The sequence below is a fragment of the Malaclemys terrapin genome, chromosome 6, assembly GCF_027887155.1.
Source record: "Malaclemys terrapin pileata isolate rMalTer1 chromosome 6, rMalTer1.hap1, whole genome shotgun sequence".
Taxonomy (NCBI): Eukaryota; Metazoa; Chordata; order Testudines; family Emydidae; genus Malaclemys; species Malaclemys terrapin.
The window spans coordinates 18,652,098-19,805,530 of NC_071510.1; the positions used below are offsets into that span (position 1 = coordinate 18,652,098).

The 1,153,433-nt window shown below is 41.7% G+C and overlaps 2 protein-coding genes across 6 annotated transcripts in view; both read left to right on the plus strand.

Annotated features, from left to right (window-relative positions):
- The first annotated feature begins 216,205 nt into the window (after positions 1-216,205).
- LINGO2 (leucine rich repeat and Ig domain containing 2) lies at positions 216,206-957,050 on the plus strand. 2 transcript variants are annotated; one of them, XM_054032379.1, is made up of 6 exons: positions 216,206-216,689; positions 384,598-384,704; positions 503,202-503,280; positions 631,038-631,121; positions 728,581-728,740; positions 954,244-957,050. In XM_054032379.1, exon 6 carries the CDS (start codon positions 954,280-954,282, stop codon positions 956,098-956,100), a length of 1,821 nt encoding a protein of 606 aa, XP_053888354.1. In that variant the 5' UTR covers positions 216,206-216,689; positions 384,598-384,704; positions 503,202-503,280; positions 631,038-631,121; positions 728,581-728,740; positions 954,244-954,279; the 3' UTR covers positions 956,101-957,050. The 2 variants fall into 2 exon arrangements, with proteins under 2 accessions (XP_053888354.1, XP_053888355.1); XM_054032380.1 differs by lacking the exon at positions 216,206-216,689 and adding an exon at positions 318,213-318,282.
- Positions 957,051-1,147,412: 190,362 nt separating this feature from the next.
- C9orf72 (C9orf72-SMCR8 complex subunit) overlaps positions 1,147,413-1,153,433 on the plus strand; it is a 25,628-nt gene continuing 19,607 nt past the window's right edge. For 2 of the 4 annotated variants that reach the window (XM_054032252.1, XM_054032256.1), the window contains exons 1-2: positions 1,147,934-1,148,108; positions 1,153,074-1,153,433. The exon at positions 1,153,074-1,153,433 is cut by the window's right edge and continues 127 nt beyond it. In XM_054032252.1, the coding sequence (XP_053888227.1) occupies positions 1,153,117-1,153,433 (317 nt within the window). In that variant the 5' untranslated portion in view covers positions 1,147,934-1,148,108; positions 1,153,074-1,153,116. Of the gene's footprint in view, positions 1,147,477-1,147,933; positions 1,148,109-1,148,369; positions 1,148,803-1,153,073 lie in introns of those variants that run through there. The other 2 variants (XM_054032255.1, XM_054032254.1) reach the window with 2 other exon arrangements.

The window sequence follows — 1,153,433 nt, forward strand, 5'->3', positions numbered from 1 at the left end:
TGGGAAGCTGAGGAGGGTATCTAGGGTGGAGCAGTGCTGGGGAAGGGCTGGGGAACTCCACCCTAGCAAAGCCCAGGCTGCAGGCCAAGTTAAGGGCCCACAAGAGGGTACTGGGGCTGCAGAGGGGCAGCCCAGGAATAGGCAGAGGCAGCAGGTCCTAACCCCCTTGCCGATGACGAGTCGTTTACAGACTGTAGTCGGCCCCAGGGAGCGGGGGCTAGATGATGACTGGCAGTAGCCACTGAGGCAAGGTTGGTTTAGGCGGTTTGGGGTTCCCCAGGGAGGGGGGAGGCCCAGATTGGGGGTTACTGCTGGGGCAGACTTCAGGGCAAAGGGCACGGGTCCGGGAGGGACACGGGGGCCCGCGGCAGGCAAGACACTGGCCTGCAGAGGATGCTCTGGGCTGGAAGAGCTAATTCCCAGGATGACCAGCAGGAGGCACTGTGCTGGTGAGTCGTCGCCCTGTCACAATGACCTTGTGGTCAATACAGCTTGTGCATATTGCTATATATCAGTATGGTACAATAGAAATTACAGGACACTTAAAGCCTCCAAGAGAGGAAGTATGTTGCCAGGAGGAAATATGTTGTCAGGAAGATTGTTGCAGTGAAATCCTGGCACCTCGGACATCAGTGGGAGTTTTGCCATTGACTTCAGTGAGGCCAGGATTTCACCACTGGCTCCCATCCCTGACTCAAACTCTGAATCACTGTTTGACTTCAGCTAAGTAACTTAACCTTTTGTTTCTTATCTGTGAAATAGTAATTCACCTACCTCTCAAGGCCATTATGAGGCTTAATATACTAAAAGTGAAGTGTTGTGATAATTAAGGAAAAGTCTTCAGTCCTTTCAGCTACGAGAAGTACTTGAACTCTTAATCAATTCTGGAAAAAATCATTCCTTGGTTGCCTGATGTTTTTCTCCCTCCCGTTCTTCATCTTTGATAGGTGGAAATGTCTTTGCAACATTTTTAAGCCAGTGGGGATAAACAGAATTTACAGTAGAACTTAGCCAGTTACATTAAATTCTTCTGTTCCTTTTTCAAGTAGTCATTCTTTCACAAATCACAACTATTCAATGCTTTCAGTGCCTCAAGAAATAAGGAAGAACTAAATCTAAGTGAAGTAGCTAGAATTATGTTTGTTAGATAATGCTTATATTTTAAAGAAGACTGAGTCATTTAGTGTAACTGAGTAGGTTACTATAAATCTAGGAACAAAGAATGTAGGCTATCTTTACATGATGGAGGACTCTATCCTGTGAAAAAGATTTGGGGGTCATGGTGAAGAATTTGAGCTGAATATGAGCTCCCAATGTGTTGCTGTGGCCAAAAAAGCTAATCCAGTCTTGGGATGTATAAATGAGAATTTCACACAGGAGTAGAGGTAATTTTACGGCTGTATTTGGCAGTGGTATGAATGCTGCTGGAATAGTGTCCAGTTCTTGAATTGTGGAGAGCCACAACAATGATTAGAGGATTGGAACACGTCTTAGAGCTCAACGTCTATCCCTATATCTATTTAGCTTAATAAAGAAAAGGTTAAGGGGTGACTTGATTATAATCTAGAAATAGCTACGGGGTAACAAATATTTAAAAATGGCTCTTCGGTCTAGCAGAGAAAGGTATAACGCAAGCCAATGGCTGGAAGTTGAAACTAAACGAATTCAGACTGGAAATAAGGCATACATTTTTGACAGTGAGAATAATTAACCACTGGAACAATTTACCAAGCATCGTGGTGGATTCTCAAGCACTGATAATTTCTAAATCAAGAGTGGATGTTTTTCTGAAAGTTATGCTCTAGGAATTATTTTGGGGAAGTTCCATAAGGCCTGTGTTTATATGGGAGGTCAGACTAGATAATCAAACTGGTCCCCTCTGGCATTGGAATCTATGAATTATTGTATAGAGTGTAAACTCAAACAAATTGTTTTGTTAATAACCTGTTCTGGGAAATTATACTGAACCTGCTATATTGATATTGGTAATATGCTACAGCTGTAGTTAAGGCGTTTTATGCTATTAGAATTCAGTGAGAAGAATAAAGGCATTGTGATCTGGTTTCTTTATCAAGTTAAAAGGATACTACTAAATGTGTTTACCTTTTGTGAAGTTGGAAATACAGGAGAATGAAGGCCCCCAGTTTAAAGTGCAGTAGCTATATCTCCAATCTCTCTCATGCCTTCTGTGTTTGCAGGAAAAATCCTGCTGCTGAGGCTGAAAGGGTTTGTCCTCGGGAATAAATGGCAAAGTGCAGCCCTGAACCTGTAAATACTTACACACATTTTTGAGATTTCTTTAAAAAAAAAAAAATCTCTGAAGGATAAGACTGGCAGGAAAAGGAGAACTGCACGTGTATTGCAATTTTTCTAGACACTTCATCTATGTACTTAGTTGTACACAGTAACAGAACTGTGTAATGTAGTTATCGATTGGGTAGTTTAGCCATCTATTTGTTTTGCAGTCCAAAATTGAAATCGGAAGGGAAGAGAGTAAATAGTCTTCAAATAGCTATGTCTCTATATACAACAAACAAGCCTTCTACCATGTATATGTGACTCCATATGCACAAGCTTCATGGTCAATAGTGGAAATGGAACCAGTACTATCAACACCAAATACTCATACCATCTGAGCTAATGTAGTAATTTATTACTAAGCCGCAGCATCTCTTCTTTAGTTCAGGCCAACCACTATGGGATTGTCTAAAGAAATTATTGTGTGTTAAAATTCACCGTGGTGGATTGTCTACAAAAGTAGTAATATGTCTTCTCCAAAGTACTGTTCTCTTCAGTTCTGTCACTGAAGGGGAACATTATGCCTTTGACACTAGACTGATTTGCCATCTTACTGAGGTCATAAGGCTATATTGAGGAGAGCTGATCAAAAATTTTCCATGACTTTTTGTCAAAATGTGGCCTCTTCTTAAATTGAATTTTGAGGAAAAATTGGCAATTATGAATTTTTTCACTTCATGAAATGTCCATACTTTTCACCAAAACGTTCTCCTAAATAGTTCTCAAAATATCAGACTTTCAGTAAAAGATTTCTGTAATATCCTGTTTAAAAAAATTCTCTAAATATTGTTTTTAGAGTTGGTTTCAAAGATTGTTTAATGAAACCGAAGAGCATTACAAAGAATATGACTGACAAAATGGATGACAAAAACAGAAGTTTCCTCTGCAGTAGCAGTGCAGTATGTCTTATGTGGAAGTTTCTGCTTTTGAAATGGCTTCTTCATAAGAAGCTGATTGTCTTAAAGAAACAAACACTCACTGGCATAGGCAACCAAGAGATACTCTGACTTTTTTATGCAAGAAGTTCAATAGGGCATTTTTGTCGGGTTTCTTTGCTAGCAGATAGAATAATCTACCATGAGCAGATGGGAGTGCATCTGCAAGCTATTCATATTAGTGCAGATGTTTTATATTGTGTTCATATATGTGAGAAATATTAATGTAAGGAGCTCTGCTTAATCGAGTTATCACTTCAAGCTAATGTCTATAACTGTCAAGCTTGTTTTATTTGCAGAAAGTCTGGCTTCTACCCCCCCCCCCCCCCCCAAAAAAAAAAAAAAAACCCTGATCATTGACTTTATTTTTTTAACCTCGCAGGAGGGAACTGAGGGCAAATGAGTGTAAGGTGAATACACATACAGAACCAAGTTATGCAGAGTAACATAATAAAGAAGACGAGAAACTTAAGTGCAAAATTCAGGGTTAAACTCAACTCTTACAAACTATGGAAAAAATAGACTTTAAGGTCAGAAGGGACCATTATGATCATCTAGTCTGACCTCCCGCATGATGCAGGCCACAAAGCCGTCCCAACCCCTTTCCCTTGACTCTGCTGTTGAAGTCCCCAAATCCTGTGGTTTAGAGACTTCAAGTAGCAGAGAATCCTCCAGCTAGCGTATAACTATAAGGCCTATAGTTGTTAGAAATGAATTTGTTTAAATGATGACTAGGCAACTTTATACCACCATTCACTGTTTAGTATTAACTATTATCCTTAAGTGGCTTACAAAGATCTGGTGTTTCTTACTGTCTAACCAAGCCGTATTCTCTTCAGATTGAGCCAGAGTGGGGTATCGTAAATTCTTTCATAGGTTGGACCACATCTTAGTAGAGACAGGTTTTAGGAACTTCTTATTTACAATGACATAGACCATCTGCCCTTCCACTCACAATTACATGACACCAGTTACTTTTCTATATGCCAACTGCTGTGATTGTAACACTAGGGAAGTGGGCATGTATTTTTGTGATAAGTGTTTCTTGTTCCTTTTGGAGGGGGTGCTGATCTCACTAGGTAACATCGTCTAAAGCACCTAAGTCCCATTTCAAAGTCAATGGAAAGGCACTTTAGGCACTTTTGGAAAATTTTATCCGCTGCCTAGCTTTGCTCAGCGCGCTCTCGCTCTCTCTCTCTCTCTCTCCTCCATCTGTTCTGTTCCTCTGCCTTTCATGTGTATCACTGTGTCTTGGTCCTCTTCCTCTGTACGTTTCCATGCTCTGTATTTCCCGTCTCCTCTGGATATGCTGTCCAGCTACCTAGTCCTCATCTCCACCCGTTCCCATGCACGTACTTCCTGGTGGCCTTATGCTCTGGGGATTCCTGTTACTGGCAGCTCCAGTCTCTTCAGCAGGTCCGGCTCCAGGCACCAGCCCAGCAAGCAGGTGCTTGGGGCAGCCAAGGGGAAGGGGCAGCACATCAGGCTGTTCAGTGGCAATTCGGCGGCGGGGCCCTCTCGGAGGGAAGCACCTTCCGCCGAATTCCCACCGAAGAAGAAAGCGGTGCGGTGGAGCTGCCGCTGGAGTGCCACCGATTACGGCTTTTCCCGCCCACCCCCGCTGCTTGGGGTGACAAAAACCCTGGAGCCGGTCCTGCTTTTCAGGAGCTTGGGTCTCCAAGGATGGCTTCTGCTCTGTATCCTCGTCTGCTATAGAATTTACGAGGTGCTCCCCTCTACAGCTTGCCCAGCTGCGTTTAGCAGTCTCCTGGCTTTTTCTCCGCAATAAAGAGACTGGATGCTTATAGCAGCTGCTGGAAGCAAGGAGGAGCCAGCACCACATGGCCAGCCAATTCGCCTCAGTCCACACACAAAATGTTTTGCAGACCGCAGTTTAGCAACTCCAGCAATGGAGTGTTTTCTGTCTCAACTCGGGCTCTTTGCTCAGCCTGTGTTGGTTGTTGCCAAAGATCTGGAGGAAGGTTAGAATATCCTGATACTCTCTTCACAGCACTAAGGGCTCTGTAAGCCCCTCTCATTTTTATTCTAGGAAGATGACAAGAACAATGTTAAAATGGAGTTAAAGTTGAGAGCTATGTGTTGATAGCTGAAGAGTAAAAGAAACATGGCATGGATGTGTTAAGCAACAGAGGGTCCTGTGGCACCTTTAAGACTAACAGAAGTATTGGGAGCATACGCTTTCGTGGGTAAGAACCTCACTTCTTCAGGCTTAAGAAGTGAGGTTCTTACCCATGAAAGCTTATGCTCCCAATACTTCTGTTAGTCTTAAAGGTGCCACAGGACCCTCTGTTGCTTTTTACAGATTTAGACTAACACGGCTACCCCTCTGGTACTTGATGGATGTTTTAATGATCCTAAACCCTAGTGTTACAAATCCAGGACATTCAAAGTTAAAGTTACACTTAAAAGAAATCCAAACATGCTATAGCAAGAAATGCACACTGTAGGCATCCAAACAAACTTAAATCTGCCCTGTAATGACCATGAAATAAGCATATTGCATATCATATGATTGTTTCAGGCATCTTAATATTTGCAGGGCTAGATTAGAATAAACTGATATTTAAACACCTTTTTTTTTCTTTCTTTCCCCTCTCCCTTATGGCTTCAATACAGGTTAAAAAGGGGGGAACATGCCTATTCCTAGTTTTAAAATTCTAAATGTTTTTACCAGCTCTACTATGCACAGAGCAACAGAACACATTGGAGCATGATGGATATTTTAATCACCTACCTCCAAACACGCTTGAGTTAGCTTTAAAACATGTTATATTCTTCCTGTACTTCCTTATACACATTTAATATTGCTAAGAGATAGCAATTATAGCTGTCACCTACTAATTGATATTATGTGATGGGAAATAGTATCCCTTAAAAGGAAACATTAGATATCCCTGAAAAGAGAACACGAATGAAATATTAAAAAACCCAATAACCGATAGGTCAAACTGTTTTGTGACATACACATTTCTTTATACTTGACAAGAAAAATGGGACATATTGTGCCACCTGTTTTTAAGCAGATCTCTACACTGATTTCAATTTCCTAAAAACAGATGGCCCGATGTGGCCACGTATGTGTTACTTAACAGAGTAAGACTTGATGTCCTTAACTATTCATTTTTCTTGTTTTTAAATGCTTGTGTTGTGTAAATGATGTGTGCTAAGTAATGATTTTGTTTAGCAACCTGAGCTGTATTTTTGGAATGAAGTTTTTTTTTGTTTGTTTGGAATAAGATACTAACTGGAATTTCTTCTATAACATTGCATACTTCAGGCTTAATGCATTTTAAGGGAAGTGTAATATTTAATGTATCAATATTGTTTTGCAATTATGGACCTAATCCAAAGCCCACTGAAGTAAATTGAAATGTTTCTATTGAGCTCAGTTGGCTTTGGATTTGTCACTGGAATAACATTAGTCAGTATTTTCCACAGGTTAACTACTGCACTACAGCGATACCTGAGATATCTCCTTTCCCCTGCCCTTATAATCGGAGACAAGTCTCTCAACTTCCCTGAGTTCAATTTTCCTCAGCAATCCTATGCCAAAAATTATATTTTGGACTTGTTGTCAAAGCCATGAAATTAGGAGGGATAAAGGAGCTGGTCAGTCATTCATGCAACTGGAGGTGTGTAGTGTGACAGGCTGGTGTCTGCTGTTTCAATAGAGAACCTCAGTTCTACCCACCCAGTTTCCTCCCAAATGCTGAACCAGCAGGTGCGCTCAAACATAAGGCCCCAATTTCTAAACTCAGCTGTGCAAAATAACATGTGCAGAGAGGCCTAATACACACAAGGAACTAACCGTTGTGCATATAAACCAGCAAATGTGTAAATGGTCCGTTAAATACGCAACTGGTCATTTGTGTGTTCAATAATGTCTTGGTGGCAGGGGGCGGCTCAGTGAGTACAAACACCTAGAATGATGAAGTTGTGATTCTGAGAGGAGCCTCTGGGTGCTCTTTTAATACAAATAAAACAATAGTTGGCTCACCAATTTGTACATTTATAAATCTGTGAATGTGATTTTTAAATTTTTTTAAAAATCAGGTTCATATTGTCATCAATCAGAAAATTGGTGCATGTGACTGACATGAATTCTCATACCTATATAGCTCCCCAAATAAACAAACATCATGAAACAGTGTGTCAGCTTTGTTTTTAAGCAAGGGGGACATGGAGCAGTACATCTATGAGGAAGGTGGTGTGACAATAGGGAAATTTCCTGTAATAACCTTGAAAGACCTTCTTGAATTAGGATAATGTATTATTGTGGGATGGGATTACATGGAACCTTTTGGGGGGTAAGGAGGAAGGGAGATTTCACAGAGGTGAGACCTGGGAGTTCTAATGACCATATTAAAAAAAAAATCTGCCAGACACATGGATTTTTTCGGGGGACCACAAGTGTTAAGTGGTTTTCCTGGGGGATCTTTAGGGAGAGATTAATGCAAATCCCCCAACTCTCATTATGCAAAAACGCAGCATTTTGAAGCTACGTCCTTAGAGGGTGATTTGTCATCTGATTACCAGTATAGAAGGCCAAGATAACTATCCTGAGCAGTAGAACAAAATAATTGATCTGCTCCGCCTTAATTCTAGTTCTGGATCTAAGATGGGTGAACTTATACTCACAAGCAAAAACCAAGTTGTGGGTTTTGAAAGACTATCCGAGCAATAGGCTGGAGTTGGGGGTGACCTCTGGCAAGCTTTTAGGGTTGCATGTATGTTCTTTCATTGTTGTAATATGTTCTCAGTACTAATTTTATCTTATATCAATATGCTTGCTTAGAATGAGCTGTGTGGTAACTTATAACTGCAGGCAATACGCTAGTCATAGATATCGGCATGAAGACAAAACAGAAACTGGCCTTTTAGGCAGTCTTGCTTGGTGGAATATCACAGTGGATCAGGAAGCTGTGCAGCCTTAAAACCCAGAGTTAGGAAAGAGTGAGATGTGGGTCAGTGCCCAAAAAAAGGTGATGGCTGGGAGCTGGAATCCTTTGAGAAGGTGCCCTTGAGGGACCATGGATGGGGAATACAAGTGCAGTTATCCTGAAACTCTGACAGATTGCATTATCCTTCTATTATTGAAGGGGAAACCAAGGTGCTTCAATTGAGTTACTGTAGGGATAAACCTAATCCAGTGAGACTAAGGGCTTGTCTACACTGCAAAGTTGTCAACAAAACTTTTTTTGTTTTTCATGGGTACTTAAAAAAAGCTCCTCCCGCAAAAGACACAAGTTTTGCCGACACAAGTGGCAGTGTGAACGCAACTTTGTCATTGGCAGCAGCGCGCTCCTGCTCACAAAGCTAACAGCACTCGCGGGGCTGGAAGTTTTTTTTGTCGGCCTTGTCATTAAAAGCTGAGTGGTGTAGACAAGCCCTAAATCATTTGCCAGAGGACACGGTAATTGAATGGTTTAGGTATGGGACTGGGAGTCACGTTTCTGACAAGAATATACTTTTGCATAGCAAGAGCTCAAAAATCTTCCTTTGCCTGAGGTCAGGTAATGCAAAATTCAAGAACTGACGTAATCCAAAAGAGCTAGTTTGTCAAAACCACAAGCAACTGAAAAAGGGGATTGCTATTTATTTTGCAGGGCTTAAAAGTGTTCTATGTGCTCAAGGGCCATATAATTAGACAGTTCCCTGCCTCAGTGTTTATCTAAGGCCTTCAATCTGGAGTACAATGTGAGGGTAGCTGCCTTTGCTTGCACACACTCCTATTGACTTCAGAGGGGCTCTATACGGGCAGATCACCCACACATTGTAAACCATATGATCCAGGCCTAGGCAGACAAAAGAGATAAGGGATGGAGGAAGGGAACTAAACACACAGACAAGGGATTGAACTAGTGTCTGCCAGGCCTTATTTGTTGTCTGTGCTCCAGTGACAGAATTTGCATGTGTAAAACTAACTCCCTCACATGCAGCTTTTAGTGCATGCAAAGTGTGGAGGGGGGTTGGGAAGGGGTGGGGAGGGCTTGCTTGGATGCAAACTTGCATTCATACAAGTGAATGCCACCTGATGAAGACGGCCCTTTCCATGATATGTAGCTTGAATTATTATTTTCTTGTGTAAATTTTCATATGAATAGAAGTAACATACTCTTTTTAATGGAAAAACATTTCTTACAGCAGTCTGAGTCATTTTCTAGCAAAAAGCCAATAGGTTTAACCATTCTGCCTTAATGTTCTTTTGCATGACATTTGTGGTGGGTTTTTTTCCCTTTATTAAAGGTTCCAAAATAATTTCAAACATAAAAATCTTTAAAGAGTCCTCCATCTGCGGTGGTGCAGGAAATGGGGTGGTTTTGTTTTTAAAAAAGGCTCTTATCTCCTGTATTTCAGCAGCAGTTAAAGTAGATTAATTGTTAGTTCACAGTGTACTTTACAGGGGATTTTCTAAAATGTCTTCTATATTTTCCTCCAGTTCCATTATGTTAATTTCTACACTTCAAAGTGAGAAGCTCAGTCTTTTGCTGGCGTTTGTGATGCCAGTGAGACAGGCCAAAAGTCACACCATGTAGTATCAGACAGAATCATGAAGGCTACCCTAAAATAGCACTTGGTCAGAAATCTTGTCATCAATTTTGAATGACATTTCTGCCAGAGAGACTGAGGATCACATTGACTCCCTTGTTGAAGGTTCTATTGACTTGGTTTGTCACAGGCTGCTCAACTTATTATGCAGTGGAGCATATTTGAAAGGCTCTTCATCTAAGCTACGATATATTATTAAAAAATGTCAAACCTGTTTTGCTGTTGCTGGATTCTAAATGATTCAGGTTGAACTCCTAACATGTACACAGAATCATCTCTCACTAATTTCCTTAAATGATGTATTTCCTCACCATCTGCGAGAGAATTCAGTAGGCAACTTTATTTTTTTCCCGGTCCAGCATTTTTCTATTTCCCCTCACTTGTTAACTGCACAGTCAGTTTGGAAACATTTTTCCACAGGCCAGCATTTGGTAAGTATAATCTTGGCTCAGCAGGCAATGATGCTGAAAATATTGCTAGGTATCTGACTGTGCCTCACTGATTTAACAAAGCAATATGTGAAAGCATGTGGACAGTTCATTCTTGTAGTTTAGTTTAAAAAAAAAAATCAGCATCTATCAATAGTTACTCCAGTATTTCAAATACCACGGTGTAGTACGTTGCTGCAATTGGAATGCTAAGTAAACCTGTTGTATCAAGCACCCCTGGGATAGAATCAAGCCTGTAGACTCAGCACTGTGTATAGTCTGTAGGAGCCCAGAAAGGAATTGGGACTTAGTATGACAAGTCTTTCCCTGGTTACCCTTTGCTTATGTGGGAATGTAATTTACTGCAGCTTATTTTGCCCCTTGGGTAAGTCAGTTCCATTGACTGGCAACGTGAGGGGAAGATCTATAGCTCCCCTCTACTCCCCATCCTTCTGTGCCCAAGTGCATTTAAGAGTCCAGGAGAGAGACAGGTGGTACATGAGCATCTTTGTTCTCACACCTTGAAACCCTGTGCTGTGCACAGTTGGGCTGCTGATCAGAATCTGGCGCTGTGTTCCGCAGCACAGCATCCTGTGCACTCCTTTATCCCAAACAATTATACACCGTAAGATATCCCTCTTCCCTTTTGGGGTAGGAAATTCTCATGGATTACACTTTAGATTAACATGAATGTTTGAATCTCCCATAACTCCACAGTTCTTTACTTAGGAATAACCTACAGTGAATTGAAACACTACTAATTCTCATAACCATCCTGTCCCATAATGAAACAAAGCCCATTATGATTTTACCTCACTGATTAAATATGGCTGGTATCAACCATCATAATGGCAAATCCCAAAGGGATATGGCCTCTTTGAAGCTCGAGTGCCCCCCGGCTCACTCTCTGGCTAGGCCTTTGAGATAGACAAAAGGAATATAAGGTCAGACTATCACTGACAATCTTATTATGCCACCAAAGCTTTGGGCACCTGCTCAATTGCCAGTTGTGTAGCAGCATTTTTTTGGTACACATGCTTCAGAATTCATTGGTCTCCATTCTGATAATATGTCCATACCAAGAAAGCTGCTAAAACTGAACTAGTGCTGATGGAGGCAATTGTTGGGTTCAGCTTTGAATATTCTTCTTTCTGATCTTTTCCTCCCTGTTGATATGAAGTAGCTGATGAACATGATGAGAACTGAAAATGTCAATCCAATGTTCTTCAACCTTCCTCAGCACCCACACTTCACTTCTGTACAATAGTGTTCGTATAACCGCCACGGCAGGTCCGTTATGTTCCCGATGTGAAGGTGTTGACACTGAAGTCAACTACCTGTTACAGTCTGGTCAGTTGTCCTTGTAGCTGAAACAGCAGAGTTTTTCTGCTGTGAGGTGAAAATGACCAATGAAACTGTGATGGGGGTTAATTAGATGAGGGTTAACTGGACGGGAACAGGAGGAGCCTGTATAAAGCTCAGAACAGCTGGGGCTGCAGGGAAGCAGTCTGCAGTCCTTCCCTGGGAGAAGGGAGATGTTGGGGGGAGCTATAGAGGCAAGTAGCCTACAGTTACTCCCTGGGAGGAGGGAGTTGTGCAACCAGCAAACCTGGGGCGGGGCAGGGTCAAAAAGGTAGGAGAAAGGTCAGGGGAAAATCAACAAGGCATAGGATAGCACAGACCTTGGCTGCTGATCAGAGGGCCAAGTCGCAAAGAGGAAACTGCAGCTCCTGGAGCGAGAGAGGACAATGGGTGGAGAGACAGCCAGAAGAGAGTGTAGCAGCTGGAAGGAGCCAAAGAGGCCAGGAGGAGGTGAGTGGACCCAGTGACAGAAATCTTGCAAAAGGACCATTCCAGTAACCTGTGTGATGGTGCCAAACTTAATATTAGTGCCTGGAGTTTTCTAAAATTGTCCAAAATAGCTAAAGCCCCACCCCTCCTCATCAAGCAATTGGAAATCCTGAATGTTGGTAGCTGTGCTTTATTTGCAGTTAGCTGGCCAGGAAGCAGTCTCCGCAATTATACCTAATATCAATTAGGCTTTGCACTTCTATAGTATCTTATAGCTTTGGGATGCAAAATGTCTTGGAAATATGAACAACTTAAGCACCTGAATACCACTGTGAACAAATTTTTAGTGTGAGAGACTGAGGCACAAAGAAGTTAACTGACTTGCTCAAGGCCCTACAGCAAGTCAGTAGAACCACAGCTAGAGAACACATGACTTGACACCTCGAAACCACTCTCCAGCAACCAAATGTTGTTGCCATCTAAGGGCTCAAAAACAATTCATGTAAAATTGTTTCAATGTGGCAGTTTCATCTGGAAATAATTATTGCTATTGTTACTTCTAGAGTGGTAGCAGCTAACAAACTCACACAGGAACTAGAACCCGAGTGAAGAAAAACACAAGATTGGTAGACATTTAAGGCCAGAAGGCACCAGACTATAATGATCAGGTAATCTGACTTTGTGCATATACCACTTATTCCCACCTGAAACCCATAACCTCTGGATGAGGTAAAGAATTCCCTGCTATAGAGAGCATGCCACCTGGGATTTAAACAATATGCAACAGTGAACAGATGTATAAACTGGATAAGGGAGGCTAGGGTGACTGTAGAGAAAGCTATAGTTGCATTAGTAATAACATTCTAGTTTTTAACTTATGCCAGATGGTGGTTGTGTGTGTGGTTTTTTTTTAAGTCCATTAAGAAACTGACTCTAAAGCAAATTTCAGTTGACAGCTTTGCAATTTCTATTGATTCCATCTTGCAAATTCCACCCAAGGAACGTATACTGTAGTAATCACTTACTGTATTTCAGCAGTGGGGGGGGGGAAATCCAAAGGAATAATAGTTTCATCAGATTTACTCAAACACGAAGAGTTTGACTCTCTCACAGCTATTTGTGCTGAGCAGAACCATTCTCTAAACAATCTCCCTGAAGTAAATACTCTTGTTCATGGAGTAAGAGGCTACTCTGAGTTAATAAGAGTGGCAGAATCTGGCCCTAAGCCCATTATCTCCACTAATGCACAAAGGCAGCTAGAATGAAAAACAAGGATGAAAATTAAACATTTAAGCTGTTACATGAAAATGAGCTTGGACTATAGGAAGCAGGGAGCAGCTTCTTAACTCAAATAAATAGATGCTAGCCATTAGGTCATAAAATAAGAATACTATCAAGGTATGAGCATAGCCACTTGTGAATTTATACATCTTGACAAGGTCTCCGATAGGAAAATTCTATGCAAATTTGCTCAGTCTCTCTCAATTAAAAGTCACATCAAGTCCCACAAATATAAAGCATTCACACCCTCCTAAGCTGTATAGAGGAAAAACAAAACTGCAAAAATAAAGATATTGTTCCTTGGAAAATAACCTTGTCAGATTTCTGTTCTGATCTTTCTAAAAGAAACAGAAATGGCTTGTGGAGGTGGCATTCAGAGATCCTGAAACCTCCAAAATTAGAGAATTTGGAGAGTTCAGCATCTTATCTAAATCCCTTACAGCAATTCACATGACTGCTACACCAAACTGACTCTCCCCTTCATAGTACTTTTCCTTGTTCCTGACCCCATTCCCTAGTCAGATCTTCCTGGAGGGGGCTCTCAGGGATTATTAGCTGAATATTGTGCGCCCTACCCCCCCCCCCCCCCACACACACACACACACTCTAATACCACTACCCTAATTCTATGGGATACCAGAGTCTAAACTCCACCCTCTGACGATCAGGATCTACACACCCCAACAGGAGGCCAGAAGATTTAAACACCAAAAATGAGCAGTTGAACTCACTGATTATATACTGTTGTACTAGAAAAGTATATTGGGTAAAGTCCTACATGAAAGTTTGTAATGTCCTGAACTTGATGGTCATTATGAGATATCGATGCAGACTGGAGTTACGAATCTACCTGAACTACAATTTCAGCTAGGTCTCCCAAGCCAGGTGTTTAATGAAACCAGCTCCAAATACCAACCTATTATCCAACCAGGAAGAGACAATGGTGGACTATTAGAGTTAATGGAAAAGCATTGAGACAACCCATCTCACAAGTTAAGAGGGGCTTTCCACACTCTGACTAAACATGAGTCACCACAGACCAAGGAGGAAAAAATGGAAAAGCCTTTAAAAAGAGAAGCTTGTGTCTCAAATTTGGTGTCTAGAAGCTGAGGAACACTCACTTAGCAGGTGCTATCCAAGAAACACTTGATTTGCCCAGTGGCCAGAGCGGACTTTGGGGAACTGTTCAAAGGCAATGGGTAATTTTGTATTTGCACAGGGATTATAAGTGTTACTCCTGAGCGCATACTGTGCCAAAAAAAAAAAAAAATTCTCCACCCATTTAAAAAGTATGCACATTTTATTTGTCAAATAAAAGTGGGGGCTCAGGGGTAAAGGATAATGGGACTTTGCAGGGGGTCCAGGTGAAGGTGTTTGGGGGTCTGAATGTGGGGGGATAGAGCTCAGCAGCAGGGGCTGGATGTGGAGGGCTCAGTGGGGTTGGAATCCAGATGCAGCTGGTTGGGGCTCGGTAGGATAGGAATCTAGGTGCAGGTGGCTCATCATGGTGGTCCAGGTGCAGGGGGAGTGGGGCTTGTCAGGGGAATTGTGGGTGCAGGGGAGGGGTGAGGCTCTGCAGAAGGGTCTGGGTGTGAGGGAGTCTGGATGCACAGGGGTTGGACAGATGGGGGAGCAGCTCCCTGTCAGTGATGCCTTCCCCTGCAGCTGAGGAGCAATGGGTGAAGGAAGTGTGGGTAAGAGGTTGCAGAGTTTCCTACAGACAGGGGAGACATCTGGGGGTGGGTCTGACCTGTACCCGGATGCTTTGCAGGGGAAGAGTAAGTCCCGTCCTTCTGCACCCAGCCAGGACTAGCAGCTAATCCCAGTGCAAGGTAGGAGTCACCAGCTGTGTCTTCCCCAGTCCTGCCCCCACCCCATGGTGATTTACTTCTCTGCCAGCTGCCCTGGGCACCTGAAACATACTCCTGGGGAAGGTCGCATGGCTGCATTTGTGGCTTCCCTTTGCTTCCCCATCAGAGAGTCATTTTTCTGCGGGGAAACGAAATCTGTGGGGGACATAAATTCTGCACATGAGCAGTGGCACAGAATTCCCCCAGGAGTAAGGTGTAACGCCTGGAGGTTGTGTCTTTACGTTTATATTCTGTATGTATATATGTGTGTGTGTGTGTGTGTATATGTATGTGTATATATGTGTGTGTGTGTATGTGTGTGTGTATATATATATATATAACTTAGATGTTTGCTTTCCCTTACTATTTCTATTGAATCCGTGTGGTGGGTTTTTTTTTCTGTTAAATAAGTCTTTTTGCTATTTTTTTACCCCAAGCAGATCTCTGTGGTACAAACTGTGTGGGGTGCACGTATGTATAAATAAGCTGGTATCTACGGGACTGGTTTCATGCCTTTGGGGGGTGATGAACCGGGGGAGGGGGAGAAGTCTCAGTGGCTGGTAGTTAAGAACTCTGTGTCGATGGACTTGAGGAAACTCGGGACTTGAAGGGCTGTTGGGGTCACCATAAAAGAAGTAAGTAAGCTGCTGGAAGCCAGAGTGAGACCTTGCACTTGTAGACAGGCTACTGGTGTCAGGGGTCTGTACTGAAGCTGCACAGCATAAAGGCACCAAAGGTTACAAGGCAGGCATTGACAGAACCCCTTACTTGTCTGGGTGATCCCCAAAATGTCACTCCCACATGCAGCAGCAAGCACGAGGCTAGCTATGTCTCAACATTTCCACCTATCTGCTTGGGAATGGGACAATGGTAGCCCCACCATCCATGTCTCTCCCCACAGATGCTGGTGGAGTGAAGCAGTCAGATGCCCCAACATCAGAAAGTGGTGAAAGGGAGTAAAAAGAATAATGATGATCTCTAATGGTGAGTGAATGAGGTGTGTCTTGAGGGGGAGGGAAGAGAGCCTAGGTGGGGTGGGATGTTGGTTGGACCCAAGGGCAGGATAGCTTCTAGAATAGCAATATCTACCCCATCCTCAAACCTTAGCTATTGTATTAAGGTTGGATCCAACACGGAGTTGTTGTTCAGATCTGTATCCTCGCCTCTTACCCTGATTTCAGAAAAGAGCATATCCAGATTCAGTTCCCCTTCTAGACAGAAAGAATGATCAGGTTAGATATCTGCATGAAGGGCAAAAATGTCTGCTATGCAAATTAACCCATGGGTGGTACTCTCATTATATTGGGGCTCACTATGGTCTCTTGATCAAAAGGTGGTGGAGCATATATGATTTGAAGTCACATCTGATGCTAACACTAAAGCTCATCACTGAAGGGGCATTTCATTCTTAGTTTATTTTATGGATGAAATGAACAGAGGTCCCATCTGCTTTCTTCAGGTGGATGCTGAGGTGAAAGTTAAATTCTTCAAGTTTGGGTTATGAGGTGGGTCTAGAGCTGGGCAGGAAACTCCTTTCCCATCCTATGAAAGTTATACCCATTCTGCATCAGGATGAAACAGACTACTTGAAGTTTGGAGGAAGAGACTTCTTCCCAACCTAGAATACCCAATATGTTGGGCATTCACCTACAAATGGGGAGGCTAATTGATTGAGAACAGGGACTTGAACCTGGATATCCCCTGTCCAAGGTGAGTGTCCTAACCACTGGACTAGTTTGAGGACTCTCAAACTGTTCTATCCTAGACCTGTGAAACCTTTCTCCACTAAACTTTCATTGAAACAGAATGTTCCCTCAAGAAGCTGATTGCTGAGCTAGAAGATAGTATGAGTGCCTTTTTCAGTGTGGTAATGAAATTTCACTTTCCTTGTCTTGAGAAGGCATTAAGAAATCTATTTGAGATTCCTCTAGTGGCTCTGCCTTCCCTAGTTTAATTATTACTTTTCTCCGCCCTCTTTTTAAGCTGCTTCATTAAGTCAAAATCAGACACAGGGTTTGAGATACAATGGGTAATATAGAAAATACTCATGAGTGGCTGCAGCTGGAAAACTTCCTCTTTTTTTGTGTCCTCCAGTACACTCCCAGCTTTTCCTTGCAAAGCACTTGACCAGGACTCCTAGAATTCTTGGATCCCACATGATGGGCACCAATATAGGAGCCTACAATGATAATTAATGAGGTATGTGAGGTCTGTTGCATATGAACAATAATATGAGGGATAACAGTTGCTGACTTTTGCTTTGTAGCTTACAGCTAAAGCTGTGAATTTTCTAGATAGAATGTAAAAGCTGGAAAGCACATAATGATTTATTACTTTCATTACTAGGAATAAAGATGGCACTAAAGTTGTGCATGTATTTGGAATAGGTATTTTTGGTTAATAGGCATACATTCAAAAGAGAGGACTATATATACAAAACAAACGGGGCACAAAAAATCAAATGTACTCTTAATATTGGCTTTTCATGACCTTTACTGATTCAAGTGCATGGCTCTTTAGTCTCTATCTTCAATAGAGTAAAACATGAAACACAATAGCTTGTGTGAATGGTGCTTAATGGTTTAGATTAGATATTGCGAGAAGTTGTATGGTTTATATAAAGCGATAGCAGATGGTTAGGTGTGAACAGAATTGCTTGATATAAAAATAAACTGTTTTTCACATACTTTAGAGAATATACAAACTATATTGCTTTGAATAAGCAATGGCTTCCATGAAAACAGATGTTTTGTAATTTACAAAGATTACACACATGGAATGGTAAAATAAGTGTATACTTGCCAAACTATTGTGAAATATATATACTTGTGCATGAATTCAGTTTTATTACTCATTCATATAGGACAACCATGCACAAAGTATATCTAGTTTATATATTTTTAATCACCATGTAGTGGCCATTAGTAAGGAATTTTGGAATTACTTTTATTTTTTTCAAAGAAAATTTAAGAGGGATAGGGCATAAATTTTTCTTTAATGGTTACTTTAGTATATTACAGAACATGGGATTTAAGCAGATTTAATGCTTTATTATGTATATTCTAGTAAGATATGTAGGTCCCAGCCAAGATGAGGACGCCATTTTGCTAGTATTGAACATGCACACAGTAAAATACAGTTGTGCTTTAACATTATACACTGTGAGTATTCCCACTGAATGCAATGGGACTACTCACATACTTGCATTTAAAGTATTTGGTTAAGTACCTTGCTGAATCAGGGCCTTAATTTGTAAGCTCCTCAAGGCAGGGACTGTCTTTTGTTGTGTGTTTACACAGCACATAAAACAATGCAGCCTGGATCCCTAATTGGAGCTTCTAGATACTATTTCAATACAAATAATTAATAATATCTGCACATCTCCCATACGCTCTCTATTTTTTATTTATTTATAGAAGTGCTGTATTGAAAAGACCGGTATTGCTCTTGAAAAATAGTTCGAGAGAGTTGGCAGCTTCTCAGAGACATTATTAAGGGCACTGCCTAGGAAAGATAAGAAGTATGGCAAGAGACAACCCTGGCTTAACCAGGAAATTTTCAATGATCTGAAACTCAAGTGTCCTACAAAAGGTGGAAACTAGGTCATATTACAAAGGATGAATATAAACAACAACACACTCCTGTAGGGACAAAATTAGAAAGGACAAGGCACAAAATGAGATTAAATTAGAGACAAAGGGCAACAAGAAAACATTCTAGAAATACATTGGAAGCAAGAGGATGACCAAGGACAGGGTAGGCCCATTACTCAATTGGGGAGGGGAGAGAAACAATATAACAGAAAATGTAGAAAGGGCAGCAGTGCTAAATGACTTCCCCCCCCCCCCCCCCAACAAGTTTAGTAGCAATTCAATGTCTAACATAGTGAACACTAGTGAAAATGAGAGAGGATCTGAGGCTAAAATAGGAAAAGAAGAAGTTAAAAATTATTTAAACAAATTAGATGTCTTCAATTTGCCAGGGCCTGATTAAATGCATCCTAAAATATTCAAGGAGCTAATTGAGGGGATATCTGAGCCATTAGCAATTCTTTTGAAAAGTCATGGAAGACAGGAGATATTCCAGAGAACTGAAAAATGGCACTATACTTGCCCATCTATAAAAAGGGAATAAGGACAACCTAAGGGTTTATAGACCAGTCAGCTTAACTTCAGTACCCAGAAAGATAATGGAGCAAATAATTAAGCAATCAATTTGCAAACACCTAGAAGATAATAAGGTGATAAGTAACAGTCAGTATGGATTTGCCAAGAGCCTAACAGCTTGCGTTTTTTGTTTGTTTGGTTGGTTGGGGTTTTTTTTGGACAGGCTAACAAGCCTTGTGGATAGGAGGAAAACATTAGATGTGGTATATCTTGACTTTAGTAAGGCTTTTGATACTGTCTCGCATGACCTTCTCATAAACAAACTACAGAAATGCAACCTAGATGGAGCTAGTGTAAGGTGGGTCAATAACTAATTGGAAAACCATTTCCAAAGAGTAGCTATCAGTGGTTCACAGTCAAGCTGGAAGGGTATAACGAGTGGGGTCCCACAGGGATTGGTCCTGGGTCAAATATTATTAAATATCTTCATCAATGATTTAGATAATGGCATAGAAAGTACACTTATAAAGTTCATGGATGATACCAATCTGGGAGGGGTTACAACTGCTTTGAGGATAGGCTTTAAAATTAAAAATGATCTGGACAAACTGGAGAAATGGTCTGAAATAAACAGGATGAAATTCAATAAGGACAAATGCCAACAACTCCACTTAGGAATGAACAATCAATTGCACACATACAAAATGGGAAATTGCTGCCTCGTAAGGAGTACTGCAGAAAGGGATCTGGGAATCACAGTGGATCACAAGCTAGCTATGAGTCAACAGGATAACACTATATTGCAAAAAAAGCAAACATCATTCTGGGATGTATTAGCAGGAGTGTGGTAAGCAAGAGAAGAGAAGTACCATAATTCTTCCACTCTACTCTGCGCTGATAAGACCTCACCTGGAGTGTTGTGTCCAGTTCAGGATGCCGGGCCACATTTCAGGAAAGATGTGGACAAATGGTAGGAAGTCTAGAGGAGAGTAACAAAAATGATGAAAGGTCTAGAAAACATGACCTATGAGGCAAGATTGAAGAAAAAAACCCCAAAACCGTGAGTTTGTTTAATCTGAAGAAGAAAAGACTCAGAGGGGACATAACAATTTAAGAACATAAAAGGTTGTTACAAAGAGGAGGGAAGAAAATTGTTCTCTTTAACCTCTGAAGATAGGACAAGAAGCAACAGGCTTAAATTGCAGCAAACAAGGTTTAGGTTGGATATTAGGAAAATCTTCCTAACTGTCAGGGTAGTTAAGCACTGGAATAAATTGCCTAGGGACATTGTGGAATTTCTGTCATTGGAGGTTTTTAAGAGCAGATTAGGCAAACACCTGTCAGGGATGGTCTTGATAATATTTAGTCCTGCCTTGGGTTCAGGGGACTGGACTAGAAGACTTCTCGAGGTCCCTTTCAGTCCTACACTTCTGATTTCATCAGATGGACTAAATGACAATCTAGACGGATTTATTATTGATGGTCCTGATTGTTATGAATATCTGCCAATTTTTAAAAAGGGAATTTCAAATAAATTTCGGTATTGGCTGGTTTAAAGTTCTAGAAATCATTTGTGTACATCCACATACAGTATTAACACTGTCACATATTTTGTTTTTAGAATTTAGAGTATTGAGTCTGACAAACTGTACTGTGCAGGAAACCAAGAACTTAATTAAATTAAAGAAACTAATTGAGCATAGCAAATGTAAAAACAAAAGCCTATGGGGGAGTGAAGCTGCAATTTGACAAACAAACTGTAATGTATGTATGTCCTTTCATAGCAGTATGTCCTGCAGGTTGGTGAGCAATATAAGAATGGCCATACTGGGTCAGAGCAATGATCTATTGAGCCCAGGGGTAGGCAACCTATGGCACGCGTGCCATAGGCGGCACGCGCGCTGACTTTTAGTGGCACTCACACTGCTCGGGTCCTGGCCATCGGTCCGGGGGGCTCTGCATTTTAATTTAATTTTAAATGAAGCTTCTTAAATGTTTTAAAAACCTTATTTACTTTACATACAACAATAGTTTAGTTATGTATTATAGACTTATAATAGGTATTCTAAAAAAGTTAAAATGTATTACTGGCATGCGAAACCTTAAATTAGAGTGAATAAATGAAGACTCGGCACACCACTTCTGAAAGGTTGTCGACCCCTGATCTAGCCCAATATACTGTCATCTAACAGTAGCCACTGCCAGATGCTTCAGAAGGATGAACAGAGTACTTATAGAGTGATCCACCCCTGTTGTCCAGTCCCGGTTTCTGGCAGTCAGATTTAGGAACACCGAGTATGGGGTTGCATCCCTGACCGTCGTTGCTAACACCCATTGATGGACCTACCCTCCATGAACTTATCTAATTCTTTTTGAACACCATTACACTATTGCCCTTTACAACATCCCCTGGCAATGCGTTTTGCAGGTTAACTGTGCATTGTGTGAAGTAGTACATTGTACACTTGTTTTAAACCTGCTGCTTATCAGATCTTCATGTGTGGAATGGTGTAACAAGAACAATAGGACCATCAATAATAAATCTGTCCAGATGTAGCAGTTTAGATTTATTATTGCTGAAAACACTGCTCAGACTATACTGCGCATGCACAAAATGTGATTCTGCCCTGTCCCCTAACCCCGATGCACCATAATATGCATAGGCGGCAGGTATAATAGTCCATGGGAGGCTCTGCCTCCCCCAGTGCTGCCGCGGCCACCGAACCCCAGGTTGCGGGGTTTGGCGGTGAAGTTTTTGCTTTTATTATGGCCATATTGGGGGGAAATGAGGCAGAGGAGAAAGAATGTTCTCTGCTCCCTTGGGGCATTCAGAAAATAATTCTTGGTGGCAGAAGCAAAGAGTAGCTCTGTACTTCTGAGAAGAAAATATGGCAGGTACTGAAGTGAGGTCATAGCACTGGATCAACCTCACTAGGTGTATGTCATGCACTTGAGGAAAGAAAATCAACCAGAATAATTCAAAATCTACTTAATCTGAGCTATGCAAATCAATGTAAAGCTCATGGAAAGGTACACTACTTATGCAAACATTATGTTAAACATGCAAACCAATGGCATCTTCCAAGTAAGTGAATTTAATGTCACAGACCATTGCAACAAATTGTTGCGACAAATCTGTAGACTCCTTACATAAATTGACATTTTCCATTACAGGGCACACAACCACTTATGCAGTGGCAGCTCCTCAGGATGGGTTTGGTAAGCATTCCCCCTACTGTCTGGGAACTGCAAAGATCAGAGACCCCCACTGATATAAACTGGCTTTCATAATATTTTTGTCTCTTTGCCCACTATCAGGTGTCACCAGATCCCCCTCTGAGCACATGAATCCCTGTTCTTCATATGGCAGTGGATAACATTAATATTTGAATTTTGGCCTTTGCCCCTAATAATGAAACATTCCATTTCATGCATCACTGTCTGTTTTGATGATGCCCTTCATATCTGTCCCATCTTCTGTTTTTCACATGCTGTGCTGTCACTCTTAAAACCTCAGCCACATTAGCCTTCTGCTCATGCCGTTATCAATTTAAAGTAGAGGTCAAATAGCCTAATGGTTATTTCTTCAGCTAATGTTAGGCAAGACCTATTTTCTATTATTTTTGTGTCTAGTACAGTAAAATTCTGCAGTTCACCCTTCTATTGTGAGACTACCTATTTCTAATTTTTGGCTCCATTTAAAAAAAATGTATATATTTTTCATATTTAACATCAGTACAATAAGTCCATATTAACTGACAAAATTAAAAGAAGTAAAGTCCATACGCATGATAGCCAACTTGAGTAAACAGTCCTCCAAACACATTATGAATTAAAAAAAAAAAAATAAGATTCATTTTATTAGATGTCCTCCCTCCTTATTTAGCTGATTTTTTTTTTTTTGAGAGGTCACTGTAGATACTTTGGAAGGTCTTTCGTGAGGAGATAAAAGTTCCTATGATAAGCAAATTTATTAATCATAATTATATGACCAGATCATGTTTAATTCTTGGAAGCCAGAAGTTAGCTAAAAATGCTTCTGAGGAAAACTTCATCCTTAAAAAGATTTTTTTTTTAAATATCAAAACAGTCTTTGTTTGCCTCCCCACCCCAAAGAGAAATTTCATTAGGTGACAGATCAAAGAAATTGTATTTATTGTTCTCTGAAATCACACATAGAAAGCGTAAATGTGTCTTATGTCATTCCTTTTTGCCTCTAGTGGCCAATTCTATAATTTATTGTGACTGCATCACCCCTTCCCACAGAAATACCTATAAGAAGAAATCTGTAGAGCCGAAGAGACCTCAGGAACAGGAATGTGCTGGGGGGAGGCAGGGAACACGCTCTAGAGAGCCCCTGGATAAAATTCTGCCACAAAACTGCAGGGAGAGTTAAGTTTATTTCCCTGCCTCAAGGGCAATCATTTCCTTTCCGGATATACTGATCAACCACTTTGGCAGAGATTATTTATCCCTATAATGGGGGAGAGAAAGTAAGCATGTAGTGCATATACGCTGTGGTGAGAAATACCCTCTAAATACCAATAGATAGATAACTGTGCAAATTGCATAGCTGGTATCTAAATACTGTTAGAAAGGGACACCTCCTATAGCTATTTAAAAATAAAAAAGTCACCTCCATGCTGGAGGGTCACTCTTCAAAGTTATATGGGAATTCCACATGCAACTTCCATTAGCTATTCTCACTCCATCTGCACAAGACACCGGCATGCCATTTGGAAGAAGAAACCTCTCTGTCCTTAGGCATTCCTCACACCTTTTGGAAAATGGCTGACTTTTAGTGGTAATTTTAGGGCAGGGGGAATGTATGGTTATCACACTGCTTTTTTTTTAAACAGGTGCCAAGAACCTGCCACTCCCACAGTCTTCAATTAGAGCTGGGGGTGCAGAGCACCTCGGAACATAGCTAGACAGTATTTGGCAGTAAGAGTTAAGACAGTAAGTGAGTGAGCCCAGCAGTGGTTGAACATTACAATATTCTCATTAAAGGGGGGATGAATAGGATGAAGCTGTAACTACTGAGTCCCTAAAATACAGTGTCTTTTTGTGGTGTGGAATAAAATTCCAGAACGGCTACGTGCGTTAAGAGAGAGGAAGTGACTTTGGGAACTTTGTTTTTCTCACCCTGTAGTTTATCTCTAAAGTATTATGAAGGAATTGCATAAACAAGCTGGTTCAATTGAACTCTTTAATACATTTTAATTTGCTGTCAGTCAGCCACGTAGTTGGCATGTTTGTCAAATTTTAGGTGTTAAGTGGCAAGAAGCTATTATGGTTTTACAAGGAAATGTTCAGAGGCCAGTATTTCAGGGTGGGAGGTGTTGTTTGAATGGAAAAGAGGGGAAATAATCAAATGAGTACTCTGTTACTTATGATTTATGCCTGAGAGGGGGGAAAAGAATAAGGAGCATATAAAAGTATTGTTGCCAAAAGGCTTACAGAGAATAAAAAGACTTTTCAAAAATGAAGTGAGCAAAAGAAGCACTAGAGATAAAACCATTAATAAACATAGGGAGATGAAACTGTTGTCAAAAATGGCTGAGGTAGTGAACCTCTTTCTAAAATTTGCCTTTACCGGGAAGATAAAGAAATGTAGGGACCAAGGGAGTGTGGGGGGGGGGAGGGAAATGGATGAAGAAATATATGAAAAAATAATCCAAACTGGAAGAAGCTTTGAAGGTGGCAATATATGTTGTGGCAAAATTCTTGCCATCCCTTGTTTTGTAACCTGCTTCACTTCTGACTTTTTCTGATTACACCCAGAGTTGACCAGACACAAACATTTTAAGAAAAAGACTCTCTCCCAACATAAACTTCTAGACTTCTAAGGAAAAACAAATTGGTCACTTGCAGTAATGTTGGAGATATATATATATTTTTAAAAGAGTTTCTGTCATTCTCTGCACTGTCCCCCTCTTCAATGTAAGCACAGCAGGCAAAAAAATAAAAATAAAAATAAAAATAAAACACGTCAGACCTTGAAAACTTGGCACGGCAAAGGGAATTTAGCCTCTGCCCTTCAAACCCCTTCTGGGCTATGATGTACATTTCTTTTTTCCTCTTCCCCCTTTCTACTCCTCCATCCACACAGTCCATGAGCCAAGTGGTGTGGTAAGTGGAAGAAGTGGTTGTTTGTTTGTGGCGGTTTCTGGTAATAAATGAAGAGGTAGGTTTCTTTATTTATTTTTCTTAGAACGGATGAAAGTGTTTTTGTCTTTCAGGGAAATTTTTTTGCACATCTCCATCTGTTTAATTAAGAATGAGTATCAAATTAAGATGATGCTCGAGACAGAATATAAAATAGAGATGATTTAATTGGTAAGATTGTGCTGTGGGGCCTTATCCTGTTCCCACTGAAAACCACAGAAATTTTGCCACGGAGTTGAATGGAGTAGGATCAGACCTGTGAAATTTTTTTAACACTTTCTTTTAACCATCTCCAGTAAGGGTAGAGACACACTGTGGGTAGAAGATACCAAAACCCAACACCCAATTTGTCTTGTGGCCTTAAATGTGTTAATACATTTGTTAAATACCCAGTCTTTTTACTGAAAAGAAAAGGGGGAAATATTTATAACTGACCAGCCATTATTGATTAATTTGGTCACAACAGCCACACATGTGGCTCTCAACCAACCATAAGCAGAGCACCGCATTAGAGTTAGAATTCTCGAGTATAGTAGTTCCTACATCACTCTCACAGCTAACTTTGGGGATCTTTCTTTTAAACTGCTTGAAACAACACCCTGGATGCAAATACTCCTGAACTTTGCAAGGGCTTGGAACTGGAATCTGGCTCCAAATTTTTCAGGTAGGAAATGTTGTTAATTAGCCCAAACAAAAACTGGGTCCAAACGCCTCCTAACTTTGAAGGATTTCATTTGAAGTCCAGATCAAGGAGGCCATCTAGTTTAAATGACCAGAAAAACCATGTTAGGCTATTCAAGAACAAAAGTTTTATAAGAGTTGTACTTTGACTAGTATATTATGACTGTTATTTTGTTGCAGGGGCCTGGAATGCTATAATAATTAGCCTGTCAACTTAATTGTTGTTCTTCATTAAAAATTAATATGAGGGAAGGAGTAATTAATCTCACATGTTTAGCATCATTAGGATATTCTGTTTTTGCAGTTGTATGCAGTTCAGTGTCTCAATTAATCTTCAGAAGAGTACCACTTTCTAATAGTAGGCTTCTCCTTCCTTATCTTCATTATGTACTTGAAGAGCAAAATATCAGATAATATAATTCCCAGGTGCATGCACACACACTCATTCCTCCACCCACAAAAAAAACCCTTAAAATGGAAATGAAATAAAATGGGAATACAAATTATTTGAGGATTTAAAAAAAAATGTTGCCCTGACATTGTAATTAACTTCAGAAGAAGAATTACAAACCCAGAACACTTAAAAAGAAAACCCCAAACAGGGGCTTGAGGCCAGATTTTTAAAGGTGTTTAGGTATCTAGGTGCCCACTGGGATTTTCCAAAGGACACACCTAAAGACCTTTGAAAATCTGTGCCTCATTGTCCACCTGGACACTTTAACCCCTTGCTTTACTTGTGACCTTGAGGGATATTTTTCTTTACTATCTCAGCACCTATACCATAGCCTTATGGCATCTGCTTTTGTCCTTGCTTTCCCAGTTTTATGCAACAAGACAATGTTATGCTCTCACTTGGAATATTGAGTTTAGTTCTAGTTAATCCCTCTCAAAAAGGGTATAGCCAAATTAAGGGGAGGAGGGATTCAGAGACCGCATACGACTACAATTAAGCATATGGAAAAATCTTCAAATGAAAGCAGATTGCAAAGATTGGGACTGTTTATTGTAGAGGGGAGATGAATAAACGAGGACATTTTGAAAAGATACAAAATAATAGATGGTATAGAGAAGGAAAATGAGGAACTTCTATCGACTCTGTCTCGATTGAATGAAATTGATAGATGACATGTTAAAATCTATGTTAAAAACTAAAAATAGAAAATACTTTTTCACACAATTAGCCTGTGGAATTAATTTACACAATAGGCTCTTGAGGCCAAGAGCTAAGAAAATTTTAAAAGGGATTTGACATTTTTATATTGATAACAGGTGTTAAAATAGTTAATATTAAAAATAAACCATGTCAGAAAGGAGATAAATCCTCATGCTTCAGAGCACAAGCCAACTTCTAACTATTGGACATTAAGCAGAACCTTTTTTCCAGAGGCAGGATATCCCATAATTAGCTACAGCAAGGTTTCTTGTGTATTCTTTGAAGTATCTGGTACTGGCCATTGTTGATAACAAGACACGGGACAAGATGGACCACTGAGTCAGTATGGCAATTCCTAATATAATTCTTCCCAGAGATGAAGATATAAATTAGTTTCTTCCATCTTCCTGCACAAATACGGCCAGCTCCTCAGCTGGGGTAAATTGGCATAACTCTATTGAACTATGCTGACTTATACCAGCTAAATATTCTGCCTTATGGTCTGTAAAGAAAACCAGAAAAAGGGACACTTTTGCCTCTCCCATTACTTGGTCATTGAAGTGATAATTAAACATGTCAGTCTGTGTCCAGTGGAGATGGCATCAAGGCCTAACTTATGTTGTATCTCAAAAGTATGGCTTTGGGGAATTGCTTGTACAACTCCCCTGACCCCCAAACACTGATGACATTCCACCTGTGCAAAATTATTTCCTTCCTCTTGTCCATTCTGTGTGGGCTTGTTTTACTTTTCCATTAGCTAAGAATTTCTTTCACCTTCCCTGTCAACTAGTCTAGACATGTATATGAAGAAACTAATTGAAATTGTTTCCCATGTTTAACAGATGTTACTTTCCATGTGAGTAATGTTTGCATTATCAAATGATCTGCTGAAGAATAGAGAGGGTTCTGTCATGACTGCATACGTTAGTTTTTGCTTCTGATAGCCGCTTTGGAAATGAGCTGATTAAAACAACAACCACACAAACCGTTTATTTGCAGACTTGGAGAATACTTTAAGTTCACTGTACTCCAGATGACACATAAGGCAGGATTTACACCATTAAATGCTACAGCTGTCTCAGGAGCTATTTTCCCTCCACAATATATAGCAAAATACTCGGCAGAACAAATAGAGATTTGCTAGTTTCACATATGTGGGTATGCTCTTTTCTAACCGAAAGAGAGAGAGAGAACCTTGAGCAAGTCACTTAATCTTTCCCTGCTCCCTACCTGCATAATAGGTATAATCATACCCATAACTTATCTTCCTTTATAAGGTACATGTAGCACATCCTTATCAGTTATGACTGCAGGTACTCTGGGTTAGATTTAAAGAATAAGGGAATTGATGCTGGAAATAAGGGAAAGAACAAAAATACCGTTGCCTCTTTAAGAGATGGTAGAATTCAGTGAAATGAACAGCAACAATACAAGTTCTTTGTAAAATGATTGTTTGGGGTTGTTAAAGAGGAAGCTAATAATATGTCTTGCCAATTTTCACTCTAAGTGGGGCTTTGGGAAGATCACCAAGGAAAGAGACATCCTCGGGTCTTTGAGCTGGAGCCGTTCCCACCCAGATTCTCAGGTTGGGGAGATAGATGTACCCAGCAATTTCAAAGCTGTGGGTGCCTTTATTGGTGTCCCATGTCCCCTTGTCACAATGGTTCAATATCTAAGGCTCTCTAACTGCTCCCATTTCTGAATACAGTCTTGGGACTGAATGAAGTGAGGAGTAGGACAAGCATACTGGACTGCAAGAGCAAACATGGATTGAAGCACCCTTGTCAATGCCCAAACTCTTCACATGAGGAATGGAATTTGGCCTCAGTTTTATCCCCAATGATGAGCTGCAAGGTAGGAAGGCTTCCCTTTCCAGGAATTAGGAGTTTTCATGGCCAGATGTCCAGTGTGGAATACGGCATTGGGAAGGCTTGCCGGTAGTAACATCACTGGGGATGCTAATACTAACTTTTAATAAAGTTTGGTTGTTTCAGTTGTGGCCATAATCATTGGTGCGTTTTCTTGTTTTTTCAATCTGTATTAATGTTGATGGTGGAAAAAATTGCCCATATGATTTTTTTCATCTTCAGCTGGAGTTTTAGATGAAGATTTCAGGAGTAAAAGTATGAAACTTGGAGGGTGGTGTTACTTGTGACACACACAGTGAAATCCTCATTCCACTGATATCACTGGCAAAGCTCCCATTTACTTCAGTGGCACCATGACTTCACCCCTTCTGATCAACCTCTATATCAGCAAGATGACTAGCATACAGTGTTACCTAGTGTGTAAGAAGAAGGAAAGAGGAAAGGGTGCAATTTAAGTACTGTGTTTATAATAGGATGGCAGATGTCAGGAAAGTGTTGCTGTCGTGACATGTTCTCCTCTAGATCTGTGCAAATAACTGAGTTTTTTGGTTTAGTGGCCAAACTGGAAAAAAAATTAGAACATTAAAAACGGCCATACTGGGTCAGACCAAAGGTCCATCTAGCCCAGTATCCTGTCTTCCGACAGTGGCCAATACCAGGTTGACCCAAAACACTTTTTTTTTTTTTTTTTTAAATTTTTCGCAGAGTAAAATGGTCAAATTTTGGTTTGGGTAAAATAAAATGTTTTATTGAACCTGACATTAAATATTGTGTGTTGAGGGTTTTTTAACTTTTCTATTAAAATTACAGTAAATTTTGGAACAAAATAGCATTTTAAATCAAAACTGAAACATTGATTGGGGGGGAGGGGTGGCGGATCTGGAGGGAGTTTTTTTTTTTTCCTTGACCAAAACAATTTGGAAAATTCAATCCAAATTCATAAAATGTTTTCGTTGACCTGAATCTGCATTTTTTAAATTTAATTTATTTGTGCCCAGCTGTATTCATCTCTCTATATAGACAGTAATCTCATTGAGGTAAGGACTGTTTCTTATATACAGCACCTAGAACAACGGATTCTTAGCTTAGTTGGAGTGCATTAACTTTAGGTAATGCCAATAATAAAAAATAATTGTGGATCATCCCAAAATATAGTTATGATTTTCTGCTTTTTTCTGACTCATGCATTAGGAGCTTGCAATGTGATGTATGCTTCATGGAAAATTGTGATTCTTGATGATTAGGTCGTGCTTGGTGGCTGGAGCAATAACTGGTGAAGAGAACTCATGCAGTTAGTGTGATTGCCAACGATAGCAAGAAAATTAATGGAGAGAGAAGGAATAATGAATTGAGAATCATCTGCCTTTTCTATGATGAGTGCAGTCTACAACTCCATGCTGTTGGGGTTTGAAATGGTTTTGTAGCCAAGTGAAAACCCAGTACCGTAGTTTTAGAAGGATGGTTTTTTAAAACAAAGTGAAGTAATCAAAATGTGAAGAGAGATGAATGATTTTGCTTGCATAAAAATAGAAATGTAAATTACTAGTCTCTACCCCATAGTTGACGACTATGCGGGATTATAAATGTTATTGTCTTATTTAGTATCCAAGTAGTGGGAGGCTGGTGTTTTTTTTGTTTTGTTTCTTTTCTGAAAGGAATCACAGATTATTCTCTTTCACAGTGTTTTAGACTGAAACATGTAGTTATTGAATGTGAACAGTGTGTTTGACTCAGTGCTGGATTTTAATAAAGATTTCAGAAATAAATGATTTTGAACTCATTGTTTAATAGTAAGCAGACAGTTACTAAGGAACTATGAAGGAATGTCAAGTAAAGATTGTCGTCACTTACATTTGCTTCAAAGCACTGAACTGAGGTATGGTATTCTTGCCATTGTCACAAGGCAATGCACCTCTTGAAATCAGACAAAAAGACAAATGCCATAAACTTACTTCAAGATGATCCTGCATGGGTTTATACTGTGTGTTAATGCAGGCTATATGCAAATTCTGTATAAGTGGGTGGAATGGTGATTGAAATCTGAGTGATTGGTCAAATAGATGACATCCACATTGTTGGTGAGAGGAGATTATGTGGTGGTTGTGTTTGTGAGAGAACTGGATTTGACATAACTCACAGCCATCTTGTGCACTTACCGCCCCACCCCCATGAGCTGGAAGCTAGGACGCTACATACGAGAGAGTATCGGAGGCGTAGCCGTGTTAGTCTGAATCTTTTTTTACATACAAGAGAGAATCTTGCCTTGCTTAAGCTAACTGCTGCAGCCGCAGTATTACTGACAAGGATAGCTAACCTTGAGTCTGTGTGATTTTGAAGTTTTTTTTTTTTTTTTTCCTGAGAAGTTGCTTTGCTGAGAAGTAGAGATTATGAATTCTTTTCTGCTGCTAGGGAAATGGTTAGCCCACTACAAGGGGTTATGAGTTGTTATTTTGTTTTAATGTATCTATAAAAGAGTTTAGTTAGAGACTTTACTTTGGAGAAGTTTGAGAGATTTTCTATGAGTCACAAGATGGACACCTAACTCCCCAGTGGGTAGGAGAAAAGCTGGCCACCGAAACCCTGCTGCTGTCCCTCAATACCCCCTCAGACTTTGGGTATTTTTGGTACTCTGAGACTGTTGCTGTTTCAGATGTGTGCTTTGTACTCAAGAAAAACAGAGATTTTTGAGTTGAATCACTCACGTGTACCAATCATCAGATGGAGGTGCTGTCGTTCTCCCCCCTCTCTCTTCTCCCCCCCCCCCCCCCCGATTTACTTCCTGACACTGCCTGGAAAACAGAGAATAGTTACCATAGCTTTGGTTCAGATAACCCCAGGTAACAGTTGTGGTGCTGTCATCCTGATTTCAGTATTCCCTTCTCCATGCCCTATAGAAATATAGAGGGAACCTAAAGGAGCAACCTATGGAAGGCCCTAGTTCTCTCCAGGAGCAGGAGACACAGTAACACTAATATCATCAACGTTTGATTCTCGAGGCTTTTTGGTTTTATGGTAGGGTTTATAGGTAAGCGTAATTCCTCTTTACGCAAAGATTCCCCGCTGCATAACTGTCCTGCTTGCAACATGCTCCCCTTGTCCTGGCAGGAGCACTGCAGGGCTTAACTGGTTTCTGCAGATGGTTTCTGGTGGCCCCTCCACTTCATGGAATGTCAGATGTAAAGCGTAAACAGCCTGTGGCATTCACTGTTGAAGGAAGTTAAGAGAGAGGGGGAAGTCAGAATTGACAATAGGCAAAAAACATTTCACTACCAGGCTCCTCCTGACTGGAGCACTACCTATAGATGACAATAGCCATAAAACTATCGTGATTCAGAAGAGCTGCCATTTAAAAGTCAACATTTACCAACAGAGGGTCCTGTGGCACCTTTGAGACCAACAGAAGTATTGGGAGCATAAGCTTTCGTGGGTAAGAACCTCACTTCTTCAGATACAGAATCTGAAGAAGTGAGGTTCTTACCCACGAAAGCTTATGCTCCCAATACTTCTGTTGGTCTCAAAGGTGCCACAGGACCCTCTGTTGCTTTTTACAGATTCAGACTAACACGGCTACCCCTCTGATACCATTTACCAACAGATGCCATACTGCTATCACATTTATTCCGTATTTTCAGTATAGGAAAAAAACGTGATATCAAGATTAGTTCTCTACTTGATCTCTACTTTTGTCTACATACTTGTTGTCTGACTTCTGAGATATACAGGGAAATAAAAATTTATTCTATGTACTTACCTGGCTAGCAAAACTGAAACCAAAATGAATAAATGATGGGTTCTGTGTACTGATAAATATTGCAATTGCATTTGGTGCCTGTCACACAAGATTATAGCTTATGCTCTATTAGAATAGAACTATTCAAAATTTAAAATGTATGGTTATAGGATTAGTCAGTGTAATACCACATGCACAGTATGAGTCAACAGTGTTTGCAATAGAAATTTTAAAATAAGGCAGGGATGAAGAACGCATAGTTACCCATTCTATGCATATGTCTTCATAATCACATGTGGTGCTCTATGTAATAAAGGCAGCAGATGTGAGTTGGCTTCTGAGGTTTTCTCTCAATTTAGCAATTTGCACATAGGCTTATACAGATTCTGAAAGTATATCTATCTACAACAGGGAAACAGAGTTGCCATCAGCCAAGTTTAACCCTCTTATATGATAAAAAACCCCATAAAAATTCCAAGGAAATACCTAAACCTTTCCATACTATTCCCCGTATGCCTAAATAATTATTAATAACATATTGGCACCAGTCTGCCTTTAGGACCAAGAAAATTCAGACCTGACTGAGTGCACGTTTCTATGCACTTCTGGCAACAGTTTTCCTTACTTCTGATCCTGGGTTGGAGGTTCCCTGTTGTTTGACAATTTCATTCTCTCTCTAGCTCCCATTAAACCCCAGAACCCTCTCCCCAGATCCCTGTGACAGCTCTGACAGACCCTTCCCCAAAGTCCTACTTTCTGTGGGATCAATGTAGCTATTCAATTTTTTCCCCTGTTACTTTGAAATATGATCTTTGGGTTTTGTATTGATTAGAGTGCCTCGTCACGTCAGACTTCTAGGTAGCCACAGAACCTGAACAGCTTGTACAGTGGCAGTCAAGGTTTTGTCAAAACAAGGCTTCTCCAAGATTACTCGGTCGTAGCCTGGATGGATCATCTCTAGGGCTGAGATGGTAGCTCAGTCTCCATAGCTATACAGTCAGTTGCCTTTCTGTGTCTAACAAAGAAGCCATTTATAACAGTAGAATATCTGACATAAAATCCTGACTAGAACTGGGTGAATAATGAATTTTTCTGTTCACTGGCAACTCTGAAATATCAAAAAAGGCTGGTTTCCGGTTTAAAAAAAGAAAAAGCTCATTTATGTATTTATTTATGGCTAATGAAAAAGTGGGAACAAAATTTGAGTTGGGTCAAAGCAACATGTTTGATTTTGACCCAGTGCAAAAGTCTTCTTTTAGGTTTTGCTCACTTTTAATAAGAGCAAAGGAGGACTAGATTGACAAGATGGTCAGCTGAGGCACAGAGTCACCTTATAACTTTTAACCCAGTGCACATTCACCTGGGATGTGGGAGACTTGGGATCAGTTTCCTTCCTTTGCCTGATGTGGAGAAGATATTTGAGTCTCCTGCAGCATGGGGGGTGGGACGGAGGGCGGTCATCATAGCCACTGGGCTATTCGGGTGTGGGACCTTTGTCAATCTCTCTTCTTTAAGCTATTCCACTTTTTACAAAGAATTAAATAGTTATTGGGGCAGGAACTGGAACATGGGGTCACCCACAGCATAGCTAAGGCTGCAGAGTCTTTCTTGTGATTTTGGGTGTTTTTTTTCATGGCCCACTCTGTTCATTCATGGTGAAACTGCATATCCTTCATAATGACATCGGATAGTCATTAGGCCAGGAAGGCGAGTGAGAACAGCACTGTAGGTGTTAGGAGCACTCACCTAGGATGTGGGAGATTCAAATCTCTACTCCAACTGCTCATTAACTATTTATAAAAAGTGGAAGAGCTTCAAATTCCTTCTCTTGAGATGAAGGGGGAGGGGAGGAGACACTATTTGATTGAAAAAAAAAAAAAAAAAAAAAAAGTCCTCCCACCCCGCCCCTAACAACGTGGCATTAGACTGAGAACCAATTCATTTCACATAAACCAGCAAACAGCCCCCAGTTGTAAGAATTTTTATTTACTGCTATTGCAGGGCAGATTTGCACCAGTGACCTAGACCACCGCTGTCTCTCCACGGCAAGCTCCTTATTTACCTCATGGCCTTTGGAACATTCTGTAAGTGCTGCCTGCAGGAAGAACAAACACACTCCTGCACCTGCTCTGTCTCGCCCTTGTTGAAGCTGCTCAGCAGTGCTCCACAGGCTGCTAGCTGACTCCCTGTGGCAGGGGGGAGAATGGCTTGGGGTGCTCCTTTTGCTGGGCAAGGAGAACCCCAAGGACCTAGCAAGGGAAACAGGATAGGTGAACTATTGACTCTGTGTAGGCCCAGGCAGAGAAATGTTTATTATAGGATTGCTTTCCTCTCAACACCTAAGCACTCATCCCTGCTCTGGGAAATTGCTCCCAGCTGTTGAGTTTGAGAGCCTCCTGTTTGGATGGACAGAAAAAAATCCCATGCTGGTATTAAGAACTGCATGTAAAGAGCATTCCTGTAACAGTAGGTGAGAACAGAATTGATTTTAGTAGCAGGGGAATGGGAGGACAGGAGACTTGATTGCAGACAGAGGACGGCTGGGAAGCTGAGGATAGACGTGGGGCAAAAGCTGGATGGATGAAGGGATTGCGGAGACTGTAAGAGTATGAAAAAGAAATGGGGAAAGAGGGTGAGAGAGAGAGAGAGGTTCCAGTAAGGGCTGAGGGCAAGAGGGGAAAAAAAGTAAAGAAAACATGGGAAAGAGGGTCTTGTGGAGAAGTGGTAGATGCTGGAAGCCAGAGGGAAAGGGTTCTGGAATGAGGATGGGAGAATAAACAGGGAACAGAGGAGATGGGGCACTGGGAGAAATAGATAATGTTATGGGTAAGGGTTAAGGAAAGATGTGGAGGAGAAGGAATTAGTGAAGAGGTAGAGGAATCAAAAATGGTAAGAGATTAAGAGGAACAAGGGGAAAAAATAAAACTGTCACCAGGAAAGGAGCTGAAGCAATGTCTGTACAATGAGTTAGTGTGTGTAACAAACCTTAGCTTGCTTGCAGACACCAAATGGCCATGTAGATGAGCTGCTTGTGTAAAATACTATTTGAGTAGGACTGGTAAATCAAAAGAAAACAACAAAAAACTAATTTTGCCAGGTTGTTTTCATTTCATTTCAAAGTGTGGGACACAGACTATTTTTTTTAAATCGTTTTAAAAAAGCTTTTAAAACTTTTTATCAAAATTGCTATATATTGTTTTTTTTCCTGAAAACCTCTTTTTGCTAAACAAAAATTCAGTACAGACTTTTTGGATTAACAAATGAACATAAAGGTATGGGAAAAAAACAAAGACTGAATTTTATGTTTTTTTGGAGGGGTTGAGGAGCCAGTTTTTGATGATAAAAGTCTTTGGAAAAACTGCAGCCAGCTCTGTATGTGAGCATATTTGCAAACCAAAGTCTGGAAAACATCCTTGTGATAAGTTTACTTTGCCTAAGTTTCTGAACTTTATTTTAAAAAGGCAGACTTTCCTGGTCATTCTGCCATGTGAATGCTGTTCTCTTTAGCATAACACTGTAGCATGTTGAGTAAAATTATCAAAGATTGAGAGTTCTTCCATTTTTCCATTTTGATGATAAATCTTTGAAAACTTTTAAAAATATTTCTGAAATCTTTTTCCAGTGTGTGTGGGCTGATTTGTAATGTTTGTTTTTGTTTAAGAGAAAAGATCTCTCTGTGTGTGGAAGAAAAATCTAGTATGGATGCCTTTTCTGCTGTGTTTTAAAGACTCTTTTTTTGTGGTGGTTACTTTAAAAACATTTCTAGTTTATGGTTTTTTTGCCCTTTCCTGGCAAGGCTTCTTGCACCCTTTCTCTGGAACCTTTTTCTATCTTTGTCCTGTTACATCAACCAGTTCTTCACTGGCATCCAAGAGGTTTTCAACTTTTACTTTTCTTATTACAACTGTTCATTCCCAGTCCCTTTCTTTGATGTACCATTTGCCTGTGTGCTCAGTTGTTCTGAGATAGGAGGTTCTGCTGACATGGTGTTTTTTGGATTCACACTTAAAACAACTGGAACATCATTGCCCTTAATTTTTTTTTTGTATATTTAAAAATTGAAACTTAAACACCAAGACAGACTGGTGGGGCAAGGAGAAGTGGGAAATAAGCAGGAATTCCTGAGGAGGATAGCATACAAGAGTGAGCCAAATTCTGCCCTTGCAAATACATGCACAACACCCATTGGCCAGCTGTGATGACAACTGAAGATTTAATCAATAAAATGCATGCCATATATTTTGCCCACTTAGATTGTAAATTCCTCAGGGGTAGGGACCATCTTGTCCTTATTTACCATGCCTTGCACAGTACGTCCATGAGACCTGATTGTAAAAAATTTGGGTTGTAGGGAATACCCATTTCCTTTTTCAGCAAGTGTATAATGATCTATTCTTTACATGAGATGATGTGAGGTGGAAGCTGGGGAGGTCACTCCTGTGGTCTGTAGGGACTTTTGATAATTGAAAAAAGTGCCATCATCAAAAAGGCCCAACCAATCAAACTGCAGTTTTGAAAATCAAGCTGCAATAAGAGGCAACTATGTGTGAAAATGCTCACTATTGTATATTGATAACACATCCTCTTGCTCACTAACATACATGAACTTTCCTACTGTTTGCATCAGCTTCATCCTTCTCTTCCTTTGAGACTGATTAAAATTAATAGCAAGTGCAGGCTCGTGTGAAAACACTTCAAGTTTTGGCTCACTGAGTGGATACAACTCAATCCCAGGTGTTTGGTTTGTAGGCATTTGGGAGCTATCGATCCCATTCAGGTGTGCATGGAGTTTGGCAAGCTCAGACTTCTAAGACAACATTGTGTCTCAGCCAGCCTGCCTGCCTCTCCCTCTGAGATATGTTCTTTTTTTCTTCTTTCTTTGTCCTAGATTGCTCAAAGAAACACCTTGGGGCTTCTAGTGGGAGGCAAGTTTAGGAAGAGACACCCTCTGGTTTCCCACGCAAGACAACCCCAAAATAGGAATATTAATGAGAATGTTAAGGAGTTGACTGAGTCTTAAAGCTAATACTACAGTTAGAATAATGTTTAAAGGGTTTCTGAAAGAATTATACCTCTGAGTTGACAAATAACAATGGACATTATGAGCAATACAAAAAATGTTAAAACTGCAATTTAAACTCCTATTTTGCAGATGGAGTAATTCTAGTGGCACAACCTTTGAGAAGAGTCGTTACTGGAACAGTTCTGCGAGTGGATGCCAGAGCTGCCTGCTATTTTGAAATCCAGATAAACAAGCAAGCAACTGGTAAGAAAAGCCTGATGATAACTTCACCTCTTCCAAACAAACTGGAAGACAGATGGCTTTGGGTCCTGGAACATGTGTTAAAAATAAAGGAATGGGAGTTTGTAGGCAAAAACAAGTTCCTGCTATTTCAAAGGAAAAGCTAAGCACTCTTGGTTGAACTCTGGAATAGGGAACAACTTTTCATGAACAGAAAAGAACATGTGGGTCAGCAACACAGAAAAACCTTGGTGATAAAAGGGACTCCTCACAAATGACCAGAGTTATGGATGTGAGGGTGTGAAAAGATCGTGGAGTTCTACATAACATGCAAATGTTCTCCCATCATCAGTGGGGCAACCCTACATTTCAAAGATCACGTCTCAGGAGGCGAAATCGAGAACTTGCACCCTAAAACAGGGTAAGAAGCTTTAAATACAAGCAAGCCCTTCTTAGTAATTAGGAGTATAGTCTATACATCTTTTTGAATCTAGTCTAGTCTGTGACCTAAACCTGTGTCTTTAGCAGGCAGCATTCTCCTGTGTTGGAGAAATCCTCTAGGTATAATTCTTTCATCTATCATGAACTGTGAAATCCTAGTCCTATTGAAGCCAGTGGCAATAATCCCATTGACTTCAGTGGGACCTGGATTTGGCCTGATAAATACATCTGGCTCTATACACTGTTGTTGGAAGGATGTTATTCTGAATGAATACAGGATAATACAATTCATTTCATGCTATACAACCAATGTGATCACCTTAGTCTTCATAAAACATTGTGCCCTCTCTCCATATACTGCTTTATGCTAAATTCTTGGGTTTCCCCCTGTCTATTTAACAATGGGTGTTCTCCACTGCCAGCGAATATTTTGATCTAACAGTGATATTTGTGATCGAAGAGTGAGTAGAATGATGTCTTGGAATCTGTGCATAGATGCTTATTAGAGTATTGATTTCTTCATTACCAGGCAAAGGAAAATGGCTTTTTTCATGTACTGCAAACCAGCAGAACAACTTATGTTCCAATGCATACGGTAATTATTTATAAACTGAAGTGTTCAAATCATTGGTAATACTTATACAACAGGTAAAATTTGTATCAGACAAGCTACACTTATTTTGTCACAATATTGTAAGATGAGAATGTATAAGATCAGTGGGATGTATTTAGAAAGATTTGGCAGCCTTTTTCATGAGTTGCACTCTGAGATATAAATTGAATTGGGGATCGCTTTCCAATAAGTATTAAATTATTTGACGGAATATTATATGTGTAAGTAAATGAAATGTGGAGATTAGTGTTTTTATCCCAACTGTTTACTAGACATGATTTTCATTGTTGATTTGTACTTAACTTTGTTTCATGTATTTTTCAATGGTTAGTTGTGGGTGGGGGAAGTGTTGTGCTAGACACTTGCACATTTATAGCTGTCCCCATGCTGGTGCTCTTAAGGAGGTGGAGGAAGAGCCCTCCCCTACCTTCTCAGCAAACCTGCTCTGGAGGCAGCCATCATGGGTTAGGTGCAGTAACTAATGGTAAGGATAATCTAGTGTTGGCCAATGTAATAATTGGCACTTGAAGGCAAATATCTGAGCTGAGGAAGGATGGGCTTTCCAAGCCTCTGCTCACAGCCAAGTGCTAGCAGCTATGCACAGTGGGACAGATGAGCTAGAGCAGGTTACAGCTTTCCTATATCTTGAGCAAGACGTCCGGCTCCTGTTTATGGTCAAGAGGCACCCCTAGAGGCATTGACTTCCACAAGCTTTGTGCCTCCCCGCACTGCTGTCGAGGTGCACATGATGTTCCCTTCCTACACTGCTCTCAGACATAATTTATCCATACATTGGAAGCATGAATAAACTAAACCAGTTAGCCCTGAGTACTGTGTGTGTATGTGACATTTTAAACTGTAAGAAATATAACAGACTCTGAGTTCTCTCTAGCCAATATAAATCTGAGGGAAGAGTACTTGATTCCACTCCTATTTTACTTTTCTCATTTGTATTTATTTATTTTTATCACTTTCTGCTTTGGTTTGAAAACAAGGCCACTTGAATTCAGGTTGATCCATCTTCTCTGACAGCTTGCTAGTTATGGCTATGTCCAGTTCTATGGAGATCTTGATCTATGCAGTTTTGTTTTCTTGTGAAGAGTACACATTCATGATTTGAATACAGAATACAGCATTAGCAAGAAAACACTGGGTTGAGCAACCTGGAAGAGTCTGAAGCAGTGACTTACGCTTCTGTACTGTATTAACAATAACAGTGACTTTACCCAGCATGAGGATTTTGAAAACTGGAAAATGTGCTTTAAGTGGAAATTACCTAATGACATTATAAAGACTCTGGGGGGGAAAAAGTTAACTTATCAAATTTTTAATTATTTTATTAATCTGATTTGGTAGCTTTTTACAATTATAAGCTATTGATGATTTGAGATACAGCACAGATCTGCAAATTGGCTAGTCCTCCATATTTTCAGTTTGTACTATTTATAATTTTAATACCTTATACATAGCAATGGTAGGCACATTGGACTGACAAATACATGCTCTGAAAATGTATCAGAGCACCATGTGAAGGGAAGATGCGTGCCAAAATATCTCTTGGGGAAACCCGAATTAATTAAATGTGCATCTTCACCCTGGAATAAAACATCAGTGCAAATTTCTGAAAGATTGCAAGCAAACTCACTGTGCACTGAGTATTATAATATGGACCTAATAACCAGAATCCAAGGCAATTAAAGTTTCATTGCAGTTCCTTGGAGTTGTTCAGAATGAGTATAGCTGACATCCACTGTTCACCTTTTTTTAGTTAAAGTCCAGATTCCCCAAAGTTGGCAAAGACTGCTAACTGGCAGCTGTGGAACATCTAGAGGAAAGCTGCCCTCCAGATATGGGGGAGCTGGACTACCAGTAATGACCCCCTCTGGGATGGTTGTGAAGTTAGCTTGCATCCACCAGTTAGCTTGAACCAAGACCAGTTCTTCTTATAGTGGCCATTTTGTTGTTTGACTGCTCCTTGTTGTGTTTTTCTCTTCCAGAGGGAAAACCTACCTGTTAAATTTTCCCTTTCTTATTGCTAAGGAGATGTTACAGGGGTGGGGGGTGAGATTGATCCATCTTGTTTTGGGCAAAGCTGGTCAGCAACAGAGAATATTTTTCCTCTCTCATATGAGGGAGCTGGTCATCAAGCTTTGAATTCTGCAGTTTTAAGATGCAGAGATCCAAAGATACTGCGACAACTGGGTTTCACTCTGCTAGTACTTTCTTGAAATCCGCAGTTTAATGGTTTCAATGTAACTAGGCTCTTCTAACATCCCTCTCCATCATGCACAAATGACACGTGTCCAAAACATGCTGAGATTGCCTTTGGCAGAATTTTCTAATACTTCATTCAACTGCTCATAACCAATCTTACTCCTGTGCACCCCAAAACCCTATGTGCCTCTACATACAGGAGGGTTGGTGGGGAATTGGTGCGATAGTTTGTATGGTGTTTGAGAAGGATTGGTTCCAAGTGGCTGATCAAACTCACTTCAGCCAAACACGTGAATGCTAGGGGAAATAAACAAGTTCATGACCTCTTTAGATGACAGATGGTAACTGTCCTGGCTACATGAAAACACGTATTTTTTAAATTCAGTGTATTTCTTCATATTTGCCACCTTTGAAAAATATTACTAATCTTGTTTGTTGGGTGCCATGCCCTTTTTATGTGGGGAAGGTTCAGGAACCGATATAGTATATAAATTGTTTGCTTCTATTTTAACTTTAACTTTGCTAATTTGTCTCATTCCTATGGATATAAATCTGAATGGTGGCTTTTTTTACACTCCTTTTGCCCAAGGGTAAATGACTGCAAGTCAATGGAATTTCAGGCCCAATGACTTCTTAAAGGAATTGTATGTTCAATAAGATAAACATATAATGTCTATCTTCTAAAAGATTCCACTACACTTTTACATTTATTTCTAGTCTAGGTGCAACAAGGGGAGGGTGGTGATCACCAGCAGACTCCCTTTTCTAATCTTTGAATTATTAGGGCAAAATGGTTATCTACACGTTACCTCATAAGTTTCTGACTTGCTATCTGATTGGAGTGCTTTGTCAAAGATGCAGTCTTCCTTAGCTCAGTCATCTACAATCTCAAGAACAATCTGGCGGTCAAATATTGACCTCAAAAGTGGCCTTGTCCCACATGTTCTTTGTGGCAGGAAGTATTGCACTGTGTCTACGATCTTCTGATGTGCAAAAATGATACTTAGCTCATGTTGCTTGCAAAGGATACTGGAAATACTCCTTTGTTGCATCAACAAAAGCAAAATATTGGTATTTCATAACTGTATGCATGTTTTAAATTAAAATTTACCCAACTGCTTAATATAGTACAATACAAATCACTAGTGATGGCATTTGATTTTTGTTCTGCCCATTCACTACTAAAGTCAGCTGGTGAAATTCTGTTCTATAATAATGGTGTAAATCCAGAGTCGCTCTAGATTCTGACTAGTGTAAGTGGAATTGACCCAACATGACTGCTTAAGTGAGTAATAGGGCCAAATCCTGTGCATATCATTTACTGCTGGTAGATTAGGCTCTCCTTTGAACTGTGAACAATCTAGCTAATCATACACATTTATTTCTTATTTGTGCCACCACATCTGTCTGTTGCCATATTATCCATATATATATATATATAATATTTTATTTCCCTCTTCTTCAGAGATCACCACTTCTTGATATGAACAAAACACCCTGGGCTGAATTCTTCCATAATTTACACCCCAGGGGATCTCACTGAAGCCAGTGGGGTTTGTATGGGATGTAATTCAGGGCAAAATTTGGCCTCCGACTTTAATGTATCACTCAACTAGCAACAAACTGTTCACTGCTCTGGCCATGGTTACAGTAACTGTATATAAGCAGAGAGCCGCAAATCCGTGTTTTGTCTATTGCCTTTAAAGACCATTTTTCACCCATTGGTAACAATAATTGAAATCCGTGGTCACGCATGCTGATGCAGTTTAGCACTATTGGCTACTGTTGATGTTAATGTGCTAAGATCTTGTATTTACACAGCACCTTTTATCCAAGGATCTTTTGGTGTTTTACAATCTTGGCTAAATAGTACTAAGTCCATGTTATACATGGAGAGCCTCCTTCTCCTCACACATAACATAGATTAAGAATGATGCCACTGAAGCAAAGGGGGGTACCCTGTTGTGAGAAGTGTTGCTTTAATGGAGCATGGACTCCTCAGAGAATAGTGTGGAAGGGAATGTCATGCCCGGGATGACTGAAGATCCACTTGCTTGTGCTTTGCTTTCCCTGTTGAATTTGTGTGTGTTGGTGTTTGTGTTGTAAACAAACAGCAAAATTCTAAACCTCCCATAGGAGTCAGGGCAGTTGCATATGTTCAGCAGGGTTCTTTTCTTTAGATGCTTGGAAAATGTTAGCCCAAGCCCTCTTCCCTTTGAGGAGAGCATGAAGTTCCAACTCCATGAAAAGAGTTCTGTATTAGTTTTCTTCTGAAGAAGGGAAGCATCTGGTCCTATTTTAATCAAAAAGCAGTTGGTTCAACAGCAGGATATGGCTACCCTAACATAACCACAGCTATCGGATTTTCTGAGTGTTACACAGAAGTGAGTGCTCTGCCTTTTTATCCTCCCAACTGTCATTAAATCATGCTCACTTCCAGCTTCAACCCAAGTTTGCTTGCTGTTATGGTACATGATTCTCTGTGATTCTCCCCCCCCCCCCCAAAAAAAAAAAGGTGTCATCAATAAATGTATTTGTAAGTATGGTAAATAAGCCTCAGGATTTCTTTATAGCACCACAAAGACGGTTGGAAAAGATCAAATCTTCTAGCGGATAATACAAACATGATTTACCATAAGCTTTTTTGTCAGATGGCTTTAACTACTTGGCACATGGCTACACCCTGAAATATACTTCTTGGAGAAGTTTACATCTAGCTTTCTTCTGTTTCACTAAATGAAAGGAAAACCGATATATTTTCTACAAAGACCAGTTATCCTAGAAATGGGTCATACTCTGTCAAAAGAGGACTTTTCATAGATTCATAGATTCTAGGACTGGAAGGGACCTCGAGAGGTCATCAAGTCCAGTCCCCTGCCCACATGGCAGGACCAAAATACTGTCTAAACCATCCTGGATAGACATTTATCTAACCTACTCTTAAATATCTCCAGAGATGGAGATTCCACAACCTCCCTAGGCAATTTATTCCAGTGTTTAACAACCCTGACGGTTAGGACCTTTTTCCTAATGTCCAACCTAGACCTCCCTAGACTTAACCATTTAAGGTTTAATGGAGAAGAACTGCACGACATATATGATTTTATGGTGTAGATGGCGGTTTACTATGAGGTTTTAAAGCCTTTTTAAGCCATAAGAAATCTAAGATTCAAGATAAGACTAAGTCATAGAGTTCAAAGCTTGGGACAGTGATGTGAGAAGCAATTGTTTGGCTTCTTCATGGTGGAAATCTTTCATTTAAAAAAAATGGCTAAGCAATATAGGCTGATCAAAAGAATGAGGTGTAATTCCAGTTATTGGAAAGGAAATGTTCTATTGTTTTACAACGATGTAGCTAACATGTCTTAGAGTACATAGAGGCTGATTTGCAGAGGATAGTTTGTGATTCTGATTGTTTTGTTCAGGTTATTGTTGTTATACTTTCGTCATATTAGGTGCACGTCTGTGGTCTTGTCTCATTTGTTACTGTATGATGAAAAGGTCATTCATTACCTAACTGACTTCTGGCACAATGAAAGGCCAGGCAAAAATCAACAAATGGGCTTCTCTTGGTATAAGGAGGAACAGAGGTTTAGAACACTGAAGAGCAGTGCATGTTGCATTGCTGCTTGCACCATAGCAAGCAGAGGTGCCCATGTGGTTGTCAGAATGTAGACAGTTTGGTTGTAAAGAAGCTTGTAGGTCTAGCAAGCTTAGAATAAAGTCGCACCAAAGAAAACATGCTTCATCATTATTGTAAGCTCTCTGCAAGAACAGCATATCCTTTGTGACCCTCCACTACAGAGCCTTGGCTTCATGCTAAACTAATGCTAGAATAACCCTGGATATCCCTTCAGAGTCCTTCATTTAGAACATTTAACTTCTCTAGCTCCCAGGGAAGGGCACTTAACCAGAAACTGCGGTGACAGATGTGTTAGAAATACCTGTACAGTTTTTGTTCTAAAGGATACCGTGCAATTTTGCATTTTAGCCAACAATAAACCTTAACAAAAATGATATCAATTCTCTGAATGTTCTTCAGTGGCCCATAAAACTAAATTGAAATTCAATTTTTGCAGCTTCAGATTTTTAACTTTCAGAAAAATAGGAAATGCCAGGCCAAAACCACACCAGCTTGATATAATATTTGTAGAATTAAAATATTACTAATGTAAACTAATGTCTTTTTGCAAGATTTCCATTGCCTTATCGGTAGAGATACAAAGTAATAAGGCTTCATCTGATAATTGTGTCCCAAATATGAAAAAGACAGCTGAAGCATGCTTAATAATGTGCAATCTATTGACTTTATAAGAAGCTGACTGGTTTGTATCACAGGAAGCATTTATTATGTAATTACGCTCAATGAGAACCTGTGCTACTTCACTGCATAATCTATAAAACAATGACAGCTTTCTGAATTACTAAACAATCTTTCCAGACAAAATGAATTGATTATTTTGACTTTATGCTAATGGTGGTTACTCTGATAAATTACACAATTTTTTTAAATGATTTCTTGTATAACCATTTTTTTTTCTTGCAAGTTTGTGATGCCCATTTTTGGCCAACTGGTGCTCTGATATGTAAATGACCTATAAACAGTTCAGCTTTGCTTTCAAAATTATATGGGGCACGATTTGTGGAGTTCTGAAAAATAAAGACGTAAATCTACTTTTAATTGAACCAGTTCAGTAACTATAGGTCAGATTCTAATGCACATGCTGAATAATACCTAATACAAGTAGCTCTACTGAAACAAATAGAGCTATTTACAAAATAAGATACTGCTCAATAGGAGTAAGGGTGGCACAGTCTGTCCATATCCAGGAAACTTCTAAACTAAACTTTATTTCAGATAAATCCTGAGAAGTGCCAGAATTTTTAAAATTTGAGAACCCCTTCACATACCAATCTTTGTGTGCGTGTGTGTATATATATGTGTGTTTGTGTATTAGTTTTAATTCAATGCCACTCACATTTAATAGACGTTCTCCAACAAACTGAGATCAGCATTTTCAAGGGTCTATTCATTTTGGCTGCCATTGTTTGTGGATGCCACCCTTGAGACATCTACAGTCTAATTTTTCACAGATGCTGTCATAACTATAAAGGGAAGGGTAACAGCTGTCCTGTGTACAGTACTATAAAACCCCTCCTGGCCAGAGACTCCAAAATCCTTTTCCCTGTAAAGGGTTAAGAAGCTCAGGTAACCTGGCTGGCATCTGACCTAAAGGACCAATAAGGGGACAAGATACTTTCAAATCTTGGGGGGGGAGGGAAGGTTTTTGTTTGTGTTCTTTGTTGGGGAGTGTGTTCGTTCTCGGGACTGAGAGGGACCAGACATCAATCCAGGTTCTCCACATCTTTCTAAACAAGTCTCTCCTATTTCAAACTTGTAAGTAAATAGCCAGGCAAGGCGTGTTAGTTTTCCTTTGTTTTTTCTCAACTTGTAAATGTACCTTTTACCAGAGTGTTTATCTTTGTTTGCTGTACTTTGAATCTGAGACTAGAGGGGAGTCCTCTGAGCTCTTTAAGTTTGATTACCCTGTAAGGTTAATTTCCATACTGATTTTACAGAGATGATTTTTACTTTTTTTCTTTAATTAAAAGCCTTCTTTATAAGAACCTGATTGATTTTTCCTTGTTTTAAGATCCAAGGGGTTTGGATCTTGATTCACCAGGAGTTGGTGGGAGGAAGGAGGGGGAATGGTTAATTTCTCCTTGTTTTAAGATCCAAGGGGTTTGGATTTGTATTCACCAGGGATTTGGTGAAGGTTTTTCAAGGTTTCCCAGGAATGGAATCCATTGAAATGGTGGCAGCCGAACCAGAGCTAAGCTGGTAGTTAAGCTTAGAAGTTTTCATGCAGGCCCCTACATTTGTACCCTAAAGTTCAAAGTGGGGATCCAGCCTTGACAGATGCAAAGTACCCACAACTCCAGCTGAAGTTCACGTAGGTAGTTAGCACCTCTGATAATCTGGCCCCAAGTATAAGCAACATGGGTTTAAAAGCAAAGTTCCTCTCTCTTCTCTGCATTGTGATGAGCTCAACTGCATGGTCTTCAAGCTAAACTGGGAGTTGATTTATCTATAATAGAGTTTGTGGTCCTGTTTTCACTGATTTTAATTGATTTTATTGCCAGTTACCACAAGTTGACTAACAATAGTAAGGACTAGTCTAGATAGTCATCAAATGTTTGAGCCAGGACACAAACATTTGTGGAGTGTCTAAACTAGTATTTACCATCACTACTGTGTCAGCTCAAGTTAAATGACAACTTGAATAAAAACTGGGCACAAACTCTGGGCTAGTTTACCTCACTTAGTGTGTCTCATGAAACCCATTGACATGAAGGAGTTTATTATTTCACAGTTATTAGAGTGCTGTAAATATTGCTGCAGCCTACAAAATAGCTTGTGTATATAATACACAGTACATCTCCTCTGGGGCTATGAGACCTGCAGCAAAGATCCAAAACCCCATATTTCCTTCAAAATTTAGTTTGCAAACTTGAGTTCAGCTTTTTGGGGGTTCAATATCAATGACCAATTTAATCATAGTATACATTTAAGGTGATATATTTTCTGATGGGAGTAGAGGCGGCATCACCTACAATTTACACTATTTAATATATAAGAATGCTTTTAGTTGTTCAGGGTTGTCTTAACACTTAACTTTCCCCTTTCTGAATGGTTCTGTGCCCTGAACTACACAAAATTTGTGAGTGCATATGCAAATGTGTGGCTTAAAAGTATGTGATCAGTGATGCATAATTACACAGTGGATTTAAAAACAAAACAAACAGACTAAAAAAAAAAAAAGCCTTAACATTTACCGCATGTTGATTTTCATTCTGAACATGATCTGTGTAGGTGGGTGAAATAGTTACACAAACTCTACAAGTCAATAAGAGAGACAGAAGGGAAAGAATGGGACTGTGAACTAGCTTCCATAATAGCATTTTAAATTTTATTTAAAGAATTGAGCAATAGAGGAAAGAATGTGGAATGTCAGACTAGTAATTTAAGCAGAACAATTTAAAACGTGGAAAATTAGGTGCTGAATATTTGTTTAGTTGACAACTTACCAATATACATAAATGTCTTTTTAAGTTTTTAAAGCATTAACTTAACATTTATGCTACTAAAAAAAAAATCTTAACTATCAAGGGCTACCCTAGAGTGGAATGCAAGGTTCCACTAATTATCCAGTGGCTTCAAAGATTATAAGGTGTGGGGTCATCTTGACATGTCAACAGCTCTAATGTTCATGGGGGTTAAGTGCAAATGCATTTTAAAGATTGTTTGTAGGTAGGGAGTCCCTACCATAGTAACTAATACACAATAATGGGCCAAAGTGCTTCTGACGTGGTTTGGCACTATAATTAGGAAGGGCTATGTCTGAGTACATGAAAAAACAATCTGAACACTTGCTGCAAACTCAAATCAATATTAAGTTTCAAAGGCTGAAGTTAACTTTTTCTCCTTCTCATATTTTAAAACTTCTGTTTCCATGTACCTTGCTACTTTATGATTATAGCCAGAAATGGAGGTACTGAAATACAACTGAAAAATCTCTGTTGGGGATATTTCCAACCTGGGCAGACTAAAGAAGTGTCAGATCTTGTATAAGAGAACATATTCTTGTTATCTTTCGTTCCGTCTCTCATTGAGATGGAACTAAGTTCAAACAAGTTCAGGTAAAGTGACCAGTCTGGTAACTCTTACTCATTGGAAATTCAAGTTGATTGTTCATATTGTGTGAGTAAGGTCTGCTGGATTGAACCCAAACTTAATTTCTCTGCACCAAATCCAGCTGGCTGTTGAACTAAATTTAATTGAGAGATCCAATGTTAGATATTGGATATCATAACGGACAGCTGAGGAACAACTTACAGACCAAAAATTATTCGAGAAATAACTTCAAAATGTGAGGACAATGTAAATTGTTCAGACAATTTACAAATCAGAACAAGGCTAAATTTGTCAAATACCCCAAAACATTGTAGAAAGCAATGCCTACCCAGCAAAGAAAAACCTGGGGCTGGCCCGTGCCAGCCAACTTGGGCTTGCAGGGCTCAGGGTGTGGGACTCTCATTGTTTTGTAGACTTCCAGGCTTGGGCTGCAGCCTGAGCTCTGGGACCTTCTCACCTTGCAGGGGTCTTACAGCCCAAACCCCAGCCTGAGCCTAGAAGTTTATACAGCAATGAAACAACCATGCAGCCCAAACCTCAGAAGCCGGAGTCAGCTGGCATGGGCCAGCAGCAGGATTTTCTTTGCTGTGACGACATACCCTCAGGTTATCTCTAGTTGCAGCCATCTAACTAATGTTGACCCCTATTGTGTTACATACTGTAGAACACACAGTAAAACGCAGTCCCTGCCGCAAAGAGCTTACGACTTCAATGGACAAGTCAGATGAAGGATAAGAAGGGCAACAGAGGTGAAGACTGGCCAAAGATTGTGCAGCACTGGAACAGCCTAAACTAGAATCTAGGTCTGAGTCCCAGTCTAGTGCCCTATCCCTTCAACTACACTCTGCATGTATGTCTTCCACTCCCTTCAATGGGAATTGTGTATACAGTCAACCAATGTCCGAACTCTGCCCACAGTATTCACATAACTAGGAATGTACATGAGGAATGTAGCTTTGAATGTGCCCTATTACAACTCACTGTTATTCTCAGAAGCATTTTTCTTCGCTCCTCACAGCTACTTTCAACAAGACATTGCATTTAACAGCTCAGGGCTTAATAATGATCGCATAGCAGCAAAACTTCAAGAACAAATGAGTGTCTGGATTGCCTCCTAAGGTCTTTCCTCTGGTCTTATTACAAATGACAATGAAGATAACATTAGACAAGCAGTACAAAGGAAGAAATACACATCTGTGTTTTGGGTTTCTTAAACCCTCAACTACCAGCCACATCATTTATGTCAATGTTACTGCCTATCTTCTGGTTGGCACATGTAAAAATGCTCCCATTTGTCACTCATCAGAGAAACCCATAAAATTCACAGCATTTTCCAACAGGACAACTGGCTATAAAGTAAAAGCCAAGTATGATCCAGAAGGAAACTCACCCAAATATTGCAATTTGGTTCATATTCTTTCCCCTGCTAACAGGAGGGGAGAGAATTTAAACTTGGAACAACCCACCATGGACTGAGAGGTCCATAGCATACTGCTCAAAATCCAAATCTGTGGAGGGTCCTCTGGAATGTTGGCAGTGGGAGGGGGATTAGGTGGGAGGATAATGCTGGCGGGAAACTCTTTTTCTTCAATATTCTCCATTGGAGACTACAGGAATGCACAAATGTGAGTTAATGCAGTACTAATAACCAATATTGTATAATGTGGAGGCTGGTTACTGATCAGGGTTAGTTAAAAAGGGAACTTAGGTATTCTAGTGTTTGGATTCACCTCTACACTTTTGACCCCCCTACTTCTTCCCCTGGAAGAGTTTATTTACAAAGATGTGACTGCAGAAGTTTGGAATGCAGAAAAAAATGAGTGTCAGGAACATATAGTGGATTCCCTCTACCCCCCAAAAAATAAAAAGCAGTGGAAAGAAAGGGAGTGGTGGAAATATGATGGGCACTCAGTAACCCAACTTTCCCATCCTTTGCCCCTGAATCTCTCTGCCCTGGTTTGTTAGAGTCAGAGGGGGAGAGAGAGAGATTACTGGCAGCCTGATGCCCTTAGAAACCACTGGATACCAGAGCAGAGATTTGCAATGAAAAAGATATTAATTTCACCTCTGAGCATACACCTACCTCACAGCGGGCTTAGAGAGTAGGTGCTGGGTGAGGAGCACAAAGGGCAACAAGGTCCTTACAGTGTCAAAGGCTGAGAGTCATTCATTTCCCATTAATTTCATTTAGGCATTTCACAGCCCAGAATGCCTAAAGCCTTGGGGTACAAAAAGAGGCACAAAGGTCTGGGGACAAGGTAGTATGGGTCTGGATATCACTGCCATTCCTCTGTGTGATGTGTCATCCACCACACAGTGGTAGAGAAAGGGTTAAAAGGAACATAGAGCGACTGCTCAGGGAACAGCCAATCCAAGAGAGGCTGCAAGAAGCAGCCAATCAGGGCCCAGCAGGCCCATATAAAAAGAGCTGCTGAGGCAAAGGTGGCCAGTTGCTTCTGGGAACTCAAGGGGTGAGCACTGTGTCTCTAGCAGGCTGATACCTGTGGTACCTTGGACAGAGCATCTGCTGGCAGGGACCAGAGGAACAAGAGGAACACCTGACTGGCTGCTGAGACTGGATAGTTGCATGTCCTGAGGAAGGGTGAAGACGGTGCTGGGGTCATAGGGAAGTGGCCCAGGGAGACACAGCAATGGAGAGAGAGGCAGCAGAAGGCTGCTAGCTAGTGGGTTCCTGGGATGGGACCTGGAGTAGTGGGTGGGCCCAGTCCCCCCACTCCATTCTCCACTGGGGAAGTGGCTGGACTCTAGAACTGAGAGACCTCCCCCCAGAAGTGGGAAAACAGAGTGACCCCACCAAAGGGCCAAGTCAAGAAGAGGATGCTGCAGTACTTGGACTGAGGCAGGTCTGCAGGTGGTGACGATGACAAGTGAGGCACCACCAGGAGAATGCTCACTGGCTAGCAAAGCTAATCCCTGTGATGGCCAACAGGAAGCGCTGCAGTAGTGAGTAAGCCCTGTGACACTCAGTCTCTGCAGGATTCCTGAGCCATAAAGCCTTAAATCCCTGATCCTTGAGGGAAGTATGTAGCTAGAATTCCCACTGTAAACACACTACATCCTCATGAATTTTTCCATCCTCCCACCAGTTTCTCCACAGGAGAGGAGAACTCAGGGCCTAATATGCTTGCTGTATATGCTATTCCAAATTGCTTCTTGTGGTGACTTTCTGTTTTACATCAAGGTTTACACTTGGAGAAAGCTAGAAATGTTTTTACTCTGATTTATTTACATGAATGAACTAATTACTTTATTTTGTTGTTCTTTGCTTTCCCAGGGTTCTTTGATTGCATAGCCCATGTGAGGGCTTTGTATACCACAGTATTCTCAAAAACCAACATTCTTAATAAAGAGCCACTTACTGAGAGTTTGTAAATTACATTTTACGGAGGTTTTAATCATCTTCAGAAACCTTTATTGAAAATTATAATATTGTATTCTATTTTTAAAAAATACTGAAAATGTGGGGGAGGGTGGCATTTCTAGTTATTATCCCCATTTTTAAACACCTTTCAAATATTGTAGAGCCAAAAATTGTTCTCAAACAGCTCCCCTTTTCTTGGATAGGAATTGTAGGTACCTGAGGACAGTAAGAGCATTTCAGTTTGTGTATCCATATCACTCCATAACACTATAAATTCATGTTCCTTACCAATATATAAATCCAAACTCTGCTCCCGCATCATCTTATCTATGTAAGCATCAGTAATACTTTGTTTTTGAAGATCTTGACAGCAAACTTCATTATCTGTTGAGGTCAGTGAGAGAGACACAATAATCATAATTCAACATCTTAGCACTGTTGCGACACTTATTTTGTGAAGTTGTCATTGCAACCCAATATCACTGTGTGCAGAGATTGGCTATTGTGACAAAAACATTGCAGCAATATCTAGATATTACACGGCAGTTATTTTATGACCCTCTGCATTTCCGTTTGTCACACTATCCAGTCTCTTTCCCTTTCCCGTTCTTGAATTAGGAATAAGAAGGGGATGAATCTTGGTGATTGTGGTCCATTTGTTCAACATTTCTCAGATTGTGTTCTTTATTTGAAGAATTATAGGTCCTACTCAATTGACAGATCTCTGTCCAGGTCTCTGTGTTACTGATGTGAGTCTTGTCCTCTGCCAGTACCTGGTTACATGGACTCAGGTTCTCTCCTGTTCTTTTCAACAATTTATATTACATTCTCCAGATCTTCTTGTCCGTCAAGAAATTTCTAGACAGAGCTAAAACTCCTGACTTCATGTGATGACAGACACCAGTGTTTAAGGGTGGGGTTACTTCCCTGAAATTTGATGCAAGCCAGGTGATCCAGTAGAGGAATGACGTAGCATCTCAGTATACTGGAATTCTGAGCTGTACCCTAGTCTTTCTTCTGGAACACCATGGTCACAAAATCATCTTCATGGACAAATATCACAGAAGTAGCACACCTAAACCGAGGGGAAGCTGAGTCAGACTTGTGAGGGGAGCATCATTTTTTTTCCAGATATGCCAGGAAACATTTAGACTCTGTGGCCCCAATGCTGTTTTGCCATGCATCTGCTGGATGCAATAGAGTGCGGGGAGGGATATCAAGTGGTCCAGCTCCAGTGCAGATTAGCACAGCACTCCAGGCACTACTAGCTTTTACTCAGGATTTTTGTATGTGACTAATGAGGGTCATCTGTGCAGGTGGCAAAAACATCAGAGATTAAACAAAATGTTCTTATTTGCTATGTGGCTTCTGTGCATTACAATTCCACTACAAATACCCCACATGTCCTATCTGCAAATGTCCCTTAAGTGATATACTGCAGGCTAATTAAAATTTTATTTTCGCCTCAGGATGTTTATGGAAACCAGGAGCCTGCATAAAGGAGGAGCTAGAGCCAAAATATTTCTACTGTTTGGACACCATCTGGCAGACTGACAGGAATACCCCCATTATCTGAATCTGTGGTGTCCTGCAATGGAAATCAAGTAGCAGGTGGGGAATACTTGGTTGCTATTATTAGCTCTATAGCCCTGCTAAGCCAGTAGGTTCCCATGCCTGTACCACTTCCAGCAATTACACCTTCAAAATGATAATCAGAGCCAAGATGTATGAAATTGCTGCTGTCACTACCTTGAGCCTTTTTTCAGCAGAAAAGGTCAAATAACATGACACTTATGTCCTACTAAAATTAGAACAAAACACTATTATTTATAAGGGGACACCTTACTTATACCTGCTAACTCACAAAATTAAAAGTTATGGCCTGCCTAGTGACTGCATCTAGTGTCAGGTATTTAAGTTCTCCTCCCTCAAGCATTTATTCCAAACAAAGTTTCACTGAAGTTGATGTTGTTATGCTCCAAGTCAATCTGAATTATGTTGAACAGACATACTTTAGATATAAAAATGGAGGGTCATATCCTAAGCTGATGTAAATTAATGCAACTCCATTAACTTCAACAGAGCTATGCATGTTTACTTCAGCTGATGACCTGGTCCTGTTTTCATACTGAAAATAAGAATGTGACCATAAAAACGTCTCCATGCCAACTGTAAAGGATTCTCTGTTCTGTAGCAGTAGCCCCTGACAAGACTGATACTATGAAAGCAATGTGTTGAGTGTAGTATTTATCCAAACAGGGTCAAGTAACTTATTTAATAAAAGCCTGTGTCCTACTGATCTTCATAATCTTTGTGAGATGTGTGTACAGATGATATTTAAGGAGTTGAGTATGTATACGGGGAAATGTTTTAAAGCCTGCATCAAAGCAGGATTGTCAAGCAGGTTTTGACCAGACAAAGGATATATGTTCACATGTAACATAAGCATTGTAAGCCAGCATAATGGAAACCCGTTTGTATGTGAAGGGAATAAACCAGGGAGTTATCCTGACTCTGAGGGGGGAAAAACAATAAAATTTGGGTTATAAGAAGGCAAAATGATGCATATTTATCCTTCACTGAGGAAGCCAAAAGGACAGAACTTTTTGCATTCACGAAAGGGGAATCCTAGCTATGCTGGTTGATGATGCTGAAAGACTGCTTTAGGTGACAAACTATCCTATACAAGGATTTTCAAAGACTCGCAGAAATATAGGACTGGATGGGACTTGATAAGTCATCTAATCCAGTTCCCTGCATTGAGGCAGCACTAAATATTATTATTTTAGCCTGTTAAAGTTAGACTCTAAGAAGCATATTATACTTCTTGTTTTATAGATAAGCATTTCTGTTCCCACTTGGTATCCTTACTCACTATCTCTTAAATTTTAGTCTGATAATAAACTTACAGTTATTTTCATGATAAATATTTGTCAGTGCCGTGTTATTAAATTGGAGTTGAGATACTCAGTTGAATCAAACAGACTAGTGTGTGCATTGTTCCTTTGGGGATAGTTTATCTTGTAATTTCTGAGAGTGTCCCATAACAGAGATTGGGTTCTACATGGGAACACTTCACAGTGGATTGGGGTGCACCTATTGTTAATCTGCAAAGTAAGAGCTGACGAGTCGAGAGGAGATTATAACAGGCTGGCGGTGTCAAGGAGCTGACACCCAGTTAAGCACAAGCAAGTCTCTCTCTCTCTCTCTCTCTCTCTCTCGCTGAAGGCAGGCGGGTTACAAGGTGACTCACAAGCCTGGGCACCCTGAGAAAGTGTCGGTGATTGGTAATAGGAACAGCAGATAATACAGTTTGTGATACTTCATTAATACTACTACTACTGGTCCTTCAAGCCTGTCTTGCCTCTGCCTGTGGCTAATAGTAGGAGGGTGAAAACAATGTAAGTAGCAATGCTGTACATAAATGGTGTGCCTAAACTGCCGCTGAAAGTTAGTTCTAGCCCTCTAGTTAGCTCTAGCACAAGTTTGCCTATCCAGCCTGGAAGGCTAACATGCTTTTTCCCCCCAACCCCCACTCCTCGCAAAAAAGCAGTGTGGATAATGTCTCTCAGGGTGCAGGTCAGGCTCTCAAGCCCACCTGACCCCTTAAGCTTAAAAGCCCAAGAAGCGTCCACACTGCTGTTTTTAGCATGCTAGCTAGAGAGCCTTGCTGGCATGGACAGACAGACAGACTCATACTGGGAGGGTCACTCACAGCTACAGTGTAGACCAGTGGTACCCCAACTGGGGTTCGCGAACCCCTGGGGGTTTGCAGAACGTTACAGGGGGGTCACCAGAAAAATTTCTCTAATGGCGACCAGAGAACCCTGGGCACTGGAGGCAGCAGGTGGGATCCGGTTGCAGGGCAGACAGCCTGAGCCCCAGGGAGAGCGGGGCAGGGCAGTTGGGGCTGGCAGTCCGAGCCCCGGCGGTCAGCAGGACCTGCAGCACGAGCTCAGTGGAGCTCAGTTGACTGGGGCGGTCAACAGGGTCCAGCAGCAGGAGCCCCACAGAGTGTGGATCTGGCAGCCCAGACCCCGTTGCGGGGCCAGTAGCCTGAGCCCTGTGGTGGGCAGGGTGGCAGCTGAGACCCCAGGCACGCATGTGGCAGCTCGGACCCCTGTCCTTGTCAGACAGGGGAAGTTGTTAGGGAGAGCAGAGTGAGTAGGGGCCACGCTGTACATGGGAGGCGGTCCAAGCTAATTTGTCCCTTGCAGGACACCCTCCTAGGGACAGACCTCATGGTGGAAGAAAAGCTGTTTGCGAGCCAAACCAGCCGGAAGCATGTTGTAGCCCGTGTAACAGTGTTAAGGTGCCTCAGTAATTGTCATTCTTTCTGGAGTGCTGTTTTGCTTCAGTGAGACTTGAGTGAATCTTCTCATTTTCTAGTTTGTTGGTTGTTAGCAGTCTCTGTGTTGTTTTTATTAGAACTTTTGTACACAAGTTCAATGGATAAGTGGCTGAAAAAGGAAACTGTAAAGACGCAAGAATCGGCCAGTGTTTCCTCAAGTCCACACTGTGGAAAATCTATGTCTAATGATCATGATGGTCCTGGAAAGTCACTTACAAAGAAAAGAAAATATGACGACGATTATATAAAATACGGCTTTACATGCATTGGTGATCAAGAACATCCAAAACCACGGTGTGTGATTTGTGGTGATGTTCTAGCAAACAGCAGCCTCAAACCTTCTCTACTTCGGCGCCATTTAGAAACTAGGCATCCTGCACACATCAACAAGCCTGTTGATTTTTTTCAAGTGAAAATTAGCTGAGAGGAAAAATGATGTTACCAGTTTTATATCCAAAGCAAGTACTGATAATGAAAATGCACTTGAAGCGTCATACCGCGTGAGCTACCGAGTAGCAAAAGCATCAGAAGCCCATACCATAGCGGAGAGCTTGATTGGTCCATGTATAAAAGAAGCAGGGCCGGCTCCAGGCACCAGCCAAGCAAAGCTCGTGCTTGGCGGCAGATTCTACCGGGCGGCATTCCGCCCAATCCTAGGGCGGCACAGCCCCTTTGTTTTGTTTTGTTCACTGATCTGGCCGCCCTGTAGGGCAGCGACCCGGAGGAGGGGAGCGCCCTGCTGGGAGTGGGCTGCACGCTCCGTCTGCCCCAGCCGGTGCCAGGTCTGTAGCAAGCCCAGCAGGGCAGCCTGCGTCCTTCCCTCCCCGCTGACCAGAGCGGCGCGGAGCCCTCCCGGCAGGCGGCGCAGCGGTCGGGGCCGCGGGGCGAGCGCCCCGCTGAAGCCCTGGCTGTCCCCTTTCTCTCTCTCCTCCCGCTCCCTCCCCCTACCCCCGCTAGCCGGGGCACGTCTGCAGCGCAGGGAGTCCCCCTGCACCCTGACTCCAGCTGCCCTGCAGTGTGGGTTTTTTTTGTTTTGTTTTGTTTCCTCCTGCTTTGCCGCTCTGGCCGCGCTGCAGATTTTTTTTTTTTTTTTTTTGCTTGGGGTGGCAAAAAAGCCAGAGTCGGCCCGGAAAAGAAATACTTCATTGCATGCTTGGAGAAAAGGCTGCAAAAAGAATTGACATGGTACCTTTGTCCAATAATACATTGTCACGAAGAATTAATGACATGTCAAATAATGTAGAGACCACGATTGTACAGAGAGTGAAAAAATAGTCCATATTATGCTATACAGTTGGATGAATCAACTGATGTAGCTAATTAGCTATTTTGCTACTGTTTGTACGTTATGTGAATGAAGGTCTGGTTGAAGAAGACTTGTTGTTTTGCCGACCATTGGAAGAACGTACAACTGGAGAAGATATCTTCAATCTGACTAATGCATGTTTTTGAGAAAAGGAAATAGATTGGTCTCATTGCCTAGGCATTTGCACTGATGGGGCTGCATCAATGACAGGGAAGTATACTGGATTTGTAGCTCGAACAAAAAAGGTTGCATCAAAAGTCTCTTGGACTCATTGCAGCATCCATAAACAAGCCCTTACAACAAAATGCATGCCTGAGGGACTGAAGGAAGTGCTGGACAATGCAGTGAAAATGGTGAATTTCATAAAATCACGGCCAACAAATTCCAGAATATTTCATGTACTTTGTGAAGAAATGGGTAGTAGACACAATTGTCTCCATCATACTGAAGTTAGATGGCTGTCACGGGGCAAAATCCTTGTACGCTTGTTTGAGCTTAAAACGGAAATCCTAAGTTTTTTTTTTTTTTTTTTTCCCAACAGCCACTCTTTCCACCTTGCCAGCTGTATGGAAAATAATGTCTGGCTCCAGAGCCTCACTTATTTAGCAGATATTTTCTCAAGAATTAATGACCTAAATTTATCTCTTCAAGGTCTCAATATAACAGTTTTCAATGTGTGAGAGCGAGTTGAATCCATGATAAAGAAGTTGCAGTTCTGGGAAAGTTGTTTGGAAAACAATCAAACTGAGTGTTTCAATAATCTTCATGACTTCCTGGCAGAACATAAACTTCAGTTGGATCAGTGCACTAAAACCAATGTAATTGCACACCTAAAAGGACTTTGTACAACTTTCAGGGAATACTTTCCAGCTATGTCAGGCAATAATGACTGGATTCACAACCCTTTTGATGATACCATTTTCTCAACTCAGATATTGAACACCAAGGCAAAAGAGAAATTGATTGAGATCGCCTGTGATTACGAACTGAAAAGGAGTTTCAGAAATCTGACATTGATCAACTTTTGGGTGAGTTTAAGAAACGAGTACCCCCTTCTGGCAGAAAAAGCTGCTGCACTTTTGTTACCATTTTCAACAACATACTTATGCGAGAAAGCGTTTTCCTCGTATGCACATCTGAAAACCAAATACAGAAAGAGACTTGATGCTGAACCAGACCTGAGAATTTATCTTTCTCCAGTGGTTCTGGACTTCCAAGAGCTGTGTAGAGCAAAGCAAACGCATCCATCACACTGAGGAAATTTAAACTTAAATCCCTGGAAATATTCATTTTTAGGAGGGGGTTCACGAGATTTCATAATTTTAGTGAAAGGGGTTCACGGACTGTGAAAGTTTGGGAACCACTGGTGTAAACATATCCGAAGATGTGGGGGAAATCCTTCCTGATCCTTGTGGTGATCAGTGTGCCCTGAGCCATGACATTTGATTAACCTTTGTATAATAAAAGTAATGCACAATATTTTTAAATACACAGACTAAGGTATTACTTTTATTGAGCTAAAGTAGTCTGTCTTAATGAGAGAGAGACCTGTATGAATCAGTCCCGTAACACCAGACCTGCATGCACTGAAGATCTTCTCCCTCCCCTCTGTCTCCCTCCTCCCCCACCCCCCGCCCAAAAAAAGGGAGAAAAACATTCCTTCCTTGGAGATGAATGACTTGAAGGCCAGCTATGGCATTTTATTAGCAATTGGATAAAAACAAATTGTTCAACCTTTTCCTTTTTTACTGTCCAAAGGTGGCCCCTAACCACTCTTACATATTTGTTCTTCTTGAGACAATGATGACTATGGTGGAAATAAGAAAAAAAAATTGGAGTTTGATTAGCATCTAAATATTAAATTCTCCCCCAACTTAATTCAACTGAGTAACAGCAGGGAGAAATTTGGTTGGTTATATTAATCCAGGGTACGGGGATATAAAATGAACTTTGAAATCTGGTGGAAACAAGCTTTTTCGTGAGCTTTTTAGTACTTGCTGCTTCTAGTAGCACAAAACTGAGAAGTGCAGATAATTGAGGGTTGATCTTTTTTTTTTTTTTTTTTTTTTTAATATTGAAAAGAAGGTTCAATTTAGCACAGAGGGTGGGCAAACTACGGGCCACATCCGGCCCACGGGACCGTCCTGCCCGGCCTCTGAGCTCCTGGCCGGGGATGCTAGTCCCCGGCCCCTCCCCTGCTCTCCCCTCCTCCGCTGCCTCAGCGCGCCGTGCTGCCAGTGCTCTGGCCAGCCGCTCCTGCCGGGCAGCACAGCGGCATGGCTGGCTCCAGCATGGTAAGGGGGTGGGGAGCGGGGGGTCCCAGGGGTAAGTCAGGGGACAGAGAGCAGGGGGTGGTTGGATGGGGCGGAGGTTCGGGAGGAGGGGACGGTCAGGGGACAGGGGAACAGGGGCGGAGGTTGGATAGGCGTGGGAGTCCCAGGGGACCTGTTGGGGCGGCAGTGTGGATAGGGGTCAGGGCAGTCAGGGAGGAGGAGGGGTTGGCTAGGGGATGGGGTCCCTGGGGGGTGGTTACAGGCGGGGGGTCCAGGGAGAGGATGGTCAGGGGACAAGGAACGGGGAGGGTTGGATGGGTCGGGAGTTCTGAGGGGGACAGTCAAGGGGCAGGACATGGGAGGGGGCGGATGGGGGCGGCGGCCAGGCTGTTTGAGGAAACACAGACTTCCCTACCCAGCCCTCCATACTGTTTTGCAACCCCAATGTGGCCCTCGGGCCAAAAAAGTTTGCCCACCCCTGATTTAGCATAAACTTCAGTTTCTGGTTTTATCCAAACTTCATTGTGCACCCTTAAACAGAGCACTATTGCTTTCACAGAGGGAGATTTCTATCACTAATACCAAACAACCACAAAATGAAATGCAAACATACCTAACATCTATACTTTTCCAAGGGATGATCCCTTGGATCCCCTACTTCCTTGGTTTTCAAAAATAATGTTTTTCAGGAGTTCAGCCGTGTGATTTAAGTAACGTGATTCTCATTTTAAAGATGAGGAAAGTGAAGCAGTTAAATGACTTGCCTAAGCCACAAAGACAATCAGTAGCAAAGCTGACATTGGAATACTGATGTTCTTGGTTCCCACTCCTGTATATGTGTAGATAATGCCTCCTTTAATTAATAATGTCATTGTATGACTTTTGGTTTCCTTGATTGATCCCATCCTTGATTTATCCCTTTGTTGGAAGTGCCTGATCCAAAGACCACTAAAGTCAATGGGAATCTTTCCATTAACTTCAGTGGGTGTTGGATCTCACCTCAAAGTCATTCTGGGTTATCCTTGAACAGTTTTACAAATCTAAACACGTTATATTATTTTTCTTGCTGCCGTCATTGTTTTTTGGTTTTCTTTTGGTGTTTCAAATTCTGCATTGACTTTTTAATCACACCTTGGTGTCAGGAGAAGCCTGGCTTTTGTGTGGATTTCCTCAGTTCCTTACAGTTATGTACTAACAGCAGTAATTCAGCATATAATTCTGGAATTATTGTACTGCCCAAAATTTTCCATGCCATTTACCTCCTTGTACCTTTGAGGCCTGACAGAAATCTGTCCCAACCTACCTTTCTGATTTCTTCTCAACATTCTTCTCAACTTGGTCCTCTCCAACTTCGAGCGGAGGTGACACATTAGTAAGTAAGTGTCAGTAAGCACACACAATCCCACCAGTTGGTAGTGCATTGCAACGCTGAAGAGAGGTTTTTTAGTAGTAGTAGATGAAGATGACCCTCTGTACTTGCAAGATGAGGAGCAGTAACCCAGTTGTAATGGATCATGGAAAATTGATTGAGAAAAGTTCTTCACTTATAGATATGACAATTTAAAAGAAAAAATTGACAAGAATGTATCATTTTAAAGAAACAAAATGAACCCAAAATGAATTGTTTTGTTAAAGTCAAAATGTTCAGTTCAGACCATATTGGAATATGATGTTTCAATAGGACTTTTCATTAATTGTTTCTTTGTTATTATCCCAACTAGAATATCAATGGCCAAAATACTTACCAATTACAATACCAGTCACATAGTTTAATTACTAACCTTTACTTTTAAGATAAAAATATAAAATTAAATATTAAAAAGTCAAAATTGAGACCATGTATTGAGCAAAGTGATTTCTTTTTTAGATTTAATTTTGTATTAATTTTTGCTTTTGTTATTTTAATTAAAGAAATAAAATTAATTTCATGGAACAGAATTTCTAAATTTCAACTAGCTCTGTTTTCATCATAGGAATCACATCCGTTATAATACATACCCTGAATCATAGCACTGACATTAGTTTAAAACTCCATTGACTTCAGAGAGAGTTTATAAAGATTGGCACATATATACCAACACGATTACTATACAATTCTCTTCAAAGCAAATTCCCAAGGAAGAAAAGTCTTATAAAAGATAGAATTAAGGCTGCATGTATAACTCCTTTTAAAATATTATAAAAAAAATTCCACCTCAACATAATGATATAGCACCAAATTTTATGCCTCAGTCAGGCACAAAATTTTCCATCAACACTTGATGCGCTTGCCTAAAATTGCTACAGAAACAAAAATTTAAGTTGCAGAATCAAACCTGTCCAAATTCTTCTTCAAAGCCAGATATAACTATGGTACATTTTACATCTTATTCTCCATGACCATTTCACAACCACCACCCCTCCCTGGCCTTTTATATCTTTCTACAAATACAGGAATGCAGCTCCTAATTAGCACCCTTTCCCTAACAGACTAGATAATAGGCTTGGAAGGATTTGTTTTTTTAAGTGGGTAAATGTTCATTTCATTGAACACACACACACACACACACAAAATATTCCCATCAATAATAATCAAAATATACAAATGAGCAAAGAAAGAAAAATGCTCCCTGAGACTTAGTCAAAATCCAGCAATTTAGGCTTTTGAATTAGGCTTGTTACAAATGGATTAGAGAATGAGTAATGTAAACAGGTACGATTTAAGGATATTTATTTTGTATATTTTGACATGTGAGATTGACAATTTGTGGTAATGATTTTGTAGCGGGGGCCACTCACCTCAAGTGTTGAGTGGCTCCTATTGGGTGTGTGTATGCCTGCTCTCTCTCAGCTTTTGTGTTGATCTCTGCCTGCCATTTCTCTTTTTCAGGTGGTTTTCATGACTACAGTGTAACCAGTTTACCTATAAGATCTTACAAGACACTGTTTGGCAAAATAGTCTGACAACAGTGTGTTGGGTGCTCCCTTTGCTAGGTGACATAAAGATTGGCTTTTAAACTCACATTTCTCTCACACTGGGATCATGCTTTGCTGTATGCCTTCATTTCTGTTTTGTATAATAAAATAGTATCCTGCTTGGAGATGGCTAATCTTCTTTATTCATCAGAATTTCTATTTTACCTTCTCAGCTGGGGCAGTTGGCTGGGGAGTTAGAGAGGTAACGACTCCACTTTCTGGTACTAGATTGGGAAGCTACAGAGAGAGAGGTTATTAAAATAATAGAGGAGTTTCTGTGCTTGGAATATAAGGTGGAATAACCTGGTTGGGCCCACTTCAGTGAAGAGAAAAAATATGGGTAGGGAAGTAGATTTTAACTGTTCCCTGTCAAGCCCTGTATGACTTAATAGTCATGAGCCCAGCTGGTAAACTTCCAATCCTTGTGGATATTAAAAGCACCATTGGGAAGCTCATGGAGTTTCCCCAAAGTTAGAACTATTGTACTGATCTCAGAGCAGATACTAGCTTGAAGGGCAGCAGTGAATGTTACCCTGTTGCAGTTTGTTGTAACCCAATAATTCTGGGTTTATGACTTTATTATTCATTACTTTCAGAGTCTATGAAGGTTGTAAGCTCCACTAACAACCATCTTTCATGACACACTTCATGGTTTGTGGCTGTCACAATGAACAGCCCCAAAGTGGTAGACCTTGTAACTCTTGAGTAATATATGTCAGGGTTCACAGCATTTAGCTACCACACTGGGAGATCACTGGTGCTTGTAACCTCTGAGTGAGTAGCATTCTTAAGAGTCTACAGCAGCTGCCAATAATGCTGGAAAGCCTGCAGAGCTGTTAATGGTGCACAACACCTACAAACACCCCCAGCATATAGATAGCAGCCAAAACTATTGAGGGTCCTTCTGTCAGTGATTTGACTCAGACCAGTTAGGGAACATTATCAGTACTTCCAAGAGTTCTTTTGTCCAGGATAACTAGAGTTGCAAGTACTGACAAGGCTATAATCATTGGATGCTTCTGCTTAAAGGTGCTGCTAGTATACCATTGGCAATGATAGTCACCAGCAATTCTCCTCTATGTCAAAGGGCAGTGAGTGGTATAATGAAGGGCTCAAATCATTTAGGGCTTGTTTTCGCTGCAGTATTAGCTTGACGTATATAATTCAAGTGTTGCCCGTAACCTGACTCCTGGGCTCCCACACAAAACTGTAGCTCAAGTTAAGTTGTGCTTTGAACTTTTGCTAGCTGACTTGTCAGGTGGTGTGAGCTGAAACTCCAGTGCTGCTGCTGATTGAGCAAGCAATGAAGTGGGGACTCGGGTACTCAGTGTTTCTAATACAGTCACCCAGTGCCTCTCATTGTGTTTTGCAGTGTGATCACTCTCCCAATGGGAGGTTAACTTAAGAGGAGTTAACTTGAAAGGAGTCACACACTGCAGTGAAGACAATCCCTTTAAATTAATATTCCTTTATCAGTACCATTTATAACCATAAAGAGTTCTTTTGTCTATGGTAATAGTGCTAAGAAACATAGCTGATACGCCACTGACATTTATAATGTTCTCTATGTGCCTGAGGATAATGTCTGTCATTTCTTATGAACACCACTGACGTGTTGGTGACATTTACAAAGTTCAACACACATATCTTACATCAATTTATAATATTCAGCAGGATGCCAGCAAAGTTTGTAAAGTTTGTCATGTCTCTGGTGACACTCAGAGGGACCGACTTCTGTAATACTATAACACTGAGCACAATAGGTCCAATGTGTTCACCTTTGTGAAATATCTGTAGGGGGGGGAAATTGTAAATATTTTTCATGATTTTTTTTAACCAAGGGTCAACTTTCTTTTTAAAGAATCTAGCTTTTGATGAAAAACTTTCTAAAGAAAATCACCATTTTTTTCTTCTCCTGACATTTTTTAATCAGCTCTCCCACTGTGGTATTCCTGATTTACATAAGTGAATAAATGCGATTAGAATCAAAACCATTATATCTGGAATGGGGCTGACAACACTTATGTTTTAGGGCTGGTCTACACTGAAGATACATTGACCCAGCTAAGTCTCTTATGGGTGTGAAATCCACACCTGTGAGACACATAAAGAAGCTGACCTAATTCCCTGTGTAGACAGCTATCCATCCACTGAAGAATTCTTTCATAGAGCTAGCTATTGTCTCTTGGAAAGGTGGATAACCTACAACAATGGGAGAACCCCTCCCATTTCTGTAATAAGCGCTACAGCGGCAGCACTGCCCTGTGCCTCTGTAGCATTTTAAATGTAGATGTGGCCATAAGTTGAGTTAAACCTTGTTGTGAGTTGGGTGTAATTACATTCAGGGTAAAGGCAAAGGATTACACCCATTGTAATGCGGTGGCTGAAACAGTTATGCAACCTCCACCCCAAATGCAGGCCCCTATCTCCAGCCAAAACATAGGCGCATCAAAGGCCACTTTGGAATTTGAACTATGTGGGCAGAGGTTGACAGCATATTGTTTTGGGTGGGAGGGGTGCCTGTGAGTGACAAGCAGGACAGGGAGACAGAAGCAGTGAGAAAGCTAAGTAGACAGGAACAGAAACACTAGTAATGTGGCCCAGAAAGAGAGATAAGAGTGAAATCTTTGGGGTACAGAGTGCTGGCTGGAAAGGCAGGTTTGGAACAGCGAGTGAAGGTACTGTCTCCCGTTGCTTGATCTCTACTGTGTTCAGGGAAACAGGACTTTCTCTATAATCTCTGCAAGTAAGATTATATCAAAGAAAATACTTGATTCCATCATCAATTTCTCCTCCAAACTCAAACAATCCATAGCACTCTGAATTTGACTAATTGATCAGGTCAGAGGGGGTAACAATGTTCATTAGATGCCTGATCATACTTGCAACATCCAGTAAGAGCCTTCAGGGTTCTCTCCACATTAAAAATTGGTCTTTTGATAGCTTTAAAAATTGGAGTTCAGGATTCATAAAAGTGGCTGAGTTTTCATTGACATATTATGAATAAGACAATTTTGAAATTCATAGACCAATTTATTTCTGAGCTAGGAGTGAGCAAGCAATGGCGACATTAGGTTTTGAAAAGGAACACTGACTAACTTTGCAAGACCTGAAACTCATAAACAGAACACAATATATAATTTAGACTTTCAAACAATTCTCCTCTGTCCTCAGACTAACTAGGAAATGTTGCAGGCTAGAAGGAACTAACTTAGAAGACTGGCAGGTGCGATAGTTAAGATTGAAAATCATGTTCATTGTTTAACTATGGAGTCGCTATCATGACTCCCAATAATACTGTCAGATGTATTTTAGACTATTGTTAGCTAGTTGATAGTATTTATATATTATAGTATCTTTTTTTGTAAAACTCAAGAGCCTGAATCTCCACTCTCTCATATCAGTATAACTATTGAAATCAGTGTGGTTTCACCAGCATAAAGCTACCTTTCTGAGTCATTAATATGTCCCTTACTATGATAGTATCTAAGCCCCTCACAATCTTTAATGTATCCTCACAACAGTCCTAGGCAATAGGTGTACTTTTATCCCCATTTTACAGCTAAAGAACTGAGGCACAGGGAGATTTGCTCAAGGTCACAAAGGATATCTATGGAAGAACAGGGAATTGAACCCAAGGAGGTGGGCAGAATAATAATAATCAGAAGTCATTTCATATATCCAAATCTTAATGAACAATGAGCTGAAGACAAAGATGTCATCCTGGACCCAACAAATATGATAAAGAAACAATGCAGATTAGCATTGACATGTAAAGAGAATATGAGCCATTAGACTTGGTAGAGAAAGGACAATGGGATGAGTAGATCTTAAAATGCAAGTGTCTGGACTGAAAGCAGGGCCGTAGCAACAAAGAACGTGGCCCCCTCCGAATGGTGGCCCCCTCCGAACATATGTCCGGGCGGGGCCCCTTACAATGCAGAAACTGGAATGCAGTATTTATTTTGCCATTTTTAGGGTCCCCCTTCCTTGCGGGGCCCCCTCCGGTTGGAGGGTACAGAGGGCGCTCGCTACGCAGAAAGAACAGAGTGTATTTAACGTGGCACAGCAAGGAAAGGGTCTACAGACACGCTTTTTCCTCATGGTTCAGAAAACATCACCCAAAGCACTCATTCCCTACTGCAGTGTCATCAAGGCAGCAGATGGCAAAGTGCTAACTGCACAGGAAGACATTAAGAAATACTGGGAAGAAGGAAAAAAGTTTTAAGCATTTGGAGAGAATCCAAGAATGAGGATAAGGTATGCTGCTGGCAGAAGAGGGTCCTTTACCTTTTGTGGTGCAGGGATTAAAACTACAATGGAAAAAGAAACAATATTCAAGCTAGGAGTTGCCTGAGATAGAGATAATAGTATATCTGAGTTCATGAAGCAGACTGTCAACTCCGCAGTTAGCATGTTTCCAGAAAATTCATCTAGGCATATGGGAAACAGAGGAATGGCCCTGTAGACTGGAACAAATCAACCCAAATCAAAAGGAGACCTCAAGAAGCAATGTGAGCCCTGCAGAACAATCTCATTAGTCTCACCTGTGATTCTGGACCTGCTGCTGCTGCATGTCACTCCAAATTTTGCCTCCAGCAAGATGAAGTCGGGGTCGGTTATATGTGAACAGGCAGCATTGCGGAAGGTCCTGCAATAGGAAATCAGGATCATTTCCTCCCCCGCTGGAGGATTTCTGATGAAAAAAGCCTAAGAAATTTAATCAGCCACTCTATCTATGCTTCACTGATTACCAGGAGCATTTTTCACTGTCTTATGGAAAGGTGTCAGGCGACGGAGTGCTGATGCTTGTAGTTTTCTTCCTTCCCTCCCTCCTACCCCTAGCTCTTCAGCTTGGATGCCATAATCACAACCTGTAGCATAATCAGTCATCTGCAGCACTGAGCCATAAACCAAAATGGCAACAATTTCACCTTCTGTGAAGGTGCATATTCAGATAAAAAACATTGGAGTTAATGTATTTACAAGCATGATGTCCATTTGGACACTTTCACTGTTCATGGATATCCATTATTAGGAAACTTTTTCCCCTCACCTCTATCTCTCTCCTTCACTCCTCCCCCCCCCCCCCCCCAAAAAAAATAAATACTAAAATTCCTCTACAATAAAATATTTTAAGGTATTTGAGTTCTGTGATATTTATCATGCACATGAAGCAATGCAGGCTAATTACCAGCTAAACTTTGCTTCTAATTGCATGATATGGTGTCTTGGTATGCAAATAGTTTAATTGCACTGGAAGTTGGGTGATCACTGAAGGTTATTTGTGAGGCTTGCAGTTGTATTTATCTAGTCGAAATATTCTGTACTCATCACCACAGTAGCTATAAAAGCTGCCTGTAGTGGGGTGTACCAACTCTTTAAGGTTTTAGGAAGGTATAATGGGGCATGATCCATCCCCATCCTCTGATGCCTCAGAAACCTCTCAGATTCAGTCCAGTAAGTGGCAGCTTCATGTGATTTATTTACATTCCCATGGCCAACATCAATACAGTCTTGTGCAGCAAATTATTTACAGTGCTTCTCTGCCTTTAGCCCCTTTTTTTGCGCACAGGTGCTGAGAAGAACAGGGTCTCCATTTCTTGAAATCTCTGAACACGCTGGGCTCAGCTAACCCAGTCCAGATCCTCTCTTCCTTCCTCCCCCCCACCCCCGACTTCCTTCCTGTGTCTTTCTTGTACCTCTCTGCTGGTGGACTAATTGGCTCATCCAACTTCCCAGTCTGATCAGCCAATTAGGTAGCACATCCCCAGTCAGCTTTGTCAGAGGGAACTGATTGGTGGGTAAGTGATCCGAGTGCTGGCTCACTTGCTATCTTTCAGCACTCTGTCACAGAAGGGAATTATTCGGGACCAGTATTATCCCATTCCAGGTACGAGATCTATGTGGCAGGGGACATGGTCAGTGAGGAAGAGGAAGTGGTCTCAGGGAGGTGATGTAGGAAAATCCCTATTGATCTTAGCGGCAGAGGGCACCCTTATCCAGAATAGGGAGATTCAGAGAGAGCTGGAGAAAACCCTTCTTTTCTCCCCCAAAAAAACAGGGGGGGGAGGAATAACCCAGTACTTTGGAATGTTGGGGGCTTGTTTGTGTTCTTCCATACACCAGCAAAAAGTGTTTTTAATAGGTGTGATTGGATTCACCCACAGAGCGGTGCCTCCTGCTGGCTGTCTCAGGGATTAGCTTTCTCAGTGGGCATGCCATCTCATGGTGGTGCCTCTCCCACCACCTTCTCTTCCTGCAGACCCATCTCAGCCCAGGAACTGCAGTATTCTTTTCCTGACTCAGCCCTCTGGCCGCGCCACCATCCATGTTTTCATCCTTCTAGGGGGAAGTATCTCCCAGTTCTATCTTCCAGCCACTTCCCCAGTGGTGGGGTGGGGGAAACCTGGGCCCAGCCACTACTCTGGTTCATGGCCCAGGGAGCCTGTAGCTAGCAGCCTCCAGCTGCCTCTCCTTAACTGCTGCACCAGTGCTGCTTCAATTCCCTGGGCCACGTCCCTGTGGCCCCAGCACCTTCTTCACCCTCTTCCCAGGGCCTCCAGCCCACAAGTCCCAGCAGCCAACTAGGAGCTCCTTCTCATTCCCCTGGTCCCTGCCAGAAACTGCTCTGTCTAAGGTGCTACCTTCCTGCAGCCTGCTAGGAACGCAGTCCTCTCTCCCTTGGCTCCATGCAGCAACTGACCCTGCTTTGCCCTGCAGCCCCCTTTTATGTAAGTCTGATTGGTTGCTTTATGCAGCTTCTCTCTGATTGGGGGCTGTGCAGAGGGCAACCAAGGCTGCTTTTAACCCGTTCCTTGCCGGTGTGGGGTGAACACCCCCTCACAGTAGGCAATCCATCTCGGAAGGGGCCAGGCAGATTAATAACCTGGGAAGGGGGGGGGGAAAACTGTGCATTTTTGTTATAATTATTCAATTGGTGTGACTTGCCTCTGGCTGGTTGTTTTATTTTTAATGGCTTTTTTACATGCTGAAAACTGATTTGCATGTCATGAACAGGGCAAATAATTCTCAACCAATAATTTAGCTGACTAACTCCTCCCTATGCAACCAGTTGACAAAATCTTGGAGTCATTCACTGAACAACAAATACACTTTGGTGTGACAGAAGAGATAGGACAGAAGCATTTTCCTTTCTCCTGTGATAATCAGGGTCCAGATTCATCAAGGGGAGAACATGGAGGTTGAACCTCAAAGGATAACTGGCTAAATTAACTAATTGTATACAATGTCATTGGACTATAAAAGTATATAGAGTAAGGTATTTTGTGTAAGCTTGCAATGTTCTAAACTTTGTAATTACAAGATATGCCTACAGACACTGGTTATGAATTTATTAAAATGTGCTCATAATTTGTGCCGCAACATTCAGCTCCATCTCTCAGCGGGCCGGTGGGAAGTTAGGGAGGGCCTACCTCCCTAACCAAACAAGACTAGCTCCAACCTCCTGGAGGTTTCTTGTACAAACCAGAAAAAGATAAATGATGGCCCATTAGAGTTAATGGGAAGACACTGGGGAAATTCTAGTCAGAAAGTATCAATCTGCATAACCATGAGTCACCATAGTCAGAGAGAGAGAAAAGGAACCCTTTTTGAAAAGGAAGGGTTTCAACTGAAGCCCATCCAGAAACTGAGAGGGAGTCTCTTGGTGGGTGCTGTTCAGGAAAAGTGGCATCCCCTTTATGGAATAGAGGATGCTGGGAAACAGTTCAGAGACAATAGGTAGCTTGTATGAGAAAAGGGATTTTATCTAATTTTGGAAGTGTAAAGCCTGAAATGGCATCTTTGTTTGTTTTCTGTGTAACTTGTATATGTTTTGTTTTTCCTTATTATTTCATCTTTGAATCTGTGGGTTTTCTATTGATTTTTTTGTTTGGTTGTTTGTTTTTGCTCCAAGCAGGTGCAAATGGTGTGGAGCATGTGTGCCAAAGTATGCTGGGGGCTGGGTTCATGCCTTCAGGGGGGAAGAACTAGAGAGGAAAAGTCTAAGCGTCTGATAGTTAAGAATTTGGAGTGGATGGATTGGGAGAGATTCAGAACTGGAAGGGTTGTTGGAGTCACCTTGCAAGGCGTAACTAAGCTCATGAGAGTCACAGTGAGACCTTGTCCTAGTGGGCAGGTTACTGTTATCAGGGATCTGAATGAAACCTGCATAGCATAAAGTTACCCAGAGTTGGAGACCTTCTGGATTATGACCAGGGAGACTGGTTGGATCCCCTGACGCTCGCTTGGCGCATGGGGGTTTCCAGGCCTTGTACTCCCGTGCACGTACTTCAGGAGGTGAGGGCCGCTTTGCCGCCCGCTGCTCAGGCCTACCTCGACCGGGTCCTGCACGAGGGGACGCCCTGCCCACCGTCCACCCCAGGCCCTCCGGACCTTTTCATCAGGCCCCTGCCCCATGCACCCAACTGGCCCCCCCGCCCGTTCTCCGTGAGCTGGCTGCATGATCTGCAGCCGGTCCGCTTCCAGACCGCGCCAAGGAAACACCTATACACGCTCATGCTCCACACCCTTCACTTCCTCATCCTCGTGTCCCACCCCAACACAAAGTGGCGGGACCTCCTACCACCTGTAGAGGGTGAGAAGCCCCGGTGGGCCAGCCTATACGCCACCCTGATCCCAAGGCCCACCGGGGATATCAGCTGGCGGCTCCTTCACGGGGCCATGAGCACGGGCGTGTATTTGACGTGGTTTACCCCTGTCCCAGACACCTGCCCCTTCTGCGGCGTGAGGGAGACCCTGGCGCACGTTTACTTGGAGTGCACCAGGTTGCAGCCCCTATACCGGCTCCTCACAAATATTCTGTTACATTTCTGGCTGCACTTTTCCCCTCACCTCCTTCTCTACGCACTCCCCATCCGTGGCCCCACAAAGTCACGGGACCTCCTCGTCTACCTCCTCCTGGCCCTGGCTAAAAAGGCCATCTATAAAACCAGGGAGAGGAGGTTGGCTGATGGAGTCTCCTGTGACTGTGGGGCCTGTTTCCGATCCTCTGTCCGTTCATGTATCCGGGCAGAGTTCCTCTGGGCGGCATTCACTGGCTCCCTTGATGCCTTCGAGGAGAGTGGGCGCTGTCCGGGGTTCTCTGCTCGATGTCCCCGTCAGGCTCCCTTCTTTTGAGCCTCTGACTGCACTCCTGTCCCTGTTATTTCATTAGTTGTCCCCCCGAAATCAGTTGGTTTTCAGGTCCTGTAAATCCTCCCCTTAGGCTGGCGGGGATCCTTTAGCAGTGGGCGGGCTTCCGCCCTGCCCCCTCCCCATCCAAAAAAAGTTACCCAAGGGTACAAGACAGGCAATGAGAGAACTCCTTACTGTGGTCCCCAGAACATCACACCTTCACACCCCACCCTCCAATCATGAAGATTTCACCAGCAGGGTTGCAGAGTACTGAAAAAGGCATGAACCTTTACATGTTTCCCCCCACATTTCAGAGTAGCAGCCGTGTTAGTCTGTATCCGCAAAAAGAAGAAGTCTCTAAGGTGCCACAAGTACTCCTGTTCCCCCACATTGTCTCTTCCTTCCTTTCTTTTTCTCTATTTTGTAACATACCAAACCTACATAGTGGCAGTTACGCCATGCCGGCAAGACATCTACTGAACACTAGAACTCCACTGCAGCAGTCTTTACATGTGCCAGTATAAGTGGCTTGGAGTCTCTGAAACCTCAACTAATAAGTATCTGGAGATCCTCAAATCCTGGTGCTTGCACTGAAGCACAGGTCTGATATTAAGACCTAATTGCAAGCTTCCAAAGAGAAGAATCAAACCACCGTGACGTGCTCCTTGGGCCAATGTTCCCCTGGTAAACAAAGCACAGTACAATGGACAAAGATAGGACTGTCTGCCACAAAGGCAGATGTTAGTGAATTATTTTCTTTAATAAAATCAATGATGTCTGAGAAGCTAGCCTCCTTCCCAGAACTAATAAAAGATGTAGATAAACTTGCCAATTGAGTAACAGAAGTTGGAGGGTGGCTTAAACCAATGTTCTGATGTGTAATAGAGTATTCACTCTGAAATCTGTGCTAAAACTTATGCAACTCTTATATAATTTATTACATAAGATACAGATATGAACTACTGCATTCATTTGTAAACATATCAACAGCTGTGATTCATACTGTGGTGGTTTTATAAGTAACAGTGTAAACTGTGGATTTTACTATCAAATACCCAATTCAAGATTTGGTTTTGGAAAATAGGTGCGCGTTTGAGTGGAAAAACCCCTCTCAAATATATGTGTTAGAGCAGCTTGAGCATTGTAGAAAGCAAACATGAAAATGTTGTAAACATAGCTGGACTTTGGGGCTATGTCTACATGAGCCACCCTTGCCCATAATTAACATTGTTTCTCCTTTAACCGTTTTTTAAATGTTAATCCTTTCTTGTGGTTTCCATTATTACATTATAATTTGTTACTCCAGTAGTTGGAGCCAGTCACAAACACAAAAACAACCTTAAGCAGGCTGCAAAGACAGGTCATAAAAAGGTCATGCATTTTCACTATATGAGCAGTCTAACTTCTGTCTGAAAGTAATTCTGTATTATATTGCTTAGCATTACTTTTTTGCAAAGCTTTATGGGAATTTTGCTAACAATCTCTCAATGCTAGCCAGGAGGGGATCCTGGGAATTTTAAGCTTACATGGTAACACCTCTGCTGATCTTGTGCCCCCAGTGAGGTATATGGTCGCTAGATTTTCCCCTCCTCCTTGCATCTTGAAAATGTCAGATCTGTTAATATTAGTTATCAAATACCCTGAAAGATTGGCCCTGTTGCAATAGGGATGTTCAGTGCTCATTAGTCATTGTACTGTAAGAGTAAACACACACACCCCTCCAAATAAATTTGCCATTGCTGATGCTATAGTACTTCCAACTTATTTTATGACTTCTAATTTCCCTGATAGTTTTCCTCCTTTGCTTGCCTGCTAAGAAGTTGGGTGGGAGCCTAGAAATATCAGTAACATGCAAAGAGGAAATGAAAGAGAACAGAATACTGCTTTTTAATTTCCTTTTGTGTCAATTTGTTTACAGTATCCAGGTTAAACTTGGTTGAGTTCAAGGGTCTGTATGCCAAGGTATTTTGCGTCCCCATTGCACGGGACTATCTTTGGACCTGATGCAATGTTTTTGGAAGTCAAAGGAAAGACTCTCATTGACTTCCAGAGGCGCTGACTCAGACTATTAATGCAAGACTTGTGACTTTGTTCATTGATATGAATTAATTAGGATGTACAAGTAATATATGAAGATAATGGCATGTTATTTAATTGTTAAATTTCAGTGATCTTCTACATTAACATTGCATTAGTTCATCATAATTAACATTATTACAGGGAATACCTAGTGAATTAATAATGACCACAAGTTAGCAGTAAGGACACCGTATGGATAGATTCTAAGGAAGATTTATCATCTTTTATATCCTCCTGGTGAATATATTTATGTAGACTTTCCTTTATCTTTGTGTTTGCTTGTATTTCTTTACCCTATAGTAGATGAAGCAATGCCAGAACAGAAAATGATTAGAAGCAATGATATTGACTAACTTATATTCACTGGATATACAGTAAGATGTGCTCATCTGTACTTGCTGTGATACTGGTGCTAGTGTCATAGTTAACTCTCATCATTATAGTCACTGCCAAAGATATTGGTGATAAACAGTGTACCATTACTTTCAAATTTTCCTTTTGCAGTCTGCCATTTTGTATTGGTGAATAGTGTAACAAGTTTTGCATTGTTGTAATTCTGTTAAATCAATGGGCACAGTGGCATATTAACAAGGATTCCAGTATCTGCAAATATGGTTGTAATAGGTGATCCATGGCTAGTGAAGTTGTGTTGTTACTTTCACTACTATTTATGTTGGTAAGCATTTTATAATACAGATCATTTCCTTGTAGTCAGCAACAACAGCTAGGGAGAAGAAAGCCACTTAGGCTAAAATATGAATGAATGGATCAGAACTGTTGGCTAAATCTTGAATCAAACGCTTAAGGTATGAAAATATTTGAACATGTATTTTAAATGTATTTTTCATTTTCAAACAATTCTGCATTTCTTGGTTCTGGCCTAGGATACAAGTTTATTAGCAAGAAAATGTTTGCCTCAGTCAGAAACAAGAAATACCATACATCTTATGAGTGAGCATGTTCTTATGAGCTTTCCAGGCCAATTCTCACTGCAGATGCCTGCTGGAAAATGTAAGTGTCTTTTAAATCTGCATTGCTACTTGTGACTTGTTTTTTTCCTTTTTAAGGTTTCCAATTTGAAGATTTTAAGCATAAGTCTTGCAGGCAGGAAATGCAGCCATTGCTCTTACTCTAAAATTATATGATCAAAGAGAGGAGCTCTTGTAACTCAATGTTTTGCTGCCACAAAAGAACTATTTGTTGTGGAGGTGGAGGGGGAATCTTCCCCTGAAGCTACAGTAGCTGCAAATAGAACAATAAATCTGACATAGTCGTTCGCTGTGAGTATGGGTAGCAGTGCTTGCAATATGTGTATACATCGTGTTTGTGGGAAGTGCACGTCCTCTAAGAATGTGTGGTTAAGATTAAGAAACAAATAATGGTGGGAGGGTTCACTGAATTTGCTCTCAACCTTTTGGGGCAGTATTTTTGTGGTGCATTTAAAACCCCAGGACACCATGTAATTACTTGAATGCTTCATTTAAGAAACAGAACCTAACTTCTTGTCTCCCATTAACTCCAGTGGGATTTCGGGGCACGTTATCTTACAGCTATGTTTCTTAACTGATGGGCAGGACCCCAAGAGGTGGAAGTCATGAGGCATTGAAAATCAAGGAAAGTTAAACTTTTTGTGGCAGCTAAAAACATCAACATTTGTGTGATTCGATATATTTGCTGTATTATATGGGCTGATCATTCTCATCATCAACTCATTTTTTACTCTTTTAGTAAACATAAAGGGGAATTGTGACTTTCTTTTTACTTTAAATAAAGGGTTGCAAACTGTTAATATAATCATTTGTATTGCAGTAGTGCCCTGAAGTCCCAGCCCCATTGTGCTAGGAGCTGTGCAAACATGTAACAGGACAAATTGTCTCTGCCCCAAATAGCTTACAGTCTAAGAATAAGATGAGATACAAAAGGTGGTTACAACAGACAGGCAAGATAACAGGATGACTAACCATTGTCAACGCTCACATAATTCCTTTCACTATCCTCTTTCTTTTATCTTTATTTTATATGCCTTTTCACTAGTTCTCCACAGCCTGAGATCTTGCTTCTTGCTCTTTCTTTACCAAATCAAAGAGCGCTTCTGCATTCATCAACCTGTTTTTTTTTTTTTTTTTTTTTTTTTTTAAGATCTAAGGATATGTCTGTACTGCAGTGTAAGCCCAAGGTTTGAACTCAGACTCAAACCTAACCCACCTGCTATCTACATACATGCATTGCGCTAACCCAGGCTCAGACTCAGGGTCCCAGGACCCAGGGTTGAAGCCCTGTTGCTTTGCAATGTAGACACAGACCCATGGGACTTGTGCTCTGGGAGTCCACCAAAAGTATCGCACAGTCTGACTTTGTCCTCTGGACAGTCAAGTTTGGTGGACTGCCAAGTTTTCCCACACTGCACCGTGAACAAAGGGCTGGAGCAGCTCTATTTTGGGAGGGCACTAGGATGTCTGGGATATGGGTGGTCAGTCTCGGGTCTTCATAATGCAGAATAGACACTAGAGCCCCAGGTTGGGACCCAGACTTCAACGATTCCTAACCTGGGGTTACAATGAGTGTAGATGCTCAGATCCTAGGTTAACAAATCCAGGATCTGCTAATTTGAGCTCTACTAATTCTTGGCTTCTATTTCAATGTAGACATACCCCAAGTCTTCTACCTACTAACAAAACAAGACATATACAAAATCCTATACAAGGCAAACCGTAAAAAATGTTCTTGGAGACAAACTGGGCCAATTAATTCCTCCTGCAAGTGCAAAGGGCCTGCTTTCCCCATTAGCTGGCATAAGAAACATATCATCAAGTCACTCTTAACTGTAAGCCAGTTATATTTATAAGTGACATTAATAAAGATGTTCAAAAGCAAGTCTTACTCAGAAGAAATTACTTCTCTCACTTAGGGACCTGATCCTGCACTCAGTGAAGCCAAAGGGAATATTGATAGGATGAGGGCCTTAGAACATGGAACCAGAGAGGGTATATATTTCTCTATTTTTGGAATTAATTATCTGAGAATCTGTTCAGAATTTCAGTTAGAGGGCCAGGTTCAGTAAAAAATACATTTAGAAAAAAATCAATGTTTTGGAACCTGCTCTCAAGGCTATAGGGTTTTGCTGCCAGAAATGCATTACATTATTTCTTGCTCTATTTTAATGGAACTATCATTCCAGCAGCACCAGATTAGTGTGATCACCATTAGCACTGTGTGAAATGTTGAAGGGCTTTTGTATTTATTTATTTATTTTGTTTAAAGAAAATGGGCATACAAAACTGAAAATAACTGACAACATTTTTGGTACAGTGTACAGTTTAACCTGAATGTGCCAGGATTTCAACTTTTTTACTAATTCTAGGGTTTGATGCTGCTGCCCTGGACATGCCTGGTATGCTGGGAGAGGCACAGTGTGGGACAGTAAATGCAGAGACATAGGGCCAAGTTGTGGTGCAAATGCTCAGCAGGAAGTTTCCCTAGGCCAAGGGAATTCTCTGCTGAGCATCTGCAGCTAGATAATGGCTCCGTAGCGAGGCAGTGAGACCCCCACAGCCCCGCTGACGGCTGAACCTCCCCTAATACCAACGTGGGCGAAGCCACCGGGTCCGGTGCCCGCCCCTCCGAGGTCACGGCCCCGACCCGGAAGTATAAAAGCCCGCCTGCAGAGCTCAGTGGAGGCCAGGCCGGCGGAGAGAGCAGACATCCGTGGCCGAGCTCCCGCTTGGGAAACAGCCGCAGGCCGCGACCGGCCTGCTGACTCACCGGGCTGGTCGAGCCTACCTCTCGCCCAGTACCCCGAGGAGGACGGGCCAAGCCTGCCCCGTGCCAGGTACCCCGAGGAGGACTGGCCGAGCCTGCCCCGTGCCAGGTACCCCGAGGAGGAGCCGAGCCTGCACTTCGCTACCTACCCAGAGGAGCCAATGCTGGTGGAGAGCACTGACGACACTAAGATGGCCCAGGTACCATACGAGGGCGAGTGTGGAGGTAGCCCGGGGGCAGCCGACCCAAGTCTGGCTGCTGCACTGCCAGAGCCAATGTCAGTGTGTTGCGGCCAGGATCCCCACTGACAGCAGTGAGTTTCCGCCGCTGCTAGGGCCCCGGGCTGGGACGCAGTGGAGTGGGAGGGCCTGCGTCCCCCCCTGCCACCCACACCCACTCCTTGGGTGGCAGACTCCCCCCGTTTCCCCTGGCCTAGAGAGGCTGGGTACCTGAGCGACTATTTGCTACTGACCCAACCCCTGCTTCAGAGCCTTGGCCGCTGTTTGACTATTTGTTTGCTGCCCTGCCCTGACCTAGGGCCTGGGCCGCCCCAAACTGACCCAGCCCCTATTAGAAGGCCTGGGCCACTGATTGACTATTTTTTTGCTCCCCGCCCTGACCTAGGGCCTGGGCTGCCCCAAACTGACCCAACCCCGGCTTAGAGGCCTGGGTTTTGGACCGTGTCATAACTATAAAGGGAGGGGTAACAGCTGTCCTGTGTACAGTACTATAAAATCCCTCCTGGCCAGAGACTCCAAAATCCTTTTCCCTGTAAAGGGTTAAGAAGCTCAGGTAACCTGGCTGGCATCTGACCTAAAGGACCAATAAGGGGACAAGATATTTTCAAATCTTGGGGGGGGGGGGAGGCTTTTTGTTTGTGTTCTTTGTTTGGGAGTGCGTTCGCTCTCGGGACTGAGAGGGACCAGACATCAATCCAGGTTCTCCACATCTTTCTAAACAAGTCTCTCCTATTTCAAACTTGTAAGTAAATAGCCAGGCAAGGCGTGTTAGTTTTCCTTTGTTTTTCTCAACTTGTAAATGTACCTTTTACTAGAGTGTTTATCTTTGTTTGCTGTACTTTGAACCCAAGACTAGAGGGGAATCCTCTGAGCTCTTTAAGTTTGATTACCCTGTAAGGTTAATTTCCATACTGATTTTACAGAGATGATTTTTACCTTTTTCTTTAATTAAAAGCCTTCTTTTTAAGAACCTGATTGATTTTTTCCTTGTTTTAGATCCAAGGGGGTTGGATCGGTATTCACCAGGAGTTGGTGGGAGGAAGGAGGGGGAATGGTTAATTTCTCCTTGTTTTAGATCCCAGGGGGGTTGGATCTGTATTCACCAGGAGTTGGTGGGAGGAAGGAGGGGGAATGGTTAATTTCTCCTTGTTTTAGATCCCAGGGGGGTTGGAACTGTATTCACCAGGAGTTGGTGGGAGGAAGGAGGGGAATGGTTAATTTCTCCTTGTTTTAAGATCCAAGGGGTTTGGATCTGTATTCACCAGGGAATTGGTGAAAGGTTTCTCAAGGCTTCCCAGGGAGGGAATGGTGACAGCGGGACCAGAGCTAAGCTGGTAGTTAAGCTTAGAAGTTTTCATGCAGGCCCCTACATTTGTACCCTAAAGTTCAAAGTGGGGATACAGCCTTGACAGACTGACTATTTGCTTGCTGCCCCGCCCTGACCTAGGGCCTGGGCTGTTATAGACTTTGCCTCAGCCCTGGCTTAAGGGCCTGGGTTCTGACGTCTTGGCTGAGCCCCTGCTATGGGCCAGAGACCCTAACGATGTGCCTGTGGCGGTGGGACACCCCACAGCCCCACTGACGGCCGAACCTCGGCCGAACACTACTACAGGCTCCTTTGCACCACTGCTGTCATTGGAGAATCTGTTTTATTGTTTTTCTGCCGCACTGAGTGGTTTGTTTGGTTCTGATGGTTTTGGATTATATTTCCTGTCATGTGTTGTCAATTGCCATAAGTACTTTGGGCATCAGTACACTATAAATAAAAATGTAATTAAGATGATGATGATGAATTGTATAAGAGAGCAGGGTGTACAAGCTCTTTAAAGCAGGTGAGAAATCCAGCATGGCCCTGCTCTTGGTCCCTGCTCAACACCAAAGTACTCTGGAAGGGGACAACTGGGTGCTGAGGACGACTGCAGTAAGGCATGCTGGGAGGGAAAGATCAAATCACTTTCCTTATAATAGGGTGGGGGGACTGGAAAGGAGTTGGAGTTGTTGATCTCCAGCAGGGCCGGCTCTAGGTTTTTTGTTGCCCGAAGCAAAAAAAATTTTGTCTGCCCCCCGTCCCAACTCTGGGCTCCTCACCGCACCCCACCTGCCGCCCCAGCCCTGGGCTCTCACCCACCCCCACTAACCCCCCTGCCGCCCCAGCCCTGGGCTCTCCCCCCACACACACACACACCCTGCCACCCCAGCTTTGGGTTCCCCCTACCCCCCCCCCCACCTGCACCCTCCTTCTGCCGCAGCCCTGGGTCACTGGTAACTCACTCCCACGGTAGGTCATTCAGCAGGAATTTTAGATGTGCACAGAACACAGACAGGATTGGTTCCCATATGGTTACAGAACTGCAGTAAAGTGGAACAATTTTCAGCTTGTGTGACTGGAGGATATCTGGATGCATATTATAAGACTGTCCTACATAAATGAGGAAAAGTTGAGGTGCCTTTATTATTCTTTTGTTCCACTCTTTCTTTCTATGGGGAATTTGCCAATGCAATATCACTGTCTTCCTTTTAAACAAACAAACAAACAAACAAACAAACAAACAAAAAGGCAATGGCTGTTGAAAATAGCAATTCCAGTCCTAATAACCACTGGGAAGCATTTCTTGCTCAATTTTATCCTACTTTTTCTACAGCAAGTTACAGTGGATCAGTATATTTGATTTGGGAGAAACGAAGTAATAGCTGCCCAAACTGAGCTTGAGCACTCCTGAATTTTGAGGTGTTCAAATCTGGAAGGCAGGTGCTGGGGAGTGGGGGGGGGGCTGTGGCTCCACAGGGGAGCACGGCAGCATGTATGCAGCAGCGTGTCTGGCACTGCGTGAAGCCAGACACGCTGGTCTGAGTGGTACGGTAAGGGGGCTGGGGGGTTGAAGAAGGGATCAAGGGTTTCGGGGGGGGGGCAGTCAAGGGACAGGCAGCAGTTGGATATGCATGGGAGTCTCCGGGGTTTGTCAGGGGACAGATAGGGGGTGGGGTCCTGGGAGGCAGTTGGGGGGGTCTCAGGAGGGGGCAGTTGGGGACAAGGACCAGTGGGACTTAGATAGGGGGTGGGGTCCTGGGGGGCAGTAGGGGCAGGGGTCCCGGGAGGTGGTGATCAGGGGACAGGGAGCAGGGGGGATTGGATGGGTTGGGATTTCTGGGGGGGGGGCAGTCGGAGGGAGTGGATGGTGGCAGGGTGGGGCTACCCTCCCTCCCCGTGCAGTGTCCTATTTTTTGAATGTTAAAATATGGAATCCCTACTCACAGTGCAGCTCTCCATTCACAGCAGGCTGCAGCATGAGGTCTCAGCTTCCTCACTCCCTCCCCCTTTCCTGTTGGTAGTGGCCAAGGGAATGCTGGGAAATGTAGTTCTTTCCCTGCTCCAGGGCTGGCTCTATAGGCAGGGAACTAACCAAGGAACTACAGCTCCCAGGGCCCCCTGTTGGGTCTCAGCTCCCATGCTGGATCCCTGCCACCCCTGCAAATGGGCTGCCCCAAGCACGTGCTTGCTTTGCTGGTGCCTAGAGCCGCCCCTGATTTCCAGTAAAGGACCTGGGAGGCATCCTTTTGCTGTACAAAGAAAGCAGAGAGAGGAAGTGATGCAAATGCTGTTATAATTATTTATTAAATTATAAAACCTTTCCAGATATTTTTAAACTGTGTGAGCAAGTCTTGGAAGATATGCTGTGCGGTGGTGATTTTTTTCTTTAGGGGGGCTGTGGTAAGCAGCTGAGTGAGTTTGCTCTCATCCTTACTTTCTAACTGAAGTCAGTTCTTGACACAGGGTTGCTCCCTGGAACTAGTCACTGACATTTAGGCTGAGATTGCCTGTGTGGTCTTTATGACCACCTTTGTTCCAGTGCTGCTGTAGGTGTGTAAATAAAACAAGTTGCCACAGTATACCCAGACTCTACACTGCTGATTTCTCCTCCAATAAAAAGTTGACCTGCAAGGCACTAACTTCTATCATAGCTCAGCAGTGCAGCAACAGTAGTTCTATAGGTGGTTTAAAAACAAAAATAAAAAAATAGAAGGGACATTGCTCTGAAAAGACAGATAATTTAATAGGGAATAATTTCTATAAAACTCTATAGAACCCTATTTGCTTCATAACAATTACATGTTATAGGACCTTTTCACCATGGTAAAAATTAATTACCTGTAAGACTCCTACTGTCCTTCCTGAAAAGAAGTTGGCTATTCTTTGCAATTTAGTTTATCAGCATTGGCTGCTTTCTTTCTTGAGGACTATTAAATTGCATGATTTCATGCTTATTTTTCCCAGTCTTTCTTTAAGACTATGTAGACACTGATCCTGCAAACAGTTACACATGTGCTTAATGTTGTGCACACATGTAGTCTCGTTGATTGCACATGTGTGCAAAGTTAAATGTTTTACATTATCAAGGCCTTATTGTATTCTGTACTGGCCAAAAACTAATAATTTGACCTGTACCTCAGCATTCTGACCAAAGCTTCATCCCTAAAACATCCATGTTTGTTAGTGGAAAAATGTATCTCTTTCATCTTCTGGAATAATACACTGGTCAAACATGGGTTTCTTTGTCAACATCTAAATTATTAAATCTCCTTTCTCAGTCCCTCCTGCCAACTCCCCTGGTAACAAAAGCATTTACTTAAATGTGTTGACTTCCTCCCAGTGCATGCAGAAAAGAAAGGGGGGTCGTTTAAGCTTTTAAGTGCGAAAACAAAATGTACTGTACCTCTTATAATGGGTAACAATCAAATGTCCATATGCTTAAGTATGGCACAGTGTTAAAGAGACATTGATATATTATCACCCAGAGTAGGAAGCAATCTGAAGATGTAACGAAGCTTAACCATTAGCAGCTCTGTACACGTAGCAGCAAATATCTTGCTCGGCGAGTCTTTTGTTAGCACAGTATCAAGATTAAAGGAGTTTTTTGCATCCTGCCACTTCCTTTAAAAAGCAAAACAAACAATTGCTTAACAGATAGGATATTCTTTCATTGATCACGTGTATGATTTATTATGCTAATAAATCCAATTTCATTGAAACACATATTGTTCCAAACAAAGTGAGACAAAGGCTGAATTTAGGTCATTATATGTCTGGAACCCATCATAGAAATAAAATAATTAGAGAATGATTAATCTTCTCAGTTATTATGAAAAAAGTGTAAAATCTAAACTATACCCCCCCCCAAATTAAATAACAGGCAAATTGCAGCATACGCTTATTTTTTAATATCAAATATTCCAGTGGTATGATGATAAATGTTCTTCCTTAATAATACAATGAATGTAGAAATTGCTAACGCCACCTAAAATGTTGACCTGAAAATGAATCTGAACCATTTCTCTTATTTCAAATAATAGCACAATAAGGAAAAATAAATAGTTCCATTGGTTTGTTTTAATCATTTTAAGTTATTTGTAAACACGATTTTGTTTGTTCTCATCTGTGTTGTGTTTTGTAGAAAATTTTCTACTTTTAAATTAATAATTGTAAGCAGGGTCTGAATGAGTTCTCTCCTGACTTCTAGCTGAGAAGGGGAGAGACTTAAGGAGCAAACTGTATTTACATAAACACATCTACTCTGCCTAGATATCCAGCAGATAGAGTGGTGTTGTTCAAAGTGATCAATTTTGGCAGGTGTTGAGTTACAAATTACTTTTTAGTATTGAATGCAGGGGTAGTGAAATGTTAATAATGTTGTCTTTATTGTATGAATAAAGGGGAGCAGAACTGTGCTTAACCTATCCCAAATGAGGCGATCACCCTCTGCTGAAAGGACCTTGTTAAACCAGGGGCTTGAATGTCAGACCTTGTGAAAGTAAGAGGACTGGGTACAGGTGTCCCAGCCAGAAGAAGTGGACCCTCCCTAAGGATCCTTGGTCTGGTTTAACCTGTTCCTCCCCACTGTTCAAAGATAGAGCTAAATAGGCTCGACTAGAAGCCTTTTGTTATTTTAAATGCTCAAAAGAGCTGACAATCACTTGTGGTGGGACAGCATTTCTGTCCAGCCTAAGAGCGGAAAATCACTGAGAGCTGGGTGAAACCTCAAGAGACTAAATGCAGAGGTCACAGCAGAGAGGCAGGTGGCAGAAGGTGACTGGCGAGTGGAATGGTGGCTGGTGAGGCGGCAAGAGGAGCAGAATGAGGAACTGTGGCTGGCGGGACAGCCAGCCAGAGCAAGTGCTTAGATGGCAGAACAAGCAAGGTGTCTTCTTCCCTAGGTGGGAGGTGAACTGACTCAGCTGTACCTCTGAACGCTGCATCCTCACTGACCAAGGACACCCACTGTGAGTGGGATATGGTGAGGGAGCAGAGAGAGGCACAGAAAATGAACTTTTGGTTGTGGAACTCAAGAACATGAGGCAGAAGGCATTTCCCCACCCACTCTGAAGACGTCCATGCAGTGTGCAGCAGCAGTCAAAAAAGCAAACAGGATGTTAGGCATCATTAAAAAGGGGATAGAGAATAAGACTGAGAATATATTATTGCCCTTATATAAATCAATGGTACGCCCTCATCTCGAATACTGCATACGGATGTGGTCTCCTCATCTCAAAAAAGATATACTGGCATTAGAAAAGGTTCAGAGAAGGGCAACTAAAATGATTAGGGGTTTGGAATGGGTCCCATATGAGGAGAGATTAAAGAGGCTAGGACTTTTCAGCTTGGAAAAGAGGAGACTAAGGGGGGATCTGATAGAAAATTTATTTACTTGTTCCCATAATATAAGAATTAGTGGCCACCAAATTAAAGTAATGGGCAGCAAGTTTAAAACAAATAAAAGGAAGTTCTTCTTCACATAGCGCACAGTCAACCTGTGGAACTCCTTGCCTGAGGAGGTTGTGAAGGCTAGGACTATAACAGGGTTTAAAAGAGAACTAGATAAATTCATGGAGGTTAAGTCCATTAATGGCTATTAGCCAGGATGGGTAAAGAATGGTGTCCCTAGCCTCTGTTTGTCAGAGGATGGAGATGGATAGCAGGAGAGAGATCACTTGATCATTACCTGTTAAGTTCACTTCCTCTGGGGCACCTGGCATTGGTCACTGTCGGCAGACAGGATACTGGCAAGGATGGACCTTTGGTCTGACCCAGCACAGCCATTCTTATGTTCTTAAAGTATTGCCCCTCAAAAGTGTCCGGGGTGGTGTGAAATTTTCCCAGGTTACTGGGTGGGGGCTCGAGCCAGTTCTGTGTTCTACTGTTGTAAAGGAACCGCTATTACTGAATCCAGCCCTGGTTGCTGCGGCTCCACCTGGCAGAAGGGTTATATAATACTAATAATTTAAATGTACATAAGCCTACAGCTGTTTGGGGAAAAAAGCAGATAAAATTCATGAACATTTTGATGATTTTTTTTTTGCTTAAATTTGAAATTTCTATGAAACATTGGGGAAAAATCATTTTGATATTGAAAATTTTGATCAGCCTCACGGAACACTTTAAAAAATCATGCATTTCAAAGCACTATTAATATTAATTCCATTTTACATATGGGGAAACTGAGGTACAGCTATATAGAGTAACTTGCCCCATGTCATGGGGTGAGTTAATGGCAGAGCCAAGAGGCATCTAACATACAATGTATACATGTGGTTGCAATTCTAATGCTACTGTTGTGCTATGGTGAACACGTGATACTTCGCCTAAAAACTTTGTTTGCACTTTACAATACAGTGGAAGTGTAATTACACTATGTGATTATGCATTTTGAATATGCATTTTTAATAACTAAATACCATTTCTTCATATAACCAGAAAGTTCACTACTTTAAGGAACTATTTTATTATGATTATCCCTTGGGTTCATATATTATGTGTGTATTTTTAGCAATTACTTGCATTAATTCTATTGTGTTTACATTGTAATCCCTCAAATCACTTAGATGAATTAAGTAGTAATTCCACAAACAAAAACTTCTTTAAAAGGGATTATGGTGGGTTAAGTGAGCCATCCCCACCCCCAACCCATGTAAACACTAAAATGTAAGGACATGCCAAGTTATGAGCCACATTTAAACCTTAACTAAAAGCCCACACATCAAATTTCCACTGACAGTGACAGGGTCCACATGTTCACAGGGAAATCCCACCTGCTTGCCGCAGGAAACATACCACACATCAGTTAGCTGCCTCACAATATAATGCAAAACCCTAATTAATTATTTTTTGTTGTTGAAGTTGTAATGTTCACATATGTGCACCAGCAAAGCATTCAGCATGTTGTGTGTTTGGGTGGGAAGCAAGAGATTGTTAAATTCCTGAGTAGGGCTGCTAGAAAATTTCCCATCAAAACTGTTTTTTGCTAGATACCTGGGGTTTTGACTAAATTAACTATTTTGCAAAAAGTGTTTCATGATTTTTCTGGAAAGCGCCATTATCTAAAGTTTTATATGGTTCCTAAAAGATGGTAGATTTTCTTTACGGGGGTATTTTAGTGGGTTTACAGATGCTTGGCTGCATTTTACAGGCTTATTAGAACAGCTCATCTCTCATTCCTCGGTGGTTACAAAACATTAGCTAACTGTGAGTTATATGATTTTTTTTAAAGTACTTCCCATATTTTTTGTGAAATTATTACAAAATTCTTGCCAGAAATTAGGTAATTTAGACATCGTGTATATTTTAAACATCTGTTTTAGTGGGCACAAACTCATTTCTCCCCTTATCTTTCCAGATTAATAAAGTAAATATTTGTTTGCCTTGAATGACTTCCCTAAATCCTTCCTTTTCTAAATCAAATATATCAAATAGGTATGAGTATTACTTTTTGGCACAGTTGTGATTCTGTTTAATTTGGTTCACATGTAAGAATGCAATTCTGAATGTAAACAGATTTTCTAAGCAGTCTAGGGGATTTAGACAAATAACTTCCATTAAAGTGAATGGAAAATATTGGTCTAAATCCTCTAGAATGCTTTCAAAATCTCAGCCCTAGGCTTTTTTATTAGGCCACTGTTCATTTGAAAGCCACAGTCATAGCCAGTTGATAAGCGATGGGCAGTCTTGTTCCCATAAGGGGCACAAAAACTGTTTTCTGTTCTTAAGATGGAATTCTTTAAGAGCTCAGCTTCAAATAACATATGCAAAGGACAGGTGGATGACGTGTTATTGTTGCTTCCATATTTATTGTTGCAGCATGAGCAGCTCTTGTTTGTGAACTTGCAGCTTTGAGTTGGATAAAAGCGGCTAGAGAACGCCCCTGCCAATCTGGACATTGTTAGTAGTTCTTTGAAGCAAGAGTAATACTAGGGCTTGTTACTGAATTAGGACTCTTGCTATTTTGTTTTTAGTTTGCTTGCCAGAGAAAAAAGGGCAACAGTTTTACTCTTCTCTGAAGGCACTGTAAGCTTTTTACAGGAATACAGAGAGGCAGAGTAGGTTCAGAGGTTTGGGCGGAAAGCTAGACATTTGCTATCCAATTAATAGTTGAGAGTTCTTTCTAAACCTCATTATCCACAAAACTTTGAGTAGCACCAGCTTGGTGGCTGGGTAATGGCTAGAGACATGTACAAAGGGTGACCCTGACATGCAGATTTTTTAAAGTTTCAAACGAGAGATTATTAAAGAAATAAAAACCTAAAAACTAAATTCTACTCCCAGCTATTCCATAAAACTCATTGGGAACTGGGTTCTCATACCTGAGGGCAGGATATGTTGCTAAAACAACACCATAGGCTTTGGCTTTTTTAAAATCCTTCTTATTATAATAGGAAGCAGGAAATATGTGTGAGTGACACTACATATTATTCATAGAGATATGCTTATGATATGAATATGACATAACTAAGATATGTTTTATGGAAGATGGATCATGTGAGGTATCATTGTAAAGATTATGATTATCCTATTTGTATGCATGTATCATTTCTGTATCTGAAGTTAGAAATATTGACTATGTAACAATTGCACCTGTGTTTATACTTGGGGAACGCCCAGCAGACAGTAGGCAATCAGCCTGGATGGGCCATTTGGGAAAACAATAGAACTCTGAAGATGCTATTCTCCCACCTTCCTGAGAAACTTCCTGGGATGCTGCTTTGACATTTCAGGGTCACGTGATGATGTCACCTGGCACTGGATTCCATCTTCGACTTCCAGTATTTTTCCACTGGGGAGAGGGGGGAATCACACTGAGAGACAAAGGCTTCCCGCCATATAGAAATCCTATTTAAGGCAGGAAAGTGAGGCAATCAAGGTTCTTCTCCACTGTCTCCCTGCTCAAGAAGGAAGACTGCTTGAAACAAAGGAACTACGCTTGGGGTGGTGGGAAGCAAGCAGGGGCTGAGCCCAGACGAGAAAGGTCTAGCCTGTGAAAGGAATACCTGGAGATTTTAACTGCAAGCAATGCAGTTTACCATCAAGAAACTCTGTAACCTGCTTGAAACAACATTTAGGGTGAGAATTTGCTATTATTAACCAGTTAATTTAGTGTATTAAGCTTAGTTTGTGTGTTTTGTTTTATTTGCTCAATAATCTGCTTTGATCTGTTTGCTGTCCCTTATAATCACTTAAAATGTAGCCTTTGTAGTCAATAAGCTTGTTTTGTTTCCTAAAACCCAGTTTATGCAATTCATAACTGGGGGTGCAGAAAGCTGTGCATATCTTCCCCCACATTGAGGGAGGGAGCGAATTTAATGAGCTTACACTGTACAGATTTCTGTGTAGCACAAGACAATACAATTTTAGGTTTACTCGCCAGAAGGGGTGTGCACTTGAGTGCTGGTCAGTTTCCTAGTTGAGTCTTCCCATGCATACTCTGTGTGATTCTACAGCTGGGTGTGTACCTACTGGTGTGTGTGCTGGAGGAGGCCAGAGAGCCTAGCTCTGTAAAAAAACTGTAAGAGAGCCCAGACTGGTGGAGAAGGCAGGCTCAGTGAAACCCCAATACATTAGGTGGCACCCTGGAAGGGGGGGTCCAACCCATTACAATATGCATAGGCTGCCTGCATATATTTCATTGGCTGGTGCATTTTACTTGCCAGAGCAGTGCTTTCTTCAGGTGAGCCTTCAGGCTGGGAACTGAAATGAAAACAAACTTTTGCAAAGTTTTAGTTAATAATGTATAAGGACTCTACTGTTTTTCTCTTTTCTGGTATTATAAAAAGGTTTTGTGCCCTGTTTTGGTTATGCCAAGTTCTGTATGCCGAAGGTGAGCTTTTTAGAATGAGACAATCCATGGAGCCTTTTTAAAATATATTACTGAGCACTGAAACTGAGAAAAATATGGAATTTGAAAGTAAATGTCTCAGTATACACAATTAAGAAGGATTTTAAATATTTCAAACCTTTATTCCTTTGCAGCTTCTTTTGCGATGGTACGTCCAAAATATTATTTCTTTCAGTGATGGTACCTGTTCCCTTATGGCTGTTTCACTCTGTGCACCCTCGGGTTTCCCAGAAACATCTCACAGGAGCAGAGCTTCCAGTCTACTTCCTAACCCACAATGAGTAGACAAGATGTCACTCAAACCACATTTTACCTGCTTCACACTAGAGGACAGGCCTAATAATGCTCTCTTCACACATGTTGTTTGCAGTGCTCTTGGTAGCCATGTTGGTCCCAAGGTATTAGAGAGGCTGAATTCTCCTGGTGAAAGAGACAAACTTTTGAGCTAGACAGTTCAAAATGTCAGAAACAAGTAAATTAACCATAAAAATTGATCCTGGAAGGCACTTTGAATTTTCACACACATGCACACAAAAGACTTCTAATGCAGTTAAGCAATGACAAATAAATCATACAGAAAATAAAAGATGTTAGCCATGATCTCCTTCCCTTGGAATTGTTAGAAGATCTTGCAAAACTGTTATCTACATTTGGTTACATGGGAGACAGAATTGTAGCAATAATACTGTTTTACAGCTTTCATAATGTAGTCCTTTGAAGGCAAAGGAAACACTCCCTTAACTATAGATAGTGCCATTACATTAAACCCCAAGTAGGAGCTGCAGTGTCTGAGGGAGAAGTTAAGGAAAGATTGTCCATTCAGGAGGCTCAATTCCTCACTGAACTTCCTAGTGCCATAGTTCTGCTCCACCCATCCCTCTACCCTCCCCCCCCCCCCATGGAGTAATCTTGGACCTTGTGGCAAATAGTCATAAGGATGGCAAATATCTCTGGGGTTGTGCAGCATGCACCACAGAGGGAAAGATTTCTTGTGCCCCTTCCTGCACACACTCTCGGGAGCCAGAAACAATCAGGCCATTAGACTCAGTTGCTAACTTAACCTGTCAGTCATCAGAGTTGATACACTTTTCTTAAATCAAATTTCTCTCCTTTTTAGCCCATTTCCCCTAAATATAGATCATGGATAATTCCCATTTGTTCTGTTGTTACTGCAATACACTAGACTTTTATATTCCTACATAATTCACTGCCTTAAATGAACAGAATGTTATCTCAGTTTACAGAGATCCTAGGCCTGATTCTCCTTTGTCTTGCACTTTGGGCCAGATTAGGACTGGTGAAGGGACAAAGAAGAGGTAGATTGTGCCTCCCCTATGCAGGAGCTGGCTAGGGCAAGCCTGAGAAAGTACTGCTTATTTGGTATATCAATTGCTGTAATGTACAGTATTGTTAACAGGTATTGATGAGAACTACTGAAGTTACTATGCATCTTATTCTTAGATGGATGAGTGATACATTACGTTGGTGAAGGTGTTGTGGGGTGTGGTGGAGAGGTTGGGTGATAGGTTTATATGTCCATTTCACATTTTATAGGTGATCTGTAAAGGAGAATGCCTTTCAATACATGAAAATTCTCCCCTTACACTGTACCTTCTTAGCAGAAAAGCAGAGTGCCAGAAAGAGAGAGCTGGTAGAGGGTAAACATGTTAACTTTTTTGGTTGCACCCCTCACTTACATGGTCCACCCCTTCCCCACAGGAGGCGGGGGGCACAGGCAGAGCCAGCGCTGTGGCTCATTGGCTATTGGGAACTGCAGGCTCGGTGCCTGCGGAAGTGGGGCAGCATGCGGAGCCCCTGGGCCACCCCTCCACCTAGGAGCTAGAGGGACATGTTGCCACTTCCTGGGAGCCGCCTGAGGTCAGCACCGCCCGGGGCCCACACCAGGAACCCCTTCCCACACACCAACTCCCTGCCCTGGCCTGGAGCCCCCTCCTGCACCTCAAAGCCCCCCATCCCACCCCAGAGCCCTCATCCCCTCCCACACCCCAAGCCCATGCCTGAGCCCAGTGAAAATGAGTGAGTGAGCGAGGGTGGAGGAGAGTGAGCTATGGAGGGAGGGGCCTCAGAGAAGGGGCAGGGCAAGGGTGTTCAGTTTTCTGCAATTAGAAAGTTGGCAACCCTAGGTGTGACCCACAGTCTGGGGACCACTGAGCTAGCGCATCTTAATAACTGCCACAAACTAAATAATAAATAACAGTAGTACTACTACTAGCACTGAATACACTGTTGTTTCATGCCATAAGTACCCCTAGTGCTTTAAAGACTGTAACAAGAGCAGGGGTTAAATTTAGTGCCTGTTACCCTGGAATAAATCCACAGTAGCCCCTCTCAGGATTTATTCCATTTAGTATACATGAGAGAAGAGAATGGCCTCAGATCTCTGCCCTGAGAGGAATATATTGTAAGGCCCTGATACAGGAAATGACTTACGTATGTGCTTCAATACATTCCTATTCAGAATACAATTTAAGCACATTCTTAACTTTAGGCATGTATATAAGTGAAGTCCTCAAGAGGGATACTTTTCTGAACTGAGGCCTAATTTGGACAAAAGCAGCACGAGGAATATCGTTGATACTGATTATATGCACTGTATGGATTTCCCTTTGCTACTATTTGAAATTTATTTTGCTATTTATCTCTTAATCAGTGCAATACCAGATTTTTGAAAAAAAAAAAAAATCAAATCATTCCCTTTTCACTCTTATTTTAATCTCAGTCAAATGTGAACAATAGCAGTAATTGCCTGTTTTTGGTGTGTCTCCCCCCCCGCCCCGGGGCGCAAAAAAACAGGGTTTTAAGTTGCATTACATTTGAAAGACAAGACACTTCATGGGAGGGTTGCCAGTCAGTCTCTTGTGAGCCATGCAGCTCTTAAGTAATTACCACTCCAAATGTGCAGCTGAAACAAAGTTGAAGGAAATCACAAATGTAGACTAATTGTACAATTATCTAAGAATCTTTTGGCCTGACTGGTCCTGATTCTCCACAGCTTTGCACCTTCATTTACAGCTATGCAAAGTGCATAATAAACGCCCCCATGCTGAGTTGTGAGTGTTTTACACTCACTTTGCTCTCAGTGTACAGAACTGTAAATGATTTGCACAATGTGCAAGGCTGTGGAGAATCAAGCCCAGGGCCATCCCTAGGCATACACAGCATATGCGGCTGCGTGGGGCACTGAAAAATTTGGGGCACCATTCCCCTCACTGACCGTGGCTGGAACCCTCTTTTCTCTGGTCCCTCCCCCGTGCTGGGCCCGCGGGCTTCTCCCCACCCACAACCCCGCCCCCTCCCTCAGGCTCCAGCCTCCGGCTCTGCCACTCCAGCCCCGGGGAGCCCAGAGCGGAGTCCCTCGCTGGACCCTGCCTGGCTGAGCCACTCGGTCTCTGGCAAGGGCCAGGACAGGAGGAGTGAAACTTTGACGTGAGTCAGCGTGGGGGAGTGAAGGAGAGGGGACTTAAAGTGCGCTCACTGTCTCTCACACTTCCCTAACACACACACAGTCTCTCTCACACAGAGACTGGCTCTCACACCCACCCACATACACTCTGCCTCTCACGAGTCACAGTCCACCAATTCAGATTGTCTCTGTCTCTCACACACATGCACACACATTCACACTTGTATTATTGTTGTTGTTATTACTGCTTGGTACTTCCTGTCAAAATGCTGATGGTGAGCCAGGAGTGGCCAGGAGCCGCAGGAGGGCTGTGTGCTCTGGCAAGATGCAGCCCCCATGTGACAGCATGAAGCCTGCCTTGAGGCACTGCCACAACATCTGCTGCTTTCGAAGCTCGGTGTGTGTCAGCAATGGGGGGGAGGGAACTCTGGGGGTCCGTGGATGGGGATGGGGGGGTCAGTGGTGCTGGCTGGTGACCACCTTCAGTGGAGCATAGGGACACCAGTTTAATAATACTGGGTAGGGCCCCATAAATCCTAAGGACGGCCCTGATCAAGCCTATTGTTTTCTTTTATTAAAGTCTTTTTTATCAATATATATTGGTATACTGGAATGGGCTTTATTCCCACCAGTCACATCATTACTACATACCAAGATGTGAAGATGCTGGTTAAGGTTTAATAGCAATATACTTAGGCTAGGTCTACACTTGGGGGAGGGGGGGACGATTTAAGATACGCAAATTCAATCCTATTCGACTTATCCCGCTGTGAGGACAGCGGCAAATCGACTGCTGTGGCTCCCCCGTCGACGGTGCTTACGCCTCCTGACGAGGTGGGAGTACGCACGTCGATTCGGGGATCGATTTATCCGTCTAGATGAGAGGCGATAAATCGATCCCTGAGAGATCGATTTCTACCCGCTGATCCGGGCGGATAGTGTAGACTAGCCCTGTATGTCACAACAACAAACATTGGTACTCTGTTGCAGAATATATAGCTGACCACAAATATTCACAATGGAAGCCCCAACATTCCCCTCCACAGTGTTATCCAACTTAGTACTTTATACTACAATACTGTTTACTAAACTCAATACAGTTAGGGATTGATGAGTTCTGGAGTGAGATTGTTTTGCAAACTGTTTTTAGGGTCACAACAGCTTTACTTTCTTGCCATTTAAAACTCCTATTATTTTCTCTAGTGTTTCAACTATGATTCACTTTTAAACATAGGTATTCCTAGCTAAAGGGAAGCCTGAGGTATGCATTAGGTATTCAATAACCCTTCCTCATGTCCAAAGAAACAACATAGGCTGGAGTAAGTGGGTGATTGTATGCAAACTATGGCTAAGTTGTGCAAACACACACACACACACACACATACACCTTCTTTTAGAACTCTACCAAGAAGACTTTAAAAATTGTGAAAATTAATGCTTGTCCTCTGGCTTGAAAGAGACTATGTTTAAGAATAATGTATGTTTGAATAGTGATTCTACCTCCTATTTTATAAGGGAAAACCTAAATATGGCTTCAACTAGGATGCCTCCTTAATGCATGACCCTGAAATTGTTTTTAGCTTGATGCCTTACTGTCTGCAAGTAATTAATATTTATACATTGCAGTAAGCGCACATGGTTCTTTTTACAAGACAAAAATACATATGTTAACCTTACAGACACTTTATAGATGAGCATTTCACACCTCTCTGAATGCATCTTATCTGCTGTTGCTCTATCTTGTAGGGAGTTCTATTTAGAGCCAGTAATAACATTGACCAGATAGTTCTGCAATGGCATTAAAATGGATAGTAGAACTCAGGCTGTCCCTGCATGACAGAAGTTCTCTCTCTATGCATGATTTAAGAATTTCAGTGCTCTGTAGATATGGATGCAGTGGTCACTTAGATTGGGGTTGCCAAAATTGATCCTTCTTATAAAAGAATTCCACTGTAGCCCTAACTGTGGGCAGCCTTTCAAGTCTGTCAGTTTTAAGTAATTGAGAATGTTTTCTGTTCACCTCATTTTCCAGTGTGTGTGGTAGTTTACTGCTGAATGCTTTCTCGAGAGAGGTAATAGTTAAGTCCACAAGAGGAAGGAAGTGATGTAATAGACGGCTTTTTGTTGCTGCAGTGGCCCAGAACAAAACTGGAAATGTTTAATGGACTGAATGAAATATCCTAAGGGAGGATGAAATGTGAGCTACTATCTAGCACCAAACACTGCATTTCTCTCTTTTCCTGTGAACAACAGACTTGCTGCAGAAATAGAGTCCTGAGGGTACGGCCAAATTAAGTTTTGACATTTCCCTTCCACGTTTTTTTTCTGTGGAAAGGAAATGTCAAGAGAAGAACTGCTGCCACACAGAACCTGCTGCATTGCCCCCTTGGCCTTTGGGTGTGTGGTGATATGGAGGAGGATGAGATATGGCTAGCTGATCATGAATCACCTAAAGATTTGTGAGGAAATCCACTTCTCACTCTGTCAGTCTCCAGGAAATGGCAAGAAGAGGCAGCTTGTCTGCAATGCTTTCTGACCTCATTTTTCCTTTCTGGAAAAATGTGTCCTCTATTCATGTAGGGGGGCAAAGTGGTCCTTGAACTCTATGCTGATGCTGAGTCTAAGAACAAATGGGGGAGCCATGTTCCCACTGATTCTCTTGCTCTCCCTGCCCTCTCTGATCCCACCTAGCAGCTCCACTTTGGTGCAAAATCCTCTGGGTTCAAAAGTAGAGCATGGAACATTGAGTAATCCCAGAATGCTCTCCCTCTGGCTGGCTCTAATCCCTAAAATCCTGCATAGACTAAACCACCCAGTGCTGTATAAACGGACTTCTTTAGTCTTTAGGGGACATATGAGGTATCAAGGATCCTCTTACTCCTTCCATGAATTAAGGCCACATTGGCCAGACCTTGGCTCACCTCTACCACAGTGAGGAAGAAGGGACGTATGTGGCCCACCCCTGTTATAAAGGCAGTGGGAGAAACTAGGGAAAGAAAAGGTGAACTTATTGTTGCCTAATTACAAGTTCACTCACACATCAGAGGTTCAAAGATTTGGACTCAAATGTTAATGGCTTTGCTTTAAATATAGGTAAGACTTGGGTTGAGAGGGAGAGCAGTTGAAAAATTAGGGTGAAGAGAGGGCCCAGAGCAAACAGAGTGGAAAACAAATGTAGAGGGACAAAATGAGAGGAAAGGGAAAATAGAATATATACATATGTACACAAAAAGAAATGTTATATATCTGTTTCTGATTTCTGTGTGTCTAGATGGATCCACACATATACACATGTCAACACCAAACATTTAAACATGTATAACCTTACCCACTCACCCATTGAATAGTTCTACTGATCTTGACTTAAATTGGAATATTCTTGTGAGTAGAGTTATGCACATGCTTAAGTGTTTGCAGAATTTGGAAAATATGTTCTTAAAGCCTTGACATTAAGGGCAGGTCACCCAGAGTTAACATGCCTTAAGATAGGTTCCTCCAGACACAAGGTGGGAGACACTTATTTCCCTGGCTGACTACTGTGTATTGTGGGTGAGGTAATACCTTTTATTGGATCAACTTCTATTGGTGAGAGAGAAACAAGCTTCTGAGCTACACAGAGCTGTTGGTCAGGTCTGGGAAATGTATTCAGTGTCACAGCTAAATACGAGGTGCAACAGATTGTTTAGCATAAGAAGTTAACACATATTTCAAGGGACCAGTCAAGGTGAAGTGGTCACAACACTGCATATATTGTGTGTCTAACAATGGAAATATATTTGCATACAGAGTCAAACACTACTGAAGAGATTGTGCAGATTTAAGGAGAAGAAATTAACAGGAAGAGGTGAACAGTGATGAGGGGGAAGCTGTTTACCAGTGAAGAACAAACGACTGGTCTAATGTAGCTAGAGATACAGAGAGATGCCCTGGCATCCTCCATCTGGGGACACAAACTGACAGTGGGTTTGGTCTTACGACAGGAGGGCCTCAGACATCCTGGTTGAAAAACACGGTGAGAAGGCCTTTGGGTAAGCAATGCCTTATTAGAGAAGAGGGGATCTCGTTAATTATGCTTAGGTTCTAGAATCTGTGTTATGATTTTGTTTTACATGTGATCCTTTGTTTCCAATATTTGTTTGCTATCATGTGAATCCCTGTTCTTTGTTAAATGAATTTATGCTTGTTTTCTCTATAAACAAATATAAGGGCTGTTTTTTTAAGTGGAGCTGTGATCCAGCACATAACTCGTAAGCTTTGGTGTACTCTTCATTTAGGAACAGAGGATCTGGTAATTCTGGAAGTATGATTGGGGCTGGACACCACAGAGATGCTCGGAGGACTAGGGTGTTGGAGTGCATCTATAGCTAGCCTATAAAGGGATGGTGGAGTCTGCATAGGCTGAGAGGTGGGTGTTTGTGTTGCATATGGCTGGTGGAGTCAGGGAGCTGACCCCTGCCAGGCACAGACAAAGCTTCCGCAAGCTATGGACAGGTGGTAGCAATGTGCCTCAGGGTACCCCTGGGAGCATCACAATATGCACCAGTGTGAATTCTAAATGCTCTCCAGACAAGGAAAGCCACAATTTGGATCAGCTGAGTTTATCCCCAAACCTGGGTAAACTCCACTGGAGCAAATAGTAACTTCCCTGGTCCACACTTGGGATATGCACCTGTGCAGCTATATCAGAAGGGAGGCCATAGATTGCTGGAATCAGGGCTAATTTCCAGTGTCAGCCAGGTTGCAAGCAAGCTACTTTTCCTTAATTAATTACTTGGCATTCCATTATCCATTGGGCAATGAATAACCCAGTAGCTCCCCCAAATGGATCATTACACTGTATCACCAACAAGCTGGACTAGGTTCACTTGGTATTTCTCATTTCCTCTGTGCTTGGATGCAATGCACTGCTTGGTCCTTTTATTGACTCTGTTACTTTTCATTTTATTTCATTTATTTATTTATTTTTAGGTGTAGAAAAATAAACAAGCTATCACTAAAAAAAAAAAAAAAAAAAAAAAAAAAAAAGCCACCCTCTCTTATGGGGGAGTGTAATTTTCATTTCAGCAAATTACAGGATCAAAATTAAACTGTGTGGCAGTGGGGGGGAGGGTATTTTTTGGCTGAAACAACATTTCTTCATTGAATTACTTATTTTTTAATGAGATTAAAATACAAGAAGAGTAATAAACTACTCCTAATGGCTACTCTTACTTCAGCACTTCATAGTTATGGCAAATAGTTGATGCTGGAGATCACCTCTGGAGATAGGGCTATGTTAATAAAAAGCTTCCCAGAGTAAACTGCATGTGACTTGTACACTGTTCATCTGCCATTTTTTGGCACCCAGCAGAGTGCTATGCCAAAGGCCTGCCTCTGCAACAGGGCCGGTGCAAGGATGTTTCGCGCCCTAGGCGAAACTTCCACCTTGCACGCCCCCCCCCCCCCGCCCTGCGGCAGCTCCCCACCCCCACCCCCGCCCTGAGGCACCCCCTCCCAGGGAGCCGTGCACCAGCTCCCCACCCCAGCTCACCTCTGCTCCGCCTCCTCCCTGAGCACGCCGCCCCTGCTCTAATTCTCCTCCCCTCCCAGGCTTGTGGAGCCAAACAGCTGATTGGCACCGCAAGCCTGGGAGTTGGGAGAAGTGGAGCAGCGATGGTGAGCTGGGGCAGGGAGCCCTGAGGCTCCCCCGCAGCAGCTCCCCACCCCCCCAGCCCGGGGAGCCGTGCGGCACCTCCCCACCCCAGCTCACCACTGCTGTGCCTCTTCCCCGAGCACGCCGCCCCCGCTCTAATTCTCCTCCCAGGCTTGTGGTGCCAAACAGCTGATTGGCGCTGCAAGCCTGGGAGGTGGGAGAAGTGGAGCAGCGACCGCGCACTCGGGGAGGAACGCTGTAAAAAAATTGGGGCCACTGCTTTTTGGCACCCCCAAATCTTGGCGCCTTAGGCAACCACCTAGTTCTCCTTAATGGTAGCACTGGTCCTGCTCTGCAAACAGTATCTGCAGAGCAACAGCACTTCCTTCTCAGACCTCCCCACGGTGCTCCCCCAAACCAGTGTTTTTTTTTTTGATTTGGCTAGTGCCATTTGGAGTTCTAATATTTATCTGCCCCTCCTGATTTAGTTGGGGATTGGTCCTGCTTTGAGCAGGGAATTGGACTAGATGACCTCCTGAGGTCCCTTTCACCCCTGATATTCTATGATTCTCCCCTTGCTACATTTGTAGCAAGTACAATGTCATCCTATGGCTGAAGCAGTTACAACAGGTAATTGGTACATGAATTTGCCTTATTATAGCTGTAGTGTCTGCCTTTCCACTAGACATCAGTCCAGGAACACTGGGACGTGGGGAGGGAACAAGACAGGTAGGGGATCCATGGAGCCATCAATAAATCAGCAGAGCTCCCACTGTGACTAACTGGCAGAAGGATGTAATTTAGGGACGAGGGGGGTTGGGCATGGTTAATAAAATATACATTACAGGCATGCAGCTTACAACTGCATGTATTATGGGGAAAGGAAGATACTGCCACAATTAAGTATTCTCTGACGTGCTTTTCAAGAGCTAAGGCAAACGTGTGTGTTATGTAAATTAAAGCTTTATTTTAAAATGCATCATCCACCCCATCATCAAAAATCTTGGTGCGGGAATGGTTTGAGATGTAATGGGAGAGTTTGCCTTTCAAACGTAATGGCTGGGGAAAGTCAACCAGAGAAACCTTATTTTCAATTTATTATTTTAACTATTATTATTATTATTATTTATTATATTTTATTTATTTTCTTGGAAAATGTGGGGGAAGTTGGAGGTGGGGAGGGACTTTTTGCCAGTAGTGTAAAGATCAAGGGGAGGTGGATCTGAATGATTTAGGAGTGTAGTGGGTGGCTGTAGAATATTTCACTTCCAGATGAATGGGCTGGATATGGTGAAGACCAGCAGTGATCAAAACTAGTTACCATCTGATGGCTGTGCCATAACCGGTGCCCAACAAGATGTAGTTAGCAGTTCCTACACCCTGTTCCAAAACCTATTTAAGTCAGTGGAAAGACTCTCATTGATTTCAATGGGCTTTGGATCAGGCCTCTAGCGAACAACCTATTTCCACATCATGGCACTTTGAGCAGAAAGACTGAGGACTGGAGGGATATAGAAAATTAAATATCCCCCTATACCTACAAGTGACCCCTAAAAAGTTGAGTGTAAATCTCTAACCAAGCTGTAATTCCAAATTAGAAGTCTAGTGCCCTGGAAGCTTTAGGTTTCACTCCTGTTTAATCTTCCTTTTGAGAGATTAAGTGAAGGTCTTTTCCCCTTTTCCTTTCTGATTGTAAGAAGGGGAGATCTTTGACCCAGTAGGGCCCCATTGTCTTTCCCAGCTAACATGTGTGTTCTGGAGATGTCCTACAGGAATGCCCTGGGGCAGGTGCTTTCTTTAAGGTTGTCACTGACTGGAAACAGGTTTCAGAGTGGTAGCCGTGTTAGTCTGTATCAGCAAAAACAGTGAGGAGTCCTTGTGTCACCTTAGGGCATAAGCTTTCGTGCTCCATGTATCTGATGAAGTGGGTTTTAGTCCACGAAAGCTTATCCCAAATAAATTTTAGTCTTTAAGGTGCCACAAGGACTCCTCGTTATTTTTACTGATTGGAAATTTTACCCCACCTTCCATTGCCTATACACAGAGCCTCAACTTCCTTGTCCAGAGCCCAAGGTAGCCAAGATTCCATGCCTGGAGTAGGGGTAGGAGTTGGTGGAACCACATAGTACTTACATGAAAAGGGTTCTGGTTTCAAGCTACCGATGGTGTTTATGCATCATGAAACCCAGCCAAGTCTCACATCTCTGACTGCATTTTGCACTGAGGAATTGGCAGATCAAGATCTGGGCCTATACAAAAAAAAAGAGTGGTTTAGTCCCTTCAGCGTATTTCAGGTGCCTAATAATATTGTTTGAGCACAGTGCTGAGAGCTGCTGCCAATTCAAGGATAGCAGATGTATTAGAGTCTGGACGAAAGTGGTAGCATATCGCAGGTCCCTCCAATTATTACCGGTTGATACTTTCTTTTTTTAAATTTAAAGTTACACCAAACTGGCATTTGGTTTTAAAGAGGAAGGATTGTCTTGAGGTTAAGGCAGTGGTTTGGGAGTCAGGAGATTGACATTCTCGTCCCTATGTGCCTTTGAGTAAATCATTTAATCTCTTTCTCTCTCTCTTCATTTCCCTATTTTTAAATTGGAGATTCTTTCCTCACAGAGGTGTCTTGAGGCTTAATTCTTTAATGTTTGCCAACTATATTGAGATTTCTAAAGATATTATATGACTTCAAGGTGGTGGTAATGGTAGTATTAATAAATTAGCTTATTTTGCAAGACCACTGTCCTTAAAACTTTGGACATTGCTCTTACATTTATACTAGTCTACCATTTGTAGATAGCTACCCAGCAGTGTTTTATGCCTCAACTCGGATCTGTGGGAGTTGTACAATGCATACTTCTTTTCAGACAAGCCCTGGAACCACCTATACTTGCATTTTTTTCATATATACTATGTAGAGTTGGTCAGAAGATATTTTTTCCCTGGGAAAATTTTAACATTTTAGTAAAATATATATTAAAAATATTTTATCCAAAAGCAGATATTTTGATTCAAAATGGTTCTGCAATGCCTCATGGGAGTTGTAGTTCTTGTGCCTTATGTTCTCATTCTCTTCTACAGACCTGGCTCGCTAGCCATCTCCCATGATGCTCCTTTTCCTCCTGTCTTGGTGAGGTGAAGGGCTGTAACATAGGAATTCCTAGGCTTCATGAAAAATGTAGTCCAGACAGAAAGCCCAACAAATAGAGGAGAATGGAAGCATAGAGCTTCCAAACTACAGTTCCCATGAGACACTGCGGTACAGTTTTGAATCAAAATGTTTGTTTTGTGGTTAAAAATGTTTTTTGAGCTTTTGTGTGTGTTTTTTTTTTTTTTTTGGAAGGGGGTGAAATATCAAAATTTTCTGCAAAAAAAGCAGACATTTAGTGAAAAATTTAGTTCAGTTGAAAGCACAATTTTCTCCTGAAAAACAGTTTTGACAGAATATTTTCAACCAGCTCTAATATTAGGAAATGTCCAATTGCAATTTTCTCATTTTGAAAAAATCTCAGTGATTTGCTTACTAAAATTAGTGACTGAAATTGAAAAAGTGATGCTGAGTTTTTTTTTCTTACTTTCAGTATTTTCAGTAGAGAATATAGACAGCCATTTCCCAATATTCTTTTATGGGGAGAAGGAATAACTTAACAAGAACGAATAAAATAAAAACATTTCTTTTTAGAGTTAGAGTTTCCACAAATGATGGAAAAATAAAAATCATATTAATGGTTTGTTTTTTAACACATGGTGCCACACTGTCTGTTAGACATACAGAAAAAAGATTAATATTCATAGCATTGATGCTTGTATCTTAAAGGGCAGGTGATTGCTTCAGTGGTGAGAAAAGTAACTAACAATGACATTTCTGTATTGAACAGCTCTTCTCTGTGTGGCAGATCCTCTTCCGGGGTAAATCCATGTAGCTATGGTGACTTCAATGGAATTACGCCGATTTATATCAGATGAGGATTTGGCTTTCTGTATGTTCAAGTTATATCAGCTTACCTTTCTAAAAAAAAAATGAAGATTTCTACTGTGTGCACTGCAGAACTAAATCAGCCATGAAGGAACAACACAAACAGAAGTCCCCAAACAGTGGAACTGATCAAAAATTTTCCTACAAAGAATTTTTCTGTTGCAAAATGCTGATTCATCAAACTGGAGCATTCCATCGGAACATATTGATTTTGATGAAATTTCAATATAAAGAAATATCAAATCTAAGCATTTTAATTTTATTGGAATGAAATGTTCTGACTTTAAATTTAGAAATTTATTTTATTTTATAGTATGTTATAAATTATAATCACAGTGTCACAGCTAAATACAAGGTGAAACAGATTGTTAAGCATTAACACACATTGCAGGAGACCATTCAAGATGAAGTGGGCCCATTTCATCTTCAATGATCTCTTGCAACGTGCGTTAACTCCTTAGGGTATGTCTACACTAGCTGCTGGATCGGCGGGCAGCGATCGATCCAGTGGGGATCAATTTATCTCATCTAGTCTAGATGCAATAAATCAACCCCCGAGCCCTCTCCCATCAACTCCTGTACTCCAGTGCCATGAGAGGAACAGGCAGTTGACGGGGGAGCGGCAGCAGTCGACTCACCGAGGCGAAGACACCATGGTAAGTCAATCTAAGTACCTTGACTTCAGCTACATTATTCATGTAGCTGAAGTTGCGTAACTTAGATCGACCCCCCCACCAGGGTAGACCAGGGCTTAGTCTTAACAATCTGTTCTGCCTTGTATTTAGCTCTGACACACAGATTACCTTTCCTAGACCTGAAAAAGAAGTCTGTGTAGCTTGAAAGCTTGTCTCCCTCACCAACAGAAGTTGGTCCAATAAAAGATATTACCTCACATATCTTTTCACTCTCATATCCAACACAGCTACAACAACACTGCAAATATAAATTGTAATGTAATATAAAATAAAACAATCAAAACAAAATGTTTTAATTGACCTGAAATTATTAGTTTTTCCAGGCGCCTTAGAAAAACTTTGTTTTTTCTTCTGATTTGTGACAAAAACGAATATCAGAATCACAGAATTTCCTACAAAACAGAACTTGTGTTTCCTGCACAGCTCCTCTACTGACTACCCAATCCAGCTCTCATTGACCGTCACAGAAAGTTTTGCAGTGACTTTGATGGGAGATCTATTGGGTTCTAATTCCATATTTCAACAAGACTGATTTGCAGATACAATTACGTGGACTCTGTCTTTAGATCTCTAATCTGCTCCTTTACAGATAAAGCTGAAGAATCCTTTTTCTTTCAACTGGTAGAACATATGCCTTCACTAATGGTGGTGATGAGGGTGGGCAAGCTTCCTTCAGTAAAAAACAGTGGGACTGATTTTCCTGTAAGAGCAGTGAAGTCAGGGACAATGCCCTTGAAGAGAGTGGAGTTATGCCAATGTAATAAAAATGGTGGCCCACAGCTTGTTTTGCAGCTACTTCCTAGGGAATCCATGAGGGCTAATGTGCAAAGAATTTTTGCCAGGAACATGTCTCCAAATCACCTGGGGTCTGCTAAATGCCTAGCATTTAGAGGGTCCTGTATGCATGCGGGAAATTGTAGGTTACTTTATTCTAAGAAAATTGAGAGGAAAAAGCAGCAACAAATAATCTAAAATTCACCAGAGTGTATATGCAGCTTTTCAGCAGCCTCAAGACACCAGGCTTATTTGAAAATTTTCCCTAGGAAAACGTGCTGCTCCCCATCTTCCTGAAATGGCTTTCCCTGTTTTCTTCCCACCAGATGGTTCCTGCTATGCCTCCTCCATTGTTCCTGGTACACTCCTCATGTTTGGCATGGCTCCTGCTATACTCTCCACCCTCTCCAGGAATCTTTGTATGCTCCCTATGTCCACATCCTTCTGTGCCCCCCTTGGCTTTTTCCTCCTCACTTTTCCACCCCTGGTCCCATGACTTCTTCTGTTCTCCCCCTATCCTATAACTTGTTCCTCCTTCTGGTCTCTCCATTGCCCTTTCTCCAATACAGAACTAACCACTCTCTTCTCCAGGTATAGGCTGCTTTTCTCTCAACTGCCTAGCATACCGCTGCTCTGCTACCTGTTTTCTGCTTATCGAGCTCTGCTCGTCTTGGCAAAGGGATGTAGCTGGCTGCTGAGAGAGAAGCAGCTGGCAGGGAGCAGGGTGGCCAATGTAGTACCAGCACATCAGGAAGTATAGGACTGAATCAGGGGGGATCTCTTCAAGTGGGTTGGTTTGTTTTTATACCATACATAGCTCTTTTAGAACTATAAATATTTTTTGTGATTGACTAATTTGGGGAAAGGTCTAAAAATCTGGAGTATGTGATTTAAGCAAATCAGCAGAAACATTTTAAGCTGTTAATCAGAGGCTTTCCAGCAGACTGGATAATTCATTATGCTCACTCTGTACAGCTAGAGAACAGCTGAGAGAAACTCTACCAGCTAGAAAAAGATGCTACGTGAGCCCTGGTATTTATATAGATGTGTGAAAAGTTTGGTTCATAACTCCCTGGAGAAAAGAGGGGAGAGGGAAAGGAAGAGGAAGAACAACTATCTAGGCTGAGCATGACATGGTTAGAAAGAATTACTAATGTGTCTAACCCTCTGAGCTCTGTACAGGCAAGAAGACATGTACACTTGACGCTTATTATTTCTTGCATACTATAAGATATAAACAATTCAGGTTAGGAAGGGAAACTGGCTTTAATGTATTTTTAAGAGATTTTTCTTGGAAAAGGATTTGATCTGTGAAATTCCTTTGAATTGTTCTGAAGTTTGCTTTGTTCTCTTCAGGCTCGTATTCAGCATTATCATCACCGAGCTCAGACTGATGGTTCACCTGGTCTGTCATCAGAATTCTGCGCCCGAGGATCTGTTCAGGTGAAAAAAAAAATGCCACCTACATATGTAGCATTGTGATGTTTTTCTCCTCCCACCACCTGCATTGTGCTCTGCTACCACAGAAAGTGCTGCTGCAAGGTAAGAGAGAAGGGGTGGGATTGTGGTTAAGGCACAGGACTGGACTCAGGATATTCTGGTTCAGTTCTCTGCTCTGTTGCAGACTTCCTGCATACCTTTGGGCAAGTCACTTAATCTCTCTGTGCCTTAGTTCCCCATCTGTGAAATGGACACAATAGAACTCCCTTTCTTCCTGCCTTTGTCTTGTCCATTTAGAATGTAAGCTCCTTGAACTGGAGACTGTCTCTCACTGTGTATGAACAGTGTCTAGCACAAATGGACCCACAGGTGCTATTGGAATGCAACAAATGATTAATGATCTAGTGGCCGTCAACAGCATGGCAACCTGAAATGGTGCCTTTCTCATTAATAGAGTACGGTGCAGGTAGAGTACTGCAGTAGTTCTGTAGCAAGAACAAAAGCAGTGTGGGAAGGGAGTAACAGAAGTAGGAAGGGCACAAGCTTTTCCATTCCTTCTCTTCCCTTACTCCTTCTGGATCCTAGCACCCATTTCATTTGTTTGTTTCCACATTCATGGGGTGTAATCCAGCAGGCAACATCTCATAGCCCATTTTTTGGTTCATGACCCGCATGTTAAGAAATACTCCCTTATAAATGCTTCTAATCATAATAATCACAATGCTATAGCAGTAATAATACAGTGCAGAGATAACAGCCACATCACACACTGTTATCTCTCTATCTGGTTCCCATATCAACCAGTGTTGGGATGATGCCAAGATTTGACTGTGCTTGTTCATCTCTTATTGAGCTGGGATGTCAGACTAAAGTGGATCTTGAAGTTCTGGCAGTCTAAATCCAACTATCAAACACCTGTTTGATCCAAAATACAGTAACTCCTTGCTTAACATTGTAGTTATGTTCCTGAAAAATGTGACTTTAAGCAAAATGATGTTAAGCGAATCCAATTTCCACATAAGAATTCATGTAAATGGGGAGTTAGGTTCCAGGGAAATTTTTTTTCATCAGACAAAAAACTATATATTATATAGATATACACACAGTATACATTTTAAACAAACAATTTAATACTGTTCACAGCTATGATGATTGTGAAGCTTGGTTGAGGTGGTGAAGTTAGAGAGTGGAAGAGGGAGGGATATTTCCCAGGGAATGCCTTGCTGCTAAATGATGAACTAGCACTTGGCTAAGCCCTCAAGGGTTAACACGCTGTTAATGTAGCTTCTCACACAAGGCAGCATGAACACGAGGGAGGGGAGACAGCATAGCAGCCAGAGACAGACACACACGTTGTGTGTGGGGGAGAGAGAGAGAGATGCACACTGCCCCTTTAAGTAAGCTGACCCACTCTTAAGTGCATTGTCTTTTTAAGTGGATCAGGAAGTTGAAACAGTAGCTGCTGCTGCCCCAGGCTCTCTCTGTCTCTCTCCATCCATGTCCCCTCCCTGCTCTATATGGAGAAGGGGTAAGCGGGGTGCAGGAGCAGGGGGGAAGGGGACACCCTGACATTAGCCCCTCCCTTCCCTCTGCACTGGGAGCAGCTCCAAGGCAGAGGGTAGGAGCAGCACATGGCAGTGTGGGGAGGGACAGCTGAACTGCTGGCAATTGATAGCCTGCAATTGATAGCCTGCTGGGCGGCTGCAGCACAGGGAATTTAAGGAAGTGGGGAGCTGATAGGGGGAGCTGATAGCGGGTCTGCCGGTCCACCCTGGTTCCAAGCCCCCACCAACTAGCTGCAACAGGCTGCTCTTCCCGCAAGCAATGGACAAAGCAGGCAGCTGCCAAATGACTTTAGAAGGGAGCATTGCACAACTTTAAACGAGCATGTTTCCTAATTGATCAGCAATTTAACAATGAAACAACGTTAACCGGGACGACTTTAAGTGACGAGTCACTGTAATTCCCTACCTCTTTTTTTGTCTTTTCTAACATGGAATAGGTGATAGTTAATGCAAATATTCAAATATATCTAGTTTATTTAGTCTATATTTGGCTTTCATTTATGTATTATTTCTACCACAAGCATTACTGAGTGCATAGGAATGCTGCTTCAAAGCATAAAATCCATTCTGAACAGAAGTTTCATTGTTACTTTGACTACGCTACTTGGTGGAGTTTTATTACTCTTTCCAATTAGTTGTACCTATACAGAATTACTTGGGGTGGGGGAGAAACATAAAGGAGCAAACAATCTAGCAAACATCTGGGTTAATGGGAGAGTGGAACCAATAATTTATTAAATTACTGAGCTTTGACAGCTAAAGACAGTATTGCCTGGAAATGAATTGCAGAGTATGTTTCTTTAAGAAAGTACTAGGCATGGTGTGGCAGCTGCAGTGGAAAATATGTTTTTTATTGGCTATCAGAGTTAATACACTTGGTATATAAAATACACATAAAATGTCTATATCTAGGTTTACAATGGTGCCCAGGGGCTGCAGTAACACTGCATTCCCTCTGTTTTCCAATGTGTTTCCAGGTAACTTCTTTTGCCTTTTTTTTTTTGTTTTTTTTTGTTTTTTTTTTGTTTTTTTGTTAATTTAAAGGCAAAAACATCTACAGGCCCATTTGTATTAAAAAAATTTTTTGTTGGTGTTTTCAAGAACTGGAACACTTTTGAAACACAATGTGTCCATGAACAAAAGTGCTCCTAATCTTTCATAAGCATTCTCGATATCATTACAGTTGTATTAGCTCGGAGTAAATCTTGTGGGTGTCTTTGCCCTTATTAGTTGGATTTTAACCATTTTAGTATTAATGTAGCTAGGGAGGGCAGCCATCATAGTTGCATCAGTTCAACTGGTCCTTGAGGTGGCACTCTGCACTTTGTACCGCCTCTCCAGGCATCAGATGGGGGCAATTACAGTTAAGAGGTGATATAAAGAGCAGCTAAGAGGAAGCCATTTTACTGGTCCTACAAAACGTGGGAACTAAACCACATGTTCTTGAGCATCATCTACTGGCACTTTGTCTGTGTGTGTATATATAATAGACAAAGGAAGGAAGTCCTTTACTATAACAACTACCAAGAGGTCCTTTATCTCTCTATTAGACCCTGAACCCTGGGTGATTATGGCTTTATCTAGATTAAGATAAAAAGTGTCTGTGTGTTTTGTTTTTGCTTTTTTTTTCAGCATTAGAACATGTTTTAACTAACCTGTTTTACAAGCCTAGTGTGGCTAGACAAAATGTTTTATATTGTGTGATAGCTGGTTGAGGTAAACTCTATGGGTTTTTAAAAGGCACTTAATATATTGGGATCGGCTTCCTACATGATCTTCACATGCTCTATAGGGAAGATGTCTCTGGATATACCCAGCTTCTGACTATGCCCTTGTCTTGACTAGAAAAAGTGGTTACGTTTCATTTGTCTTCACTCTCTCACATTACTGAAGCCCTATCTATGCTCGACCTTTTTCCTAGTCAAGAGAAGACCTATGGGTATTTCTAGACTAGAGTTTGTGCTGCTGTTTCAACCTCAGTTAAATGTTTACCAATTAACATGAATGAACTAAAAGTGGCATTCTAGGCTCTCTCTGGATTAGGATTTTAATGTGTGGTTTTAGATCACATTAGCCAGCTCAGTCTAACAAATTCCATCTAAAACTGTGGTCAAAAGAAGGCAAATTGTATCGCAGAAGTTCAGACCTTCAGTCAAGAAATAGTGGGACTGGAACATCTTCTGCAGTAGGGTTCCAGTTATAGGACTGATTGCCAAAGGAGATCAATCTGAATTTAGGCTCTTACAAACATTAATCTAGCATTATTTTGTTCCATCTGCTTGCATTGTGGAAAAAGAACACGCTGAATGTTTTGACAGAATGAATATATAGAGTTAATTCTCCTTGTGTTCTTACAAACATATCCTTTATATAATGTCACAGAGTTTCTTGTTTAAAGTAGAGGGCACAGAGTTTTTACTGTCTGAAAGTACATTAACAAAGGATCAAATATCCCAAATTGATGCAATATAAAAAGACTTTACAGATGGTTGGAAGAAAGCGTAGAAATTTCACTTCCTGGGTCCTTCTCTTGACTTTGAAACATAGGTAGAAAAATGCCTGGAGAATGCTCCTGCATTGACAGAAACTGGGAGGTAAGAATTTAAAGCAATTTTTAAGGAATTTCAGTCATTGTTTGCTAGGGGCAGTGCAAAGATATGGTGTGATGGGATTCTCAACCCAGTCAGGAAGGGATTAACAAGCTCCTCTGGGTGCAATCGGCTCAAACCCCAGGCACCTGTGAGGCCTGTTTCACCTACATCTGCTTCAAGGAGGTGCTACACACAGCTTATGACCACATGGGTACATATCAACCAGTTGAAAGAGTCCATCCTTCATGACGGGCACAAACAGGAAAATAAAAGACAATAAGGTTAAGTAAGGAAAGTTACTGTGAAGTGAATGGAAGTCACCAACATAGCAGTGTAAAGAGACAGAGAGAGATCTGTGAGGCTGGATAGATTCCCAGAACTGATACTAAACTAGGCATAACATTCACAGTCAAATGAGAAAAAATTATAATGAATTTTGTTTATTTTTAGACCTATTTGACGACCTCGCTTTTTGGAAAGCTATTTGCACTAGCAACTACTAAACAGTTCTTGAAATGTTGTCGTGTTTTGTAGTGACAGGACCTTTGCTAAGGATAATTTGGAAAGGATCGTTTGTCACTGAACCCCAGTATGCTTGTAAGAAAGAGGTTAGATAAAATTAGTGCCACACTCAGTTTAGACACAGCTGTGAACAATGGGCGTGTATGAGCTGCAACAGTGTCAGGAATAGACCCAGATGTCATTGTACCTCAGACACCACTCTGAGGCACAATTCCCTAGCAGCAAATTATGATACCAGTTGCACCAGCTCAGTTGCACTGGCCAGTGTGTGGGTTGAGGGAGTAGAGCCTTCTAACTCCCCCCTGCTTCACTGCCCAAGTACGGTGTGCCCCCTTAACCATACATGACTGGACTCAGGGTCCATGTAGCCTGTGCAGGGATGTCAGAGGGATGCACCCCAGGACACAAGTCTTAGTGTTAAGATTGGTACCCCAAGCCAAAAGAGAATGTACTGGAGTACTGCCCTAACACGGGAAAGTTGTAGATAAAGGAGAGAGATGCTATGAATAATTCCTCTGCAGCTCAGTCACCTGAGAAGCCATACACTCATTTAATGATATGCTAGCACTTGTCTTATTTTGAAAACCGGTAGAGACAGGGAAGTAGTAAAATACGACTAATGAAGTATTATAGCTGGCTGAGTACCATTGTATCTAAAGAGAAATGAATATATACATGATGTTTTTGATCCTCTGTTGTTGATTCCGTAGAATTCAAATGTACCTGGCTTGTAGCCTGGAAAGATGCGTTCCAAATTTTAAATGCTACTTAGTGGGAAATTGACTTACTTTTTAAATTGTACCTTGTAAAGGTAGGGAATTTTTTAAGCGTAAGTCATTTTTAAACATAGGCAGTAGAGAATATTAAAATAAAAATGATGATCCCTTCCATACTGTAAGTTAATAAGCACCTCCTAATGAGTACTTGGTATCTAATTCAGAGATAAGCAAAGAAGTCAGAGCTCTGTCTTGAGGCTGTCCACAAAGATCTTTTGTGAAGGGGAAAATATACCTATGTACTATGTGGAATTAATATTAATGAATTAAACTTTCAACAGTAGGTAAAGATTATGCCAGTTTTACAGATGGGGAAACTGAGGAACAGCAAGGTTGAGTGATTGGTCCATGTACCAAGTCAGTTGTAGAATCAGAAATAGCACCTATGACTACTGGTTCCTATTCTCCTGCTCTAACAAGAAGCAACATGCCTTTTTTATGAAAGTGGGGGACACTGTTATCACCTTTATTTGCCCAATATATTTTGAAAATTATACCAGTTATCATTTCAACCTCTTAAAGGAATCTTGTCATATTCCACACATTCCCTGCTACTCTCCAGGGCTTTTAACACAACACCACGGTGACCTTCAGATGAGTGGGTAAAGATCTTTCTCCTACGTTCCTGTTTGAGCATGTAGGGGAGGGCAGAGTAGTCAACCAAATGCACAGCAGAATACTGAAAAGGTCAAAGCAACAACACTTGCATTATAAAGACCACAGTAGAAAAAGAGATCATGAAACAAATACAAAAATAATCCTTTACAAAAACTTTGTTAAACTGGAGTTAATTATGAATGTACATATTAGTGACTTGAAAAAAATATGGGCAAATTAAAGTGAGTATCACAAAAAGGCCTGTTTTTAAAAAACAAAACAAACATTTTAAAAGGACATAAGCTTTTATATTTATAATATTAATATTAATAAAAAAAGCACACAAGACCCTAAACATTTGAAGCCAAGATCAAAGTTAAGGCATTCAAACAACCTTAAGTCTCCCCCACAACCCACAGTGACAGTAGCTTCCTGTTTTCCTCTTTGTGCTTTTTGATACCTTCTCTGTATGATGTGTGATTTTTTGGAACAACTACTAATCTTGGTTCTTCTTCGAGTGCTGTCCCTGTGGGTGCTGCACTCCAGGTGACGGTGTGTCCCAGCACCATTGATCGGAGATCTTCAGTAACAGTGCCTGGTCAGGATGCACACGCCCAGCTGCTGTCTTGCGGCGGCATTAGGGTTTGCCTGAGCACATGCATACCTCACCCCCTTAAGTTCCTTCTCAACTGTCCTCTGCTGAAGATGAGACTTGGGGCAGTGCTCATCTCTTCCCTGGTTACTGTAGAAAATAAGTAGAGAAACATAGAAATAGTTAGCTAGCCATTTCCCAGTTCACCCTTTCCTTTAGCATAGTTTATTAGTTAAAAAAAAAAAATTCCTCAAGTTCGTCTCTCGCTGAGACTTCCCTGGATGCTCTTACTTTCATTATGCCGGGGTCACCAAGCTTTAAGAAATGTGGCTCCCGCAAGTCTGACGGGCACTTACTCTGCATTAAATGCCTTGGCGAGACACACGTCCCTGCGAAGTGTCTCCACTTTACCAACTTAAAAACTAGAGCTTGCCGTGACAGAGACTTGCAGCTAAAAATGTTTCTCATGGAGACAGCTCTGCAGCCACCTACGGAGAAGGGCAGTAAAACCTCTCCCTCATGCTCCCCTGCCAAGTCAGAACCGACCAGGAGCATGGCTTCACCCTCTCACGTGAAGAGGCAGGAAGCCCTAATGTCGCCTCTCAGAGACACTCAAAAGGGTAAAGGATCTCCTGCAAGAGAAGGCAACTCTGATCACCTCAGCAGCAACTCACGTGGGGCGCAAAAGCAGGGACCCAACTTCCCGCAGCGGGAAGCTCTCCTCGGCAACAGTCCTGCCGGCACCAACAATGGACCCCATGCCAGCAACGCGTTCCACCCTGGTGCTGACAAGAACATCGGCACCGAGCCTGCCTGCCACCCCCGGAGCAGATTCAGACCGCCTGCGGAGCTCTCACAAATGTCTCGCGGCTCCTACAAAAGTGAAACACAAATCACTCCAGACTGCCGATCACACTTCACGCTCCACAGAACAGCAGCCTAGGAAGCAGCAACAATTCCTGCATCAGCAGGATATCTCTGTGGCCCCTGAAATGGACTTTCTGCTCCTAGACACGGAGCACTCACTGTTTGAACAGCAGCTCTCGCCACTTGACCTGGCTACTTTCACAGATAGTGAGAATGACACACAGCAGCAGGCAGAGTTCTCCCCACCTGAATCTCCCCCTCCACCAGAGCCATACACACCCCAAGACATGGTGCATCATAAGAATCAGGCTCAGTTTCCCTATTTTGTCCACCAGTGGCCAGGACCCAACTTTACCTACCTGGTGCCCTGGCCTCAGTGGTATCTGTGGTCAGCTCCTGCCACCGCTCCTCATTGCGCCCCTTCTTTCAGACCACAAGCTTGTCCTATGCCTATATCCCCAGCTCCATCAACATCTAGAGCTCCTGAACCCTCTGTTGAAGAGGTGGGCTATGAACCCTTCCCAGATTTACTGGCTCCTGCCTCGCCATCAGCCACAGAGGATGCCCTCATTCCTCCACTTCCACAAAATGTGGACGACATTAAGCAATTCCAGGAACTTTTCAAGAGGTTGGCACTCAGGCAGGACATCCCTTTGGAGGAAGTCCAGGAGACACAACATAGACTCCTCAAAATCCTCCAGCCCTCTGCACCCTCAAAGATCACACTACCCATAAATGAAGCCCTCCTAGAACCAGCTGATACTCTCTTGCAGACCCTTGCCTCCATCCCACCGATATGCAAGAAAACTGGATGTAAATACTACATGCCCGCGAAGGAAGTCGATTTCTTAAATTCCCACCCACAACCCAATTCTCTTGTGGTGGATGCAGCGACACAGAGAACAAAGCAGCCACACTACCAGCCCACTCCACAGGACAAGGACCTCAAACACCTTGACCTCCTAGGCCGCAATGTTTATATCTCTTCTACTCTACAATTTAGAATTGCCAACTATTCCGCCCTCCTCGCAAGCTATGACTATGACAACTACAATAAGCTCTTTGATTTTGCCTCCCATATACCGGAGGACAGGAGAGCGGACTTCAAGTCAGTCCTCATCAAAGGTCTGTTGGTGTCTAAGATGGCACTACAAGTGTCCATGGACATGGCAGATACAGCAGCCTGCACCACTGCCACTGGGCCAGTCTTCCTGACTGTCTGCATCCGGTATCCCCAAGGATTTGCAGACCAAAGTGGAGGATCTTCCCTTTGACAAAGCTAAATTCTTTTCCAAAAAAAATGATGAAGTCCTTCATACTATGAAAGATTCTAGAGCTACTTTGCACACATTGGGCATATACCCATCCAACAGTATCAATCTTATCAGAGGCCTCGCGCACAACAATATCACCGACCCCAGTCCAGACCGTATGACACTGGGAGAAACCGCAACAGACAACCTAGGCACAGGCAAAACCAGGTGCAACCAACTACTTCCCACCCACCAGGTAACAAACAACAATTTTAAAGTGCTGGTCGGGGGTCTGCATGACCACCCCTTGACTCCGCTGCCTATTTGTCCATTTGGCTACCACCTCTAGGCTTTCCACCATGTCTGGCAACACGTCACACAGGACCGCTGGGTCCTGGAAATAGTTCAGTCAGGTTACTCCATCCCTTTTTTATCTTCCCTGCCCACCCTTTCCCCTTCCCCATCCCTCTTCAGGGACCCCTCTCATGAGCACCTTCTCCACGTGGAGGTGGCTCATCTTCTCCACCTAGGTGCAGTGGAACAAGTACTGACGCAACATTGGAGAAAAGGGTTCTACTCCCACTACTTTCTGATCCAAAGGAAAGGCAGAGGATGGAGTCCTATATTAGACCTACACCGACTGAACAAGTTTGTATGTGTACAAAAATTCAAGATGGTCACAATAATATCCACGCTGGAACAAGGGGACTGGTTCACAGCCTTTGACCTACAAGATGCCTATTTCCATATATCCATTCATCCAGCACACAGACGCTTCCTGAGATTCACACTTGGACACGACCACTTTCAATACAGGGTACTTCCATTTGGTCTCTCCACAGCACCACGGGTATTCTCCAAGACCCTAGCTGTAGTTGTAGCCCACATCCGCAAACACGGGATTATACTTTTCCCCTACTTAGACGACTGCCTTATCAAAGCCAGCTCCTATGATGAGACGTTAAAAGCGACAAACTTTACCATCTCCTTCTTCCACAGTCTAGGCTTGCAAATAAATTTCCAAAAATCCACCCTGATACCTACAAAAAGAACAGGAGTACTTGTGGCACCTTAGAGACTAACAAATTTATTTGAGCATAAGCTTTCGTGGGCTACAGCCCACTTCTTCGGATGCATAGAATGGAACATATAATACCTACAAGCAGATAGAGTTCTTATGAGCTCAGCTGGACTTGATTCAAACCAGAGCCTTGCTTCCACACAACAGATTCCTCACTATTACGCATTTCATACGCACGATCTCTGTTTGCCCCAGAATACAGGCATGGACCTGCCTACAGCTTCTTGGTCACATGGCAGCCACCACCCTCATGGTCAAATACGCCAGGCTGCACATGAGATGCCTTCAGGGTTGGCTCAACTCCAACTACAAACCCAGCAGACACAGTTTCTGCATAACACTGACTCCGACACCGAATGTATTCGCCTCCCTACATTGGTGGACAAAACCAGAGAACTTATGCACAGGTGTTCCCTTCTACCCCACCCCCCAGTACTTATGCTCACCACGGACGCTTCCCTGATAGGTTGGGGAGTGCACCTAGGTGACCACAAGGTACAGGGCCATTGGTCCCTCTCAGAGACGCGTCTGCACATCAATCTTCTAGAACTCAGAGTCATCAAGTATGCTTGCCTTCAAATTCTTCCCACCATAAAGAACAAGTCCATTCGAGTTCTGACGGACAATATAGCATGTATGTTTTACATCAACAGGCAGGGAGGTGCACAATCTCACTCCTTATGCACAAAAGCCATCCAACTATGGAATTGGTGCATACAACATCACATAGAAATCACCGCTTCCTACCTGCCTAGGTGTCATAACATTACCGCTGACACACTCAGCAGACACTTCTCCAAGGACCACAAATGGGAATTACATCCCACAATACTTGGACAGCTCTTTTCCCACTGGGGCACTCCGTCAATAGACCTGTTTGCTACTCCTCAAAACCACAAATGCCATCTCTTTTGCTCCAGAGTGGGACTCAGGAATGCATCTCTAGGGGATGTGTTCCTCATTCCTTGCAACAACTCCCTCATAGGTCAAAATAGGTTCCAGAGCGCATTTGGCATATTTTCATTACATTTTAAAGAAAAAATGCCTTCACAATTTTCTAAAATCAAGTATGTAGGCTATATCTTGTAAGGGAGTTGTAACTTTTGGAATACAATTTACCTATTACTTCAGTTCAATCTTATTCCAAACATAACTATTCGTTCTCTTGATCTATTTTATTTTAGCTAAGTATCAAGAATGAGTTTCATACCTACAGTTTAGACATGCATGCAAATGTAAACTATGTCTTATCGAACAGTTCTGGCTCCAGGAGATCATAATGGTGAAACTAAACTTTTTTTAACATCACAGCCTTATTTTGGATATGTAGTGATTTAGGCTAGATTCTGATACCCGTGGGTACAATGATTCTGCAAGGAATCCTGTTGAAATCAACTCCTCAGTATAAATTCTTGTGGAGTTAGATACTATTCTTTGTGAGTTAGGGTATCAGAATCTGGCCTTATTTGCATTATCTGAATGTAAACGCTACATATGTTTGAAAGAGAAGTACTGTATTACAGTGCACTGGGTTTGTTAGTGCATTTCAGTATCATCTTGTCTAAATTTATTGTTAAAATACGTGTTGTGTTGTAACCATGCAATTTGCAAATTGTTTCCCAGGAAGGTGGGAAAGATGAGTGTTCGTGGGATTTTTATGGCCCGTCACGGAGTACACATAACTCTCTGATGGGTCATGGAGTACACGTAACCTTCAAGTTAATAACCTGCAAAAGGAACATGGGAAAGGATCTGTCCAGCCCTGCACAATATGCTCAACATACCCATTTAATTCAGTCCATATGAGATTAGAGCAGAGAGACAGAGTGAAGTAGCAGGCGGTTGCAGTGAGGGCCCAGAATGGGTAAGTCCTCCTCGTGCCTCTTCTCTCTCCCCAGGGAGGAAATGGGTTTAGGAAAATAGGTTCAGGCTAGAGCCCATGGAACACCTAGGGAAACGATCGTATTACTTGCCCAGAGCAGATAAGCAATTAGAGCAAGACAGGGAGAAGGGATCATAAAAGGAAGAGGAGGCTATTTGGGAGTGGGGGGAAATGTGGAAAAGGTTGAGAACCCCTTGCTCAGAAAATGGCTATGTCTGTGGAATTCAGTTATTCAGAACTCATCTAGAGAAGTCAGGCTGGATTGTCTGATTTCCTGTCACTCATCTTGTACCCGGCTAGCCTGCAGTATCTATCAGGTGTTAATCTAGACAACACTATGTTGCATTGCAGGAATTGATTGCTTGGGCTGGTTTTGAAACCATATATGAAAGCTTTTCCCCAAAGGCTAAGGTATGCAGTTTGAAGTCTGGAAGAAGGGAACTGCTGCTGTGAGACAATGAGAGGACCGACTGAAAAAGACACTCTGGAAAGACACTTCTTCAAAGAACTGCTCATTCCTGCCTAGCAAGCAGATTTTCCAGCCTACATATGTCTTGAACATCCAGAATTAATATACTGTCATGTCTTGAACTACTGGGGAGCTGTGAGGCCTAGAATTGAGGAAATAGAAGTGTTGCAAAGTTCAGGACTAAATTTTCCAAAATGGAGGTCTGAACTTCAAAAGGTGCATTAAAATGTGTACCTATCATTATGTGCTGTCTTATCACAGCTGTGCACACAGCTTGGGTGGGACATGCACACAAATGTCCCTTTAATAATTTGACCCTTAATGTTAAAATTCCTGTTCCGTTGTTTCACTCGTTTTCAAAAGGTCAAGTACTCTTGTGATCAAATTGCTTCTATAGCCAAATGCTTATTTTGATTCATGCACTTATCCTGTCAAAATACTGTTTTCTTACAACCTTGGTGCTGCCCAAGCAACTTTCCAAACAGTTTTCAGAGTAGCAGCCGTGTTAGTCTGTATCCGCAAAAAGAACAGGAGTACTTGTGGCAGCTTAGAGACTAACTAATACATTTGTTAGTCTCTAAGGTGCCACAAGTACTCCTGTTCTTTTTCCAAACAGTATAACCCTGTGGCGAAGTGGCTGAAGCAAAGTACTCTTGTTAGGTCTATTTCTCAATCCACATGAAATTCTAATGATTTCTACTCGATTACATTTCTCTGGGCCAGAAATAACACTAGTAGTTGCAAAAAAAAAAAAAAAAAATTCTTTAAAATGGTATTCATGCCTAATCTATTCAAGTCTGATAAGGTGCTGTCATATGTAAGTACAGTAGGTTGCCATTCTCCCTTAAAACAACATCTGATATCAGTTTCTTCTCTGCAGTCATGCTGTCCAAATGTTGAACGACTTAGACTGTAAGCGCTTTTTATGTGGTTGTAAGACAGCCAGCATAGTGGGGCCAGTGGGTGCCACTGCAATACAAATACTACAAATTAATAACTGCACAACTTAAGGGATCATGTTCTGAGTAACTGAAAATGACATTTTGGGGCATAGGAAGAAATTTAATCTACCTACTGTAAGGCACTTGGCATCCACTCTCCACATATCCACCAGCTATCAATTGGGGACCCTATACAGAAGAGAGGAGACATAAAATAGTAAAATTTTCAAAACTGTAGGAGCCTAAGTTCCATTTTCAAAAGTGACTTGGGTACTGAGACGCTTATAGAAGCTTATAGATACTTTTAAAAGTACCTAAATGACTTAGAAGCCTCAACCCAATTGAAAGTCTGCAGAACGTAAGCTACTAAGTTATTTAGGAGCTTTTGAAAATTGTACTTGTAATCACCATCCTTAATATCTCTTAAAATATTTGTCCTAATGGTCATTCCTATTTAAGTGCCTCTGACAAAAATCATGGTTTTCTTTTTAGTATTTTTAGAAATGGTCAGATGAGGATTGAGCCAATCACCAGTTACTTTAAGGGCAGTTATTATGGAGTTTAGTGACAGTTGGAATGAAGCAGGGATATGCATTACAGTGTGTGATCAATAGTCCATATATCTGTGTGGAATACAAAGCAACCTTATCTACTTCCCTGTGTGCCTGCCTGCATAATATTTAGAGCTGGTAAATTTTTTCCCCACCTTCTTGAAAATTTCAACTTTTCTGTGAAAAATTGGAAGTGGGGGAAAAAAATATTTGGCAATGCTGCAGTGGTGCTTTATGGGAGCTGTAGTTCCAGGTGTTTTAAGCTCCCATTCTCCTCTATGGGCCAGGGTCCTTGGTTGTACTACATCTCCCATGATACATCATGATCTCCCCTCTGGCTGGCTGAGCCAGCACAGTGCACCATGGGAGGTGTAATGTAGCTAAGGAACCCAATCCATAGAGGAAACATTTTAAAAGATGCACTTTTTCCATAGAAAGTGGACACTTTTCACAATTATTTTTTTTAGTTGAAATCTCAATTTTCCATAGAAAAACAGTTACATGGAAAATTATTGATGAGCCATGAAAATATTCCTAAGGCTGTATTATAAATAAAAGATCATATTATTTAGATAATTTTTTGAAATCACTTTTCTGAGGGGACACTATAAATGTAACACGGTGGTTCACTGTCTCCCTCTAGTGGTGATTAGACCAGAGTTAGAAGTTAATAAGCCGGCTTTACAGTCTTGGGTCTTTTAGTTTGGGATGTAGAGGTTCATGTTTTAGGATCTGAAGTTCCATAACTGCTGAAGACTCACTTAGGGGCACGGTGAAACATACACGTTCTACATTTAGGCCCAAATCCCGTGGTCCTTGCTGACTTCATCTTTGCCTGAATAAGAACTGCAGGGTTTGGCCTGTAATAACTGGCAGAAAAGAGGAGGATTGCAGCTGGTGTTAGAGCTATGCAAACCCTATTGATTATGAGTCATAATCATGGTCTGGGAACTTAACCCTGCAGCTCAGTTTGCAAATGATTAGCATCAAATCAGTCATTTCATATTCACGTGGAGGCTTAAAATTGTGAACTCAAGGGGATGTCTCTCCCCTCCTTCACAACTGCACCCAGGTTGCCTCGTGCAGCCTTCTCCAGCAAACCCTAGGAACCACCCTCCTTACTTGTGGTGTTTCCAGGGGACCCAGTTGATCTCTTTTCCTAACAGGATCCTGAATCCAGTGACTGATACCCTTAAGGTCAAATGTGTGCTGGTGTAAATTTCAACAGCGCCATTGACTTTGAGCTACACTAATCTACACCAGCAGATAATTTGCCTCTAGTTGTCCAAGGGCCAGTTGACAGCTACTCCCCCATCTTTAACTCTTAGGGAATGGTGGGCAGTTACTGGTGCTCCAGTCCTAGAGATCTTTGGGGTGGGGAGGAGAGACATGAAGTGGCCTGGCCTACTCCTAAATAGCACATGGGGAATGAAAAACCCTTTCTGTCCTGTTAAAGCATCTTTGTCTTAATCTGCAAGTACAGATAGCACCCCGTCAGGCCTAACACAATAGCTAGGGAACCCTCTGGCTTTCTTTAGCTACCATGCACTAGGAAAAATGGGGCTTCATTTCTTTAGCCGTCACTTCACATTCATTAATAGCAGTCAGTTCTGCTGTGCTTTGGTGCCCCGCTGCCACTTATTTCCAGCAATCTATTCCCCACTCTAACTTCAATTTCAAATGTGTGACACTTCTGCTGCGGTTTCCTTTTCATTCTGACCAAGGTGGACAAAGGCACTAGTAATTAACATTGCCATGAAACACACCAGAAAGTAAAAGCACATGCCAGTGCCTCTTGGCAATACAGTGGGGGATGATGGCTCTTAGACTCCAATTATGGATGCAAACTGTAGTCCAACATCCTCCCCCGTTCTTATTTCACAGCCACATCAAGTTAACTTTTTTATTTTGATGCATGTGCAATGCTGAACTTAGAAAGAAAAATGTCCTATTTACAAAAATTTAGAATTGGAATGAAATAAGTCTGTCATCACTGTATCATCCATCATCTATGTGCCCTTGGCAATTTTGTTTAGTCATATGTCAGAACTAAGCAAACCAGAAGTAAACTGAGTTGAATGGAAAAACAGGCTGGAAGGGAAAAGAGCATAGCAAGTTAAGAGGGGCCTCCTTCCTTTCCAAAATAAACTGTCATTGTGTTACTATACTGTTCTAATTTGATTTTTGTTTTGCTCTTCAGAAATTTGTTTCTGGAACTTATTTTTAATTTGCTATTGAAATGCATTAAGAATAGCCTAGAGTTGATAACTCTCACAACCTTCAGGTCAGTCTTTCACCTGTGTGCTTATTAATACTACGCAAGACTGAGGATGCACTAAATACATATTCTGTCCACACCAAATCACACAGACCTTGAGTTGAGTTGATTGTACATGAACATGTGACTAAAGACTGTATCATAATGTATATGCTGCTTTCTTCTCTTCCATGCCACTTGGGTGCCGGAAGTGAGATCACTGACAACACAAGGAGGACAGTTTCCCTGTGCTCAGTCCAGTTAACCAGCAGCACAGCAGTTCCTAGTTGCTCAGTGAAGCAATTGCAGGAAAAATCCGGCTCGGTCCTGCCTTGATCATGCTTAGTAAACTCTGTGGGATTGGCGCTTGTTCTGGGAGTGAGCTTCCACTAATTCCACTTTCACCTTCTTATAAACGACTATGGCAAATGTGCAAATGACAATATTCAGTAGGCATATAACTCGACCAAATCTAGGTTGATTTTTGTAGATGTGGCTAAAGCCATTTCCTTGGCACTGCGGGATTGCACCCCCTCCAAATTTCACGTCCCAGTTCCAAAGCATATAGGTGCTAGATTTTTTCTCTAAAAAGAGTAGTAGCATTTTTAACATAGGGAAACCAACGTATTTGTCTCTGACCTTGCTGTTGGAAATAGTTGAACTGTTTTAGCTAAAACATTAAAAATAAAATAAATGTAATGTTATGCAAATGCCTGTTATGGAAAATATCACCCAAACTATTTAAAGTTCGGCAAAGTTATTAATAACTGAAAAACAGGGTCTGATAATGGACAATTTTAGACAACCTTAACCTTAGGCATGGTTACAAGTTCCAGCCAAATAATAATTAGGGCTTATGTCAGGGGTTCCATTGGGTGAATTATGTAACAAAAAGGATGCCTGTCCTCAGTTGTCATCTTATATGCTAAAGGTCTGGGCTTTCCCAACAATCTTCTCATTTTTCTTTTGTGCTCTACTGAGGGTGGGGGTAGGGAGGTAACAGAGCTCCCATTACCATGATTTAACTTCTTCCCCCTATGTAATAGTTCATACAGTGAATGGTTTGTTAATGTTTCAGGACATGACCATAGGTTTTGCAGCTCACTGGTGAAATCAAGAAATAGCAGATGTCACAATGTTTTGTTGTATTGAAAAAGGTTTGCTTTGTAGTCAAGACACTGGACAAGGATTCAAGAGCTATGGCATCAATTCCTGCTTCTGCTTTAGACTTCCTGTGTGATCTTTGGCAAGTCACTTAATTTCTCTCTGCCTCCATTTTCCATCTGAAAAATGGGGGTATTTGTGCATCCTTCATTTTCCCATAATTGAGGTGAGGGCTCTTATAAGTGCAAAATTTAGCCAGGCACTTTCCCACACTATGTATGTCAGGACAATGTCCGTAGATGTGGTGCATTTCCCCAAAGTGACTTCTTGGAGTGTATTGTTCTGGTGTAAAATTCTTCTTCCCTAAAGCTACTCTCTCTGAGCAAGTATCTACCAAACCTGCAGCCATACAGGGCTCAGAACATCCTCAATGCTTATAACCTCCTCTCAACTGCTTCATTGCCAGGGCCTCCTTGGCTCCCTCTGTAGTTTTGAAAGATGACCTGGTGACTCAAATTGCCACAGCCCTCTAGTGACAAGCAGTTCGATTCCCTCCTTGCTCAGATGAAAAACTGCTCTTCAGACACTCCCAATGCTCCAGGAATGCTAAACACACCCTGACCTTCCTCACCTCCAGCTGCCCAACTATCCCAGATAACTTGATGACAGTACTTGCAGGAATCTGCCTTGGCTACACTCAGGACTTCACAGCACTGCTGCGGCAGCGCTGTGAAGCACGAGTGTAGTCGCACCGCCAGCGCTGCGAGAGAGCTCTCGCAGTGCTGTATGTACTCCACCTCTCCGAGGAAAATAGCTTGCAGCGCTGCGAACGCGTGTGCAGCGCTGCAGGCTCTGATTACACTGGCGCTTTACAGCGCTGCACTCGCTGCGCTCAGGGGGGGGTGTTTTTTCACACCCCCGAGCGCAGCAAGTTGCAGCGCTTTACACCGCCAGTGTAGCTAAGGCCTCAGCAGCTCATCTTACAATCCTAGTGCCAGCCTTCACTCACACGTGGACTTTGCCAAAACTACAAGTTTACCTCACAGACTGCAATTTTTCAGACCCTCTTACTAGTCTGTAAGGAAAACCACTCTTCTGGGGGAAATCCCCATCTGATTGGCCACCCTTCCTCATTCCCCTGCCTCCCAGGGAAAGGCATCCAATCAGAGATGCTGTATTTGCTGAGGGACTGTCTGGTCCCTCAGCAGGTGGAGCAACTAGTGCTCCCTGCCCTGCTTCCTCTCCCTCAGCTCTGTGATGACTGGCAGCTTGGGAGCAATTGCTCCTATCAGCAGTGCAGCTCCAACTCTAGCTCCCAGTATGGCCCTGCTTTGGGAAGCAAGGTGTGTGAGGATACCCCTGTGCTGCCCTCTCTTTCCAAGCTTCTAAAGGGAAAGGGGGAGGAGGAATTGTTTTTTGCAGTGAAGACTGTTTTGGGATTAAATTTGTTTTGGGAACTTTAGGGGTGCTTGCAATGAAGTTGATTGGGTTGGTTGACCAGTTGGCTTTTTGTCCCGCCCCCCCATGAATTCAGTTGGGGATTGTTTTTGTGATGAAGCTGGATTTCAGGTGCAGAGGTTGGAACAAATTATTGATGCTGAGGGGAAGAAAGGAAGCAGAAATGCTGCAATTGCTCCCCATTCCTTTCTCTGAATCTCTTGGCCTAGCTATACCAATTTGTGCAAACACATCTGAATGTATGTAAATGTATACAGATGTATGTGAATCAGAAACGATTTGTTGTTGTTGTTGTTCTGAGGATGTTGGCAGGTATGCCATGTGATTAATTAGAGCTCTTTCTCTGTGAATCTTGAACTAGTACATCTTCTGCAGAAGCAGCTGATGTTTCATGTAAGATTTTGTTAGTGAACTAAATTATTAGGAATTGCATGAATGTTCCTTTATATCATGGATTCATAATATATTTTCTTTTAAGATTATCTGAGAGGTTCAGATATTTGGGTTGAAAGTGCTAGAAGAGTCAGATTTATAAAAGTAATTACGTGTTGCTGCACTCAGCATTGCAATGCCTACATCTTATTTTCAAAAGGGATATAGGAACCTAAATCCCATCAACTGTCAGTGGGATTTTGGCTTCTATGTACCTAAATCCCTTTTGAAAATAAGATTTAGGCTCCTAAAGCAAATGGATATTAAAACACTGAGCACAGCAATGCATAAATATCTTTCAATATGTGGGCCTAAGCATCTGAGGAAGGATAGTCTTTGTGGTTAAGACACGACTGAGTGAGGAGATCTATCTTCAATCCCTGCTTGTGTGATTTTAGGTGAGTCCCTTAATCTCTGTGCCTACATTTGCTTCCTTCCACATTTTGTCTAATTTCTTTAAATATTAAGATCCTAACACAATGGGACCCTAATCTTGGGCCTGTGGATGTTACCATAATAAAAATAATTAAGGGAGGTTGCTTTGTTCCCCCTTTCTCTTTCCTATGTGGCTCACTCTTATTCCACTTATGTTTGACTTTTCTCCACAGCATATTCAAAGCTGCAAATAATTAGCTAAAAATAGTGTCCTTTTTAGCATTTGTTTTTTATAAGTTTTTTATTTCAGTGGGAATATGCTGTTATGTAAAAGTCAAACAAATGTCTCACAGTCAGTGGCCGTTAGCAAGAGATACTTTCCTATGTAATGTGGGACAGATGAGAAAAATATATCTGTTAAATGTTGCTTAGTGACTTTTGTGCTTGTACCAGAAGAAAACTAGCACTCCAGAGTCTGAGAGTAAACAGATTTACATATTGCAGTGTCAGAATACTGTTTCAGCTGTTTCCTGATTGCAGACAGTGCTAGTTATTAACTACGAAGTAGTTATTTTTACAATGAACCTCACTACTGGAGTTGCTAGGACTTTTTTCCATGGTAATGATTTTCTGACAAAAAAAATGCCCTTTTAACAAAACAGTTTTGAAGGGAAATTTTTTTTTTCCCCCTCAGGAAAATCAAAACGACAGCTTGCCTGATACACAGTAAATAAATTTAACAAGAGCCTTCCAGGTGAGCAGACAAAAAAATTCTGTTACATTTCTCCCAAAACTGAATTTCCCTTGAAATCCCATCCAATGGAAAATGTTCTTTTTAAAAACAAAACAAAAATCGTGTCAGTAAATTCGGATTAAATTCTGGTCTGGGTAGAGCTTAACCATGGCTAGCTGATGTGATTCTGAATCTGACCCTTCTCTACACTGGCCAGTAAATCAAGGTCAGTATCATGTCCCTAATTCAATACCTAAAAGTCAAGTTTAAATTTTCTCATGTGGACAAGTTGTCAGAGGCTTGCGTACCTCAGAGAATATATCCAGTACTAAAATTTCATCTAACCATTGTGCTAAGGGAATAGGTTTATGGTTGAGGAAAAGGTCTGTGGATCTTCTTCATGCATGAAAATATAAGTTGGCTTATATTGTGGCATAGAGTTTTGTGTCATGAGTCAACTTGAGGAGAAGAAAGACTGGGATATTTACAGACTCTAATTGATTTAAAAAAATAGACATAATGCAGCCTTTAGGGAAAACATTTGTCTTTCATCATAGAACATTAAGTAAAATGTTGTTTCTTGTTAACCTTTCTCAAAGATAGTATATAACTTTTTACTTTTCTATACCAGTAGGTATTGCATAGTGTTGATTTTGTGCCATTAAACATCTGTTGCCCTGCAGTTACTGGTGAAATGATGCCTATATATAGTTTGTACACTATATTGGCTTGCTAAATTTGGATAAAAGGTGCTGTGTAAAATGTAGGATGTTAATTAGAACTAGTACAGGAAGCAGGTGGCAATTATTTCCCACTCTGCTTGTCTATAATTGTTGGCTATTTGGAAGGATCAAATAAACCAAACTCCTTAGTACTAACGAAGAGACAAAATATCCTGCTTTCATGACACCCATAAAATTACTACTTTATCAGCCTTTGTTTTTTCTGGTCCCTAATCATTACCGGACTTACAGTCACAAGGCTGATACATTTGAAACAAAGTTAAATTTGTAGAACAGTAACTTTTAGTCCATGTAAGAGAAATAAAACATGCAGCTATAACCAGTTGTATGCTTTTAAATTAATACTACTTATACTTGAGCAAACTTCATCAGTCAGTAAATGGAAGATTGCTAGCAGAAGACTACTTCTTGGTTTCTAGTTTTCTAAGCTTAAAGTTGCTCTAAATTACGTGTAATATTCTAAAACTGACCATCAGGAAGGCTTTTGTCATATAAAAATGAGATAGAGAAGAAATCATTCAGTTTGGAAACATGTACCATATTAGAAATGTCCATGGTGACTCATTCCTATCTTTACTGAATAAAGAGCTAGCATGGTAGGTAACCTACCACAGTCATTACTTGCAAGTATTTAAATGCATGTGCATTATAGAGCTCAGGAATGACTATGTGCGAACACACACTTACTTGCTTTCTCCATTGCTGATAGATACTGGGTTTGGCTAGTCCTGTCTACCTACCACCAAGTCAAGAATCGGCAATACAACAATACTAACTCTCTAGCATATGAATATTCTACATGTAACTAACAAAGTGACCACTTCTGTAGACTAATAAGAAGAACAAAGCTTAACATTAAAATAACCTCTTTGGACCTATTTATCATTGGAATCAAATGCTGTTGCTTATCAACTTTTTGACTTATTTAAACAAAACTCTTTTTCTCCCACTCCTCTCCCCATTGCCTTAAAAAAAAGTGTAGGTTTGTTTGATTAGTGCATTGCAATATTTGGCAAATAATTAGTCCTTAATGTAAAACCACAGTCAATGTGCACCTATATGATCAGTTTAGAGAAATCCCAAGCATCTGTGACATTCTTAAACTCATGATTGCATATTGTGCCATGTGTGTGCTCATGTATGAGAGAGATTTTGGAACATCCATAGTTAGATTACATAGGATTTTTATAAAAATGAGGAAAACCTTATGCTTTCAGTCATAAGCCAATCAGTACCTGACACGGGTTAGGAAGACACTTGACCTGTGGATAGTGTGTTCCATATCTTCCCACTACAAAGCTTCTTGTACTTTTCTCTAAAGAATCTGGTGTTGGTCACTCACTGTCAGAGGCAGAAAACTGCAGTGCTACTGCTCAGATCCAGTATGACAATGTCTGTGAGTGTATATTTTATATATACAATATATATTAAAATCTGACCACATGAATATCTACAATGATGTATTTCAGTGTGTGAATTAATTGGTGGCAACTTTTTAATGTTGTTCTATTGCCGTTTTAGTTCTCTTTCCTTTTAATTCTATAATGTTCTCCAAGTGCCCTACTGTGATCTTTTTCTTCTCAGTCAGGGCCGGCTCCAGGTACCAGCTTGGCAAGTGCTTGGGGTGGCCATTCCGGAGAGGGGCGGCAGGTCCAGTGATTCGGCAGCAATTCGGCGGACGGTCCCTCACTCCCGCTCGGAGCGAAGGACCTTCCGCCGAATTGCCGCCGCAGATTGCGATCGCGTTTTTTTTTTTTGTTTGTTTTTGTTTTTTGGCTGCTTGGGGTGGCCAAAACCCTGGAGCCGGCCCTGTTCTCAGTTCCCTTTCTGTAGTTTGACAAGTAACAACATAAACTCCCAACAGGAAGATAGTGTACTTAACTGCAAAGAGTTGGAGCCTAGGAAAAATGTATTATAGGTCTTATTAAATATTTGTATTACAATAGTATCCAGAACCCTTTATCATTTTGCTAGGTACTGATGAGCATTCCATCCCTCCAATCTCTTCTTATATGGCACAAGACTGGGAGACAAGAGATGTAGTTTCTTATCCCAGGTTTGCCCCCAGATTCTGTGACCTTAGGCAACTCACTTAGGGCTTGATCTAACCACTGAAGTCAGTGGAATGACTCACGTTGACTTCAGTGAGCTTTGGATCCAGTCCTCAACTTTTTTCCGTTTCCCAGTACTTCTCTCCCTCAAAGGGGTATTAAAACCTAACTCACTGATATTTCTGGTCCTTAAATGAAAGGCTCTATATAAGTATTACCATTGTTTCTGTTAAGTGGTGGGAACATGGATCACCAAGATTTACGTACCTTTTAGGTCAGCAGATATGTTCCCAATTTTAGTGGTAACTGAGAGAGGATTCTTGATCAGGCAGAAAAATATTACCTACCAGAAAATAATGTTAAGCAAACAAAGAATGACTTCTAGCCCCTGATGTATTCACAAGGGTGCGTAATGAGTTTGCCATTTCAATTTATTTAGTACAGAGGGTAGAAGCAGTGCAGACGTGAAAAAACACTAGCAATTATTCTCAGGTGCTCCATGGCAGGAGTAATCCAACTTTCTGGTGTTGCCTAAATAATAGTTCTAATTAGGTACTGTATCTGCATGTTTAAAAGTAATGATTTCCTTCTTATTTATATTTCATGCAATCTAAAGTTGAGTAGCTATATCTCCAGTAAAATGAAATACTAAGAACACTTTAATAAGCCAAGGTGGCGTCCACTATTTACGTGCTACTCATTGGCATAAATCCACAAAAGTGGATTTTTTTTATGCCACCATTAAAAGCCCCAGACAAAAATAAGCCTTTTTTACATGTATGGATGAATATTTTATTCCAAAGAGAAATATAGTCATGTAGTTTAATACAACAGAAGCTTTATTGTTAAATATAAACATACACTAAAGAAGAAAATAAAATATGCTACTTCACAGATTTTTCAGTTTTCTCTTCTCATGTTAAGTTGAAGGATTATGAATTCTGACCTACTATTGAAAACAAATATTTTGTTTTACTCATTCAATAAAATATAGCACCAAGATGAGGGGAGAGCAGTTTTATGTGTTGTAAAATCACTGGCAAGGTAATTCATATACTGTAGGTATGACTTAGTCAGGAATCAGGAGCTGCACTATATTCCAGCAAAGAATTCGAGTACCAACAAGAATTCTTTTACTGATATTTTTATTGAAATTATTGTTAACACTGAGTCATGGTATGCATTTTTATAGTACTTATACCTGAGAGCAATGCAAAGGCCATTCATGGAGTTCTGCTTGGAACTGGTGCTATCAATAGCATAATGGGTATTTTTTTCCCCCCCGTCCCTCCCACTTCTTTCTGTTAAGGTCTATGGGCCTGATTTTCAAAAGTGCTAATACACAACTCCAGTTGTTAATGGGAGCCGCAGCAGCTCAGCACCCCGGAACATCAGAGCCCATAGTTTGTACACAAACAGAAATAAAGGTCATGTAGGTGAAGCCCTCTCACATCTTGAATTACCAAACATGTTTGGCTGAAGCAGGAGCATGTACAAATAATTTTGTATGAATCCCTGCCAAGCTTGTGTGTGTATGAGAGCGTATATTTGTTTTTTTCCTCTGAATGTCAGTTGCTTGGACTGGACGATGGGATCGATTGATATTGATTAATAATTGCCCTGTTCTGTTCATTCCTTTTGAAGCATCTGGCATTAGCCATTCTTGGAAGACAGGATAGTGCATCATCGATCTGACCCAATATGGCCATTCTTATGCTCTTATGTTCAAATGATCAGTTATTGGCGGAGACAGGTTCACATGATCTTGTGACCTATAATAGAAAAGCTGGAGTATAATTTAAAACTGGAATTGCAGCATAATAGGAATGCAAAGACTCTTTTGATCTGCCAATTTTTTATCTTAAATTGCATTTCTCCTCTGAAAAGTGACTATGCAAAAGTGAAACCTTGTCCATTTACATATGTTCTTTTTGTGTCTGATCAGGACTGGATTTACACTTTGGACGCCCCTAGGCATGGGCTCAGAGCCTCCCCTCCCGCTCATGGCAGCAGGAAACTGCAGGGTGCCCCTGCTGCCCACGCCAGTTCAGAGCACCCCCCTGCTACCCATGGCAGCTTGGAGCTTCAGGGTCCCCCCACCGCCCAGTGGCAGACAGGATCTCCAGGTTGCTTCCGTCACGGGGTACTCCCACCACCCACAGTGGCTTGGAACTCCTAACTGCCACGGGTGGTGGGAGTACCCCACCACTTTTAACTTTTAGGCACCATTCAGCCCACAGTCCCCCCCCACTGCCCAGTGCCCCCGCACAGCCCCACCACAATTTTTCCATTGTCCCACAGACCCCTCACTGCCCAGTGCCCCCCACCCCAGAGATCCACTCTCCCAAGCCTTCCTCCCCCCACCCCGGCCACACTGGGTGGTGATGCTGTCTGACAGGCTGAGCGAGGAGCGCTTCAGCAGGGCTGTGTGGGGCCGTCTGCCCCTCAACTGGCTCTTCCACCTAGTAGGGCCCGGAGCAGCAAAATTTGAACTTTTAGGCACACCTAGAATGCCAGTGCCGTAAGCACATGCCTACTGTGCCTAGTGGGAAATCTGGCCCTGTGTCTGATCTTAACATATCGGTTTCATTTAGTGACAAATAATTATTTTTTATTGTTAAAACGTAGAGTTCATACAGCTAAGAAAGTGAGCTGCATTCTGGTTCATCCTGCCTAAATGTTACATTGGTTCTAGTTGCAAGCCCCAAATTCTGCCTTCATGTACAGCTGTGCAAGAATAGATGGTCCAAGATGCTTGGGATGCCGACAACATCTTCACCTCTCCTGTTCAGATTTAAAGATGTCATCTTCTGCAGAAGAGCAAGACACAGGCATCTGTTTCCTTCTGACACACTCCTTCCTCCGCTGCTTATGGAAATGTATATACATTTTTGGTATGCTGATTCCGTAACAAAGCAGGTAAGATATAGCCACTGCCTATTGCCTTTACAATTGCACTTCTGTGTAAATTAGTAGGAAATGTGAAACTAAAAGAAAGATAGGGTTACCATGCGTCCGTTTTTTCCCGGACATGTCCGGCTTTTCGGCAATCAAACCCCCGTCCGGGGGGAATTGCCAAAAAGCCGAACATGTCCGGGAAAAATACCGGCCGGGCACTTCCTCTCCCGCGGCTGCTCTGCTCCTCCCCGGACTCAGACTTCGGCTCTGTTTAAGAGCCAAGCTGCCCGAGCCAGCGCTACCGGCTTCGGGCAGCCCCCGTGCCTCCGGACCCTGCGCCGCCAGAGCAGAGCAGCTGGAGCCGGGGAGGAGAAGTGCCCAGCCGGCGGTTGGGGTCCGGAGTCAAGGGGGCTCCAGCTGCGCTGGGGAAGCGACGGCCGGGGGCTCAGGGTCTGGAGGCTGCCCAGCAAACTGTAAAGCTGGTAGTGCTCGGGCAGCCCTTTTCGCGTGGCTGGGAGGGAGGAGAGGGAGTTAGGGCAGGGACTTTGGGGAAGGGGCGGGGAAAGGGCGGACTTGGGGCGGGGCCGGGTGTGGGAAATGGGCAGGGCTAGGGCCCGTGGAGTGTCCTGTCCTCTTTTTTTATTTTTTAAATATGGTAACCCTAAAAATAGGACCCTTATAAAAGACAACCATATGGAAATTCAAATTACTATAAGTCTAGTGAAAAATGAATGTAGTATCAATATAGCACATGTGAGTATGTCTAGGAATTTTTTTTTTTAGTTTAAGCCAAATTTATACATTTGTGCAGTTAACAATTATTGGAAAATTAAATATATTGCAGTACCTGTCTCACAGTGTGTTTTATGGCCAAAATTTTCAAAACTGGATGCCTGAAGGTAAGCTCCTAAATCCATATTTAGCCATCTAAGCATAACCAGACTGATTTGCAGAATTATTGAGCACACTCAAATTCTTCAGAAGTCGTCAGGAGCTGCAGGTACTCACCATCTTTGAAAATCAGGACAGGTTTATTTTTTTTAATTTAGGTGCCTACATCTGAAAATAGGACTCTAACTTTACACATCCAGACAAGATGTTGAAAAAGGTACTTAGAATTAGATTCCTAAATCAGTATTTAGGCCCTTTCCTAATTTTCAAAGACTTGAAACACCCAACAGTGCCTATTTACACATACCAAGTAAAGAATGCATATTAAATTTGCAATTAGGCAATATAAAAATGGCATTTTAAAATTATTTGATTGCAACTATGTGCACTCTAAAATAAATGACAGTACTATTCAGTGAGAAAAAGGTGCTTCAGATCATCAGACTTAATTTTACGGGATGAGCAAGGAGTAATCTATTTAGTATCTTGCATCATCTAGATTTTATACACTCCTGGACCTAGAGTTATAAAGTTTCACTATTTTCAAGGAGGTTTACAGGTTGGCACCATGAAAGGATTTGTAGCATCTAAATGTGATTCAGAGTTCAAGTGGCGAGTAGGTGCTCTGTTGACTAGAATTATCTACAGAAAATAACAAAAGAGATTTTTTTTGCCCACCTAAAATTATAATCTGAAAATTGGAGATTGGGATTATTGATATAAACCAAAATGTGGTGTCTTTCAGCAAGGTTTTTGACTGGTAAATATAAAGGTTTTAGTTTTTAAGTTATTGAACTGTTTTATTGGTATAGAGTGTTGACAGAAACTTTGTTCTAATGTGTTGGTTATATCTGCTTTAAGAAGACTGGGAGAAGCATGCCTGATTGGTGAGGGAGAGAGGCTGACTGACTAACTGGAACTGTTCTGTACATGTGCCACAATATTGTTTGGTGAATAAAATAAAATATGAGTTAACTATATGCTGCAAAGCTTTGCAAAACTGTCTGATAACATGACAGCATTACACGTAATTTAACAATGTAGCCATGCTAAACAAAACTCAACATTGGAATTTACAGTAGACCACTTTGCCTTAGGAACTAGCAGCCAGAGTGTGGGACTGATGAGTTCTCTTCCTCTGATATTGTCAGTGTCACCTTTGGCAAGTTATTTATTTTCTCTGACCCCACTGAATTCAATGGCAGTTTTGCCATTGACTTTAATGGGGGCTGGATTTCATCCTCTGTTCATCTGTTTTTCCCATGTGCAAAATAAAGAGAATTAACTACGCTGTAGCAGAGTTATAAGATTGATTTTTTTTTCCTTCAAAGCCTTATTAGATTTTTGAATGAAAGGCTAGGATTTTCAAAGGAGCCTAAGGGAGTTGTGTCCTACTCCCATGGCATCTCAATGGAATCTGAGCACTTAAATCCCTTTTGAAAATCTCAGCCTAAATAACAGCAAAGACTAAAATAAACTACACTACAAACCATTCCCAAACTCAACCAGGTCACAAAATTCTTGGAAGCAACTCAGGGCCATGATTATTCTTATTGAATAATCAAACATATGCCCCTGATTCATCAAGAAATTTAAGCAGGTTCCTAATTTAAAGCAGTCAGTAGTCTAATTGAGGGGCTTTTACGATGCATAATGTCTGCACCCACATACACTATCTAATTCAATAAGGCGATTGTTAGACCTTGTGCGCTTGGAAGGCATATTTCCATGTGCTGGAAATAAAGGTCAATTTTAGTCTAGTCTAATCTGAAGTGATTATATTTGAGAAATGAGCAACCCAGCCACTGACTGAGCTAATTGTTTATGTGTTGACAATAAAGTATCTGCTAGATGTGTGGCCAAGGTCTCACCGGAAAGTCACAAGCATCTGTTCAGCAGCTTGATCTAAAAATGGTTCACTGCAACAGCTGGTTCCATACTCATTTTCATCAAAGAATTTGATCCCCTTCAAAAGTGAGCAAGACCTATAGACTGAGCCTTGAAACAAGGGTAGCAACAAGTTTAGTGGGGCCATCAATAGTAAAGTTGTTGCAAATAGCTTTAAGCCTCAAGTTACAATGACAAGTTGAGGCTCAGCTGAATCCAGCAAAAAGAGCAAGAGACATAATTATCTAAATGAAGCGAGTGCTTAGGATACAAGTGAACTATTAATAATGGTCACACTAAAGAAAAATAGTATCCAGAATGAAATAGCAAATCATAACAAAGAGCTTTAGATTAGTCTGGAAGATATTCTTTCACTGGCACGCTCATTCATCACCCTCCATTATTCAGATAGTATTAATCCAGTTAGGTTTCATATAGTCATTACCAGAAACATTCCTAATTCTACTGTATTATCTCTTTATTAAATAGGATGAACTCCAGAGAAGCCGCCAGCATTCTCTGGGATGGATGCACAATCCCACAACCATAAATGATAAAACAAGAAGAGTGGATAGAAAGAAAATATACTAAATGTGATATAAACTTACTTACCCGTGAATCCTTTTCCTCAAACAACATGAATTAAGTGACTGGCATGCTGTGCTTGGGCCCTGCAGGTGAATGATTAGATGTATGCTCCATAGTAAAGCCGGTGCAAATACAAATGCAATCTAAAGAGCTGTATCTAGGTTTGTAAAGCCCAATATACTCCATGGCAAACTGGCCTAAATTCTGCAGCAAAGGCCTGGATCCTGTGGTATTTGAAGTGCCAGACTTGGAATTATGTGTTTTCCACGTAAATAAAATACCTCTAGCTTCTGTTGCATGAGGTATGTCTGATGTCCCCACATCGTCCATTTTTGATTGGCTGCAGATTTTTGTATTTTCAGTGCATCACCAAAGTTGTTAGTGTTGGGGAGCTGGAAGGTTTGAAAGTTCAGATTTTGAAATCTGGGCAGGTATTGAATGCTATTTATAAGGGTAAGCACATTAAGTAGATATTAGTGATAAAATGAACAGCAGAGAAAAAAATCAACAATGACATTTTTAATTGTTAGCATTAGGTTTCAGAGTTGTTAAATCAATGAAATGAATAGGCCACAACTGTCCTAGATCTCTTGCCTCAGGCTATTTGAAAACTCCGAAAATCGACTTGCATTGGTTTACATTTGTATCACATTTTTAAGGGTTTTATTCACAACTCTGAAGGCTAGAAAGATTTTTGTTTTCCTTTTCCACGAAAGCTTCAGTTTTACAACACAATTCTGCAACAAGAAGTAGATATTAGAGAATGCATGGGAGTCTGCTTCCATCAGCTCTGATGGTACATGACCATCCAGTCAATTAGTACCACACTTGCAAGCTGGATATTAAAGAACTCTCAAAGAAAAATATGATTCTTTGATTATTTAATTATTTACGTAGACCAGATTTTGCCACCATTACTCATCCTGAGTAGTACTTTACTCCATAAGTAGACCTGTTGACTTCAGTCTTGCTTCTACTGACTTTAGTGGGTCAACTCGATGTGAGTAAGGCTAAAAAATAAAACCAGAGAGCAAACATTAGCCCATCATACACAATAGCTGACCCTAAACACTACAGTACTTTGAGAAACAACACAAGTCCCTCTCATTAACTTGGTAAAGCCTACTGACGAGTGAAAATCCCAGCAGTAAGTTGTGGGTGACACATGAAATGAAAAATTCCTGCCTACATATTGCACAGAGATCATGCTGACCATGTTTTGCAATCACTGCTGTCCTGTACCATTTGCTGTGCTATGAGACTGAGATGCAGCCAGAAAAGCCCAACTCCCAAACGTCTCAGTCAAAAGACCAAGCAAATAAACTAGCTATTAAAGGGAGATCGCTCTACCTGTTTGAAGACTTTCCTCACCCCAGCTAGCAAATAGGCTGCAGCTTTGGGCAAGAGGGCCCTATTTTGTGCAGGCTTGATAACTTTTTTAAAGCCTATATTACAAAGCAATAAAATATATTAATACATGTGAGGAAAGCCTGCATAGATAGATAGCTATGGCCTCTTTTCCCCTTTCAACAGATTTTTATAAGCTATGTTATATTGAAGTGTTTGTCTCTGACATGATATACCAGATGTTACCAGTCTAAAGCTGCAAAAAATAATAATTACACAGATAGCCTGATAAGATGGGAACCCAGAGAGAGATCCCAAGACATATGGTAGGTTGGGAAGTTCATATCCCAGAAGAGGCCTTTACCATCTAGTTGTAGGCAACATTGTGTATTTGTAAATTTCCCTTGTAGCAGCTCAGTTAGGTAGTTCAGAATTGTTACCCCCATCAACATTCAATTTGTCTGGCCTGCTGGTAGCTCATAAGTTTTGTGTGTGTGTGTCTGTGTAATTAAAGTGTTGCCCTAGCTTCAGTCATTGGACAATCTGGTTGTCTGCAAACATCCAGCTCCCTCTCTACAGAGTGGCTCTGTCTTAAATGTTAAGTTGCATAGCTGCTGACATGTGAAACATTATGTCAGGCTGTTATTGAATGGCTTTTCTGATGAGGATCATTCCCATTGTGTCTAGACAGGACATACCTCTGGTGCTTCTGACTATACCAGGCAATATTCTACCTCACCTCCGATGTCAGGCAAAAGCTGATACAGTGAGGCTAGTAAAGCCTGGGAGTAAATGACTTAACAATGGTTAACATCAAGAGCGGGTCTAGCTTTTTTGCCTCCCCAAGCATGGCAGGCAGGCTGCTTTCGGCGGCGTGCCTGCGGGAGGTCCGCCGGTATCGCGCCATCGGCGTCCCCGCCACCGAATTACCACCAAAGACGCAGGACCGGCTGACCTCCAGCAGGCATGCCGCCGAAAACCACCTGCCTGCCACCCTCACAGCGACCGGCAGGCCGTTCCAGGCACGCGCTTGCTGCGCTGGTGCCTGGAGCCGCCCCTGGTTAACATACCTGTCCCCCACACTTAAACCCAAATCGCCCTTATGACTGAGGCAGTTTAAGTTCTGGGCTATTCTACTATCAGAACTCTATAATTTCCCACTGCTAAATAAGAGAGAAAAGTAAATCCAAGATTGTAGTTTTACACCTCAAATCACTACCATTCACCTGTCCCTCAAAATTAATTGTCAATATTTCTACTCCATTGATTTTTTAGGATTTTGCTTACTTAGGAACTTACTATCATTTGCATGGAATATGAAAAAATATGTAAGTACAAACATGGATTGATAAATTCTGAAGGGTATTTGGTGCAAGTAAACAATGGGCAAAAGTCAAATATACAAATAGTGTAAGGGTGCAATGCCAATAGCAATAGAATTTTGCTCAGGGTAGACCTTTTGCTTGAGATTACCCAAAGCCAGAGGCATTACGCTCAACCGATTGAATGATTTATACGGGCATTTTAAAAAATACTATTGCCCCTGGAGACAGCCGCGCTTGATTTTATTCTCCTGTTCGATCACTTACTGCACTGATGCCTTTGGACCAGGTTACAGCTGATTTGGGTGCACAACAAAGGGAGAATTTGCAAAGAGTTTCACCTCCTATTTGCTCCCTTGAAAGAGGTTACACACAATATTTGTTCTTATGTGCATTCAGAGAGCAAGGATCTGGGGTTTCTAGCATTGATGGTGGTACAAGCTACACTACAGGCGAAGAGCCCTAGATCCCACCTCTCCAGCACTGACCAGCGGAGCTGACTTGGTATTATAGGAAGCAGCAAATGTTATATTTTCAAATGATGCTGCAGTGGCCATACTCATTACTCCTGGAGGCTCAGCTCCCAAGTTATGCACAAAGCCTAGGGGAACTCCTGCTGGCTCATTGCACCTCCATGCACTGTTTTACATGGGCTGCCTTTTAAAGCCATATTTCAGACACTTATTGGCATAAGAACTTCAGCCTACAAAGATGACTTTTTTGCAGAGGTCTCCATAGGATGGCAGTGAAGACAGTGGGTATGGATCACTATCTTCCATTGTGTACTGTCAACCTCTCACAATAGCACAAATCTAATTTTGGTCATGTGACCAATTAACCTAACAGATATTGATTTAAAAAATCAGAGAGAGATTATAAATAGAACTACTTAGAAAAGGGAAAATAGTTCAATTCCTTGCTGCAAACATGCTCTAAAACAGGGGTCGGCAACCTTTCAGAAGTGGTGTGCAGAGTCTTCATTTATTCACTCTGATTTAAGGTTTTGCGTGCCAGTAATAAATTTTAACATTTTAGAAGGTCTCTTTCTATAAGTCTATAATATATAACTAAACTATTGTTGTATGGAAAGTAAATAAGGGTTTTAAAATGTTTAAGAAGCTTCATTTAAAATTAAATTAAAATGCAGAGCTCCCCGGACCGGTGGCCAGGACCCGGGCAGTGTGAGTGCCACTGAAAATCAGCTCGCGTGCTGCCTTTGGCACACGTGCCATAGGTTGCCTACCCCGTTCTAAAATGTAGTTTGTGTCCCAGAAAGGTTGTATTTATCCTGTCCCAGAGATACTAAGCAGGCAGGCAAGTATCATGATTTAATAAACGTTCTCTCAACTAGAACATCAGATAGAAGATGTTGGAAGTGAGTGTGCCATCTTATCAAGCAGTACAACCAATCTTCAATCAATCTGCCAGAAATTAAGGCCATGAAAAGCCACAGGAAAATAATTCCATTTTGATTCCTTAGGCTGATAAAACTGATTCAAAATTATTTTCAATATGCTCACTTATAAAGATTTTATAAAGATCAAATAAAGGATTTTTTCTTTAAGCAGGGCACCTATTCTATTGTTGAAAATGTCAAGAAGAGGTTATGTAGCTACTACCCTGTTTCCCCGAAAATAAGACAGTGTCTTATATTAATTTTTGCTCCCAAAGATGCGCTAGGTCTTATTTTCAGGGGATGTCTTATTTTTCAGAAATGAAAAATGCCTTATTATCGGTGGATGCCTTATTATCGGGGAGGTCTTATTATCGGGGGGATGCCTTATATTACAACGAGAGGCAAAACTGTAAGTAGGCCTTATTTTCGGAGGATGTCTTATTTTCGGGGAAACAGGGTAATATCTCTTGGTATAGAGCAGCCAGCCATAGTACAATCCACTTTTATGAATAAGACACTTGGCTAGCAAAATGCATAACTATTTCAATTTGTGCAAGAATTTACAAATCAGATTTATTAAATACGTATTAGACTGTTTGCTACTTTGTTCCAAAATCCATTCAAACATTTGTTAAAATGGCACTTATTGCTGACAAGACTTTTGCACAACAGATTTAAGATCTGTTTTAACAGAGAAAACATAAGTGATATCATTTGAATTCTTAGATGAATATGCATTTAAGTTAATCTTGACCAAACTAATTTTTTCTACTGAGCAAGTCATTATTCTCTTTTATAACTAAAATGTCCATAAAATTAGCATTTTTTTAATACTAAACAAGATTTTAGAAGTACTTCCATGAATAGGGTAAACAGTTTGCTTTTTTCCAAAACCAGTTTCCTATAAAGCCATCATAAAACCTGCTAAGCCATAAGGTTGCAGAGTTAATAGTACAATATTTCTAACAGATTGTTTGAGCCTTATCAACTCACAAGACAGCAGCTACTGCCAGTGTCAAGATGGGAACTGGCAATTGATGAAAGCAGTTTCACCTCCTTGGGCCTCTGATTGCAAATTTACAAAATGGTTTCAAATTCCAATTAAGGGTCTAATTCAAAGCCCATGGATGTCAATGGAGTCTTTCTATTGTCTCCCATGGGTTTGGACAAGACCCCAAGCTACCAAGAGGATTCACCCTTGTGTAAAACACTGACTTTTTCTGTGGCAGATGAGGGTAATGAAACATTGCAAAACCAAAATGGTACAGAAGGATTTTTCCTGTGAATTTATCCCCACAGCCATAGTCAGTCTTTCTAGAAATAAGTGGCTGTGAGTGAGTTTCCTGGAAATTCTTCAGCACACAAGGATCATTTACCTGTATGTGTTTTGCTGGAGGAAATAAAAAGAAATAAAGGCCCAGCTTCCATTTGCCAGTTCAGGTAATCATTTTAATTGGTTCTTATTCAGTGTTCATGCAGCTGAAATTGGTATGGCTTTGACTCAGGTGTCCTTTAAAGAGCTTGCCACAGCATATGGGGTAAACTAGGCTGATCTTGCTTGTCTTCCTGAGATACAGTCTAGATTGGGCTGGAAGACTGGCCTTCCCAGAGTATTGATGCTATGAATTCAGTCCATGAGGCTGTCAGTCCTAATCCCTTTAACTGTTTTCGGAACACATATCTCTTGTTTGGCTCATTTTATCCAAGATTTTCCTTGTCTCCTTCTAAACTTCTGCACAGAGGTAGGATTTAAGGAGGGAAGTGCTAGTGCTAAGAAATCTGTAGTTTTTCATTGGGATAAATTGTATGATTAAAAATTAAAGACATTATTTTAGCAAACTAAGTTTTACCTATAGTGAATACTACAGGCTGCTTGGATTTCCAGTAGACCAAGGAGTGGAACTTTGAGCCTTTTTGTTGAGGTAGCTACCTGGACTTGTTTCCTTGTAGAAAAAAGATAAACCTATAGTTAGACTTGGAAGGGTTAGATTTTTATTGGTAATTGTCTGAAAAAAACACTGATTTTACTGAACCCACACAGATCAAAAAACCCCCAAATATTTCCATTGCTAATAATCAAAATGTACAGATAAGCAGAGAAAGACAAGCTGCTGGAGAACTTATTAGCGTCTGATTTAAGGATATGTACTTAGTATATTTGGCATGTGATATTGACAATTTGTGTTTTGACGGTTGTAAAGCTTTAACTTTTTGAACCTCAACATCGACTGTAATTCACTAATTATTGTCTAAGCCCCCTATTCCCTGACAATTTCCTGCAACGCTGACAATTTAAATCTATTAAAATGAAAAAGATGTGTAAAATAAACATTGATAATATCTGTTGAAATTGTTTTTTTTAATTAATTCTGCCAAACATATCAATTGTTAAGGGAAATTATCTACTGAATACTTGTCCAAATAAACAAAAAGGTTAAAGGCCAACATAATACTGTTCCAGGTTTCTGATGTCTGTCCTGCAGAGAGAATTCTTTCAGTAAGCGGGTAAACAAATCCTCCATAAAGGCAAAAATATTCAATGTCCCGAACGGTTCCTTCTTTACACAGACTAAACATAGAGATTGAGTCCCTGTGAAAAGAAATCATTTAGCCAAAGGATTAGTAAAGCAAAGGTACTTTATCTGGCAAACCTTAGATTTTATCAGAATTTTTATTAGAATGTTTGCCTTTTTAAAATTAACACTTTAGCGCATATATTGTATGGATTCCAAGACCATTATGGAACAATGTGATTATCTTGTCTGACTTCCCATATAACACAAAATTTCCCCCAAAATAATTTCAGGAGCAGCTAATTATCCACCACAACCCCTAATCTTTTTCAGAGTAACTGGTTCCCAGGATACAGTCCCTTATCCTGTAAAGATGGCCTACATTCTTTGCTCCTAGATGTAGACATGTACATTTAGCAGTACTGAAATGCATATTGTTTGCTTGCGCTCAGTTTACCAAGTGATCCAGATCACTCTGAATCGTGATTGTTTACCAGTCCCCAAATGTTGGGTCATCTACAAACTTTATCAGTTTTCTTCCAGGTCATTGATAAAAATGTTAACTAGCCTACAGCCAAGAACTGACCCCTGCAGGTTCTCACTGGAAACAGACCCACTCGATGACAATTCCCCATTTACAGTTACATTTTGAGACCTACCAGTTAACCAGTTTTTAATCCATGTAATGTGTGCAATGTTAATTTTATGTATTTTTAAATCAAAATGTCATGCAATGCCAAGTCAAACTCCTTACAGAAGTCTATTATGTCAACACTATTACCTTTATCTACTAAATTTGTAATCTCATTTAAAAAAAACAAGAAGTAAATTTGACAGGAACTATCTTACATAATCCCATGCTGATTTTTATTAATTACATTGCCCTTCTTTATTAATTGAGTCCCATATCAGCTTCTCTGTTTTCTTGCCCAGGCCTATACTTATCTGGATTATTTTGTTGTTTAAAAATTGACACAATGATAACTTTCTTCCAGTCTTCTGGAACTTTCCCAGTTCTCCAAGACTTATTGAAAATCAACATTAATGGTCCAGCAAGCTCCTTAGCCTACTCCTTTAAAAATCTTGGATGCAAGTTATCTGGACCTGCTGATTTTAAAATGTCTAACTTGAGTAGCTCCTGTTTAACATGCTCCAGAGATACTAGTGGGATGGAAAGAGTGTTATGTACATCGTGTGATGAAACTACATCATCTGTTTTTCCCCACATACAGAACAGAAATATGTATTGAATATTTCTGCCTTTTCTGCATTATTAATGATACTTCTACCATTTCCATCTAGTAATGGACCAATACTATTGTCAGGATTCTTTATGTTCCTAACATATTTTAAAAAGTCCTTAATGTCCCGAGCTCTGTTGCCCAGTGATTTTTCCTTGTTTCTCTTTGCTTCCCCTGCCAAAATTTTTATTTATATTCATTACTATCAGCTTTCCCTGTGTTTCATTTGTTATATATATATATTTTATAGCTGCCTTCACATCCCACTAAACCAGATTGTTGTGTTGTGTTTTTTTAAATCAGCACAGCCTTCCATCTTCCTCATTTGTAGGACTGTGACTTTCTGAATATCTAGAAAGGTATTATTACATGAATCCTAAATATCATTTACATTTTTCTGACTAAATATTTCTTCCTAGTTTATTTGGCTCATAATTGTTTTCAACTTAGTGAAATTGGCCCCATTAAACAGGTTTTTTTTAATTAAAGTATTTCATATATTTTTAAAAGCCTGAGATATCTGCACCCTAAAAACACAGGGACTATTTTGACTCTTTGGTTCAATGGCACTACTGCTGATTCACACTTGTGTAAATGAAAGATGAATTGGAAGCCCTCAGCATCTAACTGTTCTGTTGCTATATTTAACAACTATGGTATAGTGCACAGCTTCTCCTGAAGGACTCTGTTAGGAACCACACATTTTGAATATTCCTGCAAGGTGAAAGTTCTAAAAGTATGTGTTAGTGGAGTGATGCAAAGTAATCAGAAGTCATGTGAAAGACAGCCAAAGAAGATTTTCTTTAAAAATGATTTAAAGTTCTAAATGATTAATCAAATGCACATAGATTTAAATATTACAAATACATTTCATTTTTCTTTTACATATAATGCATTAATTTCATTTGTCCTTTGCCTGCCAAAACTAAAGTATAGGCCTAGATTGTAAGCTCTTTGGGGAAGAGACTGTCTTTTTCTTCTGTAGCTGTGCAGTGCCTCGCACAATGGGGTTCTGGTCAATAACTGGGGCTCATAGACTCTACCACAATACAGATGATCAATGATATTTATATTGCAATAGTGTCTAGCAGCCTCAGTCCCATTGTGCTAGGCATTGCACAAACATATAATGTTTCCCCTGATACCTGAAATAGGAGTGATGCCATCAGCTGCTATAAGGTCCGAAAAACAGCACAGAGCAAGTTCTAGCCGTGGGCATGAGAGGTGTCCTGTGAGTATTTAGCCGTGAGTTAACAAGAGCACTCTCAAGTCCTACATCTTGTTCTCCTGTACCAGGGGTTAGATTTCAGTCTGCAATTATGCTCTCACAAAAACTTTTTCTCCATTGCTACATGAAATGGAAAATAACAGTATATAATTATTTTCCAATTCCGTTACACATCAACTGCTTACTTGAAAGCAACTGTGTAGTATTTGGCTGTCACTGCAAAATACCTGATGGCGATAACAGTAGCGGGTTTGTGCTCATTGAGCTTTTGCCTAAAAAAAACCCTTATAAAAGTTAAGTTGAGTATCTTCTAAAGTTCTAATTTAATTACACTTTGTGTAAAGAAATTCTGCCTGAATTGCTTATAGGCTAATCCCTTCCTCAATGTCAATAGAACTCAGTTATTTTTTTAATTAGCTACTGTATGTTAAATAGCTCATTTGCATGTCTATTACTTTTGCTTTCAGATTCTTGTGTATCTCAAAGTGGATCATTTTTTTTAAACATATAAAATGCATTCTTACACTGTAATTTTTCACCATATAATGCTTAATTAACAAAGCACAGGAAGTGTGTGCATATTTTGTTTTGTGTTTGCCTAAATCTACACTATTACTGAAACTATAAATACTTTTAAACAAATCAATGTAAAAGATATAGTTTGTTACAAATGGATTGCATCCCTTTTAATTGTCTGCTTGCAGACTGGCATGGTAATTCTTCCCTTAACATTCCCAACCTGCTCGTCTCTGGCTGTCTTTTGTGAGGGTATTCTGCTACTCTGTCACCTATTGGTAGCCTGCATCTGGCCCTCCTGCAATGGGATCTGACAGGTATCCGTTCTTAGGCATCCCTAAGGTATGAGTCCCCCTCTACCAAGATAGATGAAGGGAAATGTCTAGTTAGAAAATTCCACTTTGGGGCCCCTGGGGCTTCAGCTTCAGCTAGGACTTCAAGTAACTTGTTAGCTACGGGTTAGGGTCAGTGCTTCAGTGGCTTTGCAAATACTTTTGGATGGAAATTTAGGCACCTTTGGGATTCAGCAACCTCTAAGTATTGGTTTTGAGAATGTCAGTGGTGGACTTGGGCACCAAAATTCCTTTGAGAATTTGGGCCATACCTCCCCAGTGATATTGCTAAGGGTTACTTCCAGCGGCGGCTCCAGGCACCAGCGCTCCAAGTGCGTGCCTGGGGCGGCAAGCCGTGGGGGGGTGCCCTGCCGGTCGCTCCAAGGGCGGCAGACAGGTGGCTTTTGGCAGCATGCCTGTGGGAGGTCCGCCGGTCCCGCGGATTCGGCAGCAATTCGGCAGAGGGTACGCCAAAGCTGCGGGACCGGCGGACCGCCCGCAGGCATGCCGCTGAATCCGCTGGACCAGGGACGTCCTGCAGGCACGCTGCCAAAGGCAGCCTGCCTGCCATGCTTGGGGCGGCAAAAAAGCTAGAGCCGCCCCTGGTTAATTCATTATTGATTGTGCTTCTGTTTGGTGAGCTCAGTGAACCATACATGATGTGTTATAAAATTTCAATTACTTCCTATAAAATAAAATCTCCATGTCTCTTGTTGGGCGCCACTTTTTGCAGAGACGTGGTCATGTGTGTGACTGCTCATTTGAATAGTTTCCTTGATGTTACATATCTGTGTAAGCTGTTTCAAGCTCTCTGGGGCAGATTCTTGTCATGCATGCCTGTGAAAGCCCCAGAACATTTTTGAGAGCTGTATAATAATAAAGGGAGAGAAAAATATTCACTACTTTCTAAATGAAATCCATTAAACTTCAGCACAGTCACTAGAGAGAGCTATATTTAAAGACTTTCTTTCTATATATTTTTTCCCTAAAGAATCTATTGCAATTCTAGTTCTTGAAGCTACAGTTAAAGAATGGCAGTCACCTGTGTTTTGGAAGCATTTTGTGCTGATATCTTTTGAGCCAAAGGTCATATAAAAAACGCACCAGAGATTTAATATTGGAATCTTAAGATGACTTGCAACTTGTCTCTGAGACCTCTGATTGTACTTGTTCGATGGCTGAGGCAAAACTAGTTATCTGGTGTGACAGAATGCGTTTGGCAGTGTTCCAAAACTACATCATTGCTAAAGCAAGAGAGAAAATAATTAGCATATTTATCTGAACATGGGAGCCTTTACAAAACCATGTTTCAGAAAGTGAAGGGTAATTTTTAAAGGATCATTAGAAGGGAACCTGATCCCCAAGCAGTTAGAATGAAATACCACTGCCACATCTGTGGATTATAATGGCTATAGAGTTAATAGATATTGAATCCCAACTGCAGTCCCATTTATCCAAATAGTGACTTTCATAATAGTTTGGTATAGTTTTATACTGCTCCCACTTGAATTTTGCTATTTAAGTGGGAGCATGATTGGACCTTTAGATTGTAAGGAACTTACTCCCTAAAGATACTACTGTGATCTGGGTGAACCCCCAAAACATCAGTATAGGGTTCTGTCACCACCTGCCTTGTGCCCATGGGTTTCCCTCTGCTTGGCAGATTTGGTTCAGAGTGCGGACACCAGCTCACAGCACAATGGTCTCATCCTGGCTTCCACCGCTCCAGTTACGCCTTGCAGATGACCCCAGCAACACGCTGGGTACCGAGCCTCCTCAAAATCATCTCCCCTGAATTTTCCAGCCCCTCATACTGGACACTCACAGAGGTAACACCAAGTTCACTGCTTTCAAAGAGTCAGTGCACACAACCACTTGTTAGCTCAGCAAGGGTTATATATTTCACCTTAATATGCAGCACTGAAATGCTTTGTAGTAACACTAAGAATAAGTTTATTAACAAAGAAAATAGATTCACATGATTTCAAGCAAAAGGGAGAGAGATATGAAAGGGTTACCAACAAAACAAAAATAGCATGCTTGCTAGTGTCTAGAACTTAATTCTAGAAAGATGTAGCTTTTCCTAGCATAGTTTTTTATTCATATCAAGTTGTCAGCATGTTCCAGCCTGTTTTGACAGAAGGACCAATCTTTCATAGATACAAAGCACTGTTCTTGGTTCTCTCAGGTGATGGGTGACTTGAATGTCTCTTTGCTCCCATTATGTTGCCCCAGAGTTCATTGTCTCTGTTTCAAGAGCCAGGAAGACTTCCTGGTTATGCAGACCCCATTCCCCCATCATGACTGTTAAGCAGTCATCACTTGCTAACTTGATGGTTTTGTATGACCTTATGTGAAAATGTACTTTTCATGGTCTTCTGTGATCAATCTGGTCAGACAAGTAAATACGCATTCCTTTCTCTAAGGCAGGGTGGACTTTGTGCTGCCTACCACACACGTTTTAATTACATATTTCCAGCATACCTTTATAACTCTTTGTACGTACATCATGCAATAATTTTCAGGACGAGCATGATACCAGTTTGTATATGATACTTTACATGACACTTTTGAGATATAGATGATGACAATAGTGTGTTGGGACAATGAGTGTATCAGGCCTGACCTGAGTCATGGTTTGGTTTGCCCACTGCCAGTATACTACCCACACAGGATTCTCTAACCTGAGAACTCCAGAACTCCCTAGTATGGCTGGTCAAATATTTTCCATCTAAACTGTTTTTGATGGAAAATTTAGTTTTGGACTAAGAAATTTTCCATGAAAAGTGTTTGCTGTCCACATAACCTTTCAACTTTTTCTCTAACTGAACACACAAAAACTGTTTGTTTGTTTTTTAATTTGGAAATGGCAGCATAGTGCCTCATGAGAGTTGTAGTTTGTTTCCTCATGCCCACCATTGCCCAGGTTACTCAGCAGGACTACATCTCCGACAAAAGGGGAATCCATGGTGCATCTCATGAGGTGTAGTCTGGCCTGGGAACCCAGCCCACAGAGGACAATGGGGACATACAAACTACAACTCCTGTGAGACCCAACTGTAACATTTTAAAATCCAAATGTTCAATTTTGAGTTAAGAATTTTCAGTGAACTTTTTTCAACTTTTGATTGTTTTTTCTGAAAAATCAGAAATGTCCATAGGGAAAAATATCCCATTTTCTGACAAGCTCTGAAGGTTATTTGATTGTTGTAGGGGGATGGCAACTGTGGATATATGTTATGCAATGTAGCTAGATTGTACCTGGTCTTCTGAGGTGGCCATGAAGTTCTCATTGTTGGCTTGGATTCATACCCCTTGTCCTTGGTGAAACCATTGACACAGTTGGAATACTTTTTACCCTTCAGCTGATTCTTGAACCCACAAGGTCAACACTCAATACCATCAGTATTGCTAGTGCCAGAGGCTCTGGTATAGCCAATATCTACATTTTCTGAAGCCCTTTCAGGGCTGTAAGCGCCCCCCCATCAACTAGGTACAAGAAGTCTCTCTCGCTTGTTAGGTATTATTTTATTTTAAGGAAATAAGGAGCTACTACTTAAGGACATTAAGGAAAGTTTAATTTAATTGTTATTTCCTGAATTTTTTTCCTTTCCTGTAAATGATACCATATTCTAGATCTCAACTGCAAACCAGAGAAGCAGATTGTGAACATAAATTGGCTAAAGTTTTAACACCTATGTAAATCACAAGTGCTGTGAGAAAACACTAAGCAGGATGATTTTTCTGACACTTTTTTTTAAAAATAAAAGATTGCTAGGAAAATGATCAAAGAAACTTTCTGAATAAGGTGCTTTTTCTCTTATCCTCTGTCTCTCTATGTGGAAACTTGTGATAGCGCAATCTCATACATTCCAGAAACAAAAATACTGCTCTTCATGTGTCTTGTCACAAAGAACAAAGTGTGGTTCATAGCCCTGTGTGCATATTTGGCTTCAGTGTTTTGACATTCAACTTTAAAAGTAGTTGATCTGTTTTATTTAAACATAATTCATAGGTCTCTGTTGTTTTTGTTCTCTTTTTTTTCCATTCACTCCACATTTTCTATCTTTCTATGGTACCTATTTGTCTCTTTCAGAGATTTTTTGCTCCCATGACCCCTTCATTTCCTTTTGTCTTTCTTTTCCTGTTCTGCATTCTCTCCTATCTTTGCTCACTCTCTTGTATCGTGTCATTGCCAACTGCTCTCCTTCCATCTTATACTCTTGCATCCCTTCAATCTCAGTATTTCTCTCTGTATCTTCCTCTTTTATCTCTGCTTTCTATTCAATAAAACCCTATTTCCCCATCCATCACTCACCCCCCATACATGTCCACTCATTTTCAGACCATATCTGTCCTCTCTCCCCACATACACACTCATCACTCATTCATTCTTTTCCACACACTCATACTCATTCATTTCCCTCAAATCCACACTGTATTGGTGTCTGTATCTCTTTCACACGTCCAGCAACTCTTATGCATCCATTCATCATTTACTTTCCCTCCACTGTCCAATCTACTCTGTCATACCAACCACGTGCGATTGCTATTGAGCATGGAAGATGAGGGAAAGCACTCTTGCAGATGGGTATGTTAGCTTGGAATCTTTTTCTCAGCTGTTTACTCAAGCCGTTTGCTGAGATTAGGATGTGCCTAAGATTAAATAGATTTTCTCACATATTCAATAAATTAAGAGTATAATAAAAATCTAGAGTTGTCTGAAGCATTTACAACATTATTTTAAAATAATCCAAACAGTCCTGCAAATCGTTATGCATAAGTTTTATTTTAATTCCATCTGAAATTAACAGGATTACTAATGTGCTTAACGTTCAGCTCATGTCCAGATTTTTTTTTTAATTAAAGAAATGGGGCAATTCAGAGCAATTAAATCCTTATTTTAAAAGGGGAGAAAAAACTAGTCTCAGCTAATGATTAGTAGAGCTTGTGGTAGTATATACATGTAGTGAAAATTGTAGTGATGCAATAAAGTACACAGGTTGTGAAAAATGCTTTGTCCATATAAATTAATTAAACAGATTACCCATTTAAATCAAAATCTATAGAGGTGGCAGTCATGTATTTTCTCCAGGTTAGGAGTCAAGTTATAGACATTAAATGGGGCGTGTCTGCTTTCTAGATCTGTATGTGAGGCCCTGATCCTGCAAAGAGAACCACATGAGCAGTCCCCGTGCCTAGACAGAGTCCCAGTGAAGTTAGAATGATGGCTTTAGTGTGGGGGTTTCCTTCATATATTATAAACATTCAGAAAATCTTATTGTATTTCCTTCTGTTATTGTATTTGTTTATTCAGCTACTGATGTCATTTTTAGAGCTGTGAAAGCTTAATATAATTATTGGTGTTTGTTTGTCATTTAAGCAGATGGATCAACCAGCTGTGAAATCAGACAGGATCAAGAGTTGCAAACCTGAAAGTGTGATATCCTGTAAAGTGCCACTGAAGCCTACGTACACCGGATGGTCTGCGAGCGGTAGAGAAATGGTTTTCTAAATAAAGTTTCCAACATATGACTGCTGATATGTTGCTATCAGTTTTCCCCTCAATCAGTTTTTTATTCACAAATCAGTTTACATGGCCAAAATAATATAGAGAGGACTGATGGTCTTGTGATTAAAGCACTAGACTTAGACTCAGGAGAACTAGATTCTGTTCTTGATTCTACCACACTTCTCTGTGACCTTGGACAAGTCACTTAATTTCTTGGTGCCTCAGTTCCCCATTTGTAATGTGAGGATCAAAATAATGATTTTCTCGGCTTCATGGGAGTGCTAGGATTAATCTATTAATGTAAGTGAATCTCAGCTAGTAGTGTTGTGGGCACCCTAGAAACACACACTAAATAAAACAAATGAATAAAATATTCATTGAATTTCTACAAAGGCTTGGAAATGGCACTCTTTCCAATTTAACATGCGTGTGTGATGCTACCATCATGGCTATACAAAAACAGTTTGCAAAAATGTTACCTCAAAATCAAATTTCCATGAGTTCCCCCCTCCAAAAAAATGTTCTTACTGAAATATGTAAAGTTTCAATTTTTTTCAAGATTCAATGTAATATTGATTTTTATCACAATTCTATTTCAAAATGTTGAAAGGGGTTTCCTTGAAAACTCAACTGTGTTTGTATTAGGGCTTTCAAGCGATTAAAATTTTTTATTGCGATTAATCACATGATTTAAAAAATTAATCGCAATTTATCCTGCTGTTAAACAATATTGCACAGTGCTCACTTTATATTTATTTTTGATTACAAATATTTGCACTATAAAAAACAAAACTTACAAATGTAGAATTATGTACAAAACATAACTGCATTCAAAAATAAAACCATGTACAACATTAGAGCCTACAAGTCCACTCAGTCCTACTTCAGCCAATATACAATTTGTAGGAGATAATGCTGCCCGCTTCTTGTTTACAATGTTACCTGAAAGTGAGAACAGGCATTTGCATGGCACTGTTGTAGCCGGCGTCACAAGATATTTACATGCCAGATGTGCTAAAGATTCATATGTCCCTTCATGATTCAACCACCATTCCAGGGGACATGAGTCCATGCTGATGATGAGTTCTGCCTGATAACAATCCAAAGCAGAGCGGATCAACGCATGTTCATTTTCATTATCTGAGTCAGATGCCACCAGCAAAAGACTGATTTTCTTTTTTGGTGGTTCGGTTCTGTAGTTTCCGCATCAGAATGTTGCTCTTTTAAGACGTCTGAAAGCATGCTCCACACCTCGTCCCTCTCAGATTTTGGAAGGTACTTCAGATTCTTAAACCTTGGGTCGAGTGCTGCAGCTATTTTTAGAAATCTCACATTGGAACCTTCTGTGCATTTTGTCAAATCTGCTGTGAAAGTGTTCTTAAAACAACATGTGCTGAATCATCATCCGAGACTGTTATAACATGAAATATATGGCAGAATGCAGGTAAAAAAGAACAGGAGACATACAATTCTCCCCCAAGGAGTTCAGTCAGAAATTTGATTAACACATTATTTTCTTAATGAGCATCATCAGCTTGGAAGCATGTCCTCCAGAATGGTGGCCAAAGCATGTAGGGACATATGAATGTTCAACATATCTGATGTGTAAATACCTTGCAACACCGACTAGAAAAGTGCCATATGAACGCCTGTACTCACTTTCAGGTGACGCTGTAAATAAGAAGCAGTCAGCAGTATCTCTCATAAATCAAAACAAACTTGTTTGTCTTAGTGATTGGCTGAACAAGAAGTAGGACTGAGTGAACGTGCAGGCTCTAAAGTTTTACATTGTTTTGTTGTTGAGAGCAGTTATGTAACAAAATAATGTACATTTGTAAATTACACTTTCACGATAAAGAGATTGCACTAAAGTACTTGTATGAGGTGGATTGAAAAATACTATTTCTTTTGTTTATCATTTTTACAGTGCAAATATTTGTAATCAAAAATAATAAGTGAGCAGTGTGCACTTTATATTCTGAGTTGTATGTACTTTATCTGCATATATATATATATATATATATATATATATATATACATATATATATATATATATATATATATATATATATATATATATATATATATATATATATATATGCAAATAAAGTACAAGAAGGATATTCCTACCGCAATATATTATGTGGCATATAAACTTATTTTCTGAAAAAATGAGTAAGGCAAGAAATGCTGATTTTACAGGGGGTAAACTCTGCCTTCTGCACCGTAAGGGAGTGGAGAAGGGCTATACAGCAGTTGGAAAATACAGGAGGAATAGGAATTCCTGCTCACAGCCAGAATGTCCCCCAGGATCTCACCATACACCAGCGTGCTTGCTGCATGCTTGCTTGCAGTCTTGAAGAATGTGAAACATGCTAAGTATCTGTTGTGGGTAGAGAACCAGTGGAGCCATGACTGGAAAAAGGCTAAAGGCTCCATTCTTATTCAGATACCTAGACCCCCCAACAGGGGAAAGCAAGGATTAAGCTCCCAACAGGATTCCTGTTGAGAGGCATGGCTGTATTTTAAAGAATCCTTATTGCGGTTGCAGGAACAAACCAGCCCGATGTGTAGAAAGAGTAGTAAATATGGCAGGCGACCAGCTTGGCTTAACAGTGAAATCCTTGCTGACCTTAAACGCAAAAAAGAAGCTTACAAGAAGTGGAAGATTGGACAAATGACCAGGGAGGAGTATAAAAATATTGCTCAGGCATGCAGGAGTGAAATCAGGAAGGCCAAATCGCACTTGGAGTTGCAGCTAGCAAGAGATGTTAAGAGTAACAAGAAGGGTTTCTTCAGGTATGTTAGCAACAAGAAGACAGTCAAGGAAAGCGTGGGCCCCTTACTGAATGAGGGAGGCAACCTAGTGACAGAGGATGTGGAAAAAGCTAATGTACTGAATGCTTTTTTTGCCTCTGTCTTCACAAATCTGGTCAGCTCCCAGACTGCTGGACTGGGCAGCACAGTATGGGGAGGAGGTGACCAGCCCTCTGTGGAGAAAGAAGTGGTTTGGGACTATTTAGAAAAACTGGATGAGCACAAATCCATGGGGCCAGACGCGCTGCATCCGAGGGTGCTAAAGGAGTTGGCGGATGTGATTGCAGAGCCATTGGCCATCATCTTTGAAAACTCATGGTGATTGGGGGAGGTCCCAGATGACTGGAAAAAAGCTAATGTAGTGCCCATCTTTAAAAAAGGGAAGGAGGAGGATCCGGGGAACTACAGGCCAATCAGCCTCACCTCAGTCCCTGGAAAAATCATGGAGCAGGTCCTCAAGGAATCAATTACGAAACACTTAGAGGAGAGGAAAGTGATCAGGAACAGTCAGCATGGATTCACCAAGGGAAAGTCATGCCTGACTAACCTAATTGCCTTCTATGATGAGATAACTGGCTCTGTGGATGAGGGGAAAACAGTGGATGTGTTATTCCTTGACTTTAGCAAAACTTTTGATACGGTCTCCCACAGTATTCTTGCTGCCAACTTAAAGAAGTATGGGCTGGATGAAGGGACTGTAAGGTGGATAGAAAGCTAGCTAGATCGTCGGGCTCAATGGGTAGTGATCAATGGTTCCATGTCTAGTTGGCAGCCGGTTTCAAGCGGAGTGCCCCAAGGGTCAGTCCTGGGGCTGGTTTTGTTTAATATCTTTATTAATGATCTGGAGGATTGTGTGGACTGCACTCTCAGCAAGTTTGCAGATGACACTAAACTGGGAGGCATGGTAGATACACTGGAGGGTAGGGATCGGATACAGAGGGACCTAGACAAATTAGAGGATTGGGCCAAAAAAAACCTGATGAGGTTCAACAAGGACAAGTGCAGAGTCCTGCACTTAGGACAGAAGAATCCTATGCACTGCTACAGACTAGGGACCGAATGGCTAGGTAGCAGTTCTGCAGAAAAGGACCTAGGGGTCACAGTGGACGAGAAGCTGGATATGAGTCAGTGTACTCTTGTTGCCAAAAAGGCTAATGGCATTTTGGGCTGTATAAGTAGGGGCATTGCCAGCAGATTGAGGAACATGATCGTTCCCCTTTATTTGACATTGGTGAGGCCTCATCTGGAGTACTGTGTCCAGTTTTGGGCCCCACACTACAAGAAGGATGTGGAAAAATTGGAAAGAGTCCAGAGGAGGGCAACAAAAATGATTAGGGGTCTGGAGCACATGACATATGAGGAGAGGCTGCAGGTCATTCAGGGAGGAGCTTGCATGATGGTTGATGTTTCGACATTTTCTGTCAAAATCAATCAAGGCACTTGGAGCCTTGGATTGGCATATTTAACTATTATTTATATCTAAATTAATGAAATAAATAAGAATGGCCATACTGAGTCAGACCAATGGTCCATCTAGACCAGTATCCTGTCTTCTGACAGTGGCCATTGCCAGAGGTTCAGGGGGAGGGTACACAAAGGGCAGTTGGAGTGCTCCATCCCTCTCTTTCCCTCCAGACATTTAGGGTCACCACAAGCATGGAGTTACATCCCTGACCACAGCCATTGATGGACCTATTCTCCATGAATTTATCTAGTTCTATTACGATATACATTTGTTCATCACAACATCCTATGGCAATGAGTTCCATTGGTTAACTGTGTGAAAAAGTACTTCCTATTGTTTGTATTATACCTGCCACCTATTAATTTCTTCAGGTGACTCCAGGTTTTTGTACTGTGGAAAAGGGTAAATAAAACTTACTTTTCCACACCATTCAGGATTTTATAGACCTCTATTCTTACCCTCTCCCTCCCCACCCCAATCATTGCTACTCTAAGGTGACCAGCCCTAATCTTTTTAGTTTCTCCATATAGAAGCCATTCCATACCCTAGATCATCTTTGTTGCCCTTTACGGAAACTTTTCGAGTTCCACTATATGTTTTTTGAGATGGGGCAATTAGAAATGGCCACAGCATTCAAGGTGTGGGTGCACTATGAATTCATATAGTGTCATTATGATTGGTGATGACTGACTTCGCTTTACAAAAGCTGTGTTGACTCTTCCCCAACATATTGTGTTTATCTCAGAATCTGATAATTCTGTTCTCTACTGTAGTTTCTACCAATTTGCCCAATACTGAAGTTAAGCTTACTTGCCAGGATCACCTCTGGAGCCCTTTAAAAAAAAATCTGTGTTACATTAGCTACTTTCCTGTCATTAAGTAGAGAGGCTTGTTTCAGCAATAGGTTATATACAACAGTTAGCAGTTCAGCAATTTCATATTTGAGTTCCTTCAGAACTCTTGGGTGAATTCCATCTGGTCCTGGTGACCGTTTAATTTATCAGTTTAGTCTAAAACCGCATCTCTTGACACATCAGTGTGGGACAGTACCCACAACAGAACTATCCTTTTTGGGTTACAAATCTGAAGTATCTTCCCCACAGCCTCTACAGTGAAGACTGATGCAAATAATTCATTTGGTTTCTCTTCTATGGCCTTGTCTTCTTTGAGTGCTCCTTTAACACTTTGGTCATCTAGTGACCTCACTGCCTGTTTGCAGGCTTCATGCTGCTGATATACATTAAAAAAAATCGTATTGTTGTTTCATCTGTAGCAATTTGCTTTTCAAATTCTTTCTTGGCTTGCCTTATCCTTCCCTAATTAACCTGCCAGAGTTTGTGCACCTTCATGTTACCTCACTTGGATTTCAGAGTGGAGCTGTGTTAGTCTGTATTAGCAAAAACAATGAAGAGTCCTTGTGGCACCCGTTCATCTGATAAAGTGGGTTCTAGCCCACGAAAGTTTATGCCCAAATAAATTTGTTAATCTCTAAGGTGCCACAGTTTACAAGGACTCCTTGTTGTTTTCACTTGGATTTGATTTTCAAATGTTAAAGGATGCCTTTCTGCCTCTGAGGACCTTCATTGGTCTGCTCTTTAACGTTGGTGACATTCTTTTGGATCTCTTTATTGTCTTTTCTGATTTGGGGTATACATTTAGGCTGAAGCTTCTATTATGGTATTTTTAAATAGACCCCATGCTCCTTGCAGGCATTTAACCCTTGGGACAGCTTCTTTTAATTTCTAACAAGCACCCTAATTTTTGTGTAGTTCCGCTGCTTAAACTTGAATGTTACTATGATGGGTTGGGGGGGGGGGTTGTTTTTTTGAATTATTTCCCCTTACAAGCATGTTAAATTTAATTACATTATGGTCACTATTACTGAGCAGTTGAACTATAATTACCTCTTGGACCAGATCCTGTGCTCCACTCAGGACTACATCAAGAATTGCCTCTCCCTTTCTGAGTTCCAGGACTAGCTGCTCCAAGAAGCAGTCACTTATGGTGTCTAGCAATTTTATCTCTGTATCATGCCCTGAGGTGATATTTACCTAGTCAATACGAGGATAGTTGAAACCATCCATTATTGTTGTGCTTTCTGCTTTTGTAGCCTCCCTAACCTCCCTTAGCATTTAGCAGTCATTGCAACCATCCTGGTCAGGTGGTCAGTAGTGGATTCCTGCTGCTATACGCTTTTTATTCACATATGGAATTTCTTTCTAGAGAGATTCTATGGTACAATTTGTTTCATGTAAGATTTTTACCTTCTTTGATTCTATGCATTCTTTCACATATAATGCCACTCCCCCACCAATGCAACCTACTCTATCATTCCTGTATATTTTATACCTGTTATTATCATGTCACATTGATTATCCTCATTCCACCAAGTTTCTGTGATACCTATTATATCAATATTCTCATTTAAATCAGGCACTCTAAAGTTCACTCATCTTGGTGTTTAGATTTCTAGGAAGTATATATAAGCATTTTGTACATTTTTTCAATATTCAATTGTTTGCCTTCATGTGTTGTACAAAATACGTCCGAGGCTGGCAAGAAGAAAGTCATCTAATGCAAAATATAATGGTGGTTTTATGACACAAACCCCTGTCTACTAAGAAATACACATCTCTCAAAGGCTATAAAAGGGTCATAAAAAAAGAGACACTTACTCCACCTTTTCCACTGCCTTACATCTTCATTGCTCACTTACACCTTTGAAAACACTGAAAATTGGGTATAAAATGCATCCATTCTGCTCGGATACTGTTCCACCTAATCTGCACTACCTTGGTGCAGGTGTAAGTGACTGCACAAAGTGCAAGGTAGTGGAAAATCAAGACCTCTAATCTTGAACCAGGGCCTTTAAACTTGAATAGTCTCCTCAACACTGACTCAGTAAGAGATTCTGACAAGTAACAGCTAGGTAAGAAGACTATTTTAATTAGTTGGTACCACTGACACCTCTGAATGCAACATGTCACATTATTAGAGTTAGTGCTAAGTTAAACATTGTTTTTAGCATTTTGTTCAGTAGAGAAGGCAGGGACAATCGCTACTTGGTAGTGCAAAATGTATGACGTATCTGATAGGTGACTCAGTAAAGGTGACATCCTGGGGTTCCATGTTTGTGTCTTAACATCTATAGTCCATCTCAGTATTGTTCAGCTTACAAGTAAAACTGTGATGTTCTTCTTTCTGACTCAAACATTATCAGTTACAAAGATATTTATACTTGTAAGTTAGGTGACAATTCCGATGATGATGCGTAGCCAGATGGGAATCCAGCACAGTGTCCCAGATAGTTGTGTTCTAACAGAAATAGTAAAAATACCAATGCAAAGTGTTACAGTGTGTACCACACTTTTTAACCTGCCAATGCTCAAATGTGAAATGTGCAATGTAATGTGTGACAGACCCAAAATGAGGGACATGAAAAAATTATCCATGATGAAAACTTAACATGCTCCGTTTAATATAAATAACTCCTCTTATAGTCTGTTTCATGATTCTTTACTTTTGATATAAATCATTTTCAACAATAAAGGAGAGGATCCACCAACTTTGTTTGGAAGGTAACTGTTAAAGTAAAAGGAGCGGTGTACCTCTTTTCAAGGGATATTGGAGAGCAGCTGCAGGTATTGCACCCACTCTTGTTAAGATTTCATAATGGTTTCCTATTTGAGTCACTTAACATTCCATGGTTTCACCTTCCTGGCATGCAAATAGCCGTCCAAAAATGTTACACTGCATATAAGCTTCTTTAATGTAGCTGCGCAGTGAAAAATTTAGTGAGGATGCACGGCAGCAGGGACAGGGCTCCCGGACTGCACAATATATTTATACCACAAAAGCTGCACAGCCCCTAGGGTTCTCACGGTGAAAAGAAGTGATTATTCTAGAGGGAACGCCCAAGAGCCTCTTGTTGAAATCCCACAACTAAATTGAAAGGCTTATCTGGGTGATTTCTCGGTCTCTGAAAATATCACTCCCTCTGTGGATAGTGCTAAATCACACCTGTCAGAGATGACTTAGCCCCAGAACTCATCCAAAATAAGTTTGAGAAGCACAGTGTTGTTGTTGTTTTTCTTTCAAATTTTGGAATGGATAATATTGCACCAAGTGTCTCTCTGGGGTGGAAGCTCTGTAACCAGTCCATATCTGGTACATGATACCCCCTCTCTCCAATTTGATAGAGAAGCATAGCCTTGGACTGTTAACAAAATATCCCCCACTCCACCCTACATACACCAACATTTCAAATGATGCAGATTGAAAACTGTGCTAATATATCAACTTACTCAGTATGTTTTTTCAGGACCCAAGTATAAGCATTTCCAGCTAGTGTACTTAAAATACTTTGCTTACCAAGTGGTGTTGCTTCCTTGATGCTGGATATGAGGAAGTGTGTTTTAAATGGGAAAGCAAAGGAAAAGATTGATAGTCCTTCATTTCTTTTCTCTGCAAATATTTGTACTCCTGAGACTCAGGAGTTTATCACAGACTAAAAGAATATTAAACTATGGATGGAATGTCAGTGTTCCTCTGATTGGGTGGGTGGGTGGAGAGGGTATATAGTCCTCCCTCTCACAAAGTTAATAGGAGCTAGAGAGATCAATTTAAAACACCTGCTTGCACTGGGAGGCTGGGTCAGGCTCAAATGAGGATGAAACACAACTGGGAGGTGATCATAAAAAGAGGAAGCCCAAAGGCAAAAGAGATTGCAGGGAGAGAAAGGAACTCTCCAGTTGTTTTGTGGTTGTTATGGAGTAGAGCAAAGGTCTAGAGAGAAGCAGCTGTACAGTAAGCCCAGAGAGGGGCTGTAGGAAAGGGTTTGAACAGAGACCAAATGAGGAAGAAATCTAGGAAGGAGCCTGAGGCAGCAGACCTTAGCTGCTCACCACAAGGTTCCTGGATGGGTACTCGAAGGAGAAGGAAAGCCTGTATTCCTCTACAAGTCACTGAGAAAGGTGATGTGGAAACACCCTTTGTACAAGGAAAAAAAGTATTAGTTGAGTTTGGAGATCTCTCTCTCTCTCTCTCTCCAGTGAGAAAGCCCTAGGAGGTGTGGCTCTATGCAACAGGGGGAGGACAGCCCTTCTGAGCCCAGGAATGACCCTGGGTAGGGTGAAGAGTTATGTTTGTTGTATTTTTAGTTTATTGGACTCCTTGTTTACCTTAGAAGTGGAGAGACTTTCAAATGACCTGGCTGCAGCATGACAGACCATGCCAGGGCCAGAGCAGCTATCAGCAGGAGGTGCTATGTGAGGAAAGAGCTGATCTGCTATGTCCAGCCATGAGGGGTGAGTCATTAACAGTGAGTCAAACTTTCTACTATTCTTAAGTGCAAAAGATAGGTGCCGCCTCTAGCAGATCTCATAAGGTGTATGGGACAGGGCACACTAGTCATGCTAGCCAAATAGTTCCCAGTGTAGGATTTCCTTTCCCTGTTAACAAAAATCCAAGGGAGTTCTATCAAAAAACAAGGTGGAAAAAATTAACATTGTGTGGGTGAGCATTCAAAACTCAGAATAAGCCCAAAGCTAAGGTTGTGCACTTACCTCTTCACTTTTGCTTGTGTACCTTACAGTACAGTTTTCAATTATTAGATTGTACCCTTCTACAACACACCATACAATTATTTCTACAATCTAAGCTATTTGTATGTAATATACCTTGGTGTTTTTCTTTTTGGACTATATCTACACTAACTTCATTGACAAGCCTTAAAAGGATCTCCTTCAGGGGTCCAGCATGCAGAGCAAACTAAAGGATCAGTACTTAAATCAAGAAGCATGTCCATGGGTTCTCTTTTCAACCAGCAGCACAGGTGTAGCTGAAGGGCTTAACTACAAAACTAACAGATACAAAATTTGGTCTATACATGACAGCCAATTATCACTATTATCTATTTCATTTTTAAACATGGAGTATGTTGTATAACATGATTTACTGTGTACTTGCCATGTGAATTACTTTGGCTCTAGATGACTGAACTTGAATATACAGAGGGAGCAGAATCACTGACTCAGAAAGTGCCATTTTTATATAAGGTAAGCACTTTTCTGACAGTGGTCACAGTTTCAATAATAGCATGGAGCCTGGGTGAGTGAGCAATGGCTGTGGCCAATTTCCTCTTTAGTAATTTCCCCTGTTCTGTATGTAGGAGACAAAGCTTTGTTACAGTTTATTAGTCTCTGGCAACAGAATGAGAAAATAAGGTGACTGCGCTGAGACAAAGCATGACAATTTATAGCTGAATATGATGTGCTCAAATGAAATTGCTGCCCAATGCCTGGACTAACAAGACTGGGCACAATCTTTGCAATGAAAATAGAAAACTTGGAAATCTGAGCATTTCCCATTTTGAGCAATCTCTGGGATAGGGAGGGGAGGAAACGAAAACAGGCAAGTTTGAGGGTTTATGTTTTTGGGGGGGCTTTTTTTTTCTTTTTCTTTTTTTTTTAAGTCCATTGAGAGGGAAAATTAGAATAATTGTAATTACAATCTTTTTTTTCAAAATTTTGATTTTTGACTAAGCTTTGTTTTTAATATTGAAACATGCAATATTGGAATGGGGAGAAGGGGAGATTTTCTATATGGAAACTGCTATAGTATCACAGTTTGCCAAAAAGCAACATTATTTGATTGGGGAAATAACTCAGAATTATATACCATTTCCCTCCCCACAAGACTTTATGAAAAAATATTGCTGTCATCCTGGGCAATACATACAGGGTTCTAAAACACCAAAGGCTCCATAGTACTCTGTATCAATGTACTCAAGTTACTATTTGGTACCTTGGTGATATAATGCCACTTAGATGATATCTTTTGGATAACGTTATCACTGGAGTGTAGTTCAAATCTACTATGCACCCAGCCTGCCTCAGTAACTTGTCTGGGAGTTCCACAAAGAAATCCTGCTTCCAGAAAATGGATTAGGAATGGAAACAGTCCATGGAGAATGGTCCAACTCTGACCCCATTCTTGCAGTTCAATCTATGCAGGCAGACCCTTGTCTGTGTAGATAGCCATTGATTTCCTTAGGCTGGCACCTGAGCATACAGGTCTGATGGCCTGAATCCGATTATAGATTCGGGACCTAAAGGCTGGAGTGACTTTCTTGCTCTTAGTGACCTTCCTCATGGGAGAGGTGGGGAGGAACCAGAGGGTCTGTGAAGCTTTAGTTTTTTGGCCTCAACCTTAATTGCATGCCAACTTTGTGCATCTGCAATGAGCCACCAGCAGGGCTGGCTCCAGGCACCAGCTGACCAAGCACGTGCTTGGGGCAGCCAATGTTGGAGTGGCGGGGGGCTCTCGTGGTGGGTTTTTTTTGGTTTGCCGGGGCAGCGCTTGAGGGTTGTTTTTTGTTTGTTTGTTTCGGCCGAGCAGAGCGGGGAGTGTTTCGGCGACCCGGCCCAGCGCAGCGCTCGGGGGTGGGGGTGGGGGGTTTGCGGGCCGGCGCGGCGCTGGGAGGGGGGGGGATTATGGCGGGGTGACGCTCTTCCTTTTTGCCTGGGGCGGCAAAAAAGTTAGAGCTGGCCCTGGCCACCAGACAGCTGGTTTGCAGCCAGTCATCTGGAGCATGTACCGCTTGATTCAAAACTCACTAAAGTCAATGGGGGTTGTTTCTACTTTTCTTTAATGGCCTTTGGATCAGGCTTATAAAAAGCAAACCCACACACATTTCTACTTTTCCCCTCCTCCTCCCCTCCCCCTTTTTAAACACTTGACCTTATAGAAAACATTTTAAATGGGAACTGCCACAATTTTATTAAAATATTAACAACTAAATACTACTTTAATTCCCAGGTCACAAATAGTGTTCTATGTTCAATAGTCCTTAAGCCTTCTCAGTTTGGGCAAGCTGTGTAACCATCCCAATGATCATTAATGCCTAATATGAATGACTCTCACATTATTGCATGGTATATTAAGATTGCCGATGAAATCCTTGCCCCACTGAAGTCAATTGCAAAACTTCCATTGGCTTCTGTGGAGCCAAGATTTTTCTCTTGCATATCTTTCCTTAATCTGTCAGTGGGCTGAAGCAGATTCTGTGATCTGTAAGAACCTTCCACTAAAAAGGATAGCAGGATCAACATAGGAGTAGATTGACTGCCTACACCTCCAACTCTTCCCAGCCTACTGCTGGTGTTCAGCTGTGGAGGGAGTTGTCACAGAGTAGTGCTTAATGTCTTGCAGGTGACATCTATACTCTGATATTACAGACCCCCCTCTCTGAGCAGCACAACTGCACCAGTTCCACTGCCAATAGGGCTTTGCATACAAAATGGGGATACACCTACCTTGGGGCTCTTGCCAACAGAATAACAGGCTCAGCAGCTGAATGGATGGCAAAACTTCATGTGAACAAGATAGAAAAACAGATCATTTTCTGTTACCTAAAGGTTTATTTCCATTAAATTATGTGCTGCTAGAAAGAAACACTGCCATTTGTTCAATAAAGGGTGCTTATTATTCATATGAAAATGTGGCAATTAGCAGGACTCAGCCTTGTCCACTTTTCCATGGGCTTGGGACTTACTAAGTAGCTTTACTAGTATCTTATAAATGTTTATGCCAAAGGATTTGCAAGTAATAGAATGTTCATACAATCTGCACAAGTTCTTGTTTTTTCTTCTAGTTGTTCTGATTGAAAGAGTCTAATAAAAATCCCAATATGCAGAACTCTGACCCAAACTTATTTACAGAAAAGACGGGAGATGTAAAACTGACATTCAGGTCCTACAAGAAAAAAGGATGTTAATAACAAGTGCCACTCAAACACATGTTTTTGTAGTGGTCAAACTAATTAAGACAGCAATTTAATTTGTTTGTTTGCTCTGATGGACACGCAGAATATTAAGGAAAGGGGTAATTCTGTAACACCTTAAATTGTTTCATCTTGGAAAAGTTAAAAATAAGTCTCTGGTCATTTGCCTTCCTACTAGTATTTTCACGTTACTTTGAATTGAGTTAGAAAAGTTTAAAAACTATCTTTGAAGTATATGGCTGGCTTACCTAGTGTTTACCATTTATTCTTCCAGTAACCTCTTTTCTGATGCCCATAAGTAGACCTGGGTGATTCTCTCTCCTCCCCACCCCCTATGAACAGTAAATTTGGCAAAAAATGCTTTTTGGGGGCACCAACAATATTTGTGAATTTGGTTAATAATTTCTTCAAAAATAAAAATGAAGGAAACCATTGGAGATGTTAAAATGCTTTCTTTGGGCTTTTCTGAAACCAACCGTTTCAACATATTTTGTTCTGAAACACTTTTAGAAACAGTGATTCAAAATGCTCTGCTCAACCTGAATGAAACTCTTTCAGGGTCTATTTTTTCTGGCAAGTGAGTGAGTAGGGCAGATATTTGTTTTGGTTCAAAACAAACTGAGTTCTTCTAGTGGCTTTTTTTTTTTCATTCCCAGTCATTGAACCAAACAATCAATTATTGACTCAGCTATACTCAAACCTGGTGAAAACTTTCCAGCTTTGGACTCTGCCCAAAGATTTTTTTTTTTTAATATTAGTAGAAACCATTTAGCCATTTCTGAAAATCTGTAGAGAGGAGGAAAATCTTGTAACTGTCACCCACACTGCACCCCAACACACACACACACACACACACACACACACTGCCTCTTTAAAAAAAAAAATCTCTAGAATTCAAGAGACTGGAATAGAAAGCTGAAAACTATTTTAGAAATATGGAAGGGCCTTTGGTCAAAACCAAATTTCATTGTAATGTCAAAACAACCGTAAGGTGGCACATGCAAGCTTACTATGCTCCTGTCCTGATTTCTGAGTCTTTTAACCATGCAGCCTTAGGTCAAGAGTTGATCACCCTTACCTGCATTGTGTGATGTCAGTGGATGTCTTGCCTTTGACTTCTGTGGAGCCAGGGTTCCACCTGTTGTGTAGTACTTCACTCTACCTTTAGTCTTACGTATTTCAATGGGTCTATTCATGCAGCAAAGTGCTATTCACTACAAAGGTGGCAGAACTTAGACCTTACTATCTTCTTCACATGGGACCACTAATGTTACAAAGGGGTAAACCACTTGCCAATGATATTTTTGTATGTAATTCAGAGACAATGTCATGGGCACACTCATGCACATTCTCTGCTTTTCTGTCCCCTCCTTTCCAAGAGCTTTGCGGGCCCACCCCCCTCCACCCCCCGTAGATTAAAGAGCCTCTACTGTCCAAAATCTCTTCCCCTTACTTGTAGACCGTTATCAAGTCACCAGTCCAAGACAGGAGTTCCGGGCACTTTCTCTAACAGATAATGCTTCCTATCTAACCAGAAGCTTTTAAGCATCAGCTTTTTTTCTTATTACTCCTACCTGTTTTTCCCACATTACCCCTTTTACAGTCAAGGAGATTGATCTCTTCATTATGATGATTTTGTGATTGCTCATAATGAGAATAGCAGAAGCTAAAAGCACTTGACAAATTGTTAGTGTTTTAGTAGTATATCAGTCTACCTTCCCCTTTCAATAAATAACAAATCAAAGCCAGTTAGTTGATATTGAGATGTTGGAATTTGGTCAGCTTCATGTGCAATGCTGTCCTATAGATGGTACTGCAGGAAGTTAATCACTCCAATAGCTTGGGGACTATTGATTCTAAGGAATGATTTCCTTTCTCTTCACTGGTATCTACTGGCAGATGTAGGACTGGAATATCTAGGTACAGTGATTCATTACTAAATGCATTTGAAGACATAGCAGGAAGATCAGCTAGGGAAAAAATTCAAGTAGCCATCTCTTCATTTGTATGAGATCCTAAATCTACTTGAATTGTGTGTCTAATGTATACAGTTCTAGTGAGTTTAGGGAATAAGCTCTCTAGGCCAGGGAACCTTGGGGGGTGTGTGTGTGTGTGTGTGTGTATGTGTATATATAAATCTCTTATGCTACAATAAATCTTTGTACATCTGTGATGCAGTATCAATAACAAAATCATCATATTGCTTGTATAGGTTCTTGTGACCTTTTGATCACACTTGTTCTCAATGGAGCAGTTGAATGCAAATGTTTGTAAGAACACAAACAAGAAAACTCCTATCGATGGAAGGGCTGTGTCATTTTTATTTGTCTGCAAAGCATTATGGAAAACCTGTGTAAATAATGATAGTTAAGACATGAAACCGTTTTAACCATTCTATTTTTCCTCCCAGAGGCAAATCTGCTCTTTAAAATTGAAAATGACAAATAGACTGGAAATGGCCTAAATAAATGCCATGGGTTTGAGGGGGCTTTTTTTAGAAACCCAGATCCAGCTTGCTAATCTAAAACATTGTAAGCCAACAGAATACACACATGATTTGGTGGACTCTAAATCTTACCAGAGAATAGAAAAATTATGGACCAGATTCTCCGCTGTTGCACACTAGCTTCATTGATACCAATGATTAGGCACACCAGTCTTCAGTAATTGACGATCTTGTCCTCTACATTTAGGTCAGAATAGTATTTCCTAAAATACTTCCTTTAAGAGCAAGATATGCTCTTTTACTGCTTTGGGATGAATTTTTTGTACAGAATTTTCCACTTCTTTCTAAAACCCAGTGACATTCTCTCCCTAATGCCTACCAGTCTCACAATAAGATTATGTACATTTTGCCACATACAGTAGCTTGTGGTCACTGTACCCAATGTAGCATATTTGCATTTTAACGTCAAATGCAATATCCATAGAATTTCCTTTCCAAAGAAGTTGGTTGGAACATTCTTTTCCTCTGATCTGATAGTCTCCTTTCCTAGTAAATGTTACAATCATAAAATAGATTCAGATCATTTTTTTTCTTAATCCCCAATGAGGTTTGGATGATTTATATAGAGGGTTTTTCCCTTCAAAAGTTGAAAACTCAACTGCAGGTTAACTTGCCATGCCAGGGAGACAGCTCCCCAAATAGTTTAAATTAACTTTTAGTGGTTACATACTCAATCCAAACATTTAGCTTTTCCATTATTCCTTTGTAAGTATATTTGTTCTGTTTTATCCTCCGGATCTTCCTAGGTGTCAGCAACTTTCTGAACTATTTCCATTTCAGACTCTCTTCATCCTTTTTTTATTATTGAACTTAGACATCATAAGAATTCATTTTGAGTAGCCAGATCCTTATTTCCAATGAAAGAAAAAATACAACTACCAGAACTGCCTACTATCAGTCATATGCAAAAATAAACACCTCTGGGCCAGGTTCTGCTACCCTTGCTCACCATGAGTAGTCCAAATGAAATAAATGAAACTCCTTGGAGTAATGTACTTCCCAACATGAATAAGAATGGTAGTGTGTGCGCACCCCCCCTTTTTTTTTTTTGGCACTTGCTTGCCTTGTCCTGTAAAAACACTGGTAAATGACTTTTAATGTGATGTAGGTGTGAAATTTTTGAATGCTTTGTTCTGTATATTTGACTTTTGTAAAGGATATTTACTGTATGAATGTTGGTTTAGTTTAATAACTGGAACAGTTGCTGGGGAAACAAAAAGGAAGGCAACACACAAACCTGAGAGAAGACCTCCTTCAACAAACACTCAAGGGCAAGGAGGTTGTTGCAAAAACACTTGAAAGAGCAGGTCCAAGCATATGAGCTGAAAGAAGGAAAGTTTTGGTGGATTCAGATGGAGTCACACAGGACATAGGTGAGATTTAAGGGGAAGAAACTGAGACCCAGGCATGAGAGACAGGACTCTAGGTAAGCTATGCATGTAGACCTCCTGTTGTCTTTTATCACCAGAGCAAAGGAGTTTTAAGATGAAACAATTCTTTAGTTTAAGAAGGCCAGTTTTGGTCACTGTAATTCACTGGTCATAAGCACCCAATGGGAAGAACTGCAGCTTTCAAACCCTAGCAGATCTGCTGGGTAAGCATGATTGAGCCACAGGGTACTGTAGTCCAAGACCGAATCTAAGAGTGCAAGAATCATGGCATTCCTCTTTAAGGAAGGTAAAGGAATGGGGTGTGAAATCTGGGGGTGGGGAGAGATGGTCACAAAAGAAGGGGTCAGAGGTGCAGGTAACCCTGTAACCATAACAGTAGGTTTCAGAGTTGCCACGTTCATTTGACTTTTTCACCATACATAAATTGACAGAACAAGAGGCACTTAGCAACAATGTATTCTTAAAGGCCAAGAAAACAGTCTGAGGAAAAACTATATATCTGGCTAATACAATGACGAAGACTGGAGCTGAACCGGATGGCCCCATTAGTCAGTTGACAAAAAAGCATAGGTCTCACCTTTTAGTGAGTTTATAAGACAACACTGTGCTGTTTGCTGCAGGTTAATTGAGTTTATATCTAGTGCGTGAGCTTCATAACTCACGTGGATAGAACTGAGTGGGAGACATGCAAAAGCTGTGAATTTGCAAAGCAAGTTCTACTATTCTTTTCATTTTTATGTTGTATCTTGCCCCAAGCTCCTTTGGTAAGGTTGTGCGGAGCACTTAAAAATACATAATAGTATCTTTAGTGGTTAGAAATAATTTGCAGTGATACATTTCAATATTACAACTTTTAAACTAAACAAGCTAAAGGATGTTTTATTTATTTGTGCCACCACAAAGTAGCAAACCATATGAAAGTTTCTGTCTCATTCCTTAGAGAAGCACTCGTATTCCTCTGGAACGTTGTATCTGAGGGTATGTCTACACTACGAAATTAGGTCGAATCTATAGAAGCCGGTTTTATAGAAATCGGCTGTATACAACCAATTTCTATATGTCCCCACATAAAATGCTCTAAGTGCATTAAGTCGGCGGACCGTGTCCACAGTACCGAGGTTAGCGTCGACTTCTGGAGCGTTGCACTATGGGTAGCTATCCCACAGTTCCCGCAGTCTCTGCCGCCCATTGGAATTCTGGGTTGAGATCCCAATGCCTGAATGATGCAAAACAGCATCGCAGGGGGTTCTGGGTACATGTCGTCAGGCACCTCCCCCTCCGTCAGAGCAATGGCAGACAATCGAGTCGCGCCTTTTTACCTGGGTTACCTGTACAGACAACATACCACGCCAAGCATGGAGCCCGCTCAGCTCAGCTCACCGTCAGCATATGTCATCTGGATGCCGGCAGACGTGGTACTGCATTGCTACACAGCAGCAGCCCCTTGCCTTTTGGTAGAAGATGGTGTATTATGACTGGTATCCATCGTCGTCATACTGCAGTGGCTGAAACTCTGTTTGTCCCGCAGTCGCTGCCTTCCCAATAACGATGATGACTATCAGTTGTAGTATGCTATTTTCTGCCAAGCACCCAGTATTTTCTGCCAAGCACCCAGAAGATGCCGAGGGCTATCAGTCATGCTGCACCATCGTCTGCTTAAGATGTAAAAAATAGATTTGTTCTGTATTCATTTGCTTCCCCCTCCCTCGGTGAAATCAACAGCCTGCTAAACCCAGGGTTTTGAGTTCAATCTTTGGGGGGGGGGCATTCTGTGTGACAGTTGTTTGTGTTTCTCCCTGCTGCACAGCCACCTTTATTGATTTTAATTCCCTGTACCTGTACGCCATGTCATCACTCACCCCTCCCTCTGTCCGTCAGATACTAGTTTCGCGCCTTTTTTCAGACCAGACGCCATAGCACTGGGATCATGGAGCCTGCTCAGATCACCGCGGCAATTATGAGCACTATGAACACCATGCGCATTGTCCTGGAGTATATGCAGAGCCAGGACATGCCAAAGCAAACCCAGGACCAGCTGAGGAGGCGATTGCAGCGCGGTGACAAGAGTGATGAGGAAATTGACGTGGACATAGACTCTCACAAGGCACAGGCCCCAGCAATGTGCAAATCATGGTGTTACTGGGGCAGGTTCATGCCATGGAACGCCGATTCTGGGCCCGGGAAACAAGCACAGACTGGTGGGACCGCATCGTATTGCAGGTGTGGGACAATTCCCAGTGGCTGCAAAACTTTCACATGCGTAAGGGCACTTTCATGGAACTTTGACTTGCTTTCCCCTGCCCTGAAGCACCAGAATACCAGGATGAGAGCAGCCCTCACAGTTGAGAAGCGAGTGGCGATAGCCCTGTGGAAGCTTGCAACACCAGACAGCTACCAGTCAGTCGGAAATCAATTTGGAGTGGACAAATGTACTGTGGGGGCTGCTGTGATCCAAGTTGCCAGGGCAATCAAAGACCTGCTGATATCAAGGGTAGTGACTCTGGGAAACGTGCAGGCCATAGTGGATGGCTTTGCTGCAATGGGATTCCCAAACTGTGGTGGGGCAATAGAGAGAACCCATATCCCTATCTTGTCACCAGAGCACCAAGCCACCGAGTACATAAACCTCAAGGGGTACTTTTCAATGCTGCTGCAAGCCCTGGTGGATGACAAGGGACGTTTCACCAACATCAACGTGGGATGGCTGGGAAATGTACATGATGCTTGTGTCTTCAGGCACTCTGCTGTTCTGAAAGCTGGAGGAAGGGACTTTCTTCCCGGACCAGAAAATAACCGTTGGGGATGTTGAAATGCCTATCGTGATCCTTGGGGACCCAGCCTACCCCTTAATGCCATGGCTCATGAAGCTGTACACAGGCCGCCTGGACAGTAGTCAGGACCTGTTCAACTACAGGCTGAGCAAGTGCCGAATGGCGGTGGAATGTGCATTTGGACATTTAGAAGCGCGCTGGCGCAGCTTACTGACTCGCTCAGACCTCAGCGAAAAGAATATCCCCATTGTTATTGCTGCTTGCTGTGCGCTCCACATTATCTGTGAGAGTAAGGAGGAGACATTTATGGCAGAGTGGGAGGCTGAGGCACATCGCCTGGCCGCTGATTACGCGAAGCCAGACACCAGGGTGGTTAGAAGAGCACAGCAGGGCACGGTGCACATCAGAGAAGCTTTGAAAATGAGTTTTGTGACTGGCCAGGCTACGGTGTGAAACTTCTGTTTGTTTCTCTTTGATGAACCCTCCGCCCCCCCACCCGGTTCACTCTACTTCCCTGTAAACCAACCACCCCACCTACCCCTCCCCACTTCGAGCACCGCTTGCAGAAGCAATAAAGTCATTGTTACTTCACATTCATGCATTCTTTATTAATTCATCACACAACTAGGGGGATAATTGCCAAAGTAGCCCGGGATGGGTGGGGGAGGAGGGAAGGAAAAGGACACACTGCAGTTTAAAACTTTTAACTCTTATTGAAGGCCAGCCTTCTGATGCTCGGGCAATCATCTGGGGTGGAGTGACTGGGTGGCCGGAGGCCCCCCCACCATGTTCTTGGGTGTCTGGGTGAGGAGGCTATGGAACTTGGGGAGGAGGGCTGTTGGTTACACAGGGGCTGTAGCGGCGGTCTCTACTCCTGCTGCCTTTCCTGCAGCTCAACCATATGCTGGAGCATATCAGTTTGATGCTCCAGCAGCCGGAGCATTGACTCTTGCCTTCTGTCTGCAAGCTGACGCCACCTATCATCTTCAGACCGCCACTTGCTCTGTTCATCCCGCGATTCAGCCTGCCACCTCTCCTCTCGTTCATATTGGGCTTTTCTGTAGTCTGACATTGACTGCCTCCATGCATTCTGCTGTGATCTTTCAGCATGGGAGGACATCTGGAGCTCCGAGAACATATCATACCGAGTCCGCCATTTTCTCCTTCTAATCTTCACTAGCCTCTGTGAAGGAGAAACATTTTCAGCTGGTGGAGGAGAAGGGAGAGGTGGTTAAAAAAGACACATTTTAGAGAACAATGGGTACACTTTCACATTAAATTTTGCTGTTCACATTACACAGCACATGTGCTTTCGTTACAAGGTCGCATTTTTCCTCTTACATTGAGGGCCTGCCGGTTTGCTGTGAGAGATCACTCACGCAGTGCCAGGCAACAGATTTCGGCTTGCAGGCAGCCATGGTAAGCCACAGTCTTTTGGCTTTTTTAACCTTCATAACGTGAGAATGGTTTCAAACATTAGCGCTGTCATTTCCCATACCAAGCACCCGTTGGGTTGGCCATTTAAAATGGGTTTGCAATGTAAAAGGAGGGGCTGCGGTTTCCGGGTTAACACGCAGCACAAACCCAACTAACCCCCCTCCCCTCCCACACCCAATTCTCGGGGATGATCACTTCACCCCTCCCCCCCCACTGTGTGGCTAACAGCGGGGAACATTTCTGTTCAGCAGAGCAGGACCGGGCACCTCTGAATGTCCCCTTAATAAAATCGCCCCATTTCAACCAGGTGACCGTGAATATCACTCTCCTGAGGATAACAAGGAGCGATAAGGAATGGATGTTGTCTGCATGCCAGCAAATACTGGGATCATACGCTGCCATGCTTTGTTATGCAATGATTCCAGACTACATGCTACTGGCCTGGCGTGGTAAAGTGTCCTACCATGGCGGACGGGATAAGGCAGCCCTCCCCGGAAACCTTTTGCAAAGGCTTTGGGAGTACATGAAGGAGAGCTTTCTGGAGATTTCCCTGGAGGATTTCCACTCCATCCCCATACACGTTAACAGACTCTTCCAGTAGCTGTACTGGCCGCGATTGCCAGGGCAAATTAATCATTAAACACGCTTGCTTTTAAACCATGTGTAATATTTACAAAGGTACACTCACCAGAGGTCCCCTGTGTGCCCTCAGGGTCTGGGAGCACACCTTGGGTGAGTTCAGGGGTTACTGGTTCCAGGTCCAGGGTGATAAACATATCCTGGCTGTTGGGGAAACTGGTTTCTCTGCTTCCTTGCTGCGTAGAAGCGGCATGTTTGCGGCTCTGCCCCAGACCTTCCGTTTGCCTCTCTGGCTTTGTGGTAGGCTTGCCTTAGCTCCTTAATTTTCACGCGGCACTGCTGTGCGTCCCTGTCTCTGTCCTTCATGGCCTTGGAGACCTTTTCTAATATTTTGCCATTTCGTTTACTGCTACAGAGTTCAGCTAGCACTGATTCATCTCCCCATATGGCGAGCAGATCCCGTACCTCCCGTTCAGTCCATGCTGGAGCTCTTTTGCGATCCTGGGACTCCATCACGGTTACCTGTGCTGATGAGCTCTGTGTGGTCACCTGTGCTCTCCACGCTGGGCAAACAGGAAATGAAATTCAAACATTTGCGGAGCTTTTCCTATCTACCTGGTCAGTGCATCTGAGTTGAGAGTGCTGTCCAGAGCGGTCACAATGAAGCACTGTGGGATAGCTCCTGGAGGCCAATAATGTCAAATTCCGTTCACACTACCCCAATTCCGACCCGTTAAGGCCGATTTTCTCTCTAATCCCCTCATCGGAGGTGGAGTAAAGAAACTGGTTTAAAGGGCCCTTTAAGTCGAAAAGAGGGACTTAGCCGTGTGAACGTGTCCAGGCTTAATTCGATTTAACGCTGCTAAATTCGACCTAAACTTGTAGTGTAGACCAGGCCTGAGTGAAAATCTTTCACATATGAAAATAGTCAACATTAGGAAAAAAAACAGTTCAGCTTTCTTTTGGCTTTATCATTTTAATGTGTCCTCTGAAGGATGTTGACCTGGGAGGACAATGGATATAGGTCTTTATATTTGGAGGCTAAAAAAAAAAAAAGAATATGCATATTAAACTGTTAGAAAAGGCTGAGCTGTTTAAAGGTCAGGCTAAGTAAGACTCAATTTGAGCATAAGAGATCCTGGTGACAGGACATTAGATGCTAGGGCTATGCACGGAGATGCAGAATTAAGAGTTGTTTTTGCTGACTCATTCTGACAGCTGCACCAGATGGTTCCTTTGAACACCCTCCAAAACAATGTAAAAGCTTGAAATACTCCTATCTAAGACAGAAGGAATGGGGTAGGGGGCTAGAAAGACCACTGGGAGAATGCAGTGCCAAATGCAGGAGGAAGCTCTTCACGTGTGTTTGAAGCATTCGGTTTTTGTAATTTTAAACTATGGGCAGGGTGTTCAGTGTTTGCGTACTTTTAGTGTTTTTAGATTTAGTCTAAATATAAAAGCAAACCTCAGGAAAGGGAAAGTTGGGACAATATCCTGTCTGGTTGACCTTTGATAAAAATAGACTGGAATGCCCCTACTTAGTCCCCTTGCTAAAGGTTAATGAACAGGAGTTCTGAACTGACACAGACAAAGGGCTGGTCTACATGGGGGGTGGGGGGTTGATGTAAGATATGCAACTTCAGCTATGGGAATAGCATAGCTGAAGTCGACGTATCTTATTTTGACTTACCTCGGGTCCTAGCGGTGCGGGATTCATGGCCGCAGCTCCCCCGTCGACTCCACTACTGCCACTCGCCCTGGTGGAGTTTGGGAGTCGACCGGAGCGCGTTCGGGGATCGATATATCATGTCTAGACGAGATGCGATATATCAATCCCTGATAGATCGATTATTACCCGCTGATTCGGTGGGTAGTCTGGACGTACCCAAAGTTTTTCTCTTTCTCTCTCTCTCTCTCTCTGTCTTTTAGTTTCACTATTCACGATTTCACAACTAGAGGTTGATACACTTCTAAAATACCTCTATTTATCCCTTCTTTTTAAATATCAGTCTGGTTCTTCAGCTAACTCAATTTTTTTAAGTAAAGTGGTGTTTAGTATCAGTTCTTTATTTTCCTTTTCTTTGCATTGATAATGTTGGTAACATTTTAGACATTTTGGTAAATGTGCAGCTGTAATACGTATTGAACATAGTGAGCCAAGTTCTGCTTTTTATTTTAACTCCTCCAACTCTATTGAAGTGAATTGGGTGGCACATGTATCCTAATGCAGGATTTGGCCATAACCTGTGTAATGTGAAACAGATACTGTCCATTAGGCTATTTATGTTCTTATGTATCTGGAGAATCAAAACGTGCTGCTGTAAAAGGTATAGAGCATATGCAGGGTTGCCAATTTTGGTTGGACTTATTCCTGGAGGTTTCATCATGATACTCTTCAAAGATTAATTCCCGAAGACTGCAGGGCAATCCTGGAGGGTTGGCAACCCTATAGCTTCAATACAGGATGAGTCATAGCTTCAGCTACTTAGTGACAGTATTTTTGCCTTCCTACTCATATCACCTCTGTTAGCTGAGTTTGAGCCAGCTACTTTTTATCTAGGTGACTTCCTTTTTCTCCCTAAGATTGTGGATTTAGCTCCTATGCTTTGTTTGTTTTTTTTTCCCCTTAATAGGGAGCTCTGTCTCCAAAGAGTGATTTCAGCACAACACAGTTCTCTGAGAATGTAGCATTAATAGTGGCCATGGTGCTGAAGTGATTAAGATCAAAGAATTTGAAAGATGGTAAGATGTGCAGATTTCAGCATGTGAATTTGGACTACATCTATTCTGCTCAAGCTTGAGGGAACCCATTTAGGACCAGTTTTTAAAGTGCTTAGCACCCACAATTAGAACTAGATTCCCCGCCCTCAGAAACTTTTTTTTTTTTTAAGCTCCCATTTAGGCACCTAAATAAAGGCCAGATTTCCAACATCCAGCAGTCCCCATTGAAGACAGCCAGATTTTTCAAAAAATATCAGACCCCACCACGATAAATCTTTTTTTAAAAAAAATCTGGCCACTTCTCAATGGGAGCTGAATTTTAAAATTCTGGCTCCAATTGTAGGTGGTAAGTTCTTGTAAAATTCTGCCCCTTGCACCCAGATTCTCAAAGGTCTTTAGGCTTTGGGAGTTAGACACCTAAAGATCTTTCAGGATCTGAGTGCACACGGTTTAAAGAAAGATAACATGTGCATGCTTAAAATATTCAATGATAAAAAAATTAAAAATATGAGCTAAGGCAGAGAGCAGTCAGAGTAAGATGTTGTTGACATACAACATCAGGGGTCGGCAACCTACAGCACGCGTGCCAAACACGGCACGTGAGCCGATTTTTGAGTGGCACGCTGCCTGCCCGGTGAGAGGAGGAGGTGGAGGGGCCAGAAAGCGCCACGCTGGGGGAAGAAGCGGGGGAGGGGGGAAGCTTGGCTGCTGCAGGACCAAGCTTCTGCCTCCTGCCCCGGCAGGGGAGAACAGTGCGGGGGGCGGTCCCAGCTGGTGATGGCCCTTGCGAGGGGGAGGGGGAAGAGTGGCAGCGTGCGCACCTCTCCGTAGAGCAGGCAGAGAGAGGTAGGGACGGGCCTGGGGGAAGGGGGTGGAACAGGGCATATCCCTCCCAGCCCCCTGCCCTGAGCCGCTCAGGGCAGGGTCCTGGGAGCACCCCCACGAGCCGAGCACCCCAGCCTTCTGCCCTGCACCCCCCAGCCCTCTGCCGTGACTTCGAGTTGCCCCCAACACCCAGCCCTCTGCCCTGACCTCCCCCCAACACCCAACCTTCTGCCCTGCACCTCCCCAGACACCCTAGCCCTCTGCCCTGAATCCCCCCACCCCCAGCCTTTTGCCCTGCACCTCCACACACTTCCCAGCCTTCTGCCCTGACCTCCCCCCCAACACCCAGCCCTCTGCCCTGACCTTGAGTTGCCCCACCCCCAACCTTCTGCCCTGCACCTCCACACACTTCCCAGCCCTCTGCCCTGCACCTCCCCCCATCACCCAGCCTTCTGCCCTGACCTCCCCCCCAACACCCAGCCCTCTGCCCTGACCTTGAGTTGCCCCACCCCCAGCCTTCTGCCCTGCACCTCCACACACACCCAGCCCTCTGCCCTGCACCTCCCCCCATCACCCAGCCTTCTGCCTTGACCTCCCCCCCAACACCCAGCCCTCTGCCCTGACCTTGAGTTGCCCCACCCCCAGCCTTCTGCCCTGCACCTCCACACACACCCAGCCCTCTGCCCTGCACCTCCCCACCCCAACACCCAGCCCTCTGCCCTGACCTCGAGTCCCCCAACACCCAGCCTTCTGCCCTGCACCTCCCCACCCCAACACCCAGCCTTCTGCCTTGCACCTCCACATTCCCCAGAGCCCTCTGCCCTGAACCCCCACAACAGCCAGTCTTCTGCCCTGCACCTCCACACACACCCCAGTCCTCTGCCCTGACCTTGAGTCGCCCTACTCAGCCCGCTGCAGGCCTAGGTGAACAGAACCGCAGGCTGGTGGCGTAAGATCAGCTTTTTAATTTAATTTTAAATGAAGCTTCTTAAACATTTTGAAAACCTTGTTTACTTTACATACAACAATAGTTTAGTTATATAATATAGACTTAGAGAGAGAGACCTTCTAAAAAACGTTAACATTTATTACCGGCATGCGAAATCTTAAATTAAAGTGAATAAATGAAGACTCGGCACACCGCTTCTGAAAGGTTGCCTACCCCTGTACTACATGTTTAGGAACAGGTTAACATTCAAAGAACCTGGTTAAAGGTTCTGGTTTGCCAGCTGAGGGACCTCATCTCCACTGAGTAGGCTAGAAGGGGAGATGACATTTCTAATTACATATCCTCTTTTTGGTGATTCTCTTGTGTATGTACTTGATATGAAAGCCTTTGCATTTCAAGAACCAGCCATACTTTACTTAACCACAATTCTATGGGAAGAGCAGTCCCATTTTTCTGATGGTGTGCAATATTGAATCTAGTTGCTAACAAAAGAAAAAGCAATTTGTGGTTCTGTTTTAAAATGCCAATCCTCCACTAGAGCATTAAGATAACAGGTCCATGGGATCTCCCTGAAGCTGACATTTTGTCATAAGATTAATCTCTTTAATAATTTCCTCCCACAACTGCCTAATTCCTGGATACAACCACCACATTTTTAACACATTATTTTTTTTTACAAAAAATACTTCAAAAATCCTAGCAAGCTAGATGGTTCTCAGATGCTGTTTTTTAATAAAATGCTGGTGGGCAGAGGGAGAGGAGATGCACAAATTAAGTCATCACTTAAACAGGAAAAGCTGAAGTCCAGTGCATCCACTAAAGCTTGGACTGCTTCAGGCATGACTGTATACTATTGCTGGATCAACTAACTGGATTAATCAAGGGAAAGTAGTTGGGTAAAATATATATGCAGCTGCAATAAGGAAACCAGTCACAGGAGGTGGTATATGCAAGTAGGCTCAGATGTAAAATAGACTTTATGGGGAAGGATGTAAGGAGGCTCTTTCCGGTTTCCATGTGGGTGGAGAGTCATGGGAGGGCAACACAAAGACTGCCAGAAGCATAGTTCCTTCCTCACAAATGCACAATTCTTTTCCAAAATGCTGCATATGCCTCCCCTCCCTGCCCCCCCACACACCACCAAGAAATAACAGCTCCCCTACTCTGAGACAAGGTGGTATGAGAGAATCAGCTCTTCTCAAAACAAGAGGTCCTCAGCCAAACAGAATCCCCCTTTGTAAAATACTAAGACGTCTCCCACTAAATAAGCTTCCTCACAATTTCATAGGCTATTGCCCGCAAAGAGCAGCTTTCTCTTCCATCAGCCATCTACCTGTCCCCATCAGACTCTACTCCTCATCTGCATCTCAGTAAATAGCTATCGCCTTCTGAATTGCAGTAGTGGTTGCCCCAAGCTTCCAGAGGTTAATCTTCATAAGAATAGGACTTAATCTTTGCTTTTTGTTTCCTCTTTTTATGACAGTTAAGGTATAAATATGGAGAAAGAATAAGGATGAACGCTTTACAGATCATTAACAAGTTCATCTTCCCATCACCACTGTGAGGTACTGTGGGTAAGTTACTATTCTCTTACAGATGAGTAATGAGTTGCATACAATGAGGTTAATGCATTCATTTTTAAAAGTGGCTATGAATCTTCAGTGACTCAATCTTTGGGTGCTCGGGTTGAAAGACCTCTAGAGCTTGCTTTTTTCCTTTCTTTCTTTTTACAAGTGCTGATCACAACTCTAGCTGTCAAAAGTGGATGCTCAGCATCTCTGTAAATCAGGCCCTAGGTGGTTCAAATTCAGAATCTGAAGCATCCAAGCTTAGTGGGCACTCTTGACCATTTAGGCCTCAGTGATTTGACACTGACCTGCTGTGTGGTCTTGGGTAAAAGTCTGGTTTAGAATTCAGGAGTGCCAGGTTTTCATTCCCTTGACCTTACTGGTAGATCAGAGCCATGCTGTTTTGTGTGTGTGTTTTTTGAGAGACTATTTTTCTTGGATAAGTGGAAGAACACCTAGATAGAATGACATGCTTTATGTCACAGTGTATAAATAGTTGAGGTGGAGAGCCTAACAGTAGCTCTTCAGCTGTTGCAGAGCTAACGAAGTAATACCACTGGCCTTTGGTGATTTGTGACATTCATTGCATTTCAATTACCCCATAACCCACATTTCCCACTGGAATGCTCCATCTGTATGTGAAAAGGTATTTGTCAACTGTGCCCAGATCATCCCTGAGATAACTTCAGAGCTGCAGCTGCCTAGATGAATAGTAGATATTAGAACATCACTGCAAAGACACTTTATGGGGCAACTTTTCAGCTCTGTGTGTGTGGGGGCGGGAGGGGAGAGAATAATGTATTTAATTCCCATGCACCATGCTTTGTGTTCACTCCTATGGAATAACTTTTTACACTTGGACACTCAATTTCCAAAATATGGATGGCACCAACACCTCCTCAGTCTTGCATATTGCAACTGCTGTTGGAAACTGGGAAAGGAAGTGCTATTATTTCAGTTTAAACAGAGGTAGAGGGCCAGGACCTCTTCTCCACCCTGACTGCTTTGTGCCCACTCTGGTGGTAGAAAGCAGCCACAAAGCCAACTTCATAGGTCCTCGGATAGGAGAATCCCCTAGTGATGTAGAGCTCCTGTAACTGGTAGCATGGCTAAGGGGCAGAGTGGGGTCTGGGTTCCCCTTGTGTCTTGATTGCCTCCTCCCAGGTCCTCTCAAGCTGCTGGGGAGGCAGGGGTGTTAACCGCTCAGATAAATTAGGGCAGCCATGAGTGTCTTCTAATTTATGCTGGGGAATGTCCCAGGATGAAGAAAGCATGTTCTCAGATGAACCAGATGTCCAGGATCTGGGCTAAAGTGCACAAAATCATCTTGGACCGTAATAGTTTAAAGTGTGTGTGTGTGGGGGGGGGGGGAGGAGGATACTTTTAAATTCGTTACTAAGTGCTGAATTTCATAGGCCTGTTTCTCAGTTGGTGTAAATCAGTGTAGCTTCACTGTAGCTTATGAACACCATCTGAGCCTGTGTTTTTTAAGGTAGATTTAAGGTAAAAAAAAAATCTTGTTCCTTTAAGGATTTTTATATACTTTTACCATTTAAAAAAAAAAAGGATTTAGGACTATTGCGGAAATATCAGTTCATAACACGAATTTACATCAGAGGTAGAGGCAAGTGTTAATCTGCAAACTCAAGACTTATTCTTGCACAGAGAGAAAGTGTTTTGCCAATAAAAGAACTGGTAACATTTACAGCAGTAATTTTGTGAAGAGAATTTACTATGCGTCAAACAGTTCAAATACACCCTGAAGGGTATACTTTACTGTTTGAGTATAACTATACATTATGTTTACAGGAAGTGTTGCAAATTAATTCTGGGTAATTCTACTTATCTACTATGGAAAGCTACACAATATAGATGCCTTCTATAGGCCTGATCCAATTCCCATTAAATTCAGTGAGAGCTTTTCCATTCAATCTAATGGGAGTTGCATTGACTCCTAATATGGCAGTGTAACAGGGCTCAACATCGGTCAGTGCTCCTGGTGCATGTTCTCTGCCCCTTTAAGGTCAGGCACTCTGGGGATGCTATGTCCTATTGGAAGCTTGTGACTGAGAGCAAAGCCTCCTAGGAGAGCAAGCAGGATGAGAAGACTCGATTGTTTTCTCAGTAAAGAGGGCGGGCTGTGAATAAGTAGCACCTGGGTAGCGCACATCTGTTGCAATGCCCTCACAGGCAAGGGGGGTGGGTAGGGTTTGCTTGAGCCAAATGGACAGCTCTCAGGGAGGGTGGCAAGAAGTTGGTGAGACGAGTCAGGGATCTGCTGGAACAGTTCTGACCTGTAAATCCAGCGTGCAAAGACTGCTGCAAGCCCTGGTACAAGGGAAGAAACAAGACATGATGTATCTCTACCTCTAGCTTAACCAGAAGTTATGGGCTTGATGCAGGAATCACTGAGTGAAATTCTTTGGCCGTTGTTATGGAAGAACCCAGACTAGATGATCATACCTGTTCTTTCTGCCCTTCAAATTTATGAATGGCACATGATAAAAGTGATGTCATGCAGCCTGAGATGAAGGAAGACGGTTCATTCTCAGATCTTACTTGTAGTGCTTTGGAAGCCATAGGGCAGGGTTGGCCAGCCTGAGAAGGAGCCAGAATTTACCAATGTACATTGCCAAAGAGCCACAGTAATACGTCAGCAGCCCCCCACCAGCTCCTGCCCTCCTACCCCCCAGCAGCTCCCGCCCACTGGCAGTCCTGCCAATCAGCACTTCCCACAATCAGCTGTTTGGCATGCACAGGAGGTTCTGGGGGGGAAGAGTGAGGGTAATGGCAGGCTTGGGGAAAGGGGCAGGGGCCTTGGGGGAAGGGATGGAGTGGGGGAAGAGCTTGGGGCAGAGCAGTGAGCACCACCCGGCACATTGGAAAGTTAGCATCTGTAGCTCCAGCCCCGGAGTTAGGCCTATGCAAGGAGCTGCATATCAACCTCTGAAGAGCTGCGTGCGATCCCAGAGTGACAGGTTGGCCACCCCTGCCATCGGGCAAGGTGAAATGAAGAGTGCATTTCTCTGCCAGTACAAGGCTGTATTTTGTAATAATCCAGACCGCAGGAGTGGAGGCTCCATTTTGGAATGCTAGTTGTGTGATGGGCATAGCAGGAGTTAGGGAAACTGAGATTCAGCTGTATTCCTGAGGCTGGAGGGGTAAATATCCCATCTCCAGACAGTGATATTGCTCAGTTGACACTAGATCAGGTATTGTTCACTGAATCAAACAATGTAAGGAATTAATAATATTGTAAGGGTTATAGATATCAAAAAGCTGCACTAAAAGGCATATCCATTCAAAGATTTAAATGTATTGAAGGAAATTTTATATGCACGAGTATAAATTCACCAGAATTTCCTGGTCATGACCTTCTTGAGAAGGGTAGGTCTAATTATAGCAAGTAATTGGAGAAAAAACCCTTACAATTTTGCTTAAAACAGGCAAACACCTTAACTGGTTAATTTATAATAGATTATGAACCATAGGGCATTTAGACTATTAATTAAGATCCTACACTAATTATATCTTTAGTCTACAAATTTTCTTTTTTCATGACATTTGGGAGTTTTAAATCAAGTAAAACCTGGAGTAACCTTATTGAGCCACATGCTACATAACATGAAACAATTTCTCTTGTGACATTTAACAGTTTTTTGATCTATTTGCTCCCTGTAGGTTTTCCTGACTCTTTATTCCATTGAATTGTTGATCACAAACTACTTATGTACTGCATTACTGACTTCTGATCCAACTGAACCATAAGGATAGCAAATTCAAATACAGTGATTTTTCTTGTCCTACAAAAATAATATTTTGGCAATTTTGTCAAGTACCATACCTTGTTTTATATAACCTTTTCTTGGCAATAATACCTTGGTTTAGTCAGAAAGAGCAAGATGTAGTCCTTTATCTAGGATGGTCTCTGCAGTCCTTACTGCAAGTTTATTCCTTAATACTTGGATCTTCCTCAATTCATATTCCGCCAGTCCATACTAGGTCAAAACACTTAAGACTCCTTGTTACTCCTTGAAGAGCAGAAGGTTTTTTCAGAGTACCTTTTAAGAGTGTGAATTTAAGTTAAAAATCACCTTTGCAAAGAAGGTGGGTATAAGATCTGCGTGTCACTGAAGTGTTGGGTGGATCTTGTACTCTTCCTATGCACATGATTGAATTTCAGCCTTAGAGAGAGAGAGCACAATATGGCACATGCTTGGATTTCTCTTCTGAAAGTAATTTCAAGTTTCTGCATCTAGTGAAAATGAGATGTTTTGTACATACACATTTAGGTGTGCAAAACTGTAATTATGCACTTTTTAGAAACCATCCATTGCTGTTTGGCATTTGATAATCTATCACAGAATGATTTCATCATTGCTTATATGCAGAAATATGCCAACTAAATTTAGGAGTTTGCAACCAGCATTATTATATGCTAAAAAGATAATTGTGTACTCAAATAGGCTGGAATATAATGATGTAGAGGTGCATGCCCCTGAATGGTGGATGGGGGTTGCCTGTTCTCAGGAAACCCAGAAGGGTTGCACCAAATATAACAGAATAAGAAGCCCTGACATAACTGTATGTGGGCAAAGAGAAACTGATTTCAAACGGGGACAAACCAGGCTAACTTAGCCTTATCAGGCAAGTTTGCTTAGGAAAAGGAAATCGGAGTTATCCAAGCTAATTAGCCTGGGCAGGCAAGTGGACTCGGATGAGACCACTGATACCTATTCTTAGAAGGCCAGCAGGCTATGGCATGGCATTCCCATAAGAAATCTATACTACAAGCTAGGTGTGATTCCCAGCTCTCATACACATTTTCATGCTAACTCTCATCGACTTCATGCAAGTAGAAACAGCAGGGTAGCTGCAGTAATACAGGAATGGTGGCAAAGCTTAGATGGCCTGAGCATATATAGGGAAACCACCAGTGGGCGTCTGTAAAGATGCTTTGGCATGAGAAGACACCTAAATAGGTTGTCATGCTCTTGTCATCCACATAATAGGTGTACAATAGATCTCTTGCCTAATTTTTTTCATAGGTGATGAGCACCCACAGTTCCTATTGGCTCCAGCTGGAGTTTTGGGTGCTCAGGACCCCTAAAAATCCAGCCCTCTTTCATGTATGGAGGAGTTCTGACACAGCAGCACCACTATGGTGTCCCCCACCCAAAGTGATGGCAGGACCCATGCAAGTATCCTTACTGGCTCTTGAGGGGCTCTTGGTATGGTCATCCATAATGGCTCTTTGTTGGCTGGGCTGGCAGATCCACCACTGCCAGTCATCGTTGCTTACACAATAGAGAAAAGGGGCATTAGAGCGTCATATCCTTCTCTGTCCTTTGGGCTGATGTTACAGCAGCAGATCATCTGCATTCCCCTTCCAGTGGGGAAGGATCTCTCTCCCTGCATGTTTGTCCATTGCCCACTTGAACTCCTCAGAGTGAGGTTGCAGCTTTTAGGCCTATGTGCATAATTGTTAGGCAATTTTTCATCACAATAATATCCACAACTTTCTGAAAACATTACTAGTGTGTTTAACAGAATGTATTTAAAAAAAAATCTCTCCTTACTCTGGTGTTGAAGAATATTCTTGCTATCAGATGGCTCAAAGTATGGTAGTGAGACACTTCACATATGAGGAGATGATGTGCTTGCACTTGCACAGCTCAGGTGCTAACGTATCCTCCCAATTCTCCAGAAAATGATCACTTCCCTAACTGTGGTTATGCTGTACTTCAAACTTGCATGTCACATTGCGGGGAACAAAGGTCAGACATGCCACCATTCTGACTAACCAAAAGCATGGTAACTATCAGGGGTATGTCCCCTCATCAGAGGGGGCACAGAATTGTGCCCCATTTGATTGACACTGGTATGAAGGCTGCTGAAATAGTGTGTCCAGTTCTGGTGCCAACAATTCAAAAAGGATGTTGGTAAATTGGAGAGGTTTCAGAAAAGAGTCACAAGCATGATTAAAAGATTAGAACACATGCCTGATAGTGATGGACTCATTGAGCTCAATCTAGTTACCTTAATAAAAGGTTAAAGGGTAACTCTATTATAGACAAACGAATATTTAATAATAGGCCTTCAATCTAGCAGAGAGAGGTCTAGACCAATCCAATGTCCGGAAGTTTTAGCTAGACAAAATCAGATGGGAAATAAGGTGTACCATTGGAACAGTTTGCTAAGTGTCATGGTGGATTCTACATCACTAGCAATTTTAAAGCAAGATGTGCTCTACAAATTATTTTGAGGAAGTCTTATGGCCTGTTATATAGGAAGTCAGACTACATGATCACAATGGTTGGTCCCTTCTGGCCTTGGATTCTATGAAATTGTTTTGTGTAGTAGCGACCTAAAAAAGGAACCTGATATTAATGAATGATCGATTAATAGTATGCAATGGGCTTTAGTTGTTATAGGATGTTTTTATTTAAAGAGGTGATAGCTTACCTTTTATTTTATTTAAACACTGCACAAGTATATAGCTCTAATGCATACTTCATAATAACTTTCATACTCTCTTCTATTAAAGCATACAAACTTCCTGCATTTTCCACAAAACACAGTTGTATAACTTTGTTTACAATGGCATTTATGCTTCAGTTTGAGATAGAAAATGGAAATCCATACTTTCCTTTTTGGTCACTTCCAGTCAACTGTCTGCCTTCAGTGACAAGTAACAAAGATAAAAATTGTAAAACAGAAATAACTTGTTTTTAAAAAGCTTTGAACAAGGGCTTTTGCTGTTTTAGATGTGTGTAATTGTCTGGAGTTGATTGCTGAAGTTGTTCAGGTACAGCTCTGTAGTAGGTGAGAATTCATCAGCAGGGAACATAAAAGAGAATAATCTTAATTGAAAACAAACAAAATACAACAAAACTCTGAACCATTTCAGGAGTTTGTACTTTTGGGAATGACAGCAGTAGCTGGCAGGTTACAGCCCAATGGGGTTTGAAATAGCCCAGTTACAAACCACTGAATACTGGGGATTTTAGTGGAAAAATCTGACAGGCTTTGAACTACATTTTGGGACACCACCACAATGAGTGGATTAGGCATACCTGAAGACTGAGCAATGCAAAGACAACCTTCCTGTGATGGAGTGCAGGGAATTAACAAATGAACCTGCACTCTGATCACTCTGCAACCAGAGATGGGTAACTGACATTAATTAACTAGGGTAGCAGGCTAGGTGAGCTAAAGGGTGAATTACCCCATCAGCTGAGGACTAATTGAAAGGCACAGGAAACAAGTACAAGGGAGAAGAGCAGGGCTAGCTCAGCCCAGAGTCAAAGCTTCTCTAAAATACTACAGCAGCACTTCAGTGTAGCCCCTACGGAAGCTGATGTGATGGGTCCTCCCATTGGCATAGGCAATTCACCTCTCTAGGAGGTGGTAGCTATGCTGATTGGAAAAATTCTTCCTCCAATCTCGTGCTGTTTATACAGAGGCTTAGATTGGCTTGACTACGCTGCTTAGTGTGAATTTTCCATCCCCCCTGGGTGACTTAGTTATGCCAACCTAATTTTCTAGTGTGGACCAGGCCTCTGAGCTCTCCAGGACAGGAGAACTCTTCTCCTCTTGGGCCCTGGAAGAAAGGCTGAGGATGCTGCTCAGAGCTCTTTTGTAATACTGTAAAGGTGTTGATGGAGAGAACACAGATAAACAGCATGGTGTGGATATCCACCTAATGGAGTCTGAGCAGGATTGAGTGGTGCAAGAAAGGTCCAATTTTTTTAACCATGAGGGCAATTAACCATTGAAACAATTTGCCAAGTATTCCGGTTGATTCTCTCTCTGGTTATCTTTAAATCAAGATTGGATTTTTAAGAGATGTAGTTCAAAAGGAATAATTGTGGGGAAGTTCCATGGCCTGTCTCACAGGAGGTGAGACAAGGTGAACACAGTAATCCCTTCTGGCTTTGGAATCTGAATCTATATCTAGTTGAACTATTTAGAATGCTAGGCTCCTATACCGTCTCCAGGCATCTTTCATACAGACAGAAGGCTGTAGAAAAATTTAGGTTCCTTTTCCTAAGAGCTGCCTGGTGATCACTGAACTCTGGAATTTGTGCTTAATCTTTACTGTCTCTGTATTTGTCCCTTTTGGAACCTTGAAACAAGAACCAGCTTCAGTGCTAAATCCCCCACTTTGCTTCTGACTGCTGCAGGTTGCAACTCCCTCCTTGTCAGCCAGTAAGCGTCTAGTTCCTTTTCTGTTGCTTTTTTTCTCATATCTGTGGCACTGGCACACCATCCCACTTTTCTCCACCCAGAAACAGTTCTCTAATTAAAAAAAAAATCAACAGGACACTAAGCTTTGAAGGCAAACACTCAAGTTCTCATTTTCTGAAACAGGTCAAATATTTTTTTTGTGAAACTCTTCAACTGATCAGCCTGAAGCAGACACCCAGCATGGAAATTTTCAGCCCAAGCTATTAGTCTGAAGTTACAGGGACTTAAGGCTGCTCAATGCTAGATGGTGCCACTATCTCTGCTATAACATTTTTCGGTCCTCTGCCAGGAGGTAATTAATGATTGTTGGTCTACCAAGAGTGGGGATCTGCCCAGACATTTAATAGTGAAAGAACAGTTAACTGTAACTGGCGATGACCTTGTGTATCTGCAGAGGTAGTATATACTTAAACTCCTCTCTTCTCCATGTCCTCAGAACCTGAAAAGGATGCTTCGAATAGCAAGAAGGCGCTAAGGGCAGTTTTAATTTCAGCCCCTCATAGAAACCTCTTACTGAACTTCTGGATCTGCAAGACGGATTGGGAACAGTACCAATGGCAACCGTTTTCTAGGTGCTTCCTGTGCTCGTAGCATGTGCTGAGTGAATGATCCCAAAACGTTGTTCTGCAAAGACCATATATGTCCGGTTACGGAAGTATAACCTTCCTTTTATTTGAACAAAAGGTATGGTGAGTACTGTAACAGGAAAGCTGCAGTTCGTCAGAAAGAAATTCAGCAGTTGGATTCAAGGAATTGGTCCTTTGATCTGACCTTCACGCTAGGCTTACTGTGGTTTTTCATGTCTCAGTTACTGTTCTGTAATAATGGCTTACCTAAAGGCTATTTAAAGGGGAAGCTAGAGCTAGCCACTAAAGTAGTCATTTGAGAGAGGAGGGGGGGAATCTGCATCAAGATTTGCTGTACAGAAGCAATCTCTCACAATATAAGTTTCGGTATTTGCTGTGTATATAGTTAACTGAATCTGGACTTCAGTTGTACTCCTGTTTGGTAACAGCAGGGTGCACTAATCAATTTCTAGCTCTTCTGACTATGGAGAAAACCTTTCAAATGTGATCTGAAATAGGGATGTCTTTAGGGGTCTGCCTGTCTGTGCCTTCATACCAATGCAAAGTAGTCACTGAGACTACTTGCCAGGTAGATCATTTTGTAGGACTGAGGTCTTAATGAGTTTTCTTGAAAACTTGTGAGGTTTTATGAGGGCCAGATCCTGCAAACTTTACTCAGGCAGAACTCTCATTAGAGTTCAGTGGGAAGTTAGTGTAAAGACTAAGGACAGTAGGATTCTGTACCATTATACTGTAAAATGGTCAGGCTTTGTAAGAGTAAGTCAGCAAGCTGAATTGAAGCTATAAGGCGGGGGGCGGGGGGGACGACTTAGTTCTTAAGCCTACGGATAGTGATTCAAAACTGTTTTAATTGGCTAAATTAACTGCATTCTCAGATAGTTCCTGTTGAATATTGAACTGCTTGTGAATTTTTTACACATGATTTTCCATCTCTCATAAAGTGAGACTGCAGGTGACACAATTACACTTGAGTTAATTTCCTTTTTTATAAAATGTGATTGCACAGTGGGCCTGTATGGAAGAGGGCTGAATCTCCTTTGCCATGATCTAATTAACCTCCCTTTCTCCTACTGATGCTCTTTAGTGAACAATTAAGCAGTGGTTTTGCTGTCTCTTTCCTCCCACCTTTTTTATTGTTGCATAAGAGAAACAGCCTAAATGATACCTAGTATTCATGATTGTACTAGTGTTGTCTCCATGGGTGGCTGGTGACCCGGCCATTGGGAGAGGCTAGCCGTCCCCCCCGCTCCTCCCCTTCTGCACCATCCTCTGCAGGAGTGCAGAGCACCCCCACTGTGGGCCCCAGCCATGGTGCACTGGGTGGCATGGCCACAGCACCCCATAGCACCAGGCAGCTGGGAGGTGCAGTCCAAGCGCCAACCCCGCACTCTGTCCCCAGTGCCAGATGCCCTGAGTCCCTGCGGCAGGTAGGCCATCCCCAGTCAGCCTGGGCTAGGGCAAAGCATGGGGAACTGCAGGAGGGGGCTTGGGGACAGAGTGTGGGTGGAGCCACACCAGGCTGTTTAAAGAGGCACAGCCTCCCCCAGCCTATGATTGCCTCCATCCAATAGATCTACAGCATGGAATAACTAGGGCTGCCTTCTACCATTCAGTGTGTCCTTCCTGAGAAATCTGCAAGCCAGAATCATCAGATTATTTCAGTGTGCCCCATGAGAAAATCCATGTACCAGAAACCCATTCTTACCCAGCAGACTTCAATATTTCCATGCACTGCACCACAGCAAAGAACCGTATTTTCACCTTTTGATTTTGTTACCAGGAACAGGCCTCAACTATTGGAGGTGAGAGGGGACTGTAACACTGTCCACACCACCCCAGAAATACAGTGTCCATATATTGCTGATCTAGTGGCAATTTATAGTAAATGAGGTTTTTTTTAAAAAATAGAATAAACATTGACATGCAATCTGATTTGATTAAAACGTGAATATTGTCATGCAGAAATGTTTTTTAAAAAAGATATTCACTGATCCTTAATTTTTTGTCTCCATTGCTGTAAGTAGTTAGCTTATTATTCTCAGTGAAGGTTATAGTCATGCCGACATTTGTCTTAAAACCATAGAAGATTAGGGTTGGAAGAGACCTCAGGAGGTCATCTAGTCCAACTCCCTGCTCAAAGCAGGACCACAGTTTGATCACAACAGGTTGTTCTGGTGGGTTTTTTTTGTTTTGTTTTTGTTTTTTTTCCAGTGTGGTAGAACCAATTGGTGGGTCCCTTGTGATTAGTGCTTCTGTCCTGCCCCTCATCATTTAGAACAAGTAGATAAGTAAAGGTTAATTTCAGCTTCCTTTTTTTTAAGTATTGTTCTAATCATTCTTCCTTGTAAAACTGGTTTAACAGGTAGAGAGATACAAGAAATAGTCTAGATGGAATTCTTTAAAAATTCCCCAGTAGTTTATTTTTCCGGTAACATACATGACATCTATAGAATGCCTAATGATGTGGTGTGAAATTGAGACTTCAGCATTGTGTGCTTGGGATGATTTGTGTAACTCACAATGCTGACACCTGTGGGTAGTGTGACTATTGAGATGATAAAACTTGTGTGCCATGCCATGTATTTCCTGTGACACAATTCCCACCACATATAACATGTGTGGTCAACATTTGAAAATTGGCTATGATCTTGGGTGACTTGTCTCAAGTTGGGTGCCCAAAAGACAACTTTCAACAGGACATATTGTTTCCAGAGGGCTGGTGTTCAGTTAGTGTAAATATGGCCTCCAAAGTGTCTCAGGCCATCCTCCAAGATTGAGGAGCCTCAAATCACTAGTTCCTTTTTGAAAATTTAATCCATATATGTAAAAGACAATACCTGGTGGAGTGGTACATTGTTCTGTTTAACTTTATGCTTTTTGAGTTTCAAAAGGCTGCAGTACTCATGAGTGGTGAAGTAACTTCACTGCTCATGTGGTGGTGATTTTTTTGTGTTTTTTTTTTTTTTTCCAGGCCACTCTTTGATTTTCTCAATAAATGTGAAAGTGATGAATGAGTTGTCAACACGAACGATAGATGTAGCTTTTCACTGAAGCATTTCTGAACTTAACGTTGGCTTACAAAGTGGTGAACATAGCTGCAAGGTCCAGCAGAAATTGCTTCAACAATTGTTTTAAGAATCCACTGTACAGTGCCCTATGAAATGATCCTCTGTTGTTGTTGCTCGTTGCATCCATCATGGGTGTAAAATATCGTCAATTCCTCTGAGTTTTTTCAGCACACATCAAGAACTGGTGTAGATTTAGCAGAGATCAATTGTAAATCGACTACAATTTTATCCATACAAGTAATTTGACTACAATTGCTTTCAATATTAATTCGTCAACTGCTAACTTTGATTTAGAAAGTACAAATTACGTTTGGGTACATCTATAGACATTGAACAATACCTGTTTTTGTTCAGCCAAGCGTAATGGAGCATAACATTAGCTATATTATTCATGAATAGGACATGATTTTCCTTCATATATGGGTCATGAAATCAATAACGCTGGAGTACTCAAGTAATTGTTGAAGTATTGAATTACTTCTCTCTCAACTTTAATTTAGATCTAAAAATGTATACAGTAGCAGGCTTCTTTCTGTTTATCATTTCAACCAGTCTCGTTATCAAAACAGCTCTCATTCTTTACCTTAAATATGACTCATCAATTAGTAGAATCCGTTCACCATTGTTCTCTTCAATGTGTTAATAGATTTTTTTTTTTCCCTGCTGTGTATCATTAACAATGCTGTGTTCAATGATTTCTCAGTAACAGATCTTGAATGAAGTCCGCTCCCAAGTTCAATACCATTTGTATTTTGCGGTTCTAATAAGACAGTATCCGAAAATAGTTTGGGCTCAAATACTAGACCATTTAAAAATGTCATCCATGTAAAAACTATTAAATGTGCGGAAATGATCACATTTTTCTCCATAACTTGTTCTTTTTGCCTCAGCAGCAATATTAGTGTTTCTCAACCTTTATACTTGTACTTTAGTCTTTTTACTGACACTGAGTTTCCTGCTTAATGTAAATATTATGACCAAAAATGCCTTTTTCCACATGCCTGTTCTTTTAGAAATATCAATAACTTGAATACTATAGCTTATGTCGCATCTTCATTTACCATTATTCTATCCAACCTATGACTTGGTGTCAGATATTGAAATTCAAACATCTGACCATGATGAACTTTTAGATCTGTCACAAATATCACTTGACCACATTATGCTGGAAATGAGATCAAAGGCACAAAATGTACTGATCTATGAGATGCATTTCATTTTTTTTCCCCAAGGGTGCTCTGAAAAAAACTTTGGTTTCATGCAGGTGAGATTCTTTGTAAACAACCACAATGTACGTGTCCTGCCCCCCCGAACCCCCCCCCCCCCAAAAAAAGTTGTGGCTTGCTTTCTGCTGACATCATTCATAAGGACTTGCAACCATATCCTATTGAAAGGAGATTGGGAAGTCTGAGTAATTGAAAATGAGTACTAATACACTCATTAGATTGCATTAGTCAGTGTCACTGAGTGGTAACTCACCTGGGGAAAATGAGTCTTCCTTTGCCCTAACCATGGACTTGTCAATATGAATGCATGTGTGTCATTTCTGTCTAATGATCGCATTACTGGTGCTGATGCAGCCTTGCACTATTTCATTCCTGTGAAACAAAGTGCTTGGTGAGTGGGTGGGTTGCAGTCTATTAGATGACATGTCTTTCAGGGCCTGTGTGCTTTGTAGGAAATAGTGTAATTGTCAGACTTGATGCAAACCTTGTATCTGAGGATCAGTTCAAAACCTCTGTGGATATGTCAAGAGTGGTGATTCCACAATGTCCTGAGTCACCGGAACATCCTGGCCTCCAATAGCAGTACAACACTGGCGTGACCTGGGGGAAAAAGGTTTCTTTCTCTAGAGCACTGGACATAGATGAAGTACTGAGCCCACATTATGAGCACAGAGGGCCAGATCCGCAAAGGTATTTAGGGGCCTATCATGGAGTTCAATGGCATTTATGTATCTAAATATCTTTGAAGATCTGGATCATAGTTCTCTCCACAGTGTTAAAAATTCAATTATCTCAGTACCGTACCCTTCAATCCTTTACATGGGTACCTGGATTCCCACTGGACTGTCCCTCTTTCTACAGGTCTGGCAAAGGACAAACAGATCATTACCTGCACCCACCTTTCAGATATGTTTTTCTCAAGTCCACATGGCCAGTCTCCAGTACCTAGCTAAAACTGAAAATTGTGTAAATCCAGGAAAAGTGAGCATAACCAATGTGGGAATGGTGACTGGTTCCCTGGGGTGAAACTTGGAACTGGGGTACTGCTGAGACAGACCTCTGTCTTAACAACCTGGGCTCCCTCTCATACTGTCATGCTGTGGCAAGCTGCAAACCTCTCTAGGTACTGCACTTGTACAGACATCCACAGGCAGGGGGACACCCAACTGAATTACATGAATGCTTTTGCCAGCCACTCATGAACCAACAATAGAGAGGCTCCAGCCAGTTCCCCACCATTTCCCTGCCTAGGACCCCAGAGTTGTTTTCCCTGGTCAGAAGCCTGACAACTGTTATTACCTAGTCCACTCCTCCCTCAATGTGAAGAGGACATGCACTAGCTCTTGTTCCTGAGCAAATTCCCCAAGCACTTCAAGCAAGACACACTGTTTTTAAGTAAAATCTGTTTCAGATTTATCGGCTACAGAAAGGTAGATTTTAAGTGATTATAAGTAGTAAGTGTACAGATCAAAGTTGATGATCTAAGAAATAAAAGTAAAACTGCAATCTGAGTTCAATAAACTAGACAGGATTTGAATCAAGCAGTGCCTTACCCTGATGGTTTAGTTCCTTCATACACAGGCTGGATTCCTCTTTTCAGCCTGGAATACCTCCCCTGTATCAAGTCTTTGTTCTCCGGACATGTTTCCAGGTGTTAAGTTGTGAGGGGAGTGTGGACAAATGATGTCACTTCACCTGCTTCATAGGTTCTTCCAGCTTGCTGAAAGGTCTCTTGCTATGATGTGAGTCGAGCAGTCTCCATTGTCTATGTGCACTCCCTGAGAAGTCTCCATTGTATACAGTTCCTGTGTGGGGTGGGGGTGTCTATTCCTTTGAATAGACCATTGTCATGCTTGAAAGGCTGGTTGGGTGTTCCAACTTCACAACATATTTCAGTAACACACATAGCAAACTTCATAACTTCCCATACAATGACAACATATACAATCCAACAGGATATTAATGTTCAGCAGATCAAGACTTTTAGAATGATACCTCACAAGGCATATTTTGTACAAAACATATCCTAATCATATAACCATGGTAAATATTGGGGTGTCAGGGTGTTTTGGGGTATTGTGTGTCACAGTAATCTACTACTGAAGACAGAAAAAGACTGGCTTGCTGTTTTAATATCCTACTGTAAGTGAAATCAACTCCTGTATAGTAGTTCAGGCTGCATGGTCCTCTGATCATGATAATGCTTGGTCCTCTGATAACGCTTAGCCCTATGGACTTGCTATCACTGTAGTGCTAAGATCTCCTCGGGTCTCTCAGTACTAGTATTTGATTAAATTGTAATTGAAAGTTAGTCCTAACTAATGGACATCTAATCAAACTTAGTCCTCTTCTGATCTTATGGTTCTCCCCATGTTGGCCTTTTCCAGTCTGTCTGAAGCATATCTCCTGGGGGATGAACTTGCATTTTCCTTGGCTGTAAACTGGTGGCCCAAGCTGTTACTCCACTTCTGACTGTGCTTTTGAGTTGAGAATTAGGTTCCTTCTTTGCAAGTCTCTCAACTCTATTTAACCCTGTTTTAAAGTTTCCATATCTAGTTCCAAGTATCTTAAATAACAGCACATACTACTGACAGAATATAATGTGTATAATGGTTACAAAATGAAAGAATTGTGAACAGAGAGACACTACTACAGAACTATATCTGTCTCCCTCCCTCATTCTTTTTCTGTTTATTCCTGGATTGTCTATTACCTTTAATTGTTGACAGACCAAATACACATACATTCTCTCTCTCCCTGTTATACAGCCAAATTTGTTAACTTAAACTTGTATTTAATTTAGATGTCCTTGTGCTATCTTATACCGGCTTCTCATTTTCTCTCTCCCCCGCACCCCGCCATATTTCAACATTTACCTAATGACACATGTACAAAGAAATTTTCCTTTCCTTCCATCTTCAGCCTGGAGGGAGGATGGTCCAGTGACTAGTGTGCTTCCATGAGACTCAGGAGATCCAGGTTCTGTCTAAAAGTTCCTGTAGAGTGCTGGGCAATGTTTTCAAAAGCACTTAAAATCTATTTTCAAATGTAACTTAAAAATGTAGACCTAAAAACTGATCTTGTGTAGTCCACATACAAGTTTTATTGATTGCCTTTCATAACTTTTGAGAGTGCTTCATTACCTTATGAAACATGAAATTGACCCTCTCCACCGCAGGTTAACTGTTACGTCTTATTGAACACTAACTATTTCAAGTCCCAACTTGTATAGTAAATATAAGTCTTATGACCTACTGATAAATCATCTATTAATCTATACAGAACAAGAGATAACAGAGAAATGAGAGGGTGTGTATGGTGTACAGTATCTATAGAACTGGTGTGCTTCTCCTGGGGGAAGTTCAAGATAGACCGCAATTACGTGTGAGGATAATTTTTACTTCCTTGTGCAGTCAGCTCCCAAAGGTAAATTTTCTTAGAAAGTTGGACACGAAGTCTTGGTAATATGTGATCTAACCACAAAATGGTGGCTTTCATCTGTGATTTTATATATTTAGAAATCAATTTAATTTCAAAATAATGCTTGTACCAGCTAAGAGATCTTTCAGATCTTTTCTTTGCACTGAGATCATTCAGAAATGTGTGTTCTGTTTTTGTTGAAATTGAAGATCAAATCAATGTTGTATGAGGCATCTTGGAAGACATTTGGGTTAGAAATAAGTCATCACTGCACTCTATAGTACTGTAATGTATTACATTTATCTGAAGGCATGATGGTGTGCTCATTCCCAAAATTGCTCTAGCAGTTTTGTTTTTCATCAACCAGAGCTCAGACAGGTTACTTCTGAATAATAATAGGACTTCAAAAGTTCTTTAATGTTGGTAAGATCTGCAAAGTGAGATAAAGCTCATGGGTTTTAAATGTAATTAGTTAATTAATAAGATTGGGTGTGCACACGCTCTGTGGGGCTAGGGCTATGAGCGAAGGCCAATGGGGACCTAGTGGAGAAAGAAAAATATTCTCCAAATGGTGGCGGATGAGCTACAACCTCTGAACCATTTGCTTTATGCCGAAGTGATTCTGGGAAAAGGGCTGATGTTCCCAAAACAAAATGAACATGCTACATCTCCCCTGTCCCAATGAGAGAGCATGAATCAAGGGGCATCCAATAAAACAGGGTACACTTTTTAGGCTGAATGCCACAATCCCAATGGCATCCATGACTGATTTGTGAGAATCCACCAGTTTTGCCTTCTGGAATGTACTAACCCTAAATAAGGTCATAGCTCCTCAAATACTGGTAAAAGTATCGATCCAACTTTTCACCAACCTGGATTATGTGGATGATTTCAACCTCTTCAGCTGGGATGCAAATGACTTCATAGACTCACCAAGGAGATTCCAGCATATGACAGCTGCCCTTGGGCTACAGTTTCTTGGGCAAAAACAAATACAAAGTGTTTGGTGCAAAAAATCATGGTACAAGACATCTGTGCTGCTGGACAAACCAAGGCTGTAGTAGATGACTTCATCTATCTAGATGGTTTGTCTGGCTAGCTGCACCTATTGGATGACAATTACTAAAGAGAATTGGTTTAGCAGCCTCAGCCATGAAGAACTGCATAGTTTGGAGCCAAAAGAAGGTGAAATTATATACCAAAGTACAGATGTATCAGACCTAATCTGTCTGAAATCTTCTAATACAGGTCTGAAATATAGACTTCATGAGGAGGCTAGAGGCATACTTTTTTTTTTTTTTAAATCGGTGATCAGGATTAGGGCTCAAGTGATAAAAAGAATATTGATTAATTATGGTGCTAAACAATAATAGAATACTATTTTTGGATGTTTTCTACATTTGAAAATATATTGATTTAAATTACACAGAATAGCAAGTGTTCACTTTATTTTTTTTTATTCTAAATAGTTGCACTGTAAAAAAAAGTTTCAGTTCACCTAATAAAAGTACTGTAGTGCAATCTGTCATGAAAGTTGAACTTACAAATGTAGAATTATGTACAAAAATAACTGCACTCAAAAACAAAACAATATAAAACGTTATCACCTCCAAGTCCACTCAGTCCTACTTCTTGTTTGAGTGATTGGCTGAACAAGTTTGTTTACATTTGCAGCAGATAATGCTGCCCGCTTCTTGTTCATAACGTAACCTGACAGTGAGGAACAGGTGTTCACATGGCATTGTTGTAGCCAGCGTTGCAAGATATTTACGTGCCAGAAGTGCTAAAGATTCATATGTCCCTTCATGCATCAACCTTCATTCCAGAGGACATGCGTCCATGCTGCTGCTGCTGCTGCTGATGATGATGATTTCGGTTTGACAACAATCCAAAGTAGAGCGGACGGATGCATGTTCATTTTCATCATCTGAGTCAGATGCTGCCAGCAGAAGGTTGATTTTCTTTTTTGACAGTTCAGGTTCTGTAGTTTCCGCATCAGAGAGTTGCTCTTTTAAGACTTCTGAAAGCATGCTCCACACCTTGTCCCTCTCAGAATTTTGGAAGGCACTTCAGCTTCTTAAATCATGGATTGAGTGCTGTAGCTATCTTTAGAAATCTCACATTGGTACCTTCTTTGCATTTTGTGAAATCTGCAGTGAAAGTGTTCTTAAAATGAGCATGTGCTGTGTCATCATCCGAGATTGCTATAACATGAAATATATGGCAGAATGTGGGTAAAACAGCAGGGGACATACAATTCTTCCCCAAGGAATTCAGTCACAGTTCATTAACACATTATTTTTTTTTAACGAGCATCAGCATAGAAGCATGTCCTCTGGAATGGTGGCCAAAGCATAAAGGGACATATGAATGTTTAGCGTATCTGGCACGTAAATATCTTGCAGTGCCAGCTACAACAGTGCCATGCAAATGCCTGTTCTCACTTTCTTGTGACATTGTAAATAAGAAGCGGGCAGCATTCTTTCCATAAATGTAAACAAACTTGTTTCTCTTAGCAATTGGCTGAATGAGAAGTAGGACTGAGTGGACTGGTAGGTGCTAACATTTTACAGTATGGTGTTTTTAAGTGCAGTTATTTTTTTACATAATTTTACAATTTGTAAGGTCAACTTTCATGACAGATTGCACTACAGTGCTTGTGTTCGGTGAATTGAAAAATACTATTTTTACAGTGCAAATATTTGTAATAAAAATAATATAAAGTGAGTACTGTACACATTGTATTCTGTGTAATTGAAATCAATATATTTTAAAATCTAGAAAAACATCCACAGTACATAATATTAAATTTCAATTGATATTCTACTGTTTAGCAGTGTGATTAACTCAAAAAAATAATTGCCTTTAAACTGCCATTACTCGACAGCCCTAATAAGGATGTATTATTGAGAACTGGCCTAGAGGAGTGAAGTTATCAGGGTCACTGACTGGCTTTCTGGTCATATAGCCTACATTGGAGATAAAGTCCCTGCATATCTGTCCGAGACCAATACAGGTTCGAATGAGTATTCGAGTGGAAGAGGAAAATTGAAATGAAGACAGATTGCAATTCAAAACAGGTGGTTGTTTATTAATGGGGAATGAATTACAACTTGGGCTGGGGAGGAATACCTTTACCACTAGCAATACTATCAGAGCAAAAATATTTACACAACTCTAATTAACATAGGAACAAGTCATTAACCAAAACTATCACCAGAACAACAACATATATGTAACTTGAAACAGTCTATTTATATCCAAGAGTGAAGAACCGTATGATTTATAATTGTTCACTAAAAACCAGAACAGACATACAAAACTGATTGAACTGTACATGCATTAATTGAACCCTATAAAATACACCAACTGACCACAACAGCAAATTAATGCAACAATTCGTCCCCTATACACGAGATTTGGTACCAAATAAACAGAATATTTACAAAAATTAAAATGCACATACCACACTCCAGGCACAGCTGACCAGCAGTACAGACACCAGGGACATGACAAGATATAATCCGACATGACACGAGCCGGCTAAATCCGGAGGAGAGACCCTGGCTGAAAGGGTGATCAGGCCTTTCATTTAACACGCGGACACTCCTACTGATTTTGGCACGGGACATAGTTTTTATTCGAAGACCCTTACTTGTGCCAGCATTCGATTGGTCCCCCGCTCCTACACCAACCAGGTTCCCAGCTGGTGCCCTCTACGTAAACAGATATTGCACCCGGCACACTAAGCTTATGCACACGACACGCCGGTATTCTAGCACACGGTACCAATGTGACCTATAATTGACCAAGCGGAAAGTTCGAGAATAGTCACCAATGTGTTGCACGACACCAATGTGACCTCTTGACTGACAATTGGCCATCCAGACGCCATGACTGAGCATAGGGTTGCGACAATATCAAGCCCTGAAGATTGGACTTGGTGTCAGGAGGGGACACTACCTCATCATGGACTGCTGGTGGCTACATGGTCATCCACAATTAACCTGGCTGCAGCAGATCAGTAATAACCACGTGGAGCTTTTTGTATAGCTTTATTCTAGGTGTTCAATGTGGCCATTGACATTCGGTGCTACAGACCCTCATTGTCTAAGTGTATTGTTGTGTTTATCACAGTTGGCAGATGCACGTTTGATACAATTTTCAGGGGCTGTTTTTCATCAAACTTGTGTCCATAGAACTGTACTGTATATGGTGGGTAGTATGTGAACAGATGGGTTTACACTTCCAGAGCAATAGCTAGAAATATGGAAGCAGCATAGGGGCAGGGATATGTTGTCATTCAACTTTTATCTGCCTTAGTAACACCATCTGGCTTCTACTTAAGGAACTGCAAAAACAAAACTCTTTTCTCTTATCTCCTGGTAGAACCACAGAGTGACTTGTCAAATTTGGTTAATGATTCTATCACATCAAGGGGATTCACAGGATGGGGATTCTGTAACTCAAATAGTTTTGTAGTTGTGAGATGTTGCCACCCAGAAATATTAGGTGAAATCCACGTACTGTCTTCCATTGCCATGTGATGCGTAATTTTGGCCTTCAGCATACTTCACAACCCTTTTGTGTCTCTGTGGAAGACCTTGATGCAGATGCTTTCATATGAATAGTTCAGCACAAAGCCTATGCCATGAATTTCAATAGAGTACATTCTAAGATGGAAAGAGTATATTGTATAGATCGTGTCTTAGTTTACAGTTCTATGGAATATCTTAAATAATTTAATATAATTTCAGGTAATAAGCCATCAGTGAATATCAGTTAATTGGGTTTTTTGTCATAGCGTTTTCTAATTATTGAAATGATTTCTTCTGACTATAAGTCAGTGTTCATAAGAAAGCTGCAAGTGTATAATTAAGCTTCATGTCTCCCTTACTTGTGAGATAGTTGGGATTCTTACCATTTTACAGGTTGGTAAACCATTATTTATTTTTTTCCAAGGTCATGTAGCAAGTTAGCAGAGAATGGGAAGACAAGTATTCAGTCCCAATGGAAACACTCCAAGTTTTGACTCCCAGTGCCCATCTCAAACCTCCATCCTATTTTCCCTCTGATATCAGTCATGGTGTTTCTTAGCCATTATTTTGAAGAGTGGTTATATTACTTGTGGGGCATCTACTTGCTGTTCCCTTAATCTATAAAAATAATTGTTCTAGGTGCACTACAAGAAGCTTAACATTTTGTTCCAAAATTTGCTGTAAACTATATCAACTTTTTGAATCACTGTAGTGATTTACATACTGTGATTTAGGATAGTGCAAACAACCCCTAATTATAGGGGAGAAAACAGCAATTGGAAAAACTTAAGGTGTGACTTGCAATTTATTCCATTTTTACACTGGAGTGACTCTATTGATTTCAGTGGAGTTATTCTGCATACATTTGGAGAAATGCAGTGGTGAGTCAAGCCCTGAAAATGCTAATTTTAAAATATTAGGTTCACTTTCTTACAGCTAAATTTCATGACTGTATCTGTCACTTAGAGTAACTGAGTGCTCTCTAGAGGACCATATTCTACAATCTATGTTTGCACCTCCAGTGGAATGAATGTAGATAATGACCCTCAGCCACAAATTTGTTTGTCCTCTGGAGATATTTTTCACCTATGTCTAGATTTTTATTGGGTCTTACCCATGTGGCCTGTGGGAATGAAATAATAAACTCTGGTCAGTATTTTGAATATTCTAGACAAAGCCATAAGAGTTATGTAGGGATATTTAATTTTTGAATCTTTGGGTGTCAGTCAAAAAGAGGCTAGAAATAAACACCTAAGTAATTAAACAAGCAGAGAAGATGACTTGTTCAAACAGCTGGTGAACCCACTGCATGTAAAAGATAAGTAGACCTTTGTCTTTTTAAAAGGGAAAAAGATGCACATCAAGAGATGCTTTGAAAACCTGGGTAATTGGATTAATCCTTCTATATAATAAATTCAAATTGATTAATACATGAACAGAAGTTCTTTCATTAGCTCTTCTTTCTAGGTGATTGTTTAAAATTCTAGGAAAGAATCATTTCATTTGTTTCCAGTTAAAATCAAACATAACCAAAACAAGCAGACAAACAAAACTTTATTTTTGCACTAAATAAAATGACTGATATACTTCACTTGGATCACCTCAGAGTTAAAACAAGTGTGTTGTAAGGTAAACATGTTAGATCATATAAACAAATCCCTTTTCTTGAGTTCAGTAATAGAGAGTTGGATGGCTTTTTTTTGTTGTTGTTCATGACATCTACCTTTCCGTTCCCTTTATAATGGCAGTTTTCATTGTTTAACTGTTCCACTTAAATATATGACTCTAATAGACTTCCACCTATTTCTGATTGGTGATTTTCAGAATCTGTGTAACCATACATAGTGCAGTATGATGACTTCCTTGCTGAGCATCATGATCTAGTGTAGTGGTCTGAGGTAAATAACGTTTATCTCACATCAATAAATCTTGCTGCCATTCAGATGAGCATCTGTTTGTGTGTGCGTGCATGCATGCTTTCACCCATCTTGTTTCTACAGCAAATATGCCAGCAGCCACACTGTTTACTGTTTGTGCCCCTTTGCCTTCTATTGATTAGAGCATCAGCTGGTGCAGGGCTTCATCTCTGGTAGGGAGGACAAGCTCTTATTAATAATGGCTATTCCAGTCTGTGATGCATCATGGCCCTGGGTTTGAGGAGTCTATTTGCATAATACTGGGGATCTATGTGGGTGGAGTGGATTTTCACCCAAATTGAATAGACTTCTGTAGTAGGTCCTAGCCGGGGCTCGACCCTTCCGGGCAGGAGGGGAGCCACACCGACTCACTACTGTGGGAACAAGCAGTCAGTTAGTCCCGAAACTCCGGCTCTTTGGTGCCGAGTCGGAACAACCACAGTTAAAGCTCAGGCCCTCGACTGCAGGGGCTGAGCGAGCAAGCAGTTCAGAACCCAGGCCCTGGATCAGGGCGGGGCAACCACAGTTAGCCCAGGCCCTTGGTTGCAGGGGCTGAGCGAGCAGACAGTTCAGAGCCCAGGCCCTGGATCAGGGCGGGGCAAACACAGTTAGGCTCAGGCCCTTGTTTGCAGGGGGCTGAGCGAGCAACTAGTTCAAAGCCCAGGCCCTGGATCAGGGCGGGGCAAACACAGTTAAGCTCAGGCCCTTGTTTGCAGGGGGCTGAGCGAGCAACTAGTTCAAAGCCCAGGCCCTGGATCAGGGCGGGGCAAACACAGTTAAGCTCAGGCCCTTGTTTGCAGGGGCTGAGCGAGCAACTAGTTCAAAGCCCAGGCCCTGGATCAGGGCGGGGCAAACACAGTTAAGCTCAGGCCCTTGTTTGCAGGGGCTGAGCGAGCAACTAGTTCAGAGCCCAGGCAAGGCACGCCTAGGCTTTCTGTAGCCGAGCGTTGGGTGAGGGGGATGCCTGCCACCCGTGAGCGGGGGTGGCAGGGGGGAACGCAGGCCCACCCACTCCACTGCGTTCCAGCCCGGGGCCCTAACAGCGGTTGCTGCCGCTGCTGGTCAGTGGGGTATCCAGACCGCAACACACTGACATAGGCTCACACTCAGGTGCAGCCGGACCGGGGTCGGCTACCCCCGGGCTACTTCCGTGATCCCCCTCAAAGCCTACCTCCTTCGTTGCGCCGGGATCGGGCCAGTCCATCTGCATGGGCTCCTCTCTGCCCGGGCTCGGCGGCAAGTCCGGTAGCTATGCCGGGAAGTCCGGCCAATGGTCCTCAGGCGGCTCCTCTGGATAGCAGCAGGGGCGAAGGGGTTCGGGTCCAGTCTCACCCTCAGGGTTAGTGGGGTGCGGTTCCCAGGGATTCTCCCAGTGGCGGGCGTGAACGGGCTCCGGCAGCTCCTCCTCGTAGCGGGCCCGGGGTAGCTCAGGCCAGCTAGGGTCCAGGCCTCGGTCTTCGACGGTCTCCTGGCCGGGAGCTCCCGGCCGCACATCTGCTCCCTGTGGTGGCTGGCCGCCGACTGAGCTCTGGCGGCCGGCCTTTATACTTCCTGTCCCGCACCTTGACTTCCGGGGGGCGGGGACAGGCGGTGGTGGTCCCACCCACTCTGGTGCCTGCACGTGGGCTCCCTCTTCTGGGCAGGAGGGGAGCCACACCGACTCACTACACACACCCCCCCTTAAGACTGGCTCCCGCATGTCGGGGCCAGGTCCTTCCATCTCCCCCATGCGGGATAGGAAGTCCGCATTCGTATGGTCCTTACCAGCTCGATGCTGGACCGTAAATGCGTAGGGTTGTAAAGCGAGGTACCACCGCATAATGCGGGCGTTATTATCTTTCATCCGCATTAGCCACCGGAGGGGGGCGTGGTCTGTGACGAGGGTGAACGGGGCCCCGAGGAGGTAGAAGCGCAGGGCATCGCAGGCCCACTTCACCGCGAGGGCCTCTTTTTCCACCACTGCGTAATTCCTCTCACGGGGGAACAGCTTCCAGCTGAGATATAATACGGGGTGGTCCTTTCCCTCCACTTCTTGGGACAAGACTGCCCCTAACCCTACGCCGGAGGCGTCGGTCTGCAGGATGAATGGGCGTTTAAAGTCCGGGCTATAGAGAACCGGCTCCTGGCAGAGGCACTTCTGCAGTGTCCGGAAGGCCGCCTCACATTCGGGGGACCATCGTACCTGCCGGGGGCTGTCCTTCGTCAGAAGCCCAGTTAGGGGTGCTGCGATGGTCGCGAACTGGGGGATGAACCGTCTGTAATACCCAACGAGGCCCAGGAACTGCCGAACGTGCCGTTTGGTCGACGGGGTGGGACAGTCCAGGAGGGCCTGGACTTTCCCGACGAGGGGCTTGACCCGCCCGCCCCCGACAGTATAGCCGAGGTAGTTGGTCTCTTGCCAGGCAATACGGCACTTTTTGGGGTTGGCGGTCAGGCCCGCCTGTCGTAGGGACCTTAGGACCGCCGCAATCCGGGGCAGATGGTCCTCCCAGCCGCGGCTATAGATGACCACGTCGTCTAGGTACGCTGCCGCATAGTCCTGATGGGGCTGCAGAAGTTGGTCCATCAGCCGCTGGAAGGTGGCTGGGGCTCCATGGAGACCGAATGGCATCCGCGTGAATTGGTACAGCCCCGTTGGAGTGGCAAAGGCGGTTTTCTCTTTTGAGGTCTCCTCGAGGGGGATCTGCCAGTAGCCTTTGCTGAGATCCAAGGTGGTGATATACTGGGCCTCCCCCAGGCGGCCCAGTAACTCGTCCACACGGGGCATCGGGTAGGCATCGAAGTGCGAGATGGCGTTTACCCTCCGAAAGTCGATGCAAAAGCGGCGGGTACCGTCCGGCTTGGGCACCAGGACTACCGGACTACGCCACTCGCTCTGGGACGGCTCAATGACGCCCAGAGCCAGCATGGCTCTTACTTCCTCCTCGACCGCATCCCGCATCCGATAGGGCAGGGGCCGGGTCGTCTCTCAAACCACTTTCCCCGGCTCGGTCTGGATGGAGTGTTTGACCAGGGACGTGTAGCCCGGTATGGCCGTGAAGGTTCGCTTGAAGGCCTGCAGCAGGCAGTTAGTCTGTTTACATTGCTCTTCCGTGAGCGATTGTCCTAATTGGGGTGCCGGGGGGTCATCCGTCGAGGGTACGTGGGGTCCCAATTCCGGCTCGGGCGGGCATGGGTTAATTAAGAGGCCCTCCCGGTCCTGCCACCGTTTCAGCAGGTTTACGTGATACCGCTGGGTTCCCTTCCGCTTGTCCGGTTGCCGCACCTCGTAGGTGACGGGACCGACCTTACGCACGACGTCGTAAGGTCCCTGCCACCGGGCTAACAATTTTGACTCACTGGACGGGAGGAGGAGTAGGACACGGTCTCCTGGTTGGAATTCCCGGACTTGGGCTCCCTGATCGTAGGTTCGTTTCTGCCGCTCCTGCGCCGTCTTCAAATTTTCGCGGGCCAGGGCTCCGGCCTGGGCAAGGTACTCCTGTAACTGGATGACATATTTCAGGAGGCCCTGGGCTGGGGACGCTGACTGTTCCCAGGTCTCTCTCATCAGGTCTAAGAGGCCCCGTGGTCTGCGTCCATACAGCAGCTCGAAAGGGGAAAATTTCGTTGAGGTCTGCGGGACTTCTCGGATGGCTAGCAGCAAGGGTGGAAGGAATTGGTCCCAGTGGCGGAGGTCCTCGGCGGGGAATTTCCGCAACATGCTTTTCAAAGTGCGGTTAAACCGCTCCACCAACCCGTCCGTCTGCGGGTGGTACACGGACGTCCGGAGTTGTTTGATGCCTAAGAGGGCACAGACCTGTCGCAACAATTGGGACGTGAAGTTCGTTCCCTGGTCGGTCAGGATCTCTCTAGGCAGTCCTACTCGGGCGAAGATTTTCAGCAATTCCCCCGCGATAGTCCGGGCGGTAATACTTCGCAGGGGGATGGCTTCGGGGAACCGAGAGGCATAGTCCACCAAAACCAGGATGTATTGAAACCCCGCGGCACTTTTCGGGAGGGGGCCCACGAGGTCCATGGCGACCCGTTCAAAGGGCGTCTCCATCACTGGCATGGGGACCAGGGGTGCCTTGGGGATCCCGGGCGGGGCGACCTTCTGACACTCTGGGCAGGAGGCGCAATATTCTTTCACCTCCTGAGAGATTCCTGGCCAAAAGAAGCGCGCCAGGATTCGAGCGAGGGTCTTCTCTCGCCCCAGGTGCCCGGCGGCTGGCACATCGTGGGCCAACTTCATTACCGCCCGCCGGTGACACAGGGGCACTAACAGTTGGGTTTGTGGTTCCTGGGTGCGGGGGTCACGGTCCAGGCGGTAGAGCCGGTCCCGGCGCAGCTCAAAATGGGGCCACAGGGTGGCCCGCTGGGGGTCCACAACACTCCCATCTACTGCCGCGAGCTGCTCGTAGAAGCGGCTAAGGGTGGGATCCTCTCGCTGGTCCCGACAGAAATCGGTATCGAAGCGGGGCTGAGGGGCCGGCTCCGGCGGCGGTCCCGCTGCGTCCATGTCGTCTATCTCGGTCGCCGGACCCTGCTCGGGGGTCTCGGAGGAGGACCCCAACCGATCAGCCTCCAGGGCCGGCGTGGACCGTAGGACTTCCTCAAAGGCCGGCCAGTCCCGACCGAGGATCACAGGGTATGCAAGATGGGGAGCTACCCCAACCACCAGGTGTCGGGTGATCCCCGCGATGGTTAGGGGGACCCGGGCGCTGGGGTATGGTCGGACATCCCCATGGATGCATTGTAGATGAATGCATCCGAGGCGGGTATCACCCGGCGGTACCAGGTCCTTACGGACCAACGTCTGGCCACAACCCGAGTCAATCAAGGCCCGCGTAATCCGTCCTCCGACGGCCGCCGGGACGGTCAGCTTGGGGTTCATGGCTGGCCTGGCTCGAGTGTGGCCCGCCCACACTTGCCCATAGCTGCAATCCATCTCCGGACAGTCTCGCCGGAGGTGCCCCATCTTCCCACAACTGAAGCAGGGTCCGAGTTCAGGTAGTCTGCTCCGGGGGCCTTCTTGGCTTGGGCTCCGGGGGGGGGGTTTCGCCGAGCCCTTGGGGGCCCCTGGCCTGGGGCCACTGGTCCGGTCCGAGGAGCCGGGTCCGCGTGCCGGGTCCGGGTCTCGCGGCGGGGGTCGGGCCTCGGTGCGGGGTGTCGTGGTCCGCTCGGGGGTTCCCCTTTCTTTTCGCCGCGGGCTGGTTCGGGCCCGGGGCGGCGGAAGGTGGGCCCTACTGCATCTTCGGCGGCTAGGAAGTCCTCCATTAGCGACACTGCCTGGGCCAGTGTCGTCGGCCGGTGGCGAAGCACCCAGGCGCGCCCTCGGGAGGGTAGGGTGTGCACGAACTGTTCCAACACCACCTGCTCGGTTACCTCCTCCGCCGTCCGGGTGCCGGGCTGTAGCCACCGTCGGCAAGCCTCTTTTAAGCTTTGGGCCACTACCCGCGGTCGGGCCCCGGTGGGGTAATTCTGGCCCCGAAACCTTTGTCGGAAAGTCTCGGGACTGACGTCGAGGGCGTCCAATATCGCGGCCTTCACCAGGTCGTAGTCCCGTGCTTCCTCAGCCGCCAATCCACAATAGGCCACCTGGGCCGCCCCCGTCAGGTAGGGGGCTAAGAGGGTAGCCCACTGGTCCCTGGGCCACCCGGCGACGAGGGCTACCCGCTCGAACGTGACCAGGAATGCCTCCGGGTCGTCGTCTGGGCTCATCTTAGTCAAGCGAAGGGGGGCAGCTAACCGCGGCATCTCCGCAGCCTCCCCTGCCGGCCCCGGTGCGGGGCGAGGGAGCGTGACCAGCAGCAGGACTCCCAACTGCCGCACCAGCTGTTGCTGTTGCTCGAGCTGGGCTGTGTGCTGCTCCTGCTGCAACTGGAGTTGGGCGGCATCTCGCTGCTGTTGCTGCGCGAGCTGAGCGGCCTGCTGTTGCTGTTGCTGCTGCAGCTGGGCCGTCTGCTGCCGCTCCTGGCTCTCCGTGAGCAGCTGAAACAGCCGCTCCATATCCATTCCTTAGAACGGGGGGGGGGGGGGGGCAACGGCCACTCCCCCTCTAGCCCCTTCTCACAGGGGCAGGGGCTCGTGCCCCACGTTGGGCGCCAAATGTAGTAGGTCCTAGCCGGGGCTCGACCCTTCCGGGCAGGAGGGGAGCCACACCGACTCACTACTGTGGGAACAAGCAGTCAGTTAGTCCTGAAACTCCGGCTCTTTGGTGCCGAGTCGGAGCAACCACAGTTAAAGCTCAGGCCCTCGACTGCAGGGGCTGAGCGAGCAAGCAGTTCAGAACCCAGGCCCTGGATCAGGGCGGGGCAACCACAGTTAGCCCAGGCCCTTGGTTGCAGGGGCTGAGCGAGCAGACAGTTCAGAGCCCAGGCCCTGGATCAGGGCGGGGCAAACACAGTTAGCTCAGGCCCTTGGTTGCAGGGGCTGAGTGAGCAGGCAGTCAGAGCCCAGGCCCTGGATCAGGGCGGGGCAAACACAGTTAGCTCAGGCCCTTGGTTGCAGGGGCTGAGCGAGCAGACAGTTCAGAGCCCAGGCCCTGGATCAGGACGGGGCAAACACAGTTAGCTCAGGCCCTTGGTTGCAGGGGCTGAGCGAGCAGACAGTTCAGAGCCCAGGCCCTGGATCAGGGCGGGGCAAACATAGTTAGGCTCAGGCCCTTGTTTGCAGGGAGCTGAGCGAGTGAATAGTTCAAAGCCCAGGCCCTGGATCAGGGCGGGGCAAACACAGTTAGGCTCAGGCCCTTGGTTGCAGGGAGCTGAGCGAGCGAATAGTTCAAAGCCCAGGCCCTGGATCAGGGCGGGGCAAACACAGTTAGGCTCAGGCCCTTGTTTGCAGGGGCTGAGCGAGCAACTAGTTCAAAGCCCAGGCCCTGGATCAGGGCGGGGCAAACACAGTTAAGCTCAGGCCCTTGTTTGCAGGGGCTGAGCGAGCAACTAGTTCAAAGCCCAGGTCCTGGATCAGGGCGGGGCAAACACAGTTAAGCTCAGGCCCTTGTTTGCAGGGGCTGAGCGAGCAACTAGTTCAGAGCCCAGGCAAGGCACGCCTAGGCTTTCTGTAGCCGAGTGTTGGGTGAGGGGGATGCCTGCCACCCGTGAGCGGGGGTGGCAGGGGGGAACGCAGGCCCACCCACTCCACTGCGTTCCAGCCCGGGGCCCTAACAGCGGTTGCTGCCGCTGCTGGTCAGTGGGGTATCCAAACCGCAACACACTGACATAGGCTCACACTCAGGTGCAGCCGGACCGGGGTCGGCTACCCCCGGGCTACTTCCGTGATCCCCCTCAAAGCCTACCTCCTTCGTTGCGCCGGGATCGGGCCAGTCCATCTGCATGGGCTCCTCTCTGCCCGGGCTCGGCGGCAAGTCCGGTAGCTATGCCGGGAAGTCCGGCCAATGGTCCTCAGGCGGCTCCTCTGGATAGCAGCAGGGGCTGAGGGGTTCGGGTCCAGTCTCACCCTCAGGGTTAGTGGGGTGCGGTTCCCAGGGATTCTCCCAGTGGCGGGCGTGAACGGGCTCCGGCAGCTCCTCCTCGTAGCGGGCCCGGGGTAGCTCAGGCCAGCTAGGGTCCAGGCCTCGGTCTTCGACGGTCTCCTGGCCGGGAGCTCCCGGCCGCACATCTGCTCCCTGTGGTGGCTGGCCGCCGACTGAGCTCTGGCGGCCGGCCTTTATACTTCCTGTCCCGCCCCTTGACTTCCGGGGGGCGGGGACAGGCGGTGGTGGTCCCACCCACTCTGGTGCCTGCACGTGGGCTCCCTCTTCTGGGCAGGAGGGGAGCCACACCGACTCACTACAACTTCATTTGAGAGAAAGTACTATTTTAACTCAAACACAACAGTCGCAAGTGCTGCCCTTTGCTTGCTTCCCAATCCCTTTCCAATTAATTTGGTTGGTTTAGTGCATGACTCAAATAGTGACCCAAGAGTAAAGAGAAGATTGGCCTCCTAATCTAAATTATTAGTAGTATCAAAAAATACTATCTGGACAAATGAGCCCTGATCTCTAACTTCTATTTCAGTTAATATATCTGGCAAGAAATAGTTTTATAGTTTAGAATTGATGCACATTTTTTAAATTCTTGGCATATTTTTCATAAATTTTAAGAGGGGTTTGTTAAGTTAACATTTTTTTCAATCAACTTGTATAGCTGGCCAAAATTTATTGACCAGTTGAAATGTTTTTTCCAAAAACCCAAACTTTTTAAATCCCCTCTATTGTGTATATACTACATACATTTTTTAACTTCTGGTCATTTCGTGGCTTGCTTATTTAACTTTTAAACCACTACATGCAAAATGAATGCTAAAATTGTAAGTTTTCAGATTGTGGTTCGGTTTAATGTTGATACTTCCTAGCTGCCAAAAAAAAGTTTTATATTGTCCTCCAGAGAGTTTGGTGGAAAGCAAACAAAGGAACTGTGTGTGCAGCCTGTGCCTTAAAGGGCACATAAAACTATGTAGAAATTCAAAGGATTTGTATTGAAGCGGGGGGGGGGGGGGGGAGGAGAAGTGAAAATTCTGAGTACCTGTATGGATAGCCTCACTCTTCTGGAATGGAGAGTGAAGGGGAAGGCACCCGTAAGAGACAGATGGGGAAATAAGTATATCAAATGTAGATGTGCTTCGAATGCACTAAATGAAAGTTTCTTTGTAATTGAATGGCGTTTTAAGGATCACTTCCTAATTTCCAGTGTTTGACTCAGATTTAAAGGCCAGAAGGGACCATCATGATCATCTAGTCTGATATCCTGCACATTGCAGGCCACAGAACCTCACCCACTCCTGTAATAGAACCATAACTTCTGACTGAGTTACTGAAGTCCTCAAATCATGATGTAAAGACCTCAAGTTACAGAGAATCCACCATTCACATTACTTAAAACCTGCAAGTGACCCATACTGCAGGGGACGGCAAAAATCCCCAGGGTCTCTGCCAGTCTGATCCCAGGGGAAAATTGGTTTGTATGTTTTTAATGATAATACAAGATAAATGCAAAATAGGACCTCTTATATTTCTATAAGGAGATACACTTCCATAGTTTCAATTGAAACTCCGTATAGAGGAGTTTCCTCATAATGGACTTTACTTTCAATGTGTGTATTGGTGCAATGAAGCTGACTTAAGGGACTCCTCCACTAATAGGCCTGATGGGCCCTTTCAGAATAGTGTCAGAAGGGCTGCTCCAAAGCCCCATGAAGTGAATGGAAAGACTCCCATTGACTTTAATGGGTTTTACATCAAGACCCACATGAATAAATTCAGCAGTGATCATACACCAGCTGTTATTCAAATGCCCCACCTCCTTTGAAAGCCAAACATCTACTGATAAAGAAATCCAAACATTTCAACTTTTGACATGTAGTACTGCACTGCAAAAGCTTCTCTCGTGATCTGTGGAATATATATAATGAATCAATCCGATTTATCATCTATAGGTGTTGGCTAATCAGATGTAATACAGTTGAAAAGCAAGCTTCAGCTTTTCTACTCCTTTATAAGACAAATTATTCAGTTTTCTTTGGTTAACCCTTCAACTTCTGGTTTGGTTTTGTTTGAAATCTCTACGTTAACACGAAGTTTAAAGATTTATTTTTAAAATCTCAATTGTACCACTTATCAGAGGGTAGCCGTGTTAGTCTGAATCTGTAAAAAAGCAACAGAGGGTCCTGTGGCACCTTTAAGAATAACAGAAGTATTGGGAGCATAAGCTTTCGTGGGTAAGAACCTCACTTCTTCAGATGCAAGTACCTGAATTGTACCACTTGTTTCCTTTAGAGAATAAACCCTGTTGGGCAAAATGATAGCCTTAGTTATAACTCTGCTATTTCTGTTTTAGCACTGGGTAACTCAGACTATCTGTTGTTATGTTGCTTTATCTCCCGCTTAGAGGAACATTCATGAGGTGGCAGCCTCTAGAAGAGGCTTCCATTTATCTTCTTGTCAGTATACTTCTTGGAGTAGGAGGAGTACTTTGTCTTGCTGTTTGTAAAGCTTCAGAAAAATTATTTTACTGGCAACTTGTACACACCTCCATATCCAGTACTCAATTTCCACCCCGTCTGAAAACATCAGTGCAATCCTTTAGAACAGTAATCTCTCCGTTATCAGGACTGGACTAAAATTGCAGCAACTTTTTTTTTAGGCATTTCCTTTAACTAGAAATTATAAACTTAGGAACTATGCCCATAATTTTCAAAATTGCCTAATGATTTTAGGTACCCAATTTGATATACCTTGAAAGGGTATACCTTAATTTTGGAAGCTGCGTGCTTAGCACTCTTTGAACATCAGGACCCATTAAAGCATCTCAAATGGGGTAGCCAAAAATTGTGGTACCTAAATTTACAAGTCACTCTTGTAAATGTAGGCTCACAAGATGTAGGAGGCCAAGTAAAACCTTCCTTTTTGCAAGTAATATTCTACCAACCACCATTAAATGTTGGTAGAATTCATGGCTTTTTTTCTTTTGCAGAGTTTGCAACATGCGTCTTCAGGGTTTTTATTATAAATGTGTAGTCCCATTGTGTTCTCTAATTCCAAGCCATTTAAAAGCTTTGTTCTTCTATGTGAACAAATTGTATAGACATTTGCTTTTGGGATGAGTTGTGCTTTCTTTTATAGATGACAGCTGGAGCCAGTCAAAGCCAGGCCTCTGACTACTTGTTTATCACATGCCAACGATTGTCGGTTGTGTTTGGAAACCTTAGTCTGTGGCCTCACTGTGACAGGATCACCAGGCTGCAGCCTGGGACTACGGGAACGCTGTGCCCCTTGAACTCTCCCCAGCCTGGGCTGTCTCTCACAATGCCTTGCTCATGACCAACAGCAAACCCCTCCAGATGCTGTTATCACTCAGCACAACAGCATGTGGCTCCCCATACCCAGCTAGATTGCATGAATGCTCTCAGAGCCACTCATGAATCACACAGAGGAAGGCACCAGCCCAATCCCCCCAGCTCCCAGCCTTGAACCTCAGGAATATGTCATCTTGCACTGCTCAAGAGAAGCAATCAGATTTATTAATTGGTTTACCACTTCACCAATGGGCAATGGATATACACCAGCCTTTGCAAAACCTGAGTAGATTTGCCACACACTTCATTCAAACTCACTGGAAAAGATAAACCATAACATGCATTTATTGACTACACAAGCTAAATATATTTTTTAAGTGACTAAGTGATATGGGGAAAAAGTCAGTTAGTTACCCAAGGAGATAAAATATAAGCATGCAGTCTAAACTCTCAACCCTATTCGACTGGGCAACAATTCGACTAAGCAGTTTTTCTCATGACTGTATATTGCAGTTCATAGTACAAAGATTTCACTGTGGAAATCGGGGTAGTCTCATCTGCTTTAAGTCTTCTCAGTGTCCTTGTTGCTTGCAGCATGGGTGGGGCAGGAGAAAGGCAAAGCATCAGCCTGCTCTGTTCTGTTTTATACCTTCAGTCCCCTGTGCTTGGGGAACACAAGTCCAGGCATATCTGGGGGGCATTGCTGAGTCTCCAGGCAGGCTTGAGCAATTCCCCTGGTGTGGCCTCATGCAGGTGAGTTATTGACTTGTAGCTCCCTTGCTGGCCAATGGGTGTTGATGGGTTGTTTGACACCTTACCTGGGCATTGGTTAATTTCATTCCAGTTGCTTCTGGTAAGCTAATATCTGGCTGATTCCTCAACTTAGCATGTTTGTGTTGTATGGTTGTCACTATCTCATAACTTCATATGCACTAAAGATATAGATTTAGATAGAGCAGTGATTTTTTCAGCTGATCATAATCTTTTTCTGATACCTCACATAGCATGCTTTATATACAATATCACAATTATATACAGATGAGAAATATGGGGGTTACAAGACACCCCCCTCCCCAAGGTATAGTATGTGTCACTCACACCCAAAGGGTGAGAGACAGGAGACATCAGATATAGTACTGTCATTGGTGTTGACTATAGCAGGTGAAGGAGGAGCTTCTGTTGCAAGGAAAGGAAAGGAAATGTGGTTCCTTGTCACTGAAGTTGCCCTTATTAGTAATTGACAATTACTACTTGCAAAAACTTTTCACTACAAGAAGGAAGAACTACTATTTACCTCTGCTAGCGAAGGAAACTATAGCTCTCAATTGTATTGTAGCTTTTTTTCCCCTACTAAAACAACCATTTGGCTTCTGAAGAGCCATATACATTTTTCTCCTGAAATCTTTCTTTTTATCTTGTATAATTGGCGTGTTAAGCTAAGTAGATATAAACCATTGTAAACTTACTTAACTGTCATACATCACTTTCACTGGTTTAACTAAACTAATTTATATAATGTATAAAAAATGCATAAGTGTTGCTTTTCAGAGAAGCCTATTGTACTGGTGTGTTGAGTGTTGAAAGACACAGATGCACTCGCCATCCAACTTTCAGAGCCGTAGGCAGCCATGAACCACTATTATATTAAAGGGCCCATGATGTGTCGTGAATGGTTTTAAAGGGGGGGGGGAGGGTGCTGATTCTTTTTTTAAAGACTGCAGAGTAAAGGAGAGAGCAATTGACATTTATTACTCAACTACTGGATATGTGTGTAAAGGATATACAGTACAATCAGTCTTCCTGTTACTGAGTAGAAAACTCCTGAAATGTGCCTCTTTTTCCTAAAGATATAGTCTGCCAATGTCTCTGGTCCTTTCACTTTGCGTGTAAAATACTCCTGGTTTCAAAGGGAAACCTGTCAATTTCACTAATGGTTGAAAAATCTTTCCTAGCAATAGCTGTAAAAGTGCTAGATATGCAGCCCTAATCATTCAGCATATAATTAAGTGTGCACTTCCAAGAACAGCAGTTGCTTAGTTATTCTCATGAAGAATAACATTATTGCTCTAGTTTAGAGAAATGTAAATGTAGATTGCAAGTATTACGTTAGAATCTGCACCAGAGGAAGTGGCAGAAACACATGATTTTAGTCTTGCAAATCAAACGAGAAGTTAAACAGTTTTGCAAATGAGAATTCCAGTGGGAGTGCCTTTTACTTTGTCACAAGTGTCCGAGGAGGAAGTGGTCCTTGCTGGATCTTGATGATATAAGTGATGTCCTAGTTCACTCCACAGGGAAGAATAATCGGTGTGGTAACCATTCCGAGGGCTCACAATGGTCCTCTGGGTGTTGACAGCAGTAGAAAATCTTAAACTATAATCTTATCTACAGTTTTCTAGGTTGATTTGCATACAACTTATTAATATTAAACATTTTTTGTAAGTATTTCCCTATTCAAAATAGAAATGGGTCCGGGCTGTTTCAAATGACCCGACTCAGGTTAAGGACACTCCTATGAACCGTCTGTTGGTAGAAGGATCCGAGTCCAGTTCTGAACCTTGGAAAAGGTCAACTTCCGAATGTTTCCGCTGGAGTTCTTCGCGAGCAGCTATCCAGGATTTTAAGAAGCCGCAAAGAAACTTGCTGCTTGCTTTCTCAGCGCTGCTTGAGACAGGTTCAGATTTTCCCTCGCTTGTTGGAGGCTGTATCTGACAGCATTCACTCATCAAGGGCTGGTGCCTATCTATGTCTTTGTCCAAATTTTTCTGGATGATGTTGGAAAGAGACAGACGCTGGCGTCATACCTTGCGCACACAATTCCCTGCCCTGCGATGCTAAGAGGAACTCAGATCGGGAACCAACGCAATCAGCATCGGTTACGCTTCCTGCTAGCACCGCTTGTTTGTCTTGCCCACCCACCTTGCCCCCCTTGCGGGCTTGACTTCATGCCCGTGGCAGCATCCTCCCCACCACATGCGAGCCCAGCACCTTGGAGAGTAGCTTTCCTCCCTCTCCCCCGCCTGCAGCTCCTCTCCCTGTCGTACCCTGGCTGGTGGCTTCCTTTGGCACGTTCATTACCACCTGAGGAAGGACGAGGTTCTTTATCCTTCTCTTGCTTCCAAAGCGGCCCCAGCCCCCGCTCCTCTGACTTCTTGGCGGAGATGGACACAGGGCTAGAGAGCAGCGATCAGCCGCTCCTATCCCTCTGGCCAGCGGCGCTGTCAACTACCTGAAGGGCACATGAAGGCGATGGGAGTAGGAAAGCAGTCCCGGCTCCCAGGGAAGGAAGGGGGGCAGAGGGGAGCCTGGCGGGGGGGGGGAGCCTGGTGGGGGGGGGGCTCCTAGCTAAAGCTCTTCACTCGATTCAGCTTCCAGCGCTAGGGCTATCGCAGGGCAAGGACACGCACTGTCCACACACACACACGCCCCTCTCTCCCTGTGCAATAGTCACCAGAAGTTTTACCCTAATCGCTGCACGCCGAATCTTACAGCCTTTACTGGAGGGGGGGACCCCCATTCCCTGAGACTCTCTACACCGGGGCAACTGCCCCCCGTGGCCCGGGAATGGAAAGGAGCTCTTGGCTGTATTACTTAGCAATCGCTCCTCTGCCTCCTCCGGCCACTGGCTGGCTCAACCGGCCCCCTCCTGCGAGCAGCAGCGCCCGAGCCGGGGTGGCAGGGAGGAGAGGATAAACCTAGGCAGGTGCAAGTCACGAGCTCCCCGGCACCCGGCGGCTCTGCCCCGTGCCCCGCTTGGAAATGGCTGCTAAGGTGGTCGGGTCTTTCCCTCGCCTCACCCCTCCTCTCTACCAGCTGAGCGATCCACCTGCTACCGTCTAACCCGCTATAGAACCGCAGACAAAAAGTTAGAAACACGCAGGCGGCTTGCCGCACACCAATGCCAACCGACTTTACACGGCACGGCGGGCGAAGGCAGAGGCAGACGTTTCTTAGCTGCCTTCAAAGGGGGAGAACCTGCGGGGGGCAAAGCTGGGGATGCTTGGGCGCCGCTATTCTAAGGGATGCGGGGTTGCCTTGGACTTCAATGCAAACTGCACCCGCCGCGGGAGGAGAAGTAGCGGCCGCAGCCGGCGCCGCGGTTCCTTCCCGTAGAAGTGGGTAGGGTGGGGCGGAAGGGGTTAAGAGCTGCCTGCCTTCCTCCAGTGTAGCGGGTGGTAATTGCCAGACCAGGCAGCAGCCTGAGAGAAGCCGGTGGGGCTCGCGGGGGAAGGACTTCGGCTGCCTTGTTGCAGAGTCTGCTAATTCCCGAGGAGTCCTTGGTGGCTTGCTTGCTGGCTGTTTTTGTGGCGCGTTTATTTTATTTTTCATTTATCTCCCCCCCCCCCCGCCCCGCTTCTTGCTGCTGCGGGACTTGCCGGTGTGCGCGTTGCAGCCCTGGAAGGAGCAGCTCTCCCTCTCGCCCCCTCCCAGCCTCACCTAGGGCTGGCGCTGCCTCTGCCATTGCTTCTCCTGCTTCAGCAGCCCCTGAAAGTTTCCTCCCTGTAAGGACTCCCCCGAAAAGGCAGAGGGAGAGCCCCTCGCCTGGGGACCGCCGGGCCCCCTCTCCACGCCGGGGCTGAGCGGAGGGGCAGGAAGAGAGAATTTCTCAATTAAAGAAGAGGAGAAGGCAAGGCTGGGGGTGGTCCCCTTCCTCCCCCAGTTCGGTCCTGTCTGATCTAGGCAGTTGGTCTTGATTTTCTGCGAAGGGAAAGAAGAGAATTTTAAATGCAAGCCAAGTTGTAAAGGAGGCGAGAGGGACCCGTCGGTGCTGGGGCTTGTCGCAGCCCTGGGAGCACTCGGACCGGCCAAGATTTCTCAGCTGGTTTGGGTCCTGTCTCCTTTCACCGAAGGGGGGGAACTGTGGACTCAGAAGCAAGTCTGCGGTCTCACTGCGTCCCACCTCGTCTGTTTTAAGGACATTAAGGATAATTAGGACCGCCTCAAGGTAAGTGAAGGAAGGGGGGGGCACACAGTTGGGGTCCTTTTCTGATATTTAGAGAAGAAATAACTTGCGGGGGGGGAAATAAATGCAATCAAAAATGAAATCACCCCTCCCCGCTCTCATCCACTCTCTGGCTGTTGGCAGATTCCTCTCTGCTCCTGCAATCAAAGTTATTGGCATTCTAATTAGAAAGGATGTTGCAGGTGGCGACGAGGGATGGCGATGGGGAAGTGTCTTGTCGCTGCACTTTTGGGTGCTTAATGGCAACAGTGAGATCTTAACACCAGGATTTCCCCTTCCCCACTCCTCCCACTTCTATTTATTTGGCTTTCCGCATTTGTGGCTGGCATCGAAGCCCCATGTCCTTATTGCTCTTAGGCAGCAATGCGCGTCGAGCAGACCGGCAGAGGGGTGGGGAAGGGGAGAACCCAAAGAGCACAGGGGTTGCACCTACACCCATCTGCCCGCCAGCCAGCGCCGCGAGAGCTGTCCGGAGGGATTCAACTCCGGAGACTTGCCGGCTTGCTCTGCTCCTTTCTGCCGCTAGAGGCTCTTGGGGAGCGCTGCCACCGTGGGGAGAATGAACAGACCGAGACGCTGCGGAGCGCACCAGGGTCGGCAGCCACCGGCACCTGCTGGGGCGGGGAAGGCGCGGCCGGGTTCCCATCTCCCACCGTGCGCTCAGACATAGCTGTGCCGCGGGGTCCGCGCTCCCGGGCTCCGCTCGCTGGGACCTTGGAGACGCGGCTTCCCAAACCCGCACTTGGGAACCTGGCGCTGCCCGGGAGAGCGTCTCAAATCTCTGCTCTGCCTCCTGGGCAGCATAGGCAGGGCGGAGGCTCATTCCCTGCCCCCCCCCCCCCCCGCTCTATTCTCCTTCCTATCCTATTCCCCCTCGCCCCCTTCATGTGTTTGCCTAGTCTTAGCTTCTGTGTGGCCCATAGGAGGGATTGTCCTGTGCTGTAATCAGGAGGAGGGAGCCCTGCCCTTTGCCTGACAGGATGCAGGTGACTGGAGGTGAGAAAGGGGAGGTGGGTTGTAACCTGGGCCTGGGGAAACCTCCATTGCCAGGGATTATTGCCAAAAACACCTAGGCAGGCCCTCCATCCTGGAGGCTAGTGGGTGGTGCAGGTTGAAAGGAATGTGCACGGGTAACCCCCACCCCTTGTGGTGCTGGTGGTGGAGGGGTGTGTGGAAAGGAATTTAAAGGAGAAGGACAAAATACTGTAGAAATAACTAAGGCAAATGGAGCTGGATCCAGTTCCTATTTCAATGAGAGCAGGAGCCAGCCCCCTGCTTGGACTTTGATCTGATACAGGTGTGTTTTGTTTTTTTTTTAATTTCTTTAGTAACTGGCATACAGGGGCTGCCACACCTGTGCCAAGTACGATGGGAAATGTGCCTCTCAGAGCCTGCATGTTTAATTACTTCTGAGAGCCTGTGGTGATCTGACACAACACTGCAGATTTTGCATGTGCGGTGTTTTAAGGAGGACCTCTCCAAATAGAAGTGCTGGAGCCTAGATCTTGCATGAAACAGGATGCTAATAAGACAAGCAAATAACCAACCCAGGAGCCATTATACCATCGATGAGTCTTGCTGAGTGCAAAGTTTAAATGTCAACATTTGGGAAATACTGTCTGGAATAATAATACACATCAAATGATCTTAAACATTTCTTTCCCTAGCTTTCTATAGGACAGGACAGAGGAATCAGTGTGCTCTCACCATTATCATATGTGACTGTCCTATTTGCCATACTATTCCAAATCATTGCCATGTCAAAAACAAGATGACCCTTTTTATTTTATTTTTTTTAAGTAAAAGGTCAAATATTTCCAAAATACATACAATTGTAAATTGGGAGGAGGGAGGTACAGTAGAGGTTTGTGGCTTTGACATGAAAACTAAAAAGCTGTGCATGGTTCATTAGGTTGAAACTACAATACCAAGCTACAAACATGAAAATCACTTAGTCATTGAGAAAAGTAAACCAGGACTTGTAAAACACATATATACTGTAGTTCTTAAGCCTCACCCTGGTTTGTACAACTGTGTTCCACAGATGGAGAGAACCACAGTGTGAAATATTTCTAACCGGGTAACCGTTCTGTGGTAACTGTATGTTATGTGCACTATATGTACACTAGATGTGGTGGCACTCAATGGTCATGCACAGACAAAAAAACACCATAGTAAAGTTGGAGCAGAAGGAAGTAAATATTTTGCAAAGCTATCATATGCCAATAAATGTAGACAATGTAAAAGGAATTGGCTGCTCCCCAAAATCAAAACACAGGATTCTATTAGAGACAACACCCATTCCAGGAATGGGCAGCCCTGTCAATGAATGGCTGCTGCAAAGTCTATTCTGATAGAGAGTATGTGTAGAGATACGTCTATGAATGTCCTGACTCTTACTGGTCGTTAAATATTAATTCAGAAATGATTCTCACCCTTCTCAATTACTTACTTATTTAAAATCTAAACATTCTGAAATTGGCTAAACTGTGCAGGTCTGTTATGTCTCTAATATAAGATGAACAGAGGAAATTGAACACTATATTAACTTCTTTGAGATCTGGTCACTCATTAAGACTAACAAACACGAAGACATAGCAATGTGTGATAGGGCCACATGTGAGCTGTGTGTTTTGATATGATAGCAGATATTGTGCTGCATTTTTTTTTTTCTTAGACATTCTATAAAAGGGCTCTAGGTGGAAATGTTTTCCTGTGCAGTAGGAAGGGGAGGTGATGCAATACAAAGTATCGGAGAAGCTTGTCAGTGCCAGATAGCTATCTGTAATCTCTACATTCCTAATGGTAACATGTAGTTATGAATAATACTGTACATTTTGAGGTGATACAGTGAACATTTAGGAGCAGATTAATTTTTGATTTTCATAGTTTGTGAAATTATTCTCCTCTTCTAAAATCAAAAGATGGGAGGGGGGCGGGAGAGGGAATGGGCTCAGAGACCTGATGATATATTTTAGAAATTCAGCTCTGTGCATGTTGGTACTTTGGTTATTTAAAAAAAAAATCAGAATAATAGAAAGATGGCATCTGGTTATAATGTGTGGACCTAAAAATCTAGTGAATGTTGCTATTCATTGACAATGTGTGCTAGTAGGATATTTTGTTTTTGACAGTTGTCTCTTGATTTTTATTCCTTGAGGCTGTCTAGAAGACTGAGCCAAAGCCCATTGACTTCAGTAGGCTTGGTATCAGGCCATATGTTGTGTGATCAACTAGTCCTCAGTGAGCAGGTGCAATATCTTGTAACTTTGTTGCCAACATTTAAAAAAAAAATCCAGATTTGGGCAAATGAAGTGGATCTATTTCAGTACAATGACACAAATTGTTAATACTCCACTGATAACAGTCCTCTTCCCAACAGGCCATTTGTGTTATGACACTAATTGTAATTTAGTGGGTTTTTAACAGACAGATCACATTAAATTAAGTAGATCTCTCAACACACTTATCAATTCAGATACAGTATGTATATTCAGGACATTTAAAAAATTGGTGCACAATTGCTAGCTAATCTTGGATTGACATGCCTATGCCATTAGTAGACTGATTTTTATCTAAGCCTGTCTAATTATGAATTCTTATGGATTGTTTTTCTATTCTAAACAGTATGGTAACTGTTTTCCAATACATTTTTCAGGTCAGATATTTGGAATCAATCTTTGGAATTTTATTATTTTCTAATTCAGAAGAAACAAGTACACACTTTTTCTGGAAGAACCACTTAGACAAATGACTATTTAAAATCTATTAAAATAAATGTGGTGAACTCCAGAACAAATGAAGCCGAAATAGTTAATGCTATAGACACTTTTTAAGATTTGTTTCATGCAACATACAAGTCAGATGATGATTTTATTCATAAGAATACATTCTTTCTGGATGTTAAAGTTCTTTTTAAAAAGCTATGCTTTGTAGTTTTCAAATAAAAAACCCCCCTAATTTAGGTTGCATACAACTTCATATGCATTCTGATCCCTGAGGATATGCCTATTTTCTTAGCTATTCAGTCAATATGAAAAAAAGACATAGAAGACCAAACTGTAAGCAGTGCTGTGTAGTGGCATTTCAGTGACCCAATTTCTGTTGGTAGAATGCAAGTGTCTGTGTGTTTTCTTTCAGGAAACAGCATTTGAAATAATCTCGCGTGACTATTTGATGAAAGGGCTAATCTGTAATTCCCTTTGATGCTTAAAATAGAGGTCACTATCTGTATATTGCAGAGGGTTTCATTCACGTATGGATGTGCTGTTAGTTATTTCGTTGTAGTAATTCTTATAACAGTTGTTTGTGTCAAAACAATTTTTTGATTAATAGGCCTTACACTGGGAAGGGATTTACTGAGTGACTTTTTTTTAAGACAACTATTTTACAAAAATGTAAATAGCACATTGAAATAAAATAATTTACCTTTTATAATAAAATATCTTTGTTTCTTCTGATTGTGAATAAAATTTCAGTTGCTCTTTCTTGTAAATACTTGTTCCTTAATATATAGGAAAAATAGCCTTTTACGGTAGGATGTAAGAGACATTAAGTGGCATATATTCCCTAGACTTCAGGTGACTTTATATTAATAAAGTGAAATTATATTTTCCCTAGCAAAATGAATGACTGAATAAGATGAGTATCTAGTTTTTCCGTATCACTTATTTATTGCTTGGTTCCTAGGAAAGAAAGTAAATTACTTTTCAGTTATAGAATTGATATAACATAATATTCATTTGTCTGAAGGGAGACTCTTTTGCCCTCAAACTGAAAACCAAATGCATGGTGTAACAAATATATGTAAAAACACTAGCTTAATTTTCTCCTCTGTAGCCACACTAGTGAATTTGAAATAGTCTGAATTAGACTGAACAAAAGGATTTGTGGTCGTCACCATCTCATTTTAATATAATGTTACTATGATTAACTACAAGATGGATGTCTTACAGCCAGGATGAAGAGGAATAATTAGTATACAAACTGTATTGCTTCTATGTAGCAAGGGAGTAAATAAGTTATTTATGATGTTTTTTAAACAAACAAGCCAACTCTTTATATACATTGTTTTTTAAGCCTTAAAACTTTTGAGCTTTGGGGTTTTTTAACCCATCTTCTAGCTGAAGATATCTGGGTTTGAAATATTTCAAAGGGGTCATAGCAGAATCATAAGCGTCCTACAAAACAATCTAATTTCTCTTAGCCTCACTTGTGATGATTATGTTTAACATATTGAGGAGGCTAGATAGTCCACACAATGCTGCAATGGTATGCTTTAAGCACATAAAGCAGCTCCTGTTAGGGTGACCAGACAGCAAGTGTGAAAAACTGGGATGGGGGTGAGGGCTTATAGGAGCCTATATAAGAGAGACCCAAAAATCACGACTGTCCCTATAAAATCAGGACATCTGGTCACCCTAGCTGGTGTCCAAGAAATGGCTCAGTTTTGGTTATAGAAATAAAATAGCAACAGAAAACAAAGACACAATTATTTCAAACACACCAGGCTACAGCTTTGAAAAGCTTGGAATACATCACAGGCAAGAGTCCAATCTAATACCCATTGAAGTCCATGCAAAGGCTCACATTGAGTACAATGGTTGTCAGTTCAGGTCCCAAATCCCTGCCTCTCAGAAGAAAGTGGAAATTCACTTCAGCCCTTTCCCTAGCAGCTGCCTTCTCTGGCTGCCCTGTCATGACTGAATATTCATTGTGGGACCACACTCATAGAAATGTCCCCCAATGTTCTTGTGCTCATTGATGTCCCCTTTGTTTTGGTGGGATGACCTTCATCTGCCATTATGCGTCTGTTAGCTGCATCTTTCTCCATTCTACCTGCTAATTACTTTGTTCCTATTATATCATTCCCCTACTGTACATTTCCCTGTCTCTTATTCCGGAGGAAATGATATAGCATCACAGTGAATGGTGTTTAGAGTTGCAGTTGTTCTGACACATTTTGAATTGGACACTTGATGAAGTCCTGGCAGGATAGAAATACATGGTGGCCATGCATTAACCATGGTGGCCAATTCTGGGAGCTAGACCTTGCTTTCTTTAGGCGGTTCCAAGAGTGAATCCCAGTCAGGAAAAACTTAGCACTGCTACTGCTGTCCTCCCCTTTCCAAAATTTCCACCGCCTGCAAAACAGATAGGCTTTGGTTCTTCCTCGACTCCGCTTGGACAAAACATCTGCAAGAACCACAGTTACGCTAATGTAAATAACTGTTGTTGGCGCAGTGATGAGACTATGCCACAGAAAGCAGAGACAAGCAATGGAGAAGTTGACTAGGCTTTCTTTCTTTGGGAAAGTCTAGCTCAGGGATCGGCAACCTTTCAGAAGTGGTGTGCCGAGTCTTCATTTATTCACTCTAATTTAAGGCTTTGTGGGCCAGTAATACATTTTAACATTTTTAGAAGGTCTCTTTCTATAAGTCTATAATATATAACTAAATTATTGTTGCATGTAAAGTAAATAAGAAGCTTCATTTAAAATGCAGAGCCCCCCGGACTGGTGGCCAGGACCCAGGCAGTTAGATTCAAAACCCATCCTAATATGTGGTTATGGCAATGAAGGATGACTTTCCCACCCCTAAATATGAATATGCTTTTGAATTTACCTATTGCCTTCAACCCTCACTGGACCTCCCTTTTCAAAGCCTTCGTCAAGAGGTGGACAGTGGGGTGTTCTAAGGGCCTCATGCTGAATCCAATCGGAAAAGGAGAATGAGTGACTCCTGTCCCCAGGCTTCCCCCTCTTTTTCAAGGATATCCTTGCCTCATCCTCTGACCTGAGGATGGTAGTGAAGCATAGCAACTCCCCAGCCCTACTGCTGCTGATTTGTTTGGAGTAAAACAGACTCTTTGGTTTCAACAGGGAAGCGTGTGTGTGTGTGTGAGAGAGATAGTCTATTGCTCCCACTGAACCCCCGTCTCTCTCATCAGGCTTTGGGGAACTCTGTCTTCTTTGGAGCCCAGTGACCTGCTCTCTATTCCTTGTCATTTTCTGATACATGCTGTGTTAAAACAACTATCTAATGCATGTATACTTTATTATAGATTTAGGAAGCATGATCATGAAGGAGGATTGAGAATTTAGCCCCAATGTGTTTTGAACATGACTTTTGAAATGTTGAGGCTGGTGGCATTTTTAAAAGAAGCTTTTTGCAGTGGCTGTATTTAGCTTTTGTATATTCATACTTGCTTTTGTGATGGGAAATGCATGGGCACATTGGTCTTCTGACTTCAGTGGTTGCAGGCAGTTGTTCACGCCATTAGATTTGGGGAACCATTTGTCTATAAACATGTCATAACTAACTTAGAGGCTGTTGTGTTCTTGTAAGAGAAAACATACAGTATAACTGTCAAGAGAACCTTACAGATTGATATGAATTTTTGAAAGGCATAGTGACTGTTTTTGAAAATTCAGCCTTTTTTTTTTTTTTTTTTTTTTTTTTTTTTTACATTATCGGGGGTGGGGGGGATGGGAGTTTCAGGGTTTTAGACTATCGATCATGGCTTTCGGTTCGTTATTTCCCAATCATCCATATTGTAGGGATTTGTAATTCAAGTATTTATATCCACTTAACATTTTTGATGGGGAATGACAGTAATCAGACTTTTTGGTAATTGTTCTAACTGAAGCTGCTTACAGTCATTCTTTCAGAGTCCTCACTTTCTGTAAGGGATATAACCTTGTAGAGAAAACTCTATGAAGGCACAGGCTTTGGCTTACGGTTAAGAATTATTTCTAAATTATAGACCTAATTTTGCTCCCAGAAAGGAGTAAATTTGGAATATTACCGACACTACTAGAGTCACTCCAGATTTATATGGGTCCAAGACTAGAGTTGTCATAATTGATCATAACAAATTTGGAAGGACATTAAACTTCCATACTTCAAGTTTTAAGCCAATCTCGTTATTGGAGACAATGATACCGGTGTGTGTATGGGAAGGGGGCTGGGGGCGAAGATTACTCTTCTGCCTATTGCAGTGTTCGTACACCTTCCTTTGAAGCATCTGGTACTGGCCACTGTTGGACAGGATACTTCACTAGATGGATCTTGGGTCTGATTCAGTATGGCAATGCTTATGTACTAGAATGTGGCCCTAAGAAATGAATATGCTTTTAACAGATTTTTTTTAAACCACTTTTAGCTTAATGAAAAAAAAAAAATCCTTATTTCTTTTCTAGGTCAGTTATGTTTTTTCCTAATTTTTGACTTTCTGCTTAAATCAATTCCAGTTGAACTCTTACTGGCATCTGAGTAAGAGCTGAGCATGTAAACAAAGTTGAAAATTAATGAGCTTGGTGTGTTGAATAAGGTGATGCAAGAAACCAGTCCACAGGGTGGAGCTAAGGGAGGTCAGTGGAAGCAGATGGACAGGAGATGGTGGCTGCAGCAGTGAAGTCAGCGAGCGTATCCAGCTTGTACCCAGTTTATTGCAAAGAGTGGAGAATATAAAACTGCTTCCCATGTGTCTTAGAGATATATTCCTCCCCAACACACATACAGATATATCTGTGCAAGGAACTTGAGACTTTTAAAGCCCAGATTTAAAAAAAAAACAAACACTTGTGTCCAAGGTTAATAAACTTCTACAAATGATGTTCACCAGAATACTTCATAAATAGATGCCCTAAGGAAGCTAGTGTCATGATGCAAGGAGACCAATGAGGAAAAGAGGGACATTTTCACATGTGGTACTGGTCTTCCAATATATGTAGAAAAGGATATGTTTTTCCTCATGTACTGTACAAGCAGTTTCGATAGAGGGGGAGCCACTTGTGATGTACTACATAGGCTGTATAGGTAGGGATTATAGTATTAGTTATGTGGCGGATATGGGTATCTCAAGATAATTTGCCTAAAAGGATGGGGATGTCAAATCTCATGAGATATGGAGGAAAATTTATTCTGAGAGCTGGAACTGATTCTGTGGTTATAGTACTCATCTGCCAATGACACAAGGAACTGCGGGAAGATTGAGAACAGCAATCTTTAGGAACAAGATTTAATTCAAAGTTCTCTGTTAGCAATTCTTTGGAAATACTTAACTCCACACACAGCCAGCCAGACTAGGGCAATTAACCATCCTCAGTCTGTAGATGAAAAGATGGTATGGGTTGGAGGGTTGTAATTTTTTTTTCAGAATAGAAGTGATAGCTTTCAACTTTTTAATAAACAAAAAAAATTGATTTGTTGCAAATGTTAAGACTAGGAGAAGGGGGAAATTAGCAAGTAATGAGGAGTGCTTAGATCAGATAGATAAATACACTAGAGACAAAAGGAAAAAGTAAAACTCTCTATATAGTAATAGTGGAAGGTGATGATAACTTTGATATATGATTGCCTTTATTATAGAGCCATGGTTCTGACTGATTAAGGTTGTACCACAGTATATAAGACAGATTTTGACCTTTCCTTCCCCATCCCCTTTCCTCTACATTCAGAAAAATTCTTTTCAGCCTCAAATTTTGCATTCTTAGTCCTATTCAGCTGTGGCAGGGAACCTGTGAAAATGGTATTAGGCAAGTTTATGAGGGAATCTGAATGTGTAAAGTGAGCAAAACGTTCACTAAGGACAGAAGTAGTCAGACTACAGAGAGTCAATGGGCCTGACTTTCATTTGCATTAAGGTCCAATACCAGAGTAATGTAAAGGGGCCTTCGTGTAAATGAGAATGAAGTTCAGTGTATCTGCTAAACAGCCAGGCTAGAAAGAAGATAAGTACATTGCAGAGAAGCTAAAATATCTTCGAGTTTTCCCCATGCAGGATGATGGGGAAATAATTATCCTAGAATTACACTGTACAGGTAGCGAAGAGATAGAGATGCAACAACTGTAGAAATTAAATTGCAATAAATCATACAGACTGAATGGCTTTCATCCAAAAATTCCAAAGGAAGTGAAGAACAAAGTAGCTGAGCTACTAATAAAAATCTGTAATTCATCATTAAAAATGATGACGACTACTCCTGAGGGTGGCCAGCAGAGTATCCATCTGTTAAAAAGCTGCTAAGGTTGAGGCTAGGAACTACCAATGAGTATATTTTATTTCAGCACCTTGTAAATAACTGAATAAAAAATCATTAAGGAAAAATTACAGTGCATCAGAGGAGCATATGATAGGAGCATCTAGACAAGGCTGAGGGGTGGCAAATTTGAAAAGCTTCTGAACATGGGCAGTGGCTACCATAGGCTGGGGGAGGCTGTGCCTCCCCAAACAGCCTGGCATGGCCCCCCCCACGCTCCACTCCCAAGACCCTCTCCAGCAGTTCCCTGCACTCTGCCCTGGCCCAGGCTGGCTGTCCTGGCCAACCTGCCACGGGACCTCAGGGCTGCTGGCACTGGGGCTGTGCTGCCGGGCCGGTGTGCGGACCGTGCTTCCCGGCTGCCTGGCACTATGGGGCTGAGGGTGCTGCGACTGTGCCAGCTGGGGGCCATGGTGGGGGTGCACTGGGCTCCTGAGGGGGTTGGGGGGGGGAAAGAAGAAGGGGCCTCAGGCAAAATGGGACCGGGGGGGGGGGACTAGCCTCTCCCAACAGCCAGGTCACTGGCCACACATGCTTCTGAATGTGGTAAATCCTGCTTCTAGCCTTTTGGGGATTTCTTTGAAATATATCACAATAGTATTCATAAAAGTGAGCCAGTTGCCATAAGCTGAACTTTCAAATCTCTAATGCTATAGCATCCCCCCCTTCCCTACTGAAAGCACTTAAGCACTGCTTAAATCCCATTGCCTTAAATGGGAGCTGAGTGTTGATTTAAATTTAAGCACATGCTTAAGTGCTTTATTAACTGACCTCATAGGCTCTCATGAGGTTATTAGGAAACTTGGTAAGCTTTGGGGTCATGCTGCCAAGGATTAATAAATGCTTAAGGCCTAGGAAGCAAAGTAGGGGAAAATGTTGGTTATTTTCCCCCTATAATTGGAGAGGCGGGGAGGGGGCATGGGGAAGCTTAATAGTGGAGAATCCCAAGGGATTAGTCCTCTAAGTGATGATACTCCATAATAATGGATTCCAGTGCTGATTTGCCAGCAACCTTCTTCTCTTCATTGTGTTCCATGGCTGCGATTCTGGAATACTGGTTTAAGAGAGCCAATGGCCTTATTGTCTGCTTTGGTTATAAAGTGCTTCAAGTCATTTTCACTTTGTAGGTTGTAAGAAAGTCCTCACACTGCATTTCTTTCAAGGGGGAATACAATGGGAAGATATGTTACAACAGTTTTAGAGCTGAAAACTAGAGTAAATCATTTGAGCCCTTTTTATTGGGAATGTTTAAGTGACCATTTCAACTGCACTTCTGTTCCTTGAATAGCTTATCAGTTTTCTGTCCTCTCTCCTCAAAACATACAAAGGTTAAAAAAGAGAGGGTCATTACAAATTAGTAGATAATTAAGGGAAGGAGTTCCATATAGAGGGAGATTGCTATGGAGTGTATAAATCCAACATTGGCCAACAAGGGGTTAAGTAGGGCCTGATAGTTCGTCACCGTGTTACACCTGGAGGGTGCTTCAGATTTGGCGGAATTAAAAGTTCAGTATAGCTGGGAGAGGGACACCAGGAGAGAGGTAGTTTGGAGTTTCTGCTCTGTAGGAAGACCCTGACAGGAACCAGGCAGAGTGAGAACTGTGAGAGAAGCCACAGAAGCAAAGTTGGCTCCTGTGGTGGGCCTTGAAAGAATGGTAGGATTCCTGGGATGAAGCCCTTTGCTAGGGGTTCCATAGTAGACAAGAGAATTGGTGAGAACCTAAGATTGACTAAAAGCTCAAGTCTGGGAGGGGTAGATGGTGCTTACTCTGTTTTTGATGAGGGACTCCCAGGGGAAGTTCTGTGGGCCATGGAAAGAGAGGTGGAAGATGTTTGTTGCCATAATTTTGTTAGACATTATTTGTGTGGCACACTAATACACCGGAAGGGGTGGAAATACAGTGTGACGCAGCCAGCGGCCCAAGTCACCATTGTCCCATACCACAAGTACTGAGAGAAGGAGGCGAGGCAGAATGGCTGAAATGCCGGAAGGGGACAGTCCAGGGCAGAAACCACTAATATGTTTGTACACCACTGCAAGGCACCTGGGTAACAAAATGGGGGAACTAGAACTACTGATGCAGGAAGTGAAACCAGATAGTATAGGGATAACAGAAACATTATGGAATAGTAGTCATGACTGGAGTACAGGTATTGAAATGTATGTGCTATTCAGGAAAGAGGAAAATAAAGACCAGATAAAGGTGGTGGAGTAGCATCGTATATTAATGATGAAGTAGACAGTAAAGAAACTAGAAATGATGGAATGGATAAAACAGAGTTTTGGGCCAAAATCACTTCAGGGAAGACTGCTACCACGGGTTCCGCTGGGATAGTTCTTGGGATATGCTACAGGATCTGATTTGGATATGGATAGAGACCTCTAATGCTTTTAATGAAATAAATACTATTCTGAATTGTGTGATTATGGGAAACTTTAACTTTCCAGATATAGATTGGAGGAAAAGTGCTAGTAATAGTCCAACTTAAACCGCTTAATGGGATGACATAAGGGGGTCTGGGTAATCACCATCCAAGAATATTAAAGGAATTGGCATGTGAAATGGCAAATCCAATAGCACAGATTTTTAATGAAATTGTAAACTTGGGGATCATGCCCTATAACTGGAGAAATGCTAACATAGTACCTGTTTGTAAGAAAGGGGGGAGTGATCTGTGAAACCACAGGCCTGTTAGTTTGACCTCCAATTGTAAACAAGCTCTTGGAACAAATTTTGAAAAAGTAAGTGGTTAAGGACATGGAGGTAAACAGTAATTGGGATGAAATACAACATGGTTTTACAAAAGATAGATTGTGTCAGACCAACCTGATCTCTTTCTTTGAGAAGATAACTGATTTTTCAGGCAAAGGAAATACAGTAGATTTAATCTACCTGGATCCAAGTAAGGCGTCCGATACAGTTCCACCTGGGAAATTATTAAATTGGAGAAGATGGGGATTAATATGAAAATTGAAAAGTGGATAAGGAACTGATTAAAGAGGAGACTACAATGGGTCATACTGAAAGGTGAACTGTCAGGCTGGAGGGAGGTTACTAATGGAGTTCCTCAGGGATCGGTTTGGGGACCAATCTTATTTAACATTTTCATTAATGACCTTGGCACAAAAAGTGGGAGTGTACTAATAAAATTTTGTGGATGACACAAAGTTGGGAGATGTTGCCAATATGGAGGAGGACCAAACTATCATACAAGATCTGGATGACCTTGAAAACTGGAGTAATAGAAAAGGGATGAAATTTAATTTAATAGTGCAAAGTGCAAGGTCATGCACTTAAGGAGTCACAACAAGAATTTTTGCTATAAGCTTGGGATGTATCTGTTGGAAGCGACAGAGGAGGAAAAAGCCCTGGATATATTAGTTTATCACAGGATGACTCAGCTGCCAATGTGATGCAGCTGTGAAAAAGATGGATACAATCCTAGGATGCATCAGGTGAGGTATTTCCAGTAGAGATGGGAAGCATTAGTACCATTATACAAGGCACTGGTGAGACCTCATCTGGAATACTGTGTACAGTACATTTAAGTAAGATGAATTGAAACTTGAACAGATGCAGAGAAGGACTATGAGGATGGAAAATCTACTTTATGAGAGGAGACTCAGAGTTTGGCTAGTTTAGCTTAACCAAAAGAGGCAGTGGGGAAGATACGATTGCTCTCTGTAAATGTATTAGCGGGATAAATACTAGGCAGGGAGAGCATTTATTTATGTTACGCTCCAATGTGGACACAAGAAACGTGGCTATAAACTGGCCATCACAAGTTTTAGGCTTGAAATTAGTAAAGATTTCTAACCATCAGAAGAGTGATATTCTGGAACAGCCTTTGAAGGGGAGCAGTGGGGGCAGAAAACCTAACTGGCTTCACAACTGAGCTTGATACGTTTATGGAGGGGATGGTGTGATGAGACTGACTCCAGTGACATGTGGCCGATCTATGACTGCTAGCAGCAAATATCCCCCCAAAGGCCAGTGATGAGGAACTAGATGAAGAGGGCTCTGAGTTACTACAGAAGAGTCTTTCCCAGGTGTGTGGCTAGTAAGTCTTGCCAAGGTGCTCAGCATCCAACTGACTGCCACATTTGGGATCAGGAAGGAATTTCCCCTGGGTCAGATTAGCAGAGAACCTGGGGGGTTTTCACCTTCCTCTGTAGCATGAGGCACTGGTCACTTGCAGGTTTAAAGTGCTGGATTCGCTGTAACTTGACGTCCTTTAAATCATGATTTGAGGACTTCTAAAATTTTAAATGCACAAGTGAGTTATGGAATGGTTTCATCAGAAAACATTTTAGCTGTTGAATTTCTAAACTAATTTTTTGAGATGAAGACTTCAAAAGATTTCAGAAGGGCTTTTAATATTGTGAATTGTCTCATGTTTCTTTCCACACCACCAACACACTAGCATGCTTTAGAGCAATCTCAGCCAGACAGTTGCAGTACTCCCCCATACTCCTGTTGCCCCTAGTCCTTCTCCAATATGCTCCCTCCACTGGTTCTGAACTTCCCAAGGATTCTCCCCTACAGTGGGGAGATTGCTATGCAGACAGCTTTAAGGCAGCTTTGCCCAAAGGAGCCTGATGGAGGGTTAGGATGTGTCCCTGTCTCTCTAGCTAACTTGATTATCTTGTTTGAGTGCTTTTAGCTGTTACTTGCACCAGTCACAATCAGATAAGGTTCTGTTTTTCTATTGCTGTATAGAGAATGTTGTAACCATAACTGGAACATGTCTAGTAGTTCACGCAGCTATGTCAGTTCTTGGGATGAAAGAATTATTTGAAAATAGAGCCTAGCACAATGATGGCTGTTGAATTACGCATACTGCTAAGTATTTGAAGTTACGTAGGCAAATTCTATCAGAATTAATCCTTTACAGCCCTATTCTGAGGTCTTTCTTCATTTAAAATTCACAATAAAGTCATTTGATTTATTTGCTTCTGTTGAGCTATTCATCCATAGTGAATTCAACTTTTCTTACTCGCTATGAGTAAATAGGCTGCATACAGGGAATTTAACAGGAGTTGAAGGATTACACATCACACCTCCAACTCACAGGCAGATCCCAGGAATGCAACACAGTCTCATCCATGGCTGCTATTCTTGCCTATAAACATTGCCCTCCCACAACCCTTAGGCCACTGGATCCACTTAACCTTGATTGTTAATCCAGGATGCAGACAATTTACATATAGGTGAGTGAGATCTCTTGATTTGGTGCATAGACTCGAAGCCCTTAGAGAGCATCACAGATCGGCATTGTGATTCTGATTCCTGGATTTTACAGTGACATGTGACACCTCACTGAAAAATGTGCCAGTCACATGATAACAAACAGCACCCTCTTAACTATGAGTGAAATTAAACTAACGTGTGCAGTTTATTTCAGCTAGCATTTGGGATATCCTGAGATTATGCATTATTATTATTTTTATTTTATGTATTTACATAGCACCCAAAGGGTAGTCGACACTCCATAGATGAATAAGAACACAAGGTCCTTGCCTTGGAAAGCTTAGCATCTTAATGGCAAATGGGGCATGGGAAGTAACAAAAATATTTTATTAGCATAGGACTGGGAAGCGATATACAACAGGGATCTTATTAATGCCAAGTTTGTTTGTTTTTTTGGTTGGTTGGTTAGCACATATTGGTGTGGGATGCTACATTTCACAGACAACTTGAAAAAGTGGAAATCTATTGTGTTTCAGTTCATTAGATGTAGATAAGGGTAGGCAAATAATTGCTATGTGTCTGAGTCACGGTCCATTTTCATTATTGTCAAGCTCAGGCATGTAACACATGTTTGACCAAAGGGGCAGGAGGAAAGTAGAAAGCAACATATAAATTAAGTTATGGCACAGCTAGTGAGGTATGTTGCGTAGTATGTACAGAGGCAGGTCTTTTGTCTTATTTCTATTTTTAAGTGGATCAGGAAGCTTTGGGATTCAACTGATACGGACTTTTTTTTTTTTTTTTAAATCAGTTATTTATAATCTCTCTTTCAGCGAATCCCAAATATGGGGCAAATGTTTGGCTATTGATTGAGAAAGGCTCTGATCAAAGTTTCATGAAAGAAACATTGCATTTTTGCAAATACCTGCCAAGAAACACCTATCTGGAGTTATGTAAGAGGGTTATTAGATGCTGTGGTCCTGGGTGCTGCAGAGATACCTAAGGCATACATAACTAGATTTGTATGCACCTCATTGGAAGCACTTATTTATGTTCAACCGGTTTGCCTTATAAATAGGAACACATCAGAGATTGCCATCACCTAGCAGACTCCAACCTGCATTCCATAATGCATGTGACCACCTCACAGATAAAGCCAGACACCAAAAGTCAGTTTTGAAGAGCTTTCTCATCTATATTCCTTTTCCCAGAGCCCTCAAAGTATGTTTTATTTTGCTGTGTGTTTTTTAAAGTGCTGGATATAGTGCATGTAAAAGCCTTTCAAAACACAAACAAATACTGTTTACATTTTATGAAATTTACATATGCAAATTAGACATTGCCATCTGACTCCTGGAAAGTTAGTACATCTCATGGTTTTGCACAGGTTGTTTATGATTGAGAAAGCACAGTAGTTTACCAGTTATTTAGTATGTTGTAAAACATATTAAGGACCTCAGATGAAGTTGACAATTCAAAATGAACACAACTGTGTGGCTTCATTGTGCTTTAAAGTAGGGCTGTCAATTAATCAGTTAACTCATGCGATTAACTCAAAAATTAATTGTGATTTTAAAAAAATTAATCATGATTAATCGCATTATTAAACAATAGAATATAAACTGAAATGTATTAAATCTTTTGGGGGTATTTTTCTAAATTTTCAAAGATGTTGATTTCAATCGCAACACAGAATACGAAGTGTACAGTGTTCACTTTATATTTTTGATTACAAATATTTGCACTGTAAAAATGATACACAAAAGAAATAGTATTTTTCAATTCACCTCATAAAAATACTGTAATGCAATCTCTTTATCATGAAAGTGCAACTTAAAATTTAGATTTTTGGTTACATAACTGCACTCAAAACAAAACAATGTAAAACTTTAGATCCTATAAGTCCACTCAGTTCTGCTTTTTGTTAATTCAATCACTAAGAGAATCAAGTTTGTTTCTATTTACGGGAGATAATGTTGCCCACTTCTTAATAACAATGTTACCTGAAAGTGAGAACAGGTGTTCACATGGCACCGTTGTAAATATCTTGCAACGCCAGTTACATGTCAGATGCACTAAAAATTCATATGCCTCTTTGTGCTTCGGCCATCCTTCTAGAGGACATGCTTCCATGCCGATGATGCTCGGTTAAAAAATAATGCATTAATTAAATATGTGACTGAATTCATTAGGGGAGAATTGTATACCTCCTGCTCTGTTTTACCTGCCTTCTGCCATATATTTCATGTTATTGCAGTCTCGGATGATGACCCAGCACATTATTCATTTGAAGAACACTTTCACTGCAAATTTGACAAAATGCAAAGAAGATACTAATGTGAAATTTCTAAAGATAGCTACATCACTCGACCCAAGGTTTAAGAATCTGAAGTGCCTTCCAGAATCTGAGACGGATGAGGTGTGGAACATGCTTTTAGAAGTCTTAAAAGAGCAACACTCTGATTCGGAAACTACAGAACCCAAACCACCAAAATAGAAAATCCACTTTCTGCTGGTGGCATCTGACTCAGATGATGAAAATGAACATGCGTCAGTCCACGCTGCTTTGGATCATTATCGAGCAGAACTCATCATCAGCATGGATGCATGTCCTCTGGAATGGTGGCTGAAGCATCAAGGGACATGTCAATCTTCAAGGCATCTGGCATGTAAATATCTTACCATGCCAGCTACAACAGTGCCATGCAAATGCCTGTTCTCACTTTCAGGGGACATTGTAAACAAGAAGCGGGCAGCATTATCTTCTATCCACGTAAACAAACTTTCCTGTCTGAGTGACTGGCTGAACAAGAAGTAGGACTGATTGGACTTGTAGGCTCTAAAGTTTGACATTGTTTTGTTTTTCAACGCAGGTTGTTTTTATATATAATTCTACATTTGTAAATTCAACTTTGATGCTAGAGATTGCACTACAGTACTTAAGTGAATTGAAATGTACTATTGATTTTTTTCAGTGCAAGTATTTGTAATAAAAATTGAGCACTGTACACTGTGTCCTGTGCTGTGATTGAAATTGATATATTTGAAAATGTCGAAAAATATCCACAAATATTTAAATAAATGGTATTCTATTGTTTAACAGCACGATTAATCACAATTAATTTTTTTAATCACTTAAACTGTACTTTAACGTAGGGCTTTTTTTTTTTATAATTAAAAAGGCCTAACCGACTTGAGAACCGAAGATCCATTGAAAGATCAGAGATTCTTAAATAGCTTAGGGCCTTTTTGAAGTTTTTTGCCCTATAGCTGAGTATTTGCACACACACAAATGACCAGTTACCCAGCTAGGAAATTGACTTATGTCTATTGATATAATTTTCATGCACAATTGCCAAACCAGTGCAGGCAAATTAGGTGCACAATTGTATCTGTGTGTTGTTTTGTTTTGTTTTTTACACACATGCATATACACACACACACACACACACACACACACACACTTTTTTGAAACTCAGACCTCTGCGTAATTTACAGTTCTAGGGTAGAAATCTTGGAATTACTTCAAGTGGACTATTATTTTCACTTATTACTTTACTTTTCTTCCATAGTCCTATGCCTTTTTTTTTTTTTTTTAAATAATTTCACAACAGGTGCAAACAAACTACCACATCTACTTGATCATAAGCCGATTTGTTTATAAGAAGACCGCCTCCCCCCCAAGATGGATGAGTAAAAATGGAATTTTTTTATAACCTGTTCATAAGCCGACCCTATAATTCAGGGGTCAGCAAACTTTGGCTCCCGGGCCATCAGGATAAGCCACTGGTGGGCCGAGATGGTTTGTTTACCTCGAGCGTCCGCAGGCACGGAGGTAAACCTAAGTAAACAAAGTGTCCTGGTGCGCCAGCTGCTTACCCTGATGGGCCGGGACAGCAACTGGTGGGGAAATATTTTGGGGGAGAAGCTGGGAGTCAGGAGAGTAACCCCTGTGACTACCACCCATGTGACCCCACCCCTAGCTAGGGACCCCCACACTCTCCCCTTTCCATCCCTTCCCACCTTATCTGGGGAGGGCCAGGGGAGGATGTCTCTGACCTGGCTGGAGCTGCTCTGGCAGGCTGGGCGGCACGGCCGCAGCGTGCTCCAGTGGGCCGGACCGGGTGGCACGGCCGCAGCGTGCGTCAGCGGGCCGGGTGGCGCAGCCACAGCCTGCTCTGGGGGGTGGGGCCGAGAGGCACGGCTGCAGCCTGCCAGCCCCGGAGCTGCAGCTGCTTCGGAGGCTGGGGGGAGAGCAGAGTGGCCAGAAGCAGAGAGACTCTGGCCCCGCATCTTCCCTTCTCTCTCTACTGGCTGTGCTGCCTCTCCTTGCTCCCTCTGTTGTGGGGAGGGGCTGTGTTCCACCTTTCCCTCTCTATACCCGATCATAAGCCGACCCCCTTCTCTGGTGCTTCCCTTTTTTACTAAAAAAAAAAAAATCAGCTTATGATCAAGTATATATGGTATTTGTACACACAAGAAATTTTGTGGACTAGTCATTTTCTGCATTTTTCTCATGTTTGCACTTGTGCTTGGGTAAGTACACAATTCCCTTGTCTAATATGTCTACACTATGAAATTATGTCAATTTAAATGTTGATTTTTTTTAGAAATTGATTTGATACAGTCAATTGTGTGTCACCACTTAAGATCATTAAGTCGGCGCTGTGCGGCCACAGTACCGAGGCTAGCGTTGACCTTTGGAGCGTTGCACTGTGGGTAGCTATCCCACAGTCTCCGCCGCCCATTGGAATTCTGGGTTGAGCTTGCAATGCCTGATGGGGCAAAAACATTGTTGCGGGTGGTTCTGTTTACATGTCGTCAACCCCCCCATCCGTGAAAGCAACGGCAAAAAATTGTTTCTCGCCTTTTTTCCTGGATTACCTGTGCAGACGACGTACCACGGCAAGCATGGAACCTGCTCAGCTCACTATCACCCTATGTCTCCTGGCTTCTGCTGGCAGATGCGGTACTGCAGTGCTACACAGCAGCAGCTCCTTGCCTTTGCAAGTTAGCAAAGATGGTTAGCAGCCGCATTGTATCATCTGCTGCTGTCTCCTGGTTCCTCCTGGCCGGCCTCAGTGAGGTCGGTCGGGGGCTCCTGGGCAGACATGGGGACTCCTGGCCAGCCTCGGTGAGGTCGGTCGGGGGCTCCTGGACATAAATGGGAGTGAGTCCAGGTCATTCCTTTCTTTAAGTTTCGTCTAATGGAGATTCAGTCCTGCCTGGAATATCAGGCAAGCCTACCAGAGAGGCAAATGGCCACTCCAGGTCAGAGCCCCAGACATCCTGCTTCTATGATGAGCTGCATGCCATTCTAGGGGGTGCCTCTACTACCCCACCCCTGTGTTTCCCTCCTCCCCCACCTCTCCTGGGCTACCTTGGCAGTTATCACCCAATTTGTGTGATGAATTAATAAAGAATGCATGAATTTGAAACAATGACTTTATTGCCTCTGCAAGCGGAGATCAAAGGTGGGAGGGGAGGGCGGTTGGCTTATAGGGAAGTAGAATGAACCAAAGGGGCGGGTTTTCATCAAGGAGAAACAAACAGAACTTTCACACTATACCCTGGCCAGTCATGAAACTGGCTTTCAAAGTTTCTCTGATGCGCAGCGCGCCCTCCTGTACTCTAACTGCCCTGGTGTCAGGCTGCGCTTAGTCATTTTGCCTTTTAGAATACAGCGATCAGATCTAGGATCTCCTGTTCGGTCCATGCTGGAGCTCTTTTGCGATTCTGGGACTCCATGGTCACTTTTGCTGATGAGCTCACCAGGGTGGCCAAACAGGAAAAGAAATTCAAAAGTTCGTGAGGCTTTTCCTGTCCATCTGGCCAGTGCATCTGAGTTGAGAGCGCTGTCCAGAGCGGTCACAATGGAGCACTCTGGGATAGCTCCTGGAGGCCAATACCATCGAATTGCATCCACACTACCCCAGATTTGACCCAGGGTCGATTTCAGCGCTAATCCCCTCGTCGGGGAGGAGTACAGAAATCGATTTTAAGAGCCCTTTAAGTGGACAAAAATGGCTTCATCATGCGGATGGGTGCAGGGTGAAATCAATCTAACGCTGCTAAATTCGACCTAAACTCATAGTATAGACCAGGGCTAAGTTCCTAACAAAACACTGGTCTTTGTGTTAGGATACTAGTGGGGATGCTTTCTTGTAGCTGCCACTAACAGAGGAGAGTAATCCATGTTAGCTCCATTGTTTCCTTTCTGCTTTCTCCTGCAATATTACAATGCTATATTTAACATTAGACTTTCTGATGTCACAAATGCAGTACTATGGACTAGAAGCCTTCTTTTTCTACTTAATTTTCCCATTTCTTGCAGAATCAACTCCCAAAGCTCTTTAGTAATTACCATGTAGCTTAATAATGCAGGGTAAGTATGATGTATTCCATTAAACTTGCTACCTTTGAAAGCTTCTCCCCTAATGTGAACACCCAACTATCCTTAAACACTGTATGCATGAACTATAAACACTATTACAATGATTCTGCTCACAACTTGTTACTAAACGTAAATGTTTTTTTTTTTCCAAATGTAATATGGGCATGAAGATCAAAATGTGCTATGAAACTTTTGTATTTTTATGGTGGGAGTCACTAGATGGCATTTTTTTTATATATTATAGTTTACAAGTTGCTTTTCTTAGCACGTGAGCCCTCTTTGAAGAAATGCTGCTCTGTTGTAAGTTTTGTGATTAAGAACCTTTGTGGGAGCTGTGGCAAACAGCAAGGGAGTTTGCTTTATGTATGCATCCGAAGAAGTGAGGTTTTTACTCACGAAAGCTCATGCCCAAATAAATCTGTTAGTCTTTAAGGTGCCACCAGACTCCTTGTTGTTTTTGCTTTACCTCAAACTCTCTGTAGAGTGAGGGTGGTTCCCTGGGAATCAAGCATTTGTATCTGGGCTCAGAATCCTGAAGGGGAGAATGTGTTTGGACTGTATCTCACAGCCTCTGTTTCAGGACTGGTTCATACAGTGTAAAATAAACAAGTTGTACAAAGAACACACTCTGTTGGTCACTGACTTCTCCTTAAATAGGAAGCTGACCTGCAAGACCCAAGCATCTCCTAGGGCTTGGCAGAGGGGCAACAATATCATGAGTTTACCAGCTTGCAATTCTAGCCTGCATGAGTCTTAAGCCTAGGTAAGTGAATCATGCAAAAGAACTGCACAAGATTGTGCCCAGTATGTAGCGGGTGAGCAGAAGAATATGAGAAGTCTTCCTTCATCCCTCTGCCTTTAAGAGAGGGGCCAAGCAGACTCCGAGCACAAGGACTATGCAGGACTAGGGCTGTCCATGGCAATGACTTTCCAAAATGAGGAAAAGGGGGATTGCTATTGTTTCCATACCGCATAATTTCAAAGTCTGATGTTCCCTCCTTGAGAGACAATGCCTGTCTGGAACTGCTGCTGCACAGTGCTCTCTACAGAGGGCAGGGACTTACAGCTCTTAATATGATTGATTTTCTTTTCCCCAGTTGACTTTATTTTTTTGTTTTTAATATAGTGGCACTTGGCATATTGGGGCTCCAACCCTGGCTGGTGCCTGGTTTATGTGAAGAACATTAGAACAGTTGTCTAATAGCTGCACATAAATGGAATTGGTTTGTGTTTTCCAGTAAAAGCAAAGTCGCTGGAGTGTCTCTTCACCCTGTAGACTGGAAATTTTCTAAGGCTTCCTTCTACCAGGAATTGGCAGAGGTTCTGTTACATCAACTCACTGTGTGATATTGACATTGTGATACACTTTGGGTTAATCTCTAGGGCAGGTGGCAGTAATTGGCAGCAATAAAGATTATACTGCTGTGGCATCTCGAATCATTAAGGAGAAAGGTAATACTTTTTTTTAAAAAAGAAAAAAAAAAGATTTCATTTTAAAATGGTATTTTTGAAAAAATATCTGTGGCTACATTCCATCAGATTTAGATGGCATATCCTTTAAATTCTACCCTTTGGAATTACAGTACTGGATGAAATGATGCATGATATTTTGGCCCTTATTTGAAGGACAAGGAATTTTTCAATCTGGTTTAGAGTGCAAATTAAAGTTACACAATCTGAATATATGGGAGGTAATATAAAGATCAGTCTGATTTATAAAAGGAAAACCTTTTGCTGGCAGTTGAGATATTAACTAATTGTTATAAGAGAGCATTTAGCTACTAGTCTCTATTAATTCTCCAAAGTGCCTCTTTATCTATGTTCCCACCACCACTGGTGGCAGGTACAAAAAGACAATGATGTTTTTAGCCATAACTTTACAGGGCATTTTTTTTTTTAGAAGGCAAAACTATAAATTCTTTGAAAGAAAATATTTTACTGATATTCTTGATGAATTAATTTGCCAACATAAGCTTTATGCTTTCCTTTTTTAAAGATAAATTGAAATGGAATGTAATAGTTGTATTTATATTACTTACTAAGCATGAAGCTCCATGTTTCATTATACAATTATTTTATCTGGTTACTGCTGTAAAATTACCTTTTTGAAATAATCTGCAAACCTATCACTGATCATGATTTGCTTTAGTGTGGGCTGAAAGAAAATATTTTTTTCAGAGAGCACTGATGGGCAATTTCTGGTCCTTCCCAAGGGATGTCCTGTATTGGGTTCTGCAGATTTCCATTTCATTCCTCATGTTCAATTTAACATGAGGCTGCTGAAAACGTGGTGGAATATTTCTGGTTGTATTCTCATTAGCATGCTGCTGATGCTTTGCTTTCTGTCCTCTTCATCATCAGATCCAGATTAAACCTGAGTGAAAGATGATGTAGACTGAAGTGAAGCTAAGGGAGGAGGCTGAGGAATTCTCTGCAAGAGTTGTTGAGATTGTACGTCCCCTTTTTGCTAAAGTAGTGCACAATTTAGTTAGGAGTTTGCCATTGCTGCACTCTGAGGAACAGTAGTCTTGCACCCCTCTTAAGAGCACACAATAGTGTGCTTTTGTTCAGGGCTGCCATTGAAAACCATACAGAAGATCTGGCTCGGGCAGAATGTTAATGCTCACTCTTGAGCTGAGTGGGCCTCTATGAGCATGTCGTGCCAGTCCTCAGAAAATCTTTAAAGCAAGTGAATGGACTGTGACCCAGATATCCAAGAGACCATCTCTATTACGTGTCAATGGTAAGGAATCACAGAAAGAGTTACTTTCGAACACTCAACAAAGAACTTTACTAGCTTAGGGAAAACATGGTTTTCCCTAAAAGCTTCTCTGTTTGACTGTAGAGATTCTGCCAAAAATCTTTCCCCAATTCTCCCTCTGGCCTCCTTTTCTGCTACAAATTTAAAAACTCTCTCTTATGCACTCCATACTCCATAGTGACAGCTGAGTGTAGTTGTGATGCTCTTGCACTCAGCTCCTGGGGTAAAACACTCTGAAGCTGCTGACAGGACTTTCTCCTTTGAGGGCCTTCTCATCACCAGGATCGGTGACTTCTAAAGCTAGAGGCCAAGATGTTGAGGATATAAGGCTTGCCTCCCTTCCTGAGAACTTGGTTCACTGATTTTCATTTATTTAGTATTTATTTAACTTTGTTTTTTAAATTGGTTTTAGATACTGATCTAGGTTGTGTCTTAAGGTGTTTGTTTGGGAAATGGTGAATATCTTTCACAACAGATTTTTGAATGTTTTTGTCAAACAAATTCCATCAAAATTAGGGGGAAGGGGAGGTGACCTGCTGTACTAGTTTGGTACTAAAGCATTTGTTCCTGTGGCCACTGGGGCAAACTGACAGTTTTACAGTCATCATTTGTTGGAGGCAGAGTGTATGTAATTAATTACATTTTAAAATGTTAGTCTATGACATGCTTAGAAGGTCTATATGTGGTAAGTGCTATAAAATTATTGTGTGTGCAGTAGTTGCTGTTTGCAAGTAAGGTTTTTGTGATGATATAGGGAATGTAAGATACATTTCCTGAGTACAGAAAAATCCTACAATCATGTTAATTTGCCTAAAAGTAAATATTTCAATGGTGACCACTGTAACAGGGCAAATAGGTTGGTGCAAACTATAGGCAGATTGGGCAATTGCCTGCAGATGCTTGATTCCTCTTGAGTATGAGTTGCACCATATCTTAAAGCTCATCCCTGATGAGTTTGTTTACTATATAGCATAAATCCACATGTCATATGAATGTGCTTTACTCAACTTTCATGCATTAAAAACAGGTAAAATTCTCCAACCCACTACCTGCAGAGTTCAGTGTATTCAATCATTTCTTCGTGAATTCCTGGAAAGAGAGGGAGGCACACTTAGGACTGGAAACTGTAATATAACTAGCAAATGATCATATAGCCTCCAAACCCAAGGGGCAAATTCTTCTCAGCAAGGATTTGAGAATCAAGGCCCCAATTCAGCAGTTGACTTAAACATGTGCTTAATTGCTTTGCTGAATTGGAGCTGGAGGCCTGATACAAAGGCCATTGAGGCAGATCCTCTGTTGATTAAAATAGTCATTAAATCAATCAGAGTCTCTCCATTGACTTCAATGGGCTTTGGGTCACACCACTGATGCAAAAGAAAAGGGGACATTTAGCGTTTGAGAATAGTTAGTTACAGAAAAGTGTAGTTTTTCTAGCTGTTCACCCTCTTCCCCAATCTTCAAATCTCTGATTTCTCTCTTATCATGCAGCTCCCGTTTCTAGATCTGGTTAGACTCCACTCCCTGATCTCTACAGACTTCTCTGGCTGCAGGTTATTCCTTTCTCTGCTTAGACTATCTAATTGTTGCAAACCTCTTGAGTGCTTTTTGACCTACTTATGGCATTATTTTCAAGGGAAGTATACACTATTATATAATAATCTTCACTAACACAAAATAAAACTTAACTGATCAGTATTGTAGGATTCCTAATGTTCTGCCGTGAACATTATGAAAATACACACATTCCGCCTCTTGTTTTAGACATCTGTTTTTTTCATGTGCTTCCATTTGTGTTTTTCAATACTCTCATCAAATAGAAAGGTCAAATGTAGTGCTTACTCCAAAATGTTGATCTTGGAAAACTCTTCTGACTATGCCACAGATCTCTGCAAAAGGTGTTGGTTTGGAAAACTGTTGTGCCAGTAGCATTTTACTCTTTTGTTCAACAGAGTTTTTGATTCAGTATGAAGCATGCCAGCTGGCAAAGGTGTCTGTCATTTGTGCCCAAAGGAGACAAAAAATAAATGGTCTAGATCCATCATTTGTTCTGAAATGATATAGCTCCAGTTACCTCCAATGATGTCAGTGGAGAAATGCTAATTTACACCAGCTAGGAATCTGACCTGTAGTACTCCGAACTGGCGCGTCCAGGTTACCTTCAAATATGAGCAAACAAAAGTCAAAACTGAAGGGAATTCCCTGCGTAAACACTTCTTAGTTTTACAGAGAAATAAGACTGTAGATCCCTTTTTGTCAGTGTTGCTTTAAGACCTCCTTAGACGTATGAAATAGAAGTGTATTTTTTTGACTACTGTTCTTATTTTTCTGCCCATAAAGTATGTTATCTGTACTGGTTTTATTTTCATAGGAGCTGGGCGCCTACAGATTTCATTGACCTTCAGCACTTCTAAAAACCAAATAATTTAATTGAAAATATAATTTATAGGTGGGACTGCTAGTACCACCTACTCTTACTGACACGTAACATTATAAAACTGTCTTCAGTTGCTCATAACTGTGCCAAACTGTAAGCATTTGGGTCAAAATTTTCCATGCTGAGTATCTGCCTCTGACTGAATGTTTGTGGAAAAATTTAGCCAAAATGGTTCAGCTGTTTTTCATGAATGAGGCTAGGGGAAAATAGAGCTTTTCTTCCCTGTGTTTAAAACTCCCCCAGAAGATCTATGCTTTAGCGCAGGGACTTGAAATTTGTGTGTGTATGTGTGTGGGGAGCGGGTGGCCTCTGCGTCAGGCTTTTTGCTGTACCTGTGAAAATCCACCCAAATTTGGCCAAGTTCTAAGTCTTTGAAAAATCACCATTCCCATGGGCTCAGTTAGAGACTCTAGTTTTTAGCAGCTAAATTCCCTGATTGCTCTGCCCCCGATAGAATCAGTATTTCCCTGGAATTGCAATTGCTGCTGCTGGCTGTCCTGGGGCCAGGGCTGGGCACTGGAACTGGGAACAGGGAGTCTTTCTTGTGTTCACAGGCAGTGGGAGGGAGGAGGAAGCTATCTGATTCAAATGCAGAATGGACAACAGCTGGACCTGGAGGGGAGGGGCTGAGGGAGTATACTGGGACTAGAAGCCTGGGGACAAAGACTGAAACTGGGAACTGGTGAAGTCAAGAGGGAGTTGGGGTAGGAATGGAGACTGTTGCTGTTACAAAGTTCCTATGTGATGCTGGGCAAATCACCAGACATTTCATTGGTGGTTGCTAATTGTGTGTTCCTCGTCTTCTGGTTGCTTGACCTTGAGATCCTGTGATCTAATCTGCAGAAGTCTTGAGCACTAACAGTTGCAGCTGAAGTCAATGGGAGCTGTGCTTTGAACATATAAAGTTCTACATAATGTTCAATACTTTGAAATATCCGGTTCTGGGTGTGTCAAATTGGGCACCTAAAACTAGTGGATATTAGTTTTGATCTTAATCTCTCTGTCTCCGTTCACCATGTGTAAAATGGGGGTAGTAATACCCCTCACCTCACAGGGGTGTTGTGAAAATAAATTCACTAGTGTTTGTGGAGCACTATAGTGATGAGCACCATGAGGAAATTACTCATTTTCTGAGCATGGTTTGAATAGTATGCATTTCCTGACGATTCTTAACTCTTCAGTGTTTGACTTCTGCACAATCTTAAGTTCTTTTAACATAGTAATGTGTGTGTAATAAGTACCTCAGATATTTAGCCAATAACCTCTTGTGTGTGTGTGTTGGGGAGGTGTCCTTTTTTTTTTTTTTTTTTAAACCAAGTTGTGATTATCGCCAATTCTCTGCATGTCCAACCTATTACTCAACTCAGCAATGGGCTCTAGCCCTATAATTTAAATCATAAAATCTGCAGTTGCAGAAATGAAATTCCTTATTCCAGAACATTGTAAAAGAAACTGGTATCAGACATTTTATTAAATCTCTCTAACAAGGAGCTGGTACCTGTGCAACAAGGGAATTAGCACCAATGACATACTTATCCCACAGCATTTCAAGGACCTTCCCCTGCTGTCAAACAAGACACTAATTATTAAGCAGACATGTCCCTAGAGATTCTATACTTCTACACTGCCTTCTGAAACTGAAAGAAGACAGTTTTATTGCACTTCAGAACAGAAAAATTTAGAACTGGGTGTGAAGCAGTGAATGAAACTATCAGAACCAGGATATACATTTGTCAATATTGTTCAGTAGTTCAAGATATGTATGACAAGAGGCACCTGGAATAATTCATTCAGGTGGGATTTCTAGTAATGTAAAGTAAATGAATTCTCATTTACTGCTACCATCAACAGCTGAAGAATGGCCTTGAAAGGCCCCGGACTGGGATTTGGAATTCCATTCTCTGCTCTTCTGGTACCTTGAGCTACTCACTGAATCCAATCTGTGCCTTATTTCTCCACGTGTAAAACTGGGATAATACTTCCTTCTTCTCCTTTTGTATGTCTTGGCTATTCAGATAGTAAAAGTCTCAACCCAAAGGTACTTAGGAAGTTTTTATGCAGAGATGTACAATATACAGTATACTTTTTCAGCAACGTAGTGCAATGAGAGACAGATCTTGGGTGGAGCCTCTAGGCGCTATAAAGACATTACTGAACTGTCCCACCTTCCTTTGCCCACTTACTGTTGAAGGGTTGGGCTTTTTTGGGGGGGGGGGGGGGGCGGGGTTGCCTGACTATTAACTGTTTGAACTAGGAATGAGCTCTCGCGTATCAGGTGCAGGGGAACACATAGTTACACATTAAACAGATTCCAGTACTGGTTCCTAATAAGGGCACTCTTCAGTAGTACTGTCTTAATGTACAGGGTATGACCTAAATACAAGAAATAGACTAGAAGGTCAAGTTATTTTATTCTGATATGTATATATGTAGCAGCTTGATTCCAAATCTATTTAAAACACACACAGGTCTTTGCTAGGTTAGTTTGCTTAAACGGTCGGGGGAGGGGAATTTGTTGTTGGTAACCTAGAGTATCTTAAAAAAAAAAATAGCAACAATTTAGAGCTTCAACGGCTATCTGCTGGACACCACTATGCAAGAAGATCCACAACAAGGTTGTAATAAATTGGCTATCAGTCATAGACTCCCTTGGAAGCCTGTCTCCTGGTCTGTATCAAATATACCTTTTTAAGAACATACACAAAAATGGCTGTACACCTCTACCTCCATATAAATCTGTCCTTGGGAGCCAATTAATCCAAACAAAAAATTGGGAGCCAATTAATTCACCACGTTATAGGTGAAACCGCGTTATATTGAACTTGCTATGATCCACTGGAGTGTGCAGCCCTGCCCCCCCCCCGGAGCACTGCTTTACTGCGTTATATCCGAATTCGTGTTATATCGAGGTACAGGTGTACTTGATCTATCTAGCCCAGTATCCTGTCTGACAGTGGCCAATGCCAGATTCTTCAGAGGGAATGAACAGAATGGGGAAATTATTCCCTGTTGTCCAGTTCTAGCTTCTGACAGTTGGAGGTTTAGGGACATCTGGAATATGGGGTTGTGTCCTTGACCATCTTGGATAATAGCCATTAATGGACCTATCCTCCATGAACTTACCTAATTCTTTTTTGAGCCCTGTTATAATTTTGGCCTTCACAACATCCTCTGGCAAAAAATTCCACAGGTTTTAATTCAGTAGATAGCCAAAGCAAAGCCTGAAGCTTTTAATTTTTTAGTTCTCTCAATGTAAAATTAAAAAGAGAATTGACTATATGTATTTGACCATTTGTATAATCACTTTGGTTTTCCTGTTTGTTTCATCCCAAGCATTTTAACTGGAAGATTTAAATGGCAAAACCCAAATACATTACAAAAGTAAAGCTTAACCACATCCTCTCCTCTCCCCCCCAGGGATAGAAAATACTGAACAGTTAAGGTCTGTAGAAAGGCTTTATTTTTTAAAAGAATATAAAATGTGGCAAGTTGAAACGGCCTGGATGTAGGGGTAAAGGCTCATCCCTGCCAGTGCTGAGTCTCAAACTATACACATGTGAACTGAAAACATAATTATAGGCACTGGGCCAGATTCTCAGCAGGAGTAAACTGGTGCAACTCCCTACAAGTCAGTGGCGTTGTTCCAATTTATATTATCTGGAGATAAGGCCTACAATCATTTGTACCTACAATTTAGGCTAGTTGGATATCCAAGTAGCTGATTTGCGGGTGATTAAAATGGAGGCCAATTTCTAACATGATTTCCAGTAAGATAGTTGCTGGGGCGGGGCGGGGGGGGGAGCATCTCTGGTATTTTTATGGCCACCTATGATAGAAACAGCTCTCCAATCACCATGTGGCTGATTTGGCAAATGAATGGGGATCAAAGCCTGTTCCAAAGGGGAAATGCACATGCAACTGCTCTTGCTTGGGCTGAGTGTGGAGTTTGAAATTGAGACCTTCAATGTTAAAAGCATGAGCCTCTTTTAGCTTGAATTAAATGACTGTAGTTGTAGCAGACTTGTCAACGTCCCCTTTGGATCAGCCACCAAAGGGGGTCAAAGACACCCCATAATGGGAGAATGTGGAGAATAAGAAGTTCCATTGTGCAAAGGATTTTGAAATTTTGGCTTTGTTGTGAATTGGAACAAAACCCAAACATTTCAAAATTCTACACAATAAAATTCTGAAGAAATTGTTGCAGGTGAATTGAAATGTTTCATTTCAATTTTGACTTAATTTGTGATGTTATATAACTCAAAATAAATAAATTGAAACAGTCATTTCAAAACGAAAAATCAGAACTTTTTGTTCCAGGAATGTTCACTTTTCAGACAGTCTGGTTTCCTTCCAAAACAAAATTGCAGTCAAATCAACCCAATTTTGCAAAGCGTTTTTGATTTAGTCAGAAGTGTATATTCTGACCGAATATGGTTCCATTGAAATTCCAATGACTAGTGCTTGTGTGGAACATACTTGGACATTATGTCCACCTCCCTCAGAACTACCGCAATATAAGCAACAGATTACATCTATAAAGTCAGACCAAACCTACGCTAATGAAAGAAAAAAGGACAAAAGTGGACACTTAGTTTTTGCTTTTGAAAATTTCCTAATACAAGATGGACAGAATGAAAACTAATAATTACACAAAAAATTCACCACGTTACAAAAATGCATTACTGTTTGGATATCAAACACTGTTTTCTGTTGCGTAGAGGCTAAAATGGACTGTTCACTTATAATCTGTGTTTGCTTTAAGTAGTATTATGCTGTGTGCAAGTAGATGTTGAGATTGACTTGGAAATGTATTGCAGAAATTAGACTGCTCAGAAATTCTGTCTTTATGCAGTATTTATTTAAATGCACTTGGCAGTATTTATTTAAATTCAGTTGGCACTTTATTGTGTGTGTGGGGGTAAGAGGTGGTTATTCCCTCTTAAAGAAGATTAGTGTCGACAGTATGAGGGTAGTATAAAGTTTAAAGCATAATTTTGCTGGCTGTTTGTTTCTCTTGGACTGTCAAATGCAGACAGTCATAAAGTTCTTTTTATGGATGGGAAGTAACAATACTGATTTGGAACAACTATTTTAGCAGCTTGTGAGTTGCTTACAAAACTAGGGTCAGTGGGTGTAAATTAGCATAGTTCCTGTGGCCTATATGGAGCCATGCTGATTTCATGCTGGCCTGAAACATTCTCCCTATTTAAAATAATGAACTGGTTAAAATTTCTATCCCCATCAGTTGCCCCATCAGCTGATTCCTCCCATTCAGAGTGGTAGCGGTATCCAGAACCTATCAGTTCTTGCTGATGTTTGGTTTAATATATGCTATTTGCCTCCTATAACTGACAAGCTGTACTAACCATGCTGACAAGTCCTAGCACTTGCATATATAGAGTTCAGTTAGCACCTGGGCTGCTGCCCAGGAAGAATTTGTAGCAAAAGCCATGTTTCTGTTCTTCAAGATAGAAAAGAGACAGGAATCAGTTGTAATAAACACACAGGATTATTTATTTAGGATGCTGGACACTCACAGACTCTATAGCTCCGTGGCTCTTTAGGTTGAAGACTGAGGAATACAGTTTGTGATACCCAAAAGTTTAACACACTTTGTAAGTCCCTCTAGGAGCGAAGGACCTGCCGCCGCCGATCGTGACTTTTTTTTTTTTTTGCTTGGGGTGGCACAAATGCTGGAGCCGGCCCTGCACATGTCCCACCGTCTTTAATTAGGACGTGGGCTCTTAAGACTCTTTAGGCACTCTGAAAATCTCCCCCATAATATTTACAAAGTGTGGAAAAGATGTATTAAAACAGTGAGAACATCTTTAGAGATGAGGTTTTTTTATATTCAAAAATCATAAGTGGCCAACACTCCACTGCATTTAACCACATGAACATTTGCCATGTGTGTGTTCTCTCATTCCTTCCCCAGAGGAGAAGTGTATGCAGTGGAATGTTTTTTGTCTTGATGGGTTTTTTTAATATCTTTATTTTACATACATACCCCCAATCAATATTTGACAACAGCAGTGTATATTACTGTGTGTTCATGTTAGAAGACAAGGCCAAAGATGTGTGCCTAGCACTTCGAGTGGAACGTGGTGAGATTTGTGATGGTCCTTGGTTTCTGTGGCAGGTTCATTCCATAGTCTCAGACCAGGCTTTAAGAAAGCTCTCTCCTGCACACATTAGCTTTACCCTTATAGTAGAAAATTCCATCGTGTCTGAGGAGAGAAGCTTCACACAATCTTTAGGACTTGGCTTCCTGATTCCTTACGCCATGGATTAAATCCCTATACCACATCTCAGTGACAGAGGGGCAAAACTGCCACTTACTGAATCTCCAACACCACTTTCCGCATCCCCCTAATTTTGACTTGGAGTTCTTTGATCTAAGTACCGACTGTGATCACACTGACCTTGCTAATCTTGGGAAATCTAACCAGATCCACTGCTAAGTTGTGTGCATCTGTCAAGACAGGGCACTATCATAATATGATTAACATTGAGCTATCACCAGTAGATGGTTTTTAAATAGTCACTCATCCCAAATATCTGACGACAGATAAGAGCTAAGGGTTCTTACCAATATTCTTGAGCTGTTTCGTCCATGACCACTGAAGGCCCTCTCCATCCTCAGTCTTCAAGGAGAGGAAGAGGAAAAAATTCCCCACCGCTCTCGTCCCTGCACCTGCTCTCCTTCAGTTGGTGTTGACTCCTACTTGCAACTTCACTGCTGTAGAAACACAGACATGGCTCATGGTCTTATCAGCCACTCTGAGATCAGGCAAACGTAACGCATTGGGCTGCTTAGAGCACTATTTTTGCTGCCTCTCTGCTCACAACAGTGTTGCAAAATATATAGTCTTGGTTGGCTAAGCCTCATCTTCTTTTTAAACAGAAGGAAAAAAGGAGAAAGTTAGGAAAGAGAGAGAGAAAGTGAAAAAGGAGACTAACAGAGCAGGGAGGGAAACCAAGTTTTACATCCCAGATGGTGGTCAATATTTAGCCTAAGCCAGTGGAGGTGGCAATCTCATCTGGGTCCTTGTTTGGCCTGATGTGATCAAGACACCTCTCAGGCTCAGGACGATGTAGGCCTAACATGGTGGATCCCCGGGTCACAGGAGATGGTGAGTGTGGCAGCCATGGTGGTGAACCTTATTCCTTCCAGTCCACAGTCTTCCAGACAACAGTTGTTGTCAGACAGCCAATGTCTTTTTTTTTTTTTTTTTTTTTAAATTCCTTACTTACTAAGGTGCCTGTCAAGGCTGTATCCCCACTTTGAACTTTAGGGTACAAATGTAGGGGCCTGCATGAAAACTTCTAAGCTTAACTACCAGCTTAGCTCTGGTTTACTCCATGGTTTAAATGGAGTAAACCAGCCACCATCCCAAGGCTAATTTCCTCCCCTGGGTAACCTTGAGAGACCTTCACCAATTCCCTGGTGAATACAGATCCAAACCCCTTGGATCTTAAAACAAGGAGAAATTAACCATTCCCCTCCTTCCTCCCACCAACTCCTGGTGAATCAAGATCCAACCCCCTTGGATCTTAAACAAGGAGAAATCAATCAGGTTCTTAAAAAGAAGGTTTTTAATTAAAGAAAAAGGTAAAAATCATCTCTGTAAAATCAGTATGGAAATAACCTTACAGGGTAATCAAACTTAAAGAGCTCAGAGGACTCCCCTCTAGTCTTAGGTTCAAGTACAGCAAACAAAGATAAACACTCTAGTAAAAGGTACATTTACAAGTTGAGAAAACAAAGGAAAACTAACACGCCTTGCCTGGCTATTTACTTACAAGTTTGAAATAGGAGAGACTTGTTTAGAAAGATGTGGAGAACCTGGATTGATGTCTGGTCCCTCTCAGTCCCGAGAGCGAACGCACTCCCAAACAAAGAACACAAACAAAAGCCTTCCCCCCTCTCAAGATTTGAAAGTATCTTGTCCCCTTATTGGTCCTTTGGGTCAGATGCCAGCCAGGTTACCTGAGCTTCTTAACCCTTTACAGGGAAAAGGATTTTGGAGTCTCTGGCCAGGAGGGATTTTATTGTACTGTACACAGGACAGCTGTTACCCTTCCCTTTATAGTTATGACAGTGCCCAAATGGGATTGCTGGGCAGAACTGTTCATCCCCCTTGTTGTATTGTTGACCAATTAGGCCTAATTTCTGATACGCCAATTTTGGTTCATTGATTTCTGGTCCCACACTTTTCTTGTTTGCCAGGCATGATTTTAACACCATTCTTGAGTTATATCATTTAAGCCTTTTTTTGTTTGGATTAATTCAGTGTGTCTGTCTCTCTTGCTTTTTCAGCTTTTCCCATCAACTTTTGTGGTTATAGATTATTTGTGACATTTCATGGATTTTCACTCACTTCTTATATCTGAGCTCCCAATAGGGGTACATTTGTAGACCATCCCTGGCAGATGTGCTTCTAACCTGTACTTAAAAATCTCCAGGGATGGGGATTCTATAACCTCCTTTGATAACAGCTCCACTACTTAACTACCCTTTATCATTAGAACTGCCCTAACATCTAACCTGGATCTCCCTTGCTGCTGATCAAGCTCATTACTTTTTGTCTTGCCCTCAGTGAACCTAGAGAATTACTGATCACTGTCCTCTTTTTATAAGATTCTACTACATTTCCTGTCTCTAAAATTGTTCTGCATTAGAGCTGATCAAAACATGTAGAGAAATATTCATGACATTTGAGTTTTTTTTCATGGGGAAAATAAATAATTGAAATTCCAAATTTTTGAAAAACTTCAACCAAACCTATACATCAGTTTTAAAAACATTTTTCACAAAAAATTATACACACATTTTTGAGTTTCTGCAAAGTCAAGGGTGGTGACCATCCTCGTTGTCCTTATTATACCCACTGCAATATACCCTGTAGCTTTCCTATGGCTGTATTGACAGGTGAAATCAATGACAGATGACGTGATGTGCAGTATAGTTTTGTAAAGCAATTTTGAATTGGAAAAAGCATTACAATATAACAATATTGTACAGCTATTTTCATTCCAAAATGCACACATGCACACCTCTCCAAATGTAGGTATGCACTTTTTTGTTTCTGTTCTCTTTTCTCTTGCACATAAATACATTTCACCAGACATGAGGACAGTGTACAGCTGTAGCAACAGAGAAAAGACAGCTTGAAATGAGCATTTGTAGCTACTTAGCATTATTTCCCAGAACTAAGAGTATGAAGTACTATTATTATTACATACAATATATTGCTCCTGTTGCCATAAAAGCTTCTGTGGTGGATGTAGAAGGTTTTAAAAAAAGCTTCTTTCCTGTTTTCCCCCCCCCCCCCTAAACATTGTGTGTGTGTTGAGGGGGAATTAGGTGTTTACTTGCAGTCCTTCAATTAAACCAACTTACAACCTGAAGCACTTATTCAAGCATGTTTTGGAGTAGCTCCTATACTCTTTAATGCTTTTGAATTATGAATGAAATTAAGCTTTGTAAGTGGGTACATCTGAGCAGAACTGGGCCTATTGATTTTACTAGTCATCCATGTTGACTTGACATTGTAAGAATCTTGGAACTGCAAGCTTTGAGAGTGTCACTAGATCATATTTCACTTCTAGTTCTTTAGTTTGGTTCCTCAACCTCCTTTGTGCACAGAAGTCTTAGTATGTAAACTGTTCTTATTCAGCTGTTTCAGAATAACTTCTCTTTTTACCTTGCTTCATATGTTGGCGCTTCTTGCTGTGCCATTTGTATTACATTATTCTGCCTCTGTCTTATTTAGTTTTAAATCAGGAGCATCACTTGCTATCAGGGAAGAGGTCAGTTGCCCACTAGGCTTTTCATAGGTCTGTATGCTCCATTATGTCTTACACTCCCTTCCCCCGCAACACTACCTTTGACATGACCTTATCTTTTAGGAGGCATCAATGTGTTCCTGTTATCCTTGAGAAAAGTTTTTGTACCATCCTTAATATTGGATATGTGTTTGCATAAGTACTCTGTGACTCGCATTTCTTAAAAACGTGTATTTCTGCAATATCAGCCCTGTTCTTGCCAAGTTCTGTAAGCAGGTCCTGCCTCACAACAGGCCTCTGATACAAGGGCTTATGTCTCAGGCTCTCTTCCTAATATATTATTAAAGGGGCGTTTTCAGGATATAAACCAAAACAATTTTGAATAGCTGTGGTATTTGTGTCTGAGTAAGAGCTAATTAATGATGGTAGACTTGGCTTTTTGCTTTTTAAGGCACTATCCCACTGGAACCTCCCCAGTAGCAGGCTGCCAAACTTAGTGGGAAAGAAAGAAAGGGTCTTGTTCACTTACTTTGGAGTTCTAGCTAGTCTCTTACTTCTATAAGCACCAACACTTCAAATAATCTTTAAAAAAATTAATTTGGAATACTTGGAATGAAGTCCTTGCATTCAAAGGGATTACTGACGAGCCATCCATCTGGATGGCAGCATGTTAACGTGGAGATTCTCAAAGAGACAACAAATTACCTGAGAAGACTGGAGGAATCATACCTAGACATGTTTGTTTTTAATTAATGGTGTATTTTAGAAACAGAGGAAATTCTTTACTTTCGAGTAAGCTGATCATAAATGGCAATAATCAAACACCTGTTACCAATACATCCAGCTATGTGATATTACATAAGAGGTTCTTTTGGGGAGCGATTAAAAATCTGAATGTCTTTTGAACTGTTCTCCTCCTCATCTCATTCTCCACCTGCTCCAAGAAAGAGACGGACAGCTGTCAATCAACACTTCCCCTCAAACCAATATCTAAATTAGAAGATAAATTTGTTAGAGATTTCACTATTATCTAGAAGGAAACTAGATAAAATTAATTATGGACTAACATGAGTGAGACTTGTATTGAGCACAGAAATCAGTGGTCAAAAATGGTGAAAAGTTTTCATCAAAATATTGGTTGAAATTTTGAAAACTAGATCTAATTTTTTGACCAGATATAATTTTAATAAATTAGACAATTTGTTTCTCTCTACAAAATATCATACCAATGTAATGGAAAGTATAATTTTCAAAGGTTTATTACCCATATGCTGCTGGGAATTATTACAAAGCATGTGCCAATGTACAAAAGCTGGCAAGGTATCGAACAAATAAGAAATAAAAGGGTGCGAGTCTGTATGTATAAAACCTACATCCCTGGACCCCAAATGTGTTTGGTACAGATACTGGAACTTCTGGAACTAACTATACACCTAGCTAGTTTTACAGATTGTGCCTTCTTGCAAGCCAAATATAGGACTGCATCACAATAAAATACTGTAAATTGACCTCCCTAAATACAAGGAACCATGATACTAATCCGGCCTCTTTGTGCTAGTCCTATAGCACAAAGGGACCAGAAAACTTCCTTTTACAGGTTATAGGGAATGGGCGGGGGTATGGCAGAAGAGCAATGTGGTCTGACAATCTCATACAGTGTATTGGCCCCTTGGGGTCCCTTAGATGGCCAAGTTGAAATGGTTCTGAAGCTGTTTTAACTTGCACCAGCAGCCAAACTGTAGCCAGATATCCCAGAGAGGTGATTCTCTAATGTGTCTCCCAACCCCCGCTGCACTGAGCTGTATTTGCTTTGCAGTGCTAATAGGGGTAAACAAAAATGTTTGAAAAATAATTAAATATTAATTTTGTCAGTAAAGTAAGGAGACTTGGTATGGAATGCAAACTGGGAATGGATCTGTTGAATAAGAAGGTGGTGGTCTTACATAGCCATTTTTATTACCATGAGCAAACTTTAAAAGAGTCTCATGCATTATTCATAAGACCGCATTTTCATTCTGAGAAAATAGGATTGTAATTTCTTGACTCATGGTGATGAGAGAATTTCAAACTGGCTATTTAGACTGTAAGCTCTTGGGGGGCAGAGACCATCTTTTTGTTTTCTTTGTGTACAGGGCCTGGCACAATGGAGTCATGGTCCATGGCTGAGGCTTCTAATGCTACTGCAATACAAATACTTAATAGTAATGATTAACCAGGCCATTTTCCTGTGAGATTTCCTTGTGAGGCTGGTTTATTGAGAGAGCAGACACATAACTCCATGAGCATTCAACAGATTTGAAGTGTCAAAATACACTAGTTTCATGATATATAGCCTTGCAACTTGAACATATGAGTGATAAGAGGCAGAAGGGTTCTATTTCACCTAGGCTGAAATTCAATTCTCTGCAGAGAGCGCATAGACCCAGATCCTTAAAGGTATTTAGGTGTTTCCTACTTGTTTAAATGGCAGTTACACACCTAAATATCTCTGAGGATCTGGGTCATAAGACTTAAGTGGGCCTTAGACTATACCCGGGCCTTGTGCTAGCTAGAGCTGGTTGAGAAATTTTCACTAAGCATTTTTGACCCTCCCCCCTCCAAAAGTCAAAATGGGAATGTTTGCATTTTACCCCCCTCCAAATAATATTTGGGGAGCACATGGGGGTTGTTGACAAATGAGCTGAGAGAATAAAAAATGTTCATTTTTTTGTCTAAATTTTTTGTGGGTTTTTTTTTTTTAATTGAAAAACCAAAAACCTGCAACTGAAAAATGTCAGGGTTTGGAGCTTTTCAGTGAGAACCCCAAAAGTTCTGCAAAAATTCCTATCAAATTTTAAGGCGTGGTGGTTTTTTTTTTTTTTTTTGTTTGCTTTTTTTTTCTCTTCCCCATTCAAGATTTTCTCCCAGGAAACAAAATACATTTCCCAATCAGAGCTAGTGCTGGCCCTCTGCGCACAGGTGAATTTCACCCTTACACTCCACAGATGTGCTCCCATTGAAGGCAATGGCAAAGCTTCCATGCACTTGAGTATACCTTCTCCTAGTTGGGTATAGTCTTCATTTTATGTAGGCAGTTGCCATTGAGGACAGTGATGATTTTGCAGACATATGTGAATTGAATATATCTTCTCTCTGCATTCTTGGAATGGCTCTTGTAATTTTCTTTGAGGGGGTGGGAATACTGGCAGGCGCTAAAACAAAATGGGACTGGAAAGATTAATATTTACTCTTAACATAACTACAATCATCTAAAATGTTTGAGCAAATCAAACTACAATATCATCTTATCTCAGAATGAAGATTCTTTTTCCTTTAGCTAGGTTTTAAGTTGCAGTACTTAGGAGTGTGCTTTTCAAAAAGGGCTTAGCGTGATTTTTATCTAAGTTATCCTTTGATATTTTTATTCCTGCCAAAGATTATATTTTGCTATGAGACAGGTATTATTTAATGTTAAAACAAGATTTTGATACTCCTGACCTAAAGATATCTTAGAACTTTTAAAACTAGAATTGAAAAGGTTTTTGATTTATGCAGTCACCCACTGTGTTTCAGGTCATTAGTCAACATCTTTGCATTTTTTGCTGAATTGGAAATGAGAGCTAGATTAAAACTACCAACTAAACTCTAGTTTCTGGCAGTGTTGCTGTGAAAATATATTGCTGCTTCCCTCTTTTTTTTAACTTTATCCTTCCCTCCTTGCCGGAAGGAAAAAAACATTAATGCGGGGAGGGGAAATAATCCCCATGTCCTTAAATGGGAGTGGAGCCTAATGTTGGGACTAAGGAGCTGACCGGGCACGCTGTGGTCTGTTCCCAGCTATCCCCACTGACTTGCTTTATGATTACCTTGGTCAAGTAACTTTAATGGTCTGATTTTCTTTTCAGAGGGGACAAGCACCTGTTGCTCTCACTCCACACCTCTGAAAACCAGGCTGTTAACTCCCTCTGTGCCTTAGCCCCATTTTGCTGATGGGGAAACTATATCCTCATCTCATAGTAATGTGGCACTTAACTTTAGTTAAGCCCTTGAGATCCTCAGCTGGTTTGGTATTTTGTTATATTTTTATTCCCAATGTCCGTGTTTCGGGTTTTTGTGTCACCAGATTGCAGATAATACAAGGTTTACAAATAACCAAGTGGGGAAAATAAAACTAATTCTATCAAGATAATGGCAGTGTCATTAAAATCAGCAACAAGTACTCATTATTATTATTATTATTTATTATTAATAAATATTTGTATTGCAGTAACATCCAGCGGTCCCACTCGTGATCAGGGCCCCACTGAACTAGGTGGCTGCACGGGTTTATAAGTAAATGCAGCGCCTGCCCCAAAGATCTTAGTCACTGTCCTCTGTCCTGCAATCAGATCCACAAAGATCTCTGCACCCACACAGAGCCCCACTGACTTGAAGAATATTAGCATTAGTATTTACATGCTATACTGGATTTCCAGCATCATACCAAACCTGTTTCAGTAATGTAGCCGAAGACTGAAATATATTTACTTCATACTCTAAAATCTGAACAGGCTGTCTGATGATTAATTGCGTTGCTCTTAAACCTGCTTGATATTAATTATTCTCTTTCATGTAAGTACTATAGCACTCCTGTTCAAGATAGTCTAATTTAAGGGCCTGTCAGTGTTTTAATTTATAAATAGTGTTTTAGTGAGTTTGTATCTTGGCATTAATTAATGTTTGGAGTGGCGGATGGTGGAAATTGATCTACATCCTGTCTCAGCTCAACAGTGGTGCAAACCACAGAATTACGCAACATCTGTTTATAGGTTAAATGGAAAACCTATTGCATACATTTGTTTAATAATTATTACAACTATTCTGGGGATGCTGGAACAATTTGTATAATGGGGGTGCTGAGAGCAATTAAACCAAACTATAAGCCCTTCAAGCCGGGGGGGGGGGGATGTGCAGCAGCCCCCCTAGTTCCAGCACCTATTAACTTTCCTGTAATTATATTGAAATATTTCTACTCCAAAGAGCATTAGACAGGAAATTTTAAATTTCATTAGTACCTTGTACTTACCTGCTTCCGCATCTATGTATGTGGTGACATCAAAGCACCATCAATGAGAAGAGGAAGTTTTGCTTCTAGTTTTGTAGTAAATGTGTAGTTTTGTGTATAATAACAGAGCATGCTCTGTCTTAATTGTAAATCTAATGCGATATCTCCTCTCTGCGCTATCAATATGCCCGCGGGGGGGGGGGGGGGGGGGCGGGGGGGAGAGGAGAATTGGGACATACCATTGCTTTTATAGGAGGGTGGGTGAAGGAGCATGTTGGCATTTTAATCCAGTTGGATCATTTTCATAGCCCAAAATTGGCACTTTATTAATTTACCAATGATTTTAAGAGATTTGTATGTCACCTTTCATGTAAAAAGGTCTCAAAATGCCAATTGTTTGGAAAAAAAAAATCTTTCTTTGAACCCGTAGTACTACTACTTCTTCTGCCCCCTGCCAATCAAACACATGGTCCTGAACCACTGAAATCAGTGGGATCTCTTGCAGGATCAAGCCCTAGAACAAGCATATACTGATCTACTATGCAGACCAAAGTTCTATACTATCAATAACTGAATTTCAATACGATCATGAGCATGTATTCCACTATCAAGATCAGGTGTGCTGAATATATGAATTTGACTATCTGAATCTCATTTTCTCAGCATTGGTTCTTTGAGTGAGATTTTCTATTGCACCTTTGAGTGCTACAGCACAGAATTCACAGCGCAGAAGAACTGGGCTACAATGGTTTTAATCATCTTTGAGTTCTCCTCATCTTGGTCTGCTCTGAAGGCTGGAGAGGCCCTCAGCATAATTTAGCCCTCTCTAACGGCAGCCTCTCCAGTTATGTTCCTCCTGCTCCCAGCCCCACCACCAGCATGGCCTCTACTCTAGAACTTGTGAGGAGATCCTTAGCAGGCAGCCTTCAGCTTTTGCTGAGGGAATCCTTCCCCATATGGTGGTAGGGCTTTTAGGGATACATTAAGCTACTGCTATTTTACTTGGCAAATAGGGGCTGGAGTAGGGATGGTAATTTCACCCATAATCTTTGTTTAAACACCATAGTATGTGGCTGTTTTCTGGCTCTCAACACTATTTTAAGTCCATCAATGACATTTCTTTGAGTAAACTCTTCAATTTTTTTTTCAGATTCATATAACTTTTTAAAGGTTAATTTTTGCTGAAGAAGCTTTAGTTTATTGGATTTGGTGGGGCTGCTGCCAGCAGAGTAGTTTACAATGAGACACTTATTACCAATCTAAGCCATCTCCTTTCCCCCCTCCCCCCTCCAACATCTCCCAGACAAAATGTTTTGGGAGTTATGGAGCAAATAATGTCTGAGACAAGTAATAATATTTCCTTGCTGAAATAGTGGCTCATTTTATTAAAGACCGGTCCACCTTCACTTAGTTGGACAACTGTACTTACCAAGTTTCATGTAAGGGATCTATGGTTCAGCAACCAAAAGCATTCAGTACAGAAATTCACAAAAATAATTGAATAAAGAAAATAACCAATTAAGGCTAGATTGTTCAACACTAGTTCATGGGCGAGTATTTACCCATAATAATAACCTCATTGGAGCCAATGAGTCTTAGTGCTTACTATGACAGGAGTGTCACAATCTGGCCCATGATAAGCCCTATAACATTCTCCAGGAATCAGGATATACATGATCATGAAAATTAGTGCTTAACTTTACTCAGGTAGGTTGGTTGATTTTTGGTTATAGTCACCTGAGTAAAATTAAGCATGCGCATAAAAGTTTGTAAGGACCTGTGCTTTTTGCCAAATGCATACAACCCTGTTGTGTGCCTGTGTTGACTGAAAAACTGACAGCCTAGCATGTGGTGCTTTATAAATTGACTTTTTTGTTTCTTTGATGCATACTAATTTGATAACTGTAATGTTTATTGCCTCTATTATAATTGTTAGGAAAAAATGCCCAAAATGGTGAAGGCCAAGCATTTTTTTTAAATGAACTGTTATTTTACTTTAGAAATGTTATTTACCAAGGATACAAATGACTCTCTGAAATGCTTCAGCCTTTGATGTTACCAAAGAGAGATTTAATAGAATGCAACAATACATCAGAACTTGCTATTTTATTTAGCGATTCCAAGTCAACATGCAAAAATAAAATGTAATCTTAGAGAAAACTACCTTTTACCTGCTGTTTCAGATTGAGAAAGCTGTGAGAGACCGCAAGCTTAAATGAAAACCATTTATTTTATCTCCCCTTTTTTTGCCTAAAGCTTTCTTTAGATTGATGGCTGTATTATGAATAGAAAGGTAACATAACAAAAACAAATATCGTTGAATGTACAGTGCATTCAACGGAACACTGCCTGTTATTAACCATGAACATAAAATTGAAACACTGTTTTTTAATTAGTATATTCTGAGGTGCAGAGAACTTATTTTCTGCTGCCAATCCACCAAGGACAATTGGCTAATTCCTAAGTCTCTTTGAGTGCTTTCATAATTAACCTGTCATGGTGAGGACGAGCATTGTGCAGTCCTGTTTTGAGATAGCTCTGTGGCATAATATGTCATTACAGTGTGTGTTTACAGAAACAATTTACAAAGCTATTAAAATGGTGAAACCACACTTAAATGGTGGGACTGTTTAAAAAATTGTAGTTTCTAAATTGTGACACTCAATCCCATTCTGGAAAGAGGGCTATGAGACAGGAACTAGACAAATTAATTCTTAATATTAAAATGTATACCTCAGTATCCATTTAGTAGTAGTTTTAATTGCACATCAGGCAAGTGTAATAGTGAGAATCACTGAAGCAATGCATAATTTTGTTATGCTCTTTGCCATCCTTGAGATGGCAGTGACAGCTATTTCCTGCAAAAAAGGAGCATATTTTCACTTACATATAGTTCTTTCCTTTCTACTGGGGGGAGGGGACAAATCTTTCAAATGATCTTTAACCAGGAAAATTCCAAAGCAGATAATTATATGGAGAATCCTCTTTCCATTAAGAGAAGGCTTTTAAGATAATTCCTGAGATCCTTTTTCCTCGCAATTACCGTTCGCTCGCTAATGGTAAGTTTTTCAGCTGTAGGATCAATCAGTATATTTATTGGCAAATACAGCAAGGCATCAAAACTCTCTCTAGTTTTGTGCTTCCCCAGTGGGCAGCATGGGTGAATTTCACCCATGGGCAGAAGGCCTCCACAAAGTCCTTTCAGAACTTAAAGCGTATGCTGAGGGCTTCATGCAGCCGTGAAGTGGTAGGTAGGTTTTCAGCCCTTTGCTCAGGTGAATTTCAATCTTTAACTTTTCTTTCCACTTCCTTTTTCATCACATTAGAACAGTAACTTGTTTCAGGACTTTTAAAAAATAAACATTTCCTAGGATTTCTGTTATGTAATGTCAAGTGTTCTGATTGTTTTGCTTTTGTTGCCAATATGTTTTCTTTTATTCTTAGGCCTTAGTATTTGTATATGCAGTAGAGGGGGATATCACAGTCCTAGAAACCAAGAATTATCCTCCAAAAAAAGGCAACGTGTTCAAACAATCTCAAACAGAAAAAGAAACAAGATTCATCAAATGATTTATTTACTGAGGCCTGGTCTACACTGTGTGTGGGGGTGGGGGATCGATCTAAATTACACAACTTCAGCTCCGTGAATAACGGAGCTGAAGTAGACGTACTTAGATCTACTTACTGCGGTGTCTTCACTGCAGTAAGTTGACGGCTGATGCTCCCCCGTCAACTCCACCTGCGCCTCTCACCCGGGTGGAGTACTGGAGTCAACGGGAGAGCACTCGGAGGTTGATTTATTGTGTCTAGACGAGACATTATAAATCGACCCCTGCTGGATTGATCGCTGCCTATCGATCCAGTGGGTAATGTAGACAAGCCCTGCGTGTAATTCATCCAGCTGTGCTAGGTGATGGAATTAGGGTTAGTGCTGGGAAATTGGCTACTTCAAGTAACGCTGTATAAAAGAAGACTTTTACTTTGTGTCAGAAGTAGTGCTGTGTGATTAGGTTATTTAAAGTAAAGTTCTCCCCCACACCCCGCCCTGACCTACTAGAAGTCAAGAGAGATTATATTCTGGTCAAATCCACAAACATTGACCAATGTCTACAAAAGTTCAGAAGACCCATGTCAATGCACTTGTTTAGTCATGACTCTGTTTGCAAGGAAATAATATTTCTACTTCCATACCCAGCCCTTGCTGCCTTTCCACACATTTTTAGCTATGGTTTTTTTGTTTGTTTGTTTGTTTATTTGCCATCTTGATTGCCATACTTGCAGTCTAAGTTATATTACTTTATCTCATTTATTTTTGTCCCACAAAGATGCATTGCTGATTAAAAACAGCTTTGTTTAGGGAAGGAAAAAAAACTCTGAAGGAAAAATGAAACAAGTCTTCTCATTTATATTGTAGAATTATAGAGCTATTAAAGTTGTGTGGATCTGTTTCAAGATATTTCTCACTCAAATTTAGATATGGGGGAAAATGAGAGTATCTGATAATGGGGAAGATAATTGGTCAGATAGACTTCTAACTCTACACCTGGATCACAACAATGTGTGACTGTGACAATCAGAATGCATGACCGAGAGATGGATGACATTGGAACAATATGAAGTTATAATTACACATAAGGGCTTCTTAGAATGATTTATTGCTCTGAGCAACAGCTGCTAGAACGTCTTCTTTACTTCATGTAAATTATGTGGAAGCATAATTGAAATTATAGAACATTAAGAAATGAACCAGTCTGACAAGAAGAAAACAAGACATATGAGTAGCACATGATTATTTTTCTATCTTGTTCCCTTTTGTTCTAAGCATATTACAAATGATCCAGATGGTGAAATATAACATGCCAAAAATGCACTGAGTGATGACTTCTTCCTACTGATTTATACTTGACTGTGAAGACTTTTCCAGAATTAAACCCATGCTTGTGGAGGTTTTACAATGGCATTATTTGTATGAGTTTATTAATATTTACAAGGTTAGATTGTTTTCCCCCTGTTGATCATCTTTTAAAGAGTTCTAGGAAATGACAGAACTGAGACGGCATGAATGAGTCCTAAATACTTCATCTATTTGACAAGTATGGGGGGCAGGGCATGGAAGATTGAAGGCATATGTTTTTAAATTAGCACCAGACTGGGCATTTCCTGATGGAATCTTAAGCACGAGAACTATCCGACAAGCGCACATGGATTACAATAAAAGACTAGCATAAAAACTTGACTGAGACAATGAAGATATAGGGCCTGATTCTCCTCATCTTCACACTGGTATAAAAAAGTAACACCACTGAAGCCAGTGGAGTTATGCTGGTATGAGCAAAAGCTGAATTGCCAGTACAGTACTGAAGAGTAGAAATGTAGATTATTTCAAAATAATGTTGTTGTACCTCTAGCATCAATTCCAGGCCTCACTCATAGATTAAATATTTTAGAATAAAATTCTGTTTCCCTCTGGACTTCCCATTGTGTCTCATCTTCTATTTTTCTGTGTATTGTGAAGGATTTGGGTTTTCTTTTTTTCTATGTACAGCACCAAGCATGTTGTCTGGTTTTACAGTAATAAAGAACAGAGGGGCCTGAAAGAAGCAATCTTTGCCACATTGAATGAATTCTCCACAATAATGTTTAGAGGAGATAAGCTATAATTATCAGGCCATCAGCAATATTTTTATTGGTAAATCTGAAACATTCTCTTCCCCAAATTGCCAGGTGGAATACCTTTAAAAAAAAAAAATTAGGGGATTTCAAATGTGGTAAGACGTACATTGAAATTAAAAACATAAAATAAAATATATTGAGGGTCAGATTTTCATTTACACTAGGCCCTTCAGGTATAAATTATATTTACATCCACTTTTATATAGCAGAAGTGGTTCAAATGAGAAATAGGTCCTGAGAGTGCGATACATACCAACATTTTCATTAAAGATTGCAACATGGAAGAAGATCAGGCAGTGGGAAAATCAAGCAGGACAATGCGCTATAAGAATTCTCTTGGTGCCTGCTTGCTAGCAATGTATTATCTGTTCCAGTTAATTTTGTAGAACGCTTTTGGAAAACGTTCCCTAAAGTGAGTATTCATAGGGAAGTGTTTCAGAATTCTCATACTAGAATGAATGTGGAAAGAATATCGAAGATAGAACTTTAATCACAATATTTTCAGACTCCTGACTGGGCACACATTTTGAAAGAGATGACATCTGTAAATGATTAGCTGTATGAAGGGATGGAGATGGGGCAGGAGTACATACTGGATCTGATGCTATTGACAAATCAGGCCAGGCTGAGAGATTTCTTTAACCGAAAAAATTATTTCAGGAATTAAAGTATAGGGGTTATGGTATTTTTTTCCTTGCGGCACTGCTAGCAATTTTATCAACACTGCAGTAGAGGATTAGGGCTCCAGATGCTTCAGTTATGATTGGGGCCCTATAGTACTGGGCACTGTACATATGCACAGTAGAAGACGGTCTTTGTCCCAAAGAACTTGCAATCTAACTGGTAGAAAGTGTAATAGGTGGGTGTAACACTTCACAGGATCTGTATTCTATTTATGGTATACAGTACTCATTCAGTTTTACAAAATGATTGGCTATGGATTTTGCAGAGTCTCATACTCTGTCGCTTGTGTTCCATATTCTTAAAGACCACTTCCCTTGACACTTCGGGTCACTAAAGAATGGAGGTCAGATTTTGACTTGGAATGCTGCTACTCTAGCAGTGGTAATTCTATATTGTATTTTTCAGAATGAACACGTTTACATTGTTCACTGCGTAGTGCTAAAGAAAAAAAGCAGTCCTTATTAAAAGCTGTCTTTTATTTTTACACTTGTATACCTGAGTCATACATAAAGAAAGGGGGGGGGGGAGAAATTGAGAGCCCTTAAATATTTGAAAGCATGCTTCTGAAAGCAGTAAGGCAATGCAGAAAATCTAAAGCATTCATGAAACAGTGCAAACCCATTAACCTCTCATAACCCTTCCACTTACCAAAAATGTAACGCTGAAGGTATTGATCTAGATGGTTATCAGAGGAACATCACACTTTTATGCTTATTTCAAATAAATACCAGGATGAAAATTTTACCACTTTAGGGAAACACAACTAACTGGTAAACGATTTAGACACAAGAGCTTTGTTTCCTTTCTCTTCCTATATTGTTTTTAAATCCTATCCTATCAAACAATAATGCTTAGAATTATTAGGTTGAGGAAATCCTGTCATTGTATGTGCAACACTTAACTGTAACTTTGAAGACTCAGATAATAGACCCAAGCCTGCAAATATTTATGCACATGCTTAACTTTGTTAATGTGATTAGTCCAATTGACTTCAATGTGTCTACTCACCTGAGTAAAGTAACTCTTGTGCGTCGTGTGCATAACTGTTTTCCAAATCAGGGCTAAGATAGACCATGTACATATACTGAAAAATGTGCTCTGCCAATGTGGCAAAGAAGCCATGCCTACTTAGGCCAAAAGTGGATGGCTTATTGGACATAATACATCAGTTTATGCTGCCATCAAAAGAGATTTCTCATGTCTGTAAAGAAAACTAGGTTGCTGTGAAAAGTAGGGGTAATAGCCATGCATATCTGGACACTGTTATGTGATAAGACTTGGTTTGGTATATAAAGCTACATATTTCCCGGTGAAGGTCCTCAAAATACAGTGAAAAAGTACTGCCAACCTCAAGTTTGGAAAAAAATGTAGGCAAGGCTCCAAAAACAATGATTTTTTTTTGTTTTAAAAAATTGAGTTCTGGTTTCTGAGCCTTTAGGGTGGACTTGCTTTGTTTTCAAGTTTTTCTCCACAAATTTGAGGGCTAAAAACTTAAAGGGGGAGAGAGAGATTTTCATGTAATCACCTAACTCTGGGAGCTGGGGACTTTAAGAGAAAAACACCAAATATCATGAGATTCACAATAGAATTGCAGTAGTGGGCAGCACTGAGACAGTGTGTGCATGAACGTACATCCTGGGCATCAGTAGCTGATGAGCCAAAGATTGTTTAATTTGAAATAAAGCTGTAATGTGCAGTTGCATAAGGGTTTTGACTTAGCACATTGTAACTGTCAATATACAACTTATTTTAAAGTGTACCAGCCATTGCGGTGCCTGAAACATCGTTTGATGATGTAGTCATAATTTCTCTTTTGGTATCCCCTTCATAAAGCATGATACACGTGTGAGAGAATGTGTCCCCTTCTAGTGGCTAATCCCAGTGAGGATTATAATGACCTGCTAGTTTTCCTTTAGCTAAGGGATAGAGGCCTGCCTTTTGGGGGTTGAAAGTCCCATGTTTGATGATGATTGGGTGTTTGGACATACATGGCCACACTGTAAATATTACATAAACATATAGAATGGAATATTCAAAAATGCTCAGTGTTGGCTTAACTCCTCTCTTGTTGATGCCAATGTTTCTCTGAATTGGAACAGAGTTAAGCCACACTTTTGAAAGCTGTACTCATGCAGTATATTAAACATTGATATACATTGGAACGGGAAAAATTCCTAATTAACTAATAGAATATAATAGACCCAAAGGACAATCCTGTCTGCTCCAAACTACCAACAAAACATCAAAGTATTGCCAATTGTACAACAATTAACTTTAAACATTTCAGAATATAAAGTACTTGCTTACTTTAATCATGTTTTCAAAAGACTGTTAATACATTTCTCTAATTTTGATATGGGATCTTAATGCTGTTGCCGGCATTGGAATACGATTTTCCTTTTAAACACAGTTCATTTGGAGTTTTGACGTATGTGAAGGCCTCCGTAGTTTTCCCAGACATTAGTATTTTTGTACAATCTGAAGACACACATTATGCTATGTATAATTACATTTTGTAAGGAAACTTGGCAATTACTTTTGATATTGTAGGTTTGAGTGGAATCTGTACTTTAATTATCTTAATCTTCTGAACGTGTGCATTTTATCTGATTTATGATTTTATCATACTTTATAAATGAGGAAAATCAATTTTTGTAGTTTTGATAGTTTGTTTTCCCCCCTATTTCTGGTGATAACTTTATATGGACTTACCATACAGAGATGATAGATATCACAGCTAATTTTTTTTTAAATTAATGGAAAACCGTACATGTAAATATGTAATAACTAGAGATTGCAGATAATATAACATTGGCACAGAAACTTAAAGTGGGGGCTTGAACTGAAGCAGTTATGTCCCTATTTAGGTACTTTTTTGGCACTATTTTGCAGATGTTGAACACTAATTACAGAGAGAGTTACATGGGGCTGTCTGGTACTTGTGAAATCGTCCCGCTCCTAAGCAGGGACTTAAGTGCCTAAAGTTAGACCCTGAAGTTTAACATTAGTGACTGTATTGTTTTCCTTCCACCCCTCATTTTAAAAAACATACTGTTTTGGGAGTATAAAATGTTGTCTGTTTAAGTTGTATTGCTACTCTAAAATTGTAATCATGATTGGGAGACACAGGAAAACTTCTTTCTATCATGCCATGTCTGGTGCGCGATAACTTTTACTCATGGAACTTCTTCAAAAGGCTTGTTAACTCACCGGGAGGAAAAGCTCCTACATGAACAAAGAAATGGCCATATTGGAACAGACCAGTAGTCCATCTACTCTAGTATCCTCTGTCGGACAATGGCCAGTATCAGACCAGTAGAAGTAGTAAATAAAGATTTATATCCTGGTAGCACGCATAAACCCCAGTCATAGTTAGGCCCCCATTGTGCTGGATGCTGTAAAAGAGACAATCCCTGCTGTGAAGGGCTTACAATCTAGACACAAACCGACAAAGTGTGTGTGTATGTGGGGGGGGGGAGGGAGGGATTCAACATTCAAGCACATGAAGATGATGGTGACAACATTTTCAAGCTTTGCTAGTTTCAGATGTTTCATAGGATGGGACAAGAAACCCCAAAATATGTAATAACTTGCTAGCGGTGGAGCGGTAGCATATTCCTGCCCGCCCCCCCTTGGTTAGCGTTGGGCGTATGGCATAAACTGAGTGCCTAAGTAATACAGGTTGATTGTGGTTGAATTTGCAAAAAATGAATGACCATTCAGGCAAGGCAGCATATAGCAACTACTGTATGTTGTATGTTGAGAAACAGGCAACTTCTGTTATACTTGATTTGTGCCTTGCGAACTGAGCTTAGTTTGGTGTCTGAAGAAGGCCACTTACTTTTTCCAAGCAAGAGAATACTGATTTTTATTTTGGAAAGTGAACACTTTTTTTTTCTTTTAAGTTATATGTAGAGACATGCAGAGTGGAGGTGAACAACTCCTCCAAAGGGTAATGCCATTTTAGTTCACGAATAACAGCTGAAGACTTGAATTTCCCTTTTTCAGATTTTAATATATTTTCCTTATTTTAAAAATGTATTCGGTCTTCAGGATGGTAACGCGGCAGTTTTGAGATAGGTGGAGGAGGATTTTCACAATTGTCCAGCATATGTTCTTCTGTGCCTTATCACTCGCTCAGGAATATGAATCATTAAAATCAAGTGAGGCAAAGGAGTAAAAGTATGTTGTATCATATTCTGTGCCCAAAATACAAGAATGTGGCCTGATCCTGTAACAAGATTGAGGCAAGTTCAAACCTCTTAGGTCTCCATGTAATCGCCCTGAATGGGGTTCCATATGAGGAGTAAGGATATGGGTTTTTTGGGTTCCTTTGCAGAATTGGGTCCATGGATGAGATTAATACAGCAGGTACAACATGGTTGTTGCTGCTTTCTACTTTTCAGCACTGAGACTAAACTGTGGTAGTCTTCAAAAAGAGAATGATGGGCTCATTGCTCATGTTTTATGACCTGTGTGGAGAACTGCAAAGATTAAAGCTATTAGATGGACAGTCTTACGTTATTAATTTTAATGGCAATGAATCTTCCACCTCCAGGTTAATGCACTCTACTGCCAGTGAGAGAAAAGAGACCTCTCTTCAAACCTCACTCATTTGAATGAGATATAAAATGGATGTTCTAGTGGGTGAAGATGTAATGGGGGCTGTGTATGTAGTAATGAGCTGAAGCTCCAGGAAATGGGTTTTAATACTTTTTTTTTTTTTTTTTTTCTTCTTCAGAAAAGCTACCCATGCCATACTGTCAGGCAGGTTGGCAATGATGGCTTAGGAATTTTTTAGATAATAAAATAAGTAAATCTGCAGTTAATGGTAAATATTCTTAGGCACATCTTCATCTAAAGAAATGACTATGGACTGCATATAAATCAGTTAGATATGATGTGACATGATATAGGTCAGAGTTTTAGCTGTGTGAATACCATTGATTTTAATAGCAGGCAAGAGGCTAAAATGCTTGCAACCAGACTGAAAATGGATCTAGCCATTAACTTATCCAAAAGGGAATGCAGCAGGAAAATAAACCTGATTATCTCAGATATTACCAGACAGGTCCTGCATTCACGCAGAGATTGAGAAGGACAAGAAACATTTTTTAATTTTTATTTATTTATTTTACCTTGATTGCTGTTCAGGTAAATAAATAGAACAACACAATGAAGAAAACATGGAAGTGACACTGTAAACCATAGAATGCAATAGGCTAGATTCTCTGGGCCTGATTCTCCAGTGTCCTGCATCTTGTGTAGTTTTCCCTATCCACTGCAAAGTGAGAGTAAAATGCTACTAAATCTGAAGGGCAGTGTGACATGTCCACTTCTCTCTTACTTTTCCCAGCGAAGGAAAGAGGTGGGGAGAAGGGCACATCTTGCTGCCTCCAAGAGATGAGAAATGAGATGAGTTTTAGTGGTAGTTCCCTTTCACAGGAACATCCTGAAATATCACCAAGGGTAGTCCTAGATGGATGTGTTTATCTTTGACTGTGATCCAATCTTTGGGTACTCCCATCAAAGGTGGGAAAATGTGCCTCCCCCACAACCTCCAGAAAGCAGAGCTTGCTCTCCTAGGGAGCACTGAAATCTGTTTGAACAGGATGGGGTCGGACTGCAAGAACCAGCCCGAGGGCTAGTCTACATGGCGTGGCAAAGTGCACCAGGCGGGTGTGATTTTTTTTGTAAAACACACTAATGTGCTGTGCTCTACACAGTGTGCCCAACGTACACCCTCTTGGCATACTCTAAAAGGGAGAGGGGAGGAAAAGACACTTACTTGATTCCCGCTTCCCCATCAGCATCCTTTATCTGCTGCCCACATGTGATACTTCCCAGCCCCAGTGTCTCAGGTTTTCACTTTGAAAGTATGACCCACCTTCAGGATGAGAAGAGGGAAAGGGTGCACCTTGCTACCTGAAGTCCGGTACTTATTTTGTGAACCAGCCACTACTGTGTACACTTACGTAATGTATACAATTTGCGTTTTCCTTTCCAGAATAATTTCTTTGTCAGCATATTTTTTTTCTTTACTGTTTTTCATAATTCACCAAACTAAACTCCTTAGTTTGAATACATATATTTATTTTCAATTAGGCCCTATTTGAGACACTAGTTATTCTTCTGACTGTCTAGATATATCTAAAAAGGATATTACTGGTTTGTGAAAATATAGCAAAATGATCCAGGAAATCAAGGTTTAAAAATAGCAGTTAATTTTAGGCAATAGATTTGAAGACTGGTCAAGGAGACTGGGCAGCATTTGTTATCTTCCAGAAAGGCTGGAAGCTTGGTTCTGCCCTATGAAATTTGGTTCTCTGTCATTTGCAATCAGGGGCCACAATAGCAGTGGTGCAGTGGGATACAGGGGAACAGGCAATTCTTACAACTGTGCATTGGCATTTGGAAACATACATTATGGTGTGCAATCGCCATTAATGTGTTGTGATTCCATTACAGCTGTTGGCAGACTGGCCTTGGAGGCAATAGTGTGGATCTGTAGAGACAGGATTGTTTTTCTTATGCACATAGGTGGACTTGTTAGTGGCCTTACGGGTTGGAAACTGGGATCCAGTGATGGGGCAAGGCAGCGTTGGCATGGAAGGAGAAGCATATTATTGGACCAGCTCATGCCACTGCTGTGCACCGAGGGGCCTGTTAGTAGCCGCCGGCATGATGTGGCACACCTTGGAGAGCACTATTTGGGAATGTGTAAAGGAGTTAAATTACTGCCTAGAATGAGAAGGGCCTTGATGCATAACCGTGTTGTCAGACATTCATTCACACAGGGTCTGGCTGAAAGCCGTGGAGAGCCACCTGGGTGGACAAGGCTTGACAGATTTTAGCCGGGGGAAGGAGGGGAATCACTTGGGGTCATAAAAGGCTCAGGAATTTCAGCATCCTGGGGTACTGAATTATTCTGGGAGGATGGGGTTTCCATGTAAAGCTTTGGAGCCCATTTGTTTTGGCCAATATAAAGGGAGGGGGGAGGGCTATATATGTATCATAGACCGATTATTTAAAACTTTTTTTTTTTCTGAATACTTATTTTGGTTTTCTTGTCTATAACTATAGGGTACTTTGACATGCCTAAAGATGACCTGATTTATCCAACATTCTAAGGGATTTTTGTGAGAATTAGAGGCACACTTCAATAGATTAGACTTATGTCTGGATTTGGGTAAAGCTGGATGCTTGGAACCAGCCATCTGTAAATGAAGATTATAAAAAGGGAAAAGGTGCAGCCATCCTTGGATAACTGACTCTCACTCGGAAATTCTGATTGCAGCCCAGGAATTAAGTAATTTTAAATGTAAAGTAGCACGCAAATAGCCTGTGTCTATCTTTATCCTAAAAGCTTGATTTGTTTTATGGAGGGAAAAACCTCATTTCAAGCCTTTTACAGTGACTATGAAAAGCTTAAATTTGATAACCTGCATTTGCCTCTGGAGGAAATGTATGGATGAGACCTTCTCAAGGACTATAGTCCAGGGCGACTTGATAACCTTGATTGGAACTCAAAGGAAATGGCTTATTAAGATGTTTTTAGAGATAGTTGAAATTTGCTGTACAGAATGAGAAAAAAGTGTATTCTATTTGTGTACTAGCCAAACACACAAAAAAAGACATAACAAGTATAATGGAATACAGATAATTGCCAATTGTCTAGTAGTACAGTATGTCTTTCATGGCCTTGGAGCTTATAATATAGTTCCCCTGTGGACTATAAATAGATAACGCAACTTCTTTGCCACAAAAGCTGTAAGTGTAAGCTTTGAATTCCAGCTGTCCCTGTACAGTGCAGTCAGAGGCATATTCTCTCATTGGGATCCTAGTAAAAAAAAAAATAGCACACCAGAAATGGGGAGGGGAAGTCCCTTTTTGTTTCTCATGTTGACTTAACATTATCACTGCTGCAGGAGGGTAAAATATAACTTGTTGTAATCTGGAAAAGACCGCCAGTATAATAAGAAACAGTTTATGGTTCGTAAATTATTCTCATTCTGACGCTTTCTGGGAGAAGGAAACTTTGCTTTCTGCATGAGTGAATTTCTGCCATCTACAAAGGCACACCCCCCACCTTTTTCTAAGGGCATCTCTTGTTAGTGAAAAGTGCTGTCTTCATAATATTGAAGACTGAAGTCCATTACTAGTCAGAGAACAGGCTTAGCACAGCTGGTGGCTCTCCCCTGTACTGCTCCTCTCTGTCCTTCAGCTGGGACCTTAGAACAGCACTCTAGGGAAGAAATGACAGTTCTGTCCTTATCCATGCTAATTCAGCCTTTGACCTCTTCTTCTTTTCTTCTTCTTTGTACCTTGATCCAAGTTGCTCATGTTCTTTGTTGTTCCTGTCAAGATTTCCCACTTTTTCAGAGAGGCTTTTTTAGCCCCACTACACGTGCATATTTCAGTCTTGTGTTACTCTCCATTTTAACTTTATTTTTTGGTCAGAGGTATACAAACCACCTGGACCTCTTAATACCTTCCATTTTTAGTCTCAAGGCCTGTGTGTGTGTGTGTGTGTGTGTGTGTTTTATTTTGCCCTTCAGTCTGCTCTTCCGCATTTTTCTCATTATTCTGAAATCTGCCCTTTTGCAAGATCATCCTAACTGTATAAATCCTAGAGGAATATCCCTCTGTATGGGTATCGAATCCAATTTTGCAGTGATCACAATTGCTCAGTGATGCTTCTACACTCAGCTATTCTAGCAGATCTTGTATACGGTCAGCTTTTGTTTGTATTTTTTTGTTTTCCCCCAGACCTCCCCCTTATCACAGAGATTTCTGGGGGGGTGGGACTGAACAGTCAACGTCTCCTCTAGCTGGCATCTCACCCTAGGTGAAAGCTTTTGTTGTTATAATGTCCTCCAATTGTGGGTAGGGGAGCCCAGGCCCGCCCTCTCCACCTGGCTGAATGGTGGGTAGCACCACTCAGCACCTTGCGGGTGCTAAGCGGCTGCCCTCCTTCCAGATCATTTCCAACCCTGGTCTCCTTTAGCTTCATGGACCAACTTACTTCAATCTAGTCTCTGGCCTGCATGCTTAGTCTCTGGTCTCTTCTGTATGGGTTTGAACAGGTCTGTGCTGTGAGGCCTGAGGAAGTACTTTTTTCCCTTAAAGCAGCTGTCTTTCACTACCACCCTCTGAGATGCTCTGTTATCTTTTCTAGAACCTTGCCTCCAGCTTTTTCAGGCTTTGCAGATGTGTCTGGGCATGGCTGCCTGAGCCCAGAGCTGCTCCTTAACCCCTTGCACTTCAGTGTGCGGTTTATATACTCCATCACATGTATCGATAAATTAACTCCCCAAACCAGGTCAGACTATGCCATTGACCCAGTTAATAATGGGTTATGACAAATCCTCTGATTTTTATTAAACTGATCTGATATAATATTATCCTTTTAACTTCTTTTAATAGTTCCTTATCATTCTTCGGGTCTACATGCCTTTCTATCAAATATTCACACAGTTGAGTTTGTATTCCTCACACAGTGAATTTTGTAATACAGTAGATTTCACCCTATGGCGATAGCAAAAACTTCTCACATCTTGAGAAACTTTGGTTGTCTCTATGCAATACAAAACACAACTTTTCCCTGGTACCCATATTACTCTTTCTTTTCAGTGCACTAGAATATAGTGTATAGACTATGAAAGTTAGTCAGAGACTAATTTGGCATCATGTTCTTCAATGAAATGTAATGTTACACTATATCATGAGAAGTCATGAATTGTATCATTATATATTGTAACATCATATTGTAAAGTACATGAATGTAAGACTCCTGAAATATTTAAGGCTGTACTGGAGACACTTTACATTACGGTGGAGTATCTCAAAGGGCTTTGAGAACAGTGTTTTATATTTGGGACAAATTAAGTTTTAATTTATTCATTTGAAAACACACAAAGCCCTGGGGCATGGATAACAGGAATATTTTCCACAGGCCTAAAATTTTTATTTACCGCAGCACATCAATTCCCTCAGTAATCTATAATCAACACAAAGCACATTATCTGTATAATAGACTATTGATGCCCAGATTAAAAGAAGAGAGAGACTGACAAAGTCAATATGAAATGAGCATTCTCTATTGCTGTGTGTGCTCTCAAGAGATGGTTGTGTTGTGACATAGCCTCTACCAGCCTGGAGTTGTCTTTGCAGCCCGAGAACCTTTCTTTAGTGGAAGCATAGTAGTGCATTAACTGCTGCCTCCCCCAGCCCAGCCCTGATGTATCCTGGAGCTGGGTTCCATGACACACTGGAGCTATATGCTAGGGTTACCATATTTTGTGCCTCCAAATGGAGGACACTCCACGGGCCTCCGCCCCCAGCCCCGCCCACACCCCCGCCCCAACCCCGCCCCCTCCCCAAAGTCTCCGCCCCCTCCCCTGCTTCCCGCGAATCAAATATTCGCGGGAAGTCTGAAGCAGGTAAGGGGGGTGTGGGGGGAGGAGGCGCGGCCCAGGCTGGCCCCCCGGCGTTTCCAGCCTGGGTCGGCTCGGGCCCTGGGGTGCCGGCCCCGGCCGACCACCCCCGGCCCGCCCAGCACTGCCGGCTCCGCGGGCCCGGCTCCCGGCTCCCCGCCCCGCGGGCCTGGCTCCCCGGCTCCCTGCCCCGCGGGCTCGGCTCTCCGGCCCCGGTTGACCGGCTCCCCGGGCCCGGCTCCCGGCCTGGACCCCAGCCCGGCACCGCGCCCCCGGCTCCCCGCCCTGCCCGGCACTGTGACCCTGGCCCAGCACCATGCCCCCGGCCCCGCACCGGCGCCAGCCCCGGCCGAGCACCACCGAGCCCTCCAGATTTTCCCGGACATGCCCGGCTTTTGGGGATTTCCCCCCGGACGGGGATTTGAGCCCCCAAAAGCCGGACATGTCCGGGAAAATCCGGACGTATGGTAACCCTACTATATGCAACCTCTGTTGCCAGTCCCAATTTTTGCTCCTCACTTCATACAGCAGAACGACATCAGTTTTTTGGAGTTGCTAGCTCTATTGTGTGGTCATTTTGTATCAGTGCAAAGTGAGTTTAAAATGTTAGCATTCTGATCTGGTAGTGTTACATTTGCATTGAATAGGTATAAATAATCACACAAGTGAGGGGCTATAGTGAATCCGTATATTTTACTCCATAAATATACCACACCTTTTTCTCGCTAGCATGTTTTGCTTTAGAAAAAAACAAACAAAAACTAACATCTCTCCCTCCCCCCACCACATTATTATATAAAACTTCCTTAGTAGAAATCTTCAGTAATTTTTATGTTTCTCTTTCACTTCCATAAAGAAACAGACATATGTTTAAAATTTATTAGTGCAAGAGATTTTGATTCTGTGTATAACATATTTTTAGACAGTGGATAATAAACTTAGCAGCCTCCTTGGGGTCTCATAGTCAAATTTTGACAGATGATGAAACATCTGAACAGGAAAGATCCAGGACTTTCTAATAAGTGTCAGATCTTGCTATTCAGTTTCAGAAACTGACATGCCCAGGAACTGGTGGGGGTTGAGTCACATTTCTAAAGGGAAAACATGTCAGGTGCCCTGTTAATAGGATTCGAAGATGTGGGAGGAAACCTGAATGAAATATGAAATCTTTTTAATCTTTAGAAGAATGTTTAACCCAATGTGCTTTGTTCCTTTTTGAAGTCCTGATGCTAAAATAACTTGACAGAAGTTTCAAAACTCAGCAACCCTTTTGAATTTTCAGAGGTCCAGAACACAGCTTAATAATTCATCTGTGGCCTCCAAAAAACTAGGTTATAATTTTTTAGAATATAATTTAACAATAGCTTCTTCATGAACTTTATGCACACCGGGAGAGATTCTTATGTCCAGAATGCGCAACCAATTTGCACACTGGAGAGCATTTTCTCTTGAGAATATTATTTATTCTTCTTCAAATGATGGGCGCTATATGCATTCCAAATGCAGGTGAGCATGCGTGCCATGTGCAAGAGCCAGACTGCCTAAGGACCAACCAAGAATGGCGCTCCATTCTGCTAGGCATTGCAAACATAGAGCAGACAGTCCCAGCCCCCAAGTTTACAATCCAAGTCCCACTTAAGTCAGTGCACCTACTTGCATGAGTAAGGTTTCCATTACGAGGACGTATATTGATTCCCATTACTACAGTACTCAAAGAAATACAGAGGCAACACTGTTCCAGAGATACAAGATCTTATTTATCTCATAAGACACTTTCATTGTATACATTTTAAATCATTACCTGACAATAAAAATATAGAAAAAAATGCTGCCAATATGTGAATATAACTTGTTACCTAATTAAATACACTCTAATTAGAAATCTGACTTAAAAATAAATCAATATGCCATTGTATCAAGACTATAATCATTCAAAATTGGATAAAAATGAATCTTTAATTTCCTCATCTAAGGGGAAGGAATCTTGAATTTCTTCTAAAGCAATGGTTCTCAAACTTTTGTTTTTTCCGAGGACCACTTGAAAATTGTTGAGGGTCTTGGCGGACCACTTAATGATCTTTCCAAATGTTGTTTGTCCTATTAGATAACTATTGTGAAGTGCTTTGGATAAAAGCTCTATATAAAAAAATCTTAATAATTTCATGTTTTTTTGTTCTACAAATAAAAGCACACAACTCATATTTTAATATCGGTAGTCTTACCTTTCTAATGCGATGGATGTGCGCACTCTCCCCTGCCACTGCAGCCCCCAAGCTGGGTCTGGGAAAAAGGGGGTCTCTCCCTCTCTCCCCTGCTGTGGCAGCTCCCAAGTTGGGGCTGGGAAGGAGGAGGGGTCTCTTTCTCTCTCCCCCACCGCAGCAGCCCCGGAGCTGGGGCATCTCCCCCATCATAGCAGCCACAGAGCTGGGGCTGGGAAGGAGGGTCATCTCTCCCCTGCAGCCACAGCCCTGGAGCTGCAGAAAGTTGCCTCTTCCTCTGGCTGCTGCAGCCCTGCACGTCCCAAATTCCTCCCACCTCCTCTGCCTCAGCCACGGCTGCATGGCTCCAGTAATTAGGTGGGTGGCCCTTCATTTTCTTGTGTGCAGCACCCAGGCGCACACCTTAGAGGGAACTATCCGCGGACTACCTGAATGAAGCTCGCAGACCACTGGTGGTCCACGGACCACAGTTTGAGAACCTCTGTTCTATAGCTTCTGTATTTGAAACTAAGGCCCAAATCCTGCAGTGAGCACTGCATGGTCTGACAACTGTACTTTCCTGCAGTCCCGATGACATCAGTGGAGGCTGCTTGTAGATTCAAGGTCTATATGGTCTTTGCAGATCAGGGCCTAAGTTGCAATTCGGGGAATTGGATTTCATTTCTTTTTATTTATTTTTACTTGACCATAATCAATTATGTAAATTCCATAATATTTTTAAATGACCCTTCATTTCTTTGGGTGTAAAAAAAAAAAAAAAAATGACTTAGGCACCAGTTTTGGCAAATCTGGGTTTAAAATATTTTAATTTTAAAATAAACTGATTTTGGAAAGTAAAGTCCCAGGTTCAGGAAAGTATTTGAGTGCTTGTTTCAATCCACGTGTATTCAGAGAATGAGATGAATTACCTCTCAGTATGACCCTGCTTAAGCCTGATGAGTTGTCTCTGAGCCAGTGTGAGTAATTAGTCATCAGAGGCAATTGCCTGTAGGTCTTGTGATCACCCTCAGGCCATTCAACCAGGGTTCAGCCAATCCTCTGGTGAGGACCCACCCGGGTAATCCCAAGGCAAATATATAATTTCCTGAGGGCAGCAGTCTCTCCAGTCTGCTCAAGGTCACTGTCTGGCTGGGAGTACTCCTGTTGCCAGTAATATCAACAGACAGCTCTTGTTCTAGCTCCCGACCATACCTGTTTCCATGCCAGCCAGCCCCTGCTCCAGCCTGCATCTGTTCCTGCCTCAGCCAGTTGCCAGGTGATTCTGACAGAAACACTTAAGCATGTGCTTAAAAAGGTGGTTTAAGTGCTTGCCCAGATAGGCATGCTTTCCTGACATAAATGGCCCATGTTTAAAATGTGGGGTGTTTGCAGCAACATGAAGAAATGAGGCAAAAGCTAAAATGACTTTAAAGAACTTTGATGTTCCAGTTGGACTTTAAATTAAAACTCTATAGATCTAAACTTCTCAGTAGTTAAATCTTCTGGTTCTGCTATAGCTGCTGCCTAATATCAAAGGGAGCAGTAATAAAGAGATTGTGCTGTACTTTAGTTAACACGTTTTGGTCAGCCAGCCATGAGCTTGAGGATTTTTATATTCCTTGTTTTGTTAACTTTTGGTTGCCATGCAACTATGGTATTTTAAAGAGCATGTTACCTCTCACGTTGGGGGGTAGGGGCAAGGGAAGAGGTGAAAAAGGTTATTTTGTATGGACACCTTGATATACAGTATAGGGTTTTTTCGTTTGTTTTTGCTATAAAAAGTTTAATTTTTCCACCATGCATTTTTCCCATGCACATATATAACATCTACCCTTTATCCATTAATGCATATCCATTAATCTGCAATGTCTGGATTGTATCCTCTGCAGAGACCAGAGGTGATTCCTTGAGCTGTCTGACTAGTTAGCTAAAGGGAAATCCCACTGGTGTTCTCAGGAGAACTTTGTGTCTGGCTTTTTGACTTTTAGGTTATCCAGCATCCTGTTTGAGAAACTCTTGGCATTAATTGATGTAGGGGTGTGTGCAGAATGCATGTCTGTGTTTTTAGCAATTGTTAGCAAATAAATCCTTTCTGCTGCTTATTTGCTTTATCATCTTGTTAAGTGGGAAAGGGAGAAGATCCACTGTAGTCATTGGAATAGGAGTTGGGAGCACTACAGACCCAGAGCAAATATTAAGGTTTGGAAGCTGGACTCCTGGATCTGTGAGGTTTGGGAGCTGGACTTGCACCTATCCTGCCAAACTCCTCCCAGCCAACAGAAAACGCCTGGGAGGGTTATGCAACAGGGAGAACTCAAAGACTTCCTCGGTGTTAGCCCAGTCCAGTGGAAGCGGGTGATCTGACCATTATGGGAGGGACCGTGATTGTTGAACAGTCTAAAAATCCTTGTATTTCACTTCTAGCCAAAGCTGGTTGTTTGCACTGCTACAAAGCACTTTCTTGCCATGACAAAGCCAGGACTGTCAGTTTAATTCAACAACAACAAAAACCCAGCAGATTCCTGGCACACAACATTTGCATTGATGTGAAAAATTTTCATTAAAAGAATTTTATATAAACCACCATTATTAGTTTAAGAGCATATAAACACAGAAAATATACATACACATTTGGCTACTTTGTGATGGCTTGATAAAGCCTGTTATACGTTCCTAAATTGCGTGTTTTACTTGCTTTCCTGTAATCATTAAACACATCTTCTTACAAAGGACTTGTGCACACAATGCCTTAGTCATCACTAGTCGGGGAATGAATTCTAACACACTCTAGAATGTTGCATGCTAACTGGCCTGTGTGGCTCCGGCAGGCACTCACTAAAAAGTTCCCTAGTGCACATTAATGTAGTATCAGGCTAGGAATGTATTATTTTTTAAATAAAATCTGACATACTTGTGAAATCACTTCATTGTAGCAGCTGGAGCTTATAAGAGCAACACAAAATATTTCAAGATTTGTGAAATTGTGAGAGATGGCAACACTTCTGAACCACGCAAACAACAAGGAGTCTGGTGGCACCGTAAAGACTAACAGCTTTATTTGGGCATAAGCTTTCCTGGGGGAAAAAGCCCACTTCTTCAGATGCGAGAACCAATACAAGTTGGGTTTTTTTACCCATAAAAGCTTATGCCCAAATAAAGCTGTTAGTCTTTAAGGTGCCCCCGGACTCCTTCACTATTTATATTAAGCATTTGAAACCATTATCAGAAAGCATTTTTTAAATTATAAATTGCAGGATATTTCATGGTTGTATAATTTTTAATCCTTACAACCTCTGTGCGGTCTTAAAATATCTAACGTTAACCAACACAGATGTAATAAATCAGACTTGGATAGAAATGATATGTGTGGGTACAGTGTCTCCTTCACAGAACTACAGTGTTGCTAACTGAGTGTATATCTTGTTTTCTAGTAGACATCTACCCTGGAAACCATAGAAATAGTTCCAATATTAGAATTATTTCTGTTTTTGTTCTAGAAAAACAAATAAAGGGTCAAAAAGGAAGTGTTGTTGTTTTTGCATGCATCTGTCATTCAAATCACAATATTATTTGTGGATAGTATTCCTGACGTCCAAGATGTGCTTACAAGCACATTGGCAATCTCGAAGTATGATCGATTTTAAAATGGAGCAAATCAGGGCTGAAAAGCCTGTAGAAATTGCCTGGGCTGCACCATCCAAAACGGTCAGCCAAATAACTTCATTTCCTTTCTTTGTACCATGTTTTACAGTAATATTTCAGATCTCTTTGGAATGATTTGCAAACGAAAACAATTGAATGGTTACCTGTATTTCCACAAATAGATTATTTCCCAATCAGTGTAAAGAACTTGAATCAACATTGAAAACCTGACTTCTGGAGACAGAGTGGAATTAAATACTGAATGACATCATTCTGTTTCCTCACTGTAATAGAGTTTGCTATTGGGAACATTCAGTGGTAGGTTAGCAGGCCATGCTATTTAGCAGAAAGGAATTAGAGCCATTCACTAAACTTGAACTAAAAAAAGTTGTCACCAAGTAGTGAATATTCAAGAAATAAAGGGTGAAATGTATCCCTGTACGGAGGCACAGCACAAAATCTATTAATCACTTAATCTCTCATAAGACCTTACATACATAGACCTCATGTTGTCCTTCCGCAGAGCGAGTGGGATTTCACCCATATTCTGTCCAGTTTGTGTGGCTAGATAGGGGGAGTAAAGAGAGCACAGGGAGATACTTGCCCCCTCTCCTCACACATCTGCTCAACAACAGAACAGGAATTCTGCCTGACATTCACCAGAGGGGGCCTGGTTTTCAAGGCTGTATTTGTTGTCTTCGATTCAGCAAAGCACTTACATGCATGCTTACCTTAAGTTTGTGAGTAGATCCATTGGAATAAATGGAGCTATGCACATGCACAAGTTAAGAATATGCTTAAATGTTTTAATAGATCAGAGCCAGAGTGTTCTGTGCTGCATAATCGATCCCCATGGCCCCAAGAAAGCATGATGTGCCCAGATCCCACACCCAGTTAATACATGAGCATCAGAGCAACAGTTAGGCATGCTTAGCATCACCCTGAGCTAGTATACCCTGCTCTGGCTGGATTTCGCTTGGACTATGCTGTATTCCACACTGCACAGCTTCAATCAGTAAAGGCAGGATTTTTACCATATATTTGTGCAGAATATAGACTGTAATGTGTTCTTATTATATCCAGAGCAAAATACTAATTAGGCACAAAGACGTCCTTGATGTTTCACAGACAATGAATTTACTCTGATCATTGGAGTTACTTACTGAATTATAAGAGACTTTCAGACCATAGAAACGACTGCTAACGAGCAGGAGAAATTAAGATCTTCTGGATTTTAATTTGGTCATAATACTCAGACAATACTACTAATTCTATTGTAATGTACTCACTTCAAAGATATTTATCTTGATTTACACCTGTGTATAAGCAATTACAATCTATAAAAATAATTTACTGAAGATGAAAATGATCGCAATATCACTCTGAAGGACACTTCAATGCTGATAAATAAGTGTGAATGAAGAGTAGTACAAAAATGACAAGTTTTGCAGTCAGCTAATTGGAATAGAAATGTTTAATTAACAAAGAGATGAACCATAGAACACAGACTGGATGTGGAATATGTATCTCCATCTTGTGCAATTCTGCAATTTTGAGAGGTTTATATCACCACATTATCGCTTACTAAAAGTAGAGCTAAAGGCAGAATGGGAAACATCTACATCTTAAGTTATTGCATATTGTAGTAAGCACTTGGGTCTGATATAACCCCTCCTGCTATTGAGCATATGCCAACCAGTAAGGATATGTCTACACTTGGAGCGGAGTATACGATTCCCAGTCTCAGAAGACATATTAGCACTGATCGAGCTAGAGAGCTAAAAAATAGTGTAGTTGCAACAGCACAGGCAGCAGAACAGCCTACCTGCCCTGAGTAGAGCCCTGCCTGCTGCTTGCAGCTACCTTCTGTTTTTAGCACGCTAGCTCAATGAGAGCCAATGTGAGTGTGTTTCCTCGAGCTGGGAATCCTCCCTCCAGCTCCAAGTGTAGATGCAACAAAAGGAATAGGGGCTAGGAAGATAACATGCCCAGTGGGAAACTATATTCCATAACTGTCTACTGCAGGGTTTCTTGCACCTTCCTGGGAAGCTGGGAATGGGCAAAGGGGTGGATCGCTTGATGACTACCTGTTCTGCACATTCCCTCTGAAGCACCTGGCATGGGCCACTGTTGGAAGACGGGATACTGGGCTAGATGGATCTTTTGGTCTGACCCAGTATGGCCGTTCTTATGTTCTTACAAACAACTACACTGGTCACTGTTGGAAATGGGATACTGGACTGGATGGACTCCTGGTGTGATTCAGTCTGCCAGTCACTACTATAGTATATAATAAGGATGCAGTAGCTGCCTGTCTGGGATCCCCTCTTTGCTCAGTTAACGCCCTGTCTGTGATGTAATAGGCCTTGGGGAAGGGAGGGTGGAGTGAGACTGCAGCTGCCACACTAGGAGGGAAGGAAGGGGTGACTGCTGTGCCTGCTCCAGAGCTTGCAGGGGCTATGAGGTGCTGCCAGCAGCAGCTGGCTCTGTGAATGCCCATGGTCGGTGACTCTCATAAATTTCTTGAGTAGAACAAGTTGGAAAAATAGACATTTGGTATGAATTTGTATGCAAAAAATGTCCCTTTTCCGCCAAAATTCAAGTTTTTTTTCAACCAGTATTTTTATTCCTGAGCTGCCTGTGGCTGTTCATAAAATAGTGAGCAGCCACCGAAGTTAGCCCCCAAATCACAACATTTGTGATGTTTTCACAAGTATTGGCACCTCTTCTTGTCCAATTTAACATTCCTTTGAGAAATCCCAGCTTTGAGAACTTGGCCAACTTTGGCATGGTTACTTTGACCAGCAAGGAAACACATCAATGGCTTTTCTTTCTTTTCCTTTTCCTGCTCTCTAACTAGAGTCTTATGTTTTAATGGATGTAACTGGATTGTGCTGATTTGACTGTATGGTCTAGTTTCCAGAAAACACCCAATTTATCACTACAGCTGTGTGGAAAATAGTATATGTGTGTGTGGGGGGGGGGGAGCGGGGAGTGTGTTGGTGTTTTGGTTTTTGTTTGTTTTCCCTCCTTCAGAACATTTCAGCCATGTAGCAACAATTTGAAAACCGAAACCTTTTGTCCAAACCCAAAAACGTTCAGCCAAAAACTTGTCTGAAAACCAAACATATTGATTTTAGAAATGTCACTGGGATGCTTCGTGGGAGTTTTCATTCTGATCCCTCATGCCCCCATTCTCCTCTGTGGCCCAGACTCCCTGACTGGATTACATCTCCCATGATACTCCCCAGTCTCCCCTGTGGCAGAGGTGCCACAGTGCTGCATGAAAGATGTAGTCTGGCTAGGGAATCAGGGTCATGGAAGGTAACGGGTGTAGGAGGCATATGAACTACTGCTCCCTAGAGATATCATGATGGCATTTCTGAATTCGTTTTTGTTTTCAGCAGAACTTTTTTTTTTTTTTTTTTTTTTCTTCAGATAAAACTTTGTTTTCTCTTGGTGTTCAGTTTGTCAATTAAGTCAAATATTTTGGTGGATATGAGATGCTTTTTGCAGTAAGATTCATTTAGTTAACCTATTTTTTTCATCAAAAAGCAGTTTCAGTGGAAGGTTTTCAAGGAGTCCTAGTTAATGTGGTATATTTAAATATATGTAATATTTTTGATGGCATGGCTATAACTTGTTTAGTAGCGCATATATGTGGAATATTTTTTTTTCTTCTGGGAAGGCAGGCCAATTAGCAGCTATAAGAGAGAGGGCTGACAGAGTGAAAACCAACAGAAAAACCTCTATCCAAGTCATCCGCTAATATGTAGGAGTGTCTTAGCAATGATTCAAAATGTTTACAGTATACATTATTGAGGCAATTCTGGTAGCTTAATCTCCTCCGAAAGCTAAAATAAAGGCCATAATATAAAATTTTGCATATACTCGGAGGACATTACATGTTACTATGAGAGACTTGTTTGCCAAGAACTTTACCTGATTCTATTCCCAGGCTGTGGGCCAAATCATCTCCCGTTGTGCTTTCAGGTGAGGAGGGGGTGCAGAGCAGGCATATACAGACCAAAATGAGTCAGAAAGCATATATGGTAGGAGAGGTGCTTTAGTATCATTGCAAGCCCCTTTGTCTGAGCTGAACAAGTTTCAGGCACAACCAGACGGGGAGGTTTGGAGCTGAATGATGACCAGTCTACATGGCTGTGATATTCCCCAAGGTACAATCTGGACTGTTGAACATCTGTCTCCCCTCAATTCTCCAGTCTAGGGTGCCTTTTACTCTGCTTTGCTGTGAGAATGACCACTCCTGTCCAGTTCTTACACAGCCTCTAGCAGGAAAATTTATTCCTAGCTGAATTACATGGATGCTCTGACCAGCCACTGATGAATTATATACAGGGCAACACGAGCAAACTCCCAGTCCCAGACCTTCCCTTGGAAATGTGCATCTTGTACTGCCCAGCTCTCTACTGGTCAATGCAAGCTCATATAAAGTCTGTCCTGTCATCAGTGGAAAATAATATGCACTAACCTTATCTCAAGTGCAGGTTCCCAAACACTTCAATCCAAACACACTGATTGAGATAAAACAAACAAGTTTATTATTAACTACAGAAAGATAGATAGATTTTAATTGATTACAAGTAATGAGGCATAGAAATCAGAATTGGTCACAAAGAAAATAAAAAGATAAAACACAAACTAATACCTAATTTAGCAAGCTAACTGGATTCAAAGCAAAGGTTTTTCTCATCACCTGCTCTTTGCAGTCTTTACTGGCTGAGAGCCTCTGGGTCAGAATCCCTCCCTCAGTTCAGTGTTTTTTTCCAGGTGCTGCTGATGCCATGAGCAGAGAGAGAGGCAGGGGAGAGAGGTAATTTTGTGTGTGAACACTCTCTCTCTCTCTCTCCTCCCTTCCTTGAGGAATATAACCAGCTGGGGTTCAGGTGACAGCCAGTCTGTTTACATGGGAACCCCCAGTTTTTCTATTGTCAATATGTAACGTTCTTGCTTACACCTTTCTTTCTGCTGAAGAATGGTTGTTTAACTAGGCGGTAGTTCACTTGACTTTGTTGACATCTGGCTAAGTGTTTGGTTTGATTTTTGTTTCTGAGGAACTGGTTTGTGCCTGCTTTTCTAAACTTGGAGCGTGTTATAGCAGTGTTACACAGTAGAAGCTTATAACTTTGTATACAATGTTGATACACATATCTTACCAGGACAATAATGTTCAGTAGATGAGTTTTCAAATGATACCTCACAAGGCATACTTTGTACAAAATTTATCATGTAAATGGTCTTGTAAAAAGGATGAATATGGGGTGCAAACTATAACATGGCATTATTCCCCTGCTAATCTGCAGCAATAGTGTGGAATTTTGCTTGAAAATTGATGTTGATCATATCGGCATATCCCCTTCAGAGAGGTGTACAGGGTACTGGGTAGGGGGCACTGGGAACATAGCTCCTGAGAAAGCTGAATTGCCAAGGGGGACTGAAAGCAGAGTGCTGGGAAGTGCAGAGGAGAGGACTTATCCCCAGATGTAAGGACAGCTAAGAGGTTTGAGGGCCATGTCCCAAAACTGCATAATGACTCAGAAAAATCTATGGGCGTGGTTCTGCTCCTACTTATGCTGGTGTAGATCCAGTGTGTTGAGTGGTATTACTGTGGATTTACACCCTCAATGTAAGCACAGAAACTAGGCCCATGAGTTTTTCTTCAGAAGACAGTAATCTCTTATCCTTTTGTTTCAGAGCACCATTAGACAATAATAGGAATGATTATTAAAATATGCTATTCCAAGATGCATAGGAATTGTTAGGGAGTGGGGTGGGGAAGCACTCAGTGCTAAGTACCAGTACATGATTCCTTCAAAAAACAAAAGCCACTTTTAATACATTTCTTAATGTTATGTAAACTGTAAGTACGTTATTAGCCCAGATGCAGATTTTTTTTGGCATAGCACCCCTCATCCTTCTTCATACCTAGTCATTTTCAGAAAGCTGTCAAAAATAAAGGAAAGCAAGATAGATTGAGTTCCTAAAAGTGTTGAATTTATAAAAGAAAACAATTATTCTGTTCTTTCATGTTACTTACACAGGGAAAAGAAATAGTTGTCATGTAATTGCTGTGGTTGTCAGCCAAGAACAATTAAGCTGAATCCTGTAGTCAAGTTTACTGAAACAATGGATGCTGTTTTGCTGATAATTTTGCCACTAGTTACCATTGCCAAACTCTGAGCCAGATTCTGACCTCTGCTTCCCTTTTTAACTAGTCTCTGGGGCTTTTTTTTCTCTCCACCCCAGCACATGCATGCAAACCCACAGGGATCCTGTCAGCATTAGCGTATACCAGCTGTCCCACTGAACAGTGAAACTTCTCTGGGTCAGCGACCAGGTCTAACGGAGTCTTTTAAACGCTTGTGATGCAAACTGTAGTGCTTTGCTTCAACACTTTCATTGCTTCCTAAGCTAGCTGTGTGAGAAGGAAACATTTTCTCCCAAGAGGAAATACAATTCTCCTAAGAAGGGTCTAGCTGTCGTAAATATTTTAATGGTGGCCCCTGGATGTCTTGGTAGAGGCCATCAATATTTCAAGTACTAATAGGTTTATTTAAAGGGTATTCATACAAGTAGGGCAGGAGGCATTACTAAAAGTGTTCTGCAGCTCAAGGTTCTGTAGCTTTACAGGCCTATCTTGAGGCGTTTATCCCAGGAATTCCCCTGCTACACGTTCTCGCTTTCTCTGCCCCAGAGTGCTGTATCCTTGGTTTTTCTTTTCTCTTTTCTGCTTTGAAACTGCATTTAATTTTCATGAAAGGTGCTGGGGTTTGATAGCCTGAGACACAAATGGTTTCTGTTTTTTCCAGGCAATGGGAACAGCACAGGATGTGCCAGTGAAAAACCTTACCATAGCATTCTCCTGCCAGTGTGCTAGTGTAGAGGGACTTTCTCTAGAAGGCAAAGGATTATTGTTTGGCCTCCATGTCCAAGCAATCCTTGGCAATGTGACAAGTGATGCCAGCTATGTTACTATTTGTGATGGTGTTTGTTATTAGGCATCCATAAAGATTTTGCCTGAGACTGCTAACCCCTTGCACATAGGGTATCGGCTATCTAGATAAATAATATTGAACTTTTTATACTACACAATGCCTTTAACAAACATCAAAACTCTTTATGAACTACATTATGTAATAAAAACTGTGTATATACATTTATATAAAAAGATGCACTAAACAGTCAAAAATGAGGAAATAACAATTAAGGGACCAGCATTAACTCAGTCCCTTTCTGTGTATGCATTATGATAGTCTAGGTACATGTCAATTATCAAATTTGTCAGTGCCAATTCTCATAATTTCCGCACAACATTAGACACACTTTGAGAATGATAAAATAAAACTTTCCTTATCTGTATGAAGTAATGACTAGTATTGCCAACAGCAATGTACCGATCAATTCTTTTCAGGTATCCGAGGAGAAGGAGGAAACAATAAAGCCATATCACCTGCCCATATGCAGTCGTTCAAATAGATCAAAATAGGCAAGGGAGTTCCAAGACCTGAATGTATCCTAAAGATTCAGAAACCAGAAGGCAAATTAAAAGAACCCAACAGTTTTAGAATCCCATGATTTGAGGGCCAACTCATTTTTATTTATTTTTTATTTTTTATTTTTTTGAGTGCTTGGAATTGGTTAAACATTTATCAGCTTGTTGGTTTCATACATAAGTCAGTATATGTAAATAAAACGGAACTGTTGGAGACCATGAATTAAGGGCAGGAATGTGACTTGCAATTATATCATCTCCTGTACTCCCCTATGCAGGCTACCCATGTTGTGGGTCCCAGTATATGCCCACTCATGCAAGTGGAGGAGAAATGACTGGGTACGGATGAGGAAATGGTAATGGCCTTAGTTCCTTCTCTTTTTCCTCCCAATGCACTGGACTGGCAAAGCTGAGTCTGTGTAAAAGGGGAAGTAATCAGTGGTGCAAGTAGATTTTAACTCTTATCGGTACGGTACTGCCCAGCCAACCCCACCCCCACACACACAAAAAAATCTTCCATGACTAGAGCCCGGCGTGGATACAAATGTGTACCTGCGGATGCCAATATTCGCGGATCGAAATCTGTATCCGCTGAACCGCAGGACTCTCCCGGGAACCGCAGTGGTGAAAGAAGTAGAACGTGGGGTGGCCCCATGCCAGAGCTGCTCCAGCGCAGCAGTACTGCGTGGAAGGGCAGGGGGAGATACAGCCATGCTGGGGGAGCTGCTGGTGTGGGGGCCATCCAGCAGGCCCCACCCCACGTTCTGATCCTTTTGTCACTGCGGTTGCCGGGATTGCTCTGCGGTGGTCAGCAGATACCAAATGTGTCTTTACGGTATAGCATACAGGCAATAAATATGTTAATGGTACAGCATACCGGATCATACTGGCTTCATCTTTCTCCCTATGACACACTGCCACATCTGGGATCAGCAGAGGTACCTGAGCTGGGGCCCCACTCATGTAAAAGAGAGAGCAGTGGCACGATGTTTTCTATGGGGGTCCACCAATTTTTGAACTTTGTTTGCTCTGGACCAAAACAATTGAAATTTGGTGATCTTCCGGGCACTCTGCAAAGCTCATTTTTTTTTCTCCCTCATAGTGAGGGCTTGGGAGGATTCTGGTGGGAAGTTGTACAGAACTTAAGTATGTCAGCAGCAGCTACATTAGGTATGTTTGCTATAGAATGAAAGGGGGTTACGTACATGTGTGAGAGAGAGAGAGAGAAAAAAATCTTATGGAATGAGTATATAAGGGAAAATAAATATATATCTGCAGGTATAAACCAGTAGCAAATCACTTCCCCTTTGGTGCAAGATAGGGTTGGACCAGGGTTTGAAATAGTCAAAATTCCCTGCCTTGTGTGTTCCAGGGGTGTCACACCTATTCACTGGTCCTCATTCAGGGCAGATGATATTGTTAAAATCTAACTCTAAGGGATCCACTCTACCTGCATATCTGTGGCACTTCTGAATTTTCAAATCTGAAATTCAAATCTAAAAACTCAATAAGTAATTTTTAAAAAAAAAATGTCATCTGTATTGTACTGTAGGAATAAAATAGTATGTTAAGCTCTCTTTCATTCTGATCTGATCAGATATATCTCATTACTTAACTTAAGGCTTGTTTGATTGTCCCCATCAAACTGATTTTATACCAACTTATGGAGTTAGGGTCACATTTCTGTATCTGCAGGATAACAGTGCTTTGACATTTTTCACATTTGCTTAAGTGAAAATGCTTAGAATAACATTATAGGCCCCAATCTTTCAAACATATACACACACTTAACTTTAAGCACATTGAAGTCAATTTCCTGGATCAGGCTCTTGATTTTTTCCAATATGCTTAATTTCCAATACTCCTCCATCATAGTTAAACTGTCTTTTCTTAATGCATTTGTAGTCAATTGCTTGACCACACTTTGGTTCTTTATTAAATATACTCAGAGACCAAGTAACTAATGTCCGTCAGGTTTATTAATATGGTACAAGGAAAAAGGTTCTATAGGTTACCAGTCTCTGAAGAACAGTTCCCTGGAGCAATGTTGCAGAAGGTGTGCTCCCCAAAGTTATACCTCTAAATCTACCCTTTTATACCCTACTTGTTTACCAGTAAAAGGTACCATATACATCATTTTAAACTACATTTAACTAGTTAGCTTTTTATCTTGTTTTTCTGGTACCATGATGTACCCCTTGTCTTTGTTCTGAACCCACCATGCACCCCTACTCTCAATGCACCCTTATTTTTTGTTCTGGGTACCTACATTCCAGGTACTAAGGGGTGTGAACATACCTCCTGGGCTGTACCAGGCTAAATAGGTTTGTGAGGGTAACTCCCTTTCTGTTGCTGGGAGGAAACAATTATATATCCTAATACTGATGGTTTTCCTATGTACTTCAGTCAAAACTTACTTCAGTATATGCTAGGAGTTGTGGAAATAAAGCTGGGTCAGTTGTGGGGGGATTACCTTCATCTGTATTAAAATTACTGAGAATCTGCCACTCTGGGCAGAACTGCAGTAGGTTCCTTCCCCTCCGCCTCCCTCCCCCCCCCCCCCCCCCGAATGAAAACCAGCTGTGAGCCTGCAAGTGCTCTAAAGAAGCCGTTCTGACTATATACAGAACTTTGGCTTTAAGGCGCCCTATTTGATTTAACTTGCTGAAATCTGGATGTAGTAAATCTATAGGTTGTTGGTCTTTTAGCCAGCCTCAGCATTTCTGACCTGTCAAAGTCTGTCATAGGTTTGACTGTACTGTGAGATGGGCTGTTTTCAATATAGTTTGTCCAGAGTTGATCCGTCATGCAATAATATATCACTTTTCTATTGGAACCTGGGTCTTTCTGTAGAAACACAATTGTGCTTTGGATAACATTGTGTCCAGTTGCTGAGCTGTAAGCACCTGGTGCTGGAACCAGACAAGAAAGTCAATACAATAGGTCAATACAAGATGAGATGTGATATATCCGGTTTAGACCATGCATAAAGGTAGGCAGGAGCACTTGACTATATTGGAATTGGTCAGGCTACAGGGTGCAGGGAAACTACTGACTTATAGTCACAGCAACAGAAATAAATATTTGTATGCAGTAGAAATTGTGTTAGTAAAACCTAGTGATGCTCCCCAGATTTTTCAATTGTATATCTTCTCATTAGAAGGTCAAGATTTGGTATTCATTCCCTGAGTCTGTTCATGGCTACACACACACTGAGTTCAAAGAAGGCTAAACCATTTGGACACTTCATTAACTATTGGCATATTAAACCTTTTAGGCAAGTTTTTAGCAGTGCCTGCAGTAGTCAGCGTAAATGTGTTATGTACTCTGGTGCAATTTGTCTTGCTACATAGAATTGGATTGTTTATCTGAGAGGTGTATTTATTTGTGAACTGAGTACAAAATCTTTAAGAAGAGTACAAATATTGTGTATATAGATGTGATCCCTACTGAAAAGCCTGTACCCCGTCTGTTTTCAAGTAGTTCTGGGTTTTTTGGTGTGCACTCTTAAAGCATAAACAAGTATACAAAAATGTATGTTGTTTATAAGGGGAATTAAAATGCCATTCCCTTTTTGTTTTTAAATTTCATAAGAATGGCCATACTTGGTCAGACCAAAGGTCCATCTAGCCCAGTATCCTGTCTTCTGACAGTGGCACGTGCCAGGTGCCCCAGAGGGAATGAACCGAGCACATAACCATTAAGTGATCCATCCCCTGTCAAAATAAGCTATTGGGGTGAGCCATCTAACATAAATGACACTCCTATTTCCGTATCCCAAACATGATATACAACATATTCAACAAACATATTTTCAAAAGCTGAACAGGTACTTACAATTTTCTTTCCATAGAGCAGAATTACATTGGGCATTTCAATAGCTGCATTGTTTTTTCCACTGTCAAGAACAGACAGTGCATCAATGAAAAACCTAAGGAAATCCCCTGCTTGCAACAATGTACCTGATAGTTGGGGGATCCAGCTATTTACCTCTCTCCGTTGTGAAAACGGACTGTTTATTTGTACCCTTTGATTCCTGTCTTTTAACTGATTACTGATCCTTGAGAAGACTGTCCATCTTATCCCATGACTACTTTAGTTTTCTTAAGAGCCTTTGGTAAGGTGCCTTGTCAAAGGCTTTTTAAAAATCCAAGTACACTGAGTCAACTGGATCACCCTTTTCCATATGGTAGTTGACACCAAAGAAATCTAATAGATTGGTTAGGCATGACTTTCCTTTACAAATGCTGTGTTGACTCTTCCCCAACATATCGGCTTAATATATCGTCTGATAATTTCTGTTCTTCACTATAGTTTCAGACAGTTTGCCTGATACTGAAGTCAGGTTTATTGGCCTGCAATTGCTTGGAGTGCCTCTAGAGCCTTTCTTAGAAATCAGCATAACCTTATCTCTCAGCCAGTCATCTGGTACAAGAACCGATTTAAGTGATCGGTTACATACCACAGTCAATAGATCTACAGTTTCACATTTGAGTTCTTTCAGAACTCTTGGATGAATACCATCTTGTCCTGGTGATTTATTAACATTGAACTTATCAGTTTGTTCCAAAAAAATCTCTACTGATACCTCAATCTGGAATAGTTCCTCAGATTTGTGACCTACAAAGAATGGTCAGGTGTGAGAATCTCTCTGACGCCCTCTGCAGTGTAGACCAATGCAAAGAATTCATTTAACTTTTCCACAATGGCCTTGTCTTCTTTGCATGCTCTCTTTGTACCTTGATTGTCTAGTGGCCCCATTGATGTTTGTTTGGCAGACTTTGCTGTTAGTTTTGTGTCTTCTGCTAGTTGAGCTTCAATTTTTTTTTGCCCTGCTTAATTATACAGTACTTCATTTGCTAGTGTATATGCTCCTTTCCATTTTCCTCAGCAGGATTTGACATCCAGTTTTTAAAGGATGTCCTTTCGGAGCTAACTCCCTCTTTTACTTTGTTCAGTCATGGTGGTATTTTTTCGGTCGTCTTACTGTTTCGTTTGCTTATTTGGGGTATACTTTTGTTTAGTTTGAGCCTCTATTATAGTGTTTTTTTAAAAGTTTCCATGTAGCTTTGAGACATTTCACTCTTGTGACTATTCTTTTTAATTTCTGATTGACTAGCCACCTCATTTTTGTGTGGTTCCCCTTTTTGAAGTTCAATACTCCCGTGGTGAGGTTTTTTGGTATTTTCCCCTTTTATAAGCATGTTAAATTTAACTACATTACGGTCACTCTTACTGAACAGTTCAGCTATATTCTCGTCGTGGACCAGATCCTGTGTGCCATTTAGGACTAAATCAAGAATTGTCTTTTCCATTGTGAATTTCAGGACTAGCTGCTCCAAGAATCAGGTATTAATGGTGTCTAGAAATTTTACATCTGCATCCCATCCTGAGGTGACATGTTACTAGCCAATAAGGAGATAGTTGAAATCCCCCATTATTATTGGGTTTTCCATTTTTGTAGCCTCTTTAATCTCCCCAAGCATTTCAGAATCACTGTCACCATCCTGGTCAGATGGTTGACAATATATTCCTACTGATATACTCATATTATTCAGGCATGGAATTTCTATCCATAGAGGTGTTTTGGTACTGTGTGATTCATGTAAGATCTTAACTATATTTGTTTCTATGCTTTCTTTCACATGTAATGCCACGTCCTCACCCAGCATGACCTAATCTGTCATGCCTATATATTCTGTACCCTGGTATTACAATGTCCCATTGGTCATCATGCCATCTAGTTTTTGTGATGCCTATTGTATCAATATCGTCATTTAATACCCAGGCACTCAAATTCATCCATCTTAATAGTCAGACTTCTTGCATGTGTATATAAGCACTTATAAACAGGGCTTTAGAATGGAGCAGCTCCAGAGCAGTGGAGCTGCAGGTTTTTGCCTGGAGCTGGAGCGGAGACGGAGCCAGGGCCAGCTCTAACTTTTTTGCTGCCCCAGGCAAATAAGAGGGCCGCCAAAAACCCCGCCCCCCCCCAAGCACCACGCTGCCCGAAGCCCCGCCCCCCACTCCAAGCACCGCACTGCCCGAAGCCTCAACCCTCCTCTGATCGCCGGGCCGCCGAATCCAAAAATAAAAATAAAAAAATCGAGCGCCGCCCTGCCCCAAGGTGCCGCCCCAAGCACATGCTTGGTCAGCTGATGCCTGGAGCCGGCCTTGGCCAGAGCACAGCTCCAAAGCCCTGCTAAAATTTGAAATATTTAGTTTAGTTTATGTGATGTGACTGAATGGACCTGTTTTTATTTGATGCTGTCTCTTCAGCTCTTCCCTGTACTTCATTAACTTCTGTCCTCTCCTCTTTTATAGAATATCACCTTGAATAAATCCTCCCCTCAGAGATATGTGTTCCTCTGCACCTGTTTGCTTTTCCCCAACCCTTAGTTTAAAAATGATCATGCAGATCAGCTTTGAGATCTATTTGCCTAATGCCACCTGATGGAGGCTGTTGTGACTCAGTGGAATTGAACCCTGTTTCTATGTTGCCTCAGCTGTGTAAGAAGGAAATAGTTCTTCACATTATGGTTACTGAGAGTTGGGTTTTGATAAAGCAGTAGTAGATTTACTAATGCCATTTCAGCAGACAATCCATGGCCTGTCTCCAGTGGATTTTACTGAAACAGTTCATCCTTCCTATTCTCATTCTGTCAGTTTACATGGAAGATTTGGGTGCCAAAAATCAGCCACCTAAATCCATATTAACTACAGGTGTTCCATACTTCTGAAATTGAGGCAACTTTTGTTTAAATGCTCAACTATGGATCTTAGAGAGACATGTTGGGTGAGGTAATATATTTTATTGGACCAACTTCTGTTGATGAGAGACCATCTTTTGAGCTATAGAGAGGTCACGTTCAGGTATAGGAAAAGTACTCAGAGTCACAGCTAAATACAAGGTTGAACAAGTAGTCAGCACAGGCCTGCACAAAATGCGTCCCGGGGGCCACATGCGGCCTGCGTGGGCTCACTGTGCGGCCCACAGGGGTTGAGTAGATGGGCTCACTGTGTGGCCTGCGGGGGGGTGAGTAGGCAAGCGGCGGGTGAGGGAGGGGGGCTGAGTAGGCGAGCGGGTGGGCAGTGGCGGGGAATGAGTAGGCGAGCTGGGCAGATGGAGGGCTGAGGCGGCGAGTGGGCGGGCAGTGGCAGGGGGGCAGGTGAGCCGGTGTCGGGGGAGAGGGGGGCTGAGGAGGTGACTGGGCGGGCAGTGGCGGGGGTGAGTAGGCGAGCCGGGGGAGGGGGGCTGAGGAGGCGAGTGGTGAGTCAGTGGCTGACCTGTTCTACTGATCTGGTCTGGCTCCCATCCCCCCTCCCAGGGCCAGCTCCAGGCACCAGCAAAACAAGCAGGTGCTTGGGGCGGCATTCTGGTGCCGGCCATCATAGGTGCCGACTCCGGGTATGGGGAAAAAGTGCCCTCGCCGCCCCAACTTGCCTCCGTTCCGGTTCCGCCTACTCCCCTGAATGCGCCACCGCTCCGCTTCTCCCCCCTCCCTCCCTCCCAGGCTTGCCACGTGCGAAACCGCTATTTCGCGCAGCAAGGCTGGGAGGGAGGAGAAGCCGAGCGGTGGGCGCTCGGGGGAGACGGTGGTGGTGGAGCGGAGGTCAGCTGGAGCGGGGAGCGGTTCCTCTACCCCCCCCCCGTTACTTCCTATGCCCCCCCACTCTAGCTCACCTCCGCTCTGCCTGCTCCCCTGAATGCGCCGCTGCTCCACTTCTCTGCCCTCCCTCGCCTGAGAGGGAGTGGGGAGAAGTGGAGCGGTGGCACGCCTGAGGGAGCAGGCAGAACAGAGGTGAGCTAGGGCGGGAGGTCACGGGGGACCCGCAGGAAGCAATGGTCGGGGGGGGGGGGAGAAATGCGGCATGCCGGGGGAGGAGGCGGTGCTGGGGATTTGGGGAAGGGGTTCGGAAGGGGTGGAGTTGGGGTGGGGCCCGGGGGCAGAGAGGCACGAAAAAGAAAGGGGACGTGGCCAACAATTTTTTTTGCTTGGGGCGGCAAAAATTCTAGCGCCGGCCCTGCCCTCTCCAAGGGTTGCACCTGTCTGGAGGTGCCTGCCTTCCATGCCTTCCTCATTCACACCTCATTCATTCAACAGGGCAATTGATTACAAAGTGGGGGGAAGATCTTATTCTACTTCTAGCTTGGGGCGGCAAAAATTCTAGCGCCGGCCCTGCCCTCTCCAAGGGTTGCACCTGTCTGGAGGTGCCTGCCTTCCATGCCTTCCTCATTCACACCTCATTCATTCAACAGGGCAATTGATTACAAAGTGGGGGGAAGATCTTATTCTACTTCTAGCAAAAAGACATTTTTCTTTTACCTTAATTATACTACCTTAGGGGCCCGCTATAACATATTACTGAGGTTCAATACTGCTGTTTCGGTGAGGTGGCGCTGGGGAAGGAGGGTTTTTTCCCTGCGTGACAGGTGGCGCGGGGGGAGGGGGGGTGTTTCGGCGGCACTGGGGGGGGGTGTTTCCGTGGGGTGGGCGACGCTGGGCGGGGGTGTTGTGTTTCGGGGGGGCTAGGTGGCGCTGGGAGGGGGTTGTCGGCACTCGGAGGGTTTCGGCCCTCAGCTGTTTGCTTTGGAGTAATATGGCCCTTGCCGCTTTACGAGTTGTGCAGGCCTGAGTTAGCACATATTTGAAGAGACCATTCAAGGTGTAATGGCCCATTCCCACCCCTGTATTCATAGGACAAAAACAGGGGATAGATTGGTTACAGATTTTTGTAATAAGCCATAAATACAGTGTCTATATTAAGTCCATGATTTTTAGAGTCTAGCAAAGTTATGAATTCACGCTCATCTTTTGAAAGCAGTGTGCAGGATTTCTTTGAGAAATTGGTCCAATAAAAGATATTCCCTCACCCACCTTGTTTTTCTAATATCCTGGGACTGGCATGATTAGAAGTATATTGCATACAACTGTGGATCTGTGTAAAAAACATTGGCACTAACTTTCCAAAATGTAGACCTAAGTAATTTGTCCAAGGTCATACTGCCAGATAATGCTCAGATCTGGAATAGAACTTCATACTCAATTCAGTAAATCATTGATCACATATAGTTAGATGTGAGGAACCTATATTTAGGAGGTGTAAGATAAGAGAAGGTGAATGTGACAGCATCAGTTCCTTCTTGTGTGGAAGTTTGTGGACTTAAGTAGAAGTGAACAATTTAATGGTTGCAGAAGAAAATGAAGCTTTCAATCAACCTAAGACTGCTGTTGCGACTACTGTACTCTAATATCTAAATGAGTCAGTCTTAATTTGAATCTCAGTCCCCTGGCATACAGAAAGGGACTCTAGCCACCAAAGTAGCTTTCAGGTATCTGTCCCACCCTCCCTCTAATGTAACCTAAGTGTGTGTCTTAACAAGAGTCCAAGTAGCATCAGCCTGAAGTCAAACTCCATATCGAAGCATGTTTTCATCAAGGCTAGTCTAATACTACTACTGTATTATAATGGTGCAGTAGTGTCAATATAGCGAAGATTGTGCCAGGATATCCTTTTTAACCAGGATGGAAATGGCCTATAGAAAGTCTGTGTTTTCAATTGGAAGATGAATAGCACATGCTTATTATACTTTATGAATTGCTTGAATTTTTATGGCAGTTGGATGGGAAAAAATATGATTAGTTAAACCTGTTTTTAGTGGGGTCAGGTGACTAAAATGTCTTTGTCTTTTTTTTTATAAAATACGGTAGGGTTTGAAATATGAAAGTAAATGTGGTTGATTCCTTGCTATTAGTAGACTGGAAAAACTTTTAAAATTGTAAGAACTGCCATATTGGATCAGAACAATGGTCCATCTAACGCAGTATCCTGTCTTTTTGACAGTGGCTGATGCAGATTCTTCAGAGGGAATGAACAGAACAGGGCAATTATGAGTGATCCATCTGTTGCTTAGTTCCAGCATCTGGAAGACAGAGGTTTAGGGACACGCTCAGCATGGGGTTATGTCTCTGACCATCTTGGCTAATAGGTAAGGCTACATTTTAGTCATGAGTATTTTTAGTAAAAGTCATGGACAGTGAATAAAAATTCACATCCCTTGACCTGCCTATGGCTTTACTATATACCCATGACTAAATCGGGTGGTGGTGGTGGAGGGGGCGGTTGGCAGGGCTGGCAGGCTCCCTACCTGGCTCCGCACCTCGACGGAAGTGGCGATATCCCCCTCCTTCTCTCCTAGGGGGAGGCATGGCCAGACAGCTCTGCATGCTGGCCAGGCAGTTCTGCATACTGTCCCTACCCCGAGCGCCGGCTCCGCAGCTCCCATTGGCTAGGAACCACAGCCAATAGGAGCTGTGGGGGTTGTGCCTGCGGGAGGAGGCCACATGCAGCCTCCATCTAGGATCTGAGGGATGTCGTCGCTTCTGGGGAGCCCCCCACAAGGTAAGCGCCACCCAGAGCCCTCACCCCCTCTTGTGCCCCAACCCCTAGCTCTGTGCCCCCTCCCACACCCAAACACCTGCTGCTGCTGGGTGGGGGAGACTGGTGGCCCAAGACAGCCCCAGCAGTGACTGGTGCGCCTGGCCCAGTGGCTGCCTGAGCTACTCAGGCAGCTCTGGGGTCATCTGCAGCGGTCACTACAGAAGTCCTGGAGGTCCCGGAAAGTCACGGAATCCGTGACCAACTCACAGCTTTACTAATAGCCATTGATGGACATATGCTTCATAATTTTACCTCATTCTTTTTTTGAACGAATTATATTTTTGGCCTTCACAAGATCTCATGGCAATGAGTTTCACAGGTTAATTAGCTGTAGTGTGAAGAAGTACTTCCTCTTGTTTGTGTTAAACCCGCTGCCTATTAATTTCATCAGGTGACCCTGGCTTTTTGTGTGTGTTAAAAGCCTTTTTGACTGTTGCTCCCGCACATTGAATAGCAGTTTTTCAGAGAAATATCCATGGTGACTCCAAGTTCTCGTTTTGTTGAGTAATAACAGCTAACTTTTATAAGTGTAGTCGGGATTATTTTTTCCAGTGTGCATTACTTTGCATTTACGAGGTTTCAATTTCATTTGCCATTTTGTCATCCCATCATGCCATTTATTGAGATTCCTCCAGTAACAATTAAATCCAGTTCTGACTGACATCTTGGATAACTTTATCATCAACAAAGTTTGCTACTTCATTGTTCTTTCCCTTTTCCAGATCGTTAATGAATATGTTTAAAGCACAGGTCCCAGTACAGATCCTTGGGGAGAATCCTGCTCTTCATCTTTCTCCATTGTGAAAAATGACAATTGATTCTTACCCTTTGTTTCCTTTTGTTTTAAAACAGTTACTGATTCTTGAGAGGACCTTCTCTGTCATCCCATGACTACTTACTTTCCTTTAGAGCTTTTGGTCTGGGACCCTGTCAAAGGCTTTCTGAAAATCCAAGTACACTGTATCAACTGGGTCACCCTTTTTTTTTTTTTTTTGCGCATGCTTGTTGACACCCTCAAAGAATTCTAATAGATTGGGGAAGCATGATTTCCCTTTACAAAAGACACTTCCCCAACAAATCATGTTTGTGTCTGATAATTCTGTTCTTTAATATTGTTTTCTATCAATTTGCCTGGTACTGAAGTTAGGCTTACCTCCTTGTAATTACCAGGATCACCTCTGGAGCCCTCTTTTAAATAATGTAGCTGATGTAATGCCAATTTTTAAATTGCAACATGTTTTATGCAAATAGCTGTTTAGGTTAAAGTTACTGTTTTCAATGTGAACCTTCATTCACTGATACTGATGAAGGTCAATGTTGTTAGCGGTGAGCATAGGATGATGATAGTTTAGGAGGTATGCTGGAACAAAGATAGAGGACTTTGTCTGATGGGTTGTGTCGTTCTTTCTGCTTCCTACCAAACTGAAGGGCATCAGACGATGCAATTGTAACCCACCGGGGCTCCTGAAACCCATGCACTGGCTAAACCACAGCTAGTCCTGTAGCTCAGACAATAGAGGCTCATGCTTTGTTCTCGCTCCAGAGGTCCTCAGTTCCCCAGATACATATAACAATTTAAATTTCTGTGGACCTCTGGAGCATCAAATAAGCTTCCCTGCCTGAAGCAAGCGTGGCCCTTTGTGCTCTTCTTGTGGCTAGATGAAGATGTGTAATGAAACACCTAATTGCCCCAAGCCTCCAAAGCAAAATATGAATAAATACTCAAGATACAAATGCTAAATATTACACACGCACACACACACACACACACACACACACACACACACACACACACACGCTAGTTTTTTAAATGTCTCTGGTATTTGTGAAGTATCAGATTTTTAGACACCTGACACATCAAATACAGAATAGTTTAACTCCAGTTAAAATTGGCCAGAATATAATCCTAGATCTCTCTATTATTTAAAACCACCATAAATAATTTGTCATACCACATGCTTAAGGAAAAATACATACTTTAAAGTAGAATAAATGTGTAATCTTTCTGAAATCATGGCAAGGAGCATTCCACAGTACCACTCTGACACACAATCCACAAAGCCTTTTTCTATTTGACCTCAAAGGGTGAAATGGGTAGAGGGTGTTGGAAGCTCAGAAAGATAATTAGAGACATAATCTCTAGTAAGCTCACTCAGGGAGCGGAGGGCATTTTGTATCAGATTTACATCTCCCCTGACCCTGAATTTATGGTTCAGGTTTTCCTTTTTTATTAGCTGAAATGCTACCACCTGTATTAACCAGCATAAATTCAGGTGAGTTCCTTCCCCCCCCCCGCGTCTTGCCTACCTGGGGCCGGATTCTGTATTCCCTATGCACAAAAACCCAAGGAACACACGATCAGCTCTCAATGTTATCACTGAGCAAAAATTCAGCTGTAAGGGCTGAATCCTGAGAGTTGCCAAGTGTCCTTCACTCTCACGGATATCAACAGAAGTTGAGGATATTCAGCATCTTTTGAGGATCAGACACTAAGGGTGCAGCAAAAGATGTTTAGTCCTTTCATTTGCCCAGCCTGAGTGAATCGTTTAGAGCCAGATTCTCAGCTGCTGTAAATCAGTTGAGCTCCACTGCAGCCAACAGAGTTAGTCAGTGTACAACAGCACAGGATCTGTCACTAGAAGAGTACATAGCTCACTTAGACACTCCTAAGATTTTTGGATGATTGGGTTTTCTTTTGTTTCATAAGGGAATGTTTCAAATTCTTCTGAGGCTACAAATCCAACTTGTCCAATGAGCATTAAAAGGAGAGGTACATTGACCCCGGTGTAATTTCAGTGACTTCAGTGGAGTGACAGCAGGGATGAATTAGGCATTTATGTAATATAAGCACAATCCATTTACTACCATGGCTTGACCTTCTGTGTTGAGACTAAAATACCATTGTGTATTCCTCCAGGATTCATTTAACTTTTAAAGACCGTTAATGAGGCTGAGTCAAGTCAGCCCCTTGATACTTGGACAGAACATAGTTCTTTATGCACAGCACAAATGGGCTCTCATGTTTATTTTCTGATGCAGTGTTCTTTTCCTCATTTCTGGTTTTGATCGAACTAAAGGGGGGGTTTGCTGGGCTGGCAGACTCCTGGCAGGGCCTCTGGCCAGATCATGGGGTGTTCTGTGTGTCTGCTATGTCTACTGAAGAACTCTCATTAAAGTAGGTGAGCACTGACAATACTCAGAACTTCTTATAATCAGGCCCTAAAAGTACAATTGTGAAAACTGTTTCTCACTGCTTTTTTTCCTCCATGAAAAATGAATAGATAGTTCATGCAATTTGTTTAAAAAAATGAGAGTAATTTTCTAGGGTGTTTGTCATATTAACATACCTAAAAGGTCATTATTGCTTTTGTGTTGTTAGGAGGCCATTTTTGTTTGTGTTAATAAAAAGAATGGCATGTAACATCTCTTAGGGTGCAGAGATCAAATTAGCAAATCAATGTTTCGGATCAGAAAAGTAGGCCACTGGTATCCTTTTGCTTCTTCACTCTGCTCCAAAGTCTACACCGGGGTAGGTAACCTATGGTACCTTTGGCACGTGAGCTGATTTTCAGTGGCACTCTCCTCTCACTGCCTAGGTCCTGGCCACCGGCCAGGGGTGGGGGTGGGGGGTGGGGCTCTGCATTTTAATTTAATTTTAAATGAAGCTTCTTAAACATTTTAAAAACCTTATTTAGTTTACATACAACAATAGTTTAGTTATATATTATAGACTTCTAGAAAGAGACCTTCTAAAAACGTTAAAATGTATTACTGGCATGCGAAACCTTAAATCAGAGTGAATAAATGAAGACTCGGCACACCACTTCTGAAAGGTTGCCGACCCCTGCTCTACACATATGGCAGTGGATCAGAATATGCCATGTTCCTGGAGGTTCGCTTGACGGACAAAAAAAAAATTAAATGATACACAGAATCCAGCCCAAGCTTTTCCCTAGGCATGGCAGTTCCACGGGTTCCTCTCACAACTGCTCAACCCACACCCTATGTCCTCTCTATTTAAAGAGCCATCCCTATTTATCTTCTATATAAGAGAGGTAATGGTCTATCTGTTTCAGTGAGTCAATAAAACACATTTAACACTTCCCAGCAGAACCATCACCTGCTAGCAGGGTTGGCATTTCAGGCAATCTCTGATACTTGGCAGTTTCAGACCTGTTCCATTATGCTTATTTTCTTTTATCTTTCAATTGCTATCATGTTAAAATGTATATATTAACAGAACATTTTGTGGTTTCACTCTTCTTTAGATGCAGAAACAAAGCACTTATTTAGGTTAAATAAATCAAGAGGAGTATAACCACATTTGTGAGACCATATTTTTCCTAATATATCTTTATTTTTTTAGTTCTTTTAGATTAGATATGCTGGTTTACTATTAAAGACTTTTTGTTCCCTTATGAATTTAAGGACACGTTTGCTTCTGATTGCTCTGGATTCAGCAGAAAGAACACTTTTTCTAAGCTTGATGCAAAGAGATAGGAGTTCTTTGTCATACCAATCCTCATTCTTTTCAGAATGACTTTTTTTTTTACATCATTTACTAGCAGTCAATCAAACTCTGATATATGACATGAGACATTTTTCCATCTGCACCAAATGCAGGGATTGCTCTGCTGAATGTTTAAGGCGGAAAGTCATAATTAACAACTTTTTCCCCAGGAAAAAAATGACTACAAAGCATGCCTTCTACAGATTAAAGTATCCATTACATTTTGGAGATATTATATTACTGTCAATGCTTTCTTTATTCCTCTTCCACCAAAGAGAGAGAAAATAAGTGTTTCTATTATAACTGCAGTTGAAAACATCCGTGTATTCTTGAAGCAAAAGAGAGACAGTGACTATAACCTTAGCTGGTATAAATTGACGTCATTCCGTTGGAGTCAACGTAGTTCCATTTGAGCAAATTTCTCTAATGTGGAGGAGTCTGTGGTTTTTCTTCAACCAGTTATTTTATTAGGAATCTCTCCTGACAATGTGATGAGTTTGGCAAATTTATTTTTGGGAGAGATGACCAGACCAAAGCTAAAGAAGTCCAGATTTTTTTAAGGTATTTAGGCATTGCTCCACTCAGCATTGCAAGGCTAATACCCAGATTTTAAAAACTATTAGGCATTGTTTAGTCAGTTTCCCAATGCACCTGATATATGGGAGACTATATATAATTTCAAAAGGGATTTAAGCACTTAGGAGCCTAAATCACATTGACTGTCTATGGGATTTTGGCTCTTAAATACTTATATGCCTTTTTAAAATGAGTCAATGGGATTTAGTCCCCTATATCACTTTTAAAATGGGCCTCGGCTATCTAAGTAATTTGGGTAGAGTAACACATAGCTACCTTTTAAAAATCAGGGCCCAAATTCGGAGGTCATATTTAAGGTGGTGTGAGACTAACAACCTGATCCAGTGCTTACTGAAGTCAGTTACACTACTCACATGCATGTGTGCAAACGCTTTACTGAATAGAATGCATTCTAGGGCAGAGACTTAATCATGAGTATTATAATTACATGGAAATGAGTCACACTGTTGTAAAACTGGTTTAAGTGAAAGAGGAATGAAGCCTTTGGATCTAATCACATCTTTGTTCTTTAATTTTGTTTGGTCGTTTACAATCTCTTGTATCTTAAAGTTACATGAGAGAATTCATGAGAATTATTTTTAAAACGATGCTGTAATTTGCTATATAATTACTAGATTATAAAACCTTTAATTATGAATCTGTACTTCACATCTCAGAAAATAATCCTAAATTCTATTGCAAGAAAAGAGCTAACTCTTAAGTGTGAAGCTCTGGATTATATTTAGTCTTTTTTCCCTATGATGATGATTTTTTTCAATTAAACAGTTATTACAGCCATTAATCACCCTGGGGTAATTTTTATATGCAATCATAAACTAGACGGACAAGCTCAATTGTATTGCATTTACAGACTGATATATATATATCACAGCATGTCAATCTTATAGCACACGATTATTCACCTCATAGTCTTGGGTGCATAAAAGAGCACTGTGTATCTCTCAGGAGGCTGTGAGCATGTTGCAGCATCTTGAGCCTGAGTGTGGCCCAATGTCCTACAATGGTGAACCTGATTTCGATTGTAGCAGCCTTACTCCCATCTTGGCTTGATCCCAGGAAGTGCCTGCTTTGGGGGCATGTGGTTATAGAATTTCAGCTTCTTGGGAAGAGTGGGTTAACGCTTTCTCTGCCAATTACTGCATAGGCTGTGTGCACTCTGCCCTGCACACCATCAATTAGATGATGTATTTGCTTTTGTAGTCCACAGTTAGTAAAATTGTCTAGTGACACTTATTAATTGGTGTCACCAACAGCTCTTTGTTTGATCAATTAAGACTATGATAGTTTTTCTCTTGTAGCTGCCATCAGCACATTGAAGTCAGGCACCAAAAGAATCATTAGATATAAAATCCCATGAGCACAGATGGGCTTAGGCCACAGAATTCATATTCTGTCAGCAGTTAGATGTTCAGTGTGTTTGGATCTGATCCACTGACTTTCAAAATAAATGTTTCACATACAATTACATGTGACAAAAATCTTTTGAGCTTAATGTGAAGAAGTTGTAAAAAAGGCAAATGCGGTCCTAGGATGTATCAGGTAAGGCATTTTCAGCAGAAATAGCAAAATATTAATGCTGTTGTGCAAGATACTGGTAAGACCTCATTTGGAATATTGTGTACAATTCTCATTACCCATGTTCAAGAAAGATGAATCCAAGCTGGAACATGTGCAGAGATGAGCTACTAGGATGATCAGGGGCATGGAGGGCCTATCTTATGAGACCAGACTGGAAAAGCTTGACTTGTTTAGTCATGCAAAAATTAGAGTGAGGAAGGGATGTGATTATTCTTTATAAATACACCAGGGTATAAATACCAGGGAAGAAGAGTTAAGAATGTAAGAGTTATTACGCTAAAGGACAAAGCACAAGAACAAATGGGTATAAACTGATCAATAACAAATTCAAGCTGGAAATAAGAAAAAGGGGTGAATTTAAAGAATAACCTCTCAATTAATTCCAGTTCTGCAGTTTCACGTCGGAGTCTGTTTTTGAAGGTTTTTGTTGTTGAAGAATTGCGACTTTTAGGTCTGTTATTGAGTGACCAGAGAGATTGAAGTGTTCTCCTACTGGTTTTTGAATGTTACGATTCCTGACATCAGATTTGTGTCCTTTTATTCTTTTGCATAGAGACTGTCTGGTTTGGCCAATGTACATGGGAGAGGGGCATTGCTGGCACATATCACATTGGTAGATATGCAAGTGAACAAGCCCCGGACTGTGTGGTTAGGTCCTATGATGATGTCCCTTGAATAGATATATGGACAGAATTGGCACCAGGGTTTGGTTCCTAGGTTGGTGGTTTTGTTGTGTGGTATGTAGTTGCTGGTGAGTATTTGTTTCAGGTTGGGGGGCTGTCTGTAGGTGAGGACTGGCCTGTCTCCCAAGGTCTGTGAGAGTGAGGTGTCATCCTTCAGGATAGGTGGTGGATGGTGGAGGCAGGGCCGGCTCCAGGCACCAGCGCAGCAAGCTGGTGCTTGGGGCGACCAATGGAGAGGGGTGGCACGTCCGGCTCTTCGGCAATTCGGTGGCAGGTACCTCAGTCCCTCTTGGAGGGAAAGACCTGCCACTGAATTGCTGCTGAAAAATGAAGTGGCGGCGGTAGAGCTGCTGCCGAAGTGCTGCCAATTGTGGCTTTCCCCTTCCCCCGTCCCCAGCTGCTTGGGGCCACAAAAACGCTGGAGCCGGCCCAGGGTGGAGGGACTGGGTTCGGCAGCCCTGGGGGTCCCTTTGCTTTATGTCTTATATGGATAGAATAGTTCTTGTATTTTAGTATATTTTAAATATGCAATTTTAATATCGGACTTTATATACTGTAAATATCTATTTCTATTTTATAGCAATGGTAAACATTTTTTTATTATAATAACTACCTGGTATTTGTATGCTCATGACATTTTCAAATATTCTCCTTCTGGTCTGAAATGTTCCCTTCTTGGACTCAACTTATGGGTTTAGCATGTTGGTGTTTTTTGTTTGGTTTTATTCTTGACCTGGAATAAAATCCTGTCCACCATGTTAACGGTGAAGTGGGGTAGGAAAATACACTTTTTTAAAAGTTGAGAATATTTTTTTTTCCTCATAAGTACTTGGAAAAATGGTTGGGGCCAACATTTAAAAAAAAAAAAAAAAAAAAAAAAGAGGCTAAAGTTAGGGAACCAAATCCATATCTAGGCACTTAAAAAAATAAGTGCCCTGACTTTCAAAAGTCAGTGAGGAGTTCTTGGATGCTCAGCAGCACTCTTAAAATCAAGCCACTTATTTACAAAGCTAACTTCAGAGTCCCATTTTTCAAAAATCTTGGCCTGAGGCATCTGCATATGGCTAAACTACCAGGAGGAAGGACTTGTGTGCAGAGTGGTTTTGGTGGTGCATTAAAAATATAAAAGTAAAATTTTAACGTATGACCATACATACATAATAGACTTCTCAAGATTTTAGTAAAACCTAATGAACGTCTTCCATGCACCTGCTTTATGAGTTCACTTGGAGTCTGGGAGAAGTGCATATTTATCCAGCTTTTGGTGGGGGAGAAAGACAGAATTAATTAAGGAGGACAGCTGGGATCTTTGCCTGACAGAGATTGCAAATGTCTTGTTGCATGCAGCAGAATCCTCCAAAAATGAAATTTAACATTAGAAATGTTAGGGAAGCATAATTCCCTTTGCCACAAGAATTACGGGTTGACTTTCTGTGGCCTATGTTCTACAGGCATTCAGACTAGGGGATCATGTAATCTATGAAATCATGATCATGTGTGAGGAAAAAATTGACTTCCTCGGTATTGGCATCTTGCTGCCATTTCTGCACATTTTTCAGCAAATTCTAAGATGCCATTCTCTTCCCCTCCCCCCCCCCACCACTTTGTTTTTATCAACATGAAGATAGTGCCATCACTAGGTAAATCGGTGTGCTGGTGTCCTGTTAACCAAGTCTTGCAGCAATAAAGGTAGGGATTTACCCTTCCCTCAAGCCATTTACCACTATGAGGTGCAAACATTGAGGTCTAATTGGGACCATTTAAATGCTAACATATTTAAACATGCTATTAAGCACAGTGAGTTTCTTTCTTCCTCTTTTAAACAAACAAACAAACAAGACATTATATTAACCTAGTTCCCTGAAGTTAACATTAAGATTATACATGTAAATGAACAAAACTCTGCAGATGGAAAAACGTTAGACATTTCAATGCAAACACACCACCAGCAAATTACTGGGAAACCACAATGCTAAAATCTGTCACTAGACAGGACTGATTCAGTTCCATTAAGCAATATGAACATTTATATTAAAAAAAGAGTAATTGCTACAGAGTTCAAACAAAATGTTTAATGTATGTAGGATGTGAACACAAGGAACCCTTGCTAATAAGTTTCTAGACATGCATTTGCAAAATATTATGAAAAGTCTTCTGAATGCTGCTGAGAATGAATATCCGAAGCCATATGTAGAGCACAGGCATTTATATATCTGGGTATGTCTACACTGAATTAAGTGCACGCAGCTGGCCAGCATCAGCTGACTTGGGCTCAAGCTGCAGGGCAGTTTAATTGCAATGTCAAGGTAAGGACTCCCGCTAGAGCATGGGCTCCTCCTTCCTGGGGTCCAAGAGCCTGGGCTCCAGCTCTCTCTCCACCCCAGTTAAACAGCCTCATAGCCTGAGCCCTTCAGGACCCAGTCAGCTGACGTGTGCCAGCTGTGACTGTTTGTTTGCAGTGTGGACATACCCTTTGTGGCTTACAACACACAAGGAAGTTGGCTGTAAACAAGGGAATGTGATCTAACACAGAGGTGCAGTTGTGCCTTTCTAGCTGATCATACTTGTAGGCCTTGATCCACAGGGGCGGAGCCCGGTCCTCATGAGGAGCTCTGCTGAGTTCACGGCAATTGTGCACAGGAATAGGGGTCCAGCCACATCATCAGTTTACTGCACTGTAACCAGGGCCGGCTCTAGGTTTTTTGCCGCCCCGAGCAAAAAAATTTTTGGCTGCCCCCCGTCCCAGCCCTGGGCTCCTCGCCGGACCCCCCTGTTGCCCCAGCCCTGGGCTCTTCCCCTTCTCCCCCCACCCACACCCCCTGCCGCCCCAGCTCTGGGCTCCCTCATTTCCCCCCCCACCATTGCTCCCCACACACATCTCCTGCCGCCCCAGCCCTGGGCGCTCTTCCCCCCCCTTCCCCCACCTGCACCCTCCTTCCGCCGCAGCCCTGGGTCACTGGTAACTCGCTCCCAGGGCAGGTCATTCAGCAGGAATTTTAGATGTGCACACAACACAGACAGGATTGGTTCCCATACGGTTACAGAACTGCAGTAAAGTGGAACAATTTTCAGCTTGTGTGACTGGAGGATATCTGGATGCATATTATAAGACTGTCCTACATAAATGAAGAAAAGTTGAGGTGCCTTTATTATTCTTTTGTTCCTCTCTTTCTTTCTATGGGGAATTTGCCAATGCAATATCACTGTCTTCCTTTTACACAAACAAAAAGGCAATGGCTGTTGAAAATAGCAATTCCAGTCCTAATAACCACTGGGAAGCATTTCTTGCTCAATTTTATCCGACTTTTTCTACAGCAAGTTACAGTGGATCAGTATATTTGATTTGGGAGAAATGAAGTAACAGCTGCCCAAACTGAGCTTGAGCACTCCTGAATTTTGAGGTGTTCAAATCTGGAAGGCAGGTGCTGGGGGGGAGGGGCAGGGGGCCTGTGGCTCCACAGGGGAGCACGGCAGCATGTATGCAGCAGTGTGTCTGGCGCTGCATGGAGCCAAACACACTGGTCTGAGTGGCACAGTAAGGGGGTTGGGAGTTGAATGGGGCGGTGGTTCGGGGGGGCAGTCAGGGGCAGGGAGAAGGGGGGTTAGATGGGTCGGGAGGGGGCAGTCAGGGGACAGGCAGCGGTTGGATAGGCATGGGAGTCCCGGGAGTTTGTCAGGGGCCAGGTAAGGGGTGGGGAAGTTGCGGGGGGTCTCAGGAGAGGGGGACAAGGAGAAGGGAGGCTTAGATAAGGAGTGGGATCCTAGGGAGCAGTTAGGGGCGGGGTCCCGGGAGGGGGTGATCAGGGGACAGAGAGCAGGGGGGGTTGGATAGGTTGGAGTTTCTGTGGGGGGCAGTCGGAGGGAGTGGATGGTGGCAGGGTGGGGCTACCCTCCCTCCCCGTGGAGTGTCCTATTTTTTAATATTAAAATATGGAATCTCTACTCACAGTGCAGCTCTCCATTCATAGCAGGCTGCAGCATGAGGTCTCAGCTTCCTCACGCCCTCCCCATCTTTCCTGTTGGTAGTGGCCAAGGGAATGCTGGGAAATGTAGTTCTTTCCCTGCTTCAGGGCTGGCTCTATAGGCAGGGAGCTAACCAAGGAACTACAGCTCCCAGGGCCCCCTGTTGGTTCTCAGCTCCCATGCTGGATCCCTGCCGCCCCTGCAAATGGGCTGCCCCAAGCACGTGTTTGCTTTGCTGGTGCCTAGAGCCGCCCCTGACTGTAACCTTAGTTGATCAAAATGTAGACTTTGGCTAATAGTGACATACATTTGTGACCTAAAATAGATAATTTTCAGCACAAGGAAATATTAATGCTGAAGCTCACTTAACTATAGGAAAGATCCTGTAGGAGACACTTACCCTAAGTAGATTGTTGTACCCATGAAACGAAGAGACTCCATGAAGAACATTGGTCTTGCATGGAAGGTTCTCAGATACTACAGTGATGGGTGACAGTATAAAGCCTTAAATGAATGACAGAGATTATACTTAGTCTACACTCTTGCCTCAAACATTGCACATTTCCTAGTTTTTGATGAACACTGTGGCCTTTATCCTGCAAACGTGCATGAATAAAGTCACGCAAACACGATTAAGTGTTTGCAGGATTAGGACCTCCAGTTGCTAACCATATTGCAGGAATCAAATAATGGGGCGGTGAGGGGAGTCAAATTTTAAATGTTTCTAGGACCACAGGAAGGTGTGCCTGACAGTGATGTTTGAAGTAATGAAATTTTAAAGCCTACATCGTATAAGGGAAAGAAGCTGTAAAAACGTAGAAAAAATTTCATTTATCATTTTCCAGATATTACCACTGTAGCTTTGCTAAGGGCTGCTTGATCCTATGAGCGAAAGAAAGTAGCCTCCATATAGGCTGGCTGACAGATCCAGAGGATTTCAAACAGTGGTATTTTAAAATGACATCATACAGCAGACACTTGTATTGTTGTGGAATGTCATTATCAGCATGAAAACAGCAACATTTTCCTGACCATGTCAAAGTCCCACTTGGATCACATTCACAAAAATTAAGAGTACACCATGATCTTGACATCTAGCCAGTTTTAAAATATGAGTTAAAAGTAATTTCAGGACTACAGCTGCTCTTCGGTCCCTCTGCAGGTATTTGTAATTTTTGGAACCTCATTTTCTTATCTTCCTCTTCTCTTTTGCTATGTGAATGATCCACAGAAACAATGGGGGAAGTCAGCAATAATGAAACTGAATAGACCTAACATCTTATCTAATGCACAAAATAAACTTCATGGGAAAAATATGAGAAAAATAAATATTTTTTTTCCTAATCTCTTCCTTTACATCTACAAATACAGCCTAAGATTACGGTATCTACTTATATCTATTTCTATATCTGTATTAGGAGGGAAGGAGAGAACTTTACTATCCTATCAGTAAGCAAATTGAAAAGAACCATTTTCACGATGTGAAAACTGGTGGCTTTGCATGCCTGGACTGTCAACTCAGTGGAGATCTGTCTTGCTTTCTAGAACCCATAGGTTCTGGAGCAGGGACTTGATATTTGGTAGTGGGTGGCCTTTGTGCCAGGTATGGGCCTTTTGCTGACCCCATTAAAAAATCTGTCCAAATGTAACCAAGTTATAAGCCTTTGGAAAATTGCAGGTCACACATGCTCACAGACTTGTTAGTTTTAGCAGCTACATTTCCCCAAAGATTCCATCCACACCAGCATGGTCTATCCTAGAGATGAATTCCCCTGCAATTGCAGCTCTGGGCTGCTGTACCTTGTACATAGACCAGGTCCAGGCACATGAACTGAGAGCAGCATGGAAGAAGCAGCTTCCTGATTAGAATGCAGAGGTGACAAAAACTGGACCTGCAGGCAGTGCGGGGAGTAGATTGGGAGACGGAGCTTGGGGCAGGTGGGTAAGAGGAAAACTGGGTCAGGAAGCTGGTGGTGGGGACATCGGGACTGATTGGCAAGGAGACTGGGAAAAAGAGCTGGGTTGGGAAGGGGAAAATGCTGAAACTGGACAAGGAGTCTTGGGAGTGAGATTGGGACTAGAAGCTAGTGAGGAGGAGAGATTGAATGAGGAGTCTGGGGAACTGGCACTGGCTTGGCAAGGAGACTGGGGACAAGGAGATTGGGGGTGTCACTGTTAATCAGTTAACTGTAACTCTCACATCTCCTGGCCTTTTGTGCGTATACCATCTAGATCTTGGGCTTTGGCCCATCACCTCTTTTCGGGGGCAGGAGAGGAAGGGGAATACACATTTCTCCCACCCTCATACCAGGTGATGGATGGAAGTTCCCTGTGTATCAACTGTAATAGCCCTAGCAGGTCTGATTTGGACTCAGACTCTATGCTTCTACTCCACCCAGGGCAATGACTGAATAGTGCCAAACAGCCTCCTTAAAGCAAAGTATCACTCGCTTACATCAAAAGCATTTCAGAGAAAACATACCTTAAAAACTATGAAGCACACTACACGTGTATCTAGGTCTTCCCTATGGCTTACCATTCCTTGCATCTGGAAAGTCCAGTTCCTTCAGTTTTTTCCACAAACCCTACCCGGGCAATCTCTCTGTTCTCCGTTTTAGAGAGGTTTTTTGACTCTCTTGACCTCTAGTTCCTAGCATACTGGAGACAACTATCCCCAATACAAGTTAAATCAATACATTGACACAGGAAGGTCTTACAACACTATAGAGAATAACTTGCCCTCAGTGACTTGATACAGTGCAGGATACATCCAGTTATTACAAATCCATATTTATTGATTTATACAAAGCAATTCCTGCAGTATTCATAATCTTGTTGTCATGTCAGCTCCATTTCTGACATTGGGGGAAACTGGGAATGGCTGGGCATGGAGACTGGGGTTGGAATGAGAAACCAGGGGTGGGGAATAGAGAGGACTGGGACAAGGACAACTTGGAGAGGACAGGTAGAAGGCATCATTTTGGGGGGAAATGGACAGAAGTTTTCCTGTCCACTACAGTCCGTTCCCCCAGAGCCTGGAATAGAACCAGTGATTCCTGAAGCTCACCGTTCATTTTCTGTCAACAAATACCTGTGAAACCCACTGATAAAGTATCCCTCTCTGTCCACACAGAGAATGACAGCCTAGTAGTGCTACCAATTACTCCATTAGCTCAAATGGCAGAGAACTGAGTGGTGGGTCCAGCCCCGCTGATGACCCATGTGAGTATCAGTAGGATGCCACATGGTGGATTTTTTTTTTCCAATTTGCTTTTAAAAACCTAATAAAAATCTTATGCACACACACACACAACTGTATTAAAAGGACATTATTCAGTGCACAGGATGGACTTGTTATGGGAATGAACTAGTTTAATAAAGGAAGCTGTTGTCTGTGGGACCTCTGCATCATGTGTAGCCAGATATTGGAAAAGTGTATAGTGGGTAAGGCAGGGGACTGCACGAAGAGAAAAGACGGTCTCAAGGCTAAGGCTGTTGAATGCTGCCAGAGAGAATTGGGTTCTGTCTGCCTTTCACTGAATTTCTATGTGTTGCTTGTAAGTTGCTTAAACCAAACTTTTCATGGTTAGTCACGAACTGTGTGCTCATTTTCTGGGTGCTTAACCTGAGACATTGATATATGATTTGCAGAAGTGCTGAGCACTCTCTGCTGCAGCTGAAGTCAATGGGAACTGTGCTTGAATATATAAAAAGACTCTATAATGCAAAAATATAATGAAAAATCAGGTCCTAGGAATCTCAGATGCAGCACCCAAAATTAGTGGGTACTTTTGAACTTCACTCCCCATGTATATAATGGGGGTAATACCACCTGTTCACTTCAGAACAGTTTTGTGAAGATTAATTGTTTGCAAAGCACTCAGATACTATGGTGATGAGGGCTGTAGAAAAGTCCAGGAGAAAGTTAATCATCCTGTCATTATGGCAGGATTTGAACAGTGTGCATGAAAACTAGGCCTGGGGCTACACATTGAAAAATAAGGAGAACAAAATATTGATGAGCTGCTCATTAATTGAGCACCAACCCATGCACTGAATGAATCAGGAGTCCTTGTGGAAAAATAGTTTGTGATCATGTAATAAGACCATATTATAATGTATGCGCACAAGGGGGTTGAATTAAGGTTGCATAGACAACCTTCATTCTGGCATTTCCCAACGTTTTACTGCTTGGCTTTGCACTGTTAATAATGTTCATTTAATGTAGGATTTTTGTGCATAAGCTAAAGTGAATATATATGTATAAGCAAACAAAATATTTATTTCTAAGAATATGCCAGTAGTGGCAAGAGATTTTTGGCATAGCAAATCAAAATTGCCCCTGTACTAAGTGCTGACTACACTACGGTATAATATATAAATGTATCCTACGCTCTGTTCGGAGGATATTATGTCTTGTTGACATAGCGTGTCTCTCATAGTAACATATTGAATAAAACTTTGAGACGAAACAACTAAGTATCTGCAGTTTCTTCATATTCTTATCTGATATATTCCGGCACATTGATATAAAACCATGTATCTAATTTGTATAATAATGTAAAGTAAAGACACATTTTTAATGTGATTCCAATATTTCCCTCCTCCCTCTAACTTCCTGTCCTCTGCCGCCTTCTCTTGTTGTTGTTTTTTCAAAAAACTAAACTTTGTCTTCCTGCTCTGAATGATTCCCTGTTTAAAGCCAGCGCTTGCAACAGTTCAAGAAGTGTACCGACAACAGTAATGTTTAGATATGAAGCTCTTAATTGTGTTTCTCAGCAGTGACATATGGGTCTTCTGACAGACCTCTTCTCGGGCCTCTGTGTGTAGCTGCACGCTTGGCTGGTCTGGTAGCTGTAAAACTGCTTTGGAGGCTGGCGGAGGTTCAGCTTGCTCATAGCCATCCTAGCAGCCTTGGATGGTGTTTTATTTTTTTGCTCTCCTGTGATGGAGAATGGTTGTTCCAAATGGCAGTGCCCAGTTCAATGATAGAGAAGCATTTCAACTACAAATTTAGAGCTGAACGAAAGAATATTAACTCCATAATATTGTGGCTTCATTGCTTGGTAATGAATGTCATACCTGATTCCTAGCATGACAGCACGAAAGCTATTCAGCACAGAAGCTTTCAAAATGACAGACTGAAAAATTCACAATAGAACATTGGAGAGGCAAAGTGGTTGGAAAGTATTAAGCAGCACCAGTGGGAAACCCTGGAACTTATTAGACTAGGAGGAGTAGCATCTGGGGCCATTAACCCAAACTAGTCGTCATTCTCCTTTAAAGGCCTTGCACCAAATTAGCTCTGGTTATGCTCTAATGAAAATGGGGATATTTTTTAAAGCTGATTGTTTCAATGGTTTTATACAAGGCCTTTCTAGAGAATTTATCTACTGTATTTTAGTTAATCAGATGGCTTGAATCATCTATCAGCCTTCCATTTCTCTTATAATATAGTGTACACTTGGTGTATTATAGCTTTCTAGTAATAAAATGAGCTGTCATTTGCACACATTCTGTCAAGAAACAATTCATTTTTATGGGAACATAAAAGTATTACCTTTTATACTTCTCTCAGGTAAAAGCAATTTGGATATAAATAAATCTTTGCAAACATATTTTTCATTTTCTTCTGCTGGTAGCTTCCCACACATCAAGTGAAATTCACTCTCCCTGTATGTGAATTTAATAAAATCAACAAAATATGCCTTCTTATACTACAACATTTTCATTGGAGATACTAGAAATAGAATTGCAACAGATTATTCACCAGTTATCTTCAATGTACCCATAGTATACCATAGTGAAATAGGCTGGCAGTGTGTCCCAGCAAAAGCCACCCAGTTTCCTGCAGGGAAATATTGGCTGTCTTTACTGAATTCATGTTTCAGGTAGCTGCTTATCCCACTCAGACATAATGGAGAAGGAAGTAGCTCTCTAGAGTGGATCTAGGGTTTCGGCCGAACAGTCATGTTGAAGGAACCCTATGAGAGAGGTTGTGTGACTGAAGGAAGTGCATTTGTGTTGCATTTTCTCTTCTGAATAAAACCAACCTTTTATAAAAAGAGCCTTGTGTTGATTCATGCATCCTGTGTGGAAGCATGTGGTAACTAAATACGTGCAGACAGGTGACTGATCAGGTAGACTGGTAGCTGAAAAATGGGTGATGTGACACAAAGAACACATCTGCATTTAGCAGCACTCTTCCCTGAGATCCATTAACTGCATTCTATCCATTCTCTAATGGATTCCTCTGAACCCAAGTAACTAGTGCTCTTAGTACTGGCAGACGAATCTCGCACGGCATGCACACGGCTTTTCATATCTGAAACCGAAGCATTCCATCTTGGTTCGTTAATCTGCCTTTTTGAGGGGCAAATCGTGATGATGGGATAGGAGATTTATTAGAATAGATGTGCAAGTATAGGGAAGGTGATCGAGGAGTAGTAATCTTCCTCTGTGGCAGATTGATTGGGCCAAATTCTTATTTCAGCAACATGGTGAAAAGCCAGAATAATTCTACTGAAATAATGCCTTTGGCTTTACACCAGTGTTAACAGATGCAGGATCTGATTCTCCTTTCACATTGATTTTACTCTGCTTTAACTTTCTGGAGTTCAATGAAATTACTCCAATTTACACTGATGTGAGAACAGAAATAGCTATTGATGTCACTAGTGGTAGAAGAGAGGAGAATCAGAACTGCAGAAACTGGCCCAGTGCACTTACGAGAGCACTTGCACTTCTTACATGTCAGTTATGGTCTGTTTCTGCACCCTTCTCCATAAAGGGGATGTAGATGAGCAAGAGACAGGTAGCAAAAGTAATACCACCTGTTATTTGTTCTGTCTGGCATTAAAACCGTTCTGTTCGGAGAGGAGCTGGAAGAAATATGCGCTCTGGGGAGAGTGGCATTCAAAGCATGCTGGCTGATGGGGATTTAAAATTGTTTTGGCAAACATGGTTAAACAGTCAGGATGGGGAAAGTGGGCCTTGATTGTTTTTCTCATATTCCAACATTAGTTCATTGTTGTGGATGCTTCCACGTTGCCTGGGCACCATTGCCAAATGCTTTTTGTGAGATGGTGGGATAAGCAAGTTCCCCTCACCCACTTGCTAGCGCTGAACCTGAGTTCCCTCTTCTCTTAGAAGCCCCCACTTATAATGGAACTGCGTGGATTCTCTGGGTCCCTATTTCACCTATCCAAAGAGAAAGCTTGTTTCTTACTAATACAGTGTAGGGACAAAGCAAATAAAAAGGTATATATGTGTCGGGGTAAAACAAACAAAACTTGACACTATCTTTGGAAGACATTATTTTACATGCAAGTACTACAGCATTCTCCTGTCATTCCAAAAACCACTACAGCATCACTATTGTCCACTGTTGAGTTTTAGATCATTATGCTAAAATGAAATACTATGATACTTTTTGTTTTGTAAGGGGTGTTTGACATAAATAAAAGTGAAAGTTGCTTTTGAGATTCAGGATGATCATCAGATCAGGACACTTTAGAGCCGAGGGATGCAGTTGTAGGTCTTTCTTTCTGTCTTTCTTCCTTCCTTCCATTTCTGGAACCCCAACAGCATATTTCATTTCTTGTCCAGGACAATCACTGATTTATTCCATCTCTGACTCATTGCCTTGGATATATTCTGGGGATTCAGAGTGCAGCAATGAATTATCGCCAGATTGCTGCTATCACACCTAACATGTGCTGAGAGTTATTTAGCTCTTATCTCTATGGCACCTCTTCCCTAGTCTGTTCAGTGGACAGCTTGTACAGTCATTCAGCTTGAATGCTAACATTTTATTTTGTTCAAAAGGCTGATGTGTTTTCTCGGTTTGGTAGTTAGCCCTGACACTAAGCTGTGTTCCAGGATGGGTTGTTAAGAGGGGGCAGTATCCCAGAGATACAGCAGCACTGGCAGTTCACCCCAGTTGAGGATTTGGTCCTATAAACACACCCCTCCAGCCAAAGTGGGACCGTGGCTGTGCTGCATGAAACTGAGAACAGTATGTAATGGGAGAGGGGAAATGACTGAACGGTTTGGGACTAGGGGTATTGGGGGTGGGGGGGAAGAGAGAATCTCTCATGGTGGTGGGAGTTGTGCTGAACGGGACCAGAGAGAATCAGGTGTCCTTGGAACAACTGCCCTGCCCTCCCCTACCCAAAGGCATGTTTTTCTGTCTTCTCAAAATCTGTAGGACTCTCTCTGATCTTAAGAACAATTACTTGCAGCACTATTGCTCTTTAGTGTCCGCTTGTTTTTTTTTTCTTCACTCAAGCTGCTTCTGCTCTTATCCCCCCCATTTTTGGACTACATGAGTTCAATACCATATTTCAACACCAAATTCTGTAAAGCCGTCTACTCTAACCTATTCTGCCTCTCTCTCTGTGAGGCATTCTGTGATGCTTTGTAGTGTAGGATCCATCTTCTATAAACCACAATTGCATGCCTGTGATGCTGGGGACCGCTTTTCCTTGGGAAGAGAAATAGCAAACCTTTGTCACAGTAGCCGAAGGAGCATTTGCATAGCTTGTTTTCTACAGCACTCTCTGTGCTGAGGATGTTCAGTGGAAGTTGGTTCATATTTATGGATGTTTAATTGTCAGTGGTAATGTGTGGACGATATGGCCTTGATTTCATTATTATTCTACTTGGAACTCTAAAGCCACACTGATGATCTGCTGTGGCAGGAGCTGATAATGAAACAGAAAATTATAAATATTTAATTCCAAGTTGGGTTGCTATTTTCTGTGGATGGATTATGCTTCCTGTTTGCCTGGGCACCATTGCCAAATGCTTTTTGTGAGATGGTGGAATAAGCAAGTTCCCCTCACCCACTTGCTAGCGCTGAACCTGAGTTCCCTCTTCTCTTAGAAGCCCCCACTTATAATGGAACTACGTGGATTCTCTGGGTTCCTATTTCATCTATCCAAAGAGAAAGCTTGTTTCTTTCTGTACTGCCCAGCTACAGGGGGAAGGTTTGACTCCTGTGACTATACAACTGCCGTTCAAAAAGCACGGTATATTAACCTTGAAAATCTGGGCACATGTTGCATGTCCAGAGTTAACTAAACCTCAAGTTTAAAACTATTTCAGTCTGTAGTTCACTTATCAGCATCTCTTCCCTTTCTTCATTATTCCGTTACCAATTAAAATGAAGGAAACGGTGTAAAAAGCAATGCAAGGTGGAAAGTTCACATAGGTGCTATTTTTTGCACGTTATCTGAACCTGCTGGAGTGTGGCTGATGTATCAAACCAGTTCTGGTAAAAGGCTTTTAAAATAGATGATGGCTGTGATGACACCGTCATAGGTGGGTTTTTGTTTTTTTAAGAAGAAACCTGAGAACAAAATTCAAAACATATCCACAGAATAAATGAAAACTGGGAATGCTAGGAGGATTTAATGTGCCACTAGGCTTGCAAACTTTCCATACTTGGCTGGGTTAAGATAAAGTGTGACATCAATTAAATAATACACAGTCTGTTGGGAGAATATATTCTCCCTTCACAGTGAGATGGACTCAGTAGTACAATAAATCTTCTTATCTCTCTAACGATATACAATCCAATAAATAGAGCTTCCTGTTAGTGATGCTTATGTTATTCCTGTTTGTTTTCAGGCCAATTTAATGGATTACTTTTAAGAGTAAACAATGCGTTTTATGTGAATTATGTAGAAAATTGGTTTCCTTTGTGCTAGCATCATTTCCTGTGATGTGCTCCCAATATGCATGTGACATCTCGAGGACCTACTGGTTCCCAACAGTTCAACTGTGCAAAAACTTGGAACTTGCCAAAACACCAAATTTCAGGTACATATATGTTAGAGCTAGTAGAAAAGTTCCCATCAACACTGAGAGTACTTTGCCCTCACATTATGTGTGGGGAAAATCATGGGAAAAAGATAAATGTAAGACTACTGGAATACTTGGAGCAAAATATAATTGAGGTACCAAGTGGTTTCAGAAAAGGAAGATGGATTGCTCACCATATAGGGAGACTAGAAATGAAGATACAAAAAAGCATAAAGATTAAAAACTTTATAAGAAGTCGTCCTGGACATTGAAAAAACATATGACATGCTATGGAGGGACGGCCTCTTATATAAACTAGCCACAATTGAAATAAAAGGGAAAATGTTTTGGTGAATAAGGATTTTTTCTGCGGGAACTTGACAAGACAGCTAACAGCCAATGTAAGGGACACAGTGTCTACACAGACACTGCGTCACTCTAACTAAACAGACATAAGCCTTTCAACTCTCGTGGAGGTGGAGTTATTATGTTGGTGTAGTAGGGTATTTACATCAGCAGGAGGAAAGCTGTAGTGTAGACATTGAGATAATTGAGTTGACAAAAGCTGCCTTCTGTTGACCTAACTCTGTAGTGTAGACCATCCTGTAGAAACTTAAAAGTGCTTCAGGGTCATGCTCTGCAATTGAAAAGTGGCAAACTGATAACACCAAGGTGTGTGCTGCAAATAGCCCCTGGAAAAGCACCTATAAATCTAAGGATGAAACTATTAGATCTAACCTTTTGGACAAAGGTAAAAGGGATTCTTGAAAACAGAAATACACAACAGATTTATGAGGATTGCTGGGAGCTTAGTAGACAAAATGGTATGGATTGCCTCCGACTATCAGTGTCGAAAAAGGGGTAAAGGAGAAAGGTAACAAAGAAAATATGAGAGAACAAAAATAATTTAGCCATGGGAAATCAAATTACAGCTGGACAGTTATTTTCCCCCCATTGGTGAATTTGGAATAGTATGGGGACCAAAACAAGGGAAGGAAAAAAACACACAATGACCATTGAAATATCTGAATTTATTTATGAATATTGGAGCCAGCTTTGCCAAGTCTATACAGATGGATCAAAAGATGACAGCACTGGTAGAGTGGAGCAGCCTTCTGAGTTCCTAGTGTTGGAATCCAGAAGTCTAAAAGACTATTGAATTATGTGACCATTCTGACAGCTAAACTAATGGGGATAATGTTGGCAGTTACCTGGGTAAGAGATGTGCGACCAGCTGCAGCTGTAATTTTATCTGATTCCTTGTCAGGCAATATGATCAGAACAGGGACTGTAAAGTAGATATGACATTTTTCTAACTACAGAAATAGTGCAAGGAGGTATCTGTTTAACAATGGCATGGATTCTAGTACATAGTGGAATACCTGGAAATGAGATGGCTGACAAAGGAGGCGGGGAAATGCTCTAAAACATGAGACTGGATATTATGATACCTTAAGCAGAGAAGAATTTGAGTGTGATCATGAAGGAACTTCCAAAGGAATGGCAAAAACTATTCTATGGAAAGAAAAATTGAATGGGCTTGGAATCAAAGATTGTTCCCTGTTGAGAATCGTGAGAATGTCAGAAAAATGTAAGTGTCTGTGTGTACATGCATGCATGCGCGTGCACACACACACACACACACCCCTCTTGCTGCATTTCCTTAAGGATGCTTGCCTGAGTGAAAGGATTTGCACGGGTGGGGGGGGGGAGAATTTGGCTGAAAATGAATGAAGAAAGTGGGGGTCATAGCTTGTATGATGAGGCTACTGTGCCAAAACACACGCGCGCACACACACACACACACACAGATGGATGCAACCCTGGGCAGAGAACGGAGTGTTGAGCCCCCCAGCTCTCAGATAAATGTCTGATAGCCAAGGTAGCCTCTGCGCTTGCAGAAGGGGTACACAGATCCCCTGGGTTAAGAAGGGAAAAGAGACTGATACTTGTACCGGAGATACAGTGAACTCTGTTGGACTTGGACACTTCCAAGGCCCTCAGAAGTAGGAGAGACCAATATCCTAACTGCAGGTGCCTACAAGGTTGTTGTTTTTTCCTCTCCGTGCTTTTATTTAATCTCATTTGCTGACTGTGGACTGTTCATTTGGCTCACCTGGGATCCCGAAGGGGAAGAAACAGCCAGAAGGCCTCAGCCTGAAAGCTAATTGCCAGCCCCACTAGACTGACCTGTCCCACAACGCCTGCTCGGGTGGGTGCTTGTACTCCCCACATAGCTCCTTAAGGAGGTGCCCTGCCAAGGACAGATTTGTGACATGGGTGTTTCGTTACCAAAAGATGAGAATGAGAATTGTAAAGCAACTTACCCAGTCTGAAACCTTTCATCCAGAATATGCCGCTGTCATAGCTGCTGCTATACTGTAGCTTCTGACTAGAGCTGGGTTGAAAATGGGCTGGGGGAACAGTATTCTGTCAAAAAAATCTGATTCAATGAAAATGAAGCATTCTGTGGGAGCATGTCGATTCTATCAAAAGTTTTGAAGGAAACCAGGCAGGAAGGCAGGTGGGCTGGCAAAATGGCCCGACGCTTCCCAAGATAACTGGCTCCCCAGCTCCCAGTCTGGTGGGCTGCCATGGAAATGAGGCTTCCATATTCCTGGGTTGGCCAGATCCCCAGGCTGCTCAGTTCCCCAGCTGCCCACTTGACAGGCACCCCAGGAGCCAGGCAACCTACTGAGAAGGCAGGCAGGGAGCTATATAGCCTACCTGCCAGGTGGGCAGATAGCAAGCTAAAATTTTTTGTTTCGGTTCTCCTGAAATGGAATTTTCTAGCCTTTTCTTCCTTAAAAAATATTGAGACGTAGCCTTTTTTTGTTCTAATTTTGACCTATTTTTTTCCAAAATCTTGAAATTATTCCAGAAAAGAAAATCCCATTTCTGCCCAAACCCTACTTCTGACACTTGTAATTACTCAGTTCTATCTAAATACCAAATTCTGCAACCTATATTTTCGCTGTGTAATACTTACTCGCACAAGCAGTACCACAGGCTTCACTGGGGCTTCGTGTAACTGCTACTCAGCGTAATGGTGGAAAAATTGAGTCAGTAAATTAACTCAAAACAAGAAGCTACAACACACTGGAAATTCATCCTTTGTATTCATGAATCCTGGAGCTCCCTATCAGCTTATAGCAGCTCTAACTGTTAGAGCTTGGATGAAAGTTATTTAAAAGGCATGGAATAAATTATAGTGAAACTGGCAAACTGAACTGGGAATCCAAAACATTACAGGAAGGTACCATAGCATTCAGTGGAGGTGGTAGGTCTGAAAATGATGTGGAGTGATCCATGTATGAAATACCTATGATTATTATCATTGCTGTTCAAAGAATATTTAGATCCAATTATTTTTTTCTCACCTATCTTTTCTGATTTTAGTTTCCATGAGTGTGGAATAACCCACATTTATATTTTGTTAGGATCAAGTCCTGCAGGTGCTAGTCACTTCCTGAGTGGTGATGAATACCCTCAACTCCCATTTACTTAAATTGGAACTGCTGGACGCTCAGTACTTTTTATAATGACACCTCTTATTTAGGCACCTGAACAAGAATCTAGGAAGCTGACATTAGACACGACACTCATTTTCTGAATATCACACGGGATTGTGGATTTATTAGGAATATAAATATTTTTAATTAATGCTAAATTCCAAGACATGGGGGGAGAAGGGGAGAAGGTCAAAGCATTATTGAGTCTGGAGATTAATGAATACCTGCAACAGAGAGAACCAAAAATAAAAAAAAAAACATTAGAAGAATTTTTTAAAAATTTCAGTCGCTAAAAACTTTGTATGCAGTATCTTTAAGTAAAATTGTTTTTAAAGCCCCTTAATCCAATTGCCAAAAGTGGGCACTTGGCACCATAAATCTCACTGGGAGTTAGAGATATCCCTAAGGGGTGCTGGGCCCGGGATAAATCAGGCTATATGGGCCCCCCAGGCACCCCTAACCACCCCCCCACACACACACAGAGGCTGGCCTAGTGTCCCTCCGCACCCTAACCCCACACCCTCTGGGCTAGCCTATAGGCTCAGACTCCATGGGTGAGCTGCAGCTGGAACATCCACGGGGGGAGAGGGGGAAATGGTGGGTGCTGAGCACCCACTGGCAGACCCCCAATCAGCTCCTGCCCACCCCCACCCACGGCGCCTGCCAGTGGCCCCACAGATCAGCACCTCCCCGCTCCCTCCCTACGCCTCCTGCCTGCTGCAAACAGCTGTTCTGTGGCGTTCAGGGAGGCTGGGAGGGATGGGGGAGGATCAAGGATGCAGCGCACTCGGGGGAGGGGGTGGAACTGGACGGGGAAGGGACGGTGTGGGTGGTAAAAGGGGGATGGGGTGGGGCCTTGGGGGAAGGGGTGGAGTTGGGGTGGGGCCTGGGGCAGAGCCAGGGGTCTAACACCCCCTGGCAGTTTGAAAAGTCGGTGCCTGGCACCACACGACAGACTCACACTGAAGTACAGGGCCCCCCAAAGCATGGGGCCAGGAGTGTTCGCCCTGATTCACCATACCCCAGGGACAGCTCTGCTGGGAGTCAAAGGTTCTTGGACTCCTAAGTCAATTAGGAACTTTTGAAAATGGGACCCTTTACCCCAAAGTTTGGTGGGGAGCAAGAAGAATCTCCCTGCTGTGGTAGGATGTGGCACACTAAATTGAACACGGCTTCAAATGGGGGTGAAAGTTAGAAGCTGGTTTCAATCATAACCACAGAAGATTATTCTTTCTATAATTATTGTATTTCGCACTTATGCTGTAACTTTTATACACCTTCTACATGAATTCGTGTAGACTGATACAACAGTTCAGTAAAAAATGAAAATGTATCATTTTAATAATATAGGCTTTAAAGTTGACTATAAAACTGTGGTATATCTTCATTACACTGAAGGATATATCTCTTTAAGCTGTAGTAAAATATAAATTATTGTGGTAAGTATTTAGCAACCCAATTTAACTCTCATACTGATGCAGTGCCAGTTCTTACAAGATAGTACCTCACCCACCTTGTTTCTCTAATACCACTTATTCGCATAATTCCCATTGGCTTCAGGGGGACTGCTCATGTGAGCAAATGCTATTCAGAATGAGGGTAATGGTAGTTGTTTGCATCAGGAGCAAGACCTGTTTTCTTGTTGTACATGAATCATGACTGACAGGTAATAGGAAAAACTCCCATTGACTTCAGTGAAGCCCAGATTTCACCCGTGATACTTACATAATGATACATGTCCCAGAAAAACACAAACATCATGCATGCTTTTGTAATTCCTTGTGTAGCCCTGAAGAGTATCAAAAGCTATTGTTGCTCGTACATTTTATCTCAGGTTGTTATATTTTTTTAATAGTTGTAGTGATTAAAACCCTGACCCTGCAAACTTTCACACATGCTTAACTTTTTAAGTATGTTAGTAGTCCCATTTGAAGTCAATTGGTGTACTTTCTTAGTTAAAGTTAAGCATGTGTGTAAAACTTGGTAGGATTAGGGGCCTTCGATATGAAAAGCAGAACTGTATGGGTAAAATACATAGGGAATCTTTTTTCCTGTCATTAGGGGAGTTTGGTAGATCTATGCTGGTTCATCCCTAAGAATATATAAGCTGTGTTTTTAATTACTTACCTCATGCATATTGGAACAAGTACAAGGCTCATTTCCATCATAATTGTTTGAAGAGGGGTCTTTGGGGATCTCCAGACTATATTAACTAGAAAAGAACATGAGTTCTGAAATGAACATTGGGACAAAATACATTCAATATTGATATTTGAAAAGAAAACGTTCCTTTTATAGAACTACTATGCTCACAAAATGTCTTCTTATAGTCTTTGCTGTGCAAATTTCTTAAACTTTTTATATTCTATATATATTTTGAATAATTACATCTACTTGGTGTAATTATATGTAGTCCTCTAATATTTTATTTTTATTTAATGCCTTCTATCTAAAAGGATCCCAAAACACTTTTCAAAATTCATACATTCATAGTGCTACTAGCCTGGGAACTGGTTCAGTGCTGACTCTCTGGGAATAGTGCCACCTACAAAATCACCAACGCCTCTTCTTGCCCCAGTGGACAGAAGTTGAGAATCCCTGCTCTCAAGCCTACCATCCACACTGTCAGTATTATTCTATTCCCCCTGGAGACTTCATGTACTTATTCCCTCCCAGTTTTTCTTTGCCCCTTCTAAAGTTTATCATCTTTTTAAAAAGCTCAATCAGGAGTTGTAAACAGTATAACAATTAAAATACAGCAAAGATTTCTAAATTAATTAAAATTGAAAGACACACACAGACAACCTGTTGGTGCAACTGATTGGGAGCAGAGGATTCGGTTTTCTCATTCAGGAAAGTACCCCTTGATTTGGGGAAGCACTTAAGCACTTGCTACCTTTTGAAAGTAATAAGTCAACCAGAGTCAAGCACTTGAGTTAGTGCTTACCTCAATTGGGGTCTCACTCCACTCTGGAGACTCTGCCTGATGAATATGCAAAAAAGACAGCATCCAGCAGCTCTTTTTCCCTCCCCCATGTTGTCAATTTTTCTTGGGATGGTCATTTTGCTTTCTAACTGCAAACACTGAAAAGGTATCAATTCTCTTCACACTTTACACTAATCAAAGCTAGAAAAATCAGGCCCAATATGAGGTATATCTGCAACTGGTTAAAACATCAGCGGAAATTAAAGGTTCTCAACTGTTTGTTTGTTTGTTTTGTTTTTAATCTTTTGGCTAAAATGAAATGTTGTATCAACTAAGTATCAGATGCCTCCTCTACCAGGGGACTACGTAGCACATCTGATGTTCCAAGACATCTTTTCTATTTCTAACTTCTACAATTTTATTTGAATTCTACTTACTTTGCACTCAAGTAGATCATGGAATGAACAAAAAAAAATGTCAATCCTGGAGGAAGTGGCATATGCTGGTGTATATGATTCGTTGTTTCATGATTGGCAGTTTAATTGCTTATCTCAATTCATTCCTGATGACTGCCGAGGGCTGGTACCCTGTTTCCCCGAAAATAAGACATCCTCCGAAAATAAGGCCTACTTACAGTTTTGCCTCTCGTTGTAATATAAGGCATCCCCCCGATAATAAGACCTCCCCGATAATAAGGCATCCACCGATAATAAGGCATTTTTCATTTCTGAAAAATAAGACATCCCCTGAAAATAAGACCTAGCGCATCTTTGGGAGCAAAAATTAATATAAGACACTGTCTTATTTTCGGGGAAACAGGGTATTAGGCGGCTAAGAAAGGTGTGCTGCTGAAAACAAATCTGTTTTGAAAATTCCCGCAACAAATATCAACCAAATTTAAGGCCCTCACTCTCAGTAGTCACGAGAGAAGATTTAAATCTCAAACTTTCTACAGACTGCAACATAAATGCAATGTACCCGATGGACATGAATATTTGTTAGCAACAGTGGACCAGATGCTCAGCTCAGCCCTGGGGTCAGGCAGTGCAAAGGGGGGAGGGATAGCTCAGTGGTTTGAGCATTGGCCTGCTAAACCCAGGGTTGTGAGTTCAATCCTTGAGTGGGCCACTTAGGGATCTGGGGCAAAATCAGTACTTGGTCCTACTAGTGAAGGCGGGGGGCTGGACTGGATGACTTTTCAAGGTCCCTTCCAGTTCTAGGAGGTAGGATATCTCCATTTATTTATTTATTGCTAAGAAGATGGATGTGACCACCTGAGAAATCCCCCAGCATGGAGAGCTAGCAGAAAATATATCATTAACCACTGCACCACTCATCCTACTAGGCTGTGGCATGTGGGTGTTTTGAGGGGGCCATGTCAGGGCAGGCAGATGGTGTGGCTGAAGTATGCTTTGCTCAACTGTATATTGTCCCAACTGGTAAAAGATAGTACAGCCCTAAGCTTAGCGTGACCAGATGTCCCATTTTTAAAGGGACAGTCCCGTTTTTTGGGACTTTTTCTTATATAGGCGCCTATTACCCGCCACCCCCTGTCCCATTTTTCCACAGTTGTTATCTGGTCACCCTACCCAAGTTTCTCTAATCAATGCCAGGGCTCAGGATGCCATAAGAATCAGGAAGCCTGGAGCTGTAACAAGTTGTCTCACAGTCCCCCTCTCTGCAGCTGTGAAGCAGATTAACTATACCACTGTGTTTTACAAGGAAAAGCAGAACCGTTAAGCTATAGGAAGATCAATTACTTTATATTTTATGTAATTACAAGATCCAATGGCTACAAGTTGAAGCTAGACTGGAAATAAGGTGCAAATCTTAATGGTGAGAGTAGTTAACCATTGGAACAATTTACCAAGGGTCATGGTGGAATCTCCATCACTGACAATTTTTTCAGCCAAGATTAGATGGATTGTCTAAAACATATGGTCTAGGAATTATTCTGAGGAAGTTCTGTGTTTTGTGTTATAGAAGAAGTCAAACTAGATGATCACAATGGTCCCTTCTGGCCTTGAAGTCTATGAATATTTTAAGTTTTTGTATTAGGATTGGTACCTTTCAACTAGAGTGTATAATCCTGAGTTGGGATGCTTTGCTATTGTATCAGTAAGGCTAGGTCCACACTACCCGCCCGATTCGGCGGGTAGAGATCGATCTTCTGGGATCGATTTTATCGCGTCTCATCTGGACGCGATAAATCGATCCCAGAAGCGCTCCCCCGTCGACTGCGGAACTCCTGCTTGCTGAGAGGAGGAAGCGCTGTCGACGGGGGAGCTTGCCTGCGCCGCGTGGACCCGCAGTAAGTAAACTTAGTTCGATCTAGGAAACGTAGACTTCAGCTACACTATTCTCGTAGCTGAAGTTGCGTTTCCTAGATCGATCCCCCGCCCCAGTGTGGACCAGCCCTAAGACAGGCATGCATGCAAGGTCTTAGGTTTCACTAACCTAGTTCTGAAGTCTAGTCATGAAAAATGTCACTATTTTTAAAGACTGGAGCCAACATGTCCCAAGTATTACCTCTCAACAATAGCATTAATTCTGAATAGTCTTCCAAAATGTTGTCTGGGAACGCCCCTCTTCCTCCATACTAGATCTATTAAACTGCATTGGTTCTGTTCAGGCTCCTAGAGACACATCTGTATCTTTTTCCTCCTTCCTGTTTTAGGTTGCCATGGTATTATTTTTATATGTGCAATCGAATCATGGCTGCAGATACAGTATGATGAATTTGTAAATAAAGGACAATGTTTTTAAACTGAAGGGAGGATTGGGGGAACAGAAGTCTTTTTCTGGTGGAATTAGTGCCCTGTTTAGATTACACCTGTGTGTGTGTGTGTGTGTGTGTGTGTAATATTTGTGTTTGTACAGTGCATAGAGCAATGGGGTCTTGATACATGACTGAGGTTCCTCGGTGCTACTGCAATAGAAATAATACCAGTCAGTATTCAACTCTATCCCTTTCTCCTGATTACTGAGTTTGAGCAGTGGTTTTGAAAGATGCTTTCTTCTATAAATGAAATTATTTGGTTAAATCAAATGAAGAATTACCCTTTTTGACCTAACATGAGTAGACGCTCCTAAATTCTATAACATTTGTTCAATTTAACAAACAATCATGTTTTCATACATCTGTCCGCTCTGTCAACTTGTTGTACCTGATAAAAATTAAGTTGTCTTCTGTCTGCTTTGTATACAAATAACATCAACAGGCAGGTAATCACAAATTATTTGGATTCAGGAGTTCAAATTAACTTGAATAACTTTAAACCAGATAGGAGACAACTTAATTTCATAAATTGCAGCGAAACTGTAGTGCCAAAGGCAACTTGAAACATTGCCATCTTGTAAATTCAGCAAACCTTTGTCTTATCTAATTAGATTATAAACCCTTCATGGCAGGAACTGTCTTTCAGCACTTACCATGATGGGAGGCACAATCTGAATTGTGCAAACAATTGATTTTTTTGTTTCTCTGGCCAAACCAGGGGGAAAAATTGTTTACTTTAACCCAAAATACAATGTTTAATTTTGTTTTAGAATTTTTTAAGCATTTAAAAAATAAAACTGAAGAAAAATTCTACATGAAAGGGCATTTTTAATTAAAAAATAATAATCATGAAAACCTGGGCTCTTTTTGGTTGAAACAGTTCAGCAAATTTGACACACATTTGTGATGTATGTGGGTCAACTCAATCTACATTTTTATGTGTGTGTGTGTGTGTGTGTGGAGGAGGGGGGCGTTGTCTGAAAATTTCCCCCAGCTTTAGTGACCATCTGAGTTCGGGCCTCTCAGAGCTACTGTAATACAAAGAATGATATCTACATCTCTCTAAACTCACTGGTTGCAATAGTCTGTCTATTCTGATTCAAGATAATGTGTAAGGCATCTTCTAATGCAACTGGAAAGTTTAAGGGTAATCATTGGAAACTGGACAAAACAATGTAGTTCTGCTCCATGCCACAGCAAAGTAAGTGCCATGGAGCAGAACCACGTGCAGTAGTTTCAGAGGGGTAGCTGTTAGTCTGTATCAACAAAAACAATGAGGAGTGCTTGTGGTACCTTAGAGACTAACAAATTTATTTGGGCATAAGCTTTCATGGGCTAAAACCCACTTCATCAGATGCATGAAGTGAAAAATACAATAGGCAGGTGTATATATTACAGAACATAAAAAGATGGGAGTTGCCTTACCAAGTTGGGGGTCAGTGCTGATGGTGCCAATTCAATCAAGGTGGAAGTGGCCTGTTCCCAGCAGTTGACAAGAAGGGATGAATATCAACAGAGGGAAAATTACCTTTTGTAGTGTCCCAGCCACTCCCAGTCTTTATTCAGGACTAATTTGATGGTGTCAAGTTTGCAAATTAATTCCAGTTCTGCAGTTTCTTGTTGAAGTCTGTTTTTGAAGAATGGCCACTTTTATGTCTGTTATCGAGTGTCCAGGGAGATTGAAGTGCTCTCATACTGGTTTTTGACTGTTATAATTCTTGATGTGTGAATTGTGTTCATTTATTTTTTTGCATATAGACTGTCCGGTTTGGCCAAAGTACCTGGCAGAGGGGCATTGCTGGCACGTGATGGCATATATCACGTTGATAGATGTGTAGGTGAACAAGCCACTGATGGTGTGGCTGATGTGGTTAGGTCCTAAGATGGTGTTCCTTGAATAGATATGCGGACAGAGTTGGCAACGGGGTTTGTTGCAGGGATTGGTTCCTGGGTTAGTATTTTTGTTGTGTGGTATGTAGTTGCTGGTGAGTATTTGCTTCAGGTTGGGGGGCTATCTGTAAGCGAGGATTGGCCTGTCTCCCGAGGTCTGTGAGAGTGAGGGATCGTCCTCCAGGATAGGTTGTAGATCCTTGATGATGTGCTGGAGAAATTTTAGTTGGGGGCTCTAGGTGACGTCTAATGGCGTTCTGTTACTTTCTTTGTTGGGCCTGTCCTGTAGCAGGTGACTTTTGGATGCCCTTCTGGCTCTGTCAGTCTGTTTCACTTTCCCAGGTTGGTATTGTAGTTTTAAGAATGCTTGATAGAGATCCTGTAGGTGTTTGTCTCTGTCTGAGGGATTGGAGCAAATGCAGTTGTATCTTAGGGCTTGGCTGTGGACAATGGATCCTGTGATGTGGTCTGGATGAAAGCTGGAGGCATGTAGGTAAGTATATTGGTTAGTAGGTTTCTGGTATAGGGTGGTGGTTATGTGACTATTGCTTATTTGCACTCTAGTGTCCAGGAAGTGGATCTCTTGTGTGGACGGTGGCAGCATTAGCACGTCCCTGTGTGTCATGAATATTTAAATCCTCATGATTTACTATAAATCTGTACATCTGTAATAATCATAGCAGCTGCTGGCTCTGTGTAGGTGCAAGGTAGAGGTGTGAAGTCTTAAGTGCTTTTGGACAGTGAGTAGCAGTAAACAGTCTGTGTGAAGGAATGACAAGGTTCCAGGTCAGAGAGGGACAAAGCCAATAATTCTTACATAGAGGTAAGATTCATGTCTTGAAAGCTTTCTGTGGAAAACGTAGGAGCGGTAGGACTTTGGCTATGTCTGTGTACCTCACGTTGGGCCCAATCTTGGAAGATGCTGAATGCCCTCATTTCCTGCTGGCTTGAATGGGAGTTGAGAACACCAAGCACCTTTTGGAATCAAGGCCATTGCTAGAAAACTGCAGTGTCATTTTAAAGGCCCAATCTCCAGCCGTGGCAAAAAAGAAACCAAAAATCTCTTGAATAAAAAGAAGGCAGTAGCAGGAACAGAGGGAAAAGAACTAAAATGTGAATCATATTATAGAGCAAGTGAATTGTGTTTTTAAGTTTATCTCTTTTTAACAAGCAACTGAAGTAGATAAGAGAGGAGTAGATGGCATATAAATGAACAGTGGAAAACAAAGCAGAAGATGAACTAGATGTGTAGCAAGTGTATGATGCAATATTTGGCTAGTTAAGAGCTAAATTATGCTATTTAGGCACAGCTTCAAGTTTAAGACAGCCCCCGTGAAATTTAGGGAAGGATTTGCCTCAAGAAGACAGCATGCTCCCCTCAGCTCCACAGAATACAAGACGAGGCAGCCTTCTCCACCCCATAAGTGGCTATCTCCTGCCCACTCGGCTTTGGGGAGGATGTGTGCTCTCGGGGACATGTGGAGGGAAGAGTATTCCCAGTGTGCCCTTCCGCACAGATTTTGCAGTTTTCCCTGACCCTTGTGTGCAATGTGGCTAGAGGCAAGGTTCCTCTTCATCTGGCTCCCAAGTTTACACAGAAATGTTTGTGGGGCTTATGAGCTGTGCTGGCAAAGGCTGTGAGCCCTCCAAGTCCACTAGTTTCAGAGCAAAGAAACAACAAGTTGCAATGGTGAACTCCCTACAAAATGTCTGTGCTGATGTCACATCACAAGGAAACCATCCAGCCTTAGTACACAAGAGTCTTTGGTTAATTGGAGTTGGGATAGATAAGTTACATGAATACTGACACATGGCAAAGTTGTGTTTGTTTTTTTTTTTTTTTTTTTAAAGGGGGAGAAGCCAAAACTTTGCTGTGGATACATGTGTTTGAGCCTATTTGTGGAACAGCAAGAGGGGCAAACATATCCCTGGTGTAACTCCATTAACTTTAGTGGGTTTACATCAGGAGTCAATTTGGCACAAAGCCACATTAATGTTGCATAGTATGAGTTTAAAAGTCAGGGCACTTTCATAGTAATGAAAGTTAATGTATCAAAAGTATGCTCTTCAGGAATGATACTCTCCTACTTAGATATGGAGTGAGCTCTGGCCTGGTGCTCCGAAAAGGAAACTGACACCCAATCTGAGACACAAGGCCTCTCTCCTTCTTGGTCTTTTCCCCAGTTTCTCCTTTTCTCAGTTTATGCTCCCCTGCTCCAGTGTTTCTCTGTTGGCTAGAGTCTTTATAGCTTGTCTGTCTCTGCTTGAAAGACAAAATAGCCCCCCCCCCCCCCCCAAAAAAAAAAAAAAAAAACTTCTCTGCCCTGGGGTTCCTTCCTCCGGGTCCTTCTCAGAAGTCTTGGCAGCTACACTGCTCAAATTTCCCCTTGCCAGGGTTTCTTCTTTGTAGGCATCAAGGCTCTCTCCAAGGCCCTTTAATAAAGAATCCTGATCTGTACAGTTCTTTGCCTATGAATGAACGATCCATAAGTATACCCATGAAAAATGTAGTCTATATAGTCTGCCCCCTTCCCAGCATACCTTCTGGTGACAGCCTTTAATTCCAGAGGGACAGATAGGAATAGAAGTCCCACCATCCCCTGGTGCTGACAAGACCATAAATTATCAGTGTCTTTAATCCGTATTTAGATAAGTGAATTGCACACAGTACTGGCTTAGTTTACTAAGTAAATCACTTGTGCTTTTGAATCTAGTTATTGAAGTAAGCCTTGAAATAAACATGGTTACTTTGCAAATTTGACAAATAGCACCATAATCCGCATACCTCTCAGTGACTATTACATCACAATTATTGTTTATCATTTCACTATGATCGCACCCTGAGGTTGTGGCCCTATTGTGCTCAGTCATCCTCTTAATATATATTTAATTTAAATAGACAAGACAGGTAAAGGATGGGGGTTAGGGGGATATATATTATACCTAGTTTACAGAAGGGGAAGGACCATCCTTCCTCTGTAATATTATAATTTCTAAATATTGTAAGCATTGCATGGTCATGCTGTTACATTATGTTGTAAATGGCATGTGAAACGTGCCCTTCATATGAGCCTTTCAAAGCGCTTTGCAAACATTTAATTGAACTTCACACCACTCTGTAGAATAGACAAAAAGTATTTCATCCAACAGGGAGGTTGAGTGACTTTCCCAATATTATATGGCAAGTCGATGACATGGCTGGGAAGAGTTACCAGGGGCTAAATTTAGCCCTGGTGTGAGAGCAACTCAAATCAAGTTAATGAAGTTGGACCCTGCTGCTTCCAAGTTCTCTGCTCTGACCACTAAACCATCTGTAATAAAAGCTGGTGTTTAAAATATCAGCTTTTATAGTCATGTCTCAAAAATTCATATACTTAGAGTAGCCTTTATATAAAAATGTGTATATTAATGAAAATTACTAATGCGGTAGGGTCATGTTTATATAATTTTATTATCATTGTGAGCACTTTTAAACAGTTCATTGATCATTTGTATGACTTCATAATGGCGTGCAGTTGGAAGCTAATCCAAATATGAATTTACAGAAATGAAACGGGGTAGACCATAGGTGTGATCAGATTTTCAGACTGTTTGCAGTGTTTGTGGGACTTCCACTCTCATGTTGTTAAATTGCTCTAGTTCGTTTTTCATGGTTTGTTTATTTCAAGGCCACGTCTTATCCCAAAGTCTAAGAGATTGGATGCCCACTAGAAACATACCCTCTTGATGATGAATCCCTGTTTAAAATTACATTTTGAAACCCATCTGTTAGTTGGCTTGGAATCCATTTATTGTGTGCCATGCTAATTTTATATTGTAGTTTTTTAATCAAAATGTCATGCTGTACCATGTCAAACACCTTAAGAAGTTCAAGTATATTACACGGATACTATTCCCTTTATCAACCAAATTTGTAATCTCATCAAAAACAAGATTATCAAGTTAGTTGGACAAGATCTATTTTCCATAAACCCATGTTATTGGCATTACTTACATTATGCTCCTTTAATTCTTTATTAATCGAGTCCTGTATCAGCCACTCCATTATCTTGTCCAGGATTGATGTCAGACTGATAGGCCTATAATTACCCAGGTCATCCCATTTACCCTTTTTAAATATGGCACAACATTAGCTTTCTTCCAGTCTTCTCAAACTTCCCCAGTATTCAAAGACGTATTGTAAATTTACGAGAATGGTCCAGCAAACTCCTTATTCAGCTCTTTAAAAACTCTTGGATGCAAGTTATCTGGATCTGCTGATTTAAAATGTGTAACTTTAATAGCTACTGTTTTTCGGCCTCCTGAGATACTAGTGGAACAGAATGTTCTCATTAACGTATGATGAGAATATATCATCTCTTTTCCCCTAAATACAGAACAGAAATACTTATTGAACCCTTTTGTCTTTTCTCTATTACGATTAATGATGATACCATTTCTATCTAATAATGGATCAGTATCAAGGTCAGTATTCTTTTTGTTCATAATATACTTTAAAATACTTCTTACTATTGTTCTCAACTCTGCTGGACGTAGATTTCTCCATGTGTTCCTTTGCTTCTTTTTTCAGTGTTCTATAGTTCTTAGTAATGAATATAAATAAGAAGCTATCAACTTTCCCTTTCTTCCAGTTGTATATATACATATTTTTTTATACCTGCCTTCACTTCTCCTCTACACCAGGTTGGCTTTAACTAGTACAGCCTTCTTCCTCGATAGTGGGATTGTGGCTTTTGAGGCGTCTAGTAAAAAGTTCTTAGTTCCCAATTATCATTCACATTTTTCTTCCTCACAGCTGATTTGGCTCATAACTGTTTTCAGCTCTCTGAAACTGGCCCTTTTAAAGTAGCAAGCCTGCATATTACTTATTTGGAATTGATTCTGTTTGCACATTATAAATGTCATTAAGCCATGATTGCGTGTACCTAAGGTACTAGTAACTTTTAGTTTTGTTATCCGTTCCTCTTTAGCTGTCAAGAAGAGGCCTAATATGGAATTCCCCTGTGCTGTATATATCACTTTTGGGTTAAGAAATTGTCATGTGTAATGCTTTGAAATTCTAATAGTATTTTTGCGCTGGCTGCATGAACCCTCCAGCATCTATCGTTCACACTGAAGTCCTCTATAATCATGCAGCCTTCTTTCCCTACACATTCTAGATAGGTTCATAAGGAGTCAGTCATCCTGTTCCCTAGTGTGATTTGGTGGTCTGTGGCAGACATCAATTAATACCTTGTCTTGTGTTTTAACTGTTAGGACATTGATCCGTAAGCATTCAAGATCATCTTCTTTTGAGTTATCAGTGACTCAGAAACAAATAATGCCATTTTTGACAGAGTGCCCCTCCTTCCACCTTTTTGTCTACTCAATACTTCTTAAGTAGGTTAATATTCCAATCATGCGGCTCCTCCCACCGGCTTTCAGTAATACCAACTAGATCAAATTTATGCTCATAAATGAGCAACTCCAGTTCCTCTTGTTTGTTGTCCAGAATCCTAGCATTGGTGTATAGGCTATTACAGAATTGCTTCTCTTCATGTCCTTTGGTTCCTAGGTTAATTTTATTCTTAACATCTCAATTTTGTGCTAAATGAGTGCTCATATCTTCACTGGTTTTACACTCCCCTTCTGTTGTTAGTTTAATGCCCTTCTGAGTATGCTAGCCAGCCTGTTCCTGAGCAAATTGGCTCCCCTTCTACTGAGGTGGAGGCCATCTAAATTATACGGCCCTCTCTGCCCATAGAAGGTAGACCAATGTTTCACAAAACCAAAACCCTGCACCACTTACCTAGCCAGCAGTTTACTTCCAGAAAATCCTCAGGTCTGGAGTAGGGGAAGGTCTCTCACAGTAAAATTAGAGTTTGATCCTGAAAGATGCTGAGCACTGTGAAACACATAACTGAGCTTAGCTTTAAACACGTGAGTAGTCTTACGGAGTTTCAAGATGACCGTTACAATGGGTTCTGTGGCTGAAGACTGTGGGCCATGGGAAAATCATAATCCAGCTACTGTCTTTATTACCATGACTTAAGAGACACTGCTGACTTGCCTGCCTGTCAATTGCTTTTCAGCTCTGAAAACACTAATGTGGGGTGATGCAGGGCTCCACCTTCTCACCCCTCTTATTCACAGGCTATAGAGAAATTCAATCCAATTGCTCTGTTACCTATGTATTATTTACCTTTATTTTCATTTTGTCACTCCTCTAGTGATGATTATTGAATTTAAGTATTTCTCAACCAGCAGCCCTGGGGCATATTGTAATGTGTCGTTATCTCCATATGCACCAGATACAATATTGAAATTTGATCATTAAATCTATTCACTGCAGGGCAAAAAGAGATTAATAAGAAATAGAAATGTAATTCTGCTCTCTCCTCTTTCACTCTTATTACTTCTTATTCTAAGCTCCCTGTAGGTACTTGATTCTTCTGTTTCTTGTCATTGTTGATTTCTGGAGACCCTAGTCTGTGGAACACACCATATTTGCAGCCACTAGTTAACATTTGTGTGGCATACAGGGTCACACATGGTATTGCAGAGCCTCGCGTTTACACTTGTATTTGACTGTTGGGATTACAACTGATAAAACACTCAATAGTTGCCCTTGACTCCGAAAGAGCGGTCCAAGAAAAACCAATGCAAAGGCACTACTATAATGTTATATTCCACATATGTATAATTTCCTTAACACTCTCAGATTTGCATTCTACAGGTACCCAAGGCAGATAGCTTATGTGATTCCTTTTTCTACCAGTTCGCTTGGTATCATGTCTTTCTTGTTTTGTAATGCTAGGCTCCCACCAGTCACTTTTACATATCAGTGTTTGGTATTTGGGCTAATATTTTCAAAAGTGACCAATGAGTTTTGCTTGCCTCAAATTTTGGGTGCCCAAAATTAGGCACTTTTAGGCTACGTATACTCCCTGGTATCACTCATTGAGCTAGTGCACTAAATAGTAATGTAGCCATGGTAGCACAGTAAGTGGCGGCACAGGCTAGCTACCCTGGGTACAAACCTGACTAGACCCTGTGACTATATTCTTAGAGCAGCTAGCTCAGGGATCGGCAACCTTTGGCCCATGGCCCGCCAGGTAAGCAGCCTGGCAGGCCGGGCCAGTTTGTTTACCTGCCGCGACTGTAGGTTCGGCCAATCGCGGCTCCCACTGGCCGCGCTTCGCCACTCCAGGCCAATAGGGGCAACGGGAAGCGGTGCAGGCCGAGGGATGTGCTGGCCGCCGCTTCCCATCACCCCCATTGGCCTAGAGCGTCGAATCGTGGCCAGTGGGAGCCGCGATCGGCCGAACCTGCAGACGCGGCAGGTAAACAAACCGGCCTGGCCTGCCAGGGTGCTTACCCTGGTGGGCCGCGTGCCAAAGGTTGCCAATCCCTGGGCTAGCTCATGCTGCAGCTTGTCGCTCCCCACACTATGCTACTATTTTTAACACACTAGCTTTCATCAAGCTAACATCAGTATGTGTGCTCAAGCTGGGAATCACACCCCTGGGTCCAAATGTAGATGTAGCCTTAAAGGTACTGAAGCTCAGAAAATCCCTCTGAAAAATCAAGCTCCTTTAGTGTCTCAAGTTGAACACCCAACAATCAAGGCACCTGAAATCTTAAGTCACTTTTGAAAATCTTGGCCTTCAGCTTCCCCTTCAGCAGGAAAACCCTTCGCTTCCATTCCCATGTGGCCATAGCTGAGAGACATCTGATCCATGGAATGAAAAGGGACTGCCGAGGGGAGGGAAGGTGCTGTGGTATTTGGAGGAACACCACAGCATATAGCCACACAAGCGACATTGTTTTGCTAGAGTCACAATGGAGCAGTCATTTGCCACCACAGGAAATGCACCCTAGGTGGCAACCTAATACCAGGGCTGCCCCTCTCTTCTGGTCATAAAACTGTACTACCTCCAAGAACTTAGTGGGCTACTGTAGGGAAGAAAGCAGAACACTACAAATCCATTTCTCCACAGACCTGGTTAAAAAATGCTAAATATATTTCATCATAGGACTGGAAGGGACCTCAAGAGATCATCTAGTCAAGTCCCCTGCACTCATGGCAGGACTAAGTATTATCTAGATCATGCCTAACAGGTTTTTGTCTAACCTACTTTTAAAAATCTCGAATGATGGCGATTCTGCAACCTCCCTAGGCATTTTATTCTGGAGCTTAACCACCCTGACAGGAAGTTTTTCCTAATGTCCAATTTAAACCTCCTTTGCTGCTTTTTAAGCCCATTGCTTCTTGTCCTAGCCTCAGAGGTTAAGAAGAACAATTCTTCTCCCTCTTCCTTGTAACAACCATTTATGTACTTGAAAACGGTTTTCATGTTCCTCTCTGTCTTCCAATTTTTTCCACTGGAAAAGAGGTTTGTTTAATATCTTCGTTCAAAGGTCATGTTTTCTAGACCTTTAATCATTTTTGTTGCTCTTCTTTAGACTCTTTCCAATTTGTCCTCATCTTTCCTGAAATGTGGTGCCCAGAACTGGACACAATATTCCAGCTGAGGCCTAATCAGCCCAGAGTAGAGTGGAAGAATTACTTCTTGTGTCTTGCTTACAGCACTCATCCTATTACATCGCAGAATGATGTTTGCTTTTTTTGCAACAGCATTACATTGTTGACTCATATTTAGCTTGTGATCTACTATGCCCCCCTGATCCCTTTCCACAGTACTCCTTCCTAGGCAGTCATTTCCCATTTTGTATGTGTGCAACTGATTGTTCCTTCCTAAATGGAGTACTTTGCACTTGTCCTTATTGAATTTCATCCTATTTACTTCAGACCATTTCTCCAGTTTGTCCAGATCATTTTGAATGATAATCCTATCCTCCAAAGCACTTGCAACCCGTCCCAGCTTGGTATCATCCACAAACTTTATAAGTGTACTCTCTATACCATTATCTAAATCTTTGATGAAGATATTGAACAGAACCGGACCCAGAACCGATCCCTGCGGGACCCCACTCGTTATGTCCTTCCAACATGACTGTGAACCATTGATAACTACTCTCTGGGAATGGTTTTCCAACCAGTTTTGCACCTACCTTATAGAAGCTCCATCTAGGTTGTATTTCCCTAGTTTGTTTACGAGACGGCCATACGAGACAGTATCAAAAGCCCTACTAAAGTTAAGATATACTGCATCTACCGCTTCTCCCATCCACAAGGCTTGTTACCCTGTCAAAGAAAGCTATCAGGTTGGTTTGACATGATTTGTTCTTGACAAATCCAAGCTGACTGTTACTTATCACCTTATTATCTTCTAGATGTTTGCAAATTGATTGCTTAATTATTTGCTCCATTATCTTTCCGGGTAAAGAAGATAAGCTGACTGGTCTGTAATTCTCCAGGTTGTCCTTATTTCCTCTATATAGATTGTCACTATATTTGCCCTTTTCTAGTCTTCTGGAATCTCTCCCGTCTTCCATGACTATTCAAAGGTAATCGCTAATGGCTCAGATATCGCCTCAGACAGCTCCTTGAGTATTCTAGGATGCATTTCATCAGGCCATGGTGATTTGAAGACATCTAACTTGTCTACATAATTTTTAACTTGATATTTTCCTTTTTAGCCTCTGATCCTACATCATTTTCACTGGCATTCACTATGTTAGACGTCCAATCACCACCAACCTTCTTGGTGAAAACCAAAACAAAGACGTCATTAAGAATTTCTGCCATTTCCACATTTTGTTATCCCCCCTTCCCCCCCTCCCAAGTATCAAGCCTACTCTGTCCTTGGTCTTCCTCTTGCTTTTAATGTATTTGTAGGAAATTTTCTTGTTACCCTTTATGTCTCTAGCTAGTTTGATTTTTGTGCCTTGGGCCTTTCTAATTTTGTCCCTACATACTTGTGTTATTTGTTAATATTCATTTTTTGTAATTTGACCTAGTTTCTACTTTTTGTAGGACTCTGTTGATTTTTAGATCATTGAAGATCTTTTTTGAATTTTTTTCCATTTATTAAGTAAAATTTTGTTGACAATTTCTGATTTTCAACAACAAAATTAAAAAAATATATATTTTGTTTTAGTTTTGCAAACCAAAAGTTTTCAGTCCCCCCCCCACCCCTTTTCAGTAGCTAACGTGAAAAGGGAAGAAACAAGAAAAGGGAGAGAAATGAGGGGGAGAAAAAACCCAAAGAATGCGCACACATTTTTTTCATTTTTAATTTATAAGAAAAGCTGTGCTATAGAAACAAATATTTCAAATACAAATTTTAACCAGTTGTACTTTTTGATGTATATAAGCAGCTTGTTGTGTAACAATAGGAGGTGGAATTGTATGCAACTAAAGATTTAAAGGTTGTTTTAGTAATGTTACTTTTGATTACATGTACCAGTCTTGAACTGTTATGTTGAAATGTTTGGGCAAACTCACCCTTCTATTTGTTTTATCCAGAGAACTAAAGGATGTGGAGTTTGAGTGTTTTTTTATTAAGGTGAGCCTGTCACTAATATTTAAGGAACAATTTCAGTTAGCAAAACAAAGCTCTTCACACCTTTCAATGGTGATAATACAGATGGGCCATCAGGGCACAGTAGCTGGTGTTCTTTTACTAAAAATTACACACTTTTTTGGTTCACTATATGAGTCATTTTGTGATTTCAATAAGGAGGGACGTCTTCCATTTTACCAGCAGACAGGTTCAATACAGCTAAAGGCAGCAGCAAAGTGGTAGAAATGAGATTTACAACAAAGTTAGAATCACAATTTGCTGGAAAGAAACAAGCTTTTCATCAAAGTGGATTTACTGTTGCTCCAGCGCATATGTCTTTGCAAATCCGCATAACAGGAGCAGGCAAATTGACAAGCTTTATACCGTACTGTGGTAGGGTTTATAGGGATGTGCTAGGGCATGGTTTTAATAAGCTAAAAGGAGATTTGTGTGTGTGTATACACTTTTTCCTTATTGTAAGCCACCAGAAATTGATAAAATGTGACCTAAGCAAAACATTTGAGGCTGCAGTTTGAGCCATTACTCATATGAAGGTAGTGAGACTGCTAACGTGAAAAAGGGCTGAATAATTGGTCCCAATGATAAAATTCAATAGCATTTTCCTTTACCTCGACTATTCTCTTTACCAATGTATTGTGATAAGTAATTAATTTCAGAGAGACAGAAAATGTAGCATAAAGCTAAACATTCAATAAACAGATTGCTGAAATAATTATAGTCAATTAAACATCGTTAAATGATAATTTGTTTGAATGTCTTTTATTTCTATTCAAGATGCAGTCAAGCAAAATAGAAATTAAGATACTGGTGTTTGCGTATATCAAAATTCCTAATAAATTCTGTACTTAAACTCTCTATATAATTAAATAAAAATATTCTGAGGTTGTTATTGCTGCTAAGCACTCAAAAGTCAGGCAATGCCAGTGTTAGCATTGTATATGCATCCTTTAACCCTTAACACTACCCATTGTATTCTTTCATTATAATACAATAATCAACTGTATGAACAAATACATCTACTAAAATAATACATGAAATATCAAAAGAGCTTTGCCTCCACCTCTTCTTTCCTTGGTCATAGTTTTACCTCCGGAACCATTAGCAGGATATTTTCAGAAGAGGGTTCTCTCTTTCCTGTAGCACTTTTGTCCTCTGGGTTGTTCTGCAGAATTCAGTGATCATCAGGGTGCTACTGCAAAATGCATTGGTGCAGGCAGATCTTAAAATAAGGCTTTCAGTTGAATCTCATTAGAGGACAGTAAGTCTACTCGGTGGTGGTTGTGTGGTGTCGTGTTTTGCAGAAAAAAAACAGTAGGGATTAGAGAAAATCTTATACCAATAATAAGATACCAAAGAACCAGTGATGTTACCTTTTCAAAAAACATGAGGGACCTATATGCTGTTTGGTTGTTTTGATTTATATGTAAGCAGAGACTGAATGAGCTCTCCGCTGACATCTAGTGATGAGCTGTGGAAGAGGATTTCAGGAGCTGATCTCGTTTGCATGGGCACACCCACCCTGCCTGCATGCTCAGCATAATGGGATTGCTTGCCCAAATGATTGCTTTTGGCTGGTGTTGGATCCCAAGTCTCCTTGCTATTGTGGCAGGAGTAATAAAGCGTTGTTATCCTTGTTGTGTGAATAGAGGGCAGCAGAACTGCACTTGGCATACCCCAATGGAGGGACTCACCCTCAACTGAAGGGCACTCGCTCAGCAAGGGACATGGGTTCCAAAGCCCAGTGAGTTGAGAGAGGATGGGACATGTACTTGTATCTGGTGGTGTGGGCCCTGTGTAAGGACCCCAGACACCATTTTACCCTTCCTCTCTACACTGTGTAATAACAGAGCTAATTTAGACTCAATTGAGTGTCTTGTTACATGCTGCAGAGCTAAAGTTACTGATATCTAAATCTGGGTATTAGACCCGCTTAGGGACAGTGTATCTGAGGATCCCCCACTAACAGCTGGAATCACTGAGAGCAGTGTTAAGTGTTGGGCACTGAAAACATCTCGGCAAGCGGCCAGCAGGGCAGCTGGTGGAGTGGGCCAGAGGAGGGTCCCACAGAGAGGGAAGGCAAGAGAGTACCTAAGCAGTGGAGTGACTGAGGTGCCTCCTTACACCCCCTCCACCCAGGGTGGGAGATGAACTCTGCAGATGCACCTCTGAACTCTGGGTCTGTACTGACCCAGGACAGCAACTGGGAGTGGGGGCGCAGAGAAGGGACGGGCACATTAAAGGGACTTTTGGGTTGCTGGACTTAAGAACCTGAGGGGAAAAGGATGCTGCCCAACTTACTTGGGGGTGGGACTTTTGCTCATGGTTTATGTTTGAGAGCTGTTCGTGGTGTTTTCCCAAATTAATACTGAGTTACGGCCCTCCTTTTATTAAAAGTGTTTTTGCTACACTCAGGGCTTGTCTCCACTTACTGGGGGATCAGCGCTCTGCGATCGATCCACCGGGGTCAATTTAACGGGTCTAGTGAAGACCCACTAAATCGACCGCCGATTGCTCTCCGATCAACTCCGGTATTCCCTTGGAAAAAGAAGCATAAGGTAAGTTGGGAGTTTCTCCCAGCGACCCAGCACGGTATAGACACCGCAATAAGTTGACCTGAGGTACGTCAACTCCAGCTACATTATTCAGCTGGAGTTGAGTAACTTAGGTTGACTTAGCCCCGAAGTGTAGACCTGCCCTCAGTCTTCGTGCTTGCGAGAGGGGAAGTCTTGCCTCTTACAGGTGCCCAGGAGGTGATGTGTAATTGTCCCAGGTCACTGGCTGGGGACTCGAGCCAGTTTTGTGTTGTATTTTTGAAAAAGAACCCCTAGATACTGAACCTGGCTGTTGTTGCTGCCGACTCTGACTGCTAGAAGGGTTACATTTATAATGCTGGTGGGGGGGGGGGAAGCATCTTTCCTTGGCCCAAGATGCATCTTGCATAGGTTTGAAAATACAATGGCATGTAAAAATGCAGCTGCTGCAAGAACTAGATATAAAAGTTAGCCATCCAGAGATATCACATCAGACTATCCCCATTATCCAAACCATACCTTGCTATGCTGTATCAAAAGCCTGGGTAAAAATGGGCACCATATGTAAATTCATACATAGAGAAAAGATATATATATATATATTTTATTATACTGTGATGGTGGTGTTTTCCCTCAGGAATGTTGCAGAATGGGTTAGAGAGGTCATGGAGAGTGAACAGAAAAGTATTCTTGGTGCCCGGAGATAGCCCCAGGGTAGACAGACACTTTTGTGTGAGGACTCTGGCTATATTAAAGGGTTGCCTGATTTCAAGAAAACGGGCCTGCATTACCCAGTACACTGAATATGTAGCTGTCAGATCAGTGATTTATCCCCACTTGACACAGATGTAAACTGCGTTGCCCATTCTCACTATTTGTTCACAATATCCCATCTTTACTTAAAGTCCTAGCACCTGGAATCATGTGATTTTAAAAGTTTCTACCCCTCATATTTGCAAAACAAAACTTGAAAATGTCACCCGAGTGTACTCTAATGACTCAAAAGGCAAATGAAAAGACCCTCAAATTGTTGTAAATCTCATAATTTTTAAACCAATCATGTTTTTTGAAGGGCTGACTAATTTTTTGTTTTGTTTTTTGTTTGTTTTGTTTAATATTTGGAATTGGCAGCACTGTGTGAATGGCAGCACAAGCTGCAGGGCAGTGAGAAATATCCGTCCCAATGTGGTGTCACCTCATTCTGTCAGGTAACCCTAATGTTATGGTATGTTAACTGGTGCTGCTGATACTAAACTTTACACTACTGATTATCTCAGTTTAGTGTCACTGAAGTTTTTTTAGTACAGTAGGTAAAAACATAAAGTTTTACATATTTCATACAGTGAAAATCAACAGTGCCAATGTCAGAATTTTGAAACGTCCGCAGCTGACAGAAATCCTGTGTTATTTTGGAAGAGTCTAATTATTTTGAAAAATGAACAGATGGATTCAAAGAAGAGGAAGGAGATTATATTTGGAACAAAATAAACAGCAATTTTGTTGGTTTCATCCCTTGGTGCCATCAAATCTGATGCTATGTTAATCCTGTTGTTTCTTGTAGCTTTTTCCTCCCTTCCCTGCACATCTTGTGCAATATACCATGTAGTTTCTGCTGCTGCTTCTTCTGCACCCTTTGACACTCTACCTAAAACGCCTGAGACTTGTCTATACCAGCACTTGCACAGTTGCTATCATTGGTATTGGACAACAAATATAACATTTTGGAGTGCTGATGCACCATGAGATACATTTTCAGACTTGTTGAGAGAGAGTATTGTATCTCTATGTGCGTACACAGTTATGGTGTCAGTGCATGGCACTCAAGAATATGTTGCATAGGTCCTGTGTTTTGTAGATTGTGTAAGACTTGTATACTGCAAATGACTTTGTGCCACTCTTTATATCAGCTTTTTTGACAGTATTAGACGCAAAACCTTTTTTAATGGTTTAAAATCATTACAAGTGGATATAAAGTTATATTAAATTCCTCTTCAACACTGGGAAAGAACTGTTAGATGGACCTCTAATATTCCTCCCGTCCATTAGAAGTGACTGAAATGTTAGGATATACTTTTTCTAATAGACTAGGTTAGAGTCACCAAAAAGATCACAAGTATAGCTGGCATGACCATGGAACCCTTGCTAATGTGAAATGGCCTTCTTCATAAAAAGTAGTCCTACAGGAGTTGTTAGTCAAGAATTGATTCACGTGAGTAAAGATTGGGATTTAATTTGAATCATTGAGTAGATTCTTTTCCTACTATCTCAAGGCAGTATTTCTCACTGAAATAATAAATAATAATAATGTTATTGGCTCAAGCCAATAGAGTTATGTTTTACCCTTAAAAGTATTATTTGTAATTGATTTTGGAATAGCTTGAGCTGCTTGATTTCTATGATTAGCCAAGCATTTCAACTCGTGCCATCCAAACGTCTCAACCAGAAAAAAATCTCAGAACCTTTTTTAGTGCTTCTGTTCATCATTGCGGTCATGAACAGACTTACTTCGCATGTAGAACAGAATATTTTGTTGGTGTTACATGTGGAATTCCAGGATGGATTTTACTGTGGAACGACCCAGGCTAGCTGTAATCTGAATGTGGAAATGTGGAACAATTACAATGATAGACTGTACTATGGTCTTGATTAAGTTTTTCATTACAGGAAAAAGTGACTACTTGTGAAATGTTTGGTGTAAGTGACTTGCCCAGCATCACATAGGAACTTGGTGGCAAAGACAGGGTAAATCCAAGTCTCCAGGGTGGCATTCAACTGCTGTAACCATGAGACCGTCTTTTCCTCTTCCTGCAGTCTCCTGCTTCATTCACTATACACCTCCCAACTTCTGCAACAAAGGAAGTAGAGGTCCTAGAGATAACAGCCTTTCACTGTACAACCCTGATTCATCTCCAGAGCAGATCCCTCTGGTGCACTGAATGGGGCAGGAGTCCTGTGTGGTTGGTTTGTTTGTTCTAAATCTTGTAATAAAAAACTGTTTTCCAACGCATATGCTCATAATGCAGGGAGCTGAATTAAAGTTGCATGGACCACATTCACTCTGGCATTTCCTAACTTGAGAGTACTTTAATCCTTAACTTTTGTATTTCTTAATGTTTCATGGTTTAATATATTGATGAGAGCAACCTCAACTCATGTGAAGTGAAGCTTTGTGTTTGTGAATATAGACAATATGTAGACTAGTGGTGGGCAGCCTCTGGGCTGCCCACAGTCCATCAGGTAATCGGCTGGCGGACTGCAAGACAGTGTTTACACCAACTGTCCATAGGCACGGCCTCCTGCAGCTCCCAGTGGCCGCGGTTTGCCATTCACGGCCAATGGGAGCCGCGGAAAGCGGCGGCCAGCACATCCTTGCAGCCTGCACTGCTTCCCGCAGCTCCCATTGGCTGGGAATGGTGAACCGCTGCCACTGGGAGCTGCGGGCGGCCGTGCCTGCAGACGGTCAATGTAAACACTGTCTCGCAGCCCACCACGGATTACCCTGATGGGCCACATGCGGCCCACCACTGATGTAGACTATGATTATCCAGTTAACAGTACCCAAGTGCTAGATATTCAAAGGCATATGCTTGCACCACTGGGACACTGATTTTAGCACTCAGATAATTGGAAGGAACCAGGAGAGTTTCTGAGTTTGCCAAGGCCAGACTATGCTAATAAATAAATTTTCTATCCTGTTTGTTTCAGTGCTTTGCTGCTTTTGTTCAAGCAATCTGAGGCCCCTTCACAGCTCCACATGTTCTCCTCTTCAGTATCCATTCAAGTTGATTCTGTCCATTAGAAAAAAGTCTTAAGTGGCTGCTGTGTGACCTGTTTAAAATTTATGCTCTGTTGTCATCCTCTGTTTCTTCTAGAACCTAAACATTTCAGGAAGATGAATAGAGCTTTGATGACACAGTCCTATAATCTAGGTTTGCCATTCACATTAGTGGGATTAGGAACAGGATCTATATATGTCTTTGTAGAACTGCAGTATATATATATTTGAGACCATGTATCTTTCACTGTAACAAAACATGTATACAGAATTATATAAATATGTTGTCTAAGATTTATTTAAAACCTTATTGCTTTTATTTTTATATGATATCTGTACTTATACCTCTCAGGAATTTTGAACAATAAATACCTCTACAAAATTAAGTACAGAACAGACAAATAATTTTAGTCAGAGTTGTAACTTCCAAGGGGCAAAATAGAAATATATTCAGTTGGGTGGTTTTACAGCTAATATACGATCAAATTGCAAATGCAAGTCTCTGCAATGCTTATCCCTCTGTGATTGTGAAGTTTTTTTTTTTTATTTTTTTATTTTATTTTTTGTAAATTAGTTGATTATAGTAGTTATAATTAGGAGCTATTGGATGGAAATGCACATCATCATATGCTTGGTAGTTGGGCAATGATTTTTAGCAGGGTATGCATTTTAATTGCCTGTCTTTTATTCTGTTTATGTATTTCAATTTCCACCATACACCATAACTGACTTCCATCATTCTTCTTCCCTGATGGCCTTTTGATAGTTTTTCTAGTATGTCCACATAGGATTCACTTGTGTAATATGTGGTCATGTGTTCTTCTAACAGCTAGTCCACAAGGTAGGCAGCAGCCTACTATAGCTACCAGAGTTACTTCTCCAATGTGGTGCGGAAATCTGTGCTATGGATCTGATGGTCCTTGGTTTGAACTTAGTTAATTACCCATGCCATGGTCATTGCACCTGGTCGTTGGTATCAAAACATAGAATTGTCTTCTTTGTGCATCGGAGACTGTTATGAAGTAAAGAAATGCAGATTAAAATAGTCTCAGATATAACATTTTTATTTCCTTATGTTGGTAGCTAGTGATTGAATCCTGGAGTGACAACTATGTAGATTTAGGCTGGGAAACTTCTGTATCCACATCTTCTGCAGTAGAGATTGGAGACCACGGAAATGTGATTACATCACACCAGTATAAGCAGGAATCTCAATTCAGTCTCCATTAAATTGGAAACAGTTGCACTATGGCCCACATAGTTTAAAATAGCTCCCTTAGTTCTCATATTTTAGTTTTTCCTGTAGTTCATAGTCACATAGTGGGATTTGCAATTACCTCCTCTACCTCCCAGTGCTATCTATATCCTTCCAGCCAATCCTTTGAAGTTATCCCTTTCTAATACGGTAAATTATGTGATTAATTGTAGTTTAGCACACCTGGAAATAGCCAAGTTTATGATTTTTCTTATGAAGAAATAGTAGAATCTTTGTAACTGCATCTGGCAATAAGGGATTCCAGTATGATGTGCTACCTAAATGGATCAGCTTCTAACACCCATAACACAATCATGGTGCACTAGGATGTAGGGCATTGGATTTTAGGAACTAGACATTTCCAATGATGGCAGTGTTGCTGTTTGGACTTTTGTATCTATGTCTCCAGGTTAATGTAAAGAGCTAATGACTACAGTACTATCTGAAGTTAAGCCAATCCAGGGATATGGCTTACTGGGATTTTAATTGATGGGATGTTAATTGATGGCAGAAGGTGGCTGTCAACACTGAACATATAGGCAGGGAGATCAGGACAAAAGTGTGAACCCAAAGTGTAGATAAGATTAACTTTATATCTCTGCACTGGTATGCAAAATGCCTTGCCTCTAGACCATATAAGGATCATTGTCTTAGTCTGTTTTAACCGGTTGTACAAAACATTTTTCATTTGAAGCATATTTTGATGTGACTTACTGTTTTTTCCCCATCAGATCTGATTTTACCTTTTTAATAATAATTTTAATGAAGTTTATTTTTTCCTAACATAAGTCATTTAGAATGCTGAGAAAGGCAGGAATTATGTGGATTAATTATATTAAATGCAACACCCCCCTTCTCTTTAAACCCTTTGTTTTCTATGCATTGTATGCATTCAAATCAAATGCATAGTTTGGAATAAAAAATCCAGGAATGTCTACGCTGCAAGATCCCACAGCAACATTAATTTGTTCCCAAGGCACATCACATGTATCTGCTGGTCCATATTTAAGAGGAAAAACAGTAGAGAAAATGTTATATATGGGCAATATGGCCAAGTCAGTGCTGTTGAAAGATCAATAACCTTTGCATTTCTCATCTTTTCTGTAATATTACTCTCCCTGCAGGGTCTACAGATTTTTCTTCCCTCTCCTCCAATGCCACAGACAGGAACACAAGTGTGGAAATCAGCAGAGAATGCTGAGTGAGGCTGTGTATCATTTCCATGCATCTGTAGAGAAGATAAATTAATGTAGGTCCAGGAAGGATGTGGTCCAGCTGGGCTCAGTTACAAGCTCCAATAGGAATAGGTTTGGCTTCCAGAGGGTAGGGTAGTAAGGTTCTTCCTGAGAGCCTTGAGGAAAAGGCTGTCAAGATAAGAGGCTTGGGAGCACGAGGTACTTAATGTGGCTAGATTGATTTGCTGGTGATCTATTTCTTTTGGAGGGGAATGGCTGGAGCAAATTTTGCTTTCCCTCTTGAATTCCTCTGGATTAGGCTACAAAAAACCCCAAGCGACTCTTGAAAAATTAAGGCTCCTTAGACATCAGGTCGACAGCTGTGTCTGAGTGTACCACTCATAAGCACAGAGAATGGAGAATAAAGGTTCTATACCTGATCTCAGAATAAAAGTTAACAACTTTATTAAAAAAAACGGAGGCCCTTTGCCAGAGAGAGACCTCCAACAGGCTCTTTTATTCCTACTTATGCAGACTGCGGGGAAATGTTCATTCCTTTCCCCTCCCCACAGTGGAAAGGAATCCTGGAGGATCAGTTAGTTGCAAAGGCTACTACGTATGCAGCATTGGACTCAAGATCTTGGCATGTTGGCTATGGTACATATGAAAACTCCTACCCTCATGTAAGCTGGGTGGAGTGAGTCAGCTGAAAGCAGTAATCATAATTTTTCAGCAAGAGCAAACCTATATCCATGAACCTAAGCACGTTGCTAGGAGCAAAGCCAAGCATTAAATAGCCTTATTCTTGTCTGAGGCACCTGGGAGGTTGAGCCCTTCTTGCTTTCCCACACCCATTTTGTCTCCTTCTTTTTTAAAGCTCCTTCGCTGAGCAACTATGTAAGGGGAGAGGGAAAGGAAGCTAAAGTTAACCCCTAGCTTACTGGGTACCATGTATTATTGCTGCACCCAGTCATAAGTTAAGGATGTTGAATTGCTGTTTACATAGCATTGTTAGTGTGGGTGGTGCTTAACAGACACATACGAAAACAAGTTCACACTCCCTAAAGTGAAGTGTATCACAGACTACAAGTACATAGTATGATATATGTTTAACATAATTTGAATGAGTTTTGCTGTATTCAGCGATAGTGATCCAAATTTACTTGGGATTATGAAACCCTAACCATCAATGAGAGAGGTGGAACGGTACATTCTAGGAATCATCTGTTCTGTACTTGCAGAACATATATTAATATACCAGGGTGCCTCGTTATTCTTCATATATTTTATTGTACATCAGTGGGATTGTGTTGTATCCAGCAATGCGATGCTAATTGCTCACAGTACGCTTGCAGCTTGAATGGAAATGCCTACCTTATAATATGGTTGGTAGTTCTACAAAAAAATTATTTGGACAGCACTTGTTAGCAGTTCATGCATTTCAATGCTACTTATATATACAAAATATTTAGTAGCGTGACTAAAAATACTGAATTTTAGGCAAAATATTTTGTAAATACTCTACATGCATTTGTTTATATAAACCAGAGCCCAGTGTGTAACTAATGGTTATATAAATAGTATAGCTTATACCATGAAAAAGTCTGTTAACTTTCTTCAGGATGTTTCATTTCAGTTTGAAATCAGAATTATACAATTCCAAAGCCCAAGGATTTGCTAAATATTGTTATCCAAAATGGGGTTATAGACAGTCAGTCTGTCTGTCTGTCTTGTGGCATTCTCTGTGGATCCCAACATCTATGTTAAATTAATAGGTGCTGTAGAACTACTTCAGTGAAGATTGTATTACCGTCTTTAAAATAACCCTCTTTGAGAATTTCAAAATCAATACATATATAAAAATTTGTTCCATGTTTACAATGTCTCCGCCCTGGGACATTTACTGTTAGATGTTTAAAAAATATATTTCAGCTACTTTAAACTGTGTGGATATTCTTCCAAAATGAGATATTAAATCACAAGATCATGGCTGTCTATAGTACAGGTATAGAAGGAGAAGCTATTTTCAGTCAAGTGGGGGATTGTGGTGTTATCCTCTACCATTTTCCACCATTTCACTGTTTAGTACATGGTATACTTTCCCCTGCTGTGTCCAAGCCATGGAAGATGAAGGTCTGTCATATCGCCAACCTGTAAAGACTCCTGGTTTTTGCTCTGGAGGTGCCTGGTTCCATCCCCAGTCAAAACCAGCATGGTGGCCGTCACACAGTATGGTGCATGCTAGCTGTCGCTCACTCTGACACCCAGAAGTATCTTCATTTCCATGCCTTCAGTGTAAAGTTTTCTGAAGCACTGTAGGAACATTCATGATAAGATTGTGGATGGTATCCTGCTTCACTGAAGTCAATAGCAAAATTCCTCTTTACTTCAATGAGGATGAGATTTCGCTGTGTGCATAAGTATATATTGTCCTCTCTCAAACTAAATTAGGGATCAGAAATATGATGAAAGGTTTAAACACTAAGAGAAATGGATGGGGATAATGTACAAAGCCTGACATATGTCCTCAAACTCCGATGTAGTGGGCTAAAATAGTCTAAATATTATCGAAGTCTTGCTTCTGTGTTTCAATAAGCAGTTCTCCCTAGTACAGCCACATTGCTCAAACCCTTTTGTAATTCTTCTGTTCTCAGAGGTGATAGGGTTTTCCAGTTCTGAAAGATACACTGATTGCAAAGAATGCATTTATCAGTAGTCTGCAGCATCCAATTGCTTTGTTAGATTAAATGAACTACTGTATCTATTTGTTCCACCCATAATAAATATAATGACTTTAAGGGACTATTGTCCTGATCCAGAGCCCATCAATTTCAGTGGAAAGACTTCCATAGAAAGGAGTTGGCTTTGAATCAACACCTTGTCATGAGTGACTCAGAGCTGTGAGTGTCAACCTCAGGACAGACTCTGAAGAATCAAGACAACAACCCCAAACTGATTGTATGTTCTATAATTAGATTTCACCAACCCAGTAATAAGTGTGAACTCCTAAAGCACTAGAACAGTCTTACCCATGGAGTTACAGACAGTCCCCTTGGGCATTCCAGTCTATCTTGCCACCCAGGCAAGTTTGACTGTGACATAGATGTTGTGATTTTTGGTGTAAAGCAACCAATATTCAGGTTACCTCCAGGCTCAAAGGACCAATCACTTACTCCCAGGTTAACTGTACTCCGATCTCAAACAAAAGACAACATCTGCAGCCAATTCTGTAACAAACTAATTAAAGGTTTATTAACTAAGAAATAGAAATAAGTTATTTACAAGATTAAAGCTGGTAAGCATACATGCACAAATGAGTTTAGGTTTCAAAAGGTAATAGAAATTTCTATAGTAAGCAGACCCTAAATAGCCTTTAGGGCTAACACAGGTGAAACATCTGGGGACTCCTTGCTTATGCTTAGAAATCCTCACCTCTCAGAGTTCAAACAGCGCAGGAATAATAAATTCTCCTTAACAGGCATTTTTATTCCCTTCCCCAGCATTCAAGCTGAGGTGGGATGAGGGCTTGGGCACATACCTTCCTCAGGGTTGTGGGAAAAGAAATCAACAGTCTTTTGTCCACAATGGCTTGTCTGATTTCTGAAGACCTTCTTTTGTTGGGCACGAGATAACATCTCTTGTAGTGAACAAGTATTTCATACTTGGTAGTGTTTCTCCCATGACTTTGGGGGATATGCAGTCTTAGCAAACATTTTTATAGTTACAGCAAACATTTAAACATTGCCTTATAACATGGGATGCAGATATTATAAATGGGATTAATACATGCAGAATCCTACAAGCATTCCATAAAATCTAAACACATTCTTATAACTCTAATATCTATTTTAATAAAACTAACACACAGGGGAGCCAGACAGGCTTCCAGCTATGCATTTGTCAGTGTTCAGTGAGGCCGATGGGGCTTGGAATGAACTGGCATCAGGTCTGCAAGTGTCATACCCTTACATGCTATACCCCAACAATATTTAATTCTGGCAAAAAAAAAAAAAGTGAACGTTTAAAATGAGCAACTTCTCAAAACCCATGGTGAGAATTTCCTTGATGGTAATGATAATGCAAACCTGCCCTTTTGCTTGAGGAATCAGAGTACATAGCAAATGAAGCACGTGTGTGTGAATATTTTTATATTTGTAGATTATATATAATGAACAGAGCTGTATGAGTAGTAAATTTTTTTTGGTTCTCTGTCAATTCTGAAAAAAAATCATGAAGCGTTTCATTTGACGCAAAACAAAATGTTTTCTTTCAATTTTTTGTGCCAATATTTAAAAAGCATAAATGGGATGACTTGGGTCTATCTGTCTGACATTTGATCGATCCTGGGCAAGATAATGGAGTGGCTGATATGAAACTTGATAATACAGAATTAAAGAAAGGTAATATATTTAATTATGCCACTCAACATGAGTTTATGGAAAATAGATCCTATCAAACTCCATCATATCATCTTCTTCTTTTTTTTTTTAATGTGATTACAAGTTGGGTTGATAAAGGTGTAATTGTTTGGATATACTATACTTTAGACTTCTGTAAGGCATTTGACTTAGTACAGCATGAAATTTAATTAAATAACTACAATGATATAAAACTAACATGGCGCGCACATTAAATAGATTAAAAACTGGCTAACTGATAAGTCTCAAAGTGTAATTGTAAATGAGGAATCCTCATTCAATGGATGTGTTTCTAGTGGGGTCTTGCAGGGATTGGTTATTGATTCTATTTAATATTTTTATTAATGACCTGGGGAAAAAAATCATCACTGATAAATTTTGCAAATGACTCAGAAATTGGGGGACTGGTAAATAATGAAGAGGACAGGTCATTAATTCAGAGGTATCACTTGGTAAGCTGGGTACAAACAATACGAGTTTTAATATGGCTAACTATAAATATACAACTAGGAACAAAGAATGTAGGCCATACTTACAGGATCAGGAACTCTATCCTGGGAAGCAGTGACTCTGAAAAAGATTTGGGGGTCGTACATGGTGGATAATCAGCTGAACATGAGCTCTCAGTGTGACACTGTGGCAAAAAGGGCTTAATACAAACTTTGGAAGCCTAAGAAGAAGAATCTTGAGTAGGAGAAGAGAGGTTATTTTCCCTCTATATTGGCACTGGTGTGATGACTGCTGGAATCCTTTGTTCAGCTCTGATGCCTGCAACTCAGGAAGGATGTTGATAAATTGTTGAAGGTTCAGAGAAGAGCCACAAGAACAATTAAAGTATTAGAAAACTTGCCTCAGAGTGATATGATCCAAAAGCTCAATCTATTTATCTAAAGAAAGAGAAGTTTAGGGGGTAACATGATTACAGTCTAGAAGTACATTTATGGGAACAAATATTCAATAGTGGGCTCTTCGATCTAGCAGAGAAAGGTAAAACACAACTGTATGACTGCAAGTTGAAGTTAGACAAATTCAGACTGGAAATAGGGTCTGAATGGCCTGTGTTCAACAGCAGGTCAGACTAGATGATCATAAGAATGGCCATACTGGGTCAGACCAAAGGTCCATCTAGCCCAGTGTCCTGTCTTCCGCCAGCGGCCAATGCCAGGTGACCCAAAGGGAATGAACAGAACAGGTAATCATCAAGTGATCCATCCACTGTCGCCCATTCCCAGCTTCTGGCAAACAGAGGCTAGGGACACCATCCCTGCCCATTGATGAACCTATCCTCCATGAACTTATCTATTCTTTTTGAACGCTGCTATAGTCTTGGCCTTTCACAATGTCCTCTCACAAAGAGTTCCACAGACTGACTGCATTGTATGGGGGAGGGGGGAGAACTTCCTTTTGTTTGTTTTAAACCTGCTGCCTATCAATTTAATTTGGTGACCCCTAGTTCTTGTGTTATGAGAAGGAGTAAATAACACTTCCTTATTTACTTTCTTCACACCAGTCATGATTTTATAGACCTCTATCAAATCCCCCCTTAGTTGTCTCTTTTCCAAGCTGAAAAGTCCCAGTCATATTAATCTCTCCTCATACGGAAGCCATTCCTTACCCCAAATCATTTTTGTTGCCCTTTTTTGAACCTTTTCCAATTCCAATTCTTTTTTGAGATGGGGCAACCACATCTGTACACAGATACTCCCTTCTGGCTTTGGAATCTATGAACTTCGACCATTGTTCATGATTTGGGAGGGATCATAAAATTGAGCGAAATTTCATAATGAAAAGCTGTGTTGAACAAAAAAAAATCAAAACGTTTCATTTTGAAAATACGTGAACAAAACCATTTGTCTGGCTTGAATTTTCATTGTTCCAGTTGGTTTTCGTCTTTTGTATCACAAACAATTCTGCAAAACTGATACAAATTCATGAAACATTTTGGTGTTGCCAAATATGCATTTTTTTGGCTGAAAAAGTTTTAAGCCAAAAAATGTCACCCAGCTCCACCAATGAATGAAGGCTTTGGGTTAGCATGTAAAATAGTGACTGAACTATTCCTTTGTTTTCTGTCTTTCAAATGCTTTGTTCAGGGAAGTATATTAGCATCTGGAATGAGGCCTTCTGGTCTACCATAAATTAGCTTCCCTATTTGCTGGTTGTGCCGCTAAATTAGCTGATGCGTTTCCCTTATGTCTGTCAGATTGGACATTCAAATAATATTGATGTAGTTGAGGGTTTTGTTTTTTTTTAATGCTGTATTTCTCAGAACTCCCAACAGTGCTGAATTTTGCTATACTGTCGTGCTTTGATGCTTTCAAAAAACCCTGTCCCGGTTGAAGCGACTCCAATCCTACAGGCCTGGCTGCATTTAACTTCCCTACTTTGGGTTTTGTGACATGGCTCGTGGTGCACAGGGTTGCAGTACCATTCACTTAAATTTGGCCTGGCTGCCCCCTGTGAGGAACAGGAGCTGCAGCTGCAGGATGAGTATGGGGAAGGTTTGCTCAGCAACCTCCCTGTCGCAACCTCCAGGACAAGACCCATCAAGTTTTAGCCACTTAAAATGCTGGGAGGTCGGTTGTTGCATTTGTTCTGTTAGCATACCATGATCAGCTACAATCTCATCACGTATGTTACCTTACCTGAAATCCTACCTTTATCTGACCCAAACATTTACACACCTATATTTTTAGTAATGTGAAGCATTATGAATGAGCTCAGAGTTATCTCTGAAGTGTGCTTAGAGATGGGTGTGTGTGTGTGTGTGTGTGTGTATATATATATACATATATATATACATATATATAAGGAATGCTGCTTGAATAAAACATAACCCTTGAAAAGCAGTGATGGTAGCAATTTAGTGATGTCTGCAGTTTGATTTGGAAAAAGCCAATGTGACTTTTGCTTTATGTGCAAGATAAGGTATGATAGACCCAAAGTGCAAAAAATCTTTAAAAATGTACCAGTGAGGCTGCAAAATTAATGCATTCCTCCTCATTTTTGATATCTTCTTGCACCTTTCCATACATCATTCACTTCTATTCTTTCTTCCTCTCTTACTCTTCTCCTCAACCTCTCTGTCCTCAAGTTTCTTTCCTTCACAGAGAAACATGCTTTTGTTTCCCTTCATCTTCCACCCCTGCTGCTACCTGCTTCTCCAAATATTGTCCAGTTCTCTCCACTTCAAAACTCATTGAATACCATCTAATACCATCTGCCTTGAGTTCCTGTTCTCTGCCTCCATCCTGGAAGCTCTCTAGTTCATGTTTCACACTCTCCATTTCAGTGAAGCTGCCCTCACCAAAATCTTAAATGACCTTTTTCATGGCCATATCCCAAGACATCTACTCCTCCTTACTCATCCTCCTCGACTGCTTGGCTCGCATGGACATCATCCATCATATACTTCTCAAAATTTTGTTCTCCCTTGGCCCTCAGGACTCTGACCTCTTTTGGGTCTCCGATCTCTCACGGTGCCTTCAGTATCACATTTGGTGGGTCCCTATCCTTTTTTCACCGACTCTTGGGGGTGTCAAGTCAAGATGCGAAACCATAAACTGGAATTGAGCCAAAGCTATAACTTAAAATCTGAAACCTTAAGAATTAACATCTGTTCAGATTCAGATCACTGAAATGGAGTCCCCCCTCCCCCGACCCCTTTTTTGGTTTTGATCATGTTCTGGTCTCTGCTACTGTTTTACTTTGGCCAAAGCGCTCAACTATGTGTTCAGCTTCTGTTTCTGCAATAGAGGATAAATAGTACTTCTCCACTTTTTGTTAAGTGCTTTGAGATCCTCTGGTAGAAGGCACTGTATAAATGCAGAGTATTGCCATTCCTCTGTGGCAGTTCCTTCTGAATTGAAAAGTAATTACTATTAATGTTTAATAACTTGTCATTGAGCTATATAAGCCATCTGCCAATGAGTCCAGCAGGTGTTTCTTCTATTCTATGCAAATGAGGATGTATGGAACATTACATCCTCTTTATTCACAAGAGTAAATACTGGCTAGCTAGAGAATTCATTTTGCTTCTAACAGTTGTTCTCAACCAGGGGTGGGGGCTGCGAGCAGGTTGCAGAGGGGGGGTCCATCAAGCGGTGTTAGACTTGCTGGGGCCCAGGGCAGAAAGCCGGAGTCCCACTGCATGGGGGCTGAAGTGTGAGGCCCTGAGCCCTGCCACCTGGGGCCGAAGCAGAAACCTGAGCAACTTAGCTTCACGGTGCCCCCTGTGGCGTAGGGGCCTGGGCAGTTGCCCTGCTTGCTACCCCCTAACGCCGGCCCTGGCTTTTATATGCAGAAAACCAGTTACTGTGGCACAGGTGGGCCAGGGAGGTTTTCATAGCCAGTTTGGGGGGAGAGTCTCAGAAAGAAAAATGTTGAGAACCTCTGGCTTATAAATAGCTTCAGTGCTCCAGGTTAAAGCACAACAGTAGCTTTAAATACTTTTATCAAAGCTCAGCACTTCTGAAACTTTACTCAAATGTCTTATTTTAATGTAAAAATGTTTACATTAGTCAGTCATTAAATTGTTGCCTTATGAACTGCATAGCATGGTAGGGATGCAGTAATACATCTTGTTTGCAATATCCTTTGTGCCAGTCTTTAGTTGCTAGGATGTAGTGCCAGAAAACCATGATAACCAAGTTAGAGCAAGGGATTCTTTGCATTGATGTATCTATGTCCACCTGTGTGTGTCAGTAATAGATAATCTTTGTCCCTAAAACTCAGCTGAAACTTGCTCTTTCTTAACTGTGTCTACTGCCATGAATCTACCACAGTAACCTTTTAGGGTTTCATTTTCTTATCTCAGAATAAAACTGAAAGAAAGCCTTAGTGCCTCTGTTATGGCTAGGGATTATGTATAAATAATAAAATTTAAAAAAAAGCATGGTGGTGTATTGTCAAGATGTGTTAAATTGTTACTTTATATCTGAAAAAAAGAGTTAGCTCAAATAATAGTAAAGGTTGCAGGCCACGGGTCATTTGCCCCGGGGATGATGAATTGGCAGGATTTTGACCTTTTAAAATGACTAAATCTTGGTCTTATTAAGGCAGTGCCTTTTTATTCTCCTTTATGTCCACTTTTGTCATGCCAGTCCATTGAAAATTATACATATCAGGTTATAAAAAACACACAGATGAAATTATTCTGTGGTTTGGTAAGAGTGTTCTAAAGATATAGAAGGGGAAACCAATTTAACAACCAAGTTAACTTTCAGCTAATTCCAATAAAAATCAATCAATCCAGTTGTTTTCTTGAGATAGGGTCAAATCCTGAGTCCTTGTGGAGACTTGATTAATGCACAACTCCTGTGTTTGTGAGTGTGTGTTTTTTCAAGGACTTTCAAAATTAATTAAAATTTGTCTTTGGAAAAATGTCATTTTCCTTTATAGAGACAAGGTGAGTGAGGCAATATCTTTTATTGGACCAATTTCTGTTGATGGAAGATATTACCTCACCTACATAGTCTCTCTAATATCCTGGGACCAACACGGCTACAACAACACTGTAAATCATGTTATCCCTATAGCTTATATTTCATGTGTAGCTACAATAGTGCTATGTGGCACCTGATACAGAATTTATCTCAGTATTACTAAAAATACTGTACACTTTTTTCCTCCAAATTGGGGGCGGGGGGAGTACATGCAGAGAACATAAATATTTGTCTAGAAATTTTTTTAATAGTAACATTTTCTTTTGAATACAGTGATTGGTCAGGAATTTCCCCTTCTTATTTAACTAGTAAACACTGAGGTTGATTCAGTAATATAACCAAGTTTGTAGTCCATAATGGTCAGGTCTGTTTGAGATCTATCAGACCCTGAACTGCAATTAGCTGCACTCACGGAGATCCAGGATTGTATTGGAATCCCCAGGAATTAACTTTAATTAAAAGATTAATCTTTGTCATGTGATGAAGTCTCCAGGAATACATTCAACCAGAGTTGGCAATCCTATGTAGCTCTGTGAAGCCCCATTGACCACAGGGGTCTTACCACACAACCAGTTGCAGGATCAGGGCTTGACATTGTATATAGATATTATAAGTAATGGTTCCTGATACAGGGATCAATCATTCACTGGCTTAAATGTGAGTTAAATCACCCCTCCTCCTGGAGGATTGGCCTCAAAAGCTTCTCTTTTTCACCAAAAGGAATTGATCCACTAAAAGTTATTACCTTGCCTACATTGTCTTTCTAATATCAAGCAAACTTGATTTTTTAATGGTTGGTGAAGATGGAAAACCCTTGTTAGCCCAACCAATGTATCCCCTTGCCAATGTAGATTGTTCCATACAGTGCACTTTGTTTTTTGCCTAATCTAGGTTTCAGTGTCCCAAGCAACTGGGTTTTTTCTTCTTTTGGAAAACCATTTCACAGGCTAGTACATCTCACTGTCAGAAAGCTTTTCCTGATAGTCATCTTAAGTTTTCCCTGTATTAACTTCATATAATTACTCCTAGTGATATTGCTATATATCCAGCTAAACAACTCCTCTCCTTTGAATTTACACTTTACCAATATTTGTATATTGTTCTGTCCCCTTAAGTTGTATTTTGGCCTAACTGTATAAACTATATTCTAAAAAAATTAGTCCAACTATTCTGAAGGCATCCCTTTAATAAGTTGTTTCTAGGCTGAGTGCAGTGATTAAAGCAGGAAAATGGGAGTCAGGATCTTCTATGTTCAAATCCCTCTTCTGCCACTGACTATGTGGCCTTGGGCAAGTTATTTGACCTCTTAGTCTTAGTTCCTCCAACTGTAAATTAGAGATAATTTACCAGTCTTAACAGCATATTGAGTTTTAACTAGCTGTTTCCCTAGTGCTTTGGAGTGTACTGCATAAGTATTGTAACTGTAAAACTGTTAGATAAAGCAAAAGTTGTAAGTTTCAGAGTAACAGCCGTGTTAGTCTGTATCCGCAAAAAGAAGAACAGGAGTACTTGTGGCACCTTAGAGACTAACAAATTTATTAGAGCATAAGCTTTTGTGGACTACAGCCCACTTCTTCGGATGCATATAGAATGGAACATATAATGAGGAGTTGTAAGTTGATCTTCAGATTCAAGTGTGCAGCCATTACTCATGTTAGGGAGAACTCACTTTTGCAAGTAGTTCCACTGACTTCAGTGTCACTACTTGTATATAAGTGACCCCAAGCAAGCATTGTACAGTGAAACTGTGCAAGTGACAGTAACTCGAAGTATGTTGCTATATCAGAAAAAGAGAATTTAATGTACTAGCATTATCAAAGTGTTACCACAGAACTTCAGTGCTCTGTAAATTTCAGGTCAGTCAGTACTTGAAATTATAAATAACCTAAAAACAGATGACCTTCCATGTTTCTATTAAAAATCTTCACCTCTCTCTTTGTGAAAGAAAAAGAAAGTGAGATTTAAGTTTGGAATGCTTTCTGTTTAATAGGTTATAAAGTCCCAAATTATTCTGCACCTACCGTTAGTCTCTCATGGGTGTCTTTGGTGTGAAATACTCTGAGGCAATGGTAAATGGAATTATTGATTTACTTCTACACAAGTACACATGAGAGGGATTTAATGTATTGCTTTGAGATGGCAGACCAACCTACAGAAGACAGTTTAAAAAGGGAAAGGATGTCAGCTAAATAACAGTAAATACTGTTAAACTAACTGACATATAGTTAGGACATCTCAATTCTGTAATAAGAAATCCAGATTACTTTGCACATATATTTCCATAAATCATTTCTTTATCTCATAACAGCCTACACCACTTTTTAAATTGAAATAGTCTCTTATTAATTTAACTACATCCTCAATAATTTCAGTATTTATATGTACAATGTCTGTTTTTGAACATTTGAATAACCACAGTTTTGGGTGGGAAAGTCAGGAACAGATTTGATAATCTACTCCAATATAAATGTTTCTGAAAAGTCATATATTGACAGTGTGCATTTTTGTGTTTAGATATACTTGGATGTTGATTACTTAATAGAACTGGTTTGGCATAGTTGGATGAAATGGTTTTGTGAGAAAATGCTGATTCATTGAAACAACAACTTTTTGCTAAAACATATCTATTTGGATGAAACTTTCTTTGAGAAGGTTTCTCAGGTCCCGAAAAACTGACCTGCCCAGTAGTTACCTGGATGTGGGCAACCCAGATTTCAGAGCAGGAACTTGAACATGGGCCTCCCACATCCCAGTGAATGTCCTAATCTTTGGAATATTGGCTATTGTGGAGAGAGTGTCTTTGTCTGTTTCATTCACAAAATAATTCCCAATGTTTGTCCAGATGCATAATGGGAAACATTTTGGAAATCGCAAATTTCCAAAGGATGGTAAAACAGTTTTCTGGCCAGATCTAATTAATTTTAGGCATTAGGGTCAAAACGCAGTTCTTGAATGCTGCTCCTGTCCATGTAACTTCAGTATAAGTCAGTGTAAGTTCCATGTACAATAGATAATATACAGCTTATGGAGAAAATATGCTTAACTCGGAGATGCTGTGGCTGAGTAAGTGAAGAGAAAAGCAGACTAAAGTAAAGAATTTTGCTTTGGAGACATTAAAATTTGTGTGTGTGTGTGTGTGTGTGTGTGTGTGTGTGTGTGTGTGAAATTGATGTCGTTAGGGCAGTCCTGATCATTCTTGCATCTTACCTTGGCTTAAAAAGATATCTTGTATTCTGTATGATTTTGTGTTGACTGATTTTTAAACACTGGGAGTGAAGTTCAGCCGTTGGAGACTCTCATGTAACCCCATCAATGGTAATGTAAAGGTGCAACTGAGGACCGAATAGGCCCGTGGGGGTGGGGGAGTGTGCATCAAACAGATCTACAAATAAATTTTGGCCCATGGCCCAATTTTGGGGTTCTTATGAGTTATACAATATTTTTTCAGGGTCCCAAGGACAACTCAGACTAATTTGACAACACTATTGCTGAGGGGAATAAAACACAGTAAAGCAAAACTGAATGATATAGGTGGGCAGAACTCAGAAATTTAAGAGTAATAACATATTCTGTCAGTGTTGCTTGCTTCTCTGTGTGAAAGAAAAGCTGAACGAAATATAAAAGAACATTGTCAGGTTACATTCGGTTTCATTGTTTTCACATCTAATTCAGGCAATGAAACAAGGATTCACTCTTTTCTACAATCTTCTTGCTCTCTTTACTCATGTGGACTGATTCCTAGTCTGATAGAATAACAAATAGCTAGGTTGCCCTCATTCATGAATCTGCCTCCACAAAGCTACCTTCATGGTTACAGATCAGCATGTGACTCCAGGAAGAAGCAGCTGATTTAGCATCTTCATTTAGTCTGCAATTTCTGTTCCAGGGGGCAGTCATACAGGAAGTATGGTACATACATTGAACATGAACCCGTGATTTAGGCTCTCTGCTCCCGTATGATTCTTGTGGTTTGCTGTGCTAATCAAAGAAAGTGGATGTCTGGAAGTGGATTTGGAAAATGGCTGTTACCTAGTTTTGTTAAGCATAGGTAAGGTCAACTTTCAGTGGGACTTGTGCTCCTACTTCCCCTTAGTGCTTTTGATAGTTTCTTGCTCTCTAGATGTTTGAACCTGTCTTGCTGATTCCTCCTTTCAGACTGCGATGCATGTGAACCAATGTCAACTAAAGAGCATTCTTAAAAGTCTTATTCCTATTGTGCCAATTTGCATTGGCCACCCTGGAAATTATTGTAAAAATGGCATGATGGGGTTCCATCGTGGATCCCAGTGTTTTATATATTAAATGTGTTTAGTTTATAGTAAAATGTTTCTTTTATTAGCAGCTTAACCTTAAATTCTGAGAATCACGTTGGATTCTTTCCTCCTTTCACTATCATCAGTAATAAAGGTTCTGCAGACCTAAGTACATCCTCAGTTACACCTGTGCACACTTATTGCCTTCAGTGGGGTTGCACAGGTGTCACTAACTTAAAAGTGATGAGCAGGGCTGTTGGTGAAACTACTGCCATGGATTATTCTTACAATAGATGACCAAGCCTCTAAACTGTGTGTACAATAGTCTAAGGAAAAACATGCTCCTTCTACCGCTATACCATCCTCCCCTCTGTTTCTCATGCACCTATTCTATTTTGTCTTAAACTAAGTTTACATGCTCTTTGGGGGCAGGAAGACACTGAAGTCTTTGGGGCTCTATGATAGCACAGGGGTTTGCCCATGTGCAGTCATTTGTGGAATCAGGCCCTAAAGTTGGGCTAATTGGATGGCTCCGCCTAGGAGAAAGTGAAGGTTGGTATTAAATGCTCCGTGGAGTACCCTTGATCTGTTCTATGAATCAGAAGGAACATCTAATTTTTACAGAATCATAGAGTTGTTGAATTGGCAGGGACTTCAAGAAGTCGCCATGTCCAGCCCCCTGTGGTGTAGCAGGCCCAAGTTCACCTTAGACCATCCCTGACAGCAGGGCCAGCTCTAGGCACCAGCAAAACAAGCTGGTGCTTGGGGCGGCACATTTTTAGGGGCGGCATGGCCGGCGCCAGAATGCCGCCCCTAAAAATGTGCCCCGGCTGCCCTAGCTCACCTCCGCTGCTGCTGCCACGGTGCGCGAAACAGCTGATTAGCATGCCGCTACTCGCCCTCCCTCCCAGGCTCTCAAGCCTGGGAGGGAGGGGGAGCAGCTGCGCCGAATCAGCTGTTTCACGCTTGCGGCGGCTCGGGGTCTCCCCCTCCCTCCCAGGCTCTCAAACCTGGGGGAGGGGGAGACTCCGAGTGGCCGCAGCGTGGGCGTCGCTTCTCCCCCTCCCTTCTTCCCTCCCAGGCTTGAGAGCCTGGGGGAGGAGGCAGGGCTGGGGATTTGGGGAAGGGGCGGAGTTGAGGCGGGGCCGGGGGTGGGGTAATTAAAGAACGGGGGGCGGCCAAAATTGTTTTTGCTTTGGGCAGCAAAAATCCTAGAGCCGGCCCTGCCTGACAGGTGTTTGTCCAACCTATTTTTGAAAACTTCCACTAGTGGAAATTCCACAACTTCTTTTGGAAACCTAATCCAGAGTTTACCTACCCTTATAGATACGAAGGGTTTTTTCCATATGTCTAATCTACATCTCCCTTGCTGCGGATTAAGCTATTCCTTTTTGTCCTACCTTCAGTGGACGTAGAGAACAGTTAATCACAGTCCTCTTTATAACAATCATTAGCATATTTGAAGACTGTTATCAGGTCCCACCTCAGTCTTCTTTTCTCAAGACTGTGCCCATTTTTTAACCTTTCCTCCTAGATCAGGTTTTCTAAACCTTATAACATTTTTGTTGCTCTTCTCTGGACTCACTCCAATTTTTCCACATCTTTCCTGAAGTGTGATACCAAGAATCGGACCACCTGTGCTGAGTTGAATGGCACAAGTGCCTCCCATGTCTTACATATGACACCCCTGTTGATACACCCAGGAATATCAGCCTTTTTTGCAGATGCATCACATTGTTGACTCATATTCAGTTTGATCCACTATAACCCCCAGATCCTTTTCAGCAGTACTTCCACCTAGCCAATTATTTCCCATTTTGTAGTTGTGCATTTGATATTTTTCCTTCCTAAGTGAAGTAATTTGCACTTGTCTTTATTTAATTTAGAAGTTAGATCATTTATAAAAGAGTTGTGTATATCAAAAAGAAAAGATGTCTAATGTGTATGACTTCTCAGTTGGTGTTGAACTGAAGTATTAATCTGTAGAAACTTGTTGGAGTTCCAGTGTAGTTCTTCACAACTTCAGAATCATTGACACCTCATTTCAGAAAAGACTTTATATCCTATACTTGCCACAAATGGAAAAAAACTCAGCTGGTGGTGGGGAGCATGTGATGGTGTAGACATGTCCTAAATTGAACTTAGAGCTGGTTGCGAAATCCCACAGGAAATTTTGATGTTTCAACATTTTTGTTTTCTTCCTGAATCAGGATGAAACGTCAAAATAGCAATATTTTTCACAGAAAACCAAAAAATAAATCCAAAGTTTGTTTCCAGAAAAGTTTGGAATTTGTCAGCAAATCAGATGAGCCTTTTTCAGATCCTATGAAATGTTCCCTTTTTTTTTTTTTTTTTTTTTTTTTTTTTTTTTTTAAAAAAAGGACCAGTTTCAGAAAATTCTCTGTGTATTTGTCCCTTATAACCTTTAACCCTGTGATCAGGGCAGTCACTGGGATGTGGAAGATCCAGGTTTGAATCCCCACTGTGAGGCAAGGACTTGAACTCAGATTCTCTCCCCTCCCCCATCCCACAACTCCTTCCAGGTGAACATAATTATATTATTGTGGGATGGGTTGCTCTCAGTTTCTCCTGTTGAAACTGTTCCTTTTTGTATAAAAATGTAAGTATTCATTGGGTCAAAGAGAGAGAGAGTGAAAATGACTCTATCTAATAATTAAGGCACTCACTTGGGAGGTAAATGTTGATTCAGATCTCCTCTCTGCCTGATCCACTGGAGTATGACCTAAGAACTTACTTGAATACCTGTACTTCTGGAAAGGAGCTGTGCTTAGGTTTGCTTTAATGTCATAGACAAGCTATTCATAAATGGAGGAGAGGAAAAGAGTCCTCTGAAGGTCTGTCTACACTGCAATTAGCCCTTGCCAGCTGAGGGATTGCAATCCAATCTCTGGGACCCTCCCACTTTGCAGGGTCCTTGAGTCTGAGCTCCAGCCTCAACCCAAACACCTACACCACAATTAGACAGTTCCTTAGCCTGAGTCTGCCGGCACAGGCCAGCTGGGAGTTTTTAATTTAAATACTCTGAGAAAAATGCCTTGGGATAAATCTGAGTCCTGGATTTCATGTCTCATTGATTAATTGCATTCATGCAGACCTGTTCCAATATCTAGCCAACAGAAGTGTCCATCCAGGGCTCTAGTGCTATCACAGAAATTAAACTCTTAATTTGTAAAATATAATCAACAGTTAAAATATAATAAAATGAACTACCCATGTAGAGCTAATAATTGCCTGCCAATTAATAATAGTTAACATATCCCTCACTTTGACCCTGTTGGACGTAAGTTACAGATAAAGGGCTGTTTGCTGGAGGTGTTGAGCGCTCCCTAAATTGAATTTAGCCACCGGTCTAGAGATTTATAGGCTAGTGTAGGAAACCGGTTAATAAATTCTTAGATTTTGGTATGGCATTTTTGAACATAATCTATATGGCCTTAAATGTAAGTATTTTAAATTTTTGATAAGTCTTTTATATTCTAATCTGAACAAAGGCCCTTTACGTTTGTTTTAGCCCAATGTCTAGTTTCAGCTTATACAAACATTCTGTCTGTGAAAGTCAAGAATGCTAATGGACCTTCCCTGTCAAATTTAGTTTATGATCTGTGCCTGGCTTATCGTCTGAACTTATGACTTAAAAGAAGGTACTCTGCTTAAAATGTCAACTCTATTGTTGCACTGAAATGTCAGTACAGCAGCTGATATTAATATGCATATGACTCTATTTTTAAAGCTCATAACCTGGTTTCTCAGAATATAGTGAATATTTTATGTTTTACAGACAGCTGCACCTGATTAGAATCTTACACTTAGGACTCTGTTTATTCATTTATAAATCCACCAACACCATCATATCTGAGCATCTTGGAATCATGATGTTATTTATTCTTTATGTAATAGCAAAATATGCACTGACACTTTACAGATTTGAAAGAACAGAAGTTCCTTGAAGCAAATATCTTATCACCTACCATATATAGATGAAAAGATGAAAAATAAAAAGTACAAAAGATGGGGATGAGCAAAGGACATGGCACAAAGAACAGTGAATGAGAGGTACTGTTTGACATGTATCATGCTAGTCCTGTGGCTTTTCATTTTTGTTGACAATTCACTGTAGCACCGTTTATCCCAGTGGGATACCTCTCTGAGGAAATCCAAAGCTGCTACATGGCTAGTACATCATGATGTTGCTTCAGAGTCAGAGAGAGCTTACATCTGTATCCCGAGACAAATTTTATCCTCTTTGTAGTTCACCATTCAGAAAAATGTGTTCCTGAAATCCGAGTCTCTGCATGATAGCAACTAAAGATGTTACTCTTACTTCGCTCAGCCAAACATATTCAACTTTTCCACAATAGTGTTCCTCCTCTATATTTCTAAATTCTGTACAGATTATCATGTTTCCCATATGACCTTCATTATTCTGTTTGCACAGAGATGTAAGTGAAAAATGGTACTACACTCACAACATATGTGGCAGCCTGCAGAAAGCCATTGAACCCAAAGGAATTACCTACATGAGAAAAGGGTTTGCAGAATCCCACCTAGAGGGACAACAAATGGACTGTAAGACAGACTTTCCGAGTGTCACTCACCTCTCAGGATTCTTACACATTTGGCAGCCCTGTCATACCAGTTCACAGAATACCCTTTGGCTACGGGGAAAGTGCCCTAGGTTGGGATTAAGGAAACCATTGTTTCTGTCATTGCCTCTTCTACAAACAGGTGTTTTTTATATTTCTGTACAGTCCACAACCTTTATTACTGACCAAAGCATCTCATCTCTACCCCAGGAAGCAGACAACTATCTTCTTCCATGCTTTACAAATACGGTGAGTAATAGGTTGCACAAGGTCTATTCCCAGCTCTTCTTGAAGAGAACACTTGTGTGAAATCCTAGCCCCACTAAGGTCACTGGCAAAATTCCCATTGACTTCAGTGGGGTTGAGATTTTGGCCCTTGGATTTCACTTACCCTTGCCTTTTGCTTCTTTCCACCTTGTAAAAGGGCCAGTGTGATGTAAAGGGGCCCTAAAAGCCCTAGTTCCCCACCAGGGGAGAATCGCCTTGGTGCAGGCATGGTGGAAAGCAGCAATAAGCCTGCTTCCTGAGGACCCCCTTAGGAGCCCTGATATAGTGGATAGGGCAGGGGGCAGGAGAGGCATGTTGGAGGTTGTGATGCTGGAAGATGAGATGCCAGCTCATGTCAAACCACCTCGGCCTCACTGAACACTGACAGATGCCTAGCTGGAACCCAGTCTGGCTCACCTGTGTGCAGGGCCGACCTACAACATTTTGGCACCTGAGGCGGGGAGTTCAAATGACGCCCCCATGCTCCCCTCACTTCGGCCAAAACTTTGGAAAGTCTCAGTTCTGCCTTCTTCCTGTTCTACTCCTCTCATGGTACTGCTCTGCTACCTACCCCAAAGGAGAACTAACAACTTACAATGCCTTGTTCAAAAATGTTAAGTAACATTTAACTTTCAAACATCTGAACAGCAAATTTAATTTTTCTTGTCTGCATAGTAAACACTGGCATTATTAGCTGTTTGAATAATCAAAGTGGTTCTTTCCGTGCCTTCTTGGTTGCAAAGATTTGAACTGCTTCCTGAAGGTCCACAATCTGGGCCAGCTCATGCTCTAGTGAGATGGTTGCAAGGCCGACCAGCCTCTCCTCTGTCATTGTGGAGCATAGATGTGTTTTTATTAACTTCAGCTTGGAGAAGCTGCGATCTCCACTGGCAACTGTTGCAGGAAGTGTTACAAGTATGTGCAGAGCAACAAAAGCATTTGGAGAGAAGGTGGTCATCTTATTTATGCACATATATTCCAGAACAGCCTTTGGAGTTGATCCTGCTGAAATGTATCTTGAAAGGGCTTTCAGTTAATCACCTAAATCACTTGCATCAATATTGTGCATGTCATCATGTGTCAACACTGTCTCTAGTGCCCCGCATTGCTGGTGTAGGTCTTTTTCAGGTATAGTGAGGAGTTTGGGAATATCATACAACATCCCAAATATACTGTTGTGTTCCTTGAACTGCATGAAACATTCTTCAGCCGACTGTATTGCACAATCTAGCACTTGGTTAAATAATTCAACTTTGAATTGTTGTTTGGAGTCTCTTATGGGATTATCCCGTGCCTCGTAATCAAAATGTCATCTTTGGTGACTCTTGTATTCGTGAATGGGTGGGAAAGTAGCTTCAGTGTGAAGTTCCTCTGCCAACATCTGTGCACTCTTCAGAACATTTTGAAATCCCTCATCTGACTGTAGGTATGACTTTGCTTTGTCCAGTTGTTCCATTGCTCCAGATATATCAAAGTCAACACCTTGGAGTCTCTTGCTTACAACATTTATTTCAAACAGTCTGTCATGCCACAACACTAAGACACACACAGAAATTTGAAGTCATGTATGTTTCTGGTGATTCCATTTCCCTCTGCCACTGTTCTCCCACAAACAGTTCCTGTCATAGCATTATCCTCCATAATGGCAACTATGGCATCATCTATCTTCCCAATTTGGTGTTTGATAGGCTTTATTGCCTCCACTCGACTTTCCCATCGTGTGGCACTCAGTGGTCTCAGTATCAGAGAGGATGTTCCCAGATGTTGCTTAAAAATTTGCCATCGATGAGTTGATGCAGAGAAAAATACATAGATGCTCTGAATCACATTAAAAAAATTCAGCAGCCTCACTAGGAGCTGATGCTGCATCACTGACCACCAAGTTTAATGAATGAGAACTGCATGGGACAAAAAAAGCTCAAGGGTTTAACTCTCGGATCTGTGTCTGCACTCCTCTGGTCTTTCCTCTCATGTTGGCACCATTATCGTAGCCCTGACCTTTCATGTCAGCTGTCGCAATTCCCATATCTTCCAGGTTTTTAAGAAGCACATTTGTCATACCAGCTCCTGTATTATCATCAATGTCAATATATTCTAGAAAATGCTCTCTGATAGTCACCATTGCAGGAACATTTTCACTAGGTTTTGTTGTTGTTACAAAATGCACCGTTAAAGTCATTTGTTCTGTATGGCTGATGTCAAGTGTGCAGTCCAGAATAACAGAGTAATATCTTGCTGACTGAAGATCTGCCACAATCTTCTGTTTGACTTTTGTTGCCAGTGACTTTTGTTGTTGTATGATCTCATTTTGAATTGTTTTTCCAAGGTAGTGGTGTGTGTACATTTCTTGCATGGTGAGTTTTCTTAGATGCTCCTGGAGTACAGCATCAAACTCCGCCATCAGCACCACAATTTTAAGGAAGTTTCCATTGTTTGGCACATACAGCTGATCTGAAGTGCCGCACAGTGCTAGGTTTTGGGTAGTAAGCATTCTCACAATGGCAATGAGCCTTTTCAGAACATTTTGCCAATAAAAAGACTCTGATGCAATCTTCTCTTGATGCTGATCATCTATGGTGGCCTTTAACCTTAGTCTCATCTCAAGCTCTTTCCACCTATGGAATGCTCTCTCATGGCATGCCAGATTTCTAGCCAGATTTTTCCAGTCCTTTGTTCCTATAGAACCCAATGTGGCTGGAACATTGGACTGGAAGAGTTTGCAACAAAAACAGCATGCAGCATTCTGGGTTTTTGAGTACATAAGCCATGGCCTATCCACTTTGTCATCATTGAGGATTCCTCGCCAGTAATGTGTTGGATGGAAACTTCTATTTTCATTGTCTTTGGGGAACATGAAGGTTTTCACTTGCAGGAAGTCCCTCAGGCTACTGCTCAAGTGGGTCCACAGTCCTGGATACTCGACTTAAGGAACTAAACTCAGCAGCAGCTGTTTATTGCGCCTCCACGCCACTCTTCTCTGATCTACACTTTTCTTCAGGAATGTGCATAGTTACATCCATTTGAGATGGAGATATGGATGCTGCAGTAGCTGCCAGGTCACCTGCGCTCTGACTAACTGGAAGATCAGGCATCTCCTCACCACTCCCATCCTCACTGGGGCCGGAAGGCTCACCGTGAACATTTGTGTCTATGTATCTCAGGAGAGCTCCTTCCTGCTTAGATAGAAAAGCTTCCTTTGCTTGCTTTCTTTTTCTGAATGCTGCCCCAGAGGAGCGTTTTCTTCTTTGACTCGTGACTGCTGTTCTGTGCCAGCTATAATGTCTCTCAACACTTAATTGAAAGGGATAAAGGCTCCTACTACTTCAGTTGACTGCCTGTTCTCCTCAAATGGGTTCAGGGAAGCAGCAGGAAACAGGAAGCTCCCTGAGAAGCTGGTGTTAATCAGTCCAGGCTCCTGGGGGTGCTAGAGAGGTACATAAGAGGCTCCTCCTCTTCTATCTCCCTGCAGCTCCTGCTGCTTTCTGTTATTCCCTCTCACCTTTTCTCCTGCCTGCCTGTTATGTCTCTTGTGCCCTCCAGCATAGCACTCCTCCATCTCTGTGCATCTAGAGCAGAGAGAATACATATGCACCAGCAGCAGACACAATTTTCTACACTCTAGGTCCTAGTGGCGCACCTCCCCCCCCCCACAGTCTGGTACCTGAGGCGGCTGCCTCAGTTCGTCTCATGGTAAGGCCAGCCCTGCCTGTGTGTTAGCATTATTAAAGTAGATGTTAAGTTGATGATAATGTGTTCAGTGTTTAGCTTTGATGAGACGCTGCATGTATTGATCTGACTTACAACATCTGTATCCCATAGTATACAGCCATATTGGGTGTTTGTATTGTAAATCTCTATAACACAGCAAACATGAAAGAAGCATCAATTAAAGTAACATGCTGGTCCTACACACACACAGGCCCCTTCAAACCAAATGAGCCACTGTGAATCATTAAAGGGCAAAGACTTTGTTGATTGCCCTTCTCCCTTCCCCTCCATGAAGAAGAGATGTGCACAAACATGAGTCCCATCAGTTTGAACTCTCATGGAAGGGAATAAAAATCCCTGAGCAGAAGGAACTTGTATCATTTATGCTGCTTGGAATTTGGCGAGGGCAATATTTCTAAGCAGAAGCAAGGGATCCCTTTGCTGCTTGTCTTGGGTTAGCTCTGGAGGACATAGAAAGCTTATGTATCACAGCAGTTTCTTTTACCTTCTGGGAACCTAAGACTGTAACGTGTGTGTGTGTGTGTGTGTGTGTGTATTTTTACCTGCTTTAACCTTGTAAATTACTCTGTGTTTTCTTAGTTAATAAATCTTTAGTTGGTTTATTATCAGATTGCATACAAGCATTGTCTTTGGTGTGAGATCTGAGGTACAACTGACCTGGGGTAAGAAACTGGTCCTTTGAGACTGGGAGTAATCTGAATATTGTTGTGATTGTTGGTGTAAGGGACCATCTATCACAAAGGCAAGTTTGCTAGGATGGCAAGATAGACCCGAGTACCTGTCGGTGACTCCATTCTAAGGCTGTTATAGCACTTGAGGAGTTCACACTTGATGCTTGGTTGGTGAAATCGAAGTACAGAACTCACAATCCGGTTGGGGTTTGTGCCCTGGTTTGTAACAGTCTGTAACAGTTGGCACTCACATTTGTGAGCCACTGCAGACAGCTTGACAGAGGCATTGCATTGCACCCCTGCATTGAGTTGTGTATCCCAATTGACTATTTAAGCAATATCAGAAAAGGAGAAAGGCATACGCCTGGCCCCTGCCCTATTACTACCACCCCACTAGGCAATTGCTGCATCTGAACCCATGTAGGTAGACCTGACACAAAGGTGCTTCTCAGCTTGAGAGAAGGAATATCATTGTCTGTATGAACTCTGCCGGTACTGCGGGGAAAGATACTGCTTTGCCATCAGCTGTCTCCTCAAACCTTGGTCTACAGCTAGTCCAGGAAGATGGGTGTGTTCAGCCTCATTATAGAGGACACAGCTGGACAGAATAACTGAATTGAGTTCCCTGAGTAAACCTCCTCTCCTACCTACATGCATCATAACTGCCACCAGCAATGGCCAATTCTATCTCCATATCAAACTCCAGTTTCAGACCCTCTTTACACCTGAAGTGAGCTTCACTCAGCTTGTGCTGACACTCCAGAGCCGCTAGTAATTTTATGGACACTGGATTTGCTAAACTGCTGGTACAAAGGAAGCTCACCCTTGACCTGGTGGAGGCAATCTGTGGCAGTCTGCTGTCCTTAGGTCCAGTCATCTGAGACTTCATCCCTCCAGGTTGTAAGCCAAGACCATCAAGAAACCTTGCAGTTTAACCTCATTTTGCCATCGATCAATGAACTACTGGAGAGGGTCAGCTAGGCTAAAATTTTCATTAAGCTCTACCTACATGGTGACTAGACCAGTCCATGTCCAAGAGGGCAATTCATGGAAAACAGCCTTTCATACTCCGTATGGATATTTTGAGTACCTTGTTATGCCTTTTGGTCTCTGAAATGTCCCCGCCACATTCCAGCATTTGGTTAATGATATCATCAGGGATGTTCTGGACCAGTTTATAATCTACCTAGATAACTTTCTTATTTTTCCAGAGACCCAAACCCTGCATGAGTAGCATGTCCAGTTAATACTTGAATGTCTTCGAGCAAACAGTCTGTATGGGAAACCTGAGAAATGTAAATGTAACCACACCTCTGTGGACTTTTTGGGTTATATCTTCGCTCCCAGTAACCTTCAAGCTCCAATTACCCTGTACCAATGAAATACATCCAGTATTCAATGTTTTCTTGTTGAAGGCATAACGTGGATAACTCCACCCCACATCATGGTTCAGGAGCAGAATTCTAAGCTCCTCTGTGGATGACTCATGTACCTGGTAAACTGTGAAGGATGTGGCCTAACTGACCATTCATTGGGACCATCCAGTAACATTTGTGCATCCGACCTCATTTGTAAATTGCATTAATTGTACCCAGAAAAGCTTAGTCTGCCCAACATCACTTCATGGCTTGGAACTCTCCCTGGCCTGATATTGGTGACAGACTCCACAGGCCTTAGACTGCTCCAGCCTTGTTCCCAGCCTTGATCCAGCCGTACTCTTGCTTTGTTCCAAACCAGTTCTCGACTCCATCTCTGACCTTTTGGCTCTAGTTCCTGGTAAGGCTGCCACTGTATCACTACTAGGCATGACTGACTCTGCTCCAACCACGAGGACTGCCCCCTCATGTTTCGTTTTCTGACAGTGTTTAGCAAGGACTTCATGCAGGGCCTTGTCCCAAACCAGGGATAAGGGGGAGGGGGAGTGGGAGTTTGCTATTGACTCAATGGGATCTGGATTGCGCTGTTACATAGAAAGATGAGGTGGGTTTATTGGCCCAACTTCTGGTGGTGAAAGAGAGAAGCTTTCAAGCTACAAAGAGCTCTTGCTCAAGTTGGTGTAGCTTGAAAGCTTGTCTTTTTCATCATCAGAAATTGGTCCAATAAAAGAGATTACCTCACCCACCTTGTCTTTCCAATAATCTGGAACCAACATGGTTACAATAACACTGTGATATGGAAACATTTATGACAGCTCAGATAAACTGGTATGGCATAAGGCCCCAATCTGCAAAGAGTTTTGCATGTACGTAACTTCACTCAGTTGAGTAGTCCCATTTTGAAGTCTATGGGACTACTCACAAAAATCATGTTTACTTATCCACATACGTCTTTACTGGGTCAGAACCCTTTTGTGCATGAAAGTAAAAATAAATACATGAGCACTTATGTTTTAAAAGGATTAAAAACCCACATTGTTTGAGTAGCTGTCAATTGCATATGCACACAATAAGGAGAAAATCTAGCCTTTGCCTTTTGATTTGAGGTTTCTTGCAGGCACTTGTAGGGCTAACACAACATAAAACAGTCCCACCCTCGCCAATGATTGCTTGATGTATTTGTAATGGAACAGCAACACAATTACCCTAAAAATGTTAAATGTAATTTGATTTAATTTAAAGAAATGTCACCACCCAATTATACAACTGAAGGTCAGATGTCATCAGAAAAAATGGAAAATTCATTTACCTAAACAGAAATCAATTTGAACAAGCACGAATCTTCAATATTTTACTCTTGATTAGATTGCTGTGTTTGAGATTACTACATACTCAAATGTAGTTAGCAAAATAAAAAGGCAAACAACCCCTTTTCATCTCTCTAATCCTGACCAATTTAATTTAGTAAACATAATTTACTAAGAATTATGAATGTCTTTAGGGTTTTTAAAAAGAAAAGTGTGGTGTGTGTGGGGGGGGGGGGGGGGGGAGGGGCAGCAGGGTCAGGGGAAGGAAAGGCCTGGTTCTGGTCTGATGCAATTTCACAAAATTCAGTGGAGTTGTATATAGGTGTAACTGCGTGGAGAATTTGGCACCATTAACAAAATTTAATAGTCAAAACAGATTATCATTATTCCTAACATTTTTTTTTACCCATGAGATTAGCATTTTTACAAAGGCGAGCTATATTTCATTATCCTCATTTTACAGCTGAGGAAGTGAGGTAAAAGATTTTGAAATGTGAAGAGAGCAGGATGTTCTTGTGGTAAAGTCACTGAACTGTTCTTCCACTGAACTTGCAGTCTATTCACAGCTCTTCCACGGGCTTGCGTTTTGACCTTGGACAAGTTTCTTAATCTCTCTGTGCTGCAAAATGAGGTTGATGATGATACTTCCTTTCTCTGTCTTGTCTATTTAGATTGTAGTCTCTTCATATGTGTTACTGTCCCTGACAGATTAGAATTCTGATCTTGTTTGGGGCCTCTGGGTGCTACCAGCAATCAAGTTGCTTCGGCTTATGCTGTGAGTGTGGGTCAGGAATTGCTATAGAGCCCAGGTCTCCTATCAACAGTCCTATAGCCTGTCCCATGCACCACATTGCCTCTTATGAGTTCTTCTAGTGTCTGAATAGCACTTAGCCAGCACTTTATTTTTGGCACTTTACGGTTGTTACTAAATGGCAGTTACTGTACTCACTCATTGCCTGATGAGAGCATGAATTAGTTCAGACGATGCATTTATCACTGGCATATTGAGGAGAAGCAAAGATCCTAATGTATTCATCAACACACGTTTTTGTTGTGAGTCTGGAATTGGCTAAATACCATTTACAGTGAATAAGCAGTCAACAAGTGCCCACAGATACCACACACAGTAATCACAGTTATTTTTCCTACTCTGTATAAAGAGGGAAACTTGGCCATTGGCACATGCTGAATGGAGACTAGCGCATGATGATGTGTGTTTCTGGAAAGTTATCAGGAGAGATGAACAAAATGTACAAATGTTTACTTAAGTGCAAAATCAGATTCCAGCAGTATGGAGTGTGGTATGATTTCAGAAGGCTTTGAATCAGGCTCTACGTGAATGTCTTTTACTGGTCTGGAATCTGTGATCCATACTCCAAGATTTAGCTTTTTTTATTTCTATCAATCCCATGAAGACAAAAGACTGAGAAAAACCTACTTTGATCATAGTGTCTGGTTTAAAACTGTTTTGCAGGTATCTAGGAAAGCACATGGGAAAGCATCTTTGAAGAAGTGGATAGAATAATGTTGAGTAGAACTGACTGTTACCTAGAAATAGGGTGACTAGACAGCAAATGTGAAAAATCAGGACGGGGGTGGGGGTAATAGGAGCATATAAGAGAGAGACCCCAAAATAGGGACTGTCCCTATAAAATCGGACATCTGGTCACCCTACCTAGAAACTTTATGACAAAGTGGCAGGTAACCTGAGGAAAAGTTAGGTAGGGTGATATGTATTCTGCAGCTGAAAATAATCACTGTAAATGTGTAAGTGAGAGCTGGAGGTTTGCTATATTCTTAAATTTTAAAATAAAAAGAAGCATACAGGAAATATTTCCAATTATTGCTCTGTTTTTGCTGTGAAGCCAGTTAACAGCAGCATGCTCATTCTTGTTCTGCATTTTGGCACTGCACTTCTCAATCTCGCACCCCTCATTTGAGCAGCAGCGTGTTGGATTTTGTGCTGCCTGCTGTTTTGGCCGATGAGAGTGTGTCTGGTGTTGTGTTGATACTCGCACTGCTCAACCATGACCGTAGCAGTGCTCCTCATTCCACAAAAACCTGGCTAGCAGAGTAAAATTTTTAAAGGTTGACTGTAGCTAGCCTGTAGTGTGCATGTGTCAATACAAACAAGGGTTGAGAGTCTCTCTTTTCATGCAATCATACAGGTACAGATAGGGGCAGAAGGATCTACAAAATAGAACTACAGTACTATTCTCCTATCAAAACCAGGAGAGCTTGAACTATAGGCAGTAGGCAGCGAATGTGATGTCATGGATTGTAAATAAGAGGCAATGTTCAGCCAAATTCTATCAATTCTACCTTATTTACAACACTAGTAGATACAGCATAGTACTGGAGGTAAGTGGACAACTGCTTTCCTGTTCAATTAGTGAGATTTTGAACAGATATTCCAAAACACTTTTTTGGATTATTGGGTCAATTGAAATATTTTTCCCTGTGGTTTCAACCTTAAATGTCCAGTCAGTGGCGCAGTGGGGCTAAGGCCTACTAGCTGTGGCTCCGTGTGGCTCCCAGAAGCAGCTGCATGTCTGCCCTCCGGCTCCTACACATAGGGGCAGCCATGTGGCTCCGCACAGTGCTGCAGCTCCCATTGGCTGAGAACCATGGCCAATGGGATCTGTGGAGGTGGTGCCTGCAGATGGGCAGCGTGCAGAGCCGCCTGGCCATGCCGCTGTGTAGGAGCCAGAGGGGGGACATGCCGCTGCTTCTGGGAGCTGCCTGAGGTAAGCGCTGCCTGGAGTCTGCACCCCTGACCCTCTCCCACACCCCAACCCCCTGCTCCAGCCCTGATCCCCCCCTCCTGCCCTCCGAATCCCTTAGTCCCAGCCCAGAGCACCCTCCTACACCCCAAACCTCTCATCCCCAGCCCCATCCCAGAGCCCTCACCCCTGTGCCCCAACCCTCTGACCCAGCTCTGATCCCCCTCATCCCCACCCCAGAGCCTGCATCCCAAGCCAAAGCCCTGATTTCCCCCCAGCCTCACCCCAGAGCCTGCATCCCCAGCCGGAGCCCTCATCCCCCCTCACCCCCCCGCATGCCCTAACCCCCTACCCTAGCCCATATTCCCCTCCCGCCCACCGAACCCCTGGGCCCCAGCCTGGAGCACCCCCCCTACAGACCAAACCCCTCATACCCAGTCCCATCCCAGAGTCTGCACCCCCAGCCAGAGCCCTCACACTCCTCCCCACACTCTAACCTCCTCCCAGCCCGGAGCCTCCTGCTGCATGAAAAATCCCTCATCCCCAGCCCCCACAAGCCTACACCCCCAGCCGGAGCCCTCACCCCCTACCAACCTCCTGCCCGGTGAAAATGAGCAAGTGAATGAGGGTGGGGAGAGTAAGCGACTGCGGGGGGGGGGGGGGAAGAGGGGCGGAATGCAGTGAGCAGGAGGCAGGGCCTTGGAGGAGGGGTGGGGCAAGGGTATTCAGTTTTGTGCGAGTAGAAAGTTGGCAACCCTACCTCCAGTTCCCCATGTAGATCTCAATATACTCTTAATCCATGTGCAATCCAATCTTAGATACTGTGGTGATAAGTATCTTGTAAATGCTTATGATGCAGAATGAGACAGGAAAGCCGTGAAGGGACTCAAGAACTGTGTGAGCATGTGCTTGGGGGAGATGATCGCAGATAAGAGAGATGATCAGAACACAGGGCAAAGTGCATTGTGTATGTGAGAAAATGAATTCACGCTGAGAATTTCAGCAGTAGGTTTAGGGGGCAAAGGGTATGTTTTTTGATGTGTTGAAGAGAGAGAATTGACCAGATTTGGTGAGAACCTGGATGGGAAGGGAAAAGTAAAGTGGATTGTCAAAAATGACACTGTCTGCTCGCTGCTAAGGTTCTGAGGCTGGGTAAATGGAAGGATAGAGCTATTGTCACTGGAGAAATTGGATGGGGATGTAAAGGAAGACAGTTTTAATAGGGGAAAATGAGAACTTCATATTCAAACATTAAGGAAATGGAGAGGGGTTTTAGAAAGGGACTGTGAAGGAGGGAAAGATTTTGGGTGCTATAGATTAGTAGGGCTGGCTGGCAAACAATTCCATTTTGTTAAAAACTTTGAGGTTTTGAAATTTCTTCTAGGTCCAGTGTGGAATGAAAACAAGAACTTTCAAAATATTGAGGTGGAAAAATGAGAGAACCCCCCCCCCCATGCCGGAATAGCCAGTAGCCTGTTGATTAGAGCAAGAACTTGAACATACATTTTCCCAGATCCCAGTTGAGCACCCTAACTCCTTTCCTGTATCCTGGACCTGAGAAACCCATTATATTATAAATCAAACCCATTATATTTTCATAAACCATTTATGTTTGGACAAAATGGCATTTTTGTATTGGAAAATATTTCGTCCAAAAAAAAATTCCACCAGCTTTATATGTTAGGCTCATAAGCACAAAGGCAACAAGTGAAATCCGGGGGAGTGAATGGAGTCACTCAGAGGGTGAGTATAAAGGAGGAAAGAGCCAAGGACAGAACCCCAATGAACATAATGTAGTAAATCCTACCTTAACTTACAACTCTTCAACTTGACTGTCTTCATTGGGTTTGTAGGCAGGTGGGTGGTGGCAGAATTCTGTGCTGTATGCAATACAGTATTGTGCTTTGTCTTATCAGCCACTTAGGCATGTGGATACTGTATTACATTAATTTTCTCAGTGAAGGGCTGATATTGTACCTTATATGATATGAATTCAAAACAGAAATAAGATGTTCATTTTCATCTACAAGGGGAATAAACTATCCCTGAATCTAGTTAACTGATATTGTACTTGTCCAATCACACAGAAGCATTTCTTCATAGGTTATTTAATAAATTATTTACTTTTAAAAAATCCTTGCACAATTATTCACTTTACAGCCATTTCCACTAAGTTTTTCTTCTTAGTCATGCACCAAAAAGTAAAAGCCGATTGAGATGCACCCCAGCACATTTAGATTGTCAAGAGAGAATGATGCATTTTTAATGTTATGATTTTTTTTAAAAGAAATCTTAATCAGACTTCATATTGGCCAAATATATTTGCAGTAATTGCTTTTGCACTAATCAAATGCATCAACTTTGCTTTTGTGCTTTTGAATGCTGCATGTGAGTGATATGATAGAAATGCTGAGAGCAAAGAGTGCTGTGCATTAGAAACAAAAGCTTGTGTTCTCTTCGTGAGTGGCCATGTTGCTGAAGAGAGAGGAGTGACATGAAAGTGTTCATGTGTGAAAAGCCATGAGTGAAACATTGAGCCAGCATATATAAAAAGTGCTTTCTTGGTGTGTTATATTCATGGTCTTCTGAAGGACTGATTTGTAGAAGAACTCTTTCCAATATGCATGACTATTTATCGCAGATCTACATTCTGGACCATCCATCTACATTCTATACTTTTTGGTTTGGAATGCTCTTACAGATACAGTAAGATGGCTCCAGTAATGGCAACATTGAACCTTTGGCAGAGTGGAATGGAACTGGCCAAAGTGTATGAATCCAAAAAAAAAAAAAGAGTAGGCATACACTGCTCACGGGCACACACACTTCAAGATGGACAAATATTAAGTATGTGGATCCATGTGGGATCACATCATAGATTTTTATTCACTGTATACATTTATTGGCCAACTAGATGGGCAGAGTTTTATAGTTTCTGTATATACTAAAGAACTAGACAGACTTAATGAGGAGGAACTATGCTGTCAGTTACCAAAACCTTTAAGTATCAGAGGGGTAGCTGTGTTAGTCTGAATCTGTAAAAAGCAACAAAGGGTCCTGTGGCACCTTTAAGACTAACAGAAGTATTGGGAGCATAAGCTTTCGTGGGTTAGAACCTCACTTCTTGCATCTGAAGAAGTGAGGTTCTTACTCACGAAAGCTTATGCTCCCAATACTTCTGTTAGTCTTAAAGGTGCCACAGGACCCTCTGTTGCTTTTTACAAAACCTTTAAATCACTGAAGTACCAGAGCTAATGGATTGCTAATGTAGCTTAGTGCTGAGTTCTGTGTGTGGTTTTTAAAGGAATAACTAGGGTGAATGAATCTTCAAAAAGAGAATGAGTGTTCATTGGAAAGCAACACGTCAATCCAAAAGAAAGTTAAGGTGTATCTATACAGAAAAAGATTCCTGGGTCCATGTGTAGTTGGGGGCTTGAAGAGGGAAATTGCATGACTGAGAATCAGCATTGGAATGTGGAGCTTTTAATCTGACATTTGATTTGTATCTTGGTCTGTGGACACATAGAATATGGTATATAGTAGGTGAAAATATTTAATCATTTTGCAAGAAAGGTGTTTCCAATTTTATTAAAATAAATCTTATTATGTTGGGTTTTCCTAGACCATTATGTTGGCTGTTCTTAGGAGTGTCGGAGAGAGCTGGGTGACTTTTTTCCCCAAAAAAAGTTAGATGAAATTTTGAAACTAAAAAAGAAAAAAAAAGGAGAAAAGAGGAGAAAAATAATATTAAAAAAAAATCAGCTCAAGTGTTGATAGTGATGAGACCACTATCCAAAATGATAGTGCAAGATTTTTCTATTGCTGCACAATGGCATAATCATTGTATTTCTTCTAGAAGCATATGATTAATTAAAGTACTGGTTATCCTCACAAATAGAGAAATTTACCATATTGTTCTACATAATAAAAGTCAATGCTTATCTTCTTACCTGGCCACCAATTCATTGTTTACACTGAGTCTTAATGTACATTGAAACACACAAAAACCCCTGCTCTGTTTAACAAGAGCTAAGGTCATTGACGGAGAATATCCGCTAATACAAACTCTAAAATAACAAAGAAATGGCCAGTGAAAGCAAAATCTGTTTTCTGTAATCCACCTACAATAACTACCTCCTCAACATTCCTACTGCTCCATCCAGCAGCGACAACACACCAGACCCACAGCCTCACACTCCACAAACACGCAATCTTAACCACAACCGTGTATTTGCGTAGTGTGCAAGGGTGCTGGAACAATTTCTATAGTGGGGGTGCTGAGAGCCATTGAATCAAACTGTAAATCCTGTATTTAATGGAATCCTCTTCAAGCCAGGGGGTGCAGTAGCATCCCAAGTACCCTTAGTTACGGTACCTATGTTAGTGTGATGCCATAGGTGTGATATGTTGTATATGGGGGGTGGAATAACAGGAATGTACAATAGGTGGATTACATAAAATTGATTTTGCTTTTACTCAGTATTTCCTTGTCGTTTCAATTTGTATTAATAGATATTCCCCTTCTGTAACCTGAAGTCATAGTTTAAAAAGAGTGGGTTGTTTGATCTGACATACACACGTGTAGCAGTATATAATGTTTTGCCTCTAATATGTTAGAAAAATGTGTATTATAGGGTGAATAATATGTAATTAGAGAGTATCCTAATGGATTTGCACAAGGGCAGGAAAGTTTGAGATTTGGATGTACTCTCTTATATATGTGAGAACTGGTTTTGCTCAAATGCTCCAAAAATAATTCACTTTAAGGCCTAGATCAAGCAAGTTTAGCACAGCCTGGTAGGTGAAAGGTATAAGCAAATGATAACTGGGTATTAGAATGGAAATGCTTGTGTAACTTCAAGTGTGTTAAGCATGTCTGCTACCATACACTGTGTGTGTGTGTGTGTGTGTGTGTGTGTGTTTCTACGTTAACATCACTGGAATACTAAGAACTAATGGAACAGCTGGGAGTATCAATGAATGGAACTGCATATCGTACACCTAAGTAGTGGGACAAAGAAGGAAAAGGATAGGGACATGGTAAGCAGGGCCGGCTCGACTGTTTTTGCAGCCCCAAGCAGCGCGCCGAATTGCCGCTGCGGACAGCAGGGGCAGTCCGTGCGCCGTTAGGGCGGCACGCGCATTTCTGCGGCGGGGCAATTCGGCGGCAGAATTGCTGCCGCCGTGGAAACGTGTGTGCCGCTCTAACGGCGCACAGACTGCCCCCGCCGTCCGCAGCGGCAATTCGGCGCGCTCCTTGGGGGCAAAAATGCAGGGACTGACGCCCCTTGCAGATTGCCACCCCAAGCACTTGCTTGGAAGGCTGGTGCCTGGAGCCGGCCCTGATGGTAAGGAACTAGAAGTGAGGGAAATGCTAAAGGGCTTAGTCTCCGTTCTCAAGATTTCTTTGTTTCCTAATAGGTAATCCTTTGGAGATTGTGTCAAGATGTAGAACTCTGCTCCCTGGACTATAAGCACATCTCCTGATTGAAGCAGTGTAATGAAAACAAAATTCACTTTGCTTTATGGTAAGATCAAAAAGACTTTGGACTCTCTTGAATTGCTTGGATCAGTGTTAAAAGCAAAAAGGTGTAAAATATGTTAGATGTGTATATAACATTGTAGTGACACAAGGCTGCATTCATCACGTAGCAGTAAAATTTAAAAAAAAAACAATTTTACCCAAAGACATTTGCTCCTACAAACATTAATTTACATGTATCTGAATGATGTAAATAATTAAGAACAATGTAGGCTCAGATGCAAGTTTTTAGAAATGCGTCTTTTTTATTTTCATATTGATCTTTCTGCCTTTTTAACACTGTGGCTGTATGTTGCTACTCTGTTTGAAACATGCTGCATCTCGATGTCAACCTGCATGATAAAGGTCTTGTCTAATGAGCTGTTTAGAAGTGAAAATGAAGCACTTTTTATCTGAGAGATGTCTTTGCTCAAGGGCCCCATTTTTACAAGGCAGTTTAGAGGCAGATTCTGTGGCAGAATTCCACAGCTATATGTGGGCTTTGTAACTTACTAAAAGGACAAAAAAATGCATTCCCAACAGTTGTTCCAAAAATCCCTGTGTATGTGGTACTTGTTCTAATGCACACCAGGAATGTTTAAACCTTGTCTGTGTTGCCGGCCCAGAGGGCCCGAGGGGGGCAACAGGGTTCATTGCCCGGTGTGCGTTGCACCAATAGACACACCAGGGTGGAGAAGCAAACCAAATTTATTCAAGAGCTCTGAATAGGCACTAGGAGACCAGCATGTCTCAAATCAAGCGCAGCAAATACAAGCAAGTGTCCCATTTTATATTCCAAGCTGTTTGTGTGTAAGCCATTGTTCTGTCCTCCCTTACCCCTCCCTTCCCAACAGCAGGCATTGCATTGTGGCGTATTAGAAAAGTTCTCGTCCGCATGCTTATCTTCGACCTCGCAAGCTCTACGTAGTAAGCCTTTTCCTCCTCCTTTTTCCCCGTTATCACTACTGCTTCTGCTAGTGTGAGCAAAACTGCAGCTGTCTGCTAAAAAGCTGGCCATTACATATTCTGCTTCTAGGCTGTTAGCATGTAGGTAGGTTAAGGTTCACAAGATGGAGTTACTGTGGCTCACTTACCCCCAGAGCAGGGGGGTTTCATCGGCATTTATGGCCTTCTACTCCCCCGAGTTACCTGGTAGCTATGCCTAGTGACGCCAACATCTGCATGGAAGCAGGCCGTTTAAGGAAGCTATATCCATGTTCTAAACATCTATCAACAGGGCTGGCTCCAGGGTCTTTGCCGCCCCAAGCAGCCAAAAAAAAAAAGCGCCGCAATCGCAATCTGCTCTACCGCCGCCGCTTCAGTCTGCAGCGGTAATTTGGCGGCTGGTCCCTCACTCCTAGAGGGAGTGAGGGACTTGCCGCTGAAGAGCCGGACGTGCCGCCCCTCTCCCTTGGCCGCCCGAAGCACCTGCTTGCTGGGCTGGTGCCTGGCGCTGGCCCTGCTTATCAAGCACAATTATACTAACTAGAATGGTGATGTGCCCCGTTGCAGAACGCACTTGGCTAAAGCGATCTGCTAAACTTTGGCTCCAGTCTTCCCTAGTACTGTCTCTTAATGTGATTATAACACAGGTCGTAACACTTTTGAACATGGACACAATTGTGTTACAACTTAAGTAACCTTGTTTGAAAGCTGTTTCCAACAAGTTTTTTTTTCTCTTTTTGGGTGGCAAGGGGTGTAGTGGGGGCAGAACCACTTAAAAATAAATACATTGTTCTCCTTATCTGGTCCCCATAGCCATAGTATCTGAATCCAAAGGTCAGTAAAGCTGTGAACATGTTGTTCCATTTTTTTCTGGTTAACAATGAATACATTGGGAACACATAGGGTGACTGGACAGCAAGTGTGAAAAATTGGGACGGGGGTGGAGGATAATAGGCGCCTATATAAGAAAAACCCTGAACATCGGGACTGTCCCTATAAAATTGGGAGATCTGGTTACCCTAGGAGCACGGGACCAAATTTGGAGGTAATATAATGAGGTTACAGGTAAAGAGTAACTTGCTATAAGTGAATGTAAGTTGTAATAATTTCTTGTGTTTGGGGGGGGCAGAAAGGTGTGGTGTATTGAAAATGGTGTTAAAATTGTAGGCTGTCACTTTAAATTTCTGGGGTGGGATTCCTGATCCGGCTTGCAGGCTATGGGACTCTGTAGGGAAGCGAGTGATTTGGGCCTAGCAACAGCTATCAGCCTTCAGAGAGTCAGAATGGAGTGAGTTGGGCCTCTCTGTTTTTGGGATCAGCCTGCTTTTGTCTCTATCTTGTGGTTCTTGTTTATCGCTCTGAATTCTAAGATACAATATAAAGAAGCATTATGCTTCAACCTTCCTGCAGGAATATATGTTTTTAATCTAACTTCTCTTGTATGTGCCATGAACATAGCAAATTGCAGTGCTGTAGCAGGAGGGTATAATACAAGTATAGTTAAGCAGCCTCCCATTTTATCTTACAAGCTCTTGTTGGTTGTTTTTCCCTGATACAATCTTTCTGGCTGTGCCACCAGCAAGTGTGCATCTGTGATGGGTTGGATCCCAGAGAACCCCTTGGGAACTGCCAACTGATGTGCTGGGACTACCTCTGAGCCCGTTTTCCCTGCCAGCTTAGCACTTCAGTGCACTGCCTGGTTTGAGCCAGACACGCTTGTCTGCTGCAAACCCAGACCCAGGTCTGAATCATGTCCCTCAAAAGCTGCAGGCTTAACTGAAAACAGCTTAAGAAGTGTTCCTGTCTCCAACACACAGATGCCCAGTTTCCAATGGGGTCCAAACCCATCTTATACAGGATATACTTATATAAAGCTTATACAGGATAAACTCAAATTGTTTACCCCCTATAACACTGATAGAGAAAGATGTACAGCTGTTTGCCTCCCCAGGTATTAATACATACTCTGGGTTAATTAATAAGTAAAAAGTGATTTTATTAAATACAGAAAGTAGGATTTAAGTGGTTCCAAGTAATAGCAGACAGAACAAAGTGAATTACCAAACAAAATAAAATAAAACATGCATGTCTAAACCTAATACAGTAAGAAACCCGAATACAGATACAACCTCAACCTCAGATGTTTAAATAAGCTTCTATCACAGACTGGATGCTTTCCTAGTCTGGGCACAATCCTTTCCCCTGGCTCAGCCCTTGTTCCAGCTCAGGTGGTAGCTAGGGGATTTCTCATGATGGCAGCCCCCTTTGTTCTGTTTCACCCCCTTATATAGCTTTGCAGAAGGCAGGAATCCTTTGTCCCTCTCTAGGTTCCTACTCCTCCTTCTAAATGGAAAAGCACCATGTTAAAGATGGATAGCAATTCAGGTGACATGATCACATGTCATTGTAAGTGCTGTTCTACACTGGGGGGGGATCGATCCAAGATACGCAATTTCAGCTACGCGAATAGCGTAGCTGAAGTCGAAGTATCTTGGATCGAATTACCTGGGGTCCAGACGGCGCGGGATCGATGGCTGCGGCTCCCCCGTCGACTGCGCTACCGCCGCTCGCTCTGGTGGAGTTCCAGAGTCGATGGTGAGCGCATTCGGGGATCGATATATCGCGTTTTAACGAGACGCGATATATCGATCCCGGATAAATCAATTGCTACCCGCCGATACGGCGGGTAATGAAGACATACCCTAAGACTCCAAGCCTCCATTCCTCCCAGCCTGACTCACAGGAAGGCCTGCAAGCAAACAGAGTCATCCACAGTCAATGGTCCTGGTTGATGGGAGCCATCAAGATTCCAAACCACCATTATTGGCCCACACTTGGCATAATTACAATAGGCCCCCAGAGTTATATTTCATATTTCTAGTTTCAGATACAAGAATGATACATACATACATACAAATAGGATGACCACACTCAGTAGATCATAAGCTTTGTAATGATACCTTACAAGAGACCTTTTGCATGAAGCAAATTCCAGTTACATTGTATTTACACTAATTAGCATATTTTCATAAAAGCATATAGAGTGCAACGTCACAGCACCAACTCAAGCTCTTATGATGACTTCATGACATGTAATTTTCACCATTGTTTACATTATTTCTGAAACTGGACCATATTTTGTTTTGATGCTATGGACTTACAGAAAAGGAGCTAAATAAAAACAGACTGAGTTACTGAAGTCAGTGGGAGCAGGAAATGCTCAGCATCCTGGAAAATCAGGTTGATTGTTTAGGTGCCCCAGTGATATTGGTGCTTGACGTCAGGCACTCAGGTTTGGAATGTTAGCCAAAATAAATACATTTCCCCCCATTAAATTGCTCATAGGAGTCCCTCACACCTAAGGAGAGAGCACCAGGTATAATGATGAAAGTGAATGGTCTCTATACAGTTTTGTTTCAAAAGAAAAGAGGTCCACAAAACATTAAAAATAACATAAAATAGCAAATTATTTGACATCAACTTAATTCTATGGCAGTCTATGAAAAATAGAAGCAATGTATCTCAATGGTAGGGGTGATGGTGGAGTTAGATTTTCCTACCACTTAATGATAAAAATATTTCTGGGTATATGTGAAAAATTCTTGAAGAATTAAATGTCAGTGCTCAAATACACACCTGCTATAACATTTTTAAAGGAGTATTCACAAAATGTATTATATGTTAAGGGTGGGAGGGAGAGTTAAGAAGAATAAAATATAATCTTAGATTAGATGGCTTCTTGGTATTGTATCTGATACAAGAAGAGAAGTTGGTCTATTGATAAGAATATTCAGAGGTACAATAGTAAATACTGAAGTAGTTTGTGTGTGTGTGGGGGGGGGGATATAAACCCTAATGCTTCAGAACGTTTGCAAACTTCAAACTATTGGGGATTAGGAGGAAACTCCAAGAGTAGGCTAGCTAATAATCACCTGCTGTTGATTTTCTTGAATCACTCTAAATCAGATGATGCTAGCCACTGTCAGAGATAGGATACGGGGCTAGATGAACTCTCATACAGTGTGGTCATTTCTGTGTTCTGTTAAATCATCCAGTTCTCCCTCTGTTATCAATATTCTTTTTTTCAGCCATTGCTGAGCAGCACCTAAGGGAAACCAGGAATAAATCGTGGGGGGGGAGGGGCAGGTTTACAAATATAACTAGCTCAGAAAGGAAATTATGATGCAGAAGTTTGAAATTCATTCACATTTGTGGGTGGGTGGGTGTCTTAAATAAAATTACTTACACAAACCCATTTTAAAAGGATGCCAGCTGACTGGTAACCTAATCTTTGTGGTAAAATGACAGGCTTTAAAAACCTTGCCTAAGACCACTGGGACATGAGAATGTGTCAGAAACCAGTGCAGTTTGCACTGTGATTTGAACTACAATGTTAATTAAATTTTTTTTTGCCTTGAAAAAGATACTTGAGATAGTTAAACACATTGTATTTGATAACTCTGAAGTGCTGCTACACATCTCTGTGCCCACATAAATGCGGAGAGGGGCTAGGTGGGTGGGTGTCCACATTAAGTTGGACTTAGACATATCTTATAATCAGTGAAAGAGAAATAAAAATGTAGCTTGTCCCTTTGCATGTTGGAGAGGTGGAAAATACTTGGCATAATTAAACCTGTAGCTCAGAATGCAAATGAAACCACTGGTCATTGCAGATTCCAAAGACAATGTCAAGGCAATCTGCCTACTCTAACACTGGTCACAAATCTCTAAGATCCTTGTAGCTCAAATGCTGCTAATAACTAGCTTGAGTACTTTCAGAAGTACTTTGCCGCTCCATTACCAAATTCGCTTTTTTCCTCCATAGCCTTTTTTCTCTTTTCTAGATACATTAGACAACTTTTCATAGTTTCAAGGGCATTTCAGGCAGAAAGTGCATAATAAAATTAATTGCAGAACCCTCTAGGTACCTGTCAAAGTCCTGAAGAGAGCAGCTTATGAAATTGGCATTGTGTAGTCAAACAAAGCTTTGCAAGCAGCAGGAGCCTTGGCTATACCACAGCTTCCAGTTAAAGAGGGCAATCTGCTATTAATGGAATGTCTGTCCACAGTTCTACATGAGCCACTGGTCACATAGGCATTACTATGTATGATGATGTCCGCTGCTAATCTTAGTTAAATGTCTTTCATAGGGCCAGATGAAATAAAAACTCATTTGGGCTTTGAAACCACAAGTCAGCAGGAGCCTTGAAGAAAACCATGGAGGGTTTTTTTTTTTGTTTTTTTTTTTGGCTTTTGTTTTCCCCCATAGATTCCAAAGCTGGAAGGGACCACTGTGATCATTTAGTCTGACTTCCTATATAACCCAGGCCATAGAACTTCCCCCAAATAACACATCTTTTAGAAAAAAATCGAATCTTGATTTTAAAAATTGTCAGTGACTGAGAATCCAGCATGACCCTTAGTAAATTGTTCCAGTGGTTAATTACTCTCACTGTTAAAATTTTACACTTATTTCCAGTTTGAATTTGTCTAGCTTCAACTCCAGCCATTGGATCATGTGATACTTTTCTCTACTAGACTGAAGAGCCCATTATTAAATATGTATTCCTTGTATAGGTATTTATAAACTGGATCAAGTCATCGCTTAACCTTTTCTTCGCTAATCTAAAGAAGCAATGTGTAAGTTTAGCTAGCTAAAACTTACATTTTAATTTTTATACATATATTTTTTGTATATAGAAAGAGGAAGAAGGTATAGTTATGAGATGTTAACTATCCTCCAGATCATATTTTTCTTTAGATGTAACCATCCAGTTAATTACTGCTATTTCTAGGGTTGGTTGCAGAGTCCATTTTGAGTGAATTGACCCAAACTGGCCTAACTCTGTGAGAGCCAAGTTAAACAGATGTTGAATGCTTTAGGAGATCCTACCATTAAAGTTCAATTTAACCAGCCACTCTTCAAATGTGACAATATTCATGATGCCCAAATCTGAAGAAACTGATGAAATAAACTTTCAGTGAGGGCTTGTAAATTGTTTTTAGAATAATTTCTATCACTTTCCAGTAGGGATTAACCTATAAAATCTGTAGGTTCCCCACAAAGGGCAGACACAACTAGTACCACTTAATGTAGTATTTAACTTCTGCTCAGTCCTGCACTATCTCTGGAGGGCTCATGCACTCTGGGAATTCAACAGGAGCATGACTTCTGTGGGAGCTGCCAGGGGAATCAGTCACCTCCATGTGATCAGTGGAATTTGACTGTGGACTCCTTGAGGCTCAGCAGGATTTAGTATGGTCTACCTCTTTCTGGACCAGAAGGCTTCAAAATCTTCTGTATATATGAGAAATAAATAGAAAATTAATCAAATGTGACCTTGCACATTTTTCTGAAACCATTCACCCTTTTCCATGCAGTTGCCCCATATTTTGAACACTATGTGAGATCATTAGAAACTATATTTCTAATAATATATCTGCATCTGTCTGGGAGAGTGGAACCAGTATAAGGAGGCCTCTCGCCTTAATTGTGCAAGAGATTTCTGAAATCTTCAGTGACATGCCTACCAAATAACTTTAGTGATGGCAAATCTATGAGTAGGGAATTGCATTTAGTTGGCACTAAACTTCTACTTTGTGTCAGGTAATTTATTTTGAAACACTGTATCTATTCATAGGTGTTTACTAGTGATCCGTTCTGTTGTTGGTGGAACAATTTACTCTGACCGCTTTCAAAATTTTGAGTTTGTGGACAACTCCTATTTATTCTAAGCTTATTTTAGTTGTTAATAGAGCCCCATATGCCAATACAATTGAGGCTACCAATTGAACCACGTACAATGTTTACACCCTACTTTTTAGTCAGAAACAAATCCTAAAACAAACATCTGTTGAAGTTTGTCAGAGGAATAGAAAACCGATTCATATCAGAGTATTTTTGTATTTTGAAGTGCCTCCGTGGAACTACAGATTTATTGTCAAGGAAGCCGATTTACAGGGTTTTCTCTTCAGAGTTTCAAATTGATTGCCTCAAACTTTTTCTTTTATAAAGTTGAAAACTATTCAATTTGGCCTTTAAAAACTAGATAATGTTACTATACTGTTTCCTATACTTAAGGAATTCTGCAAATGCTGCAGTACACTATTTAGCCTTTAAAGGCAATTTGAAAAGTTCTGAAGGGTACCTGCTATACAGGATTTATCTATGTAAATGAAAAGGATTTCAGCTAATGATACTAGCAAAAGTAAGCTTTCAGGACAGGTCTATGCTACAGCCTGGTCAATATAACTTGAGTCACAGGATGGGGGGCTTTTTCCCACCCCTGAGCGACGTAAGTTAGCGTTGTCTGCACCAGCGCTGTATTGGCAGGAGATGCTTTCCTGCCAACGTAGCTTTCACTTCTCACTGAGGTGGAGTAACTATGCCGATGGGAGAACGCTCTCCTGTTGGCATAGCACGTCTTCACCAGGCGCGTTACGGTGGCTCAGTTGCATAGGTGTAGCTGTGCCGATGTAGCACTGTAGTGTGGACTTCCCCTCAGTCCATTACAGTGACTCTAAAATCATTATTGGCGCCATCCAGTCACATCTCTTCGGTTCCACCCAAGCTACTTTCTTAAACAATTATTCTTAATATCATTAGGAAATACGTGACACAGTGCAAGACTTAAGATGACAATGCAAAACCCCAAGCTTTCCTAAGTGCATTAGCACTCTAGATTCAGAATTCTTCAAAGTTCCAGGGTGTCATGTTTTGGCATGTTGGTTTAGGCCTGTTTATAATTTCCATGTAACTTGGTTGTGAGATGTTGGAAGTGTTTGGGAGAGATGTTGTTTGAATGCAAGGAGAAGCTATTTTCATAGTACCAAGAATTCTTAAAAATTCTTGGAAACGTTGAAGATGAGTGAGGTTTTGTAGTTTTTAGCTAGGAAAGCTAATTTAAAAATCTGGAGCTGAAGGATTGCTTCAGCAATGCCACAGGAGAGAGAAACATGGAGATGGATGTTGGAAGAGTTGACCTAGGGCTGCAACCCCCCTATGGCCATTCCGGTCAGGGCCAGATTAACTCTCTTGTGGGCCTTGGGCTTTTAGATTTTGTGGGGTCCCTGTAAACAAGTCTTTTTCCTAATTTAAAACAAAATGATCACATTTATGGCACCGAGGCTATTAATGCTATACTAAACTTGCCTTTTAATTAACACAAAGCCATTATATGGTTACATTTCAGTCTTAAAACAGGTAGAATATTGTTAAGTTAATTCAATATAGCCTACTTCTTACCTTAGAACAGCTGTTATATTAGTTTCTTTCTGGGAGGGAGTTTAGGTGCAGGAGGGGATTCTGACTTGGAGCAGAGGGTTGGCGTGCAGGAGCGGGTATGAGGTGCGGGCTCCGTCCGGGAGCCACTTAGCACAGGCGGCTCCCGGCGGCAGCGCAGCAGGGCTTAGGCTGCCTGCCTGCCATAGTCCCACGCCGCTCCCGAAAGTGGCCGGCTGCTGACACGTCTCTGTGCACCCCTGGGGACAGCAGGTCTCCGTGCACTGCTGATGCCCACAAGCGCCACTCCCGCAGCTCCCATTGGTGAGGACCAGGAGCCACCTGTGGTAAGCACCTCCCAGCTGGAGCCTGCAAAAATATTCAAATAGAGGGGACAGATCAGAAAAAGAAAGTTTAGATAACTACTACTTTGGAAAATCAAAGTATATAATGTTATACTCTTCCATTTGTTCAACACATGGCATTTAAAATATATATTTACAGATTTGAAAATTTGCTTCCATTGGTAAGAGAATGAGTAATAAGTTATTCTTCTAGGCAAATATTTTCTTTGTTTTGTATAAGTAACCTTGCTATTTGGACCACTGATATAAATTATGGAGATTTCCTACTTGGAGAAATCACCATATCATGCTAAATAAACTTTGCAGTTGATGAGTCATGTCCTTTTTATCACAGAATTCAGTCATTGCCCCTAATTTAGAAGATGGAGCTAGCCTAATAATATTGCTGCACAAATTATTTCTTACATGACGTACATGGATTTTAATTAGTTTATTATTCTTTCAATTACAGTAGCACATAGAGGCCCCCAACAATATCAGCGATCCGTTGAGCCTTGCATTGTACAAATGCATAGTAAGAAACTGTCCCTCCCTGTTCCCAACACCAGCCTCTCTGGAAGTGGGAACAGGCACAGAGAAATGAATTGTCAAAACCATACAGCAGATCTAGGCGTTACAGCATTCTGGAAAACAAGAATTCCACTTCATAAATAAGTTCGAGGTTCGGGCATTTGGTTTTGTTCCTCACTGGGACAAAACTGAGGCCTTGAAATTTGAGAGAGATACTCACTCTGAAATTGCCAATAGTCCAGTAGTTAGGGCACTTGTCAGTGGTGCAAGTAGAAATCATTACTTGCAGGTACGCTGCACTCAGGTGAGGGACACAAAGGTGGGGCACGTGACCTTCCCTCGTGACATCTCCCCCCCCCCATGTGACTCCTCCCCATCCAGCCTGGGGCCCCGTCCCCTGTCCATGATCCACATCTATCCCATGTTACATGGGTGGGGGCTCTGTTCTCCTCCCGCTGCGCCAGATACTTCTGCTGTACAGACCCCAGACAGGAGGATTCAGGAAACGCAGCTGCGTGGAAGGGCTGGGGGCCGGTCTGAGAGCGGTACAGCTGTGCCGGAGGAGCTGCTGCCATGGGGCTGCCCGGCAGCCCCACATTCTGCTCCCTTCACCACTTTGGTTCCCAGGAGAGCCTAATCCACAAGGCTATCCCAGGAACCACAGCGGCGAAAGGAGAAGAACGTGCAGCTCCTCCAGCATGGTTTCTGTCCTGCCCCCAAACACACACCCCTGTCCCGCCCAGCACTGTCTTCTGGCGAGGCAACTGCATAGACCCCCCAGGCAGGAGAACTCCGGGGACAGCTGTGTGGAAGGGCTGGGAGCAAGACTGGGAATGGGCGCCTCCTGTGTCTTCATACCGGCTCTAAATATCTTATTGGTACAGCGTACCGTACCATACCACCATACTTTCACCACTGGCACTCGCCTACACTGTGGGAGACCCTGATTCAAGTCCATGTTCTGAATCCGAAATGTGAACCTAGGTCACTCGCATGCCAGGCGAGTGTCCTTACCACAAGCCTATTGCATATCCTGGGAGCAGATGACTCTTGCTCTGATCAGATATTTAAAAAAAAAAAAAAAATCCCACCCAGCTCTATGGGCATCAAGTTTGCACTTTATCACACTGTGTGTCTACTGCTTTTTTCCTCTCAACATACAAGTTTATAGCTTGTGAAATGGAGTTTTAAACAGATATCCTAATGTGTCTACAGAGACTTTAAATTTTTTTCTGTTTATGAAGGATAAAATTTAGAGCGCTGATACAATGCAGCGGCAAGATCAAATTCACCGTAACCTCCAGACCACCTAGAAAATTGAGAACATTCAATTTTAAATGAAAAGCCTAGTTATGGAGATGAATCTCTTCACTGTGCCATAGATATATTATTATTACTGCTTCAATTCATTTCCAGGTGAATCCTCCTTCACACAAACACTGATGGAATTGAAACGATTTTAGATTAGATGTACAAATAGTACTTTGTAAAATTTCAATCTTATTTTAAGTAAATTGAACATGTTTTTATTATTGGTTACTGATTCTATCTATTTACATTGTATAGAGTTTAGGGTGCCTGTAATCATCAACTGTGTATGTCTTCATCTAAGCCAAAAATATCTGAAAATTATGAAATACCATAATCAACTTGGGTTTTTTTCCCCCCAAGTTTCTTGCCTCACCATTGAAAAAGAGCTCTAAATTCTTAATAAAGAACATGTTATGATTTTTTCCCATCTCCTTAATGAAGTATAACACTCAGGAGAATTATGAAGGGTGTGCAAATCTATTTCTTAATCCCCTGAGAATAAAGCTTTTGTGGCTAGTAATTTATGAGACTAGACAAAAGAGACTGTAGCTTGCTGTGCAGAAGTATAAAACTGCTTGCACAAGCAACGAAACAAGTCGCTAAATAGAAGCAAGACAATGTGAGCTGTCTGCTGGAACACATACAAACTGCAAATTAACAGATGTCGACTTATTATTATATTAGTGTGTCTAATTTTTATAAATGCTGTTTTCAATTGTCTGTTGCTGTCATTTTCTTTGAAACTGTATGTTGCATGTGCAGCACTATTTTTTTCAAAATCATTGAAAAAAATGACATACAATGTGTGTCTGTAGGCGAAATGACAATATTCTTAAATCTGAACCAGTTGCAAACTAATTTAAGATTGGGAAAAAAAAAGAGAAATCATAGGTTCTGGGTAGTATTAAAACATCAATTTTTGCTCCCTGTGAGAGACCGATTTCTATTTTATTTAGTATTGCGTGCATGAAAAATATTCAGTACTGTACATATATTGCAAGGTATTGGAGAGGAGGGTAGGGTGCTGGATTGGGAACTGAGAGGACTGGGTTCAATTTCTGACTCTGCTACAGACTTCTGATCAATTAATCTCACTGTGCCTTGGTTTCCCATCCATAAGAGTCCTTTCTCCTGTCCTTCGCTTACCGAGTGTATTTGTGCAACTCTCTATTACGATGTTTATGTACAGTACCTAGCACAATGGGGCCCTTATGTCAAATTAGACCTTTAAATGCTGCTGTAATATAATAATAGTCTTTAGTCCAAAAGATAACAATAAAAAACTCAGCTCCATATTTTTTATCAGTGTTCATGAAGAGTAGACCTCTAGCCAATGGAGTTTAACCATTGTGAAATAGGTGTGATATAAGAATGGGGCCAATAATTTACCTATTATAATTGTCATTCATGCAATCACTGATACACATGGCCAAACCTTAAAATGATGGACCAACACCCCCATGGCATTTTTATCCTCAGTGCATTGTTTTCAATGTGTGTCTGTGTACCATTGTCTTCTGCTACGGTGTGACTGCTATTCTCGAATAGCTGCCCTGGAAAAAAAAATGGTAACCACTAGACTATAAGGATCAAGTGGTAGAGACCTGTGTCTTGTCAGTGGAAGGTCCAGGGTTCTAGAGCGATAAAGCTGAAGAAAACTTCTGTTGGCTCCATTGCAAATGTAGTGACACGTTTGGATGGCTTGCCTGTGGGGATTAGACTCTAGATCTGAAAGCACAATACTTGTGTGACTAAGCTAGATGACAAGGTCCATTAACTCCAAGGTGTATAGATCTAATCACAATGGAGGGGTGGAGGACCATAGAGTCACACTGTTAGCCTGAATTACCTAAACGCATCAGTTGTCAATCATACTACATAGGCTATTCTCTGTAGATACTGATCCTGTGACCATCGCTGTAATATCGGAGCACTGCTCTAATATGAATGCTCTCTGGCATTGGCAAAAAGTCCAGTTAGCTCTACGGCCCCCAGTTAGCTCTTTTGACTTTTCAGTCAGAATCCACTTAAGTATTTATACAATAAGATTCCAGGATTGTCACTGTGTCACTTTGGAGCCTGGAATGTTTGTTGTCAGTGTGAAGCAATGGAAACAGCTACAAGCTTGTCTGAGAGCTCTTTTAGTTCAGAATATCCCCAGATATAATCATCACTGGGATTCACAGTCTGTTACTGTCCAATATAAGTTCTCAACCATTTTGACTTTGAATTACAGTTGTGTGATATTATCCATATTAATGAATGGCAAGACATTGCAGCGGGCTAACATCTTTAAATGGTGATGAAAATGATGAAGCGCTTGACATGCCATACTTCATAAGTGCTAACACAGAGAGGGATCTCCAGGGTAAACTTCTGGACAATTCTTTATGTGTGAACAGGTCACTTAGTGTACTGCCTGTGTACATCCTTATGTTGATTTAAAAAAATCATATGTATAGGAGCTTTGATAATTAAGTTGACCTACAAAGAGAATTTGGTAAAATATAAGTGTTCTGCTTAAATACATTTATTACTGTTCTCATATAATTTTTAAAACGCTATAAAAAGACACATCCATTGTTCTTCTTACTTCACTAAATAATTTTGATCTGGAAGAAACTCATTAATTATTGACAAAGACAACCAAATCTTCAAAAAAATTACATTTAGAGTTGCAGGCAGTCTTGATGAGGAGCATGGTAAATAAATAAAAACTGGTAAATACACGTACAAATGACTATCTGTTGTTTGTATTATCATAATGCCAAAGAACTCTAATCATAGACCAGACCCCCAATATGTTCCCACTAAACATTTTGATTTAATCAAATCAGCATTTTCTGATAGAAAACGGTTTCATCTGAGTATTTTCAGTGAGCTCTAATAACTGGCACATTGGGATAGAGAGGCTAAACTAATGTTAGATGGGCTCTCAGACAATGTAAAATTGTGCATCCATTTTAAATATTACCCTATTTAGGAAGAACTATGTACCAGCTACATAATAATGCTGCATTTGGAAGCAATTTTCCCTACGTAGTAACTTGGGCTAAATCTTTGATCTTGTGACTATTCAATAAATAACATTTAGTATCCAGTTCTCTCTCTTTCAATACAGAAATATCCATCCATTTGAACTTCTTGTTAAAAGAAAGAGGGCAGAAAGTGGCACTGACTTATTGCATGCATCAGACTTGCAGAGTGTATTGATACAGAAGGTGGCAGCACTCGATTATTGCTTAGAGTATGGTCAGTGATGTTAGAACACAAGGTGATGAGGAGAACCATCTGTATTATCCTCTATCCTCTTGAGGCAGACCCCCAAGAGACAATATATGCTTTGCACTGACACTCTTAGCTAGGTCATTTCTCACCTCAGACTTGTTTAGTATGTGAGTAATCATTTTGAAAAGCAATGAAGATTAGATGCTGCATCCTTTGGTGGAAACTATTAAAATTCAGAAGATGAGAACTTTTAAGTGTAATGCTGTAATCTGAATATTGCATGACCTATGACCTATCCTCTTGGATCCCTGATGAAAGCTTTACAATTGCCACTAGACCTCATGAAAATCAGCTGCAATTATAACAGTATTTATTTCTATTCCAGAAAAATTGTTTTTTCACACTGTGATATTTCCACAAAACTGGGCAGTCTCCCCTCACCCTTGAAAACTCAGTGTTGTTGAAAGGTCTGTCCCTAGAAATCAGTGAAGGCTTGATTTCACTGTTTCCATCTAATATTAGATGCATCTCAAAACCCAGCCACAAAAGTATTGTGGGCTCTCACTTCTTGCATCTGGTGTGGTAGTTATTGGGGTGCATTTTTCTTTGTTTTTTTGGTTTCTTTTTGTTTTGTCTTATTTTTAGAAAGGCAGGATGACTGGAAGGTCATGTAGTTAAAGCAATGGATTGGGATTCCTCATATCTGAGTTCAGTTCCCATCTCTGCCACATCCTTTCAATGTGACACGAGACAAGTCACTTCATCTCTCCTTACCGCATTTCCTTATCTTTTACAAATTGTGAGAACTTCCGGCAGCCCCCTAATTGGCACATGCTGGTATATAAACGGGGAGCTATCACGGTTTGCTTCTGCTTCAGACCTTGCCTTGCTGTGGACCCTGGACACCAGCTTTGGAACCTGGTTGGTCCCCAAATCTGCTAGTTGCCCATTGTCTGTAACTTGGTGCCTGACCCTGACTACCTGGTATCCTGACCAGGTTCGACTGTGACTCTGCTACTGATCTCCAGACCATAACTTGGTAACTGACTGGTGCAGAAAGGCTGCCCACAGCCAGGTCCTTACAACAATGGTAACAACTCCCAAAAGGGGCAATGTAAAAAGGCACCTGTATCAACAAATAAGTTTGTGGGTTTACTGAAAGTATTGTATTTGATAATATGTGATGGCTGGGGGGTAATGTTGTACACAACACTTCACTCCTGATAGCACGGCAGGGCTCATATAGCTAAAAGAATTAATTGGATTCTGTTCCTGTTTGTCCACTGTGAATGCAAATGTTAAGTAAGTTTCAGCTGCAGGCAAAGCTCTGCCCTTATTTAGGGCTTTGCAATCCCTCTGGATGCAATGGGGACTATACAGGCAAACCTGAAGTATAACACATAGGAAGGTAGAATCTGTCTGTTCTGAAAAGCCTGCAATCTAAAAAGACAAGTGATGTTCAAAAGTTGAGGGATATGGATCTAGTCACAATGCATACTTGTCTTGGCCAAATGTGTGTCTGAAATTCTGAATTCCTAAGTTGCTATATCCAGGGCATAGAAAACTTGTATACCAATGTTTTCCATTTTCTAGATTTCCTTCTTCCCTCTAGTCTTTTCTGTATTTATTTTCCATTCACTATAAGTGTCACTTAATTTTATTTCCCTGCAATATGGGCAAACTTTTATTACTGTAGATCTAGTTCAATCTTGTGGCAATCCTTCAGCTTTGAAGTTTTTTTTTCTGCACCCCTTTTTATTTGTGATACAATGCCTGCGATATTCCATACTCACCTGCTCAATCATCTTTGGTGCTGCTGCTGATGTGTCTGCTTCATGTATCTTGGCATGCACTAGACAAGCATGAACAAACCTTCCTTTCCTTTAAGGAAGGATCCCTCGCACTTCATATATTTTGGTTTTCGAAAGAAACTTGATCATTCGTTCAATATTTTCATTGCATCATCTTCCAGGTCTGGAATAATTGTTTACTTGGCACTTGCAGAAATACTGCTTAGCAGCTTCTGCTTTATTTCCTTCCCTTGTCATCTTTTGAGATAGTGCAGTTACTCAAAAAGAAAAGACTAAATTGTCAGAAAATGTGGAACAACCCAACTGCATCAAAATGCATCTCTGGAGATTTTAGTACCTTTGAAGACAAGAAGATGAAAGGCAAAATGCTAACTCTCTTCTAACTTTCAGGTTCCTCTTATTTAGGTCTGTTATCAAGAGCCTACACAGCATCTTAGTTTATACACTCCATTTGTTCTCATTGAATATGCAGACTGAAAGCGTATCATATCTTAAGCATTCAGCAACAGTGAAATCACTGCATCTTACACAAAATCACTGTGTCTTACAAGAAGATGTCTATTAACAATGTGTTAAACAGAAATCCGGGAGAAGAAAGACATCTGAATTATGAAAATCTATTACTCTTTCCGTGTTATTAGATCAGTAACACTCAAAAGCAAAGAGTCCTCTTTAACACTAGACCAAGTACTAGTACACAATCAATTCATCATCTGGCCTGCTAGCTATAATTAATTGTGTTGTCTTCATTAAAATGAATGTGCCATTTGCATCTGATGCTCTTAGATTGACAGTGTAGCCATCCAGATTAGTAATGGGGCATGAGCAGCTCCTGTCAATAAAAACCCTCCTGGAAATAACATCAAAGAGACAAAACTATCAAATAAGACCAATCTAATTATGATAAATGGAACTGTTGGCTAACTGCATGTTTTATGCACCATTGTGGCCTGACCTTTTTTGGAGTATAGAAAGAGTGAAAATAGTATGATTTGAGATGGGCTAGGATAAAATCCTTGGGACTCTGAGGGAGCTCACACCCTTGCTCCAAATTCTGTGGCTAGCCTCGCCATTTTCTTTAAAATGGTCCTCAACCAAAACATTATGGACATACAGAGCTAAACATCCTAGAAGTCAATGGCAAAAATCTTCTATTTAAAATCTATGGAGACAGGATTGGCCCACCGATATATAACGTGTATGCTTTTTTGAAGGAGGCCTTTGCTGTGTAGACAGGCACACAACATGGTCATTCAAGGTATTGACATTTCTGGCTTGTTCTCTCTTTCTCTACTGTCTTGATCTTCTCTTTAGGAGATTGATTTGGGGAGGGGGAGAGAGAAGGAAACCTAGCTGTCCATATCTTTTATTAGAAAGGAGAAACAATTCTGTATTCTATACAGCAGAGAACATATTGGATCAATGGCTCTCAAAAGACTGCCCATGGAGCATTGGTCTACATTTAAAAACAAAAACAGCAGCAGCTGGGGAAACATTGCACTGAATAGCTCCTGTAGCTTCAGCCTCCAACCACTAGGGAGCCTGAGAGGGCCCTCACAAGCCTATGGGTGTATTTTCTCCCCCTATACATCAACACCAGGTTTTGCTTTACTCTCCTTCCCTACTATAGCTGAAAACAAATTGGAAATATGAATAATTTCCTTTTAGTTCACATGTTAGTTTGCCCAGTTTTGAAATATGGAAAATTAATATTCTTCTCACTTAAGCTGTTCTTATTTTAACATGAAATTCTGAGTTTTCAGAAGTGCAGGCCTCTTACCCAATTTACTCGGCCTTATAATAATTTCCCCTCTGAATTATCTGTATTTGCATAAAATGTTGGAATATTTTATAATTTATTTTTGTTCACATTTAAACCTTTATTCAAGGAAATGGCAATACTTTTTTGAAGCCTTTGTGTCGGTTATATGAAGACATTTGAGATCACGTTAGACTGTCCCAGCTTTTCAATGACCTAAATGAGGTAGAATCTTCCATTCTCCATTTACTGTATGGTGCAAATTGCATCAATGATCGAGATACATTGGGAGCATGCCTTTACAATTGGGACTCTGGGGACTGAAATTACTGCAGCTAAAGTAATTGGGCAAGGTGTTTTACTTTATCTTCACCAGTATGAAAAGTTCTTAAAATGATGAAAACCTGTATTGTATTATGTGCCGCAAAGACAGATTAGACCAAAGATTAGAAATGTCTGACACCTCTGAGTGTGGGAGGAGTAGTTGCTTTTGCTCATCTGTAATACCCGCAGGAAAAGAATGCAGAGAATACACTTCAGGATGAATGTCTTTTAGTAGAACTATCAATATTACTCTTGGGCAGACTAAGACATGGTTAATACAGCCAATAGCTATGGTTAGTTTTCTTCAAAATGGCATGACTAAATTAATGATATTAAAATATATACAGTTTGTGTATTCATGACATATACATATATATGCCTTCCAAAACTCAATTCAAGTGGCATGTAACATACATCATTTCATAGTGTCTTCATTATAATGTAGTATTAGAACTGGTTCAAAATGTTGTTTTCCTCTACAGAAATTTTCAATGAAAAGAAAAAAAGAAAAAAAATTCTTGTTTTCTTCAACATTTTCAACAGAAAATGTTGATTCTTCACTGAAAGATCAAGAGCTTTCAGCTGTAAAAGGGGGGGAGGGAGAGAACAAAACCTTTTTCTGGTATTTTGTTTTCCAGCCAAAAGTAAAAAAACAAACAAAAAACCCACCTTTCCATAGCTGCTTTTTTTGTTTGTTCGTTTGTTTTTTGCTTTAAACCCATTTTCCATCCGGAAGGAGTTTTGATAGAAAATTGTTCTGTCCAGCTTGTCTGAAAGGGCTGTATTTTCAAAATTCACTAGTGATTTCTGGGTGTTCCTTTTTACTGTGCCCCTTTTGAAACACCACTTAGCAAGATGATTTTCAGAAGGCTGGTGCTCTGCACTTTCTGAAATGAAAATCAGCCCCCTTCAAAGTGTCTCAAGTTGGGCATTCAAAATCACTAGTCACTTTTGAAAATGTGTCAAAGTACTTTTGCCTAAGAAGAAACTTTCTGCTTTGTGATTAGGTTGCGTCCTCCTGCCTGATTGTTCAGAGTGAGGTTGTCATCGAGTGTTTCTTGCATCACTGGTGGAATCTACTTTTCTCCTTATGACTTTTAAGGAGAAAGTTCTACTTAGACACATGTTGCCTATTAACTGGCAATGGTGGAAAAGAATGTGAAGAGAACAGCAATATGAGGATTTGGCATGAGATTATAAACTTTCCAGGTTTTCCCACACTTTGCCTTCTCTTAGAGTCAGAGATGTTAAGGCCAGAAGGAACTGTTGTGATATCTACCCTGACTTCCTGCATAGCAAAGGCCTTACTACATGCATCTAATTCAAACTCTGCTTCCGCCATGCATCCCTGTTCTAACTTCCCTTCTTTCCCTTCCATTCTCTCTACTCCTAATACTATCTATTCCTAGTGATGCTTTTGTCCTTTCATTCCTTCACATCTTCAGTTATTTCCCCTTTCACCTACCATAGTTTCCCCATTCTCACCTACCAAACAATAGCTCCTTTTTCAGATCCATCCTTTCTAAAACCTACTTCTTCTGGAAATCCCTCCTATCTTCAGGGGCTGGACCGGGGAAGTGGTTGTGGTGGTCTGTCATATTGCACACACAACCCAGAGTTCACCCATTCATGATACCTGATTGTCGCTCTTTTGTGCTGAGATCAACTGTGAAATAATTTAAAATGGTCACACTTAAATGATTGTTGTTAGATTTCAGAGTTAATATGCACTGTGATAAATAGCACTAGTTTAATCTTCCCTGGACTTATTGCTTAAATCTGTTATCAGACATCATTGCTTTGGTTATTCTCAGATGTTATTTTTAAGGCTATTTCCGTAAATCCTTAGGCCCTTGTGTGTGTGGCCTGGTTTATAGTTGCACAGAGCACCCTGTTGCAGTTAACAAGGCCTAGAAATCACAACTTTTAATGCGTTTACAATAAAATATTAGATTCTAAAGCAAAAGATATCCAGATATACCACCCCCCGTCACCCCAAAAATCATATCAGCTGATTGGTAATCCTCAACTGATATCATTCAACCCCTGTGTGACTTCTACTCATCAGTAAACCCCACATCCCTCTTCTCTCTGTTATTCAGCTTCTTGTCTTGTGTGTCTTTCCATTGTCTAATTTTGATTGAAGCTCTTCAAGGCAGGAAATGTCTTAATCTGTTCATTTAAACTTGAGGAAAATGCACAAGCTATATACATTATTTAGTATTAAGGTGGCAATAGTTGTTTGAAAGGAAATATTAGCTGCCCCTTTGGAAGTATCAGCTCTGCCTTTTGTCTGCCAAAGGTGTCCTTCAAAGTTTTTACAGTCCTGTAAAAAGCCTTCATAAAAGGTCATTATTTTTTCAAGTGGAAAACATAATACTTTGATCCAGAAACCCGGCATGTAATGTGTATAACTAACTGCAAAATATATTTGTTTAAAATAAAAAACTCCGCATGAGCAAATGGAGATATAGGGTTGAAATGAGAATAAGGATGGTGATGCGGCTAAGGTGATGGACTGGGACGTTGGGGGACCAGAATTCAGTTCCCAGCTCTGCCACAGACTTCCTGTGAGACCTTGGGAAAGTCACTTAATTTATTTGTACCTCAGTTGCTCATGTGTGAAATGACAATAATGCTGCCTTTCTCCTACCTGTTATCATGTCCATTCAGTTTCTAAGTTCTCCAGGACAAGAGCCATCTTAAGTGTATGGGTCTATACTGCCTAACACAATCTCTATAGGGGCCTCTCAGACTACAGTAAGAAAGATATGCAAATCTATATATAATATGTATCTTGAACTGAAGGAGAGTTGCATGTGAAATTCCTGTACTATTAGATATGGACTCAAACAAGCATGCATGCATTATGTTGCTAATTACTACATGTGTGTATGGATAGCTCTTATAAGCATTCTAAAAAGTACCGGTAGATTGGAATGAATTGGGCAAGCAAATGTCATGGATCTTTTATAATTTCAGCAAAAAATAATCTGTTTAATTAGAAATGAACATACATAAATTAATAAAGTTGTCCCAATTAGGCATTTCATTAAGAGGCTTAGACAGAAGAGGTTTTATTAGATATTGGTGGGCATAGATTTGGGAAAACATATTTACCTTCTTACCTAGGAAGTATATTGTGGAATGTTAAATGGCAACATTTGACATTCAACTTCACAAGAAGATCAAGGACCGGTCCTCCACAACTAAAGTCAGTGTGACTTTTGCCATTGACTTCAATATTTCCAATCTCAAACCCAAAGTGCATTAGTGGTATAAGTTAAAATTAGATCAAGAAGATAGGCTTTGTTCAATTGATTTCTGCCTTTTCTAGACTGAATTTCTTTTGCATATTGCATTGAAGGACTGAATCAATTTCCAGTTTCATTTGCTGTGTTGTCTCCTGTGCTGGTTTCCTTTGGTAACTCAGCAAAAATACATAAAGTGATGTCAGAATTTATAATATGTAAATAACTAATTACTGTCATCAGATTACTTAGCATTATACAAAACCTAAACAAGACTCTGTGCCCTGGAGCCTAAAATTTAAGCACCCAATCTTGCTAATTGGAGTTCTGCCATTCACTTAACTTCAAACGCAGCAGGATTAGACCTTAAAAATGTGAGCACTTGGATATCAACAAGGTGGATAACCAGGTATTTAGAAAATCCATTTTCAGAGTGGCACAGATACTTTTTCACTTGTGAAATTTGTTGAGCCTCCAGTGAAGAGTAATTTCAAATGGGATTTGCATGAAGAAATGAATTCTGTGAAGATTTCCAGCTTTCAGTCTGCTGTAGTCCTTAAAAATTGCAGGCACACTCGTGTCTTAGTGCATGGTTGCTGTAGTAACCCAAAGTTCAGAGGTTCTAAAACACTCCAATATTAGTTTGTGTCTCAAGAATGATGTCACACAGGATTACCAATGCAGTACAGTCACAAAGTTCCCAGTATCCTGTTTTGATCTCTTTACAAACTCAGAACAGCATAACAATTTATTTTGAAATAAACCTGCATGAAAAATAGTTAACTACTTTTAAATGACAGCCATTAACAGCTACTGTGCTTGTACCACTTCTGACAGCATAAGTAGATGCAATTTCTCTGTGGAACTGACTTGATCAAGCCATGGTAGGTATTTTATTGGTAGGCCACCATTACTACAGTATCTCAGCACCTCACAAACATTAATATATTTATCCTCACTACATACCTGTGAGGTGGGGCAATGATAATATCCCCCATTTTACAGATGGGGGAAATGAGGCACAGAGAGGCTAGTGGCTTGCCAAGGTCACAGAGCAGGGGATTGAACACATCTCTAGGGTTCAAGGCTAACGCTCTTACCACTGGACCATTGTTTCTCTCTCTCTGGATTTTGACACTGTTTGCATGGAGCTCAGCTCAGGTCTATGGAGATATCCTGTGTAGTAGTATATGGGAGGTATGGGTGAGCAGATGAAGACCATGCAAGGAGTAAAAGGGGGATAATGCTAGACTTCACTGTGCTTGCCTAGAGCTTCCTTGGTTGCCTGTGCAGAACAACTTTTAGATGGGTGGTTTAAGCTGATATGTGAGGCATTTTTATGCTGGCCTTTCTCCTCCCTTTTAAGTTAAAGCCCTCCCAGCAAGCTGTCTGGGCATAAGCATGGGACGATACCCTGATGATGCATGTGAAAGCATGTAAGGGCCTAAACTAATGGCAGTAATGAGTCTCCCCTTTCCAGACATACACATTACAAATGCCCTATATGTACACCTCTACCTCAATATAACACTGTCCTCGGGAGCCAAAAAATCTTACCGCATTATAGGTGAAACCGCGTTATATCGAACTTGCTTTGATCCACCGGAGTGCGCAGCCCCCTACCCCCCCCCCGAGCACTGCTTTACCGCGTTATATCCGAATTCATGTTATATCGGGTCGCGTTATATTGAGGTAGTGGTGTATAAGGGAACATGCCACCCACTCCTCCCTATTGCACACTCTGTTGATATCTCCATTGACATCCACTAACTTTCCCCCCTTGAGTTGTTATCCCATACATCAAATGTCTTTGAAATAGATAGGTGTTGAATTCCCCGCCCCCCCTCCCCCCATTTTATAGAGCATGCAAGTGTACAGGGAGCCATTATAAATAATGAGAAAAAAATGTGTGACCCATAAACCCATCAGTGCAAGAATATCCTGATCCTGGTTCACCAAAAAATGCTTTGTAATGTATCAAAGGAAAGCCAGTATGAATATCATCATAAAATGTATGAACTACTAACTATTATTTGAGGAGGGGTGTGTGTGTGTGTGTGTGTGTATGTATGTATATGTGTGTGTGTGTGTGTGTGTGTGTGTATATATATATATATATATATATTCCTACAGTTTTTGTATCAAGGTGTTAATCCCCAGGAGAGGTGAAAAACTGGTTTCCTGCCAGACTAGAGATGTCTCTCCATCTGTCTGTTGAAGTGAAAACAGAGTATAGTCTCTTTCAGAATCACCAATCTGAGCTAAATGCAGATGAAGGATTTTGAGCTTTAATAAAAATAGAAGCACAGCTGGGGGGAAAGAACTTTATCTGGGGATGCACTTCAAAGGTTTGCTGAACTATAACTTGTGGATAAGGAAAACACCCTGTTACTCATGTACCTAGGAAGTAAACCGGCCACATGCTGCAGGTTTACATTTATGGAAACAGGATCTCAGCCAGACTTGGTTGAAAACGCTGCTGAAGACATTTGGGTGAGATAAACTCACTGAGACTGGAGGTTAACCTGTTTAGTTAAATTTAGTCTCTAGGAAGCATATCATAATTTTGTTTTATATGTAACCTGTAGTTTCCATTATCTTTGCTCACTAGCTCTTGAATCTTGAGCCTTTGATAATAAGCTTAATGTTGTTTTCACTATAAATCAGCACTGTGGTAATATTCACAGAGCTGATCCTGAGCTGAATCATTCAAACTGGGGTGTACAGTGTTTCCTTGGGGACAGCAGACCTGGTGTTTGTTGTGAGTGTTCAGTGGATATGTGCTGGACACTACAGGCGAACGTTTCCAAGGGTCTCGGGGACTGGAGTACACCTATTGTTAACCTGCAAAGCAAGGTAAGGGTTGGTACAGCTCATAGGAGATTGTTTTGGTAGCTAACAGACTGGAAATAAGAGTCAGTCTCTCTCTCTCTCTCTCTCTCTCTCTCAGGGTTTGTCTGCACTTACCGGGGGATTGACACACGGTGATCAATGCGTCGGTGGTCGATTTAGCGGGTCTTCACTAGACCTGCTAAATCGACCACAAATTGCTTTCCCGTCAACTCCTATATTCAACTAGATAGAGAAGAGTAAGGGGAGTTGATGGGAGAGCATATCCCATCAACATCCCATAGCGTGGACCCTGCAGTAAGTAGATCTAAGCTATGTCAATTTGTTACGCTATTTATGTAACCCAAATTGCATAGCTTAGATCAACTTTTCCCTTTAGTGTAGACAAGGCCTCAGTGGAAGCAAGGGGAGGGGTAACAGGGTGAATCACAGTGTTGGGTACCTTGTCACAATGCATTATCCAAAACACAAGCCTGAGTTGTTAAACTGATGAAAGAAAATGAAAATTTTCACATCTGTACAGTTCATGTTGTTTGTCTTCATTATGCTAGAGGTCTGGGACATTCAAATCCCATGTGTCCTGCTGCTTATTTCCTGCCCTGCAGAGTGAATTCCATTGGCTGACAAAGAGTTCTTGTGACACACTCCTTTTCCCATAGAGTGCATGGAATTTGAGGGCTCCATACTTCCTGTGTCTTCTTATCCGACTCAAACCCTGGAGTGAAGAGTAGTCTGTCCAGGATAGGCTTGAGGCATTTTGGTGGGAGATTTTGAGGGAAGCTTGAACTGCTGCTCTCCTCCCCATACCAATGCAATAGATAAATGGGGAACTTCAGTTTCCAAAGTTTGGGCACTTAGGAAAAAATTCTAATTTTCTTTAAATATGCATTATTCCATCAGGGATGGAAGGCCTGAATGATATGCTAGTCATAGCTTGATTCTGCAATTCTTTATCTTGTGAATGTAAAAGTGTGTCTTACTGAAAAGTACAATTTCCACCAGCTTGTACTAACAGGTTGTTAATTCCTTATTCATACAGTTTTTATATTTTATAACAATAACTACTGAATGCTAGCTACATAATATTTCTGCCACTTCAGCATTTATAATATGACATCTTCCAGTGAACTAAAAAACAAAATAGAGGTGAGCGTTACATGTGCATGTAAAGTGTGGAACAGTAGAACTTTACTTACTGTTGCAGTTAATGTACCTGTAAATCAAAATGGTTCCTTAAGGCAACCTTGAGGGCCCTAATTATAGTCTTTGATACTTGAGTGTTTTTTCTACTTTTTAAGCTAGGGCTGTTCCTTGTAGAAGAGATTGTAGTCTCACTTTCTGTGAAATCTTTGAAATCTGTGCCTCACTTTCAGACATTGCATCTTAGTCGGATCTTTAATCAGGAATCAATCTATTCTCACTTAAAGTACCAGACAAACTGTGATGTGGTACACTTTTGAACTGGGGGGCCAAGGCAAACCTCAGCAGAAGTTGGAGGAAATTTGATAGGTTCCTTACTGAGAGGTCTGATCTAGCCTCGATGAATGCCTGTGGACCCTTTTTTTCCTATTGTAAAAAAAAAGATAAACTGCACATGTTACAAACAACATAGAGTATCAAGGTCTTTTTAAAAATATATACAAATAAAAAATTATTTCTCTTTATTAAACTTTGCAAGGAAATTAATCCAGGACCTGGCAAATTCTTTTATATAACCAAACTGCTTTTGGAACAGTTGAAATATAGAAAAACTTTTCTCTTAAGCCCATACACACTGTGTGTGTGCGTGGTGCGTGTTGGGGTTTTTTTTTGTTTTGTTTTGTTTTTCCTTGTTTTCCAATGACTCTGTCTAGAAAAGGCTTTTTTAAAGAAACATAACCATCACATCTTAGGCTCAGACTAGATAAACCATATTTCATCTTGGAAGTTTTGCAGAGCAATATTCCCAACCAACATAAGAAGGTTATAATTAAACTTCTTGCAGAAACTTGGGTTTAGTTAAGTTGTGCAATTGTGCCCTTCTTCTGCAAGTAATCCTACTGAAATTAACATGACTGCTCTTGAAGTAAAGTACTTACCTAATGACAGTAAGGGTGGCAGAATGTAGCTGTAAAGAGATAAATTAGAATGGGACACCTGTATGGTTAATCACAAACATTGGTTTTTAAATGCTTATAATAAGCAGCTGTGCATGAAAGGTCACGAGAGGTCATGCTAGGAAGGGTTTTTTGATGTAGAACAAAAGGCTAAGTCAGGAGTTCTATATTTAGTGCATTTTACATATTCTATGGTGTGAATGGATGAGCAGGTTTTTGTTTTTTTTGACAGTTACTTCATTTGGTGGATGAGAAAATATGTATTCATGTAGAATAATAGTCAAGAGATCTTGAAATACATTGTGCTTATTAACAGAGGAATATGGCAGTACACATGCATGTTATGGAGACTCCACAGATATGTTGATGCAATATGCAAGCAGATGGGTTATAACTAGATGGACCTGAATCAAAACCCTCGAGCCCTTCACTGCTTGGGCTTCTCTCTTGAGGTATCTAAGAGGTTGTGATTTTCCTGGTCATGCATATGTTGGCATTCTTTCCTGGCTTAAAAACACCCATTCCTGAAAGTTATTCTGTGACCGCCACTCCCATTTGGCACTTCAGAACATCTGGCCCACGGAGCATTACCGACTAAAGATAGTAACTAATGGAGGTTTGGTTTAGCTCAAGTGATAGGTGTGACACTGCACCCCGTATTCTTCATAGTTGCATGGTTCTAATATGATTATGACATAATTATGATGCAATTTGTACGAGATGAGTCATGTGAGGTGTCATTGGAAAAGCTATGATTTGCTGAATATGACCATCCCATTTGTGTGCATGTATCATTTTTGTATCTGAAGTTATTAATATTAATTATCTGTCTGTATTTCAAATGGGCTTACTCTGAGTAACACCCACAGCTAGCCTTTCAGGCACAACTATGAAGAAACTAGACAGTGTTGATGGCCCATCAGCAAAGACAATGGGCTATGGAAGAGTTTAGTCTTCCTGTAAACTTTTCAGCCAGTCTGTAATGGCTGCTGACTCAGCAAGGACATGTGACCAGACCACATGATACCAAACTCCATTTTGTATACCTGTATTTTTCCATAAACTGGGCTAGGAACTGTTTTTGGAACAAAGGGTTCCCACTATATGTTAAAGCTATAAAAGGTGGGGTGTGACATCATCTTGTGGCCCCACTCCTCACAAAAGAGAATTCCTGGAAACACCTGAGGAACAAAGATTGAATTGGGGGAAGTGCTGGTCCTAGGCCACAAGATTTCTAGCTTGCGTAAGGAAGCTTGGTGGACTGCTTGTATCATCACTCAGGGTGAGAGATTGGATATCAATTAGTAATTTATCTAGTATGTTAAGCTTAGTTTGTGTTTTGTTTATTAACTAGGTAATCTGCTTGATCTGTTTGCTATCACTTATAATCACTTAAATCTATCTTTTGTAGTTAATAAACTTGTTTTTTTGCTTTATCACTTTGCCTTTGAGTGAAGTGTCTGGGAAAAAATCTCAGCTTGGTTAACACAGGCTTGTTGCATATTCCTCTCTACATCAAGGGTGAATGCTGGTGAGAGTGCAGGACTGGGACGTTGTGTCACAGCAACACAGCGTGAGAGGAAACCCAGCATTCACACAGGCAGGAACACACCCAACTGCAGTACAGCTCTGGGTTCTTAGGCTGGGGAGCTGAGCGTTATTTTGCTGTAGCCTCTATATTGTTGGTTCATGCAGTGGCTAGCCAGAACCTGCATGCAACTTCCAAGAAGTGTGAATGAATTCAGACTTTATTTTTCTAGATCATAAGAAAAGATGGAGCAAAAGCTCATGGGAGGAGGGGGAGGTTTGGGGCACAAAAGAGTGTGGATGACCAAAATGTGTAAGGGCTTCAGAATCTGGCCCAGAGTCATGTCTCGTCCCCTCTTCCCTGCCGTCCAGCAACAGATTTTTTGTCTTGCTAGACAAGTCCAGATGGTTTGTCATGGGTTGTAAAATGTGACTGTGATTGACATTTAAGTCAGGTACCTGGAGTGGTGACTGAGTGTCCTGGCATATACTCTTGAGAGGATTTTAAATGTGCTTGGGGAGAAGGAGTTGAGACAAAGAATGTCTTGCAGGAGCTGGACAACCTCTTGTGAGGGAAACTGTTTTGAACACTGCTGTTTTCAGGAGATCTGAGAGAGATAAATGTTGTTGCTTTTAGAATCATATGGTTGGAAGGGGCCACAAGAGTCATCTAGTCTAACCCCCTGCCAAGATGCAGGGTTTGTTGTGTCTAAACCATCCAAGACAGATGACTGTCCAGACTCCTTTTGAAAACTCCCAGTGTAGGAGTTTCCATGACCTCCTTAGGCAGTTTGTTCCATTGTCATACTATTTTTACAGTTAGGATATTTTCCCTCAGATTTAATCTAAATCTTCTATAATGTAGTTTGAACCCATTGCCTCTTGTCTGGTCCTCTGTGGCAAGAGAGAACATCTTTTCTCCATCGTTTTTATGACAGCCTTTAAAGTATTTGAGGACTGCTATCATGTACCCCTCTTAATCTCCTTTTTTTCCAAATTAAACATACCCATCTCCTTCACCCTTTGTTCATCTGGTTTGCATTCCATCCCTTTGATCATCTTTGTTGCTTGCCTCTGGATCCTTTCCAGTTTCTCTACATCCTTTCTATACATTGGTGATCAAAATTGGATGCAAGGCTTAACCAGTGTTGAGTAGAGCAGTACTATCACCTCCCATGACTTGCATGCTATGCTTCTGTTAATGCAACCTAAAATTGCATTTGCTTTTTTTGCTACAGCATCTCATTGTTCACTCATATTGAGGTTGTGATCCACCACAACTCCCAGATTTTTTTTCTGCAGTGCTGCTGCCGAGCCAGTTATCCCCCATTCTGTATTTGTGCACTTGGTTTTTCTTCCCCAAGTATAGCACCTTATACTCATTGTTTTTGTTGAATTTCATTATGTAATCTCTAGCCCAGTTTCCAATTTATCAAGATCATTTTTAATTTAGCTCTATCCTCCAAAGTGTTTGCAAGCCCCCTTAGTTTTGTGTCATCTGCAAATTTGATCAGTATGCTCTCTATTCCTACATCCAGGTCTTTAATAAAGATGTTTTGCTATTTAATATCCATCCCTCCTCAAAGCAGTAACAGGAACTAAACATCCCATGAATAGCTATAGACCAGGAAAGAAAACATTGAACATTTCTCCACTCAGTTTCTCCTAACAGTCACATAACCACCTCATGTCATAAAAGCCAGAGTTTGTGAAAGAACTCTGCTCACATTTAGACACCTGAATGAAATTTAAATAGCTAAATGAGAGCTTTTCAATGTTGAGCTTTCTTGAGAGTCTGACCCCGAATGCCTGCTATCTTTTGTGAAACCTTGATCCTACAATTATCTGGTTCCCGACTATAGAAAGTCAGTGCAAGTTAGTGACCTTGGCTTTTCTTCTCTCATGGTATACTGCACTGCTAGCAGCAGTCTCAGTTTGGAGCTGAATACTTTGGTATAAAAATCACCTGAAGCTTGTAAAAAGTTAAAATTATCCATTACATCATCACTGCTTTTCAATGTAAATTAGCTGTCAACTATGTGTGTGTCTCGCAATTACGTGGATATGTTTCAGATTTTGTGTGAGCAAGGACTGTTATCAGATAACTGAAGATGACTGAAATCCATAAATAAGCAAACATATGTTTACCAAAAATTAATAAATGTAGCATGAATGGCTTTGATTCACTCCCGTTTCTTTCTAAGATGCCTGTAATGGAACAGATTAGTAGAAACAAATCTCTTTCAAGACTCATTGGGTAAGACCCAAAGGGATGCTATTAATGAATAACATTCATTACTCAAATTATGATCTTGCAAAGGTAGAAATCTAGCACAGTATAATACAAACTTTCCATTCTGATGCTAGTAAGCAGGCTAGAGGTTTCAAACACAAAACTCATAATTAGCCCTCTGTGGGGGGCAGGGAGGGGCTTTAAATAAAAAAAAAAAGACCCACATCTTTCCTATCCTTTCAAGACACTGGGTTTTGACAGTAAAGCAACCTATATTTCGCATTCCAAAGCATCACCGTATTTGAATGTGCATTCAAAGTCACTTGATGTGATGCTATTCTAGGGAGCTATAGGCTGACCCCCATATACATATATATAACAGCTGCACAATGATTAACATGGCAGGCCATGACAATTGTTTCATTTCTCAGGAATGAAACAAAACTATAATTTCAGATGTAGCAGTTTGGGAATATGATTAGCAGTCCTATTATCAATCGTCCATAATAAATGGTATTATGTTGTGTAATATGACTTCTGTAAAATGTGAGCTGTTTGAGGGTAGATAAGCTTAAAAGATAGTGTTTATAACCAAGAAACATATGTTGAGTAGGGTTGCCAACTTTTTAATCACACAGAACCGAAAACCCTTGCCCCACCCCCTGCCTTGCCCCTTCTCCAAGGCCCCGCCCCCAATCACTCCATTCCCTCCTCCCTCCATCACCCACTCTCCCCCCACCCTCACTCACTCATTTTCACTGGGCTGGGGCAGGGGGTTGGGGAGCGGGAGGAGATGAGGGCTCCGGCTGGGGGTGCGGGCTCTAGGGTGGGGCCAGAAATGAGGGATTTGGGGTGCAGGAGGATGCTCTGGGCTGGGGGGTGGAGTCGAGGGGTTCGGAGTGTGGGAGGTGGCTTTGGGCTTAGGCAGGGGCTTGGGGTACGGGAGGAGGTACAGGCTGTGGGTGCAAGCTCCAGGGTGGGGCCAGAAATGAGGGGATCAGAGTGTGGGAGGGGGCTCTGGGCTGCACAGGGGTTTGGGGAGTGGGAAGGGGTGAAGGGTGCGGGCTCGGGGCGGTGCTTATATTGGGGGGGGTGCTCCCAGGAAGTGGCAACATGTCCCTCTGCTCCTAGGTGGAGGCGTGGTCAGGAGGCTTTGCCCACAACCGCCATCCCTGCAGCTCCCATTGGCTGCAGTTCCCGGCCAATGGGAGATGTGGAGCCGGGGCAGCGTTCAGAGCCTCCCTGGCTGCACCTCAGCCTAGGAGCCGAAGGATACGTCGCTGCTTCTAGGAAGCCTTGCAGAGCCAGGTACAGAGCCTGCCAGCCCTGCCAACCAGACACCTGGCAATCCTAATTTTGAGGCTTCTCTTAAACAAAAACTCTTCTCAACATACATGCATATGTTTTATATGGTCTCAGTTTAACAATATTATGAGATTGTGATTTTATATATATCTATATAACCATACAGAATACTCAGAAGACAATGTAAACAAACAGATTTCTTAGAAATGCAAATGGCTTGCATGTAAAGAACTGAGAGGCATGTGTGAGTAACTAAATACCTTCATCTAAACATTAAAGGCGTAGGATATAACTGGTTAAGCAAAATTGTATGACCAGAGAGGCAGACTTTCACTACTCCATGTCTGCTCGGTCCTTTGAAATATGGTGTGGTGTTGGACAGGTTTTTTTTTTCATTTTCCAAGAATCTGAAATTCCAGTTGAATTAGATAATATTATTTGCCTACCATCCTTAGACTGTGTATCCCAATAGATATAGTACCAGCTCTCTTTTCCTGCCCTAGGCAAATATTGAAATGTATGTTTCACCTAATACTAGAATTGGCTGGACTGAGATGGTCCCAAAATTTCAAATTTCTGATATTTCACTGAGCCCTGAGAGTGGTAAAGATTCAAATCCAGATTCTGCATCCAAAGCAAACTGTCAGAGAGATGGTTTTCATGAACACCGCTTCCAACCACCAAACGTCTCCATGGGTCTGTTGCTCAGACAGCTTCCTCTTCTTGTTAGGGCCTTTATATAGTCCATGTACCCAGTGAGAGTTCTGACTGCCCATCCAGCCAGGGGCATTGGCTGTGGCTTCTGTAGTCTATAAGCATCAGCACTAAGACTGTTGGTCTTGTAGCCTTTTATTTTATTTTAAAGTGAATTTTATAATGTGGTATTACACTACTATGGGTTCAGATCTGGCAGCTATAGTTTCAAGCTTAACAGAGTGAAAGTCACCTCTGCTACTTGCTTCAAATTTAGAGTCTCTAGGAACACATAAGGACCAAGGGTAGTGACCACTCATACATTCACAAGTACAAGGTCTAGTCTGTTTTACAAGTTTTATTAAAATTACAAGTAGTTGTGATTACCCAAGCATATAGAAATTCTATGCAGACCTATGCACAAGTTACAAATATAGTTATACTCACATCCTTAACAATAGTGTTCGGGTCTGATGAGCCTCTGATGACTTGATCATCAGTAGAGGGATAGTTCCTGCTGGAGTCTCCCATAGGAAGCTCAATTTTCCCATTCCTGGCATCCCCTATTTATAATGTGATTCTGTCTATACCTACATTCTGCACATGTCCATTAAATGTCCACCTTCTTTTTTCTTATTGGTCTGTGTTCCCTGGAAGCTTAAGGGACCCCAGTTTTCTATAGGCTGTGTAATTTCTCATTCAAAATGGGAAATGACTGCCTAGAAAGGAGTACTGTGGAAAGGGATCTGGGGGTCATAGTGGACCACAAACTAAATATGAGTCAACGGTGTATCACTGTTGCAAAAAAAGTGAACATCATTCTGGAATGTATTAGCAGGAGTGTTGTAAGCAAGACACAAGAAGTAATTCTGCTTTACTCCATGCTGATTAGGTTTCAACTGGATTATTGTGTCCAGTTCTGGGCACCACATTTCAGGAAGGATTTGGACAAATTGGCGAGAATCCAGAGAAGAGCAACAAAAATGATTAAAGGTCTAGAAAACATGACCTGTGAGGGAAGATTGGAAAAATGGGTTTGTTTAGTCTGGAAAGGAGAAGACTGAGGGGGAACATAAACGTTTCCAAGTATGTAAAATATTGTTACAATGAGGAGGGAGAGAAATTGTTTTTCTTAACTCCTGAGGATAGGACAATGAGCTTAAATTGCAACGAGGGAGGTTTAGGATGGGCATTAGGAAAAACTTCCTAACTGTCAGGGTGGTTAAGCACTGGAATAAATTATCTGGGGAGGTTGTGGAATCTCCATCATCGGAGATTTTAAAGATCAGGTTAGATAAATACTTAGTCCTGCCATGAGTGCAGGGGACTGAACTAGATGACCTCTGAGGTCCCTTCCTGTCCTATGATTCTATGATTTATTCTCATTAACATTGACACATAACCTGTATCCTGTGGTTAACACACATGTCGGAGACAGATGCACCTTTACAGTATTTTTATGATCTAATGTTAATCTGGGTAATTTTTTGCAATCTTATCAGTTGGTACCTCTTTCTCCATAATCTTAGTGCATCGGGTTATTTTCCGGTAATTTATGTCATAATTTCTTGTCTCCAAGGCCTAAAATAGCTAAGCTAAAGTTCTCCAGGCCTTAATCTACAGCTTTTTGCGTTTCAGCTTGTCTTACTCATCTCTAATACTTGGTTCCTCTAAATTCTGATCCATCTTAAACTTTTATAATCCTACAAATGAACTCTATAATTAACATACAATAAATAATACACTCTTGCTTGCATATTTATACCTGCCTCTGGAAATTTCCACTACATGCATCTGACGAAGTGGGTATTCACCCACGAAAGCTCATGCTCCAATGCATCTGTTAGTCTATAAGGTGCCACAGGACTCTTTGCTGCTTTTACAGATCCAGACTAACACGGCTACCCCTCTGATATATGTAATATAATATATTGATTAATCATAACATCAGACAATAAATGGATAATAACTAAAAGTATTGGCTACAGTCTGGGCAATGGTTCAGTGCATTGCTGTGGAGTAGTGGCTAAGGATGTCGCCTAAGGATCTGGTGGGCCTGGCTTTAATAGGGGGGTCCTAACACTATTTCTGTCTTAATTCTTCTCTTCCCCCTCTTCACGCCATTTTGGATTGTTTGGACGTTGTGCACTCTGAATTTGTCCAGATATTCAGCCTTGACTTGGGAAAACCGAGGATTAAAATTTCAAGATACTAGATGTTTGTGGTATGTGTAAAACTATTGATTTGCACAGATGAATGCATGAATATGTTGCTAAGCATAAAACTGATGATGCGCAGGCATTTTTAACAAATGAACTTGAGAGTGGATGCAGAGCATTGTTTGCGCTATAGAAAATATTCAGAGATTCACTGAGAAGTAGAGGGTGAGTGGACTGCTAATTATAGTTGCACAAGTATGACTTGTCAAGAAAAAAATGGTGCACAGGCTGGTTCCATTCAATCTGGACTTCAGACAAATGCAAAAACATAGATTTAGAGGCAGATTGTGAACCTCCTCATATGATCTGTGCGAATAACTGATTTTTTGGTTCTATCATTTTTTCAGTTCATTTTTGAGATTTTAATTTTTTTAATAAATGGAAGCAAATTTTGAAACCAAGTAATCGAGAATACAAAAAGTGAAAACATTATCAAAATATAGAAACGAAACATTTCATATATTTTTTTCTGAATTTTCCTATCACAATAATTCAGCAAATTCGGCATGAATTTGTGAAATGTTTCAGTCAGCCTGAGTCTGCATTCTTCAGTGGAAAAACATTTTAGATGAAAAAAACTTCACCCTGCTGTACCCATGATTCCAAGGGTGAGAATTTATCCACATGTTATCTCCGTGGAAACATGGGGACACAATCTAGCCCTAAGAAAAGACCATTTGGAATCTCTTACAACAGGCTTCTCTCTGATTCTTAGGTCTTTGCCATCTGTAACATTAGACATGATCTAGCTAGATATTTAGTAAGGCTTTTGCTACAATCCCATATAACATTCTTATAAGCAAACTAAGGAAATATGATCTAGATGAAATTACTATTAATTGGTGCATAACTGGTTGAAAGACCATACTCAGAGTAGTTATCAATGGTTCGCCATCAGACTGTGAGTGTGTGCCTACTGGGGTCCTGCAGGGGTCAGTCCTGGGTCTGGTAGTATTCAATATTTTCTTTAATGACTTGGATAATGAAGTAAAGAGTATGCTTCTAGAATCTGCAGATGACACCAAGATAAGAGGAGTTACATACACTTTGGAGGACAGGATTAGAATTCAAAATGACCTTGACAAATTGGGGGATTGGTCTGAAATCAACAAGATGAAATTCAATAAAGATAAGTAGAAAGTTTTCCAGTTAGGAAGCAAAAATTAATTGCACAGCCACAAATGGGGAATAACTGGGTGGTAGTACTGCTGAAAAGGATCTTGGAGCTACAGTGGATCACAAATTGAATGAGAGTCAACAACGTGACGCTGCTGCAAAAAATCTAATATTTTGGAGTTGTATTAAGATTTAGTTGGGGTTGGACTAGATGACCTCCTGAGGTCTTTTCCAACCCTAATCTTCTATGATTCTGTGAACGGGAGTATCGTATGTAAAACCTGGGAGGTAATTGCCCCACACTACTTAGCACTAGTGAGGGCTCAGCTGGAGTACTGTATCCAATTCTGGACACCACACTTTAGAAAAGACGTGGACAAACTGGAGAGAATCCAGAGAAGATTTTAAAAATGATAAAATCTTTAGAAAACCTGACCTATGAGGTCAGGTTAAAAAAACTGGGCATGTTAAGTCTTGAGAAAAGAAGACCCAGACGGGACCTGATAACAGTCTTCAACTCCATTAAGGGCTGTTATAAAGGGGATGAGGATCAATTGTTCTCCATGTTCACTGAAGTTAAGACCAGAAGTATTAACTTCTTAATCTCCAGCAAGGAAGACTTGATGACCTCTCAAGGTCCCTTCCAGCCCTACATTTCTAACAGGCTTTTTGAAGAAAATGTTTGTGTAGAGATGCTAGCTTAAATATAACTTAAATGAACTACTCACAATGTTTATTTCACTTTTGAGATATAGCTGTAATAGCCATCTAAGAATTATTTTAACAAGGAGTGATAATATCCTATCATTTTTAAGAGTATTAAATTGCCCCATATAGATATCTGTCTCAACCTTTAAATGATAAATCATGCCAAGATATGAAACTCATTTCACTTCATAAAATGAAAAGATGATGTCGTTTAAAATGTCATTCTTGGATATATGAGCAGAATCCATAAAATCTATCATCCAAAATAAACCTGAGTTTAGGAATACACTAAAGTTGGACAAATTGAAAACTTTTTTTTGCTAAAGGTTTAAAGATTTAATTTTAGCTCATAAACCTCTATCTGAAGGTAGATGTGGCTTCTCTGATACCATGATGTGCTGATTTAGTAAATGTTTAATTTTTAGTTGTAAGCATTGTTTTGTTTGTTTTGGTTTGGTTTTGTTCAACATGCTGATTGTTTCATGTATAGGTTTACTCCTCCCATACAGTAGTTATGCACGACAAAACATGATGGCAAATGGGTTTTCATATTCTCTTGATTTCCATTAGCCATGTTCAAAGCTGCTAGCTAAGGGCCAGATTCATTCACACTGTACATTAATTTACTCCATAAGTAGTCCCACTTGAAACGGAGGGACTATTTGTGGAATACAGTGTGTGCAAGAGGGTATCAAAATCTGGTCCTTTGTGAATGTGCAACTAATTATCTGTGAAAGTCACAAGAAAATTGCATGCACAGTGTACAGGATATATGCCTTTGCTAATACACTCAAACACAGTCATACCAACATTCACATCTAAAACAAGATGTCCAGAACTCTCAGGAAAAATAAGTAAAAGCCCAAGAGATTTTGAAAAATCTAGTCTGTAATAGCAATTGAACAAACATGAAAATGTAGCAGACGTCAACAGTGGCATAGATTTGTCTAAACAACAAAAGTAGTAAACTTTGTGAGTTTATCTATGTTTTATTAAATAGGTGATTCGTGCCCTATTTTTCAATTGTCCTTTAAGTTATTTTACTGTCCTGAAATTGTCTGAGTATTTGAAAGAGAATTTCTTTGAAGGCAAGTTAGTCTCTCTACCCAGGGCTATTGCACCTTCCTTTGAAGCGTTGAGCACCAGCTGTATTACAGAAAGAATACTGTACTAGATGGACCACTAATCTGATTCTGTTTGGCAGATCCTATGATTAGGGTTGCCAACCCTCCAGGATTGGCCTGGAGCCTCCCGGAATGAGCGTCGATCTCCTGGTGACTGTTGAAAGCAATCTGGGAGATTTTAATAGGATATTTTAAGAAAATAACATTACATCATGTTGGGCAAAAAAATCTCCCGGAATAGCTTCAGTCAGAGTTAGCAACGCTACCTATGCTGGTGGTCTTTCCAAGGTATGTGTTGCTTAATTTAATTTGACAAAGGAACCATCTTCCAATGCAGCCTCATGATTTCCATTGTTGTACACTGGTTAAGTGTATACGACCATGTTTTCTTCCAATGGCTGATGCAGGTGAACGGTAAGAGCTGTATACTCAGGTAACGGACTTACTCTTTAAGCTCAAGGGGTGGGTCTTGTGCCGAAACTCCCTTGTTCTATTCCTGCTGACAACCCATGGTGTCTGTTAGATATATGGTCACAGATTCTTACATTCTACAAATCGGAGCCAATTCAGGTAAAATCACTCAGTAGAAAGGAGGAGGGGAGGAAATAACTCCAGTAGAAAAATCTGAGGCCTGATCTGGCTCTCATTGCACAGTGTCAAAACTCTTAGTGCTGTGAGGGCAGGATTGATATCTTAGTGGGTTGGTGGGGAGTATATGTATGTGTGACTCACCTTAAATTGCAAAAACAACAAGGAATCCAGTGGCACCTTAAAAACTAGCAGATTTATTTGAGGATAAGCTTTCGTGGGTAAAAAACCCACTTCTTCAGATGCATGTTTAAGTTGCAAGTTTGTTTTACAATTTTGTAGTCTTGCCCTGTATAATACCAGTTACATTCTCATTTCAAAAAGAAGATATTGGCAGCATTGTGATTTAAAACCTAACCCAATCCTCCCCCTTAATAAAAATGCAAATTCTTTAAATGAAGAATTCTGAAAAAAATTACCCTTGAAATCCACAAAATCTTGATAATTTCTGCATTGCTTGAATAAACTGTGGTTTCATAGCCATTTTTAATAGGCTTAATTAGGCTCAAAGAATGGGACAGTGAATCTTTAAATGTTGCAGTTAACTAGCAAATGGTATCATTTCCCCTTCACTCCCCTACATTTCCTTTAATTATCGCCTTTTGAATTAAAACTAGGAGTATTTTTTTTCCAAAGGTGCATCTGCAGGAAACAGGAAAAAATAGATAACTATAATACATCGTCAGTTCAAGAGATAATTAAATTTTAAAAGATATAATAAGACTGAATTTAATAAAAACCATTGCTTATTATAGAGCTGATTTAACCCTGAAGGCTTGTCTTCGCTACTGGGGAGATGGACACTTCTATGAAGACCCGCTAAATCGACAGTAGATCGCTCTCCGGTCGAAACCCGGTACTCCACCTCTCCGAGAAGAGTAAGGGAAGTCGACTGGAGAGAGTCTCACATCAATGCAGCACAGTGAAGATACCGGGATAAGTCTACCTAAGCTACATTGACTCCAGCTACGTTATTCACGTAGGTGGTGTAGCGTAACGTAGGTTGACTTACCCCGGTAGTGAAGACAAGCCCTAAGAGGAAGCAGAGACCTGTACAACTTGCTGGCAATTTCATTTTAAAAGCTAATTACAAATTTATTTGGCAAAATAAAATCCATCTCATTTCTCACGGTTCAGCTAGTAACTAAATAGTGTAACTATGGCAGAGTGGGTGTGGCCTTCTAGGTTGTCTGTACAAATAGCATCAGAATATATCCCTTTATTTGATATCTATTGGGTGAAATATTCTTCATCAACTCTATGCATTACTCATGAGATTTCAACTTTTTACACACCATGCATGGGTGAATATTGCACCCGAAGAGACCATAAAATTATGCTTGTTAAGTAAAATCTATAATTTAATATTCCCCTGTGGAGAAACGAGAGCATTTGCTTTAATATAATCAAAAAATGTTTTTGTTTTAACTTGAGCAACCCTGTTAGTTAGCCAAGTTAATTGTAAATAGTTTTGTTGACAGTAGTTAGCTAGTACTGTAGTTAGTAAGTTATGGTACCAGTGGGGACTTTGCCCCAGGCAGGGCATGCCCCTACCTCTGGGTTTTAAGCCCTGTGCTGACTGTTATGCCTGTTAGGGACCCCCATAGCAGCTGCCTGTCTGCTTGTGGGAAGTGCTATTGTTCAGTTCAAGACAGCTGAAAGTTATACATATTATGTGTCTCTTGTTTGTTTCTCTTTCTTATATTCTGCACATGCATATTGGACGGGGTGGGGGGCAGTTTAAACACCATAGGTTTTTAAATTTGGTCATAAGCCTACCCTGGCTAATTCAAGACTCTTTTACCTTGCAAACCTATATAAAAATTAAGCATGTGAACTTCTTTAAGAAAAATGATTAAATGACTTAATGACTCCTGAGCAGAGATTAGATCATTTTTGCAGCACACAAAGCAATACGAGATTTAGAGAATACGTAGAACCACCAAATCATAAACTGAATTATGTCCTGCTGCAAAAAGATTTCATCCTGGGCCCAACATGGACCCCTTCTGACCAGATTCTGCTCACCTTACTCATTTTTATGATCCTACTGGAGTTAATAGGACTAGTTTAATTGTGTGAGTAAGATGAGCAGGGTTTGGACTAAATTTTGGACTGAGCAAAGCCTTTAACTTCAATTTTTTTGACTCTTGCAATATTCTATTTGTTCAGTTATCACTTCAGGGAACTGTATTTGCTCTCTCCTACTCCTCCAACTGATTTAAATCCTCATCCCAAAAGGATCAAGGAGGAACACAGGTAGGGGTTCCAAGAATGAACTGGAAAGACAGAGAAGAGAGAATGTGCAAATGACTGCTTGAGAAGAGGATTAATAGCTTGTGTGTCTTAAATATGAGCATGCCAAGCAATCCACATATGGGACAGCCCTTTGCTTCTTGCAGTACTCCAGCAATCCGGTAGTGAAGGTAGCAGTTGTCAGAATAAAGTGGAACCCTTGGTTTCAGCAGCAGTAAAGTGTGGTTGGACACTTCATCCCTGTTGGGAACGTAAGTACAAGAAAAGATAATAGATAAGCAGACAAAAAAGGAACAGAATGCAAAGATAAAAACAAGGATAAGAGGAATCTGTTGTGCAGAATAATTTTTTTGGTCTCATTAAAATGGTCCCATGGTGTTCAGCATCCCTTTCAAACTGTAATGCTCAGTGCTAACCATTTCTTCCCATTTATAGGACTTAAAATATTCTGATGATAAAAAAAAAATCCATACATTGGATTTGGCTTAACATTTTTACTGGAATCGGTAATGAAACCTCTAACTAGAATTTCTAGCTGAATTTATTATTTACTTTAATTGAATCAGTAATAATAGCCCCTTAGTAACTATTTTTACATTACATTCTGTTGTATTATGTTGCGGTCAGGGACATGAAATACTGCCCAGAATTGTCTAAATTCTTCTAACGGGTTTTTTTTTGCACTCTAGTCTATCCTTGTTTCCGTTTTCTCCCTTCCCCAGGCAGCAGAGGGGAATTAATTACTGACTCAAGACAAACTATATATATAAACAGGCTACATTATCATGAAAGGCAAGTCATGTCAGATGAAAGTCCTAACTAGATAGATACCAATAAAAACATGAGACATTCAAAAGCAACATATTATAAAGATGCCAAAAATATAACACTGCTGAAGTTGCATGGTATTGTCTCCCCATCACAAGGAACTCAAGGAAATTGAACTTTCCAAAAGTTCTCAGTATTGGATTACCTCTGCTTTGTTTGAGGTTAATGGGAGCTTGGCCAATAGTGAACACCTTAGACAATCCCACTCAGAAATCCCTTTCAAATCAAATTTGAAATCAAGATTTCAGAGGGAGACAAATACTTACACTTCTGGGGAATGGTTTTATCATTAACGCATTCTTGTCTTCAGTGCTGTCCCATAAGGCTGTAACTCTAATCAGAGAGATCTCAATCTTCCCCATTAAGTCCACTAAAAGACATATCAGTATTTTCTCAAGTAACAAATAACCTCACCCTATTTCATTAATGAACAGCAAATGTGCATGCAATATTAAAATACAAACCTAACACCACTAACAAGGTGACATCTTAACTTTGCCATTCATCAACAAGCTTTTAATTTATTACTATTCTTCCTTCTTCCCTCCCGCTCCTCTTTTGTTCTTAAGGCCTGATCCTATGCCAGGCTCCTCTAGCATGGACCTTCTCACTAGTTTGAGTGGAATGCTCTTGAGAACCCTCCCCCCCCTCGCCCCATAAAACTAGGCAATCCAGTCATCCTCCCTCTTACTCCTGCACTGAAGGCCATATCTTGTCTCACAGAATTTAAATGGATGCTGTCAACTTATAAATCACACTTGCAAGAATATTTTCTTGTTCTTGTTACGAGTAACACTTACAATTATTGTAACTGGAAAAGATTAGAAGTGGGAAAACGTTCTTCATTTTTATATAGTGTATTCTGTTTTTAGTCAGTTTCATGTTCCTCTATATTGTTTTAGTCAGCTTCCCCAGTCTGGATCTTTCATGCAAGAGGGGAGAAAAGAACATTTTTAAAAAAACAAAGAAAATGCGACCACAGAAATTATCATGGGGGCTCAGGCTAGTATAAACTTATTTTATTAAGTTGACTTGATTTCTCTCTCTTTCTTTTCTCAGTGTCTAGAGATCACAAGAGGATTGCATTTGCCAGATAGTAGAGACAGACATAGGAAAGGGAGTTCATATCTGAATTAAGTTGAGAGTACACAGTTCTAGATGGAATCTTATTTATGGCAGTGTTTGGATTCGATAACTGATCTCAAGTTTATCATTTCATACTCAAATGGTGCACATCCTGTAAAATCAGCTAATCTCATGAGAACTGGAAAGTTGGTTTCCTTTTAGTTTTGGATCTAACTCGTAATGAAAATTCTCTACATCTGGATTTGGATCAAAAGAATCAAATCTGTCCCTTTTCTCCCTGAAATTCAGAGAGATTTAGATTCTAGCTTTCAATTTTGGACCACCTAAAGCAGATTGTCTTTATTTATGCATTCAAATTGGTGGAAATGTAAAATTAGACTAACAATCCCCAAATAATGTCTATTGTAAATTGGGGCAGAGACCAGGTCTTTTTATATGTTAAAATGGCCAGCACAGTGATTTCCAAGCTTGATAAAGGCCTCTGGATGCTCTATAATACAAACAAAAAGGAGGAGGAGGAATGGAATAAAATTGTATCTTGAAATCAAGCAATATAGTAAATACTTTACTAAAACAGAATAGGTAACAAAATATCTGGATAAATTATGAAAGAGAGAAATACAACACATAATCACACACTGAAGGAACACAGATATTTGAACATGCAGAGAAGAACATGTTCTTAATCAGTACTGCAGACAACAGAAGTCTTGCTTGTGACATTAGTTTTAAGGTCTTAGTTATCATAATGAATATTTCCCCCCTTGAACATTATTTAAATTGGCCATCTAATTCATCTTCTGATTTGTCCTAAATTTACTTGCAGTATTTAAAAATAAATACATTTAATATATAAATTAATAAATAAAAACAAATAAGTTTCTCATTATGTAACTAAAAAAGTTGCAAGAGCTATTATCAACACATGTTTTGCCACAAACGTGTGTGTGGGGGGGAGTAAACTGTGAATTGCAAGTGGTTTGATTTATATAACTACATAAAATATCTGAAGAAGCTTTCCCAGTCTGTTGCATAAATAACATGCCTTTTTCTTATAAATATAAATAACTGAATTTAACTGACAGACTTAAAGGACTCTTGCATGAGCTGTTTTGGTCTGTCATTTGCCATTGTACTTCGAAGCAAAAAGGTAATGTCTGTACGGATTTGTGATAAGTTGGTATGGCAGCTTTAGCACTCTAAAAAGTACATATTGTAATATATGCTTTCACAAATTCCCTAATTATGCATTTATACAAGAGACTCTATGGGTATGTCTACCCTACGAAATTAGGTCAAATTTATAGAAGCCAGTTTTATAGATATCGGTTTTATACAGTCGATTGTGTGTGTCCCCACATAAAATGCTCTAAGTGCATGAAGCCGGCGGACCGCGTCCACAGTACCGAGGCTAGCGTCGACTTCCGGAGCATTGCACTGTGGGTAGCTATCCCACAGTTCCCGCAGTCTCCGCCGCCCATTGGAATTCTGGGTTGAGATCCCAATGCCTGATGATGCAAAACAGTGTCACGGGGGTTATGGGTACATGCCGTCAGGCCCCTCCCCCTCTGTCAGAGCAACGGCAGACAATCGATTCGCACCTTTTTACCTGGGTTACCTGTGCAGATAATATACCATGGCAAGCATGGAGCCAGCTCAGCTCACTGTCACCATATGTCATCTGGGTGCCGGCAGACGTGGTACTGCATTGCTACACAGCAGCAGCTAATTGCCTTTTGGCAGTAGACGGTGCAGTATGACTGGTAGCCTTCATCGGCTATCTGGGTGCTGGCAGACCTGGGGCTGCATTGCTACACAGCAGCAGCCCCTTGCCTTTTGGCAGTAGATGGCGTATTACAACTGGTATCCGTCGTCGTCGTACTCCAGTTCAATCATAGGCACCTGGGCAGACATGTTTTGTCTCCTGGAGACTCAGTCCTGCCAGCAGTCCTATTGAACCGTCTTGACGATGATGGCTAGCAGTCATAGTACAGTATCTTCTGCCAAGCACCCAGAAGATGCTGAGGGCTATCAGTCATGCTGCACCGTCTGCTCCCAGCTTAAGATCTAAAAGATAGATGGACCAGATTTGTTCTATATTCATTTGCTTCCCCCTCCCTCCGTGAAATCAACAGCCTGCTAAACCCAGGGTTTTGAGTTCAATCTTTGGGGGGGCCATTCTGTGTGACAGTTGTTTGTGTTTCTCCCTGATGCACAGCCACCTTTGTTGATTTTAATTCCCTGTACCTGTACGCCATGTCGTCAGTCGCCCCTCCCTCTCCCCATCAGTTTTGCGCCTTTTTTCAGACCAGACGACATAGCACTGGAATCATGGAGCCCGCTCAGATCACCACGGCAATTATGAGCACTATGAACACCACGCGCATTGTCCTGGAGTATATGCAGAGCCAGGACATGCCAAAGCAAAACCACGACCAGCCAAGGAGGCGATTGCAGCGCGGCGACGAGAGTGATGAGGAAATTGACATGGACACAGCCCTCACACAAGGTACGGGCCCCAGCAATGTGCAAATCATGGTGTTCCTGGGGCAGGTTCATACCGTGGAATGCCAATTCTGGGCCCGGGAAACAAGCACAGACTGGTGGGACTGCATCGTGTTGCAGGTGTGGGACAATTCCCAGTGGCTGCGAAACTTTCGCATGCGTAAGGGCACTTTCATGGAACTTTGTGACTTGCTTTCCCCTGCCCTGAAGCGCCAGAATACCAGGATGAGAGCAGCCCTCACAGTTGAGAAGCAAGTGGTGATAGCCCTGTGGAAGCTTGCAACGCCAGACAGCTACCAGTCAGTCGGGAATCAATTTGGAGTGGGCAAATCTACTGTGGGGACTGCTGTGATCCAAGTTGCCAGGGCAATCAAAGACCTGCTGATATCAAGGGTAGTGACTTTGGGAAACGTGCAGGCCATAGTGGATGGCTTTGCTGCAATGGGATTTCCGAACTGTGGTGGGGCAATAGACGGAACCCATATCCCTATCTTGTCACCGGAGCACCAAGCCACCAAGTACACAAACCGCAAGGGGTACTTTACAGTGCTGCTGCAAGCCCTGGTGGATGACAAGGGACGTTTCAACAACATCAACGTGGGATGGCCGGGAAAGGTACATGATGCTTGCGTCTTCAGGCACTCTGGTCTGTTTCGAAAGCTGGAGGAAGGGACTTTCTTCCCGGACCAGAAAATAATGGTTGGGGATGTTGAAATGCCTATAGTTATCCTTGGGGACCCAGCCTACCCCTTAATGCCATGGCTCTTGAAGCCGTACACAGGCAGCCTGGACAGTAGTCAGGACCTGTTCAACTATAGGCTGAGCAAGTGCCGAATGGTGGTGGAATGTGCATTTGGACGTTTAAAAGCGCGCTGGCGCAGCTTACTGACTCGCTCAGACCTCAGTGAAAAGAATATCCCCGTTGTTATTGCTGCTTGCTGTGCGCTCCACAATATCTGTGAGAGTAAGGGGGAGACATTTATGGTGGAGTGGGAGGTTGAGGCAAATCGCCTGGCTGCTGATTACGCGCAGCCAGACACCAGGGCAGTTAGAAGAGTACAGCAGGGCGTGGTGCGCATCAGAGAAGCTTTGAAAACTAGTTTTGTGACTGGCCAGGCTACGCTGTGAAACTTCTGTTTGTTTCTTCTTGATGAACCCTCCGCCCCCCTCCCCCAGTTCACTCTACTTCCCTGTAAACCACCCACCCCACCCTCCCCTCCCCCCTTCGAGCACCACTTGCAGAGGCAATAAAGTCATTGTTACTTCACATTCATGCATTCTTTATTAATTCATCACACAACTAGGGGGATAACTGCCAAGATAGCCCGAGAGGGGTGGGGGAGGAGGGAAGGAAAAGGACACACTGCAGTTTAAAACTTTAACTCTTATTGAAGGCCAGCCTTCCGATGCTCAGGCAATCATCTGGGTTGGAGTGACTTTGTGGCCGGAGGCCTCCCCACCGTGTTCTTGGGCATCTGGGTGAGGAGGCAATGGGACTTGGGGAGGAGGGCTGTTGGTTACACAGGGGCTGTAGCGGCGGTCTGTGCTCCTGCTGCCTTTCCTGCAGCTCACCCATATGCTGGAGCATATCAGTTTGATGCTCCAGCAGCCAGAGCATCGACTCTTGCCTTCTGTCTGCAAGCTGACACCACCTATCATCTTCAGCCCGCCACTTGCTCTGTTCAGCCCGCCACCTCTCCTCTCGTTCATATTGTGCTTTTCTGTAGTCTAACATTGACTGCCTCAATGCATTCTGCTGTGATCTTTCAGCGTGGGAGGACATCTGGAGCTCCGTGAACATATCATCCCGAGTCCGCCGTTTTCTCCTTCTAATCTTTGCTAGCCTCTGCGAAGGAGAAACATTTGCAGCTGGTGGAGGAGAAGGGAGAGGTGGTTAAAAAAGACACATTTTAGAGAACAATGGGTACACTCTTTCACGTTAAATTTTGCTGTTCACATTACACAGCACATGTGCTTTCGTTACAAGGTTGCATTTTTCCTCTTATATTGAGGGCCTGCCGGTTTGCTGTGAGAGATCACTCACGCAGTGCCAGGCAACAGAATTCGGCTTGCAGGCAGCCATGGTAAGCCACAGTCTTTTGGCTTTTTTAATCCTCATAACATGTGGGAATGGTTTCAAACAGTAGCGCCCTCATTTCCCATACCAAGGACCCATTGGGTTGGCCATTTAAAATGGCTTTGCAATGTAAAAGGAGGGGCTGGGGTTTCCGGATTAATATGCAGCACAAACCCAACTACCCCCCCCACACACACACACACAATTCTCTGGGATGATCCCTTCACTTCCCCCCCTCCCCCCCCACTGCATGGCTAACAGCGGCGAACATTTCTGTTCAGCCGAGCTGGAATGGGCACCTCTGAATGCCACCTTAATAAAATCACCCCATTTCAACCAGGTATTTGTGAATGATATAACTCTCCTGAGGATAACAAAGAGAGATAAGGAATGGATGTTGTCTGCATGCCAGCAAACACTGGGACCATACACTGCCATGCTTTGTTATGCAATGATTCCAGACTACGTGCTACTGGACTGGCGTGGTAAAGTGTCCTACCATGGCGGACGGGATAAGGCAGCCCTCCCCAGAAACCTTTTGCAAAGGCTTTGGGAGTACATGAAGGAGAGCTTTCTGGAGATGTCCCTGGAGGATTTCCGCTCCATCTCCATACACGTTAACAGACTTTTCCAGTAGCTGTACTGGCCGCGATTGCCAGGGCAAATTAATCATTAAACATGCTTGCTTTTAAACCATGTGTAATATTTACAAAGGTACACTCACCTTGAGCTCCCAGACCCTGAGGGCATATGCCTTGGGTGAGTTCGGGGGTTCCAGGTTCCAGGTCCAGGGTGATAAACATATCCTGGCTGTTGGGAAAACCGGTTTCTCCGCTTCCTTGGTGTGAGCTATCTTCATTGTCTTCATCATCATCTTCCGCGTACCCCGAACCCACTTCCCTGTTACGTGTTTCTCCATTGACGGAGTCAAAGCACACGGTTGGGTTAGTGGTGGCTGCAGCCCCTAGAATGGCGTGCAGCTCTGCGTAGAAGCGGCATGTTTACGGCTCTGCCCAAGACCTTCTGTTTGCCTCTCTGGCTTTGTGGTAGGCTTGCCTTAGCTCCTTAATTTTGATGCAGCACTGCTGTGCGTCCCTGTTATGGCCTTTGTCCTTCATGGTCTTTGAGACCTTTTCTAATATTTTGCCATTTCGTTTACTGCTACGGAGTTCAGCTAGCACTGATTCATCTCCCCATATGGTGAGCAGATCCCGTACCTCCCGTTCTGTCCATGCTGGAGCTCTTTTGCGATCCTGGGACTCCATCATGGTTACCTGTGCTGATGAGCTCTGTGTGATCACCTGTGCTCTCCATGCTGGGCAAACAGGAAATGAAATTCTAAAGTTCGCGGGGCTTTTCCTGTCTACCTGGTCAGTGCATCTGAGTTGAGAGTGCTGTCCAGAGCCGTCACAATGAAGCACTGTGGGATAGCTCCCGGAGGCCAATAACGTCAAATTCTGTCCACACTACCCCAAATCCGACCCGCAAAGGCCGATTTTAGCGCTTATCCCCTCATCGGAGGTGGAGTAAAGAAACCGGTTTAAAGGGCCCTTTAAGTCGAAAGAAAGGGCTTCATCGTGTGGACGTGTCCAGGCTTAATTCAATTTAACCCTGCTAAAGTGAACCTAAACTCGTAGTGTAGACCAGGCCTATGTAGTTCAGTTTTCATGCTTTTAAAGAATTTCTAAATTCAGTATTACTCCAAGGGACTGAAATTGGTTCTGGAATTGATTCCAACACTAAATGGTACATTTTTCAGACTCTTTCATGCTATATTTACTCTTTTAACAAAAAGTCATGACTGTTTAATAATCCCATAGTTTTCTGTGTTTTTCCCCCACCCCCCCTTTTTTTAAAAAGGCTACACCATGAGAAATGTGTATTGTATATAGACTGCTTGAAATTTTCCTAGTGTTTTTCTTGACACAAACTATCGGTGGAACTTTGGCTTCATTATTCTGTCCCTTCCCCAGACTTTTGCAACTTAAGCCAGAACCAAATTGTATTACTTTTGTGGTTTATATTAAGTAGTTGGTGGGCTTAGTTCTATTCCTAAATGGACTGGGGAAATATAGAAGCAAAATCACAGCTGGGACTCATTGGCACCTTACTTTTCTACCAAGGTCACCTAAAGGATTTTACATTGAGACTCACCCCTGGACTTGATCCCTGTTTGGCAGGATACAGGATGCACATGCATAAACTTGTTCTACTGCTGTACCCTTTTGGTGGCTACACTGGGGCTTTTATTCTCCAACTTGGCATTTTTCATCTACATTAGATGTACTCAATGCAAACTCTTCAAAAATTGTTTTTTGTGTATATTACTTGGTATCACTCATTTGGATTTGCCTTTAAGAAAAATAAAATCTTGTCTTTGATTTTGACAGGCAAAAAATGAAAATATGCTTAGCAAAACCTATTCAGGACTTAGCAGACCTCATCTACATTTATCTGAATTGTACTAATAACACTCTACATACATCTACATAAATCATTGCAAGTTATTAAACAAATGACAAGTATTCGTAAATAAATGGGAGAAATTGCTTCCTCTTTCAGACAGCCTTATACAATTTCTAAATAATTAGAGAGCTCATGGTTGAGGGGCTTTATGACAACTAAATAATTTTAGTGTTCTAATGGTTTTCTGACTGAATAAAATTGTTGCTTTTCGTTAAAGTAAAGCTTCCTGACAGACTAGGTTGTCATACAGGTTGATAGGTTCAAATAAGTCACTTTCACTTGTATGCTTAAGAGCATGACTAATTATTGAGGGGTTTGTATCTAGTTGCTGTTGATTGTTTAAAGGTTAAATTAATCTGTATCTGTAAATGACTCCCTGAGGCAAAAGATAAAAATAAATGGCAGTGAGAGAGACAAGTACCAATATATGTGTGTTTGGGTTTGATGGGGAACTGAAATGTTTATCCTATAATAAGCAGAAGAAATTAATTCTAAGCTTGGGAGAAGACATCTTTGTCAGTAATAAGGTCTTAAGTGCACAGAAATATAACTAGGTAGACCAGAACTCATGATCTCATGGCTGTCACCTAGGCCAAAGGGTATTTCATAAGGGCAGTTCTCTATTTCATTTCTGTGAGACGTCCCCTGACGTGATATTGCAGTGAAACAAGCCAATTGATTCAGCTTGAGAAATCTGATTCTGAGACTGAAGCTCGAGTGGCTTGAGCAAATCAGCTGAATCTTGAGATAAAATGACAGCCCCTTACCTCAATGTGCCACCTTAAACAGAATGTTGTTCTGTAACTCATGGATGGGACTCCTGGTTCCATGCTCTACATGGGCTTTTGTGTTCCCTTTCTGCCTCCATCCCCCAAATGCTTGTATGGGCTCTTTTCTGCCTCTGCTTCTTCTCTTTCCAAAACTCTTGGTGATCCTTTCTCTCGCTGCAATCAGAGCATGCTTCTTGACTGCTGCTAGAACGGCTTCCCAGCTCATTCCATTAATCCCAATTCCCTTTCACAAGAGCAAGTCCTTAGTCACTATCTCTTCTAAGGCATCTATCGCTACAGAATTTAAGGCTCCAATCCCATACATTGATCTACACAGTTGGACCATTATGCCCATACTGAGAAAACAGGGCTTTGTTTGTGCTGAGTAGCATACAGGGTCAGGTAGTACTGTGGGGGAGAAGACGAATACAATCTACTCGTGGATTTGGTCACACCTATGGAATATGCATTTTATTGGCTTGCAGTGTTAGGTGTGTAATCAAGTGCAGTTGTCAATCTAAATATGGAATAAATTTAAAACTTAAACATCCAGAGAGGATGACAGTAATTCCCTATTGGGCTATTGGTAGAGCAAGAAGAAATGTCTTGAGTTTTCATTTTGGGCAATACATTGTTGGTAACTTTTAATTTCTGTGGGGAATTTTTTTAAGCAGTTATAAGCTGGTCAACACTTGGAAAGTAAAGTTTAAAAAATATTTTAAATGGATATGAAAGCTTGGCCAGCTCTAAATGGTAATTATATGGATATTTAATATAAATTAAAATACTTTTTTAGACATGAAATAAGACCCATCTTTCATTTGTGTAAATAAATAAATAAATAAATGCATTGACTATCTTTCCTGGGGGGGGGAATCCATATGCTGCTGGCTTTCAGCTTCCCCTGTACTACGCCTTACTTAGCAGTGTAACTGCAGTAGCATGGGCAGCAGTGGCTTGCCTTAGCCATGCCAAGAACATACCTGCTGGTTTAAGGTGCGTTTGTATTGCTGGTGCTGCCGCCCGTACTACCATGGGTACGCTACTATTTATACTCTATCTAGCTCAATGAAAGCTAGCGTATGGGTACAGGAACTGGGAATGACACCCCTCGCTCATTGCTTAGACATATCCTTATAAAAGGATCGATAAGGACCTAGATACAGTACTTGCTTTCACACTTACTTCAAGGTAGAGTTTTAATAGTGAGACCTCTTAGCCCTGAATAGCAAGGAGAACACAGCTCAACTTCTTTGTTTTAAAGTGGCCTCTTGTGAATTCAGGAGTTTTCATAACTATGGGCTAAAAATGTTTTAAAGTGGCCCAGGCTGGCAATTATTTTGAACCTTTTAATTACTTGTGTGTTCCCTCTTACCTTGACTGAGCTCTCTAAACTATAGCATTATCACATTGTGCTAGATAAAGCATGATTTCCTTATTTTGCCTAAATGCTTCTAAAGACAAATTACTGGAGAATGTTGCCTATGAGTATAATAAATTCATGAGCACTGTGAGAGGTTAATAGCTTTACAAATCACGTTGAGAAAACCCAGAACTTACTTCAACACCTCATTGGTTATCCTTGCTAAGCCAGCCGTTCCCATATTCTTTTTTTTTAGCTGCTGAATTTCAAACAAAACTATTTGTCTTCTCTGTATATTAAAAACATGATTATTTTTGAACAGTATTATTTATTTTCCAGAGTAAAATTAATACCTATTTGGTTTGTACATGCTTTCGATTGTATGTTCGTTACTTTTATATTAAATCACCCTTGCTGCTATGTGATGTTGCTAGGTATCTCTCACAGAACCTTGGGAAAGCATATTCATCAAGTTAAATATATTATAAACAAGGACCTGACATAATTTCCTTTAGAGATGTTCAGATTAAATTTTCATTGCGCTGGCTGATATTTAGTCTTGGTGAGGGGATGTATGTATGTGGGGAAGAAGAGTGACATTGGGATCAGACCTCCCACTATATCCTGTGGGTAAGTACCAGGTTCCAGATTCTCAGCTGGTATAAGTCAGTGTAGCTTGACTGACTTTTCAGTGGGGTAATGCTGATGTACCCCAGATTTGGCTCCTTGACTCCATTTTCTCCTCCACAAAGCTTTTCTGAAAATGCAGTTGTAACAAAATATGTGTAACTTTATTGTCACCTCTCTGGTGGGACTTAATCAATGACTAATTCTCAAAATAATACATGTAATGTCAAAAATAGCCCATGGAACTCAACAAGATGGCTGCTTGTCCTCACTGTCTAGCCATGTCATTATTGTTGCTTTCCAATCCCCATCCCTCATTTGTATGTTGTCTAGTTAAATTGTAAAGTGTGACTGGCATGGGCCTCTGTTTTTTAGCTTTCTGTGAAGTCCCTAGAATGCTGTTTGACAATTCAATTAACATTAATCAAGATCCTGTTTAAGTTCTGGTGGAAGTTTGGGTTATTTCCAAGCTCTCTCTGAATTGTTGTGCCCATCACTAATCTGAGTAGAAATGGTATCTGCACAGTTTGGTGTATCAGCGGTTTAAATTAAAACGCTCCATAATTATTTAAAATATAAAAGAATACGTACAGACACTTGAGGTATGACTCTGTTCAAATGGCACTCCGTATGTCTTTGATCTTCTAGTGTCCTTAGTCTACTGTCATAAATGGAGCATGAGCTGCTACCATTTAGCACTTCTTATATCCATATACATTGGTTTAACCTGGGGAGCGAGATGCCCTTTCTGGGAGTGCGAGACATGCTAGATTTTTTTTACACGGTAAATCATTGAAAACACAAATTAAGCACAAGCACGTAAGTACAACTACTTTGTTTCATCAAACCTATGTATTTATTAACATTATACAAACAAAAATATATATAGGTTTAAGGGATGTGAGAACATATTTTGGTTTTTCATAAGGGGGGCGAGAACATATTTTGAGAACCAAAGGGGGTGCAGGCTGCAGTAAAGGTTAAGAGCCACTGAGTTTAGTGATAGACGCTTGATTCTTAGTAATGCAGGTTGCACATAGAAGGTGCAATATAAAAAGTCTGACCGATGGCAGAAGGGAGCCTGATCCTGCATTAATGAATACTCCGGCTTAGTAGCAAGAGTAAGGTCAAGGATGCGAGCACGTTGCTAGGCCTCTAGTTAACCTGCTGAATATCGTATGTATGTTCATGTGCCATCTACCATATCTCATCAGAAATTCTGTATCACCGTCTAACTTCTTTATTACCCTGTGCTCTTTAGGAGAATGGAGTGGTTACATAACACACTTGAGTCTTAATATCTCTCAGTGCCAAGAACTATACCTAGGCCAGACTTCTTAAAAACTGGGTGGCTGTAGTTGTGGTGTTGAGGAATTATTTAGCCAAGGAGTCTGACAGAGGTCTGAATCATTCAATGTCTGATTTCTAGTCTATCATCTTTGCATGACATGAGCCTCTGCTTAACAACCTGTTCTAACTAGCTCTTGCCAGATTCTCTTAAAAGTTTAGTTCCCCACAAGAGTTAAGATCCTAAATCATTGAGGACCCTAAGTAAGGCTCTGACTTTACAGACTGTCCCGCCATGGCAGCGTGTTGTTGTTCTTAGGGCACAGAGAGCTTCTGTTGCCCAGCTAGATTACTTTATGAAACACAGCAATGAGAGCCTGCTGTATGCTTTAAACAGTCAGTTTTCTCCACCTCCCTGCCCCACCACTTTGCAAAATGGAAGACGGCCTTTGATCTCTGCAGCCACAGTCTACATCACAATAATAGTTACTCCATGCAGGCCCCTAACGAGCAGCTACCATTGACTTCAGTCAGAGGTGCTGGGTGTTGAACGCTTCTTTTTGAAAATCAGAACGTTTATTGTGATGTCTAAATATGCTGGTAAGGTTGAGATTTTTAAAGCAAACTAGGGAATTTAGATGCCACTCGCATTACCATTAAAGGGAGTCATCTCTAAATTCCCTAATTAGCTATAAATTCTCAACCCTGAAACCTAATTTAAGGCACTCATTTTTAAAAACAACACCCAAGTTTTTAATCTTAAATACACTGTCAAGGCTAAATCCCCACTCTGGCACTTCGAATACAGTAGATGGGGGACCACAAGGATTTTAAAAATTAATACTGGCCACTCCAGGCTTGTAACATCCCAAGGTTACAGCTTTTCTCTGACCTTGGATTGTCCACCACCCAAGTGGAGAACCCCTTTGAGAACCCAGGAAGGTGCACTTGGGAATTCCTTCCTGTGGGGCACCCTCAAGCCCTTTACCCCCCCCCCCTTCCAGGGAAGAGCTGGGGTGGGGGTGGGGGAAATCCGCTGTTGCCACCAGCTAATTAAAAAACATGTGCACAAACCTCTTAAGACAGAAAAATCCAATTCTATTCTTACAAAAGGAAAATTTTATTAATAAAAAAGAAAGAAAATGCATCTGGGAACTTAGGCATTTGCTAGATTTAAAAACAAAACCGACAAGGATTAAGCATCAAGAATAGCTTCTTGAGGACCAGCTTAAAGGTTACAAGCAAAACAAAAGTACCTGGAGTTAGCACAGAGGAATCCACAAGCCATAAAGAAATAAAAGGAATAAACCTAATCGCATCTTCCTAGGCACTTCCTGATCTACATACATATCTGGGGTTTTAAATGAGTAGTTTCTAGGTATGATACTGATTATTTTTTCATACCTAGCTCAAGCTTCTCACAGCATAACTGCATTGCCCGCCTCTCCCCGGGAGAACAACAACAGACAGACAAAAGGGAGTCTTGTTTCAATTTTAAAAAGTTCTAGCCTTCCCATTGGCTCTTTTGGCCAGGTGCCCACTCACTTCCTTTTACCTATGTATAGCAGTGAGACTTTTTAACCCTTTACAGATAGAGCAATTAGAGAACAGCTACTAAGAGGAATTTTATAGCTACTGGCTGGCTGGGTGTCCATAAAAGGGAGCTATCTCCCCTCCCCCCCTTTCATTTATCACATACACATATATGTACTGGAGCAAAGCACCTTATGCTCCCAATTGTGCGTCACACAGACATTTTGTGGAATCAAGGCCTGTGATAACTGGGCCTACAAATTACCCAAATTGCGAGCTCAAGTGTGGGAAAGTGGATAAAAGTTTATAAGTTCTCACCATAACTTATAACAATGTCGATGGGAAAAGATGTAAAAGAGAAACACACTAAATTAATCTAAATGAAAATGCCTACTTATATCATTCATGAACGGTGTTAAGATCATGCTGGGTAAATAAGAAAAGTGTGTGACTGGAAATCAATGGACCAAAATTGGAGTGTCTGAAATTAAACCAAATTCTTGAACAAAATAATGAGGGCATGGGCTATTCCACCCATCGGTCTTTCTTGCCATCCTTTTTTTTTTAAAAAGGACTGGGGTAGGAGTAGATATGAACAGACACATGCACATGTTGGCTCCCTAAAAGACAGTAGAATAGGAAGAAGTGAGTTTCATCATCCTGGATGCCTCCCCCACCATCTTCTGGGACCCCGGATCTACCATAACACTGGTGGGCCTTCATCATCCTGAGCCAGAGAGGTATCTGTGACCGTATCTGGGGTACAATCTGAACCTTTGAACAGCTGTGTCCCCTTAACTCTCTAGCCTGGGGTGCCTCTTACACTTCTTTGCTGTCAGAACATCCATTCCTGGCTTGCTCACACAGCCTTCAGCATGCAAAATCACTCCCAACTAAATACATGAGTACTTTGACCAGTCATGAATTACATGCAGGGTGACATCTGCACATTTCTAGTCACAATCTTGTCCCACCAGAAATTTGTGTCTTGTACTCCTCAGTACCTTCTGAATAGTACAAGCTCTAGAAAGTCTGTCATTTAATCAAAGGAAAATGATAATACAGAAGCCTTGTTATTCCAAATGGAGTTTCCCACACACTTTAATCCAAACACACTGGTTAGAATAAAACAATAAGATAAGTTTAACTATCGAAAGATAGATTTTAAGTGATTACAAGTAGTGATGCATAAAAGTCAGGATTGGTTACAAAAGAAACTAAGAGTAAAATGCAAGCTAATACCTAATTTAACAAGCTAAGTGAACTTAAAAGCTGCAGTGAGTAGAGATGCGGGGGAGAGAGAGGTGAGGTGGAGGCCACTGTCTCTCCTTCTTATACCCGTCTACCTTGTTCGAGGATTGCCCCCATCTGGGATGCAAGCAACAAGCAGTCTCATATCTATGTGAGCTTTGAATTGTCCCTGTGATGAAATGTAAATTTCTTGTTTACCTCTTCCCACTGCTGGAGAATGGCTGCTTCAGCAGATGATAGCTCTTTAACATTTGGCTGTGGCCAGTGTGTCTTTGTCTCTGGAAAAACTGGTTTGTGGGTGTTACCCAGAATTACAACATATTTCAGTAACAGTCATGCAGTAGAATCTTATAACTTCATGTGTAGTGTTGCTACACATATTTCAATTGAATAATAATGTTCAACAGGTTATGACTTTTCAAATGATACCTCACAAGGCATACTTTGTACAAAATGTACCATAGTCTTGTAAAAGTGGTGAATATAATAGCATAGAGTGTCACAGTATCCTGACCAGACCATGCCAACCAAAGGGAGCCAGGTGACATTGCCCGCTCCAGCTAATTCCCAAATATCACCTCGGATGTGAGATTCTGTCGCACCCCTCCCCCTCCACACACACACACACACACACACACACTCCCCTTTGTACCCTTTTCTTCCCCATCTTATTTCTTCTCTTTCCTATCTCTCTCCTTTTGCCATTTGTTAATAAGAGTCTGGCTTAGCTGGCCAAGACTGTGTATTTTGCAACACTGCTATGAGCCTGTGACCAGAAAGGCAGCTAATGGCAATGCCCTGAACAGCCCGATGCTGGTACCAGTTTGCCAGGTGTCAGAATGGCTAATAAGACTGTGCTTATGTTTTTCCAGCTGTGAGGTTGCAAGTGAGAGTCAATACCAGCGACTGAGGCATCTTCTACCATTGCTCTTCTTGTACCTCTCCTCCTGTGTGTGTTTGTCTTGTTTTGTCTGCTAGGAAATGGGATTAGACATTAGCAACAGTGAGAACAGCTACTGCCCATTTCAGCTAACTTCTTCCCTTTTCCCTATAAAGGATAGTAGTTATCTTTAATACTATGTAAGAAATTGTCAGACAAGGATGTTCTCCCCCCCTCCCCCCGCCTTCTAAAGACACACTATGGCTAAAAGGAATACGGGATGTTGTTAAAATGAAAATCTTTCTTAATACTTTACATTACAAATGCTTTACTTGATTTTTCTTGTTTTCTGTATCTTTAATAAAAGTTATTAACACTGTGTGCACCATGGTACTAAGCAGCCTGAGGTCTCTGTATACCAAACCCCAGAACTTGTTTAAAACTGTTCACTGTTGTTAACACGTTTGACTCTTGGGGCCTATATATTCCAGCTACATTAATACAACAGGCCCTATGCTCTTTACTTTTTCTTTATTTATGCATAACTGCATTTATATCCTTATTAGGAAATATTGTTATGGAATTGTAGTGAGTTAACAGAATTTATTCACTTAATACGGAAATAGCATCAATGTCAAATGTTCTGTTAATTCGCCAGCAAATCCATTAGGTAATCAGTGAACGGGAAATGAGGCTGCAACATTTTAGAACAATAATTAAGACTCAAGCATTGAATTGCCCATTGTAGCAAGGGACATATGGTGAGCAGAATTTATTTCATTGGAAATATTTGAAAAATAGTGCTGCTGAGTTATTATCTTTATGATACCCATTTCAGTGATGTGGGTTTTGTGGCCTGTTCCGCTCCCATCTGGTCCTCTTGGCCAGATGCATTGTTGCATGCAGGGATGAAAAGTAATGAAAATTTCAAATCCCTTTAAAACAAGCAGGTAAAAGTGTAATTCTATCACTGTTACAGTTTATGGAAGTGGAGATAAATTCCATCCATTTTATTGGGAAACAGCTCTTGGTCCTCATTCATGCCAAAGATGATGCAGAATTGTGTGCAGCCAGCACTGCTTTACTAGCTGAGGATGGCAAATGCCTTCTCCCCCAACCTCAAGCTCAATTTCATCCTTATCCATGCATAGTTTAGCATATATTATACCTTTCACAGACCTCAAGAAACATTAGGCTATACAATTTGATGGAAAACAATAATTTATAGTAAATTAAAGCATTTAGGGGAAAGGAAAGAGACCAGATCTGTGCTGTGTTCTTTTAAACTATGTGCTGTGCAGGTATCTGATTATGAATCCATGGGGGAAAAATAATAGATCCCTAGACCATTACACACAATTTTCAGCCAAAACTTTGTTGTTTTGAACATGTATCCAGGATGTTATGAAGGAGGAGATGCACAGATATTTTACCTATTGTGTCTTTTAGGTTTTTGATCTGTCATGTACCATACACTAACTGGGAGTGTAGGAGGGTGTGTGCGTTAAGACCTATTAATTTTTAATATTTTATATTCAAGATTGACTTCTTTAATTTCTTCTAACACATGAACATTCATTTAGGTCCGTTCATCTTTTATCTTCAGGATCAACATTAGAGACACTGGGCAAGAATGTACATTATTAAAAATATCAGACAGGGAAGGAAAAGTAGGAGAGATTGATACAAAGGGGCAATTTTCTTCTTAAGAAATTAGGGGTTAGCCTAAGGTTCAATATCTATCTCTCCAGCTGACTCTGCGGAAGGTCATTTTGCATCTGGGTATGAGTGAGGAAAAAGAGCTGGGAGATAACAATTCTCTATTGAATTCCTGCAAATAAATGAGGAGGAATTTTCCAGTACAAGAAAATGCTGATCCTGTTTCTTTCTCTTTCACACACACCACACCGTGCTCTGAAAGAGATTTCTGGGGCAGCCACTGGCAGAGAGGCAGTGGCAGCACGCCTCTTCTGGTAGCCATCTTATATGTGAGTGGGAGTCCCAACAGTGGTTGAAAACAATTGGATGCTCTGTGTTCTGAGGAGTTTCCTGGCAGCTCTTGAGACATCTGTGGCTTTTGAGGGACCGTGAGTCCTTGGCTACTTCCTGGAGGTGGCTAAATCTGTTCACATTTTTCTGCCCTTCTGCTGGATTTCCCTGTGGAATGCATGATTTAGACCCACTGTGATGACCTGAGATCTTGCAAATCTATCATTCTAAATGTCTGATAAATCAATGGGCCACGATCAGATAAGCCTTTCTTAAACTTTTGATTTTAATTCTGATTCTTTCAGGAGAAATAAAGCAGATCAAGTTGGGCAATAGAATTAAATTCTTTCTTTCATATAAGTGCTGAATCAGGTCTTGTATCAACAAAGTATTTAAACATAAGCTTAGACATGTGGTTAATGTTAGTGCAATTGACTTCAATGATATTTAAGCATATGCTTTAAGCTAATTATGTGCTTCAATGCTTTGCTGAATTGGGACCATAATAATGAAAGGAAATATGATCCACTACATACTGCAATTATACTTTAAAATGTTTTGTTTTGTGTGTTAAAGCACAATTTATTACTTCAGCATATTGTAGTAAGTAAGAAGGTGTGGGCATTGAGTGTGCTAGATAGAGTATATTGGTAAATCTAGAAAATAGCTACTGTCAATTAAATACAAATCAGTTGTTCAGGAATATGGTGACTGTTTCTAAAACTACATGATTGACTCATTGCTTATCATCCTTATCACTGGGGGGAAAACATTTTGCAAGCTAGGACCTAACACAGGTACAGCAAATGTAGCTAACACACTGTATATTTATACATGATATAAACACTGTATATCTTCTTTCAGCAGCAACTTGTATTTATTAGCTGCACCGCTATTAGGCAAACTATAGGGAAAAGTAAATATAATAAGACACTGTTTGTAAATATAGTGTTCTCTTAGTTTCTGGGTCTATGAATTGTCTGTTCAGAAGAATAAAATTATTGGGGAGAATTTGGGTGTAGCAGAAAAAATAAACTAATTCTCAGGATACCCTCTTAACATAAGATTTTGTCTATAATAGAAAAAGTGCACTGGCTTAATTTAAGGCATATCTGCACACACAATTTGCACTAGTGCAATTTATATCAGTTAAAATAATTTAGTTAACAAGAGCAAACCCTTATGTGGAAACACTTGTATGGGTTTAAAACTGGTTGCGTCAGTTCAGCTTGCACAAATTTACTGGTGCAAACTAATCCAATATAAACCAGGTTCAAATTGATTTGTGTGTTTACACACAGTCAGGCCAGTTTAATTAAATCAGTTTAAAAGCAAAACCTTTAGTTACACTATGCAACTTTGTGTTTAGATCAGGGCTAGATAAATACTTAAATTTATGAGTTAACTACTTTTTAGTAAATACTGTCTAAGAAACTTCTCCCATCAGACATATGTATGGCTTCCATTGAATTTAGTGGAAGTTTTACCTGCAAAAAGAAAGTGATAATTTAGTATTTAATAGATGGCTTGGCAGCATATGGAGTTTTTTTCATAGAAACTTAAACCAGGTATATACCACTGTGTGTTGTAAAAAGCAATAGCAACAATTTTGAAGGAGTCACCTTCACCCTTTGTTTTTCCTAGCAGCACCCTGTACATCTTTTTCTTTTCTGTATAATAAAAGCTTTCATTCTGCAAATCCATCTTGTCTATTATGCATCTGAATTCTGCAGGCAAAGGTGTTTTTAGTGCATCTCTTAATAACGTGTCAGAATCCTGGATGATACAATAGGTCATGCTGGTCAAAAAGTCAGATTAGCCCATTTGATATTTGTCAATTTGCTGTTGCTTTTAGTGTTCGTTCACTGCAGTATGATGGCAATGGTTCTATTTCTGAATGGATACAATCTTCTCAGGCATTCCACTGAATACATTGTTGTGACAAATGGCATGAAGATGTACTCTATCTAGTTTCCAGTAGTAAGGGACATGCCAAGGTTGTTAGGTCCTGAAAATGTCCTGCTTGGAAAGTTGTCCAACACCCTAAATTTGGATACCTTATCCCCAGCTTACTACAGGTCCCACTGTGCGCCAATCTCTGCAATTCTAGTGATGATGATCACTGCTACATATTTGCTTATTTGGTTTGTCTTGGCAACTATATTACCCAACTGGGGTTTGAGAAGGGCAAGGGGGGAGGACTTTGGTTTGAAAATCCTGGAGTTCTACCATTTTCTGACCCAGCTCCAGGATTCTCCAGTCACCCACCTCCTCATCTCAGGATCCAGACATGTAGTTTATCCTGTCACAGCAACCTTAAATTTAAATCTGATCATCCAGAGGGACACACTCACACCTGGCTAAACAACAATATGCCAGTAGACTTATTCTCTCTTCTCTCAAGTTGTCTTCTTGTGTGGTTCTCCTCAATTCTTTTGTTTATCTATCACTTAATGTACTTGAAAGTATTGCTCTGTTGCTTATGCTAGTTCTTACACCATCTTCTTGTGGTGTCCGTGGTTTTGTGTGTGTGGAGGGGGTCAATCATCAGAGACCATAGAGTTTCACAAATGGATGGTGCAGCAGCCTCAAGAGGGATCTGTTGTAGACAGGCCAGACTTTTGGGAATGTGGGTAAACCTGAACTACTACTATTCCTCTACTCAGTTGTCATTGAGGAATCCAGCTTCCAACAGTGAAGCACTTGAGCAGAGGATGAGCTCAAGTCAGATGCTTGAGAGCACATGTGTTAAGTGCATAGAAGCAGGAGACAGGGAGCAGAATCCTGAAGATTTGCAAGAGGCTGTGGCCACAGCAGCTCTAAGAAATCTTAACAGAGATGAGTATAGATCACAGTGGAGTTTGGAGTTGGTTTTCTGGGGGACACTGTGAGAGTTCCTGAAGTATAGGAACAGGAATTCAGGGAGAGGGGGTCCTAAATGATTGAGGAGGAGGGTCCTGGAGAAAGGGGTACGGGAGCATTGTGGGGAGAAGGGTGGTGTTTTATGGTGCGTATGCTGGGAAATGGGGAGAATGAGATGTAGAAAGCAGGTACACAAAGGGGGCAAAAGAGACACAGACCATGCATTCTTGCCAGATAAAGGGGAATGTATGGCTGTGCAATAGAAGGATTGTAGAACCTTCCACAAGGAGGGTGCTGTGACGGGTTGGATCACAGAAAACCCCTTGTGATTTGCCACCTGATGTGCTGAGACTACCTCTGAGTCTGTTTTCCCTGCCAGCTTAGGACTTCAGTGCCTTGCCTGGATTGAGCCAGACACACTTTCCTGCTACAAACCCAGACCCAGGTCTGAACCACATCCCCCAACAGCTGCAGGCTTAACTGAAACAACTTAAGAAGTGCTCCTGTCTCCAACACTCAGATGCCCAGCTCCCAATGGGGTCCAAACCTCAAATACGTTTTACCCTGTATAAAGCTTATACAGGGTAAACTCATAAATTGTTCGCTCTCTATAACACTGATAGAGAAATATGCACAGCTGTGTGCCCCCCAGGTATTAATACATACTCTGGGTTAATTAATAAGTAAAAAGTGATTTTATTAAATACAAAAAGTAGGATTTAAGTGGTTCCAAGTAATAGACAGAACAAAGTGAATTACCAAGCAAAATAAAATAAAACACGCAAGTCTAAGCTAATACCGTAAGAAAGTGATTACAGATGAAATCTCACCCTCAGAGAGGTTCCAGTAAGCTTCTTTTACAGACAAGCCTCCTTCTAGTCTGGTACAGCAATCACTCACACCCCTGTGGTTACTGTCCTTTGTTCCAGTTTCTTTCAGGTATCTTTTGGGGGAGGAGAGACTATCTCTTGATCCATCAGAAAACCAAATGGAGGGGTCTCCTAGGACTGTATATAGACTTCCTCTTGCGGGTGGAGATCCCTCCCTCCCTTCGTGTAGAATCCCAGCTACAAGATGCAGTTTTGGAGTCATATGGGCAAATCACATGTCCATGCATGACTCAGAACTTTTACAGGTGGCAGCCATTGCTCACATGCTACCCTGGAAATCCCCAACTAGACTTCTTATGTGGATTGGAGTTTTCCAAGGTCCCATTGTCTGTTAAGTGTTTCTTGATTGGGCACTTAACTTGCACATTCCTTTCTTAAGAAGCTGACCAAATGCCTTACTAAGGCTACTTAAAATCAAACAAGTACACAGCCAATATTCATAACTTCGAATACAAAAATGACACATGCATACAAATAGGATGAATATATTCAGTAGATCATAACCTTTGCAGGGATATGTTACATGGCATATGTAGCATAAAACATATTCCAGTTATGTCATATATACATTCATAAGCATATTTCCATAGAGCATTATGGGGTGCAACATCACAGTGGTATATGTGCCCCTAAAATATAGGACATCTTTGATAACTCTCGAGCTAGCAGCATAACTTTGTGGATCATGCAAAGATTTATTTTTAAGATTTGTCTAAACTTGTTTCTATGCTGGATGCTTCCACAGTGGAACATTCAACTTTTAGTTCCTTGCTCTTTGATTTTCTTTTCCTTTCCCAAGAAACCTGTTTTTGACATGGTAGAAAGAGTACAGCAAGAGAAGAGGGTTAAAAAAGTGCTGAAAAAGACCAGGATGTGGGAGAGGAATACCAGAAAAAGGAAAGAAAAAGTAGAGTGAATGAAGTAGGGCCTCTTTACCCTGAGGCTGGGATTCTTTCCACTGACTTCAGTGGATCAGACCCACTGTCATAATGTTTTAATCTTTTAGGTTCTGGGTTAGTACCTTTTGATTGCTATAGTACATTATTGAGGGAACTGTGTGTGGCTGTCAGCAGGATAAACAGGAGAGATGTCTACAGCTTTTGTTCCAGAGAACAGGAGGGGTGTGTGTATATGTGCAGTTCCAAGGGCACTGAGGACAATCCTGTACACATTTAATAATACCGTTAGCATATTCTGCCTGAACCTGTCAGCAACTATATTCCTTATGCACTTCAAAAAGGGATCAGGAGGAAAAAAGCTTTTGCAGCAGCTTGCGTTGCTCAATTCCTCATATTTTAATTGATGGGACACAACTGCAAGATTTCATGAAGAATTTATAAATTGTGCACCCACATTGGTGGAACGTGAGTATTGCACCTTGAACCTCACTGAAATGCAAAAGGAATTCCTCATTTTGCAACATATGTAAGGTTTTCAAATTACAGTGCAGACAGGCTTTGGTTTCAAATACAAACACTCCTGAGACTCAAAACCTGTGTATAAAGCTTTGAACGCTTAAAATAATTCCTTTAAAATCTTAAACTTTTCCAAGACTACTTTTGCACACATGATGTCATGGTGGGAATCTGCTATAGACCACAGATCAGTGGAATGAGGTGGACGAGGCTTTCTTCCAGCAACTAACAGAAGTTATTAGATCACAGGTCCTGGTTCTCATGCGGGACTTCAATCGCCCCGATATCTCCTGAGAGAACAATACAGTGGTGCACAGACAATCCAGGAAATTTTTGAAAATTGTAGGGCACAATTTCCTGGTGCTAGTGCTGGAGGAACCAACTAAGGGCAGAGCTCTTCTTGACCTGCTGCTCACAAACAGGGAAGAATTAGTAGGGGAAGCAAAAGTGGATGGGAACCTGGGAGGCAGTGACCATGAGATGGTCGAGTTCAAGATCCTGACACAAGGAAGAAAGGAGAGCAGTAAAAAACGGACCCTGGATTTCAGAAAAGCAGACTTTGACTCCCTCAGGGAACTGATGGGCAGGATCCCCTGGGAGAATAACATGAGGGGGAAAGGAATCCAGGAGAGCGGGCTGTATTTTAAAGAATCCCTTATTGAGGTTGCAGGAACAAACTATCACGATGTGTAGAAAGAATAGTAAATATGGCAGGTGACCAGCTTGGCTTAACAGTGAAATCCTTGCTGATCTTAAACAAAATAAAACAAAAACCAACAAAAAAAGAAGCTCACTGGACAGATGACCAGGGAGGCATATAAAAATATTGCTAAGGCATGCAGGAGTGAAATCAGGAAGGCCAAATCACACTTAGAGTTGCAGCTAGCAAGAGATGTTAAGAGAAACAAGAAGGGTTTCTTCAGGTATGTTAGGAACAAGAAGAAAGTCAAGGAAAGTGTGGGCCCCTTACTGAATGAGGGAGGCAACCTAGTGAAAGAGGATGTAGAAAAAGCTAATGTACACAATGCTTTTTTTGCCTCTGTCGTCAAGAACAAGGTCAGCCGTCAGACTACTGCACTGGGCGGCACAGTATGGGGAGGAGGTGACCAGCCCTCTGTGGAGAAAGAAGTGGTTCAGGACTATTTAGAAAAGCTGGACGAGCACAAGTCCATGGGGCCGGATGCGCTGCATCCGAGAGTGCTAAAGGAGTTGGCGGATGTGATTGCAGAACCATTGACCATTATCTTTGAAAACTCATGGCAATCGAGGGAGGTCCCAGATAACTGGAAAAAGGCTAATTTAGTGCCCATCTTTAAAAAAGGGAAGAAGGAGGATCCAGGGAACTACAGGCCAGTCAGCCTCACCTCAGTCCCTGGAAAAATCAGGACTTCAAGGAATTAATTCTGAAGCACTTAGAGAAGAGGAAAGTGATTGGGAACAGTCAGCATGGATTCACCAAGGGCAAGTCATGCCGGACTAACCTAATTGCCTTCTATGATGAGATAACTGGCTCTGTGGATGAGGGGAAAGCAGTGGACGTGTTATTCCTTGAGTTTAACAAAGCTTTTGATATCATCTCCCATGGTATTCTTGCCAGCAAGTTAAAGTAGTATGGGCTGGATGAATGGACTATAAGGTGGATAGAAAGCTGGCTAGATCATTGGGCTCAACGGGTAGTGATCAATGGCTCCATGTCTAGTTGGCAGCTGGTATCAAGCAGAGTTCCCCAAGAGTCGGTCCTGAGGCCAGTTTTGTTCAATATCTTCATTAATGATCTGGAGGATGGCGTGGATTGCACCCTCGGCAAGTTTGCAGATGAGACTAAACTGGGAGGAATGGTAGATATGCTGGAGGGTAGGGACAGGATACAGAGGGACCCAGACAAATTAGAGGATTGGGCCAAAAGAAATCTGGTGAGGTTCAACAAGGACAAGTGCAGAGTCCTGCACTTAGGACGGAAGAATCCCATGCACTGCTACAGACTAGGGACTGAGGGGCTAGGCAGCAGTTCTGCAGAAAAGGACCTAGGGCTTACAGTGGACGAGAAGCTGGATATGAGTCAACAGTGTGCCCTTGTTGCCAAGAAGGCTAACGGCATTTTGGGCTGTATAAGTAGGGGCATTGCCGGCAGATTGAGGGACGTGATCATTCCTCTCTATTCGGCATTGGTGAGGCCTCATCTGGAGTACAGTGTCCAGTTTTGAGCCCCACACTACAAGCAGGATGTGGAAAAATTGGAGAGTCCAGTGGAGGGTAACAAAAATGATTAGGGGTCTGGAGCACATTACTTATTAGGAGAGGCTGAGGGAACTGGGATTGTTTAGTCTGCAGAAGAGAAGAATGAAAGGGGATTTGATAGCTGCTTTCAACTACCTGAAAGGGGGTTCCAAAGAGGATGGATCTATACTGTTCTCAGTACCAGATGACCGAATAAGGAGTAATGGTCTCAAGTTGCAGTGGGGGAAGTTTAGGTTGGATATTAGGAAAAACTTTTTCACTAGGAGGGTGGTGAAGTACTGGAATGGGTTACGTAGGGAGGTGGTGGAATCTCCTTACTTAGAGGTTTTTAAGGTCAGGCTTGATGAAGCCCTGGCTGGGATGATTTAGTTGGGGATTGGTGCTGCTTTGAGCAGGGGGTTGGACTAGATGACCTCCTGAGTTCCCTTCCAAGCCTGAGATTCTATGATAGCAATGTTTATCTTCATTTTAACTTTAAAATAATACAATCCTGGAGCGTAGAGGGAATAATATGATATATAAAATCAACCTGGATGGGGAACACGAAATAATCTAGAAATAGCTATTACAATGGGTCTTATGAAAAGAGATTTCTGGATGGTGAAGTTTCTAACTGTCCACTACAACATATGCACAGGAAGTTTTGTTTGTTTGTTTGTTTGTTTTTACACCAAATTCTTGTTCCTATGAACAAGAGAAAAGGTAGCAGAAGAAACTATCTAAACTTGAATAACTCTCTGTGGGTTGTAATTTTGTTGTTGTTCTTTGGTCTGTGTGTCCAGCATTCAGCTTGACGAAACAGAGGATACTTACCTTATATACAACGTGTTGTTATCTTAGTCTTTTCTTGACAATTAGTTCTTGTTCAGCTCTCCTCCATATGGTACGCCAGACAAAAAAAGAGAGAGAGAGACATATTTGCTTTCAGTTTCCTGCTTATGGTAGTGGAAACCAGGAATGCCCAAAATGAAGAAATTCCTATTATACTATTGGTGACCCATGCGAACATCAACCCATTGGGAACTAGGGTCTGAAAGTTGTTGTCCTCCTATTAACAAATTGTTCATAGATGGCATCATAAAAGGTAGCAAAGTGTTTTGAGTGAAGTTAATTATAAAACTCCATTTTTTTAATAGGGGTAATCAAAAAGTGAATCAATGTAAGAATTTTCAATTCAGAAGTGGACTTTTGGGGGGGGATTCTCCCTCCAAAAAAGGGAAAATAGGAGCTGGGGCAGGGGGAGAACAAAACAAAAAAGTGAAATATTTTTGTTTTGATTCAGATTAAATCAATATGAAAAACCAATTCTTTTCAACGGCTTTAGCTTTGCTCACTGTACTAATCTGGAAGATACCACTTCATTTTAAAACTGAACCCCAGATGAATCCACTTCCTGGAACTATATCTATTGTCACGTATTCATCAGTTTCTGTAAAAACTGCAATCACTACAATGATAATGCAAAAGACTGAAAGGCCTGCATCTCTATTTTGAACACCTTCTTTCTGTCCATCTCCTTAACTTACATGTTGTCCGTGGGTTTCTTTTATCCCCCTAGAAATTATTTCACTCCTTTTTACTTTCAGCAACCAGTTTTAGGCTTCCTTTCAGTAAAGCACTTAACTCCAATTTAACTTTGCCTATGTGTTTAGGTGGCTCTCCATTCAGTAATGCATTTAGGCAAGCATTAATGGGACTATATCACATGTTAAGTGCTTTGCTGACTTAGGGTGTTTAAAGCAGCCACTTAGGTCTATGTTTTGAGAGAGAATTAATAAGTACCTTCTTATTGAAGAATAGAAAAAGAAAGATGAGACTTTCTTTACTTCTGTTTCATTGTTCAAACAGAGCTACTGTCACAAGGTTGCCTAATCACATTGTCATGTGAATATATTATTAGTATATTGTATGTGATACAGGGTTACCCCCAGAGAGAAGTAATCTGGCTACAAGACCCGTTTAGCATTCAGTGCTTGTTCATTATAGTACTGTGCTATGTTACGCCTTTAGACTGTCAGATCTCCAAGGCAAGGGCTTCTTATTTGTTTTGACATCTTCTTCCTGGTGCACAGTGCTTTGTACGCTGATGTTCCTCTAACAGTATTAACAGCAGTGGATTTGTTGTATGTGGGATAGAAACATTACCTTCATATACTCGTTACACAACAGATTTCCAAGATACAGAAAGCTAAAAATTCTATTACCACATTGACAATATGATAATGGACAATATTATTTATTTACATGTTATGGTGGTTAAATAATTCCTCATTCAGTAAGGAAACTTCAGACTTGGAGCAATCTAAAAGCAGAGTGTCATAGAATACAGCACGTTGGAAAGGAGCAAGAAGAAAGTCCAAAATGCAGGTACAGACCTTCTCTCTACCCAAAGGGGATATGTTGTCAGCTCTCCAGAGACAGAATATTTCCTATCTACTAACTGTTTTTAATGAGCCCTTACGAAGCCCATCAGAGAACTGCCTCCTTGCAGATTGTTTGTTGTGCCAGCACGTTACTTGTCCCTTCACATCAAGTTAGCATTACAATAGTGCTGCTCTTGCACTGTACACCTTACTACTTGAGACAAATTTTGGTCCTTCAGTTCCTTCAAACAGTGGTACACTGATCCTGAAAATGGTAAACTCAAACTCTGTTCCTGGACTGAACAGAAGTGTCCCTTATCTGAAGATAAGCAACGACTTCAAAAACTTACTTGCTTGTTAGCTGAGAACCAAGAAAATGGTTCCAGGAAATGCACCTCCCTCCCCCTTTTCACCTTTGATGGTCAACGGAGATGCAGCTCACATTCAGACCAAAGTTCTCACCTGGTAGATCAGCCTCACAAATTTCAGCTTGCGCAATGTGAATGGTTTTGGCAGGCAAATAAACTACTTAGTTGTTGTTGTTTGTTCTCTGTTTTTGTGGCAAAGGGCACAGTAATTGAATTTTATTCCCGGGCTGTTAAATTTTGATAACAATTTAACAAGGCTGTGGTAGATGAAGAGATGTCTGTGATAGCCGTTAGAAATAAGACAATGCATTGGCAAACTATTGCATACGCGCTGGTGAGTCATCAAAATAAGATTATATAGCAATTATTTGTTCATATATCCATGTTTAATATAGCGCTATTAAATACAAATGTATGCTTCCTATATGCCCACTTCTGGCCAGAGATGAAATCTGCAAAAACAAACAAACAAATAAATAAACCACATTTTCATGGATATCTTGTAGGCTATGCACCTAAGGAATAACTCCCCTGGGGAAACTCAGGAAGAAAACATTTTATTGGTGTATGCCATAATTTCTGAAAGAAAAGTTCCATCTCTGTAGCAATCATACATAATTTCCACAAGATCTAATTATTAGTAATGTACTTTGTTGATTTTGATTGTCTTACATTTATAAATAAAATCATCAGCATTGCCCATTAAAGGGAAGACCTGGCTCTAGTCTAAAGTTAATGGCTCTGGTTGCAGCTCCACAGTTAAGGCTGCATTTTGCACTTCAGGCTGGGATTACAGCCCTTACTGTCCCAAGCACAGAATTAATGATTTTTTTTTGAGAAGTTACAAATAAATTTGCTTAACGTCAAATAAATGGCAAATTCCTCCTGTACGAAACATAAACAATCGTGGAGTCGGAAGAATGACGAAGAGCTGAGTGCAAGCTAAATAAGTCATGTATATTAAGGGGGCTCAGTCACTCTCACTCACACGCACCACTCTCCTTCACCATTTACCACAACAGAGTGAAGGAGTCATTACATTTCACTGCTTGTTAGACGACAGGCTGCTACAAGGGAAAAGGACAGACATCACCAGCAGGAGGATATTTGGAAAGTGAGGGGGGAAGGAGAGGGAAATTGCTGAATGGTGAACAGCAGGAGACACATGGCAGCTTGCAGGCTCAGGAGGGAGGATATTCAAAGGGCACTATGCAAAGTCCACAGAGCATAAGCGGTGATGAGTACAGCACTCTTTGCCGTTCAGAGATGACAGCTGGCAGATCTGCTTTCCGTTCCCTTGTTAACCAATAGTAAGCAGCTGGGCCCACTACACTTCTGCTGCCACTCAATTCCTTAACATGGTTCAGATGCTGATTAAACCCCTTTCAAATAGCTGTGCCTTGAGCTGCTTCACACTGGAGAATTCCTGTCCACCTTTACACCTTGCTGACTGCCCCCTTTAGACTCTTTTTGAAATTTGCCCTCCTCGGTGTTAGACTGGCATCTCACCCTAGGAAAATTAGCCAAACAGAGGAAATTCCATACATCATGTTTTTGATGGTAATGTCTGTCAGGCTCTGACACTACTATTGGGGTCTATATATAAGAATAAAAATCACTGGAGTATCTGTGGTGTTGAGTTGCATTAAAAATTTAAGCAAAATTAAAAAAAAAAAAAAAAAAACCCTAATTCTCCTTCAGTGGGCAAACTGAATCACGTTTAGTAATAGTTGCCAATAACCTTTGCAGGGAAAATATCTTTATCAGAGAATCATGATCGTACAATAGCTATCTTTTCTTTCCAGTTCTACTGGGAAATACTACATTAAACGGAGCAGAAGTAACATTAGACCTGGGTGAGAATACAGTGAGGTCTGAAACAAGAATAGTTCAGTCTTTTCATTGATGTCTTCAGTAGAGCCACCAAACATAAATACATGATAATATAGTTAAAAGAACAACACTACAAAATAATTCATTCAAACCAGGAGTTTTCCCCTTTTCTCCTTTTGCTTTTATAAGGACTTCAGTGCATTCCCTGGTCAGGAGCAGAATCAGAGTTGTGATGCTATTTTAGTTTGGGATTTTGCTATAGTAACATAGCCCTGCCAGGGAATCTTCTGATCTTACAACACATTTTAGCTCAATAGTGGAATATAATCTCCTCCCTCTGGCTCTGCCTTCTCAGAAGAGTTAAATTCTACTACAGCTGATGCAGCAAGATCTGAAATGTGTTACTAATTGATATTCTAGACATCCTCAGCTTGGCATGGTCTGTTAAAGGGCCTCTTAGCTTGATGAACCGCCACACAAATCTTCTCTTAGATTTTTCTAGTCATGGATATTATATTACAGCTTTTACTAGCAGGTTGCACTGTTAAAGCAAAATCACTCCTCAGGAAATAGAATTTTTTTAAAGTTTCAACAGAAGTTAATTTAGCCACCTTGCACATCCTGTTTATTTTGTTATGCATTTCACAACCAAAAACCTTAGTATATTAAAATACATAACAAGACCCCAGTCCTATAAAAATGTAGGAACATGCATAACTTTTCTCATGTGGTTGTGTGCAAATGGCCAACTTAATGTTGCTGAAGGAACCTTACTTCTGTTTCTTGACTTTTTATTGTATTTTAACAGTACAACTTAATGCTGCATTACTATAACTTTTTAAGAAATGTTGGTATTTTAAAACTATAATAGTTATGAGGGAATGTTCCCTTTGACAGACAAAAGCAATGGTCATAATGGGCATTACTTGGGTAGCATTACTCTGATTGTTTGTACGATTTTGTGCATACAAGATTTCTATGAAAAAGCCATTTAAATTGTACTCTGAGAACGTATCACAGTTAGAAATGTCTTGCCTAATCCTTTAAGGAGGTCTTATCTTCTTGCTTGAGTCAGTGCTGTGTGTGAACCAAAGTATTCTTAAGAACTCTTCTAAAAATATAACTTCTACACAAGACTCAGGTTAAAAAAAACTGCATCTTGATTATATAGTTATTTAAAAATCACTAAATAATTGGCATTTTATATATAGCATTTAAGCTGTTTAAAAGAGTTGGTTTGTTGAAACAAATGATTTGAAATCTGCATGGTGTTTGTCTTGCTACAGCACTAGCAATTGATTGAGCAGTCTTGTCATACTGGGTTTTTAGTGCAACTACACTGGTGTAGATGCTATTTATGCAGGTGTACCATTGGCACTCCTACTCAGTTTTGAAACCGGAATAATACATATTGTGCTGCAGTGATATAAATTATGTGCAACCATGGGATTTGCTCCAGTGCTGGTGGATGGCTTAAAAACCCAGTGTAGCCAAGGACTGCTAGCGACTAGTATGTTTCAAGGTACTCTGCATCTCCTACAAGGTGCTGAGAGCAGAGGGTGCTCAACATTTTGTGGGATACTCTCTGATCTCATAGAACTGGGCTCAGAATAATAGATGTGTATGCATAAATATAATAGAGATATCTGTATTTTAAGGAAAGAGTTTTGCTGCTGCCCTGTGCCACAGAATAACTACATTTCCTCTGCTGATGTATTTTTTTCTTCATTTTAACATAGATGTAGGCAATGCCCTAGCAGGCTAGGGAGTAATAGAACTGGCTATTGCCATTGGTACTGTGGAGGGTTAGCATTACCTCAGCCAATGCATCTGTCTCGACCTGCAGTGCTCCTACTGTTACTTGCTATGGTGTTTGGCTCCTCTTTTTATCTTTCCCTCTGATAACTAAGCCATAAAAACAGAGGAATTTCAATACAGCAAATATTGTCTCAACCTCTCATGTTCCAATACCTGCTAAAGCTCTGTTTCAGCTGGCTGGGTGTGACAACTTTTTTTTCCTCATGACTGTGTGTTGATTATCCTAAAGTTTGACATGATGTTGTTATGTAGACAGTGGAGAAAGGGTAAGTATTATGACCAAAATACTTGCTCTCCTTTTTCTAGTTAGTGTAGAATTTGCATGAATTTTATATTTATTATAAGCCTTGATTGACTCCTGTGTTACTCCAATTTTACTCATCAGTAACGTCATTGAAATCAACAGTGTTATGCTGGCATAAAACTGAAGTCTATTTACATTAGTGGTATTATTCTAACGTGACTGGAGTAATGCAGTCATGAATCAGATATTATATGGCAAGGTCCAGTTTCTCTTAATCATCAATTAAAGTTGCTATCCTCTTGTATTTAAAGCAATAGCTTATGCATAACTTCATCTGTGGATCTAGTTAGGAAGTCACAAGAGCAACTTAATAGAGTCCTGAATACCCTTTTATAGCAAAGCTCTGCCAGTGGTAATAGCTATTATTGTTATGGCCCAAACTAGGTGCTGAGCTTATATTCCAACAGTTGTTACTGCCACCTTCTGACTGAGGTACTCCTTTATCTTGCACGGAGATCAGGAAGGAAGCTGGCTAACGTGATAATGGATTCAAATTTACTGCCTCTTCTTATGCGTGTTGAAAGATCACTATTAGCATTAGGTTCTTGAGCAGTTATGTCAACCTTACAGCCAGGTTTATCAGCTGTTTATTCATCTGTTTATTCATGTAACTACCTATTTATCCAGACATTTTAAGCATAATCAGTATTTTGAAATGATAGCTGGGATATAATTACTGTCAATAGCAACAACCTCCTTTGTTGTTTACAATTAATTAGAGAAGACTAGTCAGAATACTTATCCTGAATATAGGAGGAAGAGTTCATTTTACTGTTGTCATATTTCTTTCCTTCATTTGATAAATGTTTACTGTCATGGCTTGATGAGATGTGAGCTACAGTCTGCTAGTTCTGGCATTTTGTGCTTAGTGACGATGTTTAGTTTGTCCTCCTGAATTACAGCTTCATTTATTTTATTCAGTTTCATTAATCTTTTTTTGTGTTTCCTTGGCCAATGATATAGCCACTGCTGATGCTGATCAGAGAAATAATTGCAAGCAAGACTAGTGCAATAACTTGGAGAGGAGATGAGTCTATGAGGATTGAGGTATCATTTTAATTAGCTCAGCTGATGTTAGTTGCATTAGACTAGTAAATTTGCAGGAAATAATCTCTGACATACACATAGTCTCATACACCTCTGCACAGAGGTGTGATAAGTAACATCTATCTCAGACTGGTGGAAGACTAATTTGTATTTTAGTTGGTGTAAGCCCTGTGGCCTGAAGCTTGAGAGAAGAGAGCTTAGTGCTGTCACCTCTAGGTGAAGTGGAACAAGAGCAGCCCAGAGCTGCAGAACTGAAGATGGGCAGTGGCTCCTGTGGGAGAGCAAGGCGAATTGACTGAATGTGCCCAGCATCATTGCCATTTTGGGTACATGGCAGTTTGGGTCATGTTGGTTAAAGCAGAGTAAAATGTTGAGTTTGGAGGCTATAAAATGCAATTGACCTTGTTGGGAGATTTAAAGACAAGGCATCAATCTTCTATGTGCCTAAGTGAGACTGCAGCCAGGCACACTTGGGTAAAAAAGCTGGGACAAAGCTAGTCCTCCTTGTTGATGGTGAGGACTCTGTCAAGGGTCCTACATACCACTGATCCCTGCTTAGAAGCTGTGCTGAGACTTCTTAACAGTGCGGAGTGATGGCAGCTTCAGCGCAGCAGCAGCTCTGAGAGACAGACGGCTCAGAAGTGGCAGCACTTTAGGGGACAGATGGAACGGAATAGTGGCAGACCTAGGCAGCTTGGATTGAAGTCACACAGAGAGAGATAGAAACAGCAGCCCATCTAAGAGAGACCGGTGCAGGCCTTCCTATCCAATTAAAGCCGAAATCACTCCAGCTGGGTTAGATAGTGTAGCCCCTAGAGCAGCCTAGTAACACTGACCTGCTAGACTCCTTGGATTTCTCCAGCCAGGGACACCTAGCTATGAGTGGGGAGCTGGGAAGGAGAAAAGTGACTGGTACTGTTGTATGTAAAATTCCCTAGTCTACATAGGAAGATCAATTATTTTTATAGAAAGAGTAAATAATGTATCTTACCAGAAACAAAGCCATTTTAATTTGAGGTGTCACATAGCTAAGTATGACACAGGGATTTCTTAGTGACTGTAGACTCAAAGAATGGCTACAAATGTCAGATATATTTATTAACACGTACAAGGTAGGAAAAATAAAAAAATATTTAGGTTTTTATGTCCATTAAAGATCTCATTCAAAAGCCAGAGTATGCAGAAATGCAGCCTATAATGTTTGAGAAAATTAAGACAAATAAGAAATTTATCAGCTTTATCCATGAGGATACACTGGCAGTACAGTTTTATTTGGAGTATTTGGTTCCATCTCCATTCCAGCAACATTGTCTTAAATTCTCTCTGGGACAGCTGGTTGTAAAGGAGGGTGTGTAACTCATCCTTTCTGTGCTCCAGTAAGGTCGCTGTACAAGAAGAGGCTCAAATATCTGTCCTGAATTCAGAAGTCTCTCCATCCTCCCCATTCTTTCCCTCGCTTTTGACAATTTCTCTTTTTTCTGAAGTCTTCGAAGTTGTGTGTCTGTGTCTGTGTCTGTGTGTGTGTGTGTGTGTGTGTGTGTGTGTATGTATAAAATATAATGAGGGCTTTTAATAACCCTATTATCCCTAAGAAAGAGTTGCATAGGAAATTGTTTCGCCCCTGCCTATTTTTCACTACCAGACAGTGATCCGGCATTGCCCCTTCCCCTCCACTTCACCACTGCAGGAGTATTTAATCCAACTAATTAGGTGGGCCAAATCTGTCTGCCACCCAGCCTCTAGTTAGCCCCAGGACTCTTCTGTAAGTTCCAGGACCAGCCTGGTTCCTGACTACCTCCTTCCTACAACAGCTTCCTTGAAGCTTGGCAGTAGCATTACTTCATCTAGCAATTTTTCCCCATTCATATTTGGTAACGTTTGATCTCTCTAGTTATGTAACTAACTGACTTTCGGGATTTTTGTGTTTTGAGCCTTTCTAAGGACTCTGCTTTCCTCAATGACAGACAGCCATTTTATGTTACTCTCTGACAGTGCAGCCTGTCCGAGGACAGACATGCACCATGTGTTCTCCCATGGAAAACTTATTTTTCTTAGTTCTGTTTTTCTCTCCATTTAAAATGTCACTCTGACTGAAAGTGTCTGGTCTTCATATATGAAGAAAATAAAACATTTGTCCCCCTGAGTTACTTGTTTATATAGTGCAAGTCAGCCAGGCTATATCTCATATTATTTATATCTCCTGGTGATGCCAACATATGCTTAAACATAGACAGTCTGATCCAAATCCCATTGAAGGCAATGGAAAGACTCGCAGTGACTCTAATGTGCTTTGGATCAAGCTCAGAAGTTGGTGGTAGTGGTTGTTTATAATGGGTAGCAACTAGCAACACCAACCATATCAAACTAGGCACTCTGCGGCACCAAAACACAAAATGTACTACATACGTTCTTCATAAACCATGGCAATTGCTTTGATTTTAAAAATATTAAATCATGAATCAGAAAGTTAGCCATTTGGAAAAGCAAATGCTTATTCAGAAATAAACTTATATTTTATACATGCAGGGGTATTAATTGTGTGCCTGAATGAAGGTGTGTATGTGTTCAAAGTCCTCAAGCTTCTTTATTCTCTTCTAAAATTAAATCTGGCCCATAAAGACAAATCGTGGGGGAAACACTGAAAGCCAGAGTTTCTACAGACTGAGTGCTGAACTCTTGAAAATCTGGCCCTTATCTGGGTTCTTGAATGGGGAAAGATTTCTTCTTCTTCTTCTTCCTTTTTTTTTTTTTTTTTTTTTTTTTTTTTTTAAATATGTATGTGCTGATCACTTGAAAATCTGGCCCTGAGCAATTTTGGAAACATGACCATTAAAATAGCAATTATTGGTGAGATGATTAAAGGTAGGGAGGATTAAGGATTTTATCCATACTATGCATATTTGTTACCCATTGTGTGAAGTAGTTCTGCTTGAGTTTCTTGTTTTTTAGATGTACGGTCCCTGTTTGTTATACCAACTTCCACTGCAAAAGGTACCTCTCTCAGCTTTTCTTAGTAGTCATTTCAGACTTCTCTTTTCAGTAGAGATTAATCTCAACACTCTTCACCTCACCCCTAACTTAAATTCTTTGGATCTGGCATAATTTCTCTTGTTTTATTTTGCACCCTCTTCTAGCTAACAGTGTCTTTCCTGTGAGGTGGTCAAATAAATGCCCTTTATTGTCACAGTATCACCTTTCATCTTTTGTTTTCAGTCAGCTAATACAACTCCATATCTTGTCTGTCTTTTCATGGCTGCTGTGCACTGAGCCAATGCTTTCAATGATCTTTGCACAATAACCACCAAATATTTGTTCCTGATCCCTGTGCTGGATAATTGCACTTATTTCCCTAGCTTGACTCTTTGCTCGTAGATTGTGTGAGAAAGTCTGAACAAAACATGGATGATAAATCTGGGGGGGGGGGTTTGAGAGAGAGATGAATGTATTAGTAAAAATATTTTTGTTGAGCATTTTGATTTCTTTTCTAAGTTGTCATGAAGTGCTGCTGTGAATAGTTAATCCATGCAGTATTTCACCGAAGAGGTGTCCATATTTCAGTAGGGAGGGAACTAGTTTAAGGCTCAATTTTTCAGTCTTCATTCAGGCAAAACTCTCACTTCCTTCAAAGAGGTCCAAAAGGAATGTGGGATCAGAGCCATACTAGGTACTAGGCTTCCTCTGAAAGCCTGTCTCTCTGTGGCTCCCTCTGCATCTTGCTCCCTGCACCTAGCATTGGACATTGAGCACATGGGCTGGCAGGGTGATGCCATCCAGGGACTCCTGACCTAAGCCTCCACCTCTTCCTTGGTCCTTTTGAATGAGAGATGATAAAGTATATACATTGAAATGATTCTTACCTCTTTCAAGTAAATCATTCCTGTAATAAAATGGCTATGGAAAGTGATGAGTCATTCGATATATTACAGCTGAGCATTTACCAGAAAACTGGATCCAAACTAACTAGAGGAGAACTTTTCAATCAGTAGGAGAGATCAAAATTGGAGACGTTTTCTATTCCAAAAGGCCAAACTCCAGGGAAGACAAAGAAGCTATTCTTTCAAACTTTTAGAGCTAATAAGATGCTTTCCATCAAAAACCTAGAAAGAAAAATGTATCACCCCTGAAGAAAAACACAACAGCAGAAAGAGAACCCTCTCTCTTCCTGCATAGTAGGGTAAATTGAAGCTATCCACAGCAAGCATATTTTGTTGAGGTAGATTGATCGCTATCCCGCGTGGTTGTATCAGACTCCCAACGGCTGTATCTGAAAGGCTGCTGCAGTACTCCTGGGCTGTTAATCCATATGGATTCTGCTGGAGGACGAGGATTAACAGGAACAGCTTGCAATCCTGGGGCTCTGTGCTTTTGTCAAAAGGATATTGTTGCTGTAACCGTGCATTATTCTCAGTGGTCCAAGACAGAGACGAGTGCAAAATTTCTCTTTGTGACAACAAAAATAAACATCCATCCTCTGAAACAATCCTTTTCTTTCTCCCTCCATCAGCAAAATGAAATGAAATCTAAAGGCTTGATCCTGCATGCAGTAATGCCATTGGAAGTAGGGTTAAAATGAATTGATCTAGCTGTATTTGGTAAATTTTTGGTTGAATTTTGCAGACTTGATGTCGTTTTCTACCAATGTACTTTCAACCAGGAGAGTCCGGACTCAGCGGGAGGGCTTGCGGGTGGGTGCGCAAGAGCTGTTGGCTGAACATGGGCCAGATTCTGATGCCCTTATTCACAGTGAACAGTGTGACATCCTCGAAGAGGAGCACCAATGAAATCAATAGGCTAGTCAGAGTAAGGAACTACTCCAGGCAATCAAACTTGCAGAATTTGTTACCTCAGGGGCTAAGCAGCACACGACAATGCTTCTCAGCAAGCTGGAAATCCACTTTTTAACCTTTTGGGTTTCACCCTCTCAGTCACTGTAATGTGCAAGCTTAGTTCCCATTTAATGGAGAAATGCTGGAAACTGCCCAGGTGAAATGGCAGAAGTCAATGGTTTCACTTTAAAGGCATAATATTTCCCACAACTGTAATGTAGAATAGAATAGTTGGGTTATCAAGTCTTAAGAAAATATGTGATGCATATATGTAAATAAATTAAATCAGACTAGGGCCCTTACTACTAATAAAATGGAAGCATGAGTGCGTGTGTGCATCATGCATGCCTGTTTGGATTGAACACTCATGCAGGACAGGAGGAGGAGTTGTTGCCTGTAGAATCTAAAGAAATAGCAGCAGCACAGTAGAAATAGATGCAAGATAATCACTCTGAAACAAAATTGATAGCAGTAAGAAAAGAGTCTTCCCTTGATTTGCTTTAGTACTCATCTTTTTTTCTCTTGCAACACACAGAGAATATTGTTCTGCGGGGCAGAAATTAAATAATATATTTAGGATAATATTGTAGCGGGTTGGGAGGTTTCAGTAGGATTCTTTATTATGTTTCTGCATACTTAGTGCTATTTATGTTCTGTTTGTTTTTTCCCAAAATCCTGTACAGATTGCGTTTTTTTTAGTAATCTATTTTTTTCCAGTTTTATGCAGTATGCCTCCCTACAAATGAAGGCAACTGGACATCCACCTTTCTCTCTCACCGCACCATTTTTATTGGTTTCACAAATTTAGTGAAGCCATTCTGAAGCCAGTAGGTTTTTCTTTCCTTATCAATGGCTATAGTACTCGGCTCTTCTATAGTGCCTTCCACTGAAGAAAGCCTTGTACAAATACTACGGCCTGGTCTACCCTTAAAAAATAGATCCATCTAGTTATATTGCTCAGAGTGCTAACCCACGTCTGTCAGCCCTGTCTAGGAGGCTACTGCTCCATGCTATGTAGACACACCCTCCAACTCCATGCAGGAATCTGAACTGGTGGATCCCAATGCAGGGTTGGGACCCAGGAAAACAATATGCCTTGGAAATGGGCATACACGTCAATATTTTCCTGGCAATATTTCTCAATACTTCCTTCCAGCAAAAACTACTTTTGTCTCTATGCAAAACTGTTGCTGCTACTATTATTAGGGGCTGACCTTTTTAAATGAGAACAGAAGCTTTTCGGCACTGCCAGAAGCTTTCTTAATTTTCAATTTATTTCATATCAACGGGAACTGATTAATTGTAATAGCAAAAACAATGCCCTCCAAAATCCTAAGTAGCCAAAACTACGTTATCTTACTGATGACCGGAATAGTTAGGACTACTGAAGTGGTGAGATACCTTTGAAGCACATGGATATCCACAGACTAGGAGGTATCAGAAAATTTCTGTTCTAAGTTGGCCAATTTTTAGGTAATAGTAACACTGCAATGTACTCAAATGCGTAATGTTTCACCTCTGCTTCCCATTCATGTCCCCATCTGAGGTCCATCCATTACCTGCATGCTAATTATATGTGTGTGTGTGTGTGTGTGTGTGTGTGTGTGTGTGTGTGTGTGTGTGTGTGTGTATAAATAATAAATAAAACACATGCACACATATGCATACAGGAAAAAAAGAACACCATTTAGCTCAGGTGCTGCATACTTATACACATATATTAGAAGTCAAATGGAGCAGTCACATTCAATGCTCCTAAAACAGGCAGGAGCTGAAGCAATTAATCTTTGCGTGGAGAAAGCCTCTATGCCACAGTCAGTCATATCACAGCCCATGTGGACTGCACACTACAGAAAAAAAGGCCCTCATGATGCCCATCAAAATTGACATTCATGACAGCTCTAATGTGTAGCAAGATGCCAGTAACTATTTAGGGACATGCTATCAAATGAGAGAAATCTGACCAAAAAAAAAAAAATCATCCAGGACTTGAATAAATGCACTTCATTTACAGAGTAAGGCCCCTTATCTGTAGCAACTCATCAGAGCAAGTAAGGTTGCAGGGAAATAAACAACTTTAAAAGTTGTTCCTATGTTTGTTTTTTATGTTCCCCATATGTCCTCTTTAATACAATACAGCAAACCACTTCACTTTAGGAATGTGCTTAGATGCTTTGCTTAATAGAGGTGGACTTAAACAAGCACATGCTGAAAGTTAAATATGTTCTTTAATGCTTGCCTATTAGGGCTTAAGTACCACTAGTCGCTAACTTTCTTTATGTATACAATAATACTCATGTTTAACATGCGTAATAGAAATAGCTAAAAATCCCTCTTTCCAAGCTACCACTTCAAAATGAAACAATTTTCCAAAGTTCACAGAGACAAGTCCTAGACCCTTTGAAGCCAGTGGGAGTTTTGCTACTTAAGAGGTTGAATTGGGCCGGGGGTGGAGGGAAGAGTGCCTGTAAACATAACTACTTGTGCTGTGATCACATCAGATCTCCTTCTAAACAGAGTTGGTTGTCGGTGACATTTCTGTCAAAATTGTAGGTGGACACTGTAATTCTCCTTATTCCACATGCACTCATAAATGAAGGGCACTTCTGACAGAACTCTTCTGTCCTCTGCTTTCACAGTTGGTTTGTTCAGTAAAGTACAGATTCAGTCTCTGAAAGCTTGTTCATATTTCTGTTGAAGCCATAATGGTTGCTACCAGCAACCTCAAAAATGTGCTGTAATTTGTATGCCAAGTTTGTTTTGTAATGTGCTTTGACATTGTATTGGATGAAAGGTACTATATAAATATTATAATGATTAATTTGTGCCTTGTTTCTGCCACCTTTCTTAGAGCGAGTACTGCTTTACTATGCAAATACTGTCGTTTAAGTAAATAAGCTTTTCACATAAATACTACTCAATGTAAGGTTGGCAGACTTGACTTCTTATTTATTTATTAATAATTTTACAAATGCTCCCAAGAATAGTTCACTGCTGCATGATCTAGCTATGGCTAGTTCTGTATGGTTCAGGATCATTCTCCAAGATATGTGGTACTTGAACCAGAAGGTATTGAACTTAATGCAGGAATTACTGGTGGAAATTCTGTGGCCTGTGTGAAGTAGATCGGACTACAATGGTCCCTTCTGGTCTTAAAAAACTATTAACCTATTTTGAGGTTCATGAGTGTCCATCGTGTTAATAGAGCTTGATGTTTCAGACATGGACTGTAACACTGATCTCCAATTTATTGCTGTTAAATAGACTCCTTGTTTCAATAGCAGAGTAAATATGTGGCAGGATGTACAAAATAATTAGTGTCTATAATGTTTCCCCCCATCCCATGCACCATCTGTCCCTATAAACATCATACTTTTCTTTTTGTATAGGGTTTCTTGGAAGTGGACACAAATATGCTACATCCTGAAACCTGCCTCAGGATTTCCAATTTATTTATGTATTTCTGTAAATGTTCACCATATTTATATCTTCCTTGCCACTAAATATGGGTCTTATTTGATTATCCTCGATCCAAAATTTGGTGGTGATTGACTCTAAGATTTGCAGTTGGAACCCAACATTCATGGTCAACTTTACTGTTATTCCAAAATTCCCTTTATCACATTGCGTCTCCTTCCTGCCTCATACTGTTTTATCAGACCTTGTCCACAGACAAAAGTTGTTCTGCTTTAACTATACCAGTATGTTTGAAGAGTACAATTTCCCCCTCACGTGGATGCAGTTTTATTGGTATAAATTTCTTATACCAGTATAGCTTAATCCATTCCAGCAGAGCCTGCCAGTATGACGCAGTTTATGCTGAAGAAGGGGTTCATCTGTCAGCATAGTAACAACACTTCCTGGACTGGCATAGTTAGGCTGACAAAACTCTGAACTGTAGACTCTGATATGGGAAGATGAATAAGATATACTAGTACAAGGCACCTTTTATACCAGTATAACTGTGTACACATTAGTGCTTTGTACAGTATAGCTATTTCAGTAAAAACAAACCAAAAAACCCCAATCAACCAACATAGTTATAAAATCTGAATGTAGATCAGTCCTAATTTGTCTTGCTCTTCTCTATGAAACTTACTGCCTTGACTGAATTACAGCAGGAATGAATTTGTCCTCATGGTTTCCTTCTCTTTAAATAAGAAACACTGTTTTTCTGCCCTCGGCTCCCGTGTGCAGGACAAGTAATACCCACAGCTGGCCCTCATTTTCAAATATGCCAATTTCCCTTCTGCCACATATCTCATCTTCCACTGAAACACAGTCGTGGAGTCTTAAAGTTCCAAATCTCATGAAGGAAGGGCACATTTTTCTGCTTCTCTTCAGGAACTCCAAGTAATTGGTCTGACCTAGTATGGCCATTCTTATGTTCTTATGTTGTTCTTATTCACTGGGCAGGAAATCTCCTATAGGTTCAGAAGAAGTTTAAGGCTCTGGGACTCTTGAGACAGACTGATTTTTGCAGGGTAGTTGAAAGGGTTGCTCCACAATGTGTTGGTGATGATATATTAAAACCCAAGCTGTCCATGAGACAACTGTTGTGTTGCATATGATTCTTCTGCTGTGGGTTGCTGAGTGTAACTATTTCCTTGGCTGTCTTCTGTGCTCTGAGAATTTTCCAGAATATATATGTAAAGCTGACAGACCCCGGTCGTTGATGGGCGGGATTCAACCTGAGACCTCTGGAGCTTAATGCATGAGCCTCTACTGCAGGAGCTAAAAGCCAAATGGCTCTTAGCTAAGGCTGTTAGAGCAAACTCATTAATCTCTCTCTAAGTGGTCTTGGTGCCACTGGATGGGACAGAACACCACACCCAGAAGAGGGGTGTGTGTGTGTGTGTATGTGTATATGTATATGTATATTTATTTATTTAATGACATTTACAATACTTGATCTGCATGTAAGAGTGATGAGAAGGAGCAAGATAACATGACGCAGAGCATCTCATTAATGAGAACAGCATTTCAGTGATCCATGTCTCTATCAAGTGTAAGTGTAGTTTCAAATTCTGCCCTTAAAACATTGGTGTAGCTTACTGATAATTCTTGTTTTGTAATGGAGGCTTATAAGGTTAGAACTGTTGGACTAGAAGTGTCCAGTGTTATGACAGATATTTAACTTGCCCTTTGACCCCGGCTTACCTACAGCATGCGCGGTGCTATCTATGGTAAACATCATCCTTTACCTCCCTCTTTTCCTCTGCCAAGATCTATAGACAGTTTGAAGGTTTTTGTCCTGATCTTACACTCTCTTTATGCTGTAGAGCTAGTGGAAATTTTTCTTGTTCAAAAATAATTTTAAAAGGAAAGACAGCATTTTTTTTCCAAATGAAAGTTTTTTTTCAAAATTTTCCAAGGGTGTTTTTGTATTTTTCAAAACCCAATTTTTTTTCTGTGGAAAAAAATTCTAAACACTTTTTTTCTCTTTCTTTCAAAATGCACCATTGAAAAATACTAATCATTTTCAGGCCAGCTTTATTATTCAGTTTAAACTTGCCAGATGGATTGGAATCTGCTGGGAATCATCCAGATGTGCATTCAAAGTTCTCTCTTTCTAGAGAGAATGGTTTCCCTTCCATTAATCATCACAAATACACTCTAGGATTATTTTCCTTTCACAAAGAATTGTTTTATTTGAAGTGTTGCTGCATTTAAAAAATGAACTTTTCGGCTGAAATAGATTAATTTTGTATTATATAGTATTCTATTTGAAATCTCACTACCCCCCCCCCCGCTCCGCTCCGCTCGTCTCGCAAGCTTGGTAACAGTTGTCACAGTTCAGGGCTTCTGCACATGTATTTCCTCTCAGTGATCCAGCAAGGGAACCAGGGCCAGCTCTAACTTTTTTCTGCCCCAGGCAGCAAAAAAAAGTGCCACCCCCCCCGAGCCCCCGCCGAGCGCCACGCCACCCCCCCTAGCGCTGCCCCCCCGCCGAGCGCCACGCCGCCAGAGCCCGCCCACCTAGCTGATCGCCGCCGGAACACCCCCCCCAGCGCCGCGCCCCGTGACGCTGGAGCGCCCCCCCCCCCCACGGAATGCCGCACTGCGCTTTCCCCGCCGCCCCTTACCAGGTGCCGCCCCAAGCATGTGCTTGGTTGCCTGGTTCCTGGAGCTGGCCCTGAAGGGAACCCACTCTCAGGCGTCCAGCTCCCCAGCCATTGCCCTATTGGATGAAGACCTGCATCTCACTCCCTTCTGACTGAGGTAGTCCCAGGCTGACCAGTTCCCTATCTTCACTGTCTACTTCCCAGCACAAACAATCTGCCTTACAAGACCTGATTGCTTTCTCACCAGAAACTGATAACTTATATCTGTAGCAATCCCTCTGTTGTCATACCACTCTTTCTAAGCATCCTACTTCTTGGGACTCTCCGAAGAGCCCAGTATGAGGTTTGGTGTAGAGAGATGTGAGGCAGTCTTCCATCCTGCTTCCAATCCAAAAATCCAGATCCAGCATTTCAGCTTGGGTTACCTGCTCCTGTTTATTGATTTGCAATACAGTTTACCAGTAGCTGGACCTCTTTCAACACTGAGTTCCTTTTAAGGCTTCAGAATCATAGAACATCAATTGATCATTTTAGCTTGGAAACTGAAAGTTGAGTTCCAGACACTGTAAAAAGTATCTGTATGGGTAGAGAGGCTAAAAGAAAACACAGAGCAATATCTGCATAGCTTATAAACAAAAATCAGAATCTTTACCTTCTGCAGTACATTTTGCTGAAGCCTCTAAGGCCTGCAATGGAAACTTAAGTGGAAAAATCATTAAAACATGTTTGTATCATTATCCTCAGCTATGTAACCACTGTATTTCAGATCTTTGGTCTTGTTTTCGGATCAGTTGCAAATAAAAGACAAGCTACAGTAACAGGTGAAAATGCTCCCAGGCAGAAAAATTGCCTAAATCATTTGTCTGCCTCCTGTGAGAAAGTGAGTGCATTCTAGCAGTCAGTGTTTAAATAGAGTGGGGCCATGAGAACAGTATTTCATAGGTTATTAATTTCTTTCAGCAGAGAATCTTGAAACCCTTTACAAATCCTAGTTAAGCCTGACACACTACTATGAGATAGTTAAGTAAAGTATTATCCCATTTTACAGATGGCTAAAGTGCAGCACAAATGTTCTGGGCTGCTATAAGTGCCCACCTTTTGTTCATGGAGTCAATGGCAGGGTCAGGAGAGGAACTTAGGGGTCCTGGCTCCCAAACTACACTAGATACCTTTTATGGCATGTTTTAAATTGTTGTTTTTGGCATAAAATAGAACTGAACATAAAAATGGGGGAAAGACTATGTAAAGAAATGAGAGTTCGATGCTGGAAAATAGCTTTGAGTGCAATTAGCTGTTAACTATTAGTTAAGTGCTGTGCTAGCTCCAACAGTCTGATCTTACTTTACACTCCATTGGACTGACCACTAAGGTTTTGTAAAGGAACTGCTGTTTTTGTCCTTTCACGTCTGTTTGGACACATCTTGAAGAGTATTTAAACTGCTGACTTATATGTCACCCTGTTAGCTGTTATTACAGGATGGATAAATAAATGCAGACAAAGCTGCTTCTTTACTTTTATTTATTTATTCACCTATGCTCTTCCAACTCATTTGTTCACAGGATTTGAGACTCCCCATCTGTTAATGCATTTTCCATAGCATGTCAGAGAGTCCATAGATCTTATTTGTATTGGACATAAATAGAACAAAGCCAGCTGGAAGAAGGGGAAATAAATAGGCATGACTGTATGTGGTCTCTGTACTGTAATCGACAATGCTTTGATGCTATAATATTTCTATAGGTTTTTGAAGTGTGTTTGCAGTTCTTGTACTTTCAGGTTTTCTAGCTCTCTATTACTTATTTTCCCTGACCATACAGTTTCTCTTCCCATTTGTTCTCTAATTATTAGACAAGGAGCCTGATTCAGATCTCAGCTACAGTGATGAAAATCCCAAATATCACTACTGACTTCAATGGGTATGTCAAGATTAAACACCAGTCTGACAGAAACTGTCATTTCTTTCCTTAATCTTCAGAAACATTCTTTCTTTCACTTTCTCACATTGCTCCATCTGCTCCCCAGCCACACTCTACACCAAAGATGCTAAACCTTTGCATGTCAGAAGCTCCCAGACTTTTCTTTTATGTCTATTCAGTCTTTCTGCTTCTCTCCTTCAAAGGCACACATTGCTCTCTGCTCCTTGTCACTGTACCTCTGTTTGTTGATCTCTAAAATGGGTCTGTGTAATATTCAATCACCTCACACAGTATTCTGGGGGTTTAATTCATTCATATTTATGAAGCAATTTGAAATCCTAAGCTGAAAGTGGCAATGAAACCGCAAAGTACTTGTATTCAATTTTGCTCCTATATTCTTCATCCTACTCACAGGTCTGCATCGCTCTGTACAGGAAGTAGTAATATATGAAAAGAAAATATTTCCTTCTACTATTCTCATCAAGTGTTTCTTGGTTTCTTTGAAATATATTTAGGCATTTCTGTGTTCAGTGTTGCAGCATTTAACTGACTTAGGAACCTAAGGCCTGGTCTATATTAGAAAATTAAGTTGGTTTAACTACATCACTCAAGGGTATGAAAACTCCACAGCCTTGAGAGCATAGTTAAGATGACCTAACCCCCATTTTAGACAGTGCTAGGATGACAGAAGGATTCTTCCGTCGACAATTTCTGGGGAGTTGGATTACCTACGCTAATGGGAGAAATGAAGCATTATAGCATTTTAGAGTAGACAAGCCCTAAATCTATTTTCAAAAGGGAATTAAGCAATTAGGAGCCTAAATCCCATCAAATGTCAATGGAATTTTGTCTGCAAAGTGCCTAAATAGCACAGCGACACCTAGATATCTTTAAACATCTGGACCTTTAGCACATGCTTAACTTCCAGCATGTGAATAGTTTCACTGAAGTCAATAGGACTGTTTGCATGCTCAGTTGCTTTGCTGGATTACGGCCTAACTGAAGATGGAGAATTATTGTTTTGGGTTTATTTAATGTGGCTTTCATACGCGATACTGAATGATCCAGAGCTGTTTGAAATAATCTTAATAATTTTAGTTTGGTATTCTCTAAAGCATGACGGGCAAAAATCTGAAGAAGTAAATAGTTTTCCTGAATTGCATTTTTGATGGGAAATGGAACTGGCATGCTACATATTTCAAGTAGCTGCACAGTAGTGGTCTGGTGGAAGACCCTTGTTCAAGAAACTTGAGCTAATTATTTTCTCTAATGTTTTTGTTGTCAATAAGTGCAAAATTACTTCCTTTAGGATATGTACTGATTATAGATTATTCTGAAGATTTTAGAACAGTAAATCTAATGCAAGTCATATGTATAGTTATATTGTCATTCTTTCCTAATTGAGAATAAGTGTAAAATTGTGTATGAAACAAAACCAAAGTTTTCAGAGTGCTGGACAAAAGCACCTGAATCCATATTTAGGCTCCCACATAATTTATTTGATTAATTTATTCTCTCCCCTGATACTCTCCCCGCCCAAGAGATGCACAGAAACCTCAGTGCTGATTGACAGCATTGTGACAAAAATGATTGCACCATTTCAGAAAAGTCCAGTTTCTGCAAAGCATGCTCGACTCCCATTATACCTTGCAAGTGGCCCTTGACACCTTGCATCCGAAGAAGTGGGCTGTAGTCCACGAAAGCTTATGCTCTAATAAATTTGTTAGTCTCTAAGGTGCCACAAGTACTCCTGTTCTTCTTGTAAGAGTAGGCTCTTAAATGTTCTGTGGTTGTGTATAGCAGTTGTACTCTCCTCCTCATTATGTGTCTCCATTATAGTCAAAGTGGCATGTTCTTTTAATTGCAACAATTGCGTAGACTAGAAGGTAATTGATGTTGCATATTTTCTAGCTGAAGTATGCTACCCCGGCCATATTCTTGGTAGCGGTAGCATTACCTCTGGGGTCTAGCACACAGTCTGTTGATGAGTTCGTGATTCTAAAGGAAACAAGAACTCTTTTTGATGAGTAATTTTGCCTACAGTTTTATGCATCTATAAATAAAATCATATTTAAATCTCCACCCACCAACAAAAACGCAGGTCTTTTTTAATGAAGAAAAATTAACGATGTTCTATGCCTATTTGTTTTGTAAGTGATTGTTACATATTATATGAAGCTTGGGCTTGGAGTAGGAAGTAAAATATGCAAGCTCTTTGTCATGGTATTAAAAGCAAACATTTTAATGTGCACAGACCATTCTTTTTTGTCATTTTTATGAATATTGCACTTTCCCCATCTCTCTAACTTTCCTTTTAAAAAAAAATTGACCGCCAAGCTTATAATTTGTTGTTTCACTGAAACACCTCTCTGAGAATAAGTTGACAATACTTAAAGTAGGCATTAATAATTCAGATCATTGGTTCTAGGGCAGCAGCATAAAAAGGAGCCATTGCAAAGAGCTGAAAATGCAGCTGCTGAAAATTAGCAATCTTTTGTAATTTCATACAGAGAAACATTCCATGCAAAATAAAACAAGACAAATTTAAAAATAACACACACTTTATTGCATAAAGTAGAGGTTTCACTTCCTTTGAAGAAAAAAATGTATAATCTTGGAGTCTAAAATCAATGAATGTTCTTGTTTCTGACTTGGTTAGAAGAGTTAGGCAAAGTGAGAACAGCTCAAAAGAGCATTGGAAAAATCTGGCTGATTACTTTAAAGACAAGTGGCATTACTAATATTTTTATTTCTGTAGTACTTTACATGTCCATTTAGGTATGGTGTATTGTAAGCGCTTTCAGTCAGGGATAGTTTATTATTTTATTAATATTTCATATGAGTCTACAGTGCCTAGGGCAAGGAGGTCAAGACCTCTAGGAGAAAACAAAATATTTTCCTTCCTCCAAGAAAATAACAGTGCAAGGGACAGATTGTTGCTGACTGTGTGCAGGCACACACTGTGATGAGGCATCCTGGGGGATGTAGTCCAGCCGGGAAGCCCAGCCCATAGAAGAAAATGAGGCACCTAAACGATATGAGGCAAAGCAGTGTCTCACATTTGGAGATTAATGGAGAAACTGACCCAAAAAGAAACATTTTTTGTTGCCATTTTTTCTGTGGAAAATTTTATTTTTGTGGAAACCACATTTTCTGTCAAAAACATTTTGACAGAAGAATCCTGGCCAGCTTTAGTGGCAACTAGGTTCATAGTTCTCATGCTCTGAGTGACATTCACTCTGCAGAGGGCCAGCACCCTGAAGTTCTACTTAAGACACGTTTTGAGGGCTTAGCTGGGACTTCAGTAGTGTATAAGTCTAGAGCTGGCCCACTCCATTGGAGTATAATCACCCAATGGCTGCTGACAGAAGAGAATTCTAGCGCTGCCCAGAGTGCAAAACTCCCAAATGGGGTAGGAGCAGGGGGGCAGAACTCCCTCTCTGTGCCTGCTGGCAGACTGAAGCCAGCATGGGTGAGCACCTAAAAGGAGGTGTACAAGCATCCTCAGAGCATGGTTCCCTGCATACCATTGGAACAGCTGGCTAGGCTGGGAGCCCTCAACTTATAATATTACTGTAGCTTGTAAAGCCTGGTAGTGGTCCCGACTTTAGAAAATAGATTGTGCACAGGAGGATGGATTAGTAAATATTAGAGAATTTCTATTCTTACTAGAGAATGATGGATGGTGTGTAGCTATTTACAATTGATAACGCTTCACAATTGTTGAATTATAATCCTCTGATTTTGTCAAATTTGTGTGAGAATAATCTTGTAGGTCTCAACTTCTGGAACCTGTCTCACAATTGCTAATAGTCTATTGAGTTGCTGTATTTTAAATATCCTCTCTAGCAGTCTGTTTTGGAAGTTTGGGGCAACAAAAATTATTAGGGGTATGGAGCGTCTGCCATATGAGGAAAGATGAATACAACTGGGACTTTTCAGTTTGGAAAAAAGACGACAAAGGGGGATTTTATATGACAGAGGTCTATAAAATCAAGACTAGTGTGGAGAAAGTAAATAGGAAGTGTTATTTACTCCTTCTCATAATACAAAAACTAGGGGGCACCAAATGAAATTAATAGGTAGCAAGTTTAAAACAAACAAAAGGAAGTATTTTTTTTCACACAATGCACAGTCAGTCTATGGAACTCCTTGCCAGAGGATGTTGCAGAGGCCAAGACTATAACAGGGTTCAAAAGAGCTAGATAAATTCATGGAGGATAGGTCATCAATGGCTATTAGCCAGGATGGGCAGGGATGGTGTCCCTAGCCTCTGTTTGCCAGAAGCTAGGAATGGGCAACGGCATGATCGCTTGATGATTACCTGTTCTGTTCATTTCCTCTAGGGCACTTGGCATTGGCCACTGTCACAAAACAGGATACTGGGCTAGATGGACCTTTGGTCTGACCCTGTATAGCCGTTCTTAAGTTAAAATTGTTTCGGGTGTTTTGGGCTGTTTGAATGGAATATTTATATAAAAAGATGTTCATGTGAAGGAATTACAACTAGATAGGCATTCTTTTAGGGCTTTTATAATTCAACTAAAGGATCTTCATTCTTGCAATATCCTAAAATTAACATACACAGAGCATCCTTGAATAAACCTCCTCAAGAATAGATTCTCAATTTATAACCACGCTGGAGACTCAAGTGTTATGACTAAATTACAATTACAAAAAGTTGTGACAAATATGATTCTGACACTTAGGAGTATCAGGGTTGTCACTAGCTGACAATAGGCTTGTAGAGTTCATGACTTATCTTGAGAACCATTGCAAAAAATTGTGATTGTTTTCTAATATCAACAAAAATTGTTTGTTTTTTTTTCTAAAATGAGCCATTTTATAACAACAATAAAAAACCTCAGAGATTCTTCGTGGGTGCTAATATCTCACAACATGGACTTTAGTTGCGTAGGTGTGAGATGGGGATTTTACACAGCTGGTTGGTATAACAGGCATTGTTATGTAGCAACTTACTAAACAAGTCTGTGTAGGTTTGATCGTGACAGGCACTGAATGACTCTAGAGAACTGCTGAGCACCTTCCATTTTCCATGGATGGTGGTGTTTCTCGGTATTTCTCAGGAGACACTTATGTCCTGCATCAGCAGGTGGCATAAGAATGTTCCTTTACACTATAGGATTTACAGTGCTGAGTAGTGGTTAGAGCAGAGACCTGAGAGGCAGAATTTCTAGGTTCCATTCTAGACTCTCCTTAACTTGTTCGGTGAATTTAGGCAAATTGCTTTGATCTTGACTGTGGAAAATTGTTGCTCAACATCGTCCACTCCCATGCAATATAATTGGGACAGCTGTTTAAGCACAATGATAGGCCATTTTCCAAGGTGCTCCAGTAAGGAGATTGACACGAGCCCCACTACTATATAAGTAGGAGTAATTGCAGGGCTGTATTAAGATTATGAGGGGCCTAAGGCTAATGGAAGGGAAGAGCCGAAGTATGAATGACATTGCAAAAAAAAATGAAGTCATCAAACTTTTATCTACATACATATTTACATATTTATTTATGTAAAATTAATGAGTTTATTCTACTCTCACTATATTCAATTCTTCAAAAAAACAAATATTTTTTCCTAGTTTTAGCTGTGGCAAAGTCATGAATCATGTCATCGTAATTCAAAGATCTGATTTAATTCTCAAAGCTCAAGAGGAACAAAGCACCAAGATGCTCTTGAGTCATGATGGATCGAGGACATTTTTGACCCTTATGAGAAGACAGAAGGAACATTCTCCACTACAGTTAGTGATCATTAGTGACAAATACAGCCGTAATGCAGTTTCAACATTTGGGAAACTTTCTATCACATTGGATTCAGTGATAACCAGGTACATCCAAATAGATTTGCTTTCGTCATCTTTTCTCTCTATATCTGAGAGTGATGTGAATTCAACAGTTGCATCATCACATATCTTCTGTCTTTTGTGGCGTTTGGCTGAATTATACTCCTAGTTAGCAGTCCTTGCAACCCCCTGAATTTTGTATTCCTCAAAACGATTCTGCATTTGTCTGAACAGTTCCATGACTCATCATTAGGTTTACAACAGTGGAAGGTCAATTTGAGCACTTTGCAAGCTTAGACTGCACCTGCTGAATGGTTGAAGTATATCATTCCAGACCTCTCACAAACTACCAGTTTCCAAAGTCCACATTGCTTCACTCAGGATCTTCACATCTTTTCTTGTTGCTGAGTTTTGAGATTCATCATCCTTGATGCTCTCTAGTGCTTCAAGGATGTTGGGGTATCCCAGAACAACTGCATTCACAGCTTCAGCATTGGCACTCCACTGGGTCCATGAGAGTGATTTGGGCACTGGGCATCCCTTTGGTAGTGAATCTCTAAGAATCATCCAATGGCTGGTTGATGAAGAGAAAAAGTGGTACAATTCTTGGACAGATCCAAAAAAAGAAAGTGCTTCAACACAACAATCCACGGCAGTCTGGCCAACAAAGTTGAGTGAGTGTGCAGCACATGGTATTTAGTCAACAAAGCATTGTGCTCTTTTATCTTTGCCGGCATCCCTGCATATTTGCCATTCATATTACTTGTATTGTTATAGCTTTGGGCACGACAAAGGTTGATGTCAGTCCCATTTTCGGTGAGGAAATCTAGTAGGTACGAGGCAAGTTTCTCCCCTGAGTGGCTGGTGATGTTTATGAAGGTCATGAAATGCTCAACTGGTCTGCTGGATAGCATATAACACAAGATGACAGTCAGCTGAGCTACATGTGACACATCCACCGTTGAGTTCACGGACACTGAAAAATATCCCACATCTTTGATCTCATCTACAATGGCTGATAGCATCGTCTTTGCCAGCAGTGCAATGAATTCTTCACAAATAATCTTTGATTGATAAGATGTATGGCCTTTTCCATCATTTGCGTGTTCACTGATGTGCTGAGCTAAGAAAGGGTCAAACTTAGCAATTAACTCTAGAATGCCAACATAGAATTGCCATTGTGTTTCAATCCAACAGTCCCATTCAAGCCACGGAATAGCAGACACTGCTCAGCAAGAAAAACTGTGGTTTCAACTACGTGTCTGAGAATGTTCTTCCAATAAGCATGAGCTTCCAAAAACTGGTTTTCCATTTGGGTATCAGTTCTGTCAATAACTTTCTTTTGGGCATGGTAGCTGCTAACTGACAATGTATGCTACTCACTCATTGCATGTTTGGTAATGTATGCCGTATTCTTCCAATCACTGAAGCCTTTGCAGAACATTCCCCACTTTTTGGTATCAGAAAACAAACGGCAATAAAAACAATACACTTTCTTCTTAAAAGGCGAATAGATGAGCCATTCTCGCTTGCCAATCTGTTTGTTAGGCTTCACGTATTCAAGCATTGATTTGGTCAGATAACTATTCTGATTGGTGTACTCTCACTTTGTCAATGAAAAGTCAGCATCTAGATTCTGGCATTTCTGTGAGCCCTTCTCAGTCCAATATGCAATGAGAGCTTGAGAAGTCATGTCCTACTCGCCTGGACCATTGGAGAAGAATATTTTTGTATTACTGTCACTGGGAAAGTCTTCAGAGGAGTGGGGTGAAACTGCAGCTAGAGAAGTCGCAACAGGCAGCTCCTTTTCTGCAGGTGCAGCAGGTTCACTTGGGCTGACATTCACCTGGACTTCCTCACCACCAGACTTAATAAGAGGAAAAAATGTTAGGAGAGAAGGAGTACCTTTCAGTCTACATCTTGTCTTTGCCGTCTTTCTTTGGCCTCCTTCAATTTCTGCTATCCTTTTTTTTGAGACATGGTTTCTATTGTCCAGTGTAGGGCTACTGTGTACAAAGTTCAATATTGGTTAGGCCCACAAACATTTATTTAGCCCACAAAGACAAAATCACAACCACCATAAATTGAATTCATGATTTTGATGGATTAATTTGTACCATGCAATATCTAATGAGACAAAAAATGGCCAATGGCCCTGCTACTGTCATTCAGCTGTTACTTCAATATGGAATGGAGGGCCTACAGTAGGGCCTAAAAATAGGAGGGCCTAAGGCGATAGCTTTATTAGCCCATGGATTAAGCCGGCCCTGAGTACTAGACATACTCTGTAGCGATGCAGGATCCTGCTGAATTTAACTGGGAAGAATGGTTTCCCAAGCAATACACTTGAAGCCATAACTGTAGAACAATGACCATATTTGTGAAAACTGTAATCTATTAATAGACAATTCACGATCAGCAAATAGGAGATAAGTTGAACACGTGCATTGTTAGCGCCGCGTGTAATCTTGGCAATGCAAAAAGGAGAAGGCCTGATCCTATGAAATGGCAAGAATACTTAACTCTGAATAACCGTGAAGTCAGTGGGAGTTCAGGGTGTTCAGCTCCTGACACAGTTGGGCCTTTTCTTTTGCCTTAGAGCTGTGTGAACTATGTAAAGCAAACAATGTTAGTATTGCTCTTTTTATCAGTTTGAAAGTTGTGTGTGAACAGATCGGTATTTCCACAGCTGTGCTTCATCATCATAATCATCATCATTTCAAATCCCAAAGGGATGTAGCCTCCTTGCAGATCAAGCATCACTCAGATCGATCTCTAGCTAGGTCCTTAAGAGGAACTGTCTGGATGTTTAGTTATCGTGCCACTGAAGCTTTTGGTGATTGTTGAATGAATAGTGACATTCCTTGGTAAACGCAACTCTTCTGTGCTTGTTGTCTGCTGTTATTTTGTGAATGTCTTAGGTGAGCATATTTCATACAATAGGTGGCTCTCAAACCCTTTGTTGCAAGGATTCCTTCAAGTGTCCAATATTCACAGTCTAAGTGTTTTGAAGAATCCCATAGGATATATATTTCTGTTACCTGATTGGTTGAAAGTAGCTCTTAGAATCATGTTTCCCATGTGAATATTTGAGATTATGAAGTCAAAATGAAGGCTTGTTTACAGTTAAAATGCTGCATCTGTGCCACTGTAGCCACTGGAGTGATTCTTCCATCTGCTTAGGTAATTCACCTCCTTGAGAGGCGGTAGCTAGGTCAACGGAAGAATTCTTCTGTCGACCTAGTGTTATCTACACAGGGACTTAGGTTGGCTTAACTACGCCACTCGGGTGTGAACTTTCTACACCCTGACTGACTTAGTTAAACCAACATCATGGCCTTAGAATCTATAAATTAGAAAAACAAAATCTACTGATGAACTAAAGAAATGTTTATCTGGAGTCACTCAGAAACAATAAACATGTAAACATAGCATACCATCTGTGTTAGAACTGTGCCTTGAGTCTATCTTAATTCCCTCTGTTGTGCTGATTTTACTTCTATGCAACTTTTCTCTCTTCTCAAGAGCTTTTTTAATTTAGAAGAGTGAAGGCACACCACAACTCTGCACTGTGTTCCTAGTAGAATTTACAAGGACACTATATTCTTATTTGAACTTGGTTCTGTCTGCAACCACTTTCATTAGTAAAAATAAACCCTTTTTTATTGTCAGTATTTATAGACCATGGTGAATGCACACAACACTTCACAAAACACATAATAAGACAGTCTCTGCATTCCAAAGAGATTACCTTCCAACTCTCAAAAAAAGATGAAAGAAAGCATAGCTATATTTTAAAACTACTCTATGATAAAATAATCTTAAAGGCCCTGATCCTGCACTACTGATGTCAACGTGAGCTTTGTCATGGACTTAAATGCACACTATATCAGATACTAAAATATTTGAAGGTAAAACTCAGAGGGAGAAATACATTTTATTTTAGTTATTTATTTTTTTGTTTTGTTTTTCTGCACCCTAAGCATTGTGGTGGCTGAGGATGATTTATAGCTAAAATAAAAATCCAGTAATACAGGTGATCTTATGGTTTAAGAATTGGCCTGAGACACAGATCTTGTTTCTGTTCCTGTCTTTATCATAGACTCCCTGTTTGACTTTGGACTAGTCACATGGGGCTAGATTTTCAATATAGCTCAGTAGCCTATAGTTCCAATTGTGACACTAATGCTCAGCTTTTGTGAAAATATGGCCTTAGTTTCCCCATGCCTTAATTATGCATCTGTAAAATGAGAATAACTATACGTATAGCTCTCAAAATCCTTGTGAGGATAGATGGCGGTTTGTGTATACTCAAGTACTACCATGAATAGGAGGGCAAGAAGTAGATGTTAACACATGGCCACCTATTCACATGAAAAGCCCAGAAAAATAAATATCTAGGGCTTGATCCTCCACTCTGTGACACTACTTTTACACCAATGTAACTCTATTGAAGTCAACTGAGTTACACGAGTGTAAAGCTGATGTAACAGACGAGAACTGGTCTCTTAGTCAACAAGTACAAGTAAGAATTGCTTTTCGCGACAATGGCAAAGGACCATTGTGAATTAACCTCATATAAGACAAAGCAGAAAACTCATGTGACACCCCCTAGTGGACACAGTAATCATGAAAAGATTTCCACAGCAATATATTGATAGATTTCTATGAGGGGAGATGACTTCAGAAATTGTGTAATGTCAGCACAAAATCTCTAACAAAACTACAATACCTGAAAGAAATAAAATAACTTCTCTCCTTGTCCACCCCCAACATCAACAAAAAAGCACTGCTGCAATTAAATGGGTACACAGAAGAAGTTACATAAGGTGAAATATGAGTCACTGAAACAATGATGTTCTTTATAAAGTTTCAAGCAGGGCTCATTAGAAGCAAATTTATAAAAGTTAGGGAAAAAAATAGAAGAAGAAAAAACCGAACATAATCTTTCCACAGCAAACTGCTAACATGAATATTGTACTAAAATAGGCCAGGCAATGCCAGAAGTTTAGTGTAATTAAAATTCACCAGTTCGGTAATCTGGAGAGTATATTGTTTCTATCCAGCAATGGGACTCCTGAAGGAATAACTTGTACAAATCTGGATTTAATCTGAGAGTGAGAGAAGCTAAAAGTGCCACCAAGATATCACCCATGTTCTTGGAATGCAAATGTGATGATATTCCTAGTAACTCTGGATCACAAAGCTATTTATGGGGTTACCGGGGGTGGAGGAGTGGAGCGGAATCCTCCACTAGAGATGGGATGTGTACTATTCTAAAACTCTTGCAACAAAACACACCAAGCCTAAAATGGAGAGAACTGGGAAATATTTGTAGTGTTTTTTAATACTATATCACACTTAGTGTATCTGTGTGATGTTACCCTGTCAGAGTACTTAAAGTTAGACCAAAAGGGATTGTTAAAAGAAAGCAGCTGGGAAAGATAAAACAATGTCCTACATTAGGAGCATTCCCTCAAACAATAGTCAGGTTCATGGTCATGAAGAGGGACTCTGCCGGTCCAGGTCTGGCCCTGGGGCTGTTTGCTAAGGCTAAGAATCTGGAGATCAAAATGCACTGATCTGGTAAAAAGGTCTGTCCTACAGAGGCTGGGAGAGTGGTCAGCATATTCTGAGGCTGACTGTGGGTCAGGAACTGCAGCAAGCAGGCTATAACTTGTCCCCAGGGAGAATGTAGGGGCATCATGTCTAAGTCAGATCTACCCAGTAGTTTGAGGGGAATGCTGTGCATGGATAAAACAGCATGCATGTACATCACTTTGTTATTTTATCTAAATAAACCATTTTGGAGAAGCTGCTTCTCTGTCACTGCATACTACCACAGCCCATAGGCTCCTGGAGGGAAACTCCTTTGGGACTGCTAAATAACATGATTGGCAATCAGTGGGGTTAACCCAGAGGCCTGGTAGGAGAGAGAGTAAGCCCAAAGAGAAGTGGAGCCATGGGTGTGCCACCTGAAAGGGCTACAGGGGGACTGAGAAAAAGTCTTAGTGGGGGCAGCTTATCCAGGGACTGTGAAGGAAAAAGTTATGTTTAAATGAGTGTTTGGTTTAGTTCAGTTCATACTTGCAGTTACTTTGCCACAAACCCCACTGAAGTAAACGGGAGTCTTTCTTGCAGGACCCAATACTCACATTCCATAATATCTTGCAAGAGGCAGTTTTGGTGGTGGTAACAGCCTGATTTGAAGCCACAGAAATTTCTCACACGAGGCCCTTTTCTTATGAGACTTTTGAGCCCTGTTCTGCAGAGACACAGAATTTGGGAAAGATTTTTTTTTAAATCTATTTTTACTTCACATGAAAATGTTTTCAGCCAGCTGCTTTATTCTGGCATATTGTGGCTTTCAGTCATCACTGGACTTCTTCACCACATGAAGGTTCTGATTTGCATGTCCTGTTAGAGACACCATTCAGCTGCAAATTAATTATGGAAAATAACAGAGCAGTAAAATTAAAGGTTCACAGAAATCAGCAGGCCTATCAATTATATTTTGACCTCTGTACATATTAAATGAACATATTCAAATGGTTGCTATGTTTTCTCCTGCCTTGAAATGGGAGTTGTGTATATGTTGATAAATATATTGGTAGGCTATCTAGTCACACTGTAGTTTCTGAAACTACATTTATACCCTGGGCTGAGAAATGTAGTCATTCTTATATTAGTATCCCATGGCATTGCAACTGATATGTGAGCTCCTATCAGCAGTAGAAAGATACTGTTGTCACAAATCTGTGTTTGTGATCCTGCCAGGTGCTGAAGTCAATGGCAGGAGACAGTGCTCAGCATCTTGTAAGAGATACTAAGGCCATGTCTACACTGGAGAGCTTACAGCGGCACAGCTGTACCAATACAGGTGCGCCATTGTAAGATGTCCCATGCAGCTGCTGTATGCCGACAGGAGAGAGCTCTCCCATCAACATAAACTACCCCCAAAGAGCGGCAGTAGCTATGTCGGCATAAATTATTTAACTCGGGGGTGTTTATTCACACCCCAGAGCAACATAAGTTATACCGACAAAAGTACTAGTGTAGATGTAGCCTAAGCAACTCACTAGTTTACCCTGATCCTGCAACTAATATCTGAGTGAATCTGAGTGGGGTGTGCTCAGTAATTGCTTAGTCTGACAGAGGCTGCTCCATTCAGTTTCTGAATTCTAAATGATCAGCCTTGTATAAATGGGCTTCTGCAAAACATAACCACCGGTCGCAACTAGCTCTTTCCAGAGCCCCTTAAAAGAACAGTTCTTCTTCAAGTGCTTGCACATGTCCTTTCCACTGTAGGTGCATGCTTGCCCCATGCAATTATTAGAGAACTTTTTCCCTAAGTGGTACCCGTCAGGACAGCATGAGCTCTATCTGTCACCTCATGCCACTGCATGCTGATATAAGAACCCCCTCAGTTTCTTCTTATTGCCAGTGATGGTCTAAGATCACTCTGACAACCAGTTATCATAAGTGCTTCCATCATTCGTCTGTATGTATACCCTCCTGTTGTTAGGCATTGGTTAGTTTTAGCTAGTTTTACAGATCCATTAGAATTGGAAAAGGTACAGAGAAGGGAAATAAAAATGATTGGGGATATGAAACAGCTTCCATATGAGGAGAAATTAAAAAGACTTGAACTAAGTGTGTTCAGATTTTTAAAAAAAGATGATTAATGGAGGATATGATAGAAGTCTATAAAAATCATGAATGGTGTGAAGAAAGTGACTAGGGAAATGTTATTTTACTCCTTCACATAACATAAGAGCCAGGGGTCACCCAATGAAATTAATAGGCAGCAGATTTAAGACAAAAAATAAGGAAGTACTTCTTCACCCAATCCAGTCAACCCGTAGAACTCATTGCCAGGGGATGTTGTGAAGGCCAAAAGTATAACTCGGTTGAAAAAATAATTTGATAAGTTCATGGAGGATCGATCCCTCAATGATTATTACCCAAGATAGTCAGGGATGTAATCCCATGCTCCCGGTGTCCCTAAACCTCTGACTGCCAGAAGCTGGGACTGGACAACAGGGGATGGAGCCAGTCAATAATTGTCCTGTTCTTTTCATTCCCTCTGAAGCGTCTGGCACTGGCCACTGTCAGAAGACAGGATACTGGGTTAGCTGGAGCATTGGTCTTACCTAGTGTGGCGATTCACATGTTCTTAGAGTAAAAACACACCTTCTACCCTAGTGAAGTAAAGGCATTAATTTGGCAAAGTTAAAACTCTGCATTTATTAAAAAAAATTTGTAGAAGATAACTTTCTACAAACTACAACATAGTTTTAATTCCACCACATACACCTGTTTATTTTAGTTTACACAGCCATTAAGCAGGGGGCTTAACACCTTCTTTAGAGCAGGTTTTTGTTGTGTGTCTTGGCTGTAGTGCTATAATGAAGAGGAGTACCTACAGTGTTTAGTAGGAATTGCATGGTTTTTTTTGCACTGCGTGTAACCTTGTGAAGGGTAAATAAATGTAAACTATTGAGAGCTTGATACTGACATAACACAGTCCCTAAATATACATTAGTCTGTAGCTTCCCAAGTAAATATGCACTATAAAAAGTCTCCAGCACTTTCAGTTTCAGCTTGTAAACAAACACAAATATTTGTTGTTAAAAAAGTAGTAAAATAGGGTTTAATTATACTACAAAACAAAAAAAAACCATAAAAACCCTGCTGAGCTACATTTTTCTATTTAAAATGTTTGATACCATATTAGCTACAAATATTTCAATATGGTGGGTTTTTTCCATATGATCTCTATGCACATTCAACATCTGTGCTAAGGGTTCAATTCTGTAATCCTCTGAGAAGAGCTGAGCAAATAATTAATTTTTCCGTTCAGGCAACAAAACCAAAAAATTAGAAGACACATAAACTAGAACAGGGACGTGAACTTAATTTTCCCTTCCAGGTGATCATCTTAACCATCAGGCTATAAGCTCTTCTGATGTGGGTTACGTCCTGTTGAAGTTCTTCCATTTTGGCCCAGGAAACATTTAAGTATTTATACAAAAAGAGAGGGAGTGAGGATGATCTATACTCTGGTAATTAAGGCACTCACCTGGGAGGTGGGAAATGTCTATTCAATTCTTCTCTATGCCTGATTCAGAGGAGGAATTTGAATCGACATTTTTTTATCTCCCAGGTGAGTGCCTTAATTACTGGAGTATAGATCATTCCCCCTCTCTCTCTCTCTTTGGCCCAATGAATATTTATATATTTATAGAGAGCAGAATACCCTATAGCCTGGTGCTTGGGGTACTCACTTGGTAGAGGGGAGACCCACATACAGGTCCCTGCTCCAATGAATATTCAAATGTTGATACAAAGAAGAACACTTCAAAAGAAGAGACTGAGAATAACCCATCCCACAAAAATAGTCTGTAGCCTGATGGCTAGAATGCTCACCTGCGTGGGGAGATCTGAGTTTAACTCCCTGCTCCAGAGTGCTGATTCAAATCTATCTCCCCCATAGCCAAGGCAAGTAACCTAACCACTGGGGTCAAGGTCATAAACCCACATATGCATTGCATTTTTCAACAAATAAGCTATTAATAAAAAAAATTGCACAGCTCTTATTCTGATCGACCCACAGCATTTTAAGCACCTTGGGTAAATCCCATTGACTTTGTGTGGGTGACAAAGCAAGATAATTTGGTCACTTGCAGCATTTGCTGGGAATGTGGATGGATGTTTGTATTGAGTTGCACCAACCCATTGCAGCTGTGTTACACCAGCTGTTAGGCAGTGCAGCTAACACAGACAATGCAATTCATGTTAGCATGCAGCTAAAATGAATTGCTGCATCTCCGACCCACCTCTGACAACACCCGCAAAAACCATTTCTTTCACACATTGCCCACTTTTTTCTCTTCCCCCCCGGTCCTTATGCCACCCCCATATCTAACTGCAAAAATACTTAATTACACTCTCTCTGAATCTCATGGAGCGAGACATTGTATAGCCCACCTACCTCAGTAACTTCCTTCCTCTTGTGGGTGGAGGGCAAATGGCCAAATTCAGAGCTAACCTAACTAGGAGCACAGTGTGAAACCACCTTATAACAGCTTCTTCTGGCACTAGTTACAAAGCGCTGACTTTGGCCCCACTGACTTCAATCCACAAAAGGAAGGAAATTTATTGAGGTTCAGACTATAAGTGCAAGTCTCAAAATGACCTCAATCAACCTACATGGCACAATGAGGCTGACGTGGACAATCAAGCAAATAATATCACTTAGAAAAAAAACAGCTCTTAATAATTTTTAGTTACACAATGGCCCCAAAGGAGTAGTTATAGACTATTATGAAGCAGTGAATGCGTATTTTGGAGGTCTGCAATTATGGACTATCATGTAATTGTATAATGACACCAAATAATTAATACAACTTTTCTGTCCATAATTAGGGATTTACTCAGTGGACTAGAATGGACTTTTTCTTCCACTACATAAACATTTTATTTTAATATTGCCTTTTAATGTTATAGTAATTAAATATATTCTCAGACATATCTTAATCTCTTGTCTTAAAATCACATACTTTAAAATAATTCAGATTTATAATCTGAGCGAGGCTCACACTCATCTCTCAACATACATCTTTGCAAATGGGAAGAGGCAAAAAGTTCTTTATGGATGGAATTTAACTATTGTACTGCCCAATATAATGAGGAAAAAATGTTCTGCTCTGCTTGTATAGAAGACAGAAGTCAGTTAGAATTTACACCTGTGCTATTTTCTCTACTGCAGAAACAGATATGAGGCAAAACTAAGGAATTCTTCAGCTGTTTGAGTCTCAACGAGTCTCAATAGCTCCATGTCTAGTTGGCAGCCGGTTTCAAGCGGAGTTCCCCAAGGGTCGGTCCTGGGGCCTGTTTTGTTCAATATCTTCATTAATGATCTGGAGGATGGCGTGAATTGCACTCTCAGCAAGTTTGCAGATGACACTAAACTGAGAGGAGTGGTAGATACGCTGCAGGGTAGGCATAGGATACAGAGGGACCTAGACAAATTAGAGGATTGGGCCAAAAGAAATCTGATGAGGTTCAACAAGGACAAGTGCAGAGTCCTGTACTTAGGACAGAAGAATCCCATGCACTGCTACAGACTAGGGACTGAGTGGCTAGGAAGCAGTTCTGCAGAAAAGGACCTAGGGCTTACAGTGGACCAGAAGCTGGATATGAGTCAACAGTGTGCCCTTGTTGCCAGGAAGGCTAACAGCATTTTGGGCTGTATAAGTAGGAGCGTAGTTAGCAGATCAAGGAAAGTGATCATTCCCCTCTATTCGACATTGGTGAGGCCTCATCTGGAGTACTGTGTCCAGTTTTGGGCCCCACACTACAAGCAGGATGTGGAAAAATTGGAAAGAGTCCAGCGGAGGGCAACAACAATGATTAGGGGTCTGGAGCACATGATTTATGAGGAGAAGCTGAGGGAACTGGGATTGTTCAGTCTGCAGAAGAGAAGAATGAGGGGAGATTTGATAACTGCTTTCAAGTACCTGAAAGTGGGTTCCAAAGAGGATGGATCTAGACTGTTCTCAGTACCAGATGACCGAATAAGGAGTAATGGTCTCAAGTTGCAGTGGGGGAGGTTTAGGTTGGATATTAGGAAAAACTTTTTCACTAGGAGGGTGGTGAAGCACTGGAATGGGTTCCCTAGGGAGGTGGTGGAATCTCCTTCCTTAGAGGTTTTTAAGGTCAGGCTTGAGAAAGCCCTGGCTGGGATGATTTAGTTGGGAACTGGTCCTGCTTTGAGCAGGGGATTGTACTAGATGACCTCCTGAGATCCCTTCCAACCCTGGTATTCTATGATTCTGTGATAGTAGTGGGCAATTGCAGTTGTGCTGCACTCATTCTTGACATCTTTTTCTTCCTCCTTCCCTTCCAGTTTGAAGCTTTCTTTTTAAGTTAACAATTCTACATTAAATACATTCTCTTGGTGAGGAGTAAGAGGGTTCTACGCTGTAAAATGAAAGTACATCAAAAGCAAATATTTCAGCATTTGCTCATTGTGACCACCAAGCTTTAAGTTCACAGTTACTGACTTCTGGTCTCAAAGGACCTTATTAGCTCTCAGCTCCCAATAGATATGGATCTTTACAAGCTCTCCCTTCAGGAGATACTGTTGTTTTTGTTGTCTCTCTTAAATGATAACAACACTAACAAAAACAGAACTGTCACCATTTATAAACAGTCTACTGTAAAATATTGGCACTTTGTGCCTGAAATGGGAGAATGAAAAATGAATCAACATTTTTCTCCGTATGTTTATAAATGTGTCCTCTTTAGTTATTTTGCTGAGGATTTTCTCTCCCTCTCACTAAATTAAATTTGTGGAAGACATGGGCACTTTGTAGATACAAAATGATAGTTTAAAAAAATGCAGAATGCAGAATAACCACTATTTTGGGGTTAGTCTGCTTTATTTCTCAGTGGTCTGTCTTGAATATTGCATTCTCAGCTGTGACCCACTGAGGCATTGTGACACCGGAGTATTTCAGTGTGTTGAAATTACTCAAAACACTTCATTTTGAGTCATTTCGGTATTAAATGGCATTACCCTATTGTATACACATAGCCTTATGGGAGTTGTAGCTCCAGCCCCCATTTTTTCTTAGGAGACAGGCTCCATGAAAGACTACATTCCCCAAATGTAATACAAGGACTTGCCTCTAACCTAGCTGTAATGTGTATCCATGACTCTGAGTGCATTACAGGAGATCTAGTTGGGTCAGGGAGCCTGGCTTATAAGGAAGAATGGGTTTATCAAACTCCTGAATTACAGCTCTCATGAGTCAATGAACCACAATATGGACATGCAATTTAATGTTGAAATGACTCAGAGTTTTGGGTTATTTCAACAACCCGAAATTACCATTATTAAAACATTACCATTTTGGGAATGTCAATCTTCCATCTTAGTTCAATATATTGAAACATTTCAGTATTTCCAAATCAAAATGCCTTTATGTTCTACAGAATTTTTTTTTTTTTCATCCTGATTTGGGTTGAAAATGGGATGCAAATTTCACTCAGCTCCACCAAGGAACTATAGCCTTAACCTATCCCTCAGTTCCTTCTAGCTACCATAACGTTTATTCAGAACTCCTCTATCTTCCTCCGGTTTCTTTTCCATCAGCCATGCTTTTCTTCTAGTTAAACTGTTTACCTGGTCTCTCCTTATAGTTGGAAAAATGTAGATAGTGTGGCTCACTACACAGCAACATTCAATCAGATTCAAATCCAGACTCCGCATAGACGACCATGAGGACCTCACTTTCCTGCTGATTAACATAAAATCTCTGGTCAATAAACCTGTCACCATTGGCAATCATTGTCAGTGACTCACCAACCTATTCTGCATCATACGCGTCTGGCTCACTGTTGCCACAGGCCTGTTGTTAATTCAACCTTCTACCCCAGAATATGCTTTCTTCATCCTAGAACCAGGGAAGACATCAGTGACATTAGAGTAGTCAGTCTATTCCCTACTGGACATGAATGCAGGAAAACTGTAGTCGAATCAAAATCAGTCCAGTGTATCCACTTAGTCTTGTCTCTGAACTCTCATATTAACATTCAATAAAGGAAACGTCTCCTATTACAAAGATCTGGTTGGACAAAGAGCAGCGGAAACAAACACCTTAAATGAGTGATACTCAGACTGAAGCTCGAGAGCCGCAAGTGGCTCTTTAATGTGTCTCTTTGCAGACTGTGATATGAAAACACTGCAATTTAATTATTAACCAATCAGGATGCTTTAACTATGTTATTAACCAATTGTAGTTGATAAAATGATGATAATGCTGTAAGAATATATATGAAATCTATATATGAATACATAGTACGATGGTAAATTGAACAATGAATTAACACTACTGTGGCTCTTTTGGGTAATATGGATTGCTAATTTGGCTCCTGAGCCACTGAGGTCTGAGTATCACTGCCTAAAATGAATAACACAATTCATGGGAATTGCCCCATGAAAATTAATGGGACTGTTCATGTGAATAGGGATTGCTTATTTAAATGAAGGTTCCAGGATCAAGACCTACAAGACCTGAGTCTATTTTTGACACCATAAACTGTAGTGTCCTATAGCCCCGAGTCAGCAAAGTGCTTTAAATACATTCTGAACCTTGAGCATGTGTAGTCCTATTGATTTTAAGGGAACTATTCACATACCTAAAGTTATGCACATGTTTAAGTACCTTACTGAATCAGGACCCTACATTTGGTATGTGAAGAAACTCATGACTTTAAAAAAAATCCAATGTTAGCTTTCAAGTCGCAAGAACTAATGAAGGATTGATTTGATTATTTTATATTTTGTCAACATCTGGTAAATTCTTATGTGATAGAGCTCTTTATATTTAGAGTTATTATGGATGTTTATATTTAGATGCAAATATTCCTGACTCTAAATGTGCTATGGAATACATTTCATCATGTTCCGTGATATACAAGTCTGACTATGGTAGGTTCATTAAAATAATCATAGTAATTTTGTTATGTTCATTAGATGTGCTTTTTTACCTTGCTTTTATTCTCTCCCCTTTGCAGTTATATCCATGTGTTTAATCTATAATCAAACATCAAGTAATGTCTTGACTTAGATGGTCATTTTTGCTGTTTCCAAAATGACCTGCATTGTAGCCATGTGATAGATTATGCATTGTGTTCCCTAAAAGTTCCTCAGACAATTCTCTGATGGTGTAATTTGATGGAGATTGATTAGCTTCAGTGTTGCCAGGCCAATTTACACCAGCAGAAAAAAATTGGTTCTGTGGTAGAGGTTTGAATTGTGTATGTTTTTGGTAGAGAATGTCAGGTAAAACATTTTTGGTCAAGATATTAAAAAATAGGTGTTTGATGCTAGTCTCCTAAATCTATGTGATTTGGGCACCTAAATAGGAGGCCTGGTTTGAAAAAAGTTAAGTATTCAGCAGTGCCAATTGGTTTCGCGGAGGAGGGGTTGGTTTTTGTTTGTTTGTTTGTTTTTAATAAAATTTTCCCATTGTAAATTGATAGCTTTTGTCTTACTGGCAGCTGTCTCCTGTTTCCCCTTCATTCTGTCAGAGGTACCAATATTAATGTTATCCCTTCTCCCCTATTTTTCCCACCATTTCACCCTGCACCTTGAATCCCCTCACTGTCTCCATAGCACATATAAACTCTTAAGTGTCTCCTACATGGTCCTGTAAATCTTGTTCCTCTCTAAATCTCTCTTCTCTCACTTGTTCTTGCTCCCTGTCTCACTACCAGTCTCCACTCAGGCTTCTCATCCCAGTCCAAATATCCTTGCCAGTCCTAGCTCACCAGAGTCCCTATCCCAGTCCCAGTTTACCCACTCAGTCTTCTGACATTCAGCCATTCCCAGTCCCCTCTGACTCCCCATCTGATCTTAGTCTTCCTCCCTGCAATTCTTTCCTGGCTCCTTGCCCAGCCAGTCCCTCTCTTTCCCCACTTCTGGTTCCCAGTAGTAGTATCCTCTTTGCCCGTCCCCAGGCACCTTGGCCCTACTTCTTCCCCCTCTGCCCAGTCTGGTTCTGGTTTCCTCTACATTTGAATGAGGCAGATTCCTTCTCCTCACTGCCTGGGTTCCAGGAGCAGTGTCCCTGCTCTTAGCTCCAGTGCCCAGATCCAGAACAGTTCACAGCCACAGTTGCAGGTTAAGTATAGCTCTGCTTCCTGCAACCCCAGGGCTGGAGCATGTTCTGTGTGGACAGAATCCGGGTTTGTAGCTGACAAGCTCTAATAAGTCTCTACTGAGCATGTGCAAACAGCATTTTTTCAAAGGCTTATAAATTGGCCAAATTTGGGCAGATGTTCATGGGTGATGATAAAAGAAATGCCTCTTACAGAAAGACCACCACCACCCTGCCACATTTCAAATTCCTGCTCCAATACCTGGGGCACTAGAGTTTTGCAAAGTAAAGGCCATCAGGATTTGTTAACTTTGGCACATTACCCTATTTTTCCCTCACTCATTCTTGAAGATGGCTGATTTTACTTGAAATTTTACCAAAAAATGAGCCCAAGGCAGACATTCAGAATGTACAATTGTCACCCAAATGGTTAAAATTTGGCAAAGTTATGAGCAGCTGAAAATGGGAAATGCTGGGCAACCGTAACGGGTGGGTATACCAGCCCTGCCTAAAATATACACTGCATATTCACCGTAGGTTCCATTAAAATTAGTACATATGAGGAACAGATGAAACCACATTGTGGTTATCCAAATAAATGTGGGTTTCTAGTTGACAAACTTTTTTCCTTTGTTAAACAAATTTCTTCCCCAGTGCTGATGTAGTTCTAAGTGGTTCTTTAACTAATGAGAACTTGTTCTATTTCTTAATGACAGAACCACACCCCACAAGCTAGGCGGGCACAAGTGGTCAGCCTACATGCAGCTTATATACTGTCTGTATATCTCCCCTTCTTTCTTTCACAATCTCCACAGTAGGTAAAGAATCCAATACTAGTTGATACTGAGCTGAATTTTGCAACTCATGGACCAGTTTCTGATACTCTTACTTGCCCCAAGTAGCATCTTACTCCACAAGTAGTCCCAATCAGTGGAACTATTAGTGGAGTGAGGTGCTACTCGAAATAAGAAAGAATATCCAAATTCATTTTTTTAATCTCCTGACAGCCCTTTGTTTGTTATATCTCATCAGACTGAGAAAATCTTACACCAAATTATATAATTTGAAATGAATGTTCTATGTTCTGTGTATTGAGCTTATATGTAATAGACACACATGACAAAGAAGACTAAGATAAGAGGTGAAATCCTGGCCTCACTGAAATCAAGGGGAGTTTTGCCATTGGTTTCAGTGGGCCCAGGATTCCACCCTGTGTGTCCAGAATCTCCGCTATTGATATTGGTGGCATTAACATGCATCAATTATAGGGGAAGAGATGGTTATGGTCCGCTTTGTATAAATTATTATGTGGACTTTTAATCCTTTAATGAAGATAAGAAAACAGTATTGTGAAAGTCACCCAAGGAAATGAGTTCAATGTCTTTGGGCTGTTTTTGTTCATTTTGTGGAATAATATGCTTTAAATAGCCTCAGTGTTTTCTCTGGACATCTACAATTGAGACTACTAATTGGAAGAAGTAAATCACTAGTTCAGCAGTGCTGGATCAAAGTTTGTTGACATCAATGAAGTATTTATCAGTCAAACGAAAGCATACTGGAATTCAATCAAACCAGCCCCAAATATCTAGTTTACTGTTCAAGTCTGCTCTTAAAATAATGTCAATGCAATTCATTTATTGACAGGCTATTTGTACTCCATCACAAAGCCAATTTTGATTTAAACCAGAAATTGCATACAACAGTGCATGGATGTCATAGACCATTGATCCTTAAAAACAAAAACAAAACAAAAACCTGCTTAGAATGGTTCTCCACTGCATACTAGACAATATCAAACACAGATTAGTTTAAGTTTATCTTATCTTTCTGTCACATATGCTCAGATGGTAGTCTTTGTGCTTTGGGGTGAATATATTATTAAATGAAGCATCTGGAGTTTAAGGAGTGTTTTGATTTGCTTCACTAGCTGCTCCAACTCCAAATTATGAACGAAAAAATATTTCCATCTAGAGCTCTTAACCTGAAAGTGACATTGCCAAAAGGCATGAAAAAATAAATGTATTGATACTCACCTCAAGACTATATTCCTATCAAGATTATCAAACTTCTATGATAGGAGCTCAATTTCCCAATCTGGAGACAAAGATCACAGGTTCTATAAATACAGCCAGTTAAACTACAGTACAGACCCGTTTACACACGGATGGCGGGAGTCACGCCATCACGACCATGTGTTAACGGACTGTGGGTTAAGAGGGCCATGCTGAAATATTTTAAGATATCTATATATACATGTATAATTATCTAGGATTACATACATATTCACAGCATCCCAAATACTGCAGGCTTATCTATGGCGCTTAGCAAGAATATAAATTCAGATGTGTAATCTAATAAAAAGATTATTACTACACAGGGGTGAAAGTAACTCAGGACACTTACCGGTACAGGGCGGGGGCAGCTCTGGCCCCCGGAAGGGCAGGGCTAGGGGACAGCATCCCCCAGCCAGCCCTTCCAGGCTGCCTGGTCCGCACAGCCCGGGGTTCCCGTGGCGATTTAAAGGGCCTAGGGCTCTGGACGCCGCTGCTGTGGTAGCGGCATCTGGAGCCCTGGGCCCTTTTAAATAGCCAGCCCCAGGGCAGTTGCTCCCTTTGCTCTCCCCCACCCCCCACAATCAGTGGCCGAGGGGGGGCAAAAGGGGCAGGGACCTTGAAGCGCTGCAGGGACGTACAACACGTTTCTGCTCCGCGCTTCCTGTCAATTTCTATGTCAGTGAGTTAGTGAGCAAATCTGTAGCGCTACATAGCAAGTTCCTGTACTGCGTGTTAACGACTCTCGTGTGTTAAATAGGTAGCAGTGGGAGGCATGGCACTACTGCGCGTTAAGTGGATTCGCGCGTAAATGGGTCTGTACTGTAATTAGCTCTGCATTATATGCCTTCCATCACTTGTAACAAGTGCAAAACTAAATAGCTTTTCCTTTAGGATGAGAAAAACAACTATTAAGATAATCTTGCTACAGTGATAGTTCTAGATTTATATTGATAGAAGACAACCGTTGCATTACTAGTAGACTTCTATTGTGTAAACAATTAAATTTTGTGTAAAAAATGGTGAGTTACCTTTCTCCTTAGACACATCTTTCTTTTGCGTTAGAATCTGGATCTCTTTATCTGGTTAAAGAGGAGGGGGGAATCTGTAAAGCGAACTTCATGAATTGAATGCAGAATGACCGAGAGAAAATGTCCAAAGAAACTCAAATTTGATTGGCTCAGAATAGACCAGCACAACTTTTGTAAAGCTGTGAGTGTTGTAAATTCTTACCGGTAACTCCTGTGGATGTAAATAGTGCATTGTGGTGATGTAATTAAGCAATGTTGCTGGCACTGAAAATTATTAAATATCTAGTTGCCACTATCTCAGGAGTGTAGCATAGGTGAGTGGTGATTTCAACCTCCCAAGGCCCAATGGGGAACAAAAATGCCACTTGAGAGACACAAGAAAAGTAATATTATAAAGAGCTTAAAATGATGCAAGATCTGTTATTTTGCTTAAATATTATAGTATAAGCTTAAAAATTATAGTATAAGCTTCCTGGGTCTATATTTCTTGTTTAAATAATTTACAGTAATAGAAGGGATATCTCAGCAGGTTTGTGCAAGACAGGTAAATTTGGGACTGTAATGAGGGAGAGGTGAGAAGTATGAAACACAGTAAGCAGCCAAGTACAACTAATACTCATGAATATTATTACAGAGCAGATACAATGTTAGTGTAATTGTATTGGCATCCTAATGACTCCTGTATGTGTCGTTAAATTGTCAGTAAAGGTTTATGAGATGGACAATAATGCCATTAACGTGTAAGGGTTCCTTCAGAATTGGAATATCAATGCAAATATTGCTGCTCTGTGTCAACGTTCCCTGGAAATTGAAGTATTACACTTACAAAATATGATAAAACCAAATTGCCTTACTTTGTGAAAAAGTAGCACATGTTCTAGCTGCCTTTCAAAGCTGCTATACAGTAAATAAATAGGTCATTTTAAAAACAAAAGATTACACCTGGTAGTAAGTGCCAGGAGAGAGAAATCCACTACTTAAAATTGCTTATTGGCCAAATGTATAAGGCCTTATTCTCATCTTGAGAGCATTTCTGTCTATATGTAGCACAGTACTTTTTGAATGCTGCATCTGATCAGTTCCACAATTTTAGGGACTATTCTAGGCATCAGTGGCCAGAACCTTAATGATTTTGTGTGACAACTGGAAGATCAAAAGAGAAAATTAAGGACACCTGGAGCCACTGACATCTGTTGATGGCACCTATTAACACTGAGAGAGAAAGAGGGCAATATCCTGAAAGATCTTACTGTATTAAGTGTATTATTGTGAGCTGGGATTGTACGTAACCTCTCTAGAGGGGAGATGTGACAGATTTGAGATCTGGGAGTTCAAAAGACTATGCTGAAAATGTGCCAGACAAATATGGACTTTGGGGACAATAATTACGTGGATTTTCTAGGGAGAGGTTAATGCAAATTCCCTAAATTCTATTGATGCAAAAACCCAGCCTTTTGAAGCTACCCTCTGAGAAGAAGGTGATTGTCTGTTGATTACCTATTACAGAAGACCAGGATCAAAAGTCTGAGCTGTATAAAGAAATGTCTGACCTGCTCAGACTTCGTTCAGTTTTTGGATCTAAGACATGTGAACTTGTAACCACAGGGAAAGCCCAATTGTGGGTTTTGAAGGACTAAAATCTACCAGAGTCCTAAGTTGGAATTTGAGGTGATTGCTGGCAAGCTTTTTTGTATGTGAATAGGTTCTTTTATTGTTTTAATATGTTTTCTCTATAATACTTTTACCTGAAGAATAAATGTGCTTGCTTAGAAGGAACTGTGTAGTCACTTATAACTAAGAGCAATACATTGGTCATAGTCTTTGGAGAGAAAGCAAAGTGCAGGCACTGGCCTGTTTAGGCAGTTGGGCTTTCTGGGGATATCCCAGTGTAAATCAGGGAGCTGTGTAGCCTTAAAATCCCCATTCAAAGAGGGGTGAGATGCAGGTCTCTGCCTAGGGTAGGTGATGGCTGGGAGCTGGGAGCCGGTTAGGGTGACCAGACAGCAAATGTGAAAAATCGGGACGGGGGTGGGGGGTAATAGGAGCCTATATAAGGAAAAACACCCAAAAATCGGGACTGTCCCTATAAAATCGGGACATCTGGTCACCCTAGAGCTGGTAGCCTAAAGTGGATGTCTTTGGTTGATCATGGAGGGGGAATACAGATGCAGTTTCCCTGAAACTATGACAAACATCTTGCAGCATAACAATACCCCTGTTCCTCTTCCCAATAAGGTTTAACATGTTTACACCCTGAATGACAAAAGGGAAATAATTGCTTTCTCTACTGGAAGCAATGGGGTAGATACTCAGCCAGCACAGGCAGCCAGAGGGAGAAGCGAGAAAAGTCTTCTTTCCTTCCTCCTTCCTAACATCCTGCTTCTCAAAGTCTGCTCCGGGTGGGGAAAAGAGAACACCAGTCATCCACATCTGACCTCTCCCTTACAGTCTGGGGGAAAGAAAGGTACTTTATGAAGGGGTTGGGGAAGGAGAGATGCACAGAGCTTCTGGCATGGTGTGGAAAATGGGGGACCCTGGGGCGTGGAGGGGCACACAGAATCCTTGGTGGTAGGGAATTGAGATGCATTGGCATGGGGTGAAGGGAGTCACACACAGCTTCTGGCATTGGAAGGAATAGGGGGAAATGGGAATGAAGCTGCACACAAAGCTCCTTGCATGGTATGGGAGATGGGACAAATGAGGACACCTGCAACTCTTAGTAGGAAGGAGGTTGGGGGGAGTTACAAGGAGTCCCTAAAAAAGAGGGGGTGGAAGCGTGGCCAGCCAGGGAGCTTGTTGGTAGGACTGGAAGGATTCAAGGAGTCCTGGTGTGTGCAATCAGGTGCGCTGAAAGAAGCAACAGCCCATTAGTTCCTAGTGAGCACTAACCCCAAACAGTCCTCCAAAATATATAGTTGATGCTCTTGAACCGAACAGATCCTGTCTTCTCTAGCTGTCTTGGTATTTAGAATGCATCCATGATAATGGTATCTAGGTGTAACCAAAATTATAAGAAACATTTCTATTCATATATATATCAGGACCATATTCTCCTTTTTTGCCTAGTGAAGCAGTGACTAAGGTGTGTATTGTAAAGATGTTTTTTAATTTTTATTTACGGTAATATAACTTGCAATCTTTAGGGAGATTATTGTTCAAAGGCTAATAAAAGGGTTTTTTTGTTTGATTTTTTTTTTTAACTTGCCATTGGATTCATTAGTTTGTCTCCAGGCATGACATATAACATAGGATTTGGATATAGCAGTTGTGCATATTTGTAGGGTTCTGGTTGTGTGCATTTGCTAATTGTTTTTGGTTGCATGTCTCTGCCTTTATGACATGTGTGATAACAATTAATGGTTTATCTGTTGGATTTACTCATGCTTACATGACATTTTTATATCTTGCTTGCTTTCAGGTTTTGTTGAAATTAATTAGCTTATTAATTTTCATTATTTTGAATTAGCTTATTTTTAAATTGGGGAAATGAGTTATGCAAAGATTTTGAATGATGGGCACACCTGTATCCTTCTGCATGAGACTAGCATAAACCGAAATAACGTTACCTGAAGCAATAGCACTTCTTCTTTAAGAATGTGCATTTACAGATAACACAGACACACAGATTTCAGGACCAAAAAGAGCCTGAGGTACAAAGATTATGCTCGGGTACAAAAAATACAAGAGTATTATTAGACTTAGGATCAAGCAGACTAATTTCTTCTCAAGTCGTCATCGTCTTTTTTTTTATTATTATTATTTTTTTGATAACTTCTTGGCTCTGGTTGGCTCAGTGCATATCTCACTGAGACGGGAGACCTTCCTGAATGAGAATTTTTTTTCCCTTCACTTTTTTGTCATAACTAATCTTATTTGTGCAGCTAATGCATAGAGATTATAAAAAGGAATATTTCAAGAGTATAGTAGGTTGTTAAATAATTTAAGCAGTAACTGGTATTTGTCAAGCAATGTTTACTTTGGATTAATACCCCTGCAGCAAAATAACACTGGATGTCAGGTTCAGCATTAATTAAAAGATAATTAGTAGTGATGAGTGCATTTCAAAAGATTCCGATAAGCATCAGAAAGTCTAGATGTTCGTGCAAAGTTTATCCAAATTGCCCTGAAATTGAGGCTTACCTGAGCTATCTCCCTGACCAATGCTTTCCTTAGGGTAATACCCTCTAGGAAGAAGCTGGATTCCCATTTCTGGCCAATATTTGGTACCTTTTCTTTATAGAAGGCCACCTTGACTTCCTTGTCTGCTACTAGAAGCAGTTGGATTGGCAGGAGTCAACTGTTCTGGTATCCTGCTTCCTGAATCCTTCTGAAATTGAACTAAAATCTCCAGAATTCTTAGGCAATATAGACCAGAATGCCATGCTTTTTAGGCAATATAGACCAGATTTTTTTTTTTTCATTTTCTGCCTCTTATGCACAGGTAGAAATGCCAAAATATTATTTTTATATTATGTGCCAGCAATGCCCCTCTGCCATGTACATTGGCCAAACTGGACAGTCTCTACACAAAAGAATAAATGGACACAAATTTGACATCAGGAATTATAACATTCAAAAACCAGTAGGAGAACACTTCAATCTGCCTGGTCACTTAAAAGGGGCAATTCTTCAACAAAAAAACTTGAAAAGCAGACTCCAATGAGAAACTGCAGAACTGGAATTAATTTGCAAACTGGACACTATCAAATTAGGCTTGAATAAAGACTCGGAGTGGATGGATCATTACAAAAACTAATTTCCCCATACTAATTTCCCCCTAGTGTTACTCACACCTTCTTGTCAACTGTTTGAAATGGGCCACCCTCATTACCACTACAAAAGTGATTTTTCCTCCCTTGGTATCCTGCTGTTAATTGAATTGTCTCGTTAGCACTGACCCCCCACCTTGGTAAGGCAACTCCCATCCTTTCATGTACTGTGTATATATACCTGCTACTGTATTTTCCACTCCATGCATCTGACGAAGTGGGTTTTAGCCCACGAAATCTTATGCCCAAATAAATTTGTTAGTCTCTAAGGTGCCACAAGGACTCCTCGCTGTTTTTGCTGATACAGACTAACACGGCTACCACTCTGAAAATACCATTAGAATCTATTCTCAGGACACTTATATAATCAGGAATAGAATGTATTGGAAACTGCACAAGGAGGACTGCTCTCATTAAATTTCTGTCCTACGTTTTTCAGTGTACCACTACATAGTTGCGTTTAGCTGGGGGAAGTGGGAACTGAAGTCACAACAAGCAGGATGAGTTTGAAACTGTCAGTGTTGTCCTCTCAAAATAATAGGCCATATGATACATTATACCTCCTAATCCCTGCCTGAATTAAATGATAAATTCATTAACAAAATGTCTTCATCCACTTTTCTAACATGGACCTCAAACCCTTAACCAAACTGTAAATTTAGTAAATATATTAAGAAGTGGAGCTCTTGAGAGATCTCCATCACCATTACCGAAGAGCCACCTCTTTTTTCAACAAAACCACTTATCTCTCCATATACAAAATCATCCAAAGAACTTCACAGCTGCCATTCCACTATTAGTGAATGAGCATAGTCTATGGCATCCATGCTCCAAAGTTCAATGTATGTTGATTAAGGTACCCCATATGTTTGTATCTTGCATAATGACTTGCATACTACACCACGAATTAGGTGAATGAGAATATGGAATCAGAATAATGACTGATTATGGAACTCCTAACAACTTCAAATTTCCAGGCTTTAAAGCAAATGTTATAACTGCTACCTCCTAACGTTGATTTAATTTAATTGTCATTTTTTGCAAACTTATTCATACCTTTGTGTGTGTGTATAAGAATATTATAATGGGTACTTGTGATTTCCTCTCTCTCTATTGCCTGCCTTACAGAAAGACAGTGTGTCATATGTCAGATACCTCTTCAGGGTCTTGGAACAACTTGTTCCGAGTGCTGAGCAGTGTAAAAGACTTGTGTTCTCCGGGCTCATTTGCTGAATATCTATTAGAGGCTGAAAGCCACAAAGGGCATATATTGGTCAAAACTGTAGAGTTAAAGGGACTGGGTGAGAGTTACTTTCATATTTTGTGTGTGAGACAAGACAGAAATAAGTCTTACAGGCAGATGAACATTAATAATAGCCAGATGTCAATTTAGAAGGGACCTGGGTTATTGCACAATCTATAACTGCTTCATTCTCTCGAAAGTCATTCGGGAAATAAAAAACACTCCAGTACAAAGTCACTTTTAGACTCCATGAGCATCTCTTTTCCTCTCTGCCATTAACTCAGTCTTTGACCTTGAGCAAATCACCTCTGTGTACTCGGTCATTCTCCCTTTGATGTCAATCGGAGGGCCCCAGTTTTACTTTGGCATGGGTGCGTGGGTCAGGCCCTTAAAATCTCCCGGCCTCATTTACCCCATCTGTAAAATGGGGGATAAACAATACTTTTCTGTCTTTTGAAAAGCACTTTGAGACAGATGAAGGAAAAGTGCTATACAAATACAGTGTATCATTACAGCTAGAGAACTTATAACAGCTGTAGTTAAGGTCACTGAAGTGTTTCTATTTTTCCAATCAGAAATTGAAAATTATTCTTGCTTACTGGTTCGTGTTGCTGGTTTCTCCAGTGCTGTAGCTGCTCCCCCCCCCCCCCCCCCCGGCTTCTTTGCTTGTGCATTAGCCTCTTAGATCATTTACCTCAGCAAGAATGTTCACAGGTCTAGCAAACTGCTTCATTTTTTTGTTTGTTTGTTTCTTCTTTGCATAGGGGCCTAATATGTTGTGAAGGTATATTTTCCAGCCTGGCTATCTTTCACTAAAAGCATCACCACTTTAAAAAAACTGACTGTGAGTGAGATTTCTAATGTGATCTCCCTGTTTTTCTTTGTAGTAAGTAAGACAGACCTGGGAGACTTGGCAATGAGCTGTTTTCTTTCCTGCTTTTATCAATGGAGTCTGAATCTTACAAGGTAAATGTTCCATTTTAACTGACTGAACTTTAAAATTCTGTCTCAGATTATATGATTATAGTATTTTCAAGGCATTGAAGTAGAAGGAAATCTTCATTGTGTTTAAATGCATCTATGGTTTCATCTTCCCTCTGTATATAGAGCCCTTCTTAATTCCTGTTAAGGTATATGATTATTTTCATGCACTGTATTAAATACACAGGATGTTTATGAAGAGTGTAGGTGAGATTTTTCAAAAGCACTGTATGGGCTTAATTCAATTCCCTTTAAAGTCCATGGGAGCTTAACCATTGACTTCAATGGGGGCAGAGTTAGACCAACAATTGGAGTTTTTGAAAATCGTGTCTTTTATGCACGTAGAGAAAACAAATTGATTTCAAATGCATTTAATTACATGTGGAATTACAGTTTACGTTTGTTGGGCCTTTTTATTCTTAGGCAGGCTGTTTGCTACTCTCTGTCTGTCTTATTCTGTTCAAACATCTCAAATTCCTTATTGTTGGGTAAGTTGTAAAACTAAGCTGCTGAGTTCCTGTCTTTAATTATAATTTTACATAGTGAAGTGAAAAATTATTCATGCCAAAAGCTAAATGTGTTTTTTAAAAAAATCCAAATCTAATTCTGGTGGTATTTGTGGTTAGTTTTTTGTTTTTGTTTCCCCTTATAATGAAAAACAATTTTGATGGCAGAAACAGCTCAGTATCTCCCAAACCTCCCTCCTCACCTTAAGGGAAAATCTGAGCAACAAGGTCTGAAGTAACATCTATTCTGTTTCTTTTCTTGGAGTCTTTGCACCACACAATGTCCTCCCTTGATATACTATTTTCAGGTTCCATTAGTTTTCTTTAGACAGTGACATTAATTCCCCAGCTTCCTGCCAGAGAATCTAGCTATTCTACTCATGGTGAGAAGAGGTTTTTAAAACCTTTTATTATGCATTTAAAAAGATGAATAGGAGGCTGTGCAAGGGTAGCTCTTGATTCACATTTTTAAACTCAATGTTGAGCTGGAGAATCTCTCCCTCCTGACTTGAAGGCTGCTGTGAGCAATATCCTAAAAGGTAAAATAGGCCTGTTTGAAAAACAGAATCAGCAGCCTCCCTTGGCTCCCAGGATGGGAGAGTGAGTATCCAGCTCCTCTGCATTTACTTAATAAACTGAATCCCAAGACTGTACAATTTAACATATTGCAGTTCTCTAATAGAAAGAGGAAAAGGTGACTCATCCTCCGCCTTGAGTGAAGTGCCACAAGGAGATGTGGGTGGTGATTCTAAATGGAAAAAAGGTGCAGCATTTCTCTTACAGTGGAGGCTGATGATTCCACTGTTTAATGTAAACACTGAAGTCAGAGCTTGACTCTTACTGCTGCTGTTCCACCTCGTAGAACCTGTAAATACTAGACAACGTTGGGAAAGTTCAGATGTGGAGGTTCTTCGTGTGTGGCTAGACACTTGTTATGGGAGCTGAAAAGGTGTGTGGTGTTCCTGTGCCATGCAGCCAGAAGGGGCTAGTGCCCTGCTTCCCAGGAAATATTTAAGTTGGATTGTGATGTTAAAACCTCCTCTGCCATCCTGTTGTTAGAAGGCTTGTGTTCAGGAGAATGAAGAAGGAGAGATGAGGTAGGAAAGTAATTGTCAGTTGATATTTGAAGTCCTGTTTCAGCAAAACAGATAAGCACTCAACTTTAAGCATGTCTTTAAGTCCCATTTGACTCAATGAGATTTCAACATGTGCTTAAATTTTTGCTCCATAAGGATACATGTCTTCACTGGGGCAAGAAGAATTACTGTGAAGATGATGGGTAAAGTTTTCCAAAGTGCCTAAGTGATTTTCTATCCACAACTCATGTTTGCTTAAATTTCTATGAATAAAGCATATTTCTGCCTACAGGAAACAGTTGCAAACCCCCACTCCCCGAAGAAAGGCTATTAAATGAATCAATACTATTTTAAATTGGGAATGATGAGGAGCAGGCCAGAAACGAGAAAATAAAGCATGCAAATATTTTTGTTTTTATTTAAAAAGATATACAGTATTAGACCATTAAATTGGCTAAAAAGTATAGACTATCCTTTGACTTGAAACACTTGAATTTGGAGCTTCCATTAGCTTCTGGGTGTCATATATGGGGCTGTGTATCCAAAGCCAGTATATGGCACTATGCAATTTTAATGAAAAAAATGTTGGTGGTCCATTTTGAGTGGTCAGTAGGGAATTATCAAGGGACATGCATTAACATGTCTTATGATAAAGATATTCTGATCTTCTGCCACGTCTCTGAATCTTTCATTCTGGTTGATAAAGTGTTGCAATTTGATAATCACACAGTTTTTAACCAGTAATTTGGGGCTATTAAGAGATTAAATTATCTCCTTTTCTTCTTTTCCTTGAAAGACGCCCTAACATCCTCTTGAACAGTTATTTTTTATTAACAGGTTTGGATTATCTTAAACTAAACATCTCTTCCTGCTGTGAAAGTGAGGTGCATAAGCTATCACATTTGTGGAGCTGTATAAAAATAATTACCTGATCTTCTAAAAGTTATCTCTAGGTTAAAATTAGATTCACAGAAGAAATACATAGGAGAGGTTTTTAATGTCTCTTTTGACAAGACCATGATATCAACTTTGTTAACAAAGAAAATGTCCCATTCTGATCTTGGGTATCAGAGCACATACCAATGTTTTTATCTTGAACTTCACTAAGGGCTCATCTCTTATGCTAAATAGAGCCTTACTCCATAAATAGTCCCACTGAAACCAATGAGACCTCTTGAGGAATAAGGTATTTATCAACCTGAGCATCAGTAACAGTCGGACCCAATATGTTTATACAGGATCACCAGTGAGGCTCATCAGCCAATCTGTGAGCAGATTCAAACCCCAAGCAATAAGCATTCAGTACTTTACAAAGTGAACAGCGCTTCTGTTATAGAACTCACTGAACACCAACACCAGAAAAGTATTCACTATCATGCACCTGTACTTCTACCGTTTGACACATTTTATGATGTCTAGCCCTGGATATACTATTATTTCTTGTTTGCCACTTTCGTTATTTGGGATTGGTGACTTTTATAGCCTTCCTCTGAAACTCATGTCATTCACCAGGCTCTGGTACAAATTGTTCTCGTTAAGCTCTCCTGGAAGGCTGAGGAGTGCAAACTACAACTCCCAGCACACCTTGCAGCACACTGCTTGGCTGTGGCCAGAGCTGGATTAAACCTTTGTGGGCCTCCGAATACTTACTATGGGCCCCTTTCAAGTGTGGGCCTGGTTCCACTGGTGCCATTGTAAACCTGGTACTGGCTGGAGCAGGAGAGAAGTTATTCTCCCCCCAAAAGTTGCATCCTGGAGTAATGCTTCTTGGATAAGCCAGCTTCACGTCATCTCCAATGTAGTATGTGTACCTATGAGGCCCAAGGTTAGGAAGGAAGGAGAAAGGAAGCCCAGCTCCACTTCGAGGGCTTGAATATTTCCTTTTCACTGATTCTGCTCATTTCTAGAGCTGCATGAAATTTTGGGGTTTCATTCTGCATGGATTTTGATAAACATTTAAAAGCAAAGAAAAAATAATTAGTGTGAACTCACATCTCCTTGACCCTGAAGTTTGTTTTGAACATCAAATAGTAGAACAAATTTCATTAAAAAAATAACTTGGTCATTTCCGGCTGCCCAGGATGCAAACCAGCATATCTAGATGAATCTTCTTCCAAGCCATTGATTAGCCCACTGTGTTGTTTGGAGGTGGGCCTAGGTTTACATGAAAAATTCATATCTCTAAGCAAATATCACTCTTAACGTTGTCCTGAGTTTTGAGTTAGAGGAGAAACTAGAATACAGGAGAGCTTTTTGTATAGTTCCTGTTTTGGTGCAAATACCTTGCTCAGTTCTACTCATTTTCCCCTATCCTCCTTCTGCTTTTCCTGGGGAATTGTTCTCTAGCGGGGTTTTTTCTGCCTGCCCCCTCATATTTCCTGCCAGAAGATTAACAAAGGAAATAAAGAATGGGGATGAATTTTGGAGATAAGTCACTGTTCTCACTGGCATAACAGCAGAACACATGGAATGAGGGAGGTCATTTTTCAGCTCTCTTTAGCAGGTTTCATGTAACGTTTTCTGTTAGTTTCTTGACAGTGCCAGTGTAAGCCCCTGACTCCATGAAGGCGTCTTTGTAGCAATGAGTGGTGGTAAATCATGTGAGGACCAGGGTAGCATTTATTCCTGCTAGTATTTCAGTGCTGTAAGGCAAAAAAATGAGTCTTTGCCCAAGTGTACTAGCAATATAAAGATCTAATCCTGCAAACCCTTGGTCACATGAATAGTCCTCACACACGCGAACAGATATTAAAGGAACTATTCACATGAGCAAAGGTTCGCAGGATTGGGTCCTTAAGGAGATAGCACAAAAGCATACTGGGAGAAGAGTTTTGAATGAGTACAGCTGATGTTGTCATATATTAGGTGGTCTGTACTATGGCACTAGCTGCCACTGTAGCCATGCTGTGGTAACTGCACCAAAGCAAATTCCTACTGTAGACGCACGGCACTACTGTAAAAAGTGACCTGCACCGGTGCAGCTTTATGCCCTTTGCAGCTCACCAGAGTAGTCTGCATTGACTGAACTAATGTTTTACACCCATGCAGTGTGTCGACAGAAGGGGTATGCATGAATGCAATGCTAGTGCAGCAACATTTAACTCTGATCTCTGCTGTCTCATACATCGTCTGATTTTTTTCTCACTTACAACACTGTAATCAGGAGTAGCTCCACTGACTTCAGTGGAGTTACAGCCACGTAACTCAGAGCAGAACCAAGCCCACTGTGCTGTTCCTAGGAGAGAAAATCAAATGTCCCCCATTGCCAGACACGTGTATCTGATACTTTTTAGCCATTATTAACAGCCCTGCTATGCAAACTGGCTTCTGATTTAAAAATCTCAGCCAGGGGATTTGTAGTCCTACTGATTAAGATTTCTCAATAAGAACGGAGAGCTTATCTCAGAATGGTAGCAGAGAAAGCCTAACCTAAAATGAGTAAAGGCTATCATTATAACTGCTGTACTTTGGAGACTGGAATCCATTGTGCTTCAAACCGAAATGGAAAATTGGACAATCAGGTTAAAATGACTATCTAGAAATATACAAAAAAGGGTTATGGACTTCAAAAAGAAAAAGTTTTGCAGGAATTGGAATATTACAGAAGCTCAAATCTCTCCAAAAGGCACAGTCCAAGATTTTCCAAAGTGACTAATGATTGTGGGAGCCAACCTAGAAATACCCCACAAAGGCTTGATTTTTCAGGAAGTGCTGAATACCCTTTCTGAAAATCAGGCCTCTTTAAGTTGTTTCAAGTTGAATGTCCAAAAAACGGAGACTCCCAAAAATCACTTTTTGAAATTTTTGCCTCAGTATTTGGACAACCACCCCCAAAAATCTAATCATACTTTATGACAAAAGGAAGAAAAAGATTCCAGTTACTGATCTGTCTGACCTTCCTAGTACATCCTATCTGCTTTGGTTTTATCTTGTAAGCACTTTGGGGCAGAGACTGTCTGTATTTTTTGTCTTGTAAAGCACTGAGCACATTGTTGACACTTAAAAATAATAGTAGTAATGTGGGGTATTTTTGATTTACTGAATAATAGTCCTTTCCTTTCCAACCGACTATCAAAGATGATATAGTGACCTCTAGGTGTAAATTTTTTGGCCAGTGACATGAGGAGTCAAATACCAATGTATTCTCTGACCTCACAGGGATGTGAAGGTGTCAAGGCTGGATCCCCACTTTGAACTTTAGGGTACAAATGTAGGGGCGGCATGAAAACTTCTAAGCTTAACTACCAGCTTAGCTCTGGTTCCGCTGCCACCATTTCCCAATTCTAGATTCCCACCCTGGGAAGCCCTGAGAAAACCTTTCACCAATTCCCTGGTGAATACAGATCCAAACCCCTTGGATCTTAAAACAAGGAGAAATTAACCATCCCCCCTCCTTCCTCCCACCAACTCCTGGTGAACACAGATCCAATCCCCTTGGATCTAAAACAAGGAGAAATTAACCTTTCCCCCTCCTTCCCTTCACCAACTCCTGGTGAATACAGATCCAAACCCCTTGGATCTTAAAACAAGGAGAAATTAACCATCCCCCCTCCTTCCTCCCACCAACTCCTGGTGAACACAGATCTAATCCCCTTGGGATCTAAAACAAGGAGAAATTAACCATCCCCCCTCCTTCCTCCCACCAACTCCTGGTGAACACAGATCTAATCCCCTTGGGATCTAAAACAAGGAGAAATTAACCATCCCCCCTCCTTCCTCCCACCAACTCCTGGTGAATCAAGATCCAAACCCCTTGGATCTTAAAAACAAGGAAAAATCAATCAGGTTCTTAAAAAGAAGGTTTTTAATTAAAGAAAAAGGTAAAAATCATCTCTGTAAAATCAGTATGGAAATTAACCTTACAGGGTAATCAAACTTAAAGAGCTCAGAGGACTCCCCTCTAGTCTTAGGTTCAAAGTACAGCAAACAAAGATAAACACTCTAGTAAAAGGTACATTTACAAGTTGAGAAAAACAAAGGAAAACTAACACGCCTTGCCTGGTTATTTACTTACAAGTTTGAAATAGGAGAGACTTGCTTAGAAAGATGTGGAGAACCTGGATTGATGTCTGGTCCCTCTCAGTCCCGAGAACGAACACACTCCCAAAACAAAGAACACACACAAAAGCCCCCCCCCCCCCCAAGATTTGAAAGTATCTTGTCCCCTTATTGGTCCTTTAGGTCAGATGCCAGCCAGGTTACCTGAGCTTCTTAACCCTTTACAGGGAAAAGGATTTTGGAGTCTCTGGCCAGGAGGGATTTTATAGTACTGTACACAGGACAGCTGTTACCCTTCCCTTTATAGTTATGACAAACCTGTTTTCTTCTTTCATAATCAGAGTCAAGACCCTTCAACTTACTGTCACAAATAATGACACATTTTAGATAGTGCGTATTACTGAAATAATGAAGTATTTCCTTGACTTACCTTCGTGCCTCACTCACAACAGGATGCAGCACACCCTGTCTTACTGTTTAAGTCTTTTATTTTTGCATTTTCAGAGTAGCACAGTTTTATTTTTAGGGTCAAACATTTTACAGAGAGAGCTCATCATGTTAAAACACCATGCCACATTGGAGGGAGGGATAGTTCAGTGGTTTGAGCATTGGTCTGCTAAACCCAGGGTTGTGAGTTCAATCCTTGAGGGGGCCATTTAGGGAACTGGGGCAAAAATCTGTTTGGGGATTGGTCCTGCTTTGAACAGGGGGTTAAACTAGGTGATCTCCTGAGATCCCTTCCAACCCTGACATTCTATGATTGGATTAACCATAAAGTAAATGAGCAGTAACAACAACCAAAAAAAAAAAAGGAATAACTTTGTGTAGAATAGTGTTCCTAAGGGTGACACTTGAGCTGAGGTAATAATAAACGTTAAATAAAAAAAAAATAATAAAAGGGACCTTATCAAGATAATGTACAATATAATCTAAAACTGAATAGAATAGTGGGTTATTGTGATTTTGGGAGAAGGATTTATAAGCCTGAAAACATTTTTGAATTCCTGAAGGGCAAAAAAGCCTTTATATAACAGCTGCATGCTCAGATACTAAGATGTAATTTAAATATATATATAGGTAATGACAGTTTAATGTCCCAAATTATTTTAAATCTGTACTTTACATACAGATGTGCTTTCTGGTAAAAAAAAACAATAAAAGTGTCACTTAAAACTCATGGATGGTGGATAGAGAGAGACCCTTAATGATACATTTATATCTCATTCTTGGATAATGGAAGGAAATGACTTCTGGGTTCTATTCCTAACTTTGCTACTGGCTCAATATGAGTGAAATAATTCTTGGAGTGGAAGGCCGGAGGAAAACTCTTAAAATGGGGGTGGTGGTTAAGGTGAATCACTTAGGCCACTGGTTCTCAGCCGAGGGACCGTGGCCCCATGGAGGTCTGTGAGCAGGTTTCAGGGTTTTTTTCAAGGGCCAGGCTTCATTTTGATTTTGATTAAACTTTCTCACTTTCTTAAGGGAAAAAATCGAAATTCATTTTGTTTCAAATGAATGAATGAAACTGTCAATATTTTTAATTTTGACATTTCCATGTCAACATGTTTTGGAACTTTTTGTTATGCAATTTTTTAAATTTATTTTCTTTTCGTCCTGTTTTGGAATGAAAACAAATGTTGTAAATTCCAATTCCCACAGGATGTAAATTCCACTTCCCTAATAGCTCTATTGCTTCTTTTCCAATGAGGTGGCTTCTAGTTTTGATGAGTTATTGTACTGTAGAAATACAAACAAGGGCCTAGTTTGACTTTAGGTAGGTTATAGGCAGCCAGGTGCAGATGATCTTATGCCATTTTATTTATTACTTTTAGTTATGGAGTATCATTGTGATCCATAAGCTTCCTTCCAAGAAAATATCCAAAGTAATTTTTAAAGAGGATGGGGAAACGGGGGAGAGAAAAATGTAAATTACATCAAATAAATGGGATCATTTAAAGCGCTGAAAATGCTTTGTGGATTTTTTTAAAGTTGAAAAAGACAATCTAAGCAAAACTGTCCTGACTATATGCACAACTACATACCAGAACCCTGAGGCTGGTATTTTCCAAAGAGTCTAAAGGAGATAGCTAGCCAGATTTCATGAAGGTTTGAGTATTTAATTACCGTAGACCCCTTTGAAATCCCAGCCTTGGTGCTTTTCTAGTTATCATAACCCTTGTGACTGAACATGGTTTGTATTGGGGGCCCACCAAATGGAATACGTGCATCAAATCTTTAATTTATGGATGGGGCGGGGGAAAAGAGATGAACAATGCTGTCAAAGGGTTGGATCCTACAAACACCTATGCACATGAGTAACTTTGAAGTCAGTGAGAATATTTGAATGAGTAAGTGATTCAGGTGCGGAGGTGTTTGCAGGGTTAGGCATGCGTTTGGTGTTGCTAAATTCACTTTACACCTAAAGTAGGTTTCAGAATTTTAAAATGACAATATAGAAGGAGAAAAGACAATATTTGAAAACTTATAAAAGGCTGCCTGTGTTGCCTTTGCACAGTGCCAGATGTTTCTCATTCCTTCATGTGGTGTGCTAAGAGACTTTACTGCGCACTCAGTTCTAATCCCAACACTCAGTGTTAATGCTGAACTTTTCTCACATCTTCCCAATGTGTCACAACTGAACATCTTCAGGAGTGATTTCTTGCACAAATTATTTCTAGTCTTGTGTTTTTAATTGTATCTCTTCCCCCCACCCCCTCCAGTTTTCTCTGACTCTAGGTACTCGTATGACCCTCATCTCTGTAATGAATGTGAAGTGCTCACATTCTAATGGATTTATTCTCAACACCCCTGTGAAGTAGGGAAATATTATGCCTCTTATAAAATGGGGAACTGAGGCAAAGGGTCATAGGTTACATGGGTTGCCCAAGGTCTCATAAGAAGTCTGAGGCTGTTTGAGCCATGGGCTGAACCCAGATCTTGAGAGGCCCTAGCCCAGTGCCTTATCCATTAGACCATCTTAGAGCTAAGTTTGCTTTATGGCTTCTCCATTGCTGTTGAATACCTGGTATTTTATTATTACTTATTTATGCAGTGCTATAGTTGTACACATTCACAACAAACACACACACAAAATGAAGTGCTTTAACTTGATGTAGAAGAAGACCAAGCCAGAGAATGGATTTGACGGGGGTTGACATGTTTGGAATGATTGGAGAGAAAGATGTTCTTGTTAGCAGGGTTGGATGCACCAGAGGAGACAAATAAGCTAAAGGGAGGCCCAAAAGAAGGAGGTTATAGCAGTGCAGGTGAAAGATGATCAGGGATGAGGGGACCAGGGTTTGAAAGTGGGCATGGATAGTGTGATGTAGAGGAATTATGGATTCAAGTAGTGATATAAAGGAAGAATTAACAGGATTTAAATAGAGCATGGATATGGGGGAAAGAGTCGGAGATGACAGATTTTGAGATGGGGATTGAAATGTGGCATTAAGAAGGAGAGAGAGGAGAAGCACTGTGTGGAAAGGAGAAACTTTAGCTTTGGACATGACATTTAAATTATGCTAATTAATAGGCCTGATCAGTCTGATCTGAGCATCTGTGTCTGATCACTCAGTTTCTGTGAATTTCCTGGGCTCTGCAATTGTGAAGGATAGCCCTTATTTTGGATGAGATATACTCCTATCTTATAGGTCATGAAATATATCATTTGCTGATATCCCAGCTTCATTTAACCACATGCCTCAGCTTTGCTGAAAAGTTAATTATAGGAGCTCATTTTACTGAGTATTCATTGTTCGGGAATAAAATCTGAGGAAATATTTATCGAAGCTGTAGTCGGCAAAAATATTTTTGTGTGTAGCTACAGATAGATAATGGTGAGCAGAACCGCAGCCAGTGACAATGACATATTTTCTGGATCACTAAATAGTCAGCACTCACAGTTCAAGTACAGTTGTAATTGTATGGTAGAATCTTTCTTGGAAGATTTATGGGGATAGAAGAGGATTGGAGAAATGAGTTCACTAAATGAAAGGGGACTGCCTATAAGTTCTTTCCTCTCACCTCAGCCAGAGTTTCCAATAGAAAGACAAGTTTTCTTTATCTATAGGGAATAGATGGTCAATTCCTCCTGTTCAGCACTTCTCAGACCCAGAGCTTGATTGTGCACCACCACCACCACCCCTCCTCCTTTGAGTGAAAGTGTAATGCTCAATTAAATGTGTCCCCGAGGCAATCCTGAATACTTATGGTTTTCCACAGAATGGGTATTTGGGCACAATGTAAGTCCTAGACTGTGGGGTTACTACATCAACTGACCTCATTAAGAGTTGCACTATCTTAAGTGCAGGCAGAATTAGGCCCTGTGAGTACCTTTCCCATGCAGGGTTTAATTTTTCAGGATTAGATTTATAGAATTATAGAAATATAGGCATGAGGGACCTTGAGTGGTCATCTTGTCCATCCCTCTACACTGAGAGAGGACCAAATAGACCTACATTATCCCTGGCAGGTGTTTGTCTAACCTGTTCCTAAAAACTACAACTGCTCTTGGAAGCTTATTCCAGAGTTTAACTGTCCTTATGGTTAATTTTTTTTCCTAATATCTAATTTAAATCTCCCTTGCTGCAGATTAAACCCATTATTTCTTCAGTGGACATGGAGAACAATTGATCCCCATCCTCTTTATAACAGCACTTAACACATTTGAAGACTGTTACCAGGTTTTCCCTCAATTTTCTTTTCTCTAGAATAAACATGCCCCGTTTTTTTAAACCTTTCCTCATAAATCAGGATGTCTAATTTTTGTTGCTCTCCTTTGGACTGTGTCCTGATTAGGAAAGAGGTGGACAAAATGTGGCACCCAGTATTCCAGGTGAGACCTCATTAGTGCTGAGTAGAGCTGCACAATTACCTCCTATATCTTTCATACGACACTCCTAGTAATACACCCCAGAATATTTGCTTTTTTTGCAACTACATCACCTTGTTGACTCATTCAATTGATGATCCACTCTTACCCCCAGATCCCTTTTAGCAGTTCTACTGCCTAGCCAGTTGTTCCCCATTTTGTAGCTGTGCATTTGACTTTTTTCCCCCTTCTGATGTGAAGTACTTTTCATTTGTCTATATCAGGAGTCAGCAACCTTTCAGAAGTGGCATGCCGAGTCTTCATTTATTCACTCTAATTTAAGGTTTGCGTGCCAGTAATACATTTTAACGTTTTTAGAAGGTCTCTTTCTATAAGTCTATAATATATAACTAAACTATTGTTGTATGTAAAGTAAATAAGGTTTTTAAAATGTTTAAGAAGCTTCATTTAAAACTAAATTGAAATGCAGAGCCCCCCGGACCAGTGGCCAGGATCCGGGCAGTGTGAGTGCCACTGAAAATCAGCTTGCGTGCCGCCTTTGGCACGCGTGCCATAGGTTGCCTATCCCTGGTCTATATTGAATTTCATCTTGGTGATTTCAGATCAGTTCTCCGATTACTCAAGTTTGTTTTGAATTCTAGCCCTGTCTGTTCTCCATAATGCTAGTTAACCCCCTTCCCAATTTGATGTCATCCACAAATTCTAAAAGCATACTCTCCATTCCAGATCATTAATGAAAATATTGAATAGTGCCAGACACAGGAAAGACCCCCGAGGAAACCTACCAGATACACCCTCCCAATTTGATAGAAAACCATTGATAACTACTCTTTGAGTGTGGACTGTCCCCCAGTTTTGCACCCACCCTATAGTAATTTCATCTGGAATACTTTTCTCTAGTAAGGGACGGTGCTAAGCATAAGCAGACTAAATAATTGTTTTGGACCCTGAGCAGCTCAAGTGCACCCCCACCCCGCCCATTAATCATTAGTATGCGGTGTGTGCAGGGGCCCCCAAAATATTCCTGCTTAGGGTCCCCAATGGGCTAGCACCAGCACTGTCCCTAGTTGTTGCTTTTTTGTGAGACTGTCATGTGAAAATATGTCAAAAACCTTACAAAAACCAAGATATATCATATCTACAGCTCCCCCCACCTCACCCCTCCATCCACTAGGCCAGTAACTCTGTCAAAAAAGGAAATTAGGTTGCTTTGGTATGATTTGTTTTTAATAAATCTGAGTTAGCTATTCCTTAGAACCCTATTACTAAGGCCCTACTTAATTTGCGATATTGCAGATCCCGCAATATTAGGCTTCTACCACAATTTTGATTTTAATTAGTTTACTTGGCACAGTCCACAATTTTGGATACATTTTGAGCTTTGCAACCCATACTTTTTTCTCCATTAGTACAGTAGAACTCCATTTATCCGAGCTGATAGAAGCTGGGGCTCGGGCTGTCAGCAAAATGTCTGGTTATCAAAAAATAATTACCAGGCATAACCTAATACTTGAGTGTTTATATTATTCCAGCATTTTTTTTGTTAAACCAATAGGTCTTCTCTGGCTCTTCCAAATTATCACAATTAATAAAGGTCAATTATTATTTTTCCATGATATCCCATGTCTTGTCCGCAACTCAGCCGCAATTATTTGACAATCATCCCACAATTCAAGTAGGGCCTTACCTATTACCCTATACGTTCTTATAAATTGATTTTTTTTTAAATAATTAGTTTCTGTATCTTGACAGATATTGAAGTTAGGCTGACTGGGCCATAATTCCCTGGGTCCTCTGTGTTCCCCTTTTTAAGTATAGGTACTATGTCTATCCTTCTCCAATCCTCTGGGACCACACCCATCCTTCATGAGTTCGCAAAGATAATCACTAACAGTTCAGAGATTGCTTCAGTTAGATACTGAAGTATCCTGGGATAAATTTTATCAGGCCCTGTTGAATTCATCTAACTTATCTAAGTCTTCATTAATGTGTTCTGTCCCTATTTTGGCTTGTGGTCCTTTCCCCTTGTTGTTAATATTAATTGTGTTAAGCATCTGGTCACAATTTATCTCAATGTCCATTTTACAGTGGCTGTGCCATCTTGGCATATACTTGATAATTTTGGGAATAGGCTGCTTCTGCCCTCTGAGGATTTGGCATTCTTTTTAGTTGTTCATTCTACATTCATCTCCGCTTTAGAGATAGAAGGCTGGTATTTTCTCTGCAAGGGTTGCCATTAGCAAATAAATAGCATTGTTACGTGTGGTTGCCAATTTCTGTATTATATCTGTAAACCTTCATTTTGACTGTCCTCCATAAGGTTTTAAAAAACAACATATCACTTAAGTTCAAAAGCTACTTCCCCCAATCAGAGGAGCAATAATTCTTTAAAAAAGATGGGTTTTACATCTTCAAGATGTCCTTGTCTTACAATGCAGTGTTGTAGGCACAGGCTATGTATTTCAAAGGAAAACCCATATGGGAAGAATGGGTTTAGTTGTACTGATGGTGCTGTACTAACTGACATTCTCTGTCTAAAGCACGTCCACTGCCCCAATTCATAAAGAGTTCTTTGACCTCCTTGTTGCAGTGCAACCGAATATGTTTCAGGTTGGAATGCTGGACTTTCTGTCTCTACCCGCTAGTGTCAGCAATATCATTTCAAAGTGGCAATATTTTAGTTCTCAGAATATTTAAAGTGAATCCAGAAGAGAACTTTTCTGATTTTCTAAGAAGAGATATGTGCGTGGCAATGAATTCTGAGTGGGTACCCTAGGGAAAAGTAACTTTTGGTGGATGTCTTCTCACTGGACTTTTTGAACACTATGCATTTTCACTTTTGAGCATATTTAAGTTTTATTTATCTGTCCTACAATTGGAGAAATTTGACAAACTAGAAGTGTATGTAACATATACAAAAACTTGCTAGAATTGTTGACTAATTCAGCACACCTCACTGAATTTCATAGACTTTAAGTTTTCCCTCATTGTTCTGTGAGGACATCATTAATGAGAAGAATGATACTATAGCTGAGGCAGGTATAGCATTTGTGGGGGACAAAATCTCAACATTTTTACAGTGTAGTTATTTAGGAATTACTACGTCCTCAGTGGAGCTCCATTGAAGTCAATGGAGCTTTGCTGTTTTACATCAGTTGATGATCTAATATTAAGACTGAAGGGATGAGATAGCAAATGCTTCATTGTTGTTATATTAAGTTAACATTCCAACTGTATGCATTTGAAATAAGAGGAATCTGCTGATATATAGTGATTTTTTTTCCCTGCAGGAATTCTCATGGAAGAAATCCCCATTCCACATTTTCCTGTGGGAAAATTGGAAAAATAATAAGCGTGCTGAAAAACTTGTTTCCATACTTTGCTATTGTTTTCCTACTGGCAAAATCAAGACAAACCAAGTGTCCCTCTTTTCACCTTTTCTGATTGTCTTTTAACCTTGGCCATTTGGAAAACCGTAAGAAGTGTGAAAAGTGTTATGTTAGAGTAACCCTTCCTTAGAGAGTAATACCTTCACTTAAAAGTGCTAGTATTTAAAACAAAAGTGACCCTTTTTTAAAAATGAAAGTATTACTTCCTTTCTCTTATTGGTTTATACTTTTCTCACTCCTACTTTCCTAGGGAGGAAGGGGCATATTTTTTAATATGGGCACTTTCCCACAATTAAACAAACAAACAAAATCCTCTGAAATCATTTTCTGAAAAAATTTGTAATGAGTAAGTTAAAAATGTGTTGACTATTTCTATGCATAGTGCATATATGCATGCATGTATCTTTTGTCTGATTCTTTCCCAGCAAATGCATAGTTCATCCTCAACTTCTAGATTTTTACAGTTGTACATAAGGTTGTTTAAAAAACAAAAACAAAAACCTTTTATTCCTTTAAAAATGTCCAGGAAATGACCTGGGGAAAAAAACTGTTAAAAGAAAGTTTTGTAGTCAAACACTAACAAAGTTGAGAAATGACAGACTGACCCATGCAATCTTGAGTGTATAGATTACAATACAGTCTTTAATTACAAGTTCATATACCACTTTTTCAACAGGACCCCTTCCTCATTAAGTGCTCAGCTAGGATGCCCAATGGGGCAGAATTTAGGTTGCACAGGCAACTGTAAATCTTTTATTTCCTAAATTTTAAGTGCTTGAATTTGCATTTTTAACACATTTTAACATAGTTCTTTTTATATGTTGTTCATAAAACAGAAGCAAAAATGCACCAAGGGGGAACAAGGTGAATAAATTATGCACAAGGGAATGAGGTGTGCTGTTTCCTTCCTTAAAGGTCATATTGGAAATAATTGCAAATTGAGGAATTATTCCATAGATTTTAGAGTTCAAATACAAACATCTAAAGGTTGGCTCAAGTTTAAATAATTAATTTCCTTGCAATCATAATCTGAATTCCCAGTTAACTCCGTAATAAAATCCTTGACACTTTGTTTGTTCCAGCTTCATAAATGCTTTGGTACAACTGTCATAGCTCTTGCATCATTTAGGTTATAGTGATGCCTGCAAATGGAAACCTTGGCCACTTTAACATAAGTAATGGGCTTTCCTTTAGGAAATTTTGGGAAGCTTAGTGACATTTATAAATGTAGTGACCTAGTCCACAGCTGCAGGGCATCTGTAGACTTGGCAGAATTTTATTTTTGTTTTTATAACTTTGACAATATCAGTGGTTTTTTTTTTTTTTTTTTTTTTGGAAGCATTTTTTGTTTTTGATTAAGTTTTCACTGTTGTGCAAAACAGGGGTTCTGGGTGCAATGGTAATGGGACTCTGCAGGGGGATCCAGGTGAAGGTGGTTGGAGCTCAGCACAGGGGTGGAGGCTCAGTGGGGGGTTCAGATACTGGTGGAGTGGGGCTAAGTGGGGTGGGGATCCAGGTGTAGATGGTTGGGGCTCGGTGGGGTGGGGATCCGGGTGCGCGTGGCTCATTGGGGTGGTCCAGGTGCAGGGGGAGTGGGGCTCATCAGGGGGGTTGAGGGTTGGCGGGAGAGTCTGGGTATGAGGGGATCTGGATGCACAGGGGAGCAGCTCCCTGTACAGGAATCCCTCCCCCTGCAGCTGAGGAGCAATGGGGGAGGAGAGTTTGCAGAGATTCCTGCAGGCAGGAGAAAAATCTGGAGGTAGGTCTGACCCAGCCCTGGATGCCATGCAGGGGAAGGGGAAGTCCCGTCCTCCCCAGCCCAGATGGGACTAGCAGCTGAGCCCAGCGCAGGGTCGGAGCCACCAGCCAGGTCTTCCCCAGTCCCACCTCCTGCCCCACGGTGATTTACCTCTCTGCCAGCTGCCCTGGGCATCTGAAACTGGGGAGGGTTGCATGACTGCTATTGTGGCTTCCCTTTGCTTCTCCATCAGAAAGTCATTTTTCTGTGGGAAAGCAAAGAAATCTGCAGGGGACATAAATTCTGCATATGTGCAGTGGCGCAGAATCCCCCCAGGGGTAATACTATATGTATCATCTTTGAATTCTCCCTTTTTTCCTTCTGAATCAAACTGCAAAGACGACAGATAAAAACTAAACAGGTGTAAAAAGAAGAACAGGAGTACTTGTGGCACCTTAGAGACTAACAAATTTATTAGAGCATAAGCTTTCGTGGACTACAGCCCACTTCTTCGGATGCATATGCATCCGAAGAAGTGGGCTGTAGTCCACGAAAGCTTATGCTCTAATAAATTTGTTAGTCTCTAAGGTGCCACAAGTACTCCTGTTCTTCTTTTTGCGGATACAGACTAACACGGCTGTTACTCTTAAACAGGTGTAAAAGCAGAAATGGACCACAGGCTTAAAATGATTCTTTAAACTTTATAGACAGTAAGGCCATAACTTCTCTGCCAAAAGATATGCTTTTGCCATAGGATAAATAATACACAATAGTCATTTCCATAAAAACACAGTGGAGACAAGGGACTGTAGTTTTATAATGAGGTAAACTACTCAAGGTCTGTATTGGGCAAGGAGTATAGTGCTGAGCTCTTCTACCTATCTCATGGGAAAAACTACAAATGCCTTGTCTCCACTTAGGATTTCACAGTGATCCCATCTCACATTAAAACAAACAAACAAACAAAAATCCCACATTTGTGTCAGTAAAGACAAAGCCTAACACTTGGAGTATTTCCCAGCACTAAGTACTACATGTAACTGAGCAATGACTGATGAGTCATATTTTAAAATCTCATTGAAGGAGATAGGGCTGGCTGGAACAAGGTGAAAGTATGCACTTTGGAAAGAATGGGAACTTTCTGCTGGTTCACGGTCTTATTTACTGTAAATTACAAGTATAATCACTGTGTTAAAAAAAAAAAAAAGAAATCTAGCCCTGACACTAATAAAAGTCAGGTAAGGTTGTACTTATAGATGTAGAACAAGTTAAAGATGAAGAATAGATTAATAACTTGTCACTTCAGGGTCAGGACTGAAAGTAGATTATGTATTTGTGATTTCCCCCGGCCACCCTTTTTCCCATCACACAAGTATTTCCAAAGGTATTGAGAACATGCTGTAATTAGATGGAATCTTTCTAAGCAAAAAAAAAAAATTTCCTTTTCCCATAATGCAGTTGACTTACAATACAATCATATTCTGAAGAGTGACTTTAAAAATGGCCTTTTGAGATTGCATATTTTTCTTGGTAACACAGACTAAATTAGGTGACTAAAATTAGGTGACTAATCTCTCTTGTAGGTCCCTAAATGCTGACTTCAGTACCTACACTTAATAATATATAAATGCCTAAAACTGATATCTGGGTAACTAATTTTAGGCACACAACTGGAAAATGGCACCTTTTTTTCCCATTCCATTTCACATTTGTTTGTAAGTATGAATGCATTTTCTAATGACCAGCTTCACGTATTCAGCCTGGGGCCTGAAAAATCAAAACTGCACTCTCTCTATCTTGTGCACCATTGCCAGTAGTAAAGATTGTACAACCAGAACATGGTCAACAATCCAACTGATAATGCCTAGCCAAGAATAGAATCCAGATCGCTCTCTTATAACTGTGTTCCCTATGTAAACTGGAGTTAAAGGTGTAAACCTAGTAACAGAAGTGTGAGTAGATGTACATAGATTTAGCTTCCTGACGCAGAGGGAGTAGATCTCTTGAGTAAGAGTGCACTATTGTTTCTATTGCTGGATATGATTCACAATTGCATTACTCTAATTTCATGTCAGTGTAACTCCATAATGCATGGTGGATCAGAAATACTTCTATTTGCTGTATCTTCACATCAATTCAGAGCTAATTCTAATACTTATGAGTTCTATTACCAGTTTTACTATTTCTTTTATTAATTTCTTATTAATGAATTTATAATTTGATTTTAAGCCAAAGGAGCAGGAAGAACACCCCCAACTAGCATGCAAAAAGAGCAATAAGTCCCTTTCGCAAAAACTGGAGATTCCCAGGTTAGAATTGAATACACAGAAGCAATATCATTGTGTTTGTGAATAACTTCTCATGTGCCAGTCTCATAGTGCCAGTTAATGAACACAGAAGGAAGGACTGACTATCTGCCTCAGACATAATTGCATACTTAACTACACCTCTACCCCGATATAACGCGACCCGATATAACACAAATTGGGATATAACGCGGTAAAGCAGTGCTGCGGGGGCGGGGCCACGCACTCTGGCGGATCAAAGCAAGTTCGATGAAACATGGTTTCACCGATCACCCGGTAAGATTTTTTGGCTCCCCAGGACAGCGTTCTATCGGGGTAGAGGTGTATTACACTAACTTCATTGGTTTTGCAATACAATCTATTCATCCCTTTCAAAAACATAACCACTATATGAGGAGCAGCAGCAGCCTACAGCTGCTAGTCTGTATGGGCCAAAGGGTGTTAATGGCCTGGGGAATTCATGTCTCTGCACTCTGGTGCATGTGACCTCTTTGCAGAGCTGCTGTGTGATTCCAATAACGTTTTTGTTGCAGCTCTAGTGGTTGAATGATTATGTGATGATCTCAGACATCTCTTGTCACCTTGAGAGATATCACTTCACCTTTCTTGATAATATATGATGGGGACCAGATGTAGCTAAAGGCGGCTGGGTCTTTCTTTTGGGATATAGCTTCATTTTGAATACTTTTGGGGTTTGCACATCAGCTTTTGGTGTATTTATATATTTTGGTTTGTAATGTAGATGTGTCGCTTTGTGCTTGAAACCCACTACAATGAAATACTTACATTACTGCCCCTCCCGTTCCCCAAAAGACTAAGCCCATAGAGTGGGGAAGGGGGGGATAAAGGTGGTTGGAATTTGCTTTTGTTATGAAAAAATTCTTTCCTGCTTTGGGGGTGGGGGAGAAACTGAATAAAATCTGAGTCATGCAACTGTAACGTGTGTGTGGAGGGGATCCCTTAACAATATGTTGCCTAGAAATAATAGTTAAGGCCTACCTCTAATATAACCCTTTTCATCAGTAAATCTCAAAGTGCTTTACAAAAGAGGGTCTGTTCCATTAGCCCAGTTTTACAAATGGGGAGACCGAAGCATAGACAGCAGAAGTGACTTGTCCAACATCATCCAGCAGGCTGGTGGCAGGTCTGGGAATAGAATTCAAGTCTCCTGAGTCTGTCAAGTCCTCTAGCCTCTAGGCCACACTAAGAGAATGTCATCTTAAAAAACAACAACTGATTACTCCTCATTAAAGAATCGTACAGCTTTAATATTGATTTTAATCTTTTTTACTCTTTATCAAACATGTCAATTTACTATTTTCTTTCTTTTTAAATCTTGATGTTTTAGAAAGTGCAAATTCAATTCAGAATGCATTACAAAAAAATCCAAAGGGCAAAATGGGGAGTTGGGCTAAAATCTCTTTAATCTGGGATGGAAATTTATTATATAATTTCTTTCCATGCCCTTGTGTTCCTAAAGCCAAAAGAGGCAGTATATGGCAGTAGGGTTTTTTTAAGCATGAAAAATAATTAGACATCTCAGTTATGAAGAATACCCAGTACAGTTACCCAGAGGCTGTAATGAATGGATAGATTAGTAGCCATTATTAACTTTACCACAATAAATGTTCTGTACTTGCCAATGTTTCCTCTGACACAGTTTGTTACTATAGTGGAAAATACTTACATGAATGATGTGTTGATACACATCAAGCCATTGTGTTACACTATCATGTACCTGGCCCCACTGACCTGACATCACAGTCGAGCATAGTACCCAAGTATGTGCTTAACTTTTTAAACATGGGAGTAGTCCTGGTGCATAATTACTTGCAAGGGTGCAGAACATCTATTCTAGTAATGTTACTAACAGCTATTATTTCAACCTAGCTGAACACTGATTTCAGTGGTGCTACTCATGCTTAGGTGCCATGCTAGAGCAAGGCCTATGGTTCTGATTTAGGAAAGCGCTTCACTTAAAGTTAAGCACATGCTTAACTTCACTGAGATTTAGCAAGTGTTAAAGTGCTTTCCTGAATGGAGATACATTTCTGAATTAGCCTACTACTTGGATGTTACTCTTTTTGTTCAAGTGGGGCTTGTGCTTCTGGTGTTGAAGGTTCCAAGTTCTCCCTTTCTTGCAGGAATGTGGAGTTATGTAGAATCTCTCCTACATTCAAACAAAACTAGTGTAAACCTTTGCTTTAATAACTTATTTTTTTACAATTGCATTTAGAATATAAGCTCTTTGTGGGAGGGGACTGTCTTTTTGTGTGTGTTTGTAGAGTATTAAACAGAGTGGGGCCCCAATTATGATTGGGCCCTTTGGATGTTATCTGAATAAAAATGATCATCAATAGATAGATGAAATAGCTTGAGATGTGACAAACTGATTCTGTACATGCAATAATGTATTGGTGCTCCTTAGACTGAAAGCTCTTTGGGAAGGCACTTTTGTGTGGGTATGTGTAATAGTTTACACAGTAGGGCCCTGATTCTTGGCTGATGCAATTAAATAATTATAGTTTGGCCTTGCTTTTATTAAATTGAAACTGTTTTATAAGCTTTATGGCCATAGTGGAGCTTATTCGAATATATCGTTCCATCCGGGCTAAGAATTCACATTGATAAAACTGTTGTTTAAGGATCTGAGTCATCAAGGAATTGAGTAACCGCAACTCCCATTGAAGTTGACGGGAGCTGAGGATGTTCAGCACTTGGGAGGATTGGGCTCTCCCCCCGCACTCCTTTTAGAGATCTTTGTTCTTTAAAGTAAACTTTAGCATATTGAAGTGGGATAGCAGTAGTGCCATGTGGAGTGATATGGATTTCGGGTATTATACCAAGTGCTGGGGTCTAGCAACCAAAGTCCCAGTCCTGCAATGGGAACTGCAAGGGTGTTACTCTTGCATTGGCTTGAATACAGTTCTGGAACTGGGGACCAAGTGTGGCAACAGTCCATATCTCTTCAATCCTTCTGCCATATTATGTTCCACTTTATCCTGTATGCAGTCCCAAATTTTGGTATATTAGATTAATATTTTCTTTAAAAGAAAAACCTAAGAAAATGTGCACATAATAAACACATCTCCTGCTCTTCACTGTTGTTACACTAATCCTACCATACATCTTCCTTCATATTTGTTTTTTTTACTCTTTATTGTGTTATGTCCAATTTAGACAGTAATTTTCTGAGGTCAGGGACTTCTCTTTTGTTTGTTCCTAGAATACCATGCACACCTCTGGAGTGATGATTAATAGGGGTACAATTTTGAAAATATCACGGACTTGGAATTAATGGCCTGATATATCAAGCCCATTGAAGTCAATAAGAGTCATGTCATTGGATCAGGAACATTTATTGCATTAATGCTTATATATTTAGAAGGACAAATCCTGGTATAAATTAAACCAGTGGGCGTTGTGACGTTGCACTCCATGTGTTTTATGGAAATATGCTTATGGGTGTGAATATGATGCAACTGGAATATGCTTTATGCAAAAGGTCTCTCATAAGGTTTATGCTTTATGCAAAAGGTCTCTCATATCGTTACAAAGCTTCTAATCTACTGAGTGTGTTCATCCTATTTGTATGATTGTATCATTCTTGTATCTGAAACTAGGAATATGAGGTCTAACTCTGAGGTCCTATTGTAATTATGCAAAGAGTGGGCCATTAGTGGTTTAGAATCGTGATGGCTCCCATTGACTAGGACAATTGGTTGTAAATGGTTTATTTACCTGCAAGCCTTCCTGTATATGTGTGGGCCAGCCCGTGGGTAATGAAGAATGAGGTCTCACAGGACATGTGACTATGTCACATGATACTGGAATCCATCTTAAATCTGGTACTTTTCCATTTAGAAGGAGGGGTGGGGACCCAGAGAGACAAAAGATTCCCACCTTGTGCCAAAGCTATAAAAGGGGGTGGAACAGAGCAAAGGGTGGTTCCAGTCATGAGAAAACCCCTGCTTTTCACCTAAGATGTCTGCTGGAAATAACAAGGACTGTACCAGGGGAAAGGATTGGGATAGGAAGGAGTCTAGTCTGTGAAAGAAGCTTATCGGAATATCTCTGAGGGTGAGATATTACCTGAAATCAGTTTCTTAATGTATTAGGCTTAGAATTGCATGTTTTTGCTTTATTTTGCTTGGTAACTTACTTTGTTCTGTCTGTTATTACTTGAAACCACTTAAATTCTACTTTTTATATTTAATAAAATCACTTTTGTTTATTAATATACCCAGAATATGTAATTCATATCTGGGGGAGCAAACAGCTGTCCATATCTCTGAGTGTTATAAAGGGCGGACAGTTCAATGAATTGACCCTGTATAAGCTTTATACAGAGTAAAATGGATTTATTTGGGGTGTCTGGGTGCTGGAGATAGGTAACCTGCTGAGTGGTTTTCAGTTAAAGCCTGCAGCTTTGCGGGCATGGTCTAGAGCCTGGATCTGTGTTGCAGCAGGCTAGCGTATCTGGCTCAACAAGACAAGGTTCTGGAAGTCCCAGGCTGGCAGGGAAAACAGGCTCCAGAGGTAATTTCAGCACATCAGGTGACAGTCCCAAGGGGGTCCCTGTGACTGAACCCATCACAAGCGTTTTCCCATTTACTGTAGTGAGGCAAGAATTTGGTTTGGGGTGTTTGGAAGCAATTCTTCTTCTCCTGTCTTTTAGTCCCCACTTTTCACTCTCCCCCCACTCCCAAATACCATTATAACTTTCTGATTTCTAGTTTGTCAAAATAGATTGTGCTGTATTTTAATAGTTGAGTCACAATGATAACCTAAGATATTTTGTATGTTAACTATCTGGAACACATGGTAGTTTCCAGGGACAAGGATGCCATAGATTATTTGAAATTCATATATGCAAAAGCAGCTGTGAATTTAAAAAATAATTAAATTTAAAAAAGGCCAACCAAGAGATTTATTTCCATCACACAAATCTCTTGTTATTTACTCAAGACAATAAATAATGTAACTAACTGCTGTGCCAAACTAATCCCTTCTTCAGGATTGAAGGTTCCTAGCTACATCTCCTGAAGTTGCATCACCACACATTTTACAAAAATCAGAGAGAAATATAAAATCAGACAGGTAAGATAAACCTGGAATGGGTTTAGAGGGTTTTCTTTTTCCTTCTTTCCATTCCCCCCCCCTTGTTTTATAAATGATTTTTTTTAACAATCCACTCTGATGGGACTGAATCAACCGGCGGACTTGACCCTGAGAAGTTAGGTAGAGGGCATTCTTCTCAGTTAAGGTGAATGTCTTTTTAAAACTACAGGCGCTTCCTTGGAAGTTAAATTTCTATCGACTTCAAGCAGTTCTGATATTAGCTGGGGACATTTTACACAAGATCGCACTTCAAGAGGGAAAGCAGATCCTGCTTCAGTAGTACCTGTCAGTTCAAGGAAAGTTCATCTTAGTGCTCTCAAACCAGCTGAGCAGAACTAGCTGTGCAGTGGTAAGGACCACATTTGAATAGAAATACAAAGATAATCTGACCCCTTCCCACCCACTCTCATTTATGGCCACACTCAACTCATTTCTTCTTCTCTACTTTTAACTGGGCTAGCTAGCTTTAAAAGCAATAAAAGTCCTTGTCACTTAGATAACAATGACATTCAGTTATTTCTCTTTTTTTCTTTTCTTTTGTTACAATCCCTGCTGAATTAAGATTTTTAATTAAATTTTGCACACCAGGAACACATTCTCATATAAAACAAAGTGAAATCCATGTCCTCATAGCATTCTTAGGGGAAACAGATACAAAGGTCTGGTAATCAATCATCCACAACAATTCTATGAATAAAACATAATCATTTGCATATAGAGACTTAACAAAAGTACATAGCGGATTGAAGTTTTATTAGGTGAATATGGCCAAATTCACCATCAGTATAAGCTGGTGTAGCTCAAGTGACTAGATTTCCTAGAGTCTCAATAAAAAAATCTTTGAGGGAGTAGATATAAGTTACTAGTGTCAAATGAAAAGATAGGGAGTTGAATTATTGTTCTTTTAGCAGTGCTAGTTACATTAAGACTATTCTATTGTCCTCATTAGTAGTACACCAGGAAAAAACAAGCATTTCATTGATGTCACAGGTAATAAGAACACATTGGTGTGCCTCTGATTTATGATTTATTTTATCTTTTGTTTTAATTTTAAACTATTTGATTTCTGGGTCTACCTTTTGTCTAGTCTGAGGGCTGCTTCTTAGGCTGGAGAAACTTTTACACTTTTGTGTAAAATCTTTGTGAGCTGCTGTATTATGGTCCATGTGTTAATCCCAATTTTATTACTAAACATTAGGTTTGATCAAAAATGTTTCCATCAACTGATTTTTTTTTTTTTCTGGAAAATTGGGTTTTCAATTAAACACATTTTATAATGAAAAGCGTTTATTTTCTGTGGATAATTTGGATTTTTTTCATCAAATTACACCCAAAAATTGAAAAGTGTTCAAGGGTTTTTTTGGTCTGAAAACAGAAATGTTTTCATTCTATAATGTGGCTGCTGTGCCTTGTAGGAGTTGTAATTCAGATGCTTCATGTTCCCATTCTCTTCTATAGAGGTGACTCCACAGCAGGACTACATCTCCCATGATGCACTAAAGCCATGCAATTGCCATGACACTTGTTCCCTCACCAAGGGGGAAAACCACGGTGTCTCATGGGAAATGTAGTCTGACTAAGGAACCCAGACTACAGAGGAGAATGAGACCAAAACTACAACTCCCATGAGGCACTGCAGAAGTATTTCAGAATCAAAATATTTCACGTTTCTTTGGTTTGTTTTTTTGTTCTTTTTTTTTTTTTGCGGGGGGGAGACCTATTTTCCAACCACCTCAATTAAACACTTATCTTCCAGTAGTGCCTAGAGGCCAACCAAATTAGGGCTCCATTGTGCTTTACAGCTAATGTTTTGTTTATCATGTAATATGCCCTATTCAAATAACTGTAAAGGGTTTTATCTGTAATATTTTTGCTTGTTATTCCATTCTATTCATAATTTAAAAATAAAGATCCAAATCTTATTGGGCCTGATGATTTTCTGTGTTTTGCTCCATAGAAGAGTTAAAAGTTATAGACAACAAGCTTCCTGGGCTCACGTTTTTTTCATAGGAGGGAGGGGTTGACCTAATGTAGCATAATCTTTTCCTCCTATTGACTTGACAGAAACCTCTACTCATGTTCTCAATGCATATTGGAGTTGACATATTTTAGAGGGTGGGTGGTTGACTGTGAGAGAGGAGGTGGGGGAGAGCTGCTCTCCATAACATCAGCTCTTTCCAATTCTGCCCATGCTGCCTTATGTGGAATCCCATTGCAGATTCTCAGCCCCAACTGAAGAGGAATTTGACTAGTCTTGAGTGAAAAACAAATTACAGCAGTACGCTCCTCAGAACATGATGATGCTTGGTGGGAATCTGGACTTTAGGAATAGCAAAGAGGCATTGTTCCTCCATGCGAATGCAGTGGACCTCTGTAAAATATCCTGAGATGCACATCACTTCCCCGCTGATCTCATGATACCCACACGCAAAGGAGAGAGATGTCCCTTGCGAAAGTGACTCAGAAGAAACTTTGCAAGATGAAACACAGACTCTGCTGGATTTCCTGAGGGGAGGAGGGGGGAATGATTTGGCCCTGTGTCTTAAATGTGACTATTTGAAAACAGATAAAAAGGTCTCATAGACCAAATGTCACCTCAGTAATCCACAGTCGGACAGTGAGAAGTTTATGATAAGATCAGAAAATGAGAAGCCATAAATCTGTGCCAACTGTTGAAAATATAATAGAAACATTCTCCCACATGGCTGTCCATAATTAAAAATCAGTGGTCAAGTTATCATATATCAGAGAGGTTACTATATAGGATAATCCAAAAACCACTAATAATCCAATAAAAGCCAACAATAAAGTAGTTAAAACTCCAGGAGATATGAATCTTTAATTATCTCTTTCTCTGAAATATCCTCTTCATGCTCCTATTCTTTAAATATCAAAGAACTTCTTGGCTTTATCATAGTCAAAGAAAATCTAGCTATTTCCTTCAAAACAGCCCCAGCCTTTGCTGGGTGAAATCTGATTCTTCTCTCGCATCATGGGGGAACTCACACTTTAATAAATCAATTTTTTTTGTTATCTAGGCTGTTAAGCATGACACATTCCCTTCCTAATGGCACTTATTCTTGATCTGAGAACATGGGCCACTGTTGCTGCTGCTTTGCCTTCAGGGCCTTTTGATTTGATGCCAAGATATGTTAGCAAGTATAAGTGAGATAGGGAAGTAAAGCAAATTCTGATCAGAAAAAGACCCCCAAACAAAATGCTTGTTGATTTCAATGAGAGTAGGAATCAAGGAGGGGATTATGAGGCTTGGCCCCATATTAGGCACATAGCAAGAAATGTAGCTTTCCTTCTGCTAGTAAATTTCAGTAATGCTCTTGTGAACACTGTCTGACTGCAGTAAACTAGAAATGAACAATCCCATTCTTTTTTGTCTCTCTTCTGAATAAGAAATAGATCTTTACAAAGGCAAGAGGCAACACTGTATCAAAAATAAAATTTTCAGTTGCTCAAAGAATTGTTACAAATCCTGTCTTGCGTTTCTAAATTTTTTGTTTGCTTTATGTAGGCTGAGTTAAGAGATCCTTTCAAATTGTCTGAAAAAAGACAGTGAAGCGAGCTGACTGCTAAACAAAAATACAGCCCTGTAGTGTGGTGAAGTGTCATGTGAATAGATTGGTTGGGACTAAATACAATGAAGTATTACTTGATTTATAGGGAATTCACTTTGCTTCTGGGTTTTATTTTCCTAACTGAATGAGTTTTGTAATGATTAAACGAAGTGAACAATCTTTGTCATTTTGGGGGGAGATTTTTTTTTTAATTTAGGATTTCTTATATCAAGCTATACAGCTGACCTGGGGGGAAACATGGAAACTATTAGAATCTTGACAGTCAGCCAGATCAAACATTTCCATTTTTCCCCAGTAGTATTCATTAACAGAAATCTAAAGCATCTAACTGAAATAGTAAAATCTCAAATTATACAAGACACTGTTGAATCTCCCAAAATATTACTAACCAAAAATTCTAATGGGTTTTTTTGGTTTTTTGGTTTTTTTTAACCTACAGGTGAAGCTTTCTTGCTAGAAACTTACTCCTGTTTCCATGAGCAGGACCTGGCTTTTGCGTACTTAAAATCAGGCAAATACATCTCTACTTAGACACTTAAATAAGTACCTGCGTGGCTACAATTGGTGTTTAGGTGCCTAGAAACTAACGAAATAATTAATGGGCCTGATAGCCAGAGATGTTGAGCTCCCATAACTCCTCCTGGAGCCAATGGATCTGTAGATTCTTTTTGTTCATAGCATTTAAGGCCACAGGGACCGTTAATCATCGATCTGACCTTCAAATCTATAGTCTGTCTGAAAATCAGAAATAATGTGGGTTTTTTTGTAGCTATTCCAGTCCAGGGCAATAGTGTACCTGAAGAAAGATGAGGGTTTTTTTTCTCTTTGCTGGACTGGACAACAACTGTCACAGGAGGTTAACATTCATGAACCAGCACAATTTCCAAGAGATTGAAAAGCTATAGCTGATGGATAATCCCCTTCAGCTTCTCCAGTGAGGCCAAATGCACAATGAATTAATACACATTAGATAACTCTTCCTCCAGAATACTTCTTTGAAGTAGGTCAGCATTACCCATGTTTTTAAGATGGAGAAACTGAGGCAGTGAGGTTAAGTGACTGACCTGGTGTCAAAAGAGGTGAACATACATGACTTTCCAGTCATTTGGCATTTTATGTACACAACCCATTTCTAATGAGCTTTGGCAACTCTACACTCCCTTTCTATGTTTGAGCTCCCACTCTGCAGGATAGTATGTGTTGTGTTTATAGCGTAGTAGCACACAGTGTCTGTCTACACTGCAATGTGAGCTCAGAATAAGTAGAACTTGAGTTAGCAGACCCAGGGTGTGTTAACCTACCGTTTGAGTGTCCATACTCATTTGTAACCCCAGATAAGGAATTGTTGAACTCTGGTGCTCCAGTGTCTATACTGCATTATGTGCGGACAAGTACAACCACACACATCCCAGGTTTCTTAGTGCCCTTCCCAGTTGTCAACTCTATCCCTTTGGTGGTGCAGCATGGAAAAACTTGACTGTCCACTAAACTTGACTTTCCAGAAGACAAAGAAAGTTGACCTGTGGGATTGTGGAATACTTTTGGCAGTACCCCAGAGCTCTAGTCCAGTGGCATGCATCTACACTGCAAAGCAATAGGGTTTGAAACCCTGGGTCCTGGTTTGACTCAAGCTTGACACTCCACCCCTGTGTGGTGCTGGGACTCTGGGTCTGAGCCCTGGATTAATGTAATTTTTGTGTAGACGGAAGGGGAGTTAAGTTTGAGCCTGAGGGCTTGTCTACACTACCACGTGGGGTCGATCTAAAATACGCAACTTCAGCTACGTGAATAGCGTAACTGAAGTCAACATACTTAGACCTACTTCCCATGGTGTCTTCACTGCGGTAAGTCGACAGCTGACACTCTCCCATCAACTCCACTTGCGCTTCTCGTTCTGGTAGAGTACCGGAGTCGAAGGGAGAGCACTCAGCGGTTGATTTATCATGTCTATCCAGCAGGTAGTGTAGATGAAGCCTGAGTTAGAACCCTGGACTTACATTGCAGTGTAGACATAGAGAACAGAGCCCCATTGTGCTTGGTACTATACGGACATATAACAGAGAGACAGTCCCTGCCCAAAGCAGCTTACAATATAAATAGATAAGCATTATGCACCATAACCATATCTCATCTGTTTAATAGAATATTGACTCCTAAGTAATAATAAAATGTTCAGGAGACAGAGAACTTTATTTTCTCCTCTCAAAATCCCTTGGATTTTGGATACTAAGGCAGCAGTTCTTCAAATTCTCCAGTGCTGTGCAGACAGCATGTACAATATGCTCCCAGTTAGGGTTTTGGGCCTGACCCAGATTGTCCCTTTACAAAGAGCTATGTTCTAATTAGGAGGCATGTGAAATAAAATGAGAAACCTTTAAAATGGGAAGCTTTCACTTTTCATTTTTGTTTTGAATTGGTGAAAATTACTGAATTTAAGGAGGAACAAAGTGGGATTTTTCTTGCTTTTTGGTTTGATTAGTTTTCCCTGGGAAATAAAATAATTCTTAATAAAATAAATGCAAGTCTTCTAAATACTAGTGGCTCATCACATGTTTCTTTCTCTTACAGTCATCCTTCATGATCAGGGAATGTAAATTAAAGGACTGAGAAGTTATTATGCAATAATTATACAGCAGGTTTAGAATACAGGAGTGGAGTCAGGATCACATCCTTGTCAAGTGAGCCTTTCTTGAAGGCAAGGATGAAAATGAAGGACCAAACCATTTAGGCCTTGTGACCTTAGTGGGCCATAACTTGGAGGGAAGGGGGAATGAATCAAAGTCTTGTAACGAGTTGCTGGCTTGTTGATGTGACTATGGGAAGGAAAAGGACAGACATGCCTCTTATTTAAACATGCAGCATCAGGAAATGCCCATCAATACTATGAGCTCTGGAGAGAGCGCTGTAGTACTGCAACTTGTCTCACCCGCATCTCAAACTTCTCAATAGATCAGCTCTGTGTGAATCTGCACTTGTCATTCAATTAAGCAAGTGGAAATGACCTTTTCTGGAGAAGAAGCTACCTCATTAACCCACACTGTTTCCTCTCAGCCTCACATCTGAGCACTGCCCAGTATGGGAAAGAATCTGTAACAGTCTCTCCAGCCCAGCAGAAAATAAATTGGAACAGAAAGAAACATTCATGCCACTCACCTGGCCTAATCAACAGAAAGAAATGTTGACACCCAAGTGAAATCTGTGCCATCATGTACAAATTAACTATGCCCCTCCTACAGTCTTAAAGCAGGCAGGGAATGCCTTAGTCCGGTGCTGATAGATTAGCCAATTCCCGCCAGTGCTCTGGGATTGACGATCTGTTTTTTTTGTTGAGATCTGTAAAATGTTACCATCCCTTTAAACCAAACTTGTATTATTCAGGAAGCTGTTCGCAGTCAGTGTAGGACATGAACCAAGAATAGGCTCTTAATTAGCATTTTCTCATTAAGCAACCTACATCCAGCAGAGGGCCAGACTGTGATACCATTGCTCATATCCTGTAAGGACTGTATTCCACAAGTAGCCACTCTGACTGCAGTGAGACTACCTGTGCTGCAAAGTACTATTCAAAATGAGTAAGGATATCACAGCTGGGCCCTGGGTTTTTTTACAGTTGCATTCATATTGGAGATGGACTTGAAGTGTCTAACCTGAATGGCTGTGAAAATAAGGAGAAGTTGAGATCTGACCCTAAACCTGGCAGGTTGAGCCCATCTCTAATTCAAATATAGTATCTTTATTTGTAGACCTGTGTGAAATTTTGCTATCATTCCTGGGTGGTTTAATTGAAAGATTTGGTATGTTTTGCTTCATGCAAGTTCATACCTGTGAGCTTCAGATTCAAATGAACCCAGAAAATCCAAGTGAAAATTGCCTGAAACAAATTAATTTCATCATGGGGTTGATCAGATGCCATAAATTGTTTTCCAAGGACAGAGGGGGGAACATGCTCAAAATTTGGCCAAAGGTTTCAAGCTTGTAATTGTGGTATATTGTACACAAGTGAGAGTTGTGGGTTGTGTAGGGAAAAGATAGAGCCATTGACTGCTGCTAAAAGCCTAATCTGATTTCTTTTTCACTGTCCAAGAACAGGTGCACCCACTTCCTGCTAAGGATTCTGGATAATATACTCCCAGTATTTCCTGTACCAGATATTACAATGAGAACTACTACAAGAGGGTATTTCACTCTCTCTCTAGCCAGAAATTGCTATGTTACAATAACAAAACATGCAAATAGGATCGTTACACCTGCTTACATAGTTGTTTTTATTACTAAAGTATCACACATTTCTGTTTGTCTCTAGTATAGGGAACAAATACCTCATGGTGAATATTTGCATTCCAAACATGGTAGTCTAGTATATAAAGCCTATTAACTGTATCAAATTATGTGTGGTATTGTAATACAGAACTGGGGTTCACTAGGAACTGGGGTTCTATTTGTTTAGCTTTTAGATTGTTGCCCTACCATGGGTATGCAGCACACTAATATTACTTGAAATTAGGGCTGTCGAGATTAAAAACATTAATCGTGATGAATTACATGATTAAAAAAATTAATCGCAATTAATCTTGCAATTAATCATGCTGTTAAACAATAATTGAATACCATTTAAATATTTTTGGATGTTTTCTATATTTTCAAATTGATTTCAGTTACAACACAGAATAAAAAGTGTATGGTGCTCACTTTATATTTATTTTTCATTACAAGTATTTGCACTGTAAAAAAACAAAACAACTAGTCCACTCAGTCCTATTTCATGTTCAACCAATCTCTCAGACAAACACGTTTGTTTACATGTGCAGGAGATAATGCTGCCTGTTTCTTGTTTACAATGTCACTTGAAAGTGAGAACAGGCTTTCTCATGGCACTGTTGTAGTCAGCATCGCAAGTTATTTACGTGCCAGCTATGCTAAAGATTCATATGTCCCTTCATGCTTCGACCACCATTTCAGGGGACATGCGTCCATGCTGATGATGGGTTCTGCTTGATAACAATCCAAAGAGTGTGCACCGACACATGTTCATTTTCATTATCTGAGTCAGATGCCACCGGCAGAAGGTTGATTTTCTTTTTTTTGGCGATTCATGTTCTGTTGAGCTGCCATAGCAGCTGTGTGCTACTTTCTTCCTGCTCCCACCTTGATGTAGAGGTGTGACCAGAGTATCACTGCATTTTGCTGAAACCTAGCTTCTGAAGTGGCCCCGTGGGGACATGGGCAACCCAGAACAGACCTGAAGTTCCTATAAACCTTTCCGGGATTGAACCAGGCCCCGGGATTGGGAAATCACGAAGGTGATGTAAAACCAACTATCCTGCAGCATGCACAATTTGGGTAGACTAGAGGATCTGGATATAGATATTGATAAAATAACAAAACAGAAACAAAAATCTTTTCTTTCTTTTTTTTCCCCCTACCACTCTCCCAGGAGGTCTCTATCTCCTGTCCAGTGTGTGGTATCCCAGTCCTGCGCACTGCTGAATACCCTGAAAACTAATGGGCTTAAACGGGAGCGGAGGGTGCTCCTGTAACCCTCACAACCCAGTGGGGTGCTGTCCCCTCCTCTAGTGATGGCGGGGCCACAGATAGAAGTTGATGACCCTGCTACAGCCTTGGCTAACAGAGCTGGCACTTTTATCTCACATAGCAAAGTCTGAGTCAGAGATTCCAGGCTCAGTCCCCACAGCCTCTGACCTAACCAGGGTGCAACATTCCACTCAGCAGTTTGCAGGAAGGTCTTAGCAACGCACAGGTTTGGAACTTCTGAACCTCTGTTTTCCATCTGTAAAAGAGGGATGATAATACATCTCTCTCAGGGCTTCTGAGACACTTAAATATATTCAGGTTTGTAGTGTGGTTTAAGACCCTTGTAGGAGGTACTATAGATGAGTTAAGTAAAATTATAGTATATATTAGCTGACACATTTCCAGCGTAGTCACTAACTTTGGCATTATTATCGTCTTACACACACTGCCTACTTTTCTCTGACTATCCCTTAGTAATGCTGTCGTCTTTTCCCTCTGCCTCTCCATTAGGAAATTCATTTTGCTGGTAAACATTAAATCATTGTTGGTTTTGTTTGTTCTACATATCCCACTCTATTAGATCACTGAGGGTGCAGAAGCTTATTCTGTAATTGGAAGTTAGGAGTAGATTTTTTTTTTTAATGCGCTTCCATCTACGTAAGAGTGTAATTTTATTTTTGATAGGCTGTTGCTACTGTTTAGTGACCATCTGCTTCTACAGTTCCATTTCTTGTGGATCAAAATAGTTCAATGTTTTCATCAGAAGGGTAGGACTGTGAAGGTGTTTGCTATCACAAGCTTCAGATTTCAATGATACAGCTTTGAAGACAACCAAGTGGCATTAGACTTTTTTTAATGGCAGTTCGTGTGTTTGATACTGTGAAGCCAGTCTGGTACTGTGTGTTGAGAGACCTTAGTTTAAATTCTTCCTGCAGCAGATACCTGTAACTTTATATTAACCAAAAGCATTAAAAGCCTGGTTTCCTCTGACGAGACTAGCACTGTCCCCTTTTATAGTCTATATGAGGCTGTGCCGCTGTACAGTGCTGAGCCAACTTTGGCCATTTCTCAGTGTGCTTCTCCTGAAAATCTCTTTTGAGGATTATAATGAAGACCATACACTCACTCTCTTGTGTAGAGGATTAATGCACCCATGTAAATACAGTGGTGACATACGTTACCTTGTGTGATTCTTTTTTCACGGTGCCATGTTTCATCATTTCACAGTAACCAGAATCTATTGTTTCCAGGGGAAACAATGCCAACCAGAAATGACAGCTCAGGATGACCTGCCACAATGAAACCTTATCTCCCAGTAACATGGCAGACAATGCATGTCATTGCTAGTTCACTGATGAAAGGTGCCGTATTGTATATGTCAGGGAGAATAACTATTGTGTTATCTTGCTTTTTTTTGTGCTATGTCTCCTTCTCCTGTGGCTCCCACAGAGCTTGATAGAAACCAGTTCTAGAAAGCAGGTATGTTCTACTGTAGTACTGAAATTTTCCTATTAATAAAATGGCTTTCTGTTGCATTGTTGATGAATCATGACAATTTAATTCATACTTATGGCATTTATGGGCTATTTTGAATACTTTTATTAATAGTTAGTTCTTGCATAAACTTTCAGTGAGGCACAAGGCATCTGTTTTCTTCTTAGCCAGTTCACAATTATCCTTGAAGTGATCTCCTGACAGTTGTTTTTGCTTCCATCCTCTAAAGGGATTTACAGACGTGAACCCTTTTGTCTGTGTGGAGCCCCACACAAGACAGCAGGAGTCTATGCAAGCATAAGTATCTACCTCCTATACATGCCATTGCAGGACAAACAAACAACTCTGTACCTATCCTTGAATTATGAAAGAATTAGTGTAAAACGCTTTATCATACTCATCCAATTTGCTTATAAAGCTGGTTTTGTCCTCCATTAAAGGAAGTATAACCCCACATACTGTGTAGATGAATGGTCTCATGGTTTAAGACACAGGGCTGAGAGGCAGGAGACCTGAATTCTTTCCTGGCCCTCTTGGAGATTTCCAGTGCCACCTTGGACAACCATTTATGGCCTGATTTTCAGAGGCATTGAGAACCATTGGACTCTTTGAGCATGAGTGTTTCTTCTCCAAAAGGGATAAAAATAATACCCCTTGAGCCTTGAAAGGCTATAAAGGGCTTTTAAATCCTTGGGCAAAAGATGTTATGGAAGCACAAAGTACTGAGAAGGGAAGGTGAGTCTTTCCTTTCTTTTCCATAGCATAGTTGTGTTTTTGGTAGAATATTGGCCAGCTGGGGGACATTTCAGGTTGAACAGAAAACGAATCCAGAGAATACAGTACTGCTGGCAGCCTTGGCCATTGCATTGAAGCTTTGGATTTGTCTCTGTAGCTGATAGCTAGCTCTCTTAAGAAAAAATAGTAAGTGCCATCAACTTTTTCTGTATTGGGGATTAATATTTCATGAGGTACTTTGAAGAACTTCATATTGATCAATTCAAAGCATTTAGCATGAGTATTTGGTTTGAGAACTCACATGAATTCTGTTGAATACTATTGCCAGTAAGATCCACGCTATATTTAGTACAGTGGTACAGGAGTCGTCAGCAGTATAGTTCAGTTTGAATCTAAACAGGCAAATCATTCAGGTTTGGATGGATTAAGAAATGGAATTTTAGCCCTATTCTGCTCCCACTGATGTTGACAGCACAACTCCAAGGTCCAAGCTCAGCAGGGCACTTAAGCATGTTTGACTTTAAGCACCTGTGGAGATTTCAGTGACACTACATGTGTTTAAAGTAGGGTTGTTGATTAATCGCAGTTAACTCACGCAATTAACTGAAAAAAAAATAATCACGATGAAAAAAATTGTGATTAATTGCAGTTTTAATCGCACGGTTAAACAATAGAATACCAATTGAACTTTATTAAATATTTTGGATATTTTTCTACATTTTCATACATATTGTATTCTGTGTTGTAATTGAAATCAAAGTGCATACTATTTTTTATTACAAATGTTTGCACTGTAAAAATGATAAACAAAAGAAATAGTATTTTTCAATTCACCTGATACAAGTACTGTAGTGCAATCTCTTTGTCAGGTAGATTTTTTTTTTGTTACATAATTGCACTTAAAAACAAAACAATGTAAAACTTTAGAGCCTACAGGTCCATTCAGTCCTACTTTTTGTTCAGCCAATTGCTAAGACAAACAAGTTTGTTTACATTTCATGCTGCCCTCTTCTTATTTACAGTGTCACCAGAAAGTGAGAACAGGCATTTGCACTGCACTTTTGTAGCCAGCATTGCAGGATATTTACGTTCTAGATATGCTAAACATCCATATGCCCCTTCGTGCTTCGGCCACCATTCCAGAGGACATGCTTCCATGTTCATGATGATCGTTTAAAAAAAAATGTGTTAATTAAATTTGTGACTGAACTCCTTGGGGGAGAATTGTATGTTTCCTATTCTGTTTTACCCACATTCTGCCATATATTTCATGTTATAGCTGTCTCGGATGATGACCCAGCACATGTTGTTCATTTTAAGAACACTTTCACTGCAGATTTCACAAAACGCAAAGAAGGTACCAATGTGAGATTTCTAAAGATAGCTTCAGCACTCAACCCAAGGCTTAAGAATCTGAAGTACCTTCCAAAATCTGAGAGGGATGATGTGTGGAGCATGCTTTCAGAAGTCTTAAAAGAGCAGCACTCTGATGCGGAAACTACAGAACCCGAATCACCAAAAAAGAAAATCAACTTTCTGCTGGTGGCATCTGACTCAGATAATGAAAATGAACATACATTGGTCTGCACCACTTTCGATTATTTTCGAGCAGAACCCATCATCAGCATGGACGCATGTCCTCTGGAATGGTGATCGAAGCATGAAGGGACATATGAATCTTTAGCACAGCTGGCATGTAAATAACTTGCGACACCAACCTCAACAGTGCCATGAGAACGCCTGTTCTCACTTTCAAGTGACATTGTAAACAAGAAACAGGCAGCATTATCTTCTGCACATGTAAACAAAATTGTTTGTCTGGGCGATTGGTTGAACAAGAAATAGGACTGAGTACACTTGCAGACTCAAAAATTTTACATTGTTTTATTTTTAAATGCAGGGTTTTTTTTTTTTTTTACATAATTCTACATTTTTAAGTTCAACTTTCATGATAAAGAGATTGCACTACAGTACTTGTGTTAGGTGAACTGAAAAATACTATTTATTTTGTTTTTTTACCATGCAAATATTTGTAATAAAAATAAATATAAAATGAGCACTGTACACTTTGTATTCTGTGTTGTAATTGAAATCAATATATTTGAAAATGTAGAAAACATCCAAAAATATTTAAATAAATGGTATTCTATTATTGTTTAACTGTGCGATTAATCGCGATTTATTTTTTTAATCGCTTGACAGACCTAGTTTAAAGTCAATTATGCATTTAAGTGCTTTGCAGAATCAAGACCCAATTGATTTCATTAGTGCAGGATCAACCCCCCCTTCTGCCCTGAAAATGGTTACTGCTTCAGCTAGGCTCCAGGCATGCAAAGGGTTGTGATATATGTAAGGAAATAAGAATATCAAAACTGCAATTTATCTTTAAATGGACTCAATTCTGCTTCCACTGAAATCCAATGAAAAAGCTCCCATTGACTTCAATGGGAGTAGAGTCTTGTCTGAAAAAAGGAACAGGGAAATCCCATAAAATGAAGTCTGTTACGTTGATGCTAATTATAATTTGCTAATGTAAAATGCCACAAGAGAGTCAAATTATATTTTCACAATTCTTGGTAGAAATTAAATTAAAATAATGGTACAAAAATGGTCAGGCATGTTTTAAGCAGCAGTGAAAACTGGACATACAAATCCCCTTTAGTAAGGATTTGCTTTAAGATATGTGTTTGCAGACAGCTAGACTTAGAGGAGGATTAATATAAAGAAGGCAGCTATAACCCAAATGGAAAGATTTGAGTTCAGTGATCAATGATTGATAGTAATGCCACAGAAATTGAAAGTAAACTACTTGTTTTACAAGATTATATGAAACATGGTGATTCATTAAAAACAGATTTCTTGGTGAAAACTGGGGAGAGGTTGGCAGAGGAACAATAAAAGATTTCTGTACTTGTCTAAGGAATATTTCAGCTTGCTTTTCAAATCAATTTAATTTAAAAGTAAAATAGCAGTTTGGTCAATTTCAAAACAAATTAATATTATATACTCTATTAAAATCAAACAAAAAAATCTTTCTAACCAATGACCGTGCAGAGAAGTGGCAAAGTAGATCCATAAACCATAATATGGATTTTGTTTCTCTGATGTTCTTTCACATGAAACAGCTGGTTCAACAAGATGTGAAAATTATTATGTTTCTTCAGTATTTGGTGGTGATGCTGCTTTGTTATGACTGTGAGACAATGAACTGAAATATCAGTGTAGAAATCCTTGGTTGTGAGGAATGGCACTTTAACCCTAGTGTTGTAAACAGCATTTTTTAATATACAGAAAGCAGAACTTTCCATCCTGAATGTAGTCCTGAGAAATGCTCATGTATCCATTCCATAAATGTATCTAATGTACATAGTCATGTGTTGATGAAGACACTTGTATGCTAATATTTTGTCACTAGTTATTGGGTAAGTAGGTGGCCATCAGGGATTGCTTAGCATTAATTTCCCTTGCTGGTGAATATGAAAAAAAATATAATGACTCAAACCACAAACACTGTGCAAAAAGCTAACCTATAAAATCCTGTGTCCTTCTCACTGATAGATCAGTCTTCCCTTTTGACACTTCCACTCCTTTATTGCACCCACTTGTTGCATTTTGTCATAATTTAGTTTGTAAACTCATCAAAATTAGAGACTTGATCTAATCTGTGGTTGTAGTCCACCTAGCACAATGAAGCCCTGATTGGGACCCCTAGATGCTACTGAAATACAAGTAATTGGGTATCAGCAGGTCAGTAGAGGTGACTAAGTAAGTGGGAAAGTGGAAAAACTGTGAAATGCTTAAGGCAGCACTGTGGAGCAAAGAAACCATGAAAGCTAGAACCAGAGGGCTGGCAAAGCCAGAGGTGGCCCTGCTGTCCCAATGCTGCCCCGAAATTAGGGGAGGTTTTTTTTTTGTTCATCTGCAGAAAGCAGAACCAGGAGCAAAGTTGCAAGTGTCCAGAAATATCAATTTTGTATGTTTGTTTGTTTGTTCTTAACTTGTGAATGGAAGTCATCAGAATATCAGGTCTGCTGCTGAGTGCAGTCCATAGACTGTGGTTTTGTCCCCAAGAACTGGAAATTAATCTAATCCCTATCAGAGATGTTGGGGTTTGACAAACTTGTACCTTCAAGGAGAAACCCCTACAACTGCTCCTTTCTGCCGCCAAATCCTGCTTCCCCCTGTAAAGCCTACAATCCCCTTGTTATCTATGATATCTTTGTAGAAGTGAGGGTTTGGTAGACTGCCCTTTCCTCATGGGGCTGAGTGAGTCCCCTCCATCACCATCTTGAAATAGCAAGAGGTACTGGGTGATCACTCCACTGCTTCTTCCCAGAGACTGTATGGTATGGGCTGTTGTCTCCTCCAATTCTTCAACAGACTTCTGATGGAGCAGAATGCCTCCATCTTCCCACCCCTCCACTAATGTGCTGGAAACAGATAAAGCAGTCCTGCTACCAGTCAGCTCTACTGAGCTGCAGCAGAGAAAACAATCTGTGCTTAGACTAGGGCATTCCTGACTTGGAGGTGAGAGGTCGCTGGTCACCACACAATAGGAGTGATGACTCATAATGCTTAACATGTGGTAGCTACTGGATTCTAGGGAACCCTTCCACCTGCTTCTTCGCTATTAGGCTAATGACCACAGGTTTTGTATTGCTACTGGTTCAGCAGAAGTGGTTGCAAAAGGAGTCTTTTCCCAAGTTCCATTACAATCTTGAGGTGGTGATGCCTATGGTGCTGCCCTAGTGGTCATTGTAAAAGTTAGGGAAGGTAACTTCTATACCAGCTCTCCAAGCACCCATTGGAATGGCAAGTGCAGCCAACAGGCATCCTCTAAACATCCACGGGAGAAGCTAGCAGGAAAACCCAACTCCAGGACTAAACAAAATGGAGCAACAGGCTCTGGAGGATAGCCACCGGAAGAGGAGAAATCGCCAGTGCTTGTTATGCAAGGAACAGTGAGGCCAACTGATGAGAGGGTAGTATGTGTGTTTTGTAACCATGAAAGCAACTTTGGTCCTGGTTCATAAATTTGGAAGAGAATGAGCTGAAGTCCATGAGCACTCTGAGTCTCCCATGGCAAAACAACTCTGAGTGCAGTTCAATGTTTATGTTTAGAAGTCTTCTAGTCACCAGAACAGCTTCAGCCCTTTTTGACCAAATGGTTCTTGGGTAATAAATAGGCATGAATAGCCAGCATCAATTTATGGAGTGGTTTTGCTCTAATTGGCTTTTCTGCAGGCAATAGCTAAGTGACTAAGCAGCCTATATTAATTCAACCCACCAGCTCTGTTTGTGATGGTTCGTACATTTTGAATATATGTAAAATTATGTTGTTGTCAAATGTTATTACACACCTAAACATATTTTAGAAATAGGAGGGAAATTACCTAGACCCATTGTAGAGTGAAAATTATGTGTAATAAGAGCCAGTGTGCAGACAATTTTCATGTGGCTATAATTATTTTAATGCAAAATTGGAAAGAGTAACACAATGGGCTTGTAAAGAGTAGTGCGCCTACAATTTGTCATGCTTTCCTTAAACATGGCTAAAACATAAGGAAGACAAAAATATAAATAGGGTAACAAGAAAACAGGTCAGTGGGACATGAAGGGAATTAGCAATAACATACCAATGAAATGTCAATCCCAAAAATAAATGAATAATGATGAAAAAACCCATCTCCCAAAAGGAAAGAGGGAAATAATGGATGAAAATGTAGGGGAAACATACGCTAGTACAAAGTATTCTTTGTGGAATCTGCTGTGAATCTTGCAATTTAAATAAAATAACGATAATTATATCAGCTCTTGGTTCCTTTTTCAACCAGAAAATAGTGCATGCATAAATAGAACATGAATTGCATACATTACACTTCAACTGTCAATTACTATCAGATCTCCGTTACTTGGGGATAAACTGAGATCTGATAGTAATGAGATGCATTAGCCATAGTCATCAGAACAAAATGCCTGCTTTTAGTATCTTTCTTTTAAATTCTTAAAAACAATCACATTCAACACTGCTAAACAATTAGGAGCTAATGTACTATAGCAAAAACTGTTGCCCATGTGAAATGACTAAGTCTTTAAAGCTGCTATGCGAGAAAGTTTCCTGTAAATATAATTTTGGGGAAGAGTTTTTGTTTGTTTGTTTTTTAGTAAAGATACCTTATATACACCTCTACCCCGATATAACGCGACCCAATATAACACGAATTCGGATATAACACGGTAAAGCAGTGCTTTGAGGGAGGGAGGGCCGCGCACTCCGGTGGATCAAAGCAAATTCGATATAACGCGGTTTCACCTATAACGTAAGATGTTTTGGCTCCCGAGGACAGCGTTATATCGGGGTAGAGGTGTAGTTATTTTCTAAGGCCAATGCTAGTTCGCCTTCATAGCATGCATAGTTGTTATATACAATAAACTCTAGCAGAGAGATAATACTTTGCATTTCCATAATAACTGGGTTAGGAATAACAGTCCACCAGAAATGATTATCTGAGAGGGAACAAAGTCATTCTCTAACTTGATAGGTCTTTGGTCACTCATGACTGTCCAATTATGGTGTAAGCAATCAAACTTCAGAATTTTTTTCAGGTGACAGCTTAGATGCTGTGCTTCTCTTCAGCACCTAAGTGTAGCTCGGCCTCACAAAGAGTGTACAGCACAAAATTTGAGCACTTGTTCTTAATTGTCAGAATTTTCCTTAGTTTAATTTCCCAGACTGTCTAGTCCTTCCATAATAAGCTGTTGTTAATAATGGGTCAGAAACAGAGAGGGGAAAAAGAAAGTCAAAAGACCTCCAGACCCAAGGCCAAAGTTTATTCTAGTAAACCATAAGGACCCAGAAAAGTCAAAAGGTAATGTTAATGGAAATCAATAAACGCTCCTCTTGTGGTGCTGTATTACAACCTAAATTCTCTGAGTTTCTCTTTTTTTGTGGCAATAGCACATACAACCAATAGATCATGGCTGGGTGGTTTGAGGCAGGTGTTTTTTTTTTCTCTTCATATGACCCAGCTGGCAGTTTGTTTTTCATAGAATCATAGACTTTAAGGTCAGAAGAGACTATTATGATCGTCTAGTCTGACCTCCTGCACAACGCAGGCCACAGAATCTCACCCACCCACCCCTGTAATAAACCCCTAACCTATGTTTGAGCTTCTGAAGTCCTCAAATCATACTTTAAAGACTTCAAGGTACAGAGAATCCTCCAGCAAGTGACCCGTGCCCCAAGCTGCAGAGGAAGGCAAAACTGCCCCAAGGCCTCTGCCAGTCTGCCCCAGAGGAAAATTCCTTCCCGACCCCAAATATGGCGATCAGCTAAACCCTGAGCATGTGGGGAAGACTCACCAGCCAGACACCAGGAAAGAATTCTCTGTAGTAACTCAGATCCCACCCCATCTAACATCCCATCACAGGCCATTGGGCATATTTACCGCTAATAATCAAAGATCAATTAATTGCCCAAATTAAGCTATCCGATCATACCATCCCCTCCATAAACTTATCAAGCTCAGTCTTGAAGCCAGATATGTCTTTTGTCCCCACTGCTCCCCTTGGAAGGCTGTTCCAGAACTTCACTCCTCTGATGGTTAGAAACCTTCATCTAATTTCAAGTCTAAACTTCCTAATGTGCAGTTTATATCCATTTGTTCTTGTGTCCACATTGGTACTGAGTTTAAATAATTCCTCTCCCTCCCTGGTATTTATCCCTCTGATATATTTATAGAGAAAGCAATTCTTTCTCAGCCTTCTTTTGGTTAGGCTAAACAAGCCAAGCTCTTTGAGTCTCTTTTCATAAGACAGGTTTTCCATTCCTCGGATCATCCTAATAGCCCTTCTCTGTACCTGTTCCAGTTTGAATTCATCCTTCTTAAACATGGGAGAGCAGAACTGTACACACTATTCCAGATGAGGTCTCACCAGTGCCTTGTATAACGGTACTACCACCTCCTTATCTCTACTGGAAATACCTCGCCTAATGCATCCCAAGACCGCATTCGCTTTTTTCATGGTGTAGCAGGGTGGACGTCTGCTCCTGCCTGGAAGGGCCTGGGATAGCCCAGGGAGCAAGCAGCTACTGGGCTGATTGGGGGAAGTGGCTGCAGCTGGGGCCATGCCCCAATCAGGCCTCAGCTGGCCCTATATAAGAGGCTGGGAGCCAGGAGCTCAAGACACTCTCTCTGCCTTCAAAGAGAGAAGGGCCTGGCTGCAGGGAGCTAGACAAAGAGTACCTGAGTGGAGCAGGGCTGGGGAAAGACTGAGGGGCTGGGGAGCTCCAGCCTGGAAAGCCCCAGGCTGCGGCCTAGTATTAGGCCAAGGGGTACTGGGGGTTGCAGAGGGCAGCCCAGGGCTAGTTCAAGGCAGCAGGTCCAAACCCTCCTTGCCAGTGATGAGTGGCCTATACTACAGTCTGCCCCAGGGAGCAGGGGCTAGCTGGTGACTGGCAGTGGCCTGGTACTGAGGCAAGGTGGGGATAGTGGGTGGGGGTTCCCCAGGGAGGGGATACCCATATCTGTGGGTACTGCCAGGGGGCAGCATCCCAATAATAGGGGCACCGGGTCCTGGGAGGGACACGGGGGGCCAGAAGAGGACAGGCGGATCACTGGCTTGCAGAGGGCTCTCGAGAGGCTGGTGAGCTAATTCCCTGGATGACCAGCAGGAGGCGCTGCAGGGGTGAGTCCGTCCCTTTTTACACACGGCCATATCATATTGGTGGCTCATAGTCATCCTGTGATCAACCAATACTCCAAGGTCGTCGTCCTCTGTTACTTCCAACTGATGCATCCCTACCTTATAACAATAATTCTTGTTATTAATCCCTAAATGCATGACCTTGCACTTTTCACTATTATATTTCATCCTATTACTATTACTCCAGTTTACAAGGTCATCCAGATCTTCCTGTATGATTTCCTGGTGCTTCTCTGTATTGGCAATACCTTCCAGTTTTGTGTCATCCATAAACTTTATTAGCACACTCCCACTTTTTGTGCCAAGGTCAGTAATAAAAAGATTAAATAAGATTGGTTCCAAAACCGATCCCTGAGGAACTCCACTAGTAACCTTCCTCCAGCCTTTCAGTAACCTCCCCCTCAGCCTTTCACCTTTCAGTATAACCCATTGTAGTCTCCCCTTTAACCAATTCCTTATCCACCTTTCAATTTTCATATTGATCCCCATCTTTTCCAATTTAACTTAATTCCCCATGTAGAATCGTATCAAATGCCTTACTGAAATGGAGGTAAATTAGTTCCACTGTGTTTCCTTTGTCTAAAAGATCTGTTACCTTCTCAAAGAAGGAGATCGAGTTGGTTTGGCACAATCTACCTTTTGTAAAACCATGTTGTATTTTGTCCCAATTACCGTTGACCTCAATGTCCTTAACTACTTTCTCCTTCAAAAATTTTTCCAAGACCTTGGATACTACCGATGTCAAACTAACAGGCCTGTAGTTACCCGAATCACTTTTTTTTGTTTCATAAAAATAGGAACTATGTTAGCAATTCTCCAGTCATATGGTACAACTCCTGAGTTTACAGATTCATTAAAAATTCTTGCTAATGGGCTTGCAATTTCATGTGCCAGTTCCTTTAATAGTCTTGGATGAAGATTATCTGGGTCCCCTGATTTAGTCCCATAAAACTGTTCGAGTTTGGCTTCTACCTCAGATGTGGTAATATCTACCTCCATATCCTCATTCCCATTTCTCATTTGTTTTTGTTCTGCCTGCCAGTTAAAATGATTTGAAAATGCAACACGGTAGAACATAAGAACTGCCATACTGGGTCAGACCAAAGGTCCATCTAGCCCTGTATCCAGTCTTCTGACAGTGGCCAATACCAGGTGTCCCAGAGGAAATGAACAGAACAGATAATCATCAAGTGATCCATTCACTGTCACCCATTCCCAGCTTCTGGCAAACGCAGGATAGGGACACCATCCCTGCTGATCCTGCTAATAGCAATTGATGGACCTATCCTCCATGAATTTACCTAGTTCTTTTTTTGAACCCTGTTATAGTCTTGGACTTCACAACATCCTCTGGCAAAGAGTTCCACAGACTGACTGTGTGTTGTTTTAAACCTGCTGCCTATTAATTTTATTTGGTGTCCCCTAGTTCTTGTGTTATGAGAAGGAGTAAATAACACTTCCTTATTTACTTTCTACACACCAGTCATGATTTTACAGACCTCAATCATATCCCACCTCCCTTGTCTCTTTTCCAAGATGAGAAGTCCAAGTCTTATTAATCTCTCCTCATATGGAAGATGTTCCATACCCCTAATCATTTTTGTTGCCCTTTTCTGAACCTTTTCCAATTCCAATATATCTTTTTTGAGATGGGGTGACTCCATCAGCAAGCAGTATTCATTTATGTAGGGGCAATATGATATTTTCTGTCTTATTATCTATCCCTTTCTTAAGGATTCCCAACATTCTGTTCACTTTTTTGACTGCTGCTTCACAGAGAGTGGATGTTTTCAGAGAACTATCCACTCCAAGATCTCTTTCTTGAGTGGTAACAGATAATTTAGACCCCATCATTTTATATGTATTGTTGGGATTCTGCTTTCCAATGTCCATTACTTTCCATTTATCAACATAGAATTTCAATTTCCATTTTGTTGCCCAGTCACCCAGTTTTGAGAGCTCCTTCTGTAGTTCTTCGCAGTCTGCAGGACTTAACTATTTTGAGTAGTTTTGTATCATCTGAAAGTTTTTTCACTTCACTGTTTACCCCTTTTTCCAGATCATTTATGAATAGGATTCGTTCCAGTACAGATCCCTGGGGGACCCACTATTTACCTCGCTCCATTCTGAAAAGTGACTATTTATTCCTATCCTTTGTTTCCTATCTTTTAACCACTTATCAATCCATGAGAGGACCTTCCCTCTTATCCCATGACATTACTTTGTTTAAGAGTCTTTGGTGAGGGACCGTGTCAAAGGCTTTCTGAAAATCTAAGTACATTATATCCCCTGGATCCCGTTGTCCACATGCTTGTTGACGCTCTCCCAGAATTCTAGTAGATTGGTGAGGCATGATTTCCCTTTACAAAAACCATGTTGACTCTTCCCCAAAAAGTTATATTCGTCTATGTGTCTGACAATTTTTTTCTTTACTATAGTTTCAACCAGTTTCCCTGGTACTGAAGTCAGGCTTACCGGCCTGTAATTTCTGGGATCACCTCTGGAGCCCTTCTTACAAATTGGCATTACATGAGCTATCCTCTAGTCATTTGGTACAGAAGCTGATTTAAATGATAGGTTACAGACTACAGTTCTTCAATTTCACATTTGAGTTCCTTCAGAACTCTTGGCTGAATACCATCTGGTCCTGGGGACTTATTACTGTTTAGTTTATCAATTTGTTCCAAAACCTCCCCTAATGACACTTCAATCTGGGACAGTTCTTCAGATTTGGCACCTAAAAATAATGGCTAAGGTTTGGAAATCTCCCTCACATCCTCAGCTGTGAAGACCAATGCAAAGAATGTATTTAGTTTCTCTGCAATGACCTTATCGTCCTTGAGTGCTGCTTTCGCATCTCAATTGTTCAGTTGTTTAGCAGGCTTCCTGCTTCCGATGCACATTTTTGCTATTATTGTTTGAGCAATATAGGTCTTGGTCATTTGGGTATTGGGTACATCACAGAGTCAAAAACATTAAAGCCGAGTTTAATCCTCATCTGTTATCAAACTGGAAGCAAATACCCAAAAGTAGTGTATGTATTCCAGTAAGATACCATAAGAAAAGTAACTTTCTTTTCCTCATATTTCTGTTTAAAATATACAAAACTATATAACTTCCTCTTGATATTTTCAGCCTGATTCCAGTCTCATGTGTAGTATAGTGATGTAAATCATGAGTTGGTCCATCTGAGTTATGCTGATACAAAACCAGTGAAATCAAAACTTAATAATGACATGTTTTAGATCAACAGTCTTCTTGATTTTTCTATAGTTCCGATGCCTTATTAAAAGGACCACTTCTTCAACTGCTGTAAATTGGCATAGCTCCATTTAAGCTAGCTAGTTTACCTCAGCTGAAGATCTGGCCCAGGATTTTTAACATATGTTCAATTAAAGAGGATAGGTTTTTAAGTGAAATGGGTTTACTGTTCTGTGTCTTTCCAAAATGCTCTGTAAATTAATGGTGAACAAATAACTGATTTTTTGCTTCAGTTTTGAAATTGATTTTTTTTTCCTTTCACCACAATTAAATATTGGGGGAAAAGAATTGTTTGCGTCAAGCTCAATGTTTCAAAAATGAAACACTGATTTGACATTTCTCTTCAAAAAACAAACACAAACCTCCCCTTTTTTAAGCTGAAACTATTCACCGAATTCGAACCAAGTTAGTAAAAGTTTCAGTGCCCTGAAAAATGCATTTTTGAACAAATGTACTATTTGTCAAAAGAATTTCACCCATCTCTACTATTGATAGCTTTTTATATAAACTTCAGAGCAATTAGGTAAAGAAGTTTACTGTAACTATTTTGCTCCAAAGCACTGTACTTGTACCTAAAATAAGAACATATCTATTTTTAGATTATGGCAAATAGTATATTAAGTATTGGTTGGTAACAAAAACGATTTAGTGAAAGATAAGATTGTTTTCAACATCACATTTGTTCACCTTTAGACTTCTGCAGCATGAAAACATAATTGCTCTGCTATAGTCTTTGTACGGTTAGCATGCATTGTATTCCTCGGGATGTTTATTGTACTGAAGGTAAACAAGATTGTGTTTCAAATTTTGTGTGTTTTATCTTTAACCAAGTAATTAAAGATACTTCAAGGTTTGAGGTATTATGTACAGTATCTCCAGGACTCTCATGATCTTCAGCCACATGTTGACCGAACACAATGAAGTATCTAAATTACCTTGGAAAATCATATGGTCTCCATCACCATGCTGCTCATCAAATTATCAGCGTTTATATTTGCACCTAGAAGAAAGTGTTAGCTGAATTCTTAATACGGCATCTTCCTACATCAATCTGTGGTATGATATTCCTAGAGCTTCTTCCACCATGGAATCTGCATGCTGCAAATTCTTTTCCATGTAGTTGCAGCAGAATTTGCAAACTGCCAGCAATGTGCAGGTTAAAGGCTGGATGAATAGAGCCATCCATTCCAGCTAGGGATCCAAGACACAGATGGGTTCCCTCAACAATAACTCCTAGTCATGCCGAATCCAAGAAGCCCATTTTCCCATATATAGTTTGGGCTTTCCTGACTCTCCTGGTATTCAGAGTATAGATAACACGCTAACAAAGATCAAGAAAACTAATGCACTTGTCTAAATTCTGGAGGTGGGGCAGTAATGTTCCAGCCCTTCCTCCTCTTCTTTCTCTGCATTTGTATATCACCACTTTTTACTGAGGCAGACATTTTAAAATCTTCTTTCCAAAATTTTCCCTAATAGACTGAAGCAAGTGGGAAACTGAAGGATAAGGCACATGTGGAAGAACGAGTCTGCTCTTCAAACATCAAAACTGAACTATATTGGTTACGGCAGTTTCTCTCTCTTCTCACCAACTTTAGGCTACCTTTATGCTAGCGAACTTACAGCGGCACAGCTGTACCAATGCAGCTGCATGGCTGTAAGCTTATTCATGTAGCCGCTCTATGCTGATGGGAGAGAGCTCTCCCATTGACATAATAAAACCACCTCAATGATTGACAGGAGAAGCTCTGCTGGTGACATAACTCCCGCTGACGTAGCACTGTGCACACTACCACTTATGCCAGTGAAACTGATGTTGCTCAGATGTGTGGTTCCTTACACCCCTGAATGACATACATTTTGCCGACATAAGTGATAGAGTAGACATGGTCTTAGAAAGTTTTTTCCCCTCAATAATATCCTGAAGTGAAAGTCCCACAGGTTAATTGCACATTGCCAGAAAAAAGTATTTCCTTTTATCTATTTTAAAGCTGTTGACTCTTAATTTTATCAGCTGCCTCTTTTGCTTAATAGGGCTGACTGCTGCTTCACATAAAGCATACGTCTTCCCCGAGAGGACTAGTTTCAGAGCCTTGTCCTTTAGAGCGATGCTGGCATAGCTGTGCTGGTAGAGCCCTGTACTGTAGATGCAGCATAAGCTGGCAGGAGATATGCCAGCCTGGCTGCACCACCTCCCCAAACAACATTAGCCATGCAGACAAAAGCACTCTTCTGCCAGCATAGGTGCGTCTACGTTGGGGTTTTGTGTTTATGTATTTTTTTCACACTCCTACCCAACATAGCTATGCTGCCAAAACATTGCAGTGTAGGCCAGGACTGATATGTTCACAATGTCAACCAGATCTTTTTTTCCTGAAGAAAAATAACCAATTCACAACCCATCAGTGTGTATAAGTAGTTTATCCTGTTCCTTCCAATGTGTTATTACCTTGTCCTTAACTGTATCGAATTCAGCTGTTTGTCCACTTACCTTTGGGGGGGGGGGAGTTCTGCTCCTTACTAGATCCCTCCTGAAGTCCCTTACTATCCTTCTAATTGACTAACAAATAACTTTGTCAGCTGCAAATTTTGCCATCTGATGTATTCACTACTTCTGCCACACGTCATCACACTCAGGTATGGTAAAGTCAGAATGAACTGCACAGTCAATTGGATGTTAACCCTGATGGGATATTGTGACATGAAATGGAAAGGCATGGAGACAATTTCTTCCTACTCACTCTTTTAGGGTCACACTAGCTCTCATTTAAGTCCACAAGAGTTTTACAATTGACTTCAATGATAAAAGGATCAAGAATAAAACTTTCAAAGCCCCCTAAGTCACTTAGTTGCTTCTGAAAATTTTAGCCCACACCATAAATATGTGTATATTATAAAACACATTGGTTTTTGGTATAAACAAGAAAAAAGTAGTACCCTTCTTTTTCCCTTTGCAGTTTTTAGTTGTGTTTGGATTGCTTGGTTATTCGGGCATTTTTTTCAGATTTCAGAATGAATGTCTGGGGGAAAATTAGCTATATGAAATTGCATAACTGTAACAGTATATGGAGAGTAACTGATAGAGTTTTTAACAACACATTTGCTCAGTTGTCTAGATGGTTCCTTAGAGCTGGTTACATTTATTGTGGGAATATCAACGTATGGAATTTTTTGAATTGGCATCTTTCATCCTTTGAAATACAGGTTCTTTTGAGAGGGTGACAGAGCTCTTCTTCAGGTCTTCTATGTACCTTGACAGCTTGTCTGTTTTCAGCAACCGATTTTGGTCCAAGAAAAGATATTACCTCATCCGCCTTTTCTCTTTAATATCCTGGAACCAACACAGGTATAACACTGGAAACAGGTTCTTTTGAGTATGTCGTATGCTACATACGCATAAACTCTTTTTACTATATACAGTAACTCCTCACTTAAAGTCGTCCCGGTTAACGTTGTTTCGATGTTAAGTTGTTGATCAATTAGGGAACATGCTCGTTTAAAGTTGTGAAATGCTCCCTTCTAACGTCGTTTGGCAGCCACCTGTTTTGTCCACTGCTTGGAGGAAGAGCAGCCCCTTGCAGCTAGCTGGTGGGTGGTTGGAACCAGGGTGGATCAGCAGCCCCCTATCAGCTCCCTGCTCCTCTAAGTTCCCTGTGCAGCAGCTGTCTGCAGTTCAACTGTGTCCCTCCCCCTACTGCCAGGTGCTGCTCCTGCCCTCTGCCTTGGAGCTGCTCCCCGAGACTCCTGCTTGCTGTGCCGGGGGAAGGGGGAAGAGGAGAGCTAATGTCAGGGTGTCTCCCCCTCGCCCCCCCACTCCTGCACCCCGCTTAACCCATCTTCTATAGAGCAGGGGGGACATACGATGGAGGGAGCTTCTAGGCAATGGCTGTGGTCTCAGGAGGTCTCAACAAGCTGATTTAATTAACAGGGCAGTGTACTTAAGTCTGGGGTCAGCTACTTAAAGGGGAAATGCACATTTTTTCTCTCACACACAGGGTGTGTGTCTCTGTCTGCCCTCCCTCCTTTCCTGCTGCCTCGAAGAGTGTGAGAGTTAACCCTTGAGGGCTCAGTCAATTGCTAGTTCATTTAGCAGTGAGGCATTCCCTGGGAAATATCCCACCCTCTGACTCCTCCACCTCAACCAAGCTTCACAATCATCATCACTGTGTACTAGTATTAAATTGTTTAAAACTTTGTGTGTGTGTGTGTGTGTGTGTGTGTATAGTCTTTTGTCTGGTGAAATAAATCTCCCTAGAACCTAACCCCCTCATTAACATGAATTCTTATTGCGAAATTAGATTTGCTTAACAAAAGTCGCATTTTTCAGGAACATAACTACAACGTTAAGTGAGGAGATACTGTACTAACAATTCTTAGGAACTTTGTTATTTAAATGAACCCCCTCCTACAGCCTGTTTTTTATGATTTTCCCTGTCCTTACCTCCTCCTTCAAAGTAGCAAGAACCAGATCCTTAATTATGTCCTGTCCACTTGTGGCACTCGAAATTCTGGTTGTAAGGGGAGCATTGCTCTGGCAAAGGGGAACACCCCACTGTCCTAAAGGTACCAGAACTACAGCTGTGTAAATTATTGATTTTTTTTTTTTTTGGTTCACTGGAAGTTCTGAAAAATCATTTTTAATCTTTTGTTTGACCCAAAATGAAACCCTTTTTTTTTTTTTTTTTTTTTTAAATTTTCAGTGAACTGGAACAAATTCATTTAATTTGAAACAAAATATTTTATTAGGAGTATTTTTAATAAAAACAAAGCTTCTATGTATTCAGAAAGAGAGAAGGCAAGTTTTATGCAGTTGGTGTTGCACACTCTTCTTTTGAGCCTGCCCCTAGAGCAGGGCCGGCTCTAGGCACCAGCAAAACAAGCTGGTGCTTGGGGCGGCACATTTTTAGGGGCAGCATGGCCGGCGCCAGAATGCCGCCCCTAAAAATGTGCCCCGGACGCCCTAGGTCACCTCCGCTGTTGCTGCCACGGCGTGCGAAACAGCTGTTTCACGCGCCGCTGCTCCCCCTCCCTCCCAGACTTGAGAGCCTGGGAGGGAGGGGGAGAAGCGGCGCCTGCACCGTGGCCACTCGGAGTCCCTCCCTCCTTCCCAGGCTTTCAAACCTGGGAGGGAGGGGGACATCCCAAGCGGCCGTTTTGCGCGCCGCTGCTCCCCCTCCCTCCCAGACTTGAGAGCCTGGGGGGAGGAGGCAGGGCTGGGGATTTGGGGAAGGGGCGGAGTTGAGGCGGGGCCGTGGGTAGGGTAATTAAAGAACCGGGGGGGGGGAGAGGGGACAGCCAAAATTATTTTTGCTTTGAGTGGCAAAAATCCTAGAGCCGGCCCTGCCCTAGAGAGATCAGATGGGTCTTAACTCCCTTTGCCCATAATGAGGGAATATGTGAACCATCAGTATATGCTGTTTAAAGTACATGCTAAAAGTAGAGCTGGTTGGGAAATGGAATTTCTGTCCTGCCGGAAAATGAGATTCCAAAATGAATTTTCATCTAAATCAGGACAAAAAGTTGAAATCTCAAAATATTTCACAGCATGAAATATTCTAAAAGATTTCTTTTGGGGAACATCAAAATGATCTTGTTGAAATATTTCATTTTAATAATGTTGGAACATTATAATAGAAAACATTAAATGCATATTATATTAAAATGTAAAAGTTGAAACAAAACGAAGAAAGTTGAAACTAAATAAAATAAAAATGTTGAAGCAAAATACTCCATTTCAGTATTAAAGACTTTTGAAATTTTTCCATCCAATTTCATCAAAATCAGCAAGTTCCTGCAAAACATTTGTGTCGTCAAAACAGTATTTAGGATGGGAAACTTTGGTCAATTTTTTTCAACCAGCTCTGATTACTTCATCTGCAGACGGTACCCCTCTTCCAGGCTACCAGCAGTCTCATAAAGGCAGCAGGGCTCTGTCAGAAGTTTTACTTTGATAGAAAGCTCAATCAGAAGTACTAATTTTTAGTTGTTGCTTTTTAATTTTCTTGTTGCAGAATGCTGCCGAGCCTTTGGCTACCTTTCTTGGATTCGCCCATGTTTAATGGCCTTTCAGTACCTAGTATTTAGGGCTGCCCTGGATTGGTTTGGAGAAAGTTAGGCTGTATGAGGGGCTACCCACAGCTGCATGGAGGAAAGACACAGCAGGTTTCTTTTAAGTTGGGCCACCAACACTTCTCGGACAGTCCAACTTCAGATGGAAATTCTGTCTCTCCTCCAACCTGACTGCTGCCCTCCTCCATACTGAACAGGCAGCTTGGGCTACTTTGAACTTTTCCTTCAGAAGATGTATGAAACCATTGCTTGTGAAGTGCCATCGAGTGCAGAGGCTGGGCTAGTTCTCAAGCAAAGTAATAACATCTTTAAAAACAAATGACTGAGCTGTGGAGAGGAAAAGCAGGGAGAGGAGAGTGGGGAATGTGTGTGATGGGGTGTGCGTAGGTTTAATGGGATAGACTTTGCAATGGAAAATATGGAACTATTATTGAGGAAATGAGAGGGGGAAACTTTCTACCCTTGCCTTGCCTAGCCTACCCTGCACACATACACATGCTCTCTCTTATTCTTCCACTATGATTTCTTTTACAGTGTAAGGGTATGTTAAGAGAATGTATGAAGCCTCTATGGAATGTATCAGTAGACTCTGGTATGTCCAAATATTTTAAAACAGTCGATTTTTGGTGATGGGGGAGGAGAGGAATTACTTCCAAGTTTGAAACTTTTTGTGTCATATTTCAACCAGAGGCCAAGTTTGATGCTTTAACATAAATTATGCACTTCTGAATAAGACAAAAATGATGAGACAAAAGATTGAAGAGGTGTATGGAATAAAGGAAGTTCAAGAAGAACTAAAGGAAATGGTTCTGCAAGTAGCCAAGTATCACCTGTACTCGTGTCCATAAAAGATGCATATATTATAGGGTCTATATTACTCTGAGGTGTCTGACTCAAGTATTGACCTGGCACAAGCTTCTGAGAGCTGAAAGATGCAGCATACCTATTTATCCTCAGGCTTTTTGCTTTAGATACAGACTTTGGGAGGAATTCTCAGGCCCTAAAGTTTTTTGGCTGTAGGGGCCACAACCATGATGAAAATGTTAGTTGACTAAAACAAAGGAGGAATAGGGAGATGGTCCTACAGAAAACCGTTCTTGAGCTCCACAATCCATCCAGATATACTCAAGGTGGGTAAGTCTTATTTTCAAGCTTTATTTATTTATTTTGCTTTCACTGTAGTTTTTCAAAGTTCAGAGAATGAGGATGTTTAAAAAGCCAGTCATGTCCCTCTTGGTTGTCTCCCTACATGTAGGGCATGTGTGGATCACAGTTCATAGTATGGTTGTAGGGTAGTGATGTTTTGGTGGTGGTGTTATGCATTGAAGCCCCATGTGACTACTTTAACTCTGGTCGCATGATCCAATCAAAGCTTTTGGTTTTATTCAACCATCTTTGTTTGAAAAAAGAGAACCTGATACACTAAAGGATTTTCCTTTTAGCTAAATGTGAGGAGGATGCCCCAAGCTCTGCTCGGAGATCTAGCCCTTTCCTAAGGAAAACAACGTCCTGTTTTCGTAGAAGCACCTTTCATTTCAGCTTCAAAGTTCCCCATACTGTGTGCACACAAACCAAATTAAGACCCTTAGCAGCAGGAAGATTCATTTTCTGATGTCTGATAGCAAATGCACTTCCATGGGCTTGGGTTAGAATGCTGCAAGAGACTGGAAGACTACAGCCAGTGGAAGGAAACATAATGGAGTTTTTCTGGCCAGCAATTCAAATCAATAAAGAGAGAGAGAGGATTGCACACTCAGACAGTGGGTATGTTTGGCTTCCCTCTTTTGTAAGGGGATTAAAACTCAAATAGGAGTTTAAAATGGAGCCTCGATTGGAATCAAAAGGAAGGAATGAAAAAAGGAATATTTTCCTTTTCCCGCAGACATACACAGTTAGGAGATCCACTCTTGGCAGCCCCTGCACTGATAAATAACCTTAATCCCCTCTACAGTCATGAAGGGTAAATCTCTTATCGTCCTTGAGAGCCGTACCTATTTTCAGACTTACTAAACACAATTAGAATAGACTCAACTAACCCATTACTTGTTGGAGAGGTAAATATCTCATATATGTACACACACACACATGTATTGTTATCACAGAGTAGCAACAATCCTTTAGCAACAGGTTGTCTCCAATATCTAAATGGGTGACCGTGTAATCTGACCGTACCTATTGAGTTTTAAATTTAGACCATAAGATCATTTGTTTTCAGGCATCTGGCTGCTGTCTCATTAATTGCAATTTACAGTGGCACTTATAATTTATTCGTCCTAGGATATACAAAACACATCTGCAGTGTCGTTAATTACATTCCTCATACGATTAGCTTTAAAGTTTTATAAACCACAGCAAAAATGACAAGTTAAATGTTAAGGAAGGTAGCTGTCGTATGAAAAGGATATTGATATCCTAGGTAAAAGGTTCCAGCTCTTGAGAGGGTATATACATTCCCTATGCAATAACTACTCATCACTGATGGCTATGAGAATGATTCCTAAAACAGACCGGTTACTTATTATATATATTGAAGATGTTCCTATGTACCTAAGTCCTTTTGCTCCTAGTTGATGGAGACTGGTTTCAGGAAGTTGTGGTGACTGCTCTTCCCTACTTCCCCCACTGGTTCCTCTTGGTCTGCTGCAATGTAAAGGGGCTAAAAGGCCATGCTTTGACCCTCTGAGCCCTTGGTTTTAGCTATTGACTGCTGCACTGGGGAACAAGTCCTGAGAGTTGTTCCTGTGAATATGCAGAATATCATAGACTGGTATATCCTTTAAGCCAGTAAATAATTTACTGTCACTTTCTCTACATGGATAAGCAAGACCCCAGTAACCTATGACACAGCGAAGCTCAGTTACTCAGTGAGCCTCCTCCACCTCCTGTAAAAGTAGCAGAGCTGCTCTGAATTCTGTGGCAGCTGGGACTGAGGCTGTAGTGTTAGTTGATTAGAAAATTATTCAGTACCATATGTGCAGTGGGAGGCAGGCAAAACAAAGGTGCTGAAATGGAGGCTTGCGGGAGAGGGTGTAGAGGTCTTAAACCCTGCCAAAGCACAGGTTCTCTCCTGCAGTGCTTAGGAACCCTATTGGACAGAGGGGGCAGTAGCACAAGAAGATGGAGCTGAAGCATTATCTTGGAGGAAGAAAGAGGCCAAGAGGGACTTTCAGGAGGAGACAGCTCTTGTCTGGGGCTCCTTTGGGTCTGTGTGGTGCGAACAAATTTCCACAATGTTTGGACAAATAAGTCAACTATACAGCCATTTGCAAGGCCACAAAATTGCTCTTCATTTGGAGCCCAGTTGCTAATTTTATTTCAAAATCAAGTTTGTTTAAGAAGGCCTTGCTCATCACACTCACTGCCACATACATGTCAGGAATGACGTTTTTAAAGGATGCCACTTTTTATAAGCTGTTAAAGTAGCCAAGTTCACCTGAACAATTTTCTTAACAGCTGAAAATATACCTCGTCCTTTCCTCCCCTCCCCCCCCCCACCCAGCCTCCAATAACTCAAATTGTCGAAGGGATTTTATTAAAACTTCCAATGATAACCTGACCTTTTTCTCTAAGGCCCAGCAGGAGATATCTTAGTCCAAGCTGTAACATTTTGAGAACATTTTATAAGTGACGGAAAATCAGGAAGTGCCATCTAGGTCACCCTGAACTACAGAATCCCTGTCATCCGTGGTGAGTTTCAGGAACTGTTCCATAGCCCTGCTCCTGCTTCTATTGGAGTCAGTGGCATTATTGTCATTGAGTCTAACAGTAGCTGGATTGGGTCCCATTTCCTTTATCTCTTAGAATTCTAATTTAGCATCTACCAAGAAACCTGGAGAAGGCCATGATTGTTTCGATAATGTGAAGTTACTCCTAATTTAAGTTATTTTTAAAGTCTTTTATGAATATAGTAAATACTGCTATTGTTAAAAGGAAAACAAGCCCCCTAAAATTTTGTCCCATAATATATTAGACTAAGAAACTTCATGTTACGCATTAATGATTATATGGTATGTTACAAAGAGAAGAGGAAAAATCACTCCGCTTCACAAATTCAGCCTGTGACCTGCACTCTTTTTTTACAAATGCTAATTGTCTGAAGCCAGTGGAATACCCAGGGACAGTGGAGCAGCTGTGAGGTTTTATGATAACTACATCTTCAAAAGTTCAGTGGAACCAAGAGACAGCTTTCACCTGTTGAGTATCTGGCCCTCATTGTTTCAGCCTGAAGATGAGAGCTTGAGAGTAACCACCTGTTGACCAAACTCCTTATTTAAAAGGAAATCTCAATTGCCAGTGTCCCGATCCTGCAGCTGACTCTGAACTTCTATACACAGACATATGGACTTAAGTGAGGCTTCGTGCAGGGCAAAGGTCTGCCCATGTGCTTCAATGCAGGATCAGTGCCCAAATTTACAAACTTTGGAGAGATCAAGTCAATGGAGAGTTTCTTCTCCTCTACTCAGTTTACAAAAGAATATTTTTATAGTTCAGAACTTGTTTTGTTGTTGTTTGTTGGTTGCTCAGTTCGCACACGCTCCTTCCTTAATCCCGCTGGCATTTACCCATCATAGTATATATACACATGCATGCACACACACTTGTGCTAAGTAATTTTAGTAAAATACACATTCACTCACACTTACTTTTGTTCCAGCATTGGTAAGATTCTAATGAAAATAGTTTTCTGGCTCCGGTATCCATTTTCACTGGCATGTCATTTAGACTGGCTAACATTCCCTAGTACAGACATGGTTAAAAAAAGGCACATTGAGTTAGATTCCTCTTTTCCAATGGCTTATGTGTGAAATGAGTTGGTGTTTTCAGTCCAGAGCTTTGTGGCAGGTGTCTATATCAGAGTAATCATTGTCACAAAGACACACTCTTGTTAGCTTGAACAGAGAGGGCAAGGATTAGAGGGGCATGGGGACCAAACCATTTTTTCTCCCTTAAAGTGTTCTCTTCATACCCGGGTTGAGGTGCAGTAACAGGATGGGGAGGATAAATTTGCCCAACTGCTGCCTATCGCTGTATCTCGTCTGTGGGGAGATATCGTCTTCAGTCAATCTACCGTTAAGTTCACTCTTAATTTTCTTGTTACAGAAAAACAAAACAAAAAGAGAATGGGATTGTGACACAGTGATCTATTCAGTGCATTGCTTTTTGCTTTCATAGCTCCATTGGACTTTTCCGTTTATACAAACTTACAGTTTTCCAGTGGCATTTTTCTGGTGGTTTTTCCCCCCTTGTTCTTCATCAGCAACCTAAAGGAGCACTTATAAAGAATGGATCTGATGGGAGGTTTGGTCTCTAGTTTCCAGTTCACAGCTGGCAACTTTCACAGTATCCCTGCTTTGGGCACTAGAGGGCTAGCTAGGTTACTTACACAGCAGGGTAAATATGTTATGTTCATAGGAACTGAAGTCTGTAGTTTGACCTATTTTGTATTTTTTCCTGCCTCAGGGATATGACTGACTTTTCATGACATGTATCTGTCAGTGAGCCATTGTGGTTGTAATTAAGGATTCAACAATGCATTTCTTTTAGACCAAAAAATGAACAATGAAAAATTAGCAAACATTTATTTTGAATGATGGCAGCTTGTATTTGCTTTAATCTCTCATTGTCCATGTAAACTGTTGATAATTACAATACACTGAGCAAAGCAATTTAAGATTAATAAGATCTTTGATTAAGATTAATAATTCTCTTCTATAACTACCACCTCACCTGGGAAGTGTGTGGCTTTCCAGCTTCATCCAGTGTCCAAAGTAGGAGCTTTTTGTGGTACCCAACAGTTCAGGACTAACAACATGCACCTTTTCCTCCTTTGGCTTCCCTCTAAGACAGGGGTTGGCAACCTTTCAGAAGTGGTGTGCCGAGTCTTCATTTATTCACTCTAATTTAAGGTTTTGCGTGCCAGTAATACATGTTAACATTTTTAGAAGGTCTCTACAAGTCTATATTATATAAATAAACTATTGTTGTATTTAAAGTAAATAAGTTTTTAAAAATATGTAAGAAGCTTCATTTAAAATAAAATTAAAATGCAGATCTTATCGTTTAGTGTGATCCTTGCCCTTGCTTTTCCTTGCTGAGTTTTCCAATGTTGGCCACAGCAGGGAGTGGCTGAAGAGCGCTGGGCCAAGGCCAGGAGCAGAGCCCTGGGCTGGCTTCCGGTACCCCAGGGCTGAGCGGGGCCGGAGGTCTGGACCCCGGCTGTCAGGGGGGCTGGCGGCTGGAATCCCAGACCGGCAGTGGGCTGAGCCACTCAGCCTGCCACTGGCCCCGCTCAGTCCACTGCTGGTCTGGGGTTCCAGCAGGGGTAAAATAACTTAAATTTCTTACTGGTATTGTCGTATTACAACCCACCTCGGGGGGAAGGCGCTCAGGGGCTGGGATGTGTGTGTGGGAGCACTCAGAGCAGGGGGTTAGGGTGTGGGGGAGATCAGGGCAGGGGGTGGGGATGTGGATGGTGCAGGAGTCAGGGTTGGGTGGCGTGAGGGGCTCAGGGCAGGAGGTTGGGGGGGGGTATAGTGGGAAGTCCCAGGGGGATGGGGACTTGACGCTGGCCTGGGACAGTCCCGGGACAGTCCCAGTTGCAGCCGGGTTACCTGGATGGTGGATGGGTCCCTGCCCCACGCTGTTCCTGCCAAGGGAGTTGTGGGCCAGATGTGTGGGGGCACTGCATCTGCAGGCAAATGGGGGGCAGCGGCAGAAGGCCAGGGCCGGCTCCAGGCACCAGCCCAGCAAGCAGGTGCTTGGGGCGGCCAACATGGGTGTGGGGGGCATGTCCGGCTCTTCGGCGGCGGGTCCCTCATGGAGCGAAGGACCAGCCGCTGAATTGCTGCTGAAGACTGAAGCGGCAGTGGTAGAGTAGCTGCAGATCACGATTGCAGCTTTTTTTTTTTTTTTTGGTGCTTGGGGTGGCAAAAACGCTGGAGCCGTCCCTGCAGAAGACTCTCTGGCCTGCCACTCCCTTCCCCTCAGGGGCCTCAGGGACGGCACGTGCCTGCAGTCCCCTGGTGTCCAGCCATGGTGGCGAGAGAGGGGCAGCAGGACAGGCTGGGACGCGGACACCTCCACCGCACCTCCTGCCGACCCCTTTCACTTGCCTGACTGCCTGCTGCTTCATCTAGCGCATGGGGCCGCCAGCGCCAGCCTGCAGGAGAGTTCCGGCAGCCAGCAGGTCCCCGCAGCTGGGAGCGCGCCACGTGCTGCGCCTCCACCCGCAGCGGAGCGCCCCAGCATTAGCCGGCTCTGGGTTCCGGCTGCTGGCCTCTTGCCAGCCGGGGTCTCAGCCGCCGGCCTGCTCATCCAGCTACCAGCCTGGGGTTCCATTCACCCAGGCTGGCAGCGAGCTGAGTGGGGCCAGCAGCTGGGACCTTGGCGTGCCATTAAAAATCGGCTCACGTGCCACCTTTGGCACACGTGCCATAGGTTGCTGACCCCTGCTCTAAGAGAACTGCATAAAGTGCCCTGGTTCGAACCTGAGCTTGTTTTTCATAATTTTTGATCTGTAGGGATTTTTTTTCTTTAGGGATGTATACAATGGTGCATCATCTTTTGAATTTTATGCTTAGCATCCTTAGCTGTAGTTTAATAAGGTTTGTTTTGAAATAATGTCAGATCTTATTGGCAAGTCATTGAAAGAGAAAGGACACCAAAATGTAGTTCTATTCAGACATGCCATGGATTAATATAACTACAAATAGCAAGGAAGCAAGAAGCTAATGTTATAAAGAATTACACTTACAGAATCAGAAAAATGTTGGGCTGAAAGGGACCTCAAGAGGCCATCTAGTCCATTCCCGCTTGTACTGCTGGAGGATTAAATATACCTAGACCTCGTCTGTTCTAAAAATATCCCCCCGTGATGGGGATTCAACAACTTCCCTAGGTATCCTGCTCCAATGCTTAACTATCCTTTCATTGGAAAGTTTTTCCCAAATCTCTCTTGCTGTGAACTAAGCCAGTTACCTCTTGTCCTGCCCTTGGTGGACATGGAGAACATTTGAACACTGTCCTCTTGATAGCAACCATTTATATACTTGACTGTTAGGCCCCCCTCAGTCGTCTCCTCTCTAAACTAAACATGCCCAATTATTTCAACCTTTTCACATAGGTCATGTTTTCTTGCTCTCCTCTGGACCCTTGTGGAGGTGCCTGACTTCAGAAGCTAGATTCTCAATGGATATAAATCCAGACAGAGAGGAAATAAAATGCACTCACTTTCCTCAGTGGGAAGAACATGAATTTGGAATGACCATGAAACCTGAGTCCTATAAACTGGATTTTCTTAGTGAGGAAGAAAAATAGGCTGTGTTTTCAATAGAGCTGAAATTTCTCCGGGGTCTGGATACAAACAACCCAAACCTAGTGAACTGACAGACACTTTGACTAAATGAAACACATCCAATGTGCTGATGGAGACCAAGATTCTCTAATGCTTAATAGTCTGAGGCCTCAACTGGAGTACTATGTCCAATTTTGGGCATCCACTTCAAAAACATGTGGACAAATTGGAGCCCAGCTGATCTATACCTGCTGAAGAGCTGGTTTAAGGGTTTAAAAAAACCTTTAAATTAACACCTCCAAGACAGGTCTTCAGTTAGCAGCTCTTGTCTAGGCCACATGCAAGCAAAGAATGTTGGGTTTTTTTCCCATGCTTCATATTCAACACCTTATGAATATATGTCACATACATTTTGTGATTAAACTGACTGCTGGGTTTAGTACAGTCTTATGCATCTTATTTTCCAGATAAAGCTTTCGATCCCAAGTGATAAAAACAGTCTTGCGTCTGACCTGAAAACGAAAAATCAGGATTTTTTTGTTTGTTTGTTTGTTTGTTTTTTTAGTCCAGATTTTCATGTGTTTGTGTTAGTTTTATTGCTTGGTTCAGTTTTTTTTTTTTTTTTTTGCTTTCTCTGGTGAAAACATGGGGCAGTTTTCACAGCTGGAGAGCTCCAATGTAGCCACACAAGTAATGTCAAAGTACAAATAGCAATGTGAAGTTAATTACGTGCCGCAGGTGACAAATCAAATCTAACTGCTTGTGCAGTATTAAGGATCCCACATGGATTTCTACAAGGAGCACAAACTCTCAAGGGGGTTCAGAGGACTTTGCTCATTCTCTTGTGCGTTTTCTTGGCAATTGGTGTAACCTTGGTAACGCCTTATACATAACTAGGAACTGTTGAAACTCCGCTTCAAACATTATCACAGCAAAATTTTTCCCACTTCAGTGAAATTCACTCATGTGCAGAGAATTAACAGAAAGCTTATGCATCATTTCGGTCCCACTTTGAGGACTTAAGTGGGCCTTAGGCCTTTTGCTGACCTGATTCTGCAAACCCTTGAAAATTAATCAATATTACTAATCCTTACCAAGCTTTGCTCTATAACCATGAGGACTAGAAATTTTATTTATTTATTTATTGAAAATGAAAGCTGAAATTCTCTTGATCAAAAAATTCCTGGAGTTGGGGCTTTTAGAAAGACACCAAAAATTATGAGACTCTCAATAAAATCCTGAGAGTTGGCAATGTTGTAGTTGCCAGTTATCGCGATATCAAGCTATGGAGAAGCCAGAGCCAACCGGGAGAGGGGCAAGTACGATGTTACTAAAGCTTGTTACAGCTGCACCCTTGTCAGTCTTGATTTCTGGCAGTCAGGACCTTTGCTGTCACTTATGTAAATAAGGCCTCACATATTAATCAAATATGCAAAGCAGGATATTTGGGTTATTTGCATATAACCTCCAGATTTTTGAACTTGCACACTTGCCACAGTCATTTCTACCCAAAGTATATGGGGAAAACTAGTATCTCAGATACTATTGTGGTATCCTGGCAATTACTCCCACTTTAATGGTGACCACGGTACTGTGATTTGAGTGAGAAAGAGGATTGTCACTAATGCATTAGTAATAACTTGTTTCATATTCAGTTACATGTGGGCAAATGGAAACATGTACAGTAGATACTACAGCTAACTTCACCCAGTATACAGCCTCAGAATTGACCTAAACAGGTTCAATTGAATGAACTGGTAACGTTGTTACTCTTGTTTTATAAAACAGTATTTAGGGTCCTCTCCTGCAAATAGTTACAACTATAGTTCCACTCCCACGTCGATGACTCAAGTAAATTAAGCAGGGCATCATACTATCCTACTATTATTGGCTCTCAGCAACAAATTTCTCTAACACTGCATGAGGGCATTGTGTATGCATTGTGATAAGTTCACAGATGTGCAGCAATCAGCCACTTTTTCTGATCCTGTAGATGATGATGATAAAAGTTTGGCTGTCATAGTGCTGAGATTATCTATTTATTTATTTATTTATTTATTTATTAGGAAACCAAATGAGTTTCCAATAAGTGCAGGATTATGAAATGACCCAAATCTTCTTCCTTTTTGCTGTTTATTCAGAGGGGCTTTGTTGGAAATGGTTTTTAATAACAAAACGTGTTAGTTTTCTGTGTGGTTTAGTTTTCTTCAGGCAAAGCCCAAATCATTTCTTGCATGATTCATCTTGTGAAGTCAGTGTCCAATTCTGTGTGAGACACAGCAGGATTCCCCTTCGTGCTACATTCAGCTAACATGCCTCTTGAGCCCTTCCTTCCCTGCTTGGACTGCACCAGTTTAGAGCCTTTGATGTTGTCACTGATTAAAACGAGAGGTTGGATATTGGTGTGTCACTTTGAAAGAATGGGTTGGTATGGAGACAACCAGCCACTCAGTCCTAGAGATGGTTTCATCAGGCCGGTCATTGCTGAAAAACTTTATGCAGAGTTGCATAGGGAGGCTTGCACTCTTCTTGCTGACTCTGGAACTCGTTCTGTAGCTAAAGAGTAGACTTCAGCCCCATCCATCTTTTGCTAGTTACCTTTAGTTTTACACATACCCCCCCAAAACTTGGTACAAACCCAGAAGACAGAGAAGCATTTTTGACAACAGAGGCTAATAATATAATCATGGAGTTCAGTGAGCTACAGAGGTGGGTTTTTTTTCATTTTCCTTTGTCGCTCATTATTTATTTAATTATTTGTTTATTTCATTTGCTGTTCTACCTTTAGAGGTTCAGAAGGTGTACGTAGGTCAGCACATCTTTTCAACTGGGGTTTCTTGGAACTCAAGAAATATAACTACTAGCTATAAAATGTTAAAACTTGAAAGTCCCCATTATGTGTCAAGACAAGAATGTGCTGAGAAATTTAGGGAAACACACACACACACACACACACACACACATAGTAAGTAATCAGGATAAATATAATTTAACTGTAGTCAGCTTTGATCATCATAATAGGTATGTATATTCTGTTCTCAGCAGAGTAATCTCAAGGCACTTTGGAAGCAGAATCAATAGAAAAACAAATGTAGCATTTACTCAGCAAACTGGATATTATTTAACTGCAATACAGTATGTGGTAAAAGTGAAATACTTATAAATAGGTACATTGATTTGACAAGCAGGGCTGACTGTGTAAGCATAAGAGGCATTAATCTGCATATCCTTTAGCTTGCAGAGATTTCAGTGTAAGTGTCTAAGTGTTCATAAAATAATGGGCTGTTATGGCCTTACAACTAATAATACCATTCCTGTGTGAATGCCATGTCCCTTAGATAGGGGGAAGAATAGTATTCTACAGTGAATTGCAAAGAACTTGTATTGAAATAAACTAGGCCATTTGGTCAGTTTATGGTAGAGCCATGTGGGTAGTAATGCAATGTTCTCAGCTTGTTTGCTTTTTACAAGCACAACACTGCTTTCTTTTTTTGTGGGCCAAATATCTGTGCTAAGCTTTAATTTTTGGAAGGAGCCCATGGAAGGTAACACTTTGGAAAATAAAATTTTAGTGTCGGCAGTTGAAGACTTCCATGCCTGCGACATCAGTTCCAAACAGTACGGCATCAGATGAGTCAGTCCTTCCAGAAACTGCAGTTTGCACAGTATTAAACCTGGCATCAGGGCGAGGATGAGCAGGTAGCACAACATCCACCTTGTAGATAGTCTGAATAAGTGGCTCACCAATGTGAGCACAGGCTCTGGACTATTCCATGCAATATTGCATATTAGTTCCCATACAGCCTCAGCCATGGGACCTTACATAGTGCTCTATGCAAGATAGAACCTGCAGGATCTCCCATCCAGCTCCTTCCTCACCTGTGAGTGGGACTGTGTTCTATTGTTGTTCCTTGTTATTTGTACCATGTGCACAGTTAGGGTAGGTGCCTCACAACATATATAACTTGGCAGATCCCAGCCCCAGCAATCTTACAATCTAGAATTTAAACAGGACATAACACATGGATCAGGGTCAGTCAAAATTACAAAAATAAGGTCAAGCCGTGACTGATTTCAGATGCTCTGTGGGCAAAAGTCATTTATCTTTTCTGTCCTTAGGGGAGGGGATTATTACTACTAATTTAACTTGTTCCATTGTGCTTCCAGGCAGAAATGAGCCTTTAGGAGGCTGTGACGGGTTGGATCATAGAAACCCCCTTGGGAACTGCCACCTGATGTGCAAAGACTACCTCTGCTCCTGTTTTCCCTGCCAGCTCAGGACTCCAGCACCCTGTCTTGCTGAGCCAGACGCTCCCGTCTGCTCCAACACAGACCCAGCGTCTGAATTACTTACCCCAAAGCTGCAGGTTTACCTGAAAACAGCTCACAGAAGTGTGCTTGTCTTTAGCACTCAGATGCCCAGCTTTCAATGGGGTCTAAACCCAAGTAAATCCGTTTTACCCGTGACAAAGCTTATGCAGGATAAACTCATAAATTGTTCGCCCTCTATAACCCTGATAGAGAGAGATGCACAGTTGTTTGCTCCCCCGGGTATTAATACATACTCTGAGTTAATTAATAAGTAAAAAGTGATTTTATTAAATACAGAAAGTAGGATTTAAGTGGTTTCAAGTAGTAATAGACAGAACAAAGTAAGTTACCAAGCAAAATAAAATAAAATGCGCAAATCTATGTCTAATCAAACTAAATACAGATAAGATCATCACCAGTTCCAGAATGTTCCCTTTTAAAGGCTAATCTCCTTTTAGCCTGGGTCCAGCAATCACTCACACCCCCTGTAGTTACTGTCATTTGTTCCAGTTTCCTTCAAGTATCCTGTGGGGTGGAAAGGCTCCTCCTTTAGCCAGCTGAAGACCAAATGGAGGGGTCTCCCACGGGTTTAAATAGACTTTCTCTTGTGGGTGGAGACCCCCCTCCTCACTCCTATGCAAAGTCCAGCTCCAAGATGAGTTCTGGAGTCACCTGGGCAAGTCACGTGTCCATGCATGACTCTCAGTCTTTACAGGCAGAAGCCATTGTCCACATACTATTTTGAATGTCTCCAGGAAGACTTCTCATGTGGATTGGAGCATTCCAAGATGCATTGTTCCCCAAGTGCTTCCTGATTGGGTACTTAACCTTGCAAATTCCTTCCTAAAGAAGTTGACCAAATGCCTCACAAAGCTTACTTAGAAATCAGGCAAGTATACGGCCAATATTCTTAACCTCAAGTAGAAAATGATATATATGTACAAATAGGATGAATAGATATAATAGACCATAACCTTTACGGAGATATGTTACATGGCACAGGCAGCACAAAACATATTCCAGTTATGTCATATTCCCATAAAGCCTTATGGGAGGTACTGTCACAGAGGGGTTCAAATGAGGAGAGGGTGATGGCAAGAAGGACAGGCATTAAGAAAACATCCCAGGCACCTGGGACCGCCGGGATATGCTTGTGTCAGAGGACAAGAAAGGGTGATTCAAGGGTAATCTCATTGTTTCAGACAAAAGGGGCAGGGCCACAAAAGGAGATGAGGTTGAACAGGGCTCACATTAGACTTATATGTGCCCATATGCCATACCAGCCCCTATCTGAGTCACCCAATGTTCTGCCCTCTCCCATTTGACATGCTTACCAATAAGAGCCAGTTGCACAAAAATTGAAACTGTTGCTTCCTGATACTGGGGCCTAACCCCCCCCCCCCCCAATTCAGGCAACTGCCTTACCTCCTGCCACCAGCAGAGGGAGCACCACCATAGCCAGAGGCATTGTTTCTTGAGTCCCTTCCCCCCCAAGATGAGGAAGTAGCAGGAGGAGCTGCCATTGGAGAGGACAGGAGGAGCAGGCCCAAGGGGCTCTTGGTGCAGCCAAGACAGAAGAGCCCTTGCTCCCTGCCTGGAGCAGCTTTGGAGCACCTTAGTACTCTTGCTCTGAGGAAGTGAGGGGTCCACGGTAGGCAGGTCAATGTGGGACTCCAACACAGCATCATAGTGACATCTGTCAGTTTTGTTGTCGCCTTCTATTCTGTCTAGGTGCTTGCTCTGTGTCCATCCTGGTGACACTTACCCATCACTCTAGTTTCTGAGCATGATGGTGTCACGAGTGGGCGGAGTTTTGGTTGTAGTTGGGAGAATTCCACCACTAATGTTTTCCCCGTGTTAACCCGTGAGATTGGAAACGCAGTCAGAAGGTGCATGATCAAGGGCCTTGAGAGCAAGGACAAAGAGCTTGAATGCACAGAGCAATGGTTAGAGAGGGGAGGGATTTAAATAACTGGGTGATACAGTTGATTGGGTGGTCACAGCCACTATAACTCTGTCTCCTGTGGTGCTAAGCCTGTGCAAAGGCTGCTTGGATGTACATAAGGTAAGAGGCATGAAAGAAGTGAAAAAAAATGAACCAGGAATGGAGGAGCCAATAGGAAGATATCTATGACAGAACATCCTGTTAGCACATGATATTGGGCTGTGGATAGAAAGGGAAGGAACAGAGATGGTGAGTAAGGTCCACCAAGTACCAGATGAGTGGGCACTCCAGCAGTGCTGTCACTAATGTTATCAGCTGTTTTGTGGTGGGGCTGGGACCCTATGTGACTGGTTAGAATGCTTAGCATTAAGGTCTCCAGTGGAATTTATGTAATATGCTAAAACATGCCAGTAAAATGCAAGTTATTAGATTGTGGTGGGAATACCATCAAACTTAGTGCATAAGCCTTTTATCTTTGCTATTGCTGTTAAACATAAAAAGCTATAGGTCACATAAACCAAATTATCTAATTTTCAAAGGTGACTCCCAACTTGCAAAGTACCACTCTTCATTGCTGAGTGTGCGGAGAGAACATTCAATTTTAGGACGAGATCAAAAATACAATATATAAACCACAATAAAAAATAAAGATTCCAGTGCAGACAAATTAAAACGAAAATACACATAGCCTTTTTAAAACATAAAGGGCAGACTTTTGCTTTAAAAACTGCCAGCCAAAGTGGTTTTTGACAACATAGCTTCATGTATTAGAGGAACACAATAAATAAGATTGATTCTGAAATAAAGGGATGCATATTCCTCCAAATTCCGTATCATTACTGCATCCTTAATGAAAAGCAACCATTGTAGTTGGTAATTGTTTCCCTTTTTACAGTTACTACATTGCATTTATGTGACTAATTACCTAGTTGTTTTGGAACACTATTAATATGTGTGGGGAAAAACCTATTAAAACTCATTGTAATATTAGACGGTCTTTGAAGGCACAACATAAAACTAAGGGAGAAGAATCAGCTGGCTTTATTAAAATGATGCTGTCAAGGTATCCGTAGTTTTAATCAATATCTCCTTGGAAGCATGAAACTTACATTTTTCTTGACTAAAATGCTTTCCTCCTTCAAGCATTCTTGATGGATGGTTTTGTGGGGTTTCTCATGAGTACAAGGCTGTTCAGATTTAATTTTTTTTAATTGAAATTCTATGCATGTCTGTTTGTTCTCTCTGACCCTGAATATATTTAGAGAGAGAGGGAATAACAAGGATGGTGTCATATAAACATTTTATTGCATTTGGGATGACATCAATACCCATGAATGCAAACGCTGCAATTAAATTTTGTAGGTAATGCCAAAAAAATGCTAATGAAACCTTGGTATCATGCCTCATAACTGTATGTTCTGGACATGCCGCATATTTTGCAGAAAAATATATTTTAGAAATGATAGCTGTGTAAACTTTTTATTGTGGCGTTTCCCCCCTTATTCCTCCACCAGTAAGGTCAGGTGTCTTAGGGCATGGCTATACTTGCAGATGTAGAGCTCTTTGAGTTAAACCAGCCTTTGGAGAGCGCAGTAGGGAAAGTGCTGCAGTCTGTCCACACTGACAGCTGGCATGTGCACTGGCATGGCCACATTTAAAGCACTTGCAGAGGCATTGGGAGCGGTGCATTATGGGCAGCTATTCCACAGAGCACCTCTTCCCATTCTGGCGCTGTGGCTTGTGGGAAGGGAGTGGTGGGGTGCAGGGCATTCTGGGTCCTGTCCCAACACCCGTTATGCATCGGTTCGCATCCCAGCAATCCCTCTGCTTCCGTCCACATTTGGCGCCATCTTTCAACGTTTTTTGTGCTGCGCGTTCTGTCTTCCCTTTCAGTCTGCAGGAATGGAGCTCGAACTGCTGAGGAATATGCTGATGAATCTCGCAGGCATGTCACGTTTGGCAGTCAAGTTACTCCTGAAGATCCAAACTGACAGTGAGGACTCTGACGATGATATCGACTCGAATAACGCATACAACATGAGATCATTTGAGGCATTCATGGACATGCTCCCCACCGTGGAACGTTGCTTTTGGGGTCGGGAAACAAGCACTAAGTGGTGGGATCACATTGTCATGCAAGTCTGGGATGACGAGCAGTGGCTGCAGAACTTTCGGATGAGAAAAGCCACTTTCATGGGACTGTGTGAGGAGCTCGCCCCCATCCTGCGGCACAAGGACATGAGATTGAAAGCTGCCCTGATGGTGGAGAAGCGGGTGGCTATTGCAATCTGGAAGCTGGCAACTCCAGACAGCTACCGATTGTTCGCTAACCAGTTTGGAATGGGAAAGTCTACCATTGGAATCGTGTTGATGCAAGTTTGCAGGGCCATTAATTGCATCCTGCTCAGAAGAACCGTGACTCTGGGTAACATGCATGACATTGTGGCTGGCTTTGCACAAATGGGTTTCCCTAACTGCGGAGGGGCGATAGATGGGATGCATATTCCCATTCTGGCACCAGCCCACCTAGCCTCCAAGTACGTTAATCGGAAGGGCTATTTTTCTATGGTTCTCTAGGTGCTTGTGGATCACCGTGGGCATTTCATGGACATTAATGCAGGCTGGCCTGGAAGGGTGCATGACGCACGCATCTTTCGGATCACTAGCCTGTTCAGGAAGCTGCAGGCCGGGACTTTTTTTCCAGACCAGAAGATCACCGTAGGTGAAGTCGAAATGCCCATTGTGATCCTTGGAGACCCTGCTTACCCTTTAATGCCATGGCTCATGAAACCCTGCACAGGGAGCCTAGACAGCAGCAAGGAACGGTTCAACAACAGGCTGAGCTGGTGCAGAATGACTGGAGTGTGCTTTTGGCCGTTTAAAGGGCCGCTGGCGCTCTCTGTATGGGAAGCTGGACCTGGCCGATGACAGCATCCCCACGGTTATATCTGCGTGCTGTACCCTCCATAACATTTGTGAAGTGAAGGGTGAAAGCTTCACTTGGGCATGGACCTGGGAGGTTCAGCACCTGGAAGCTGAATTTGAACAGTCAGAGAGCAGGGCTATTAGAGGGGTCCAGCGCAGGGCTGCAAGGATTAGGGATGCCTTGAGGAAGCAATTTGAGGCTGAAAGCCAGCAGTAATGTTTGGTGCCCTGCACGGGAGTGAAGTACAGTGGTTTCAATGTTAGTAGGAATCTGTGTTTGCTACGCTGACTTGCAGTACCTGTTGCTTTCCTGGGCTAAGGTATTTTTTTCTTTATGCAATAATAAAGAATGTTTTCAAAGCCAAAAAGTCCATTTATTGAAAAAATTCATTTATTGAAAAGAAACCCAACTTCTTGGGAAACAGAAAGGGCAAGGGGGCGGGGTGGGGAACGGTACAATCACAGATTTGTGTATGTCCTGTTCTCATACTCAGCCTTCCTCTCTGGAGTGCTGTGCAATGAGTGCTGCCCTTCAGGATGGCTATACTGCATGGTGTTGTTCAGTGAGTAAGGGTCGTAATTTTCAGGGCTGCGTGGTGAAGCTACAGGTGTTGAAGGCACCTGGTGGTGATAAGAACCCGGATGTTGGGGAAAGTGGGTTAGAGGTGACATGGGGACACAAGGGAAAGAGTTTTGGGACAAGGGTGCGGGGGGGCAGGGGCAGTAGCAGTAGTGCTCCACCTGCATGGCTACGAGTGCCTGGATGAAGTCTGCTTGGCGCTCCATGATGCTTATCAGCTGATCTGTGCTTTGCTGCTGGAGCTCTGCGCTTTTGTGCCGGCGATCCGCATTCTGCTGGCGGATCCTCCTTTCACTCTCCCTCCTCTCCTGCACTTTTAGATTCTCGTTAAGTGACTGTTGCATTACTTCATGCAGCATGTCCTCTTTACTTCTACGTGGCCTCTTCGTGATTCTTTGCAGCATCTCAGCCAGTGATAAGATGGACGGCTGAGATCTCATCTGTAACGGCAAAATGCAACACTTAACAGAGGCAGTATTGTTCACACCAGACAGAACAATGATTCCCCCGTACTTAAGGAGGGCAAGCACAGTCTACACAATAGCATAATTTGCCCGTCCCAAAGCAAACACACATAACCAGTGGGAGCCCCAAAATGGTGAGTAAGCATGGGGGCAAGGCGGACTGATTGTTTCAGGGCTGTACTGCCCTCTGAGTTTCTGTGCCTTGGGGAGAGCCAACAGCTGCAGGGGGCACCTATACTGAACACTGTCCCCACATTTTCAACAGGAGTTTGTCCTGGAAGATATCTCGCTGCTGAGGGTGACCTGGGAAGCAGGGGAGGGTCTTCTACTACAATGCGGCTTCTGCCCTGGCCCATATGCAGCTTGCCTGTGTGCAGCAATGGTCCCGCCGCCCCTCACAGCACAGTGGCGCGGACATGTTATCCTGACTGGACAAGGACCAGTGGCTCTTCCAGGAAACCTGCACAAGCGCATTGCCCAAGTTCTGGCTGAGACCTTTGAAGAGATCACTGAGGCCCATTACCGTGATGTGAAAGAGCACATCAATGCCCTATTCTGCATGTAGGCATGCATGCAGCCCTAACCCTCCTCGCCCCAAGAGCCCACACCGAATAACTTCCTTCCCAAAATAAAAGCTGCTTACCGGGAACCTCCTGGTGTTTGTCCTTCCCCAAGCACCGGCCGCCGTGACTGGCTACCTTTCTCCTGGCTTGAGAACAGCTCCTGGCTGCATGCATCTAGGGATTCCGGGGTGTCTTCCTCCACCTCAACACACCCTCGCTCCCGCTTTGCTCCTCCTCCTCCTGCCTTGTTGAACTGGGCTCTGAAGTGTCCATGGTGGTACTCCGTGTGGAGGTGGGGTCGTCCCCAAGTATTGCGTCCAGCTCTTTGTAGATACGGCAGGTTGCAGGGGCAGCACCAGAGTGGCGGTTTGCCTCGCGGGCTTTGCGGTAGGCATTCCGCAGCTTCTTCACTTTAACCCTGCACTGCAGTGCATCCCGGACGTGGCCCCTTTCCATCATGTCCCTGGATATCTCCCCTAAGGTATCGTAATTCCTACAGTTGGAGCACAGCTGGGACTGGACAGCTTCCTCCCCCCAAACACTGATGAGGTCCAGCACCTCGCCATTGCTCCATACTGGGGATCGCCTGGTGCGTGGAGGCATGGTCACTTGGAAAGATTCGCTGAGAGCAATCCGTGCCTGGCTGAGCAAACAGGAAGGGGATTTTCAAAATTCCCAGAGAATTTAAAGGGCAAGTCTGATGGTGGGTCACCTGAGGGCAGGGCAGTAGAGTTCAAAGTGATGACCAGAGTGGCTAGAACAGGCATTGTGGGACACTTCTGGAGGCCGATCAGAGCGCATTAACAGACCAAGGCATCCACACTGGTGCCGCGGCGCTCCAGCGGAGGCGCAGCAAACATTATTCCACTTGCCGAGGTGGAGTACCATGAGCGCTCTAGCCGCGGAGTCAGAGCACTCTAGGTGCCTTGCCAGTGTGGACGCATCATGAGTTATAGCGCCCTGGGCTGCTTTAATGCACTTTAACTTGCAAGTGTAGCCATGCCCTTAGTCACTGATTCAGCAAAATTCTCAAGCATGTGCTATGCATATTCAGCAAAACACTTACAGGTGTGCTTAAGAGCTTTGCTGAACTGGGGTCTAAGTTACCATAAGTCCATCCAGGTCTCAGAGGGAGAGACAAATATGTCTAATACATTTTTGAAAGCCTTTTAAATTCACTTTTACATGCATAATTATATCTCATTCTTACAGTCCAGTGTCTCAGATTTGTTCAGGGCTAAAAACAAGTGCTGTGTGACCCAGCAGAAATCTAGGAATCTGCACTCCCTTGTCCAGTGGAATGAAGTTCATAAACCCAATTGTTGTCCCTCTGCCCTGGCCTCTTTGCACCAAACAAATGATCTCAAAGGGTGCCTGGGGATTTCCCCAGTGTAAAGGGCATGCTAGGAGGGGAGGAAGCTGGTTTGTCAGGGGAGTGGCTGGAGTGCCTTGTGGGTCATTGCCAGTTGGTATAAGTTCAAGTGGTTCTGAGGTTGCTCTAACTTATGCCTTGGGGGGGGGGATGTTACAGCTGCCCCCAGGATTTGGGAGCGTGCAATGGCAGTTTAAAATCACATTTGCCTCTTTCCTGCACTAGATCCTACGTTGAGCATAGCTCATTCAGACCCAGTGATCTGTCCCGATTCTAATTCTGCTGGATCGTGAGATATGGCACATCACTGAGATAGGACTGAATAATCCTGAGCACTGGGTAAATGTAATTTTGGGGAGAAATTCTGCATCTGAGAGGGCGAAAAGTAAGTTAGTTTGTGGCTGGCAGTTTTTTTTTGTTTTAAATAAGCTATTTGAGACTATGCGTGGGGGTGGAACGTTAGTCCTATTTAGTCCTGGAGGAGATGCAGCAGTAGACAGGGTACAAGTGAGGTAGTCTAAGGTATAGTAATACAATTTATAGCAAGGCTCTACGATTTCTCATCAATATTCAGTACTGAATATGTGGCATATATATGGATTTATTTCGTTTTCAAAAATAAATGGAAAAATGTTCCTTTATGCCTGAATGTGGGTACTTTTAATAATATGCAATGAGCATTTCTCTAATAACTTTCAACACAGAAATGATGATTCACAGGAACTAAGAGTAGAGAGCAATTTTTGCGTACTCAACACAAAACGAAGAAAACTATCAAAATGGTATTCAGGATGCTACAATGTTGATCGTATGTAGTGTTACCCGCTCAGTTTAGGGCTCCTTGCCTATACCCTACCAAGGGCTCAAGGCGTAACCCAATCAATTTAGGCAACCCCACCCTTTCCCTTCTGAGGGCTCAGGGTGTAACACACCTATCCTTACCCACTGGGCTTGGGAAGAAACCTGGTCAATTTAAATACCCACCCTTTCCCTCGGAGCTCAGGGCTCTATGGGTCTGCAGAACCTTTTCCCAGTGAAAGAGCCTTACACAGTTGTGCTCTAAACATCTATTTATTAGCAACACACACAAAATACGTATACCAAGCACATCTCTTATGCTCACCACTCCCAATATACAGACAAATTTCACCCAATGGCCAGTCAGGATTCATTCGTCTGGGGGGTCCCAGCGATGCCTCTGAAGGTCATGGTCGTACAGAGGGGTCAGAGTTCTAGCAGCTTGATGTTGAACTGAAGTCTGGAAATGGTTCCCAAGGAGCATTGTTTTTCGTTTACATTATATAGTAAAGGTAAAACTATCACCTTATGCCACTCCTAAATAACAAAAAAATTAAACAATTACTCACTGGCACCTATGTGTCCTTCCTTCCTTCCCAAGTTTTTTACATTTTATCTTTCATGCCCAAATTGTAACTTAGTTTTGACCTTCTCTGCCTTTGCAGATGGTCAGCATTAGAATGCTGGTCAGAGCTTATCTTACCATGTATTGAGTCTCTTTCTCTATTCTCCCTAATTTCCCAGCACCTGGGTGTCTCTACTTTACAACCTTGGTGGTTATAACTCTTGTTAGGGACATTCCTGAGGTTGGGGTGCTTTATCAGCAGCAGAAAATTCTTTTATTCAATTGTAGTGGTGAACTTCCTGAGTTTCACTCAAGGGTGGTTTAATGGTGGGGGAGGGGTGGTAGTCAGGTCTCAGGCCTGCAGTAGCTTGTTTATATAAGTGACTTTACGTTTATGCCACTGTCTAGATTAGAATCGCAGAAATGGTGACAAATTTATTTGCAAATATTTCTTGGTAAATCCAACTCATAATTGAGTCAATCAAGGGCATGCTAACTTGTATCTTTTTTTCTTTGCAAACATTTATGCATGCAGTTTTCTATTTCTATGAAAATTTTTGCGAGGAGCTTTAATCTGGACAATTATGGGTACTTGTGCATAAATAAGCGAATGTATTACCATGGAAGTGCTTGTTGCCCATGCTATATATAAAGGTAATCGTTTGGCAGGAACTGGGAAGAGGAAACCATGCATGTTCTGCTAATAAGTGAGTGTAATTTTATCTACCTTAGCCAGGAAGGTAGTCAGCTATTTATAAATCTGGGCCCCATGAATGGAGGCAAATCTGGGGGGGGGGGGTTGTTTTGTTTTTTTGTTGTTTGTTTTTTGTAGAGCTAGTCAGAATTTTTGGGATGAAATAGTTTTTCATCTCAGCCATTCAAACTCATTCAGAGGACTTGAACCTGTTTTAAATTTTGAAAGGTCTCATTTGTCCCATCATTTCATACCCAGATACATTTTTGGTTCAAAAATGAACAGGAACAGATTTTAAATGGCTTTCAGTTTCCTTCACTTGTTTATCTTCAGTTCCTTCCAATCTGAAGTGTTCCCCCAACCTCCTTTTGAGAGATTCAGATGCATTGATTTCTTCAGGAGCTGCTTCTGTTTATAAAAGTTGGGTAACACCATCATGGAAAAGAAGCCATCCCATGTAACTTGAGTGGCAAATCACACAGTCAAAACTTTCTAAAAACAATTCTCAAAAACCTTTTAATACAAATATGTTCATAAAAACGATGTGTCAAAACAGTTGCAAGTAACAAGCAAATTAATACGGATTGTCAGTTCACAAATGGAGGAAAAACGGGGCCTAATCTGATAGATATTTTTTTCTATGTAAAGGCCAAAAGATTTATTGTTAACAAAGAAAAGTGTAACGAGCTTCTTCATCTCATCTAGACCTTGATGCAGTCATTAGAAATTAGAAGGTTTTTTGCTCAGAGTTCTGGCAGAATGGGAGAAGGACAACTTGAAAAGTTTGTTAGCTGTTACCACCCTGTTGATCCAGAAAATGAGGTCAGCATTGAGGTCTAGCACACAGTAGCTTTAATGTATGATCTCTAGTGCCAGAGAGTCTGATCTGAGCACTTTCCATAACTAGCACAAACCAAGTAAACTAATGTGTGGGGGGGATATGTTTTTGTTTTGTTCTGATATTTAAAATATGTCCTTTGGCAACAATTCTTTTTTTTTTTCTTCTTAGCTTAAGAAAAATATACATTTTTGAAGAGTGAATCTTTAAGAGTGCTCATGTATTGTGTTGGTTTGATGCTCTTTGCTAGTGTCAGATCAGACTGTAATTCACTGAAAATATTTAGACTCATTGACTCAAGAATTATAAATGTTTTATGTGTGCTAGGGTGTGAGCATACTGATGTAGACAACTTTTAACCAAGGTCCTGTCATAGTACATAACATTAAGAAGCTTCCCAAACAGAAAGCCAGTCAAATAAATGTTATGGAACACTCTTAGTAAACTTAGCATAAGATATAAAAAGTGAGAACAAATAGATCCAGTTATGCAACTTTTTGTTTTTTAAACTTTAAAGGGTTATAGTTTTGTCACAGTTACAGGGCAAGCTGTGCTTTAGACCCCTTTTAGTCCCTTTCGAGTGCACCTCTCAGGTGACAGCCCTGACTTCCTGCATTCCCTCAAAGGTAGACCCAACAATTTAACCACCCTGGGACTGGGTCTCTGAGCTGCAGCCACCTTGCTTCCCAACTGTGTTTGGCATTTGTGAGCCCTGTTCCTTCAAGAATGTGCAGCCCACAGCTGATGAAGCTGATTCAAAAACAGCTTCTTCAAAACAAAGCATTTTTTTCTTCATTCACCCAAAGGTAGATAGCAGTCAGAGATGAGGATTAAAATAATAAAGGCCTATATGCATATTTCTCTTTACCCAAACTTGAAGGCTTTGGTAAGTTCCATTCAGCCCAGTCACCGCCATTATGTTCTCTTCCAGATGCTGCTGCTGACCACTGAACTTCCTGCTTAGGTTAAGATTTTTAATGTTTTAGTATGTCCTGTGACTCTAGGTTTGACCTGGGAAGAATAAACCTTGCTACCCTAGTTGGAGCCAGGCTGGGGGTATTCCCCAGTTAACAGCTTCCCCACTGTTTTCCCAAAGGACCTTTGGCATTCTATATGATAGTACTTTGTCATTGCTTAATTTTCTGTTTGTTTTTCCCTTATAGCCTCCTTTGATTTAACTCTATGCAGTTAGGTAGGATAATACCAAGCAGGCAAACTGAGGTGTACATGATACTTATAAAAGATAATACAGATATTTCCCTCATTCTCCATAATTTGTACAGGAACCTATAGGCAGCATCACACAATAAATGCATTTTCATAGGACTGTGGCAAACATTAGTTAGTTGAAGCTTATTTTGTTCTTTGTGGCTTGAAAGCAAATTGGAATGTGTATTTATTGTATAAATATTTGTGCCTAGAAAGGATTATATGTTGTATTGTGCATCTTTCAAGTGAGACACATGGTCAATGTCCTGCCCACTTATAGCTTATAAAATCTCATGGCAAGTTAGCAAGAGTAGCAGTATTTTCCCAGTCTCCTGGCAAAATTCCAGCCTGGGTAATTATATTTCTCCTTCCCTAAAAGTCCTCCTGTCGTTTCCAATGGAGTTACTTTTCACTTCCTGTTCTATTCAAAACTGGTATGCAGTATTGTTGTGTGGTGTTAAATAGCTGCCACATATCACTCCAGAAGTTGCTGCATTTCACACATTTGTTGAATGTCATTGATGACTTTCAATGTTATCCTCTCCACATCAAGTGTAGCATTGTGTGCTTCAATTACCAGATTAGTTCGGTAGATCATTGTAAGTAGCTTCATCCACAAAGATGACATCAGAATGCATTCAAATTTGGACGTGTGCTTCTGAATAGACTGAAGTTCAGTTCAAGCCTGTGCAGTGAGAAATTCAAGTTTATTTAAAACCATTCTTACTTAATTCAAATGGTGGTCAACTGGTTGAACACTATCAATCCATACAGATCATCTAGTTTTGGACATCCCATCCAGTGAAACAGGAAGCTATTGCTTCAGAATTTGCCACCTTTGTGAACTGGTACTGAAGAGACTGTGCATTTGCTGAACAGTTCCAAAGTAAGTAATTGCCTCCTTACATGCTTCAGCACAGCCAACACCTACAAGGTTTAGTGTGTGGTTTCCACAGCTGGGGAAAATACAGTTTGAATTATGCTCAAGCAGAACTGCTTGAACACCTTTGTACTTCCCAGCCATATTAGATCCATTGTCATAGGCTTGACCAATGCAGACTTGAAGATCTAACTTAAAACCTTCTAGAATTGCTAATACTTGAGCAGCAATTCTTTTTTCAGTTTTTCTCATGAAATTATCAAACAAAGTAAACCTTTCTTCAACTGAAAATTTTGAGCTGTCTACAATCTTAACATATTGAAAGAAGAACAGGAGTACTTGTGGCACCTTAGAGACTAACAAATTTATTAGTCTCTAAGGTGCCACAAGTACTCCTGTTCTTCTTTTTGCGGATACAGACTAACACGGCTGTTACTCTGAAACTTAACATATTGAATAACTATAGTAGTCTGTTTCCTTGTGAGAACAATCTGGAGTGGCATCAAAAATGATGGAAAAATACCTGACATTTCGAATCTCGTCAAGAATTGTTGTTTGTGCGAATGACCCACATAGCTCAATGAACTCGTTTTGTATGTGTGTGGACAGATAATGGACTTGCACACACTTTTGACTCTCTTGCGATTCTCTAACACGTTTAACGTGCTCTGATAAAAGTGGGTCATAATTGCTGAGGAGCTCTACTATGCCTAGAAAGTTTCCATTTGCACGATCACCAATACATTGCCTGGAACCAAAGAAAGCCAATCCCCGCTCAGAAAGAAAAAAGATGACATTCAGGATGCGCTCAAGAAGATTTTCCCAAATATTAGTTTCTGTAGAGAGTTCAGTCAAGAGTAAATTATCAACTGAACTTTCTGCTGATGCTGCCCTACTGGCTGATTTCCATGCAACATAGTTTTCTTTGTGTGACGCTGAACTCTCATGTGCTGGTATTCGGTCTTTCAACGTCTTCCAACCTCTGTTGATGCTCCATTCTGATTGATCAGAGAGAACTGATGCATTTGCAGCACTTTTGTTCAAAATGAAGCAGGGTGCACAGTCAGAGATTGTTTTTCCGTACTCCAGCATAACCAGTCTCGTGTGTAGGTCTCACCATCTGGAAAAGTTTTTGTCAGCAGACGAGTAGGGAAAGCATGATTATCAACATCTCATGGAATGGAATTTCAAAACAACTAATTTGAAGAAAAATTGCATTTGGGCAGCATTGCTCTTGTCAATAATTCCAATGTTAGTCACATTCAAACCTGTAGTACTCATGAATTGCTCATGCTACGTAAAAGCTACATCTTCCTGTGGCTGTTGAGTTTCTTGATGGTACACAGGATCTTCTGCTGCATCTGTTACTGTTGGCACATCTCCTAATTGACTACTGTCCTCATGTTGAGGTATTGGCATTGAAATATCACCTGTTGCAGTTGCGGAGTTTTCATTATCCGTAGCATTGTTTGTTGGGTAGGGTATGTTTTCCAGTGGTTTGAGAAATGAAGTTATTGGCTTTGAGCTCTTAGCTGCTGCTTCACTCCGTTGTTTTTGCTGTCTCTTGCTTGCACCACTTTCAAATCTTCTCTCCATAGTGATCTATCTGGTCAATATGTAGCCTATCCACACTTGAAATATACTGCTGTAAATAAGTAGCTTATCTACACTTGAAATCTTCTACTGTAAACATGGACATAAATGCTGAAAAGACTTAAAACAAAGGAATACAAATTAAGAACACAGAATAAAATAGACAATTATCCTCATCACTGAATCAAAACTCAAGCACGCAAGGTATAAAATAAGAAGCTGAGCTGAAGAGAAAGGGATGACATATATATATATATAGTAAACACAGACATGAGGGATAATGTCCAAAAATTTCAAACCTGTGTCCTGACGAAACTCACTGTACAAGATTGTCCTCACAAATTTTCACCTTGAATCTGGGCCTATAGACTATGAAAGCCTATGATGATGGCCAAGCTACCAAGCTAGCCGACCAACCAATCACCTCTTTTAGCTGCCTTATGAAGATAATAATGAGGAATTCTCACACATAAATAATTGCTTAGTCAACTAGATGAAAAAATGTAAAGACACTAAAATGTAACAATTCTCTAACTTTTAACATGCACTTGATCTAGCACCAGCCACTAGCAGTGGTTTGTTTATATAATCAGCTGATCTGAGAGGACACATCCATCACTCTCTAATCTTGTGCCATCAGAACCGATATATTTTTTATTAATATTTATGAACATTTTTAACTCTTTAATATGACAAAATCTATATCAGTTAACAAAAAACGTATGTCGTTTACCAAATCACATCTCTGATTTGCTTAAATTTGTAGCTCTAAGCTGAGTGTGTGTGTCACATTTTGGTCTGATGGGGATGCACATAAAAACAAGTTGCAAAACTTATCAAATGCCAAAAAATTAACAAGTGTCTAAATCTGAGGCCCCCTTTGAGCTTGAGGCCCAGGCCAAATGGCCCTCCTTCCCCCCCCCCCCCCCCCGATTGGCCCTGCGTGTCCTTTTACAAGCCCACTGAAGGGGGCTCAGTACAGGGCTGAGGCCATAGTATATGAATCCATATTCAAAGTTACTAAAGAACTTTGAGCTCCTTTTGAATAAAAGCTTTGTATAAATCCAAGTCATTATCATTATAAACTTGGTAACTTTGATATAATCACAGAAAAAGAGACTGAAACATCCTAGCCCATCTGGAGGGATGCGGTAGGTGACTTCCAGTAACAGGCCTTTTTCTGTCTCTAATTTCTATTATCATAACTGGCTATCCTGAAAATGCTATGAAAAGATGAGCATACACGGGGTGATTTGGGAGATAAAGCATTTGTTCCAAGCACAGAATGTGAATAACATTCTTCTCTCTCGTGCTAAAAGCTCAAAGACAGGTTATGTTAGAATTTTTCCTTACTTGTCTAAAGTAGGAGATTATTTTCTACTTGCCACTTGTTTGGGGGAGAAAGCAAGGTTGCTATGGACTGTTGCAGAAAGGGAAGGGAGAGAAGGCTTTAGGCTTTTGAAAATCCCAGGGATTCTTTATGGATGAGGTGTGTCTCACACACATATACAGCTTGTATACTCCCAAATATAGTCCTGATCTTTGTGAAAAACATTCACACAAGCTGTTTTCATGTATCTTCGTGCCAACATGTAAGCTGCAATTGCAATCATTCTAACAGCCTGCTGATTTTCTTTGGGATTTCTCCAGAGCTGAAACAAAGCAGGTTAATGTAATCCGGTCAGACATGGGGCTAGATTCAGCAAAGCTGGTGCAAAAAGGTGAAAATGATCCTTTCCTGCCCTAGCAGTAACCTGCCCTCCTGAGGGGAAGTCCATTCCTGTAGAGGACAGGGGCTGCTGTTGTTACCCTCTAGTGGGCTTTGATTAAAAAAAAGGCAGAGGGAGGACTAGATTTAAACTCAGCAGAGCATCATAGGAGTTCCACCAGTGAGAGCTGCCTCAAACAGCTGAAGAAGCTGTGGACACTCCAGCTGCTCTGGCAGCACTACCCCCAATGCCTCTTTCTTCCCCCAACCCCCCCAAGTAGAGTTTGTGCTACTGCAACCCACTCATCCCCACTGGAGGTCCCCTAGCAGAAATGACCAGGATTTCTGCTAGCATAGGTTGACATAACATGCTAGTGAATCTGGCCTAGGATCTGCATAAGGAGGTCGTAGCATGGCCTTCAAAATATGCATTGTTGTGCTGCAGCTGCTTCAAGGAACAAATTGAGGAAGTTCAAACGTCTTTCTGTTGAAAGCCATTCTAAATAAATACAGCCTGGACAAAATGAAAGACAAGCAGCTAGGGGCCCTGTGTAGCTGTGTATTAGCAAGGCTTGCATGTTATGCCACATTTGACCTAAGTAGGGTGACGAGATAGCAAGTGTGAAAAATCTGGATGGGCGTGGGTGTCTATATAAGAAAAAGCCTCAAATATCGGGACCGTCCTTATAAAATCGGGACATCTGGTCACCCTAGACATAAATTAAATGCCAAAGCCCCTAGAATTCTGCAGCTGGGCCTAGCACAATAAAGAAACAGCAGCCTGCTGCCACAAAGCCTCCTTCCCCGCCTCTGACCAGCCTACCACAGCCTAAAACCTCCACAATGGGCTGCAACCACAAGTTGACTCTAAGCTCCCCTTCTTTTTGATGGGGAGTATAGCAGCAGTTGTAAGGAAATGGGAATCTTCTGAGAATTAGTCCTGGAATGTGGGGAGGCCTGAGAAGGCGGGGGCTGCAGCTCAGTGGCTTTTAGAGTTAAAACTAAGCCGGGAGGGGGCGGCGGGGGGCTGGAACTGACAGGGCTTTGATGAACTTGGCGAAGCAGGTGCATCCCTACCTATAGATCCCCTAAAGAGAGTTGTCTGCCTGGTCTGGCCTCCACTCTGATAGAGCATCTAAGAGCCCCTTTGGAGTTCTGTAGCTGGAGCGCACACTGCTGTCAAAGAAGGGGTTCTGCTTTAAAAGGACTCTGTGAAGCATAGTCCTTCTTCCAAAAGCCTCCTCCTGCTCGTCTGCCTTTTCTGGGTACTCACTGGCTGCCACCCGGTCCTCTCTGCTAAGCCTCAGTCCATCCCCATTAGCGATTTATGCAGTCATTTTGCAAACAGCAGGAATTATGCAGCCATTCCTATGCTACATAATCATATACAATGCAGAGATATATATAATAGCTTTTATTAACACACACACACATCCATCCACATCAGTTCCTCTCGTGCATGGGAAGAGATGTTAATGCACCAGGACGAGAGTATTTGAATAGCCTGTTTATCTCTCCCTCACTCTCTCTGACTGCTATAAAGACTCAGTGTTAACCAGAAAGTGGGGAACGCACAGGTAGTTCTTGCACCAACGAGAAGTGCTTATTGTATTCACAAACATGTGCCGTGCATCAGACAATGCTGAGGTCCCCTGTATGAACGCACCTCCTTTATTCTGGTGTGGAAGTAATTGTCAAACGCTATCCACCATCATTTTCATTTAATAAGATTTGCATTCCTTGGAATTTTTGGATCTGAGGCTCCTATCTTATTGTCATGGAGTGCTCATTTCAAGCCTTTCATGGAAGCAGAGCTTAACAGTGTCAATCTCCACTTGCTGTCAAATCACTGTGAGCCTCTGAAACTAATTTCTATCCAAGCAGAAACACCTTGCAATCATTTTACATTTTAAAACTGAAGTTTAAGGTTAGGAAGGTTGTTTTGCAGGTTATGGGACATAATGACCAACTGAGAGCACCAGCCTTCAAATTTGTGGATTAAGTGAGGAAAGTAAAAGCCTTTTTAAGTTTTAGTCTTAAAATCTGAAAAGGATTAAGCTATAGCTGGTGCTAATAAACTGCAGGAATGAATGTAGGTTAATCACTTCTTTGTAAGATGGATGGTGCCTAATACCATAGCAATTTTTTTTTTGGCCTGAGGAGGGCTGCTTTTTTTGTAGCTTTGTGCTATTTTCTAGGTTTTTTAATTTTTTTTTTTTATTTTGTGGGGCGGGGGGTTAATTGCCTTTAATTTAGCCTTAAATAGCTGCACATAATTTTATATTTTAAGAATTCATGGGGAAAGTGATGCATTTGTATTTATGTCCATTGAAAAGGCTACAACTTATCCCTCTAACACTGCATGGCCAATAATGAATAGTTTAACTCTTGGTTTGGGGGCGTTTTTTGAGGGGTGGTGGTGGTTTTTTTTGTTTGTTTTCTTTTAATCTTTGTAGCCTGTAGAGAGATCTCGAGCCTACCCATTTTTTAAAGCATTTTCATCCCTTACAATTGTTTCCTTATTGCATATTAAACTGTCTTTGATATGGTTTATGGTTGGTTTTTAAATGGAGCACTATGAATGCAGAAAGTGCTAACTGTTTCAGAGGAAAATGGATGAAGTCCTGAGGAAGACTGATATGGAATAATTGGCCTTCCAGGGAAAACTCCCTCCAAACCCCGGTTAGCTAGAAGTTGGCCCCAAAGCATGAAAGTCGATATGCCTTTTGACATTCTTGTTTACTTGTTTGACATTTGTTATACAGATACGTGCCTAATCTTCTTTGGAATCCTGCCAAACTTTTTGTCTCAATGCTGTGTGTCTATCACTTTTTCCATCTGTCTTTCACTTATTTGTCTCATTATAGTTTATCCGTCTATCACTAATTTAGTGATATGCTGTGTATACTGGGCAATGATGGCATGCAGATCAACACTGGAAGGCCTTCAAGGAAGAAGTGGGTCTTCGGGAAGAGAATAAGGGCAATTGGCAGGCAAGACTTGGGACGCTGATCAGACCATATGGATGAACTAAAAGAGGGCATATTGCCAGGTTGGGCAAGAGATAACAGGAGTAATAAGGAGAGAGACAATTGGAAAGAGCTTAGAGAGGTAAAATAGGAAAAAATGAAATGCAGTTGAAAATAAAATATCCCATTTTTTTTTAAAAAGAGAAATTTTATTTTCACTGTCTAAAGGCCACCCAATTGGATACAGATTTAGTGAGGGAGCTGCCTTATTGCCTGCCATTTAGCGAACATTTTTTCTCTAGCTAACTTTTTGGCTGAGAAGGAATTTTTTAACACTTATTTAAATAGAATGTTCAGACATACCGGCTTCATAAATGAATTGTTTTTATAAAATGAAAACTGCTTGAAATGTGCTTCATGTTTAAATGTTTCTGAGGTTCAGCTTCATAAAATGAATCCTTCAGAAGCTTGAAAATATCAACACCATTTATCTTATGCTCAGGGCATAAGGGGGGGAGTATGTCCTCTTCATGTCCCAGCTGCTGGTGTAGAAGGATGAACTATGGCACTAGACTGGCTATTTCTCTCACTCATGCAGGTCAAGCAATGGGAGGTTTGCCGTCCCCGTCCCCCCCCCCAAGTGTGCTGAGTTGGCACAGAGGAGAGGGTAATAAGATAGTAATCTGCCACTGGTATGAACCATTAGCAGATTTCTTCCCTCCTAGAGTGAGTGGAAAAGGGGGAATGAATTGTCCCTCTAAGATACAGTGTCTTAACTGAGCTGTTCCTGGGATGACTGAGCAACACAACACCCCCATTGCAGGGCTAGATGTGAAAGCACAAATCTTGGTGCTGTAATAGACACCTACGCCCATCCAGATTTTTCACACTTGCTATCTGGTCACCCTACTTAGGTCAAATGTGGCATAACATGCAGACAATAGCAAGTACTTTTTCAGTAAAAACCTTGATAGGATTATTGTAAGAGGTGGTAGATTTGGGATGGGTGGTAAATATCTTCCATATTAATGGTTTTGGTTTAGTCTGCATGGAGACGATTTAATTCACATTTCATTACAACAGCCAAAAATCTCTCTCCTGCAAATGCCACCAGTCAAGGTTTGAAAATATCAAACCACTTTCAGACATCTGGTAGCATTGGATGATCTCAGCAAGGTTCTGGAAAAGAGTCAAGTTACTGGCAGAGAAGTTTCAGGTCTTTGCTGAGAGTATGAATTATGATACTCACTGTGTTACTCCGAAGAAACTGACGACTATTTTAATAACCTTTCATTTGTGACATCTGTGAATAGGCAATTCTGTAGTATATAATTTATCATTCTTTACTAATAGTTTTCTGCAGGTACAGATTGGTTTTACCTAAGTCTGTAATCAGAAATACACTATTATAGTTCAACTGACTAAAAGCCAGATTTTCAAAAGAGCCCAACACCCATTTAGGGATCTGATTTAAGGACCAGATTTTCAAAAATGCTCAATGCCTGGTACCTCCCATTGAAACAGTTATGGTAAGATGTGCAAAAGTGCTCACAATTCAATGTGCTAAGCTCTTTTGGAGATCTGGCTGCTTATTTAGGTTTCAAAGTGACTGCTCGGTTCTTCTGAAAACCTTCGTCATAGCAACTTCCATCTAAGCATCTTAAAGCACTTTATAGACACTAATGAATTGTTGAAACACCTCTGTGATGTAGGTGGTGTTATCTCCAGTTTAAAGATGAAGAAACGGAAGCACCAAAAATTAAAAGCCTGATCCTGCATTATTTAAGTTAATTCAGTGTGGTCTAAAGCATATAACACTGGGCTGGGACTTGGGAGACGTAATTCTGCTACTGGGTGACTTTGGAAAAGTCATTTCACATTTGTGTCTCTCCGTTTTCCCATATTTAAAATGGAGATAATGATAGTGACCCCCTTTGTAAATCACATTTTGAGATCTACTGAGGGAAAGTGTTATATAAGAGAGACAGATTGTTATTACAGGAAGTCTCGCCATTTACTTGGAAAGATCAGGTAATAAGTGACTTAAATAACGCATCTGGACCAGAACCTAGAACAGATCCCAGACTTCCTGAATTTCAGTCATTTTCTCCACTACAGCTCCCTGCTTCCTCTGTGCACATTTGCAGACTCACCATGGGTATATCCTGTTTCAGTCAAGAAGTCATGATTGCCCACATTCTGTAACAAAATGCCATTCCTAGGAGCTGTGGCTGGCCCTCCATCCACACACACATCTCCTTTCCCGTCAGTGGACAATAACATTGTGGCCTTTAGTGCATGCTTTTTCTTTGCAAATGTTCAGAATGCTCTTCCTGTTTTATCAACGTTTGACCTATGGAAAGAAATAGAAAGATGGGGGAGGGGAGGCATCTTGGCCAACACACCAGCAATTGAACCAGGGACCATCCACAGCTAAAAGCATGAGCTGTTACTGCTGGAGCTAAAGAACTCTCTGTCTGTGTTTTTACCGGACCTGTATCCTCTGGATCAGGCACAAAAGGAGATGCGTAACACACACTCACCAGTGGCTTACATTTGCATGCAGAATCTTTTTCTTTTTTTCAAATGAGAACTGAAACTCTTTCCCCAGTTTCCATATCTTTACTGAATTCTGTCCCTAGATATTCATTCAAAGCTGTCTGTGGATGGAAAATCATGTTACAATGTGTAGTTTAGCTCACAATTTTGAAAAAAAAATATTGTAATGTTTTTGCTGTGGATCTTCATTGGAAAAAAGATTTTCTGTCCATCTGGTGCTGTGATCCTGTTGGGTATCACAAGCTAAAACAGGCTACTTTTTGGGGCGAACTTGGATGGGACATAATCAGAAACACACAGCTACTCAAGGAAATGGTGCTGGTGATTTAGTGTTTGGCATTTTTTCCTCTGTCAGTGCCATACTAGTGTTTCAGTAGCATTGTGCACCGCTAAAGATGCATCATCCTTTGGATGAAATATAAAACTGAGATTCGCAACTACTTTGGATTTGAAAGATCCTGTGGTATTTTCTACAAGAGTAAGGTTAACCTGACTAAATTCTAAGAAGCATACTTACATTCTGCTCACTTAAATTCCCTCCTGCAGTTATGCACTTTTGGTTCTAAACTGTTATGTAGTGTTGCTGGACACTGATAAAGAGCTGCTGCATTTCATCTCAGGAGTGGCTGTATTTCAGTGGTGGTTTGTAGTAATCCCTATACATCTCCCTTACATCATAGGGATGTTGAATATTAATTAAATCATCATAGGGATGTTGAGTCTTAATTAAATGTCTGCAAAGCACTTGGAGAGTCCATAGTTAGCAAGGTGCTTTATAAGTGTAAGGTATTTTAATAATAGTGTTACGGTGAGTCTGTCAAAGATGTTTATGTTAAAAACTTTGACAGGTTGAAAGTGTCTAGAACACTTTTGGCATTGTATAAATAATAAATAATAATGTGACCTACTTTGGTGTTTTAAACAATGGAGAGTAAAAGAAAAATGCTATTTAAAAGGATGCAGTAGAGTATTTCAGGCTTTTTTAATGGAAAAACAAATATCCAAAATCTCAGATTTAAATTGGAAAAGCAAAAGGGAAAGCAAGTTTTACTGCTGATATTTTTAAACCATTAGTTCACATATTTTCCATTCACTGCTCCTGTGTTCCTCTTTCTGATCCCCTTGCTCCCTGCCTTCCACCATAATCAACTCAATCCAATATCTGTTCTTCTTACCCACCTTCACAGTTGGGCCCTCTGCTGTCCTATCTAATGTCATCAGGTCTTGTGCATTCAGGGGTTGGGTTCAGAGGTGCTCCAGAATGCAACTGTGCATTATGCATTCTGGCCCCGAGCAAATGCATGAGATTTGATGGTGACAAAGACTACTGTACCTGCTGAGATTCCTTCATGGATTGGACGAGATACTGCAAAGACAGAGGGACTTTTCAAGGGCAAAACAGGCTTTAATTCAGGGAGAGGAACACCAGTACTTATTTAAATTGCCTCTAAAGCTGTTAAGTAAATAATCCGCTTGTAGTTAGTTCTAAGCCAAACCAATACTTTCAAGCTAACTTCAATTGTTTTAGCGGAGATTTGGGTTCAGTCTGATATTCAGTTTGTGTATCCTTTGTTAGGAAGACCTTGGGTGAAATGGGCATTATTTCTTCATTTAGGTAACTCAGATCTTGACAGCATGAAATTAGTGGCAACCGCACAAGATGCTTTGAGCTACAGATATCACTGAGATACATACAGCTGACAAAGCTTGTAAGCTCTAGTACTGTTTACCAGCTACTGTCACAGTCTCTCTGAACCTGGACTATTTTACGGCTAAGAGATGAATTAGCAAGTCACAGTGCATGCTGGCCAGATGCTGTTGAAGAATATGAAGGAGACAGCAATGTAATCATACTGAAAACAGAATTTGAAGATCACCTTGTTCTTTTAACGTTAGGGACTAAGCTAAACAAGATGACTGATTTATTCACACACCCTATGTCTTTATTAAATGAGCCAGGTTGAGAGTATAGGCATCATATTATACAACAATGTTATTGGTATGAGCTACAGTACACATAATTTAGCAAACACATTGTCTCATTCAAACAGGTGGCTCCAGCTGGCAGATAGATGCTGGTGAAAATTTCACAATGCAGGGCTCAGTTATTTTAGAAACTATTCAGCATGTTTCCAGGCATTTCTTGGGTCCTTAGGTGAGTGTTCTGGGAAAGATGAATGCATATTCCCACCTCACAAAGTATTGTGTGCCTTATTGCAAGTCAGTGAATCTATTCTGCACACGTGTAAACAAACCTCAGTTACGTGAAGGAGGTAACAGCGTTTCCCGTATTGGATAGTGGACAAATAATGTTGTGTGCCTTAATAGAAAATCTGACAGTTACCACTCTACAGAATTTAAGGTGCATAGAAGTTATTTGAATAATCCCGTAGAGACAAATTGACAGCCAGTGAGTGATGCATTGAATTCAGATTCCTCCCTTGTTGAGGACTTTATAACTTTATCATTAAAACTGATAGAGACTGATACAAATAAAGCAGTGCTCATGACTACCAAAAACTGTGCACTTCGTAACTTTGGGCTCAGAACAAAACTCTTGTTAACTAGGTGGTGCACAGGATGCTACGCCAACAAACTATGACTGACCTCTTAGATAACAGGAAAATTAGGGCTCACTGAGCCGAAGGTGCAAGGTCCTTTGGGGAATGTTTTTAGTGGTTGCTTGGGGGTTTGGCCTCATGTAATTTCCCTGTGAATGGATAGGAGAATTATCAGGAAAAAATATTTTTTTATCCAGGTCAGCTATTTTTTTTCCTATTGCAAAATGTTAAAAACGTCAAGACAAATATTCATTCTGTACCAGACTGTGGACAAAATAAGTTGCCAATTTCTGTTGAAATGTGAAAACTTTCATCCAGATCTCACCACTCTCAAAGTCCTATGTCATGATCAGTGCAACACTGGTTTATACCGATAGAACTGTGGTTGTCAGTGCAAATGGAACAGAAACCTGGCAGATCTGTGTAGAGAGAATCTATGCTACTCATTCCTGGGGCTGATCTAACATAAACCCTCAGCCAGATCAGTGGCCCTCAGCCAGCCCCAGATTTGGTGAGCAGCAAAGGTGGCATAAAGCCACAGTAGCCTCTGTTCCTGCACCAAAGCAATGCTCAACCTGACCTGAGAATCAGTCCCAGAGCACTGCCTCCAACATCTGCTCTCTCTATCTCTTTCTTGTTAAACCCCTCTTTTTCCCTGTATTTGATTTGCTAGTGAGATATCTCCTACTGGTATTGTATCATTCCTATTCCTAAAACATTTACCACATCAGCTTTTGATTTTCCCCGGGGAGCAGACATCCAAGAGTCATTCTCTAATTCATTTTGCGTGTTACCTTTTTGTTTCATGGGAAGCAAGAACATCACAATAAAGAATGGGAAAATCAGTTCAGATAAATTAAGAATTAAACGACATCTTTTTTAAAACTCAAACCATATCGCATTCTGAACATTTTATGAAGTTTTTAAAAGAAATTTCATCTTTTTTTGTTTGTTTTATTTTTGCAACTTTGCATCTCTTAAGTTTCAGCTGCTGGACCAGAAGCTGAGAAACTGAAATGTAGTGAGATGGGTTGGTTTTATAATAGGAGGATTTCTGGCCTGGCCAAAACAGGAAAGTACTGAAATTACCCTTCAGAATTTCCAGACAAGATGATGTAGCTTTTCTAATGCTTAACCAAACTTCTAAACATGATTAATCACTAACTAGTTCTATCTACCATAATTTATATGACTTTTTATTGGTAATCATATGCAATAAAATGATGTAAAGTATAAATGCTGTTGTCTTGCCAGCAACAGGGAGAGAAAAATTCACAATCAGTATGAATAATGGTGCACTAGATTTAGTACAGTACTTTAAAAAAATAGCATTTGTTCCAATAGAAGAATGGTCATGAATTTGTGAGGATCCCATGAGATTTCCAAAGTAACAGTTCTTGGGGAGACAAGGTGGGAGAGGTAAGATCTTTTATTGGACCTACTTCTGTTGGTGAAAAAGTCAAGTTTTTGAGCTACACACAGCTACTCTTCATGTCAATTCTTGGACAGAAATACAAAGTCTTCTGTCCATTTTCTTCCTGAGAGTTTTTGGGAGGGAGTCCATTACTGATCTGTACACCTTTCTGTCTTAGACATGAGGGGCATCATTTCAAATCTTCAGATGGGGCTTAGTTATTCCTTTACGTGAAATTACACTAATCTGCTTGCTGAATGGGAAGGGAATTGTCTGAAAGGTCCAAATGAAGATACCCATGAATAATTCCAGAGATTCATCTATGGTAGATTATTTTACATTGTACATACTAGAAATATCACACCTCACAAATATAGACCAGCAGACCTTGAATATGAAGGTTGCAATGTGAGTTTAGGCAATGTATAATGTTTTGTATCGATGTCTGTAAGAGGCCAGCACAGATAGTTTCTCCCCTACTGCAGGAGCAGTCCAGCATCCCTTACATATTGTCAACATCCAATAAGTATGCTCCTTCTCAGCATGGGAAAACATATCACCAGCATGTACTCCGGCACTTTGCAGCATATGTTGCAGCCCCCTCAGACACTTTTATGTGCTACTTCCATTCCATCAAGCCAGATTTCAGAAATCCAGAATGCAGATCTGGCCTTTGGATCTGGCCCATAGTTTTTATTATACTGTAGTTCTTGTAAGAGATACCTGATTCTTCATTGCCTGGCCCCTCTGGTAAAACAGAACTGTTCTGATCTGATAACGTTTTACACTCTCTTTGCACAGGTGTAAATGACTACATGAGGGTCAAAAGGGTGGAGAATCAACCCTGTTCTTCATTTTTTATTTGTAGACTACAATTATATTCTGGCTAAATTTAAGATAATCAGTGTCGCAATACAGTGCTACATGGAATATCAATAAAGTTAAGATTAACTGCCATGTTTGCACAATCTCATCCACAGTACAATGTGAAATGATGAATTATTGTTAATTACTTCCTATTAATATCTTTAAACTTCAGTGGAACACTAATGAATCAGATTGAGAAGAAAGTAAGAATCTCCCATGAGAAAAAAAAATGTGATTGTACAAAATGGATTTCTGGTTCAATATAACTGTTATACTTTTCTGTCAATGTGCATTTGTTAAATATTGTAATACACCCTGAAAGGGCTAGTACTCTTTCCAGCAAGGGACTGACTCTTTGATAGACCACTGAGTCTCTCCCCTCAAACAAGTGTAATCCATTTTGGGGGCAGAACTAGGGTGACCAGATGTCCCGATTTTATAGGGACAGTCCTGATTTTTGGGTCTTTTTCTTATATAGGCTCCTATTCCCCGCCCCCCACCCCATCCCAATTTTTCACACTTGCTGTCTGGTCACCCTAGGCAGAACTAGTGACAGAGCTATCTTGGAAGGCAGTAGAAGGAAGTGGCAGCTCTCTGACCTTGAGGGGAGCAAGGAAAGGCCTGGGTAAGGTGCCTCTCGGCTGAGAGGGGGATCCCCGAGTGGGAAGGTTCTGAAGATGGAAGGTGCCTCCTAATAGGCTTGAGAATTGCTGGTTAGAAGAGCTTTCTGTCAGGGTGAGTTTGCCCCAGAGGCCCACAGGGATTCCTGGGCACTTGGAACAACCAGCTTTGTGGGGAGCAGCTGCTGCTATTCTATAAAGATACAACAATGCGGCTCCAGAAGTAAAAGATTATCCTCTGTCTTGGAAAGGTGAGACTCTGGTCTACGGTGATCAGGAAGTTACAGGGTTGCAGCCTACACCAGGCTGTGGCTGCTGTTGTGTAATAATTAAATAAATAAAAGAACTAAGTTGTCTTACTTGAATGCAAAGAGCAGCACCAGGGATCCATTGTGAATTGCTACTATTTGGCTCTCTTAATTGTGTTTGTCAGGCTGTTCTGTAATTCTTTTAATTGTTGCTTTATTGAAATCACTTACATTATTCCAGCCAGACCACGTAAAGTTCCTTGTTTGTTTTTATGATTCCTGCATGTGGGTGTCCTTTCCAGGAAGAACCCATTCAGTGTTAGATGCTCATCTGGCTCTAAAAATTGGAGCACTTACCGCTCTTATCTCTCTAGGCTTTGTGGGGAGGGCGACCGATTCCAGCCACTTTCTGTGAATCACTATTCACTTAGTCCCAGGTGTGACGGGTTGGATCACAGAAACTCCCTTGGGAGCTGCCACCCGATGTGCCAAGACTAGTTCTAGCCCTTCTTTCCCTGCCACTTCGGGACCCCAGGACCTTGTTTTGCTGAGCCAGACACTCCTGTCTGCTCCAACACAGACCAGGGTCTGAATTACTTGCCCCAATTGCCAGCATATACAGGAAGACTTACAGGTAAATCACACCCATTTGCAGACAATTGTCCTGGTTAATGGCAGTCATCAAGATTCCAAGCCACCATTAATGGCCCACACTTTGCATAATTACAATAGGACCTCAGAGTTATATTTCATATTTCTAGTTTCAGATACAAGAGTGCTACATTTATACAAATAGGATGATCACACTCAGTAGATTATAAGCTTTGTAATGATACCTTACAAGAGACCTTCTGCATGAAGCATATTCCAGGTACATTATATTCACTCATTAGCATATTTTTATAAAATTATATAGACTGCAACATCACACCAGGCTAGGGTGTAATCTCTGAGGTACAAAAAAAGGGACATCTGGGATGATCCTGAGCCCAAACAATTGGACAACTGGCAATGTGTACTGAGCACCCTGACAGATTTCCTAGGACAGTTACCTCAAAAAGGGCTGGTCCTGTGATTACCCAGAAAGGGGTCAACCTATATCAAACTCAGACCTTTCTGGAACAAAGCGGAGATGTCATTTACAGCATCTGTGCAGTGGTTTTTGATGGTTTTTATAAAGCTCTAAACACTGCTGTGCCATGATTACTCCAGAAACTTCACTTTCATTTAAAAAAAAAAAAAAAAAAAAGTTTATAGCCCTCCCCGCTGAGGAGAGAAGCTTGAAAATGTGAACCCCAATGATTCAAAAGCCAGAAGGCAAATAGATAAGGAATCCTCAAAATTTATCCTTAAACTCCCATTATTTTTAAGCCAATGTCATGAATTTTTGGTACATGACTCCTGATTTTTGTAGCTTTAGAGATGTGAGTATCTGCGAGCAAAACAATGTGTGAGAAGAAATCTTAAACCCAGTCACTCCTTGTGACTGAGGGTGAACTGTGCCCTATTTGTCAAAAGGGGATTCACCTTGTAGGAGGGCAGCAGCAATATTGCCACTAACCCACTCCAAGGGAATCTGTCTGAGAGGCAGTCAGGTTAAATAAGCTATCTGTCTGCAGAGCCTGCCTATGAGACTCATAGATCCATAGGATTAGAAGGGACCACAAGGGTCATCTAGTCTAACCCCCTGCCAAGATGCAGGATTTGTAGTGTCTAAAGTATTATATCAGTACTCTGGTTGGCCTACCTTTGTTCTGGTCCCCACAATTTGGGTTATGCTGAGCTCTGTGTAATGAGGTGGTGCAATAGGACCAGGAATACACTGTGTATTGCAGCTATGTGTAAACAGTCCCTGCTACTCAGTTCCAGGAATGGTAGAGTCAAGGGCACCTTCTCTTCCTGTCATTCCTTTTTTCTCAGTCTCATTTGTTGTTCTAAGTGTAGATCAATATCGTCCAGACAAGCACTCCAATGACTCATATGGTTGCTTTCCATCTTACTGCTGTCATTAGTTTGGTTCTTTACCATTCTTTAGCATGTAAGATTTCTGGTACAATAATCTCAACAGCTAACTTAACCATTCATATGCAGTATTGCTTGGTGATTGTGTGTGTACTTTGTCAGCTGTGGCACATCACACTTTTCGTTTATCTGTAGAAGTACGGGGGAGGGGGTGATCACTGTGTTTAAGTCGCTAGACTGAAAATATGACATCCCTGCAAATATTTTCATGAGGCAAGAGACTGAGTACCTTCAAAATTGGACATTTGTCTCCTTGACAAGCAAATGCCTTGCCAATAGTTATTTTAAATGTTCTATTATTAGTAGCATTTGAACTTCATGTTTAATATACTAAAGTCTTTCTTATTTCTCTACACTACCATGCATATTCTTCATTGAGTTATAATGTAATTATTTCCTAGTAATAAATGTAATCCCAATATATATGAGTACATTGAACTAGAAGTGCACATTCGCTTGCAGTCCACTATGCCTATATGCAGACATTCTAATGCATATATTTTTCTGAATGAACCAAATATTAATTATAGCTGAATTCGTGTCTTGGCTGATACATTAAAAAAGAAATTAACAGAGAGAAATTCACTCCTGAATGCCCTAACCTAATTCCATGAATGAAGATCTGTTCTTTTTTCACCTTGTTCCTGTGACGTTTTAGAGCTGTTCAAAAGTCTTTTTAATAAACTCTGAAACCATGCATAACGCTCCTCGTTTTGTTAGACTCAAAACCAGGGGTCCAGTTGGTGGAGGGGACGTTACTGTTTGCTGAAGCTCCTCCCATCTGTGAAAATCCAGACCCAATCAGTGATTGGTCAACAATTAAGTGGTTAGAATAGGTGGGGGATCAGCAGCTGCTCTCCACTCCACTTCCTGCCCAGGAAGCAGGGGATCATATCAAGACTCTGTGTGTGTGTGTGTGTGTGTGTGTGTGTGTGTGTGTGTGTGTGTGTGTGTGTGTGTGTGTGTAAGGGTGTGGGGAGGTCACACCAAGTGACAAACAAGTGATTTAACAGTTAATTCTAACATTCCTCACAACCCAGAACATTTAGTTTTGCCTACCCACAATTGATAGATACCCCATACACACCACTAATGCAAATTGCCCCACCCATAGACCCACACCCAACTAATGCAGACTACACACTTTTAATAGACTCCACACACATTACAGACCTCTCACATACAGGAACCCCGCACATTTGATACAGCCTTGCATTGCCCACCAGGCCTGGCAGGAGGCAAATGAGAGAATGTTCCTCCCGGTTGGTGATGGGAGCCAAGTGGCTAGTAGTTGCTGGTCCCTAGACTGTTCTAAACTCACCTGTTCTAGCTCTGTACTTTCAGGAGGGAGGGTGAGGGAGCCCTAGCTCATCATCTGTCTAAAAAGAATGTAGGCCATACTTACACAATGGGGGATTCTATTCTAGGAAGCAGTGACTCTGGAAAAAACTTGGGGATTATGGTAGATAATCAGCTGAACATGAGCTCTCAGTGTGATGCTGGTGCCAAAAGAGCTAATGTGATCCTTGTATATATAAACAGGGGAATATCAAATACATGTAGGGAGGTTATGTTATTTTTCTGCGATCACTACTGGAATACCGTGTCCACAATTCAAAGAGGATTTTTTAGAAATTGAGAGGATTCAGAGAAAAGCCATAAGAATGATTAAAGAACTGGAAACCATAGTTATAGACTCAAGGAGCTCAATATATTTAGCTTAATTCAGAGACAGCTAAGAGAAGACCTGATCATAGTCTACAAGTGTTTACATGGGTGTAACGTATTAAGGGCCGTGTTTGAACTGCAAGCTATCACTTTTAAGAGTGGAGCCGGGAGAAGGGTTGTTTCCTGGTCCTGCTTCCAGACTAAGGGGGCTCTATAGTGAAGTATGTGATCTAGGCCTCGCAGCAGCCAGTCTGGAAAAAAACAGCCTAGGACGAGGTCTGATGAGTTGTGCCTCTCTGCATTGGGAGCAGCCTGCTTTGGGTTTCTGTTTTCAGGGTTCTCATACGTTACTGTTCTGTATGCTAAGAAAGAGTCATGTTGCAACTTTCCAGATAGTGTTTTTGTTTTTATCTAACTTCTCTGTGTATATGCTGTGAACATAACAGGGGACAGAAATACAGGGCTCTTCGAGCAGACCAATGTAGAACAGGATCCAATGGTTGAAATTTGAAGCTAGAGAAAATCATCTGGAGCAAAGGTGCAGATTTTTACCAGTGATGGTAATTAACCATTGGATATCAAGGGTTGTGGTAGATTTTCCATTAATGGACATTGTTAAATCAATATTGGATTTTTTTTTCTAAAAGATGTGCTCTAATTCATCTACAGTGATTGGATTTAAAGGAAAAATTAATTCATGTAAGTACTGTAGCCTGTGTTGTACAGAAGGTCAGACTAGATGATCACAATGGTCCCTACTGGCCTTTACCCTCTATGAATCTGCATGGAATAGTTGACTGAGGTGGGACAAGATGGCAGCAAACTGGTAGAAGTGCTTGTATGGCATATAGACTAGCAGGGGTGTTTGAATCCTCCTCAATCCTAAATCTAAGATGAACCTGATTAAAAGTGGGGTGTGAACCAACCTCCCAACTGTTGGTTCAGATCTGAATTCACACCTCTATTGTAGGCCAAATCCAGCACTCCTTCTGAGCAGTTCAGATTTAGTTCCAAATTTTGAACCCCCAAGTTCAGGAGAGTTTAAATTCTGTATTTTTGTTTTCAGCTAATTATAGAAATAAAATGGCTAGCTGCTAATATCAGATGTGAAGTTTTGCTGAGATTTTATATAAAGAAACCTTTCAAGCAAACCTTGGTTGGTTCCAGGCCAACATGGGTAGCTTTACACAATGTTTTGTGAAATTCACATAGTAAATGGAATGAAGGAAAATAGATAAAAAATATCTTTCTATCCCCAGTCTTTCAGTGACAGTCATCTTGGGTATTACTACTTTCAGTAATAAATTAAAAGACAAAACTCAAACTAAAGTGTGACATTTAAGATGACAGTATCCATTTAATTAACCACTAATGAGGAGGTGTTTTTTTTTTTTTAAAGTTTCTTCAGGTTTGAGATAACTCAATGTACAATTCTTTCTTGTAGTTAACTGTGTTTTATTGAATTATTTTCCCCTTGATGTTGGATTATAGACAAAGATTTGCAAATCTGGGAGCTTAATGTCAGACTCTTAAATCCATATTTAGGCAACTAAGTGACTTGGTTTTCAAAAGAGCTGAGTATCTGGCAGCTTTCACTTACTTCAGTGGGAACTGCCGGGTGCTCAGCACTTTGGAAAATAAGGCTGCTTATTTAGGCGATTAACTAAAGATGTGTGGGGGAAGGGAGAGAAACCCAGAGTCAGGCCATAGCATACTGTATAACTTTAGAAGAAGGTGAAATTCCAGCCAAGATGATAGAGGCAAACTTGTATTGTTACCAAAGGAGTCTTGAGAATTACAGTGTCCATTGGAGCAGACATGGTGTCTTTAAAAAAAGAAAAAAAGAAAAAAAAAGGGAGGGGGGTTGAGAAGAGAAGAAGCCGCCTTATCCAATAAATCTCTATGCAGTAAATTGCATAGTATACCTTTTTATTTTATTTTTTTAACCTCAGAATGGAGTTGAAGGAGCGCTAGATGTTCCAGAGGTAAGCTTTAAACCACTACCTGTGTAGACTTTGTGGTGTATAGAAAACTGTTAAAATTACGAACTATAACTTTAATTTGTAAGGGGTTTCCGGCTCCTGCTTCCAGGCGAGGGGGCTATCTAGGGAAGCATTCAGTAAGAGTCAGTTGTGCAGATAGCCTGCCTAGAGTAAGGTGGGGTGAGTTGTGATCCTCCATTTTAGGAAACCGCCTGCTTTTGTCATCAGTTTGGGGGTTCTTATGTGTTTTGGGTTCTAATTTCTAAGAAATGAAGTAATGTTACCTTGCAGTCTTCCAGCAAGTGTATTTTATGTTTTTATCTAACTTCACCCTGATCCTGGCATACACACAACATTCTCCACGATTTCCATTCTGTGGTCTACTCCATGAGGGAGAACACTTCAGACCTCACCTTTCTTAGTTTTCACACTATTCTGTGGAGTGTCATGTAAGGCTCTGCAGGCCCCTAGTTATCCCCAGAGCACTCTGAGAATCTCTGTGAGTAAGCTGTCCCCTTAGGCAGAACATAGTTAGACAGTGATGTGTTTTGTTTAGGAAATTAAAAATGTTGAAAGGATGGAAATAAAGAAGCATTTCCAACAGTCCTGTCAAATCCCATTGCCCTCATCCTTCATTTACGAACAGATTCATAAATAGATTCCGCTTCCGCATCTATTTTTGATCAGATTCTGCCTCTTCATTCTAATCTTCTGACATTGCCCTTTACGGAGCTATACTGTGGTGAAAGCTGTGTTAGCACTTACATTATAAATTAATTTTCAAAGGTTCATTACGGCGCTGTAAAAGTTTGCTTCAGGCTGAAGGATGGCCTGCGGGGTCCAATCTCAATAGCCATTTTTCTTCCATTAATTCTGTCTGTTTGTTTTAACATGTTTGCTCTACTTTGCAAAATAACTATGTAAAACTGCACCTACTTGCTTTATATCTTTGCTCCATGTATGTATTTGGGGTCATATCCCATTACTTTGGTTGCTCAAATAACTGTGAACTACTTTTTATTTCAATTAGCACTGCAGAACCAAGACAGCTAAGAGAGACTGGGCTGGATTCTATTCCTCCTTGTGCATCATCAGCAGAATTGCTCATTATTATAAAGTACAATTAGATGGATAATTGACTTCACCTGTGCAGCCTCAGTAATACTAATGAGGTGGCACAAGTGCCAATGAGGACTTGTTTTGAAGACCATGGATTGCACAGGTGTAACAGAGGGCAGAATTTGGCCTGCAGAACTTTTACAGGTAGTGATGCTTGTGAAGAGAAGAGTCCAGGCTAAGCCTGAAGGGCTGACAGTTAGATAAGTTCCAAACACGCACATCTTCATTAGTAGTAAGCTGAGTATGTTTAATATGGGAATATGTGAGCGTGTCAGGAATAAGGTCCTGCAGATGAGTCTACTCAGTCCCCTGGCAGCCTAACGAGCCCAGCTGTGTGGCACTGCTTGACGGAATGCCTTCCTCATTAGCTAAGAAGCTAGCAGGCTTGGTCCCAACAGCAGCACCAGTTCAATAGCTGCTCAAAGCATTGACCTGTGGATGTTTTAGCTTCTGCTCCTGTCTTGTTCCCAGTTCTGCTTTTGCCTTGTTCATATCCCAGACCCAGTCCTGCTCCTGCCTTACCCCCTAGCCTTTCCCCTGTCTTACCTCCCTCTAGTTAACCTGGCTCTGACCCTCCGTTCTGTTTCCTGGCTGCTTGACTCCTGCTCTGACCTCTAGGCATGATCACCTAACACGGTAAACTCAGAACCCCTCAATGACATTTTCCCCAAACTTTTCAGAGTAGGACTGCATTTTAACATTCTTGGGGTTAGTTTCCCTGAATCCACTGGGCTTCCACATAGACCCCAGAAGACATCACAGGTTTGACAGGGTACAGGATAACCACCAGGCCTACTCTCCGCTATCTCCAAAATTAGTACAGGGAAGTGCACCAGGGAAGAGTGGTGCCAGGGCAGCCATTACGGCTGGTTGGACGTTTTCAGATGAAATAGAGTTTTTTGGGGGGGAAAAAAGCCAATTCGTGGAACCTGAAATGTTGCACAAAAACACTTTGGGTTCAATGAAAACCCCAGCTCAAGCCAGGACTCTTGGTTTCCAGCACCCTGACACAGAGGTGGGACCTTGAAATCCTTGTGAACCCTGGCTCCCAGCTCACCTTGGGCTTCCAGGGTACCTGCTGCAGGAGCCCAGCAGAGAGCCTGGAAATCCTGAGAGCCCCAGTTCAAGCTGGTGCTTTCAGGGCTTCCAGACTGCTTGCCACCAAGCCAGACTCCTGGCCCAGCTGGCTCCCTGGGTTGCCCAAATCCTGGAGACCCAGCTGCCCTGAGAGTTTGGAAGCCCTGGAGCAATTTGCATGGCAGGGCTGTCCCAGAACCGCAGACCCTGGGATCCCCAGGGAGCTGCTGACATGTTTCTTGTCAGTGCTGCCAACCACTAATTCGGAGTCTGCTTCCTGATTGGCTCCTGGAGCAGAACAAGGTTGCATTACCCCATATACAGGGCTTGTGGCAAATATTATCCTTAGTGTTGTCCACCTCAAAGACAACTTAGAAAATCTGCTTTTTATCTTTGCACCATGTTCAACTTCTAACATTCTTTCTTATATTTGGCATGTTATTTTTAACTTCATATCTCCAGTAGAAAGATATAACAGGGCATTTTTAAACAATTGCTGTTCACTGCATATGAGGAAAGCAGATAAACTAGGCCCCTTATAAATCACTCTTTGGCTCACTGTATTTCCATTGCTTTTGATAGCAATTTTATATAGCAGTTTATTGTTTTGGAGGGCGAGGATGTGAGGCAGGAAGGGAGGATGTTGGATATTAGTATTTTATTTATAGGACACAACTATCATATGTAAGCCCAGATCTGAAACATTTTCATGATCATTTGTTATGTTTAATACTCGATTATAAAATATGGACTTAAGTTGGTAGTCAAATCATTTGGTTACATGGAAGCTTTATATCAAATCAAACATTTCAGTTTGTAGTGACCTTGGACTCTTCAGAAACATTTCTCTCCGGAAAAATGCTGAAAATGTTTAATGATATCCACAAAGAAAGCTAAATTATGAAGGGTATTCTTGTTCAGATCATATAGAATGTGGTGGTAAGGTTATCAGTCTTAAAACATAGCATTAATTGTGCTAATGTGAATGAAAGAACACAGAGAAGAGTGATATCTACTATGAATAAATTCAGCAAATGAACGATGCATTATGTACTGCCATCTTCTGGCAGCCCAAATAGGGGAAATGTGGGAATAGGACTGTGTTCTGGTGCAGAAGCAACACTCAGTTTTTGAAACTTGTTTTTCCTTAGATGTGCTAGACAATAGTATTTTTATTTTGTGGACAGTTCAAAGTCTGATTTACCAAGGAGGAGATATACATGTGTAGGAGTAAAATTTCCAAAACTGACGTCGTTTCATTTTCAAAAGTGACTTTTGAACACTTAGGGCTAGTGTACACTAGAATAGCTACAGTGGCACATCTGTACCGATGTAGTTGCACCGCTGTAGCGCTGCTAGTACAGATGCTCTATGCGGATGGGAGAGAGCTCTCCCGTTGGCATAGTTACTCCACCTCCCCGAGCAGCAGTAGCTATGTCAGCTTCTCCTGCTGACAAAGCGCTGTCCACACGGATGCTTATGTTGGTGTAACTTACATCGCTCAGGGGCATGGTTTTTCCACCCTCCCTGAGTGACTTAAATTAACCGAAGTAAGCCCTAGTGTGTACTAGCCCATACTTTGTGGCAAAATGGGGAGTTAATCTATCGCGCACTATCTTGCTGTGTGCTAAGTGTTCGCATGGCCCTGGTGCCATGCACTAAAAGTTCCCCAATGCGTAGATCAGAGCGAACTAGGGAACTTTTAGGGCACGGCAGCAGGATCTGTGCAGCAGGCATGTGTGGGGTAGATTTACACCTCAGGTTGCCATGAGCTGTTCATGTAGACAAGCCCTTGGCCCACAGGATCAAAAGTTTCATTGAAAGTCAATGGGATTTAGGCACTTTAAGCTTTTGCCCTTCACCTTTAGGGGGTGATCCGAAGGGCAAGGCTAGCTAAACCAGAGGGGTTAATCATAAACATTTGTGGGTTTAATTTTTATTCCAGAACGGGCAGATCCTGATCATCCTGACCAACCTGAAGTAGCATCTTTGGCACTATGGTTCCAATAGACTCTCTGTTAGTACTTTGTCACTGCTACTTGGCTTAAAAAATGACATGTATTTATAGGCAAGTGATTTGTAAATCTGTTTTATAAGGCACTTCAGTATAAATGGGTAACCTTGCAAGTCTGACTCAAGAATAATTTAGTAGATGGACTATTTGACACCCTTTCATTATTAATAATCCAAACCCTGGTATGTATTAGAAAGTAATCTCAACTATTTAGCATCGGCAACAGATTTAGAATACAATACAAATAAAAGCTTATGTAGCTTTTTTAATGCAAAAGCATTTTGGGGTGTTTTTACATTAACTACACAAAATACGAAGGGTAAGAAGTGTTCATTCAGTGAACATGCCTGAGTAAAAAGATAAAAGTTTAGGTTTGAATGAGTCTGACTCTGCATTCTAGACCCCAGCTGGGAATGAGTTCCAAATTGGCATGTATAACTGCTAAAAGTATGCGCACTGTTTTGAAATAGCCAACTTCAGATGGTCTCAAACAACAGCTAGACTCTTAGAGAGATAATAGCCCAGATAAATACAGAGGTTCCAAATTGTGCGGTGCTTTATACTGTAAGTCATCATACAGCAATTTTAAAATCAATTCAATGTTGAATAGGAAGCCAATGTAATTCTCTCAGAACTAAAGTAACACACTGAGGCCACCTTGGGCATGTTAAAATCACAGCAGTAGTGTTTAGCAAAAGTCTAAGACTAGGTAGAAATTTTATTTAAGGGAAACATTTAAAAAGACATTGGAACAAACTAACACTATGCACTATGGATGTTTGGACTACAGATGGTGCAGCAGGTGTGATGGGATTTGGGTAGCTGTACTTTAGTGGAGAGAAAGTGGGGATGGGAGTCAGGGCAGAAGACTCTTTGTTCTCTGTTATTGAGATGTTGTATGATCTTGTGTGAGAATAGCTGTGATTTTTCTCTACCCGAAGAACCCCACTGTTTTTCCAAGGAAAATAAGTGATGGGGAAATAAAGAACTGCAAAGTCTTCCTTAAATGAAACACAACACACATACAATGGGCTAGATTCTGGTATACTTATTCATGCCTAGTAGCATCTTACTCTGCGAGAAGTCTATTGACTTCTATCGACTTTGTAGAGTGATAGTACTGGAATCTTGTCCAATGTGGTTCACTTCATAAGAAGATTTACTCATCAAATATAAAACAGGCACACGTTGTCCAAGTTTAAATGCTTGCATTTCTGCAGGTAAAACACACAGCATAATAACGGCGTCCCCAGTCTGTTACTTGGTTAGGCCTTGCCTTTCTTTTGTAGCTGCCCGTATATACCAGTCATGTGTTTTGTTTGTTTTACCAGCTTTGATTTTCAGCATCTAGAGACTGATGGTTTGGCCAAATAAATGTGAACGTACTGAAAACATGCTTGACTGATGTTAAGATGACTGGACATGTTAGCAAGTCTGCTAAAAATGGGCAAAATTCCAACATCAAATGTGCCAGTGCCTGAGACTTCAGTTCTAAAATTTTCCACCATTTTGATGAAGCATATTGTAATTTTAACACAGCCAGCTTCTCAAGCTCTACTTTGGGATAGAAATCTGGATCTTCAATATTTAATGCCAAGAGATGGGAGGAACTCTGCATTATCTTCCATAAGCAACATTTCAGCATCTTCCTGGTCAATGTTGACCATTGTATTTGGGATCAGTCACGTGGGCTAAATCATGGGTAGATTTCATAGCTTCTTTGAATTGGTTTTTGGTTTTGTCCTTGTGTGCATCCAGTTCATTGTTATTTAGACCACTCCAGATTTCGACTGATATGACTATAACGTCCCATCCGCCTAAACTCTGAAACAGCATTCAGTTATTTTTTGGAAGTCTAATATCTTTCTGTAGATACAATTATTGTGCAAAATGCATGCTATGATCTGATCAAAATCTTTCTTGTGCTAGAATTTCAACACACTTATTAGGGATCGCAATCTTCTTAAGAGTTCTCCTGAGTGTCATTGGAAAAACTGAAGCATCAGGCCTTCTTTTTCAGTCTTTCAGCACAGCGGCCAACCGTAATTGTAGAAAACATTTTGAACTTCCACGGTTTGCTTTAGTATTGCTGTTTTCTCAACAAGGTTTTAATAGTGTGCTGAGCACCCGTATATCAAAAGTGTAATATGATTTTAATCTTAGAAATTCACCTGTTTGGTTTTATTTTATTTTTGTTGTCCGACCAAATAGTAAAAACTTCTTTTTCATGCATATTTCTGTGTTCTTGGGTGGCATCATCAGCAACTAAGACACAATATTCTGCAGTTTTCTTTTCAGATTTAGAATCAATAGTATTAACTTAGAATGTATGGATGTTTATAGCCATTATCAGGTCACTTCTTGTCTTCTACCAGCTATCTAGCATTAATATCAATGTTAATGGTTTTACTTTTTCCTTTATTTTTTTTTTTTCTGTTTCTTCACATGCAGCATCTCGCAGTGGACATATAAGTTTAAATGACTCTGGAGGGACTATAACCAGGATGAAGGGATTAAATCACTTCTTTAAATTGCTGAAACTGTGCTATATTGAAGAGGATGATGTTAGCATAAAAGAAGGTTGCAACTTTCTTATCAAGTTCAAGTGTTTGCCTTGGAATTGTTTTTATGGCATAATCACCAATTGATCTTAGCCATGTTAAGGGGCATTTGCTCCTAAATGAAGCCAATGGTGAGCTGCTGAAAAGTCTGAAAAGGGGGCTAAAATGATCATATTGTCTTCATTTCAGTTACAGTAGCATCTAAACTATCTCACTCGAGGACAGCAATGCATTTGGTAAAGTGATTTGAGATCTGTGGATTAAAAGTGCTACCTTATTTAAGTGGAAAGCATTATTATTGGCTGTACTCTGGCACCTGTTTAGGATATTAAAATCAAGTGCTAACCACAAAACTGATATGACAGAGCAGTCTCTAAGGTATGACAGTAGATTATTTAGCAGAGGCAGTGGGAACAGTGTCTTAAATTTTTTAGAACCTACTATAGTTGAATACTGTGTCCATAATACAATGTTTTAGACCTATGAGTATGATGAAAGAAAGCAGTGAGGGCATATAAGAAAGGAAGAGCCAGGACAGTATTTTTAGGGCTAGTTGATATTCACGCACACCCTGCAACCATCGATTAAAAACCATTTTATTTCAGTGTTTTTTTTAACAATGTGTTCATCCAGTGTTATAGGGACAGCTATGAACCTCTTTCTTTCAAAAATGAGAGCTAGCCAAAAAATGGGATGTAACTTTAACAAAAATTGTTGCTTTTTTTTTTAATCAAAGTTTCATTGAAATTTCAAACTTTGAAAACTCTCTCTCTAGGAACTTGAGGTGAACCAATGTCAGTTAAAAATCCTCTAACCACCAAGGCTGAGACGCTTCCCTCACATCTCTCCTCAGAGGGTGCCTGGGAAATAAGCTTTGCAATGTACCCTTGTCACAAGGGTAACCGGTCCCAGTGAATAGACCAGGCCCAGTGCCCCTGTGTCAGAACAGGTGGGCCCAATTGAGCCAATTTAAGGGGGGCAGGACTACCCCGGGGGCTGTCAGAGAAAAGGAAGAGGAGGAGTTATTGGGACAGGCTCTGCCTGGAGAGAGAAACCACAGAGGAGCAGAGTTTTGGTGGATTCCTGGGGCTAGATGACCAGGAAGACTGTCCTGAGAGCAGAGCTGGCTGAATAAGGACTGGTTGAGAAGAAAGGTGGCTGGGACTGGGAAGCTGCAAGGAGCAGGATTACTAGAGACTCCTGGGAGCAGAGGCTGTGAAAATCTAGGACAAAGGGTGAGCTGAGAAATTGTTTTTGTTTGGGTTTTTTGCTTATGTTTAAACAACAAACCTTCTCAAAGAAGACAGGGCATGGCATTGTACACTTGGAATCTGGGGCGAAGCCCTGCCACGCCACAACCCTGAAGGTCAATAGATTCAGGTTCTGGTAGAGCAAAATGATTTCCAAAGCTGAGTTCCCTACCAACAACCTCCTTGTGTAAGCTAAGTTGTCTGAAGTGGAGTCTATATTTCAGATCCTGCATCGGTGCAGTGAATGGGAGTTTTGTCATATATTTCAATGGGAGTAGGATCAGGCCAGTTAGCTCAAGACCTTCAACTACCTGTGGTGTCTAAGGTATCAAACACCTAAACCATTGTGACTTTATATGTCAACATCAAAAGCTAGAATTGCACCCCAAAAGCAAAAGGAAAGCCAGTGAAGAATGAGGTACACGAGTATAGTGTTCCCTCCAGGAAGCAGCACTAAATAAGTTAGCAGCAACAGTTTGTGTCAGCTGAAGCTTCACAGTGGTTGTTAGTTATAGTGTGCATTGCATCAATATTTATTTATCTGGATTTCAATAGCTTCAGTGATGCAGTACACAGGCATCTAAGGACAAATGCGATCAATTGAAATTACACTGCAAAAATCATTACAAAATCACAATGCCAGCAGTTCCTCCACTAGATTCTCTGACAACCACCAATCCTCAAGCAAATATGACCAATCAAAATCTCCATTCCTCTCACATTCCCACCTTTGTCACTGTAGCCATCCCCAGATACTTGGTCAATAAAGTGGGTTTTACTTTACACCTGGAAGGTCAAAAAATGTGAGCTCTCTTGAACAAAGACAGTCCACTCTGGAAGTGACAAAGGTTTCCATATCTGAGGAAAGGTTGCAATCTTCTGGCTATGCATTATGTAGACTTCCTCAGAAGAACGGGGGGGGGGGGAGGGATACTGGGTCTGTTGCTTCCTCTGTTCCCCCTTTTCCCCAACTTATCAACAGTACTTTGTCTGGGTTCAGACTCTGTCAACTAGCTCTTTTCCAAACCCCATTCTATAGACCCATAGAAAGCCAACCCTGCTCCATCCTGGTCCAATGAGGTAAATCTGAGTGTCATTGGCATGTTGAAGGCATAGTAACCTGCATCATTTCATTACATGATATAAAGGCATCACGTAGATGGGTGTTGGAATAGAACCTTGGAGTAATCTGCATGAGAGAGTCCATGGAGCAGATGAACAATGGCCCTGCACTACTGACTTGGTTCTCACAGAGAGAAAATAGTGGATTCATTCAAGAATAACCCCATCTATCCCTACCTAGTTCTTGGCAGCTTTCAATCCTATCTCTTGGCCATTATTGTCAAAGGCAACTGGCAGAGTTTAAAAGAAACAGCATGGACACTTTGTCCATTGTCAAAAGGAGACAATCAGCTAACAAGACTAGTGCCAAACAATAACTAGATTGACAGGGATCATGTGAATGGGAGGTATTATCAGCATTGCTTCACCACAGTTTCTCATTAAGCCTCCCTAAATACAGGATATTAGAGGATATTAGACAGAAAGGGTGATAACTGGTAATGCTCTCATAATCAAGAGTGTTTTTTTGGAGTAAGGGTATAAAGTTGCTTATTTAAGACCTAATGCTTGTGTGGGGAAATTTTGACAATCTCCTTCACTAATGGTAGCAATATCTCAGAATAGAATTTTCCAATGTAGGCATGGGTTCATCTCCTAGGTTATCCCAAAGTTCAAGAACTTTCCGTACCTCAGGAAATGAAACAGGTTGAAACTCACATAAAGACAATTTTGTGTTGTCTTCCCTAGATATGGTTCAGCCGCCATAGAGACTAGTAACTTTATTCAAACTAAATAGTAAGGGTGGGATTTTAAAAAGTGCTGAGCATTGCTCAATCAGCTTCCATTAAAGTCAAGAGAAAAATTCCCATGGACTTCAGTGGGAGCAGAGTTAGGTCATTGCTGAGTGCTTTGGAAAACCCTACCCAAAATTCCTATCTACTACTAGAAACCATACCCTTCACAGAAGGCTTTGTATTCCCTCAGACTTGAAGATCTGTCAGATATATGGTGTTATAAGGGAATGGAGATCCATTTAGACAGGATTTAAATAACAGACAGACAACTACCATGTTAAGGACAAAGAGAGAGACAGATGGTGAGGTCAAAGTGGTGACACATGTTAATTATAAGCCCCTTGAGTGAATTTCTCCAAATTCTCTCTAATGGCCCGTGTTACTTTGTCATTTTTTTCCACTGGAGCTGACGGCTTGTGGCAAAGGATTAAGCTATGTTAACGTATCACATAAACTGGTGCTAATGCTGTCATTCATGGATGTCTCCATTGTACATCATGCCTCCCTGTAGACTGACATTTTGTAACCTTAGGATTTACACACAAGAGCCAACATGCTTTTAATTCTCACCCTTAGCCATGTGACTCTGTGCGTGTGTGTGTGGGGGGGGAATCTCAGTAACCTAGACAGATAATCTGTACTACAAGTAGGTCTGGGAGTCTTATGTCTAATTGTGATACACCCAGCGCCGGTGGTTCCACTAAGCGACCCTAGGCAGTCGCCTAGGGCGGCAGGATTTGGGGGGCGGCATTTTGCTGCCCTTGATGGAAATTTGGCGGCGGGGGGTTCTTCCGCTCCAGATCTTCGGCGGCGGCTCCTTCACTCGCTCCGGGATCCGCCACCAAAGTGCCCCGAAGGCATGGAGCGGACGGACTCCTGCCGCCGAATGCTCAGAGGAGGAGCGCTGCCGCCTAGGGAAGCAAAAACCCTGGCGCCGCTCCTGGATATACCTTAACATCTTTGATTACTCTAGATGAACTGGAGCATTGAGATGGTTGGAGAGAGATTCACTACTCACTATACATGCACAAACAGGGTATGATAGAAAAGTTTCACTTCTATGCTCCTATTTGGAATATAGTGTCCTCTTATACCTATTACACAACATACTATAGCTATGTGGAGATTAGAGCATTCACTTCCAGCCTTAGAGAAAATATCTTGTGCCCTTCTGTCTTAGCAAGGAGCCATTTCCAAGGGTATGAAGAGGTCACAAACAGAAAGGTTTGGCATTTTTGGATGGGTCTGCAAAACAACTTTTCACCACGCTCCCACCCCAAGATATCACTGGTTCCTGGCCATCTTGATCACAGGACCAGTGTAAAGATTTGGAGAGTAGTTAAGGAGATAGTGTTGTTGGTTGTTTTTTTTTTGGTTGGGGGAGGAGGGGAAGAAGGGGCAAACATAGCCCAAATTCAGCTGACCAGCTTTTCTACGAACAGCAGAATTTCTATAGGTGTTTCAACCGCCTGCTTCAAAGATGGAGCCCAGTTGCTTGGGCATAGCTCAGGTTATGGACCAGCCAATGATGAGTCAGTTGTGCTACCCATAACACAGGAAACCAGCAGTTAGGGCAGTAGCAGACACTGTCACCTGCTGTCACCACTGATGGAGAGACAGTGAGGATGGATGTCCCCTCACCATAGAGATTAACCTGAATGCTGTCTTAATAATTTCATTGCAATTGGCATCTCTTCTGATTCCCATGGAATTTGCTGATAGACTGCACAGTTACAAATATGTTGTTCTTTGAGCTATACTAACCTAGCCTACGTTAGTAAGATAATTAGGAGCTTGGCACAAGGAGTAACATGCTTGGCTTAGTTTTCTACCATTCATTGTCTTACACCACTCTTTCAAAAGGAAGACTGCATTCTTGTTTCAAAATCTGCGCCCTGTGATGTTTTTCTGCTCCTGTTCCCCTCTGCTCTTGATCTACATGGTGGTGGGGGGAATGGTTTTCTCCCCCTGTTCTTCTTGGATGTAAATCTGGATCATTCACAAAGCAGCAGACAAAGCTAAGCAAGAAAAATACTGTGCTTGCATGGTAAATTGTTTGTTTAATTTTTTATCTTGCAGCCCGTGCTGCTACCATCTCATTTTACCTCAACCAATCCCCCTGTCCTTACCAACACTGTTAAGCTGAATTTTATAAAGATTTATGCTTAAAACAGAATAGTTGCGGTAACTACACTGGCTTTGTTGTTTCTTAACAAACAGAACTTGTTTGATTTAAAGTAGATACTTATTATTTTGACTGTGCCTATACTCGTCCTACCACAGTGATACCTGCTGAGTGACTGTATTACTATATATTATGTAGCATTACAATAGTGTTTTCCGGGGGAATGAATTCTATTCCTTGTCTGTAGCAACAGCATACAGGAACTGGTTACTGCTGTTATATACTTCCCAACATCATTCACATCCTATCATGGGGAGCATATTGTTATCTGGTGCCATTACCTTCAGAGAGAGAATTTAGGTCATTTAGGACAATGAGTTCTCTTAGAGATAGACAAGATCTGAAAAATCTAATAGGCAAAAAAGGGAGTTGTATCAGATTCATTTTAATAAGGACATAAGAATGGCCATACTGGGTCAGACCAAAGGTCCATCTAGCCCAGTGTCCTGTCTACCGACAGTGGCCAATGCCAGGTGCTCCAGAGGGAGTGAACCTAACAGGTAATGATCAAGTGATCTCTCTCCTGCCATCCATCTCCACCCTCTGACAAACAGAGTCTAGGGACACCATTCCTTACCCATCCTGGCTAATAGCCATTAATGGATTTAATCTCCATGAATTTATCCAGTTCTCTTTTAATGGCAGATTGCATAATAGTGTCATTTCTCCATCTCTGCATTAGACTGTGATAACCATTGGATACAGTCCCGTAGTCTGGTCTGTGTGCATTGCATGTCCACCTCTATGTCTCATCCCACAGAGGATGTGAGGCTGTTAGATTCTGTAGCTCAAGCTGTAGTGTTTCAGTCTTTCTAGTTCTGAAGGTCCCTGATTCAATCCCTGGAAAGGCAACCATCACCCTGTATCTGGAGAAGCCATTCCACTAAGTCGCAGCAGCTTTTCTTTACTGATTCTAAGATTGCCTGATGGAATCAGGCACAAGTTAAAATAACATTATACTTTTGTGTCTGAACATTGCTTACCCTATGTAAGCATAAATGCTGCTGTATTTAATCTTTCTTTCTTTACAATACTAGATCAAATCCAGACCTCACTCTGGGTAAATTACCAGGGTAAATACACTTCAATGATTGGCTTTCTTGAGGAATTATGGTAATGCTGGTTGTCAGCAAGTTACAGCATTGAAGTCCACGAGGTTATTCTCACAAGCAAGGAATACTCAGGCAAGGATTTGCAGGATCAAGCCTGCAGTTCCCTCTACCAAATTCAGAGCTCTTTTATATGAGTTTGGGGCTAAAGAGGGACATGAAAGTCCGAATTATATATTGTTTAACTGGACATTGAACTGTCTAGCGTTTTTCTCATGGGTCCAATATTAGTAGAAATCAGTATTTATATATGGCAGAACTATTCTGTTTCAAACTTGACATTAAATAGTTCAAACCTGATTACTTACATTGTTGGATTCATTTTTTTAAAACATACCAGCATTAAGCATTTACCAGAGGTGTGTCTTTCCCCTCAATATTTGTGCTGAATATTAGTTTTTCTTCCATTTTGCTCTGAGCTCAGGTCATAGTCACTACTGTTTTGCTCCATTAATAATAGCTGAAGATGGTATGTAATTGAGGCCAGACAGTGATATAACCGTCACAAGCTACAATATTTAAAGACGTAGCAAAAAAAAATTGTCAGTGCACACTAACTGTTAAAAGCATCATTAATAAAGTGTATTTGAAAGCATACCTTTTCAATCTGCTGATATCAGAACTAGTTGTACAGTTTGTAACAAGTGAGTCTTTTTAATAGGGTATTTTATGTGACTCTTAATGTACATATAATGTGATTTCATAATGTGTTTATGATCCTTCATATTGATTGTTTGGGTCATTTTGTTGACTTAGTAAATTAGTAAAATTTCTGATGGCTCCATGAAGTGATTTTTAATGAATCTAGAATAATACAGTAGGTGTTGCTTTTCATATTAGTTAACAATAACAACCTGTCATTTGAATAGAACTTTGTGTAAATTACATCATAATATGCAAATCCATTTTTTCAATACTAATGCAAAGCTGAGGTTCCCAACAAGAGCATACACTAACATTTTGCTTCCAAGTGTTCAAAGACATAAAATAAATGAGGCATGGCTATTGATTGTCTTTGGCCTACATTATCTGCACAGGAACTATTAAGAAGGCTTTTCTATCTTCCTTTCATGCCTCATTTTCTCACACTATCTAATGAAGAGCTTCACTTAAACCGTAATGTGCTACTCTCTTGAAAGTACATTTTATGGCACTAGAAAGCTATGCTTGTGTATTAAGATTTTTTTTTTACTGCTATGTTTATTGCCTTGTTGCACTGTATCAGAATAATAACTCCATTCAATTCTACGCCATTTTATTTGTTTAATTAATTTCTTAGTTTAAGGTTTATTTTGTCCACTATAAACACAAACTATAATCACTTTTTTAGTTAAAAAATGAGTGTCCGCAATAACACAAGGGTTTGAATGTAGAGTTGTGATGCAGTTAGCATTTGTGCAAGTTACTGTAGTCTTCTATTCACAATTGGCTTGTGTATAGATAAAAATGTTTCTGTGGTATTAATGATCTATGATCTAGAGCAGGGGTCGGCAACGTTTGGCACGCGGCTCGCCAGGGTAAGCACCCTGGCGGGTCGGGCCAGTTTATTTACCTGCTGACGCAGCAGGTTTGGCCGATCGCGGCCCCCACTGGCCACGGTTCACCGTCCCGGGCCAATGGGGGTGGCAGGAAGCCGCGGCCAGCCCATCCCTCGCCTGCGCCGCTTCCCACTGTCCCCATTGGCCCTGGACGGTGAACCACAGCCAGTGGGGGGCCACGATCGGCCAAACTTGCCACGTCAGCAGGTAAATAAACTTGGCTTGATTAAAGCTTACTCTTTGGTATTCGGGCAGATCTGTATCTATTTATTTATTTGTGGGAGTGGAGGGAAATACGGGGAAAATCAGCAGTTTCACAAGAGTATTGCTTTGAGATTTTTGTGTAGCTTGAATTTGAAACTCTCAAAGTGCAACCCAAGATGCAAAGCAAATTCATTCCAAAAAAATATTTTCACAAAACCTGTATGAACTAAAATGGTTTTATTTCCTACCACTCTGACTGTGAGGCAAAGATGATGTATTGTGGCACAAACTTCATTGTGGTGTTCCAAGGATCCTGGAGAACTCCCATTCCTGGAAAACAGCAAGAAACCTGGGATCACTGCATATTGTGATTACAGTGTGGGGACTCTAGGTCTAAACTTTTGCTGGGGCATTGTAACTTATTTTGCTCTTTGAATAAGGACATTTTTGAAAGTGTCTTTCACTGGCATTTGAGCTGTTCATTGAAATGCTATTGTTTTTTTGAAGTCGCTTCCTGGACTGTGCACATGTGGGGCATTAAAGCAGCTGACCTGGCATGGAGCCTTCATCTAGAAAAGCTATTCCATTAAATTAGCAGCTGGAAGTGGTGCACAGAATTGGAATGAAGGCAAATTTCTTTTATACTGATTTTATATCTTTGTTTTTTTGAGTGGAGACAGGGGGTTCTCGGTTAACACAATGGTAGGTCCTCCTCTGGTCATGGTGAAAGATAGCATAGTCTATGCAGTTCAGTGAGTCTCTTCCTCTGAACCTGAGCCTTTGGATTTCTAACACAATCTACCTTCCTACTGTGGGCATTGTAAAATCCCTTCCTGTACTGCCTCTGATTTAGGGTGATTGGCAACTCAGATATGTAGATATTCCTTCAGCCTTGGAGTTTTATTTAGAGCACAGGAATTTTGCCTTGGATATAGTCATTTTCTTAGGCATACTGATTTTAAAGTACTGAACTTGGAACATAAATCATGGTCTCAGAGTTTCAAGCCAATTAGTCCTCGAGCTTCCTAGCTGAACAAGTTTCAGTTTCCTTAGGAAAAAAGGAAAGTAATGTGAATCACTGAAGCAGTAGTACCACCAAAATGTTGTCATGCACAAGTGTTCTGAATTAGAGATAATATGATCATGACATATATTAATTTGTCATAACTTTTCTGATAATCTTTGGCTTCCCTCTGCAATGTCATGGGGATTTCATTGATGTTTCCCTTAATATTCTAGACCCCCCAACTGCAGTATTTTCCCAGCTCTACCTAAATGTGTATGTGTGTATAAACTCCCACTAAAGTATAAATGTTCTGACAGATCAGAATTGAAAAGCCCTATGTTTGCAAGGACTAAGCTTAACACACACGTACGTGTGTGGTACGTATGTATTCAGCTCACTGTAACCTGAAGCTTCAGTACTATTCCTGTAATTGCTGCTAGCACTGCTATCGTTAAAGTTTCTATTTTTCAAGGGTTTTTATTTATTTCTTGTCTCTGGAACTTGGCAAACAAGGTTTTAGTGTGGGAGTAATTGTTTTGTTAAAATTTGAGTTCATCTGTTGTGAAATAATGGGACTGGATGGCTCAGGGGATGATTGACAATGATATACAGAGCGTTTCAGCTCTAGCCAACTGGTTTATCTCTTGCCCTGGTGCATTAGTGAGTGACCACAAGTCTACTATGAAAGCTGTTTGGTGGCTTAATTAAAGTAAATTCAGTTCTACTGAGAAATTAGAAAAGATTCAGAGAAGGGCTGTGAGAATGATTAGGGACATGGAAAAACTGGTACAAAGAGACATGAAAAACTGAGATTGTTTACCTTGGAAAAGACCTAAATAAGAGGGATTGGATAAAAAATATATAAAATAAAGGTATAGAGGAGGTAGATTGAGGACTTCTTTCTTGTAACATGAGAACAAGGAGAAATTCAATGAAATTAACAGGTGGCAAACTCAAAACTGATAAAAGTAAATGCCTTTTGTCACCATGTGTAATGAGACGGTGGAACTCTTTGCCACAGGAAGCTGTTTAGGTAGCAAATAGCATGCAGGGTAGTTCAATCTCCTGGCCATTTAGTCCTTGGCTTCTCCTGGCCATTTAGTCCTTGTGCTCTCCAAGTTGTCAATTGTGTTGGTGGTTTGTGTGGGGGTTATGAACATAATTATTCACTAGCAAATGAACTGGAATCAATTTCTAAGAACCGAGGAAGTGCCAGACTGGATCACACTGGAGGGCCATCTAGTCCTGGATCTGACAGTGGCAGTACCAGATGCTTCAGAAAAAGTGTAAGAACCCCAGGGTAGCAGTTGTATGGTGGGGGCAGATAACCACACAACTGCATGCTCAAAGTCACACGTGCTTATGTGTTTTGCTGGCTCAGGGCCAGAATGCTCCCCACATGAGATCGAGCCTTTAGGCACCGAAATCCATATTTTGGTGCCTAAATAAAAGTTGTCTGACTTTCCAGTCCTATACACAATTCCAGGTTACCCTATATAGCTATGCCAGTATCATATGTGTGTTATGAGGGGCAGCATGGGAAAAAGTGTGAAGACATTTGTTGGAGCTAAGGACAAACAGCATGTCAATGCTGGCATTGTAGGTAGAACTGTAGGGAGAGAGAGACATGCTCATATAAACAGGGAAGGGCAGAATTTATGCAAGATCTTGAAAACAAGTATAAACTTGAACTTGATGAGGTTGGGGAGATTGTGATGATAAGAGAGGGAATTATCAGAATGAGAGAGAGGATTGTGGGGGTAGTAGAGGGCAGCTACATAGCTGGAGAGGGGTAGAAGAGTATGGAACATAGCTTGAAGGAATGGGAAGGAAGCAATGGGAGGCTATGTTACCATAATCCATGTCTGAAAGGGAATTTGAGATCCTCAGATGAAAGGTTCTATTCAAGTTCAAAGTACTATTCTTATTACTATAATTATAACTAGCATGGTTATAACTATAATACTATAACCTTATCTCATGTCATTTTAAGCTAGTTTAATTAAATGTGATTAATTTCTCAGATTACTCTGTTTATGAAAAAAGCACAACTTCAACATAGACAGTAACAATTTAGCATCAATTGGGGAGTATGCTCAGAGAATCATACTTGGGCAGATTAAGCCAGCTAACAGCCTAAGTGCATCCCTGAAGAAGAGTGCTTGTAAAGATACTGTAGACCGTTATAAGATCCTCCACCCTGGGAAATACCAGCCAGAGACAGAGATGAAAAATATATACTGTAAATGCGTGGAAGGCTTATTTCCTGCATTGAACTATTTGGCAATGTGAATTGTGAATGTGTAGAGAGTGCGAGAGAGAGAAATTCTCCATCTAGCAATTCCATCTGTCTTTTCCCCAGAGGCAGAAGTGAGGTGAAGGCCTGCTCATCAAACAATCCAATGAACACCCCAAACGTCACCATGTCAAGAATTCACAGAAAATGTTTTGCTGCCTTTGCAATTGTCTCTTAGCATATTCCTGAGTAAAGGAACAAATGTTTCTGTGGATATAAATAATGCACTTAGAAAACCGGTTGCAGAGATCTCACGTAGCCCCAATTTGGTTAGACTTGCAGGATAAGCAGAAGGGAGCTGAGGTTTTTAAGAGAAATGCTGCATGTTTTGTTTCAGTGGGTTGTGAAATAATTTACAGAGACAGGCAACATATACAATACAAATACTATTTCACCGCTAAACTTGATTAGAATAGAAAATGTGTATTTAAGATTGGTGCTGGAAGTTCAGAGATTACTCAGACGACAATTCCAGGAGCTTTTGTTTCTGTTTTCCACCACCTTCCCCTCCAACGGCAACAGTCAAAACTCATATTGGAGGTTTAATATAGATTTCAGTGAGCACACAAGCTCCATGGTGGGACTCATTTTATTAGACCCTGCACTCAATATAAAACATCAATTGCAGTGGGTCACGCTGCATCTGTCTAGCTGTCACACCAATATCTTGCTGAGTGCCTGCTGCAATTTCTCAGGTTCTTTATTTATACAGGAACTCATTTAGTTTGATCCAAAAGCTATTTCCAAAATGCCTGTAGTACACAAAAAAGCACTTTATCAACAGACAGTCCATTGCTCTGCAGATGTGAATTTCTGGGAGCATCTTTGTGGTGCGGGGATGTAGTCTGTTGGGGGTGATAATGGTTTTAAGGAGAAACAATCTTAATTCCAACAAAAACTTGTATATATTAAATAAATCCAGATGTCTAAAGGTCTGGTAGCACATATAACTCTCAAAAGCTATTCCTAAAAGGTCTGCTCTTCAGAGAGTGGTTCTTTGTTTTCCCACGTGAATGTACCAAAACCCTGATACCTGAAATAGTCATTTCTATGAACTGCTTGCTCCAAAATTGCATATTTTAACAGCATCTTTGCCATATGATATAGTGCTTGACTTTTTAAAGTTAGAAAGTAAAACTAGTAAAAGGTTGCTGCATTTCTGAATTCTAAAGTGATAAAATTTCTGCTGCTGAAAAACCTAGCTGAATACCTGTGAGAAATCCTGCCAATCTGACTAGAGCTTGTAAACAATGGGTTTGATCCTGTCAGGTACTGAGACCTCAGTCCCTCTTGAAGTAGATTGGAGTTTTGGATGCTCAGCACCTTCAATCCTTATGTCCTTTTGCTAGAAATTCACTAGCTCCCTAAATTTGATCATTTATGGAAAATATTTCCCCCTCCCCCAATTCCAGCTTGATCATCACTTGAGTCATAGATGGGTTTTTCACTAGCCAGCTGTAGCCAGAGCAAACATGTGCTTAGCTTCCTGCTTGAGACAGGGACATTTATATTTAATGTAATCAAAATGATTTTTTGTGTTGGGTAGCAGCCTGCTCTATTGCATGCATGTATTTTGACAAACCAGATAAAATTTATTTATTTTCAGCTAAATGTTAAACGGGAAGATTCCCAGGGGGAAAGGCAGCAGATGTATGCAGAATTTGTTAACTGGTTACTTATTATCTTCATTGTTAATCTACTTGTTATAGCTGCTTTTCCTGCAGGCACAATCTAGGTCTCTGCACTGCATGTATTTAAAACCAGATTCCGACACCCTTGATCACACTGAATTAGTGCTTTCTTCTGGGAATTTGGAATAATGAAATAAATGGGACTATTGCTGAAGTAATGTAGTAAATGAGTAAAGGTATCAGATTCTGGCTTTTCTGGTAAAATGTGTGACATGGCTTCTGAGCCCTGGAGCGAAATGGGAAAGAATGTTGTGTATAGATGTCTTGGTTCCAAACTAGAGACTTGTTTGCAGAAATGCCCTTTGCATTACTAAAATGGAAGCCTGAAACATAACTGGCTAGTGTAGATCTGTGTTCACATCTTTCCATTTTAGGGAGAAAAAATTAAGTCCGACTATGCCACATTGGCACCCCCATTCTCCTTCATTATGAAAACAAGAGAGACAGTTATATTTAAATTCAAGCCTTACTGCTGCATGCTTCTTTTGGAATGACTCCTATGGAAGAATTACAGAACTACTAGCAAGACTGACCTTTACAGGATGTTTTATTTAAGTAATTGGAAGCAATAACACTGGCTCCTGTTTTTGCCCCCCTTTACCAGACTATAAACTGTTGGCTTTGGTTATCCTCATTCTCTCTTCTGGGTTCTCTCTGGACCATATCATGGCTCTTCTACAAAGAGCATAGAAAGGGGAAATGCATTGCTGTGTTGCCCCAGGAACACAACAGGGGAAGGAATTGTGGTTCTTGAGTCGCAATTCCCTTCCTGTCCCCCTTGCATGAAGGAGGGGGAAGTAACATGCTGCTGACCTGTGGGATGACATTTTCCACACCACCCTGTCCCCACACCTTGGGGAATAGTGGTGGTAAGTGGACACACACTCCTGAGAGCCAGGACCTAAGGTCTGGATATGCTACACAAAGGGGGGATTCTTACTCCTCTTATTCCTATTCCTTTACCAGGGCATGTAGACCAAGTCAAAATCTAGCTCTTCAGAATCGATGGGACTTCTTGCAAAGAAAGTTTAATTAAGGATGGCAGAATTTAGTCTGACAGTCTGGGGATCCATTTTAGCCATTGAAATGTACATAAAATACCATAAAATGTAAATAAGGGAGGGAGGAGGCAGACAAAGGTGCTGAGTTGTATACTCATCCATAAATAACTAAATAACACAGCAAAAAAAAGGGAGCCAAGGAAAAGTCATTTAAACTAAGTAAAATAAGTCACCCATCAGGCCAAACATTGACATTAAGAAGCAAATTGCCAAAGTATTTTCTTTGGAAAATGTATATGATTCCTCTTAACCTTCTCTCCCCTTCCCCCACAAAGAACCCTCCCCCTCTGTATTCCAAGGTCCTAAATTAAAATTGTGTCCATGCCTTAGATAAAAGCAATTCAGTTACTCCTGTGCTTTCATTAAACACCAATGCCTATCAGACAGCTTTGATAAGAGGGGAAATAATCCTGTAGTTATTTCCACAGAAGAACGATTCTTAACACTTTAGTGTGATGCCACGAGAATTCCAGTAATAAATCCCCGGTTTGGTTCCTTGTTCTGGAAAGCTATTGCCTCCTTATGGAGTAAATGACCAAACACAAGTGCATCAAGAACAAAAATAATAAATATTCCCTTTCAAAATGGATATGAAAAATGCCATGAGGGGTGACAGCAGTTAAAGATGCCCCTTCCTTATATGTCATTCTGGGGTCGGATCACACAACCTGAGTGGATAGAAAAAAAATCATGTCAGTCCCTTGAGACTTTGTATTGGAGTGTATAAACCCCTTGCATCCTGAGGGCAGGGAGAGGACTAAGGTAGGCTCAGGAAGGGTTAGGAGTTGCACCAGCTGGGCTCATTTACAGCTCTGATAAACTGGCTTGTGTCAAGTACTGAGCTGAGAGTAAGGAGAAGGAAGTTCTTCCTGAGGAAAAGCTTTCAAGCACATAACAATAAAGGATCCTTCTAGTGACTGGGCCAGGAGGAGATACTCACCATGTATGGACTGATCTACTGATGGCTTGGTTTATTGGTGGCTCTGTGGAGCAAGCCTCACTCCCTCCTCCTTTTTGCAGTCTCTGAACTGGGCATCAGGAAAGTCCAAGAGACTTGTTTAACTGGGACTCCTGGGACAAAGTATGGGGAGAGGGGCAGTTATACATGAGTGAGACATTTCCAAATGGAGAGAGAATAGCTTTCTCTGTGGATGCAAACTAAAGGTTTTGTGTCAGGGACAGACCCAGTTAAGAGATCATCACTAGAGAGTCTGCCATGACAGAATCGTTGATGGTGTAGTAGCATGTTAGCCTGCATTTGCCATTGCTGGTCTTTTAAATGTTTGCAAGACAATCTGCTCAATATTGGGAGTGTGAGGTCCAGTCAGAAATGTTGCTTTATTAGATGCACTTACATTGGAAGACTCTAAAACATACCAAGTGAAGTGGTTGAAAAATGGAGTGATTTTTTTCCCCCCACAAAAATGTATGGGAATTTTTTTGCCCATTTTCCATGGAAGAACTTTGAAATATTCTGACCGAATTCTGAGTTTAGAAAGAGAAAATCTGAAATCATTTAAATAACAGTAAAATATGTGGCACAAAAGTCAGAGTTGAGTCTAAGGGCATGGCTACACTTGCAGATGTAGAGCTCTGTGAGTTAAACCAGCCCTCAGCGACCGAAGTAGGGAAAGCGCTGCAGTGTGTCCACACTGTCAGATTCAAGCGCACTAGTGTGGCCACATTAGCAGCTCTTGCAACGGCCACAGAGAGCAGTGCATTGTGGTAGCTATCCCAACATGCAAGTGGCTGCAACGTGCTTTTAAAATGTGGGGGGGAGTGGAGTGGATTGCGACAGGGGGTGTGTTGTGTGTATGTGGGGGGAGAGTGAGTGGGATTTTTTGTGGGGCTGAGAGCATGTCAGCATGCTGTCTTGTAAGTTCAGACAGCAGTAGACCCCCCCCCACCTCTCTCTCTCTCTCACATAGTATTCCACACTAATGGTTTGCTTTGTCCCGGAGCAGATAAACAGCCAGCTGTCAGAAACGGAGCTTTGAAAGGGCATATCCGCATTCCTGCAGCGATTCCAAAACAATGACAAGAGTGGCCACTTGATTTAAGGGGATTATGGGACGTTCTGGAGGCCGATCAGAGCGCAATAATGCAACACCTCGTTCACACTGACACCCGGGTGTTTCTGCCGAGGCATACCAAGCATTATGCTTCTCGTGGATTACCAGGGGCGCTACAGCTGCAGAGTCCAGGCGCTCTAAGTGCCTTGCCAGTGTGGAGGGGTCGTGAGTTAGGGCACCCGGGTCTGCTTTAATGCACTCTAATTCACAAGTGTAGCCATGTCCTAAGCAAATAACAAGGTGTTAAGCAGGTGTAAATTAAAGTAGACCGTCTTTCACTTTAACATAAACCTGTTAGTTCCTTTTCCTGGTACTGTATAACCTTTTCTTCCAGCTTCTCAGTAGATGAGTTACACCAAATTACATTTCCTTAAACTCAGTGGGCCAAATTCAGAGGTGATGTGTGAAAGGATGTGCAAGTTGCACATTGGCAAGTGTGTGTGAATGTAAAGGTATTTGTTAATATAAATTGAATGGTGAAGGGGATTGACGGATGTGTAAATTAGATCAGTACAGGGCTGGGATTTTTCACCTTCTACTCCAGGGAGGGGTAGAGAGAGAGGTGATGGTGTAGTAATTTATTGCTGCCATAGGCCAGGACTAAATTACCCCAACCTTCAACCCTCCCCTGACTAGTAAGTAGTGGGAGTGGATCCAAAGTTCTCTCTGTTTTTGCCACCTGCTCCAGAGAGGGAGTAAGCAGGCATGTAGCCCTTGCTTATTCCTGTGTGCTCAAACCAAAGTGCTGTAGATCATGTCTAGGGATGTACGTGTAGGTTGTTTTATTTTGGAAATGGGTGTGAGGTTGGGTGTGTAGGTGTGCAGTCCAAGTCACAATGTACCGTTTCCATTCACTTTGATTTTTCATGACTTAATTTGGCCCATGGTCTTCAGAGACTTTCTCCAGAATTCTGTAAAATATTCTGAGGTCCTTCGGGGCCCACAATCTGTGCAGTATAAGTTGTGAGAGTCCCTCATGGATTTTGTGAGCAAAATGTTGTATTTAACGGAAATATATTACTTTAAACACTAATGTTCTCTAGCCTCCTAAAACATTAAAATAAGGCAAAGTCTGTTGAATTATGTGGATATGTTCATCCAGTCTCCTTGATTAATACTGATAGTAAAATATTTGCAAAGGCATTCATGAAACAGACTGGAAATCATTCTGCCAGACTTGATACATCCCAGCCAAGTAGATTTTATTAAAAATAGATACTCGTGTAAAAACATCAGACTGTTCATTGGCCTAATAAATATCAATCATTATGCTAAGGACCAAATTGGGTTTGGTGGATGCAAAAATAGCTGCTCAGAAATAACTTTTCTTCATATCTTTTGCTTTGGACTGGGGCAAAATTTCAACTGAATCATTTGTTGTACCCAGAAATAGAAGCAGCAGTATCTAGACGTGGAAGGATGTCCCAAGCATTTCCAAAATAGAATTGCAAGACCAGGGTTGTCTCCTCTTTGTGTACAAGTGTGCACTGAAATTGCGATAGCAGTAAGGCAAAAATACACACATACATTGTTGAGAATGAATTTAAAGGAAGTGGGCATACATGGCTGATTATGTAATTTATAGTCAATGTATTCTGCACAAGCTATTTTCAAAACGTTAGAGCTCAGAAATTATGCTTTTTAAAGGGATATTAAAAGTAATTAGGGAAAATATTTCAAATCAGGTCCAAACCATGGACTAGAGCAGAGGTGGGCAAACTACGGCCTGCAGGCTACATACGGCCTGCAGGACCCTCCTGCCCGGCCTCTGAGCTCCTAGCCCGGGAGGCTACCCCCCCGGCTCCTCCCCTGCAGCTTCAGCTCACTCCGCCGCCAGCGCAATGCTCTGGGCGGCGGGGCTGTGAGCTTCTGGGGCAGCGCGGCTGCAGAACCCGGCCTGACACGGTCTCTGTACTGTGTGGTGGCGACGGCGTGGCTGGCTCCAGCTGAGCAGCGTGGTTGTAGCGCTGCCAGCCACTGGTGTTCCAGGCAGTGCGGTAAGGGGGCAGGGAGCAAGGGGGGTTGGATAGAGGGCAGGGGAGTTTGGGGGTGATGGTCGGGGTGGGGGTGTGGATAGGGGTCGGGGCCATCAGAGTGCGGTGAACAGGTGTGTTGAATGGGGTCAGGGGTCCTGGGGGGCAGTCAGGAATGAGAGGAGGGATTGGATGGGACAGCGGGGGGGCAGTCAGGGACAGAGGATCCGGAGGCGTCAGGGGACAGAGAGAAGGGATGGTTGGATGGGGCAGGAGTCCCTGGGGGGCAGTCAGGAAGGAGCGGGGGTTGGATGGGGAAGCAGGAGGCAGTCAAGGGACAGGGAGAAGGGGTGGTTGAATGGGGCAGGAGTCCTGGGGTGGGGGGCTGTCAGGAATGAGAGGAGGGGTTGGATGGTATGGAGGGGGGCAGTCAGGGGCAGAGGGCTCGGGGGCAGTCAGGAGACAGGGAGAAGGGATGGTTGGATGGGGCAGGAGTCCCGGGGGGGGCATCAGGGAACGGGGGGGTTGGATGGGGCAGGAGTCCCGTGGGGGGTGTGTGTGGATAGGGGTTGGGATCGGGCCACGACCCCCTCCCCTAACCGGCCCTCCATACAATTTTCGAAACTCGATGCGGCCCTCAGGCCAAAAAGTTTGCCTGCCCCTGGACTAGAGTCTCAAAACCAGTTACAGCCCCTTCACAGCAATCAAACGGCATCAAAGGTCTGTAATGGAGTGACAGGTGGCCAGTAGAAAACTCCTCCTATACAGGGAAACTTTCTGTTGGTGATTCTGAGCCATTGCTGAGCATCCATCATTTGCACCTCTCCCACACAGTATGCGGTGCAGGTACAGAGACAGGGAGAAGTTGTGGCAGAGCTCTGCTCCACTACACCATTAAGGACCCTAAGTCAGTGGCACAATGTAAGTTGCACAGCAGGAGCTGTTAGTAGTTTCTGGCCCCCATAATATGGCTACCGAACACACATTCCTCCGCCTGCCAAAGCACAGCTCTTGTGCATGAGAAAATCTGCCCCTCTGTCTAGTGACTGACCTGGAGCGCACTTTACCAATGGGAACATTTAAATCTACTGGGGTGGGGATGAGGGGAAACTGTTTTTAAAAGCATGGAATAGAATAAAACCACTGAAAAATCAAGAGAACCAATAACAAGTGCAATAAGGGCCTGACTGTCCAAATAACTGATTTTTTTGGTTTGCTGACAGTTCCAACAAGTAAATAAATAAAGGCCGCTGAAGTCAAACTGAAAATCATTTTTTAAAAATGTTTATCAAATAGAAAAAGACAGAAAAAATTCATTTCAGTTTGAACAGAACATTGTGAGAGGTTGAATAAAAGCAAAGAAAATGAAGGATTAGATTCGCCAAAAGAGAGGTGGTGGTAGTGGCCACACCCCTCTTTTATGCAAGTAGTCCAGTTTTTAGGGCAACTCACCTGGGCTTTGAGAGACCCAAGTTTGAATCCTTGCTCTGGAGAAGGGGCTTGAACCCAAATCTCCCACTCCTAGTTGACTGCCTAAGCACCAGCATATTGGGTATTCTGGGGTGGGTCTTTCTCAAGCTGTACTGTTGAAGCTGCTCCATTTTGTATAAATAATGATACTGTTAGTGGAGCAGGGACTGGAACAGGGGGGTCCCCCTCTTGGATAAGCATGCTAACTACCAGGCTATAGGCTATTCTGGGGTAGGCTTCTCTCAATCTCTTCTGTTGACGCTGTTCCATTTTGTAGAAATACTTAAATGGTCAATGGGCCAGAGAGAATTCCCTTGTGAATGTAGCCCCCCAAAATAAGATTTTTTTTTCAAACGAAACAGATTGCTGAAATGGACATAAATGTGTGACATGTTTTGCTCAGTCCAAATTTGCTATTTTTTAGTGAGGGGGAAAAAATGTTTCATCAGTAAAATTTCACCCAGCTTAATCACAGCACATATCACCCTACTGAACACACAGCCCCACTGAAGTCAATAGGATGGGACTACAGAAGGCTTACGCTACTACTCTGTGAGTTATGGCATCACAATATAGGCCTTGGGGAGGAGGCAGCCACTCAAGATGGCTTTAGACCAGATTATTTACTCGGGGTGAATGGTGGATTTGAATTCAGTGATATTACACGAGGAGTAAGGTACCAGTTTCCATGAGGGAAGGAGGAAGAATCTGACTCCTAGAGATGCAAGATTAATATAGCACCAGTGCCACTTCTATTCATCTTCAGGAACAATCTACTCCACAAATAATCCCCTTCAAATTAGTAAGGGTGGTATGATAAATGCAGTAGAGTTCTTTCAATTTTGCTATCAGGTCAGTTTGTGACAGTATAATGAAGGGAGATGAATATACTAGATGTAACACAGGTTACAGTGCTAGGACATTGCAAGTGCCATTGATATTCCTATGTAGAACACAAACCCATTCTATTTTCCTTACCCACCCTAATCAACCCGCTTTATATGCCAAGGCTCCCAAATATACTCAAATATCCACCAAAGTATGTGGTTCTCCTTGTCGTCAGGTTACACAATGGTTCCCTCAGTGCAGCTTGCAATACTGTAGTGACATTAAAATTCATGTCCAGTTGATCAATATGCTGGAAAAAAGTATCCAGGAGCTAAAACTCAAACCTCCGAGTGCACAGAAGAAAACAGCCAGGAAATACAACAGCAAGCTCAGAACTCATTGAAAGGAGGAAACCATTTTTTAAGTATTTGGGCTTTGAAAACCAGCCACCCTTTACTTAGGCTGAAAGGATTCCCTCTTGTGGTTTTATGTTCCAGGTTGGATTGATTGATCTATTATATTTAAAAGGCCCCTATCACAGTGGTATATGAACACATCACACTCTAATGTATGTATCCTCCCAACATCCCTGTGAAATAGGGAAGTGTTATTACCCTCCCGCTAGAGATGAGGACCTGAAGCACAGAGAGAAACAGTGACTTGCCCAAGGTCACATAGAGAATCTGTTGCAGAGCAGGGAATAGAAATCAGGTCTCCATAGTCCTAGGCTACTGCCCTACTCACTAGATATCTTCCCTTCCTCACTCACTCTTCCAGCACCTCCAACTCAAAGTCCAAAGAACGTCCAAATCCTCAATTTAACCCTTAGTGTGCTGATACTTCCAATTAGAGTACAGAAAACTACAAAATTTGATACACCCTAAAGACAGACGATTTAGTGAGCAATCTCTGCCTCTTGTATCTTCAGATCTCTGATGCTCTTTATTTAGTTGCTCAAAAAGAAAAGTGTGGTTGTTTGCTAATGCACCGGAGTTAGCTGTATTTGAAGTCCTTCCTCAGAATATACAAGTCTGCAGTAATAGCATATGGGCTTTGGAACATAATTGAAGCATCCAGGACTGCATCTATTCTCATAATCTGCATCAGTACATAAATGTCAGGTCCTACCACCTACTGTCTAAGAATACAAGTGTTCTAAAGCTTCCCCTATTATTTAATAAAATAGGTACATAGAGGAGCATTAGAGAGACCCTTTATGTAACTTTAACAGATTATACTGGGCTGTTTGACGAGTGCTTAAGGGCACTTCCTAAGATGTGCTATGTTCTCAACCTCAGAAATTTAAAAATAATGAAAGAAACAACATGAACTGTCACTTTAATGCATTGGAAGATTTCTGACCTAGTTACCTAAGTTACTTCCTCTAAAGACTTTAATGTCCTCTTTTTCTTTTTCTTTTTTTTAAATTCAGGTTGATATGAAGATATACATTCTGAAATACTGAAGCAGAAGAAGAGCTCCACCAGAAGCATGAATGATACACAGTTTCAATCTGGTAAGTCTCTGTTAATTTATTATGTTGATGGTGATTTTTTCCATCATAGATCTTGTTTACGTTTACAATAACCTCTCAGATGTTACAAAGATTTTCCCCCTCGTATTGTTGGCTTTCTATTTTATCCTTGATGAAAGCTAGCCGTTCTTTTAACAAAACAGAAGTATTCTGTCTCTGCTGCTGGCTTAGCTCCTAGAGACTCATTTTTATAATTGACACTAGAACTCATACACCCTAGTCCATTTAGGGAAGGGAGGACTGTTGTCTCATAAACAATGCTGTCTCTTTCTGGGGGACTAGTGCCTAGCGGTATTTATGAACAGTAGCCCTGCTCCCTTTGGATACTGGGCCACCTAGTGGTTGTGATACTGTGCACCCAAGAAGCCACACAGCAAACCAAGGCTATAAAGGCACAATATTGGGAAGTTATAAGACTTCTTTAAACTTTAGAACTACATCTGGACAGGCTGTAGCAGCTACTGAATTTAAATCCATTTCTTTATAACCTGGAGAAACGAAACAGCTGGTATCACAGCATTGGAACAGCAGAGAGGCTCAGGTGGTGTTTCTTTAAGTCTAAAAGGGATTCACAATAACGTCAAAGGTATCAGCATGCAGATATGCAGTATGGTGCTCGTAAGCTTCTACCAGTACCAGATTCACCTGCTCTCCTCTTAACCCGTACGGCTTTTTTATTTGTAAAAGGAGAGTCTCTGTCATATTCTGCGAGGAGTCCTGCTAAAAATGAGTCTTGGGATGAATGCTAGCGTCACAGTCTTTTTAGAAGGCAATGTTGGAATAGACATATGAACAGAGAAAAGTAAAGGAATAAAAGGCCTATGCAAATGATAAGATACACAACTCCTTGTCTTCACTGAAGGTTTTACGGGTTCATAAATTTCACTTCTCTAAAGATATCTGTGAAGGCTTCTCAATCCCAAATATGTGATGGGCAGAACTCCCTTAATTCTTAAACATTTTCACCTGGGAGAGCAGCAGTAGTGAGAGAGAGAGAGAGAGACAGCGTCAATAGGGACACCCCTCCCCCCCCCTTGGTAGTCAGGTACTACCCCTGGCCAAGTATAAATGCTGTCCTCAGGATAAAGAACAGGAGTACTTGTGACACCTTAGAGACTAACAAATTTATTAGAGCATAAGCTTTCGTGAACTACAGCCCACTTCTTCGGATGCAAGTGGGCTGTAGTCCACAAAAGCTTATGCTCTAATAAATTTGTTAGTCTCTAAGGTGCCACAAGTACTCCTGTTCTTTTTGCGGATACAGACTAACACGGCTGCTACTCTGAAACCTGTCCTCAGGATGTTCTCCTAAGCTTCTACTTGACTGTGTTTGGTGAAGGAGCTTCTCCCACAGCAGCTGCTTCCCGTCCACCCTTCTGTGGCTCTGTTAGAACAATGCCTCGTTGGATATCTCTTTTCTTAACATCCTGCCTTCCAGTCAGGTCTTGTTAAAGTGGCTACATTTCGGACTGTTTGTCTGCATAATTTTGGAGTGTGGGTCAGACACTCAGGCACTAAGTTCTGCTTGCGAGATTTAGGTGCCTCTTCTAGGCACTTCCATGCAGTGACACTTTAGTGTTCTGGAACCAATTTTTTTTCTAGTCCAACCTTCTATACTTTTCTCGGCACTAGGCTCTTGTTCCGATGGTCTTGCTGCATTGATGCTTGTGCTTAGCTAGTCTCATGTTTCTTTTTGCTGCTTCATCATTTTCTTGGCTTTACCAGTATGGCATCCAAGGAGGAAGTTCGGTGACTTCAAACCGATCAGCATGACAGAAAAATGGCATAGACCAAATACTCTGCCTCAGAGTCAACCACTAGGTGCTGTGCACACCTCAAATGTCACTGCCAGGACTGAAGAAACATGAGGTGTGCCTCTCTGTCACCTAGGGAGACTCCTTCTTGGGCTGTACAAATCAGCCTGTAGTGCTTTGAATGAGTCAGACGAAACTGTGGAGCATCAGGGCTAAGACAGCACCCCCAACACTGGCCCAGACCCATCCCCCACTGTGGTAAGATCAAGTAGGGGGGCTTCACAATGGAAGCATCCAATTCCTTTTCCAGCCAGATCCCTGACTCCCAGAAATGCTGTGGCAGACTTTCTCCTATTTCTTTCATGTGCTCGAGAGGGAGATGATGATTCTGGCAGTCAGCACTTGCTTAATGGCCTTATAGAAGATCAGATGCAGTTGTGTGAAGCTACCTCACAGCTGATTCTGTGGGATTTGGGGCATTTCTCTTGTCCTGAATCAGCAGGTGTAAGAGTGTTCTGTGTGGCAGTGCCACCTTCTGCCCTGAAACCAACACTTGCTCCCTAGGAATTGATGCTGTCAGTGCAAGCTCTGGCCTCAACACTGCCATCTTTTAATCCTCTTTCAGATACATAGATTTTTAAAAAGCCCTGTTTCAATTATATGAACGGGTCTGTTTACACGTGGTGGGGTTTTTTGTTTGTTTTGTTTTGGGGTAGGTTTGGGGGGGGGGGGGGTTGGTGGGGGGAGAGGGGAATGCCCCTTTTGCTTCTTACTCTCCAGAAGTGAAAATGCAGCACAGATAGTATCTTCGGAGAAGGGGAAATTCTTGCTTTGCAATTCTGTTTCTCAGCAGAGATCATCTTCCAGGGTTCTCAGTCCCACACATCTCCCCTTTACTAGAGTTTGGAGTTTACGTTTTTGAGAGGGTTTTTTTTTTTTTAGGGTGTTTTTGTTTTTTTTTTTTTGGTTATGTTGATCTTGAACTGCCTCATTCTTTTGGAACCCTCCTCTCCTGTGCAAAGGAACTAACCGCAATATTCAGGGGGAGCATTTATACTTGGCAGGCATGGCTCAGGTTGGCCAGTAGCTACTCATCAGAGCTAAGGGAGTTGTGTCACTCTCAATCTAAGTAGATGAGGCCCAGGAGTGAAAATCCTGCACACATGATATCTCAGGAATAGCAGAAGGTCAAGGTAAGTCATTTTTCTTTCACAGTATTATGCATTTTAAAACTGTGAAACAATATGACATTTGAATGTCAATTGCAATGTTAATTAGTGAGTTGGTAATAAAGACAGGTAGTCTGGGCGCAGCTGGATTTCTGTGTACTGCTGACTCCATTTCAAAAATGTACAGAATGCCTCGCTGTGCTTCTGCATGGTGCAGCGTCACTGTGCACTCTCCTTTTCTGTGGGCTGTGACTAAGACGTATACTTGAGCTCTTACAAATAGGCAAAGCAAAATCATTCATCTCTGCCCCTGTCCCCTATAGCTTTTGTTTTATTTTATAAAACGGGACTGGATTCCACCTACAACCTGTCCTAGACTTTGCAAATCAGACTACTCCTGGTCAATCGCCATCTATGATTTAATGTCTCAAAACTGGGCTCTCGTCATTTAGGGTGAGTGCAGGTTTCCCATTTTTCACTGAAGAATATAAGAATGGCCATACTGGGTCAGACCAATGGTCCATCTAGCCCAGTATCCTGTCTTCTGACAGTGGCCAATGCCAGGTGCTTTGGAGGGAATGAAAAGAGCAGGCAATCATCAAGTGATCCATCCCATTATCCATTCCCAGCCTCTAGCAGTCAGAGGCTAGAGATAACCAGAGCATGGGGTTGCATCCCTGACCATCTTGATTAATAGACATTAATGGACCTATCCTCTGTGAACTTATCCGATTCTTTTTTGAACCCCATTATAGTTTGGCCTTTACTACATCCCCTGGCAATGAGTTCCACAGGTTAACAGTATGTTGGGTGAAGAAGCAGGCGTGCTGGAACATTTTGTATAGTGGAGGTGAAGAGAACCATTGAACCAAACTGTAAACCCTGTATATGATGGAAACAACATTAAGCCAGGTGGAGGGGTGGCACCCTTAGTTGCAGCACCTATGTGAAGAAGTACTGCCTTTTGTTTGTTTTAAACCTGCTGCCAATCTCTACTCTCAAAACTCTAACTTTTTTATTTGTCTGTCTGAAGAAAATTCTCTGGAGCCAATCAGTGCTGCTGGAGGTGTGTTTTCAGAGTGACTGAAACATTTCCATTATCCAAGGGCTGAACAGGTGGCCTTCATAGTTCTCCTGTCAGTTCCACAAAGGAAAACAAAAGTTTGAATTCAGGAGTGTGTCCTGCTTATTGTTCTACAGTAGCAGTGGTAGCCTTTGTCTACCCTCAAATTTGCACTGATTTAGTTCAACCGGTTCAAACCCTGAGTAGACATTCTTATTTCAGTTTGAGTGGTTTGTTTCAGTTTGTTCTTATTTTATTTAAGTTTAATCAAAATAAGCATAGCTTAAACCTGGTTTAAACCAAAATAAGAACATCAACATGGCCTTTTTCTTTGTTTTTTTGCAGCACTGGCTTAAATCACACATTGAGTTTAAACTGGCACAACACTGAATATAGACAAGCTTGTAGATTGTCCCAGAAATACCCCTCCTGAATATTCTACACTCTTTTCATTGTTAGATATGTGAATAAGGTCTCCCCAAGTGCACAAGCTCCATGGTATAAACTTCTAGGCTCAGTATGGAAGGAAGACAATTTGAATGTTCTATAGAAAGATTACTTTGTCAAAAACCTGCTCATTTGAGCTTAATAACCCTGCAATTTTTAAGACAATTTGCACAATACCTGTTATATTTGTGCTAATGTTCTGTTTGAAATAAAATGGAAAAATGCTCTAGAGTACTTCAGATAACTATTTTTTCCCTCAAATCTACTGTAATTTATGATTTTAAGAGTTCAACAGCAAAATGGAAAAGGTGTGTTTGTTTGGGGTTTTTAACACGCAGTCAAAAAAGTCTGTATAGTAAATCAGGCTTGCTTGAAAAAGGGGGGCATTTGTATTCAATACTTAAGTCTCTCTCTTGCTGTCTGTTAAAACTTTTCTATTTTCCATGAACAGACACAACACTGTGTTTCTCCACTGTGTCCTGCCTTCCAAGGGACATTGTTCATTTTAATCCCAAAGCTTACCTACATTTCTCATACATTTGGCATCCCCTCACTTTTATGGCTGAAAGCGACTTACGTCAGAAATAGACAATTGCGAACCTGAGATTATCCAAAGGGTTATTTACACCAACAAGAAGATTCTCAAATTTCCTGTATGAATAATATTTGTGTCCATCATTTCCCACACTCACACATGCTGATCCCCATTTGGGCTTTGGAAGGTTGAGAAATATGAATAACACTGTGATAAACTCATGGACATCAAGAACATCACGACTTGCATATCATGGCCACATAAAGCTTCCCTGCGAGTGAGAATTCCAAACTTGAAGGTCTATACAACTCAACCTAAAGGAAAAAACTCTGTTAGGAGGAAATGATGCCATGCAGTTGAGAAGTATTCATTCAATCCAGTAGAGGGCAGTGGTACACATACACAATAACCAGTTTATTACAATACTTAGCACAGAGTCAGATTTTGCCTCTTACTCTGTGAGCAACCCCAGTTGCTAGGACTACTGGAAAAGTAGGGTTCTATGTGTGAAGAAGGGCGGGAGAATTCCCCTATGAGGTAAATTAATATACCCTTTTTACAGGGTGGCAGTGTGGCCTAGTGGATAGAAAACTAGACTGGGACTCAGGAGACCTAGGTTGTTCTGTTCCTGGCTCTGCCATAGTCCTGCTTGGTGACCTTGGGAAACTCACTTGATGGCTCTGTACCTCAGTTCCCTCCCTCCCCCTGTAAAATTGGGATAATTGTAGTATGTGGAGATCAAAACAAAGAGCCATCCCAAAAGAAGTAACTAGAGAACTCCCCAACTGGAAATTTGTGTTGTTTATTAAGCTCCCCCATGCAATACATTCTGATCCTGTTTGGTGACCGTGGAAGACCAGAAACCATAACCACTCCACATCTCCCCTTCTTTATACCCTCCTCCCCCCAAAAAAAGAAAGAAAAAAGGATTAAAACTTTAAATATAAATCAATGTGTATATATACAACAATTACAAATAAACTTCAAATGTTTAAATCTATTTATGCTACTATATCTCTTTATCAGTTCCATTTGAATAGACCTGAGCAGAATTCTAAAGATCAAGTCTTTGAGGTGGTCTGACTTGTCTTCCAGACCATGTTCTCACTTCTGTTGAGTTTGCATGTGGAGCTGCCTGTGGGAGGGGGCTCACTTTCTAACAGAGTACCTGCATTGCAGATCCCCTTTGTTACATGGAGAAATACTGAAGATGAACCCTATTCCTCTGGAGAAGTCCTCCTAGAGTTTCCATTAGGTAGGATCTGGTAGTTTCCACTAAGTTCAGAACAGTTCCAAATGTCTGGGAGATGTTGAGGCAAACTTTGTTCTCTCATCTAAGTTTAGGTAGCACTTATGTTCTGTGCTGAAGTTTTGTTGCTGCTGAATTTTTATTTCAGCATCCTGTTTTCTAAATTCTTTCAGGTTGGACCACTTAGATTTAAACTGTGTCAGTGTCACAGGTAGAGGTGTCCAGAGTCATCTTGCCATCACAAGCTTTGCTGGAAAAAGTCCAGGTGCAAGCGCGTTGACCATTATGCCACTAGTGTATTTCATGGGTCTACTGATTTTTGCAGAAGGCTTTTTAATGTCTGCACTGCTCTCTACCTCCCTATTGCTCTGGGAGGGCGAGGTAATGTGGACTACTAGTACCGATGTTCAGAATCAAAGTCTTGTGCAAACGCTGGGAACGTTTCAGAGGTACATTGAGGCCCATTATCTGATATGAGGACTTCAGGAATTTTATGTCTTGCAAGTATTGACTTTGGTTTTTGGATGACCTATGCTGATGAAGGCTATAAAACATAGCCAAATCAATATATGTGGAGAAGTAATCAGCTACACTAAAGCATGCGTGTCCTTTCCATACAAACTAGTCAGTTGCTACCCACTGCCAAGTTCTGAGAGGTAGCTTTGTAGAGTAATGTTTGGTCGGTTGAGTTTGTCATTCCTTGTTACATACTTCACAGTCCTCTACTAAAGTCTGAATTCAGATTTGGCCACCATACAGATTGTTTTGCTCATGCCCTGCACTTGTTTATACCTTGGTGTCCTTCATGAACTTTGAAGAGCATCTCTTTCTGAAGTACCGGCTTTTCAGAAGCAGACCATCAACCAGGTGAAGGTCATTTTGGGCCTGCCAATATGGTAAAAGGTCTATTGGAAGTGACTCCTCCAACTCCATTCTCTTTGGCAAAGTTCAGTACGTTTCTGACATGTTTCAGCCTTTAGCTGTTCATCTGCCAAATGCTGGAATTGCTGCCAGGGCAAGGTCAGTGTACACTTGGACATCTTTCTCTAAAGCCTTTTCTTTTTCCCTTATTGGCTGCGTAATAGGGGCTCTAAACAGTGTCTGAGGCTCCGAGGGTTTTTCCTGATATGTGCTCAATGTTGTCTATACTGCTAGTATGTAGGCTACAATCCTGTTACTTTGTAGTTCCTTGCATTCTCATTTTTGCTAGTGTGTAATCTGGGTCTAAGTGCTGCTGTGCTGATAAATTAGTGTCTCTTATGCCATGTTTCTTATTATATACAGTGTTGGTCCCATGATATTAGAGAGACACAGTGGGTGAGGTAATACTTTTTTTATTGGACCAATTTCTGTTGGTGAGAGAGACAAGCTTTTGAACTTACACTGAGTTCTGGGAGTTAGTTTCCCAGACCTGAAGAAGAGCTCTGTCTGGCTTGAAAGCCACTCCACAATACTGACCTCTCTCTGTAAAGTGTTTTGAGATCTACTGATGCGAACCACTATATAAGACAGAGTACTTATAACAGATAGAGAATCTGAGGCAGAAAGGTTAGTGATTTTCCATAGGTCAGAAACAGGAGTCATGGTCAGAGCTTGGATATGAACTCAAGAAGTCCTTACTATAATGCTGGGGAATAATCAGAACTTTAACAGCTTCTTCCATCCTACTTGCTCAGCAGTGCTACTCTATTGAAATTTACTGCTGGTATAGACCCAGTGGAGTAAAGAGAAAGGGGGGAGGAGTAATTGTGACTTCGATGGGTCTTTGAGTCACAGTGCAGTTCACACATCAGCCCGTGCTTGGGCTGTGCCTAAAGAATCCATCCCATACTAAATTAGTGTATTCAATAAAACCAATAATATGGATGAGGTATTTCTCGACATAACACAGCTCAATTACAGCACAGCATATGTCCTGTCTAGAAACAGTTTATTAATATTATTTGTTTTATTGAATACACTAATTAATAGTAAGATATGAAAAGTGGATAGTGCAGGGCGAGATGTTTGCCCCACACACAGTGTAGCTTTTAAAGTTTGAACCTATGATAGTTTGTGTTCATATTGACATTTCTGGTGAGGAAAGCATTTTGCACAGCTTGAATGACCTTTTGAGAGGTTGACATGGTGAGTAGCTAATTGACCTAAAAGCTAGGTTCCTCCCCTTAAAGCAAAAGGCTGAGTGTATCCTTATCCAAATAAGGCTGCAGGATGGAGTCAGAACAACAATTAAAAAGAAAGTCAAGGCAGAGACTTGAAGGTCAAGACACTTTTCTGTTCAATGTGTATATTTTCCCAGAATAGGAACCCTGGTGGAGATCATAGATTTCCTTTAGAGGAAAAGACGTTTTAGAACAGCGGCAGTTAACTGCACATAAAATCAAGTTTGTATCACAGACGTGTAATATTTGCATTTAAACAGAAGAAAGAGCAAAAAGAAGGGACTGGAGAAGAGAGAGGACCTGATAGCAGAAGAAAGATTTATTCAAGGTCCTGATAGAATTTGAGTAAAGGACAGAGAAATGACTGAGGGATTGAGTCTTGCAAGGCTATCTTGAGTCAAAGGGCTTTAATTCAGAGTAAAAGTAATTGGCCAGAATTTCAAAACTGCTCAGCGTATTGGATGTTGATTTCTTGAAGAAAATGTACATAGTTTTCAAAATGAGAGCTGCTGGATGCTGAGCACTTCTGAAAGCGTGGTCCCAGCTGTGGGTGTTTAAACCCTGAACATCTGGCCCCAAGTGACTTGCCATGGTCCCCAGGAAGTCTGTGGCTTATTTAGGAATTGGACCCAGATCTCCTGAGACCCATTCTGGTGCCTGATCTATCAGGTCATTCTTTCATACTACACATCAGTATGTACATTTTGAAATGGCCAGTGTGTTAAATAATCAAATCTACTCCAGGTGGAGAGGTGATTTGTCCTTTTGCAATAGCCACTTGTCACTGCAACGTTAAATAAGAAACTAAGCGTGAACAGAACATAGTGGCTCCAATTCATCCTTGGTGTAATGCCACTGAAGTCATTGGAATCACAGAAAGATGAATTTGACCAATTGTCATTTAAAGCATAAACAAAATAATTTGATTTTTAAAAAAGATGTGGCAAAGTACCGACAAGAATATGCAATGATCTTTAAACTACTGCTGTGCAACAGATCATGGAATATGATATCGTTTTCATTTAAGCAATGTGTTTCTAAGTGGCCACTTAAGACATTATTTTGCCATGTAAAGTTCCCTCCAATTTCAAATGCTTATCTTCCTTCATTTTGTGCTTGTAAAAATAAGTTACATTTTGTCCCGACCTTGGACGTTTGTTCATATTTATGAAACAGCCGGTATATAATAAGGATTTAATTTGCACCTGTAATCGTGATTTGTCGTCATTAACCTTTTTCTGTCAGTGTGTTTTTAAGCACACTGGTCTGAATGAAAGAGAGAGGGTGAGCTGGGGACACTTAATCAGTAAATACTATAATTAGCTATATGGTACTATTTATCCTCCTAGTGTGAATACATGCTATCAGTTTGGTAGCCAAGATTTCAGTTTTATGTGGGTATTGAGCTTTCCTTGAAAAAAAAAGTTTTCCTTTCCCCCTCCCCCCAGCACTTTCCTGTTAAAATGTATCGAATTCTATACATTCTTAGTATCAGAGGGGTAGCCGTGTTAGTCTTGCATCTGAAGAAGTGAGGTTCTTACCCACGAAAGCTTATGCTCCCAATACTTCTGTTAGTCTCAAAGGTGCCACAGGACCCTCTGTTGCTTTATACATTCTTAGATTTCCACATTCCTTAGAGAGCATTCCCTTGGTGTTATTCCAGCAGGAAATACTAAGATTTCCATTTGCTTGTTTTCTCCCCCTTCTATCAGTATTTACCAAACAGTTGGTTGTCTTTACTTCTTCTGTAATGTCTTTCTGTCCTGTTATGGATATAATTCTGCAATTCCGATCCACATTGAGGAAGGCCTACTCAGAGAAATACACCGCTACCCCTATATAACACCACCCAATATAACACGAATTAGGATATAATGCAGTAAAGCAGTGCTCCGGGGGGGTGGGGCTGCACACTCCAGTGGATCAAAGCAAGTTTGATATAATGTGGTTTCACCTATAACATGGTAAGATTTTTTGGCTATCAAGGTAGAGGTGTACTTCCTTGGGGCCAGATTCTTGTGTATACTAAGGACCCATTATACTATTCTGACAGTTAAAAGGGGCAGTAATATGGGTGTAAAGTCTTTACACTGCTCTGGTAGTGCCCTTTTTAACTGGCAGAGTAATGTAAAATTAGAATCTGACCTATTTTCAGTCGAGACAGTATCTAACTGTCAACCACTCAACATGTGTAGGGATTGCAGAATCTGGCCCTATGTCACTAGATCATTGCCCTTCTATCTCCCTCTACTCAAAAAGGGAAGAGATGGATTTACAAATGACCAGTCTCTAAAAAGAGGAATTTGTTTCAAATCTTAGTGCTACCTCTGTGCTTTACTTCATAGTCACGTTCACATTATGAAATGTATAAGGCCAGAATCTGATATTCTTATGGATGTTCACTATCATTTTTTATTCCAAGAGCAGGCCCATTTAAATCAATGAGTTTACTCCCAGAATAGGGGTATCAGAATCTAGCCCACAAAAGTTTTGTTCATAACTAGGTTTGTCTTTGTCCAGTGCTCAATGAATGTTTCTCCTTTAGTCTGACATTATACCATATTATTCTTCTGGAAGCCAGTGCACCATACTTAGAAGTAAAGCTGGGCAAAAAAAATTTCAGACAAATAGTTTATTCACCAAAAAATTCAATTGCAGTTGACATGAGACTTGTTCATAAACTCACCAAATAGCTTTGGCCGAGTGGGGGGGCGGGGGCGGGGACGGGGGAGGAGAGGGGAAATAGTTTTATTATTATTTATAGAGTCACAAAATGGGAGGTGATGGTGGTGATGGTGCTACCCCCACAACAATCTTTTACCCAGTGGATAGGGTACCCACCTTGGTTGTGGGAGACCCATGACAAATCCCTTTACAGAGCAGGGATTTGATTCCAAGTCACCCCTCAGTCTAGACTTTTCTGGGATGGATCTCTCTGAAACTCTCCTCTTGAGTCTATTCTCCTTTGTATAAAATATTAGCTGGAGTGAAGAGAAAATGGGAATGATTCTATAGCCTGGGGGTTAGGGTGCTCACCTTGGAGGAGAGAGGGTTCAGATCCTTGCTCCAGAGTGGTTCTCAGCTATTGGATATAAAGAAGGGTAGGGCACAATCACCACCAACTCTGTGTCTGCCGATTTCGTGAACCTAGCTCTTTAAAAATGCCCAGAAACAAAACATTTTGGGTCGAACAATATGTTTAGTACCACCTGAAATGGACTCTTTGATTTGCTGGACTTTTTCAGAACTTTCAAATTTGGTGTGTTTTGTTTTTCAGAACTGCCAGTGAACCAAAACATCAGTTATTTGCCCAGCTCTACTTATAAGTATCGTTTCCATATTTTGTAGAAGCCTGGGGAGTAAAATACGCTCCAGATTCTCTGCAGGTGCAAACCAGTGTAGTTACATTGTCTTCAACAGAGCTGTGCTAATTCACACTGGCTAGGATTTACAGTTAGGCAAAAGTAAAATCAGGGAATTCTCTAACTTATGTGATACTTCATGAAATATCTCAAATTTTCTAGTTTCCTTGCCAACGTTCATGTACTTGCACTAACACTGCCTCAGGTGAGGGCTGCCTCTTCCAGGCTTTGATGAATCCTCCCTTCGGAAGAGGAAGTGGTATCAATCAGCAGCGCTGTGTGGAGAGGACAGCTGCTCTCTGATCTGCCACTTTAGAACAGTGATAAAGAGGCAGCTGAGCAGCAATGAGAATGTCATTTTAAGGTTCTGTGCAAACAGCACGGCTGAGTGGTGGAGGAGGCACAAAAGATGCAGGAAAAATATGAGTGCTCAGAAAAGAAGGATGAGACTTGCAAAGGGGAGGGAGTGGAAAAGAGAAGACAATTTGAGAGGCGAAAAGAGAGAGGAGACAGGCAGCAGGGATGCTGGGGGAATGATTAGATTGACCATACGTCCTGTTTTGGCTGGGACAGTCCCCTTTATAAACCCTGTCCCAGCCGTCCCAACTTTTTTGGCAAAGGTGGGATGGCTGTCTTGCCTTGTCCTGTTGGCTCTTGCCAACTTGATCTAGACTTGCTGCTGCATATGCATGTACATTTAGGTGTGTATAAATTAAGGCTTCTGCACTCCATAGCATACTTAACACACAACCTCAAAAGCAAAGAAATGAGAAATGAAGCCATTTAGCAATATATACACTCTTCTCCATTCAGAGACAGACATGCACATACTTCACCACTAGCACGGCCACCATCTGCCATGGAGCAAACATCACGTTCTGACCCTAGTCATAGGAGAGAGGCCAGATTTCCAGGCTCTGTTCCCCCCCAAATTAATCCTCCATCACAATCAGCAGATCAGATCTTCCCCGTAACTTTACTTTCTGCACTTGGATAAACTGACACATTTTACATATGCCACTGAACAACCATTCAGTTGTAATTAGTTTTAATCGCTAACAGTCTTCAGTAGAGTCATGGCAACAACCTAGAGGTCACAGGTTTTGTGTCCTATTGTAGGTCTTTTCAGCTATCCCGTTCAATTAACTTTTTGTTCCGACACTCCGTTGTTGCTCTCTCAGTTCCATCTGCAGTTGCTGCTCCACTTCCTCTTAAGATCAATGAGACTTTCTTCTGTATCTAGTTGAATTGAGTAAATTCCCCAATTCACAAATACACTTTGTTCATCAAATGCCTCAATCTTATGCTCCAAAGAGGTGTTTAAAGCTGTGTTTGGTGTATTGTGTGTCTCCTTTAAATTATATTTTTATTGAGCTGTTTTCATGGAAGATCTCTTTCAAGCATGAGGTATTGTCCGCCTCTTCATTTTAGACCCCTCTCTTCTTTCCCCCACTTCATCTTTGCCACATATATTCACAGTCAGCTAAGGTTTTCTTGCTCTTTAAGGAGTGCCTTTTTGGCAGAGACTCAGGGTTTGTCCTCCCTCCCCCATGACCATCACCAACGCAGCAATAAGATATTTAAGAGATCATGTCTGTACTGGGCCCTAATCGGCACAACACTTAGCTAGTTGCTTTACTTTTAGCATGTGATTAACTCCATCCATATTCAGCAAAACACTTACATATGTGTTTAAGAAGAAGCATGTGTTTTGATGAAATGGGCCCTAGTCTTCAAATGCCCCAGAAATAGGGTGACCAGATGTCCCAATTTTATAGGGACAGTCACGATTCGTGGGTCTTTTTCTTATATAGGCTCCTATTACCCCCCCACCCCCTGTCCCGATTTTTCACATTTACTGCCTGATCACCCTACTCAGAATACAGGAGTCTCAGATCTGTTCCTCCTATACTAGTATTAACTCTTTTCCAGGTTTGGAGCTGCACTATTTTCTCATGTGTTGGAAGCAGAGAATCCCCCAAAATGGACAAACTGACTCAGATTTAACTCTGCTCTTTGTTTTTCTGCTACAAGTCCTCTCTGGTAGACTCTTTTCTACTCTATAAGAACATAAAATCTGATGATCTTCATCAGTCCATTGAGCCATCTACTTCCGTGTCCTGTCTCCAGCAGTGACCAATAACCAATTCTTCAGAATAAGGGGGGGAACACCTCACTATTTGGGCAGTAAAAGGATGCTTCCTGAAGCAATTAGCTTAAGCCCAGTAGCATGAGACAGTTGACATCCTTTGGGATATTAATCTGCCTCTTCAGTAACTTCATGTTTTGTTGATGGTCATGTTTTGTATTTTACAGTTGCTGTTGTTTAACCACATGTTCATAATTAAATTATCCTCGAATTGTTGTTTTTCTTTTTTTAAATAAAAAGATATTCCATTATCAACTTTTACTGGGAGAATATTTGACTTAGGTTTGAAATAATGTCTAGCTCCTGGTACAGAAGTCTTTGTTCCAGATCAACTTAAAAAAAGTGAAAGTCCTGAGAGACCTTTTTATCACAAACTATAAGCACACATGAGACATTTGACATATGGTGCCTGTGCTGTGAACCAAGATTTAAAGGGTGATTTACTGTTCATCTATCAGAGAAGCAGGCTTAGCAGTTCATAAATTTACACTGAGCCAATTTTCCCAACAGAGTTCTCCCTATCTACAGGAAAAACCTGAAAAACATTGTTCAAAATTGGTAATTATAGTCTCCTTTGTAATTTGCCTTGTAAAGTATTCTTATTGAAATGCACTTTGTGATACCCTGCCTGGATTGCTAATTCTTTTCAAAGAGAATGCTTAGCTGAGTTATGTTACTAATCAAAATTTATGCCTCCAGCAACCCTTCTTAATATATATATATATATATATAATCTCAGAAATGGTGCAAGAGAAAAGGAAACTATGAATGTGAAATATGTGCACAATGCTGATCCTTTTTACAACACCTGACAAAGGAAGTTTTATTCCTAGAACTGGTGCATAAATTAACTCTTTCTTGATGGCAAAATGGCAATATTGACAGCAATTGCTGGTAATGGTGAAGATTTAAGATTGCACTATATAATTTAACATGACTAATTTATTAACCTGTTGAGGTTATTATTCAGTATTCCAGTATATTAATCCTTTTATGTTTTTAATTAAAGTAACCCTTTAGTAAGCTTCTTTGTGACTTGGAATTGGGCTTGGCTTTAGGTACAGTATTGTGGAAGAAAATGAGGTACTTCTGAGCCGGTCATATTGTTTCATATGTAGGGAGGATATTTTTGCTCACTTGTGGGGAAATACCAAGCTCATGGTCATTCCCTCTTGCTCAGCCTTCAGAAGTCAATATTCTGAATAATTAGATTACTTTGGGGGATGATATTGTATCAAAATGTAGCCTTTTTGGCATTAGATGTCATTATTTCTGTTTCCTTTACTCTACGTATATTTAACACAAGAGGATAATATTTGATTGTTTCCCTAATGCCTGGCTTTTTTCCCCAAACCCAATGTCCATAATAAAATGGATCATAAAATTTCTCCATCTTCCTCCAAAGTATTTCTTTTCTCCCCTTAACTTTCCTATTCTGACAATGTGTTTTGTAGGTCAAGAAACAAAACTGAGAGCCTTAACGTACTCAAGGGACCACAACAGAGTAACCCAGCTACTTTTCTAGAGTTCCTATTTGCAGCAGAAGGGAAAGTCAGTGGGAGATTGCCTAAATAACAAATGCTGGCTTTTGCCCGAAGAGTATATATAAATGTAGACATTTCTTATTGTGTATTTTCTTTATACTTACTCGGTCAGGTTCCTTTCTTCTTTGAATTTTTTCCAATAAACTTTCATTTACCTTTTTTATGTTTTTCCATAATTTTTCTTAGCAGACTGGCTTGCTCTCTTGCAAACCCATCTTCTTTTCTCACTGGACCCTGGCACGTATTCAGAATGGCAAGTTTCTTATATCATATTTTTCTGCAGGCTTAAAGGGTTCATTCTGATTTTTAAGCTAGGCGAGTTTGCACAAACACTCCTTACACTTAAGGTGGGGAGTGCTCCGAGATCTGTATTGAACATTTTAAGTGCCCAAAGTATTTTAAATACACAACAGATATTATGCAACCTGGCTGAGTTAGCAATGCAGTGGGAAACTCCAAAAGTTAGAAACTTGTCCAAAAGTTAATGTTTCTGACTTTTCAATGCTTTACTTTTCCAAATTAATATTGCCTTAAGGATGGATATAAATACTCAGTTAAAAAGAAACTATATGGAGAGAGAGAGAGAGATGTAGATATGCGTTATGAGGGGAAACACAGGAAAACCAAAACTCTGAAAGGGAATAAAGCCACGCTGAACCTCCCCAAAGGATACACGAACACAGAACAATCTCATTAGTCTCAGTTGTGACTCCACAATGAGAAACTGTGAAGCAGCAGAAATGTTGGTACCAGATGCAAAAATTAATCAGCTGAAACCATCTTCATATGCTTCAGTGATTACCATGAAGGTTTTAATTTCTTTCCCCTTGTTCTTATGCAGATGAGGATGGGGAGATTTGATAACGTTTTCCCAATTCACCCATTCAGAGCATGTAAAACTACCGAGCCAATTATTATTACTATTATCAATCAATAATACCAAATAGTTTGGGAGAGGGAAGGGATGCATTGTTAGAAAATACATAATGGCTTGAATCTGGTATGACACCTCCATTGCCAGTGATTTAGCATCACATGAAAAAAGTATTAACAGCATAGGTGACCAAATGTTTCTAATTTTTTTCTAATATAATGTGTTTCCCCCCACACACACACCCTTGCGAATGTCCAGTCTATTTTCTATTGCACTGGGAGAATGGGCATGAATGCAATGTGAAATAAAACAGTTACAGATGAAAACAAAACATTTTGACACTATGACAACCCCTCCCCCCCACCGTTTTTTCTAACAAAATTTCCAGCAAAATTGACTGATGTGAAGCGTTTCACTTTCAATGGAACCGCATATGCCAGTGGAATATAATATCCCCTGTTTTTCTATGACCAGTTGTAAGGAAAATCCTGTTATACCTGGAGACTAGATTTTGACTACAAGCGGTATTCCTAAAATAGTTTCTGATCTCAAGGGAATTATAAACCTTTACTACTTCAAAAAATAAAACCAGAACACACAGACAAAATGTTTCATGGTTATTCCAAATTTGGAAGTTCCCAGGAGTAGCCACAGTAAGAGGAAACAAAGCAAGCAAAAGAAAGATCCATAGAATTTGTATTTGTGTGATTCTTCTGAAGCTACTGAACTTTTGCAACTCATGGGGGGGAGGGGCGCTACTTTTCAGTACCCTGACTTGTGACTACTTTGTGTATTTAAGTCCAACCTGTGTGATCTGGGAGGGATCTAAATTTGCCAGTGCAGCAGGGCCTCAGTGCAGACCAATCCTGCAGCTCTTTATAGTCATAAGGATGCTCCCATTGAGTTAAATGAAACTATTCATCTGACCAAGGGATGAAGGACCAGGCTGTTTTTTCATGGACCAACTTTGGTTCCAAAGCTTCATCTCTTTAAAATCCTGATGACATTTCATTTGCAAATAAGCCTGATCTGCACTTCCTCAAAGACTTTGTTTTGATCTGAAATTTTGGATCAGACTCAACTCTAGTTTCATTATAACGGTACAATACAAACCACTGCAAAATCAGGACAGGATGAGCCCGAATTCAGAACAAAAAAATCCTAGAAGTAGCAACCCTGTGCAGTCTTGGCTTCCTTAGCCTCCATTGTCTAGAGTGATTTTTAACAAGTTACAATGAAATTATGATGCAGTGTAAAATCCTCAGATGATGTAAATCAACATACCCTCATTGACTTCAGGTGAATTACACTTATTTACTCCAGATGAGGTTCTGGCCTATGCTTTGAAATGTACAACATTTAACAAATACACAGTTACTGGAAGCAGAAAGCCTTCATCTTGTTGTCACTAACAAATTCTTACTGTTATCAATACAGGATATCAGAGGTTGGAAATGGCCTCTGTTAACCGCTTTCTAAGGGCACTCTTTTGCCCAGAGAACCAGCTGGTATGTTGAGAGAGAATGTGTGTTCATGCACATAGGCATAGGAGAGATTGAGGCTAGGAAATAGGAACACCGTACTCATCTGCAGAACATAACAGAGTAGTAAATTATTCCCACTGAATATTCTAATTGTGTTGATATTTGTTTCCTCTCTGGAAAGTTGATTAGGCACATTTATTGCTGGAAATTTTTGCTGCATCTTGGTAGGCTAGACATACATTTCATTTTCACTGAACTATTCTGACAGCGGTCACATATCCTTAAAGCAGGACTTTCGCATAGGAACAAACTTGAAAAGATACAAGAATAAATTCACTGGGCTAATATGTTCTACCTCGCATTACTGAAAATATCTGTGTTTACTTCACAGCTCGTTTTCTGTACCTAAAATATCTTTAGTGTGTCCAACTGCAATCATCCATTATCTGCCTGATCCTGCAAAGCCTTGTGTATGTGATTAACTTCACTCATGTGAAGAGTCTCCATGTCACTATCCACATGCCTGAAGTTTTGCCCATTCATGCAGTGCCTAAATGCACCTAGTGTATACAAAGAGACAAGGTGGGTGAGGTAATATCACCCACCTTGTCTCTTTAATATCCTGGAACCAACACAGCTGCAACAACACTGCAAACAATGTATTGCATACACCAGTAAGACCCTGAAATGTATGTTTATTGAGGGGGAATAAAAGGAGTAGCACACACTCCATATGTTAACATTGGAATGGGAACCTTATGCTTGATCCCCAGCTGTGATAGGTGATTGCATTACAGCTCCCCGTCACATTCCTAGCCCACCCCAGTAATGGGTGGTGGTAAGGCTGTGAGGATTCCCTGGCCAGGATTTCTGTTTGATCAGAGAATCTTTAGCTGCTGCAGTAAGCCAGCTCTCAGTTTTTGCAACTGTTCAAAAGGAATTTACAAGGTGTCAAAGATCTGCATCTTGGAACTGAAGACTCTGAGTATTTGATTTCACAAAGTTAACATTACATTAACCCCAATTTTTATATTTAATTTCCTGGGGTGCCTTTAAGAAAAAAGTTGAGGAATAAGGAGGTTTTGGGGAAAAAAAACCACAAGACAAAAACAGAGCTGTTTAGCTCCAGGAGAGAATAAGCTCTGCCAGTTTCACCTTCACTGCCTGTATGTTACTTTAATTGGAACAAGGCTGCTGTCTTGCAGAACATAGGTGCTCTAAACCTGTTTGGCTTCTGGAGCTGACAAACACAAAATTTAGTGAGGCATGCATTGCACTGCAATCATCCTTGTTTAGGTTTATGGGGTAGTGGCTATACAGCTAAGGTGCAGGCATGAAAGGGGACTAAATACCTAAACAAGTGCCAAAAGTAGGCTCTGCAATGTCTCTGCACGAGCAAATATCCAGGATGGTTTTTCATGCCGGCCTGAGCAAGATGGGGGCCGGTTAATCCATGATTATGTGACTCCAGTGGCTGAAAAAGCAGTGTTCTATTGGGTGTATTTTAAAATAATTTATAGATAGTAAATTCATAGTAAATCTTCCTATTGGCATAAAGGGTGGCTTTAGTGCTATAATGCTTGATCTTTTTCTTAACACACACTGAAAACCGTTTGTATCACCATAGAGTCCAAGGCCAGAAGGGACCATTTTAACCATCTAGTTTGACCTCCTGTAAAACACACACCATAAAACCTCCTAAATAATTCCTAGGACATATCAATACATGGGGCTGGAATTAGCACTACTAAACTGCTTCCTGTGGCCCTGTCACTTTCCTAACCTTCCTAGTCATAGATTTTAATGCCAGTAGGGACCATTATAACCATGTAGTCTGACCTCCTGCGTAACAAAGGTCAGACAATGTCACCCAGCAATTTTTGCATGAAGGCCAATAACTTGTACATAAAGCTGGTCAAAAATATTTGAACAGAACTGTTTTCCATTGGAAAAGGCTGATGGGACGAAATCGAAATGTTCTGCAGGAATGTATTGATCTCATCGAAATTTTAGATGGGAAATTTATCAAAACGCTTCAACTTTTACAATCTGCTGGAAGGTGTTAATGGCTACCATCAGCTACAGACCCAGTTATAGCCAATGGGTGTACTGAGCATCTTTCATTCAGGCTATACGAAGGAGACAATAGATGTCCCTTTGTATAGTGATAGCTAAAACAATAGAAGCCACCACCCAAAGCATTGGCCAAGTGAGAAGGCCTGAGAAGAACCTAGCTCAGGGAGAATAAGAGGGATTTCCTTTGGACTGATTGCAAATGCAGGTCTTGTAAATGCAGAGAGAAAAAAGAGCGGCAGACAAGGGAAACAGTGATGATAATGGCCCTGGGAGAAAGCCAGGAGACAAAGCTTCTTGGGGCACAGGACTGGTTGGAAAGGTAGGGTTGGAAATTGTGAGCAAGAAAACCATTTGTTCCTACTATATTCAGGGAAATAGGATGCTGTGTGCTTTCTTCATAAATAACCAGTACTGTACCAAAGAAATACCTGACTCGTATCAGATTTCCCCTCTTAACAGAAAGAACCCAACAAGGCTTGAACATTAGCTAACTGCTCAGGCCAAGGACTTTCAGTGCCCATCTGTTTCCTGTGCATTTGTGAGTGTTGATGACAGGAATGGGAGAGATAGGGTTTTCCAGGGATTGGGGATATGTACATTGTATGTACATAATTACTGAACAGCTTATTCTTTAGTTGTACTTTGCTGGGTGGCTATTCTTATGTATATTCTATCACTTTTATAAAATTCACAGGGCCCCTAGAGCCTATGGCAGGCTTTTTTTTAAAAAAATTGAAATAAAAATAATTTATACCAATAACATGAGATCCTTTATCTATTATCAAATTTGATGAAGTACGCAAATACACAAAAGCAGCTTTTTTAAGAAAGCGAACATCTCTATCCCACGGGAACTTGATTTATTTTTTGACAAGTGTAGTTTAGTTTTATTTGATAACCCTTTATGGTCCCCAAATGAACATACATTAGCATGTTCTATAAGAATTAATGAAGATCTAACTCCAGCACCCTTGTTGTAATATCTTTGCCGAGAAACGAGCAGAGTGTGTAATTTTTTGTGTATGCAAATTAGGAACTATGTGGTTTAGCCAAGTAGAAATTAGTGAGGTACTATTGTAATGTGTCCTTCTCATGTGAACATTAACTTGACTTTATACCAGGACCAGCTATAGAGCTCTGAATGAGCCCAATTTAGAGAGATGTCTTATGATAGAAGCGATTTGTAATTAAGGTGTTCAGGTAGAGCCTGAGATTGAGGTAAAGGGCAACCTTTATCCTGTTTACTAAATATTTCTCATGTGTTTTTTTAATAAGGAAACAAAGTGTAAACGACCTACAATTTAGAAGTATGCATATGTTAACTATATAGGTGGGCTTTTGACACTTGAATTCTTGTCAGTCTCTGACCTCTGCCTTACTAGAAAACAGTCCCAACAGTGCTGAAATGTCCAGTTTTGACATATTCAGAATGAAACATTTTAGTATTGGAAGCAACTTTTTGTTTCAAAATTTGTTAATATGAAATTAATCAAAATTGAAATGAACCATGCAGATTTTGTGAAAATGAAACCATTCCAAATGACCTAAATTATCTATCTCCCTTCCCCCGAGCTTTCCTTTGTGGAGGAATTTGGGGTTTTGTTGTTTTGGAATGAAGCCAAATTTTGAAAACCTTCACAAAGTGGAACTTCCATCCTCCACGCAGCTCTGGTCACTAGTGCAATTTCCACAGTGGTGATAAATAAATTATCATATTCTGATAAGGTCCGAGTTATATAAAGTCACAGAAAAGGAATCTTGATCTCTTTTAACATCTTCTAATTCTGTTGTTATTAAAGTCAATATTCACGGATAGTTTATTTCAGATACCACTGTCTGTGTGGTAATTCTTGGTAAATGCTGATTTTTAGAGAGGACTGCTGCAAATCTTTTCTTAGAATGCAGTGTGGTATTTGCACAGTTGTTCCTGCTGAGAAGCTGTGTATGGTGAGGGGTAGGGAGGGAATACATGCTTGAAAGCCAAACAGAGTCTAAGGCCAACATTTCCAAAGTGGAAGAGCTACATCATGTATTTTTATCCATATTTGGAACCTAAATTAAGTAGCCCGATTGTCAGAGTTAAGTAACCACAACTCTCAGGGAAGATAAGAATTATAGAAATGTAAGGCTGGAAAGGACCTTGAGAGCTCACCTAGTCTGTCCCCTATGCTGAAGCAGTACCAAGTAACCCTAGACCATCCCTGACAGGTGTTTGTCTAACTTGTTCTTAAAAACTTCCAGTGATGGGGATTCCACAAGGTGCCTTGGTAACCTATTCCAGAACTGAACTATCCTCATAATTAGAAAGTTTTTCCTAATAGCTAATCTAAATCTCCCTTGCTGCAGATTAAGTCTATTTCTTTTTGTCCTGCCTTCAGTGGACACGGAGAACAATTGTTCCCTGTCCTCTTTATACCAGCCCTTAACATATTTGAAGACTGTTATTAGGTGCCCCCTCAGTTTTCCTTTCTTAAGAATTAACATGCCCAGGTTTATTAACCTTTCCTCATAGATTACATTTTCTAAACCTTTTATTATTTTTGTTGCTCTCCTCTGGACTCTACAATCTTTCCTAAAGTATTTCGCCCAAAGCTGCACAAATTAGTCCAGCTGAGGCCTCACCAGTTCCGAGTAGAGAAGAATAATTACCCCCTGTGTTTTACATATGACAGTCCTGTTAATACAGCCAAGAATATTTGCATTTTTCTCAAGTCATCATGTTATTGAATCATATTCAGTTTGTGATCCACTTTCAGCCCCAGATCCTTTTCATCAGTACTACAATTATTCCCTATTTTGTATTTATGTGTTTGATTATTTTTGACTTCCCAAGTGTTACTGGATTTCATCTTGTTGATTTTAGACCAATTCTCAAATTTTTCAAGGTCATTTTGCATTCTAATCCTGCTCTCCAAAATGCTTTCAACCCTTCCCAGCTTGGTGTCCTCTGCAAATTTTATAAGCATGCTATCCACTCCATTATCCAAGTCAAATAATAAAAATATTTAATAGTACCAAATAGTGGAATTGACTGCTCATCACCTTTGGAATCAGGCCTAAATGTTGATTTTTGGTGTGTCTAGTTGGACAGTCAAAATGTCCAGTTGGACAGTTGGAAAATCTTGCCCCTGAAATGTAGTGCTTGAATATTCCCCCTGCTCATAATGATGTAAAGTTACTTAAGGGCTAAGTTCCCCTCTCACTTGTATTTTACTTTCCCCTCTCACTCTCTTACAGCAAAGTATGTTGAAGGTGTATCCCGTTTTTCATGCTGACCCTTTTCTTATCAATACTGTGACAATTAACTATACAGTATCTGCTGCATTCTTCTTTCATTATGTTAGACTCGGGGTCCAAATTGACAACCACAGTGTGTGGCAGTTGGGCTTGAAATGTCTTGGCACAAGGTCAAATCCTCTTTTTGTGTGCGTGCCAGCTTCCCCACCCCCTTGTTGTATTTCATATATAATTACAATTCCTTTCAGAATATGCTGATGCATGTGTCGCATTTTTGGGTAAAGTCTAGAATATCCTTAAGTTTCTTTTTTTAGCTTTTTATTTTATTTTATTTTATTTTTTGCATGCAGTGGTTTTTGACATCTTCCTGTTTGGTTAGTATTTTTACCATCTGCTGCCTTAATGACATTTCAGTGGGGAGTGAGTGTTTGAGTTGCTTGACTGGTGAAAAGCATCCTTGCACATTATCTCACAGCATGACTCTCATTCTCCACATTTTATGTTGATATATCCCAGCTCAGTTTCTCCCATCAGCCCTTATATTATGGTGCCTTTCATTCTTACAGAACTAAACAGCAAAAAACAAACTACAACCTACCTACTGCCACTTGACTGCAGAGCAGGAGCAGTTGAACTGTGCTTTGATGTATATTTTTTCTGCCCTTGAACTTCATTCAACTCCTCTTCCTAAGAATAAAGTTCCAAAACTGTGTTTTCCCTGTGCTAAACTCTGTCAACCATGCAATCTTTTATAATAGAGGGAAAAAATAGCTTAGAACTGCAGTTTTCCATCAGCAAAATTCTGATTAATCTGCAGTACATTTAGCTTATAATAAATGGTAGATGTAGTTGAGTTGAAGTTAGTCTCCTTTATCTGCAGTGTTCCATTATGGAAATGGAATTAATCTGAATTAAATACAAGCATCAGAATCCTTGCATCTTAAAAGTACAAATTAATGCTTAAAATGTCTCTCTTAACAACATTTTTCTTTGTGCACCCATGATTAATGTGACTTTAAATGTGATGAAAATAAAGACAAGCTACAGTTCTGAAAGCATTTAAACTGCCCTTTATTATTTCTGAATCTGCAATCATATTAGCGTATGTGAATTCGTGTATTGTTTGTGGATTTGAACTGCCATCAAATCAATCACGGTAAACCTGAACTGGAAAAGATTATAGTTGCCACTCTTGAGCAATGACAGCAAAAGTTGCATTTCATGGTTTTCTAATTGACAACTCCCCTGTTTTGAAATCTGTGAAAAGTAGGATTAAGGTACAATTAGGATGTATGGAACATACATCAGAGCTGGGACACCTCTGAGCATGTTGTCAAGAATACATATTTTTCTACTCATCTGTTTCCTTGGCATAATACAGTATAGGAACCCAGGATAGTCTTCCTAGTTAACATCACAGCTATTCCATTTTTTTGGCCAGTTTATTTTCCACTAGCTTCTAGGCAAGATGGAAGGTTTTGGAGCAACATTTTCTTCACCATGCAATAGTAATATAATGTAATGTGGATCACCATTTTCATGATGACAGTGTCTGAGATAGGTTTTATTCAGAGAAGAATGAAATTGTCATTCTTGTTACCTGGCCTGATCCAAAGCCTGCGGATGTCAATTTCAAAGGTTCCCATTGACATTGATAGGCTTTGGATTCAACCCATAGTGAAGTAAAAGCTTTTTAATTCACTGTAATTAATAGCTTGCTATAACCAGGATCTGCGAGGCCTTCCAAGTGCTAGCCCCTGTGGGTCATAGGTATGTTGTTACACGGGGCTCAATCATGTAAGATATTAAGGCCCTCTGACCCCAATCCGAAAAAGCCCATTGATCCAATCCCTGTTGGAGTCAATGGAACTATTCATGCACTTGAAGTTATGCATATGGGTTTGCTGGATTGGGGTCAGGCTTAGAGCTGCATGAATAATGGATTTTTCAGTTCACTGATGATTCTTAATAATAAATCATAATAATTAGTGTTGAGTGAAATGAAACATTTTGTTTGACCTAGAATGGAATCTTTCATTTTGATTTTGAAGGTTTTTTTTTTTTTCTTTTAAAATTTTTAACATAAAATCAAAGGTAACTTTGAAACAAAAAATTGTTTCAAATTGAAAAGTGAAAACATCTCATTTAGGAAATGTTGAAACAAAATGCTTTGACTTTTGGGCGACTTTTGTTAGGTTGTTGTTTTTTTTTTTCCAAACAAAACAATTGACTGAAATTAACACAAATTAGCAAAATGTTTCAGTCAATGTAAATCTCATTTTTAACTTAAAAAACCTTTTGGTTTAAAAATTTTGCCCAGCTCTCGAGAGCCACACCTTACAACAGGGGTGGGCAAACAGTCAGCCGTTTTAAGCCAGCCCTCGAGCTCCTGCTGGGGAGCAGGGTCTGGGACTTGCCCCGCTCCGGCGCTCCAGTCGGGGGCCACTCCATGCAGCTCCTGGCAGCAGCCGCCTGGCCCTGCTCCAGTGCTCCAATGGGAGCTGCAGGGGCGTTGCCTGCAGACGAGGCAGCGTGCAGAGCCGCCTGGCTGCGCCTCTGCATAGGAGCCGGAGAAGGGACATGCCGCTGCTTCTAGGAGCCACTTGAGATAAGCGCCGCCAGAGCCTGTACCCCTGAGCCTCTGCCCCAGCCATGATCCCCCTCTCGCCCACCAAACCCCTCGGTCCCAGCCCAGACCACCCTCCTACACCCCAAACTCCTCATCTCCAGCCCCACCCAAGAGCCTGCACCCCCAGCCAGAGCCCTCACCCCCCCACACACACATCCCACTCCCCGCCCCAGCTCAGAGCTCCCTCCCACACCCTGAATTCCTCATTTCTGGCCCCACCCCGGAGCCTGCACCCCCAACCAGAGCCCTCACCCCCTCCTGCACCCCAAACCCAATTTTCTGAGCGTTCATGGCCCACCATACAATTTCTATTCCCAGATGTGGCCCTCGGGCCAAAAAGTTTGCCCACCCCTGCCTTACAAGATCAGGATCAGGGTCATGGTCTCCTGAATGCAAATCCATTTAAAAGCCTTCCCTATACCATAACTTCATGGTCATTTAATTATAGAAATACTGGATCATCTCAGAGCCAACATGACTTACAAAAATGCATGATGGTAAAAGTAAGTTAGTTAACAAATGTGAACATATCACAGTGCTTACTATTGCTGAAAATACAGTATTGTAACAACGAGAATTTGTTCTACTTATAGAGGAAAATATTATTAAAAAGAGATTGAAATTGAAACCCACCATGAATTCCATGTTTGGTTTTGTTCTTTCCTTTTACCTCTGACTGTTCCTAAACAGCTTTGGAGTAAAATTTGAAATGAGGAACTCCATGAGCAGTCTTTCAGTGCTATTTTATAACGATGGCATGAGTTATTCCCACCACTAAAAATATCAGTCATTAAGGCTAGCAAAGAAAATAGAGTATTGAAGAAAAGGTAAAAAATTCCAAGTAGTTCATGTTTGTTTGACTCCCCTCCCCCCACCAACTTCTATGACTTCTGGTGTTTAGGATCACAATTGACTCTGAGTAACAGCATATTTCTGTGCTGGTTAATAAAAATGGGATTTACAGAGAACAGGAGGAAGTGTTCTGCTGCTTTTGCAGCTACAGCTTTTGCAGCCCCTATGAATCACTAGTCCTGGGTCAACTTATTGAGCCACCAAATGGTTTTATATGTTGGTTAGAACAGTTTTGTTTTTCATTAAGCTCTAAGAAAAATTAATGACTAGCAAAGTAGACTTTGGAGGAGCGGTTTGGAAGATTCCAGCTGTCAGTTTTTGAAAGAACATATTGTACTACATTGGCAAATGCTGGCTACTGCACTCTAATTTATGGAAAGTCAAGAATATCACCCTTTCGTGGCTTGCTCACTAAAAACCTGATCCTGCACTACTGAACTCAATGGGAGTTCTAATATTGGCTTCAGTGAATACAGGATCAAGCCCAAAGAAGATGTAAGATTCATAAGTTTTAAGGCCGGATGGGACCTTTATGACCATTTAATCTGTCTGCCTGCAGAACACCTGCCATAAACCCAGGATTGTGCAAAATTTGGCAATTTCTTTTTTTGGGAGGTCATACCAACATCGTTCCGTTTGTATGCAAAAAATGTGTGACTTCGTCAAATTTTGAGTTTGAACAGTAATATTTTTTTGGTTCTGTTGTGACTGCTTCCCACGCTCTGTTTGCCAGGGCTAAGAGAGATTTTCCCCGAACTCAACTGGTATTGGAAAGCTGTGTTTTGCAGAAGTGAATTATCCCTGGATTCTGTGCGTGAGCAGAAGAGCTGATGGCTGTGGTGTCTGTGTGGATGCTGTGTGCGGATCTGTTATCGTGCTGCAACAACAGCTCTAACAGGCTTCCACTTTTTCCTTTCTATTTTATGCATATTTCTCTTCTAAGTGGTTCTATTTAATTATTGGAGGAAATGGATGAAGGGCCCTAAGAACTGACAAGTAAAATTTAATTTAATTTAATTGCATTAATATAGCACTGTCTGAGTGAGGTGGAATTGCAAATAGCATTGAGGACAAAGAAATAATGCAGAGATCTAGAGGGACTGGAAATACAAGTAGAAAATAACAAAGTGAGATCCGACTTGTAAAAACAGAGGCTAACAATCTGGGAAGGAAATAAGCCAAAGCAATAATATTCCATGGAAGGGGGAAATTGTAAAAATAATCAGTCACACTGGCAGAGACCTAGAGCAGTTAGCAGACAGCAAATGAGACAAAATGATGTGGTAGCAAATGGGGCCAATACAAAGGGATCATATAATGGAACAGGGAGGTAATAGTCCTTTGTATGGCCATGGAGTGACTGCACTTCTATTAAATGTCTTACCATGGCATAGCACTGTATTACTAGATGGATATTAATAAATTAGAAGAATCTCAGAGAACAGCAATACAAATAATTCAGGGGGAGGAGGGATTGATTTCCAAGGAAACAGTAAAAGATCTAAGTATGCAGAGCTTGGCCAAAAGAAAATTCCGTGGTAGAGGTTGGAGCATGGAGAAGTGACTCTGAATATCCTTGAATGGTGTAACCATCAAGGAGAGAGAGATTATTAAATGAGATGTAAGGGGTTATAAACAGGAGTAACTGGAGAGAATTAATAAAAGGAAAATATAGGTTAGATATTAGGAAAATCTTCATGGCAGTAAGATTTGTAAGGCTGTGGAATCAATAGCCCCCTAAAGCAAGTGCTGAAAGATTGCTGGCTTGCGACATTTAAAGTACGAGTGGACAAAGTGCTATAAAATATGCTGTAGGGATCAATCCTACATTGACCCTCATACATATGGAATGACTCAGATGTTCCTTCCCATGTCTAACGTCTATGAGTTTTGTGTTATCCTGCTTTGGAAGGAACACCAGATAAAAGCCACTGCTGTGATGTCCCCACAGGAACAAGAAAATTCTTGGCGCCATAGCTGTCTTAGACAAGCAGGACCAGGGAATACTGCTGCTGAAGCTAGTACCTCCAGAGCTCAGCGACAGACAGTTCTACACTGGGGTTCCAAGTAACTGTTAGCTAGCTAGGACACCTCATAATCCTTGAAATTAATGGGGAACCCCAGTGGTGCTTTCTGACACTGTTAGTATAGGAGCCAAATGGTACTGGAGCTGGGAGTGTTTCCTGATTTCTCTGACACCCCGAAGATCCTAAGTGAGGGGGCTGTGTGGTAGCAGGCAAGCAGTCTACTAGCCCCTCCCCTCCCAGATTACATATAAATTGAGGTTTGAGGCTTTCTGAGGCTTGGAAAAGAAGGGTGGGTGGGAAGTCCAGTTGTGCAAACTGTCAGTCTAGGCCATGGATTTTCATGGACTAGGGTCGACCGGTTTCTGGGTAGACTGGAGCCCCTGTTTTAAACCTGCCCATTAATTACATATGGTGGCCCCTAGTTCTTCTATTCTCATGGAATAACATATGCCTCTCTGTACTTGTGTGTATAGCTTCATAGGTAATAATGTTACAGAATATATTGTGAATCAAATCCATGGCTTCTTAGCACTTGTACCTGTGCTGTGCCTTCTGGAACATCACAAAAACTACAGTGCCTCTCTGAAAGCACAGGCATATGTAGCATACAGAGACCATGCTTTAAAGATTACTGCCTTTGCAAAGAGTCTGCTACTTCCAAAGATATCTCCTGTCTTTAAAATGGAGAATTCCATAGGGAACAGTAAAGTCTTTCAAAACATGGGACTTTTTAAGGCTATCCACTGAGTAGAGCTATGTAATTGTTAGGCTTTTCTTTTCTCTCTACTGCACCTTTACGTTTTTTAGGAGACTGCACTCTGAAGGAGGCATCTTCCACTGTTTGTTCAATTCATATGTTCTATCATGTTCTGGTGACTTTTTTTCCCTCCTGTCTTGATTCATACTGTAAAGCAGAAGCTATTCAAACTGAGGGTATATGGTTCCTGCATTCATATGGAAAATTGCAACACATACCAGTACTAAAGGGGCATCTTAATAGTATATAGTAAAAATATATATATATAGGGTCCTAGGGGCCAGATCATCAGCTGCTGTAAATTAGCATACCTCATTGAAGTAAATGAAGCTACACTGATTTACCCCAGTGTAAATCACTTATCTGTTACATGATACATGCATAAAAATTAAATAGGCATAAGAAATGTTTGATCAATCTTCAGATCTAGCACTTTATATGTGATTTCAAATGTGACGTGGTTCAGACATTAAGGGTATGTCTACACTGTGATCATAGAATCATAGAATATCAGGGTTGGAAGGGACCTTGGGAGGTCATTTGGTCCAATCCCCTGCTCAAAGCAGGACTGATCCCCAACTAAATCATCCCAGCCAGGGCTTTGTCAAGCCTGACCTTAAAAACCTCTAAGGAAGGAGATTCCCCCATCTTCCTAGGTAACTCATTCCAGTGCTTCACCACCCTCCTAGTGAAAAAGGTTTTCCTAATATCCAACCTAAACCTCCCCCACTGCAACTTGAGACCATTACTCCGTGTTCTGTCATCTAGTACCACTGAGAACAGTCTAGATCCATCCTCTTTGGAACCCCCTTTCAGGTAGTTGAAAGCAGCTATCAAATCCCCCCTCATTCTTCTCTTCTGCAGACTAAATAATCCCAGTTCCCTCAGCCTCTCCTCATAAGTCATGTGCTCCAGCCCCCTAATCATTTTTGTTACCCTCCGCTGGACTCTTTCCAATTTTTCCACATCCTTCTTGTAGTGTGGGGCCCAAAACTGGACACACTACTCCAGATGAGGCCTCACCAATGTCGAATAGAGGGGAATGATCACGTTCCTTGATCTGCTCCCAATGCCCCTACTTATACAGCCCAAAATGCTGTTAGCCTTCTTGGCAACAAGGGAACACTGTTGACTCAGATCCAGCTTCTCATCCACTGTAACCCCTAGGTCCTTTTCTGCAGAACTGCTGCCTAGCGATTCAGTCCCTAGTCTGTACCAGTGCATGGGATTCTTCCATCTTAAGTGCAGGACTCTGCACTTGTCCTTGTTGAACCTCATCAGATTTCTTATGGCTCAATCCTCTAATTTGTCAAGGTCCCTCTGTATTTTATCCCTACCCTCCAGTGTATCTACCACTCCTCCCAGTTTAGTGTCATCTTCAAACTTGCTGAGGGTGCAGTCCACGCCATCCTCCAGATCATTAATGAAGATATTGAACAAAACCGACCCTTGGGGCACTCTGCTTGATACCGGCTGCCAACTAGACATGTAACCATTGATCACTACCCATTGAGCCCGACGATCTAGCCAGCTTTCTATCCACCTTTATAGTCCATTTGTCCAGCTCATACTTTTTTAACTTCCTGGCAAGAATACTGTGGGAGACCGTATCAAAAGCTTTGCTAAAGTCAAGATATATCATGTCCACTGCTTTCCCCTCATCCACAGAGCCAGTTATCTCATCATAGAAGGCAATTAGGTTAGTCAGGCATGACTTGCCCTTGGCGAATCCATGCTGACTATTCCTGATCACTTTCCTCCCATCTAAGTGCTTCAAAATTGATTCCTTGAGGACCTGCTCCATGGTTTTTCCAGGGACTGAAGTGAGGCTAACTGGCTTGTAGTTCCCCGGATCCTCCTCCTTCCCTTTTTAAAAGATGGGCACTACATTAGCCTTTTTCCAGTCATCGGGACCTCCCTCGATTGCCATGAGTTTTCAAAGATAATGGCTAATGGTTCTGCAATCATATCTGCTAACTCCTTTAGCACCCTCGGATGCAGCGCATCCGGCCCCATGCATTTGTGCTTGTCCAGCTTTTCTAAATAGTCCTGAACCACTTCTTTCTCCACAGAGGGCTGGTCACCTCCTCCCCATGCTGTGCTGCCCAGTGCAGTAATCTGGGAGCTGACCTTGTTTGTGAAGACAGAGGCAAAAAAAGCACTGAGTACATTAGCTTTTTCCACATCCTCTGTCAAGTAGGTTGCCTCCCTCATTCAGTAAGGGGCCCACACTTTCCTTGACTTTCTTTTTGTTGCTAACATACCTGAAGAAACCCTTCTTGTTACTCTTAACATCTCTTGCTAGCTGCAACTCCAAGTGTGATTTGGCCTTCCTGATTTCACTCCTGCATGCCTGAGCAATATTTTTATACGCCTCCCTGGTCGTTTGTCCAATCTTCCACTTCTTGTAAGCTTCTTTTTTGTGTTTAAGATCAGCAAGGATTTCACTGTTAAGCCAAGCTGGTCACCTGCCATATTTACTATTCTTTCTACACATCAGGATGGTTTGTTCCTGCAACCTCAATAAGGATTCTTTAAAATACAGCCAGCTCTCCTGGATTCCTTTCCCCTACGGTTAGTAGAATTTAAGAACCTAAGCCTAGGGTTAGTAGAACTTAAGTTAGCAGACCCTGAGTTTGTTAACCTAGGGCTTGAGCATCTGCAGTCATTTGTAATCTCAGGTTGTGAATTGTTGAACCCTGGTTCCCTACCTGGGGCATCAGCATTTATGATACATTCTGAGGGTCTGAGTCCAATCACCCATAATCCAGACTTCCTAGTGCCCTCCCAATATGTGACTGCTCTAGCCTTTTGTTCATGGTGCCATGTGAGCAAACTTGACTGTCCAGCAGACAAAGAAATTTGGTCTGTGGGATATGGGGCTGTTCTTCAAAGCAATAGGTCTTGAACCCTGAGTCCTAGCTTGACTCAGGCTTGGACCCTCCACTCCCATGAAGTCCTAGAACCCTGAGTTAGCATGATTTGTGTGTAGACAGAAGTGGGGGATTAGGCTTGAGTTTGAACCCTGGTCTTACACTGCAGTGTAGACATACCCAAATAGTATAATTAAAAGGACATTAGAAGCTTGGTGGAAGAAGTACATGAAATATGTTCAGTGCTCCCTTTGGACTCTATTCACCTAGTGTGATCATGGCATTTATGGATCAAGGTTCCAAACAGATGACTTACTCCTCCAAAGTCTTGTTGCTGCTGATTTGCCCATTGCGATACACTTGAACTGGAGATTTGTATGGTGTTTTGAGACTTTCAGTCTCTCGGGAAAATGTACATGTCCAACATAAGATAATCATGAAAACATTAAATGTAAACATGTCTATTTTAGGTCATTTTAAAGCAATTACATACACTGGTAAAAGCTAGGAAATGCAAGGCTGATATGTTATTTTTAACTGACGCCACTATATGAAGAAAGCCTAAATATGTGAGCTAGGAATTATTTCCCATCCTTAGTGATGTGCTGTCAAGCTCATTACTGGAATTCTTTTTTAAATAATTTCTTATTTGTGGTGGTACTCCTGGTGATTGTTGAAACCAAGAACATTGAAAAACACTTTAAAATGTCACTTTTCTTCACATATTCCATTTACATTCTACACTGCACTTAACGTCAAAATTAGACTGCTCTGTTCCACTTTTGCTTCTTATCAGTTTCATTAATTTTTTTTTTGTTTCCTATGCCCCAGACAAACAAAAATAACTCCCTGTGGGCTACAACTGTTTAAACCCTTACTCTTAATATGCTGCTATGGCAGTGCTTGCTTTGAAAACTTAAAACACTTGGGATGCAGGTTCCCATCTAAGGTTGTCACCATAATTATCACTTTTAAATTGGATTCCCTGTAAAAATTCTTAATGTCAGATTGGATTGAAACACACAAAACCAAGTTGTCTATTTGATTTCAACGTGAAAGTTGTTGCACTGTAATAATTTGGCTGAAGATTTTTATTCACCGCAAGAAAGCAAAAGTTTTTTCTGCAAAATATTTGTGGGTTTATTTACTTTTTATTCCAGAACAGTGTCCAGTTTACCCTTTTGCTCTATAGAACTGTTTCCACATTTTTTACTGAGCATATAACAGTTTCCACAGTTTCTTCCACATGCAGTTTGAACAGTAGCATATCTAGACCTCAAGGTTTAAATACTGATCTGATTCTTTGGGAAGATTTACAGTCCCTGTGAACAGGGCAGTTTTCTGAAGTAGGTTATTGTAAAGATTTTGAAAGGCTGATGAGATTGATATTAGACTGGGAATCTTTAAAGACGGTTTTTTTTATTTTTTGTTGTTTTGTTTTGTTAGCAGGAGCTAGAGATTTGCAATAATCTTGCAAGGTCTTCATAGTTTTTCTCCTTAAATCACTGTTTTGCAGAATGAGCACTTCATGGTTTTAAAAGACTCCCTCCATAAAGTTAGATTTGTGGCAACATTGGAAACAAAGAAATCTCTGAAATATATCAGAACTATGGATTTCACTATTGCCAATCCCAAGAGTTATGTGTCAGCCCCCCTCCAAATCATAAGAAGAGTTTAAGAATAATCAGATTCTCTTTTTTTCCACCATTCTTTTTAATTTTCCTTCTTGTTTCTGAGTCTTTAGAGTGCATACATCTCCTCTTTACAAGCTAGTCTCTGCTAGGGTTATCATACGTCCGGATTTTCCCGGACATGTCCAGCTTTTTGGTCCTCAAATCCCCATCCGGGAGAAAATTCCAAAAAGCCGGGCATGTCTGGGAAAATAGGGAGGGGTCGTGGGGCTTGGATCCGGGCTGGGGGAGGAGCCGGAGCCACTGGGGTTGGCGCCGCTCAGCCGCTGGCACCGCTCTACCAGGGCCGGGCTGGAGCCGCTCGGCTGGAATTGGGGCCCAAGCCAAGCCGGGCCGGAGCTGCTGGGACCGGGGCTGGGGGTGCTCGGCCGCCAGCCGGCGCCGCTCAGCCGGGGCCGGTGCCCCGGGGCCCGAGCCGAGCTGGAGTCGCCGGGGCCAGGGCTGGAGCCGCTGGGGCCGGGGCGGGCCGGAGCCGCTCGGCCGGAACTGGGTCCAGTGCCCCAGGGCCCGAGCCGAGCCGGGCCGGGCCAGAGACGCTTGGCTGGGGGGGCCGGACTCGGCTGCGCCTCCTCGTGCCCCCCCACCACCACCGACCCAGCCCCAGCCCCAGCCCCAGCTTACCTGCTGCCTGCCTGTGTCAGGCTTCCTGCGAACATTTGATTTGTGGGAAGCAGGGGAGGGGGAGGAGCAGGGGGCAGAGCGTTCAGGGGAGGGGGCGGAGTTGGGGGGGACTTTGGAGAAGGGGCGGAGTTGGGGTGGGGCCGGGGCGGGGTTGGGGTGGGGCCGGGGTAGGGAATGGGCGGAGTTGAGGTGGGGCCAGGGCCCTGTGGAGTGTCCTCTTTTTTTGTTTTTTTTAAATATGATAACCCTAGTCTCTGCAACCATTCAGGCTAGAACCTTACTCTTTTCTTTTAACATGAAAACTGAGATCCTCATATATTCATATGACTCCAGGAGTAGGAGCTTTAAGAAAATCACTATAGTAGAACCTCAGAGTTACGAACACCTTGGGAATGGAGGTCGTTCATAACTCTGAACAAAGCGTTATGGTTTTGGTTATGGTTTTTCTTTCAAAAGTTTACACTGAACATTGACTTAATACAGCTTTGAAACTTTACTATGCAAAAGAAAAATGCTGCTTTCCTTTTTTTTTTAGTAGTTTATGTTTAACACAGTCGGGTACTTGCTTTCCCCCTCCGCCCCACCTCTCTCTCTGCTGCTGCCTGATTGAGTACTTCCGGTTCCAAATGAGGTGAGTGGTTAACTGGGGTCAGTGAAATCTTTGGCGGGTTGTCCTTGGCGTTTGTTGTGCCAGCTAGTATTTGTGAAAAGTACTGGCTCGACAGCCCCAGAGACTGAAGTCCTATTATACAATTGCTAAGTTGTGGATAGCTAAACACTGCAATTGCAACGACATGAACACATCTCTTCATATATCATTCTGAATGATTGCCAGCCAAGTGTAGGTTGAAAAGGTGGTCCACTCTAGGAGCCTTTGGGCCTGAGTAGCAGTTGTGGTTTTGATTTCCTTGTTTCTGTACTACGGATGACGCCTGTCCACTGGGAACTGACCTGATTCCACCATGCTACTTTACATAGGCCATCGACGGGTATTGGATAGTAACAACTTTCAGTCACTAGAGACCTAGAATGAATAAACACAAACAAGCGATGTAGAGGTAAGATTCTTATTATAGCCATTAATTTAGATTTGAAGCATTTCAGAGGAGGGACTACATTTTCCTATATTTCTGCACAGTCCTTAACACAATGGGGTTCCAATCCTGAGGGATCCTTTTCATGCTACCCTCACCCAGAAAATCACTAGTAAAGATACTGAGCAATCAACCCATCCACCCTACCCCTCAAACCACCTAGGCTTCATTGGTTAAAATCAAATTTTATTGTCCTTTTTCCCAAAGAAGAATAATTTAAATATTGTTTTCATTCTGTGGAAAAGAATTATACCAGGTTTTATAACTTTTGTTTGAGTTGATTGGGCAGGGTGTTTCTGCAACAGTTTGCTTAAAGGTGTTAACATATAAATTATTGAAGCTTGGAAGTTAATACTTACATGGAAATGGACAACTCTGTTGGTGCTTCTCTATATTACTTGTCTGGAGCTGGTAAATCAGAGAATGAAGGATATATTTGCAGCCAGAAGGATTAGAATTAGAAAGTGTGTGTGTGTGTGTTTACACGCGCATGTTTTTAACTCCTGAGGAATGAAAAAGTTGAAAACATTGTCAGGAAGAATCAGTCTATACAAAATGATGGACTTGCTTGCTGTTTTACTTGCCTTGGATATTTCTGCTTCTGAGATACTGCATTTCCACGATATACTTTTAAAATAGAGCATTCCCCGTTATTCAATAGAAGAGACTAATCTTTAAAAGCCCGGAAAAATCTAGTAGGACATTTCTTGGGAAAGTAAATACTCTTTCGCTTGCTTGATTAGTTGGATGGGGGGAGTGGTATTGCAAGCCTGTGAATTCAAGCAGGGGGAAAATATTTATTTATTTATGATTTATTTTTAAAGCTGATAGAAATGTCATTTTGTGCTATTAACAGAAATAGTATAATAGGCATGGTGTGAAGTTTAGTATTAAATGTACTTCAGACCATGCGTTAAAATAAAATGCGAGAACAGTCCCATTCTCATCACTGTGTGTTTCTCCCTTGTAGCTTATGGAACTCCATTTAATTTTGAACGTTATAGGGTGAATTCCTGGTCCCACTGAAGTCAAAGGAACACTGCCATTCACTTTGATGGGGCCAGGATTTCATCATAGCTTGCGCAGGTCTCTTCCATTTTCTCTTTGCCTTTGCTGTTATTTATGAATATTATTTTAACTTTACAGCCATAATATTTAACAATGGAAAGCCTTTTGCACTACATAGTGTTCAATGTACCTCCCTGAGTAAAGTTAAGCACAAGTGTTCACAGGATTAGAACCGTAATGTACCAAGTTGTTGTTGTGAATAGGGTTGGATATGAGAGCACATTAATGAGGCGTTTACTTTATATTCTGTATATTTATATTTCTTTGTTAAGCCTCAATCCAGTGAAGACTTAAACCCATGTGTAAGCAGGTTCTGAATGAGCTTTCCCTTGACTTCTAGTGATGAGCTGGAGGAAAGACTTCAGGAGCATAATATATTTGCATAAACACACCTACTTTGCCTTGGTGCACAGTAGAGGGCACTGCTCTACCAAAATGATCAATCTTGGCTGGCATCAGGTTGCAGCCATCTTCACCTGGCAGAGGGATTACCCATACTTAACTTTCTTTAGGTGGGTAGTCCCTTTAAACTCACTCATAGACTCATAGACTCATAGACTTTAAGGTCAGAAGGGACCATTATGATCATCTAGTCTGACCCCCTGCATGCTGCAGGCCATAAAACCGTCCCTACCCCTTCCCTGGACTCTGCTGTTGAAGTCCCCAATCCTGTTTTAGGTGACTTCAATCGGCAGAGACCCTCCTGCTAGAGATCCCTGCCCCATGCTGCGGAGGAAGGCGAAAAACCTCCAGGGCTCGGCCAATCTGCCCTGGAGGAAAATTCCTTCCCGACCCCAAAAATGGCGATCAGTCAGACCCCGAGCATATAGGCAAGAGTCACCAGCCTGACCCCTGTCAGCCATTATACGATTTACCTACCATTGTTTGGTTTTCCTTGACTACTATGTTTTACCATTAAACCATTCCCTCCATAAATTTATCTAACTTAATCTTAAAACCAGACAGGTCCGTCGCCCCCACCGTTTCCCTCGGAAGGCCGTTCCAATATTTCACCCCTCTGACGGTCAAAAACCTTCGTCTAATTTCAAGCCTGAACTTCCCCACGGCCAGTTTATATCCATTCGTTCTCGTATCCACATTAGTACTAAGCTGGAATAATTCTTCTCCCTCCCTTGTATTAATCCCTCTAATATATTTAAAGATAGCAATCATATCCCCCCTCAGCCTTCGCTTTGTCAGACTAAACAACCCAAGCTCCTCTAGTCTCTTTTCATACGACAGGTTTTCCATTCCTCTGATCATCCTAGTGGCCCTTCTCTGCACCCGTTCCAGTTTGAGTTCATCTTTTTTAAACATGGGAGACCAGAACTGCACACAGTACTCCAAGTGAGGTCTCACCAGCGCCTTGTACAACGGGAGCAGGACCTCCTTATCCCTACTAGATATACCTCGCCTAATGCATCCCAAGACAGCATTGGCTTTTTTCACCGCCACGTCGCATTGTCGACTCATAGTCATCCTGCGGTCTACGAGGACCCCTAGGTCCTTCTCCTCTTCCGTTACCTCTAACCAATGCGTCCCCATCTTGTAACTAAAATTGTTATTAGTCATCCCCAAATGCATTACCTTACACTTTTTACTATTAAATTTCATCCTATTTCTGATACTCCAATTCACAAGCTCATTCAAGTCTCCCTGCAGGATATCCCTATCCTCCTCCGAATTTACAACGCCTCCCACCTTCGTATCATCCGCAAACTTTATCAGCCCACTCCTGCAATCGGTCCCGAGGTCAGTTATAAATAGATTAAATAAAATGGGTCCCAAAACCGAACCTTGAGGCACTCCACTAGTAACCTCCCTCCAACCCGACAGTTCACCCTTTAATACGACCCGCTGCATTCTCCCCATCAACCAATTCCTTATCCACCTCTGGATTTTTATATCGATCCCCATGTTTTTCAGTTTAACCAATAATTCCTCATGGGGTACAGTATCAAACGCTTTATACTATAATGTCTGTAGCTGTCCATACATTCAATTGAAGATAACTGTCTCTATTTCTACAGCTGCTCAAGGCTGTAAGACCTAGACGTGTAGTTTCTTTTTCAACTTACAGGTAATTCTCTAGCAGTGAGTTTTTAACTCTGCTTTCCAGGGCAACTGATGGAGTTGCAATAGCAGTGAACAGAAAAAAGCAGTTTTGGGGGGGTTAGCAATCAGTGGAGATGGCTGTAATAGATTTTAGTTCAGACAAAGGTGATTCAGCCCAAAGAGAAGCACCAAGAAAATTGTTTGTTGGGGGGATTTTCCTATGTGTACATGAAGCAAGATCTTCAGGGGTTTTGAAAATGCATTGGAATTTTGAAAGAGGAGAAAACATTGACTATAAAACCTGATTGGTTTCTTTTGGATGTCTCATTTTGTGAGGAATACTCCCAAAAAACTAGTTTAGTTTTTTAATTTCTAATTTTCCAAGCTTTGCTAGTTTGGCTGAAATTAGAAGGAGAAAGCTTTTAAAATAAATCATTTTTTGTTTAGTTTTTGTTTTGAAAAAACAACTTGTAGCTGTTCGGTTTATCAGATTTAGATTGGTTCTACATGTGCTCTGGCATTGAAATATCTGATCATATGCCACAAATATTTGACATCCCCTTTTGATTGTTATGATGCTAAAATGGCATCGACATATAGTGAAATATTTAAGCACACAAACAATTCTCCATTTTGCCGTGTTGTATCAATAAGATCATCTCTTCAGCAATATAGTGGTATCCTTCATAATATAAAGTGTTCTTGCATTGTTAGCGTATCAGATTGTCTTATTGTCATATTGTTAATGAGCAGAATTGTCTCATACCTGACCACCAATTGCTTAATAGGAAATTTGTATGCTAAGCTGAGGCAGGGATTTTATGTTCGGAATGATGACTTATTAATACTACTAAATATACAATTGGAGTTCATGTGTGACGCACAGGTAAGTCTTATGAAGGATGAATGATTTTTTCCCACTCTGTGTTCTTCCGTCCTGTGAATGCTGTTCCAAACAGAACAGCACTCAAGGAAGGGTTCTGAAAATCCATCATATTGACATTTAATGCTGTAAAAGATTTTAAATTCACAGGAAGACAATTGCACACTAACTGGGGGAAAAAACACACTTTGGCGTACAGTGTAATTTGTGGAAATGGGTATCAGTTGATCACTCTGAAATTAACTATCTTCCTAAAATAGAAATGTTCTCTTACCTCATCTTTCTCTCCCACACTAGCAGCGATTTCATTTCACGCTTTCACACTCGCAGTGCAATATGTTGCAAACTAATAAGCACTAGTGGGTACATGTGCAGGTGTTGGCAGCAGCTCACCAGTCTCCAATTCATTTTAGCAGAAGACTTGAATTCCCATGAAAGCGCTACAGACACAATTTTCCAGGATCTACAGCAGACAGTGTTATCACCATATGCAACAGGTTGCTGGCCTAGTGGATAGGGGGAAGCCATAGATTTGATATATTTTGATTTTAGTAAGGCTTTTGACACAGTCCCTCATGGTCTTCTCATAAACAAACTAGGGAAATGTGATGTAAATGAAATTACTATATGGTGGGTGCACAATTGGTTGAAAGACCATACTCAAAGAGTAGATATCAATGCTTTGCTGGTCAAACTGGGAGGGATTAACTAGTAGGGTGCTGCAGGATTAGTCCTGGGTCTGGTACTAGTCAATATTTTCAAAGCACTACACTTAGTGTAACCCACACACCTCCTGGGTATGTTGTTCTGTCCCATCTAGTGGCATTGAGACCACTTAGCTAACAGCAGGGCCGGCTCCAGGCACCAGCTCAGCAAGCAGGTGCTTGGGGCAGCCAAGGGGAAGGGGTGGCATGTCGGGCTCTTCGGCGGCAATTCTGCGGCGGGTCCCTCAGTCCCTCTCGGAGGGAAGGACCTGCCGCCAAAGAAGAAAGTGGCGCGGTGGAGATGCCGCCAATCACAATCGCAGAGGGTTTTTTGTTTTTTTTTCCTGCTTGGGGCAGCAAAAACCCTGGAGCCGGCCCTGGCTAACAGCCAGTTGGCTTTTAGCTCATGTGGTAGAGGCTCATGCATAAGCTCCAGAGGTCCCAGGTTTGATCCTGCCTGCCAACAACTGGGGTTTGTCGGTGTTACATTAGGAATTAAAAAAAAAATCAAATCCCCAACCCCTAAATAGGGTGTAACTGGGTAGGTGGTAGTACGAATGAAAAGGATCTGGGGATTAGAGTAGATCACAAATGGAATGACTCAGCAGGATGATGCAGTTGCAAAAAAGATTATGGGACGTATTAATAGCAGCATCTTATGTAAGACACACAAGGTAACTCTCCCACCATACTCCGGACTGCTGGGGCCTCATCTGGAACATTGTGTCCAGTTCTGGGTGTGACAGAATACAATTTCCTGCACTATCCTCCATAAACCTTATTAAATGAAGTTTAATACCTTTGGGGTCCATTTTATTAAAACTGGAATTCTGTATATATTATTGTCGGATTGTCTGTAACATTTCTAGGAGACTGCCTAACGTAAACATTGGGGAAACGTGAGGAATTTGAATGTACTATTTGTTACAATACATGTGAAGTGGGTTTCCTAGGAGTTACTTGGGAGGCCTTTCGAAGCTATCCCCTGGGGAGAAAAACCCATTGTCTGCTAATTGCCTGTTCCTGGAAACTTCAGATCAAAGACCCCTGAACTGTAATAAAGGAGGGACTAAACTTTTCTCTGTGTGTTAGTTCCACGCTGAGGCTGTTATGAACTTGTGACAAGAGCGGAGACCCCTTTGTGGAATATGAACAACTAATCACCTGCCAGAGCCCCTGTTGGAGTTGGGGTCATTTCTGGCAAGCTTATTATCATGCCTGTTGGTTCTTTTATTGTTTTTAATATGTTTTCTCTTTAATGATTTTCCCTAAGAACCAATAAGCTTGCATCGAAAGAGCTGGGGGTAACTTACTTTTGGGCAGTTATGCTGACGAGAAAGCAACAGGTTTGCTTAGGCAGACTGTCTTTTCCTGGGAAATACACAGTGAAGGCAGGGAACTGTCCAGCCTGGAGAAGATGCCGTGGTTGGAAGGGAGAGAGACGTGTCTCTCCACTTGATAGAGGCAATGGCCAGGGGAGTAGGAAGTCTGAGAGTGGGTGCCTTTGCTGGACCACTGAGGGGAAATACAGGTGCAGTTGTTCTGCATTGTGACACTGGGCAGCACACTTTAAGAAAGATAGGGATAAATTGCAGAGTCCAGAGGAGATCAATAAAATTGATTAAAAAAAAAAACTTAGACCTTGTGTACACTGCCTAGTGCTGCAACTTTCTCGCTCAGGGTTGTGAAAAAATACCCCCCTGAGCACTGCAAGTTTCAGTGCTCCCAGCGCTGGTAGATACTCCCCTCATGGAGATGTTTTTTTTATAGCACTGGGAGAGCTGGTGCCATGACTACACAGCCACGTTTAACTTAAACGTTGCTAGTGAAGACATACCCTTACTTATGAGGTTAAAAAGGAAAAAAACTTGGTGGTGTTTAGTCCTGAGAAAAGAAGACTAAGAGGGGATCTGATCATCTTCAAATATGTTAAGGGCTGTTAAAAAGAGGGCAGGGACTAATTGTTCTCCATATCCCTGAAGATGGAACTAGAAGTAATGGGCTTAATCTTCAGCAATAGAAATCTAAGTTAGATGTTAGAAAAAAAAAACTTTCTAACTATATGAGTAGTTAAGCTCTGGAATAGGCTTTTAAGGGAGGTTGTAGAATCTCCATTATTGGAAATTTTGAAGAATGGATTGGATAAACACGTCAGGGATTATCTAGGTTTACTTGGTCTTGCCTCAGCACTGGGGGCTGGACTAGATGACCTTCTGAGGTACCTTCCAGCCCTACATTTCTATGATTCTATAAAAAGGTGTCTAATATAAAATGTGCAGCCTATCACAGATCTATTGAATCGCTTATGCCCTGCCACCCAAGCTCTGTTCATCCTCTGCAGGGCAAAAGGGGGAGAGAGATGCTTTCTTCCTTACCTTCATTGTGCAGAGCAAAAAAAAATGTGTGTTAAAGTTTTTTAAAAAACCCTTGTTATTGGTGCAGTTTGTTTCAGTAGAGGGCTGTTTTTTTAAGGGGGTGTGTCTTCCTACTCAGAATTTGGGGAATTGGAATTGCGACCAACAATTCTGGTTCTCATGGGTCTGTCCCTGCACGGCAGTTAGGATCTTGAATTCTATTTGGCATTGTGACACAGCTCTCATCTACTTTGTGATGCTTCTGTGAAGAGCAACCTAGCTGACTCAAGGGAACTAGTAATGGGATACAGAATCTTTCCATCTAGGTCAGCAGTTCAAACCCAGACCTTATTCAGTAGTGACTGAACATCATTAGCCTGCCTGGCTCTTCAGTGACCTCAGTAAGGCTCCCAGTTAAAAGCTGTCCACATCATAAAAACTACTGTCATAATAGTAATCATTACTTAATAGCACTTTCCATTATCAGCTGGCACCCTGGTGGGCAGTGAGGCTGAGGAGAGAAAGGACATAGAAAATGATTTATCTTCTCTGCCCTACAGAAAGTTCTGCTGGGGCAGACCTGAAGTTTTGGCAAGAGCACAATTTTCACAAGCATTAACAAGCCCTTACGAGATTATTTAATGGAAAATTCAAAGCTTCTAATGTGAGAGTTTGATTAAACTTGGCTGTTGTTGTTGGTTTTAATTGTGGTCCCTTTGGCCACAATGACCGGTGTTTGATGGAAAGTTTCAGAAGGCAGGATAGGAAACCTGATCTGTTAGGTTCAAAGGAAATGCAACCTCATAGGACCAAAGAAATGAGAGAGAGAGAGACGGAAAGGGGGGAGTCAGGACAGGATGAGAGCCCACTAGATAGGCTTAGCAGAATTCAGTTTATATATATACAGGGCCAGCTCCAGGGTTTTGGCTGCCCCAAGCAGCCAAAAAAAAAAAAAAGCCGCGATCGCTGTCACAGAGGGCTGTCACAGAAGCAGCTTAGGGCTGGTCTACAACTGGGGGGGGTGATCATTCCAAGATACGTGAATAGCGTAGCTGAAGTTGAAGTATCTTGGATCGAATTACCTGGGGTCCACACGGCGCAGGATCGACGGCTGCAGCTCCCCCGTCGACTGCGCTACCGCCACTCGCTCTGGTGAAGTTACGGAGTCGACGGTGAGTGCGTTTGGGGATCGATATATCGCGTCTTAACAAGATGCGATATATCGATCCCGGATAAATCGATTGCTACCCGCCGATATGGCAGGTAATGAAGACGTACCCTGAGAACTACTACTCTAGGGAAAAAGAGAAAAGAAATCTTAACTGTAGTATTCTCTCTACTTATTGGAGCCTCACGAATTCTCCTGCGAGCACATATGGCATGTTCTGGGGATGGATCACCAATCACAGACATGTTTATCGCACAGATATTTCTGCTGGCAGGGGGTAAATATTTAATACCAAGATGTTGACAAATCCTTGAAGAAGTATGGGTATTTTGCACAAAAGATTGGCCCATGGTGAATGTATATAATCTCCCTCAATGCCTACCTGGGTGTCTTGCTTCATTGAGGTGTTAGTTAGATAGTAGATGCTTAGACCAGGAAGTTATCCAGATTCATTTTTTAAATAGTGCATAGAACACCATACCTTGTTTAGTCTGACTCTCTGTATGAAGTGCATATTTGTAGTATTTGTAGATTGCTGGTCACAGTGATATCTCAGCATCAAACCCTGATCCAGCAAATCACTTAAGTACATGCTTTGCTTTAAGCATGTGAATACTCCAGCTGACCTCCGGGGGACTACTCATGTGCTTAAAGTTCAGCAGCTACTAAATTCTTTCCTGGGTCAAGGCCCAATAGGGCAGCTCAGCATGGTCTGTTCCATATGTAACTTCACAATTAGTGGCACTTGAGATTGTTAGCTCATTACATTCCAGGTACACTACAAGGATAGTACCTGAAACTACTTGTAAGTAATTATTTTCAATTGCTATAAGGTTCCATAAGAGATGTAGAAGCCACTCCCTTCTTTGTCAATTTCAGTCTACAATCTGCTAGTTGATAAGTACATCAACAAAACAAGTGATTAAACTGTGATGCCATGAGGCGTGTTAGCTTTTGGAGTGTGATAAAGAAAATAAAACAAGCCAAGATAATAGTTGAAAAGCAACGTTTTCTATTTACCATCTCTCTTTAGCTAAATGTGGCAGCTGTAGCATATACTCCTTAATATACAGCCTCTAGATGTACAGCATTGTGAAGAAACAGTTCAAAGACATTTTAGGTCCCCTGATTCTCCTGCAACCAGTGCTGAAAGAGAACTGAAAATAAACCTAAATCAAAAATATAGAGAACGTATTTTAAGGTTCTGAAATAATCAGTTAAGATTTCTGCTTTGGTTTAATTTTTTTTAGTTTTATTTCTAGTTTCTGGTTATGATAGGAACTAGCATTTCTGAAACTACACAAGAAAAATAAGTTGAGCTGAGCCAAAATTCAGGATAGAACATACCAAAACTGATAGCTATGGCCTATTCTCTATAAGAAGCCCTTTGATGTTTTTAGCCATAAGTGGAAGCAGAAATGCTGGAAATCGTCAAAAAACTTGATTTTGCAAGATTCTAAGGCCCATTTTGCTCTTCCAAATTCAGTCTAAACCTTTTGAGGATCCTACATTGCTTCCTTCCAGTGTACTGTAGCCCAGCGGAGCTGGGAGTCCGGGTGCCGCAGATCAGGTCGGACGACAACACCATCGTCACCCCGACAGCCAGGGGCTTGCTGGAGAGGACTCTGAAGGCCGCCATCCACTCGCTGTATTTGGAAACCCTGAAGCGTAAACCGGACCAGGGTAAAGCCTTTGAGTTGACCAGCAAGTGGGACGCCAGCAGCAACTTCCTCGCCAGGGGCGGCTTCACCCGTTTCGCCGACTGGCAGTTCATCCACCGTGCCCGGCTCAACTGCGTCCCACTCAATGGAGCCGTCCGCCACGGGAACTGAGACAAGTGTTGCAGGAAGTGCGGCTACCCCAACAAGACCCTGCCTCACGTCCTGTGCAGCTGCAAACCCCACTCCAAAGTCTGGCAGCTGCGCCACAACACCATCCAGAACCGCCTGGTGAAAGCTATCGCGCCACGCCTGGGGGAGATCTCCGTGAACAGCACCATCCCCAGTACCGACAGCCAGCTATGACCTGACGTGGTCGTCACCGAGGAGGCCCAGAAAAAGATCATCCTCGTCGATGTCACGGTCTCCTTTGAGAACAGGACTCCGGCATTTTGCGAAGCCCGAGCTCGTAAGCTGGAAAAATACGCCCCCCTGGCTGACACCCTGAGAGCGAAGGGCTATGAGGTGCAGATGGACGCCCTGATTGTCGGAGCCCTGGCCGCCTGGGACCCCTGCAACGAGCGTGTGCTGAGGACCTGCGGGATCAGTCGACACTACGCACGTCTCATGCAGCGCCTCATGGTCTCAGATGCCATCTGATGATCCAGGGACATCTACATTGAGCACATCACCGGCCACTGACAGTACCAGAGTGACATCGTTCTCCCACTACGAGAAAGGGACCTTCTCCGTTGGATCATATGAACTGGAACCATAAACTTCCTAAACGTTAAATCTCACCAAATGAGGGTCAATCCATCCTCATCATCATATCAACTCATTATACTCCACACCAGAACACAATCACTCTATGAACTTCATACCCTCATATCTCAATGTCTGTACTTTGACCCATCAACCTTTTACCCCCAATCGGGGATATAGCAGATTATGAATTCCTCATGCCACCTGATCTTAAGCCAAACTTTGCACCCTCGATAATCTGTATGTTATTCCCTGATAACCAGAAACTTCTATGCTCAAACTCTGTTCACAATTTTTTTTTTAACATCATCTTAATAAAATTTTAAAGTCAGTTCACTGCTTTGCATTGCATTCTGCTTTGCATTGTATTCAGCAGTAATGCAAGAAACCTACAGGCCTGTATCCAATAAGACATTAGCTTCAGCAACTTAGCATAAGGCTTGAGGCCTATGAACGTTGAACAGATAAACTTTGCCCAGATAAACAGCCCAGCAGAAAATCCCAAGTATTTGGGGAGCTGAAAATAGAGTTTATGGGGAAGTTCTGACCACAGCTACATGAGTCAACCACTGATGTACAGAACAGGTATATGAGATACATCTAAGGCTAGCCTGCTTGCTTGCCTACATATCTTTTCTTATACATTTCTTATTTTCTTATGGGTTTGATTATTTGTTTTATTAGGTTTATAGGTTTATATTAGAGCAGGGCTTTGGAGCGGAGCCCGGAGCTGGAGCACGGAGCAGCTCCAGAGCAGTGGAGCTGCAGGTTTTTGCCTGGAGCCGGAGTAGAGCCGGAACATAGCTCCAAAGCCCTGCATTAGATATTTTGGCTGTAACACAAGGGACCTACAGGTCATATCATGTATGTTGAGCTAAGGCAAAGTTAGCATACATGTATTTGGGACTTTTCACCTAGATAGATGGTGATGAGTTAAAGCATAAGGTCCATATATGGCTGTGACCTTTAACATAGAGGATGCGTTGAAATAGGTTGGCATAGGGGGGCTTCCTAAGTTCAAACCCTTTTAATCTTAGCAGGTACCCCACATAGGGTGGCTAGGCATCTGGTTTTTGACCGGATTGCCCCGTTAAAAAGCTGGCCGGGCTGCTAAAAGTTTGGTCGGCAGCACACCGGGGCTAAGGCAGACTCCCTGGCTGCCCTGGTTCTGCACAGCTCCTGGAAGTGGCCGGCATGTCCCTGCTGCCCCTAGGTGCAGGAGCAGCCAAGGAGGCTCCGTGCGCTGCCCCAGCCCCAAGTGCCAGCTCCACAGCTCCCATTGGCCAGGAACTGAGGGCAATGGCAACTGCGGGCATGGGCAGTGCGCAGAGCCCCCGGCTCCTCCACCTAGGAACTGGACGGGGGGGGGGCATACTGCCGCTTCTGGGCACCGCGTGGAGCCAGGGCAGGCAAGAAGTTTGCCCTAGCACTGCTGTGCCGCCGACTGGGAGCCACCTGAGGTAAGAACCGCCCAGTCGGAGCACGCACCCAGAACCCCCTCCCACACTTCAACACCCTGACCGAGGTCAGTACCTCCTCCTGCATCCTAATTCCCTCCCAGATCCCACACCCCAACCCCCTGCCCCTGGTTGGAACCCCCTCCTGCACTTAACTCCCTCCAGAGCCTGCACCCCTCACCCCCTCCTGCACCCCAACCCTCTGTCCCAGGTTGAAACCCACTCCCGCACCCTAACTTCCTCCGAGCCCACACCTCCCGCCCTGGTTGGAACCCCCTCCTGCACCCTAACTCTCTCCCAGAACCTGTACCCTGCACCCCCAGCCCTGAGCCCCCCTCCTGCACCCAAACCCCCTTGTAGAGCCCACACCACAACCCCCAGACCTAGCCCTGAGCCCCCTCCTGCACTCCAAACCCTTCAGACCCAATCCTGAGCCCCCTCCTGCACTCCAAACATCTCAGCCCCAACCCAGAGCCCCTCCTGCACCCCAGAGTCCTCACCCCTTCCTGCACCAACCCCCCTGCCCCAGCCTGGAGCCCCCTCCCACACTCTGAACCACTCATTTCTGGCCCCAAACTGGAGCCCGCACCCCCATCCGTAGGCCTCACCCCCTTCCACACCTCAACCCCCTGCCCCAGCCTTGTGAAAGTGAGTGAGGGTGGGGGAGAGCCAGCGAGGCAATGAGGTGGCTGAAGTGAATGGAGGTGGTGGAGAGAAGGGGCAGGGCCTCGGGGAAGAGGGAGGGCAGGTGGCAGGGCAAGGGTGTTCAGTTTTGTGCGATTAAAAAGTTGGCAACACTAACACAACAACTTGGTTAGGACAGAAATAACAAATGTAAAACCTAACCACAAAAGGCCATGAAAATGAATTTATGTGTATGATAATAAGTTGAGATCATTGATATACTAGGAAAAAGACACTCTAACATTAGTAAGGTGAGGAAATACAAATGAGGAAAGGGGGGAAATCCCCTACTGAATATGCATCAGACATAACAGTGTCAGTGTAATATTTATAGAGGTGGCCTCCCTAAGGGTGGTAGGAGAGAGAGAGGTAGTCCTTGGAAGGTGCCAGAATGCTGACCACTGATGATGATGGGGAAGGGGATGGTGATGAGGAAGACAGTGTCTAAAACTTCAGGTTCTTTTACAAGGGATGATGTGACTATATGGATGTGCAGATGTACTCACATCATCCCTTCTGTAGTATCTCTATCTACCTTACCGAGTTGGGGTGTTTGTGACTGTGCTAAATGTATTAATAAACTCTATTTGTAAATATAAAAGAGTTCCTATAGTGTCAGTCTTGCAACTATGCATATTGGGGATCCCAACTACATAATAATTTAAATAATACTGGGCCTGATCATGGGGCAAGAGCCTGTCAACCCTCAAAATGATAATTGGGGATTCTTAAGTAATCAATATAATTAATACATAATCTAAAAATCGGGCAACAGTACTCTGTTCATAGGAATTGTTTTTATTTTCAGTAGAGCAAAATGGTGATTGCTTATTTCATTTAATATCACAATACCCAAAATAATAATCTTTACAGGAAGTGGACGTATGGTTTGATGGAATGGGAATCAGAAGCAGGGCCAGGTTAAATTATAGGCACTGTAGGCCTGTGCCTAGGGTCCTAGCTCCTGAAGTCACATGTTGAGATCAACATTTCAGCATTCATTTGAAAATGATGTTTTCAGCTTTCACTGATGCAAAGAAAATCTTGAACATGTAAACTGAATGTAACTGGTGGCTGTCTGAGTCTGCAGGCAGCCTGAGACAATAGCTCCAAGAAGTGTGAACTGCCCTTTTCATCTTAACTTGGAAACCTGCTACATTGCCATGAGGTGGGTGGGGCCACAGCGCTGTGGCGGGGTCATGAGCATTATGCCTAGGGACAGATTGTGCCTTACTTTAACCATGCTCAGGTGATCTAGGTTCTGTTTCCAACTCTGTCATGGACTTCCTGTCTGACCTTGGGCACAGCTCTTCCTGTTTGACACCAGGACAGTGATAATACTACTTACTAGAAGTGGATGATTACAATTAGCAAAATAATTTCTGATAATATTCCAATAACTTTGTACAAGTATACAAGGACAGGTGTATACTATAAACTTAAATTGGTGTAACCATGTTGTTCAGGGGTGTGAAAAATCCACAGCCTGGGCGATGCATTTATGCTGACCTAACTCCTGGTGTAGACAGCTCTGTCGAAAGAGAGGGCTTCTTCTGTCGACTTAGCTACCGTCTCTCACGGAGGTGGATTAACAACGCCAATGGGAGAAGCTCTTCCATCGGTGTAGTAGCGTCTTCACTAAAGCTGCACTGTTGTGGCATTTTAAATGTAGACCTGCCCCTTACACTGTGTTTTCCCCCTCCCTTTTTATTTTCCCTTGGATATTCTAGTAAGCAAGTTTGCCAGCAGGAATGTTTGAGGAAATGGTGAATTGAAACCAAAGGTTGGAGAATAATTGTGGAAAGCAAACTCTGAATTTGTAAAATCAAGTATTGGCACTGGAGAACTGGATTCAATAAGAGTTTGTTTTCAAGTCAGGGCAAGGTGACTTCCTGGATGATCACTCCAAACTAGTAAATGTGGCTCAAATTTCAAATATTGAATATTTGCAGTCAGCTGCTTGTGAAAGAACTACGCACAACTCTTCACATAAGTTATTTGGGAAGAGAATTTCAAGTAACAAATGAGAGAAAATTGCAGTGTGATCACACAAAATGTGGGTGAGGGGGAGAGATGAAATTTGTCAGTTGAGCTACAGGTTAACTAGCATAGTTTTACCCCTAGTGTACAGAGAGTGGTGTTGACTGTCCATATGCTCGGCTAGGGTAATGCTGAAGTTTTTAGGGTGCTCCAGTAGGAAGGCAAAAAGCTCATAGAGTAGGGGGGTCTCTAACACAGAATCTCTCTAGACATGTGGGAAGGCAGGCAAGTAAACACACAGGCCCAACTCCTCAGTTGGTGTAAATGAATGTCGTTTCATTGCAGTTAATAAAACTATGCTGGTTAGGGGCCTGGCCCATACTCAGAAAAAAAATATTCTGTTAGCCTGATTAAACAAAATACCGTAGATGTTTCACGTCACCATACCTACTGACATCACAAAGATAAAGATAATCTAATCATATTGATCATCTTTCTGTTGATGTATCATAACATTGATGCATTTCAGATATGGGAGGAGAATACATATTTACCAAGAAAGCACATTGGACAAGTCATTTCATCTTACCATGTAAATATCAGTTCTTGATTCTGACTCTGAAGAAGCCTATTTAATTATGTGAATATGTAATTGATGAAGTGAATATAAATCAAAGGATCTAAGAACCAAGTTTTAGATTCTAGAAGTCATGTATATGCAAAGTAATTAAAAGTGATTAAACACACACACACACACACACTCATTCAGTCTGAGTTGTTCTTGACATAACAGGTTCAAAAGTCAACCACAGGGTTGTTTATGCAATGAATAATATTATAAAGGTTCGTCATGCAAAGTGAATGATCATTTAAGAATGTGGCTCTAATTAGTGTAGTTGTAAAAACTTTGGCCAGGATCAACAGCTGGTGTAAGCTGACATTGAAGTCAGTGAAGCATGTTGATTCACATCAGCTGAGGATCTGGCTGATAATTTTTCTCCCCCACTTAAAATCATAGAAGATTAGGGTTGGAAGAGACCTCAGGAGGTCATCTAGTTCAACCCCCTGCTCAAAGCAGGACCAACACCAATTAAATCATCCCAGGCAGGGCTTTGTCAAGCTGGGCCTTAAAAACCTCTAAGGATGGAGTTTCCACCACCTCCCTTGGTAACCCATTCCAGTGCTTCAACACCCTCCTAGTGAAATTGTTTTGCCTAATATCCAACCAAAACCTCCCCCACTGCAACTTGAGACCATTGTTCCTTGTTCTGTCATCTACCACCACTGAGAACAGCCGAGCTCCATCCTCTTTGGACCCCCCCCTTTGGGTAGTTGAAGGCTGCTGTCAAATCCCCCATCACCCTTCTCTTCTGGAGACTAAACAAGCCCAGTTCCCTCAGCCTTTCCTCATAAGTCATGTGCCCCAGCCCCCTAATAATTTTCGTTGTCCTCCGCTGGACTATCTCCAATTTGTCCACATCGGTAGTGGGGGGCCCAAAACAGGACGCAATACTCCAGATGTGGCCTCACCAGTGCCAAATAGAGGGGAATAATCACTTCCCTCAATCTGCTGGCAATGCTCCTACTAATGCAGCCCAATATACCATTAGTCTTCTTGGCAACAAGGGCACACTGTCGGCTCATATCCAGATTCTCATCCACTATAGTCCCCAGATCCTTTTCTGCAGAACTGCCACTTAGCCAGTCGGTCCCCAGCCTGTAGCAGTGCATGGGATTCTTCTGTCCTAAAGGCAGGACTCTGCACTTGTCCTTGTTGAACCTCATCAGATTTCTTTTGGCCCAATCCTCCAATTTGCCTTGGTCACTCTGGACCCTATCCCTACTCTGCAGGGTATCTACCTCTCCCCCTAACTTAGTGTCATCCGCAAACTTGCTAATGGTGCAATCCATCCCATCATCCAGATCATTAATGAAGATGTTGAACAAAACTGGCCCTAGTACTAACCCCTGGGGCACTCCACTTGATACCAGCTGCCAACTAGACATTGAGTTGTTGATCACTACCCGTTGAGCCCAACAATCTAGCCAGCTTTCTATCCACCTTATAGTCCATTCATCCAATCCATATTTCTTTAACTTGCTGGCAAGAATACTGTGGGAGACCGTATCAAAAGCTTGCTAAAGTCAAGATATATATCATCCACCGCTTTCCCCATATCCACAGAGCTAGTTATCTCATCACAGAAGGCAATCAGGTTGGTCAGGTATGACTTGCCCTTGGTGAATGCATGTTAATTGTTCCGGATTATCTTCCTCTCCTCCAACTGCTTCAAAATGGATTCCTTGAGGACCTGCTCCATGATTTTCCAGGGGCCGAGGTGAAGCTGACCAGTCTGTAATTCCCTATGTTCTCCTCCTTCCTTTTTTAAAAGACTGGCACTATATTTGCCTTTTTCCAGTCGTCTGGGACCTCGCCCGAGCACTATGAGTTTTCAAAGATAATGGCCAATGGTTCTGCAATCACATCACCCAACTCCCTCAGCACCCTTGGATGCATTAGATCTGGCCCCATGGACTTGTGCATCTCCAGCTTTTCTAAATAGTCCTTAACCTGTTCTTTCACCACTGAGGGCTGCTCACCTCCTCCCCATATTGTGCTTCCCAGTGCAGCAGTCTTCCTCCAATTCCCCTGGACTAAGAAAACTCAAAGCACCAAACAGGCTAGATGTAAGGCTGTCCTGTTAGAATGTTCTTGATGTTTTGAGAGGGAGTGACTGTAGAGGATCCCTCCCAGCTCTCTATTGACAGGCTCTGAAGGGAGATCCCAGGTGTCTGTCCTGGAACAGAACAAACAATGCCAACGAACATGGCCTTGATGACTGCTGAATATTTTTAGACAAATAGTTTGTATCTATTACCAAGTTTCAATGTCAAACCCAGAGACCTTGTAGAAAAATATGTCATGCAGCATTAGATGCCTTCTGGGCAAATAGGAATTAGACTGTCAGGTCTTTGTAAGAGCTTGGCTTCAAAAAAGATGGAAAATGCCACTTCTTGGGCTAGTTTATGTAATTAAAGGATTAATGTGAAATTTTCCTTTCTTGTTGATTTTTTCCAACAGGAGTTGACTAGGGTTCTATCCTGCACAATGCTGAGCGCCTTCAGTTCCCTTGGAATCCAGTGGCAGTTGAGAGTGCTTAGCACCTTGTAGATGGGATCTTTAAGTATGCAAGCTCTGTTGTAATGCTTTGCCTGTCCCCATTGTTTGTATACTACAACTGAGGAATTTGGTGAACTGAGCATTTTCCTTGGCCCATAGCACAGTAATAAAAAAACAGATAGGTTTTCCCCAGAAGTGCATGTCTCTGCACATCACCCAGTCTGAATCATTGCTCATGAAGACCACAAGGAGAGAGGCAATTCATGGATTGGCTCCCTGACTCTCTCACAGGACCACTAAAAATGTTAATATAATCCATTGCAGGAGGCTGAAAGACTGAGCCAGGGAAAGGGGGAGGAGGGGGAGATTAAGCCTATTACCTGTAAAATGCCAAGTTGTGAGCAGTTTGCTTGTGCTCAGCAAATATAATGAGCAATCTGGCATTTGACTCATGCCAAATAGAAAGCAGAAGAACAAAGGGATTTGGGTACATTTAGTTCTGCTAATTCAGTAATGAAGCATTCCTTCTGCCTCTGTACAGAGACCTCAACACAGCAGCTGTGAACTGATGTAGTGAGCTAGGTGGGAACTCCACTGCTGATTGTTTTTTGTTCGGTTTTTTTCCTCTCCCCTTTTAGATGCATACAGTTGAATAATGAAACAATAATTTCTTTCCCTTACAACAGTATTTCCCATCTCAGTGAAATCCTAGAGAAAAATGTAGGCAGAGATTAAAATGAAGCATGGATACGAATATTACATATCGCTATGGTAAGAGTGTGAAACAATGAAGTGCAGGATTCAGACTCAGGGTGGGCCAACTACCAGTAGTTCATTTAAAGCAAGAATCCTCTGCTTTGATATTTGTCCCATTCTTTGAGGTTCAGTTAGGATCACTTCAGCTTTTGAGGTTTGGAGATCTTTAGGGAATGTATATACTACACACGAAGCCCAGGCTCTGATTCAGGTTCAAGCCCAAGTCCCCTGCTTTCATCCACACACACTTTAGTCCGACACAGGTCAGCAAGCACTCAGAAGTTGAGTCACAGGACCCTGCCTGGAGGGTGAGAGGGGGTCAGAGGCTGAGTCTCGCTGCAAGTCAGGTCCAAGCCCTGTCATTTTGCAGTGTGGATGCAGGTCAAGCCACGCATCCGAGTCAGAAGGTCTGCATAGTTCAGTATGTGCATGTCAGCATGACTATGAGACCCAGGTCCAGCAGTTGTGAGCCCAGGTTTACAATGCAGTGTGAATGCTCAAAAATGGGCTACGAAACATCTAGTCCAGAAGCTCATGTTTCACAGACATGGGTTTAGTATACAGTGTAGACATAGCCTTAAAAAGCAATAAGGGGATGAACCTATCCTGGTCACATGATCTACTTTTTGCTTCCTGCCCCCATGCTTTCTAATGTCTCCTTTCCTCCCTCTGTTCCTGTGAAATGACTGGTTCTCATGAGGCACAGAGGGGAGGATTTCTCAACACTGCCATGCTCTCTGGGCTCTACAGGCAGAAAGGGGCGCACCAGCACTCCCCCCCCCACCTCCCGATATTTTTACAATGAAACTGAGGGGTAAATGGGATTGACAATGGTCTCACCCAACAATTCTCTACTGCAGCAGAGCCTACTGGTATGTTACACCCAGAACTGATGTATTCTTAACATAGTCTTTGTGCATACATTACATTCCTTAATTTTTTTTTGAAATATGTCAAACTAGATTGTAATGGTTCCACAGAAACCGTTTGTAAGAGGCATATTAGTTACCATGTCCATTATGTAAATATGTACTGTATATCGCATTCAAATCTTTCTTTAAAAAGCATATTATTTACTGCCAAAACCAAAAAAGCTACATTAGCACAATTGTATTCTATCATGTAAACACAAAAGCAGACGGTTGGGGTTTTAAGTTTGTAAATGCTTGTTATGCCCTTGATAGACCATAATGGTTTCTTAAGAGCCATAATGTTCTGTTGAGTACAGTAAATATGTACTCTGGCATGTGTGCTGTACAGTGCATGTTCAGTAAGGCTTGTGTATAGTAAAGATCATCAACAAACCTGTGAAACACTTACCATGCATTCATCACAGGTCCTTTGGAAAGGAATGTATCATCTTCCCTACTCTTCTCTCTGTAGCAAGAAGGACCACTGCATTTGACAACAATCTAGTAATAACACTTTAGCACTAGATTCTGGCTTGCACTACACGTCCCCATGAAGAAGTAGGCGCTGGCTCACGCTAGGCTGGTGCGAAACTGAACAGTCCCAGTGAATTGTTCCCACTGCTTCATCCAGTAAGACCATTGCTCCACTCTTCCTAAGCCCTTTTTGTGATGGTTAAGTGTTAGCCAGGAGCACAAGCACTGCAGTTGTGGTCAATCCCTTTGCAAGAGAGCACCAAGTGAACTGATTATATAGATGGTTTCAGCTTGCCCAGTTCAGAGCAGGATCAGGTGTTCTCCAGCAAGAATCAGTACCCTCATCCAGCCTCTTATAGAAAGGAGATTGAGTCATGAAGAGTGGCTCTGAATCCAAACTTTCTCAAAGATGGTCTGGGATTCTTTGAGCCATCTCCACTCAATGAACTAATCAATTGTTAGATCTCAGTTGGGAGCTCAAAAGTGTGTTTGAGAAAAGAGAAGAAAAAGCAGCAGAAACAAAAGTATTTTTTCTCTCCCATTTTATTTAAACCAGAGCAGAGCAACTTTTTTCAATAAGTCAACATTTATTTTTTAACAAACCCCCAAATTGCATTGTGCATAGGTATCTAAGAGAACAAGTCAGCCTTGAACAAATTCTATACTCTGCCTAAGCCCCTGAAAATAAGGGTTTATAATAGAAATGCTCATACGCCCCATAAGGCACTGTTATGTCAATTGAGGCTGACCAACTATAATTGCTTTGTTCAAAAAGCCTATTAAATTGTCCACTATTTGTATTGGTTTTAGAACTGACGGTAATTTTTAGGCAGCCTGAGTGCAGATTTTTCTTTTCTGTATTGTGAATCTCATTGTAGATGGATGAATACTCTATAAAGAAATGTGCTTACGGCAGGTTTAAAACTGTTCATTGTGTTTTATGTTTGCCCCTTAAGTAGCTCTTCTTTTGTCATTATTCTGGTTATCTGTTACAGGACAATAAGCTTTTTTCCCCTCTTGATTTGATGAGCCAAGTGATATACTTTTTTGATCCATCTCTGTCCATAAACACATCAGTGCCTACTGAAGCACAGACTTCAGCAGGATAAGATTCCGAAACTTGTGATCTCTATCAGTGAATTGTGTTTCCTTTGCCTTTAGAGGGATAAGAAAGATAATAAAGATATTATCAGGTATGTTGTCTAAGAGGTGATCCTTAGGTGGTCAGAAGAAAATAGGTAGACGATGCCCTTGCTCTGTGGAGCTCTGCAGTTTTACAGACTAACATGTTTGATTGGAAGAAAGACATTGCAGCCTCTCTAAGGCTGTTTGTATTTCTCTCCGAGGCAATTATCTGCCACTATCAGGCTTGGGTTCCCAGAAGGGCCAGTGCAGCGGTATTTTATTAATGATGCTCTGCAGTAAAATGTGTATCGAATTATGCTGTTTCATTAAATGCAAAACCCTGTGTGTTGCCAGGGGTGTATGTTTCTCCAATAACCTTCCACTGAGTGGAACAGCCCTCTCCAGTCGCCCCCTCCACTTTTTGCCAAGCCTGAATGCAACAGATATGTGCATGCATGTGCTGAAGCTAATTTTGTTGAAACATAAATTACTAGAAAAGATCTTCAAGCTGTACCTATTTAATTGCTGTTAAGCATTGCGTTTATAAAAACAAACTCATCTTTTCGTATTCTATTGGGTGCATTCAGGAATTCCAACAGTGGGACATGCAGAGGCGTGTATACATGTTTAATCTTCAGTTTCATTCTTTCCTTTTGCTTGATGTTGCTTTCCCCAAGGAAACTGACACTTGCACATCAATTCCAAACTGCCTCTGCAGGACCCTACACTAGAGTTGCCAACTTTCTAATCACACAAAACCGAACGCCCCTGCCGTGCTCCTTCTCGGAGGCCACGCCCCCTACTTGCTCAATACCCCCTCCCTCCGTTGCTCACCCTGCCCCACCCTCACTCACTTTCACCGGGCAGAGGGTTGCGGTGCGGGAGTGGGTTTGGGCTCTGAGCTGGGGTTGCAGGCTCTGTGGTGGGGCTGGAGATGAGGGGTTTGGGTTGCAGGAGCAGGAGCGGGCTCCGGGCTGGACCAGGGGTTTGGGGTGTGGAGGGGGCTGGGGTGTTGAGGGGGCTTCAGGCTGGGCCAAGGGTTTGTGGGCCAGGGGTTTGGGGTGTGGAGGGGGCTCCGGACTGGCCAGGGGGCTGGAGTGTTGAGGGGGCTCCAGGCTGGGCCAGGTGGTTGTGGTGCAGGGGGTAAGGGCTCTGTATGTGGGTGGGGCCGGGGATGAAGGGTTTGAGGAGCAGGAGTGGGCTCCGGGCTGTGCCAGGGGTTTGGCAGCTGCTTCTGGGAGCAGTGCAGGGGCAGGTAGGGAGCTGCCTTAGCCCCAGGCGACCCCCTCCCCCCCCCCCCCCCCCCCGCACTGCCAACCAAACTTTTAACAGCCTGGTTGGCAGTGCAGACTGGAGCTGCTAGGGTCCCTTTTCAACTGGGCTTTCAGGTCGAAAACCGGACGCCTGGCAACCCTACCGCACACCAGGGTGTATCAGCCCTGCCCAACAAAATGAAGTATAGGTGCAAGAGGTAGTTCATCATCCAAGCCCATTCATCTCTGGGCCTCTGTTGAAACTATATTTGTATTGTATTGTCAAGGATTTTGAAGGCAAGGTAGTTTGTAAGTCATTCATTTCTGTTGGAATACCTAGCTATTATTTATCTACCGATTATGTTTAAATGCCACAAGGACATCAAGTAATTGCTCCATAAATTGTGGGAAAGCATTGAGCATTGTACCTACAACATGCCACTTTCGACAATGAGGATGCACAATACTCAGGTTAAAAAAAGTAGGTTATAAGGCACAATAAAGTGGTAAATCTTGATCCTCTTGTAAAGCAGCTGAGGGCCGCAGATTGAACAATGTACAGTTGGGAGGAGGCAGGATTTGGAAAGGTCAGGCAAGTTGTACATCCCAGAGCCCGATTCTATGGGACTTCCCTGCACATTCCACTGCAGCAATGGTGGGAGGTATGGTAGATCTTAGCCAGGGAGAAATGAGGAATGGGCCAGAGAACTGAGAGATAGTGGAATGCAGTGAACAGGACGCTGGATTGGTACTCAAGGGACATGAATGTTATTTCTAGTTTTGCTGTGTGACTTTGGGAAAGTAATTTCCCTACTCTGTTCCTGTCTCTTTTCCCATGTTTTGTCCAGCTTCTCTTTTTAAATTGCCACATTCTTCAGGACTTGCACCATTTCTTACTATAATAATAAGTATCTCTTAGATGGTGCCTTTCATCAGTAAATCTCAAAGCATTTTACAAAGGAGGCCATTATGATTGTCCCCATTTTGCAGATAAACTGCAGCAGAGAGAGGTGAAATAAATAACTTGCCCAAGGTCATCCAGCAGGCCAATGGGAGAGCCAGGAACAGAATCCAGATTTCCTGAGTCCCATCCAGTTCTCTGTCCACAAGTCCACTTTGCATCTCTGTTTTTGTACAATTTCTAGGACACTGGGCTTTCCTCTTGGATGGGGCCTTTAGGTACCATCATTTCTATAATACAAATAATACAGAATATGTAAGTCTTCCCCTTCCCTCATCCAACAGAATAAGCTGGCCAGGAACCTGGGGAAAAAGTCATGACGTCTGCGGACTGGGGTAGGTTCCTTCCCACCCCCAGCCACTGCCAGGTCTCCAAGCCCTATGTGGGTTTGTGGAGAGAGGGCAGGATTTATTTTCATGGGAATACTGAGGTCTGCAGTGATTAGTACTGACCTTATAGACTCCCCAAACCGGGGAGTATAACTTTATCTATAAAGTGGAGATACACCACAATTCCTGGTGTGTGTAAAGGCTTTTTATGCCAATGTTTGCTGTTCTCACACCACCAAATATTTTACTAAAGGAATTTGTTTAAATTAATATGATTGATAAGTATAACACTGTAGCCACACTACCAGCACTGAAAGGCCAGTCTCTCTTTTTTGATTAATCATTCAAGAAGGTACTACCAACAGCCAATCTGCTGATCTGTTTAGAGATTACAGCTTTTGCTATGTAGGTTAAGGGAAGTTAGGGAACATGACTACAGAGTGATGCACTGTATATAAAAGAAACCAGGAGGCATATGCAAGGCAAGTGCAGTATGAGAAATGTACTGAGGATACCAACCCATCTGGGAACAGTCTAATTAGCTGCCTGAAGATGTTGCTACATTAGTTGTATGCTCAGCATGTTCTCTGTACAACAGGGATGTTACGTCACCAGTACAGAGAAAGATAGCCCTTGGTGGCTGTTTAAGTTGTCTGTTAGTTACCGGTTAAATCTGTCTTTTTGCTTGGGACTTGCTTATTGTAGACATGCTGAATTGGAACTTCTGGGGTCTTTTGATCAGTCTAAAAGAAAGGAAGAGAAATCTTTAATTGTGCTCATTTATCACAGCTGCAGTATGGGAAGGCACAATGCTTACAGTCTGCAAGGCCCCGGGGCAATGGCACAACTGCACACGATAGAAGTTTGGCCTGTTTCTACCATTTTGTCAAAGCTTTATGAAAATCTCCATACAACATGGAATTTTTTTTTGCTTATAACCATAATCATTTTCTTTACATTTTTTAAATTTTCACATGATCTCAGTGTATTCCGGACATCGTGATCCCTATTTCTATTGCAGTAGCACATAAAGGCCGGACCCCCATTGTGTTAGGCATTGTATAAATATATAGCAAAAAGGCAATCCCTGCCAAAAGAGCTTACAGTCTATAAGATGAGGTGCAAGCCATACCTCTAGACACATCTTTATACCAATATAACAGGGTCCACACTAGGGCATTGTATGGGTGTAATTATATCTTTTCCAAATCCATGTAGTTAAATCAATAGAAAAACTGTGTGTAGAAAAGCCCTTAATGATTCTGCTCTGTGGTTAGTGGATATAAAATATAATAGGCCAAATTCATCCTTGTCTGTTCCAATGTATTGTTTGAATTTAGTAGACTTGCTCCAGGAATAAATTTGGCCCAATATGTTCATTCTTGCACACAACTTATTTAGTATTGTTCAAGTAAATACTATGGTAACTAGATTTTTTTTTAATGAGAAAAGACTATTACTGTTATAATATACAGCATGATAATTGCAACTTCCATCATGGGGTGGTCTATTTTATAAACAATTCTGTAATCATTATTTCCATGAGGGTATGGAAACGAACTCTAATCAACAATCTGGAGTATGTTATCAAAGACAGCTGATGCTATGTAGGTTTCAAAACCTCTTGTTACAGTTACTTATTTTGAATTACAAACATAGTTTTATAAAAAGAGCAAACCTCTGCAAATTATACGCTACAAAGAAAACTAACTTTTATTTGTCTTAAATTGATAGCTTCTTAATTAGTGAGAGGATGGGTGCTCTTAGGATTAAAGCATTGGACTGGAATTCAGGAGATTTAAGATCATTCCATGCTCTGTCTGTCACAGACTTGAGGAATAACCTTGGGCAAGTCACTTAAGCCTTGTCCACACTAGAAAGTTGTACTGCCTTAACTATGCTGGTATAGTTAATGGGGTATAAAGCCACCTAGTGTGGACGCACTTATACCAATATAAAAGTGCTTATATCAGTATAATGTATTCCTATATGGGAAGGGAAATAATATGTAGCAATTTAAAAGCATTCACACTAGGGGTTGTACAAGTATAACTATTTAGGTAATTAAAAAAAAATCACACCACTAACCTTATATTAGTAAAACTTTTAAGTGTTTACAGGACGTTAGCGCATGCTTTTCAGAGTGTCGTGCGCCTGTTGGAGTTGCAATGGAAGATGCCACTGGAGTTGCAGGTGCTCAGTACTTCTGAAAATTAGGCTAGTAAACTCCCTGTGCCTCAGGTCCCCATCGCCTTATGTACTGCCTTATGTCACAGGGCTGGTGAGGATACATTTACATTTGGGAGGTGCTCAAATAATGTGCCAATGAGTGCCATCAAGAGACCTATAAAAATAAGCAATTTCACTGCGGGCCTCCTGGTTCCATGGCTCCAATTCAGCCCTCTGCATCTTTCTAGTACAATAAAGAAACAGGTTTTAAAAGCAACACGTTAGTACCATTTAGCCAGGCCTCACATATGCAGGATGCTAAGACAACCATATAGTAATATGCAGGACGCTAAGACAACCATATAGTAGAGGTCTACTGTAAAGCCCAATCTGAACCCGAATCCAAGCTGAGCACAGCTGACCCAAACTCAACCTAAAAGTGTCCAGTTGTTTTCAGAACTGACCTGACCCAGGCCCAACACTTCCCCCAGAGCCTGTGTCAATGCCATTGTCCATCCTTGGGCTTGGCCTGGTGGGGGTGTTACTTCAAGAATAGACTCAGGGATCCCAGAGAAGCCCTCCTATTGCTTACTTTTGGATTCCCAAAATGTTTATTAATTTGTTCCTGCCAGGTGAAAGGAGGGGGCCCGCCCTAGTGGAATTGCCAGGGTTTACCAAGGATCTCCCTATACCGTCCAGGAAATTCTCTAGAACAGACTAGATATGTTCACCCCTGGGAGGACACAGACACATCCCTTCGCTCAAGGGATTGACACCCAGGCAGTACTTTCCCAAACCAAGTATTTTCTTTATTTAGTGTAACCAATCTTTCATAATACAATTAATCTAAACCTAAATTAAAAAATAAATCTCTCAGCACAGGTATACAAGCTAAAGTACCCAGTACGGCAGTGTTATACAGTTGGAATGGCTTAAGTGATTATATTCTGCACATAGTGATCAGTCATATGCAGGACACTGACAGTAATCTTAAACTCTAAACTTTATGCATAGTAACATAAACAAACACACCACAGACACTGCCCTCCAGGCAGCCCTGTATTATACTATAGCTAGCATTCTTGCTGTCCATAGACTTCTCTCCCTCTGTTCTGTCAGGTTCTTCTGCTCTGTCCCAGCAGCGCTTCTGCTGCTGCTTCTGTTTCCTTTGCTCTTTTTGGTTTCTTCTTATCCTTTTCTGGTACTTCTTCTTCATCTCCTGCTCCTGTCTTGATTTTTGCCTGCTTGCTCTGTGCCTTATATACAGTTTTTGGCCTGTCCTGACTGGCTTATTTTTCAATCCTAGCATTAGCATACCTATCCTCCAGTCACCTTCAGACCCTCTCTGGTTGGTCCATACTTATAGACCAATCATAATTGCTAAGTCTAGTTGTCTATCAAAGCTGCTGCACAAGTTTTTGGTATGAGGGGATGTTTGCTATTATGGGATGGCAATCCTCATCTAGTTTTTGACTGAGCAGGCCTGACTGATCCCTCTCTGTAGTTTTTGGAGTGACCTTTACCTAACCTCAGTCCACACTCTGCCTACTAATATGTTAGCCATGGATTAAACTGCTTGAAGCTACCAATTCACTGTTCTTTGCTCTTTACTGTGTGCAAACGTTGTATGCACATTTAAGTTATCAAACTTTTAAACTATAAACCATCACCTTATTTCTTTAATATATGCTTAATTGTTAACTTATACACTTTAATGTTATGGTCTACCACTGCCACCCCATTTTTACCAATTTAGTTAATTGGATTTCAGTTCTTCCCTGATTCTGAGCTAACGGTGGCAAAGCAGTGTCTCTCAGTGCTGTGTTTGGAAACAAAATGGTGCAGCTCAAAATCTTTCATATCAGGGGCTTCCTGCTCCCCATGCTCTATGCCTACAATCTGTCTCCAGCCACCTCATGCTCAGGGGCTTGGTTTGGAAGTGGCTCCTGACAGCCACTGCACCTGTCTGCTGCTGAGTGAGAGGTTATGTGACTCATCAGCACACTCACTCCATAGTGCACACAGTACAGCGAGGTGGGGGTGGCCAACAGGCGTGGGGTATGCTGCTGTTTCTGTGCCAACCCAATGGGCACATAGAGGTGATCAGAGATAACCCAACCCAAGCCCAAGGGGGTCACATTGTTTTCAGGCCTGACCCAAATTCAACTGACTTGTAGTCGAGTCCCTTCAGGTTTGGGTTGTGTTGCAAGGCTCTACCATATAGAATGTCATTCCTTTGTAGATGGAAACTCTCTGATATTAAACAAAAGCTCAGGGTTATTCCACTTCACAAGGGCCATGGAAATACTGATACATCTAAGGGAATTATGTTATGTCTGCAGTATTTACTGTATGCTCATTCCTGCCCAAGGAATGATATAAATTATGAACTGGATGATAATGATCATATCTAGCTCATATATAGCACTTTCATCAGTAGATCTCAAAGCACTTTACCAATGAGGTTATCCTGCACACTCTTACACATGGGAGTAACTTCACTAGTTGAGTAGCTCCGTTAGTGTCAGTACACCTGAGTAAAGTTGTTCACATAAATTTGCGGGATCAGGCCTCACAGAACTAAAATCATAGTAGGTAAGTTATCTAGCCTGGGATTTGAGCACATGAAAAATATTCAGTGAATGATTTTTGGTAGCTTTTAAGAATGCAGCATCTCTAAAAACATCACCTGTAATATTTTCAGCATCATACTTTTATTGATAAATTATGATTAATTCTAACATGGAGCAGACCGTCTTCGTAACACATTTTATAATATGCTAGGCCCCATTGGATTACAGAACTTGAGCAGTGAATTGCTAAGGGTACATAGACATAAAATCACTTATATGGCTTTTTCTTTAAAAACTTCTGACCTGGTCCCACTGCTGGAAGTGGTGGGATCTGGCTGTGAGTAGTCTCTCCTGCAATCCCATTGCCAGCAGGACGGATCTGTCCTTCTTTGATTTCTCCCCACGTTATCGCTTGCCTTGCTTATGTTAAGGCTAACACAGCCACATTTAACTGCAACATTCACACTGATAAACCTGTGGATGAAATGCAAGAACATCTCCAGTGCTTTAGGTAGAAATTTAATTTTTTTATGAATTAAGGAGACTTTAAAATGCCTGACTCTGGAGAAAAGAAAAGTTAAGGTTTGAGTCACTGAACTGAGCAGTGCTGATAAAACACACTAGGTGGGAACAGAATAGGTATCTAAAATAGGTTGCTAAAACAGCTGGAAAAAGATTTGACAAACTCAGTGGAAGGTTTTGCCAAAGTAAAGACTGTGCCAGTTTATGGCCCCAGTCAATAACAGTAACTTCTTTTTCTCATAGTAATGTATGACTGCACACACAAGTACATCTGCAAAGTAAACTTGTATTAACTGCAAACAGCTAAGGGATGTAATGTGACTATACTTAATGCAGTTGAAGAAGGGTTTAGAAGTGATTAAGAATCCATTTTGTATGGCTGAATTGAGGCTTCCTGTATCACAGCTTCCGGCACAGTATTGAGTGGGGGCTGAGTAGAAATGGTCATCTCTGGAACAGGTAGGATGAGAGCTCCTCTGACTCCAACCGTGCTCAACCCAGCAGATCTGGCTGGATGTTTGACATGCTGGCACTATGCTGTACCCTGAAAAAGGGTATTTAGAAATTACCTCTTCATTCATTGGAGTAGGGGAACCTTGGAAGAAATTGTGCCTCTGATAGTTGTGTCTGAGGAGAACTGTGAGAGGACAGCCAAACAGCAAAAAACAATGGTGGAAACAATTTTTAGAAGTATGGACTGTTCACTTAGGTCAAAAGCTGCCAAGATCAAGAAGGATGAGGATTGAGTAGAGGAGTGTGATGGCCAGGGAGAGGTCATCCACTATTTTATCGAGAGCAATTTCGGTAGAGTGGAGGGAGCTGATACCAGATTGAAAGGTCTCAAAGGCGGAAAGGGAGGAGCAGTGGTGCAAGTAGGGTGGTCCGGTCCAGTATGCTGTACCATTAAGATATTTATTGCTGGTACGCTGTACTAGAAAGACACAGGAGCAGAACATGCAGCCACTGGGCAGCCCCACGCTGTCAGCTCCTCTGGCACGGCTGTACCCCACCCCCAGCCCTTCCACGCAGCTGCATCTCCTGTCTGGGGTCTGTACAGCCTCGCTGGAGGAGCTGCTGGCATGGGGCCACCCGGCGGCCCCATGTTCTGCTCCTTTCACCATTGCAGTTTGCGCAGCAGGAGACCAGAGCCTTCCCCCCCCCACACGTAATGTGGGATGGGGAGAGTGCGAGGGTCCCGGACTGGGGATGGGGCGGAGTCATGTGGGGCATCACATGCCCCCCCTTCAGCTGTTCCCCCTTGCCTTTGTTTCCCTCCCATGATTCGCCAATGCACAGCGTACCAGAAAGAAATTCTACTTGCACCACTGGGGAGGAGGCAAGGCATAGTGGTCACTGTAATTCAGCCCATATAATGACCATTGACCATTCTTCTTTCAGACTAAAAATGCATTTACAGCAGTAGGCAAATGACTATCTAGGATGAAGACAACATTGATAGAGCTTTATTTTTATAGTGAATATCTCAATTGGATAGTAACAATCTAAGCAAGTGAAGACGCCTTAGACAAATGTTGAACAGTGATAGGGATCCTGAATATAATCAGCAATTGACAGGCAGATGTGTTAGAGAACTGAAAACCGTTTGGGGATAATAGAAAAATTGAAAAAGAAACCTCTAAAGAGCAGAAATATGAAGTATAAAAGAGGTATAAGAATTAATAGCTCACAGACAGGAAGATATGAGAGATGAAAAATTCTGCTCACCAAAAAACTGAATGCCAAAGAGTGACAAAACTCAAAAGGACTTATTACATTCTTTCAAAGAGTTCAAAGAATGTTGCTATGAAATTAACTACAATCAATTCCTTTGAATAGCTACAAAATGTAATAGTTGTAATAAAAATATAAAGCTGCTATAAAGGAATCAGAATTCTGAATTTATTAAGGGACCGGTATAGCAACCCTTCGTCACATGAGTAGCAAATCCATATTCAGGCACCTAAAATAAGTGAGCTGATTTTCAGAGATGCCAAGCACCCATAGTTCCCATTGAAGTCATTTAGATACTTATAGACTGTAATCAGGTCACCTTCTCTTTGTTAAGCTAAATAGATTGAGCTCCTTGAGTCTATCACTACAAGGCATGTTTTCTAATCCTTGAATCGCTCCCGTGGCTCTTTCTGAACCCCTTCCAATTTATCACCATCCTTCTTGAATTCTGGGCACCAGAACTGGATGTGTCTCAGTGTTAAATGCATTTCATGTTTAAGGTAATGGCAGGGAGAGGTCTAGCTTTGAAGAAAGTGTGATTTCGTATTTTTAAAGCTCAAACCTTTAATAAAACTTTTAACTTCTTTTAGATTGAGTCAGTATTGATGGGCTTAGCTCATAAATGAAGCTTTTCATCCTGAAATTTCAAATTGTTTTACAAAGGAGGGTGACTGTCATTATTCTCATTTTACAGATGGGGTAACTGAGGCACAGAGTGGTGAAGTAACTTGCACAAGGTCACACAACAGGGTGCTGATAGAGCTGAGAATAGAAAATAGGTAAATCTAACTCTCCAAGTGTCCTATCCTCTGAGCCATGCTACCTCCCAAAGCCACAGTAGTTTAGAACATTGGGCCATCCACATCTGGGCCATTCTCAAATCAGGGATCATGTCAAAATCTGGGCTATTCAGATTTAAACCTTCCTTAATTAAAAATGTAACTGAACCAGTGGTTTTCAAACTTGGCTTGATTTTTAGATTCAGTATCTTAAGAATCAAGCCATATATAATGTACTATACTGCACTGTACTCTATATATACTGTACTATAACATAGTGCATGTAATAAAATGTGTTGCATTTTCATTTTCAAACAACTTTTCATTTTGAAATGTCTTAACTTTATTTTTTAAGTCAAAATTATCAAATCAAAAGGAAACATTTGATCGATGCAAAATTATTTGGAATTTTCCTTCACCGTGAATTTTGAAAATTTGGGGTTTCACGGTGATTCAAAATGAAGCAAAATTTTGAAATCCTTCACAAAATGGAATTGCGATCTTCTGATCAGCTCTCCTTCTGTTTGCTTAATTTCTCAGCCTTATATTGAATTAATGCTATTTTACACTGAAAATGTGTATTATTTGTATATTACGTCAGTAAAATGCATTTAAAAACATATCATCCTTATTTTCATTTATTCATTTACTTTACAGCACTTGGGGTGTAAGAGGGCCTCAAGTGGGCCATCAATAACCAGTATACCCACCGTAACACACTTTTATATGTTAACAATGATGGAAAAATATTTTTAGTATAACTGAAACCCAGGGCTATGGTCCAAAAACATCAGCTATCCTCATTTACCAGCCCTCCAGAGCTCAGTCTACCTTGGTCAACCTCCCTATATTTGTTGTAAACCCATCTTTACCTACCGTGTTCATCTTCCTGATATAGGCTAGAGACACCACCCTTCAGAGACTCACTTCTGTCTGTCGACTCAACACAAAATGGCTGCATATGTCAGAATACCTCCTGCCCCTAATCAAGGGCTTTACTTTTATCCCGGAGATGATGTGAGCAAATCTAACCTGGCAAACTCTGTTATTACACAACACTAGCATGTTCCAGTATGACATTCTTAGAATTGTGCCTTTCGCCCAAGTCTCCCAAAGTACATTGGAAATATTAATTAAGTTACAACACATCTATGAGGTGTGTAGTATTACACCTATTTTGCAGATCAATGAGCTGAGTCATGGAGAAGTTACATAATTTGCTGAAGGTCACACAGCGAGTCACTAGCAAGAGAACCCAAGAGTCCAGTTGTAACAATGAAGCTATTTGCACATAAGCACGTTCCAGCAGAATATAGAAGAATGTAATAAATATACCCACTCTACCTTGGCTGCTTGAAATAACTCATTCTTCATTTTATATATATATATATGATTGTGTGCTGTTTTAGACAAACTGTTTGATAAAACAGAGAGAATGTAATTCCCCTATGAGACATCCGTGCTTGCGCACACACATTATTATAGTTATTCAAAACGGATACATCATTTGGAAGCCTGTAGTATTCGAAGTGTCAGGTAACTGCTGTATTAGAAATACTCCATGGGATGGAGAGGGTGAATCTCCAGGATTTTGCATTTACATAGGCAATGAAGAAAATTCTTAACTTGCTTAGTTCATCAAACTTTGGTGGATGTCAAGTACAATCAATGAGGGATTGAATTACGGGCAGTGGAATGGCGGGGATTCTCTTCCATGCTGTGTCCACAAAGCAAGCGCCACCCATGTGAGTCACTTTATTTTCCCGGGCTCCCAGTTATACCTACATTTTGTGATCTGACTCCGTGAGCAATCAGCCACCAGATTTCCTTTTATCAGACTTTTATGTGTGATGTTTCAACTGTGTGGCCTTCATCAGCTTCTCTCTCTCTATTTTTTTTTTTTTTACCCCATGTTCAGGTTGTTGGGTTTTTTTTGTTTTTTAAATCTTCTCCAGTTAGCAGGATTTCTCTGAGTTATCCAGAGAGGACAGAGTATCTCATTTGCTTTACTTGAATGACAGCATTTCTCTGATGGAAGTTTTAACAGAAGTAGGAGTATCTAGGAAAGCAGTTGGTCTAGAGATGCAAGTTCAAGATGGCACGGAATGAGAAAGGGTGCCAGTAAATGTCAATATTTATTTTTGCACCTGTACCATTAGAAAATGTCAAGGGGGAGGAAACGATCTCAGGAAAGTTATTGACAGGTTTTATCCTGAAGTGAGATTATATGCCCACATTTTAAAGTAATATATGTAGATAAAATGCTATGTTTTATTTAAGTGCTTCAAGCAGATAAGGTGAGGTCATTCATTTTGTGGACTCGCTCTTTATAATGTATTGATGCTTATTTGAACATAGCCCTAGAAAGTAATAAATTATAAATGTTCCCAGCAGATTAAGTAAATCACAAAGGTAACGAGTTAGCTTGCTGTTTGCAGTTTTCAGAACAATAATCACTGATAACCTGAAATTGTTTTAGTGCTATGCTGAGAATGTTGCAGAATTGAGGAACTTTGCTGCAGGTTAATATACTGCCTGTTTTCATGGATTCCAAAGAAGTACTGACTTTTACTTTAGCATATCCATACCTTTATTTTAACTATATCTTTCTAGCTGTGTGTCAAGGCTGCTTCCCCACTTTGAACTTTAGGGTACAAATGTGGGGGCCTGCATGAAAACTTCTAAGCTTAACTACCAGCTTAGCTCTGGTCCGCTGCCACCACTCCCAAAACTAATTCCCTTCCCTGGGTAGCCTTGAGAGACCTTCACCAATTCCCTGGTGAATACAGATCCAAACCCCTTGGATCTTAAAACAAGGAAAAATCAATCAGGTTCTTAAAAAGAAGGCTTTTAATTAAAGAAAAAGGTAAAAATCCTCTCTGTAAAATCAGGATGGAAAAATAACTTTACAGGGTAATCAAACTTAAAGAGCTCAGAGGACCCCCCTCTAGCCTTAGGTTCAAAGTACAGCAAACAGAGATAAACACTCTAGCAAAAGGTACATTTACAAGTTGAGAAAACAAAGATAAACTAACACGCCTTGCCTGGCTGTTTACTTACAAGTTTGAAATATGAGAGACTTGTTCAGAAAGATTTGGAGAACCTGGATTGATGTCTGGTCCCTCTCAGTCCCAAGAGTGAACAACTTCCCAAACAAAGAGCACAAACAAAAGCCTTCTCCTCCCCCCTCCCCCAAGATTTGAAAGTATCTTGTCCCCTTATTGGTCCTTTGGGTCAGGTGTCAGCCAGGTTACCCGAGCTTCTTAACCCGTTACAGGTAAAAGGATTTTGGAGTCTCTGGCCAGGGGGGATTTTATAGTACTGTACACAGGAGAGCTGTTACCCTTCCCTTTATAGCTATGACACTGTGTAATTATACTGGGCCATACTGCAGTTTTAAACCACCCTATAGTAAAAGTTGGCACATCCTTTCATAGTGTGGATCTTCATAGAGAGATTGTCTTGTGGAACACCTCCATTCCAGACCTTGCACTTCTGATCCCGTTCATGTCCCTGTGGTAACTATTACATTTGTGTAGGTGAAAAAGAGATATTAGCAAAGTACTTATGTATTTTAATTGTGCTACTGCAGTTAATTTTGCCCTTTCTGGGAGGTGGGGCAAGGGAATCAGCACATGTCTTCTTTTGATCTTCATTTCATCTTCCACTCCCATTTGTTCTGTTTTCCCTGCCCTAGTTCCCCTATCCCCACTTCCCTTCACATAATTATCTCTGCCTCCTCACTGAACTTGCTTGCCTGTCCTGCAGTCCCCTTCTCCCTTGCAAAAGCGGCTCAGCTGTCTTGACCTCCCTTCCCCGGACTGTTTTTCACATGGTGCCCATCTCCATCCCTCCCTTCTGCCTTACTTCCATGGACATTCCTGCTCCACTTAAGGTTCATTCCCACTGTCCGTTATGGCCATTTTTGATGGCTCTTGGCTCCTTTCCCACTGGTGGCCCTGGTTGGTTTCATTGGCAAATTCTTGGCTCCTCTGCTTCTGGTGACTGACAGCTCCAGTTACTCTGCTGCAGCTGTTGCTGGCTTTGGTTCCTGTTCCTCACTGCCTATGCACCCTGAAGGAGATAGATAAACTGGCTCTTCCTCCTTCCTTTCACATGGGTCCAGGTTTTCCTGTGTCTTAGACACCTGTTCAAGCAGTTAGATGCAAAGGGGAGGAGCCATAACCATGTGACTTGCCAGCTCTCTGTGGACTAGGCATGGTTTGAGAACCACTGTCCTTTAGCATATTTATACACGACATATTTCAGAGCAATGTGCAGGGGAATTATTTGGATAACTCCCAACAACAGTTCAAGAAGTGGTGCCTCTGTCTGAGCTGTGTTATACCTGTGGGGATTTTACCAACAATTTCAGTGATAGCAGACTTAGGTCAACACAAGAGAATTCTACTCTTAAAATGCATCTCATTGGCATAGGCTTTGTCCTGGTACAGCAGTAGACCTTAAGGGGGTCCTTTTAACCTTTAAAGATGATTTATTGGTTGTACTTGCAGTATTTCTGGTACTATATAAGAAAACATTCTAATTTCCAGTAATGCCTAGCTTTATGGATGACATTTTTAAATAACCTATTGAAGTATGTCTGGCAAACCTGGACTACAGATGAAGAGATCTTCTTGGATGAACATAAATCTTATATGACTGTGTAACTGAGGATTTAAATTTACCCTTAAGTAGAAGAATATGAGGGCAACTGGTGTAAATCAAAGCAGTTCCAGTGAAGTCAACAAATCTATGCTGATTTATGTCTTAGAAGTAGAATCTGAGTGCACAGTAGCAAAACAACGATATGTCATCCAGTTTGGAAATGTGTATTTATTGCTTTATCAGTCTTAATTCTTCCAAGTTCAACCATGATTCCCAGCACAAAACATGCCACCACAAGCCAAAAAGTCTTGTAAGAGATCATATATCCTGAGTGCATTCACAAGGGAAGTGTCATTAATAAGAACCTTTCAGAGTAGGCTGATGGACTTCGGATTGATTCCCTTGCTTTCATAGGTAATCCGGTAGTCTATTGCAGGATCAATATCTCTTCACAAACACTAAAAGTGACTAAATGCTACAAATGCTTTTGTAATTTCCTGAGATCCTGCTCGCTATTCGTCTGATAATCACCATGTTCACGTTTATCACCGTCTTGCCAACCCTAATTTACTATGACTGTAAAGCTGCACTGTCATCCACATGTGCTGCATACAGGTGCTTCTGTTCACTTTAATAAATTAAAAATGGGATGATGGATTCTTTCCCTCGACACCAAACTCACTTAATGTAAATCACATCTGTGGGAGATTAGTATGTCTCCTCTATACAGCACAGTTGGAAACCAGTCTCATTTTTAAACTGGTGTTTGGCTGTCCTCTGAATTGTATCTATATAACAGATACTTGGGGCCAATTTCTTCACTCAGCTCTACTCTCATCGGTGAGCAGTTGCTCATGTGAGTAGGCCCATTGAAGTCAACATGTACTCTTGCAATTACCTGCTCACTGATGTGAGTAAGGCATTCACAAGCTGGCCCAAGTGATATAAGTGAAGATCTCTGGAGTCCTCGGTCTTCGCTAGCAAGCTTCATCTTTGATGTGTATTGGCTCCATCCCCACCTTTATTCAGTGCTTGACAGACAAACACAGTGCTGTGTCAGCTGTGGCTGGCCTGTTTGAAGAATACAAAATGTCAGTCACTCTGTTGCCTATTGTGTTTCAATGTGATCTCAGAAACTTCAGTGGCATATGTGCTGCCTGTATTACATTGATATATGCTCTGAATGTGGTTTGTGTCCAGTTAGGACTTCTTAAGGATGGTGGTGAGCTCAGTTCACTCCACGCCCATCAGGGCGACATCAAAGTAGAGAGAGAAGAGTCTATTTGAGGGAGATCCAGCAAGAGCTGGATTCAATATAATTCTGCTACCATCTGCCGTTGTCCAATTTAATTCCATCATTGTAAAACAAAGAGCACAGCAAGAAGCTTGTATTTCCTGCTTTCACCTAGTTAGGCTTTTTTTCTAACTTTGTTGCTGATGCAAGACAGAAGCTGTTCCATGTTTCCATGTCACATATGTGCAAAGTCTTAAGCTGATAAAGAGCCTGATTCACGAGCCATTGCGTTCTCTCTGCTCCGTTAATGAGTCAAATCCTGAAGTCCTTCTTTGATTTGTACATAGGCAAACGTCTTTCATACTGAGATCACTGGGAGCTTTCAGAGTAAAAACTGAGTTAGGACTGGAGGATTTAGGCCAGTGTGGAAAGGACATGGTGGAAAGGAACCACTTAAAACTAAATGTAAATCAAAAAATCAAATCTAAATACTTAGGTGTTTATTTAAGGACTGAAGAGCGCCATGTAAAACAGGAATTCACCTCAACCTTGGCCCTCACTCAAACCAAACCTGAATCTAACTGTCTTTGAGTGTCAGAGTGGATAATATTTTATCTCCCATCTCCTCCACCACATAGCCACATGCAATCACCATTCTTCTGTAATTCCTGGCTGTGGCTGGAAGCTGATGTGTCCAGCAACCATGAGAGAGGCCGTTGTTAACCGTAGCTGGACTGATAGGGACCAGGTAGTATTAGTTTCATTCTCAATTTTGAGGAGACAACAAATTTGGATATGGGTAGATAATCTTAAAATAAACTCCAATACCTATGCTGCTCATCCAATCTGAATCTTTGATTCCTTAGAGGTTTGTCGATTTCTAGTTTTATATTCCTTCCTTTGTAAATCGTTTTAAAGGATTTATATTTTGCCTTTGAAAGCTAACTGACAAGCAGAAAGAGCAAAGCTCATTAATATTGGCAGCTTCCCATATCCTCATTTATACCAAATCTAGTTTACAACATCTCCATGCCAATAATGAAAGGAACAGGCTGCAGCTTTCTTTACAAAATACAGTAGTAAGTCTTGGACAACCATTAATGTTTTGACCTTGCCAAGGGGAGAAATGTCTCTGGTTGAGAATTACTTTTTATTGCAAATTTAGGATAACAAATTCTACTGCTCTACTTGTGGCTTGGCATAACCTCTGTGTCTCTCAAGATGATGTCTCACAATTTGTTTTATCTCATGGTATAAGCCCAACCCTTGATTTAATATCTTTTTCCCCATGATTCTGGCTAGCTTTCTGCTCACAAAAGTCCCTGAAAACAAGCACCAAAACTTTCCTTCTGACATAGCCATAAACCAAGGGTGGGCAAACTACGGCCCGGGGGCACATCTGGCCCTCCAGGTGTTTTAATCTGGCCCTCGAGCTCCCACCATGGAGCAGGGTCTGGGGCTTTTCCCGCTCTGGTGCTTCAGCTGAGGAGCAGGGTCAGAGGCTTGCCCCAATCCGTGTGGCTCCCGGAAGCAGCGGCATGTCCCCCCCTCTGGCTCCTATGCATAGGGGCAGCCAGAGGGCTCTGCAAGCTGCCCCCACCCCAAGTGCCACCCCCACAACTCCCATTGGCCAGGAACTGCAGCAAATGGGAGCTGCAGGGGCGGCGGCTGCATACAGGGCAGCACGCAGAGCCACCTGGCTGCGCCACCGAATAGGAGCCAGAGGGGGACATGCCGCTGTTTCTGGGAGCTGCTTGAAATAAGCACCGCCTGGAGCCTGCCCCCCTGTCCTCCTCCCGTGCCCCAACTCCCTGCCCCAGCCCTGATCCCCCTCCTGCCCTCCAAACCCCTTGGTCCCAGCCCAGAGCACCCTCCTGCACCCCAACCCCTCATCCCCAGCTCCACCCCAGAGCCTGCATCCCCAGCCAGAGCCCTCCCGCACCCCAACCGCCAATTTCGTAAATATTCATGGTCTGCCATACAATTTCCATACCCAAATGTGGCCCTCAGGCCAAAAGGTTTGCACACCCCTGCCATAAACTGTAGTTCCTGATTAGATATTGATGGTGATTGCCATAGATCAGTTGCTGTTGACTGCAGTTGCTGTTAAAGTGCTCCAATGAGACAGTTCAAATGGAAAGATCTATCTTTTAAAAGGTGTTATTGCCATAATGAAAGGATGTGGCTCTGGTGAAGCCAGTAGATAGCAAGCTAGAAATACAGACTGTGAGAGCCACCTTTGTATGCCATATTGAAATGTCTTTAGAAAGTTGCTTTCCTGTTCTTTGTCTTTAGTTACCTCGGCTAGCAGTGGTTTGAGATTCTGAAATTGAACCAAAACAATCCAAGATTGCATTGCTCTTAAATCCAGCTCTGCATCTCAAAGAATGGCATTTCCTCCCACAATAGAACTATAAATTGGCAGGCCACCTCTTAAAAGGCTTAGAGCAGTGCCTGACCTGTAAAATGTCTTCTGTACTCTTGAACAGTAAATCACTGAAATGACAGAGGTAATTTAGACTCCTGGGAATCTTCTTAGCATAGTTGTGCCTATTGAATAGAGGTCCATTTATTTTTTTTAACAGTCTATCGAGTGTCCCTCTGAACTGCCTTAACGTTAATGACAATAGAGCCAACTCAGTGTTGGACTGCAGCTCCTATCTGCCTTTTGTGCCATTGGGGATTAACTTCTCCTTCCTCAAGTTTCTTTTTATGGTCATCTGGCGCTCCAACACTTTGAAGAAGCTTAAAGTTGTGTGTCATGCTTTAGATAAGTATTAGTATCGATTATTCAGTTTTCAGATATCACAGAAATGAATGTAGTATAAATATGATGAGCGGATACCTGTGTGATGTACTAGTAGCTGAGGGGTGAAAACATTTCTAAGCAGATTCTCTAGGGCTTGGTTTCTGCCTAGTCCTCATGCAGGGGTGCGGTGTGGGGCAGAAGAGAACCTATATAGCCAAGCAGAATTTGAGTCCATGCACTCAAAAGCACAGGGACGTGTCCCTAATTTCTCCCTTCACAGGGCACTCAGCTCCATGAAAAGGATCAGAAAGTAGGCCGAGCTGCCTGCTTCCCCATGTGCCAGCCAGCCAGGAGGAGGCTGTTGCATTCCCTTTAAAGGAGAGTAGCAGTTTGTGTGCTTGGCTGTGCACCAGGGAATCCTGGAGACATGCTGGTCTACACTGCCTCCAATGCAGGGCTGTGCCTACAATCTAGCCCTAGAGGAGCAGATTTCAGTATACATAAACATCAAACTAGCTAATTTACATATGTGCTTCAGAAGCAGTCAGATCCTATGCTATTTGGTTTTTATAGAGTGATGAATTTTTGACAGATACGGCAATTTCCAGCTATATCTTTGGGACACCGTACTGTATTAAGTTAATGTATCATTGTGGGCCAGGGATTATATGTAAGGGGGTGATTAGGCTAATTCACTCAGGTTGTAACATCCCCAAAGAAGTACCACCACCTGGAGAGGTTCAGGTATACTGGTTCAAACTAGATTCTCCAGAGACCAACAAACAAAGAAAGGACTTTTGGATAAATAGCCTGAGTTTAAACTGACTCAGGCCCTGCTTTCTGATCCAGCAAACGAACAGGACCTTCTGTCCAAGGCGCGGAGCAGGGCACTCCTAAGGGGAACGGTTCGAAGGATTGATACCTGCCAGAGACTAAGGTTGGAGTTGGGATGATCTCTGGTACACTTCTTAGCATGCACGTAGGTTCTTTTGTTGTCTTTAATATTTTCTCTGTAATGCTTTTACTTTAAGAATAAATGTGCTCGTTCAAAAAGGGCGGTGTGGAAACTTTTAACTGTGGTGAATGCTAAGCAGGCCTATTTAGGTAGTCTGACCTGCTGGGGAACTCAGTGTAGGCAGGAAACTGTGTAGCCTGGAAAAAACCCGATCACGAGGGAGAGAGACGTGGATCTCTCCCTAAGAGAAATGACAACTGAGGAGCTGGGAGCCTAGAGTTGCTCATTGATGGAGGGGGAGTAAAGATGCCATTGCCCCAAACTGTGACAGTATTTATAACAGGGATAGCCTTGTTTTATTTACCTATCTTGTTTTATTGCCCTCGTTACAAATGCTGACACATCATTACATACGAATAAGATTATTACACGCAGAAAATGGGCCAAGTCCATATATCCACAATAAACCTACAAGCCTTCTGCATGATGATTTGCACTGACATTAATGGGAACCCTAGGGGCCCAATTTCTAAAGCTATTTAGGTGATTGAACGTGCAGATAGGCACCTAAATACCTTAAAAAATCTAGCCCTGACTGACTCCAGCTCACAGGATTGGGCCAATAGTAAGTTTTCTTCTGAGGTAACATCCAAAATTGTAATTTTCAGAACTCTCGGATTCCCGTCCACTAAACTATTTTGAGTTAACCAGTTGATGGCCTGTAACTGCTGTTTTCTCTCACTTCATGACAGCTATATAGTCTCTTCTTTCTCTTTCCTTTTTTTCTTTTTTTAGCATTTGTTAGTACATTCTCACTTGTGCTCCTGCAACACCTATTGACACACAGTTGTTATAATCCCAGTACAATTTTGTAAAGATTCAGTTTTTTTTAATTAATTATGACTCATGAAATATATTTGAGAAGAGGGCAGAAAATGCGCTTTTGTCCTATTTTTAGAATTGAAACAAATCCTTCCCATCTGTGTTAATTAGACCATTATAAATACTCTGCACACTTGAATCATTTAGTCTGTGTTAGCTGAAACTTGTAACCATAAGTGAGAGCTGTTATTTCAGATTGCTTGTGCAATAGACACCACATCGCCTGGCATTTCAGTTAAACTCCAAATCAAATCCCAGTTCATCATGCTGCCCAGCTATGCTCTGCACTTAGCATTTGTCTACACTTGGAGCTGGGGATGTGATTCTCAGTTTGTGTAGACATACTCAAACTAGCTCTCATCAAGCAAGAGTGCTAAAAATAGTAGTGGTGCCGTGGTTGCAGGAGTGGTGGCATCGTCTAGCTATGCTGAGTACAAACCCAACTGTAACCTAGGGGTACATACTCAGCACAGCTAGGTCTTGCTGCCGTAGCATGGGCAGCAGCACACTATTTTTACCATGGTAGTGCTAGGAGAGCTAGGACAAGTACGTCTACTTGAGCTGAGAATCGTACCCCAGCTCCAACAGAAGAGGTAGTCTTAATGACATTATTAAATGCTTCTCCTTTTATCCCTGAAGGGCAAGGGGACAATATATGGTATTTAATGCCCCACCTCATGTCACCTATCCATGGAGTTTTCCCATTATGCTGCAACTAAGAGTTGATCTTAAAATTTAATTCACAGTTTAGTGGTTCTTGAGAGCAAGCAGAAGCGTTGTAGTCCAAGGAAGAATCTGGTTAGGAGCAAAGTGAATTTTCACTCCTTTGTTTAAAGGACAATAATAGTATAATATTTTACAAGCAAAACCTGCCTGGCTTCTTTGTCCGGTGTATGAACTATTTGCTGTGGTTGCATTTAGCAAGTCCATTGATGTACTGTGTTGCCTTATGTGTGTGTAAATGGGTGGGGGAGGGGTGTGCAATTTAAAACTGGTTAGAATAGGGATGGAAGTCAGGGTGAGTGGTCAAACTTAAGTTTGGAACAGAAAGGCTAGCAATTTCCACACATTGTAATGTTTAGATTTTTGTAAAGAATTTCAACTGCTCTGACCTTTGTTCTTTCCTAAAACACGCACTTCCCGTCAGTACCTGGCCCAGGCCATGGAAGTTACTGATCCAACCAGTGGAACAAATTCAGTGATGAATCCTGGTCGCGTGCCACCTGCTGCACATTGCGCATACACTAGGAAGATTCTAAAAACATTTTAATAGATATCTACGTATGACTTTTAAGTTGATGGTGAGCTCTTTCGTTCTGTGTTTGTAGAACTCCTCACCAGGTGGGCAGGGCCGCCCATTGGGGGGGGCAAGTGGGGCAATTTGCCCCAGGCCCCGGACCCCGCAGGAGCCCCGTGAGCCCTGGCCAAGAATCCCTTCCCTGGCTAGAGGCGCTTTTTTAATTTTTACTTACCCGGCTGCGCTCCGGGTCTTCGGCGGCAGGGGGCCCTTCAGTTGCTCCAGGTCTTCGGAGGCATTTTGGCGGCGGGTCCTTCAGTGCTGCCGAAGACGCGGAGCGAGTGAAGGACCTGCCGCTGCTGTCGCAGAGCGCCGCCTGGTTAGTATGTCCGCTCCCCCGCTTTGTCCCAGGCCCCCTGAATCCTCTGGGCGGCTCTGCTGGTGGGGTCTTGATCCATGACTTGGGCTTGTAGCTACTACACTAATACAAATAATTAATGTTAATAATAATAATAAATAACATAAAGGTGTTCGTGTAAAGAATTTTTTTCTTTATTTTTAAAGAAAAATAAAACTTCTTAGGTGTTAGTTCTATTTCTTCCTAACTTTTTAACAACTAATTGTTTTTCAGAATTCTTTTAAAAATAAATGAAAACTCTTTTTCCCATATACATTAATAAAGTTTAAAGCCCTTAAACCTGAGCATTTATTAGGTTTTTTTAATTGTCTACCTTCAAATATAGTTCATTAAAATATATACAGGGCAGTAGTGAGCTGGGATCAACATGCAACAAGAAGTCTCTCTACATAGAATGGGTTACCTAGGGAGGCTGGGATGGGATGATTTAATTGGAGCTGGTCTTGCTTTGAGCAGGGGGTAGGACTAGATGACCTCCTCAGGTCTCTTCCAACCAGGGCCGGCTCCAGGCACCAGCTTGTCAAGCAGGTGCTTGGGGCAGCCGCTCAGGAGTGGGGCGGCACATCCAGGTATTCGGCGGCAATTTGGCGGACAGTCCCTCACTCCGCCTGGGAGCGAAGGACCTCCCGCAGAATTGCCGCCACAGATCGCGATCGCGGCTTTTTGTTGTTGTTGTTTTGGCTGCTTGGGGTGGCCAAAACCCTGGAGCCGGCCCTGCTTCCAACCCTAATATTCTATGATTCTCTGATAGTTTCTGTTGCCCCCACCAGTGTAGTGTCTGAGCACCTCTCAATCATTAACAAATTTCATACTTGCATGAGCCCAAAGTAAATTACATGACTTGCCTTAGGTCACCCAAGATTGCAATGGGTGATCTGGGCATTGAACAATGTCTCCCAAATCCCAGTGCAGCGCTTTAATAGGGGGAGGGATAGCTCAGTGGTTTGAGCATTGGTGTGCTAAACCCAGCGTTGTGAGTTCAATCCTTGAGAGGGCCATTTAGGGATCTGGGGCAAAAATGTGTCAGGGACAGTACTTGGTCCTGCTAGTGAAGGCAGAGGACTGGACTTGATGACCTTTAAAGGTCCCTTCTAGTTCTATGAGATAGTATTTCTCCATATATTATTATTATTTAACCACAGCATCATGCAATCTCCTGCCAAGGGATTTGGTCTTTTTAGGCAGCTGACATTAGCCCATTAGCTCTCTTTGCTCCCAGTGGAGCTTGTACATTCTCCCAGAGAGATGGCAGAGTTCACAATATTTGTGGAGGAAATGACTAAAAACATGGGATCTCCTCCTATGGATGAAACACCAACTCTGAAAAGAAAATCTTTATCTTAAAATCTGTCAGCTCCGCTAACTGGCCAGGACAGTGATTGGGGCTAGATTTTTTGTTTTGTTTTGTTTAAGGGCGAGAGTCCCAACCAAAATAAGACCTCTGATATGCATATATTCGCTTTAGAACATGGTGACACATGGGCACTAAGCTAGTTTGAAAGCTGTTGATGAATTTTCCATTTTGTGTGTGTGTAAAACACTTGAAAAGTAAAAAGGGTTTTTTTGTACAGCACTGATACCTGGAGAGCCACATGCATTTGGGTTGTGTGTGGCGGTGGGGAGGGAAAGGGTGATTGTAGCTGTGAACTAAAGATACTCCTTTTCCTTGTTATATGGTAGTGATGAATGGCTTGATATATGCATTGATCTTGCCTTGTTAGAAAAAGCCAGTGAAACTTAATTATAGCTACATTACTCTGATCTTTATCTCTTGAAAAATATAAACGTAATCACCAGAAACCATATGATATTCAGTTTATTGTAGCCTAATTATGTCCACATGCATGTGTTTCTTAAAAAGAGACCTGCAATCCAGAGAGAGAAGGCTCAGTAATACTAAGTGTGTCTCTGCTTGGCTGCCTCATGTAAGTGGATTCCTTTTCATTGAGTATTAGTTGCTTTTTTTTAATAATACCATTTAATTCTAGCCATCATCATTTGCTGACATTTTATGCTTTTGATTGGCCGTTCTCACTTCCTCACCTCCTGAGATGATGTTAGCCTTGTGGGTTTTCTGATGCAGATAATAATGGTGATGAACTGTGACTGATTCTTGCTTTGGGTACATTACCATGCGCATTGTTCTCTGACAGCTCATTTGCTTTGAAATTGAGTTCTCAAGTTATTTACAATGTGACTGCTTCTGTTCCAAACCTGATATTTATGGCTCTTCTTCTTGTCTTTCCCTTCTTATGTTCTTGTATTGCTGTCAGTTAATTTCCTCCATTCACTGTTCTTTAAAGTAACATTTTTTTTAAGTGGGTCTTCTTCCAGATATGCAATGTTCCCTCTGTCTGAAGTTTTACCTTCTTTACAACCTGTTGTACCTAGTGGATTGCACTAACACATCTAACACTTCAGTTGATTTCTGTTGAGAACTGATTTCCCCTTAGCATGCTGTTCATTTTTGCAGTTTTGTGCATAGATACATTCAGGAATATGTAATACGTTCTCTTATTCAGATTTCAGTTTGGCAGTGCAACAATAACATTAACATTGCTCCATGTGGGCATATGTAAACATGCATATGGTTGTGGGCACTGCTGATAGCCCCAGAAGATCTATTCGCTCTACATACAATTAATTGCTCTGTCAGTCATTGCATGCCATGTACTGACAGCTGCAAAACAGCTTCCATTTGACTAGTTTCACTGTCATAAATATGATGCTACTATAGGCAAGTGAAGCGTATTTAAAGATTGCACTGGTTTCTCCCAGGCATATTGGAGAGTTACAGCAATGAATTAAGGCTTTCCCTCCTGACATATACACAGTATAGAATGTTTGTTGCATTGTTCTAGGAATAACTCTTTGCACTTAAATAACATTTTGTATATTCAAAGCACCGTACAAACACTGGGTCTGATTCAGGGACCTGACCATATTGCACCTAATACAGCACTGGGGAAGAGGAGAGCAAAAGTGGCTTTAAATCACCTTTGCTTTGTCCTGATCGCAGGGGTGCTGAGCCAATCTGCAACACAGGCCAGAGCAGTCTGTAGGCTGTGGTTGTCTATGGCCCCATGAGCTGTTCAGAGGGGCAGCCAGAGGTGTGACTTCATGACGACACCCTGTTTTCTCAGACCACATCTACAATACTCCTTATACCAAGAACTGCCCATGGGGGTGACACAAAGCCCTGGCAACCTATTGATTTTCCCCACCCTTATTTCTATCATTCCTATATCTCCTTTTTTGTTTATGCTAGTCATAGATTATGGATTAAAACAATGTGATAATGATACATATGGCCTAAAATGGTACAATTCAAGACTATTTGATCTAGACTTTGCTGACAACATCGCTCTTATCAATGAAGATGCCACCGGACTACAAAAATGCACAAACCAAGTAAAAGAAGTAATGGAGAAGATAGGTTTGAGATACAATCCAAAAAAAATGTTCATGTGGACTATAGGGACAGAAATCAAAATTGAAGAGGAGAAACGGGAGAAGGTGGACAATTTTACATATCTTGGAAGTACCATTAGCTAAGATGGTACTAGTTCCGAGGAAATAAGAATAAGAAAGGCAAACGCTGCATTTGGAAGACTCAAAAACATCTGGCAACTGAAAAACATCTCCCTCAAGACAAAACTGAACATGTACAAAGCAATTGTTATCGCCATCACAACATATAGCAGCGAGACATGGCAACTTACCAAAAAAAATACGCAAAGGGGCAGTATTTGGTAAGCGTTCTTTTTCCATTCTCAGCACATGTCCCAGCCACTGATGTTTTCTTTTGTAGATTATTGGTGAGAGGTTGCCTTGTCCAGTATTTTTTCTGACTTCTTCATTCGTCTTCCTAACTCTATATGTTATTCCCAATATTCTTCTTAGACATTTGTGATGAAATGCATCTAGCTTTTGCTTTCCCCTCTTGGGAGAACCATAACATCTATTTAAACATATGTCTGAGTTTCTGTTGAACTACTGAGTTACATGTGTACATATGAGAGGGAGAGGAACCAGGGTGTGCATTTATTTAAGCTATCTGTCTGTGTGATGGTGAATAGAAAGGTTTTGTTGGCATTAGGAAGCTACACATGTATCTCCTCCAACAGAATATTTTCCAGTAACATAAGGAGGAACAGAGAGACTATGGCAATGGCAACAACCATGTTGACAGCACTAGTTTAGACAGTTTAGTGGCCTGTGTCATGCCCTACTTCTGAGTGCAACTGAGATGACAGAGTCAGTATTTCTGGTGGTATTCTTATAGGCACAATTGCAGCCACTCTTGCATATAAGATGAATCTGGACAGCTTCACTGAAGACAGGTTTACCTCTCCAAGGGTGAAGCCAACTCCACACAGTCGAATATCTGCATTTAATGACATTGGGCTGGGCTATGGTACTGTTTTGAATGACATAAAAATGGCTGGTTTCACCATGTCATCTCAACCTCAAATAAGCTGCTTCCTGGCTAGCTTCTTGCGGCTAGCTTACTAACACTAGTTAAACTGTGCTAGTAAAACCATTCTCAAAACTGGGTTGGCTTAGTAACAGTGTAAAGAGCTTTATAGTGCAGTGTTAGTATCACCCTGTGTTCCCTACATTATTGTCTGGGGAAATGATTCTAGAACTTGGTGGGGTTGGGGGTTAATTTAAAAACCAAAAATTAAGAAGGAAGCAGCTGTCTTCAGAACAGAGATAATGGTCCAAGTCTGATTCTGGCAGCAGAATTTTGGGTCTGACAGCATAAGCATAGTGCAAACCCGACTGGTCATTTTAGTTTGCTCTGAACCTGATGTTGTCATAGATAACTGTCTAATGATGTCAGCTTTAGGGCAACTGCACTTGTAGTCTCCCTTCATGGTCCACCAAGGACACCCACTTTAGGTTTCCAGCTCCTGGCTGTCACCTCTCTTGGGCAGAGACCCACATCTCACTCGCTCCTGACTGGGGCTTTTAAGGCTGCAACAGCTCTCTGCCTTACACTGTGATATCCCCAGCAAGCCAGACAGCCTAAAAAGGCCAGTGTCTGTACATTGCTTTCTCTTCAAGGGCTATGACCAGTGTATTGCCCACAGTTACAAGTTACCACACAGCTATTTCTAAGCAAGCACGTTTATTCTTAAGATAAAAGCATTACAGATAAAACATTTAAACAATAAAAGAACCCACACACATGCTAAAAAAAATCACCAGAAGTCACCCCCAACTCCCACCTGGGGCTCTGATAGGTGTCAGTCCTTCAAAACCCACAACTGGGTTTTCCCCATGGTTACAAGTTCATCCATCTTAGATCCAGAACCAGAGCGCAGGCTGGGTGGATCAGCCATGTCTTTATCCAGCCCAGGCCTTTGACCTCAGCCTTCTGTAACAGGGAATCAGCAGACAATCACCCTCTCCTGAGGATGTAGCTTCAAAATGCTTGGATTTTGCATAACTGAGTTGGGGAATTTTCATTAACTTCTCCTTAAGGATTCCTCAGAAAATCCACTTAGCACTTGTCTCAAAATTCTATACATACATCTGTCATATTTTCAGTATAGTGTTTTGAACTCCCAGGTCTTACATCTGTCACATCACTTCCTTGAGAGGTTGTATACCATCCTGGACCACAATAATAAATAAACTTAATACAATAAGGTATTTCAAGAATATTTCGGGAAATTGCTATATTTGTCACAAATGATATATTATCTGTATCCCAGAAACTGTGTGAAGTAGGGTCCAGCTTCTTTAGGAGCTTGTGGGCTTGGGCGTTTCAAATTAGTGACCTTTGTTCAATGTCATATAAAGTCAGCTGTTCTAGGTTTCTACTTGTTTTGTTTATATAGCAAACTATCTGCTTTAAGGCCAATCTGGTCTTTTTTTATATTGTACCCCGGCCACTGTACATATAACTACAGAACTTTGGGGTCCATGATTAACCAGCATTTACATTAGTTGCTGCTAGTGAAAAATCTCAAGGCAGAAAGTCTACTGGGTATGAAGGTTACATCAGCTTATTATGCATTTCTATTACAGTAGCATCCAATGGCACCATTCAGGATTTGGGCCCCATTGCGGTAGATACTGTGCAAACACAAGTAGAAAGGGTCCCCATTTTGGAGAGCTTACAATCTAAAAGCCACAAGAACAGATAAAGGGTTAGGGATTGAGATATAACATACACCACAGGAAGTAGCAGAAAGTGATAGAAATCTTTGTTGTGGAGAAGAATAAGGGAACTGAAAAAATGGTGGTTATTGACTGGGACGGGCCGTGGCCAGGATGCAGGTTTGACAGTTCAGCAGATCCTGACAGCAGGACTTCTGATGGGACACAGCTGCACCTTTTAAACATCTTGTGATTGAACCCTGAAGGAAAGCCTGGGCAAGGCCTCTTCTCCCTCACTTGTATGGCTCAGGAGAACTGGCTAGCCTAGGAATTTAATTTACACCTTCCTGTGGTAGCAACAACAAATCTGCTCTTGCATAGAGGATCCTACTTCTTTGCTTGGTAGTCGTCACACCAGACGTGATTATATATCGGCTAAAGATATAAATCCATTCAGTTGTAATTATGTTATCTTGTTAGGCATCTAACTGTCTGATAGGAAATCAGTGATTACATTTCCATTCAGAATCTTTCTTCATCAGTTGCAAAACAAGCCCTATGATTAGCCCATCGTAATTGTGAGAACAGCGCCTTCATTATTACACTGCTAATTGTTTTCAGTTGAAGAGTTATGGGAATTTATTTTTTATAGACCACCCAGCCAACTACTATAGATTTGGTGATTTTTCTCATCGTGTGCAATGTAGCAAATTGATTTTATACATTGTGAAAAGAAATGAAATTTGTGTTGTCCTTTTGGGACACAAAATAGTACTCGTCTGCTGTACTTTGTGCTTCCACCATGCCTTTCAATCCAAAGTGTTGTACAAATATTCATGAAACACTCCTAAAAGAGAGCTTCAATTATGCTCACTTTGCTGATGGAGAAGCTAAGGCATATAGAATTTAAGTGGCTTGCCCTAAATCATGAGATGACTCAGTGTGAGCCAGAAATAGGATTCAGTTCTCCTAACTGCTTCCTGCACTGACACAACTTGACTTCATATCTATCATGAAATCTTACAACTGATGATAATATCAGTTATTCCAGTGGAAATAATGGCTGCTGATAAGTGCTTTGTGTTGCACTCGTAATGCTTATTGTATTATTAACTTAAATATATATTACATGCACACAGTGGTAAGAGAACATGAAGGGAACAGTCTTTAATTACATGATCACAGAACCTCTGCCTCATTCAGGGCACAGAATGGACCTGCTCTGAATCGTGGTTGTGTAGTGAAGGAGGCTATTGTCCTAGTCTCCTTGCCTAGCTAGTCCCAGTCTGCAGCCCAGTCACCAGTCAGTGTCTCTCCGCCCCCTCCTGCTCCAGTCCCAATCTCTGCAGGCTCCTTGTCCCAGTCCACTCCTTCCCTCCCTCCCTCTGCCCCACTCCCAGTCTGGCTCTTGTTCCCTGTGCATGTGAGTCAGACAGCTTCTTCCTCCGTGCTGCCTGGGAGTCAACAAGGGGGTCATTCAGAGCAAAAGTGGGATGACTTCATTCCGGTGCCTGGTCCCACCCCAGCCCTGCCCTGAGAGGCTAGGAGCTGCAATTACAAGGCTTTGCACTTATAACCCTGGGCTGAATAAGCAGGGTTGCTCTCTGGGGATGGCACATGCATGATGCACTCAGCACTAGGAGCTATGAGGGAATGAACCATGCTCAGTGAAGACGGGATCTTCAGAGATTTTAGCTGCTGAAATAAGAAGTCTCTATGAGCATGTGGGAACCGAGATATTCCAAATCTTACAATGTGGCCAAATGTGGGTGGATTTTGACACAAACAGCAAAAGGCACATCCCTGACACACACACCCCTTCCCTCCCTCCCTTCTTGCCAAATTTCAAATCTCTGCTTCAAAGCTTGGGGATGCTAGAGCTTCCCAAGGAAAAGTTTATGGGGCTTTTTTTAACGAGGGCAACCAATTTATTTTTTCCCTAGCTTTTTTTCTAGAAACTGCTGAAATGTTTTGAGTGGAACTTTCCAAAATTTTCAGCCTAAGGCAGTCACCCAACATGGAAAATTTCAGCCCAAATAGTTAAAGTTTAGCAAATGTGTGAGCAACTGAAAGCAGGGCCTTATACTGGGAAGTATCAGGCAACCTTATTATTATGTGGCACAACCAAAACCAACTATAATCACCAGGGTATTAATTGTCTACTGTACTGTGAAAAGTCGGTAAGTAATTGATTTTTGTATAGTGATCTCCTTATCATGGTGAATCGGTAAATATTGCTAATGTCTCTGAGCCCATCCATACAAACTGCTGAACGCCTTCTGGAACTTGCTTAGTTCCTTCAGAGGTGGTGTAGAATGCTCAGGACCTTGCAGGGTCAGGTATTTGAATAGCCCATAAAAGAAAGCAAAATACTGCATGCTCTGGGCCAAATTCAGCCCTGTTGTATGTGGATCCAGTTCCATGGAAGTTAGCGGAGTTACACCAGAGCTGAATTTGGCCCTCTTTATTTTCTATTGCCAAGAATAAGCAGTTTCAGCTCTAGCATTTCAGTCACTTGTGCTTCAGGATGGCATTTAGTCATTCCTAATGTGCAGTTACTGCTCTATTGATAAGCTAAAAGCAGATTTCTACAGGTTTTTTAGTTACTTGTCGCACTTCTAACCATATCCGTGATGTGACTTTACCCTGCAGCGTATTGGTTTTATAAATCAATATAGTCTGAAAAACCAATGCCAAAATGTAAATATAAATAATTTTGGTGGAAAGAAACTTGATACAAAATATTTTAGTTAGAAATGTGAAGTATTTTACCATACAATGGCATTTTTTTTCATGTGTCTGGCAGTCTTTTTTGTGGAAGCAAAGAAATGTTTCAAGATAAGGATAAATTAAATTGATGTGAGTGAAGTGTCTTAATGCAATATCATAATACAGGTGGCATTAGTTAAAGATGTTCTGCTTGATTCTACTCTCTTATCAGTGGAAATCAGCACAAATGTCACTGAAGTCAATGCGTGTGCGCCAGGTAGAAATCAGTATGAGTGGAAAATAAGGGACTTTAAGGGCCAAATCTTGAGATGTGCTGAGCACCCACAAGTCCCATTGAGTGGATGTTGTGGATACTCAACACTTTTCAAGATCAGATCCTACCTTACCTGTAGATCTGGGCCTTCCTTGCTGCTTTAGAATTGAATGCTTGAAGAGCTTTAAGAAGACAATGCCATAAATAAGGAGTTGATTGTTAAGCATTGTGACAGAATGATTTGTTAAATTCCAGTGAGTGATACCTTTTGAAATTAAAAGAGCTGCTTCAAGTGTTACTGAGGGCTTCATTTGGCCTGCAGGACTTTTATTCTTCATGATGAGGAAGCAGATGTAAAAAAAACCCAGCTTGATTCTCAGAACCCAGGCTGAGTTTACAGGCAGTTAGAAACGCACACACCCTGTAAGGAAATGATAAAAATGCAACTCTAAAATTGCATTTTTGGTAATTTTTCAGAGCAGAATTTCACTCTAAGAGGAGGGAGCATTTCCTTTTTCCCAAGTAAGGGTTTCCACATATTTTTTTCCTACTATCCGACTTGTTCGGTTTGTTCTGCCTCCTAGAGTGAGGTGTCCTGCTGTGATCCGTGCTCCGCTTGTTCTGTGTATATTTTTAATTCAGTTAATTCAAATCAGCATGTTTTGCTTAGTTCTCCAGGATTTCAGAAACTGAGATTCAAATTTGCTTTTTTAGGTACAAATGTAATGCAGATTAAGCCACTTAAATCAAGGATGTTTCATTTATGTTTAAGTAAATATTATATATTTATAAAAAAACCCTTATAAACTAAATAAAAAGTTTCACTGTTCTGAGAAATCAATCTCTATCAATCTCTATCTCCAATATATATTTTATTGCCATGCAAATAACGGTTCAGAATTTATTATTGATTTAGCAAGCTATGAAAAATATTTGCTTTAAGATCCCAGTTCTGGGAATTTCAGGGGATTATTTAGGAGTTTATCAAAACATGTACTATGGGTACACATCTAATCCAGGACATTTGGGAGTGGGCCTGCTTGCATCTGGAATCATAACGAAGATTAATCTTTGGAATCTGTCACAGTGCAAATGATAAATCTCCTTTGTTTGACCAGATTCAGAAGGCCTACCTCTTGGATCAGCACTTATCTCCTAGCCAGAAGGTCAGGGGCCAGGTTCTAAAGCTGGGGAATTATTTTTGTGTGTGTGTGTGTGTGCCAACCAATGCATTACCAGCTGTTGACAGGATTACAGCAACTGTTTTTACACTGAGCTAGGAGGGTTTCTACAGAGATTCTTTAATGAGATGAACATAAAAAGAATGTCATGGATGATTCGTATAAACTGTGTAATTAGTAACGAATCATTGGGACCTGCAACACCCTCATGCCATTTATACTATACTAAAATCATGGGTTTAGTAATAGAATAGCAGTATAGTCATCTGGTTATGAGTAGCTCTTTTTTTCAGGGATGGCAGGTAATTTTATACTCCCAGAAAAGTGGATATGGAAGGTCTGAGGTTTTGTGAATTGTTTAAGAAAATGAAGATAAAATTCATTCTAAACATTCTAAAACTGGCAAAGCATTGGTTTTAACTTTTACAAAATAAAATGTTTCTTTGTTTTCTCATCCGCGCCCCCCAACCAAAAGGGAACAGAAACTTGCACATTTCCACAGAGGGTTTTAAATTCTAGAACTTTAGAAGGGGGAGTGATAGCTCAGTGGTTTGAACATTGGCCTTGCTAAATCCAGGGTTGTGAGTTCAATCCTTGAGGGGGCCACTTAGGGATCTGGGGCAAAATCAGTACTTGGTCCTCTAGTGAAGTCAGGGGGCTGGACTCAATGACTTTTCAAGGTCCCTTCCAGTTCTAGGTGATAGGATATTTAAATTTATTTATTTATAACTCGTGAGGCCAGATGCTCAACTGGCGTACAATCAGCATAGCTCCACTGAAGCTATTCCTGAATTACACCAGTTTAGGATCTGGTCTGTGCTATCCTTACTAATTCTTCCTGTCTATCCCAATCTCTTGCATCCTGCAGTATGAACGAACTGTAGCTTCATTTATTTTACTGCATATGAGAATTGTAAAAGTTAGAGCAGGATAAGACCAGGGTTTCGGCCATCCCAAGCAGCCAAAAAAAAAAAAATGCTGCGATCGTGCTCTGCGGCAGCAATTCGGCAGGAGGTCCTTCACTCTGAGCGGGAGTGAGGGACCGTCTGCTGAATTGCCGCCGAATACCTGGATGTGCTGCCCCTCTCCGGAGCGGCCACCCCAAGCACCTGCTTGCCAGGCTGGTGCCTGGAGCCGGCCCTGGATAAGACCTATTAAGTCAACTTTTCATCCCGCTGCAAATTCAAGATTTTTCCCAATAGTACATTCCCCAGTGTTTTGCTAACTCTGCTTTTAAATGACTCAAGCATTGATTAATCAATGAAAGTTCAGCTTTTATATTCCTCTCTGTCCCCCAAAAGGAGAGGTTTAGACCCAGAAGATTAAAGGATGTTGGTGAATCATTCTTCTGTCCTCTGTGATGTCAGCGTTTATGTGGGAATAGCGTTGCTGGTTAACTACTGCTGTAATAACCAGTGCTACAGAGGGAATACAAAATATTGTTATCTGCGCTACAAAAATTGTTGCCTTAAAAAGATTTCTTGCTACCTACAAGGTGCTAGCTCTTTTTATATGAAATGCACTCAGAGTCTAAGTGTAGTTCCTAGTAAACAGGTGTCCAACAGATCACAATGGATCCTTTTGCTAGCAGACTCAGAAAAAAGACCAAGGGACTGAATGAATTTATGCTTTCATCTCTCAGAGGTAGCTCTTCCAGGTCAGGATTGAAGCACATTGCTGGGCAGAGTGCAGAAGCTTGTATTACCACAGCTCATGCTGTATCTGATCTATGGCTCAATAAAAGATTTCAGTTTACAGAACTGCCTGTCCCGCACTAAATTAATTTTACAAGCTTTACTGGACAAGTTGTGTTTCAAAAGAAACATTTCTCATCCAGTGGACTTTACACATCATGGTTTAAGATAGGTTCTTTAGATTTTGATCATAAAATAACTGTGTGTCTATTATTGGTATTAATGTTGTAATTAAACTTTGTTTTGCCTTAGATTTATATATTTTGTTTGGTTTTGTTTATGGAAGGGCTGAAATGGACCCATTATCTCAGTCTACCATAGCAAGCTGCCCTCAGTTGCATCTATTCCAGCCCTCCTCGAAGATGGAACATGAGTGACCTATTCGGAGTGAATGTTTTGTTATTGTTTTGCTCTCTTGTCACAAGAGGCCTGAAAGAAAAATGTCAGTGCAGTGTTGTCAACTCTCATGATTGTACGTTGTGTTTGGTAAAGCCCCAGCTCCTGGAATCAGGTGGAATGTGTGAGAATTTGTGCATAAAGTAAGTTTCTATCCCTGTTTCTGGCTGTGTAGGAAAACTTGAAAACATGAACCCTAAAGGCTCAAAAACCAGAAGGCAAATAAAAAGAACCCAACATTTATTATTTTTCAAAAATCTTCTCATTTTGGGGCTTGAATCATGACTGTTCAGTGCTTGGGGTTGTCCAGGCTGTAAGTGTTCCAGCTGACAGCTGAACTACTGAGGCTTCTCCTTGGACTTAAGTAGAAGCCCGAAGGGCACATGAGAATGGCTGTGGAAAGACTTGCCAGGGAAACCCCAAACCAAGTGAAACTCTTTTGTGCTAATTGTATGGCCCTGCTGTCCTGGGGGGTGGGGATGGTTTGCTGGCTAACCCTTTCCCCTCACCAGACATCTTCAAAGACCATTTAAGGGGTCCTTTCCCCTCTCTCCCACTCCACAATGGGTCTTCCGGGTGGTATGGTAACCCCCAGCCTCCATTATGCAGCAGCAGGCCAAGAAATGTTCCTTCCTGCACTACTGGTGGTTGCTCAATGGAGAGAGCCTAGGTAGTGGGCAGGGTGCTATTTCCATGACTGTTCGGTGTCCTCAGTCCACTTCCCAACAGACAGGTGCCCCCATCACAAAAACCTACCACCACATTTGAATCTCGTTGGCACCTTTGTTGGCAGTCAGCAACAGGTCAGAGACGGCAAAGACCTGCCATTCCTACAGGTGGCCCTTTCATGACAGGGCTGAGGTACAAGAAGCTTGCATTGCTATTGTCCCTCCTGTTCTGCTGCCTGCAGTATCTGTGTACGTGTACAGGCCAGGACCACGACTGCGTGTCGTGGTCTATGGCCGGAAGCATGTTGTAAACACTATAAAATCTGTCATGGTTTAGGTTGTATTTGGCCTGGTACTGCAGCTGGCTGGAGAAGGTAGTTTAACCAAAGCCATCAGACCGCTTTCTGCAGTGTTGGCTCTGGTCATTCTCTCCCCTATGCTGATTGTTTGTTTGGCTCCAGCCCCCTCACTTGCCTTGTCTTTCCATCTAGCTAATCATCTCCCATCAAAAGGATTTAAATAACCAAGCCAAACCAAAAAGCTGTCCGATCTCACATGACCCTTATCATCATTGCACGGTTCTCTCTGCGTGTCTGTATTATTCCTTTCTCCCATCCTGTTGCCTGTCTTGTCTATTTAGATTGTAAGCTCTTTGGGATGGTGTCTCATTCTGTGTATGTACAGTGCCTGACACAGTGGGGCCCTGTTCTTGGTTAGCTCCTAGGCTCTGCCATAATAAACAGGATAAATAAGGGAGGGGGCAAGGAACTTCTCCCGCATTTGTGCCCTTGCCAAGAGCCAGACACAGTCCTTCTCCTTACACGTAAACAGGGCAAGATCTGCAAAAGGCTTACGCCATCGGTAGCGCTAACCTGCCCAAAGGAAGGGAGAGACCAAGCCACAGCTCTGCCTGCACTCTGTCAGCCCGCAGAATTGGTGCCGTGTGGGGAAAGGGCATGCTGCACCTTGTGAAAGGATGTGATTGGGAGCTGCGCTTGCCTTTGTTGTCACAAAGTTCCTGAAGATGTTGGACTAGATTCTGCATTGCATTAAACCTTGTGCAACCATTTCCACCTGTGCACAGTGGGTGCATAATGCCACTGTTCTTACCCGGTAGCACTATGTGCCTGCTTTGCACAGGTGGAAATGCCTATGCAAGTTGCAGGGCTATGAAGATTCAGGCCCATTGCATCTGCCTCATGCCCAATGCCTTTGCAACCTCCCTGTACCGTGGCACGGTGCTTTTAAAGGTACAATGCAGCCCTTAGCTTATATTTTCAGTTCTGTTGTCAGTTCTTTCTTCTTAGAAAGTGGGACAGAAATAACAGTGGTATGAGCAGGTGGAGGAAATACTGGAAGTTAGATACTGAGCCCATCTAGGTTAATGGGAGCATGGGGGATTTTAGGTGTAGTGCCATATTTGGTCTTTCCTAGTTGTACTTCCTTTTTAATACCAGCTTTGTTGAATGCTTGTACCCTGTAAAATCATTGCTAATACAGTTTCATTAAAAGCAGTACAGGCAGAGTGGAGAGAGAGTCAAGTTTCCTTTTACTGCAGTAAAATAATATATTGTTGTAAGACTGATTACATTGATCTGCCACAAGGCAATGTGAGGTGAAAGAAAACTGTTGATGCTTCCGTCTTTGGACCATTTTATGTAAAGGTTGCGAGCTCAAATCTGTCCAGTACAGCAGCTCTTAGATGACAAGTAAAATGAAATCTTAAGAATAAAACAATTGATTTGTCTCTAGCATTTGCAGTAATCTGAACCTTATTTTTAAAACATTCTTGGTCAAAACCTTGGCATTGGGACCAAGTCTAAAATCCATGGCAGGTAAATGGGTATTAACCAGCTTCGGTCCTGTGCTTTTTACTTTTCTGGAAACCTAAACATAATCAATTTGTGTCAGTGACTGGAATACTAACCCAGAATTTTGGTTCCATGATTGGCAATGCATTGAGTAGAAACACTGGGTACACTACAAAGACACCTAACATTGTGGACGTAAGGGACAGTGGACTCTGTTTTTATTTTACTTTGTGCCTTGAGGAAATATGTTGAAGTAAACCTGTTACATTTCTTACCACTTTACTGTCCTTTACTATCACTCTCTCCCCATCCTCCTGCTCTATCAAACATTTCTTTACTCACCTCTGGTCATGGTCCAGCAGCTCAGATTTCTCTATCCCTCTCACCTCCCTGCACTGGTGCATCTTTGTTCTGCCAGATCCCCGGTGTCTTTGTCCAGTACCATCCGCTCCTCTGCTCTTGACTCATTTGCCCCACAGTTCCCACTGTTCAGTCCATCTCAGCAATCATTGCTCCCCCTTTGCATTAGTTTTCACTGTTCATGTTCCTGTGCTATTGAGGAACTCTGGTGAAAATCCATAGACCACACTGATTTTCTGCACTCCTCAATTTGTCTGCTCTTCCTTAAATTCTGCCATATGCCTCCCCTCCCCTTGATTGGCGTGCACGCCTTCCCGCTGTCACCTCTTCTCTCTCTGTCTTCTTAGGCACTCTCAGCTTCCTCCCCACTTCGCTTTCTGCACAAGATTTTTCTACCATTTTTTTGTCCTTTCAAGTGTTAGTATCAAGTGCAAGCTCTCCTCCTCCCATGGCCTCACCCATCTATTCTGTCTGGATCCCAAGTCATCCTCTCCTCCTTCATCCCATTCTCTGATTTAGAAGTGTCCTCCCTTACTCTCAACTTCCAGTCCCTGGATTACCTGCCCTTCCTCTGTTCAACTGATCCTCTTGATCCCATCACCTTCTGCCTTTTCACCTCTGATACCCCTTTTAAGGTCTCAGGTTGATCATAACAATGTTGAGGTATCCAAATTTACTAATCACTATTGAAAATATTGGCCTTACTTTCTTAAGTACCATGTGCGCCTGGGCATATGTGCAGCTTTTAATTAGCACATATTCAAAATGTTATGCATTGTATGCGCTGTATAAACAATAATTGAATTAAACCATGTTTTCCTTTTTATTTTTGAGAGATCTACTCATTGATAAATGGCTACATATTTGTTCATGCTGATTAGTGTGTGTGTGTGTGTGTGTGTGTGTGTGTGATGTTACATTCCTACCTAATTCCTTCTTGCTATCTCTGTGGAAATGTCACCACGGGATAACTAGCTACAAAAATGGCCCCATGTAGTACATTTATAGCTAAGGAACATTTATAGCTAAGGAGCATTATGAGCTGTAATCTTAGATGCACAAGGGTGTCTCATTCTGTGTTTTGTTAAAATTTCCTGCCGCTTCTGATTCCTTTATGCTTATTAGTGGCTGATCCTGTGCATATTAAACTCAATGGCAAAACTCCCAGTAAAATCTTGGTGCAGGATCAGTCCCCAGCTGTATTTACAATATAAGTGTTCATCTGACCTTGAGTACAGGAGATCAGAACAGAACTATTAGTCTTGATCATTATTAATATGAGTGCATCCAAGTACCTATGTTTGATCTCTGTACACTGCTGCCTTCCTAGCTAAAATCACCCAGAAGCCTGCAATAAATCTACCACTGTTTTTTGTTGGTGGTGCATCGTGTGTCAGATGCAACCAACCATCTGCTTAACATTGGGCAAAGTATGTTTGGTGGGGGTTTTTTGTTTACTTTACATTTTTATTACATGGGTTTCTTTTTTACCCTGTCCTTTGTTTGTAAATACCTTTTTGCTTATCTTGGTTACGCTAATGATCACTGTAGGTTGCAGAACAGTTTCGGTTATGGCCCTCATGTTTTAGCTCATTTGTAGCTGTGTAACCATTATCTTTTAAAGCAGAAATGTGTCATACTTAGTGTCTTTCCAATGGTGAAAGATTTAAAAGTTAGAGGAAAAATCGGTTTGTTTTTTTGGAATATGATGGCGGGGGGACCTCTCCCCCATACACACATACATTTGCCATGTATAATAGAATGTAAGCAATATTCAAGAAGATGGCATTCACCTCTAGGGGTAGGGAGCAGGTGGTGAATACACTGCCAGCTTCCCAGAGTGTTCCATAGGCAATGACAAAATCAGCTTTAAGTTCCAACAGAGGCTCAATAAGAGTTATAATCTTAGATGCACAAGTGTCTCTTTCTATTGTTAAAATTTAGTTCTGTGGCTGATTCTTTTGGCATATGAGGGGCTGATACTGTGTGCTTTAAACTCAATGGCAAAGCTGAAGGGCCCCAGAGGAATCACTGCCTCTTCTGGATGCCTTGGCCCTGACATTCCCTGGCTGCTCTGTGGACATTGCCAGTGAGATCTGAACTGTCCAGTCAAGTGGAAGTTGCACAAAAATAATATCACTGCAGCCAAATTCTCCAGGTAGTTTTATTGCTGCTGGGAGCCACAGCCTGGCTTCCACTGAAAGAAACCTGGGGCAAAATAGAGAACACCCACGGCAAAATAAATACCCATGGTACAGTTTCAATTCTGGCTTTTCCTGTTAAATGTCTACCACACAGCTTATAGAATGTGTCACGGGAGTGAGTAGAAGTTGCTGTAGGAAGCTGAAATGTTAATTTTTTTGACTTTTTAAAAATGATGCAATCTTAACATTGCATAAATGTTGAGGGCCAGAACCTCTGCTAATGTAAATCAGCATAGCTCCACTGACTCTGTGTATTGGTTTATACCAGTTGAGCATCTGGCCCTGAATATTTTGCCTTTACATGTATGTTTTTTTTCCTATATGTAAGTTATAGTGCAAAAAGTATACATGCCTGATATTGGTTTATATTCAGCCTTGTACTGTTTGTCACCTGGGAAGCCCACCATGGAACACCCAAATATTATTGAGTTCTACTCATCACTCCTTTCTCAGATAAAATTCCTGTTGGCTTTGCCTGGGGAAAGGGTGTTGAATGGGACCCTCTCTGGGAAGGGACCCACAGCTGTGTTTGCAGCAGAGTTGTGGTGGATGGCTGTAACTTTTTAAAGATAAATATATTATTATTAAGCCTGACAGTTTTAATAGATCGATAACTACACGGTATAGCAACACATATTCAGGAAAAACAATTTCTGTGGAGCATAAGCTTCACAGTCTCTGGCCTTAATGTTTATCAAGAGCCATTTATGGGTTTGTACACGCTCCTTTATGAAGCACTTATTGATTAAGTAGCGATGCTCCTGGTCCTTGGACATGGTTGACTATTTTTCAATTAAAATAAAAGAATATTTGTGTTACAGGTTCATTTCGAGCAGTTTGAGTGTGGTGCCGTGAGAGATGCTGTTGTCCATGACAGGATGGGATTATTATGATCAAATACTCTATTTTGACTTCACCCAGTGGCCAAGAGCTTCATATGGTAGACAGCCAAGGACTGGACTTTTACTAATAGTGTAACAGGTAAGACTATTGAAATCAGTTAATTTATTGACCGCTTCCAGGACTTCTATTAACTGCAGTTGTCCATAGCATTATATATCGCTCTCCTGTTTGTTTTTTATATTATATGGCTACTTTTACTGTATTATCTCAGAGTGATGTTTGTCATTTAAATTAATCCTTCTATTCTCCAGGTGTGATAAGGCAAAGACCAGGCTTAAGAGTCATATTAGATAGGAACAATACAATTGTAATCACATACCTCTGAACAATAGGGAGAAAGACAAAGATGTGCTTAGACATTATATTTACTCTGTGTGTGTGTCTTAAATTGTGATAAGGTAAGCACTTGTTTTTCCATAAAAACTGTATTAGAATTGCTACTGGTCTAGAATGTTTGCACTATCATATCCGTTCTCTTTTTACTGTGGAAAACTGTTTTCTGCAAACAGATACAAAGAGATTATTCAATTTCACTTCCAAATAGCTCATGCATTACCTGAGAAATTTTGCTTTCTTGAAAAAGAAAAATGTTTTCGACTTAATCAAAGGACAAATATCCAAGGGACGGACTCTGCTCTCCCTTACATCTGCATAAATCAGGAGGAACTCTGCTGAACTCAATGGCATTGCACTAGTCTGAAATCAATGGAAGTAAGGTAAAGCTCAGGCCTGTAGGAGCTTAGAATGGCCAGCATACGTGTTGTTTTATTTCAAGAGCCTGAGAACCCTTCCTTACCTTTTGGTGCCAGGCTAATTAATCTCCCTGCTCAGAACTATCCATAAAAATTAATTTACTTAATTTGATGTCATCTGATGTGATGAGAGTCGATCAGCCACTACTGAATATAACCAAAATTAAGCTCATCTGCTGTGTCTCCAACAGACATCTCAGTAGTTTGGGGGCGTGTTTCTCCCTATCCCCTGATTCTCTGTATCTTGCTTCCCTCCCCTATGCGAGATTGCAGCTAAGCCAAAATGTAGAAACAATTCATTAGTCTGACACCACGAACAAAGTGCCAGACTGCTTGGTGGTGCTAGTGACTGTCCTCTTTGGGACATAAAACCCCATGTTTATTTGACACTGGTTAAAGTCAATAATAGTCATCATCTGTTTTGTGACCCAGTAAAAGGGGCCATTTATGAGTCTGTTAAATTTTCTCAATGCTGCTATATATATGTACTTTAACAGATATTGACAGAAGAACTATTTTTGTTGTAATGAATGGGGGGAGGAGGGGAATACAGCCGGTTTACTGTTCATCAGTGCATTGGAGATAAAAAACAATAATTAGAGCAAGAGGCATATTTGTAAACCTGATTACACACTTAATCATATATTCATAATGTCTGTCCTTTGAATTCAGAAGTAATTATTTAATGAATATATTTGTTTCAAATATTTTCACCAAAGCTGTGCTGCATGTGTTATACTGTGTTACTTTGGCAGGCGTAGAAGGAAGGAAAAAAGACACAACTAATGACTGAAATAAGATGGCAGTTTACAGTTTGGAGAATAAATAGTGTTGTAGCTTAAATTCGTGTGGTACAGTATTAAGGAAGTTTAATGGTAGTGCTTTCTGTTAAAAACATATTGTTTAAACTCTGGGCTTCATGTGCTGGTCTTTCTCTCTAGCCCTAAGTTTACTTTATTCTAGGTGAACTATAGGCCGACAGTATGTGTCTATCATAGACATAACTCTTTTATTCCAGTTTTATTGTGGTGTAGCTCTGCTGAAATACAGTTATATTGGTTTAAAACTGGAGTAATCCATTGGTGAATCAGAACCATTTATGCTTAGATAATCCTTATCTCCTAACCCCCAGTTTTTTATCCACTTTATGAAAAGTCTTTGTGAAACTTAATTTGTGGACAAACTGGAAGGAAGCAGGCAGTGGTGGTACTATGATTTGTAGTCTAAGATGTTGTGTAGGATATGATACATGCTGTGTCTACAAATAGATGCATCAAATCCTCCTTTCTAGGTCCTCTCAAACTTTCCCATTTTTCACTTGCCTTCCACTCCTAGCCATCCTATCTTGCCTACACTATATAAACAAAATATATTTTAAAACTGTCATATTTTAAAAGATCCTGGGAAAAAAGATGAACCACATCTCCTGTTAATCCCTTCCTCTCATCCTACAATCGATACATCATCTGGGTTGCTGATTTTACTGAGGAATCCATGCAGTGCATTGACTCCACACTGAAATTAGGGTCCCTTAATATGTCTGTAAAGTGCCCCCAAACATATGGTGCTATAGAAATGACATAATGATAAATATAGGTAAAGTTTAGCTCTCAGAAACGTTACATTTAACCACACAATTAGCATTAAGGGGCAAATCTTGCTTCTGGCTCATAGCCTGGGTAACCAGATTGCCTACTGGTGGGTCATTTCTTGTGGCTCTACTATCCCTTGTTCTCCCACCTGAAATCACCATTCTGTGGTGATGGGGAAATAGCCCTGCAGTGCTGGGGGAACTACAGAAACTCCAAACAAGCTCCTAGCGTCTTCCCCCTCCTTTGCACAGTGAAGCGCATATTTGCCACAGTAGTCAAGGCCCTGTGCATCATTTAGGGGTGGGGATAGTCCTGGCCTCTAAATCAAGAACCAGCATGTTTTTATAGGAACCTATTCTCACCTCAGTACTTGGCGGGGTTGGAGGGGTTACATGAACTCTCCAAATAGTAAAACTTCGTACATGTTTGTTGTCTTATAGGATTTTTTTTAAACGGGAAAATTTTGCTATCGATTATACAACTGACATCCTTTTTCCCCCTCTCATTTAATAGCAGCACCTTTTTTGTGCCTGGGCACCTCAAAGCACTTCTTGGGTATGAAAGTAAAATATATAAATTTTAGAAAGTGATGAGCCTGTGATGGTATTACATCACCTTGAGCATTCACAAGAAAGCTGAACATGCACTCCTTTTATCAGCTTTAAGTCTGTGACATGTGATTGAGATTTTGAAGAATTAACAGATTGGCTATCGTGAAATGATTTTGTACTGTGTCATTCCATCAGGGTTATTATAGAAGTGCAATAGACAGACATGCTGCTGTGAATAGAGCTCAAATGTTTACAGTAGTGTGCTTCTACGTGCATGTAGAAATATTCTATCATTTGGGTGCACTAGGGATGAGTGAACAGGTTGGTACTGATATGACCACAGATTCAAATACAGGTTCCAACTGTTTAGATATGTTCTGATTCTCTCCCACCATCCCTGGATATCTTATGAAACCTGACATCAGCCTCAATGCACCCTCTATACCTAGTTTATCTCTACCCAAAAGACCTCAGGCTACGCCTTCCACCCACGCACCCACCCTTACGGGGGTGAAAAGGGGGCAGTAGGCCACAGTGCTGTCCCCTAACCCCTTGGGAAAATGAGAGTCTTAGGGGGAAGGGATCTTCACTTCTGGATCCAAGAGAAGCAATGTTGGGCCTTTAAGAAGGAGACCCTCTTTATTTTCCCTCACACTTGAATAGCAGAAAGAGAGACATGTTGGAACCTCGGGAGAGATCCTTTTTTCCCTCTTACTAATAGATTCAGGATATGGAGGATACTTGGGAGCAGTTTTCTTCCAAATCACCCCCAATTCATTGTTAAAGGAGGGGGAGTGTGGCTGGCTGTCATGCTGAGCTGGGAGGACTAATTGGCATTCCTCTAGCTCTACCTGGACTGAAAATAGTTACGGCAGAGCTACAATAGATAGGCGCTGATCAGAAATCCCACTGTAGCTCCAGCCTGCTGCTAGCTGCAGTGCTGAAAGCTTCACCCAGGGGATGGGTGAGCAGACCCAGCTATCACAAAGACTAACCAAAATTACTCAGCCTTGTTCAGATGGCCAGATATGGCCGGTGCTTGTATTATCCAGAAAACGAAACAATGAAATCTCGTAATCCTGTTCTTGAAATTTATGTGTCAATTAAAACTGGGGAAGCTTCTTCACAACTTTATATCTCTTATGAGGCTTTCATCTTTCAGGCTTTATCCCTCTATTCATTATTTAATCATCTCATCAATCATTCAATTTCAACTCTTGAGCAAGCTCAGCAGGCAGAGGAGGAAACATTACATGAAGAGAAAGTGTCAGATGCATTCACCAACATGTTCACAAATAAAACTAATTAAGCTGCTTTGGAAAGCTACCTAGATTGTTTCACTCTAGGCGCTCTTCTGAAAAGACTGGGAAAAGCATGTCCTAGCTGAAAAGGGAACAAAAAAAAAAAAATACTGTTAGAAACTAGGCTGCATCCTAAGCCCTGCATATGAGTAGCCGTACACTTTGGGGATGTTTGAAATCTGAATGCCCATCTGAATTTTGGTTTTTACCTAGGAAAGGCAAATAGGTTCTTGAGGGTGTTTTTTTTTTTTTTTTTTTTGGAACCTGTGTCAGATCAAACTTTAAGTCAGTATGTTTGGATAATACCTTCCCAGCTTCGCTGTTTTTATTTTTGAACCCCTCTGCATTTCTTGTTTCTGGTCAGCACTGTGGTAGGATTGCCGAAAATATCCTATTTCGACTGTATTTCCAGCCTGACTAGCTCCAAGATTTCAAGATAATTTTTTTGCAGAGAGCAGAGGATCAGAAAATCATCTCACTGTCTGGGTCATTATCCATAATGAATTGCACCCCTGAACTTTTTGGGGTTCACCTGGCTCTTTAGAATAATGGTATATTTTTCTTCATTTGGGATTTGCATAGTTTTGGGTCGTTCCCCTCCCCATCCTGATCCCTTATTGACCAACATATTGTACCATTGTAATGAGAGAGACACTTTACGTTTGCCTCTTGTACACAAGAAAAGTTTCCTCCTGTGATGGGATGAGAATGAAAGAGTGATAGAATATGTTTGGCATGATGCAGCTTGATGCTGTTATTTTAGCTATGGGGACATCTTTGTTCCCATTACAAAATGGAAAAGAAAATGTTTCACCATCAGAACATATCGAGCTAAAAATTAGTTTCTTATAAAGTTCCTAATCCAGAATTGCACAATAGTTCATGGTCTGTCAAGTAAATAATAGACATTTTAAGAAGTCCCTAAATATGTGTTTGAAATGATGGCTCTTAGCAGCTTCAGATTAGCTGTCATGGTCTATTGAGTAAATTTGTGTGTGTGCGTGTGTGTGTGCGTGTGTGTGTGTGTGTGTTTGTAGCCTTACTATATAGTTATACAATGAAATGTCTTTTAAAATGTCCTTTGGAACCTCTGTGTCTTGTCAGGTGGAATACAATACATATTTTAAAAATCATATGAATTCTGAAGGGGTTATTTATTAACATTTTATGATTGAAAACAAAACAAAATCAGATAGGGACAGTATTAAACACACTTGCAAGACAATAATATGTGTGTGTTGTCTTAAACCTAGGAATTCAAAATTTATGCATTAAGTTAGTCCAGCTCACCTTATCTTGGAATTGCAGATGATGCCTTGAGCCTTTGTCTCAGGGTAGGGTACAGATCATACCAGCTTCACTGGCTTAGTATAAGACAGGATGAGTTAAGGATGAATTTCAACCTGTATGCCAAAAACTGGTCTCAGTAATGAATAGCTATTGCTTGTATGGAGTGAAGAGAGAATGACACAACATGGTAAAATGTTTCATTTTGCTGTAGCTCCTATACCCAAATCTCAGCCTGAATTTCTGCTAGGTCTAGGATCTTCCTTTAATGGACACAACAGTGTAAATTATAAAGCTTTGTGAGTGAATTATGGTGCGTGTATTTCTAATGTTATCCAAATTTGCCAAACTTAATCTGAGCTAGAATTTTTTATCTTTAAATTCAGATTGATCCTGCTATCACCATTGGTCATCTGTCTTTCTAGCCAATCTAATCTACTGTAATCCATTTAATGTAATAGATGGTTTAATATAATATGGGCTAGAGTCTGCAACTTTTACTCACTCTGGTAGTTTACTTTGCAAGTAAACCTATTAAAATCAATGATACTACTAACAGAGTAAGCTGCTACTCAACATGAGTAAAGGTGACTGAATCTCACACTAAATCTAGCCAATCTATCCAATATGCCTATCATCATAGTATGTAAGTACCACATATTTTGCAAACACTGTGCATAGATAACACCACTGGTGATTCTGCCAAAGGAAGAACAAAGCTCTCCACCTTCCTTCATTTTAACCACTATCTCAAGTTAGATCACTTTGATGGTTTGCTGCTTCCTGATACTTGGTTCTGACACAGTTATTATTGTTGACTCTTATCTTGCTTCAAAAATAGTCCTATTGAAATTGAATGAGATAGCTGCTACTACTCTTAGACCTTACCTTACACCTTCCTGTGCTGCTGACACATCAGGCAGTCCTACTCCTCTGTTGATTACAGTTGCTTGCTAGTTCCTCCCAGGTAATGCCAGTGCCTTCAAAATCCACTATCAGTGCCTTCTTCCAGTTCTTCCTTGGCTTTACTCATGTTCTCTTTCCTTCCTTGGGCACCCAATTCAATGCTTTCTTAGCGTGTCTTCCATCTTCCATACAGAGTACCTGTCCCAGCCATCTGAACCTTTTCTTTGATAATATTTTCTAAAATGTCCTTCTCTGTCATTTGTTTTGTCTTTCCATGAAATGTGTAGTATCTTCCTCAACCATCTGTGATGGCAGCCTACAATCTCTTTTTGTTAGCACTGTCATTGTCCAAGTCTCTGCTCCATACAGTAGCATGCTCAGTACAATCGCATGGTATAATCTGACCTTTAGTTTGGTGTCGAGATCTCTGTTTGACCAGATGTTGTTCATTGTCCCCAAAGTAGTGTTTGCTTTTCTTAATCTCATCTAGTTATCTTCATTGCAGCTGTTTCCAAATGTCATCACATTCATAAACTCACATAGACATCACCAGACAATGTGACTGTCAACTAGATAGACCAAGTGTGTATATCTAGGCGATGGGCATCTTCTCTGAGGGCTGTCAGCACTAGCAGAGAAGATGATGTTGGCTCAGAACATTATCTTTTAGTGATAACGTTACAACTGTAAACTAAAAAAGATCACAAAGAGAGACAAAAAGTGTTGTGGCAATAAAGATGTTCAGGGACAAAGAGACATAGATCAGATTACATTTAGCAGCCATTCCAATGTTTTACAGGACCAGGCTGGTGAAAGTCTGAAAGATACATGGTCAAACTAAAAGAAGATGGTAGTTAACACAGCAGAGGAAGTAGTGGGCCATCCAAGAGGGTGGAAGAAAGATGCATGGATTACATCTGGAATATGGGGAGGGATTGACTATAGGAAAGCTCTGAAGACAGAAAAGGAATAGTGCAAGACACAGGCAGAATTCTTAGAGGCAGATGCAAGATACAGACAAAAGGACAAAGATAGAAAGATAGAAATACCTGGGTCCAAGAGAGGACTGCAGAGGTAGAAGAAGCTGTGCAGGGGGAGACTTCAAGCAGTTCTATAGAATAGTGAAAAACCTCTCAGGAAGAATCAGACCATCACAGATAATGGCCATCAGGGGTTCTCATGGATGGATGTTAAAAACTTATGAAGAACAAGCCAGATGATAGAAAGAATATTTCTGTCCATATTAAACTGTCTAGAACCAATGATTATGCACAGATTAGAGAGAAATGCCAGTGCTAAGAAGGGACCAATAACACCCAATTAAATTAAAACAGCCATCAAATGCCTCAGATAAGGGAACGCTTCTATGGTTGACAGAATTCAAGCATGGGTACTAAAGTCAGGAGGCAATATTCTGATGGAGGAACTAACAAAACTCTGTAATGAAGTATGGATGAAAGAAAAGTGCCACAAGACTGGAAAGATGCTACCATTGTGGCGTTGCCAACAAAAGGGTGATCTTTGTGCTTGAACTGGAATGCTGTTGCACTGTTCTCAATCCCAGGCAAAGTATCATTATGTTGAATGGAATGAAGAAGGTAGTGGATGGAATGTTACCAGGAGAACAGGCTGGGTTCCAGCCAGGTAGATCGTGTTGTGAATAAATATTCACTCTTTGCCAGATCATCAAAAAGATGCCGGTTAGAAAAAATGCCATTCTACTACTCAGTGTGAGTGACAGCCCAAAATCCTAATGGAGTAGGGTAGCACATGTTCAGTATTGACATAGCACAGTATTTGGATTCCTCCCTCTGATAATTAGATTATCACAGATTGGTCCAGAGTTTCAGGGAGTCATAACCAGTATCTGGATGCTTCTCCCTTCCCCTTTCCTCCTCTCCCCTTCCCTAAGCAGATAGCATAGGACAGAATCTGGACTCTATGTGGTACTGTATAGATAAAAATGCACTTAAACACATGCACACCCCTATTTGAAATTCTGGACCAAAATTTGCAATAATATATTTTGCAGGGATTTCAGAGTAGCCGTAGGTGAATCTCGGTCCTTTCCTATCTACATTTATGTTGTAAAACGCAGCACTGTAATAATCACGTTCTACACTGGAAGAAAAATATAATGACTAATAGTAACAAATTCTATGCAATTGTAAGACTGATCCTGCTACTGATTTTCTGGCATAGCTGTGTTCTGGCAAAGAGATGGGCAGGTCAATTTCTTACTGCATATTGGGAATTCTTCTGCTACTTTGATTACATTAGTTCTACTGCTACTTCACACAGTGGAGCTAAACATTTATGGAATTGCTTTGTAATGGCATATGCTCTTCTCTCAGATAAACCACACAGTGTATTAATTTTTTACTAGATTTAAACATGTGAAAGAATAGCTAAATTCAGCCTAAGTGCTTACTTTATTGTGTTGTAGCTTAAAACTGATCCCTGTTGTCCTTGAATGGTGAATTCTTTAGACTGGAAGAAGGAAGGAAGGTGTTCCAGGAACATGCAGTCTCTACTGTTCATGAACTGTAAGGATTTGGTAATGGTGCTTTTCATTTCAGGGAGGAGGGAAGATTAGCTGTGGGAAGATGCATTCACACAGAGACTGCACAGCTCAAGTTAGTATTTAGGTGAACTAGATTGAGTAAAATAAAAGCTGATCTAAAATGGCAGCCACTAATCAAACTGTAAAACAAGACACTGCATTTTTGTGTTTGTTTGTTTGTTTTGGGGCTTGGATAAGATACCTGAATACTGAGGGGCAATCTTTTCAAAGTTAGATGTGAGCAACTGCACTCATTTATTTAATTACTCCTGGGGGAATTCTGTGCCACTGCGCATGTGCAAAATTTATGTCCCCCGCAGATTTCTTTGCTTCCCCACAGAACAATGTCTTTCTGACAGGGAAGCAAGAGAAGCCACAAGAGTGGACATATGACCCTCCCCAGAAGTATGTTTTGGTTGCCCAGGGCAGGGAAAGACCCGGCTGGTGGCCCCTACCCTGAGCCAGCTGTGAGTCCCAGCTGGGCTGGGGAGGATGGGACTTCCTCTTCCCTTGCATGACATCCAGGGCCGGATCACACCCACCCCCATATTTCCCCCCTGGCTGCAGGAAGTTCTGCAAATTGCCCCCCCAAAGCTTCCTGTACCCATCGCTCCTCAGCCGCAGGGGGAGGGATCACTGTACAAGGAGCTGCTCACCCAACTCCCGTGCATCCAGATACCCTCATACCCAGACCCTCACACCGAGCCGAGCCCCCCACACTCAGAACACCTCCTGCCAAGCCCCACTCCCCCTGCATCTGGACCATCCCGACGAGCCATCCGCACCCGGATCCCCACCCCACTGATCTCCAACCAGCTGCACCTAGATCCTCATCCCAATGGCCCCACTCTCTGAGCATCTGGACCCCCCAGTGAGGCCCCACACCAGACCCCCATACAGAGCTCTATCCCCACCATATCCAGACCCCCCTGCTGAGTCCCAACCACCTGCATCTGGACCCTCCTGCAGAGTCCCATTACAGTTGCTCCCAGAATCCCCCAACAAGCCCCTGTGCATCCAGACCCCCCGCACCCAGACCCCCCACTGAGCCCCCCGCACTCAGATTGCCCCACACAGAACCCTCTCAACCCATACCAGGATCCCACACACACACTAAGCCCCTCCACACTTGGATCCTGCCTTGCTGAGCCTGCCTGCTCACCCCTAGTGCACCTGGCATGGAGGGGGATCTGGGGCAGGCCCGGTCTTTGTGCTGTTTCAGGGTTGGGTGCAACCTCACTGCTGAGTCCATGCCCCGGGGTGGGGAGCTGCACAGTGATCTCCCACCTCTGTGCAGCCAATGGCCTGTGCTCCCCAATGCCATGCTGGAGCCTCCACATTTATTTGACAAATAAAATTAGCAGAATTTTGCAGAATTTTAAAATATTGTGTGCAGAATTTTTATTTTGGGGGGCAGAATGTTTCATTAGTTGATGCAGAATGCCCTCAGGAGTAATATTTGCATGTATTTAACATCCTCACCAACATCCAGTGTACATACACAAATCATGTACTTATTCATGTACGTAACCTACAAGGAAACTCATTGGCTATTTGTTCATGCAAATCCCTTATACGTGCCCCTCACTAGGGATTTGCACACAAAATTGGGCATGTGTTAATGGGTGGGCTAATTGCGCACATCTAGCTCTGAAATAGCAGGAAATGGGCTATGATCTCATGGCATTGCTGATCAGAACTATGCAGCACTCAATGGGTTTGGTTCAAAAGGATTTATCTCAAAACTTTTCTAATGTTGTTTCCTGTGGGTTAAGGGTTTTTTTTTTTTTTTTTTTTTTAATTTTGGTATATACAAGCTAAAAGCCAAACACTGTTTAAAGCCTACGTTCAAATATTGTTTATATAACCCTGAATACCACACAAACCCTCTCTGAACCTGGCAAATATGTAACAGAACCAGGCAAGTATCAGCAGGTTTCATGGTGAAATTTTTGCACAGTTCTATTTCTGAAACCACAAAATGCTGTAAATCCCACAAAACAACCTTTTGTAAGATTTCTATCCTGATATTGAAACCAAAGAGTTTCAGATGGCTTGTGGCTAATGCTGATCCAATTCTGAACCATTAGATGTTGGCCCATCATTATTTTACACTTCATTTTTACCATAATTTCAAACATATTTGGTAAAGCTAACACTTCAAATTTAATTATGGCTGTGGCTTGCTACACATTTTTTCCCACTCAGTTTCAGCATTAAAACTCAGGTCAGGTTTTCAAACTTAGATGACAAATTGTAGACATTTAAAGCCACATTTAGATAGAAATTCACATTGGAAACAAAACTCAGTCAATAACGAGCTCTGATCTCTCAGCAGAATAATAGTTTATTGTTGAAACACATCAAGTCTGTGTATATGTGTGACAAAAACAGATTGTGTTAAATTGTTTACGTTAATCAGAAGAGCTGTTTAGTCAAATACAGGGCTTCTCCCCCAATCCCCACAAAAAAAATTGATCAGGTTAGCAGTAAATTATAATTTCATCTCATTTGTGCTAAAGTCTGTCCATAACTGACTCATACAGTCTAGACTATTGAGTTATGAAGCTTTCACACTCCTGAGATAAAAAACATAACTCATTCCAATCGATGAGATGGATTCACTAATGCATTTGTACCTGGAGGTAACTGTGTTTGAAACCATGTTCTCTAATTAATCAGCAGGCAGTTTACTCCTGGGGGAATTCTGTGCTACTGCATATGCGCACAATTAATGAACCATGCATATTTTTAATTATTTGCACAGAAAAAAACTTCTGTCAAAATGTTGCTGTAGTTCTGCCTTTTGTCCACGAGAGAGAGTTAGGGAAGAAAAAGAGCCTGCCTTCTTCACAGCACCTGTCAGGCCAGCTCAGGGGATGGGTTATGGGGAGATAGACAGCGTGGGGTGCTGAAGGGGTCAGACGGGGCTCATAAGGGCTAGTGGGGGAGGACAGACTGGAGCAGGGGCTGAATGGGAGTGGAGGCACAGGGCCACAAGGGGGAGGGAGTGCAGGGCTACATGGTGTTGGGGTGCAGAGCTACATAGTGAAAGAAGGTGGCTGAGTGGAGGATCAGAGACACATGCAGATGCGGGGGGGGTGCAGGGACAGGGGGAGGCTGAATCAGGACACAGAAACATATGGGGACAGTGGGAGGAGGTACAGGGACACATAGGGATGGGGGAGTGGCTGGGTGGGGGCACAGAGACATGGGGACATGTGGACGGGGGTGAAGGGACACATGGGGATGGGGCAGATGTGTCTGACTGAATGAGAGAGGCTAGGAGTCAGCCAGGGTCTACATGGCAGAAGCTCCCTAACAATCCCTCCCTGCTCCCCCCCGCAAAAGCCCGTTCCATACTTTCCCCACCCATACCCATACCCAACAATCCTCCAAGTTCACACCCAGGCTCCTTCCCAGCAATTTACTTCCCTCTCCCTCAGGTCCTCCATTACCGCTGACTGACCCCAAACTTCTGCACTGCTTCTGAAGTGTGCAGGAAATACGGTTCTGTAGTGTAGTTTAAATGAATTATTACTCAGAGTTCTGTATTAATATGCCTAATAAGGAATCTATTTGTCAAAAAAACATTTCCTGGCTCTGTTTTGTTGTCTGTATTGTTACAAACATACTTGCTGACAGGTATTTTGAAATAAATGGCCAAAAATAATTGAAACTGGTGTGATTATATTGTGTTGTTTGGACAAATAAAATATGCAGAATTTTAAAATATTAGCTCAGAATTTTTAATATTTTTTGTTACAGAATTTTTAATTTTTTTGCACAGAAGTCTCCCAGGAGTAGCAGTTGTATTAACTACTCTGTTAGTTGCAAAGGGCTAATCACACTACACACACTGTGCGGTACTTATTTACATCTTTAGGCTATGCTTAATCAATATCTCAGCATCTGCAAGCTATTATAGATAAGCATACATATTTTTATCAATAACACCTTGAGTTAGAAATATTTTGGTATGCAACTTTTGTGCCAATGAACTTTTGCTGGCATAGCAATCAAAGTTAGTTAGGGGAGTCATTTTTTTCCTTCCACATTTCTATACTGATAAAAGCCCTCGTGTACATGAAGGTATCAGTTAAAAATTATTTTGCTGGTTTCGCTTATTTTGCTTGCCAAATCACTATAGATTATACTGGCAAACATCACTTTTTTTGCCAGCATAAGCTGTGTCTCCCCTAGGAAGATTTGCTGGTACAGCTATGCTTGTATAGATGTATTGGCTAACCTTATTTAGAGTAGACCTGGCCTAAATAAATGAGTTCTAAATGTTACACTGCAATGATATTTTAATTGGAAGAAGAGAGAAAATGTCCAATTTCCAATTAGTACAGGAATGGCAATATACCCAGTTACTTTCCTAGGTCTGTTTAAAGGTATAGTGTCAGCATAAAACATATTTAAATAAATATCAAGCTGCATCAATCAGATTACACTAGAATTTAAAAATGAATGAATCTGCACTCAAGTTTATTTTTTAGCATTTTGGGTTTGTTTAATTTTTGCATTTCACTCGCTTTGGATGATGAAAACTAGACTTTTCAGTTCCATTTTTGTGTCTAGTCAGTTTCACTTTTTGGTTCTCCTACTATACTACAGTGGTGCATTATTTGGGCTCCCAACATTTATTTATATTTATATTTATATTTATTTTCTTTACAGAGGTGTGTATTCTACCTATTCACTTTAGCTAAATCTTAAAATTTTTAATGTTTACTCAGACCTACTTCAAGGTGAGTTTTATGAGAGTAGTGATTGAATAAGGAATTTCAGATTTTGCTCAGTTATGTTTGTTAAAACTTTTTTTATTTAAACCTAAACTGACATAAAATTACACTGTTCTTTTTGCAAGAAATCTCTTCTCACTGGGCTAGAAAAACATATAGATATGCAAACTCTTGTTTGGTTTTTCCTTTTTTGGGTATTATTACTTGATCCTTGTTTAGCGTATGGCTAGATCTATAGCTTCTAATATACTCTGATGGTTTTCTACAGTCCAGGATATGTTACTCCATCAGTAGGTTATTCCATTTTCTTTAGGTAAAACAAATACAGCAATACATTTGTTTTCACCAGCACAATGATGAATAGATATCTTGTATGACAGACACCTCAGTTGTCATTGCTTGGGAGAAATTAGTGCAGCATATGAAACAGCATGCAATACAGCCTATTGCCTCTCTCTTTTTCTTGAAATTAGCAGCACCCCCTCTTCCCCAATTCACTAGATTTGTTTTTGCATGTGGAGTATTTATGCAGCTTTGTTGTTGTTATGCTCCATTTAGAGCTTCTCCATTGCAATGTATCATGTAATCTGGGAACAAATGAGACCTTACGAGGAATATGAAAGAATCTCTATTCTTCACAATTTGTATAATGTGATGCAGAACATGACTTGAGTTACATTTTGAAAAGTAAAGATTGCTCAGATCAAATAGGAAATAATAGAGTTTAGAAGCTTTGGGGTTTCCCAGAAGTACAGTGTAATGAATATGTTGGCTCCTCAAATCAAAATGCATTCTGGAAGTACCAATTGCAGGAGGATATAATCAGTCAGAGGCAAGAGAGTTGTGACAGAGTTTGGATTCCTGGGGTAGTAATTTGGGCTTTTGGAAGAACAAAGGAGCCTCTTCCTCATATGCCTGATTCAAAGCCAAATGAAGTTAAAGGAATGACTCCATTGACTATCATGGGTTTATCAGGTCCTGAATCTGGATGGGTAGTTGATGCAGATTGAGTTCTTTGACACACACCTGGATAAGGAACCCCCGTTGAACAATCTGAGAGGCACAGTCTTCCCTTTTGTGTCAAACCAAAGATGTTCTGTAGTGTAGTTTTAATGATTTTATAAGGCACTTTGTAATCTAAGCATGGCACCTATGAGTTATTTGAATAGCAGAGTACGGGTATGTCTACACAAACATTTAGACCTCACCAAGCCTGCCAAGCACTGACTGTTCCTTTGGACCTTGCTGATGAACACTACCATTTCACGAATGTGCTATAATTTCGTTCCATTTCAAAGCAAGGTAGATCAAAAGACACTAACTGTTAGTGCACTTCAACAGTGTCCACATGGATGGTTAGTGTGCGGCAGGCTAGTGCTGGGTAGATTCACACCCCAGCTTGCTGCAAACTAAATGTGTGTGTAGACAAGCCCTATGTGGCAACCAGATTGGATTTTATATTTCTCTCTGTGTTTCTGCAATATGCATGTAAAGGCTATTTAAGGTCCCAGGAGCTGGACATGATTAAGCTGGTGGGGTGGATCTCGGAGAGAAGGAACCTGAACTTAGTTCTCAGAGGAGGTTGAATAAGGAATGGAGGACATAGTCCGATGTCCAGTCAAAGGTGAGAAAGTTTTGATTCTCTTGTGCAAACAGTGCCAAAAAGGGACTGGCACAGGTCAGTGCAGACGCTGTGTGAGTTAGATGATCCTAGCAGGTGTCGGGCTTTGTGATGGATGTCCATTTTCAGTGCATGATTTAGTTATGAAGAGGTTTTTAGCATCTGACTAGAAGCAAGTGACAGGCCAAGTGTGGGAGATAGGAAGAGATGGTATCAGGCACAGAAGCTTTTCCACATAGAAGAGCAGGTGGGGTTGGGGGGGTGAAGAAGGTTTCTTCTAATGTAGAATGATGCTGAGTGGGGCAATATGTATAGGCGTATGCTGTGGTGACCTGCCAAAACAAAGGCAGGAGAGTGGGGTCTGCATTTCTGCAGTCCTGTGTAAAAGAGGTGGAGGGAGTCAATGCAAAGCTGCTTCCCCATTAATAGAAATGGTGTCACTGCAGAGAGAATCCCAAAATTCAAAGGAAAAGGCACAAACCAAAAATAGCACCAAAACTTGTTTTTTTGGGTTTTTTTTAAAGAAAACTTCCATTCTGTTATGGAGATAAGGCCCCCATCTCTGTACTGGTCCCTTCATCTGTGCAATAATTCCCAGCTGAGGTACCTTCGGCTCTTTGTATAGCCAATAAAGAACCAGTACAGTGGATCTTATTGAAGGTTGTAGTTTTCATGAGCTATCTAGACAAACGCATAGAGTGTTGTGGTTGTTGGTCATAATGGTACCATAGACTGAGATGTCCTGGAAGCTAAATTTAGATTATTAGAAAGATTTATGTTGCCTTATCTGAAAAGCTTCTAATTCTATATTCAGGGGAACATTGAATGAAACTGAAAGGCAGGAGATTAGAAACCAATCATAGGAAACACTTTTTTTAATAGGACACACAATTAGCCTGAGGAACTCATTGCCACAAAATATCATTGAGTTCAAAAGCTCAGCGGGATTATTTATTTATAATATACACACTCTTCAAAATTATGTTCACAGACCAGATAATAAAATTTATAGGGCTACAAAACTTCATGTCACAGGATATGAGCCAATCTCTAGTTCCTCAAGGTAGACATTGCCCTAGAGGCAGGTTTTAACAAAACTGTCTACTACAGGTTTTCTTGCACCTTCTTGCAGGTCCATTGGTCTCATCTGGAATGTTAATTCCTCTGTATAACAGTGTTTTTTTTTTTAAATGCGGGAATCTAGTACTGACTGATATTCTGTAGTACACAAATAACAGCTAGATTCCCACAGAAATCAAATATATGCAAAAGCTGAAAACATCTGAAAATGAATGCCAGTTGCCTACCAGTAATTTCATTATCTGCAAATACCATGCCAAGAAGCGTTAACATGACTAGAAAGTGGAATGATTTTTTTTTTTAAAGCAACACTGGTTCACATAAATCAGCACTGAACAATAGAAACAGGTAAGTGAAAATTCTCTTCCAGCCCCTTAGCAGACACTTCTGGTGAAAAGGAAATGACAGCTGTAGAAACATCTGCTGAGAATAAATGATACCTTTTGAGATCTTATTCTTTAAATATTTCAGAGTATTGCATTGTCTGGATAAAGTTAATCTGAGGATTGTTGCTCTTGGTATACACTTCCGTGGATGTGGAAGCTACTGTGCAGTGTGGTAGCCAAGCAGTAATATGACTTAGGTACTGTAACTAGAGCTGTGAAGGGGTAGAAAAGGTTCAGTCCCTAAGATTTGAGCCAATGCTATTTCTGGGGTTGGAGTCATGTTCCTGTATGACCAGTCAGTAGGCCATGAAGACTACGATTCATACCCAGACCAGGAAACCATCATCGTCTCTAAATTATGCTGCTTACCTGCCTCTAAGCCACAGGAAGGAACATATACTCACTTCTGCCTTTGGGCCAGATCCTCAGGTGGGGTAAATCAGTGTAACTTCATTTCTTACCTTGTATCCTTAAAATGTTGTTTGAAATAGTCTCTGCCACTAATCATGTTTTAGTTTGCCAACACTAACCAAAAAAAAAAAGTCAAAACAAAGCACTAAAGGAAATTAAACAGGGATAGCTGTTTTTCCTTTGTGAGCTCATAGTTGGTTTGTGAGCAGCAACTGAAGTACATTCTGCTAATTTGGATGTTTATGTTATTGGGTTTACTTAGTCACACATGCTGTTCTTGGGTGGCTGGAGCTCAGTTTGCTTTGTTCTTTATAAATGTGAATTGGTTTCAAATCCCTGCCTGTCGTCATTTGGAGCTCTGAGTCTAGAGCTGGTTGGAAAGCGTGTGCCCCCAACCACCTACCCATTCAACCTCTATTCCATTTTTGCAAAATTGTTTGAAAAGTTTTGTTTTCATTCCAGTGAGAAACATACACGGATTTTGAAACCTGGAAAGTTGCTGCAATTTGGAATTGTCATCCCTTGGTCAGCTGTAACTGAGTCTTGTGGGTAAGGTCCTGGGCAGGGACTCAGGAGTTCCAGGTTCAATTTCTGACTCTGCCACAGACTCCCTGTGTGATCTTGGGCAAATTACCTCATCTCTCTGAGGCTCATACGTCATCTGGGGATACTACTTCCTTTCTCCATGCTTTATTCTGTTTGTTTTCATTGCAAGCTCTTCAGAATGGGGACTGTCAGTTATATGTCTATACGGCATCTAGCCCAACGGGGCCTTGATCTTGGCTGAGGCGTTTAGGTGCTTCTGTAATACAATGATCATACATTTTATTCAAGTCCTCCTGGATGGGCTCTCATTTTCCTTTTCTTTTTAAGTGGAGGTCACACAAGTTGTGGTGATGAGAGATTAGTTTGACCACAGAACAGGCAAAGTTACAGCAACTTTCCTGACACTATAACCCCTATGTGCCCCACTCTAGAGTGGAGGAATAATTTGTATAGGTGAAAAAAGTATTTATTCTCATGCTCATTCAGGATGGCCTCTCAGCTAAGACTGCAATTAAAGATGTCAATTCATAGGATATGGAACTCGACCAAGGTCACCAGTTCATTTCCAGTAGTCCACCAAACAGGCAACTGATCGTAACAATTTTCAGTCACTGCTGACTGAAGAAAATGTCAGTTACCGAGAGGCAAAAGACTCCATATGCCAACGATATATCTACTTCTTATGATTCTCTCTTCCTAGAAGAAGCCTAGTTTTCCTGGCCTTTCTTTTCACATGCTTTTGTGCTTATGTAGTTGTTTTATACAGCAAGTAGGTGTGGATGAACATTTAAGCCAACATTTTAAACATAGTTTTTGGATCCCTTTTTTGAGTGCCCCACTTGAGACACTTGGGTGTTGATTTTCCAGAAGTGTGGATCATCTGCACCTTCCTATGACTTACTTTGAAGTTGTGAGTGCTCAATCCTTTGGAAAATCATGCCCAAGCTATGTCAAATTGGACAGTCAAAATCACTGCCCTTAAAATTTTGGTCTTAAAGGCTAGAGTCTGATATTGAACTGGAAATAGAAAGAATAGGGTGGTTTGAAAATAGATGGAAACCAATTTTAAAAACCTAGTATATATGAGAGAGAGAGAGAGAGAGTGCATTTGGTTTGTATAAATCTTGATACAGTTGACTCTTGCTAAGTTGAGTGTGCCCTCAATTCCAAGCCCATCAGTCAGAGTAGAGGATATTTAGAACTTTCCATCAGGTGCTCAGTGCCTCGTGGGTCTCTTTTTAAACTTGATCATAAGATCTGGTGGTGAGTTTGGTAGGCAATCTTCTGCACTCCCATCAAATAGTGTGAATTCACTATCATTCCATTTCATTGTCATTTTGTGGTTGTGGAAGAATAGGTACCCGAGCTCCATGGCCTTCCTCTCCTTAGTGAATACGGCAGCAAGGCAAAGAGCCAACCTATTGAAACCTTGAAGTCCAAATACATCTTTGAGGGAAGTTGCTCCAGTGGGTCAAATTCAACCCTGGAATAAGCAAATGCATTTTCCTATTGATTTCTATGGAGGTTGCAACTACATTAACCAGGCACTAATTTGATGTACATTATATCTTACCAATAAGGGTCCCTAAACTTGTGAAAGATTCTGGTTCAGATTTGGTCATCTCAGGCAGATTGTCAAAATATTTAGTAACAAGAATTCTTCCACAATGAGAGCGTAAGAATTTTATTAGTGAATACAGCTCTCACCAGCTACAGTAATTGGAGTTTGGATGATGCTCAGGCCACTAGTATCTCCCAGAAATTCTATTCTAGTCAGGTTTTTATACAGGACCCATCATGACAGCTTCCTGAGTTTCTCCCTGTTGTACCTAAATTGATTCTATGATGAGCTCCAAATCAGCTTGACTGATCAATTTAACACTTGACTTAACTGCATTACAGGACACAAATAACAGTAGTATATTCCTGTGTTGCATGTACTAAAATGCCCTCAGCATTTTTACAACTTCCATCATTTTTCTTAAGATGCAAAAGCATTTCTGTTCAATCTGGTCAAGTTACAGTGAATCCCACGTAAAACTTTAATTTGAATTATTCATATACATAGATTCATAAATGTTTTCTGAATATGACTCACTGTGAGCTCCCATAGTTAGATGCTACCCTTCATCCCAGATTGTTTTTATGATATCACTGTCGGAGAAAAACTGAGTTCTCACTATTTGTTTAGGTATAGCAAGTCAGATGTTTTATTAACTCTCACATGTGCAGAGGGAGAGAGGTAAACAGGTCTCTCACTGATAACTAATTACAGCAAGCATTTATACCTTTCATTACAAAAATAATGAGGGACAGCAGCATTTTTGTTTATACATAGGCCATCTTGATATCTCATTTCCTCAGTTGTTTTGACTCTTGCCAACATACAATTATTTTCTATACCTTATCTACCCAAGGTCTTCTACACTTTATCTATGCTGAGGTCATCATAACTTCTTACACAGCTCTTTCTCACCCGCCTCACACAATCCTCGCTTCTACAAATCTCGCGTTATCAGGGTTACAGTTAGCCTGACTCTTGCTAACAAACGTCATGCATTACAGTTCCCTTCTGTCAGTTCTTTTCTCTGCTTCCACAACCCCCCCTTTTGTACTTCTAGTACAACAAACATTCTCAAATCTCTATTTGCATCAAGTCCTGGACTTCTGATTCTAAATCAGATGCTTCAACCTTAGGGGTTTTGATTGGATGCAATGACAATGCATGATTAGCATGAACATGAAAGGTATTACTATTATTACGTCTTTTACAACAACAATAACATAATCCTAAGCTAACTAATAACAATACAAGCAATAACATTCCCATAGCAATACTATAATGGGGTTGTTGTACAGCCTTTGTCATAAAGCACAATACATCATATTTAGTACATAAGGTAGCTACTCTATAAGCAGTGTGAAAGGCATACTTTTCTACTTGATATACATTTTGAAGCATGTGAATTTGCCCTTGTACCTCAGAGATTTTCTGAATCTCAGATAACAATGAAAGCAAATTTTGAAATCTATCAGATAGTAAGCTAGTCCAATTAAAGGGTATCTGGAACCTAAGGGCTACTTGAAAAACTCTATCTGCAGGCCAATAAATGATATGATTGCCTGCAGTGGTAGTGAGATTAAAATGTATGTCTTGCAATGTAGTGGCTTTAACATACACACAGCTATCATTAGCTTAAAAAAATAAGTGTCCTGTCAGGGTAGTTCCTTGTCCCCTACCCTCCCAGCAAATGTAGTCATGAAGAGTAACAACTTCTCCTGGCTTCAGTTTACGGATACACTGAAGCTGTGGGGGTTGTAACGGCCAAAATGTCCATTGTCTCCCTAACCCCACCCAAATGTCAGATGTAATCCCAGGAGCACTGACTAAAAATCGATTGGGCATACCAGGAGGTCTAATTTCCCAGATGTCTCGGTGAATTACCCAATCCCACATGCATCCTCCCCATGGACCCGGCAGGATTCGGTATGTGGGAGCCCACACCCCCTGAACCGGTCCATATGCTTGGAAGGAGCACTGAGAACGTCCACACTTCCACCCAGAAAGTTTCCAAGTATGTCTCCATGGCCACAGATCAGATGGTACTCCTAACGTGTCTGTAAGGGCAGTGGGCCAAGCCTGGTGCTCTAGATCATTCCGAATGGCCATTAGCTGGTCATTCAAGAAATCCTGAATCTCTGAGCATGCTAGATCCCACTGCAATGCCTTCCCAGCCTCAGTGATATTCAATACCATCTCTGTCAGCAACTTCTGGGTCATTGAACTAAGGGCAGAAATAACATGTAACTCACCAACTCCAGCCTGTACCTGGGTTAGTTGTGCTCCAGAAACAAGGCCTATGGCCTTCTCTAGTTGGCCCAATTTCTCATCATGTTCCTGGTTCTTAAAAATATTCCAGACTGCTACTGCATTATTGGCCCCATCCCACAGGGATCCGGTCAAGTCTCTCTTCTTTCTAGAAGAAATAACCCAAGCCCTCTGTTGTGCTAATCTAATGGCAGCCCCCTGTGAGCAATTTGGGTATGTAGAGGTAATCTGGAAACTGGATAAGGGTAATGAAAATTTAACAGTCCCTAGTGTAGTGTTAATCACAGTTCATTGATATCCTAATACATTTCTTTTTGGTGTAGTACTATACCACATTCCCAAGCATGGGTCCCACAAGTTTCTTCCTGCCAGTGTATAATTCTTTGTTTCTTCACCAGGGTCAGTTCTTAATGTCTCTTGTAGTCAGGAATCCCTGGACTTTGTGGTTTCAATGAAGCAAGTGTTCCTTCTTCTCTTTTCCTGAAACAGTGTGGTTTAGCATCATACAGGGGAGAGGTTACTAGCACATCACCCTGTAATGGTTTTGCTTCTTCTAGAAAAATCCAGAGGCACAGTAGGTCTGTCAGTGGACAAGGGAGAGGATACTAGCACTTCACCTTGTCTTTTTTTTTCTTTCTTTCTTTTTCCTGCTGTCCAGAAGACACAGCAGAGCTAGAAGGAGAAATAGGCTTATCATCAGTCGGAGAGTCCTCCCGAGGTGGAGGGGTCTTTTTACAGTGAGAAGCATGGGTCCAGGCAGGTAGTCCTTGGCACTTCACAGTGGTGGTGGTGGTTAACAGGACTTGGAAAGGGCCTTTCCAGTGTGGAGCCAAAGCAGTCTTTCGTTGATAGACTTTACGTAGACTCAGTCTCCTTGTTTCAATGAATGGCAGGGCTGCTAGGGTCTTTGGGTAGCACTTCTTTTATCTGTGAGAAAAGAAACCTAACACATTTCATTAATGCCTGGCAGTGTTTTTCAGATCTCATAGTTGCTTGGGCACATTCAGGCCCCCCTTTTCTTGGCTATCAGCCAAGTCTTAGCTGTGGGCAGTGTCCTTGGATGGTGCCAGCATCTTATCTTTGGACTGAGCTTGCTAGCTATTTTTTCTCAGTTAACTCATTCTGTTCTTTTTCCTTCTCCCCTTCTTGGCTTCTTTTAACCTACAAAGGAAACTTCCACTCTTCACTTATACACCTTTTCCCAACAATGAACACATACACATTGCCATTATACAGTACATTAGTCTTATTATTCAATGTATGCCATGTACACCCTTCCAGTAAAATAACTATTACAGAGCTTTGGACCAACAAACCAGGACAAGCACACCCACTTTTGAGGAGTCCACTCAGTACAACCTCAGGTGTCCAATAGCTTTCCTCCCTCCCCAGCCCTCTGGCTAGAAATCTGAGGTAGCCAGAAGGATCCCATGGGCAATATGGGGAGTGGGTTAACCTTCCATGTCCTTGCTTCCAAAGACTGTTGGTATGCAAATTTTAACAACAATTTTTTTCAATTAAAAAAAAAAAAATCTGGCCAATGAAGTTTTTTTTTTTTACTTAAGCAACTGTATTACACTTTAGTATATCACATTTTCCTGATTTATCCAAACACTTTTTGTATTCCAAGTTGAATAAAACAAGTATCTGCTTTTTTTGATTTAACCCTTCTATTTAATTTTGAACTAGACTGTCTTATGAAAATATTAAACCCAACAATTCTGGCCACAAGACAAACACCACAAGACAGGACAAAGAACACAAAAATAATTCCTATTGTACCAGTAAATGCATGGTACATTGAATGCTGTTCAGCTGGCATCCGTTTTCTCTGATGATCTGAAAGACAAAAGAACAGAGGTCTACCCCTTCTGGGTAGTCAGTCATTGCTTAAAATATTTCCTTTATATACACACATACTCTTGTTGATTTTAGACAAAACAGAGGAATTACCCCATATTTCTTTGTATTTGTTTCATAGGCAGCCCAGGTTTCAGTGGCTTCTACCTTATTAGTTAGAAAATTGCATTAATACAGATGCTTTCTGGCTTGCTTCCAGATCCAAAGCTATCCACAGCTTAAAAATTCTTATGTAAAAAGTCACAATTAACTTTCCCAGACTTTTGATTGCCTTTTACTTCTAACTCCTGCTTTCAAACACCCAGTGATCTGAAAAAGACAACACAACCTATATTGGTAGGTTTGCATTTCTTTTACCTCTGCTACAATATACACTGCACATGTTCTGGGGAAAATGCACATCCTATCCACAATTCAATTTCCACAACACTAGCCACATCAATTTCTACACAAGGTGTAACTGTTTCTTTTGTGCTTACAAAATCTCCATGCACCCCTAGTAAAGTGACAGTTCGACCACACAGAGCCAGGGGCACTGTCCTTCTCTCTCTTTTTACCAGATCTTTTATCTGCTATTTTGTTACCCAAAAACAAATTCAAATCTTTATTCTTTCCTGAACACCGGGTAAAGGCCATTTACTTAACATATAATCCAAAGGGCTATCCTTAGAGAGTTTTACCAGAGACCCACCCATCTGCCTGCTGACACTCTAACAGAGAATTACACAGAGAACAGAGGGAATTATGGCCTAATAGGAGCCTATTACAGGAATTTCTACTAATACTGACCGCTACAGGGGACGGGACAGAAGGATCCCAATTCAACCTCAGAGCTTCATTGCACGCGATGGCTTCCACTCTGAGGAATTACGAATGAGAGGCTCAGTTCCATCCACACACCTAACACCTAAATGTATAAGACAGAAATTCATTAACCGGAGTCGCCATTAACTGTCACCAAAATATCGGGTCCACCTAGCTGAGAGCCAATAACAGCCAGACAGGGATAAGGAAGAGTTGCTTTATTCTGCAGAAGAAAGGAGAGCCTTGCACCTTGGTACAAAGACTCTGTCTTACACACATTTTACCATTTCAATTATTATCCTGGGGATTTGAAATCCCCATGCTTATAATTACTTACTCCTTTCCTTCCACTATGCCCTCAAAGTTTCCAACCTGTTCTCCAATCTCTCTATCTATTGCCTGCCCGCTTGGGCCCGATCCTGCTTTTCTCGCTGAACCGTCCCTTCCATGGGCACCAGCTTTTTCACTACCAATTTAGATAGGAGGGTGGGCTTCTTAACTAGCCCCCACCCTTCCTGGTCTCTTCTCTTTATCTTCTTACTCACAAGGCTACCCAAGTCCTCCCCCGTGAGGCTTGCCACTTGGGCAAAACGCATTGCCCATTGGCATTTAACTATTCAATTTTCTCTTGTGGCAAACACACTGCTCTTACAGCATATGCAAACACAAATGGTTAAATTCTGACAAGTCCCTGAAGGACCGGTACTTGCTTAGCCAGTGCTTCCTTTTCTGCCTGGAAGTCCTGTCTCAAGGCTTGCAACTTGCCCTGGGCGTAGGTTTGAGTTGCTGCCTGGTTCATGATCTATGCTCTTAATTGCTCAATTCTAGTTATCAAGTACACAACTCTTCCCTTTTCTCCAACTTCTCTGTTGCCCAGTCCTGCTACGACTGGGGTAGATCCACCTGACACCCTTCCCGGTCAGCCGGGGTGGAAAGAGGAATGCTAAATCCCTCTTCGGTTCTCAGACTTACTGCGGCTGAGAGTAGACACACTTTCATACTCACACACGTACGTCCAGACTGGCCACGTCTGTGTATAACGTTCAGAGAAGGTGCTGTGCAATCTCCAACTTGCTTCCTCTCTTGGGAGGGCAGTTCTTTTACACCCTGAGGTCTCCTGGGGCGTCTTTTCAGTGATTCCAGTCCAGGCCGGCTGCCTGTGGCTTCTTCAGCTTCCCCAAACCACGCCAGCTCCAGGGTCGCAAAGGCAGACTGTTGGATCTCACTGGACAGTTAAGCTTTGCAAATGTAATCTCAGCACTTTAACTTGTATTGCCTTTGGTTTGACTATGTCTATATTTTTTCACAGTCAGCTGGGGCCGAAAGCAGTTTTTCTTTATACTTAGTCTGGTCTGCATTGATTCTTGACCTTGAACGCAGATTAACTTTCTCTTTATCTCTGGACCAAGCTGAATTTCAAATTAACCCGTTCCTTTCCTCAATAGACAAATTGCTCCCATTTGTGTCAGAGGCTTTTTTTGTGATTAAAAGCTCCTCTGAGATGTATGATCTTATCTAGATTGAAGGTACCTTCTAGTGGGCATTGTTTAGATGAATTTTCACGCGTGTAATGATTCCAATTCTCTAAATACCTGCAGGTTTTAGTACCATAATGTACGTACATGAAATAAGCTGGGGTACCCTTAGTGGGTGAGAGGGAATCCTTAGACTGTCCCCCACCCATTTTCCAATCACACACACAGGGAGGAGGATGCCCTGTCCGCGCTAGCGGCACATAAACTAAGGATCTCTCCCTACAGGGTATTCACACAGGAGAGACTAACGAGGATGGCCACGACCCTCCTACACCTCCCTTCAGCAAAGAGCGTCGGCTAGTCTCAGAGAGACGGCGCCGCTTACTCTGTTGCATCCAGTGAGATGATCAGACTGTCAGTGGCTCACACGGAGAGGAAAAGGGGAGGGAAGATGGGTTCACACACTCCTAGACCCAGGTAGCCTCCTCGCTGGACGATGCCAGGCCGAGTTAGCCCACCGTGGGTCGGATCTCCTAAAAGATCCTCTAGTTACCGGGCTTGCATTAGAGTAGTTCTGGTCACGAGCCAAAAGACTTCGCAGAGTACTCTGGGCGTCTTCCGGTAACACTCAATTCACACTGGTGTACACACACACACAGACCACACACACACCAAGGCCTTATACCAGGTACTACTCCTGAGTACCTCCAGGTACTATTCCCAAGTACCTCGATGCATCACTTGAGGCGGTAAAAACCCCTCTTGAGGCGGTAACAACCCCTCAACACAGGTGCAAACCTTATGCACCTAGCATATGCATACAGGGGGCGGCAAACAATTCCCCTATTACGCCGCTCAGCATCTGACCTTGCTGCACAGTCAATAAGTTCGGATGGCGTGAGCCCAACAGGGGCAGACGGCCCCACGGACAGTCCTCCTCCGACACCCCAATAGAGATTTCAAAAGGTCTCCTACCTCTATTGTGGCGCCATGGGGTTCGAAGGGGAACGATCCGTAGCAGCTGCCGGTGCCTCTGCGGGCGTTGCCATCCCGGACGAGCCCCCAAATTGTCGGAGAAAAACTGAGTTCTCACTATTTGTTTAGGTATAGCAAGTCAGATGTTTTATTAACTCTCACATGTGCAGAGGGAGAGAGGTAAACAGGTCTCTCACTGATAACTAATTACAGCAAGCATTTATACCTTTCATTACAAAAATAATGAGGGACAGCAGCATTTTTGTTTATACATAGGCCATCTTGATATCTCATTTCCTCAGTTGTTTTGACTCTTGCCAACATACAATTATTTTCTATACCTTATCTACCCAAGGTCTTCTACACTTTATCTATGCTGAGGTCATCATAACTTCTTACACAGCTCTTTCTCACCCGCCTCACACAATCCTCGCTTCTACAAATCTCGCGTTATCAGGGTTACAGTTAGCCTGACTCTTGCTAACAAACGTCATGCATTACAGTTCCCTTCTGTCAGTTCTTTTCTCTGCTTCCACATCACTGAGTACCCAATGTGTTTAGTAACCTATGGGGAAGATATTTTCTTGGGTGGCATTTAATGCTGTCTCAAGCCAGTCTAAGTTTAGTCTAATAAAACAGGAATTCAGTGTCATATATATTAGCATATTTTGGCTTTATTGAGATTGTGAATAACTTGTTCATCCTGATAAAAACCAAATAAACAAAATGACCCATCTTATAACGCAAGTTATGGTAGCCTTAGAATCAGAGACACAGTTAAAAGAGGTATTTTTATGCTGCGCTCATCATTTCTACTATTTTCATATTAAAAAAAGAAAAGGTGCAGGCAGTTACCTAAGGTTTTATTTATGATTTCAGATAAACGATGTAGGCTCTTTAAATGATAGAGCAAAGAAGTTTTTATTGAAGCTTCTTTATATCGGCAGTGATGTGCTGTTGCTCAGGATTCTAGCAGTTTTCTTCATTTCTAACACCCAAGGAAGAGAAAAAGGTGAAGGGACTGATCAGAGAACAAAGCAGAGCGTGTTATGAAATACTTTCCAAATCTACACTGCTCTCTTTTGCATTTTTCATTGTTTTTCTTCTGTTGAGCAGATGAGTAGCTGATAATAAAAACATAGGAATTTCCATAACAGATCAGACCAATATCCCATTTAACCTTGTAGGCTGTCTTTGTCAGCAAGCATCAGATGTTTTAGAGGAAGGTTCAAGAATTTCCATGAAGGACAATCTTGGAATAACTTTGCTTTAGGAGTATGCTATCTTTGGATATTTTGTTAAGCCACAGAGAATTCTGAACTTTATTTTGAGACCAATCCTGCAAGGGGCTCTGCTTCCCGAACTCCAGTATGGTTTCAACAGGAGTTTTGCTGTTTTGCGTAAGACACTCAGAACTTGCAACAATCAGGCCCTTTGTAACAAAATCTGAGCTTTTCAGTGACTTTGCATATAAGTCCGTTAGATTCTGTGAGGCTGTAAGTGTCTGTAATTTATAAAGCTGTACTCGATAGTACCTGGGTATTCTAAAGCCATGTTATATAGATTCTGAAAGCTTTCATATATTAGCAGTGAATATAAAAAATCAAAGATTGATGAGAGTTGAAATTATTGATAAATGATTACCTGGATATCACTACAATACTTTTATAATATGTTCCGTAAATCATACACTTATCCTTCCACCCCCCACCCAAGAAAGCACTCTTAAAGCTACTTAAGAGCACATTATATTCCATTGTATCATTGATTCTTAAGATACTCTCTTGTGGGTCTCCAGTGACACATCTGTTTGGGGGAGATTTTCAAAGGCATAAAAGGCACACAGGCAGGAAATTCCAGTGAAAATTAATGGGAACTAAGCATCTCACTCCTATTTATGCCTTCACAAATTGCCCTCTTTGATCTGTTCTCTTTGTATTTTATAAGGATCACCATCTTCGCTATAAAATATGTCTAAAAATATCCTGTTCTGCTTTAAAGGCTATTTACATTGTAGAATGTGATATGCAATACATTGGTGTAAAGAATATGCAGCTATACAACCTAGGATTATCATTCCAATATAGTTGATGACATCTTCTAAAGAAAAAAAAAGTGTGCTCAGTATATTTTTAACATATGATGTCGCACTTAGACTTCTCATTTTTTTAAAATAAGTATCAAACTGTATGGTAGAAAAGCAAAGAAAGGTCTTTAAAGCTTCCCAGATTTAATTTTTATCAGAGGAACCAGAAAGAGAATTTTGTTGAAGATCAAATACTTTCCAATACATTAAAAACTATTTTCATGACAGAAGCTTAATAAGAAACTATATAAGTGGTGGGTGAAACTTGAGAACAGGCATAAATTGCTAGTAGGAAATGAAAATAATATTCTAGTTTTCACTTGCTGTCAGGAAGATGATGGGGCAAATTTTCATCACCTGGCTCACGCAAGTAGTACCACTAGCTATAATGAGCTACTTCTGTGAGTAGAGAGTAGGATTTAACTTGATATCACAGGGTGTGATCCAAAGCCCTTTGAAGTCAGTGGAAAGCTTCGATTGACTTCTGTGGTCTTTGCACTATGTCCATGGAATATTACACCACCTGGGCTGTTTCTGCAGAAGATGCAGCAGGTTTTCAGCAATCCTTTCTCCTTTGATTTCCTCATGTATTATATATATTTTTAAAGAGTGCATCCAACTGGGTAAATACAAGGCTCAAATTTGTATCTTGGTGTTCTAATATGTCTCAGGGTATATTTTACTGGACAGATGCAAAAAAGCAAGAAAAAACCTGAAACCCAATTAGTTCTGTTGCTGGACTATGCACCGATAAAGTTTCTCTAGATTGTTATAATAATGGTATTATTTATTAAAGTGTAGAATTATACCAGAATATGAATGGAGTAAAGATAATGCAGGTTCTGAAGACAATGTAGTGTTCTACTTTGTTGAGCCATGGGACCTACTGTAGAGAGTGAAATTAACTTGAGTTAAGTTTCCAGAGACTTGAGAGAGAACCATGGAATGAAAAACAAGTTAAAACAGAGCTCCAATAGTCTGAATTTTATTTTTACTGTATCACCAGTAGGCTCAGGAGTAAAGAGGTCATAGATGGACAAGAAGAACATATTTTCCAAGATGGAAAAAAGAACATATTATCTGACTTTCAAAAAAAGGCCCAGCTGGTTTGTGAAAAGAAAAGTAAGCTTCCTGTTGTTGGGGGCTCTAACTTTAGATCTATAAATTGTGTCTCGATAGCTGAGAAATTGCTAGAAGGCAGAGTTTTGAAAGCCAGTTTGAAGTTCAGCATCTCTCTGTAGGTATCACTATATATGAAAGACTACATCTTAGAAGATGTAAGCAAAGAGTTGAGGAGGCATTGATAGACAGACCGATTGTGACAGGTGATGAATCCAGGATGGCACTAAGGTTATGGACAGAGAACTGTAACAAGGCAGGTGGCAAATTTTTGAGATTGGTCTTCCTGCCCAAGAGAATTACTCCTGTCTTTGAGATGCTTGGCTAATAAGAAGTCAGCATTTTATATTAAGATAGGGAAAGAGTGAGGGAACAGGAAGAACTCAGCTATCAAAAAGATATGTGTACATGAATATCATTACTGGAAAAAGGAGTAGCTTAGAGGTAGATACACAAAAGAGCAGAGGAACAACAGTGGAACCTTCTGAAGGGTCTTGGCAAAGAGGGGAAGATGCCACCAGAAAGAGAGAGAGAATGAATGTATCTGATCAAGACACTGTAGTATGAGTGGAGCCATAGGTCAGGAGGGAATTAGATTGTGAGAAAATGTCTGAGGTGCAGGGGATAGTTTGTGATTTGAAAGAAAGATGCTAATAGCTTGCCATTTGCTGAGTGTCTCATAAATCCAAAAAGCTTCCGCACAATCTCTGACCCTGGGATATATTTTGAGCAAAAAGATATTGATGTTGATGCATTTAAATTTATTCTGCATTGAGTGCTGTATTTGTGGAATGCGCTGCCTTAGGCTTATCTCATTGGCAGGGAAGGGGCCCTTCCTTTAATGTGTTGTTTCTGGAGGGTTTAGGGTTCTTTGAGCAAGTAAAGTGGTGTTAAAATGTAAAGTTGTTGCACAAATGCAACTGGGGAAGATGTTTGAGAAATGTAAAGTCATTTGACTAAAATTTCACCCTGAAAAATGCCTTGGGATATAATACATTAAACTTTCTAGTTTTATCATTATGTCGTCATGGTACAACAATCAGGTTTGAAAAGAAATCAAAATTTTATTCCTGCCAAAGGTTCAGATTCTGATACCCTTACTCAGATTGAGTAGCATTTTACTCCTCAAGAAGACCCAAAAAAGTGAGTGGGGCCTGCTTGAGAGGAAAGTATTACTCAATGCAGGTGGGCTTCTCAGAATCTGACCCCCCAATTTTTTTATTAAAACCCCAGGATATAATCAACATCACATTTTATTTTCTCCTTGAGACAGAAATATAATCAGAACTGTTAAGTTGGCATATTGCTATTTCATTTCTTGTTTTTAAAAAAAAAATGAGAGAGAAATAAATATAGCTTGATAAAGCTATAGGAGAGAAACATTCTTTATACTTCCAATTGTAATTATGTGCCTATAATCAGTTCAGTTCAGCGGAGATATTTTTGTTTCCTGTTCTTCTCTGAATAATAAAAATAATGACAATTAATAAAATGTATGAGATCTCTTGCCAGAAACTGGAGCATTACACAGATTTCCTCTGGATTGTTAAATTAACATAAACAAAATGTTCTAGAAGAACACAATGTTCTTCTTTTGTCTAGTTTTTTTTTCAGTTTTATATTATGTTTGCCTCACCTTTGCCTTGTCCTGTTAGCTGAGCTCAGCAGCGCAGACCCATTGAGTTTGAGTGTGAGTGGCACAACTTTTACAAACCAGCTAACCAGGAATGACGTTCTTAGTTTGAAATCAGAGTTCTTCTTGTAGGTGGGCTGCCCGCTGTGGCTGAGGAACTCCACCTGCCAGAGATACAGAGCAGCAAAGTGACTTGTCCAAGGTTATTCCACAGGTCCGTGGCAGATCCAAGAATAGAATCCAGGTGCCCTGAGTCTCAGTCCTGCATCCTCTGTATTGGACCACACTGTCTCCCCTCCTTTGTTGTTGGGGGGAAATGTAGACAGATAAAATAATGATAAATGTCAAAACAAATATATCAAGAAAACTGCTTTGTTAGGTAAAAACATATAGCTCACTTTGTTAAAGGTACCGAGATATGATTTGAACAAATTAAGCTACACTAATGTCTGTAAATGTTTTAAATAATGTATCGTTTACCCGTGGAACTCATTGCCACGAGGTGTCATTGAGGCCAGGAGCTTAGTGGTATTCAATAACAGGATTAGGCAAATATATCGATAACAGGAAAATGCACAGTTACATTAGAAAAGAGCTTTATAAAATTGAGGATATAAATCTTCATGTTTCAGGGGACAGACCAAATACTAAGTACATGTGATTAAGAAGAAAAGTTATCTGAAAGGCAAGTTTTTTTCCGTAATTGAGCATTCCTCTGAAGCATCTGGTACTGGTCACTGTCACAGACAGAATACTGCACTGGATGGCCACTGGCTCTGCTCCCATGTGGCACTTCTTATGTTCTTGTACATAGCACTGAAATGGTTCTATGTAGCAGAAACCTCCAAACATCACAGATAGCACATACCCTAAAACATCTGCTTGGTGATGTTTCAGGGGTGCTTTGAAATGCTATAAGAGTTCTGCCCCCATTAAAATGATCCAGTTTTTGTGAGCTTATGCTTTCCCATATAGCTGGCATTTTTCAAGATTGAATTATTTAGCATACCATCAGCAGTCTGAATTAATTCCTAAAGATACAGGCCCATTGCTTTCATCCTGAAAACTGAACTGAAGAAACAGCATGTCAGAACATATGGCCCTACAGAATTTGAAGGTCGTATTATTTATGAAGATAGCCACAACCTTGACTTTTAGAAAGGACAAAGTCACTCTTTTCTTTCCCTCCTCTAGTAGTTATCCCAAAAAAATACCATATTGTTGTGATTTACAGAGACATGCCAGGAAAATATCCAAAATTCTGATTTGTGTTCTGTTTTTTGTTTTTGTTTTTTTGTGGGTTTTTGTTTTGTTTTGTTTTTTGGAACGGGGAAAGGGAAATATTTTGATAACATTTCACCTTGGGCTACTAAATATATGTTTTGTTAAACTTATTTTTAATCCATTTTATTAAGACAAAATGTTTTATTTCCACATATTATTATACCACTTTTTCCAGAGAGAATGAAGTCTCCTTGCATTATTTATTGCCTTGAATTTTTTTTTTTTTTTTGCCTTTAGGCAAGAGTGTGTGTTGGGGAAAAAAACAGCATCTCCATCCTTATCAGAATATAAACAAGTATAAGCTTTTCATCTAATAGTTCTACCCATTCAGAATGTGAACTCTTGCTATCCAGCATATGTGCCACTAGACAACTCTGTTAATAAAATTTTAATAGTCATGTAAGTGCAAAACTAACTTAAACATTTAATGAAAAATTCAACCCCCTCCCAGAAAGGCTTCTCACACTTCATATGTTTTGATAGAATGATACTGTCATGGGGTGGACTAGGCTCAAAAGCCCTCTGCTGGAGGCCTCAGGGTCCTGCCACACCCGTCCCAGGAAAGGAACAGCGGAGCTAGGTCCTCTAAGCAGGCTAGAGTGACTGCGGGGGAAGCAACCAGTGAGAGAGGCTGCAGGGAGCAGCCCATCGGGGCTCAGGAGGGCCATATAAAAGGAGCTGCAGAGCTAGTGACAGTCCCTTGCTGGAGCCAAAGGAGCAGCACCATGGACAGCTCAGTGCTGGCAAGGACTGTGGGAGTGAGAAAGAGCTCCTGGCTGGCTGCTGGGCCTGAACAAAGAGCCTTGAGCTAAGGGTGATGCTTTGGTGAAGGCTGGGGCTGCAGAGAAATGGCCCAGGGAACTGAAAGCAGCTTCTTTAAAGGGACACGGTGGCACATGGCTGCTTACTTAGGGTCCCTGGGCTGGGACCCAGAGTAGTGGGTGGGCCCAGGTCCTCCCCAGAGGCCACTGAGGAAGTGGTCTACAATCAGACAGCGATAAACCTCCAGAAGGTGGGACTGAACTGTTAAAGAGGCCCAGCTGAAGAGCTGGGACCAGAACAGACCAAGAGGGCAAAACCATTACCTCTAGGGAGGGAAGCTCTGGTGGTATGGTCCAATACCGGGGCTCGGACTGTTTAAAGACTGCAGACACACCCAACCAGAAAAGGCATTCACAAGAGGTGGGTGTCATGCCATTACAGATACCACGGCTAGTTAATTTTTACCCAGACAGGAGCTAATCCTATGAGGCACTGAGTAATCCCGAGTGACCCAAAGCAGGCCAGACAGTATATTTACTGTGGCTAACAGGGTGGTTTCTTTGTAAGTAGTCTCTCCAACCTCCATTCTCTCTATTCCCCCTTTGTGTCCCTTCCTCTCTAATATTTGTTGGGCAGGTGCATTCATGGAGCTAACTTAGATAGTGAATGGGTTTTGTCATTTAGCCAACATTTTAAAAAGTGAAACTTGATGTCTCTTACATTGCATTTGAACAGCTAAAGAACAGTAAAAAGTCTAATTTCTAGCACTCTTTTTGCTTTCCTTTAACAGCTTTCCAGGAGGGTGGAAGTAAATTCCGATAGGGTTTCTCACTGCAAGATTCACACAACCATCTGACACATACTGCACATACACAAATGGGACTCGAGATACTGGTATTCCCTTTCTATCTCTTCCCTCCCTCAAGCCTTCTCCCGGGAGGCTGTTGCCTGTAAGGCTTGAGTCTCTGGAACTGAACTGGGCACTGGCCTAGGGAGTGATCACCTATCTAAGTAAGTAAGTAATGCACACGGGGGGGAAATAATCCTAAATTTCTAAATTTTCTAAATTAACTGTTACCACCCAGAAAGAGATCAGGGTGTCACTGTGGATAGTTCTCAGAAAACTTCCACTCAGTGCATGGCAGTGGTCAAAAAGGCTAATTGCATGTTGGGAACTATTAGGAAAGGGGTAAAAAATAAGACAGAAAATATAATGCCACTATGTAAATCCATGGTGCAGCCACATCTTGAATACTGCGTCTAGTTCTGGTCACCCCATCTCAAAAAGGATATAGTGGAACTGGACAAGTTTCTGATGATCAAAGATATGGAGTGTCTTCCCTATGAGGAGAGACTAAAATGATTAGAGGTTGTTCAATTTAGAAAAGAGACAACTAAGGGATGCATGATGGGGTGGATAAGGTCCTGTCACACCCGTCCCAGAGAGAAGCAAAAGAGAAGCCCTCCAAGCAGCCTAGAATGGTTTCAAGGAAGCAGCCAATGAAGGAGCCTGCAGGGAGCATCCAATTAGGTTCACAGGAAAGGAGTTGCAGGGTTCCTTGCTGGAACTGGAGGTGCATGGATGAGGTGAGGGAGCTCTGGCACCTCAGACAGACCAGTGCTATTACAGAACAGAGACTGGCATTAGTGAGAAGCAGCTCCAGGCTGGCACCTGGGACTCCACCAGGATAAGGCCCTGAGATAAGGGTGATGACTGTGCTGGGACTGTGGGGAAGTGGCTCCGGGAATCATATCAGCAATGCAGCTTAGTTAGAGACATGGTGGACTTCTGCTCTCTTTAGGGTCCCTGGGCTGGGACCCGGAGTAGAGGGCAGGCCTGGATCGCCCCCATCAGCCACTGATGAAATGGCCTGGACTTTGACGCACCCCCGGAAGGGGAACTGAACTCTTTAGTGGCCCAGCTGGAGATCTGGGGCCAGAAAGACCCAGAGAGGGAGTCCTGGGGGATGCGGCCCTACCCCAGGGCCAGGACTGCTTGAAGAACAGGGACAAGCGGAGAGAGTCCAGAAGGGGCTGAGAGACAATCCGAACCAGGCTACTGGGCAGATTGAGGATGGAGCCTAGGGATAAGGCTGCAGATACAAGAACCTTACAGGGGGCACTGAGGGATGCCCCCTATTGGACTTGTACCCCAGAAGGGGTTTGATTTTATACAGACGATGTGTGATTTGGCCAGAGGGCTGAGTCACTGAAGACTCCACTGCAAGCCAGAGAGAATGTGCAGGCACATGCACTCAGACAGGGGGCACTCATGAGAAGTGAATGCCACCCCCCTTACAGGAAGATATAATAGAGGTCTACAAAATCATGAATGGTGTGAAAAAAGTATGTAGAGAAGTGATCTTTACCTTTTCATACAACCCAAAAACCAGGGGCACCCAAAGAAATTAATAGGCAGTAGGGACAATATAAAAAATAGGAAGTGCATTTTCATACAACATGCAACTAAGGTGTGGAATTCATTGCCATGGGATGTTGTGATGGCCAAAAGTATAAGAACTGTATAAGTTCCTAAGGGATAGGTCCATCAATGGCTATTAGCTAAAGTGATCAGGGGCTGCAACCCCATACTCAATGCGACACTAAACCTCTGACTGCCAGATATGGGGAGTAGAAGACAGAGTGGATCACTCAATAATTGCCATGTTGTGTACACTCCCCCTGCAGGTCTAGTATGGGCCATTGTTGGAGACAGGATACTGGGCAAGATGGACCATGATCTGATGCAGTACGGGAACTTTAACTAACATAAGGGTTGAATTTTCATTAAGGTGTAATAAAGAGACATTTAGTCAGTTCCCGTTAACTATAACAGTTTTGGTGTGTTTAGCTCCATAAAGAGTAATAAGCCATTGGTGGTACACTCTTGGTGATCTCTATTGCCATTCACATGATTTTGTCTTTGTAAATGCTAGAAAGGTGCTGTCACTTCCCCAATACCTGACATTAATAGAAAAATCTTAATAGAATTAAAAATTAGCGAAGACTTGCTGTTTGGATTTTAAAAGTCATCTGCAGTTTTAGCATCCCAAACATTGCAGCATTGGCTGTGTTTAGTGTCCAAGACCAGTGAGGTACAAGGAGGAAACAGGTATTTCTCTTTTGTGTTGATGGCTAATGTTGTAGGACTCAAGAAAGTTGGACAGGTTTCAGGAGGTACCTAGTTTGGTGTGTAACCTGGAGCTCAGAAGTGTGAGCTGGGGCCAGGCAGTCACCAGGAAAACCAGGTCCCACAGCATGCAACACTGGGCTCTACTCATCTTCAGTAAATTTCTCTTTCCCATTGTTTCTGCCTGCTACATCAGTTATTTCTAATGAAACAGCCATGACCTCTCTGGGCAAGTGTCCCATCCAGTTGCACCTGAGGAGGAGCCCATCTGTCAGCCCCATCTTCTACATATGCAGACAAATCTTTTTACCTGGGCTTTGTTCCCTTCCCAGAACTTTGTCTGAGGGGTCTTCCCTGGAATTCAGCAAGAATTTAGCTGACAGTCCTGGACTTGGTTCTGTAGCAAAGTTGCACAGTTCAAACACGTGTGTTGGGGGTCTCTAAACTATGCACAGTGTTTAGCTGTCAGGGAGCTAAACTCCTTCCCTGTATTCAAGGGAGGGGACTTGTTGTTTCTCCTATTGTTTGTCTTAGCTGCCAAGAATGGAAGAAGGTGCCTCTAGGTGAGGGTGAAACAAGGTCATTAGCTGAGCAATACAGCATGTGTATTTAGCACATACAGTCTGAACAGAGGAAAGGGAACCTTTTATTTCGAGTCTCCCCTTGTTGGCCCTTGCCAGCCTTTGTCTGGCTCTGACATCAAGACTTGGGTCTGAGTATTGGAAGGAGGGATTCTTTTGATACCATTCTGAAAGAGATCTTTTTTTAGTTACTTTCTTAAGAAAATAGTCCTGATTCTCCACTGTCTGTCACTTTGTTGTAGTCACTTACACCCAGGCAAAGTGCTACTAAATCAGATGACATCCATTTTGCATGAATGATACCCAAGGTGGTAGGTAGTGGAGAAACAGGCCCAAAGTAGCCGAGTATATTTTATGGACTCCAGTAGGGTTCAGTGAGCCAGAGAGATGCTGGGAGAAGGGGAGATGACATGCCTTTGCAGTGGAGGAGAGAGCATAATGCCTTTAGGTTGCTGATGAATGCAACTGAGATCAGTTGCTACACCTGTTGCATGGGGTATAGTCTGAACTCCTCCAGTAATGATCTGAAATTGCAAATTGATGCTCTGAAAGCAGAATTGTTACCATGTCCCGTGCTCCATCCTCTGTAGTATTGTGGTCAGCAATAACTGACCACTCTGTTAGCAGTTCTGAAGCAACCAAATCAGGGCTGCATAGGTATGCTGGTCAGGGAAACTGTTTCCTGTGCCCTCTTCCACGGTATAAATCCCCAAAGAACTCTATGACCTAGATTCAATGGTGCACTTAATTACTGTAGGGTTTGCAGAGCTGGTTGGTGAGGCCTGGCAAAAGACTTGCCCAGTCACTCACATGTGTAAAAGTTAACTTTAGAGAGTGGGAGACAGATGGGGAAGGAGTGAAGGCCAAGCCCCGCTTCATTGTCTCCTTCACAGAATTGTTAATCTTCCTAATTTATAAAATATTCAGCACATTGTTTGAAGAATAAAACAACACGCATGTGTTTGTTCCGAGCCTTTAGGATAAAGAAAAATTCCTCCTGGTTATGATTTATATTCATTGTGTAAGCTTTGGTGTGGTTGGTGAGTCAGTGAGAGATGAGCCAGCAGGAGGAGGGAGAGGGTCTGAAAAAAATGTTCTGTGCTGTAGCTCACAGCTTTTGTGATGCAGAAATCTGATTTATTTCTGTACCTCACTAACAAGACTCTCTGGTGAGATAGATGTTAATCTCTGCAGACTGCTCTTCCTCTGGAAAAAAAAAACATTCCTGGAAGATATTTTAATGAAGCAAAAGAAGTAGCATATCCTTATCAGTGTCTCATATTGAAATGAAAGCAATAGACGTTGTAAGACAACTTTACTGCGAATGTTAAAGAAAAGCAACCAAAAGAAAGTGCTTTCAGAAATATTCTGCTGACATATTTCCTCCAGAGTTTCTTCCTGACATTTTCACTACTCAGTGTTATGTGATTGCTCCTGGATTTGGGTGGAGGAGGAGGAGGAAGGTCTCAAAGCTGCAGGCTGAGTTGAATAATGGCATCTTTACTCTTCTTCCTCACCTGTTTCACCCAGGTGTGTACACCCACACATGCATTGGGTCCATAAACTGACCTGTGATCTCCTTTCACATCAATACCAACCTCCTCCACTTCACTTTCAAGGCCCTTTGCCCTGGCCTGCTAAGATATTTAAAACTAGTTAGTGATTTTTGGGTGCCCAACTTGCTTGAAATGGGTCTGCTTTCCAGAAAGTGCTGAGCACCCATCCTCTGAGAATCAGGTCTCTCTAAGCTTTCCCTAGACCAAAAAGCTAAGACTTACAAGCTCATCTCTTTAGAAAATCTTGGATCTTATCTCTGAATTCCCTCACTACCTATTTTATGCCATACTATGCTCTGCCAATGTGGTTCTCCTTGTTCTTCTGTTAGGGTCTGATAGAAAGCCCATTGAGGTCAATGGGAAGATTCTCATTGATTTCATCAGGCTTTGGATCAGCCTTCTCATCTCCCACAACCAACACTGCACCCTTTTTCTGCTGCCCCCGTCATGCTGTCCTGCACTGGCTCAAGAACATGGGTACTAGCCTCAGGGCAGACTGGTAGGAAACATGGCACAAACCCCAAATTGGTTGTGAGTTCTATATTTAGATTTCACCAACCAATTATCCAGTGTAACTCCTCAGGTACTGTAACAGCCTTAACATGGAGTCACAGATAGTTCTGCTGGGTTTTCCTATCTGTCTTGCACACCAGGTGAACTTACCTTTGTAATAGATTACAACAAGGATTACAGCAGTATTCAGTTACTCCCAGTCCCAAAGGACCAGTCACTTACCTCAGGTCCATTGCACTTTAGATCTCACACCAGACAACACTTGTAGCCAATCCTATAATAAACTAAATAAAGATTTATTTTATAGGAAAAGGAAACGAGTTATTTACAAGGTTAAAGTAGGTAAACTTATATACACACAAATGAGTTCCAATCTTAAGTTTCAAAAAGTAATAGAAGCTTCTAGAATAATCAAGCTCTATATGCCCTTTAGGGCTAACCTAAGCTAAACACTGGGAATCTTTGGTTTATGCTTAGTAATCCTTATACCTCAGAGTCCAAGCAGTATAAATACAGTTCCTCCTTGTAGAGGGTTTTATCCATTCCCCCCTTCTGCTTTGAGTTGCAGACTCAGCTAATGGGAGGAATTCACTTGCATGTCTCCTCTTCATGGGGATGAAAGAACAGTCATCAAAGTCTTTTTGTCCTCTTTGATGTTCCACAACAGTTTGTCTGGTGTCGATGGGCCTTCTTTGTGGGGCAAGACATAACTCCGTCTGTGGGAAGCCAGCATTTTGCACTGATTAATCTCTCTCCCCTGCCTGGTGATTTACACAGTTACAGAGGCTTACGATGCAAGTGCTCAAATATTACCTTACAATATGGACTAGAGATGTTGTAAGTGAGATTGATGCATTCAGCAACTTACAAGCATATAATAAAGTCTAAACACTAACCACATTTTTATAACTCTAATACCTATTGTAACAATTCTAACACACAGGTGAGCCAGTCTGATTCTAGTTGTGGGGTTTGTCAGTATGCAAGTGAGGCACAGGCACCTGGTTTGCCAGTGTCACACCGCATGCCCCTAGAATATTTTCCCTGATTTTCTGCACTACTCAGCCTTTCTCTTTTCCTTCCCCTCCTTCGCCTTCCATCTGATGCCGTTATCGATTATTGTTCCTTCAGTTCGAGTTAATTAATGGGTATTTATACTCAGATTGTCCCCTGCAGCCAGATACTGGACTGAACAACTGAGTAGCTGGCTCCAGGAGGACTGTCAGTAGCCTCATGTTGCCAATATGGTGGTGTGATTGGGGAAAATGTGATGTGGCCAACATTTCCTTCCAGCCTGGTGATCTCCCCCTGCTGTATCAGCCCCTTGGGACCATTGCAGCCATCATAACAAAGAGGAGCCTTCAGGATGCTGTACATTTATGTTGGGGTTTGGCCCAAGGCACAACCAGCATAAAGGCCACTTTGCACTTTCTCTTCTGACCTCCTTGGCCATAGGTGATGGTGTTAAGTTCTAGTTTTTCCATTAGTATATTAGCTGTATGAAATATATCCTTCAAGATCTGTATTTACTTTTACTTCAAAAAGGGAACTGGTTCATCAATAATGTAAGCATATTTCATGATCTTTTACTGCTGAATTGAGAGACAAGCTAATAATTCCCAAACAGTAATTTGTTTGAATGTTGCCTCTTTCTGTGCTCATAGAACGCTTGAGTAAATCAGTTTCCTCGTATGTATTTTTCCCCATTTATTCTATAGATATATTTTTTCTTTTCAAACTGTGTATGGACTGATTGCAAATATTTGAAATTTGAGTTGTATTGCTTAATTGTGATTGGTCAAAGGAGTCATGTGGTATTGTTTCTTTTCCCTAGTTGGTTGATACTGTAGGCACTACAATCTGATTTCTGTAAATACTCATGCATGCAACATTGAAGTTCATCTCCTGCAATCATTTGTGCCAGTAAAAATTCAGTTGCTACAAAATTTGTGTAGAGCAAATATACAAGGATCACAAACCTGGGCTAAACACATTAATTTAAAAATGTGAGTGACTATTCAGACACATTCACTTTATTCACCCAGCTTTATCTATCAGGGAACTCATGGTGCTAGTCACTATAATTTCTGAGTAGCTCTGAAGTATTTATGGATTTATCTTCACAACACCCCAGCCAAGTTAGGGAAGTGTTGTCATCCTCATTTTGAGGCTGTGGAATTGAGGAACAGAGAAATGTATGTGACTTTACCAAGAATATGGAAAGTCTGGCAGAATCCAAAATTGAACTCAAATCTGTTGAGGTCTACTCGAGTTCCTTTATCATAAGACCATTCTTGCTCGCAGTGTCTCTTGTCCTCTTCAGACATCCCACAATTACCACCACCCTCACTACCACCTTTTGTTTTTTCCATGCTTGCTATATCTGAATTCGATAGAAACTTGTATGGAGGAGGCCCTATCATTTTTTATTTGCTCGGTGCTCCACCGGGCACACCCATGGCACTACATAAACATTCAGCAATAAGTAAGAAAATAAGAGTGCAAACTATAAATAAGCAATATATTAGAGAGACAGAGAAGAAACATTCTCTAGATAACAAGTTATTGAACTCCTAGAATCAGAGGTCAGCTAGTTGAGAGTGGAAAGTCTCTTCACAAATAATTCACTATCATTTTCTTAACCCACAACAGAAGCACTTTTCCTGTTCTATGTATATTTGTATATAACAGTTTCAACAAGTGGTGAGAGATGGCAGTTAGGCTTTTAATGTCTATGCACTGAAAACTCCTTTAGAATAGTGCATTGGCAACAACCTAGAGCTGTCTCCTGCAAGGGAGTGCTAGGGAGGACCCATGAATTCAATTTTATAGGATCCTATCCTGCACAAGGTATCTGAGACCCCTGAGTCACCTAGGCTACATAAAGTTATGGAGGAGGTTCACCACAGCTAGTCCATTCAGTGGAAAGATCAGCCATCTTCAGAAGACCCAAAGGGCTCTGCAAACCAGGTGGCTAGGAGTTGCCTAGAGAAAGGAGAATACAGTCTAGTAAACACACCATTTTACACACTCTATTGTTCCCTATGTTGGGCCAGTCCCTCTCCGACTCCTAGGATGGGGACTCAGTGGTGCCAAGATTCTCCTGCACAACACAGAAAGGAGATATATGGGTCCCGTGCCCAGTTAAATGTCCAGCTCTCTCTCATCAAAAATAGTGTGTGTAGGAGGAACTCTTTCCCTGGTGTCAGGAAGTGGTGAGCACTTTGTGGGAAAAATCTAGAGGGAAAGCTTCCAATTGTCACTTCTTTGGAAGAAAAGAGTAAATCTTCTGCCCAGTAGGTTCGTTCCTTCTCTCTGTCTGAGAAGCGTTAAACTTCTAGCCAGAGATACGTTTCTGGGTGCAGGACGTGCACCCTCTTTAGAAACCTTCCCCAGTGGAGACCTAGGTGAGTACCCACTTCTATCAGTAAGTAGGAGTGTGCAAGTGTGTTCCCCAATAATCATTCTCAGTATGGCATTGACATGAAATTTGAATTGGACAGAGTCAGCTCTGCTCCTGGGAGTGGGGTGATGAAGAGAGGAGGGATGATCCAGAAGTTAGGGTGCTAGCCTGGGACACCCAGGATCAGTTCTCTGCTCTGCCACCGACTTCCTGTGTGACCTTGGGCCAAGTCACTGAGGTCCAGGTTTTCAAAGGTAGTGAGGCATTGCTGCTCTGACACTTGCAACGTCAAACTGATTTAAGTATTTAAATCTCATCTTAAAAAGGGATTTAGACATTTTTAAAAATTAGTTTAACTCCTAAATCAGTTAAGTGTTGCAATGCTGAGTGCAGGAATATCTAAATCTCTTTAAAATTCTGGGCCTAGATGCCTAAAGATGCATTTCTAAAGCACCTAGTCACCTACTCCCACTGAAATCCATAGAATTTAGGCATCTAGACATTTTTGAAAATCCTATTTGCATTGTTAGGGACCTAAATACCTTTAAAATTGCATAGATTCCAAGGGCCGAAGGGACCATTGTTATCATCTGGTCTGACCCCCTGTAGAACACAGCCCACAGAACGTCCCCACACTAATTCCTAGAACGTATATTTTTTTTAAAATCCAATTTTGATTTTAAAAATGTGTAGTGATGGAGAATCTACCATAACACTTGATAAATTGTTCCAATGGTTAATCACCCCCCATTGTCAAAAATGTATGCCCTATTAATAATCTGAATTTGTCTGGCTTGAACTTCCAGCCATTGGATCATGTTGTACCTGTCTCTGTTAGATTGAAGAGCCCATTATTAAGTACATTCTCTCCCCTTGTAGATACTTACAGACTGTAATCAAGTCACCCCTTAACCTTCTCTTTGTTGGACTGAAAGAGCTCAACCTATTTAGCTTATTATTATATGGCATATTTTCAAATCCTTGAATCATTCTCCTGGCTCTTCTCTGAACCCTTTCCAATTTAACTACATCCTTGTTGAATTGTGGGCACCAGAATTGGGCACAGTATTCCAGCAGTGGTCACATCTCTATTCCTACTCGAGCTTCCCCTTATGCATCCCAGTACTGCATTAGGCCTTATGGCTACAATGTCACACTCAAGAGCTCATTTAAGGTGTGCCAGATTAATTTTTTATCATTGTAGTTTTTTAATCAAAATGTTGTGTGGCACTAAATCAAATGCCATACAGAAGTCTTAAGTATATTACATCAACACTGTTACCCCTGTCAACCAAACTTGTAATCTCATTAAAATAAAAAGACATTGGTTCAGTTTGACAGGCTCTATTTACCATAAAACCATGATGATTTGCATTAATTACATTACCGTCTTTTAATGCTTAGTTAATATAATCCCATATCTGCCACTCCATTATCTTGTCTGGGATCAATGCCAGGCTGGTAGGCCTATAATTACCTAGGTCATCTCATTTAACCTTTAAAAAAATGGCACATTATCTTTCTTGCAGTCTTCTGGAACTTTCTCAGTTCTCCAATACTTATTTGGAATCAACATGAATGTTCCAATGAGCTCCTCATCCAACTCTTTTAAAATTCTTGGTTGCAAGTTATTTGGACTTGCTGATTTTAAAATGTCTGACTTAGTAGCTTCTTCTTAACATCCTCCATAGATACTAGAGACACAAACACATCTTTTTAAAAATTGGAACTCAAATCCTATTGAGGAAAATAGAAAGAAACATTAACTCTGTCAAATGAAGTGTAGACATATAATTAGGCATGCCAAAACAAAATGGAAGGGGAACTAGCAAAAGACACACAAACTAACTCCAATTTAACTACAGTACTTCAGAAGCAGGAAGCCTACTAAACAAACAGTGGAGCCACTGGATGATCAAGATGCTAAAGGGGCACTCAAGGAAGACAACACCATTGCAGAGAAGCAAAATGAATTATTTGCATTGGTCTTCACTGCAGGGGATGTGGGAGAGATCCAGGAGCGGCGCCAGGGTTTTTGGTGACCTAGGCAGGGGTCCTTCCATGCTCCCGGTTGTCGTTGGCAATTCTGTGGTGGTGGGGGGGTCCTTCCATGCTCCCGGTCTTTGGGGCACTTCGGCGGCGGGTCCCGGAGCGAGTGAAGGACCCGCCGCAGAATTGCCGCTGAAGACCCAGACTGCGGAAGGACACCCCTGCCGCCAAGGGTGGCAAAATGCCACCCCCCCCAAATCCTGGTGCCCTAGGTGGCCGCCTAGGTCACCTAAATGGAAGCGCCGGCCCTGGAGAGATCCCTACACTGAAGCCATTCTTTTTAGGTGACAGAACCAAGGAGCTGTCCCAGATCGAGGTGTCAATAGAGAAAGTTTTGGGACAGATTAATAAATTAAAGAGTAATAAGTCACCAGAACCAGATGGTATTCACCTCAGACTTCTGAAGGAACTCAAATAGGAACTTGCAGAACTAGCACTTAAATCAGTCTCTGTACCGGATGACTGGGGGATAACTAATGTGATGCCGATTTAAAAAAAAAAAAAAAAAAAGGCTCCAAAGTCAATCCTGGTAATTACAGGTATCAGGCAAATTGGTTGAAACCATAATAAAAAACAGAATTATCAGACATAGATGAACACACTATGCTGGGGAAGAGTCAAGTCTGTTTTTGTAAAGGGAAATCATGCCTTGCCAACCTATTAGAATTCTTTGAGAGGGCCAACAGATATGCGGACAAAGGCAATACAGTGGATATAGTGTACTTGGACTTTCAGAAAGCCTTTAACAAGGTCCCACTCCAAAAGCTCTTAAGCAAAGTCAGGAGTCATGAGATAAGAGGGATGGTCCTTTCATGGGTCAGCAACTGTTTAATAGATTAGACAAAGGGTAGGACTAAATGGTCAGTTTTCATAGTGGAGAGAGATAAATAGCAAGCTCCCCCAAACATATTCATATGTTCAACATATTCATAAATGATCTGGAAAAAGGGGTAAACAGTGAGATGGCAAAGTTTGCAGACAGTAGAAAATCACTCAAGATAGTTAAATCCAAAGCTGACCACAAAGAGTTACAAAGGGATCTCACAAAACTGGGTGACTGGGCAAAAAGATGGCAGATGAAATTCTATGTTGATAAATGCAAAGTAATGCCCATTAGAAAACATAATCCCACCTATACATATAAAAGGACAGGGTCTAAATTAGCTATTACCACTGAAGGAAGAGATCTTGGATCAATACCACTGGTCCATTACTAGAGGCCTTAGTGTCTCTATGCTTCAGTTTCCCATCTGTAAAATGGGGCTAATCGCACATCTCTACCTCACAGGGATGTTATAAAGATAAAAACATTGCAGATTGTGAGGAACTCAGATACTGTGGTACTGGGGGCCATACCAGAACCTAAAATAGATAGGAAACCAACATTTTACAGACAATACAGAGAGCCCTGGAGTTGAGGCCCTTAGTGTAGATTATTATATGATTAATTATTTTATATTGCAGTAGCTGTCATTGTATATTGGACTAGCTCTTCCTAGTGGAGAGGAAAACAGCGAGCGTGTTACTTTTGCAGTTCAGGGAAGGAGCAAAGGAAAAATAATTGTTAATATTTTTCCAAGGAAATGTTAAGCTCTAATGCTGATTTTTATGAAAAAAAATCGGATGTTGGTATAAAAATGTCTGTTGCTATTGTTTTTCTGAATAGGAGCTGTGTGTGAATGACAGCCTTTGTGCAGCTTTATCATCTGAGCTAAAAAAAAAATGTTTTTCTCTCACCAAAGAGGGCCAGATTTGTTGATCCCTTTCTACATGAGTTGGAGGATGGATATGATAGAAAAGAGGCATGCCTTCCCATGGGGTTTGAAGTATATCTAGAAGCTATCAAGTCCTGTAAAATATAAGATGCCCTTCTCATTTTGTATCAAAATCCATGGTGTTTTCTGTACCTTATCTGAAATAAGCACACATCACTCCATTTTTTTCATCTTGGCCAGGTTTATCAAATGCTGCAGAAGTAGATTCTCTTGCAATGGGAGGGAGGCTGAATATTATTTATTAGGAAATTATATAATTCTCTGCATGGTTGCAGTTCTTTTCTTGGGCAGTCACTGCCATCTGACAGTTCAGCTCCAAACATTCAGCAAACAAATGATTAGATTTGAAAAGCAAATTAGTTGATTTCAGTTTTCACTACCAGCAATTTTGACTTGCAAACAAAAATCATTCTCCATCTGGTGGGGCCAGAGTACCTCCTGAAGGGTCCTGAGTGCACTAAATTTAAACTGAGTTTAGTGAGAGTTGAGGATGCTTAACAGGGTGTTGAGATGGACCGGGTTTAGAGTGACCTGCTCCTTCTACTTCTCCAGCTAGAACTCCAGGGGTCTGAATACTGACACTGTCATCCCTCATATTGAGGAACTGATATTCACTGTGCACTGAAATCCATAAATGTGCCTAGTCATTATAATTGCAGCTTTTCCCTGCCACATTAGAGCAGAATTAAGAGATGTCCTGAGACCTTTTCCAAGCAACACTCCACAGCATTAGCCTCTTTAGGATATGTCTACACTGCACAAAGAAGTGTGGTCTTAACTCAAGTTAGCCAACTCAGGTTCAAGTACTAGTGAAGATATGCTAACTCAGCTTTTAACTTAAGTTAGCAGCTCAAATTCATGCCTAAAGGGCAGCCTGGGGTTGAATTTGAGCTGTTAACCCAAGTTAAAAGCCATGTCTTCACTGCTGTTTTAACTCAAGTTAGCTAATGAAGGTTAACTAACCCAAGTAAAGAACATAGTTTATTTTGCAGTGTAGACATACTCTTAGAGTATCAGGCTATAATGCTGGCATCTCAGAAAAATAAAACAGTTTTTGGTCTATTCTGGAAGAAAACAATATTCTCCCACTATCCTCCTAAGGGTGGGGGTTTTATTTATTGGAGGCTAAGGTGAATTTTTTCTGCTTTAACGTTGTGCTTTCTTTTAGTAATTTTAAAATACAAAGACAGCAAGTGGGAAAAGATCATTGTTTTTTTTATTAAAGACAGACATTCATTTAACCTATTTGAAGTTCAATTTAAAAGTGCTGCTTTCTTCGAATGTAAAATAAAAAATCAATTTAATGTTAATGATTACGGAAAAATTTTTACTTCTGACTGAAAGAAATATAACTCATCTTTTCTTTAATGGGAACAGTAAGTAAAATAATTATTCATGCATGCTTGCCATCTCATTAAGCATTTGATGTAAAAATCTCTCCAATAAAAACGCTAAGTGGATTTTTTTTTTTTTTGCAAGGTTGAGTTTTAGAAGGTTTATTATTTCCATTAGGCCTTGGAATACGATTATTCAATCAATCCACTTCAGTCCAGAAAATCTCTTATGGCCTACTAATTTAGTGATGCTTCTTGGTTCGTACCATGATTGTTTAAAAAGATGTGCCGATAGAGAGATTGTCACTCTCCCCAACTGCTTTTTCTTCCCTTTTTTTTTCTGGGTTATATAACTCTTGCTGCACTTCATTTGTGATAAGCACATTTTACAGCCTTTCTTGATAAGCCAGTTTAACTAGGATGGCGGGGCGGGGAGACCTCAAAAACCATAAGTGAGATTGATCTACAGGTGCAGGCTGGCATTCCTCCCAATGTATTGTTCAGCTGCTCAATAGTAAATTAGATATTTCTCTTCTTTGCGTTTTAAAATGCCTTCATCTTTATTAAAATCAACTTTTTTTAACTCCTGATTTCTGCAGTTTTTTCTAACAACATCTGGGATAGTTTTCTTGTAAACTGAATAGTTTCACTGCAGCTTGAAAAATTTAGGAGCTTGGAATCTAAATATGTTTGTGGACTTCAGGCCTACACTGGTATCAGGAGAATTCTGATTTGGTAGCATTTGATACCTGCTTTTGCATTCAAACCATATAAATATTAGGCCCACATTCAGGAAAATATTTAAGCATGTCCTTAAGTTCCATTTACTGCAGTGGGTCTTAACCCCATGCTTAAATGTTCTTTCTGAGTTAGGCATGCTTTCCTGAATCAAGGCTTAAATGACAACACAAAGTACAAGGCAGTGGGGGGTTAAAACACATTTGCCTTATCTGCAGTAGACTTTTCTTATTGCTGCTACTACCTGTTCAGCTTTACTGGTGGTGGCAGCAATGGAAGGATTAGTGTAGACAGAATTTTAAGCCTGGTGTCTTATAGACCTGGTCTAAACAGAGTTAGATGTCACTGTGCTAAAAATGCTGACAACTTTCTGGATCCTGTGTACACTAATGCTCCTGCTGTTGCTGCAACAGAAGTATCTGGAAGGAAGTTAGCCAGAGCTGGGAATATGGCGGGGGGATGGGGGACCTGGAGAAGATAACCCTTTTTGTCTCAAGATAATGCTGTCATACCCTGCAAGGCTGAAGAAATAACCTGTGAGTGCCACCCTGAGCTAGGTGAATAACTGATCCTTTGGTTCATTGGCAATTTCAAAAATTCAAAACAATATTCAGGCTCAAACCAAAAGTGAACATTTTAAACATTTTTTGATTAATTGAAACATCAGAAAATAATGGTTTGGGGTTGAATGAAACCTTTTGTTTTGTTTTCGAGCTTTCGTAAACATTTTTAACTTTTAAAATAAAATTGCAGGAAATTTTGAAACAAAAAGTCCTTTTGAACAAAAAAATTGAAACACTTAATTTCCAAAAGGTTTTTCCCTTAACAAATAATTTGGCAAAACCAACACGAATCTGAGGAATATTTCGGGGTCACTGAATCTGCATTTTTCACTAAAAAAAAAGTTTTGGTCAAAATATTTTGCCCAGCTCTAATGCCAACAACTTTTACTAAATATCTCTGAAATATGGGACAGGAAATGTCTTCTGTGGGGTTTTAAAAATACCCTGTACTGTACAATCCATATTGACCTTAACAATTAGGCCTCAATTTGGTGACGTACTTAAGCACATGCCTAATTTAAGTATGTGAATAGTCTTATTCACTTCAGTGAGACAATTCATGTGATTAAGGTTAGGCACCTGCTTAAGTACATAGATGAATTACATTCCATTCTGTATCCATAGAACTCAAAGTGGGAGACACAAGATCACACAGTAAATCAGTGGCAAATCCGAGAAAAAAGCCTAAATCTTCTGCTTCCACATTGAGTTCTGTGTCCGTTAACTAACCTCTGGTATTTGCTGATGGTAGTAAATTGCTCCCATGGTTCAGTCACTTCATTAGGTCTTACATCTTTGCTTTATTGTTATGATCTACCAAAGTCTTTGGCTGAAATCCTGATGACTCACCCTGGAATTTTGCTTGAAACTTTTGAGCTCCGTTTTGAGGCTGTAATATTGATTACTCTTTGAATATGATATAACTCTGCAGGGCCAAACCATGAGCTAATAAAATTTGCCTACTGTTTAAATTATCTGTAGACCTTAATTGGTGCTTAGTTTACCATAAATCCTTAAATCTGCTGCTTGTACAAATTCCAAAATCCCCAACTTTGGCCTTGGATTTGCGGTTATTTCAAGAGATTTTCAGAATGATGGATTTCTTCTCCTGAAGAACTTTCCCTAGTATAAGGTAAGTTATAAAGGTACTTAACAAATCTATAGTACTGGTAGTAGTTCTGCTTTCTCCCAGAAAATTAGCAATAAACAATTTCAAACCATGTAACACATTTAATATAGCTCACTTTCTGTCATCCACTCCTGGTCTGGTTACAGATTACATATGGAGGAACTTCAAACAAATTAAAGTTTGGGTTCAGCTTGGATAAGCAAATAAAAATGTAACTAAAGCTTTCCAAATCTCTCTTTCCAGATCCTCCACTCATGTAAAGTGATGTGGCTCCATTGAAAGTCAGTGGAACTACACAGATCTGAACTGGCTGAGGAGCTGGTAACTTCAGTGTGGAAATTATATGGGGAAAACTATTGAAAATATGCACTTCTGAAACATTTCCAATATTACTACTTACCAGTCAGGCAAGACTGTCCCTCTCTGATTGTCTCAACAATTTTGTCAGAGGGGCCAAAACAAACCCCCAGATCTAAGCACCTATGAAAAATCTAAACTTTGTCTCAGGCTGATTTCTAATTTTCACTGAGTTTGTAAAAGGGTTTTATCAATTAACAGCAGCAAAATGAAGTCTTACAGAAAGCTAAGCACGAGAACACTCTTTATCTGTAGTCTATGACCCTTTCAGTTTTATACTTTACTGGAAGAAGAGATGTGTAACGTTAGAAAAAATAATCAAGGGGAAGAAAATTAACTGTCCTTTTTGATCCTGAGAGAGGATTTTTATTGAATTTTGGACAAAACTCGGGGACATTCTCTTATTTGTTTCTTTATTGGAGCCCGTTCACTCATCTCTGTTATTGATCTCACTTCAGAGAATTTTGACCCCAAGTTAGCACGTGCCCAGCGTTAAAGCATGTGAGAAATCCCATTGACTTCAACTTAAGCGTGTGCTTCAGTGACTTGCTGAATCAAGGCCTTTGTGCCCTCTTTTCCAAAGAGACAACCTTCCACACCAGTGAGTCGTTTTGTTCTTTAAACACTTGAGAAATTGTTACCTTTTTGCCACTTTTTTTCCTTTCAAATGACTTCAGTGCTGGTAAAATCTGATGCACTGACAGCCCTGGAGATTGAAGTCTGTATGTACAGAGTGAGTACAGCGTGGGGCACTGGCAGTACAAGTCTCCTTACATCTCCCCGTTCATGGTCTTCAACAAAATTTGTCCTAGAACTTCAGTCTCTAAGGATGAGAGCATTTACTCTTCAAACTGATTCAATTCTGTATCTGTCTGGAGAGCCCACTTAGGTTGTACTGATTAGTGACAATTGTGATATAGACACTGGAAACTGGACTGGGCCCATCAAAGCCTCATCTGCAGGCTCTTGATGATTGGAAACTGCCTGGGCATTAAAGGCTGAGCTTCCCAGACAGAAGGTATATCTAGACCACAGTTGGGGGCTGTAATTACCCAAGCCAGCTTGTTCTAGCGAGCTTACATACCTACAACAATGAAGCTGCAGCAGCACAGACTTCAGCACAGCTAATTACCCAGCATCCCAGAAAAGCTCACACTGCTCTCCATTGCTATCAGTATTCGAGCTAGCTAGATTAACGCTCACTCACATATGTCAACGCATGCTGGGATCGCACACCCCGGTTTCAATGTAGATATACCCAACGGGTCTGGGCTGTGTACTGTGGCTGCTCTTGTTATGCCAAGTTGGAATTGGATACAGAATAAAGCAGCTCTCTTTCAAGTACCTTAAGCACCGAGCGATTGCTGAACACCAGAGTTTTGACTTTGTCATTACTGACCTGAGACAAGTTTAAACTGGTGACCTAAAGTTGAAAGGGCTCCAGATCCCATCAATAGCCTTTAAGGCTGATCTTTTTCTTTACTGTATTTTCTTTATTGTATTTTTCTTACTACTGCAACTAGATTTTTATACTCTACAAATGGACATTTAACACTTCAAAAAAATCAATACCAATTGGTATTTTCGCCATTTATTTTGATGCCTTGGATCTTTTATGTCCTCTTCCTTCAGGTTCTTTTATCAGTACAGAATTGAAAAAAAAAGCTAATTTAGCTGAAGCACGTGGATTCTTCCTGTTCTCGAAGGGAAATGCTGAATCTTTAACATATTCCTTCCACTCATCCATGTGAATGTGCACATCACAGTTTCAGCTGTGTCTTGTGATAACATTAGCAACTTCTCTTTAGAGTGAAACAGAGTGTCAAGTTTAATGGCATTACTGTCAAGGCGCTTCTCTCAGGACAGTTATTGACAATGAGACCACCGCCCTGACAGCAGTCTGTGGAGTTAAAAAAAAATCATTGATTTGTTTGTGAATGTTTAGTGCTAGTGAATAGTTTGACAGACCTGGAAACTGAAGTTTTCTATGTCAAGGGATGGCGAAGTCTAGCACAGGCAGCTGTACCACAAGTGTCTCCATGCTGCTTGGTCAACGTGTCTCACCCATGAGCTAATCAGCCTTCTTCTGAAGTGAGAAAATTGTTCTGTCTACAAACCCACCCAGGCCTCATTCTTGCCTGATGAGGCTGACAGTAAAGCAGTAATTGTGACTGTGGTGTCTTGCACTGTGGGAGTTAAATTCAGACTGCAGAGCTGGTTTAACATAGACCATCAAGCAGCCACCAGATAATGAATAGCCTGGGCTGGAATCCTATCAGTAAAGAAGGGGGCAAAAGCTCAATATCCCATTCTCAGTAGGCTGGTCCATTCAGATCACTGTTACGTTATGTTTATATTCTATTTCTCTTATGGAGACCAAGTTGTTGGTTGTCTTGGGTGGCAGGACAATAGATTTTCCCTTGACTACACAGGGCCCTCTAGCTATGTGCAAAAGAACATATCTGATGGCACACTACTGTATCAGCAGTGGTTGTAAGAAGCTAGGGTGTTCTCTCTGAGAAGCAGTATGTGTAGATAGAAGAATTCTCTTCCAGCTTGTAGAGTGTGGCCATATATAATGCATACTTAATCAGAGCAGTGTTGATTGATTTCAAAAATCATTCTCCCCCCATGAACACGCCTCTATAAGGCTGTGTGTTGTACCTGTTGCCTCTTTGTAGACAGGAGATAAGTAAATGGGAGTGCTTGAAGAAACTCTTAATGTCCACTGTGAGGAAAGCTTGATGCTTTAGTGTACACTGAAAGAATGTCAGGAGACATTCTGCTCATTACAGGTGTCACTGGGCAGTAGCAAGGGTAGATGAATTTAAGAAATTATGTGGGGAGTTTTATTCATCCATTCCCACTTGCAGCGTCAGATCTCTAAGTTAGATGTCTAATCTCAAATGTTGTCCCAAATTGTTCCTGTGTTTACTAATCCACAGTAAAATATTGATCATCAAAATATGTTCTCGCTGCTGCACAATGTAACAGATAAACACAATTGATTAAGGACACCTGAAAATAAACAATATAATTAGTAAACTTGTCCATCTTGGCAGCATGTTTCATGAAAAATTGCTTTTATGGGTGGGTATTGTGAATTAATTCGATTCCTGCCCTTTCGTCTTTCGTTCACCCACGGTCTGGGCTCTGACTGAACATTCTTTCATTAGGCTTATCACAGAGATTCTATGGCCACATTTTCAGTGGGAGATGCTGGGTGCTTATCACTTCTGAAAATTTGGCCAGTATATTCTGCACAATTCCTCTGGCAGAAGAGGAGAGTCAAAGCGCAGGACTGTTGTAAAGTACTGTCTGCAACTGCTACAGCAATTCCACTGTTGAGTACGTGGGGCAAACCATTTTACAAATTGGAAAAACTTCTAAGTCTGTTACTTAAACCTGTATCTTACACTCTACATCCTATAATATTTTAGAAATGTATTTGGTATGTGGGTTTCATCTAAAATATTTACATGTATTGGAGCGATACACTGGCAGAATCCATTCTGTATGCACATTTTGGATTATACAAAGCTGCTTGGACTTTTTATTATGTGAAATAAACAGATTAGGGTGCTAACAGGAATGGGGGACACATTAGGGAAAATTCCCACATACTAAAGAATCGCCCTCCACACAGTATAATTTTGGTAAATTAAGAAAAGACAAATATATATTTTTTATTTCCTTTTCAGTGCTAACCCCCCAGTCCAGCATAGCTTTCAACTACAGGTTTCAGTGCTTTGCTAAATCAGGATTTAAGGGAAGAACAGTTTCTCTTTCCACACTTCCTTTTTTTAAAAATCTGCTAGTCACAATCTCTGTCACTCAGGCACCCAGATGGTCTCATTATCTACTGCAGTAGTCTAGATATTAATGGTGAAAACCTGACTCCGTTGAAGTCAACAGGAGTTTTTCTATTGACTTGAATGGACCAGGATTTCACTGTACAGGTTCAGCTGTGGCGTTCTTATTGGTGAACACTTCATTGAGCCATTCCATTGACTTCAATGGGTTTGCTTATCTAGTATAAGCTTACCAAGATGTATGGGGGCTGCACAATTGGGCCCTTAATCTTCACATGAGGTCTATAAATGAACATAAGAATGGCCAGACTGGGTCAGACCAACAGTCCATCTAGTCCAGTATCCTGTCTTCCAACAGTGGCCAATACCAGGTGCCCCAGAGGGAGTGAACAGAACAGATAATTATCAACTGATCCATTCCCTGTCACCCATTCCCAGCTTCTGGCAAACAGAGGCTAGGGACACCATCCCTGCCTATCCTGGCTAACAGCCATTGATGGACTATCCTCTATGAATGTATCTAATTCTTTTTTGAACCCTGTTATCATCTTGAACTTCACAACATCCTCTGGCAAAGAGTTTCACAGGTTGACTGTGCATTGTGCGAAGAAATACTTCCTTTTGTTTAGAATCAGGGGGTAGCCTTGTTAGTCTGTATCCACAAAAACAACAAGGAGTCCGGCAGCACCTTAAAGACTAACAGATTTATTTGGGCATAAGTTTTCGTGGGTAAAAAACCTCACTTCTTACATCTGAAGAAGTGAGATTTTTTTACCCACGAAAGCTTATGCCCAAATAAATCTGTTAGTCTTTAAGGTGCCGCCAGACTCCTTGTTGTTTTCCTTTTGTTTGTTTTAAACCAGCTGCCTATTAATTTCATTTGGTGACCCCTAGTTCTTGTGTTATGAGAAGGGGTAAATAACACTTCCTTATTTACTTTCTCCACACCAGTCTTAATTTTATAGACCACTGTCATATAGTCTCTTTTCCAAGTTGAAAAGTCCCAGTCTTATTAATCTCTCCTCATACGGAAACCGTTCCATACCCCTAATCTTTTTTGTTGCTCTTTTCTGAAAATTTTCAAATTCCAATATATCTTTTTTGCGATGAGGTGACCACATCTGCATGCAGTATATGTGTGCGTACCATAGATTTATATAATATTTTCTATCATATTATCTATCCCTTTCTTAATGATTCCCAACATTCGGTTTGCTTTTTTGACTGCCGCTGCACATTGAGTGGATGTTTTCAGAGAACTGTCCACAATGACTCCAAGATCTCTTTCTTGAGTGGTAACAGCTAAGTTAGACCCCATCATTTTATATGTATAGTTGGGATTATGTTTTCCAATGTCCATTACTTTGCATTTATCAACATTGAACTTCATCTCCCATTTTGTTGCCCAGTCACCCAGTTTTGAGAAATCCTTTTGTAGCTCTTTGCAGTACGCTGGGATTTAGTTATTTTGAGTAGTTTTGTATCATCTGCAAATGTTGCCACCTCGCTTTTTACCCCTTGTTCCAGATCATTTATGAATATGTTGAATAGGACTGGTCCCAGTACAGACCCCTAAGGGACACCACTATTTACCTCTTTCCATTCTGAAAACTGACCATTTATTCCTACCTTTTCCCCCTGTCTTTTCACCAGTTACCAATCCACAAGAGGACCTTCCCTGTTATCCCATAACAGCTTACTTTGCTTAAGAGCCTGTGGTGAGGGATCTTGTCAAAGGCTTTCTGAAAATCAAAGTACACTATATCCACTGGATACCCCTTGTCCACATGATTGTTGACCCCCTCAAAGAATTCTAGTAGATTGGTGAGGCATGATTTCCCTTTACAAAAAACATGTTAACTCTTCCCCAACAAGTTATGTTCATCTATGTGTCTGACAATATTGTCCTTTACTACAGTTTCAAACACTTTTCCCAGTACTGAAGTCAAGCTTACTGGCCTGTAATTGCCGGGATCATCTCTGGAGCCCTTTTTAAAAATTGACATCACATTGGCTATCTTCTAGTCATTTAGTACAGAAGCTGATTTAAATGACAGGTTACAGACCACAGTTAGTACTTCTTCAATTTCACATTTGAGTTCCTTCAGAACTCTTGGGTGAGTACCATCTGGTTCTGGTGATTTATTACTGTGTTGTTTATCAATTTGTTCCAAAACCACCTCTAATGACACCTCAATCTGGGACAGTTCCTCAGATTTGTCACCTAAAAAGAAATGGCTCAGGTTTGGGAATCTCCCTCACTGCCTCAGCTGTGAAGACTGATGCAAAGAATGTATTTAGTTTCTCCGCAATGGCTTTACTGTCCTTGAGTGCTCCTTTAGAATCTTGATCATCCAGTGGCCCCTCGGTTGTTTAGCAGGCTTCCTGCTTCTGGTGTACTTTAAAAAAAATTATTACTTTTTGAGTCTTTGGCTAGCTGTTCTTCAAATTATTTTTGACCTTCCTAATTATATTTTTACATTTCATTTGGTAGTATATCAATCACGAACCGATGGGTTCAAGTCTCTGGGGATGCTGAAGATTATAGCAAAGAAAGCGAACATGACTTTCAGATGTATAAGCAAGGTAATGTCAAGTAGCAGGGGGCAGGTGGTGCTACCCCTCTATACACCATTAGTGAGGGAAAGTCTGGACAGGTGTGTCCAGTTTGGATGTCCACAGCTCAAAAAGAATGTTGCCAGATTGGATAGGATTGAGTAAAGAGCACCAAGAATGATATGAAGTCTGGAAAACATGCCTTTGAGTGAGACGCTTAAGAAGCTCGCTATGTTTAGTTTAGCCAGGAGAAGATTAAGAGAGGACTTGATCTTGATCTACAAGTACCTATACGAGGAAGAGATTTCTGATAATAGAGGACTCCTTAATCTATTAGAAAAATATAAGAAGATCCAAAAGTTGGAAGCAGAAGCTAGACAAATTTTGACTAGAGATAAGGGACAATTTTTTAACAAAGTAATTAATCATTGGAACAACTTATCTAGGGATGCAGAGGTACTCCATCATGTCAAGTATTTAAGTCTTTCTAAAAGATACTCTATAGCTCATACAGGAGTTATGGGTTTGATACAGAAATTACTAGGTGAGGGCTGGTGTACACTGGGGGGGGGAATTGATCTAAGTTACGCAACTTCAGCTACATGAATAACGTAGCTGAAGTTGACGTACTTAGATCTACTTACTGCAGTGTCTTCACTGCAGTAAGTCAACAGTTGATGCTCTTCCGTCGACTCCGCCTTCGCCTCTCGCCCTGGTGGAGTACCGGAGTCAGCGGGAGAGTGCTCAGTGGTCAATTTATCACATCTGGACTAGACGAGATAAATCGACCCCCACTGGCTCGATCACTGCCCGTCAATCCAGTGGGTAATGTAGACAAGCCCCGAGTTTTGTTCGCTTTTGTAATGTTGGGAGTCAGGCTAAATGATCACATTGTTCCCTCTGCACTTAAATTTTTTTAATCTAACAACAGATAAAATCAGTACACTATCCTATCTCAAAATATGTAATTCTATTTTTCAAATGGTATAACTTTTTTAAATTAAAAAGGCATTTTTAAAAAAAGTGAAAAAGGGCATTGGTTTTTCAACAATATTCACAGTTTCCCCCCCATTTTTTTAACCACTTATACTCTTAAAACTAGGGGTGAAGTTCTCTCCTCATTCAAGTCAATGGGAGTTTTGTAACTGATTGAATGAGATCAGGATTTCACCCTATGAGTTCATGAGAAGATTAGCTCCTATTCCCATGCTGGAATTGACTTGTTCTCCCTATTAAAAAATGAAAGGCAAGCCAGTAATCAGAATTATCTGGCTTTATGTAAGATTGTAATCTATTTTATCAGCTATTGAATGTTAATCACGTAAAATTTTCAGTAGCTGTACACATCATAAGGAAATGTTAATATCCACACCACAGCCCCTCTCAGCCAATGCTGAAAGTATATTTGAGTTCCATGCTAGTGCTGCCATTCTAAGAATTTTTTTTTTCTTTTCACATTGAAGAGGAGCAACATCACCTCTATGAATATAACTTGAGAAAATATCAGGGGCCAAAGGAATAAATATTGTCAATCTTTTACTGGATTCATTAAGGACAGTGCTAGTTATTTTTAAATAATTGTGTGTTTAATAAAGTATTTGGATTAGATTTATTTTAGATTGATATTGATAGCCATAATTACTGTAATGCATCTTTAGCTATAATTACTTACTGGCAGGTGAGAATGGAATACTATAAAATTCTGTGTGTGTGTGTACACATATTGAAATATAACAAGAAATAAAGTAAAATAATGTTTAAAAGATAAATAAGGCCTGTATTTCCTCTATTTCCACTTCCACTGTTGTATCTCCTCTGGATCATAGAACTTGGGGAGAGGCAGTTCTTATCTGAGTCCTAAGTAGAGCACATAGTCTGGTCCAGAAGGTGAATACAGCTGGAATTCTGGATAATAGCAAACATAGTGCAATTACATTTGACATCATTTTAGGAGGGGAGTGGGGAGAACTGCCAAAGAAACTGCCCACAGCAGCAATTAACTTCAAAAAGGGGAACTACGCAAAAATGAGGAAGCTAGTTAAATGGAAATTAAAAGGGTGAAATGCCTGCAAACTGCATTGAGACTATTACAAATGCCATAATGGAGACTCAAACTAAATATATACCCCCCCTTTTTAAAAAAAAAAACAAGTAAGAGGACTGAAAAATGCCACCAGGGGTAAACAGCAGAGTAAAAGAGGCGGTTAGAGGCAAGAAAATTGGAAGTCAAAACCTAGTAAGGAAAATAGAAAAGAGCATAGACTCTGGCAAGTCGAATGTAAAAGTATAATTAGGCAGGATGCTGCTGCAGGTGCTTGGCTCCCTCTCGGTAGAATGAAGAGGAGGTGACGACAGCAGCAGAGGAGGAGGAGTGCACCCATTCAGTAGGGAGGCACCACCAAGGAGCCATTGCCACTCCAGGTTGCAAAACCTGGCTCTGCCACTGGGAGGAGGAGGAAGAAGGGAGAGGTGTCTGCTTGCAATGGAAGGGCAAGATACTTATATCTCTGCATGAGGGAGAACGCATGTCAGTTACACACTTAATTTCTCTCTTCCTCAGTTTAGTCATCTGATAATGAGGCTCAGAACAGTTTCTGTATCTGTGAGGTTAAATTAATTGATATTTTAAGTGCATTGGGATCCTGGTGTGGAAGGCATTATATAGACATACAGGATATTAAGGTACCAAAATACCACAGCGATCAAGACAATAGAAATGCAGAGAAAAGGAAACATCTGTTACCTTTTCCAAGCAAAATGACATTTTCTGCCTGTGACACCTACCTTTAGTTTTCCTGAAAATATTGTGACTGGAATAAGAAACATATAACTGTTTAACCACCCAAGGAAACTGAATATTTTTTTGCAGTAATAAGACTTTTTGCTGCATTCGTGTTTATGATGCAACCTACATACATAGCGCAGAAACTTCTGCTGCAAATGTTTGGTGAAGAAAATAATCAATAGGAAGGAAGATGAGTTGGATAAATTTGTCACTCAATGGAAACCTATTCTGAATTCTCTGCAGAGGTCAGCAGAACCTGGAAGGACTCATGTTAACCTGGTCTTATTAAATGTGAAGTGCTGTTTGTGGGATCATGCTGGATTTTTAACAGAAACAGTGCTTCTGGATAGAAATTTGTGTGACTTCTTGTTTTTGGTTTGTTTGACTGCCAACCTGGGTTGTATTTGAAAGTGCACTTTTTGCTCATCATTTATCTACACAATATGTATTGGGTGACAGAGAGAGGCAGTGTGAAAGCTCTGATGTGTGAATAACTGATTTTTTCTGTTCTCTGGCAGTTTGGAAAACTTGAAAAAATAATTTATGTTGACCGGGGGAAAAATGGTTGTTTGTCAAACAAAACATTTCAATTTTGAGTGTTTTTAACTTAAAAGTAAAACTAAAGGAAATTTCTAAACAAAAATTAAATTTGAATTGAAAAATCAAAATGTTTCACATTAAAAAGCTCAAAATGAAACATTTTTACTTCTGGGGAGTTTGTTTTGGGGGGTGGGATGCAACGGGGTTCAACATTAACAGTTCCATGAACTGACACAAAATTGCTGTGTCAGTGGTGCAGAAGAAAAACTTCAGCTGAAAACTTTCACTCAGATCTACCACTTAACTCCCAATTAAGCCTCAAAATAGGGCCCTGCACAGGAGTGAATTTCACCCATTGTGTATTGCTTGATATGTATACTGCATGTGTTGAACGTTTAGATTCTGGGCTGAGTTGAATCAATCTAGACTAATCCCATTCATCTCAACAGAAAAGGACATAGGAGGAGGATTAAAACAGCATTGCTTTTCACCTGGCTTGGTGAGTCAATACAACCTGAACCTGCTTCTATTCCATCTATTCCAACTGGTGATTTGCCATCCACTGCAACAGGAACAGCTCCTAAGGGCCAGTTCCTCAGTGTTGCTATTTGTGTGTTTGCTTGCGGGAAAAGGGAATAACATACACCCTCCTAAAGGTGCAAGTCTGTGATGAAGGGAAAATAAAAGGCACCGAAATCCTGCTATTTGAGAGAAATGACTGTAGGTTTTATTGCATGATGAAAGGATACATAGGAAAAGGTGACTAGAAAATGGGTGTGAATGCCAGCAAATGGACAGGCATCTCTCATACAGAGCCCGTGGAGAAATAAATGTAAACAAGGGATTTTTGGCTTGAACAGCAATTACCTACATTTTACACAGTGAGCTTGTCCAGCACTAAATGCTGAGATGTCAGAGAGCTACCTACATGCTGTTTTTGTGCTGTCATGTGGCACACCTGACAAATCAGCAAAAGATTTGTGGCACCAGCATTTGATGCCACACCCAGTAGTGTACCAGTATGTAACAGACATAATTGCCGTACAGAGAAATAGTGGCAGTAGCATTGACTATTGCTTCTTTGCTAGAGCCAGCACTCAAACAAATGTCTGCCACATCACAGAGAAACAGAATTACAGTGAACCACTCATTGACTTATACATGTGTTAGAAAAACTTGTGACTAGCCAACAAAATGGGGACGTGGTGTTACTATGTTGGCAAAATGGGGCGCTTACATCAGTGGGAGGCAAAATTAAGCATAGACACAAGCACAAGTAGGTTGACACAAGGCGGCTTATGTTGACCTAATTTTGTAGTGTAGACCAGGCCTAAGCAGGAAGAAAATCAGACTTGGCACTGTCCTGACATCATTGATTCTCCACACATCATCGATTCATAGATTATAAGGCCAGAAGGAACAGTTGTGATCATTTAGTCTGACTTGTATAACACAGGTTATAGGATTTCCCTGAATAAATTTCTGTTTCAACTAGACCATTTCTTTTAGAAAAACTTCCAGTCTTAGTTTTAAAATGTCCAGTGATGGACAGTCTGCCACACATCTTGGTGCATTGGTCCAGTGATTCATTATCCTCTCTGTTAAAAATGTGTATCTTATTTCTAGTCTGAATTTGCCTGGTTTCGACTTCCAGCCTATGTATCTTGTTATACCATTGTCTGCAAGACTGATGTGCCCTTTATCATCACAATTCTGTTCCCCACGGAGGAACTTACAGACTGTGATCAAGTCACCCCTTTACCTTCCTTTTGTTAAGCTAAACAGATTGAGCTCTTCGAGCCTTTCTCTATAAAGAGAACCTATCAGCTAAGCTGTGGTCATTCATGGGGAAAACAAGCCTGTTGGGAGGAATTTTAAGACTCATTAAATTGGCATAATAATTAGTTCTTGAGAAAATATTTAAATAATTAATATGTGTAGGGTCGGTAAAAGAAGATACTTTTAAAGGTAAATCCAAATTAAATTTAAGATCTGCTCCTGCTTATTCTACAGTTGTCAGTAGACCCGATGAATCCAGTAGCACTGTTCACATAAGTAGGCCCAGCAGGATTGGGCCTTTAATGTGTGATTTTTAAAATCACAATAAAAGCTCAAATATTGTGCTTTCTAACCTTCACCAGATAATTAATTTTAGATGAAAAGCAGAGAATCGTGGATAAAATATTTCAAACATTGCTTTGGTTGCTGCTCAGAGAAAATGATGTTTTCATAAAAATGCATCAGTTGTCTCAGATATTTGATTTGATGAATTCTTGATATGTGACCTAGACCTTGACTGTGAGTTATGTTGACTTGAACAATATAGCTTATTTCATACACTATGCAAATTTACCCATTTGAGTTTTTTATGGTGATGTTTAAGGGCAATTTCCAATTCTCAGGTACATTTTCTAGTTGTTGCTGTATCCTGGATGGTGAAATATTTACACTTTTTTTAAAAAATGTGGAATATAAGTATTCTATCACAAGTTAATACATCCTGTTTCTGATTTACCAACTGTATGAATAACCAAATATAAACAAGGGTATGTTTGGTACTTGGATTGATTAAACTGTTATGCTTCCAAACTACAGGGGGGTTCTTCCAAGAGGAAAGGGCTCATGCCCAGAAATAAACATTTATCTTAACTTTCCACTGCATTGGAGTAATAATCAGATCTAATCTGTGTGTTTCAAATACAGCAAATGATGGGGTTTGTCAGTATCCGTGTGGTGGCAGCACAGGGTCATGCAACATGGGGTCCCTGAGATAAGGATCCTGACAGTACAATACATTTGTTAATAATATTACTCTACATTTTCTTAGTGCTATATAGACATTAACTAATTACACCTCAAAACACCTCTCTAAGTTATAAGTACTGTTGCCTTCATTGTACAAATTAGGTGATTGAGATCCCGAAAGGTTAAGTGATTTGCCCAGAGCCACTGAGTGGCATTGGATGAGCATTAGTGATTAGGACTCAGAAGAGTACTTAGCTCCAACTTCATGCTCAATGCACTAGAAAATGCTACTTCTGTTTTTAAAAAACAACCGCCATGCCATCTGTAAGAGTACCTGTAAGATACTGACTAGAGCTTATCAGAACATGGAAGGATGGGTTACATGGAAAATTTCTATGAAAATGAAAAAAAAAGTCATACATTTCCATGAAAACGGGTTTTTGTTTTTTATGTTTAAAATCCCCATTCTCCTCAATGGCCCCGGTTCCCTGGACAGATTACATTAAGTGACTGGGGCATGGTCTTTGGAACCCTGATCCAGGACAGGTGACTGGGACCAGGAAATAGAGTTAAATCTCTCTTACCAGCCTTCCTATGTGTGTCAAACCTTTATTACACCATCCACTGACCTTAGGAAGGGTTAATATAGAGACAGACCCTAAATGGGGGTATGTTCACAGCAATATAAAGGATGAAAGTTCAAAATAAGTTTGAAGTCGAATACATAGACTCGTAAGATTGTTACACCGAATTCTCATGTGATCCAGCTCATGGGAAAGAAACTGCTTTGATTTGTATTTTTAATTAAACAATGGAGAGATGAAACCACCAGTAAATACAAAATAAAATGGAAAGTTATCTGTGCTCTCTTCTGAATTTAACAGACTGCTTAGTTCCCAGTGGGTTTGTTTGTAACACTTACATTTTCTGGTTTGGGGTAAAGGGGATTGTGTGTTTGTTTTGGGGGCAGGTTTTGCCTTTCTCACTGGTTGAAAGCAGGCCAAAATAGTCCAAATAAAGAGTTAATCCTATAAAGAAAAGAATACCTCAGTATTTCCATCTCTTCAGGAGCAGTGGCAATTCAATTAATCCTCAGCTTATTGCTGGATACTAAGACTATAATACGACTAATAACTTTTATAATTCTGTTGCTGTAGGTTTGTCAAAGCTTTTCTTTTTAAATGTATCCTTCTCCATGGCAAGTTGTTGCCATCCCTGCCCCAACCACCAAAGAAACGCCACAAAGCTGACCTCACATAACCTTCAAGACACATTAGTCAGACTCTTATTATTATTCTATTATTATTTATGTGTAAGGCATTTTTCAGGTGTCAGAGCACTGTAAGGGAAAGCACAATGTAAATGTATATGGATGCAATAAAGTCTTGAAGTTTGGGTGAGGATTCAACTTTCCCAGCATAGCTCAGACTGAGCAAGAAACGATCGGTTCCAAACTACAGGAGTGTTTAGATTTGTAACTTGGATTATGGCTGGTCTCTAAACAATACTAGAAAGAGAAAGAAAATGGTGTTTCCAAATGACATTTAAATGTAGAAGAAGAAGAGATAACACAAAGTTTAAAAAAAAGGATTTATACCTGATAAGGCATTAAATCCTCAATTTAGCAAGGTACTTAAGTATACCTAATTTTAAGCACAGCAAGGTGCTTAAACAGCCCTAACTTTAAGTATATAAGTAATCCCATTTAAATCTATAGTGCTTAAAGTTAGGCATGCTTAATTAACTTGCTGTGCTTAAAATGAGGTATGATGAAGTATCTTGATGACTCAGGGCCTATGTGCTGAAAGGCCTGTTATCCAGAATGCTGCTCAGGATACCGGTGGTAATACTAAGTAGAAATCAGATATGAAGTCCATAGCACAAAGTTGCATATAAACATGAATTAAATTGTGATTTGAAGGAAATTCTCATTCTTGGAGAAGGATGGCTTAGTGGTTAGCTTGGGACTTAGGAGACCCAGCTTCAGTTCCTGCTCTGACACAGCCTTCTTGTGTGACCTTTGCAAGTCAATTAATCTCTTTTTGTCTCCATTCCCCATCTGTAAAATGGAACTGATAATACTTCCCTACTTTACAGACATGTAGTGATGATAAATGCATTGAAGACTGTGAGGTGCTCAGATACAGTAACTCCTCACTTAAAGTCGTCCCGGTTGTTAGGTTGCTGATCAATTAGGGAACATGCTCATTTAAAGTTGTGTAATGCTCCCTTCTAACGTCGTTTGGCAGCCGCCTGCTTTGTCCACTACTTGCAGGAAGAGCAGCCCATTGCAGCTAGTGATGGGGGCCTGTAACCAGGGTGGACCGGAAGCCACGCTATCAGCTCCCCCTATCAGCTCCACGCTCCCCTAAGTTCCCTGTGCTGCAGCCGCCCAGCAGGCTATCAATTGCAGCTTCCCTCCCCCCACTGCCATGTGCTGCTCCTGCCCTCTGTCTTGGAGCTGCTCCCAGAGACTCCTGCTTGATGTGCGGGGGAGGGGGGAGGCAAAGCTAATGTCAGGGTGTCCCCCTCCCCCCTGCTCCTGCACCCCGCTTACCCCTTCTCCATATAGGGCAGGGAGGAGACATGGATGGAGAGAGACAGAGAGAGCCTGGGGCAGCAGCAGCTACTGTCTCAACTTCCTGATCCACTTAAAAAGACAATGCACTTAAGAGTGGGTCAGCTAACTTAAAGGGGCAGTGTGCATCTCTCTCTCTCCCTCTCCCACACACAATGTGTGTGTCTGTCTCTGTCTGCTATGCTGTCTCCCCTCCCTCCTGTTCGTGCTGCCTTGTGTGAGAGGCTACATTAACAACAATGTTTTAACCCTTGAGGGCTCAGCCGAGTGCTAGTTCATCATTTAGCAGCAAGGCATTCCCTGGGAAATATCCCTCCCCCTTCCACCCTCTAACTCTAACTTCACCACCTCAACCAAGCTTCACAATCATCATAGCTGTGAACAGTATTACATTGTTTGTTTAAAACGTATACTGTGTGTATATCTATATAATATATAGTTTTTTGTCTGGAACCTAACCCCCCCTATTTATATGAATTCTTATGGGGAAATTGGATTCACTTAACATTGTTTCACTTAAAGTTGCATTTTTCAGGAACATAACTACAATGTTAAGCGAGGAGTTACTGTTCCGCTGTAATGGGGGCCATTTAAGTACTTAAAATACAGAGAGGATCCAAAGTAATGCCTGAATGGACAAGTAACATTGAGAGAGAGCGACAACGCATACATCAATTTTTGGCAGCTCTCTAGTTTTAGGTCTTTCTCATCCCTGATCATAAAAAATTGCGTTTCCTACTTACACATGTAATATTATTAAGCATACAAAATTAGTTGTCATATAGCCACCAGAAGAAACTGATGTGCTGCTATTTGTTCTCATATGCTTTATTCTTGTGTTGACAGAGGCCTGTTAGATCACCTCCCACTCAAGGTAATGAGCCAATGTCTAAGACATAAACTGCACCATTAACTTTTTGTGGTGCTAAAGCAGGAAGGCTGTATATGGTGTTTTCACTCTAGCTTCAATTTTTTTAAGAGCACTGCTCATCTATCATACCTAAACACTCAGTCAAAGTCTAGGGCCTTTTTCTGGATTCTCCTCCTCATCCTCCCCAACAGGATTAAATAAATGAAGATGTACAAGCACTATAAGATAATCAACAAGTGTGGTTTCTGGTATCATTTGCTATCAGCTACTTTCTTTTTTTCACCCACCCCTTCACCCACAGGCAATAACAATAAAAAATCCCTCTTGCCTCCATTGTGAAGTGGTTAAATTGCCCTGGAATCTATAAATAAGTGATATATTTCACCAGCTGTCAGAGCCAAAAGTAAATAGCCTGTTTTTAACACCCATATTATGTTTTAGTTTTCTTCACTATAAACTGTAGGCAGAAGTTCTCCACCTAAGAAATGATTCATTCAAACAAAGGAGTAAACAAACAATAATAAATAATATAATATTTGACTCTTTGACTCCTGATTGAAAGGCCGTTGAAGTCAGTGGGAGCCTTTCCATTGACTGCAGTGAACTTTGGAGTAAGCCCATGTGATGTTTTTTATTCATAGATCTCCAAGCACTTCACAAAGGAAGGTATGTATCAATATCACTATCTCCTGCATAGAAAAGCAGGTATCTCCTTGCTGTGCACTAGTTGGTGTTTCAAAGTTTGCATTTTCCACTTCATTTACCTATTCGATTGTGCATAGCAAGAACTAGGTGCTGTGTGACAAAAATCCCAGCCATGCACAAACTATGAGAATTCTTCTGAACTGTGCTGGGGACCACTCCCTCCAGTGTTCCATGCCAGGCAAAGATGCCTTTGTGGGAATCTGGGTCTTCCTCTCCAATTCATAATAATGAGTATTATATTCCACTGTAAGAGCATAGTCTTTGTTATCCAGTATGAAAAGGCTTGATGGATAGGATGGAATTCCGCTGGGGGTGGGGCGGAGAGGAACCATGGGATCTGAGGCTTTGATATGCAGTGCTACAACAAACTGGACATATAGAACAACTTCTTCAAGTTATGCATTTGTACCAATCTGCTAATCCTTTGTTCTGTAGTTGTGCTTTTCTGCTCCCATATGAATGCACTTTGTCATTTCTGATCTCAGTTGTCTTGGTATAAATCTTCCGGTTTCAAAGATCAGATCATTCCTAACTCATGGAATGTCTAAAACTCTGTCCCTGGTGGTAGACACAACAGTTGTTTTTCTTTTGGCCAGGTAGCCATGCTAGTTTCCAGCAATGTGGATAACTGTGTATCCTGCTTATTGGCAGGCTTTAGCTCTCTCTGTTTCTTATCTGACACAGGTAAACTAGGCATGACTGAATTCAGTTGTACATCTAAAGACTCTGTTTCTGACAGTATCTGACAATCAGGAAGTCTGCTTACATTTCCTTTGACTGGAGTATTCTTCCCTGGACTGTGTTGAACCACAAAGTTGCATTTCTACAAGAACTATATCATTCTTCATAGTGTTAGAGGTGCTACTATAGGGGCGTTTTCCACTGTTGCCCTCAGAGGGTGATAGACTCCACTGCCACTTTTTTCCAAGAAACACATTGATAGAAGCGCTCCGAGCCAAACTCCATTGCATACATCTCCCTTTCAATACTTGCACGGGTTATTTCTGAACCACCGTCTTCCCTTTTGGCAGTAACACACAGCCCCAAGTCCTCACTTGAATTTATCCGCCTGCACTGATTATCTCTATTTTAGTGTCCTATTCAGCCAGTGTGCCTTCAGTGGCAATTAGTCGCTTCAGTTTGGACAAGGCAGAATCCTGCTGGGCATCTTACTGAAACTCTGCCTTTAGAAGACCTTTTAGGGAAGCCTAAGTTAATGTACGCCTTGCTCTAAACTTGGCAAGGTGAATCACCATCCCTAATATCTTGTCTAGCCCAGCGTGACTTTTCAATGACTTCATATCGGTGATTGCTGCCTGCATATTGTGAGCTTTTAAATTCCCAGTATAAAACAAGAAAACTAAATTAACCCTTGCCGGCAGTCTGGAACTGCAGAGAGAATATGACCAACTAAAGTAGTTTCTTTTGTGAAATCCTTCTCTCTCCGATGAGTAAGAAAAGGTGATGATATAAATAAATAAAATATGTGCCTGAAATGGACTTTAAAAATATGTGAATCCGGGGGAACATCTCTCAGCGCAGGGGGAAACTGTTTACCGGGTACCTGAAAATGACTGCACTAGTGGCTGGAGTAGCTGCCTATGTGCTGGACATATGTGCAAGAAGCAGGAGGAAGGAATGCTTCTTTCAGTCCTTGGAGTCATCCATGGCACTGATGCATCCTCTCCTGATCGCACAGAAACCAAAACTAAATCATCCATCCAGAGTTAGATCCATTAGCCACACACTTGTCCCCCTCCTGCACCCCTCGCCCATGCACTGCCATGCCAGGAACCACTGTAGAGCAGGACTCTCCGTCACAGGAGGACTACACACACCCAGTGCTCTTCCCAACCCCACCCCTGGAATGCTGCCTCCTGGAGTAGCAGAATAGCACTGGACACCCTCTGTAAAGTCACAGGGAAGATTTTGTCCTTGGTGCTTCCTCTCAGGTCCAGTTTTGATTTGTGCGTCCCTGTGGTGGTTTTCCAGAAAGGGCACATTTGGTGCACTCCTAGGCAGAATATAAAAATGGAATCTTACCATTCATGCACATAATTTAACAGCAGCCCCATCCCAATATGACCCTAAAGAAAGACAGTGATAATGCTAAAGCCAGGTGAGGGATGGGTGGCAATAAAACTCATCTGAGGGCTAGAGGAGCTGTCTTCTGAGGGACAAATTGGACGCTGAGCATGCAGAATTTGAAGAAATGGTGACTGAGGGTGTGACTTCACTATAGGGTTTAAATCCCCTAAGAGATAACATAAAGACCCAAGAAATGCCCCCAGACTCCAGGGATATGGCGTTGTTGGCTGTCATAATGCAAACCTGAGGAAAAGAGAGGTTTTAGGTTAGATATGAGGAAGTGTGTTTTATTTTAAAGGGTTGCAGGAACTTAGAATAGTTTCCAGAAGACCATAGCTAGGTCTACCTTCTGGTAGCCACTTCTCACTCAGCTGCCAGAGAAAGATAAATTTAAGCCTCCAATTTATATTTAGATACAATTTCGACCTGTGGTCCAGCATGGATTCTCTCCAGTCTTAAAAATCTATGTAGTGTATCTCAATAGAGAGCTAAGATTTAAACCCTTTGGCAAGGAATTGCCAGGGAGAACTTTTCCCCTTTGGTCACCATATAGGAGAGGGAAGAAGTGGATAAGTGCGGCTAGGAGAAAAGCCTCTTGCTCCTTAAGGGACTTGGATCTCTCACCAATCTCCTAAGGGAAACTCCATTGTATTTGCTCTAGCATGGTTTACTGAACATCTCTGCTAACACCGGGATCATACACACAAAGGATGAAAGTAATAATAATAATTAATAATAAATACTTTGCTTTTCTAGAGAGCTTTTCACCCGTGAATCACAAATCTAGGTGAGGCTAATACCTAGCATGCCGAGGTAATCCAGTAAGGATGCTTTCATGAGTTGCTGTGGTGCATTTGCTGCAGCAGAGGGGACTGAAATGTCCAGTGCAATGCATTCGCTTTGCTTCTGGCAGTGCAGCAGAGACAGCATTTATTTAGGGCCTGATCACACACAATTGAAATAATTGGGAACGAGATCCATCCTTTAAGCAGCCTTAGAACTACTGCACATTGCTTTGTAACCCTGAATGTTTAATGAAGTGTTTGTATGCCCTTCATTATACATATATATAGATAGATATAGATAGATAGATAGATATAAAATAATGTGATTAGGGAAGGTGGCTGCATATAGCCTTTATTAGAGCACACAGTAGTAACCATAATACTGAAACTAAAAAGAAATTGCTTCTATCCTGACCCATCCTGATTTCAGACAGCTGAGTGAATGACTTTTCCACCGTTATTTACAAGGAAAAACACTGTAGTATAGGGGAACTGGATGGCTTTGGGCACTGGTAATTCAGTAAAGAACCTTTCACTTCTTTGTCATTAGTTCATATCCAGCATAGAGCAGTACTGAAGCGCACTAGAGAAATGTGAACTATTCAAAGAGCATTTTTGTTCATTTTGTTGCAAATGTTAAAATAGGTCTCATTTTTGTATTTAAAAAGAGATTTTTTTTAATAGGAAAAATGCACTGATTTTCAAAGGAAAATAGACCTATTTAGAGCCAAACAGGAATAAACTGATGAACTCAGTTAGGTTCCTAATGGATGACTGTCTGTATCTCAAAAGACACTGCTTGGCACTCTCATTGATAGTCCTAGCAGAGAGGCAAAGGAGCAAATGAGCTTGGAAAAGACACTGCCCTTTCATCCTTCACAGGGGTCCCTGAAAATCAAAGCTGAGTCATATTGGCCACTGCCCATACTGTATTTGTAATAAGGCTTAAAAGCACTTCAGTTCCAGGGTTGTTAGTTCAACACCTTTCACAAGCAATAAAGTTACTTTAAAAAGAGGAGAGAGAGAGAAATTCTAAAAGGCATTGTGCGACTTGCAAAGCATTTACAAAAGAGAGAGCTTATGATTTCATATTTGTAAATTAATGTACATGAAACATTTGTATCTAGTCTTGCTTTAGACCTTGATCCAAGAAAAAAATCACATTGAAATGGCTGTTTGAGTCAATTATTTTAAAACAAGATAGTGATTGCCAAAAAGCACATTTTGCAGTGCTTTAATGTTAATAACTGCTAGAGTTTCATATGTCTGGCATTGCATGTGCATTTCTAAATGAATTTTGGACAATTATGGGAACAATTGTCTTGATGAGTTCTGAACCTGTGCAAATCTTCTATCCTCTAAGCTGCCAGATGATATCCAAGTATAAGACATTAACTGAGTTAAAAATGTTTCTATTCAGTCTTAAATTCCATGCCATGCTTTTAAGTTAATCTCTCAAATGGAGATTCATTTGGGAAAAGGCACCCAATTCAAAGGTGATGTGTAAGGCAAATCCCTGGACTAGATTCTGATCTCACAGACCCTCCCATGATTTCAAAAGAGAGGTTCCAGATTTATGTCAATGTAACTATCACCACTGAAATCACTGGAATTGCTTTTGATTTACACCAGTGTAAGAGAGAATCAGGATCTAGCATTCTCACCCTCTCTTACACTTCATTCAGCCTATTTATACCTACTTACTGTTCTTTAATGGGGAGTGAGGATGTCTAAGTTGGTCTAGAGGAGCTGTAAGAAAATTCAAGTGAATATGATGTTTGATCTGTTTTAGCAAACACCTTCCAACTAGAACTGGGTGAATTTTTTGAATGAAACTTTTTTTTGTCAAAAAATGAAGACAGCGTGACATTGAAACGTCTCATGAATTCATGCCTCTTTTGCCAAATTGCTCATTTTAAAAAAGTCCAGAAATGTTGAAATGTTTTGTTCAACTTTTTTTTTTTTTTTTAAATGAAACACTTTCATTTTTCGGTTCAAAAACAATTTTTTGTACTGACATTTCCATTTTATTTTTTTAAAATACAAAACTTTAGAAAATGCTCAAAATCAAATGAAATGATTCATTTCAGGTCAAATGTAAAGTCTCATTCTACCCAAAACCTTTTTTTTTCCCCCCACCAAGAGTCACCAAAAATTTCAAAAACATATATTTTTGGTCCAATGAGAAGCATTGTTTTTCAAAATGGCCAAAGACCTGAAAAAGTTAGTTATTCATGCAATGCTATTCTGACGCCATACATAGTGCTCCTTTGCTGACTCACTCCTGTCTTCTGGCATTGTACTATCTGAGCTGCACCAACTCAGGCCTTCTTAGCCTTAGTGGGCCAAGTGCAAAGGTGATGTGTAAGGGGGGAAGTGTAAGTTACAAACAGGAAGTCCATGTCAGTCTTAAAGGTGTAAATTGCAGAATTTAGACTCCACTAGAACCACTGGGCCTGATTCTCCACTGTCTGCCTGTTGAGTAGTAATTTATACTTGACCAAAATGGGTCTGGGATGCTACCATCCTTATCTGGTGGTATATTGCACAGGTGAAAACAATTACACACAATGAAAGGCAATCGCGAATCAGTCACATTTAAGTCTTAGATAGACTCATTTAAACTCAACTCTGAATTTAGCTGGAGGAATACAATCATGCCCCTTCTTCCTTTAATGCAGGCCACTTATCCCATATAGCAGAAGGCTGACATTTTATTACGACGCTCCTTAATCATTTTTGAAATGCCTAGACTTAAATATATAGAAACCCATAGGTTTTAACCTTGGATCCTGCTAACAGAAAATGCAAACTATGAATTAGAAAAATAATTCATAAGTTGCCATCTGCAAACCCATAGTTATTTATTTTAACAGCTGAGGATGTAATAAATCATCCCGAAGTAATATTGACATTTATGTATTCAGCTACCATGGCAATTTAACAGCCTGTTTGTTACACTGCTGCTTGAGTTGAGGATTTGCTGTTGCATATGGAGGGCTCGTTATCCCAGTCTTGACACAGCAGGCAATGGCATTGCCATTGCAGAGTGGCAAAGTGAGGGAAAGGCCAAAATCAACCGCAATAAGACAGATATCATGACCTTTAATATTGCCTCACCATCACCAGTATGGATAGAGGATTATGTTCTCACCAATGTAGAAACATTCACATATTTGGGCAGCACCATCAGCCAGGATGTGGAACAAGCAAGGACATCTGGAACAGAATCAATAAAGCCAGGAACTCCTTCAGGAGCTTAAATACAGTCTGGAAATCATCAAAATAAAACACCAAAACCAAACTAAAGATTTATCAGAGCTGTGTACTTTCAACACTACTTTGTAGTACAGAATACTGGGGAATGGGAAAGTATGACATGTCCAAATTGTCTTCATTCCATACAACCTGCCTCAGAAAAATCCTCCATATCTTTCGGCCCAGAACCATCTCAAACCAAGATCTACTGACACAGTGCAGCCAAGAGGATCTGAACACTATCATTGCCAGGAGGCATTGGAGATGGATCAGTTATGTGCTTTGGATGGAAACTGATTCCATCACCAGAGTAGAAATAAGATGGACACCTGAAGGCAAGCAAAAACGAGGCTGCCCAAAAACAACATGGCGAAGAGCTGTAGAAGCCGAGCTGAAAAACCTGGGGCACAGCTGGGAAACCATTGCAAGACTTGCCAGAAACAGACAGGAATGGAGGAGCTTCGTCACTACCCTAAACGCCAGAGTCGTAATAGGAACATGATGATGATGATGATGACCATTTCTTACACCCTCAGGAGACCTAAGTTTCTCACCACGTGTGCTGATTATTTACTGTTCTCCTTGTTAAGTTTGTCCATAAGCAGAACAACCATATATTTGTAGTCAGAATAACATTTAGAAACTGACAAAGCAAGAAAGAACAAAAGTAAGGTTGCCTTGATAGTGTATTGTGTATGGGTGTCACCTCTGGAGCAGGGTGCATCAGGACACAATGGCAACTGCATCTGTAGTAGGAAGGTGTACCCTCCCCAAATATCAAAAACCATGCCATAACAGATATAAGCTACACACACAATGCCCATCCCATTAGGGTCAACATTTGCTCATATGCTGATGTCTTGCTTTTTCCTGTGGGTGTGTGTATCTCTTTCTGCCACTTGTTGGGTATATATTATTCTCCCATAACCAGGTATAAAAGTCACATGAGCAACCCCTATGAAGAGATTTAAATCCCTTTGAACTTTCTACAGTCATATCTCGCTATGAGCAGTGCTCATCCTATGTATGGTGATGTTCTCTGGTGAGGAAGACTGATAGAGGCATAAAGCAGACTTCTGCAACCTACTTGGAAGGTATGGCAGAAGGGGTGAGCTCTGGATCAGTTGATGCTACTGTGGGGATGTCAAGAACGGTTTGTCAGCTCGGTGTGGGGTTCAGATTGTTTCTCACACAGGAGATGGGTTGCATTTGAGGAGCTGGCAGGAGGATGGGATCAGGGTACTGACTCCTCTCTCCCCATGGAGAAAGAGGTGCTAGGTGTGTGTACGGAGGGAATGCTGACCAAAGTCAGCTCCAAGATGTTCAGGGTATTTTCTTGCCATGTACTTGGCACTTGCCCAGGACAGGACCGAGCTATGAGGGAGATAGCTACATTCTTTACATCCAGAGTCATTAAAATCCCTCAATCTTTTTAACATGATCTCCTGACCGCCAGTAGGTCCTCCTGTATAATACAAGCCATAGAACTTCCCCAGGATAATTATTTTCAGTCTTGGGCTAACTTTGCAGGTACATGTCAGCACATAAGCATGTGTCTCTTTTTTTGTACTCCTATTGGATATGGATCTGGGACTTGGGGTTTTATTTTTAAAAAGCTATCAAACATCATTGCAAAAATATTTCAATTAAATCAGCTGCTTTTACCAGGCAATTATGAAAACAATCTGAAGGACTCAAGTGTTATCACACTTGTTTAATCCAGTTGTGTGTTTCTGGGAACAAAGTGGAGACAACAATAGAGATGAGTGTTCAAGTTGGTCCTTACTCTTGTATTTTGATTTGAAACAGTGTAGGAACATTTAAAGGTTTCTTCCTTTTCGTTCAATAACTGAACTCCCTTTCCTTGAGTGTCTCGCTAACGTAGTGATGAGGATTGTGAGTTGGCCCGAATTTAACATACTGGCTGCAAGATGGTTTCTGCTGTATTATGTTACTTTTCTCCATGTTTTCACATTCACATGGCTAATTTGCTCATGTAATATTGTCCTTGTTCCTCCATGTTACCTCTATCATAATGTTTCCTCTATTAGCTGTGCCATTGGATCCGGGTATGAGTGTGATATGTAAAGGAGTCACATCTGGTAGATTTATGCTAGGGTAGTATGATTTTCCTTGACCTATTTTCAGGGCAGCATGCATGTTCCATGTCCTCTGTTTTCCCTACTGCATGTGGTCTGCTTCACGTTACACTGTTGTTTGGTCCTATGTAGTCACACTTATATTTTCAAACAGTATCTTGAAGCTAATGATCCTATTCTTGTTCCTTCCAGTGACAGTTTATCAACACTGATGTCCTTTTGATGAAAAGTGAGAGGGGTTATCCCTATATGCTACCCATTAGATGTTGTAGGATTAGGTCCAAGCCAGAGTTTGGATCCAGCTCATAACTTTGGAGTGTGTATTTAGGGGAATGTTGGATTAGATTCAGTGTTCCAGTTTGATATAATCTGTGAGGTTTGCCTCTCAACCTGATCTTCTTCAGAATTCAAGTGGATTTGACCCTCTGCTCCAGTTCAAATTTGTATCAGGTATGTTGGCTTTCTTTACATGCCAGCATCTCCTTTCTTTCTCTGCTCCTTATCACTAGCTTTCATTGCATATGTTTTCTCTCTCAATTTCACTCCCATAATCTGTGGGCAGGGCATTGTTTTAGTTTTCAGAACTTTGCTCTCTTCTGAGTCCCTGCACCATCTCATGCTGCTGTTGGCAAACCTCATTCTCTGACTCAGTTCATAATTCCCTTTCACTGTCAGTCCAAGTAAGTTTGAAAGCATCACAATCTCCCTCCTCTTCACTGCTGCTACTAAAGTTGCAGTGAGGAATTGTGGGAAATCCCACTCAACCAATCTCTTGAAAGAGTAGTCAATGTTTGTGTGGTATTGTCTGATGCTCTCAGTTGTTGCTATGGAAGTTGCCATTTAGTTATTTCTGCATTAGTGCCATCTGGTTCATATTGAACCACATTACTTCTATTCCTCTTTTGCCCTTCTCCTTGGTTTTTGTTACCATGCACTGCATTACTTAATATCTCTATAGATGTTGGTAAGAAACATTACCTAGTATAAGCAGGATGTTCACTAAGAAGAACATATGCTCCCTTCCAGAGATTTGCACAGAAAAAAAAAATCTTTGATTTCAATAGCAGTTTTTCTGAATAACGTGAAGAATTGGATAATTGAAAATGAGATTCTTTTCTGAAAGTGATTATAAAAATGCCCTTATGGGGTTCCATGTTTATTGTGCCTTGAGGAGTTCCATATCAGATCGTCTTAGTTTTCCAGTAAAATGCGATTTCCCACTGCCAACACTGGAAACTCAACCTGGGAGTGGAAAATCAAGTTGGGTTCTTTCTATCTTGTTCATCACTAGTCATAAAGGTACTATAAGTGGAACAAGGGAAGGATATATCTTGCAAATAAGCACTCAACAACTTCCAAAGACTTCTGTGTTACCTAACATTAAAACTACATATCTGCACTAGATTGCTGAAGTGATACATTTGGTCATCCAGCCTCTACAGAAGTGAGACCTGGACACTTTAAAAAGTCATTGAGAAATCGGTCAGCGTGTTCAAGTTTTGATGTTACAGAATAGTGTTAAAAGGTAGCCAAAACTATGAATAATGAGATGATGATGAAGGATGAATTTTAAAAGAGCACAATTATTTGAGACCCTACATAAGATAACAACATCTTTCTCCAGACACATTGTTCACCAATCGCAAAGTGACTCAATTCCAGTGCTCATACTATCAGGCAAGATCACAGGCAATGCAAGAACAGGAAGAAAGAGAGCAGCTAAGCGGGGAAACATCACCAGATGGACTGGTATCCAAAGGAGAGTGGAAGTTTTACAACTCTGTTGCAACTGTGAAAGATGCAACAGTCAACTGTTGTCAAATCAGAGATGACACTTGACAAAAAAGAAGAATTGAAACTTAGTTAATAATTACGTTGATGCTTGTGCCAGAGTACAGTCCAACTCGCTCCTCAATTTGTTTTGGCTCTTGAGGACTAAATGGATTAAAGAATGTCAAAAATGTATTTTAGCCTATAAGTAAGCAGATACAATTCTAAATAATACACAGCATCTTTACTGACCATAGCTGCACTTCACAAGTGTCTTAAGTTACATATGAATTAGTAGAGAAGCCTATGATAGGACCCAGTTGTCCATTGTGTTTCTAGAATGAGTTTTCATTAATGCAAGCCCAGATCCAGCATGTCTGAATAGTGGTCTAACTTATATACCTTATTGTCACAGTTCAGGGCAATTGCACCTGTATTTCTCCCTAGTAATCCACCAAGGACCACTCTAGACTCCTGGCTCCTCATCAGTCACCTCTTTTGGGCAGAGCACTGCATCTCACTTTCTCCTGACTGGAGCCCTTTCAGGCTGCACTGTTCCCTTCCTACATTGTGATATTCCCAGCAAGCCAGACTGTCTAAGCAAGCTAGCCTCTGCCCTTTGCTTTCTCTCCAAAGGCTTTGAATATCTGTAATTGCTAGCAGTCACAAGTTATCACACAGCTCTTCATAAGCAAGCACATTTATTCTTAAGGTGAAAGCATTACAGAGAAAACATATAAAACCAAAAAAAGTTCCTATGTGCATGCTAAAAACTTACCAGAGGTCACTCTTCACTCTGATGGAGCCTCAGTAGGCCAAAGTCCTCCACTACTTCCCAGGAAGGGCTGGGGATCCCATTAGACAGAAGGGTCTGTCTATTTGTTGAATCAGAAAGAAGGACCAGAATTATTTATCTAAAAGTCCCTTCTTTGTTTGTTGGTCTCTGTGGAATCCAGTTTGAACTTCTGTATGTGAGCCTTTCCAGGTGGTGGTACTTCTCTGGTGGTGTTATAACCTGAGTGAATTTGCCTAATCAGACAGACAGGCAGAGACACACACACACTTCTTAATTCCTGAAGGAGCTGTGCTCATCCGCCCATGTGGAATTACATACAATCCACGGTGGTCCATAATGATACATAAACTCAATACAGTATAATGTCCCAAAGATATTGCAGGAAATTGCTATATCTGTCACACCAATTTTTCAAGATTTCCAAAGGACTGATGAACAAGACAGATGTGTAACTTGCTCATGTGGGCCTGTTATTTGCTTATTTCTGTACTTAGATATGCACCTCTCCCCTTACATAATTTGCAAATGTCCTGAAATGATTTAGGAGAGAAAGTAATGACATCAAGTAACTTAAAATGAGAGAGTTATGGCACTCTTTCGATGGCATTATGTAAGAAAAAATCTGACATTTGTAGGGCATGAGAGACCTCAGATAGAGGCTTAAATATAAGGTGTCACAACAGCTCAACTCTCCCTTTCTCAGTCTGTCTGGTTCATTTGTGTACAGCAGAAGTTCAATTGAGAAAACTTGAAATTGCGGAACTCTTGAAGTGATATGATCTATTTCCCATGAAAGCTTTTACATGTACGGGCAATTGGAAGCGACTCCCTCAAACATCAGGACAACTTTAATAACTGTCAACTGTCGATGGAATACACACGCAAACAGCAGCAATGTTGCAGTCCATCAGCCATTCCTTATTTCTCCAGTTGCCTTTCCATTGCTTTTACTCACCTCTCTCTCTCTCTCTCTCTCTCTGTGTGTGTGTGTGTGTGTGTGTGTGTGTGTATAAGAAATCCTTTGCATAAAAGTTCTGTACTTTATTTGCTACTGAGAGATGCTACTATATCCATTTCCCACATTCTTTGCCTGCATTTCTCTTCATGTGAGAATTGGTTTTTCATTTTAAAATTTAGGAATAACTTCTCCTTAAAGAGTGATTATAGTAAGAAAATTGACATTCATATTGATTCTCCTTCAGTAATTTCTATATTGAATCTGCTCAGTGTACATTCAAAGCCAAGCTATGTCTAGCTTCCACAAGGGCAAACTCAGCGTGGTAGCTGAAAACAGAGCTACAGGTCTCTTTCTGCTCTCACTTCCCCCAGTGGGAAATACTGAATTTTGTGAAATGGTACCAGTGTTAAACTGAAGAGAGATCAGAATCAGACTTATTTTCTGCTTTGTACATCTTAAGGAACAATAAAGCATGTGGAATCAGAAATAAGCACCAGATACTTGACTCATGTATATGCCCATAACTTTCATTACAGCAAAAGTGAGCTTTGCAGGCTTAGACTTGTAACCTGGTGAAATGACTTAGCAGGGTTGTGGAAAGCACATTTGCAATTCAAGATGGTCTGTCTTCAAAGGACACTGTTTATAACAAAACAAAACAAAACAAAAAAGAGCCAACCGAGTCAGAAAGAGCAACAAATGTCCCAGCTTGGGGCTTTAACCCAGTGCTATGACTCCTGGGCAGTGGAGCTCAGCCTTCCCTTAGGCACGCTCCCCATTTATCTGCCAAGCAGCCCTTGATAGCCCTTCCCTGAGCACCTGTGCAAGGGGAGGGAGAAGTTAATGCCTTGTTTACCAGGGAGCAGGTGACACCCCTGCACTCTGTCAGACGCTCCTAAGACCACAATTGTACTGATGATACATGAAGTGGAATGAAATTCTATATTTCTATAACCCATGCTTATACGGTGCAGTTGTCCCCCTCTAGTGGCTGGATCTTGGAGGTTTATGTCTCCTCTAGCTTTGATGTAACAGAGCTGGGTCTTTTGGATCACGCACTTAAAGCTCATGCTTTCTGGGGTTTATAGTGGATCACAAGCTAAATATGAGTCAACAGTATAACAAAAAAAAATAACCAAAACATTCTGGGATGTATTAGAAGAAGCGTGTAAGCAAAACACAAGAAGTAATTCTTCTGCTCTACTCCGCACTGATTAGGCCTCAACTGGAGTATTGTGTCCAGTTCTGGGCACCACATTTCAGGAAAGATGTGGACAAATTGGAGAAAGTCCAGAGAAGAGAAACAAAAACGATTAAAGGTCTAGAAAACATGACATATGAGAGAATATTGAAAAAATTGGGTTTGTTTAGTCTGGAGAAGAGAAGACTGAGAGGGGACATAACAGTTTTCAAGTACATAAAAGGTTGCTCCAAGGAGGAGGGAGAAAAAATTGTTCTCATTAAGCTCAGAGGATAGGACAAGAAACAATGGGCTTAAATTGCAGCAAGGGAGGTTTAGGTTGGACATTAGGAAAAACTTAACTGTCAGGATGGTTAAGCACTGGAATAAATTGCCTAGGGAGGTTGTGGACTCTCCATCATTGGAGATTTGTGAGAGCAGGTTAGACAAACACCTGTCAAGGATGGTCTAGATAATATTTAGTCCTGCCATGAGTGCAGGGGACTGATCTAGATCAGTGCTTCTCGAAGTGGTGGTCCACGGACTGGTGCCGGTCCATGAGCCATAGGCTGCTGGTCTGCGGCGAGTTTCCTCATAAGAGCGTTGAATAGGATAATAATATGGCACCGGTCCCTGGCACGTTGGGAAAAAAAATTGCCGGTCCCCCACATCAGATAGCTTGAGAAGCACTGATCTAGATGACCTCTTGAGGTCCCTTCTAGTCCTATGATTCTATGATATTAGAGGACAAACTAGATGACCTTAGTGGCCCTTTTCAGCCTTAAATCCTGTGGAACTATGAAAATGAACACTGGGGATGACAGATACTTTTGTGCAAAATTCAGGAAAACTAAATGTTTGAATTTTGCAGAATTCTAGTTTGCAGTTTTAAAAGATGAAAAACATACAGCCATTACCAAGGTAGTTTTCACAGATGTGTAATGAAGCTGATATTTGCAATAGTTCTGACTCTTGACTGGCGACAACATTCAGTTTGGTACCATCAGATATATTTAAAAAGTCAGGAGGCCTGAAATATGCTCTCATTCACTACTAGCACATCAATTTATTTCCCTCCAATTTGTTTGCCTACTACAGTTTTTCATTTCAGCTTTCTTCATAACGGAAGCAACTCATACGGATACCCACTGAACACAATCCCTCACGTCTTGTTAAATTCCCCTAGCAAAATACATGTAGTCTCTAAATTACTTCCCTCTTCTTCCTTCATTGTATTTTCTGTAGAGGAAGAAACTCTGCAGGGAATTTTGATCAATGAAGGAGATTGATAGGGATGTAACGTCAAGAGAATTATGTGGAGTATAACTTGACTATGATTAGACTGGGAGGAACTGTCAGTGTGATGACTCTAAGCTGGTACTGTAACAGGACTGCTAGATGCATTGGGAGCAAGTGAATACAGGCTGTCCAAACAGCAAGGTGACTGGAAACAGACTGCAGGGCTCTAACTGACTAACCTGTGGCTGTGGTACTGTTACAATGCTTGGTCGGTGGTTTATGCATATGTATACATAGGGCTAAAATCTGCCTTTCGGGCTCAGTAAAGCCAGTGGTATGGATCTGAGGCTGAACCAGAGCTAGAATCTGGGTTCAAATTTGATGGTGCTGAAATCTCATGAGCTGGCCTCATGGGATTTCAGCTCAAAATGGCCAGTTTTAGAAAGAGATGCAAGATGGCCCTCTTTACCAAAGGCATTATTCCACTAAATGTGAAATACTGAACATTGACTAGCTGGCCAGTTCACTTTCTGCTCTTACAGATTGATTCTGCTCTCACTTACACTAATATAGCCCTGTTTTCACTGGAATTACTTCTGTTTTACAATAGTGCAAGTGAGAGGTGAATCAAGGCCCAATTCTATAACTGTAGCATGTGATCAATCTACTTTGGGAAACATGACTAAACCCATCTTCAAACTGTGTAAAGTGTGCCTAGATACAGCAGCACCTGTAAAGTGCATACAGTAAGTGTCTTGAGTAATCAAAATGATCCGATCTGCTGTTCTCACAAGAGCTCTGCTAATGTAGGCTGCATGCAAACTGGATCTAGAAAATAGGCCCCTTCCAGTTTTTTTGATTCAGTGTCAAATCAAAAGCCACAGGCCAAGTTTTAGATCCAGGAATTTGCTTAGTTTGATTTGAATAACTTTTAAAGCATATTGGATCCCCTGCAACACGAAGATGGAAAGGAACGATAAATGCTGGAGAAATGGGGCAGCAGGTGGCCTGTAGCTATATATTGTGGTCTAACATCGTGAAGGGGCTGTAATTAAAAAGTCAAGTAACCTTGCCTCACAAGAATATTGGGCGGACAAATGGATTAAGGATTGTGAGGTGCTCAGGTACTATGGTAATGGGGGATAGATAGGTCGCCTGCTCTGCTGCACCCAGCTTTTTCAAGTTACAGCGGAGAATCTTGACTAGTATGCTTAAGGAGACCCTGAGGCCAGGAGATTGTCAGTATTGGTGCTCTATTGTCCATGTTTCACTATGTAAACATTGTGTTCACAAAAAAAATATAACAAAATACTGGGTGTTTTGTGTTATTTCCTTTTTTTAAATGTGTCCACAGATTTTTTTCCCCCCTGTTTCCAGTTATCCTTGCTTTGTAATGTGTTCTTTAAATATGTCAAAACAATGCAACTGTAAATCCCAGGTCCCAAGCATCTTAATGATAAGGTTTTGACACAATGACTGCAGGGGGGAAGGCTGTGTATGCAGTAGATATTTTTGTGGTGTATAGCTTCACTCGAACATTTTGAGGTCTCCAGTTTAATCCAGTTGGCCCCTGAAGTGCAGAAAATCCTTTCTGATCTTTTGTTTTTAGCCCAGAGTTCTCACTTGCAGCCTATCTTGTCAGAACTAACTGCTTAGCTTTAAAATGATTGGCCAAGTGCTTCTGAAACAGTTACATTCATCTGAGAAACGAAATCTATTAAAAATTATAGTACAGCAGCCCTGAATAGCTGCACCTTGAGATTGCCATGGCATCGAGATGAGCAGATTCCTTGTGCTGAGGGGAAGTATGGATGGACCCTAGCCTTAGAGAAAGAGAGGGAGAGAAAGATGTTTAGTTGCTTGTCTGCTCCAGGAAAAATCCATTTATAGCAAGCTAACATGACTATTTTTGAATTACCTTATAAAAGCGGCACTGTATATTTGAGAGCTACCTTTGGCCCTATGCAGAGTGCACTGTAGGGAAGGCCAAAACAATCTTTTGTGCAGACATGCTTGTTATATATTGTACATTTCCCCCATACAATAACAATCAAACCATTGTAGAAAACATCAGAAAGATGTTACCTATAGCCAAGTGTGCCACTCTTTCTGAGCTTGATTTATAGACCCAAATAGGAATCGGCAAGTGTATCAAGAAGGGATTCATTCTTCGGATAATTATAGAATTGTGCAGTTGATTTTCTTATAAGCAAGGGATGCTGCTTTAGCAGGTTTTAAATAATCGTATAGTTTGTTGTTGTTGACAGCAATGAGTTTTATAGGCTCATAAAAGTGACGGACTATTATAGCCCTGGCTAGTGTTAGATCATATAGGCAAGCACTGTGTTTTAGGGTTCTTCTGACACTTAAGATTAATCCCAACCTGCAGCAAACAGACCCTGTGTCCTCAATAACAAGATAAATGGCTAAATCCTAAAGCCACTCTTGTTGTTTTGTTCCATTTCGGTGGAAAGCTGACTTAACCACCCTCTTGAATATTCCTGACTGAGGAATCCTTGGGAGGCAGAGAGCTGCTATAGTGAGTGAATCCCATGTCGCTGTCCCTGCTGAAATCTGGCACTGGTGATGTGGCCAAGGGAACCAGGACCATGGATGGACATCCCTATCTCCAGGCAATCTCTGACTGCCGGAGCAGTCCCTTGGAGGGTCAAGGTCACCATAGAAGAGCCCCAGGACCTAGAGCCCCAAGACCCAGAGCCAGCCAGATCAGCACTAAAAAAAGTAGCCTTTGCTGGCTTAAAGCAAGCATAGCAACAATGCGAAGATCTCCCAAGCAGTAGTGCAATTTAGTGAGGTCCTATTGTAATTTAAGATATCTAGACTGTGGAATTATTTCCTGGTTTTCTCTCAGACTCCTCAGTCTTTTCAGTCTGGTGGCGGGGGGGTGGAGGGAGTTCTGTTCGATGCCCTGCTGCTAGAAACACTTGAAAAACTAGAGTTCCCTTAAATATAGCTATTTTCAAAAAGAACATCTATTCTGACAGCAGTCAGGAATTAATGACAGCTTTATATACTTAAAAATGCATTCTGAGTAGCTATTCTCCAAGTCATTATTTCTTTTATCTCTAGCATATACTTTTACTATTTGGAAAAATTGTAGAAGACAGTTGTTTCATTTGTCTCCCTCAAAAAAAACCCAACAACTTGTTTTAGAAGATGACTAGCTTGCAGGTGTAGATGCAACTTCTGTCTCCCTGCCCCCCAAGTCATGATCAATTTGATTTTGTGATCCAATGTTTCACTTAAAAAAATGCATTGGGAAAAATACCTGCTTTGAGCTGAAATCTAGAGGGTGGATCTGTGTAATCGCGAAAGATGGAGGCAAAAATAAAAAGACTTACTGCTGTGATTGCAATGTATAAAATGTCATTTTACTTGTTATGTGTGTTATTGCACTAGCGTTTCTCAAACTCAGGTCACCGCTTGTGTAGGGAAAGCCCCTGGAGGGCTGGGCCGGTTTGTTTACCTGCCCCGTCCGCAGGTCTGGCTGATCCTGGCTCCCACTGGCCGCTGTTCACCGCTCCAAGCCAATGGGTGCTGCTGGAAGCAGTGGCCAATACATCCCTCGGCCCGCGCCACTTACAGCAGCTCCCATTGGCCTGGAGCAGCAAATCGCGGCCAGTGGGAGCCGCGATCGGCTGGACCTGTGGACGGGGCAGGTAAACAAACTGGCCCGTCAGGGGCTTTCCCTACACAAGTGGCGACCCCAGTTTGAGAACCACTGTGCTAGAGTTCATGTGGGTGTGATAAGTCCTACCCTACCTTTGAAGTCCATGGCAAAACACCCATTTGTTTCCATGGCATAGCGCTGAGCATCATCTTTTTTGATTCATAGACTGCACTGTAGAGAAAGGAGAAAGTCTTTCATAGGGATGTATGTGACGGGTTGGATCACAGAAACCCCCTTGGGAGCTGCCACCCGATGTGCAAAGACTACCCCTGCTTCTGTTTTCCCTGCCAGCTCAGGACTCCAGCACCCTGTCTTGCTGAGCCAGACACTCCCGTCTGGCTCCAGACACAGACCCAGGGTCTGAATCACTTGTCCCAAAGCTGCAAGTTTACCTGAAAACAGCTCGCAGTAGCGTGCTTGTCTTTAGCACTCAGATGCCCAACTCCCAATGGGGTCTAAACCCAGATAAATCCGTTTTACCCTGCATAAAGCTTATGCAGGGCAAACTCATAAATTGTTCGCCCTCTATAACACTGATAGAGAGATATGCACAGTTGTTTGCTCCCCCAGGTATTAATACATACTCTGAGTAAATTACTAAATAAAAAGTGATTTTATTAAATACAGACAGTAGGATTTAAGTGGTTCAAAGTAGTAACAGACAGAACAAAGTAAGTCCCCAAGCAAAATAAAATAAAATGCGCAAATCTATGCCTAATCAAACTAAATACAGATAATCTCACCCTCAGAGAGGCTTCAGTAAGTTTTTCTCAGACTGGACATCTTCCAGGCCTGGGCACAATCCTTTCCCCTGGTACAGCTCTTGTTGCAGCTCAGGTGGTAGCTAGGGGATTCTTCATGATGGCTCCTCTCCCTCTCTCTTCTCTTCCCCCCTTTATATATCTTTTGCATAAGGTGGGAACTCTTTGTCTCTCTGGGTTTCCACCCCCCCTCACTGGAAAAGCACCAGGTTAAAGATGGATTCCAGTTCAGGTGACATGATCACATGTCACTGCAAGACTTCATTACTCACTTGCCAGCACACACATATACAGGAAGACTCACAGGTAAATACAGCCATCTGCAGACAATGGGAGTCATCAAGATTCCAAACCATCATTAATGGTCCACACTTTACACAATTACAATAGGCCCTCAGAGTTACATTTTATATTTCTAGTTTTAGATACAAGAGTGGTACATTTATACAAATCAGATGATCATACTCAGTAGATTATAAGCTTTGTAATGATACCTTACAAGAGACCTTTTGCATGAAGCATATCCCAGTTACGTTACATTCACTTATTACCGTATTTTCTCTAAAACCAGCTCAGTTACATTATATTGACTTATTATCAAGTTTTTATAAAACCATATAGACTGCACAACGTCACACCCTCTTTATATACAATGGGATAGACTGAATAGCTTCTCGTACACGGAAGTTTACCTACATATATAGAAATATGTGCAGGTGTGTACACACACACATCTGCATGTGTACAGCATTTCTAATGTGAGTGTTAATATAATGAGCTATTCAGTAGGAGTGAAATTCAGCCCCCACAAACCTAGTGACTCAGGACGTTAAGGAAGGTGTGGGGAATGAATTCATCTCTGCAGCCTATAAACAGGGTGGCTGCAACACAGTCCTACAGGCTTGAACAGCAGCCATTCTCATTCACGCAAGGAATTGGGGCACCGGATCTGGAGAGTCATTCTTCTTGTGGCTCATCACCAAACATGTTCTGTGTTCAAAGCCAGGAATGAGACCTCCCCTCATGGGATATGGGAAGTGCAGCATTCATCCCTCTCCCCCAGCAAAGCCTTACTGTGAGGCTTAAGTGGCCTTGTGTCAGCTCCCCAATCACATCTGATTTCACTCGAGCTAAGGGAGGGTAGCAGTGGCATAGGTCTCAGCCAGGGGACCACGACCACACTGCCCTGCTCAGATTGCTAAAAGGGAAGGGTGGTCCCACTACAGAAGCATGAGAATCACTGAAATAGACTCAATGCAGAACAAGAATTAGGTCAAGGTTTTTGGAGGACGGGTGTTGGGTACTTTCTGAAAATCAGGCCTTTTTAGGTCCCTCATGTTGGGCACCCAAAATCACTAGTCACTTTTGAAAATCTTTAGCCTGCAGGTTATTTCTTTTCTTTTCTTTCCTTTTCTTTTCTATAATGAGAGTAGTGAGGCAAACTGATTTGATTACAGCATGTAATGATTATTGTGCTGGACAAAGCACACAGGAAACACATGCCAGGGTCATACATTGGGCAATACCCAAATTTCTGTTCCTCTATTATAGGTTGGCAAAAGATACAGAGGCAGGTTGAAAAGTCCACCTAATCACTGTAATTGCAGCCATAAAAAAGCTTTCCCACCCTTAACAATTATCTTTGGTACTAAAAGCATTCAGGTTAATTGGTTTATTTGTTAACTGCTACTGATTAAGTCGATACTTTTGATCCAAACATGAGTTGTTGCCATTGGAAGCACAGCCTTAAAAAACACAAACCTGCCATCTTCATATAGGGATATATCGAGGTTTTAAGCTCAACCCTGAGTAAGAGGCTCTTCCCCAGGGAAGAATTATGATGTGGAGTCACAATTCTTCCCATGCTCCCCCTCTTGCTCTTGGGGGGAAGTTAAACCACCTCTTCAAACGTGTCACTTACTTCCACTCTCACCTAGCAAGCTTCACTGGCCGGTGCATTAGAGCTCTGCTACACCCCCAGTAACGTCCCTCAGGGACTTTACATCAATGGTGTAAAAAGCAGCTGCTCCCCTGCAGCCCTAACTCATACCCAGTGGTCTGGGATCAGGGAGTGGCCTCCGGCTGCCTAATGGACCACTCACCTAGTGCATTCGAGTGGAGTTGTGAATCCTTTCCGGTGTTTCATTGTTACTTTGATTTTTACTGGCCTGCATCTCATACAGAATAAGCTAAAAGATATGGTTTCTGGGAAGTGGGAAATGTGACCTTTTTTTTTGTTCAGTGTATCGGATAGGTTCAGGTAATGCCCCCTTCTCTTAGTATAGCCCCAGGCTCAGGGATTCAAAAAACTGTGGGAGGTTACAGCAGAGATCAGTCACAACTTCCTCTTTGCCAGGGGTCCTCAATGGATCTGTGCTGGCTGGGGGAGGGGCATGACCAAGGCATGTGCTGATCCAGCATGATGCCACAGTCTCCGTTAGTGAGGTTTCTATGGAGCCACAGAAAGATTTGAAAGCTTCCAAGGGGTATGCAGATGGCAAGACCAATACCTGTCCTCCCTAGGAATGCCCCCCACCCGTTATACAGGAGCCAACACACAGATTTGTAGTTTATACTTGCCTGCACCAGCAAGAGTAAACCTAATCCTACATCTATAGGGCAGCTCCAAATTATCCTCTCTGTCCTCTATCTGCCCTTGCCTGGTTTGGCACATTTGGACACTCCAAATTTTTGCTTGAGATCAAAATCCCCACACCATTTTTTTTGGCTTTACCAGACTAATTGTGAGCTAATACAAAAAATGTGTTCTGTTTTCTTAATTCTATAGATAGATGGCCCTTTTGTATCTCCAACTGACAGATCACACTGTTATATTGCATTAAGTAACATTATATCATCAAAAGTATTTATTTAGGAGTGTAGCGAGGCAGAGTGGCCTCCCGCTGGACTGGAGAGAGAGGGATCACTACACTTCCCCTGGTGGGTGGAGCCAAACCCGCCTCGCCGGAAGTACCGGGGCGGGACAGGAAGCATAAAGGGAGGGCTCTGCAGCTCAGCTGAGTGGGAGCCAGGGAAGGAGATGGACACTGCCATGCTGCTGCAGCACCCGGGAGCCGAATCTGCACCCTGCAGGAGGAGATGGACCCAGAAGGGGAATTGTCGAGACTACCGTCCACTGTGTACCCAGAGGACCTGTGGATTCCAGTGGTACCAAACCCCAGGAGGCAGGATGTAGCCCAGAGATAGCTGACAACGGTCTGGCTACGTGGCTAGTTGCTTCCAGGTCAGGGTGTTGCGGCTGGATCCCCGCTGACCCAGTGGCGGACCACTCTGACACTGTTAGGGCTCTGGGCTGGGATGCGGTGGAGTTGGGCGGGCCAGTGTCCCCCTTACCCCTGCCACCCACCCCAGGGTGGCCAAACCCCCACCATAGACCAAGAGGCCTTTGCGGATCTACCATCCATCAAGCTAGGATGCTAGATCCAGTGGGTGCTTCCCCCTTCCTGAGCCCCTAGACTGTGTGGGTGCTCCCCCCTTCCTGAACTCCGAGACTGTGTGTGTTTGCTGGCTACCTTAGCCTACAAGCTGAGGTTAAAGCCTGCTCCCAGCTCAGCCATGCCCTAAGGGCGAAGGCCCCAGACTGTTAATTACTCTCAGCCCCAGCAGAGGGGCTAGGAGCTAAAGACGACTCAGTGCTCTACCTCTCCCAAGGGGGGAGAAAGAGCACCAGACTATTGTTATTTGTTTGCCTCTGTTAGATGTGCCCAGAACTATAGGCTACTTATGGCTTGACCCCGTCAGTGTGACCTGAGCCCAAGGGTTACCGCCCAATACAACGAGGCAGAATGGCCTCCCTCCCCACTGGAGAGGGAGAGATCACTACTAGAAGGTTTGGCAAAAATAAATAATGCAATCGTCAAGATATAGTGCAAGAAGGTTACAGTTATGAAGCAAGAAAAAATATATGCTAGACTATAACACACAATATTTTCACCCTTTACTAACCCAGTGTTGTAATCTTGCTGGAATGTTTTATTAAGATGCTGTATGTTACCCCTCATGACAGACAGACTTCCAGCCATATGGCTCACTAGAGAGTCATCTCCTGACTCTGCATATTCTCTTTCCAGACATAGCTTGACTTTTGAGTGGTCAATTAAAGAAAAAAAAATGTTGATACTCGAGATAGCATTTGAGGAATGTGATAGGTTTCCTCCAAATGTGTATTCACAACCCTTGTTTGTCAGGAAGCGAACTGCAGTAATTCAGTCATTGGATTTATATATCTTGTTGTTTCATCAAAACCACTATTAATCATGAAATGTATATAGTCTATTACAGAATAGGGCTATCTACTAAGGATATTGCCTATTGAATTCACAGCCCTGTTTGAAATGTATTTTTCAAGTAAGATAGTTTTTCAACCTTCCAGACTCTTAAGTACACATTGTCTGCTGCTAATTCAGTACCAGTCTGAATTAGTTGTCCTAACAACTCCCTGTAGTGAAATAACTTCCTGTGAATTACTCTGGATTCCAGACTGAATTGCCTTGCCTTGTCAATATACAAAATAAAAATCCAAATGTAGTGGTAACTTGTACATGAATGAAAGCACAGGCCTATAAACACCCATCTTCTAATCTAAATGCTTTGTCAAGTGTGAGAGAAGCATTGTTTCCAATGACGCAGTTCTGAATTTCAGGAAAATGTCTGTTTTAAAGAGGTAGCCTTTTCAATAGCTTTTCCTGAGCTCCAGAGAAAAATATTGCTTTTGCTATTGATTCTTCATAAAAAGAAGAACAGGAGTACTTGTGGCACCTTAGAGACTAACCAATTTATTAGAGCATAAGCTTTCGTGGACTACAGCCCACTTGTTCGGATGCATATTGTAGTCCACGAAAGCTTATGCTCTAATAAATTGGTTAGTCTCTAAGGTGCCACAAGTACTCCTGTTCTTCTTTTTGCGGATACAGACTAACACGGCTGCTACTCTGAAACCTGATTCTTCATAGTGAGCTGAACTTCAAATGGTTAGCTGAGAATTCACATATAGGCTGTCAAATACTAGCCTTATTCAGCAGCGTAGGGTTATTTCACTTTAACATAGTTCTGCATTGCCTTGTCTACAGAAGGAAATGTACCCACTGCTGACAATGGGTGTCATCAATGGAGGCAATTGAACTGGTGCTGAAAAAGGCTTAAATGTTTTCAACCCTGGTTCAGCTGCATTTGTTGCAAATGCCCATTATCAATAATGAATACATTTTGTAGTGGAGACGAGGCTTCAGAATAAAGCCAGAGCAATGGAACTATTCTCTATAATGGACCAGCCTCTTTATTTTGTTGTTTTGTTTTTATAGTATAATTTAGGGCTTGTGAAATGTGACAGACAGAAACAGCTTGTGTTTAGAAGCAGAACATACAGTTCAAGTAACAGAAGTGCAAGGTTTTTAATGCTTCTCCACCAATACGTCACAACCCTGATTTGGTTGGAGCCCAGCTTGAGAAGGTAATTAATCCTCCACATCAGTTTAATTAGGGTTACCATATTTCAGCAAGTAAAAAAGAGGACGGGAGGAGCCCCACCCTAGCCCTGCCCCCTTCCTGACCTAGCCCTGCCCCTGCCCCTCCCACTTCCCACCCCCTTCAGAATCCCCAACCCTCCCCCCACTCCTTGTCCCCTGACTGCCCCCTCCTGAGACCCTCCCCCCATCCTAACTGGCCCCCCTAGGACCCTACCCCCTACCTGTACCCTGACTGCCCCAACCCTTATCCAAACCCCCACCCCCAGACAGACCCCTGGGACTCGCATGCCCCATCCAACCACTCCCCACCCCCTGACAGCCCCCCCAGAATTCCAGATCCATCTAAACCCCTCTGCTCCCTGTCCCCTGACTGCTCCAATCCCTCTCCCCACTCCTGCCCCATGACAGCCCCCCCCAGAACTCCCAAACACCCCCCCCCGCTCCTTGTCCCCTGACTGCCCCCTCCTGGGACCCCTGCTTCTAACTGCCCTCCAGAACCCCACCCCCTACCTAAGCCTTCCTGTTCCTTGTCCCCTAACTGCCCCCTCCTGAGACTCCCCGACCCTAACTGCCCCCCAGGACCCTACCTGTACCCTGACTGCCCAAAACCTTATCCACGCCTCCCCCAGAAAGCCCCTCCCCGAACTCCCGACCCACCCGCCATCTCTTGACTGTCCCCTCCAAAACCTCCCTGCCCCTTCTCCGACCCCCTGGCCCCCTTGTTGTTGGCCTTCACTTAATGTCTCTGTGAGCTTGCTCAGGAACGGCCTGAGCCATTGGTCCTGGCACACTGGGCAGCAGTGGAGGAGGAGCAGGGGAGGAGCTCCAGGCTGCCGGAGGCGATCTGCGAATGCAGGGAGGGAGTGAGGGAGTGATCTCTGCTGCAGGGGAGAGGAGGAGGGGCTCTCTCTGGCTGTCAGAGCCCCATGTAAGTGGCACCATCCGGCCGGCTGCCCTGTTAGCCACGCACGCTCTGCATGGGGGGGAAGTCCGGACATTTACAAATTCCCCCCGGATGCTATTTTTAGCTCAAAAAGCCGGACATGTCCGGGGGAATCCAGACTAATGGTAACCCTGGTTTAATGTCTGCCTTCTCTACTGAAACTACCAGTTGTGGTAGTGGCTTTTGTAATGCAGATACTGGCCCACCGGAAACTGAACTGAAACCACAAAACTGATTTAATGTAAGCCACAGAACATCTAGTGGACAACAATGTCTGTTCACAACCTACGTGGGCTGGATTTGAACTAGCCACCTAGAGATGAAAGACTCTACAGCCCATTTACAGTCTCGTGTGCCTTCCAGTTCCCTTGTTTCGTATTACATTTTATTTGTTATGTGTTGTAAAGGTTAAATGCAGCTTATTTGTGAAAAGCAGCATAACCACAGTAACTATAAGCTGAATCAACAGTATCCGTGAGACGTTCGTGGCTTTCAGATGGGCAGCTGTATATTCTGCCGTTCTTTACATTTATTAGGGAAGAATTGTCAATCCTCTTCTTTCAGGACGGAAAGGATGTTAGAAAAAGTAGCAATACACTTTCAAAAAGGAGTCCTTTACAACTGGTCAATATATCCCTATACACTAACAAAATTTGTCCAGAGAAAGCATGTGGTTGGGTTACCTCACTGAAGACCCATGTTAGGTATGGTGAATTGGGTTGTCATGGGCACCTGAGGACAGGTGTGTTTGTACAGCACCTAGCACAATGAGGGCCCGGTCCATAAATAGGGCTCCTGGGCAATACAGTGATACAAATAATCAGTAATAATGAAGATACAAACTACTCTTTTTCTTGAGTCTTTTTATGTACATATGTAGCCTCCATAACTATAATATCTGATCTTCTTGTTAACAGGGAGGGGTGCTATTAAATGCAATGAAGGCACCCAAAAGATTGCGAAGACAGGGACAGTTTAGAAGTAGATGGGATTAGGGTCTCCTGTGTGAATAGAGGGCAAGAGAGTCCAGTTGACCCTTCCCTGATGATCTGACAGCACAGGACAAAGTGAATATTCTGACCTCACCATACTATAATGTTTCGCCATAGCTTTCATAGATTTCAGCCATATGCAACATTGATTGTTTCAGCTCCCAAGCCTGCAACCAGTTCTTCATTGTGTGAGAGCATGTTAATTCCTCCCTTGTTTACAACATGCCATGTGGATCCATTTGCCATGTGACACAGAGTTAATCTGAAAACATGTCTCTATTTCAAAATAAACATTGAAAAAATAAGGGATAATATGGTAACCCTGGGGGCATAGCCAGTGCATCCACCCAGTGATGGAGCCACTTTCCCTTACCTCCACTTCCCCCCAATCTGTCCCTAACTTAATCCCCACATCATGCTGGGTAGGTACTCACGGGAAGACCTGTAGAACTAGGGTCCAAGGGTCCAAGGAATTCAGAGAGTGCAGGCCCTCTGAAAAGGCTCCCTGACTTTGTAGAACACTCTTATGCAATTTAATAGAAAATATTAATTATTATTAATTAATTATTCTGTATGTATGATTTGTACCAACATATAGAATTTAATAGAGAATTACTGGCATAATTATATCCAGGCAATATAAGTATATAGGGTAGTAAAAATATCTTCTATCCTCCATTAAATTCTATTGCTTTTTAGAGTAATTTTTGCAGAAATGTATTATATTCCAGAGGAGTTTCCCATTATGGCAAAACCTCTGCCTTCTCTGCATGCATGGAGAGGTTGCAGGCAGGGCCGGCTCCAGGTTTTTTGCCACCCCAAGCAAAAAAAATAAAATAAATAAAAAAGCTGCCAAAACAAAACAAAAAGCCAAAGTGCTGCCCCCTGAAAAGTGCCGCCCCAAGCACATGCTTGGGAGGCTTGTGCCTAGAACCGGCCCTGGTTGCAGGGTTCATCCTACCAGGAAAGAGGTGGTGAAATAAAGAGTGCAGAGTAGTAAAACTTTTGAAAGAATAGCCCATCACCTATAACTTCTATATCACAAACTACTACTTTTTTTTTATTTCTGACAATTGAAAGCATTCAGGTGTTGCAGAATTAGTACTTGAATAATTGCATTAAGGGGCACTGAAGGAAACAGACTATTGTCCTCTCTTGCCATATGCGTACATGCAGTTGTTTTAGACCTCTTCTGTCTTGCAGTAACTCACTGCAAAAGAAAAAGTTTTACACGTGAGTCTTAATAGTCTTTGACTTTTCTAAGTAAATCCAGTAGACAGGGATCGCAGATCGCATTTCACACTAAAGCCGTCTAAGCCCTGGTCTACACTGGCGGGGGGGTCGACCTAAGATACACAACTTCAGCAATGTGAATAGCGTAGCTGAAGTCAGAGTATCAAAGGTCGACTTACCTGGCCGTGAGGACGGCAGCAAGTCGACCGCTGCCGCTCCCCCGTCGACTCCGATTCCCCCTCTCGTGAGCTGGAGTTCCGGAGTCAACGGGGAGTGCGTTTGGTGATCAATTTATCCGTGTCTAGAGGAGACACGATAAATCGATCCCCGATAGATCAATCTCTACCCGCTGATCCGGCGGCTAGTGAAGACCTGCCCTAAGAATCAAAGCTGATGCTGTGTCCTTTGCTCGAGTCAGTATCTCAGAGGGCCCAAGAATAATGAGTAAACTCTCCTCCATGGACTGCAGGCAAAATAGGCTTAGTGAAGTAGAGTATTTCAGCATTCACTTTAGATTCTGTAGTGTTTATAAGCTAATCCAGTCTCTAAATGTTATTTCCATGTTGTCTTTTTGCATCTTTTGGTTGCAAGGCAAACCTGAGCCCTTGCCATTTGTGGCAGTAACAATAAATTGCATTTCACATGCTGCTTTTTATTCTAAACAATCCCAAAATGATTTACAAAGCTAGGACCCTCCCCCTGTTCCTTGGAAGACCAAGGGACCCTTTGGAACCACTGGGCTCTATCATATAAACATGAGTCTAGATAATTTTTGAAGCATTTGAAACCAGCTGCAGTCTTTCTGAAGGGCAGATTGTGAACCTTTTATTCCAGCTGCTCAGCAGTTACTGACACGAGTGGTCTGAAGTCAATGTGACTTCTTGTTTAAGTAGCTGCTTACCATTTTGAGTAAGAAATTGTCAATCTGGCCTTAAAAATCCATATTCAGAATCTTTGGAGCCATTCTAATGTAGTTTATCAATGCACTCTCCAGGATGGAGATGTTAATTGGTTCCTTGACAGAATACAGTATCTCTGAATACTTTGGCGTAGGGCTTCTTTGTGCCCAACTTGTCTGAACTAGAGAGAGAAAAAGAAACACTGAGGGGATGCTGCTGTTCCACTTTGTAAAACAGATTTACCCTCTGCAGAAGGGTCAGAGCACAGGTAATTACCTGGGCTTGCTAGAAGAATATTTTTATTTCCAAGTTATGTTTGAGGTATGAGGGGGCTTCAGAGAAACTTCAAGTAAGAATCCCAGCAGAGTCCCTGAAGTGAGAGAGAGGTATATTGCCTGTTTATCAAAGGCCTGGGAGAACTGAACTCCAGATGCCTGGTGTTGATGTTATAATCTTAAAGCCAGTCTTTGGCAGGCTTGTGGCATGCCTTTAAGCATGTGCTACAAAGGAGCTTTGTTTATTGACATGTTTCCTTTGTTTTGTGTCTCTGTTCTAGCAAGTGTATCAGAGGGGAGGATGTGTCCTGAGTGTAAGAATGGATTGAATGGTGCTGGTCTGTAATTCACTGATTGATGCTCTTGTCATTTCGATAGGAAACTCTGTAGTTACAGCAGGGGGCAGCAACTTGGAGAGGGAAGTCGATTTTGAATCAGTGCAGTGAACTGGAAGAGGAGAAGAACAGGAGTACTTGTGGCACCTTAGAGACTAACAAATTTATTAGAGCATAAGCTTTCGTGGACTACAGCCCACTTCTTCGGATGCATCCGAAGAAGTGGGCTGTAGTCCACGAAAGCTTATGCTCTAATAAATTTGTTAGTCTCTAAGGTGCCACAAGTACTCCTGTTCTTCTTTTTGTGGATACAGACTAACACGGCTGTTACTCTGAAACTTGGAAGAGGAGACTTTCCCTCTGCTCTAATGAAGGGAAAAAGTCGAGAGGAAAGAAATGTTTTTAAAGGGAGAGAAAACAATTAGAAATGAAAACACACCAAACTCCTGTAGTCAAAATGAGTAAAACAGAGTTCCCTCCGCATGGGCTTTGGGTTAAGAGAGATTACATGTGAGATTGTGCTTTGTGGCTCCATGTAGTAGAGGTTGGAGAATTAAGGGTAGGAAGCTTGAAGCAGAGGGGGAAAGCAAATACTGAGTCGGTTTGCGTAAAACACAGCTGCACTCCACCACTCACTGTTGGAGCATTTATGTATGTAATGTCTTTCATTTTAAACTTGTTGTTAAATAATGTTCAGAAGCAGAGGAAGCCCGGGGCCTCTAATTTGATTTAGCAATGTGCAATGAAGTAGCTCTGCCATCATAAAAACATTGTTACCTATTTGCAATTGCAAACAATTTTTTTTTCAGTTTTATCGGTATCAGAGCAGGGGGGTAAATATATGTTCAGTCACTACACAGTGAAAGGTAGATTGATTTAACAAAAATGGATGCCAACTTATTTGGATGCTTTAATTAAGGTTTTCCTACTTTGCTTGGCAAGAACAATGTGAATTTTAACAGTAACCTCATGAATACACAGATATACTTTTCCACTTGACCTTGTTGCATATAATTCATTTTTAAGGCAGAGTATATATAATGGAGAGAGAGTGTATGGCATAAGAACCAGGCAAAGCATTATATAGAACGGCCTTGATATTATCAGACCTGCAGCTCATTTAATTCAGAAACTGAATTTATGTTGTTCTGTTCTTATTTGTCTTTCAAGATAGTCAAATCAAAATCGATTTGCTCAGAATTGCTTGGATTTTTTTTAACTCTGAAAATTAACTTCAAGTTTCAACTTTTTTGTTTCCCGCCCCCCCCATAGATTGCAAGGCCAAAAGTGTCATCTAGACTGATCACCTCTATAGCATAGGCCATAGAACTTCCCCAAAACAGTTCCTGCTTGCAGCAGCATCTCTCCTTGCCACCTCCCGCAGATCAGCCACAGTCTGAAGGGGACAGCACACTGTCTAGTACAGGTCCTCTCCTGTCTTTGGCCCTAGGTACTTTTTGCACATGTACTGAAGTGAATTTAACATGCCTTTCTTAGTGAGAGAGACAGAAACTGGAGCAGTGGAGCAGCTACACAACTGCTTTGCACCAAATAATTGGGAGGGAACCAGGATTTGTTTTACCCCAAACTCTCTGAAATCTAATGTTGATTATTTAAATGTTAACATTAGCTATTTTAGTGGGAGAAAACATACTGGGGAATTGTAGATGGGGCTTGGGATTGTGGATGGAGTTACCTCCTCCCTTCCCTTCATGTTTGTGATATACACTTCATTAAAGCAAAACAAACAGGAAACACTGTTCACATCAAAGAGTGATATTCGTGCTATTTAAACACATATACAAATGTTCAGTTTCTAATTCAGTTTTTTAAACATATAAATACTATGCCGGCAATAATAGAAATGGCAACGGCAACTTGCCAGATTAACTAGCAGTTTCTCTAAAGCAAAAGGGGAAAACAGTGGGATACTGAACTATGTATGGATTCTGTTGTTTCAAGAAGCTAATTTTAAAGGAGAGAAAATAACATTACTGCTTCTCAAGGGTTAGTCCAATTATGTGGTTCATGGTGATCTGCATGGTGCCCCTTGCATCTGGGGAGAAGGGGGAAGGACAGCAGTAAAGAATATGGGTAATCACCTTTGCAAGTGGACAAGTGTCTTATAAATCAGACCATTTGGGAGCTGTGAAGTGCATACGGCTAGTAGCATGTTGTTCTACAGAACAACTGTTAAAAAATTCAAGAGGCATTAGAATAACGTAGTTATGTATTGTACTTAATGTCAGCTTTTGTGCTTAAGAAGAAGAGGGACACAAGGAGTTTTTGCCCTTTTACCCTCAGCTGAGTGCAGGGTGCTGGAACAATTATTATAGTGGAGGTGCTGCTGATGGAAACTATGTATTTGGTGTTATTACTACTTCAAAATAGGGGGTGGGGCAGCATCCCTAGTTCCAGCCCCACTGGCTGAGTAGTTGTCTAGACTCCAAACAGGAAGCGTTCACTCCTAGCCATCCCATGGATACTGTCTGAAGTGGGGCAGGGTGAGTACTAGATTTGGGTGAATAGCAGATTTTTCAGTTCACTGGCAATTTAAAAAAAAACCACACAAAACCAAACCAAAAAAACCCCAACAATTTTGAACCAAAAATGAATGTTTTTGGTGAATCAGAAAGAAAGAAAACAATCATTTGGGGTCAAACACAACATTTCATTTCAATTGTGAGCTTTTAAAATGTTTTTTAATTTAAAAAAAAATTAAAAGCCCAGGGGCATGGCTCCCCCTCCCTTCTGCCTGCCAGCAGGGCTGAGGACATGCAGAAGGGGAAGTATGCTGCAGCCTCTTCCCAAGTAATATAGCCAGTGATGTCATGTGTTGTCAGGGAGCTCTTGGAGGAATTCTGGCTGACTTCCTGGAGATTCCCTGTGTTTGAGTCACCTTCCCTCATCTTTTCAGTGCCTTCCAATGTCTCCTCTCAAAGTATAGGGCTGAATCTATCCTGGGATGTTTTTATTTTGGCATCACTTTTCTGCATTAGGATATATGATATACATTTAACAAGACATCGATTATCTGGACAATCCAGACCAAAGAACAAAAAAACCCCTAGTTTTCAAACCCAAACCGTTTTTTCTGTATGGGTATTTTCTTGATTTAAATCGTGCAGAATATAATTTAGTCCTGCATGTTTTTTCCAATGTCCCTCTGTTACCTTCCTCCTTCTATTGCTTCTCTGTACTGGAAGAAAGACGACTTGCTGGTCCCCAGCGTGGCATTTCTTCCCACTTAGGAAAACCACATGTTCACTTACAAAAGCCTTTGCCTAATAAATCTGTCTTAACCAGATTAGGTATGCATAAATGCAACCTAAGCCACTCAAGGACATATTCATTAGTTCTGTCATTTTGGATTTACTCTTGAAAAGGAATCTATCCTGGTGGTTGTTTTAGACATTTAAATATGTTGTTTCTAATTCAAAACACATTTGATCATAGGCAATATAGATAGATATAAATATTTAAACAAAGGTGGTATATAAAGTAAATCCTTTTATATTCCACATCCTTTTGCTTACTATATATATATATATATAGTCAAGAATCTGGCCCATATATATAAAAATAAAAGAGAGTAAATGGGCCAGATTCTTGACTATATATATATATATATATATATACACACACACACACACGGATTGCTAACCCAAGCATTAAAAAATCATAAGTCAGGTCCCCCAGATTATAAGATTTATATAATAATACTACCTAACTCTTATCATTAGATCTCGAACTGCCTTACGAAGGAGGTTAGTATCATTATCCCCATTTTACAGATGAGGAAACCGAGGAACAGATGTGTGAAGTGACTTGACTAAGGTCACCCAGCAGACTAGTTGCAGAGCCAGCAATAGAACCCAGATCTTGAGTCCAAGACCAGTTCTTTATCCACTAGGCTACACTGCCTCCCTCTATAATTGTAGGTAGCACTTTTTCAAGACCATGTACAAGTATATAAGTATTATCCCTATTTCACAGATAGGGTAAATGAAAAACACAAGGTCACGCAGAGGAAAAGTTTGGAACAGAGCCAACAATTCCTAAAGCAGTGCTTTTAACAGTACACCATCACTAGCCTTTATTAGTTCATTAATTGTTATTGTTTTATTGTGTGGTAAGTATGTCCAGCTTTATTTCTGAAGGCTTTTTTCAGTTCTATCTTTGATTTTTTTCAAATAAATAATTTATATCTGGTGAAGTTAGCTAATAGAAATAAAAAACCCTCCTCTAGTTTCCCAGTACATCCAGTATTTGTTTTCTTGTTTAGGGAAAAAGCATTCTCTAATTTTGGGTATTGTACAGCACCAAGCACTTAGACAATTAAATCCTTGATCTAAAGAACTTCATTCTGTTGGGGTGAGAAAAGCAGCATAAAAGGACCTTCCAAATAGTATGTCAATCAAGGTTTGCCATAAGGTGTTTTCAAATCCTTAACAATACAGAGAGGATATGCATAATAATGGGTAGGCAGCTGCAGCAGTGATTACAGACAGAAACATCTTATGATTGTTTATATCTTTAAAAAATGCAAACAAGAAAACAACTCTCTATCTTGAGGTTTTTTACTGCTGTCCATTACCTTAGTATCTGAGATGCTTCCCTATAAAAGGTGACCTTCACAGAGGGCTAGATGTTGTGGGGAACATGGAAAATTACAATAGGGTCATAACAGCAACAAGTGGGAAATCACTGAACGAATCTGTTCAACATCTTAGCTGTCTAGACACACATGCAAGCAGTATGGGGAATAAACATGAAGAGCTGAATGTATTAGAACATAAGCTAAATTCGGACTTAATTGGCATCACTGAGACTTGGAATAAGTCTTATGACTGGAATGCTGGTATAGAGGTGTATAGCTTTTTCAGAAAGGAAAGGCAGCATAAAAAAGGGAGGCGGTGTGGCATTATACATCAAGAATATATACACCTGTTCTGTAGTTCAGAAGGAGGTGAGAGACAGACCAGTGGAAAGTCTCTGCGTGAACATAAGAGGTATGACATCCTGGTAGGGGTCTACTGTGGAACACCAAATCAGGAGTAGATGATGGTCAAATAACAGAAATATCCATAACACGAGTCCTGCTAGTTAGTGGCGGTAGAGGGCTTTATCTACCTAGATATCTCTTGGAAAAGCAAATATAGCAAAACACAAAATTTCCAATAAATTCTTAGAATGTATTTGGGATGACTTTTTGTTTCAGAAAGTGGAGGAAGTAATCAAGAGGACAACTATTTTAGATTTGATTCTGACCTACAGGGAGGAATTGATAGCAAATCTGAAGGTGGAAGACAATTTGGGTGAAAGTGATCGTGAAATGATAGATTTCAGACTTTAACAAAGTCAGAATTGGTAACTAAGATCCTATAAGAAGAAAATTTAAGGGAAAAGAGAGTTCACGAGAGCTGGCAGTTTCTCATGAAGACAATATTAAAGCCACAACTGCAAACTATCCCAATGCAAAGGAAAGTTGGAAAGAGTAGTAAGAGGCTCCAACAGGAGCTCTTTATTGACCTGAAAATCAAAAAGGAATCCTACAAAAAATGGAAACATGGACAAATTGCTAAGGAGGAGTACAAAAGAACAGTACAAGCCTGTAGAGACAAAATAAGAAAGGCTAAGGAACAAAATGAGTCACACCTAGCAAGGGACAAAAAGGCAATAAAAAGCGGTTCTTAAATACATTAGGAGTAAGAGAGAGATGAAGGAAAGTGGGGAAGGAGAGCTAATAACTGATGACATCAAGAAGGTTGAGGTGTTGAATGCCTATTTTGCTTCAGTCTTCACTAAAAGGGTTAATGTGATGCAATTGTGAAAAAGTCTAATATCATTCTGGGGTGAAGGAGAGTTGTACATAAGACACTGTCCCACTCTACTCAGCACTTGCAAGGCCTCAGCTGGAGTACTGTGCCCAGTTCTGGATGCCTCACTTTAGGAAAGATGGGGACAAACTGGAGACAGTCCAGAGGAGAGCCATAAACATGACAAAAGGTATAGAAAACCTAGCCTTAGGAAAGGTTTAAAAAACTGGGCATGTTTAGTCTTTAGACAAGAAGACTGATAAGACTTCAAGTATGTTAAGGGCTGTTATAAAGAGGACTGCGATCATTTGTTTTCTATGTCCACTGAAGTAGGAAAAAAAGTAATGAGCTTAATCTGCAGCATGGGCGATTTAGGTTAGATATTATGAAAAGCTTTCTAACTATAAGGGTCGTTAAGCTCTGGAATAGGCTTCCCAGGGAAATTGTGGACTCCCCATCACTGGAGGTTTTTAAGAACAGGTTGGACAAATTCCTGTCAGGGATGGTTTGTGTAGGGTTACCATTCGTCCGGATTTACCCGGACATGTCCTCCTTTTGTGTGCTAAAAATAGCGTCCGGGGGGAATTTGTAAAGCACTCACAATGTCCGGGATTTCCCCCTCCCCCGGCAGAGCGAGCGGCTGGGAGGGCTGCAGGAAAGTCCCGGGCTGGACTCCGGAGCAGCTTCCTCCTCCCATCCCCCCCTCCCTGCATTCTGAGCCGGCCGGCAGCTCCTCCTCCTGCAGCCCACTCCGGCAACCCTGTGCAGGGCCAGGGACCGGGTTTTGTGTTGTGCAGGGGAGCTCAGCCATGTGTCCGGCTGGCACAGAGCCCAACACCCTGTTCTGAGCAGCAGGGTAAGGGGGGGCAGGAGAAGGGACAGGGAGGTTCTGGAGGGGGCAGTCAAGAAATGGGGGGGGGCTTTTGGAGGGGAGTGGAGAAAGTTTTGGGCAGTCAGGGTACAGGTAGGGGGTAGGGTCCTGGGGGGCAGTTGGGGGGGGGTCTTAGGAGGGGGCAGTTAGGGGACAAGGAACAGGGAGTCTTAGGTAGGGGGTGGGGTTCTGGAGGGCAGTTAGGAGCAGGGGTCCCAGGAGGGGGCAGTCAGGGGACAAGGAGCGGGGGGTAGGGGGCTGGGAGTTCTGGGGGGGAGCTGTCAGGGGGCAGGAGTGGGGAGAGGGATCGGAGCAGTCAGGGGACAGGGAGCAGAGGGGTTTAGATGGGTTGGGAGTTCTGGGGGGGGGCTGTCAGGGGGTGGGGAGTGGTTGGATGGGGCGTGGGAGTCCCAGGGGTCTGTCTGGGGGTGGGGGTGTGGATAAGGGTTGGAGCAGTCAGGGGACAAGAGGCAAGGAGGCTTAGATAGGGAGTGGAGTCCCGGGGGGCAGTTAGGGGCAGGGGTCCCAGGAGGGGGCAGTCAGGGGACAAGGAACGGGGGGGAGGGTTGGGGGTTCTGGGGGGGCGGGAAGTGGGAGGGGCAGGGGCGGGGCTAGGGCGGGGCTCCTCCCGTCCTCTTTTTTGCTTGTTGAAATATGGTAACCCTAGGTTTGTGTTTACTTGGTTCTGCCTCCATGCAGAGAGCTGGACTAGATGGCTTCTCGAGGTCCCTTCCAGCCCTACATTTCTATGATTCTATGATAAAATCTTAGCCATAGTGAAGTCCCTAGTGGACTTCATTGGATCTCTGGCACTTTTTCCCTTCACAGGGTTAACACTTTGTTTGGGGATAGGGGGTTTGCTTTAGATTTTGTTAATACGCTTTTTATTTTTAAGTTGATTTGTTACAGCATTTATTTTTTGTTGATTGGCTGGCTGGGATCATTTGGGCAGAAGTAGGTGTTAGAATTAAGTGTGTCACTCTTATGAAGAAACAGCCCTTTCAGAGAGGAGGGTTTTGCAGTGTTTCCTAAATATGGTTAGACTCTAGATTCACTTTGTCTCCTCTGGAAATTTGTTCCATCCCCAGGTCTCCTTGACCAAGAATGTTGTGGACCTAGCTCTCATGTGCTTTGTCTTGGGTTCTCTAACGTGCTAATTGCCTATACCCCTTTTCCACTCATCCCAAGATTGTATTGAATCTTGGAACCTATAACTATATGATGGCATCAATAGATAAAACAAATCCTAAAATTAAAACCCAACAGCTTGCAGTCTTGTCAAACAAATGTTCTCATTTTAATAAACAAACAGAAGTCATAAATCAACCGTATACTTCTATTGACTATTGTACATAATCAGCTATTTTGAATCAAAATGTTGATTTGGGAGATGAGTGAAAGAATGAACCAGATGTGACGGATGTTAGAAACATTACTTAATGTGCTAGTGGAAAGCTCTCAGATGCTGCAGTGATGAGGGCAATCTTAGAACGTATATAGAATAGAGTCGTGCTAGAATTCCAAATCCTGGGAAGGAAACTCCTTCCATGTTGTTAATGTGTGGATATCACTCCAATGAAATAACTGACTTGGGTGAAATCCTGACCCTACTGAAATTGATCGGAGTACTCCCATTGACTTTCATAGTGCCAGGATTTCATCCCTTGTATAAAGAACGAAAACCTTCACACCAAAAAAGGAGCATTTTACACACTCTGAGAACCTCTTTTCTCTCAGACAGGAGTCAAAAGGGGGGTTGATAGCATGTTATAGCTCTAGATAATGTATCTGTAACCCTAAATGGGGAAAGGCTAATATGCAGTCCAGGAGACTTGTGAAGAAATACATCACAAACTACTAATGCTTTCTCTCCATGGCTAAATGTGGAAATCAGCACAGGAAGTATGTTTATGGTCTTTAGACTTCTTATGGAATCACACAATCTCTTTCTGTGTCTCGCTTTATCCAGCTACACCATTCTTTAAAATACAATTTATCCACCCTGTGGTTGCAGTACAAGATTCAGATGCCAAAAAACCAAACCTGCCCTTTTTAGGGTACAAGGGAGGACAAGCCAGAAATCCAAATATATTTCAACTGTAGATCGTCCATAATGTCAGGGGTAGGGTGGCAGAATCTGGCCAAAAGTAAGTGGAAAACCCCCTTATCCACTACCACTTAAGAGGAACGGTGATCTCTTGTGTGCATTAGCTACATAGGTGATTTTATCAGCCCTATTTCAGTTTCCCATTGTTTGTGTGTATTCCTGTTGAGGGGTATGACTGAGACCCATCTCTGTTAGGGTTCCATTTTATCCTTATAACTGAAGATTTGGCCAATATTAAGATGAGTGACTGATTCAACTGTAAAGATAGTTAGAACTTGGAATATATATTAAGAATGCTTATATGTTGCAATGGGAAATGTTGCAAATTGCAAATTCATAACATTTGATTATAAATTATGTTCAAGTGCTCATTAGGGCACAAGAGCATGCATTTCATTACCAAAACATAGGGATTTAATACAGGTAGAAAGTCATTATGATACCCACAGGGATAATAAACTATGAACAATGTACCATTCCTCTGTAGCAGTGAACTAATATATATTCTGTTCTAGGCCTTACTCTAATAAATAGGCTCCAACACCAGGCAACTTTCCAAAGAGTCCAGAAATGGAAATACAATATTTGGAGCCTGTAGTTTCTTTGGCCAATATGTGATCAACTTTGATTTAAGGCTTTTTGAATTGAAATTTGGCCTGATGGGAATTTGACATTATTACTGACAGTTTTATTTTAGAGTAGTCACAAGAAGGCATTAATTGTGTGATCAAAAGTACAATTCTCTGTCTACAGATGAAAAAAAATTGCAACAAATCAACAAAATGCCAAACTACTAAAACAAAGGTTACAAAATGATGCTCATAATCTAGTCAGCAGAGATCCTTGTTCATGACCTTGTTTCATGTCATTCTGCAAGCATCTCTGAATACAAATACATCTGTCTTCCTTCACTAACCTCACTAGCCTCCTTAGTTGTTTGTCCAGGAATCTCTAGTTATGACAATTACAATGCACTGATCAATTAATGATAATTCACTTCTATAGTACCTTCAAACCAATGACTTTCAGTGTGCTTTCCAAACATTAATTAAGCTTCACAATCCCTCTGTGACATATTCTAAGTGTTATTACAGATGATGAGGAAACTGAAGTACAGTGAGAGGAAGTAGTTTACCCAAGGTCAGGCAGACAGCCTGTGGCAGAACTAGGAAGTGAACTAAGGTCTCTTGAGTCCTAGTCCTCTGAGCTAACCACAAGACGATTTGTCCACTGATTGTCAGTCTAATTCAAAATGAATAACAACCTGGAGACACCAGGAACTTTGAGTAGGAGTAGAAAACAGCTGTCCTGCTTTGTGCCATTTAGCACAGGTCAGTAAGTTGCATGTGACAGTTACAGGAGAAAAGAGAGAAAATAACAGTCAATTCCAGTTGGATCAGATTGCATGGTTTTCTAACTGTTCCAGGTAAGATATATGACAGTTTTTAAGGGCCTAAACCTATGAAACGTTGAGCATCTCCTGTGCTTAAGTCCTTTGCTGGAGCCAAAGTGCCCAGTTTCTTGCAACATCAAGCCCTTACAAGCCAGGATTTGGCATGATTAGGCAAGCCTGTGAATCAATTTTTGCTATTATCCCATCCCAAATACAACCAATTCCTGTGCACCATTATTATACCATTTTCACACAATGCACCTGTGGAACTCCTTGCCAGCAGATGTTGTGAAGGCCAAGACTATAACAGGGTTTTAAAAAGAACTAGATACATTAATGGAGGATAGGCCCATCAATGGCTATTAGCCAGGATGGGCAGGGATGGTGTTATTAGCTTCTGAAGTCTGCATTAAACAAGGTCTATGGGAAGCTCAGGCATTACTATCATCTGTTTGACTTTTATGTCCTTTGGATTCATTTTAGGGACAGCTAACCAGTTTGGTGCATATCATGGAATGCCTCCTAGTCATCACAGTATATTCAGAGGAATCAAAAAGACACTGAATATCAAAGTTCACTGCTGCACGATACGAAGTGTGTGTCATGCTATACCACTTCCCTTGGAATACACTGTTAGGAAAAGAAAGAAAATTCTACTGTATTTAAGTACAAGACATGACACACTGTGTATTTGTAGGAGTTTTTGTAATCGTTGGGTGCATTTCCTGTGCCAAGTTGGGTAATTTAACATGCTGTTTAAAGGAGATGTGGATAATGTTTCCTATTGTGGGCCAAATTCAGTAGTGACTTAAATGGCTGTGTTACTTTCACAGTGGGTGTAAGTTGGTCAGAAAGTAGGTGAAAAGGAGGGGGAGATCAGGTAGGAAGAGTAACTGAGGGGATTTGAGGGGTTGTATCTTCTCACCTTTTAATCTTACCCCTCCTTGTTAGTTGGTTTAGCTGTCCTCATTTACAATTGTTAATGGGGGCCATTCCACACTGGGAATGGCCCAAACACAAGGTGCTCACCCAGTGTCCTCCATCACACAAGCCAGGGATTGGCCTTCATAAGGGGAATCCTCTCTATCACAAAGGGAGATATATCAGGGGATGAAGATCAGACCCAGCATCTAACTTATCACTATTTACATCATGGCTGAATTTTGCCTAGAGAATTCCATAGGTATTGATCAGGCTATACCTGATCTGAATTTGCCCTGTGAGTTGAATTCTTCCCACAGTTGTATCCATGTATATGTAACTGAGGGCAGAATTTGCCCTCTAACCTACCAGTCTGTTAATATCCCAGGGTTCAGAAGTATCTCTATTTTAAATCTTTAAAAAATCTTTCTTTCAGCTCTTCCACTCCACAATATTTATTAATCACCAACAAAAAAATCTTGTTAAATATCCTGCTTAATTGCTGTAATCCAACATGCTGCCTTCTAAGCATGGCAAAAGGCTCAAACCTTAAAAAACCATACTTGTTCCTCACTTGGGGACAGAGTCTGCCACCTTTACTCAGTGTGAATAGTAACTTAGTATATGCATAGTCCAATGGGACTCCATTTGAGTAAGACACTCCATTTGAGTACGGGTGGCAGAGTATGGCTATAAATAAGGACTTTGCAGTGGGAACCATTATTATTAAAGCTAGCATTTGATCACTGATTCATGTTACTATCTAACTGCCTTCTCTGCACTCTGACCCTTCTATTTTCTTCTCTTTTCATTGCTGACCCAGAAATAATTTAGTTTTCTGGAACAGGTCTGTAGAAAACTGACACGGCAAATCGGTTGATCACTGGCTCAATGATCTCAGCAATGTCAAAAAGCCAATGCCTTGCCAAATGTGTTGTTCTGACCCTTGATGAGTTGACATAATGAATCAGCCTTCCGTAGTGGGTTTTTTGCTTTGTTTAGTTTTGTGTGGGTTGGTTTTGTGTGTTCATAATGTCTGCTTCTCTCTCTCTCTCTCTCTCTCTCTCTCTCTCTCTGTTCCCCTCGTTGGCAATTCTATTCAAAATGGATGGGATGTGTGCATCTAGCATCCATGGCACTGATAGTTCACTACAGTAACGCAGTAACGCTTTGACCAACAGAAATGTCAGTCAGCATAACAGCTCAGTCTCTGAAGTCTTAGTGATGGCGGCTAGTTGCTGTGCACTTACTTGCTTCCTGCTGAAATAAAAGAAGGCTGAGGTTAGCTCTTTGTTGTTCATTCTGAAACCTGTAGTATATCATCCAAAAGCTCGAGTCGTTTGATTGAAAGAGTATCAAGAAATGTATTAAACATTCTATCCATGAGCCATGTCTGTTTAGATGGTAGGAAAAGACAGGAAATATTAATATTGCTTCACTGTGTTGTTGCTTCTGTTTTACACTAGCGTAATTCCATTTGAAATCAGCAGTTACACCAGCATAGAACTGGAGTATAATCCAATTTTGTATAAAGCCCGTTACTTTGGGCATAGCAGTCCTTTGGCAGAACATCTAGGGAACGTAAACTATGCTTATTACACAAAGATCAAATGCAATCCAGGAACTGCTGCTGCAGGACCATGCATCAGGTTTCCCCCCATTCTGTAGCATCTCACAGTCAAGATGGCCCTTGCCCTGTCTGTGCTATGAGGTGCTATATAAAAGAGGCCATAAAGTTTGTTTGGAGGTGTTCTGAGGGAAGTCATCTGCTTTCTCGGGTGGTATATTTTATTGTGGAGAATATTCATTTTTGTCATTCTTTAAAAAAATTAATTTAATTTTAGAACTTAAAATGTGAAATCCGTTTTACCCATACAGACCTGAGGAAGCAGCCAGTTAGCATGTTAAAGCTTGTATTCCTTGATACAGTATAAGCTGGTTCAATGTCTCATTGGAAGAAGAACAACTGCAGTCAGGAATAGTGCTCCTCTAGGTACAATGTTCATATCAGCCACGTAAAACAGTAGTTCTTTTCTATATTACCATATTTATCCACAGTGTGCCAGGCATCTTGCAGGTAGAAACATATTCACTGCCCAGGAGAGCTTATGAGTTAATATACAGGGCAGGAATGAGGGAATATGAAAGATCAAATAAGCTGCATGATTGGGGTATATGAGAATGAGATGGCTGGGCCTGAGTGCAATTGAAATAGAAGTGATATTTGTTGGTTAGAAGCATCATCTAGAGCAGTGGTTCCCAAACTTTAACAACCTGTGAACCCCTTTCACTAAAATGTCAAGTCTCGTGAACCCCCTCTTAAAAATGAATATTTCCAGGGATTTTCTCCTTTACCTGAGTATAAATTATAAAAGCAGTGATCTTGGACATATAAAATGTGGTTTTGTGACATGCTTATTACACACTATGTATTATTAATGATTATTTATCATTACAGTCTTTTTATTGCATTATGAAAATGGCAACACTCTCTTCCAAGATCTCACTTTCGTAGCTTGTCACTTTGAATAAGCCTGTTATAAGACAAGGCTCCTATGTTTCATCAAGAAGTATCAGATGCGAAACAGCATGAAGGTATTAAGAAGCCAACTCCTTCTATACAAGCATTCAGGTCTTGAGCAGTCCAGGCAAAAATGCATGTTACAACAAAGCTTAATCTTGTTCTTCATAATAATTTTAAAAACAACACTAGCTGCCTGTGACAGTGTACCCCATAAGGCTTCATGGGGGGGGGGGGGTGTGCTTATAAATGTATGTATGACATAACTGGAATATGTTTTGTGCTGCCTGTGCCATGTCACATATCTCCATAAAGGTTATGGTCTACTATATCTATTCATCCTATTTGTACATATATATCATTTTGTACTTGAGGTTAAGAATATGGGCTGTATGCTTGCCTGATTTCTAAGTAAGCTTTGTGAGGCATTTGGTCAGCTTCTTTAGGAAGGAATTCACCAGGTTAAGTACCTGATCAGGAGACACCTGGGGAACAATGCATCTTGGAATGCTCCAATCCACATGAGAAGTCTTCCTGGAGACATGCAAGATGCCATGTGGACAATGGCGTCGGCCTGCAAAGACTGAGTCATGCAGGGGCATGTGACTTGCCCAGGTGACTCCAAAACTCCATCTTGGAGCTGGACTTTGCATAGGAGGGAGGAGGGGGGTCTCCACCCACAAGAGAGAGTCTATTTAAACCTGTGGGAGACCCCTCCATTTTGTCTTCAGCTGGCTAAAGGAGGACCCTCTCCACCCCCCCTCCCCCAGGATACTTGAAAGAGACTGAAACAAAGGACAGTAACTACAGGGGGTGTGAGTGATTGCTGGACCCAGGCTAAAAGGAGATTAGCCTGTAAAAGGGAGCACTCTGGAACTGGTGAGGAAATTATCTGTATTCAGTTTGATTAGGCATAGATTTGCGCATTTTATTTTATTTTGCTTGGTGACTTACTTTGTTCTGTCTGTTACTACTTTGAACCACTTAAATCCTACTGTCTGTATTTAATAAAATCACTTTTTATCTAGTAATTTACTCCGAGTATGTATTAATACCTGAGGGAGCAAACAACTGTGCATATCTCTCTATCAGTGTTATAGAGGGCGAACAATTTATGAGTTTGCCCTGCATAAGCTTTATGCAGGGTAAAACGGATTTATTTGGGTTTAGACCCCATTGGGAATTGGGCATCTGAGTGCTAAAGACAAGCACACTACTGTGAGCTGTCTTCAGGTAAACCTGCAGCTTTGGGACAAGTGATTCAGACCCTGGATCTGTGTTAGAGCCAGACAGGAGTGGCTGGCTCAGCAAGACAGGGTGCTGGAGTCCTGAGCTGGCAGGGAACACAGAAGCAGGGGTAGTCTTTGCACATCTGTTGGCAGCTCCCAAGGGGGTTTCTGTGATCCAACCCGTCACACTGCCTATTTAATTTTAAAAACAGCAAAAAATATTCACCTCCCTTTCCATTTCTTATAAGGAGTCTTGAAGGTTAAGTCTCCTCAGTGTGATAGAGCTGCTTGCTTTGATCTATTTAGCTCTTGGAAGTCTAGGGACTCCGGGCTGCTGGCCCCATGCTGCCCGGGGTCCCTAGGGACAGCTCTGGCCACCATTAGGGAATTTTTCCCCGAGAACCCCCTGTAACATTTCACGAACCCCCAGGGGTTCACAAATCCCAGTTTGGGAACCACTGATTTAGAGAGAACTGAGTTGAAGATACCAGTGTTAGTTGCCTTTGAAATGCTTGAGACAGACTGACAGGAATAGTGCTTGCCCTTTGAATTGGGGTTTGCCATTTCAGGATACTTCTGTATCCCTGATTGCTCCATGCTTAGTCTTAATAGAGTTAAGCTGCCATCAGGTTAAATTAGCAATAGTACTAATTTGCATACATGAGTCCAGCGACATTGTGATTGGTGCATTCTTTTTTAAGTAAAATAATCAATGTAAGTAAGTTTGTTGCTGGAACACCTTATAATTCTCTGCCTCATGGTCCCATTACATTTATGTCTCTGGACTATAACAAGTTCGTGCTTTCCTGTAGTTTGGCAGGAGCTGCGGGGTGCAGTGCGGGCACTCATTTCAAAGATGTAATTTTAGGGAAACTTAACTTTTATTGGTACTTCCACCACAATAATTCAGCATTAGTTACATTTTGCCATCTCCAGTTGGAGTAAGCTACAAACTAATGAATGTAATTTGTAAATGAACTGTTTGTTTTTCGGAGAGGATATTTGTAGTCATCTAGCTGTCAAGTCTGCTCTGAACTGCTGCATTGTTAATCAAGGATGTCAAAGTCTAGCCATTTCAAATTAGAGAGGCTTTCTGGACTTGTCACTCTGCTCGGCTCTTGGACAAAGAATAGGAAAGGCAGACAGGAGTTCTTTTTCCTATTTTTCTCAGAACCCCGATGAAGCAGAAGCGTATGCTACAGTAGGTCTTCCATCTCACTGCTTGACAATGTAAGACAGTGCTTAACAATCAGATCTCCTTGTAGAACATTTCCCAGTTTTGCATTCATCGTTCTGTGGCATGACAGAGATGAGAGCTAAGAACAATTGCTTTATGATTATGAAAAAAATCAAATATGAAAATCGCACAGTGCACTTTCTGGAGTAATAACATGTGATGCAGAGCCCAGGGCTCGGTAAGTCCTGAAGAGGTTTACATTATTTTTCTTTAAGAAGGGAGGCACTTTCTCATGTTATTTCTGCTCCTGCTGCCAGCTAGCTCAGTTTGTTATGGTTCTTTGGGCCCTCCTAAAATAGGACGAGTGTCATTTACATTCTCTTTCTGATGGGCTGTGATGTGCATGCATGTAAGTTTGTTCTGGGTGCATGCGTAACCCTAATAATAGAGATGGCACTGGCTTACTGATTTCCTATAACATTTATTAGGGGAGAGTGTGCAGCCAAAATGGAGCGCAGTAAATTGCAGAGCCTATTGTAAGAGGAGTACAAAGGGCAGGCTACAGCACAATATAAGGTTCAAGATTTCAGAATTCAAACCCCAGATCCCGATCAGTCACACTGGTTGATTCTTTCCTATCTATTTCACACTCGGAAGCTTTGAGGGCCAAATGTTTTACTACAAGCACCTACTTTGTACCAGAAAATGTGTATGCGTGCCATTGTTCATGCAGCTGGGTACTCCGCGGGTACAGTTGCTACTTCAATTCAATTGAGTCTTGATATATTTGATTTTTGTTTCTTAAAGCCACACGCCGACATTCATGTGATTAGCTGAAAATTTCAGCTTGACCCCAAGATTTATTACTTTTTTCAAAAATCTCATGATTTTTAAGCCAATTTCATGATTTTTGAGACCCAGACTCATGATTTTTGAACAGCTTGTGACACAGTTATCCATGTTGTTAATACAGTGAGCATGTTCGTGTTCAATGAACTCGTTCACAGATGAGTACAAAAATTTTAATACTCACAAATTAGGCACATATATTGGAAATTAGGATCCTGAATGTTCTTAAGACTTGAGATGATGCCTGTCACCAGAATTCAGGACAGGATTCAAAAATGACATACACATCATGATGTATAAAAATAGAAGCACGAACAGCTAATGTCCCTTCCTTTCCCCACCCCTGCTCCTTGCCAAATTAAAATGGCACTTTGATTTCTCCCTAATGATGCAATCGAGACATTATTAGAGCTGAATGAATAATTAGCAATGAATAATTTAATCAACAATTTTGCTTTTCTGTCAGTTTATCGGTTGTCAGCAAACAGATTATGAAATTCTCATATTTACTCATTATTTTAAGTTATTTGTGGATTTCTTCAGTGAATAATTCTTGGTTGGCAGATTTTGCATGCAAAGTTTATTGGCAAACATTTACAATGTGTGTTGTAATTCAGCTGCAGAAGTCACATGTTGTTGATTCTGTTCTGACTGGATGACTTCTGTGATGAATGATGAATTTTACAATCACATATATAATTCCAATATTTGACTATTCAAGCTTAAAATTCATTTTGTTTGTTTGTGATTATTTGTGCTAGAAAAGTTTGAGCAATATAGAACCAGAGGGTTAGAAGGGACCTCATGGGTCATCTAGTCCAACTGCCTGCCAAGATGCAGGATTTGTTGTGTCTAAATCATCCAAGACAGCTATCGAGCCTCTTTATGAAAATCTCCAGTGAGGAACTTCCACAACTGCCCTAGGCAGTTTGTTCCATTGTCCTACTATGCTTACAATTAGGAAGTTTTTCCTGAGATTTAATCTAAATCTGCTGTGCTGTAGTTTGAACCCATTGCCTCTTGTCCTGCCCTCTATAGCAAGAGAGAACAACTTTTCTTTGGCAGCCTTTCAAGTATTTGAAGACTGCTATCATGTCCCTCCCTCCCACCCTTAATTTCCTCTTTTCCAAACTAAACATACCCAGTTCCTTCAGCCTTTGCTCACATGGCTCGCATTCCATCCCTTTGACCATCTTCATCACTCACCTCTGGATCCTTTCCAGTTTCTCTCTACATCCTTTCTATACAGTGGTGACCAAAACTGGACATAGTACTCCAGTGCCCGAGTAGGGCGGTACTACATTTAAATGTTTGTGAAAAGCAAAACAGACATGCAAACATTTAACACATGGTTAAATCAAAGTTAACTTTTGAATTTGAACAGATATTCCTGAAAAAATACTCAGCTCTGTTTGTTATGAAGACTATGGCGTGTTCCTCTGTAAGGGCAGCATTGTATCTTTACAATCTAATGTAAGGTTTCCATTCCATTGCAAGAGTAAGGGGCAGTGTATGGCTAACATCAGAGAAGATATTTCAGTCGCTTTATGAGTCATTGCCAGATTTTCCTCCTGATCCCTCTTGCTATGTGGAGGAAGAAGTTACTTTTCCTAGAGCAGCTTACTTCCCTCCTGCGTGCTTGGCCAAGGGTCTGCCCATTCCCTGGCACTCTAGGCTCTTTCTCCACCCATTTGCTTGCACCAGGGAATGTTAAACAAGTATTTTTTGTTTTCCCTATGTGAGCCAGAGTTGCAATCTGAGGTAAGAGTGGCTGAGTAAGGACTATGACAGTCTAGCCTCAAATTAGCTAAAGTATGCGGAGATTAAGTTGAACTCTACTGAATATGGATTTTGAGGGTCTGAGATCACATTCAGGTGCTGTTCGGTGTGTACTCGATTTTTCGCTAGATCACATTTACTGCAAATGAAGAGATAAATATGCTGGCAATTGGAGACATTTGGGAAATATAAGAGCTCAGCCCTTGGAATTTGATTTAGATGTTCTCAGTGATTGATCAGCCCTGTGCAGTGGTCCAGCCTTTCATTAATGGCACTATTTAGGTTCATGGGTTCTGCCAGCTCAACAGACAGGAAGGTCACTCAATTTCTTCCTCTGTCCTCCTTTTCTTATTTCCCCTGAGTTCAGCGCTCTGCAATCTAACTGCACATTAACCAACTGGAACTGAAACCTCTTCTATCTCATAAACCAGACTCTAAAAATGCTCTTCTTTCATTGCCCACTTGTATATATTTATGCAGTGCTATTTTATCTTGGTAGGGGGGAAAAAATCCATCTTCTGCATTAGTCTTGGCATTTTTTCAGATAGCACTTCTGGCTACAGACCTCTCATATCGCTAGATAGATAAATAAACATTCATATGTACAGCACACATACACCCACGATTTCCTCTGTGTGTTTGTCCCTTTCAAACATACAGAATTTGGATAGGACTGGAGAACTGGCTTAAATCAACAGTGATCTTTAGTAATGGAAGAGACTGTGTTGTTTATTTCCCTTTAGGCCAATGGATTTTCATGCTTATTGGACCGTTGAAAGGTTTTTCAAAATTCATTGCTACAGCTTCCCTCAACTCTTATAGAAGCTTAAATCACAGTATCTCTGTTTTAGGGTTTGTTTTTTGGTATTTTGGGGGGGGTTGTTGGTTTTTTAATATGTATCTGACTTGTTTTCTTCACATCTAAAGTTTGAAGAAGTTCTGTGGGAAAGCACAAGTCTTTCTGACACAAAGTCACTTGAGATGGTTTGATCTGTAGGAAACTGGTCAGTCAACCAGTTAAAATCTATAAAGAAAATGGGATTTGAGCTTTCTCTGGCCTGCCACACATTCCTTTTTCATATCTATCTTGTCTATAGCATTTGAAGTGTGAATAATATGTAGCACAATCTTTTCTGACACAACATGCAATCATCTTTTAAGGCTTCTGTCCCCATAGTATTGCTGTTAAGTACAGTACAGCTTATTTAAGCCATGCAGGATGTTTGGTTGAGTGATACTGAATAAAAGAAGAGGGCATGCAGTGTGTGCCAGAAGGGGCAACCAGGGGAAGAGTGATATGTCTTGCCATTGTTTCCATGATTTTCCTCTAGCCCACCTATCTCCAGCAGTTGGCCCCTTGCCCAGCACTTTTTCTACAACTCCTAATGAAAGCGAATAGCTGCCTCTTTAGCTATCCAGTCCCTTGGATAGCTATTGGGACACTCTTGGTAGAAGCGGCTTCTTTCCATCCAGAGGTAGAGATTTTCACCTTGGTGGCAAGCTTGAGCTCTGCCAGCCAAAGGGGCTGGAAAATCAAATCTGGATACAAATTCAGGTGTCTGCCATCACATCTTCAGGCCAGCTGGTTTAATTAATGTATACGTTCTATCGACAGAGTTTTAGAGCAGTATTTTATCACTCCATATAATAAATGTGCAGAGGGTGAAGTATGCAATCTGTGTAAATATAGTGTATTATAAATGAGCAAGTCTAATGACTTATAAGAAATAAAGCATCACATACAGACAAATGCACATGAACAAGGTAATTTCTTCTCAAGTCCTGTCCCTGGGTTGACTTGTATTTAGCTGCCTGAGTGACTTCACTCAAACAACCAACACAAAAATCTGACTCAGGACTGTACTTACAAATAGTTCAACATAACCTTTAGCTCCTGAGTCCCCCGGCTGCTCCCATAGCTTTTCTCCACAGGGCTTTGAATCCCTTCTTCTTACAGAGACACTCAGCCTTTCTTCTCTCTGAGTTTAAGTTAATAAGACATTCTGTACCTGGTCAGGTTGTCTGGGTGAGTCAGCAGAATAGGACTGTATCTCCATCCAGGGTCCTAAAGCCTGATAATCTATTACAATATCTGTTAGAAAAGTTAGCTGGCTTTGGAGTTATCTAATTTAAAAATTAAAAATGATTGTGGGGTTGTGATACAAACACCACATCTGTAAGGAAGAGGGTTAAGCAGCTGCTCTGGGCCCAGGCAACTCCACTGCGCCACACCTGGAAAGCATGCTTCACTTGGAAGAGGCGCTCAAAAGTAGAGCAGCCCAGCAGCAGAGGGGGAGGTGAACTGACCTCGCCTGCACTCTGACCTCCTGGGAAGGAGCTCCACAGAGGCTCTTGCTACCTGCTGCCTTGCAGTAGTGACCAAGCCTACAAAGACGGGACCTGAAGGTGTTTTAGTTATTTATTCTTCCCTGTGGGAAAAGAGAGGACTGGTAGCATGTGATCTAGGGAAGCTGTATAGCACCCCGAGGTGCAGGCTTTAGCTGCCTACTATTGGGCCCTGGATCAGAGCCTGTTGGAGAGTATCGGCCCAGGCTTTCCTGCCAACCCCTAAAGAGGGAAATCTACAGACATCTCTCCTTTGGCTGGGAACCTAGTTGGGGGAAGACCAATGGTCCACACCACAAGACCCTGACCCTGAATCTTTCGCTGAATTCTGAAAAGTATTGGACTCTTTTGTATGTACCCTGAAAGAGGTGGACTTGAAAGCATGACCTGGCCAGAGGGCTGAGTCACTGAAAGGACTGACCACTGCAGGGCGGAACTGCAGTAAGAAAGGGGAACGCCCAGGAGCAAGGCAACCTGCCACCCACCCCCCTACCCAACCATTTGGAGGCACTGGGAGTGAGTGTTCCCATTCACGGGAGGGGGGGCGAGACCAGGATTGGATACTCTATACCCAATAATAGAGTGCACTAGAGTGGATGATTAACTAGCAAGGGCAAAACCCTGCTTTCATTTCCACACGGTGAATCCTGATTTGGGGTCCTACTTTCCTGACACATAGGGGAGAGTAGATGGGTGTTCCCCACAGGTAGGAGGATCTCAATATCCAGGTCATGGTCTGCCATGTTAATCTGAGAACAAATTTTTGCCACAAAATAAGAAGCAAGGTGAAGTATATTCCCAATAGAAAAAAAAAAAAGAGTTGAAGATTTTTAAGATTGTGGCATTCCCAGTATGAGAAAGTCACACTGGTTTAGGTAAAATTGATTTTTAGACTGTCAAGACAGAACAGTTCCTGAATAGGCTGTGTGCTTTTAACACAAGGAGCTCTGATCCAGTCTTGGACAAACATGCTGGGTGGTAACGCCATTTGCGTATGTTTGTGATTAATTGAAAGTTATGCACTATATGTAGAGCCAGCTTACAAAATCACTGCCTTTTTCTCCATAAAACAGCAATCCATTCCTTTGATTCTTTAGTTCTTTTTAACATCTGCAAAAGAGTGAGATTAACCAAACTGAAAAGTAGAATTAACCTTTAGTCAGAACATTAGCTCGGTTTCTGAAGGTTTTCCAAACCCCAACTATTCCCAAATGTTTCCTCTTTGTACTATTTAATAGAAGAGGACATGACTGTTCCTGTCACTATGGCTTTTGCTGTCTCTTTTATTCTTTTTGCAGTCAGATTTGGGGGGTTTATTGCTGGAAATTACTTTGCGTTTGAGTTTGAATATGATACAATCAGCCTGCTCCCTAGAGAAGGAGGAGGTGGAAACACTGAAAGAAGGTAATGCATTTGCTACAAAAACTTGTGGAATAAAGGCTTCCATTTTTCTTGGCAGTCCGAATCAAGTAATGATGACAACCAAATCTAGAGACTCTCACATAGCCTTTGTTTTGCAAAAGGTAAACCTTTTGTCTTACCTTCCATTAGAGATCCATGTGTTGTCTACTTAGTGGGATGCAGTTTATTTCAGCAAGATACAAACTAGAAACCAAAATTCCCAGACAACTTATGCTGAGTCATCATCAGCCTTCTTATAAACTTCTCTTCTCCTCCACTGCTGTAACTGGTGTGGTGTCTTGCCATCCCTTGCTATAACAAGTGTCCTGGCAGTCCACAATCTAACCATTTATAAGGGACGTATGGCCACTTGCATAGCCGCATGCAAACGAGTCAGGAGATTTTGGAGGCGGGGAAGAGGAAGAGTAGTATTTTTGTTTTTATCTAATTTTTATGAGTGTCTAGCTGGGCTAACACTGTATATGGTCAGAACTACAGTGCACACTGCTTGGGCTGCAGTCTGACAGATCCAGCAGTGTATGGGTATGTACGTTTTCTAGTTGATCTCTGCTTGGACCTTTTAGGTACCAAATATGCTCAATGTGCGGGAAAAAAACACTTGTCAATTGTCATGTATAAGTAAATATCATCACCTCAGTATTAGCAGTATTCCTACAGTGAGTATGGGTAAGCATCACAGAGGGGCAGATACTGAGTTAACGTGATCTGAAGCAGAACTGGCAAGTTGTGGAAAGGTAAGAGTGGTAGGTTGGGGCTGGCTCGCCTTGTGCGGCTAGAAGAGGTGGTCATGGCTGCAGGAACTCTCTGGGCATTACTGACTCCGGGCTGATAATGGTGCTGCTGAGCTGCAGGCCCTTCTCAGGGGAAGAGTTATAGAATTATTATTTGTTTAGTTTATAATCACAGCTGATTGGCCTATGTCAAGGCTGCTTCCCCACTTTGAACTTTAGGGTACAAATGTGGGGGCCTGCATGAAACTTCTAAGCTTAACTACCAGCTTAGATCTGGTCTGCTGCCACCACTCTCAATGATAATTCCCCTCCCTGGGTAGCCTTGAGAGACTCTTCACCAATTCCCTGGTGAATACAGATCCAAACCCCTTGGATCTTAAACCAAGGAGAAATTAACCATTCCCCCTCCTCCCTTCCACCAACTCCTGGTGGATCAAAATCCAACCCCCTTGGATCTAAAAACAAGGAAAATCAATCAGGTTCTTAAAAAGAAGGCTTTTAATTAAAGAAAAGGTAAAAATCATCTCTGTAAAATCAGGATGGAAAATAACTTTACAGGGTAATCAAACTTAAAGAGCCCAGAGAACCCCCCCTAGCCTTAGGTTCAAAGTTACAGCAAACAGAGATAAACACCCTAGTAAAAGGTACATTTACAAGTTGAGAAAACAAAGGTAAACTAACACGCCTTGCCTGGCTGTTTACTTACAAGTTTGAAATATGAGAGACTTGTTCAGAAAGATGTGGAGAGCCTGGATTGATGTCTGGTCCCTCTTAGTCCCAAGAGCGAACAACTTCCCAAACAAAGAGCACAAACAAAAGCCTTCCCCCCACCCCCGCCCCCAGATTTGAAAGTATCTTGTCCCCTTATTAGTCCTTTGGGTCAGGTGTCAGCCAGGTTACCTGAGCTTCTTAACCCTTTACAGGGAAAAGGATTTTGGAGTCTCTGGCCAGGAGGGATTTTATAGTACTGTACACAGGAGAGCTGTTACCCTTCCCTTTATAGTTATGACAACCTACCTGTTAGATGTTTCTCAGGGAGAGACAAGAATTAAACATATACATAGAGAATGCCCCTTTGTTCTCTCCCTCCCCCCCGAAAAAGGTAGTATTTTGTATAACGTTAAGTTTCCTCCAATGCAACGTACTTGCATTTTACACCTTCTTCTGAAATCCCCAACAAATATAGCAATATACTGTTCCAAATCACAGTGGGGCAGGTGGGTTTTCCTCACTGAAATTGGTGTACAATATTAGATTTCTTTCCGTTTCTTTATTCCCTGATTTCTACAGCAGTAGACCATGATGCGGAAATGAAGAAGTGGTTTCCCTGGCAACGATAACCATATGAAAGCTCTCAGAAGTCCCTCTTCTACTCAAGTGACTCCCTTCTATTCTTTCTAAACTGCCAAGTAAAGGCAGAAAATAAATTAATAAATTATCCCCATATTATTGTGGCAGGCGTTAATGTGCCCCCAGTACATAGAGGCTGGCAGATAATCACTAACACACAGGCTATGTGAATCACTTTCAACTAGTGGGACTTTCTGACGACCGCTCTATCTTTTGATTCAGTTTAACAGCATAATCTATTACTGGTGTATCTCTTCTTATTTTAAAGAGATATGCAGTTTCAGAAGGATAAGATTTTTCTGTTCTTTAGCCCTGTTAGAGACCATTCTGCCTGGAATGCCACTGGACGTTGGCTCTCCAGGTAGGGTTGCCAACTTTCAAACCGAACACCCCTGTCCCGCCCCTTCTCTGAGGCCCCACCCTTCTCTGAGGCCCCGGCCCCACTGCTCCATCCTCCCTCCCTCCATCGCTCACTCTCCCCCATCCGCACTCACTTTCATCGGGCTGGGGCAAGGAGTTGGGGTGCAGGAGGGGGTGAGGGCTCTGGCTGTGGGTTCAGACTCTGGGGTGGGGCTGGGGATATGGGGTTTGGGGGTGCAGGAGGGGGCTCTGGACTGGGGCCGAGGGGTTCAGAGTGTGGGGGGGGTCGGACTCTGGGGTGGGGCCAGGGTTGAGGAGTTTGGGGTGAAGGAAGAGGCTCCAAGTTGGGGCAAAGGGTTGGAGTGCAGAGCAGAGGGGATAGAGGACTCCAGTTGGGGGTGTGGGCTCTTGGGTGGGGCCAGGTATGAGGGGTTTGGCGTGCAGGGGCAGTGGGTTGAGGGGGGTGCGGGCTCTGGGATGGAGTTTGGGTGTGGGAGGGGACTCCAGGCTAGGGCAGGGGGTTGGGGTGCAGGAGAAGGTTCAGAGTGCAGGTCCCAGCCAACGGGAGCTGTGGACCTGGCCCTTGGGGTGAGGGCAGTGTCTGAAGCCTCCCTGGCCCCCATGTGTCTAGGGGCTACAGGGACCTGGTGACCATTTCCGGGAGCCACGCGGCACCTGGGCCAGCAGGAAGCCTGCCTTAGATGCGCTGCACTGCCGACCGGAGCCACATGGGTCCCTTTTCAAGCAGGAGTTCCGGTCAAAAACCGGAAGTCTGGGAACCCTGGCTCCAGGACTCTCCACCCTTCTTTTAGAAAATTAGAGACTGTTAGATTGCTTCACACTGCTCCTTATGCCTCCCTGGAATTGAAGGTGTTAATACAGTCAGTAATAATGAACCTCCTGCATTAATTAATGATTTTAAAATTATGAAGCTCTTACATCCAATTTGGATGCAATTTGTTTTTACTTAAATAGTGATCTCTTGATCCTGCATTCCTAATGGGAGCTTTCTATGAAGAAGTAGTATAACATTGAGCCTATAAGCCTTTATAACTCATGCAGAGACACTTCACTACAGTCATATCAACCATAAGAAATATATAGTTTCTCTAAATGAGTGCATTTCCAAAGCAAAACTTTCAACTAGTCTTATTTTTCCTTTATTTTTTTTTTAGGAAACAAACTCAATGCAGCATCTTAACAAGGGAGATGTTCACTGTTGCCCACTCTCCTGAGTTCATTGAGAGTCTCACAATATTTGGTGTTTAGCTCCTTGAGTCAGGTGATTATATGGTAATCACTAGAGGTTTTTAGGTTATTTTTTTAAGTTTCTAGCCCACATGATTGCTTACAAAAGCTTGAAAACGTGAAACCTAAAGTGGCTCAAGACTCATTAAGCAAATGGAAAGAATACAAAGCTAGCATTATTATTATTATTTATTATTAATTTTAATCTCATAGTAATCATTTTTGAATAATCATAATTTTTGGACATTTGGGGTTGACAGTACTGAATTTTCCAGCTTTAATTTTCCTCTGGCAGACTTTAAGCAGTTTAGCCTAATGAACAGAGCACAGGCCTGGGACTCAGGGGACTCTGCCACTGGGCAAGTCACTTCTGTCTGTGCCTCAATCTTCCTATCTGTAAAATAGGGATAATGATGATTGATTTGTGCTTTACTGATTAAAAAGCACTATATAAGAACTAGGTGGTAATATTATTTATAATTTATTATTCACCTGAGGAGTCTGGTGAGAAATCCGCTTCTGTACCAAATGACTGGAGGATAGCTAATGTGACGCCAATTTTTTAAAAGGGGTCCAGAGGTCATCCCAGCAACTACAGGCTAGTAAGCCTGACTTCAGTACCGGGCAAACTGGTTGAAACTATAGTAAAGAACAAAATTCTCAGACACATAGATTAACGTAATTTGTTGGAAGAGTCCACATGGTTTTTGTAAAGGGAAATCATGCCTCACCAATCTACTAGAATTCTTTGAGGGGGTCAACTAGCATGTGGACAAGGGGCATCCAGTGGATATAGTGTATTTAGATTTTCCAAAAGCTTTGACAAGGTCCCTCACCAAAGCTCTTAAGCAATGTTAGCTGTCATGGGATAAGAGAGATGGTCGTCTTGTGGATTGGTAACTGGTTAAAAGGAAACAGAGGGTAGGAATAAATGGTCAGTTTTCAGAATGGAGAGAGGTAAATAGGGGTGTCCCCCAGGGGTCTGTACTGGGCCCAGTCCTATTCAACATATTCATAAATGATCTGGAAAAATGGGTAAACAGTGAGGTGGCAAAATTTGCAGATGATACAAAACTACTCAAGATAGTTAAGTCCCAGGCAGGCTGCGAAGAGCTACAAAAGGATCTCTCAAAAGTAGGTGACTGGGCAACAAAATGGCAGATCAACTTCAATGTTGATAAATGCAAAGTAATAGACATTGGAAAACATAATCCCAACTATGCATATAAAATGATGGGGTCTAAATTAGCTGTTACCACTCAAGAAAGAGATCTTGGAGTCACTGTGGCTAGTTCTCTAAAAACAGCCACTCAATATGCAGCGGCAGCCTAAAAAGCAAACACAATGTTGGGAATCATTAAGAAAGGGATAGATAATAAGACAGAAAATATCAGATTGCCTCTATATAAATCCATGGTATGCCCACATCTTGAATGCTATGCAGATGTGGTCGTCCCATCTCAAAAAAGATATCGTGGAATTGGAAAAGGTTCAGAACAGGGCAACAAAAATTATTAGGGGTTTGGAACGACTTCCGTATGAGGAGTGATTAATAATGCCAGAAGCTGGGAATGGGCGACAGAGGATGGATCACTTGATGATTACCTGTTCTGTTCATTCCTTCTGGGGCACCTGGCACTGGCCACTGTCAGATGAGAGGATACTGGCCTAGATGGACCTTTGGTCTGACCCAGTAAGGCCATTCTTATGTTGACTGGGACTTTTCAGCTTAGAAAAGAGACAGCTAAGGGGCGATATGATTGAGGTGTATAAAATCATGCCTGGTGTGGAGAAAGTAAATAAGGAAGTGTTATTTACTCCTTCTCATAACACAAGAATTAGAGGTCACCAAATTAAATTAATAGGCAGCAGGTTTAAAACAAACAAAAGGAAGTATTTTTTTCACACAGAGGACAGTCAACCTGTGGAACTCTGCCAGAGGATGTTGTGAAGGCCAAGACTACAACAGGGTTCAAAGAAGAACTAGATAAATTCATGGAGAATAGGTCCATCAATTGCTATTATCCAGGATGGGCAGGGATGGTGTCCCTAGCCTCTGTTTCCCAGAAGCTGGGAATGGGCGACAGGGAATGGATCACTCGATGATTAACTGATCTGTTCATTCCCTCTGGGGCATCTGGCATTGGCCTCTGTAAGAAGACAGGATACTGGGCTAGATGGACCTTTGGTCTGACCCAATATGGCTGTTCTTATGAGTCACATTGACTGCAGTCAGCCTCCTCTGCAGAGTGAGGGTTGCAAGACTACTCTCTTTTGAACTCTTTAAAATAAAGTCTTGAGTGGGGTGTAACCAGGAGTGCAGAAGGGTTATCTTTACATAATTCACATCATGGAAATGTGCAGGTTATTGAGAAGATAGGACAGGAAGGACTTGAAAGTATGCATGGGTGACTGACAGGAGAGTTGAAAATCCTCACCCCTATTGCATTTGATAATTTGAACTTGAAAAATCAGCAGCCAGACTGAAAATATACATTTTCCACTGCACTTCCTTATGGATGGCTAGCACAGCATTAGCCTATTGCATCAGATGTACCATGCTATTATAACTACAGCAAAACTACAGCGTGTGAGGTAAACTGTCTCAAGACTCTTTTTGGAGTCTGCTTACCTTATATCCCTTGCTCCCACAATCTCATGAGAAAAACATTTAAATGTTTTGCTAGATTTTTGTTTAAGTTGCTGAAGCTGTTTTCACTCTCATGGGCAGCTTTATGTTTCCATGTATTATGTCAAAGGGAACATTGTTCTTTAGATTCAGTGCATAAAAAGTAAATTTGTGTTTGTGTTTACAAACAACAATGAAGTCTTGCTTCTATTAATCTCAGCTCTGTAATCCACATAGTGACACCTGAAGGATGGCCCTTCAGACCCAGCTCCCTAATTCACCCTTGGTTGTCTGAAACAGGAAGTGGGTGGCTACAATTATTTGCTTTCTCTCAAATGGTAAGAATGCAAAGCAAATAGTCTTTTTGGGGGAAATGTATAAAGCTGGTGGGCCAAATTCATCTTTGTACATCGAGTTGCTCTGTGGATGAATCTGGCCCAGTTGCTGTTAGAAAAATCCCTGTAAGAGTAGCCATTTGCTGTGAAACTTGGATAATAGCATTCCAAAGAGGAGTAGTTGAGTTGTATTTGTGAATTGCCCCTGGTTAGAATGATGATACATATGATTCAGGCTGCTTTTCTCCTGAAATATATTGTCTGGAATAGCTTCACTTTAATTTGTTGGAGGGGTTACAATGAGAAAGCCTCTGTCCCAGAATGAAATATATGAACAGAAGGCTAAAATGCCATGAAAGAAATTGAAATGGGGAGATGAGATGAGATGAGGTCAGAAATTTAGCAGGACAGACGACTGGTGATCTGATTTATTTTGCTCGGGGACAATCATTTCGTACCCTTTTGATTTGCAGAGATCATGCCACTATCTCTGGCCCTGATACCCTATCTGACTGGGAGCTGTAACTAGAATACCACAGAATACTTCACTGGTGATTTAATGCTTGGTTCTGAGCTGTGCAGAGCACCACCTGCATGGTACTGGGTGCCATCAAATCTCATTTAAGTCTATGGAATTTGAGGATGCCCAGCGCCATACAAAGAGAACTCAACACCTTGTAGAACTGGCCCCTAAAGACATGTGAAAATCCCATATGTGAGCTTGCCATTTGCCGAACTTTCTGATAGAAAGATAAACTAACAGCTTGTGTTTTGAACTATGAAAACATTCTGAAAATTATCTGTCAGTGATCTGCTAGAGTTTCCTTCAGACTTATACAAAACTTTCAAAATTACTTTTATCATGATCCCAGAGGTCTCAAAATATTATTGTGCAAACTACCCACTTTTGTATTTAGAAAACTTTGATTTTCATTTCACATGGATAATTTCACCATGAATTTTCCCTAAGAAGCCCTCTGGATCTGAGCTCTGTCAACAGCTGAGGACTGGGACATAACATTGGACCCCTTTCCATCCAGTGACCTTAGGTCAGATGAGTATTTTGTCCTGGAAAAAATCTTCTGTAATCATCCAAATCAAATTCAGGCCTTCCCAGAATTCTCTGGAGCAGCTCTTCCTTATTAAGAATGAGGCTAAGATGTTTAAAATGCAGCTTGTGGTAGAAAAGGATAATACTAGTCATCTCCTGTTTTTTGAAGGAATATAAGACATGGGAAGAAAATATTTCTGGTTTCTCTTAGGTAGAAGAGATACCTAATGCTTGCTGGAAGACCAAAGATGCACATCTTTGCACATCTATGAATAAGTACAGTTAGCTGGAAAAATGTTTGAATACTTGTTTAACGGCCTCTTGGGTGGACCCTTCAATGACACTATGCATGAAGGCCCCAATTCAGAGAAGCACTTAATCATATGCATACCTTTTATCGACATCACGGAGACTACTCACATACTTAAAGTGACACAAGTGCTTTAGTGGTTTACTGGATCAGGACGGATATCTTCATCCATTCCATTAGAGGCCAACCTCTCTAACCTTAATCTGAAGATTGAGGAGGGTAGCATCATGATAGAAATATTGATTGTGGCCTATGTGCCAGTCGGCCAAAAGAGGAAGAGCTTCTCATTCCTCCTGTATTTTCAGAACCAGGGCACAGAGTGGAATGATCAGGTAAGAAATTCTCCTTTTGTATAGGTTTCAGAGTAGCAGCCGTGTTAGTCTGTATCCGCAAAAAGAACAGGAGTACTTGTGGCACCTTAGAGACTAACAAATGTATTAGAGCATAAGCTTTTGTGGGCTACAGCCCACTTCTTCTATATGCATCCGAAGAAGTGGGCTGTAGCCCATGAAAGCTTATGCTCTAATAAATTTGTTAGTCTCTAAGGTGCCACAAATACTCCTGTTCCTTTTGTATAATGTTTAGAATTTTGTGCAGTGTGTCCTTCTACCTGAGTAAGAAATGCAATCATTTACATTTTTAATCAACCTCCAGCTGCCTAAACTGGAATTATAGCAGCAGTACTGTATACAATATGGGTCTGGTATATCTTTAATAACAAAAATGTATGACTGCCTCTGATGCTGACCTTTGTTTCACACACACACACAGTTTACATTTTTGTAACCCAATTTAAAAAAAGTATTCAATCTTGAGTCTAACAAAGCAGATCTCTTTATATGAGTATTCTTTATATATTATATATATCTTGGCAGGCATAAAGAATGCCACTTCTAATCATGACCAACCAATCTTCAGGTCTAATTTGTATCAACATGGTGCAAGTGAGAGAGAATTTTAACTTTTGTTTGCATGTTTATTCTACCTATCTATTCTATGGTGCCTATCACTAGTATTTAAGGGCAGAATTTTCAAAAACAACCTAAGTCCAATTTTCAAAAGTGATTTAGGCCCAGTTTCTAAAAGGTATTCAGGTGCCCAACTCCCACTGATTTCAACCAGCCATTTGGGGCTTGATTTTCAAAAGAACTCAGCATCCAGCAGCTCCTGCTATGGATACTAGCTCTAGACCAACATTTTCAGAAGGGATTGTGGCTGCCTTAGTTTCTAGATGCCCAACTTGAGACACCTCAGGGGCAGCACCGCATTATTGCCTAGGCCGACAAATTTGCAGGGGCGGAAGCTCCCCTCCGCGCCCCGGCCCCCTGCTCCAGCTCACCTCCGCCTCTTCTGCAAGCGCGCCGCCGCGTCCTGTTTCTCTCCCCTCCCAGTGCTTGCACCGCGAAACAGCTGTTTTGCGGGGCAGGGAGGGAGGGGGGAGGAGGGGGAACGCCGCGCACTGGGGGAAGAGGTGGGGCCGGGGGTGGGGATTTGGGGAAGGGATCCAAGAGGGGAGGAGAGGGGGCGGAGTTGGGGTGGGGACTTTGGGGAGGGGGTTGGAATGGGGGCAATTATTTCCCGGCCTAGGGGCAGCAAAATTATTAATCCGCCACTGCTCAGGGGTCATGATTTTCAGAAAATGATAAGCACCCCATCTCTGAAAATCGGAGCTTTTTAAGGTGTTTCAAGTTGGACATCCCAAATCACGGGTTACTATATAAAAAATCATGGCCCTAGCGTTACAATGGCATCTGCTTAGGTGCTGAGCACTGTGGAGAATTGGACCCACAGAACCCAAACCTGAAAGGTGCAGGAGAGTGCTAAGTGCTCCGCACAGTCATTGACTCCAGTGGGGGTTAGAGTGATCAGCACCTAAATTGTACTTTGCCTTCCATGCAAACTCTGACTCAGGCAAAGGCCTGGGTGAATAGCTGGGCCTTGCAGCACTTCCTGGAGGTTGCTTGACAGTTTCCAAAACTTGTTAGGAAGCCACAGTTGGTAGAATTTAAACAAGCTTTGGTGAGCAACCCTGCTAACCTCCTCAGCTTCAAAAGAGATGAAAGTGTCTTGTTACCTTAAAATACACTTGCTTCTGCTTTGATGGTGTTTTGAGAGGTTTCTGCTCTGACACTGCATCAAAGCTGAAGTGAGCATGATGTGAAACAGCACAGTTTAAAAAATACTCTTACACTTTCGCCTTCCAGCTGCAGGGTCTTATTCCTAATTCCTGTTTTCAGCCCAATTCAATGCATGTATTAACTAAAAAGACAGAGCATTTTTGTCCTCTCCTCTCACCTACCATTTTCTGTTTTAAGGCAAGAGTTAATAAATACATTTTGAAATTAATAATATTTTACTCTCTTCCCATCCACAGATTACCATCTCTCATTCCCATTTCATGACAAAATTAAAAGACATCTTCATTTCTACCTTCCTCCTCTGGGCTACAGGTTCCTATCCAACACCTTTTCAGCCATGATACTAAAACGCAGTAGTCCAAACTCACCTTTGTTCTAATTCCATTGCAGTCATCCACTGCAGAGTTGTGTTAGGGGGATGAATGTTGCCTCAGATGATTAAAAGGCTTCTCCTGTCCCAGATGAAGTACTAAGTAGGTTCAATGCAAATGAACAAGGCAGGGTTGATTTAAGGATAAAAGCCCTGTGAGCAATGAACTCTGAGACTCAAATAGCAAGACCTATCGTGGGTTATGAGACATCGGCCATAGGAATGATACATCATTTTTTCCAGCCGTCAGATCTCTGACCTTCTCCCATTCTAGTCCATTCAACACACTACAGCTAAAATTATCTTCCTTGCCCTCTAAACTGATTTTGTCATATACAGTTCTACACACTCAGGTCCCCTCCGCTGGCTTCTGATCCCATTCCACCCCAATTTCAAATACCAGCCTCACTTTTCAAGGCTCTGCACACTGGCTCTTTACTACGACTGTGCCTTTTGGTGACTTGTTTGTTGATTTTTCGTTTGATTGAAATGCATCCAGCCATAACTCTGCCACCCTCCTGGGAATTTTTTTCCCCACTACATTTTTGTTTCACACCTCTTCCTCCATCTTGAACAACCTCCTCCCTCCATTATGCCAAAAGGCCTCACTCTGCTCTTTCAAATCCATCCTAAAACCTCTTTTTTCAAGCTAGCATTCTGGTAGCAACAACTGGCCTATTCATTTGCTTCACCTTATAATCCTTAAATTTACCTCACAGTATGGAATAATATATTTCCATCTTTAAAAAATCCCCAACCTTTAAGGCTGACCTTGTCTGATCTCACTGGTTCAATCACTCTGTTTCCCAGCTGCATTCCTTCCACCCTCACTTTCTGTATTTTGTCAGTCCTGCCTTGTTACAGTTCTTTAAGGTAGTATTTACCCAGTGGCTTTCTATAAATTAGCAATCAATAAGACAATAAAATCAGGAGCCTGAATAAATAAAATAAAGTTCACTCACCATTCAAAGTTGTTAGTTCTTGCTCCCCCTTTTATTTCATTTTTCCCTAACTCTCCTTTCTCTTCTCTTCTCTTCCTCACTCCTTTTGCACCTGTTGCCTTCTTTCACAACATTCCTTTCAGTTTTCTCCCCTTTGTTTCCTGTTCTGCCTTTTCTCTTGGTCTCCATTTTCTTCCTGTGTCCTTTCCATTCTTCCCCCTGTTGCCTGGCCATCCCATCTCCTTTTTTCTTTCTCCTCTAAAACCTTCCCTGATCTTTTTCCTTTTTTCCTGAGTCCCTTAACTTTCCTTGCCTTTTCCCTTTAGATTCATTGTCTTTCACTTGCCTTAGGGTCCCCAAACATCTTTTGTCTTCTTTCTATCCTTCTTATTCCAGGCTCCCGCACCTCTATTCCCTTCTCATTTTTATAAGGCTTCTCAGAGCTCTATTCCTTCCGTAAATCCCCCCATCTCTATCAGTGCCGGATTTACATCTTACGCACCCTTAGGCACAGCATCTTCAGTGCCCCTCTACCTACAGCTGACCTTTGTGTTTTTTTCCATAAAAAATGAAACTTTTAATCATTTTTTAAATTTTAGGCATCCCTAGGCATGTGCCTACTGTGCCTGATTGGAAATCCGGCCCTGATCTCTGTTCCCTCTCCCCAGCCCTGAGAGTGGGGCAATGGGTGAAGTTGATGCTGGCACCTCCATTCCTGAAGAGGAAACCTGCCACTCCCTTTGCTGTTCCACTCCATTCACCCACTCCTCTCCCCACATTGGACTTCCCTCTGCACACACTATTGTCTTCTTTCTTACTTCTTTTGGGACCCCATGCTCAGTCCCTCCCTACCGTATTTCCTCTTTGCCTCTGCATCCCCTCCTAATTCTCTTGTCCCTGAGCCCTCTTCCCACGCAGGGGTTCACAAATTTTTTACCAGCACGACCCCATTTCAATGAAGTATTTCCTGCCTGGGCCCCAAACAGCACAGAAGACGCAATTTTGAAGAGCTAAATGGCATCCTCTGCACAGTAGGGATTGCCATGACCCCATCTGCTGGTGGCACACCCCCATTTGGGGTCGTGACCCACAGTTTGGGAACAGGTGCCCTATAGCTTCCTCCCACCTCTTTCTCTGAGCCCTTGTCCCAGTTCTCTCAGCCCTCTCCAGCTCCGTGGTTCCTCTTTCCCTTTTATCTCTCTCCCCCAGCCACCATTTTCTCTCCTGTCTCTTTGGACCCTCACTTCAGCTTATTAAAAGGAAAGGTGCTCCTGACCCATGGTTGCAGCAGCAGCAGCATGGTCCTCTCCTGCGTTACACCCACTCAGGGCCGGCTCTGGCTTTTTGGCCGCCCCAAGCGCAAAAAAAAAACAAAAAAAACCCTGCAGCGCAGCTGGAGCGCGGGTGCAGGGGGACCGGCTGGGCTCGGGGGAGAGGGAGGGAACGGGTGGGAGAGAGAGAGAGAAGGGGGCGGCCAGGGCTACAGCAGGGGCGCTGCCACGCGGCCCCTCCCGCCCCGCCCCTGCCGGGAGGGCTCCGCACCACTCCCGTTGGCTGGGAGGGAAGGACGCAGGCTGCCCTGCAGGGCTTGCTGGAAGGCGCTCACGTCCTCCGCACCTATACCGCCCCCTACAGGGCGGCCGGAGCGGAACAAGAACAACAACAAAAAAAGCGGCCGTGCCGCCCTAGGATTGGGCAGAATGCCGCCTCCAACAATCTGCTGCCCCAAGTACCAGCTTGCTCAGCTGGTGCCTGGAGCCAGCCCTGCACCCACTGACATGTGCATCCCAGGAAGGGAGGCTCAGCCGGGCTGGGCAGAGGCAATCTGCCCCATGCAGTGTTTTGCTAGCTCAGAGCAGAGTGCTGGAGGCAGAGCCAGGGAAGTGGCAAGGGGCCAATGTGCAGACTTCAAGACAGTCTAGTTTCCTAGGCGAGTCAGCTGCTGGGTGCTGAAGTCAATCCCTTAGACAAGGGAGGGTAGGAGCAGGACCTGGGGTTGATTCCAGCCAGCAGCCCATTTGTTTACACAGAGCTCATAGATTTGGGGGCGGGGGGAGACAGTCAGCCTTTGCTGACCTTGCTGCTCCTTAAATCTACCCTGCTCCAAGGTGAGCTGCAGGCAGGTCTGACAGGTAACTAGAGTGGGGCATGCTGGTATGTTTAATGCCAGCCTACAGTGGCTTATTCACTAGAGTTTGAATTGCCTGTCTATAGCTCTCATTTAAGCCACAAATGTCAAAATATTTTATTCAGTAGCAAACATAATGTATTATCAGGGCTGACTGTTCTTGAGTTCATGCCTTTTAGCAAACAACTTTTGAAACGGTGCCCTCGCCTCACTTTAGAACAGCACTCAACAGTTCACATGCTTTTTCGGTTGGGGTTTTTTTTTTAAGCCCTCCTTTAAAGCAAAGTTTTTCTAACATAGAGGAGCTGATTTTGTTCCCATTAAAGTCAACTGCGAAATTGCCACAGATTCTCAATGCGAGAAGAGCCAGCTGTCCTGGGAATTAGCTCTCATTTCACCAGAGCACCCTTGTCTAGTGTTGTCTCGTCCGTCATCACTCTCGCCTGCGGTGTCCTCGTCTTGTTTCTCTCCCCCCTTCCCGGAGACCCAACCGTCCTCAGTCCACCCACTTGCCTCGGTGGCAAACTGCAGTATCTAGTCTAGCCACTTGCCTCGGTGGCAAACTGCAGTTCACGCACTGGCCACTCTCCTTAGTGGCAAGGGGGGGGCAAATGCGTGGGGAGACCCAGGCCCGCCTGCTACTCTGGGTCCCGGGCCAGGGACCCTATAGCAGGCAGCCACTGCCCCTCCTCCTACTCCACTGTCTGTTTCCCTGGGCCACTTCCCCACAGCCCTAGCCACCTTCTCCACCCTTGTATCAGGGCCTCAGTCTGGCAGCCCTCTGGCTGGAACTCCCTCTTGCTCCCTGACCCTGCCCAGCACTGCTCTGTTGATGGTGCTGTTTCTCTCTACCCTCCAACAGGGCAGGCAGCCAGTCCTCTTCCCTTAGCCTCCAGGGAGAGACTGCCTCTGTTCTGCTCAGCAGCCCTTCTTGTATGGGCCAGCCTGGCCCTGATTGGCTGCTTCACTAAGCCTTCTCCCTATTGGCTCTATAAGCCCTCTTCTAATTGGCTGGGTTCTGCACAGCCTCCCCAAGGCTGCTTTAACCCTTGTTCCGCCTGTATGGGGCAGCCGCCCCACCACAGCCACAATATACATCAGGCCAGATCCTCAGCTGGTAATAACTTCAAGATGTGAACATACGGTGAGGGGGAAAAAGACAGAAATGTTGCAAAGAGGACAAAAGTGTGATTAGAACTAAAACATCTATTTACCGTCATACAAATACATATACAAATACATTAGAAGCAAGAGGAAGACCAAGGACGGAGTAGACCCATTACTCAATGAGTGGGGGAAGACAATAACAGAAAATGTGGAAATGGCAGAGGTGCTTAATGACTTCTTTGCTTCAGTTTTCACCAAGAAGGTTGGTGGTGATTGGATGTCTAACATAGTAAATGCCAGTGAAAATGAGGTTGGATCAGTCTAAAATAGGGAAAGAACAAGTCAAAAATTACTTAAGCAAGTTAGATGTCTTCAAATCACCAGGGCCTAATGAAATGCATCCTAGAATACCAAAGAAGCTGACTGAGGAGATATCTGAGCCATAAGGACAACCTGGGGAATTACAGACCAGTCAGTTTAACTGCTGTACCCAGAAAGAGGATGGAGCAAATAATTAAGCAATCAATTTGCAAACACCTAGAAGATAATAAGGTGATAAATAACAGTCAGAATGGATTTGTCAAGAACAAATCTTGTCAAACCAACCTCATAGCCTTCTTTGACAGATAGGGGGAAGTGATAGATGTGGTATATCTTGACTTTAGTAAGGCTTTTGATACTGTCTTGCATGACCATCTCATAAACAAACTAGGGAAATACAACCTAGATGGAGCTATTATAAGGTGGGTGCATAATTAGGTTAAAAACCATTCCCAGAGAGTAGTTATCAGTGGTTCATAATGAGTGGGGTCCCGAAGGGTTCGGATCTGGGTCCAGTTCTGTTCAATATCTTCATCAGTGATTTAGATAATGGCATAGAGAGTACACTTATAAAGTTTGCTGGGAGGGGTGCAAGTGCTTTGGAGGACAGGATTAAAATTCAAAATGATCTGGACAAACTGGAGAAATGGTCTGAAGTAAATAGGATGAAATTCAATAAAGACAAATACAAAGTACTCCACTTAGGAAGGAACAGTCAGTTGCACACATACAAAATGGGAAATGAATGCCTAGGAAGGAGTACTGCCGAAAAGGATCTAGGGGTCATAGTGGATCACAAGCTAAATATGAGTCAACAGTGTAACACTGTTGCAAAAAAAAAGCAAACATCATTCTGGGATGTATTAGTAGGAGTATTGTAAGCAAGACACGAGAAGTCATTCTTCCGCTCTACTCTGCGCTGATTAGGCCTCAGCTCGAGTATTGTGTCCAGTTCTGGGCACAGCATTTCAGGAAAGATGTGGACAAATTAGAGAAACTCCAGAGAAGAGCAACAAAAATGATTAAAGGTCTAGAAAACATGACCTATGAAGGAAGATTGAAAAAATTGGGTTTGTTTAGTCTGGAGAAGAGAAGACTGAGAGGGGTCATAACAGTTTTCAAGTACATAAAAGGATGTTATAAGGAAGAGGGAGAAAAAGTGTTGTTCTTAACCTTTGAGGATAGGACAAGAAGCAATGGGTTTAAACTGCAGCAAGGGCTGTTTAGGTTGGACATTAGGAAAAACTTCCTAACTGTCAGAGTGGTTAAGCACTGGAATAAATTGCCTAGGGAGGTTGTGGAATCTCTATCATTGGGGATTTTTAAGAGCAGGTTGGACAAACACCTGTTAGGGATGGAATACTTAGTCCTGCCTTGAGTGCAGGGGACTGGACTAGATGACCTCTTGAGGTCCCTTCCAGATCTATGATTCTATGCTTTTCATATAGAGTAAAATATTAAAATGTGCCTTAATTTACATAAAAGGAAGCAATTCTGCTTTTCCCTGCCAATAGCCTTGTAGAGAACTAGTTAAAATAATGTTTATAATTTATCTGCAGCTCTGCAATCCTTTAATTTGCTATCCTGAACAAACCCTCTCCTGATAGGTTAAACAGAAATATTGCCTTTTAGCTAATTCTCAGTCTCTTCTATAGAAGATGCAAATTAGTGGCCTGATTCTATTCTCCTCCCTCCCCCCCCGCTCCCCGGTTCTAAGCTCCCCCTAAATACAGCTTCTAGGCTGTGATGGTGTTCAGCTCCTCTAGAATCAGGTCATAGGATTTTACTCAAATCATTCATAGTCCACCACATGCATCTTTAAAAGCATCCTGTATACTAAGGGCTATAGGTTGTGTAATACAGAAGAACAGAAAATGCCTTCAGTGCTGTAAGAAGGTTTGTGCAATGTTTTGCAGTACACTGCAGAATAAAATGTAACAGAATTTTAATATCTCTACTCTAGGTGGGTGGTGGTAGGGAACAAGATTTTATTTATGAAAGCCTCTGTATTTTTAATATCTCACATTAGGACATTCTAAAAGTTTCTAGTGATCATTCAGAGAATGCTTATGAACTTTAAAACAGTAGCAATCATTCACGATTCTCAGCCTGTATGTCAAATTGAATGCAATCTGTCATGGAAGAGATTGCATAATCAGAGCCACAGCATTTGGACATATTCAAGACGCTGATAGATCCTACATTCAGGCAGGTGGAATCTGAATAAAAGGAAGAAATAAAAAATTGTCACATTTCATGACACATTTTATCCTAAACAAAATTCTGCCCTCTGCTCCATCAGAATTGAGCTGTAAAGCTGGAGTAAGTTTATCAGAAAGTAGGTTGGTGTATAAAAATTTGAACTGCTCTGTGTTTACAATCCTACTAAATCTAAACAATTCAGGTTACTAGAGAACAAATCTCATCTCTTTTTTTCTTTGCTTAGGATGCCTGTCAATTATGTTAAACTCAAGTCATTCTCATTTTGTGACGTGACTAATGATAGTTAATACAACCTTTCTGAACCACCATTATTCATCCTAAAGAGAAATTGATATTACCAGAAACAATGATTACCCCATCACCAGAATACAAAAGAGTTTGTATTATTATCTCCTGATTGAATTTTTAATTCATGTATGATAACAAAGCCTTATTTATTTTTAAAAAATATTAACACTCAAAATCACACACAATGCCTAACATTGAAAAAAACTTTAACAGTAAAACAACCTTCCTTTTGTCAGAAATAAAAACAAAGAAAAATGGCTTTTAAAATAAATTAGACCCAAGAAAACCTAGTAAAAGAAAAAAAAAATCTCGCATTGTGATAGGAAGCTTGCAAACCATCAGGGGAAGCCAATTACATAAGGAAGAGACCCCTATTCCTACATCTGTGAGTATGTCTACACTGCAATTGAAAACCTGTGGCTAGCCTGTGCCAGCTGGCTTGGGCTGTGGGGCTGTTTAATTGCAATGTAGATGTTCAGGCTTGGGCTGCAGCACCGTGCAAAGTGGGAGGATCCCAGAGCTCGGGCTGCAGCCTGAGCCAGAATATCCACACTGCAATTAAACAGCCCCACAAGCTCAATTCAGCCGGCACGGGCCAGCTGCCTGTATCAAATGACCATGTAGACATACTCTGACCAGTGGAAAGAGCTTCCCAGGTGATTTTAGTTACCTTGAGAAAGTGAGAATCTCTTTTCCAGATAAGAGAGAGACAGCAAGGCACAGATAGGTGAAGTGATTTTAAAATTCTCAATATTCTCTCTCCAATTCTAGTGATCTTTCACTGTATGATGATGTTTAAACTGGATTTTATGGTGTCTAGTGTAGTGATGGTGTCTGTCTACTTCTATAAAGCATCAGACAGCATAGAATAAATAATGAACATGAAAAGTATGTGTGTTAACCTAAATTGGGCTCGATCCTGCAAGGTGCTGAGAATTGCTAATAATGTATATACATATCAATATATTAATTCTTGTGGATTGCAAATTTTGTTAGGATTTGAGATTGCAGTTTATATTAGCATTTGGGGAAAAAAAGTCCTTGTGGCTTATTCCCTGTATTCACTAAACAGGCTGTTAAATGTGTATTTGGGCATTTTTAAAGGTTATTTATATGCACATCCATAATGCCTCTGAAGGAAGGAGCCATTAGCATCCTTTATATATGGACAAGTTAGAAAAGACCAAAAGAAAAAAAATCCCCTGGTTGTGAGTGAGAAATGGCCTGGTAGACCCGAATTGTTTATTTTCAGCCCTTGCCATCTAAGATATAAATCCATTCTAATGCACAGCTTATACCTCGTGTGCTGAGTTTGACTGGAGTGATTTTTATGGCTGAGTTATAAACCCCTGAAAATAAGAGTGTATAATGGAAACATGGACAAACCTTTAACTAGCATAGCTGGCAGGCTCTGCTGCACCGGTGCCTCTTTCCTCAGGACTCCAGCAATAAACAAACTGTCAAAGATGTCTCCTCTCTGAGCGACTTCTATGCTGTACCAAAGTGCTGATAGCCAAGAGGTCATGGATGACTGTATCCTCAGAAATCTCAAGGCAAACATTTGGGTAAAGCCAGAGGGAACGAACTTAGGAGCAGACGTTTTTTCCTTCGTTGCTTTGCTTCCAAACATTAATGCTGCACCTCAGCTGCATTAAATCCATTTCAGACATATATATTTTTAATGGAGGATTAAGGTTAGCCTTTGCATCATTCATTTCAACATTAGTGCAGACTGTCTTGCAAGTATCAAACTGAAGAGACTTTGTTGGCCTAATTTAGTGCAGCAGCTGCAGCAGTAGGAACACCAGATAAATTATTTCAGCCAGGCTCTTTAATTAAGTTTTCAGGTACCTTATATACCTATGTGTAGAAAGATACATAGATATGAACTGAAAAGTCATTTAAAAGATATAAATATACCCTTTGATATTAAATGACTCTGAGTTCTGTGTGTGTGTGAAGTATTCAGGAAGGCATCTCAGTGGAGATGATCTCACAGGTATCAAATGTAATTCATATGATGATTAGGCACTAGCATGCACAGGAGCATAGCAGCCATACCACTATATGACAAGGATGTGTCCTTTTAGGCTTTCTAGATATAGGAGTTGTGGCACAGTAGCCTTGGAAGGATGTATGATGGCGAACAGAGAGCAGGAGTCTCAGACATGCCTTTACCCATCAATGACTGTAATCATTTAGAGGATGGCAGCAGGTTGGCAAATGAGGGGTCATTGCCAGTCCCTTCTTCTTACTTGGATTCTCTGTCACATCAAACAGCAGTAGCAGGAAAGTCCAAGTCCCAGAGGTAAAGCTTATACTGTGTTCTGTGCTGTTAAATTGCTTCCATTCTGGAGCCACGCTGTGCATTGCATGTGTTGATCTGAGGAAAGCTAGTCCATGCATTCATTCCATTCTGTATGCCCAGAAAGTTAGACAATCTCCCCCCATATAAACTATGTGACAAAGTGGGTGTTTCATTATTTTATCTTGTAGCCCATCAAATATGTTCTCAAATTCTTGGACTAGAGATATTCATTTGATTAGGGGTTTTTTTTTTTCTAAACAAGCTTTGGTTTTTAAGTTTCAAACTTAGTGAAAATTATTTTTCCCCCTTATAAATTAACCAGTTTGGTTGGGAATTATAGAAGATCTATGTATCATTATAATGGAGAAAGGCTGATGACCTGTGGATTATGTTGCTTTTAACTTTTGTTTACTCCCCATCCCACAAAATTGTAAGGACATAATGTGTCTCTATATAATCTTTTCATGAATCTCTGTTGTGGGAGAAGCATATGTGAACTGTCACTTGGCAAAAGATCAATACTAGGATCTTACAATACCCGATTGTTGCTCTGTTCGTGCTTCATGTTACATGGTCCTTTTTGTGTGTGTGAAAGATTGCGGGGGGCTGGGGGATTGGCTTGTTCTGTGGGAGCCTCTTCTAGAGAAACTTCATTATAATGTTTTATTGTTCCCAGCCTGGCTCTCTGAATAATCTACATGATAAAATTTCACCTTTCATCACCACAGAGATTTCCATGTGTCTCTGTGTCAAGGCCAGTTCAAAGCCATATTATCAGGCACCACTATGATATGGGTTAAGTATAGACAAAAATTTCCTTATGGTGCTTAACACCTAGGGCCTGATTCCCTCTTACTTAAACTGGTGTGATTCCCCTGACTTCAGTGAAATTACTTCTGATTTTCACGGTGTGAGAAGGGACTCTCACCCCTCGTCTTTTATTGTGCGAACTGAAGCAACATTAAGATCAGGTAAGGAAAGTTCTGGTTTTGCGTGGGGCTGTTGAGCAATTCTGCACAAGGTGGCATTATTTAAAAAGCAGGTAAGTTAGAACAGCTAAAGAGAACTGTATTCTGTTCTAAATCTCTGGAGGAAGGCTGGTGGTTAGATGTAGTTGCTGTTTTGTTCCTTGAGATTTTTTGAAGAGAGTGTTACTTAGTACATACACTGCAGAAGTTGAGGATAAATTACCTCACTAAATTCTATTATTCTGGGGAACAGTGAAATAACAAGCTGAGACTGATGAATTCAGAGAAATATGAATAACACATTACTGCTCAAGATGTATCAACGGCATGATGACTAGCCTGGGGACATACATTTTAAGGATGCTAGGGAGCCCCAGAATGTTTTTTTTCAATGGCAGATCTGGAGATGGAGGTCTCAGCATGAGATCTGAAAGACCACTTTCGATGGCTCTGGGGAAGAAAGGCTCAGACCAGGGGGATGAGAAGTCTCTCCAAGGAGAAAGCAAGGTTTTTCATCTCTACAAGTGTCAAACTACATATAAAACAGGAGGGCACGAGTGCATACACACACAACGTTGTATTAATGTATGGTACTTGACTGCTTATATTGCAGAATTACTGCTCCTCCAACCCAGGCTTCTGGCTTGACACCCAGGAGAGCATGAGGACATGATACAGTTTCAGAGGAAGGTGGAGCCCTGTTGAAATCTATTCCCCAGTTGACCTGAGTACATGAAATCATGGTACAATATAGCCCTTAACATGGCACAGTGTCTGGATATAAACAGTAAATAAACATGTTCTCTGTCACACACAATTCAAACCATCTTTGTTTTTTTTATCATCATGCAGAATGCACAGGTTTTTTATTTCATTTGAATGTAGTGAAATGTACTGAATTAACACACCTAGCAGCAAGAGTTCTCTGTCCATAGAACAAGCAGTATAGTTTTCCCCACTGTTCGACCGGTGTGCTTCATCCCTGACCAGGCAGGGACTTCTGCGGGTGGATGGGTAGTTAACTGTCCATGTCCTTTCAGTCACTGGCATCTCCTCTGAAACAGCCAATGGTGTGTGTTGATATTACACCACTGGAAACTGGACTGAGAGCACCAATTCATTTCACAAAGGCCATCTAACACCCATGATGGGGCCAACTTTGTCACTACCAACCTGGTGACCTGGAAGTTAAAGGTTGCCAATCCCTTGAGCCATGTAGTCCCTTCAATTTTTTGTTTTTTGTTCTGTCCTCTACTTACAGAATATATAAGGGAAATGGAGATCAGTGAAAAGGTAACCTGTTGTCAGACTGGTCTGGTGTAGCTCAACAGTAAGTTCAGCACAGTTGGCAATCAGTCAAAGCAGTCTGGAATACATGCCAATATCTCAAACCCCGTGAGTGTTGTTGGAAACCAGCAGAGATCTCTGCTCTTTTAAACCCAAATTTCAAATTTGATGCTGTAAGTTGTCATACTTTACGGTTGTCATTCTCCATGTGGTATCATCTTAGATACTACTAGAAGATGCTCTAGAGGAGAACGGCAGAACCGGATTATATAAGGTAGAGTTGTTTTGATTTTTGCAGAATGAAGTCAGGGCCTGACTATAATTTTTAACTTGGCCTTAATTTTATAATTTCCTGTAGTAATAATACAAATCCCATTCATAAATAAAAAATAACCTGGCTTGTAGCTAGGCTTACAGTTTAATTTTTCATTATGGCTTCTGGAGCTTGAACTGTGCTCATGGAGGAGAGGTGCATTTCTGCCCAAACTCTGGTGGCTGGAGCAGGGCTGCCCAGAGGATTCACGGGGCCTGGGGCAAAGCGGGGGAGCTGCGGCGCTTGTACTCACCCAGCGGCGGTCCGGGTCTTCGGCAGCATTTAGGCAGCGGGGGGCCCTTCAGTCGCTCCGCGTATTCGGCAGCACTGAAGGGCCCCCTGCCGCCGAAATGCCGCTGAAGACCCGGACTGCCGCTGGGCCAGGGCTTGCAGGGCCCTTGTGGGGCCCGGGGCAAATTGCCCCACTTGCCCCCCCCTCTGGGCGGCCCTGGGCTGGAGGCATTATGCACACCTTGGGCAGGAGGATGTGGGAATCTGCATCCAGTGAATAGGAAACTGGACACTGGGAATCAGGAGACCTGAGTTCTCTTATCTCTGTTAGTGGCCTTCTGTATGGCCTCAGGCAAGTCATTCCTCTCTTTGCTTCCCTTTTCAGATCTAGACAATAGGGATAATGATACTTAGCTTCCTCTATTAAGCACTTTGAGAGCTACAGGTGAAAAGTGCTGTGTAAGAAAAGATATTATCTGCTGTGACAAAGTTCTTCCTCTATCTTGGTGGGTCCTGCGCTTATTGGCAGATTTTCTTGCCTCAGAGATTCACCATGTGGGTTGGGGAACAGCCCAGAGACCTTCCCCTCTGGAAGAACCCAGGTCAATTGGGAGGTTTGGGGGGAACCCGGGCCTGCCCTCTACTCCGGGTTCCAGCCCAGGGCCCTGTGGACTGCAGCTGTCTATAGTGCCTCCTGTAACAGCTGCAGGACAGCTACAACTCCCTGGGCTACTTCCCCATGGCCTCCTCCAAACACCTTCCTTATTCTCACCACAGGACCTTCCTCCTGGTGTCTGATAACGCTTGTGCTCCTCAGTCTTCCAGCAACACACCCTCACTCTCAGCTCCTTGCACCTCTTGCTCCCAGCTTCTCACACTCGCACCACAAACTGAAATGAGCTCCTTTTAAAACCCAGGTGCCCTGATTAGCCTGCCTTAATTCTAGCAGCTTCTTCTTAATTGGCTCCAGGTGTCCTAATTAGCCTGCCTGTCTTAACTGGTTCTAGCAGGTTCCTGATTACTCTAGTGCAGCCCCTGCTCTGGTCACTCAGGGAACAGAAAACTACTCATCCAGTGACCAGTATATTTGCCCTCTACCATTGGAGGATGTGGGCTTCGTGGCATCCTTCCGGGAGTTCTGGCTGGCCTGGCGAGGGCAGCGGCATGCCTTTCCCTTGGCTCGGCGGTGGTGGGACCTGGGGAAGGTGCACGCCCGGCTCTTCTGCCGTGACTACACCCGGGGCGCCAGCCGACGGAGGGATACGGCAATAGGGCAGTTGGAACGGGAGGTCTTAGAGCTGGAGAGGCGTCTGGCCGCCAGCCACGGTGATCCATCCCTCTGCGGAGCATGCCGGGAGAAGCAGGAGGAGCTCCAGACCCTCGAGGACCATCGGGCCCGAGGTGCCTTTGTTCGATCCCGCATCCGCCTCCTTCGGGAGATGGATCGTGGCTCCCGCTTCTTCTACGCCCTGGAGAAAAAGAGGGGGGCCAAGAAGCATGTCACCTGCCTTCTAGCAGAGGATGGCAACCCCCTCACGGATCCGGCGGAGATGTGCGGGAGGGCTAGGGCCTTCTACGCACACCTTTTCTCTCCGGATCCGACCGATCCTAACGCTTGCAGAATGCTCTGGGATGAACTCCCGATGGTCAGCGTGGGCGACTGAGACCGGCTGGAGCTGCCTCTCACTCTGGCCGAGTTCTTGGAAGCCCTCCGCCACATGCCCACCAATAAATCTCCGGGCATAGACGGGCTGACCGTGGAGTTCTACCGCGTGTTTTGGGACATCCTCGGCCCGGACCTTGTCACCGTATGGGCCGAGTCCTTGCAGGGTGGGGTCCTCCCTCTTTCGTGCAGGCGAGCCGTGCTCGCCTTATTGCCGAAGAAGGGGGGACCTCTGCGACTTACGGAATTGGCGTCCCATCTCGCTCCTCAGCACGGACTATAAAGTCATAGCGAAGGCCATCTCGCTGCGGCTAGGGTCCGTGCTGGCGGACGTGATCCACCCAGACCAGACCTACACCGTCCCGGGCCACACCATCTTCGACAACCTGTATCTGGTCCGAGACCTCTTGGAACTCGTGTATAGGGATGGTCTGTCGTTCGCCCTCCTGTCCCTGGATCAGGAGAAGGCGTTCAACAGGGTGGACCACGGGTATCTCCTGGGCACGCTGCGAGCGTTTGGCTTTGGGCCCCAGTTTGTGGGTTTTCTCCAGGTGCTGTACGCCTCCGCAGAGTGTTTGGTCAGGCTCAACTGGACCCTGATCGAACCGGTCAGCTTTGGGCGAGGAGTACGTCAAGGGTGCCCCCTCTCGGGCCAGCTGTATGCTCTGGCGATCAAGCCCTTCCTCTGTCTCCTCTGTAGGAGGTTGACGGGGTTGGTGCTGTGGGAGCTGGAGCTGCGGCTGGTCCTGTCGGCGTACGCCGATGACGTGCTCCTCGTGGTCCAGGACCCGAGCGACTTGGTGCGGGTGGAGGCTTGCCAGACCATCTATTCGGCAGCCTCCTCCGCCCGGGTCAACTGGGTCAAGAGCTCTGGCCTGGTGGTAGGGGACGGGTGGCAGGCGAGCTCCCTCCCACCCGCGCTTCAGGCCGTCCAGTGGAGCGCGGGTCCGCTGCTCTATCTCGGCGTTTACCTTTCTGCCACGCATCCGTCTCTGCCGGAGAACTGGCTAGGTTTAGAGGGCAGGGTGTCGGAGCGGCTCCGGAAATGGACAGGACTGCTCCGGTGTCTCTCCCTTCGAGGGAGAGCACTGGTGCTCAATCAACTGGTCCTGTCCATGCTCTGGTACCGGCTCAACACCCTGGTCCCAGCCCCGGGTTTCCTGACCACCCTCCGGACGTCAGTTCTGGAGTTCTTTTGGCCAGGACAGCACTGGGTCTCTGCAGGGGTTCTCCATCTACCCCTGGAGGAAGGAGGGCAGGGCCTGAAGTGTTTGCACGCTCAGGTCCACGTCTTCCGCCTCCAGGCACTGCAGAGGCTCCTTTATGGTGCAGGTAGTCCAGCATGGAGCGTATTGGCGCACACCTTCCTGCGCCGCTTCCGAGGGCTCTGATATGACTGGCAGCTCTTTTGTCTCCATCTGAGAGGTCTTCCGCGAGCCCTCTGCAGGCTGCCATCTTCTACCAGGACCTCCTCCGGACCTGGAAACTGTTCTCAGTGACCAGGTCCGTGGCGGCCACCGTGGGGGCAGATCTCCTCGCGGAGCCCCTGCTACACAACCCCCAGCTCCGTGTGCAGGTGGCGGAGTCCCCCATGGTGCGCCAGAGGTTGGTCCTGGCAGAAGTCACCAAAGTCGGAGACCTCCTGGACTACGACCGGGGAGACTGGCTGGATCCCCTGATGCTCGCTCAGTGAATGGGGCTCTCCAGACCTCGTACTCCCAGGCGTGTGCTTCAGGAGGTGAGGGTCCTGCGAGAGGGCACGCCCCGCCCACCCTCCACTCCGAGCCCTCCAGACCTTTTCATTGGGCCCCTGCCCCGTGGACCCAATTGCACCCCCCCCCCCATCCCTTCACCATGAGCCGGCTGCATGATCTGCAGCCGGTTCTGTTCCGGACCGCGCCAAGGAAACATCTATACACGCTCGTGCTCCATGTTCTTCATGTCCTCACCCTCGCGTCCTGCCCCGATACGAAGTGGCGGGACCTCCTGCCACCTCTAGAGGGTGCGGAGCACCGGTGGGCCAGCCTTTATTCTACTCTGATCCCAAAGCCCACCGGGGACATAAGTTGGCGGCTCCTTCACGGAGCCGTGAGCACGGGCATGCACTTGGTGCGGTTTACCCCTATCCCAGACACCTGCCCCTTCTGCGGCGTGAGGGAAACCCTGGCGCATGTTTACCTGGAGTGCGCCAGGCTGCAGCCCCTATTCCGGCTCCTCAAGGATATTTTGTTACGATTTTGGTTGCACTTTTCCCCTCACCTTTTTATTTATGCACTCCCTATCCGTCGCCCCACAAAATCACGGGACCTCCTGGTCAGCCTTCTCCTGGACCTAGCAAAACTGGCCATTTATAAAACTAAAGTGAGGAGGTTGGCCGATGGAGTCTCCTGTGACTGTGGGGGCCTATTTCCGGTCCTCCGTTCGTTCACGTATCCGGGCAGAGTTCCTCTGGGCGGCGTCCACTGGCTCCCTTGACACCTTCGAGGAGCAGTGGGCGCTGTCCAGGGTTCTCTGCTCGGTGTCCCCGTCTGGTTCCCTTCTTTTGACCCTTTGAACTCACTCCTGTCCCTGAATCTTTTATTAGTTGTCCCCCGTAAGTTTTTGGTCTCCAGGCCCTGTGGACCCCCCCCTTAGGCTGGGGGGGATCCTTTAGCAGTGGGCGGGCTTTGCCCGCCCACATCCTGGATCCCAATAGGACCAGACTCCTGTACCCCACTGGTCTGGGTCTGTCACACTGCATATTGCAATAATAGTCACATTATAATGTTAATAGCTTTGTTAGAGGTTGCATGCTCATACATAGCAGATGTGTGCCCTAGTGCAGCCCGGTAGGAGCTGGGGCTATGGCTCCATCCTCTCTAGCCAGTTGATGCTGATGTTGCTTCTGTGGCCTGATCTAGGGCCCACTGAAGTGAGAGGAGATGCTCCCATTGACTTTAATGCACTTTTCAATCAGGTCTTCAGTGCCCTTGTGTTGGGACAGGACAGATATCTACTTCTGCAATGTATATCTGGGCATATACTGGTGATGCTGATGAAACCTGACTACTCCAATACTTCTAAATGTTTCAGTGGCCCTGTCTTCTGTCACCACTGCCTGACCCATGAGCAGAGTCACATTTTTTTATCCTCCCCAAGTCCTTCCCACTGATGAAGCAGCTGTGCTTTTCTTTCCTGGAAATGCTGCTTCCCCATCAAAGCAATATTTTCTGGAACACTGTTACCATGATCACTTTTTTTCTCCCCTGATGCTATTACATCATGCTTTGTGGTACTGCTGGGAATAATGTATTAGCAGTTTGGCATGCCCACAGGTGCATGAGTTTATAGGTAGTGCCCAGGAGCACAGTCAGGTAATGGATATCTATGTGAAAATCCACCTGTAATTACTGGCAGACTTAATGTGCAGGCAAAACCAGTATGGCACATTAGGAAATGCCTGGGTGAAGAACAGCTAATAGTTCAGTCCTCTAAGGGTTAATTAGGAAGGGAGCCCCCTTCAGGACCAGGAACTGTTTACTTCAGTAGTTTTCATGCAAACTACAGTGTTTCACTTGGGCACTAATTGTGCCTGATGGACCCATTAGTTTGTAATCAGAGCAGCTCTGTAGCTAATTCCCCAGGGGTTAATTAAATGGATGAGGTAGTGCCCAGATCTTGGTAGCAGACAAGACCACCTGAATTTTCCACCATCCGTACAGGGGAAACTATTGTTACTACAAGCAATTGAGTTGCTCTGCACCAGTGGTGTCTTTTACCTCTCAAGTTTATTAGGTTACTACACTAAGACAATGCAGAGCGATCCATCAATGTTCCCCTTCGTGACTTGGCCTTGCAGCTGCACACACAGGACCTCATGAGGCTCCGGAAACTTAAACTGCTTTCAGCCAGGCTTATTTCCCATAAAGGTTATTTCCTGACAAGGTTAAAGGTGCAGCACTTGTGAAAATGACTGTGCCTTCAGCGGAAAGGCATTTAAAAGACAGGAAAGCTGTCACTTAACTGCTGTTCACTTCACAACATACTAAGCATGGCGGGAGGCCAAAAGGAATGGTAAGGTGATTACATCTTTTTATGATTTCTTGTTATTGCTGCCACTGCGGTCTGACCTGATATGACAGGACTTTCACGAGCTGTGGCTACATGGTCCTCAGTGTAATTGTGTTGTTTAATTGCTTTGAATCCATGGGAAAGGGGGTGGGGGCTATGTGAAATTTGGCATCAAGGAGCGCATGAGTGGAAGAGGAGAGCAGGCTCAGAGAAATAATTAATAACTGAATAGGTGCTTGTGTGGTTTTTAATGTGTGTGTGTGTGTGTGTGTGTGTGGTGAACGCAGATAAGGAATAACAGCAATATCTATTTTTATGCCAGGAAACCATTGTTCCTGCAGTAGCTGTTTAATTCAAACACAGGCACACCAGCTGTGCTAAGTACAGACATTGCAGTTTACAGATGTTCATGAAAATGTTCTGCTCCGTCTAGGCTCTGCCAGTGCTTAAAGGGGACTGGGTTGCACTGGCCAAAACAATTAGTTAGCTACCTTTGCAGGAAGGCGTGTCTTTAGTGAGGAGGTAACATCAGTAATAAAAAGAGAAGTGTCTGAGACTCCGATTCAGCAAAGCATTGAAGCACATGCTTATTCTGTATTCAGCAGCATACTTAACCAAGTGTTTGAAGGCAGTGAGAGTTAAGCATGTGCCTAGGTGCTTTGCTGAATACAGATGGAATTTAGCACCTCTCCAGGTGAAATTTGTGCATAAGTGCTTTGCTGACCTGGGGCTTGAGGTTCCGCCCCCTCTCCCCCATCCCGTGCTTTATTGTGAATTAGTGAAATACCATCATCAGGAAATAACTTCTTTGAAATCACTTGTGCATTCTGTTTTCTCTCCAGCCCCGTTTTGCTTTGAGTATCGCAAAACTCAGTTTTACACCACCTAGCTTCACCTGATTGTACAACAAAACTGCAAATTTCAGATGGCTGCAGTGGGGTGTCATGGGTCCTCTGGAAAGATTCATTACCTCGGGAGTAGATTTGACTGCCTGGTTTGGGGTTTCACTGCAAACTGTTTGCTCAGCTTTTGCTGATCCTTACTATGATAAATCTAGTTACTATTAACATTTTAAGGGATAAACACATTTGGGATACTGTTGTATAGGGTTATTGGTGTTGCTAAGGGCCTTTATGGGATTTAAAAAAAAGATTTCAAGAGACTAATATAGGAAATGTTTTGTTTTAGGTTTGCATTGTTGAGTTAGGTTATAAAGCTGAGAGCAGGGAGCTAGCCTAATAACTGGCTAATTAATCTTTATGCATGTGAGCGACTCCTTCATCCAAATGAGGGGTTCTGCGAGGCACCTTGAGGTGCTATGCAATAATCCCTTCCAGTCATTAGAGGGATAGGGCTGGTTGAAAATTTTCTGTCAGATTTTGACTACAATAGTATTTTCCAAGCAAAGTGTCTGCTGTCCATGGATGATTTTGACTTTTCACTGCAAAAACAAATACCCCAAAAGCTTTCAATTTTTGGCTGAAATCCAAAAAATGAAAAATCAAATTTCTTTGCAGGAAAAGGCCCTTGACATGACCTTTATGAAAGGAGGGAGTACATTAAAAAACAAATTGGGGGTGGGGGGGACTCTCAGGGAGGTATGTGGAGAATTCCTAGGGTAGGGATGGAATTCAGGCTCAAAAATCCCATGAAGAGAGAAGCTGCATTTTCTTCAGCATGTACTGTACATAACCCCAGGGGAAAAGTCTGAGCTGCATTCATATAAGATGCAGCCCAGCAGTGGAATCAGAGTAACTAATTCCATGCTGACAAACAGTAATTGCAGAATGGCCAAGACATATCCAGAGTCTTAATGGGAGATCTGATGATTTCTTTCAGTAGGCCCATTTTTTTTTCATGGAATAAATATTGATGTCATGAGCTATTTGTGCAATTGTGCATACTGAGTAACACTCCTGCATCCTGATTCACATTCTTTGTCACACTTGGTGTCCTTGGATCTCTTAAGCGCATTTAACCTTATTGATCGAAGCACCTTTTAACATTCCTAGGGCCTATACAGGGCTTATTTGTGGGTACAGCCATGGCATAATTTAAATAGTACTAGCATTATTTGATCTTGATTTCATTAGATTACTATAGCCTCAATTCTGCTTCTGTTTGCTGTGCTGGTGTTACAATTATGATGTATTGATTTGTTAAATGTTATGTGTGCTCAGTGCTGTGTAAGAGGCACAAATAAAGACAGTCTTTGGCCTAAAAGTCTAAAACACAGGTACCAAAAAAAAAAAAAAAAGGGTAGGGGGAGCACTGGAAAATCCCAGCAGAGTGATGTTCCCTGGAGAACTGATTTTACAACTTTTTGTAAGCCTTAATACTTAGACTTGGCTCCATTTATAAAGAGCCAGATTTTGATACCCTTACATTGAATAATAGTGTATTCGCTGTTTACTTCAGTGACACTACTTCAGGAGTAAATTGCTATTCTTTGCAAATCTGGCCCATCGAGAAATGAAGTCTGGATTTTCATGAAGGGTTGGCTTATTCAAGATTGTGGGTTTCAAATTTAGAACTTAACTTTCAATATTATTGGGGTCTCTTTCTGCTTGTGGGAGATTGTGAAAGAAGAAATAGTTCAGGGGCAGAGAGAAAAATGTCCAATGGAATAAAAATAGGGAGAAGCAGTGAGAGGAGGAAATTCTAGTGAAAAATAAGTTTCTCTCTCTAATGTACACACAATCAACTTGTACCATCATTTTAGGAATGAAGATGGCAGAGGATAACAAGGTCCACTAAGTAACTCTCTTTAGCTAGAAAAATACTTGGAGCATTCCTCAAACGATGGCCTCAACTTTGCGGGAAAATGGATTTAAATTACAGGAAAAACCATGTTTGTGAACCCAAAAATATAGTTTGAGAGAGATGCCCATCTCTCATTTTTAATCTTACACCGATTCTGGCCTGCTACAGCAAGAGTTAGTGGGATTTTCAAAAGCACTTAGAAGGTTGGGTGCTTTGTAAACCCCACTAGATGCCTAAAAGGTTTTGAAACACTGTCCTTAAGGCACTGGCCTGGGGTCATAAAGGAAGTCCACGGTGGGAGTAGAACCCAGGTCTCTCAGCGCTAGCTCCCTATCCAGCAGGCAGCTTCTCTATCTCTACTGCATGCACCCTTACCCCTGTCCACTCCCCGCCCCCCAGAGTTGGGGCGGGGAGCAAGGTCATGTTTCCGGGATGGGGGGACCTGGCTGGGATAAGGGGGCTGAGGGTGGGGCCGGCAGCCGGGATCCCGGGTGCGCGCTGGCAGCGGGGCCCCCTGTACCCCTAGTTCCTGTGCCTATGCTCTTCCCCCCACAGCGGGGCGAGCAGGCGCTCGCGGCTCCAGCCCGGCAGGCCGGATGAAATTAAGCAACGGTTCCCCACCCCTGAGATCTAATCTCAGAGCACGGCAGATGAGCAGCACTCCCTCTCTGCTAATTTTGCATGACGGTATTCAGTTGACTCCACCCTCCAGCATGAAAAGCCTGGCTGTTGCATTGTCCTCAAGTTTACGAATGGCTACCCACCTTCAAGCTGTGATGTAAACGTAACTTTATCATTTTCATTGACGCAATATTGGCAGACTGAGACGATCGTTCAGCAGGACAGATTTAGAACTGTTGCTGGATGCCCTTGTTTTTTCAAGGCTGGTCACTGTAATTCTTCATTTTCTAGAGTATCCAATTGTATGATCTCAAGGATGCAGATTATTCAGAATGCAGCATCTTGCATCCATTCGGGTATATGGGTGTCTCAGCATATCACTTCTAGTTTACAATCGTGTTGTACACTTCCTTCCTGTACAGGATTTCAAAACTCTTCATTTTATTTATAATGTGGCCCGGTATACTTGACTGATCTTTTGCAATTAACTTACAGACATTCCTTCACATCTGCATAAATTGGTTTCTTAAATCACCCTGTTTACAACTCATCACAATGGGAACCAAAGCTTGGTGTAGCTATTCCCCCGCCTTCCTCCCCTCCAGTTACAGAGTGTATTTGCCATTCAAAATGCTCCATCTGTGTCAACCTTTGAAAGAGGCTTACTTATTTTCTTTACCTTTTTGATTTTTTTAATATATACCTGTCACAATTAGGATGGCCCGGGTGCCTTTGAAATCCTGGAATCTCCCTCATTTTAAGTCCTGTCTCAGTGTCCCAGCTGATTTCAGATTTTTATTTTTTTTCTTCTTCGAGTTTTTGTAAACGCACATGCGCACACACAGCAGACTCCGGCAACCTGAAGCCGCCATCGGCCAGGTGAGGCTGTGGAATTGACAGTAGGCTGGCCAAGCCTTTGTCTGTTCACATGCTGCTCTCCTGCCTTTCCACATCCTTCCAGAAAATAGACTGAGCAGCACCTCTGGAAACAGAAGAATCTCCCAGTTTCTGAAGGGCCACTTCCATCTCTTGCTCTGATTTACAATGGAGGTGGGTCCCCTTCCTGATTATAGTAAACTGCTCCAGAGATGCTCCTAAGCCTACTGTGCTGCTGCAGGAGGGCAAAAGAAAGGTGCGTGCATCCTTTTCAACAAATACACAAGAACATAAAAATGGCCATACAGGGTCAGACCAAAGGTCTATCCAGCCCAGTATCCTGTCTACCGACAGTGGCCAATGCCAGGTGCTTCAGAGGGAGTGAACCTAACAGGTAATGATCAAGTGATCTCTCTCCTGCCATCCATCTCCACCCTCTGACAAACAGAGGCTAGGGACACCATTCCTTATCCATCCTGGCTAATAGCCATTAATGGACTTAACCTCCATGAATTTATCTAGTTCTCTTTTAAACCCTGTTAAAACCTTCACAACCTCCTCAGGCAAGGAGTTCCACAGGTTGGCTGTGCACTGTGTGAAGAAGAACTTCCTTTTATTTTAAACCTGCTGCCCATTAATTTCATTTGGTGGCCCCTAGTTCTTATATTATGGGAACAAGTAAATAACTTTTCCTTATTCACTTTCTCCACACCACTCATGATTTTATATACCTCTACCATATCCCCCCTTATTCTCCTCTTTTCCAAGCTGAAAGTCCTAGACTCTTTAATCTCTTTTCATATGGGATCCATTCCAAACTCCTAATCATTTTAGTTGCCCTTTTCTGAACTTTTTCTAATGCCGGTATATTCTTTTTTGAGATGAAGAGAGCACATCTATACACAGTATTCAAGATGTGGGCATACCATGGATGTATATAAGGGCAATAAGATATTCTCCATCTTATTCTCTATCCCTTTTTTAACAAGGCTGCCCAAATGCTCCCAGATGCACCTTGTTGCTTCCCCATCATGTACTCACCTGTCCCCTACTCCCTCTGGCACACGTTTGTCTTGAGAGTTTCTCCCATGCCACTCAGGGAAGGCAAAGCTGGCCTGAGTTTCAGAAATGCTGAGCACCCACTGAAGTCAAAGGACGATGCAGGTGTTCAGCACATTTAATTGTAGAGAGCCCTGTGACTCTTTAGTTGTCAGGGTTCCTTCCCACTCTGAACTCTAGTGTACAGATGTGGGGACCCACATGAAAGCCCCCTAAGCTTATTTCTACCAGCTTAGGTTAAAACCTGGTACGCTGTCACCACCAAGTGATTTAACAAGAAACAGGGAAAGGACCACTTGGAGTTCCTCTTCCCGCAAAATATCTCCCCAAGCCTTTACACCCCCTTTCCTGGGGAGGCTTGAGAATAATATTCTAACCAATTGGTTACAAAGTGATCACAGACCCAAACCCCTGGATCTTTGGACAATGGAAAAATCAATCAGGCTCTTAAAAGAAGGATGTTATTAAAAAGAAAAGGTAAAAATCATCTCTGTAAAATCAGGATGGAAAATAACTTTACAGGGTAATCAGATTCAAAGAGCCCAGAGGAACCCCCTCTAGCCTTAGTTTCAAAGTTACCTCCCTCTAGCAAAGGGAACATTCACAAGTTGAGAAAAACAAAGATAAACTAATACACCTTGCCTGGCTGTTACTTACAAGTTTGAAATATGAGAGACTTGTTCAGAAAGATTTGGAGAACATGGATTAGTCCCAAGAGCGAACACCACCAAAACAAAGAGCACAAACAAAAGCCTTCCCCTTCCTCCTCCCCCCAAGATTTGAAATAATCTTATCCCCTTATTGGTCCTTTGGGTCAGGTGTCAGCCAGGTTACCTGAGCTTCTTAACCCTTTACAGGTAAAAGGATTTTGGTGCCTCTGGCCAGGAGGGATTTTACAGTATTGCATACAGGAGAGTTGTTACCCTTCCCTTTATAGTTATGACATTAGTAAAGGGCATCATGGACCAAGCCCTGTACTCTGTTATACCCTTAGAACCTCACAGAAGTCAGGAGGCTTGTACGTGTGTAAATGAAGGCAGAATTTTTGCCTTTAGTGGCGTTGCTGTGTAGTAGCTCCAGAAAAAAGAAGCCCAGTATGGATCATAACCAAAGCCAAGCCCCATTAATTAGTTCCTCACAGCAAAGGTTCCTTGTAGAAGCTGTTTAATGTTAGCTAGTAGCAGAAGTGGGGGGAGCGCACATTATTCTAAATCACTGAGGTCACCAGAATAAGAATTAAGTTAAAAACAAGCACTGTGGTGGAGTTTGGATCCTATTAGTTTTCGGAGGAACTGCTCAAACACAGCACTGTTAAGAGGGTGTGGGGACAAGAGGCAATTCTGTAATACAACGTGATGCTTCAGCGGAAAAACAGGAAAGGAAGTTACGAGGCTAGTCACAATGAATAATGAAAAAAATATCCTCAAAAGTATTAGCTTCCTCTCTTTTTTCCTGAGCTGTTTCCCAGCAGAGCTAATAACAGGTCATTTTACGTTATTCTTAGGAATGGGCAGCAGAATTAAGAGGGACAGACCTCATGCAAGAAGACTCTGAGGCTGCACTTGTCAGAAGTCATCTGCAAGTTTAGCGGTTTAAAAAAAAAGAAAGAAAGAAAAAAGGTTTAAAGGTCTTTACCAAAGTTATTCTGACATCTTAAACGACTTGGGAATGGTAAATGGGGACCATGTTAACTAGCATGAATCAGTAGCATGAATTCATCCCTAGAAACTAATCTATGCCCCTTCTGTGTGTACTATTATAAGGTCTAAGAGGTAGTTAGCATTCACAACTCCCAGGGACTTCAACAGAATTTGTGCTGGCTTATTATCTCTCAAGCCCATAGGAAGGCAAGTTGGCCCTTAACTGGGAGTTAGGAGATCTGGATTCAGTTCCTGGCTCTGCCACAGACTTCCTGTGTGAGTTTAGCAAGTGACTTCACTCTCTCTCCGCCTCAGTTTCTCGTGTTGGAGAAGAGGAATAGTAAAACTCCTTTCAGCACAGAAGTATAATGACGTTCCACTCATTAATAATCAGAGAGTTTTAAAGTATAAAGTTTGAGATTCAGTGATGAAAGGCACTAGAGAAATACAAATTACAGTTAATAATTTATGGTATTGCTATCCAATGAGCCAGCCCAGTAGAATAAAAATCTGCAGTACTCTCATATTCTATAACAAATATAGGGGAAAAAATCCTTGTGTTTTTAGAAGAATTATGAGTATAAAGCTACAAAATTGGAGCTGAAATTCATTTCAGAAGTGAGATCCAACAAGGTTTTGGGGAATTTAAATGGGAATTCTTAATCAGAAACAGAGTTCCTAGGGCTGCCTATAGTAAGGATTTTATAATGGAAACTGTCAAGTAACCTTGTTTTCAATTGCCAATAATTTTGCCAAGCTTTAACCAGTCCATGTCAGGTGTCTGCCTCATGCTGAACTTTTTTGGCGACTTGGACTGACTGTGTGAGGAGATTTAAATGAGGAGTCTGAAATGAGAGACGAATGAGATCAGATGAGGAGCTTGGAATTGGGGGGAAGGGAAGGAGGATGACGGGGACTGAGAATCTGGGTGGAGATTCCCAGTCCCGGTAGGGGGTTGGATCCAAGATGTTGGCTCAGCTGGATGGAGAATTGTTGCGAAATGTGGATATGGGTCCTGGTTTAGTGGCATTTGGATACAGACTGTTTTTCAGACCCAGCTCTTTATATGACTATAGTATGGGATTCTGCACATCCTTGTAGTGGAGAAAATACCACAGAAACGCACCACAGCAGCATTTAACTTCAAAAAGGGGAACTACAGAAAAATGAGGATGCTAGTTAGATGAAAATTAAAAGGAATAGTCACAAGAGTGAAATGCCTGCAAACTGCATGGAAACTATTTAAAAACAGAGACATTCAGTGACTTGCCGAAAATAGAGACTGGGTCAGAGTTAGGTCTAGAGCTCAGGAGTTCATGGGTCCCGATCCTGTGCCCAGTATGCTTGCATACTGTATCCCAGATTGTTGGAATATTACATCAGTCACAGATATGTTGCAATTGCCCTGCTGTTATAAGATATAGAGTGAAAGATATTTGTAAAAACCTAATGAGAGAATTGATGATGCGTAGAACCATGAGTGAGGTATATCAGTCTGTTAGGAATATTCTTGTGGTACTAAAATAGAGACCTGAGTTTGAGAGGTGACGGTTTCTGTGTATCCAATACCCAGTGGCCCAGACCTTGGAGAAAATAATGAAACTATGATTCCTTTTCTTTTACAAAAGAAAACTGTTGCTGCTAAAGCTAAATGAATATGGCAGGAGAACATGAATAGTCAATCTTGAATCAGATTCTCAAATCATGAGACTGGCTTAAAAATCATACAATTTAAAAAATAGTAAATGCGGGGGGGAAGGGAGGGCTGGTATTTGCTTCTGAGTTTTGAGCCTTTAGGGCACTCACTCACCAGAAGGCTTGTTCAGAGCTGCTGCAAGTCCTGAGCCCTGTTCCCTCTCCCCTGCTGGTGCAGGGTTGGGGGAGGGAGACACCCTGACATCAGCCTCTTCCTTTCCCCCCACCCTCACTCTGCACAGCCAGCAGGAGGGTCCCGGGAGCAGCTGCAGGAGTAACCAGGTTGCACTGCTGCAAAGCAGCAGAGGGGAGGGACACAGTGCTGGCTGGATATGCGTGGCTCTGCTAATCAAGTGCACGGCACTTTAATTTCTCCTGGGTGGCTGCCCAACTGTGCAACTTAGAGGGAACACAGGGTTGCCTTTCTCCGGCAACAGGGATACTGACTGATGGGGGATACCTGAGTAAAGCATGTAGAATCAGAGCCCAGATTTATAAATATAAACATCCGCAGACATTGAAACCAACACTAAGGACATGCACACTGCAAGTAGGCTACCATCTGTCCTAAGCAACCACTCTAAAGTAGTCACAAAGATTTCCAATATAGTTTTGATTGACTTTTTGAAAAAGTCCTTCCACTAAGCCGCTGATTTTTGCTGGTTTCTTTGGTGATTATCTGAGCCAGGTTTCTATCCACCATTTGCCTTCTCTTTCCATTAAATTAAAATAAAATTAAAAGGTAGGGGGAAAGATTGAAATAAGTAAATCAAGTTATCACCATGTATGCTCCCTCCTACTATGAAAATCCACAAGAAGCAATTTCAACCCAAAAAGTTGTGCCTGATTAGAAATTAAAATGTGTATATTTTGATAAATAATAATGAGATTTTTTTAAAGGCAGACTTTACTAGGAGTGCAGATCTCTGCAGCTTAGCATGCAAAGATGATTTCTAAAGGAAGTGAAGTAATAACCAGCACTGTTTCCCTTGTGCATTTTACTAGCACAGATTTTTTTTTCTACTGATGCTATTAAGCAAGCAAAAAGCTGAGCTTTTTTCCAAAAAATTCTCTTTTATGTTCTCTGATGAATTTCAGAAACTCCTTTTAGATTATGCTTGTAATGCTGTGATTCTGACCAGATATGGAGCAGTCCACAATTTTCCTAGTGTGGCTTGTCAAGTCATTCAGTAAATGTATCCAGTGGGCTTAGCACAAAAGCGGCTATGCACACACACGCTAGCACATCCTTGCAAACCAATAACTGGTTTCATATGTATGAGGAAGTGACTCCCTTATTAGGCAAGTTGAGTATTCCGCAACTTATTCCTCATGGTAAACATCAGCTTTAAATGCCCTCAAGATATACGCTGATGTCCTCTATGTGTAATGTTTGCGCAGTGGAGGAGATGGTGTGTGCTGGGACAGCCTGTGGGCTCCATCATTAGCCAAAACTCTGTGGGTTGCAGACTCAAGCATGTGCATAGATACAGTATTCCCAGTACTCCCCTTGAATATGCTAAAATCTCACCAGGACAGAAAAAGTGCTTGTTTCTGTAGAAACTTCCACGCTAGATTTCTCTTCCTCCTAAGCTCCCCTCTCTTTTCTCCCCCCCTTTTTCCTCTGTGCTATTGAACCATGTAATTAGCTAACACAGCTCTATTGAAATGACAGGCAGCAATATTTCTTTAATTAGTGCCATCTTCACAATTTTATTCAAAATAGTCCTCCATGTAATTACTGATACTTGTTAAGACAGAGAGGGGGAAAGAATGAGAGACATTATTTACTGCAGTAGGTTGTGAATGCAGAGAGCATATTATAGTCTCACGATTCAAAAAGGGACTCTGAAATGGAGACTGTAACAAATAGATTAAAGATGTGAGGTTTCTGGAAGGCCTGGGACAGAATTAAAATAGATATAATATGGAATGTTTCATGAGAACGATGACAAACTGGTGCCAGGCAGCAAGGTGTCATAAAGTGGTAACAAAGGTATGTTGGTTCTCCAAGGCTTTTTCAGGGCATTCTCTCTATGCCTTTCCTATTGAAAAGGTGAATGAACCAGGCCCCCCTTTCATTAAAATTTATTCACATGACGATCTCTCTGTGACATATCACATCAGATTCTCATTGTGTGCCTGTGACTTTTTCATATGTTCTGTTTACTAAACGCTGTGGTGGAAACTTGCCAATTTCTTCCGAGATGAGATTTCACTGGTGTGCAGATTGCTTCCTACTGGATTGAAAGAAAGAAAGATGTGCACTCTAATTTTATTGCAAATTGATTATCTTACAATTTGCAAGATAATGTTGGAATTTTATGCAGAGGGGTGCCTGACCTAAGAAGAATATTCATGCAGATCAACATTCTTCTGCCAATATCAGCTGATTTTTATTAGGCTTTCTGATTAGGTAGATATAATGAGCAATTCCGAGAGTTTCACAGGAGTAAAGGGATCACATGTCTACTTGATCAGACAAGATATATGTGTGGCTTTCTCTTTTTGACTCAGAATGTACTCCTTATGCAATTTGATTAACTGTTGTATGCTGGATAGTGAAGTTGGGGGATGATCACTGATTTTTTTTTAAAAAAAAATACACAATCTTTATGTAATCTAGAAATCTTTGAGTGGCTTTTTAAAAGGAATAAAATTAATATAGAAAATTAGCAATAGAGGAAGTTTTATGAGGCATGGAAACCAGAAAACCCAACTACATTTTTGCATCCAGTTTGTATTTCATTAAATTATCCATCTATCATGATTCTTCCATCGACATCCATACCCATAGTATCTAGATAGATTTTTCCTTCCTAGTCCCAAAGGTCTTGAGTTCAAAAACTTTTGTTGCATATGGAAGTTTGGGGCTGAACTTTTCAAGCATGTATCCTAGAATAGCAAAGGCTACAGAGGTTTCTCTTTTATATATCCCTAATAGCATGCATCATGCTGATTGCAAAAGATTTCTTCCTATTTTTCTAATGCCAGCCATCCCCTAGGAGAAGGTTTATATTAGAGCTGGTTGGGAATTTTTGAATGAAATAATTTTTCAACAGAAAATGCAGTTTCCACAAAATCAAAACTTTCCACATGAAATTTCAAATTTGGAGTAATTTTTCTATTTTCCATCAGGAAAATTGAAACAAAAGATTTCATTTTGAGGAGGCTGTGCCTGAATTGAAACATTTGTTTTGTTGAGCTGAACCAAAACATTTAATTTTGAGTAAGTTTCACATTATATGTCATCTGCCTAAGGTGCCACAATGACTCTTCGGAGTTGTAGTTTGGTGTCTCATGACTCTATTCTTCCCTACACTCAGGGTTTCTTGACTGAACTACAAAATGTGCTATGGTTGCCCTTCTGACTGAGCTGCATGGTGCTTCTTGGGGGACATATGATTTGAGGTGCATTATGGGAAATGTAGTCCATCCAGGAGGCCAGTCTGTAGGGAAGAATGGGGACTTGAAGCATCTAAACTACAACTCTGAGGTACAGGGACACTTAAGGGACATGCACTTAAATAGCAAATTGACATTGAAAGTGAAATGTTTTGATTCAGTTCAACAAACCATAACAAAATATTAACATCTCCTAACTAAAATTTTTCAGATATTTTTGTTGCATGAAAGCTTGTGACATTTTGACTTTTTTGTGTCTATTCATGATGAAAATCTGTGTCTACATATTGGAATTTGCCACAGGATAGAAATTCCAATAAGTGCTCAACTCTAGTTTATAGCCAAAGCAATGTCAGTGTCCCTTAGGTTTGGTCACACCACATAGATTATTTTTTGCTGTGTCATTTGCACCAAACAACAACAAATATATGCAAGCCTTAAGAGTTGTCCAAGATGGGAAGGATGGTCTTCTGGCTCAAATGGACAGCCATGGGTAGGGCACAAGACTGGAACTCTGGAGCCTAGGTTCTAATTCTGGCTCTACCACTGATCTTGGGCAATTTTTCCCTTGCCACCATTTGTGTGACTTGCCTATTTAGAAAGCTAGATATTAGTATAATGGGACCCAAATCTCCTCTGGGACCTTTAGTCACTACCTTATTTGTATTAAGGATTTGGGGGGGGGGCCCCTCAGGAGATCTGTTTTCTCTTTCCACCTAGGCACAGGCTTCTTGCGTGTATTTGAGCAAGTCATCTGATTGTGCCTCAGTTGTTTCTGTCCTGACAGTGGTGTTGGTTCATTCAGGTTTCTGTACACTGAGATCCTTGCATAAAAGGTGTGTTAGAAGTGCAAAGCCGTATATTATTAATTATATTTACTGTGAGGAAAGGGAAGTTTTTAGTGTTTGTTTACATGAAAAAATAAAGGAAATCAAGCTCCATTTACAAATTAATATGGGGATTAAAAGTACTTCTTTCAGCAAGTAAGTGCAGGACACTTGCTATCAACTTTTTAAGCATGTATATCATATGCATATTTTTAAAAAATATGTATCCTTTAAAGCATCCAGGAGAATAAAATAGGTCTGTTTCTTATGTTTACGGAATACTCTAAACATTTGTCTGTCAGATGCTTGTGTAATTGCTCTATTTTAGTCAGAGAGCCCTCCATGTACATCCAAAATTAGAATTAAGCCCTTTGCTTTCTCTCTAGGGAAAAAAAAATACTGTAAAGTTAATAGCCAGGATGGGAGCAAAGGTGTCTGAGAATCTCAACAGCAGGTATATCTCCCCCACAAATGTCTACTTTGCTGGGCAATGAAGGGAGTACATTTAATGAGGGAAGTTATCCTATTTTTTCCCATACAAGCTTCATTAGCTTCCTGCATAGCTGTTCCTTGCCCTAAACAAGAAGGAACTTGCTTATTTATCAGGAAGACATTTTTGGAGCGTCTGGCCATTGAGTTAGTGTGTCTTTATTATACCTGGTGTGGCAGCGACACTTCCACGCTCTCCATTCACCGTTGAGACCTCACCCTTCTACATTTAAATGGACTGGTCCAAACTATAGCATCAATAATCTTCTTTAATTTGCCAGGATTAAACTGCCCCATTTCTGGTTACCACTGATGCTGCAAAGCCAGTAAAGGGAGCATGTGTCCTTTTAAAAAGTTTTCCCAGTGTTCCTGTTTTAAATTTTAATCTTCTTAAATAATACATCTTGAAAATGATATATCTAAAATGCTGGAATATGTGCTATAGTAATTTTGTAGGGCCTAAAAAGTCTTTTGTACATTTGAGTCAACAAATTATTTCAAAATGGTTTCTGGAACCTAATGTTCCCCAAAAGAGCTTTTGTGCTGTGCCTGATCCTGAGAGGCCTGTACTCCGCACAAAAGGAGCTTGAAACTGAGTGATGTTCAGTATTATTAACTAAAGAGCAGATACAACAGCAGAATAACTACAAAACTAGTAAAGCCACTGTGAGATACATATGTACAGACTCTGCAAAAAGATAAGGGTTTATAAAAGCAAGATTTAAATTATAACACATTCTAACAGAAGGAAAAACGCTTTGTATAGAAAGGGAAAATAATTCAAGAATATCTTCATTAACCAAAAATATGATCCTGGGTCCTTATTATCTCTTATGTTAATATGAAGTCTTACCCATTGCGTCTCACAACAGCTTATGAGTGTCTTGCCCTGGAGATGTCCTGTGTGTGTCCTTTCATAACCATTAGAGAATTTCCAGCATAGACACCTTAATCTTTCAGGCAATCTCAAGAAGACATTGAGTCCTGGTCTACCCTGGGGAGGCGGGGGGGTGGGATCAATCTAAGTTATGCAACTTCAGCTACGTGAATAACAATGCACTTAGATCAACTTACTGTGGTGTCTTCACAGCGGTGAGTCAACTGCTGCCGCTCCCCCGTCGACTCCACCTGTTCCTCTCGCAGCGCTGGAGTACAGGAGTCGACGGGAGAGTGCTCCGGGGTCCTTTTATCGTGTCTTGACTAGACCCAATAAATCGATCCCCGCTGGATCGATCGCTGCCCGCCAATCCGGCGGGTAGTGTAGACATACCCTTAGACTGAGACTCCAACCTCTCTCAGGCTATTAAGTATTCACTCCTTTCCCTTCCCAGGTTTTGGAGCAATTGAACACCTTATTGGTATAGCTTCCAGCTCAGTCTGAAACTTGGAAGTAATTAGACTCTAACTAAAAGATGCATGGAAATGTGCATTCTTGGGATGCCTCAGAGAAGCTGCTTGGACTTCTGACTTCGGGTTCTGCAGAATTCAGCTAGAATACTCATACAGTACAGTACTCAGACCTCACATGTACCTCTGTGTAATGCTCCAGTTACACCCTTCGTAAGAATAATGTTGTCCAAGCATGTGATCAGAATTTGATGTTCGAATTCAGTGGCGATTCATCCATGCCTTGCAGAATATAATGAAAAAGTGATATATTTTAAAGATCCTTACTTAAACTAAGAAACACACACCTGAGTAATATTACTCTGTAGGGTGCTGCTAAATATTGTAGCTGGCATTTTGCAAGAGTGTTCTTGCAACTTTTTTTGATCCATTAACCCTGATAAAAAATCAAGCCATAGGAGTGACCATTTTTTAACAAGTATTGCTATCCCCTGAAAGATAAACAACATTTGGTTAAATGCCTCCTTGTACGTAGTTAAATGCTTCCGTCTGCTTTATTTTTCCCAGAAGGTGGGAAGTTGGGGGGGGAGTTGGGAGAGCATATACCCATAGATGTATGGGGCCTTCATTTTTCTCTAACTCATTATTTTGTGGGTGTTGATTGTATCATTTCATTAATCCTACTGTGAGTACTCTGAATTTTATTGCAGTAGTAGCCTAAAACCTTCCTATGCAGACTAACAAATGTTCACAGCATGATACTGTTAAAAATAGAAGTAATGGACAGTTTTATTCAGTGCAGCAAGTAGCCTGACAAAGGATCGTTGCTGTTAATGTCTACATTATTAATCTTGTCACAAAATGAAACGTTTATAAATTAAATAAATAGGAAAAATAGATTTTTTTTCTCTTGGAAGTCTAGGCTGTCTTTCCTATTCCAGGGCTACAGTACAAACCAATCCCTTCCATCTCCCATATAAAATAATTAATTATATTCATGATGGAAAAGCACCTCTATAACAGCGGTTGATTGCACAACCTGTAAATCCAGCTAGGGAGCTGGAGTGAATTCTGTTAACTTTTAATGAATCCGTCTGCTTCTATGATAATAAAGAAATTGGAAATTAGAACTGAAGTGAAGTTCCGAAAAGGGTAACAGTTATCTTTCAATATCCAAGAAATGCTATAAAGGAAGGCAGCAAAATGGATTTTAAAAATGTTCCAAGACACAAAATAATTCATCTTACCTTATGCTGATTAGCATACAAGCACTTCATGCTTTTTTAATCAAACCCTAATTAAAAAAATAAATAAAACTGTTACTAAGAGGAGGACACTCGCCCCCTCCCCCCCATCAACAGTCTATTATCACTTATTTACAGACAGTGACCCAATTCAGTAAGGACAGTAAGAAAAAAGGGAATATAAGTATGGCCAGGAAAAAAACGGTTTTGAGGACTATATAGGGTCGATGTAAGAATTGTATGCGCTAAATTGAATATTTATAGATGATCTGGGAATTTGGAGATGGTCCTTTAGAAGTTGTTTTGTAAAATGTTGTTCTGATTTATTCGTGCCCTCTAATTCTTGTTGAACAGTAAACAAATTATTTTTATCATTCCTTCCCTAGTTTTTAAAGAACCCCAGGAAGATTATAAAATACATCATCTTATTTGCCTCATGTGATTGATGCAGAAGCTAAGGATGACTGTGTTGTGATAAATAATGTAAGACTTATAAATGAATGGGAGCCACAGGTATTGCTAGCAATAGCAAGGCTAGGTTTTCCTTATGTAAATCCATTATAGGAATTAACGCTTTGTCTGTTTACAAAACTATTCCCTGACATTTAACATAAAGCACTTGAACTTTAGCAAATAACTTGATTTGTCAATAACTGGAGATATACTGTTATGTGTTAGTGAGGCTAGGGCTGAATTTGTATGTGCGCGAGTTATCCTTTCTCACTTGTTAAAAATGCCTGCTGAAATGTGTTTTGTTTATCACTGTCAGACAGCTATAGTGAGTTACGAGTTTTCACTTGATCTGTAAAGTACTCAAAATCAGGTAGAGTCTGATGGTATTTTACGACCCAACAATGATTTGTTAGAATTGTTGAATGGAAACTTTGTGCAAACTCTTTTGTTCTATCTAGATTTCCGGAGACATTTTCCAGCTGCCACTTGCCAGTGCATTTTGAGTCCAATCTATGTTCATGGGGAAGGTCACCTACAGCAAGTCTTGAGGTATTTTCTAAATACAGAAGCACATCAGAATGGAACATTAAAAGAGGGAAATATTGAACCAAACTTCATTGATACCAAGTTCCACTGTCGTATCAGGCAAACCTGTGTGAACATGAACAAGTGTGTATGAACCTATAAAGCCCAGACCTTGCCAATAGCTTTGCACAGATATTTGACCATGGTTTATTTGAACCAGCCTTGAACTTCAGAGCATGCAAAGCCATGCTTACTGGTTAGGATATGCAAAATTTGTGAACCCATTACTAACAAAACCCAGAAGTGTGAAAGCAATTCTCTACTCGATGGTATTTAAAGCATTCTTTGATAGAGGCAACTGGTTGTCATTCCAAAAAAAATAAAAATAAATAAAGCACAGGTATAGTTCCCATGCATGGTACTAGACATTTCATATTTTCTGATATGTCCTATTGCACTTTACTTTGGCAGTACAGTAACTCCTCGCTTAACGTTGTAGTTATGTTCCTGAAAAATGAGACTTTAAGCGAAACGATGTTAATTGAATCCAATTTCCCCATAAGAATTAATGTAAATGGGGTGGGGGTTAGGTTCCAGGGAAATTTTTTTTCACCAGGCATAAAAGATTATATATATATACTGTGTGTGTGTGTGTTTATATATATATATATATAAACACACACACACACACACACAGTATAAGATTTAAACAAACAATTTAATACTGGTACATAGTGATGATGATTGTGAAGGTTGGTTGAAGTTGTGAAGTCCGAGGGTGGGATATTTCCCAGGGAATGCCTTACAGGTAAATGATGAACTAGCAATTGGGTGAGCCCTCAAGGGTTAACTCGTTGTTAATGTAGCCTCACACTCTACAAGGCAGCACGAATGGAGGAAGGGGAGACAGCATGGCAGACAGAGACACACACCGTGTATGTGTGAGGGAGAGATGCACATTACTCCTTTAAGTACGCTGACCCCATGCTAAGTACACTGCCTTTTTAAGTAGCTCAGGGAGCTGCAGCCAGGAATCTCCCTCCATCCTGAGCCCTGTTGTGTGTCCCCCCTGCTCTATGGAGATGGGGTAAGTGGGGGTCAGAAGTAGGGTGGGACACCCTGACATTAGCCCCTCTCTTCTCTCCGCCCCATCCACACAGCAAGCAGGAGACTCCCAGGAGCAGCTCCAAGGCAGAGGGGAGGAGCAGCACATAGCAGTGGGGGGAGGGACAGCTGAACTGCTGGCAATTGATAGCCTGCTGGGCAGCTGCCGCACAAGGAACTTAGGGGAGTGGGGAGCTGATGGGGGGCTGCCGGTCCACCCTGGTTCCAAGCCCCCCACAGCTAGCTGCAATGGGCTGCTCTTCCTGTAAGCAGTGGACAAAGCAGGCAGCTGCTAAATGACATTATAAGGGAGCATTGTGCAACTTTAAATGAGCATGTTCTCTAATTGATCAGCAACGTAACAACGAAACAGCATTAACTGGGATGACTTTAAGTGAAGAGTTACTGTATCTGAGGGTTTGTTTTTTCTTATCAATGATGTCTTTCTCTCAGGGTTAGAAGAAGAACAGGAGTACTTGTTAGTACTTGTTAGTCTCTAAGGTGCCACAAGTACTCCTGTTCTTCTTTTTGCGGATACAGACTAACACGGCTGTTACTCTGAAACTTCTCAGGGTTAGGAGAATGAAGCACATATATGATTGAATGAAATACTGTAAACTGCATTTTGCAACGTCTTACGTGAAAAAACACATTGAATTGGATGCCTTTGTTTTCCCAGTATTACCCAAATACGCTAAAATGTCAACTTGTGGAAACTTAAGCATTGTTCAGTTAGGTAGTAACTCCTCAAAAGGAAAGGAGAACCTACTGCGTGGTAATTCCATTATTGGCTCACTGCAGTAAAAATAGTTTTATTTGAATCAAAATCCACTTTACTGGTTATTAGGAAGGGATGGCTTGGATTTGGTAAAATGAAAGCTCCTCCCTCATTCAAATTTTTAACCAAACCTCAGCTGAACTTGTAATAAGGTTGGAAAAGTTTGGTTCAATATTTCCCTCTTTTATGTTCCATTCTGATGTGCTTCTGTGTTCCCAGATATTTGCCAGGGCTCAAAAGAAAAATAAACCATAAATACTAAAAATGGAAAAGACTTATCAGCTTAGCCCATCCCACCTTTTCATCCCACCACGGTAGAGCTGGTTCCTTGTTCTCCAGTTCTTTCGCCAGAGTAGTTTTAAATGTCTCCACAGGGATAGGGAGTGTGACTAGAGATGGCTTGACTGCTCCAATCACATTCAAACGTAGAGGAAGTTTGGAATCAGTATTCAAACTTTTCAGATGAACCCAGCTCCTCATGTGAGCACCCCTGAGCTTTGGGGGAATTCAGATTGAGACATGATCTTTACGGTTTCAGACTAGAAATCAAAGACCTTCATCACAATCCCAAAAAATAATTATATTTGGCAAACAGGTATTATAGCTTTAAGACATCTTTTTAGAATAGCCACTGGTGAACCACTTGTCTCAAGACTCAGCTTCCACAACAATTTATCCTACAAACTTTGTACATGCAAGATTTGCAGATTTTAGGATTATGTCTTCGTATCTGCATAATATACATCCTTTACACATAGCTCTTCCATCTATAAGCTTGTCTCACTTTTATTAAATTGAAAATATAGGATAGATGCGACAGTGGCCCATTTGGGGTACCCTACTCTGTCAGCAGAACTTGTCAGTCCTCACCTACTCACTATGCCTAACACACTGTTCATGTAAGATATAATTGGTAAACAAATATTTCACTGATCTTTAATATTCTTGTATGATGTATGCACAGCATGTGTATAAAAAGTTTTGAATATTTACTAGAATTATATTCTTTAAATGTGTTTGGCAAGCAATGCATAAGCACAGTATGCCTTAGACAAAGGAATGTGGGTTTACCTCAATTTACATATAAGCAGTAAATAAATGAACTAGGTGGGAGATTGCAGGAAACAGAACAAGTTGCATTTTAGCAAACACCAGCAGGGGAGGAAAGAGCATGGAGCGTCCTTCACCACCAGACTCCACGTGGCCTTCCTGACAGCTTGAATAAACTTCACTTTGAGGAGTAATCTTCAGAAGAATCCATTTTAAAGTTTTACTGGTCTATAAAGACAAGGGAGCTGAACCTCAAGTGAGAAGCAATTGAATCAACTGGTTGTATACAATATTACTATATTATCATAGTGTACAGAGTGAATTTTTTTCCCTAAAAGCTGATGACACTGGTGATTAATGTTATTGTGATATATACATTTTAACACTATATGAGGAAATATGGAAATTTAATGATACCATGCTTTAAAGCCTAGGACCAAACAGGGAGAAACTGGTTCCCTCCCAGACAGGAGAGAAGGCAGCAATCTCCTATGTAAATTAAGCATGGTAGAATCAAAGCAAAGGACACTCTATTTACATACTGGGGGATGAGAAGCCCACAGAAAGGAAATAAAACCATGAGGCCATCCTGCCTCTTGAAACACGGTGTTTGAACTTTGAAAGATATAAGCAAGAACGGACGCCATCTTTGGCATCCATCGTTAGGCAGACACAAGAGGCCAGAACTCTTGCAAGTGAGAATGATGGACCCGAGGAAAGGTTGAAGTCTCTAGAAACTGAATATAGGTGAGAAAACTGCTTAGGCAAAGAGCTTTCACCTAGGAAGAAAAGACAGGCCAAAATATTGTACTTTTGTGGAAGGTCCCAACTGAGGGAAAGTCAGCCATGGCTGAGAAGAATGACTCGTAAAGGAAACCATTTTGAAAACAGCCTGTACCCTGCTAGATTAAGTTGTACACTTTTAGATATGTTTTCACTTTTATTTGCTTGTAACTATTTCTAATTTTGTTCCTTTTACTTGGCGTCACTTAACCTATGTCCTATTGTTAATAAATGTATTTTATTTTTGCTATAAACCAACTCTGTGCTGTGTTTGCAAGAAAGGGTGTATTTACCCCAGTTAAGTTAATAAGCTGTGATGTGCTTTTGTCTCTTTAAAGGAAGAAACCAATCTTATTATTTCCCTGAACTGTCCAGGAGAGGGCTGGACATCTCAGGGCGCACGGTTTTGGGAAAATTCAGGACTGGGAGTGTGTTGGGGTCACCTTGATGGCTGTAACCAGGGATGGTGGAAGCCAAAGTGGGCCTCTGGGGCTGCTAGGGTCAGAGCTGCTGCACCAAGGCTCTCTAGCACACAGATTCTTAGGGTGTGACCTGCTTGCTTGTAGGCTGGCTGTGATCATGCCAGACTAGGAGCTACAGCAGCAAGGAATGGTAAGGCACCCAGCGTTGCAGGGCAAGTGGTAACACAGCTCCTCACTGGTCTGGATTGCACCCCGAATCCCATGACAGTGGGATTTTCAAAAATGCTCAGCATTGACCTAACTGTTCTGTCACTGAAGTAAATAATAAAACTCCTTGTCTTCACCTGGAGCAGAGCTAGGCCAATGCTTTTGAAAACTCCACCTTTAGAATATGGCAGGTTGGGATTGCACAGACAAAGTGAGTAGAGATAAACAATACTGGAAAGGGAGCTATCAAACTGGCCAGATAACAGGTATCTCTTCTGCTAAAGAACACTTTAAGGACCACAGTTTAACCCACACTACTGTTCAGCAATGAAATTCCAATGTATTCAGTGTGTCAGGGGAGTTAATGTCTACAGCCATGAAGCTGAAAATGAGTGCACTTTCTTTCTTTGCAGTATGAATGGCTCAAAGTGAGGACACAGTGCAAGAACAGATTGAATTTAGAATCTTTTCCCAGGTGGGCTAAATCATTTCACAAAATGTGGCTTCATTTTCCTAAGCTGCCATTACAGGATGTGGTTCAGCATTGCTGAATCAACAGAATAGATGTACTGAGTATAGGACTACAGTGTTTTATTTGCTAAACATAAAATAAATATTTGGACTTGGTGAGTCGGTAATGGCAAGTCTGTCTCCTCCCCTGTTGAAATCTATTTATTAATGTTCTAGTCAGAGTTTCAAGACTTACTCTGCAGTGGCTTAAAAGCTTTGGGAAGTACTGGCTAAATAAATAAATAAATAACACAAAGAGCGCTGTTCGTTTTCCCACATGGTCATCTCGGGAGCAAAAACCCACTTGCCTTACATTTAATTGAGTTAGGCCCCTTTGGATTATTCCTCGGATCAAATTTTAAGAAACACATTGATTTTTATGGTAGAACACACAGGTTCAAAGTACACATCTTAAATAAGTCCTGAAAGCTCCCTTAATGCTTCTCCAACCTGGGCTACACAAATCTCTCCAAAGAGCAAATTGGGAGAGAAAAGCAAAGTGTGACAGAAAAGTTGCAGTTCACTGACCATTTTTTAAAGAAGTAGAATTTGGCTACGGCCAAAACAAAGGTCCTGAGCATAGATCGTGTCACTTATTAAAGGTTTGTGTTATTTCTTTTCATTTATTTTCCGACAAGAATCCTTAGCAGAGGGTGTATTAAGTATGCAGAGCAGAGCTGTACTTGATTAAATGAAAGGAAGGATGGTCTTGTGGCTAAGCACAGCACTGGGACTCAGAAGATCTGGGCATATTTCTTGGCTCTGCCAGAGACTCCCTGTGGGATCTTGGGTGAGTCACTTAACCTCCCTGTACCTCAGTTCCCCATTTGTAAAATCAGGTTAACATTTCATTTCTCCCACCCTTTGTCTGTCTTATCTATTTCCTTTGGGGAAGTTTTTTGGGGAAAGGGCTGTCTTACTATATTCTTTGAACAGTGCACAATGGGAGCTCAGTCTTAGTAGGGGCTGCACTGATACCCATAGCAAATAACAATTGTGAAGATTGCAAATATTGTTGTGACTAGATTCCTTGGAGACCACAGGGTGACATTAATTTCAGTGGAAAATGTATGTGCTCAGAACCTCTTAGGGTCAGGCCCAAAGTCACAAGAGCCATCCAATATTTGTTCATTAAGCATCAAGCTATAACCCAAACCAATTAGCTGCCTGTAACACGATTTAAACCAAAGTAGAAAATTGGTAGAGTTTTATAATAACCAGAGATGGACTAAAAAAGTTAAACACAGGTTTTTTTGTACATCTGATTGGGAAAAATTGAAGATGAAAAGAGGATCAATTAATCAGATTATCTGCTGTGGATTGTTTGCTCGGGTCTGGTAATAAGTGTAACCTTGGCTAACAGCTTGGCTTTTTAAATCAATTTCAGTTAAACTGGTGCAATTTTGTGCATAGACAAGGCCTTAATTCCACACTGGCATAAGGAACCTATTACGGAATCTGTTAACCAGTTTTGCTGATATTTGGAAGATGGAGATAGAGGACAGAAGAAATTATCAAAATGATCACTTCTAGCATTATATTCTGTGAATCTAAAATCTATGAATTTTGTTTAAACCAAATTAAAATGTCTTTTCCATATTCTAGTCTAAGATTGTCTCTTGGTTACCTGTTTTAAAATCTGGAATAAATCCACATAACTCAGTGGATTTTCTCTAACTGGTAACAGAGAGCAGAATTTGGCCCTCCTTCCTATCCAAATACATGGTCTAGAATGACAAAATTAACTTTTTTTATTCTGAGGCTTTGATTATTTTTTTACATACATCTTTTTCATGATGATCAAGGCCTCACATCCTCTCTGGCCCATTTGACCCAATTATGCAGCAGAGATCCTGGAATTATTTTTTTGTTACTGTCCCTAAACCCTCTCCTGTTCACTATCCGCTCAGTCCAATCCAGTCAACACAGTATCTTGTGCTTTTCTAGATTTCATTTGGGTTTGAATTCATTTTGGTATACTCTGCCCACAAACTTTCCAAATGCAAATTCTTGTATTGTAACATGTAACTACATTGTCACAATTGTCAGAGAAAGGCAGAGTTCTGGGGCTTTTGTCAGCTAGGAATGCATTAGATGAGGTCTTGTAATTGTAACAGTCAGGAGGCAGTTGAGGCTTTTGGCATCTGGGAGAGTGGGTGCATACGCTTCTTCTCTTCCCCCTTTTTTGGGTGTGGAGTGGAGAACTTTAAATTTGCTGGTTTCCATTCCCCATGACAGCAACTTGATGCCCCACTGCACTCTGCTCCAAAATCTGAAATTACATCTAACACCCAGGGATAATCATGTTAGCTTGATGTTTCTGCTGAAATGATCAGCAATTAAGTTTTCACACCTTGACATTTTACACTGACACTGTTAGGTTTCAGAGTGAATACTCTATGGGGATGAATGGAATCCATTCACTTTCTCAGAGCTGTTCTTTCAGGCTTTCTGCAGATTCAGGCAGACAGCCATATGTTGGTTACACTTGGCTCGCGTTTTTAAGGTTAACTTCACAACTAGAAGAGCTAGATTTTTTTAATGAAAGTTTAAACTCTGATACACAATTATGGGGATTGTTAAAATGGGGAATTATATTGCTGGTCAAGTGGCTGTATAGTCATGTTATACATGTGCCCTGCTTTATGGTTCATAAAACTGAAGAAAAGTCAGTACGTTCCTAGATCCATAGTTCTGAGTCATGGCTGCATAATGCAGCACTATATGAAGTGTAAACCATATTGTATGGTTTACATTGCTCTCATTTTTTTCAAGAACTCCTGGTATGGGGGCACTTGTTTTTTTACTGTTCAACGCTCTGTAGTACTTAGAGAACAGAGAGAGAACATTGTATGCAGTTTAATGAAGCAAGGGGTAAAAATGATCTATCCTGAAAAGACATCCAGTTGGGCACCCTGTACAGTATGATCTTTTCCAGGGAATTTAATTTTAACACTGGTTTGAATTTGAGGCAAATGCTGAATATCTGAACATTTATACCAGGGCATATTAGCCAAATCCTTTGGTTTCGGTTTAAATCATTTACCATCTTTTCAGCATCGCTCTGCTTTCCCTCCCAAAGACTATATCTATCCATTTGAGGCCAGGTCTGTACTATAAAGTACTGTTGACGTAGCTGCGTCAGTCAAGGATGTGAAAAAATCATACCTGACTCAACACAGGTATGCCAGCAAAACCCCTAGTGTAGACACAGCTATGCTGACAGAAGAGTGCTTCTGTCAACATAGCTAATGTCATTTGGGAAGGTGGTGTTAGTATGCCGGCAGAAAAACTCCTTCTGCTAGCATAAGCCACATCTATACTGTGGGGGGCTCTGCTGGTGTAGTTATATCTGCAAAGCCATGTAATGTAGACTAGCCCTGAGTCAGCACTGCCCATAACAAAGGTACCCAGCTATGCCCTGAGCCTCAATCTCCGATTGGCATTGAATAAGTTCTCCTTTCCTTCTCTGTGATTGGCTGGTGCAGTAAGAGTGGGTGAATTGCTTGTATTTTATTTGGGGGTGGCTGGGGGTGGAGGGGATTCCATTGAAGCATGGCTCCACCAAATGGTTTCACAATGGAATCCCTAATATCCTCAACCTTTTCTGCAGTGCCTGAAATAGCATAGGACTGCAGAAGAACTGCCTCATTTCTCTCATTCAATGAGCCTAAGTGGGGCATGGTGAGATGGGGGTATGAGAATCGATGGGGAACTGAGGCGCAGAGATATTGTGGTAGCTCATGGTATCACAGTGCAACTGTGGCAGAGCTGGGAGTAGACGTCAGATCTCCTGAAACCCAGTCCAGTGCTTTAATCAGCCAAAACCCTAGATGGGTATGAATTGCCTGGGCACCCGGGAGAGGAAATGGGATACTTGTCCACTTTTTTTCTTATCTGGAAGGAGGGTTCAGTACTGCAGTTCAGGCCAAATATTAATATTTCCAAAAGTGACTCATTTGCTCATCCCTTCTTCTTATCTGAACTATCAAATAGTACATTCTCTTTTTCTCTCTCCAGTTGCTGCATTGTATCAAAGTGACATTTCTTCTGGCCAAAGAGGAATGAATATAGTGTTCTCGAAAGCCCATCCGTGTTGCTCCAAAGTTAGCTAGAGAATTAACTAGAGAGTGAAGTGAAGTCTCCTCCTGACGAGACACCTTGATACTAATCTCACCATCCTCCAGTCCATCTAAAATACTGCCTCTCCATCACTTGGACCCATTTCTCCATTCCTTGTTAAATTTACTCCATTGGTTCCCCTTTGCTCAGTGAATCTTGCTTTCAAGGCCATATGTTGCCTACATCTGTGATTTGGCCTCCTTTCATGTTCCTTCTATCTGCTCCACTCGGGCAATGAAGCCAGTCTTGATACCCTCTTCCATCTCCTCTTATCACAGTCTTATCTGTGGTCTTTCATGGTGTCCTGTGTGCTAGAACCCCCTCATTCCCAAATCTCTTTGCCCAACCATCTTCCTTGCCAGATTCAAATCCCTCCTAAAAACTCACTTCTGCCATTCATCTACAGGAAGAAACAGAAGAAGAAAAGAAACAACACCAAAAATTATTGGAACTTTTAAACAGTGAACATGCCTCTGAGTAACCAGGTGTTAGTATTACGTTCCTCTTCCATCCTTCCTCTCTCGTGTCTGCTCATGATCCTCACTTGCTTTGTCATGCTGAATTTAGATGTTAAACTCTTCATGACAGGAACTGTGTTTTATACTGGTTTCTTGTGAGGTTTCGGACACTGGAAAAACTATGCGTTATAATGATGTAGGTCCATGTTCCTTGACGGCATAACTTCATTGGATTTATGCCAGCAGAGAATTTGGCCTAAAGTCTTCCTTCCCCTAGGACCAAGCTGTCGCCACAGTGTTCCCAACCCCTCTCAGATCAGGGGAAAGAATTATGCTCATGCCCTCAACCTGGATCTCTTACCATCAGACCGTCACAGTTTCAGTTAAATACTTTTCATGCCCATTCATGCTTTGCCTACTTCTTTTAAACAAAACCTGTTATTGATACCGATAATGAGCTCATTTTGTGGTTAAGAAATAAAATGATGCTGAATGGGCCATCAGATATATTTCTATCATGATGAGGCCTGCATTTACGCATAACTACTATTAGCCGAGCAAAAGGTGTGTGCGCTGAAGTATGAAATGTTTATTATACTAAATTTCTGAAAGGGCTGCCAGAGATAGTATTGTTGATAGCCAGTAACTCAAGTGCATGGAATGGGAATTATTCTTAAGTATATCTTTAAAATAAGACAGTGTCCCGTGGTTTCAGCTATTTTTTTTTTGTGTCCATGTTGGTAGCCCACAGCAGTCTGTCTGTCTGTCTCTCTTTCTATGTACCTTGTCCTCCATCACCTTACTATCTGAGCTCTTTCCTATGGTTTCTGAATGTTTCTGGGGTTTGTGAACTTGATACTGGAAACTCCTTTTGATTTCAATTAAGGCTCCGAGTGGCGGAAAGAACAGGATAATAATCCAGGTCTTTATTCGTATCCTTTTAGAAGGATAAAATGAAAATATATCAAAGACAACAAAAATTACATATATTTAAAAAGCGGTGACCTGAATTGTTGAGCATCATCTGCAGAGGTACAAGTAATTGTTGCATAATTATTATTCTCATCAGCCTAAAGCATATAAGTAATTGAGTGAAAAAAATCCTCACATTATGTAAAGTGATTACTGCCTTTAAGCCATAATAAACAATGATGTTTTCGCAGTGGTGATGTTAAGCAGTAGAACAAATGAGTGCAGCCTGCTGATTGTGCACTGTCTGGATCATTACAAGTCACTGTAACCCTGAATAAGTAAATGATTAAATTATTGGGGCATCTGCGTGGTCCATTGTTAAAGACATCTCTGCGCAGTGCATGCTCCTCCCTTGGCTTTGGTTCACATTCAACTTTGGTACTCTGCAGGATGGTTGTTAAAATACAATGAGTATTCATGGAGTTCAATAGCCAACTCATGTTCCAATGGCTGCTGCCCGTCCTGCTGAATGAAATTCATTACTGCTCCACAAGGGGGACTGTGCTTTAAAGGGAACAGCACTCTGCAGCACCACCATGAAATGTTTATTCGCTGCTACTCCAGTCTTTAAATGACATAGAAGGTACTCATCCAAAATTCAGTGGTGTGATAGATTTAATGGTGACATTGCTGTCTCCTTCAGTGTATCTTACTATTTGTTTGAGATACAAACTGTTGCTTATGGAAAGAAAGAATAATCCAGCTGAATCATCAGAAATCATCCCAGAGTCTCCCAATTAGCACACTGTGCACAGAGTAGAAACTTGCTTCATGCTGCCTTATTAAATCATAAGTATGTATATATGCTGGGTCAGAACAGAATACCCACTGGAGTGTGGATATTGGGAACTGCACCATTAAGTGGTTTCGTTTTCCAGACTGGAAGTCTAGCAGAAAGACTCCCCAGCACTCCATGTTCTGTTATGCAGAGGCAGTTGGGGAACTGCGATACTGAATAAAGCGGATCTCTTTCAAGTACCCAGCACGATTAACGAACCCCAGAGAGTGAATAGATAAAGTCACACACAGCTGACTTATATCAGTGAAGATCAGGGTAAAGTTTTCAAGATTGTCTAAGTGGGTTAGGAGCCTAACTCCCATTTTCCAGTGATTTAGGCACTTGGAATCCTTAGTCTCATTGAAAGTCAGATGTCTCCATCTGTTTTAGTTTTCCCCTGCAAGTCAATGGGACTTTTGTCCCTAAGTGCTTTCATCACATTTGAAAATGAGATGTAGATTCCTAAATCATGTAGGCGCTTTTGGAAATGTTACCCCATGCCCACTATGTGTACATACTTGCTGTAAGACAATAAGCACAAAGAAAAGACACCTTCTTAGTTGTATTGCAGACTTTCTCCATCAATTCCTTTATTTTTTTAAAGATTGCAAGGGCTTCAGAGCTGGTGCTGCGTTTTCCTTTTTGTATGGCAAGTACTTAGCACATTTTGAGCATTACCCCAATATAAGTAATAATCAGCCCTCAGCAAAACATGTGTCCTATTGTTCTTATGATGTGATCATGGAGCATGCACAGCTGTGTATATCTAGCATACAGACATTTGACTTTGTACTTGCTGTAATTTTCTTTGGGCATGATAGAGGGGTCTCGTGGCTGCAGGTGAGCAGTTCAGTGATTGAGTCACAGCTTCTACGGTCATTAATCTCCATTTTCCTCCATCCTCTGTCCAAGACTAAACCACTGCTCAGAATCTGTACTTCACTCTTAATCTTCATCATCATATGCCTCACACTTCTATAGGTCTGGCATTCTGGGATGCAGTCCAGACCAGTGAGGGTCTGCATCACTCTTGCCCTGCACCTCGGGTGCATCACAATGCTTTGCTGCCGCTCACAAACAGCCTTCCATCACACTCTGTGAGTCTGTGTATAGCCACAGCATTGGTCCAGCGGCTCTGACCCCAGCAGCCTGTCAGCAAACACCAGCCACACTCTGACTTCCACAAGCCTTGGTTACCACTCACAGGGTGACCCCAACATACTTGCAGTCCTGGATTTTCCCCAAAAATGTTCTGCACAATCCAGCCCTTTCCTTGACAGTCTAGATATATTGGGTCCATTGCTCCTCTAAGGGGGTCAATATACAACAGTCCGCTACCTTAAAATGAAATTCCCCAAATATTTCACAACACTGGATTAGTTTTAATTAAAGAATAAAACAAGTTTATTTAATGACAAAGAGAGAGGTTTTAAGTGAGCATAAGGCATTAAAGTCAGAAATGGCTACACAAAAAATAAAGATAAAACACTTCCTAGTTCTAAACTTAACAAATTAGACTTGATTCAAGGTGAAGTCCCTTACCACATGTTTCCAGTAATATCGCTGACCAAACTCTCATGCCAGGATCTGCTCCCAAAGTCCAGCAGCTGTTTCTTTTGTCGCCTTAGGTGAAACAGAGAGAGATGGATAGAAAGTGATACCTTGAGGTGTTTTTGCCCCTCTTCCTTGCCACAGAATAGCGACTTGGTGGGTGATTGCCCATCATTTTTTGATGACACCTGGCTATAGGCATCAGCTTGTCCTTTGTCTTTGAGAAACAGGTTTACCCACTCCACAGACTTGTCTGGTAAACAAACTTCAGTCATGATTTCAGGTTATGTTTATAACTTTACATATAATGTTACTGCACACATTTCACCATGAAAGTATTGACCAGGGAGTTACTACTTTTCAAATGAGACCTCACAAGGCATATTTAGTACAAAAATTATTACAGTAGCGTGTGAATACCGGGGTGCATTCCATCACAATAGGACTGTACATTTTCAAACACTTTGCAAACATTAATGAATCAATCCTCCTTGCATGGTAAGCTAGTATTACTATCCATCCCTATTTTAAGATGAGGGGAGATGAGGACAGTAGACATTAAGTAATTTGTTAAGCCCAAATCTGGCATTCAAACTCAAGAGCTCCTGGCTCCTATACCTCACTCAAGCCACTAGACAACATCTGCCTCTGACAGTCTCCTTCACAATTTTGGGCTTTGTGGAGAAGACAATCTGGGCTGGTACTTGTTCATGTTGTACAAAGGGATGAAACAACTTCAAATGTTTTTTGTGTGGCTCCGCGTGGCATCACAAAATATCACCTACCACACACCTCCAGTGGATTGGTGTGTTCTGCTTATCCACAATATCTCTAGAGAAGATTAGCACCAAATAGAGCAAAGAAACAAACTGCATTGGAAAGGTGTTTCCAAGAAGTAAGAATTGCAGGCTTCATGTCACCCATGACTTTCTCCTTCTCTCTATCCTACTGCTTGTGTTTCTCTGAAAGTGGTTTCTCCTAAATACCATCATGATGATGCAGAATGTTGATGAGACATGCTTGATGTAATGCTAGCTAAACCTATGGGGAGACAGGAGAAAGGAGGTGGATATCTTCATGTCTTGAAAATGAAACTGTGGTGTTTTTAGGTGATATGCATGCATCAGTCCTGTCCTGCTGTCACTCATAGTGAATGTGTCTCCCCACTCTTCTTTGTTACCTTATGGCTCTGGGCTAATTCTTATATTTTAATCACCTGAAAAGGGGCACACTATCATCTGAATTTTGTTTAACCTACTTTGTTACAAGTGATGCTTAAGACCAAAGTAGCAGGAAGAAATGAGAGAAATAGAGCTCTTCATTTCTGTTTTTTCATGCTATGTGCTTTGTACATTTGACAGCATTTTGGGCCCAGCCAATCCTCTGCCCGTCCTGGTATCAGCACAGAAATATACAAAAGGCAGTTCCGTTCACAAACAATCAGGGATCCAGGGTGGCCCTAACTCATCTCCGTGTTGCCGTCGCCCCTGAGACTTATAGTTGGGGTGCAGGATCACATGCCCTCTCCCTTCTGCAGTATGTTCCCACCCCAGAACAACCTCTGTGCTGGGGATGCCTGCTGAGATAGTGCAGAGCTGGTTCTTGGGGGGGGAGGGGAGAGAAAGGAGGCTTTCACCTGCCCCTTCATGCTGGCCTAGCTAGCACAAAGGGACTGTTTGGCTACTCTGAATCTGGCCCTTTGTGTAGAGTCAGTTTAACTGTATCCCCCTGTGTACTCATTTAATCAATTTCACATTTCAGCAGGGGAGACATCTTTTAAAAAAAGTAGGAAAATGTGATTTGTAAAACCACAAAATGTTGAGGGAAGAGACAGGACCAGGTACAATAATGGAAACTGCTTTTAATGCAGCTCTTTCAAAAGCAGCATATGTTGCAAGTAAAGATGAGCAAGTGTGTCAGGTAACTTGCAGGCAGTGTAAACAACATCCTGTCCTTTGATAGGATGGGGTCTTCGGAGACCTGGGATCAATTCCCAGCTCTGCCACTGGCCTGCTGAGTGACCTAGGGTAAGTCGCTTCCCCACGTGTCCCGGTTTCCTGTAAAATGGGATACTGACTTCCTTTTGTAAGGTGCTTTGAGATTCGATGAAAATATGCTGCAAGAGCTAGGTTTTGTTATTAAGAGGTTCCAATGTACTTTAAAATGGTTGTTCAATAGCCAATCACTAGATCTCCCACAATCAAGTGAAGAGAAAGCAAACCCAAAGGTAACTGTTAAACACAGTTCACCAACACAACTCTACTTGTTAGATGGGGGCTGGGTACTGTAGTGGTTTCTGTTAATTTGGGGAAATATGCAGTACTTAGTAGACATCCATCTCAACTTCCTCTTGAGGGGGTTGATTCTCCAGTATCAGGAACATGTGTCCAGACCTTGGTAATAAAATGCGGTTTTTCTTATACTGCCCATGCTGTTTTGTTTATTGAGTTTGGGGTTTTTATTCCTACATTTCTAAAAGGAAACATTAAAACCCAGCAGGCATTTGATGGATTTGCGTCTGGATGATCTCCCATGTGACTAGCAAAGCGTCTTAATGAGAGATGTACAAAATTTCCTGCTGCTGCCTATATTTTTCATAATAAAGGGTTGACTATATTTTGTATCCCATAATCCCCACAGCTGCTAGAAAAACTATCAGAGGCCCAGGTCTGAAAAAGTTACATGTAACAAAACCTTCTCTGGGGTGGTCCAAGACTGAGAGAGTATTACTCTACCCTCTCTTTCATGAGCTTTGTGGAATGTTCCCTGGCATTTTTGCTAGCCAATAATCTGCCCCACTCCCATCTCTGACATTAGGGGTTGTACCTGAGGCAGGAGGGACTTGGCTGGGAATCCACAGCACTCCCAAGATCCTTACCAGTATGATGGCTCCTTGGAGGTTGTTACATGCCAGTTCAATGTAGACTAGTCCTGAGACTGCTCTGAACTGCACCGCGGGATGAACCAACCTCCAAGATTGGGTGTTGGAGTGGAAGAAAGTCTCCTTAGCTCCGTTCCCCCTCAGAGGTGCCATGTGCTGCTCTGGTACACCTGAGGATCTGGTCCTACAGATCCAGTAGCTTTTTTTTTTTTTTTTTTAATAAGAGTAAGGGTTTTCTCACAGTGTCCATGGCCCAAATTCCCCCCACCCCAACCCTGCCTGCAGTGTACAATTTGTTGCACATGTATTGCATCCCACAGGTGGTGCTCCTCAGTGATGCTGTGCATATAAAGTTTACAAAGCTTTTTCAGGTCCTTTGGGATGAACAGTGTTACAATAAATGTACAATAGAGTTTGGACTATTTTTTTTTTTAAGGTTCAGGTCTGGCACCAAATTTGGATGAAAAATTCTGGACAGTTCTTATTTTATCCAAATATCTCCCTTGCCACCCCGCCCCATCCCTTCTTCAGTGTGCTATTTTCTCTTCCATTCTTTCTCCCTTTCTCTTTCAGTTTTTTCCCCGAGTCCTAATTCAGCATATATACAACACCCTACAAAAGTCATGTTCAAAACAAGATATTTAGGAAGCAGTGATGCTCATTCTACAAAAAGCCTTTGGGGCTAGATCCTCACCTGGTATAAATCAGTGCAACTCCAAGGACTGACTGAGGAGCTGAGCTTTTGTCTATTGGTTTCCATACTTAGACAAAATTCAGGGCCCCCCCCCCCCCAGTAGTTTGTTGTCACAGTCTTTATTTTATTGTTCTTTTTTCATCACTTTCAAGCTTTCATTGCCAAGTGATGTTGCTATGGGCAGGGATGTGAGACTCACAAGCTGTCAGAAGTTTGTAATGGCTCTCAGCAAGGCTCGTCTCTTTTTGTTTCTAATGAACACAGCAAAATAAAATCTGTGTTTCATAATATGTAGATTTCCGTTCCCTCTGACAAGGATAACAAGTTTTTAATAGAATTGCATGGAACCAATCCCTCCTTCTCACAGACAGCCTGTCCGTTTGGTCAGAACTACCATCTTCCTGGTGCCCCAGTTTGTTCCCTTTTTCCTCCAGCTCATTCATTAAATGCTCTCTGCTGCCTGTTACTGAACTGAATCTCTAATTTAATGAGTTATCTTGAGAGATGCCTACAAAGCAGGCAATACATATTTCTATGAACTTGTTAGGCAGCCTCTTGATCTGACACTGTATCATGGAATTCTTGTAAATTGTTTGCTTGTAAAAATAACGCATACACATACCTTATTTTTAAAACTCCATAAATCTTACATTTATGGCTGAATTCAATGGGCCAGATTTATCCCCTGGTGTAACTCCACTGCCTCCAGTGGAGTTTCTTCAGGGGTGAATTTGGAGCAGTGTGTTTGCGCGAATCCCACTTAGTTTCGTAGCTACAATCTCTCTTAAAGAATGGAAGACCATCTTAATAAAGCTGCCATGAAATGAGCCCTGACAAGATAATGTAATTGGAATTACTTTGCATCCTGTCTATCTTTTGTATTGGTCTCACAAAAGAAGAACTATGTGAGACTAACTGCGATCTCAATGGAAAACTCTGGCTAATTACTGTCCCCTGACTCCGTGCAGACAGGTTTCTAATGGGCTAGTTAGCTAAGCATGCCACCGAATTCTGTCTAAGAGATCTAATCCAGTGCACGCATCATGCAATTATGGAACCCTCCAACATTCTGTGGGCACTGGCATAGCAGTCTGAGATGGGGCAACTAATGGATTTGGGGCAACTATTATGAAAGAGTTGTACTTATGTCAGAGACTATTGTGACAATTATAATTGAAATATATTTAGTGGTGGAAAAGAGCTTCTTTCTTACCACAATGGATCAGGTATGTTTTGTGTATTTATTCCATCAGCTCCAAATGATCATTCTTTGGAATAATTTAATTCTTCAAATACACCTCTACCCCGATATAACACAACCCGATATAACACGAATTCGGATATAACGCAGTAAAGCAGCACTCCGGGGGGGGGGGGGGAGGGCGGGGCTGCGTGCTCCAGCGGATCAAAGCAAGTTCAATATAACGCGGTTTCACCTATAACACGGTAAGATTTTTTGGCTCCCCAGGATAGCGTTATATTGGGGGAGAGGTGTATTCCAATAACTCCATTATGTTCCTGTGTTCCTACAAACAAATCGATACCATGGTCAGATTATATTCCATGTTATCAATGGATGCTACTCAGAATGCATTGTAACGAGCAGGTCAGTTCACGTAAACAATGGCTTCTGTTTAGCACCAGCCTAGATGATGGCATTCAGAATTGTTTTATTTGTTGCGGTAGCTAAGACACACATAACTCAATGACATTTGCATAAAGAGATGAAAAAGTAAACCTGCATAAATAATCAAAGGCAATGAGCAGGGCACCCTGAAATCTTTTCTTTTCATCTAACCAACTGAAAAATAATTACTACAATCCGCTATTTGTAGCGCTGATAAGGAAATAAAAGCGATAAACACCATTGAGCTTATTGTATGCAGTGTAGCTGTAGCCGCATGGGTCCCAGGTTATTAGACAGACAAGGTGGGTGAGGTAATATCTTTAAACGGGCCACGCTACCTTGGATGGTCCCTTACAGTATGTGCTAACTACTTATGCTAAACAATTTGTTCCATCTTGCATTTTGTGGTAACCCTGGGAGTACCTTTTCCAGATCCGAAGAAGAGCTTTGTGAAGCTCGAAAGCTTGCCTCTCCCTCACCAGCAGAGGTGGGTCCAATAAAAGATATTACCTCAGACACCTTGTCTCTCTAATAGAGTTCATGATTACTAACTGCCTATTTAAAGTAAGGAAACACAAAAAGGAGACATGAAATCCATAGAGGGTAGGTTGCCATAGCTGGCATGTGAGTCCAGCTATTGTATCAAGATAGCAATGAAATAGGGGAAACCAACCATTAGCTGTGCCATGTGAAGAAACAGAGGTATACATGAAGCTCTTTGTTACATGGCAGGAGCACTGCCTCAAAAGCTGTGTTAAAGTTTATCCCACCAAATAGAAAAGCCGCCTTTAAATTGGTTTCCCCCATTATTTTGCTGTTTGTTTGCAAAACTCAGTGTGAAAAACAATGAGTGCCAGATGAGGCCCAGACACCCACTGGAAACATACAGAGTAGTTATGTGATGTGAATGCAGCTCATGATGGACTCACTGATTTACTGTACATGCCGCATTGCACTTGGTGGTGATCTTACACAGCATTGCATATTTAATCTATTATACTTCTTGTTATTAATTTGTACTATCATAGTGCCTTGGAGCTCCAGTCATGGACCAGACCCCCATTGTGCTAGGCACTGTATAAATGCAGAACAAAAAAGACTGTCCAATACGTTCCCTTTCCACGCCTTTCAAGGATCAGAAAACACTTTTACAGACCGATACATTAAGCCTCGCATAATCTATGTGAGGTAGATATTATCATTATACCAATTTTACGGCTGTGGAAATGGAAGAAGAGTGCATCAGTAGCAAAGTCAATAATAGAACTCAAACATCCTGACTCCAAGTCCCCTGCTCTAACCATTAGTCCACACTACAATTATTGTTCTAACTTCTTGTTTTGTACTCCCCATTTGCCTCAAATAGTTCCCAAAAGCTGTTACAAGTTTTCCATTGACTAATATACGGTGGTAGGTGTGGGCAAAGCTGCCAAACTGTTTGCAATCTAGCAATTGTCAGGTTAGATTACAGTAGCAGAGGAAGAGATTCAAGTGTTCAGCTCGGTCTCCCGAGGTCATTTTCACACCATAGAAAATGTCAACGGAGAAAATGGTTTGACAGTTTTATTGAAACGTGGAAGGGTTTTTTCATTCATTTTTGGGGAGAATAAAACCCATTTGTTGTATATGAAACATTCAGCTGAGTTCACCAGACACTTGCCTGTCACCGACTTATACAGTGAACTCTTGAAGAATATCTCTCATCCCTTCAGGGATGGCTGAGTTGGTCAGTTCTAGGATGGTAAACCTTCAAAAACACCCTCTGCGTAGTTTAAAAAAAACAGCCATTTATCAGCCATTAATATACTACTATTATTTTTCCTAAGCATAGGAGGAAATGGTGGTAATTTCAAATATCTGTGGAAAATGCTGACTGTAGATGCAGGGAGTAGTACTGGAACACTCATTAAATGGCTTTCCTCGGTTAGTACTTAACTCATGGCCCACTATTAACTCACTGGACCACTGTGTTGAAGGAGGTGCTGTCATTCAAATGAGATGTTGAACTTGTGGCTATTAAAGATCCCATGGCATATTTTGTCAGAATGGGGAATGCTAATGCCTGGCTACATTCTAGCTTTGCTATTCACATTCTGCCTACTTGAATCTCCCCTTGCTTTTTCAATTTAAAATCCCGTCCCCAACTGTTCCATAATGTTGCTGTGCACTGTTAAACAGCTGCTGTATTCGACCAAAGAGATAACTGTATTTAAATGGTACAAGAAGCAACTCCTATATATAGTGAAGTTTGTATACGAGTTTGTAAAATGTTTTGAGAGGTGTGTGCACATGACTATACATATTTGAGAGAGCATAATATACAATATACAACTCCTAACTCCCAGCCATGTGCTTCAGTTCAACAGACAAAATAATAACTTGTGTTCATATAGCCCCTTTCTTCTCAAAGAATCTCCAAAAGCTTTGTATAAATCCTCATCCAAAGCCCACTATTGCTAATGTGGGCATTAATCAGGTCCACAAACAGGAATCTTGGTTACACTTTATGATACAGAGATAAAAAGTCACACTTTTAATTACATAGTAGTTATGCTTTCTAATAATTACCACTAATTAATGGAACCAGACGCTTTATTATATGACTGAATTACTTATTCATTATCATCATCATCACTCCCAGAACCACGTTGGTCATTGGGTCACCATCACTGATGAGCAATCAACCAATTGTCTCCACCCCTGATGATTGTGTGTCAGTGCTTGAGTCTCCGTGATGTCCATTCCTGTCCACTCTTTTATGTTGTCAATCCATCTCTTCTTCTGCCTACCTCTTCTTCTCTTCCCCTGTACTGTCCCTGGGAGGATGATCTTGGATAGGCCAGATGATCTTGTTACATGGTCGTACCACTTCAGCTTGCTCTTCATGGTCGTCAGGAGGTCTTCATATGACCCAGCGCCTTGGGTGATGATGTTACGGACCTCTTCATTAGTGACATGGTCGAAGTAGGGGATGCCCAGGACTTTACAGACGTATCTCATCTCTATTACCTGTATTTTCCATTCAAGTTCTGCCATAAGGCTCCAATGTCTCGCACGCATACAGAAAAATGGAGATGACCAGTGCGTGCCACAGTTTTAGTTTGGATTCCAGGGAAATGTTCTTGTTCCTCCAAATTGGCTTTAACTTTGCCACTGCTGCTGCTGTTTGCGCAGTTCTTGCCTGAATTTCTGCCTTGGATCCTTCATCAGTGATGATTGCCCCCAAATACTTGAACTGTTTCACTGTCTCCAGCTCTTGTCCACTGACAGTGATATGTGAGCTGATCCCACCACGGTTGTTTGTCATCAGCTTGGTTTTCTCTGCACTGATTTCCATGCCGTATTTTGCAGAGGTTTCATCCAATCATTTCACAAGGTTGGCAAGTTCATCTTCACTACCTGCCAGGCTGTCAATGTCATCAGCAAACCGAAGATTTTAGATTGTTTGTTTGCCCCCCCAGTGCTGACTGTGCATATGTGATCTTCTAGGGCATCAGTCATTATGCGCTCCAAGTAGATGTTGAACAGTGTGGGTGAAAGAAGGCAGCCTTGCCAGACTCCAACAGTGGTACAAAACCATTCTCTTATTGTGCCATTGACGAGAACTGCACTGCTGGCCTTGGCTTACAGCTGTTTAATGGTAAGTATAAGCAGAAGACCAACGTTGGACAGACGACAAGCAGACAACCAACATTGTACTTCTGTCAAACACCTTCTTGAAGTCAATAAAGACATGGTAGATGTCCTGCTGGTATTGTAAGTACTTCTCACATAGAACACAAAGATTGAAAATCTGTTCTGTGGTACTTCTTCCAGCACGAAAGCCAACCTGTTCTTCAGCGATGATATTCTCTGCTTGTGGCTTCAATCTGTTCATTATGACTTTCAACATCACTTTGCTGGGATAGCTCATTAAACTTATGGTCTGGTAATTTTGACACAATTGCAGGTTGCCTTTATTTGGCAGTGATGATTAGTGACTGTGTCCATGTGGAGGGCCACTCACCAGTGTTGCAGATCTTGGTGAGTACATCTATTACTGTTTCTCCTCCAAATTTCATCAGTTCAGCTGCGATGTTGTCAATTCCTGTAGCCTTTCCGATCTTGAGTGATTTCACAGCTATCTCCACTTCTTCGTGCATAGTGGAAAGTCATCGTCCTCTGTTGAATCTGGGCTGTGTTGGACACTAGGATCTCCATTTGTCTGGTAGTTGTATATATCAGAGCAGTAATTTGTCCACCTATTGATGATGTCCTTCTCTTCTGTAAGACTGTTCCTTTCTTTGTCTTGAATTGCATTAGCTATTAGCTAAACTAACCCAAATTACTTATTACTAATCCTTTAATTTCATAGTTAAAATCCAGGTGCCTCAATTAAATTGTTGTGTTTTCAATTACTCTATCAGCTAGTAACTGCAGTAACTGATTGCAAGCAAGTTGAACTGACCTTTCAAACTTAGCACTCTCATGCATGCTCTTGCATTAATTTGGGTAAAACTGGCTTTTATAAGCAGATAAACTTTTGTGAATTTGGTTATCAAGCCAAAAATACAGTGTTGTTTTCAAATCATCATTTGACCATGCCAGCCCTGCTGAAATAGTCGAACTTTTAATAGCGTGCAGGAAGCATGAAACAGGAAACAAAATCCAATGTGGCCTCCTGGAGCTATGTTAAAGATTGCCATGAAATTTCTAATTGGTAGAGAACCACTGGATGCTCAGAGTAAAGAAACAGACTGTTTTGCGCTGATGAAATCCCTCCAGGATTCTAAAGGGCATCACCTCATTTTTTTTGCATACGTATTATGTACTCCTACTGAATCTGTTAGCAATTCATGGAAATTATGTCCATTAAACACAAAAATATTCATGGATCTGATTGCTGACATGAATACATTGGTTACAGAGAGACTGAGCTACCATCTGTAAATTGAATGAGATGTACTCTGTGAATATAAAGCATGCTGATAGGATGGTATTTCCTTTAGTCTTATGAATTCCTGCAAAGTAAAATTATTTCTTTTAGCAAATATGACATGGTGTTTCTAAGTGTTCTGTTGTGCTTTAAAGGCATTGGGCCAGATCCTCAGCTGGTGCAAATCCATGTACTTCCATTGACTTCGACAGAAATACGCCAGTTCACACCAGTTGAGGATCTGGCCTGTTGGATCCAAAAGTACATAAATGAAAATGAATTCCAGCCTAGCTCCTAAGGACAAGGCTCTGATTATGACACATGCAAAACAACTACCAAAACACTCCCCAGAAGACACGCACACAGATACATGCACACCGTCTCCATGAGATTGGAACCTGCTGGGTACTGGGTTAAAATAGTTCTTCCGTGCTGGCTCTATGTGTGACTGGGAAATAAGGGGAGGAATATGCCGCTTGTATCAGACAGAAATTTAAGAGGTGGGGACGAAATGTATTCTTTTGCAGGCTCTTTCTACAATGAAATGAAGCCAGTAACAAGCAGAATACAGTAGATAAGATGAGGGAAGGTTTGAACAGGCTTCACTGTACAGTCCCTTCACTAAATAAGGAATATGTGTTTTGTATTTGTCAAGTACCATAAAAGTGATTCCTTTACTGGAGGACGCAGAAGATCTGGGCTAATATCTTGGCTCTGTTTGACTCCTGGCATGGTTGGGATGAGGAAAACTAGGGCTATGTCGACACAGCGCACCTTGCAACGGCATGGCTGTGCCGCTGCAGCTGCACCATTGTAAGGTGCACTGTGTGGCTGCTCTTTATCGCCGGGAGAGAGCTCTCCAGTGACAAAATAAAACCATCCCCAAGTGGTAGCTTCATCAACAGGAGCGTGGCTCCCACCGCTGAAGCGCTGTCCACACCAGTGCTTTTTGTCGCTGAAACTTTTGTCGTTCAGGTGAGTGTTTTTTCACACCCCGAGTGACAAAAATTTTAGCAATGGAAGTGCCAGTGTAGACATAGCCTAGGTTTCACCGCCACATCTGTGATTTCAGTCATAGCAGCATGACACATTCCTAGTCTTCATGTTTTGGATGATGTGTTTTTTTGGACACTTAAAGTAACAAGGCAGGTAAAGGTTAAAAAAAGGCATTGGAGTAATATTTCCAGTAGCTACTAAAATAGCTAAGGGTATGTCTGTACTAGAGCAACACAACTACAGCGCTGCACCACTGTAGTGTAGACGCTTCCTACGGTGACAGAAGGGGTTTTCCATTGATGTAGTTAATCCACCTTTCAAAGAGCAAGGTCAATTGAAAGCTTCCATTGACCTAGCTGCATCTACACTAGGGTCAACCTAACTACATCACACAGGGCAATGTACTTTTCACAGTTCTGGGCGATGTAGCTAGGTCTATCTAATTTTAAGGTGTACTCCAGGCATCAGTAATTCTCTCTAATCCAGTGGCCAGATGGGAAATCCAGTAGCTTCCGATACTGAAAAGGACGTTTGGTTTAGCATGGCACTCTGACCAAACTAAAACTGATGAGTTCTGCAAAACTCAAAAAGAATGTTTGTAGGACCTTTGAAACAGATGGAAGGAAACATAAGATGTTCCTTTATAAGTAACGTTTTCTACAAACTAATGTTCATGATTCATGAAAGTAATGATTCTAAATAATCTGAAATAATAAAAATGAGACAAAAAATAGTTTGTCTAAAATGGCACTATAGTAAATCTGAACCCAACATATAGGACATCCATTGTGATACCTGCTCCGAATGCTCTTATGCTCTTGCAGATCTGAATCTAGAAGCTCAATTCTGTTGTCCTTACTTACAAGCTGCAGTTGCTGGCACTGGCAAGAGAGACCTTCAGAAAGCAAAATGCACAAGAAAAGATTGTAGCTGGATTATATCAAATCATTAGCTACAATCTTCGGTATAATCAATTCTGTTACTTAATCTGTATGTAATTATCAGTGAGAAGGCAACCAGAATAAGAGGACTTGTCCAATATCATGTCTAGGTACTGGAGCTGGAAAGGCAAATTGCAAAATGCTGGATTTTTTTTATCTTCAGTGCTCCCGTCAGCAGAATACCAGATCAATCCAGCGCAGTAGATGTTAGCTAGCACTGGCACTCATTGCCTCAGCTGTGTTTGTGTTTAATGTTTTCAGTTGACAGAGGTGTGAGGTTTTAGCAGATCAAATTTCTAGAACTGCAGGTCTCTGAAGCTTCAATGTGAAAGGCGTTTTCTTACTTTGCTGAAAAGCCCAGGAGCTCATAAGCAGGCTTTCCCCCTTGATCATTTTCATTTCAGAGAGAATAGGTTGTTTGCAGTGAATTGATGGTATATGTTGAGTGATGGCACCTCTCACTAAAAAGATTTTTGAGATACTTTTAGAAAAAAGATGCTATATTAAAAACAGCAATGGAATTAATGTGTGCTAACATCATCCTCTCCTATATTAAAGATACATTTTTCTACCAGACTTAGCCTTCCTAATAAAAATCTTGCTGAGTTTCCCAGGTTGAGTTTTTGTGCTGTTTGACATGGTTTTTCTATAATCCAAACCATTTTATACAATTCTATATATTCTCCAGGTTGCTGCTGTTAGCGGAATAATGGCTGTATGAAGTACTCCAATCTGAAATCATTTGTAAAAGCACTCTGTTTCACACTCATGGCGTTTCCCTTATCCATTTTTCCTCTAGCGTGCTATTTTTTTACAATCCTCTATTTCGTGTTTTCTGTGGGTCCTTCCCCCTGCTTCCCATCCCATCTTTTAAAACCCATGCCCTGATTCTGCCCTCAATAAAGTCCGGTGAAGTTTTGCTATTAACTTTAATAGGAGCAGCATAAAGGGTCCCTTCTTTGTGAATGTGTCTGTTTGCATTCAGACTCCTTGTTTTGTTAGATAAATACTTTCAAGCAAATTCTAAGCTCCCATGTGCTTGTTCCTCAGAAGCAACTGCCACATACTACTGATAACACTGGAAATAAATCTCACTGTCTTTGCCCTCTGATAGGCCCAGATCTTTCTCATCTCCCTTTACCCCAGTGATAATTGCTTATCAACACATGCAGACTGTTTCATATGGCTCCTATGCCACCAAGGTTTACTACCCCCAGCAAAGACAGACAAGGTGCTTTGTCCAATAAATCAATTTATAATGGTTTCAGTAGAACTTGGATGATGATAGAATATTGTGTGCAGTTGACTCTTGTGTCTAAAGACAAGGCCCTTCCATAGATGTATTTTCCTCTCTTTTGAATCCTATCCCTCTCTCTACCTCTGATGCCCCCAAGACATAAGGGGAAACGATAAGAAACATATTCAACCCAAACTAAAAATTAGACTGATTTTTTTTTAAAAGAACGCTTCCAGCCATCCTGCAGCTTTCTCCACATCGCAAAATCAAAGGCATGAAGATAAGTAGCATACAGGCACACAGTCCTTATATAAATAAATAAACCGTCAGTATTACTTGTAGCAAAAGTGAAAGCAGCATGGGGTGTCTCAGCTGTCTGGTGGAATAAAAGAGTCAGGACTCCAGTTCAGGGACAACAGGGAGGGTTGGACACTCTGGCACAACATGTATGAAGTGTGGGGGGAAAAGAATTAAATACATTATTATTAATGCTAATAATTCTTTCTATTATGTTAATACTTAGGGGCATCGACTGAGCTTGAGCCCCCATTGCTAGGCACTGTAAGCACACAGTAAAATTCAGTGCCTGCCCCAAATAATTTACAGTCTATATAGAACAAAGAGTGGGAGGAAGGAAGTATTGTTATCCTCATTTTCAGATGGGGAGGCTCAGAGAGAATAAGTGACTTACCCAAGATCTCACAGTCAGTGGCAGAGCTAGGAAATGTACCCAGATCTGCGGAATCCTGGCCTTAGCCACAAAATTAATCTTTCACCTTCAGGTCATGCTAAATTTTGTACTAATCAGCATTAGTTTATTGTCAGCTTTGCTACTTTAATAGAAACAGCAAAAACAGCAATTTTATAGCCCCGCACCCTGAGCCCCACACGCCCAACTCAGCTGACATGGGCCAGCCAGGGGTGTTTTGTTGCAGTGTAGACATACCCTCAGTGTCTTTGTTATGGTGTCTGAATCATCACTTACACCTCATGCTGAGGGACAAATCTAGCCTGCATCTCTCTGGCCATGGATGGTTCCTTTGCAACAGGACTACCAGGGTTGTCCAGTGCAAGGTGGAAAGCTGGATGTTGGAGGGCTGTGTGGTCTATTTTGGCTGGGCGCTGGACTCCTGACTGGAGCCTGAGTGGGACTTAAGTGGTTCCTAGGGCATTACTCAAACCCTCTGAACTGGACTGAGTTTCATCCTACTGTATATTATTCCTATTATGTATCCTAATGTTGCTTGTACTTGCATTTAATAATAGTGGAGTTAGACTATATTTGTTAAACTTAGGGGTTTTTTTATATTAACAATGAGTGAATATCAGAAAATGTTTGGGTGGGTACAAGGGTTGGCCTAAGGTACCGGAGGTTCTTATTTTATCCTGTCTGGTTTGCTCACCTCATAGCTAACTGGATGAAGTGAATTTATAACTAATGACAATGTAGCACAAACACGGTATGTGATGAACACCTATCAATGGCCAGACACAATCCAGTTGGCCACAGTCATGTGATTAAAGTAGTTTTGCACTATGATCCTTCCCAGTTCACCTTACGGAGGGAGAGGAATTAATGAGCATGGTACATAGAGGAGGAAAGAGAGGAAATTAAGCAAGAGAAAGTGTCAGCTGAATGCCAGGAAGAGGTTTCTGAGAGTGAAACATTTTAGGCTGTGGAATAGATGGAAAGTACCAAAGGAAATGGTACAATGGGACTTTTTAACAAGGGTAGTGGGCAAAATATTTGAAAAAAAGTACTGTGGTTATTAATCCTGCATTGGCATGGAGATGGAACAGGTGATCCTAAACTTCTGTGATTATGGAGAAGCAGTACTCTCTTCAGACCTAAGGGTACAACCAACATCTATGATAAGGCCTATTTTTGTTCTTTTTTTTTTTAAAAAAAAGTATTTGTTCTGTGTATATAGTTTGTCTACTCATGGGTCAGGAATAAGATTTTTAAATTGTGATTATATAACCATTTCTTTGTACTGGTCAAGAATACAAGCAATACATCTCCCTACTATGTTTATGAAGCTTGTGGAAAACACTGACTGTGTACAAGGAAGGCATTGCCCCAATATCTTTGCTTTAGTCACTGAAAGAATTCATCAGTGAAAGGGGGAGCCATGATAGAATATATTCAGCATTGGTCCTTTCTCTTCTCCATCAGTTCTCAAACAATATTTTAGAAAGAAGCCATTGCATAGTCTTAATATGAAAAGGCATATAGTCAATTTCTTCAACATTTCAAAAGCAAACTCAAGTGGTTAATGTTAATTCACCCTCAGTAATGAAACCATGAGGATTTTGTGGGTGTTTCAAGAGGGATCAAAATCAGCCATGTAACGAGAACCTAATAACAACTTTATCTATTGAGAGGCGGGCACCTACTCACAATAAACCAAATATATCTTCAGATTTAGGACTAGAACTTTGGGCTTTTTACTCAAAAACCAAGCCTCTGTACTAGGACTGGTCAAAAATTTTCCATTGAAATGAAAAATTGTGTATTCTCAAAAACCTAACTTTTTGCAAAAAAAATCTGCTTTCCAAGAAATTTTCAATATTTCATCGAAAAAATGAATGGCTAAAATCCATAAAGATTTTGGCCAAACCCTGACATACTTTATTTGCCTCATGGGAGCTGTAGTTTGATTGCCTTGCACCTCTATTCTCTTTGGTGGATTAAGCTCTCTGCCCACATTACACCTCTGATGAAGCCGCCTCTTCCCTTACCAACTGGGGAGAAAGTAGTGCATCGTGGGAGATGAAGTCCAGACAGAGAGCCAACTTTTAGAAGAGAATGGGAACATGTTACCCAAACTACAATTCTCATGATATGCATGCTATGGTGGACACCACAGAAAACATTCTGACTTCCTGAGCATACTCTGTACGTGGCCTCCAAAAGCTAAACATCTGCTAGGGACGTAAGCAGTTTATTTAATCAAAAGGAGACGACGCAGTTGACTAGCATTGACCTTGCCTGTGCTATATCCCTGAAAGGCTGCAAGACGAAAGATGATGGACAATATGGGAGAGTTATGTGCAGCTGGGCTGATGGTGCTGTGGAGCCCAGTTATCTGATTCTGTATTTTCTTAGGACAATTTTATGAACAATGTATTTGTATCCTCAGCAAGTCTTTGGCACCAGGTATGGTGTAATACCCTAACAGAGACACCTAGTGGCTTCGTAAGGGGTATTGTTCATGCCGTGCACCTGATGAACTTTCTAGGTTTGGCGGAGGATTTTCTGTGCCTTTGTTTCAAAGCTGTCTTTCAGGTTTTTTGTACAGCGCTCCTGTTCCTTCCTGGATCCTGCATTTCCATGATATAAACATTGAGGGTTTTCTTTCAGTGTCTGCAAACTGCTGGTGCTGCTATTTTGCAGAGAAGAATAAAGTAGGTAGGAGGCCACTTTAAACATGAATTCCATGCACCAGCTTTATTATTTTGATCTATATTAAATGGATAAGCCATGAAATGCTTTTTTGTGTGTGTTAAATTTTCCCTCTCCTATATAAACCTAATGATTGCTTTCTTTTGCTCACATATCTACACTATAAGGTCAAATTCTGCTTGCCTTCTTGAGGTGAGTAGTTCCATTGAAATCAAAAGGGCTACTCTTGAGAGTAAGACAAGCAAAGTTTCTCCACAGTAGAACTTAATTATAGTGAATCTTTATATATAATTAATCTTTGGTTATAAAAAAAAAGCTTTTATTTTGAAAAGAACAGTTTCAATGTAGGTGAAATGTACACCTAAGTGCAGAGCAAGCATGTAACACATGCACTGCTTACCTCACACATAAATCCTCAAAACAGAAATTCCATAAGACATACATGATGCATAGTCCTTGTGAAATTCACTCTGCATAGGAGTGTTCTGACATATATCTAATGTAGTGGTTCTCAGCCTATTTACCATTGTGGGCCACATATGCAGCTCTCTTTGTGTTATGTGGGCCTCATCCACACAATATATATACTACCTGTATGGCCCAGAGGATGTCACATGGGCCATAACTGTGTGCTGATTGGGCCGCAGGTTGAGAACCACTGAGCTAATGTATATAGATTTCGTAAGAACATAAGAATAGCCATACTGGGTCAGATCAATGGTCCATCTAGCCCAGGTGCTTCAGAGGGAATGAACAGAACAGGTGGTCATCAAGTGATCCATCCACTGTTGCCCATTGACAGGTTCTGGCAAACGAAGTCTAGGGACTCTTCAGAAAATGGTTTTGCATCCCTGCCCATCCTGGCTAATCACTATTGATGGACCTATCCTCCATGAACTTATCTAGTTCTCTTTTTAACCCTGTTATAGGCTTGGCCTTCACAACATCTTCTGGCAAAGAGTTCCACAGGTTGACTGTGTGTTGTGTGAAGAAATAGTTCCATTTGTTTGTTTTAAACCTGCTGCCTATTAATAACTTCATTTGGTGACCCCTAGCTCTTGTATTATAAAAAGGAATAAATAACACTTATTTACTTTCTCTATAGCAGTCATGATTTTATAGACCTCTATCATCTATATCATCATTTTATAGACCCCCCCTTAGTCATCTCTTTTCCAAGCTGAAAAGTCCCAGTCTTATTAATCTCTCCTCGTATGCAAGCTATTACATACCCCTAATCATTTTTGTTGCCCTTTTCTGTACCTTTTCCTATTCCAATTTATCTTTTTGAGATGGGGTGACCAGATCTGCACTCAGTATTCAAGATGTGGGCATATGGTGGATTTATATAGAAGCAATATGATATTTTCTGTCTTATTATCTATTCCTTTCTTAATGATTCCCAACATTCTATTAGCTATTTTGACTGCCAATGCACACTGAGTGGATGTTTTCAGAGAACCATCCACAATGACTCCAAGATCTCTTTCTTGAGCGGTAACAGCTAATTTAGATCCCATCATGTTATATGTATAGTTGGGATTATGTTTTCCAATGTGCATTACTTTGCATTTATCAACATTGAATTTCATCTGCCATTTTGTTGCCCAGTCACCCAGTTTTGTGAGATCACTTTATAACTCTTGGTAGTCTGCTTTGGACTTAACTATCTTTCCATGCTTTGTTTTAATGTACAACTGCGTCTTACTTCATTGAAGATATGGGACGACTCACAATTTTAATGGCATTCATTACCATTCCTACACATTCAAAGCACTTGTTTACAATTTAAAAAAAAAATCTACAACTGTTATCCTCCAGGAGTTTTTATTTCTGAAGAACTGAGAGAGAGTAAAAATGGTGTACAGACAATACATGATGGCTGGTCTGTGTTATGACATTAATCTTCACAAGTGGGAAAAGACTGGGTTATTATTACTCCTCCCCTCACTCATAAAATCAGTGACATAACATAGATCGCCCTTAATGTCCAGGTATATTATTCTCAACATAAATTATTAGGATTATAAAACAGCTCAGCTGCATACACAAATATCTCCCACTGTATATCAAGCCTACATGCTTGTTGGGGCTTGCAAGCCTGCGATTCTCCCTGCTCACACAGTTCCCCTTAGTGCTGCATCTAGTATTCTGCAACTTTACAAGCTGCGGACTACTTAATAAGAGAGAGGGATCTTCTCCCAGGCCTGATCCAAAACCCATTCAGGTTCCTCCTTAGATTCTTAAATTATGTCATCCTTAGATCACCAGGAAGGGTTTCACAGACTACTGGTGGACCAACAACTTTAGGCTGAGAAGCATCTTTCTAAAGTAATGGCTCAGAATCAGGGGCAGCTCCAGGCACCAGCGCACCAAGCGCGTGCTTGGGGCGGCAAGCCGTGGGGGGTGGCCTGCCGGTCACCGTGAGGGCGGCAGTCAGGCTGCCTTCGGCGGCATGCCTGCGGAAGGTCCACCAGTCCCACGGTTTCGGCGGCAATTCAGCGGCAGGTATGCCGAAGGCGCGGGACTGGTGGACCTCCCGCAGAAATGCCGCCGAATCCGCATTACCAGCGGACCTCCCGCAGGCACACCGCCAAAGGCTGCCTGACTGCCATGCTTGGGGCGGAAAAATACATAGAGCCGGCCCTGCTCAGAATGTTAGTATGACAGTGTGCAGAGGTTTCCTTGTGAATGATGAGTTCTCAGCTTCCCACTCCCCTTTCTCAGGGTAACAGCTATGAGTGGCTGCTTGAGAAGGAGAGTCTGTGAATTCAGTGGGACTATTTTTGGAGTAAGCCACTTCTCAGTGGCAAATGGTGGCCAAAGCTGACCTCATGTAAATGTATAAAGTGTGTTAGAAGGCAGTGTTTTACAGGTGCATACTACTCTGTGGTTATGTTAGTGATGAAGGCCAAGATTTTCAGAAGTGTCTGCTAATTTTGGCTGTCTCACTTGAGACATTTAGGCCCTGATTTTCAGAGGTGATGAGCAGCTACGGCTCTCAGTGACTTCAGCTGGAATTATGGGTGCTCAGCCCTCTAGAAATCAGGGCCTCAGTGTTTCAAGTCAGGCCCACAAGACTTGGTGGTTTTTGAAATCAGAGGCCACTTTTGCAAACGCACTATAAATTCTTCTTTCGTTGAGAATTGTCATTTCTTCTCCCTTTCTGATTGTCTGTTACATGTCTTGGTGTGACAGTGTACCCCATAAGGCTTTATGGGGAGGGGGTGCTTATAAATGTATGTATGACATAACTGGAATATGTTTTGTGCTGCCTGTGCCATGTAACATATCTCCGTAAGGATTATGATCTACTATATCTATTCATCCTATTTGTACATATATATCATTTTCTACTCGAGGTTAAGAATATGGGCTGTATGCTTGCCTGATTTCTAAGTAAGCTTTGTGAGGCATTTGGTCAGCTTCTTTAGGAAGGAATTCGCCAGGTTAAGTACCTGATCAGGAGACACTTAGGGAAGAATGCATCTTGGAATGCTCCAATCCACATGAGAAGTCTTCCTGGAGACATGCAAGATGCCATGTGGACAATGGCGTTGGCCTGCAAAGACTGAGTCATGCAGGGGCATGTGACTTGCCCAGGTGACTCCAAAACTCCATCTTGGAGCTGGGCTTTGCATAGGAGGGGGGAGCGGGGTCTCCACCCACAAGAGAGAGTCTACTTAAACCTGTGGGAGACCCCTCCATTTTGTCTTCAGCTGGCTAAAGAAGGAGCCTCTCCACCCCCCCCCCCCAGGATACTTGAAGGAGACTGAAACAAAGGACAGTAACTACAGGGGGTGTGAGTGATTGCTGGACCCAGGCTAAAAGGAGCTTAGCCTGTAAAAGGGAGCACTCTGGAACTGGTGAGGAAATTATCTGTATTCAGTTTGATTAGGCATAGATCTGCGCATTTTATTTTATTTTGCTTGGTGACTTACTTTGTTCTGTCTGTTACTACTTTGAACCACTTAAATCCTACTGTCTGTATTTAATAAAATCACTTTTTATTTAATAATTAACTCAGAGTATGTATTAATACCTGGGGGAGCAAACAACTGTGCATATCTCTCTATCAGTGTTATAGAGGGCGAACAATTTATGAGTTTGCCCTGCATAAGCTTTATGCAGGGTAAAACGGATTTATCTGGGTTTAGACCCCATTGGGAGTTGAGCATCTGAGTGCTAAAGACAAGCGCACTTCTGTAAGCTGTTTTCAGGTAACTTGCAGCTTTGGGACAGGAGATTCAGACCCTGGATCTGTGTCTGGAGCCAGACGGGAGTGTCTGGCTCAGCAAGACAGGGTGCTGGAGTCCTGAGCTGGCAGGGAAAACAGGAGCAGGGGTAGTCTTTGCACATCGGGTGGCAGCTCCCAAGGGGGTTTCTGTGATCCAACCCGTCACACTTGGTATCCCCTTTTCTTGGTCTGCTTAACAATGACCCAAGGACAGTTTTAAAAAACAGTATTTCCCAAATTGTTGGGGATTTGCTTTCATTGCATGCCATTTTGTTCTTCCCCTATTTTTCATCCCTAAATAAGTACAGGATTCAGTACACAACAGCACAACTTCTATGCAGTAAATTATGGTTTATTATAAAACTTTGTGTATCTGAATTTAGCTTTAGGATATTATACGTTTATTAAGATAATAAAAAGTTAGTTGCCAAGCTTTAAAAGAAGAGATGCGTTAAATTCTTCTCAGCAGTAATCACAGTCGATACACATATACTACTTGTATCATCTTTTGCCGAGGCTATTATTGCTTCAATTGGCTAGTTCTGCTTGTTTAGTTTGCTTCTGGCTTGACAGTGCTGTGTGAGAGCCTGAACTGGTTGTAGTTAGCATAGTCTGATAACAAGAGGCTTTTTTGCATCAAAAAAATTAATTCAACGTGCCTCGAACTAAAGAACAAAATGGGCCTGATTATCATTTACGCTAAGTGCCTTTACACTGCTCTGGCAGTAAATTACATTTACACCTACTTTAAGGGCCCTTTACTCTGCCAGAGCAGTGTAGCGGGGCCATAGTGCACATGAGAATCAGGCCCAATGTTATCTACTGAATACTTATTCATCAACATCTTCCGAAATCATTGTTACGCTATTTCAAGTAGAGCTGGGTGAAATTTTTCAGCCGAATGTTTTATTCACAGAAAATGCTGATTCAGGTTGACCAAAACCTGTCATGAATTTGTGTAGATGTCAGTGAATTGTTTCAGTCGAATGTAAAAGCAAAAATTCAGAAAAGCTGAAACTATTTGGGTTGGGGGGGGTGACCCCCCCCGACACACACACACTTCAATAGCCTAGTGATCCTGGCAGTCACCTAGGATGAGGGAAACCCAGGCTCAAATCCCCACTCTGGAGCAGAGGATTGAATGCTCTCTACCTCTCTCCAGTTGAAGCTGTTCCACTTTATATAATTAAATATTAATTGGACCAGAGAGAGAAAAGGGCTCTGTAGCCTGGTAGTTAGGTCACTTCCAGGGAGGGGGACACCTGGGTTCTAGTCACAGCTCCACTGAATAGTTCATTATTGACAGAAAGTGGAACAGCTTCAACAGGAGAGATGATTGAGAGAGCTCTGTTCCAGAATTGCCAATAGCCTACTGCTTAGGGCATTCGTAAGGGAGTCCAGGGAGACCCCCCTTCATATCTTTGCTCCAGAGTACGGATTTGAACCTGGGCACGTCCAAAATGCCCTAACCACTTGGCTATTGGGTATAAAGGGGACACCACCTCCTCCTCCATTTTGTGGATGTAGCCCTTCATTTACATATGTCCTTTTGGTTTTATTTTAAAAAACAGTTTAAAAAGCCCAAAATCCAAACAAAATGTTTAGTTTCGGGTCAAATCAAAGTTTAGTTTGACCAGAAAGAAAACTATTGCTGACTTTTTGATTCATAGAAAATTCTGAAAATTGTTGGTTTCAGGTTGGCTCAAAATGAAGGTTTTTTTCCAATTTTTTCAGAACTGCTAGTAAAACAAAAGAATCAGTTATTCTCATAGCTCTAATTTTAAGTAGTACTGATATGCTATTCAGGAATTGGTTCTCAGTGGAAGCTGAGAATTATGTGTTCACCTCTTGTTTAGAGGGCATGAGTATGTATGTATTTATTGGAGTGGAATGTAAAGATACATCTGGGTGTTTCTGGGGAATTCATCAAATAGTTGATTTCCCAAGTGTAATTGAAATTTCTTACATGGCCTGTTAAATTCATAATCTTTCTTTCCTTATCTGGAAGGAGATGTTTCTGGTGTCATTGGAGCAGCATTTTTGAGTAGGATAGACTTGATGGAAAAGGTAGTTGAATTGTATACCCTATAATTCAGCAGGGTTTGCCGAGTACTGAACAAGCCCATGAAGCAGAAATGTTAAATTTTGACCTCTAATGCAATCTTAATTAAAAAGTTTCTCAATTAAAACCCCTGTGCTTCTAGCAGTTGATTGCCAAGGAAACCTGGCTGTACATTTCATATCATGCAACTGTAATTTAGAATTTTAGACAATAGGGAAAAGTTATAGCTTTCACTGAAACAGCTGCAGATCATGCAAAAGAAAAAAAATAGCAATATATTACCACAAGGTATTAAGCTAGTAGAATGCAAGAATAGCTTTTGAGTTCTCCGTTACAGACTCTTAGTCAATTTTATTGATTAAACCTCAAACTATCAAATGCAATGCATACTCTTAGATGTCTATAAATTGTCTCTGAACACATTGCAAAAACTTGGTCTGAACAGCTAAGTAGCACCAGTCAGCACGACAAGGCTGCCTTCCGCTTGCAAGGTCTAATAATATTCCACCTGGGTTTTAGGTAGTGAAGGGCAAACTTCAGAAAGTTCCAAGGTTAATTTCAGATAAGCACCCATATTGGCAGGTGTTTCTCAGCCTTTGGCCGCCTCTTCCAAACGGAAACTTGACATTTGAAGAGATTTGTCCATCACTACTTAGGACTCTGGACAGTTATAACAGGTTAAATATTAGTCATCGCAAACCTCACCCAAATCCTGTGGTACTGTGGATTTGAAGTGAAAATCTCATGAGAACGGGGCTTTTCATGAGATTTCCTTTGCTTCTAACTTCCAGTCTCCTCAGAAATATAAGAACAGCCTGGGTGTTTGTTTTATGGTTTGGGGGTATTGGGTTGGTTGGTTTGTTGTTTGTTTGTTTGTTTGTTTGTTTTGTTTTTGGCAATTCAGCTCTTTTGCTTCCTGTTTCAATTTAGAGATTGTCGTTATTTATGTTGTGGTAACACCTAATCGTTGATCAGGATCCTGTTTCACTAAATGCTCTACAGACGCAGAACAAAAAGACAATCCCAGTATATAAAGGCATTACATAGAAATCAAAGGATTGTAACTATTGGAAAATAGTTTTAATAAAAAGTTTAATAAAAGATTTGTCCTAGTGTGAGTGTGTGTTTAAGATGAAGGCTTAGAGATTGAAATCAGTCTGGAAATCGCAACGAGATCAGGCTCTGTCTCTCACAGTTGCTAGGTTTGTTCAGGTCAGATATCCTGTAAGAAATGCCTTTCTTGCATTAGTTCCTCATTTCCTTTTCCGGTCCTTATTTAAACCAGGAAGGGCAGAGGTGCTCAATTGCCTTATGGAAAAATCCTGAGGAATGATATCCTTTCTACAGAACTTTTCAACCTACCTTGAGTGAGTGCGGTTTCCCAGAACTTTGCAGAAGGGCCAGTAGGGCAGAAGTCTTGTCTGTGGTGGTGGCAGGGACTAAGTTTGTATAAGCTAGCGCCTGGAAGCTTCTTATCCCAAATGGGGCAGAATAAAGTGGTGTGTGCTGATTGTTCTAAAAGTCAGATCTGTGCCTTAGGGGGCGGGGAAAGGGGAGACAAGAAATAGAGGGTGTGTATTATTAGATGGTTTACCACTTCATTCTCTTGCACTTGAGGTTTTGTGGTAGGTTTGCTACATGTACAGCAACCTCGGCCTGTACACAATGTAGGGGGGTTTGTATGAGTTTGTATATAACCCTATTGGTTTCATTACTGTCATATTGTGTAGAGGCCTTTGCTATGAGTGTAGTAAAACAAATATATCTAAAAAGTTAAACTCGCCTTCTCTGAACCTTTCCCTCTCTCCCCAAAAAGGGGCCAAGGGTTCATTTTGGCTCAACTTTGGGAAGACAGTACAGGTTGAGTTTATACATCCATGTCATTTCACCAGTCCCTAAAGGAGCTGCTGCCTATTACATGCTGTTCCTTCATGGTGGTTTTGCTGGGGTTTTTATGTTGCTGGGGTGGGGGTGGCGGGACTGTTTCTTTAGTTGAGCAGTTAGCAGTCCTTTGAGGGGTTGTGCATGTCAGTAGTCTTTCGAAAGGTTAGTATTTTATAGAGCCTGAATATTCACTGCATAACACAACTTTCTTTGACTAAAGTCTTTCCTACACTTGCATACCCATTGCTTTCCATAGCTAAGTAAAACAACAATACCGATAATAACATGGAGAAATTAAGAGATATAAACAAGGGAGGACAAACTGCTGAGATTATAAATGAGATGGAGAATCAATGAAGCAGAGAGATGCAGAAAAGCTGTTCCAGACAGCAAAAGCTACTGACCAGAAGGCACTCCCCTCAACAGAGCCAGATTGCGTGAAGCGTGCTAGACAGGCAGTTGGGAAATGGATCAAGGACTGATACGTTTAATCTCTCCCCACCCACCTGCTAGAGTTGTGCAGGAGTCCCAAATCCCAGCATTTAACCAACCAAATGAATGTTCAGGACCCATTCTAGGGGGATTTGGGTTTCGGCATTCAGACTGCCATTTCTTTTTGACTTGGATCCTTCTCCCCCACATCACCTTGCGTCAGTGATTCATTTTCTCTTCCTTCCCCACAGGGCAGGCTCCAGGCACCAGCCCAGCAAGCAGGTGCTTGGGACGGCCAACGGTGAGGGGTGGCACGTCCAGCTCTACGGCGGCAATTCGGTGGCGGGTCCCTCGCTCCCTCTCGGAGGGAAGGACCAGCCGCCGAATTGCCGCCAAAGACTGAAGTGGCGGTAGAGCTGCAGATCGCGATTGCAGTTGCTTTTGGGGGGAGGGGGGGAGGCACTGCTTGGGGTGGCAAAAACCCTGGAGCCCTGGCCCTGCTTCCCCCATATGGTGGGATGTGTTGGGAGGTTCTTCCAGTCCCACAAAAGAGAGAGAATTGGATAGACAGAAGGCTGGATAGAGTTTACAGCTCATTCTCCTCCTCTCCCTCTATGGATGGGACAGATTGACTTGGGCTGTTTTTCTCCCTTTCTAGTAGCAATGGCGGAGAGGTATTTCCCCTTTCCTCACTCATGATCAGGCAGAGTTAACTGAATACCCATCAATGTGTTAAGTAGTCAGCAGCACACTTTACAACTGGGCTGAACTTCTCTGTAAGAGTCTCATGTCTGCATCGTATAGAATTCAGTGACATGCCAGTTGACCTCCGAGTTGTGCCATGTAAACTTTGCCTTCTTACTTTACCAGCTGCCCACAAGATCTTATTCATGAGGCATTCGGAGGTGGTGATATTTTTCCACTTAGGCAGAGTTATGCTATCCAGAAAAGGACAGACATTTGCTGTATTGAGCAACCTTTAAAGGGAGTGGAACTTTCAGTGCTAGACACATAGATGTATATGATGTATCAGCGTAAACTCAGTTTGACCAAGATGACGACATAGTATTTCATTGGTGAGAACCTCCCTCAGGCCTTCCTTAACCTTCATCTAATGCAAAAATATACTGATCAGCAAAACCAATGAAAATTTACCAGGGTAATTTCCTTTCATTAAATAGCAATTGTCTTGTGATTAGGCTTTTCAGATGTTAGTCTACTTTCATTTAAAATGTACATGTTTATGTAAAAACGAAGACAGAGTTTTTGGTGCTTAAGGACAAGCCACGCACATGGACAAACAGATGCAAAACAAGCTTCCCACAAACCACAGTCTAGTCACCAGCATCTTCCTTTGGTCCAAAGCCTGGCCCCAGCTACACAGTAACTTATAGTGCAACAACATGATTTTATCACAAATCTGATGATATTCTTATGGCCCTTGCTCCTGGGGTCAAGGGATTAGCTGAGAATCGCAGCTTTTATTTTCAAAAAAAACTTTCTAACCCGCCTGGTTGGGGAGGAAATCTTGAAAGCATCCTAGAGGCTCAAAACCCAGAAACAAAGAAAAAGAGAACCCAACACTTATTTTTTTTTAAAAATCACGATTTTAAATATATGGCCTCACAATATAGATGAAAGGAAGGATGGTCCAGGGGTCAAGGTGCTAACCTGGGACTTGGGAGACGCAGTTCAGTTCTCTGCTTCACAACAGGCTTCCTATGTGACTGTGGGCACCTCCTGTAACCTCTTTGTTCCTGTGTTCCCCATCTGTTGACCTTGCAAACCCCTATAGAACTGTAAGGCAATTCCCTACACTGCTTTAGGTGCTTGGGAGATTGACAGCTGTGCATTGTAGATAGCATTCCCTTCTATGACTGCTTAGTTCAGGCAAAAATTCAGGGAGACCCTGCGTGATGACAGTAATGCCGCTGCCCAGCAATTGACCCACCCCAGGTAGACTCCCCCACTGAAATCAGTGAGTCGCCACACAGGCAGCAGGCATCTGCCTACAACATAGTGTCAACTGCATGGTAGGTTCCTAAGTGACACAGAGTGTGTTAGTTACTCTGGGGGCTAGAGAGAACTACAGGTCCAGCAGCCTCAATGTATAATCCCCCTTATGGTCTGAATTTTCAAGGGCTTAGTTCCCATTCAGGACCTAAAATCAGTGCCCAGATTTTCAGAACTGCTCAGCATGGAGCATCACAATGGGAGCTGCTGGGCGATGAGAACTTTTGGAGAATCTGGCCCTAGTTGTGGGTACAGAGTGTTTGAAACTCTGGCCCTAAGCTCTTATTGATATCTGACCCCTTTTCTCTACCATGAGGCACTTTAAAAACTGCCGCAAGACAAACACAGCACTTGAGTCCCAGTATTCGGGCCATATAGTAATACAGCTGGGCCTGAGCTGGGAAGATTCAGATGGGTGTGGACCTGAATCCAAACTTTTCCAAGTTTGCGGCTGTTCAAATCCATGGTTCTGACTGGGACCATCAGAGTGAGGCCCAAGTTATGAAGTTGGTCTTCAGATCTGAGCTTTCCCCCAAAGAATCCATACCTGGGATACCAACTTGGGCCTGACACTGGTCCTCACTAGCAAACAGCCTTTTCGTTTGCCTTAAAAATATATTTGTGTGTGACTTAAGTCCACAAATGCTTGGTAGCCTGCACTCTGGATTGGAAACTTCTTTATAGAACATTATTTCATTTATTTTTATTTCCCTTCACCTTTAATTAAACATCCTACTTTGTGCCTTACTCTGTCTTCTGCTGCCAAGTCTGATTTTTCTCTTGTTTAGAATACGTGTCACAAGCATCCTTTTGGGGATCATTCAGTTCACACCATCAAGACAAAACCTGCTGTCAGAATGTAAAATGCAGGGTAAGGCACTCTGGAATGCTGATACAAGAAATAGACAAAATGCCCATTATCAAGTTGGTGCACTTCTGTAGACAGAACAGGGTAATTGAAGTATGCAGCCTTCCTTATCCAAATGGTTGCCAAAGGTGTCAAACATACAAAATGCAACTGTGGGGGAAGTTATTGAACCACAATGAAATACTGTGTATACCGCTCTTTTCTATCACTTGCATGTATAGGAAGCTTTTATATTAGATAAGCACCCTGCTTTTTATGATGTTAATGAAGTATGATCATTCTCTGCCTACGAGATAGCTATCTACCTTAGTAGTTGTGATAAATTACGGGGGGGGAGCTCCCTCTTATGGACACCCAGCCAGTCAGTAGCTATAAAATCCCTCTTAGTAGCTGTTCTCTAATTGTTCTACCTGTAAAGAGTTAAAAAGTCTGACAGCATGCATAGGTAAAAGGAAGTTAGTGGGCACCTGGCCAAAAGAGCCAATGGGAAGACTAGAACTTTTTAATATTGAAGAATGACTCCCCTTTTGTCTGTCTGTCTGTTCTCCAGGGAGAGGTGGACAGGACAGAGCTATGCTGTAAGAGTTTGGGCCAGGTATGAAAAATCATCAGTATCATACCTAGAAACTACTCATTTAAAAACCCCAGATATGTAGATCAGGAAATGTCTAGGAAGATGCGATTAGGTTTATTCCTTTTATTTCATTATGGCTTGTGGGTTCCTCTGTGCTAACCCCGGTACTTTTTGTTTGGCTTTGTTTTCTTTATCAGGAAAGCTATTCTTGATGCTTAATCCTTGTCGTTTATTTTTTTAAATCTAGCAAATGCCTAAGTTCCCAAATGTATTTTCTTTCTTTCTTTCTTTCTTTCTTTCTTTCTTTCTTTCTTTCTTTCTTTCTTTCTTTCTTTTTATTAATAAAATTTACCTTTTTTAAGAACAGAATTGGACTTTTGTGTCTTAAGAGGTTTATGCACATGTTATTTAATTAGCTGGTGGCAGCAGCTGGTTTCTTTTTTTTTCTTTCTCACTCTTCCCCGGGGGGGGGGGGGGAGGGTGAAAGGGCTTGAGGGTACCCCACAGGAAGGAATTCCCAAGTGCGCCTTCCTGGGTTCTCAAAGGGGTTCTGCACTTGGGTGGTGGCAGCATCTACCCATATAAGGTCAGAGAGAAGCTGTAACCTTGGGAGTTTCATACAAGCCTGGAGTGACCAGAATTAATTTTTAGAATCCTTGCCAGCCCCCATCTTATGCACTTGAATGCCAGAGTGGGGAATCACTTAACAGTAGTCATTAAGGCCATAATAGTGTGACAGAATTATTCAGATACTCAGGGTCTAATACATCATCATTTCCAATCTGTTCCCACAATGTGATAGTTGCAATACTTCAGGTGCACTGGCATGCCTGAGCAATCAAAAATCATAGGATTGGTATAAAAATGAAAATAATAAAGGTTGGGTTAATTTTTAATTGCCTCCTGGGCTTTGAACCATTAGGGGTGCACATTTTCAAACTTTCCTCCGCAAACTTGAGGTCTAGAAACATGGTTGTGTTTTTTTCTTTGTATGGAGGGTTGTTGTTTTTTATGAAAGTAGAGATTCTCCCAAAATCACATGACTCCAGGAGTTAGGGCTTTAAGAAAAATACCCAATATCTGGAGACTCATGATAAAATCACCAGTGGTGGCAACAGTATTAAAGTGCATCTCTGTACTTAGAGGGCTCAATTCTCTTCTATGCCAGTGCTCAGCTAAGAGTTGCCCCCTGCTTATCTGTGGTACAGCCCCTGCTCATCCTGACAAGGCTTCTGGAAGGGGATGGCATTATTGGAATCCTGAGCCAACACACTTTCACCAGCAAGAAGTTCCCCTCTGATAGCAGAATTCTCTGCTGGCCTGTTGGAACCAGTTTCCCTTTGGTCCAATGGCTGGTGCCCTAGCTGGGATCATGGGATATTCGCATTCAACCTCTGCTGTCACAACGACTTTCTGTGTGACCTTGGACAAGTCACTTAGCCACTCTGTGCCTCAGGTTCCCCATCTGTAAAAGTGGTATAACAGCCTTACCCTACCACACAAGGGTATTGTGATGATGTGATGTACATTAAAGATTACAAGTTAATCAGATGCTTCAGTGATGGGGTCCATATAAATACAAGACCTTGGCTAGGAAACGTTTTTCCTATCCCACAAAACTTTTTGACGTCAAGAAATTTTCCTGACCCAAATTGGAATGAATAGTTGATATCTTGAAGATTTTTGCAAACCAAAAATCCAAAAAAAAGTTTTGATATCAGGTCAATTGAAATGTTTCATTTTGATTTCAAACTTTTTTATTATTATTTTATTTACTACAGTTAGCTTAAATTTCTAAATGAAAAGTCCTTTCAAACCAGACTTTCAAAAATGTCAATTCAAAACATTTTGACAATTTGAAAACTTTTTTTCCTAAAACTATTTGAAGTCAAAACAAGGATCAGAATGAACTCTTTCCCATCAAATATTTCCATTTGGACAAATGGATATTTTCCCATGAAAAAATATTTTGTCAAAAATGCTCTAAGTAGCACCAAAGATAGATAAACCCTCAAAAGGGACCAAGTCACCTATTCAGCAAGCTACTTAAAGCACATGCCTAACTTTAAGTAGGTGAGTCTTCTCATTGGGCTCGTCTACACTGGGGTGGGGAATCGATCTAAGATACGCAACTTCAGCTACGTGAATAGCATAGCTGAAGTCGAAGTATCTTAGATCAATTTACCTTGGGTCCTCATGGCGCGGGATCGACGGCCGCAGCTCCCGCGTCGACTTTGCTACCGCTGCTCGCTCCAGTGGAGTTCCGGAGTCAACGGGGAGCACCTTTGGGGATCGATATATCGCGTCTTAATGAGACGCGATATATCGATCCCTGATAAATCGATCGCTACCCACCGATACGGTGGGTAGTCTGGATGTACCCATTGAGTTCAGTGGGATTAGTCTCCTGTATTCAATTCCTTGCCAAGTCAGGCTATGTTGCCATCCTCACACCATGGAAATGTAAAAGGTTGGTTTATTTATTTATTTATAGACTGGAAAGGGGAAAAGAATTTGGTTTTGGGAGATACTCTCACTGTTTGGGACGAAGAACAGACATTTTATACAGAAAAACAAGACACAGTAGTGGGCCTCAGTGCTTGCTGCAGACCTCAAAAATTATGTTTATCAGCAAGACTTGTCACCTGAAAATAGGCCCACTTCGACTCAAGCACCGTATCAAGTGGCTCTCATTCAGGCTATTGCGTCAAAGCAACATCAAAGCTTCGGGAGATTCATCCTGACAGGGATGAGAACTTAGAGTCCTCATTGCTGGCAGTGAATTCCTTCTGAGAACAGAAGTGAACTGCACATCCCTGTTTTTCAGTCAAAGCATCCAAGTCCCCAAGCCTGTTCTTTGAAGCGGAGGGTCCAACTTGCATGTGTTTGGGGCAGGGGCTGATTCTTGGGGCTCCATGGGAATGGGATCTGCAATTGAGCGGACTCATTGCCACCTCGCTTTCAGGCTTGCTTTCAGAGAACAGCAACATAAAAACCAGGGAGGTAAAAGAATGACATCCTAGCAGAGGAGTAGTGTGGTGGAGTGTTCACCCCACACTAACCTAGAAGGGGTTAGTGAGGCTGAGAAGGGGCCAATCAACCAGATAGGCCCCAGCTGAGTGGAATTAGGCAGCCTGAAGGATGATGGAGCTCAGCTGAGAAGAAACAGGCTGGCGGGGCTAGTATAAAGCAGGAAGGCATTGCAGTGAGGGAGCCTGCTGCCTCTCTCTGGACGTTAGAGAGGGAAGGAAGGAAACTTAGGGAAGAGAGTGTAGGAAAAGGCTCAGGGAAAGGGCAGCAAGTGCAGACCTTGGCTGCTGATTAAAGGGTCCCTGAGCTGGAACTGGAGTAAAGGGCAGCCCTGGGTTGCCCTACCAGACACTGGAGAAGTGGCACCATCTGAGCAGTGAATGAGAAGACTGCCTGAGACCGTTTGTACAGGAAGACTTTGTTACCCTGGAAGGGAAGGACTATAATGATCTGCTTGAGGGCTGAGCTATGAAGTCTGAGAGAGAGAGAGAGAGAGAGAAACAGCAAGGTACTTGACAAGTGGCAGAAGGACCTGGAATGAGCTAATATCCAGAGCAACCAGGAGGAGGTGCCCTAGCAGTGAGTGGACCCCATGACAAGTAGAATATGTTCACCTCTCCCACAAAAGCCTGAAATCTGGGACACACCGCATGCTGCACCGCTAACATACAATCAGGGTACGTCTATACTACCCGCCGGATTGGCGGGTAGTATTCGATGTATCAGGTATCGATTTACCATGTCTCGTCTAGATGCGATAAATCGATCCCTGAATCGATGCCTGTACTCCACCTCGGCAGGAGGAGTAAGCGGAGTCGATGGGGGAGCCGCGGCAGTCGACTTGCCGCCGTGAGGACGGCCAGGTAAGTCAAACTAAGATGCTTCAAATTCAGCTACGCAAATAGCGTAGCTGAAGTTGCGTATCTTAGTTCGAACCCCCTCCCTAGTGTAGCCCAGGCCTCGTACTGCGTAACAAGGCAATAGATTCCAGGCCTTTCAATGCAAAGATTTTCTATTAAGTCCATCTCCTCTCACAGGTTCTTGAACCCTGCATGGAGAGAGGTGCTTCTGCTGAATTAGTAGGTTTGCTCAGGCATGTCCAATAAGAGCAAAGAAAGGGTGGGTTACCTCAGAGGCAAAGGGAATTGGTAGTAGAGATCATTCCTGCAGGAGAAAGCACTAGCAATGTCTTGGGCTGAGGCATGTGGTTTTGTGAGTTGTCAGTAAAGCCAAGCATGTGGAAGGGGTTGGACCTGCTTTGATGTCTGCTTTGTTAGAGGCAGGGTGGCAATGTGGCCTGCTTACACAGTGCTTATTTATATTTTGATCAGTTATATTCACGGGGGCTGGGGAAGGGAGAGAGACACTCACAAACGTTCTTCCCACATTCTGGCACCAATTGTTTTCCATAAGGTATTGTACTGGGTTGAAAATGTCTGACAATTATATATTGGATAGCAATAAACTCCAACTTCAGTGTGACACGGGAACAATATGGAAGATGGCTTTTGATATTTCACTAACAATGTATTAAAATATTAACCACCCGCTGTCAAACAACTATTTAAACTCTCTCCACCCTAGCCTGCCTATTTTTTTCTGTTTTGTTGTGGAACTTTTATTCAGAGAGTAGAGTTCACAGGTCTCTCTTTGTAACTTATGCTCCTTTACCTGTTTGTTGATGCTTTTAGCCAGGGAGTCATGGTAACCTCAGGAAAGTAGGAAAGCAAAAAAATCATTTTCTGCAGAGTAGAGAGAGATAAAGACAGTACTGCAGAAAAATGCAGCACTCCTCACAGTTCTGGATCTCCTGGAGAAGTGAACTAGTCAATTGGAAGAGTGTAAGTAGTATTCCAGCAGCCTAGTTTGTCTTAGGCAAGATTTCCTTTGAGCAGCAGCTTACCCCCACCCCCTTGGCGGGGAGGGTGAAAGGGAGAGGGAGGGGGCAGGGTTGAATGACAGAAAGAGAAGCTCTTTGTTCCTTTTCCTTTCCAAAAAAATGTGCAAGTCTGCTGACTATTGCACAGCACCTGGACTCTTTCCTTACTACAGTAGAATAATTAGTAAGATTGGGTACCTTGATAGCCCTTCAGGTGTTTGTTTCTGACTCTTCTTATTCCCATACCAGCTGCTTCAGTAATGAGCAGAAAACTCTTTCATTTTTTTTCTATCCGGCTTTCCTTTCAAATGCTGGCAAAATTTCCTCTGAGCTGCTTTACTGCACATTTTTGATATGCTTGCACCAAAGTGAAATCAGAAAGAGAGAAACAGAAGGCTTTGGGGTGGAAAAACTTTTGCTGGAAGAGGAAGGGCTGGTATTGTATTTCTGGCACACAAAATACTAGGGGTTATTGTTTTGTGGAGAATTTGCTGAGGGGCAGTGAGTTGTCTAAAAGGTGTCAAATGAAAATCTGGCCCCCTAACGAGGGAGGGCGAGGGGGGGGGGAAGAGAGAGGGGTAAATCCCAATAGCACAGTTGTTCTTTTTGAACATACATTCTTTTAAGTTCTTTACACACACAAAGAAACTGAGTTTGACTGAGTTGCAAGTGTGAGAAACAGACCAAGTATAAAGGTTTTGAATTATCTTGTTTGGTAAGCTACAATACATCAGCTATGATTCATGACTCTGTACAGAGGGTTTTGTGAGCACCTCAGGCATGGGTTGTTGCTGTTTTTTTTTTTTTTTTTAATGTTGTCCAGAGGTTTATGGTTTCCCATTAGCATAGAACATGAGTTTAGGTCAGAGGTAATGAGTACTATACTGTCTATATGGAAAAATAGAACCAATGTTTCAGATACACAATCCTGATTGACTGCTTCATTATATTGTGTAAATAAGGGGCATTGGTACCCATTCTGCTGTTGCATTAAAGGGAAGAGTAATTTCTCCTTTTCGGTGTTTTGTGTGTGTGTGTGTGTGTGTGTGTGTGTGTGTGTCTTTCTCTTAAATCATCACTTCATTTACCTGTCCTTGAGCCATGAGCAGGTGCCGTCTGGCAATTAGGTTAATGCTTCTGCTTAGTGAAGTTCCTGTAGACTAGTGTTGAACATAACATACAGTGTTTGAACACTGGAATTTTGCTTGTTATCAAATGTATTGCAAAGACAGGTCCCACGTGCCATATATTGTACACATTGAATGAAATTACTGTTAGCCAGTTAATTCTTTTCCTAGTTTATCATTCCTCAAAAGACATGTGAAGTATATCTTTGAAAAATGAGTTTTCATTTGGAATCCCCATGCCAGATTTACTGTACTAGGCCTTACTACCCTTCAATGACTGAGAGCAAAATCATAATAATTAGACCAAGTTGGGATACTGCCTGAAAAGGAAATTTCAATTACCAAGTAATTACCATCATCCTCATATACAAAAATAAACAACAATTGGTTCCTGTGATCATTATATTGGTCATTGGGGATAGATAATAAGACCTAAGATCTTGATGAATTTTCCAAACTAGATGAATTATATTTTTACTAAAAATGGCTTGGGAGAAAATCACATTGCATATTTCACAATTCAAGAGGTGGAGGGAGGAAATGCTGTCAGCAACTAGGAGGTCCTCTAGCTTCAAGAAGACGCCTTTCAGCTTCTCACACATGAACTTAAATTCTCCCTTAAGACACAGGTGAAATGGGTGGGATGCTCTCATCATAGTCCTAGTTTGCTTTAGTCACCACACCCCACAATTTGCTCTCTGCTCAGGAATGACCCGGGTGTGCAGTTCTTAGGAAGTAGGGTGCATCATAGGGCATTGTTACCAGGGTGGCTCTGGAGTACAGCTTCAACAGAGTTTTTCCTGTTTTTTTTTTAAACCTTCCTCTTTGGTGTAAAAAAACTTCCCATTGCCAGTGAAATCTGTGATGGTTGGGGAAGTCAGCAATTTTTGAATCCCATGGAGAAAGGTGTAGCATGATCTGATGACTATAAAGTTAGACAAATTCAGACTGGAGATAAGGCATAATTTTTTAACAATGAGATTAATTAATCATTGGAGCAATTTACCAAGGGTCATGATGGATTCTCTATAACTGCCAACTTTTAAATCAATATTGGACGTTTTCCTAAAAGAAATTAGGAATTATTTTGGGGAAGTCCTAAGGCCTGTGTTACACGGGAGGTCAGATTAGATGATTGCAATGGTCCCTTCTGGCCCTGGCATCTATGAATTCAGCCCTTGCTCACTGCCAGCTATTGTTTTGCTCCAATTCCCCTCTTTCCCTCAGAATAAAGTTTAGGTCTTTCCTAGTAGCGTACATCTCTAATTTGTCACATGCATTCTGGTGATTGTTTGTCCTAAATGGGATTTCCGGTTCAGGAGCTAATGGAAACAAGGCTGAATTATTACAGAGATTCTCCAGCTATAATTATACCAGTAGAGCATTCTAATATTTATTGTCATGCAGCCGCTTGCTCCCAGCTTCTGAATGACAAGTGAGTTCCAGTTACTGGTGCTGGTGCCACCTTAACTTTAGGATCCCAAATGATATATTCTCATCTGAGTTTGTAGTTTTTTTTGTCTTTGATATTAATCAATTTTTAATTGGGAATATAATTGAGACATCATTATGGATGGAAGTAACCATATAGAATCAAATCTTCTCTTTTTATTTTTTTTTAATTAGGCCATATAAAAGCACTCCACTAATACAGAAGCACATTTTAGCTTACATTTTATTTAGGGAATGGATACATGTGGTGATTCTGGGATAGGGTTAACACAAATCAAATAAACGGAGTTTGCCCTTTCTTTTCAAGAGTTCTGTTTGTGTGTGTGTGTGTGTGTGTGTGTGTGAGAGAGAGAGAGAGAGAGAGAAATTGAAAATTTTCCATTAAAACTCTTTTTCTGACAGAAAATGGGGTTTTCAACTACAATCACAGAAAGTTCCTCCTTTCTGTGGAAAACTTTGACTTTTTTTCAGTTTTTCAGCAAAACATTGAAATTTTCCACAGCGAGAACCCCTTCTATTTTCTAGTCAGGTCTATTCTACCCTTTCTCCCCAAAAACACACTAGCTGAGAATCTGTTCCAGGGAGTCAAATGTAGCGCTTTGGTTGAAATGTAATGGGCTGACTTGTCAAAGCTTAAAACGATAGCCTCTATTTTCTTAGAGGTCTGTTCTAGGCTTCCAAGGAGCCAGTGGGCTATAGGGATGAGATCAAAATGGATGTTAGTGGAGGTCAGATGTGCAATAGTTACAGCATCTACAGTACGCTACAAGGGCATCATCATTATCAGGAGTTGAACACCCATAGGATCTATTGACTTTAGTGAGAGCATGCAGGTGCACGTAAGTGACCTTGGAACAGAGAACCTCCTGCAAAAGGACTCCTCTACATATTTATCTAACAAGCGGCTGCAGTATCCAGAGACCCAGAATACCCCCACACAATAAAATAAAAATAAAAATAAATGAAGTTCTCACTTGACCTTTTAAAACTACACCAAAAATCGATACCTAGTGAAGTCTAGCACAGTAAGACAATTAAACACAATCAAAGAAGCGATGACTCTTTAATCACTGTTTTGATGTCAATAACTAGAAAAATGAGCATGCCTAGAACACAGTGAATGTATCACTTATCCTTTCTTAATGATTAAATGACATTTAGAAAACATACATTAATTCAAAGAGCAGACTGACTGCATTCTGCAAAGAGTGCCTTGAGTACTAGGTCTGATGCCACTGGAATGAAAAAAATGCATGTTCTCCATAAATCCTTCTTACTGGTGGGCATGTATCTGTACCCGCCACTATGAAAGATATATATATATATATATATATATATATATATATATAAACTGTACAGTGTGGACCAAATTATGTTGTCATTTACACCAGTACTTGAGTAACTGTTGAAGTCCCTAAAGTTACATCAACGTAAAATTGGGCACCAGACAACATGTCAGTTGTAATTTATATATTTCCTGCCTTGACCCTTCTGCAGGCTAGTTTTGAATCTAAATATATTTTAGGAACCCCTTTAGCTAACAAGGAATCCCCAAGGCAGCCACCATTTCCAGCCTGCTGTGTGTATATGCAATGGTGAGCTTTTTTTTTTTTTTTTTTTTTTAAGATGCAAGGGGTACCAGTTTTCTGCAGCCACCTCAATGATGGCTTTGTTTCCCATCTAAGTCATTAAGTGGCTTTAATTGTGTTTGGATTACCTGATCTCTTTCTGCAAAAACTATTAGGTGGTGACTGATGAGCTAAAGTATTCTTTCATCCCTCTCTGCCATCTCCGTCATATAGGTCACAATTCTCTGCTGTCCTAATGCTGTTGGGTTTAACAGAGTTATGCTAACAGAGAATATGGCCCATAATTCTGGGGCCAGAGAACTTTTGGGAACTCTGACGAGGACTAAGAAATGTACTATATTGTACTGGTCCTTAGTGTATTGAACAGAAAACAGATCCAATGTCGTCTTTTCCATACCCTCTAATCCAGGGGTAGGCAACCTTTGGCACGTGTGCCGAAGGCGGCATGTGAGCTGATTTTCAGTGGCACTCACAATGCCTGGGTCCTGGCCACCGGTCCGGGGGGCTCTGCATTTTAATTTAATTTTAAATGAAGCTTCTTAAACATTTTAAAAGCCTTATTTACTTTACATACAACAATAGTTTAGTTTATATTATAGACTTATAGAAAGAGACCTTCTAAAAAACCTTAAATTAGAGTGAATAAATGAAGACTCGGCACACCACTTCTGAAAGGTTGCTGACCCCTGCTCTAATCCCACCAGCAGTATACAAACAGCACCCAACAGAAGCTCAACAGCTTTCTCCTATGCCACACTCAGTAGGCTCTGCCTGTGACAGTTCAAAGAAAGAGTCTCTGGTGAGTATATTCTTTGCCTTGACTGACAGGATTTCTGCACAAGTTACAAACAGAACAGCTGCTAACATGCTTGTCCAGGTAGGGGGGAAAAGCCCACACAACTGATGGGATTTGTTTGTTGTTATTTTCTTTTATTCTCCATGTAATTCAATTGTCCACATGCATGTGTTACCAGTTGTACTAGTTTCAGAGTAACAGCCGTGTTAGTCTGTATCCGCAAAAAGAAGAACAGGAGTTCAAAAAAAAGAAGAACAAATTTGTTAGTCTCTAAGGTGCCACAAGTACTCCTGTTCTTCTTTTTGCAGTTGTACTAGGTGTACCCACCTTCTCACTCCCATTCCACCAAATGTTCAATGTTGAGATGCTTTCATTACTGTTCAAATTCTTTCCTTAGCACTATAGGTAATTGTTAATTTGCCGAAACTTCCAGTGCCCTGAACTAAAATTGCCCTCCATAGTATAATTTAGGTTTGCAAGCCGTGATGGTTATAAACCTTACAGTATATGTAGTCCTAGTCCACAAATGCACCCAAGTAGGGTAGTGACACCCTCCTAATGTGCATGTATTTTCCTACAGGCATATTTGGGTTAAAAGTTTCCGAAAACATTAGCTCACTGATGCAAACACATCTGTTGACAGCCAATTGCCTAGATTATCCTCTGACCAGACCCTCCAGCTGGCATTTGGAATAGAAACAGCATTAGTGATGCAAATGGTCAGTCTCTTATTTTCCCAAGTTAAAGGGCAAACATCCATATTTATACATTCAGACCTCTCTGCAGTTGATGATTGGTCATGGGATATAGCTATCCTATCTGAAGAAGGAGATGGCAGGGATCCAGGGCACAGAAATAGAATCCTTCCTCGAGGGCTCATAGGGTAGTGATGGACACTTAGATGTCTACCACCAGACCCATCCCCTGTGGAGTATCATAGTTTTTTCTCTGGCCTATTCAATATTTACACACAGCTGCTGGGAAAAGTGTTCTTGGTTGCCAACAGTATGCCAATGACATATCACTGTGTTGTTCACAACTGACAACTACGTTACTGTCACCCAGTTATCCCAGTGTCTGGATAAGGAAGAGCTGGTTGGTGTTCAACACCAGCAAGATGGAGGTTATGGTGGTTAGCAGAAGAAAACACTTTGACAAGGTGGTCAAAACAGTGCTGTCTCTACCAGTCAAAACCATACATCCACAAGGAATGGAGACAGCCCACAGCTTGTTGGGGTATTTCTTGACTACTCACAGATCCAGGGCCCTCATATAGCTTCTTATGGAAGAAACATATTCAGTCATTAACAAAGGAATCTGCATCCCCTGGTTTCTGCTGATGACCTAGACTCTATTATACACACATTTGTCACCGCCCAACTGGGATATTGCAATGTGATTCAATTAACCTCAAAAGCATTAGCTCTGAAAAATCTGCGGCTGATTCAGATTGCAGCAGCAGACCTCTTCAGCAACTCAAGTACCAAGAGTACCTTCCCTAGAGATCCATCCACTTTGCTGACTTCCCTAAGATGATGCCAAATATCAAAATTCAAATTCTCTGGAGAATATAGTCCTCTGTTTATTGCATGCATTAATGCAAGTTTTCCTATATCTAATATGTTCTAGAAGAGGGACCACCTCTTCAATGGAGGAAGAGAATAATTTCTCACTTTTTATTTTTATTTTTTACATAGATCTGATGACAGAAAGCCAACCTTCCCTTATTTTAATCAGAGTGCTCAGCCCTCCTACTGGTCTGGTTTCTGAGGTAATTTACTCAAATGGTGTTAATTAGTGCAGCTATGAGAGAACTTAATATATAACTCTCACACAATCCCATATTCAGCCTCCTGGTGATACCAGCTATGCTTCCTAAAGTAATAATAACTGATACCTATATACTGCAAGAAAAATGAAAGGACTCATAGCTGTTGTGTGTAATTTTAATTGAAACACGGGACACAAGCAAATGGTCTTATGACCAAGCCTAGTGGTGTTAAAGTCAAGATGAGGACACCTCTTCAATAAAGTTTTTCCCCAGAATAAATCATCTGAAATAAATAATGTTAAAAACTTATAAGCATCATTATCAATGTTCCAGTCTTTGGTGGACTTTAATTTTTCACAATGCTTTGTCTCCTGTTATAAGTAAGGCTATGTTTTAGTCACGGGTATTTTAAGTAAAAGTCATGGACAGGTCCCGGGCTGTAAACAAAAATTCACCAGCTCGTGACCTGTCCATGGCTTTTACTAAAAATACCCGCCCTGACTAAAACTTGGGTGGAGGACTTTGGGGGAGGTGCAGTCTGGGGGCACCGCAGGTGTTGGGGGATGTGGCCCAGGACTCCACCTGGTATTGGGGAGGGGGGTTGGCAAGGCTGGCAGGGGATTTCTACCCAGCTCCATGTCCCTGCAGCTCCTAGGCAGCGGAGGCAGGGGCCAGGGCAGGGGCTCTGCTGCTCCCACCACAAGCTCTGGCTCCCGCAGCTCCCATTGGCTGGGAACCACAGCCAATGGGAGCTGCGGGGAGGGGTCTGTGGGCAGTGTGTGGCACAGAGCCCACCCCCCCATCCCCTCTGCCACCTAGGAGCTGCAGAGGGGCATGCCAGTAGGAGCCAGGGAGCCCCCCACCCCAGGTAAGCACTCCCCTGCACTCTGCAATCCCCTGCCCCTAGCCCCCTCCCACACACCCAGCTTGGGCAGCCCCTGAGCCAGCACCAGCTGCTACAAAAGTCACAGAGGTCATAGAAAGTCACGGAATCTGTGACCTCCATGACAGACTCGCAGCCTTAGTTATAAGTATTATCTATCTGAGCCAAGAGACTTAGATTCTATTCTTGATGCTGCCACTCACTTGTCCTGTGACCTCAGAGTACACTTTTCACCTCTCTGTGCCTGCATTCCCCATTATGTAAAATGTAGATAAAACTTAGATAATTTTTTCACATCTTGACAATTTTCTGCCATATCCTTAGGAGGCCTTATTGAATGATGTTTAAGTATCTTTGGGATCCATTGTATTAAATGAATAGTTTATGTATTACTGGGGGCTGGGATTGCATGGAACCTTTTGAAGGGGGGAGATGTGACAGATAGGAGACTTGGGGATTCAAAGGTCTATATTGAACAATGCGCCAGACAAGAATGGACTTTTGGAACAAAAAGTGTCCAAGTGGTTTTCCTGGGGGACTGTCTAATTCCCCATTTCTGGTTATGCAAAAAGCCAATCTTTTGAAGCTATGCCCTGAGGATCACCTGTTTGCTGATCACCTGTTACATGAGCCTATGATCAAAAGTCCATGCTGTATAAAGGAAAGACTGAACTAGTCATGGTGGTTCTGGTTCTTACTCTGAGACAGTTATGAACTTGTAGCCACGGGGAAACCCAGTTGTGGGTTTAGAAGGACTGACACCTATCAGAGCCTGAGGTTGGAGCTGGGCTGACCTCTGGTAAGCTGCTTTAGCATCTGTGTAGGTTCTTTTATTGTTTTTAATGTTTTCTCTATAATGCTTTCACCTTGCCTATAAAGAGTTGTGTGGTAACGTATAACTGCAGGCCACTATGTTGTTTATAGCCTCTGAAGAGAAAGCAACGCACAGACGCTGGCCTGTCTAGGCAGTCTAGCTTGCTGTGAATAACACAGAGTGGGCAGGGAAACTGGGCAATCTGGACAAACCCTGGTCAGGAGGAAGAGAGACGTCGGTCTCTATCCAAGAGAGGTGACAGTGAGGAGTTGGGAGTCTAGAGTGGGTGTCTTTGATGAACCATGGAGGGAGAATACAGGTGGAGTTGCCCTGAACTGGGACATAGCCAAGTGAATAATTTGCATGAATTTCACTTTTTTTATCTGTCCCTGAATTGTCTGTGAACAGATTGTGAAGTTCTCACATACATTCTTTGCCTGCAAACAATTTCTGGGAGTAGTTGTAACTTGCATTGTTTGCTAAATATGTAGATTGCCCCAGTCCCTTTATTGGATGACTTAGATAATTAATCAGCACAGAGCAAACTTTGAATCTTACTTCACTTTTGAGGCCCTTTTATGACTCTGCCCCCCTCTCTACTTCTAATCCTGTCAGATTCTGTTGCTTCCTGTCCCCCTCCAATTTACCAAGCACGCCAAGCTTAAAAGCCCATTTGTCTACTTCTCTGACAAACTTCTCTGCATTTTCTTCTATGCTTCCCTTATGCATAAACTACCCTCCCTAAATACTCCATAAAATGACTACCTTATTCAAATCTTCAAATTATGTTGCTACTACAGCACTAATCGTTTTAACATTAGAGATTGGGCTTTTTGTAGGTATTCGGCCTACCAGACATTTTGTGCTGAAATGTTTGTGGAGAATGAACACTGGATTGTGAACATAACTGAATCAAAGCTTTTTTTCCAAATTTGAATGAATTGCTAGAGAAATGTTTTGTGCAGTATTCACACAGCTCTAACACACACCTACTTCAGTAGGATGTTGTAAGGCTTAATACATTGTTTGTAAAATGTTCTGATATCTTGGATGAAAGATGCTATAGAAGCATATATGGCTTCTTGTGTATTAATTATTGGATTGTATATTGATTACTACTTAGACAGCAAGTGCTCTAATGGGAAATAACAGTCTACTTCCTTAGTTTAAGCATCATTGATTCTAAAGCTCTGATGTATGTGAAGTCAGGAAAGGAGAAGATGATTAACTCCCTACAGAAATGAAGAAGAGTAATGGAGGAAGATGGGGGAGAGGGGAATAAAAATGATGACTCAGAGGTACCCATGTGCCACTGCTCTTACTTCAGTGAAACTCTGATTCAAGAAAGCATCCCTGTTCAGGACAGCATTCAAGCACATGCTGAAGTCATCCAGACAATGGGATTTCAGTACATGCCAAAATTAAGCACTTGCTTAAGTGGCTTCCTGATTCAGGGCCTGAGACAGCAGGAAGCAAAGATAGGTCTCTCCTTTCCCAGTGCACTATGTAAGACATTACATTGGAAAAACCCAACATTAAAAGAATGTTGAGGTTGTAAAGTTAAGCATTCCAAAGTTAGGAAATGCCAGAATTAGAACTGTGCAGTCTTATGTCAACCCTCTTAGGTGTATGTATTATGATAGTCTTTTTAATTACATAATTACCCATCTGCTTCTGCCCCCCACCACCTCTGCTCCTGTCCACTCCTGCCACCTGCTCCTGTCCCCACTATCCCTCTATTATCCCCACTCCAGCTCCTACAATCCCCTCTTACCTTCTCCTCCGCCCCATTCCCTACACCTCTACTTTCCTCTCAGTCTCCTTGCTCTTAGTGTCAGTGCTTAGTGTCCCACAGCTGGGAGGCCCAATTGCAGGGAAAATCCTGCTTCACACCTGCAGTCCAGAGGTGGAACATGCTCAGTGCAGATAGAATCTTCAGAGAATTTAGCTGCCAAACGCCAACAATTTTCTACTGAGAATGTGCTAACTAAGATGTTTTGGAAGCTTATAATATGGCCAGGTCCTTATGGGGATGGCAAAAGGCACACCCTGACATTACAGTAACACACACCCCTGCCTAATTTCAAGTCCCCCTTCCAAAGAATGGAGGTGCTACAGCTTCTCTACAAAACAGTTAGAATCTTTTTAACATGGGCAAAACCATGTATTTTTCCCTGATCATCTTCTCAGAAATGGCTGATCTATTTTAGCTGAAATGATCCAAAAATATTCAGCCTGAGACAGACACCCAGCACAGAAAATATCATCCCAGATGGTTAGTTTAGCAAACATATAAACAACTGAAAACAGGGACTTACAACAGCAAGTGTTAGGTGACCTTAACTATAGGCCTCACTGCCAGCTCTGCCTATAACAGTTATCCCTGATTTGCCTGTTTGGCTGTGGGTTCAACACTACCAAGTACTTATGGCTTTGGATACAAGCATGCTTGGCCACTGGCTGAATTTGGTCTTTAGTCTTTTACTGGCTCTGGGTAGATGTTGACACTGCGTAATGAGTCACTCCAGAAGAGTCAGACTGGACAAGGAATAGAGCCAGATCAAACAGGCGTATGAGCAGCAGCACAGTAGCTATTAGGCATCGAGGCTAGGTAAATTATTCCTATTTAAAGGTGAGATTCACTGCAGTATAGAGGGTCTGTGCAAGTCCCAAACAATCTTGCACAGTTTGTTAAGTGGTACGTAGGATTTTGGGCAAACTTTCTGCACTGGGTTGATTTTCACTCTAAAGGCTTAAGGAATACAGGTATACACACACTCTGGTCAAACACTTGCATGTAGTCAGAATTGAGAGTCAAAGCTGCAGGATTTTGAACAAGTGATTTGCATTTCAAAGGTCTGGAATAAATACCAGCTAAAAGAGGTCTCAAGTGTTTTGGGTGAGATCAAACAGAACTATTAACTAATGACTTAAAACAAGCTTTGTTAATTGTTAATCGGTCATCTGAACCCTAGTAAGGTCCTATGTTGAAACAGGATATGGGCCAACGGTAACCTGATTCTTAACAATGGATTGAAAAGGCACAGTTAGAGAACAAGAAATGAAAGAAGAGGAAGTTTGTTAATTTGTACTCTTCAGTAAGGAATAATATCCTGAAATGTGTCATTCTGTAATTTAAAAAAACACACAAAAAACATGGGAGACCAAAATTCAGATATGGATGATCCAGATCTGGCATTTGGATGATTACATTGGCAATCAGGCAGACAAATAAGTACCGATTTCAGTATAGTATTCAGTTCAGCAATGTTGATGCCCTGTTAGGTAACTATATCTGAAAGCTGAGTTCTTTGTCAGCTAAGTGCAAAGTCTTTAATAAAATAAACATCACAGAAGTGTAAAGAGAAATGAGCCATCATTAAATGTATAGTCAGCTGCAGGAGAGTCATTTTGCGGAAGAGAACTTATTGAATGCCTAATATTAATTCATACAGTCAAAGAAAACTTCAGTGGATGTGGGGTGATTGGATGATAAACTGAAATTTCTGTAACTGTTGCTTTAATACATTCAGGACTGCCCGTATGATTCATTCATGCGCTGCTTACTAGTAATTACAAAAAACAACCTTCTGTTTCTGTTACTCCTTCCTGTGGTTCACACTGTTTGTTTGTTTTGCATTTCTCTTTATTAGATTATAACAACTAGATTATGGTCTAGGTTTACTTGGTTCTGCCTCAGTGCAGGGGGCTGGGCCTGATTACTTCTCAAGATCCTTTCAAGCCCTTCATTTCTATGATTCTATAACCTTTTCACATTTCACAAGAATGGTGAGCAGGAACCCAGACCCCACAGCAGTGGACATAATATCAAAGCCTAAAGAGAAGAGAGAGAGAACTGTTAGTGTTAACAGATATTATTACTATTACACAAATTATTACTATTTAACACACTGGCCTGGTCCTCACTAACCTCCCACTTCGGACTAAGGTACGCAAATTCAGCTATGTTAATAACGGAGCTGAATTCGAAGTACCTTAGTCCGAACTTACCGCGGGTCCAGACGCGGCAGGGAGGCTTCCCCCGTCGATGCCACGTACTCCTCTCGCCGAGCTGGAGTACCGGCGTCGACGGAGATCACTTCCGGGATCGATTTATCGCGTCTAAACCAGACGCGATAAATCGATCCCAGAACATCGATTGCCTGCCGCCGGACCCTCCGGTCGTCTTACCTCATGTTGCCTAACTCATAGTACTCAATGCGAGATAAAATCCTAGTGAAGATGAGAAATTGTAGTGCCCTCACATATTAACAGGTTGAGGTAAATGCTAAGGGGGAGTTTCACTAACACACATGTGAAAACTACAAACTGCCTCATCTTCCTTAGGATTTTCCTCCTGTTAGTTATCCATTTGTTAGATTACATGAGGTAAGAGCACACTTTTTTTTCCTAATGAAGGCAAGGCCTAAAATGGTGTCATTTGCATGCACACAGGAGCTGGAAGGGAGGGGAGTCTCCACAAAAATAACTAACAGGAGGGAGAAGATGTGATGAATGGGATTGAAATGTCTGGGCAGACAGAAGTATCCCCTCTATTCTATTCTCTCGGCTTTTATTCACATTTTCTTCTGGGCTGTAGGTGTGTCAATCAAATCAATTTTACTCCTTTAGACTCCCCTACTCCTGTACTTCCTCACATATAATTTACACCACCTTAAACCTCAGCTCTGAATCTCAAACACACACATACATATTAATGCACACAAATCGTCCAATGCACGTGCATGCACACACACAAAAGTGATTACAAACACCACTTCCATTTCTTGATTCATCCATGGGGAAGAAATCCTTTTATCACTTTTTATTCTCCTCAACAGCAGCTTCTATGCTGCTTAGAAGTTTTAGTTTCCAGGTAGCATGGATGTCTGCAGAGAAACATTTCATACTTTTGCCAACTGAAATAAGCACTCCAGGGGTTCTTGTCTTCCACTGAACCTATTTACTTTATGCTTCCTACATTAGGTGAATAAGATGGGAAATGAATTCCCTGCACACCAGAAGTATCTGTACAAAAGTGCTAACCTCACAGACGGAGTTAAAAATGTAATGATCAGAGTGGCTGAAAGCCCCTTTGATCAGAATTCAGTGGAAAGACCCAAATCACAGAGGCTGATAGATTTTCAGTCTTAACTTAGTTCCTAATGAAGTGAAGTTTATCTTGGAAAACCTTTGTCACAGTTGGACATAACCAATAATCTTTACTCACAAGACTTCTACTGAAGGAGGAAACTAAATGAATCTCAGCAGTTTGTCCTTCCAGGACAAGGTTGAAATGTACTTTTATAGGTAGTGTAACAAAGAATGGTCTTCATCCTAGTCCCCAGGCAACATCACAAAACCACCACACAATTTGCCGTACGTTATCAGTCTCTGCCTAGGAGAAGCACAGGAGTGGAATAGGGAGGCCATGCAGGTCAAGACTAAGATGCACTCGCAGAGTTATGAGAGGAAGCGTGCACTGTCCCTGTGCCTAGCTCTGGAAAGTGTTATTAGTCACTCACTTTCATGAGAATTAAGAACACCAATGTTCTTATTTTTTGTATGGAATCAAGTCATAGAGATGCTCTGTTGAGTAGCCACCCTGATAGAAGGACCCGCCTTTTTGGTAGCTGCCCCTTTAAAACGCAGCTTCAGGGGATAGTAATTAAACGTAATAGAAGGCATCCTTTGTTAAGATACCCTCAATTTTAATCTGCAGGTGGGAGTAAATAAATATAATAGAAACTATGGCTGCCAAGCAATCTATTGTCCCTATCTGGAATGTGTGTTATTTAAAACAAAACAATTCTTTCTCCTCTCTCCCCATCACAATTAACTTACATATTTAAGAATAAAAAAGGTACTCTGTAAACAATGCCCTTTGCAATAGCTGTCATCTCAATGGGGCCTAGAAATAAATAAAACCCCTTTGTGAAGCTAAAGCAAAGTTTCAGCAAGAATTGACTTGTTCTTAATTGAAGTGCTAATCAGAGAGTCACCAGTTCTATTATTAATCTATCATGCACCCATTTTTTTTCAACATGGAGATATACCTATCTAAGAGAACTGGAAGGGGCCTTGAAAGGTCATTGAGTTCAGTCCCCTGCCTTCACAGCAGGACCAAGTACTGGTCCCTGATAGATTTTTGCCCCAGATCCCTAAATGGTCCCCTCAAGGATTGAACTCATAACGCTGGGTTTAGCAGGCTAATGCTCAAACCACTGAGCTATCCCTCCCTATGTGCCTTAGAGGGAGGTAGGGGTGTGTGGATGGGTGGGTGGGTGGGTGGGTGGGTGGGTGTGTGTAAAAAAAAAAAAAAAAAAAACCACACACCAGTTCCATCATCCATATATATATAGTGTGTATATCAATAATCTCTATCTGTATATCACTATAATGTATACAATACATGCTAATAGGAATCCTTCTCTTGCTAGGAAACTCTCTTTCCTATACAAAATGAAGTGAATGCAACTTAAGGTTCACAGTTAAAATATTGAAACAGGAAAGACAAAAGTTTTAATATCACGTCACTGAGTCCCAATGCCGTACACATTTTGTAAGTGTGATTCACTTTATTGCTAGACCTGTTAGCATAGAGTGTGTGTTTGTCTCTGATTTAGCACAGCACTGTCATGCAGAGACTCAAATGGGAAAAACAATACCCCAGTCACTGCATCCAGTAGGAAAAACTGCTGCATGATGTATCTGAAATCTGGGGGCAGAATGCCAAATGAACAGATTCTTAGACATCTCCCTTGACTTGTAATGAAAATACGTTTTCTTTTTGTCTCCATTTGCTATGGCTTTTGTTGTGGTTTTGAATGGAAATCTATGAGCCTGCTCTGAAATGGATGCCAGAAATCTGGTTAAAACAGTATTTAGTTACTAACTAAACTTCTCCCCCTTTTCTTCCCTGTTCCTCCAGGCTCGTGACTGAGGAGTAGACAACATCGGTGGAGTCATGCTTCACACGGCCATATCATGCTGGCAGCCATTCCTAAGTCTGGCTGTGCTGCTCGTTTTCATGGGGTCCACCATAGGCTGCCCAGCCCGCTGTGAGTGCTCAGCACAGAACAAGTCTGTTAGCTGTCACAGGAGGCGCCTGATCTCCATCCCTGAGGGTATCCCCATCGAAACCAAAATCCTGGATCTAAGCAAGAACCGCCTGAAGAGTGTCAACCCTGAGGAATTCACATCCTACCCGCTGCTCGAGGAGATAGACCTCAGCGACAATATTGTTGCCAATGTAGAGCCTGGAGCCTTTAACAATCTTTTCAACTTGCGCTCTCTGAGACTGAAAGGAAACCGTCTGAAGCTAGTCCCGCTAGGGGTTTTCACAGGGTTGTCAAACTTAACAAAGCTTGATATAAGTGAAAACAAGATTGTCATTTTGCTGGACTACATGTTTCAGGATTTGCATAACCTGAAGTCCCTTGAGGTTGGGGACAATGATTTGGTTTATATATCCCATAGGGCCTTCAGCGGACTGCTTAGCCTGGAGCAGCTCACCCTGGAGAAATGCAACCTAACAGCTGTACCAACAGACGCCCTTTCCCACCTTCACAACCTCATCAGTCTGCATCTGAGACATCTCAACATTAACCTTTTGCCTGTGAATGCCTTTAAGAGATTGTTTCGCCTAAAAGATCTGGAGATCAACTATTGGCCTTTACTGGACATGATGCCTGCCAATAGCCTGTATGGTCTCAACCTCACTTCTCTCTCAGTCACCAACACCAACCTGTCTGCAATACCTTATTCTGCTCTTAAACACCTGGTTTACCTGACACACCTAAACCTCTCCTTCAACCCCATAAGCACCATTGAGGCAGGCATGTTTGCAGACTTGGTGCGTCTGCAGGAACTGCACATGGTGGGGGCCCAGTTACGTACCATTGAACCACATGCTTTCCAAGGGCTCCGGTTCTTGCGTGTACTTAATGTGTCCCAGAACCTGTTAGAAACGCTAGAAGAGAATGTATTCCATTCCCCCAAAACTCTTGAGATCCTCTGCATTAACAACAACCCCCTGGCTTGTGATTGCCGCCTCCTTTGGCTATTACAAAGGCAGCCCACCTTACAGTTTGGTAGCCAGCAGCCCATGTGTGCCGGCCCAGACAGCGTCAGAGAGAAGCTGTTCAAAGACTTTCACAGCACCGCCCTTTCCTTTTACTTCACCTGCAAGAAACCCAAGATACGGGACAAGAAACTGCAGTACCTGGTAGTGGAGGAAGGACAGACTGTGCAGCTGACATGCAATGCCGATGGGGATCCTCAACCTACCATCTCCTGGGTGACGCCGCGACGGAGGCTGATCACAACGAAATCAAATGGAAGAGCCACGGTGCTGGGAGATGGCATGCTGGAGATCCGATTTGCTCAAGATCAAGACACTGGGATCTATGTTTGTATTGCAAGTAACGCAGCTGGGAATGACACGTACACAGCCTCCCTTACAGTAAAAGGATTCACTTCAGACCGTTTCCTTTACGCCAATAGGACCCCTATGTATATGACAGACTCCAATGACACCAGTTCCAATGGAACCAATGTGAACACCTTCTCTCTGGACCTTAAGACAATACTGGTGTCCACAGCCATGGGCTGTTTCACATTCCTTGGAGTTGTTTTATTTTGTTTCCTACTTCTTTTTGTGTGGAGCCGAGGGAAAGGCAAGCACAAAACCAGCATTGACCTTGAGTATGTCCCCCGCAAAAACAATGGTGCTGTAGTTGAAGGAGAGGTTGCTGGACCACGGAGGTTCAATATGAAAATGATTTGATGGTATACTGCTAGCAGTGCTTTTTCTGTGGCATTATAACCAATTAAACAAGCCTGGCATGTGGAATTGCTAGGCAGAGGCAGCTTAATGCAGCTGTCACTGTGTCAAATGGTTATGTGGAAATGGAAAGACTATTTGGGGTTGTACAGTAGAGCCTCCTAACCTTGAGGCATGTGTGTCAGGGCCTTTCAAATAGTTGGTAAATGGTACTAATTGTTTGCATTGCAAATATTGGCATTCTGGGGATCTCAGTAATGAACTGTTGGCTCATGTTCATGGACAGTTGTTCAACATTTTCTACCACTACAAAAAAGAAAAAGAAAGGGGAAAAAAACCTACAGTGTAGGATTTACATATTTAAAAAGACACATTTGTCTAAAACATACTCTACAGTGAAATTTGTATCTATAGATCTCATTTGTTAAAGCCTTGCATCATACCTTATAGTTGGTTCAACACCACAAAGAAATTGATCTTATCTTTTTTTAATATACATATATACTGTGTACATTTTAAAGCAATATGAATGAGAGGTTGTGCTTTGAGATATCCACCGAGACTGACCCAAGTGTGATGTCACTCCTCCCCTTAACTATAGTCAAACCCAAAATTAGACCTCTGTAGTTACCGATGAGACAACACAAGATACTTTTCTTTTCACGTAGAAGACCAGAGAGGCATAGCTTAGGACATAAATGTTCTGCTCTGTTGATCTTCTCTTCATATAAATAAAAGGCATGTGCCTAGTTTTGATACAGAATGGAATATTTTTTATATCTGTGATATCACACTGGACCAGTTTACTGTAACAAAGCCCTGGTTCTCACCCAGGAGAGCTCAACCTACTAGGCATAGCAGACATATAAAGGAGATAAATTATACTTTAAAAAAAGAGATCTGTTTTTGTCACCCCTTGGTTTTAATTTCCAAGCCATTGTTAAAATATTAATGTGTACTGGGGGGGGGGGGAGAAAGAAGGTAATGCATTCTGTATACTCCTAGGGAAATATGGTCACCTTAGTATTTGAGGAAGTGAATTAAAATGTACAAAAGCTCTGTTGATAGGAATGAACTCTTCTCCAATGCCAATAAACCAGGGTTATCCATGCATAATACGAGGATTATGCGACTAAAGAAATGTTTAAAACATGATAGCCTCCAAAAGGCCAAAGTACTGCCAATTATAGTGAACTTCTAGCCACTGTCAATCTCATCCCAGATATTTATAAATAGCATATAAACACAAACGCTAATTTCCATTAACAGATTACTTCAGCTATTCTATCTGCCATTTTAAGAATTGTATTGTCTTGGGGTTTTTTGGGACAATGGCCCAGAGCAGGAGGGGGTAATCTGTGTTTTTTGTGGAGGAGAGAAGGCAAGGGAACATTGGTTATGTTTATATATGTGTTTGTTTTATTCCTCTAAAGATAATGCAAAAAGGGCTCGGAACTGGAACTGTAATATCAACTCATTGTACTGTTGGTATCAAAAAAGATATTTTAGAGTACTAGTATTTTCCAACTCTTGCTGGGAGAGGGTAGTGTTTAACCACCTTTTAATGTCCTAATAAATATGAGCCATAGATTAATTTATTTCAATGTTTGGTTAACAATTATATATGATTTATAAATTATTTGGAATAACTTTGAGTAAGAATAATAATCAATGTGTTTGATTTTATACCCATTCTAGTTAATCTAGGGTAAACTGTTCAAAAGTGCCTATGTGATTTAGGAGCCTACGTCTCATTTTGAAGATTTGACATGGACACTTTGGAGCATAAATCAGATTGACTGACTCCAATTGAGACTTAGCCACTTTTGAAAATGTTACCCATGTTCTTTGGCTGAGATTTTCACAGCATAGCTATGGGATTTAGACACATTTCTTCTATTGCTATCAATAAAGGGAGGTGTTTAAATCCCCCAGGCTACAGTCTGTCCTGGCAGATCCCTGATCAAGATACAGGATCAGGACCTAGATTGCACTGAAAATCTCAACCTGTTGTTTTCAGTGGCTGATCTCAGTTTAAACCATTGCTACATTTCATGCAGTTGAGGACTACTGGGTGTGTTCCCTTTTTTTATGCACCACATTAGATTACTGGGGATTTATATGATGGGGACTAATCCTTTTGTCCTTTGAAATTTTATGGAATTTTAATGAAATGAAGTGACCCCTGAATAAACACGTGATAACGGAGAGATTGTTTTTGCTGATCAAACAGCAGAGCCACTGAAACACTATTGTACCTTTATATGGATAGTTAAATAAATAAATGAGGGGGAAAAGATGGCTGAATTATCAATTGGATACATTTCCATTTGCCTTTCCCTTGTAATTATCATTTATCCATTAGCAATCCATTTCCCCTGTAGTGGTGATGACCTGATTTAACTGACAATAAAATCAACGTTTTGAGCAAAAGTGCTGCTGAATTCTGGTTTAGGTGGTTGGTATAAATCCAAGTGGATGATTTTTTTGTTTTGTTTTGTTTTGTTTACTTTACATTACACAAAAAAGGAAAAAGAAAGCAATGGGAAAACCAGGAGGAGCTGTATTCATAGAAATTAATCTAGAATGAATTGTGTTTTCAAGTTTAACTAGTACCTCACTGCTGAACCCCCCTCGGCCCCACCCCACCTGGAAAAAGTATCTCAGAAGTAATGAAATAGTTATTGTGCTGTTAGGGTATCTGAGCGGTCCTGGAATTGGCAACTTAAATGAAAAATGATGTGGGTAGTAAAATCCATAACTATGCAGGCCTTGCAGAGACTTAGTTCATAGGACTACACGCAGCAAGAGGTAGAGGATTGTAGTACATTCTGGGCTTTGTTGTCCCAGCACTGCTGTTTGCTCACAGCCTGATTCTGTTACCCTCGCATTAGGTAGTACACTACTCCTTTAGACAGCCCCATTTATTTCATTGGGACTTTGCAAAGAGTAAGGTACCACTTAACATGGGTAAAGATGGCAGAATAGAGCACCAATCATTTTATCCCCATTTTGTTTTTTGGCTTCCCATGAACCTGATCCTATTATACGTGGGCATCCGGCATTGCCTTCACTGGGTGAGCAAAGAATGCAGGTTCTGACTCCAGGTAAGCACTTCGCTGCTCTGTTTGCAAACATACGGGAGCAGTGACCACAGGAATATTTATTCTGCCCCTTCTGCACTTCCAACCTATGTCTGTTTGGACCAGTTGCTCACCTGCCTTTGAAAGCAGGGAGGGGCTGCAGCTTCCTTTACTGCAGGCCAGTTTAGTTTCAGACGAATTAAACTGAGTTTAATGGGACTGCTGTTGCTGCTCAGGGGTCTACCCTAGCATATCCCAGTGCATGATCGGGGCCTGCCAATGAAAGAAAGTGATCACAAATTGAACACTTAGCCCTAGCTTTTACTTGTCTTTTGTCTACCTCCAAAGAGCTGGTTGTAAGGACGTACAGACAGTACAAATGCAAGTGGCATCCCGTGGTGATTAAAGCACCAGAACTGTGTACATGGTGCTTTTGAAAGGAAGAAGTTGGAAGAGTTGAGAGCAGCAGAAGTCCCAGGGGGAGAATGCATCAGAGGGACTGAAGAAAGGAGGCTCATCACTCACCCCACTTCTAAAATCTGTAAGACCCAGACTGCATCTCCCAAACAAACAAATCCCCCTGCTTTGACAAGCGAAGATCACATTGTGCACCTGCCTTGTAATCTGCAGCATGCATGAATACTGTGACTTCCCAAACCTGCATTAAAAAGGAATTTGGAGCAATATCAAAAGGAAACAGTCACAAGGTGATATTAGAACATCGTGACACTAGGCTCAGGATGAAGGGCAACCAGCACCCAAGTACACTGACATTTCTAGACTTCCAGCTACCCTGTGTGATACGGTATACAAACCCCACATTGGGCCCGAAGGGGTTAAAGGACAGTACTGAGCCCAGGTAGCCCCAGCTCTCCAGACCTGCAGCGCTTGCTCCAGCTGGAGTGAAACCTTAAAAAGGACAACTGAGTTCTGAAGAAGACAGACTTACCCTGAGGGCTTCTAGACAGGCGTGGCTAAGAAGCATCCCTGTGTGGAAGAGAGCTGCTTGGTGGGGGCTGAAGGTTTAGTTGACTGTTCTTTTGTTATCGATATTGGACTTGGAGCTGTGAGAAGAGAGAGATGGTAGGAAGTGCCCCAGGGAGGGTAACTCTGAGGGCACTCCAGGGTGCCAGACACTGCTGACTCTCAGAGGGCCCTGGATCGCAGCCCACTGGAGTGGGAGGGCCCAGGCTCCCCTACCAACTGCCGCTGCTGCAGGGGAGCATAAGCACATTCCAGTCTCACTCCCCCTCTGAAAAGAGGGCAAGGACTCTGCAAACCGAAGATGAAGTTAAACCCATCCTTTGGTGAGGAACTTGACTGAAAGGCCTTCCCGCTGAGAGGCAATATGGGTGTGCTACCCACTGGACCACCTGGTCCCCTGAGAGCTCTATTACACCCTACAATATTTTTTTGTTCTGGCCTTACTCTTCAGCCAGGCAACATCCACTGCCAACATTCTCCCACCCATCAACTCAGCTGGACTCACTGAATTTCCTCCCATTCAGGCAGCCCAGCCTTCCTGAACAGACTATTTTTGTTCTATATTCTGCTTGCAGGTGTCAATAGCTGGCAGCGTTTTCAGAAACCCTTATTGAAATAAGGCAGGAGATTAGGAACTCTTAGAGGGTTAGTGGTGCAATATGGTGTGTTAGGTGTGGGGCATTTTAAGGCTGTCTTTAAAGATTTCCTCTACTACATCACCCAAAATGTACATTTTCTTTCCCATATATTGCATCATAATATGGATCTGTAAGTGATACCATCACCATGCAGAAAGGTATGAAATCACACCCTCAACGTTATGAAATGACATAGAAATCCAGTTATGGGAGACACTCTAAACACTCATCCTTATTATTGCACATTATTGATAAAACAGGAGCTCCCAGAGCCCCAGGAAGGATAGCCACCAGCTATGCTAAGCACTTTATAAACTGATATATACACGTTCCAAGATTCAAGGGTAATCCCCCCACACACACATACCGCTCTGAGAGAGCCTGTGGTGAGATAGACATAAGAAAGAAATAACTGAAAAGCCATTTATTTCATCCAATAGTTAAGAGAAGATTAATTGTTGCTGATGCGGGGTTAAAAGTTAAATAACCGCCATGGGGAATAACAAACTATGTGATAGGTCAACTGATCATTGGGCTGGTTGCTGGAGAGTCACTGAGAATGAGTGAGATTTTTCAAAGCCATAGAAGCAGTTTGGATGCCCAGCTCCCATTAAATGTTATAGGACGTGTGCACCCAAATCCCTTAGGCAGTATCTCAGTCAGTTGCTTAGGTGATTTCCTCTCCATTTGTCTTTCTTCTAGCTCTTCACACACACGCCCTTCACATGACTTTGACCCCAAGTACAGATTTGGAGGAATTTCATTGAGTATTTGGGACCTAGAGCTCAAAGTAGAATCTTACGATGTGTGAACCTTGCCCAAGAACTAGGTTTGAATTAATTTTCCCTGCCAATGAAACCAGCCATGTTTTGAACAGTTCTCCTTGCTACTGAGATAATCACATGCCGACAGCAATCTGTAGATTGAATTATTCTGATTTTTTCCCTTTTTACTAGAAGCAGGTGCTTTGATAAAATGCCAGCCTGAAATAGAAATCTTTATTTATAGCATGAACAGAATGAGAAAAGTACTGGAATAGTCAAGAAAAATGTTCCATTTTATTTTATTTTATTTTATTTTGTTTTTAAGGAAAACTTTATCCCTAATCTGCAAAATAGAAAACAGATGAGCAGATTTTCATCTTGTAACTTGCTAACTGACATTTTATTCTAACTGGTGCCAAAATATCTGTATCCAATGAGCAAAGGTATTAAAGCAAAAGAACTGAAGCCAGACTTATCTCAATTAGGCTGGTGGAAATCAGGAGTAACTCCAATCATTATAATGGTGGCATTCCTGATTTACATTGGTAAAGCTGGTATTGGCATCTGGCCCTTTGTTTTCTATACTAAGAGGGCTAGCATGAAAAACATGCAGAATATATGTTTTATTTATTTTTCACTTCGTTGGCATACGTTCTGTTCAGATTGCTTTCATAGTTACCATTGCTGGCTGAGCAGGAGATGAATATTCAGATTTGCAATAAATAAATAAACACAACAGACCCAAACTAACAAGCTGTACATTGCTATGTGTGGTAATAGCAAATCAGCTGCCATATATACTCACGTATAAACCCAGAATTTTAAGCTAAAATTTCAAGTTAACTGTTGGGGAGGGGTCAGTTTATACATGGGATAATGAAGCATTGTTTTGGAATGCAAATGGTTATTTAATAACGAATAAATTTATATTATGGTAGAGGCCAGCAAGGTTGGGCACCCACTGTGCTCATATTAAATGACTGTCCCTGCTCCAAAAGAACTTACAATCTAAAACTGTCTTATATGCAAGTATATATGATAACAAGTGTCTCATTGTTTGGGGACGGGTTTTCATAGCATATAAATATTATTATATTGTCACACATACCGAAATCCATCTGCAAGCATCTGTAGTTCATATGTATACATTTGTGTGCGCAAAAATAAGTCACATTTGATTTTTTTTAAACTTGTGGGTTTTTTTAAATGTGATTTAACTTTTTAAATGTGATTTTTAAAAGGTGATGAGGTAAAGCAGAAAAACAGTTGTGTTGTATTTTATTTTAAATATATATGGTAATAATTACGGATGGGAAATGAAACAGCCCCGTTGTTATGATCTATGAAGCAGATGGCAACTTGGGTTTGTCTGAAAGCTTGTTTCAAAATATTGCTAATGCTAATGACAAAGAACTTTGTTTCTCCTGAGAACTGTCCTGAATGTCATTTTTTATTTCATTTTGTTTTGTTCTTAGGGCTTATGTTACGGTGTGTATCATACATAGCCAAAATAACCAATCCTAAATAAATCATTCCATGGATTTGTAAAACTTATTGAGAAAACTGAAGAAAGTTTACACTTCCATCATAACAGTTCGCTTTCTTCCAGGGGGTAATGAAATGTAACCAAGCAAAGAAAAATTGTAGTCTACTCACATTGAGTCCTGAAGTCCTTAGTCAAAACTCGAAATGAAGGCTAAGAAAAAGGTGACGAACAACATAATTTATTTTAAAGTGGATCTTGATAAGTTTATTAATGGGATTATTTGACGAGGCTGTCTGTGATAGCAGGAGACTGGACTCTTTGATCCAGGTGGTTCCTTCCCATTCTATGATCCTATCACTATCATCCGCTATAGGTTATTGGGGGGCTTGAACCTATGAGCTTTTGAACTAAAAGTATGAGGCTGTACTGCTTTAGGTAAAGGACTAAAACTCCCAAGCTGGTAAGTGTAATAGACCCTTTAATCTCTAATGTGCACAATACAACCCCAATATCAGGGAAATGTCCTAATTACAAGTTCACTGACTGGGGGATTGTCATCCCGGGGGAGTAGGGGACTTCATCAGATAAAACACTCGAGAACATGGAAGAGCAGGGAGATGGATTGTATGACCTAACTGGCTTTTTCCATCTCATTTGTTTCTATTATTCTTTTTTTTTTTTTTTTAAGCATTCTGCCATGATTCACTAAAGTAAGCTAACTCGTCAGGGTTCACATAATGTTAGACAACAAAGTGACGGATATTTATCTGCATGCAAGATAAATATCTAAATTCTTTTGTTGCTGATGGCATAGTTCAGCCATTAGCACAGGACTTCATTGCTTTTGAGTTCTGTCTCCCAGCTAGCCACATCTTAAAACTCCCAGGCATGGGGAAAATGTGATGGACAAGTCATGTCCCCAGGATAGGTGTGGAGAGGGGGGATTTCCATGTACAAAGTTCAACCCTCCATCCCTACCTCACATATTACCCTCTGTAAGGTCAAGGGCAAGCAATTGAGCCCATGATGGGAAGAGACCGGCAGGACCCCTACACACCTGCCCCGTAGAGACTACAGTGGGAAGGTAAGACAGCCACAGACTGTATATTGTCTTTTCTGTAGAGCCTTCTGTGCTGAAGAATCTCCTCCTTAAAGGCGGGTCCCAGGAGAAGCCCTAGTAGCATGACTCCATCAGAAACACATTGCCGGGAGGTAGGGGGACTCTACGGGATTTGAAAGCGATCCCAAATACTATTCCTTCTGAGGTAGGGTAAGCTCTGCCTCCCCCCCCCAGCCCCATGCCCTCTGGGATGTGAATCTTGTGGAGTTTTCTTCCATCTTAGCCCCATCTCTGGAATTTTATGGAGGGAGGAGAGAGTCCAGAGATTTAATCTTATCTTCACAGAGGTTTTCCAAAATACAGTCCCTTGTGTGGGATCAAATTGTCTGCTGGGGAGAAACAAGTTAGAGCTTTACTCAGCATATATCTACTCAGCAGGGGTAAAACCAGTGGAAGTTTTGCCATGTATTTCAATAGTGCCTGGATTTCTCCTTAGGTCTTTCTCATGATCAGTGCTGTTGGAAAGAGCCAGAGGTAGAGTCCTGGCCTATCCCTGCTGTCAGAAGTCTCATCTGCCCTTAGCACAGGGAGAAGGAGCTAGAGGAAAGGAGAACTACATGCCGAGAGTTTTATCAGGCTGTGCTGTCAGATGCAGAACAGCCCTGTGCTCACTTTGGAGCTTTTATTTGCAGGATCACTGAACTAAGATTTAACTGCTTTGTTGCCGTAAAAACATGACTGACTCAAGCAGGGCTCTTTGCACCCAGAGGGATTCAACTTGAGGAAGGATAGGTGTGGTGTTATCATCACAGCAGGTTGAACACCCACTGGAATCTCATTGATGGAAGCAGTGATATGGAGGTGCTGAATCAGTGCTCTCCTCAGTCGTCCTGACAATGTCTCTACCCATCTTTGAGGCCCCAAATGCAATTTTCTTCTCCCCAGCAGAAGAGAGGTTTTGGCTGCTTTCTGCCACTGCAGTCTCCTCCCTTGGCAGTGTCGATGCCAGGGACCTCCATCAGTGTCTACATTGGCTAAAGCTGGTATTAGACCTGAGGTGAATTTGGCTCATTTTCATTTCCTTTCTTTTCCGTTCAATCTGAGAATACCATTGCCAGTCTGCAAAGCTGCATTCATCCCACCTCCTCACAGTGAGTTGAGAACACTGCGGTTCAGAAAGATGCACAAGATGTCCTGAAAGAGCTCTTCGCCTCTAATTTTTATGATTCTTTTATGCAGTTATGGTTGCTTTTCTGGGCTACCTGATGTTGTCTCCAGAAATATAACCTGTTCCAATATCACAAGTTATCATCTGGTCTTGTCTGATGTATCCAGATCTTACAGCGGACAGGTCAGAGAACACCATCACCACCACCCTGGGCAATAAATCACTGGCAATCTCCTTGAAAATTTCAGCACAGGGACTGAATGGGCATGGAGAATGAACTCCTCTCTTCCCCATAAAGCTGACCCCTTCAGGAGAGGTATGAGACACATTGGCAAGTCATAATAAGTAGTTTTCTGCTATCACCATCTGGGCTGTAGGAGTTTTGCAAGAGATTTTTCAAAAGCACCAAATATATCTAGGCGCACAATTTTTATTGAAAATCAGTGGTCTCTATGTGCCTGGAGGCTCTAGGGATTTTGAAAATCTCTTTCTGGGGATGAATAGAAGACTTCAACGACTATCAAATCACTGAAATTGCCTTTAAATAAATAAACTTTAAAAAAGTAGGGGGAGGGTGAAATACTTGGATATTTCCCCCCCGGCGTTCACATCAACCTTTATTTCTCTTACCAGATACTTGATTCAACATGTTTTCATGTGAGCTGGAAAGACAGGAATGGGGAAGTTGAAAGCCTTTCATGTTTAAATGACAAAATGCATCCAAAAGGTTTGTCAGATCTCAAGTGAACGCAGTCTTTGAAGAGGATAGGGAGGAAGGGAGAGTAGAATGCGGCAGATTTGTTAATAACCCCTGGTCCCATAAGATTATATACTCCTGAGTGTGGAGAGCTCACACTATCTTTTGAACCAGGTAACCCCTGCATTTAGCGTTCCATATTGGGGTCATGTTTGGAGTGGCTGCACAAGGGGGCCTGTGTATCCCTTGCATTCTCTGGATTGAAGGAACGTGTGCTCACTTATTCCAGGATCCACTGTGCGTTGACCAAGGGTCAGACTCCTGGATCTGTGGCATTGGCCACAGAGGGCAACAAGCTCCCCTCTGTCATGCCTCCAGACTGGGGTGTCAATTCCTTCTTCCTTAAGCTCCATGGAGCTCCCGACACAAAGCTGGAGTCTTTAGTCTCTGTGCTCGTAGGGCCCAGTTTCACCCTTAGTAGAAACCAAGGTAGTGATGAGTTAGTGAAACACAAAGTCTGATGATAGAGAGGAAATGAAATTGAAGCTCTGATAAAAGATGATGTGACACTTGCCTCAGTACCTGGGGTCCTGTTCAGGGTTGCAAGAGCTGGATCAGCAATTAACACCTAAGGGAGTCCTTTAGCTAGTTAGGGCTGTAATCACCAGCTGAATGAGCTTATTTACCTCATCACTTTGTAAAGTGGAAGTTATATTTTTGTGAGCTATTTTCCAATAACTTTGCCATTTATATTTTTCAAAAGCACAAGTGATAGAGCACACTTATTTATTATAGGAAGACAATGCTAGTAAATTTAATCTATTACTTTTGCTACGAGCTATTAGCTGTATGTACGAAGACTAATAGGTTACATCAATTATATAAAGTGTTGCTATTTACTAAAACCAAACAACATTTCCTCTTACAAAGCTACCACACTAGATTGAAGTCTGCACAATGCATCAATTCTAATGTCCTGTTGGGAATTCATTTCCCGAGCAGAGAACAGGCTGCAAAGAGTTTACAGAGCCAATACACCCCTTTGATTTATATAAGAGCTTCAATTTTAATGGGGCACATGGAGTCTGACTGTCTTTGCTAGAGTGGATTTGGCAGGCTGTCGCATTTTGCTAAAGGAAATCTGATCAGCACTGTGTTTCTCTGGGATGGTCTAGCTGTCAGAGAGAGCAGAGGCCTAATAGTATAAGCCCAGGTCTGGGAAACAGATATTTCCAAGTTTTCATCAAAGCACTAATACTGAATCTGTGTCTTTGCCTCAGTTTCCCTATGTAAATTGGGATAACAATATTTACCTTTGACAGGGAATAATCTTCCGCTGAGCTCAAGGGTTAAAAACCTAGGGAGCTGAGGGTGTTCAACTAGTCCCACACTAAGGAGTGAAAAGTCTCTACACATGGCACCATTAAAGAAAAGACTTTAGCCAGATACTTTGATAAATACTCAGAAATCCAAAACCAGCTCTACAGAATTTTCTCAGAAATGATGCTTGGGGTGGTAGCAGTGGTCTACTCTATACTCAGCGGTTCCTCCATATTTAGAATAAGAATAATGATGTTTGCAGAGAAATTGCAGTGTATGACCTGACATTTTGTGTCAAAGAAGCACATTAACCAGCCTTTCCCTTTTCCCCAATTCAATGATTTAATCACTTATACAGACCTATTAATGCCTAGGTTTTATTTTTATTTATTTATTTGTGTATTTATTTATTTTGCAGGGCTTGATTAATCCCTCTAAAGATTTCACAACCAATTCTATGTGTACATTTGACTATAAAGAACAGATGCCAAAATGAATGCAAGCCACACATGGTCACCTGCACACACAAAAAGGGGGGAGGGAGGGAGAGAGAGAAAGAGCTCAGAACTGATTACTTAGAAATATTATTTAGAACATTACTTAGAAAATATACTTAGAAAGCTTTCCTTGTGGCTGATCTCCTTCTCCTACAAGAATGCTGAAAAACAAGGTGCCGTACAGGTTTTTGATCATTCAGTCCTTTTTTTTTTTTAAAGTAAACAGACCCACAAACACGCCCGAAGCTGTAATAGCTACAGGTACCTTGTTTCCAAATGAGCCGTGATACCTGATCTCAATGTTTATCCTATAAAATTTAACCTGCCAACTTACTTTGCTGTATTTGCCACCACAGTGAACTGTGGCCAAGCTGGTCTTGATCTTTTCATGAAGATTGTTTTAATTAGCCATGAGCCAAACATTTACAATTGCCTTTTCCCCAGCTTCTGTCTTTTGGATCCTATTCTGCAATGAAGTAATCAGCACAAACCAAGGGCCACATTTCAATGTCCTTATTCATATTGAGGAGCACCTTGCTCCTCAGGAGGTCTCATTACAGTCAGTGGGAATATTCATGAAGTAATATTTTACTTGACACGAGTAGGAGTATCAGAATCTGGTCCTTAATTTCCTCTTCAGCTGTCTACAAGGGAACAAAACAAGTGTGTGTGTGTGTGTATATATATATATATACACTTCTGCCACTCAAGAACACCTTCAGCTCAAGTCAGTGAGAACTGAAGTGAATGGGTGTTGAGGATATACTGCATTTCTCAGGTCTGGACTGCACTTCTCAGGTCTGGACAAAAAAAAAGATACCTGCCCAGAATTAATTTGGCTATTGGTCCATCTCTATTTTTAACAATATCTTCAAAAAGCCTTAGCATTTTATTTACCCAGAAGAATCAGACTACTGCAAAAAAAAAAAAAAAAAGATCTGGGGGGGGGGGAGAAGCACTCCCTGTTGCAGGTAGTCTTTATTGTATTATGAATGAAAAGTCATAACTGAACTTGACAGATGTGCTTGTCTGGGAGATTTTTTTTTAATCTGATAACATTGACACTCCCCTATGACCCTGTTTTAATATGATGAGTTCCCTCTCTCCTTCCACAGGCAGGAAAGCTACAGACCACCTCATTTCATTACTAATGTTTTTTAATTCATTGTGTGCTAATCAAAAGAACAAACCTCTACTCCATCTTTTCAACAACTGTTGTAATTGTTTTTCATAGGAATCAATTTTTAATTGTAACATTGTTCTGCTAAAGCCCTATTGTCTGTGTCCTTCCAAACTGTCAGTTAATTAAATAAAATTAAAAAAGCTGAAAAGCACATTGTTGTAATTGCTTTGTATGTTTAAATTGTCTTATCAGAAAACAAGGTTATGAATTTCATCTGTTGAGACGCAAAAATAAAATACTTTCATAAAAAAATAGAGGAGAAGCTTTATTTTCGTTGGTTTTGTTTGAGGTGCTTGAGTAATAAGTGTAGTGGTGTTGATTGACTAATACAGCATTAGCCACACATGTAGTGCTCACTTCGTATAATGGTTGCATCCAAAAATACATTAGAAAAGAAAGTTAAAGTTGCAAAGTCAAGCACTCACAAGTTAGGAAATGCCAGAATTAAGTTGGCCTGTGCAACCTTAATTCAGCCCCCTAGTATATGTACATCGCGCTACTGTCTTGAGTGCATGATCACATGCTATTATTGCCACTTCCTTGCACTTCCAGTCACGCAGCATATTCCTTCTTCTCCTCACTGCCTGGGTGCCAGCTGCGGGAGCCCTGAAAGCACAGAAGAGACAGTCTGCCAGCTCTTATTTGCAGTGCCTGGTGTCACAGCAGCCCCTGGCAGATGAGAGGAGCAATTGTCTACTCAGTGCCATCAGCTCTGGGCTGGAGTATATTCAATCACGCTGTGGGGATAATGCATGTGCAGTCAGGTCTGCATGTATGAGCTGTGAGAGGCTGGAGCATGCTGCCAGACCCTTAAAAGTGTCTACTAAGCATATGTCACCTGAGCTTTTCAGAGCCTTTTAACTTGGACAGATTTTCCTGAGATGACAAAAGGCATCCTTGACACCATCGTGACCCTCTCTGTCAAGTTTCAAGTCCATACTCCAGAGCATGGAGATACCACAGCGCCTCAATGAAACAGCTGTAAGAATTTTTATAACATGGTCAAAACAATGTATTGTTCCCTAAACTCATTCTCAGAAATGGCTGAACCATTTTAGCTGAAATTTTCCAAACACATTGGGCCTGAGGCAGACACCCAGCATGGGAAATTTATAGTAAAAACCTTAACTAGAAGCAGCATCGCCAGTAATTAGCCAGAATCTGGACAGTGTAGTGGCTGGGGAGGGGGAATTGTCAGTAATCAAACTAAGTGTGTCTGTTTTTCCCAAGCTTCTGCTCCTGTATTCGTTGCACACTAAAGTTCTCTGTGACTTTCTGCAAGTCACTTCGGGCTGATTCTCCTTTGCCCTGCAAACCGGGTATCCATTTACTTCTGTAGAAAGTGGATGTAAAATACTACCAAAGCTGAAAGCTAGTGCATTGCACAGGTATAAAAGCCTACTCAAAGTGCAGGGCACCACTGTATTTACCTTATGGTATATGTGTGTATATATACTTTACCGAATGTGGGTCACTCACTGTTGTAATGCCAGTGGGTTCATTGATATTACACCAGAGATAGAGTTGGCTCTGTGTGATTGCAAACATATCTACAGGATATACCGCAGCTAAATACCAAGATTAAAACATCATTGCCCTCTAAAGCATTTGTAACTGTTACCAGGCACATCCACACTAACGCAGCAGCCAGCCAGATAATTTTTTATTCGTAAACCTCGGTGGTTTACACACATATAGCTTTTGCACAATGGTGTATTCCTCCGTTCCAGGTGCATGGGCATGGTTATTTGATCCACACCCAGCTGTGGAAGCCGTATTGCTTGTACTGATCGTGTCCACGAAGAACAGGTACATGGAAAGGCACACAGCTGTACCATGTACATTTACCATGAGACCAGTTGTAAAAGGTGAAGTTCATGACTTCAAAGTGCTAGTCGCTGGAATAACAGCTCTGAAATGGAGCATAAGGGACATGTGCCATTTGGCAACGTATTGCCTGGATTCATCCAGCCATACTACAAAGGAAAAGGTCATAGTGGGAGTCAGCATTTCACATTCTACTTTGAAAGGCTACTTATTAGTAGCTAACTTAATCTATTGAATCAGGATTTCTACATCATTATATATTGGATCGATGGCCTATGTCCTGGGCCCATGGAAGTCAGAGATCAGCATTTATTATCAGGAACAATACTGTGGTGTCCAGTCCAGGTCCAGATTGGGCCATTGGGTAATTACAAGGCAGGCTGGCTGGTTGGGAGTGCCATTGTAGGCTATGCCAGAGTAGGAGTTGAACAACATCACTACTGCTGCACAGTGTTAATCAGGGCACCAAGCCACCTACAAGGGCTCTAGAGCAGCTGGCCTGCTTCCTCTCATTCCATGCTTCTCCCCCAGCCCAACAGAACTGTATCCTCAACAAACAGTGGGAGACGTACAAAGAAGCCTTTGGAGCCAGCCTGTCCCCGCTCAGGTGCTTGGCCTGGCAACTCAGGCTTCTGGGAGATTGCTTAGGGTCTTGAGATTTTGCTCTAGCTGCAGTGGCTACATCTATGCATCAAACACATTGCCAGAGACCAGAGATAAGGGTCTTGCCAGGACAGGCTGCAAAGATGGTAACGCTGGAACCCTGGCAGCTCTATTTAAAATGGGGACGTGATTATTTTCCTCCTTTAAAACAACAATAATTAAATGATTAGCTGTTTTCCCTCCCCAAATAAAGGTGGGAGAACAGCTAATCATCTCATTATTTTTATTTTGAAGGAGGAAAATAATCGCTTCCCTGTTTTAAATAAAGGTAGGAAGGAAACCGTGTCGGTGGGGCTTGGCTGTTATTTCATGGGTATGCCAAGATGAAAATCTCAGGCCTTTCCATTTCCCATTTCCAGCAGGTGTACTTCAGAGGAGACAAATCGTGCCTGCCCTCCGACATCAGCCCAGTACAAGAGAATCAATGAGTACCAACAGCTCCAGCCTCCATTACAGCTAAACCAGTCAGATGTCCCCCATTGCCACCTGGATGCCTAGTCCAGCCAAGGTAAATGGGTGAGTGTGAAGAGCAGCTAGGACCCCGACAGGGCATTTTGCTGGTGCAGAGGCAGAGAGAGCATCCAAGGTCTACAGAAGTGAATGGTGTTGGTAACTGGTCAGGGTGGAGGCGAAGCAGTGAGGGAATGGAAGTCTAATGGCAACATTGGTGCTGGTTCAGCGGCAAGGATGGGAGGCTACCAGCAATTAAATTGGTGAGGCTGGCTGGGGCATAGGAAAAAGAGAAGTTTCAGGGCTGGTGGTGAGGGCTACAGGTGTTACTTCTGCTGGATGTGACTGAGGGAGAGGAAGTGGCGTGGCAGAGGGGCTGGAAGATTAAACTGATAATGAAGGGAGTAAGAGAAGCTATTAGATGGTATTTGGGAGGATGGGGAAGAAAACATTATTTTGGGTAGGGGAGAGCAGGGAAAAGATAGATTTTTTTTCAGCAATGACTGTCTCCCATTATATAAAATAATAAGGGCGACAATACTTTGCAGCAATAGAATGCTTGCCATCTTCAGAATTATTGATAGTCATTAACTGATCTTCCCAACAACCCTGAGAAGTAGGTTAGGTTGGAAACAGTAGCCTCATTTTTAACCAATGGAGAAACAGATGCTGAATGGTTAAGTGTAGGGTTGCCAACTTTCTACTTGCACAAAACCAAACACCCTTGCCCTGCCCTGCCCCTTCTCTGAGGCCCTGCCCCCTCACTCACTTCATCCCCCCCTCCCTCTGTTGCTCGCTCTCCCAACCTTCATTCACTCACTCATTTTCACCGGGCTGGCTTAGGGAGTTGGGGTCAGGAGGAGGTGAGGGCTCTGGCTGGGAGGCAGGCTCTGGGGTGGAGCCAGAAATGAGGCATTCAGGGTATGGGAGGAGGCTCCGGGCTGAGGCAGTGGGTTGGGATGTGGGACAGGGTGAGGGCTCCAGCTGGGTATATGGGCTCTGGGGTGGGGCTAGGGATGAGGGGTTTGGAGTGCAGTAGGGAGCTCTGGGCTGAGGCAGGTGGTGGGGTTTGGGAGGGGGTACGGGCTCTGGACTCGGGGTGCGGGTTCCAGGGTAGGGCCAGAAATGAGAGCTTCAGGGTGCAGGAGGGGGCTCTGGGCAGGGGATGAGGGGTTTGGGATGTAAGAGGGTGCTCTGAGCTGGGACCGAGGGGGTTCGGTGGGTGGGAGGGGGATCAGGGCTGGGGCAGGGGATTGGGGCACAGGGGGGTGAGGGCTCTGCCTGAGGGTGCGAGCTCTGGGGTGGGCTGGAAGATGAGGGGCTTGGGGTACAGGAGGGTGTTCCAAGTTGGGATCGAGGGGTTCAGAGGGCGGGAGGGGGATCAGGGCTGGGGCAGGGGGTCAGGTGCAGGCTCAGGCAGCTCCTGGAAGCAGATGCATATCCCTCTTCCGGCTCCTATGCAGAGGCGTGGCCAGGTGGTTCTGCACGCTGCCCCATCCGCAGATGCTGCCCCTGCAGCTCCCATTGGCTGCAGTTCCTGGCCAATGAGAGCTGCGGAGCCAGTGCTTGGGGCGGGGGCAGCAGGCGGAGCCTCCTGGCTGCCCCTATGCCAAGGAGCCAGAGTGGGGACATGCCGCTACTTCCAGGAGCCACGCGGAGCCATAGCAGGCAGGGAGCCTGCTTTAGCCCCACTGTGCCGCTGACAGGACTTTTAACAGCCGGAGCCACCAGGGTCCCTTTTCAACCAGGCATTCTGGTCGAAAACCGGACACCTGACAATCCTGGTTAAGTGACTTGCTCTCGGCCTCAGAATGAGTCCATGTTAAAGCCAGGATTAGAACTTGGAAATTCAGCTACCGCTCTCAGTAGCCATTGGAAAAAGATCAATAAGTAGCACTATTTTCATCTAGACAGCTGTGTCCAGTGGTGGAGATTGCAACATTCAGAAAACAACATATGTTTAGGCCTGTAATGTGAATGCATATCAAATATATTGGCTTCCAAAAGGTTTTGTCCATTGGTGGCATCTCCAGTCCATCCACAATGGAGAGGTTAGAAGAAAAATAAGAGGGAAGAAAACAAATAGCAAGAAGATAAGTAGTCAGGTGAATGATAATGGGCCCACGCATACAGAATAGTGTAGACTGTTAAAACATTGGCTTTATGGATATACTCAGTGCTTTCTTTACTTGTGGTCTCATCCTGAGCATTTGCAGTCACGGACACATGAGGCCCCAATTTGGCCAAGCAGATAAGCACATGCTTAATTTAAGTACATAAGTAATTTCATTAACTACAGTGAGGGTAACTTCAGTGGGACTTCAAGTATGTACTGGATTCGGGGCCTTAGAAACAAACACTTGAATAGGGCTGAATGGGAATTTTTCAACTGAACATTTTTCTGTCAGATAATGCCAGTTGGTCAAAACTGAAACTTTTTGCAGAAACATATCGGTTTCAATGAAACTTACATTAAAGGTTTCTCAGATCCAGGATGAAATTTCTGTGCAAACAACCCAAAGAGAGAGAACCACCCACCCACTAGCTTGGGATATTGGAGACCTAGATTCAAGACCTTGCTTTGCCTAACTGCTGAGCTATAAAGTCTCTCTCTCTCTCTCTCTCCTGTTGGAGCTGTTCCGCTTTGTATAAATAATTCTTTGAGCCACAGTGAGAGACTGATTCTATAGCCTGAAACTCTTGTTTTCTGGCCAGCCCCAACCTTGAATACCACTCTGGCCTTTGTTAGTAAAATGTTCTCCTACTAGCAGAGCTCTATCTGCATTATTTTTAAGTGTAAGGAGTTAAAGAAACAGTATTGAGCCCAAGATGTAGCATTGTATGTGTTTGTTCTTATCAGGGCTGGGTGAACTGGTTCAGATAAAATTAGAACTGCCCTCAAACTCCTGGCCAAAAATTGAACCTGAATGAAACGGTTCTTGGGGGGAGGGAAAGTTTTGTTAGCTTTTCCCCCTCATTATTCTCCATCTTGGAAGTGCCAAGAGAGAGCTTAGTTTCTGTAAGTATTTCCAAACTGACTGGAAGCAGAAAGCCTGTTCTCATGTGATTTCCATTCTGAAGCCTGCAAACTTGAACTGACCTGCAAATCTTTTGTGGTTTGCCCATCACCATTTATTACTTTTGTGAACCAATCCTGTTTAACTGGGAGTCATTTTCCATTATCCAGGAACAATCACCTCTCGGCACTTACTCCTCCACCTAACACTATAACATTATTAATTTTCCTGGGTGCCAATTATAACACCATTGTGAATTCTAAGTGAATTCTCCCATTGCTAATATAGATGTATTGGGAGACTCCATGCTAAACTACAGTGAAATTTCCATGAAGGTCAAAAGATAATAAAAGCATTTGTTTTGTTCCCCCCTAATAGAAACCAAACAACTGCCTAGAAGGACGAAGGGGCATTTTCTTCCACCAGCATTATCATAAGATGATAGCAATCACAACCAGCACAGAAAAATGGTTTGTCTTCCCTCATCTCCTTCAAAATCTAACACCCTCATGCTAATGAAGCTGTTTTTTTATAGACGTCTTTCTAAAGTGGCTTATATAACAGAAATACAAAACCTCCATCTATTTTTCTCATGCTACTTTTTTATTGATTTGAATAGGCTTTCTTAGTTCCTTAAACTAAAATTAAGGGGGACTAAGAATCGTGTTACTGACCAGGGTTGGGGGAACAAGGTCCCCATTTTCTAAGGGAAACCTATGTTTGTGGCAACTTACTGGTATGAACATAAAGCCTAATGAAATTGAGTGGTGTTTTCAGCTTCATTTTGTTATCAGCTTCATTTTGTTATCTAAGATTTATATGTTTGGTAAGACGCACAAGTAAGCAATCAGGCACCAAGGTTTCTTTCTCTCTCTGGGCCTAATCCACAGACCACTAAATCTGGGAGGCTTTCAGCTCTGTCTATCCCTCTCTTTCTTTAAATGATTTTAATCTTTCCTTGTTCAGCTGGATGGATATTGTGTTCTGTCCTTGGTTTTGGTTGAACATAGAGAACATGTGCAGATGCAGTGCCCAGGAGGGGCTCCCAAAGCCTTGTATTTACTCACAAACAAGCAAAGAGGGTTGTTAACAATGTTTGCTTAGTGTTTAGCAAAGCAGTCTTGGAGTTCATCTCTAGAAATTCATCTCACCCTTCACTGATCCAGAAACAGATATGGTGAATGGTGGAAACTGATTCTGAAGCTGAGAGCTTAATATATTATTTAGTTTTCCAATTAAACATCTGCGTGGTAAACAGTGACAAGGCTGGCCTTCCCACTGTGTTTTTGTAATCTTTACAATACAGCACGTATTATTTATGCAAGCCCTCCATTTAACTGCTCCAATCTGCAACATTGCAATTCTGCCTTGTTTTACAGATCTGATATTGGTAGTCCTGCCTTTATTTTTTTAAAAGTAACTAAAAAGGGCCAAATCCTGAGAGGAACTGAGAACCTACAAATCCACTGAATTCAGTGGGAGTTGCAGATGCCCAGCACCACTCAGGATATGGCCCAAAGCGTTTTAGAAGGGTTTTTGGTGGTAGGGCAAGGCAATGCTATAATTAGCAACATATATAGAAATGTAGAGCCAAACTGTGGAGCCCTTGCCCACTCTGCTGAGTGCTTATACGCATGGTCCCATTGAAGTCTATGGGTCTAGTCTAAGTGCTCACTAGGGAGACTGATACCAGTAGGGAATGGAAGGCACAGCAGGTTTTTAATGGGCTATGGAGACTTTCTTCTCTAGCTCACCAGTTCTAATCCAATTTAGGCCAGTAATATCTGACAGCTGTTACACCACTGAATATCCATTGGATGGTAACAGAGCGGCCCATCCTATAAAAGCAAGGAAGCTTGGGGCCAATCAGCCTTGCCCTGCTATACCTGTGCAGGGTTGGACTTAAAAGGAGGAAAGGCCAGCAGCCAAGGGCTGGCTGGGAAGAAGCTGATAAATTCATAGAATCATAGAAGATTAGGATTGGAAGAGACCTCAGGAGGTTATCTAGTCCAAACCCCTCCTCAAAGCAGGACCAACCACCAACTAAATCATCCCAGCCAGGGCTTTGTCAAGCCGGGCCTTAAAAACCTCTAAGGATGGAGTTTCCACCACCTCCCTAGGTAACCCATTCCAGTGCTTCACCACCCTCGTAGTGAAATAATTTTTCCTAACATCCAGCCTAGACCTCCCCCACTGCAACTTGAGGCCATTTCTCCTTGTTCTGTCATCTGCCACCACTGAGAACAGCCGAGTTCCATCCTCTTTGGAACCCCCCTCAGGTAGTTGAAGGCTGCCATCAAATCCCCCCTCACTCTTCTCTTCTGCAAACTAAATAAGCCCAGTTCCCTCAGCCTCTCCTCATAAATCATGTGCCCCAGCCCCCTAATCATTTTCATTGCCCTCTGGTGGATTGTCTCCAATTTGTCCACATCCTTTCTGAAGTGGGGGGCCCAAAACTGGACACAATACTCCAGATGTGGCCTCACCAGTGCCGAATAGAAGGGAATAATCACTTCCCTCAATCTGCTGGCAACACTCCTGCTAATGCAGCCCAATATGTTGTTAGCTTTCTTCGCAACAAGAGCACATTGTTGACTCATATCCAGATTCTTGTCCACTGTAATCCCCAGGTCATTTTCTGCAGAACTGCCACTTAGCCAGTCTGTCCCCAGTCTGTAGCAATGCATGGGATTCTTTCATCCTAAGTGCAGGACTTTGCACTTGTCCATGTTGAACCTCATCACATTTCTTTTGGCCCAATCCTCCAATTTGTCCAGGTCACTCTGAACCCTATCTCTACCCTCCAGCTTATCTACCTCTCCCCCCCAGCTTAGTGTCATCCGCGAACTTGCTGAGGGTGCAATACATTCCATCATCCAGATCATTAATGAAGATGTTGAACAAAACCGGCCCCAGGACAGACCCCTGGGGCACTCTGCTTGATACCGGCTGCCAACTAGACATGGAGCCATTGATCACTACCCATGGAGCCCGACGATCTAGCCAGCTTTCTCTCCACCTTATAGTCCATTCATCCAATCCATTTTTCTTTTACTTGCTGGTAAGAATACTGTGGGAGACCGTATCAAAAGCTTTGCTAAAGTCAAGGTATATTATGTCCACAGCTTAGGGTGACCAGACAGCATGTGTGAAAAATGGAGACAGAAGGTAATAGGAGCCTATATAAGAAAAAGACCCCAAAATCTGGACTGTCCCTATAAAATCGGGACATCTGGTCACCTACCACCGCTTTCTCTATATCCACAGAGCCAGTTATCTCATCATAGAAGGCAATCAGGTTGGTCAGGCATGACTTGCCCTTGGTGAATCCATGTCTACTGTTCCTGATCACCTTCGTCTCTTCCAAGTGCTTCACAATAATTTCCTTGAGAACCTGCTCCATGATTTTTCCAGGGACTGAGGTGAAGCTGACCAGTCTGTAGGAACCTAGATGGAGGCAGGAGCCAACAGGAACTACAGCCTGCCTGAAAACCGTGGATAAGAGAAGAGGGTACCAGCCTGTGTGTGGTAAGGCTGAAGCCCTGGAGTTGGTGTTGGTTTATTAGAGCAGGGGATAGCCTGCAAAGGAGGAGTCTAGCAGCTGAGCCTGGCTGAACTGAAGATTAGGTTATTTTGCTATTTTCTGTTGGAGTTTTACTGAAAGATTCTGAGGCCCTGAAAGGGGTTGGACTCTCTTATGTGGACTGGCTGCAGAGCCAGGTCACTCCTTTGACCAGAGTGAACCAGAGAAGACACTGGAGAAACTGAGGCAGAGCCACCACAATACAACTTCCAGCCATGAGGCAGCATGCTGGGGCAGCCTCTATGTGACAAGTAACCTAAGACAAGTCTCACAAAACCACTAATACAAATGGCAGTATCTGGAACCTTTCAGGCAGGCTCTGCAATGACAACATTCCCTCGACAAAGGGGGCCTTACAAGGTAAATTATATTTTAAACAAACCTCTCGGGTGTGACAGAGGTTGCAAAGCCATATGAAGTCAGAAGGAAGGGGAATATAACCAAGCTGTACAGTTCTGTCTCCTAAGCTATCCCAGGAACGCAGGGGTGCTGGAACAATTTGTATAGCGGGGGGCACTGAGAGCCATTGAACCAAACTGTAAACCCTGTTTACAATGGAAACCACTTCAAGCCGGGGCATGCAGCAGCAACCCAGCACCCCTAGTTCCAGCACCTATGCACAAATGCTGTAGAGACACTCAGATTCTAAAGCAATGAACTACATAAACACCTACATAGATCCCTATGGAGCTGTCACTGGGTGACTGGCACCTTTAAGAGGGAGCAGGGGCCAATGCACCTGTGAGTGGTCAGCTGCCTCCCAACTGAGCTTAAGAGAAGGCACCTGGGCCCTGTGGGGGAAAAAGCAGGAGAGAGCTTCCTGAGAATGGAGGAGAGCAGTCCCCAAGGGAAAATGCCCAGAAGTGCAGTAACTGTGAGCTGCTGGTGGTGAGTGCTGAGGAAAACTGTTGAAGGCCTGGTTAAAGCTGTGGAAGCCTGCCAAGTCTCAGGAAGTCTTGTGAAGAGGCCAGTAGTAATGAGGGGAGACCCAGCTTGGTCAGTGTAAGCTGGGCCCAGAAACAAGGGGCTATCTCTGGAGGGAAATCCCCAGGAGCAGGGGTAGGACGCACAGGCAAGCAGGCCAGAAGAGTGTAATGCGGCAGAGAGCTTGCTGCCAGAAGATCCAAAGTGGAGGGCTGTGAGAGGAGCCGAGGAACAAAAGGTTGGTCCTGAAGGGAGGTTCCCCTGAGTGGGGATCTGATGTACAGGAGAGAAGGCCTGGGGGGAGTAAAATATTGTGGGGAGCCCTCTTGCAGGAGACCTGATTTGGGGTAACAGAAGACTCAGAGGAGAGAAGCAGGTCTTGGAACTCTCAGGTAGACAGCCTGGAACGTGGGGCTCTAGAACAGGAGTCAAAAGGAACTGGGACAGAATGGCTGATGACTCTTAGCCCTGGTCTACACTACGAGTTTAGGTCGAATTTAGCAGTTAGATCGATTTAACCCTGCACCTGTCCACGCGACTAAGCCATTTTTGTCGACTTAAAGGGCTCTTAAAATCGATTTCGGTACTCCTCCCCGATGAGGGGATTAGCGCTGAAATAGACCCGGCTGGGTTGAATTTGGGATAGTACGGACGCAATTCGACGGGAGCTATCCCAGAGTGCTCCATTGTGACCACTCTGGACAGCACTCTCAACTCAGATGCACTGGCCAGGTAGACAGGAAAAGCCCCCCGAACTTTTGAATTTCATTTCCTGTTTGGCCAATGTAGCGAGGTGATCAGCACAGGTGACCATGCAGAGCTCATCAGCACAGGTGACCATGGAGTCCCAGAATAGCAAAAGAGCTCCAGCATGGACTGAATGGGAGGTACTGCATCTGATCGCTGTATGGGGAGACAAATCCATGCTATCTGAACTCTGTTCCAAAAGACGAAATGCCGGAATATTTGAAAAAAATCTCCAAGGACATGAAGGACAGAGGTTATAACAGAGACCCTCAGCAGTGCCGCGTGAAGCCTACCAGAGAGGCAAACGGCCGCTCCGGGTCAGACCCCCAGACATGCAGCTTCTATAATGATCTGCATGCCATTCTAGGGGGTGCTCCTACAACTATCCCACCCCTGTGCTTCCCTCCTCCCCGACCCCTCCCAGGCTACCTTGGCAGTTATCCCCCCATTTGTGTGACAAATTAATAAAGAATGCATGATTTTGAAACAACAATGACTTTATTGCCTCTGCAAGTGGAGATCAAAGCGGGGAGGGAAGGGCGGTTGGCTTACAGGGAAGTAAAGTGAACCAAGGGGGCGGGTTTTCATCAAGGAGAAACAAACAGAACTTTCACACTGTAGCCTAATCTGATGGTGTCCAGTTTGCAAATTATTTCCAGTTCTGCAGTTTCAGATTGGAGTCTGTTTTTGAAGTGTTTTTGTTGAAGAATTGCCACTTTTAGGTCTGTTATTGAGTGACCAGGGAGATTGAAGTGTTCTCCTACTAGTTTTTGAATGTTATAATTCCTGCTGTCAGATTTGTGTCCATTTATTCTTTTGCATAGAGACTGACCAGTTTGGCCAAATGTACATGGCCGAGGGCATATATCACATTGGTAGATATGCAGGTGAACGAGCCCCTGATGGTGTGGCTGATGTGGTTAGGTCCTATGATGGTGTCCCTTGAATAGATATGTGGACAGAGTTGGCACTGGGGTTTGTTGCAGGGATTGGTTCCTGGGGTGGTGTTTTTGTTGTGTGGTGTGTAGTTGCTGGTGAGTATTTGCTGCAGGTTGGGGGGCTGTCTGTAAGTAAGGACTGGCCTGTCTCCCAAGGTCTGTGAGAGTGAGGGATCATCCTTCAGGATAGGTTGTAGATCCTTGATGATGCACTGGAGAGGTTTTAGTTGGGGGCTGTAGGTGACGGCTAGTGGTGTTCTGTTACTTTCTTTGTTGGGCCTGTCTTGTAGAAGGTGACTTCTGGGTATTCTTCTGGCTCTGTCAATCTGTTTCTTCACTTCACCAGGTGGGTATTGTAGTTTTAAGAACGCTTGATAGAGATCCTGTAGGTGTTTGTCTCTGTCTGAGGGATTGGAGCAAATGCAGTTGTATCTTAGAGCTTCCTAGACACTACAGTGCTAATAAGCGATGGTCACATAAACACCACCCTATACCGGAAACCTACTGACCGCTATACTTACCTACATGCCTCCAGCTTTCATCAAGACCACATCACACGATCCAGTGTCTACAGCCAAGCTCTAAGAAAGTAGTCGGGTCATTACAAAACCTAAACCTAATTTCCCCCATACTAATTTCCCCCTACTGTTACTCGCACCTTCTTGTCAACTGTTTGAAATGGGCCACTCTCATTACCACTACAAAAGTGATTTTTCATCCCTTGGTATCCTACTGTTAATTGAATTGTCTCATTAGACTGACCTCACACTTGGTAAGGCAACTCACATCTTTTCATGTATTTATACCTGCTCCTGTATTTTCCACTCCATGCATCTGATGAAGTGGCTCCTAGCCCATGAAAGCTTATGCCCAAATAAATTTGTTAGTCTCTAAGGTGCCACAAGGACTCCTCGTTGTTTTTGCTGATACAGACTAACACGGCTACCACTCTGGAATAATATTTTATGTGAGTTCACTTTGCAGATGTACATGACAAAATCAAATCTGTGTGGGTGGGTCTGTATATTCTCGTTATCCAGGACAAATAGGAGACCGTTTGAATAACAGCCCCAACAATTAACAGGAACCTTTGTGTTTAGCTGAGAAAAAAACAAAGAATTTGTTCTGCTGTTGTGAAACCTAGGGCAAGCACTTAACATTAGCCTCATTCTTCTCACACTGAAGTCAATGGCAAAACTCCCACTGACTACAATGGGAGCAGAGTAGGGCCAATGCTAAGCACTTCTGAAACTGTCACGCTAAAGGTTTCAGGCTGCCTAACAAAAGCGAGTGTTGAGCAGATGTGGGGCTGAGCTCTATGAAACACATTGATCATTTGCTCTCCTTTAATATAACTCTTGTTCTTAGCAGTACTTCATTCAGTTACAATGATCACATGTCACTCTGTGGCTGGTCCAAAGCCAACTGCATGGCAGAAGAAAATGGCCTTTTCTTTTTTGTTGTTGTTCTTTTTTAAGTTTGCCTGTTTTGATTCTTAGTGACATGAATTTGTAATGAGACGGTACGAAGACAATGAAAACTGTGTCTAGAAGATGTATAATGCATGCCTTTTAATTAGTCCTGCTGCTCTAATTGATTAACATTTTGCCTGTTCAGTACTATTACAAAAAATCAGCAATGTAACACTCAGAGCACCTAGTCCTTGTAGAGAAAAGACAGAACATAGCTATTGTATAACATCTGCACTGGCAGGGCAAACGTGTGCATTCCCATTGAACAGATGCTTGAAGTAGCATTAGGCAAGCTGGATAAAAGAAACAATAACAAATGACAAACAGGAAAGGAAAAGGCACAGTGGAAGAGTGAATTCAGGAAGTTGGGGAAAGGAAAACCGTGGCAATGTAGAAGAGGAGAACTGGAGTGTGAATACAACTGGAAAAAAGAACCCAGGGAAGAAAGAAGGCTGGCACAGAAACAGAGGATCCCAGGAAAGGTGGAGAGAAAAGAATTTTTAAGCAGAATCCCTAGTAAAGGGGACAAATAAAGAGACAACAGAGTCCAAACTGGAGATTCAGAGAAGCCAAAGCACAGAAATGTGCTTCATTACATACTGGCTTACTTCCAGAGAGCGGGTATCAGTACTGAATGATAAGACTGACATGTAAGGCCCAATTCTGTTCTCAGACACATCTCTACAACCTTCATGGAACTCAAGTGGAATAATGTATATGTGCCTATAGGACGAATTAGTCTATTCGTGTGTTGGATTTATACTATGCCTGAATTCCCCCTGCTTTAAATGTCCTGGGCCAATGGTGTAAATCAACATAGCTCCATTCAGATCTATGCAGTTACTCAGATTTACACTAACTGAAGATTTGGCCCTTTACATCTTTGGCATAAAAGAAATGAACTAATCAGAACCATTGAGGTTTTGACAAGTGTCTAATTGTTTGCCAAAATGTTGAATTACAATACTTACTAGAATAATTCATTCATTTTGCAGTTCACCGCAATGCCAGGTACCCAGGAGAAGACACACATCTGACTATGTCAGCAAACAGCTAAAGATTATTTTCAGCAACATTGCGCCTAGGACAAAGAAAAGATGCCTGAAATTGGAATGAAACCATACCAGCCTGACCATTCACAATAGTCAACAATTGTCTGCTGAATTCACCAGTTCATCTTGTGAATCAACATCATCCCACTATTTGGGGGTGGGGGGGGGGGACTGTGTTGTAGTGAACAGGCCCCTTTTTTTCAAGATCGTATAGACTGAGTCAAAGCCCGCTAAAATCGATGGGAGTCTTTCCACTGCTTTAAATTGGTGTGAGATCAGGCCCTTAAAGAACAATTTGTTATGGCTGCTGGAGGGTATTGGTGGTGGCTGGAGGGTATTGGTGATATATAGGTCAGTGATTGCCTATCTGAAGCTGATGGTCTTTTCATTCAGGTTAAATGAGGGAGCAATTAAATGTCCCTTAATGTAGAGATAACCAAAACGATAGAAACCACCGCTCAAGACATTGGACCACATGGGAAAGCCTGAGCAATAACTTGGGAAGAATAAGAGGGTTCTTCCCTGGGACTGATAGCAAAAGCTGGAGCTAGAGCATTGATGGGTAGAGCTGTCTGTCTGTCTGTCAGAAGCAGAAAGTAAAAAAAAAACAGATGGTAGAAGTGTGACCCTGAGAGTGAGCAGAAGGAGAATTCCTTGAGGAAAAGGACTGGATGGAAAGCAGGCATGGATTTAAGAACAAGGAAGCTTCCTCCTGTTTGTTCCTATTGTGTTAAGGGAAACAGGACGTTGTGTACATTCTTTGTAAATAAACAGGATTACACCACAGAAATGACTTATTCCATCATCAATTTCTCCTCCCAACAGAAACAAGTCAGCTAGGCCCTGAATATTGGCTAACAGCTTGCGCCAAGCATCGTCACTATTCGGACACTTCTACATACTACAGTAACTTATTCTGTAGGGCTTAAATGACTACATGCATTTCTTTTCCACACAAGTAAAAAATGGGGGTAGGGATGGGGATTTGAACTAGCCAAGGAAACAAAAGGGAAAATTCTGTTGGGTGTTATTTCAGTAAGTGCCTAAATAAAGAATACTTATTATTAGTGATGGGAGTAGCAATGGACAGGACTTAGAGTTTGGATCAGGAATTATCCTTGAAAAAATGTTCAAATGAGTTCTAACAATAGGAAAGATTTATTATTGTCCTTGCCTAGTGAGCTGTTTTGAGTGGCTTTTTTTGCAGGGCCAGATTAGCCATTTAAGACCAGTAGATGCCCTCTAATCTATACTGGAAAGAAGCTGCCAGAAGATTTTATTACAAGAGACACCATCTTAAACTGGCTGCCAACTAATAGAGATTTCAGTTTGTGCCCAGTCTAAACCAAGTTAAACCAGCTTTTCTGTATTTGTTTTCTCTTTTAGGACTTTTCATCAACAAATGCATTTCTCTGGGTGTCACATGGCTGCTTGGAGACATTTCTATTAGTCTTAGAAATCTTTTTTTCTGAAACTGATGTATCAAGATAGCTGTGAAAAATCCAACTACTTAAACCCCCAGTCCAGGAAGATATTTCGAAGCCATCGCCTCATTCCTTACCAGATATAATAGCTTCACCCTAATTATGTCCATACCACTGAAGCGTGTTAAAATAAATCTGCACCTTTTGTTCAATGAAGCTCAGTGAAAGTACTCCTATGAAAAACTTCTCACATTTATAGACTGCACAGTCTGTATAAATGAACACTTTTTTATAATTAAAACAGTAAAGTAATGCTTTTTGCTGCAAATACTCTTGGGGTCACAATAAATTGACATTACTCACCCTCTCAAAGCACATGTAAGCGGGGGAATGGTCCCGCTATTGTGGGGAACTTTCCAGGCTTCTGCACTACCCCGGTGAAATGGGCTGGTGGAAGGATCTGAGTCCTCGTTCCCACTCCCTTCACCCAGAGGCCTGCCTGCCCTTGAGGACTCCCCTTCCACTCTCCTGTCTGGCAGAGTCCTCGTAAACCCCAACAAGGCTGGGCCCAGGATTCCTGGGGGACTTGACCCCCAACCCTGCTGTGGTCACCCAGGACAGGGGCTAAGGTGTCCCCACTCCAGGGTACTTTCTCTGCACTGGGCACGTCCCTGATCCACTGATCATTTCATACAATTTAAAGCAAATGCAAGTTGTTTCATTAACAATTAATTAAAAAAAAAAAGGAAAAATGGGAAAGGTTAAAGGAAAACACATCACCCCGCTCTGTGGCAAGGAACATCACAAACAGTGTCTCTGGAACATCAGGGCACTTCACAGTCTGGTCCTTGTAGGTCCCCGGTCTCTTTCGCAGGGATGCTGCGGGTTGGACACTTGCTCTGGTGGTGGGCACACACCTCCAGGCTTTGGGTGGTGGGACCCTTCTTCCAGCATCAGCCCCCCGTCGGGTTAAGATCCCCCTGCCAGTCCAGCCTGCAAGGATCCTTGGCTGGGTGTGTCTTTCTGCGCTGGGTCCTTTGCCCAAGATCCCCCCCTTAGCTGGCCCCAGTTGCTCACCGCACCTGGCTCTGTGGCTGCAGCTCTGCTCTCAGCACAGGATCTGCTCTCCCTGGGCTGCGTCTCTGGCTCTGTGGCTGTGTCTCTGCTCCCAGCACCGGATCTGCTCTCCCTGAGCTGTGTCTCTGGCTCTGTGGCTGCAGCTCTGCTCCCAGCACCGGATCTGCTCTCCCTGAGCTGTGTCTCTGGCTCTGTGGCTGCAGCTCTGCTCCCAGCACCGGATCTGCTCTCCCTGAGCTGTGTCTCTGGCTCTGTGGCTGCTTTTCTGGCCCCTCTGGATCTGGCCCGGCTCTGCTCCCCAGCTCAGCTTGGGCCCCTGCTTTCCCCTTAGCTCTGCCCCTTTCTGTCTGACCCAGGCAATTCCAACTCACACGGAGGATGGGACCTCCCTGGCCTCCTGACTCCTTGATTAGCCTGCCCACCCTGTCATTCAGGCTGACCTGGAGCATTGGCCTTTCCCCATTGCCCCTAGGGACTGTCAGTCCCAGGGTCCCAACCTCCCATCGACCCTTCCCATTTTAGTGCTGGGAGCCAGCCAACCAAAACACCCCCACTGAATGTCAGTAAGGGGGCAACAGTCCCCTTACACACAGTCCTAGTCTGTGATTCTGCAACGGTGACGAAGTAGCAGTAGGGTGGCCCCCTGCCACATCCTGAGAATAGTGGACATTCCGCTACTTCCAGGAATGGTGTGGGCTCTCCCACCGGTGTAACCTCCCATGTACCATGCCTATGATCACACTGCACAGAGGACACCATTTTGAGGAATACAGCGCCCTATCCCCACCATGATGACCTCCTGCGCCATGCAGAGGTGGGGCAGTATGCTCTTCAAAATGGAGTCCCCCCTCTGATATCAGACAAAACCACATCCTATTGTGTCTCAGTACCAGACAAATCTTAAAAAGAGAGTACTGGCTAGTTTAAAATGGGTGACTGGCATGCCTGCGCAGCAGTAAAATTCAAGTTCTCTTGCCATCTCTCTCTCTCTGAACATACTGGGCCTGATCATCATCTCTCACAGATGTAAATTGGGAGTGACCCTGCAGCAATCGATTACACTGGTGTAAAACCCATATATAAGATCAGATTCCAGCCCTGTGGTACCTGGCTGTAAAGTGAACTTCACCCAACCGTTCAGAATATCTAACATGACACCACTCTTCCACCTCCAACTGGTAGCATACAAAGTGCAGTAAATCGGAGCTCTTTGTCAAAAGTGAAACATTTTGTGGAAACAAGTCACTTTTGACCAATTTATTTAGGAAATACAAATTTTAAAATAGCATTTTAATAAGGACAAAATATTCCATTTTGGCCTCTTGTGAATGGAATATTTCTATTGTCAGTTTTCAAAGAACTTTTTGTTTCAAAATGTTAAAATGTTGTTATAGGATATAAAAAGGAAAACGTTAACAATCAGAACAAAACATTTTGCTTTGGGTTTGCAGTGACAATAGAACACTATTTTGCTTTAGAATTTCCCTTCACAGAAAATTACACAGTTCCCTGTGAAATGACAGTCCAGTTCCTGCCCATCTCTACTTATGCAATTGCCTTCCTCCTTGTTCAGCAGCCTCGTCAAACAATTAAATAGATTTGGCTCTTTAAGAGAGCAAGGGGTTTTGAGGAAGTAAAGTAGTGGGAATGGAGGAAGTTCTCAGTGCTACCGTAACAATCTGGTTAAGCACATGCCGGTGCAGAGTAAGCAGCTTGTTTGAGCGCCTGTCTCTCACTTTGCCTGAGAACATACCCTACCTTTAGCGACAGCTGAGTATGCCATTAGACCTTTCATGTCCTAAATCTCCCCATGCACCACGCCACCAACCTCCTCCAGTATAAACACAGCAAAGAAGTGATCAGTCAACATTCTTGTTAGAGTTTTTACATTTATACCTAAATAATCCCATGGATTTATTTCCAACATTGTCACATGTGTCTCCTTTTCTCCCTTTGATTCAGGTTATGGGATATTCCTCCGCGTGCAGTATTTTACAGTAATCACCCAAAACACTGCAGTATTGCTGTTACAGGGTACTCTGCCTGATCCTGATTCACTCACATTTCTTTTACAATCATGCAACTCCATTGGGTTCAGTGGAGTTGTTCCTGACTTATATCAATGAAAATGAGAGGAGAATCAGGCCCAGAGTGCTTTGGATCTTGACAGTAGAAAGACTACGGCAATATATTTTATAACTAAGGCAAGGAGCTCAATGGTGTGGCTAAGTGAGCCTGGTAGCTATAGAGGGTGCCACACGAGTTTTGTTTTGCCCCTTGAACGCTATTGAATCCCAACTCAAATGGGCAACCTCTTGCACATGAGACACTTCTGCAGAGGGTTTATGTTATACCATCCCAGAACTTAGTCCAGTGTATTTTGCTGCATCTCTGCCCTCATTCCCACAAAGTGAAAATCACCCCTGTGCAGAGGGCCAGGCTCCCACCTGAGCACTCAGTATAGAGCATTAAGCAGCAGGTAGGCTGTGTGTTAGCTCTCTGCACATGGGTGAATTTCATCCATAATGTTTGTTTCCTTGTCACTTCCTCCACCACTATCATTCTTTTATTCCAAACTCCCCTCTCCACAAAACTCATTTTCCTCTTGTCATACTCCCTTTCCCATTGACAGTCTGGACCTAGCTCCCCCAAGCCCCAAATTGCCCTTTCCAAATCCTTCCCCCGACCCCATCAACTGGCCTGATCCTTCGCTGCAGTCATTTGCATTTTTATTATTGGTGGTGGTGTATTTCAAAATGTGTGCTCCTTATATTTAGAAAACACATTCATATTCAGGACCTGTGTACTGTACAACCTCCTTATTAAATAATGAGCACACTGCATGCACATCTCCCACATGGTGTCTTGCATTAGTTAGAGCTGGTTGTGGCAAGCATTAGTAAATTTAATAAAATTGTTATTACATATTCACAGTGTACTCCTTTCAAGCTCCGACACGGTGTGCCATGAATGCATGATTAGGGTGGAAAACATAGATCTGTAACTCCAGTAAAGGCCTTACTTTGAAGCGTTATGACACCATATAAAAGTTGACTATAAAAAGTTCTCTCATATCTATTAGGTCTCAAGTCAGCAAGAAACCCAATACCATGAGCTTCTCGGCTCTCTGTGAGCTGAGGGGTGAAAACATTATCTATGGGGCTTGAGTGTAATTGTCATAAGAATACTTAGTGTTCCTATACCAACTTAATTTACCACTATATATGTATAGTGCAGTTGAAATGCAGACGTTCATGCATGCTGAGGGTGTTGAAAATCCACACCTGGATCAGTGTCCAAATTTAGAAAATGACCCCGGACTATAGAATGGGCTGAAGTAAAATCTCAGGTCTGAATCCCCTCCAATGCTAGGATGTGCAACATCCAGACTAGAATTCACCAGCTTGCACCCATCACTAGTATCATTATTATAATTGTGTGTGTTCCCCCTAGAGACCATGAACGGTACATCTTGAATATTTGGATTAAATGCTAGGATTATATATTTATTCATTTATTTTAAGAGATAAACCTAGACAGTTCATCTCACTTCCACGTTTGAACCAGAAAACTATCACCAAAATTCTCCAGTAAAGGAATACCACGAAAAACAGCTTACCCTGACCAAAATTCCCACTATGCAGTCTGTTTTCTAGACCAAAGAGGCTCAGAGGAGTATGTAATGAATCAGAAGTTTTTCTGTGTTTATCTGAACTGAATCCTTATGAGATTCACTCATGACTAGCTTCTCCACTCATCAATGCGCAGCAATATCCGATTTCAATTTACAGAGCAGTCTGTACAAATGGCGTTTTGCATCTTGATCAGTTTAGGACAATATCTTGGTCTTTTGAGGTTGTGAGTGTGTATCTTAAGGTTCACTGCAGGTATTTCTGATAGATCATTGGGTTGGAAAGCTGCCTCCATTTTCTCATCTCATGCATAATCACTTAAAGGGGCCCTGTCATGGCTGGATAGATAACCTCCTTAAATTAAATTTTAAAAAATTCTTTTTGAAAAACACTTTATTATTGGCATGACTTCAGCAGCAGCAACGACTACTGATGTTCCACTGAAAGCACAACAGAATATCATGGGGTCACTAGTACCTCAGGCAGGGTTGGCAGGAGAATTTTGCCTGACGTGTCTAGCCTGTAAAGCAGCAGTTTCAAAGCAGTTCATATTTCCCCAATTTTAAAACAATCTATCAGCCATTTTTAAAACAAGATTTTGCAGCAATGCTGAGAACTTCAAGGGAAACAAGGATACAGGGTTTGTTATGATCTTGGATGTCTCTATGTTGCACCACCCCTCTATTCTCATTGTCTTTTTGACTCGTGAGGAGGGAGGGCATGGAAATCTTTTGACATGTACACGAATGTCAATACTTTGCCTGACCACAGGGAAGAGCAGAGCAGTGGCATATTAGTCACCCAGCACTTTCTTATGGGAACATTTCCTTCTTTGATTCCCTGACCTGAATCAGACCAAGGTAAATGTGTTGGGCTTCTCCTCTCCCATTCCAATCCCTCTCTCCTCCCACTTCCCATGGGCTCATCTTTTGAACAGCACTGCATCTGACTCTTTTTGACTCCTTACTGTTTCTCCTCTCCTCACAATCTGCTACACTCATCCACAGTGACTTTGACTTCCATATTGATGACCCACCTAACCTCTTAGTTGTATGTTTACTTGCCCTCATCTCTTCATTTGACCTGCAGACCTCATTCAACTCTCTCACTCACCAAAAGAGCCATTCACTTGATTTGGTCTCCACCCAGCACTGTTTTCTCTCTCTCTCTAATCTCGCTGTTGCTGAGTTTCCCCTCTCTGACCATCCCTGGTCTGCTTCAGTATGACTCATCAGCCGCCTTTCACAGCCTGTCATTTAGCCTTTCAGAGACATCTAGTCCATCAGCTTTGATGACTCCTCATCTGCTCTCAGACCTCATCTTCCTGCAATCTCTTCCTTTCTTCCAATGATTTGGTGGTTGACTCTCTCCATGCTTCCCTCTCCTCCACCCTTAACCCTTTTTCCTCTTTCTCCTGTCGCAAGGTCCTCCCTGCCAACCCGCAACTCTGGCAAACCAATATCTGCTGTCATGCTGCAGAGTGTCTTTACTGGAAATCCTGTGACCATGCTGATTTCATCAACTACCTGCTCTTTTGCTCCAGTTCTGCCAACTTCTTAACTTAACAACTCTACTTCACCAACGTACTTGAATTCCACACCCGTATTCCCAGCTGCCTTTCTGCACTTTTGACTTGTTCTACAAATTCTCCCCTCCTCCTCCTGCCTCCACTTTTCTTTCTGCACCGGATCTCATAGATTTCTTCCAACAGAAAATTGACCAAATACAATGTGACTTCCCCCTTCTCTTGGCTTGCCTTCCCTTCTCCTCCTACCGCTCTCGCCTCCTTTTCCCCAGTCTCATCAAACATAAACTCCTTGTCTTAACTTTCAGAGCCTTCGTGATCTAACCCCTAACTACCCATCTTCTCTCGCTCACTGCTGAAATGTCAACTCCCACCTCCAATCAGCCTCCCTCACCTGCTTGTTAAATTGTCAAAGAAGCACCTTCTGCTTTCTCCTATGCAGCCCCTCACACATGACAGAAGCTGCCTTGAAACATCCACTACACCCTTATCCTCCTTCAATTCCCTCTTTAAAACTCTCCTTTGCCATGTTGCCTACTGTGGTGGTGCAAGTGGTCCACTGCAGCAGGGGGTGGGGCAAAAGCAGCCAGGGAGGCTGTGGAAACCTGCAGCTAATTAGGGGCTTGCTAGGGGCCAGACAGGAGGCAGCTGCTGGGGCAGCCCAGATATAAGGAGCTGCCCAGCAGACCAGAGGGGAGTCTCTCCCTAACAAGCAAGGGAGGAGGACTGGCTCCCAGGGATAGCACCGGAGATAGAGCAGTGCTGGACAGGATCAGGGGAGCGGAGGGTGAGCTCTGGCCAGTTACCTGCTAGGCTGCAGGCCCCTGTCAGAAAGGGCCAAGAAGGTGCAAGGGCCAAGGGGAAGTGGCCTAGTGATGATAAGCAGACAAGGGGAGAGAAGGAGGGTGGAGAGGCAGCCGCTAGAGGGTCCCTGGGTTGGGACCCAGAGTAGCGAGTGGGCCTGGGTCCCCCCCTTTTTCCCCTTTACACCGCACCTGGCCACGGAGGAGCATGGCCAATACAGACTGCAAATTGCCCCTGAAGTGAGGGGCTAGACTTTGGGTTGTGGTTGGCTCCTGCAGCGGTTGCAAGCCAAAGGACTGCTGTGACCCCCAGAAGGGGTGTGAGATGGAAGTATGAGCACTACTGGAGGGCAGTGTCCTGAAGAGGACACCACCAAGTGGGGAAGCAGCATGGGTCTGAAACAGCAGAATAGAGCAGACAACGGGCAAGATACCACCCGCACAGGGCGCTCCACAGCTGGAGTGAGCTAATTCCCGGAGCAGCCCGCAGGAGGCACCAGTGGTGGTGAGTCTGAGCCGTTACACGTACAGATAAAACTTGAAAAGGATTAGGCTGCTGGCATGCTGAGACTGCAGCCTAACCAATATTGTCTCACTGTTTCCTTGTTCTTCCCCATGGGGCTGGATCCATCTGTTGTCTCTTGGCTTATACTACAATTGTAAGCTCTCTGGGGCAGAGGGGGACCGTCTTTTCATTCTGTGTTTGTATAGCACCTAGTACAATGGGCTCCTGGTCCATTCCTAGGGCTCCTACATGCTATGGTAATACAAGTAATATTATAGCCACATCAGAACTCTTGCTTTGGAAACCTGTCAGTATTCAAGGGCTGGGCTTGGTACAGTTACATAAGTGACAGATGCAACTGCTCTTTGGCCACGTCTCCTTTAGTATCTGGGTGTGACGCCCGTTAGCGATAGGTGAGGCAATACAGAAATGTCAGGGAAGTTGGCCATTTCAGGTTACGCCAATTAAATAAAACAAGTGTCTATTTTTACGTAACCATGTTTTGGTCAAACAAAATCGGATAGGGTGAGAGCAGGAGTGGAGTTAGTATCTCATTAGGGGCCCCACTGTGAAACTCACACTATCTCCACACCACACACCAGTGTTGGTGGCATGTAGGGGAGGTGTAGCTACACGCTGCAGTGAAAAGCTGCAGTGCATAGCTACACATGTCAGTGAAAATCTGGCAGACGGAGGCAGCAGGAAACTACACTGCTAAGAATAGCAGTATAGATGGGGAACCGCTGCTTGGGTGTGCATACAGCTGTGTAGGATATATACACAGGTGCATATCCACAGCCTTCAGGCATGTCTTTCCTCTATTCGCCTAAGTAGTGCCTCATCATTGTTATTCCTGCGCTAGGGGCCCACCCAAGTACGGACTCTGCATGCTGCCCAAAGAAATATGTCATGTAGATGGATCTTCAGGCACAGTCCTGCCTGGGGGTGACGTAGAGCTGCACGAATCCAGCAGGGATACGGGAGGAGGTTGCTGTCTGTTCTACCGGGGGATGCACAATGCCTCCCAGGCCACCCAGGTGAGCAGAGACTGTATCAGCTGTAGGGTGACCAGACAGCAAATGTGAAAAATTGGGACAGGGTGGTGGTGGGGGGGGCGGTAATAGGAACCTATATAGGAAAAAGACCCAAAAATCGGGACAGTCCCTATACAATCAGGACATCTGGTCACCCTAACCAGCTGTTACACCACTTTGGGCAGCAACTGCATAGCCCTACTGGACTGTGAAGAAGGGAAGGGAGCAGCAAAAGCCCTGCCTCTTCCTGGCCCCTTTGGTGTGTTGCATACTGTCCACCAAGTAGAAGCGGAGCTGCCTCTTATGCAAAGGCAGCAATTCTGCCTGGCTTTCATATGGCCCACACAAAAGTGAAGAAGGCTACTTATCCCCTCTCCCAAATTGTAAATTGATGTAAGGGTTGTACAGAATCTGTCCCCAGGGAAACAGTGTCTGCTGTGTGTTTTTCCTCTAATCACTTATTTCTAATCTATTTTTTCCTATAAGTACCTGAATGAATTGAAGGGGTGAATACAACAGATAGCTGCAATACATTGTTAACATTTAACAGTTCACGAAATGCATGGTCAGATTTTGCCAAAGAGCAAGCAAAGAAATATAAAATGCTATATAAAGTAACAACAAAATAATCAAAATGATGTCTTTCTCCCCCAATTCCCCAGAAAAAAAAAATCACCGAGCAAGGCAGTATGTTATTTGTTTATCAGAGTACCCAGAGCAAGTACATTAGCTGCAAAAAAGTAGGAACGGATTTTGAGAAGTCCCTTGAATTTAGTTCATGACTTTAAATCTAATCATCTAGCTATCTGTCTTTAGCTGTAAAATACCTATCAATAATTTAGTTTGTGAAGGCAGGTTCCTAATTGCTTTGTCCATGGAAAAGAGTCCCAAATGTCTTAACATTTATCAAGGCAATTTCTTTTGCTATAGGTGATTTTCATAATAGCTACATGATGATGATTATCTGGTATTTACAGTGTCCTTTCCCAGCTAAGGTGATTCATTTCATTTTCAAAATTGGCTGGTGCTAGCACAATGAGCACCCACTTAGTCTTTGAGAGGGATAGAGCACCATCTGCTACTAGACTTAATGTTCAGAGACTGATGGGTGAAGCTCTGAGCCCCAGGCCAGGAGCTTTTTCGTTTGCTGCAGGTATTTTTTTGCCAAATGGTTATGTGTTCCTACTTCTCTCCATAGCTACTTATAATCAGGGAGGCACAAAAGAACTGGCATTTCCTGTACTGGGTTCACTGAATTAAATTACTTTTAACAGTGGCACACCAGGAAGATTTTCAGATGAAATAACTGGGCTACATAGCAGTAACTGGAGTTGGAGTGAGAGGGGGAAGAATGGTCTAGTGGTAAGGGTGCTAGCTTGAGACCTGGAAAACCCAACTCCCTGCTCTGACGTAAGCTTTCTATTTGATCTTGAGCAAGTCACTCAGGCCCAGATTTTTACTCACCATTGCAAGGCCTAAAAGATTTGTTTTTGGAAGTGACCTAGGCACAGAGCAGCCTAAATCACGGTAAAGTTAATGGACTTAAGTGCCTAAGTCACTGCTGAAAATGAGACTTAGGCATCTAGGGCCTGGGCTACACTACAGGGTTAGGTCAACATAAGCTGCCTTGCATCAACCTAGCTATGGAAGTGTCTTCACTTAAATTTGTCTCCTGCAGATATTCGTGCCTCTCCACACCGATTTAGTAACACCACCTCCCTCTGTGGCATAATCAATGTAATTAGGTTGATGCAGTGTCAGTGTAGACACGGCATTGCTTACGTCGACTGCTACTGGCTTCCAGGAGCCATCCCACAATGCCCCACACGGATAATACAATTGATACAAGCGCTCCTCGTGAAGATGTGCACCGCTGACACAAAGAGCTAAGTGTACACACACACACACACACAAGTGATTTAATAACTGTGATGGCTATATGCTGATGTAAGTTAGGTTGACATAATTTTGTAGGGTAAACATGACCTAAAGCACTTAGGCCTTGCAATGCTGAGCGGAACAATCTCTAAATACCTCTACAAATCTGGGCCTTAGCTCTCTATGCCTCAGTTCCCTATCTATAAAATGGGCATAATAGCACTTCCCTACCTCAAGAGTTCTTGAGGCTAAATACATTAAAGACTCAGGTGCTCAGACCCTAGACTAATGGAGGATACATTCATACCTAGACAGCAGTACCTTAGGTAGATAATCATTTCTTGGTTTATATCTCAGCTTTCACAACCCTCCGGGTGCTTTATGCAATCCTTGTAGGTAGAGCACATAGCAATATCTGTAGCTTAGGTTGCCTAATTGAGTGGACACCTCTATGTAGAAGCATTCTGCCATCATCCAGCATATTCTGCATGACACATTTCAGTTTTTTTGGAAAAACAGCTAAGAAATGCAGGCCAAAAGAAACCCTCTGTTTAAGGAAGGCTGAGATATGAAGCATTTAGAATTCAGAAAATGCCAAAATGAAGATAGCCTGGAGATCCTTAAGTCTGCCCCCTTATACATAAATTATGGTACAATATCTAATTAAATAATCATATACTATTTTTCCCATGGGACCTCTGCCTATTTTAATATGCAGATTGCCTTATTCACTGTTGAATGGCCAAAGATATGCAGTGAATGAGACAGGGTCCTGAGAGACTCTGCCTTATTTGGGCCAAATTCTATTTGCAATCACCATGGTGTAAATCTAGTGAAGTTTATACTGTAAGCCCTGTGGCCTGAAGCCCCTAAGGAGTAGGGAGCTTGCTGTTGGTGAGAGTGACAGAAGCTGGTCCAATAACAGATATTACTTCACTCATCTTTTGTCTCTCTAATATCCTAGGACCATCATGGCCACAGCAACACTGCAGAAACATACTTGTGAGTCACAATTCTCCATTTCTCCATGGGCAGGGGTTAGTAATTTACTGCTGGCCTATACAGCAACAAATTACAACATCCGCCTGCACCAGCTTAGCCGTGCTGGAAGGCGCATTGGGAAGTGGAGCCAATGTTCTGCTGACCCTCCCCCACTTTTCCTCGCTTCTGGATCTTCCCTGCCCATCGGCTCTGAGGTGGCTCTTTACATCTGGACCTACCATCTGAGTAGTTTACGAGGAGATCTGTAATCCAAGTTACACTCTAGTTATCAATAGTTTAAGATAGACACAATGTTTTGAGCTGAGCCTTGGCCTTACTCTTTCCAAAGGTGCAATGTGTGTCCATAAAAGTCTGCCTGCGTATGAGGTGTGACGGAAAACATTAGCAACTAGGCACCCAACTACCTAGGTTCTTTTCTTCTCTTGTCTCCTATTTGCGTCCACAATTAATTGCAGGTGCAACATCACAGATAGCGTCTTGAAAATAAAGTTATAAATATTAATGTGTTAAAGTTTACATTTCACAAAGGGGGGAAAACAATAGAATGTAGTCTGTTTGTGCAATTTGACTGAATCAAGCCTGACATTTTGAATTTCCTGTCTTTTGTGCTGTGGCTTTCTCAGTCTTAATGTTGCAGTAATGTTAGCTTTTGCATGTATAATTCCATGGCATGTAGTTTTACTTTAAACAATGAAAAAGAAGATAGAAGCTGTCCAAGGGGGACAGCTGAAGTCTCGCCATGAAACAGGAGAATTCTTGTTTGGTGCAAACATCCTGCGGTGTTGCAAAGCTGATGTAGTGCAGCTGCCTTTAAGCCATTTGTCTCCAGCACACTGATTGATCTAGAGGGCATGTCTGTAGCAGGAATGGGGTGTTCCAGGGGCAGGGCAGAGTACATAGCATTTTACCTCATCCACGGCTGCCTGCATCCTTTAAAACACACCTAAATTTCACTGGGGGTCACCTTGGCCTCCAGAAGGCAAAGATTAAGGGAGGAGGAATGTAGTTTAGAACCACCTTTCTCTCTGCCTCCACTCAGCTGCAACAAGCTTACCCTTGGCACAGCTGAGAATTGGGTCCAACCTATCCTTGACTGAATCATTCTAATATGGAAGTTCTTAATTGAGGCCTTCACTGGAGCATTCCTGACAAATACATCTAAATAGAGCCATCCTTAATACAGGAGTCCTTTACAAAAGTCTAAGCCCTCACTGAGGATGCATTCTTAACTGAGGTGTCATTAATATAGAAGTCCTATCTCAAGATAATCTTGGTCAGGCCCTATGTTCTTTACTCTTCTAGGATAAGTATGCCACTAAACCAGTGGTTCCCAAACTAGGGGCACCGCTTGTTCAGGGTAAGCCTCTGGCGGGCCCGGCCAGTTTGTTTACCTGCCGTGTCTGCAAGTTTGGCCGCACGCAGCTCCCAGTGGCCACGGTTCACCGTTCTCGGCCAATGGGAGCTGCAGAAAGCGGCACTGGCCGAGGGACGTGCTGGCCGCCGCTTCCCGCAGCCCCCGTTGGCCTGGAGCGGTGAACTGTGGCCACTGGGAGCTGTGATCAGCCGAACCTGCAGACACTGCAGGTAAACAAACCAGCCGAGCCCGTCAGGAACTTTCCCTGAACAAGCAGCACCCCTAGTTTGGGAATCACTGCACTAAACTAAAACAAAATGCATTTTAAGCTCCCACAAGAAGGTTTGGATTCTAAATGTTACAACATGTTAAAAGACTACTTGCATTGTGTTTTCCTTCCTCAGTGAGACCTATAATGCAAGTTTCTAAGTTCAGCCATTTCTGAGTTAGGCAAGCCTAGGGTGACCAGATGTCCCAATTTTATAGGGACAGTCCCGATATTTGGGACTTTTTCTTATATAGGCTCCTATTACCCCACACACACACCCTCTGTCCCAATTTTTCACACTTGCTGTCTGGTCACCCTAGGCAAGCATGCATTTTTCCCATAGTTCCAATTAAAAAAAATATTTTCCTCCTACTTGCATAACTCAAAAATGACTGAACCAATTTTGCTCAAAGTTAAAAAAAAATCACCTTTTGGCTGAGATCAATATCTAACATGTTAGCCCCACACTTTTTATCTGAGAAAGGATGTGTAACTTTAAAAGTGGGGATTGGCATGGGAACCGAAACCTTGTGCTTAGCTAAAGCATATTTACAACGTAGGGATGCTAAAATGTGTAGAGAAAGATGCAAAGTGAGTGAGGTAATACCTTTTACTGGACTAATTTCTATTGGTGAACTTTCGCGCTTACACAGAGCTCTTCTTCAGGTAGAGAGAGAGATACACAGTCTGTTGAAGCATTTCCACATTACTGATATTATTTCCTTGTTTTACATGGCGTGTCGCTCTTTCTTCATCTGGACAGTCTGATAATGTCTTACTTCATGTCCACACGTTTTCAGTCAAATGAGAAATTACCAAGCAGAAGAGGAGTGGAAAAACTCACAGCTGTTAGGGTGAGATGCAAAGTTCATGGAAGCTAATGGGAGTCATTCCATTAACTTCAGTGGCGTTTACACCAGGCCCTTACTCAGGCAAACACTCATTGATTTCAGTGGGAGTTTTGCCAGCCTCGGGACCTTAGGGTTTGGCCCAATAATTTTCTTCATAAACTATCCCCCACACCACTATGGCAGTCATAGTGCTGCAAAATAATTTAAAACAAAAGGTGACCTTAAACATCTCAAAATAAAACCATTAAAAACCAAATAAAGTCATTTTAAAAAATACTGTATTTACCACAATTCAATGGGGAACACTCATTTCCTCCTCTCCCTCCACCCCCCAAATAAATTCCCAAATAAAATACATGGGTTTATAGTATTCCTAGTCTTTAAAAATGAATACCACCAACAGAGCAGAGCTGTCAGACAAGTGCTGGAAACCATACCCCAGCTCCATGCGTCTCAGGGTAAGGGGTAGCAGAGAGTTCCCCAAACACCCTGCCCAATCGCCCCCTCCCATAATATGACTGCTCTGACCCTGTCTATAAATTCCTCTCCCCACCTAGCCCAAGCTGGAGCAGCCCACGCTTCACTGCAGAACTCTAGGAACTTCTACGGGCCAAATAAGTGAGGGCTGAGAGAAGATCAGGTTGCCAGTAGGGCTGCTTAGGGAGGCATAAGCATTGTCTCCTCAATGCCCCACTTCTGAGGAGCTCTGTGTCACCATGTAGGAATGGGTCCCCTCTGTATTCGAACATAGCAGGGCCCAACCATCCCCAGCATGGGACTGAGCCAAATTGTACAACAATCAGGGGCTTAGGAACCCTTTACAGCTGTATCAACAGGGGTCAGGGTTTTGCTTGTGCTAATTAATTGATTTTGCAGTTTCTGCTTCAGGGACATTTTGTTAATGATTCTGCCACTGCTTGTTTTGTTCCCAGAGGGAGGAACTGTTAATCAACTTGGAGAATGAAGATAAGGCGTTAAAATGTCCACAGTAAATTAAGATATAGACACAACACCAAAGATGAGAGAAAGACAGGTGGGTATTTATCTCTTGGTGTTCCCTAGAAAAACACTGAAGAATTAGGGCCTGATCCAAAGACCATTCAAGTCAATGGGAGACGTTCCATGGGTTCAATGGACTTCGAATCAGGCCCTTAGAGAAAAAGCAATTATCAGCTCTCTGGGCATTGGAACAATTTGAATGCTGCAGTGTGGAAGAAAAACATGAGGTTCGTAGGCATATGAGGCTGCTTATTAAGAGCCACTGCTGGCTAAATCTGTTTTGAATGCATGGACTGCACGCGTAGAATAAGAGGAAGCATTGCCTGCATGCACTCTGCGTGCCATGCCAGGAGAAGGCACCAGGGAACCAGTATGCATGCATCAAGGTGACAGAACCCAAAACACACACTATGAACATATCTTGAGAGGCAGAAAAATTGCCAAAAGTGTGTGTGTGGGGGGGGATCCAACTCCTTCTTTACTGGGTAAATAGAAGGCCTCTAATGGGTTGCAAAGGCAAAGTAAGAGGAGACTAAGGGGGGATATGATAGAGGTATATAAAATTATGAGTGGTTTGGAGAAAATGAATAAGGAAAAGTTATTTGTGTTCCCATAATATAAGAACTAGGGACCACCAAATGAAATTAATGGGCAGCAGGTTTAAAACAAATAAAAGGAAGTTCTTCTTCACACAGCGCACAGTCAACCTGTGGAACTCCTTGCCTTAGGAGGTTGTGAAGGCTAGGACTATAACAGGGATTAAAAGAGAACTAGATAACCTCCATGAATTTAAGTCCATTAATGGCTATTAGCCAGGCTGGGTAAGGAATGGTGTCCCTAGCCTCTGTTTGTCAGAGGGTGGAGATGGATGGCAGGAGAGAGATCACTTGATCATTACCTGTTAGGTTCACACCCTCTGGGACACCTGGCATTGGTCACTGTCGGTAGACAGGATACTAGGCTGGATGTACCTTTGGTCTGATCCAGTACGGCCATTGTTATTTATTTTATTTGAAACACCCTCTCGTTGTGTTGCCTGAGCTCATTGGATGGAAGAAGGGTTTCTCTTGTGGTTAAGTCTCAAACGTGCCATCAGCAGACCTGACTTTTATTTCTGGATGTATCGATGACTTTCTCTGTGCCCTTGGGCAAATCAATTTGGCCAGAAATTTCAAAAATGGCCACTAATTTTGAGTGTGCAACTCGAGACCACTTCAGATTGGTAGGTATTATTAACCTCCCCCTGGCCCCCTGTATGTGAACTTTTGAAACTGGTCACAGCAGAATTTAGCTCCATTCACTCTCGATGGAACAAACTCTGTTTACACCATTGGGCCATGAACATGTCTAACAATTAAAGGTGCCAGCAAAAGAGCATATGGCAACTATCAGGATTCAGAACCTGAAAATGCCTTCTGACATGGAGGGAATGTCTTCTCCAATATTTGCTCCAGTCCTGTTTCCCTTAAGGCTGATCAGCTGTTTGGGTGGTGTTAAACCAGGCTCTGAGGGGCTGGACAAAATGCCTTTGAAGCCAGTGGATGGATGTTCCTGATCATTGTGAGTTAACGTTTGTGTGTATCCCCATACATATAATTCCTTTACACAGCTATTAAAGACACGGTCCCTGCCATGCAGTAGTTACATGTAAGAAGTTGAGTCCTTCTGATGTCTGTCATGTGACTATTTTCCATATTTTGGTATAGGAAGAGGAGGCTAGGGTAAGGAGCAGTGGTTGCTGAAGAGAGGCTATCAGATTCCAGGGACTGACATAGCAAAGGCCTACACTTGGTCCATAGAGAGCTGCAGACCTCTAAATCATCACTGAGTAAAGCCAGACAAAATGCAAGTGAAAACACAATGAATCTCCATGAAAAGACAGTCAGTGAAGTCCAGATCTCTGTGAGGATTACTCACAGTATGTGGTAGCTTTTATGCAAAAGGCAGCTATACAATACAGATGGCCAGATTCTCCACTGATAGAAATCCACAGAGCTCCATTGAAGTCAGTGGGCTACACTGATTTACTCCTGCTGAGGATCTGGCCCAGAGCCTTAGTCAGAACAGCATACTCTATCCCAGGAAAAATGATTAGGGAACATAATGCCACCAAATAGATACTGTGCTGATTTGCATGATAAACAACTTATCATCAATATTTAAAATCCATTTTAACTTTTTATTTATTCTTAAATACAGTAGGATAATTTGGGGATGCTAAAATCATTCAGTCCACTGATTTGCATAATTGCTGGAGTGCAGTTTGGTAAAAGTTTTGATTCAAGACATTTATAAGTGATTGTGTGTTCACTTATTATTAAAAATAAGGCAATGCAAAATGCATTATAATAACCATCACCGATAAGAGAAAAGGAGGATTACAGTTGAGGGGGAAGAAATCTTTCCATAAATTAAGTGTCTACTGGCTGCTAAAACTTCAGAATAATCTCAGTAAATGGTGAGCTGGATGTGCTGGAGGAATGAATAGAGCAACACTGATTAAAATATTAACTTGTGTTTAACTGTAACTGGCAGCAATTCAATAAAAATGATTCTTCCTAAAGATGGAAATAAAAATGTCAGTTAGTATCTGTGATGGGGGTTCACAGGAGTTAAAAGCAGCCTAGAGAGGCTGTGCAGGGAGCAACCAATCAGAGAGATGCTGCACAAAGCAGCCAATCCGAGTCCAGCAGACTCACATAAAAGGAAGCTGCAAGGCAGAATAGGGTCAGGTGCTGCAGGGAGCCCAAGGAGAGAGGACTGTGTTCCTAGCAGGCTGCAGGAAGGTAGCACCTTGGACAGAGCAGTTGCTGGCAGGAACAGTGGGACACAAGAGGGAGCACCTGGCTGGCAACTGGGACGTGCTGGCTGAAAGTCCTGAGAAGAGGGCAAAGAAGGTGCTGGGACCATGGGGCAATGGCCCAGGGAATTGAAGGAGAACTGGTGGAGAAGCTAAAGAGAGGGCAGCAGGAGGCCCAGAGTAGTGGGTGGGCCTGGGTCTTCCTTACTCACCACTGGGGAAGTGGCCAGACTATAGAACTGGGAGATACTTCTCCCCCAGGAGGAGGAAAATACAGATCATGGCACGGCAGGAGGGCTGAGTCATGAACGACACTGCAGTTCCTAGACTAAAGCGGGTCTGCAAGCAGAGACGAGGGCAAGAGAGAGGGCGTGCCAGCTGAGAGAACTAATCCGGCAGGCAGGAGGTGCTGCTCTGGTGAGTAAACTCCATCAGTATTTTTTCAGGTTTCTTTTCTCTAAATGCTGCAGCTTTTCCAACATAATTTACATGCTCAGCATATCCCATAAATCCCATCCTGCCACTGTTCTTTAATGAACTGCAGCTGCATGTAGTACCTACAGATTTCATGGTTGTCAAAGAGAACAAACCTGAGACCTTCAATTCCAAAAGCACAAGCACCTACCTACCATTTGAGCTAAAGGAGTAGCTCCATTAGTTGCCAGATGACAGGCTTTCTCAGGGCTGGGTCAGTCACTAGAGGAAAACATTGACCATACATGCAGTAAAGCCAGTGTAATGTAATTCCACATACAGAACTCCCAATGAAGCAGAGCTCAAATAAAACCAAGCCAAAAAAGTTAAGATCAGTTTCTGTCTCTGTCCTTTCCTGAAGCTTGGGAGAGGGTGCTCAGATCCAATGTTCTGCTTCCCCACTTTATAGGTCTAGAACCCAACCTTGCTCTTATTGTAGTAAATGTAGGTTCACAGACTTCAATGAAAACAAGATTGGGCCCATAAGAGTGCTTAGAGTGCTCAGAACTGGTACTCTAAGTCAGGCCCAACTCAGTTTTGAAGTCATTGGGTGTGTGTTTATACGTAGATCAATGGCTCAGAATTATACAGCATATAAAAGAGAAGAAGGAGACAGGAAACCCTTTGAATGCCAGTTTCTATTCACTTTTTAATTTTAATTATGAAAATCTCCACTTTTCCAGAATCAACTTGCCATCAAAACCACATCATGCTATGGCACAGATACTTCCGAAGACACAGATCCAAGAGAGGCTGCTGTATTTCAAAAAACCACATCAGGAGAGGTAAACAATGAGTTTCTGCAAAGTTCAAAACATCCCCAGGGAAAAATCTCATGGAGAAGTGCAAAAATCAGGTAGGTGGCCATTACATCTCAGATGAAGATTTGGTGAATTTCCACTCGTGAAATATATTTTTTTTTCCTGTGGTGACTCAGGGGGAGGGTTAGCACAAATCACCATTTTTTCTACCGTCTCAAAAATGTGCTGGGGTAACAACAATCTTTGAAAATTTTCTTCAGTTGGACTGAGAGAAGGTGGTGGAGATAAGAGTGGAAATACTCAGAACTTATACAGAGATGCTCAGACACACATTTATTGTGGTGGAAGAGAGAAGAGGAGGAAGGGTGTAGGAAGAGGAAGGTGTGGATGCAGCTGATGGTGGAGGACTCAAGGACAGAAAGTCCAAAGTTGGAGGATACCTCATCTTGGATCAGGAGTGAGTGGGGCTTGCAAAGTAGGTGAAGATTTTCAAAGGCATAAATGACAGTTAGACTAACACAACCCTTTAAAAGTCAATGTGAGTTAAGCATCTAACCAAAATTTGTGTCTTTGAACAATGCCCCCATAATAGTTTATCCTGTGCATTGTGTGCAGCCGGTTAGACTATAGCAATGTGGATGCACTCAGTCCTGAACCTGACCACATAATTAACCCCATGGTCCACTTACAGTAGAGCCACCAGTTGCATGCATCTAAAACACAGGGGCAGTTTGATGTCCCATCTTGGACCCTCATTTAATAAAGCACATAAACATGTGCCTAAAGTTAAGTGTATTCCTGTTCAGAAAAGGTTTTAAGTGAGTGGCTCCGGGATTTAAACGTGTATAAAATTCGTCACCTGCTTAAATTCTTTGCTGAATCAGGGCTTTGGAGGCAGACTTTCAAATGTATTTAGTAGACCAGATCCAAGAGCTTTCAGCTGAAGAGTTTTCCATTGAAAAGTGCTGTTTGTCAACATTAGGTGCCTATCAAAAACACATAGGTACTAATTTTCAGTGAAATCAATGGGAGTTAGGTGTCTATGCATTTCTGAAAACCCCACTAATTCCCAGTGATTTCAATTAGGGACCTATGTATTGTTGGGTGGTTGGGTTTTTTTGATAATCCCGATAGGTGCCCATCTGTATCTTAGGTACCTAAATTCCTTTAAAAATTTAGCCCTTGGTCCATAACCAAACATTTCCCACTCTTTCACAGATAACCAAAGCATTACTAAAGGCTTGTCTACACTCAGGCCTGGTCCACACTAACCCCTTACTTCGAACTAAGATACGCAACTTCAGCTACATGAATAACGTAGCTGAAGTCGAAGTACCTTAGTTCGAACTTACCGCAGGTCCAGACGCAGCAGGCAGGCTCCCTCCCCCGTCGATGCCGTGTACTCCTCTTGCCGAGCAGGAGTACCGGCGTCAATGGCGAGCACTTCCGGGATCGATTTATCGCATCTAGACAAGACGCGATAAATCAATCCCAGAAGATCGATTGCTTACCGCCCGACCCAGAGGTAAGTATAGACCTACCCTTAGTGAAGACACTACGTATCCCGACGGAAGAGCTTCTCCCATCAGCTTAAGTACTCCAACCCCCTGAAAAGCGGGAGCTGTGTCAACGGGAGAAGTCCTCCCATCAACATAAGCACTGTCTGCGCCGAGAGTTCAGTTGATATACCTGCATCACTCGGGGGTGTGGATTTTCCACATCCCTGAGCGATGTAGTTATACCAACATACATTTGTAGTGTAGACCAGGGCTTAGAATGTAAACTCTTTGGGGGAGAAGACTGTGGTGTTTTTTTCTTCTTCTTATGTTTTTGTACCTAGCGCAAAGGGGTCCTGCTCCATGATTGTGGGGCCCCTATGTGCTGCCACAATATACATAATTCTTATAATAATAATAATTCTGAGCATGACCTGCAATGGTTGCACGGAGAGACTATAGATGAGCAAAAGAAAACTACAGCTGTCTTAGCCCTGCCTTATGTGGCTATAGAAATGTTGACCTAGTCATAAAATGAAAGAAAAGAGGGCATTTCAAAGCAGTATTTAAAAACACCTGAAAATTGTTCAGACTCATCACTGATATGAAACGGGCAGCTGTGTAATCCCAGGGGGGGCTGCCATTTTAATAATAACTGCAACAGGAAACACAGCTTGATAACCTCTGTATCAGCAACAGGAAATTCAGATGGATAATGTCTATCAGGACAGAAAGATAGGAGCCTGCTGTTCTATGAGTGTTCAGAAGTGTAGCCTGCTGTTCACAGCTGGTGGCTCCAAAGAGTATGGGCCTGTCCTGACAGACATCCTCAAGATGGCAATATGGCTGCTTCATGTTTAATTATTAGATAGTCACAATTTTTAATGGATAAGAACCATTTTATGAAGTGATGTATTCATCTAGGCAGGTCTTATTCCCCTTTATTTTCCTTTAACAAAATTGTGCCGGCAGGAGCAACAGCAGACTATCCAACCTTCACCCCAGCAGGGAAGGACAGACATTTCAGTGAGCAAAGCAAGCCTCATTCGGACATCATATAAAAGCATAAAACAATGGATCCAGGAGGCATAAAAGGGCCATTGCCACTTGCCATAACAAAATGGACCTCTACACATAAAGGGGCAGCCAAGTGCATCTGATGCTCAGCTGCATTACAGCAAGAGATGGGGTGATTTTTAGATTCACAGGAAACTGTTCTGTTCCGCTGCTCAGCTCTGGCTCCACACTGAAATCCTACTCTCCTCCTATTTCCAGAATAGCAAACCCCAAATGTTTTTTTTTATTGCTTTTTTGTTTGTTTTTTTTAAATCATGAGTCAAGATTCCAAACTGTCAGTGTGGCTTAAGAATCATAAGCTATTTTTTTTAATCATAGAAAGACGCAAAAATGTATTTGCCTTGTGGTTTTTTTAAGCCTTCAGATGGCACTTGAGTAATGTTTTCATTCTTTGCTCTCCAACTCTAAGGGCTAGAAACTTACCATGTTTTTTAATGAAAGCTGAGATTCTCCAATATTCAGAAAATTCCAGCAATTTTGGGGCCTTAAGAAAAACATTTATTGTAAGACTTGCAATATCTATTTTAGGTACTTGTATAGCTCCCATTACCATAGTATTTGAGCACCTAAAAAATCTTTAATGTGTTTGTCTTCTCAAAACCCCTGATGGAGAATTGAGGCAAAGGGAAGCTAAGCCCAAGATCCACAAAGACATAGGTGCCTGAACAGCATGTGTAAGTCCCTAAAGCCCAACCCCAGGCATCCACCCAGCTGCCACCTTGGTCAGCACCTAAGATTTTACAGGTGTCTCTGTTCCTGCCTCTGGGCATGTTCACTCTACACAGCCAGATACCTATCTCCCACTTGAGTCTGGGCGCAAACCATGAGCTGGGGGAAGACAGGCACTCACTCACCTAATTCACAGGCAGGGCCTCAGCCAGTTGGTGTGCTCGGAAGCTGCCTAATACCACACAAAGTAGCTGGGGCAGGGAGGACCTCCCTTATAAGCTGTAGCCCAGTGGTTAGGGCTGTCACGCAGGATGTGGGAGACCATCCCTTTAAGTCCCCCCCTCTGCCCAATGAAGAGAAGGGATTTGAACAGGGATCTGCCACTTCTCAATTGAATGCCCAACTACTGGGCTATGGGATATTCTGATGTGAGGCTCCCTCAATCTCCCCCACTGAAACTGTTCCAATTTAATTAAATATTTATGGGGCCAGAGTTAGAATGACTCTGTAGCCCAGTAGTTAGGGCACTCACTGAGAGACCGCAAATCCCAACTCAGCTCCTTTCCCCTCATCAAGCAGAGTGGGGACTTGAACCAGTGGTCTCACATGTCTGGGTGAATGCTCTAACCACTAGGTTAAGGTCATAAGAGAAGGCCTCTTGGTTGCTTTGTGTAGACCTAGGTGGCCACTGAGCATGCTTCCCAGCTTGGGCCCCACATGTGCGCTGGGCAGAGGAGCACCTATCATCCCCCAGTTCATGGATCACTAGCAGATATAGGCACCTATTTTAGAGAGAGGGGCGGGGCTTAGCACAGACCCCTCTTCTTGGCATCTCCCATTGGCTAGACTAGATGGCTCTCCTCCTAGCATGCTGGCTTTTGTGGATCACATTCCACGGTGCCTCTCTATCTCTCCATTCATTGTATAGGGAACTTTGGTGCCTAACTCAGTCTTTCTGGGTCACAGTGTGATCCTGTGTTTTTTCTAAAAGTTAGGCACCGTGATGCTCAGCATCACAACATCTAAGTCCCTCTGTGAATCTGGGCCTTGGTGACATGCCCAAGGTCACACAGGAAGGCTGTGTCAGAGGAGGAACATGAACCACTATGGATCTGACTCCTACACTGCTGCCCTGACTACTGACTGGACCATACTCCCTCCATTAAAATAGCAAAAGCTGGCAACATGCTTCTACAATTACAAGTGAAATAGTTTTTTTAAATGCAAAGCCCAATTTTTAACAACAAAAATATTCCTTCTGGTTGTAAGATATTATCTTTGTATTGCCTGCTTACTGCAGCTTTGATCAAATCCAATCTTTGGCCAGAATGATCAATGGGAGCTGCCTTATACTTTCCACCTCTTCATTCTCCCCAGGGCCAGCTGGTTGACTTCTCCATTCTCTTCAATGACACACAAATGCATGACTATTCACAGCATCTGCTGCAAGAAGAATTCATTTAACTGAACTTGATTTATTATTATTTATTTACGTCTAGCTTTACAAATCCTGAATCATTCCCATGTGAAGACAGACTCCTGAAATTCAGTCTGAAGTGGTTACATAATATGTTAAGCACCTCAGTTCAACCTGTGAGCTACCCTAATTAGAGGCAAATAAAAGGAATTTACTGAGGCAAAATTGTGAGTATTTTAGCTACGATAAATGCCAGAGTAGTTTCATCAAGGAAAAAAAAGTCCTTAGATGCAAGCAATTGAGACTTTGACTAGTCATCCAGTAATTGTCTAACCACAACTTTAGTGCTGTAAGCTTTCTGAACAGTGACTGCCTCCTGCTTCTGTGGAAAAATAATGGGCCTCTGAGATGCTAGGGTTTTTTTTTTCCTAACTTGCTAGAAATCCAATTTAATGATGATGAGACCACATCCATCAGATTCAGGCTGTAGTGGATGCACAATAATCAGCTAAAAAGCCATGCCAGGTTTATAGGATTTCACAACCCACAGTGGTGAGGTGCAATAAGGAGAGAGGGACTCACTGAACCTCAATGAAGGAGTTAACTCCAGCTCAATTTTCCCCTTCCCTTCCAGAGATGCTCAGAAGTTTTCTAAATTGTCTGTTTGCTATACAAGGCCAAAGCTGTGTACAAGCCTTTCGCAAAGGCAGTGTTCTATAACCAGTGTTGTAGAGCCCCTAATCTGAGCCGTTTATTTTCTGACTATTAATTTATTTTATTTCCTTGTTATAAATGCAAACCCAAGAACAGACTCTGGTGACTTTGCAGCTGTATTTTTTCCACTCTGCTGAGACATCCTATCTGTTCACATGTGAGGTAAGAGGATATGGTTGTGTGAGTTGGGTATTGACTTATGGCCCTAATGCTTTATGATTATTAGTCAGCTAGAAGTTTATTCGCTGCAGACATCTCCTGGCTTTGGTTAGAATTACCAAGCAGATTCCATGCTAAGTTGTGATGAGGTAAGTTTCTGTTTGCCCTGAGCAAAGCAGTCAGGACTTCTTTGTTTGGCAGCAAGAAAGCTGTTGTTTGAGAACTGTTTGTTCACTGAAAAATCCAAGAATAACGTCTTTCTAATTGGAAAATATGTACAAGGCATTTTTAGAACTGAAAAAAATCCACATTGCAAACTGATGCATAGTTTCAGTGGAAGTGTGAATTTGTAAAACTGCACCATCCTCCATATGAAAGATTCAAATGCACAAATTGATCAGACAGAGCATTTGTCCAATGATCAAATCTATCCTGCCCTCACTACTCAATGCACTGAGGCTCTGATTAAATCCTTCTAAACGATGGCAAAAAATCTTTCACACTTCTGAAGGATTAAAGTTGGTATATTGCTGCCATTACAACAATAACAATTTTCAGTGAACTAGTGGGCATGTGAGGAGTGGAAAACCTGCCTTAGATTTAAAAAACAAAAATACAGTATACAATTAAACCTGTCAACCAATTACCAAAACCACCAACAAAAATGAATTGCCTTGCAGAGGTGGCCTTCAACGAACAGTTGTGGTATATGTGCCTATATATTGGAAGTTGTCATGGTCTAGTTTCCTGTATACTGGAGCTTTAAATGTAAGAAAGCTCAGTCTGTCGGCGGAGAGCACTCCAATTCGGAGAGCAGTTTCTATATGGTAGCCATTACAGACTGACTCAGATTCATTGTATTTGCTCATGGATAGTCTCCATTTTGTTCTTTCGTGTTTTGCTCTTTTCCCTAAAACAAAGTCATTCGGTGCATGATGGCCTTTGTGTAAGGAAAAACCTATTCATGAAATAACAAAAACATCTTGTCAATCCAGGGAGCTATTTAAAGAGTTAGGTTTTGTTAACTAGAGATGGACCTTAATGTCATGGAACAATGTTTAAAAAGAGAGAGAGAGAAACTGCTTTCTCCTAACACTGAAGAAGGAACTCTATTTTGGAGTAACGAGAACAGCAGCATCCCCAAAGCTGATTTTGCTTCTGCCTGACTTCTTGCTACAGGTTTAGAAAAATGGTACAGATCTTTGCAGTGCTTGCTTCTGTCCCTGTTGGGGAGTAAAAGGGGATGAGTTGTAGGTAGGGCCATGATCCCCTGTCCTCTATATATGGATTGCACACTCAGCCTGTGTCCATGAAGTAGTCTCAGGAGAGTTTGTCTGAATGAAGCACAATTCTCCCCAGTGGTCCTCCTGGAAACTGGCAGCACGGTTTTCTGAAAATGGGCATAGAGCCTTCATAGAGCCTTTACACACTTTACAAATACAGAAGCTTCCCCTCTCCCACTCCCTTCTAAAGCATCTTTAAAATTAACCGCTTCCTCCTGAACACAACGGCCAAGTGCACAGAATTTGCTCTGTATAGAAACAGCAAATGAAGAAAACACTTTTTAAGGGAGAAAGGGAGACTGTCTTGTTTTAGCTCATGGTATTTATGAACCTTGCTAAGCTGAGTAGCTGTCCTCTAAACAGCAAATGATTATAGATGTAGCACTTAACCAAGCTAAACAGGATCTTGTCTTATAGTCCTTGACACGCTCAGCGTATTCCATCACCGTTCTGGGTCCAATATTACAACCACAGTAATTAGCAGAAACCATGAAATTTTTCCTCGGAGGAGATGCAACTTGGGGGAGAGACAAATGAGAAGGCAAATATAACATGAAATCTGTGCTTTTGAGCCAATATATTAGCAAATCTCTGACCAGCAAGGGTACAGCAGCAGCCAGGTTTGACAGAATAAGAGCTGAAGGGAGAGCAGCTCATTTTGGGGAAAGAATGAACTTTCTCTGCATACAAAGCTGTTAGAATGATTTAAGTGTGACTTAAATGGGGTTAAAGTCTTCAGTTATGCCCATTGCAATTCCATGTGCAATATAGGCCTGCTCCTGTAATCCTCACACACGTGAATAGCCCCTTGAGTCACAGCTGTGTGATCAGACCGCTAGTAACACACACTTCACAAAAGCTGAAAGGATTGGTGAGTTGAATAACATAAAGCTTTTAAAATATCCGAACTCAGTCAGCAAAGCTTTCTGGGCTAATTCTTTTAGCCGGGCGATCATGAGGCCACTTCTGGAATGCTGAGCTCTAGTGTATAACTTGCTTTGTCATTAATGTTAGTTGTCCTAATTATATAGGTGACATAAATGTTTTTCTCTTGGGGAAGACCATGTGACAAGTGACCTGTCCTAGGAATGCCATCAGACTATTCCAGATGATGACCTGAGATGGATGGATAACTTATCTGGCAAATATTCCCCTTTACTTATTTTGGGGAAAATATATGATTTTTTTCTAAAGAGTTATTGAACAAATATGCTTATGAATTATCCTCCTTTTTCATAGATTTATAGAGTCAGAGCCTACTCTGGGGTGAATCAATGTAGTTCCCACGTTGATATCTGATTCACACTACCTGATGATCTGTCCTGTAGATTTTTTTAGGCCAGAAGGGATGGTTAGGATCCTCTAGTCTCATGTCCTATGTAACACTGACCATGGAATTTTATCCAGTAATTATTGTAACAGAGCAAAAACAGTTCCGTAGATGGGCATATAATTTGCTTAATATGGATATATTTAAAACCAAAACTCTGTATATTTTAGATTTTAGGATTGTCACTCTGAAGCCTAGAATGTCTGAGTCAGTGTGACTGACAGCTTTTTTTTTTTTTTTTTTTTTTTTTTTTTTTTTTTTTGTGTGTGGTTCAGAATATCACCAGGTTAATCATCACAGGGATTTGTTACCATCCAATTTTTAAGTTCTCAGCCATTTTGCATTTTGGCTTTATGAATTACACATATGTGGTGTACAGCCACAGTAAGTCCTCTATCTCTGCCATGCTGAGTGTTCTAAACCATTATGATATCAGAGGCAACTCAGCCAATCACCCCCTTTACTCTACAGCTAATTTGCAGGAATCAGTTTCATTGGTTTATGAACAAGACTGTACAGATGATGCATTCCTTGGCCCTACTGTCACACCCATGTGACAACAGTCTCTCAGCTACTAGTAGTTTTATATAAACAATTTGAGCAGGATTCCCCTAGCTCTAATAGTGACACCAATTGCTAACCAAAAAAAAAAAAAAAATCTTTTCTTGACTTTATGAAACATGCATCTGGACTCATTACAAGTACTTATTTTTGGATTTAAGTAGTGGCTTTGCCATACTACATCCTATTCACTGATCCTACTGTAAATACTACATGCAAAAGTAAGGTATCTCTGTCTTTCAGTAAACTATATATCCTCTTGACCTGTAAATAATTCAGTTCTAACATTAGTTTGGAAATACGGTAGAACTGCAGGTCCACACAAATGTCTTCAGCTTCTCTGCATCACAGTGCACACAAAGGAGACTGTCCCTATTAAATGGAGTATTTCCTTTATTTGTGTGAAGTTTCAGAGAGAAGTATAGAGGAAAGGCAAATAAATTAAAACCTGAGAAGCACTGGGTGCAATTCTCCTCCCAATTACTCCGATTTACAACAGATGAACTTACACCAGAGTAAGTGAAGAATCAGGCTCCTGGTCCAGGGCTCTCCTTTTAAAACTGTCACCTATGCTGACACCAGTATCACCCCTCTAGAGGCAGTAGCAGATGACCAGGGCCTGTAGGCTTGCTTCCCAATGGAGGAGAAATCAATGATGTGGAGTGTGTGTCTACGGTTTTACACCAGTCCTGAAACATGATGGTCAAGTAGTTTGCAGGGCAATCCCATTTTCCATGAATGTCCACAGCAAGAATGTACTCTAAACAGGGCCCAAAGCTGAGAACAAACTCTCCTTGCTAATCACAACTCCATGTCTCCCAAAGCGCCATTGCTACAAAAAAATCTCACGCAACCCAGAACTAACATAGCATATCTTACCAAGCGTCAAAACTTGCTTGCACACTAAGAAAAAGAACTTGGAAGATGGTGTAATAGTGCCACCTGGTGACACTGCCATAACAATACTTATAGGAGCGTAACTCTATTGACTTCGGTAGAGTTACTCCTGATTTACACCAGCAAAATTGAGGCACATTAGACCTATTGTTTTTGAACTACTATAGGCAAAATGATGAGTTGGCAACATATCAAAGTGTTCAGTTCTGAAGGAGGATTTGGAAGATACTGTAAATAATATGAAATATTAATCATAAACTCTTTCCAAAGGTATCGTAGTGGGAAGTGTTTAACGCCCTGCAAAATTATATCTTTTGAATGATGTTTCTTCTGGCACTTTAAACTACTCATAAAAGGTTGGGTTTTTTTTTAAGCATTGCACTAAATTCTATTCCCTAGTAATCAAGGTAGTATGCTGCTGCTGGAGATAAGTCATTGTGAAAATAGTGCAAGCATCAGCATGTGGAGGTTAGTCAAATATAAAATATGTGTGTGGGAGGAAAGCAGAAAGATTATTTCAGTCTCTTACCCGAGTTCAGAGTGAGTTACATGGTGGGGGGAAAAAACTCAGGCTGGATAGAAACTCTTAGCAGCTGTTACTGAGATAGCAATTACAGTACAATCAGAGAGGAGTTTTATGCGCATTTTTGAATGTATTCCTCTAGGATACAACTGCATTGATGATGATAATTCCACTGCAATTATTTTTATTAGAATAGGTTTATTTACTCTTTATTTTCAAAATGAAGTGTGTTTAATATAGTCCCCTTCTCTTCAGGATTGTTGACTGCAAATGGTGGACTTTGATTGTCATGATGCACCCTGGTCTTTGACTTGGCACGTATAACTTAGTCCGTGATAATTTGATTGGTGGCATAATTGTCTATTAGGTGGTGCAGACTTCCATGCTAGGGGATTGTGCTTAATTACATCTCTCTGAGTCTTCAATAAAACATCAGCCTCAAAGTTCTGAAGGCTAAACCCATGATGTTCTAAAACAGTGGTGGGCAACCTGCGACCCGTGGGCTGCACACGGCCCATCAGGGTAATCCACTGGCGGGACGTTAGACAGTTTGTTTACATTTGCGCAGCCTCCCGCAGCTCCCGGTGGCTGCAGTTCATTATTCCTGGCCACTGGGAGCTGCGGGAAGCAGCGGGGGACCACAGGGACTTGCTGGCCGCCGCTTCCCACAGCTCCCATTGGCCGGGAACAGCGAACTGCAGCAACTGAGAGCTGCGGGAGGCTGTGCAAATGTAAACAAACTGTCTGGTGGCCTGCCAGTGGATTACCCTGATGGGCCGCAAGTTGCCCACCACTGTTCTAAAAGGGGCTAAAGTATTGGTTGGAGGGAGGCATTAATACTATTATTACAAGCCTTTAGAAGGCTCCCATCTCTGAAATATCTGGGCACACTTTATTTGGTTTGATTAAAAGGAAAAATGTAGCCCCTTCCTGGGACAACCCTGATCCTCAAGTGTGGTGGAGACACCTTTATTCCTTCCTCCTCAAGGGTTAGCTGACCCACTTTGGGACTATATGCATGCTCAGTACCTCTACCTAGTGGCAAAGTGCATAAATTAATAGCCCTGTGTCATAAATTATCATTAAAGGGAATCAAGGTTCAACAGTTTATGGACAAGCAACATTTTATTCTAGGAAAAGATAGGGTTAGATTAAAAGAGAGGATGGTGAACTGGTAAGGGAATTAAGGATGTCAAATAAATGAGTAGCCAACCACGCTCACCGAAGTAATTAAACACGCCCTCAAAAGCTGAAAAGAAAGTAAAGTAAAGATGTTCCTCCTACAGTCTCTTCACAGGCCTCAAATGATTGGTGATTTTGGAACTCTAAGAAAGAGTGTGTGATGCCCTTTTTTTCCCATTGGAGGCTTGTCCATTGTGTTTGCAGGGCAGCTGACAAATTTCAAACTCTTAGGGCTACATGCTGTGGGCTGGTCTGCAAACCACAATGGACAAGCTTTCAACGGGCTCAATGTTAAGGCATACAAGGTTTAAAGAAGACTGATCAGCCCAATCTGTTAGAAAGCTACGAGCTAATGAACTGGCTCAATGCATGAGATGAAAATAATGGCACTCTGCAATAAAGGCAAAGAGCTACTGTCCATGTATAAACAATTTATCTGAGTTATATGGTAGCGAATTTCTTTCCAAAGATGTCTTACAACTCTCCTTGAAAAATGCTAAGTATATTTGCCAAACATTTATAGTACTAGCCTAATAAAGGAGCAAAACTCTGATGTGATGCTTTTAGGAATTATATAGTACACGCTTACAGTTGTTTACAGGACTGTACCTCTCTTCAGAAGTTGTTTACTAGCCTTGTTCCTATAGCTGCTGAAGGCTTTACAATTGCCATATGTTTTAGGAATACTTCTTAAATTAAGACAGAATAGCATGGTATTAAATCCTTGTTGTAGCCTGATCCTTTAAATTTGTACTTCTGTATTACTTTTTATAGGAGGCTTTCAAAGTACTTGAAATATCAATTAAGTCTATTAATTAAGGCCAGTAAGCCTGACTTCAGTACCAGGCAAACTGGTTGAAACTATAGTAAAGAACAAAATTGTCAGACACATAGATGAACATAAATTGTTGGGGAAGAGAGTCAACATGGTTTTTGTAAAGGGAAATCATGCCTCACCAATCTACTAGAATTCTGGGAGAGCGTCAACAAGCATGTGGACAAGGGGGATCCAGGGGATATAATGTACTTAGATTTTCAGAAAGCCTTTGACAAGGTCCCTCACCAAAGACTCTTAAAGTAATGTCATGGGATAAGAGGGAAGGTCCTCTCATGGATTGGTAACTGATTAAAAGAGAGGAAACAAAGGATAGGAATAAATGGTCACTTTTCAGAATGGAGAGAGGTAAATAGTGGTGTCCCCCAGGGGTCTGTACTGGGACCAATTCCTATTCAACATATTCATAAATGATCTGGAAAAAGGGGTAAACAGTGAGGTGGCAAAATTTGCAGATGATACAAACTTACTCAGGATAATTAAGTCCCAAGCAGACTTCAAAGAACTACAAAAGCAGTGGTGGGCAACCTGCAGCCCATAAAGGTAATCCGCTGGTGGGCCGCCAGACAGTTTTACATTTGCATGGCCGCCCACAGCTCCCAGTGGCCACAGTAGGCCGTTCCCAGCCAATGGGAGCTGCTTGAAGTTGTGCAGGCCACAGGGACTTGCTGGCCGCTGCTTCCCACAGCTCACATTGCCCTGGAACTGCGAACTGCAGTCACTCGGAGCTGTGGGCAGCTGTGCAAATGTAAACAAACTGTCTGGCGACCCACCAGCGGATTACCTTGATGGGCCACAGGTTGCCCAACACTGTACAAAAGGATCTCACAAAACTGGGTGACTGGGCAACACAATGGCAGATGAAATTCAATGTTGATAAATGCAAAGTAATGCACATTGGAAAACATAATCCCAACTATACATATAAAATGATGGGGTCTAAATTAGCTGTTACCACTCAAGAAAGCGATTTTGGAGTTATTGTGAATAGTTCTCCGAAAACATCCACTCAATGTGCAGCGGCAGTCAAAAAAGCGAACAGAATGTTGGGAATCATTAATAAAGTGATGGATAATAAGACAGAAAATATCATATTACCTCTATGTAAATCCATGGTACGCCCACATCTTGAATACTGGGCCGGCCCCTGCTGAGAGCGGCGCGGGGCCTGCGGCGCCACAGGGGGCAATCCCCAAAGCCCCGAGGGGCCGGATCCAGCCCGCAGGCCATAGTTTGCCCACCCCTGCTCTAGCAGCAACACAAGGTCCGTGCTAATGTTGGCAACTTGTTGCCCCAGGGACCTACGGTAAAGAAGCTGAATTGACTTTATTGAACATTAAGTCTCTTTATGGCTCCCTTATTTTGGGACAGTGTCTCTATTAACTACACCCACAGCAATTTACACATACCCCTGCACAGTACAGTTCAAGTGGGAAGGAAGAAGACAATAGGATCAATTTACATTAAACAAAGTAGTATATGTTTGCATGTAGCTTTCTACCCTGTGCATTTTTTTCCACTTAAGGTGGCAGCTACCATAAGAATTCAGCAGATAAATCATTTAACCATTGCACAGGATGGGAAGGGGAATCATGCTACACCAAGAAACAAAGATTGAATAATAGGTGATACAGAATTAGAACCAGATCCTTTTCTGGTGCAAAATATCACAGTTTACCTGACTTCAATGGAGCTGTGTAAACTTGCATGAGTCCACAGTCTCAGTAGACAGAACAGCATTTACTCATTTCCAGTAAAGAACTTAAATTCCATCAGCAATAACCTTCAGCATTTAACAAGCCCAGAGAAAGTTTAAAAAAATCAAATAAACAGCACAACTTTTTTGCGCTCTAATCAATTTGTTATTGAACTTCATTTACATCTGGGTGAAGTACATGCATGGCCGCTTAAAGCATTTAAAACAAGCTTAAATTATTCTTGAAGAACAGTTTAATTTAGCGTGGCCTAAGTTATTTCTTTCTATTACATTGTTACAGCCTCGATTTACATAACTTAAATGAATAATGCTTGATTCTATATAGACATTTGTCTGGTACAAAGCGATCAAGATAAACGGTGGTATTTTGAAGGCTATTCACTGGTTTTGGCATGCAATCACCAGCTGATGTTCATATGGAAATTATTTTAAGAGCTTTAACTCATGAATTATAGTGAGGTGCTAGGAGATATTTTTTCTATTAAATTTAACAGCAAAGTTAGTCATTCTGGATATAATTTTATTAAGAGCCGGTAGATCCCCCAACAGTAAGATTTCAGCTATACCGAGTGAGTCAGATTTGTACAGTTTTAATATATGACAGACTACCTCCACATATTCTTTCTTATGTACACAAGTGACCCACATATCCTAAAGCATGCTAGAGGGCAGATTTTAAAGCAAACCTCTGTGGACGAAAGAAATGTTCCATTTATCTCATAAGAGACCTGCCCACTTCAGCTATCTTCCCATCAGGAACATTACTAAGTAAGGAATCGACTAAAAGTTCAGTTCTGATCTATTGTGCTTGATTATTTGGTAGAAAAGTATCATCTTGTTCACATTACTTCCTGTGAATGTACTGCAGTGAATTAACTGAGAAACTATCTTAGATCCAAAGCTCTTAAATAAAACCAGGTTTAGTAGGCGATAGAACAGAAGATTACAATAAAAAGAACTGTACATGTCTTGAATATTCATAACATATTATTAAAATGTTAGTCAAATGAAGAAAATGACTATCCCTAATGGGATATGGGGGCAGGGGTATCTGTTTTAGAAAAAATAGAGCTCTGCATCTTATTACTCGGGGGTGGGGGGAGCTCGGTCTGCATTTTTCTACCTTCTAGAGTAGACACCAAAAATAGTGATTTTTCTTTATTCTTCGGAAAAACATCCATTCATATGGCACATAGAAAAGTTTGTTTCGATAGTTGAAGATGGACTGTGTTATTGGTTAAAAGAGACCTAAAAATACAGTCAGGTCAAAGAGTCAGAGTCCCGACAAAAGGTATGGAAAACACCAAACCTAAATCTGAGATTTGCTATCCTTGTGTAGATAGATGATCCTGACTCTAAATTTTCTCTGAGTTCAGAGAAGTTCAATATTCTGCTTCAGCCCATTTCAGATACAGGCTGGAGCTGTGAAGATCATGGCTAAATCTGGACTTTCCCAAAGTTTAGGTGGTCAGATCCTCTGTTCTGGCGTAGGTCCATCTTTAATTTATAGCTTGGCTAAACAAGAAAAGATTTATTCCTAACATAGGATCAGTTCGCCCTGTGTTTTAGCATCCCTCAAATTCCCATTGAAGAATCTAGTATTGAGTCTAGACTTATAAAAGTTTGGATGTACATAGAATGTAAACGTCTACAAGTATCTGAGCAGGATGTAAAGACCAAGCAACTGTTTAGGGTGGTCCAACAGGGCACCATTTGTAATTGTCTGGTGAAATTGAGCAAATTATAGGCTAAATCTGGAAATTTAACAGTGAAGTCTGTTACACTGTGGAACAGTCTTTTCAAGGGAAGTTGTGAAAGATGGAGTCATTTAAAACTAGACAAAGCACTAAAGAATACACTGTTGGGAATGATTCTGCTGTGATGACAGGATAAAATCACCTAAAAGTTTTTTTCCCCCTCTAATGACTGATGATAGGATTCTCTTTAAAGTATGAACTTAAAACTGTGATACTAACAATTTTGTCTTTGAATGACATGAGAACACCACAGATGTACGGAATTGAAGAATGCTACCCCCTTCCCTCAAGTAACTGTAATAGTGCTCGCTATTTGCATTAACACCAAAATACATGTTTTAAACTAAGAAATAATGTTTATATAACTGCTCACTTACTGTTTTAACAATGTGTGTGCTTTAAACCGGAGGTTATCGGACCTTTTTCATAAAGTGGAGCCATATTGCCATGCCCCTCCTAGTCACAATGGCATAGCCCCTCCTATGTGTGATCAAATAACATCCTGATAGCAGCTGGGAATATAAATTGCAAGCCAAAGATAGTGGCTCATGCATTTTCCTGAAATGGTTCTAGGATTAGTGTAAACTCTTTGTTTTTGTATATACTGTACTATGGCCCCAGTCCGGCAAAGGCACATGAGTAGCCCCATTTACTTGAGTGCCACAGATATGCTTGAAATTAAGCACATATTGATGTGTTTTTTGGGGTTGATTGCTATAGGAGTAATTGGGGCTGTGAAAAATATTTGCAACAATATTTGAAAATATTGAGTTCTGAAACAACCCCTATTTCACGTACAATTTTTACTTCAAAGTGGGTTTGTTTTCAGTCTCAAAACCAGTTTTTGAACCTCAAATATAGAATTTCATTTTCATAGTGATCAGATCGTGTCTTGAAAGACACAATGTTATTCAGTGGTTCAATGCCAAAACTGCCAGTTTTATACGCCGTGAAGTGATGAGGCTGTAAATGACCCCTCAAGAAAATTGTCGATTATTTTATTGTGATAGTTTAGGGGGTGAAATGGCTGGTTTCACATAGTCTTCTTGCTAAACATATTAGACTGTAGTTTGAAACATTGTACTCCATTGTTTGCACCTACAATTATTTGCAGATACAATTTTGGTAATTTAGACATAAGTACCTGATTTAAGCCTCAATCCTGTAAAGACTTAAGCATGTTCTTAACTTTAAGTGTATTAATTATCTCAAAAACAACAAGTAATCTGGTGGCACCTTAAAGACTAACAGATTTATACTCCTTGTTGTTTTTGTAGATACAGACTAACACGGCTACCCCCTGATACTTAATTATCTCCGTTCAATTAAACTACTTCCATGCCTCATGTTAAGCAGGTACATAAGTCTTTGCAGGATGGAGGCCTTAATATTTAATGGGTTAAATTAGATATTTAAATAACCCAAATTGGGCCTGCAAAATAGGAGATCAATAGAAGCTGAATACTTGGTCCATGTTATACTTTACATTGGAATATTTAAAATATAAAATAGAGTCTGTTACTACATGTACTGTAATAATTCCTCTTCTGTAAAGGTAATTAAATTATTCAATATATGGTTGTATAAAATTTAAATGTTGGTAATAGTTAACACACCATATCCATTAAAGAATTACATTGTTAAAATAGTCAATTGAATTACTCGTAATGACACACACTGTTGTATTTCTCTTTATAGCTTGCAGATGGTGTGGAGTGGATGATTCTCCTACTCAGAGTATGTATGGCATCACAGTCTCTTTCATCACCTTTTCACAGTGCTGGTCTAGTGAACAAACAACCTGATAACTGAGGTTTATTTGGCTTGCCCTTCAGAACGTAGCTAGTAAGATTTCTTTTCCTTTGTATTTTCTTAATATATCATGCACTTTGGTCCAGATTCTCCACTGGTGTAAATTGGCATTAGCTCCATTGAAGTCAAGGGACCACTTCCGATTTATACCAGTTGAGAATTTGGTCCTGAATGTCAGTTATTCTGTCAATTGTTTTCATTACTTAATGAAGGCAGAACAAGAAACATTAGGCTTAAGCTGCAGCAGATGCTATAAAGGTTCAGTGTTGGATAAAACATGACTAATGTGCTGCTAAACATGTCCATTCTGATTTGTGTGGGCTTTCATCCTGGGGAGGGATACATGATGGAGTTTTATACTGATGCTGTAGACTGGGGGTCAGGGGAGGGGAGTTAGAGAGGGACTCAACGGTGCAGATGGCTGTGGTGGCTGTTGCTTGAGGGAAGGAAGGGAGCTGGCTACAATAAATGTGGAGACAATCATAAAGTGATAAAAAGGTGTGCTCAGCGCAAGAGTAGCAACGGTATACACACTGAAAAAAGCCACCATTTTGGAAAATGGTGACATGCTAAGTATGAACTGCGAAGACATACAAAACCAAAACACGCTTCTGACTACAGCCGATGGACAAAGCTGTGGTGATGATAATCCAGAAACAGGGTTTTCGTGGCTGGGTCTCTGAATTAAAGTACAAAACGAGATTCTCTGGCAGAATTGTTTGTGACAATGGAAAAATATAAACAAACCATACATTGCAAAACAGATACTGGAGCTGAGTACAACGTAGTCACAGCAAGTGCATACAAAAGGTTAGTGACCTCGGGATGAAGCTGGATCTACTGAATGGGGTTCTATGGCCTGTGTTATACAGAGGGTAAGACTAGATGACCATAATGTTCCCTTCTGGCCTTAAAATCTATGAAACTAAAAGAAAAAAACAAAACCCAAGCTGCTTCCATACAGTAGGCACAAAACAACTCCATGGGCCACTTTTGTAAAGATGTTTAGGTACTTAAGGGTGCAGGGCACCCAGGCCCAGATCCTCATGGTCAGGTGCTTAACCTACATTGATTTAGGTGCCTAAATACTTCTGAGAATCTGGCCAATAATGGGATTTGCAGAAGTACCTAGGTATGTACCTGTAACACATTGCTGGGATAGCCAGAGCTGTGAGCCAGTGTGTTACCTCTCTGCCTCAGCTCGTGTGAGTTTTGCTAGATATTAGACTGTTGTGTCAGCTTCCTTCTGGACCTGTCTATCTTTCTCAACAGCAAAGTCCGTAGGGCTCTCACAGCCCAAACCAGTCTTAGCAGATAACAATCGGTGAACTCTAGCACCCAAGCTCCTTAGAGAGCTTTCTCTGCAACGCACAGCACCTACCGCTGTACATTCATAGAAGATATTAAGTTCGCTGCTTTGTTAAAAAGTCAGTACATTAGTTTATTATTTTAATTGGGGTAAATATACCCTTCCCTTCAAACACAGCACTGAATTGCTGTGAAACCATTTTTATTAACAAAATGGACTGCTGAATCTGGGCCTCTGGCACCTCAATAAATGGCCAGGTCTTCATGCATGTGGCTCCGATTGAAGTATGTGGTGTACATCTCACCTGTTTCTATGGGAGGAATTAGCAAAATATGCAAATCACAAGAAGTGGAGAAGGCTAATAGGTGTGTTTGACACCTCTGCAGCATTTAAACATGCAGCATCAGAACTGTAACAAATATGGAGAGTTAGTGTTACTTTTTGTTAGTTTCCCAGCTTGTTTATAACATGAAAGCAGAAGCTTTTGCTGAATTCTTTTTCCAAACAATAAAATCCTGCTATTAGACCATTATGGCTGTATTGTGCTAGCACAAAGTGTGCTGAATGCTGTACAATGTTCCAGAGGGCTTTGTAGTTGAAGGCAATTTCCTTCAGGATTCACTAGGACAAAATATGACTATTGTGGGCCCAGATAATGGCCCTGGATTCCATGGAGAGAATAGGACATTATGGGTAAAGATCAGGGATATGCAGGAAGTTACTCTGCATTAATTGGTTAACCATGCTACAACCAGCTTCCTGCCCCCATAGAAGTTGTCCTCCCATTGGTAGTAACAAATGAAGAGTAACAATCCCAACTACATGTATTATTGATACATTTCTGTAAACAAATTAGGGCTAACCTGATTCAATCAGTCAGCACTTACGATGCAGACAACTTTGAGTAGTGTTAAATACCACATACAAAAAGTACTGTGTAAAGCATTTCAAAAGCACAGCTAAACTGTAAAGATAAAATTTTCAAAATCACCGAAGTCCCCTTTAAAGTCAGTCCACTTGGGCACTTTTAAAAATTTTACACTTATGCTACATCTGTCCTATATTCCAGAAAAACAGGAGAGTAGTGATTTTGGGGAAGTGTTGACTATATAGCATCTATCTCAAAGCAACTGACGCTGCTCTACAGCCAAAATGCTTCTGAAATAAATGTAGTCAAACTTTACTAATTCTGGGTCACTGAGAACGAAAATGATGCTTAAAATTGTTGATTGGCTCTAGTTTTCAAGATATGCTATTGGGTCAGTATATATGACCCTTGACTTGGGAATGGCGGAGGATAAGTGAGTTCTAAAGGGAAGGGATCTCAATTTAAATCAGAAATGACTAAAATACGTCTTTGACTGGATCTGTGAATAAATCTATGACTGGGTTTGGACAGTACTTGCTTTTTAGGCAAAACAATGAATGATGCAATCTGAAGCTGGTATTGCGTCATACATGATATGAATTGCATCATGTTATTCCTAGAAGTCATGGATGATGCAATCATAATGAAGCTTACATCACTCTGCTGAACAAATTTCCCTAAATCAGCTCTAGAAATCATACAGTGTTGTGCTCTCTTATTTGTCAGTGTTTGATTTTGCAAAGGGACACATTTCTGTTAGGCAAAGTGAGCAGAGATGCCTCGTACTTGTGTGAACAGTGCAGATAACTTCTGCTATGTTTGTGGTGAAGTGACTTTTGCATCACAAAAGTGCAGTATAACCACTATGGTTAAGAAAGCCTATCACCTTTATTTTGGCTGCAAAATTGGAGATCAGGACAAGAGGTGGGCCCCACACATATGCTGCAACACTTGTGCAACAAATCTTGGTCAGTGGTTGAACAGGAAAAGGAAATCTATGCCTTTTGCAGTGCCAATGATTTGGAGAGAGCCAACAGATCATACCTGCAATTGTTACTTCTGCATGGTGCCTCCAGTTGGGAAAGGTGTGTCAAAGAAGAAAAAGTGGACGGTGCATTATCCAAACATTCCATCAGCTATACGCCCAGTACCCCATGGAGAAGGACTGCCGGTTCCCGATGCACCAGAATCATTCTCACTTGAGTCAGACGAGGAAGAGGAAGAGGATGATACTTCTGGTCCTGAACCATCAATGTCACAGGACCCACATTTTCTCCCATCCTCCTCCTCTGAACCACACCTCATAACACAAGGTGAACTGAATGACTTGTCAGGGATTTGGAACTACCCAAGAGTAAGGCAGAGCTGTTGGATTCCAGACTACAGCAGTGGAATCTCCTGGCAGGTGATGTTAGGGTTTCCATGTTCCATGACCATCAAAAGGATCTTGTCCCATTCTTCTTCATGGAAGGTGATCTTGTAGCCTGCAACAACATCGATGGTGTGATGGCAGCCCTCAACATCGTTCACGATCCAGATGAGTGGAGACTGTTCATTGATTCATCGAAGACGAGTCTTAAAGCTGTTGTACTGCATAACGGCAATGTTTTGCCATCAATTCCATTTGGTCATGCAGTCCATATGAAGGAAACCTATGACAACATGAAACAACTTTTGAGGTGCATAAACTATGACCAACATCTGTGGCAGCTTTGTGGCGATTTGACGGTTGTTTCTCTCTTGCTTGGTCTGCAGACTGGATACACAAAGTACTGCTGTTTTCTCTGCGAATGGGATAGTCGTGCAAGAGATTCCCACTACATCAAGAAAGATTGGCCACTCCAACAGTCATTGGAGCCTGGGAGGAAAAGCGTTCAGCATCCACCACTTGTTGAATCAAGGAGGATTTTGTTACCACCCTTCCACATCAAGCTGGGTCTGATGAAGAACTTTGTCAAGGCCATTGACAAAACACAAGCAGCTTTCAAGTACCTCCATGGAAAATTTCCAAGGTTAAGTGAAGCTAAGACAAAGGAAGGTGTCTTTGTTGGTCCTCAGATTCGTGAACTTCTTCGAGATGATGCATTTGACCATGCACTGTGTGACAAGGAAAAGAAGGCATGGAAAGCCTTCCAGTTAGTGGCAATAAAGTTTCTCGGAAACAACAAGGCAGACAACTACAGATTGTTGGTGGAAAACCTCCTCAAGGCATACAAAAGCCTTGGTTGCAACATGTCACTAAAGATACATTTTTTGCACTAAGAACAGGAGTACTTGTGGCACCTTAGAGACTAACAAATTTATTAGAGCATAAGCTTTCATGGACTACAGCCCACTTCCTTGGATAATTTGTTAGTCTCTAAGGTGCCACAAGTACTCCTGTTCTTTTTGCGGATACAGACTAACACGGCTGCTACTCTGAAACCTGTCATTTTTTGCACTCTCATCTAGATTTTTTTCCACCGAACTGCGGAGCAGTGAGCGACGAGCACGGTGAGCAATTTCACCAGGACATTGCAACAATGGAGAAACGCTATTAGGGCAAATGGAGCCCATCAATGCTTGCAGATTATTGCTGGACAGTGACAAGAGATGCTCCATTTAATGAATACAAGAGACAAGCCAAGAAGCGCCGAGTAGACACTGAATAGGACTAAACTATGTACATAATAGTTTTTTGCCTTTTGTTTCATAATACATTTTATTTATATAACCCTTTTGCTGATTTTTAAAGTGTTACATAAACAGGACAGGTGAAATATTATCATGTAAAGCAACCATAAATACATGAAAAGACCTAGATTTACAATTTAATTAAAACTCTACTATCTACACAATATACTTAGCCATAAAATGTAAAAACTTAAATATCTTAAACAGTAGCCAATCAGTTGTTTCAATTGTCATATTTGAATTCAGCACATCAAAATACATAATAAATAGCACATTTTATCTCTGAAGCAGACGACGTCTCAAAAATTGTAGACCAGTGTTATGGCTATGTTTCCTGAAAAAAAATGGAGTATCTTTCTTCCACAAAAGAAGCAGTGGAAAGAAAATTTTGTGGAATGATAAGGTTACCTGTATGACACACCAGTTCTTTTAAAGCTAATTTCCCTGTTGTCTACTCTAACAAGTGGGAGAGAAACTGGACATTCAAGGTCAAATGTAGCAATGGATTACCTGCTTCTGGTCACAGAATAATTGGGTTACAGGAAGCTTTATAGACTATCTTGTAATTCTAGGTTAATTTTAGCTGCTTGCAGCTACAGGTTTTACTGTTTTATTACTATATTGCAAAGTTAAACCGCTTTTAGCATTTAGGTTTCTATAGTCACTAGTTTAATTATCAGAAAGTAACCATGATGCTGATTACTCAGCAAATAGGAGCAAGGTTGTGTGATTCCCACAAGAAACATAGCAACATAATAAAGGATGTGAAGACTTAGCCTGTCCATGGCTTTGGAGAGGGGAAAGCCTGGAGCCCCTTTTTCAGCAGCTGGAGAAAGAGCAACATCAGTTGAAGTGAGATGATGAACTGATGAGTTGTTGCTCTCTCCAATAGCAAAGCCAAAGGAGAAACCAGCAGGAGATACAGTTACAGGATAGAATGAGTATAGAAATATAGACAAGAACAGCATTCAATACCAGGCTGAGAGTTCAGAGATGGCTGTAGGAGTCAGAGGTGGAAGCTGACGCATGAGCTATGGGATTTTTCACCACTTAAATCATTCTGTTATTCATCAAGCATTCAAGATAATGATCAGAGATAGACTGAGTGATTGCCTGTTAACTGCAAGGCACTTACAATCTGTCCAAGGAAGGTTGTGTGACAGAGATGAAGGTCTTCCTTTTGCATAGTTGGGCTGATTGATAATATTGTGAGACTGTCTGGGCATAGATTATCTGAGATTGAGTGCTAATAACATCCTCTTCCTATTTATACCAATTACACTTTGATTGGTTACTTATCTGAGTCTATGAGATATATCTACCATTGTTCCTTGAATTATTTAACAGGGGAAGTTGGTGGTTCTGAAACCATGCATTTTTCTCCCCTAGAGTCTACTTCCTTTCCCTTGTGTGATAAGGCAGAAAGAGCTGTTTTGCACACAACAGAGCTTTTAGTGCTAGATTTGGCCTTCAGGGGCTATTGATGTCTTCGCTAGAAGGCTTGATCGAGGACTAACTTCTCAAGTTTCTACTTTTTTTTTTTTCCAAATTTTAACAGTGAGGATAATTAACAATTGAAACAACTTACCAAGGACATGATGGATTCTCCATTACTTTAAATCTTTAAACCTAGGTTAGATGTTGTTCTCCAAGATACATTGCTGCTCAAGAGCAAGTTATTGGAATTGATGCAGGAATTATTGGGTGAAGTTCTATGGGCCGTTTCATGGAGGAGACCAGACTAGAGGATCATAATTGTGCTATCTGGCCTTAAAAAAATATACAAATCTATTAATATTCTAAAAGGAATCAGGGTGGAAATGGGGCTTGAGGACAGACCTTTTAAAAAAAAATAAGAAATTTGATCATATTGTGTTTCTACATTTTTATTGGATTCTTGTATTTTTGTGTTAAGTGAGATTTTCTTTATAGGAACATGACCTTGATAGTAAAGCACTTAAGCACGTGGATAAGTTTAGGCACATGAATGGTCCCATTGACTTCAATGAGACTACACACATGTTTGAAGTGTGCTTAAATGTTTGGCTGGATCTGAGCCAATATCAACAAATAATAAGAGAAAACCCTTGACCTTCCCAATCAATGTTGCAGTTGCTAAACGGGGCAGAAAGATATTCTGAGGACTACGGAAGGCATAGGTGGTGGCAGTTGATCCTATGTCTCCTTTGGAATCTAGACTTTCAAGGCTATTCATAACCGTGACATCCAGCAGTGGTTCCATATCTGGGCTCTGATTCCATTGATAACCTGTGCTGGTGCATGTGTTGCATAGCTCAACAATTTGGCACTGCACATTTTTTCACTTCTGTACACTGCCATTATCATCCATCCCTTTCTAAAACAGGCAACTAGTTGCCTTGGAGTTTTCAAGTGTGCGTGTGTCTCTGTGTGTGGGTGGGAGAAGGGGGGGATTTTAGAAATAGTGATGGCTGATTTTTAATTTGCACTTGGACGATGCATCTGATGAGTTTTCGCATTAATTTGTAGTGCTTGCTGGAATCTTTATTCTAGCCTTGACCTGTTTCTTTCCTGACAGACACCCTGGATTCTGTTATATCTTGTAATTCTCTATCATAGCTGTGGATAGAGGAGACCTGGAACAAATTTATGGGATCCCCTTTATCAACACGAGAGGGATAGAGGGGGACAAAAAATGAATTGACTTTGGTTAGAACAATCACAAAACAGCCCAAGTTTGGCCATATACATTCCATCTGGTTTGTTCAAACAAAAGTACCTTGGGCTGGGAGGCAGATATTAGGGCTATAATGTACCTTTAAGTTTCATCCCAAATGTAGGGTTGTATGGAGCTCCCTAAACGGGTCCAATGCTTCCTGGAGCTCTGGGAGTATAGCGGCAATGTGGCTGCTGTATCGCCTTCTTACAGTGCTACATTCATTCCAGAACTTGCTAGTGCTCAGAGTTTGGGTACGCCTTCATTGCCCAGTTAACTCATGGGATCTGCACCTGAGTTAGCCTAGCCAAGGTGTCAGCAGCCACACTGCAAAGCCCTGCCCCTGCTGGTTCATCACTGCACTCACCGGTGCATCTCGCTAGGAGTTCTGGAGGCATATCCTTTGTAGAGCAAAGGAGGACTACCAGCCTAGTGTGATTTAGCCTCATTGCAAAGTGGCTGGGTTACCAGCCTGTGGGTACCTCTATGCAGCCCAGGGAAGCAAGCCTCCCAGCCTGGGGCAACAGACGGGAGTCTATTCAGGGCCTGTGCTCCAACCAGATGTCAAAGCACGGTCTATACAGCTGTTTTAGAGTGCCAGCGTGAGCCCTGCTAACCTGAGTCTATTGATCCAGGCTGGGAGGCTCATTTCTTCGGCCTGTGTAGATGTGACCTGAGTAAACATGGAACCCAGGCTCTAACCCACCCCCCGAGCCATACCAGCTGGCCTACGCTGAAAGTCCCACTTAACTCGGGGAAGAGAGTTTTGTATCAGAATGGGAGAGGGCTTATGGCCAACACCTAGCTAAGAGCATGGGCTGACTGCGGTGAAGACATGCCCAAATTTAAGGCCATAGAATCCTTTGGGGAGGTGAGTGGTCATTGCAGCTTCTCCCTCCCTGCTGCTGGCGTCCCAGCACTGCTGCCTACGTTGCAGCCCGCCCGCTGAGGTGAGTCAAGGGGTGAAGGCAGAGGCAACGCATGGGACTCCAGCAGCAGGGAAGGAGAAGCAGCAGCTGTAGGAGTGTGGAGAGGAGGAGCTCAGCCAGCAGCCAGACGCCCTGCTGCTTCCTCCCTTCACGGGCTGCAGGAACACATGGAGATTTTGGGGTGGGGGGGAGTTGTGCCCCTGCTTGTCCCCCCTTGTGCCCCTGAGCCCACACAAGGCCCGAAGGGGTTAAGGTGGCTAGGTGGGCCAATTAGTTGCCTAGGCTGCACCTGGAGGAGGAGCTGAGGAATAATGAGGTTTAATTAAAGAGGATGCTCAGCTGGACAGCAACAGGAGCAGCCTGTATAAAGCCCAGTAGCCAGGGCCGGCTCCAGGCAGCAGCCCACCAAGCTTGTGCTTGGTGCGGCGCTCCGGCTCCGGCCGCCGGGGAGAGCAGAGCCCCGGCCGGGCTCTCCGCCCGGCGCTCTGGCCGCCGGAGAGAGCGGAACCCCGGCCGGGCTCTCCGCCCTCCGCCTGGCGCTCTGGCCGCCGGAGAGAGCGGAACCCCGGCCGGGCTCTCCGCCCTCCGCCCGGCGCTCTGGCCGCTGGGGAGAGTGGAGCCCCAGCCGGGCTCTCCGCCCTCCGCCCGGCGCTCTGGCCGCCGGAGAGAGCGGAACCCCGGCCGGGCTCTCCGCCCTCCGCCTGGCGCTCTGGCCGCTGGGGAGAGTGGAGCCCCAGCCGGGCTGTCCGCCCTCCGCCCGGAGCTCTGGCCGCTGGGGAGAGCGGAGCCCCGGCCGGGCTCGCTGCCCTCCCCCCAGCGCTGGAGGGGGGGGCGGCGGCGGGAGGCTTTTTTGCCTTGGGCGGCAAAAAAAGCCAGAGCCGGCCCTGCCAGTAGCTGAGAGAAGAAGCGGGCTGCAGAGAGAGAAACTGCAGTCACTGTCCGGGTGAGAGAAGACAAGGTAGGAAATAGCCCAGGGATACAGCACTAAGGGATGAGTCTGTGTAGACCTTGACTGTTCATTGCAGGGGCCCTGGGCTGGACCTCAGTACATAGGGTGGGCCTGGATACCCCTGCCAGCCACTGGAGAAGTGGCATCATTAAGGGACCTGTGGGTCCAGAGAGACTTTAATGCACATGATCCCCTGGAAGGGGAAACTACAGTGACCTGGCTGGAGGGCCAAGCCACAAAGCGAGAGCAGTTGAGTCCCAAGATAACGGGACTGAGAGAATGACTGAGTGCCACCGTAGGAAGGGGCATTGGCCAGGCACAGCTAATCCCTAGATGCTTCAGCAGTGAGTAGAGCACTCCATGGCAGGGTCTGTGAGAAAAAGTATCTTTGACCCCTCCCCCACTCATACACTTACACTCACACAGGGGTCAGGCATAATGTTGACAAAATGAATGTCATTGAAAAAGCCCAAGGGTTGAGAAGAGTGACTAACGCATTGTTAGACGATCTGAGGCTGGAGAAAGAATATGTTTTAAAAAAATTAATTCCCCAGGCTTTCAGCAAGGCAATAAAGCTGAAAGCCTGAAACATTAAAAGGCGTTTAATTTGCTCATGAAAAACAATTGCTAAAACCCCCTCAGAAAAGTAGTAATAGAGAAAGGGGGGTTTTATACATTTCAGCCACAGCAGAAAAGGGGGGGTTGTTTGTATCCTTTACTATCTGTGAAAACCGTCTGGAAAAGTACAATGCAACCTTTCTCTAATGCCCTCTGCATTGTTGTAGAGTCTACGTATGCTTGTCAGCCAGGAGCCGGTGCCAGCTGTGGCCTGGTCTACATTAGAAACTTTTGCCAATATAGCAATGCTGTTTATGCTTGTGATTATTTTACATCATTTCTACAGCAGCAAAACTCCTAGTGTAGATATAGTTATACCAACAAAAAAGCACTTGTGAGGTATTGCTTATTTTGTTTGGTATAAGCTGGTACAAATACACTGGCAAAAGCACTATTTCGCAGATAAAAACTGTATCTACATTAGGAGGGTTTGCCGGTATAGTTATACCGGCAAACGCTTCCTAGTCTAGGTGAGGCCTTAGTAGCATGGCATTACCCCCAATGAAGAGTGTTTCTGAGAAAAGCATATTTGTCCTGTCAACTGCACAGAGTCGTACTTCAGTGGGATCAAACAGAACTCAGGGCTAAAGTACCAGGTGATGTTCACAGTAAAGGTGCTGAAACTTCTAATTTTGTCACACCCCTCCCTGTTCTTAGGCTCTGATTCAGCAAGATATTTAAACGTGTGCTGAACAGTAATGGATCTATTCATGTGCTTAATGTTATGCACGTGATTAAGTACCCAGGGCCGGCTCTAGGATATTTGCAGCCCAAAGCAAAAACAATTTTGGCTGCCCCCCCTTATTTAATTACCCCCCCTGGCCCCGCCTCAACTCCGCCCCTTCCCCAAATCCCCAGCCCTGCCTCCTCCCCCCAGGCTCTCAAGCCTAGGAGGGAGGGGGAGAAGCGGCGCCGCGCCACGGCCACTCGGAGTCTCCCCCTCCCTCCCAGGTTTGAGAGCCTGGGAGGGAGGGCGAGTAGCGGCACGCGAATCAGCTGTTTCGCATGCCCTGGCAGCAGCAGCGGAGGTGAGCTAGGGCGGCCGGGGCACATTTTTAGGGGCGGCGTTCTGGCGCCGGCCATGCCACCCCTAAAAATGTGCCACCCCAAGCACCAGCTTGTTTTGCTGGTGCCTAGAGTACCTTACTGAACTGGGTCCTAAGTCAGGTTCCACTATGATAAAATCAGCCACAAAGAGAACTTTTCCAACCTTGATGGCTTTGTGATTTTTCTTGGGGCTATATTTCAGTGCAGATAAAAATAAAATGATGTACTATATGCAAAACTTATAAGAACAAATATACCTTTAGAATAGTACTCTGCAAAGACATGCAAGACCAGATTCGAAACTGATGTGTTAAGATGGTGTCAATAAGACACCTGTAAAATTAGACTCTCTTAGACTCTACTGATGAGTACAGGAGTCTTTTGGTATAACTTGTATGGCAAGGATCTGGAAGAAGGTGTATTTTAAGGCTCCAGTTCAGCAAACTGATGTGCTGACATTCCATTGAAGTCGATATGGCTTAAGTACATGTCTGAAGTTAAGTACGTGGATAAGTGCTTTGCTGAACAGAGACGGACTGATGAATTGGGGTCTAAAGTATTGTGAAGATTGCTTTAAGTTGGATCTTTTTCGGGTCCCCTAGCATGTAAATTTTATGCCAACTTAGACTTCCCTGCTTATGAGCAGAGTAGGTTTAAGTAGGTCAAAGGGAGTCTGACTGATGAATTTGGCCGTGAACACACTAGAGATCACAAAGCAGCTGCCGTTTCTGAGAGGATGAACAATGATTTCTGCATTAAAGGCATTGCAGACAAAGAGCTATCACTGCAGGTCTTAAAATTGCTTAACTAATAAAAGAAAGCCTTCCCATGCACAAATGAGAGTTTAATGCAGTTTTTTTCTGAATGAAAGTGCCCTAATATTGATAAATTACCTCATGGGAAATTGGCTACATTCTCCTCAAAGCAAATTGATGAAAAATGCAAGGCTCTGCTGTTCTCAGCATCCTTGCAGATGAAAGCACAGATGTACAAAGGCAAAGAGAACTTTCCATTTATGGTCATGTGATTGACTCACAGATCATTGTTGCAAATTCCCCTGATGGCCCTGAAGACAACAGGGCTCCATGTGGACTTGTTCTGAGCAAAAAAAATTAGCAGAAACTTTTTTTTCATGAAAAATGCAGATTCGGCGATGTCATGATGTCTGGAGTGGCTCACAACTGAGAGTGCCTATCTCAGGCCAGACTGTCAGAAAACAAAAGATAATGCTGGCACCCAATTCTATAGTAAACTAACTATAGGCTTATTAACTAAGAAAAAAGAATGAGTTATTGAGAGGTTAAAGCAGGAAAAAGATATGTACAGGTGAGTCACAGTCTATAATTCCAAATGTTAGCAGAGATGTGGTAATCTGTCAGTTTCCCAAAAGTCTCTCAGGGCTACCCAGAGTAACTCTGGGGATCTCCATCTTCTCATTCAGTTGTTCTGCTCCGTTAGAATCCAACAGTCAAGAGATAAAGGATTTTTCATTTAATCCATATTTATAGTGTCTTCACCCAGAAAGCAAGCTGACAGTGTCTCTACCCATGTGGGCCTTTCCTTTGATGAGGTGAGTGAGGAACACACTTAAACTTTTGACCCTGACCATATACATCAGGGATCGGCAACGTTCGGCACGCGGCTAGCCAGGGTAAGCACCCTGGCGGGCCGGGCCAGTTTTATTTACCTGCTGACATGGCAGGTTCGGCCGATCACGGCCCCCACTGGCCGCGGTTCGCCGTCCCGGGCCAATGGGGGCAGCGAGAAGCAGCGCGGGCGAGCAATGTGCCGGCCGCGGCTTCTCACCACCCCCATTGGCCTGGGATGGCGAACCACAGCCAGTGGGGGGCCGCGATCGGCCGAACCTGCCATGTCAGCAGGTAAATAAAACTGGCCCGGCCCGCCAGGGTGCTTTCCCTGGCGAGCCGTGTGCCGAACGTTGCCGACCCCTAATATACATAATGGCCTTTGGTTTGAAATTATGTCCTTCATTAGCATTTCACAAGATTTCTTTGATGGGTAAATTAGTTACAAGGATATTTACCAGCTAAATGTTCGCTATTATATTATGACAGGTTCCGATAAGTGAAAACAATACAAGCAACATTCCACTAGTTTTCATGAAATTTAAACATCTGAATACACACTTATACATCTAACCATTATTTTGATCTACACAACTGAATTGACCTGAATACACTATAGCATGACCTGGCCAGCCAGCATCACAGAAAACACCCAAAACTTTTGCAAATTTGTGTAGTTTTAGCTCCAAAAATACTTTTTTTTAATCGAAATGTTTCATTTTGACGATCTTGAAATGAGATGTTTCAACTTTCAGTTTGAAACAATTTTTTGTTTCAAAATTTCCTTTAACTTTAATTTATTTTAAAATCAAAAATGGTTTAAATGATTTCTTCCATTGCCTGGGAACCAAAAAAGTCTGTTATTCACACAGTTTGAGTGTGGACTCGGATCCACCCACACGGAGCTCAGTTCAAGGCCTGCGCCTATGCAGCTAATATTCAAATTACCACCTTAACTAGACAGGCCAGTGTTTCAGCTTTGCAAGAGCCACCAAAATAATGTAATGTCCTAAGTGACGGCCCATGGGAGCAAAGGTATTGGAAAACAATTGAAGAGATAATACTGTCAGTCTTGCCACATGCAGAAGTAGTGCTGATTGTGTGTTGCTTCTGGATTATTACTACTACAGCACTTCCCTTTGCTGTAACCATACACCATGTTCCTTACTCCTTCCACCATTGCAACACAACACAAGTGACTGGTACGTATGCAATGTTACTGGACATCATTTAAAGTTAAACCCCGTGACTGCTCTATTACCTAGAGTTTAGCTCTCATGAGCTCTCAGACTGCTGATTCAGTCCCTTCTGTGAAAGAATATCAAATCACCTTGACAGATCTTTTCTATTATTTTCAATCGTCAGCACTGTGATAAACTGTAAGTCAGATTTCACCGGATAAGTCATCACTGACCATCAAGGAAATTCAAAATGTACATTTGCTAGCTATCTGTAGCGCAAAGCAAATTATATTTAAAACTATGGATACAGCGGATACCCCATATTAAAGTAAATAATCAATCACCAGTGGTTTTGCAAAGAAGTAGACCAGGTTAGATATTATAGTATTGATATTTTATGCTTATGTATGTCTAGCCATTTATCATGGAGCTGTGCCTATCTTCTTTGAAGAACAGAATCTGGCTATTTGAATGATATGGTGTCAGTAAATCGCTGGATGTCAGCACTGGTAAAAGTTAGAAAGTGGGGGCAAGCAAACTCTGTGGCAAGACTAGAGTTTGACTTGAAAATCAATTAGATGCAAAAGAACAAGCTGCCTTTCAAACACGCCCATTTTATACAGAAATATCAATTAACAACATATTGGATGTTGAACTGAGGACTTAAAAGGTTGGTTCCCACAGAATTTATCCCAAAGTGGTATTCCACGTTGGAGTAATAGCTAACCTGAAATACTGTTCCGCCACTATGGGGAGGAAAAATAACTCTTTCCAGACCCTCCATACAGTGTGTCACAGGGTGGCTGGCCCCTGTAAATGAAGTAGATCCAGTTCCCCTGTGACAGAGTGGGTGCTCTCATTTGGCCAATTAAGAGAGCATGGAGGATCAGGGAGAGACCCATAAAGGGGAAGTTCCATTGAATCAGACCAGACTGGTTCAGTCAAGGGCAGGTAGGAGCTGCTTGAGTCCAGGGGACTGGAGGAGTCCCAGAAAGAAGCAGAAAGTGGTTCCCGGGGAAAAGCTGAAGGTAAGAGAGCAGAAGCAGCAGAGGGAGTTGCCTGCTGCTTCTAAGCCAGAGAGACAGACTTGAGGACTGAAGAGGTCTGAGGGCAAGGGAACAGTGGCAGTGGGTAAGCCCTATATGTCCGGGACTGGAGAGTTGGACACAAAAGAACCACGAGAGGGCCTGGAGAAGTGAGGGGAAGTTCCCCTGCCAAGGATGCTCCAGCAGAAAGGCTATGGGGTTCCTGCTGGGAACAGCAGGTTTGCACTCCATTTGGAATAGCTAGGATGGCTGTCCTGGTACAAAGAAAGGAGGGGACTGAGGAGAGTCCCAGCGTGGTTGAAGGTGCCAGTAGGTGGGGTATCGAGGAATGAGATGTCTTGAGTTTTAATTACTGTTTGCACTGGAGTGAGAAATGGGTGATATGTTTGGGACTTAGGTTATGGACTATTTGGACTATGTTGTTGTACTAAACCTGCCTGGAGGAGGGGTAGTATTGAGACAAGACAGCCTGAAGTGAATTTATAGGGTCACCTGAGAGGGGAAACTGAGGCAGGCATGCCTGTTATGCTGTGGCCTGTCACAGGAGGGTGCTCCAGGTGGCGCCGCCCTCAATGTGGATTTGTTAAGTGTTGCGTCTATTTTGGATTGGTGCATGAGTACTGATATGGGGAGGAAGGGCGAGGGGGGCTGGTAAATTATTTCTGTGCATCAGCACACTACCTGAAAAATTCGGATGCTGATATTTCCCCATCTTCCAGAGGATACATTCATTATATGAGGTGCTCAGATGCTATGGTGATGGACATCAGATATGAACCAAGAGAGCATATGAACACTTATATTCTGTTATCAGTCAGGGATTCATGCCGTTCAATAACATCTCTGTAAGCTTTTTGGGCAAAGCTTATCTATTACTCTGTACAGTGTCTAGCACAATGGAGCTGCAATCTTGGTTAGTCCCTAACTGCTACCATAATAAGCATAATATAAGATTTATTATAGTAATCAACCTTCTTTGCCTCTCAGCTGCCTTCTTTTAATTGCACAGAGGAACTTCCAGGAAGTATACCAAGCTTTGGAGGTGTTTCTGAATTTTCTGTGCTCAGCATGTGTGCTGACAGATTTCACTCTTCTCTTGCCCTTTCAATGTGATGCTTTGTAAGTGACTTCCTTTATCACGAATGTCCTGAGTTGGTGCAACCGGCCAAGCTGCCAGTGGGGGACGCCCCATCTGACACTCCTTTCTTGTATGCAGTGTAGTTGTAGCTGCGTTGGTCCCAGGATATTAGAGACACAAGTGGGAGCGGTAATATATTTTATTAGACCAACTCCTGTTGGTGAGAGAGACATGCTTTCGAGGCACACAGAGAAAATTCTCTTCAGCGAGAGACAGTGGTTTTAAGATCCGGATTTAGGAGTCTCAGGAACTCTTGTTCTAATCCCAACGCTGACACTTGACTCTCTCAATCTGAATCTGTGGCATTTGGCAAAATCCTTCAAATGTGTTTCCATTCTGAAAAGTGGCTCTTAAAAATAAATAAATCATAGAATTATAGGACTGGAAGGGACCTTAAGAGGTCACCTAGTTCAGTCCTGTACCCATGGCAGGACTAAGTATTATCTAGACCATTCCTGATGGCTGTTTGTCTAACCTGCTCTTAAAAATCTCTAATGATGGTGATTCCACAACCTCCCTAGGCAATTTATTTCAGTGCTTAACCACCCTGACAGTTAAGAAGTTTTTCCTAATGTCCAACCTAAACCTCCTTTGCTGCAATTTAAGCCCATTGCTTCTTGTCCTGTCCTCAGAGGTTAAAAAGAACAAGTCTTCTCTTTCCTTCTTGTAAGAACCTTTTATGTACTTGAAAACGGTTATCATGTCTCCTCTCCGTCTTCTCTTTTCCAGACTAAACAAACCCAATTTTTTTCAGTCTTCCTTCATAGATCATGTTTTCTAGACCTTTAATCATTTTTGATGCTCTTCTCTGGAGTTTCTCTAATTTGTCCACATCTTTCCTGAAATGTGGCGCCCAGAACTGGACACAATACTCCAGTTGTGGCCTAATCAGTGTGGAGTAGAGCAGAAGAATTACTTCTCGTGTCTTGCTTACAAAACTCCTGCTAATACATCCCAGAACAATGTTTGCTTTTTTTGCAACAGCATTACACTGTTGACTCATATTTAGCTTGTGATCCACTATGACCCCCAGATCCCTTTCCGCAGTACTCCTTCCTAGGCAGCCATTTTCCATTTTGTATGTGTGCAACTGATTGTTTCTTCCTAAGTGGAGTACTTTGCATTTGTCTGTATTGAATGTCATCCTATTTACTTCAGACCATTTCTCCAGTTTGTCCAGATCATTTTGAATTTTAATCCTATCCTCCAAAGCACTTGCAAACCCTCCCAGCTTGGTATCATCCGCAAACTTTATAAGTGTGATCTTTGTACCATTATCTAAATCATTGATGAAGATATTGAACAGAACCAGACCCAGAACTGATCCTGCAGGACCCCACTCATTATGTCCTTCCAGTGTGAACCACTGATAACTACTCTCTGGGAACGGTTTTCCAACCAGTTTTGCACCCACCCTATAATAGCTCCATCTAGGTTGCATTTTCCTAGTTTGTTTATGAGGTCATACGAGACAGTATCAAAAGCTTTACTAAAGTCAAGATATACCATATCTGTCACTTCCCCCCTATCCACAAGGCATGTTACCCTGTCAAAAAAAGCTATCAGGTTGGTTTGACAAGATTGGTTCTTGACAAATCCAGGCTGACTGTTACTTATCACCTTATTATCTTCTAGATGTTTGCGAACTGATTGCTTAATTATTTGCTCCATTATCTTTCCAGGTATAGAAGTTAAGCTGACTGGTCTATAATTCCCCGGGTTGTTGTTATTTCACTTTTCATAGGTAGGCACTATATTTGCCCTTTTCCAGTCTTCTGGAATCTCTCCCGTCTTCCATGACTTTTCAAAGATAATGGATCAGATATCTCCTCAGTCAGCTCCTTGTGTATTCTAGGATGCATTTCATCAGGCCCTGGTGACTTGAAGACATCTAACTTAAGTAATTTTTTACTTGTTCTTTACCTATTTTAGCCTCTGATCCTACCTCATTTTCACTAGCATTAACTATGTTAGACGTCCAATCACTACCAACCTTCTTGGTGAAAACTGAAACAAAGAAATCATTAAGCACCTCTGCCAATTCCACATTTTCTGTTATTGTTTTTCCTCCCTCACTGAGTAATGGGCCTACCTTGTCCTTGGTCTTCCTCTTGTATCTAATGTATTTGTAGAATGTTTTCTAGTTACCCTTTACTTCTCTAGCTAGTTTGATCTCGTTTTGTGCTTTGGCCTTTCTAATTTTGTCACTACATACTTGTGTTATTTGTTATATTTATCCTTTGTAATTTGACCTAGTTTCCACTTTTTGTAGGACTCTTTTTTGATTTTTAGATCATTGAAGATCTCCTGGTTAAGCCGGGTTGGTCTCTTGCCATACTTCCCATCTTTCCTATGCAGTGGGATAGTTTGCACTAAAATAGCACTGTGGAGTTCTACGTCAATTGCATCTCAATGATTTTCATATCAAATATGTTTAATTTACAAGTAAAATGTCTCTCTTTTTCTGACGACCATACCAGTAAAATTAAGATGGTCTCTGAGAGTTAAGCTGGGATCTCTCCTCATGATGCATAATCATTGTAATAGAGGTTTGTACAGGGCACATTATGCTTTTGGTGACATTAATACAGCTGAAGACCCTCCACTGCCTTCGTAAGAGCAGCCATACTGGGTCAGACCAATGGTCCATCTACTCAGTATCCTGTCTTCCAACAGTGGCTGGTGCCAGATGCTTCAGAAGGAATGAAGAGAACAGGGCCATTATTGAGTGATCCATCCCCTCTCATCCAGTCCCAGTTTCTAGTAGTCAGAGGGTTAGGGACAACAGAACATTGGATTGTGTTGTATCCCTGAGCATCTTGACTAACAGCCATCAATGGATCTGTCCTCCACGAATTCATATAATTCTTTTTTTAACCCAGTTATACTTTCAGCCTTCACAACATCCCCTGGCAATGAGTTCCACAGGTTGACTGCATTGAGTGAAGAAGTACTTCCTTAGGTTTGTTATAAACCTGCTACCTACCAATTTCATTGGGTGATCCCTGATTTTTGTGTTATAAAGGGAATAAATAGCACTTCCCTATTCACCTTCTCCATACTAGTCATGCTTTTATAGTCCTCTATCATATCTCCCTATAGTCAACCCTTTTCTAAGATGAAGAATCCCAGTCTTAAAAACAACGAGGAGTCCTTGTGGCACCTTAGAAACTAACAAATTTATTTGGGCATAAGCTTTCATGGGCTAAAACCCACTTCATCAGATGCATGGAGTGGAAAATACAGTAGAGAGGTATAAATACACAGCATATGCAAAGATAGGAGTTGCCTTACCAAGTGGGGGGGGTCAGTGCTAATGAGCCAATTCAATTAAGGTGGAAGTGGGTTATTCTCAACAGTTGACAATGAAAGATTTAGTTGAAAACAATTTTTTAAAAATATTTTGTAGTGCCAATGAGTTCAATGTAATCAAGGTGGCCCATTTCAAACAGTTGACAAGAAGGTGAGAGTATCAGGAGGGGGAAATTAGTTTTTATAGTGACCCATCCACTCCCAGTCTTTATTCAGGCCTAAGTTGATGGTGTCCAGTTTGCAAATTAATTCCAGTTCTTCAGTTTCTCGTTGGAGTCTGTTTTTGAAGGTTTTTTTTGTTGAAGAATTGCCACATTTAAGTCTATTATTAAGTGTCCAGGGAGATTGAAGTGTTCTCCTACTGGTTTTTGAATGTTATAATGATACAGACTAACATGGCTACCACTCTGAAACCAGTCCCAGTCTTTAATTTCTCCTCCTACGCAAGCTATTCCATACCCCTAATCACTTTTATTGCCCTTCTCTGTACTTTTTCCAATTCTAATATATCTTTTTGGAAATGGGGCAACCAGAATCACACACACTATTCAAGGTATGGCCATACCATGGATTTATATAGTGACATTATGATATTTGCTACCTTATTTTCTATTGGTTCCTAATTTTCTGTTAGCTTTTTTGACTATCACTGCACATTGAGCTGATGTTTTAATAGAACAATGACTCCAGGATCTCTTTCTTGAGTGATAACAGATAATTTAAATCCCATCATTTTGTATGTATAGCTGGGTTTTTTTTGCTAAAGTGCATTACTTGGCATTTATCAGGATTGAATTTCATCTGCCATTTTGTTGCCCAATCACCCAGTTTTGTGACATCTCTGTGTAACTCTTTGCAGTCAGCTTTGGACTTCACTATCTTGAATAATTTAATATCTGCAAGCTTTGCAACCTTACTATTTACCCCCTTTTCCAGATCACTTATGAATATGTTGAACAGCACAGATCTCTGGGGGAGGAGAGATATTTATTTATCTCTTTCCATTGTGAAAACTAACCATTTATTCCTAGCCTTTGCTTCCTATCTTTTTAACCACTTACTGATCTATGAGAGGACCTTCCCTCTTATCCCATGACTCCTTACTTTTCTTAACAGCCCATAGTGTAGGACCTTGTCAAAAGCTTTCTGAAAGTCCAAGTACACTATATCAACTGGAACACCCTTGTCCACATTCTTGTTGACACCATAAAAGAATTCTAATAGATTGAGGAGTGATTTCCCTTTACATAAGTCATGTTGACTCTTCCCCACATATTATGCTTATCTATGTGTCTGATAATTCCATTCTTTACTATAATTTCAACTGGTTTGCCTGATACTGAAGCTAGGCATATTGGCTTGTATCTGAAAGGATCACTTCTGGAACCTGTTTTAAAAAAAGCGTTACATTAGCTACCCTCCCGACATCTGGTACATAGGCTTATTTAAGCAATAGGTTACATATCATGGTTGGTTAGTTCTGTAATTTCATATTTGAGTTCCTTCAGGACTCTAGGGTAAATACCATCTGGTCCTGGTGACTCATTACTGTTTAATTTATCAACTTGTTCTAAACCACCTCTGTTGACCCCTCAATCTGGATCAGTTCCTCAGATTTGTCTTCTAAAAAGAACTTCTCCGGTGTGGGGAATCTACCTCTCATCCTTTGAGGTGAAGACCAATGGAAAGAATTCATTAAGCTTTCTCCACAATGGTCATCTTCCTTGAGTGCTCTTTTTGCACTTCTATTGTTTAGTGGCCCCACTGATTGTTTGGCAGGCTTCCTGCTTCTGCTTTATGAAAAAAAGTTGCTGTTACATTTTGGGGTTTTTTATAGGTGCTCTTCAAATTATTTTTTTGGTCTGCCTAATTATACTTTTTCACTTGACTTGCCAGAGTTTTCTTTCTATTTTCCCTAGTAGAATTTGACTTCCAGTTTTTAAAGGATGTTTTTTTGTCTCTTAATATCTCTTTTTACTCTGGTTAGCCATGGTGACATTTTTTTGGTCCTTTTACAGTTTTTTTGCAGGAGAAGGAAGGAGGGTATACATATAGGTTGAAAAAAGAAGAACAGGAGTACTTGTGGCACCTTAGAGACTAACAAATTTATTAGAGCATAAGCTTTCGTGGACTACAGCCCACTTCTTCGGATGCATATAGAATGGAACATATATTGAGGAGATATATATACACACATACAGAGAGCATAAACAGGTGGGAGTTGTCTTACCAACTCTGAGAGGCCAATTAAGTAAGAGAAAAAAAACTTTTTTTTTTTTTTTTCATATAGGTTGAGCCTCTATTGTGGTATTTTTAAATAGTTTCCATGGAGCTTGCAGGCATTTCATTCTTGTGCCTGTTCCTTTTAATTCCCATTTAACTAGCTTCCTCATTCTTGTAGTATTCCTCTTTTTGAAGTTAAAAACTACTATTGTGGATTTCTTTGGTATTTTCCCTCCTATAAGGATGTTAAATTTAATTACATTATGGTCACTATTACTGAGCAGTTCAGCTGTATTCACCTCTTAGATCAGATCCTGTGCTTTACTTAGGACTAAATCAAAAACAGCATCTCCCCTTGTCAGTTCCAGGACTAGCTGCTCCAAAAAGTAGTAATTAATGGAGTCTAGGAACTTTATCTCTGCATCCCAAACTGAGGTGATATGTTTCTAGTCAGTATTGGGATAATTGAAATGACTGTTATTTTGGGGTTTTCTGTTTTTGTAGCCTCTCTAACCTTCCTGAGCATTTCACACTCATGGTCACCATCCTGGTCAGGTGCATGGTAATATATTCCTACTGCTGTGTTCTTATTATTCAAGTACGGAATTTCTCTCCATAAAGATTATATGTAACAGTTTGATTAATTTAAAATTTACTATATTTGACTCTATGCTTTCTTTCACACATAGTGCCACTCCCCCACTATATATTTTGTACCCTGGTATTACCGTTTCCCATTAATTATCATCATTCCACCAAGTTTGTGATTCTTACTATATCAAATATAACTGACTGGTATCTTGTAAAGTAATTCTACTGACAACACTCAAGACTCTAGCTCACTCTCCCATAGCTGTGTTAGCTCAGTTCTAACAGGAATAAAAAGCAACAATAATTTTATTTTTGTCCCTTAATCAATTACTACTAGAACTGGATAAAAAATGGTGGGAAGTGGGGGGTGATCCATATGAAAACTTGGAAGAAAATATTTTTAAAAAATTGTTTTCATCTAAACCTTTCATGGAAAACTGATTTTTTTTTTCTTCCAGCAAAAATGTGATTACCAAAAATCAGCCAAAACCCAAAATATTTTAATTTCAAAATGCTGCTGCAATGCCTCCTGGGAGTTTTGGTTCGGGTCCTATATTCTCTTGGTAGTCTGGGCTGGGTGCCTGGCCTGTATCTCCCATGATACACCACTGCCTTTCTCCAAGAGGGCAGTCCATGGGGTGCATCAGAGGAGTTGCTAGCCACAGTGGCACATTTCCAAATTGGAATATTTTAATTGTGGCTGAAATATTTCAGGTTTGGGGCATTGGGTTTTTCAACGAAAAAGTAAAATTCTCCATAGTAATCACGCCTTTTGTGAAAAAATGCATTTAGTCATAAACCCTATTTTCCATTAAAGAACAGTTTTGATAGAAAACTTTTGACTAACCCTAGTTACAACACAGTGAGCAGGTCAACAGACTATGAAAATACCAATTGTTCCTTAGTAACTTTCCAGAGAGTATTTGGTTTTAATTCTCCTGACTAACATGTAAACTAGGGATAGCAATATTTACCTCATAGGAGTTGTAACAATTAATTCATTAATTAATGTTTGTGAAGGGCTCTGAGGATACAAAGTGCTGTTTGCTTTAAGTGCTAAGCTTTAAATTGTCATTTTGCATCTGTTTGAAAAAGCACACACATGGGATCTATTATTGCAGTTTTTACTCTGGCTTTCCAATGGGTTTGTGTGTCTCTTAAATTTATAATGAAATTCTTATTTGTATTTAAATTGGTTAAAAATTGGGAATCTTGAGTTGTTCTATATATTTTTTTCTTTCCATTATTTCAAATGCAAAATCTAAGGGGAAAGAAATAAGAAACATGAAAAATTGCAATAAAATGTACATCATGTAATTAGATATTTGCATAAATGTACATATTACAGAACATAAGCTGTCTTATCCTAAGTGCATGTCTTTCTTTCCTTTAAGGCAAGTACAATTGATTGAAACTCTCTTTAGAAGCAATTCAGTATAAGAATAAAACAGACAAAACACAAATGCTCTCATAGCATTAACTTTGGATGTTCCTATTTAAAGCTTTGGTTTAAATATCAATGTCAAAACAATTGAAACTGAAAATTGATTGATTACCCTGTGTTTCACGTTGGGTATGGCTGATTAATGAGTATGAGGTGGATGCAATAAATTCAATGGGGTTGTACTGGCTTCTCATAACTCCAAGTTCCAAAAGGAACTCAAGTTTATTACTGGAGAAGATAATTACTGGAGAAGATATTTCATAGCTATCCAAGTGACTGACCATCTTCTTTATTTATTCTTTTCAAGCATAAAATAATAAGTATTCAGTATTGCACTTACCTACCTGTAGCAGGGCAGTAACCCCGCTCCGGCCCAGGAGGGCTTAAAACAGCCCTGGGAGAGGGCTGTTGCAGGGGGAAGCAGCTACTAGGCTGATTGGGGAAGCAGGTCCAGCTGGGCCATGCCCCAATCAGACTTCAGCTGGCCCTATGTAAGAGGCTGGGAGCCGGGAGCTCAAGAGTCACCCTCTAGCTGTAGAGGGAGATGGACCTGGCTGCAGGGACCTGAGCAGAGTACCTGAGTGGAGCAGGGCTGGGGAAAGGCAGAGGAGCTGGGGAGGCTCCAGCCTGGAAAGCCCCAGACTGCAGCCTAGCAGAAGGCCAACGGGTACTGGGGGTTGCTGAGGGCAGCCCAGGGGTAGGTGAAGGCAGCAGCTCCAAACCCCCCTTGCCAGTGATGAGTGGCATACACTGCAGTCTGCCCCAGAGAACGGGGGCTAGGTGGTGATTGGCAGTAGCCTTACACTGTGGCAAGGTGGGGATAAGGGGTGGGGGTTCCCTGAGTAGGGAAGACCCTGAGCGAAAGGGGTTCCTGCCAAGGTGCAGCACCCCAGATAATGGGGCACCGGGTCCGGGAGGGACACGGGGGCCAAGCGGCAGCGGGACACCGGTCTGCAGAGGGCGCTCCGGGCTGGAAAACGAGCTAATTCCCAGAGACAACCAGTAGGAGGCACCGCAGGGGTGAGCGCACATCGCTACACTACCATAGGAGGAGAAGGATCTCTGTTCTTAGCTTCATTTGCCTGTATTTTCACCATGCATTATAGCTTCCTGTGAGATACCATTGTACAATCCAGATTAATGAGTAGCTGTGTCACCCTTTCCCTATAGCCTGGGGTGTCCTTTACAATGCCTTTCTGCTGTGGGCCCCAATCTAGACTACTCACAAACAGCCTCCAGCATGTGAATCACTCCCAGCTGTGTCTGAGTGTGCTCCAGCCAGCCACACCTTGGCTCTTATCAGCCTTAAAAATTATCACACTTCAAGTCCCAGACTTTCCCCCAGAAATGTATGTCCTGTGCTGCCCAGCCCTTTCCTGGACAGTACGAGGGGCGCATGTCTCCAGGGCAGCCGAGTTCACTAAGTCCATTCTGCACCACAAGTTATACCACTTTTATTAAAACACTGGAATTAAACTGCTGTTGCATATCCACACTGTGCTCCTTGTGACGCTGGAGGCGCATCCACATTAGCAGCGCTTGCAATGGCAAAGATGACCGTGTATTGTGATACAGTAACTCCTCACTTAACGTCCCCTCGCTTAACGTTGTTTCGATCTTACATCTCTGCTCCATTACAGAACATGCTCGATTAAAGTTGTGCAATGCTTCGCTATAACGTCATTTGGCTGCCTGCTTTGTCCACAGCTGGCAGCCCCCCTATCAGCTCCCCTACGCCCACCCCCCCAGCACCTTCCGCCTGCCAGCGGACCTCAGGGATCAGCACCTTCCCCCTGCTCCCCCTGCCTCCTGCCCGCAGCAATTAGCTGGTTTGCGGCGTTCAGGAGGCAGGGGAGGGAGGGGGAGCCTGCGCACCAAGTCCTCACTCCTCCCTCCTGAACACCGCAAACCAGCTGATTGCTGCGGGCAGGAGGCAGGGGATGGAGGGGGGAGAAGCGAGGATGCAGCGTGTGGAGTAACGGGGGAGAAGGTGAGGGGAGACGAGGCGGGTTAAGGCTGGGGGCTTGAGGGAAGGGGTGGCATGGGTGGGTCAAGGGTTGAGTCCCCCACCTCTGGTGCTTGCACATTAGGGGAAGCTGCAGCTGCTGCTGCACAATGTGCCCCTCCTAGCCTACAGCACCTTCTGCCTCATTGTCTGGAGTGCCAGTGGGCTGTGCCTGTGTGGGGTAAGGTGGGGGTAGCTCCCATTGCTTCATACTCAGCAATGATGTTCCCTTTGGTTCATACTCAGCAATGATGATTGTAGTATTAAATTGTTTCTTTAAAATTTTTTAAAACTTATACCTGTATTAAATTGCTTGTTTAAAATTGTTTAAAATATATATAATGCCTGTTGTCCGGCAAAAAAAAAAAAAAAAATCCCTGGAACCTAACCCCCCTCCCCATTTACATTAATTCTTATGGGGAAATTGGATTCGCTTAGCCTCTATGTTCAACAGCACGAGCATTCCACATTAATGGTTTGCTTTGTATCCCGGAGCAGATCAGCACAGCACACCAGGGCTGTCAGAAATGGTGCTTTGAAAGGGGAGGGGCGCATGTCTCCAGGACAGCCGAGTTCAAAACAATGAGCAGAGCGGTCACTTGAGGCATTATGGGACAGCTCCGGAGGCCAATTACAGCCCAGAAAGCAATCAAGTGTCTACACTGGCAATAGAGCGCTGGAGCCTCTGCACAAATACCCGTTCGACTCTCGTCAAGGCGGGTTTTTTTGCAGCGCTGCAACTGAGGAGTTTCTGCGCACAACGTGGCTTGGCAGCGTGTGCGTGGCTGTAGTTTGAGCACAAAAAGCTGCTTTACTGCGCAGAAACTTGCCCGCGTAGACAAGCCCCTAGTCTCTTCAAGTGTAGTGAATGCAATGGGCAGGAGGAGAGAGAGGGGGGTGCCTTGGCATGTTTGTCCCCCTTTTGAAGAACATTTGCAGCTGAGACCCAGGAGACCCAGAGTCTATGTGGAAGGATATTCCTGGCTAGTTTTTTCACCTGTTTGAACTTCCTTTGTTTTCCCTTGCTGTATAATGACTATTTACTACTTAAATGCAAATTAAGTCAAGCACACATTCCTTTGTTTAGGACAGACCTGTTTGCTAGTTTGTGTCTGAGCAGGGCTGCGGGGTTTGGAACATGGGTTAATAACATCATATCGGGGAATCTTATAACTTCACATATAATGTTGCCACATATATTTTACCAGGACAATGCCAACCAGCAAATTGAGTTTTTAAATTATAGTTCAAGAGGAATACTTTGTACAAAGATTATTACAATGGTGTGAACATGAGTATATTCTGTCACACTTCCATGTCAAGGAATCTTTGTCAACAAGGTTTGAATGCATTCCACAGTAGTGTTCAGCTGAAATGTTTTGTAATGCCTTTAGTTCTATTCTGATTTACAATTGCAATGCCTTTAGATATATCTTGTGTATATTCTTGTCATTGACTCCATCCAAATTTGGAAGGAAGTTGTATTGGTCTTCATGCAGCGAATAAGGTTGAGGATGCTGTTCTGGTACGTATATAGCAAGATGTCAGTGCTGCTGTCTTATCAAAGGAGGGTGAATTTGTGGTTGCATAGACACCTATGGCTTACATACTGTATATGTATATAGCTCTTTTTCAGTCCTGAAGTATGCAGGCATTACCTTATCTCCAGAGTTGCAGGGGAAGTAGTAATGAAATGGAGATAAGGTAATTTAGAGTACCTTAATCCAGCATTTCCATATTCTTTCCCATGTTTGTGGGATTTACTTCTTTTTTTTTTTGTCTTTATTAACTTTCCAGTTTCGTGGTTTTCCAATATTTGATGGGGAAAACTACCTCCAAACTGTAAGGATTTCTTTCCCTTAAGTCCAGTTTAGCAAAGAAGGGAATTCTCTCAGGTTTCTGTCTCTCTGCCTGTTGCCCCGGCGGGGTTTCCTGCGACTGTGGGGCCTATTTCCGCTCCTCAGTCCGTTCACACATCCGGGCAGAGTTCCTCTGGGCGGTGTCCGCTGGCTCCCGTGACACCTTCAAGGAGCAGTGGGCGCTGTCCGGGGTTCTCTGCTCGGTGTCCCCGTCAGGTTCCCTTCAGTTAGTCCTGTGACCTCACTCCCGTTCCTGTTATCTCTTTAGTTGTCCCCCGGAATCCCAGACCTGTGGATCCTCCCCCTAGGCTGGGGGGAGGTCCTTTAGCAGTGGGCGGGCTTTCGCTCACCCACTTCCTGGATCCCAACAGGACTACTTCCCTATAGCCATCTGGCCTTGCCCTGTCACACCACAGTCTGTAGATAGAGCCTTTATATGACTTTTTCCATTTTTCTGGAGTAAGTGGTTGAGATGTTGTAGAGTGGGAAATGAGTGCTGGTGAGACAGGGCAAGATTTGAACTGGACATTTATATGGGTTGCAAGAATATCCAATAGTTAATGCTTTTAAAAAAACATTTTGAAGGCACATAAACCTCAGGTTTCAGGGTTTAAGCTAGGCTCTAACTATTGTTATGATGATGCAAATTATCCCACCTCTGCCTTCACCAGGGTTTCTTGCTTTGTCCTCTGAAGCATATGGTGGTGGCCACTGTGGTCTATGATGCTGGCCTGATCCACTATGTTTCTATGCTACAATTTCAGGGTTTGTACATGGGTGCAGTATAAGCAAGAGAAATTCCTACAAGGCACTGTTCTGGAAAACATGTATAGCTTCTGATGCTCTCCTCAAGGAGCCCAGATTAAGCCACTGTTACCTCTCTGCTTCAGCAAGAAAGATTGTGTGTTAGCTCCTTGCCATGCCAGTCTGTCTGCTTCACCAACAAACTCCTCGAGACTCTGCCAGTCTAAACCTTGCACTTCCAGTGCAACCCCAGTTCCCAGAGACATGTGTCTGTAGTATCCAGTCCTTATCACTGGACAGTCACAACAGTTACCAAGTCTGCTGCCTCCAAGCAGACAGTGCAAATACCAGCCTGAGAACCCAGGCTTTAATATAACGGCACTGAGATGGTTTACAGTGAAACTAAGGATAAGTGTATTAGTCAATAACAGAGATTTAAATGATACTAAGCAAGAGAAAAAGACAGATATGGTTAGAAACAAAACAAAAGTAACAAGCTATCTAATGTACTAAATGTAACTTAGCAAGCTGCAATCTTTGCCTATTCTCAATAGGCAATCCTGAAGTCTACCAGTTACTGTTTTCTTGAGAAAAGGGAAAAAATCTAGACTGTGTTGCCTTTAATGTAACACATGCATCTCGTAGTCTTTATGGCTCAATCTTGCACTCAGGTACTCCAATAGAACTTAACAGTAATACTGCTAATACCTAGCTCTTATATAATGCTTTTCATCAGTAGATGGAGGTCAGCATTGTTATCCCCATTTTAGAGATGGGGAAACTGAGGCACAGAGCTGCAAAGAGACTTGCTCAAGCAACTCATCAGGCCACTGGCAAAACCATGAATAGATCCCAGGTCTCCTGAGTTTCATTTCAGTGCTGTAGCCCTTAGACCATAATAAAGAATGTGCTTTGTTGGATCAGTCAAATTAGCACCTTACAGGACTGACCCATGCCATTTTGAACTGGCAGCATTTTCACTTTGACAAATGTAAATGATGACGTAGGTACCAGACAGGCCCATAATTCTGTAAACTGGCACTTCAGTTTGTTCCATCTTATTCATTTTTCCAATGAAGTCTGAAATTACAGAAATGCCTCTTCAACAAATTCCAGGAAAGAGCTGAACTTCCGGTTCAGTAAAGTTCTTTAACAGATTTTCTTTCTTTTTCTTTCTGTTTGTGAATCTCCCTAAACAAAAGTTATTGCAAAAAGTAATTGGAAAGATACATCAATATGCAACTACTAAGAGACACCTCTAGTAATATGCCCACACCTAATAAATAAATCGAAAGGGCTGCTTTTCTGGATTTGCTTTTTGTGCTTCTCTTTTTATTGTTATTGGTGCCTTTTTGAACATTCCTGCAGCAGTTGATAGTAAGTAATTATTCCACACTACTCTCCTGAGTAAAATCAGTAATCACCAGTTGGGGAATAGGCCAGTCAAGATTGATAGAGCACTTTGGGAACAAAACGTATTTCATATGATGCAGAGAATGTCATTTAACCGCCTTGTTACCTTTTTACTGCTGTTGTGTGCAGCAGTGGTTCACAACATCCCTCCCTTCCCCAATCCAGTTCCTCTGTTGTTGGATAACCCAGCAGAGAATTCTTATATTTCTTATAAGTATGCAGACATCCACCAGTCAGTGAAACTGAGCACCCATTTTTCAAGCTTGATTCCTCTCTAGCAACTTTGCATTGTCTTCTTTATCTCATTTTTGACTTAGACTAGTCATTTTATTTGGAGCAGTAATGGTTTGGGGCGAGCAGAGGAGACAGACAGACAGACAAAACAGAGGTCTCACTGAATTCATCGCCTAGATCCTTAGTGATATTACTCTGTAAGTGACAGTTCATGAAAGCATCCCTATTTGCAGGGCCGGCGCTTCCATTTAGGCGACCTAGGCGGTTGCCTAGGGCGCCAGGATTTGGGGGGGGCGGCATTTTGCCGCCCTCGGCGGCAATTCGGCGGCGGGGGGGTCCTTCCGCGCTCTGGGTCTTCGGTGGCAATTCTGCAGCGGGTCCTTCACTCGCTCCAGGACCCGCCGCCGAAGTGCCCCGAAGACCGGGAGCGCGGAAGGACCCCCCCGCCGCAGAATTGCCGACGATGACCGGGAGCGCGGAAGGACCCCCGCCTAGGGCGCCAAAAACCCTGGCACCGCTCCTGCCTATTTGGGAAAAGTACTAAGTCTCAGGGGATTTTAAACATGTGCATAAGAGTAGAATTTTCAAAAGGGCTTAAGCGATTTAGGAGTACAAGTCCCATTGAAAGTTGGTAGGTGCTTTTGAAAATCCCACTCTACGCTTTAGAGTGGTAAACCGACAGAGGCCTATTCCTTTTTCATTTGATTGTCTGCAAAATTGTCTCAGCAACAGCATCTAACTATGTAACAGCAAGCTGCTACAAAGCCCGTAAGTTTAGTGTAAAAAGTGAATTTTTGTATGTTTTCATTTTAGAGGGGAAAATGTAATGGAACTATATTGCACCACTGTATTTCCTTTGTAGATAATACTAAAAGTTGATGGTGGTTTCTATGATCTCTCTGACAGTATAATAGTGCATTATGGGACCATTAGGCTGTTTCTCTTCTTAATTACTCTTCCTTACAGTTACAAAACAGACATGAAGCAAGAGAAAATTACAGTTAGTCTCATGTAAACCACTGAGAGTTAATTTTGTACAAAAAAACCTCACAGGAGTTGAGAAAAACAAGATGAAAATGAACTACATTATATTTGTTTCAACCATACCACCATATATATGGTGTATGCACATGCAATATACAGAATGTAAATGGGGACATATGCGTCTTTCAGAATGCTTTAGCCATATTTTTCAGCAATGCCTCTGATTTCTGTCTCTCCGCTTTGCTGGGTTCTGTGGCAAACTATAAATTCTTTGACACCGTGCGATTGATAGAGAAATATGCCAAAAATGAGGATTTTTTTTTTCAGATTGAATTATGGGATGACACTGATTCTGTCTTTCATTTTAGGAATCTGCAGGAATGTTTTCCTGTTCATTTTAGGCTGCTGCTTAACTTGCTGTTTGCCATGAGTTCCAGGATTGGTTCTTTCCCAATCAAGAAAAACAGCTGTAGAACGTAGGGCCACATGGCATGGTCCTTCTTTTTGAAACTCGTCAGACAGTCTGCAGGACCACTACCCATATCATTCTGGCTGTTGACAACAGATGCAGGCATAAAACACAAAATGGCAGCTGGCAGCAGCAATATTTCCACACACAATGCTGACTTCTGCAAACCTCATGCTCAGGAATAAGTGAGCAAAGAGGGAGGAGGGACTTTCCCAACTTGGGCCCCCCCCCCAGGGGCCAAGCACTGCTGTGGTCCTTGCATTTATCTGAGTGCAAGGACTATTTACATCTAGCGCTGTTTTTGGGCCTCAGTCTCCTCAGAGGAATAGGGCCAGTTCCTTTTCCTCCACTAACACTCCCCCTATCCTGGACTGGGAAGAGAGGACTTGCCACAGTCCTCCAAAGGTGAGATGGTGGCTGCACTTTCCATAGGCTTCGGTGGCATTGGTCCCACCTGAGACACAGTGACTCCAGCTGCAACTGCGTGGATGGCTCGATGGACACCATTGCACATTGAGGAAAAAACACTTCAGCAATCACACTTGAGAGAGCCTCTTGCTGTCTTTTCAGATGCCTTTTTAAAGGGAGTATGTTGGAGAATTAAGCCATTGCTGGAGGAACTGGTCCCCAAAGAACAAGCTGGCTTCAGAATAGGCAGAAACTGTTGTGACCACGTCCTCGCATTGACCATATAGAAGCCATCTACCAATGCCAACTTAAAACAGCAACAGTATCTATTGATCTTCGTTCTGCATATGATATAGTATGGCGGAAAGGTCTTCTACTGGAACTTGCAGTAGCCATGCCCTGTTGCCCTACCATTAGGCTCATCACGGAAATGCTGAGCAACCGCAGATTCACGGTGTATCTTGGTGATGTTGTCCCGCAAAAACTGTACAATGACTCCCACAAGGGTCCGTTCTAGCTCCAGCACTTTTCATTCTCTACATCAGCGATATTCTACCAACATCCTCCCACATGTACATGGATGACATCATGCTGGCTACTCAAGCTTCCTCATTTGAAACTTCAGAAAAGGTTCTAGAGACTAGAATGGGACTAAAAACTCTGAAACCTATTTCAAGGTATGGCAGTTAAAGCTAAATGCCTCAAACAGTGGTCTCAGCTTTCCATTGGAATAATACCCAGGCCAAGGAAACATTAAACGTCAATTTCTCTGGGTCAGTGTTGATGTACAATCATTATCCGCGGTCCGTGGGAATAACCCTGGACCACACACTCAACTTCCGACACCACCTCGAACAAACCAAAAGGAAAAGGAAGGGGAGGGTCAACGTTATACTGAAGCTTACAGGAACATCTTTAGGAAGCGACACCCATATACTCTGAATATTGACACTGGCCCTGCGCTATTCCACAGTGAAATACTGGTGCCACGATTTGGAGCAAAAGCCCACACACCATTTTAGCGGACACTGAAAATAATGCCGCTCTTTGCATAATCAGCGGCACCCTCACATCAACACCACTTCCATGGCAATCAGTACTGCCATAACTAACGTTATGCCAACAAATATCCGATGAGACATTGCAACAGTTAGGGAATACATAAGTTTCACATGGCAAACTCCATACTACTGCTCCACCTTTACCTAACACCTCTATTCCCCACCAATAAAATCAAGAGAACCCTTCTGGTTTCATGCCACAGCCCTCCTTGTGGAAGATAAGGGAATTCTCAGTAGATGGTCTGAAGTCTGGGCAGCTGCCAACATACTAAACAAAAATCTAATTGACAACTCAACTGTGCAAGTGCTGGGCTTCTCCTCATGGCACATATGGACAGCTCTAAACTGTGTCCGCACCTGACGTGGAAGATGTGCATATTTACTCCATAGATGGAAAGTGAGGAAGTCACCGTACTGTAACTGTGGCCTGGAGCAAACTGTCAGACACGTCACGGACAATGGCCCAATCTTTGCTCATCCTGGAGGTGTCACAGCCATTCACTTGGCTATGCCCTCTGCTCTGAACTGGATAAGAGACCTTCAGATTCAACTGTAGTCATGCCATTGCTTTTGTTGTTCCATTATTGCCATATGAAAGAAGACGATTACAGCAGTTTCTATTAACCTTTTGGAACCTAAGACTGTAACTCATTTGTATATGTATGTTTACCTGCTTCAACATTGTAAATAACTCCTTTCTTTTTCTTAATCAATCAATCTTTAGTTAATTATAGGATCAGCTACAAGCGTTGTTTTTGGTATAGGATCTAAGGGGCAATTGACCTGGGGTAAGTGACTGGTCCTTTGGGACTGGAAGTAACTTGAACATTGTGATTTCTGGTGTAAAAGACCATCTATCACAAAGGCAAGCTTGCCTGGGTGGCAAGATAAACCGGAGTACCCAAGGGGGCTGTCTGTGACTCCATGTTAAGGCTGTTGTAGAGTTTAAGGAGTTCCCACTTGATACTTGGTTGGTGAAATCTAAGTATAGAACTCACAACTTGTTTGGGGTTTGTGCCCTGCTTCTTCATAGTCTGCCCTGAGGTTGGGATTCATGCTCATGGGCCACTCCAGACAGCATGGAATAAGCATCCCTGCGTTGCCACAGAAATGCCATGCACACAACTCTTCCCGTTCTGCACAACCTCACTGGAACATACTTACTATGGCCAAAAAGCATCTCATCGGATAAGTAAGACTGTGGCGAGAATAGTTAAGTTTCATCCACTTCTCATTCTTGCGGTTTCTAGCTTCAAAATGAATATTGATTGTTCTATTTTCTGACCATTTTTGCTGACAGAACAAAACACTCTGGGGTGTTTCACGCTATGGCAAATACCCTGCTGAGAATTTTTGTTGTTGGAGTTGCCATTTGAGAGGGTGTGGGATATGGTGAGAGCTTATATAAACTTTCTCCAGTGTGAAATCATGAAGCATGATTGTCGTACGAAGTGTGAAAACATCTTAGCACAGCACTATATTTTTGCTTTTGAGAGTTCTTTTTTTGGCAGGTCATGTCTCCAAAATGAAGACTGAACATTCGAGTTAGTGAAGGACAGGTGCTCCATCAATCGAAAGCTGTTGTCTGAACCCTGAGATATTAACATTATATGGTAAAGTTTGGCTTACGGTTAATGTCAAATTCTTAAAAACAAGTCCAAATTTAGTGTGCAAAAGTGCACATACCTATATTTATGTGTGCAGTTGTTCCAATGGCATGCACAAATCAGGCATTTGCACATGCAGCTGGCTATTTAGCCGACATTCTATGATTCTGTGATCTACTTTCTTGCCTGTGCATTTGCCCAATTTGTCCATGCACCTGAAGCAATTTTGTGCAAATATAGAGGCACAAATGTGTGCCTCCTTCATTTAAAAATCCAGCACTTAAAAATCTGAAATTAGCTATACTTAGAAAATCTGTGCAAGGAGATCCCCAAAACTACTGCTCACTTCTTCCCACTCAAACCTCTAACTGTGCATCAGTCTTCCCAAATAGACTGATGAATCTTAGATTTAAAAAGGGAGATGCAAGTTACATAATCGACAACTGTAGTCTCCCAAAAACTGCACCTGCACAAACCACACTCGCTTGGAACAGAAGCAGCTCTAATGGTTTAACCATAGCGTCATTCAAGTAGTCTGCTTCATGCTAAATGCTTTCTTCCCGGGGTAAACTGGAGGAGAGCCAAACAAAGACTTTCAGATACTAGCATATGCACGTGTGTGCACACACTCACGCACATAATTTATAGGCAGGGAAATAAACCTTATCTTCCAACAGCACCATTTCACCTGCCTTTGTTAATTGTTATGTTTATGCAGGGATGGGGAATCTACTCATCAGAGGTACTTTCAAGAGAGCTGTGAAGTTGAAATAGTCTATGATCTGCCATCTGTGACAGACATCTCAAAGCTATTAGCTACTATGCATCAACAGCATTCACAGTATCTTAATGCATCTCTCATATTTTTTCTTTTAGATAGCTAGTGAGCCAAATTTTCTTCCATCACAGAAGTGATTAAAAACAGCAGAAGACTTGCCCACCTATAGAATAAACAGCATTTCTTTTTGTTAGAATGGGTTTATAATTATAACTTAATCTCTTTATTTATTGTTTTATGATTTGTATTATCATAGCATCTGGACCAAATGTTCTGGGCACTGTACAAACACAGAGCAGAGATAGTTCTTTACTTTTAGTATTTAAATATTTACACTTTTCATCATAATAGGGGTGTTGACCTTAGTTCTCCAGACTAATTCCATTTGGGGTGATTGTCTTCAGCCACTCTAAACTTTCTACTGCTGCTTCGATTGGATATAATAATTTTTTAAGCCTCCTTACGTCTGTTGCTGTTTAATATTGCAGTAGCTGCCATTTTCCACCCCAGAAGTAGCTGCATTTCACTAGGGGGGGAAGTGATTTTAGTATCTATTAATGAAAAGTCTTTAGAATGAAAGGCACTATGAAAACACGAAGCATTATTGTAATACTTGCTACTGCACTATTAAGGAAAATAGCTTTAGCAGTTTTGGTTTCAGCGTCCTTAGATTTCACTTCACACAACAGCAGGAGGAGAGCCAAACAAAGAGAGAGCACACTCTCTGTGATCAAGGGCTCAGATAGGCTCTACAAAAAAGCACTTGTACTTGTAGTGCACAATGGAGCTAGTAGGGTGAGGGTCTGAGATGCCTGACTAATGCAGGAGCAGAAATCTCTCTTTCTATGTGGCAGTCGGCCTCCAATCTTCAAGGGTTTTCATGGTATTCTTTAAAATGCATGGAAATTATCTGTTCTGAAAAATGGACTGTCCTCGTGAAGGCATAGGCATCTTATTATTGCCACATAATTTCCTCAAAGAAGAACAGCGAAAAGAAAAGCAGCGAGCCATTGCTCCTTTTCACACCATTAATGAGTTGCTTAAACCAAAAAGCACAGCTTGTAACTCTGATTCCATTAAAAGCTCTTTGCGAAAACTCCTCTGACCTTTTTAATAATAAAGTTGAAACTTTGTGGCCTTGGTTGGATGCCTGAACCGTCAGCTGGGAATCCTGATTAATGTGCGGATCTGCTTTAGAGAGATCACTGTGAGATGGGGGCAGGATTAATTCAGCCCCAGGCTAAGTGAACGCAACACTCATTTACTTCAATGGAAGCTGTACCTGTGCACAGCAGAGATGAATTTAGTCAACCCCATGTGTGTGATGAAAGGTCCGCTATCTATACTGCTGGTGCCTTAGCCTACTCCCATTGTATTCAATGGGGTTAGGAAGTATCAAGGTGCTTTGATAACCTGTAGCACAAGAAAATTAAGGGCCAGAAGGAAACTGCACCATTTGGGCAGCCTTTTCCCAACTTTACTCTAAATAGCTGGTAAAACTTTTAAATGTATTAATTTCAGCCCCTCCATTTTGTGCTAATTTTCCATAAACATTGTGATCAAATGCAACTGTCATGAAGGCTCACATGCTAGTTTCAAAGTCAGTAATCGTGGAAGCCACATTTTAAATTTACCACTTTAATTGTTCAGTACCATGTCACCTGTATGAAATCCAAATCGATCAGTTCCCTATGTCAGCCTGTTGCATAGTGTCCACCCAAATTCTTAGGCATTAACTGCCGTTTATGAAATGATAGTGGTTATGCACATGCTAAGACATACTGTAAAATGATGACATAAAAGTATACGAAATATGATTTTTATAGGGACTTCAACTATGAAAACTGAGTAGTCGTGATACTATGAAAATATTAAGTTATTTTATTTCAATATTTTGTTCATTTTCTCAGTTTGCTTTGGAACAAGGTTTAGAACAATGGAGACACTTAGGCCAGGATTGTCAACGTGATGTGGGGTGCCTGGAGTTTTGGATGCACAACTAGAGGCATCTTTAAAGGGGCCTGCTTTTCAGAGGGTAAGTGACATGCCCTCTTTAAGGTGTCTGAGGTCGAACACTGAAAATCTGAAGCACTCAGTTGAGCCAAAATTATATGTGCAGGTGAGTGGGGAATGTGGTGAAACTAGAGTGAGAAGAACAATAACTATGCTTGTTTGTATATATATATATAGAGAGAGAGAGAGAGACTAGTAACTGGAGCATTTATATACTTATGTGTTTCCTGCAAAAATGACTACTTCCAAGCTGTGTTGCTGTTTATATCCCCTCCTCCCCCCGCCCCCAAACACTCACAAGGCATCAGCCACCCATGTTATCATTTTTATCAACTCCCTGCTGCGAACACTTCTATGAAACTCGGATCTTTTCTTCTTAAGAGTCCATCTGCTCCTGCAGCTCATTTCCCTCAGCTGAAGTCCTAATCCCCCGTGACATCACAGTTGCTGCCGTGGAAAACAAACACTCCTTAACAGCTTTGATTGTGAAAGGGATTGTGAGATGTTCTTATGAAGCATAGTCTAACAAGTGCATTTTGTATTTTATTGCTGTCCACTCTGTTACAAAGCCAATCTCTCTAAAGGGCAAAGATATGTCCATGAATAAAGTACAGAAAACCCCTGGTGCCCGTTGCTGAGTAGGCAGGATCGTCATCCCATTCCCTCTAGTAGGGTGACTAAGATGCCCCATGGTGTACCATGCACCGGGGATGAGAAGTACTGTATATTCCTATACCCCTTCATGTAGAGGCTTTGCTAATGATCATGGGGTGTAAATTCAGCCATTTACCCATGTTCTTCCATGGTTCCCCAGCACAGTGTTATCTGAGCTGATGCCTCATAGTAGGAGTGTTCCCAACCTCTCACTGCCCTGTTGGGGACCAGGACAGATTCCATACCATGTAGGCCCAAAGACCACAATGCTGAGCATAGAAATTCAGACCAGGGTGAAGTCTGCTGCTTCAGCTTGAGTACTAAACAAAAATGCATACAAACTCAAGCAGGTCTCAAGTCCTTCCGTGCAAAATACGTGTAGCTTCTAGGTGAAGCAAGACAAATTCTGACTGGAGGTTTCAGTTGAATCAATACCAGAAAAACTCCTCTTGAAAAGCTCACTTATTTGGCCCTGTAAGACTCATGAGTATTCCCCACCACCATTCCCTTAAAAACAAAACAAAAAAAACAGGAGCAGGCACTGCATGCCAATTTGAGATGCACAGTTGACTCTGCACCTTCTGAGGAAGCACCCAGAGATCCAGGTCTTCACTACACACACACGTGTGAGGTACTAGAATGAATGGCAGGATGGTCAAGAGAGCTTCCAAAAAAGGGCTATTAAATGTTTATTTTTAATAAAGTGAAAAAGCTCACTCCATGACCCTTATGTAATATTATCCAGGGTCTTTAAAGGAATAAATATTTTCTGGTTAACATTCTTCTATCACTGAATATTCCATTATGCTGCTCCTTTGGAAGAACACTTCTCATTCACGGCATCATGTTAGCAGATTCTTGTGATCAAGTCTAAAATTTTGCTAAAATATTATGGCTTTTGTTTTCTAAACCACAGATAGGCAGTTAGGCTGCAAAAATGCATGTCTCATTTGTGTGTACATGCAATTATGACAGTTGTGCATATACATTGGAGAACAGTGCATGCAAATTGCCAGATTAGTAAGAATCAAGTCTTCAGTGTGCAATCAAACCACATTTTGACAATTCTGCAGTGCAATACACTGTGTGTTCAAATACGGCAACTTGCTCTGACTGTGAAAGATCCAGAGAAAGAGATTTTATGCTCATTAGAGAAGGACAGACAGACAGGAGGTTGGGATGATCCTTTGAAGATAATTATCTGAATGTGTACACTTTATGCCATTACACAGACTGAGTATAAAGGGTGCAGTAAAACAAGTGTCTAGATCCAATTTGCTCTCTGTAGAAATAAAGGGGAAAAGATGGACTAGTTTACCTGATTATTTTTGTTCGGCATTTTACAGTCTCACCAAAAATGTGCTAGGGGCTTGTGATGGGTACAAAACCCAAAGAGACTAGAAAGGGTTAGCAAACTGTGGTGAGCATAATCAGCCCTGCCTTCCACACCTGGAGTGGGTTTTAGGCCTGTAGGAAGGGGATGAAAAGGGGGTTGCTGGCTAGGAAGGAGAGCAGACTGGCTAGAGCCAGGAACTGAGCAGGATTATGGCTGGTCAGAGCTTCTCTGGAGAGAAGGTAGGGCCAACATTAGTCTGTTTGGAGCAGGGGACCTGCTCATAGATTTTAAGCTAGGCCATGGCAGGGTTTCTTACCTAAGGAGAAGGGCGGGGTCTGAGTCCAGAGAGTGAGTAAATGCATAACAGCGCTGTTTGGGGATTGGGAGTCTGCTACCCTGGAAGTGGGGGGGAGATTGAACTTTCATAGTGTCCTGGCTAGTGGACTAAGCCATCTACCAGAGTTGGCTGGAAATGCTCTTGGGGAAACTGAGGCAGAGTATTTGGAGCACTATGCCCAGGCAGATGAGCTGACAACACTGCTGTGTACACATAGAAAGGCACGGTCTGTGCCCTAAAGAGTTTATAGTCTGATGGAAGATGTGGTGCACAAAGTGAGAGCTACACAAGTGTGTTGGGAGATTAAGAAAATAGGGTTGTGTGTGCAAGGCTTGTTACAGGATAGATTCTACAACAGGTACAAAACTAACTAAAATTCTCTCCCACGACAAAGGGCCTTCTGTCCCGGACAACCACTCTCGGCACAAGTCCCTTCCATAGCATGCCTGAAGCCGTGGCTTCCAGGGCTGTGAAAGAAACTCCCAATTCCCACCCTTTGACTCTCTCACACACCCAGCCAATCAAGCTGAGTGCACGAACAGACAGCTGGCAGCATCCCTCAGGTGGCAGGAATGCTGTTGTGGCAGAGAGGTCTACTTGTGCCTTCTAATGGGTTGAAAACATCACTGAGGCTGTGCAGGATCAAAAGGACACAATGTCGGGTTCTATTGATGTCATAGGGATTGAGAGGCTACAAAGGCCTGTTTGGACCATTGTCTTCCCCATCCTGCTTGTGCAGCAGCTTCTGGCTCTCAAAGGACCTTTTCTCCTCACCCTTCCCCACTGGTGTCTGAGTCCTGGATAGTGGAGGTTTCGTCTGTACTGCTCTCCTACCCCTTGCCCTGCAAATGTAGTCCTTGATGGTAACTCCGTGCCCACTCTGTGATCACCAAGATTTTCAAAGGCACTCAGCTGCCTTAAGGTGCAGATAGATGCAAACAAATCTGCAGATAACTTACACAAAAATAAGGTACATATTGGGCAAGGGCACTGTGGAAGTGGCTGCCTAATTTGCTTTGCTGCCAGGAGGCTGCATGAATTTCTTTTTACCCTGCACCAATCTTCCTCTGTGAGGCCCGGCCCCATAAAAAAAATCACACATTTTCTTGTCATCTTCCAGTTCCCTCCTTGGTGTCCACCTGGCATTTTAGGTGGCTAAGTGGCCAGCTGGGGAATGGAGGGAATTATTTGCCCTATCAACTGTTGTCAGATGTGATATGTTTTGCAAAACTACAACCACTTATAACAGCCAGGAAACAAGTGCCAGTGCTGCTTTTTGAATTGAATTAAAATGCTACCGTACTTATATGGCCCCCATTAGTACAGTACCTGAGCAGCTCATGCTATAGTCATCCTCATAATGCCCTGGTGAGGTAGGGAAATGCTGCTATTCCCATTGTGCCTCAGTTCCCCTTGTGAACAAAGGCCTAGATCCTCAACACTATTTAAGCACCATTGATTTCAATGGAAGTTAGGCACCTAAATATTTTGTTGAGCATCTGGGCCTAAATGACTTGGTCCACGTCACACAGGAACTCCGCAGCAGAGCACTGAATCCCTGAATTCCTCATCCCTGTTCCTGAAATCTGGTAACAGCCAGAATTCCTGTCTTCAACCATTGGCCTAAATTGACTAAACTTTCCTGTAAAGCGATCTCCTGTTAAGAGTGAGAAATGCTGCAGGAAATGAGCCATCCTGTGCATTGCTTTATTAGTCCTTGATGGAAACTATCTCCATGCGTTCATTATTGGAATCTTGATAACACTTGGGTATAGGCAAACACATTTGGCTGGAGATTGCACTGCACTATTCTCACTACCTGGAGGTTGCTAACCCCGTATATATATTGGGTTTTAAAGAGCTGCGATTAAGAAGCCAATTACATGCAATGAATGGTAGTATAGGATCAGGAGTTCGATGTAAAAACCCTCAGCTTTCCATTTGTGGAGAGGTTTTTTTTCCCCTTTATTTCAGAGATAGACTTGGTTTAAACACAACAGAGATACAAATATTTATTATGGTTTTGATGAATCTCAGATGCATCAGCTGAAGGTCCTCCACTCTTGGTTAATTAGATTTAGCTGAAAGCTTCTGAATAGATAATATTAACCACTGCTGAAATATGTGTGCTGAAGTTGGGTTTGCTGCTGCATTTGTCCTAATTATTAATATAAACTCCAACAGAAGAAGAATATATCTTTTATTAAGACTAACCATAAAGAATCTGGCAATTCTTTCAACAACTCTACATTAACTTCATAAAGGAATTAATAGAGTAGAATTTTTTTTTTAATCTACATTTCCTTTATCACCACAAACAATACTGTCATTATTTTGGAGTGCAACAAGATGAGTGGCTGTAGAAGAAAGTATCTACACACATTGGCTCTAGATTATTCCTGATGGGAAACTAACTGCACACAACTTCTCATTAACTTAAAGCATAAAATAGCTGCCAATGAAATTTTAATAGCTACAAGGCTGCACTACTGTGTGTCTTGAAAACAGACATCTGCATCTTTAATTACATATTAACCGAAGAAAATTGATGTTACTGCAGTGTAAAGATTGCGCAGTTTATATCAGGAAATGCCAAGGTTCATATCTCAACAGCAATGTCCTCAAGGCCAGACTGTGCATCTTCTATGTTTCATGGAATGTATCTTAAGTTAATGTCTTAATATTGGGGCCAGATTTTCAAAAGAACTCAGTGGTCAACATGCTGAGTTCTTTTGAAAATGCAGTCCTAAGAGCCTAATCCTCAGAGATGCTGAGCACTCATTTGACATTTATGGTAGCTGCAGATGCTAACATCTCTGAAAATCAGGCCTTAAGACCTCAATCCTCTAAGAACAGACCCTTGTTTCCTTGCGGAATCCCACCGAGCTCAGCTTATTTACTTGCAAGCTCAGGACCCTATCCTGTTGGTAGGGCATCACCTGCCTGCAACTCTTTGCAAGATCTTTCCCATCCTCTTCTATTCAACCCAATGGAGCCCTAAGCAGATATTCTTTTCCTTCCTCCGCCAGTCCAGGCTCCTTCATAACGATGATTCAACGGGTATGATGAAAGGCTTAGCTTTCTTTTAACTGAAGGTTTCTAGAGTTATCTTTCCTCAAAAGTAATTTGCAACTGTCCAAGCTACTACTTTTTTCAGTTTTATAATGAAAAAGTGCCATGTGCCTTCGAGACCAGGTGGTCCATCAGTAACACACCTAGGGCAGTTTGCACTCATGTGAATCTTGCTGTGTTGCAGGTGAGTGCCCAGACTTTGAACCTCTTTGTTGGATCCTGTTAGTTTAGTATAGAAATGAGACTGAGCGGTGTTTGTAATACTCCATTTTATGTACGTGTTCCAGAGGGTCTTTGGGTGGGGGGGAGGTTTTTTTTTTAGGGAGGGGGTGAGACGCTGAAGTCGTAAAGAATCACAGACTTAATAGTGAAATATTAAGTGATGCAGCAACCATGTGCTTGTAACTTTCTAAGCAAGTTTCTGTTTTTAGAGCCCGAAGGCAAAACTCTCAAATCTGGCTGCCTAAAGTTAGGCTTCTAAGTCCACATTTAGTCTTCTATAAAAATAAGGCTATTATGTAGCAGCTGAACTCCTGCAGCTCTCATTAATTCAAAGTCTATAGGCCAGATTCACTGCTGGTATAAATCAGCATATCTCCATTGACTTCAGTGGGGCTGTGGCTGATTTACACCAGGTGAATATCTGGCCCTTTAAGGCTTATTTAATGATAGACTAACCTAAGTAAGTATATTTGTAACCTTAAGAGTAAAAGAGTATTATTATGTAAGTTTGTTAATGTGCAACAGTAAGTGAAAGGGATACCTTGCAAAGTCAGATGCAAGTTTAGTCAAATGCAGAGTTGGTTGCATGCACCAGTTTAACTTGCAAATTTTATAATTTTGCAACTAAAACTTCACGTACAAATAGTTCAGAATTTATATTTAATGTAAACTATGCCAGAAAAGATTGCAGATAGTTTATCCTCACAGCTCAATCTTGCTGTATGGAGGATTAACTGGCTATTTCTGTGCATGCTGCAGTTGTAAAACAAGAAAATAAACCTATTTTTGTAAACCCAGTTTTGGAGTCCCAAGTGCCACTACCAGTCCCCGGAAGGCTATAGTTCTGTTTTCAGATGTGGTTTGGACTAAATCCTATGTCCTACAATAAAATATCACTACAGTCCCGAGTGCATGAGTTCCTTCCCAACCTTCCACAGATAAAAACAGGCAGTGATCTCATTTTAGGCTTAGATCTCAGGTTTCAGAGGTCGTGCCAAATGAAAACACTGAAAGGTGCTGTATAAGCCCAGCTATATCTCCATAGACTCTGAGTGTACCAGGGTATATGGTCCAGGTTAAAATCTAAACCACCTCCTTTGAACCACCTAAAGAAACTCCTGAGGTCCTCCTGGAAAGGAACACTATCTCATTGCAATATAATGGGGTTTGGCCTGGGCATTGCCCCAGAATACTTACCACAGTTATGGGATGAGTTATTCATGTCCTAAGATCTCAGGGAGTGAAAGTGCTTATTTCCTTGAATGATATCTAGATTGCTGCAGTCACAAGAATGTCTAAAACTGCCTATACTTGCTACAGTCCATCTGTTAAAGGCCCTAAGGATTCTATTAAATATAGAAAACTATTAAATCCTCCTTCCAGCTCAGGCTTGCTGGGATTCACAGTGGATGCCTGAATATTCACTGGCCCAAAAGGGGAGCCATTTAAAAAAAAAAAAGTCACTCTGTTCCTTTGATCACCCAGAGGTGTTTAGAACAGTTGTCAATTGCCCAGCACCCTGTTGGCCACTCGGTGGGCCTGTTTTACAGCGATGTTCAGAAATGCTTACTGGATGAAAGGAGAGAGGTAAACATTAGGGAAGTGGCATGCATTTCCTTGTATAGATTATGCCACATAGAATGGAAGGAAACCTAATACTGTTAGAACTTCTCTCCTTTAGAGACCTGCCTGTTCCAGAGAATCTGGAGTCACATGCCTCGAAGCCTAGATTGTGGTGTCTTGTTTATCTACCAGAGAGTAAGAGGGCAACCTATCAAAGGTCCCTGTAAGAGCTTGTCTATATGCAGAAGCTGCACCAGTAAAACACAAGGTGTGATGTTGCACTGATCTAGTTAAACTAGTGCAACTTCCTGTAAGTAGCGCTAGCCTCTGTAAATAAAGTAAAGCTGCCTCAGTCTGGAAAGCTCTAAGTAGGTTCTATCTACCTGCAGGTTCTACCAGGTACAGGTAGCAGCCAACCCCAGAAGAAGAAAAATCCCAATGTGTGCCCACTTCTATCCAGTTAGATTGTGCTCTGCTTTATCTGAGCATGGACCCAGGGGGATGTGTTCCCTCCTGAGCAGTGAAATATACGGAAAGATCTAGGGCACCTTTTCTTTATGTATTCAAGGTCCCTGCATGATAGTAACTTCCAGTGCCATCAGAGCTTGGTCCATGTCTGAGCTGAAAAGTGCAAGCTTGGAGATATTCTATTTGAGACCCACTCAGGTGTTGCTGCTTCTGTGGTCCTCAGAAAATCTTGGGACATTTCTGCTGGGGATCCTATGTTTGACCATGACCATCTAACACGTTTGTAAACATCACTGCCTTTGTCTATTCTGGATCCTAAATGGTGTTTAAAAATATGTTCGCTAACATGTTTGTTTTAAACCACGACTCCTTTTCCTCATCTTGCCAGTCCTATAAAGCACAGACTGAGGCTGAGGGAGCAACCTGTACCTGGAGGGTTCTAGACACAGGCAAGTCAAGGTGTGTCGAAGCTGTAGAGGAAACAGAAGAAACTCTGAGGAACTTGGTAACTGGAACCTCGGGGCTGGTATGGTGTCTTGATTTGTTTTACGGGAATTAAGCGCTAATCCTTTTCCCAAAGCTCAGACTGAAGTTGAAACTGTGCACTTGTGCGCCAATGAAAGGTTTATCTTCACCCTGAGGAAACTGATTATACCTTGACAAAACTGATATATTCCAAAGTACAAGACACAGAACTGTAAATCTGAAACTTCATAATTGTAACTGGTTATTCTTACTTCAAATAGTCTATTTAAGCTCAAGTATGAAGAGCTGCGTTTTGCTTTCCATGCTATCTATGTGCAACAACAAATGAAATCCTGAGCCCCAAGTAATAGAAATGGGTGCTGTTATGTTTAAATAATTCAGAGGACATTAATTTAAACACACAATGACTGTATATTAATATAATTAAATTCTTACTTGAAACATTTCTGCAAAAAAAAAAATAATCTCAGACTAAACATGAAGGCAATCGCAAGAGAGAGAACCCTAGGTAAATGGCATGGAGCAGATGAGTAGAGTTGGGTGGGAACTGGATTTCCATTTCACAGGCAATTTTGCAGTTTCCACCAAAAAAAAAATTATCCAAAATGGAACAAAACCAAAAAATTTCCCCCAAAAACAAAATTGTGAAAATCTTTGGGGTCAAACAAAACATTTCCTTTTGATCAAAGGAAAACACTTTGTTCCAGTCTCAATCTTTTTAATGTTTGTTATATCTTTTTTTTAAAAAAAAACTTGTTTTGAGAAGTCATTTTGAAACAAAAACTCGAAACATTCTGGTCAGAAAAACTTCATTTTGGCTTTTTTCAAAATGAAATTGTCAAAATGGGCGCGCACTCTCTCTCTCTCTCTCTCTCTCTCTCTCTCTCTTTTGGGGGGGGAGGGGAGGTTTTGATTTAGTTGGAAAAAAAATATCTTTCCAACCAGTTCAAAATGAACAGAAGTGCTTTTGGAGCTGTGGGAATAGACACCCGCAAACACTGCTCCTCTGGCTCTTACTGAAGGTGCTGATGCCATTAAGATCCAACCTGTTTACCATCACTCAGACCAATGTTATGACATGGGTTCTTTGCATGTAGAAACCTCTCTAGTGTTGCAATAGTGTTTCCTTTTGATACAGCTGTGTTGTCCTAGAGTCACTCTAATTCTAGGAGTGAAAACACCTGATGTTTTGGTGATCCATGTGCTGCTTTGTGGAGAGAAGGGATTATGTTTCAGTTTGTCAAACTGCAAAATGTTCTTGCATGTTACCAAACATCAAAAAAATTATGGCAAGGTGTAGTGGGGTGGTCACCCCGCTCCAGACCTGAGAGGGTTAAAGGCCAGCCCTGGGAGAGGGCTGGGGCTGAGAGCCAATAGGAAAAGGCTGGGAGGCAGCCAATCAGGGCCAGGCTGGGCCCTATAAAAGAGCAACAGAGCCAAAAGGCAGAGGTCACTCTCACTCCAGCTTTGGAATGGGAAGGGTCTAGCTGCCTGGGAGTACAGGGTGCCTGAAGCAGAGCAGGGCTGGGGAAGGACAAGAGGAGCCGAGGAGCTCCAGCCTGGCAACTCCCCAGGCTGAGGCCTTAATAAAGACCTGAGGAGGTACTGGGGCTGCAGAGGTGGAGCCCGGGGATAGGCAGAGGCAGCCGGTCCAACCCCCTTGCCAGTGGTGAGTGGCCATTACAGACTGCAGTTTGCCCCAGTGAGAGGGGGCTAGATGATGACTGGCTGTAGCCACTGAGGCAAGGTGGGCATAGAGGTAGGGGGTTCCCCTGGGAGGGGAGACCCAGAGTGTGGGGGTACTGCTGGGGCAGAACCCCAAGGTAAAAGGCACCAGGGTCCAGGAGAGACACCAGCCAGCAGAGCGTGCTCAGACTGGAATCGAGCTAATTCCTGGACAATCAGTAGTAGGCACCATGGTCCGGGTGAGTCTGCAATCTGCTACACAGGGCATAAGTCACTTTAAGAGTTTGAAACAAACCCCTTTTTAACAACAATGATTCTGTAAAGAGGCTGCGGTAGCTGGGCAGGAGCAGAATAGCCCTTGCCATGAGTTTAGTGTCAGTCTTAAATGGTTAACGATAAACACGTTTGAAGTTTAGCTGTCTGTACCTTTTAAATGAATAACCAAACACAAAACCAGTAACTGCTTAAGCACAGGGTTTAAGCAAGGTCTGAACTGGCCAGGAGTCCTGGGCTATTACTAAGGAACTCTTTTTCGTGTCCCGGGCTCACTCGGCACTGCTCTTCAGAAGAAGTGAGCAAGTCCACTTAATTGATCTGCCAGCTTCCTGTTGGTCGGCGTTGCCTCCTGGCCCTTCTAGGCCTCTGGAGGACTAAGTATCATTGCTAGCCCAGCCTGAGCAGGTTTTCCTTAAGCCGGGGTGTCTGGGCATTGGTGCCTGCAGCAGGAGGCAGAGAAGGCTAGATAGACCCTGTCTCACAAGCCCACGTGGCTAGACTGCTTCCACAGCTTGAAGCAGGTAACAAAGGTACTGTATATTATAAACTGATACAATAAATGAGTAATGCTACACCAGCTCTTACATAGACATGCTATTATGTACAAATGCAGGATATTCATATGTGCAGACAGTACAGAGGGGTAGAATCCCATCTACCAATCCTGACAGATGAGTAGGCTTTCTATCCACACAGTCAACCACACAAAGAGTCTTTGCATTCTGTGGACCTTTCCATTCTGTCATATTAGCCTGGCACTGATGGCACTCCATTGAAATTGATGGAGTTACACAGTGTAAAACCAGCATTGGAGAATCAGGCTGTATATATGGAATCTTTCTGGGTAAATTCCTAGGGCCACTGAAGTAAAGGGGAGTTTTGCCATTGATTTCAGTGGGGCCAGGATACCACCCTGTGTTTTCCGTCATCTCTGGCAGTAATAATCTTTGACTGTTTGGTGTCGGTCCATTGTTCCCCATATCTGCTATCCCTTCCTATTCCTAGCTGCCTTTATTTGGTTAGTTATTGTGAAGAGTCAAAGATCAGTGCACAGAAATGTCTTGTGCCATATTTGCTAAATGGCCAACTGAACTGTGCGGGGGGAGGCAATGAAGACCAGAGTTCAGTGCTGGAACTTTGTCTTTGCTTTGGATGACTTGTACCACAACCTTAATTCCTTATTCTTTGCATACCCAAAAGCCCCTTTGACTTCAGTGGCTATCTTGGTGCACTAAGAATACAGGCTCAGAACTTTTTATAGTGTTTATTTGTGTGGGAATATCTTTTCCTTTTTCTCACACTCCCATTAACAAGAAAGGGTTGACATTTAAGTGCAAATATATTGATATGCATGAAAACACCTCCTCTTACGTGATATGCTGTAAGTAAATTTATATTCAGGATTAGGATTCAGGTTGTTTTGGATTTTACCCAGTGAACTGTAAATGTTCCTACACATCGATATGTGTTTAATTATGCTAACTAATTTTAAAAATGTGTATTGTAGTTATTCCAGATTTATGGCCACGTAACTGATTGCAGGACATGACCCTAGGTTCCTGCATTGGAAGGATTTGCAACCTAAAGTCATGATCCTACAACCGTACATGTACTTAACATTAAGCACAAGTCAGTGGAGGGATGTTACTTACACACGCTATGAACTTTAAGTGTGTAAGTGTTTGCAGGATTGAAGGCTAAAATTAGAACAAAACAAAATCAAAACCAGGGGAATAATGCTCTGAGGGGAAAACAGAATGGAAAAGTGGCTTTGCTTCATGGATTCCTTGTTTGATGCATTTTAAAAATGTAACTTGTATGTATATCCCAGATGTAGAATCACCTTTCAGTGGTGTATTAGGACTTTAAAACCAGACGCTCAGCTGGCATAGACATGGAAGTCAATGGCACTGCATCAGCTTACAGCAAATGAGGATCTGCCCAAAAGCTTTTGCATGAGATGTGGTTTCTAAGGGAGGAGTCAAATGAAGCATGTGGCCTAATGGAATGCAAAAAGAGGGAGACAGCTCTAGGTATGAAGGCCAGAAGGGAAGAAACCCCTCACAGCCATTGCATTTGATCCTGTCACCATAGGCACCGACTTCCCCTCTTTCCCCTGGGTGCTCGAGCCCCCCGCCCCTATTCAACTCTTCCCCACCCCATTCCAACTCCTTCTCCAAATACCTGCCCGGCCCCACCTCTTTCCCGCCTCCTCTCCTGAGCACACCACATTCCCGCTCCTCCTCCCCCCCTCCCAGAGCATGCTAACACTGCCAAACAGCTGTTTGGTGGCAGTTGGGTGGGAAGTGCTGGGAGGTAGGTGGAGGAGCAGGGATGCGGTGCACTCAGGAGTGGAGAGGAGGGCTCATGGGGAAGGGAGCTTGGCTGCTGGTGGGTGCAGAGCACCCACTAACTTTTCCCCATGGGTGCTCACGGAGTTGGCGCCTATGCCTGTCCCTCTACCTTAGTGCGTGGATCACATGCCCAAGAAATCTCTCAAAGCTATTAGAGTGCATTCTGTCTCACCAACAGCCATGCAGGAGCCTTAAACCAATGCACTGCAAAGCTTTAGCACCTTTTAATTTTGAAAGCGTTACTGAACATGTGCTCCAGGACTGAGTCTTTTAAAATGTTAGCATCTCAGTCTTCTTTCTTTGAGATGGGGGAACTTGACTTTGAATTCTTTAAATGGGCCACATTTTTTATTTATAGTGTGTGTGTGTGTGTATAAAATGTGGCCCATTTAAAGAATATATGTAGATAACTTTAATTGCAGGGGGGAGGGAATATTTCAGGTTGAGGCCGTGTGGGTCAAGTTTCGGTGAATTTTTATGGCTGGGTCAAACTTGTAACCTGCCTGACAATATAAGTTTATACTAGAAATGCTGACACCACCTTAACTCTAATAGCAGAAATGTGGTGCTATAATTTTCTTTGCTAGTTAATCTCCTGGTACAATAACCACTGTTGCCCTGGGAAATTTTAAATCTCTATAGGAGGGAGGGTGGGGAAAGTGTTCTTTTGCGAGCGTAAAAAGACGATAATAAACCAAATTAATATCAGAGGTGATTTCATGGAGTCTTTAGAGCATATTAAACCAAGTGCTTTCATGTGCTAAGCTATCCAGAGGTACTGTTCTCAGTTCTTTGCTTTATATGTGCATTTAAAGAGTTGTTTCCGTACACAGGTAGGTAGAAATATAGTTCTTTTGCCTTCCCCCTTCTAATTTTTGTTCTTGTCATGTATCTCTTGGATCCCCAAGGTCACCCAAGCTAAGCTCTTCCCACAGAGAGCTGGTTTTTGACTGACACAATGCCGCACTCTCCTTTCTGGTAGATCCTCATGCAGGCATCCATAATTCTCTTTATTGTTCATTTGAAATGCAACTTTCTTATCTCTGCACAGCAAAAAGAGCTGGTCTCCCTGTCAGCAGGGACTTGTGGAGCAGCAGCACCATCTGCTGGATTATTCCAACATGGTTCACCTTTGCAGCGATACCCAGGTGATCATTGGTTTTGCTGCTGTTTGCAATGTACAGTATTCTGTTTGTTTCGGTGGCAGATAAGAAGATCAATTCGCCATAGCATATCTGTTTAACTTGTTACTGACTTAAGGCCGAGTTCTGCCCTCAGCTGTATCTACGCAGCTTCTCCTGACTTCAGAAAAAGCTGCGTCCAACCAAGCATCTGAAGGCAGAATTAGGTCCTTAGGGAAAATGAGATCCTCTAAATTTGTGTCCCTTTACCAAAGCCACAGGTGGGATTTGCAGGACCACAGACAGACACAGAAGCAGGTCCCACTGCCTTGGTCTCTTCATCTTCTTTCGCTTTCTCTGCGACCAGCAATCTCCCCAGCTTGATTTTTTTTCTCTCTTCTCCTTCCCCTCAGACCTGTGTTGTTCCCCCCCCCCCCAATTTGTCCCCAGTTTCTTTACTTTTCCTTTCTCCCACTTTTTCCAGTTTCTTTTCCTCTCTCCCACCTTTTCCCTTGCTTCTTACTCCCCTATGTCCCCCTCTTTTATTTGTATCTTTTTATTTTCCATATGCCCCTTCCCTTCAGCCACATGTTTTCCCTTCCACTCTTACTAAGAGATCCAAATGGAAGTGATGCAACCAGCCGGGTCCCTGCAATCTTGCTAACACTAAAGCTCCGTGATTCCCTATTGTGCTCCCCTCTGCTCTTGTGCTGATCCGTTTGGACTCAAGCATGTATCCAAAATTGCACTCACCCCTTGCTGGCCCTCCTTAGTGCGAGAGGCGAAGCAGGCAGCAACCCTGCTTCTACCTGTATACTACACCTGACATGGTCGAAACTGACCTACTTGCAGAGGCATTTATGGCCCTGGACTCCCACCTGGGCTTGGCCCACAAAAACATGTGGCAGTAGCCCTGTTCTTTACTACCTACATTCAAGGTTATGTAGCCCCCTGGCTTCTTGATACACAATCAAGGAGATCAAAGGGAAGCTTCCACCAGAAAGGAAAGCTTCATTGGATTTCTTGTCTGTTCCTTCATTATTTTCACAGGCCCAGTGTGTCTTCTTGACTGGAATAGGGCCTATTTGCAAACCAAGAAATCATCCATGGCACCAAAATGTATGGCTGACTTCTGTTTGGACTTGTGCACAAAAAAAGGGTCATCTGACAAGTGGTGAGCTTTTACTGCAAGCAGAGCAGTGCAAAGCACCAGAGCAAACCCAGCTAATGGACATGTGCTCATCTGTGAAGATACCACAAAAAAGAAACAACTACTTGGGCTGTGGCTGACGGACCAACCAATTTTTATTGAGTATCACAGAGGAAAGCAAGTAAGCCTTATTTGGGTAGCCTCTACTGTATGCATTATGTATTGGAGGTCGTGTTTTTGCTCACATGGCATTTGCATTGTGCTGCAGAGGAGCAATAGGGTTTCTTCTGCATTCTGCTACAAGGCATAAATCTATTCAAGTTCCTGATTAAGTCTGATTACCTGTTACCAAAGATATCTTGAGCAATAAGATGGTGTACAAAGTCTCTTCTTTTTGTATAGGGCTGCTGGAACCTTGTGGCTTTTACAATCTTCTGAGCTGGCTTTTGCATTTGCAAAGTTGGATTTGATTTGCAGTCATCCTTTATTTTTCATTTTTTGCAACAGAGATTCATTTAAAAACACAAAGATTTCCAACACATATAGAGACCTGTGCTGTGTATTTAAGATACTCACTGCTCCCATAATAGTACGGTATAAATACTTGCTATTGTGTGTGTGTGTGTGTGTGTGTGTATGTATAAGTGAGAGAGGGAGATAAAACCACATCTATCCTGTCATAAGCATTTTTCTCTTTTCCACTCCGTCCGCCAGTCTCTGCTCATTGGAATACAAACACAATCGTGTTTGAGTTCAAGTTAAACTTCTGAACCCCCAGTGCTTCAGTGGGTTCCAAATTAGGCAAAATGAGTTCACCCATTCCTAATATTGGATTCATAGCAACTTGAAAACCTGCTTGAAGGATGCCCCTATGTACGTACACCATTTCAAATAGTGCTTCCATCTCCTGGACAAAGAGCTAAGTTTTACCTTGGTTAGCACCTCTTTAACCCCTCCCACCGAGCCTCTCCGCTTTTGTCTAACTGTGTCCTTTCTGAAATTCCATGTGGATCCCACAATTGCTCTTTGGCACTATCCCTCTTCCAGTTTGTGGTTGCTGAGCAGGGAGAGCTCTGAGATCAGGGCAAAGGGAAGAATGTGCCAATCGATGAGTTCAGCAGCAGAATCACAGGGACCTACCTTTGGGCTCAGGAAGCCAGATCTGGAATGAAACTTAGTCCCACAGTCCAAAAACATGACTGGTGACAACCACATAGTTGGCCTTAAATGACTCCTGTGGCTAATTATTCATCTCACAGGAGCAGCACAAGACTCCAAATACTTGTTTACATTCATGAAGGCCTGAGAGACCCAGGCAGTGTCTCACCGTTTGACAATTTATTGCTGATGGGAACAGTTCCTCCTATCAGATTGCTCTAACTGTGCAATAAAAGGTATCTGCAGATAACTGGGTTTTGCCATTACTTAGTAGGCTAGCCACACCGCTGTGAGCTGCACTTGTGATTGTGAAGATTTGGATGGAAGAAGTCACTGCCATTTATCACTTGTTGTTAATCTGGGTCAGTGGTCTCTAGCTCATTATTCTGAGACTATATTTGGCTTCCCTGTCCCTGGCTAAAGTTCCTGAAGCACACAGCAACCCAGCTTCTCTTTAACAATATATATATTTCTACTCATGCTTTTGTGAAGGTGAGAGAGATGAAGCGTGATTTATCTGCAGTAGTGAAAGTCATAGGTTTGGTCACCTGCTGTAAACTATTGGCTTCTTGGCTTGAAATTCTGTTTTTAAGAAAACCCACCTGGGGAAGTGAGGAAACAGATTGACAGAGCAAGACGGGTACCCAGAAATCACCTACTACAGGACAGGCCCAACAAGGACAATAACAGAACACCACTGGCCATCACATACAGCCCCCAGCTAAAACCTCTCCAGCGCATTATCTACGATCTACAACCTATCCTGGAAAATGATCCCTCACTCTCACAGACCTTGGGAGGCAGGCCAGTCCTCGCTTACAGACAACCCCCCAACCTGAAGCAAATACTCACCAGCAACTACACACCACACCACAGAAACACCAACCCAGGAACCTATCCCTGTAGCAAACCTCGTTGCCTACTCTGTCCCCATATCTACTCAGGCAACAGCATCAGAGGACCCAACCACATTAGCCACACCATCAAGGGCTCATTCACCTGCACATCCACTAATGTTATATATGCCATCATGTGCCAGCAATGCCCCTCTGCCATGTATATTGGCCAAACCGGACAGTCCCTCCGCAAAAGAATAAATGGACACAAATCGGACATCAGGAATGAGCCAGTAAGTGAACACTTCAATCTCCCTGGTCATTCTATTACAGATTTAAAAGTCACTATCATTGAACAAAAAAACTTCAGAAACAGACTTCAAAGAGAAACAGCAGAACTAAAATTCATTTGCAAATTCAACACCATTAATCTGGGCTTGAATAGGGACTGGGAGTGGCTGGCTCATTACAGAAGCAGCTTTTCCTCTCCTGGAATTGACACCTCCTCATCTATTATTGGGAGCGGACTACATCCACCCTGATTGAATTGGCCCTGTCAACACTGGTTCTCCACTTGCGAAGTAACTCCCTGCTCTCCATGTGTCAGTATATAATGCCTGCATCTGTAACTTTCACTCTATGCATCCGAAGAAGTGAGGTTTTTACTCACGAAAGCTTATGCCCAAATAAATCTGTTAGTCTTTAAGGTGCCACCAGACTCCTTGTTGTTTTTGTAGATACAGACTAACACGGCTACCCCCTGATACTTGTTTTTAAGAAAACCGCCTTATGTTAAATATAGGAGAAAGGGAAACATGATATTTCACATGTATACTGTTTGTTTCTACAGCTGAAGCTTGGAAGGAGGAAGACTGGGGCTGGAGGTAGGGGAAGAAAAATTGTTGGGAGGACAAAGATTTAGTGGACATTGGTACTGGCCATCCGAATCTGTACTAAGCCAAGGCAGACTCTTCCATAGGAACTACTTGGGGATCACAAGGGGAGCTGCTAGCACCGTGGACAGATCCTTAACCAAAAGCTTTTTAGGACTCTCATACGTGCCAATTCCTCTATGTCCATAGAGCAGGTTTCCAGAGGTGAGACCACCAGGACTTCAGGAAAAGGTGTATATTCCCTCTCCCTCTCATTATAACTTGTGACCCAGACCTTCTGGACCAGCTAAGATGTAACAGGTGCAAATCCAGACAAAGGGCAAAGAGCCACCTTTGCCATCTTTGCATTCCTCAGATCCTGGTTAAGGGCTAATTTGTCCTAAGATGAGCTGGCAAAGCACTTATCTCATGGCCTGTGATGGGGTGCTGTTAATAGCTTCAATTTGGGCTCTATGGGAGCCAGCATGCTGCTCACTTAGAACACCCATTGTCCTGGGTGTCCTACGATAGAAGGGAGGACTTACACCTGCTGGTAGCCTGATGAAATAATTAGCTCTCCAGATAGGGAACCCAGGAAGGAAAGCAGGCAGTATACAAGGCTAACCCAGGGAGCAGGAGAACTGCAGCTGTATGATTGTATTGTACCTGGCATGTAAAAAGGAAACAAACACACATAGTGAAGGTAACTTGGTGGACCAGTGTGCTGCTTACTTCACCCAGATGGCTTGCCAGCCAGGGTTTTCTGGGAAATGAATGGGGACTCCGTTTATATGGCCCAAGAGCTTGTTTCTCTTTACAGTGCTTCTCTGGAATCATTTGACGAAGGGGAAAATAACCTAGACCCAGTGTGATAGCACTGAAAATACTCTGTTGCTGAAATTGGGACAGGAGGTCTTAAAGCTTTTGCAGTGGCATGACCTAGAGTATAGCTTTTTCTGTTCTATGTAATCTTAGGTGTGGTGGCATTTTCTGTTACCAAACAATACATAAGAAACTTTTTGGACAAATCAAGCCTGGTGCAACAAGCTATGTATGTTCTTTTATCGAGGGTGTAGTTACTAGTGCAATACAAAATTTAGAGCATCTTCTAGTAGGTCAGCTGGATGCTTTGCACTGTCAAGAATCCAGATACAGTAGGAGGAAAGGTTAGTATTACTAAGACCCAGTGTCTCTCAAAATTAGGGTGCAGTCTACTAAGTGGGAAGGAGAGGACTAATAAAATGGATTATACTGAGCAATAATGCAGGTAATCATAAAAGATTAGGATTGGAAGAGAGTTCAGGAGGTCATCTAGTCCAACCCTCTGCTCAAAGAGGACCAACCCCAACTAAATCATCCCAGCCTGGGCTTTGTCAAGCTGGGCCTTAAAAACCTCTAAGGATGGCGATTCCACCACCTCCCTAGGCAACCCATTCCAGTGCTTCACCACCCTCCTAGTGAGAGAGATTTTCTTTTTCCTAATATCCAACCTAGACCTCCCCCACTGCAACTTGAGACCATTGATCCTTGTTCTGTCATCTGCCACCACTGAGAACAGCCGAGCTCCATCCTCTTTGGAACCCCCCTTCAGGTAGTTGAAGGCTGTTATCAAATCCCCCCTCACTCTTCTCTTCTGCAGACTAAATAAGCCCAGTTCCCTCAGCCTCTCCTTGTAAGTCATGTGCCCCAACCATAAATAATGGCCATTTATGAAAGTCAACTTGTGCTTCTTGAGGCCAGAGTTATTGCCCTATAGATAGTATGTAGCAGCAATCAAAAAACTATGAGAATGTTAGAAACTATAAGGAAAGGGATAGATAATAAGACAATATCAATATGCCTCTATATAAATCTATGGTACACCTACACCTTGAATACTCTGTGCAAGTTCTGGTTGTCCCATCTCAAAATTGGAAAAAGTACAACAAAGGGCAATGAAAATGATTAGGGGTATGGAACAGTTTACATATGAGGAGAGATTATTGATTTTATTGAAGTCTATAAAATCATGAATGGTGTGGAGAAAATGAATAAGAAAATGTTATTTACTCTTTCATCTAGCATAAGAACCAGGAGTCACCCAATGAAATTAATAGGCAGCACATTTAAAGTAAACAAAAGGAAGTATTTCTTCACACAATGTACAGTCAACCTGTGGAACCCTTTCCCAGGGGATGTTCCAAAGGCCAAAACTATAATGGGGTTCAAAAAAGAATTAGATAAGTTCAAGGAGGATAGGTCCATCAATGGCTATTAGCCAATATGGTCAGGGATGCAACCCTTTGCTCTGGATGTCCCTAGCTTCTGATTGACAGAAGCTGGGAATGTATGATTGCCTGTTCATTTCCTCTGAAGCTTTGGGCATTGGCCACTGTCAGAAGACAGGATTCTGGGTTAGATGGACCATTGGTCGGATCCAGTATGGCTGTTCTTATGTTGTTAGTACTATGTGTGGGAACATGGGTTTAAAGAAAAACCGAGACTGGATCAGCATTGTAGTGGGTATTCAAGTATAATACAGTGTCTCTCTAGGAACTGAGGAAAAATGAGGAATGTATCCTATGGAGTGCGGTAGTAATAGAGCTTTCAAGTAAATGTTAAAACAAGGGCTTGATCATGTGGGGTAGGGTAAGTGTCTTGAACTCCAATAATGGGAACTGACGGAGGAGTGCTCACTACCTTGCAGGATTGAGCCCAAAAGAAAGAGTGGATCAGTCTGCAAGTAAGTTATGAGCAGCAACCCCTTCCAGGCTGCCATCACCCAAACCTCTGCTCTTACTGAGGATGGGATGGAAGTGAGAGACTTTTTTTCTTTGGCCTGAATGTCGAATAGAAAACGTTTTCCCTTCTACATCCTTGTGGATGGGTTGAAGGCTAAACAAATGCTAAGTCAGGAGGCTTCCGAAAGAGGGAATGACTTAAAAGGAACGAGTGCAACCCAACTCTGGCTTTACAAAGAAAATGCATTACTGAAGCCTTCTCTGAATTGGCTGTAATGGGCATTCTGTGGTCCCAGAGCCCCCTAAACACAGATCCTGGCAAAGAGAAAATGGTTGAGCGATAACTGTGAGACAAGGAAAAGCTCTAAACAAAAGAGGGGCACGGGGGATGTATCTGTTCTGTTTCTTCTTGACCTTGGGAATGACTGACAGGTGAAAATATAAAGGAATGAAAGTTCCTGCCTAATGCTGCTTGCTTGTCTGCAGAGTGCCTAATAGCACACACTACCCAATGGTTAGAAGCCAATGTGCCAAACTTGGTGCAATTTCCCTGACACTTATAAGAACCAACTTGACTAAAGCACATATCTGCTATGAAATTATTGGTGTGTACTTGGCATTTAAATTTATTAGCTGACACAATTTTTGTTGTACCATCTGCTACCCTGCTCTAAACTTCCTGTAACTAAAGACGCACAAGCCCTGGAGAATTGGCATTAGGTAAAATAGATTCATTTAATATAATTGAACATAATTGTGCATGTAATGCTTTAAGTTAATATTACTAAACAGATGTGCAAATAATAGCAGGGTGATTCGCCACCAACCATATGCTGGCGATCAGATAGAAACAGCATTGTAACACTTAGCAAGACTGACTCGTTATAGGGGATGAGTGGCTAGAGCAATGTATGGCAAGACAGGTATGGTTGTGACCATGGAACACTAATGCAGGCTTCAAGGAATGGTGATGCTCTCTGTCTGGGAGAGGGCAGTTGTTATGCTTTTTCACTAGCTGTTGGTTGGAAGATATTTAGTTAAAACTCTAAGGACTGCTTCCAAATAGGCACCTAAGACTGTCCTAAGCACCAACTTTAAATGGTCCTTGTGTGGATTCCAGTACAATTTTGTTTCCTTTATAATACCTCTACTAGGTGAATATTTCCTTGCTTTCCTGCATGGTCACTTCAAATTGTAGATGGAGCCTACACTAAAATCACACATCCAAAACCCCCTGAACTTCGTGCTGATTTGGGGTCAGGTTGTTTTTTAAATCCTGATATGAATTTTTCAGCTTATGCTCGTGTCACCTTAAAATAAGCTTTATGTATGTATCCTGTCCTAGGAGAGGGGTACTCCCAGCTATGAACGCAGTGCAGCAGTCATAATGATTGCCATAATACTGGGGAAACTATGCCACAGGTGGGCTAAAATTGAAATGTCTGAAAAGTCCTCAGGGCTCCATTTAGATTGGCTAATACTTGGGATCAAAGAGATGGCAGTTTCCTTTTTAATATGCCCTGAGAGAGATATGACAGAGATGAATGCCTGGGGCATGTTTTGTTCTAAAACAAATGCATAAGAGAGAGATGTCAAAATATTGGTATTTAATAGTACCTGAATCTGATGCTAATTGCTATGGACCGGATTCTGCCATTCTTGACTTTACTGGGACTTCCCGCAGAGTGAGGTATTACTCATCTGGACAAAGGGTGGTAGAATCTGACCCATGGTAACTAGTATCCTACTGACTTCAATGTGTCTAATTCTCCAGGAGACAGTTTTGCAAGGCTGTCATGAAAGCTTGGCAGCATAGGCACAAACTCTACTTGTCTCACTTGCGCTTTATCACAACGACCAATTTAAAAATAGATGTAAAAAAATTTTACTTGCCCAAAAAGTTTCACTGCCTGGGGTGAGTAAATGGAATTTTGTAAGGCTGGCTTTCATAGTAATTCACTTATTTCTTAGTAATTAATGCCATTTATTATTGATTACTGTTGAATGTGTTAAGAATGTTGCAGGGCGGTTAAATACCAAAACTTGATGGATTTCCCCCTTCTAGTTATTTGGGGCAGATTTAAATTCCAAAGGTATTCAAGCACCTATAGATGCAGATAGGTACCTCCATGGGAGTTTAAAATGCACCATGGATTTTCAACGGGAGTTTGGCACCCATCTGCATCTTATATAGATATAGTAAATCTGGCCATTAAGGATCTATTTTTAAGCTCCTATTCGGCATTTATTGAGCTTATGAGGAGTTCTGATACTAGTTTCAATGGGTGCTGCTTAGAGCAGGGATGGTGTCTTCTGCGTTCTGCATTGCTCTGAACACACTGTCAATGCTTGACAAATTATACATGAGGAGAATAAGAACATGGAATCCATGTGTGAGTTTGTTTCAGGTTACATCCTTAAATAGTTTAATGCCTTAAGATATAAATGTTGGCTGCTGTTTGCAAGTGAGTGTATATGTTGTTTATTTGGTCTAGTGTTCTTTTTCTATGACCTGCAAATGGGAGGCTTACCAGTGTAACTATGGAGTATAAATAGGTTTTTAAATGTTACCCATTTTGTTAAATTTCAGCCATCGAAGTGAGAGGAATGAAGAACACCGACTAGGTAATTGGAAGAAACGATTATTCATTACCGATGCTGTGCAAAATTGTATTGGCTAGCTGTTTAGGGTTTCCTAAAGGTATAGAATAGTAGGCTATATGCAAAGACTGCCTGCTAGTAGCAGGAACAGATGTCCTCTACAATAAAATGCTACTTATTATCCACACCACTGAGATATTCATTATTAGAACAAACACAGACAAAGTTTCAGGGCAAAGAAATGTGAGTTAAAACAATGGCTGCAGAACAAGTAGAATGATTATCTACCTTCTTTAGCGACGTGATTTATGATAAATACTGTTTCTGGGACTTCTATGATGAAAATTAGTAAAAGTTACTGTCAGTGCAAACAAAGTATGTTATCCCAGCTGTCTTTGTTTAGTGTCTATTTTAAGACTAAAAGAACAGGAGTACTTGTGGCACCTTAGAGACTAACAAATTTATTAGAGCATAAGCTTTCATGGGCTACAGACCACCTCTTCTGATGCATATAGAATGGAACATACATCGGGGGGAGATATAGATACACACACACACACACACACACACACACACACGGAGCATAAACAGGTTGGAGTTGTCACACCAACTCTGAGAGGCCAACCAAGCAATGTGGGGTGGGGGGAGAACTTTTGAAATGACAATCAAGATAGCCCAGTACAGACAGTTCGACAAGAAGTGTGAGACTACTTACAAGGGGAGATAGAGTCAATGCCTGCAATGGCCCAGCCACTCCCAGTCCTCATTCAATCCCAAGTTGATTGTATCCAGCCTGCACATCAATTCCAGCTCAGCAGTCTCTCATCGGAGCCTGTCCCCGGAGTCTTTCTGTTGTAAAATAGCCACCCGCAGGTCTGTCACCGAATGACCAGACAGGTTAAAGTGCTCTCCCACTGGTCTTCGAATATCACGATTCCCGATGTCAGATCCGTGTCCATCAACTCTCCTGTGCAGAGACTGTCCTGCCCAGCCAACGCACACAGCAGAGGGGCATTGCTGGCACATGATGGCATATATCACATTGGTAGATGTGCAGGTGAACAAGTCCCTGATGGCACAGCCGACGCAACCAGGTCCCACGATGACGCCACTTGAATAGAAATGTGGACAGAGTTGGCATCGGGCTTTGTTACAAGGATAGGTTCCTGGGTCAGTGTTTTAGTTTAGTGATGTGTGGTTGCTGGTGAGTATTTGCTTTAGGTTGGGGGGTTGTCTGTAAGTGAGGACAGGTCTGTCTCCAAGATCTGTGAGTGAGGGATCATCTTTCAGGATAGGTTGTAGATCTCTGATGATGCGCTGGAAAGGTTTTAGTTGGGGGCTGAAGGTGACAGCTAGTGGTGTTCTGTTATTTTCTTTGTTGGGCCTGTCTTGTAGGAGGTGACTTCTGGGTACTCGTCTGGCTCTGTCAATCTGTTTTTTCACTTCAGCAGGTGGGTATTGTAGTTTTAAGAATGCTTGATAGAGATCTTGTAGGTGCTTATCTCTATCTGAGGGATTGGAGCAAATGCGGTTGTATATCTTAGAGCTTGGCTGTAGACAATGGATCGTGTGGTGTGTCCTGGATGGAAGCTGGAGGCATGTAGGTAAGTGTAGCGGTCAGTAGGTTTCCGGTATAGGGTGGTATTTATGTGACCATCGCTTATTAGCACAGTAGTGTCCAGGAAATGGACCGCTTGTGTGGATTGATCTAGGCTGAGGTTGATGGTGGGATGGAAATTATTGAAATCATGGTGGAATTCCTCAAGGGCTTTTTTCCATGGGTCCAGATGATGATGATGTCATCAATGTAGCTCAAGTAGAGTAGGGGCGTTAGGGGACGAGAGCTGAGGAAGCGTTGTTCTAAGTCAGCCATAAAAATGTTGGCATACTGTGGGGCCATGCGGGTACCCATATGATTTTGTAGTAGTAGCAATAATAATAAATGCCCCCCTTTAGGAAGATTAAATTAGAGATGGACCCAAGATGAAAAGTTGAGATCTGGATCTGTTTATGCCCCCAATTTGGGTGTGTTTGGATGTGGGTCCATATCTAGATGGGATGCATGCCTTCCACCTGTGCGGATCACTATAACAGCACTTTTCATGAAGGGCTTGCCATATGTCAGGTTTTGTTGTTTTTGACTCTGACAGAAAATTATGCGGTAGTATAGAATAATTGATGGAGCATAGGCATAGGAACTGGGAATTTCTGAGGTCCCATCTGTTGACCCATTCTGAGGTTCTGGGAAATTTTTTTAGGATGACGCTTTCAAATATGGATGCTCCAAGCACAGCACTTGAATCCATATTTAGGCATGTCAATAAGGTGCCCTCACTCCCCGGCTCCTCCCCCACCCCCAAGCGGCACTGAGCAGTCACAGCACCCATGCTCAGCACTTTCTGAGAATCGTTTTATTTCAGCACCTAAATAAAGATTTAGGGACCTAATTTTAGGCCAGCATGTCTGAAAATGGTGTCTTTAACCTCTGTGTTTCCTCCTCTGTACAACTGAAACAAAAATACTTCTTCATTTGACTGTCTGTTGAGAAGAATAATAAATCAATGTTTGCAGTGTGTGTTAATCCCTTAACGGAAGGTGCTCCAGAAAGTGTAAAATATTCTAGGTTGAAATTATATCTTGACCCCCTCTTCCCCCCCAAAAAACTGGGGTGTGGAGAGGGTCCTCCATTACTGGATCTTTCCTTCTCCAGGGAGAAGAAGGGCTCTCACACCTCTGCAGCACAGTCCTACCCCCCCCCTCCCCTCCCCAGACCTTGTGGAGTCTGTGTGTGAGGAGAGGCTGGAGTCAGGCTGGGACAGAATTGTATCCTCCTACGAACTGCTGTGGCCAGTGAGGAATCTGTGGTAAGGCGCTATTGAGGGACAGAGCTGCTGTGATTCAGGGCCTCTGTCAAGATGGCTCTGGCCTCCCGCATATTCCAGTGGTGCTGCCATACTTGGAGATGTCTTTTCCAAGAATTGGACCCTGACCTCCCACAGTATACTTTGGGGGAATCTCCATAAAAAATCCTCAGAAATCCGGCCTTCAGCTACTAATGTGGGGGGAGGGGGAGGAGGCTGCTGGGCCATCAGGTTCATTGGCGGTGAATGATACATTTAAGGTAGTTAACCAGTTTTCTTTATAATCCTCCATATTCAAATGTTCACAGCTTTCCAAAACAGTTACCTTTTGGTCTGAAACTTTCTATACTCGGGCTCTTTCAAGCAGTGGCTTTAAGTATATATAATTGCATGTAATATTTCTTGTAACCTGTTCAGAAGTTGTATTATATATTAAGGGCCAAATTCTGCCTCTGAGTCTGATGGGAGCTATGAGCAGACAGCTAAGGGCTACACCTGGCCTAAAGCGTTCTCCTATTCTCTCAGGGGAGGATAGGTTGGATTAACCTATCATTGCTAGTCTGCAGTATCTCTATCGGTTTTTTCCCCTGAACATCAACTTGTATGGACATGGAATATTTCTGCTGCTGTTCTTTCTTGTTCAGAGAAGTGGATTTTTATTTCTCTTAGTAGGGTGCTAATTGTATGTACTAGTGGTCTTGTGAGAATATGAGCTGCAGTGCTTTATGGTTTATAATTTAAAAAGTTAAGGAGTGGGTGGGGTGGGAATTTAATGTGTGCAGTCTGGATCTCAGGTTAATACCTATTGTAAAAAAAATCACATCTACACATAGCTTCTTGTCCATAACAGAGTGTTCATTTTTCCTCCCCCACCCGCACAAAAAAAATAGGTATTGCTATTGGTGCAGAACAGTTGCTTTGTTCCACCTTAGAGTACCTGCATTTGGGACTTGAAGTTATTCTACTGTCAATGCAGTCAGTGAAGTGCCTTGGGCTCTTTCTGGAGGAAAGGCACAAAACAAATGTAAGGTATTATTACTACTGCTAATAATAATAATTCAAGCCCAGAATAATGTTTATGGTTGAGTTGTTATAATCCCCTAAACAAATGGTTTTATGGAGAAACAGAAATGCTGACACAAGCTTACTGTAACAAGAGCAGTTCTTGGAGGCATTACTATAATTCAACCTAGGGCCAGTCTGGGGTGATACACTCAGTGTGTTACCATGCTGCATATGCTTGTGAACATAGGTGCCAGTAGTGTCCTAAACCATTCCTTGGGTATAATAATTCTGACTGATAATGGAAATAATCATCATTTTCTGTTCCATCAGAATGCTCTGCTAGCCTGTCCATACATGTTTCTCAACAAAGAAAATATCTGATTTCACAAAAAGCTCCAGTGAGTGCATGTCCTCTATTTAAAGGTTAGTGAATATCATTCACTTAAGCCTTCCAAGAGATTCTACCTCGGACGACACTTAGCAACATGACAATTACACAGGGAACAACTAAAACTCAAGACTGTCTGCTCCTATTATATCTGACAGCAAGGTAAGGCAGATGCTGTTGATCTTAGAAAGCTACTGGAGTCAAAGTTGCAAGCCACGACTGCTACAGGGGACTCAGGACAGACTTAAAATGCCAGATTAGTTTAGGACTGGAATAGTGTTTGCGGTTCAGCCTGCGTATTTCTTGTGCTTCCACTCTGGTCTCGGAGCATAGGAAGACCGAACAAGGGCTGGATTCTGCAAAGTGCCGGGTGTTGTCAATCCTTCACTGACGTTGGAAGTTGAGGACTCTCAGCACCTCATGGGATGCTCTCAGCAGCATACAGGATCCCTTTGTCATTAAGGGAGCTAGGATTGCAAATAGATATCTTCCTTTGAAACATCCTTTATAAAAACTCAGCAAAAGTTTGAAGGCAACATGCTGAGTAAGGGTTAAAAAACTGAAAACACATGGGACCTGGGAAACTAGAATGTTGTATCATTAGTTTAAAGGTGAAACCATTAGAAGGTTTGGAAATGCTCATGTAAGGTACCATTTCAATCTTCACTCTTCAACCAACACCCCTCTCTTAACTTCTGTCCCAGAGAAAAGTCTATAATGTGCCTTTAAGCTGTGAATTTACCCACTAATTAAAAACCGGAGACCAGACACTTCCCCTTAGACTACTTTGAAAAGCCCAGCTTTAGTAAACAGTATACTTAATTAGGAATAGAGCTGACTGAAATGTTTTGACTGAAGTTTTTTCAGCAAAAAATGCACTCTTATCAATATAGATATATATCATGAAAACAGTCTGAGGTTGACAAAATTTGTGGTAAAGAATTTTCTACATGAAACAGATTTTCATTTTGCTTTGAAATTGTAATTTTCATTTCTTATTGGACTTCAAAAACTAAAGGTTTTCACAAGATTAAAGTAGATATCAAGGGAATTTCCCTAACATGCTGGAATTGGATTATAATTTCAATAGAATTTTTCTTTCTACCTATTTAAAAAGCCTTACAAGCATAAGCCCCTTTGGAAATGGGCATAGAAGGGATTCAGCTGTGTCGTATTTCTTCATTTCTCAGAACCCCAACCAAGTTGTACTTCACCATCCAACCCAAACTATGCCCGTCTTGTTGTGTTCTGAAATGGTATCACCTTGCTGGATATATACAGAAGCAATAACATGCTGTTTAATTAGAGCTAAAGAGCTCAAAACTAATTTAGTTCCAGGGCACATTAGCATGTGTCAGAGCTGCATACGTTTTCTGCTACAGCAACATGTTGGTTGAGTAATACAATGTTTTTTTAAAATGAATAAAAGGACCCCTTACACTGTGGTTTGGGAATCTTATGTAGACTGTCCCAGAGAGAGGAAACAACCTCTGAAAAAAGGTAGTGAAGGAAAGGTGTCTGAACCTAAATCAGACTTGAGGTCTCCAGTTGAAAGGATTCAGACTTAAGAAATCTTTTCCCATAAGATATATCTCCAGCAAGGCTGTGGTCTAACATACTGGTTGAGACAACAGAGCTTCTCCAGTGCCTATACACAAATGCAAGAAGCCTGGGAAACAAGCAGGGAGAACTGGAAGTCCTGGCACAGTCAAGGAATTATGATGTGATTGGAATAACAGAGACTTGGTGGGATAACTCGCATGACTGGAGTACTGTCATGGATGGATATAAACTATTCAGGAAGGACAGGTGGGGGAGTTGCACTGTATGTAAAAGAGAAGTATGACTGCTCAGAGCTCCAGTATGAAACTGCAGAAAATCCTGAGAGTCTCTGGATTGTTTAGAAGTGTGAGCAACAAGGGTGATGTCGTGGTGGGAGTCTGCTATAGACCACCAGACCAGGGGGATGAAGTAGACGAGGCTTTCTTCCAGCAACTAACAGAAGTTACTAGATCACAGGCCCTGGTTCTCATGGGAGACTTCAATCACCCTGATATCTGCTGGGAGAGCAATACAACAGTGCACAGACAATCCAGGAAGTTTTTGAAAAGTGTAGGGGACAATTTCCTGGTGCAAGTGCTGGAGGAACCAACTGGGGCAGAGCTCTTCTTGACCTGCTGCTCACAAACAGGGAAGAATTAGTAGGGGAAGCAAAAGTGGATGGGAACCTGGGAGCCAGTGACCATGAGATGGTCGAGTTCAGGATCCTGACACATGGAAGAAAGGAGAGCGGCAGAATATGGACCTTGGACTTCAGAAAAGCAGACTTTGACTCCCTCAGGGAACTGATGGGCAGGATCCCCTGGGAGAATAACATGAGGGGGAAAGGAGTCCAGGAGAGCTGGCTGTATTTTAAAGAATCCTTATTGAGGTTGCAGGAACAAACCATCCCAATGTGTAGAAAGAATGGTAAATATGGGAGGCGACCAGCTTGGCTTAACAGTGAAATCCTTGCTGATCTTAACCACAAAAAAGAAGCTTACAAGAAGTGGAAGATTGGACAAACGACCAGGGAGGAGTATAAATATATTGCTCAGGCATGCAGGAGTGAAATCAGGAAGGCCAAATCACACTTGGAGTTGCAGCTAGCAAGAGATGTTATGAGTAACAAGAAGGGTTTCTTTGGGTATGTTAGCAACAAGAAGGTGCTCAAGGAAATGAGGTCTCCATTAATGATCTGGAGGATGGCGTGGACTGCACCCTCAGCAAGTTTGCAGATGACACTAAACTGGGAGGGTGGTAGATATGCTGGAGGGTAGGGATAGGATACAGAGGGACCTAGACAAATTAGAGGATTGGGCCAAAATATCTGATGAGGTTCGACAAGTGCAGAGTCTGCACTTAGGATGGAAGAATCCCATGCACTGTTACGGACTAGGGACTGAATGGCTAGACAGAAGTTCTGCAGAAAAGGACCTAGGGGTTACAGTGGACGAGAAGCTGGATATGAGTTGACAGTGTGCCCTTGTTGCCAAGAAGGCTAATGGCATTTTGGGCTGTATAAGTAGGGACATTGCCAGCAGATCGAGGGACGTGATCATTCCCCTCTATTCGACATTGGTGAGGCCTTATTTGGAGTACTGTGTCCAGTTTTGGGCCCCACGCTACAAGAAGGATGTGGAAAAATTGGAAAGAGTCCAGCGGAGGGTAATAAAAAATGATTAGGGGGCTGGAGCACGTGACTTATGAGGAGAGGCTGAGGAAACTGGGATTGTTTAGTCTGTGGAAGAGAAGAATGAGGGGGGATTTGATAGCTGCTTTCAACTACCTGAAGGGGGGTTCCAAAAAGGATGGATCTAGACTGTTCTCAGTGATACCAGATGACAGAACAAGGAGTAATGGTCTCAAGTTGCAGTGGGGGAGGTTTAGGTTGGCTATTAGGAACAACTTTTTCACTAGGAGGGTGGTGAAGTACTGGAATGGGTTACCTAGGGAGGTGGTGGAATCTCCTTCCTTGGAGGTTTTTAAGGTCAGGCTTGACAAAGTCCTGGCTGGGATGATTTAGTTGAAGCTTGGTCCTGCTTTGAGCAGGGGGTTGGACTAGATGACCTACTGAGGTCCCTTCCAACCCTGATATTCTATGATTCCAGAGGAGTCTATGTTGTCTTGGTGCTATTAGAGGGGACTACAGCCTCTTAGATAAACTGTGTATTAGATTGTGCTGGCAAAACTTGTAGAAGACTTTTCCTGTTGTCTTATTGCTCTAGACCAGAGGATAATGGACAGCAGGGAAGAGGTATTGATGTAAGATTGAATTAGTTGTCATGGGAGAGTTGAAATAATGACAATTATTGGTATTTCTAAGCACCAACTGCTTTGGAATCTTCAGCACTACACAAAATTTAAGAGGTATGGGAGTCTAAATCTGTTTGTTTGGTTTTTTAACTCTTAACAAATCCACCCCAGTTAAGTTTCCAAAACTTTAAGAAGGAGAAATTAGTTGCTGAGGAGGGCAAAGAGAGGTATTGCTCTAATTTCTTTCCTTCTAACTATATTGCCAAGGGTCTGAGCCCAAGGAGAAGAGAACGTGGGGCATCTTCTTATTGCTACAATTCTGAAATGGAGAGTTCAAATAAAACCAAAGTAAAAACCTGAGATATTGTTTAAAAATAAATAACCAAAACAAAACCCACTAGCCCAATACATTGAAGTTGGTCAGGGAGTTAAAACAAGATACAAATCTAACTGAAAAAGGTGTGATCAAAGCATCTCTTATTTCTCTTTTCTCTGAGCATTCTGTGTACTGCAGAGCCTTCCAACTGATGTATCAAAATAAATGCCCCTTACTTTATGCTCACACTAGAAAATAGATATTTTTAAGTCCCTCTCCCCCACCCTTCTCCCCATGGAAACCCTGTCTATCCTACTTCTTTTAAAAATATATATATATGGATTTTGGGTTTGCGCATAGAGTTCACATTTCCCCTCTTCCCCCACACCTACCTTTTTTTGTTTTGTTTTTTACACTTGAAGATGGAAAGAAATCCACCACAGTTGCATTTAACTTCAAAAAGGGGAACTGCACAAAAATGAGAAGCCAGTTAAAGGGAATTAAAAGGAAGAGTCACAAGTGCAGTAATCAAAGGTGCATGAAAACTATTTAACTACACCATAATAAAGGCACAAACTAAATGTATAGCCCAAATAAAAAAAATGAGAAAAAAAAATCGCAAAGCTAAACAGAGAAAAAGAGGCAGTTATAAGCAAAAACTCATCCTTTTAAAAACTGGAAGTCAAATCCTACTAAAGAAAATAAAGGAGCATAAATTCAATTCAAGGGTAAAAATATAATTAAGTAGACCAAAAATGACTCTGAAGAGCAACTAGCAAATGACACGAGTTAACAGCAAATTTTCTTTAAGAACATCAGAAGCAGGAAGCCTGCCAAACAATCGGTGAGGGCCACTGGATGAGTGAGAGGCTAAAAGAGTGCTCAAGGAAGATAAGGTTGTTATGGCTAAATTAAATGAATTATTTGCTTTGGTCTTCCCTGCAGAGAATGTGAGGGAGATTTCCATACCTCTTCATTATTATTATTTTTGGCTGACAAATCTGAGAAACTGTCCCAGACTGAGAGGTCAATAGAGGAGGTTTTAGAACAAACTGATAATTTAAACAGTATCCGATGGTATTCATCCAAGAGTTCATATTAGAGTTCCTTCAGGAATTGCAGAACTACTAAATGTGGTATGTAACCTATTGCTTAAATTGGCCTCTATTTCGGATTACTGGAAGATAGCTAATGTAACACTTTTTTTTTTTTTTTTCTTTAAAGACTCCAGAGTCAATCCTTGCAAATATAAGCCAGTAAACCTAATTTCAGTACCAGGCAAATTGGTAAAAACTATAGTAAAGAACAAAATTATCAAACACCTAAATAAACACGCTATGCTGAGGAAGAGTCAACATGGCTTTCATAAAGGGAAATCATGCCTTGCCAATCCATTGGAATTCTCTGAGGCGGTCAACAAACACAAGGACAAAGTTAATCTGGTGGATGTAGTGTACGTGGACTTTCAGAAAACCTTTGACAAATTTCCACACCAAATGCTCCTAAGCAAAGTAAGTTGTCATGGGACAAGAAGGAAGGTCCTCTCATGGAACAGTAACTGGTTAAGAGACGAAAAAACAGGGTAGGAACAAATGTCAGTTTTCACAGTGGAGAGAGGCAAACAGCACTGGCATTTGTTCTGTTCAACATTCATAAATGATCTGAAAACGGGGTGAACAGCGAAGTGGCCAAGTTTGCACATGATACTAAATTACTCAAGATAGTTAAGTCCAAAGCTGACTGTAAAGAATTACAAAGGGATCTCATTAAACTGGGTGACTGGCCAAGAAAATGGCAGATGGAATCCATGTTGATAAATGCAAAGTAAAGCACGTTGGAAAATATAATCCCAACTATACATACAAACTGATGCAGTGTAAATTATTTTATCATTCAAAGATCTTAGAGTCCTGCCATGCGGGCAGGGGACTGGACTCGATGACCTCTCAAGGTCCCTTCCAGTCCTAGAATCTGAGTCATTGTGGATAATTCCTGACAACATCTGCTCAGTGTGCAGCAGCAGTCCAAAAAGCTAACAGAATGTTAGGAACCATTAGGAAAGGGAAGGATAAAAAGACAGAAAATGTCTCATAGACTCATAGACTTTAAGGTCAGAAGGGACCATTATGATCATCTGGTCTGACCCCCTGCATGCTGCAGGCCCCATGACCCTTCCCTGGACTCTGCCATTGAAGTCCCCAATCCTGTGTTTTAGTGACCTCAATCGGCAGAGACCCTCCTGCTAGTGATCCCTGCCCCATGCTGCGGAGGAAGGCGAAAAACCTCCAGAGGCTCAGCCAATCTACCCTGGAGGAAAATTCCTTCCCGACCCCAAATATGGCGATCAGTACTACCCCGAGCATGTAGGCAAGAGTCTCTAGCCTGGCCCTTGTTGGCCATTATGCTATTTACGTACCATTGCTTGGTTTTCCTTGGCTACTATGTTTTACCATTAAACCATTCCCTCCATAAACTTATCTAACTTAATCTTAAAACCAGACAGGTCCGTCGCCCCCACCGTTTCCCTCGGAAGGCCGTTCCAATATTTCACCCCTCTGATGGTCAGAAACCTTCGTCTAATTTCAAGCCTGAACTTCCCCACGGCCAGTTTATATCCATTCGTTCTCGTGTCCACATTAGTACTAAGCTGGAATAATTCCTCTCCCTCCCTTGTATTTATCCCTCTGATATATTTAAAGATAGCAATCATATCCCCCCTCAGCCTTCGTTTTGTCAGACTAAACAACCCAAGCTCCTCTAATCTCTTTTCATACGACAGGTTTTCCATTCCTCTGATCATCCTAGTCGCCCTTCTTTGCACCCGTTCCAATTTGAGTTCATCTTTTTTAAACATGGGAGACCAGAACTGCACACAGTACTCCAAATGAGGTCTCACCAGCGCCTTATATAACGGAAGCAGGACCTCCTTATCCCTACTAGATATACCTCGCCTAATACATCCCAAGACCGCATTGGCTTTTTTCACCACCACGTCACATTGTCGACTCGTAGTCATCCTGCGGTCTACAAGGACCCCTCGGTCCTTCTCCTCTTCCGTTACTTCTAACCAATGCGTCCCCATCTTGTAACTAAAATTGTTATTAGTCATCCCCAAGTGCATCACCTTACACTTTTCACTATTAAATTTCATCTTATTTCTGATACTCCAATTCACAAGCTCATTCAAGTCTCCCTGCAGAATATCCCTATCCTCCTCTGAATTTGCAACTCCTCCCACCTTCGTATCATCCGCAAACTTTATCAGCCCACTCTTGCAATCGGTTCCGAGGTCAGTTATAAATAGATTAAATAAAATGGGTCCCAAAACCGAACCTTGAGGCACTCCACTAGTAACCTCCCTCCAACCCGACAGTTCACCCTTTAATACGACCCGCTGCATTCTCCCCATTAACCAATTCCTTATCCACCTCTGGATTTTCATATCGATCCCCATGTTTTCCAGTTTAACCAATAATTCCTCGTGGGGTACAGTATCGAATGCTTTACTGAAATCCAGGTATATTAGGTCCACCGCATTTCCCTTATCTAATAAGTCCGTTACTTTCTCAAAGAAGGAGATCAGATTCGTTTGGCACGATCTACCCTTCGTAAAACCATGCTGTAATTTATCGCAATTGCCATTAACCTCTAGGTCCTCAACTAGTTTCTCTTTCAGAATCTTCTCCAGCACCTTGCACACTACAGATGTTAAACTAACAGGCCTGTAGTTACCCGGATCACTTTTTTTCCCTTTCTTGAAAATAGGAACCACGTTGGCTATTCTCCAGTCTAACGGGACCACCCCCGAGTTTACAGATTCATTAAATATCGCTAATGGGCCTGCTATTTCCCGCGCCAATTCCTTCAATATTCTCGGATGAAGATCGTCCGGTCCTCCCGACTTAGTCCCATTAAGGAGTTCAAGTTTTGTTTCTACCTCGGATGCGGTAATCCCCCATCCTGTATGCCCCTCTGTAACGGTGCTAGTATCCCTAATACCTTCATTGGCCTCATTAAACACCGATGCAAAATATTCATTGAGATATTGCGCCATGCCTAGATTATCTTTAATCTCCTCTCCGGCTATAGTCTTCAGTCACAGTATAACTCTCTGGTAAGCCCAGACCTTGAATACTGCATGCAGTTCTGGTCACCCCATCTCTAAAAATATGCATTAGAATTGGAAAAGGTATGGAGAAGGGCAACAAAAATTATTAGGGGTGTGGCACGACTTCCATATGAGGAGAAATTAAAAAGACTGGGACTGGTTGTCTTAAAAAAAAGACAACTAAGGGGAAATCTGATAGAGCTCTATAAAATCACGAATGGTGGGGAGAAAGTGTTATTTACCCCTTCACATAATACAAGAAGCAGGGTTCACCCCATGAAATTAATAGGCTGCAGGTTTTAAAACAAAGAAAAGGAAGCATTTACACAGGGCACAAGCAACTTATGGAACTCATTGCCAGAAGATGTTGTGAAAGGCAAAAGTATGACTGGGATCAAAAAAGAATTTAGATGAGTTCATGGAGGATAGCTGTTAGCCAAGATGGCAGGGATACAACCCCATGCTCAGGGTGTCCCTAAATCTCTGACTGCCGGAAGCTGGGACTGGACGACAAGGGATGGATCACCCAATAAATTGCCCTGTTTTGTTGATTCCGTCTAAAGCATCTGGCACTTGTCACTGTTGGAAGACCCTGGGCTAGGTGGACCATTGGTCTGACTTAGTATGGCCATTCTTAGCTTCTTATTGCCATAGAACCTACGTCTATCCACATCTTAGTTTGCTGGGAGTGAAAAGCCATTATGGTTTTCCTGTTACCTCAGCAAAACATTGCCTTTCCATCTCTTCTAACAGTCTGCATGTTTGACTTACACTGTGAGGAGAGAAAGAGAGAAAGAGATGCTTTTGTAAAGGATATATTTTCTTCAAGGGCAGGCCAAAACTGCTGTACCAGTAGATGAACTAGTCAAGTGTTTGCTCAGTCACTGCTGTTTTGTAGAGAGAAAATATAAATTGCAATTCTTCCCCAATTTTCAATCTATAATAGCCCTGTAGAAGGGCTGGCGATAGTAAAAACGTTCAGGAAGTTCATGTTAAATAGAGATCGGTGGTGTGATATGTGATGATACAGAGGAATCCAAGTTCCCCTTCTGCAATGGTGATTGATCTGTGGATCTAACCAGGATGGTCTAGGCCCAGTAAAGTCCTTCCACTGAGTGGGTGGTGGTAAACAACCATATTCCATTACACGTCTTAATTAGCCACAGCTAAATACTTGCTTTCTCTGGACTGGCTGGTCTTTTTATTTAAGATCCTTCATTTTTGTGTTGTTCCCAATGATGACCTGTGTTGCTGCAGGGTTCCCATCTGCCTGGGACTACACCTGCAGGGGGAGCCCAATGCATTAAGTTATAAAGGCTCCAGATAATAAAATGAATGTTATTCTATAATCAGCCATATGATTATATATAGGAAGCCTGGCAAGCAGCTGCTAACATGAGAGATATGAAACGTACTAGCAATTACTCCATAATTGTTTGTTTGAAAAGTTTGTTCTAATAGCAGTTTTTTCTATATAGGAATACAAAACATAATTACCAGCTGTAAGAAAACTATTTTTGGGTAGTATAAGAACAAGACTGAACCTCTGCCTGACCTTTACTTTGAAGCCAGTTTAAAGCTTTTGATGAGCATGGTATAATCTAAATAGAACATATATTAATTTAGATCACAGGTAAGTACATTGTTCCACACCCTTCCCAAAAGCCCTTTTGCTCTACTGAAAAAGCTACAGAACTGAGGAGCTGTGACAGACTTTCTATCAGATCCTGGTGTCTCCTCACTCAATTTTTAGATTTTCAATGCACTGCCCTGAGATTATGTAAAGTGCTATATAAATGCATAGTAGTATTAGTTTACGCACTCTGTGTGCAAGGCAATCTGAGACACCCTGTTCTGAGGAAAGTTTGTGAGTAGCAGAGCACCTAGCTGAGTGGGTCATTGGAGGAAGTTGGTTTTCATGGAGCTGAGAATTCTGTAATTTTAATTTAGTCCCTGGCCTGAGCCCCCTGACATCTCCCATGATGCAACATGCTTGCCTCTGACTGAGCTGCATGGCGCATCATTGGGGGGGCAGGGGCAGGAGAGCACATGACTGGGAGTTAGACTGGTCAGGGAGTTCCGCTTATAGGGGATAATTAGTGTATGCGGCTACTGAATTACAACTCCTTTGAGGCACCACAAGTAAATGCATTTTAATGTTGTAATGATGTTTTGGAACAGTTTGTTTCAGGAGTATCAACGTTTTATATTTCTAGTGAAAATGCTGAAACAAAATGTTTTGCCCTTTTCTAGTCTGCGTTTTTGTTTTGTTGTTGTTGTTGTTGTTTGTTTGTTTTTGTTTTTTGGAACTTTTCATTCCATTGAAAAACTTTGCTACTTCCACTTTTTGTCCTGGTTCAGGACAAAAACAGATGTTGAAAAGTCAGAATTTCATGTGGGACAGAAATGCTAATTTTAGATTAGCTCTATCATGATGAACCCTTGATCAAAAATGCTCGCCTACCGATCATAACTGCTGTAAGGAGTGAAAAGGTGACAGGTGGACCCTCTGCTAAACGTCACAAGACTAGCATTTGGAAAAAGAGCTTTGTCTGGAATGGAACCTTGACGCCTGTAGAAAATGACCAGGTTGACTGCTGTTTTACCAATGAGGTAAAGGATGAGATTTTCTAGATGATCTTGTCTCCATTGTCCTCTACATAATGTTACAGCATTAATAATTTCTTTGCCATTATCATTCAGTTAGGTGACCACCTCTGTGAAGTGAGACACCTCATTTGAGGCCAGATTCATCCCTGGTATAATGATTAGCCTCCAAGGAGTTTCTCCAGGATGAGTTTGTCCTATGCCATAATTGTAAGTTCAGAGGGTTGATTCTTATTCGCCAACTGGGGGTTTATGCTGATAATTTACAAAAAGGGTCATGCAAGGAATATGGCCTCTCTCAGGACCGTATTCTAATTTCAGAATACAGAAGCAGTTCTGATCGTTAACGTGAATTTACTGTGCAACAGCATGAGTCATTGATATGCAAAAAAACAAAATAATCAGCAGCAGCAGTCACCTACATAGGAGAGGAAACTTCACATTTATCTTCATAAAACCAAATCTTTATAACCAGGTGGAACAAAAGCCTGAAATTACTGAATGCTATCAAGCAGCAAACCCCACATGTTGTTTAGTGCATGCTAAGATAACAAGGCTAATAGAATCTGATGCTTGATCATTATTCTGACTCAGTCTGGAAGTATGGTGCTGTGCTTAGGGGACTTTGGAGATCTGGGTTCAATTCCCTGCTTTGAATAGGGAGGCACCACCAACTGTGGGCCTAGCTTCCCTTCAAAGTTTGTATAAAAATGGAGCATAGCTCAGGAGCCAGTTTTGATGTACTTTGGAAGACATTCTATACTGAGTCACATCCCATGGACTCAGTGCACTGCCTTTTATTACTAGAATGATTGAACCTGGATGCTCTGTGTGGTGTATCTACCACAGTGTAAGTGAGGAGTAACTCCACTGAAGTCAAAGGAGTAAGTCCAGAAGAGCAGATCATCGTATCTGTGCATTTAATTATCTGTGCCTTTTCTGTAAAAGGTCTGATTTTTGAAAACTACATGCACAATTGCACATAAGTTAGCACGACTGCAAATACAAATCTGGTACATGGATGATGTGTAAAGTGATACCTCTGGTCGGTGCTCTTCTCTGCATCCTTTGGCCTCTGCAGAAACCTTTTGTATCTTTCTGCCTCACTGACTATGCATTTCCTCTTAAGTCTCTCCTAAAAACTCACTCAACCATTGACTATACTTAATTTCTTAATCCCTGTTACTTTGTTCCTGCATTTTTTTCTATATTCTGTAGCTGCTATTTATTTTATTTAATGGAGCAACATTAAATCTGTCAAACATTTTGTGACCCTGGGCTATGAAAGGCACTACATCAATCGCCTGGTTTTTCAGAGCTGCTGAGCAACCATAAATCCTGGTTAAGTCAACTGGAGCGGCGTGTGCTCAGCACTCTTAGAGAATCAGGCCAAAAAAGGGGTGATGTTGCTATTGAGCATGCCACTGTTCTGGGGTCCTCTGCTGCTGGATACCATCATAAAACTAACTCTCATCTATTTACCCTCAAATTTTAAAGCACAAGTACATTAGAGAGCAGCCTTTGCTGGTCCTCAGATTTTCTATAATGTTTATTTACATTCCTGGATTTAATCATATCAGAGGAAATATTAGATTTCAAAACAGACATTGTAACAAAAAGATCTGCTCTCTCAAACTCAGTTAATGAGGGACCCTCCTGAGCTCGATATCTCTGTGCCCCTTCCTAATTACTGATTAGTTCCTTTCTATTGCCTCCCATGTTGATTGCATGACTGATATCGCAGATTGCTTAACAAGTTGACTTAGCACCTTTGCTAATTGCTCTGTGGTGTTATGTGTTGGGTTCTTTTTCTTTCAGTGCTTTTAAATATGTTAAATTCAGTAACCCTTTCAGATGCATTGTTGCCATCCTTGGCTCATTGTACAATAACAAAAAATTTGCAGCCCCAACTAGCTGGTGTGTAGTGGTATGTCAGTTATTTATGGGAACTGAAGGAGAGGCTGACAGTCATAGAAATGCAGGGTTGGAAGGGACCTCAAGAAGTCAAGTCCAACTTCCTGTGCTGATGCAGAGCCAAGTAAACCCAGACTATCCCTGACAGGTGTTTTTCCAACCTGTTCTTTAAAACTTCCAGTGATGGGGGTTCTACAACCTCCCTTGAAAGCCAATTCCAGAACTTAACTACCCTTACAGTTAGAAAGATTTTCATAGTGTCTAACCTAAATCTCCTTTACTGCAGATTATGCCCATTACTTCTTGTAATATCCTACCTCACAAACAGCATGCAGGTCACACCCTGAGTGTCTGTGTGTACCTGCAGCCTGCTAGCACAGTCCAGTCACACTCTGGCTTCCACCAGCCTTGGTTACCACTTAAAGGGTGATATCAATACACTCCCAGTTCCAGACTCCCCCCTGCCCCCTCTCCCAAAAAAATGTGTTCTGCATTATTCAGTCCTCTCCTGGATAGTCCAGATATTGCAGGTCTGTTGGCCCTGTAAGGGGTCAATGTACAACGGTTTGCTAATGTAATTGGAGTTACCCACACAGTTAAGTTTAACCAAAACTAATCAATTGTTGTCTTTAAAGAATAAAACAAGTTTATTTAACAAAGTGATTTTTAAGTGAGTACAAGTATAAGGCATTAAAGTCAGAAATGGTTACAAGAAAAATAAAGATAAAAAGCTTTTTAGTAACTAAAACTTAACAAATTAGCCTCCGTTCAAGGTAGAATTCTTACCACAGGTTCCCAGTAACATTGCTGATCAAATTTTCAAGTCAGGATCTCTCTGCAAAGTCCAAAGACTGGCTCCTTTGTCTTTTCAGGTGAAAAAGTTAGTGAGAGAGAATATCCCTGGGGTGGGTTGCCCCTCCCTTTTATAGTCCTGTCACTCTTTGAAATGCATTTTCCTGAGGGATACCCTTAGATAAAGTTCCTTCCAGCTGTGAGGATGGAGACATAGAGTCCTACAGTGAAAGAGGTTCTATTTTGATGTTTGCTAAAATGCAAATCGATCTGTTCGTGCCCTCTTTTGCTGCCAAAGAATGGCCACTTGACCAGTGACTGCCAGTCAATGTTGACACCTGGCTAGAAGCGTCAGCTTGTCCTTTGTCTTCGAGAAACCGGTTTACTCACTCCCCAGACTTGTCTGGTAAATTTATTTCAGTCATGATTTCAGCTTATGTCATAACTTTACATCTAATGCTGCTATACACATTTCAGCATGATTATATTGACCAGCAAATTATGAGTTTTCAGATGATGCCTCACAAGGCATATTTTGTACAAATATTACTACAGTAGTGTGTAGGTGTGAATATAGGGGTGCATTAGGTCACGGTGGTGCCCAGACCTGGACACACTACTCCAGCTGAGGCCACACCAGTGCCAAGTAGCATAGGACACTTACCTCCTGTGTCTTACATACGACACTCCTGTTAATACACCCCAAGATGTAAAGATATTAGCCTTTTTTGAAACTGCATCACATTATTGACTCTTTCAATCTGTGATTCATTCTAAACCCCCCTCCTCATCCTTTTCAGCAATACTACCCCCTAGCCAGTAATTCCCCATTTTGTGATTGTGCGTTTGATTTTTTTTCCCTTCCCAATTGTAGTCCTTTGCATTTGTCTTTATTGAATTTCATCATGTTGATTTCAGATCAATTCTCTAATTTGTCAAGGTCACTTGGAATTCTAATCCTGTGCTTGCAACCACTCCCAGTTTGATGTCATCAAAAATTTTATAAGCTTACTCTCCATCCATTATTCAAGTCATTAATGAAAATATTGAAGAGTACCAGACCCAGAACTGACCCCAGCAGACCCTTACCAGATTCACCCTCCCAGTCTGGCAGAAAATCATTGATAACTGCTCTTTTGCATATGATATTTCAACCAGTTGTTGTACACCCACCTCACACCTAGACCACATTTCCCTAGTTGTCTTATGAGAATGTCCTGTTGAGCTGTGTCAAAAGCTTTACTAAAAATCAAAATATATCACTTCTTCTGCTCCCCGCCCCTATCCATAGGCCAATAACCCCATCAAAGAAGGAAATGGGGCTGATTTGGCATGATTTGTTCTTGCCATCCATGCTGGCTATTCCTTATAACCCTATTGGTGCTTACAAATAGATTGTTTAATAATGCTTTCCAGTACCTTTCCAGGTATCGAAGTTAAGCGGATTGGTCTATAATTCCCTGGGTCCTCTTTGCGTGTATCTATACGAGGATAAAAAATACCTGTGGCTTGCCTGGTTCAACTGACTTAGGCTTGCACAGTTCAGGCTCCAGGGCTGAAAAAGTGCTGTGTAGACATTTGGACTTGGGTGGGAGTCCGAGCTCTTGGACCCTTCAAGGGTGGAGAGTCCAAGACTCGGACTGGAGCCTAAGCCTGAACATCTACACAGCAATTTTTAACCCTGAAGCCAGAGACCAAGTCAGCTGCCTTGGGTGAACCATGGTTATGCCACAGGACTTTTATCCCTATGTAGACGTACCCTTAGTTCTCTTTTTGAAGGATAGGGACTATGTTTGCCCTTCTTCAGGCCTCTGGACCTCACCGATCTTCCATGAATTCTCTAAGATAGTGGCTAATGGTTCCAAGATTGCTTCGGCTATTTCTTTACATATCCTAGGATGAATTTCATCAGGTCCTCCTAACTTGAATACCTTAAACTTATTTAAATGTTCTTTTAAGCTGTTCTTTCCCTATTTTGGTGTGTGCTCCTTCCCCCTTGTTGTTTAATATTAAATTGGGTTGAGTATCTGGTCACCATTAACTTCTTTATTGAAGGCTGAAGCAAAACACTTCAGCCTTCTTGACATCAAATATTAGCTCTCCTTCCTCACTGTTGTGGGGCCACTGCTCCACCCCTATGAGATTGGGTTAGGACAGGCCAGAGCGGCTGCACCGAGTGGCTCTCCCACAGGCCTTCCCTCATTGGCTGCCTATGAGGGCTGAGCCAAGTGGTGGCCAATCAGGGCCAGGCTCAGCCCTATATAAAGGTTGCCTAGGAGAGGAGCAGGGAGTCTCTCCCAGACCTCCAACAGGGAAGGTCTGTCTCCTGAGCAAGGAGACTAGCACCTAGGACAGTGCAGCGTTGGGCAGGCTCGGGGGAGCCGAAGGGAACTCCAGCCCTGAGGAAAGGGCCTAAAGGATGCAAAGGGTCAGAGGGGAAGTGACCCAGGGAGGGCGGACAGCAAGCAAGGGGAGAGAAGGAGGGCAGGGAGGCTGCCGCTAGAGGGTCCCTGGAGTAGCAGGTGGGCCTGGGTCCGCCCCTTTCCCCCTTATATTGCACCTGGCCGTGGGAAGTGGCCATATTGGACTACACCATACCCCTGATGGAAGGGGTTAGACTTTGGGGTGTGGATGGCCACTGTCGCAGGTAGAGGACTGCTGTTAAACCCCCTCCCACCCCCATGTAGAAGGGGGTGAGAACAAACTAGGGGACAGTGTCCTGAAGGGGACGCTGTGAGCAGAAGGGAGCAACGCAAGTCCAGGCGCCAACGGAGGGCGAGAGACGGACAGGACACCACCAGAAGAGGGCGCTCCCCATGGACTGAGCTAATTCCCAGAGCGACCAGTGGGAGGCGCCCCAGGGATGAGTCCCGCACCGTCATACTCACTAAGTAAAAGACCTACACTTTTTCCTTCACCTTTCTCTTGTTCCAAATATATTTAAAGAACCTCTTCTTATTGCCTTTTACGTCCCTTGCTAGGTGTAATTCATGTTATGCCTTCGGCTTCCTGGGTTTTGTCTCTACATGCTTGTGCTATTCTGTTGTACTCCTCCATAGTAATTCATGTTTCCACTTTTTGTAGGATTCTTTTTGATTTTTCAGGTCACTAAAAGCCCCCGATGGAGCCATATTGGCCTCTTACTGTTATTCCTGTCTTTCCTTCGTATCAGAATTGTTGGCAGTTGAGCATCTAATATTGTCTCCTTAAGAAACTGCCAGTTCTCCTAAACTCCTTTAACCTTTAGATTTTCTTCCCATGGGACCCTACTTACCAGTCCTGTTTCTTAAAGTCTGCTTTTTTTGAAGTCCATTGTCCTTATTCTGCTGCTTTCACTCCCTTTCCTTTCCTTTCCTTTCCTTTCCTTAGAATCATGAAATCATCATTTCATGATCACTGTCACCCAAATTGCCTTCAACCTTCATATTCGCTAACAATTCCTCCCTGTTGGTCAGAAACAAGTCTGAAATGGCTGTCCCCCTGGTTGCTTCCTCCACTTTCTAAAACACAAAGCTGATCCCAATACCTTCCAAGAACTAATGGGATATTTTGTGTTTTGCTGTATTACTTTTCCAAAAGGTGTCTGAGTAGTTACAGCTCCTCATCAACTACCAGATCTTGTCTTTTGGTTATTTTTGTTACTTGTTCTAGAAATACCTCATCAATCACCTCCTCCTGATTTGGTGCTTCATAGTAGATCCCTACCAGGACATCTCCCCTATATTTTATTCTTTACGTTTACCCAGAGACTTCCAACTGGTCTGCTTCTGGACCCCAGAACCAGTGTGTGTATTCTTGACATGTAATGCAACACCTTCTTCCTTTTTATGCTGCCTCTCCTTCCTGGACAAGCTATATCCCTGTATATACCAGTAGTGAGACTTTTCCCACCAAGTCTGTGATACCAATTAAGTCATAATTTAGTTTATGTACTAATACTTCCAGTTCTTCCTGTCTGTTTACCCAAACTACTGTTTGTATTTGTATCTAAGATTTTGAGCAGATTTCATTCTTGTTGCTTCTATGACCCTATTGTAATTTTCCATGTCACCCCGCCCCCCCCGTATCTAGCTCTCCGTTAAGGGCCCTTTTTTTCGTTTACCTGTGGGCTTTTGCTACCTGCCCTATTTTTAACCTAGTTTAAAGCTCTCCTCACTAGTTTTGCCCTCATTGAGTAGGTTAGGAGCTGTAAGAACAGAATTGATGGGGGAGAGAGAAAGGACAGGTGCAGAGAATAATCTCTGGCTATCAGAGATTTAATATATATGGGGTGTGATGTGGAAAAACAACATACCCTGCAGGTAGACCCTTCTAAGAGGAGGCTGTTTGCAATAAGGGAACTATGATGGGGTGTTCACCCCACACCAGCCTGGAAGGGGTTAATGAGTCTGTGATGGGGCCAATTAACCAGATCGGCCATGTAATTCCCCTCAGATGTAGCCTAAGTAATCTCTTGAACGATAAGTGGAGTCCAGCTGAGAAGGAACAGGTGGGGCTAGGCTAAAAAGCCAGGACACTGTCTACAGGGAAGTAGTCTACAGTCATTCCCTGGAAATAGGGAGGTGTTTTTGAGGCTACAGAGTTCAGTGGTCTGCAGTCCCTCTCTGGGAGTACAGAGTTTGAACTGGTACACCCAGAGAGGTGGGGAGCCAGAAGCTGTAGGGAGGAATCCAGGGAAAGCACAACAAGGTCTGAGGTAAAGCCACAGTTGCCAGGTATAGAGTCCCTGAATTGCAACGCAGAGTTGTGAGTGGGCCTGGGTTCCCTATCAGCCCCTGGGGAAGTGGCACCATCAGGGCAGTGCATGAGAAGACTGCCTAAGACTGTTGGTATGGAAAGACTTGGATACCCTGGAACAGAAGACGTTAGTGACCTGGCCAGACGGCCAAGCCATGGAGACAGAGTACCCTGAGTCAGAGTGTGAGAGAGAGGGAGCAGCAGAATGGGGAATCAGACCTGCCAATAGCTAACCCCTAGAGTGGCCAGGAGGAGGCACTTCTAGTGGTGAGCAGAACCCATGACAGGAACCCAAACAGTCTGCTTTACAACTGTCCCCTCATTGGTAGCATCGGAATTATGGGCTCTTGGGAGCCACTGTATTCTCCTGCAATTTTGCATGCACAGAAGTACAAGCTTCAGATATGTGCACGCAAACTGGTTTTCTAGGCAACTAGTTACACCATTTGGATGGGCACGTGCCCTTAGCCTGAACTGACACATACACCTTTACCCTGATATAACACGAATTTGGCTATAACATGGTAAAGCAGCGCTCCTGGGGGGCAGAGCTATGCGCTCCAATGGATCAAAGCAAGCTCAATGTCATGCAGTTTCACCTATAACACGGTAAGATTTTTTGGCTATATCAGGGTAGAGGTGTATATATTCATACAAACTACCCCTTTGAGACATCTCGAATCTTTCCAAGTACACTCTGTACAGTTGACAGGCCCTTTGCCTTCACTTGTCCTGGGGTGAAATCCCATGATTCTCCCATTCTCAAACTGCATCTTGGGCTTCAGTACGGTGGCAGAGCTAATGGGGAGCAGACAAGGCGACAGACCCCACCACCTTTAGGTGTATGTGTGGAGCCTTTTCAAGGCTAGTCGGCAATTGACAAAAGATTTATAACAAACTTTCACACAGGGCTGGAGATTGAGTCTACCCTCTACTCACCCAGCAGTGGCTCCTGTCCTAGGTGGCTGGGCCCAGATCCCTTCTCTAGATATTGGGATGTGACACATGGACTCCCAGTGCGACTCACTCAAATTTGGCCTAGATACATGTGCTTCTGGGGGTAAGATTCAGACTGCTCCCCAGTTCTCTCTGCCTCCTTCTGTTAGGAAGTGTAACCAAAGTCCTTTGTCTTCCTTGTGTCTCTTGTACCTGGTTAAACTGGTTTAAGGCTTCACAGCAGTCACTTTTCTTCATTGTCTCAGATAGTTGAAGGGCATCTGTTTAGTCACTGTCTCCCTTCCCGCATAGGTGCAGTAAACCCCTGCTTGAAGTTAACCCCCTTGTAAGTCTATAGCAAAATGACAAATGAATAGATATGTGATGATAAAATAATGCCAGCATTTCCCATGTCCTTCACGCTCCTTGCATGCATATATCAGAATCTTGATGCTAGAAGAACTTGCAAATGTAAAAATATGGCAGCAAATTCAGAGGCTGCCATTTTGAAATATGTCCTAAATAGCTATAACTATTGAAAAGGGTCAAAGTAACCAAAGAAAAGTGCCTCTTCTAAGATTTTAACCCTCCCTACCTTAGGGCGGCTGCTGCTGCTGCACCCAATTATATATTATGTATACCTAGAGTATATGTAGGACATGTATTTCATACTGTGTACTCTACATATTGCCATTCAGGGGTTCAAAAGCTCCCAGTTGCTGTTGCTGCAGCTCTGGGCCCCCTGCTTTTGTGTCCCCCTCTCTTCCACTCCAATGAGAGGCCCTTGGGGAAAGGGGGAATTATTGAGAAGCTGACAATATATTTCAAATTTGGAGGGAGTAGGGTGGAGCCAATTCCATCTTGCACAGGAGGGGAGAGGGAGGCAGCCTAGGAGCTCAGTGCCCTCCCTTCCTTCCTGTGTAAATAGTATTTGTTCTGTTTCTTTCCTATCTGAAATCTACTGTCCGCTTCTGTGCTGCTCCCCTCCTTCCCTTGCAAACCCTTCTCCATTTCTTGAAGGGGAGGAACACAGAAGCAGGAAGCCCAAAAAGTAGGAGGAGGTAGATCTCTTCCTTCCTCTAGCAGCCCCTGCTGTGCCATGACCACCACTGCCTGACTAGCAATGCAGAAAGATAGGGAGACTCTGTTCTGCTTTGCTGCCAGTTGCCTGCTTAATGTGGTGCAGTTGAGTGCTCTGGTCTGGATGGACAACGGATGTGACTAAAGAAATATGAGCTTAGGTGCCATTGTAACACCGACAGACCCTGGTCGTAGGCAGGCGGGATTGAAGGTGGGGGCTTTGGAGCTTAGTGCATGAGCCTCTACCGCGTGATCTAAAAGCAAACTGGCTCTTAGCTAAGGCTGCAGAGCAGACCCCATTTAACTCTCTCTAAGTGATCTGGGTGCCACTAGATGGGACAGAACACCGCACCACACCCAGGAGATGTGTGGGTTACACTCTCCTCCTCATGCTAGTGAGGTGATCAGCTATTTGCTCCCATCTTTGATGCTACTATAAGGACATAAATTGGTTGCCATGCAACACTCTTAATGTAGAATCTCCTGCACTCTTTTCCTGCTCATAGCTTTTTACTCTGCACTCTTACGCTGCTCTGGCCTGACCCTATGCAGGATCAAACCCTTTATGTTTTCTAAGGGCCCCACTTTGTCATCCTTACTGATGTTAGGTGGGACCTTATTCCACACGTAGCCCATTGACTGCTATGAAACTATCAACGTGAGCAAGATGCAACACAATCTGAGTAAGGGTGGCCAAATCTGGCCCCAAGACTCTGCACTATATGATCAAACACTGCTTGTAACTTTTGATGGGGGGGGGAGGAGAGGAAAAGGGAGGACCACATCATTAAGGGGTTAAAGAATTTTAAAAAATAAATTTAAAAAAAAGTAAGAGAAATTTGCAGTGAAAGTGACAGTGAAAAAGATTTGGAACTCAAAAACTTACCACAACCCACAAGGACGTCTATGATCAATGACAAATTGGTACTCGGGAAATAGAATAAGTTTTAAGGAAAATAGATGCTGCTGCATTGAAAAGTAAGTCTTGAACTGATCAGAATTCCATGAATCTGCAGAGTTTTTGCCTTCGAATTGGCTTTGCCGTAATTAAATTACGTGAAGAATGGAGTAGTAGTTGGACTCAATTACATTTCTGGAAAGCGATGCTGAAATGAGGAGCCCAGAATCTGTCAGCAAGTATAGAGGAAAAATGAATGGGATCTGCAAGTGCTGTATGACAAGAAGGTAGATTTGAGAAACTAGCTAACACAGAAGGTCAAATCTGGAAGGGCCAATGAGACATAACATACTGCATTTTCGTGAACAGAAGCGTCTTTGATATGATTATTCAAACCAAAGGTCTCTCCTATTAAGTATGCATTTATTATCAAAATGCTCATCACAAATTTCTCTAACTATTTTATAAAATCTAGTCAAATATTAGAATGGCAGGTGGACAAGTAGTTTAAGGGAACAACAGACCTGCTTTCTGGCCTGGGATTTTATATGTACTTACTTGGCTATTCTGGGAGAACCTAATTTGTCTCTCTTCCCTCCTTCCTCCTCCCACCCCCAGCCACCAGGTACAAAACAGCCAGACAGAAAAATGGTTGTGCTAGCATGGCTGTGCTCATATGTACATACATACATATGTACATGGGTACTTTTATGATAACATGACCATATTCCATATGCTATGTGTAGGTCATTGAAATCACAAACTGTTTTTTAAAATAGCGTAATGGGTTTTTTTTTTTAAATCCCTATATAAACTGTAAGGCACTCTTATGAGATTTACGTTCTTCTCTTTTTTTTTTTTTTTTTTTTTTTAACAAAGAAAGATCTTTAAAAAGGTTGACGGGGTTCTCTCAAATCTCAGATCTCCAGTTTTTGATTTTTGTGCTTTTTAGAGCTGACATTGCCTGGTGCATTGTTGTGGATCCCATATGGTGTAAAAGAGCTGCAGAAAATGCAACCGGCATTATAAATTATGGTCTAGGTCAGTGGCTCTCAATCTTTCCACACTACTGTATCCCTTTCCAGAGTCTAATGTGTCTTGCATACCTCCAAGTCACACCTCACTTAAACTACTTGCTTACAAAATCAGACATAAAAATACAAAAGTGTCACAGCCACACTATTACTGGAAAAAAAAAACTTTCTCATTTTTACCATATAGTTATAAAATAAATCAATTGGAATATAAATATTCTACTCACATTTCAGCGTATAGTATACAGAGGAGTATAAACAAGTCATTGTATGTATGAAATTTTAGTTTGTACTGACTTCGCTAGTGCTTTTTAGGTAGCCTGTTGTAAAACTAGGCAATTATCAAGATGAGTTGCTGTTCCCCGCCCCGGGAAGATCTCTGCGAACCCCAGGAGGTACACACAGAGAACCACTGGTCTAGATTATGATATTAAGTACAGGAATAGAGCAATGGGTCTTGCTTAAGACACCATGCCAGATGTTGCCCAGAAGCATTGTGCCAAGTTTACACGTAAAATGCTTAATCAGCACATCTGCACCGCTAGTCTTCATTAAAGTGCTACAAGCCTATAGGAGAGATCTCGCCTATCAGCATCATTAATCCACCTCCCTGAGAGGCGATCGCTATGTTGGCAGGAGAAGCTCTCCCATTGGCATAGCACTGTCTACACGGGGGAAGGGGAGGGGGGAGATTGGTATAACTATATCGGTCAAGGGTGTGGATTTGTCACACCCTTAAGCAATGTAAAAAGCGACAAAGAGTCCTGTGGCACTTTATAGACTAACAAATGTATTGGAGCAAAAGCTTTCGTGGGTGAATACCCACTTCGTCAGATGAATGTAGTGGAAATTTCCAGAGGCAGGTATAAATATACAGGCAAGAATCAGTCTAGAGATAACGAGGTTAGTTCAATCAGGGAGGATGAGGCCCTCTTCTAGCAGTTGAGGTGTGAACACCAAGGGAGGAGAAACTGCTTTTGGAGTTGGCTAGACATCCACAGTCCTTGTTTAATCCTGAGCTGATGGTGTCAAATTTGCAAATGAACTGAGGCTCAGCAGTTTCTCTTTGAAGTCTGGTCCTGAAGGGTTTTTTTTTTTTTTTTTGCTGCAGGATGGCTACCTTTACATCTGCTATTGTGTGTCCAGGGAGGGTGACGTGTTCTCCTACAGGTTTTTGTATACTGCCATTCTGAATATCTGACTTGTGTCCATTTATCCTTTTACATAGGGACTGACCAGTTTGGCCAATGTACATAGCAGAGGGGCATAGCTGGCACATGATGGCATGAGCAATGTAGTTATACCGATATAGGTCTGTAGTATAGACCAGACCTCAGAATCACAGTTTCACCTCTGCTTCCTCTTTTTTTCCCTTCCCGAAATGGAGAGGGCTTCATAGTGTACTGCTGACCTATCGCAAACTAGCCAGTGATGGACAGGGTGAAGCCAAGGCCCATTCCCCACCCCTCTCTGCTAACTTGTTCTGCTTATTCCTGTGTGCCAGGATTTGAGGTCTCTTAGAAGTAGAGGTGGACGGTAGCCCAATTCATTCTAGCCCCATGTAATTTGTTTTGCTGATGTGCGAATTGTGAAACTTGCCATCCACGTGCATACAGTGTAGAGCATGCATGTTGTGAAATGTTTGTTGCTTGGATGACTTTTCTGCTGTATTCCCACCATGAGACATGAGTTGTGCTTGTGATGTAACTTTGTTTTGTTTTCTTAATGCTCTGGACTATTTTTTTTTCTTGCAAATCTAAACATGTTGCATTTTTGCACCACAGGAATTTGCTGTAGAACTGAGAGGCCTGTGAGGAGAAACTTTTGTTAATCCTTTAGCATTCCATTTTATTGTGTCTAGCATGGACACTGGCAAATACACTGTGATTCCTATCTTGTTCACTGGGTGGTGTGTGACTGAATTACTGGGAAGAGCTACCTAGATTGAATACAGCAGAGAAGGCTTGGTTGTGTTGCAATCATGCATTAAGTTTATATGAACCTAAGACAAATTGCACTGGCAAAATTGAAGCTGCCCTTTTGAAACTGTGGCACAGTAGGTCTTTACCATCTCTAAGTGTGGTGATTCTATTTGGTCTGCAGGGAATCGAGCAACCTGTCCCCATTTTGTATGTGGCACAGCAACTGAGGTGTAATAGGTTTTATTTTCTTCATTTGCTGTGGCATCTTGAAAATGTTAAACATTTGTTTCCAGATATTTGAGCAGAACACAAAATGGATCATACATCCTGAGAATGTGTAATATTTTTCTTCTTGCTGAAGCTGATGCAATTTGATCTATGGTAATAAAAATGCATTGGTTGTTACACTTTGAGCAATGTGCTTCATTTTATGTTGTCAGTGAATGGAGCTGGCAGTCTTTCAGATGCTGACACTCCAGTTACTTTTCTAATACCCGATATTCCTTTTGCCACCTTATCAACTTAACTACACAGAGAGGGACTGAGAATGTGTGTTTTTTTTTTCTTCTGCCTTTTCCCAGACTTGACACTCAATAAGGAGATGTAAAACTAAAAGTGCTGTTCTTGAATTAGTTCTCTCACATATTCTGAAAGTGCATAACTGCAAATGGGCATGAGTATGTATATCCATGCACTTGTGACTCAAAAGATAGCAACCTGATAGCCCAGGCAATTCATATGCTACGCTTCTCTCTCTTGGATGTCCTTTTGTTTAGATATCTTACCTATTCCTTCCTCTGTTTTCACCAGTGGCATAAAATCATGGAAATTAGAGATAGCAGACATACAAGATCATCACTGTCTAGGGATTTCTCCCACACACTTGTATGTATCGCTGCAGTGATGTGGCTTCCATCACTTCCCTCAGAAGGATATTTTACAAACTAGTAGAGCTCACCTCTCCAGTTTTTCCTGATGATATTCAGTCTACATTTTCCCTTTCTTAATTCTGCCCTTATTGATTGGAATTCATAGCCTGTGAATTTCATTGACTTGCAATTTCCCCCCTTTTCCAGATGATTAATGAAGATGTTAGCTAATGCTAATTAAGATCCTTGCAGTACTGCACCTCTCCCTGATTCACCCCGGAGTCAATATACTACCAATTATCATTACCCTCTTTGTTTTCCTGCAACTAGTTTTCCATCCATGTAACAGTGCTCATATTCTATTTTATTTTATGTAGGTTCTTGTATTGTACCAATCACTGTAGTATCTGATGCCTTCCAGTAGTATGTGAAGTGGTGTGACTAATGTCTGTCAAGTGTGATACGTTTTCTCTTTCTCTGCAAGGCAAAGCAGTGTTCTGGCTGGGATGGGTGGTTTGTTTGGGATGGGTGGGGGGTGGGGATTGTAACAAACGTGTACATGCCGCTGTGTGTCTGTATTAGAGAAGGCAGGTCTAGGAAATACATTTTGGAGTGGAAGATGGTAGGTGCGGTTTGCAATGGCTCTTAGTTCCTGTGGGAGTTCTCTAGTCTGTCCCCAGAGCTGTCTCTTCTGTGGAGATGAGCTTGACCCTTGTGGTATAGTGTTCCATTGTTCCTTAGGAGCAGAGTTGTTAACCACGGGCCTCATCCCAGACCTTTAGGAGATATTTTAGATATGCTGAAAGCAGTGGAGAGAATGGAGGACAAGTTTGATCTGTGCAAGTAAGCTTTCAGGAGATGTATCAAATGTATGACTAAAAATAGCTCTATTATATTTATTGTGCTCAGTTTATCCACTGAGAAAAGTGAGAACCTAACTCATAAGATAAATGTCACTTGGCTGCCTTACCAGAGCATGTCTGTTATGCAGAGTTTTGGGTCCAGATATTTAAAAATAAATTTGGTATTTCCTATTCAGCATGTAATCGAGGTTTTTACAGCCACTTACTTGGAAATAGATTGCACCTAATAAATACAATTTCTACTGAGTTATTTAGAATGCACCAGTCATAATTAAATTAGTAAATAAATAATTGGCCTATCTTTTCTCAATCGAAAAACAGTGCTGTGACTGCAAGATGGATGAAATATAATGCTGGGAACCCTTGAAACCAGTTATGGACTATGATTATGACGCATTCTCAGATATGTTTAATATACTGTAACCACTGTAACTAATGAGGTAGATAGGAAAATGTCTCTGTATGTGTGTATATGTATGTTTTTATTTGATAGCAATGGCAGAAATCCCACTGCTGGCTAATAAAATAAAAACCACATCTGATAGCAATGGTGTCATCAGGAGGCTACATTTCATGACTATGGAAATAAAGCTGTGAAACTTCTTTCTTTCCTTAGGTAAGAAGAAAAGTCCAAGACAACTTTTTGCAGCATTTTAAACAAAAAGGACTGCAAGTATGAACTCTGTGATGATTCACGATGCTCTCTGAAGTCGCATTCCACTGCCCTTAGTCAACAATGTCTTGACTTTAAAATGCAAATTAAAACAAAAAAAAAATCTCAGGTGTATTTGTGGGGGAGGTGTTGTTTCTCTAATGCTATACATTTGCTTTGTGCTTTCATTTACAAGAAAGTAAGTCCTTATTCCTTTATTTTGTGTACCGACTCTCTAGTCCAGGCTATACTGGTTCATACACTGCTCTTGTCATCCTGGTATCAGAGTATCTAATCCTCACAGAGTAACTGCATAATCTTACATTATCCCAACATATTTTCCACAGCTATCGTCCATGGTCTTGTTTTTTATCCTTGTTCATTATGTCTCCTGTTAATGTCTTGGGCAGCAATAATGGTTTGTTTTTTAATCTGTATAGTAAAGCACCTGACACACTTTTGGGCACTGTGGGAAATAATAGACAGAAGAACATCTTGTATATTTATTTTAATTGTAAAAGGTCTTTTGCAGGGAGGTGGCATCTTTTATTAAAATCATAGAAAGTTGGGATTTAGTGATTAGAAAAATAGCTCATTTAGGCCCTGATTTAGGACAGCACTTAACCGCTCTTAAAATTAAATATGTGGTTAAGTGCATTTCTGAGTAAGGCTGTCTTCCTGAATCAGGATCCAGACTTACTCCAGTATAATGTGAACCAGATCTAAAGCCTGTTTAAAGTCCATGGGAATTTCTGTATTCACTTCAACAGACTTTGGATAAGGCCCTGTGTAAACAAGCAAATATTTCCTGATCTAGAATACTTCTAAATATTTGTAGTGATAAACCTTGCACAACTGACTTTAGCAGTTCATTCCACAGTCTTGGGAGTTTTCTGTATTCCTTTAAGCAATTTCTTACTGTAATGGTGCAGTAAAATGTAACTTGCCATTCTCAATGTTTTCTTTCCCTCTTTGATGTTGGCACTGTGGGGTTGAAAGGAGCAGTTTTAAATTGTTGGACACAAAGTATTTTTATTTTAAAAATTAATAATATTTAGTTTTAAAGAAACAAGAAATGGGTAGGACAGGTTTTAGTAATTGTTTCTCTTGCTGCCATCTCAGGCATGCGACTTCCACTATTGAGTCACAGGGGAGTTTTTTACATAGCTTAGGTGCCAGTGACAGCATGATCAAGACCAAGCAAAATAAGTAGAGTTATTAACCATGGCTATTTTATTATTAAAGGAAAAGAAAACATTCAACACAAATGACAGAACACAGATGATTAACTGGTTGCTTCTGTTACAATTTCTTCAGTATATCTTAGTTTGTTTTTCTCTTGGTAGGTGAAAACCAAAATATACTGTTTTCCAAAATTATTGTGAATCTGTTCTTTAGTGTAGCCTTAGATAATTAAGAATGTTTGTAGATTGGGGGGTCAGAAAGGGGACTTTGTTTTGGAGCAGGTGGACCTAGTGGCTATTTATAAATAACGATCCAGTTTATAGTAAGTAAAGTCAGCTTTTTTAACTCCATCCTATGAAACCAAAGGAAATATTTAAATCAGTTACTTAGAAGAAGCCATTTAAGGAGCTGTCTTGAAACAGGACAATTAATCAATATTAAGAATTTTAAATTCAATTAAATCCCACTTTTTCTGTTTAACAGTGATTAACCCATCTCCTGTCCAGGCATACATGGGTTAACCACTTGGTGATTAACAGTTAGTCTTAAATTACATCAGTATTTTGCAATGAGTTTGCTGGAATATTAAGAGTGTTAAATCTAATCTCTTGTCAATGTCTTAACTTCTTTTCACCAATCCATGTTGAGGTTTTGGAGTTGTTTCCTTGGATGGTTTTACATTGAGTCTTCTGTTTTTCTTATCGGTCTGTGGCAACTTGCTTGTAGACATGGACAGGATACGTTGTGGAGAGTTTGCGGTCTAAGCAGAGTAGCAGGGGGATGTGAGTGTGGGGTGCTTTTATATACCCTTCTTATTTTTATTAAATGATAGGAAAACACACTTTTTAAATTTTTGTTTACCTTCAAGTTGGTTGCTATTACTCTTGCATTGGCTCCAGGCCTTTGGGGTTCGCTTAGGTGACTCGTTGAACTCCTGGATGTGCAGTCTGTCCAATGACTATGCAACTTTTTTTTAATTGCCTTTGTTCTTCTTGTGGCAGAAAAGATTTAGATAACTTTCTTTTCATTCAGTCCATTTTCTGACATTTTTTTTTACTTAGAGTTTGAAAGTAAATGAAATTCTCTTTTCGAAAAGTCCAAATGCTCCTGTTCTTCATTTAAGAGGATTTTAGTTCTAAAATCCAGTCTTAACTTTACATGACAATTTTCAGAAGGATGATTTTCTTGTCTTCCTGCATTGGGTGAAGGCTGACTTGAGCACTGCCCGTAATTAATTAATTAACTCTCCAGTAATGTATTCTATACTTAAATGGCTTCTTACATTAGTAATTAATCCAACATTTAATTACCTTTCTATATTTGTATAACCATGTCAGGCAGTTGGCATGTGAAAGCTCGCATTTAGATTGCAAATATATATATTAAAAGATGCTTATGCCATTTTAAGCATTAGAGAAACAACACAAGTTTTCACCTTCAAGTGAAAACATAAGTTGAAAGTAACCAATATCTTCTGTATAACACTTTCCACCATAAATGGTTTTCAAAGTTTAAAGAATAAAGACATTAGTGTGTCTACAAAAGAAATGAATTTCAGTAAGGATATTTCTACAGTTTTGTGTGGGTTTAAACTTAGGTTTCCCTTTGAAAAGATGGGAGAAGGTTATTATAAGCCCACTTTATTTGTAGATGTATTGCTCTGATAACACAGCCCTGCATTCCTTCACAATCAGGTTTCTTCCTAAAAGTATGTATATGGTGTGTCTGCTTAACATTTGTTTGCCCTTGGGAGATAAAAGCAGAAACCTATTTAGAAGCAGGCTCAGTTGGGCAGGAACAGGAGGGGCCTGTTATAAAGCGCAGGAGCTGCGAGCAGAAAAGAGGGCTGCAGGGTAGGAGTCTGCAGTCACTCTCTGAGAGAATGGAGAGTGGACTGGCAAACCCAAAGAGAGAGGGGAGCCAGTTATGTAGGAAGAAGCCCAGGGGGAAAAAGCAGCAAGGGTTAGGGCCATACCGGCCTTGGCTGCATATTATAGGGTCCTGGGCTAGAACCCAGTGTAAAGGACGAGACTGGGTTCCCCTACCAAACACTGGATAGTGGCACAGGGCGTTGCAGACATCAGCCAGACAGCTAGTCCAGAAGGACTGATTCCCCAGAAAGGGAGGAACTTAGTGACTTAGGGCCAAGTCACAAACTGGAAGCTGTTGCTCCAAGAGCGAGAGAGACTACAGCCTGAGAGAAGATGGGTAGAAAGACCACTGAGGAGAATGCACCATCTCGCAGAGCTAATCCCCAGAATGGCCAGGAGGAGGCACCGCTAGTGGTGAGTGGACCCTGTCACACTACCCCAGATATGCAAAAAGATAGAGTGGCTTAAAAATCATGAGATTTACAAATTAACTTTATTTGCCTGCTGTTTTTGGAGCTGTTGGGTCACATTTTCAAGCTATTCTCTCCAACCATTAGGGCAGTAATCTTTTTTTTTTTTTTAATGAAAGCTGAGATTCTGACATAATCACGCAACTCTAGGAGCTGTGGCTTTTAAAAAAAAAAAACACCAAATATTGTAAGGCTTAAAATAAAATCACAAAAGCTGGCACCCTATGGAAGAAAGGAGGCAGACAAGATTCCCAGCGTGGACAACAGGTGCCAGTGCTGCTCCACAAAGTGGGAAAGCCCCATAAACTTCCCACCCAGGCACTTCCACTGCACATACTCTTGACTGAGCCCTGATTTCACAAGCTCATGATGAGGCAGATGGAGGGAGAAGTTTTGGGTGGGATTAAAGTAAGGTGACTAAATGTCCCAATATTCAGGGCTTTGTCTTATACAGGCACCTATTGCCCTGCACCCCCATCCCAATTTTTCACAGTTGCTATTTGGTCACCCTAGATTAAAGCTCCCCGTAACCCCAAAGAGGGAGAACTGGTTCTTGGCTTTTAGCAGAGAAGGGGAGCTACCCTACTCCATGCTCCCCTTATTTAAGCTCCTGTGTCAATTGTGCTGGATTTCCCCCACACACACACCTCCCCAAACCATTTTGCAGAGTGCACAGCACAGAAATAAGCTTTAAATAACTTCTTTAAATGCTTCCTCTTCGTCATCCGACCTGTAGCTTCCCAGACACTTCCTGGTTCTGTGGGGATAGAAAATGGAAGGTATTGTTTTGTGAATCTGTGGTGGTTATCTACACAGTATTAATAGTGGGGTTAGAAAACCAACTTTGGTATATTTTAATATATCCTCATAATATATCCTTATCAATATATCTTACATAAATAAAATCTGTTATGCACTGCAATATAATATATATGAGTGCAGGAGTATGTAGCTAATTAAAGGCTTAATTTTTCAAAATTGGACAGGATCAGTTATGCATGCACCTGTGCCTACTCTGCCTCAGCAGACGTACTATTGCAAACGAATATCAAGTAACGATGCAAAAGTGGTCCACTAGAGGTGCAACTGGCCATCTGTATGCACAAGTACCTGATTTAAATGTACAATCACAGAAGTTACACATACTTTTATGTGGTATTAGTACGTGCCTAATTTTGAATTGTTTTTCCACTTATTTAGTGTGTAGGGTGGAGTACTGTGTTCTGTTTCTATTTCCTAACACCATTTTTGTTACTGTTTAGCCAATAGCTTTTTATAGGTTTGTGACTGGGTGTACAGACATCGCACCAGGCAAGAAAGGGTTAAAGAGTAGCTTTGGGCTCCATCAGTCCTGTCCCGCTGCACTTGCAAAGCATGGCATTCTTGAAGGAGGAGACTTAAACAAGCAGAAGTTCCGTTCAGAAGGCCTCACCTTAGGAAGGCAGATGGAGCTCTCATCCCCTGCTCTCAGAAAGGCGCACAGCAAGAGAGCCAACCTACCTTCAGTAGCCTGTGAGCACAGACTGGTAGGATAGAAGGCTGGCAGAATCTGGTAGGACAGAGGAGCTGGTGCTGCCTTTAATTTCTGTTAATTTAGTTTCCTTTCCTTTGTTGCCTTAAGAACTGGGAGTAGGGGCTTGACCTTGGGACAGAGCTCTGCTGAGAATATGAGCCCTCTGAAGAGAAAGTGGGCCAGTGCAGGAAATACCCCAAGGAAGAAGCAAGAGCTCTGGCCAGACAGACCTTAAGCACTTGCTGTAAGGATCCTTGGGCTGGAACCCAGGGTAGAGGCAGCCTCACCAGAAAGACTAGTGGGAAGACCCCAAACAGAGGGGGCCAGAAGGACTACTGGGTGTGGACCAGGGCTGTGGAGTTGGTGTGAGGTCCTGGGTCTATTGGGTGAAAACCTTGTTTTACCCTGAAAGAGACAAAGATCACCCAGGACAAGGGGTGGGGGGAGATTCACAAGGCAAAAGGGAACCATCAGTGGCCTTGGTTGGCAGGACTAGAGAGAGAGAAGCCTGCAGTGCTGCACCTAACCACAATGCAGTGCACCAGCAGACGAGTCACTTTGCCACAAGCTTAGACGTATGAATAAGCCTGATTTTAATTTCTCCTCGACCTCAGCCTGCTGTTCATAGTTAAAGGAGCACAGTGATCTGAGGACAAAGGGAAGCAGCCTACTTTTACTGCAATTGATATTTGGTACCGTGACACCCCAGAGGGGCAGAGGACCATCCTTAACCCAGAACACTCTATACCAACAAAACAGTAGTTACTTTGCTGTCAACATGAAGTATTTAGTTTTCCCTCTAAAACTAAACCATCAATTTCCCTTGTTAGGGTTGAGTTTTGAACTCTGTGGGAGACAACTGTAATTCAGATGAATAGATTTTTAAGGTCCGAAGGGACCATTAGGACAATCTCATTTAACCTTCTGTATGACACACACAACCTCACCCTATGATTTCTGCATCAGGCCCATAGCATCACTTTTAGAAAGACCTTCAGACTTGATGTAAAGACTGCAAGTGATGTAGAATCAACTTCTTTGAATTCAACTTGGCTGAATTCAGTCCTGAGCAGAACTTGAAGTGTGCAGCTGGATTCTCCTTTAAATAAGGAAACTTGACATATTTTAACACCAGCTGAACACTCTATAGCAGTAAGTCTCTAGAGCTGCAGGGTCTATACAAGATGATTAACTTACTAAAGACGTTGAATGAGACTCAGTGAAACACAAACTGTTCACGAGATGCAGCTGTGTTGTCACTTGCAAGGTCCTAATAGTAGCTAAGTGCGTCAACACTTGTGTTTACGTCACAGATCGTGACTTTGTAATGACGCAAGCAGCACACGATGATTTGGATATTTAATGTGTGCCAAGATAAAGGAACCAGTTCTGTGCTTGGGTATCCAACTGTTCATGTGGAAGATGACTAAACAATACCAATGAAAACACGAATAGGAATCCTATATTTAAAAATAAAAAAGCATTGCTGGCTCTGGTATACTTCATCATTACCTTACACTATAGTAAGAGAGACATTTTAGTGTAAATTATAGTGAAAAGGGCAGTGAGGAGCAAATTCAAAGACCCTTAAGTGGCCACTTTAAAGTAGTACTGTAGCCATGTTGGTCCCTGGATATTAGAAAGACAAGGTGATAAGTAATATCTTGTACTGGATCATATTCTGTTCATGAAAGACAAGCTTGCAGTAATTTTCCCAAATCTCAAGAAGAGCTCTGTGTAAGCCTGAAAGCTTGTCTCTTTCACCAACAGAAGTTGGTCCAATAAAAGATATTACCTCACCCATCTTGTCACTTTAAAGTAAGAGTGTAAATAGATTAGAGACAAAAAGAATCCTAACAATGGTAATGGCCCATTATTGGATGGTAGACTTGTCAACAATGATGCAGACAAGGTAGAAGAGTTAATAAATATTTCTGTTCTGTATTTGGGAGGAAAAAGGCAGATGGTGTGTTCTCCGATGATGATGATAAAATACTTTTCATTCCAACAAAGTTAAAGAGGAAGTAAAACAGCTACTAAAGATTGACATTTTAAAATCAGTAGGTCCGCATAATTTAGATTCATAATTCTAAGGCCAGAAGGGACCATTGTCATCATGTAGTCTGACCTGTTTTTATGGGTCATAGTTTTAAAAGAGCTGTCTACAAATATAAGAATGGTCTGACCAACTATGGCCAATGGTCTATCTAGCCCTGTATCCTGTCTTTCAACCATAGCCAATGCCAGATGCTTCAAAGGAAATGAACAGAACAGGGCAATTGTCATGTGAGCAATCCCCTGTCTTCCAGTCGCAGCGTCTGGCAGTCAGAGGCTTGCACTAAGTCTTGGAACATTGGGGAAGATTCAGAAGACTTGAAGAAATTTCTTGTTGCACCAATATTTAGGAAGTATCAAGGGGATGACCTAGGTAATTATGTCAGATTGACAGGCCTATCAGTCCCGGACAAAATAATGGAATGGTTGCTATGGAACTTGATTGATAAAGCATTAAAGGAGTGTAATACAATTAATGCTAAACAAATTGGGTTTATGGAAAATAGATCTTGTCTATCTCATCTGTTTTTTCTTTTATGTGATTAAAAGTTTGATTCATAAAGGTAATAACATGGACACTTTGGCTTCAATAGGCATTTGACTTGGTTCTGCATAACATTTTTATTAAGAAACTAGAATGATGCAAATCAATGTGGTATAGTAAATGAACTAAAAACTTGCTAACTAATAGGTCTCAAAATGTAAGTGTAAACAGGAAATTATCATCAACTGGGTGTATTTCTAGTGGAATCCCGTAAGGATCAGTTCTTGGCTTTATTTAATTTAACATTTCATCAATGACCTGGAAGAAAACATAAAATCATCACTGAAGTTTGCAGGTGAGACAAAGATCTGGGGATTGGTAAATAATGAAGAGGACCGGTCACTGATACAGAGTGATCTGGACCTCTTGGTAAGCTGGGTGCAATCAAACAATATGTTGCAATATAGCTAAATGTATATATCTAGGAACAAAGATTGTAGGTCATGCTTACGGGATTGAGGACTCTATCCTGGGAAGCAACGACTCGAAAAAGGATTTAGTGGTCATGGTGTATAATCAACTGAACATGAACTCAGTGTGATGCTGTGGCCAAAAGGGCTAATTGCAATCCTTTGACATATGAATTGGGGATTACCAAATAAGAGTAGAGAGGTTATTTTACCTCTCTGTATTTGGCACTTGTATGACCACTGCTGGAATACTGTGTCCAGTTTTGGTGCCAACAATTCAAGAAGGATGTTAATAGATTGGAGAGGGTTCAGAGAAGAGCCACACGAATGATTAAAGGATTGGAAAACATGTCTGTTAGTGAGATACTCCAGGAGCTCAATTTATTTTGCTTATCAAAGAGAAGATTAAGGAGGAGTAGAAAGTTTGATGTCCAAGGGCTCTTCAATCTAACAGACAAAAAGTATACGATCCAATGGCTGGATGCTGAAGCTAGATAATTTTAAAAATGTATACCTTACATCCTAGTTTAACAATGAGGGTAATTAACCATTGGAACAACTTAACAAGATCTATTTTGTGGTGGATTCACCATTGCTGAAAAATATTTAATAAAATAGGAAGATTCTCTGAAACATAAGCTCTAATTCAAACAGGAATCAATTCAGTGAAGTTATGATCTGTATTATGCGAGAGGTCAGACTAGATGATCACAATGCTCCCTTCTGTCCTAATAGTCTATTAATTTATGAAGTATTCCCAAGTTGTGTGTGTGTTTTACACAATTTTGTTTTGAACTTTGACTAAAGACCAGCTGTGCTAAGAACCAATTTTTGCTGACCATCTGGGTTGGCTGCATAAAGCAGGCTTCACTCTGTAAACAAAAATAGGATTTCCCACCCCCCCTTGCATTTACCATAATCAATATGTATCCTCAAGCTGGAAAAGAAAAGCCTGTTTGCTTACAGGAAGTTTGTGTAGCTTCTGCATAATATACATTGGAGGGATATTTTTTAAAAAACATCATTTGTCATCATATAATGCATAAGCCTGGGTTGCTGCCGAGGTCAGTAAGACCTTAGGCTCATTGGGCTGTAAAATGCCTGTGGCAACTTTATCTTGTGCATATGTTTCCTCTTAAAAATAAGTGGTTCTGAGTTTTCCATTTAACAGTGATCCATTTAAAATGACCTTTGAAGGATCCTCCTCTCCACTTCTTTTCAGACTGTTGCAGAAATCCTCCCAGCATATACTGGAAGTATATCTCATAGCATAGTGAGGGGGTCATATTAATGAATACATTGCTCCACTTGTGCAGGATAGGTGAATAGTCTCCTAAAGATTGTCAAGCTGTTCTTCAGTTCAGATGTTTTTGGGGGTGGGGGTGCAGGCGGGAAGGGGAGGAGAGATTATATATGAAGCTAAAGGGGTGTTTTGTGCACATTTGATGTCTTACAGTAAAATACTACTTGGGATTTATATAGCACTCTATCATTTCAATCAGTCCTCACAACACAATTAAAAAAAAAAAAAAAACCCACCAAGAGGGAACCTTTTTTTAAATCTTTTTACAACTGCTATAGATCTAGAGGGAGTAAGTATAGGTTTTAGTTACGACTGGACATTTCAGAGCTACTTCAGTACTGGAGGAAAAACATTATACATTGCAAGATGGAGAAGAGCAGTTAATGGGATTTTTAATTACTACATATTCCCTCGAGCAGAAGTAAAGAGGCTATTTTACCTCTGTATTTGGCACTGATGCGACTACTGCTAGAATACCAGTTCTGGTGCCCACAATTCAAGAAGGCTGTTGATAAATTGTAGAAGTGAAGAGCCAGGAGAATAATTAAAGGATTATAAAATATGCCTCATAAGGATAAACTAAATAGCTCTTTGAGTCTAGCAAAGAGAAGATTAAGGGGTGACTTTGTTACAGTCTATACATATATACATAGGGGCCATATACTACTTAATGGGCTCTTCAGTCTAGCAAAGAAAAGTATAACATAATCCATTGACTGGAAGGTAAACAAATTCAGACTGGAAATAAGGTGTAAATTTTTAAGTGGGAGTAAATAACCATTGGAATAACTTACCTAGGATTGTAGTGGATTGTCCATCACTGACTGATTTTTAAATCAAGATTGGCTGTTTTTCTAAAAGATATGTTCCAGGAGTTATTTTGGGAAATAATGGCCTGTTTTATGGGAAACTTTACAGGAGGTCAGACTAGATGATCACAATGGTCCCTTCTGGCCTGGGAATCTATAAATCTCTGTGTGTAGGCTCAGAAATTTGTGCTTATTCAAGACAACTTTACAAAGATTATTCACTTTCAACAGTGACCCCGTTTATGCTATGAATGGATTATCAGATATATCCATTTTTGTAATAACTACATTGAAAGTGTTACTTCTCAGTATTTACAATGTTTAGTTTTAAATTGTTGCCAAATAGAAGGGGGGAAATGAACTAAATTTCTGTTTGTGTGTTTTTATTTAATGTCTCAAAGTGTTTTCAGATTTCTTTTTAAAAAACTCTTAATCAGAATGATTGGGTGTCCCAGTCCAAGGGGGTTTTACTGTACAATTGTATAAACTAAAGAAGAATCTCTCAGAGTAATAGGAAGAACTCGAATGTGAAATTGCAGAACTACTAACTGTAGTCTGTAACCTATCATTTAAATCAGCTTCTGTACCAAATGACTGGAGGATAGCTAATGTGACGCCAATTTTTAAAAAGGGCTCCAGAGGTGATCCTGGCAATTACAGGCCGGTAAGCCTGACTTCAGTACTGGACAAACTCATTGAAACTATAGTAAAGAACAAAATATAATGTTGATCTTTGCAGGCTGGGTTAGCATTTGTCTTAGGCATGTCATAATTCGGTTTCTCTTGATATATCTTTTAGGGACTGACTGCTGAGTCATATTAGACAAGAATTGTTTTTACTCTTAGAGCATCTGTACAAAATATCTTGTCATGTTCTTTGTGAAATGTAACAATCTACTCCATATAAGACCTTTTGTTTATTGGAGTATCAATAGAAACCAGCATTTTGTTTTACTTTGTGGTGGCCTGACCTGAGTAAACAAGATTCCAATGAAAATGTTATGTAGATCGTAATGTTGCGGAGCAGGTTTTTCTTGATGCTGGTCACTGGAATGAGCTCGTTTCCAAGACAGCAGCTATGAACATTTCCAAATAAGTGATTTCATTGAACTCCTCTGGACGTAAGTTTTTCAAATGGCCTATTTTTTTAGTTAGGTTCATAGGAGAGACACCATTACTTTTGCAGACTCAACATCTGGGGTTGTTGGCTTCTAAGTGAGAGGGATTAGCAGGTCCAAATACTGTATGGTAATTACCTTATCAACAGAGGAGTGAGAGAAGGGATCTAACGGAGTCTGGCAGATTAAAAAGAGCCAGAAGCTGAAAGACTGTAACACTACTGTCTCCTTTTAAGTGTATGAATGGATCATTACAGAAACCTCATCAGTTCTGCTTTGTGAAGGGCTAACTCTTATGCCCCCTTCATCTGGGCTTCTTTTAGCATCTTTCACCATTTCTCGCTCCCTAGTCAAACAAGAGAGAATAAAAACAAACATTTTTTACTGCTTATTCTCTCTTCACCCCACTTTCCTGATTGCAAGATCCACACCTGGTATAGATGTAGGGACAGCATCCATTGAGGACATGAATTAGAGGGCCAGCGGGATGTTTTCAGCAGGAGATGGAACAATGGTGCAGAATCTCAGGAGATTTCTTCGGCCTAGCAGGGAGAGATCCTGGCCCTGGAGGCGGCTAGCAGGATTAGGGAAGCTACTTCTGGGCCTTTTCTTCACACTCCCATCCATCAAGTGGTTCCTAATCTATATAATGGAGGGAGTTGCTGGAGGGGGGACAGAACATAGTATGCTTGATTGAAAGGAGCTTCTGGTGAGGCTGGGAGTGGGGGTGAAAGAAGTGAACCACTGACTAGGCTGCAATGTGCTCACTTTAATAGCTGGGAGCTGTCCTGAAGTAGTTTCTGGGTGGGGGGGAAGAGGCCCAGAACCCTACACCCCACACACTAGAAAAAGGGGCCGCTAAGCCCCATTGGTAGTCTGCTTCCCAGTCTACCACCATAGGACTGGCTACTATCAACCTCTTCTCAGGCCTGATTCCTCTACTAGAGAATACAAGAAGATGAGAGAGATGGTCTAGAAATACTTAGTCCTGCCTTGAGTGCAGGGGACTGGACTAGAAGAGCTCTGAAAGTCCCTTCCTGGCCTACGAGTCTATGATTCTATCCCCTGAGAAGCCCTCTTAAGGGATTCCAACTGAGCCGGAACACTTAGTAGGTCACTGACCTCCACGAATAATGAACAATGTTGAATGATTGAAGTCTGGATGCAGAAAAGAAACCTGCACATCTGTACAAACAACTTTAATTTCCTCTGACATTTCTAGAATGACCCATAATCAATATAGAAAAGTATTAACTTCATGTTCTGAATTCATTTATTTGGGTTCCAAAGACCTCACTATCACTTTCCACCCAAGTTTTATTAATAAGATTAAAAGTATTAGCATTATTGAGGTCAGAGAGAAATTATTTCTGTTGCCTCAGTTTAATAATAATGAAAAGAACCACAAATTCTGAAAATGAAACCCTAGCTTCAGATGCTGTTTTATTATTATTTATTCTTTCTATTACAGAGGCCCTAATAGGGGTTGGACTGTATTTTGTGTGGTAGGTTTAGTGTAGTTTTAATTATCCTTGGAGGAGGAGATGTATGCTTATAAGATTCAAAAGAACAAAACACCAGCAGCGGGGGTTTGCCTGACTGATCGTATAGCATGCCAACACTTGCTGTGTGCCTGTAGAGACCGTGCTGCACTTGACGTGTGATACTCATGAAATACAACCCCTCTCTCTGTTAGACCCAGTAGAAGATATTAGGCTATTTAAAAGAAACATTGCCAAGATAAAAATCTTACCTACTGTGGTAAGACAAGATATATCAGTGGAATCCTCAGCTAAGACTTCTGATAAAGAGTGGGTGAAAGATTGGTAAATATCCAGGTCTAATTTACCTTGACAGATTCCCTGTTAAAAGAGAAGTATATCAGGTCCTCTGATCCCTATACATGTGGCCATTTAAGCAAACCTGGAACCCTCTGTGAAGTCAGTCACTTGATTAGGCCACAGGTCAGCAGGCCCGCAGTTCACGCTCACTTAGCCTTCTATTTGCAGTGGCATAGCTTGAACCACCTACACAGAACCACCAATAAGGAGGGAGAGGAAATACTGTGAGAAGGCATATCACCAGGAACAAATGAAGTTTGGGAGGGAGGTCCTGCAGATTCCAAAGTGGCTGCACTTAAGGCTTAGTCCTCATGTTATATGGAGTAACTGAAGGAGGATCACAGCAGGAAGAGGAGGAAAAGCAGCAGCGGCAGCATATCTACCCTCCCCTCCGCAAAACCGCTTGAGCCTCAGAGCCATAGAGATGCTGGCTGCAGATGTTCATGAGGGCCTGGAAGTCAGGAGGACTAAGTCGTGGCTATTACCTATTGATACAGAGCTATAGGTATGCAGAGTTCTTTAAAGACTTATAGAAAGACAAGCCTGTGTCATGAAGGATTAATAATATAAACTAGAAATCTTCCATGGAGCAGGGTAGCCTCCTCCTGCAACTCCCCCAGTGTAGATCAGGGTGGGATATGTAATGAAAACCATGCAGCACTCCCTGGCTCTGGTCTCCCTTTTAGTTTGACAGCACATGTGCACTCCAAGTAGTGCCAGGTGACTCCTCTCCCATCTGGCCCCTTGGCCTGCATGCACTCAGGCAGTGCTGCACTCCCCTCCCATCCTTCAGAGACCCTACACTGGCCCCACAGCATGTCAGTGTGAGCCAGGCAGTGCCACACTCCCCTGCCTCCCTGCAATGTTTACCAACTGCATGAGTGCCTGGTCATCATCAGCCCAGAGTATAACCAGTCCTGAAGTCAGGGTCCCCACAGGTCATCCAGTTGACCCCGTCAGGCACCCAGCAGGAGCTGGACAGTGTCACCTTGCAAAACCTCCAGGACCAGCTGGCCTGGGTCAAGGAAAACCATAGGCAGATCAATGGTGCCAAGTGAGATGGGACTATGGAGTCTCATCTGGGCAGCCATTGGGCCCTCCACCAGCTCATCAGAGAGTTCCAGTCAAAATCGAATGAGTATGTGCTAATGAGGCCCAGCTGTGGTCCACCCTGCAGGATGCCTAATAAGAATGCCTGGGTGAGCAGGGTCTGAAACTGCTGAACTCATCCAAGGTGTACGACAGTTGGAGAGCCTGGATTCCTTCTTCAGTGCCACTACCGAAGAGCTCATGTGGCTGAACCAGAGGAGAAGATGAACTGTGACCGGAGTGAGCTCAACTCCTATGTGACAGCCAAGAAGGGGCTGATGTGGAAATGGAAGATGAAGGAGATCCAGAGCTCTAGGGGTAGGCTGCTGCAGGAGGAGCACCTCAGCAAGCAGACAGTAGAGGCTCGTGCTTTTAGATCACAGGTCCCAGGTTCAGTCCCTGCTGCCAACAACCCAACCAGGGATGCAGTATTACACACACACACACACCCCTACTCCAAAACCAGCCCTTTGATACCAACAACTCTTGACTTTAAAAAAAAAAATGTATAAGTGGAGTTTATTCACATTGACCCCCTAATGCAAACTGCCAGTGGAACTGTTGTATTTGAGTGCTTGGGATCCATCTGCCAAACCAAGACAAAGGTCTGTAAAACACTAACGCAGACTCAGAGGTTTTTAACTACAAAGCGTTGATTGAAATACCCAGCAGTTAATCAGCAGATTCAAAGAACAATGGCTAATTAACAGCCATTAGATTGGAGTATTTTACAGTTATATCAGGGTAATAACATCAAGAATTTATTCTCAGTGACTGAGTGCCATCATGATGTTTTATGTTTACAATCATTGCAGGGAAATCTTAAGTAATCTTCGCTAAGATAAATTAAAACTCTGTCTACTAAGATCAAGGTGGTGGTTATTACTTGCAGCATTTGGAAAATTTCATTGTGCTAGGGCTTAATCAAACAGAAATACTTTATACTTGTATATAAAAATTAATGGGCCCAGGCACCAATGAGTAAAATATTTGAGGACTAGTGGCACAGTGGGGCAGTGCATTTGCTTTCTGCCTTTGGAAATCTGGCCAAATTTTTTTTTTTTAAAGCCTCATTTTGTCCCGTTCACAACCCCCATACTGAGTTTGGAATGATTAGCAATCTGCTCAAGCGAAGTCATGGACTAGCCTGATGTTTAGCTGGCCAGAACTCGGGAGCACTGGCAGAAGTGTGGCAGTCACAGGGCAGGGCAAAGAGACAATGGTCCAAGGACAGTCTTTTTGTTCTGTGTGTGTACAGCACCTAGTGCAGTGGGGTCCATGACTAGGGCTCCTAGGCGCATTGGTAAAACAGTAATAAGAAGAGTTCATTTCTGCTGCAGAGAGTATGTGCCACTGCCTTATTAAGTCCTCATCTACACTATGCAGTTTATCTTGTTAAAGCTGTGTGCCCCAGAGTTTTATAACAAGACTTGGTCTTGCTTGTGTGGACTTGTGGCATGTTATGGTCCCGTTAAGGATGGAACCACTTAATGGTCAGGGCTACAGCCGGGTTATTTATGGTTATAACAGTTTGGCCACAACCATACAGGCTCCTGCCCTACCCACAACCGAGACATGTTCAAACATGGTTACATCTGTAATGTAAATGAAGCCGTGAGAGAAGACCTTACTCCAAGTGAGAGAACTTTCTTGGCTTCTTTCATTGGTTAATATTTGTACAGAGCTTTGATACTGTAAAGTGAGTATGAGTATTAATTTTTACTCTGAAAGGACCAAAGAGGCTGGTTCAATTTCAGTATATTCTGCTTGCTTGTTTTTAATTATCATCTTAACTAATGTAGTGCTTTCTTGAGTAGGGTGTCAGCCCTGAGAAGGGGGGTAAAGCAGACAGATGGAACCAGACTGAACCCGCTGTCCTCGGGAGCCAAAAAATCTTACCACGTTAGAGGTGAAACCGCGTTATATCGAACTTGCTTTGATCCGCCAAGCGCGCAGCCCTGCCCCCCTCCCCGGAGCGCTGCTTTACTGCGTTTTATCCGAATTCGTGTTCTATCAGGTCATGTTATATCGGGGTAGATGTGTACATACGTGTATCTAGGGGCATTCACAGACTGCTACCAAATCTCTGTCAACAGTGGACTTCAAAAGTCATAAGCCATCCCTTTCAAGTAAGTAAAGTGTGTCTGTGAGTGTTTATAAGTAAAACCCATAGTGCTACCACCATAGTGGCCTTAGAATCTCATTAGGAATAAATGTGCTCTAAAACTTTCTATCATAATACATCCATAAAATTTTCAATATATTACTTGGAAAAAACACGATGGAAGAAGCCAACCCAGCCTTTTGGCCATCTTAAACCAGCTTCAAAACCTTCACAAATAGCCTGATTGTTAACCCACTTAAAACTCTGCAACAGTGTGTCCTCTTTCAAACAAATGGCATTGTATCCACTTATACCAAGGCCTACTTTGGCCTGGAGAATTTAATTTAAAAAACTACATCTGACAGTTCAGCTGGGAAAGTGCAGGGGGAAAGTTCCTTGGAGAGAAATGTTGTTTACTGCTGTGTATTTTCTTAATTTCTCTAACCTTTTCAATATGACAGGAAAGGTTACCTGCATTAAATTATGTTTTTAAGCTTCTCTTTTCAATGAGCGCTCTCCTTCATTAAATCTTGTTAAGGTGTTTTCCTTTTCAAATTGCCTAATGTTGTGGTTACAATACACTGTAGCAGAATGAGCCAAGCTGAAGACAGGAAAAGAAACCAAAAACCAGATACCAGAAATTGCAGAACACTGATTCTTTTTAAAAGAAACCAACCAAATATTGAGGTTGCAAATTTCTTCATAGCTCTTTCAAAATCTTTTTCTTTGGGTTCCTCTATTTTCAATAACTTATGACAACCTTCTCCACAGACTTCCCCACCCTCTTCCCCCACACATACATTTGCTAGATTTTTTCTAACCCAATACACAATTTTCAGCATAGTCCTGAATATCAGATTAAACCTCCTTTAGACCTCATACAGGGAAAACTCACATTGACGTTACTGGGGCCAGGATTTCACCTAGACAAAAGCAAAAGTTAGAGAGTCTTAACTGTGCCTCCCACTGAAATTACTGGGCAGACCATGTTCAGAGCACTGGCTGTCTCCTGACAATGTACCTCTTAGAGTTTGTCTAGAAATGCTCACATTCTACACCTGGGGATTTGGAATGAGGATCATTACTTTAAGACACGTTTTTTTACCACTTGTGGGTATAATGGATAGAATACAATCCTATGGCATTTTGATCTTCGTTTCCCTATAGCTTCTATAAATTGGTAACGTGTGGTGGTGGTGGTGTTTTTTTTAATGAAATTCTTTTATGGCACAAATTCATCATTTTGCTTTTGCTTTTTTTAAAAAACTTTTATTGTAGCGTTTTTTTCCCCTCCCTTCCTATTCCATTAAGCAATGTAAGCACCACAGGGCCCCATCAGGCAGAGCTCCTGGAAATAATGATTAGCTTGATTAATTTTTCTGGAGGTTTTTGGAGGATATTTACAAAGGGACTTTTCAGTCTGAGTTGGGCACCTAACTGCCCTTTGTACATTTTAAAATCTCCCCATTAGTGTTCTTACTTTGGCATCTGTTGTATTTTGGTTACTGTGATTCCAAATGAACTGTTGGTTTTTATTAATCACCTCTTGCTTCAAAGAGTTTGAATAGAACATGTACAGATCTCATACCTTTCTCTCATGATACGTGGGAGACTAATAACCCCAGGAACTCCTGTATACTCTCTGTACCTCTAATTAGATCAAATTTTAAAATACCTTGGCTTTAGCCTTTTTGAAAAACTTTTTTTTTTAACTGCCACCAAGTTGGTTATGTCTCTACTCTATTGACTTGTGTTATGAAGCTCTGTTAGCCATCTGTGTGTTGTTTTTGCATAACACTAATATGGAAGTAGATTCAAGTTACATATTTCACTTAAAGTGATGTTTTAGCTTCAGATGTTACTAATTCTGAGAGTGTCGGTGCATAATTAGTTACCCAGGATACTTAATTATAGATCTTTCAGATGGCACCAGGACAGTAACATTCATATTTTAAAACTAACTACAATTAAAGCCTAAATTATTCCAAGTAATTTAAATGGTGAATTGTAGGCTTCATGATAGGAAGTTTCCAGATGCTCAGGTACTGATTATTCTTTTAGGTTTGAAGTGGGAAGGAAATTTTTTTCTACATTATATAAACATCTGAGTCACCAGCATATCTGCAATGTAAAAAACTGCATGTTGGAGTTTGGCTTTGAATATTGAAGGACTGATTTAAAAAAAACTGCAGATGTTGTCTAACTTGTGCACACAATAACTACAACTGCATGTTAATTGAGTGACTTTGTCCTCAAATGGCTATTTGCACATGAGTGATGGGATTTTCAAAGGGCGCTAAGGAAATTCAGTGCTCAACTCCCATTGACTTTGCGGGGGGGGGGTTATCTTAATTTCCTTTTATCCATTTTTTTTTTTTTTTTTTTTAAAGGCTGTGGGTCCAGTGTTACTAATCTGGCACTTCTCTCCATGCACATATAACCAAGGCTTATAAAATAAGGCACTTTGTCCCTCTCTAGTGGCTAGACCACACAGAGGCCTGAATGCTGAGTGCATCCTTGAACACTGTTTGGGATGAACACACATTTTAAGAACTGTAAAGCACATGACTCAAAACAGAGAAGGCTCACAGTTACAGTATCAGTTGTGGAATTGGAATGGCTCTGTAAAAGGTTATATCCTGCTGACATCAGAGTGGTGGAGATGTGAACCAGATGCTGTAGACAGATATATATGGGTGGAATTTGTCCCACCCTGATTAAATAGAAGGTTGCTGTAATTGAACCATCATCTATTTACGTGCCATCTCTATGAGCAGAAGATAAAGGGAATGGTCTTTAGAGAGGACATACAATGGAGTGGGAGATTAGTAACACTGGACCTACAGCCTTTAAAATTGAATGGATAAAAGGAAATTAAAATAAAACTTCCCCCCACACACACACCAAAAATTCAATGAGAGTTGGGCACTGAATTTCCTTAGTACCCTTTTAAAATCCCATCACTCATGTGCACTGGTAGATAAAGTACTGGTAGGAACACACTTAGATATTGCGAGCACAAGTGAATGGTTATTTTGCTAAGAATTGCCATGCTTTTGTAGACTGTCGCCTGATCCTCTGAGACGCAAAGTGAGGTGCTGAGTACCAATGGGAGGGAAGGCTCTCAGGACCCCACCTTATGAGCTAAAACTTTCTACTTCCCACCCCTCACATTTAATGCACCTCTGAGGAAAGAGGGAACTGAAGTAGCTACAAAATAGCTGCGCTTAGATGATGCAATACAGTGTTTGCATCTTCAGCATTTTCTTACTGGCTGCTTTACCAACAAAATGTTGTCCTCACCTCTCTCACACACATCCCCAGACAAGTCTTGCATAACCTCTGAAAAGGCGCAAGACTGGCTTCATACTTAAGGTACTAAAGATGTTTGGTGCACTTGTTCAAATTTTTGTATAAAGTGTTTATAAAAAGAACATGTAGAGAGAATGGATAGCCAAGGAGATTGGTAATGGGTCTTTCATATCTCAGTTATAAACCTGGTCTAGATTAGAAGAGTGCAGAAGTCCGCAACAGCAAACGGCTGTTTACTGGCCTGTGTAAAATGAGCTGGTGAGCTCAGTTTAGACGGGGGACTAGTATCCACCACACAGAAGCCACTGGTGGTGTTGTATTTAGCATTCTTGTTGGAATAACTGAATAGTTGGGGAGGTTTTCTTTGAGTTTTAGGGAAATAAGTGTCTGGACCAATAACATTTTGTCTGTCTGTTTATGGCCACCCTATAAATTAAAAAGGGGGGAAGAATAATTTAACATCTTCATTGATGAAGCTTTCTAAATTGTCCATGCTGCAGAATTCTAAATTCTTTCTCAATTGTCCATGCTGCAGAGAATTGGATTCTCTGGATCAACTAATTTAAACCTCTGTAAGAATATATTCCATTTCAAACATATGAAACCAACCAATATGGTGGGAGTGGTTTGTTTGCTTTGTTTGATTTTTATAGCTGATGAAAGGTACTTGATTGATAACCCTGGAAGTCAATCCCTTCTATTTACTCACAAAAGAGGCTCAGCATAAGCACCAGCAGGACAGGCTCCCACATAGTGTGGGGCTAGAGTGTAGTTTAGCTTCCATGATCATTGCATCTGTGGACTCTCAGCTGGTTCTGCAAACAACCGTGCCAATACATATCAACATTAATGTTAATGAAATCAGCACCACTCCACAGGAAAATTGAGTGAGCCTTTTGAACCCATTTTATACAGACCACTTAGCAGTATACGGTGACTATGTTCACACCCTGCACTTTTTGCTGATGGCTCTGTAGTTATCTCAAGTCAAATGGCAGTAGAATTCCACCTATTATATGGTAGATTATAAGAATCTCTTCACAATGCACCACAGTGGCTCATGTCCTGAGTGCATGGCACCTGCCCACCGTGCATGAAAGAGGATATTAAACTACATTTCTTCCAAAAAAAAGCCTTATTCCTGTTAGAAATTTCAAATGAACGGCAGCTATTAAAATGTACGTGCACTTTCTGTAATGACATTGGAGGGTTTCAAGGAGTTGGCTCAACTGTGAACTACTCTGTCAGAGATATTGATGTCCTTGCTGTATTAAGTACTCCAGCATGTAAATTCATGTGGCATCTCACCGACAAACTTAGCAGCTATTAACTGAGATCCAAGCTGTTGGTGGTGGTAGTGCTTCACAAGCTACATAGGCAAAACATATCAGAAAATAGAGCTTCCAAGCAGGTAGGGAAGATTTGAACTACTGGAAGTGCTCATGCATTTGGTGGCATAGAGATGATCTACCATGTTGCCTTGCTTGGTTCTAGATGCTGAATGTGCTGTGGCCATGGGGGCAAATGGATTATTCCCCTTTTCTAGTTGCACTGCAGCACACAAGGAACCCCACCTGAATTCAGTGAACCTCTCTTAAACACCAGAGCTCAAATGTCAGCTGCTAACTGCTCACGAGCAGCTATCACTTATCCTTGTCCCTTAGGTACTTCTCAGCAATGGGCTGTTGTGAAATCATTAGCAAGAGAAATGTATTGCAAAGGCTGTGTGAATCCCTGCTGTGGTTTCCCATCTCCAATATTGATTTCAATAGAGAGAGAGGTTTAATCTCTGACACTGTTGTTATGTTTATTTATACAGCACCAGTGGCTTCAGAGTAGCCTTGGATTGAGTGAGGACTGCAGGATTTAGCCTTATGTTGTTCAATCTTTCTTCAGAGGGCATTGTAAGAATAGGCCAAGGGACAAAAGGGAAGTCCACTGTTTGTTTAGTCCATGTTGACTGACAGGTTATGTACATCCACTGTATTAGAATAGATAAATAGGTTTTATATTTTACCCCTCCCCCCCAAAAAAAAATCTTTGAAGAGCAGTTTCTGATCTTGTCTGATGTCTGAATTTGGTTTAGAATAACAGATGGTAATCACACCCTTTTAATCCTTGCTTCCAATAAGAGTCTGCTGCTTATGCAGTGGTATTAATAAAATCCTTTGATTTCCTGACAATAGTGATAGTGGTATTTACAAAGAAAATCAGTTGGACTAGAGTTCAAAGTCCCATCTAGTATTTTAGGCTTGTTAATAAGAATGACTGTGAACCCCATCCAAACTCATCATCAGAACCTAGGTTTCTTGTGTTCCTCCTATGAAAACTATTTTTATACTACATACTTCTATTCCTCTGCTCTGTACAGTCTGCCAGCTACTTAAGAAACTATAAATTAAACTCTAATCAGCAAGGATATATGAAATTCTACTTGGATTTAGTTGAAAGTAGAGAGACGAAAATATTCAATAACTTCCTGTGACATTTACTGTAGGGAAACAGACACATCACTGTCCTCCAGGGCAAAAGAAGATTACTCAGGGACCCATTCTGTCTAATTACCAGTTTTGTTGCTGATCCATGTCTGGTTTAAATTTATGCCAATATTTTGGGCATATTTAACACACCTTGCTCAGAAAAAGCTCCGATAGAATTCAAGAGGATTTTTGCCTGAATGAAGAGTGTTAAAGGCCCTATTTTTCAGTCTTAATTCTTCTCCCTTGTGTATAGAAAACAAAATGGAAAAAACCAGTTCCTAGTTTCCGTTTATCTTGTTTTTGACAGCAAATGCCAGTGCAGTATATATTTTCTCCATAGTATCTATATCTAAGCACTTCTCGGTTTGTATGTGTTTTTCGTTTCACAAAAAAAATACTATAATTGGTATCCAGATAATACTTTAAAGTTCTATCTAAGAAAGTTAAGGAAAATTCTCCACATATCAAATTCAACCCTGCATTCAGCAATGATGTGATATTATAAGTGAGGCAATATCATACAGTCACATGAGCATCAAATCCGTACAGAGATGTATTCATTTTTAATTTTTAAATGTTTGATACATTTTAACTGAGTCACTGGTAGAAACAGAGTCGCATGTATAGTTATGCAGAACACTGAACATAAACAAGGTATTGTTTACAACCATATGACAATGACGACATTATTATAAGTGTATTATACAGTCAAGGAATGCAGAATAAACCTCGATATAACACAGGAGTCCATAAGGTAGAAATAACATTCCTAACAGAAAATGCACAAGCCAAACTCTATAAACAGCAGCTTCCATCAGACGTAAACCTACTCTCTGTGGAATCTCCACAGTTAGTTAGTCAGAAATAACAATTTCAATTAATTTTTTCCCTTTTTTTTTTTTTTTTTTTTTTAAAGCCACACAGACCTCCTCTGATATATGGACTCCTGGAATTGAAGCACAAAGAAGGAATAGTATCTGACAGACCTAGACAAACAATAAACATGAAAGCAAGGCAGCACGTTCTAGACAACGGCTATGCTTCTCTGTTACCATGCACCTTGAGCAGTTATTTAGATCAAGGCAAATGGGTGTGAAATGAAACCCAATCAACATGGTAGCACTTTACACCTTCTTTGTAGTGGCGTAAGTGACTGTACAAGTTACAGGCAATGGAGAATCAAGCCCAAGGTTTCATTCAAAGGGAAAATTTGCTCCTGATAGCTAGAGTGGGAAATTTCTTATTGCATATGGGGTCCAAGACTGCTCTCATTCAAATCAAGGGGAGCTTTTGCTATAGACTTCTATGGGAACAAGACTAATCACATGGAGAACAAACAGCCACAGCAAAATGACCGGAGCTTTAGGTTTAGCTTTCACTTTAGGCTCAAACTTCAGTGGAAGTTTTGCCTGAGTAGCACTGCAGCAGTTGGTTCTACTAGAGTATATCTAGGATAGAAGCCAGTATCTGTAATTGTTTTAAAGGCATCCAAGCTGCACTGTTAGTAATAAAAGGTTACAGCGCAGTATGAGTAGTCCACATATAACTTAAAGATCTTGCTAGGTGGAATTTATTCACTCTAATGAAAGACATGCTCTCACATTTAGCTATTTCCAAAAGACCATTATATAGTTGGGTTGTATCCAGAGTTCTAGCACTTTCCCATACGGAAAGGATATGATTTTTGGCAACTGTAGTGGTACTGAGCAACTATCGTAGAATCATAGAATATCAGGGTTGGAAGGGACCTCAAGAGGTCATCTAGTCCAACCCCCTGCTCAAAGCAGGGCCAATTCCCTTGCTATATAATTGCTTGGTGTGACCAAGTACAGCTAGAATTAGAGTCATAGTGAAATAACCATAATGATTTTGAGGGCACAATAGGAGAGGGGCAAGGAAATTTTAGTACTTGAGAATTTACAGTATTTACTATCCATAAATTCCAACTCTTTATTCTGCCACTTATCCAAATGTGGAAGCTCATGAAAACAGAGAAGCAATGAAGAGACTTGCATGCTACCCCATCAGCACATTGTGTCTGGGATACCACAATACTTTTGGCAAAGTAAAATAACATACATTGCTAGTATCCACAAGCAGTGCTCCAGTCCTAAAATAGTAGTGCTGGAATGCAAATACCGGAAGTACCATTCCAGCTTCCCAAAAAAACGGCCAGAATGACATCAAGCAGCATTGGGGCACGACTCAAGCACTATCTACAAATTGCTTAATGAGCACAAAGGGATCCTTATATGGAGCACTAAATGGCTGGGGACTATGCGACAAGAAAGAAAATCCATCTGCTGAGCTGGAGTGTTCAGTGTTCATTAACTCCATGACTTTGATCATGGTCCAGCCAGTGCAAATACAGACAGAGAACACTGGCTCCCATTAAGGTTCCTTAAAAGTATTTTGTTGTGACGGATTGTGTGTTGCAAGCATAGCAGCACCAAAGGCACTATATCTGATCTGGGAATTGCTTTAAATACCCACTGTGAGATGGAAAGGTTAGAATTTGCCTTTTCCTAGAGTTATGAGATCTTAAATGAGAGGCAAAAGGACAAATCTTCAGCTGAGGGTGTTTCATTGGCTTCAATGCAATCCAACTGAGGATTTGGTCTAAAGTGTCTTGTTGTATACCTAACCAAGAGTAGCTTGTGCATCCTTACTTCCCTCATAAGAAGTTTTTACCCAGAAATCAAAATGACTACCAACAAATATTTTGTCAGTATCTGCCTTACTTGGTAATAAGACTCCATGTTTTGGTTTTTAGGCTTTTGGTTCCCTGTAACTCTTAAGTTTTTAATTTATTTAGATTTATAACTAACCTGGCTTTACAATAAATTCCATCTGCTGTTTAGAACTGCATACACACACAAAAATGTTGCAAGAACATTAAGTTCACAAAGTCAAGAACTCAAAAGTTAGGAAATGAATTCAAGTTGCCTATAAAATGCTAATTAGGCTTGCTGTGAATATGTATTATAATAATCTTTAATTACATGATCACATATTCTCTTTTTCCACAGGACCCCTGCCTCATTCAGTAATCTGAGAATTTAGTTGCCAAACTCTAACAAAGCTCTGCTGAGCATGTGTAAACTCAGATTTTCAGGGGGTCCTGATTTGGGCAGATATTCACAGGGATGTAAAAACACACATTCCTGATGCCAGAGCAAACCCTTCTCAAATTTCGAGTGCCTGCTCCAAAGCAAGGAGGTGCTAGAGCTTCACAATGAAACAGGTATAAGAATTTTTCCAATATCAGCAAAACTTTTTTTTTCTGAAACTCATGCTTGGAAAGGGCTGAATCATTTTTGCTGCACTGTCCACAAAAAATGAAGTCTGAGGCAGACACCTGGCATAGAAAACTTCAGATCAAACGGCAAAATTATAAGCAGCTGAAAACAGGATCTTATCATGGAAACTGTCAGGCAATCTTAATTATAGGTGTCACTACATCTGCTGTCTATAATAAATTGACTTATCAATACCAAAGCCAAGTAAATAATATGCTTTAAAAAGCCTGTCCAACTCTAGACAGTATTTATACCAGAGTTAATTTATAGACTGTTGCGCTCGTTCTTGTCAACACTCACTTTTGAGGACTCAGTCTTGTGAGTGGTGAAGTCAATGGGAGCTGAAGGTTCTAATCACCTTGTATGAAGTGCTCAGCATCTTGCTGTATTGCATTCATCATGAGTATTTTATTGTCGTCTAGTCCTTATATACAAAAAAACTCCCAGCCAGACAGAGGGAATTAAAACCCCAGTACCTACAATTGAAATCTTAGACCCATTGAAGTCAAAGGGAGTTCTGCCATTGACAATGTGGCCAGATTTTCACTCCTAATAGTCTAATCCTTCCCCCACTGATGTCAAGAGCAAAGTTAACATTAACTTACTGATATCTATATACTTATGTGGCCCTTATCACCAGCACCGGGGTCTCTGTTCAAATAAAACAATGAATAGGGTGACCAGATGTCCCAAGTTTTTTCACACTTGCTCTCTAGTCACCCTAACAATGAAGAGCACAAGTTTGTCCTCAGATTGGTCCCTCACAACTCTACTCAAGTCCAATGGGTTGCAAATTAGGTCAGAATTTAACACTAACATCTTTAAATCCACAAAAATTAGCAAATTAAGAGTTAAGACTGTAATACCATTCATGCTGTGCTAACAGGGCAGCCAAAGACTAAACAATAATTCCCTGCAGTATATTGCATTTACATGTAATTCAATGTGAAAGGAGATGATTATTATGCTGTGATTTTCCTGTAATGCAATAATTCTTATTTTGATTGATCTGTGGAGCTCTGTGAAACTTTCAACTCTCTTTCTGAAGGAAAGTGGAATATCCCATTTTCTTATGTGGTAGCCTTTCGGTGAGGCTAAAATATATTGCCATTCTGGTATTTTAACCTTCTAGCAAGCTTGCGCTGTACTGCATGTGTGTATGAGTCTCATGTACAACAACCTCATAATATCTTAATTCCGGACTTTGTACTCAGGAAATGGATCTATTCATTACAAACGATTAATTCATACATACATTCCTCCTGTATGAAGTGTGCACTGACCACATTACCTTGTACTTTAATTACATTGACTGTAATAATGAGAACATGTTGATACAGTCAAGATTATAGGTGAATAGCAAATGGGATCTTATTGTGGAAATAATTAAATCTAAAGTATGCCAACGTAAGGTATCTGCTTGCAAAAAGTTTCACATTTCAGTGAAAGAATTCAACAGGGGTATACAAATGACATGGAATCAGAGATGAAAGCCATGTGAAAAGGGAAAATATATGAATAGCAAAATCTCTCTATGCTATGGGGGTTCCTAATAATAATGAGTCTGTTTAACTTATAAATGCACTGGACACAGCACAGGGCAAAAGGAATCTAGTTTGAGATGGTAATCAACCTGAAATACCACAGTCTATTTTTTCATCATCTGTGGTTAAAATGTGCTTCTCTGGGAACTCACCTTTGACTTTTTTCCTCATTTTTCGTATTTTAAAATAATGTTAAGGGTTAAAAGCAACAAAGCAGAAGTCTTGAGCAGCCACAGTCTTTGTAGTTTGAGGCTGTCTGCCACTCCCCTGACAAATGTAACTGGATTTTCCTACACTGTGACTATACTACTGTGCTCAGAGCTGGCTTGAGCATGAGGGGTTAGCCAGATGATTCTTTAGGATATGCCCTAAACTAACAGTCATTTTAAATAAAAAGTGTATGTGCTGAGGGGAGGAACTTTAGGTTCCCATCCTTTTCCTCCATACTCCACAACTTTCCTGATGCGGAAGTGGAGCTGAGTTCCTTGAGCTGGGTTTTGTGCATCATTGCCAACCTTTTCAAAAATGTTCTGCATTTGAAAATTTTCCAACTAAGCTTTTGGCCCATTAGGCCCTCCGCTGTGGAGAGGCATAGAATGCTACAGCCATCACTGCTTCCTCATCACAAAGTCGTCGTATTGTAGATCAGTAATATTACCCTAGTTTTATGGGGAAACTATGGCAAGGAAACTGGGGCCACCTTTGTTTTCTCCCCGGGCCCCATGTTTAGTCCACTAGCCTCTGCTGCCTTTCACACTGTTGAGTTGCTCCTCCTGCTCAGAGAGAATACTAGTTATTCTGTATTGGAACCAACTAAGATGCAGGCAGTTGTTTGGGAGAGAGCTTCGGGCAGCCTAGTTTTCTCTCTAGGGTGGTCTCGATTCCATTCCTCCAACTCCAGCTGCAAAGTGATCTGAAGTCCTCATAAAAATCAAGGAGCCTATAGCCACTGTTCTCCTGGCTCCAAAGCTCAGTCCTGGACAGCTGTGTTCATGGGGAAATATTAATAACCTGTGATCTTTAAGAAAAATCACCAAGCTCTTAAGCATAGTGATTCAGGGGGTTGGACTAGATGACCTCCTGAGGTCCCTTCCAACCTTGATATTCTATGATTTGTTTCCATTGGTTAAGACTGAAAAATGCTCCTACTTCTACCAGTGTTGAATTTGACCCCAGCAATGCTGAAAATAGTGTCAGTTAATGTGTTGGGGGAGGGGAGAGGTTCTTATCTTGTAACTTCCTTATCTTGCACCCTTAAATGTTTTTCCTGCTACACCTCTTTTGCATAGCTACCAACCCCAGATCAATGCAAGTTATTCTGCTTTATCACTCACATCCATTTCTGACTATCTTATGTAATATGTAACTTAATCAGTAATTCACATCACCAGTGATTTTAGCCTCTTTGCCAACATATGATTTGAAAGAGTTTTGCAAGTTGTGAGAACAGTTCTGCAAGAAAGTGCATATTTCCCTCAGCAATACCAAGTACACACAGCAGCTAAAAATGTTAAGAAGGGGCCGGTCAACAAAGGGACAAAGAGTTTTAAAAACCAAAACTGTAATCTATTCAGCAGTAAATGGTATGATGAAAGCTATGACACTTAACTGGAAATACTGGAGAGGAAGGGGTTTTTTTTGAGAAAGGTGTCTCAATTATTTGTCAAATTGGAAGAAGCAAGAACTGGAAATGCTGGAGCACCATATGCTTTAGACGTCTGAATATAACTATAGTTGTGCAAGGGGATTACAAGACCAGTTTGGAAATCTCAAAAGCTTGGATAAAGTTTGAATAAGCATGTCTGAACTTCGGGCTGTTGACCCCAAAAAACTCAAAACTTCCAAACACTATGAGAATCACACCTCGCTAGTATTGACATGATGCACTCTCTCAGCTTTTTAAACACCATTGTGAATGTTTTTATTGGCTTTCCTATCCCACCTTCATCGAATCCAAATCTTCTTTTCTAGCGCTGCCAATGATACACATGCTAGTAATGGTAAGTAAACAATGAGACCAACATTTTCAAAAGTGCCTCTTTCAAGTTCCAGTGGCAGCTGTGAGGCTGGGCTTCTGTTCTTTGAGATCACGGCAAATGGAGCATTCTCAAGCCCAATTACATGGGGTTGCAGAAGGAGTCTCATCAGACCTGGATTCTGCAGTTTGCTGAAGGGGTGGAGATTCCCTGAATGGGCTTTCAAATCCCACCTCTCCCATGTAGTAGTAATGCACCATCTGCACAGCAGGCAAGGTCTCATCGCCACGGAGGAAGGAACAGGGTTTCCTCCACGTAATTAATTCCTTGGAGCTAATGTCACTGCTTGCAGTGGATGCATAGTGGATAACGTAGGAATGGTAAAATCTGAATCCTTGCACTGTGAGATAGGTAAGTACTGCTGGAAACTAGCTGCCTCTTGAAAATGTTTTTTTTTCTGTGCATGGTGTTGTATGTAATAAACATATAACACGTGGAAAAAAAATATGCAACTGTGCCATTCTACCATCTACAGCTAATCAAACCAACATGTTTCCCAACACATCATCAGTCAACAGTGAACCACTAGGTCCTCCCTCGTTAAGAGAAGTAAAACTCAATAGAGGAAGTGAGTCTGAACAAGAAACAAACAAGGTCTTATATGAAATTACCAACAAAGAGGAAGTTCTGCTATCACTTAAGCAGAAACATGCAGTGTTTCCCATCACTCTTAATTTATAATGAAGGTTAAAATCCTTGATTTCATTGAGAGTGGTGTTTTAGAGAGTTTTTCAATTTGAAAAACTTATCCACATGTCCTCTAGTTAGAAATGTTGCACTAGGTTGCAATGATCATTTTTGTTTTCTTGCTTTTGTAAATCAAATAAATCATGTGATTCTGAGATCTTTGAATTTGAGAAAAAAGACATAGGCAGAAACCCCAAAACAGTGGCATGGCTGATGGACACAAGATCTAGGTCCAAGTTATTGCTATATGTTTGGCAATCTCTGCTATAGAGCATCAGTTTTGTGCATACATCCAGTGAGCCACAACTTGCTCTTACATATGTTACATATATCACTGAATTTTGCTAGTATCTTATTAGCATCTTGCTTCTTTTGTTAGCCAGTTTTCTGTTGGGGATGGTGGCTTTCCCAAGATATACAATAGAGTTCCTGCAAAAAGAACAGGAGTACTTGTGGCACCTTAGAGACTAACAAATTTATTTGAGCATAAGCTTTCATGGGCTACAGCCCACTTAAAGGGAAGGGTAACAACCCTCCTTTGTACAATACTATAAAATCCCTCCTGGCCAGAGACAGCAACATCCTTTTACCTGTAAAGGGTTAAGAAGCTCAGCTAACCTGGCTGACACCTGACCCAAAGGACCAATAAGGGAATGAAATACTTTCAAATCTTGGGGAGGGGGAAGGCTTTTGTTTGTGCTCTTTGTTTTGGGGGTTGTTCGCTCTTGGGACTAAGAGGGACTGGACATCAATCCATGCTCTCCAAATCTCTCTGAACAAGTCTCTCATATTTCAAACTTGTAAGTAACAGCCAGGCAAGGCATGTTAGTTTATCTTTGTTTTCTCAAATTGTAAATGTTCTTTTTGCTAGAGGGTTTACCTCTGTTTGCTGTAACTTTAAACCTAAGGCTAGAGGGGGGGTTCCTCTGGGCTCTTTGAATCTGATTACCTTGTAAAGTTATTTTCCATCCTGATTTTACAAAGATGATTTTTACCTTTCTTTCTTTAATTAAAAGCCTTCTTTTTAAGAACCTGATTGATTTTTTCCTTGTTTTAAGATCCAAAGGGGTTGGATCTGGACTCACTAGGAACTGGTGGGGGACAGGAGGGGGGATGGTTAATTTCTCCTTCTTTTAAGATCCAAGGGTTTGGATCGGTGTTCACCAGGAAATTGGTGAAAAAGTCTCTCAAGGCTACCCAGGGAAGGGTTATAGTACTTGGGAGGGAAATATTCTGGATGGGGAGGTAGACAAAGTTTCCCAAATGACTCATAAATAATTTGGGTGGTGGTAGCAAAACCAGATCTAAGCTGGTAGTTAAGCTTAGAGGTTCTCATGCAGGTCCCCACATCTGTACCCTAGAGTTCGGAGTGGGGAAGAAACTGAAGAAGTGGGCTGTAGCCCATGAAAGCTTATGCTCAAATAAATTTGTTAGTCTCTAAGGTGCCACAAGTACTCCTGTTCTTTTTGCAGATACAGACTAACACGGCTGCTACTCTGAATAGAGTTCCTGACCATGGTGGCCAATAAGGATTCTGTGTCTCTTTTAATAACATGGTCTTTATTCCCAATTTACAACTTGGGTCCTTATGTTCTGCTGACCCAAATTCAGCCCTGCTTTCATTTTCAATTGGATACAGTATCTGTCTTTGTCTTTAATTCTTATCCTAAGCTGTTGTGTAGTATTGCTAAGTGCTGTTAAATGCCTCCATGCCTGAGGTAGCTGCATTTCAATAATGAGTGAAGTGATCTCTGTATAAAATGGGCCAAATTCTGCTCAAACTATTGATACCAGAACCTTGATTTAACATCTCTTGTGTATTTAAAAAAAATCCCGTGCTGTTTGTTGCTGTTGTTTTGTTTTTAAATTAGTGTGGTATGTCTCTCTACGTTTCCTAGCCAATTTCTCTTTGAGACAATTACATTCTGCTTTCCTAATCTTCCTTCACTGCTTTAATAAGATTTCCTCCTTCACTTGTTGTCCTAAATGACCATATATGGTTACTAGGTGCTGTTTAAAAACACCAAAGGTGGCTCCTTTCAGTTGTAGGAGTGATTCTTCAACATATATAGTTTTGTAACTCTATAAAGCTCTTTCGAAGTGATGATGAATACTATAGAAATAAGTGATGCTGATTCTGCATCCTTGCTATTGAAGTTTGCTTAGTTAGCTGTTAAGATTACTTTGGTGCTTACCTTAGCAGTTACTGTCTTGCTGAGATCTGAGAAATCACACCTCTGAGACCTACAATGAGCACTCTGTTCACCTCGCCTTTGCTCCTTCCTGGTTAAAAATAATATATATTTAACAGCCATGGTCTAAATGCTGTTGATAGATGTTCAGCAACTTTAACACCCTCACGGTTTCTTTGTTTTATCTTCATATTTCCATTTGTGCCAATACCACTGTGATTGATGACTGGCAACAGTAATAGAGGCACTGCTTTTCCAAATTGTCATAATTGCCTAACCCTAAACTGCTCTCAGTCTAAACCCCACTGTGAGGGCACTGTGGGAAACATATGCTGTTGCTGCCTGTGATATTTTTGGGGGAAATAGAGGGATTCAATTTCTAGGGCTCTTCAACTGGTGTCTCTCATCTCTCAATTAAAAGAGGCAAATACAGCAGGGGTTCTCAAACTGGGGGTCAGGACCCCTCAGGTGGTCACAAAATTATTACATGGGGAGTTGCGAGCTGTCAGCCTCCATCCCAAACCCCACTTTGCCTCTAGCATTTATAATGGTGTTAAATATGTAAAGAAGTGTTTCTAATTTAAAAGGGGGGGTCGCACACAGAGGCTTGCTATGTGAAAGGGGTCACCAGTAGAAAAGTTTGAGAACCACTGAAATACAGGGGCGATGGACTTGTTGGCTCGTTACTCTGGTAATGGCAATTTTGTCAATCAGCTCCAGTAATTGTACCACTGAGAGGAGTTGGGGAGTGGTCTGCAGTGTAAGGCAGTATCGGAAACCAAAGAAAATCACCATGGCACAATCTTTGAGAACATAGATGTGCATAATAAGAAGCTAAGTGCAAAATTTGGGGATGTGGAATTAATGCTTTACTAGTAAGCTTTCATGTCCCCATAGATAATCGGACCACTTCACATTCATGCTGGGTAAACAATTTACCCCACAACATATTGCTGTAGGTCGTAGTGTACTCCTTTTAATTTCCTTTTAATTTCCTTTTAATTTTAAAAATTTTAATCTTAAACTTCAAGCAGAAGTTTTCTTTCTTTATTGAGCCTATTAACAATATAGAGTTCTATCTGCACTGCTGTGATAGTGAGCATATTGGGGCAAATTCATCCCTGAATTCATATCCATTTTCATTACTAACTTCAGTAGAGTTACATGTCGGATGAATATGGCCCAGGGTATGGAATCTGAGGAGAAATGGAGAAATCCATTTTTGTGTTTCTAGGTCAAATCACTTAGTATATCTACCCCTATCTCACACCACAAATGGAAAGACGAGATAATGAAAATGCCTGCTTTTCCACCAGTCCTTACAGTGGAGTTCTAGTAAATATTATTCAGTCTCTTTTTCCATTCACCCAAACCTCCCTTTATTTAAAAATGACATTCTTCAGGAGAAGAGACACTGCAAATGTTTTAAAAAAGGTGTTTGGTTGGTTGGTTGCTTAAGCCCTGGCCCACAGCCTGAACTGAACCACCTCCTCCTTTTTGCTTTGTTTTGTACTCTTTATAATTAACTTTGACATAGAAATGCAGGGTTAAGCTTTGCCACCAGCTGTATTTTCTGCTTGGAAAAATATCTGCTTACATAGCAATCTGTCAATCACCACTTCTCTACTGTCTCTGCAAAATGCACCTGCATCCATATTTTTAGTCTTTTCAGATCATGTAAAATGAGATTCCTATTTTGTTGGCTACATGAAGAAAACCCAAAGAGTTGACGGAAAAACAAAAAGGCAAAGGGCAAAGTTGCTGACACAGAAATGAATCGCCCTTGCAGATACCTCAGCATGGCAACCAAACCGTAATATATATTAAAAGGAAACATGTCTACTTATTTTAATAATAATGTTTAACACTCATAATTTTTATTCATAGCTTTCAAAGCACGCTCCCCTTTTACTGATGGGGAAACTGAGGCACAGAGATGTTAAATTACTTGCCCAAGGTCACATAGCAACTCAATGTCAGAAACAATAGATAGAGCTGAGGTCCCCTAACTTTTTCCTCCAATACCATACCCTCTTTACCGCTCTGCTGCTTCACTAAGGCTGTATGCTGCTAGATTCAAATTTCCTATTAAGCTTTCTAACCTATAGAGCTTACTGTTTGGCTCATACATCAGAGGTAGGGTTTACCCAATCTACTTTTGCTGTCCAAAAGGAGTGAAATATAAACAGTAAACTGCATAAATAATGAACAAATAAATATATCATCCTTTCAATTTTAATCATTTAGTATGTTAATAACTAGCATAATTAATTTAAAATATATATATAATGTTCAAATTTAGTCTTGATGTAAGGATTGCACTGTAGTCAAAATTGCTGAGCCTGTTCATGTTAGCTTTGAGTTTAAGGCGTGATTTTTAGCCTGACAATTTAAATTTCAACAGCTTTTATCACTACAAGCTAGTTTTGCGATTTGTTCCACTGTTCAAAGAGCAGTTGTACACATTTTTGAATGGTTTTTCAATTGAAATTTTACCTTTTACAAAACAATAGCATAATCCAATAAATGTACATAATTGATATAAAATAAAAATGTATATAGGCTTTTCTAAGGGATATTTTGTAAAAAATAAAAACCATGTCAACTACTAAAAACAAACTAAAAAAGGGCTATATTGTAACAAAAGCACAGGAAGCGTGTGTTTAGAGATTTGCTTCTTGCCATGGTATGGCAAAAAGTTGCATAACAGCGTAGTGTATTAAATCTTTATGAAACTGGAATTATATTCTTTAATTTTAAAGGAATTTTGAGAGGAAGGATGATTTTGTGCTTACAGCAGTGGCCTAGGACACAGGAGACTGAAATTCAGTTCCATGCTTTTGTCTTAAATTTCCTTTGTGCACATTGGCAAGTCACTTAAGCCAGGACCCCACAAAGAATTTGACTAAATGTCCAGACTCCTGGGCAGTTTTTAGCAATAGAGCTGTAACCTCTCTGTGTCTCATTTGTAAAATGGGACCGTTTGTCTTGTCTGGTCAGACTGTAAGATCTTCAGGCCAGGGAGTGCATCATAGTGTTGCCAAATAGGGTGATGAGGTGTCCCGTTTTCCCTATTGCCAACTCTTGTAACATTTGGTGTGCATTTTTTGTTTGTTTTTGTTTTTTACAGATTCAGCTGCTGGAGTTATGCGATTACAAGGAACTATCATCTTGTACTTGAAAAGAAAGTATCTATCCTTCATGGTTATGGATGCTGGGAGTCCTTAATCTTGACAGGTCAAACCGGAGACATCAAATAAAAATTTGTTTTTAAGGTAATTATGAGTTTTGAATGCTTGGGATTGCCTCTGTTGTTGTATTTGTGTCATAGTAGGGCATAAAGACCTAAAACAAGTTCCTTGTGTGAGGTGCTGCATAGGATTACATGAGATTTTCATTTTAGAAAAAGAAAAAGGCACAGAGAGAAAAGCTTGAAAATGTGACCTGACCCCTAATGCCAAAATCCAGGAGGCAAGTAAAAAGTACCCGATCTTTTTAGTGAATTATGAGCTAACATGCTTTTACGGTGGGCCGGGGCTGGAAGTTATGGGGTTGCAAAAATCAGTGCTACAAAGTAACCTCCTCCTTCCCCCAGGACCCTGCAGCCACAGCCGCCTCTGTACCCGTCTATTGCCACTGGCCAGTGCCAGCAGCAGCACGCTCACGTGCACCGATTGGTTTTTCTCCCCGCCTCGCGCGCCTGCGCGTGCGTGAGCGGGGGGCAGCCCGCGCGCCACGGCTGCCAGCGCTGGGGCGCCAGCGAGACAGACGAGGTCGCGGGGGGCAGGGGCGGAGGCGCATGCGCGAGGGGATCTGTCTGAGGCCGGCGGCGAGCGTGGCTTGTTTGTCCGTACAGTGTGGCGGTTCCGGCGCGCGGCGGGCGGCTGCGGGGAGTGCGGCTGCGCAGGTGAGCCTGGGGGCTGGGCGGGCGAATAAACTGGGGCGAGTCTCCCCCGCAGCGGTTGAGGGGGACGTTGTGGCCGTTGCCGTCAGGGCCAGAGGGAGTCTCCTAGCGGGCGGGGCCTGGCGCCAGGCGGCTCATCGCGCAGCTGGGGCTGCAGCCGCGAGCCGGGGGCGAGGGGCGGTTATGAAGGGGAGGGGGGCGGTATGTGGTGGGAGGGGATGCCGTATACAGGGAGGTGGGGGTGGCTGTGTGGGCTCGGTGGACCAAGCCCTCGACTGGGGCACGGGAGACCAGGGATCTGTCCCTGGCTCGGCCACTAGCCTGGTGGGTGACCTTGTGCACCTCACGTCACCCGCCCGTGCCTCAGTTTCCCCACCTGAGAAGTAGGGGTTGTGATCGTGGCCTCCTTTGCAAAGTGCATCGAGCTCTAGAGGTGAAGTGAGCCACACAAGAGGTGGGGGGTGGTATTAGTGGGGGCCTGGCTCTGGTGCCCACCTGTGGCCATTACCCACCGCCCCAGTGCAGTGAGTAGCCGCCTTCTCCAGTAAAGTGTGTCATTGCTTTTGGTAGCTTATGTTTTCATGTGTCTGTGGTTTTGAGCCTGGGGTAAGGAGGGATCTGTCTCACAGGCTGCGCAGTAACAACTTTCACACCTCTTCCTCCTTTTGTGCTGTGGTGCCTTTCTTCTCCTTGTTGGGTAAGCATTTGCTTGAGCTTTGCAGATTTCACTCCAGTCAAAATAACCTGTTGGAATGGAGAGGCTGGATAACTCAGTAGCGTCGCTATAAACTGGTTTTTAGTTAAATCTAAATTATATTTAATTTAAAGTTTAAATTTGAAATTGACAACCTATGTTAAGGCCTAAGCTAGTTACAATCGATTAAAGTTTAAATTAAATACAAAAAATAATATTAAGCAGTATGTGTTTGCTGCTGTGCTTTAAAGAAAGTCAAAGCACAGAACTGGCAAAAGTCACTCGCCAGTTTTTTGACAGCATTAGCCTCTTCTGCTGGTACAGACAGACTATTTAGTTCATTCAGGTAGTTCAATGACTAGTTTATTAAGAAACCAATTGTGAGTTGAAGAAGCAAGAAAACTTGTTTTCCAGTCTATGAATAAAAATTGGGTATAAGGATGAGATCTAATAGTTCTAAAATCTTGGAGTACGTGATGAACAGAAACAATCAGTTCAGTTCACCAACAGTAGCTAATAATTCCTTTGTTTAATAAATGTTAGTTTTAAATGCAAAACATGATTTGATAAACTTTTTTTCTTATGTATCCGGTACACTTAAAATGCACAAAAACAGCATTTAAAAAAATTAATGTATTTGAATTTCCATAAAAGTAGAGAATTTAATCAAGTAAAAAATGCATCATACACCATTTCCTAACAAAATAATGTATAAAAGACTATCAATAAATGTAAGTTATGTTAAATAACTTAAAATGTGTATAAATACAGCGTATCCTGGTTAACATTAAGAAACACCAAGTTTAGTGCAAAGGCTATATTTAGTTTTTAATCAACATGGCTTAATAGTTACCAGCCAGTGAGACTAAACAGTTATTTTCCTAAAGAAAGAACATACAAACACAAAACCGAATTAAGATTGATTATTTAAAGAATTATTAAAATCAGTGATTTAAATTGCTTTTATTTAAGTCAGTATGCTCTTTTAGAAAATGAAGAGATTGAGGCTATGAGAAAAGAGAGGAGATTTTTTGGGAAAACTAGAGGGAGAGCTTGAAAGGCAAAGTGCACACAACACAGGAAAAGGGAGTGGAATGGAGAGATGGAATTACTATTGTAGAATAAATGAAAATAGACAGTGGAATACAGAGAGGAAGAGACTCCCAGATACAGATAGAGGCCTGGTCTACACTAGAAAATTAAATTGGCTTAACTGTGTCAATCGGGTTGCGGATTTTTCACATGCCGTCTTAGGGAGAAGGATTATCTACACCAGTGGAAGAATCCCTCCCTTTGGCGTAGGTAGTGTACACTGAATTATTCCTGTGCATCCATTTCCCACTTCAGATTTCTTTGCTTCCCCGCAGAAAAATGACTTTCTGACAGGGAAGCCACAAGAGCCGTCATACGACTCTCCCCAGCAGTATGTTTCGGGGGCCCAGGGCAGCCGGCAGAGAGGTAAATCACTGTGGAGCAGGAGGAGGGATGGGGGAAGACCTGGCTGGTGGCTCCTACTCTGCACCGGGCTCAGCTGCTAGGGCTGGGGAGGACGGAACTTCCTCTTCCCTTGCACAGCATCTGGGGCCGGGTCAGATCTACCCCCAGATTTTCCCCCCTGGCTGAAGGAAGCTGTGCAAACTCACCCCACTCCCACTTCCTGCACCCATCACTCCTCAGCTCTAAGGGGGATAGATCCCCCTTGTACAGGGAGCTGCTCCCCCATTCACCCAACTCCCGTGCATCCAGACCCCTTCATACGCAGACCCTCCTGCCAAGCGTCACCCCCCACACTCAGAAACCCCACCCATGAGCCCCACTCCCCCTGCACCTGGACAAGTCACCCGCACTCAGATTCCCCACCCCACCAAGTCCCAACAGCTGCACCTGGACCCCCACACACACACACCCAGACCCCCCTGCCAAGCTCTGTACCCTTCCCCGCTGAGCCCCAATCACCTTCACCTGGACACCCCTGCAGAGTCCCATTACCGTTACACCCAGAACCCCCCAGCAAGCCCCTGTGCATCCAGATCCCCCCTGCACCTGGATTCCGCACTAAGCTGCCTGCATCCAGATTGCCCCACGCAGAACCCTCTCAACCCACACCTCAGTCCCTCCACACTTGGATCCTGCCTTGAGCCTCCCTGCCCACACCTGGTGTACCTGGCACAGAGGGGCATGGCCCTGGGGTGTTTCTGGGGCAGGCCCAGTCCTTACGCCGTGACAGGGTTGGGTGCAGCCTCACTGCTGAGTCCGTGCCTCGTGGGGAGCTTCACAATGATCTCCCACCTCTGTGCAGCCAGTGGCTGTGCTTCCCAATGCCATGCTGGAGCTTCCACATTTATTTGATAAATAAAATTTGCACAATTTCAAAATATTGTGTGCAGAATTTTTAATTTTTTGGTTCAGAATGCCCTCAGGAGTAACTGAAGGACTTCAGCGGTGCAGCTACAGCAGTGCTGCTGTAGCATTTCAAGTGTAGACAAACATTGGGTAGGGGGAAGAGACAAACACTTGGGATAAGTTCAAATTTTGTTTAATATACAGCTTAATGCAAAAATATTACAACTAGAGCTGGTCAAAACCCTTTTTTTGTGAAAAGGTATCTTTTTTTCAGCCAGGTGTAATGATAATAAGCCACCCAAGTGTTATGTTTTAAATAAAATGGATCTGATTGTAGATGGTAGGATGAAGGAGAAAAACATTCTGAAATTTGCATAAGTCCCTAAAACCAGAAAGCACTAGAGCTGTTTGAACAAGAGTCAGTAGTAAGCACCCGGATAACTCAGGGTCTTGTGCTTTAAGAATGAAAAAAATTCAATAGTAATTTAATAAATGCCTAGGGTTGGTACTGTTAATATTCTATTAGTACTTCTAATATCCTGCTATCTTGAATTCTTCTCCATTGTGACAGGTTTCAGAATGGTAGCTATGTTAGTCTGTATCAGCAAAAATATCTGTTTCCCTCAATCCCAATTCAAGTTCTGTGGCAAGCAACCTTAAACTTTAGTTTTCTCTTTGGAATATGCTGGTGTCTTTCTTGCAGGCTCTATGCAGAATGTTGCAGTTGAATATATGCTTTATATCTTGCACACCTCAAAGGTATATGTAGTTCAACTATGAACAAGTCTGTATTTCCTAAAATTATTTACATTTTGAGAAATGTACAGTTGGACACTTTTGGGGGTGAGGCAATAGTGTCTCGCCAGTATCTATTCTAAGAAGTGCATCTGTCGTTACGCTATGTATTCTGTTTTAAGAATTTGAACTTGTTAAGTGAATGTTTTTCTTCTTTTAAGTTCCAGTCATGCTCTAAAAACTACAAAGACTCATAGATCTGCCTGCATGGTTTTCAGTGCAGGAACGGAAAATACTTAAGCAGATGTGCTATTTTTTAAGTGTATAAGCACTTATAATATTTTTTTGCAGAGATGAATAAAACAATCTGACTTTTGTGGAAGAAATTTCTTCAGCAGTACATTATAAACAGCACTAGCAATTGATGCTCATGTGCAGAAATTGCAGGATGTAGATAACTATGTAACTGGTTCAAGAGAGATGCTTTAGTGGTTGAGTGTTAGGTTTCTGCTCAGAAAGGACCTTTCTTTCTTATATGGGGAAGATGTGGCTGCTCGCTAAATCAATGGTGATTTTAACTTCATTATTTTGTTTGTGTGTGGGGCCGGTAGACGACGTTTGCCAAGATCATACCAAGTCTATCCGTTAATAATAGTATGTGGTATCTGTATTTATTAAATAGCATTTATAAATTGTCTGTTTAGTTGTCATGGTATCTAGATATCATTTACAAATTAACACAAAATGGTCAAGATTTACAGCTTTCTAATGAGAAATCAACACTGTAAATTAAGTGTCTGGCACATAAACTTGATTTCTGAGTTTCATGAAAATATTCAAGATATATGTAATGTCTCAAAAATTAGCTGTAGCTTCATATTTGATGTATACTAATTGGTTTTAGTGTATTCATATAGGGAATTGAAAGAGCCTTAATCAACAATTAGGTCTTTAAATTAAATTTAAAGATTTATTTTATTATCCCACTCGTATGTAATAGACTTGTGCACACAACTATACTTAAGTCAATAGTGCGCTTGCAGACTTCATCCATACACGGAGATTAGAATAGAATCCCAAATGCGTAAGGTAGAAATCAAAACTTGTCTGTCATCAGTTTAGTGAAGAAGAAAAGGGGCAAACAAATAACCAGTGCTAATCCCACTCTTTTCTCTTTTAAAACTCTTTTTTTCTAGGTGATGGAAAAAATCTCTATGATGTGACCGTTCAGAAGCAGTCATGTCAGCTCTCTGTCCACCTCCTTCTCCTGCAGTTGCCAAGACAGAGATCTCCTTGAATGGGGACTCACCATTACTAGCAGCTACTTTTGCCTACTGGGACAATATTCTTGGACCTAGAGTCAGACACATCTGGGCCCCCAAGACGGAACAGATGCTTCTCAGTGATGGAGAAATAACTTTTCTTGCAAATCACACATTGAATGGGGAAATACTTAGGAATGCAGAGAGTGGAGCAATAGATGTGAAGTTTTTTGTCTTGGCAGAAAAAGGAGTAATTATTGTGTCATTAATCTTTGATGGAAACTGGAATGGGGA

What these genes read in the sequence shown, in the direction of transcription:
- LINGO2 (XM_054032379.1), top strand. Translation starts at nt 954,280, where the DNA reads ATGCTTCACACGGCCATATCATGCTGGCAGCCATTCCTAAGTCTGGCT.